Source organism: Chiloscyllium plagiosum, unplaced genomic scaffold (genome assembly GCF_037043375.1).
Source record: "Chiloscyllium plagiosum isolate Xiang-an unplaced genomic scaffold, Cpla_swu_hap1 HiC_scaffold_38, whole genome shotgun sequence".
Classification (NCBI taxonomy): domain Eukaryota; kingdom Metazoa; phylum Chordata; class Chondrichthyes; order Orectolobiformes; family Hemiscylliidae; genus Chiloscyllium; species Chiloscyllium plagiosum.
Window position 1 is genome coordinate 1,168,994 of NW_028270176.1, and position 1,153,433 is coordinate 2,322,426.

General features: G+C 45.7%; 1 pseudogene; it reads left to right on the forward strand.

Annotated features, from left to right (window-relative positions):
• Positions 1–1,069,260: 1,069,260 nt before the first annotated feature.
• On the forward strand, positions 1,069,261–1,087,856 carry LOC148138974 (putative G protein-coupled receptor 139; annotated as a pseudogene).
• The last annotated feature ends 65,577 nt before the right edge of the window (positions 1,087,857–1,153,433 follow it).

Below are 1,153,433 nucleotides of genomic sequence, written 5' to 3' on the forward strand. Positions count from 1 at the left end.
AATGTTTCTACGCCCTGATCAACATAGTCCACATAATGATCCATAACCCTACACACATCCCTATCTCTGGAATCTAATCAAAGACGCTTTATCTCTCTAACTTCCTCCAAACAATAAAATGTTTTCTCCTGCGAACATTCTGTAGCAACTGTAACTATGTTTAACCCTGCAACATTGTCGCGCCCCCAAACATATCTCCCACTCTGTGACCTCTATTCATCCCTCAAAGGCCCTCTCTCGGTGACATGCGCCATGCATTTGCAACAAGGCAGATGGAATGACAGCATTAACTGAAGAGAACAGATATGATCGAACTGTTATTGTGGAGGGGTGGCTGCAGAATGATCATGACAGCAATGTGATTATTGAGGGAGTGTAGGGATTTAGGCAGGATCAGCAAACAACCAAACAAGGTCCCGTTTTGTTGTGAAGAAAGGATGCAGTCAGTGCTTTCGTGAGACAGCCAATTTAATCTGGGAATCAAAATATAGAGTCATTTTGAATGGACAACTTCCAAATAGCAAGGGGGATCTGGAAGAACAAATCACAATCCATGCTCGTTGCTAAGTTGGATACAATATTTTCTTGGTGATTGTAGTCTGAAGCATGTGCAGTGGTCAGTTTCTGATTGGACATCTGTGGGCAATGGTGTTTCACAAGGATCAGTGCGACAATGTCTGTGTGTAATTTATATCTGTGATTCAGATGAAAAGGTCAGCAGTTTGATTAGTATTTTGCAGATGACATTTGGAAAGGCACGTAATGATCAGGGATAGTTAGGGGAATTGTGGATAGTGAGGAAAAGTATTAAAGGTTGCAGCACTATGTAGATCAGCTGGAACACTGCAGAGAAATCGCAAATCGAATTTCATCGGGACAAGTGCGAAGTGATGTATCTATGAAGTCAAATGGAAGAGAGAAGTACACTCAATGATTAATTGGAAACATTGATAAACAGATGACCTTGGATGCAAATCCGTAGCTCCCTCAAAATAACAACACAGTGGGATGTGGTGGTAAAGGAGGAGTATGGTAGGCTTACCTTCATTGGTCGCAGTAATGAGTACAGACGTTTCCATGTCATGTTGTGACTGAATGAAACTTCATTCGGCCATGTTTGGAATGTTGTTTGTCGTTCTCATTGCCACACTACAGGAAGGATGTAGAGGCTTTGGAGAGGTCGCAACAGAGGGTTGGCAGAATGTTACCTGGATGAGAATTTGTTTACTGTAAGGAGTTGGGCGCAGTTGGATTGTCTTGCGAGAATATCGGAGACTGAGGGGTGACCTGGTATAGGCATATAGCATTAGGAGGTGTGAATAGTTGGAATCCTTCTTCCAATGTAGAAATATCAAATACTCGGGCGCCTCAGTTTTAACTGAGATGAATGAGGCCAGTTGTCTTTACCGAGAGGGTAGAACTGCTCAGGAGGTGGGAGAGGTGGCAATGAGAGCAAAGTTTTGAAGTGGCATTTAGACAGAAACATGAACAGGCAGAGAATAGAGGGATATCGCCCATGTGCAGGCAGATGGGATTAGTTTAGAATAGCATCATGGTCAGCACAGCCATGGTGGGCCGAGGGGCCTATTACTCTGCTGTTCTGTTCTATTTTCTAACTTAACGACATCTAACCTGTCAAAGCCCCTCCGAATCCTGGATGTTTCATTCAATTTCTCTCCCATTCTCCAAAACCCCAATGGGTTCTATGTCAATCTGTTCATTATAACCTAGGTGTGGTCTGACTTGTACCTTGCATCGTTTTAGCAAGACCTTCCCATTTCTAGACTCCGTTCCCTTTGTAATAAATGCCAGCATTTGATTTGGCTTCTCAATTACCTGCTGATCCTGTAAGCTACCTTTTTTCAGATTGATAAACAAGAACTCCCTCAACCCTTTGTGCAGTCAGTCTGAAACCAAACAGTGTTAGCCTGACAGTATGTCGGGAACGTGCTGGAATATGTTTTAAAGGTCATGACAATAAATGGTAACTGGATGCTTAGAAACAATGGGAGATGTATGATTTTATAAAAGGGGAATATTTTTAAATCTGTTGAATTCTATATTTTGGTGTGACCATAAATGGCAGAATACGTAAGGGTGGGGGAGTCTAGTTGTGGTAGAGGGATATTTGAAATTTCAGAAGCATTTTGACAAGTTTCAACAAGGGCTAAAAATTAGCTTGGGAGAGAATAGGGCCCCTGAAAGGTCAATGATGTTGTCTGTGTAGAATCACTGCTGATGGGTGAGTTACTGACCAAATATTTTGCGTTCGGATTTACTATGGAGAAAGACATGGAAGCTCGGGAACTTGGGAAAATACGTAGTGATGTCTTGAAAATAATGCACATTGGAGAAGAGGAGGTGCGGAATGTCTTAAAATGCAAAAAGTTAGATAAAACCTTGGGACATAATCAGATGTATCCCAGCGCCTTGTGAGAAACGAGGGAGGAAATTACAGGGCCCCTCCCAGAGATATTTGTATCATCGACAGCTACTATGGACCAGTGAGACTGATGCAGGGGTGGTAAGTTGTTGGAGGAGATTCTGAGAGAAACGATCATCGTGCTTTTGGAAAGGTAAGGACAGATTAATGATCGTCAGCATGGCTTTATGCATGGGAAATGATGCCTCAAACCTAAGTGTGGAGTTAGACAACTGACAAATCAAAGCAGAGCAGTACACAATGTCCACATGAACTTTAGCAAGACCTTTGGCACGGTTCTGCATGGCAGACTGGTAAGTATGTTTAGATCACACATAACCAGGTTGCACTCACCAACTGGATACAAAACAGGATTGACGGTAAGAGACAGAGCGTGTTCATAGAGGGTTGCTGCTCAAACTGCAGGCCTGTGACCAACGGTGTGCCACGGGGTTTGGTGCCGGGTCACTGTTGTGCATCATTTATATAAACAGTTTGGATGATAATACAGGAGTCATGGTTAGCAAGTTTGTGAGTGAAAATGAAATGGGTGATAAAGTGGACAGTGCAGAGGGTTATCGAAGAGTGCAATGGGATCAACAGTAGTGCTGGACCAGTGAGGTTAGGAATAGCAGGTGGAGAAATACAAGATGTTGTATTGTGGTAAAGCAGACCAGGCTGAACTTGTACAATTAATGTTCGGGCCCTGGGTCGTATTGTCAATCAGTTTAGTGACCCAGGGATGCAGGTACACAGTTCTATGAAAGTAGCGTCACAGGTAGACAGGCTGGTGAAGCAGACGTTTGGGACGGTTACCCCTCATTGGGCAGAGCATTGAGAGTAGGAGTTGGGATGTCATGGTGTATCTGTACAGGACATTAGTGAAGCCACCGTATAAACATTGTTGATTATCTGGTAATAATAAACTTGTTCACTTATGTCCTTTAGGGAGGGACATCTGACATTCTTACCTGGTCTGGCTCACATGTGACTCCAGACCCACAGCAATATGGCTGACTCTGAGCTGCCTCTGGGCAATTAGCAGGAGGGCAATGTATGCTGGTCCATCCGGTGACATCCTCAGGCCATGAATGAATCAATGAAAAATACATATGTCCATCCCTACCTCTGCAAACAGCTCTAGCTGCAGCAATTCTGGTCTTGTAACATTGATCAGGCCTTTGCCCCTCTCTGTAACACTCTCACCACCTCCAGCACCTTCACCTCTCCCTGTTCCGATCATCTGATTAAATGCTGACAATGTTTCCTCTTCCTACTGTACTCCTGCTAGGAGAATCCCTAGCGATCTCTTTAACAAATGTGTCCACGTTTCTAAACATTGGCTTCTTCAGAGTTGATCGTTTTTTTTCATAGAACATAGAACAGTACAGCACAGAACAGGCCCTTCAGCCCACGTTGTTGTGCCGACCACTGATCCTCATATATGCATCCTTAAATGTCTGTGACCATATGCATGTCTCTTAAATGTCCCCAATGACCCTGTCTCCACAACTCCACATCTCTTAATCAAATCTGTTAAGTCCTGGGCCACGACCATCCGAAGTGGGGAAGAAGCATTGCAAAGGTGTCGAGCTCCTCGAGACTTGCTGTGGGGAAAATGGGAATCCAGGAGAAAACAGCACAAGGAGCGTGTGACCACACCAATGCCCCACTCCCCCTTTCCATGGCCACCTTCTGCCCCAAGTGTAACAGAGTCTGTGGAAGGCCACATTGGTCTGTACAACCAACTCCAGACTCCTGCCCCACCCCCCAATTGAGAGTGGGAGAGAGTCAGCCTCGTCTGTGACCCACCGCCAAAGAGATGATAAGATACCAAGGTTGTATCCCTTCACACTTATCCCAGTGCCTTTGTTATAAATTCAAACAATTACCTGTTAATGCAGTGTCTAATTATGTGATATCACTCAGTATCTCTCCATGTGGCATCCCTCGCTGTGTCAGTCTATTTGCTGCCTCTATCAGCATTTCTCCTTCTTACAGATGGTCTGAGATCCTGAGTCAACAGAATTCTCCACTCCAGAGAGATGCAGCAGCACAGGCAAGGGATGGAGATAGGATTTCCGAGATCTCTGCTGGACTCAGTGCCACTCTGCATGTGTTATCCTCACTACAACAGTCTAATTTCCAATTCTGTCTATTTCTGTCCCATGCAAGTAATCCGGATGTTCCTAACTCCTGTCTCATCCATCGCCTCATTGAAGCTGATTAGTCAGCCAGAGAGAGATGGAAAGGGAGATCTGGAGCCTTCAGTAAATCCTGCAGCCGGTAAGATCACTCACAGTAAACAGTACAGGGTGGAGGTAGTAGACTTCTATATTCAGACACGGGAGACAGGACATGGATACAGAGCTGGGCAAGGAACAGCAACATTCTAGGTTTCATTCCCACCAACTTGTGAGGGTCCTGCTTTCCCCTCTGCTGAAATGGTCCTCAATGCGACAGCACAGGGGATCGCAAGCATCAATCCTGGCCCATGCTGTGTAAGTGATCTCTGTAATATTCTCCAGTCCCAATAATGCGTCCTCTGTTTGGAATCTCCACACCATTCTCTCTCTCTCTGTCTCTGTCAGGTTCTCCAATCCCTAACACCCTAATTCCTATACTTCTGCAGTAGATACTAAATTCCTTCATGTCTGTAAACCCTGACAGTCCTGTCTATCCCTGTAAGCTCCTCCCACCAATACCACCCTCCATGTCACTGTATTTGTCTTTAACCTCTCCATCGGTCCCTACCTAGGTAATCTTCTCCAGTTCCTACAACACTTCCTTAGCTGTGAAAAAATTGTAATATGCTTATCCTTCTCCAATTCTTTGATCTTTATCTTGTTAAATTTCACCCTCATTCCCGACACCATACCCCACGCGACCACTGGAACCTCTTTCAGTTTGTGCAACCCTCCCCATTTGTGTAACTGTCTCCAACCCAGTAACCTGGCATTCTCCATTGCCTTCCTATCTATGTAGCCTCCAGAGCCTAGAAACCGCCTTATATCTGTAAACATCTTCAGTCACGACAACCTTCCATATCTCTGTTAATATACACAATACTCTCCTAGATGAAACAGCTCCCTGTCTGTGCATCTCAGCCTGCCTACCTCTTCCTTTCTCCATCCCTATCCCTATCTCCAGAATCTAATCGAGCTCCCTCGATCTCTGTAAATTCCTCCAATCCCCAAACCCCTTTGTCCCGCTGACATTCTTGAACAGATGTAACTCTGTTTAACTCTAACATCCTTGAGTCCCTGTAAGCCACCCTATCTCTATAACCTGTACCCATCTGTTCAACCTCCCCACTACTGAGGAATGACTCCCTGTATTCGCCATAAGGCAGATGGAATGACAGTGAACAGATATGATGGAACTGTCATTTCGGAGATTTAGCTGCAGAATGACCATCGCTGGGAGGTGAATGCTGAAGGCTTGTTGGGATAGAGCCATAGAGTCAGAGAGATGTACAGCATGGAAACCGACCTTTCGATCCAACCCATCCATGCTGAGCAGATATTCCAACCCAATCTAGTCCCAATAGGCAGACTAGGTAAAAAGCCAACAAGTTGTGAAGGAATGATGAGGTTAATGCATTAATGAGACAGTCAAGTGGATCTGAATATGAAAAGTGGAGCTGAGAATAAGCAAGCAGCAGCAACCGTAAGCAGGAATTCTTTTGTAGGCACCAACCAGTGATAGGAATGTCAATATGGTTACAGTCAGGACACTGAATGTACTTATGGCAAGGGCAGTACAGTAACTGTGTGTGACAGTGGTCTCCATGCCGACTGATACAGCAATGAGTATCAGTGCTGTAATGGATAGAATCCTGGATTGTATGTGAGATGGTTTTCTATAACATCATATCATATTTGTAGATCAAATGCTGTGTACTAATAAATATCCAATAATCCCATTATAAAGGAGTTTTGTGAGCAGAGACCCATAATATTATGCAGGACATATTGAGTTTGTGCTCAGACTATGACATGTAGGAGGGGAATGAGGCCATTTGGCCAATTGGGTATGCTCTGTCCTTCAATCAGATCATGGCTGATCTGATACTGTTCAACTCTATTTTCCTGCCTTTTCCACAAAACCATTGTTTCCCTGATTCATTAAAATCTGCAGGAGCTTACAGAACAGTTGGAGAGGTAGACAGAAATAGCAAATTGAATTTAATCTGGACAAGTGTGAGCTGATGTCAAATTCAAGAAGAAAGTTAGCATACTGAGGGATATTGATATACAGAAGGATCTTGGTGCAAGTCAGTAACTCCCAGAAAATGGCAACAGAAGTGTTTCAGATGGGAAGGAAAGCAAATGGAGCACTAGCCTTCATCGGTCACAACGTTGGGTAAAGTGGTTTGCATTTGATGCTGTAATTGTATCAAATGTTTGTTTGGTCACATTTGGAGTACTGTGCGCAGTTCTCATCTCCACAAAACAGGAAGGATGTGGAGTCTTTGGACAGGGTACAAAAGTGGTTTATCAGCACATTACCTGTGTTATGTTTTTAAGGGTGTCTTAGGTGTTAAGAGGAAATTAAACAAAGTTGGATTGCTTTGTGAGAGTATCAGAGGCTGACAGGCGACCAGGTACAGGGATATAACATTAGGACAGGGATAGATAATGTGGATAGTCAGAATCTCTTTTCCAATGTGTAACTTTCAAATACTAGAGCGCAGAGATTTAAGGTGAGAAAGAGAAAGTTTAAATGAGATTTGTGAGGCAAGTTTTTTTTTAAACAGAGAGTGGAAGTTGCCAAGCAAGGTCATAGAAACAGAAATGTGAGTAAAGTTTTGAAGTGACATTTAGACATGAACGGACAGAGAATAGAGGGTTATGGACCCATGTGCAGGCAGATGGTATGAGTTAGAATAGCATCATGGACAGCATAGACGTGGTGGGCCGAAGGACCTGTTGCTGTGCTCTGCTGTTCTATTTTCTAACTTCGCAGCCTCTGCCCGATCAGAGCCCCTCAGAATCTTGGATGGTTCATTCCATTTCTCTCTCATTATCTAAACTTCAATGGGTTCAACCTCAACCTACTCCACCTCTGCTCGTTAGAAAATCCCTCCATTCCCAAGATCAGCCGAGTGACCCTTCTCCGGACTGCGTCCAATGCGACAATATCTTTCCTTCGGGCACTCACACTGTTCATAATATTCGAGGTGTGGTCTGACTTGTACCTTGCATAGTCTTAGCTTGACCTGCCTATTTTTAGACTCCATTCCCTCTGTAATAAATGCCAGCATTTCATTTGCCTTCTCTATTACCTGCTGAACCTGTGGGCTACCTTTTTCAGATTGATAAACAAGAACTCCCTCAGCCCTTTCTGCTGTCAGTGTGAAACCAAATAGTGTTAGCCTGATAGTAAGTCGGGAGCATATTGACATTGTTAGAAAGGATATGTCAATATGCAATAACTGGCCACTTGGAAACACATTTGATAAAAGAGAATTTGTTTTTGAGCCTGTTGGATTTAATTTGTTGGTGTGAATATAAATGGCAGGTTTGAAAGGGTGTAGAAGGGGTGGAGTGGTATAGGGGATATGGTGTATTTGAATTATCAGAAGCCTTTACGCAAGTTTCAATAAGGGCTAAAGAGTAACTTGGGAGAGAATAGGGCCCCTTAAAGATCAGTAAGGTCGCCTATGTGTGGAACCCGAGGAGATGGGTGAGATCTTCGACAAAATAGTCCTGTCAGTATTTACTGTGGCGAAAGACATGGAAGCTCAGGAACTTGGGGAAATAAATAGTGATGTCTTGGAAAGAATCCTCACCAGAGAAGAGAAGGTGCTGGAATCTTAAAACAAATAAAAGTAGATCAATCCTCATTAGCTCATTAGGTTTATCCTAGAATATTGTGGGAAGCTAGGGAAGAGGTTGCAGTGTCCCTTACAGAGATATTTATATTATCAACAGATGCAGTGAGGTGTCGGAAGATTGGAGGGAACATTATGCTGTTCCATCACATAAGGGCTGCAGGGAAAAGCCAGGAAATTACAGCCCAGTGAGCCCAGTGGTGGGGAAGTTGTTGGAGGAGATTCTGAGAGAAAGGAGCTATGTGTATTTGGAAAGGCAAGGGCTGATTAGAGATAGTCAGCATGGCTTTGTGAGTGGGAAACCGTGTTTCACAAACCGGATTGACTCTTCAAGCAGGTGGCCAAGAGATCGATGAAGGCAGAGCAGTGAACATTGTCCACGTGGACTTTAGCGAATCATTTAACAAGGTTGAAAGGGATGTAGAACATCTAGTCAAGAGGAAGAAGGAAGCTTATTTAAGTTTGAGGAAGCAAGGATCAGATAGGTTTCTACAGGGTAACATGGAATAGCACGATGGCCCAGTGGTTAATATTGCTCCCTCATAGCACCCAGCAGTCCATTTCGATTCCAGCCTCAGGTGACTATCTGTGTGGAGTTTGCACGTTCTCCCCGTGTCAGCATTGGTTTCCTCCAGGTGCTCCGGTTTCCTCCACCGCCCAAGGATGTGCATTTCAGGTGACTCAGCCATGCTAAATTGCCCATAGTGTTCACGGATGTGTAGGTTTAGAACATAGAACATAGAACATAGAAGAATACAGCGCAGTACAGGCCCTTGGGCCCTCGATGTTGCGCCGATCCAAGCCCACCTAAACTACACTAACCCACTATCCTCCATATACCTATCCAATGCCCTCTTAAATGCCCATAAAGAGGGAGAGTCCACCACTGTTACTGGTAGGGCATTCCATGAACTAACGACTCGCTGAGTGAAGAACCTACCCCTAACATCAGTCCTATATCTACCCCCCCTTAATTTAAAGCTATGCCCCCTTGTAATACCCGACTCCATACGCGGGAAAAGGTTCATACTGTCTACCCTATCTAACCCCCTAATCATCTTGTACACCTCAATCAAGTCACCCCTAAACTTTCTTTTCTCTAGTGAAAACAGCTCCAAGTGCCTCAGTCTTTCCTCATACGATTTTCCTTCCATACCAGGCAACATCCTGGTAAACCTCCTCTGCACCCGTTCCAATGCCTCCACATCCTTCCTATAGTATGGCGACCAAAACTGCACACAATATTCCAGATGCGGCCGTACCAGAGTCTTATACAACTGCATCATGACCTCAGGACTCCGGAACTCAATTCCTCTACCAATAAAAGCCAGTACGCCATATGCCTTCCTCACCGCACTATTTACCTGGGTGGCAACTTTCAGAGATCTGTGTACATGGACACCAAGATCCCTCTGTTCATCCACACTACCAAGTATCCGACCATTAGCCCAGTACCCCATCTTTTTGTTATTCTTCCCAAAGTGAATCACCTCGCACTTAGCTACATTGAATTCCATCTGCCACCTTTCTGCCCAGCTCTGCAGCTTCTCTATATCCTGCTGTAACCTGCCACATGCTTCCTCACTGTCAACAACTCCTCCGACTTTCGTATCATCCGCAAACTTGCTCACCCAACCTTCTAACCCCTCTTCCAGGTCATTTATAAAAATGACAAACAGCAATGGTCCCAAAACAGATCCTTGCGGAACACCGCTAGTGACGGCACTCCATGAAGAAACTTTGCCATCAACTACTACCCTCTGTCTTCTTCCATCCAGCCAATTCCTAATCCAAACCTCCAATTCACCCTCAATGCCATATCTCCGTATTTTCTGCAGTAGCCTACCATGGGGAACCTTATCAAACGCCTTACTAAAATCCATATATACCACATCTACCGCTTTCCCCTCATCAACCTCCTTCGTCACCTTTTCAAAGAATTCAATAAGGTTTGTGAGGCACGACTTGCCCTTCACAAAACCATGCTGACTATCCTTGATCACATTATTCCTATCCAGATGTGCATAAATCCTATCCCTTACAATTCTCTCTAAGACTTTGCCCACAACAGAAGTGAGACTCACCGGCCTATAGTTACTAGGGCTATCCCTACTCCCCTTTTTGAACAAGGGAACCACATTTGCTATCCTCCAGTCTTCTGGGACTACTCCTGTAGACAAAGAGGACATAAAAATCAAGGCCAATGGCTCTGCAATCTCCTCCCTTGCTTCCCAGAGAATCCTAGGATAAATGCCATCAGGCCCAGGGGACTTATCAATTTTCATCTTTTCCAGGATTTCCAACACCTCTTCTCTACATACCTCAAAGCCATCCATTCTACTTATTTGTGACTCAGTATTCTCATCTACAACAATGCCCTGTTCCTGAGTAAATACTGAAGAAAAGTATTCATTCAGTGTCTCCCCAATCTCTTCCGCCTCCACACGCAACTTCCCACTACTATCCTTGACTGGACCTATTCCTACCCTAGTCATTCTTTTATTCCTAACATACCTATAGAAAGCCTTAGGGTTTTCCCTAATCCTATCGACTAAGGACCTTTCATGTCCCCTCCTTGCTGCTTTTAGCTCTCTCTTCAGGTCCTTCCTGGCTACCCTATAACTCTCAATCGCCCCAATTGAACCTTCACGTCTCATCTTGAGATAGGCCGCCCTCTTCCATTTAACAAGGGATTCCAATTCCTTATTAAACCACGGCTCCCTCGCACGACCCTTTCCTTCCTGCCTGACAGGTACATAATTATCAAGGACACTCAATAGTTGCCCCTTGAACAAGTTCCACATATCCTTTACACTCTTGCCTTGGAGTCTACTTTTCCAAGCCACACATCCTAAGTCATGCCTCACCGCATCATAATTTCCCTTACCCCAACTATAACTCTTGCCCTGTAGTACACACTTATCCCTCTCCATCACGAGTGTAAAAATCACCGAATTATGGTCACTATCCCCAAAGTGCTCACCTACCTTTAATTCTAACACCTGGCCTGGTTCGTTACCCAGAACCAAATCCAGTATGGCCTCACCTCTTGTTGGCCTGTCTACATATTGTGTCAGGAAACTCTCCTGCACACATTGAACAAACACTGACCCATCTAACGAACTTGAGCTATAGCTTTCCCAATCAATATCAGGAAAGTTAAAGTCCCCCATAACAACCACCCTATTACTGTCACTCATCTCCTGAATCACCTTCCCAATCCTTTCTTCAATGATTCTAGGACTATTAGGAGGCCTGTAAAAGACTCCTAACAGGGTGACCTCACCTTTCCTATTCCTAACCTCAGCCCAAACTACCTCAGATGGCAAGTCCTCATCCATCGTCCTTTCCACCGCTGTAATACTATCTTTGACAAGCAATGCCACACCTCCCCCTCTTTTACCCCCACCTCTGACCCTACTAAAACATTTAAATCCCGGAACCTGCAACAGCCAATCCTGTCCCTGTTCTAGCCATGTCTCCGTAATAGCCACAACATCGAAGTCCCAGGTACCAACCCACGCTGCAAGTTCACCTACCTTATTTCGTATACTTCTTGCATTGAAGTATACACACTTCAAGCCACTTCCCTGTTTACAGGCACCCTCCTTTGAAATTGATGCCATGTTCCTCACCTCCCTACACTCCAGGCCCTGCACCCTGAAGCTACAATCTGGGTTCCCATGCCCCTGCCGAGTTAGTTTAACCCCCCCCCCCCCCCCCAAGAGCACTAGCAAACCTCCACCCAAGGATACTGGTTCCCCTCAGGTTCAGGTGTAGACCATCCTGTTTATAGAGGTCCCACCGTCCCCAGAAAGAACCCCAGTTATCCAAAAACTGGAACCCCTCCCTCCTGCACCATCCCTGAAGCCACGCATTTAAGTGTTCTCTCTCCCTATTCCTCGAATCTCTGTCACGTGGCACGGGTAACAAACCAGAGACAACAAGTCTGTTTGTTCTAACTCCGAGCTTCCAACCTAGCTCCCTGAAAGCCTGTCTAACATCCTCAGCACTCCTCCTACCTATGTCGTTTGTGTCAATGTGGACCACGACTTCGGGTTGCTCCCCCTCCCCCTCCAGGACCCGGAAAACACGATCAGAGACATCACGTACCCTTGCACCTGGGAGGCAACATACCAAACGTGAGTCTCTCTCGTTCCCACAAAACCGCCTATCTGTGCCCCTAACTATCGAGTCCCCAATTACTACTGCTCTGCTCTTCTTCACCCTTCCCTTCTGAGTAACGGGGACAGGCTCCGTGCCAGAGACCTGAGCCCCGTTACTTACCCCTGGTAAGTCATCCCCCCCACAAGTATCCAAAACGGTATACTTGTTCTTGAGGGGAATGGCCGCAGGAGGTCCCTGCACTGGCTGCTTCCTCCCAGTCCCCCTCACTGTAACCCATCTATCTGCCATCTTTGGAGTTACTACTTCCCTATAACTGATCTATGACCCCCTCTGCCTCCCGAATGATCCGTTTGGTGCATAAGTCGGGGCAAATGGAGAGAATTAGGTTGGGGGATGGTTCTGGTTGGGGTACATTTTGGAGGGTTGATATGGAGTTGTGGGGCCAAATGGCCCATTCCCACACTGTAGGGATTCTCTGAAGGTACCAGTAACCAAATGAAGAATGGACTTAGGACAGCTAGAAGGGGGCATGAAAAAGTTTTGTTGGGAAGGATTAAGGAAAACCGTAAGGCATTCTCCACTTATGGGTGGAACAAGAGGATGGTCAGAGTGGGGGTCGGGTCGATCAGGGATAGTGAAGGGAACTTGTGCCTGGAGTTACAGGAGGTAGGGGAAGTCCTTTATGCATACTGTGCTTTAGTATTCACTACTGATAGGGACCTTGTCATTTGTGAGGATAGCGTGAAACAGGCCGATATATGTGAACAGGTTGATGTTAAAATGAGGGTGTGCAGAGTATTGTGTAAAACATAAGGATAGAAAAGTCTATTGGACCAGACGGGATGTGCCCAAAGTTACGACACGAAGTGAGGGAAGAGATTGCTGTGCACTTGGCAATGACCTTTGCGCCCTCACTGTCCACTGGAGTTGTACCAGATGGTTGCAGGGCGGCAAGTGTTATTCCCTTGTCCAGTAAAGGGAATGCCGATAACGCTGGGTATTTCAGACCTGTCAATCTTATGTCTGTGGTATGCAGATTATTGGAGAGGACTCCGAGACAGGATTTATAATTCATTGGAAAATGATAGTTTGATTAGAGATAGTCAGCATGGCTTTGTAAGGGGCAGGTCATGCCTTACAAATCTTATTGAGTCCTTTGACGATGTGACAAAACACCTTTATGGCTCATTCAGAAAGTACGGAGATATGGGAAACAGGGAAACCTGTCTGTCTGGATACAGAATTCCTGGCCCAAAGAAGATCGAGGGTGATGATGAATGGAAAGCATTCATCCTGGAGCTCAGCGACCAGTGGCTTACTGCAGGGAGAGGTTACAGGACCTCTGCTCTTTGTGGTTTTATAAATGACTTGGATGTGAGTGGAAGAGTGGGTTAGTAAGTTTGGCAATGCCAAGAAGGTTGGTGGAGTGGCTAATGTAGGTTGCAATGGGGCAATGACAGGATGCAGAGCTGGGCTGAGAAGTGGTTGAATCTGCAAAAGTATGAAGTCAGTCATTTTGGAAGACTGAATTTGATTGCAGAATGCAGGGTTAAAGGTAGGATCCTTGACAGTGTGGAGGAAAAGAGGGATATTGTGTTCCAAGTCCATAGATCCCTCAAAGTTGCCACACAAGCTAATAGGCTTGTTAAGAAGGAATATATTGTGTGGGATTTCATTAGTTTGGGGATTGAGTTTTAAAGCCGTTAGGTTATGCTGCAGCTGTACAGAGCTCTGGTTAGACCCCACTTGGAATATTGTGTTCAGTTCAGGTTCCCTCATTACAGAATAGATGTGGAAGCTTTAGAGTGGGTAAAGAGGAGATTTACAAGGATGCTTCCCGTACTGGAGAGCATGTCTTATGAAGAAAGCTTGAACAAGCTTAGGCTTTTCTCATTGGAGTGAAGAAGGGTGAGTGGTGACCTGGTAGTGGTGAACAAGATGACGAGAGGCACAGAGAGAGTGAATAGTGAGAGACATTTTTCACCCTGACAAAAATAGCTATTACAAGGGGGTATAATTTTCAGGTGATTCACGGATGGTGAAGGGGAGATTTCAGATGTAGGTTCGTTACATATAGAGTGGTGGGTGAGTGGAATGCACTGCCAGTGGTGGCAGTAAAATTAGCTGCATTCGGGACATTTAATATACTTCTGGATAGGCACATGGATGATAATAGAATGAAGGGTACGTCGGTTAGTTTGATCATACAGTCGGATAAAAGGTTGGCATGGCATCATGGCCGAAGGGTCTTGTGCTGTACTGTTCTGTGTTCTGTGTCTGTATGTTAAGCTCATATCAATGTAAAAGGATATGGCATTCAGGAGGAGCTAGTCAACTGGATACAAACTTGGCTTGATGGTAGGAGACAGAGGATGATGGGAGACATTTTGTTTTTCTGACTGGAGGCATGTGACCGGCGGTGTAGTGGGCCCACTGTTGTTTGTTATTTGGATACATGGTTTGGATGGGAATATTGGTTTTGTGATAAGTAAGCTTTTTGGCTGACACTGAAATTGGTGGTAAACTGGACAGTGATGAAGATTATCTATGAAACAACAGGATGGACAGTACACTGGGATAGTGGACTGAAGAATAGCAGATGGAGTTTAATTAGAAAACTGTGCAGTGTGCAATTTTGATGAAACAAACCAGGGTGGGGTGTATATAGTTAATGTTTGGACCCTGGGTAGTGTTGTCCATCAGTGACCCAGGGATGCAGGTACACAATTCCTTGAAAGTGGTGTCACAGGTAGACAGACTGGTGAAGCAGGCGTTTGGGATGTTACCTTCATTGGTCAGAGCATTGAGAGGTGACCAATGGTGTCATGGTGTATCTGTACAAGACATTGGTGAGACCACCATGAAACCATTGTTGATCAGCAGGATGAACTCATCTAGTTCACTTACCTCCTTTAGGGAAGGACATCTGACACTCTAACCTGGTCTGGCCTACACGTGACTCCAGACCCACAACAATTTGGTTGACTCTGAGCTACCATCTGGGCAATAAGCAGTGGGGGGAAAAAGATTGATGGTCCAATCAGTGGCAGTCTCATCACATGAATGAACAAATAAAAATACATGTGTCCCTCCCTACCTCTGAAATCCCATCCAGCTGCAGCAATCCATACTAGCTTTGTAACATCGTTCAGGCCGTGACCATTCTCTATAACACTCTCACCAGCTCCATCACCTTCCATTCTTCCTGTTCCTATCGCTTCAATATGTCCTGACAATATTACCCCTTCCCAATGCCCTCCCCCTGGTAGCAGACCCTTTAAAACTTATTCCTAAAACACTCTCTAATTTCAGGATTTTAAGTACTTTTTTGGTGATCTTCTCAGCCTCATAATCTAGTATGAATCGTTTTGTCCTGAGTAAGGGACCAGTGGAGATTTCTTGTTGAAGTTATGTCTGTTTCAATGGAATGTCCTTTATTTGAATGATTTGCACTGTTCCTTCAAATGTTTTCCACTGTTCATTTACAGACACACGTTTCAGTCTGTTTCACCTGTTTGTTTTTTTTGGTCAGTTCTCCTCTCAAAATCATGTAATTGGCTATTTTTATTTCTAGTTGTAGCTTGTCCTTTCTGTGATTCACTTTAAAACTTCATATTTCTTTGAACTGCATTTTCTCACAATTTCCTAGAGGATCTCTCCAGGTGATATTACTCATTCACTACGTTTCATCACACAACGGTCGCTCTGAGATAGTTACATCCCTAGCCAGTTGCACAATGTGTTATTCAAAGAAACACTGAAAAAAAAATTCTCTGAACTCCTCTTCCAATATCGCTCTTGTCAGTGTGAATGTCCCAGATTTTGGGAATATTGAAGCTTCCCAAAATTATCACAATGCTTTTATTAAAAATTCCAGTTGATTCCTATTTATCGCAGTGATGAGCAATGAAATGCTGTTCGGTGGCTGAAACTGTTCTGCTGCTTGTGTCCTTGGCAAGTAGTAGCCAGAATTTACATTCAGACTGACTCTACTTCATGATCTGATGCCAAATGCTTTTTGTGTAATACCTTTATTATCCATTATTGTTAGCGTTACCCATTTTTCCTGAATTTCCACAAGGTTGTGAAACGTTGAATATTTATGTTCCATCTTTTGTTCTTTCTGGAACCATGTCTCACTGCTGTCTAATTCTCTTTTATCTCTGTGTCACAAGTCCATCTACCTTATTGCAGAGACTTTGTCCATTCCAAACAAAACATAATTTACTCTTTCCCACAATTTCCTGTCATAAATGATTCACTGATGTACGGTTTTAACTAAACTTTTTCCCATCCTGTTCCTTTCTGCTTGTCTTCAGGCACATCCCCATGCTGTTCCGATGCTTCCCTTTTCTATTTGGATTTGGAAAGCTCCTTTCACCTGAATCCTGTCTCTGCATCCTCTCTGTTAGTTTACAGCCCTGTCCATAAACCTACCGACAGGATTGGCCAGGACACTGGTCCCATCATGGTTCCAGTGGGGCCCAGTGCAACGGGATTGATTTTATTAGCTCATAGGATGTTGGTATCTCAGTCTGACCTGCCTTTCTTGCCCACCCCTAGCTGCCCTTGAACTGAGTAACTTGCTCGGCCATTTCAGAGCGTCATTGATAGACAAACACTTTGCTGTGGGTATTGTGTGCAGACCACGTGAGAATAGGCAGATGTCCTTCTCGAAATGACAAGTGTTTGTATTTTTGTACATTAGCAATTGTCTCATATTTATTTATGGATTGTTAATTATTATCTTTAAAAGTATTGTTTTCAAATTCCCCCATTTCTGATTGTGGGATTCAAACATGTCCCCTCGAACATTAGCTGAAGTTTTGGATACATGCTCTAGCAATAATACCACTAGGCCATCACTTCGCCTGCTAACTGGTTGCTCCTTCCTGACCAGTTATGCCATCATGAAGCAGAATCCCTTCTTCCCACACAATGGATTGATTCTGAGGCCTTCTGATATGATTGTATGAGCCTGATACCTTCCAGCACTCTGGTGATATCATACAGTATCTCTCTCCATGTGGTATCCCTCACTATGTGGATCTAATTGCTGCCTCTCTCAATGCACCTCGCTCTTATAGTTACTCCAGATCCTGAGTCAACAGAATTCTCCACTCCAGGGAGACGCAGCAGCACAGGCCGGGGACGGAGTCTGGGATTTTCCAGATCTCTGTTTTATTCAGGACCATTCTCCATTTGTAATTCTCACTACATCAGTATAAATTCCCATTCTGTGTATTTTTCTGTCTCCTGTAGGTGCTCAGGAAAGTCCTGACTCAATAGATTTCACAGTTGCTGGGTGTCTCGTCCATCACTACATTGAAGATGGTTGGTCAGCCAGAGAGACCAAGGGCAGGGAGATCTAGAGTCTTCAATAAATCCTGCAGTGAGGTAAGATCACTCACAGTGTACAGAGCAGAGAGCAATGAGAGGGCTCCAAGCATCGGCTAACAAGACATGACACAGATACAGTGCTGGAGGGGGAGCAGAGTACAGACAAACCTCAGGCTCAATCACCACCCCTGCTGTAATTTTTGATGTACTGAGACAGTATCGGGAGTGTCACAGTTATCGATCCGGGCCTGTGCAGTCTTAGTGAGCATTAGTACAACAGAGGGGAAAGCAGACTTCCCAACAGAGGGTGGGAATGCTGCCTGGGATCTCTCTTCCATATTCCCCTCTCCAACACTGTATCTTTGGCATGTCGCATGGACCGGTGTCTTCCATAATTTTTAACTCCTATAACAGTTCCTGACCCTGTAACCTTCTCCCTTCCCTGTAGTCCCTCCACATATTTGAAATGTACTGCATTCCAGCCTACCATCCCTATCTCTGTAACTTGCTTCAGTGTCTAGTGTGCCTTATCTCGGTAGACTCCTCCTCCAATGACAGACTCATGCAGCACGGAAACAGACCCTTTGCTTTGATCCAACTAGTCGATGCTGAACACGGTTCCTGAACGAGTCGTGTTTCCCTGCAATTGGCCCGTATCCCTTCAAACCTTCTCCTCTCCATGTATCCACCCAAATGTCTTTTTCATGTTGTCATTGTGCTTCTCTCCATCACTTCCCCTGGCAGCTCATTCAATTTGTGCACCATGCTCTCTGTGAAAAATATTCTCCTCTGATCCCTTTTAAGTCTTCCCTCTCCCACATCATATTTCTGCCCTCCAGTTATGGACTCCCCTACCCTGGGGTAGAGACCTTCACTATTCACCTTACCTGTACCCCTTATGGTTTATAAACCTTTATAAGATCACCCCTCAGCCACCTACACCTAATGGAAATATGAAGGATAACGATACAAATATCTCTGCCACGGTCCCCACTGCGACTTTGCCACAATGTTCTGGGATACACTTGTTCAGGACCTAGGACTTTCTATACCTTTGTATTCTAAGACCTCCAGCACAACCTCTTCTGTAATGGGGACTCTTTTCAAAACATCACTGTTTCTTTTCTTTTGTTTCCTAGTCTTTGTACACAGTACGCTCCAACATGAAATATTCATTTTGGGTCGCACCCATTTCCTGTGGTTCCATGCATGGATGGCCTTATTGATCTTTGAGGGGCTCTATTGTCTCTCTCGTAGTCTTTTTGTACTTGTGTGCTGTAGAATCTCTTTGGATTCTCCTTAACCTTATCTGCCAACTCTATCTCATTCCCCTGTGTTGCTTTCCAGCTTATCCAGCCTCTCTGTTTCTGTAAATCACTCCAGTATCAGTATCATCTTCGTCAATCTTTGTTCGATTTGCAGTTTCCTGAAGTAGGATGATCAGAATTCTACACAGTACACCAACTGGAGACCCAGCAATGTCTTGTACAGTTGTATCAACCCATTTACTCAATGCTCTGACCCATGAGGGCAATGTGCCGAATCTGCTTTCCCCGCCCTGTCCACTTGTGATGCCACTTCCAAGGAACAATGTAAGTGCACCCCTTGGTCTTTCTCTGCTAGACAACACTGTCCAGAGCCCAACCATTAACTGTGTTAGCCTTCCTGGTTTATCTTAACAACACCCAACACCTGAATTCAACTCCCATCTTTCATTTCTTGACCCACTGGCTCAGTTGATTAAGATCACCTTTGATAACTGTATTCGCTGCCAATTATAACATGTATTTTACTATCCACAAATTTACAAACAATAATTCATATATTCTCGTTTATGTCAATAATGCACATGTGTGGATCCTGCACCGATCCTTATGGCACACCGCTGGTCAGAAGCCCCAGTCTGCACAACAACCCTCTCCCACTACCCTCTGTTTCTTACTGTCAAGCCCATTTTGTGTCCGTTTGTGTCCGCCTCCAACAACATTCGCACGACTGACATCAAGCTAATTGGTGTTTAGGCCCCTGGCTTTCCCTCACAGCCTATCCTAAATACTGGCACAACATTAGCCACCCTCCAGACTTCCACCTCACCACCCGTGGCTGTCAGTGATAGAAATATCATTGTAAGTATCTTCCCTAACGTACCCCAATGTCCTAGGATATACATGATTAGTTCCCAGGGAGTTGAATAATTTTAATGTGTTTGAAAACCTTCAGCATCTCCTGTTCTCCAATGTGGGCTCTTTTGAAAATATCATTGTTTATTTCCCTGCTTCCCCAGCGTTTTTTTTCCACAGTAAATTCTGACGTGAATTTCTTGTTTCTGACCTCACTCATTTCCTGTGGGTTCACACTCGAATGGCTTCATTGATCTTTAAGGGGTCACATCCTGTCTCGAGTTAATCTTCTGTTGTTAATATACTTGTAGAATCTCTTTAGATTTTCCTGAACCTTATCTGCCAAAGCTCTGTCAGTTCCCCTTTAGGCCCTCATGGTTTCCCTCTTAAGAGTAGTACTACACCCACAATGTTCTTCAAGGGATTGACTTAATCCAGCTGGCTATATAGGACATGTGTCCCCTTTTGTCTTGACCAGAGCATTAATATCCCCAGTCATCCAGCATTTCCCACGTGTCAGCATTGTCCTTCACACTAACAGGAATATGCTGGCCCTGAAATCTTAATTTGTCTCTCTTTTGAAAGAATCCCACTTGCCCGACATCCCTTTAATTTCAAATAGCCTCCATGAATCAACTTTTGGACAGTCTTGCCGAATACCTTCTGGACTGGGGCAAGGCCAGTGTTGATCTTTAACTTGTGGACCAGGCCTGTCCTTTTCCATCGCTATTTTCAAACTAATAGAATTGTGGCGACTTTGTTAAAGTGCTGCCCCACAGACACTTCAGCCCCTTTCTCCACCTTGTTTCCGAGGGGAGGTGTTGTTTCATTCCGTTCTCCAGTCGGACCACTTACATACTGACTGAGAAAGTTTTCTTGAACACACTGAACAAATCCCTCCCATCCAAGCTGCGAACATTATGGCAGTCTCAGTCTAGGTTTGGAAAGTTAAATCCCCGACCATTACAACTCTATCATTCTTACAGATACTTGACATCTCCGACGTATTTGCTGCTCAATTTCCCGCTGACTACTGCAGGCCTGCAGTACCGTCATATCAAACTGATCATCCAGCTGTATTTCTAAGTTCTGCTATTACAGTTTCACTGGGCGATCCCCAGGAATATGCTCTCTAAGCGCTGCAGTGATGTTTTCACTGATCAAAAACACCAATCCCCCTCTTCTCTTGCCTCTCCTTCTATCCTTCCTGTAGCATCTGTCCCGGGAACATTGAGCTGCCTGTCCTGCCCCTCCCTCAGCTGTGTTTCTGTAATTCCTGTGATGTCCCTGTCCCATGCTCCCAACCATACCGTGCGTTCATCTGTATAACCTGTTAGGCCTTTTACATTAAAGTAAATGCAGCTTAATTTATCAGTTTTCCCTCATTGCCTGCTATGCTCTTGCCGGGCTTGTTGATTGAAATGATTCTCTTGAAATTCTGTCCCAGCCTCAACCTTCAGACCGCAGCCTGAGGCCACCCCCCTCACTGTGGACAACACCCTCACCTTTCATGTCATCTACAAACCTGCTAATGATTCCTTCTGCTTTCACATCCAAGTGACTAATGCCCCTAAGGAACAGCAATGGTTCCTGCACAGATCCCTGTGGTACATCCGCTGGGCAAAGGTTTTCAATCACAAAGCCAACCCACACAACCATTTTGGATCCAATTTGCCAACTTGCCTTGGATCCCATGGGCTCTTCCCATTTGGATGAGCCTTCCACGTGGGACCTTGTCAAAGGCCTGAATGAATTCCATGGAACCCACATCATCTGCACTGCCCTCATCAATATCTTCAATTGTAATTTCAAAGAAATTTCAGCTGATTTCATCAAACATTATCTTCCTCTTCCAAATCCGTGCTGAGTATCACTAATCGATCCCTGCCTTTCCAGTTATTGATTCAACCTGTCCCTTAGCATTGTTCCCAATTACCCTCTCACTGCTGTCAGACTACCTGCTCTGAATTTCCTGGCCTATCCCTGCTACCCTTCTTGAATAAAGGAACCACATTAGTGATCCTCCAGTCATTCAGTACTTCACCCATGGCCAGCAAAGTATTAAATATATCCACCAGGGCCCTAGCAATCTCCTCCATTACCTCCCATAGCAGTCTGTGATACATTTCATTGGGTACTGGGGATTTCTCCACCTTTATGCCTATGAAAATATTTAATACCTCCTCCTTATTGATCTTAACATATTCTGGAACCTCACCATCCTGACTGAAATCCCCGGCTACAATGTCTTTGTCCTGTGTGAATAGAGATGGGAAGTATTCATTGAAGACCTCACCTGCTTCCTCTGGCTCCATGCACAGATTGTCCCTTTGTTTTCTCACAGGCCTCCCTCTTTCGCTGGGAATCCTCTTACTCTCACGATGCTGATAAAATACCTGTGGCTTTTCCGCAATCGTATCTGCCAAATATATTTCATGACCATTGTTTGTCCCTCATTTTCCACAATCCCCTTCCACTCTCTATACTTGTGAAAGGCTTCACCAGATTTTATTGCACTGTATTTTCTTTATCAAACTCACGATATCACTTGATCAGTATTTCCTGGACTTGCTGCCTTTACTATTCACTCTTCAAGGAGCACACTGGCCCTGCGTTCTCACTGCATCACTTTAAATTACTCCCACTTTCCTAACATGGACCCAACTGCAGGGAGTTCCTCCCAGTCTCTGTTTGCCAGATCCTCTCTAATGATCGCAATACTGATAGGAGCTCAGATGTGAGGGGGACTGACAGGAGACTGTGTGGCTGCAGAAGAGACCCCAGGATGATGTGCTGCCTCCCGGATGCTAGGGTCAAGGATGTCTCTGAGCGGTTACTGAACATTCTGAAGGGGGAGGGTGAACAGCCAGAGGTCATTGTGCACATCGGTCCATATGACAGAGGTAGGCAAAGGGATGGGGTCCTGTGAAATGAGTACAGGGAGTTAGGGGAGAAGTTAAAAAGGGAGGATATTTATATTAATGATCTCCAGATTACTCCCAGTGCCACGTGCCAGTGAGGATAGAAATATAAAGATAAGCCGGATGGATGTGTGGCTGAGAAGCTGGTGAAGCGGGCAGGGTTTTCAGTTCTTGGGCCATTGAGATCTCTTCTGGGGTAGAGGTGACCTGTGCAAAGGGGATGGTTTGTACTTGAAGCAGAGGGGCACTAATATCCCAGGGAGGAAATTTTCTCGAGTTACCCAGGAGTATCTAAACTAGTTTGGCAGGGAGTTGTGACTCTGAGTAAGAGAGGGCCCATCGAAAAGTCAGAGGAAAGTACATCAGCCATCAAGAGCAAGGATAGCCAGGGGCATAGTCGAGGGAACGTAAAGACTGCTGGTTTAAAGGGCATTTGTTTCAACATACTAGTCCTGACTAGTAAGGCAGATGAGCTCAGAGCATGGATTAGCTCTGGGAACAAGGATATTATAGCTGTAACAGAAACATAGCTGAGAGAGGGCAGGATTGGCAGCTCACTGTTCCAGGATACAGAAGCTACAGGCGTGACAGAATGACAAGCAAGTGAGGGGGGAGCTGCCCCTTTGATTAGGAAGGACATAACAACAGTGGTTAGAGACCATCAAATGAGGCCATATATTTAAACCTTAGAAACAAAAAGGGGATGGTCTGTCTGCAGGGATGGTGTTCTAGACCCTCAAATGGCCAGCGGGTACTAGAGGAGAAAATGTGTCGTGAGTTTGCAGGTATCTATAAAAATAATAGAATAGCATTGGACGGAGATTTTAACTTCCCCTGGATTGACTGGGTCATCCAGAGTGTAAAAGGTCTGTACTGGGTGGAATTTGTATAATGTGTCCTAAAAGGTTTCTGAAAACAAGACGTAGACGGCTCTACGCTACTCAGGCGGATGCAACACGAGACCTCTCCTCAGAAAACGAGGTCAGACTGAAGTATCAGTGGGAGAGCACCTTGCGTCCAGTGACCACAACTGTTTTTGTTTTAACAGAGTTATGGAAAAAGATCAGACGGGTTGACAGATTTAGGTCTTAAACTGGAACTGGGCCAATATTGGAGCCATTCAGCAGGATCAAGCAGGGTTTGATTGGGTGAAGGAAAAAAAATCACACAACACCAGGCTACAGTCCAGATGGTTTATAGAGGAACCTCGATTATCTGAACTAGATGGGCGGGCACTATTTCGTTCGGATAATTGAGTGTTCAGTTAATCGATTCAATGCCTTTCCTCTGGGGCTCGGAGTTTTCAGTCCAGTCTGCTCCCTGTTCAGGTTACTAGGCAGCAACAAGACATGAGCGAGCCCCCACGCCCTGCCAGACCCCAAAAACACATCCCGCTCGCCTCCAAACCCATCCAACACCGCCCCCACCCGCCCCTCAATGTCACCCCCCCACCTGTCCCAAACCTACGAAAAAGTGGCCCCTGCTGCCAAAACCGTCGGACATCACCCTCCACTCGCCGCCTGCCCCACTTCCTAAACACGTTCGACATCAACCTCAGCCAGTCCCCAAACCCGCACAACACCACCCTCCGCCTACCACACCCACTGTCCAATCCATGTCCACGGCCGTGTCCCCGGCCCCCTGCCCCCATCATCCCCTCCCTCTTCTGGGCAGCTGGAGTGGACACCAACAGTAAGACAAAAATTGCCTTTGAGGGGGTAAGTCTCGAAATAGCGCACATGCACATGCACACACACGTTCAGACAGCCACACACAACCTTTTTACTGCAACATCTCAAAAAGTTTCACCTTTGCCCTATACAGAACAGTGTTCGAGAGAATATCTGGGGAAGGGGGGAGGGGTTAGGATTTATCCTTATATTTAACTCTCGGCTAAGTGTGGGGAGAGAGTGAGAAGTCAATCATTTGGAGATGGTCCCTGGGCTCGATGTCCAGGACTGTTCTCAGCAGCAATTCAGACAGCCGAGATCGGTTTTAATCAGTATAAACAAAAACACAACACAATCAAGGTTGAAACGGCTCTTTGATGTAATGTTTCTATTGGGACCTCAAGATCTCCTTTGAATAATCTGATATTGGGTTAATTGATATTTGGATAATCGAGGTCCCTTTGTATTTGAAAGCGCTAGATTTAGAAACTCTGGTGATCATTGTAAAAAGATAAAAGACTTAATCTAAGCTGTTTAATATTTCATTCCATGACACTACATTCCTGTTTCTATAAATTCTGTGCCTTAGGATTGTGCTCCACATCCACCTGTTGAAGAAGCAGTGCTTCGAAAGCTAGTGCTTGCAAATAAACCTGCTGGACTATAACCCGTGTTGTGTGATTATTAACTTTGCCCACCCCGGTTCAACACTGGCACGTCCAAATCATGACTAAAATCGATTGGGTCGGTCTGTTGGAATTAAAAGGAATGACTGGCAAATGGGAAGCTTTTAACAGTGTTCTCTCAAGCATCCAGTATGTTCCTGTTAGGGTGAAGGGAAAAGCTAGCAGGTTTAGGAATCCCTGGCCAAAGAGAGGTGTGTCACTCTGTTCACGACACATTGTCTTTAATGTTTCTGTATCTATGTAACCTCTTACAGTCCTAAATACACGATCAATCTGGGGAGACCCAAATAGCCTGTCAGGTCCCTGCAGCACTCCCAACCGGAAGAACAAATCATGTGACTTTCAGTTCCGATAAGACTCACAATCTGTGTAACATCCTCCCATCACTCGCACCCTACTATTAATGTAATCTCCTCCAGTCTCCATCCACTACTCATCTCCATAACCTTCTCCAGCACTTACACCTCTATCTGTGTAAACGCAACCCTTCCCACTTTTGCCATTCTGGAGGAGGTTACTAATGCTCCCTTATCTATGAAACTGTCTCCAACCAAAATTTCTGGAAAATCTGTCAGACACCACACCCTCCGTATCTAACTAATCTGCAGAACCGAAACCTTCCTGTATCTATAAACATCATCTATGACCACCCTCCATATCTCTGTTTGGTCCTCCAGTCGAAACAACCCACTTTCTCTCTAAACTTCTCCATTCACCTAAAACACTCCCGTCTGTGTAAACTGCTCCATCCTACAAACATCCATATCTGTGTAAACTGTTCCATCCATCCCAACCCCTCCTTCTCCATGAACTCCTGCAGGCCCGACAGCCCTCCACATTTCTGTAACACCCTCGTGGTTCTATGGTCCTCCGTCCCTGTGAAACCACCCCAGTCCCCACAGCCCTCCCAGTCTGGGTCGTCTGTTCCTGATCAGACCATTGGTGTTTCTGTTACCTGTGGCACTCCGAGCAAACCTTCCTAATTGTATCTATTCATTCAGATCCCATCCTCTCTAGCCTCCATAAACACCTTCCTGCCATTGTGACCCTCTCAATTTAGAACACAGAACAGTACAGCACAGTACAGGCTCTTCAGCCCTTGATAATGTGCCGATCTTTTATCCTACTCTAACCTGCAGACCATTCAAAGAAGGAAAGAACAAAGAAAATTCCAGCACAGGAACAGGCTGTTCGGCCCTCCACACCTGTGCTGACCCAGATCCTCTGTCTAAACCTGCTGCCTATTTTCTAAGGATCTGTATCCTTTTGATTCCTGCCCATTCATGCATCTGTCTAGATACATCTTAAATGACGTCATCGTTCCCGCCTCTACCACCTCCACTGGCAACGCGTTCCAGGCCCCATCACCCTCTGCATAAAGAACGCTCCACGTATATCTGTCCTAAACCTTTCCCCTCTCACTTTGAACTTGTGACCCCCAATAAGTGCATTCCACAGTCTGGGGCAAAAAGCTTCTTGCTACCCACCATGTCTACACATCTCATGAGTTTCTAGACATCAATCAGGTCTCCAGTCAACCTTTGTCTTAATCTATTCAATCTCTCTTTATAGCTAGCCCCTTCCATACCAGACAACATCTGGGTGAACTTCCTCTGCACCCTCTCCAAAGCATCCACATCCTTTTGGTAATGTGGTGATCAGTACTGTATGTAACATTCCAAACGTGGCCGAATCAAAATCCAATACAACTGTAACATGACCTGCCAACTCTTTTACTCTATATCCCGTCCAATGAAGGAAAGCATGCTGTATGCAGCTTTCACCACTCTACTGACCTGCGTTGTCACCTTCAAGGAACAATGGACCTGAATACCCAGGTCTCTCTGTCCGTCAAATTTCGCCAGGACTTTTCCATTTATTGTATAGTTCACTTTTGAATTGGATCTTGCGAAATGCATCACCTCACATTTGCCTGGATTGAACTCCCCATCTGCCATTTCTCTGCCCATCTCTCCAATCGATCTATACACTGTAGTGTTCTCTGACTGTCCCCGTCACTATCTGCGACTCCACTAATATTAGAGTCATCTGCAAACTTACTAATCAGGAAACTGATTCCTTCGTCCAAATCATTAATGTATTTCACAAACAACAGTGGACCCAGTACGGATCACCGTGTAACACCACAGGGCACAGGTCTCCATTTTGAGAAATTCATTTTACTGTAATCCATGTGCATATCCAAAAGTTAATTAAATGTCCCTAATGTTGCTCTCTCTACCACCAACGGTGGCAGTGCATTCCACATTCCCACCACTCTCTGTGTAACGTACGTACCTCTGATATCTCCCATAAACCTTCCTCCAAGTACTTTAAAATTATGCCCCATCGTTATAGCTATTTTCACAATGGGAAAATTCTCGGGCCAGCCACTCTGTGGATGCCTCTAATCATCTCGTACGTCTCTTATCATCTCGTACACCTCTACCAAGTCAGCTCTCATCCTTTTTCATTCCAATGAGAAAAGCCCTGGCTTCCCCAACATTTCTTCATTAGACCTGCCTTCCAATCCAGAAAACATCCTTATAAATCTCTGCACCCTCTTCGAAGCTTCCACATCTTTCCTATAATGAGGCGACCGGAACATAACACAATATTCCAAGTGTGGAGTAACCAGAGTTGTATGGAGCTGCAGCATAACCTCACAGGTCTTAAACTCAATCCCCCTGCTAATGAAAGCTAACACATCACATGCCTTCGTACCATCCCTATCAACTTGGCTGGAATCTTTGAAGGATCTATGAACGTGGACCCCAAGGTCTTCTGTTTCTCCACACTACCAAGAATCCTGCCTTTAACTCGGTAGAGGTTTTCTGCAGAATCCTTCAATACAAAACTCATAAACTGTGAAGCGTCTTCCCGTTCCCACAATCCTCCTTAGCTCTGTAACCTCTTTTATTGATGTGAACCCTCAAAACTACCAAAGCCAATTTCAACCACTTCAATATTACTAATAACTGCAAAATCCTCCAGTCCTGATATTCCTCCTAACTCTGTAACCCTCACCATCCTCCAGTACCCTTCTGGGGAACATTGCAGAAGAAGGAAGAGTTGTAGAGTCCGGGTCATGTTACGGAGGTAGGAAGAGCTGCAGAACCTGGAGGATGGTACAAATGTAGGAAGGGACGGGGATCTTGCAGGAGGTTAGAGGGAGCGGGATTCATATTACCTGCAGGATGGGACCGAGACTGCGTTGTGGAACCTGAAGGATATTTTAGTCTGAATGATTCATTTGTTTTTTTTTATTAGACTATTGGGCCGATCTTGATGACCTAATTTTGCTGATGTTTACCAGAATTGGCTGTGCACAGCTTCAGATTCCCAGGCTGGGAAATGTGAGTTCAGATGTGAATCTATTTGCCCATTCTGTCCGTGTGCCTGACACTGACCTGGTGCTGCTCTAGTAGAAAGTTCTCTCCGTGTATCTGGTAGCCTCCAGATTGACAGGACTGACCACAGGACTCACCTCATCAAAGCCTTCATTTAGAATGTTCTTTTTTATTATTATTTTCAAGTGACAGTTTTGTGAGAGGCAGGAATTGGGGTGATTCCATTTTAAGAGAATGAAACCTTTATCATTGGAGATTGGGAAGCCTTCAAAAATGAGATAACGGTTTTCCAGAGACAGTATATAGTATTCCTGTTAGGGTGGAAGGAAATGCTGGTGGGTGTAGGGTATGCTGGATGACAAGAGAATGAAGATTTTGGTTAAGAAAAAAAAGGAAAAATTTGTCAGGTATAGACACGAGAAATCAAGTGAATTCTCAGAATATAAAGGCAGGAGGAGTATACTTAAGAGAGAAATCAGAAGTGTAAAAAGGGGACATGAGATAGCTTTGACAAATAGTGTTAAGGAGAATCTAAAGGGTTTTTTATAAATAAATAAACGACAAGAGGGTAACCAGGGAGAAAATAGGGCCCCTCCAAGATCAGCAAGGCAGCCTTTGTGTGCAGCCGGAGGAGATGGTGGCGATACTATACGAGTATTTTGCATCAATGTTTACTGTGGCGAAGGAAATGGAGGATACAGAATGTGGGGAAGTAGATGGGGACGTCTTGACAAGCGTCCATATCGAAGAGGAGGCGGTGCTGGATGTCTTGAAATGCATAAAAGCGCATACATCCCCAGGATCTGATCAGGTGTACCTTGGAATCTGTGGGAAGCTCGGGAAGTTACTGATGGGCCCTTTGCTGAGAAATTTGTATCGTTGATTATCACAGGCGAGGTGCTTGTAGACTGGAGGTTGGCTAACGTGGTGCCACCATTTAAGAAAGGTGGTAAGGGAAAGCTAGGGAACTACCGACTAGTGAGCCTGACATCAGTAGTGGGTAAATTGTTGAAGGGAATCCTGCGAGATAGGATTTGCATGTATTTAGAAAGGCAAGGAGTGACTAGGGATAGTCAGCATGGCTTTATGTGTGAGAAATAATGTCTCAAGAAATTGATTGTGTTTTTTGAAGAAGTAACAAAAAGGATTGATGAGGGCCAATCATTAGATGTGATTTCTATGAACTTCAGTGAGGTGCGTGAAATAGTTCATCATGGGAGATTGGTTAGTAAGGTTAGATCTCATGGAATACAGGGAGAACTGGCTGTTTGGATACAGAACTGGATCGAAAGTTCTGTATCCCTCTGGACCACAGAGGGTGGTGGCGGACAGTTGCTTTTCACACTGGAGGACAATGGTGTGCCAAAAAGATCGGTGCTGGTGTCACTATGTTTCGTCATTATATTAATGATTTTGACATGAACATAGGAGATACAGTTAACAAGTTTGCAGATGACGCCAAAATTTGAGATATAGTGTTTATTACAGGACATTGTGGGAAAAAGGAAATTATAATTTTTTTTGGAATGGACAAACAATGTACAGTTTTAGTTAAACTCTGTCCCTTTCTGTTCCTTTCTGCTTGTCTTCAGCCACATCCCCATGCTGTTCCGAGGCTTCACATTTTCTCTTTGGATTTGGAAAGCTCCTTTCACCTGAACCCTGTCCCTGCATCCTCTCTATCAGTTTAAAACCCTGTCCATAAACCTACCGACAGGATTGGCCAGGACACTGGTCCCAGCAGTGTTGATTTTAATTCACTCTTGAGATATTGCTGTCTCTGGCTGGCCAGCATCGCATGCCCACCCTGACCAGCCTAAGAGCTGAGTGGCTTGCCAGATCATTACAGTGGGCATTTGAGCGTCAATCCCATTGCCCTGGGTCTGGATTCATACGTAGGCCAGACTGGCAGCCTAAAACAGATTTCCTTACTTAAAGGGTATGAAGTAGTCAGATGGGTATCCCTGCTACCGGCATTAAATTCTGGATGAACAGTCTAGTGAGAGTAACATGAGGCCATTGCCTGGCCCACTGATTGCTCACTCACCCCTGAGTACTGATCCCAGTGCACCTTCTTCCTGACCGTGATTTGATCCTGATACCATCCTGCACTCTGGTGCTATCACACAGTCTCTCTCCATGTGGTATCTGTTACTGTGAGAGTCTAATTGCTGCCGGTGACTGCACCTTTTGCAGCTACTCCAGATCCTGAAACAACAGAATTCTCCATTCCAGGGAGACGCAGCAGCACAGACCAGGGATGGAGACTGGGATTTTCCAGGTCTCTGTGGGACTCGGTGCCATTCTCCATGTTTAACCATCACTGCATCAGTCTGATTTCCCATTCTGTTCATTTCTCTGTCTCCTGTAGGTACTCAGGATGTCCTGACTCAGCACAATTCCCAATTCCTGTTTCGTCTACCACCACACTGAAGACAGTTGGTCAGCCAGAGAGATGGAGAGTGAGATCTGGAGCCTTCAGTAAATCCTGCAGATCGGTAAGATCACTCACAGTGAACAGAGCAGAGCGTATTTAAGGGATCGAACTCTGGTCCAGAAGACATGAAATAGATACAGTATTGAAGCACGAACACTATTATAGGGCAAGCCAAACAGAGAACAGCCAGGGAATTCCTAGAAGCATGGCACTCATCCACAGACTCTATCAACAAACACATCGACCTGGACCCAATATACCGGCCACTACAGCAGACAGCTGGAACTGACAACCGGAAGCGGCAGGGACAGGCCACTATGAACATCGGAGGAAACATCACAGAAGCGCTTCACAGGAGGCTCCCAAGCACTGAGGATGTCACCTAGACAGGGGACGAACCGTTTGCAAGACAAATTCCCAGCTCGGCGAACAGAACCACAACCAATCATAGCCAGCCTGCACCTCAATAGGAGCCAGGAGCAATGCCATTCGGCCCCACCCTAACCCAGAATGGAGAGCACGGGAAGCTGATAAAGGAAACAAGCCGCTCCCACGTGGCCTTCTGAAATGGAGCTGGAGGACAGAGCACATCTGGCCTGCTGTTTGCTTCCCCGAGACTGGCCTGCTCCACCTTACAGTGAGAGACTGGGGGGAACCTCAAGGAGATTTCACTTCTCACTGAGAGGCTGCAACTCCAATCCAATTCAGGCTGGTTCCCTCCGAGACTCACGGAAGAGGGCAGCCCTCTACAGATCAGGCCCGTGTGTCGCATAACCTCCAGTGTGGGGGCCAAGAGCTGGGAGGTAGTTAAGAACATAAGACCATCTGAAATAGGAACAGGAGGAGACCATTCAGCCCCTCGAGCCTGCCCTGCTATTCAATAGGATCGTGGATGATTTAGTATTTGATTTGGGAGCTGAAACCCAGAGACAGAGAATCAAATTATTCTGCTGTACAGAATCATCAGACAGGAGCTGGAACCAGAGAGAGCAAACACACACACACACATTGTGGGATTCAGGCTGTCTGTGGGAATTTTACCACAAGATGCGAGCCCTACACTGAGGAGGAACAAAGGCGCAAAATGCTAGAGGGGGCAGCTGCACAGTCTGATCCCACCAATCTCACTGCTTCCCACTCCCATGAGAGCTCTCATGTATATTTCTGTGTTCCCAGCTGTCAATCCCACATTTTTCCTTCAATCCCTATCTCACAACATCCTTCATATCTCTGCCCTGTTGACATTTCCCCTTCAGATTCCCTTCCTACAACACTCTGCCCCTTTGACACCCCATCATGTTTATCAGGAATGTTTAATCATTCAATCTTCCACAAAACCAACAACTTACTCATCTCTCTCTGCATCTTTCTCTCAGCTCTGTGGGATCTTGCCTTTCTTGTCTGTAAATCATTCTCGTTGCATCGCAGCAGCCCACCTCCACTCTCTCAGCTCTATTCTGCTGCTGCAACTCCTCTCTCTCTCTCTCTCTCTGTCCTATATCTCTGCCCAAGTTTTCTCTCTTGCTGTCTATTTGAACTTCACTCCCTGTCTTTGCCTCCCCTTTTTCACCTTGTATCTGTCTGACATTGTATTTCTCTTCCTGGGGTTTTACTCTCTCTCTCTCTCTCCCTATCTTTCTCTGTCTCTCTCCTGCTCTTTTTCAGTTCTTCTCACTTTCTCTCCCACCCTCTGCCTGCCTGTCTTTATCGTGTTCTCGCCCTCCCTCTCACTGTCTGTCTGTCCATCTCTCTTTCTCTGTTGTAGTTTTTCTCCCTCTGTCTCCCTAGACCCCTGTCCCAGTGACTGGGGAAGGGACATGGGAAGAGTTTGTCTCAGTGTCGCTGGATGCTGTACAGTTAATGCGGGGAATTAACCTTTTCCTGGTCTCTCCCGAATGTTACCCCGACTGTGGGGAGGGGGTTAGTGTAAGGGACATAAAAGCACTTTTCTCATTGAGACTGAAATGAAGAAAAAGAGAAGGGGAGGGTGACAAAAAGAGAAAGAGACACATGGAGAGAGTGGGGATGGAGAAATTGAGGAGAGAGAGAGATGAGCAGTGAGATACAGGGAGAGGAAGAAGGACACAGATGGAGGGAGAAGGACAGTGTGTGTGGCTGGGGAATGGTTGCAGAGTGGGATATTTCTGTGCATGACAGCAGTCAGTCAAAAGGTGTGTTAGTCTCTGCACCATGTCCTCCAGCCCAGGAGCTGTGGGTCTACATGGGAAGGGGGAGATTGCGAGACAAGGGGGGAGTGGGACAGCCAGAGATGGGGACTGTTTGATGGGATTTTGGGGTTGGTGGAGAAAGGAGGGGCTGCTGTGAGAGACAGAGAGGTTGAGGGAGGGACAGCATGAGACGCAAAGTCTGAGACAGGATGGAGAAGAGGTGTTCAAAGTTGATGTGTTTGTTAAACACATCAACCTGGACCCAATATACCAGCCACTGCAGCGGACAGCTGGAACTGACAACCGGAAGCAGCAGAGACAAACCACTATAAATTCCGGAGGAAAGATCACAGAAGCGCTTCACAGAAGGCTCCCAAGCACTGAGGATATCACCTAGACAGGGGACGAAATGTCTGCAACACAAATTCCCAGCTCGGCGAACAGAACCACAACACGGAGAAGAGGTCTCCACAGAAAGGATAGTCAGTGAGGCCATTCAGGGGACAATCCTGAGGATCCTGAACAGGACCAGGATCATATAATGGGGGAGGGGGGGGGGAATGGGCAGAAAGAACTCCATCTGTGATACAAGCCTTCTATATTTCTGGGACTGGGATCTTGCTGTACATTAAAACAGCCACAGGCCAGTCAGTCAACCCAGACTCATTTACCTGCGTGAGAAAGTGAGGACTGCAGATGTTGGCGAGTCAGAGTTACAAAGTGTGGAGCTGGGGAAGCCCAGCAGGTCAGCCAGGAGAGTCGATGGTTCAGGCCTGACCTGCTGGGCTTTTCCAGCTCCACACTTTTCCTTCATTTCCCTCTGCCCCAGGGGGTGGGGCTCACAGCAATATTGGGGGGGGGGGGCAGCAAAATATTTGAGGGGACCATATTTGGTGAGGCAATTATTTGGGAGGGAAGATATTTGGGAAAGGGGATAAATTTGGGAGGACAGTGAAAATGAAGGGCATAGTATTTTTGAGGGGGTACTAAAATGGCGTGAGATCTTTCAGGTCTGAAATAGCGAAAAACAGAAAGGGAGGGTGAGAACAAGAGACAGAGATGGAGAGAGTGGGGATAGAGAAGGGGGATGGGAGAAAAATGGGCAGAGGGAGAGAGTGAGAGAAAGCAAGTGTGTGTGTGTGAGAGAGAGAGAGAAACAGAAGGACAGAGAGTGAGGGGACAGAGAAAGGGAGAGAAGGGGAAGTCAGACTAAGACTGAGGAGTTAAAACATGGACAGACTGAAGGGGTGACACTTTTTATTCCAGTTGGTTCCAACTCTCTCTCTCAATGGATTTTCACATTCCCTCTCTCCCATGCCCCTGGGTTTTGCTTCAGCCTCTCTCTCTCTCTTTCTCTCTCTCTCTTGGTTCTGCTTCTGGGTCTGCGAAACTGTTTTCTCTCGCCCTCTCTCTCTCTGGATGGTCAGATGGTCTCTGTCTCTTGCCATGCTGGTCTCCTCAGAAGGCCTCCAGAGATTCAGGCAATCAGTCTGCAGATAAACCCTGTTTGTGTTCATTTCTGGATGGTTTTCCGGAACATTCTATCGTTCTGGCCAATTAGGAGAAACCGTTAATAGTTTGAAGCATTGCCAATCATTTGGATGGCTTGTTGCTGTTAGTTTCTTTGTGTAGCAGGACCCGGTGCCTTCCTGTCTGGGCCCTCATTTGTTTGGTAGATACATCTGTCCAGAATAACTGCTGCCTTGTACATTATGCTGTGTTTGCGCTGTGCCTGGTGTGCGGGTTTTGTGATTTGGGAGATTTACTTGGCCAATAAACCGTGGCTGTCTCTCTGTGTTTTAGCCAGGAGGTTGTGACATCTCCCCCAACTCATCCACTTGAATGGAAAGAAAAGAATTTATGCAATAAATTACAAACATAATTGTAAAAGCTGGTTATGCTTGTTGTCAGAGTAGCCAGCTGTCTGTGCAAAAGCCACTGTGTACGTTGGTCAAACCGATGGTCTTATAGCTTCCCTTGGAGGTCGCCACTGATGATGCTACCCAGCCAGGTAATGAAACGTCTGGATATCAAACCTATCAGCGAACAAACCTACACCCTAAGTCTTTAGCTGATAAGTGATATCATAAAATCTTGACAGAACAGAATCAGACCGTTCGGCCCATTGAGTCCACAATGACCCTCTGAAGAGAATCCAACTCAAACCCACACTCCCAATGATATCCCTGAAGCCCTGCATTTCCTGTGGCTATTCCAGCTAGCCCGAATATCCCTTGACATAATGGGCAATTTAACATGGCCAATCTGTCGTAATGGCAACTATGGGCAGGAAATCAATACTGGCCCAGCCAGGAACACTCAAACACTGCAAATGAATGAAACTAAGGTGATCACCCGGGGAGTTCCATCTACCTTCCAGCCCCTGGGGGTGTGTCCAGGCATTATTCACCATGATCGTACCCATCTGTTACAGCCTGCAATCCTAACCACCAGTATCCCGAGATATATCAAGGTGAGCGCGGTTAGGACCACAGCTGATGTGAGAGGAGCCGAATTCTTGGATAACAGGCTATGGGAATGTCATGGTATGCCTGTTCCTTCCCATTTACGTAAGTATGGTCCCTGGCAATGTTCCCTCTATCTCCACAGTAATCATGGGAGCCCATCCAAATACCTTTTTTATACAATTCCGAACATTTGGACTTCAACCTAACTTTGGTCACTTGGGTTAAGTGGAATCCCTCATACCAAGCCCAGGTGTCCCACCTAGAGTGTACTCACTGCTGTTATTAACCCAGCCCTTGGTGAGCTGCTGTCACACACAGTGAGAGACGTTGGTGTGGGTGTTCTCCTGGGACAAATATTTATGCTGTTTGTCACTAACCTGGGATGGGATTTTCCCTTGGCTGGCCTGCCTGAGCTCCTCCCTCAGCTGTTCCACCATCCCGTTACCGTAGATACTGCACAGGGTGTGGTTTTACTGCTGACCGTCATTTCTGATTGGGGTTTGGACGATCTGGTTCATCGTGTTGGCGTGATCCTCCAGTTTGGTCACTAAGTGATGGTTAGCCTGATTCTCCACGAGTTGTCCCATGGTCTCCTCTGGGTTTTCTGTGTTCAGTCTTTCTCAGGCTCATTAGAGAGTTGTTGGGTCAGGATCCGGAGTTTATTCTCCAAATTAGCCAAGTCAGCGTACTGACCGGTAACACTCCTGCCCTGGGGGTGGACTCTAATACTGTGGCTAAATCATCAAGGAATTCCCTTTTCTTTCATCTGATAATTGCTGTTGTGGGCTTTCCCTCATAATTCCCTGTCCTTTGTCCCATTATCCTGTCGGTCAGTTGGGAACATGATTATTTTAATGGGGAAGGAAACCATTCTGATTACTGTATCCCTGATATATTCATTATGATTAGTGTCAGTTTGTGATAAATGTTCGTGATCAAGTAATTCCCTGTGAGTTTAATGACTAGTCCATTGTGAGAGCCGGGTATGTGTGGGACAAGCTGGGGGAGGAGCCTTCCCTCCTGGTCTTGGCCCGTTTTTAATTTTGTTTCTGAGGAATTCTCTCTGGTGGGCTTCCTGGGATATCGCTGTCCTAAAATGACCCCTAGTCCAGGCAGGGTGCTTGGTATCCTACTAGCATGCACCCATTCTCGGGGAAACCCTACCAATCGCTTCTGATCCCTGAGATCCTGTAACACAATGTGCAAATCCCTAAAGTCTATTTCCTATTCAGCAATTAATTAGCAGAGGGCCCAAGCCTCATTACAGGGGGCGTCTGAGGGGTGGAATCCCAGGTGTCCCTCCTCCTTTCTGAGACATGGGAGACAAAGGGTCGGGCCCAGTTTCTCATCGCTAAGAGAGGTGCAGGTCACATCCCCAAAATTCCAGACAAATTGGACCCAGAGTCTCCGGGTGAATCTGGCGGGGGTAGGGAAGGGGCATTCCCCTGGTTATTGTTCTGCAGTTATGTAGTGCCTCTGCAGGATATGCCTTATCCTGCCCTCGAGCCGTGAGGATCACTGCCTTCATATCATCATGGATGCCCCTCCCTAACTCTTGGCCCTCAGGGAGGGCTGAATGGCCTGCTGGACTAAGGCACATGGCGATTCATTTGGTTTGCTCCTCAGCGTCCAGTCCGGGTATAACAGACTGTCAGTCAATCTCATCCAAACATGTATCTGGGTCAGAGACGGGATCTTTTTGGTGCTGCCCACCAGTTGGGTGCCTGGACTGGCTGTTGTGTACGGAGTGAGACCATCAGCTGCTTTACACTGGGTATACACATGATTCATGGAATCTGAGTTCGGTTGTGGCTCAGGGCTGGGGGCAAAATGTGTCATATTCAGTCAGAGAGTGTCACAGTGTGTCACAGAGAGTGTCACCGTCTGTCAGAGAGTGTCACATTCAGTCAGAGAGTGTTACAGTGTGTCTCAGAGAGTGTCGTAGTGTGTCTCTGAGTACCAGAGCGATTCAGAGAGTGTTAGTGTGTCTCAGCAAGGGTCAGAGAATATCACAGAGTGTCACAGTGTGTCTCGCAGTGTCAGAGATAATCAGAGAGTGTCACAGTGTGTCTCAGAGTGTCAGAAAAATTCAGAGAGTGTCACACTGTTTCATAGTCTGTCAGAGAGTGTCATAGTGTGTCTCAGTGAGTGTCATAGTGTTACAGTGTGTCTGAGAGAGTGTCCGAGAGTTTCAGACATGTCACAGTCAGTCAGAATTTGCCACAGTGTGTCAGAGAACATGTCACAGTCTGTCACAGTCGGTCAGGAAGTGTCACAGTGTGTCTCGGAGAGTGTCACAGTGTGTCAGAGAAAATGTCCCAGTCTGTCGCAGTCGGTCAGGAAGTGTCGCAGTGTGTCTCAGAGAGTGTCACAGTGTGTCTCAGAGAGTGTCACAGTCTGTCACGGTCTGTCAAAGAGTGTCACAGTGTGTTTCAGAGAGTGTCGGAGAGGGTCTGAAAGAGTGACAGTGTATCTCAGCGAGTCAGAAAGATTCAAATAGTGTTACAGTGTGTCTAAGAGAGTCTCAGAGAGCATCAGAAAGTGTCACAGTCTGTCTCAGAGAGGGTCAGAGTGTGTCACCGTCGGTCAGGGATTGTCACAGTGTGCCTTAGAGAGAGTCAGAGAAAGTCAGAAATGTCACAGTGTGTCATTTTCTGTCAGTGTCATAGTGTGTCTCAGAGTGTGTTAGAGATAGTCAGAGAGTGTCACAGTGTGTTTCAGAGAGTGTCACAGTGTGTTTCAGAGAGTGTCACAGTGTGTCTCAGAGAGTGTCACAGTCTGTCGGAGAGTGTCATAGTGTGTCTCAGTGTGTGTCAGAGAGAGTCAGAGAGTGTCACAGTGTGTTTCAGAGAGTGTCGCAGTGTGTCTTGGAGAGTGTCACAGTATGTCACAGTCTGTCAGAGAGTGTAATAGTGTGTCTCAGAGAGTGTCATAGTGTGTCTCAGAGAGTGTCAGAGAGAGTCAGAGAATGTCACAGTATGTCTCGGAGAGTGTCACGGTGTGTCACAGTCTGTCAGAGAGTGTAATAGTGTGTCTCAGAGAGTGTCATAGTGTGTCTCAGAGAGTGTCAGAGAGAGTCAGAGAATGTCACAGTATGTCTCAGAGAGTGTCACGGTGTGTCACAGTCTGTCAGAGAAGGTTACAGTGCTTTTTAGAGTGTGTCAGAGAGAGTCAGCGAGTGTCACAGTGAGTCGTACTCTGTCTCAGAGAGTGTCAGAGAGGGTCAGCGTTTGTCTCAGAGGGGGTCACAGTCTGTGAGAGAGTGTCATAGTGTGTCTCAGAGTTGGTCAGAATGAGTCAGAGAGTGTCACAGTGTGTTTAAGAGAGTGCCAGAGAAAGTCAGAGAGTGTCACAGTTTATCACAATCTGTCAGAGAGTGTCACCGTCTGTCAGAGAGTGTCACATTCAGTCAAAGAGTGTCACAGTGTGTCACAGAGAGTGTCACCGTCTGTCAGAGAGTGTCACATTCAGTCAGAAAGGGTCACAGTCTGTCTCAGAGAGGGCCAGAGAGTGTCACAGTGTGCCTCGGAGAGAGTCAGTGATAGTCAGAGAATGTCACAGCATGTCATAGTCTGTCATAGTGTGTCTCAGAGAGTGTCAGATATAGTCAGAGTGTGTCACAGTGTGTCTCAGAGAGTGTCACAGTGTGTCACAGTCCGTCAGAAAAGGTTACAGTGTATTTCAGAGTTTGTCAGAGAGTGTCACAGTGTTTCACACTGTGTCTCAGAGATTGTCAGAGAGGGTCAGCGTTTGTCTCAGAGAGGGTCACAGTCTGTGAGAGAGTGTAATAGTGTGTCTCAGAGAGTGGAAGAGAGTCAGAGAGTGTCACAGTGTGTCACAGTCTGTCAGAGAGTGTCACAGTGTGCCTCAGAGAGAGTCACAGTGTGTCTCAGAGAGAGCCAGAGAGTGTCAGAGCGGGTCAGAGAGTAACACAGTATGTCTCGGACTCAGAGAGAGGCAGAGAGTATCACAGTGTGTCTCAGACAGTGTCACAGTGTCTCAGAAAATGTCACCCAGTGTCAGAGAGCGTCACCGTCCGTCAGAGAGTGTCATTGTGTGTCACAGAAAGTGTCACAGTCTGTCAGAGAGCGTTACCGTGTTTCCCAGAGAGTATGAGAGAGCGTCACAGGGTATCTCAGAGTGTCAGAGAGAGTCACTGTGTATCTCAGAGAGTGTCACAGTGTGTCTCAGAGAGTGTGAGAGAGAGTAGAAAAATGTCACAGTGTGTCTCAGAGAGGGACAGAGAGTGTCACAGTGTGCCTCAGAGAGAGTCACACTGTGTCTCAGAGAGAGTCAGAGAGTGTCAGAGCGGGTCAGAGAGAGTAACACAGTATGTCTCAGGGAGTCAGAGAGAGACAGAGAGTGTCACAGTGTGTCTCAGAGAGTGTCACAGTGTCTCAGAAAATGTCACCCAGTGTCACCGTCCGTCAGAGAGTGTCATTGTGTGTCACAGAAAGTGTCACAGTCTGTCACTGTCTGTCAGAGAGCGTTACCATGTTTCTCAGAGAGTGTGAGAGAGCGTCATAGGTTATCTCAGAGTGTCAGAGAGAGTCACAGTGTCTCTCAGAGAGTGTGAGAGAGAGTAAAAAAAGTCACAGTGTGCCTTAGAGAGTGTCAGAGTCAGAAAGTGTCACAGTGTGTTTCAGAGAGAGAGTCAGAGAGTGTCACAGTGTGTCTCCGTCAGTGTCAGAGGGAGTCTTAGAGTGTTACAATCTGTCAGAGAGTGTCACAGTGTGTCTCAGAGAGTGTCAGAGACGGTCAGAGTTTGTCTCAGAGAGGTTCACAGTCTGTGAGACAGTGTCACAGTGTGTCTCAGAGAGGATCAGAGTGAGCCAGAGAGTGTTGTAGTGTGTTATACTGTGCCTCCGAGAGTATCACAGAGTCAGACTGTATCACAGTGTATCTCAGAGTCAGAGTGTGTCTCAGAGAGTAACACTGTGGGTCACGCCCTGTGAGAGAAGGCTACAGTATATTTTAAAGTGAGTCAGAGGGAGTCAGAAAGTGTCACAGTCTGTCTTTGAGAGTGACACATTGTGTCACAGTATGTCAGAGTGTCACAGTGTGTCTCAAATAGGATAAGAGTGTCACAGTGCGTCTCAAATTGTCAGAGAGTGTCTCAGCGAGTGTCAGAGTTTGTCGCAGTGTGACACAGTCTGACAGAGCGTGTCACAGTGTATTTGAGAGAGTGTCATAGAGTGTCACAGTGTGTCTCACATGTGTCAGAGAGTGTCACAGTGTGTCTCAGAGAGAATCAGACAGTGTCACAGTCTGTCTCAGAGAGTGTCACAGTGTATCACTGTCTGTCACAGAAGGCTACAGAAGATTTCCTAGTGAGTCAGACAGAGTCAGGAAGTGTAACATTCTGTCTTTGAGAGTGTCTCAGTGTGTCACAGTCTGTCAGAGAGTGTCACAGTGTGCCTCAGAGAGTGTCAGAGAGAGTCAGAAAGTGTCACAGTCTGTCTTTGAGAGTGTCTCAGTGTGTCAGAGTCGTTCAGAGAGTGTCATAGTGTGTCACAGAAATTGTCACAATCTGTCAGAGCGAGTCAGAGAGTGTCACAGTTTGTTGCAATCTGTCAGAGTGTCGCACTGTGTCGTGCTGTGCCTCAGAGTGTCAGAGAGTGTCACATTCTGTCTCAGAGAGAGTCAGAGAGAATCAGCATGTGTCTCAGAGAGTGAGAAAGTGTCAGAGAGTGTCACAGTATGTCACAGAGTGTCACAGTGTGTCTCAGAGAGTGTCAGAGAGTGTCACAGTCTGTCACAGTCTGTCACAGTCTGTCACAGAGTGTCACAGTGTGTCTCAGAGAGTGTCAGAGAGTGTCACAGTTTGTTTCAGCGAGTGTCAGGTAGGAGTGTGACAGTGTGTCACAGTGTGTCTAAGAGATTTTCAGAAAGAGTCAGAGAGTGTCACAGCGTGTCACAATCTGTGAGAGAGTGTCACAGTGTGTCTTAGAGAGTGTCAGATAGAATCTGAGAGTGTCACAGTGTGTCTATGAGGGTGTTAGAGAGTGTCACAGTCTGTCAGAGAGTGTCACAGTGTGTCTCAGAGAGAGTCAGAAAGTGTCGCAGTCTGTCTCAGTGAGTGTCACAGTGTGTCTCAAGAGAGTGCCACAGTGTCTCGGAAAGTCAGGGGGAGTCAGAAAGTGTCACAGTGTGCCTCAGAGAGAGTCATAGAGTGTCACAGTGTGTCTCAGAGAGTCAGAGAGAGTTAGAAAGTGTCACAGTGTGTCTCAGAGAGTGTCACAGTGTGTCACAGTCTGTCAGAGAGTGTCAGAGAGAGTCAGAAAGTGTCACCGTCTGTCTTTGAGAGTGTCTCAGTGTGTCAGAGTCGTTCAGAGAGTGTCATAGTGTGTCACAGAAATTGTCACAATCTGTCAGAGCGTGACAGTGTGTCTCAGAGCGTGACAGAGAGAGTCAGATAGTGTCACAGTTTGTCGCAACCTGTCAGAGTGTCACACTGTGTCGTGCTGTGCCTCAGAGAGTGTCAGAGAGTGTCACATTCTGTCTCAGAGAGAGTCAGAGAGAATCAGCATGTGTCTCAGAGAGTCAGAAAGTGTCTGAGAGTGTCACAGTATGTCACAGAGTTTCACAGTGTGTCTCAGAGAGTGGCAGAGAGTGTCACAGTCTGTCACAGAGTTTCACAGTGTGTCTCAGAGAGAGTCAGAAAGTGTCACAGTGTGTCTCACAGAGTGTCAGGTAGGATCAAACAGTGTCTCAATGCCTCTCAGAGAGTGTCAGATAGGATCAGAGAGCGTCAAAGTGTGTCTAAGAGATTGTCAGAGAGAGTCAGAGAGTGTCACAGTCTGTCAGAGAGTGTCACAGTGTGTCTCAGAGAATCAGACGGAGTCAGAATGTGTCACATTGTGCCTCAGAGAGAGGTAGAACGTGTCACAGTCTGTCTCAGAGAGTGTTACAGTGTGTCACAGTCTGTCAGAGAGTATCACTGTGTGCCTTAGAGAGTGTCAGAGTGAGTGAGAGAATGTCACAACGTGTTTAAGAGAGAATCAGAGAATGTTACAGTGTGTTGAAGAGAGTGTCAGAGAGGTTCACAATGTGTCTAAGAGAGAGTCACAGTGTGCCTCAGAGAGAGTCAGAAAGTGTCACAGTCTGTCTTTGAGAGTTTCTCAGTGTGTCACAGTCGTTCAGAGAGTGTCATAGTGTGTCACAGAAATTGTCACAGTCTGTCAGAGCGTGACAGTGTGTCTCAGAGCGTGACAGAGAGAGTCAGAGAGTGTCACAGTGAGTCTAAGAGAGTGTCAGAGAAAGTCAGAGAATGTCACCGTTTGTCACAACCTGTCAGAAAGGGTCACACTGTGTCGTGCTGTGTCTCAGAGAGTGTCAGAGAGTGTCACATTCTGTCTCAGAGAGTGTCAGAGAGAATCAGTATGTGTCTCAGAGAGTCAGAAAGTGTCACAGTCTGTCACAGTCTGTCACAGAGTGTCACAGTGTGTCTCAGAGGGTGTCACAGTGTGTCTCAGAGAGTGTCAGAAGGATCAAAGAGTGTCACAATGCCTCTCGGAGAGTGTCAGAAATGATCAGAGAGTGTCACAGTGTGTCTAAGAGAGTGTCAGAGAGAGTCAGAGAGTGTCACAGTCTCTCAGAGAGTGTCACAGTGTGCCTCAGAGAGTGTCAGAGTGAGTCAGAGAGTGTCATAGTGTGTCATACTGTGCCTCAGAGAGTGTCAGAGAGAGTCAGACTGTATCACAGTGTGTCTCAGAGTGTGTCACAGTCTTTCTCAGGGAGTGTCATAGTGGGTCACAGTCTGACAGAGAAAGTTTTGGTATATTTCAGAGTGAGTCAGAGGGAGTAAGAAAGTGTCACAGTCTGTCTTTGAGAGTGTCACAGTGTGTCACAGTCTATCAGAGAGTGTCACAGAGTGTCCCAGATAGGCTAAGCGAGTGTCACAGTGTGTCTCAGAGAGTGTCACAGTGTGTCACAGTCTATCAGAGAGTGTCACAGAGCGTCCCAGATAGGGTAAGAGAGTGTCACAGTGTGTTTCAGAGAGTGTTAGATAGGATCAGAGAGTGTCACAGTGCGTCTCAAATTGTCAGGGGGAGTCAGAGAGTGTCCCAGTGTGTCTCAGCGAGTGTCAGAATGTGTCACAGTGTGTCACAGTCTGTCAGAGCGTGTCGCAGTGTGTTTCAGAGAGAGTCAGAGAGTGTCACAGTGTGTCTCAGAGAGTGTCAGATAGGCTCAGAGAGTGTCCCAGTGCGTCTCAAAGTGTCTGAGAGAGTCAGAGAGTGTCACAGTGTGTCTCAGAGAGTGTCAGATAGGATCAGAGAGTATCGCAGTGCTACTCAAAATGACAGAGAGAGTCAGAGAGTGTCACAGTGTGTGTCAGAGAGTGTCAGATAGGATCAGAGAGTGTCACAGTGCGTCTCAAAGTGTCACAGTGTGTCACAGTCTGTCAGAGAGTGTCACATTGTGTCTCAGAGAGTGTCGCAGTGTGTCACAGTCTGTCAGAGAGCGTCACAGTGTGTTTCAGAGAGAGTCAGAGAGTGTCACAGTGCTTTTCAGACAGTGTCAGAGAGCGTCACAGTGTGTCTCAGAGTGTTTCGAGGAGGATCAGAGAGTGTCACAGTGCATCTCAAAATCTCAGAGAGAGTCCCTATGTGCCTCAGAAAGTGTCACAGTGTATCACAGTTTCTCAGAGAGTGTCACAGTGTGTTTCAGAGAGAGTCAGAGCGTGTCACAGTGTGTGTAAGAGTCTCAGAGAGAATCAGAGAGTGTCACAGTCTGTCAAATAGTGTGAGAGTGTGTCTCAGAGAGTCAGACAGAGTCAGAAGGTGTCACAGTCTGTCTCAGAGAGTGTCACAATGTGTCATAGTCTGTCAGAGAAGGTTACAGTATATTTCAGATTGAGTCAGAGAGAATCAGAAAGTGTCACAGTCTGTCTTTGAGAGTGTCTCAGTGTGTCACAGTCTTTCAGAGTGTCACAGAGGGTCACAGTGAGTCTAAGAGAGTTTCACAGTGTATCTCAGAGTGTCAGAAAGTATCACAGTTTTTCTCAGAGAGTGTCACAGTGTGACACAATCTGTAAGAGAATCTTACAGTGTATTGCAGAGGGTCTCAGAGAGAGTCAGAAAGTGTCACAGGGTGTATACTGTGTCTCAGAGTGTGTCAGCATTTAGCTCAGAGACGGTCACAGTCTGTGAGAAAGTGTTACAGTGTGTCTCTGAAAGAGTCAGAGAGTGTCGCAGTGGGTCATACTGTGTCTCTGAGAGTGTCAGAGAGTGTCAGCATTTGGCTCAGAGAAAGTCACAGTCTGTCTTTGAGAGTGTCTCAGTGTGTCACAGTCTTTCAGAGAGTGTCACAGAGGCTCACAGTGAGTCTAAGAGAGTGTCACAGTGTGTCTCAGAGATGTCAGAGTAAGTCAGAGAGTGTCACAGTATGTCATACTTTGCCTCAGAGAGTGTTAGACTGTATCACAGTGTGTCTCCGAGAGTGTCAGATAAGATCAGAGAGTGTCACAGCGGGTCTCGGAGAGTGTCACAGTGTGTCACAGTCTGTCAGAGAGTGTCCCAGTGCATCTCAAATTGTCAGAGAGGATCCCACTGTGCCTCAGAGAGACTCAGAGAGTATCACAGTGTGTCACAGTCTGTCAGAAAGTGTCACAGTGCGTCTTAAATTGTCAGAGAGGGGCCCAGTGTATCTCTGAGTCTCAGACAGTGTCACAGTGTAGCACAGTCTGTCAGAGAGTGTCACAGTGTGTCTCAGAGAGTGTCGGATAGGATCAGAGAGTGTCACAGTGTGTCTCAAATTATCAGAGAGGGTCCCAGTGTGTCGCAGACAGTGTCAGAGTGTGTCACAGTATGTCACAGTCTGTCAGAGAGTGTCCCAGTGCGTCTCCAATTGTCAGAGAGTGTCCCAGTGTGCCTCAGAGACAGACAGAGAGTGTCTCAGTGTGTCACAGTCACTCAGAGAGTGTCACAGTGTGTTTCAGAGAGAGTCAGAAAGTGTCACAGTCTGTCTCTGAGAGTGTCACAGTGTGTTAGAGTCTGTCAGAGAAGGTTACAGTATATTTCAGAGTGAGTCAGAGAGAGTGAGAAAGAGTCACAGTCTGTCTCTGAGAGTGTCTCAGTGTGTCACAGTCTGTCAGAGAGTGTCACAGTGTGCCTCAGAGAGTGTCAGAGAGAGTAAGAATGTGTTACAGTCTGTCTTCGAGAGTGTCTCAGTGTGTCATGGTCTTTCAGAGAGTGTCACAGAGGGTCATAGTGAGTCTAAGAGAGTTTTACAGTGTGTCTAAGAGTGTTAGAGAGAGTCAGAAATTGTCAGTGTTTCTCAGAGAGTGTCACAGTGTGACACAATCTGTCAGAGAATCTTACAGCGTATTGCAGAGTAATCTCAGAGAGAGTCAGAAAGTGTCACAGTGTGTCATACTGTGTCTCAGAGTGTGTCAGAGAGTGTCAGCATTTGGCTCAGAGAGTGTTACAGTCTGTGAGAGAGTGTCACAGTGTGTCTCAGAGATGTCAGAGTGAGTCAGAGAGTGTCACAGTGTGTCAGACTGTGCCTCAGAGTGTCAGATAGAGTCAGACTGTATCACAGTGTGTCAGAGAGAGTCAGAAAACGTCACAGTGTGTCTCAGAGAGTGTCAGAGAGAATCAGAGTGTCACAGTGTCTCTATGAGTTTGTCAGAGAGAGTCAGAGAGTGTCACAGTCTGTTAGAGAATGTCACATTGTGTCTCAGTGAGTTTCACAGTGTCTCTCAGAGAGTCAGTGATAGTCAGAACGTGTCACAGTCTGTCTCAGAGAGTATCACAGTGTGTCACAGTCTGTCAGAGAGTGTCACAGAGTGTCTCAGTGAGTTTCACAGTGCGCCTCAGAGAGACAGAGACAGTCAGAAAGTGAGGCACTGTGACACTCTATGACACTCTCTCAAACACACTGTGACACTCTCTGACAGACTGTGACACTCTCTGACAGACTGTGATACTAACTTAGACACACTGTGACACTCTCTGATCCTAGCTGACACTCTCTGAGACACACTGTGACCTTCTCTGACACCGTCTGAGACACACTGTGACACTCTGTGACAGACTGTGATAGACTGTGACACTTTCTAACTCTCTGAGACACATACTGATTCTCTCTGACACTCTCTGAGACAGAATGTGACACTCTCTGACACTCTCTGAGGCACAGCACGACATAGTGTGACACTCTCTGACAGGTTGTGACAAACTGTGACACTCCGACTCTCTCTGTCACGCTCTGAGACACACTGTCACGCTCTGACAGACTGTGACAATTTCTGTGACACACTATGACACTCTCTGAACGACTGTGGCACAGTGAGAAACTCTCAAAGACAGACTGTGACACTTTCTGTCTCTTTCTTATACTGTCTGAGGCACACTGTGACACTCTCTTAGACACACTGTGAACCTCTCTGACACTCTCAAACACACTGTAACATTCTCTGACTCTCTCTTAAACACGCTGTGACATTCTCTCACTCACTTAGACACTCTCTAAGGCACACTGTGGTACTCTCTGACAGACTGTGACACACTGTGACACTCTCTGAGACAGACTGTGACACGTTCTAACTCTCTCTGAGGCACAATGTGACACTTTCTGACTCCGTCTGATTCTCTGAGACACACTGTGACACTCTCTGACAGACTGTGACACTCTCTGACTCTCTCTGACTCTCTCTGACAATCTCTTAGACACACTTTGACGCTCTCTGATCCTATCTGACACTCTCTAAGAGGCATTGAGACACTCTTTGATCCTACCTGACACTCTGTGAGACACACTGTGACAATCTCTGAGACACACTGTGAAACCCTCGGAGACACACTGTGACACACTGTGAAACTCTGACAGACTGTGACACTTTCTGACTCTCTGAGACACATGCTGATTCTCTCTGACACTCTCTGAGACAGAATGTGACACTCTCTGACACTCTCTGAGGTACAGCACGACACAGTGTGACACTCTCTGACAGGTTGAGAAAAACTGTGACACTCTCTGACTCTCTCTGTCACGCTCTGAGACACACTGTCACGCTCTGACAGACTGTGACAATTTGTGTGACACACTATGACACTCTCTGAACGACTCTGACTCACTGAGACACTCTCAAAGACAGACTGTGACACTTTCTGAGTCTCTCTGACACTCTCTGAGGCACATTGTGGCACTCTCTGACACTCTTAGACACACTGTGAACCTCTCTGACACTCTCTTCAACACACTGTAACATTCTCTGACTCCCTCTTAAACACGCTGGGACATTCTCTGACTCTCTCTGACACTCTCTAAGGCACACTGTGATACTCTCTGACAGACTGTGACACACTGTGACACTCTCTGAGCCACACTGTGACACTTTCTGACTCCCCCTGACTTTCTGAGACACACTGTGGCACTCTCTTGAGACAGACTGTGACAGTTTCTGACTCTCTCTGACTCTCTGAGACACACTGTGACACTCTCTGACAGACTGTGACACTGTCTGACACCCTCATAGACACACTGATGACACTCTCAGATTCTATCTGACACTCTCTAAGACACACTATGACACTCTCTGACAGACTGTGACACTCCCTGACTCTCTCTGACAATCTCTTAGACACACTGTGACACTCTTTGATCCTACCTGACACTCTCTGAAACACACTGTGACACTCTCTGACACTCTCTGAGACACACTGTGACACTCTGTGACACTCTCTGACACTTTCTCACTCTCTGAGACACATGCTGATTCTCTCTGACTCTCTCTGAGACAGAATGTGACACTCTCTGACACTCTCTGAGGCACAGCACGACACAGTGTGACACTCTCTGACAGGTTGTGACAAACTGTGACATTCTCTGACTTTCTCTGACACTCTCTTAGACACACTGTGATACTCTCTGACTCTCTCTGTCACATGTGAGACACACTGTGTCACGCTCTGACAGACTGTGACAATTTCTGTGATACACTATGACACTCTCTGAACGGCTGTGGCACACTGAAACACTCTCAAAGACAGACTGTGACACTTTCTGACTCTCTCTGACACTCTCTGAGACACACTGTGACACTCTCTGAGAGACGGTGACACACTGAGACACTCTCAAAGACAGACTGTGACACTTCCTGACTCTGTCTGACTCACTAGGAAATCTTCTGTAGCCTTCAGTGACGGACGGTGATACACTGTGACACTCTCTGAGACAGACTGTGACACTGTCTGACTCTCTCTGAGACACACTGGGACACTCTCTGACAATTTGAGATGCACTGTGACACTCTTATCCTATTTGAAACACACTGTGAAACTCTCTGACATACTGTGACACAATGTGTCACTCTCAAAGACAGACAGTGACACTTTCAGGCAGTGACCAGTGGGGAACCGCAGGGATCCGTGCTGGGGCCACAACTTTTTACAATATATGTTAATGATATAGAAGATGGTATCAGCAATAACATTAGCAAATTTGCTGATGATACAAAGGTAGGTGGCAGGGTGAAAAGTGATGAGGATGTTAAGAGTTTACAGGGTGACCTGGACAAGTTAGGGGAGTGGGCAGATGCATGGCAGATGCAGTTTAATGTGGATAAACGTATGGTTATCCACTTTGGTAGCAAGAACAGGAAGGCAGACTACTACCTCAATGGAATCAATTTGTGTAAAGGGGCAGTACAGAGAGATCTGGGTGTTCTTGTACACCAGTCAATGAAGGCAAGCATGCAGGTACAGCAGGTAGTGAAGAAGTCTAACAGCATGCTGGCCTTCATAACAAGAGGAATTGAGTATAGAAGCAAAGAGGTGCTTCTGCAGCTGTACAGGGCCCTGGTGAGACCACACCTGGAGTACTGTGTGCAGTTCTTGTCTCCAAATTTGAGGAAAGACATTCTGGCTATTGAGGGAGTGCAGCGTAGGTTCACGAGGTCAATTCCTGGAATGGCAGGATTACCTTACGCCGAAAGACTGGAGCGACTGGTCTTGTATACCCTTGAGTTTCGAAGACTGAGAGGGGATCTGATTGAGGCGTATAAGATTATGAAAGGATTGGACACTCTGGCAGTAGGAAACATATTTCCACTGATGGGTGAGTGCCGAACCAGAGGACACAGCTTAAAAATACGGGGTAGACCATTTAGGACAGAGCTCAGGAGAAACTTCTTCACCCAGAGAGTGGTGGCTGTGTGGAATGCTCTGCCACAGGGGGCAGTGGAGGCCCAGTCTCTGGATTCATTTTAGAAGGAGTTGGATAGAGCTCTCAAAGATAGTGGAATCAAGGGTTATGGAGATAAGGCAGGAACAGGATACTGATTAGGAATGATCAGCCATGATTATATTGAATGGCGGTGCAGGCTCGAAGGGCTGAATGGCCTACTCCTGCACCTATTGTCTATTGTCTATTGTCTATTCTCTATTTCTGACTCCCTCTGACTCACTCTAAAATATACTGTAGCCGTCTCTGACAGGGCGTGACCCACAGTGTCACTCTCTGAGACAGACTATGACACACTTTGACTCTCTGAGATACACTGTAATACAGTCTGACTCTCTGTGACACTCTCTGAGGCACAGTATGACACATTACGACACTCTCTGACTCACTCTGATCCTCTCTGAGACACACTGTGACACTCTCTCACAGACTGTGAACCTCTCTGAGACAAACTCTGACCATCTCTGACACTGACAGAGACACACTGTGACACTCTCTGACTCTCTCTCTGAAACACACTGTGTCACTTTCTGACTCTCTCTGACTCTATGAGACACACTGTGACACTCTGTGACTCTCTCTGACACTCTCTGAGGCACACTGTGACTTTTTTTACCCTCTCTCACACTCTCCGAGACACACTGTGACTCTCTCTGACACTCTGAGATAACCTATGACGCTCTCTCACACTCTCTGAGAAACATGGTAACGCTCTCTGACAGACAGTGACAGACTGTGACACTTTCTGTGACACACAATGACACTCTCTGACGGACGGTGACACTCTCTGACACTGGGTGACATATTCTGAGACACTGTGACACTCTCTGAGACACACTGTGACACTCCCTGTCTCTGTCTGACTCCCTGAGACATACTGTGTTACTCTCTCTGACACTCTCTGACTCTCTCTGAGACACAGTGTGACTCTCTCTGAGGCACACTGTGACACTCTCTGTCCCTCTCTGAGACACACTGTGACATTTTTTTACTCTCTCTCACACTCTCTGAGACACACTGTGACACTCTCTGAGATACACAGTGACTCTCTCTGACACTCTGAGATACCCTGTGACGCTCTCTCACACTCTCTGAGAAACACGGTAACGCTCTCTGACAGACTGTGACACGTTCTGTGACACACAATGACACTCTGACGGACGGTGACACTCTCTGACACTGGGTGACATTTTCTGAGACACTGTGACACTCTCTGAGACACACTGTGGCACTCTCTGTCTCTCTCTGACTCCCTGAGACATACTGTGTTACTCTCTGACCCGCTCTGACACTCTCTGACTCTCTCTGAGACACACTGTGACTCTCTCTGAGGCACACTGTGACACTCTCTGGCAGACTGTGACACACTGTGATACATTGTGACTCTCTTGGACACACTGTGACACTCGTTGACACACTCTGACACTATGTGAGGCACAGTATGACATACTGTGACACTGTCTGACTCCCTCTAGCTCTCTCTGAGGCACACTGTGACACTCTCTGACAGACTGTGGCACTTTCTGACTCTCTCAGACTCACTTCGAAATATCTTGTAACCTTCTCTGACAGACTGTGAAACACTGTGACACTCTCAGAGACAGACTGTGACACATTCCGACTCTCTGAGACACGGTGTGACTCCCCTAGACACACTGTGACACTCTCTGACTCTGAGGCAGACTGAGACACTCTCTAAAACACACTGTGACACTCTCTAACAGACTGTGAATCTCTCTGACACACTCTGCGGCACACTGTGACACGCTCTGCCATACTGTGACACACTGTGACACTCTCTGACCCTCTCTGAGACCGACTGTGACACTCTCTGACTCTCCCTGACACTCTGAGGCACAACACGACATCTGTGACCCTCTCTGACACTGTGGCACTCACTGAGACACACTGTGACACTCTCTGACAGACTGTGACACTCTCTGACTTTCTCTGACCCTATCTGAGACACTCTGTGACACTTTCTGAGTCATTCTGTCACTCTCCGAGACACACTATAATACTCTCTCACAGACTGTGACCCTCTCAGGGACAAACACTGACCCACTCTCACACTCTCTGAGACACAGTAAAACACACCGTGACACTTTCTGACTCTCTGTGACACACTCTGAAATACATGTAACCTTTTCTAACAGACTGTGACACACTGTGACACTCTCTGAAACACACTGTGACACTCTCTGACTCTCTCTGACACTCTGAGACACATTGTGACACTCTCACAGACTGTGACCCTCTCTGAGACAAACGCTGACCCTCTCTGACACTCTCTGAGACACAGTGTGACACTCTCTGATTCTCTCTGACAAACTCTGAAATACACTGTAACCTTTTCTGACGGACAGTGACACACTGTGACACTCTCTGAGACACACTGTGACACATTCTGACTATATCTGACACTCTCTGAGACACACTATGACAGACTATGACATGCTGTGACATTCTCTGACCATCTCTGACTCTCTCCGAGGCACACTGTGACACTCTCTGGCCCTACTGAGACTGACTGTGACCCTTTCTGACTGAATGTGACACTCTCTGACAGACGGTGACACTCTCTGTGACACACTGTGACACTCTTTGACTGAATGTGACACTCTCTGACAGACAGTGACACTCTCTGACAGATGGTGACACTCTCTGTGACACACTGTGATACTCTCTGACACACTGTTACTCTGACACTCTCTGAGACACACTGTGACAATCTCTGAATCTCTCTGATACTCTCTGAAACATACTGTGACACTCTCTGACACACTGTGACAGTCTCTGAACGACTGTAACAGACTGTGACATTTTCTGTGACACACGATGACACTCTGACAGACTGTGACACTCTCTGACAATGGTGACATATTCTGAGACACTGTGACACTCTCTGATACACTCTGTAACACTTTCAGTATCTCTCTGATTCCCTAAGACACAATGTGACACTCGCTGACACACTGCGACACTCTCTGACCGACTGTGATACTCTGTGACACATGGTGACATTCTCTGAGAAATTGTGACATTCTCTGAGACACACTGTGACACATTCTGTCGCTCTCTAACGCTCTTTTAGACACAGTGTGACACTCCCTGACTCTCTCTGACACTCTGAGACGCACTGTGACCCTCTGGGACACTCTCTAAGACACGTTGTGACACTCTCTGACCGACTCTGACACTCTCTGAGACACACAGTGACAACCTCTGACCCTGTCTGAGACGGACTGTGAAACTCTGTCACTCTCTCTGACACCGTCTGAGGCACAGACACTGTGACACTCTCTGACAGATTGTGATAAACTGTGACACTCTCTGACTTTCTCTGGCACTCTCTTAAACACACTGTGACACTCTCTGACTCATTCTGACCAACTCTGAGACACACTATGACACTCTCTCACAGACTGTGACCCCCTCTGAGACAAACGCTGACCCTCTCTGACACTCTCTGAGACAGAGTACGACTCACTGTGACACTCTCTGACTCTCTCTGACACACTCTTAAAAAGCACTGTAATCTTCTCTGGCAGACTGTGACACACCGTGACACTCTCCGAGACATACTGTGACACTCTCTGACTCTCTCTGACACTCTCTGAGACACACTATGACACTCTCTGAGACACACTATTACACTCTCTGACAGACTGTGACACACTGTGACACTCTCCAAGACACACTGTGACACTCTCTGAAACACACTGTGACACTCTCTGACTCACTCTGACACACACTGAGACACACTATGACACTCTCTGAGATACACTGTGACACTCTCTGAAACACTGTGACACTCTCTGACTATCTCTAACACACTGAGACACACTATGACACTCTGACAGAAAATGAAACACTGTGACATTTCTGACTTTCTCTGACTCTCTCTAAGGCACACTGTGACAATCCCTGACCGACGGTGACACACTCTGACCCTCTCTGAGACAGACTGTGACACTTTCTGCTGCTCTCTGAGACTCTCTTAGACACACTGTAACACTATTTGACTCTTTCTGACTCGCTGAGACACACTGTGACACTTTCGGACTCTCTCTGACACTCTCTGAAACACACTGTGACACTCTTTGACAGACCGTGACAGACTGTGACACTCTCTGAGACACACTGCGACACTTCCTGACCGACTGCGACAAACTGTGACATTTTCTCTGACAAACTGTGACACTCTCTGAGACACACTGTGACACTTGCTGACCGATTGTGACAGACTGTGACATGTTCTCTGACACACTGTGACACTCTCTGACTCACTGTGACATGTCTGAAACTCTCTGACACTCTCTCAGCCACACTGTAACACTCTATGACACTCACTGAGACACGCTATGACACTCTCTGACAGACTATGAAACATTGTGACATTTTCTGACTTTCTCTGACTCTCTCTTAGGCACAATGGGACACACTGTGACAGACTGTGACACTCTCTGAGACATACTGTGACACTCTCTGATTATCTCTGACACTCTGAGACACACTGTGACACTCTGTGTCATTCTCTGACCCTTGCTGAGACACACTAACACTCTCTGAATCGCTCTGGTACTCACTGAGACACACTATGACACTCTCTGAGACACACTGTGACACTGTCTGACTGAATGTGACACTCTCTGACAGACGGTGACACTCTCTGTGACACACTGTGACACTCTCTGACTGAATATGACACATTTTGCCCCCAGCCCTGAGCCACAACCGAACTCAGATTCCATGAATCATGTGGATACCCAGTGTAAAGCAGCTGATGGTCTCACTCCGTACACAACAGCCAGTCCAGGCACCCAACTGGTGGGCAGCACCAAAAAGATCCCGTCTCTGACCCAGATACATGTTTGGATGAGATTGACTTGACAGTCTGTTATACCCGGACTGGACGCTGAAGAGCAAACCAAATGAATCGCCATGTGCCTTAGGCCAGCAGGCCATTCAGCCCTCCCTGAGGGCCAACAGCTCGGGAGGGGCATCCATGATGAGATGAAGGCAGTGATCCTCACTGCTCGAGGGCAGGATAAGGCATATCCTGCAGAGGCGCTACATAACTGCAGAACAACAACCAGGGGATTGCCCCTCCCCTCCCCCCCGTCAGCTTTACCCGGAGACTCTGGGTCCAATTTGTCTGGAATTTTGGGGATGTGACCTGCACCTCTCTGAGCGATGAGAAACTGGGCCCGACCCTTTGTCTCCCATGTCTCAGAAAGGAGGAGGGACACCTGGGATTCCACCCCTCAGACGCCCCCTGTAATGAGGCTTGGGCCCTCTGCTAATTAATTGCTGAATAGGAAATAGACTTTAGGGATTTGCACATTGTGTTACAGGATCTCAGGGATCAGAAGCGATTGGTAGGGTTTCCCCGAGAATGGGTGCATGCTAGTAGGATACCAAGCACCCTGCCTGGACTAGGGGTCATTTTAGGACAGCGATATCCCAGGAAGCCCACCAGAGAGAATTCCTCAGAAACAAAATTAAAAACGGGCCAAGACCAGGAGGGAAGGCTCCTCCCCCAGCTTGTCCCACGCATACCTGGCTCTCACAATGGACTAGTCATTAAACTCACAGGGAATTACTTGTTCACGAACATTTATCACAAACTGACACTAATCATAATGAATATATCAGGGATACAGTAATCAGAATGGTGTCCTTCCCCATTAAAATAATCATGTTCCCAACTGACCCACAGGATAATGGGACAAGGGACAGGGAATTATGAGGGAAAGCCCACAACAGCAATTATCAGATGAAAGAAAAGGGAATTCCTTGATGATTTAGCCACAGTATTAGAGTCCACCCCCAGGGCAGGAGTGTTACTGGTCAGTACGCTGACTTGGCTAATTTGGAGAATAAACTCAGTATCCTGACCCAACAACTCTCTAATGAGCCTGAGAAAGACTGAACACAGAAAACCCAGAGGAGACCATGGGACAACTCGTGGAGAATCAGGCTAACCATCACTTAGTGACCAAACTGGAGGATCACGCCAACACGATTAACCAGATCGTCCAAACCCCAATCAGAAATGACGGGCAGCAGTAAAACCACACCCTGTGCAGTATCTACGGTAACGGGATGGTGGAACAGCTGAGGGAGGAGCTCAGGCATGCCAGCCAAGGGGAAATCCCAACCCGGGTTAGTGACAAACAGCATAAATATTTGTCCCAGGAGAACACCCACACCAATGTCTCTCACTGTGTGTGACAGCAGCTCACCAAGGGCTGGGTTAATAACAGCAGTAAGGACACTCTAGGTGGGACACTGGGCTTGGTATGAGGGATTCCACATAACACAAGTGAACAAAGTTAGGTTGAAGTCCAAATTATCGGAGTTGTATAAAAAAGGTATTTGGATGGGCTCCCATGATTACTGTGGAGATAGATGGAACATTGCCAGGGACCATACTTACGTAAATGGGAAGGAACAGGTCATACCATGACATTCCCATAGCCTGTTATCCAAGAATTCGGCTCCTCTCACATCAGCTGTTGTCCTCACCGCACTCACCTTGATATATCTCGGGATACCGGTGGTTAGGATTGCAGGCAGCAACAGATGGGTACGATCATGGTGAATCATGCCTGGACACACCCCCAGGGGCTGGAAGATAGATGGAACTCCCTGGGTGATCACCTTAGTTTCATTCATTTGCAGTGTTTGAGTGTTCCTGACTGGGCCAGTATTGATTACCTGGCCATAGTTGCCATTACGACAGATTGGCCATGTTAAATTGCCCATTGTGTCAAGGGATATTCGGGCTAGCTGGAATAGCCATAGGAAATGCAGGGTTTCAGGGATATCACTGGGGGAGTGGGTCTGAGTTGGATTCTCTTCAGAGGGTCATTGTGGACTCAATAGGCCGAACAGTCTGATTCTGTTCTGTCAAGATTTTATGATATCACTTATCAGCTATAAGACTTAGGGTGTAGGGTTGCTCGCTGATAGGTTTGATATCCAGACGTTTCATTCCCTGGCTGGGTAGCATCATCAGTGGCGACCTCCAAGGGAAGCTATAAGACCATCGGTTTGACCAACGTACACAGTGGCTTTTGCACAGACAGCTGGCTACTCTGACAACAAGCATAACCAGCTTTTAAAATTAGGTTTGTAATTTATTGCATAAGCTTCTTTTCTTTCCATTCAAGTGGATGAGTTGTGGGAGATGTCACAACCTCCTGGCTAAAACACAGATAGACAGCCAAGGTTTATTGGCCAAATAAATCTCCCAAATCACCAAACCCGCACACCAGGCACAGCGCAAACACAGCATAATGTACAAGGCAGCAGTTATTCTGGACAGATGTATCTACCAAACAAATGAGGGCCCAGACAGGAAGGCACCGGGTCCTGCTACACAAAGAAACTAACAGCAAAAAGCCATCCAAATGATTGGCAATGCTTCAAACTATTAACGGTTTCTCCTAATTGGCCAGAACGATAGAAAGTTCCTGAAAACCATCCAGAAATGAACAAAAACAGGGTTTATCTGCAGACTGATTGCCTGAATCTCTGCAGACCTTCTGAGGAGACCAGCATGGCAAGAGACAGAGACCATCTGACCATCCAGAGAGAGAGAGGGCGAGAGAAAACAGTCTCGCAGACCCAGAAGCAGAACCAAGATAGAGAGAGAGAGAGAGAGAGAGAGGCTGAAGCAAAACCCAGGGGCATGGGAGAGAGGGAATGTGAAAATCCATTGAGAGAGTTGGAACCAACTGGATTAAGAAGTGTCACACCTTCAGTCTGTCCATGTTTTAACTCCTCAGTCTTCGTCTGACTTCCCACTTCTCTCCCTCTCACTGTCCCCTCTCTCTATCCTTCTGTCTGTCTCTCTCTCACACACACACACTCTTTCTCTCACTCTCTCCCTCTCCCTGTATCTCTCTGCCCATCTTTCTCCCATCCCCCTTCTCCATCCCCAATCTCTCCATCTCTGTCTCTTTTTCTCACCCTCCCTTTCTGTTTTTCGCTATTTCAGACCTGAAAGATCTCACCCAGTTTTGTAAACTCTCAAAAATATTATGCCCTTCATTTTCATTGTCCTCCCAAATTTATCCCCTTCCCCAAATATCTTCCGTTCCAAATAATTGCTTCACCAAATATGCCCCCTTCAAATATTTTGCTGCCCCAACATTGCTGTGAGCCCCACCCCCTGGGGCAGAGGGAAATGAAGGAAAAGTGTGGAGCTGGAAAAGCACAGCAGGTCAGGCCTGAACCATCAACTCTCCTGGCTGACCTGCTGGGCTTCCCCAGCTCCACACTTTGTAACTGACTTTCCAGCATCTGCAGTCCTCACTTTCTCACGCAGGTAAATGAGTCTGGGTTGACTGACTGGCCTGTGGCTGTTTTAATGTACAGCATGATCCCAATCGCAGAATTATAGAAGACTTGTATCACAGATGGAGTTCTTTCTGCCCATCCCCCCTCCTCTCATTAAATGATCCTGGTCCTGTTCAGGATCCTCAGGATTGTCCCCTGAATGGCCTCACTGACTATCCTTTCTGTGGAGACCTCTTCTCCGTGTTGTGGTTCTGTTCGCCGAGCTGGGAATTTGTGTTGCAGACATTTCGTCCCCTGTCTAGGTGATATCCTCAGTGCTTGGGAGCCTTCTGTGAAGCGCTTCTGTGATCTTTCCTCCGGAATTTATAGTGGTTTGTCTCTGCTGCTTCCGGTTGTCAGTTCCAGTTGTCCGCTGCAGTGGCTGGTATATTGGGTCCAGGTTGATGTGTTTAACAAACACATCAACTTTGAACACTTCTTCTCCATCCTGTCTCAGACTTTGCATCTCATGCTGTCCCTCCCTCAATCTCTCTGTCTCTCACAGCAGCCCCTCCTTTCTCCACCAACCCCAAAACCACATCAAACAGTCCCCGTCTCTGGCTGTCCCACTCCCCCCTTGTCTCGCAATCTCCCCTTGCCATGTAGACCCACAGCTCCTGGGCTGGAGGACATGGTGCAGAGACTAACACACCTTTTGACTGACTGCTGTCATGCACAGAAATATCCCACTCTGCAATCATTCCCCAGCCACACACACTGTCCTTCTCCCTCCATATGCGTCCTTCTCGCTCTCCCTGTTTCTCACTGTCCATCTCTCTCTCTCCTCAATTTCTCCATCCAAACTCTCTCCATGTCTCTCTTTCTCTTTTTGTCACCCTCCCCTTCTCTTTTTCTTCATTTCAGACTCAATGAGAAAAGTGCTTTTATGTCCCTTACACTAACCCCCTCCCCACAGTCGGGGTAACATTCAGGAGAGACCAGGAAAATGTTGATCCCCGCATTAACTGTACAGCATCCAGCGACACTGAGACAAACTCTTCCCATGTCCCTTCCCCATTCACTGGGACAGGGGTCTAGGGAGACAGAGGGAGAGAAACTACAAGAGAGAAAGAGAGATGGACAGACAGACAGTGAGAGGGAGGGAGAGAATAAGACAAAGACGGGCAGGCAGAGGGAGGGAGAGAAAGTGAGAAGAACTGAAAGAGAGCAGGAGAGAGGCAGAGAGAGAAAGGGAGAGAGAGAGAGTAAGAACCAGGAAGAGAAATACAATGTCAGACCGATACAAGTTGAAAAACGGGAGGCAAAGCCAGGGAGTGAAGGTCAAATAGATAGCAAGAGAGAAAACTTGGGCAGAGATATAGGACAGAGAGAGAGAGAGAGAGAGAGAGGAGTTGCAGCAGCAGCATAGAGCTGAGAGAGTGGGGGAGAGGTGGGGTTCTGTGATGCAACGACAATGATTTACAGACAAGAAAGGCAAGATCCCTCAGAGCTGAGAGAAAGATACAGAGAGAGATGAGTAAGTTGTTGGTTTTGTGGAAGATTGAATGATTAAACATTCCTGATAAACATGATGGGGTGTCAAAGGGGCAGAGTGTTGTAGGAAGGGAATCTGAAGGGGAAATGTCAACAGGGCAGAGATATGAAGGATGTTGTGAGATAGGGATTGAAGGAAAAATGTGGGAGAGACAACTGGGAACACAGAAATATACATAAGAGCTCTCATGGGAGTGGGAAGCAGTGAGATCGGTGGGATCAGACTGTGCAGCTGCCCCCTCCAGCATTTTTACCTTTGTCTCTCCTCAGTGTAGAGCTCGCATCTTGTGGTAAATTTCCCACAGACAGCCTGAATCCCACAATGTGTTTGTGTGTTCACTCTCTCTGGTTCCAGCTCCTGTCTGATGATTCCGTACAGCAGAATAATTTGATTCTCTGTCTCTGTACTGTCTGGGTTTCAGTCCCAAATCAAATGCTAAATCATCCACGATCCCATTGAATACCAGAGCAGGCTCGAGGGGCTGAATGGTCTCCTGTTCCTATTACAGATGGTCTTATGTTCTTAACACTACCTCCCAGCTCTTGGCCCCCACACTGGAGGTTATGACTACACAAGGGCCTGATCTGTAGAGTGCTGCACTCTTCCATGAGTCTCGGAGGGAACCAGCCTGATTTGGATTGGAGTTGCAGCCTCTCAGTGAGAAGTGAAATCTCCTTGAGGTTCCCCTCAGTCTCTCACTGTAAGGTGGAGCAGGCCAGTCCCGGGGAAGCAAACAGCAGGCCAGATGTGCTCTGTCCTCCAGCTCCATTTCAGAAGGCCACGTGGGAGGGGCTTGTTTCATTCATCAGCTTCCCGTGCTCTCCCTTCTGGGTTAAGGTGGGGCCGAATGGCCTTGCTCCTGGCTCCTAATAAGGTGCAGGCTGGCTATGATTGGGTTATACAGGGCATGCCCCTGGAGTGAGGTCAGTTAGCTCAGTTGGATGGACAGTTGGTTTATAATGCAGAGTAAAAACAATAGCGTGTGTTCAATTCCCACACCAGCTGGGGTTACCCTGATGGATTCTCCTTCCCAACCTCTCCCCTCAGCTGGGCCATGGTGACCCTCTGATTAAAACACCACCACACACCGCTCTCTAATGAGGAGCTGACCCATGCTCTGGTCAGACTGCGGTGACATTACATTGGTTTGTACCTGGGGCACTGTGTGCAGGACTAGTCACTGCATTGCCGGAGGGATGTTAGTGTGTGGGGAAGGTTTACTGGATGAATCCCCACTGGAATGAATGGCACTCTCTTTCCCCCAGTTAAGTCACTCTTGCAGCTTTTGTGTCTTTGGAGACACAAGCACCAATTCATCTGAAGCAGCAGCTGGATTTTATATTCATGAGCACCCAATAAGATTGGCTAGTTTACACACATACACACACACATACACTCCCTCAAACACACACAGACACACTCTCACACACACTCTCACAAAGGACCCCGCCACACACAGGCTCTCTCACACACACAGACACACGCTCCCTCAAACACAAACACAGACACACTCTCACACACAAGCACACACTCTATCTCCCACACACATACACACACAGACATACGCTCCCTCAAATACACATACGGGCACACTCTCTCACACATACACGCAGACACACTCTCTCTCAGACAGACACACTCTCTCACACACACAGACACTCTCTCTCACGCAGACACACTCTCTCACACACACAAATACACACACTCTCTCTCATTTACACACACACTCTCATTCTCTCACACACCCACTCACTCTCACGCACACAGACTCTCTCTCACACACACTCTCTGTCTCTCACACACACAGACATTCTCTCTCACACACATACACACAGACAGACACACAAACACACGATCCCTCAAGCACACACAGACACACTCTCTCACATACACACATAAACGCACAGTTACTCTCTCTCTCATACACACATACACTCGCAGACACACGCTCCCTCAAAAACACACAGACACACTCTCCCACATACACACATAAACGCACAGTTACTCTCTCTCACACACACATACACACGCAGACACACGCTCCCTCAAACACATATAGACACACTCTCTCTCTCACACACACACATGGACACACACTCTCTCTCACACACACACTGACACACACTCACACACACAGACGCTCTCTCTCACACACACAGTTACACACACAGACACACGCTCCCTCAAATATGCATACACACACTCTCTCTCACACACACACTGACACACACACACTCTCTCACACACACATACACACTATTTCTCACATAAGACACACTGTCATACAGACACACAGACACATACACACATAGACACACAGACACACACACAATAGACACAGACACATTCTCTCACACACACAGACACACTCTCACACACACATACACACGGACACACTCTCTCTCACACACATACACTCTCTCTCACACACACTCTCTCTCACACACACACTGACACACACACACACTCTCACACACACATACGCACTATTTCTCACATAAGACACACTGTCATACAGACACACAGACACATACACACATAGACACACAGACACACACACAATAGACACAGACACATTCTCTCACACACACAGACACACACTCTCTCACACACACACACACTCTCTCACGCACACCCTCACTCACACACTTGCACACAGAGACACACACACCCTCAAACACACACAGCTCCACGCTCTCACATGAACATGCAATTTCTTTCTCATGCACACATATGTGAGAAATAGTGTGTATGTGTGTGTGAGAGAGTGTGTGTGTGTCAGTGTGTGTGTGAGAGAGAGTGTGTGTATGCATATTTGAGGGAGCGTGTGTCTGTGTGTGTAACTGTGTGTTTGTGTGTGTGTGAGAGAGAGCGTCTGTGTGTGTGAGAGTGTGTGTCAGTGTGTGTGTGAGAGAGAGTGTGTGTCCATGTGTGTGTGTGTGAGAGAGAGTGTGTCTATATGTGTTTGAGGGAGCGTGTGTATGTGTGTGTGAGAGAGAGTAACTGTGTATACAAAGAGATACACATGCATCCACTCTTTCACACACACAAACACGGGCAGTCTCTCTCTCTCTCTCTCTCTCTCTCTCTCTCTCTCTCTCTCTCTCTCTCTGTCTCTCACACACACACACACACACACACACACACACAGCTGTAAAGGCATGGTTGAGGTATTGCTGGAGAAATGATTTCTCCGAGGACTGAGCCATGATCCCACATGATGACTGCTCCAGGGGGACAGACAGCAGCTACAGAGACTTGTTGGATCTTCCTGTGCAACACATCTTGCATCGACAGCATTAGTCTGTTTGGGTGCCTGATTTTCTAAAATGTCTCCAAGCAACAAGTAACAATAGATTGATGAAAGTTTTCCTCCAAACTATGTTTCAGACACATGCTGCTGTTATTTTTCACTGATTGTGTAAAATGATCTGGATCTGCTGAAATGGGGAGTGGCTTCCATTTCAAATTACAACACCAGAGTGCCTCGGGGACCCTGACGAAATGATCAGGGAATTGCAACTGTTCCTTTCTACCCTCTGCAAACTGTACCATCAGATAGTGCTCCCTCAGTAACTCAGATAGTTCTCCCTCAGTACCTCAGATAGTTCTCCCTCAGTACCTCAGATAGTTCTCCCTCAGTACCTCAGATAGTTCTCCCTCAATACATCAGATAGTTCTCCCTAAGTACCTCAGATAGTGCTCCCACAAAACCTCAAAGTGCTCCCGCAGCACCTCAGATAGTTCTCCCTCAGTACCTCAGATAGTGCTCCCTCAATACCTCAGAAAGTGCTTCCTCAGTACCTCAGATAGTGCTCCCTCAATTCCCCCTGATAGTTCTCCCTCAATACATCAGATAGTTCTCCCTCAGTACCTCAGATAGTGCTCCCGCAGCACCTCAGATAGTTCTCCCTCAGTACCTCAGATAGTGCTCCCTCCATACCTCAGAGAGTGCTCCCTCAGCACCTCAGAGAGTGCTCCCTCAGTACCTCGGAAAGTGCTTCATCAATATCTCAGATAGTGCTCGCTCAATATCCCAGATAGTTCTCCCTCAGTACCTCAGATAGTGCTGCCTCAGTACCTCAGAACGTGCTCCCTCAATACCTCAGATATTCTCCCTCAATCCCTCAGAAAGTCCTCCCTCAATATCTCAGATAGACCTCCCTCAATATCTCAGATAGTTCTCCCTCAATAGCTCCGATAGTGCTCCCTCAATACTTCAGATAGTTCTCCCTCTGTACCACAGATAGTGCTCTATAAATACCTCTGAAAGTTAATCCTCAATACCTCAGAAAATGCTCCCTCAATACCTCAGATAGTGCTCCCTCAATACCTCAGGTATTTCTCCCCTAGTACATCAGAAAGTGCTCCTTCAATACCTCAGAAAGTGCCCCCTCAAAAGGTCCCATAGTTCTCCCTCAGTACCTCAGATAATGCTCCCTCAATTCCTCAGATAGTGCTCCATCAATACCTCAGAGAGTGCTCCCTCAGTACCTCAGAAATTTCTCCTTCAGTACCTCAGAAAGTGCTCCGTCGGTACCTCAGAAAGTGTTCCCTCAATACCTCTGAAAGAGCTTCCTCAATAGCACAGAAAGTGCTCCCTCAATACCTCAGATATTTCTCCCTCAATACCTCAGAATGTGCTCCCTCAATACCTCAGATAGTTCTCCCTCAATATCTCAGATAGTTCTCCCTCAATAGCTCAGATAGTGCTCCCTCAATACCTCAGAATGTGCTCCCTCAATATTTCAGATAGTGCTCCCTCAATACCTCAGAATATGCTCCCTCAATATTTCAGATAGTGCTCCCTCAATACCTCAGATAATGCTCTCTCAATTCCTCAGATAGTGCTCCTCAATACCTCAGAATGTCCTCTCTCAGTACCTCAGAAAGTGCTCCCTCAGTACCTTAGAAAGTGCTCCCTCGGAACCTCAGAAAGTGCTCCCTCAATACCTCTGAAAGAGCTCCCTCAATAGCACAGAAAGTGCTCCCTCAATTGAACAGAAATTGCTCCCTCAATACCTCAGATTTTCTCCCTCAATACCTCAGAAAGTGCTCCCTCAATACCTCAGATAGTTCTCCCTCAATATCTCAGATAGTTCTCCCTCAATAGCCCAGAAAGTGCTCCCTCAATACCTCAGAATGTGCTCCCGCAATACCTCAGAAAGTGCTCCCTCAATAGCTCAGATAGTGCTTCCTCAATACATCAGATAGTGCTACCTCAATATCTCAGAAAGTGTTACCTCAATACCTCAAACGGTTCTCTCTCAGTACCTCAGAAAGTGCTCCCTCAATACCTCTGAAAGAGCTTCCTCAATAGCACAGAAAGTGCTCCCTCAGTACCTTAGAATATGCTCCCTCAATATCTCAAAAATGATCCCTCAATACATCACATATTGCTCCCTCATTACCTCAGTTCGAGCTCCCTCAGTACCTCAGAAAATGGTCCCTCAATATCCTAAAAATGATCCCTCAATACCTCAGAATGTGCTCTCTCAATACCTCAGACATTGCTCCCTCAGTACCACAGATAGTTCTCCCTCATTACTTCAGATAGTAATCCCTTAATACCTCAGACATTGCTCCCTCAATATGTCAAAATATGCTCCCTCAGTACCTCAGATAGTGCTGCCTCAATACCTCAGATGGTGCTCCCTCAATACCTCAAATAGTGCTTCCTCAGTACCTCAGATAGTGCTTCCTCAGTACCTCAGATAATGCTCCCGCAATACCTGAGATAGTGCTCCCTCAGTACCTCAGAAAGTGCTCCCTCAGGACCTCAAAAAGTGCTCCCTCAATACCTCAGATAGTTCTCCCCAGTACCTCAGACAGTGCTCCCTCAATACCTCAGAAAGTTCACCCTCAGTACCTCAGACAGTGCTCACTCAATACCTCTGAAAGTGCTCCCTCAATACCTCAGAAAGTGCTCCCTCTCTACTTCAGATAGTTCGCCCTCAGTACCTCAGATAGTACTCCTTTAATACCTCAGAAAGTGCTCCCTCAATACCTCAGAAAGTGCTCCCTCAGTACCTCAGATAGTTCTCCCTCAGTACCTCAGATAGTACTCCGTTAATACCTCAGAAAGTGCTCCCTCAATACCTCAGATAGTGCTCCCTCAGTATCTCAGATAGTTCTCCCTCAGTACCTCAGATAGTATCCGTTAATACCTCAGAAAGTGCACCCTCAATACCTCAGATAGTGCTGCCTCAGTACCTCAGAAAGTGCTCCCTCAATATCTCAAAACGTGCTCCCTGAGTACCTCAGATAGTGCTCCCTCAGTACCGCAGAAAGTGCTCCCTGAGTACCTCAGAATGTGCTCCTTCAATACCACAGACAGTGCTTCCTCAAAACCCAGAAAGTGCTCGCTCAATACCTCAGAATGTGCTCCCTCAATACCTCAGAAAGTGCTCCCTCAATAACTCAGATATTTCTCCCTCAGTACCTCAGATACTGCTCCCTCAATACCTGAGATAGTGCTCCATCAGTACCTCAGACAGTGCTCCCTCAATACCTCAGATAGGGCTACTTCAATACTTCAGATAGTGCTCCCTCATGACCGCAGATAGTTCTCCCTCAGTACCTCGGATCGTGCTCCCTTAATACCGCCGAAAGTGCTCTCTCAATATTTCAGATAGTTCTCCATCAATACCTCAGATAGTGCTCCCTCAATGCCTCAGAAAGTGCTCCCTCAATACCTTAGAATGTGCTCCCTCAATACCTTAGAAAGTGCTCCTTCAATAGCTCAGATAGTTCTCCCTCAGTACCTCAGATAATGCTCACTCACTTCCTCAGATAATGCTCCCTCAATACCTCAGAAAGTGCTCACCCAGTACCTCAGACAGTGTTCTCTCTGTACATCAGAAAGTGCTCCCTCAATACCTCAGAAAGTGCTCCCTCAATAACTCAGAAAGTGCTCCCTCAATAGCTCAGATAGTTCACCCTCAGTACCTCAGATAATGCACTCTCAATTCCTCAGATAGTGCTCCTTCAATTCCTCAGAAAGTGCTCCCTGAATACTTCAGACAGTGCTCCCTCAAAAGTTCAGAAAGTGCTCCCTCAATACCTCAGATAGTTCTCCCTCAGTACCTCAGAAGATGCTCCCTCAATATCTCAAAATGTGCTCCCTCAGTACCTCAGATAGTTCTCCCTCAATACCTCAGAAAGTGCTCCCTCAATACCTCAGATTGTGCTCCCTCTCTACTTCAGATAGTTCTCCCTCACTACCTCAGATATTACTCCCTTAATACTTCAGAAAGTACTCCCTCAATACCTCAGATAGTGCTCCCTCAGTACCTCAGATAGTTCTCCCTCAGTACCTCAGAAAGTGCTCCCTCAATATCTCAAAAAGTGCTCCCTCAGTACCTCAGATAGTGATCACTCAGTACCTCAGAAAGTGCTCCCTCAATATCTCAAAAAGTGCTACCTCAATATCTCAAAACGTGCTACCTCAATACCTCAGAAAATGCTCCCTCAATTCTCAGATAGTGCTCCCTCAGTACCTCAGTAAGTACTCCTTCAATTCCTCAGATAGTGCTCCCTCAGTACCACAGATAGTGCTCCCTCAGTACCTCAGAAAGTGCTCCCTCATTACCTCAGAAAGTGCTCGCTCAATGCCTCTGAATGTGCTCCCTCAATATCTCAGATAGTTCTCCCTCAATACCTCAGAAAGTGCTCCCTCAATACCACTGAAAGTGCTCCCTCAATACCTCTGAAAGTGCTCCGTGAACACCTCAGAAAGTGCTCCCTCAATACCTCAGAATGTGCTCCCTCAATAGCTCAGATATTTCTCCCTCAATGTCTCAGATAATGCTCTCTCAATTCCTCACATAGTGCTCCCTCAATACCACAGATTGTGCTCCCTCAGTACCTCGACAGTGCTCCCTCAATACCTCAGACAATGCTCATTCAAAAGCTCACAAAGTGCTCTCTAAGTACCTCAGAAAGTGCTCCCTCAGTACTTTCGATAGTTCTCCCTCAGGAGCTCAGAAAGTGCTCCCTCAATACCTCAGAATGTGCTCCCTCAATCCTTCAGATAGTGCTGCCACAGAGCCTCAGATAGTTCTTCCTCCGTTCCTCAGATAGCACTCCCTTAATACCTCAGAAAGTGCACCCTCAATACCTCAGAAAGTGCTCCCTCACTAACTCAGAAAGTGCTCCCTCAATAGCTCAGATAGTTCACCCTCAGTACATCAGATAATTCACTCTTAATTCCTCAGATAGTGCTCCTTCAATTCCTCAGAAAGTGCTCCCTGAATACATCAGACAGTGCTCCCTCAAAAGTTCAGAAAGTGCTCCCTCAATACCTCAGATAGTTCTCCCTCAGTACCTCAGAAGATGCTCCCTCAATATCTCAAAATGTGCTCCCTCAGTACCTCAGATAGTTCTCCCTCAATACCTCAGAAAGTGCTCCCTCAATACCTCAGATTGTGCTCCCTCTCTACTTCAGATAGTTCTCCCTCACTACCTCAGATATTACTCCCTTAATACCTCAGAAAGTGCTCCCTCAATACCTCAGATAGTGTTCCCTCAGTACCTCAGATAGTTCTCCCTCAGTACCTCAGAAAGTGCTCCCTCAATATCTCAAAAAGTGCTCCCTCAGTACCTCAGATAGTGATCACTCAGTACCTCAGAAAGTGCTCCCTCAATATCTCAAAAAGTGCTACCTCAATACCTCAGATAGTGCTCCCTCAATACCTCAGAAAATGCTCCCTCAATTCTCAGATAGTGCTCCCTCAGTACCTCAGGAAGTACTGCTTCAATTCCTCAGATAGTGCTCCCTCAGTACCTCAGATAGTGCTCCCTCAGTACCTCAGAACGTGCTCCCTCATTACCTCAGACAGTACTCCCTCAATACCTCAGATAGTTCTCCCTTAGTACCTCAGAAGATGCTCCCTCAATATCTCAAAATGTGCTCCCTCAGTACCTCAGATAGTGCTCCCTCAATACCTCAACAAGTGCTCTCTCAGTACCTCAGAAATTGTTCCCTCAATACTTCAGAAAGTGCTCCCACAATACCTCAGATATTTCTCCCTCAGTACCTCAGAAGATGCTCCCTCAATACCTCAAAATGTGCTCCCTCAGTACCTCAGATAGTGCTCCCTCAATACCTCAGAAATTGCTCCCTCAGTACCTCAGAAATTGTTCCCTCAATACTTAGCAAGTGCTCCCACAATACCTCAGATATTGCTTCCACAGTACAACAGATAGTTCTTTCTCAGTACCTCACATAGTTCTCCCTGAGTTCCTCAGATAGTACTCCCTAAATATCGCAGGAAGTGCTCCCTCAATACATCAGGTAGTGCGACCTCAGTACCTCAGATAGTTCTCCCTCAGTACCTCAGATAGTTCTCCCTCAATGCCTCAGATACTGCTTCCTCAGTACATCAGATAGTACTCCCTCAATAACTCAGATAGTACTCCCTTAAGACCTCAGATACTTCTCCCTCAATACCTCAGAAAGTGCTCCCTCAGAACCTCAGTTAGTTCTCCCTCAATACCTCAGATAGTGCCCCCTCAGTACCTCAGATAGTGCTCCCTCAATACCTCAGATAGTTCTCCCTCAATAACTCAGTTAGTACTCCCTCAACACCTCAGATAGTGCTCCCTCAGTACCTCAGAAAGTGCTCCCTCAGTACCCCAGATAGTGCTCCCTCAATAACTCAGATAGTGCTCCCTCAATGCCTCAGATACTGCTTCCTCAGTACCTCAGATACTGCTCTCTCAATACCTCTGAAAGTGCTCCCTCAATACTTCATAAAGTGCTATCTCAATACCTCAGATAGTGCTTCCTCAGTACCGCAGAAAGTGCTCCCTCAATTCCACAGATAATGCTTCCTCAGTACATCAGATAGTGCTTCCTCAGTACATCAGATAGTGCTCCCTCAATAACTCAGATAGTGCTCCCTCAGTACCTCAGATAGTTCTCCCTCAGTACCTCAGATGGTACTGTCTTAATACCTCGGAAAGTGCTCCCTCAATACCTCAGATAGTGCTCCCGCAGTACCTCAGAAAGTGCTCCCTCAATATCTCAAAAAGTCCTCCCTCAGTACCTCAGATAGTGATCACTCAGTACCTCGGAAAATGCTCCTCAATATCTCAAAAAGCACTCCCTCTGCACCTCAGATAGTGCTGCGACAATACCACAGACATTTGCTCCCTCTGTGCCTCAGAAAGTGCTCCCTCAATACCTCAGATAGTGATTCCTCAAAACACAGAAAGTGCTCCCTCAAGACCTCACTTAGTACTCCCTCAATACCTCAGATAGTGCTTCCACATTACATCAGATAGTGTTCACACAATACCTCAGATAGTGCTTCCTCAGTGTCTAAGAAAGTGCTCCCTCCGTACCTCAGAAAGTGCTCCCTCAGTACGTCTGGAAGTGCTCTCTCAATGCCTCTGAAATTGCTCCCTCAATACCTCAGATATTTCTCCCTCAATACCTCAGAAAGTGCTCCCTCAATACGTCAGATCGTTCTCCCTCAATATCTCAGATAGTTCTCCCTCAATACTTCAGAAAGTGCTCCCTCAATAGCTCAGATATTTCTCCCTCAGTACATCAGATAATGCTATCTCAATCCCTTAGATAGTTCTCCCTCAATACCTCAGACAGTGCACCCTCAGTACCTCAGACAGTGCTCCCTCAATACCTCAGATAGTGCTTCCTCAGTACCTCAGATAGTGCTTCCTCATTACCTCACATAGTTCTCCCTGAGCTATTCAGATAGTACTCCCTTCATACCTCAGAAAGTGCTCCCTCAATACTTCAGATAGTACTTCCTCAGAACCTCAGATAGTGCTTCCGCAGTACCTCAGATATTTCTCCCTCAATACCTCAGAAAGTGCTCCCTCAATACTTCAGATAATGCTTCCGCAGTACCTCAGATAGTGCTTCGTCAGTACCTCAGATAGTGCTCCCTCAGTACCTCAGAAAGTGCTTCCTCAGTACCTCAGAAAGTGCTCCCTCAATATCTCAGATAGTGCTTTCTCATTACATCAGATAGTACTCCCTCAATACATAGAACATAGAACATAGAACATAGAAGAATACAGCGCAGTACAGGCCCTTGGGCCCTCGATGTTGCGCCGATCCAAGCCCACCTAAACTACACTAACCCACTATCCTCCATATACCTATCCAATGCCCTCTTAAATGCCCATAAAGAGGGAGAGTCCACCACTGTTACTGGCAGGGCATTCCATGAACTAACGACTCGCTGAGTGAAGAACCTACCCCTAACATCAGTCCTATATCTACCCCCCCTTAATTTAAAGCTATGCCCCCTTGTAATACCCGACTCAATACGCGGGAAAAGGTTCATACTGTCGACCCTATCTAACCCCCTAATCATCTTGTACACCTCAATCAAGTCACCCCTAAACCTTCTTTTCTCTAGTGAAAACAGCCCCAAGTGCCTCAGTCTTTCCTCATACGATTTTCCTTTCATACCAGGCAACATCCTGGTAAACCTCCTCTGCACCCGTTCCAATGCCTCCACATCCTTCCTATAGTATGGCGACCAAAACTGCACACAATATTCCAGATGCGGCCGTACCAGAGTCTTATACAACTGCATCATGACCTCAGGACTCCGGAACTCAATTCCTCTACCAATAAAAGCCAGTACGCCATATGCCTTCCTCACCGCACTATTTACCTGGGTGGCAACTTTCAGAGATCTGTGTACATGGACACCAAGATCCCTCTGCTCATCCACACTACCAAGTATCCGACCATTAGCCCAGTACCCCATCTTTTTGTTATTCTTCCCAAAGTGAATCACCTCGCACTTAGCTACATTGAATTCCATCTGCCACCTTTCTGCCCAGCTCTGCAGCTTCTCTATATCCTGCTGTAACCTGCCACATGCTTCCTCACTGTCAACAACTCCTCCGACTTTCGTATCATCCGCAAACTTGCTCACCCAACCTTCTAACCCCTCTTCCAGGTCATTTATAAAAATGACAAACAGCAATGGTCCCAAAACAGATCCTTGCGGAACACCGCTAGTGACGGCACTCCATGAAGAAACTTTGCCATCAACTACTACCCTCTGTCTTCTTCCATCCAGCCAATTCCTAATCCAAACCTCCAACTCACCCTCAATGCCATATCTCCGTATTTTCTGCAGTAGCCTACCATGGGGAACCTTATCAAACGCCTTACTAAAATCCATATATACCACATCTACCGCTTTCCCCTCATCAACCTCCTTCGTCACCTTTTCAAAGAATTCAATAAGGTTTGTGAGGCACGACTTGCCCTTCACAAAACCATGCTGACTATCCTTGATCACATTATTCCTATCCAGATGTGCATAAATCCTATCCCTTACAATTCTCTCTAAGACTTTGCCCACAACAGAAGTGAGACTCACCGGCCTATAGTTACTAGGGCTATCCCTACTCCCCTTTTTGAACAAGGGAACCACATTTGCTATCCTCCAGTCTTCTGGGACTACTCCTGTAGACAAAGAGGACATAAAAATCAAGGCCAATGGCTCTGCAATCTCCTCCCTTGCTTCCCAGAGAATCCTAGGATAAATGCCATCAGGCCCAGGGGACTTATCTATTTTCACCTTTTCCAGGATTTCCAACACCTCTTCTCTACATACCTCAAAGCCATCCATTCTACTTATTTGTTCCTCAGTATTCTCATCGACAACAATGCCCTGTTCCTGAGTGAATACTGAAGGAAAGTATTCATTCAGTGTCTCCCCAATCTCTTCCGCCTCCACACGCAACTTCCCACTACTATCCTTGACTGGACCTATTCCTACCCTAGTCATTCTTTTATTCCTAACATACCTATAGAAAGCCTTAGGGTTTTCCCTAATCCTATCTACTAAGGACCTTTCATGTCCCCTCCTTGCTGCTTTTAGCTCTCTCTTCAGGTCCTTCCTGGCTACCCTATAACTCTCAATCGCCCCAATTGAACCTTCACGTCTCATCTTGAGATAGGCCGCCCTCTTCCATTTAACAAGGGATTCCAATTCCTTATTAAACCACGGCTCCCTCGCACGACCCTTTCCTTCCTGCCTGACAGGTACATAATTATCAAGGACACTCAATAGTTGCCCCTTGAACAAGTTCCACATATCATTTACACTCTTGCCTTGGAGTCTACTTTTCCAATACCTCAGATAGTGCTCCCTCAGTACCTCAGAAAGTGCTCCCTCATTACCTCAGAAAGCGCTCCCTCAGTACCTCAGAAAGTGCTCAATCAACGCTTCTGAAAGTGCTCCCTCAATAACTCAGAAAGTGCTCCTTCAACACCTCAGAAAGTGCTCCCTCAATATCTCAAAAAGTGCTCTCTCAGTACCTCAGATAGTGCTCCCTCAATACCTCAGAAAGTGCTCCCTTAGTACCTCAGTTAGTACTCCCTCAGTACCTCAGAAAGTGCTTCCTCAGTACCTCAGAAAGTGCTCCCTCAATACCTCAGATAGTGCTTTCTCATTACATCAGATAGTACTCCCTCAATACCTCAGATAGTGCTCCCTCAGTACCTCAGAAAGTGCTCCCTCATTACCTCAGAAAGCGCTCCCTCAGTACCTCAGAAAGTGCTCAATCAACGCTTCTGAAAGTGCTCCCTCAATAACTCAGAACGTGCTCCCTCAACACCTCAGAAAGTGCTCCCTCAATATCTCAAAAAGTGCTCTCTCAGTACCTCAGATAGTGCTCCCTCAATACCTCAGAAAGTGCTCCCTTAGTACCTCAGTTAGTACTCCCTCAATACCTCAGATAGTGCTCCCTCAGTACCTCAGATAGTGCTTCCTCAAAACCCAGAAAGTGCTCCCTCAATACCTCAGTTAGTACTCCCTCAATACCTCAGATAGTGCTCCCTCAGTACCTCAGAAAGTGCTCCCTCAGTACCTCAGAAAGTGCTTCCACAATGCCTCTAAATGTGCTCCCTCAATACCTCAGATATTTTTCCCTCAATGCCTCAGAAATTGCTTCCTCAATACGTCAGATCATTCTCCCTCAATATCTCAGATAGTGCTCCCTCAGTACCTCAGAAAGTGCTCCCTCAGTACCTCAGAAAGTGCTCCCTCAATACCTCGGATAGTGCTTCCTCATTACATCAGATAGTACTCCCTCAATACCTCAGATATTTCTCCCGCAGTACCTCAGAAAGTGCTCCCTCAGTACCTCTGAAAGTGCTCCCTCAATGCCTCTTAAAGTTCTCCCTCAATACCTCAGATATTTCTCCCTCAATGCCTCAGAAATTGCTCCCTCAATACGTCAGATCGTTATCCCTCAATATCTCAGATAGTTCTCCCTCAATACCTCAGAAAGTGCTCCCTCAATACGTCAGATCGTTATCCCTCAATATCTCAGATAGTTCTCCCTCAATACCTCAGAATGTGCTCCCACAATACCTTAGATTGTGCTCCCTCAATAGCTCAGATATTTCTCCCTCAGTACATCACATAATGTGCTCCCAATTCCTCAGATAGTGCTCCCTCAGTACCTCAGACTGTGCTCCCTCAATAGCTCAGAAAGTGCTCCCTCAATACCTCAGATTGTTCTCCCTCAGTACCTCAGAAGATGCTCACTCAATATCTCAAAATGTGCTCCCTCAATACCTCAGAAAGTGCTCCCTCAGTACATCAGAAATTGTTCCCTTAATACTTCAGAATGTGCTCCCTCAATACCTCAGATATTGCTTCCACAGTACAACAGATAGTGCTTTCTCAGGACCTCAGATAGTTCCATCCACCTTGACACCCCGTGCTGGCCTCCTACCTGCCCTCGACCTCTTCATAGCCAATTGCCGCCGCGATATTAACCGCCACCTGAACTCCCACACCCCTCTCACCCACTCCAACCTCTCACCTTCGGAACGCGCAGCCCTCCACTCCCTCCGTTGCAACCCCAACCTCACTATCAAACCAGCAGACAAGGGAGGCATGGTAGTAGTTTGGCGCACCGACCTCTACACCGCTGAGGCCAAACGCCAGCTCGCAGATACCTCCTCCTACTGCCTCCTTGACCATGACCCCACCCCCACCACCAAACCATCATCTCCCAGACCGTCCATAACCTCATCACCTCGGGGGATCTCCCATCCACCGCCTCCAACCTCATAGTCCCACAACCCCGCACCTCCCGTTTCTACCTCCTGCCCAAAATCCACAAACCTGACTGCCCCGGCCGACCCATTGTCTCCGCCTGCTCCTGCCCCACCGAACTCATCTCCGCCTACCTTGACACCGTCCTGTCCCCCTTAGTCCAAGAACTCCCCACCTACGTTCGGGACACCACCCACGCCCTCCACCTGCTCCATGATTTTCGCTTCCCCGGTCCCCAACGCCTTATTTTCACCATGGACATCCAGTCCCTGTACACCTCCATCCCCCATCACGAAGGACTCAAAGCCCTCCGCTTCTTCCTTTCCCGCCGTACCGACCAGTACCCTTCCACTGACACCCTCCTTCGACTGACTGAACTGGTCCTCACCCTGAACAACTTCTCTTTCCAATCCTCCCACTTCCTCCAAACGAAAGGAGTAGCCACGGGCACCCGCATGGGCCCCAGCTATGCCTGCCTCTTCGTAGGATATGTGGAACAATCCATCTTCCGCAACTACACTGGCCACACCCCCCACCTTTTCCTCCGCTACATCGATGACTGTATCGGCGCCGCCTCGTGCTCACACGAGGAGGTGGAACAGTTCATCCACTTCACCAACACCTTCCACCCCGACCTCAAATTCACCTGGACAGTCTCAGATTCCTCCCTCCCCTTCCTCGACCTTTCTATTTCCATCTCAGGCGACCGAATCAACACGGACATCTACTACAAACCGACTGACTCCCACAGCTACCTGGACTACACCTCCTCCCATCCTGCCCCCTGCAAAAACGCCATCCCATTCTCCAAATTCCTTCGACTCCGCCGCATCTGCTCCCAGGAGGACCAGTTCCAAAAACGCACATCCCAGATGGCCTCCTTCTTCAAGGACCGCAATTTCCCCCCCGACGTGATCGACGATGCCCTCCACCGCATCTCTCCCACTTCCCGATCCTCCGCCCTTGAACCCCGCCCCTCCAACCGCCACCAGGACAGAACCCCACTGGTCCTCACCTACCACCCCACTAACCTCCATGTACAGCGCATCATCCGCCGTCATTTCCGCCACCTGCAAACGGACCCCACCACCAAGGATATATTTCCCTCCCCTCCCCTATCAGTATTCCGTAAAGACCACTCCCTCCATGACTCCCTCGTCAGATCCACACCCCCCACCAACCCAACCTCCACTCCCGGCATCTTCCCCTGCAACCGCAGGAGGTGCAAGACTTGCGCCCACACCTCCCCTCTCACCTCCCTCCAAGGCCCCAAAGGAAACTTCCATATCCGCCACAGATTCACCTGTACCTCCACACATATCATCTATTGCATCCTCTGTACCCGATGTGGCCTCCTCTATATTGGGGAGACAGGCCGCCGACTTGCGGAGCATTTCAGAGAACACCTCTGGGACACCCGGACCAACCAACCCAACCACCCTGTAGCTCAACATTTCAATTCCCCCTCCCACTCCACCAAGGATATGCAGATCTTTGGACTCCTCCATCGTCAGACCACAGCGAAACGACGGTTGGAGGAAGAACGCCTCATCTTCCGGCTAGGAACCCTCCAACCACAAGGGATGAACTCGGATTTCACCAGTTTCCTCATTTCCCCTCCCCCCAGCCTGTCTCAGTCAAATCCATCAAATTCAGCACCGCCTCCCTAACCTGCAATCTTCTTCCCGACCTCTCCGCCCCCACCCCAATCTGTCCTATCACCCTCACCTTGACCTTTTTCCACCTATCACATTTCCGACGCCACTCCCCCAAGTCCCTCCTCCCTATCTTTTTTCTTAGCCTGCTGGATAAACTTTCCTCATTCCTGAAGAAGGGCTAATGCCCGAAACGTCGATTCTCCTGTTCCCTAGATGCTGCCTGACCTGCTGCGCTTCTCCAGCCACACATTTCCATCTCAGATAGTTCTCCCTCAGTTCCTCAGATTGTACTCCCTTAATACCTCAGAGAGTGCTCCCTCAATACCATAGATTGTGCTCCCTCAATATTCAGGTACTGCTCCCTCAGTACCTCAGATAGTTCTCCCTCAGTACCTCAGATAGTGTTTCCACAGTACATCTGATAGTGCTCCCTCAATAACTCAGATGGTGCTCCCTCAGTACCTCAGATAGTTCTCCCTCAATGCTTCAGATACTGCTTCCTCAGTACATCAGATAGTGCTCCCTCAATAACTCAGAAAGTGCTCCCTCAACACCTCAGAAAGTGCCCCCTCAATATCTCAAAAAGCGCTCCCTCAGTACCTCAGAAAATGCTCCCTCAATATCTCAATAAGTGCTCCCTCAGTACCTCAGATAGTGTTCCCTTAATACCGCAGAAAGTGCTCCCTCAATACCTCAGATAGTGGTCCGTCAGTACCTCAGATAGTGCTCCCTCAATACCTCCGATCGTGCTCCCTCAGTACCTCAGAATGTGCACCCACAATACCTCAGATGGTGCTTCCTCAAAACCCAGAAAGTTCTCCCTCAATACCTCAGTGAGTATTCCCTCAATACCTCAGAAAGTGCTCCCTCAGTACCTCAGAAAGTGCTCACTCAGTAGCTCAGATAGTGCTCCCTCAATAACTCAGATAGTGCCCCCTCAATACCTCAGATAGTGCTTCCTCAGTACCTCAAAAACGTGCAGCACTCCCTCCGTACAGACCCCCTGGCAGTGCAGCACTCCCTCAGTACTGACCCTCTGACAGTGCAGCATTCCCTCAGTAGTGACCCTCTGACAGAACAGCATTCCCTCAGTACTGACCCTCTGACTCTGCAGCTCTCTTTTTGGACTGACATTTCTACAGTGCAGCATTTCCTCAGTACTGATACTCATACAGTGTGGCATTCCCTCCGACAATGTGGCACTTCCTTAATACAGATGCTCTCACAGTGCATCACTCCATCGGTACTGACCCTTCAATAACGTGGTATTTACTCAGTACTCACCCTCCAACAGAGCAGAACTCCCTCAGTACTGACCCTCTGAAACAACACTCCCTCAGAACTGACAAACTGACCGTGTAGCACTCCCTCAGAATGACCCTTTGAGTGTGCATCACTCTCTCAGTACTGACCCTCTGGCAATGCAGCAATCATTCAGTACTGACTGTCCGACACATAGCGTGACGATCCCTCAGTACTGAACCCCTCACAGCACGGTGATCCGTCAGTACTAATCGCCTCACAGTGCCGTGCTCCCTCAGTTCTAAACCTTTCACAGCGCGGTGATCCCTCAGTCGTAACCTTCTCACAGTGCGACACTCTGATGGCATGGCCATCCATTAGCACTGACCCTCAGAGAGTGTGCACTTCATCATCACTGACACTCTCACTGCACAGCAATCTCTCAGTCCGGGCCCTCTCACAATGCTGCATTCCCTCCACACTGACTCTCTGACAATGCTGCACTCCTTCCACACTGACCCTCTGAAAATGCTGCACTCCGTCCACACTGATCCTCTGACAATGCTGCACTCCCTCCATACTGAACCTCTGAAAATGCTGCACTCCCATCACACTGACCCTCTGATAATGCTGCACTCCCTCCACACTGACCCACTGACAATGCTGCACTCCCTCCATACTGACCCTCTGACAATGCGGCACTCCCTCCACACTGACCCTCTGACAATGCTGCACTCCCTCCACACTGACCCTCTGACAATGCTGCACTCCCTCCACACTGACCCTCTGAAAATGCTGCATTCCCTCCAGACTGACCCTCTGACAATGCTGCACTCCCTCCACACTGACCCTCTGACAATGCTGCACTCCCTCCACACTGATCCTCTGACAATGCTGCACTCCATCCATACTGACCCTCTGACAATGCTGCACTCCCTCCACACTGACCCTCTGACAATGCTGCACTCCTTCCATACTGACCCTCTGATAATGCTGCTCTCCCTCCACACTGACCCTCTGACAATGCTGGACTCCCTCCACAATGACCCTCTGACAATGCTGCACTCTCTCCACACTGATCCCTCAGTTCTGACTCTCTGACTGTGTGGAAGTGGCCCTATACTGACCTCCAAGAGTGTGGCCAATCTCAGCACAAAACCTCTGACAGTACAGCACTCCATCATAACTGACTCTCTGACAGTGCAGCACTGCCTCAGTACTGTCTCATTGACAGTGTAGCAGTCCCTCAGCACTGACCTTCTGCCTCGGTCCTGCACATCTGACAGTCCAGCAGTGCCTCAGTACTGTCTGTCTGACAGTGCAGAACTCTCCCTGTACTAACCCTCTGACAGTGCAGCACTCCCTCAGTATTGACCCTCTGACAGTGCAGCACTCCCTCAGTACTGACCCTCTGTCAATGAGGCACTCCCTCAGTACTGACCTGCTGATAGTGCAGTGCTCTCTCAGTGCGGATCCTCTGATAGTGAGGCTTGCCGTCTGGACTGAAACTCTAACAGTGTGGTGCTCACTCAGTACTGACTCTCTGACAGTGCAGCACTCCCTCAGAACTGACCCTGTGACAGTGCGGCACTCCCTCAGAACTGACCCTCTGACAGTGCAGCACTCTCTCAGTACTGACCCTCTGACAGTGCAGCACTCCCTCAGTACTGACCCTCTGACAGTGCAGCACTCTCTCCGTACTGACCATCTGACTGTGCAGCATTCCCTCAGTACTGACCATCTGACTGTGCAGCACTCTCTCTGTACTGACTCTCTGAAATTGCACTGACTCAGAATTCACACTCTCACTGTGTAGCGCTCCCTCAGTAGTGACCTTTTGTTAATGCATGCTCCCTCAGTACTGACCCTCTGACAGTGTAGTGCTCGTTCAGTACTGACCCTCTGATGGTGCAGTGCTCTCAGAGTACAGAGCCTCAGACAGTGCGGCATTCCCTCTGGACTAAACCTCTGACAGTGTAGTGCTCCCTCAGTACTGACCCTTTGACAGTGTAGTACTCCTCAGAAATGGCTGTCTGGTCATGCAGCAGTCCCTCACTACTGACTGTCCGAAAGTGCAGTGATCCCTCAGTACTCACCCTCTGGCAGTGTAGCAGTCCCTCAGTACTGACCCTCCGACAGTGCAGTGATCCCTCAGTACTGACCCTCTGAAGTGCGACACTCCCTCAGTACTGACCCTCTGACAGTGCGGCACTCCCTCAGTACTGACCCTCTGACAGTACAGTGATCCCTCAGTACTGACCCTCTGACAGTGCGGCACTCCCACAGTACTGACCCTCTGACAGTGCGGCACTCCCTCAGTCCTGACCCTCTGACAGTGCAGTGATCCCTCAGTACTGACCCTCTGACAGTGCGGCACTCCCACAGTACTGACCCTCTGACAGTGCGGCACTCTCTCAGTACTGACCCTCTGACAGTGCGGCACTCCCTCAGTACTGACCCTCTGACAGTGCAGCACTCCCTCAGTACTGACCCTCTGACAGTGCAGCACTCCCTCAGTACTGACCCTCTGACAGTGCAGCATTCCCGCAGAACTGACCCTATGACCTTGCAGCTCTTTGACAGTGCAGTGATCCTTTAGTTCTGACATTCTGACAGTGTAGCGCTCGCTCAGTACTGACTCTATGACAGTGCAGCACTCCCTCAGTGCTGACCCTCTGACAGTGCAGCACTCCCGCAGTACTGATCTTCTGACAGTGCAGCACTCCCTCAGTACTGAGCCTCTGACAGTGCAGCACTCCCTCAGTACTGACCCTCTGACAGTGCAGCACTCCCTCAGTACTGACCCTCTGACAATGCAGCACTCCCTCAGTACTGACCATCTAACAGTGCAGCCCTACCTCAGTACTCACCCTCTGACAGTGCGGCTCTCCCTCAGTACTAACCCTCTGAGAGTGCAGCACTCCCTCAGTACTGACCCTCTGACAGTGCAGCACTCCCTCAGTACTGACCCTCCGACAGTGCAGCACTTCCTCAGTACTGACCCTCTGACAGTGCAGCACTCCCTCAGTACTGACCCTCTCACAGTGCAGCACTTCCTCAGTACTGACCCTCTGACAGTGCAGCATTCCTTCAGTACTGACCCTCTGACAGTGCAGCATTCCCTCAGTACTGACCCTCTGACAGTGCAGCACTCCCACATTACTGACCATCTGACAGTGCAGCACTCCGACATTACTGACCATCTGACAGTGCAGCACTCCCACAGCACTAACCCTCTGACATTACTGCACTCCCTCAGTGCTGACCCTCTGACAGTGCACCACTCCCGCAGTACTGATCTTCTGACAGTGCAGCATTTCCTCAGTACTGACCCTCTGACAGTGCAGCACTCCCTCACTACTGATCCTCTGACAGTGCAGCATTCCCTCAGTACTGACCCTCTGACAGTGCAGCATTCCCGCAGAACTGACCCTATGACCTTGCAGCTCTTTGACAGTGCAGTGATCCTTTAGTTCTGACATTCTGACAGTGTAGCGCTCGCTCAGTACTGACTCTATGACAGTGCAGCACTCCCTCAGTGCTGACCCTCTGACAGTGCAGCACTCCCGCAGTACTGATCTTCTGACAGTGCAGCACTCCCTCAGTACTGAGCCTCTGACAGTGCAGCACTCCCTCAGTACTGACCCTCTGACAGTGCAGCACTCCCTCAGTACTGACCCTCTGACAATGCAGCACTCCCTCAGTACTGACCATCTAACAGTGCAGCCCTACCTCAGTACTCACCCTCTGACAGTGCGGCTCTCCCTCAGTACTAACCCTCTGAGAGTGCAGCACTCCCTCAGTACTGACCCTCTGACAGTGCAGCACTCCCTCAGTACTGACCCTCCGACAGTGCAGCACTTCCTCAGTACTGACCCTCTGACAGTGCAGCACTCCCTCAGTACTGACCCTCTCACAGTGCAGCACTTCCTCAGTACTGACCCTCTGACAGTGCAGCATTCCTTCAGTACTGACCCTCTGACAGTGCAGCATTCCCTCAGTACTGACCCTCTGACAGTGCAGCACTCCCACATTACTGACCATCTGACAGTGCAGCACTCCGACATTACTGACCATCTGACAGTGCAGCACTCCCACAGCACTAACCCTCTGACATTACTGCACTCCCTCAGTGCTGACCCTCTGACAGTGCACCACTCCCGCAGTACTGATCTTCTGACAGTGCAGCATTTCCTCAGTACTGACCCTCTGACAGTGCAGCACTCCCTCAGTACTGATCCTCTGACAGTGCAGCATTCCCTCAGTACTGACCCTCTGACAGTGCAGCATTCCCGCAGAACTGACCCTATGACCTTGCAGCTCTTTGACAGTGCAGCGATCATTTAGTTCTGACAATCTAACAGTGTAGTGCTCCCTCAGTACTACCCTCTGAGAATGCACCGCTCCCTCAGTACAGACCCTCTGACAGTGCAGCACTCCCTCAGTACTGACCCTCTGACAGTGCAGCACTCCCTCAGTACTGACCCTCTCACAGTGCAGCACTTCCTCAGTACTGATCCTCTGACAGTGCAGCATTCCCTCAGTACTGACCCTCTGACAGTGCAGCATTCCCTCATTACTGTCCCTCTGACAGTGAAGCACTCCCACATTACTGACCATCTGACAGTGCAGCACTCCCACAGTACTAACCCTCTGACATTACTGCACTCCCTCAGTACTGACCCTCTGACAGTGCATCGCTCCTCAGTACTGACCCTCTGACAGTGCAGCACTCCCTCAGTACTGACCATCTGACAGTGCAGCATTCCCTCAGTGTTGACCCTCCGACAGTGCAGCTCTCCCTCAGTGTTGACCCTCCGACAGTGCAACACTCCCGCACTACTGACCATCTGACAGTGCAGCACTCCCTCAGTGTTGACCCTCCGACAGTGCAGCACTCCCTCAGTACTGACCATCTGACAGTGCAACACTCCCTCATTACTGACCCTGTGACAGTGCAGCACTCCCTCAGTACTGACCCTCTGACAGTGCAGCACTCCTTCAGTACTGACCCTCTGACAGTGCAACACTCCCGCAGCACTGACCCTCTGACAGTGCAGCACTCCCTCAGTACTGTCCATCTGACATTGCAGCACTCCCTCATTCCTGACCCTCTGATAGTGCAGCACTCCCTCAGTACTGACCCTCTGACAGTGCAGCACTCCCTCAGTACTGATCCTCTTGCAGTGCAGCACTCCCTCAGGACTGACCCTCTGACAGTGCAGCATTCCCTCAGCACTGACCCTCTGACAGTTCAACACTCCCTCAGAACTGACCCTGTGACAGTGCAGCACTCCCTCAGCACTGACCCTCTGACAGTGCAGTACTCCCTCAGCACTGACCCTCTGACAGTGCAGCACTCCCTCAGTACTGACCCTCTGACAGTGCAGTGCTCCCTCAGCACTGACCCTCTGACAGTGCAGCACTCCCTCGGTACTGACCCTCTGACAGTGCAGCACTCCCTCAGTACTGACCCTTGACAGTGCACCACTCCCTCAGCACTGACCCTCTTTTTTCCTATTTCATAGAGTCTTGTGGAAATTTGGAGACATGGGGTTTGCAGATTCTGAGGAAGCCTGAGAGAGGCACACAAACCAAGCCCTGTCTGAAAGACTCTGTAATAGACTATTCAGAGGCACAGGATCACAGAGGTGCACAGCTTGGAAATGGATCCTCCTGTCCAACTCGTCCATACCAACCAGATATTCTCATCTCATTTCATTCCATTAGCTAGCACTTGGCTAATGTCCCTCTGAACCCTTCTTATTCACATACTCATCCTGATACCTTTTAAATGTCACAATTGCACCAGCCCTCATCACTTCCTCTGGCAGCTACCTGCATGCCCTTGAATAAGTGCTCAAACATTCATACTGTCGATAAAAACTCTAATAAACACCAACCAACGAAAGGCTATCATTGTCATTTTCAACCCACCCTTTGATTCTCCATTCTGCTGATTTGAACAAAGGTAAAGAAGCAGAGTTTGTGACCATCCACCGTGATCCTGTTATAAAACTTATTTTCAAATGTGGCTTGCATGTGATTCCCACACCCTCGAATAGTTGCCTGGAAGTGGGGGTGAGCTGTACTCTCCTGCTTCAGTCCTTGGGTGTCCCCCAGTGATGTTAGGGAGAGAGCTCCAGGATTTTGACCTGAACCATGTCAAGAGCTCTCTTCCTGTAGTGCCCTTTTAAAGGTGGGAAGTTAGTATAGACCAGGAGGACCCGAGAGCTGCTGTCTTGTCAGAGAGAGAGGCCTGGTGGGTCACACACCTCAGGTGAGGGGCGAGGTTGAGAAGCTGGGACCTTCATGGTAATTTCAGACATGATAGAGATTGAGCCAATAATGTTGGCATCACGAACCTGTTAGCTGTGATAACTGACCCCCCTTTGTAGCAGAGGGATTAAATCCCTTTAATAGAGCAAGCTTGAGAATTCAACACTAAAATCAATCTGTACGGACGCGCTGGAGACCTGAAACATCAATACAGAGATTGCTGAAGAAACTCAGCATGTCCGGCAGCATCTCTGAAGGGAGTGGGAGAAAGAGACAGAGAGAGAGTTCACCTTTCAATCCAGTGATTTCTGCGGGAAAGTTCCTTCAGAACAGACCGTTTTGAGGAAGGGTCACTTGAAATGTGAATTGTTCCTCTCTCTCTTCACTGTTGCTACCTGCTGAATTCTGCTGAATTTCCCCAACATCTGTTTGCTTGAGAATTTGACCTGATCCAAGCGTCACTGAGTAATTCAGTCTGTGTGCAATGCCCTGAGGCTGCTTCTGCTGAAAGTTGACAAACAGGTTTAAGGCTTTGTAAGGTATTGTATTCGGAGGGCGGGATACATGGGAGAACAGATACAGAACACAGGCACTTCACAAAGATCCTTCTCAATGTAACTTTGTGATGTTCATTCAGAAGGAACAGCTCAGACCGAGCATTTCAGTTAATCAGCCAAGGGGAGTATATATGTCATGACAAAGACTTGTTGTAAAGACTGTACAGAACAGAACTTTAGTGACTATGTTTGTACGTAAAGTGTTTTTGTGAATAAAGTCTCTTTTTGAAATTGATATAAATATTTTTTCCAGGGGGACCAAGCATCTTGAGCTTATGGAGGCATTGCCCTTTTCCCTAATCTTTCTTAAATAAACGCTAGACAAGTTCGATACTCCCCGGGTACAAACATCAAACGGTCATCAACGGGGAGGAGATGGTGGGATTGTCACGGGGGGGTCATTGTTGCCTCACCCCACCCGGGTTCGATTCTAGCCTTGGGCGACTGTCTGTGTGGAGTTGGCACACTCTCCCCGTGTCAGCCTCCGGGTGCTCCAGTTCCCTCTCACTGTCCAAAGATGTGCAGGCTGGTTGGGTTAGCCAGAGGAAATGAAGGGATCCAGGGATAGAGGGGGTAGTGTGGGATGCTCTGCCGAGGGTCAGTGTGAACCTGATAGGCCGAATGGCCTGCTTCCACATCTTCGGGATTCTATGATCAATCCAGAGACCCAAATGATGTTCTGGGACCTGGGCTCCAATCTTAGGGGTGGCAGTGGGTCATCACAGTGAGAACAGGTTTGGGGATGTACACGGTCCAAGGGGGCAACAGGTTTGCTTTCTGAGGTGTTGAGGGCATGAATGTTCTGTCGAGGTGCTTTGAGGATAAACATACTGATGGGATGGTTTCTAAGGTATTGAGGGAGCACTATCTGTCAGTACAGGGTGCAGATGGTCGAAAGGTCCAGATACACTTCATAGGACATAGAACAGTACAGCACAGAACAGGCCCTTCAGCCCACGATGTTGTGCTGACCATTGATCCTCATGTAAGGTAAACCTAATGTACGAACCCTCAAATGTCTGTGACCATATGCATTTCCAGCAGTCTCTTAAATATCCCCAATGACCTTGCTTCCACAACTGCTGCTGGCAACGCATTCCATGCTCTCACAACTCTCTGTGTAAAGAACCCGCCTCTGATATCCCCTCGATACTTTCCACCAAACAGCTTAAAACTATGACCCCTCGTGTTAGTAATTTCTGCTCGTGGAAAAATGTCTCTGGCTCTCAACTCTATCTATGCCTCTCATTATCTTGTACACCTCAATTAGGTCCCCTGTCTTCCTTCTTTTTTCCACTGAAAGCAGTCCAAGCTCAGTCAACCTCACTTTGTTAGATAAGCCCTCCATTCCAGGCAGCATCCTGGTAAACCTCCTCTGAACCCTCTCCAAAGCATCCACATCTTTCCTATAATAGAGCGTCCAGAACTGGACACAGTATTCCAAGTGCGTTCTAACAAAAGTTTTATAGAGCTGCATCAAGATTTCACGACTCTTAAACACAATCCTCCTGTTAATGAAAGCCAAAACAACATATGCTTTCTTAACAACCCTGTCCACTTGGGTAGCCATTTTAAGGGATCTATGTACCTTCACACCAACATCCCTCTGTTCCTCCACACTACCAAGAATCCTGTCTTTAATCCTGTACTCAGCTTTCAAATTTGACCTTCCAAAATGCATCACCTCGAATTTATCCAGGTTGAACTCCATCTGCCACCTCTCAGCCCATCTCTGCATCCTGTCAATTTCCCGCTGCAGCCAACAACAGCCCTCTATACTGTCAACGACACCTCCAACCTTTGTGTCATCTGCAAACTTGCTGATCCATCCTTCAATACCCGCATCCAAGTCATTAATAAAAATTACAAACAGTAGAGGCCCAAGGACAGAGCCCTGTGGAACACCACTCGCCACTGACTTCCAGGCAGAATATTTTCCTTCTACTCCCACTCGCTGTCTTCTGTTGGCCAGCCAATTCTGTATCCAGACAGCTAAGTTTCCCTGTATCCCCTTCCTCCTGACCTTCTGAACGAGCCTACCATGGGGAATCCTTATCAAATGCCTTACTGAAGTCCACATACACAACATCCACCGCTCGACCCTCATCAACTTGCCTAGTAACATCCTCAAAGAACTCAGTAAGGTTTGTGAGGCATGACCTGCTCCTCACAAAGCCGTGTTGATTGCATTTAATCAAGCCATGCTCTTCCAGATGGTCATAAGTCCTGTCCCTCAGAATCCTTTCTAACTCCTTACAGACGACAGACGTGAGAGTGTCTGGTCTGTAATTGCCGGGGATTTCCCTATTTCCTTTCTTGAAGAGAGAAATTACATTTGCCTCCCTCCAGTCCTCAGATACGACTCCAATGGAGAGCGAGAATGTAAGGATTTTCGCAAGCAACGAAGCAATCACATTTCTCACTTCCCAAAGCAGCCGAGGACAAATCTGGTCTGGCCCTGGCGACTTGTCAATGTTAATGTTTGTCAAAATATTCAGCACATCAGCTTCCTCAATCCCTATCCGTCCCAGCATGCTTACCTGCTTCTCAATGGTTTCATTCACTACAAGGTCCTTTTCTTCAGTAAAGACAGAAGCAAAAAACTCATTTAGGGCTTCTCCTACCTCCTCAGACTCTATACACAAGTTCCCTATGCTACCCCTGACCGGCCCTACTCTTTCTTTGATCATTGTCTTACTCCTCACATCCGTGTAAAATATCTTTGGATTCTCCCTAATCCTTCCTGCCAAACCTTTTTTCCTGCCCCCTCCTGGTTCTCCTCAGGCCATTTTTGAGCTCCTTCCTCGCCTGCCTGTAATCCTCTAGAGCTGAGCAAGACCCTTGCTTCCTCCACCTTACGTAAGCTGCCTTCTTTCTTTTGACGAGAAGCTCCTCCTCTCTCGTCATCCAAGGTTCCTTTATCTTGCCCCTTCTTGCCTGTCTCAGAGGGACACATTTATGCATCACTCGCAACAACTATTCCTTAAACCGTCTCCACATGTATATAGTGGTCTTTCCATGGAGCAATTGCTCCCAGTCCATGGTTCTCAACTCACGTCTGATAGTATCATAGTTTCCTTTTCCCCAATTAAATATCCTCCCATTGTGCCTGTTTCTCTCCTTCTCCATAGCTGTGTAGAATGTGAGGCAGTTGTGGTCACTATCACCAAAATGCTCTCCCACCGCAAGATCTGACACCTGCCCCAGCTCATTGCCGAGCACCAAAATCAAAATGGCCTCTCCCCTCGTCGGTCAGTTAGGAAACCCTCCTGAACACACCTTACAAAAATAGCTCCTTCCAAACCATCTGCTCGAAGGAGGTTCCAATCAATATTGGGAAAGTTAAAGTCACCCATTACAACAACCCTATTACATTTACTCTTTACCAAAATCTGCCGACCTATGCTTTCTTCAATCTCCATGCTGCTGTTGGGGTGGGGGGGGGGGGGGGGGGGCTGTAGTAAACCCCTAATGAGGTGACTGCTCCCTTACTGTTTCTAATTTCCACCCATACTGACTCAGTGGGCAGACCGTCCTCGACAATGGTAACTTCTGTAGCTGTGATACCCTCTCTGATTTCCTTTCTGAATTCATTGCATGTGCTGTCCCTCAAGGGTTGACCAGCACGGTGGCTCAATGGTAGGCACTGCTGCCTCACAGCATCAGGGACCCAGGTTCGATTCCAGACTCGGGCGACTGTCTCTGTGGAGTTTGCACTTTCTCCCAGTGTCTGCGTGGGTTTCCTCCGGGTGCTGCGGTTTCTTCCCACAGTCCAAAGATATGCAGGTTCGGTGAAATGGCCATGCTAAAGTGCCTTTAGCGTTAGGTGCATAAATCAGTGGTAAACGTAGGGGAATGGGTCTGGATGGGTTCCTCTTTGGGCGGTCGGTGTGGACTTGTTGGGACGAAGGGACTGTTTCCACACTGTAGGGAATCTAAGGATCTATTCTTGGCCCCTCCTTTTTCTCACCTACATACTGCCAGGAGGTGACATTGTCCAAAAGCACCGTGTTAGGTTTCACATGTACACTGACACTGCCCAGCTCTCCCTCCCCATCATCCCTCTCCATTACTCCACTGTTACTCAGTTATCAAACTGCTTACCACGCTCCCACTACTCGAATAGCTGCAATTTTCTCCAATGAAACATTGTAATGGTTAAACCCGTTGCCTTCAGTTGCTATTACAAATTCCTTTCCCTGACTGCTGAGCCCCTCCCCCCCACTGGGAAATATCTGAGGTACACTACATTCTTTACAATATTGCTGTTATATCTGACCCCAAGGTGACCTTCTGATCAGACATCCACACAATCACAAACATCAGGAATTCCATTCTCTAAAATGTTGCTTGTCCCCCCTCACCCCAGCTCCATTGCTACTGAAACCCCTTACCCGTGTAGGTGTTACCTTAAACTTGACGAATCTGAAGCCGAACCCTTGATTCCGTGACTGACCCAGAATCTGTGAGCTTTCTGTGTTTCCTGCACAATTACCCCCTGGTCCCTTTGTGGTGCAGCTTTCTACAGTTTCCACCATTTAAATAGCACTGTGTTCTTTTATTATCTCCTCCAAAATGACCAACTTCCCATTTTCCCAAATTATACTCCATCTGGCAACTTGTTACCCCCTTCTCCTGTGCATCTCTCTCTCTTCACAATCCTTAGACCTTTACAGTTATGCCTTTTCTGACAGACTCCCCCGCACCCCGTACCCCCAATTCTTCTAACCGTTTACTGGGAATCCTGGGCAGTGGGAAGCGTGCAGTGTTGCTCTGTTTTCCGTGAGACTCTATGGGATGACTGGGAGGAGCTTGCTGCCCATTGGACAGAATGGAGACAACTTGCCCATCGCGCTGCATGAGCCTTTCACCCCCCATGTCTTATTGATGAGGCACAGCGGCAGCACGGAAGGAAAGAAAAGGAAGGAAATCCTGCTCTCCGCATCTCACTGACTCTTGGATCATTCTGTTCCTTCTATGAAAGATCTGCTCTGTTCAGTCACATGAAGTCCCAAGTTGGAAACTCATAGAAACCCACATAGATTCCCCCCTGAACCAACTGCTGACCTCCACAAGGGGTAATGTGTACAGTCATCCTGGGCCAGGAGGAGGGGATGGTGTGAGTTTCTAACCTGAACTGTCAGTGATGGATTTTATAAACTTGTATTACAGGATATTACAGGTGGGCATTCAGATGGTAATCTCAGTAACTGTAACGCCAAACTCTTACTCAATTCATCAGGACCTGGATATTCACATTGTGCGTGAACATTGTGTTCCAGCTCAATCCCATTTACTGCAGAAAAGTTCTCCTTTAAATCATCCCATTCTCTCAATAGTTCTCCCCACACCTTCAATGTGTCATGTAATCCTTGTATAATGAGCTGATGGGTGTAAGGTTTATTATTATAACGGGTAACTTTTGTGAACCCCTCTGTCACAGCTCCCCTCAATTTCCTTTGCTACAAGGAGAACAATCTCAGTTTCCCTAAATCCCTGATTCCCAATGTCTGTTTGCTCTCTATAAGGCACACATCAGGGTTGTGTTGGAACAGTGTCCACTTTCCTGCATCAGTGCAGCTCCCAGCAATGTTAAAGAACATGAACATCCTCCAGGACAAAGCACTGTGCCTGAGTGGTGTCCCATCCACCACCTTCAGCATTCCCTCTCTCTACCCCCGAGGTACAGTGACATCACTGTGTAAGAGGCAAAGTCAGTATTGTCCTACCGGACCATAGGGCTGCTCTCTCATTAGGGAGAGATGACTGGTGGTGGTTTAACCTGAAGGTTACCCCAGCCCAGGCAAGGGAAGAGGTTGAAAAGGAGAGTCCATCTATTGTAGATCGATATTATCTACCCAATGTATCAGCAACAACTATATCATACCAATGAATAATGTAAAAGAATATCCAAAACATGCTGCTACAATCCCCCATTCCTTGAACCATCCTGGTAAATCCCCTGTGCCCCCTCTCAGGGACCCTGCCATCCTTCCCAATGTATGGGCGATCTCTGGTTTGCACAGACCCAGCTGCCCTGTGTTCCTGTGGGTGATGCCATCATCGAGCACCAGTTGCACTGAACCTCACTGTCTGGGAGGGTGGGAGACAAGGAATTCCCAATAGCATTTAAGACACATTTAGGTGCACACTTGTGATACCAAGACAGATGGTGCGAATGACTGTGTATTGTAAAATGGATCAGGATAGTTTGGTGATAGTTTTCTTTACTGGCACAGACTCAATGGCCCACAGAGCCTTTTTCTGTGCTGTAAACCTCAAGACACTTAATAGAGGAATATGACAGGCCACCTTTGAAACCAGGTCAGAAAAAATGATAGTAGAATAGATGACACATGATTGGTCAATGTGTTTGTGAGGAAAGTGAGATGGAGAGATTTAGGAGGAAATTCTGGAGCTCGATGCAGGAATCTGAAAGAGCCGTCATCAAGTGAGAAATAAAAATGGGGTATCCTCAAGGCCGAAATCAAAGAAAGGCACATACAGCACAGCTTTGAGAGACTGGAGGGGATTAGAGTTAGGGAGGGGTCTGAGGCTGGAGAGAAATGATTAGAGATAAGGAAGATGTTCACCGAGCTGGGAATTTGTGTTGCAGACGTTACGTCCCCTGTCTGCTGCAGCTGGAACTGACAACTGGAAGCAGCAGATACAAATCACTATAAATGCCGGAGGAAACATCACAGAAGTGCGTCACAGGAGGCTCCCAAGCCCTGAGGATGTCACCTAGACAGGGGACGAAACGTCTGCAACACAAATTCCCAGCTCGGCGAACAGAACCACAACAATGATCACCCGAGCTACATATCTTCTCACAAACTTTGAAGATAAGGAAGAGTTGTGAGGATGGGTGAGGTGACAGAGATAGGGAGAGATGTGAAAAGGGAGGAATGTAGAGATAGCAAGAATTAGAGTCGTAATGTTATGTAGCATGGAAATAGACCCTGTGATCCAATCAATCCATGTCAAACATAATTCCATACTGAGGTAATCTCACCTGCCTCCCCTTGGTCCACATGTATCCAAACCTTTCCTATTAGGTACCTGTCCAAATGGGTTTCCCGTAGAATCACTGTGGTGTGGAAACTGGCCATTTAGTGTCAGAGTCATTGAGATGTACAATATGGAAACAGACCCTTCCATCCAACCCATCCATGCTGACCAGATATCTCAACCCAATCTAGTCCCACCCGCCAGCACCCAGCCCATATCCCTCCAAACCCTTCCTATTCATATATCCATTCAAATGCGTCTTAAATGTTGCAATTGTACCTGCCTCTACCACTTCCTCTGGCAGCTCTTTCCATGCACGTACCACCCTCTGCATGAAAAAGTTGCCACTTTGGTCTTTTTTATATCTTTTCCCTGTCACCCTAAACCTATGCCCTCTAGTTCTGGACTAGTTTCTGGAAGACTGGTGCCATTATTTGAGAAAGGTCGTAAGGAAAAGCCAGCGAACTATTGACTGGTGAGCCTGAAGTCAGTAGAAGTCAAGTTGTTGGAAGGGCTTATAAGGGGCAGGATTTACATGTAATTGGAAAGACAAGAATGATTTGGGATAGTCAGCATGGCTTTGTGCATGGAAATCACTTACTTGGACTTCAGAAAGACGTTCAGCAAGGTTCCACATAACAGACGGGTTAGCAAGTTCATCACCATAGAATACAAGGAGATGGGGAGATTTGGATACAAAATTGGCTGGAAGGTCATAGAGTCATACAGATAAACATAACAGAAACAGACCCTTCGGTCCAACCCGTCCATGTTGACCAGGTATCCCAACCCATTCTAGTCCCACCTGCTAGCATCTGGCCCATATCCCTCTAAAACCTTCCTATTCATGTTCCCACCGACAGAGGAACCTCAATTATGTGAACGAGTTGGGTGGGCACTAATTCATTCGGACAATCAATGATTCGGTGAAGCGATTAAATGCCTTTCCTCTGGGGCTCGGAGTTTTCAACTCCCCATTCTGCTCCCCATTCAGAAGACTGCAGCAGCACACAGCACAAATGCCCACCCACACACGGCCCCCAGCCTGACCCCTACCGCCGTGCAACACCGCTCCCAGCCTGACCCTCACTGCCACCCACACACCACCCCCAGCCTGACCCTCACCGTCGTCCAACACCGCTCCCAGCCTGACCTACATGGGAATCCACACACCACCCCCAGCCAGACCCTCACTACTGTCCACACACCGCCACCAGCCTGACCCTCACTGCCGTCCACACAGCACCCCCAGCCTGACCCTTACCGCTGCCCACACACCGCCACCAGCCTAACCCTCACTGCCGTCCACACACTGCCACCAGCCTGACCCTCACCGCCGGTCAACGCCACCCCCAGTCTGACCATCATCGCCTCCAGCCTGACCATCACCGCCCCCAGACTGACTCCCTCCACCGTCCACACACTGCATCCAGCCTGCCCACCTTTGCCATCCACACACCGCACCCAGCCTGACCCTCACCGCCGTCAAACGCCACCCCCAGTCTGACCATCACCGTCCCCAGCCCGACCCCGTCCGTCGTCTACACACTGCCCCCAGCCTGACCCCCTCCACCGTGCACACAACACCCCCACCCTGAACCTCACTGCTGACCCACACCGCCACCAGCCTGACCCTCACCGCCGTCCAACACCACCCCCAGTCTGACCATCACCGCCGCCAGCCTGACCCCCTACGCCATCAACACACCACCCCCAGCCTGAACCACTCCGCCGTCCACACACCACCTGCAGCCTGACCCTCACCGATGTCCACACAACACGCTCAGCCTAATCCTCACCACCCCGAAACACCGCCCCCAGCCTGACCCTCTCTGCAGTCCACACACCTCCCCAGCCTGACCCTCACTGCCACCCACATACTGAGCCAGCCTGACCCTCACCACTGTCCACCCACTGCCCCCAGCCTGAACCTCACCCTGTCCACACACCGCCCCCTGCCTGAACCTCACCGCTGTCCACACACCGCCCCCAGCCTGACCCTCACCATGGTCCAAGTCCGCCCCCAGCCTGACCCTCACTGCCGTCAAACAGCGCCCCAGCCTGACCCACAATTCCACCTGCACACCGCCCCCAGCCTGACCCTCACCGCCGTCAACACACCACCCCAACCCTGACCCTCACTGCAGTCCACACACCTCCCCAGCCTGACCCTCACTGCCACCCACATACTGAGCCAGCCTGACCCTCACCACTGTCCACCCACTGCCCCCAGCCTGAACCTCACCCTGTCCACACACCGCCCCCTGCCTGAACCTCACCGCTGTCCACACACCGCCCCCAGCCTGACCATCACCATGGTCCAAGTCCGCCCCCAGCCTGACCCTCACTGCCGTCAAACAGCGCCCCAGCCTGACCCACAATTCCACCTGCACACCACCCCCAGCCTGACCCTCACCGCCGTCAACACCCCGCCCCAACCCTGACCCTCACCGCTGTCCAACACTGCCCAAAGCATGACACTCGTTGCCATCCAACAGCGCCCCTGGCTTGACGCTCACCACCATCCACACACCGCCCCAAGCCTGACTCTCACCGCCGTCCACAAACCGCCCCAATCCTGACACTCATTGTTGTCCAACACCACCCCCAGCCTGACCCTCGCCGCCATACACACAACGCCCCAAGCCTGATCCTCACCGCCGTCTGCACACCGCCCAAGCCTGACACTTATTGCCATCTGCACACCGTCACCAGCCTGACCCTTGCCGCCATCTGCACACCGCCCAAGCCTGACACTCATTGCTGTCTACTGACTGCCCCCAGCTTGACCCTTGCCACCGTCCACACACCACCCCAAACCTGACCATCACAACTGTCCAACTCTGCCCCAAGCCTGACCCTCACTGCCGTCTACACACCGCCCCAAGCCTGACCCTCACTGCCGTCCAACACTGCCCCAAGACTGACATTCATTGCCATCCAACACTGCCCCCAACCTGACCCTCACCGCCGTCCACACACCGCCCCCAAGCCTGACACTCATTGCCGTCCAACACCGCCCTAAGCTTGACCCTCACCTATGTCTACACACCGCCCCAAACCTGACACTCACTTACCCAAAACACCGCCATCCACCCTGACCCTCACTGCGATCCATTCACTGCCCCCAGCCTGACCCTCACCGCCATCCACCCACTGCCCCCAGCCTGACCCTCACCACCGTCCACACACTACTCCCAGACTGACCCTCACCAACGTCCAACACCGCCTCCTATGTGACCCTCATCGACGTCGAACACTGCACCCTCCATGACCCTCATTGATGTCCAACACTGCCCCCAGGCAGACTCTCACCACTGTCGACACACCGCCCCCAGCATGACCTTCACCGCCGTTCAACGTTGCCCCCAACCTGACCCTCACCACAGTCCAAACATCGCCCCAAGCCTGACACTCAACGTTGTCTACACACCGCGCCAAGACTGACCGTCACTGCTGTCTGCACACCACCACCAACCTGACCCCCGCCGCTGACCACTCACTGCCCCCTGCCTGACTCTCACCACCATTCAACACCACCCCCAGTCTGAACATCATCGCCCCCAGCCTGACCCCCTCCGTTGTCCACACACCTCCACCCAAAATCTCACTGCCGTCCCGACACCGCCCCCAGGCTGAACCTCACCGCCGTCCAACGCCACCCCCAGTCTGACCATCACCGTCCCCCAGTCTGACCCCCTCCGCCATCTTCACACTGCCCCCAGCCTGACCCACACCGCTGTCCAAAGCCACCCCCAGTCTGACCGTCACCGCCCCCAGCCTGACCCCCTCCGCCGTCCACTCACTGCCTCCAGCCTGACCCCCTCTGCCATCCACACAACACCCCCACCCTGAACCCCACTGCTGTCCCCACACCGCCCCCAGCCTCATACTCACCACCGTCCACTGCACCCCCAGCCTGACCATCAACGCCCCCAGCCTGAACCCCTCCGCCGTCCACACACCGGCCCCACCCAGAACCTCAATTCCGTTCACACATCACACCCAGCCTCACCCTCACCACCCCGAAACACCGCCACCAGCCTGACTCTCACTGCCGTCCACACACCTCCCCAGCCTGACCCCCACTGACACCCACATACCGAGCCAGCCTGACCCTCACCGCCATCCAATCACCGCCCCCAGCCTGAACCTCACAGCTGTACACACCGCCCTCAGCCTGACCCTCACCATCCTCCAACACTGCCCCCAGCCAGACCCTCACCGCCGTCAAACGCCACCCCAGCCTGACCCAAAATGCCACCTGCACATCGCCCCCACCCTGACCCTCACCTCTGTCCAAACACCGCCCCCAGCCTGACCCTCACCGCCATCCAATCACCGCCCCCAGCCTGAACCTCACGACTGTCCACACACCGCCCCCAGCCTGAACCTCACCATCGTCCAACACTGCCCCCAGCCTGACCCTCACCGCCGTCAGACACCGCCCCAGCTTGACCCACAATGTCACCTGCACACCACCCCCAGCCGGAACGTCACCGCTGTACACTTCCTGCAGCCTGACCCTCACCATGGTCCAACACTGCCCCCAGCTTGACCCTCACCGCCTTCAAACACCGCCCAGTCTGACCTACAATGCCAACTGCACACCGCCTCCAGCCTGACCGTCACCCCTGTCAACACACCGTCCCAAGCCTGACCCTCACTGCTGCCCCAAGCATGACACTCGTTGCTGTCCAACACCGCCCCCAGCTTGACGCTCGACGCCATCCACACACCGACCCAAGCCAGACCCTTACCGCCGTCCACAAACCGCCCCAATCCTGACACTCATTCCTGTCCAATACCGTCGCAAGCCTGACACTCATTGCCATCTACACACCGTCCCCAGCCTGACCCTTACCGCCGTCTCCACACTGCCCCAAGCTTGACCCTCGCTGCTGTCCAACACCAACCCAAGCCTGAGACTCATTGACTTCCAGCACCGTCTCAAGCCTGACCCTCGCCGCTATACACACACCGCCCCAAGCCTGACACTCATTGCCGTCTGCACACCGTGCCCAGCCTGACCCTTGCCGACGTCTACACACCGCCCCAGGCCTGACACTCATTGCTGTCTACACACTGCCCCCAGCTTGACCCTCACCACTGTCCAACACCACCCGCAGACTGACCCTCACCACTGTCAACACACCCCCAGGCTGTCCTTCACTTCCGTCAAACACCACCCCAGCTTGACCCACAATGCCACCCGCACACAACACCCACACCCTGACCCTCTCTGCCATGCACACACCACCCCAAACCTGACACTCATTGCCGTCCAACACCGCCCCCAGCTTGAACCTCACTGCCGTCCACAAACCGCACCAAGCCTGACCCTCACTGCCGTCCACACACCACCCCAAGGCTGACCCTCACTGCCGTCCACACACCGCCCCAAGCCTGACCCCTTCTGCTGTCCACACACTGCCCCCAGCCTGACCCCCTCTGCCATCCACACAACACCCACATCCTGACCCTCTCTGCCATCCACACACCGCCCCAAACCTGACAATCACTGACCCAAAACACCGCCCCCAGCCTGACACTCACCATCGTCCATACACTACTCCCAGCCTGACCCTCGCCAACGTCCAACACCGCCCCTATATGACCCGCATCGACGTCCAACACTGCACTCTGCATGACCCTCATTTATGTCCAACACTGCCCCAGGCAGACCCTCACCGCTGTCGACACACCGCCCCCACCCTCACCATCACTGCTGTCAACACACTGCCCCCAGCATGACCTTCACCGCCGTTCAATATTGCCCCCAGCCTGACCCTCACCACAGTGCGCACACCTCACCCAGCCTGACCCTCACCGCCGTCCACACACTGCCCCAAGCCTGACCCCTTTCGCTGTCCACACACTGCCCCCAGCCTGACCCTCTCTGCCATCCACACACCGCCCCATACCTGACACTCACTGACCCAAAATAACGCCCCCAGCCTGACCCTCACTGCCGTCCACTCGCTGCCCCCAGCCTGACCCTCACAGCCATCCACACACTGCCCCCAGCCTGACCCTCTCTGCCATTCACACACCGCCCCAAACCTGACACTCACTGACCCAAAACAGCGCACCCACCCTGACCATCACCGCTGTCGACACACCGCCCCCAGCCTGACCATCACCGTTGTTGACACACTGCCCCCAGCATGACCTTCACCACCGTTCAACATTGCCCCCAGCCTGACCCTCACCACAGTCCACACACCGCACCCAGCCTGACCCTCACCGCAGTCCACACACTGTCCCAAGCCTGTCCCCTTCCGCTGTCCACACACTGCCCCCAGCCTGATCCTCTCTGCCATCCACACACCGCTACAAACCTGACACTCACTGACCCAAAAAATGCCCCCAGCCTGACCCTCACTGCCGTCCACTCGCTGCCCCCAACCTGACCCTCACGGCCATCCACACACTGCCCCCACCCTGACCCTCTCTGCCATTCACACACCGCCCCAAACCTGACACTCACTGACCCAAAACAGCGCACCCACCCTGACCATCACTGCTGTCGACACATCGCCCCCAGCATGACCTTCACCACCGTTCAGCATTGCCCCCAGCCTGACCCTCACCACAGTCCACACACCGCACCAAGACTGACTGTCACTGCTGTCCACTCACCGCCCCCAGCCTGACTCTCACTGCCATTCAACGCCACCCCCAGTCTGACCATCATCGCCTCCAGCCTGACCATCACCGCCCCCAGCCTGTCCCCCTCCGCCGTCCACACACTGCCCCCGCCTGACGTCCACTGCCATCCACACACCGCCCCCAGCCTGACCTTCACCGCTGTCCACTCACGGCCCCCAGCCTGACTCTCACCGCCGTCCACACACCCACACCCTGAACCTCACTGCCGTCCCCACACCGCCCCCAGCCTGACCCTCACCGCCGTCCAACGCCACCCCCAGTCTGTCCATCACCGCCCCCAGCCTGACCCCCTCTGCCGTCCACACACTGCCCCCAGCCTGACACCCTCCGCCATCCTCACACTGCCCTCAGCCTGATCCTCACCGCTGTCCAACGCCACCCCCAATCTGACCATCACCGCCCCCAGCCTGACCCCCTCCGCCCTCCACACACTGCCTCCAGCCTGACCCCCTCTGCCATCCACACAACACCCCCACCCTGAACCTCACTGCTGTCCCCACACCGTCCCATCCTGACACTCATCGCTGTCCAACGCCACCCACAGTCTGACCATCACCGCCCCGAGCCTGACCCTCGCCGCCATACACACACCGCCCCAAGCCTGACCCTCACCGCCATCCACACACCGCCCCAAGCCTGACACTCATTGCTGTCGTCACACTGTCCCCAGCCTGACCCTCACCGCCGTCTACACACTGTCCCAAGCCTGACACTACTTGCTGTCTGCACACTGGCCCCAGCTTGACCCTCACCGCCGTCTACACACCGCCCCATGCCTGACACTCATTGCTGTCTACACACTGCCCCCAGCCTGACCCTCACCGACGTCTACACACCGTCCCAAGCCTGATACTCATTGCCATCCGACACCATCCCCAGCTTGACACTTGCCGCCATACACACACCACCCCAAACCTGACTCTCATCACCGTCTACTCACCGCCCCTAGCCTTACCCTCACCGCTGTCCAACACCACCCCCAGATTGACCTTCACATCCGTCCAACACGCCCCCAGGCTGTCCTTCACCTCTGTCAAACACCGATCCAGCCTGACCCACAATTCTACCCGCACACCGTCCCCAGCCTGACCCTCACTGCGGTCTACACACCAGCCCAAGCCTGACCCTCACCGCTGTCCAACACTGCCCCAAGCCTGACACTTATTGCCGTCTACATAGCGTCCCAGCCTGATCCTCACCACTGTCCAACACCACCCCAAGCCTGACCCTCACCGCCGTCTACACCACCCCAAGCCTGACCCTCACCGCCGTCCACACACCATCCCCAAGCCTGACATTCATTGCCGTCAACACCGTCCCCAGATTGACACTCGCGCCGTACACACATACTGTCCCAAGCCTGACCCTCACCACCATCCACCCACCGCCCCCAGCCTAACCCTCACCACCGTCCACACACCGCTCCCAGCCTGACTATCACCACCATTCAACGCCACCCCCAGTCTGAACATCATCAGCTCCAGCCTGACCATCACCATCCCAAGCCTGACCCCCTCCGCCATCCACACACTGCCACAAGCCTGACACTCATTGCTGTCCGACACCGCCCCCAGCTTGACCCTTGCTGCCGTCCATACACCACCCCAAACCTGACACTCATCGCCGTCTACACACTGCCCCTAGCCTGACCCTCACCTCCGTCCAACATCACCCCCAGACTGACCATCACCTCCGTCCAACACGCGCCAGGCTGTCCTTCACCTCCGTCAAAAACCGCCCCAAGCCTGATCCTCACGGCTGTCCACACACCACCCCCAGCCTGACCCCCACCGCTGTGTAAAATCGCATCCAGCCTGTCCCTCAGCGTCATCCACACACCGTCCCAATCCTGTCCTCCTTCGCTTTGCACACACTGCCCCCAGCTAGACCCCCACTGCCATGCACAAAACACCCACACACTGACCCTCTCTGCCATCCACACACCGCCCCAAACCTGACACTCACTGAGCCAAAACACCGCCCCAAGCCTGACCCTCACTGCCGTCCACTCACCGCCCCCAGCCTGACCCTCACTGCTGTCCACTTAATGCCCCCAGCCTGTCCCTCACTGCCACCTACACACCGCCCCCAGCCTGACCCTCACCGCCATCCACCCACCGCCCCCAGCCTGACCCTCACTGCCGTCCACACACCGTCCCCAGCCTGACCTTCATTGCCGTCCACTCACTGCCCCCAGCCTGACCCTCACTGCCACCTACACACCGCCTCCAGCCTGACCCTCGCCGCCATCCACCCACCCCCCCAGCCTGACCCTCACCACCGTCCACACACCACTCCCAGCCTGACCCTCACCAACGTCCAACACTGCACCCTGCATGACCCTCATTGATGTCCAACACTGCCCCAGGCTGACCATCACTGCTGTCGACACACTGCCCCCAGCCTGACCCTCACCGCTGTCGACACACCGCCACCAGCCTGACAATCACCGCTGTCAACACACCACCCCCAGCATGACCTTCACCGCCGTTCAACATTGCTCCCAGCCTGACTCTCACCACAGTTCACACACCGCCCCAAGCCTGGCACTCAACGTCGTTCACACACCGCACCAAGACTGACCTTCATTGCTGTCCGCACACCGCCTCCAGCCTAACCCTCACCAGCTTCCAACACTGACCCCAGCCTGACCCTCACCGCTGTTCACACAGCGCCCCAAGCCTGACCCTCTTTGTCATCTATGCACTGCCCCCAGCCTGACACTCACCTCTGTCCAAGCCCAACCCAGCCTAACCCTCACCACTGCCCACACACTGTCCTCAGCCTGACACTCACCGCCCTCCACACACCACCCTCAGCCTGACCCTCACCACTGTCCAACACCATCCCCAGACTGACCCTCACCTCCATCCATCAGCACCCCCAGTCTGACCCTCACTGCTGTCCATACATGGACCCCAGCCTGACCCTCACCTCCGTCCAACACCGCACCCAGCTGGAGTCACACTGCCACCCGCACACTGCCCACAGCCTGACCCTCACCGCCATCTATACACCACCCCCAGCCTGACTCGCATCTCAGTCCACACAATGCACCCAGCCTGACTCTCGCCGCCGTCTGCACACCACCCCAAAACAGTCCGTCACCGCTGTCTACACACCATATCCAGCCTGACCATCATCACTGTCCAACACCGCGCGAAGCCTGACACTCATTGCCGTCTACACACTGTCTCTAGCCTGACCCTCACCACCGTCCATGCACCGCCCCCAGTCTGTCCCTCAGCACTGTCAACACACCGCCCCAAGAATGACCCTCACCGCTGTCCACACAACGCTCCCTGCATGACCCACACCACTGTCCACACACAGCCCCCGTCTGACCCATACCACTATTCAACACTGCACCCAGCTCAACACTCACTGCCGTCCACTCACCGCCCCCACACTGATATCCACCACCTTCCAACACTGCCCCGAGCTTGACCCTCAACTCCCCCAGCCTGACCCTCACCGCCATTCACACCCCATCCCCAGCCAGACTCTCACCTCCATCCACCAACCGTCCCCAGCCTGACCCACACCGACATCCATATACCGCTCCCAGCCTGACCACCACCACCGTCCACAGACCACCCCCAGCCTGACCCTCACCGCCGCCTACACCCCACCACCAGCCTGATAATCACCGCCATCCAAACACAGACCCCAGCCTGACCCTCACCTCAGTCTAACCCCGCCCCCAGCCTGATCCTCACTAACGTACACACACTGCCCGAAGCATGTCCCTCACCGTCGTCCACACACCGCACCAAACCTGAACTTCACTCCCGTCTACATACCGCCCCCAGCCTGACCCTCACCAGAGGACTGGAGGGAGGCAAATGTAGTTCCTCTCTTCAAGAAAGGAATTAGGGAAATTCCCCGCAATTACAGACCAGTCAGACTTACGTCTGTCGTCTGTAAGGAGTTAGAAAGGATTCTGAGGCATCGGATTTATGACCATCTGGAAGAGCATGGCTTGATTAATGGCAGTCAGCACGGCTTTGTGAGGGGCAGGTCATGCCTCACAAATCTTGTTGAGTTCTTTGAGGATGTAACTAGGCAGGTTGATGAGGGTTGAGCTGTGGATGTTGTGTATCCTGACTTCAGTAAGGCATTTGATAAGGTTCCCCATGGTAGGCTCGTTCAGAAGGTCAGAAGGAATGGGATAAAGGGGAATTTAGCTGACTTGATACAGAATTGGCTGGTCAAGAGAAGACAGCGAGTGTTATTGGAAGGAAAGTATTCTGCCTGGAGGTCAGTTGTGAGTGGTGTTCCACAGGGCTCTGCCCTTGTGCCTCTACTCTTTGTAATTTTTATTAATGACTTGGATGAGGAGATTGAAGGATGGGTTAGCAAGTTTGCAGATGACACAAAGGTTGGAGGTGTCGTTGACAGTATAGAGGCTGTTGTTGGCTGCAGCGGGATGTTGACAGGATGCAGAGATGGGCTGAGAGGTGGCGGATGGAGTTCAACCTGGATAAATGCGAAGTGATGCATTTTGGAAGGTCAAATTTGAAAGCTGAGTACAGGATTAAAGACAGGATTCTTGGCAGTGTGGAGGAACAGAGGGATCTTGGGGTGCTGATACATAGATCCCTTAAAATTTCCACCTAAGTGGCAGTATTGTTAAGAAAGCATATGGTGTTTTGGCTTTCATTAACAGGGGGATTGAGTTTAAGAGTCATGAGATCTTGTTGCAGCTCTATAAAACTTTGCTTAGACCGCACTTGGAATACTGTGTCCAGTTCTGGTCGCCCTATTATAAGAAAGATGTGGATGCTTTGGAGAAGGTTTAGAGGACGTTTACCAGGATACTGCCTGGAATGGAGGGCTAATCTAAGGAAGAGAGGTTGACTGAGCTCGGACTTTGTTCATTGGAAAAAAGAAGGAAGAGAGGGGACCTAATTGAGGTGTACAAGATAATGAGAGGCATAGATAGAGTTGACAGCCAGAGACTTTTTCCCATGGCAGAAATTGTTAACACGAGGGGTCATAGTTTTACGCTGTTTGTAGGAAAGTATAGAGGGGATGTCAGAGGCGGGTTCCTTACGCAGAGAGTTGTGAGAGCATGGAATGCGTTGCCAGCAGCAGTTGTGGAAGCAAGGTCATTGGGGATATTTAAGAGACTGCTGGAAATGCATATGGTCACAGACATTTGAGGGTTCGTACATTAGGTTTAACTTACATGAGGATCAATGGTCAGCACAACATCGTGGGCTGAAGGGCCTGTTCTGTGCTGTACTGTTCGATGTCCTATGAAGTGTATCTGGACCTTTCGACCATCTGCACCCTGTACTGACAGATAGTGCTCCCTCAATACCTTAGAAACCATTCCTTCAGTATGTTTATCCCCAAAGCACCTCGACAGAACATTCATGCCCTCAACACCTCAGAAAGCAAACCTGTTGCCCCCTTGCACCGTGTTCATCCCCAAATCTGTTCTCACTGTGATGACCCACAGCCACTCCCAAGATTGGAGCCCAGGTCCCAGAACATCATTTGGGTCTCTGGATTGATCATAGATTCCCTGAGATGTGGAAGCAGGCCATTCGGCCTATCAGGTTCACATGACCCTGGTCAGAGCATCCCATTCCCCCGCTATCCCTGGATCCCTTCATTTCCTCTGGCAAACCCACCTAGCCTTCACATCTTTGGACAGTGAGAGGGAACTGGAGCACCCGGAGGCTGACACGGGGAGAATCTGCCAACTCCACACAGACAGTCGCCCGAGGCTGGAATCGAACCCGGGTGGGGTGAGGCAACACTGAGCCCCCGTGACCATCCCACCATCTCCTCCACGTTGATGACCGTTTGATGTCTATACCTGGGGAGTATCGAACTTGTCTAGCGTTTATTTAAGAAAGATTAGGGACAAGGGCAATGCCTCCATAAGCTCAAGATGCTTGGTCCCCCTCGAAAAAATATTTATATCAATTTCAAAAAGAGACTTTATTCACAAAAAAACTTTACGTACAAACATTGTCACGAAAGTTCTGTTCTGTCCAGTCTTTACAAGAAGTCTTTGCCATGACATATATCCTCCCCTTGGCTGATTAACTGAAATGTTCGGTCTGAGCTGTTCCTTCTGAATGAACATCACAAAGTTACATTGAGTTGGATGTTTGTGAAGTGCCTGTGTTCTGTATCTGTTCTCCCATGTACCCCGCCCTCCGAATACAATACCTTACACAGCCTTAAACCTGTTTGTCAACTTTCAACCGAAGCAGCCTCAGGGCATTGCACACAGACTGAATTACTCAGTGACGCTTGGATCAGGTCAAATTCTCAAGCAAACAGATGGTGGGAAAATTCAGCAGAATTCAGCAGGTAGCAACGGTGAAGAGAGAGAGGAACAATTCACATTTCAAGTGACCCTTCCTCAAAACGGTCTGTTCTGAAGGAACGTTCCCGCAGAAATCACTGGACTGAAAGGTGAACTGTCTCTCTGTCTCTTTCTCCCTCTCCCTTCAGAGATGCTGCCGGACATGCTCAGTTTCTTCAGGAATCTCTGTATTGATGTTTCAGGTCTCCAGCGCGTCGACGCAGATTGATTTTAGTGTTGAATTCTCAAGCTTGCTCTTTGAAAGGAATTGAATCCCTCTGCTACAAATGAGGGTCAGTTACCACAGCTAACAGGTTCGTGATGCCAACATTGTTGGCTCAAGCTCTATCATGTCTGAAATTACCACGAAGTCCCCAGCTTCTCAACCTCACCCCTCACCTGAGGTGTGTGACCCACCAGTCCTCTCTCTCTGACAAGACAGCAGCTCTCGGGTCCTCCTGGTCCATACTGACTTCTCAACTTTAAAAGGGCACTCCAGTAAGAGAGCTCTTTACATGGTTCAGGTCAAAATCCTGGAGCTCCCTCCCTAACATCACTGTGGGACACCCAAGGACTGCAGCAGGAGAGTACAGCTCATCCACACCTTCCAGGCAACTATTAGAGGGTGTGGGAATCACATACACGCCACATGTGAAAATAAGGAGAAAGTGTGGTCTCCAGATGCTGGAGATCAGAGCTGAAAATGTGTTGCTGGAAAAGCGCAGCAGGTCAGGCAGCATTCAGGGAACAGGAGAATCGACGTTTCGGGCATAAGCCTGAAGAAGGGCTTATGCCCAAAACGTCGATTCTACTGTTCCCTGGATGCTGCCTGACCTGCTGCGCTTTTCCAGCAACACATTTTCAGCACATGTGAAAATAAGTTTTATAACAGGGTCACAGTGGATGGTCACTAACTCCATTTCTTTCCCTGTGTTGAAATCAGCGTAATGAAGAAGCTAAGGGTGGGTTGAAAATGACAATGATAGCCTTTCGTAGGTTGGTGTTTATTAGAGTATGTATCAACAGTATGAATGTTTGAGCACTTATTCAAGGGCATGCAGGTAGCTGCTAGAGGAAGTGATGGGGCTGGTATAATTGCTACATTTAAAAGGCATCAGGATGAGTATGTGAATAGGAAGGGTTTAGAGGGATAACAGCCAAGTGCTAGCTCATGGAATGAAATGAGATGAGAATATCTGTTTGGTATGGACGAGTTGGACAGGAGGGTCCATTTTCAAGCTGTGCACCTCTGTGACTCTGTGTCTCTGAATAGTCTTTTACAGAGAGTTTCAGACAGGGCTTGGTTTGTGTGTCTCTCTCATGCTTCCTCAGAATCTGAAAACCCTGTGTCTCCAAATTTCCACAAGACTCTATGAAATCGAAAAAGAGAGGGTCAGTACTGAGGGAGTGCTGCACTGTCAAGGGTCAGGACTGAGGTAGTGCAGCACTGTCAGAGGATCAGTACTGAGGGAGTGCTGCACTGCCGGAGGGTCAACACTGAGGGAGTGCTGCACTGTCAGAGGATCAGTACAGAGGGAGTGCAGCACTGTGAGAGGGTCAGTACTGAGGGAGCGCTGCACTGTCAGATGGTCAGTACTGAGGGAGTGCTGCACTGTCGGAGGATCAGTACTGAAGGAGTGCTGCACTGTCAAAGAGTCACAAATGAGGGAGCGGTGCATTCTCAGAGAGTTAATACTGAGGGAGCGCTACACTGTAAGACTGTCAGAACTAAAGGAACGCTGCACTGTCAACGAGCTGCAATGTCAGAGGGTCAGTACTGAGGGAGTGCCGCACTGTCAGAGGGTCAGTACTGAGGACGTTCTGCACTGTGTGAGCGTCAGTACTGAGGGAGTGCCGTACTGTCAGAGGGTCAGTACTGAGGAATCACTGCGCGGTCGGACAGAGGGTCAAGAGTGAGGAACTACTGTATTACCAGAGGGCCATTTCTGAGGAGTACTACACTGTCAGAGGGTCAGTACTGAGGGAGCACTACACTGTCAGAGGTTTAGTCCAGAGGGAATGCCGCACTGTCTGACGATCTGTACTCTGAGAGGACTGCACCATCAGAGGGTCAGGACTGAGAGAGCACTACACTGTCAGAGGGTCAGAACTGAGGGAGCACGCACTATCAAAAGGTCACTACTGAGGGAGCTCTACACAGTGAGAATGTCAGTTCTGAGTGCGTGCTATTTCAGAGAGTCAGTACAGAGAGAGTGCTGCACTGTCAGAGGGTCAGTACTGAGGGAATGCTGCACAGACAGATGTTCAGTACCGAGAGAGTGCTGCACTGTCAGAGGGTCAGTACTGAGTGAGCACCACACTGTCAGAGTTTCAGTGCAGACGGCAAGCCTCACTATCAGAGGATCTGCACTGAGAGAGCACTGCGCCATCAGATGGTCAGTACTGAGGGAGTGCCTCATTGCCAGAGGGTCAGTACTGAGGGAGTGCTGCACTGTCAGAGGGTCAGTACTGAGGGAGTGCTGCACGGTCAGAGGGTTAGTACAGAGAGAGTGCTACACTGTCAGATAGACAGGACGGAGGCACTGCAGGACTGTCAGAAGTGCAGGACCGCAGCAGAGGGTCAGTACTGAGGGAGTGCTACACTGTCAATGAGTCAGTACTGAGGCAATGCTGTAAAGTCAGAGTGTCAGTTATGATGGAGTGCTGTACTGTCAGAGGTTTTGTCCTGAGGTTGGGCGACACTGTCAGAGGGCCAATATAGGACCACTTCCACACTGTCAGAGAGTCAGTCCTGAGGGAGTGCATCACTATCAGAGAATCAGTATGGAAGGAGTGCAGCATTGTCAGAGGATCAGTGTGGAGGGAGTGCAGCATTGTCAGAGGATCAGTATGGAGGAAGTACAGTATTGTAAGGGGGTCAGTGTGGAGGGTGTGCAGCCTTGTCAGAGGATTAGAATGGAGGAAGTGCAGCATTGTCAGAGGGTCAGTGTGGAGGGTGTGCAGAATTGTCAGGGGATCAGTGTGGAGGGAGTGCAGCATTGTCAGAGGGTCAGTGTGGAGGGAGTACTGCATTGTCTGAGGGTCAGTGTGGAGGGAGTGCAGCATTGTCAGAGGATCAGTGTGGAGGGAGTGTAGCATTGTCAGAGGGTCAGTGTGGAGGGAGTGCAGCATTGTCAGAGGGTCAGTGTGGAGGGAGTGCAGCATTGTCAGATGGTCAGTGTGGAGGGAGTGCAGCACTGTCAGAGGATCAGTGTGGAGGGGGTGCAGCATTGTCAGAGGATCAGTGTGGAGGGAGTGCAGCATTGTCAGAGGGTCAGTGTGGAGGGAGTGCAGCATTGTCAGAGGGTCAGTGTGAAGGGAGTGCAGCATTGTGATAGGGTCAGTACGGACGGAGTGCAGCATTGTCAGAGGGTCAGTGTGGAGGGAGTGCAGCATTGTCAGAGGGTCAGTGTGGAGGGAGTGCAGCATTGTCAGAGGGTCAGTGTGGAGGGAGTGCAGCACTGTCAGACGATCAGTGTGGAGGGGGTGCAGCATTGTCAGAGGATCAGTGTGGAGGGAGTGCAGCATTGTCAGAGGGTCAGTGTGGAGGGAGTGCAGTATTGACAGAGGGTCAGTGTGGAGGGAGTGCAGCATTTTCAGAGGGTCAGTATGGAGGGAGTGCAGCATTGTCAGAGGGGCAGTGTGGAGGGAGTGCAGCATTGTCAGAGGGTCAGTGTGGAGGGAGTGCAGCATTATCAGAGGGTCAGTGTGGCGGGTGTGCAGCATTGTCAGAGGGTCAGTGTGGAGGGAGTGCAGCATTGTCAGAGGGTCAGTGTGGAGGGAGTGCAGCAATGTCAGAGGGTCTGTGTGGGGACACTGCAGCATTGTCAGAGGGTCAGTGTGAAGGAAGTGCAGCATTGTCAGAGGATCAGAATGGAGGGAGTGCAGCATTGTCAGAGGGTCAGTGTGGAGGAAGTGCAGCATTGTCAGAGGAACAGTGTGGAGGGAGTGCAGCATTGTCAGAGGGTCAGTGTGGAGGGAGTACTGCATTGTCAGGGAGTCAGTGTGGAGTGAGTGCAGCATTGTCAGAGCATCAGTGTGGAGGGGGTGCAGCATTGTCAGAGGATCAGTGTGGAGGGAGTGCAGCATTATCAGAGGGTCAGTGTGGAGGGAGTGCAGCATTGTCTGAGGGTCAGTGTGGAGGGAGTGCAGCATTGCCAGAGGGTCAGTGTGGAGGGAGTGCAGCATTGTCAGACGATCAGTGTGGAGGGAGTGCAGCATTCTCAGAGGGTCAGTGTGGAGGGAGCGCAGCATTGTCAGAGGATCAGAATGGAGGGAGTGCAGCATTGTCAGAGGATCAGAATGGAGGGAGTGCAGCATTGTCAGAGGGTCAGTGTGGAGGAAGTGCAGCATTGTCAGAGGGTCAGTGTGGAGGGAGTGCAGAATTGTGAGAGGTTCAGTACGGAGGGAGTGCAGCATTGTCAGAGGGTCAGTGTGGAGGGAGTGCAGCATTGTCAGAGGGTCAGTGTGGAGGGAGTGCAGCATTGTCAGAGGGTCAGTGTGGAGGGAGTGCAGCATTGTCAGAGGGTCAGTGTGGAGGGAGTGCAGCATTGTCAGATGGTCAGTGTGGAGGGAGTGCAGCATTCTCAGAGGATCAGTGTGGAGGGAATGCAGAAATGTCAGAGGATCAGTATGGAGGGACTACAGCATTGTCAGGGCGTCAGTGTGGAGGGAGTGCAGCATTGTCAGAGGATCAGAATGGAGGGAGTGCAGCATTGTCAGAGGGTCAGTGTGGAGGAAGTGCAGCATTGTTAGAGGATCAGTGTGGAGGGAGTGCAGCATTGTCAGAGGGTCAGTGTGGAGGGAGTACTGCATTGTCTGAGGGTCAGTGTGGAGGGAGTGCAGTATTGACAGAGGATCAGTGTGGAGGGAGTGCTGCACTGTCAGAGGGTCAGCGCGGAGGGAGTGCAAAATTGTCACAGGGTCAGTGTGGAGGGAGTGCTGCATTGTCAGGGAGTCAGTGTGGAGTGAGTGCAGCATTGTCAGAGGATCAGTGTGGAGGGGGTGCAGCATTGTCAGAGGATCAGTGTGGAGGGAGTGCAGCATTGTGAGAGGGTCAGTGTGGAGGGAGTGCAGCATTGTCAGAGGGTCAGTGTGGAGGGAGTGCAGCATTGCCAGAGGGTCAGTATGGACGGAGTGCTGCATTGTCAGAGGATCAGTGCGGAGGGAGTGCAAAATTGTCACAGGGTCAGTGTGGAGGAAGTGCTGCATTGTCAGGGAGTCAGTGTGGAGTGAGTGCAGCATTGTCAGAGGATCAGTGTGGAGGGGGTGCAGCATTGTCAGAGGATCAGTGTGGAGGGAGTGCAGCATTGTGAGAGGGTCAGTGTGGAGGGAGTGCAGCATTCTCAGAGGGTCAGTGTGGAGGGAGTGCAGCATTGTCAGAGGATCACGTGGAGGGAGTGCAGCATTGTGAGAGGTTCAGTACGTCGGGAGTGCCGCATTGTCAGAGGGTCAGTGTGGAGGGAGTGAAGCATTGTCAGAGGATCAGTGTGGAGGGAGTGCAGCATTGTCAGAGGGTCAGTGTGGAGGGAGTGCAGCATTGTCAGAGGGTCAGTGTGGAGGGAGTGCAGCATTGTCAGAGGGTCAGTCTGGAGGGTGTGCAACATTGTCAGAGGGTCAGTGTGGAGGGAGTGCAGCATTGTCAGAGGTTCAGTAGGGAGGGAGTGCAGCATTGTCAGAGGATTAGTGTGGAGGGAGTGCTGCATTGTCAGAGGATCAGTGTGGAGGGAGTGCAGCATTGTCAGAGGGTCAGTATGGAGGGAGTGCTGCATTGTCAAAGGATCAGTGTGGAGGGAGTACAGCATTGTCAGAGGGTCAGTGTGGGGACACTGCAGCATTGTCAGAGGGTCAGTATGGAGGGAGTGCAGCATTGTCAGACAGTCAGGACGGAGGGATTGCTGTGCAGTGAGAGGGTCAGTAATGATGAAGTGCGCACTCACTGACGGTCAGTGCTAATGGATGGCCATGCCGTCTGCGTGTCGCACTGTGAGAGAGTTACTACTGAGGGAGCGCTGAACTGTGAACGGGTTAGAACTGAGGGAGCACGGCACTCTGAGGGTATTAGTACTGAGGGATCACCGCGCTGTGAGGGGATCAGTACTGAGGGAGCACCACACCATGTGTCGGACAGTCAGTACTTAGTGATTGCTGCATTGCCAGAGGGTCAGTACTGAGAGAGTGATGGACTGTCAAAGGGTCATTACTGAGGGAGCACTACACGGTCTGTGTGTCAGTTCTGAGGGAGTGTTGTTTCAGAGGGTCAGTGCAGAGGGAGTGCTGCAGGGTCAGTGGGTTAGTACAGAGGGAGTGCTACACTGTCAGATAGACAGTACGGAGGCACTGCAGGACTGTCAGAAGTGCAGGACCGAGGAAGAGGGTCAGCACTGAGGGAGTGCTACACTGTCAATGAGTCAGTACTGAGGCAATGCTGTACTGTCAGAGTGTCAGTTATGATGGAGTGCTGTACTGTCAGAGGTTTTGTCCTGACATTGGGAGACACTGTCAGAGGGCCAATATAGGGCCACTTCCACACTGTCAGAGAGTCAGTCCAGAGGGAGTGCATCCCTATCAGAGAATCAGTATGGAAGGAGTGCAGCATTGTCAGAGGATCAGTGTGGAGGGAGTGCAGCATTGTCAGAGGATCAGAATGGAGGGAGTGCAGCATTGTCAGAGGGTCAGTGTGTAGGGTGTGCAGCATTGTCAGAGGATCAGTGTGGAGGGAGTGCAGCATTGTCTGAGGGTCAGTGTGGAGGGAGTGCAGCATTGTAAGAGGATCAGTGTGGAGGGAGTGCAGCATTTTCAGAGGATCAGTGTGGAGGGAGTGCAGCATTGTAAGAGGGTCAGTGTGGAGGGAGTGCTGCATTGTCAGGGGGTCAGTGAGGAGGGAGTGCAGCATTTTCAGAGGATCAGTGTGGAGGTGGTGCAGCATTGTCAGAGGATCAGTGTGGAGGGAGTGCAGCATTGTCAGAGGGTCAGTGTGGAGGGAGTGCAGCATTGTCAGAGGATCAGTGTGGAGGGAGTACAGCATTGCCAGAGGGTCAGTGTGGAGGCAGTGCAGCATTGCCAGAGGTTCAGTGTGGAGGGAGTGCAGCATTGTCTGAGGGTCAGTGTGGAGGGAGTGCAGCATTGTAAGAGGATCAGTGTGGAGGGAGTGCAGCATTGTGAGAGGTTCAGTACGGAGGGAGTGCAGCATTGTCAGAGGGTCAGTGTGGAGGGAGTGTAGCATTGTCAGAGGATCAGTGTGGAGGGCGTGCAGCATTGTCAGAGGGTCAGTGTGGAGGGAGTGCAGAATTGTCAGAGGGTCAGAATGGAGGGAGTGCAGCATTGTCAGAGGGTCAGTGTGGAGGGAGTGCAGCATTGTCAGAGGGTCAGTGTGGAGGGAGTGCAGCATTCTCAGAGGGTCAGTGTGGAGGGAGTGCAGCATTGTGAGAGGGTCAGTGTGGTGGGAGTGCAGCATTGTCAGACGGTCAGAATGGAGGGAGTGCAGCATTGTGAGAGGGTCAGTGTGGAGGGAGTGCAGCTTTGTCAGAGGATCAGTGTGTAGGTAGTACAGCATTTTCAGAGGGTCAGTGTGGAGGGAGTGCAGCATTGTCAGAGGGTCAGTGTGGAGGGAGTGCAGCTTTGTCAGAGGGTCAGTGTGGAGGGAGTACAGCATTGCCAGAGGGTCAGTGTGGAGGCAGTGCAGCATTGCCAGAGGTTCAGTGTGGAGGCAGTGCAGCATTGTCTGAGGGTCAGTGTGGAGGGAGTGCAGCATTGTAAGAGGATCAGTGTGGAGGGAGTGCAGCATTGTGAGAGATTCAGTACGGAGGGAGTGCAGCATTGTCAGAGGGTCAGTGTGGAGGGAGTGTAGCATTGTCAGAGGATCAGTGTGGAGGGAGTGCAGCATTGTCAGAGGGTCAGTGTGGAGGTAGTGCAGAATTGTCAGAGGGTCAGAATGGAGGGAGTGCAGCATTGTCAGAGGGTCAGTGTGAAGGGAGTGCAGCATTGTCAGAGGGTCAGTGTGGAGGGAGTGCAGCAATCTCAGAGGGTCTGTGTGGAGGGAGTGCAGCATTGTGAGAGGGTCAGTGTGGTGGGAGTGCAGCATTGTCAGACGGTCAGAATGGAGGGAGTGCAGCATTGTCAGAGGGTCAGTGTGGAGGGAGTGCAGCATTGTCAGAGTGTCAGTGTGGAGGGAGTGCAGCATTCTCAGAGGGTGAGTGTGGAGGGAGTGCAGCATTGTGAGAGGGTCAGTACGGAGGGAGTGCAGCATTGTCAGAGGATCAGTGTGGAGTGAGTGCAGCATTGTCAGAGGATCAGTGTGGAGGGAGTGCAGCATTGTCAGAGGGTCAATGTGGAGCGAGTGCTGCATTGTGAGAGTATCAGTACGGTGGGATTGCAGCATTGTCAGAGGATCAGTGTGGAGGTAGTACAGCATTGTCAGAGGGTCAGTGTGATGGGAGTGCAGCATTGTCAGACAGTCAGGACGGAGGGATTGCTGTGCAGTGAGAAGGTCAGTAATGACGAAGTGCGCACTCACTGATGGTCAGTGTTAATGGATGGCCATGCCGTCAGATTGTCGCACTGTGAGAGAGTTACTACAGAGGGAGAGCTGAACTGTGAACGGGTTAGAACTGAGGGAGCACGGCACTCTGAGGGTATTAGTACTGAGGGATCACCGCGCTGTGAGGGGATCAGTACTGAGGGAGCACCACATTGTGTGTCGGACAGTCAGTATTGAGTGATTGCTGCATTACCAGAGGGTCAGTACTGAGAGAGTGATGGACTGTCAAACGGTCATTACTGAGGGAGCACTACACGGTCTGTGTGTCAGTTCTGAGGGAGTGTTGTTTCAGAGGGTCAGTGCTAAGGGAGTGCTGCACTGTCAGAGTGTCTGTACGGTGGTCGCGCTGCACTGTCAGAGGTTCAGTAATGAGGGAGTGCTGCACTGTCAGAGGGTCAGTACTGAGGGAGCGCTGCACTTTAAAAGGTCTGTACGGAGGGAGTGCTGCACTGTCAGAGGGTCAGTACTGAGGGAGCGCTGCACTGTTGGAGGGTCAGTACTGAGGGAGCGCTGCACTGTCAGAGAGTCAGTACTGAGGGAGTGCCACACTGTCAGAGTATCATGACTGAGGGAGTCCTGCACTGTCAGCGCATCAGTCTGGGGGATACCTGCATTGTAAGAGAGTCAGTACTGAGTGATTGCCACACTATCAGATGGGCTGAATGGCCTAATGTTTGCTCCCATGTCTTGTGGTCTGCGAGGAATATCTGAAATTGTTCAGTATATTTCTGCCTCTGCTTCCTACAGACCCTGCTCAGTAATGATTCCCACGTCCAGGTTCCAGAGAGTGTGTTCTAACAGACAGTCTTCATTTGGTTACCACCCTCTTTTCCCAGGGATCAAGTTTTCGTGTCACTGCCTGACCTGCCAGCTCAAAGGGATATTTTCATGCTGCAGGGCTGAGGTTTATTCCTCAGCTTTCATGTGCTCATCCCAAATGAATCCCACTGCCCCTCACCCAGCACAGTTGTGTGTTCCTTATTTCTGAGCTTCCCAATGCTAATCACATCCAGAATGACATCCCACACTCCTCCAAATCGTATCGCAGGCTATTTGCCTGGGAGCGAGGAGTGCTAAGAGAGGAAATAAAAATCTGACAGTACTTTACAGTGACATTTAGGGTGAATTGATAATGAGAGAAAGAGTAGGTTGTGGAACACAGTGAGAATTTGTGCATGGACCCAGAGGCTACAGTGAATGGATGCATTTTGTCAGCGCTCATTGGGACAGGGTTGGTATGAAATCGTGGAGATGCTCTGTGATACAATTAAATGTATTAGCATATGGAGAGAGAGAGAGATGGTTCTGAGTGGTCTGGCCTTCTTACAACCCAATAAATCTCCAAAGACGGTGGAAATGTATCTCAGTTTACCGAATGAGGGGATGGAGGAAGTAGCAGGGACACTTGCAAACATTTTCAAATCCCCTCTGGCCACAGGAGAGGTGCCGTCGGACTGACCATGTGGTACTGTTATTCAAGTAGGAACATGGGATATACCAGGCAGCGACAGGCCAGTCAGGCTAATACCGTGGGTGGGGCATCTATTGGAAGCAATTTGGGGAGATAGAATTAATCAGCATTTACAGGGACTGGAGTTCATGATGAACAGTCAGAATGGTTGTGTTAAGGGGAGGTCAGGTCTGACCAATGGGATTGCACTTTTTAAGGAGGTGACCAGCTGTGTAAATAAGGGCAATACTTTCCTGTCGCCTGCTTGGAGTCAGTAAGGCTTTTATCAGGACCCATACTGGAAACTGATAGTGAACATAAAAGCTCAAGATCCAAGGAATTTGGCGCAGAATGCTGAGTGGCAGGAAGCAGACAGTGATGGCCCAATTAGAAATCTCTGTCTGTTCATGTCTCACTGCTGGGGTCTTGCTGATGTGGTTGATAGAAAAGATTTAGATTTGAATGGTGGATGGTTAATCAGTGGGTTCATGAATGATATGAAGTTTGGTGAGGTGATAAATACTGAGGAGGACAGCCTTAGGTTACAGAAGGATGTAGATGGCCTTGTCAGATGGACCGATCAGTGACAACGGGTGAGGTGCCTGAAGATTGGCCAGTGATTAATGATGTGCCATTATTGAAGTAAGGCTGCAAGTAACAACCATTGAGCTGTGAGCCTGATGGCAGTGGTGGGTAAGCTGTTGGAGGGCATTCTGAGAGACAACTTACATGCATTTGGAAAAGCAAGAATTGATTAGGGATGGTCAGCTTGGCTTTGTTTGTGGAAATGATGTGTCCATCTTGATAGAGCTTTTGAAGGGATGACCAAGGAAACAGATGAGAAGGTTTCACTTGGGAGACTGACTTAGTAAAAGGTTAGATGAGATGGCAGCCAAGGAGAGAGGACAGCACGGTGCCTCAGTGGTTTGATTCTAACTCCCAGTGACTGTCTGTGTGGAGTTTACACATTCTCTCTGTATCTGTGCGCGTTCCCTCCGGGTGCTCCAGTTTCCTCCCACCGCCCAAAGATGCCATGGGAAATGCAGCCTTACAGGGAGAGAGTAGAGGATGTGAGTCTGGGTGGGATGCTGTTCAGACAGTCAGTGTGGAGCCAATGGACGGAATGGCTTGATTGTACACTGAAGGAATTCTAAACTTAATCCAGAGAGACAAGTCATGTTCTGGGAACTTGGGCTCCAATCTTGGACAGGGGTGGATGTGGGTCCTTACAGTCTGAAGGGGTTTGAACACAGTCTGAGGGGGGAGCTGGGCTGAGCCCTGAAGTGTTGAGGATGTGAATGTTTTGTGTAGCTACTGTCTAAGGGGCTTTGGGTGTTAAACACAACAAAGTGGTGCTTTCTTCGGTATTGAGGGAGCACTTTCTGAGGTACTGAGGAAGCACTTTCTGAGGTACTGAGGGAGCACTTTCTGAGGTATTGAGGGAGCACTCTCTGAGGTACTGAGGGAGCACTTTCTGAGGTACTGAGGGAGAACTATCTGAGGTATTGATGGAGCACTTTCTGAGGTACTGAGGGAGAACTATCTGAGGTATTGATGGAGCACTTTCTGAGGTATTGGGGGGAACTATCTGAGGTATTGAGGGAGCACCATCTGAGGTATTGAGGAAGCACTTTCTGAGGTACTGAGGAAGAGCTATCTGAGGTATTGAGGGAGCACCGTCTGAGGTATTGAGGAAGCACTTTATGAGGTACTGAGGGAGAACTATCTGAGGTACTGAGGGAGCACTTTCTGAGGTATTGATGGAACACTTTCTGAGGGACTTAGGGAGCACTTTCAGTGGTATTCAGGGAGCACTATCTGACGTATTGAGGGAGAATTATCTGAGGTATTGATGGAGCACTTTCTGAGGTATTGAGGGAGCACTTTCTGAGGGACTGAGGGAGCACTTTCAGAGGTATTGAGGGAGCACTATCTGAGGTATTGAGGGAGAACGATCTGATATTGAGGGAGAACTATCTGAGGTACTAAGGAAGAACTATCTGACGTACTGAGGGAGCACTTTCTGAGGTACTGAGGGAGCACTTTCTGAGGTATTGAGGGAGCACTATCTGAGGTATTGAGGGAACACTATCTGAGGTACTGAGGGAGATCTTTCTGAGGTACTGAGGGATCACATTCTGAGGTACTGAGGGAGAACTATCTGAGGTACTGAGGGAGGACTATCTGGAGTATTCAGGGAGAATTATCTGAGTTATTGAGGGAGAACTATCTGAGGTACTGATGGAGAACTATCTGAGGGACTGAGGGCGAACTATCTGAGGTACTGAGGGAGAACTATCTGACGTATTGAGGGAGAACTATCTGGGGTATTCAGTGAGAACTATCTAAGGTATTGAGGGAGCACTATAATACGTACTGAGGGAGAACTATCTGGGGTATTGAGGGAGCACTATCTGAGGTATTGAAGGAGCACTATCTGAGGTATTGAGGGAGAACTATCTGAGGTACTGAGGGAGAACTATCTGAGGTACTGAGGGAGAACTATCTGAGTTACTGAGGGAGAACTATCTGGTGGTACAGAGTGCAAAGGGTAGAAAGGAACAGATGCAATTCCCTGATCATTTCCTCAGGGTCCCCGAGGCACTCTGGTGTCGTAATTTGAAATGGAAGCCACTCCCCATTTCAGAAGATTGAGATCATTTTACACAATCAGTGAAAAATAACAGCAACATGTGTCTGAAACATGGTTTGGAGGAAAACTTTCATCAATCTATTGTTACTTGTTGCTTGGAGACGTTTTAGAAAATCAGGCACCCAAACAGACTAATGCTGTCGATGCAAGAGCTGGTGCACAGGAAGATCCAACAACTCTCTGCAGCTACTGTCTGTCCCCCTGGAGCAGTCATCATGTGGGATCATGGCTCAGTCCTCGGAGAAATCATTTCTCCATCAACACCCCGACAATGCCTTTACAGCTGTGTGTGTGTATGTGTGTGCGAGAGAGAAAAACAGTCAGCCAGAGAGAGAGAGACTGTCCGTGTTTGTGTGTGTGAAAGAGTGGATGCATGTGTATCTCTGTGTGTCTGTATATGTGTGCGTGGGAGAGAAAGTGCATGTTAATGCGAGAGTGAGTGGCTGTGTGTGTGTTTGAGGGTGTGTGTGTCTCTGTGTGCATGTGTGTGAGTGAGGGTGTGCGTGAGAGAGTGTGTATGTGTGTATATGTGTGTGAGAGAGAGTGTGTCTGTGTGTATGTGTGTGTGTGAGTGTGCCTGTGTATGAGAGAGTGTGTCTGTGTGTGAGAGAATGTGTCTGTGTGTCTAGTTGTGTGTGTGTCTGTGTGTCTATGTGTGTGTATGACAGTGTGTCTTGTGTGAGAGAGTATGTGTATGTGTGTGTGAGAGAGTGTGTGTGTGCATGTGTGTGTGACTGAGTGTGTCTGTGTGTGAGAGAGAGTGTGTGTGTCCATGTGTGTGTGTGAGAGAGAGAGTGTGTCTATGTGTATTTCAGGGAGTGTGTGCCTGCGTGTGTATGTGTGTGTGAGAGAGAGTGCAACTGTGTGTTTTTGTGTGTGTGAGAGAGAGTATATGTGTGTGTGTGAGAGAGAGAGTGTGTCAGTGTGTGTGTGTGAGAGAGAAAGAGTGTGTCTATGTGTGTTTAAGGGAGCGTGTGTCTGCGTGTGTATGTGCGTGTGAGAGAGAGTAACTGTGTGTTTATGTGTGTGTGAGAGAGTGTGTCTGTGTGTGTTTGAGGAAGCGTGTGTCTGCGTGTGTATGTGTGTGGGAGAGAGTAACTGTGTGTTTATGTGTGTGTGAGAGAGAGTGTGTCTGTGTGTGTTTGAGGGATCGTGTGTCTGTTTGTCTCTCTGTATGTGTGTGAGAGACAGTGTGTGCGTGTGAGAGAATGTGTCTGTATGCGTGAGAGTGAGTGGGTGTGTGAGAGAATGAGAATGTGTGTGTGAGAGTGTGTGTGTAAATGAGAGAGTGTGTGTGTCTGTGTGTGAGAGAAAGTGTGTCTGTGTGAGAGAGAGTGTGACTGTGAGAGAAAGTGTGTCTGCCTGTATGTGTGAGAGACCGTGAACATGTGTGTATTTGAGGGAGCGTATGTCTGTGCATGTGTGAGAGAGAAAGTGTGTGCTTGTGTGTGTATGTGTGAGAGAGAGAGTTGTGCCTGTGTGTATGTGTTTGTGAGAGTGTGTCTGTGTTTGTGTTTGAGGGAGTGTGTGTGTGTGTGTGTCTGTGTGTGAGTGAGTGTGTGTATCTATGTGTGAGTATGTAAACTAGCCAATCTTATTGGGTGCCCATAAATATAAAATCCAGCAGCTGTTTCAGGTGAATTAGTCCGTGTGTCTCCAAAGACACAAAAGCTGCAAGAGTGACTAAACTGGGGGAAAGCGAGTGCTGTTCTGTCCAGTGGGGATTCATCCAGTAAACCTTCCCCACACACTAACATCCCTCTGGCAATGCAGTGTTTAGTCCTGCACACAGTGCTCCAGATACAAACCAATGTAATGTCAGCACAGTCTTACCAGAGCATGGGACAGCTCCTCATGAGAGAGCGGTGTCTGGTGGGGATTTAATCAGAGGGTCACCATGGCCCGGCTGAGGGGAGAGGTTGGGAAGGAGAGTCCTTCAGAGTAACTCTAGCTAGTGTGGTAAGCGAACTGCCCAGCCAACTGCGCTAACCAACCTCACTCCAGGGACGTGCCCTGTATAACCCACTCATAGCCAGCATGCACCTCAATAGGAGCCACGAGCAAGGTCATTCGGCCCCACCCTAACCCAGAAGGGAGAGCACGGGAAGCTGATGAAGGAAACAAGCCCCTCCCATGTGGCCTTCTGAAATGCAGCTGGAGGACAGAGCACATCTGGCCTACTGTTTGCTTCCCCGAGACTGGCCTGCTCCACCTTACAGTGAGAGACTGGGGGGAACCTCAAGGAGATTTCACTTCTCACTGAGAGGCTGCAACTCCAATCCAAATCAGGCTGGTTCCCTCCGAGACTCAGGGAAGGGGGTAGCCCTCTACAGATCAGGCCCTTGTGTCGCATAACCTCCAGTGTGGGGGCCAAGAGCTGGGACGTAGTGTTAAGAACATAAGACCATCCGAAAGAGGAATAGGAGGAGACCATCCAGCCCCTCGAGCCTGCTCTGGTATTCAATAGGATCGTGGAAAATTCAACATTTAATTTGGGAGCTGAAAGTAGGACAATACAGAGACAGAGAATCAAATTATTCTGCCATGAGGATTCATCAGACGAAAGCACACACATACGCACACACACACGCACACACACACAACACACACGCACACATACACACACACACACAACACACACGCACACACACACAACACACACACACACACACGAATTGTGGGATTCAAGCTGTCTGTGGGAACGGGGAGAGACAAAGAAGCAAAAGAGACAAAGGAGCAAAATGCTAGAGAGGGATCTGATCCCACAGATTTCACTGCTTCCCTCTCTCTCTGCGGCTCTCATGTCTATTTTTGTGTTCCCAGTTCTCTCTCCCATATCTTTCCTTCAATCCCTATCTCTCAACATCCCTCACATCTCTGTCCTGTTTACATTTCCCAGTAGATTCCCTTCCTCCTTTGTCACCTCACCAGGTTTTTCAGGAATGCTTAATCATTCAGTCTTTCACAAAACTAACACCTTGCTCATCTCTCTCTGCATCTGTCCCTCTGCTCTGTGGGATCTTGCTATTCCTGTCTGTACATCCTTCTAGCCACATCACAGCAGCCTCCACCACCACCCAATTCTCTCAGCTCTATCTCTCTGCTGTTGCAACTCCTCTCTCTCCCTCTGTCCTATATCTCTCCCTGGGATTTCTGTCTTACTGTCTGCCTGAACTTCTCTCCCTCTCTTTCTCTCCCCATTTTCACCTTGCATCTGTCTGACATTGTATTTCTCTTCCTGGAGTTTCACTCTCTCTCTCTCTGTCTGTCTCTGTCCTGCTCTCTCTCAGTTCTTCTCACTTTATCTCCCCCCCTCTGCCTGCCTGTCTTTCTCTTGTTCTCTCCCTCCCTCTCACTGTCTGTCCGTCCATCTTTCTTTCTCTTCTGTAGTTTCTCTCCCTCTTTCTCCATGGACCCTTCTGCTTTGTCCTAGTGACTGGGGGAAGGTGCATTGGGAAGAGTTTGCCTCAGTGCCTGGTCTCTCTCAGGTTTTACCCCCACTGTAGGGGAGGAACATGAAGTACTTTTCTGAGTGAATCTGAAATAGAGAAAAAAATAGAGAAAGGGACAGTGACAAAAAGAGAAAGAGACATAGAGAGAGTTGAGATGGAGAAAGTGGAGAGAGAGAAATGGGCAGTAAGAGTCAGGGAGACGGAGTGAGAAAAGGACAGAGTGAGAGAGACAGGGAGAAAGAGAGTGAGAAGGACATAAATTGAGGGTGAAGGACAGTGTGTGTACTTTGCGATGGTTGTAGAGTGGGATCTTGCTGTGCATTACAGCAGTCAGTCAAAAGGTGAGTTAGAGTCTGCACTATGTCCTCCAGCCCAGGGGCTGTAAGTCTGCATGGGAAGGGGTAGAGTGGGAGACACGGAGGGATGGGACAGCGAGAGACAGGGGGAGGGTTTGATGGGGCTTTGAGGTTGGTAGAAAAAGGAGGGGCTGTTGTCACAGAGAGATGAAGGGAGGGATAGCATGTGATGCAAAATCTGAGACAGGGTGGAGAAGAGGTCTTCACACGAAGGATAGTCAATGAGGCCATTCAGGGACCAATCCTGAGGATCCTGAACCAGACCAGGATCATTTAATGGGGCAGGGGGATGATGGGCAGAAAGGACTCCATCTGTGATGCAAACCTTCTGTAATTCTCGGGCTGGGATCTTGCTGTACATTAAAATATGTCACAGGCCAGTCAATCAACCCAGACTCATTTACCGGTGTGAGAAAGTGAGGACTGCAGATGTTGGAGAGTCAGAGTTACAAAGTGAGGAGCTGGAGAAGCCCAGCAGGTCAGCCAGGAGAGTCAATGGTTCAGGCCTGACCTGCTGGGCTTTTCCAGCTCCACACTTTTCCACTCAACTCCCTCTGCCCCAGGGAGTGGGGCTCACAGCAATGTTGAGGGGGGCAGCAAAATATTTGAGGGGGGCACAGTTGGTGAGGTAGGTATTTTGGGAGGGAAGGTATTTGGGGAAGGGAATAAATTTGGGAGGAGAGTGAAAATGATGGGCAATTATTTTTAGGGGGTTCCAAATTAGGTGAGCACTTTCAGGTCTGAAATAAAGAAAAAGAGAAAGGGAGGGTGAGAAAAAGAGAGAGAGGTCGAGAGAGATGGAGGGATGAGCGAAAGGGGATGAGAGAAAGATGGGGCAGAGACAGACAGTGAGAGGGAGGGTGTGAGAGAAAGGCAGATTGAGAGAAAGAGACAGACAGGGAGAGAGAAGGACAAAGAGAGAAGGGGAAGTCAGACTGAGACAAACAGGCGTTGAAGCATGGACAGACTGAAGGGGGGACACTCAGTATTCTAGTTGGTTCCAGCTCCCTCTCTCTCAATGGTTTTTCACACTCCCTCTCTCCCATGCTCCTGGGGTTTCCTTCAGCTTGTCTCGCTCCCTCTCCCTCTCCCTCTCTCTGGGTGGTGAGCTGGTCTCTGTCCCTTGCCATGTTGGGCACCTCAGAAAGCCTCCAGAAAATTCAAGAGATCAGTCTGCAGGTGAACCCTGGTTTTGTTCATTTCTGGATGGTTTCCCAGAACTTTCTAAACTTCTGGCCAATTCGGAGAATCAGTTAATAGTTTGAAGTGTTGCTGATCATTTGGATGGCTTGTTCCTGTTAGTTTCTTTGTGTAGCAGGACCCGGTGCCTTCCTGTCTGGGCCCTCCTTTGTTTGGTGGAGACGTTGTTAGGGATATGTCTGCCCAGGGGACCTGCTGCCTTTGACATTATGCTGATGGGATAACCATCTGGCTGCTGTCTGGCTTTTGTGATTTGGGAGTATAACTTGTCCAATATACCCAGCATCTCTTGGCTGTCTATCTGTGTTTTAGCAAGGAGGCCGCGACATTTCACCCATTCCCCCTCCCCCACCCAGTCTTTTGAATAGAAAGAAGCTTATACAATGAATTACAACCTAATTTTAAAAGCTGGTTATGTTTGTTGTCAGAGGAGCCTGATGTTTGAGCGAAAGCCATTTTGTACATTGGTCAAACCGATTGTCATATGGCTGATAAGTGATATCATAGAATCCCTACAGAGCAGAACAGGCCCTTCAGCCCATCGAGTCCACAATGACCCTCTGAAGAGAATCCAACTCAGATCCATCTCCTGATGATATCCCTGAAACCCTGCATTTCCCATGGCTATTCCAGCTAACCTGAATATCCCTCGACACGAGGGGAATCTGTCAAAAATGTGCAGATGCAGGGAGAATGTACAAACACCACACAGACTGTCGCGCAAGAGTGGAATCAAACCCAGGTCTCTGGCACTGTGAGGTAACAGTGCTCACCACTGAGCGACTGTGGCACTTGTAACTGTTTCGACAAAACATATTCCGTTCTGAGAATCCATACAGAATTGGGATACATAGCCAACATCCAGTGAGCAGAATAAATGCAAGGGAATGAGACCTACTGGCTCAAACTCCTGGAATTCCCTCCCGAAGGACATTGTGGGTCCGCCACATGCAACAGTTCAAGGATGCAGCTCACCACCAAAACCAACTCCCGAGCAGCTACTGATAGGCAATCAATACTGGGCCCAGCCAGGAACACTCAAACGCTGCAAATGAATGAAACTGAGGTGATCACCCGGGGAGTTCCATCTACCTTCCAGCCCCTGGGGGTGTGTCCAGGTATTATTCACCATGACCGTACCTATCTGTTAGAAACGAAAATCGCTTCTCAATAATCGCTCTAGACAAATTCAGGAAAACAAAGTTTTATTAACAAGTCAAGTCTGCAGAGTCGGGCACCCTTAAAGAAAAGGCGCGCTGAGGCTTACAAAGTCTCCATTATATATAGCACAAGTCCCTCCTCTCCTTGGCTCCAACAAGCCATGAGATTCACATTCTTAAAAACATCATTATTTTTATCACAAAGTCTGCAACAAATGTCTTCAGAGTCTCTAAAGTTGTTGTTTTTCTCACCCTGTAGTCTTATCAGTCAAAGACTTATTCTTCTCTGTCTGTGCTAGCAGTCTTATCAGTCAAGGACTTATCCTTCCCTGCTGTGTGAATGGCTTCATCAATCAAGAGCCTGCTTGTTTTTACTATCGCTCACAAATTGTCAGCATTCTGCACAATTTAAACTATTCTACTTTTGAGTATATAAAATGGTTGTTAGAAAAGAAACAAAAGTTTTGTCTTTTATTATAGATCAGTCTGTGGTCCAGGCACATCTTAAAGTTTAAACCGAAATTACCTCTCACAATTCCACCCTTTTCTTTCTTTAAGATGTGCCTGACCAAGATAAGCCCCCCCTTCTCTCAAGGGCCCGGGAAATCCTTGGTCTTTCGCAGCAACATCACTTGAAGTTCCCGCGTCCCATGCTGTGGAACCACCACTGCCTGGAGTCGGGAAATATTTTTCTGAATTAAAAACTGAATACAGGGAATTAGGCAGGGTGTTACGAGAAGAAGAATCATGCCTCCCCCAACCACCAGCAACTGCTAACATTTAAAACAGTGGCTATTCTAGAGGTGAGATCAATAAACAGGTTTTGTGTAACATCAGGGAGTTCAATCTGTCCTTCTACCTCTTCGTATACAGATGGCACTTTAGGGAGCACGACCGTTCCCTGACGGTCTTGCTCTTTCCCCAACCCCCGATCAGGGATCTGTATCTTGGTCTCCTTGACTCTGTCAACCTGCTCCCTGAGCAACACGGAGGATAGGTCCCACCTCCCAGTTTTGCTAATACACACCCAGCGGTCATTTATAGGGCATCCATGGATTTTGCCACCGCATCCTTTATTATATATCTGATAATAGGGTCTCCCATCCTCGCAACATTCATGGTGTGCACTCACATCGTAACACCTATCGTCCACATAGGAATGGGACACAAATGATCCCGAATAGATTCGAATCCCAAGTCTTACTGTCGTTCGACATTTGTCACATCTCCCCTCACCCTCCCCCACATACAGGAGTAAACTGATCAATATCCCCACCAATACAGTCCAAGTAGAGTTCATTATTGCTGTCTTTTCAGTTTTACCGACAACGGCTTGTCCCCTTGCTCGCATGTCCAGGTGCTTTCTTCTTCAGGCGGAACAGGCCCCTTTATCCTTCTTGCGTGGACCCACCCTTTTTCTTTCGTCCGAACAGCTGCTTCAGTTGTTAACAGAACCAGGAACGGTCCTTCCCACAGCGGCTGGAGCTTTTCGGCCTTCCATGTCTTAACAAGTATCCAATCTCCGGGCTCCACCTTATGCAGGAGGAAGTCGAGCGGCGGAGTCTGAGCCAGGAGACCTTTCCTCCGGAGTTCTGCAAAAGAACGGGATAAGGCCAGTAAATAGGTTTGGATAAATACATCCCCCCCTTGTAGAGTGGGACATCCATCAACCTTACTCCAATACGGTAATCCGAAGAGCATTTCATAGGAGGAAACCCCGACATCTCGGCGAGGTGCCGTACGTATCCGCAATAGGGCAATGGGCAGGCACTTTGGCCAGGGTAACTTAGTTTCTAACATCAGCTTAGTCAATTGGGTCTTAAGCGTGCCATTCATTCTCTCAACTCGACCCGAACTCTGAGGATGCCAGGGTGCGTGGAATTTCCATTGGATACCCAGGGTAGTACAGATCAAATGGTGTAGCTTAGAAATAAAATGCGTCCCGCAGTCGGAGTCGATAGATTCCATTATGCCATATCTCGGGATTATGTTCTCTAACAACAGTCGGGCCACGGTTGGTGCATCGTCTTTGGCAGTTGGGAAAGCCTCTACCCAGTGAGTGAAATGGTCTACTATTACTAGCAGATATTTCCATCTCTGTACTGGGGGTAATTCTGTAAAGTCGACTTGGATCCTCTGAAATGGCCTAATCGCTAGGGGCTGACCACCAGCTGGCATAGAACGCATGGCTTTCTGATTAATACGCCGGCAAGTGGTGCATCCGACTACCTCTTGTTGGGCTAATGTGTACATCCCCCTGCATACATAGTCTCTCAGGATCGTGTCACACATGGCTTGCACCCCCCAGTGGGTCTGATGGTGTAATCGGTGCAGAATACCCCGGGTGATCTGTTTGTTCAGTACTTGTCTCCCATCAGGAACCGTCCACTTCCCGTTAGTATCTAGCCGGGCACCCAATTGATCCATTTTATCAATCTCCCCCTTCTCTCAAACACCTTTTGCGCCTCCCGTAGTAATTCACTTTCTTCCAGATTAACATCAGGTTTTGAATTGACATATAAAATGAGGGCTTGCCAGACCCAGTCTTCGTCAGTACCGAATCTCGGCCACCACACTGAGTCGCCCTGAATAGGTTTCTGGGACCACTTTTGACAGTATTTTACCATCTTCCTTTTAGATTTTCCCTTTCTTCCAGCCTGATCCCAATTATTTAGCATTCTCCCTAACGGACTATCGTCAGGTACCCCGGGGTATGTGTCATTGTCCCTGTTTAAGCCTACCTTTCCCTTAATCACCTTAGATCCCTTATTTCCCATTTCCGAGGACTTCGTATTTTTCCCGTGATAATCTATCACAATGTAGCCAATTCCCGGACCTTCAGTCCCGTGATCGCCCAGGTTCCTTTGCAGGCACCCCCGGTCTTTGGATTCCTGTGTCCTACGTCTCTGTGACACAACTCACAGGCACCCCGTAGGTACACGTTCCTCCTCAAACACGGTCTCTGCAAAATCCCTCACAGGCGAGCCCCGGTCTCTAGATTCCTGAGTCCCATGTCTCTGTAGAAAAAATCCACAGGCACCCCGTAGGTACCCAGTCCTCCGGAAACACGGTCCCCGCAAGTTTTTTCTTACCTGGGTTCGGTGCACCGAAATTACTCGATCGTTAACCGTCCCCACTGCCTCGGGTACACCCCTCCTTTGTTTTCCTGAGTCTCCCGGATATCACTCGCTCAAACCGCGCGGGGCGACAAGCAAGGAATCAGGGACAGCTGAACTCAGCAGGGTGCACCTTCTCCGATATCCTTCCTCAACCCCCCTTGCGGCCGGAGTGTTGATCCCGGATGACGAGCCCCCAAGTTGTTAGAAACGAAAATCGCTTCTCAATAATCGCTCTAGACAAATTCAGGAAAACAAAGTTTTATTAACAAGTCAAGTCTGCAGAGTCGGGCACCCTTAAAGAAAAGGCGCGCTGAGGCTTACAAGGTCTCCATTATATATAGCACAAGTCCCTCCTCTCCTTGGCTCCAACAAGCCATAAGGTTCACATTCTTAAAAACATCATTATTTTTATCACAAAGTCTGCAACAAATGTCTTCAGAGTCTCTAAAGTTGTTTTTCTCACCCTGTAGTCTTATCAGTCAAAGACTTATTCTTCTCTGTCTGTGCTAGCAGTCTTATCAGTCAAGGACTTATCCTTCCCTGCTGTGTGAATGGCTTCATCAATCAAGAGCCTGCTTGTTTTTACTATCGCTCACAAATTGTCAGCATTCTGCACAATTTAAACTATTCTACTTTTGAGTATATAAAATGGTTGTTAGAAAAGAAACAAAAGTTTTGTCTTTTATTATAGATCAGTCTGTGGTCCAGGCACATCTTAAAGTTTAAACCGAAATTACCTCTCACACTATCTGTTACAGGCTGCAATCCTAACCACCGGTATCCCGAGATATATCATGGTGAGTGCAGTTAGGGACACAGCCGATGTGGTCCTCTCTATCTATCACTCCTCTCTCTATCTCACCCCTCTCTCTCTCTCTCTCTCCCTCAGTGCTTCTCTCTCACACCGCTTCTCTCTCTCTCTCAGCCCTCTCTCACACACACCCCCTCTCTCTCACCCCTCTCTCTCTCTTACCCCTCTCTCTTCTCACACCTCTCTCTCTCTCTCCCTCAGCGCTTCTCTCTCACACCGCTTCTCTCTCTCTCAGCCCTCTCTCACTCTCACCTGTGTCTCTCTCTCTCACCCTCTCTCTCTTCCCCCTCTCTCTTCTCACACGTCTCTCTCACTCTCCCTCAGCGCTTCTCTCTCACACCACTTCTCTCTCTCTCACCCCTCTCTCACTCTCACCCCCTCTCTCTCACACACACCCCTCTCTCTCTCACCCCTCTCTCTCTCACCTCTCTCTCACCCTCTCTCTCTCTCACCCCCTTTCTCTCTCACTCTCTCTCACCCCTTTCTCTCTCACCCCTTCTCTCTCACCTACTCTCTCTCACACCCTCTATCTCAGGCCCTCTCTCTCTCTCTAGCACCCTCTCTCTCAACCTCTCTTTGTGTCACACCCTTCTCTCTCTCTCACCCTCTCTCTCTCTCTTACCCCTCTCTCTCACACCGCTTCTCTCTCTCACCCTCTCTCTCTGTCAGCCTGTCTCTCTCTCACCCCCTATCTCTCTCACACCCCCTCGCTCCCTCACTCCTCTCTCTCTCAACCCCTCTGTCACCCCTTTTCTCTCAGCCCTCTCTCTCTCAGCCCACCTAGTCACTCCAGTCTTTCACACCCTGATCTCTCTCACACACTCTCTCTCACCATCTCTCTCTCTCACCCCTTCACTCTCTCATCCTGTCTCTCTGTCAGCCCTGTCTCTTTCTCACCCACTCTCTCTTCCACCACTCTCTCTCCCTCAACCCCTCTCTCTCAACCCTCTCTCTCTTAACCCTCTCTCTCACACCTCTCTCTCTCACCCCTACTCTGTTAGCCCCTTTCTCGCACCCCCCCTCTCTCAGGCCCTCTCTCTCTCACCCCTCTCTCTCTGTTTCATCCCTCTCGCTCTGTTTCACCCCTCTGTCTCACCCCCTCTCTCACCCCCTGTCTCTCTCAGCCTGTCTCTCTGTCACCCCTGTCTCTTTCTCACCCGCTCTCTCTTCCACCCCTCTCTCTCCCTCACCCCTTTCTCTCTCACCCCTCTCTCTCTCTTACCCCTCTCTCTTCTCACTCCTCTCTCTCTCTCTCCCTCAGCGCTTCTCTCTCACACCGCTTCTCTCTCTCTCAGCCCTCTCTCACTCTCACCTGTGTCTCTCTCTCACCCTCTCTCTCTTCCCCCTCTCTCTTCTCACACGTCTCTCTCACTCTCCCTCAGCGCTTCTCTCTCACACCACTTCTCTCTCTCTCACCCCTCTCTCACTCTCACCCCCTCTCTCTCACACACACCCCTCTCTCTCTCTCACCCCTCTCTCTCTCACCTCTCTCTCACCCTCTCTCTCTCTCACCCCCCTTTCTCTCTCACTCTCTCTCACCCCTTTCTCTCTCACCCCTTCTCTCTCACCTACTCTCTCTCACACCCTCTATCTCAGGCCCTCTCTCTCTCTCTAGCACCCTCTCTCTCAACCTCTCTTTGTGTCACACCCTTCTCTCTCTCTCACCCTCTCTCTCTCTCTTACCCCTCTCTCTCACACCGCTTCTCTCTCTCACCCTCTCTCTCTGTCAGCCTGTCTCTCTCTCACCCCCTATCTCTCTCACACCCCCTCGCTCCCTCACTCCTCTCTCTCTCAACCCCTCTGTCACCCCTTCTCTCTCAGCCCTCTCTCTCTCAGCCCACCTAGTCACTCCAGTCTTTCCCACCCTGATCTCTCTCACACACTCTCTCTCACCATCTCTCTCTCTCTCACCCCTTCACTCTCTCATCCTGTCTCTCTGTCAGCCCTGTCTCTTTCTCACCCACTCTCTCTTCCACCACTCTCTCTCCCTCAACCCCTCTCTCTCAACCCTCTCTCTCTTAACCCTCTCTCTCACACCTCTCTCTCTCACCCCTACTCTGTTAGCCCCTTTCTCGCACCCCCCTCTCTCAGGCCCTCTCTCTCTCACCCCTCTCTCTCTGTTTCATCCCTCTCGCTCTGTTTCACCCCTCTGTCTCACCCCCTCTCTCACCCCCTGTCTCTCTCAGCCTGTCTCTCTGTCACCCCCTGTCTCTTTCTCACCCGCTCTCTCTTCCACCCCTCTCTCTCCCTCACCCCTTTCTCTCTCACCCCTCTCTCTTTCACTCCTCTCTCTCTGACCCTCTCGCTCTTACCCATCTCTCTCTCTTACACACCTCTCTCTCTCACGGCTTCTCTCTCACCCTCTCTTTCACAGCCCCTCTCTCTCAGCTCTTCTCTCTCTCATCCCTTTCTCTCTCATCCCACTCTCTCTCACCTCCTCTCTCACACCCTCTCTCTCACAACCTCTCTCTCTCTTACCCCTCTCTCTCACACTGCTTCTCTCTCTCTCTCACCCATCTCTCACTCTCATCCCTTTCTCCCTCTCTCATCCCACTCTCTCTCACTCTCTCTCTCAACCCCTCTCTCTCAAGCCCTCTCTTTCAGCCCATTGCTCTCTCACCACCCCCCCCCCCCACACACCTCTCTCTCAACCCTCTGTCGCTCTCACACTCCTCTCTCTCTCTCTCACCCTCTCTCTCAACCCTCTCTCTCACTCCCCTCTCTCTCAGGCCCTCTCTTTCTTCCCCCCTCTCTCTCACACACCCTTCTCTCTCTCCCTCACCCTCTATCTCTCTCATCCCCTCTCTCTCTCACACACCTCTCCCTCACCCTTTCTCTCTCACCTCACTCTCTCCCTCACCCTCTCTCTCTCTCATACCTCTCTCTCACCCCTTCTCTCTCACCCTTCTCTCTCACCCCTCTCTCAGGCCCTCTCAGCCCCTCTCACTCTCTCACCCCCCTCTCTCTCTCTCACCCTCTCTCTCTCACCCCTCTCTCTCTCACGCTCCTCTCTCCCACCCTCTCTCTCTCTCACACTCATTCTCTCTCACCCTCTCTCTCTTACACCCCCTCTCTCTCTCACACCTCCCTCTCTCTCACCCCTCTCTCTCATCCCGCTCTCCCTCTCACATCTTTCTCTCTCATCCCTCTCTCTCTCATACCCTTTCTCACCACCCCCCTCTCACCCCTCTCTCTCACCCCCTCTCTCACCCCCTCTCTCTCACACCCCTCTCTTTCACCCCTCTTTCTCACACCCCCTCTCTCTCACCCCCCTCACTCTCACACCCCTCTCTCTCTCACACCCTCTCTCTTACCCCCTCTCTCTCACCCCTCTCTCTCGCACCCCCTCTCTCCCTCACCTCGCTCTATCTGTCTCCTCTCTCTCTCCCCTCTCTCACTCTCCCACACCCTCTCTTGCTTAGCCCTCTCACTCTCTTACCCCCTCTCTCATGCCTCTCTCTCACCTTCTCTCTCTCACCTATTCTTTCTCTGCCTGTCTCTCTCTCACCCCCTCTCTCTTTCTCACCTGCTCTCTTCCACTCCGATCTCTCTCACACACGCTCTCTCTCACCCCTCTCTCTCTCACCCCTCTCTCTATTACCTCTCTCTCTCTCACACACACACCACTCTCTCTCAGAACCCTCTTGCTCTACCCAGTCTCTCCCAACCTGATCTCTCTCACTCACCTTCTCTCTCACGCCTCTCTCTCTTACACCTCTCTCTATCTCACCCCCTCTCTCTCTCTCAGACCCTCTCTCTCTCACCCTCTCACTGTCTTTCACCCCTCTCTCTCTTACCTCTCCCTCTCACCCCCTCTCTCTCACACGTCTCTCTCTCTTTCAGCCCTTCTCTCTCTCACACCCCACTTCTCTCACAGACCTCTCTCTCAACCCTCTGTCTCTCACACACCTCTCTCTCACCCTCTCTCTCACCCCCTTCTCTCTCTCACACCTTTCTCTCTCTCTCTCACCCTCTCTCTTTCTAACCCCTCTCTCTCACTAACCCCTCTCCCTCTTAACCCTCTCTCTCACACACACATCTCTCACACCCTTTCTCTCTCAACTCTCTCTCTTACCCCCTCTCTCTCACACACTCTCTCTCACCACTTCTCTCTCACTGCCTCTCTCAACCCCCTCTCTCAGACTATCCCTTCCAGACCCTCTCACTCTCTCACCCCTCTATCTCTCTCACCCTTTCTCTCTCACCCCTTTCTCTCTCATACCCTCTCTCTCAGGTCCCCTCTCTCTCTCACCCCTCTCTCTCACCCCTCTCTCTCTCACACCCCTCTCTCTCACACCCCTTTCTCTCTCACATACCCTCTCTCTCACACACCCCTATCCCTCACACACCCCTTTCCCTCACCCCCTCTCTCTCACCCCCTCTCTCTCACCCCCTCTCTCTCTACTCCCTCTCACCCCCTCTCTCTCATCCCCTCTCTGTCACACACTCCTCTCTTTCACCCCTCTTTCTCACACACCCCCTCTCTCACCCCCCTCACTCTCACACCCCTCTCTCTCTCACCCTTCTCTCTCTCTCTCACCCCCTCTCTCCCTCACCCCTCTCTATCTGTCATCCCCTCCCTCTCTCCCCTCTCTCTCACCCCCTCACTCTCACACCCCTCCTTCTCTCACCCTTCTCTCTCTCTCTCACCCCCTCTCTCCCTCACCCCTCTCTATCTGTCATTCCCTCCCTCTCTCCCCTCTCTCTCACCCCCTCACTCTCACACCTCTCTTTCTTAGCCCTCTCACTCTCTCACCCCTCCCACTCTCAGCACTCTGATTCTCTCTCACCACTCCCACTCTCACCACTCTCATTCTCTCTTACCCCTCTCTCTTTCACCCCCTCTCTGTCTTACCCCTCTCTCTCATCCCCTCTCTCACACACTCTCTCTCCCCCATTCTCTCCCCCCTTTCTCTCCCCCACTCTCACTCACCCCCTTTCTCTTTCTCACCCCGATCTTTCCCATCCCCTCTCTCTCTCACACTCTCTCAGCCTTTTCTCTCTTTCCCCTCTCTCTCTTACCCCCTCTCTCACGACTCTCTCTTACATTCTCACTCTCACCCTCTGTTTCTCTGCCTGTCTCTCTCTCACACCCCGCCACTCTCTCACCCCTCTCTCTCTCACCCTTTCTCTCTCAACCCTCTCTCTCATTACCCCTCCCTCTCACACCTCTCTCTCTCCTACCCCTCTCTCTTACACCTCTCTCTGTCTCTCACCTCTGTCTCTCACCCTCTGTCTCTCACCCCTTCTCTCCCACCCTCTCTTTCAGCCCCTCTCTCTCACACCCCCCTCTCTCTCACACACCTCTCTCTCAACCCACTGTTTCTCTCACACCCCTCTCCCTCACCCCTGTCTCTCTTACCCCTCTCTCTTACACACCTCTCTCTCACCCTGTCTCTCAACCCCCGCTCTCTCTCACATCCCTCTCCCTCTCTCACCCATTCTCTCTCACCCCCTCTCTCAGGCCCTCTCTCTCTCATCCCCCCCTCTCTTACACCCCTCTCTCTGTCACATCCCCTCTCTCTCACCCCCTCTCTCTCACCCCATCTCTCTCACTCCCCTCACTCTCTCACACCTCTCTCTCTCATCCCCCTCTCCCACCCCCTCTCTCTCACCCCCTCTCTGTTACACCCCATCTCTCTCACCTGCTGTCTCTTTGTCACTCACTCTCTCTCTTTCTCACTTACACTCTCTATCTTTTTCACTCACTCTCTCTCTTTCTCACCCCCTCTCTCTCTCACCCCTTCTCACTCAACTCCTCTCTCTCTCCCGCCCTCTCTCTCCCCTCTCTCCCCCACTGTCACTCACCCCCTTTCTCTTTCTCACCTGCGCTCTCCCCCACCCTAATCTTTCTCATCCTCCCTCTCTGTCTCACCCTCTCACCCTTATCCCTCTTTCCCCCCTCTCTCTCTTACCCCCTCTCTCTCACACCTCTCTCTCACCTTCTCTCTCTCACCCTCTCTTTCTCTGCCTGTCTCTCTCTCACCCCCTCTCTCTTCCTCACCCCCTCTCCCTTCCGCTCCGATCTCTCTCACACCCCCTCTCTCACCACTCTCTCTCACCACTCTCTCTCACCCCTCTCTCTCTCACACCCCCTCTCTCTCACACCCCCTCTCTCTCACCCCTCTCTCTCTCACACCCCCTCTCTTTCACACCCCCTCTCTCTCACACCCCTCTCTCTCATTCCCTGTGTCTCTCCCCCCCACCACCCCCTCTCTCAACCCTCCTCACTCTCTCATCCCCTTTCACTCTTATCCTGCGCTCTATATAAACCCTCCCCCTCACCCCTCTCGCTCACTCACTCTCTCTTCCCCTCTCTCTCGCACCCCTCTCTTTCTCTCTCAACCCCTCTCTCTCACCACACTCTCTCTCACCCTCTCTCTCACCCCTCTCTCTCTCTCATCCCTCGCTTTCTCTATCAACCCCTCTCTCACCCCCCTCTCTCACCACTCCCTCTCTCTCTCTCACACACCCATCTCCCTCTCACACCCCTCTCTCTCCATCACCCCTCTCTCTCCCAGCCCAATCTCTTTCACATCCGCCCCTCTCTCTCACACACACTCTCACACACCCTCCCTCTCTCACCACCTCCCTCTCTCCCACCATCTCTCTGCCTCTTTCTCATCCCCTCTCTCTCCTTCTCACTGCCTTTCTCTCACCCCCTCTCTCTCTCACCCCCCTCTCTCCCATCCCCTCTCTGTCACTCACTCCCACCTCTCCCTCTCACCACCCTCTCACCTAGCTCTCTCTCTCTCACCCCCTCTCTCTCACCCCCTCTCTCTCACCCCTCTCTCTCACCCCCTCTCTCTCACCCCCTCTCTCACCCCTCGCTCTCACACCCCTCTCTCTCACCCACACTCTCTCTCACCCACACTCTCTCTCACACCTTCTCCTTCTCACTCCACTCTCTCTCTTACCCCCTCCCCACTTTCTCTCTCTCAATCACCCCTTGTCTCTCACCCCCTCTCTCGCACACCTCTCTCTCACTCCCTGTGTCTCTCACCACCCCTCTCTCACTATCCCCTCTCTCAACCCCCTCACTCTTTCACCCCTCTCTCTCTCACCACAGTCTCTCTCTCTCTGTCCCATCACTTCTGTCTCTCACCCCTTCTCTCTCAACCTCTTCTCACCCCACCCCCTCTATCTCACCCCTCGCTCTCTCACCTGGTCTCTCTTTCTCACTCACTCTTTCTCTTTCTAACTTACACTCTCTCTCTTTTTCACTCACTCTCTTTCTCTTTCTCACCCCCTCTCTCTCACGCCCTCTCTCTCAACTCCTCTCTCTCTTCCTCAACTCCTCTCTCCTCTCTCTCACTTCTCTCTACCCCCTCTCTTGCCCCCCACTCTCTACCCCCCTCTCTGCCCCTGTCTCTCACACCCCCTCTCTCTGACTCCCATCTCACTCTCTCACCCCACTCACTCTCTCACCCCACACTCACTCTCTCACCCCACTCTCTCTCTCTAAGCCCGCGTCTCTCTCTCTCACCCCTTATTTCCCCCATCTCTCTCAACCCCTCTCTCTCAACCCCTCTCTCTCAACCCCCTCTCTCAACCGCGCTCTCTCAACTTCTCTGTCTCTCAATTCCTCTCTCTCTCTCCCCTCTCTCTCCCCCTGTCTCTTGCCTCCACCCTCTACCCCCTCTTTCCCGCGTCTCTCACATCCCCTCTCTCTCACTCCCATCTCACTCTCTCACCCCACTCTCACTCTCTCCCCCCATGTCTCTCTCTCTCCCGCCCCCTCTGTCTCCCACCCTTTCTCTCTCACACCCGTTCTCTCTCTCACACCCCTGTTTCTCACCTCCCCTCTCAATTCCTCTCTTTCACCCCCTCTCAACACCTCTCTCTCTCACCCTCTCTCTCCCCCTCTCTCTCCCCTCTCCTCCACTCTCTCCCCCTCAATCCGCCATCTCTCTACCCCTCTCTCTCCCCTCTCCCTCCCACGCCCCCTCTCTCTCTCCTCCTGTCTCCCCTCCTCTTTCGCCCCTCTCTCTCACACCCCTCTCTTACGTCTCTCTCTCTCTCTCTCACACTTCAGCTCGCTCTCTTCCCCTTGCGGTCTCTCTCACTCTCTCATCCTCTTCTCACATTATCTCTCTCTCCCTGCCTCTCTCCCTCTCTCTTGCCTCCCTCTCTCTCTTATCTCACGGTCCCTCTCATTCGCTCTCTCTTGCTCATGCTCTCTCTCTCTCTCTGTCGCTCATGCTCTCTCTGTCTGGCACTCTCACTCTCTCTACCTCTCTCTCAGTCCACCCTACCTCCCTCACCTCTTCTCTCTCACTCTTGCTTTATCTCTCTCTCTGTCTGTCGCTCTCTCTCTCCGTCTCTCTCTCAGTATCCCCCCTCACCTCCTCTCTCTCAACCCATCTTTCTCAACCCCTCACTCCCCCCTCTCTCTCACCCCCCTTCTCTCTCACCCCCTTCTCTCTCTCAACCCCACTCTCTTTCAATCCCGCTCTCTCTCACCCCTTTCTCACCCCCCATCACCACCACCTCGCTCAAATCCCCTCACTCTCTGATCCCCTCACTCTCTCACCCCCTCACTCACCCCTCTCTCTTTTCCACTCTCTCTCTCTCAACCCTGTCTTTCTCTGTCAACCCCTCGCTCTCACCCCTCTCTCTCTCATTCCCTCACTCTCTCACCCCATCAGTCTCTCACCCCCTCTCTCTCAACCATCTCTCTCTCTCACACATCCATCTCTCTCTCACCCCCCCTCTCTCTCCCCTCTTTCTCCGTCATCCCTCTCTCTCTCCCACCCCAATCTCTTTTACATTCCCCCTCTCTCTCTCACACATTCTCACACACCCTCTCTCTCGCACCCCCTCTCTCTCTCGCCCCCTCTCTCCCACACCCTCTATGTCACTCACTTAAACCTCTCCCTCTCACCGCCCTCTCACCCCTCTCTTTCTCACACCCCCCCTCTCTCAACCCTCTCTTTCTCCCACCTTCCTCTCTCTCAACCCCTCTCTCTCTCACCTCTCTCTCTCACACCCTCTCTCTCACCCCTCTCTCTCACCCCCCTCTCTCAACACCCCCTCTCTCAACACTCCTCAAACTCTCATCCCCCAACTCTCTAACCCCCTCAGTCTCTCACCCCACTCTCTCTCAACCCCTCTCTCAAACATCCATCTCTCTCTCACACCCCCCTCTCTCTCTCCCCTCTCTCTGTCACCCCTTTCTCTCCCACCCCAATCTCTTTCACATCCCCATCTCTCTGCCTCTTTCTCCTCCCCTCTCTCTCCTTCTTGCTCCCTCTCTCTCACCCCCATTCTCTCTCACCCCTCTCTCTCCCACTCCCTCTGTGTCACTCACTCCCACCTCTGCCTCTCACTGCCCTCTCACCCCATTCTCTCTCTTACCCACTCCCCACTTTCTCACTCTCAAACACCCCTTGTCTCTCACCCCTCTCTCTCACACCTCTCTCTCACTCCCTGTGTCTCTCACCACCCCTCTCTCACCACCCCTCTCTCAACCCCCCTCACTCTCTCATCCCCTCTCTCTCACCCCTCTCTCTGTCACCCCCGCTCACCCCTCCTCTATCTTTCACCCCCTCACCCCTCTCCCTTTCTCTCTTACCCTGCGCTCTCTCTCTCTCTAACTCCTCCCCCTCTCACCCCTCTCGGTCACCCCCTCTCTCTCACCCCTCTCTTTCTCTCTCCACCCCTCTCTCTCACCACTTTCTCTCACACTTCCTCTCTCTCTCACCCCTCTCTCTCACACCTCTCTTTCTCTGTCAACCCCTCTCTCTCACCGCTCTCTCACTCCCTCTCTCGCTCACTGCCCCTCTCTCACCACACTCTCTCTCAACAACCCTCACTCTCTCAGCCCCTCTCTCTCAACCCCTCTCTCTCTCACATCCATTTCTCTCTCACCCCTCTTTCTCTCCTCTCTCTCTCTCTGTTATCCTTCTCTCTCCCACCCCAATCTCTTTCACATCCCCCTCTCTCTCACACACACTCTCACACACACTCGCTCTCACTCCCCGCCCTCTCTCCCGCCATCTCTCTGCCTTTTTCTCATCCCCTCTCTCTCCTTCTCACTCCCTCTCTCTCACCCCCTCTCACTCTTAATGCCTCTCTCTCCCACCCCCTCTCTGTCACTCACTCCCACCTCCTCCTCTCACCCAGCTCCCTCTCTCTCACTCCCTCTCTCTCACCCCCTCTCTCTTAATGCCTCTCTCTCCCACCCCCTCTCTGTCACTCACTCCCACCTCCTCCTCTCACCCAGCTCTCTCTCTCTCACCCCCTCTCTCTCCCACCCCCTCTCTCTCACCCCTCGTTCTCTCACCCCTCTCTCTCACCCCTCTCTCTCTCTCAACCTCTCCTTCTAACTCCACTCTCTCTCTTACACCTTCCCCACTTTCTCTCTCTCAATCACCCCTTGTCTCTCACCCCCCTCTCTCTCCCACCTCCCTCTCTCACACCCCCTCTCACTCCCATCTCACTCTCTCACCCCACTCTCTCACCCCCCTCTCTCTCTCACCCTCTCCTTCTAACTCCACTCTCTCTCTTACCCCTTCCCCACTTTCTCTCTCAATCACCCCTTGTCTCTCACAACCCTTCTCACTCCCATCTCACTCTCTCACCCCTCTCTCTCTCTCACCACAGTCTCTCTCTCTGTCCCATCACCTCTGTCTCTCACCACTTCTCACCCCACCCCCTCTCTTCACCCCTCACACTCTCACCCCCTCTCACTTTCTCACTTACACTCTCTCTCTTTTTCACTCATTCTCTCTTTCTCACCCCTCTCTCTCACCCCTCTCTCTCTCACACCCTCTCCTTCTCACTCCTCTCTCTCTCTTACCGTGTCCCCACTTTCTCTCTCAATCACCCCTTGTCTCTCAACCCGTTTCTCTCTCCCACCTCCCTCTCTCTCACTCCCTCTCTCTCTCTCTTTGCCCTCTCTCACACCCCCTCTCATTCCCATCTCACTCTCTCCCCCCCTCTCTCACCACAGTCTCTCTCTCTCTCTCTCTGTCCCATGCCCTCTGTCTCTCACCCCTTCTCACCCTACCCTTCTCTCTCACCCCACGCTCTCTCACCCCTCGCTCTCTCACCCCTCGCTCGCTCATCCCCTCTCTCTTTCACACTCACGCTCTCTCTTTCTCACTTACACTCTCTCTTTTTCACTCACTGTCTCTCTTTCTCACCCCCTCTCTCTCACGCCCTCTCACTCAACTCCCCTCTTTCCCCCTCTCTCTCCCTTCTCTCTACCCCCTGTCTTGCCCCCACTCTCTACCCCCTCTCTCCCCCTGTCTCTCACACCCCCTCTCTCTCACTATTTTCTCACTCTCTCACCCCACTCTCTTTTTCTTATCCCACGTCTCTCTCTCACTCACCCCTTTTCCCCCATCTCTTTCAACCCCTGTCTCTCACCCCCTCTCTCTTTCAACTCCCTCTCTCAACCTCTCTCTCTCAACACCCCTCTCTCTCACCCCCCTCTCTCTCCCACCCCCTTCTCTCTCACCCCCCTCTCTTTCACCCCCTCTCTCTCTCACACCTTCTCCTTCTCACTCCACTCTCTCTCCTACCCCCTCCCCACTTTCTCTCTCTCAATCACTCCTTGTCTCTCACGCCCTCTCTCTCCCACCTCCCTCTCTCTCAACCCTCTCTCACCCCTCTCTCTGAACCCCCCCTCTCAACCCCCCTCTCTCTCTCCCCTCTCTCTCTCAACCCTTCTCCCTAACCCCTCACTCTCTCACGCCTCTCTCACATTCCCTCGCTCTCTCTCAACATCCCCTCTCTCAAACCCCCTCACTCTCTCATCCCCTCACTCTCTCACGCCCTCACTCTCTCACCCCCTCCCTCTCACACCCCTCTCTCTCACACCCTCTCTCTCCCACCCCCTCTCTCTCACCACCGCCTCTCTCAACCACCCTCACTCTCTCATCCCCTCACTCTCTCACACCCTCAATCTCTCACGCCCTCTCTCTTTCTCAAACCCTTTCTCTCGCCCCACTCTCTCTCTCATCCCCTCTCTCTCACCCCTCTCTCTCACTCCCTCTCACACCCTTTCTCTCTTACCACGCGCTCTCTCTAACCCCTCACCTTCTCACCCCTCTCGCTCACCCCTCTCTCTCACCCACTCTCTCAATCACACCCTCCCCTTCTCACTCCACTCTCTCTCTTACCCCCCACACTTTCTCTCCCTCAATCACCCCCTCACTCTCACCCCCCTCACCGCCTCTCTCTCACCCCGTCTCTCTCACCCGCTCTCTTTCTCACTCACACTCTCTTTCTCACTTACACTCTCTCTTTTTCATTCACTCTCTCTTTCTCACCCCCTCTCGCTCTCACCCCCACTCTCTTTCAACTCCTCTCTCTCCCCCTCTCTCTCTCTCCCCTCTCTCCCCCTCTCTTGCCCCCCACTCTCTACCCCCTCTCCCCTGTCTCTCACACCCCCTCTCTCACTCCCATCTCACTCTCTCTCACCCCTCGCTCTCTCTCCCCTCTCTCTCACCCACTCTCTCACACACCCTCTCCTTCTCACGCCATTCTCTCTCTTACACTCCCCACTTTCTCTCTCTCAAACACCCCTTGTCTCTCACCCCTCTCTCTCACACCTCTCTCACTCCCTGCGTCTCTCACCACCCCTCTCTCACCATCCCCTCTCTCAACCCCCCTCACTCTTTCATCCCCTCTCTCTCACCCCTCTCTCTGTCATCCCCTCTCACCCACCTCCCTCTCTCAACCCCTCACCCCTTTCCCTTTCTCTCTTACCCCGCGCTCTCTCTCGAACCCCTCTCCCTCTCACCCCTCTTGCTCACCCCCTCTCTCTCTTCCTCTCTCTCTCTCACCCCTCTCTTTCTCTCTCACCCTCTCTCTCTCACCACTCTCTCTCACACACTCTCTTTCTCTGTCAACCTCTCTCTCTCACCCCTCTCTCACTCCCTCTCTCTCTAAACGCCCCCCTCTCTCAACACTCCTCAATCTCTCATCCCCTCACTCTCTCACACCCTCAGTCTCTCATCCCCCTCTCTCTCAACCACTCTCTCTCTCACAACCACTCTCTCTCAACCACTCTCTCTTCAAACCCTCTCTCACCCCCATCAATCTCTCATCCCCTTACTCTCTCACCTCATCAATCTCTCACACATCCCTCTCTCTCACACCCTCTCTCTCACCCCCCTCTCTCACCACCCCTCAATCTCTCATCCCCTCACTCTCTCACACCCTCAGTCTCTCACCCCCCTCTCTCTCAACCCCTCTCTCTCTCACAACCACCTCTCTCTCACCCCCCTCTCTCTTCAAACCCTCTCTCACTCATTCCCTTACACTCTCACCTCACCAGTCTCTCACACACCCCTCTCTCTCACCCCCCCCCCCACCTTCCCCTCTCTCACCCCCCTCTCTCACCACCTCTCAAACATCTCCCTCTCTCCCCCTCTCCCCTCTCTCTGTCACCCCTGTTTCTCCCACCCCAATCTCTTTCTCATTCCCCTCTCTCTCACACACACTCTCAAACACTCTCCCTCTCTCCCACCATCTCTCTGCCTCTTTCTCTCCCCTCTCTCTCTCCTTCTTGCTTCCTCTCTCTCTCACCCCCTCTCTCTAACCCCCTCTCTCTCACACCCTCTCTCTCCCACCCCCTCTCTGTCACTCACTCCCACCTCTCCCTCAGCGCCCTCTCACCCAGCTCTCTCTCTCTCACCCCCTCTCTCTCTCCCAAACCCCCTCTCTTTCTCCCTCTCACTCTTTTACCCTCTCTCTCTCACACCCCACCCCTCTCTCTCACCCACCTCAGTCTCACCCCCCACCCCTCTCACTCTCAACCCCCTCTCTCTCTCACCCCTCTCTCTGAACCCCTCTTTCTCACTCCCTGTGTCTCTCACCACCCCTCTCTCACCACCCCCACTCTCATCCCCTCTCTCTCACCCCTCTCTCTGTCACCCCTTCTCATCCCTCCTCCCTCTCTCACCCCCTCACACCTCTCCCTTTCTCTCTTACCCCGCACTCTCTCTCTAACCCCTTCCCCTCTCACCCCTCTCGGTCACCCCCTCTCTCTCTTACCCTCTCTCTCTCTCACCCCTCTCTTTCTTTCTCAACCCCTATCTCTCTCACACACTCTCTCTCACCCCTCTCTCTCTGAACTCGCTTTCTCTGTCAACCCCTCTCTCTCAGTCCCTCTCTCGCTCACCGTCCCCCTCTCACCGCCCCCACTCTCACCACCCCCTCTCTCAACTCCCCTCAGTCTCTCACCCCCTCTCTCTCAACCCCTCTCTCTCTCACATCCATCTCTCTCTCACTCCCCTCTCTCTCACCCCTCTCTCTCCGTCACCCATCTCTCTCCCACCCCAATCTCATTCACATCCCCCTCTCTTGCACACACTCTCACACACACTCGCTCTCTCACCCCTTCCTCTCTCCCACCATCTCTCTGCCTCTTTCTCATCCCCTCTCTCTCCTTCTCGCTCCCTCTCTCTCACCCCTCTCTCTCTCTCACCCCTCTCTCTCTCCCACCTCCCTCTCTCTCTCAACCCTCAGTCTTACACCCCCCACCCCCACTCTCTTACACACCCAACCCCCTCTCCCTCTCAACCCCTCTCTCTCAACCCCTCACTCTCACCCCTTGCTCTCACCCCTCTCCCATACTTCCTCTCTCAAACCCCCTCACTCTCTCATCCCCTCACTCTCTCACCCCCTCTCTCTCACCCCTCTCTCTCAACCCCTCTCTCTCTCACCCCCCTCTCTCTCTCACCCCCTCTCTCTCTCACGTCTCTCCCTCTCTTCCTCTCTCTTTCACCCCCTTGTCTCTCACCACCCCCTCTCTCAACCCCCTTCACTCTCTCATCCCCTCACTCTCTCATACCCCCAATCTCTCATGCCCTCTCTCTTTCTCAAACCCTCTCTCTCTCACCCCCTCTCTCTCTCATTCCCTCTCTCACCCTTCTCTCTCACACGCCCTCTCACACCCTTTCGCTCTTACCCCGCGCTCTCTCTAACCCCTCCCCCACTCTCTCACCCCTCTCTCTCACCCACTCTCTCAATCACACCCTCTCCTTCTCACTCCACTCTCTCTCTTACCCCCTCCCCACTTTCTCTCTCTCAATCACCCATTGTCTCTCACCCCCTCTCTCACCCCTCTCTCACTCCTTGTGTCTCTCACCCCACTCTCACCACCCCCTCTCTCAACCCCCCTCATTAACCTTGTCACCCCCTATCTCTCTCACACCCTTTCTCTCTTACCCCGCCCTCTCTCTCTCTAACCCCTCCCCCTCTCACCCCTCTCGTTCACCCCCTCTCTCTCACCCCTCGCTCTCTCACCACTCTCTCTCACCCACTCTCTCTCTTACACCCCACTTTTTCTCTCTCAATCAACCCTTCTCTCTCAACCCCTTCTCACCCCCAGCCCCCTCTCTCTCCACCTCTCTCTGCCCCCCTTTCTCTCCCCTCTCTCTGCCCCCCTCTCTCTCCCCCTCTATTTCCCTCTGTCTCTCACACCCCCTCTCTCTCCATCCCATCTCACGCTCTCACCCCACTTTCTCGCTCTCACCCCACGTCTCTCTCTCTCTCCACCTCCTATTCCTTACACCCCTTCTCTCTCACACCCCTTCTCTCTCTCACACCCCTTCTCTCTCTCACACCCCCTCTCTCTCTCACACCCCTTCTCTCTCACACCTCTTCTCGCTCTCACACTCCTTCTCTCTCACTCCATCTCTCTCTCTCCACCCCTCTCTCAACCCGCCTCACTCTCTCATCCCCTCACTCTCTCACACCCTCAATCTCTCACGCCCTCTCTCTTTCTCAACCCCTCTCTCTCACCCCTCTCTCTCTCTCATCCCCTCTCTCACCCCTCTCTCTTACTCCCTCTCACATCCTTTCTCTCTTACCCCACGCGGTCTCTCTAACCCCTCCCCCTCTCACCCCTCTCGCTCACCCCCTCTCTCTCACCCACTCTCTCAATCACACTCTCTCCTTCTAACTCCACTCTCTCTCTTAGCCCCTCCCCACTTTCTCTCTCTCAATCACCCCTTGTCTCTCAACCTCTCTCTCTCGCACCCATTCTCTCTTTCTCACGCAAGCTCTCTCTTTCTCACTTAGACGCTCTCTTTTTCACTCTCTCTCTTTCTCATCCCCTCTCTCTCACCCCCTCTCTCTCACCCTCTCTCTCTCCCCCCTCTCTCTCCCCTCTCTCTCCCCTTCTCTCTACCCCCTCTCTTGCCTCCCACCCTCTACCCTTTCTCTCCCCCTGTCTCTCACAAACCCTCTCTCTCACTCCCATCTCACTTTCTCACCCCATTGTCTCTCTCTTAGCTCACGTCGCACTCTCTGTCCCACCCCCTCTGCCTCACACACCTTTTCTCTCACATCCCTTCTCTCTCACACCCCTTCTCTCTCACACCCCTGTTTCTCACCCCTCCTCTCTCACTTCCTCTCTCTCATCCCCTCTCTCTCATCACCTCTCTCTCTCAGCCCACTCTCTCCCCCTCTCTCTTTCCCCCTCTCTCTCTCCCCCTCCCCCTCTCTCTCCTCCTCTCTCTCTCCTCCCCTCTCTCTCCCCTCACCTTCTCTCTCCCCTGTCTCTCCACCCTCTCTACACGCTTTCTCTCCAGCCCCTCTCTCCCACTCTCTCTCCCCCTCTCTCTCCCCCCTTTTTCTCCACCTATCTCTCCCCACTCTCACCCCCTCTCTTACCATCCCCTCTCTCACCCCCCTCTCTCTCATCCCCCTCTCTCCCCCTCTCTTTCTCTCTCCCGCTATCTGTCTCCCCTCTCTCTCTGTCACCCTCTCTCTGCCCCCTCTCTGTCACCGTCCCTCTGTCTCCCCTCCCTCTGTCCCCCTCTCTCTGTCCCCATCTCTCGGTCCCCTCCTCTGTCCGCATCTCTCTGTCCCCTCTCTCTTTCGCACTCTCTCTGCCCCTTCTCTCTCCCCCGCTCTCTGACCCCCTCTCTCTGTCGCCCTCTCTCTGCCCACTCTCTGTCACCGTCTTTCTGTCCCCCTCCCTCTGCCCCCCTCCTTCTGTACCACTCTCTCTGTCCCCCCCTCACTGTCCCCTCTCATTGTCGTCCTCTCTATGCCCCCTCACTGTCACCGTCTCTCTGCACCCCTCTCTCTGTCCCCGTTTCTCTCTCCCCCTGATCTCTGTCCCCTTCTCTCTGCCCCTCTCTGTCCCCGTTTCTCTGACCCCCTCTCTGTCCCCTTCTCTCTGCCCCTCTCTGTCACCGTCTCTCTGTCCCCCATCCCTCTGCCCCCTCGTTCTGTACCACTCTCTCTGTCCCCCCCTCACTGTCCCCTCTCATTGTCATCCTCTCTATGCCCCCTCACTGACACCGTCTCTCTGCACCCCTCTCTCTGTCCCCGTTTCTCTGTCCCCCTGCTCTCTGCCCCCTCTCTGTCACCGTCTCTCTGCGCCCCTCTCTCTGTCCCCGTTTCTCTGTCCCCCTCTCTCTGCCTACTCTCTGTCACTGTCTCTATGTCCCCTTCTCTCTGCCCCCTCTCTGTCACCGTCTCTCTGCACCCCTCTCTCTGTCGCCCCTCTCTCGGACCCCGTTTCTCTGTCCCCCTGCTTTCTGTCCCCCTCTCTCTGCCCGCTCTCTGTCACCGTTTCTCTGTCCCACCTCCCTCTGTCCCCCTCCCTCTGTCCCGATCTCCCTGTCCCCTCTCTCTGTCCCCCTCTCTCTGTCCCCCTCCCTCTGTCCCCTCTCTCTGTTCCCCTCTCTCTGCCCCCTCTCTCTGTCCCCTCTCCCTCTGTCCCCCTCTCTCTTTCACACTCTCTCTGCCCCCTCTCTCTGTCCCCCTCTCTCTGCCCCCCTCTCTCTGCCCCCTCGCCCTCTGTCCCCTCTCTCTTTCACCCTATCTCTGCCCCCCTCTCTCTGTCCCCCTCTCTCTGCCCCCTCTCTCTGCCCCCTCTCCCTCTGTCCCCCTCTCTGTTTCACCCTCTTTCTGCCCCCCCGCCCCTCTCTCTCTGTCCCCCTCTCTCTGCCCCCCTCTCTCTGCCCCCCTCTGCCCCCCTCTCTCTGTCCCCCTCTCTCTGTCACCCTCTCTCTGTCCCCACTCTGTCACCGTCTCTCTGCCCCGTCCCTCTGTCCACCCTCCCTCTGTACCCCCTTCTCTGTACCCCCTCACTGTCCCCCCTCTCTGAACCCCCTCTCTTTGCCCCCCGCTCAGTCCCCCCTCTCTGTCCCCCTCTCTCTCTGTACCCCCTCTCTCTGTCCCCCTCTCTCTTTGTTCCCTCTCTCTGTCCCCCTCTCTCTGTCCCTCCTCTCTCTGCCCCTCCTCTGTCGCCCTCTCTCTGCCCCCACTCTGTCACCATCTGTCTGTCCCCTCTCCCTCTGTCACCTCTCGCTCTGTCCCCTCCCTCTGTCCCCCTCTCTCTCTGTCCTGCCCTGACTGTCCCCTCTCTTTGTCGCCCTCTCTCTGCCTCCTCTCTGTCCCCTCTCTCTCTCTGCCCCCCCTCTTTCTGCCCCCTCTCTCTGTTGCCCCTCACTCTGTCCCACCTCTCTAAGTGCCCCCCTCTCTCAGTGCCCCTCTCTCTGTTCCCCCCTCTGTTCCCCCCCACTGTGTCCCCCCCCTCTGTTCCTTCTCTCTGTCCCCCTCTCTCTGTCCCCCTCTCTCTGTCCCCCTCTCTCTGTGTCCCCCCTCTGTCCCCTCTCTCTGCCCCCTCTCTCTGCCCCCTCGCACTGTTCCACGCTCTCTGTCCCCCCATCTATATCGCCCTCTCATTGCCCCTCTCTCTCCCCTACTCTGTACCCTCCATCTGTCCCCCTCCCTCTGTCCCCATCCCTCTGTCACCCTCCCTCTGTTCTCCCTCTCTCTGTCCCCCCTTCTCTGTCCCCCCTCTCTGTCCCCTTCTCTGTGCCCCCCCCCACTCTGGTACCCCACCGTCCCCCCCTCTGTCCTCTCGCTCTCTGTCCCCTCTCTCTCTGTCCCCCTCTCTCTCTATCCCTCTCTCTTTCTGCCCCCTCTCTCTGCACCCTCGCTTTGTTCCCCGCTCTCTATCCCCCCATCTCTATCGCCCTCTCTCTGCCCCTCTCTCTCCCCCACTCTTTACCCTCCATCTGTCTCACTTCCTCTGTCCCCCTCCCTCTGTCCCCCTCCCTCTGTTCTCCCTCTCTCTGTCCCCCCTCTCTCTGACCCCCTCTCTCTCTGTCCCCCTCTCTCTGTCGCCACATCTGTCACCGTCTCTCTGTCCCCCTCTCTCTGTCCACCCCTCTCTCTGCCACCCCCCCTCTGTCCCCCCTCTCTGTCCCACTCTCTCTCTGTCCCCCTCTCTCTCCCACTTTCTCTCTGTCCCCCTTTCTCTGTCCCCCTCTCTCTGCCCCCTCTCTCTCCCACACTGTACCCCGCTCTCTGTCCCCCAATCTCTGTCGCCCCTCCCTCTGACCCCCTGTATCTCCCCCTCTCTTTGTCCTGCTCTCTCTGTCCCCCTCTACCTCCCCCTCTTTCCGTCCCCTCTATCTGACCCCATCTATCACCCACACTCTCTGTGCCCCTTTCTCTCTGTACCTTCTCTCTGCCCCCTCTCTCTGTGTCCCCTCTCTCTCTGTCCCCTCTCTCTGTCCCCCTATCTCTGTCCCCCCCTCTCTCTGCCCCCTCTCTTTTCTCCCTCTCTCTCTGTCCCTATCTCTCTGCCCCCTCTCTCTCCCCCACTCTCTTTCCCCCTCTCTCTGACCCCCACTCTCTGTCCACCACTCTCTGTCCCCCACTCTCTGTCCCCCTCTCTCTAACCCCCAATTTCTGCCCCCCACTCTCTGTCCCCTCCTCTCTCTGACCCCCTCTAACGCTCTCACTCTCTGTGACCCTCTCTCTGTCGCCCACTCTCTGCCCCCTCTCTCTCTGTCTCCGCGTCCCTCTGTCCCCCTCTTTCTGTCCCACTCTCTCTGTTCCCCCCTCTCTCTGTCCCTCTCTCTTACTGCCCCCTCTCTCTGCCCCCTCGGACTGTTCCCTGCTTTCTGTCCCCCCATCTCTATCGCCCTCTCTCTGCCCCTCTCTCTCCCCCACTCTGTACCCTCCATCTGTCCCCTTCCCTCTGTTCCCCTCCCTCTGTCCCCCCTTCTCTGTCCCCCCTCTCTGTCCCCTTCTCTGTGCTCCCCCCACTCTGGTACCCCCCCGTTCCCCCCCCCCTCTGACCTCTCTCTGTCCCCTCTCTCTCTGTCCCCCTCTCTCTCTATCCCTCTCTCTTTCTGCCCCCTCTCTCTGCCCCCTCGCTCTGTTCCCCGCTCTCTGTCCCCCCATCTATATCGCCCTCTCTCTGCCCCTCTCTATCCCCCACTCCGTACCCTCCATCTGTCTCCCTCCCTCTGTCCCCCTCCCTCTGTCCCCCTCCCTCTGTTCTCCCTCTTTCTGTCCCCCTCTCTCTGCTCCCCCACTCTGGTTCCGGTCCCCCCCCCCCGTCCCCTTCTCTGTCCCCTCTCTCTGTTCCCTCTCTCTCTGTTCCCACATTCTCTGTCTCCCTCATTCGGTCCCCCTCTCTCTGCCCCCCCCCCCCGTCCCCTCTCTCTGTCCCTCTCTCTCACTGCCCCCCTCTCTCTGCCCCCTCGCTTTGTTTCCCGCTCTCTGTCCCCCCATCTCTATCGCCCTCTCTCTGCCCCCTCTCTGTCACTGTCTCTCTGCCCCCTCTCTCAGTCCACCCTCTCTCTGTCCCAAACCACTGTCCCCCCCTCCCTCTCTGTAGCCCTCTCTCTGCCCCCTGTCAGACACCATCTCTCTGTTCCCCACCATCCACCCCTCTCTGTCGCCCACTCTCTGCCCCCTCTCCGTCACCATCTCTCTGTACTCACTCGGTCTTTCCCCCTCCCTCTGTCCCCCTCTCTCTGTCCCCCTCTCTCTGTCCACCTCTCTCTGTCCCCCCATCTCTGTCCCCCTCTCTCTGTCCCCCTCTCTCTGTCCCCCTCTCTCTGTCCCCCTCTCTCTCTGTCCCCCCCTCTCTGTCCCCCTCTTTCTGCCCCTCCCAGGCACCATCTCTCTGTCCCCCTCTCTCTGTCCACCTCTCTCTGTCCCCCCATCTCTGTCCCCCCATCTCTGTCCCCCTCGCTCTGTCCCCCTCTCTCTGTCCCCCTCCGTCTGTCCCCCTCTCTCTGTACCTCCCTCTCTGTCCCCCCCCTCGCTCTGTAGCCCCTCTCTCTGTCCCCTCTCTCTCTGTCCCCCACTCTCTCTGTTCCCCCCTCTCTCTGACCCCCTCTCTCTCTGTCTCCCTCTCTCTGTCCCCCCTCTCTCTGTAGCCCTCTTTCTGACCACCACTCTCTCTGACCCCCCTCTCTGTCTCCCTCTCTCTGTCCCCCTCTCTCTGACCCCCCTCTCTGTCCCCCTCTCTCTGCCCTCTCTCTCTGTCCCCCTCTCTGTCCCCTCTCTCTGTCCCCCTCTCTCTGTCCACCCCTCTCTCTGTAGCCCCTCTCTCTGCCTCCCTCCCACTGTCCCCCCTCTCTCTGTCGCCCTCTTTCTGACCACCACTCTCTCTGACCCCCTCTCTCTGTCCCCTCTCTCTCTGTCCCCCACTCTCTCTGTTCCCCCCTCTCTCTGACCCCCTCTCTCTCTGTCCCCCTCTCTCTGTCCCCCTCTCTCTGACCCCCCTCTCTGTCCCCCTCTCTCTGCCCACTCTATCTGTCCCCCTCTCTGTCCCCTCTCTCTGTCCCCCTCTCTCTGTCCACCCCTCTCTCTGTAGCCCCTCTCTCTGCCCCCCTCCCTCTGTTCCCCCTCTCTCTGTCGCCCTCTTTCTGACCACCACTCTCTCTGACCCCCCTCTCTGTCCCTCTCTCTCTGTCCACCCCTCTCTCTGTAGCCCCTCTCTCTGCCCCCTCTCTCTTTCCCCTACTCTCTCTGTTCCCCCCTCTCTCTGACCCCCTCTCTCTGACCCCCTCTCTCTCTGTCCCCCCCCTCTCTGACCCCCCCCCTCTGTCGCCATATCTGTCACCATCTCTCTGTCCCTCTCTCTCTGTCCACCCCTCTCTCTGTAGCCCCTCTCTCTGCCCCCTCCCTCTGTTCCCCCTCTCTCTGTCGCCCTCTTTCTGACCACCACTCTCTCTGACCCCCTTCTCTGTCCCTCTCTCTCTGTCCACCCCTCTCTCTGTAGCCCCTCTCTCTGCCCCCTCTCTCTTTCCCCCACTCTCTCTGTTCCCCCCTCTCTCTGACCCCCTCTCTCTGACCCCCTCTCTCTCTGTCCCCCCTCTCTGACCCCCCCTCTCTGTCGCCATATCTGTCACCATCTCTCTGTCCCTCTCTCTCTGTCCACCCCTCTCTCTGTTCCCCCCGTCCCCCCTCACTGTCCTTCTCTCTCTCTCCCCCTCTCTCTCCCACACTGTCCCCTCTCTCTGACCCTCTTTCTGTTCCACTCTCTCTGTCGCCCTTTTTCTGTCCCACTCTCTCTGTCCCCCTCTCTCTGTCCCCCTCTCTCTGCCCCCTCTCTCTCCCCCTCTCTCTCTGTCCCACTCTCTCTGTCCCCCTCTCTCTGCCTCTCTCTCTCTCCCACACTGTACCCCGCTCTCTGTCCCCCAATCTCTGTCACCCCTCCCTCTGACCCCCTCTATCTCCCCCTCTCTCTGTCCCCCTCTACCTCCCCCTCTTTCCGTCCCCTCTATCTGACCCCATCTATCACCCACACTCTCTGTGCCCCTTTCTCTCTGTACCTTCTTTCTGACCCCTCTCTCTCTGTTCCCGCACTCTGTCCCCTCTCTCTCTGTCCCCTCTCTCTGTCCCCCCTATCTCCGTCCCCCCTCTCTCTGTCCCCCCTCTCTCTGCTCCCTCTCTCTCTGTCCCTCTCTCTCTGCCCCTCTCTCTCCCCCACTCTCTGTCCCCCTCTCTCTGACCCCCACTCTCTGTCCACCACTCTCTGTCCCCCACTCTCTGTCCCCCTCTCTCTAACCCCCAATTTCTGCCCCCCACTCTCTGTCCCTTTCTCTCTCTGACCCCCTCTAACTCCCTCACTCTCTGTGACCCTCTCCCTGTCGCCCACTCTCTGCCCCCTCTCTCTCTGTCCCTGCGTCCCTCTGTCCCCCTCTTTCTGTCCCACTCTCTCTGTCCCCCTCTCTCTCTGTCCCCCCCTCTTTCCCCCTGCCTCTCTGTCCCGCTCTCTCTGTCCCCCTCTCACTGTCCCCCTCTCTCTCTCTGTCCCTCTCTCTCTCTGCCCCCTCTCTCTGCCCCCTCACACTGTTCCCCGCTCTCTGTCCCCCCATCTCTATCGCCCTCTCTCTGCCCCTCTCTCTGCCCCACTCTGTATCCTCCATCTGTCCCCCTCCCTCTGTCCCCCTCCCTCTGTTCTCCCTCTCTCTGTCCCCCCTTCTCTGTCCCCCCTCTCTGCCCCTCTCTCTGTGCCTCTCTCTCTCTGCCCCCTCTCTCTGCCCCCTCGCACTGTTCCTGGCTCTCTGTCTCCCCATCTCTATCGCCCTCTCTCTGCCCCTCTCTCTCCTCCACTCTGTACCCTCCCTCTGTCCCCCTCCCTCTGTCCCCCTCCCTCGCTTCTACCTCTCACTGCCCCCCTCTCTCTGCCCCCTCATTTTGTTCCCCGCTCTCTGTCCCCCCATCTCTATCGCCCTCTCTCTGCCCCCTCTCTGTCACTGTCTCTCTGCCCCCTCTCTCTCTGTCACTGTCTCTCTGCCCCCTCTCTCAGTCCACCCTCTCTCTGTCCCAAACCTCTGTCCCCCCCCTCTCTGTCGCCCGCTCTCTGCCCCCTCTCCGTCACCATCTCTCTGTACTCACTCGGTCTTTCCCCCCCTCTCTGTCGCCCGCTCTCTGCCCCCTCTCCGTCACCATCTCTCTGTACTCACTCGGTCTTTCCCCCTCTCTCTGTCCCCCTCTCTCTGTCCCCTCTCTCTGTCCCCCTCTCTCTGTCCCCTCTCTCTGTCCACCCCTCTCTCTGTTCCCCCCGTCCCCCCTCACTGTCCTTCTCTCTCTCTCCCCCTCTCTCTCCCACACTGTCCCCTCTCTCTGACCCTCTTTCTGTTCCACTCTCTCTGTCGCCCTTTTTCTGTCCCACTCTCTCTGTCCCCCTCTCTCTGTCCCCCTCTCTCTGCCCCCTCTCTCTCCCCCTCTCTCTCTGTCCCACTCTCTCTCTGTCCCCCTCTCTCTGCCTCTCTCTCTCTCCCACACTGTACCCCGCTCTCTGTCCCCCAATCTCTGTCACCCCTCCCTCTGACCCCCTCTATCTCCCCCTCTCTCTGTCCCCCTCTACCTCCCCCTCTTTCCGTCCCCTCTATCTGACCCCATCTATCACCCACACTCTCTGTGCCCCTTTCTCTCTGTACCTTCTTTCTGACCCCTCTCTCTCTGTTCCCGCACTCTGTCCCCTCTCTCTCTGTCCCCTCTCTCTGTCCCCCCTATCTCCGTCCCCCCTCTCTCTGTCCCCCCTCTCTCTGCTCCCTCTCTCTCTGTCCCTCTCTCTCTGCCCCTCTCTCTCCCCCACTCTCTGTCCCCCTCTCTCTGACCCCCACTCTCTGTCCACCACTCTCTGTCCCCCACTCTCTGTCCCCCTCTCTCTAACCCCCAATTTCTGCCCCCCACTCTCTGTCCCTTTCTCTCTCTGACCCCCTCTAACTCCCTCACTCTCTGTGACCCTCTCCCTGTCGCCCACTCTCTGCCCCCTCTCTCTCTGTCCCTGCGTCCCTCTGTCCCCCTCTTTCTGTCCCACTCTCTCTGTCCCCCTCTCTCTCTGTCCCCCCTCTCTTTCCCCCTGCCTCTCTGTCCCGCTCTCTCTGTCCCCCTCTCACTGTCCCCCTCTCTCTCTCTCTGTCCCTCTCTCTCTCTGCCCCCTCTCTCTGCCCCCTCACACTGTTCCCCGCTCTCTGTCCCCCCATCTCTATCGCCCTCTCTCTGCCCCTCTCTCTGCCCCACTCTGTATCCTCCATCTGTCCCCCTCCCTCTGTCCCCCTCCCTCTGTTCTCCCTCTCTCTGTCCCCCCTTCTCTGTCCCCCCTCTCTGCCCCTCTCTCTGTGCCTCTCTCTCTCTGCCCCCTCTCTCTGCCCCCTCGCACTGTTCCTGGCTCTCTGTCTCCCCATCTCTATCGCCCTCTCTCTGCCCCTCTCTCTCCTCCACTCTGTACCCTCCCTCTGTCCCCCTCCCTCTGTCCCCCTCCCTCGCTTCTACCTCTCACTGCCCCCCTCTCTCTGCCCCCTCATTTTGTTCCCCGCTCTCTGTCCCCCCATCTCTATCGCCCTCTCTCTGCCCCCTCTCTGTCACTGTCTCTCTGCCCCCTCTCTCTCTGTCACTGTCTCTCTGCCCCCTCTCTCAGTCCACCCTCTCTCTGTCCCAAACATCTGTCCCCCCCCTCTCTGTCGCCCGCTCTCTGCCCCCTCTCCGTCACCATCTCTCTGTACTCACTCGGTCTTTCCCCCTCTCTCTGTCCCCCTCTCTCTGTCCCCTCTCTCTGTCCCCCTCTCTCTGTCCCCTCTCTCTGTCCCCCTCTCTCTGTACCTCCCTCTCTGTCCCCCTCTCTCTGTTCCCCCCTCTCTCTGTCCCCCTCTCTCTGTACCTCCCTCTCTGTCCCCCCCCTCTCTGTTCCCCCTCTCTCTGTCCCCCTCTCTCTGTCCCCCACTCTCTCTGTTCCCCCCTCTCTGTCCCCCTCTCTCTGTCCCCCACTCTCTGTCCCCCTCTCTCTGTCCCCCTCTCTCTGTCCCCTACTCTCTGTCCCCCACTCTCTCTGTCCCCCTCTCTCTCTGTTCCCCCCTCTCTCTGTCCCCCTCTCTCTGTCCCGGTGCTCTCTCTGTCCACTCCCTCTCCGTCCACCCCTCCCCCCCATTCCCCACTCAGTCCATCCCCCTCTCTCTGTCCCCCTTTCTCTGACGGACTCTCTCTCCCGAACTCTGTCCCCCTCTCTCAGTCCCCCTCTCTCTGTCCCCCCTCTCTGTCCCCCCTCTCTCTGTCCCCCTCTCTCTCTGTCGCCCTCTCTCAGTCCCTCTCTCTCTGTCCCCCCCTCCCTCTGTCCCGCTCTCTCTGTCCCCCCTCTCTGTCCCACTCTCTCTGCCCCCTCTCTGTCACCGTCTCTCTGTCCCCGCTGATTCTGTCTCCCTCTTTCTGTCCCCGCTCACTGTGTCCCCTTCTCTCTGTCCCCACGTCCCTCTGTCCCCCTCTCTCTGTCCCCCCTTCTCTCTGTCCCCCTCTCTCTGTCCCCACGTCCCTCTGTCCCCCTCTCTCTGTCCCGCTCTCTCTCTGTCCCCCTCTTTCTGCCCCCTCTCTCTGTCCCCCCTCTCTCTGTCCCCCTCTCTCTTCCCCACTCTCTCTGTCCCCCCTCTCTCTGTCCCCCTCTCTCTGTCCCCCTCTCTCTGTCCCCCTCTCTCTGCCCCCCTCCGTCCCCCTCTCTCTGTCCCCCCTCTCTGTCCCACACTCTCTGCCCCCTCTCTGTCACCGTCTATCTGTCCCCGCGTCCCGCTGTCCCCCTCTTTCTGTCCCACTCTCTCTGTCGCCCACTTTCTGTCCCACTCTCTCTGTCCCCCTCTCTCTGTCCCCCTCTCTCTGCCCCTCTCTCTCTCCCCCACACTGTACCCCCTCTCTGTCCCACTCTCTCTGTGCCCCCACTCTCTTTCCCCCCTCCCTATGACCCCCTCTGTCTCCCGCTCTCTCGGTCCCCCCCTCCCTCTGTCCCCCTCTTTCTGCCCCCTTTCTGCCCCCCCTCTCTGTCCCCCCTCTCTGTCCCCATGCTCTCTCTATCCCCATCTCTTACTGTCCCCTCTCTCCCTCCACTCTCTGTCCTCTCCCCCTCTGTACCGCACGACCCCATCTGTCCCCCTCTCTCTGACCCTCTCTCTGTCCCCCTCTCTCTGTTCCCATCTCTCTCTGTCCCCCCCTCTCTGTCCTCCCCTCTCTGTCCTCCCTCTCTGTCCCCATCTCTCTGTCCCCCCTCTCTGTTCCCGCTCACTCTGTCCCCCTCTTTCTGTCCCCACTCTCTCTGTCCCCCCCTCTCTGTCCCCCCTCTCTGTCCCCCCTCTCTCTGTCCCCCTCTCTCTGTTCCCCCCTCTCTCTGACCCCCCTCTCTGTCCCCCTCTCTCTGACCCCTCTCTCTGACCCCTCTCTCTGTCCCCCTCTCTCTGTCGCCATATCTGTCACCGTCTCTCTGTTCCTCCCTCTCTGTCCCCCCCTCTCTCTGTTCCCCCTCTCTGTCCCTCTCTCCCTGTCCCCCCCTTCTGTCCCACTCTCTCTGCCCCCTCTCTATCACCGACTCTCTGACCCCCTCTCTCTGCCCTATCTCTCTCTGTCTTCCTCTTTCTGACCCCCTCTCTCTCTGCCCCCTCTCTGTCACCGTCTCTCTGTCCCCACTCACTCTGTCCCCTTCTCTCTGTCCCCGCGTCCCGCTGACCCCCTCTTTCTGTCCCACTCTCTCTGTCGCCCTCTTTCTGTCCCACTCTCTCTGTCCTCCTCTCTCTGTCCCCCTCTTTCTGCCCCTCTCTCTCTGCCACACTGTACTCCCCTCTCTGTCCCCTCTCTCTGTCCCCCTCTACCTCCCCCTCTTTTCGTCCCCTCTATCTGACTCCATCTATCACCCACTCTCTCTGTGCCCCTTTCTCTCTGTACCTTCTCTCTGTCCCCTCTCCCTCTGTCCCCTCTCTCTGTCCCCGCCTCTCTCTGTCCCCCCTCTCTCTGCACCCCTCTCTCTGTCACCCTCTCTCTGCCCCCTCTCTGTGTCCCTCTCTCTCTGCCCCCTCTCTCTCCCCCACTCTCTGTCGCACTCTCCCTGTTGCCCTCTCTCTTCCCACTCTGTTCCCCTCTCTCTGACCCCCTCTCTCTGTCCACCACTCTCTGTCCCCCACTCTCTTTCCCCCTCTCTCTAACCCCCAATTTCTGTCCCCCACTCTTTGTCCCCCTCTCTCTCTGTCCCCCTCTCTGCCCCCTCTCTCTGTCCCCCTCTCTCTCTGTCTCCCTTTCTCTCTGTCCCCCTCTCTCTGTCCCACTCTCTCTGTTCACTCTCTCTCTCTGTCCCAATGCTCTCTCTGTCCGCATCTCTTTCTGTCCCCCCTCTCTATCCCTCCTCTCTCTGTCCCTCTCTCTCTGTCCCCCTCTCTCTCTGTCCCCATCTCTCTCTCTGTTCACCTCTCTCTGTATCCCCTGTCTGTCTCCCCCTCTCTGTCCCACCTCTCTGTAGCCCTCTCTCTGCCCCCTCTCAGTCACCATCTCTTTGTTCTCCCCATCCACCCCTCTCTGCCCCCCTCTCTCTGACGCCCTTTCTGTCCCGCCCTCTCTGTCCCCCCTACCTCTGTCCCCCTCTCTCTGTCCCCCTCTCTCTGACCCCCACTCTCTCTGTTCTCCCTTCTCTCTGACCCCACTCTCTGTCCCATCTCTCTGTCCCCCTCTCTCTGTCGCCATATCTGTCACCGTCTCTCTGTCGCGCTCTCACTGTCCACCTCTCTCTCTGTTCCCATCTCTCTCTGTCCTCCCGTCTCTGTCCTCCCTCTCTGTCCCCGCTCACTCTGTCCCCCTCTTTCTGTCCCCCCTCTCTCTGTCCCCCCTCTCTGTCCCCCCCTCTCTGTCCCCCCTCTCTCTGTCCCCCTCTCTCTCTGTTCCCCCCTCATTCTGACCCCCTCTCTCTGTCCCCCTCTCTCTGACCACTCTCTCTGACCCCTCTCTCTGTCCCCCTCTCTCTCTGTCCCCCTCTCTCTGTCGCCATATCTGTCACCGTCTCTCTATCGCTCTCTCTCTGTCCACCCCTCTCTCTGTTCCCATCTGTCTCTGTTCCTCCCTCTCTGTCCCCCCTTCTCTGTCCCTTTCTCTCTGTCCCCCCCTCTGTCCCCCCTCTCTGCCCCCCTCTCTCTGTCCCCCCTCTCTCTGCCCCATCTCTCTCTGTCCCCCGCTCTGTCCCACTCTCTCTGTCCCCCTCTCTCTGTCCCCCTCTCTCTGCCCCTCTCTCTCTCCCACACTGTACCCCCCCTCTCTGTCCCCTCTCTCTGTCCCCATCTCTCTGTCGCCCTCTCTCTGCACCCCCCTCTCCCACACTGTAACCCGCTCTGTCCCCCAATCTCTGTTGCCCCTCCCCCTGACCCCCTCAATCTCCACTCTCTCTCTGTCCCCCTCTCTCTGCCCCCTCTCTCTCTGTCCCCCTCTCTCTGTCCCCCCCTCTCTGTCCCCTCTCTCTGTCCCCATCTCTCTGTCCCCCTCTCTCTACACCCCCCTCTCCCACACTGTAACCCTCTCTGTCCCCCAATCTCTGTCGCCCCTCCCCCTGACCCCCTCTATCTCTACGTCTCTCTGTCCCCATCTCTCTGTCCCCTTCTCTCTGCACCCCCCTCTCCCACACTGTAACCCTCTCTGTCCCCCAATCTCTGTCGCCCCTCCCCTGACCCCCTCTATCTCCACCTCTCTCTGTCCCCATCTCTCTGTCCCCCTCTCTCTGCACCCCCCTCTCCCACACTGTAACCCTCTCTGTCCCCCAATCTCTGTCGCCCCTCCCTCTGACCCCCTGTATCTCCCCCTCGCTCTGTCCTGCTCTCTCTGTCCCCCTCTACCTCCCCCTCTTTCCGTCCCCTCTATCTGACCCCATCTATCACCCACACTCTCTGTGCCCCTTTCTCTCTGTACCTTCTTTCTGCCCCCTCTCTCTGTCCCCTCTCTCTCTGTCCCCTCTCTCTGTCCCCCCACTCTCTCTGTCCCCCTATCTCTGCCCCCTCTCTCTCTGTCCCTCTCTCTCTCTGCCCCCTCGCTCTCTGTCCCTCTCTCTCTGCCCCCTCTCTCTCCCCCACTCTCTGTCCCCCTCTCTCTCTGTCCCCGCACTCTGTCCCCTCTCTCTCTGTCCACTCTCTCTGTCCCCCACCTCTCTGTCCCCCCTCTCTCTGTCTCCCTCTCTCTGCCCCCCTCTCTCTGTCCATCTCTCACTGCCCCCTCTCTCACCCCCACTCTCTGTCCACCACTCTATGTCCCCCACTCTCTGTCCCCCCCTCTCTGTCCCCCCTCTCTGTCTCCCTCTCTCTGCCCCCCTCTCTGTCACCGTCTCTCTATCCCCCCTTCTCTCTGTCCCACCTTTCTCTGTTCCCCTTCTCTTTGTCCCTCCCTCTCTCTGTCCCCCTCACTCTCTGTCCCCCTCTCTCTCTGTCCCCCTCTCTCTGTTGCCTCTTTCTGCTCCCTCGCTCTCTGTCCCCCCTCTCTCTCTGGACCCCTCTATCTCCCCCTCTCTCTGTCCCCCTCTCTCTGCCCCCTCTATCTCCCCCGCTCTCTGTCCCCCTCTCTCTGTTGCCCTCTCTCGCTGTCACCCCTCTCTCTGTCCCACTCTCGCTGTCCCACTCTCTCTGCCACCCCGACCCCTCTCTCTGTCCCCTCTCTCTCTGTTCCCCTCTCTCTATCCCCCACTCTCTGTCCCCTCTCTCTCCCCTGCTCTTTGACCCCCCTCTGTCTCCCTCTCTCTCTCTGTCCCCTCTCTCTGTCCCCCTCTCTCTATCCCCATCTCACTGATCCCTCTCTCGCTCGCCCGCTCTCTGACCCCCTCTCTGTCATCCTCTCTCTCTCTGTCCCCCACTCTCTCCATCCACCCTCTTTCTGTCCCCCCCTCTCTGAAACCCCTGTCTCCCTCACTCTGTACCCCTCTCTCTATTCTCACTCTCTGGTCCACTCTATCTCCCCAACTCTGTGTCATCCTCTCTCTGCCCCTCTCTCTTTCCCCTCTCTCTCGGCCCCCCTCTCTCTGTCCCCCTCTCTCTGTCCCTCTCTACCTACCCCCCTCACTCTGTCCCCCTCTGTCTGCCCCTATCCCTCTCTGCCCCTCTCTCTCTGTCCCCCTCTTTCTGTCTCCCTCTATCTCGGTCCCCCTCTCTCTCTGTCCCCCACTCTCTGTCCCCCCTCTCTCTGTCCCCCCTCTCTCTGTCCCCCCTCTCTCTGTCCCCCTCTCTCTGCCCTTTTCTCTCTCTGTCCCCCTCTCTCACTCTGTCCCCCTCTGTCTGCCCCTATCCCTCTCTGCCCCTCTCTCTCTCTGTCCCCCTCTCTCTCGGACCCCTTTCTCTGTCCCCCACTCTCTGTCCCTCTCTCTCTGTACCCCTCTCTCTCTGTCCCCAGTCTCTCTGCCCCCTCTCTTCCCCCCTCTCTCTGTCCCCCTCTCTCTCTGTCCCCCTCTCTCTGTCCCCCCTCTCTCTGCCTCTCCTCTCTCTGCCCCCTCTCTCTCTGTCCCCCTCTCTCTGTCCCCCTCTCTCTGTTCCCCTCTCTCTTTCCCCCTCTCTCTGTGTCCCCCCTCTCTCTGTCCCCTTCTCTCTGTCCCTCCTCTCTTTGTCCCCCTCTCTCTGTCCCCCTCTCTCTGTCCCCCCTCTCTCTGTCCCCCTCTCTCTGTCCCCCTCTCTCTCTGTCCCCCTCTCTCTGTCCCTCCTCTCTCTGTTCCCCCTCTCTGTCGCCCTCTCTCTCTGCCCCCTCTCTGTTTCCCTCTCTCTGTCCCCCTCTCTCTTTTCCACTCACTCCTGTCCCCCTCACTCTGTCCCCTCTCTCTCCCCCGCTCTTTGACCCCCTCTCTGTCGCCCTCTCTCTCTGGCCCCTCTCTCTGTCCCCCTCTCTCTATACCACTCTCACTGCCCCCTCTCTTTCTCTCCCGCTCTCTGATCCCCATCTCTCTGACGCCCACTCTCTCTCTCCCCCTCTCTCTCTCTGACCCCCTCTCTCTCTCTGACCCCCTCTATCTCCCCCGCTCTCTGTCCCCCCCTCTCTGTTGCCCTCTCTCGCTGTCCCCCTCTCTCGCTGTCGCCCCTCTCTCTGTCCCACTCTCTATGACACTCTCTCTGCCCCCCCGTCACATCTTTCTGTTTCTTTTCTCTCTCTCTTTCCCCTCTCTCTATCCCCGTCTCTCTGTCCCCTCTCTCTCTCCCCGCTCTTTGACCCCCTCTCTGTCACCCTCTCTCCCTGCCCCCTCTCTCTCTGTCCCATTCTCTCTGCCCCCCCTCTCTTGTCCCCATCTCTGACCCCCTCTCTGTCCCCCTCTCTCTCCCACCTGCCTCTCTCTGTCGTCCTCTCTCTGCCCCCCTTTCTCTGACACCCTCTCTTTCCCCCACTCTGTCCCCACTCCCTCTGACTCCCTCTATCTTCCCCACTCTCTGTGCCCCACGCTCTGTCCCGCGCTCTCTGTCCCTCGCTCTCTGTCCCTCGCTCTCTGTCCCCCGCTCTCTGTCCCCTCTCTCTCTCTCTTTCCCGCCCTCTCTCTGTCCCCCCTCTCTTTCCCCCTCTCTCTGTCCCGCTCTCTCTCTGTCCCCCTCTCTCTGTCCCCCTCTCTCTGTCCCCCTCGCTCTCTGTCCCCCCTCTCTGTCCCCCTCTCTCTCTGTCCCCCCCCTCTCTCTCTCTGTCCCCCTCTCTCTGACCCCTCTCTCTACCCCGGTCTCTGTCCCCCTCTCTCTGTTGCCCTCTCTCTGCCCACTCTCTGTCCCCCCTCTCTGCCCCCCTCACTCTCTCCCACTCTGTACCCCTCTCTCTGTCCCCCACTCTCTGTCCCCCTCTCTTTGTACCCTTCTCTCTCTCTCCCCAGTCTCTCTGTCCCCCTCTCTCTCTGTCCCCCTCTCTCTGTCCCCCCTCTCTCTGCCCTCCCTCTCTCTGTCCCCCTCTCTCTCTGTCCCCCTCTCTCTCTGTTCCCCTCTCTCTGTTCCCCTCTCTCTCTGTCCCCCTCTCTCTCTGTCCCCCTCTCTCTGTCCCCCCTCTCTCTGTCCCCCTCTCTCTGTCCCCCTCTTTCTCTGTCTCCCTCTCTCTGTGCCCCCTCTCTCTGCCCCTCGCTCTGTTCCCCGCTCTCTGTTCCCCCATCTCTATCGCCCTCTCTCTGTCCCCCCCCCGTCACCGTCTCTCTGCCCCCTCTCAGTCACCGTCTCTCTGTCCCCCCCGTCCACCCCTCTCTGTCGCCCGCTCTCTGCCCCCTCTCTGTCACAGTTTCTCTGTCCCCCCTCTCTCTGTCCCGCTCGCCCACCCCTCTCTCTGTCCCCCCCATCACTGTCCCCTCTCTTTGTTGGCCTCTGTCTGCCCCGAATCTGTCATCGTCTCTCTGCCCCTTCTCTCTCTGGCCCCCCTCTTTCTGCCCCCTCTCTCTGTCCCCCCTCTCTCTGTCCCCCCTCTCTCTGTCCCCCCTCTCTGTCCCCCTCTCTCTCTGTCCCCCTCTCTCTCTGTGCCCCTCTCTCTGTCCCCTCTATCTCTCCCTGTCTCTCTGCCCTCTCTCTGTCCCCCACTCTCTCCATCCCCCCACTCTCTGTACCCCTCTCTCTGTTCCCGCTCTCTGACCCCCTCTATCTCCCCAACTTCCTGTCACCCTCTCTCTGCCCTCTCTCTTTCCCCTCTCTCTCTGCCCCCCCTCTCTGTCCTCCTCTCTCTGTCCCTCTCTCTCTGCCCCCCTCACTCTGTCCCCCTCTTTCTGCCCCCCTCTGTCTGCCCCCATCGCTCTCTGCCCCTCTCTCTCTATCTCCCCCACTCTCTGTTCCCTGTCTCTCTCTGCCCCTCTCTCTCTGCCCCCCTGTCTCTGGCCTCCTCTCTCTTTGACCCCTCTCTCTCTGGCCCCCTCTCTTGTTGCCTCTTTCTGCCCCCTCTCTCTGTGTCCCCCCTCTCTCTGTCCCCCTCTCTCTCTATCCCCTCTCTCTCTGTGCCCCTCTCTCTGCCCCCTCTCTCTGTCCCCCTCTCTCTGTCTCCTCTATCTTTCCCTCTCTCGCTCTGCCCCCTCTCTGTCCCCCTCTCTCTCTGTCCCCCGCTCTCTCCATCCACCCACTCTCTGTCCCCCTCTCTCTGACACCCCCTCTCTGACCCCCCCGTCTCCCTCACTCTGTACCCCTCTCTCTGTTCTCACTCTCTGACCCACTCTATCTCCCCAACTCTCTGTCACCCTCTCTCTGCCCCTCTCTCTTTCCCCTCTCACTCTGCCCCCTTCTCTCTGTCCCCCTCTCTCTGTCCCTCTCTCCCTGCCCCCCTCACTCTGTCCCCCTCTGTCAGCCCCTATCCCTCTCTGACCCTCTCTCTCTCTGTCCCCCTCTCTCTGTCCCCCTCTCTCTCTGTCCCCCTCTCTCTCTCCCTCTCTCTCTGTACCCCTCTCTCTGTCAACCCTCTCTCTGTCCCCCTCTCTCTGTCCCCCTCTCTCTGTCCCCCTCTCTCTCTGTCCCCCTCTCACTGTCCCTCCGCTCTCTGCCCCCACTCTGTCACCATCTCTCTCTCCCCTCTCCCTCTGTTCCCTCTCGCTCTGAACCCCCCTCTCTCTGCCCCCCCCCCATTCTGGTTCCCCCCCCACTCTGTTCCCCCCCTCTGTCCTCTCTCTCTCTGTCCCCTCTCTCTCTGTCACCCTCTCTCTCTATCCCTCTCTCTCTCTCTGACCGCCTCTCTCTGCACCCTCACTCTGTTCCCCGCTCTCTGTTCCCCCATTTCTATCGCCCTCTCTCTGCCCCCTCTCAGTCACCGTCTCTCTGTCCCCCACTCTCTGTAGCCCTCTCTCTGCCCCCTCTCGGTCACCGTCTCTCTGTCCCCCACTCTCTGTAGCCCTCTCTCTGCCCCCTCTCAGTCACCGTCTCTTTGTTCGTCCCCCCCGTCCACCCCTCTCTGTCGCCCGCTCTCTGCCCCCTCTCTGTCACAGTTTCTCTGTCCCCTCTCTCTCTATCCCCCTCGTCCCCCCTCTCTCTGTCCCCCCCTCACTGCCCCCTCTCTGTCACTGTCTCTCTGTACCCCCTCTTTCTGTCCCCGTCTCTCTGCCCCCTCTCTCAGTCCACCCTCTCTCTGTCCCAAACCTCTGTCCCCCCCTCTCTGTCGCCCTCTCTCTGTCCCGTCTCTCTGCCCCCTCTCAGTCACCGTCTCCCTGTTCCCCCCCCCCCATCCACCCCTCTCTGTCGCCCGCTCTCTGCCCCCTCTCTGTCACAGTTTCTCTGTCTCCCCCTCACTGTCCCCTCTCTTTGTTGGCCTCTCTCTGCCCCTTCTCTCTCTGCCCCCCCTCTTTCTGCCCCCTCTCTCTGTTCCCTCTCTGGTCCCCCCCTCTGCCCCCCCTCTGTGTTCCCCTCTCTCTCTGTACCCCCTCTCTCTATGACCCCTCTCTCCATGACCCCCTCTCTCTCTGACCCCCCTCTCTGTCTGTACCCCCTCTCTCTGACCCCCTCTCTCTCTGTTCCGCCCTCTGTCCCCCCCTCTCTGTCCCTCCCTCTCTGTCCCCCCCTCTCTGTCTCCCTCTCTCTGCCCCCCTCTCTGTCACCGTCTCTCTATCCCCCCTTTTCTCTGTCCCACCTTTCTCTGTTCCCCTTCTCTTTGTCCCTCCCTCTCTCTGTACCCCTCTCTCTGTCCCCCTCTCTCTCTGTCCCCCTCTCTCTGTTGCCTCTTTCTGCCCCCTCGCTCTCTGTCCCCCCTCTCTCTCTGGCCCCCTCTATCTCCCCCGCTCTCTGTCCCCCTCTCTCTGTTGCCCTCTCTCGCTGTCACCCCTCTCTCTGTCCCACTCTCGCTGTCCCACTCTCTCTGCCCCCCCGACCCCTCTCTCTGTCCCCTCTCTCTCTGTTCCCCTCTCTCTATCCCCCACTCTCTGTCCCCTCTCTCTCCCCTGCTCTTTGACCCCCCTCTGTCTCCCTCTCTCTCTCTGTCCCCTCTCTCTGTCCCCCTCTCTCTATCCCCATCTCACTGATCCCTCTCTCGCTCGCCTGCTCTCTGACCCCCTCTCTGTCATCCTCTCTCTCTCTGTCCCCCACTCTCTCCATCCACCCTCTTTCTGTCCCCCCCTCTCTGAATCCCCTGTCTCCCTGACTCTGTACCCCTCTCTCTATTCTCACTCTCTGGTCCACTCTATCTCCCCAACTCTGTGTCATCCTCTCTCTGCCCCTCTCTCTTTCCCCTCTCTCTCGGCCCCCCTCTCTCTGTCCCCCTCTCTCTGTCCCTCTCTACCTACCCCCCTCACTCTGTCCCCCTCTGTCTGCCCCTATCCCTCTCTGCCCCTCTCTCTCTGTCCCCCTCTCTCTGGCTCCCTCTCTCTCGGTCCCCCTCTCTCACTGTCCCCCACTCTCTGTCCCCCCTCTCTCTGTCCCCCCTCTCTCTGTCCCCCCTCTCTCTGTCCCCCTCTCTCTGCCCTTTTCTCTCTCTGTCCCCCTCTCTCGCTCTGTCCCCCTCTGTCTGCCCCTATCCCTCTCTGCCCCTCTCTCTCTGTCCCCCTCTCTCTCGGTCCCCCTCTCTCTGTCCCCCACTCTCTGTCCCTCTCTCTCTGTACCCCTCTCTCTCTGTCCCCAGTCTCTCTGCCCCCACTCTTCCCTCCTCTCTCTGTCCCCCTCTCTCTCTGTCCCCCTCTCTCTGTCCCCCCTCTCTCTGCCTCTCCTCTCTCTGCCCCCTCTCTCTCCATCCGCCCACTCTTTGTCCCCCTCTCTCTGACCCCCCCTCTCTCTGTCCCCCTCTCTCTGTCACCGTCTCTCTATCGCCCCTTCTCTCTGTCTCCCCTCTCTCTGTCCCAACCGATCCCTTCTCTCTCTGTCCCCTTCTCTCTCACTGACCCCCTCTCTTTCTGACGCCGTCTATTTCCCCCACTCTCTGTTCCCCTCTCTCTGTCGCCGTCTCTCTGTCCCCCTCTCTCTCTGTCCCCTCTCTCTCTGTCCCCCTCTATATGTCCCCTCTCTCTCCTACGCTCTCTGATCCCCTCTCTATCCCCCCTCTCTGACCCCCCTCTCTCTGACCCCCTCTGTCTCCCCTACTCTCTGTCCCCTGCTCTCTGTCGCCCTCTCTCTGACCCCCCTCTCTCTGCCCGCTCTCTCTCTCTGACCCCCTCTCTCTCTGACCCCCTCTATCTCCCCAGCTCCCTGTCCCCCCTCTCTCTGTTGCCCTCTCTCGCTGTCGCCCTCTCTCTGTCACCCTCTCTCTGACCCCCTCTCTCACACCCGCCTCTCCCTGTACCACCTCACTGTCCCCCTCTCTCGCTGTCACCCCTCTCTCTGTTCCACTCTCTCTGTCCCACTCTCTCTGCCCCCCGACCCCTCTCTCTGTCCCTTCTCTCTCTCTGTTCCCCTCTCTGTATCCCCCTCTCTCTGTCACACTCTCTCTGCCCCCCCGACCCCTCTCTCTGTCCCTTCTCTCTCTCTGTTCCCCTCTCTCTATACCCCTCTCTCTGTCCCCTCTCCCTCTCCCCCGCTCTTTGACCCCCTCTCTGTCACCCTCTCTCCCTGCCCCCTAACTCTCTGTCCCCCTCTCTCTATCCACATCTCACTGCCCCCTCTCTCTGTCTCCCACTCTATAACCCCTTCTCTGTCATCCTCTCTTTCTGCCCCCTCTCTCTGCCCCCTCTCTCTGCCCCCTCTCTCTGCCCCCTCTCTCTGCCCCCCTCTCTCTGTCCCCCTCTCTCTGTCCCCCTCTCTCTGTTCCCCCTCTCTCTGTTCCCCTCTCTCTGTCCCCCTCACTCTGTCCCCCCTCACTCTGTCGACCTCTCTCTGTCCCCTTCTCTCTGTCTCACTCTCTCTATCCCCCTCTCTTTTCCCCTCTCTTTCTCCCCCGCTCTTTGACACCCTCTCTGTCGCCCTCTCTCTCTGCCCCCTCTCTCACTGCCCCCTCTCTCTGTCCCCCTCTCACAGTCCCCTCTCTCTCCCGCTCTCTGACCACCTCTCTGTCACCCACTCTCTCTGCCCCCCTCTCACTGTCCCCTCTCTCTCTGCCCCTTCTCTCACTGCCCCCTCTCTCTGTCCCCCTCTCACAGGCCCCTCTCTCTCCCGCTCTCTGACCACCTCTCTGTCACCCGCTCTCTCTGCCGCCTCGCTCACTGCCCCCCTCTCTGTCCCCCTCTCTCTGTCCCCTCTCTCTCTCCCCCGCTCTCTGACCCCCTCTCTGTCGCCCTCTCTCTGCCCCCTATCTCTCTGTCCCCCTCTCTCTCTGTCCCCCTCTCTCTGCCCCCCCTCTCTCTGCACCCCTCTCTCTGTCCCCCTCTCTCTCTGTCCCCCCCCTCTCTCTCTCCCCCACTCTCTCCATCCGCCCACTGTCTGACCCCCTCTCTCTGACCCCCCCTTCCCCACACTGTACCCTCTCTCTCTCCCTCTGCCCCCTCTCTCTGTCACCCTCTCTCTGTCCCCCCTCTCTGTCTCTCTCTCTGCCCCCTCTCTCTGTCACCGTCTCTCTATCCCCCTTCTCTCTGTCTGACCTTTCTCTGTTCCCCCTCTCTTTGCCCCCCCCTCTCTCTGTCCCCCTCTCTCTGTCCCCCTCTCTCTGTCTCCTCTTTTTGCCCCCTTCCCTCTCTGTCCCCATCTCTCTCAGTGACCCCCTCTCTCTCTGACCCCCTCTATCTCCCCCACTCTATGTCCCCCGCTCTCTGTTGCCCTCTCTCTGTCGCCGTCTCTCTGTCCCCCTCTCTCTCTGTCCCCTCTCTCTCTGTCCCCATCTATATGTCCCCTCTCTCTCCTACGCTCTCTGATCCTCTCTCTATCCCCCCTCTCTGACCCCCCTCTCTCTGACCCCCTCTGTCTCCCCTACTCTCTGTCCCCTGCTCTCTGTCGCCCTCTCTCTGACCCCCCTCTCTCTGTCCGCTCTCTCTCTCTGACCCCCTCTCTCTCTGACCCCCTCTATCTCCCCAGCTCCCTGTCCCCCCTCTCTCTGTTGCCCTCTCTCGCTGTCGCCCTCTCTCTGTCACCCTCTCTCTGACCCCCTCTCTCACACCCGCCTCTCCCTGTACCACCTCACTGTCCCCCTCTCTCGCTGTCACCCCTCTCTCTGTTCCACTCTCTCTGTCCAACTCTCTCTGCCACCCGACCCCTCTCTCTGTCCCTTCTCTCTCTCTGTTCCCCTCTCTGTATCCCCCTCTCTCTGTCACACTCTCTCTGCCCCCCCGACCCCTCTCTCTGTCCCTTCTCTCTCTCTGTTCCCCTCTCTCTATACCCCTCTCTCTGTCCCCTCTCCCTCTCCCCCGCTCTTTGACCCCCTCTCTGTCACCCTCTCTCCCTGCCCCCTAACTCTCTGTCCCCCTCTCTCTATCCACATCTCACTGCCCCCTCTCTCTGTCTCCCGCTCTATAACCCCTTCTCTGTCATCCTCTCTTTCTGCCCCCTCTCTCTGCCCCCTCTCTCTGCCCCCTCTCTCTGCCCCCTCTCTCTGCCCCCCTCTCTCTGTCCCCCTCACTCTGTCCCCCCTCACTCTGTCGACCTCTCTCTGTCCCCTTCTCTCTGTCTCACTCTCTCTATCCCCCTCTCTTTTCCCCTCTCTTTCTCCCCCGCTCTTTGACACCCTCTCTGTCGCCCTCTCTCTCTGCCCCCTCTCTCACTGCCCCCTCTCTCTGTCCCCCTCTCACAGTCCCCTCTCTCTCCCGCTCTCTGACCACCTCTCTGTCACCCACTCTCTCTGCCCCCCTCTCACTGTCCCCTCTCTCTCTGCCCCTTCTCTCACTGCCCCCTCTCTCTGTCCCCCTCTCACAGGCCCCTCTCTCTCCCGCTCTCTGACCACCTCTCTGTCACCCGCTCTCTCTGCCGCCTCGCTCACTGCCCCCCTCTCTGTCCCCCTCTCTCTGTCCCCTCTCTCTCTCCCCCGCTCTCTGACCCCCTCTCTGTCGCCCTCTCTCTGCCCCCTATCTCTCTGTCCCCCTCTCTCTCTGTCCCCCTCTCTCTGTCCCCCTCTCTCTGCCCCCCCCTCTCTGCACCCCTCTCTCTGTCCCCCTCTCTCTCTGTCCCCCCCTCTCTCTCTCCCCCACTCTCTCCATCCGCCCACTGTCTGACCCCCTCTCTCTGACCCCCCCTTCCCCACACTGTACCCCTCTCTCTCTCCCTCTGCCCCCTCTCTCTGTCACCCTCTCTCTGTCCCCCCTCTCTGTCTCTCTCTCTGCCCCCTCTCTCTGTCACCGTCTCTCTATCCCCCTTCTCTCTGTCTGACCTTTCTCTGTTCCCCCTCTCTTTGCCCCCCCCTCTCTCTGTCCCCCTCTCTCTGTCCCCCTCTCTCTGTCTCCTCTTTTTGCCCCCTTCCCTCTCTGTCCCCATCTCTCTCAGTGACCCCCTCTCTCTCTGACCCCCTCTATCTCCCCCACTCTATGTCCCCCGCTCTCTGTTGCCCTCTCTCTGACCACCACTCTCTCTGTCCCCCTCTCTCTCTCTGACCCCCTCTCTCTCTGACCCCCTCTATCTCCCCCGCACCCTGTCCCCCCTCTCTCTGTTACGCTCTCTCGCTGTCGCCATCTCTCTGTCGCCCTCTCTCTGACCCCCTCTCTCATACCCGCCTCTCCCTGTACCACCTCACTGTCCCCCTCTCTTGCTGTCGTCCCTCTCTCTGTCGCCGTCTCTCTGTCCCCCCTCTCTCTGTCCTCCTCTCTCTCTGTCCCCCTCTCTCTGTCCCCCCCTCTCTCTCCCCCGCTCTCTGATCCCCTCTCTGTTGCCCTCTCTCTGCCCCCACTCTCTCTGCCCCCGACCGCGCTCTCTGTCCCCCTCTCTCTCTCTCTGTCCCCCTCTCTCTGTCTCCCTCTCTCTGCCGCCCCTCTCTGTCACAGTCTCTCTATCCCCCCTCTCTCTGTTCCCCCTTTCTCTGTTCCCCCTCAGTCTGTCCCGTCTCTCTGTCCCCCACACTCTCTGTCCCCCCTTCTGCCCCTCTCTCTCTCTGCCCCTCTCTCTCTGACCCCCTCTGTCTCTGACCCCCTCTCTCTCTGCCCCTCTCTCTCGGTACCCTCTCTTTCTGTCCCCCTCACTCTCTGTACCCTCTCTCTGTCCCCCTCTCTCTCTGTACCCTCTCTCTCTGTTCCACCCCTCTCTATCACCCTCTTTCTGACCCCACTCTCCCTGTCCCCCTCTCTCTCTGTCCCTCTCTCTCTACACCTCTCTCTCTCTGTCCCCTCTCTCTCTGTCTCCCTCTCTCTCTGTCACCCCTCTCTCTGTCTCCCTCTCTCTCTGTCTCCCTCTCTCTCTGTCTCCCTCTCTCTGTCTCCCCTCTCTCTGTCTCCCCTCTCTCTGTCTCCCTCGCTCTCTGTCTCCCCCACTCTGTCTCCCTCTCTCTGTCACCCTCTCTCTGCCCCCTCTCTCTCTGTCCCACTCACTCTCTCTATCCCCCTCTCACAGTCCCCTCTCTCTCCCGCTGTCTGACCACCTCTCTGTCACCCCCTCTCTCTGCCCCTGCTCTCTGTGCCCCCCTCTCTCTGCCCCCCTCTCTGTCCCCCTCTCTCTGTCCCCCCCTCTCTCTCTGTCCCCCTCTCTCTATCCCCTTCTCACTGTCCCCTCTCTCCCGCTCTCTGTCCTCCTCTCTCTGTACCCCCTCTCTCTGTCCCCCCTCTCTCTGTTCCCCCCTCTCTCTGTTCCCCCTCTCTCTGTCCCCCATCTCTCTGCCCCCCTCTCTGTCCCCCTCTCTCTGTCCCCCTCTCCCTGTGTACTCTCTCTCTCCCCGCTCTCTGACCCCCTCTCTGTCGCCCGCGCTCTCTGTCCCCCTCTCTCTGCCCCCTCTCTCTCTGTCCCCCTCTCTCTCTGCCCCCCATCTCTCTGTCCCCCTCTCTCTCTGTCCCCCTCTCTCTCTGTCTCCTCTCTCTCGGTACCCTCTCTTTCTGTCCCCCTCACTCTCTGTACCCTCTCTCTGTCCCCCTCTCTCTCTGTACCCTCTCTCTCTGTTCCACCCCTCTCTATCACCCTCTTTCTGACCCCACTCTCTCTGTCCCACTCTCTCTGTCCCCCTCTCTCTCCCTGTCCCCCTCTCTCTCTGTCCCTCTCTCTCTACACCTCTCTCTCTCTGTCCCCTCTCTCTCTGTCTCCCTCTCTCTCTGTCACCCCTCTCTCTGTCTCCCTCTCTCTCTGTCTCCCTCTCTCTCTGTCTCCCTCTCTCTGTCTCCCCTCTCTCTGTCTCCCCTCTCTCTGTCTCCCTCGCTCTCTGTCTCCCCCACTCTGTCTCCCTCTCTCTGTCACCCTCTCTCTGCCCCCTCTCTCTCTGTCCCACTCACTCTCTCTATCCCCCTCTCACAGTCCCCTCTCTCTCCCGCTGTCTGACCACCTCTCTGTCACCCCCTCTCTCTGCCCCTGCTCTCTGTGCCCCCCTCTCTCTGTCCCCCTCTCTCTGTCCCCTCTCTCTCTCCCCCGCTCTCTGACCCCCTCTCTGTTGCCCTCTTTCTTCCCCCTATCTCTCTGCCCCCCTCTCTGTCCCCCTCTCTCTGTCCCCCCCTCTCTCTCTGTCCCCCTCTCTCTATCCCCTTCTCACTGTCCCCTCTCTCCCGCTCTCTGTCCTCCTCTCTCTGTACCCCCTCTCTCTGTCCCCCCTCTCTCTGTTCCCCCCTCTCTCTGTTCCCCCTCTCTCTGTCCCCCATCTCTCTGCCCCCCTCTCTGTCCCCCTCTCTCTGTCCCCCTCTCCCTGTGTACTCTCTCTCTCCCCGCTCTCTGACCCCCTCTCTGTCGCCCGCGCTCTCTGTCCCCCTCTCTCTGCCCCCTCTCTCTCTGTCCCCCTCTCTCTCTGCCCCCCATCTCTCTGTCCCCCTCTCTCTCTGTCCCCCTCTCTCTCTGTCTCCTCTCTCTCCCCCTCTCTCTGACCCCCTCTCTGTCACCCTCTATCTGTCCCCCTCTCTCTCTGCCCCCCTCTCTGTCCCCCTCTCTCTCTGTAACCCCTCTCTCTCTAACCCCACTCTCTCCATCCGCCCACTCTCTGTCCCCCTCTCTCTGACCCCCCCTCTCTCCCCCACACTGTACCCCTCTCTCTCTCTCCCTCTGCCCCCTCTCTCTGTCACCGTCTCTCTATCCCCCCTTCTCTTTGTCCCACCTTTCTCTGTACCCCCACTCTTTGCCACCCCCCTCTCTGTCCCCCCGCTCTCTCTGTCCCCCCCTCTCTCTGAACCCTTCTCTCTCTGTCCTCCTCTCTCTCTGTCCCCCTCTCTCTGTCTCCTCTTTCTGCCCTCTTCTCTCTCTGTCCCCCTCTCTCTCACTGACCCCCTCTCTCTCTGACCCCCTCTATCTCCCCCACTCTCTATCCCCCTCTCTTTGTCGCCGTCTCTCTGTCCCCCTCTCTCTCTGTCCTCTCTCTCTCTGTCCCCTCTCTCCCACGCTCTCTGAGCCCCTCTCTCCCCTGCTCTCTGACCCCCTCTCTGTTGCCCTCTCTCTGCCCCCGCTCTCTCTGCCCCCGACCCCTCTCTCTGTTTCCCTCTCTCTGTTCTCCTCTCTCTGTCCCCCTCTCTCTGTCCCCCTCACTCTGTCCCCTCTCTCTCTCCCCCGCTCTTTGACCCCCTCTCTGTCGCCCTCTCTCTCTGTCCCCTCTCTCTCTGCCCCCTCTTTCTGTCCCCCTCTCTCTCTATCCCCCTCACACTGCCCCCTCTCTCTCTCTCCCACTCTCTGCCCCCTCTCTCTCTGTCCCCCCACTCTCTGTTACACTCTCTCTGCCCCCTTCTCTCTGCCCCCCTCTCTGTCCCCCTCTCTCTCTGTCTCCCACTCTCAGCATCCCCACACTCTCTGACCCCTCTCTCCCCCCCACTCTGTACCCTCTCTGTCCCCCACTCTCTGTCACCCTCTCTCTGTCCCCTCTATCTTCCCCTCTCTCTGTCCCACTCTCTCTGTCCCCCTCTCTCTGTCCCCTCTCTCTCCCGCCCGCTCTCTGACCCCCTCTCTGTTGCCCTCTCTCTGCCCCCTCTCTCTCTCTGCCCCCCGACCCCTCTCTCTGTCCCCCTCTCTCTCTGTCCCCCCTCTCTCTGTCCCCCTCTCTCTCTGTCTCCCTCTCTCTGTCCCCTCTCTCTCTCCCCCACTCTCTGACCTCCTCTCTGTTGCCCTCTCTCTGCCCCCACTCTCTCTGCCACCCGACCCCTCTCTCTGTCTCCCTCTCTCTCTCTATCCCCCCTTCTCTCTGTTCCTCCTTTCTCTGTTCCCCCTCCTCTCTGTCCCCCTCTCTCTGTCCACCTCTCCCTCTCTCTATCCCCCTTCTCTCTGTTCCTCCTTTCTCTGTCCCCCCTCTCTCTCTGTCCCCCTCTCTCTGTTGCCTCTTTCTCCCCCCTCTATCTCTGCCCCCTCTCTCTGTTCCACCCCTCTGCCCCCCTCTCTCTCTCTCTGTCCCCCACTCACTCCATCCCCCCACTCTCTGTCCCCCTCTCTCCCCCCACTCTGTACCCCTCTCTGTCCCCCACTCTCTGTCCCCCTCTCTCTGTCCCGTCTATCTCCCCCTCTCTCTGTACTCCTCTCTCTGTCCCCTATCTCTCTCCCCTGCTCTCTGACCCCCTCTCTGTTACACTCGCTCTGCCCCCTTCTCTCTGCCCCCCTCTCTGTCCCCCCCTCTCTCTGTCTCCCACTCTCTCCATCCCCACACTCTCTGACCCCCTCTCTCCCCCCCACTCTGTACCCTCTCTGTCCCCTACTCTCTGTCCCCCTCTCTCTGTCCCCTCTATCTTCCCCTCTCTCTGTCCCACTCTCTCTGTCCCCTCTATCTCCCCCTCTCTCTCTGTCCCCCTCTCTCTGTCCCCTCTCTCTCTCCCCCCCCGCTGTCTGACCCCCACTCTGTCGCCCTCTCTCTGCCCCCTCTCTCTGTCCCCCTCTCTCTGTCCCCCACTCTCTCCATCCCCCCACTCTCTGTCCCCCTCTCTCTGACCCCCTCTCTCTCCCACTCTGTACCCCTCTCTCTGTCCCCTTCTCTCTGTCCCCCTCTCTCTGTTGCCCTCTCTCTGCCCTCTCTCTGTCCCCCTCTCTCTGCCCACTCTCTGCCCCCTCTCTCTGTCCCCTTCTGTCTGTCACCATCTCTCTGTCCTCCCTTCTCTCTGTCCCCTCTCTCTCTCTCTCCCCCACTCTTTCTGCCCCCCTCTCTCTGTCCCGTCGATCTCTCCCCCGCTCTCTGCCCCTCTCTGTCGCCCTCTCCCTGCTCCCTCTCTCCCTGCCCCCCCCTCTCTCTGTCCCCCTCTCTCTCTGTCCCCCACTCTCTCCATCCCTCACTCTCTGTCCCCTCTCTCTGACCCCCCTCTCTCCCCCCCCCACTCTGCACCCGTCTCTCTGCCTCCCTCTATATCCCCTCTCTCTGTGCCCCTCTCTCTGTCATCCTCTCTCTGCCCCTTCACCCTCCCACCCGCCTCTCTCTTCCGCCCTCTCACTGTCCCCCTCTCTCTCTGTCCCCCTCTATCTTCCCCACACTCTGCCCCCCCTCTCTCTCTGTCCTCCTCTGTCTCTGTCCCTCTCTCTCTCTGTCACCCTCTCTCTGTCGCCATCTCTCTGTCCCCCTCTCTCTCTGTCCCCCTCTCTCTCTGTCCACCTCTCTCTCTCTGACCCCCTCTCTCATACCCGCCTCTCCCTGTACCACCTCACTGTCCCCCTCTCTTGCTGTCGTCCCTCTCTCTGTCGCCGTCTCTCTGCCCCCCCTCTCTCTGTCCTCCTCTCTCTCTGTCCCCCTCTCTCTGTCCCCCTCTCTCTCTCTCCCGCTCTCTGATCCCCTCTCTGTTGCCCTCTCTCTGCCCCCACTCTCTCTGCCCCCGACCGCGCTCTCTGTCCCCCTCTCTCTCTCTCTGTCCCCCTCTCTCTGTCTCCCTCTCTCTGCCCCCCCTCTCTGTCACCGTCTCTCTATCCCCCCTCTCTCTGTTCCCCCTTTCTCTGTTCTCCCTCAGTCTGTCCCGTCTCTCTGTCCCCCACTCTCTCTGTCCCCCCTTCTGCCCCCCTCTCTCTCTCTGCCCCTCACTCTGACCCCCTCTGTCTCTGACCCCCTCTCTCTCTGCCCCTCTCTCTCGGTACCCTCTCTTTCTGTCCCCCTCACTCTCTGTACCCTCTCTCTGTCCCCCTCTCTCTCTGTACCCTCTCTCTCTGTTCCACCCCTCTCTATCACCCTCTTTCTGACCCCACTCTCTCTGTCCCACTCTCTCTGTCCCCCTCTCTCTCCCTGTCCCCCTCTCTCTCTCTGTCCCTCTCTCCCTGTCCCCCTCTCTCTCTCTGTCCCTCTCTCTACACCTCTCTCTCTCTGTCCCCTCTCTCTCTGTCTCCCTCTCTCTCTGTCTCCCCTCTCTCTGTCTCCCTCTCTCTCTGTCTCCCTCTCTCTCTGTCTCCCTCTCTCTGTCTCCCCTCTCTCTGTCTCCCCTCTCTCTGTCTCCCTCGCTCTCTGTCTCCCCCACTCTGTCTCCCTCTCTCTGTCACCCTCTCTCTGCCCCCTCTCTCTCTGTCCCACTCACTCTCCCTATCCCCCTCTCACAGTCCCCTCTCTCTCCCGCTATCTGAATACCTCTCTGTCACCCCCTCTCTCTGCCCCTGCTCTCTGTGCCCCCCTCTCTCTGTCCCCCTCTCTCTGTCCCCTCTCTCTCTCCCCCGCTCTCTGACCCCCTCTCTGTTGCCCTCTTTCTGCCCCCTATCTCTCTGCCCCCCTCTCTGTCCCCCCTCTCTCTGTCCCCCCCCTCTCTCTCTGTCCCCCTCTCTCTCTATCCCCTTCTCACTGTCCCCTCTCTCCCGCTCTCTGTCCTCCTCTCTCTGTACCCCCTCTCTCTGTCCCCCCTCTCTCTGTTCCCCCCCTCTCTCTGTTCCCCCTCTCTCTGTCCCCCATCTCTCTGCCCCCTCTCTGTCCCCCTCTCTCTGTCCCCCTCTCTCTGTGTACTCTCTCTCTCCCCGCTCTCTGACCCCCTCTCTGTCGCCCGCGCTCTCTGTCCCCCCCCCCTGCCCCCTCTCTCTCTGTCCCCCTCTCTCTCTGCCCCCCATCTCTCTGTCCCCCTCTCTCTCTGTCCCCCTCTCTCTCTGTCTCCTCTCTCTCCCCCTCTCTCTGACCCCCTCTCTGTCACCCTCTATCTGTCCCCCTCTCTCTCTGCCCCTCTCTCTGTCCCCCTCTCTCTCTGTCCCCCCTCTCTCTCTATCCCCCACTCTCTCCATCCGCCCACTCTCTGTCCCCCTCTCTCTGACCCCCCCTCTCTCCCCCACACTGTACCCCTCTCTCTCTCTCTCCCTATGCCCCCTCTCTCTGTCACCGTCTCGCTATCCCCCCTTCTCTCTGTCCCACCTTTCTCTGTTCCCCCACTCTTTGCCCCCCCTCTCCCTGTCCCCCCGCTCTCTCTGTCCCCCCGCTCTCTCTGTCCCCCCCTCTCTCTGAACCCTTCTCTCTGTCCTCCTCTCTCTCTGTCCCCCTCTCTCTGTCTCCTCTTTCTGCCCCCTTCTAACTCTGTCCCCCTCTCTCTCACTGACCCCCTCTCTCTCTGACCCCCTCTATCTCCCCCACTCTCTATCCCCCTCTCTTTGTCGCCGTCTCTCTGTCCCCCTCTCTCTCTGTCCTCTCTCTCTCTGTCCCCTCTCTCCCACGCTCTCTGAGCCCCTCTCTACCCTGCTCTCTGACCCCCTCTCTGTTGCCCTCTTCTGCCCCCGCTCTCTCTGCCCCCCGACCCCTCTCTCTGTTTCCCTCTCTCTGTTCTCCTCTCTCTGTCCCCCTCTCTCTGTCCCCACTCTCTCTGCCACCCGACCCCTCTCTCTGTCTCCCTCTCTCTCTATCCCCCCTTCTCTCTGTTCCTCCTTTCTCTGTTCCCCCTCCTCTCTGTCCCCCTCTCTCTGTCCACCTCTCCCTCTCTCTATCCCCGCTTCTCTCTGTTCCTCCTTTCTCTGTCCCCCCTCTCTCTCTGTCCCCCTCTCTCTGTTGCCTCTTTCTCCCCCCTCTCTCTCTGCCCCCCTCTCTCTGTTCCACCCCTCTGCCCCCCTCTCTCTCTCTGTCCCCCACTCTCTCCATCCCCCCACTCTCTGTCCCCCTCTCTCCCCCCACTCTGTACCCCTCTCTGTCCCCCACTCTCTGTCCCCCTCTCTCTGTCCCGTCTATCTCCCCCTCTCTCTGTACTCCTCTCTCTGTCCCCTATCTCACTCCCCTGCTCTCTGCCCCCTTCTCTCTGCCCCCTCTCTGTCCCCCTCTCTCTCTGTCTCCCACTCTCTCCATCCCCACACTCTCTGACCCCCTCTCTCCCCCCCCACTCTGTACCCTCTCTGTCCCCCACTCTCTGTCCCCCTCTCTCTGTCCCCTCTATCTTCCCCTCTCTCTGTCCCACTCTCTCTGTCACCTCTATCTCCCCCTCTCTCTCTGTCCCCCTCTCTCTGTCCCCTCTCTCTCTGCCCCCTGCTGTCTGACCCCCACTCTGTCGCCCTCTCTCTGCCCCCTCTCTCTGTCCCCCTCTCTCTGTCCCCCACTCTCTCCATCCCCCCACTCTCTGTCCCCCTCTCTCTGACCCCCTCTCTCTTCCACTCTGTACCCCTCTCTCTGTCTCCTTCTCTCTGTCCCCCTCTCTCTGTTGCCCTCTCTCTGCCCTCTCTCTGTCCCCCTCTCTCTGCCCACTCTCTGCCCCCTCTCTCTGTCCCCTTCTGTCTGTCACCATCTCTCTGTCCTCCCTTCTCTCTGTCCCCTCTCTCTCTCTCTCCCCCACTCTTTCTGCCCCCCTCTCTCTGTCCCGTCGATCTCTCCTCCGCTCTCTGCCCCTCTCTGTCACCCTCTCCCTGCTCCCTCTCTCTCTGCCCCCCCTCTCTCTGTCCCCCTCTCTCTCTGTCCCCCACTCTCTCCATCCCTCCCTCTCTGTCCCCTCTCTCTGACCCCCCTCTCTCCCCCCCCACTCTGCACCCCTCTCTCTGCCTCCCTCTATATCCCCTCTCTCTGTGCCCCTCTCTCTGTCATCCTCTCTCTGCCCCTTCACCCTCCCACCCGCCTCTCTCTTCCCCCCTCTCACTGTCCCCCTCTCTCTCTGTCCCCCTCTATCTTCCCCACACTCTGCCACCCCCCTCTCTCTCTGTCCTCCTCTGTCTCTGTCCCTCTCTCTCTCTGTCACCCTCTCTCTGTCGCCATCTCTCTGTCCCCCTCTCTCTCTGTCCCCCTCTCTCTCTGTCCACCTCTCTCTCTCTGACCCCCTCTCTCCCTGACCCTCCTCTATCTCCCCCACTCTCGGTGTCCCTCTCTGTGTCCCCCTTTCTCTGACACCCCCTATCTCCCCCACTCTCTGTGCCCCTCTCTCTGTCGCCCTCTCTATCTCCCCCCTCTCTCTGTCCCCCCTCTCTCTGTCCCCCTCTCTCTGTCCCCCCTCTCTCTGACCCCTCTCTCATTATGTCCTCCCCTATTTCTCTCTCTCCCTCCCTCACCTTATCTCTCCCTTCCCTCTCTCTCTCTCCCTCTCTCTCTCTCCCTGCTCCTTCGCTCTCTCTCCATCTTCTCTCACTCTCGATCCCCCTCCCTCGGTGTGTCTTTCTCTCCCCACCTCCCTCCGTTTCTCTCTGACTCAATCTCTCTCCCTCCTGTCCTGACCTTCCTCTCTCTCTGACACACTCTGTCTCCCTAGTCCTTCCCTCTCCCTCTGACCTAGAGACTGGGTGTTTGTGGTGAGGCTGCGTGTGGGGGGTGGGGGTGAGATGATTCAGAGTTGTGGGAAGTGGGGAAATTGGGGTAGAGACGGAATTGCGGGAGGGAGACAGAGACGGCAGGAGAGAGAGAGAGTGAGGGTGAGGGGGAGAGAGAAGAATGGAGGCAGGTGGAGAAACTCATGTTGGGGGTGTGAGAGAGAGAGAGGGAGAGTGAGGCAGAAAGAATAGTGGAGGCAGGTGGAGAAACCGGGGTTGGGGGTTAGGGGTGTCTGAGAGGGGACCAGAGAGAGTGAAAGGGAGAGGAGGTGAGAGAGAGAGACAGTGTGCAGAAAGAGAGAGAGAGGGAGAGAATTGAGGAGGAAGAGTGGGGGAGAGGAAATGGGGAGGTCAGGTTGGAGGGGGGGGGTGTCAGAGGGAGTTAAACCCAGCTCCTGAGCTCAGAGCCCAGTGCCCTCCCCTTCCCTGAGGACCAGGACTTGGGGTTGAGTCTGTCTCTCTCCAGCTCAGCTTCTCCAACACAAAGTCACACAACAACATCGGTCACTTTGCTGCTCGGTACGCTTTAATCAACATTTTTATTGGTTACAAATGGAAGTGATGGATACAGTCAGTGGGATGGTGCCTTTTCTTACTGGCCCCTGAGTTGTGAGAAACATTGAAATGTTTCCCTGTAACCCCCCTGTGGGATAAGGATGGACAAACCAGCGCTCCCCTCAGTCTGTTACCATAGCGACAGGCTGCTCCATCGCTGAAACACTGAACTGAAATGAGAAAATCCCGGATGGATTGATTAATGAGGGAATTTGATTGATGGATGGATTTGGGTGAAGGGATATTTCAGCACATTCTTCAGCTGCTGCCTGAACTTAGTCTGGGTCACGGCATAAATCGCGGTGTTTGTGCAGCAACTGAGGAGCTGCAGCATGAAGCCCAATTCCCGCACAAAGGGATGGAGATGCACAGAGTGATACCCAATCCAATACATCCGGTACCAAATAGAATACAGCATTAACGTTGAACATAACAGGATGAAATTGGCCGAGATCACAAACAGTAAAATGATGGATTTTTTTCGGTTTCTCATTTCAGTGTCAGACTGAGCGTCCCCATTGGTGTGAGCGCGGAGTCTCCTGCGGGCTCTGCTGGTCACTACAATGTGTCTGACGTTGAGAACATTGAGCAGCAGAACCAGGAGAAATGGGACACACGGGGTTAGAATGTGGTGGAGCAACTCGATTGTGACCCAGACACTGGATAATCGAACAGCGCCTGTTACCTCACAAAACCAGGGGGCGTTCCACAGCCAATACCGAGCCGTGAGAATAAAATACCAGGAAATGTTCTTTAAACAGCTCAGCACAGTCACTGCTCCCAGAACCACAGCCGCCGTTTTCTCACTGCAATATTTACTTTTCAGCTTCTGGCAACAAATGGCCACAAACCGATCAAAGGTGAAGGTGACGGTGAACCAGACAGAGCAGTCAGTGGCTGCATAAAGCAGGACGGCGTGGATATTACACACGGGGACGGATTCCTTCAGGAAATAAAACTGTCCCCGATAAACAATGGGAATGTGTCTCAGGATCAGGTCGAGGATAATGACCAGGAGATCCGCCGCTGCCATGGCCCCCATGTAACGTCTGACACATGGAGACAATCCACAATCTTTATAGAGCAGGACGTAGATGGTCACTACGTTAACTGTGAGGAAGGAAAACAAACCCATTATCCATCAGCCTGGAGGCAAAGGGACCCGTTTGACCGGGGACCCAGTGAGATTTTCAAATGTGTCCCTCTATTCAGGGATTTATTAAAATAATTGGAGCTGGAATAGCATTTGCGAAGGTCGGAATTACTGACAAAAATGTGACATAAACCACAAGAAACCCTCCCTCCCCAAACACACACAGACACGTCCATAAGGACTGATGGTTTCTAGAACATTCCCACACACTCGATCACTCGAGAGCAAACACAGGTCACTCCTTCCCAGTTCCTAATACAGAGGGTGGAAACGTTGCTGTCCTGAAGGATTCTCTCCCAGTTTCCTGAAGACAAACAGAGTTTGGGAATTTCTGTATTTTGTTCTAAATTGTGGTCGATCCTGTGACGTGGAGAAATGTAAACGCAGGGAAAACGTATTCACCCCTTTAACTGCCTGAGGGGCCTTCGTTACAGTGTCTCCTTCTCCCTGGAACGGGATCTCTTCCCTCGGGATCTTATCGTCTGTTCAATTCACTGACGTTCGGCCGTTCACAAACAATGTCAGGGACAGAACGTTCCGGGGAATGTCAGTTATAGGATGTTGGGGACATAACGTTCGAGGGAACTCCTTGACCTGTCCATCACCTTTCCCCCCTACCCACCCCACCAACATGATGTACTGTGCACAGGCTACATATCCATCCAGCACCGGGAGCTGCACCGACCACATCATACTCTCCAGTGAAAACAGTCCCAGCCTACCCAATCTCTCCTTATAGCTCACTCCCTCCATTCCCAGCAACATGCCGGTTAATCTCTTCTGAACCTTCTCCAACTTAATAAGGTCAAAGTGAACAGTCAAGGTATTTTATCATGGTACGGGGAGTCCAAAACTAGAGGACATAGGCTTGAGATGAGGGGGGAAGCATTTAAAAGTGACCTAAGCGGCAGCTTTTCCACCCAGAGGGTAGTGTGCCGATGGAATGAGCGGGCAGGGTGACCAGACTGGACACAGTATTCCAGAAGAGGCCTCACCAATATCCTATACAACCACAACATGACATCCCAATTCCGATACTCAAGGGTCTGACCGAAGAAGACAAGTGTGTTAAACACCTTCTTAACCACACTATCTGTATGAGATGCAAATTTCAAAGAATTATACCTGGCGGCCTAGGTCTTTGTTCTCCAGCACTGACAAAGGCCCTACTTTTAATTGTATAGGTCATGTTCTTGTTTGATTTACCAAATCCAATACATGGCATTAATCCAAACTAAACTCCATCTGCCACCCCTCAGCCCAATGTGTGATATTACTGTCACCTCACCCTCCCCCTTCAATTTTAAAGTGCCCATCCGTCTCCAGGAGGCCTGCACACTCCGGCCTTGATTTTCACAAAGACCCTGAGCTTGGGTTGCCTTGTGTGGTTTGGCGGAAGAGGGACAGATTGCAGACACAGTCAGTGGGGAGGAGAGGCTGGACAGTAATCAGTGGCCTGGTATCATTTCATGGTTTTAGGAAGCGGGCAGTCGCACGTTAGAGGTGGCTAAGAGTGATCGGTGTTTTGGGACCAGAAATTAAGCTCTTCCTTCGTCTCTGGTGTTCAGTAATAAATATCCATTTGAGACCCTTCATTGGGCAGACTGTGACTGCAGGATTTCTTTCCTTAATATTGCAGACTACAGATAATAGCGATTAAAGATGTTCATAATTAATTTCGATAGCATAGCACGTACCCTCAATATCCTACAGTTGAGACAAGTATCTTGCATTTGTTTAACAAGACGAAGTGTTTTGTGTAACTCAGTAATGGTAACCTGATTATAATAAATCCACACTGAGCTGAAAGCTGGCACTTAAAATATGACTCAAAATCTGGATATGGTAGTGTAGTGGGTCGTGTCCCTGCCTCTGAGACACAACTTTGGATTTGATTCCAATTCCTGAACTTGTGTGGTAGTGTTCCTAACTCTGGACTAGAAGGCCTGGATTCAAGTCCTGCCTGTTGCAGAGGTATGTCACAGCATGTCAGAACAGGCTGATGAACAAACACACAGGAGAATACTGTTACAGCTTTATAGGTATTACTGAGTGATGCTAGTGTCCCTACCTCCAGGCACAAAGGTCTAGGTGTAAAGCTCACAGATGTATCTCGTGATACATCTGAACAAACTGATTAAAATGCATTTAGAATTGTGACTTGATGGAGAAGGAAGAGGTGTCAGTATTGAATTTCAGAATTTAGGCCCAGGATGACTGAAAGTACAGCCATTCATGTTGATTGGAGTCACATTTCGCTGCAGCAAAGGTTTATAAAATCAGAATGGTCATGGATAGGGTGAGTAGTCAGGGTTTTTCTCCAGGTTAGGGGCGTCCAAAACTAGGGGGCATTGGTTGAAAGCGAGAGGGGAAAGGTTTTTAAGAGGCCAAAAGGGCACTTTTCACACAGAGGGTGGTGTGCGTATGGAATGAGCTGCCAGAGGAAGTGGCGGAGGCTGGTACAATTACAACACTTAAAAGGCATCTGGATGCTGACAGACATGGAACATAGAACATAGAAAAGTACAGCACAGAACAGGCCCTTCAGCCCACGATGTTGTGCCGACCACTGATCCTCATGTATGCACCCTCAAATTTCTGTGTCTATATGTATGTCGAGGAATCTCTTTAATGTCCCGAATGACCCTGCCTCCACAACTGCTGCTGGCAACGCATTCCATACTCTCGCAACTCTCTGTGTAAAGAACCCGCCTCTGACATCCCCTCTATACTTTCCTCCAACCAGATTAAAACTATGACCCCTCGTGTTAGTCATTTCTACCCTGGGAAATAGTCTCTGGCTATCGACTCTATCCATGCCTCTCATTATCTTGTATCCCTCAATTAGGTCCCCTCTTCTCCTTTTCTCCAATAAAAAAAGTTCGAGCTCAGTCAACCTCTCCTTATAAGATAAGCCCTCCAGTCCAAGCAGCATCCTGGTAAACCTCCTCTGAACCCGCTCCAAAACATCCACATCTTTCGTATAATAGGGCGACCAGAACTAGACGCAGTATTCCAAGTGCGGTCGATCCAAAGTTTTATAGAGCTGCAACAAGATCTCACGACTCTAAAACTCAATACCCCTGTTAATGAAAGCCAAAACACCAGATGCTTTCTTAACAACCCTGTCCACTTGGGTGGCCATTTTAAGGATCTATGTACCTGCACCCCAACATCCCTCTGTTCCTCCACACTACCAAGAATCCTTTCCATAATCCTGTACTCAGCTTTCAAATTCGACCTTCCAAAAAAGCATTACCTCGCATTTATGCAGGTTGAACTCCATCTGCCACCTCTCAGCCCACCTCTGTATCCTGTCAATGTCCCACTGCAGCCAACAACAGCCCTCTATACTGTCAACGACACCTCCAACCTTTGTGTCATCTGCAAACTTGCTGACCCATCCTTCAATCCTCTCATCCAAGTCATTAATAAAATTACAAACAATAGAGGCCCAAGGACAGAGCCCTGTGGAACACCACTCACCACAGACTTCCAGATAGAATATTTTCCTTCTACTACCACTCGCTGTCTCCTGTTGGCCAGCCAATTCTGTATCCAGACAGCTAAGTTCCCCTGAATCCCATTCCTCCTGACCTTCTGAATGAGCCTACCATGGGGAACCTTATCAAATGCTTTGCTGAAGTCCATATACACCACATCCACAGCTCGACACTCAGCAACCTTTCTAGTCACATCCTCAAAGGACTCGAGAAGGTTTGTGAGGCATGACCTGCCCCTCACATAGCCATGTTGACTGCATTTAATCAAGACCTGCCGAGCTTTTCCATCAATGTCTGTATTTCCTTTAAAAAATGCATTCAGTTTAACACAGGCATTCTTAATAAATAAAACGTTTTATGTTTTAATGACGCAGGGCCATGCATATATATTTCAATTCGACCGAGACCATTTTCTGCCAAGGGGATGGCTCTGTATATGACAGCAGCAATGATGCATCTACGTGGAACAGGGAATGTGATGGAGACATAGTTTGGACCATGTACAAGGAGACCTCACATGGTCCCGTTTGGGAGAGGATGACATTATTGTGTGATTCAGCTCAGAGAGGGAAAAAATGTAATCTGCCCGAGAAGGAACGGCCTATTGCACTCTCACTCCCTCATTGTTCCTCATCCCAGCAATGTGTGCGAGCTATAAAAAACCTCTAAAGTCATCGTTACCATTCTTATTTTTATAGAATCCCGGCAGTGCTGAAACAAGCCCTTCGGCCCAACAAGTCCATACCAACGTTCCCAACCCATTCCCCTAACTATTGCACATAACCTAGAAATCCCTGAACATTACGGACAATTTAGCGTGACCAATCCACCGAACCTACATAGATGTTATTGGTCTCAGACTGGGTCAGGGTAAGTTTTAGGAATAGGTCAGGCTAGTTTCTTTAATCTGCTAAGACAACACGTTTATGATCCAGAGCAATGTTACTCAAACTATGATGAAAAGATGGATGGCAAACTGTTTGGGTATTGCAAATATATAATCAATATTTCCCTTTCTAAAAACACTGACACACACACACACACACACACACACACACACACACACACACACCGATAAACGAAATCTCTACAATTTTATCTTGAAAGAACTTTGACCAGATATTATTGGAACTCATGAGAAAAGGAAAAATTGCGAGATTGTCCAAAACGTTATTCTGCTTCTGAAGATATTGTACTGACACAACTTCTAGCTATGGGATTTCATCGTGGGAGAGTTGGATTTGGCTGAATTCCCTTTGCTTTAGGCTGTGAGTAGATTCCAATGAATTCTGGTCAGGGAGCACCCAAAGGGTAGCCCGGTGGCTAGCACTGCTGCCTCACAGCACCAGGGACTTGGGTACGATTCCAGCCTTGGGTGACTGTCTGTGTGGAGTTGGCACATTCTCCACCTTGCTGTGTGAGCTTCTAATGGGTGGTCCGGTTTCCTACCACAAACCTTCACAGTTTGTGGGAGGAAACTGGACCACCCATTAGAAGTTCACACAGCAAGGTGGAGAATGTGCCAACTCCACACAGACAGTCACCCAAGGCTGGAATCGTACCCAAGTCCCTGGGGCTGTGAGGCATCAGTGCGAGCCACCGGGCTACCCTTTGGGTGCTCCCTGACCAGAATTCATTGGAATCTGCTCACAGCCTAAAGCAAAGGGAATTCATCCAAATCCAACTCTCCCACGATGAAATCCCATTGCTAGAAGCTGTGTCAGTACAATATCTTCAGAAGCAGAATAACGTTTTGGACAATCTCGCAATGTTTCCTTTTCTCATGAGTTCCAATAATATCTGGACAAAGTTTATTCAAGTTAAAATTGCAGAGATTTTGTTTATCGGTGTGTGTGTGTGTGTGTGTGTGTGTGTGTGTGTGTGTGTGTGTGTGTGTGTGTGTGTGTGTGTGTGTGTGTGTGTGTGTGTGTGTGTGTGTGTGTGTGTGTGTGTGTGTGTGTGTGTGTGTGTGTGTGTGTCAGTGTTTTTAGAAAGGGAACTATTGATTATATATTTGCAATACCCAAACAGTTTGCCATCCATCTTTCCATCATAGTTTGAGTAACATTGCTCTGGATCATAAACGTGTTGTTTCAGCAGATTAAAGAAACTAGCCTGACTTATTCCTAAATCTTACCCTGACCCAGTCTGAGACCAATATCATCTGCCATATAACCAACCTGGTTACATTTAACATTTGTTGTGAGCAGTGGAGGAGTTGGACTAGAAAAGAAAACAGTGACCCCAAAAGCCAGGGAACTATAGACGGGTGAGCCTGATGTCAGTGGTGGGTAAGTTGTTGGAGGGCATTCTGAGGGATAGCATTTACATACATTTGGGAAGGCAAGGGCTGATCGGAGTAGATAACGTGGCTTTCTGCATGGGAATTCTTGTCTCATTAATTTGGCTGAGTTTTATGAAGAGGTGACAAAGAAGACTGATGAAGGCAGTTTGGTAGACATTGTCTATAGGGACTTCAGCAAGGTGTTCATTTAAAGAACAAAGAGCAAACAAAATTTACAACCCAGGAACAGGCCCTTCGTCCTCCAAGCCTGAGCCGATCGAAATGTACTGTCTAAATCTGTCGGTCAATTCCTCAGCATCTGTATCCCACTGCTCACTACTTATTCATGCATCTGTCCAGACGCATCTTAAATGAATCTGCCGTGCCTGCCTCTACCACCTCTGCTAGCAACGCGTTACAAACGCCCACCACCCTCTGTGTGAATTACTTTCCGCGTGTATCCCCCTTAAACATTCCACCTCTCACTTAAAAAGCACGTCCTCTCGTTATTGAATCCTTCACCCTGGGAAAAAGCTTGTCTCTGTCCACCCTGGCTATACCCTTCATGATTTGGAAACCTCAATCATGTTCCCCCTCAATCTCCTTTCTTCTAGTGAAAATAAACATAACCTACTCAGCCTCTCTTCGTAGCTGGTATTTCATTCTGATTGGTAGACAAATGAGTCAGGTTCGGTCACATGAGATACAGAAGAAGCTAGTCACAATTGGCTTGAAGGAAGAGGGATATTTTTCAGACTGGAGACTTGTGAGCAGCAGTGTGCTGTAAGAATCAGTACTGAGTTCACTGCATTTCATCATTTATGTGAAGGATTTAGATGTGAATATTGGGGCCATAGTTAGCAAGGTTACAGATTACATCAGAAAGGTTATGTCGTAGATTATCTCAGAGTACAACGAGACCACAATGAGGTGGTACAAAGGGGCAAGGAGTGACAGATGAAGTTTGATTTAGATAAATACGAGGTTTTGCATTTCGGAAAGGCAAATCAGGGCAGAGGTTATACACATACTGGTAAGGTCCTGGGGGGTGTTGTGGAACAAAGGGACCTTGGGCTGCAGGTACATTGTTCCTTGAAAGTGGAGTCGCAGGTAGACAGAGTAGTGCTGAACACATTTGGCACATTTGCCTTAATCAGTCAGAGCATTGAGTATAGGGGTTGTGGTGGTATGTTGCATCTGTACAGGATGTTGGTGAGGCCACATGAAGAATACTGCGTACAACTCGGTTTTCTGCAGATATGACTTACACAAATGTTCCTGGACTGGAAGTTTGAGCTTTAGGGAGAGGTTGAGGTTCTCCCCACTGGAGTGTCAGAGGTTGAGGGGTAACATTATAGAGGTTTATAAAACCATCATAGGCATGGATATTCTGAACAGCCACGTTCTGCTCCCAAGCATAGGGGAGTCCAGAACAAGAGGGCTATGTTGAAGGGGAGAGGGTGAATGATTTAGAAGGGACCTGAAGATAAATGTTTCACACAGAGAGTGGTGTGTGTACAGAAAGTGCTGTCAGAGGAAGTGGTGAAGGCAGTTAAAATCACACATTTAAAAAGTATCTGAAAGAGGAGGGATATTGGCCAAATGCTGGCAAATGGGACTGGATCAGATTTGATATCAGGAGTGAACAGTTGGACTAACGGGTGTGTTTCCATTCTGCATGACTCTCTGATTCTATAAGAGGAACGACGAATAATTTGAAAGGACCTTTCAAGTCGAAATTCTCTTCACTGGAAGTCTATCGTGTCTCTATGTTCACATTGATTGAAAGCTGCGTTAGGTAAATATTTGACAGAGAAGTGAGTCACAGATAATGGGACACAGACAGGAAAGTGGGGCTGAGACCACAATCTGATCAGCTACAATCTTAGTGCCTGATGGAGCAGGCTCAAAGTATCTAATGACCAGCTCCTGTTCCTCAGTCCCATATTCCTGTGTTACATTCAGCCCCTGAAACCTACTAGAAGGAGCAGTTGGAGGCTACTTACTCCTATAACCTTTTGCACAGAAACAGAGGAGACCTTCAAGACTGTCCCACACGCTTTGAGGTGATTTGCGAAATGTAATTGGAAAATACAGGCTGGGTATGAAAGAGGCCCCTCATCTCGCTTTACTGAGCTTCCCCTCTCTGCAACTTGTGCTTCATTTGTTGGTCATGTTGTAGACCCAGATTCACTGAGAATACAACCTCTATACCTCACCCAGAGATGGCTCACAAAATCCTCTGGTCTCCCTGGCTGGAATATTCAATAACAGAACATTCATGAAAATAACACACACTAACTTTCCAGTAACAGAATGGGAGAACATCAGAAACAGGGGCAGGTCATTCACTCCCCAAGCCTGCCTTGCCCTTCACTAAGATCATGACTGATCTGCTCTTGGTCTCAAATCATCTTTCATACCCAATTCTTCATAGCCCTCATCTCTCTGACAGGTCAATATCCTCCTACCTCCTCTTCAAATACGTTCAGTCATCTAGCTCCCCAACATTCTTGAGAACAGAAATCCTGACATTCAAATACCACCTGTTTGAAGAAAACACTAGCTGCTCCGATATCATTGGCGTACTGATATGAACAAAAGTTGTCACAAGGGTTCAGGGAAAAATGACTGGCCCCAATATCAAGGCAGTGGTTGACTTCTGTTGACATCAAGGAGCTGAACAAAACTGGACTTAATGGGAATCAGAGTAACCTCTCCAGTGTTTGGAGTCAAACATGGCACAAAGGAAGATGTTCATCATCTCAGTCCTTGGTCACCTCTGTGGGAGATCCTCAGGGTAGGTTCCACTTCACAAACAGCTTCAGCTGCTTCATCAATGTCTCCCCATCCCCACCCTACCCACCATAAGATCAGAAGTGGGGATGGTCACTGAAGATTCCACAATGTTCAGAACATTTTGTCCCCAGTCAGTTCCTGATATGGTCTGTGCCCATGTGCAGCAAGACCCAGATTCCATTGAGACTTATGCTGTTAAAGTGTCAGTAACATTCATGTCACAGCACTGGCGGACACTGCACATTGCCACAGTAAAACAAGAGTTCATTCAGCGCCTGACGCTGGTTTTACAGGAATATGAGGAAGTCGTTCAGCCCATTGACACTATTGGAGAAGAACAGGGATAGCCCATTCCGTGCCTCCAGCCTATTACTCAGGAAGAGAAGGAGTGATGGACCACACCAGAACCCCTCAAAAATATTTGAAGGTGGTAACCTAGACTCTAATGTTTTCTTATTTTAAAGGAAATGTAAAGTGTCTGTCCCAGATGCAAGGTGCCTGGTCAGACTACTCGGTTTGAAGCAAAACACTATTTATTTAAACATGAAAGATAAAATGAAACCAAATAAAGAGGAATTTAGAATAGCGTAATTCTATTGGCCAAGTTAACAGAATAATAGATCTAGGAACTATTACTAATGAACTGTTTCAATATAGGGAAATCCCATAAACACACCCCCTGCCAAAAAGGAATATTTAGACACAGAATGTCACAAACATTTCTCCAATCCAGGAATTAAAAACAGCACCAAGAGAAAATTCAGAGTGAGTAGCAGCCAGGAGACATTCACTTAAGCTTCCAACTCTGTGGCGACACCAAGAGTTTCTGATGTTGCCGAGAAACCAAAACCCAGAGATCCTAATCTCTGAGAGCTGGCCACACCCATTCAGGCTAGATTAAAATAAACACAAGGTCTCCCTATCTGTTACTCAAGTGATCTTAACTAGCCAGTTTGGTAACGGTCGTTCAATCTCTCTCTTAAAAGAAACCAGGACAAAATAACCTCTTAAAGCTGCAGCATTGTCACACTAGTCTGTACAATGACTGTCAAACAGGAACCAGTGGTAACCAGTCAGGCCCTTGGCCCTATCCAATTGGATGAGGTTGAAGCCAGTCAGTCCCTTGAGTCACTTACACAGGAACAGCAGGAGGCCATTCCCACCTCAATGCACTTACACGGGGGCAGAATGAGGTAATTGATGCTGATTCCCGTGGAATGTCTTATGCCCAAAATGTCGATTCTCCTGCTTCTCGGATGCTGCCTGACCTGCTGTGCTTTTCCAGCAATCGACGCTCTACTCTGATCTCCAGCATCCGTAGTCCTCACTGTCTCCTAATCGATGCTCTAACATGATGAAGAAGCAGAGCAGAGGCTGCACAGATAGACTGCACCACGTTCTTCCTTCTGACTCCATTGCTCATGATACACACGTGGGACTTGAACATGTTTTTTTTAGTGTTGAGGAGGGAAGCGATATGTCTTGTGTGAAGTCTCAAGAAGGTACCTTCCATCTCCGAGAAGCCAGCCTAGTGTTGTCTATGTCGGGCGGAAGCTGGTGGGAATGGCTACCTGTTTCAGATGGAAGGTATTGTGGCTGCTGTTGGGGATTGTGAATAACCTGACGTTCAGTACGTTCACACGCCGACTGCACAATAACATGGGGAGAGTTAATTTAGGCATATAACCTATTAGGAAAGTCACGTTAGACTGATAAATGGACTCTCTAAGTTCAAATAATGCTGATCTTGTTCATGTTGATCTTGTCTCGTGCATGTCCTGTGCAGTGTAACCTGTATGCCTTACTCTGTCCAAGTCTATTTCCACCCTATGATCTGCCAGGCCATGCTTACTATGATCTTCCTCCACTGCTCATAAACAAAGTGTTTCCCTGTACTGAGATACACGTGACAATAAATCAAACCAATCAATCCTGGGTAAAGTATGGAATTTCTCTCCCTGTCAATGTCTGTTTTGGAAATAAGAGATCGCTGCCTCTCCTCATGTTTCAGCATCACCATTTCTTCGTCTTTCACAGCTCTACAGATTAAACACTCAGCTTCTTCACTCTATCCTCATGTTGCCATCATCCGTGTCTGTGGTAAGGACATCATTCCTTACAAAGGTGATCAAATCTGTACAGTGTCCCAGAATGCTCTCTCAGAAAGGCTGTACAACAGCAGAGAGATGGCTTTACTTATGTACTCGAATCATCTTACAATGAAGGACAGCATGCCATTGTCTGCGCCCATTACTTACACAGGGTTTGATTTGGAGCAGTCAGCATAGATTTGTGAGTAGGAGATCATCCTTCCCAAATTTGTTAGCGTTCTTTGATGAAGTGGCCAGGAAGGTTGATGAGGGTATAGTGGTAAATGTAGTCTCTATGCATTTCAGTAAGGCCTTTGATAAGATTCCACATGGCAGGCTGCTCTGGAATGTTATATCACGTGGAATGCTGGGGGGACTGACCAATTGGATACACAGTTGGCTTGATGATATGAAGCAGAGGGTTTAGTGGAAGGATGCTTGTCAGACTGTAGGCTTGGTCCATAGCTGTTTGTTACCTATGATTTGGTTGAGAATGTACAAGGTATGATTTGTAAGTTTGCAGATGACACTAAAATAAGTGGGAGCATGATCAGTGAGGAAGTTTATCAGAAATTGCAACAGGGCCTTAATCAGGTGGGGAAGTGGGCCGAGAAATGGCAAATGGAATTTAATAAAGAAGTGTGTGGTCTTGCATTTTGGAAACTCAAATCAAGGTAGGAGTTTCATGGTGAATGGGAGGGCCTTAAGAGGTGTAGTGGGCAGAGGGACCTTGCTGTTCAGGTGCATGGTTCTCTAAGAGTGGAGTCACAGGTAGACAGGGCAGTGGAGAAGGCTTTTGGCACATTGGCCTTCATCAGGCAGGACATTGAGTATATAAGTTGGAAATTTATGTTGCAGTTACACAGGACTTTGGTAAGGCCACACTTGGAGTTTTGTCATCTTGTTATAGGAAGAATGCTATTAAATTAGAAAGAGTGCAGAAGAAATTTACAAAGACGTTGCCAGGACCCAATGGTCTGAGTTATAGGGAGAGTTTGGACAAGCTAGCACATTTTCTTTAGTTTGTAGGAGCCTGAGGGAGTCCTTATAGAACTGTATAAGATCGCGAGGTGTATGGATACGCTTAATACTCTCAGTCTCTTTCCAAGGTGTAGAGAAACTAGGATTAAATGGGATCAGTTTAAGGTTAAAGTTAAAGGAATAAAGGGAACCTGAGGGGCCACGTGTTTACACAGAAGCTGGTACGTGGATGAGCTGCCAGCAGATGTGGTTGAGGGGGTACATTAACAACATTTCAAAAGCATTTGGATAAATATATGGATAGGAAAGAACTGGATGGATATGGGCCAACTGCAGGGAAATGGGGTGAGAGTGGATGGACATTTACAAGGTGTAGTCGAACCTCTCTGTTAATTAAAACCAAACACCCAGAAAAGCTCGCCTCACCTCGTAATCTGTTAAAATATGAACGACACAGATCTCCTACATTCCACTATTTAAACAAAAATTAACAAGTTAGATTATTAACCTTAATAGTGAACACTAAACAGCAACTATTCACAAATACACGCCCCTCTTTTCTTAGCTACTTACTATCTGACTCCAACTCTGTATAAATATGCTGTTCCAACAACCCACATATTAAACATTACAATCTCAAGACCACACAGAATCCATCTTCCCCTCTGTGTTCACTCTTCCAGCTGCTGATCTCCCTGGACCATGTTTTTTTTTTACTGCAAGTAGCTTTTACATGAACATGTATCTTTGATAGAAAGTGTTTGAGATAGCCAGTTAGCACTCCTGCTCTACAGCAGTTACTCTGCTGTTGGATGGCAGTGGCTCTCTCTCTACTGTTCAAAATGCTGCGTTTATATACTTCCCATGATACAATAATTCTCATAATTTGATTGCTTTCCAGGTTTCCAAACAATAATATTCAAATTCCGTTGGCTTCTGGTATCCCGAGCGTTATTTAAACTCTTTGGTTGTATTTGCATTGTTGTCAAAACAGCAAGCAAAACTCAGGGATCCATTTCTCAGCTGATGGTGACACGTGGAACAGGCTGACCTTTAGCTGGCATCTGTGGCTTTACTTTCTATTCAGCAAAACCCGTTCTGTCTTAAAGTGACCAGACATGCTTTTGGCTTCATAACACCTCCCCCCCCTTCAGAAAAAAAAAACATGAACCAGCAGAATGAAAGGATGGCTTCAGTTATTAACCTCTAATTAATCTTAATTCATTTATTATGAATTACAAAAGTATTAATCTCATCTATACCATACATATTAATTCTACACACAGAAAAACATTGCAATAAGTCAAATCTTATCAAAACGTTTTCCTTTAAATCTGCGATAACACATCTGCTATCACATTTTAGGACCCACAGCATGTATATGTTGTAAGTTTAAAGTCGGTAAGAAAAGACTCCAATTAAATACTCTCACATTTTGGCCTTTAAATATTCCAAAAAACGCGAGAGATTTGTCGTTATCCACAATCATCTCCAACATTTTTTTTGTCATATCAACATTAAAATATTGTCACTCCAGTGCGAAACTTAATCATTGTTTTTCAATAATGGAGACTTTGTATTTCTTTCTGGTGGATATTGACAAGTATCAACAGTAGCCAATTGGCCATTCAATTCTATCATCATCTTTCTGTATCAGTACATCTCCGTGCCCTATATCACGAGCATCTAACACAATTTTCAAAGATTGTCAAAATATTCAGTGCAGGTAAAACTGGTGTGGTGGTTAATCCTGCTTTAAAATTTTCAAAAGCCTCCTGGCATTGTTCTGTCCACCATAATTCTGTTTCCTTCTTTAATAAATCAAGCAGTGGTGCCAATACGCTGCTGAAGTTTGCAACAAACTTCCGATAGAATCCACTCAGTTCCAAAAGTCGAAGCACCTCTTTCTTCGAGGATGGTCGTGGAAATTTCTCAAAGCCCTTCGTCTTTGTGTTCCATGGGGTCAACCTTCCATGTCCAATGTAATGTCCCAATAACGTCACCTCTGCCTTCGCGAATTCTGCTTTCTTTAAGTTTATTACCAAGTTTGCTTCTTGTTATCGTTCAACATGCTCTGGCAACTGTAACATGTGAGCTTTCAATCACTTGCTAAAGAACACTACATCATACAGATAAACTGCACAATTTGTACATCTGGTCACAACTCTGTTCCTCTGTCTTCAATATGTCTGGAGCATTATTCATTCACATGACATTCTCTAACATGTTTTGTCATATCCAGTAGCTTTGACAGATAGTTTAACTGTTAGACTCAACATTTTTTTTTAATTTGAAAGGGACCACTAAACCTGGCTTGATGGGATTTCCTACCACTGGTGACAATATTAATACGTCATCCCCACGGGAAATCGTCAAAGATTCAGAGTTTTTATCTGCCATCTGCTTCACTCTATACTGTGCCCTCTTCAGGTGCTGTTTAGATAACTCAACTACTCCATCTAATTTCTCCCTCACCTCACATACATAATCCAAGTGTGAAATCTCCGACTTTGGTCCTGTCAATTTATATTTAATTAATTTCAAAGGACCTCTCACTTCATGTACGAATATTAACTCAAAGGATGGAAAGTGAGTACATTTATTTGGGTCATCTCTAATGGCAAACAATATAATGAGACGCCTTTATTCCAATCATTCGGGTAATTCTGACAGGACGCCGTTAATATTGTCTTCAGCTTCTGATGCCAACTTTCCAAGGCCCCCTGGGATTCGGGATGGGACGCACTTGATTCAAACTGCTGTATGCAGAAGCTATCCATGACATCTTTAAATAGCTGAGCGGTAAAATGAGACCCTTGGTCTGACTGAATCACACTGCGTAGCCCAGAGCGAGTAAAGAAAGCTACCAACTCCTCTACCTCCCTTTTTGCCTTCACACCCCATAATGGAATTATCCATGGAAATTGGGTAGACACATCCATTATGATCAGCAGATATTGGTTTCCACTTTTTTTTCAGAAAGGGGAGCTCCACAATTAATCATAACCCATGTGAAAGGTTCTTCGAATACAGGAATTGGCAACAACGGTGCTGGTTTTATTACTGCCTGTGACGTACCTACCATTTGGTATGTATGACATGTACAACAAAAATTAACCACGTCCTTGTGCATTCCAGCCACTAGAAATGCTTTAGCCTGAGTTTTCCGTGCATCAAATCCTTTGGCTTTTGCTTTCGCTTTTCCTTCATGTTGTAACTTATGACAGTGGGATCTTGTTACTACATAGTCTGGAAAAATCCCTGGGTATTATTCTTTTAATTGCCCAGTTTCCTGATCTTACTTTGGCTTCTCCACCACAAGGGGTGCCTCTCCCACCTTGGATCCTGCTTAATCATTCCTAAGAACAAACTGTATTCCTGGAACTGACAGTCTGTCACTCACTCTCACTGTTACTTCCCCAAATTTGATTTGGCACTCCAACCTGATGTTACACAAGGGAATGCTTAATTTCTGTCCCAATTCACAAATTATTACGCTGTTGAGTAACATGTCAGAAAGAGTGAAAATACTTCCATCTCTTACTATTAGAGGCCGAGAGAAAGTGAAGACTGCAGATGCTGGAGATCAGAGTTAAAAAGTGTGGGGCTGGGAAAGCACAGCAGGACAGGCAGCATCCGAGGGGCAGGAGAGTTGACGTTTCAGGGATAGGTCCCTCATCAGGAAAGTGGGAGTTAAGGGAGAGGGAAGGGGCCGAGAATTAAATAGCAGGGTGGGAGTGGAGCTGGGTGGGATGTAGCTTGGAAGGCGATAGGTAGATGCAGGTGGGTCTGATAGTGATAGGTCGGAGAGGAGGGTGAAGTGGATAGGTGGTAGGACAGCTGGAACCCTCAAACTATACTGCATCATCTTTGACTTCACCAATTTCCAAATCTCCCCTTCCCCAACCTCATCCCAGATCCAACCGTTCAACTTAGCACTGCCCTCTTGAACTGTCTTAATTGTTCATCTTCCTTCACACCTACCCACTCCACCCTCCTCTCCGACATATCACTATCACTCCCACCTACATCTTCCTATCTCCCTCCCAGTGACCCTCCCGCCAGCCCAGCTCCTACCCTCGTATTTATCTTTCAGCCCCCCTTTCCCCCCACCACATTCCTGACAATGGGTTTCTGCTTGATATTCGATTGTCCTGCTCTTCGGATGCTGCCTGATCTGTTGTGTCTTTCCGGCTCCTCACTTCTCAACTATTAGAGACTGAGCAGATTCCGTATCTTGCAAAATTATAACTTCTTGTCCTCCCCCCAAATCCCATTTTTTCTTAGTAAGGTTTATCTACAGAGGAGAATTCTTTATAGAGGTCAGGCACTGACTCCATACACAGCTCCTGTCTAGGCTGTGCACTCTCCTGCAGCTCCTCGGCTCTACTTGGGGTCTCCTTTACCAGGTTCACTAATACCACTGGCTTAAACACTTTTACGACATCTTTTCGCAAAGTTTCTTTCTTCAACCCCTAGCACTGTGTGTCCCAGCTTACTGCAGTGAAAACACCTTTTCCCAGTGCCCTTCTTAAACCATCGGAACTGTAATGTTTATGTATTCCACTACGTTATTGTAAGAACACCTGAGGCCTTTCACTTCCTTTCAACCCCTTTAGGCTTTTCTTTCACCTGTGGTAAACTATTGCCAGTGTGCTTTTCTCTAGGTTTTGTAGTGTAGGATCTCCAATTCTCCCAATTTTTATCACTCACAGGAGCTAAATTTCATCTCATGCACCAATGCATATTCTCCTGCCATTCCTGCCGCGCTTCTCACTTCTTGAACTTTCTATTCATTCACATGAAATCTTACCCTCTGTGGAAGTGAGTCTTTAAACTCCTCCAGCAGAATAATCTCCCTTCGAGCCTCACAGGTCTTATCTATTTTTAAGGCCTGCACCCATCTAACAAAATGACTGTGGTTAATTCTTTCAAACTCAATATAAGTCTGACCTGGTTCCGTCTCTATATTTCTGAAGCGCTGTCTATATTCTTCTAGTACCAATTCATAAGCACGCAAAATATCCTGTTTGACATCTGCATAATCTCTTGCTCCCTCATGTGACAGCACTGCATATACCTCACAAGCTGTGCCCACCATCTTAGTCTGAACTAGCATTACCCACAGGTTCACTGGACATGCCATCTACTCAGCCAATTTTGTAAATGAAATAAAAATGGTTTTGGCGTCTTTCCCACCAAAATATGGCAATGTATTAACATAGTTGTATACATCCCTACATTCCCCCTTCATCTTTGTCCTGCTAATTTAACTTTCTTATCTAATTCCAAACTTCTGAATTTCTAATTATCCCTCTCTTCCTTTTTACTCTCTTTCTCTTTCTCTATCTTCTCTCTTTTTCAGTCTCTCTCTTTATCTTCTAACTCCAGTTGCCCCACTTGCAATTTAAGTTTGTTCGAACTCGACTGCAGTTTCCTGCTTCTCTGATACACCAAAAGTGCTTGACCAACTCCATTATGATGACAGCTTTCCTTTTGTCTCTGGTGAAACCCAATTCTAATTTACATGTTAATTCTAAAAGTATGGCCTTCCTTTGTCTTTCTATACTTTCTTGGCAAATTTGGGAATCATCTTGAAACCTCAGAACCTCTTTAGTAATGTTAAAAACCATTTCTTTTAATTTAACCAACGACAAGGAAACAAAATTAAATTAATTTTCTCACCAGTTTTATTTGACGGTCTAGGTCTCTAACTGCCAAGTGATGGAATCTGCTGGGACCTTTTGTACCCCACATCTGTTCAAATCTATCCTAATCCCATACGACAAGCCCTCAAACCGTTATGATGTCGATGTCGAACCCCTCTGTTAATTAAAACCACACACCCAGAAAAGCTCAACTCACCTGGTAATCTGTTAAAACATGAGTGACAAAGTAGGCGCAAATTCCACGATTAAGAGAAAAATAACAATTTATAAATATGTATGTTAACTCGCGGAGCTTGAAGGTTTGTTTTCAGATGTTTTGTCACCATGACTAGGTCACCTCATCAGTGAGTGTCTCTGGTGACGCACCGGTGGTATGTCTTGTTTTTCTATTTATAGGTCTTGGTTTCTTAAGGTGCGTGATGTCATTTCCAGTTTTTTGTTCAAGGGAAGATAGATAGGATCTAAATTGATGTGTTTATTGATGTACGTCTGGCTAGAATGTCATGTTTCTAAGAACTTTCGTGCGTTGCTTTGTCCTAGGAAGTGTTTGTTGTCACAGTCAACGTGGTGTCCTTCTTTTTCTGTATGTATGGAAACTAGTGAGAGTGGGTCATGTCTTTTGGTAGCCAGTTGGTGTTCATATATCCTGCTAGCACGACAACAGGACAGTCTGAAATGGAGGAAAATGATTTTATAAACACTGTTTAATCAGTGTGTGTTCAGATAAGGAAGATTGTTCATATGTGTCCAACACATTCTGAATGAACAACGGAGACACAGTTAACGAAAAATGATGCACAAGATGAATAAAATTTCTAAAGCATTAAAACATTATTTGATCCTCATCTGAAGTGATACCTTCCCTTTCTCTTAACGTTCCCCCTTTTCTGGGATTCCCAACTCTAGTCTCTCATTCTTATCAGGATGTGTGTTATAAATTCTTGTTTCTGGTTTCCCAACTTATTTCAGTTAATCCCCTTTCTACCAGGAATTAGATATGTTGGCTTGCTGGGTTCTTTCCAAAGCTCGTGTCTGTCATATTGTTGGAGAGAAAAGTTATGGCATCAGACCCAGCATTTGAACATATTGCTCTGTTGCACATGCAATGCACAAAGGGCCACCATACAGGAATTGCCAAAATATTGAGTGAAGTACATCTACTTCTTTCAATAATATACTTTTCCCATTTTCCACATCTCCATATCTATATCCTCTCTCTCTCACGTTTTCCCTTTGTATCCAGTTAAGAAATCCACCAATTATTCTTCATGTCCCATCTCTCAAAACTCCTTCTGTCAGTTTATACCTAATGCTGTCTTCTCGATGTAATGTGGTTGTAATTAAGCAATGTAACTACAAAGACATGCGGGAGGAACTGGCCAGAGTTAATTGGAAGGGATGCTGAGCAGGAAAGACCATGGAACAGCAATAGCAGGAGTTTGTGGGGATAATTCGAAACATAATACGAGAAATGCAACCCCAAGAAGATGAAACATACTCATGGGAGAACAAAGCAGCCTTGAGTGATAAGGCATCAAACCAAAAGAGAAAACGTACAATGTGGTGAAGATGATTGGGAATCCAGAGAATTCATTGGCTCTGAAACTACATAACGCTGGCATCACTGACACTACAGAGCTCTTAATCATGGTCAGGGAAAGAAACAGAGGAAACACATTCACTTTAAACACAGAAAATGGCATTTCTCAAGGAAAACTATTCAGGTGAATTAAACATTTGAATTAGTATCAGTTAAATGCTTTTGCGGAATGTGTCAGATTGGAAGCAAGACCCGGGGAGACAGATCCTCAGCAGATTGAGAATATGAAAATGGAAGTATTTCCACATCAGGAACCAGGTTAGGTCACTGGTGCAGGGCTGATGGGTGAATGGGTGTCAGTGAGAATTGGGGAACAATTGCATTGCAGGTATTGCAGCTCGAAACTGCGTATTCATGTAGTGCTGTAGACCACAGCAGCAGGAGAAGCAGACATGCATTAAACCACAACCTGTAACTTTTTGCCAGGGTAAAACCTCAGTCTGTCATTACCATCAACACCATCTATGACTCAGTGACGAGTGTGAGTGAATATGTCAGAGTCAGAATCACATGAACCTTAACCTGATGCTAACTCATTAAAGCTACCGCGCTTGAACAACAGATCTGAAGGAAGCCCTGCAGTCCTGCCACATTCAGATATAAATGGTGATGGACGATTAAAGAAATGACTGGAGGAGCGGGCTCCACAAACATCCCCATCCTAAATAATGAAACAGACCTGCACATCAGTGTAAAAGAGAAGGATGTTTTATCTGCACCATCTTCTGCCAGAAGTGTTGAGTCGATGATACACCTCACCCTCATCATGATGCCCACAAAATCACAGATGGCAGTCTTCAGCCAACTTGATTCGCTGCCCGTGACATGAAGAAACAGCTGAACACAGTAGATACGACATAGACAATGGGTCCTGACTCCATTCCTGCAATGGGACTGAAGACTTGTGCTGCACAACGAGCCGTGTCCCTGGGGAAGCTGTTTCATTCCAGCTCCAACTCTGACATCTCCCTGGAAATGTGGAAAATTACTCAGCTCAGTCCCATCCCCTAAAACGGGAATAATTACAATCTGACCAATTACCACCTCCTCATTCCCATCACGACAGTCAAATTGGTGGGAGTTCTTTTTGACAGAGCTGTCAAGCAGCACAGAAATAACCTGCTCAGTGTGGTTTTTGACAGGTCCCCATGTGGAGATGGTGCTGTTGTGGAAATGTCACTGGATTACTAATCCAGACCAGGCTAATGCTCTGGCAGCGGGTGGAAGTTAAAAACAATTAATAAAATATCGAGATCTAAAATCTGGTGTCAGTAATAGTGACCTTGAAGCCAATGTCGATTGTAAACAGAATTTCCTTCTCCAATATACTTTTAGGAAGTGAATCTCCCATGATTTCCTGGGCTGGCCTAAAACTGACTCCAAAGACCCTGACATGTAATAAACATTTCAATGCTTCTCTGAAATTGCCAAGCAAGGTACTCATTTGTATCAAACTACTCCGAGGTCTGAAAGGATGAAACCGGACAGAACACCCGGCCTCAGCATCAGTGTCGGAAAAGTGAATGGGAACACAGTCCTGTCGACACTGCAGAGACCTCCTTCCTAACATCTGAGAGCTTGTGACAACATTTACAGAGCTTTCCCATAGACTGCACAGAAACATCGGGAATGGAAAACACATTTAACCTCCCTATTCTAGTTCATGGAAAAATCTCCTCAATGCACTTACCCCACACGATATACATATCCGTTAAAGTGAGTAACATTGGGAAGCTATAAAATATGAAGTGCAGTAGTACGTTTGGTCCATCGAGTTTGCTAACCAATTCAATGTAATGATGGTTGGCCCTTCATTTCCGCACCATACTCCTGCTCTCCCACCATCAATTTACTGTCTCTAAATCCTTATTTATAATCAGTGTCTCGGTTTCCAGGTGCAAGCGAATTCCCCAGGTTCCCCAGTCAGTGAGAGCAGACATTTATTATCATCTCAATGCAGAGTGACTGTCTGTACCTAATACTGTGGCCCCTTGTTTTAGAAGTCCCAGCCATTGGAATTATCATCCCTGCTTCCAATCTGTCTCACCCTGTCAGAGTTTTGTATATTTCACTGAGATCTCCCCTCATTTTCCTAAACCCCATGGAATACTGGCCCAGTCACCTCAAACTCTGCTCCCACAACAAGCCCGTCATCCCAGAGATCAGTCTGGTCATCCTTCACTGCTCTCCATCAATGTCAGGTTTGACCTTTATTAGGTAAGGCGACCAAAACTGCAAACAATACTGCACATGGTATCTCACCAAGGCCCTGTACAGCTGCAGTAAGACACCTTTTCTCCTGGAATCGCATCCCCCTGAAGTGAAAGTCAACACACCATTTATCTTCCTCGCTGCTTTCTGTTTCTGCATTATTACTTTCAGCGGTTGGTGCACAAGGAGATGCAGATCCTTTTCAGTGTTGCAGCTCCCCACTTGGTGGGTCTGTGTACACTGGTCAGCGTGCCAATGCCATGTCCAGTATTGACATGTGGTTGCAGAACTCACTGCGCTGCATGGGTCTCAGCGGTTTATGCAGAAGGAAACAACAAAAAGGAGCATACGTCCCTTTGTAAATCAACGTGTTTCAACCAATCCCTTTCAAATGGTAGGCTGCCAATTTATCGTTACCACTAAAGTACATACCTTCACCTCTATCCCCATTGTTCTCCATCTGTCACGTATTTACCCTTTCACTCCAGTTGTCTTAGTCTTGTCGGTGCTTTTTTACATCCTCCTCACCCACTCACAATCCCACATCCGTTAGTGCTGTCAGCAGGATGGGATATATTGTATCTGATTCCAGCAACCCAATGTTTAATGGGCATTGTGAGCTGCTGGGCCCCAAGCACCGATCCCTGTGTCACCTCAGCAACCGTCCTCTGTTAATTTCTATTTATTTATTTCGTGAATCTAGGTGTCACTGGCTGGGCCAGCATTTATTGCCTGTCCCTAGTTGCCCTTGAGAAGGTGGTGGTGAACTGCCTTGTTGAACGCTGCAGTCCACCTGCTGCTGTTGACCTCCAATGCCATTAGGGAGGGAATTCCAGGATTCTGAGCCAGCGACTGTGAAGGAGCGGTGATATATTTCCAAGTCAGGATGGTGACTGGCTTGCAGGGGAACCTAAATATGATGGTATTTCAATACATCTGCAGCCCTTGTCCTTCTAGATGGACGTGATCGTGTGTTGGGAAAATGGTCTCTGAGGATCTTTGGTGAATCATTTCATTTCAGCATGTAGATAGTAACACACTGCTGCTGTTGCTGCTGAGCGTTGATGGTGGAGCATTATGGATGAAGGGACAGTCAAACTGGCTGCTTTGTCCTGGATGGTATAAAGCTTCTTGAGTGTTGTTGGGGCTGCACCTATTCAGGCAAATTGCGACTCTTCTATCACACTTCTGACTTATTCATTGTAGATGATGGACAGACTTTTGGAAGTCAGGATGTGAGTTACTCGCCGCAGTATTCCTAGCTTCTGACCTGCTCTTATAGTTACGGTGTTCATGTGGTGAGACCAGTGAGTTTCTGAGCAATGATTACCCACCAGGACTTTGATACTGGGGATTCAGTGATAGTAACACCGTTGAATGCCAAGGGCCAGGTTAAATTATATTTTATTGGTGATGGTCACGGTCTGGCTTTTGTGTTGCCGGAATATTACTTGCCACTTGTCAGCCTGGATACTGTCCAGATCTTGTTGCCTTTGAACATGGACTACTTCTGTATCTGAGGAGCCACAAATGTTGCAGAACATTGTACAATCATTGGCGAACATCTCCATTGCTGACCTTAAAATGGAGGGAAGGTCATTGATGAAGTAGCCCTAAAGAAGTTTTCCGCCACTGCTCGAGGGACTCCTACAGATTTGGAGCTGAGTTGACTGACCTTTATCAACCATGACCACCTTCCTACGTGTTAGGTATGATTCTAACCAGCAGGGAGTTTGCCCCTGATACCCATTGATTCCAGTGTTGCTAAAGCCCCTTGATAGCACACGTAGTCGAATGCAGCCTTGATTGAAAGGGCTGTCACTCTCACCCTATCTCTGGAATTCAGCTCTTTTGTCCATGTTTGAACCATGGTAATGAAGTCAGGAGCTGAGTGGCCCTGGTGGAGCCCAAACTGGGTGGTGACCAGGGTATTGCTGAGCAGGTTGCTGTTTAAAAGCACTGAGACCTTCTACCACCTTACTGATGATCGAGAGTAGACTGATGGGGTGGTATTTGGCCGGATTGGATTTGTTCTGCTTTTTACATTCAGGAGATACTTGGGGTAATTTTCCACATAATCGGGAAAGCCATTGTTGTAACTGGATTGAAACAGTTTTGCCAGGGGAGTGGCAAGTTATGGAGCACACGTTTTCAGTACTATTGCAATAATGATGTCAGATTATCCACCTTTTGGAGTATCCAGTATCTCCAATCGTTTCTGGATATCGCGTGGACTGAATCGAATTGGTTGATGACTGGTAACTGAATTGCTGAGGACCACTGGAGGGGGCTGAGATGGATCTTCCACTCAGCACTTTTGACTGAAGATTGTTGCGAATGCATCAACCTTATTTTATAAACTGAAGTGCTGGGCTCTTCCATCATGGAGGAAGGGGTTATTTGTTGAATCTCTTCCTCCGGTGAATTGTTTAATTGTCCCCAACGTTTCTCGGCTAGACGTGAAAGGACTGCAGAGCTTAGATCTGTTCCTTTGCTTGTGGAATCACTTAGTTCTTTCTACCACTTACTGCTTATGCTGTTTGGCGCACAAGTAGTCCTGCTTGGTGGCTTCACCAGGCTGACACCTCATTGTCAGGTAAGCCTGGTGCTGCTCCTGCCATCCTGCACACTCCATTGAACCAATGTTGATCCTCTGGATTGATGGTAATTGTTGCGAGGGGGATATATCAGGCCATGAGGTTATGCGGGATGCTTTAGCTGCTATTGATGACCCACAACACCTTATAGACATCCAGATTTGAGCTGCTAGATCTGTTCGAAGTCTGCCCTATTAAGCACCATGATAGTACCACCCAAAAGGGTGGAGGTTATTCTCAATGTGCAGGTGTGACTTTGTCTCCACAATGACTATGCCGTGGTCTCTCTTACCGATACTGTCATGGACAGATACTTCTGCAACTGGCAGATTAGTAAGGCTGTGGTCAGTATGTATTTTCCTCTTGTTGGTTCCTTCCCCATCTGCTGCAGAACCAGTCGAGCACTTATATCCTTTGGGGCCTGACTAGCTCGATCAGTAATGCTGTAGCTGATATACTGTTGGTGGTGAACATTGAAATCCCCCACCCAGAGTAGATCTTGCGTACGTGCTACCCTCAGTGCTTCCTCCAAGTGTTGGTCAGCATGGAGGAGTACTGATTCATCAGTTCAGAGAGGCTGGTACATGGTAATCAGCAGGAGGTTTCCTTTCCCATATGCAAAATAATACCATGAGACTTCATGGGATATGTAGTCACTGTTGAGGACTCCAAGAGCAATTCCCTTCCAACTGTATCCCACTGTGCCGCCACTTCTGCTGTGTCCGTCCTGCTGATGAGACAGGAGATATTCGGCGTAGGTACCGGAGTGTCTGGGATATAGTCATACTCACAGAATCATACCTTCCAGACAATGACAGGCTGTTGCTTGACGAGTCTGTCTATTTCAATTCACCGTTTCCTGCCAGCTGTCCCATTCTAGAAACATGTCCATATATTAGCCCCAATCCACTCAGATTTGATTTTGCAAATTGGGCTTGGAGCTTTCGCCAAAATATTTCTAAACATCAACATTTTTTACATCCATTGCTTCTCTTTCATTTGTCTTCCAGTCTGTTTCTCAAACATAATTCCAATTTCATAAATCTACGTTAGTGTTGTCTATGACCATTACTTTCAGTCACAATAATTTCTTCTGAACCATTTACTTACTATGCTCTATATTCAATTTACTCTATTATTTTCCCACACCAGACTTGGTTTTCCTAGTTTTGTTTGAAAGTTCTGTGAAGATAGAACTAAAGTAGTGGCTTCATAGTTCTGCCATTTCCCTGTTTCCCATTCTCTAATCTCTGGTTCAAACTGTAAGGAAACTGCACTTGTTTTCTCATATTTCTCGCATTGTCATAATTTAACAAGCTATTACAGTTTGCTCTTTTAACCCTTGTGAATATACTCTTCAGAAAGCCATCAATTCCTGCTTTAAACTGCTCAACAATTGACCTTCCACACCATACACTCACAGGAGCATAGACTCTGTGCCAACAGAAATACAGCACGATCTATATTAGTCCCACTTTCCTACACCAGGCTCATAACCTGGAATGTTATGAGACTTCCAAGTGCTCGTCCAAGTACTTTTTAACGATTGTGAGTTTACCCGTGATAATTCCCCTCTCAGGAAGTAATCCCAGAACCCCACATCCTCGAGGTGGAAAAATGTTTAAATCCTCTCTGAACCTCAAACCCTTCAGTTTAAACGTGTGCTCCTTTGTTCTTGACCCTCTCACTAAAAGGAACAGCTGCTGTCTATCCACCCTGTCCGTGTCGCTTATAATCTTATCCTCCTGAATCACGGACCCCTCAGCTTTCTCTGCTCCAAAGTAAACACCCCGAGCTCATCCAGCCTCTCTCCATAGCTGATATAGTCCATCTCAGGGAACATCCTGGTGAATCACCTCTGCACCCTCTCCAGTGCAATAACATCCTTCCTGGAATGTGGCTGCCAGAGCTACATACAGTACTCCATTTTGGCCGAACCAAAGCCCTGTATTGCTCTTATAATCTACGTCCTGATTAGGAAACGCTACACTCAAGGTCCAATTCTTAACTAGTTCATTAACCTGTCCAGTCACATTCAAGGATGTGTGGAGAAGCACAGTCTCAGCTTCCCAGTGTGCTGCCATTCATTGAGTCCTCCCCGTCTGGTTCCTTCTCCCAAAGTGCATCACCTCATATTTATCAGGGTTACATTCCATCTGCCATTGATCTGCCCATCTGACCAATCATCTGCATCTTCCTGTAACTTAAGGCCTTCCTCCTCACTGCGAACCAACCGGTCAATCTTTCTGTCAAACATACACTTACTTGTCACACCTCCCCCAATCTCCATCTCGCCCCCTCCACATTTGCATCTTTTTTTTATGAATAACACAAACAATAAGGAACATAGCACTGATCCCTGTGGTACACCAGGGGACACTGGTCTCCAGTCACACAAACAGCCTTCTCCCACCACCCTCTGCCTGCTGCTACTAAGACAATTTTCCTTGTAACTTGTCAAGTTATCCTTCATATTGTGAGATTTTACATTATTTCTCAGTTTCCCAGCTGGAAATTTGTCAAATGCCTTCCTACAAAACTAAACAATCGACCTCTCAAACTAATTCAATCAAATCCATTAGATGCGACTTCCTTCTGATAAAGTTATGTTGATTATCCCTGATCAAACCTTGCGACTCTGATTGGAGTTCAATTTTCTCCTTCCCTATTTTCTCCAGTAGTTTCCTTAACAGTGATCTAATACTCGTTCGTCTATAGTCACCTGGACTATCTCTCCCACCCTTACTGGGAAGTGCAATCGTATTAGCAGTTCGCCAGTCCTCTGGCACCTCCCCTATGGTCAGATTCTTGGCCATAATTACAGGCCAGTTAGTCTTACTTCGGTGGTAGGCAAAGTAATGGAAAGGGTACTGAGGGATAGGATTTATGAGTATCTGGAAAGACACTGCTTGATTAGGGACAGCCAGCACAGATTTGTGAAGGGTAGGTCTTGCCTTACAAGTCTTATTGAATTCTTTGAGGAGGTGACCAAGCATGTGGATGAGTGTAGAGAAGTGGATGTAGTACACATGGATTTCAGTAAGGCAGTTGATAAGGTTCCCCATGGTAGGCTTATGCGGAAAGTTAGGAGGCATGGGATAGAGGGAAATTTGGCCAGTTGGATAGAAAACTGGCTAACCGGTCGAAGTCAGAGAGTGGTGGTAGATGGTAAATATTCAGCCTGGAGCACAGTTACAAGTGGAGTTGTGCAGGGATCAGTTCTGGATACTCTGCTGTTTGTAATTTTTATTAATGACTTGGAAGAGGGAGTCGAATGGTGGGTCAGTAAATTTGCAGATGATACGAAGATTGGTGGAGTTGTGGATAGTGAGGAGGGCTGTTGTCGGCTGCAAGTGGACGAAGATATGATACAGAGCTGGGCTGAGGAGTGGCAGATGGAGTTCAACACTGCCAAGTGTGAGGTTGTCCATTTTGGAAGGACAAATAAGAATGCGGAATACAGGATTAACGGTAGGATTCTTAGTAAGGTGGAGGAGCAGAGGGATCTTGGGTTCTATGTTCATAGATCTTTGAAAGTTGCCACTCAGGTGGATAGAGCTTGTAAGAAGACCCATGGTGTATTAGCGTTCATTAGCAGAGGGATTGAATTCAAGAGTCGTAAAGTAATGTTACAGCTGTACAGGACTTTGGTTAGGCGACATTTGGAGTACTGTGTGCAGTTCTGGTCGCCTCACTTTAGGAAATATGTGGAAGCTTTGGGGAGGGTGCAGAGAAGATTTACCAGGATGTTGCCTGGAATGGAGAATAGGTCGTACGAGGATAGGTTGAGAGTGCTAGACCTTTTCTCATTGGAACGGCGAAGGATAGAGGTTTATAAGATGATCAGGGGAATAGATAGAGTAGACAGTCAGAAACGTTTTCCCCGGGTACAACAGAGTATAATAAGGGGACACAAATTTAAGGTGAAGGGTGGAAGGTATAGGGGAGATGTCAGGGGTAGGTTCTTTACCCAGAGAGTGGTGGTGGCATGGAATGCGCTGCCTGTGGGAGTGGCAGAATCAGAATCATTGGCGAACTTTAAGTGGCAATTGGATAGGTACATGGGTGGGTGCTTAAGCTAGGACAAATGTTCGGCACAACATCGTGGGCCGAACGGCCTGTTCTTTGCTGTATTGTTCTATGTTCTAGATCCTGTCTTACAGCATCGTATTTACCCTTCCCCCAATTGTAAAACCTACCCTGTTGCACGCACCTATCTCTCTCCATAACCAAGGTGAAAGTCACATAATTGTGGTCACCATCACCAAAATGTTCACCTGCTAACAAGCCCATTACTTGTCCCGGTTACTTACCAAGTACCAAATCCAATATGGCCTCCCCTCTGGTCGGACAATTTACATACTGAGTTAGAAAAGCTACCTAGACACACTGCACAAACACCACCCCATCCAATCTACTTGATCTAATGAGCTTCCAATCAATATTTGGGAAGTTGATATCGCCCATGACCACTACCCTGTGGCTTCTGCACCTTTCCAAAATCTGTTTCCCAATCTGTTTCTCCACATCTCTGCTGCTATTGGGGGTCCTATAGTAAACACCCAACAAGGTGACTGCTCCTTTCCCATTTCTGACTTCAGCCCATACTACCTCCAAAGGCAGATCCCCCTCAAACTGCCTTTCTGCAGCCATCATACCATTTCTAATTAGCAACGCCACCCCCCCTCCTTTTTTACCACCCTCCCTAATCTTACTGAAACATCTGTAACCAGGAACTCCAACAACTATTCCGGTCCGTCTTCTATCCACGTTTCCATGATGGCCACAACATCGTAGTCCCAGGTACCGATCCACGCCTTAAGTTCACCCACCTTATTTCTGATACTCCTCGCGTTAAAGTATACACACTTGAACCCATCTCTGTGTCCGTAAGTATTCCCTGTCAGTGCTACCTTCTCCACAGCCTCCCTACATTCCTGGACATCCTGAAAAACAGCTAGCCTACTTGCTGGACTACAAGTCCGGATCCCATCCCCCTGCCAAATTAGTTTTAACCCCCGAGAAGAGTGCTAGCAAACCTACCTCCCAGGATATTGGTGCCCTTCTGGTTCAGGTGCAGCCCGTCCTGCTTGTACAGGTCTCACCTTCCCCAGAATGCAGTCCAATTGTCCAAATACCTGAAGCCCTTCCTCCTACACCATCCTTGCAGCCACGTGTTCAACTGCACTCTCTCCCTATTCCTTGCCTCACTGTCACGTGGCACCGGCAACAACCCAGAGATGACGACTCTGTCCGTCCTAGCTTTTAGCTTCCAGCCTAACTCTCTGAGCTTCTGAATGACCTCCCCACCCCGCTTCCTATCTATGTCGTTGGTGCCAACGTGCACCACGACTTCTGGCTGCACCCCCCCCCTTAAGGATTCTGAAGACACGGTCCGAGACGTCTCGGACCCTGGCACCCGGGAGGCAACAAACCATCCGAGAGTCTCGCCCATGTCCACAGAACCGCCTGTCCATCCCTCTAACTATAGAGTCTCCTATAACTAGCGCTCTCCACCTCTCCCCCTTTCCCTTCTGAGCCTCAGAGCTGAATTTCATGCCAGAGACCCGGTCACTTCAGCTTACGCCTGCTAGACCGTCCCCCCACCCCCCAAAACAGTATCCAACGCTGTATACTTATTGTTGAGGAGAACGACCCAGGGGATCCCCGCACTGCCTGCTTCCTCCCCTTCCCACCTCTTACTGTTACCCAGCTACCTCTGTTCTCTGGCGTAGCTATGTCCCTATGGCTTCTATCTATCACCCTCTCAGTCTCTTGAATAATCCTCAGTTCATCCAACTCCAGTTCCAGTTCCCTAATTCGTTCTGTGAGGAGCAGGAGCTGACTGTATTGCCTGCAGATGAAGTCAGCGGAAGCATCGGTGGTCACCCCTACCTCAAACATCCTGCAGGAGGAACATTCCACTGCCTGCGCTGACATTACTCTGCACTTAGTCTCCAAAACAAGAACACTGAGTAGCTTACCTGTGGACTTTAAAGTTAGGTTAGAGGAGGAGGATGGGAGGGAGGCCCTACTTTGTGTGGACTGGGGTCTGGAACACACCCACGCAAATATCAATCACTTACCTTCCCGAACAGCTCTGTGCTCCAACTTCACTTCCGCCCACCTCGCGCAACTCTCTGCTGTGAAAAGACCGTTGGCGTCGAGGTAAGTTCTTAAATATCAATCACTTACCATCCCGACCAGCTCTGCGCTCTAAGTTCACTTCCGCCCAGCTCGCGCCGCTCTCTGCTGTGAAAAGACCGTTGGCGTCGAGGTAAGTTCTTAAATATCAATCACTTACCATCCCGACCAGCTCTGCGCTCTAAGTTCACTTCCGCCCAGCTCGCGCCGCTCTCTGCTGTGAAAAGACCGTTGTCGTCGATGCTGACAGACATGTCGATTTTTTCCAGAAATGAATAGGCACAGAACAAATTTTTACTAAAACAAATAACTATGGATACTGGAAATAAAAATACAAAAAATACTGGAGAAACTGGGAGCTTTGTAAAGTGTCACTGGACCTGAAAGTTTAACTCTGCATTCACTCCAGAAGATGCTGCAACATTTTCAGTAATTTCTTCAGCAATTCTAAAACTGCAAATAACTGGCGTCACTGACACTACAGAGCATTGAATCATGGTCAGGGAGAAAAACAGAGGGAAACACATTCACTTCAAATACAGAAGTTGACATTGTGGAAACGAAACGATTTAGATTATTACCTTAAATGGATTGAGATAAAGTAACAAATTGGAGGCGTGACACCAGGGAGATGCCCTCAGCAGAATGGGAATATGAAATTGGAAGTGTTACCGCACCAGAAACCAGGTTAGGTCACTGAATGCAGGGCTGATGCCAAGGTCGGAATCACGTGCACCTGAACCTGTTGACAACCAATTAAAGCTACCACACGTGACTGGTTGCATTCCAAATAGCAGAATTAACTTCTGATCGAGAGGGGGAAATGATCCCAAGACTAACAGATCGGACCTAAGCTCTGTCGTCCTGTTAAACCCAAGCATAAATGTCGATGGAGTATTAAACAATTTACTGGAGGAGAGGACTCCATAAATATCCTCATCCTAAATATCGGAACAACTCTATACAGCAGTGAAAAAAAGTCAAGGGTGTGGTGTCTGCACTACACTCAGCCAGATGTATTGAGTGGATGATCCAACACACATTCATCATGATGTCCACAGACTCACAGATGCTCGTCTTCCAGCAATTCGATTTGCTGTACATGACATGAAGAAACACCTGAACACAGTAGATACGACAAAGGCATTCTCTGCCTGAGCCATCAGCAGAGGCTGGGTGTGATACATATTTGATTGGAAAGGGTCAGTGGGAATGTGGGTCCGGTTTGGTTCATCTTTATTCCTAATTATTCTGTCGTTCTGTCTGAAAAGAGGTGGTGACTTGTTGTTCAATTAAGACAGTTTTGAAATAACAGTCCCACAATTTAATAAGGACGTCTCTTTCACTTTAGTGCTGTGCTACCTGTGGTGTTCTCATCCTCAGGGATCAGTAAAGACTCGGTTATTGAAGATTTACAAGGCTCAGCTCGACTGAGCTTTGCTGGACAGAAGGTTCAGTGTTTGTAGGAAACAGACAGGAAATGGATGGTCAGACAAACTCGGATCAGCCATGAACATTATGAATGGTGCAGCCGAATGGGCAACTTCTGCCCCTACGCCATGTGTTGTTCCCTCAATCGACACTTTGAGGCTGTTACAGAGATATACTGCTGTCCCTAACCCATGTGTTGTTCCCTCAATCCAGCCCTCGACGCTGTTACAGGGTTGGGGACCACCCCATTCAGTCAGACAGGATCGTCACAATGAGACAAGAGGAGACGATTCTGCCCCTCGAAGGAATTACACAGTAATATAGTATGAAATAATTAGGTTCATTTAGTACATTACACAGCCCAGGAGGAGACCTTTCAAACTGCCTGAATGGCGAAACCAGAACAGGGAATGTATCGCTCACAGGAAATAGAGAATAGACACAAATGTTTATTTTCAGGCTGCAAAGCTGTAACTGATGGAGTGCCTCAGAGGTCATTGTGGGGTCATCAATGATCAATAATCTGTATCAAAGATCTGGAGGAAGGGGAGGGAATGTTTTGGAGCTTAGTTAGTTAGCTTGTACACCAAGATGGCCATTCAATGTTGTGTCAAATGGAGGTAGTGAGTCTACAATGCGATGTAGACAGGGAAGGTTAGTGAGCAAACCTTCAGCAGAAATAACACAAAGTAAGTTGATTATTTTGGCATGAATGATGAAACAACGGTAATCAATTTAAATGGAGAGAAATTGCAGAACTCTTTGATACAGGCGGGTTCCATGTTTTTGGTACCTGAATCATATGAAGTCAGTCTGCAGGTGCAGCAAGTGATTTGGGAGGTAAATGGAATGTGCTGTTTTTGGCAAAAGGTATCAGGTTCAATGGCAGAAATGTTTAACTGCATCTGTACAGGGCATTGCTGAGACCACACCTGATGCATTGTGTGCAGTTTTTATCTCCTAAAATAAAATGAAAGGAGATAATTCTTTTCGAAGATTTTCAAAGAGGTTACCCTTTACTCATTCCTGGAATGCTGGCCTTTTGTTCTGGGGGATTATCAGTTTCGATCTTAGCTAAGAAATAGTATTGAACCATCGATGACTTTCTGAAAAGTGCATCAACTGGATGCGTATTATCTCTTGAAAACATTTTAAGAAAAAGATGTATTGATATTAACACACATACATGACGACACCTACCGATATTTACAACGTCCACAGATACATGTCTTTAAATTTAAAAGTGGAATGACGCACTTGCATATAATCTATAATCAATTTTTCCATAGAATATTCCAGGAGAGCGCACATGGCCCAGTTTGATGTTCAGTTGACATTATCGTATGTTCCAACATAGAGAGGGAGAAAAATGTTCCCTGGCTGAGATGCAGCAGCCAATTGATCCCTCTCTCTTACTTTATTCCGCCAGATAGCAAAGTGTGAGACCAGAAAATACCTCAGTTATCTTTACCACTTGTGAAGGATTCCTGGTGAGGATTCATTGGAATCTCTTCACTGCCTGAAACAAAGGGAATTCAGCCAAATCCAACTGTTCTAGAAAGAAATCGCACGACCAATACATTGTGTGAGCAGAATAACTTCAAAGACAGAATAACATTTGGGGCACTCCATCATTTTAACATTTGTTATGAGTTCAAATTTCTCTATCTCACATTTCTCTCGAAAATGACCTACTCTGAGACCTATATCATTGGCCACATCACTAAACTGGTTGCATTTCAGGTTGGTGTAACCAGTGGAGGATTGGGACTGAACAAGGAAACAGTGACCCTCCAACTTTGCATGGAACACAAATGAGAAATTCTCAAAGGACTGTTCAAGTGTAATTGCTTTCCCCAGACGTTTGTGGTGCCTGGATGTTTACATTTATTCAAAGTTGTATTTGGTGACATTTGACAGACAAGTGAATTTAGGAAAATGGTATACAGACAGAAAAGTGCTGCTGAGACCACAATCTTTGTGCATGGTAGAACGGTGACAAAGTGGCCCACTCCTGCTGCTCAGCCGTACGCTCCGATGTTCCATTCAACACTTCACCATTCCTGCAAAGAGCAGATCGAGGCCACTTCCTCCAAATCCCTGGTCTACAGTAACACAGGATATCATTCATTCCCTCCAGACTATCACGCACGGTTTAGTGTGGGTTGGAAAATGTTATTGGGAAATAGAGGCTGGGTTCGAAAGATGCTCTTTACTGCTCTGGTCTCTTTACTGAGTGTCTCCTTTCTGCAACTCGTGCTTCAGTTTGTTGGTCATATTATTGACCCAGATTCCCTGTGAATATAGCCCCCATACCTCACTCAGAGATGACTCACAAAATACTTTACTCTCTCTAATTGCAACATTCAATAACAGAACGTTCAGGAAAATTACAACCATTAACTTTGTAATTACAGAATATGAAGACAGAAGGATCAGGATCGGTAATTCGGACGATCAAGCCATTGTATACAATCATGGCTGATCTACAGTTGACTTTAACTCCTCTTTAATGCCAATTCGTCACACCCCTTAGCTCTCCAACAGGTCAAAAATCCATCTACATCCTCCTTAAATACTTTCAGTGATGTAGCTCCAATAACTCTCGAGCCCAGATAATGTCTGACAGTGATTACCCTCTGTAAGAGAAAAACACTCCCCACACATACACCGTCACCTATTGATATGAACAAGAGGTGAACACAGGGGCTCAGAAAAGAGTGAATGGCTTTGATATCAAGGCAGTATTTGACTGAGGATGGCATCGGGACCGCCTACTTACTTGAGCTGAATGGGAATCAGATGTAACCTCCCACTTGTCTGGGTCTTTCAGAGCACTAAGGAAGATGCTTGTGGTCACTGGCCAACAGTCCTCTCAGTTCTGGGACATCTCTGCAGGAGATCCTCAGGTTAACCTCCTCAGCACAAACATCTTCAGCTGCTCCTTCCATGTTTTCCCCCATCATAAGATCTGTAGTGGGGATGATGACTGAAGATCACACAATGCTCAGAGCATTTTGTCCCTATCAACCGTTCTGTGTCCATGTGCAGCAAGACGTGGGCAACATTCCGTTTTGAGCTGTTAAAGTGCCGGTAACAATCATGTAACAGTACGGCCAGACACTGCGCATTTCTACAGTTCAAACAGGAGCTCACTCACCATCTCAAGTTGGTTACACACGGATATATGGAAGCCATTCAGCAAACGACTGAACAAGAAGAGGGACAGCCCATTTTATCCTCCTGCCTGTTCCACAGGAAGAGAAGGGGTCTGTCAGTTCATCGAGCTGTTAAACAGGAGCAGGCAAAGCCCAATCAGACCCTTAAACCTGTTCCATTAGACCAGGAGGAAGCTATTCAGCCCCACGAGACACTTATACAGGAACAGCAGGGTGTCATTGATAGTCCAACATGACAAACCAATGAAACTGAGACTGCACTGATAGAGGGCTCTATGGTATTTATCTTGGCTCCACTATTTGTGGAACGTGTGCTACTTTAACACGATTTGCTGGCAGTGAGGATGGAAGCCAAATGTTTTGTGTCAAGTCTCAAGGAGGCATCTTCCATCTCCGAGAAGACACATCCACGTTCTCCATTGAGGTCAGATGTTGCAAGGAAGAGTTAACTCTTTTATAATGAAGGTCTTGTGGCTCCTGTCCGGATTATGGATAACATGACGTTCATTGCAGGATCACACACCAGTTGAACTGTATTAATATTTGGAGAGTTTATTCAAAAGCCTGAACCTCTCTCTCTTTCTCTCCCTCTGTCTCAATCAAAATAGGGAGTGCGTGCGGTTGGGTGGAACATTGGTAGAGGCTCTTAAACTATCGAGAATCCTGTAACCCGAGTGACAAAAATGCCATGGAATTCATCTCTGTGTCAGTGCCTGTTTAGATCATCATGAGTGATTGTCCATCTCCCTTAAGGTTCAATGCAATCACCTCTTATTCTCTCACTGAGCTTCACTCACTGCTCATGGTGCCATCATCTCATGGATTAATCGAGTGAAACTTCAGAGAAAGTCTATCCACAGTACCCCAAATACTGCCTCAAAAACACTCTCAGGGCTGATTGCAATAATCCTTTTCTCTCACTTATACATCGCCATTTCTTTCCTGTGCCACAAAAAGCCATTTCTTCTCTATGCACTACGTCTGATATGGAATTCATAAGACCCTTACATCCGTATATCAGCATCAATAAAGCTTGCACCAGCAATGCCTATGGAGATATGCAATACTCTCGGGGAGAACTTCGATGAGTTTGAATACACCCAAACTAGGGGATGGTCACTGAATAGAAATGAGCTGTAGGAATACGTGAAAGAGGCAGAGGAGGGGAGCTATCTTTACTTTTGATCTTCTCTCACAGAATGTATGCAGCCCTGGTGAGGCCAATATGTTATGCTGATCCTGAACTGAGTGGCTGGTTCAACTGTTCCACAGGACAGTAAAGAGTTAAACACATTGCTGGGGGTTTGTAGTGTTACAACACAGGAGCAATTCTCCTGCTTAATTAAAACCAGAAACAGAGAAAAGATTTATGCCATGCAGTAATGTGTGATAATTCTAGAGTCCAAAACTATTAAAAGTAAAAATTAACAAATTTATTCTTAAAGTATAACAGAGAATAATAAACCAACTACTGTTTACAACTTCTTCCTCTAACCTATCTTTTACCTTCCCCCTCCACAATATTAGTCTGATAATACGCCGAATGAAGATTTACAAAGCAAAACTTCTAACCTCAAAACCAGGAAGCTTTCGGTTCTTCTCCGTATTCCTGTTTTCTTTTCTTCTTGGGGATTCTGTTTCACCAGTTGCTAATCAATAAAAGTACCCTTAAGAGAGCTATTTTCAGGCAGTCTTTGCTTTCTAGTAGCTTGGTAGTTCTCCTCTCAACTGTTCAATTTCCGCAGTCCTGTACCTCCCAAACCATTCGACTGTGTCATTGGCCTTTACAATTGTCAATATACTAAATTCATACTTGATTAGAGGTGGGTATTTTGGGTTATAATTTAAATTGTTTTACTGAATTTGTTTTTGGCTCGGGACAAGGAGCTAATCGAGTTTTTCAACCAAAGGTTACATTATATCTATTTTTCAGAGCACATGGTGCTGTCAGGTAGTTATTGCTGGTTTTTAATTCTCTTAAAGGTACAGTACACCCACATGTTCATCACAGAAGTTACACGGAAACCTGACGAGGGAAGCATGACACATTGACTTCCCTAAAGGACATGAGGCACGCAAATGGGTTTTTATAACAAATGATAATGGTTGCTTTTATATTCCACCAATTTCCTTCATGAGAGATTCTGTTGTTCTAAATTATGTGTCAATGGCTTGACCATCATAAACTGTATTCCCAAATGTGCACAGAAAAAGTTAAACATCATCAAGAGCAATTATTTAGTGACGGACATGTGGTTAGAAGGAACTTAAAACTGTTGCATCCGTATTGTACAAAGTCACAAGTCATGCTTTATTCAGAAGTTGCACTGAGACTGAGGACGAGACTGGGATTTCATGATGGTGGTACAGGATTGGTGAGTGGGGAGGACATGGAGATGTAAATCTGTGAAGGACAAAATGGATTATGGAGTTTGAGAACAGTCTGGTTCCATCTTGCATACCAGTGAGTAATTCGGAAATAGTAGTTTGGTAGTTATAATTTATAAGGAAAGGAAGTTTTGTTTGGAACTGAAGACATTGGCTTCCACTTTCTAAAATTTATATATCATGAGCAGAAATTCAGATCAACCCTGTTTTGTAGACAAATATAATGACTTACCAGGAACACCAACTATCGCGAGGATGGGATAGTAACCACCTTGAATAATCCAAAGGATATACTTGATCCGCGATGTTAATGATATCCAAGGCCGGGAAACATAGTAAAGACTAGAGTATAAAATCCTGCCCATTGTTGGAACATTCCAGTCTAATGTTCTCAGATTATGATCCATTGTTGTACCATTAGAGTCTAATGTTCTCTGATTCTGATCCATTGTTGGAACAATCCAATCCTAGGTCCTCAGATTTTGAACCATTATTGTAACGTTCCAGTCTCATGTTCGCGGAATCTGATCTCTTCACCCCCTCTCACTCGAGCTGATGCTCCCTGTTAGTGCTGTCAGTGATGATCGTACTCATACTATGGGATAACACATTTACAGAGCGCATTTATCATTCAATGATGGAAACTCTCCACTGGGATAATTAGGATCCACAGAGATTGACATTAATCACAGTCACTGAACAAATATCTCCAGTTATCCTCTTTGATTTCAATATTCATGTTATTAAAAATCAAAACAACGTTTAAAATTTACACATTTGGAATGAGATATATGGGGGTGACTAAAGGAAGGAATATGGAAGATGGAAGCTTAATTGTATACAATTATTCAATCTACCTTAGATATGGGAGTCATGCCAAAGGATTGTCAGAACATAAACTGTTTCTCCGTTTATAAATGGAAACATAAAGTCTGTAACTACTGATCAGTGATTATAATGTCAGTAAAATATGGAGGGAACATTTCTAGTCCATAATCAGACAGGAAAATGTGACTACAACAACATGAGTTACAACAGACAAATGGCATGGATATGTTAACAGAGAATATGATGTGTCACACAATTCAGATAGTTATTTGAAAGATCAGACAGGGCCGGTGAGGGTCTTGCTCTTAATGTTGTCAATGTCAATCAAATGTGATTAAGTACCATGCATTGGATTTCAATTGCAGTGTGATTATAATATTGGAGACATGGCTGCTGAGACTGGAAGGATGGAACATGATATTTCCCAGTCATCTGTATTGGAAAGTTACTCTGTATAAATCATATGAAGATTAATTCTAGGGTACATCTCCAATAAGGAATAAGGAGAGCTAATATTAACCAAGCAACCAGAATACATTGGAGCAGAAATTTGTCCATTCAGAGCATTAAACCTGCTCTGCCATTCAATGATGGCTGTTAAACTTCTCATCCCCATTCTCTCGCTTTCTACCTGTAACCCTTGATCAACTTTGCAATCAAGAACCTATCTGTCTCACTCTTAAATATACTCAATGGCCTTGCCTCGATAGCCTTCTGTAGCAGAGAATTCCATATATTCTGTAGCAGAGAACTCTCTGGCTGAAGAGGTTCCACCTTAACTTTGTTCTAAACGGTCTCCTCTTTACACTGTCCCCTCGGGACCTCGTCTCTCCTACCATTGGAAATTAATTTCCAATATCAACTCTGTCCAGGTCATTGCAATATTCTGTAAGTTTGAATTAGACCTCCCAGTATCTTTCTGAATTCTATTAAATATAGATGCAGAGCCCTCAGATGTTCTTCATATGTTAAGCTTTTCATTCCTGGGACTATTCTCGTGAATCTCCTTGGAAAACGTTCCAGGGCCAGTACATCCTTCCTGAGATATGGGACCCAAAATTGTGCACTATCATCTAGATGTGCCCTGACCAAAGCCTTATAGAGCTTTAGAAGTACATTCCCTGCATTTATATTCAAGGCCTCTTGAAATAAACCCCATAATTGTATTTGCCTTCATAACTACTGACAACCTGGAAGCTTACCTTTCGAGACTCCTGGAGTAGAACTCCCTCGTCTTTTTGCACTTCAGACTTCTGAACTTGCTCGCTATTCTTCATGCCTGTATTCTTCCTGGCAAAGTGCCTGCCATCATGAGAAGGACCCTTTTATCCCTACTCTCTGCTTTCTGTCAGACAGCCATGCTACTATCCATGCTAGCAGCTTGCCTCTAACACAATTGGCCCTGATATTTCTCAGTAGCCTTTTGTGTGCCACCTTGTCAAAGGCTTCTTGAGGAACAAGTGAATAGCATCTATTAGTTATCCTTGGTCTAATCTGCTCGTTACTCCCTCAATGTATTCTAGCAGGTTTGTCAGGCCAGATCTCCCCTTGATGAAACCATGCTGACTTTGTCGTACTTTATCAAAGACCTCCAAGTATTCAGAAATCCCATCCTTCAGATGGATTTCAGGACGTTACCCACAACTAAGGTTAGGCTAATCAGTCTGTAATTTTCCATCTTCTGCCTAACTCCCTTATTAAACGGAGTGTCATGTTAGACATTTTCCAGTCATTTGGCCCTTTCCTGATTTTAGTCATTCCTGAAAGATTACCAGTTCTGCTTGCATTAACTCTTCAGCTATCTCTCTTACAATGCTGGGGTGTAGTCCACCTGGTCCAGATTATTTATCCACGTTCGGGCCATACAGTTTTCTAACATGTTCTTCTTGATGATGGCCACCATACTCAGCTCTGCCCTCTCACTCTGTTCATTTTTTGGGAAATTACTCATGTCTTCCACCATGAAGACTGATGCGAAGTTCCTCATTCGTTTCTTTGTTTCCCACTACTGTCTCTCCAACATCATTTTCCAGTGGCCCATATTCACCTTTACGTCTCTTTTGCACTTTATCTATCTAATGAACCTCTTACAGTCTCCTTTATATTACTGGTTAGCTTACTCCTACATATAATATTCTCCCTCCTTTTTTTTCTTACCTTCTGTTGATCTTTGTAAGTTTCCCAATTCTCTAGTTTCCCACTGCCCTTCACCACATTATATGCTATTTCTTTTGCTTCGATGCAATCCCTGCCTTCCCTTGTCAGCCCAAGTTGCCTCATCCTCCTTGCACCATGCCTCTATTCCTCAGTATGCATCTCTGCAGTGTCTCCTGAATTAATCTTGGAATCTCCTGCCATTGCTGTACCCCTGCCTTTCCTGCTGGATCCCTTTCCCGGTCAATCCTACCCAGCTTCTCCCTTATGCCTCTGTAGTTGCCTTTATTCAGCTGAAATACTCGTACCTGATTATATCTTCTCTCTCTCAAATTGCAGAATACATTCAACCATGTTCTGATCACTGCTTCCAAAGTTTCCCTTCACCTTAAGCTCCCTTATCTAGCCTACGTCATTAGATCCAGTATCATCTGTCCCGAATGGGCTCTACCACAAGCTTCTGCAAAAAAAAGACATCGCATAGACATTCCTGTAATTTCTTTTCTTGCGATCCACTACCAACCTGATTTTCCCAGTCTGCCTGCATAACGAAATCACCCACGATCACTGTACTTTGCCTTTCCTACATATCTTTTCTATCTCCTGTTGTATCTTCTGCCCCAGCTCCTGACTATTCTTTGGAGCCGTGTACAAGACTCCAAATGTGGTTGTCTTACCTTTGTGGTTCCTCAGTTCCACCCACGCAGATTCTGGACTATCTGACCTTACTTCTTTTCTTACTATTGATTTAATTTCATTTCTTACTAATAATCCATATTTACTACCTCTGCCCACCTGCCTATCTTTTCAATAGGATAACTGTCCTTAAATATCCTGATCCCCTTGCAGCCACTTCTCCGTGATGCCCATCACATCATACCTGCCGATTTCAATCTGTGCCACCAGCTGATTTACCTTATTCCTTGTACAGCATGCACTCAGATATAATATGGTCAGTCCTGTATTAACTGTACCTCCTGTCATTCCATTCATTTGACCAGTTTGCTTGAAGTTTGATTGTTAAACATTACCAGATGCTCTATCCTATTGGTTTATGTGCTGGAGAATTTAATAACCTCTCCTGAGTTCTGTACTCTTACCTCCTCTTTTAATTCAGCTTTTCTAATTAAACCCTGTAACTGCACCTCCACCCCGCACACACACACTCCTAATCAGTTTAAATCTATGTTCTACAGTCCTAGTCAGGATTCACTCGGACTCTGGTCCCAGCACGGATCAGATGATGACTGTCCCATCGGAACAGGTCTTTTCTTCCTCCGTAATAAAATTGATTTATTCAACACAGACACAGTAACAAAATAAACTTTTCTGTACATACAAAAATAGGAAAACTACAAAGAGACAAGGTTGTTAAAATACACTGACTATGTGGTGCTATATAAATTGAAATGTGAATTACAAAACCATGGAAATGATGTGTAAACTTTGTCAATCATTATTTGACCCGCAGCTGAGATCCTGATTTCCCGTCTGTCAGTAATCCCCATCACTGAGATTCTCTCGCCCTGTCTCTCACACAGTGTCGAGAGGGGTTACAAGTTGATGTTGGCCCAGAATATTTAAATTAATCCACCTTCTCTCTGGAGCCAATCTATTGGTCTATTGGATTCTGATTAGCTGTCAGCAACTCAGCTCTGTGATGTTTTGGCGGTAAATGATCTGGGATGACAGCCAGTATCACACCAGACAAAACGTTTGCAGTCTCTAGGAGTTTCGAAATGAAATTCTGTGTATTTCTCCTCATGCTGCCTCCTGATTACTTCACACTCGTCTGACATCCGTTGCTCTCACTCATTCTGTTGTTCCGTTTTCTTGCCACTCTGTTTATCTCACTTCACTTTCTCTCTGTTTATCCTCTCTCTCCCTCTCAGCCGATCTCCGATCATTCTCTTTATTTTCAAGTGGTCAAGTTGGAGAGCTCGTGGGCGCATGGTGGGCTGATTGGCCTCCTCTGTGCTGTATTAATTCTGAATTTCACTGACCCAAAATAAACACTTTAGGTGCCTGGAGAGACAAGCTGATCCAATGAAGGACACATCGCACAATTAACCATTATCTCTTCCTGTTTTCTGACAAGCAGCGATCTCGAAATATCTGTCCAAACAAGCAGTCTCCTCACATTAACATCAGCACACTTCAGACTGCCAGGTCCACTGTGTTCAGTACCTCTGCCTGCTTGCAGTTGGTCTTAGTTGTACTGATATTAATCTACAACTCCTCCTCAGTCACTGTTCCTGTCGATCTACTGCTGTCGTTCCTCACGCCCCTTCCACCGCCCCCACCCACACCCCCACCCACCGCCGCCACACAATATTTGAAACGCTCCTAAGGGACAATGACAAACCTGCCTGCCAGGAGATTGCTGCCAGTTCAGGTTTGTCCTGTCCTTCTTGTGTCGGTCCTACCCATCCGGGAATCCCAATGATTCACATATTGGAGATTGCTGCTAGATCAGGTTCAACCCGTCCTTGTGTGTAGGTCCTACCGACCCGGGAATCCCAATGATCCACAATTCGGAGATTGCTGCCAGTTCAGGACCATCCCGTCCTTCTTTTGTATATCCTATCATCCAGGGAATCCCAATGATCCACCTATCAGAATTGCTGCCTCCCCTACCATCTCTTTGGCAGTATAGTTAATTGTGCAATCTTCCTATTTCTAATCTCACTCACACGTGACATACTCCAATGTCTCCAACATTCAAATATCCTTTCAGCACAACTCTATCAAGGCATTTTCTTTAAAGTAGATAGACTTGATAATAAAAAAATAAATAAGTGCGACTTCAGGAAAGTGAGACCACTGAATCAGTCCAATGACCAGAGGATCTGATATCTATCCCCACCACCAAGCGTATTTGACAAGGCATACATATTAATCATCTGTTTGCAGATGAACGAGGATAAACAGAGATTAGAAAATGTCACAGCAGATGGATGTCATTCAACCAGTTTACTCAACTTTGCTATTCAATTGAATTCTAGTTATTATGTTCCTTTCAATGGCAGCATCTTTACCCAGCATCCCCAGAGTGTCAGAAAGTTCCCAGTGCCATTGTGTGCACAGTCCTGTGAAGGGAGTATCCAGTGCCATGCAATGGGGTGTGGGGAATCCCAGGGGTGGCACAAGGAAAGACTGCATGTAGTGACGATGGACTGAGGGACTGAAAGAGATGGAGTGGGTATCCAGGGACACTGCACTCACACAAATGACCGGGCAAGATTCCTAAACACCCAGAGGAACCCGCGAACCACGCCTGCTTTTACAAAAACCTGTCACATTTGCTGCATTTCTCCATCGAACAAAAGCAAAAATACTCTAGATGGTAGAAATCTGAAGCAAACACAGAGACGTACTGTGGAGAGAGAAAAGAGTTAATGTTCCCAATCCAGACACAGGAAGAATGTACAAAGTCCACACAGACAGGGCCCAGAGATTGGAATTGAATCCGAGTCCCCAGCATTGTGACGCAGCTTTGCTGTGTCACCATGCAGCCCAATGATGGATAATTGGGGATAGTATAGTTAGAGGCATAGATACTGTTCTCCGTGATCGAGATTGAAAGTCCTGAAGCTTGGGTTGTCTACCTGGTGGTCGGATTTGGGATATCTCATCTGGGTTGCAGAACTTGTCGCGGGAGGGGAATGATCCAGGTTTCAGGGTCCATGAAGGTACCAATAGCTGGACAAACAAATGACAATTAGAAGAGCGACGGGTAATACAGGACTGAACTATTATATCGGAATGCATGCAGTATAAGGAATAAGGTAAATGAGCTTGTGACTCATCCATAAATTGGCAGGTACGACATAGTGGGCATTACAGTGACATCGCTGCAAGAGCATCAGGATTGGGAGCTGAATATTCAAGGATATTCATCCTGTCGAAAAGATAGGCAGTTGGGCAGAGAGATAGAGTTGTCTCAGTATTAAGAATAGAGTTGACTCAATAATCAATAAGAAGAAATGAAATAAGGTCAGATGGTGTAGAATCTGTGTCGGTAGAATTGAGGAATCAAAAAGGTGGAAAAATGCAGTTGGAGTTATATACAGGGTGCTGGGGTGTAAGATATACCAGGAGCTAGAAAGATCTGCAGGGAAGGCAAAGTTACAGTGATCATGTGGGATTTTATTATACAGATGGACTGGGAATTCAGATTGAGGTTGGCAGGAAAAGGAATTTGTGGAATGTCTCCGAGATGGCTTGTGGAGCAGCTTGTGCAGGCAGACTAGATGAGTGGAGCTGAAAGTGACAGTGATCATAATATGATTGAATTTACTCTGCAATTTCAGATGGAGAAATTAGAGTCAGAAGCAACGGTATTATAGTTGAATAAAGACAATTACAGAGCAATGAGGGAGGAGTTGGATATAATTGACTGGGAGACGGGCCCAGCAGGAAAGGTAGTGCAACAGCAGTGACAGGAAATCAGGTATACTATAAAAGCAAAAGATAAAGGATATAATGTGGCATCGTGCAGTGGGAAACCAGAGGATAGGGAAGCTTCCAAAGACAAAACAGAGTGCAAACAAAACAAAATAAGGAGGGAGATTATTAAATATGGGGGTAAGCGCGCCAGTAATGTAAAAGACGACTGTAACAGTTTCTTTCGATATATAATGTACAAAAGAGCGGCAAAAGTGAACAATGGACTACTGGAAAATGATACTGGCGGGCGAGCAATGGGGAACGAGAAAATGGTCAAGGAACTGAATAAATACTTTGCATCAGATTTCACGGTGGAAGACAGGAGTAATTCCTAAAACATTCAAGAGATTGAGGGGCCAGAGCTGAGTGTGATGACCACGACCATTGAGAACATGCCAGGAAAAATTGAATAACACGAAGGTGGTTCAATAACCTTGACCAGATGGACCACACCCCAGTGTTATAAGGGAGATAGCTGAAGAGGGAGTGGAGGCGATCGTGTTTATCTTTCAGGAATCAGTTAAGTAAGGAACGATCCCAGAGCACTGGAAACACACTAACGTGACACCCCTTTTTAACAAGGGATTAAGGAAGAACACAAAAACTCTACAATGAATAGCTTAACCTCGATCATAGGTAAGATCCTCGAATCCATTGTGAGGAATCAGATTCCAAGTACTTGGAAGTATTTGGTAAAACATTGTAAAGTCACTATGGTTTCATCAAGGGAAGGTCATGCGTGATAAACCTGTTGGAATTCTTTGAAGAGGAAATAAGCAGGCTTGACCAAGCACAGCAATGATAGTAGTTATTCACCTGGATCTCAAGAAGACCTTGGATAAGGTGTCACACAGGAGATGTCTGAGTACGATTACAGAGACATGAGGGAGGAGCTGGGTATAATTGACTGGGAGAAGGGCCGAGCAGGAAAGACAGTGCAACAGCAATAACAGGAGATTTTTGGATTTTTGTTAGAGGCAAGGTAGTGGCATTGTTCGAAACTTGGCTGTCTGGCAGAAAGCAGACAGTGGGGATGAAATGGTCGTTATCATGATGACAGACGATGACAAGTGGTGTTCCACAAGGCTCAGTGTTGGAATGGTAACTTTTTACTCGTTACGCTACCAATCTAGATGAGGGAATCGAAAGCACTCTGGCTAAGTTTGCAGATGATGAAAAGATAGACAAATGGACAGGTCGTGTTGAGGAGACGGAGAGGCTGAAGAAGGATTTCAACATGTAAAGAGATTGGCAAATGCATTCCAGTGTTGGAAAGTGTGAAGTCGTGAACTTTGGCACAAAGAATAGAGGCATGGTCTATTTTCTAAATTTGGAGAAAGTTCAGAAATCTGAAGTGCAAAGGGACTTGGGAGTTCTAGTGCAGGGTTCTCTCAAGGTAAGCTTGCAGGTTGAGGCAGTAGTTAGGAGCGCAATTGCATTTATTATTGACGACATTTATTACGAGAGGAATTGATTATAAAACCGGTTGCATATGGCTCTGGTAAGACCACATTTGGAGTATTGTGCGTAATTTTGAGACCCGTATCTCAGGAAGGATGCACTGGCCCTGGAGTGTGTTCACAGGATCTTCACGAGAATGGTCGTAGGAATGAAAAGCTTATTGTATGAGGCATGTTTGAGGAGTCTGGGTCTATACTCAATAAAGTTTAGAAGAATGAAAGGAATTGCAAAATACTGAATGACCTGGACAGAGTAGATGTTGATAGATGTTTCCATTGAACGAGGACCCGAGAGCACAGCCTTAGACGAAAGGGAACATCTTTTAGAACAGTGATATGGAGAAATGAGTTTAACCAGAGAATGGCCAATTTTTGAAATTTATTGCCACAGAAGGCAGTGAGGCCAGGTCATTGATAATATTTGAGAAGGAGGTAGATAAGTATTGATTATCCAGGGGATCAATGGTTACAAAGAGAAGGTCGGAGAATGGGTCAGAGAACACTGTCAGCGATGATTGAATGGTGGTGCAGACTCGATGGGCTAACTGGCCGAATCTCTGCTCCTATGTCTTATCGACTTATGGTTTAAACCTCAAGGAGGCACCTTGCATCTCTGAGAAGATGGATACATGCCCTTCATCAATGTCAGTAGCTGGAGGGAACAGTTAACTGTTTTAGAATGAAGGTATTGTGGCTGTTGTCAGGGTGGTGGATAGTATGATATTCAGTGCAGGATCACACACCCACTGCCCTGTATTAATGTGGAGAGAGTTTATTCAAAACCTGGACGTCTCTGTCTCTCTCAATTACCGTGGAGAGTGCGGGTTGGGGTGGGAGGGCGTACCGTCCTCCCAGGCACTTAAATTAACCAGCATCATGCATCCTGAGTGAAATAATAGTCACGGAAACTACGACCTTCTCATTGTCTGTTTAAAATTTAAGGAGTGATTGTCAATCCCACTCAGTGTTCAATGCAATCACCGCATATTCTCTCACAGCGCTCCCGATCAACTTTCACTCACTCCTCGTGGTGCTATCATCACAGAGATTAATCTGGTGGAACCCCTGTTCATTCTCTTGAGGGAAGGAGCTCACACCTGTTGGGGAGATTTCACTGAGGTGTTTAATGTAGGGCTAGGGAGGGTGACACTTCTAGCCCTGAAATGGTTAACAACAGCCAAGTGAGCTGCTGCAGGCGACTGCATGACTACCTAGCTGGAGCTTGTAAGGGATATGCATAATGTTCATTAAATCTTGGAGCCTGTAAATACCAGCCAGTATCAATGGCCCCATCGAAACTCGGGATTAATAAAGAAACCGATCGGAATCTGTAACTGTTAGACAAGTGTGAATTGCTCTATCGGAACCTGTAACTATTGAGTGTGAATGGCTCTATTTAAGTCTAAAGTTGATAAGTGTAATTGACAATTTAGTTAAACTGAAACTATTGAAAATGGCTAGCCTGTCAGACGCATAGTAATTCCTTGAAACAATGAACTATTGAATACGGGATCGGAACCGCTCCCGGGGATGGCTGAGCCATTGTCAAGCACAGCAGGAGCTGGACAGGCACTTCGATGCGGCCAATAGGAGGACGGATCCCCAGCGCGCGCAGATGAATAGACCAATGGGGAAGGCGAACTGACCGGGGACTCCAGGTAGCGCGAAGTATAATTGTGTCAAGTTTGAACGGGAAGACAGAACGCCTTCTCCAACGAATGCATGCTTGTAGATTCGTTGTACCAGTTAAGATTCTGTGAATAAACTGCTGTCTGCGTCTAACCATAGTTGCCAGTGTGAGTCTCTCCTTCTGAAAGAACACGCAAAGACGGGATAAGACCATAAGACCATAAGACATAGGAGTGGAATTAAGGCCATTCGGCCCATCGAGTCCACTCGCCATTCAATCATGGCTGATGCGCATTTCAGCTCCACTTACCAGCGTTCTCTCCGTAGCCCTTAATTCCTCGAGACAACAAGAATCTATCAATCTCAGCCTTGAAGACATTTAGCATCCCAGCTTCCACTGCACTCCGTGGCAATGAATTCCACAGGCCCACCACTCTCTGGCTGAAGAAATGTCTCCGCATTTCTATTCTGAAATGACCCCCTCTAATTCTAAGGCTGTGTCCACGGGTCCTAGTCTCCTCGTTTAGCTGAAACAAATTCCTAGCATCCACCTTTTCCAAGCCATGTATTATTTTGTACGTCTCTATTAAGTCTCCCCTTAATCTTCTAAACTCCAACGAATACAATCCCTGTATCCTCAGCCGTTCCTCATATGTTAGACCTGTCATTCCAGGGATCATCCGTGTGAATCTCCGCTGGACATGTTCCAGTGCCAGTATGTCCTTCCTGAGGTGTGGGGACCAAAACTGGACACAGTACTCCAAATGGGGCCTAACCAGAGCTTTATAAAGTCTAGTAGTACATCTCTGCTTTTATATTCCAACCCTCGTGAGATAAGAGACAACTTTGCATTCGCTTTCTTAATCACGGACTCAACCTGCATGTTTACCTTTAGAGAATCCTCGACTAGCACTCCCCAGATCCCGCGAGTCCGTCTTAACACACCTTATAAAAGAGAGAAAATCTGCCCACAATGCTCCAAATAGTGCCTCAACAACACTCTTGGGTTCTATCGCAATAATTCCTTTCCCTCACTTAGCTGGCTCTGTTTCGTTTGTGTGAAATAGGAAACTCTTAATTTACGATGCACTGTCACTGATTAAAAATGTAAAACATCCTTACATATATAGGTCAGCATCAACAAAGCCAGCACAGGAGGTTGCTATCGAGATGGACATCACTCTCAGCGAGAGACTCAATCACAAAGAATCCATCTAAAACACTGAATGGCCACCTACCTGAATGGCAATCAGCTGCAGGAATTTAGGAGAGAGGCAGAGGAAGGGAGGTATCTTTCCTTTTGATCTGCCCTCACGGGATGTGTGCAGACCTGATCAGGCCAGCATCTTATGCCTTACTTGAACTGAGTGTTCGGTTGCTCCACAGGACAGTAAATAGTAAAACACAGTGCTGTGGGTTTGCAGTTACACAGAGACTTGACCGGGGAAGGATGACCCGATGCTTTCTCTAATGGACATGAGGCAAGCCGATATCAACAGTTTATTATTCTGTGCCCCTAGATTATGAGCCAATGGTGTGACCACCATACACTGTCTTCCCATCTTTGTGCAGAGAACAAGTTAAACATTTCAAGTGCAATTACGTTCCAATGGACTCGTGGTAAGAAGGATCTTGAAACAGCTGTATCTGGAATTAACAAATGTACAAATTATGGTTTATTCAGGCGTTGCACTGAGGCTGAGGAGGAGCCTGGACGTCATAATGGTGGTACTCGAAAGGATTGGTGAGTGTAGAGGGTGTGGAGATGTAAACTGTGCAGGAGAAAATGAATCAAGGAAGTTGATATGTGAGTGTGACTGAAGGAAGGACTGTTGAAAATGGAAGATTGTTTGTGTGTAATCATTCAGTCTGCCTTGGGTATGAAAATGATGCCAGAGGTTTAACAGAACATAAACATACTTCCCTTTGCGTGAGAGGACTGGGAATCTGTGGATTGGGCCAGAGCCGGGGGTTTGAATCGAATAGTGTCGGAGTAATAGCCGTCACTTTAATAATCCTATGTAGAGACTCATTCTAAGAGAATAAATTAATCAGGAAGAAGGTTCAGTAAACTCTCGCACGGTATCAGAGCAAAACTCAAGGGAAAGGATTGCCGTCTCTAGAGTGGTTAAGAGACAGCAGGCTAAGGGTGGTTTTAGACTTGGAACCAACACAGGTTGAGCTTGACCCACCAAAGACATACCGGGTACGTGCTTTCTTGGTTTACAAAAAAACAAGGCATTGTGGTGGACGCACCCAATGCGAGAGGAGACCTCCAGAGGTAAAGGCAGGTCAAATGTAAAAGATAACGGTACCGCGAGAGAGCTGAACACTTTTCCAGTAACGCTGAAAATGGGCTTCAGCAACACCAAACAAAAAGAGGGTTAACAGAGGACTTGGAATGGCCAACCAACAATACAGTATACGTTAAATAATTACGGCCCAGAGTCTGTAAAGCAGTTAGAATTGTGGATCAAGGAATGTGATTTTAGTAAAAGGCAATTGGAAATACTGAGGTCACGGTTGGAGGCGAGAGAGTAGGAGAAACGGAAGGGGAAAATAGAACCTAGGAATTGGAGTGTTTCTAATATGTGGAAGGCTGAGGCTGATATCAGAGAAAGGAAATCTCAAGTAAAAGACATATCAAATACGCGTACAATCACTAGAGCACATGCAGACGTGTGAGAAAACAACCGAACGAAGCTGAACAGTGCCTTAAGTCTGTTTCAGATCCTGACATTGATGGCTACCATCCGAGACCAATAGCCCTTCAAGATCTGCCTGGTGAAGATCCCAAGTTAGCAACCGCAGCCTCAGGGTCTGCTGAATCACTGATGGCAGGCCATAACCCCAACCAACTGAAGCAAGAAGGCCAAAAGAAGGAAACCCACTCCACGACAGGAAGGCATCCAGAGTCTGTCCGCGATCACCCCATGATGGATGATTAGTCAGGCGGTGAGTGTATTGGCGTATGATTATCTTACCAGGTAATTCTGCAATCACCAATGGTTGATGTAGCAGGCCCAGAAGGGTGCCGAGTGTGGGTCCACCGACCATGGACCATTAAAGATTTCGGGCGTGCCTCTGGGCAGTTGCCTGATCCACGTCAGATTGGAGGGAATAAGTTCACTGAAGAAGCGACGAAGTTCTGGACCGAGTTCCGTCCCACATTGCATGCGATAAGACGCCTCTTGGGACGAAAGCTTTGTGCTGATGTCATCAAAATCAAGTATAGCTGGCCAGGCGTAAATGTCCATGCCAGATCAACCGCCCCACAAGAGAAAGAAAATGGAGACTTTAATGCTTTTGTTGCAGCGATGGAAATCGCCTGTAGAGAGGCATTCCCAGTGCGAATGGACATGACCAAAACTGCAATGTGTAAACAAGGAGAAGATTAGACAGTGTCCCAGTACCTTACGCGCCTCACTGAAGTCCATAACATCCATAGTGGACTGAGACCACCCGACGACATAATGGCAGATATCACTGCGTATGAGGAACAGCTTCATCAATGGAATGAAGGACTAAATAGTGAAAAAGGCACATATTTTACCTGGGACACGGGAAAGCTGAATTTGATAGAACATCATGCGATACATGCAAAATAATTGGACAGCAAGTGCATAAAGCTCAGCTGACTTTGATGCAAATGGCCATCCAGCCGTTGCAGGGATGTGCTGCAGGAAAAGAGAGAGGCAGAGGGGAAGGTTGTGGAAGTGGAAGATGCAGGGGTTGCAGAGGTCGATCTGGCGGGTGCTTAGTTTGTGGAGCAATGGACCACTAGGCGTGACAGTGCCCACACAGACAGGCTCACTCGGCCCTGGAAGCTAGGCAGCAGTGTGACTGGCAGGGGAAGACTGAGTTGGAGGTCGGCAGCCCACAAGGTACAGGTAAGCCTCTTTCCTTTATGTTTGGCAACGAAAACTCGCTTATGCTAATCTCTTCTACTAACCTTATTGGCCCTGAGACGTGTCCCACCTCGACATTGAGCACTGCGATTGCGAAGTGTGGACAATACGTTCATTATAACAACGATGCCGATAAGTCGATGCCTACCTCTATGTTATATGTGGAAGGTACACCAGTTACTTTTTTTGGTAGTCACTGGGGCAGCATATTCAGTCATTAAATCAAGCCAGTTCAGAGAGTCAACGGCAATAAAGTCGATTAGAAGGTTCCTGAACTCAATGGGTGCATCAGGAGTTGTGCTACGAGAGAGATTTACGGCACTGCTGCAGAACAGAATACCCGTTAAAACCTGAGGCTATAGCAGGAATTACTCCAGTCTTTGAATCCCCCTTTTCAGGCAATAACTCTGTTGTTCCATGAGCCTCAAATGTTCCTAACCCCTGTGCTATATTAGATCAAATTCCACCGGACAGTAAATGATTCTGTGTTGTGGATTTAGCAAATACCTTCTTAAGTGCACTGGTACACCCAGATCGTCAATTCTGGTTTGTTTTTTTTATTCAAAGAGAAATCATATAACTTCACATGACTTTGTCATGGTAACTGTGAGTCCCCCACCAAATACAATGAGGCTCTACGCAGGAGTCTGGAGACTTTTGTTTTAACCCTGGGGTCAGCGCGTCTGCAGTGTGTAGTTGATTGCTTGATAGCAGCATAAAGTACACCTACATTGGGGATTCCGAATCCAAACAAGCCTTTTGTACAAACGGTAGATGAGACGTGTGGCTGCATGACATCTGCCCTGTTGCAGGCTTATAGAGGAACGATTGAGGCCAGTAGCTTACTTTTCAGTTAAACTAGACCCCATAGCGGCAGGATTTTCTAAATGCTTGCAAACCATGGCCGCATCTGAAAAGGCTGTTGTAGCATCCAGGGATATAGTCAGCTATGGTGAATTAACCCTACTGGTCTCACATGCAGTATCCTTACTGCTTTCTGAGTAAAAGACAGCACACATGTCATCAGCACGTTGGCTCAGATATAACACTATTATTGGAGACGCCTGACATTACAATAAAGTGATGCAACGTCCTTTACCCTGCTAGCCTTCTACCCACAGAAGGAGACGGAGACCCACATGAGTGTGTTTCTGTAACTAATGAAATTTGCAGCCCTAAACCAGACTTGCAGTATTCTCCACTTCAGAATCCGGATATGGAGGCTTTTTTAGATGGGTCAACATTCAGGAGCAAGGAGACAGGCAGGAAATGCGTTGCATATGCTGTAATGACTACCCAAGAGGTAGTCAAAGTGGGATCATTCCTTTCTCATCATTTGCCTTGACTGAGGCATGTAAATTGGCTGAGGGAAGGCCAGTGAATATTTACACTGACAGCAGATATGCATTCGGGGTTGTACATGACTTTGGAACCCTATGGAAACACAGGGGCTTCTTGACCACCACCGGAAAGCCCATCACACACCGTGGTCTGATTTCTGACCTCCTGGAAGTGGTCCTACTGCCCAATAAATTTCTGTATGTAAATGTGAAGCTCCCACAAAAAATAACGATTCTATTTCTTAAGGCAATGCAAAGGCAGACACAGCAGCAAGGTCAGCAGCCCAGCAGCCGTGAAGTGATCAGTTTGACACATGTATGACAAAGATTTGCACCCCAAAAGCAGGCGTACGGGAATTACAGTCACAGGCAACGCTGGAGGAGAAACGTGAGTGGACAAGGGCAGTGTACAGCATGAATGAAGGGGTGTGTTGTGGCCCTAATGGTAAAGCCTGTCGACCACAATCATTATTTCCATTCTATGCCAAACTGACACACAGTAAGGACCATGTGTCAAAAAGGGGGATGTACGACAGTATTTCAGCACACTGATACACTAAGGTATTTACGCATTAATCCCAGAAATATTGTGAACGATGTGTTATCTGTGCCACTAATAATGTGGGGAGGGGATTACAGACGAGACAGACAGCACACCCCCAATCCCAAAGACACTTTGAGCATTTACAGATGGATTTCTTTGAACTAACTCCCAGCGGAGGGAACATATATTGTCTGATTATAGTTGATATGTTTTCCAAATGGTTGGAAGCGTTCCCCACGTCAAAACAGGATGCCAGTGCCTAGGCTTTTGTAACTGAAATAATTCCAAGATGGGACATCCCTGAAAGCCTTTGTAGTGACAATGCGACACCATTTGTCAATACTGCCTTGCAGCAGATCCGTCATTATTTGGGAATAAACATGAGACAACACTGTGCCTACCATCCAGCGAGCGGTGGGGCAGTGGAAAGAGAAAATGCTACCCTAAAACATATAAATGGACGAAATGTTGTGAGGAACTAGGGTTGACATGGACAAAGCTTTGCTAACGTACATGAGATCTAGGAGGAGAGGAAGAGCTAATCTTAGCCGGTTTGAGATTTTGTTTGGTAGGCCATCAATTACAGGAATGGGCCCATGACCTAAGGTAAGACAGATAACAGACCACTGAGAGGATGAGATGCTGTGTTACTGTGTAAAACTCTCGACACTTTTGTGTCAAGCATCGAATCAAATGAAAGCAGCACTGCCCCAATCAGCAGAGGGGAAGTTGCACAATCTGGTGACTGGATAGTGGTGAAAAACCTCAGGAGGAAAAGCTAGAAGACGAACAGGTGACTGGGACCGATTCAAGTGCTCCTGCCTCAACACGGGCAGCTGTTAAGATCGCCGATGTATAGATATCTGGCTCTGTATTTTTTTAACGTTGTTTTGTACATTTCTTTTTAAATTCTGGCTCTGTTTTCTTTGTCCTTGTTGCCATAAAATGACACAAAAGGGAAATGTAAGGGGAAATTAACAAAATTAACATTTACTGTGAAATCTGAAAGCGAATGCTGTGCTAAATTTAAAACTTTTCCGAACGTTGCAAACACTTTGCTGAATTCTGCAGTCGAAGAGACAGCTTGTCTTTGCTGAACTTTTTAAACATTCAACCTGGCCTGGCGAGCAGTCGAATTCAGCAGGAAAAGCTAAGGAAAACATAAAGACAGTTATGTTCATGGCAAGGGGATGAGAAAATAAGAACTCGAATGTTTCCCAGCCCTTGTCCTTGAGCGTGTGATAAGAAGGGCATAAAAGGAATACGTTTATTATGTTCAGTGCCCTTACACAAGGCGTTTTTGCCAAGTGTATTGGCCCACTGCAGTGGGAAAAAATAAAGCTTTTTCTTTGCTGTTCTTAGCATCTGAGTCCAGTCAGTTTAATTTCCACGACAGTCAGTGATCCACCTGACTGAGATTCTCTGGACCAGTCTCTCACACAGTGGGGGCTGTCATCATTTCCTGCTGGTCTTGGAATAGCCTATTTTTTTAAAAAAATCCACCTTCTCTGTGATACTAATCTATTGGCCGAATGGATTTTGTTTAGCTGTTAGTAACCTAGCTCTGTAATATTATTGGGAACAGCACACTGCTCACAGTGTATGATACCGAGACAAAGGGCTTGCAGTCCAGAGGTATTTCTATATATAACTCCTAACTTCTGTCTGTCCATATCTACCCACCTTCATGCTGTCTTTTGATCTATTTGACTTCACCCTCATCTAACACCTCTTCATCTCGCACTCAGTTAGTCGCTCCCCTTTCTACTCTCTCTCAGTTTATCTCTCTTCACTTTCTTTCTCTCTGTTTATTTCTCTCTCACTCAATGTATCTCCACATACTCTCTCCCGCTCCAATTGTGCCGTTGACGAGCTTGTGACCCCACGATGGGCTGACTGACTCCCATTTGTGCTATAATAATTCCGCGGTTCTCTGACCCACAATAAGTACTTTCGATATCTGGACAGACACGCTGGTCCGGTGACAGGTACAGTGCACAATTACCATTATCTCTTCATATTCTTCTCTGATGTGCAGCTGCCTTGACATGTCTATTCAAACAAAACAGACTGAATGGAATTCGAGCAGTCGGGATGACTTTCATCACCGTGCATTTCAATCAGGATTTAATGAAGGATGAGGTTCCACAATAACGTAACAATGATAGAAAAACTGGACAACACAATGAATAAGAGTTGAGTGCAACATATGGTTCCAAGTAGGCTTCATGGTATTACCGCGAGATTATCAATCCAGAAAATCAGCTCCTGTTCTGTGGACCGAGGTTCGAATCCCGCCACTGCAGATGTTGGAACTTCAATTCAATAATTTTAAAATATCCCTGGAATTAAGAATCTACCTATGAGAATGAAATCGTTGCCGATTGTCAGAAAAATCCATCTGGGTCACTGATATTCTTCAATGAAGGAATCTTCCATTCCTCAACTGGACTGGCCGACCGTTGACTCCAGACCCAAAGCAATGTGATTGACTCTCAATCGCCCTCTGAAATGGTTTAGCGAGTCAGTCGGATGTGCTACAAAATCTCAAAGAAATGACACCGGATGTATTGACCTGGATACCGGAACAGTGAACGTTAGAAACATCATTGTCGAACCTGCAAAGTCCTCCTTCCTAACAATGAGTACTCGTGCCAAAATTGGGACAACTGTTTTACAGACCAATCAAGCAACAGCCTGACATAGGCATACGCACGGAATTTTACCTTACAGATACACCCAGATAGCACCATCACTATCCCTGGATATGTCTTGTCCCAAAGGCAGATCCGATCCGGCACAGGAGGCAGCTCAGTGCGTTAGAGTCGGGCGGTCGATGCTCTGGGAGTCCCTGTGACCTGTAACCTCATATTCCCAGCATATCCCCCAATCAACCATTACCATCAAGCAAGAGGATTAAACCTGGTTCAAAAGACAGTGCAGGAGGGCAAGCCAGGAGCAGAACCTGGCATACATAAAGATAAAATGTTAATCTGCTGAAACTTCCAAACAGAACTATTTGCATGCCAAATAGCATAAAATGCAAGGGACAGCCACAGCTAAGCGATCCCAGAACCAACACATCAGATCTAAGCTCTGCAGTCCTGCAAATCTGATCGTGGATGGTGGTGGATGATTAAACAACTCACCAGAGCAGGAGGCTCCACAAATATCCCCAACCTCAATAATGGAGGAGCTCAGAACATCAGTGCAAAAGTTAAGACTGAAGATTTCACAGAATTCTTCACTCACAAGTTTCGAGTGGATGATCCACTTCGGTCTCCTCCTGTGGTCTCCATCATTACATATAGCAGTCTTCAGCAAATTCGATTGACTGATATCAAGAAACGGTGAAGGCACTGGATACTGCAAAGGCTATGGGCCCTGATAACATGCTGACAATAATCCTGAAGGCTTGTGCTCCAGAACTTCCCGCTCCCTTAGCCGAGCTGTTCTAGTATGGTTACAAACCAACAATGGGGGAAAAAACTGCTCAAGTGTGTTCTGTACATAAAAAGCAGGACAAAGTCAACCCGGCCAAATACCACCTCATCAGTCTACTCCCCATTGTCAGTAAAGTGATGGAAGGGGACATCAACAGTGCTATCAAGCCAGCACCTGCTCAACAATACCTGCTCAGTTACACCCAGGTTGGGTTCCACCAGTGACACTCAACTCCTAACCTCATTACAGTCTTGGTTCAAACATAGAAAAAAAAGCTGAATTCCCGCCCTTGACATCAAGGCTACATTCTTTCAAACGTGGCTTCACGAAACCCGAGCAAAAACGGTATTGCGGGAAAATACTCCATTATTGGAGTCATACCTGATAGATGGGAAGATGGTCATTGTTGTTGGAAGTCAGTCATCTCAGCTCCAGAACATCTCTGCAGTAGTCCCTCAGGATAATATGGATATAGGTTAGCTCGCTGAACTGCAAGTTTCATTATCAAATATTTCATCACCACACAAGAAAACACCTTCAGTGACTCTCCGGATGAATCCTAGATCAAAGCATCTTCAGCTGCTTCATCAATGACCTTCCCTCCATCATAATGTCAGACCTGGGGATATTCGACAATGACTGCACAATGTTCAGCACCATTCACAAATGGTCAGATACGGAAGCAGTCCATGCCAAAATGCAACAAGATCTGTCCCTACTGGGTTTTGGTATCGAAGACATAATTTAAAATTATTGGTTAAATTTCAATTGTTATCAAAACAGCAACCAAAACCTGGGTATCACTCATGTGTGTATGCCTTACTCTGTGGAAGGACCCCACGATCTTTGTTTTCTTGTTTACTATCATGTGCCTGCACTACTCGCAAAACAAACCTTTCCATTGTACATTTGACTGAAATAAATCAAATCAATTCAGATCAATCACGTGGACGGCAGTAGCTCAAGATCTTCTCAAGGGCAACTGTGAAAATGAACTAATGCTGGCCCAGTCAGAGATACCCATATCGCGTTAAGAAATATAAGAAGATGACCACACTCAGGGAATACTGACAGGGGAAATCAAATCGCTTTAAACATGGACTTAGACAAATTCAAGTTTCCCTCGCTACCTGAAAGAAACCGTTCGCAAGCTGATATGGTGTAAAGTGCAGTAGCACTAATTTATATGGGAAACATTTCGCCTTTCTTCGTAAAAGTGAAAATTATCTACGGATTTCTTTTGGTTCGCGAAACAAGGTCCTAATGTAGGTCATTCGGAAAGGGAAGTGGTGAAGAGCGAACTTTTGAAAAGAGGGCAATACCTGTATTTGCAAGTATATGATATTCAGGAAGATGGGAATGGCGAAAAATAAATGAGGTGAATCACACATTTTATTTCCAGACCAGCTGATCATCATTCTCTTTGTTTGCTCTTTTTCTTCAATAGCTCTCTTTCTCTATTGATTCCTCCTTCCCTTCAAAGCAGACTTCCCTGTCAACGGTATTAATCACACTCTTTTCCAGCTGCTTTCTGTTCAGGAAGGTTCCCCAGTACTTTCTGTTCGTTTCTTTGCATTGCCTTGTATAAGTTCAGATTTTCATCATCTTCTTTTATTTGATTTCATCTTCAATTTTGTTATTTCGTGGACGTTGGCATCTCTGCCAAGGGCAGCATTTGGTGACCATCACTAATTGCCCTGACTCTGAGGCCATTCCACAAGCCAATATAAAGTAAAGCACATTCTCATGGGTGTGAAGTCTCACTTAACCCAGACCAGGTAATAACATTAGTTTAAATGCCGAAGGTGATCAGTGAAACAGGAAGGTTTTCAGACAAAATGATGCTTTTATGGTTGTCATTGTGAAATTCACTTTTATTCCAATTCTTATCAGTTTTATTGAAGTTCTGTCATCAGCTGTTGTGGAATTGAAACAAATCACTTGAAACAATAACTTTCGTTTAATAAGCTTTGTTCCTGAATTAAATCAAGCGACATTCCTACATTCATATATTTTCCTAATCATGAATTAACGTCCAAGACAAGAACAATTTCAAGACTGAAATATTTGTAATCGGAAAAGTGGTCAGAAGAGAGCTTGAAACATTAAGTCTTGAAAGATTAAAACATTAGCATGGCAAATCCACTCTAAGCTGCACATCTTTGTAATCTGGGAGGAAACTGGAGCATTGGGAGGGAATTCACACAGATACGTGGGGAACGTTCAAACTCACCTGAGGTTGGAATTGAACCCAGCTCCTTGGTGATGTGCGGCCGCAGTGCTAACCACATATCCATCATACACCTCAGTTAGTTCTGTTAGTTACTTGTAGCTGACTGAAGAAATCCAACTGACTTGTTCTGATAACTGAATCTGACCCAGTATTAAACCTTTATCATCGGCCATATCGCCAACCTGGTTACATTTAAAATTTGTTGTGAGCAGTGGAGGAGTGGGACTAGAAATGAAAACAGTGACACCCTCCAACCTCAATCAGAACCAGACTGAGGAGAAATTCACAAAGTGGGAATTCATTCAAGTGGGAATTCTCTCAACCAGAAGATTGGGAGGGCTGAATCTTCATATTATGTCGAGGCTGACTTTGTCTGATTTTCCATAGACAGATAAATCAGGGATCATTGTGAAATCAGAGAAAAGTGCAGCTGGGAACACAATGAGATGAGCCATGACCTTATTGCCTGGTGGAATAGTGTCAAAGTTCCGAATGGCCCAGTCATGTCCGTTCCATACAGCCCTTCGGTCCTGCTGTGCAGGAACAGATTGAGGCCACTCCGATGGTTTGGTGTAGTTTGGCAAATGTATTGGAAAATCCAGGCTAGGTCAGGCAGTGACTCCCCTCCCCTAATCCCTCTTTTCAGGCTTCTCCTCTCTGTCACTTCTGCTCCTGATGTCGGTCATGTTACAGGTCCAGATTCGCATTGAATACAGCCCCCATGCCCCACACAAGGTCAACTCAGACAAATCCTCTGCTGTCTCTGAATGCAACATTTTACATTATGACTTCCAGGAAAATAATCAATTATTTTCCAAAAACATAAATAAGAATGTAAGAAATAGGAACCTGTGCTGTCATTCAATAAGAACATGGCTGATCTACTCCACGGCTCAACTCCACTTTCCTGCTAACCCCTTGCATCCCTCAACTTGCGGAAATCTCACAAACCAATCCACCCGTCTGTAAATACAATCAGTGACCCAACCTCCACAACTCTAGTGGTTAGGAATTTCCAGCCATTCACTACCTTCTGAAATAAGACATTTCTTTACATCTCCGTTTGAAATCGATATTCCTTATTCTGTATCTACATCCCTGACTTCGAGACTCTGCCCTGGTGTGGAATCAAATTCTCAACACCGACCTTGTCAAGCCTCCTCTGCATCTTTTCCGTTTCAGTAATGGCACCCTCATTCATTTAAACCACAATGAGTAATCACCTCAGCATTTTTGATGTATTCATTAATTCAATCCTTTCATCCCAGGAACTAGTCTAATGAACCAACATTTCTGCATCAACATGGTGACGTTATGTTTCAGACACAGAAACACGCCAATCCGTTCTACTGCTTCTTTTTTGGGAGTCCTCTCCATTTAATAACAGCTGCCTTTTGGTTGTCAGTGTCATCCTCAAACTCGAATGTATATCGCACTCAGCTTCCGCCGTCAGGAGCTGAGTGCAGCTCTTGTAAGCAGCTCTTACCATAGGACTGATATTTTTGGTACTCCAGCAGATACATTTTTTTCATAAAGATCGATGAATCATGACTCTCCGATTTGTAAGTGTTTACCAAGTGTCATCCCATGCTAATGCATTATCCATCATACTATGAGCTTCTGTCTTGCGTAAGAACCTTTATTTTGTGATACCTTGTGGAAAATCTCTGGAAAGCCTCATGTCTACCAGTCCCCCTTTATCAAGGCCACTTGTTACATTCTGATGGTTTTCCAGAAAAACTTTGCATGATTTTACAGGCAAAATGTATTTCGCCTTTACCAAGACCATGCTGACTCTGTGTGAAGCTTTTCTAAATGTCCTGCAGTTCCTTCCTTAATAACAGACTCTTACAGATTCCCAGCATTAATGGTTAGGCTAAGTGATTCCTGCTTTCAGTCTAGCTCGTTTCTTGAAGACAGGCGCCACATTGGAGGGTCTCCAGATTCACGGGGTCACTCCTTTAATCCAGAGAGTTATGGAATATTTCACACAGAGCCACCAGCCACTCTGTGACCGCTTCTTTTAAAACCAGCTTTGAATTGCTGATGACCTGTTTACTCTTAATCTTATCTGTTTGAGAATTGCTGTTACAGGGATGTACTGCTGCCACTACCTCATGTATTGTGCTCTCCATCCACCCCTCGACGCTGTGACAGAGATAGGGGACCTTCTCATTCAGCCAGTCATTATAGTTACCATGAGACTGGAGGTGACCATTCTGCCTATTTAACGAGTTACAGAGGAAAATAGAACTAATCATTTTAGCTCGTTGAGTACATTTTCCTGCTCAGGAGGCCATTTAAACTGCGTGAGCTGCTACACAGGAAGCTGTTACTAACAGGAAATAGAGTAGAGATAAATGCTTATTTCATATTACATAGCTGTAACTGGTGGAGTGCCTCAGAAATCACTATGGGATCATCAACGATCAATATCTGTGTCAAAGATCTGGAGGAAGGGACTGAACACTCTGGGACACCCGGACGAACCAACCCAACCACTCTGTGGCCCAACACTTCAACTCCCCCTCTCACTCCACCAAGGATATGCAGGTCTTTGGACTCCTCCATCGCCAGACCACAACAACACGACGGTTGGAGGAAGAGCGCCTCATCTTCCGCCAAGGAACCCTCCAACCACAAGGGATGAACTCGGTTATCACCAGTTTCCTCATTTCCCCTCCACCACCTTGTCAAATCCATCGAACTCAGCACCGCCTTCCTAACCTGCAATCTTCTTCCTGACCTCTCCGCCCCCACCCCAGTCTGACCTATCACCCTCACCTTGGCCTTTTTCCACCTATCGCATTTCCGACGCCCCTCCCCCAAGTCCCTCCTCCCTACCTTTTATCTTAGCCTGCTGGACAAACTTTCCTCATTCCTGAAGAATGGCCGAATCGTCGATTCTCCTGTTCCCTGGATGCTGCCTGACCTGCTGCGCTTTTCCAGCAACACATTTTCAGCTCTGATGTCCAGCATCTGCAGACCTCACTTTCTCCTGAATATATCAAAGCCCAATTAGCTTAAACACCAAGCTGGTCATCCAGTATGTCATCAAATGGAGGTCGTGTGTCATCAATGTGATATAGGCAAAGGGAGGTTAGTGAGCAAACCTTATCCAGATATAGCAAAATGTGAGTTGACTATTTTGGATGGAAGTATAAAACAATGGTAAACAATTTAAGTGGAGAGAGATTGCAGAATTCTGTGATACAGACGATATTTCTGATCCTGGTACACGAATCATATGTAGTTAGTCTGCACTTGCTGTTAGTGATTTGGAAGCTAAGTGGAATGATTGCATTTCTGGCAAAGGGTACCAGGCTTAATCAGGAATGTTTTACTGCATCTGTACCGGTAAACGTGAGGAGTGCAGATGCTGGAGATCAGAGTCGAACAGTGTGAGGCTGGAAAAGCACAGCCAATCAGGCAGCATCCGAGAAGCAGGAAAATTGGCGTCACGGGTGTAAGTCCTTCATCAGGAATATGCCTGAAACATCGAGTCTCCTGTTCGTTGGGTGTGGCTGACATGTTGTGGTTTTCCAGCTTCACATTTTACGAGTCTACATCTGTAGCGGGCATTGCTAAGACCACATCTGGCACATTATGTGCAGTTTTGATCCCTTAACCTAAAACAAAGTTGTAGAAGGTTATCAACAATGTTTTGTTCACACGTTCCTGGAATGAAGGCCTTTTGTTCTGCAACATTATCAGTTTTGGACTTAGATGAGAAATCCTTTTGAAGTATACACAATTTTGAGAAAAGTCAGCTGGATGCATGCCCGTTTTCAGAGAGAGGAGCAGCTCGGGATCATGTATTGAAGCTTCCAACCCGCCTGGGGCACCGAGCAGCTTCTGAATGCTGCAGCTAAAATCAAAATGAGAAGATCTGGTCTGGGAGAGCTGGACACTGCCCTACAATTGTTACCACTGTTTTAATAAAACCTAAAGGACTCCTAAGTTAGTTACTTTAGCCATTTTCAATAGGCAGTTAGGCATCTCTGCCTTTAGGACCTCTCTTCAAATAAAAAGAGAAAATAACATTTTCAAAATGACAGCATTGTCACATCTCCTCCTTTGACAGAATGAACAATTAATACACAACAGCAGCTTCTTTTTAAACCCATTATTCTTACTCTATTAGTGGACTACAATACATATATATGACATTGACAGTAAGTATGCAAACATTCACAACTCCATTCTATTTCAGTCTGTATACTCCTGCCACAGAACGCCTCTGTCTTTCTTCATTCAAGTCTCGACAATTTGTCAGCAAGTACAGTTTCTTGTCCTGTCATCTGTATAACTTCCAAATCGAATGGCAGCAATAAAAACCTATATCTGAACAGACCAGATGTTTTCTCCCTAAATTTCTCCAAAGACGTTTAGGCGTTATGATCGTATATAGATTTGTCTTGGGCACGTTATTTGCAAGTTAAATGCTGAAATGTTGTAACACCAAAACCAAGCTCAAAGTCTCCTTCCCAGTTGTGAAATACTTCTCTTGATGGTTTCACCGGACACACCAACCACACGTTACATAATGGAACAATTTGCATCTCTCCAATAGTTCTTCTGAATGACATGTCTCCTCATTTCTCAGCATCAACAATTTACATGCCTCTGTACCTCTTAATGTTGTAACGTCTTTTCCTGCTACTCCTGGCCTATGCCAGACAACCTTACTCTCACAGGTATATATTTTAAGAAGTTCTCATACATTCTTCTCAATTCATCATGGCATCCAAACTTTGATTTATGGACAAACTCATAATCATCAGCCATTTCTGCTTCTAATCTTACCATTGTAACTCTCTGCTCTTCTGCGTGAGTTCTCACTATTGCAGGAAGTGAATTTTTGAACTCCTTCGAAAAAAGGACCTTTCTAAGAGTATCATAGGTTTGCTCAGCTTTTTATACCCTTACCCACCTTTCAAAATTACTTTGATTCTTTCAAACTCAATTTGCGTTTAAATCAGCGACTCTTTTTTAGATTCCTGAAACACTGCCTGTCGGCTTCTGGCACAAGCTCATATGCTTTCTTCACCTTATACTCCCCAGATACCTCCTCCGATAGGGATACAAACAGATGACATCCACCCCATTGTCCATGGAACACCACATGGGACACGCTGGGAAGTGAACAACAGCCTGACACACACCATATCATTGTCTCTGAACTTCACCATGCCAGCAGTCGATACACTAGGGAGCCAGAAACCAAGGTCACGGAAAGGTACAGAGGGACAGAGAGGTCCACATTAAAGACAGAAACAGATAGTTAATTACCTGAGAACCTGTTGTGGAAATATGGGGAAAAAGACAGAGCAGTGGGACTAACTGGAGGAGTGAATCCTTCGAGAGCAAAATTATAAGAGTGAGAACATTGAATAAAGGTATTTTCAGGTGAATTGAAATGGTTTGTTCAATCAAATTCTGAAATTACTTCACAGAACACTTCAAACAATGTACACTGGGCCAAGATGACAGCCCACAATGCTAGTGTATTGCTCAGTAAACTAAACTATCTGCCCAGCTGTGCACACTATGCTAGTGTTTTGCTCAGTAAACTACACTGTCTGCCCAGCATGGGGAGTATTGCAAAACGTTATTATCATATGGGACTGATACACTCAACAGATTACTGTCTAAAAGGGGAGGATTTCCATCTCCATTGGACCAGTATAAGTGAAGGTATGTGTGTGCATGTGCATGTGCTCGAGCATGCATGTGTTTGTGTCTGTGTGTGATGCACATGTGTGTGTGTGTGTGCGTGCGGTTGCGTGATGCATTTGGGTGTTGAATTCAAAAATCATTGCATGCGAGAAAATACACATGAAGGAAAACAAATTAAATATGAACCACTGGCAGGGATTTGAATAAAAGACACAGAGAGACTGAGGGACGTTTCATGAACAGAAGAGTTAAAGTGCTTAAGAATAGTAAAATCAAGACATTGCCAGACACAATAGCGCTAGAGATCAGCGTGCACAGCAATGTCAGATGGATGGAATTTTGGTCTGAGTTCGAATCAGGTTTGTTTCTGCAGGTTTCAACCTGAGAGTGTCAGCAGCAGACTGTTGTCATCATTAATTCGGTATTTCACAGCTCAAGGTTCAAACAGCAGATGGGGTAAGACAGTGAAGAACTTTCTGGAGCAGTGTGTAGTTAAAGTTAATAATGGTCACGGCATGGTGTCAGTAATCAGATCATGGCCAAAGGGATCACCAAAGTTGTGATTCGTCTGTTTCAAACACAACCTGTATGTTTCACCTACACGCACCCCCCCCCCACCCTCCCCCCCCACCGCCCCACCCCTCCCCACTCCTAGCCTGTCACCACCATGATTTGGAAATATACTGCTGTTGCTTCAGAATCGTTGGGTCAAATTTCTGGAATTCCCTCCCTACTGGCATTGTGGGTAAACTCACTGGTCAGTGTGAACTAGATGGAATGAATTCCAAACTGAATAGATTCTATGAAGCCTACTGCTTGCACAGTGGAGTTGTTGAACCAGCAGAGGATTATATTACATCATTTTAAACATACGAGGAAACAAGGTGTTATTCCCCATTTCAATTAATCGCCTGTCCCCAAAACAAGAGAGAGCCCATTACACAGTGTTTCAGGACAGAGCAGAACTCTCAAAATATATTAAGAAGTTAGCCTGGACCCTAATGTTTTCTTATTTTAGACATAAGGTGCCGTGTTCCAGGTCCAATTCAATTGATAAAAGTAATTGAAGTTACGCAAATCACAGTTTATTTGAACACTATTGTAAAAATATAATCAAAGAAAGATGAACGTGGAATAACTTCACTCTATTGGAAATCTTAACAAAACTCAGTAAATTATTTTACTACTAAACAGCAACTGTTCCAATGTGGGAACATCTCATAAACACACCCTGGGCACAAAATTCAGGAAAACAAACTGCAGGACATGCAACTCCTGCAATCCAGAAAGGAAAATTCAGAGAGAGTAGCAGCCAGCGACATGTAGTACAGTGTACAGCCCTGGTGAGATCCCGGCTACAACTGCTGCAAACTGCCGACTATACGCCCTGCTTCTTTGAGACCTTGACTGTACTCATTGAGGCTGCTTCTATTGTTCCAACTTTTAAAAAAAAACTAAGGTCTCACAAACTATTTACTCAAGTTGCTCTGGAAGATTGCTCGGTAACTCTGACTGAAAACTTAAATTTAAAAGAGTCCTGGATAAAATAATCCCTTAAATCTACAACAGACAAATGCACAAACACGCATACAGACACTCATATATGAACAAACATGCAAACACAGTAACACAGTAGCGTCTTTGAGATAGAGTTTGGTAAACTTTTGATGAATAAGTGAATCAAGGGTAATTGGGAGGAGTGAGGAGTATGTGGTTGAGAAACAAACCGGCCATGATCAAGCAGCAGAGCAGATTCGATGGAGCTAATTCTGTTCTCGTTTCTTATGATCCAATGATATCTGGAAATGGCTTTGTGAGGATGCTGTGCAGGCTGGTTTTGATAGATATTTAACCAAAAGATAGTCAGTAGTAATGTGGGGCATATTTGGAAGGCTGAATGGTTTTTGTCTATTCCTAATTATTGTCATTTCCTGTTCCTCAAAAGCAGTGGTGATTTTTTAGTGAGGTTGGCACATTTTGCACATTCTCCCCGTGTCTGCGTGGGTTTCCTCCGGGTGCTCCGGTTTCCCGCACAGTCCAAAGATGTGCAGGTCAGGTGAATTGACCATGTTAAATTGCCCATAGTGTTTGGTGCATTAGTCAGAGGGAAATGGGTCTGGGTGGGTTATTCTTCAGAAGGTCGGTATGGACTGGTTGGGCCAAAGGGCCTGTTTCCACACTATAGGGAGTCTAATTTACTCTAATGTAATCTAATCTGATCAAATATATTATAAAATAAATGTCTTCTAATTAAGACTGAGTTAAGGATAATTTTTTCTCCTTGCCGATTTTCACATTCCCAGGGAACAGTGAAGACTGGGTTATTGAAGGTATTCAAGGCTGAGCTGTACTGACCATTGATAGCTAACAGAGTCAGTGTTTATTGGGAACAGACAGGAAAAGGATGCTCAGACACAATCATATCAGCCAAGAGCATTCTGAATGTTGCAGCAGGCCTGAGGGGGCAATTGGCCAACTGATGATCCTACCTCCTGTGTTGTTCTCTCAATCCACTCCTCAATGCTGTTACAGAGGGAGAGAAAGATCACATTCAGCCAGTAAGGCAATTAGACAGCGGGAGACCATTCTGCCCCTCCAAGGAGTTAGACAGAAACGAGGTGATGGTATTCAGCCCTCCTGTACACTCTACACAGCACAGGACGAGGCCATTCAAACTGCCTTCGGTGCTGAGCATTCACAGCAGGCTCCTGAATATAACAGGAAGTAGTGCTTCGAGATTAATATTGGTTTGCAGGTTGTAAAACTGGTATATATTAATCTCTGAGGTACTCCACTAGTTACAGTTATTTGGATGACCCGATGGATTGAAGCTATATGAGCTAATTTATCAAGATAGTCATTCAATGCTTTGTCAACTGGACGCAGGGAGTCAGCAATAGGATACAGACAGGCGTGGTTTAGTGCGAAAATATTCAGCAGAACCTGTTTAATGTAGATTATGAGAGTGAGTGTTTTGGAAGAAGGATAGAAAATCAGTAATTGTTTAAATGGTGAGAGATTTCAGAACTCAGTGACACACAAGGAGTTTTGAGTACTGTTGTATGAATCATGTAAAGTTAGTCACCAAGTGTAGCAAATGATTAGGAAACTAAATGGAATGATGCTGCAAAGGGTATCGGTTTTAATCGTAGGAATGTTGTACTGCATTAGTACAGGGCATTGCTGAGATCACGCCAGATGCAATGTAAATTGTTTTGAATCCTAAACTGACAAAAAAAGAAAGATTCAAACTGAGGAAGGACACCATTCAGACCCAAAATGTTAACTTTGATTTCACTTCACAGAAGTTGCCAGATCTGCTGCGATTTTCCAGGAAATTATGTTCATGTTCCTGATTTACAACAGGAAGTTGCGTGTAGAATTTTATATTGATTATCGGGTTGGAAAACTGAAACCAGTGGAATGCTCAAGGTTTATATCTGTTATTGACAGTGCTTTTGGTTTCTGGATAATAAAAAAAAACATTCATTACATTTAGAAACTTCCAAAGATACTTCACTTTATTGTTTCTGTGTTGAAGGTTTTGTATTATGAAAGATATGCATTTTAGGTCTCAGTGTAAGTGTTCTTGCTACTGTGCTAAACAAGATCTTGAAAACCGTGCATCAGATGAATACCTGATGGACATTTCCTCTTGTATGGGAGACTAAAGCTCGGAAATCCATTTTAAGAATATGTATTCACTTTGACGCAGATATTGGAAAGTCATTAACCTTTTTGTGTAAAAGATAAAAAAAAAGATTCGTCACAGAATTGAACAACATGGAACCACGCCTTTTGTTCAACTAATACTACCAGTCTAAGTTTGGCCCATATACCTCCAAACCTTTCCTATTTGTGTACCTACCCAAATATCTGTTAAATGTTGTAACTGTATATGCACCCGCCACTTCTTTTGAAAGTTCATTACACACACTAATATCTCCATATTAGTTGCCCCGCAGGTAATTTTATATTCTTTCTCTTCTCACTTTAAAATATTCTCGCTGGTTTTGAATTCCTCCATCCGAGGGAACAGAAACATGCCATTCACCTTATAAATATTCCACATGATTTTATAATGTTACCCTTGGATCCTCTGCGCTCCAGGGAAATTAGATCCAATCCATTCCCTACGTTCTTAGTAACATTCCAGTAAATATATTTTAACTCTAACAAACTTAATAATGCCCTTCCTCTGACTGAGAGATCAGAACTGGACCAGTATTCCAACAGAGGCCTTATCAATGCCCTGTACGAACTCAATATGAAATGCCGACACCTATAGTGAACATCTGAACCTTCCAAAAATCTTTTTCGTCATGTGATACAAAGTTCAAAGAATTATATACCAAAATCCCTCGATATCTATTGCCTGAAGTAGTACCTGGGACTGTAAAATTATTTGTTTTACTTCATGCGCTTGATCATTTTACCAAAAATGCAGTACCTCACATTAATTTTATCTAATCTTCATCTGTCACTGCTCAATCCATTGACCTAATTGATCAATATCTCTTTGCAATCGCAGACAACTGTCTCACTGCCCAATATCAATTTTGATTACATCTGTAAATGTACCAACCATGCCTTCGATATTATAATCCTAATCTTTTACATCAATGACAAACAAAACTCCATCCAGTACTGATCCCTGTGGAAAATGCTGGTCACAGGCTTCCAGGCCAAAGCAAAATCCTCTATTTTGTCTCCTTTTGTCAAATCGAATTTACATCCAGTTGTCAACCATACCTGCAATCACATGTGCTCAAACTTTATTAATTAGTCTACCATGCAGAACCTTATCAAAGGCTTTGATTAGATTACTTACAATGTGGAAACAGGCCCTTCGGCCCAACAAGTCCACACCGACCCGTTAAAGCGCAACCTACCCAGACCCATTCCCCTACATTTACCCCTGCACCTAACACTACGGGCAATTTAGCATGGCCAATCACCTCACCTGCACATCTTTGGACCGTGGGAGGAAACCGGAGCACCCGGAGGAAACCCACGCAGACACGGAGAGAATGCGCAAACTCCACACAGTCAGTCGCCTGAGGCAGGTATTGAACCCGGGTCTCTGGTGCTGTGAGGCAACAGTGCTAAACACAGTGCCACCGTGCCACCCACAAATGTTTTTTGAAACAACATCTATCATTCTGCTACAATCAATCTTTTTGTTTACTTCATTTAAAACAAACTAACTCATGTTTGAAAGACATGATTCCTCTCACACAAAACCTTTCTGACTAACACAAATCAGCCCTTCCCTCTCCATGCATGTAAATCTTATCTTTCAGAATCACTTCCAATACCGTATTCATCACCGGTGCCAGACACACAGTCTATCATTTCCATGCTTTTCTTTCCAACCTTTCTAAGTAGCAGCATTAGCCACCCTCCCGTCCTCCAGTACTTCACTTGTGTTACAGATGATTCGACTATAACTGCTGGGTTCCCATAGTTTCAAAGAACAAAGAACAAAGAAAGAATAACGAAGAATGTTACAGCACAGGAACAGACCCTTCATCCAGTGCCGATTCAGTTCTTCGATCTAAGCCTATTTTCTAAGGAACTGTATCGCTTTGCTCCCTGCTCGTTCATACATTTTTCTAGATAGATCTTAAATTACGCTACTGTGCCTACCACTAACACCACTACTGGCAATGCGTCTCAGGCACTCCCACCATCTGTGTAATGAACTTACCATATATACCTCCCCTCAACATCTCCCATCTCACGTTTAACTTGTGGCCCCTACTTATTCAGTACGCCAATCTCCGCAAAAAATCTTGCTATCCACCCTCTCTATACCTCTCACGATTTTGTAGATCTCATTCAGATTCCCCCACCCTGACCTCTGTATTTCTAATTAAAATAATCCTAACCTACCCAACTTCTCTTCATAGCTTGTACCCTCCATATCAGGTAATATCATAGTGTACCTCTTCTGCACTCTGTCCAAAGCATCCACATCGTTTTGGTAATATGGCGACCAGAAATGTACCGGATATATCGCCGCAACATTGCCTTATTGACTGTAACATGACCTGCCAAATTTTGTACTCAATACCTCGTTTGATGAAGGAAAACATTTCATATGTCTTCTTGACAAATCTATTGACCTGCAATACCACCTGCAGTGATCAAATGACTTGAACACACAGAGAGCTCTCTATACATTTATTTTCCTCTGGACATTTCCACTTCCTATATAATTCACTCTTGAATTGGATCTTCCGAAATACATGACCTCGCATTTGACAGGATTGAACTCCATCTGCTACTTCTCAGCTCAACTCTCCAATCTACATATCTTTCCTTCCACAATGCCCTGACATACACATAATCTGGTCCTGGAAATTGATTATTCCTTATGGTTTCTCAGACCTTGTACACACAACACCCAAATCTCTCTGCGTTGGTCTTTTGTTTTCACAGTCTCTCTCTCCATATGAATAATAATCTGCTTTTTTATTATTCCTTCTGAAGTCCCTGACCTCACACTTTATTACAAAGAACTCCATCTTCTAATTACGTCGTGCAGATTTCTTATATCCTTATCACAGTATGACTCCAAACTATTTTTACGATCATAAAATATGCACAGATGGCTTTCTTCCCCCACCCCACCCCTGCCAAACCTTTAATACAGAGAGTAAAAAACTGGGAGTCCAAGGGCTGACATTTCTGGCACTCCACTTATTATATCTCTCTGAACTCAACCGACATATTCATCAAGACTTACTCCTTGTTGTCTTCACAAATGTTCAATCTCTGAACAATAACCCATAAGTTCCTACCGTGTGCAATACACGCTTTATATGGTACTTTACAAAATGTTTACCAAATCTAATTACACAATCTAAGGGTTCACTTTTATCATCACTGCTTCTCCTTTTCAGATAACTCTGTTGAGTTTATTTGATTCCATTAAATTATTGTAAAAGCCCGCTTTTTTTCCTGAATAATAGGCTCGAGCAGTTTCGTAATAATAGACATGAGCCTCCGTGGCCTTTATTTTCCTGCTTTCTGCCTTGCTCCCTCCTTGAAGTCAGGCATCACATTAAGACCTTTGAATCCATTTAAATCTCCTTGGACTGCAGTGATATTTCAGCAAATGCCAGGAATATGTCTGGAGCACATTATTTCGAAATCCGAGAAACAGAGCAAACGGGTTGCCCTGAAGATAAGAACTGCGATCCTTTGGGATATTCTCTGTCGAAACAGTGTCACAACCAATATAAAATACATGCTTGAGTCATTTGAAAGGGTTTTTTTCCTGTGTTGAGTTTCCCAATCTCATCTTCCAATTGTTCCAAAAAAGGTTTGTGCTATTACCTTTTTTCTTAATTTTATTTCCACATGGATTCTCATACTTTTTTTGTTTATGCTTTGCAACAATTGACCTTCTTAAATCAATTGTCTCCAACTTTATTCGCTTTACGTTTTTCAACTGCTGGGCTCTAAAAAAAAAAGTCCCAAACCTCTGGTCTACCAGCAGTTTTCATCATTTGTGCGCTTTTGTTTTCATTAGGTACTCACCCTGACTATATTTGTTTATTATCCAAAGTTCATCATCTCATCAATTTCTTTTTGATGTGTTTTTAATTTGTTCTTGGAAGTAGTGAATTACTAGCGAGGTCAGTCTTAGTTTCCTATCCCTAATTGCCCAGAGGGCAGTTATGAGTCAACCACATTGCTGTGGAACTGGAGTCACATGTAGGCCAGGTAAGCATGACAGATTCCTTCCCTGAAGGACTTTAGTGAACCAGAGTGGTTTGCCCTACAATTGACAATTGATTCATGGTCATCATGAGATTCTTAATTGCAGATTTTTTTTAAAAATTGAAATCAATTTCCACCATCTACTGTAGCAGGAAGGTCCCAGAACGTTGCTGGGGTCTATGGATTAACAATCTAGTGACAACACCACAAGGCCATTGGCTCCCCATCATGTTTGACTATTGTGAAATGTTAAGTTTAATACCTGCCAACTTTATCAACTAAACTTCCTCTCTGTCTATTTTCCAGCTAATTTTCCCAACAGGTGCCTAAGCTGTTGTTTATAACATAAGAACTAGGAGCAGGAGAAGGCCGTCCAGCCCTTCGATCCTGCTCCATCATTCAATAAGATTATGGCTGACCTTTTTGTGGACTCAGCTCCACTTACCCAACCTCTCACCGCATCCGTTATTTTCTTCCATTGTTCCAAAAAAAACCTTACTTTAAAACAGTTTCCTGAATAGCGTCAATTACTTCCCTGGGCAAGGAATTCCACAGATTAACAACCCTCTTGGTGAAGACATTCTTTCTCAATTCAGTCCTAAATCTGTTTCCTCTAATCTTGCAGCTATGCCCTCTTATCCTAGCTTCACCTGTCAGTGGAAACATACTCTCTATTTCTATCTGATCCATTCCCTTCATCATTTTATGTGTTTCTATAAGATCCCCCTCATTGTTCTGAATTCCAATTAATATAATCCCAATCTACTCAGTCTCTCCTCATAAATCAACCCCCTGAACGCCAGAATGAACCTCTTCTGCACCGCTCCAGTGCCAGTACATCCTTTCTCAATACGGAGACGAAATCTGCACACAGTAGTGCAGATGTGATCTCAAGAGCACCTTGTACAGCTGTAACATTACCTCTCTCCTTTTAAACTCAACCCCTTTAGCAATGAAGGAGAACATTATATTTGCCTTCCTAACCAATTATTGTACCTGCAGACCAACAGTCTGTAATTCATGCCTGATTCTTCTCAAACCTCCAAGGGGTTTTCCCATGTGGATTCAGGTATGATCAGCTGACGATGACGAACATTGAGTTTCAATGGATTGACAGAGAATAATTGTGAAAGTCATGAGTCAAAGTTGCTGATATCCCTGTCTGACAGGGAGCTTCACGTGTGACGCTTTGGGAAGTGAATGAAAATGCAAGCAATAACACAGTACCATCAACTGTACAGGGGCTCAAATCATGGTCAAAGAGGGAAACAGAGAGAAACACTTTAATTTTGAGCACATTTCTGGAAGGGAAAAAATTGAGGGATCTATGAGAAATGACTTGCGGAATGAGACTAATTGGAGATGTGATGCCAGAGAGAGACATTGATAAGAATGAGAACTTTAAAATGAGATATTACCAGACCAGATGCCACTGTAGGTCAACGATTATGGGGGTGATAAGTGAATTAGCCTCCGTGTGAGTTGATGGACAAGCAGCAGAGTTGAGGACAAACTGCGGTTCATGGGGAGTATGAAGTGAGACGCCAATGAGACGATTATTAGAATAGTTGAGACATGGATGAAGTTTTCAGAAGCAAAGTGCCTCAGGCAGGGATACATATCGAGGCTGCAATAGAGCTGGGAAATGGGGAAAGTGTTGGTGACAGATAGGAAAATTAGGAAGAAACTCAATTCACTTGAAACTAGAATGCTGAGATTGTACACAAACTTGTTCAGGCTCAGGTAAAAGCTGGGAGAGGAATACAGTCAGTACATGTGGGAGATCACAGCAGAGTATGATGATACAGGCTCCTGTGTTTGAACAGTTAGTACTGATTAATGCAGGAATTATCTATGGGGCACAAGGGAGAAAGAGAAACCAATTTATAAAAATAGAACATGTCACTAATTCTAGCATTGATACGATACTTAAAATAAGGACATCACTACTTAGACGATGTTACAGCTTCCAAAAGATTGATCATCAAAACAAAAGCATGGCCTATGTAAGATACAGAACACAGCTCCCTCATTGTCTGTGTGCAGAGATGGGGGTGGGGGGTGGGGGTGGGAGTGGTATTGGACATTTCAGTAAGGATGCTAGACTACAGTTATGCAGGAATTCGTCGGTTTACAACTTGAATCATATTTTCAAATTTGGTCAGTCTTTTTTGTAAGTATGCAAATACCTCGTATGCTGTCCAGAAAGCGTTTACTCATTTGAAGCTTCAGATATTCAGGTTATCTTTTGAGAAAAGGTGATAAGCTGGCCTTATGTACATGTGTGCTCAGGCGAGAGGAATGAATTTATAAAGCGCTGTATAATAGTCAAAACGTACATATGAAAATGATGATGTAAATTATTGGTGGATCCACCTACAGTTTTAACATTGCTATTTATCATTTGATATCATATATGAGTTGTGTACAATTTTTTAGCACTATGTCAAAGAAGTACAAACGGAGGCAGCCGAACTGGGAGCCTGCCATTCAGCTCCTTGTGCTTACACTGATTGAATAAGGTCACGCTGAGCTGATTATAGAATTGGACCTGCATTCTCAACTAATCTGCAGATCTATTCAGCACTTTACTGACCTAAAACCAATCTATTTCTGCCTTAGAAATGTGTTTAAGGTCTCTGGGTCCACTAAATTTTCATGGAGAGAAATCCAAAATAAAACCAACTGCAGAAAGGAAAGTTAATTGATGTTTTGAACGGGTGATCTCTCATGTTTAACAAATGAACTATAAGTTTGGATGTTGCACGTAATTCAAATCATTCTGTCACAGCTAATCTGTCAGGATCCAACAGTATGTTTATCAGACCGTGAGCCAACATAATCTGTTCAACAAATCCAGTCTGCTCCACAATTCATTACCATCATGACTGATTGATGATCTTTAAATCCGCTTCTTGCCTTATCCCCATAGCTCCTAACTCCCTTACTGCTTTGAAATCTGTCCACCATCTGCATTGATTAGACCGAGCGGCAGGGTTTCAACAGGCCTATCATTCAGTAACCGTCTGAGAGAGAAGGTACTCCTCACCTTCATAAAGATATGCTCCTTTTGATTGAGGCTATACCCTCTGCTCCTGGACTCTCCCACAAATTGAGACAACCTTGTTTGCAATGAGCTTGTCAAGCCTACTGACAATCGGACTTTGTTTTCATTAAGATCTCCTCTTATTCTTCCAAACACCAATGAGTTTTTGACGAAACTACTCAAGTTCACTCCAGAAGAAAATGGCTCAATTATCAGGATTAATTCTGTGGAGCTTCTCCCATCCGCTACCAACGCGTCTGTTATCTCCTCTACATATTTCCTTAGAAAATTAGAACAGAACCATTCACATTTGTGCGGGTTCAGTCTGCGTAGAAACGTGTACGTGTTTAGAATGATATTTATGCACCACCACATTTGAAATAATTGTGCAATCCAATTTCCTATAATTGATGAATTGCATGCCAACTTTTTTACTGTCAAGCCAAGGGCCTGAAATTCCTGAGTCCTTTCACTGACAAATTAGATTCAGCTCTTCTATTTTGCTTGACAATATTGATCCGTACAAACTTTCCAATGCTATATGTCAGATGCCAACTTTGTGTGCACTCACCTTATTTTTTTTCTATCTCATGGTAAACTCCTTTCATCATCCTCACCATTTGCCTTCCCCACTTCTGTTTTTGTTACTCACAGATATGGAGGTAGTACTTTCATTTCTATCACCCAAGTTATTGTGTGGTTAGTTATTCCGGCCCCAGCACTGATCCCTGTGGCACTGCACTAGTTAAAGGTCATCGTCCCAAAAATAGATCCTAGATGCTTCTCTTTCAGCGGATCCTCTCTGCAGACATGTTATACACAATTAAACTATCAAGTGAGAGCAGGAATTAAACCCATACTATTAGTATCGTTCTGTTGATAAACTAGCTATCTCGGCAACTTAACTTACCAACACCCAGTCCCTGACACAACTGAAACATGGACATCGACATTTATATTCAATGTTGCTCACAATAACTGATACAATTCCGTGACGTTGCCTCATTACTTATTGTACCTGCATAAAACGTTTTGCAAATAAATTAAAAGTGCACCCAGATTGCATTGCATCCTATAACTCTGTCATCTCTCATCTTATTTTCTTTCTTCTAATTGATGATTTCGCAATTCCTCATATCATACGTTTGCTTCTTCTTGTTCATCTGACATATCATTACGTTTTTCAAACCATAAAAATGTGATGGAAATAGATTGTTTGCATAAATTTAAGGGTGGGAGTGCATGTATTCATATTCCTGTTAAGAAGGGGCTCAAGCATTTTGAGAGTAGAGGCGAATGTTAGATACAAATCAAAAAGGAGTCAATCACGATCTTGTTGAATGTCAGAAAGCGAGGGGCCAAATAGACCACATCTGCTTCTAGTTTCTATGCATATTCCTGGACAATTACTTTCCGGATGACCTCCTTTTCATCAATATTACCTAGAACATTATAGCACAGTGTAGGCATTTTGGCCCTCGATGACGTGCCGACCTACAGAGCCAACTTCAAAAACACCATCTAACCTACACTATTGCACTTTCATTCTTATGTCTATCCAAAGATCATTTAAATGTCCTTAAAGTTGGCATGTCTACTTTTGTTGCAGGCAGGACATTCCACACCCCTACTACACTCTGAGTACTGAAACTATCTCGGACATCTGTCCTACATCTACCCGCCTCAATGTAAACGATGTCCCCTCGTGCTAGCGATCATCATCCGTGGAAAAAAGGCTCTCACTGTCCACCCTTTCTAACCATCTGATTACCTTATATGTTTCAGTTAAGTCACCTCTCAGCCTTCTCCCCTCTAACGAAAATAGCCTCAAGTCCCTCAGCCTTTCCGCGTAAGACCTTCCCTCCATATTGAGCATCTTTCAAGTAAATCTCTTCTGAACACTTTCCGAAACATCCACATCCTTTATATAATGCGGTGACCCTTGCAGCCGCACCAGATTTTTATACAGCTGCGGCATGATCTTATGGATCCGAAACTCAATCTCTCTACTAATAAAGGATAACACACAGTATGCCTTCTTAATAACCCTATCAGCTGGATTGGAACTTTCAGGGATCTATGTACATGGACACCAACATCTCTCTGTTCATCTACCTTGCAAAGAATCTTACTATTAACCCAGTTCTCTGCATTCGTGTTACTCCATCCAAAGTGAATTAATTCACACTTTTCCACATAAAACTCCATTTGCCATCTCTCATTACAGCTCTGCATCTTTTCTATGACCCTCTGCAATCTACAACATCCTTCGGCACGCTCCACAACTCTACTGACCTTAGTATTATCTGCAAATTTAATTGCCAATCTTTCTAGCCCTCATCCAGCTCATTTGTAAAAATGACAAAGAGCAGCGGACCCAAAATAGATCCTTGTGGTACACCAATGTTAGCTGAATCCTAGGATGAACATTTCCCATCAACCACCACCCTCTGTCTTCTGTCAGCTAGTCAATTTCTGATCAAAACCACTAAACAACCCTCAACCCCATGCCTCCATATTTTGTGAAATAGACTACTGTGGGGAACCTTATCAAATGCTTTACTGAAATCCATCTACACCACATCAACCACTTTACCCTCATCCAGCTTTTTTGTCACCTTGTCAAATATGGGCGGCACGGTGGCACAGTGGTTAGCACTGCTGCCTCACAGCGCCTGAGACCCGGGTTCAATTCCCGCCTCAGGCGACTGACTGTGTGGAGTTTGCACGTTCTCCCCGTGTCTGCGTGGGTTTCCTCCGGGTGCTCCGGAGGTGTCCCTCCAAAAGATGTGCAGGGTCAGGTGAATTGGCCATGCTAAATTGCCCGGAGTGTTAGGTAAGGGGTAAATGTAGGGGTATGGGGTGGGTTTCGCTTCGGCGGGTCGGTGTGGACTTGTTGGGCCGAAGGGCCTGTTTCCACACTGTAATGTAATGTAATGTAATGTAATGTAAAAACTCAATCAGGTTTGTGAAGCACGACCTACCCTTCCTAAAACCATGTTTACAAGCTGGAACAAGAGAACAGCATTTGCTATCCTCCAGTCTTCTAGCAGATTCCTGTAGACAATGACGACATAAAGATCAAAGCCAAAGAGTCTGCAAACTCCTTCCTGGCTTTCCAGAGAATCCTAGGATAAACCCATACAACCCAGGGGACTTACTTATTTTGACGTTTTCCATAATTACTCACATCTCCTCATTTTGAACTTCAGTCCCATCTAAAGTCTCGTGGCCTGTATCTCAGTATACTGTTCAACAACATTGTCTTTTTACAGTGTGAATAATGACGTAAAATGATTATTTAGCGCATCCCCGTCTCGTCTGACTCAATGTACAGCTTCCCACTACTATGTTTGATTGGCCCTAATCTTACTCTTCATTCCTGATATACCTAGAAAAATCAATAAGGTTTTCCTTGATCCTATCTTCCAACGGCTTTTCATGTCCTCTCCTGGCTCATTTTATAGCTTTCTTTAAGTACTTTCTTTAAGTATTTCCTCGGTAATTTGTAGCTCTTAAGCGCTCTAACTGAGACCTTCTTGTCTCACCGTAAAATCAGACTTATTCTTCCTCTTGACAAAAGATTCAACTTCTTTAATAAACCACAGCTTACTCGCTCAACCACTTCCTTCCTGTCTGACAGGCACATAATTATAAAGGACACACAGTAGCTGTTCCTTGAATAAGCTCCACATTCCAATTGTACCCAATCCCTGCAGTTTCCTTCCCCATCCTATGCATCCTAAAACTTGCCTCATTGCATCCTAATTAGCTTTCTCCCAGCTACAACTCTTGCCCTGCCATATATACCTATCTTTTTCCATCGCTAAAGTAAACATACTCAAATTGTGGTCGCTAACACCAAAGTGCTCACCTATCTCCAAATCTAAAATCTTGTCCAATTCATTACCCAGTACCAAATCCAATGTGGCATCCCTCCTTAGTAGCCTGTTGAGAGGTTGTGTACACATTGGACAAAAACTGACACATCTCAAGTACCTGCACTCTAATATTCCCAGTCAATATTTGGAAAATTAAAGTCCCGCATAACAATTACGCTGTCACTCTCGCTCATATCAAGAATCATTTTTGCTATCCTTTCCACTACATCTCTGGAACTATTCGGAGGCCTTTAGAAAATTCCCAACAGGATGACCTCTCCTTCCCTGTTTCAAAACCTCAGCTCTTACTTCCACATTAGACGAGTCCACAAACGTCCTTTCTGCCACTGTAATACTGTCCTTGATTAACAATGCCACACCTCCACCACCCCCCCACCCCCCCCAACGCCCCCATCTCTTACCATATTCCCTCTTCTTGCTGAAACATCTAAATCCCGGAACCTGCAATAACAATTCCTAGATCTGCTCTACAATATCTCTTAAATGGCCACAACATTGAACTCCCACGTTTTAACCAATGCTGCATGTTCACCCAAATCATTCCGCATGCTCCTTGCATTAAAGCAGACACACTATAAACCAGCTTCTTGCTTGATGGTGCCCTCTTGCGACGTTGAAACCATTTTTCTTTCCTCACTATTCTCAACCTCCTGTATGTTGGAACTAAAATTTCGGTTTGCATACCCCAATGGAATTAGCTTAAAGTGTTCCAGAGATTATTAGTAAATTCCTCCTCACCCAAGGCTATTGGTACCCCTCTGGTTCAGGTGAAGACCATCCTGTTTGGAGATGTTCCATCTACTCCAGAAAGAGACCCAGTTATCCAGGAATCCAAAACCTATATCCTGCACCTTCCCTTTAGCCACGTGTTCAGCTCATCTTACTCCCTATCCTCACCTATTAAATTCATGCAATTCTTTGTCATTACTTGTCATGGAATCTGCAATATGCCTCAGAGTAAATCATTACATTTCATTAACCAGCATCTTCAAAACCGACAAACACATCCACCCCGAGGGACAAGTGCAGCAGGTATATCGGAGCACAATTATTGACAAGTTTCTCTGCAAGTCAGTTGCCAATCGTGCCTTGGAAACATATTGTTCATTCAGAGATTTTTTGTCGAAATTCTCGAATTCCCTCTGAATGGCATTTTGGTTCTATCTGCACCAAATAGCCATCAGCAGACCAACAAGCAATCAATTGCAAGGCAACCTGCGATGACCAATAAACAATGGCTCCATGGACATATTCTACGCAATACAAGTTATTCAGTTCACTGGTATGTCTGAAATTGTTTTCTGTCATCCACCCGGAAAACAGAAACAATGTGTGCACCTCGCCTGGAGTAGGTTCTCTCCATCAGCTAATGGATACATCGATGGACAGCATTGTGGGAGATGATGGAATTTACATCTCCTCTTGCCTGGGAAGTTCTGGATCATAAGCACTCAATAAAACCGTGACCTTCATGGTTAATGTGAGCACAGTCTTCACCTACTGTAAGTCTAAATAATTTGTTGAAAGGGATTGGGTGACACAGCTGTGACATAATCTTTTCTTTGAACAAGACTTGCCTCACTCTGTGTCACACTTTCCCAATTTGTTAGGGAAGTGTCCTGGCAAACTATGGATGTATTTGTCATATCCAAACTGCCTCAACTCCCTGCCCTAGCCCGACATCAGCCTCTTACTTTTTTACACGGCTTTCCCCATTCTAAAATATTTGGTCAGTTTGTCAGTCACATTGGATATCCTCAGTGAATTTATGCTGCAACTGAGGAAACCATTCCCAACCTCTCCAATTACTTTTCACAGAGATAAGTATGTTACATTCCACAAATACACAGCATGACCACTTATTGGTGATTAGAGTAGTTTCGTTCCCTATCTTTGATCTCTTCTGTTCAATTCCCTTTCTTTGGAGACAGTGTCAGATTTTCAAGTACTCTCAACAGTCTGAATATTGGGACACTCGATCTCTCCAGAGAGATGAATGAGAGTGTATATTGTACCATTTTCTGATGGTTAGCATCTTGAACACCAACACCAGTGATGCCCATGGATGTAACATTGAAACATAGAAAACGTAGAAGCACAGACGATAGGAGGACTCCATTCGGCCCTTTGAGCCTATTCCATCATTCACCGCAGCATGGCTGATCATCCAACTCAGTAGCCTAATGCTGCTTTCTCCCCATACCCTTTGATCCCATCACTCCAAGTGCAATAGCGACCCATCTCTTCACAACATTCAATATTTTGATATCAACTACTTCCTGTGGTAATGATTTCCAGAGGCTCACCTCTCGTTGGGTGACGAAATGTCTCCTCATCTCTGATGGTCCACCCTGAATCCTTGGACACTGACAGGTCTCGACACACCCACCATCGGGAACATCCTCCCTGCATCTACCCTGTCTTGTTCTGTTAGAATTCTATTAGTCAATCTGAGATCCCCCCCCAACTCGTTCGTCTGAACTCCAGTGAAAACAATCCCTACGTAGTCAAACACTCCTCATACATCAGTCCTGCGAAACCCGGAATCAGCCTGGTACACCTTCGCTGTTATCCCTCAAGAGCAGCAAAAACGTTCCTCAGAAAAGGAGACGAAAACTGCACACAGACTTCTCGGTGTGGCCTCACCAAAGCTTGGGAAACCTGCAACAACACATCGCTGCTCCTGTACTCGAAATCTCCCACAAAGAAGGCCATCATACCATTTGTTTCTTTACCGCCTGCTGCACCTGCATGACAAACGTCAGAGACTGATTAGGCAGGGCACCAAGGTGCTTCTGTGAATTCCCGTCTCCCAACTCCCAACTCAATGTTCTGCCCAGTAAAACAAAGCATACCAAACACCTTCTTCACTTTCCTATATACTTGTGACTTCAATTGCAAGTATCTATGAACATGCACTCCAAGGTTCCTATTTAGCAACACACCACCAAGACCTTTCCACTGATTGCATAAATGCTGCTATGATTTGCCTTTCCAAAATGCAGCACCTCACATTTATAAAAATTAATCTTCATTTACTACTCCTCAGTACATTTTATTCTGAGATAACAATCTTTGATGTCCACAAGACCTCCAATGTTGGTGTCATCTGCAGATATCTATACCACAAAATTCACTTCCAAACCATTTATGTAAATGTCGAAAAGTAGTGGAAACAACACTGACCATTGTGGCACACCACTGGTCTCAAGCCTCCAGTTTGAATGGCAAAACTCCTCCACCACCACACTCTGTCATCTACCTTTGAACCAGTTCTGTAGCCAAATGGATGGTTTTCCCTGTATTCAATGAGATCTCACCTTGCAAACCATTCAGCAAGAGGAACTCTGTCGAATGCCTTATTGAAATGCATATCGATCACATGTACCGCTCTGCCCTCATAAATCCACTTCATTACTTCTTCAAAAAACTCAATTAAGTGCGTGAGACAGGATTTTGCACACACAAACCCATGTTGTCTACCCAAACTCAGTAACTACCTTTCCAAATACATGTAAATCCTGTCCCTCAGGATTCCCGTCAACATCTTGCCCACCACTGATGTCTGGCTCAATGGTCAATTCTTCCCTGGCTTTTCCTTACCACCATTCTGAAAGAGTGGCACCATGTTAGCCAACCGCCATTCTCCTGGCCCCTCATCTGTGACTATGGATGATACAAACAACTCAGCACGGGGCCCAACAATCACTTCCGAGGTTCCAATAGAGTTCTAGGGTAGACTTGGTCAGGTCCTGGGGTTTTATCCAACTATTTGCATTTAATACATCCAGCACTTCCTCCTCTGTAATGTGAAATTAAAAAAAAGATTTCACAATCTACTTCCCACATTCTATAATCTTCCATGTCCATCTTCACAGTAAACATTAATGCAAGATTTTCAATTAAATCTCCACCATCTCCTGCGGTTCCACCGGTAAGCTGCCTTGCTGATCTTTGTTTTTAGCTTTAACTTGTTTGATAAGAGATAAAGCTAACGAATATATATTATGACACGTGTTTCAAGCCTTTTAGAATTTAAAAAAGTCAGTAATTCTGTGCAACACGCTTAATACTGTAAATAGTATGACAGAGACACTTACCAGGGACACCAAAGATAGCGAGGATGGGATAGTAGCCACCTTGGATCACCCAAAGTACACACATGATCAGTGTTGACACGGATGGCCAATCCTGAGAAAGCCAGTAAAGACCAAGGGATAAATACCTGTCTATTGTCATAACATGCCAGTTTAATGCTATTAGAACCTGATCCATTGCTGTAACATTCCAGTCTGATGTTCCCATATTCGGCTCCATTGCTGTAACATTCTAATCTAATGTTCTCAGATTCTGATCCATTGTTGGAACATTCCAGTCTAATATTCCCATATTCGGATCCATTCTTTGAACATTCCAGTCTAAATTTCTCCGATTCTCATCCATTTCTGTAACATTCCATTCTAATAATCTCAGATATTGATCACTTCTCTCCCTTTCTGTGGAGCTGCTGATCCCTGTTAGTGTCAGGATGATGTTTCTACAGATGCTATAGGCTAGCTCATTGAAAAGAGGCCGGTATTAATACAAAAGAGAAACTCCCCAGAGATAATGTTAGAATCCATGGAAATTTACGTTAATTAAAATCGCTGAACACAGAGCTCCAGTTAACTTCCTTCAATCTTACACCTTTTCTGTCATAATAAAGCAGAACATGTATGATTCTAAATAGAAGACATTGCAGTCATTGAGGTCATTGAGGGAAGAATGACTGGAAATAGAAGGGAGAATGACCAGAAACATTCTAACTTCCATCAATTTCATTAGCAAGTTGCTTTCGAGATTTTCAGAGTACGAAATTTGGAAAAATAAAGTTGTTGCTTATATATATATATATATATATATATATATATATAGTCATTGACCAAAAAAACCAAGCACAAAACGGTGGGAATGCTGTTTAGATAATGTTCCCCAGTCATCGATGTTTGTGCAATGCATTTTTGGAATCATGTCAAATAAATTCAATGCAGAGTCAAGTGATGGATTCGTGAGGAAAGAGGAGCGAGTTCTGACAATATACACGAATCAAAGAAGGTTTAAAACAGTGAGCAGCAACAGTACAAATTGATGAGACTGTTTATAACTGCATTTGAAACATTTTTAGAGCCAGTTTACTTGTTTGATTTGTGGGATAATGTGTTAATCATCTGTAAGAATGGTGAGAGTTGGTCCTATATCCAGGGGAGTTTATGTGAAGGAGCAGTGATATTATTCAGATGGAAATGTTACAGAAATTATTTGACAGGTAGCTGTTAAGGTCATGTTTCCCCATTTCCGAGTATCAGAAGTAGGTTGCACAGTTTATAGTCTGGGCCCCACACATTTCAGGCGAAAATAAGGAAGTATTTATTCTCTCAATGGTGTTATGGTTCAAGCATGACCCTTCAATATATTTTTAAAGGATGCAGTCTGGACACTAACGTTTTCTTAGTTTAAAGTCAAATGTGAGGTGGATATTCCAGGTGGGATGAAGTTGGTCAAGCCACTTGATTTTAAGCAAGCAGAATTTATTTAAACACTATAGTTAAAACAAGAAAACAGAATTTAGAACAACTTTACTATTGATCACGTTAACTGATGCGATACAGCAACATTATTGGTGCATTGTTCCAATCATGTCACATCCCATAAACACATTATTTGGCAAAAAGACAAATTCAAAAATAGATTCTTAGACGCAGGAGGGAACATCATCAATAGAGATTTCAGAGACAAATTCAGTTAGGAATCATTTTCTGAAATTTGCAAACTTCCTGGTCTCCAGCACCTTGTGAGTGCCAGAGCTAAACCAATATGAGAAACAAACCTGAACTAGGAGAATTGACCACTCACGTGACACTGCTTAACTAGGCTCTTCCCTCGAAACCTCTGCCTTTAGGATCTCTCTTAAAAAAAGGACAAAATGACCTCATTAAAGTGACGGCAACTTCAACCTCCTTCCTTGAAAAAGAAACATCAATGTATGAAGTTGGGTTCATTTTATACTCTTTAGACTTAATATGTAAATACACTAACGCATATATACACCACATTGCCAATGACCATGCAAACATTCATTAACACAGTTTATTTCAGTCTGTTTGCTCCTGCCAAAGAATACCTCCATTTTTCATCCGAGTCTCCACAACGCCATCAGCAATTACGTTTTCTCGTCCGAGCATATGTATACTTTTCCAAATGAATCGTTTTAATAATAAGCTTCATCTCAACAGTCTGGAATTTTCTTCAACACCTTTAATTGGTTAGAATCAGCATATATGATTGTCTCAGACACATTACGAGGAGAAAGTGAGCACTGCAGATGTTGGAGATCAGAGTCCAGAGTATGATGTTGGAAAAGCACAGCATGTCAGGCAGCATACGTGTAGCAGGAGAACCTACGTTTCAGGAATGTGCGCTTTAACAGGAATGAAGCTTGTTGGCTGGTGGGCTGAGAGATAAATGGGAGGGGGGACGTAGCTGAGCATGCAATAAGTTAATGAAAATGGGGGAGAGGTCATAGGTCGGAAAGGAGGGGAGTGTCGGAAATGGGCGGGGAGTGTGGCTGGGGGCAATGTAGCTGAGACTGTGATAGGTAGATGAAGGTGGATGTGAAGAACGTAGGTATGAGAGAAGGTGCAGCATATATGTGGGAAGGAAGATGTACAGATAGGACAGGTCATGAAGGCGTGGCCAAGTTGGAAGGTAAGGTTACGGCTCAGAGCATATCTCCGGGATGAATGCACGAAACAGCCCATCCGCCCCGTGGCCGAACACTTTAACTCCCCTTCCCAAGGTCATGAAGGTCCTGGGCCTTTTCCATCGCCAAACGCTATTCAACCGACGCTTGGAGGAAGAACGCCTCATCTTTCGCCTTGGGACCCTCCACCATACGGCATTAATGCAGATGCCTCCTGTTTCCTCAGTTCTGCCCCCCCCTCCCCCACCTTATCCCAGAACCAATCGCCAACTTGGCACCAACCACTTGACCTGTCCGAGCTGTCCATCTTTCTTCCCACATATCCGCTGCAACTTCTCTCATACCTACGTTCTTCACATCCACCTTCATCTACCTATCACAGTCTCAGCTACATTGCCCCCAGCCACACTCCCCGCCCATTTATCTCTCAGCTAGTCAACCTACAAACCTCATTCCTGATACAGGCTTATGATCAAAACATCGATTACGCTGCTCCTCGAATGTTGTCTGACCTGCTGTGGTTTTCCCGCACCACACTTGCGAATCAGTCACATTACTGGCCACACCAATGTTTAAATGTTTTAATGCTGATACCAAGTTCAAAGTCTCCTTCTCAATTGCTGTATATTCCTGTGGATGAATTTTAAATTTCCTGGAGAAACATGCAATAGGTCTTTCTATCTTCTAGTTGTCGTCTTGTAAAAGTACAGTACTTACAACCACATCACTCACACCTATAGTCACCTTCAAATACTTTGCATAATTAGGTGTGGCTAATACAGCGGCAGTGAGTAACACAGCTTGCAGGCTGTCAAATGCTTTCTGACGTGCCGTTTAATGAATTTTCCTGCATTACATCAATAATTCGGTGAGTGGAGCAGCCACACTTTTATATTTCGGAATCAATTTCCAACATAAAACCCTCAATTCCAGCAATCACTTTTTGTACAGGGTATGGGAATCACCGCAATAATCTGTGTTTTCACATTCCGTGAGGTCCAATAACATGACCCACGTACGTGACTTTGACTTTGGCAAATTCACTCTTAGCCAGGTTTATCGCCAAGTCTCTCTCCTGAAGCCATTCGAACAATTTGCTGAATTCTGCAACACTGCTAACTGACAAAAAAGTAACTACTACCTTTTCTGCTTGAGTTCATGGATCTCTGCACATCGGAGTGCGTCTAGGAAAAAAATAACAAACAGTGACATCCACAGCTGACCATGGAGGAACCTGTTTCGGATACTCACAACACAGATAAAATAAGTTATAGTTTTTAACATGTCACCTTACTTTATGTTTACAGTAGCAGCTCGAAGTAGTGAGTTATTTTTTCTTGATTACATGATTTATTGTAATCATTCTGTTTATTAAATTTTTAAAATATAAAACACAAATACTAAGTTAGGCGGAAGAACGTTTTTAGTGTAAAAGCCAGTCCTATTATCTCCGTCTAAAATTTGAAGGAGAAAAGATGGCCTTTAGTAGATTGATAGGCTCTTCTTATCAGATGTAGGAGTTCAGGGAGATTTTACATGTTACTGATAAAACATCAGATCATTTCCTTGGTTTTAGTTTGATCAAAGTACTAAGTTCAAATTTTACTGGATTCTATCATCTTGGGGCATAATTTAAACTGCTTGGCCAAATTTGGATTACTTTTACATAGCAAAACAGCTGTACTATTTGTTTTGATGCTGATACTAGCGTTACTTTGTTAACTCATTCAGAATAATTCGTACTGTGTTAGGAAATCCTTGCTGGCTCCTCAAATTTCCTAAAGGTACAGTACATCTACATTTACAAAACAGTATAAATAGACAAAGTACTAAACGGATATTTGACAGTTGCTGGCAAATAGGACAAGATTAGTTTAGGATAACTGATAGGCGTGGATGAGTTGGACTGAACAGTCTGTTTCTGTGCAGTCCATCTCTCTGACTCAATGACTCTAAATGTTCTTATTATGTATGCCTAAAAATCACCAGGTTATCATACATACCAAACAAATGAGTAATCCTGAAATGACTTTATTGGTTCCTCTTTGAAATGTGGTTGGTGTATTTTTCATAACAAATGTCTTAACTCGAACTTGATACAGTCTATTCGGTGTAAAAAAAACCCAAAAATTGTTTCTGGACTTTGAGATAAGGCACATGCCTGCCCCATATTCTCAATACAGTCTTCCAAATGTGGAAGTAGGTATGAATCAGGTTTTGCATCTGTACTGACATATACGCTGTGTACCATCTGGTTTTGAAGCCATTATTACGGGTGAGCTCCAGTAACTACAACTCACTTTGATTATGTTGTCTTAGAGCATGTGTTCAATCTCATTTGTTAACAAATGTGTCAACGTTAGAGGGACGTGATGTGACCTTCTAACCACCTGTTGAAGGACCAGTACTCCAAAAGCTAATGCTTCCAAATACACCTTCCAACTTTTGTCGTGTGATTTTTAGCATTAGACTATTAAGTCTACAAGTATGTTGCTTAAGTGGAACAGCACCTCATAATTATCCTGCATCATGCATAATTAGATTATTACTTCCCAGTTTTTTTCGCAGATATTTCCCCTGCGATGCTAATAACAGTTTCTGGTCATTCTGATTTTCTACTGGAAGGTAACTCAAAAATTTAACCCAATTTTTGACAATATCCTCATTGAATAATCTAACCTGAGGAATGTCCACTTAAGAATCCTCTGAACACTGTTCTTCAGTATGTGCAGAATGCAGTAACTTAGTCTCCTTTTGTTTTACTTTCCTGTCAAAATACATTTTGAGCATATTAACATGATACACTCTGTGAGACTACTTTCTTCCTGGAGTCCTTGTCAAATAGTTCACCTCATTCAATCTCCTTTCGACTCGATAAGGTCAATGAAACGTTGCTTTTAAGGTTTACGTATCATTGGAAGCAATGATAACACCTTATCTCTGATAGAAAAATTGTGAGTTTTTGATTTTTATCTGCTTCCAATTTCATCTCACACTCTGATATTTTTAAGCATCAGTGTAGTCAATTCCCCCACTCTATTTACCAATTTCGAAAAATTTAACACATAGTCCAGAGTTGTGGTCTCTAAATTCTGACTCAGCAATTTCTCCTTCACCAATTTTAGTGACCCACTCAACTCATGCCCAAAAAATAAATTCAAACGGAATGATTTTGATAGATTTATTTATTATAGCTCTAATGACAAAAAGGACAAACGGAATTCCTTCATCACTGTCATGTGGATACTCTTCACAAAACACCCTTAACATGGTCTTGAACGTCTGATTCCATCTTTCTCGTGCTCCCTGCGATTCTAAATGGTCGGCAGTTTAGTTGATTTGTTTTATTCCTGAACTATTCATAAGTTCCCTGAATAACTTTGATATAAAATTTGACTCTTGACCTGGTGCTAACTCTGTAAGTAGTCCCTATCTTGTCAAAACTTTGAGCAGCTGTCCTACAATCCTTTAACCTGTGTTATTGCTTAAAGAAATGGCTTCTGAAACTGGCGTAGACACATCCATGATTGTTAACAAATACTGATTCCCACTTTTTACTTGAGGCAGGGGACCTACGCAATCAATTAAGAGTCTTTTTAAATGTTTCCCAAATGCAGGAGTAGTCACTAAAGGTGCAGATTTTATTACTGCCTGTGGTTTTCAAATTACTTGACATGAAAGATATATCTGATAAAATTCAATTATATTGTGACGCAGTCCAAGCCTTTTTTAGCTTGAGTTTCATTTGCCTAAAATGATCTCTTGCTCGTCATTTATGTGCTCCCAGCAACACATATTTTTCTGTAACACACTGGTAATACAATTACCTTGTTTTTGAGGTTCACGTTATTCATGAAATTCTGCCCATTTCTCATTTGCAATGGTCTCCAATACCTCATAGAGACTTTTCTTAACGATTGAGATGCACTCAGATTCTTCTTCCGTGTATGCGCTTTGATACAATTGCTTCGGTTTTTCATCTTTCTGTTGTAACTCAGTTAATTTCTCAAATGAAAAATTTTCACTTTGTCATTGACCTGTTCCTGATTTGTCTCATCCATTTGATCATCTGTGGTCTCTGATAAACCTACCACACATCGTTATCTGAATTCTTTAATTTCATTTTCTGTTTCAACTAGTGATTGTGTGATCTAGTTATCACACAATCAGTGAAAACATAATAATACCAGGATAAACTACCTAGAATGCCTCAGTTGCCTGATTTTCCACTGACTTTTCAAATACAGTAGGCAGCACATCTATCTGTGAACCAGCTATATTGTTACCAAGGACAAATTGTACTCCGGGAGCTGAGAGTTATTCCCGGACAGCTGCCACCACATCTCAACTTTTCACTGGACACGCTAACCTCACTCTACATACTGGAGCACTTCTTGCATCAGTATGAATTCGAGTAGTATCGCTTTTATTTGGCAACAGGCCTTCTAAGTTACGTATCTCCTCAAGTCTCACCATCAAAGACTGCCATGATCCGTCCCTAAATAGTGTAATTTCTTTACCTGCTGCTCTTGGCATATGTGAGAAAACCTTGCCTTAGCAAGTAAATAGTTTAAGAAAATCTGTCACGTCTTGTTTAACCAACTTCCGACCAAGTTGTACACGTTGGTGCGTCGCTTTAGCCTCCAATGTGCTTTGCTTTACTGCTTCAAAATAAAAGGAGAAAGTGAGATCTGCAGATGCTGGAGATCAGAGCTGAAAATGTGTTGCTGGAAAAGCGCAGCAGGTCAGGCAGCATCCAGGGAGCAGGAGAATCGACGTTTCGGGCATAAGCCCTTCCTCAGGAATGAGGAAAGTTTGTCTAGCAGGCTAATATAAAAGGTAGGGAGGAGGGACTGGGGGAGGGGTGTCGGAAATGTGATAGGTGGAAAGAGGTCAAAGTGAGGGTGATAGGTCAGACTGGGGTGGGGGCGGAGAGGTCGGGAAGAAGATTGCAGGTTAGGAAGGCGGTGCTGAATTCGATGGATTTGACTGAGGCAGGGTGGGGGGAGGGGAAATGAGGAAACTGGTGAAATCCGAGCTCATCCCTTGTGGTTGGAGGGTTCCTAGGCGGAAGATGAGGCGCTCTTCCTCCAACCGTCGTTTTGTTGTGGTCTTGCGGAGCGTTTCAGAGAACACCTCTGGGACACCCGAACCAACCAACCCAACCACCCGGTGGCTCAACATTTCAATTCCCCCTCCCACTCCACCAAGGATATGCAGGTCTTTGGACTCCTCCATCGTCAGACCACAACAAAACGACGGTTGGAGGAAGAACTCCTCATCTTCCGCCTAGGAACCCTCCAACCACAAGGGATGAACTCGGATTTCACCAGTTTCCTCATTTCCCCTCCCCCCACCCTGTCTCAGTCAAATCCATCGAATTCAGCACCGCCTTCCTAACCTGCAATCTTCTTCCTGACCTCTCCGCCCCCACCCCAGTCTGACCTATCACCGTCACCTTGACCTCTTTCCACCTATCACATTTCCGGCGCCCCTCCCCCAGTCCCTCCTCCCTACCTTTTATCTTAGCCTGCTGGACAAACTTTCCTCATTTCTAAAGAAGGGCTTATGCCCGAAACGTCGATTCTCCTGTTCCCTGGATGCTGCCTGACCTGCTGCGCTTTTCCAGCAACACATTTTCAGCTCTGCTTCAAAATAAATTCTTGCTTAAAGTGTTTTCCGAAATCAGGCTTCACAGTACTTCTTCTAACCCACTAACATTGTGCCTTCATATGGATACTTTATTGCAGTGAAAACACGGGAGCTCTTAATTTTTCTTTGCCCTTCATGGGTTTCCATTTTACCCTGTGGTAAGTTATCTTTATTATCTTTACCGGGATCTATCTTTCCCTCATTGCGTGAGGTTTTCTTTATTGCCAAATTTCTATCCCTCATGTATTGAAATTTATTTTGGAAGCCCAACTTTAATTTACAAACCAAGTCGTAATCATCAACCATTTCAGCTGCAATCTTGCTGTTTAACTCTCTGATCTTCCACTTGAGTTCTCATTACCTCAGGAATGTTTGAACTCCTTCAAAATAATTGTCTCTCTAAGATAGTCACGTTTAATTTTTTTTTATATATTCGCTTATTCACCTATCAAAATTCCTTACTTTGATTCTTCCAAACTCAATGTGCGTTTGACTACAGTCCCTCCTTCGACTTCTGCATTGCTATCTGTAGGATTCTGGCACAGGCTCATATGCACTTAAGATGGATTCCTTCACCTCCTCATATGCCTCAGATACCTGCTCTGACAGTGATGCGAGTACCGCACTAACTTTACTTCCAGATTTACTTGGTTCAACAAAACCCATATGGGCACTGGCCACTTCATTTGTTTAGCCACTTACTCAATTAAGTTGAAAACGTTTCTGCATTCTTATTCTCAAATTTAGCAATGCATGGGTATATTTGAAGAGATTTGAAGACTTTGAGTGCGAGCAGCAGCTAAGGTAAGACAGTTTGTTTTAAAATTACTTACCGGTAGAAGGCAGCGGTGTTTTTTTCTCTCTTTACAGAAAGAGCGGGAGCAGCAGGGGGAAGTGACGAAGACCGGAGGGGCAGCCGGGAAGGAAAGCAGTGAGTATAAATACTCACCCTTCGACGCCAACGGTCACTTTGAGTGCGAGCAGCAGCTAAGGTAAGACAGTTTGTTTTAAAATTACTTACCGGTAGCGGGCAGCGGTGTTTTTTTCTCTCTTTACAGAAAGAGCGGGAGCAGCAGGGAGAAGTGACAAAGACCGGAGGGGCAGCCGGGTAGGTTTTGTTTCCCTTTAAAAGCGCGCAGAAGACCTGAGGGGCACCAGTATCCTTGGTGGGAGGTTGCTAGTGCTCTTGGGGGGGTTTAAACTAACTCTGCAGGGGCATGGGAACCCAGACTGTAGCTTTAGGGTGCAGGACCTGGAGTGTAAGGAGGTTAGGAACATGACATCAATTTCAAAGGAGGGTACCTGTAAACAGGAAAGTGGTTTGAAGTGTGTATACTTCAATGCAAGAAGTATATGAAATAAGGTAGGTGAACTTGCAGCGTGGGTTGGTACCTGGGACTTCGATGTTGTGGCTATTACGGAGACATGGGTAGAACAGGGACAGGATTGGCTGTTGCAAGTTCCAGGCTTTAAATGTTTTAGTAGGGTCAGAGGTGGGGGTAAAAGAGGGGGAGGTGTGGCATTGCTTGTCAAAGATAGAATTACAGCTGTGGAAAGGACGATGGATGAAGACTCGCCATCTGAGGTAGTTTGGGCTGAGGTTAGGAATATGAAAGGTGAGGTCACCCTGTTAGGAGTCTTTTACAGGCCTCCTAATAGTCCTAGAAACGTTGAAGAAAGGATTGCGAGGATGATTCAAGAGAAGAGTGAAAGTAATAGGGTGGTTGTTGTTATGGGGGACTTTAACTTTCCTGATATTGATTGGGAAAGCTATAGCTCTAGTTCGTTAGATGGGTCAGTGTTTGTCCAATGTGTGCAGGAGGGTTTCCTGACACAATATGTAGATAGGCCAACAAGAGGTGAGGCCATACTGGATTTGGTTCTGGGTAATGAACCAGGCCAGGTGTTAGAATTAGAGGTAGGTGAGCACTTTGGGGACAGTGACCACAATTCGGTGACTTTTACTCTAGTGATGGAGAGGGATAAGTGTGCACTACAGGGCAAGAGTTATAGATGGGGGCAGGGAAATTATGATGCTGTGAGGCATGACTTCGGATGTGTGGCCTGGAAAAGTAAGCTTCAAGGCAAGGGTGTAATTGATATGTGGAGCTTGTTCAAGGAGCAACTATTGAGTGTCCTTGATAAGTATATGCCCGTCAGGCAGGGAGGAAAGGGTCGTGTGAGGGAGCTGTGGTTTAATAAGGAATTGGAATCCCTTGTTGAATGGAAGAGGGCGGCCTATGTAAAGACGAGGCGTGAAGGTTCAATTGGGGTGATTGAGAGTTATAAGGTAGCCAGGAAGGACCTGAAGAGAGAGCTAAGAGCAGCAAGGAGGGGACATGAAAGGTCCTTAGTTGGTAGGATTAGGGAAAACCCTAAGGCTTTCTATAGGTATGTCAGGAATAAAAGAATGACTAGGGTAGGAATAGGTCCAGTCAAGGATAGTAGTGGGAAGTTTCGTGTGGAGGCTGAAGAGATTGGGGAGGCACTGAATGAATACTTTTCGTCAGTATTCAATCAGGAACAGGACATTGTTGTCAATATGAGTACTGAGTCACAATTAAGTAGAATGGATGGTTTTGAGGTATGTAGAGAAGAGGTGTTGGAAAGTCTGGAAAGGGTGAAAATAAATAAGTCCTCTGGGCCTGATGGCATTTATCCTTGGATTCTCTGGGAAGCAAGGGAGGAAATTGCAGAGCCATTGGCCTTGATTTTATGTCCTCGTTGTCTACAGGAATAGTGCCAGAAGACTGGAGGCTAGCAAATGTGGTTCCCTTGTTCAAGAAGGGGAGTAGGGATAACCCTAGTAACTATAGGCCAGTGAGTCTCACTTCTGTTGTGGGCAAAATCTTAGAGAGAATTGTAAGGGATAGGATTTATGAACATCTGGATAGGAATAATGTGATCAAGGATAGTCAGCATGGTTTTGTGAAGGGCAGGTCGTGCCTCACAAACCTTATTGAATTCTTTGAGAATGTGACTATGGAGGTGGACGAGGGGAAAGCAGTAGATGATTTTCGTAAGGCGTTTGATAAGGTTCCCCATGGTAGACTACTGCAAAAAATACGGAGGTATGGCATTGAGGGTGAGGTGGAGGTTTGGATTAGGAGTTGGCTGGCTGGAAGAAGACAGAGGGTAGTAGTTGATGGCAAAGGTTCATCTTGGAGTGCCGTCACTAGCGGTGTTCCGCAAGGATCTGTTTTGGGACCATTGCTGTTTGTCATTTTTATAAATGACCTGGAGAAGGGGTTAGAAGGTTGGGTGAGCAAGTTTGCGGATGATACGAAAGTCGGAGAGAGTTGTAGACAGTGAAGAAGGATGTGGCAGGTTACAGCGGGATATAGATAAGCTGCAGAACTGGGCAGAAAGGTGGCAAATGGAGTTCAATATAACTAAGTGTGAGGTGATTCACTTTGGTAAGAGTAATAAAAAGATGGGGTACTGGGCTAACGGTCGGATACTTGGTAGTGTGGATGAGCAGAGGGATCTTGGTGTCCATGTACACAAATCTTTGAAAGTTGCCACCCAGGTAAGTAGTGTGGTGAAGAAGGCATATGGCGTACTGTCTTTTATTGGTAGAGGAATTGAGTTCCGGAGTCCTGAGGTCATGTTGCAGTTGTATAAGACTCTGGTGCGGCCGCATCTGGAGTATTGTGTGCAGTTTTGGTCGCCATACTATAGGAAGCATGTGGAGGCACTGGAACGGGTGCAGAGGAGGTTTACCAGGATGTTGCCTGGTATGGTAGAAAGATCGTATGAGGAAAGGCTGAGGCACTTGGGGTTGTTTTCATTGGAGAAAAGAAGGTTTAGGGGTGACTTGATAGAGGTGTATAAGATGATTAGGGGTTTAGATAGGGTCAACAGTGAGAATCTTTTTCCACGTATGGAGTCAGCTATTACAAGGGGGCATAGCTTTCAATTAAGGGGGGCAGGGTAGGTATAGGACAGTCGTGAGTTCATGGAATGCCCTGCCAGTAGCAGTGGTGGACTCTCCCTCATTATGGGCATTTAAGCGGGCATTGGATAGGCATATGGAGGCTAGTGGGCTAGTGTAGGTTACGTGGGCTTGGATCGGCGCAACATCGAGGGCCGAAGGGCCTGTGCTGCGCTGTATTCTTCTGTGTTCTATATTCTATGTTCTAGATCCTCACCAGGACTTTGGCTATGATGAGGTTGCTCATCCGGTTCTCATTAAGCTGACTTCCTACCTTCACCTCTATCCTCTTACGGCGACTTTACTAAGTGCCAATTTCTGAACTTTAATCACCTGCCATTGTATTCTAGCCATTTCCAAAGACTCCATTGGCATTTCCACCAAATTTAAATGTCAGGCTATTGCTGTAATTAACTCTCCTTTTCTCACAGACAAATGCAAACCCTAAGAAAGGCAATCAAGAATCATTTGCTCAAGCTTGCAAACTTCCTGGTGTCCAGCATCTTGTGACTGCTTGAGGTAGAGCAAACGAGGAAAAAGCTGAACTGGGGCAATTGAACATTCTCCTGCCATTGTTAAACTAAGCTCTAGGCATTAATCTAAGCTCTTCCTAGACCGCTCAGCACGTCTGTCTTTGGGACGTCTCTATAAAAAGAAATACAAGCACTAACTAACCTTTTTAAAGAGAAAGCATCAGCACAAATGTAATTTGTATTTTAAACTGATCATTCCAGGGAGCAATATAGACTTTTGATTCCTGTTTGAATAATAAATTAAATGTTATGTGGAACAGGGTTGATCAACTGAATGAGCTGCATATGTTCCTATATTTGCACTTGTATCACATAGCTCTTACTTTGATGAGAAGGAAAACAATTTCTAAATAAGGATTCTTCTTTTTCAGATTGATATAAGGATATTCTTTTCTTCTGAGGTCAGTGCTGACTGTAAAATCCTCATTCCCAGGAAGCAGGACTTGCTGGCTTATGGAAAGTATTCAAGTTTGAGCTTCATAGGATGGCCAAAGGTTTATTTAGAACACACAGAAGCGGGATGTTCAACCACAATCAGATCAGCAATGATCTCTCAATAATACTGCAATTGCTGCTCTTAGCTTGGGTAGCTTTCTTAACCAATCCTTCGAGGCTGCTATTGTGCCTGAGGAAGATGATTCAACCACCCAGGATTGCAACCCTCTAATAGAACATTAATTTTCTCTAAAATGCAAGGCAGAATCAGGATTCCGTAATTGAGCACATAATGTGCCCTTTAAAGCTTCAACACTAAAGTAGTAAAGAGTCGGGATAAATGTAGAGTTTGGAAGCCGTAAATCGTGGAGAGCCACATATATCAGTGTATCTGACTGATTTGGATGAGGGCAGTGAATTTATACGTGTTCAATTAACTCATGCGTCAGATGTCATTCGCTAAGTTGTCAAGTGGAGTATGAGACTCTCCAGTGGGACATAGGCAGGGGAAGTGAGTGCACAAGCATTCGTCAGAAACAGTAGCATTGCATACGTTATGGGAACTTGAATATTATGGCACAAAGGATAAAACAACAGAAAAAGATTGAAATGGAGAAACATCCCAGAACTTGGTGATCCAGAGAGATCTGTCTGTCCTCGTTCATGATTCTCTCAAAAAGTTATCATGCAGATAGATGAAGTGCCAGAAGATAATGAAATGATGCTTTGTTTCTGCAAAAGCATTGAACTTTCAAACAGTCGTATTCTTCGTGCATTGTGCAGTTTGATCTCCTTAACTGAGTTCAATCCCTGAGATATTGACCTTCACATATTCCTGGGATGAAGAGTTTATGATCTCAAAGTTTAGTTGGTGAAATCTGAGAATGAGCATATTGAATCATATAAGACCTTCAGTAGTGTGGATTAGGTGCATATCGCATGGATACTTCTGCTTGTGATGGAGACTAAATGTTAGGGAAATAGTCATTGAATGAGATATTTTCATTTTAACATATATATATATAAACATGAATCTTTAAAGCAAAAACTCTTGACCGACATGATAATAAGTAGTATTGCTATAAATGGCAGATGTTTCGCTTTGGAAACATTTAGAGAGAGTTCATGACATTCAGTCTGGATTTGGGGTAACACTATTGCATGTTGAAACTCAGAGAAGGAGATTATTTATGCTGTCTGTGAAACAACAGCTCACAACCCACTGTCTCTCTTTACAGCAGCAAGCTGAGAAACCCAACGCTATATTTCCCAGTCGTGCTGAATTTCTGTGGAGTATGTTTTGTTAAAATAAAAACCCGACATCTGAAGAAAGGTCATTCAGCCAAAACAACTGGTCAAGGAATGGAGTCTTGCACCGGCAACCTGTGTGAGCAGATTGGCTTCGCAACACCAACTAGTATTATCTGTTACTTCTTCTTGGTCATGAGTTTAACGATCATTTGGTCGAATTGTTTCAAAGTGAAAAAGTGTGGCAGTGGAAAAGCACAGGAAGTCAGGCAGCCTTCGAGGAGCACAGAGTCGAAATTCCGGTCATAAGCCCGTCATCAGGCATTCATGATGAGGAGCTTATGCCTGAAGCGTTGATACTCCTGCTCCTGGGACGGTGTGCTTTTCCAGCGCCACAATTTTTCACTCTGATCTCCAGCATCTGCAGTCCTCACGTTTTCCTCCAAGCGTTTCAAAGATAACAGAGTGAAGAGCGTTACTTTTCCTCATTGTAGCTTTGTTTGTGGAGTTTTGCTTGAAAATAACTACGATGTTTTTGCTTAATATTTAAACTTGGCAGACTTGTTAACGCTGAATTAGATAAAGTCTGAGACCTGTATTTATTTTTAATGTCAACATCTCACTCATAAATACGTTTCCCATCTGACCCAACATTAAAACATGTTTTAGACTACCAAACATTACACACATCCCGTTTGCATGTAATCTCTACAGTCATAGATTCAAAGGGTTATAGAATCCAACAGCACAGAGACAGACCCTTTTGTGCAAACTTGTCAGAGCCGACCAAACCATCCATCCAGGCTAACTCCATTTCCCTGCACGTGGACCATATCCTTCTCAACATTTTTTATCCAAGTATTAATCCAAATATTTTTCAATAGTTGTTAATATAACCGCCCCAACCACGCCCACTGGCAACTCAATCCAAAATCGTACGACCGCCTGACTAATAGAGTTGTCCTGCAGGTTCTCTTTTATTCTTTCCCGTCTAACAATAAACTGATGCCCTGTCTAATTGTGACTCCAATTTCAGAGAACCGTGCACCTCAACTCCACTCCACTCCTTAACATCCTACCATTCACCAAAAAGTTCCTATCTTGATTTGACTTTCCAATATTCAAGAACTCACACTTCGCTGGATTAAACTCCACTTGCCGTTTCTTGGCCCACTTCTCCAATTGATCAGGTTCCGACTTCAATTTCTCATAACCTTCCTCATTGTGCATTTTGCCAACTATTTTAATGCCATCTTAAAACTTACCAACTATGTGTTGTGCACTCTCATCCAAATCATTGATATAGGTAACAAACAGCAATGGGCTTATCACCGGCCCATACGCACTCCACTAGTCACTGGCCTCCAGTATAAATGCATCCTTCCACTGTTACCGTCTGCTCCCTACCATCAAGATGATTGTGTATCCAATTTGCCATATTCCGCAGGATTCCATGCAATCTAACCTTCCACAGCAGCCTATCAACAGGAACCTTATCAAAGGCCTTTCTGAAATCCATACAAACTACATCTCCCACCTCATCAACGTTATTGTCTACTTCATCAAAGAACACTAACAAATTTGTAAGGCATGTTCTCCCACGTACAAAGCCATGCTGATTACTCTCCAAAAGCATTTATTTCTTATCTCTCAGAATCTTCTCAGAAAACGAACCCACCACAAACATCAAGCTTACTGGTCTGCAATTCCCAGGCTTTTCTTTGCAGTCTTTCTTGCATATTGTCACAACGTTCGCTGCTCTCGAGACTTCACCTGTAGCTGACAGTGTTGCAAATATATCTAGCCAAGGTTCTGCAATTTCTACTCGAACCCCTTGCATTGTTCCTGGATATATCTGGTCAGGACTAAGACATGCATCCAAATTCATGCACTCTAATACATCCAACAACTCTTCTGCTGTAAAATAGAATGTCCACAAGATATCACCAATAACTTGCCCAAGTTCCCATGTATTCAAATGTTTCTCCACAGCAAACACAAAGGAGAAATATTCATTGACAACCATACCCTGGTTCTTCACAGACATTTCTCTTTGGTCCTTAAGGTATCTTATTCTCTCTCTACTTATTCTTTTTCCTTTAATATATTTAAAAAACCTCTTTTGATTCACGCTAACCTTCTCAGCCAAGACTAACTTCTTCCCCGTATTCGCCTTTCTGATTTCCTTCTTCAGTAAACTCTTGTATCCCTTGTATACCTTCAGAGTTTCTCTTATCCCCAGCTGCCTGTACCCGGACCATGCATCCCTCCTCTTTCTGGTCAACGTCTCAATATCGCTTGTCATCCAGGGTTCCCTTTTCCTGCCAACCCTCACAGGACCGTATAGACATTGAACTCTAACTATCCCAGTTATAAAAGTCTCCCACTTGTCGGAAATCAGTTTATCAGTAAACAAACTATTCCCATCAACCCCGCAATATCGTGCCTAGTCCCATTAAAATTCATGTTAGCCCACTTTAGAATGTGAACCTATGGACCAGTATTATCACTCTCCACAACTGTTTTGAAATTAACACAACCATATTCACTGGTCCAAAAGTGCTCCCGCACTGTCACCTCAATCACCTATCCTGCACTATTTCACAAAAATAGTTCATGTTTTGCCCCAATTGGGTGCAGAACCCCTTATTAAATGCTTGAGGAAACATTCCTGAACGCACTGAGCAAATTCCACTCCAACTAAGCATTAAAGTTGTGGCAGTCCCATTCTATGTTAGAAATATTTCAATCTCCTATTATTGCAACCTTCTTGTTCCTGCAAATTTCCCCAGTCTCCCTTCATAGTTGTTTCACTAATTCCTATTGACTATTTCGGGGCCAATAGTACAATCCCAAATACGTTACCATCCCCTTCATATTTCTTAGCTCCACCCAGAAAGCCTCACTGATGAATCCTCAGTTATTTCAATCTCTGATTACTGCTGTAAAAACTTATAAATTTCCAAAAGTATTTTCCAAGTGCTAATATAACTTTGGTAGTCGACCCTAACAGTTTTTTCTGAACTGACGTTAGGCTGACTGTTCTGTCCATCACTGCTTTACTTTCCTCTCTCTATCATGTTAAACAGTAAAATTACATTTCCCACCATCCAATCTGCAGGAACTGCTCCAGAGTCAATGGAATGTTGGAAGAAGGCGGCAATTGACCATGTATTTTCCGGTATCCATTGACCTAAACAACCAGGAATGTAGACCTAATATGATTAACAGTTTATGCTAAGCCAACACCTTCATAGCAAAAATCTGTCGAGTGAAGAAATCTAGCCATTTGCTGTGCCCGGGAGTCAATCTTCTGTTTTTAATGTACAGCAACAAACTACCTGTGACGTGTTTTTGATTTTTTATTTAAAATATTATCAGCTTTTTGATTTTTGGTGTGAATGTGCTCACATTGTTTTACAATTCGTGCTCACATACTGAATCTGTCTACTTCATGTCTCATCTTCATTATGTTCTTAACATAGTTTGTTCTCTTGTGTATCAGCTTCCACCTTGTGCAATCGAATGGCATGTCATCCAAACGTTCATCATCAATTTGGTTATTGTTCAAATATACGAATACTAAAGTATCCTTTGACAAGGTCTCACAGCAGGTTGAAAAATAAGAGAAAAAAAAAACCATGTTGTCGGGGCAATTTATCAGCATGGGTAAAGGATTAGCTGACTGGCAGGAGGTAAAGAGTAAGGATGAAGAGGACTTTTTCAAGGAAGGTATTGGTGATTAGGAGAGTTTTGCAGGAATCAGACTTGAGACTATTCATGTCATACATCAACAATCTGGACAACGGAACTGATGGAATTGTTGATAAGTTTGTAAATGTCACATAGGCAGGTAGCTGCACAAGTACTTGGACAGATGAGGAGAATGGATGAAGAAATGTAATAAAACGTGGGAAAGTGTGAGGTAGCAGCTTTGGTAGGAAGAATGGAGGTATTGACTATTTTCAAAAAGGGGACAGTCTTCTATAATATACAACACAGAACATAGAAAAGTACAGGACAGAACAGGCCCTTGAGCACACGATGTTGTGGCGAGGATTAAGCCTAATGTAAAATGAAATAACCTAACTTATACACCCCTCAATTTACTGTGATCCATGCGCATGCCCACTATTCGCTTAGATGTCCCGATATAGTTCTGCTTCCCCCACCACCGCTGACAACGCATTCCATGCATTCACAACTTTCTATGTAAAGATCCTACCAGCGATATCCCCTCTATACCCTTCTCCTAATATGTTAAAGCGATGACCCCACATACCAGTCAATTTTGCCCTGGGGAAAAGTCTCTGGCTACTGACTCTATCCATGCCTCTCATTACCTCATTACCTCATACCTCCATCAGATCACCTCTCTTCCTCCTTCTCTCCAGAGAGAAATGTCCGAGCTTAATCAACCTTTATTCATAAGGCAAGCATTCCAGTCCAGGCAGCATCCTGGTAAACTTTCTTTGCACCCTCTCCAAAGCCTCTGTCTCTTTTCGAAAGAAGGGCGACCAGAACGGGAGACAAGATTCCAAGTGTGGTTTCGCCAGGGACTTGTAGAACTGTAGTAAAACCTCGCAGCTCTTAGACTCGATACCCTTGTTAATGAAAGCCAAAACACTACATGCTTTCTTAACTGCCTATCCACTTGGGTGGCAACTTTGAGGGGTCTATGTACTTAAACACCAAGATCCCTCTGTTCCTCTACTCTGCCAAGAATCCTGTCTTTAATCCTATATTCAACATTCGAGTTTGAACTTCCACAATGCATCACTTCGCATTTATCCAGGTTGAACTCCAACTGCCATTTCTCAGCCCAGCTGTATATGTCACACTGCAGCCTGCAGTAGCCCTCTATACAATCGACGACACCTCAAACCTTTGTGTCATCTGCATATTTACTAACCCAGCCCTCAACCTCCTCATCCAAGTCACTTATCAAAACTACAAAGAGCAGAGTCCCAAGAACAGAGCCGTGCTGGACCCCACTCAACACTGACCTCCAGGCAGAATACTTTCCATCGACAACCACTGTTTGCCTGCTGTCAGCCAACCAATTCTGAATCCAGATAGCCAGATGTCCCAGTAATCCATATCGCCAGGGACTTGTAGAACTGTAGTAAAACCTCGCAGCTCTTAGACTCGATCCCCTTTTGGGCGGCACGGTGGCACAGTGGTTAGCACTGCTGCCTCGCAGCGCCAGAGACCCGGGATCAATTCCCGCCTCAGGCGACTGACTGTGTGGAGTTTGTACGTTCTCCCCGTGTCTGCGTGGGTTTCCTCCGGGTGCTCCGGTTTCCTCCCACAATCCAAAGATGTGCAGGTCAGGTGAATTGGCCATGCTAAATTGCCCGTAGTGTTAGGAAAGGGGTAAATGTAGGGATATGGGTGGGTTGCGCTTCGGCGGGTCGGTGTGGACTTGTTGGGCCGAAGGGCCTGTTTCCACACTGTAATGTAATCTAATCTAATCTAATCTCCTGATTTTGTGAATGAACCTTCCATGTGGAACCTTATCAAATACTTTTCCGAAGTCCATACCGTGAAGTGTGAAGTGACTTGGGAATTCTCTTTCACGGGTGGCAGTTAGGACGGCAAATGCAACATTTGCGTTTACTTCGAGAGGGTTAACTTACAGAAGCATGAATGCATCGCTGAGGGTGTATAAAGCCTTGGTCAGGTGCAGTTAGAATATTGGCAGAAGTTTTGGGTCCCTTAACATAAGAAAGATGTGCTTATCTGAGAGAGATTCTAGAGGAGATTTACAAGAATGAAGAAGGGCTTGGAATTGAGGGGCAATTGAGGACTCTGGGAGTGTACACCATGAAAGTTGGAAGAATGAGGGTAGGATCTGTTTGAAATGTAGAGAGTACTGAGGGGACTTGAAAAAGTGAAAGTCGAGAAGATGTTTTCACTACTAGGTCAGACGAGAATCCGAGGGCATAGACTGAGAGTGAAGGGACGTTCCTTTAGAACTGAGATGGGGAGTCATTTCTTCAGCCAGTCAATGTTGAACCTGTGTAACGCATTGCTGCAGAATGCTGTGGAGGCCAAGTCAGTATTTGTATTCCTCCTCATCTCCATCAAGAATAAGTGAGCCCTTGCAGGTATTTTCTGCCCTCTGGTTATAGATGAAACGAAAGGAAGTGACAAAGATAATTTTTGCAGATGACATGAAAATTAGTGGAGTTGGATTGAATGAGCAAGGAGATCCAAAGTTTCAGGAGGTTACAGATCAGTTGGAAAGCTATGCAGATAAATGGCAAATTCAGTTTAATCTGGACACGTGTGAGATGATGTCAAAGTCAAGAAGAAAGTTTGGATACTGAGGGATATTGATATACAGAAGGAGCTTGGTGCAAGTCAGTAACTCCCTGAAAATGGCAACAGAAGTGTTTCAGATGGGAAAGAATACAAATGGAACACTAGCCTTCATCGGTCACAACGTTAGGTAAAGTGGTTTGCATCTGATGTTGTAATTGTATAAAACCTTTGTTTGGCCACATTTGGAGTACTGTTTGCAGTTCTCATCTCCACACAGTAGGAAGGATGTGGAGGTTTTGGAGAGGGTGCAAAAGGGTTTATCAGCATGTTGCCTGTGTAAGGTTTTTTAAGGGTGTGTTAGGTGTAAGAGGGAATTAAATGAAGTTGGATTGTTTTGCAAGAGTATCTGAGGCTGACAGGCAACTAGGTACAAGAATATAACATTCAGCGAGGGAGAGATAATGTGAATAGTCGGAATCTCTTTTCCAATGTGTAAGCTTCAAATTCTAGAACGCATAGGTTTAAGGTGAGAAAGAGAATGTTTAAACGAGATGTGTGAGGCAAGTTATTTTTTTACAGAGAGAGTTGGAGATTTCCGACGGAAATCATAGAAGCAGAAATGTGAGCAAAAGTTGAAGTGGCATTTCAACAGAAACACGAGCAGGCAGAGAATAGAGGGATATGGACCATGTGTCGGCAGATGGTATGAGTTAGAATAGCATCTTGGACAGCACAGACATAGCGGTCCAAAGAGCCTGTTGCTTGCTGTCCTGTTCTATTTTTTAACATCCCAGCATCTGCCTGATCAGAGCCCCTCAGACTCTTGCATGTTTCATTCCATTTCCCTCTCGGTTTCTAAACTTCAATGTGTTCAACCTCAACCTATTCAACCTCTTCTCATTGGAAAGTCCCTCCATTCCCAGTATCAGCTGAGTGAACCTTCTCTGGACTGCCTCCAATGTGACAATATCTTTCCTTCAGGCACTCTCACTGTTCATAATATTAAAGGTGTGGTCTGACTTGTACCTTGCATAGTTTTAGCTAGACTTCCCTATTTTAGACCCCATTCCCTTTGTACTAAATGCCAGCATTTGATTTAACTTCTTTATTACCTGTTGACCCTGAAAGCTACCTTTTCCAGATTGATAAACAAGAACTCCCATAATCCTTTCTGCTGTCACTCTGTAACCAAATACTGTTAGCCTGACAGTAAGTCGGGAGCATACTGAAATTGTTAGAAAGGATATACATTAACTGGCCACTGAGAAACACATTTTATATAAGAGAATTTGTTTTGACCCTGTTAGATTTTATTTTTTTGTGTGAATATAAATGACAGAATTGTAAGAGTGTAGGAGGGGTGTAGTTGCATGGGGGATATGGTGTTTTTGAATTATCAGAAGCCTTTACGCAAGTTTCAATAAGGACTAATAAGTAACTTGGTGAGAATAGGGCCCCTTAAAGGTCAATAAGGTCGCCTATGTGTGGAATCAGAGGAGATGGGTGACATATCAGACAAAATAATCTTGTCAATATTTACTGTGGAGAAAGACATGGAAGCTTGGGGAAATAAATAATGATATTTGGAAAGAAACTTCAGCAGAGAAAAGAAAGTGTTGGAATCTTAAAACAAATAAAGGTAGATCAATCCTCAATAGCACCTTATGTGTATCCTAGAATATTGTGGGAAGCGAGGGAAGACATTGCAGTGTCCCTAGCAGAGATATTTATATTATCAACAGACGCTGTGAGGTACTGGAAGACTGGAGGGCGGCTAATGCTGTTCCATCATTTAAGGGCCGCAGGGAAACCTAGGAAATTACAGCCCAGTCATCCAAGTGATGGGCCAGTTGTTGGAGGAGAGTCTGAGAGAAAGGAGCTACGTATATATGGAAAGACAAGGGCTCATTAGAGATGGCTTTGTGAGTGGAAAACCGTGCTTCACAAAATTGACTCTTCGAGGAAGTGGCCAAAAGATAGATGACGTCAGAGCAGTCAACATTGTCCACATGGACTTTAGTGAAGCATTTAACAAGGTTCAAGGGGATGTGGAACATCTAGTCAAGAGGAAGAAGGAAGCTTACTTATGTTTGAGGAAGCAAGGGTCAGACAGGTTTCTAGATAGTAACATGGTGCAGCACAATCGCTCAGTTGTTAGCACTGCTATCTCAGAGCATCACGGACTCCATTTCGATTCCAGCCTCAGGGTACTGTCTTTCTGGAGTTTGCACGTTCTCCCCGTGTCTGCGTGAATTTCCTGCAGGTGCTCCGGCTTCTCCATACAGCCCAAAGATGTGCCAGTTTGGTGACTCAGCCATGCTAAGTTACCATAGTGTTCACGGATGTATAGGTTTGGCGTATTAGTCAGGGCAAATGGAGAGTAATAGGGTGGACGATTTTTTTTTCTGGTTGGTATACTTTGGGAGAGTGGAAGAAACTTGCCCATGGAGTCACAGGAGTTAGGGGAGGTCCTTAATGCATACTGTGCTTCAGTATTCACTACTGATCGGGGCCTTGTTATTTGTGAGGACAGCATGAAAATGACTGATATATGTGAACAGTTGGATGTTAAGAAGGAGGATGTGCTGAGAATTGTGTAAAACATAAGGATAGATAAGTTCGCTGAACCAGACGGGGTATGCCCAAAGTTACTACACGAAGTGAGGGAAGAGGTTGCTGCGCACTTGGTGAAGACATTTGCGCCCTCACTGTCAAATGGAGTTGTACCAGATGGTTGGAGAGTTGTTCAGGAAATGGAATAGGGATAATCCTGGGAATTACAGACCTGCCAGTCTTATGTTTGTCGTGTGCAGATTATTGGAGAGGATTCCGAGACAGGATTTATGATTCCTTGGAAAACCATAGTTTGATTAGCGATAGTCAGCATGGCTTTGTAATTGGCAGGTCATGCCTCACAAATCTTATTGAATCCTTTGAGAATGTGACAAAAGTCCTTTATGGCTCTTTCAAAAAGTACAGAGGCATTGGATACAGGAGACCTGTCTGTTTGGATACGTGATTACTGGCTCATAGAAGACAGAGGGTGATGATAGATGGAAAACATTTGTCCTCGAGCTCAGTGACCAGTGGTTTTCTGCAGGGAGAGGTTACAGGACCTCTTCTCTTTGTGATTTTTATGAATAAGTTGGATATTTGAGTGGAAGAATGGGTTAGTAAATTCGCCAATGACACGAAGTTTGGTGGAGTGGCTGATAGTGTGGAGGGCTGTTGTAGGTTGCAATGGGACAAGGACAGGATGCAGAGCTGGGCTGAGAGGTGGTAGATGGAGTTCAATCTGGAAAAGTGTGAAGTCATTCATTTTGGAAGACTGAATTTGAATGCAGAATGCAGGGTTAAAGGTAGGATCCTTGGCAGTGTGGAGGAACAGAGGGATGTTGGGTTGCAAGTCCATAGATCCCTCAAAATTGCCACCCAAGCTGATAGGATTCTTAAGAAGGAATATATTGTGTCGGATTTCATTAGTTTGGGGATTGAGTTTTAAAGCCGTGAGGGTATGCTTCAGCTCCATGGAGCCCTGTTTAGACCCCACTTGGAATATTGTGTTCAGTTCCTGTCCTTTCATTACCGGAAGGAAGTGGAAGCTTCAGAGAGGTGAAAGAGGAGATTTACCAGATGCTGACTGGTCTGGAGAGCATGCCTTATGAAGAAAGGTTAAGGCAACTAAGGCTTTCCTCATTGGAGTGAAGAAGGGTGAGGGGCGACTTGGTAGAGATGAACAAGATGATGAGAAGCACAGAAACAGTGAGTCGTGAGAGACTTTTCTTTTACCCTGACATAAATAGCTATTACAAGAGGGTATAATTTTAAGGTCATTAGCGGATGATTAAGGGGAGATTTCAGAAATAGGTTCGTTACATGTAGAGTGGTGGGTGAGTGGAATTCATTACCAGCTGTGGCAGTAAAATTAGATGCATTAGGGACATTTAATATACTTCTGGATGGGCACATGGATGATTATAAAATGAAGAGTTTGTAGGTTAGTTTGACCTTACAGTTGGATAATAAATTGGCATGGCATCGTAGCCAAAGAGTCTTGTGCTGTACTGTTCTGCGTTCTATGTTCCGATGGTAAACTGAGTATTAAGCTCAGATCAATGTAAAAGGATATGGTATTCAGGAGGAGCTAGTGAACTGAATACAAACTTGGTTTGATGGTAGGAGACAGAGTGTGATGGGAGACATTTTGTTTTTATGACTGGAGGCATGTGACCAACGGTATAGTGGGTTCGCTGTTTGTCATTTGGATAAATGGTTTGGATGGTAATATTGGTTTCCTGTTAAGTATTTTTTTGGGGTGACACTGAAATTGGTTTTAAAGTGGACAGTGAAGAAGGTTATCTATGATCCAACAGGATGAACAGTACTGCTGGGATAGTGGGATGAAGATAGCAGATGGAGTTTAGTAAGATAAATGTGAAATGTTCCATATTGGTGAAGCAAACCAGGGTGGGACCTGTACAGTTAATGTTCGGACCCTGGGTGGTGTTGTCAGTCAGAGACCCAGGGATGCAGGTACACAGTTCTTTGAAAATGGCGTCACAGGTTGACAGGCTTTGGAAGCAGGCGTTTGGGATGGTTACCTTCATTGGCCAGAGCATTGAGAGTAGGCGTTGGGAAATCATCTTGCGGCTGTACAAGACAGTGGTGGGGCCACGTAAAAGCATTGTTGATCGGTACGAAGATCTCTTCAGGTTCGCTTACGTCCTTTCGGGAAGGACATCTGATATTCTAACCTGGTCTGGCCTACATAAGAGTCCAGACCCACAGCAATATGGCTGACTCTGAGCTACCCTCTGGGTAATTAGTAGTGGAGGCAAAGAATGCTGGTCCTTTCAGTGATACCCACATCCCATGAATGATGAAAGAAAAATGCATATGTCCATCCTGACCTCTGCAAACCCCTCCAGCTGCAGCAATCCGTACTGGCTTTGTAACACCGTTCAGGCCCTGACCACTCTCTCCAACACTCTCACCACCCCCAGCATCTTCACCTCTCCCTCTTCCTATCGTGTCATTAAACCCTGACCATGATTCCCCTTCCCAATGCCCTCCCCCTGCTAGCAGACCCTTTGCAATCCCTTTAAAACTTACTCCTAAAACTCTCTCTCACTTCAGGATTTTAAGTACCTTTTGGTGATCTTCTCAGCCCCATAATCTAATACGATCCATTTTGTCCTGAGTGAGGGACAGGTGTGAGATTGTTGCTGAGGTTTTTACTGTTTCAATGGAATGTCCTTTTGTTGAGTGATTTACACTGTTCCTTCAAATGTTTGCCATTGTTGATTTACAGACTCATATTTCAGTCTGTTTCGCCTGTTTACCTTGGTCAGTTCTCCTCTCAACTCATGTACTTGGTTATTTTTGTTTCTAGTTGTAGCTTGTCCTTTCTGTGATTCACTTTAAAACTTTATATTCCTTTACACTGCACTTTATCACAATTTTCCAGAGGATCTCGCCAGGTGGCATTATTCATTCATGACGTTTTGTAGCTCAACATTCGCTCTTAGATAGTTACATCGCTAGCCAGTTGCACAATGTGTTATTCAAAGAAACACTGAAAAAAATACTTTTTGAACTCCTCTTCCGATATCATTCTTGTCAGTGTGATTGTCCCAGATTATGCGAATATTGAAGTTTCACGAAATTTTCACAATGCCTTTATTAAACAATCCAATGAGTTCCTGTTTAATGCAGTGATGAGCAATGAAATGCTGTTCGGTGGCTAAAACTGTACTGCTGCTTGTGTCCTTGGCAAGTAATAGCCAGAATTTACATTCAGACTGACTCTACTTCATGACCTGCGGCCAAATGCTTTCTCTGTAACGCCTTTGTTATCCATTATTGTTAGTGTTACCATTTTGCCTGAGATTCCACAAGGTTGCTAACCATTGAATACTTTTGTTCACGCTGTAACCATGTCTGCTGGTGTCGAAATCTGTTTTATCTCTGTGTCACAAACCCATCTGCCTTATTGCAGAGACTTTATCCATTCGAAAAAAAAACATAATTTACTCTTTCCCACAATTTCCTGTCACAAACCGATTCACTGATGTACGGTTTTAGTTATTTTTTTTCTCATCCTGTTCCTTTCTGCTTGTCTTCAGCCACATTCCCATGCTGTTCCGATGCGTCGCTGTTTCTATTTGGATTTGGAAAGTTCCTTTCACCTGAACCCTGTCCCTGCATCCTCTCTGTCAGTTTAAAGCCCTGTCCATAAACCTATCAACATGACTGGCCAGCACACTGGTCCCAACACAGTTCCAGTGGGACCATCCTAATTGATTATTTTTTTTAAAATCAGGTATGGGATGTGGGTGTCTCTGGCTGACCAGCCTTTCTTACGCAGCCCTAGCTGCCCTTTAGCTGAGTAACTTACTCAGCCATTTCAGCGGGTAATTGAGAGGGAAACACTTTGCTGTGTGTATGTCGTGCGGACCACGTGAGGATGGGCAGATATCCTTCTCACAAAGAATTTTTTTTCAGTTTATTGTACATCAGAAATGGTTTTATACTTATTTATGGATTGTTAATTTCATTTTTTAAAATTATTTGTTTCGAATTCCACCATTTCTGATGACAGGATTCAAACCTGCCTCCCCTGAACATTAGCTGAGGTTTGGGATATATGCTCTAGCAATAATACCACTCGGCCATCACTTCGCCTGCTCGCAGGCTGCTCATTCATGATCAGTTATCATGAAGCAGAACACGTTCTACCCATACAATTGTTTGGTCCCGATATCTTCCTGCACTCCAGTGATATCACTCAGCCTCCCTCCATGTGGTTTCCCTGAGTGTATGGGACTAATTGCTGACTCTGTCAGCGTCTGTCGCTCTTGCAGCTCCTCCAGATCCTGAGCCAATAGAAATATCCACTCCAAAGAGACACACCAGTACAGTCCAGCGATGGAAACTGGGATTTCTCAGATCTCTGTGGGACTCAGTACCATTCTCCCTGTGTAACCATTACTGCTCAGAGTTCTGTAGGTACTTAGGAAGGTCCTGACGCAATAGACTTCCCAACTGCAGGGTGTATCTTCTGTCACCACATTAAAGTGGTTGGTCAGCCAGAGAGACAAAGGCCATGGAGATATGGAGCCTTCAATAAATCTTGCAGTGAGTTAAGATCACTCACATTGCACAGACCAAAGAGCAATGACAAAGTTCCAAACATCAGCAAACAAGACATGACAAAGATGCAGTGCTGCAAGGGGAGCATGCTACAGACATACCTCAGGCTCAATCACTGCCCCGACTGTAAGTTTTGTTGTACTGAGACAGCATCAGGAGTGTCACAGTTATCAATCCAGGCATGTGCTGTCTTCGTAAGCATCAGGACAACAGAGGGGAAAGCAAGCATCCTACGAGAGGGTGGGAATGCTGCCTGAGATCTTTTTGTTCTGCATTCCATCTCCAACACTGTACATATACCATGTCTCGTGGACCAGTGTCTTCAATAAATTATAACTCCTACATGAGTTCCTGTCTGTGTAACCTCCTCCCTTCCCTCTAGTCCTTCCACATATTTGAAATGACCTGGATTCCAGGCTATCATCCCTCTTGCTGTCAATTGCTTCAGTGTCTACAACATGATTTATCTCGGTAATGTCCTCCTCCAATAACTGAAGACAGAGTCACGCAGCACGGAAATAGAACCTTCCATCCAACTAGTCGATGCTGACCACGGTTGCTGAACGAGTCACATTTCCCTGCATTTCACCCATCTCCCGTCAGACCAGCTCCTCCCCATGTATCTGCCCAAATGTCTTTTCCATGTTGTCATTGTACTTTTCTCTACCACTTCCCCTGGCAGCTCATTCAATATGTGCACCATCGTGTGTGTTGAAAATGTTCTCCTCCGGTCCCTTTCAAGTATTTACTCTCTCACACATATTTATGCACTCTGGCTATGGAATGCGTACCCTGTGGTGGAGACCTTAGATATTCACGTTACGTATACCACTCATGGTTTTATAAACCTTTATAAGGTCATCCCTCAGCCACCTACTCCCAATGGAAATATGAAGGACAATGATACAAATATCTTTGCCATGGTCCCCGCTGCGACTTTGCCATAATGTTCTGGGATACACTTGTTCAGAACCTAGGGCTTTCTCTACCTTTGTGGTCTAAGACCTCCAGCATCACCTCCTATGTAATGGGGACACTTTTCAAGCCATCGCTGTTTCTTTCCCTTTGTGTAGTAGTCTTTATCCACAGTACGTTCTGACATGGTTCCACACATAGATGGCCTCACTGAACTTTGAGGGGCTCTATTGTCTCTTAGTTGCTTTTTGTACTTGTATGCTGTAGAATCTCTTTGGATTCTTCTTAACCTTATCTGCCAAAGCTGCCTCATTTCCCCATTTTACGTTCCAGCTTATCCAGCCTCTCCAATTCTGTTAAACTCTCCAGTATCATAACATCTTCGTCAATCTTTGTTCCATTTACAGTTTCAGAAAATGCTTCCTAAAGCAGGAGGATCAGAATTCCACGCAATACTCCATCTGGAGACCCAGCAATGTCTTGTACAGCTACATGATGATGTTCCAACTCATGTACTCAATGCTCTGACCCATGAGGGCTAGTGTGCCTAATGCTGCTTTCACCATCCTCTCCACATGTGATGCCACTTCCAAGGAACACTGTAACTGCGTCCCTTGGTCTCTCTGTATTTGACAACACTGTTCAGGGCCTACCATTAATTATGTTAATATTCCATGGTTTCTATTTACAAAATCCATCACCTCAATTGAAATCCATTTTTCATTCCTTGACTCAGTTGGTCAAGAGCCCCTTCGAATACCTTATTCACTGCCCACTATAACACTTATTTTACGACCCACAAACTTACTAACAATGATTCCTATGTTCTCGCTTATGTCAATATGCACATATGTGGACCCTGCACCAATCCTAATGGCACACCACTGGTCAGAGACCCCCAGTCTGCACAACAACCTATCATCCTCTGTCTCCGACTGTCAAGAAAATATTGTGTCGTTTGCCTTGCTTTCCCTGATCCCATATGATCTAACCTTACTAACCAGTGTACCACGCTAAGTCAGGATAGACAACGTCAAGCTGTGAACATTGTGACAGTCCCAGTCTAGGTTTGGAAAGTTAAAATCCCTGACAATTACAAGCCTATCATTCTTACAGATATCTGAGATCTTCCGACATGCGTGTTGCTCGTTTACCCACTGACTATTGGGAGCTTGTAATACAGTCATTTCAAATTTATGACTCATTCTTTTTCTCAGTTCCACTAATACAGCTTCACTGGGCGTTCCCCAGGAATATCGTCTCTCATTGCTGCAGTGATGTTTTCACTGATCAAAAACTCCAGTCCCCCTCCTCTCTTCCTCCTGTTCTATCCTCCCTTAAGCATCTCTACCCTGGAACATTGAGCTGCGAGTCCAGTCCCTCCCTCAGCAGTGTTTCTGTAATCCCAGTGATTTCCCATTTGTACCAAACCTGTAGACAATGATGACTCAAGTATCAAAGACAAAGATTCTGCTATCTCCTCCCTAGCTGCCCCGAGAATCCTCAGAACAATCCCATCTGCCTCAGGGGACTTGTCTACTTTCAGTCTTTCTAGAATTTATAACACCTGTTCGTAACTAACCTAGTCGAATATCTTGTACCTCATTCTCTTCCTCTGCAATACCTTCCTTTTCCTGAGTGAACACCGATGAGAAATGTTAATTTAGCAACTCTCCGATCTCTACAGGGTCCACACTCAACTTCCCACTTCTGTCATTGACTGGCCCTAATCCTACCCTAATCATCCTTTTATAACCTACACTTCACTATCTTTCATATGCATATCCAGGAGTTAGTTAAATAACCTTCCTGTATCTGACGCTGCTAGTCACTGCCGGTAATATATTCCAACTGCCCACCACGCTATGTGTAATGAACCTACCTTTGACATCTCCCTGAACCTTCCCGCAATTACCTTCAAATTCTGTCCCATAATTTCCCATTGTGAAAATGCCTATACGTCTCTGGCTATCCACTCCATCTATGCCTCGCCTCATCCAGTACATATCTATCATGTCACCTCTAATTCATTTTCATTCCAAGGAGAAAAGCCCTAGCTCCCTCAACCTTTCTTCATTACAGCTGCCCTCCAGTCCAGCTAGAATCCTGAGAAGCACACCCTGCACGCTCTCTTAAGCTTCCACATCTTTGCTGGAAGAAGGCAAACAGAACTGATTACAATATACCAAATGTGGTCTCACCAGAGATGTATGGAGCTGCAGCAAAACCTCAAGGCTCTTAAACTCCATCCTCCTGCTAATGAAAGGCAACACTCCATACGCCGCCTTCACAACCCTATCAACTTGGTGACAACTTTGATGGATCTGTGGACGTGGACCCCAAGATCCTTCTGTTCCTCCAGACTGCCATGAATCCTGTCTTTAACCCTGTAAAGGTTTTCTGCAGACCTTTCAATCTTAAACTCTCCCTATCTTGCTAGCTTTCTCCAGTTATACAACACTCATAAACCATGAAACGTCTTCAAGTGTCTAGACTCCTCTTTAGCTCTGTAACCTCCTTTATGAGTATGAACCCTCAAAGTTATAGAAGCCCCTTTTAGCCACTGCAATATACCTCACATCTGCATAACCCTCTTGTCCTGATATTCCTCCATATCTCTGCAACTCCCATCAACCTCCAGTGCCCTTCTGGGAAACATTGCAGAGGATGAAAGAGTTGTAGAGACTAGGCCATGTTCCGGAGGTAGGAAGGGCTGAAGAACCTGGAGGGTGACATAAATTTAGGAAGGGACGTGTTTAGAGGTCGTGGGAATCTTAGAACCTGTTCGATGGGACCAAGTTAGAATGGGTTGTGAAAGCTGAAGTTTTTAACAATTTGAATGACGGATTTTTAAAAAATATATATTGGACTATTAGGCCGATCTTGATGTCCTAATTCTGGAGAGTTTTACTGGAATGTGTGATCACAGCTTCAGGTTCCCAGGCTGGGAGATGTGATTTCAGATGTGAATCTATTTGCCCATTCTATCTGTGTGCCTGACACTGACCTGATGCTGCTCTGTTACAAAGCACTCTCCATTCATTCTGGTCACCTCCAGATCTACAGGACCCACCAGAGCTCACCTCATCAAAGCATTCATTTTGAATGTTTTTACATTTTCATTACTTTTAAGTGGCAGTTTTGCGAGATGCAGGAATTGGATAGTGTCCATTTTGAGAGAATGAAACCTTTATCGTTGGAAATTGGGAAGCCTTCCGAAATGAGATAACGGCAGTCCAGAGACAGTATACAGTATTAAAGTTAGGGTGAAAGGAAAGGCTAGTAGGTATCGGGAATGATGGACAACAAGAAAAATTGAGAGTTTGGTTAAGAAAAAGAAGGAAGCATATATCAGGTATAGACAGCAGAAATCGAGTGAACCGTTAGAGTAGAAAGGCAGTTGGAATAAACTTAAGAGGGAAGTCATGACGGTAATAAGGGGACATGAGTTAGCTTTGGCATATAGGGTTAAGGCTAATCCAAAGGATTTTTATAAGTAGTTAAAGGACAAACGGGTAGTTAGGGAGAGAATGGGGCCCTAAAAGATCAGCAAGGCAGCCTCTGTGTGGAAAAGAAGGAGATGGGAGAGGTCCTAAACGTATATTTTGCAATAGTGTTTACTGTGGAGAATGTTGTGGAAGATGTAGAGTGTTGGTAAATAGATGGTGACTACTTCAAAAATGTCCATATCACAGAGGAAGAGGTGCTGGATGTCTTGAAACGCATAAATGCGAATTAGTCCCCAGGATCTGATCAGGTGTACAGAGAACTCTGTGTGAATCTAGGGATGAGATCGCAGGGCCCCTTTCGGAGATATTTGTATCACTGATAGTAACAGGTGAGGTGCAAGAAGACTGGAGGTTGGTTAATGTGGTGCCGCTCTTTAAGAAAGAGGAGTTCGGAGAATATCACTCTTGCCAGTGTGACTGTCCCAGGTTACACAAAGGTTGTAGTCTCCCAAAATTATCACAGTGCCTTTGTTACAAAGTCCAATGAATTTCTGTTGAATGCAGTGAAGAGCAATGAAATGCTGTAAGGCAGCATTTCAAAAATTGTTCTGCTGCTTGTGTTTTTGACACGGATTGCCCAAAATTTGCATTCAGGTTGATTCAACTGCATATTCTGAGGCCAAATGCTTTCTTTGTAAAATCGTTTATTACGCATTATTGTCAGGGATACCCATCCTGCATTCCATTCTGCCTGAGTCTCCACAAAGTTTTATATAGTTGAATACTTATGTTCCACCTTTTGTTCATCCTGTAACCACGTCTCTCTGCTGATTAAATCTCATTTATCTGTGTCACGAGTCCACTTATTGTAATTCAGTAGTTTGTCCATTCCAAAAATGAACATTATAATTAACGTTTTACAACAATGGCCTGTCACAAACCGATTCACTGATGTACAGTTATAGTTAAACTCTGTCCCATCCTGTTCTTTTCAGCTTGTCTTCAGCCACATCCCCATGCTGTTCCAATGCGTCACCATTTCGCTTTGGATGTGGAAAGCTCCTTTCACATTAACCCTATCCTGCATCCTCCAAGACAGCTTAAAGCACTATCCATAAACCTACCGAGATGATTAGCCAAGACACTACTCCCAGCTGGATTGTTTTGTTGCTGTATCTGGCTGGCCAGCATTTCATGCCCACCCCAGAGCTGCCCTTGAGCTGAGTGCCTTGCTCGACCATTACAGTGGGCAATTTAGAGTCAACCCCATTGCTCTGAGTGTGGAGTAATATGTAAGTCAGACCAGCTGCCTATCACAGATTTCTTTCCTGAAAGGATATTGAGCATTCAGATGTGTATCCCTGCCACTGGCATTAAATTCTAGAAGAACAGGCTAGTGAGAGTAACACGAGGCCATTGCCTGTCCCACTGATAGCTCCCTCACCCCGAATACTGATCCCAGTGCACCATGAATCAAACCCCTTCTTCCTGACCGTGGTTTGATTCTGATACCTTCCTGCACTCGGGTGATATCATTCAGTATCTCTCCATGTGGTATTTGTTACTCTATGGGTCTAATTGCTGCCGGTGACTGCACCTTTTGCAGCTCCTCCAGAAACTGAGCCAACAGAACTCTCCACCACAGGGAGATGAGCCATCACTGGTCAGGGACGGAGACTGGGATTTACCAGATGTTTGTGGTACTCAGTGCCATTCTCCCTGTGTGACCCTCACTGTATCAGTCTAATTTCCCATTTTGTCTATTTCCCTGTCTCCTGCATGTATTCAGGCCGTTCCTGACTCAATAAACCTCCCAACTGCTGGGTGTATTGTTCATCATCTCATTGAACGCAATTGGGCAGCCAGAGGGCAGGGATATATGGAGTCTTCAATAAATCCTGCAGTGAGGTAAGATCACTCACAGTGAACAGAGCAGAGTGTATTTAAGGGATCGAAGTTTGGTCCGGAAGACATGACATAGATACAGTGTTGAAGTGTGATCACAGAGCATAAAGGTCCCAGGCTCAATCTCCATTCTCTTGTTTACTTTCATCTCTGCAGTTCTGTGCCTCCCTCTGACAATATAGGAAGCTCACAGTTATTAATCCAGGACTGTATTGCCTTAGTGAGGATCAGGACAACAGAGGGGAAAGGAGGCCTCCCTCAAGGAGATGGTATTGAAACCTGGGAGCTTTATGATCTATATTTCCCCTCTCACACAATCTCTTGTCATGTGATAGAGTCATACAGCAAGGAAATACACCTTTTGGTCCAACTCATCTCTGCCAGTGTCTTGAATGCTTGTAATTCCCAGAAAAGTTCCTATTTCTGCAATCTCCACCCCGCCAACAATCCCGCTGTATATTTGAAACCTACTCCAATGCTGACGACTCTCCCTATTTATAAATTGCTCCAGTCTCAGTAACATGCCCAATCTCAATGACCTCATCCTGCTCGCAGTACAATAATCCCTATTTGTGTAGATTTTCAGAATAACTACAGTCCATCTTGTCTCTGCAAAATCCTCCAGCCTGCACCAAAATGCCCACCTGTGTACCTTCCTCAAGCCCCAAGAGAACATAATATCACTGTAACCTTCTGCAGGCCAGATCACATTCCTGCATCCTGGCCTACAACACCACATGATCTCTGTTACCATCTCCCAACCCTACCGACCTCCTTATCTGTGTAAACACCTCCAGACCCTTTTCCAGCTGCAACAACACTTCCCATCTCTGTGTGCTCCTCCCTGCACCTCCAACACCCTCTCTTTGTGTAGCTCTGCAGTTTCGGGTGGTTCAGTGGTGCGTCCTGCTGCGTCACCGCGCCAGTGACGCCAGTTCAATTCCAGCCTCGGGTGACTGTCTGTATGAAGTTGGCACATTCTCTCCATGTCTACATGGGTTTCCTCCCACAGTCCAAAGATGTGCATGTCAGGTGAATTGGCCATTCTAAACTAACCAGAGCGTTAGGTGCATTCGTCAGAGGGAAATAGGTCTGGGGGGATTAGTCTTTTGACAGTTGGTGTGGACTTGATGGGCTGAAGTGCCGTTTGCATACAGTAGGGAATTTAATAAAATCTAAACTCTCCCTCTGCGCTCCATATTGCTGACCCTAAAAATATCCCTCTGACGAATAGACAGCACCAAACCTCCCAATCTCTGTAAACTCCGACAGCGCCAACATCCCTCCTTATCAGTGTAACCTCTTTCTGAAACACTCGGAAAATGTGGAGAGACCACAATCCTCCCCATCTGTGTAATCCTCTCAGGTCCCTGCATTACTCCCTATCTGTAGAACCCAGTCCAATACCTGTGACTCTCCCAATCCAGTTCTTACAAGACTCACTATCTATGCAACATTCTCCCATCGCTATCACCCACCCTGTCAATATAAGCTCCTCGAGTATCTCCATAACTTTCTCCAGCTCTTGCAGCTCTATCTGTGTAAATGTTACCCTCGTCTACAGTCCTCCCTACGGCGGGAACCTCCCCCAGTTTGTGCAATGCTCCCGATCTGTGTTTGTGTCACCAGGCCTTATTGCTGTTCCTGTGTCTGGAAGCTCTGCCACACTCTCCAGCCTTTCCATCAATATAACCTCCAGAACCTCAACAGCCGACATCAGCAAATGTCTTCACTCACTACAGCGTTCCATATCTCTGTTCGTTGTTCAATTCTATACAACTCTCTCAATCTTTGTAAATAGCACCATTCCATAAAATAATTCCTGTCTGCGTAAACTACGCCCATCTGACATTGAGAAGTCTCGCTATCCATTTCAGCAACTGTAATCCCTTCAGATCTCCGTGTGTCTTGCCTGACTCTATTGAGTACAGCTCATCTGATATTATAACTCCTCGAACTCATATGTTACTCCCCACATCTGTGATAGTCTTCAGTGTCTGCAATTCTTGTTCTCTATCTCCAAACCTTCCAATCCCCCGGATCGATGTAAGGATATTGATCCCCTGAAGCACGTTTAATACCTGTAGCAGCCTCCAACTCCTCAATGCATCCTGTCCCTGTAACGTCCTCAATTGTTACAACTCACTGTCGTTTTCATATCTTCCAACATCTAGATTAGAATGGTGCTGGAAAAGCACAGCAGTTCAGGCAGCATCCGAGGAGCAGTATAATCGACATAGGAATACAGGCAGAGAGCCTGAAGGGTGGAGATATCTTCCAAAATCTCCAACCCTGTTGATTTCTGTCACCTCCTCCAGAACAGCACTCCACGTCTCTATGTAACTGATGGAAATGCTGAAAACTTGACTTCACAGCCCTCACTAACTCTCTGAACTCCTGCAGCCAGCAATCCTCAACAACTTTGGTTCCTCCAATCCCTGCAATTATCCCTGGCTCTGACCTGATCCAGCTCGTTCAATCACGGCAATCTCACTGATTCCTACAGCTCCAACTACTGTCCATATCAGTGTAATCCCCAGCCCCAACAATCCTCCCAATCTCTATGAACACCTGCAGCTCCAACTGCCATCCCTATCTGTGTACTCTCCAGTCCCTACAACCGTCCCTACTTCTGTAAGTCCGACTAACATCCACACCTGTGTAATCTCCAGTCCATCCAATCCTCCCTTCATCTAAAAACTCCTGTCGCTGCAACTATCACCCATATCTGTATAATATCCAGTTCCAAAAACCCTCCCAGACTCTATCTCCTGTAGCTCCAAATACTACTCCATCTGTGTAATTTCTAGTCCCTATATTCATCGCTCTCTCTGTAACTCCTTCAGGACTGATTGCCCTGTACACCTACGTGATAGTTTTCATCTCAACAACCTACCTGATCTCTAACCACCCGAACTCTGGAATATCCTCCAATCTCTCCAAGCCTACTTTGCTCTGTAACCTTCTCTAATGCCTGCGTTCTGTTTTTTCTCCGATTGTATATCCTTCCTTAGGGAAACAACGTCTCAGTATCGACCCTGTAAGAACACAAGAATGTTTAATATATCAATAAATTTGTCTCATTTTCGAAATTCTAATTAGTTTAAGTTCAAACTTCTCCACCTCTTCTCATTAATATCCCTCCATTTTGAGGATCAGTTTGGTGAATGTTCTCTGGGCTGCCTTCAATGTCAGAACATTTCCCTCCAGATAGAGACCAAACCTGTTTACAGTATTCTCAGAGTGGGCTGATTGGAGTCCTCGAAAGTTGTTACAATCCTTCCCTATTTTTATTCTCCATTCCCTTTGGAATCAATGCCAGCATTCCATTTGCCTTCTCTATGACTTGCTTTCCCTGTATGCCACCTTTCTGAGGTTTATACACAAGGATTCCCAAGTTACGTCGTGGTGTAGCTTTCTGCAGTCAATCTGAAGCCAAGAGGTGATGGTAATAATCAGGAAAGTGCTGGAATGTACGGTAAAAAATGTGCCATAATTGCTAACTGCACGCTTAGAAACCTATGGAATGAGCACCGTCCATAAAACCATCATATAGAGGAGTAGGATTAGACCATTCGGTTCATCAAGTCTGCCATACCATTTGATTCTGCCTGAATTGTTTCTGAACCCCATTCTCTCGCCGACTCCCTATAACCCTTGATCTCCTTACTCATCAAGAACCTATCTATCTCTGAGTTAAATACACTGAATTACTCACCTCCACAGCCCCATGAGGCAGTGAGTTCCACAGATTCGTCACCCTCTGGCTGAATAAATTCCTCCACATCTCCATTATAAAGGGTAGTTCCTTCACACTGAAGCTATGCCCTTGGGCCCGAGTCGCTCCTACTAGTGGAAACATCTTCCCCACGTCCACTCCATCCAGGCCCCTCAGTATTCTGTAAGTTTGAATGAGATCCTGCTGCCGCCACCTCTGAGACTTTATCAATGCAGACCCAGAGACTTCACCTGCTCCTCATATGGGAAGCATTTTATCCCTAGGATCTTTCTGGGAAACCTATTTCTAGTGCTCCTTCACATCCTTCATCCAGACTGTTATACAGTGCGTTCCCAACACTGACCCTTGTGGAGTTCCCCCCATCCCCAGTTCCCATCGTGAAAATGACCCCTTTATACCTACTCTCTGTCTTCTGCCAATCAGCCAATCCTCTATCCACACCAAGCATGTTGTTCTGAAATTAAAATTCAATTTCACAAACCCTGCTAGATTTGTTTTCCTGTTTAGCTGTAAACAACAGAGTAGATAAAAATGGAGGAATGGTTTATTGGGATTTTCAGAAACATTTCAGCAAAGTTCCAATGAGGAGGAGGATAAGCAAAATTGACTCATGGGATTCGAGGGAATGTACTGGAATGAATTGGGAATTCTCTGACAGACAGAAAACTAAGCGGTAGTAAATGGATTAATGCTTGATCCCTAACTACCCAGAAAGGAATTTCATGGATGGACATAATCTAATGCTTCCACATTTGTTGCTGACACAGAACTAGATGGGAATGTGGATTGTGTGGAGGATGCAAAGGGAACATGAACAATCCATGAGTTTCCCATGTGTAAATTCATCGATGGGATGTGGCCATCACTTTCTCAGCCATAATTACCTTCCCATCTGTAATTCCCTGGAGAAGGTGGTGGTGAGCTGCCTTCCTGACCCATTGCGGTCCTTTGGGTGTAGGGACAGACACAGTGCTGGGAGGATGGAGCGTGGCTTGGAGGGCACCTTGGAAATGCTGGTGTTCCCGTGCAGCTGGAACTCCTGTCCTTCCAGGGTATAGTTGCCCCGGGTTTGTGAAGTGCTGCTGAAAGAGCCTTCCTGAGTGACCTCAGTGTTACTTGTGGATATTTTATTCATTCATTCATGAACATGAGCTTTGTTGGCTGAGACAGCATTTATTGTTGAGTTTGAGTTGTCCCTGATAAAGTGATGGTGAGCTGCCTTCCTGAGTCCTTGCACCAGCCGTTTGAACTGTTGTTATCTGTGTACCTTCCAGCAGACGCTACAACACTCCTCACATCTGTAACTGCATACAAACGATGCAGCTCTCCCTTTTATATCTGAATTTTTCCCGAATTATAACTCTTATGGTTCCTCACAATATCTCACCTCCTCCATTCCCATCTGTGCTAGAGATCTCTAAAATTTATTTATTCTTGTTTAAACTTCTGATCACTCAAAATCTCTCCCTTTTTAAAATTGTAATCCCTTCAGTTTCTGTTACTCTCCATAAAACTGTAATCAATAATAGCACAGGTTCCGTTCCTTAAATCTCTGTAATTACAATGGTTGCATGTGTTAAATTGGCGCTTTTGATCCTCCTTATCCATCTCAGGACTTCCAGCCCCCACAAACCCACTATTTGGAATGCTCCCATTCTCTGCACCTCCACATGTCCTGAGGGCCCTTGAACACCACCAGTGCTCCAAAAGTTTATATTCCCTCCAGTTACTGCAAGTCTTCTAACTCTGTAACATACAACAGTCTACAGTACCATACAACACTTGCTGGCTGTCAATTTGGTTTTGTTGAAGTCTACACATCTCTGTAAGCAGCTCAGAAAAAGCCCTTTAGACCCTACAAAATCCGTCATGAACAAGCCACCCTCTCTCTATTTCCTTTGCCTTCTTCAGTGCCTGCAACTCTCGCTGTATCTTCCAGTACCGTTCTTTAGTTGCTGCAGGTCTGCCTACCTCCCAGATAACTTGTTCCATCCCATACAGCTTGCTCAATCACTGTAACACCTCTGCACTGTCTAAACCTCCTCTTTTCCACTATCTTCCAGGCACAACAGCGATTCTGTAAGAGAGCAGTGCAGAGGGCTGTTACAAATCTCAGCTAAGTATGGAGGCCTACCATTACCTGGGAGTCACAAATGGAGAGAACCTGAGAGAGAGCAGCACAGAGTTGAAGAATCTCGATCATTAGCGAGGATCGAGGTCGATTGGGACTTGTAGTTGGAGAAGCTACAGAGCAGCAGGCATGAAACTAGCAAAAAGTCACAGAGGAAGCCTCCACGTGAGGGAGCAGCTTTGAGCAGGAGCTTGAGGCTCACTCACACCATAGAGTTACAGAGGCACCAAAGTTGGAGGATATAAATCAGCACTGAGGATCGAGGCCTAGTCGCACCTGGTAGTCACAGAGACGGTGACCCTGTGAGGGAGCAGAGTGGAGTGGGAGCTGGAGGATCACATATACTGTGAGTCACAGAGACGGTGACACTGTGAGGGAAAAGAGTGGAGTAGGAGCTGGAGGATTACACGTACCTGGGAGTCACAGATACGGTAACCTTGTGATGGAGCAGAGTGGTGTGGGAGCTGGAGGATTACACGTATTTGGGAATCACGGCGATAATCTTCTGCTGCTGGGACCTGCCTGCACTGAATTTGGAAGAAGTACAAGAGCCATCACAGAAAAAGCTGTAAGTTCATTGGCTGATAAATACATCGTTATTAATGATTGTCAGTTAATTGCTATAAGTCAGCAAATTTATTTTTTCAAATTCTGAAGTAAGAATTGAAATCAGGGGGATCCAAGATGGCGGCGACCCAGCAATTCTGAGTCTATAGTGCTCCTCCCAAGACTCGAGTAAAGTGTGTCACCCATCCCCACCACACTCACTAAATCAATTATAATAGCTGTTTAATTTAATCAGTTGCTTTGTATTAAACTTAAACAATCTAATATTTAGTAAAAATGACCAAAGGGAAGGGAGCCCGCAGCTCTCAGCAAGCACGAACCCGCCCCCCCCCCTCTCCAGCTGCAGCTGAGGCATCCACAGCCGCCCCGGGGGACTTACCTACAGTAACAAGCCTTGTGGAAATGATCTCCAAACTGGATGAGAAGATCGACGCTTTTATCGAAGAATCCCGAAATCGATGGGACTCACTCACGACCGCGCTGCAGAAGCACGACCGAGACATACAGGAAATCCAGCGCCGAGTTGGAGGGGTGGAGTTAAAGGCTGCGACCTCCGAAACTACAGCGCAATCGGCCGTGGATCAGGTCCGGACTCTCGAACAGCGAGTCCGGACCTTAGAGTATTATATTGACGACCTCGATATCGAGGTCGGCGAAAAAATATTCGTTTGCTGGGCCTTCCCGAACGGGAAGAGCAAGGCCAGGTTACAGCATTCCTCGAACAGTGGCCGCCACAGCTTTTAAATCTGGAAGCTGGATCAGGCCAGGTAAGGTTGGAATGGGCCCACCGGGTCGCAATACGCGGGCCCGGCTCGAACCAGCGCCCACGTCGGTCCTGTTCTGGCTGCAGAGCCACAGGGAGAGGCAGATACTCCTAGAAGCTTCTAGAAATCTTGGAAAAGATCCCCAAGCTATGATCTATAAAGGATCCAAGATCATGTTATTCCAGGACTTTTCCCCAGTACTGGTCCGAAAGAGGAAGGCATTCGACATGGTGAAGAAGCGTTTAAGGGACTTAAATATTCAGTACACCTCACGCTACCCAGCGACGCTACGCTTTAACAATGAAGGATCCGTGTATAACTTCGGGTCGCCAGAAAAGGCTAAGGAATCTTTGGACTCTCTTAGATAAACTGTAAGAGATAATGGATGTTGGTTTGCCTTCCCCCCCCCGCCCCCCCCCCCCCCCCCCGCTTTGGTTTATATTCGCCCCCCTCTTTTTCTTACCTTACTGTTTAATATTATCTTGGGGGGCGAGGAGAGGGATTTGATTTTCTTCCCCCCCCCCCCCCCACGGGGTTGTTTTCTTTTATTATTTTATGTATATATGTGGGTATGTATGTATATGTGTATAAGCCAGGGGGTTTGGTTAATGTTGGTGGGGGGAGGTGGTTACCTTATTCTATTTTACCTCTGTCTTTAGGAGCAGGGTTGTTCCTCCTTTGTTATTTTGTATTATTATGTTTAATTATTATTTGTTGAGGTTGTAATTTTATAGTTATATGTTTATATATGGTATTAACATTACCAAATATATCCAGGTGTTGGTATAGGTGGGGGTAGGGTGCTCACTGTTACCTCTAGCTTTGTACTTTATCTGAATTCTCCTCATTTTATTGAGGAGCGCCTGGGTCAAGGGTGGGTCATTGGTTGGGAGAGGATATGATGGATTCCTGGAAAGGAAGTGACACCCCCTGGGAACAAGGGGGAAAATCTCCACTTAAATATGTTTTATCTTTTTTATTATTTAGAAATAGATTTTTTTATTATACTGTTGTGAGTGGATTAGAGAGCCTTTATTTTTGTAAATTTTATATGCTCTATGCTCTAGATGTTCTGGACAGGGTTCCCCCTCCCGAGGGGGCTCGGATTTGCCCGGATGATTATGGTTGATCAGGCGGTTAAGTGGTGCACCTGGTATGTCAAGGGGAATAATTCGCCAGTTAAAAGGAAGAAAATATTATCAAATCTTAAGAAATAAAGAGTTGATATAGCTCTCCTACAGGAGACACACCTGTCGGATATACAACACTTGAAATTACGACAGGGTGGATTTGATGAGGCCTTTTTTTCTTCTTTTAGCTCAAAAAGCAGGGGAGTTGTTATTCTTATTCGGAAGAATTTCCCTTTCAAAATCCTAAATCAGATAAAAGACGAATCTGGACGATATATTTTGATTAAAGCCCTTATAAATGGAGAGGAATATGGGATTTTAAATTTATACTGCCCCCCGGCACACCCCTTTAAATTTATAATGGAAGCCTTTTAAAAATTGATGGCTTTTGGAGCCCGTCATACAATTATAGGGGGAAACTTTAATTGTATTATGGATCCGGAAATAGATAGTATTCCCAAGAGTACTGCAGGAGTATCTCCCAGATCTAGACAATTGGTGGATCTGAACAAAGAATTAGGATTAGTAGATGTATGGAGATGTCTTCATCCAAAGGGCAGAGATTTGTCTTTCTACTCCAATTCACATAAATGTCATACCAGAATTGATATGATTTTTGCCCCCTCGATTTTTAAAAATTCCATATCCTCCTGTAAAATAGGTAGTATAGAAATTTCCGACCACGCTGCTGTATATATGGAAACTAAGGCGAGGAACAATGGGACATCCCCTCGGCATTGGCTTATGGACCCCTTCCTAATGAAAGATATTAAATTTGTAAAGTACTTCTCTCAAGAATTTAAAACATTTTTAGAAATTAATTCAGGTACGGCTATCAACCCATCAATGATGTGGGAGACCATCAAAGCTTACACGCGAGGTTTGATCATCTCCTACTCAGCGACTCAGAAAATACTGAAGGGAGAACAACAGCGACTGCTTGAAGCTCGCTTAAAAGCAGCTGAAACAGCATATACTGATAAACCTTCTACTATTAAATTGCAAAGGATTATGGCTCTTAGGACAGCTCTAAACACATATTATTTGCAAAACAAAGGTTATATGAATATGGCGACAAACTGGGTAGATACTTACCATTTCTTGCAAAGAAAAAAAGGCCCCTCAGACGATTACATCTATCAAGGAAAGTACGGGTATTTTGACTCATGATCATAAAAAGATTAATGCAATCTTTCGAGAATTTTATTCTGAGTTATATAAATCGCAGGATTGTGAAGATAGGACGAGGAGGATGCAGTAATTTTTTTTAAAAAATGACCTTTCCGGGCCTAACAGTCCAAGAAATACTTGATGCAATTAGGCAACTTCAGAACGGTAAGGCACCGGGCCCAGATGGTTTTCAAGCTGAATTCTATAAAGCATTTACAGAAATATTGGCTGGTCCACTTATGGACATGTATAACTATGCATATAGTCAGGGCTGTCTCCCGCCTTCGCTGAAAGAGGCAAATATCTCTCTTATCAAATATCTAGTCTCAACGTTAGCATTGAGACTAGAATTATAAAGGAGGATCAGACGGGGTTTATTAAGGGCCGTAGATCATCCAATAATTAGATTACAGTGTGGAAAGGGGCCATTCGGCCCAACAGGTCCACACCGACCCACCGAAGCGCAACCCACCCATACCCCTAACCTAACACTACGGGCAATTTAGCATGGCCAATTCACCTGACCTGCACATCTTTGGACTGTGGGAGGAAACCAGAGCACCCGGAGGAAACCCACGCAGACACGGGGAGAACGTGCAAACTCCACACAGCCAGTCGCCTGAGGTGGGAGTTGAACCCGGATCTCTGGCGCTGTGAGGCAGCAGTGCTGAACCACTGTGCCACCATGCCACCCACAATGATGTTTGAATATGATTCAAGCCTGTCATCATGGAAAGATACCAGGAGTAGTAGTTCCATTAGACGCGGAAAAGGCATTTGATAGGGTTGAATTGTCATATTTGTTTTACACATTGGAAAGCTTTGGCGGTGGACAGGTGTTTACCAAATGGGTCTCAACATTGTATAGTGATCCCAAAGCAGTTGTAGTTATCAATGGATTAGGTTCGGATAGCTTCAGTGTGGGTAGGGGCTGCCGTCAGGGATGTCCTCTCTCACATTGTTATTTACGCTAATAATTGAACCACTAGCAGAAGCTCTACGAGCTGATCCTAATATAACGGTCCCGAGGATTGGTAAAGGTAAACATAAAATTACCCTTTATGCAGATGATGTCCTTCTATTCCTCAGTAATCCTCTGATTTCCGTACCTCGCCTAATCCAAGTTATTAATACATTTAGCACATTCTCAGGCTATAAAACTAATGTTTCAAAATCGGAGGCTATGCCAATGGGTGGCCTTGCTATGATAACCCACTTAGTGGACGGATCCCTTTTTCCCTTTCGTTGGTCCCTGGAGGGCTTCTTATATTTAGGCATTTTTATTACCCCAGTATTTGGTCAGTTGTGTAAGGCTCATTTTGTGCATTACTGGAAAGGATAAGGCAGGACCTCCAGCGATGGGGAGACCTTCCAATTTCCTGGTTGGGTAGAAAAGCACTAATTAAAATGAATGTCCCACCCCGTCTCCTATATCCTATGAGAATGCTTCCGGTGATGCTGCCGAGGGTGGCTCTACATAAATTATATGGCTGGCTGGGCTCCTTTATCTGGAAGCATAGACGGCCTCTCATTAAGTTGAAGAAGCTACAGTTTCCGCAGGCAAGGGGAGGATTGGACTTCCCAGATTTTAGGAAATATCAGTTAAGTTCCCTATTAAGTTACATAACTGATTGGGTCTTGTCTGATCCACAATCAATCTGGTTGGACATCGAGGCCTCTCAAGTAAAATACCCACTTATTAACCTTTTATTTTCAGACAAGAGGAAAATCATTACAGATCACTGTAAAAACCCTATAATACTAAACACAATTAAGGCATAATGCGGCAAAATGAGGGTAATTCACATAAAACATCCCCCTATGCTCCGATAGTGGGAGCATGGGGATTTCAACCGGGGGTTATCTCATGTCTCGGGGACCTAATTAAAGATGGGGTCCTGATGTCTTTTGAACAGCTGCGTCAGAAATTCGGATTACCTAATGGAGACCTCTTTCGATACTTCCAAATTCGAGATTATATACAGAAGAAGACTACGTTATTAGATAGTCTTTATAAATTAGATAGAGAATGTAGTGTCTTACGACCAGTGGGGGTACCTTCTGTCAGTACTATTTTTCATTTACTACATGATGAAGTATCGGGAGATATGGATAATCTGCTTAAAACATGGGATCAGGATTTGGGACTATAAAGCTCTATAGAAATATGGAATGATATTTGGGAAAACGCTAGAAGAATTACTATCTGTAACAGAACCCATGCTATCCAGCTGAAGATGCTTCATAGGGCCCATATAGCACCGGTTCGATTGGCAAAATTTAAGGCAGGAGCACCTCCAATGTATCCCAAATGTAAAATAGAGGTGGGCACTCTTGTACATTGCCTATCGACCTGTCATAAGATCCGTAGATATTGGACTAAAGTACCCTGACAGAAACTTTAGGAATGGAAATTAAAGTGGGCCCTGTATCTCTGCTTTTGGGCTTTTCGAACGTTCCCTCCCCGGACATGTGCGGGAAGAGAGTATTTTCAATTCTCTCTTACTGTGCAAGGAAAAATATTTTGGTGAACTGGGTGGCTGAGGGCCCCCCTGGACTTTCAAATTGGCACAGATTAATTATGGAATGTATTCTTCTTGACTTCCTTACTAATATGGTGCACCGAAAGACCGAATTATTTTATAAAATATGGCAACCCTTCTTGAATTACATAAATACAGATATTTCGGCTATCCTATCAAGGACTTTTATTTAATTGAGGTTCCAAATCTGGTTGGTCCGGGGCCCGTTGGGAGAGAAACCCCGCATGAATACGGGTTTTATTACATTTGATATTAACACATTCCGAGCATGTAAGAGACTTAAACATACACTCTAGTTAGTTGTAGGTTAGATTAGTAGACAGTTGAGTTTTTTCCGGTATTTTTTGTTTAATTTTGGCTATTGGATATTTGATTTAATTGTATATCAATGTTTGTATTTGAGAGTTTTGCTTATTTTTGTAAACTTATAAAATGTTAAATTTCTAATAAAAATATCTATAAAAAACAAATTGAACTCAGAAATATGAGGGAGATGTTAAATTCTGAGCCAGTATAATAAATTATCCTCATTAAGCCACATTTGAATTAGGGACTTAACTATATTGTTATATCCCGGACGTTAGCTTCATTCTAAATCATTAAGTAAGTTACTCTCGACATGTTGCATTTTACGACATGGCAAGACATGTTTGTCAGATGGAAAATGTGTTCCATTACATTGGGAAGTCATAGCCCCTGCTCGTGTCCTAGATGAACACGAGATCTTGGAGAGCAGACAGTGACTAGAGACTCTGTGATGCGGAGAGTTAGAGGGATAGCACACACACATAGAACAAATCACCCTACAGTGATGACAGCCTGGAATAAGGAAGAGATTGGGCGCTCAAGCAAACGAAGTGAAACAGACAGGGAATCCAGGAATATCCTGGTGTCACCCTCCCAAATCAGTTTCAAAGTTTGGAAGCTGATGAAGGTGCTGGCTGCTCAGGGGAGGGCAGTCACAGCCATGTCTGTGGTACCACAAGCAGCCTGACTGAACAGGAGGGGAGGGAGAAGAAAGGAGGATCAATTGTCACAGGGGAGTCAGGAAATTGAAGAAGATGTCAGCGTTTCTGTAATTCCAGGATAGTGGGGTTAAGAATGTCCCAGTGTCTGCAGGAAATTCGTCTGGGGGACAGTGAGCAGTCAAAGGTCATGTTCATGTTGGTACGAATGACCTGGGTAGGAAGGGTGAAATGGTTTGGGCATCAGAATTTAGGGACCTAGGTGGATTGTCAGCAAGCTGGACCTCAAATGTAGCAATCCCTGAAATACTCCCAGTGCCGTGTACAAGTGAGAACAGGACTCTGAGTTTTAGGTAGATGAGAATGTGACTTGAACGATGGTGCAGCAGGACAGACTTCAGATTCCTGGGACATTGGGACTGGTTCTGGGAAAGGCAGCAACTGTACAAGCTAACTTGATAGAGCTGGGATTAATTCCTTGTGGGGCGTGTGGGAGGGATTGAAAATAACTTGGCGAGTGCTTAGGATCCAAAAAGGAATAATAGAGGAGAGTACCAGGATTCTCAAAATAATGAGAAATACAGCTGACACTAATTTACAACAACAAGTTAATTAGTGGAAGATTGAGTAAAAAACGGATGCCTTAATCTGAGGTCCTCTGCATGGACATGAAAACTGGGAGTTTGGGGAGTCCCATATGCAGACTGGTGTGGGAATTCTGATGTACTGATCACCAAGGGCTGGCTCAAGGAATGGCACGACTGGGTGTTAAATATTGCTGGGGTTAAAGGATTCCAAAATGATAGAAGGGAAGGGAAAGAATGAGGGTAGAAGTATTGGTTTAGAGTAGCATTAGTGAAGGAGTCCAAGAGAAAGAGGATTCGCCCAAGGGCAGAATGAATTTGGCTGGAGCTACAGGACAAAAAGTGTACAATTATACTGTGATATACAGTCTGTCAGCAAGCAACCATTGGAAAGGATGGAATGAATAAATATGCAGGGCCATTTGAGAGCGATGACAATACTATAAATTAGTTATATTGAGAAACTTAATTTATCCAGATATTGACTGTGTTATTGGTGGTGCAGGATCACGAGGGGAAAGTATTCCTGGATTACATGGAGGAGAGCTCACTGCAGGATTATGTGTCCAGCCCAAAAGAGCATGTACTGTTGGAACTGGCCCTTGGAAAAAAGTGGGGCAAGTGGATCCAGTGTCAGTAGAGAAATGATTTTGTGTCACTGTGATCATTTTATTGTAAAGTTTAGGATGATGGGAGAGAATGATATACAATAACTGAGAGAGAGAAATATTAGTTGACTGAGAGCAGCCTTCAATGGTGCAAGAATGAAGTGAGAAGATTTGACTCACTTCAATTTGGTCAGAAAAAGATAAAATGAACCATGGGTTCCCTGCAAAGAGGAGATGGCTTGGGTTCAGTCGAGGAATTGTCCCTCAAATAGGAACGGCAGGATAAACAACCCCAATGCTCCCTCGGTAACAGTGAAGAACAATAGAATTTGTGTCAGATGGAGAATCGAATTGGTAACCAGGAGGAATGCTGGATGTTCAGAGGGAGATGATAAAGCAGAGGGCAATTATGGGAAAAATAAGAACCACCATAGAGCTGTCTCAGAATCTTCCTGTGTGCCCCTCATAATGAGCGCGTTAAAAGTTGGAGTAAGGCTGCATCGAAATTAGAAAGAGGATTTCTATCTGAAAAAAAGATATTTGCAAGTAGTTAAGATGCACTTAGATGCATTGTAGCTGCATGTTTGACTAAAACATTCAGCAGAGGATTAGATGATGTTTGATACAAAAATAATGTGAGGATTTAAGTGAAGGAGGAGATCATTATTCAGCAAAGAGTTCAGTTGAAAAGCTGGTGTCAAAACGATTGGTCAAATGACACCCTTCTGTGCCATAAGGCGTCTGTGTCATTCAGTGTGATGTCTTGAGAATTCTTCAAATCCATAAATATCCCGTCTTTGTAACTCGTTGATCCTGTATTATACATTCTAATCTCTGCAACCTCTATCAGCCGATGGAGCCCTCCTTATCTCTGTAACTCATACAGGCCATATAAACCTTATTTCTCTGGATAACCTTTCCTCTCTATAAAATATTTCTCAAGTCTTTACGGCTTTCCCCTTCTCTGCAACTACTCTGATCCATATAAACCTAATCTTTGCAATCTCCTCCAGTCCATACAACAATCAGTGTTACTAACCCCCTCCTTCTCTGACAGATCGCAGTATCTCCATAAACCCCAGCCACTACAGTGTTCAGTATATCTCCAACGTTCTCCAGCACTGACAACCCTGCCCATTTCTTTTCTTTGCTTCAGTCCCTAAAATTTTCCCTGTTGTGTCACCTACTCCAATGCCTAACCAGCTGTGTAACATCCTCTCGTACCGATAGTGCTCTCGATTCTGTAACCACCTTCTGCCCTGACACAGCTCACTGTCTCTGCAACCTCCAGATTCTAAATACATCCCGATCTGTGGAAACACCTCCAGTCCTCCCTCTCTCTGTAATATTTACCACATGTTAAAACTGCAATAATTCCACAGAGACTGGAATCCTGTTACCAAATCCCCTTTTATTTGTTCATGCATGATCCATGGCACTGACCCACGATAGCTCAGAGCCGGCTCCTATCGTGAACAGAGCCCCTGATGCTTCTGTGTATTTCTGAGCCAGGATTCCCTGATTAGAGCAGGTTAACGGTACCCATCAGGGAGCTTGTATTAATGAGGGTCACTTGACTGGTCTCGTTGCAATCACGAAAAAACGCTCCACATATCTCTAACGTTCATTAACACCTACAAATCCCCGAGACTATGAAACCTTCTCCAGTTTCGCCAACGCTGTCTCTGTAACTTTTCACAAGGACAGTCCTGTACTTTCAGTCTACCCTCCTGTTATCAATCTCCTGCATGACAAATACAAGCTTATTTTCATGTTTTCTTCAAACTCTCGGTCTCAATGTTCTTCACCCAGAACGTCTCTTACTAATCACTAACTGGTTCCAAAAACTCAATCCGCCGTTTGTGTGTGACCTTCTGCATAAGGAGGAAAGGGTTTTCGAAGCAGGGAGCTTCATAGAGCATGGAGACCTTTACACAAATAGGAATGTTTGCAGAAACTAGTGGGTTTACAGAAGTGGGAAGGGTGATGGAACATGAAGGATGTTTCAGAGACTGGCAGTTTGTAGGCACAGTGGACAGAATCTTTATTTCTGGAGCACAAAGATAAAGAGAAATAACTCATGTGATAAATTGTCCAGGTAACGTTTTCATCAGGTGTCGGGGACGGTTTCTCTCTACGAGGCTCTTGTAGCCAGAATATTGATCTGGCTGGTCCAGCTCCATTTTCACTTCAACCAAAACCTAAAACTATTCTTGTCTTTGTGATCTCCTTCCGCCCCTCGAACAATCTGTACCCCAGTAATATCGCATAATCTTCACACACCTTCCTATCTCTGTAACAGCCTCTGGATACTACAGCTATCCTGGACCTTGCACTTGCTGCCATCCCAGAATTCTTTCCCAACGTTTCAACAAGCCCAATGAAATGGTAGCTTTAAATAGCATGAATCAGGTCAGATGGAACTGTCATTATGGAGACGTGGCTGCAGTGTGACAACGACCTAGAACTGGATATAACAAAGGGGTTTACCATTTACACAGGAAGGACAAAAAGGTTAACAAAGTGAAGTACACTGTGTATAAAGGATGGGATCAGTATTATTGTGATGCTCATCAATTCACACACTGCTCCTCCATGCTTTCTCCCCTCATTCCTGCGTATTAATACCATCAGATATTGGTAACCCTTAAAAACTGCAGAAAATAGCACAGTGTAGACGAAACCACTCTGCACACTCTCGACATTGGACAAGATGCAATGTTATTTTTGAAGCCCTAGATTCTGTCTCCCCAGAGACGATTGGACTTCAGGTGAAGATCCCGGCACCTTTTTAAAATGAGTTGAGAGTTTCTGCCTCTACTCCGCTTCTATGTGTGACTTCCTGATCTCGACCATACTCTGGGTGAAATAACAATCTTCCTCAGCACTTCGCTAATATTTCAACTAAATGTATTTAATATTCACCGCTGGTAACCCAATTCTACAACAGGAGCAAGCTGTTCTCTCCTTTTCTACCCAGGCCCCTGACAATATGTGCACCCCAATCAAATCTCTCAGCATTCTCTCTTCCTATCTTTCCTCATAACTGCACTTCCACTGTCACAGGGTAACGGATCTTCTCTGTACCTCTCCAGTCGAATTCCATCCTTTCACCTGATGGGGTGACCAGAAATGCACATAGTCCCTAGGCTGTGACTGAACTCATTATTTATACAGTTCCAGCATAAGCTTCCTGCTCTGAAATTCTGTATTTTGGCTGACAGAGGAAATAATGCCAATTGCTGCATGAACAAGATTATTGATCTGTCCAGCTTCCTTCATTTATCTGCCCGCACTGACTATACTCTCATTTATTGTACATTCCTCTCTACTATGATGTCCCCAAATGCCTTGCCTTGCACTTCTCTGGGTTAGTTGCTCCATTCACCTGGACCCCATAGTTTCTGTTTTTAAACAGTCTGCAATGAGATCTCTCGTTAAGTCCAAGTAAGTCACATGGAGTTACAGGTTAGTGCCTCAAACCGACACAGTCAGGTTAATTACACACAATCTTCCTTGAACAACTCCAGACCGACTGTCCTGGAATCCCTTGGACTTCCTCAGTGACCGTTTATCCACTGTCTCAGAATTCCCGCCGCGACCTAATCAGTTAGTCCTTTGCTCCACATGAAACAAAGCTGCAGTGTTAGCCGTTCTCCAGGCCTCAGGCACCACCCTTGCATCCGGGGAGGATTGGATAATGTAGGTAACTATAAGGCAGGGGATTTTCCCGGCTCCTTTTAACAGTCTGGAACATTGTGCTACCCCTTTTTAAGGATTTTAATCTCCTGTATAATTATCTGCTCCAAGTTTGTTGTTCCGATTATTTCAGATTGCATCCCTATTTTGATTTAGCTAGAGGCTGAAAACATCTCATTATTTGGTCAAGTCTCATTTTAGTCGAGTTTCATGGAGGGTTTCTCTCCACAAGGTGAAGTGCATATTCTCATGATACCATCCGCAACCTGCTTCATTACCCACCCTCTCAGCTGACACTAACGTGATGATTTTTCCCCTTCATCATAACAACTGCCCACTGCCCGGTTATCCCAGAATGCACCGGCCTCCCTGTTAGAGTGGCCATCTTTAAAAAAAATCATTACACTCTTGGATTGTCAATCCTAAACTGCCCTGGACATGGCAGACACGGTAAACCTGGAGCCCCACTTTGTGGCCAAGCCGCTGAGGTTCCCGTGGATGGCATGGTGCAGGAGAGGAACATTATCTTATTCCAGGACTGGCAGGGGAGGCCATGACACCAGACCCTGCCAGCTTGGTCCGAGGCTGACCCCTGGGTCAGTGAGGTGCTAGCCTTCTGGGTGAATTCCCAGCAGTGTAGGAAGGAGTTCAGTGACCTTCCCCACTCAACCAGGGTAAATGCCACCATCTGCACTTTGTGGTCTCTCCCTCACTTTCTCTCTCTGTTACTGCATCCACTTCCCACAAAGGCTCATGTTCTCCCACTCTCACTGAATGCATCACCTTCTATAAGTCGATCACTAACCTCTTCTCTATCCCTCTCCCCAACTCTGCCTGGTGTCTGTGCTGCCAACTCACTCACTGAGGACACCTCGCTACCTTCCCCCCAGCTTTACCAGCACTCACAGCTGTACCAACCTTTTCCATCTCCTTAATACCGCTTGCTAATTTTCACATTCCAGAAGGAACCATTCCACAATAGGAGAGAAAGCGCCAAGAGGGAAAGGAGTTTCCCCAACATTCAGCTCCTCAACCCCTTACAGCGGAAGGATCCTGACCCTAACAGGCACGACAGGCTGACTGACCTTGTCTAAGCTCCCAGACTGAGAACCATGCAACATAGAATATTACAGCACAGTACAGGCCCTTCGGCCCCCGATGTTGCACCAACCTGTAATAGCAATTCGAAGTCCATCTAACCTACACTATTCCATGTTCATCCATATGCTTGTCCAATGACGACTGAAATGTACATAAAGTTGACGAATCTACTAACGTTACAGGCAAAGGATTCCATACCCTTACTACTCACTGAGTAAAGAAACTACCTATGACATCTGTCCTGTATCTATCACCCTTCAATTTAAAGCTATGCCCCCTCGTCCTCGCCGTCACCATACTTGGAAAAAGGCTCTCCCTGTCCACCCTCTCTAACCCTCTGATTATCTTGTATGTCTCTATTAAGTCACCTCTCAACCTTCTTCTCTCTAACGAAAACAGCCTCAAGTCTCTCAGCCTTTCCTCGTAAGACCTTACCTCCACACCAGGCAACATGCAAGTAAATCTCCTCTGCATTCTTTCCAAAGCTTCCACATCCTTCTTATAATGTGGTGACCAGAACTGTACACAATACTCCAAGTGCGGCCAAAGGCTTGTACAGCTGTAGCATAACCTCGTTGTTCCGGAACTCGATCCCGCTATTAATAAAAGCTAAAACACTGTATGACTTCTTAACAATCCTGTCAACCTGGGTGGCAACTTTCAAAGATCTGTGTACATGGACACCGAGATCTCTCTGCTATTCTACATTACCAAGGATCTGACCGTTAGCTCAGTACTTTGCTTTCAAGTTACTCCGACCAAAGTGAATCACCTTACACTTGTCCGCAGTAACTCCACTTGCCACGTCTCAGCCCAGCTCTGCAGCTTTTCTGTCTCTCTATAACCTACAAAATCCTTCATCTCTATCCACAACTCCACCGACCTTCGTGTCGTCTGCAAATTTACTAACCCACGCTTCTACGTTCTCCCCATGACTCACTGTGTAGGGCACCGTGGCTGACTGTGGACAATGATACCAAGCTTCCTGGTTTTGTGTCTGTGCTAAACACTAAGACGATTAAGCAGGCAGGTGAGCCTGGTAGCTCTGGCTGAGGGGAAACGCTGCTGTGGGCAGGGTAAGGCAAGTCAATAATTCTGTGAGTATTCAAGTCAGCTCAAAGTGAGTGTGTACAAACACGGCGTGAGAAGGCAGGAGGGACAGTCCATGAGCTGGGTATGTGTCCGTGAGCACAGTGTCCTTGCAGCAGTATTGCAATGAGAGTTGTCAGTGCACCCTGATCTGCAGCATTGAAGCACAGAAGTGTACTGTTAATTTGTCAGAAATATGCTGGCAATGCATGGTGAGGCTGGCATGTGACAGATGCCAGCATTGGTGGGTGTGGAGTACATGCAGCATTGTCTGCGTAGTGCCCCCCGAGATATTGGTGTCCAAGACAGAAGGCCGAAGAAGCGAGGGGCAAGATGGAGTCACCAGTTACTATCGCTGACTTTATTGTCAAATTCACCATATTGTGTTTCCCCACAGTGGAGGGGAGGGTAAAGAGCTGCAACTTGATGAGGAGAGATCTGCTGAATGTGGCTGTTGATCATTAGTCATTATTCAGTCAACATCTTGCCACTCCTGCACTCTACTTTTGTTGTAAAGAACAGTCTAGCACAGGAACATGCCCTTCAGCTCAGCAAGCCCATACTGACACATGATGTCTTTCTAAAGTTAAAACAAAAGTTTTTGCTCCGTCACCTTCTATGTCATTCTGTTCCCTACCTACTCTTCTCTGTGACAAGATACCTCTTAAGCCTTGCTATATTAGCTTATTCCTTCTATCAGTGCATTCCAGGCACTTTCACAACCTGTATGGAAAAGCAAAAAACAAACTTGCTTATCAAATCGCCAGAACTTTCTCCCTTTTACCTAAACCCTATGGTCCTGAGTAATTGATATTTCTACTTTGGGAAAAAGCCTCTGACTGTCCTTCTATCATTGCCTCTGATAACTTTGTAAATATCTATCAGGTAGCCCCAGAGCCAATGATGCCCAGATGCACACAAACCATGTTTGTTCAATTTCTCCTTCTGGCTAATACCCTCCAACATGCTGGTAAACCTTTCCATACCCTCTCCACATCGTACTGCTGCTGTGGCAACCAGTACTGTACACAACATTCTAAATGTGCCCGAACTAAGTTTCTCTACAGCTGCAATATGACCTGCTAATTTTCATACTGCATGCTCCAATGCATGTCTGCAAGTTTGCCGTCAGTCTTCTTGATCACCCTATCTACCCGTGTTACCACTTTCAAGGAACTTTTGAACTGTACACATAGACCCCTGCGGATGTTGATGCAATCAGTAGTTTTTCCATCCACTTTATACTTCTCCCCAACATTAGACCTTCCAAAATGCATCACGTCGCAACTGTCCAGATAAAGTTACATCTGTGTTTTATCTGTCCAAGTCTGCAGCTGACCTGCATCCTGCTGTATTCTCCAGCAATCATCTTCACAATCTGCAACTCCACCAATCTATGTCCAGGTCTCCAGTCACAAAAGCACTGTTCCACCACTACTCTGTCTTCTACGGGCAAGCACTTCTCTATCCATCTTATTAACTGACCGCTGATCCCATTTCACTTCACCTTCTGTATGAGCCTGCCATAAGGAAACACATCAAAGATACAAACGGCCAACATCCAGCCCCATGCCCTCATCAAGCAATTTTGTCACTTCCTCACAATATTCAATCAAGTTTGTGAGACAGGATCTTCTCCACACAACTGCCTGTCACGAATAAGTCCATATTAGCGTACTGATGGAGCTGCACTCATTCTGACAAGTAATTATTCCGTCATATTCCTGACTTGAACCTTGGAAGTTAGATTAGATTCCCTACAGTGTGGAAACAGGCCCTACAGCCCAACGAGTCCACATCAACCCTCCGAAGAGTAATACACCCAAATCCATTTCCCACTGACTAAAGCACCTCACACTATGTCAATTTATTATTGCCAATGCACCTACCTGCACATCTTTGGACTGTGGGAGGAAAACCACACAGGCACGGGGGGTACGTGCAAACTCCACACAGACAGTCACCCCAGGACATTGATGCTGTGAGGTGGCAGTGCTATCCACTGAGCCATCGTGCTGCTCTTGACGGCTACCATACAGTGGACGGTATGTTGGGCAGTGACGGTTACTGTACAGTGGCAGATATGTCGGGCAGTGATGATTAGTGAACAGTGGGGGGTATGTCGGGACGTAATGGTGACCGAACGGTAGGAGGTATGTTAGGCCGTGATGCTTACTGTACAGTGGGAGCTATGTTGGGCAGTGATGGTTACTGTACAGTGGGAGGTATGTCAAGCCGTGATGGTTACTGTACAATGGGAGGTATGTTGGGCCGTGATGGTTACTGTACAGTGGGAGGTATGTCGGGCCGTTATGGTCACTGTACAGTGGGAGATATTCGGGCCGTGATGGTTTCTGTACAGTGGGAGGTATGTCGGGCCGTGATGGTTACTATATCGTGGGAGGTATTCGGGCCGTGAAGGTTTCTGTACAGTGGGAGGTATGTCGGGGTGTAATGGTTACTGTACAGTGGGAGGTATGTTGGGCTGTGACAGTTACTGTGCAGTGGGAGGAATGTCGGGCCGTGGTGGTTACTGTACAGAGGGAGGTATGTCGGGCCGTGATGGTTACTGTATAGTGGGAGGTATGTTGGGCCATGATGGTTACTGTACAGAAGGAGGTATGTCGGGCTGTGATGGTTACTGTACGGTGGGAGGTATGTCGGACCGTGATGCTTACTGTACAGTGGGAGGGATGTCGGGCCGTGATGGTTACTGTACAGTGGGAGGGATGTCGGGCCGTGATGGTTACTGTACAGTGGGAGGTATGTCGGGGTGTGATGGTTACTGTGCAGTGGGAGGAATGTCGGGCTGTGATGGTAACTGTACAGTGGGAGGTATGTCGGGCTGTGATGGTTACTGTGCGGTGGGAGGTATGTCGGGACGTGATGGTTACTGTACGATGGGAGGTATGTCGGGCCGTGATGGTTATTGTACAGAGGGAGGTATGTCGGGACGTGATGGTTACTGTACGATGGGAGGTATGTCGGGCCGTGATGGTTACTGTACGGTGGGAGGTATGTCGGACCGTGATGGTTATTGTACAGAGGGAGGTATGTCGGGATGTGATGGTTACTGTACGATGGGAGGTATGTCGGGCCGTGATGGTTACTGTACGGTGGGAGGTATGTCGGGCCGTGATGGTAACTGTATGATGGGAGGTATGTCGGGACGTGATGGTTACTGTACGGTGGGAGGTATGTCGGACTGTGATGGTTAATGTACAGAGGGAGGTATGTCGGGCTGTGACGATTACTGTACATTGGGTGGTATGTCAGGGTGTGATAGTTACAGAACAGAGAAAGGTATGTGTGGCCGTGATGGTTACTGTACAGTGGGATGTATGTGGGGCCGTGATGGTTTCTGCACAGTGGCAGGTATGTCGGGCCGTGATGGTTACTCTACAGTGGGAGGTATGTCGGGCCGTGATGGTTAGTGCACAGTGGCAGGTATGTCGGGCCTTGTTAGTTAAAGTACAGTGAGAGGTATGTCGGGCCATGATAGTTTATGTATAGTGGGAGGTCTGTCGGGTCGTGATGGTTCCTGTACAGAAGAAGGTATGCCGGTGTGTGATGGTTAATGTAGAGTGGGCCGTGATGGTTCCTGTACAGTGGGAGGTATGTTGGGCCGTGATGTTTATTGAACAGTGGGGGTTTTGTCAGACAGTGATGTTAACTGTACAGTGGGAGGTATGTCGGACCGTGATGTTTACTCTACAGTGGGAGGTATGTCGGACCTTTATGGTTAATGTACAGAGGGAGGTTTGTTGGGCCATGATGGTTACTATACTGTGGGGGGTATGTCCGGTCCGTGGTAGTGTCTGTACAGTGGGAGGCATGTCGGGCAGTGACGGTTACTGTACAGAGGGCGGTATGTCGGGCTGTGACAGTTATTGCACATTGAGAGGTATGTCAGGGTGTGATAGTTACAGAACAGAGAAAGGTATGTCAGGCTGTGATGGTTACTGTGCATTGAGTGGTATGTCGGACCGTGATGGTTACTCTACAGTGCGAGGTATGTCGGGGTGTGATGGTTGCTGTACAGTGGGTGGTATGTTGGGCCGTGATGGTTACTGTACAGTGGGAGGGATGTCGGACCGTGATGGTTACTGTACAATGGGAGGTATGGTGGGCCATGATGTTTACTGTACTTTGGCATGTATGTATGGGCCGTGATAGTTACTGTACTGTGGGAGGTATGTCGGACAGTGATGCTTACTGTACAGAGGGCGGTATGTCAGGTTCTGACGGTTGCTGTTCAGTGGGAGTTATGTTGGGCCATGATGTTTACTGTACTTTGGGAGGTTTGTATGTGCCGTTATAGTTACTGTACAGAGGGCGGTATGTCAGGCTGTGACGGTTACTGTACAGTGGGAGTTATGTTGGGCTGTGATGGTTACTGTACATTGAGAGGTATGTCGGGCCGTGATGGTTACTGTACAGTGGGATGTATGTTGGGCCGTAATGGTTATTGTACAGAGGGAGGAATGTCGGGCTGTGATGGTTACTGTACAGTGGGAGGTAAGTAGGGCCGTGATGTTTACTGTACATTGGGAGGTATGTCAGGCCGTGATGGTTATTGTACAGAGGGAGGAATGTCGGCCGTGATGGTTACAATACAGTGGGAGCTAAGACGACTTGTGATGGTTACTGTACAGTGGGAGGTATGTCGGGTCGTGATGGTTCCTGTACAGTGGGAGGTATGGCGGGCCGTGATGGTTACTGTACAGTGGGTGGTATGTCATGCCGTGATAGTTACTGTACAGAGAGAGGTATGTTGGACCGTGATGGTTAGTGTACAGTGGGATGTATGTTGGGCCGTGATGGTTCCTGTACAGTGGGAGGTATGGCGGGCCGTGATGGTTACTGTACAGGGGGTGGTATGTCGTGCCGTGATGGTTACTGTACAGAGGGAGGTATGTTGGGCAGTGATGGTTACCTACAGTGGGAGGTATGTCCAATCCGTGATGGTTGCTGTACAGTGGATGGTATGTTGGGCCGTTATGGTTAGTGTACAGTGGGAGGTATGTCGGTCTGTGATGGTTACTGTACAGTGGGAAGTATGTCGGGTCGTGATGGTTACTGTACAGTCGGCGTTATGTCCTGGCCAGGATAGTAACTGTACAGAAGGAAGGTGGTATGTCCGGCTGTGATGGTTACTGTACAGTGGAAGGTATGTCGGGACGTGATTCTTACTGTACAGAGAGCTGTATGTCGGGCCGTGACGGTTACTGTACAGTGGGAGGTATGGCGGGCCATGATAGTTTATGTACAGTGGGAGGTCTGTCGGGCCGTGATGGTTAATGTACAGTGGGAGGTATGTCAGGTCGTGATGGTTCCTGTACAGAAGAAGGTATGCCGGTGTGTGATGGTTACTGTAGAGTGGGAGGTATGTTGGGCCGTGATGGTTACTGTACAGTGGGAGGTATGTTGGGCCGTGATGGTTACTGTACAGTGGGAGGTATGTTGAGCCGTGATGTTTATTGAACAGTGGGAGTTTTGTCAGACCGTGATGTTAACTGTACAGTGGGTAGTGTGTCGGGCCGTGATGGTTACTGTACAGTGGGAGATATGTTCAGCCGTGACGGTGATTGTACAGTGGGAGCTATGTCGGGCCGTGATGGTTACTGTACAGTGGGCGGTATGTCGGGCCGTTATGGTCTCTGTACAGTGGGGGGTATGTCGGGCCGTGACGGTTACTGTACAGTGGGAGGTATGTTAGGCCGTGACGGTTACTGTACAGTGGAAGGTCTGTCGGGCCGTGATGGTTACTGTACAGAGGGAGGTATGTCGGGCCGTGGAGTTCCAGGCCCATTGCACCTCATGGATGCATCATCATTTGTTGCTCAATCTGTTTCAAGTTTGTCCCATTCATTACCGACAGGGCTTCATATCTTGTTGAGGAGGGTCTGAAAAATGTGCCGTTGCTTCCCATTATGCAGTGACCATTCTTACCGATGTATGAAATGTAGAGATGTATCAGCAGCAGGCAGATTGGTGATGATGTGGTCAATTATATATTTCCCTTTTATTGATTTCCCCATAACCTGCCACAGAGCAGTCTAGCAGCCACAGGATCCTGCATCTATATTGACGAGATACCAAGGTTCTGCCCCCTCTGCCTGGCTGTGTCCTATCAGTGTGACAGACCCTACCAGAGAGGATGGTGATGCTGCCTGGCACACAGTTCTGTGCACATCATCCTGCTTCAGACGCAATATCTAACTGTTTCTTGATTGATCTGAGATAAATATACACAGGGCACTTTCACATTTTGTAAAATGAAGAGTTAATATCACTTTGTTTCTTACATATTTTAAAATAATCCAAACATCATTGTTTTTCCATTGAAAACAATTGAAGTGAACAATAATTAAAATACCAGAGTGCACAGCTAACTATTACACAATTCAGTGACTGTAGTAAAAAGCTGATTCTTGTTCAGATCAGTGAACACACCATGTTGCAGGCAGCAAAGCTGTTTAAAATGACTTTGAGAAAAAAGCCTGAATTCAGACACACTGTTTTTGAGCCTCACCATGACCTCCAAAATACTGGCCATCTCCATAATCTGTTCATAGAGATTCCAAACTGGAGCTTGTCTGTTACTCGCACAATGCCTCACAGCAGTCTGTTTAGAGACATACCTGAACAACGGGGAGATGTGTGTTGGTGCAGACTGGTCAATGGACTAGAACATAGCACTGGTCCAGACTTAGTTCAACATTTGTAACAATGACCTGTCAACAACCATGTCTAGCAAATATATTTCTTCTGTGTGTCACCTTAGCTCTGTAATTCTGTACCTTTACCCGATCCTGAATGAAGGTGTTATAAAGGTAGTGGGCTCCTGCAGCACGTGGCATCTTACATTGAATCCCTCATAAACGATATCCAGTGTGTTAGCCCCACAATGTCAGCATCCAAACAGAATTTTACAGCTCTAATGATGGCCAGTATGATCCCAGCCCAACGACCTTGTGTGTGACTTGAGCTGGAAATCCCGATGGAAATGTTTGCAGCATTGTTCTCACCGTTAACAGCAAAGTCTCTTTGCTCAAGTTTCGATAGCCTTTCATAATAACAACTTTTTGATTGTCCAATAAGCATTATATCCCTCCTTTATTCAGTTCACTTTTATAACAACGATATGATGGAAAGAGTGCCCAACTCACAGTAAGGAGCATTGAAATGATGAGTCTCATTACCACACCCAAGACCACATTGTTATTAAGTACAAGGTCTTTGAAAATATACAACTATTTTCCCGTGTATTAATATTGTGAATGAATAGTCGACTCTCCTGTTCCTCAGATGCTGCGTGAACGGCTGTGCTTTTTCAGAACCACACTTTTTTCCTCTGATCTCCAGCACCTGCAGTGCTCACTTTCTCCCTGCTAATATTCTCGCATAATCATTTTCGTGGCAACTGTGTGTTTAAACATGTTACAGTCAGATATGAGTACATTTTGAACTGCTTCTGTCTATGTCAGAGCTCAGTAATGTGTGATGTGAATGTCAGTGTCTGTGTGATGCTCGGTATGTAGGCCATGCATCTGACAGATGGACAGATAGTTTCAAACATAATTTCCCATCAGCTGTTCCTGAACAGCAAGGTACTGCCTGGACCCCACCAGCCTGAGCACACAAAACCCAAAGCACAGTGGCCAGCATTGGGCATGACAATATTTTTCAATTTAATTTATTCATAGAATATGATTGGGATGTCCCGTCCCGTATTGCCCGTCCCGTATTGCCCTTGAGAAGGTGGGGGTGAGCTGCCGCATTGACCCACTGCAGTCCATGTGTTGTAGATGTGCATTACGGAGGGACGTTGAAACAGTGACACTGAAAGAACAACAATATGCTTCCCAATCAGGATGGTGGGTGGCTTGGAATGGAACGTGAACATGGTGATGATTCCATGTGTCTGCTTCCCTTGTCCTTCTTGATGGTCGTGGTTTCGGAGGTACGTTGTAAGGAACTTTGGTAAATTTCTGCAGAGCACCGTGGAGATGGCCGGCATTGCTGTTACTGAGCGCAAGTGGATGAGGGTTGAAACTGCACTCTCACAGGCAAATGGGGGTATTTCATCACACACACACTCAACGTGTTATAGATGGTGTGCAGGCTTTCGGAAACCACGAGGTGAGTTATTTCTGCAGGATTCCTAGCTCCTGACATATACTTTTTGCCAATCAATTTATATATTTCAAAGTGTGGCACTGGAAAAAAGCACAACAGGTCAGGCAGCATATGAGCTACAGGAGAGTCGACGTTTTAGTATAAACCCTTCACAGGAATGGGTAATGAAATTATATGGTCAATCAAGTTTTTGATAACGGTAATTCCCGGGATATTACTAGGTGTGTGATCAATGATGGTGGTGGCATTGAACGTTGGAAGATATGGTTGAATTTTCTATTGTTAGAGGTAATCGTTGTCTGGCACGTGTGTAATGGAAATGGTACTTGTCACTGTTAAGCATACGCCTGCATATTTACAGGTCCTTGTTGCATTTGGATAAGGATTGCTTCAGTATCTGATTAAATCACAAATGGTGTTGAACATTGCCCAATCATTGCCAAACATCCCCAGGTGTGACTCTACAGTGGAGGGATGGTCATTTATGATTAGGCCTGGGGCAGAGAGCACTCTGAGACATCACTGATACTGTCCCTCTGTCTGATCGAGGAAGCTTGCTTCTGCTTCCACCTGCTTCAGATGTGTCTAACAACATATCTGAGCAGAATAATTTTACAGTATCTTCCCCATGGAGCTGAGGGAGGACTTGGTTAGTTCAATCAGTTGGACGGCTAGATATTAATGCTAACAGTGTGGGTTCAATTCCTGCACGGACTGGGGTGACTAAAGGACTGTCCTACTCAACCTCTCCCTTACTTGAGGCATGTTGACTGTCCAGTTAAACTGCCACCAGTCGTCTTTTTCTAACGAGAGAGCAGCCCTATCATCCTGTAGGAGTATGCTGCAATAACATTTCAATTTTGATCTACAGGTTTACTCAGTCAAGCAGCTGTGACATTTTGGACCCGACCATCTCGATCACCAATGCTGCTGCTGAGTCCTTCTGGGTGGTGGTTTTAAAATGGCCAACCCAGTATAGATTCTACAGACTTGCATTCCCCTCTCTGTAACATTGACAGCCTTGCTTTCCTATCCCTGTAACATCTCCAGCCTTGCTTTGCTATCTCTGTAACATCTACAGCCTTGTTTTACACGCTCTGTAACAGATCCAACCTTCCTTTCCTACCTCTGTAAAATCTAGAGCCTTGAATTCCTATCTCTGTAATAATTCAAGCCTTGATTTCCTATCTCTGTAATATTTCCAGCATTGCTTTCTCTCTGTAACGACTCCAGCCCTGCTTTCCGATCACTGTAACATCTTCAGCATTACTTTACTTTATATGTAACATCTCCTGCCTTGCTTTCCAATCTCTATGACATCTCCAGACTTGCTTTCCTATCTCTGTAATATCTCTAGCCTTTCGTTCCTATCACTGCAACATCCCCAGGCTTGCTTTCCTATCTCTGTGGCATCCTCGGCCTTGCTTTCCGCTTTCTATGACATCTCCAGCCTTGTTTTCCCCTCGCTGTAACATCTCCAGCCTTGCATTCCTATCTCTATGGCATCTGCAGACTTGATTTCATATCCCTGACACATTATCAGCCTTGCTTTCCTAACTCTGTAACATCTCCAGCCTTGAATTCTATCTCTGTAACATCTCTAGACTTGTATTCTTATCTCTGTAACAACTCCAACCGTGCGTTCCAATCGCTGTAACATCTCTAGCCTTGCTATTCTCTTTCTGTAACATATCAAGACTTGTTTTCCACTCTCTGAAACATCACCGGCCGTGCCTTCCTATCTCTGTAACATTACCCGCATTGCTTTCCCCTCTCTGTCATAACTCCAGCCTTGCATTCCTCTTTCTGCATAACATCTCCAGCCTTGATTTCCTATCTCTGTAACAACTCCAGCCTTGCTTTCCTATATCTTTAACATCTCTAGCCTTGATTTCCGATCTCTGCAACCTTTCCTATCTCTGTAACATCTCTTGACTTGATTTCCCCTCTCTGTAATATCTCCCACCTTGCCTTCCTATCTCTGTAAAATTACCAGAATGCGTTCCAATCACTGTAACATCTCCAGCCTAGCTTTCCTATCTCTGTATCATCCCCAGCCTTGCTTTCCTGTCACTGAAACGTCTCCAGACTTGCTTTCCTCTCCCTGTAGCGTCTCCAGCCTTATGTTCCTCTCCCTGTAACAACTCCAACCGTGCTTTCCTATCTCTGTAGCATCTTCGGCCTTGCTTTCCTCTCTCTGTGACATCTCCAGACTTGTTTTCCTATCTTTGTAACATCTCCAGCCTTGCTTTACAATCTCTGTAACAGCTCCAGCCTAGCTTTCCACTCTCTGAAACATCACGAGCCTTGCTCTCCTATCTCTGTAACATTTCCAGCCTTGCTTTCAACTCTTCGTAACATATTCAGCCTTGCATTGCTAAATCTGTTATATCTCCAGCCGTGTTTTAGCACTCTCTGTAACATCTCCAGTCTTGCTTTCCAATCACTGTAACATTTCCCGGCTTGATTTCCTATCTCTGTAACATCTCTAGACTTGCTTTCCTCTCTCTCCGCAACATCTCCAGCCTTGCTTTCCTATATCTATAAGATCGCAAGCCTTTCTTTCCTATCTCTGTAACATCTCCAGACATGTTTTCCTATCTCTGTAACATCTTCAGCCTGGCTTTCCTATCTCCGTAACATCTGCAGACTTGATTTTCTTTCTCTGTAACATCTCCAGCCTTGTTTTCCTATCTCTTTAACATCGCCAGACCTGTTTTCCTATCTCTGTAACATCTGAAGCCTTGTTTTCCTATTTCCGTAACGTCAAAAGCCTTGCTTTCCTGTCTCTGTACCATATCCAGACATGTTTACCTATCTCTGTGACCTCTCCCGACTTGATTTCCGATCTCGTTAACATCTCCTGACTTGCTTTCCCCTCTCTGTTACATCTCCAGCGTTGCCTTCCTATCCCTTTAACATCTCCAGCCTTGCTTTCCTATCGCTGTGAAATCTAGAGCCTTGCTTTCCTATCTCTATAACGTCTCCAGCCTTACGTTCCTATCCCTGTAACATCTCCAACGTTGCTTTCCTATCTCTGTAGCATCCTCGGCCTTGCTTTCCGCTTTCTGTGACATTTGCTGCCTTGCTTTCCCCTCTCTGTAACATCTCCAGACTTGCTTTCCATTCGCTGTAACATCTCCAGCCTTGCATTATTATCTCTGTAGCATCTCCAGACTTGATTTCGTATCTCTGAAACATTGCCAGCCTTGCTTTCCTAACTGTGTAACATCTCCAGCCTTGCTTTCCTGTCTCTGTAATGTCTCCAGCCTTGGATTCTATCTCTGTAACACCTCCAGACTTGTTTTCTTATCTCTGTAACATTACCTGCCTTGCTTTCCTCTATCTGTAACATCTCCAGCCTTCCGTTCCAATCGCTGTAACATCTCCAGCCTTGCTTTGCTATCTCGGTAACATCTCCAGCCTTGATTTCCTGTCACTGTAACGTCTTCAGGTTTGCTTTCCTCTGCCTGTAACGTCTCCAGCCTTACGTTCCTATCCCTGTAACAACTCCAAACGTGCTTTCTTATCTCTGTAGCATCTTCGGCCTTGCTTTCCTGCCTCTGTAACATCTCCAGCCTTGCATTCCTATCTCTGTAACATCTCCAGACTTGCTTTCCTGTCTCTGTAACATCTCCAGACTTACGTTCATATTTCTGTATGATTACCAGCCTTGCTTTCCTATCTCTGTAACACTTCCAGCGTTGCTTTCCCATCTCTGTAATATCTCCAGACTTGCTTTCCATTCGCTGTAACATCTCCAGCCTTGCATCAATATCTCTGTAGCATCTCCAGACTTGATTTCGTATCTCTGAAACATTGCCAGCCTTGCTTTCCTAACTGTGTAACATCTCCAGCCTTGCTTTCCTGTCTCTGTAATGTCTCCAGCCTTGGATTCTATCTCTGTAACACCTCCAGACTTGTTTTCTTATCTCTGTAACATTACCAGCCTTGCTTTCCTATCTCTGTAACATTACCTAGAACATAGAACATAGAACATAGAACATTACAGCACAGAACAGGCCCTTCGGCCCACGATGTTGTGCCGAACTTCTAACCTAGATTAAGTACCCATCCATGTACCTATCCAAATGCCGCTTAATGATCGCCAATGATTCCGACTCTACCACTCCCACGGGCAGCGCATTCCATGCCCCCACCACTCTCTGGGTAAAGAACCCACCCCGACATCTCCCCTATACCTTCCACCCTTCACCTTAAATTTATGTCCCCTTGTAACACTCTGTTGTACCCGGGGAAAAAGTTTCTGACTGTCTACTCTATCTAGTCCTCTGATCATCTTATAAACCTCTATCAAGTCACCCCTCATCCTTCGCCGTTCCAACGAGAAAAGGCCGAGAACTCTCAACCTATCCTCGTACGACTTCCTCTCCATTCCAGGCAACATCCTGGTAAATCTTCTCTGCACCCTCTCCAAAGCTTCCACATCTTTCCTAAAGTGAGGCGACCAGAACTGCACACAGTACTCCAACTGTGGCCTAACCAAAGTCCTGTACAGCTGCAACCTGCCTTGCTTTCCTCTATCTGTAACATCTCCAGCCTTCCGTTCCAATCGCTGTAACATCTCCAGCCTTGCTTTGCTATCTCGGTAACATCTCCAGCCTTGATTTCCTGTCACTGTAACGTCTTCAGGTTTGCTTTTCTCTGCCTGTAACGTCTCCAGCCTTACGTTCCTATCCCTGTAACAACTGCAAACGTGCTTTCTTATCTCTGTAGCATCTTCTGCCTTGCTTTCCTGCCTCTGTAACATCTCCAGCCTTGCATTCCTATCTCTGTAACATCTCCAGACTTGCTTTCCTGTCTCTGTAACATCTCCAGACTTACGTTCATATCTCTGTATGATTACCAGCCTTGCTTTCCTATCTCTGCAACACTTCCAGCGTTGCTCTCCCCTCTCTGTAGCATCTCCAGACTTGATTTCGTATCGCTGAAACATTGCCAGCCTTGCTTTCCTAACTGTGTAACATCTCCAGCCTTGCTTTCCTGTCTCTGTAATGTCTCCAGCCTTGGATTCTATCTCTGTAACACCTCCAGACTTGTTTTCTTATCTCTGTAACATTACCAGCCTTGCTTTCCTATCTCTGTAACATTACCTGCCTTGCTTTCCTCTATCTGTAACATCTCCAGCTTTCCGTTCCAATCGCTGTAACATCTCCAGCCTTGCTTTCCTATCTCTGTAACATCTCCAGCCTTGCTTTCCTGTCACTGTAACGTCTTCAGGTTTGCATTCCTCTGCCTGTAACGTCTCCAGCATTACGTTCCTATCCCTGTAACAACTCCAAACGTGTTTCTTATCTCTGTAGCATCGGCAGCCTTGCTTTCCTCTCTCTGTAAAATCTAGAGCCTTGCTTTCCTCTATCTGTAACATCTCGGGCCTTGCGTTCCAATCTCTGTAACATCTCCAGCTTTGGTTTGCTATCTCTGTAACATCTCCAGTCTTGCTTTCCTGTCACTGTAACGTCTCCAGGCTTTCTTTCTTCTCCGTGCAACGTCTCCAGCCTTTCGTTCCTATCCCCGTAACTTCTCCAACCTTGCTTTCCTATCTTGGTAGCATCTTCGATCTTGCTTTCCTATTTCTGTAACATCTCCAGACTTGTTTTCCTATGTTTGTTACGTTTCCAACCTTGCTTTACACTCTCTGTAACATCTCCAGCCTTGCTTTCCTTTCTCCGTAACATCTCCAGCCTTGCTTTCCTGTCACTGTAACATCTTTAGGTTTGCTTTCCACTCCCTGTAACGTCTCCAGCCTTACGTTCCTATCCCTGTAACAACTCCAACCGTGCGTTCCTATCTCTGTAGCATCTTCGGATTTGCTTTCCTCTCTGTGACATCGCCAGCGTTGCTTTCCCCTCTCTGTAACATCTCCAGTCTTGCTTTCCTATCTCTGTAACATCTCCAGACTTGTTTTCCACTCTCTGAAACATTACCGGCCGTGCCTTCCTATCTCTGTAACATTACCTGCATTGCTTTCCCCTCTCTGTCATAACTCCAGCCTTGCATTCCTCTTTCTGCATAACATCTCCAGCCTTGATTTCCTATCTCTGTAACACCTCCAGCCTTGCTTTCCTATATCTCTAACATCTCTAGCCTTGATTTCCGATCTCTGAAACCTTTCCTATCTCTGTAACATCTGCAGCCTTGATTTCCTATCTCTGTAACACCTCCAGCCTTGCTTTCCTATATCTTTAACATCCCTAGCCTTGATTTCCGATCTCTGCAACCTTTCCTATCTCTGTAACATCTCTTGACTTGATTTCCCCTCTCTGTAATGTCTCCAACCTTGCCTTCCTATCTCTGTAACATTACCAGAATGCTTCCCTCTCTCTGTGACATCTCTAACCTTGCTTTCCTCTCTCTGTAACATCCCTAGCCTTGCATTCCTATCCCTGTAACATCTCAGGCCTTGCATTCCTGTCTCCAGTCTTACGTTCCTTTCCCTGTAACATCCCCAACCTTGCTTTCCTATCTATGTAGCATCTTCGGCCTTGCTTTTCTACCTCTGTAACATCTCCAGCCTTGCATTCCTATCTCCGTAAAATCTCCGGACTTGCTTTCCTGTCTCTGTATCATCTTCAGACTTGCATTCGTATCTCTGTAACTTTACCAGCCTCGCTTTACTGTCTCTGCAATATCTCCAGCCTTGCTTTCTTGTCACTGTAACATCTTCAGGTTTGCTTTCCTCTCCCTGTAAGGTCTCCAGCCTTACGATCCTATCCCTGTAACAACTCCAATCGTGCTTTCCTATCTCTGCAGCATCTTCAGACTTGCTTTCCTCTCTCTGACATCTCCAGCGTTCCTTTCCGATCTCTGTAACATCTCCAGATTTGCTTTCCCCTCTCTGTAATATCTCCAAACTTGCTTTCCTCTCTCAGTAACATCTCCAGACTTGCTTTCCTCTCTCTGTAACATCTCCAGACTTGCTTCACTCTCTGAAGCACATCCAGCCTTGCTGTCCTATCTCTGTAACGTCTCCAGCTTTGCTTTCAGCTCTGTGTAATATCTCCAGCCTAGCTTTTCTCTCTCACCGTAACATCTTCAGCCTTGATTTCCTGTCTCTGTAACATCTCCAGCCTTGCATTCCTCTCTCTGTAACATCTCCAGACTTGATTTCCTATCTCTGTGTCCTCTCCAGACTTGATTTCCTATCTCGTTAACATCTCTTCACTAACTTTCCCCTTTCTGTAACATCTCCAGCCTTGCCTTCCAATCTCTGTAACATTACCAGAATGCTTTCCTATGTCTGTAACATCTCCAGCCTTGCTTTCCTGTCTCAGTAATGTCTCCAGCTTTGCTATTCACTCTCTGTAACATTACCAGCCGCACTTTCCTATGTCTGTAACATCTCCAGACTTGCTTTCCCGATCTGTGTAACGTCTCCAGCCTTACGTTCCTTTCCCTGTAACATCGCCAACCTTGCTTTCCTATCTCTGAAGCATCTACGGCCTTGCTTTCCTCTTTCTGTGACATCTCTAGCCTTGCATTCACCTCTCTGTAACATCTCCCGCGTTGATTTCCTATCGCTGTAACATCTCGAGACTTGCTTTCGGATCTCTGTAACATTACCAGCCTTGCTTTCCTATCTCTGTAATTTCTCCAGCCTTGCATTCCTATCTCTGTAACATTTCCAGACTTGCTTTCCTCTATCTATAACATCTCCAGCCTTGCTTTCCTATCACTGCAACGACTCCAGGTTTGTTTTCCTCTCCCTGTAACATCTCCAGCCTTACGTTCCTCGCCCCGTAATATATTCTGCCTTTGCTTTCCTATCTCTGTCGCATCTGCGGCCTTGGTTTCCACTTTCTGTGACATCTCCAGACTTGCTTTCCCCTCTCCGTAACATCTCCAGACTTGCTTTCACCTCTCTGTAACATCTCCTGCCTTGCATTCCTATCTCTGTAACAGCTCCAGACTTGCTTTCCCCTCTCTGTCATCTCTCCAGCCTCGCATTCCTATCTCTGTAACATCTCCAGCTTTGATATCCCGTCTCTGTAATATCTCCAGCCTTGCTTTCCAATCTCTATAACATCTCCAGCATTGCTTTCCTATCACTGTAACGTCTCCAGGCTTGCTTAACTCTCCTTGTAATGTCTCTAGCCTTACGTTCCTTTCCTTGTAACATCTCCAACCTTGCTTAAAAATCTCTGTAGCATCTTCAGCCTTGCTTCCTTCTCTCTGTGACATCTCCAACCTGGCTGTCCTATCTCTGCAACACCTCCAGCCTTGCTTTCCTATCTCTGTAACATCACCAGACTTGCTTTCTCCTCTCTGTAACCTCTCCAGCCTTGCTTTCCCCTCTCTGTAACATCTCCAGCCTTGCTTTCCTATCTCTGTAACATCTCCAGACTTGATTTCCCCTCTCTGTAACATCTCCAGCCTTGCATTCCTATCTCTGTAAAATCTCCAGATTTGCTTTCGTATCTCTGTACTATTACCAGTCTTGCTTTCCTATCTCTGTAACATTTCTAACCTTGCTTTCCTGTCTTTTTAATATTTCCAGCCTTGCATTCCTATCTGTGTAACATCGCCAGCTTTGCTCTACTCTATCTGGAACATCTCCAGACTTCTTTCCAATGTTGATGACATATCCCGCCTTGCTTTGCTATCTTGGTATCATCTCCAGCCTTGCTTTGCTATTACGGTAATGTCTCCAGGCTTGCTTTCGTCTCTCAGTGACATCTCCATCCTTGCTTTCCTATCACTGTAACCCCTCCAGGATTATTATCTTCTCCCTGTAACGTCTGCCGCCTTACGTTCCTAGCCCTGCAACATCTCCAACCTTGCTTTCCGACCTCTGTAGCATCTTATCCCTTGCATTCCTCTCTCAGTGACACCTCCTGACTTGTTTTCCCATCTCTGTAATATCTCCAGTCTAGATTTACTATCCCTGTAACATCTCCAGCCTTGCATTCCTATCTCTGTATCATCTAGAGCCTTGCTTTCCTATCTCTGTAACACCTCCATACTTGCTTTCCCCCTCTGTAATATCTCCAGCCTTGCTTTCCTCTCTCTCCGTAAAATCTCTAGACGTCTTATCCTATCTCAATAACATTTCCAGACTTTTTTTGTATCTCTGTAACATTATTAGCCTTGCTTTCCTATCTATGTAACATTTCCGTTCTTCCTTTCCTGTCTCTGTAATATCTCAAGCGTTCCGTTTCTCTCTCTGTAACATCCCCAGCCTTGCTTTCCTAACTCTGTAACATCTGCAGCCTTGATTTTCTATCTCTGTGACGTCTCCAGCATTGCTTTCCTCTCTCTCTGTTACATCTCCAGCCTTGCTTTCCGATCTCTTTAACATCTATAGCCTTGCTTTCCTCTCTCTGTAACAAATCCAGCCTTGCTCTTCTGTCTCTGTAACACATCCAGCCATGATTTCCAATCTCTGGAACATCTCTTGACTTGATTTTTCCTCTATCAGTGACATCTCCGTGTTTGCTTTCCCCTCTCTGTAACATCTCCAGACTTGCTTTCCTATCTGTGTAACAGTACCAGCTTTGCTTTCCTATCTCTGCAACATCTAGAGTTTTGTTTTCCTGTCTCTTCAATTTCTCCAGAATTGCGATTCTCTCTCTGTAACATCTCCAGCCTTGCTTTCCTACCTCTGTAACATCTCCAGCCATGATATCCCGTCTTTGTAATATCACCAGCCTTGCATTCCTTTCTCTGTAACATCTCCAGACTTGTATTCCTCTCTCAGTAAGATTACCAGTCTTGCTTTCGTATCTCTGTAACATTATCAGCCTTGCTTTCCTATCACTGTAACGTCTCCAGCCTTGCTTTCCTATCTCTCTGACATCTCCAGCCATGCATTCATATCTCTGTAACATCTCCAGCCTTGATATCCCGTCTTTGTAACATTTCCAGCCTTGCATTCCTATCTCTGTAACATCTCCAGACTTGCATTCCTTTCTCTGTAACATTACCAGCCTTGCTTTCGTATTTCCGTAACATCTCCAGCCATGCATTCCTATCTCTGTAACATCTCCAGCCTTGTTATCCCGTCTCTGTAATATCTCCAGCCTTGCATTCCTATCTCTGTAACATTACCAGCCTTGCATTCCTATCTCTGTAACATTACCAGCCTTGCATTCCAATTTCTATAACATCTCCAGCCTTGCTTTCCTATCGCCGTAACATCTCCAGCCTTGCTTTCCTATCGCTGTAACATCTCCAGCCTTGCTTTCCTGTCTCTTTACCATCTCCAGCTTTGCTTTCCTATCTCTGTGAAATCTAGAGCCTTGCTTTCATATCTCTTTAACGTCTCAAGCCTATCGCTCCTATCCCTGTAACATGTCCAGACTTGCTTTCCCCTCCCTGTAACATTTCCAGCCTTGCTTTCCTATTTCTGTAACATCTCCAGCCATGATTTCCAATCTCTGTGACATCTCTTGACTTGCTTTCTCCTCTCTCAGTGACATCTCCTTGTTTGCTATCCGCTCTCTGTAACATCTCCAGCCTTGCATTCCTATCCCTGTAAAATCTCCAGACTTGTGTTCCTATCTCTATAATATTACCAGCTTTGCTGTCCTATCTCTGTATATTCTACAGTCTTGTTTTCCTGTCTCTGTAATATCTCCAGCCTCGCATTCGTCTCTCTGTGACATCTCCAGCTATGCATTCCTATGTCGGTAACATCTCCAGCCTTCATATCCCGTGTCTGTAATATCTCCAGCCTTGCATTCTTATCTCTGTAACATCTCTAGACTTGCATTCCGCTCTCTGTAACATTACCAGCCTTGCTTTCGTGTCTCTGTAACATCTCCAGCCAAGCTTTCCTATCTATTTAACATCTCCAGACTTGATTTCGTATCTCTACAACATCTCCAGCCTTCCTTTACTATCACTGTAACGTCTCCAGGCTTGCTGTCCTCTCCTTGTAATGTCTCCAGCCTTATGTTCCTTACCCTGTGACATCTCCAACCTTGCTTGGCTATCTCTGTAGCATCTTCGGCGTTGCTTCCCTTTCTCTGTGACATCTCCAGCCTTGCTGTCCTATCTGTGTAACATCCCCAGACTTGCTTTCCTATCTCTGTAACATCTCCAGACTAGATTTCCTATCTCTGTAACATCTCCAGCCTTGCATTCCTATCTCTGTAAGATCTGCAGACTTGCTTTGCCATCTCTGTAACATCTCCAGTCTTGCTTTCCTATCTCTGTAACATCTCCAGCCTTGCTTTCCTATCTCTGTAACATCTCCAGCCTTGCATTCCTATCTCTGTATCATCTCCAGCCTTGCTTTCCTATCTCTGTAACCCCTCCAGACGTGCTTTCCCCTCTCTGTAACATCTCCAGCCTTGCATTCCTATCTCTGTAACATCTCCAGACTTGCGTTCGTATCTCTGTACTAATAGCAGTCTTGCTTTCCTATCTCTGTAACATTTCTAGCCTTGCTTTCCTGTCTCTGTAATATCTCCAGCCTTGCATTCCTATCTGTGTAACATCGCCAGCGTTGCTCTACTCTATCTGGAACATCTCCAGCCTTGCTTTCCAATCTCTATAGCATCTCCAGCCTTGCTTTCCTATCTCTGTAACATCTCCATCCTTGCTTTCCTAACAATGTAACTCCTCCAGGCTTGTTATCCTCTCCCTGTAACGTCTCCCGCCCTACGTTCCTAGCCCTGTAACATCTCCAACCTTGCTTTCCGACCTCGGTAAAATCTTCGGCCTTGCCTTCCTCTCTCAGTGACATCTCCAGACTTGCTTTCCACTCTCTGTAACATCTCCAGCCTTGATTTCCTCTCTCTCCCCGTAACATCTCCAGAAGTCCTATCCTATCTCAGTAACATTTCCAGACTCTTACCGTATCTCTGTAACATTACGAGCCTTGCTTTCCTATCAATGTAACATCCCCGTTCCTGCTTTCCTGTCTCTGTAATATCTCCAGCCTTGCGTTTCTCTCTCTTTAACATCTGCAACCTTGATTTCCTATCTCTGTAACGCCTCCAGCATTGCTTTCCTCTCTATCTGTTACATCTCCAGCCTTGCTTTCCGGTCTCTTTAACATCTGGAGCCTTGCTTTCCTCTCTCTGTAACAAATACAGCCTTGCTCTTCTATCTCTGTAACACATCCAGCCTTGCTTTCCTCTGTCTGCAAAATCTCCAGACTTGATTTCCAATCTCTGGAGCATCTTGCTTTCTCCTCTCTCAGTGACATCTTCATGTTGATACCCCCTCTCTGTAACATCTCCAGCCTTGAATTCCTATCCCTGTAACATCTCCAGACTTGCTTTCCTATCTCTATAACAGTACTAGCTTTGCTTTCCTATCTCTGCAACATCTAGAGTTTTGTTTTCCTGTCTGTAATTTCTCCAGAATTGCGATTCACTCTCTGTAACATCTGCAGCCTTGATATCCCGCCTTTGTAATATCACCAGTCTTGTATTCCTTTCGCTGTAACATCTCCAGACTTGCTTTCGTATCTCATTAACATCTCCAGCCTTGCTTTCCTATCTCTCTAACAGCTCCAGACTTGCTTTCGTATCTCAGTAACATAACTAGCCTTGCTTTCCAATCTCTATAACATCTCCAGCCATGCATTCCTATCACTGTAACGTCTCCAGGCTTGCTTTCCTCTCCTTGTAACGTCTCCAGCCTTACGTTTCTATCCCTGTGACATCTCCAACCTTGCTTTCATATCTCTATGGCCTCTTCGGCCTTGCTTCCCTCTCTCTGTGACATCTCCAGCCTTGCTGTCCTATCTCTGCAACACCTCCAGTCTTGCTTTCCTATCTCTGCAACATCTCCAGACTTGCTTTCCCCTCTCTGTAACACCTACAGCCTTGCATTCGTATCTCTGTAACATTACCAGTCTTGCATTCCTATCTCTGTAACATCTCTAGCGTTGCTTTCCAATCTCTATGTCATGTTGTGCCTTGCTTTTCTACCTCTGTAGCATCTTCGTCCTTGCTTTCCTCTCACTGTAATATCTCCAGCCTTGCTGTCCTATCTCTGTAACATCTCCAACCTTGCTTTCCAATCTCTATAACATCTCCACCCTTGCTTTCCAATCATTGTAACGTCTCCAGACTTGCTTTCCTCGCCTTGTAACTTCTCCAGCCTTATGTTCCTATCCCTGTAACATCTCCAACCTTGCTTCCCTCTCTCTGTGACATCTCCAGCCTTGCTGTCCTATCTCTGCAATATGTCCAGCCTCGCATTCCTATCTCTGTAAAATCGCCAGCGTTGTTCTCCTCTATCTGTAGCATCTCCAGCCTTGCTTTCCTATCACTGTAATGTCTCCCGGCTTGCTTTCCTCTCCCTGTAACGTCTCCAGCCTTCGGTTCCTAGCGCTGTAACATCTCCAACCTTGCTTCCCTAGCTCTGTAGTATCTTGGGCCTTGCTATCCTCTCTCAGTGACATCTCCCGACTTGCTTTCCCCTCTGTAGCATCTCCTGCCTCGCGTTCCTACCTCTGTAACATCTCCAGACTTGCATTCCTATCACTGTAACATCTGCAGACATGCTTCCGTATCTCTGTAACATTACCAGCCTTGCTTTCCTATCTTTGTTACATCTCCAGCCTTGCTTTCCGATCTCTGTAACATCTAGATCCTTGCGTTCCTATCTCTGTACCATCTCCAGCCTTGCTTTCCAATCTCTGTAACATCTCCTGACTTGCTTTTATATCTCTGTGACATCTGCAGACTTGCAATATCCTCTCTGTAACATCTCCAGGCTTGCATTTCTCTCTCTCCTTCACCTCTCCAGCCTTGCTTTTCTCTCTCTGTAACATCTCCAGCCTCGCTTTCCTGTCTCTGTAACATCTCCAGACTTGCTTTCCCCTCTCTGGAACATCTCCAGCCCTGCTTTCCTATCTCTGTAACATCCCCAGCCTTGCTTTCCTATCCCTGAAACAACTCAAGCCTTGTTTTCGCATCTCTGTAACATCTCTAGCCTTGCTTTCCTGTCTCTGTAATATCTCCAGCCTTGCATTCCTATTTCTGTAAATTCGCCAGCGTTGCTCTTCTCTATCTGTAAAATCTCCACCTTTGGTTTCCAATCTCTGTGACATCTCCAGCCTTGCTTTCCTATCATTGTAATGTCTCCAGGCTTGCTTTCCTCTCCCTGTAACGTCTCAGGCATTACATTCCGGTCCCTGTAACCATCCTGCCTCTGTAGCCACTTGGGCATTGCGTTCCTCTCTCTGTAATATCTACAGCCTAGCTGTCCTATCTCTGTTACATCTGCAACCTTGCTCTCGTATGTGTGTAACGTCTCCAGCATTGCTTTCCTCTCTCTCCGTTACATCTCCAGCCTTGCTTTCCGATCTCTTTAACATCTAAAGCCTTGCTTTCCACTGTCTGCAAAATCTCCAGCCATGATTTCCAATCTCTGTCACATCTCTTGACTTGCTTTCAACGATCTGTAACATCTCCAGCCTTGGTTTCCTTTCTCTCCCTAACATCTCCAGCCTTGCTTTCCTATCTCGTTTACATCTCCAGCCTTGCTGTCCTATCTCTGTAACATCTACCGCCTTGCTTTCCTGTCTCTTAACATCTCCAGAATTGCTTTCCCCTCTCTGGAACATCTCCAGCCCTGTTTCCCTATCTCTGTAACATCTACGGCCTTGCTTTCCTGTCTCTGTAACAACTCGATACTTGTTTTCGTATCTCTGTAACATCTCTAGCCTTGCTTTCCTATCACTGTAACATATCCAGCCTTGCTTTCCTCTCCTTGTAAAGTCTCCGGCCTTACGTTCCTATCCCTGTAACATCTCCAACCTTCGTTTGCTATCTCTGTAACAACTCCAGCCTTGCTTTACTATATCTGTAGACTCTTCGGCCTTGCTTTCCTCTCTCTCTAAAATCCCCAGCCTTGCTTTCCTACCTCTGTAACATCTCCAGCCTTGCTTTTCTCTCTCTGCGTAACATCTCCAGACGTGCTTTCAAATCTCTGCAACATCTCCAGTCTTGCTTTCCTGTGTCTGTAATATCTCTAGCCTTGCTTTCCTATCTCTGTAACATCTCCAGCCTTGCTTTCCTATCCGTATAACATCTCCAGCCTTGCTTTTCTCTATCTGCAACATCTCCAGCCTTGCTTTCCAATCTCTGTAAGATCTCCTGACATCGTTTCCACTCTCTGAAACATTTCCAGCCTTGCTTTCCTCTCTCTCCATAACATCTCCAGCCTTGCTTCCCTATCTCTGTAACATTTCCAGGATTGTTTTCTTATGTCTGTTTCATCGGCAGCCTTGCGTTTCTATCTCCGTAACATCTCCAGACTTGCTTTTCTATCTCTGTAACATCTCCAGCCATGCTTTCTTATCTCTGCAGCAACTCCAGCCTTGCTTTCCTCTCTCTGTAACATCTCCAGACTTGCTTTCGTTTCTCTGCAACATTACCAGTCTTGCTTTACTATCTCTCTAATAGCTCCAGCCTTGGGTTTATCTCTCTGTAACATCTCCAGCCCTAGCTTTCCTATCTCTGAAACGTCTCCAGTATTGCTTTCCTCTCTCTTCGTGGCATCTCCAGCCTTGCTTTCCTCTTTCTGCAACATCTCCAGCCTTGCTTTACGATCTCTGTAACATCTCCTGACTTGCTTTCCCCTCTCTGTAACACCTCTCGCCTTGCTTTCCGATTTCTGTAATATCTCCAGACTTGCTTTGCTATCTCTGTGACATCTCCAGACTTGCATTTCCCTCTCTGTAACATCTCCAGGCTTGCATTTCTCTCTCTCCTTTACATCTCCAGCCTCGCTGTCCTCTCTCTGTAACATCTCCAGACTTGCTTTTCTATCTCTATAACATCTCCAGGTTTGCATTTCTCTCTCTCCTTTACATCTCCAGCCTTACCTTTCTCTCTCTGTAACATCTCCAGACTTGCTTTCCTATTTCTTTAACATCTCCAGCCTTGCTTTCCGATCTCTGTAACATCTCCAGACTTGCTTTCCCCTCTCTGTAACATCTCCAGCCTTGCTTTCCTCTCTCTCTGTAGCATCTCCATCCTTGTTTCCCATCTCTGTAACATCTCCATCCTTGCTTTCCTATCTCTGCAACACCTCCAGACTTGCTTTCCCCTCTCTGTATCATCTCCAGCCTTGCTTTCCTCTCTCTCCAGATGTCTTTTCCTATCTCTGTAACATTTCCAGCTTTGCATTCTTATCTCTGTAATATCTCCAGACTTACGTTTCTCTCTCTGTGACAGCTCCAGCCTTGGTTCCTCTCTTTCCGTAACTTCTCCAGACTTGCTTTCCAATCTCTGTAAGATCTCCTGACATACTTTCCACTCTCGGAAACATCTCCAGCCTTTCTTTCGTTCTCTCCGTAACTTCTCCAGCCTTGCTTTCCTATCTCTGTAACATCTCCAGTCTTGCTTTCCAGTCTCGGTACTATTTCCAGCCTAGCGTTTCTCTCTGTAACATCTGCAGCCCTGCCTTTCTCTCTCTGTCGCATCTCCAGCGTTGATTTACTGTGTCTGTAACGTCTCCAACTTTGTTTTCCTCTCTCCCCTTAACATGACCAGTCTTGCTCTCCTGTCTCTGTAGCAGTTTTCACTATCTGCAACATCTCCGCCCTTGCTTCCTAATCTTTGTAAGATCTCCTGACATGCTTTTCCCTCTCTGTAACCTCTCCAGCCTGACTTTCCTCTCTCTCCGTGAAATCTCCAGTCTTGCTTTCTTATCTCTGTAACATTGCCAGACTTGTTTTCCTATCTCTGTAACATCTCTAGACTTGTTTTCCTATCTCTGTAACATCTGCAGCCTTGCTATCCTTTCTCCGTAACATCTCCAGACTTGCTTTCCTGTCTCTGTAATATCTCCATGCTTGCGTATCTCCCTCTGTGACAGCTTCAGCCTTGCTTTCCTCTCTTTCCGTAACATCTCCTGCCTTGCATTCATATCTCTGTAACATTACCAGCCTTACTTTCCTATCTCTGTAACGTCTTTCCCCTCTCTGTATCATCTCCAGCCTTGCTTTGCTCTCGCACGTTAACATCTCCAGCCTTGCTTTCCTATCTCTGTAACATCTCCAGACTTGCTTTTCTTTCTCAGTAACATCTCCAGCCTTGCTTTCCTCTCACTGTAACAGCTCCAGTCTTGCTTTCCTCTCCCTGTAACATCTCCAACCTTGCTTTCCTCTCCCTGTAACATCTCCAACCTTGCTTTCCTCTCTCTGTAACATCACCAGCCTTGCTTTTCAATCTCTGTAACATCTCCAGACTTGGTTTCCCCTCTCTGTAACATCTCCAACCTTGCTTTCCTCTCTCTGTAAATATCTCCAGCCTTGCATTGCTATCTCTGTAACCTCTCCAGACCTGTTTTCCTATCTCTGTAATATCTCCAGAATTACTTTCGTATCTCTGTAACATTACCAGCCTAGCTTACCTATCTCTGTAAGATCTCCAGCATTGCGTTTCTCACTCTGTAACATCTCCAGCCTTGCTTTCCTATCTCGTTAACGTCTCCAGCATTGTTTTCCTCTCCCTACGTAACATCTCCAGCCTTGCTTTCCGATCTCTGTAACATCTAGATTGTGCTTTCCAATCTCTGTATCAACTCCAGCCTTGCTCTCCTATCTCTGTTACACCTCCAGCCTTGCTTTTCCCTGTCTGCAACATCTCCAGCCTTTCTTTCCTATCCCTGAAAGGTCTCCTGACATGCTTTCCCCTCTCTGAAACCTCTCCAGCCTGGCTTTCCTCTCTCTCCGTGAAATCTCCAGTCTTGCTTTCCCATCTCTGTAACATCTCCAGCGTTGCTTTCCTATCTCTGTAACATCTCCAGCCTTGCTTTCCTCTCTCTGCCACCTCTCCAGACGTTCTTTCCTAGCGCTGTAACACCTCCAGACGTACTTTCGTATCTTTGGAACATTACCAGCGTTGCTTTCCTATCTGTCTAACATCTGCAGTCTTGCTTTCCTCTCTCTGTAATATCTCCAGCCTTTCGTTTTTCTCTCTGTAACATCTCCAACCTTTCTTTCCAATCTCTGTAACAACTCCAGGCTTGCTTTCCTACCTCCTTAACCGCTCCGCCCTGTCTTTTTATCTCTGTAACATCTCTAGCCTTGCATTCCTCTCTCTCCTGAACATCTCCATCCTTGCTTTCCTATCTCTGCAGCATCTCCAGCCTTGCCTTCCTATCACTATGAGATCTCCAGGCTTGCCTTCCTCTCCCTGTAACGTCTCGAGCCTTGCTCTCATCTCTCTCTGTAATATCTCCATCCTTGCTTCCCTATCTCTGTAACATCTCCAACATTGCTTTCCTATCTCTGTAACAACTCCAGGCTTTCTTTCCTATCTCTGTAGCATCTTCGGCCATGCTTTCCTCTCTCTGTGACATCTCCAGCCTTGCTTTCCTACCTCTGTAACATCTCCAGCCTTGCATTCCTGTCTCTATAACCTCTCCAGACCTCCTCTCCTATCTCTGTAACATCTCCAGACTTTCTTTCATACCTCTGTAACATTACCAGCCTTGCTTTCCTATCTCTGTAACATCTCCAGCCTTGCGTTTCTCTCTCTCTAACTTCTCCAGCTTTGCATTCATATCTCTTAACGTCTCCAGCATTATTTTCCTCTCTTTCAGTAACATCGCCAGACTTGCTTCCCGATCTCTGTAATGTATAGAGCCTTGCTTTACTAACTCTGTTACAACTCCAGCCTTGGTCTCCTATCTCTGTAACACCTCCAGCATTGCTTTCCTCAGTCTGGAACATCTCCAGCCTTTGCAATTTCTGTAAGATCTCTTGTCTTGCTTTCCTCTCTCTCCGTAACAACTCCAGCCTTGCTTACCTATATCTGCGACATCTCCAGTCTTGCTTTCCTGTCTCTGTAATATCTTCAACCTTGCTTTCCCCTCTCTGTAACATCTCCAGCCTAGCATTCCTATCTCTTAACGTCTCCAGCATTGTTTTTCTCTATCTCAGTAACATCACCAGGCTTGCTTTCCGATCTCTGTAACAACTCCAGCCTTGGTCTCCTATCTCTGTAACATTTCAAGTCTTGCGTTCCAGCCTCTGTAATATTTCCAGCCTCGCGTTTCTCTCTCTATAGCATCTTCGGCCTTGCTTTCCTCTCCCTGTAACGTCTCCAGCCTTACGTTTCTTTCCCTGTAAAATCTCCAACCTTGCTTTCCAATCTCTGTAAGATCTGCAGTCTTGCTTTCCTATCTCTGTAGCATCTCCGGACTTGCTTTCCTCTCCAGACGTGCCTTCCATTTCTGTAACATCTCCAGACTTTCATTCGTATCTCTGTATCATTACCAGCCTTGCTTTCCTATCTCTTAACGTCTCCAGCATTGTTTTCCTCTCTCTCCTTAACATCGCCAGACTTGCTTTCCTATCTCCGTAACAACGAGAGCCTTGGTCTCCTGTTTCTGTAACACCTCTAGCATCGCTTTCCTCTCTCTGAAATATCTCCAGCCTTGCTTCCCTGTCACTTCAACATCTCCAGATTTGTTTTCCTATCTCTGTAACATCTCCAGCCTTGCTTTCCTATCTCTGTAACATCTCCAGACATGTTTTCCTATCTCTGTAAAATCTTTAGCCTTGCTTTCCTTTCTCTCTGTAACATCTCCAGACTTGCTTTCCTCCATCTGCAACATCTCCAGCCTTGCTTTCCTATCTCTGTAACATCTCCAGACTTGCTTTCCCTTCTCTGCAACATCTCCAGCCTTACTCTCCTCTCTCCATAACATCTCCAGCCTTGCTTTCCGATGTCTGTAAAATCGCCAGCATTGCAGTCATATCTCTGTAACCTCTCCTAACGTGCTTTCCTATCGCTGTGACATCTCCAGACATGCTATCGTATCTCTGCAACATCTCCAATCTTGCGTTTCTCTCTCTGTTACATCACCAGCCTTGCTTTCCTCTCTTTCCGTAACATCTCCAGCCTTGCTTGCCTGTCTTTGTAGCATCGCCAGCCTTGCTTTCCTGTCTCTATAATATCTCCAGACTTGTTTTCATATCTCTGTAACATATTCAGCCTTGCTTTCCGATCTCCGGAAAATCTCCAGCCTTGCTTTGCTGTCTCTGTAGCATCACCAGCCTTGCTTTCCTGTCTCTGTAATATCTCCAGACTTGTTTTCGTATCTCTGTAACATCTTTAGACTTGCTTTCCTATCTTCTTATGCTCTGGCTGTCCTATCTCTGTGACATCTCCAGACTTGTATTCCCCTCTCTGTTACATCTCCAGCCTTGCATTCCTCTCTCTCCTTAACAACTCCAGCTTTGCATTCCTCTCTCTCCTTAACAACTCCAGCCTTGCTTTGCTATCTCTGTAACATCTCCAGCCTTACGTTCCTAGCCCTGTAACATCTCCAACTTTGCTTTCCTATCTCTGTAGCATCTTCGGCCTTGCTTTCCTCTCTCTGTAACATCTCCAGTCTTGTTTTCCTGTTTGTGTAACATCTCCAGCCTTGCTTTCCTATCAGTGTAATATCTCCAGGCTTGCTTTCCTCTCCCTATAACGACTGCAGCCTGACGATCCTAGCCTTGTAACATCTCCAACCTTGCTTCCCTATCTCTGTAACAGCTCCAGCCATGCTTTCCCCTCTCTGTAACATCTCCAGCCTTGCTTTCCTCTCTATCCGTAACATCTCCAGCCTTGGTTTCCTGTCCCTGTAACATCTCCAGCCTTGCTTTCCAATTTTTGTAATATCTCCTGACTAGCTTTCCACTCTCTGGAACATTTCCAGCCTTGCTTTGCTCTCACTCCGTAACATCTCCAGACGTGCTTTCCTCTCTCTGTAACATTTTTAGCCTTTCTTTCCTATCTCTGTAACATCTCTAGACTCGTTTTCCTATCTCTGTAACACCTTCAGCCTTTCAATTCCAACTCCGTAACATCTCCAGACTTGCTTTCCTGTCTCTGTAACAGCTTCAGACTTGCTTTTCCCTCTCTGAAACATCTCCAGCCTTACTTTGCGCTCTCTCCGTAACATCTCCAGTCTTTCTTTCCTACCTCTGTAACATCTCCATCCTTGCTTTCCTATCTCTGTAACACCTCCAGACTTGTTTTCCAATATCTGTAACATGTCCTGACTTGCTTTCCGATTTCTGTAACATCTCCAGCCTTGTTTTCCTGTATCTGTAACATCTCCAGCCTTGCATTCCTATCTCTGTAACATCTTCAGACTTGTCTTCCTATCTCTGTAACATCTTCAGCCTTTTTTTCCTCTCTCTATGACATCTCCAGCCTTGCTTTCCTATCTGTGTAGCCTCTCCAGACGTGCGTTCATATCTCTGTAACATCTCCAGACTTGCTTTCCGATCTCTCTGTAACATCTCCAGCCTTGTTTTCCTATATCCGTAACACCTCCAGACTTCCTTTTCTATCTCTGTAACATCTCCAGACTTGCTATCCTATCTCTGTAGCATCTTTAGCCTTGCATTCCTATCTCCGTAACCTCCCTGTGCTGGTTTCCTACCTCTGTGACATCTCCAGACTTGTATCCCCCTCTCTGTAAATCTCCAGCCTTGCTTTACTCTCTCTCCTTAACATCTCCAGCCTTAATCTCCTGTCACTGTAACATCTCCAGCCTTTCTTTCCTCTCAGGAACATTTTCAGCCTTGCTCTCCTATATCCGTAACATCTCCATACTTGCTTTCCTAACTCTGTAACATCTCCAGCCTTGCTTTCCTTTCTCTGTGACATCTCCAGCCATGTTTTCCTATCTCTGTAACACCTCCAGACCTGATTCCCTATCTCTGTAACATCTCCAGACTTGTTTTCCTATAACCGGTCCGCCCTGTCTTTCTTATCTCTGTGACATCTCCAGACTTGCATTCCTCTCTCTCCTGAACATCTCAATTGTTTCTTTCCTATCTCTGTAAAATCTCCAGACTTGCTTTCCTAACTTTGTAACATCTCCAGCCTTACTTTCCTCTCTCTGTGACATCTCCAGCCTTGTTTTCCTATCTCTGTAACATCTCCAGACTTGTTTTCCTATAACCGCTCCGCCGTGTCTGTCCTATCTCTGTGACATCTCCAGACTTGCATTCTCCTGTCTGTACCATCTCCAGCAATGCATTTCTCTCTCTCCTGAACATCTCCATCCTTGCTTCCCTCTCCTCTTTCTGTTACATTTGCAGCCTTGCTTTCCTAACTCTGCAACATATCCAAACTTGCTTTCCCCTCTCTGTAACATCTCCAGCCTTGTTTTCTAATCTCTGTAACATCTCCAACCCAGCTTTGCAATCTCTGTAACAACTCCAAGCTTGCTTTCCTATCTCTCTAGCATCTTTGGCCTTGATTTCCTCTTTCTGTTACATTTGCAGCCTTGCTTTCCTAACTGTGCAACAAACCCAGACTCGCTTTCCCCTCTCTGTAACATCTCCAGCCTTGCTATCATATCTCTCCGTAACATCTCCAGCCTTGCTTTCCTCTCTCTGTAACATCTCCAGCCTTGCATTCCTGTCCCTATAACCTCTCCTGATGTGCTTTCCTATCTCTGTAACATCTCCAGACTTTTTTTCGCATCTCTGTAACATTACCAGCCTTACTTTCCTATCTCTGTAGCATCTCCAGCCTTGCTTTCCTCTCTCTCCGTAACACCTCCAGCCTTGATTTCCTATCTCTGTAACAACTCCAGCCTTGCATTCATATCTCTGTAAACTCTCCTGACGTGCTTACCTATCTCTGTGATATCTCCAGACATGCTGTCGTATCTCTGTAACATTACCAGCCTTGCTTTCCTATCTCTGTAACGTCTCCAGCAATCCCTTCATCTCTTTTCGTAACATCTATAGCCTTGCGTTTCTCTCTCTGTAACATCTCCAGCCTTGCTTTCCAATCTCTGTACCGTGTCTAGTATTGCTTTCCTCTCTCTCCGTAACATCTGTAGCCTTGGTTTCCTATCTCTGTAACACCTCCAGCCTTTGTTTCCTCTATCTGCAACATCTCCAGCCTTGCCTTCCAATCTCTGTAAAATCTCCTGACTTGCTGTCCCCTCTCTGTAGCATCTCCCCACGTGCTTTCCTCTCTTTCTGGATCATCTCATGCCTTGCTTTCCTATCTCTGTAACAACTCCAGCCTTGCATTCCTATCTCTGTAACATCTCAAGTCATATTTTTCTACCTCTGTAACTTCTTCAGGCTTGCGTTCCTCTCCCTGTAACGCCTCCTGCCTTATGTTTCTCTCCCTGTAACATCTCCAACCTTGCTTTCCAATCTCTGTAACAACTTCAGGCTTGCTCTCCTCTCTCTGTGAGAACTGCAGCCTTGTTTTCCTGTCTCTGTAACATCTCCAGACTTGCTTTCCTGTCTCTATAACCTCTCCTGACGTGCTTTCCTATCTCTGTAGCATCTCCAGACTTTCATTCGTATCTGTGTAACATTACCAGCCTTGCTTTCCTATCTCTGTAAAAATCTCCAGACTTGTTTTCCTATCTCCGTAAAATCTCCAGAGTTGCTTTTCTATCTCTGTAACATCTCCAGCCTTGTTTTCCTATCTCTGTAACATCTTTAGCCTTGCTTTCATATCTCCTTTTCCTCTCCGGCCTGGCTGTCCTTTCTCTGTGACTTCTCTAGACTTGCATTCCCCTCTCTGAAACATCTCCAGCCTTGCATTCCTCTCTCTCCTTCACATCTCTAGCCTTGCTTTCCTATCTCTGTAACATTTCCAGCCTTACGTTCCTAGCCCTGTAACATCTCCAACCTTGCTTTCCTATCTCTGTAACAAATCCAGCCTTGCTTTCCTATCTCTTAACATCTCAGGCATTGTTTTCCTCTCTCTCCTTATCATCGCCAGACTTGCTTTCCTAGCTCTCTAACAACTCTAGCCTTGGTTTCCTATCTCTGTAACACCTCCAGCATTGCTTTCCTCAGTCGGCAACATCTCCAGCCTTGCTATCCAAACTCTGTAAGATCTCCTGACTTGCTTTCCTCTCTCTACGTAACATCTCCAGCCTTGTTTTCCTCTCTCTGAAACATCTCAAGCCTTGATTCACTATCACTTCAACATCTCAAGATTTGTTTTCCTATCTCTGTAACATCTCCAGCCTAGCTTTCCTCTCTCTCTGTAACACCTCCAGCCTTGTTTCCTATCTCTGTAAAATCTCCAGCCTTGCATTCATATCTCTGTAACCTCTCCTGACGTGCTTACCTATCTCTGTAACATCTCCAGACATGCTGTCGTATCTCTGTAACATTACCAGCCTTGCTTTGCTATCTCCAGTCTTGCGTTTCTCTCTCTGTAACATCTCCCGTCTTGTGTTTCTCTCTCTGTTACATCTCCAGCCTTGCTTTCCTCTCTTTCTGTAGCATCTTCAGCCTTGCTTTCCTGTCTCTGTCGCATCACCAGCCTTGCTTTCCTGTGTCTGTAAGATTTCCAGACTTGTTTTCCTCTCTCTGTGACATCTCCAGCCTTGCTTTCCTATCTCTGTAACATCTCCAACCTTGCAATTCTCTCTATCCCTAACATCTCCAACCATGCATTCCAGTCTCTGTAATATCTCCAGCCTTGCGTTTCTCTCTCTGTAACATCTCCAGCCTTGCTTTCCGATCTCTGTAACATCTCCAACCTTGCAATTCTCTCTATCCGTAACATCTCCTGCCTTGCATTCCAGTCTCTGTAATATCTCCAGCCTTGCTTTCCTATCTCTGTGACATCTCCAGCCTTGCTTTCCTATCTCTGTAACATCTCCAACCTTGCAATTCTCTCTATCCGTAACATCTCCAGCCTTGCATTCCAGTCTCTGTAATATCTCCAGCCTTCCTTTCCTATCTCTGTGACATCTCCAGCCTTGCTTTCCTATCTCTGTAACATCTCCAACCTTGCATTCCTCTATATCCATAACATCTCCAGCCTTACATTCCAGTCTCTATAATATCTCCAGCCTTGCGTTTCTCTCTCTGTAACATCTCCAGCCTTGCATTCCTACCTTTGTAACCTCTCCAGACGTGCTTTCCTATGTCTGCAACAGCTCTAGACTTGCCTTCGTATCGCTGTAACATCTTCAGCCTTGCTTTCCTATCTCTGTAACGTCTCCAGCCTTGCTTCCCTCTATTTGCAACATCTCCAGACTTGCTTTCCTATCGCTGTAGCATCTCATGACTTGCCTTTTCTATCTCTGTAACATCTCCAGACTTTGTTTCCTTTCTCTCCTTAACATCTCCAGACTTTTTTTCCTATCTCTGGAACATCTTCTGCCTTGCTTTCCTATCTCCATAACATCTCCAGACTTGCTTTTCTATCTCTGTAACAAAATTAGCCTTGTTTTTCTATCTCCGTAACATCACCAGACTTGCTTTTCTATCTCTTTAACATCTCCAGCCTTGCTTTCCTCGAGCTTTGTAACATCTCCAGAATTGCTTTCCTTTCTCTGTAACATCTCCACTCTTGCATTCCTCTCTCTGTAACATCGCCCGCCTGGAATTCATATCTTTTTAACCTCTCCTGACGTGCTTTCCTATCTCTGTAACATCTCTCGCCTGGCTTTCCTGTCTTTCCGTAACATCTCCTGCCTTACTTTCCTATATATGTAGCATCTGCAGCCTTGCTTTCCTGTCTCTGTAACATCGCCAGGCTTGTTTTGCTATCTCTGTAACATCTCCGGTCTTGCTTTCCTAGCTCTGTACCAACTCCAGACTTGATTTCCCCTCTCTGTAATATCTCCACCCTTGCATTCCTCTCTCTGTAACATCCCCCGCCTGGAATTCATATCTCTTTAACCTCTCCTGACGTGTTTTCCTATATATGTAGCATCTCCAGCCTTGCCTTCCTGTCTCTGTAACATCTCCAGGCTTGTTTTCCTATCTCTGTAGCATCACCAGCCTTGCTTTCCTGTCTCTGTAATATCTCCAGGCTTTTTTTCCTATCTCTTTAACATCTCCAGTCTTGCTTTCTTATTCCTGTAATCTCGCCAGGCTTGCTTTCCTCTCCTTGTAACGTCTGCAGCCTTAAGGTCCTCGCCCTGTAACATTTCCAATCTTGCTTTCGTTTCTCTGTAACAACTCCAGACTTGCTTTCCAATCCGTGTAGTATCTTCGGCCTTGCTTTACTCTCTCTGTGACATCTCCACCCTTGCTTTCCTATTTCTGTAACATCTCCAGCCTTGCTTTCCCATCCCTGTTAAATCTCCACACATGCTTTCCCCTCTGTGTAACATCTCTAGCCTTGGTTTCCTCACTGTCTGTAATATCTACAGCCAAGCTTTCCTATCTCTAACATCTGAAGCCTTGCATTCCTGTCTCTGTAACCTCTCCAGACGTGCTTTCCAATCTCTGTAACATCTCTAGACTTGCCTTCGTATCTCTGTAACATTATCAGCCTTGCTTTCCTGTCTTTGTAATATTTCCAGCCTTGCTTTTCTCTCTCTCTAACATTTCCAGACATGCTTTTGCCTCTCTGTAACATTACCAGGCTTGCTTTCCTGTCTCTGTAATATCTCCAGCCTTGCTTTTCGCTCTCTGTAACATCTCCAGCCATGCGTTTCTCCCTCTATTACATCTCCAGGCTTGCTTTGCTATCTCTGTAACATCAGGAGCCTTGCTTTCCTTTCTCTGTAATATCTCCAGGCTTGTTTTCCTATCCCTGTAACATATTCAGCCTTGCCTTCCTATCTCCGTAACATCTCCAGACTTGCTTTTCTATCTCTGTAATATCTTTAGCCATGCTTTCCTATCCTCTCTGGCCTGGCTTTCCTATCTCTGTGACAGCTTCAGACTTGCATTCCCCTCTCGGTAACATCTCCAGCTTTGCTTTCCTCTCTCTCCTCAACATCTCCAGCCTTGCTTTCACATCCCTGCAATACTGCCAGGTTTGCTTCCCTCTCCCTGTAACGTCTGCAGCCTTATGATCCTAGCCCTGTAACATCTCCAATCTTGCTTTCGTTTCTCTGTAACAACTCCAGCCATGCTTTACAATCCGTGTAGAATCTTCGGCCTTGCTTTACTCTCTCTGTGACATCTCCAACCTTGCTTTCCTATTTCTGTAACATCTCCAGCTTTGCTTTCCCATCTCTGTTACATCTCCACACATGCTTTCCCCTTTGTGTAACATCTCCAGCCTTCGTTTCCTCACTATCTGTAACATCTTTCGCCTTGCTTTCCTTTCACTTGTTCCTCTGCGGCCTGACTTTTCTATTTCTGTAACATCTCCAGTCTTGCTTTCCTCTCTCTCCGTAACATCGCCTGCATTGTTTTTCTCTCTCTCCGTAATATCTCCAGCCTTGCTTTCCTATCTCTGTAACATCTCCAGTCTTGCTTTCCTCTCTCTCCGTAACATCGCCTGCATTGTTTTTCTCTCTCTCCGTAATATCTCCAACCTTGCTTTCCTATCTCTGTAACATCTCCAGACTTGTTTTCCTATCTCTGTAACATCTTTAGCCTTGCTTTACGATCTCTTTATCCTCTCCGGCCTGGCTTTCCTATTTCTGTGACAGCTCCAGACTTGCATTCCCCTCACTGTAACATCTCCAGCCTTGCATTCCTACCTCTGTAACATCTCCAGCCTTGCTTTCCTATCTCTGTAGCATCTCCAGACTTGCTTTCCTATCTCTGTACCATCTCCAGACTTGCCTTCCTGTCTCTGTTACATCACGAGCCTTACTTTTCTATCTCTTGACATCTCCAGCCTTGCCTTCCTCTCTCTCTCGGTAACATCTCCTGACTTGCTATCCTATCTCGGTAACATCTTTAGCCTTATTTTCCTATCTTCTTATCCTCTCTGGCCTGGCTTTCCTCTCTCTGTGACATCTCCAGCCTTACTTTCCTATTTCTGTAACATCTCCAGCTTTGCTTTCCCATCCCTGTTACATCTCCACACATGCTTTCCATTCTGTGTAACATCTCCAGCCTTCGTTTCCTCACTATCTGTAACATCTCCAGCCGTGCTTTCCTATCTCTGTAACATCTCCAGTCTTGCTTTCCTGTCTTTGTAATATCTCAGGCCTTGCGTTGCTCTCTCTGTAACCACTCTAGCCATGTTTTTCTCTCTCTCTAACATCTCCAGACATGCTTTTATATCTCTGTAACATTACCAGCCTTGCTTTCCTGTCTCTGTAATAACTCCAGCCTTGCGTTTCCCTCTCTATTACATCTCCAGCCTTGCTTTCCTATCTCTGTAATATCTTTCGCCTTGCTTTCCTTTCTCTTTATCCTCTCCGACCTGGCTTTCCTATTTCTGTAACATCTCCAGCCGTGCATTTCCCTCTCTGTAACATCTCCAGACTTGTTTATCTATCTCTGTAACTTCTCCATCCTTGCTTTCCTATCTCCGTAACATCTCCAGACTTGGTTTCCTATCTCTGTAACATCTTTCGCCTTGCTTTCCTATCTTTTTATCCTCTCCGGCCTGGCTTTCCTGTTTCTGTGACAGCTCCAGACTTGCATTCCCCTCTCTGTAACATCTCCAAACTTGCTTTCCTGTCTCTGTAACGTCCCCAGCATTGGTTTACTCTCTCTCCGTAATATCTCCAGCGTTGCTTTGCGATCTCTGTAACATCTACAGCCTTCCTTTCCTATCTCTGTAACAACTCCAGCCTTGCTTCCCTCTATCTGCAACATCTCCAGACATGCTTTCCAATCTTTGTAACATCTCATGACTTGCTTTCCTATGTCTGTAACATCTCCAGACTTGTTTACCTACCTCTGTAACATCTACAGCCTTGCCTTTCTATCTCTGTAACATCTCCAGACTTGCTTTCCTATCTCTGTACCATCTCCAGACTTTCTTTCCTATCTCTGTTACATCACCAGCCTTACTTTTCTATCTCTTGACATCTCCAACCTTTCCTTCCTGTCTCTTCGTAACATCTCCTGACTTGCTTTCCTTTCTCGGTAATATCTCCAGACTTGTTTTCCTATCCCTGTAACATCTCCAGACTTGCTGTCCTATCTCTGTAACATCTCCAGCCATGCCTTCCTCTCTCTCTGTACCATCTCCAGACGTGCTTTTCAATCTCTGTAACATCTCATGACTTGCTTTCCCATTTCTGTAACATCTTCAGCCTTGCCTTCCTCTGTCTCCGTAACATCTCCAGATTTGTTAGCCTATCTCTGTAACATCTTTAGACTAGCATTCCTATCTCCGTAATCTCTCGGTCCTTGTTTCCTATCTCTGTGACATCTCCATCCTTTCTTTCCCATCTCTGTAACATCTCCAGCCTTGCTTTCCTGTCTCTGTAACATCTCCAGCCCTGCATTCCTATCTCTGTAATATCTCCAGACATGTTTTCCTATCTCCGTAACATCTTTCGCCATACATTCCTATTTCTCCGTAACATGTCCAGCCTTGCTTTCCGATCTTTGCAAAATCTCCAGCCTTGCTTTCGTATCTCTGTAACATTACCAGCCTTGCTTCCCAATCTCTGTAACACCTCCAGTCTTGCTTTGCTGATTCTGTAATATCTCCAGCCTTGCTTTCCTATCTCTGTAACGTCTCCAGCCTTGCTTCCCTCTATTTGCAACATCTCCAGACTTGCTTTCCTATCTCTGTAGCATCTCATGACTTGCCTTTTCTATCTCTGTAACATCTCCAGACTTTGTTTCCTTTCTCTCCTTAACATCTCCAGACTTTTTTTCCTATCTCTGGAACATCTTCTACCTTGCTTTCCTATCTCCATAACATCTCCAGACTTGCTTTTCTATCTCTGTAACATCTCCGGCCTTGTGTTCCTCTCTCTGTAACACCTCCAGACTTGTTTTCCTATTTCCGTAGCATCTCTAGACTTGCTTTTCTATCTCCGTACCATCGCCAGCCTTGTTTTCCTATCTCAGTAACATCTACAGCCTTCTTTCCTATCTCTGGAACATCTCCAGAGTTGCTTTCCTATCTCTGTAACATCTCCAGACTTGTTTGTCTATCTCTGTAACTTCTCCATCCTTGCTTTCCTATCTCCGTAACATCTCCAGACTTGTTTATCTATCTCTGTAACTTCTCCATCCTTGCTTTCCTATCTCTGTAACATCTCCATCCTTGTGTTCCTATCTCTGTAACATTTCCATCCTTGCTTTCCTATCTCTGTAACACCTCCAGCCTTGCTTTCCTATCTCCGTAACATCTCCAGACTTGCTTTCCTATCTCTGTAACATCTCCGGCCTTGCTTTCCTCTCTCTGTGACATCTCTAGCGTTGCTTTCCTATCTCTGTAACATCTCCAGACTTGCATACCTCTCTGTGTAACCTCTCCAGTCTTGCTTTCTTATCAGTGTAACATGCCCAGCTTTTTTTCCTATCTCTGTGACATCTCCAGCCTCGCTTTCCTGTACCTGTAACATCTCCAGACTTGCTTTTCTATCTCTGTAAGATCTCCAAAGGATAGCTGGTCGTGTCGTTTCGTGTCTAGTATATGTTCATGTATGCGGATTGTTAGCTGTCTTCCTTTTTGTCCTATATAGTGTTTTGTGCAGTCCTTGCATGGTATTTTGTACACTACATTTGTTTTGCTCATGTTGGGTATCGGGTCCTTCGTTCTGGTGAGTTGTTGTCTGAGCGTGGCTGTTGGTTTGTGTGCCGTTATGAGTCCTAGGGATCGCAGTAGTCTGGTTGTCAGTTCTGAGATGCTCCTGATGTATGGTAGTGTGGCTAGTCCTTTTGGTTGTGGTAAGTCCTCGTTCCGTGGTCTTTCTCTTAGGCATCTGTTAATGAAGTTGTGCGGGTATCCGTTTTTGGCGAATACCTTGCATAGATGTTCCTCTTCTTCTTTTTGCACGAAACGACACGACCAGCTATCCTTAGTAGCCACACAGGCAGACAACAAGCAACATGAATTCGACTGGGACAACACTACTATCATAGGGCCAGCCAGACAGAGAACAGCCAGGGAATTCCTAGAGGCATGGCATTCATCCACAAACTCCATCAACAAACACATCGACCTGGACCCAATATACCAACCACTACAGCGGACAGCTGAAACTGACAACCGGAAGCGGCAGGGACAGACCACTATAAACACCGGAGGAAACATCAAAGAAGCGCTTCGCAGGAGGCTCCCAAGCACTGATGATGTCGCCTAACCAGGGGACGAAACGTTTGCAACAAAACTTGGAGGATTTGTGCTATAGGGAGAGGCTGAACAGGCTGGGGCTGTTTTCCCAGGAGCGTCGGAAGCTGAGGTTTGAAACCTTATAGAGGTTTACAAATATAATAGGGGCATGGATAGGGTAAATCGGCAAAGTCTTTTCCCTGGGGTCGGCGAGTCCAGAACAAGCGGGCATAGGTTTAGGGTGAGAGGGGCAAGATGTAAAAGAGACCTAAGGGGCAACGTTTTCACGTAGAGGGTGGTACATATATGGAATGAGCTGCCAGAGGAAGTGTTGGAGGCTGGTACAATTGCAACACTTAAGAGGCATTTGGATGGATATATGAATAGGAAGGGTTTGGAAAAATATGGACTGGGTGCTGACACGTGGGACTAGATTGGGTTGGGATAGCTGATCGGCATGGACAGGTTGGACCGAAGGGTCTGCTTCCATGCTGAACATCTCGATGACTCTATGACTCTATAAATGAGTCTTCACTGCTCCCTGAGGATGAGGACACCACAGGTAGCACAACACTAAAGTAAAAGGGACATCCTTATTTCTTTGTGGGACCTGTTATTTCAGAACTGAACATCACCACAGCTTTTCAGAAATAAGGAAAGAGTAATTAGGAATAAATACAAAACATTCTGGACTCCAAACATAGAACGCTACCAGTATGGCCTCAACAGCATCCTGTATAACTGCAAAGCAACTCCCTAATTTCGATATTCCGTGATATACACTGATGAAGACCAGTGTGCCAAAAGTTTTCTTCACTGCCCTGTCTACTCTGAATCAACTTTCAGAGAACCATGCACCTGAATTCCAAGGTCCCTCTGCTCCACTACACTCCTTAGGACCCAACCATTCACCATGAAATTCCAACCTTTATTTGACTTTCTAAAATGCAAGAACTTACACTGATCTATATTAAAATCTATATGCCATTTCTCAGCCACTTTTCCAGCTGATCAAGATACTGCTGTATTTTCTGAAATTTATGATAAGCTTCCTCACTCTCCATGATGCTGCTTATTTTTGTGTCATTTTCAAACTTGCAAATCACGCCTAATCATTCCCATCTAAATCATAGATATATGTAATGTGTAGTGGTCCCAGCACCACCCCGTGAGGCATTCCACTTGTCACAGGCCTCAAATCTGAAAAGCATCCTTCCACTATTACCCTCTGTTTCCTACCATCAAGACAAATTTGTATCTAATTTGGCAGCTCCCTCTCAATTTCATGCGAGCTAACCTTCCAAAGCAGCCTACCATGTGGAACCTTATTAAAGGCCTTACTGGAATCCATATAAACTACGTACACCACCCTGCCCTCCTCAAAGTTACTGGTCACATCGTCAAGAATTCGAACAAATTTGTGAGCCATGATCTCCCATGCACAAAGCCGTGCTGAGTTTGATGAGCTTTTGCCTGAAACATGGATTTTCCTATTTCTCGAATGCTGCTTGACCTGCTGTGCTTTTCTAGCATCACTCTAATCTTGCTCCTCACCACACCCTGTCTTTCCAAATGCATGTATATCTTATCTCTCAGAACCTTTTCCAGTAAGTTACCTTCTACAGATTTTAGGTTTACTGGTCTATAGTTCCCAGGTTTTTCTTTGTAGCCCTTCTTGAGTAAGGGCACAGCATTCACTGCCCTCCAGTCCTCTGGGACCTCAGCCGTTGGCCAGCGATGATGCAAAAATATCAGCCAGTCTCCCGCAATTCCTTCTCTTCCTCCTGCAGTGTTCCTGAATTTATCTGGTCAGGACCAGGGAGATTTATAGAAATACAAGGCCTGAAAAATACGTCAATTTATTTCAGGTACAAACACCAAAGAAAGGGAAAGTGACACAATGATGTTTAACGTAATAAATTCGAAAATGTATTAATCATAGGAAGTGGCTCCAGAAGAATTTCAGTCATTGTGGAAGCTTGAGAATTTTCAGAAATTCACGATCAAGAAACGAGGGCCATGAAACTGACAAGGAAATCAAAAAGAGACATGAATGTTGACAAACAGGAACAAAAGCACTGCATAAATCTACAATCTGTATTTCAATGGAAACAAAATAAAAGCAAGGTCAAATATGGAAATTTGCAATCGGGAGAGGAGAGTTTTTGTGAAGAAAATGGAAATGGCCAAGAAAATAAACCAGTTACTTTGCATCTATCTTCATGGAGGAAAATCCACATAATCACCCAGTAATTCCCAGTGATCATATAGGGCTTGTGCAACTGAAGAAATAAAGTCAATTTATATCAGTAACGAGGTAGTATTTGAGAATGTAATTGGATTGAACATTGCTAAGTCTGATAAACCTGATGTACTTCATATTAAAATGTCAGGCATAAATCGGCAATAGAAATATTAATTGCACTGTCGATAACTGTGTTTTATTTTCCTGATAATTCTGCAGAGGCTGGAAGCCATTATTGATAAATGGAAGTTAACAAACGTGGTCCAAGCACTATAGATTAATGGAAGGAATCCAAGCATCTATAAAGGGAAGAAGACATAGTTTGGAGAACTGCCGAACAATTAACTTGACATCTGCAGGGAAACTGTTGGAATCTATTATACAGCGTGTGATATTGGATATTTAGGAATTAACAGCAACAATGGAGAGGATCCGGATGTATTTCTGACAGATGTCTTCCTCGATGCGCTATTAGTTTTTAGAGCTGAAAATGTGTTGCTGGAAAAGCGCAGCAGGTCAGGCAGCATCCAAGGAGCAGGGGAATCGACGTTTCGGGCATGAGCCCTTCCTCAGGAATGAGGAAAGTGTGGCAAATAGGCGAAGATAAAAGGTAGGGAGGAGGGACTTGGGGAGAGGCGTTGGAAATGCGATAGGTGAAAGGAGGTTAAGGTGAGGGTGATAGCCTGGAGTGGGGGTGGGGGCAGAGAGGTCAGGAAGAAGATTGCAGGTTAGGAAGGTGGTGCTGAGTTCGAGGGTTGGGACTGAGACAAGGTGGGGGGAGGGGAAATGAGGAAACTGGAGAAATCTGAGTTCATCCCTTGTGGTGGGAGGGTTCCTAGGCGGAAAATGAGGCGCTCTTCCTCCAGCCGTTGTGCTGCTGCGGTCTGGCGATTGAAGAGTCCAAGGATCTGTATGTCCTTGGTGGTGTGGGAGGGGGAGTTGAAGTGTTGAGCCACGGGGTGGTTGGGTTGGTTGGTCCGGGTGTCCCAGAGGTGTTCTCTGAAATGTTCCACAAGTAGGCGGCCTGTCTCCTCAATATAGAGTAGGCCACATCGGGTGCAGCGGATGCAGTAAATGATGTGTGTGGAGGTGGAGGTGAATTTGTGGCGGATATGGAAGGATCCCTTGGGGCCTCGGAGGGAAGTGAGGGGGGAGGTGTGGGCGTGAGTTTTGCATTTCTTGTGGTTGCAGGGGAAGGTGCCGGGAGTGGAGGTTGGGTTGGTGGGGGGTGTGTACCTGACAAAGGAGTCATGGAGGGAGTGGTCTTTTCGGAACGCTGATAGGGGAGGGGAGGGAAATATATCTCTGGTGGTGGGGTCCGTTTGGAGGTGGCGGAAATGAGGACGGATGATACGATGTTTACGGAGGTTGGTGGGGGTGGTAGGTGAGGACCACTGGAGTTCTGTCCTGGTGGCGATTGGAGGGTCGGGGCTCAAGGGCGGAGGAGCGAGAAGTGGAGGAGATGCGGTGGAGAGCATCGTCGATCACGTCTGGGGGCAAATTGCGGTCTTTGAAGAAGGAGGCCATCTGGGCCATCACCCTCACCTTAATCTCCTTCCACCTATCGCATTTCCAACGCCCCTCCCCTAAGTCCCTCCTCCCTACCTTTTATCTTAGCCTGCTGGGCACACTTTCCTCATTCCTGAGGAAGGGTTCATGCCTGAAACATCGATTCTCCTGCTCCTTGGATGCTGCCTGACCTGCTGCGCTTTTCCAGCAACACATTTTCAGCTCTGATCTCCAGTATCTGCAGTGCTCACTTTCTCCTATTAGTTTTTAGACCCCATCAACAACCCTCTGAGAAAACGAACAGGAAGTGACTTCACCATAGGAAGTAGCATTACCACAGGAAACGACATCACCAACCCAAAGAAACCCAAACATATAGATAGACAGCAGGAATTATCAGAATTGTTTCGCATGAGGTCCACTGAAGATGTTACCTAGTAAGATAATGAAACGTCTGGAAATGAAACTTTCACTTCACTTGTGTAAAGTGTTGGTGACCCAATCTGAGAAAGAATATACTGACCACAAAAAAGTGCAATGGACATTGTCCAGATTAATCCCTCAGATAGTGAGGTTGCCTGATGAGTAAACTCGGCCTGTGTTCTCTAGAGTATCAAAGAATGAGTGGAGGGTAACAATGAAACTTGGAAAATTCACAAAACATGTGCCAAATTGGAAATAAACAGAACGTTTCCCTGGCTGTCTAATCCACATTCAATTCAAATAATTGCAGTTTAAGGGACAGACCATTTAAGACCGCAATAATGAGGAAATTCTTCACTCGGTGCGAACTCCTAAAACAGGGACATAGAAACCTGTAGGGCAAGATTAGGGAGAATCCCCGGATATTCTGCAAGTGTGTCAATCGGAAAAGAATAACAAGGGAACAGGTAGGAGTCATTCGTGACTTGCCAAGTTGCATCCAAATCAACTCACTGTTAGGAGACAGAGTGTTGTGGTTGAAGGCTGTTAGTGTGACTGAGACCGGGGTCCAATGGTGTATCACAGTGGTCAGTGCAGTGTCCCTTTTTATTTGTGGTTCGGAGGTGCTGGTGTTAGACTGGGGTGGACAAATCTAAAAAGCACATAACTCCAGGTTATAGTCCAACAGGTTTATTCAGAGGCACAAGCTTTCAAAGCGCACAACCACTTGATGAAGAAGCAGCGCTTCGAAGCTAGTGCCTCCGAATAAACCTGTTGGACTGTAACCTGGTGTTGTGTCACCATTATTATTTGTGGTATTCATAAGTGATGCAGCTGTGAATATAGACGGGGTGGCGGGAGTGTGACAACTAAGTTTGCGCTTGATACAAAGATTGGCCGGGTAGTTGGCAGTGAGGAGGAAGGTCTTATGTTACAGGAAGATACAGATGGAATGGCCATATGGGTGGATCAATGGCAGATGGAATGTAACTCTAATAAATATGAAATGATTCACTTTGGAAGAAGGAACTGGACAGTACTCAATAAATGACAGCATACGAGGAAGCTCAGAGGGTGCTTCTCCACAAATCCCTGAATGTAACTAAACTGGTCAATGCACAATTTGAGAAAGCATAGGGGACCGTAGACATAACCTTAATTCATCAAGGCATAGATTATAAGAGCTATGCTGAAGTTTGGTTTTGCCAAGATGGAAAATACTGATTGTAGTTCTGGGAGCCACATTACAGGAAGGATCTGATTGTAGTGGAGAGGGCTCAGAGGAGATTCACTGGGATGTTTGCTGGGATGGAGCATATAAGCTATGGAGAGAGGCTGGGTAAGCTCGGGCTGTTTAGTTTGCAGGAGAGAAGGCTGAGTGGACCGGGAATCAGAAGTATATGATTACGAGGGGCATGGACAGGGTGGATAGATAGCAGCTGTACCTTTTAGTCAAAGGGCCAAGAAAAATGGAGCACACTTTAAAGTGAAGTGTTTTAGATTTGGAGAGGAATTGAGGATTCTTTTTCACCCAGAGTGTGCTGGGGTCAGGAATGCACTTCCTGAGAGAAGAATTGTCATGGTACCTTCACTGCTATTAGAAAATACACGGTTGTGTACTTGAAATGCCATAAGATTCACGGCTATGGGTTTTGTGTCGGAAAATGGGACGAATGTAGACCGTGCTGTATTGTTGATGGTACAAAGTCTGTGCTTCTGTGTTTGTATGGCGGTGGAAGGTCAATCATTGAGTAGCTGAAGATAGGAATTGATGGGTTTCTGAAGAGTATATTAACAAGGATTTTAAGATTGAACTTGTAATATCTTCTGAAAATATGTCAATGCCAAATTAAGGGAAAAAAGGTGCAGCTTTCTTACAGTCCAATACCAGAGAATTGAGGACAGGGAAAAGGCAGAACTGTGCACCAAATACTTCAGTTATGTCTTCGCAGAAGAAAACGAAACAAAAAAGAAAACTTCCCAACAATACTAGTGAATATTAGTCTGTAGAGAAAAAGGGAATAGAATGAAATTAGCAACTGAACAGATTTAGAGGAAGTATTGGAACTGAACGTAATAAGCACAGACAAAGTCAACAGAGATTTTTCAAATGGGAATTGTATTTGAGAAAGTGACGTTTAGCATAATTATGGAGAAGCAATCAATGAAATATGATTGCATTTTCAGAAGGATTTTTGATTAAGCCCCAAGCCTATTATGCAAATTCAAATCCTATGGGACTGGGACTAATATGGTTTTAGAATGGGAGAGCTGGCAGGAAGCAGTGAGTAGGAATAAAACAAAGTGTTTTTTTTTTTAATGGAAGGCTTGGAGGATATAGCAAGGGTCGAGGTTTGGGCCCCAGCTATTCCTGATACACATCATACATTTAATTGAGTGGATCAAGTACAATATTTCCAAGTTTGCTGAATGCATTAAACAGTATCGGATTGTGAGTGGGTGAGCTGGATGTAAAAATGCTCCAAGGTGATTGAGACAAGTGGAAAGTCTGGGCAAATACATGGCAGATGGAGAGCAATGGGGAGAGGAGGCGTGGGATATGTGATATTGTGACCTTTGATGGGAAAAAACAGAACGGCAGCCTATCTTTTGAAAAGGGATTGGTTGAAAAATATTGATCCATACAGGAACTTAAGCTGCATTTTTGTCTCCTTCTGTGCAGACCTCCGAGGTCAGTGTAGGGCAGTGAGATCTGAATCGAGAAGTCATTACTGGGAATGACATCGGCACGCTGACCAGTGTACACAGACCCAACAAGTGGGGAGCTGTAACATTGAAAAGGATCTGGATCTCCCTGTACACCAGTCACTGAAAGCAATATTGCAGGCGCAGAAAGCAGATAGGCATATAAATCGTGTATTCATCTTCATTTCAGGGGGGATTTGAATACAGGAGTAAAGGTGTTTTACTGCAGCTGTACAGGGCGCTGGTGAGACCTCATCTCGAACACTGTGCAGTGTTGTGTGCAGTTTTGGTCTCATTACCTAATAAAGGACAAACCTTACATTGAGGGAGAGCAGCGAAGATGACCAGACTGAACGCTGGGATTATAGGCTTGTTGTGGGAGCAGAATCTGGGGTGGCTGGACCTGTATTCCATGGGCTTCAGGCAAATGAGTGGAGATATCAGTGAAATATATAAAACTCTGTCAGGACGAGACAGATTGGAAGCAGAGGTGACAATTCCCCTGGCTAGGACATCAAAACAAGGGGCCACAGTATTCCGTACAGACAGACCACTCTGCATGGAGATGAGAATAAATGTCTGCACTTAGAGACTGGTGAACCTGGGGACCTATCTCCCAGATCAGGCTGTGGAAACCAAGGCACTGAATATAAATAAGGATTTCTGGAAACTAAAGGGATAGAGAGAGAGTATGAAGATAGAGGATCAGAGATCATTACAGGTTGTTCTCCAATATCACTGTAACTGTGTTCCTGTGCAACACTGTGTTGCAGAAAAATCATGCAATATTAATAATGTGGTCGATCGGGAAAAGAGAATAATGGGCGAACTGCACAATATCAGTAAAAACCAAAAATTAAAGTTCGTCTAACACGCACACGAGGACAGTCTAATTAGACCTTTAAATCATATATTGTAATGAAATAGTGCTGTAAATGCAACACTTGCAAATTACAGTCACTGGCTACATCCCTGTACTTTTCACCAAGCTCTTCACCAGAAGGCACGCAGGGCTTACTGACCACGTGATGCCAACACGGAATTCCATTTCTCCTCAAGATTCAGTTCTTATTTTATATTTCACAATGTTTAAACATATTAATAGATATGAACACTGTGTAGGGAAAACTGCATTGAGGAGATTTTCTGCATGAACTAGAATGGGGAAGGCTCAATGTGTTGAGTGGCCTACTCCTTTCCCGATGTTTCTGTGCAGTCTTGGGAAAGCTCTGTAAATTTCACAAGCTCTCAGATGTTAGGAAGGAGGTCTCTGCAGGATCAACAGGACTACGATTCCCGTTCTCTTTTCTGATATCGAGGCTGGTGCCGGGTATTCTGTCTGGTTTTATCCTTTAAGACCTCGGAGCAGTGTGAGACAATTGAGTGTCTTGCTTGGCCGTTTCAGGGACCATGTATCACATGTCTGTGTGTCTGGAGTCACTTTTAGGCCATACAAGGAAAGCACGGGCGATTCAGTTCCTGAAAGTACGTATGGGAAGGAGATCGAAGTTTGCAATCAACATTGGATTCAAGGTCACTGTTACCATCACCTGATTCTAGATCTTGATATTTTATTAGTTGTTTTTAACTTCCACCAACTTGCAGATCATTATCCTGTATTGGATTCGTAATCCAGTGACATTTCCACAACAATACCATCTCCATATAGGAACCTATCGGACATCACACTGAGCGGGTTATTTCTGTACTGCTTGACAGCTCTGTCAAAAAGAACTCCCACCAATGTGATTATCGTGAAGGGACTGAGGGGGTGTTAAATGGTCAGAATGTAATTATTTACCTATTTGGGGACCGGGCATAGTTGAGTAATGTTCCACATTGCCAGGGAATTGTCAGAGTTGGAGCTGGAATGAAATAGCTTCCCCAGGGACACGGCTTGTTGTGTAGCATAATTTTTCAGTCCTATTGCAGCAATGGTGACAGGGTCCATTGTCTTTGCCGTATCTGCTGTGTTTAGCTGTTTCTTAATGTCACATGCAGCAAATCGAATCGGTTGAACACTGCCATCTGTGATTCTGTGGATATCATGGCGAGGATGAGGTGGATCATCCATTCAACATCTCTGGCTGAGGATGGTGCAGATATTACATCCTTGTCTTTTACACTAATGTGCAGGGCTGTTCCATTATTTAGGGTAGGGATATTTCTGGAGTCCTCTCCTCCAGTAAGTTTTTTAATAGAACACCGACATTTATGTCTGGATGTGGCAGCACTGCAGAGCTTAGATCTGATCTTTTCGTCTTGGGATCATTTTGTCATCTCTATCAGATGTTAGTCCTGCTGTTTGGAATGAAACCAGTCAAGTGCGGTAGCTGTGATGGTTTGTCATCAGCTTTAGGTACACATGGTTCTGACCTTGGCATGTTCACACTCGTCACTGAACCATCGTTCGGCTTGATGATAATCGTAGACTGATGGAATATCCTGGGGAAAATGTTACAGATTATGTTCGAATACAATCCTGCTTCTGTTGCTGCTGTTGTCTACAGCATCACATGAAAACCCAGTTTGAGCTGCAATATCTGCAATTCAATTCTACTGACAGTCCCCCAGTTAACATCGAGACCCATTCACCGATCAGCCCTGTACTCAGTGACCGCACCTGGTTTCTGATGCGGTAATACTTCCATTTTCATATTCTCATTCTGCTGGGGGTTCTCCTTGGTGTCATGCTTCCAATTTGTTACATTACTCAAACGCTTTAACATATTCATCTGAATCCTTTCCTTGCTCGTCGTGCCATCTGCGTATGAATTAAATGTGTTTCCCTCTGGTTTTCTCCCCGACCATGAATAAGAGCTCTGTGGTGTCAGTGGTGCCAGCCTTATGCAGTTTCTGAGCGAATGAATGTATGCACTTTGCGTTATCGTTCAATTCCCAGTGTACGGCGCTCCGTGTTGGACAGGGCATTTGAGCAGCTTTCACACACGTCACTGGAATTGTTCAAAAACACAAATTGCTGAAAAAACAAAGCAGCTCTGGCGGCATCTTCTGTAGTGAATGTAGAATTAATCTTTCGGGTCCAGTGGCCTTATACAAAGCCCACAGTTTCTTCTGCAATTTTTGTATTTATTTTGTATTTATTTCCTCTATCCATTGTTATTTGTTCCATTGAAAATTTGTGCTGTGCCTATTCGTTTCTGAAGAGCCTCAGCAGGTCTGGCAGAATCTGCAGAGACAGAGGAACAGAGTTAGTGTAACAAGTCCAATGTGACTTGTTCAGAACTGAAAAGGTTGGACACTGGGATTTTTAATCCCTTGCCGGAGATGGTGGATGGGTGACATAGAAAAGAGGGCGATGCAAAAGATAAACTAGCTATTAGCAGTGGTGAACGAGAAGATGATGCAAAATGGGTTTAAATTAAGGTGTGAATGGGGGAAAGGGGTTCTCTCTAGTTGAGTGTAAGATAAAGAAGACACAACCACACGAGGCCAAAGGGAGAACAGGAGAGAGAATGTTGACAATGTGGTATTATATAGATCTAGATCTATACGTTTTCACAGTATACGTCATCACTGCCTTCACATTATGGAATTCAGGTGCTTGACCTCTTATTGGCACTAGTAAGAGTTTCATGCTGCCTTAGTTTTGTAACATATTGCAAAACTAACAGTATGAAGTTTGGGCTGTTTTCTACACCTGTCATTTTTAATATTCTCTCAAATTCGCAGTGTTTGTCGTTAAACGTTTGATCTTGAAGTTAGTATCAGATGGAGTTTACGAGGTTGAGGGGTGGCATTCTAGAAGTTTATAATATCATAGGAGGCATGGATAGAGTGAATAGCGAAAGTCTTGTCTGCAGGATCGGGGAGTTCAAACACAGAAGCATAGCTTTAAGGTGAAAGGGGGGAAACTTGAAACGGACGAAATGACAACTTTTTTTACACAGAGTATGATGTATTTATGGAATGAGCTGCCAGAGGAACAGTGGGAGATGCAAGTACAGCTACAATATTTCAAAGACGTTTGGACCAACATATGAATTGGAAACGTTTAGAGGCAGATGGGCCAAGGGCAAGCAGATGGGATTAGTTTAGTTTAGAAAACCTGGTCAGCATGGACGAGTTGGACCAAAGGGTCTGTTTGAGCACGATATGACTGTATGGATGTAGAAAGTGAGGAAAATGTACGAAAAGATATGATGTAATAAATTGGTAAGAAATATAAAAACATGCATCATGAGCTTTTCTGTCAACATAAAAAAAGCTTGAAGATGTGTGTGTGAGCTGAGGCAGAAGTGAAGTGAGGAAAGTACATTGAGGCCATTCGGAGTGTGTGACTGGAGAACTGGCCACAGGGAACAGGCAGATAATTTACACTAGTAATTTAAATCACTCCTCATAAGGAAAGTAGTGTAAGCATGTCAATGGTATAAACAAAATGGTAACAGGAGGGAAGTTATTGAACTGTCTCAAACAAAAGGAACAAGGTTTTTACCGAACAGATAAGAATAAGGGTAGGCAGGTCAACAGTAATTCATAGATAATTTTAAAAGAAGTGGTTACAGAATGACTAGTGGCAGTGTGTGAAATATTCCATAACTCTTTGGATTACAGGAGTGTTCCAGTGAAACTGGAGAACCTCCAATGTGGCGTCTGTCTTCAAGAAAGGAATGAGACAGAAGGCAGGCACAATTTAGCCTAACCATTATTGCTGGGAATCTGCTAGAGCCTGTTATTAAGGAAGGAATTGCAGGGCACTTAGAAAAGCTTAATGCAGAGTTGGCATGGTTTTGTGAAGGGAAAACTATTAGATTAGATTAGATTAGATTAGATTACTTACAGTGTGGAAACAGGCCCTTCGGCCCAACAAGTCCACACCGACCCGCCGAAGCGCAACCCACCCATACCCCTACATCTACCCCTTACCTAACACTACTGGCAATTTAGCCAAAAATAAATTCACCTGACCTGCACATCTTTGGACTGTGGGAGGAAACCGGAGCACCCGGAGGAAACCCACGCAGACACGGGGAGAATGTGCAAACTCCTCACAGTCAGTCGCCTGAGGCGGGAATTGAACGCGGGTCTCTAGCGCTGTGAGGCAGCAGTGCTAACCACTGTGCCACCGTGCCGCCCACAAAAATATTTTTGCTCTGTAAAATCATACAAATTCTTTTTTGGAGATCCCTGAGAATGCCAATATTAGAGTCATGCTGGAAAAGCACAGCATGTCAGACAGCATCCAAAGAGCCGGAAAATCAATGTTTCGGGCAGGAGCCATTCATTAGTAATCTCTGAGAAAGTGACAAGCAGATTTGATAAAGGGAACTGGTCAACATGAGGTTTTCCAGAGATTTTTCACAAGGTATCACAAAATAAACGTTCTGACACAAGACAGAGGCTTGTAGTATGATGAATAACATATTTGCATGAGATAATCGTTGCTTAACACATAGAAATCGGAGTCAGGATTAATGGATCTTTATGATAAAGTCGTATCTACTGGATTACCACAAATATCAGGCCGATGGCATCAGTTATGTACAATCTATACTGATAGCCTGATGGCGGGAGCTGAGTGCAATATACATTGGAGTAAGTGGATCACTTTGAGAACCTAAATGCAGGATGCTATTTAATGAAGAGGTCTCCCAAAAAAGGTGTAGTACAAAGGGATTGGAGTGTTCCTGAGTATGAAACGTAACGTCAGCATGCTTATGCAGAAAGTAACTAGGTTGGTTCATGATGCGGCTTCCTGGGATGGAAGGGTTGAATTATTGAATACATTTAAAATGGCGAGATTATTCATTGTGGTTGAAATGAATGAGGGTGATATTACTGAAATGTACAAGATACAGAGGGGGCTTGACAAGGTAAATGCTGAGAAGGTGATTTCCCTGAGTCTGGAACTCGAGGTGGTAGATATCGAATAATGAACATCGATTTCAATCTGAGGTGAAAAATGATGCATTCTCTCAGAAGGTAGTGAACGTCTGGAATTCCCTAACCCAGAGAGTTGTGGAGGGATGCAGGAAATTGGGTAGGAAAGTGGAGTTGAGCCCGGAAGTAGATCAGCCATGTTCTTATTGAATGAGAGTTCAGTCTTGAGGGGCCGAATAGCCTTCTCATGTTCCTACTTCTTAGTCTTTTATGTCATGCTTTTGGAAAATACTTGGTAATAAGTCGTGTTGTACAATGTTGCATTCGGGAGAGGAGAAAGTTTTCCTGAGTTAACCCTGGATGGGATATGGGAACTGCATTCAAAGCAATTCCAGAGCAGAAGTTACAGAGTGGGGAAGCATGGAAAAAAGGATTGCGGCTGGAGCCAGTTCCTGACCAAGCCTGGAATTTCCAAGTGCATTTCCGAAACTACACCTAACCATCGGCGTGGCTTCGATCTGCCTGTTGGTAGCAGGTCCGAAGGGCTGAATGGAACATTAGAACATAGGGCTGAGGGACACGAGTGGACTAAACGGCCCTTTGACACTATCCCACCAGTAAATAAGGTGGCTCATCTCATTGTGTTCCCAGCTGCACTTTTCTCTCCATGCACCATTATCCCTGATTCGCCTGTCTATGGAAAATCCGACAAAGCCAGGCTCGATCTAATATAAAGATTCAGCCATCCCAAACTTCTGGCGAAGGGAATTCCCACTTCAGTGAAATCCGACTTTTTGAATTTTTCCTCACTCCGGTTCTGACTGATGTTGGAGGGTGTCACTGTTTCCTTTTCTAGTCCTAGTCCTCCACTGCTCACAACAAATTTTAAATGTAACCGGTTTGGTGATATGACCGATGATAAAGGTCTCAGATGGGGTCAGGTTCAGTGATAGGAACAAGTCAGGCAGATTTCTTTCGTCAGCCGCAGGTAATTAATAGGGCTAATGGAGCAGCATGTTAGATTTGTGGTTAGCACTGCTACCTCATATCAGGAAGGAGCTGAGCTCAATTCCAACCTCGTCCGACACTCTATGTGGAGTTTGAACATTCTTCCCATGTCTGTGTGGGTTTCTTCCCAGTTCTCCAGTTTCCTCCCACAGTTCAAAGATGTGCAGCTTAGTGTGATTGGCCATGCTAAATTATCCAGAGTGACCAGAGATGTGAAGGTTCAGTGGGTTAGTCATGGGAAATGCAGGGTTACATGGATAGGGTAGGGGGACAGGTCTGGCGGGATACTGTTTGGTGGGTTGGTATGGACTCGATGGGTCGAATGTCCTGCTTCCACACTGTAGGGGTTCAATGACAACAGCATCAAGTTTGGGCTCTACAAACTCCCAGTCAGTATATACCTGGTTCACTCGCCTCAAGGCTTTGTATATTTCAATACGATCAGCTCTCACTCCAAGGGTAACCTGTTAAAGTCCCCATAATATCAGCCCTTCCTGCATGGAATAAATTAAGTGAAACACCTCTGAATTGCTTCCACTGTTACTATATCCTTTGTCAGATAAGAATGCAAAAATAAAACTAATCTCACACACCTATGATTCTGTTTAGTTTTGTTTTCTCAGGGTGCAGTGAGTCTTTGGAACACTCTTTCCTGCAGACCATTCGAGGCAGAGATATTGAATATTTTTGAGGCAAGGTTCACGAATCACAGATGAGTCAAGGATTATCGAGGAGTGGGCAGCAATGTGCAGTGTTGTGGAAAATGTAGACAGTGGTACTGAATGACACGGCTCCAGAATATCTAGGAATTAAACAAAATGATAACATCGATAAAGTTTTAATGGGGAAAAAGATGGCAGCGATCTGAAAGGTCAGCTTTGCTGATCTCTGCATCACAATAATGCTCTACCCCACCCCACTACAGTCATTTACTTACAATTGAACGCTAAAAGAGCTATAGAATCCTTACTAATGCCATTTTATCAAGTGGAAATGACAAAATACAGGAAAAGGATCGAGTAAGTCCCAACATGCAGCGCACCCGTCAGAAGCTTTCAGCATGCCTGTGGCCGCACCTGTAACCCCCCTCTGCTCGTTCAATGGACCGAGTTCCTCACCAGGACTTGGTCACCGAGTTCACCAAGTTACGGGAAATGATTGAAACCATGATTGAAGAAAAATTCAGCAGGAGGATAAAACCACTCTCAGCCGTGCTCCAAAAACATGAACAGCAACTTGAAAGCCTTGGAAACAGAACGGATGAGATCAAGCGCCAAATTACAGGGGCAGAGACTGTGATCGATTCATGTAAGGAGCGGATCCTCACCCTTGAAAAACAGGTCCGTACCTTAACTGAACAAGGTGATGACCTAGGGAACAGGGACAGGATGAAGAATGTTCATATAATCGGTCTGCTGGACCGGACATAAGGTGATCAGTCAGTGAGTATTTTTGCGAGAACTGGCTGCAGCGATTCCTTCACTTCGAAGCTGAAGAGTGAAGAGTGAGAGAGTTCATCGGGTTACGGTGCGCAGGAAAGCTCAGACCAGCGCCCTCACCCTGTCCTTGTGCGATTACATTGTTACAGGAACAAACAAAGACTTAGGGAAGCTTCCAGAACGCAGGGAAGCGACCCGAAGAGGGCTCCAGGATTATGTTCTTCCAGGTCTTTTCAGCGGCAGTGATTCAGAAAAGAAAATCTTTTGATGATATCAAGAGAAGATTAAGGGAACTTGAGATTCAGTATTTCTTAATGAACTCAGCGGTGCTCCGTGTGCACTAGTGGAGCTTTCAATAGATCCACTGACTCTCCAGAGGATGCGAAAACTTTGTGGACACTTTAAATTAGGCTGGATGCGTTAATGGAAAGCGATAACCTTGTTCCTCTTTTTAAAAAGAAAGCTTGTTGACAGTTTCTGGTATTAAGCTGTGTTAAATTATAGTCGGGGATGGGTAGAGTACACACCTTTAACTCATTCATTAATATTACTACTCGTTTTTCTCTTGCTTAGTTTGTGTGTCGGGTTCGGCTCAAGCTGGAGGGAGTTATGAAGGTGATCGTGATGACTGAATGCCTACCTAGGGGCAGTTCAGTCCCGACGTTTGTGATTAATTGCCTTGGATGCAGTATTGATAATGGGGCAGAAGATAGAGTTTTGTGACGTGCAAATGCCCCCAGTCGACGGGGGGATAAATGCCCCTCCTGAGTGCCATTGGCACTTTGTATCTTTTCTTTTGTTTTTGTATGTATTTAGTTTTGGAACGTTTTTAGACCTTGTTAGTTGTAGTAGCATTAGTTTGCATGTTTTTTAAGCTCTATGATTCTTTTTTCATTGGTGCTCAGCGATTTGTAATTCGAGTTCTTCCTCTCTGGATTTCAAATATTGTTTCAGTGTGTAATGGCTAATGTCATGCTTAAATGGTGTATCTGGAACATTAAGGGGAGCCATTCGCCAGTTAAGTAAAATGAGAGGGTGGATATTGTCGTATTGCAGAAATGCACTTTGATGACAAGAAACATTTGACATTACAGCAAGGTGGGTTTGATCGGGTTTATTTCTCGTCTTTTAACACTAGGAATAGGAGAGAAACCATACTGGCGAGGAAGAATCTTTCATTTAAATTAGTAGATTGTATTAGACACCCACGGGAGGATCATAACCCTCAAAGATATATGGGTAAGAAAGCAGTAGTTTGAATGTTTATTGCCCCCGGCTCACTGCCGTAAATTCCTGATAGATGCATTTTCCAAATTAAGTAATCTTTCTTCGTAGCACATTATCGTAGGAGGAGATTTCAATTGTCTTTTGCACCCACGGTGGATAGCATGCCCAAACGCCTCCAGCACCATCTTTCCAATCTAAGCAATTAGTAGATTTTTGTGTGGAACTGGGGCTGGTGGATGTATGGAGGCAGATCCACCTCATAAATAGAGATTTTACTTTATTCTTTAACCCGCAGAAATACAACACTAGTGTTGATCTCTTCCTCACCTTGCAGAAATCTTCGGTTCAGTGGTTTCCTGTACAATTAGGAATATTACCAATTCTGACCATGCAGCAGCACACTTACTGGTTAAGATTAAGGGCAATATAGCAGGTTCGAGACACTGGCGATGCCCTTTATTCTTAAGGATAGTAAGCACATTGAGTATTCCTGTAATGAATTCAGTTCTTTCTTAGCCATTAATTCAGATTCAACAAGTAACACATCCATTCTATCGAAAATTGCTAAGGCTTATGCCAAAGGAATAATGTTAGGAGATTACTCAATATGATCCAAGCGTGCCAACAACAAATTATGCAAGTATTAATGATCTCTTTAGATGCAGAGAAGGATTTGTATCTCTTCTATACGTTAGAATGGTTTGGTCTCGGCAAAGTTTTTATCAAGTGGGTGAAGGTCCTTGAAAGTGACCCTCTGTGTACAATCCTGTAAAATTAATATTTCTAGAGGCAATAGACAAGGTTGTTGACGCCAGTGTTGTTTACGATGGTGATTGAGCCACTGGCGAAGGCCATCTGCAGGGACCCCAACATATCTGCCCCATAAGTGGGATAGAAGTCACGTAAGATTACATTGTCTGCAGATGATGGTCTTAAAGTTTTGTTAAATCCCACAGTTTAGGTACCTCACCTCATGCAATGCATCAGTTCAAATGGTGACTTTTCCGGCGATACCATTGATTTTACAAAGTCGGAGGCCATGCCTCTGGGCGAACTCAGGAAAATACCTGATGCAGTGGGAGAATCCTGATTTCCTTTTCAATGGTCCCGGGGGTAATGGGGATATTCCGTATTTAGCTATATTCATTAATCCTATCTTTGAACGTATATTTAATGTGGGATTTGTCCATTTGTTTAACAAACTTAAACAAGACCTTCGAAGATGGGAGGCACTTCCAATATCCTGGCTAGGTCAGATAGCTCTTATTAACATGAATTCCCTCCCTTGTTTGCTATACCCCGTGTGATTGCTTTCTTTGATGTTTCCCAGACAGACATTTAGGAGACAAAATGGATGATGTAGCTCTGATTTGTCACCATAAGCGACCCCTTATCAAGTTAACCAAATTAAAACGACCCCACAGTTTGTGGGGAGTAGCTGACCTGGATATTAAAAGCTATCAAGTAAAATCTTCTTTACCCGATGTTAGTGATGTCTCAGCGTCAATATGGTTAGATATTGAATCTTCTCAGGCAAAGTGCTCCCTTATTAGTCTGCTATTCATAGACAAAATGAGGACAGTTACGAAGTATTACCATTTCCCAATAAATATCAATAATTTTAAAGTAGGGAGAGCAATGTGTCCGATCGAGGGCAACATAGCCAAACCTCATTTCTTACCCCAAAACGTGGTTACCATGTTTCCGACGGGGAATACTGGATTCCATATTTAAACTATGGACAACTCGTGGGTGTATCTTGCTTTGATGATTTATCTGAGGGAGAAACAAGGATGTTCTTTGATCAAATAAGTCGTAACTATAGACTACTGAATAGAGATCTCATCTGTGTTCTTTTTTTATCAGATCAGAGATGTTATTCAGAAAAGAACCACGCTTTTAACAGACCCATACAGATCCGATACAGAGAAGAGGGTGCTTATGGCTAAGAACACACTCTCTGTCAGTACCTTTTATCATTTGTTGGAGAGTGCCCCCTTAGACGAGACTTTGTGCCTTTCTGAGGTCTGCAAAGAGTTTTGGGGGTTCAGATCTCTTTGGACACAGGAGAGGATATTTGTGAAAATACAAGAAGTATTTCGATCTGTAAGAAGACTCTTGCCATGTATTTGAAGATTCTTCATAGAGTCTATCTGGCCCCAGATACTCTCTCAAAATTCAAGGTGGGAGTATGTCTTCAATACAAAATGACTATGGACACTCTTACTCATTGCTTGTTGACCTTCCACCGGCGCTATGGGAGCGGTGTGTTCGCTGGGATGGAGAGGATCTTGTGGACAGAATTGGAGATGTGTCAGGTTTCCCTTTTCCTGGGCCTGCCCAGTCTACCTTACTCAGATGTGCATCGGAAAAATACTTCAATACCCTCACTCTCTGAGTTCAGAAAAAAAAGTTCTGTTGTGTTGGGTGTCTGAAAACCCCCTGGGTCTATTGGTTTGTCGTAACCTCGTCATGGAGCATAGCCTTTTGGACTTTTTTAAAGGTATGTTGCACCATAAGATAGAGGATTTTTATTAGACATGGCAGCCCTTTTTTGAATTACCAAGGTACAGGCTGATATAGCTATGACGAACTTGCCTAATGAATCTAATGTCCAGAGAGGAAGAATTACGAACAAATTAACGTGTATTAGTTAATGCTCTTGAAGTTTGAGAGCTATAGTTTTGTTACACTGAGTTCTAGTATTCGATTTTTATTTTTTTAATTTTCCTTTGGTCCGTTGATTTACCTTTTCTTATGTACATGCACATGGGTGTAATTATGTTCAATTTGCGTTGCTTTTTGAGTTGGGTACTTATTGGTTCATTGAAGCATTAAAAAGATTTTCTCTGAATAAAAATATTTTTGGAAAAAAAATAAAATGTTAACATGGATAGAATAGAGTCCCAAAGGACCACTTTCTCATTAGTGAGACCACAAATTATGGTTTATCTTAAGGGTCATCACACCTCGGGTGACAGGATGATGTTGAGAGGGTGTGCCCTTCGTGGCAACCACCGTCTGTGTGGGGAATTGAACCTGCGCTGTTGGCTTTCCTCTGTATCACAAGCCAGCCATCCAGCCAACAGATTGCGAGACTGTGTAACTGCTATAAATAGAAATAGCCAAAGTTAAAGTAAAATATAAACTTTGATAAGAAGGGAAAAAAAGGTACAATTCAGATAACGGTCAAGATAATGGCTGAGGGGAAAGAAATCTCCGCTGGAAATTGTACTTTATAACGAGAGAGTTGATTGGATGCTATCTTTGGTTGAATAAGTTGACCCAAGCGAAATAACCAGAATTACTAATTGTGATTAGATGTCAATAACTATAAAATATGAGTACATTTTTGACTGGTCTGTGTGAAGCATGCTAACTATTGTATGAAATTAAAAAGCTGATGGAACATAATTTTTGGAGGGTTGGTCCCCATGGGAAATGCCTCCCAAACACATGCTTGAAGAAACCCAGGGTAGAAAGTGCGTGAGTGTCGTCTGGTTTGTGACAGGAAACCAAGGGGCTGAATGATTGAAAGTTCCTGCAACGTGAAGCTCAGGAGACAGTCAGATCAGCCCCGATCTTACTAAATGATACAACACATTTGACGAGCTAAATGGACTCATCATGGATTTTAATTGCATATGATTTAAAAAAAAACACTCTGTTCCTTCACCTAATGTTTTACACACTGGGGCACTGTCATTTTCCTGAAAGTGGGAATTATTTGGAATATTATCTGGAACATTCCATAATCAACATTCTCCGGAGCATTCTACAATCTGTGAAGATATTACAAAGGAAAGAGGCACCGGGCGGTGGGGGGTGGGGGGGGGGGGGGGGTGAGGGGGGGGGGTCGTGCTGCATGTAAGAGTGAGAGTGGTGGAGCATGAGCATTGTTTGGGTGTCGGTGCTGGAACAGACAGACATTGAGTGTGAGGGACCAGACAGCATACGATGACCCTTATCCTCACAGAGTTGGGAATGTTATCGATGTTTGTCCTGTATTGCTGGACATTGCTACAGATCGCAAATACTGCCCTGAGCTGGGTGGTGAGCTCAGATCATCCTCAGTGGGTCTGGTGGTGTGACCCACTCTGGGAAGAGATGTACTAACCCATCCACCAAGATAACTGTGACCCTGTTGACAAAGCGTGGTGTAATTGACCCTTATCTGCTATGCTCTGCCTAAAACGTACATGGCAGCTCCAAACTAAGGAAAGCTCAATCGAGTGCCCATTGTCCTTTTAAAGATGGCACCAGTGACAGGGATCATGGAATATCCAGCGGCATCTGGGCGATGGTGGGTACCTCCAGCCAAAGTGGGTGGGAGAATCGGGTTAACATTGAATGAGAGTGACACCATGGGTTAGGGTGGGTAGTTAATGAGGTGAGTTCGATAAGATAGCACCAGGAAACTAGCTCGACCTCGTGCAGAGAATCCCCTGTCACACTCAATGAAAATCACTCAAAGATAAATTATTGTTAGATTCAGACGGATGTGTTGAAGACTCTACTGACCCCATTCACATTTACCGAGCTGCAGAACAAATCCTCATCCACAACTCTCCATCATCTGAACTCACACCTATGTTCTGTTCACCATCATTCCTGGTAATACTGGCTTATTTGGCCTGATGCTATCGAAATGTCTATATCTCAGCATTCTGAAACCGGTGAGCACATCCTTCCATGATATTGTTGCTCAATCTCACCTGCTCTGTCTATACCCAAAACCACTTTCATTTGCTGTCATGCATAGAGACAGGTCCTTCAGCCAAAACTGGTCCATACCAACCAAAATGTCCGTCCACATTACCCCAATTCCCTGCACTTGGCCCATATCCTCTCTGCCTTTCCAATTCATATATTGTTCGAACAAAGTGCAGCGAGGTTTTGTGATATGAAGGAAGGCCCCAGGAAAGATCTCGCTGAATCTCTCATTCATCTCACCCTAGCAATCATATTACACAGAAACAATTTGACTGGAGGTTATAAACAAGGAGTACAAGCAAACACAGGTGGGAGATGTGTATGGAAGTCAATACTGCAGGGAAAAAATGTGTACGTTCTAAACAGGAAATTAGATATACAAGCGTTTGCAGGCAAAACTCAACGGAGGAGTTTGAAGGAAGAAAGTCGAAAGTTTGGCCCTCGAATAGCACAGCAGGTTAGGGCACATCCAAGGAACAGGAAAGTCTATGTTTCGGTCATAAGCCCTTCATCAGGAATTTACTTCAGAATTCACTTTTTGTTAATCCTCTGTAGGAAGAGAGTGAGTCAACGTTTTTAATTTGGGATTTCTTCATCAGAACAGCTTTTGTTTTCGATCTCCAGTATATGCAGCTCTTTGTTTTATTTTAGATCAGCAATTATCTTGCATGCTGCAGTATTAATGGACAACTTGATCTGGGAAGAGGGGAAGGGGTGAGGGCAAAGAGCAGGCAATGTGTCAGTAACAGCTTAAGGCCCTGTGGAGGTAAAGGAAGGCTTGTTGGAAGCACCACAGTGGAATTCGGCATCATTTGAACAGATGTGACAGATCCAGAGAAAGTGGCTGGATGCAGTTTCTCGCGCAGCTGGTCATTGAGTGTCACAGTGGCTAGCGATACTGCCTTACAGCACCAATAACCTGGGTTCGATTCCACCCTTTGGTGACATTCTGTGCGGTGTTTGCACACTCTCCTTGTGTGTGCGTGAGTTTCCTCTGGGTGTTTGGTTTTCCTCTCACAGCCAAAAATGTCCAGGTTAGGTTCAGTTACCTCACTAAATTGTTCCTCAGTATCCAGGGATGTGCAGGTTCGTTGGATTGTCTATGGGTAATGTAGAGTTACCGGGGTAACGTTTGAGTTTGGTGGTCGGGATGTTATCTGGAGGGTCAGTGTAGACTCGGTGGGCCAAATGGCCTGGTTCCACACTGCAGGGTTTCTATAATTTCTATGTAGCTGTCTGTGTTTGAAAACACTTCCCAGGATCCTATCTTTAAGTGCTAACACAAGTTGCCTCAACAAAATGTTACACCTTCCGTTGTCTAACATGAACTCCATCAGCCACTCCTCGGCCCTTTAGCATATCTGATCAGTGTCCCGTTTTACTCTGAGTAAACCATCTTCACTGTCCACTACCTCACCAATTTTGGTGTTATCTGCAAACTCACTAACCATTCCTATTGTATTCACATCCAAATCATCTATATAAAATGACAAAATCTATTCGATCATTGTGGTGCACTGCTGCTCACAGGCCTCCAGTCCAAAAAAATAACAGTTCACAAACATTTACTTCGTCTATTACCTTCGAGCCAATTACCTCCAACACTCCCTGTATTCCATGTGATCTCACCATGCTAACCAGTTTACCATGCAGACCCTTTTTGAATGCTTTACTAAAGTCTATATTCTATTCCACAGTTCTATTTCTGTGCATTCGTCAATCTTATTCGTCACTTCTTCAAAACGCTAAATCAAATTAGTGGGACACGATTTCCCACACACAAAGTCATGTTGACTATCGCTAATCGTAATTTACATTTCTAAACAAAAGTAAATGCTGTCCCTCAGAATCCCCTCCAACAACTTACCCACCCATGACATCAGTCCCACTTGTTTGCAGTTTCCTGGCCTTTTTTTTACCAACTGTTCTTAAACAATGGTATAACCTTTCCTGCGACTGTCCATGATATAAATATCTCAGCCAAAGACCGAACAATTACTTCCCTCGCATCCCAACAGATCTTGGGTACATCTGATTAGTTCATGGATCATAGAACAGTGCAGCACAGTACAGGCCCTTGAGCTGTTGATGCTGTGCCGGCGGTTTATCCTACTCAAACGTCAGAGTAACCTTCATGCCCTTCATTGTACTAAAATCCATGTGCCTAACCAAGAGTCACTTAAAAGGTCAGAGGGGGTTATCCACCTTAATGTATTTTAAAATATCCAGCTCTTCATCTTCTGTAATATGGACAAATTTCAAGATATCACTATTCATTTCCCCAAGTTCTCTACCTTCCATATCCTACTCCACAGTAAGTACTGATTCAAAATATTTATTATCTCGCCGATCTCGTGTAGTTCCACACATAGGCCACTTTGCTGATCTTAAACGGGTCCTGTTGTCTCTCTAGTTACTCTTTTGACCTTAATGTAGTTGTAGAATCACTTTGGAATGTCCCTTACCCTATTTTCGAAAGATATCTTATGTCCCCATTTTGCCCTCCTGATTTCCCTCTTGGGTATTAGCCTACATCCCTGGTACTCCACAATGGATTCACTTGATCCCTACTGTCGTACCTATCATATGCTTCCGCCTTTTCTTGAACAGAGCCTCAATTCTGCTCGCCATTCAGCATGCCCTACACCTACCAGCCTTACCCTGCTCATGGACAGTAACATGCTGCCGCTAGACTCTGTAAATCATTTGTGAAGGCCTCCCACTTTCCCACCAATAGCTTCTCCAAAGCAGCTTTTGAAAGTGCCAACATAAAACGTTCAAAGTTGGCCTGACTCAACTTAAAACGTTATAATTTATATTAGGAGTATTCTTCTCCATAAGTATTTTACAACTGATAATTACTGCATAACAGGCTCAAGAAGCAGAATGGCCTCCCCCTGTTCCTCTGTAACAGACTTGAGAGGCTGAATGGCCTCCCCTGTACCTTTGTAACAGGGGCATGGGGACAGAATTACTTCCTCCTGTTCCTGCGCAGCAGTCTCGATGCTCTGAATGATGTCCCAAGGTTATGGAAGAATTTGACAACAGAGCACATAAAACCAGGAGCAACGTTACACAAAGTCAATGGACAATAAATATATACACTGGTTTATTGGGTCTCGAAATTACCGCACCAGTCACCTTATGCAGCGGGTCTGTTACTTTCTCACTGTCGTCCTTTGTAAACAGTATGTAATATACACAGTCCTGCAGTGTTCTGGCACTACTCCCACAAACAAAAGAAGCAATAAGAATATTGAAAGATTTATGGTCCATCCCTAAGCAGTGCCCATCCATTCCACCCACACCAAGTAAATGTTCCCTTTTATTGGGATATGAAAAGTGATGTCAGGAAGGGTTTAACTGGACCTGTTTGTTGAGTGACTGTGATTAATGCTAGTCGCCATGGGTTGCAATTACCACAGTGGACGGTTTCCTTCCTTTAACGATCAGTGGGCTCCGTTCAATGTGTTATCCCACAGTATGGTGGGAGCATCACCAACAGTGTTAACAGGGATCAGCAGCTCCAGAGACAGGGGGGAGAGATCAGAGTCTGAGCACAAGAGTCTGGACTGTTTCAACAATGAATCACAATCTGAGAACATTAGACTGGAATGTTACAGCAATGAATCAATCACAATCTGAGAACAGAAGACTGGAATGTTACAGCAATGGATCACAATCTGAGAACATTAGACTGGAATGTTACAGCAATGAATCACAATCTGAGAACATTAGACTGGAATGTTACAGCAATGAATCACAATCTGAGAACATTAGACTGGAATGTTACTGCAATGGATCACAATCTGAGAACATTAGACTGGAATGTTACTGCAATGGATCACAATCTGAGAACATTAGACTGGAATGTTACTGCAATGGATCACAATCTGAGGACATTAGACTGGAATGTCCCAAGCATGGACAGGAGTTTAAACTGGGATGTTTGGTTTCTTTCTACGTATTATGATCGAAGGTCATTATCGTGACGGATCAAATATACACTTTACATTATACAATATTTGTATTATCCAATCCTGGCTTTTGTTAGCGTACCTGGTAAGTCTCACTGTGTAGTCATTAATTCTATAAATCATGTTTGACAGTCATACTGTTCTTTCATTCACTCTACCCTCCTTGCCACTGTTATTGTTTCTGCTAAGACTCTAAATCCAGATATTCACTTGACAAACCACTACTAAATTGTTAAATCACTCTCTCCTTCCTTGCTTCTGGCAGTGTTACTTATGGGTGGCTATGCTGACTTGCTCAGTTTCGGCTGTGAACCATGATTCGATGTATCACTGCACTTGCTATCTAAATATTGAAAGCATTGAGGTCACTATCTTCTGTTCTGGTTACAAACTGCATTTCCTTCCTCTGACTCCATCTCATCCCCGGCCAATATCTGAAGCTGAAACAGACAAATGACAGCAGTGGTGATTCCTTTGGCCATGAACCAATTCCTGACACTACATCCTGACCATTCCTAATTATAACTACTGATAAATACAGCATATACTTCACTGGCGTATCCCATCTGCAATTTGAACCATGAGCTGTTAAATACAGTCTTAAAGATGGCATTCGTCTGTTGCTGACACTCACGGCTGCAAATCTGCAGAAACAAATCTGAGTCAAGACTCCACAGCTCATATCTAATATCACACAGAAATTCCCATCCATCTGTCATTCCTGTGCGTACTGATATATAATGCTATTGGGTCCGCAATACCTTTACTTTAATATTCTCAAGCATGTCATTAACAGCTGCCCATGAACTCTTTCTTCATTTCCCCTTCACCCACCTCACCACAGTTCCAAACTTCCAGTTCAGCACTGTCCCTATGACCTGCCCTACCTGCCTATCTTCTTTTCAACCTTACCATTTCACCCTGCCACCCCCCTCGACCTATCACCTTCATCCCCTCCTGTACACTATGCTACTCTATCCCCACCCCCACCCTCCTCTCCCTGATCTCTCCACCCTTCAGGCTCTCTGCCTTTATTCCTGATGAAGGGCTTTTGCCCGAAACGTCGATTTTGCCTGTCCTTGGATGCTGCCTGAATTGCTGTGCTCTTCCAGCACCACTGATCCAGAAGATAGTCCGGTTTACTCAGCCATACACTGACATAGTCTGTACAGCTCTCCATGCTGGGCTGATAGTCCGGTTTACTGAGCCATACACTGACATAGTCTGCACAGCTCACCATGCTGGGCAGATAGTCCGGTTTAAGAGGTAAAAACAATGACTGCAGATGCTGGAAACCAGATTCTGGATCAGTGGTGCTGGAAGAGCAGAGCAATTCCGGCAGTATCCGAGAACAGACAAAATCGACGTTTCGGGCGAAAGCCCTTCACCTGGAAGAAAGGCAGAGAGCCTGAAGCGTGGAGAGATAAGCGAAAGAAGGGCGGGCGTGTGGATAGAGAAGCATGGAGTACAATACGTCAGTGGGGGAGGAGATGAAGGTGATAGGTCAGGGAGGAGTGGGTGGAGTGGATAGGTGGAAAAGGAGATGGGCAGGTCGGACAAGACTGCACAGCTCTCCATGCTGGCCCGATAGTCCAGTTTACTGTGCCATACACTGAAATAGACGGCACAGCTCCCCATGCTGGCCCGATAGTCCAGTTTACTGAGCCATAACAGATATAGTCTGCACAGCTCTCCATGCTGGCCAGAAAGTCCGGTTTACTGAGCCGTACACTGACATATTCTGCACAGCTCTCCATTCTGGGCCGATAGTCTGATTTACTGAGCCTTACATTGACATAGTCTGCACAGATCTCCATGCTGGCCTGATAGTCCGATTTACTGAGACATAAAATGACATAGTCGGCACAGCTCCACATGCTGGCCCGATAGTCCGGTTTATGGAGCCATACACTGACATCGTCTGCACAAATCTCCATGCTGGCCTGATTGTCCGGTTTACTGAGCAATACACTGACATACTTTAAACAGCTTTCCTTGCTGACACGATCGTCCGGTTTACTGAGCCATACACAGACATAATCTGCACAGCACTCCATGCTGGGCCGATAGTCCGGTTTACTGAGCCATACACTGACATAGCCTGCACAGCTCTCCATGCTGGGGCCATAGTCCGGATTACGGAGCCATACACTGACATAGTCTGCACACCTCCCCATGCTGGCCCAATAGTCCGGTTTACTGAGCGATACACAGACATAGTCTGCACAGCTCTCCATGCTGGGCAGATAGTCCGGTTTACTGAGCCATACACTGACATAGTCTGTACAGCTCTCCATTCTGGGCCGATAGTCTGATTTACTGAGCACTACATTGACATAGTCTGCACAGACCTCCATGCTGGCCTGATAGTCCGATTTACTGAGATCTACAATGACATAGTCTGCACAGCTCTCCAAGCTGGGGCCATAGTCCGTTTACTGAGCCATACACTGACATACTTTGAACAGCTCTCTTGCTGGGTCGATAGTCTGGTTTACTGAGCCATACACTGACATAGTCTGCACAGCTCTGCATGCTGGGCAGATAGTCCGGTTTACTGAGCCATACACTGACACAGTCTGCACAGCTCTCCATGCTGGACGGATAGACCGATTTACTGAGCCATATATTGACATAGACTGCACAGATCTCCATGCGGGCCTGATAGTCCGGTTTACTGAGCCTTACATTGACATAGTCTGCGCAGCTCCCCATGCTGGCCTGATATTCCTGTTTACTGAGCCATACACTGACATAGTCTGCACAGTTCTCCATGCTGTGCAGATAGTCCAGTTTACTGAGCCATATACTGACATAGTCTGCACCGCTCTCCATGCGGGGCCGATAGTCCAGTTTACTGAGCCATACACTGACACAGTTGCAGGGGCTCCCATGCTGGCCCGATAGTCAGGTTTACTGGGCCATGCACTGACATCGTAAGCACAGCTCCCCATGCTGGGCAGATAGTCCGGTTCGCTGAGCCAGACACTGACATAGTCTGCACCGCTCTCCATGCTTGGCCGATAGACCGGTTTACTGAGCCATACACTGACATAATCTGCACAACTCTCCATGCTGGGCAGATAGTCCGGTTTACTGAGCCATACACTGACATAGTCTGCACAGATTAGATTAGATTAGATTAGATTACAGTGTGGAAACAGGCCCTTCGGCCCAACAAGTCCACACCGACCCGCCGAAGCGAAACCCACCCATACCCCTACATTTACCTCTTACCTAACACTACGGGCAATTTAGTATGGCCAATTCACCTGGCCCTGCACATCTTTGTCACTGTGGGAGGAAACCGGAGCACCCGGAGGAAACCCACGCAGACACGGGGAGAACGGGCAAACTCCACACAGTCAGTCGCCTGAGGCGGGAATTGAACCCGGGTGTCTGGCGCTGTGAGGCTGCAGTGCTAACCACTGTGCCACCATGCCGTCCACAGCTCCCCATGCTGGGACGATGGTCCGGTTTACTGAGCCATACACTGACATAGTCTGCACAGCTCTCCATGCGGTCCCCATAGTCCGGTTTACTGAGCCATATACAGACATAGTGTGCACAGCTCTCCATGCTGACCCGATAGTCCGGTTTACTGAGCCATACACTGACCTAGTCTGCACAGCGCTCCATTCTGGCCCGATAGTCTGGTTTCCTGAGCCATGCACTGACATAGTCTGCACAGCTCTCAATGCTGGCCCGATAGTCCGGTTTACTGAGCCTGACACTGACATAGTCTGCACAGCTCTCCATGCTGGCCCGACAGTCCAGTTTACTGAGTCATACACTGACATAGTCTGCACAGCTCTCCAAGCTGGCCCGATAGTCCAATTTACTGAGCCATACACTGACATAGTCCGCACAGCTCTCCATGCTGGTCCAGTAGTTCGGTTTACTGAGCCATACACTGACATAGTCTACCAAGCTCCCCATGCTGGCCGATAGTCCGGTTTAATGAGCAATACACTGACATAGAGTCCACAGCTCTCCATGCTGACCCGATAGTCCGATTTACTGTGCCATACACGGACATACTCTGCAAACCTCTCCATGCTGGTCCGATAGTCTGGTTTACTGAGCCATACACTGACATAGTCGGCACAGCTCACCATGCTGGCCCGATAGTCCGATTTACTGAGCCGTACACTGACATAGTCTGCACTGCTCTGCATGCTGGCCCGATAGTCTGATTTTCTGAGCCATACGTTGACATAGTCTGCATCGCTCTCCATGCTGGGCCGATAGTCCAGTTTACTGAGCCAGGTTGGGCAGATTGTCCGGTTTACTGAGGCATACACTGACATTGTCTGCACCGCTCTCCATGCTGGGCAGATAGTCTGATTTACTGAGCCATACACTGACATACTCTGCACCGCTCTCCATGCTGGGCAGATAGTCTGGTTTACTGTGCCATACACTGACATAGTCTGCACCGCTCTCCATGCTGGCCCGATAGTCCGGTTTACTGAGCCATACACTGACATAGTCTGCAAAGCTCCCCATGCTGGGACGATAGTCCGTTTTACTGAGCCATGTACTGACATAGTCTGCACAGCTCCCCATGCTGGCCCGATAGTCCGGTTTACTGAGCAATACACTGACATAGTCTGCACAGCTCTCCATGCTGGCCCGAAAGTACGGTTACCTGAGCCATGCACTGACATAGTCTGCACCGCTCTCCATGCTTGGCCGATAGACCGGTTTACTGAACCATGCACTGACATAATCTGCACAACTCTCCATGCTCGTTCGATACTCCGGATTACTGAGACATACACTGACATAATCTGCACAGCTTTCCATTCTGGCCAGGTTGTCCGGTTTACTGAGCAATACACTGACATACTTTGAACAGCTCTCCTTGCTGACCCGATAGTCCGGTTTACTGAGACATACACTGACATAGTCTGCACAGCTCCCCATGCTGGGACGATCGTCCGTTTTACTGAGCCATGTACTGACATAGTCTGCACAGCTCCCCATGCTGGCCCGATAGTCCGGTTTACTGAGCCATACACTGACATAATCTGCACAACTCTCCATGCTGGCCCGATAGTCCGGTTTACTGAGCCATATACTGACATAGTCTGCACCGCTCTCCATGCTTGGCCGATAGACCGGTTTACTGAACCATGCACTGACATAATCTGCACAACTCTCCATGCTGGTTCGATACTCCGGATTACTGAGACATACACTGACATAATCTGCACAGCTTTCCATTCTGGCCCGATAGTCCAGATTACTGAGCCACACACTGACATAGTCTGCATAGCTCTGCATGCTGGGCAGATATTCCGGTTTACTGAGCCATACACTGACATAGTCTGCAAAGCTCTCCATGCTTGCGCGATAGACCGATTTACTGAGCCAAACACTGACATAATATGCACAACTTCCATGCTGGCCTGATAGTCTGGTTTACTGACCCATAAACTGACATAATATGCACAATTTCATTGCTGGCCTGATGGTCCGGTTTACTGACCAATACACTGACATAGTTTGTATAGCTCTCCAGACTGACACAATTGTCCGCTTTGCTGAGGCATACACTGACATAGTCTGCACAAATATCCATTCTGGCCAGATTGTCCGGTTGACTGAGCCATACACTGACATAATCTGCACAACTCTCCATGCTGGCCAGATTGTCCGGTTTCCAGAGCAATACACTGACATACTTTGAACAGCTCTCGTTGCTGATCCGATAGTCCGGTTTACTGAGACATACACTGACATAGTCTGCACAGCTCCCCATGCTGGGACGATCGTCCGTTTTACTGAGCCATGTACTGACATAGTCTGCACAGCTCCCCATGCTGGCCCGATAGTCCGGTTTACTGAGCCATACACTGACATAATCTGCACCGCTCTCCATGCTTGGCCGATAGACCGGTTTACTGAACCATGCACTGACATAATCTGCACAACTCTCCATGCTGGTTCGATACTCCGGATTACTGAGACATAAACTGACATAATCTGCACAGCTTTCCATTCTGGCCCGATAGTCCAGATTACTGAGCCATACACTGACATAGTCTGCTGAGCTCTCCATGCTGGGCCAATATTCCGGTTTACTGAGCCATACACTGACATCATCTGCACAGCTCCCCATGCGGTGCAGATAGTCCGGTTTACTGAGCCATACACTGACATAGTCTGCACCACTCTCCATGCTGGCCCGATAGTCTGGTTTACAGAGCCATACACAGACATAGTGTGCACAGCTCTCCATGCTGGCCTGATAGTCCGGTTTGCTGAGGCATACACTGACATAGTCTGCACAAATATCTATGCTGGCTAGATTGTCCGGTTTACTGAGCAAAACACTGACAAACTTTGAACAGCTCTACTTGCTGACCCGATAGTCCGGTTTACTGAGCCACACACAGACATAGTCTACACAGCTCTCCATGCTGGCCCGCGAGTCCAGTTTACTGAGCATACACTGACATAGTCTGCACAGCTCTCCATGCTGGCCCGATAGTCCGATTTACTGAGCCATACACTGACATGGTGTGCACAGCTCTCAATTCTGGACCGAAAGTCCAGTTTACTGAGCCATACACGGACGTAGTCTGCACAGCTCCCCATGCTGGGCAGATAGTCTGGTTTACTGAGCCTGACACTGACATAGTCTGCACAGCTCCCCATGCTGGCCCGAGAGTGCAGTTTTCTGAGCCATACACTGACATAGTCTGCACAGCTTCTAATGCTGGACCGTTAGTCCGATTTACTGAGCCATACACTGACATAGACTGCACAGCTCACCCTGCTGGCCTGATAGTTTGGTTTACGGAGCCATACACTGACATAGTCTGCAAAGCTCCCCATGCTGGCCCGAAAGTACGGTTACCTGAGCCATGCACTGACATAGTCTGCACAGCTCCCCATTCTGGCCCGATATTCTGGTTTACTAAGCCATACACTGACATCATCTGCACAGCTCCGCATGCGGTGCATATAGTCCGGTTTACTGAGCCATACACTGACATAGTCTGCATCGCTCTCCATGCTGGCCCGATAGTCCAGTTTACTGACCCATACACTGACATAATATGCACAATTTCATTGCTGGCCTGATGGTCCGGTTTACTGACCAATACACTGACATAGTTTGTACAGCTCTCCAGACTGACAGAATTGTCCGCTTTGCTGAGGCATACACTGACATAGTCTGCACCGCTCTCCATGCTGGCCCCTTTAGTCCAGTTTACTGAGCCAAACACTGACATAATATGCACAACTTCCATGCTGGCCTGATAGTCCGGTTTACTGACCCATACACTGACATAATATGCACAATTTCATTGCGGGCCTGATGGTCCGGTTTACTGACCAATACACTGACATAGTTTGTACAGCTCTCCAGACTGACACAATTGTCCGCTTTGCTGAGGCATACACTGACATAGTCTGCACAAATATCCATTCTGGCCAGATTGTCCGGTTTACTGAGCAATACACTGACATACTTTGAACAGCTCTCCTTGCTGACCCGATAGTCCGGTTTGCTGAGCCATACACAAACGTAGTCTGCACAGCATTCCATGCTGAGTCGGTAGTCCGGTTTACTGAGCCATACACTGACATTGTCTGCACAGTTCTCCATGCTGGGCCGATAGTCCGGTTCACTGAGCCATACACTGACATAGAATGCACAGATCTCCATGCGGGCCTGATAGTCCGGTTTACTGAGCCTCACAGTGACATAGTCTGCGCAGCTCTCCATGCTGTGCAGATAATCCAGTTTACTGAGCCATATACTGACATAGTCTGCACCGCTCTCCATGCGGGGCCGATAGTCCAGTTTACTGAGCCATACACTGACACAGTTGCAGGGGCTCCCATGCTGGCCCGATAGTCCTGTTTACTGAGTTATACACTGACATTGTCTGCACAGCTCTCCATGCTGTGCCGATAGTCCAGTTTACTGAGCCATATACTGACATAGTCTGCACCGCTCTCCATGCGGGGCCGATAGTCCAGTTTACTGAGCCATACACTGACACAGTTGCAGGGGCTCCCATGCTGGCCCGATAGTCAGGTTTACTGTGCCATACACGGACATAGTCTGCGCAGCTCCCCATGCTGGCCCGATAGGCCGGTTTACTGAGACATACACTGGCATAGTCTGCCAGCTCACCATTCTGGCCCGATAGTCCAGTATACTGAGCCATGCACTGACATCGTCTGCACAGCTCCCCATGCTGGGCAGATAGTCCGGTTCGCTGAGCCATACACTGACATAGTCTGCACCGCTCTCCACGCTTGGCCGATAGACCGGTTTACTGAGCCATACACTGACATCATCTGCACAACACTCCATGCTGGGCAGATAGTCCGGTTTACTGAGCCATACACTGAGATAGTCTGCACAGCGCTCCATGCTGGCCCGATAGTCCCGTTTACTGAGCCATACACTGACATAGTCTGCACAGCTCTCTATGCTAGTCCGATAGTTCGGAAAACTGAGCCATACACTGACATAGTCTGCACAGCTCTGCACGCTGGGCAGATATTCCGGTTTACTGAGCCTCACAGTGACATAGTCTGCGCAGCTCCCCATGCTGGCCTGATAGTCCTGTTAACTGAGCCATACACTGACATAGTCTTCACAGCTCTCCATGCTGTGCAGATAAGTCCAGTTTACTGTGCCATATACTGACATAGTCTGCACCGCTCTCCATGCGGGGCCGATAGTCCAGTTTACTGAGCTATACACTGACACAGTTGCAGGGGCTCCCATGCTGGCCCGATAGTCCAGTATACTGAGCCATGCACTGACATCGTCTGCACAGCTCCCCATGCTGGGCAGATAGTCCGGTTCGCTGAGCCATACACTGACATAGTCTGCAGCGCTCTCCACGCTTGGCCGATAGACCGGTTTACTGAGCCATACACTGACATCATCTGCACAACACTCCATGCTGGGCAGATAGTCCGGTTTACTGAGCCATACACTGAGATAGTCTGCACAGCGCTCCATGCTGGCCCGACAGTCCCGTTTACTGAGCCATACACTGACATAGTCTGCACAGCTCTCTATGCTAGTCCGATAGTTCGGAAAACTGAGCCATACACTGACATAGTCTGCACAGCTCTGCACGCTGGGCAGATATTCCGGTTTACTGAGCCTCACAGTGACATAGTCTGCGCAGCTCCCCATGCTGGCCTGATAGTCCTGTTAACTGAGCCATACACTGACATAGTCTTCACAGCTCTCCATGCTGTGCAGATAAGTCCAGTTTACTGAGCCATATACTGACATAGTCTGCACCGCTCTCCATGCGGGGCCGATAGTCCAGTTTACTGAGCCATACACTGACACAGTTGCAGGGGCTCCCATGCTGGCCCGATAGTCAGGTTTACTGTGCCATACACGGACATCGTCTGCGCAGCTCCCCATGCTGGCCCGATAGGCCGGTTTACTGAGACATACACTGGCATAGTCTGCCAGCTCACCATTCTGGCCCTATAGTCCAGTATACTGAGCCATGCATTGACATCGTCTGCACAGCTCCCCATGCTGGGCAGATAGTCCGGTTCGCTAAGCCATACACTGACATAGTCTGCACCGCTCTCCACGCTTGGCCGATAGACCGGTTTACTGAGCCATACACTGACATCATCTGCACAACACTCCATGCTAGGCAGATAGTCCGGTTTACTGAGCCATACACTGACATAGTCTGCACAGCTCTCCATGCTGGCCCGATAGTCTGGATTACTGAGCCATACACTGACATAGTCTGCACAGGTCTCTATGCTGGTCCAATAGTCCGGAAATTTGAGCCATACACTGACATAGTCTGCACCCCTCCCCAGACTGGGCAGATTGTCCGGTTTACTGAGCCAAACGCTGACATAGTCTGCACAGCTCTCCTTGCTGGCACGATAGTCCGGTTAACTGAGCCATATACGGACATAGTCTGCACAGCTCCCCATTCTGGCCCGATAGTCAGGTTTACTGAGCCATATTCGGACATAGTCTGCACAGCTCCCCATTCTGGCCCGATAGTCTGGTTTACTGAGACATACACTGACGTAATCTGCACAGCTCTCCATTCTGGCCCGATAGTCCAGTTTACTGAGCCATACACTGACATAGTTTGCAGAGCTCTCCATTCTGGACCGATATTCTGGTTTACTGAGCCATACACTGACATCATCTGCACAGCTCCCCATGCGGTGCAGATAGTCCGGTTTACTGAGCCATACACTGACATATTCTGCACCGCTCTCCATGCTGGCCCGATAGTCCGGTTTCCTGAGCCAAACACTGACATAATACGCACAACTTCCATGCTGGCCTGATTGTCCGGTTTACGGACCCATACACTGACATAATATGCACAGTTTCCATGCTGGCCTGATAGTTCGGTTTACTGACCAATACACTGACATAGTTTGTACAGCTCTCCAGACTGACACAATTGTCCGTTTTGCTGAGGCATACAGTGACATAGTCTGCACAAATATCCATGCTGGCCAGATTGTCCGGTTTACAGAGCAAAAGACTGACATACGTTGAACAGCTCTCCTTGCTGACCCGATAGTCCAGTTTACTGAGCCATACACAAACGTAGTCCGCACAGCACTCCATGCTGAGTCGATAGTCCAGTTTACTGAGCAATACACTGAAATTGTCTGAACAGCTCTCCGTGCTGGGACGATAGTCTGGTTCACTGAGCCATACACTGACATTGTCTGCACAGCTCTCCATGCTGGCCCGATAGTCCGGTTTACTGAGCCATACACTGACATAGTCTGCACAGATCTCCAAGCTGGGGCCATAGTCCGGTTTACTGAGCCATACACTGACATAGTCTGCACAGCTCTCCATGCTGGCCCGATAGTTCAGCTTACTGAGCCATGCACTGACATTGTCTGCAAAGCTCTCCATGCTGGCCCGATAGTCCAATTTACTGAGCCATACACTGACATAGTCTGCACAGCTCTCAATGCTGGCCCGAAACTCGGGTTTCCTGATCCTGACAATGACATAGCCTGCACAGCTCCCCATGCTGGCCCGATAGTCCAGCTTACTGAGCCATGCACTGACATTGTCTGCAAAGCTCTCCATGCTGGCCCGATAGTCCAATTTACTGATCCATACACAGACATAGTCTGCACAGCTCACCCTGCTGGCCTGATAGTTTGGTTTACGGAGCCATTCACTGACATAGTCTGCAAAGCTCCCCATGCTGGCCCGATAGTCCGTTTACTGAGACATACACTGACATAGTCTGCACAGCTCTGCATGCTGGGCAGATATTCCGGTTTACTGAGCCATACACTGACATAGTCTGCAAAGCTCTCCATGCTTGCGCGATAGACTGATTTATTGAGCCAAACACTGACATAATATGCACAACTTCCATGCTGGCCTGATAGTCTGGTTTACTGACCCATACACTGACATAATATGCACAATTTCATTGCTGGCCTGATGGTCCGGTTTACTGACCAATACACTGACATAGTTTGTACAGCTCTCCAGACTGACACAATTGTCCGCTTTGCTGAGGCATACACTGACATAGTCAGCACAAATATCCATTCTGGCCAGATTGTCCGGTTTACTGAGCCATACACTGACATAGTCTGCACAAATATCCATTCTGGCCAGATTGTCCGGTTTACTGAGCAATAAACTGACATACTTTGAACAGCTCTCCTTGCTGACCCGATAATCCGGTTTACTGAGCCATACACAAACGTAGTCTGCACAGCACTCCATGCTGGGCCGATAGTCTGGGTTACTGAGACATACACTGACATTGTCTGCACAGCTCCCCATGCTGGGACGATCGTAGGTTTTACTGAGCCATGTACTGACATAGTCTGCACAGCTCCCCATGCTGGCCCGATAGTCCGGTTTACTGAGCCATACACTGACATAATCTGCACAACTCTCCATGCTGGGCAGATAGTCCGGTTTACTGAGCCATATACTGACATAGTCTGCACACCCTCCATGCTGGCCCGACAGTCCGTTTTACTGAGCCATACACTGACATAGTCTGCACAGCTCTCCATGCTGGCCCGAAAGTACGGTTACCTGAGCCATGCACTGACATAGTCTGCACAGCTCCCCACTCTGGCCCGATAGTCTGGTTTACTGAGACATACACTGACATAATCTGCACAGCTCTCCATTCTGGCCCGATAGTCCGGTTTACTGAGACATACACTGACATAGTCTGCACAGCTCTCCATGCTGGCCCGGTAGTCTGGTTTACTGAGCCATACACTGACATAGTCTGCACAGCTCCCCATGCAGGCCCAATAGTCCGGTTTACTGAGCAATACACTGACATAGTCTGCATCGCTCTCCATGCTGGGCCGATAGTCCGGTTTACTGAGCCATACACTGACATACTCTGCACCTCTCCCCAGGCTGGGCAGATTGTCCTGTTTACTGAGCCATACACTGACATAGTGTGCACAGCTCTCCATGCTGGCCCGAGAGTCCGGTTTACTGAGCCATACACTGACACAGTCTGCACAGCTCTCCATGCTGTGCAGATAATCCAGTTTACTGAGCCATATACTGACATAGTCTGCACCGCTCTCCATGCGGGGCCGATAGTCCAGTTTACTCAGCCATACACTGACACAGTTGCACAGCTCCCATGCTGGTACGATAGTCAGGTTTACTGTGCCATACACGGACATAATCTGCGCAGCTACCCATGCTGGCCCGATAGTCCGTTTTACTGAGCCATGCACTGACATCGTGTGTGCAGCTCCCCATGCTGGGCAGATAGTCCGGTTTACTGAGCCATACAACTGACATAGCCTGCACCGCTCTCCATGCTTGGCCGATTGACCGGTTTACTGAGCCATACACTGACATAATCTGCACAACTCTCCATGCTGGGCAGATAGTCCGGTTTACTGAGCTATACACTGACATAATCTGCACAGCTCTCCATGCTGTGCCGATAGTCCGATTTACTGAGCCATACACTGACATAGTCTGCACAGCTCTCCATGCTGGCCCGATAGTCCGGTTTACTGAGCCATACACTGACATAGTCTGCACAGCTCTCCATGCTGTCCCCATAGTCCGGTTTACTGAGCCATACACAGATATAGTGTGCACAGCTCTCCATGCTGACCGATAGTCCGGTTTACAGAGCCATACACTGACCTAGTCTGCACAGCTGTCAATGCTGGCCCGATAGTCCGATTTACTGAGCCATACACTGACATAGTCTGCACAACTCCCCATGCTGGCCCGATAGTCCAGTTTACTGAGCCATACACTGACATAGTCTGCACAGCTCTCCATGCTGATCCGATAGTCCGGTTTACTGAGCCATACACTGAAATATTCTGCACAGCTCTCCATGCTGGCCCGATTGTCTGGTTTACTGAGCCATACACTGACATAGTCTGCACAGCTTTGCATGCTGGACCGAAAGTCCGGTTTACTGAGCCATGCACGGACATAGTCTTCACAGCTCCCCATGCTGGGCAGTTAGTCCGGTATACTGAGCCTGACACTGACATATTCTGCACAGCTCCCCATGCTGGCCCGAGAGTCCAGTTTACTGAGCCATACACTGACATAGTCTGCACACCTTCTAATGCTGGCCCGATAGTCCGGTTTACTGAGCCAGACACTGACATAGTCTGCACACCTCCCCAGGCTGGGCAGATTGACCAGTTTACTGAGCCATACACTGACATAGTCTGCACAGCTCTCCATGCTGGTCCGATAGTCCGGGTCACTGAGCAATACACTGAGATAGTCCGCACAGCACTCCATGCTGGCCCGATAGTCTGGTTTACTGAGCCATACACTGATACAGTCTGCACAGCTCCCTTGCTGGCCCGATTGTCCGGTTTACTGAGCCATACACTGACATAGTCTGCAGAGCTCTCCACGTGGGGCCGATAGTCCGGTTTACTGAGGCATACACTTACATCGTCTGCAAAGCGCCCCATGCTTGGCAGATAGAAGGGTTTACTGAGCTATACACTGACATAGTCTGCACAGCTCTCCATGCTGGCCCGATAGTCCGGTTTACTGAGCCATACACTGACATAGTCTGCACAGCACTCCATGCTGGCCCGTTAGTCCGGTTTACTGAGCCATACACTGACAAAGTCTGCACAGCTCTCCATGCTGGCCCGATAGTCTGGTTTACTGAGCCATACACTGACATAGTCTGCACAGCTCTCCATGCTGGGCCGATAGTCCGGTTTACTGAGCTATACACTGACATAGTCTGCACAGCTCCCCATGCAGGCCAGATAGATCGGTTTACTGAGCCATACAATGACATAGTTTGCACAGCTCTGCATGCTGGCCCGATAGTCCAGTTTACTGAGCCATACACTGTCATAGACTGCACAGTTCTGCATGCTGGGCAGATTGTCCGGTTTACGAAACCATACAGTGACATAGTCTGCACAGCTCTCCATGCTGGGCCGATAGTCCTGTTTACTGAGCCATACACTGACACAGTCTGCACAGCTCCCTTGTTGGCCTGATAGTCAGGTTTACTGAGCCATGCACTGACATAATCTGCACAACTCTCCATGCTTGTTCCATACTCCGGTTTACTGAGCTATACACTGACATAGTCTGCACAGCTCTCCATGTTGTCCCGATAGTCCGGTTTACTGAGCCATACACAGACTTACTCTGCACAGCTCTTCATGCTGACCCGATAGTCCGGTTTACTGAGTCATACACTGACCTAATCTGCACAGCTCTCCATGCTGGCCCGATAGTCCGGTTTACTGAGCCATACACTGACATAGTCTGCACAGCTCTCCCTGCTGGCCCGATAGTCCGATTTACTGAGCCATACACTGACATAGTCTGCACAGCTCTCCATGCGGGCTTGATAGTCCTGTTTACTGAGCATTACACTGACATAGTCTGCACAGCTCCACATCTGGGCAGATAGTCCGGTTTACTGAGCCATACACTGACATAATCTGCACAACTCTCCATGCTGGGCAGATAGTCCGGTTTACTGAGCCATACACTGACACAGTCTGCACAGCTCTCCATGCTGGCCTGATAGTCCGGTTTACTGAGCCATACACTGACATAGTCTGCACAGCTCCACATTCTGGACAGATAGTCCTGTTTACTGAGCCATACACTGACATAGTCTGCACAGCTCTCCATGCTGGACAGATATTCCAGTTTACTGAGCCATACAGTGACTTAATCTGCACAACTCTCCATGCTGACCTGTTTGTCCGGTGTACTGACCAATACACTGACATAGTTTGCACAGCTCTCCAGGCTGCTCCGATAGTCCGGTTTACTCAGCAATACACTGCCATCATCTGCACCGCTCCCCATGCAGGGCAGATAGTCCGGTTTACTGAGCCATATACTGACATAGTCTGCACCGCTCTCCATGCTGGGACGATAGTCTGGTTAACCGAGACAAACACTGACATTTGCTGCACAGCTCTCCATGCTGGTCAGATATTCCAGTTTACTGAGCCATACAGTGAAATAATCTGCACAACTCTCTATGCTGGCCTGTTTGTCCGGTTTACGGACCAATACACTGACATAGTCTGCACAGCTCCCCATGCTGGGACGATCGTCCGGTTTACTGAGCCATACACTGACATAGTCAGCACAGCTCTCCATGCTGTCCCGATAGTCCAGTTTACTGAGTCGTACACAGACTTACTCTGCGCAGCTCTCCATGCTGACCTGATAGGCCGGTTTACTGAGACATACACTGACCTAGTCTGCACAGCTCTCCATGCAGGCCCGATAGTCCGGTTTACTAAGCCATACACTGACATAGTCTGCACAGCTCTCAATGTTGGCCCGAAAGTCCGGTTTACTGAGCCTGACACTGACATAGTCTGCAGAGCTCCCCGTGCTGGCCCAATAGTCCGGTTTACTGATCCATACACTGATATAGTCCGCACAGCTCTCCATGCTGGCCCGATAATCAGGTTTACTGAGCCATGCAAGGACATAGTCTGCAAAGCTCCCCATTCTGGCCCGATATTCTGGTTTACTGAGACATACACTGACATAATCTGCACAGATCTCCATTCTGGCCCGATAGTCCCGTTTCCTGAGCCATACACTGACATAGTCTGCACCGCTCTCCATGCTGGCCCGATTGTCCAGTTTACTGAGCAATACACTGACATACTTTGAACAGCTCTCCTTGCTGACCCGATGGTGCGGTTTACTGAGCCATACACAGACGTAGTCTGCACAAATCTCCATGCTGGGCCGATAGTCCGGGTTACTGAGCCATAGACTGACATAGTCTGCACAGCTCCCCATGTTGGCCCGATAGTCCGGTTTACTGAGCTATACACTGACATAGTCTGCACAGCTCTCCATGCTGGGCCAATAGTCCGGTTTACTGGGCCATACACTGACATAGTCTGCACAGCACTCCATGCTGGCCCGTTAGTCCGGTTTACTGAGCCATACACTGACATAGTCTGCACAGCTCTCCATGCTGGTCCGATAGTCCATCGAACTGAGCAATACACTGATAATCTTCACAGCTCTCCATGATGGGCAGTTAATCCGTTTTACTAAGCAATACACTGGCATAATCTGTGCTGCTCTCCACGCTGTTTTGTCTACTTGTCCCAGTTTTTAGTTTCTGCGTTTTTTCTGTGAGCCAAATTTAGTATTTAGTGCAACAGATTTGATCAGCTGATCTGTCAATGCCTTTTTTCAATGTTCTCATTCTTGTGACCTGACCCGCCAAGGTCTCACTGCTCCAGATAGACCCACTCCCTTGTTTTTATTCCTCATATTTCAACAGCATGCTCTGTTTCTGTATAAATTGTCCGTTTCTATCTTTTACGTGAATGTCTCTGTCCATCTGTATCTTTCCCTCACCTTGGTTTTTCGTTGTGTATTGCATCGAATACTGGCATTATGAAGTTCAGAAATAATGTAATAGTGTGTGTCAGGCTATTGTTCACTTCCCGTTGCGTCCCATGTGTTACTCCATGGACAGGGGAGTGTGTACTGGTCTGTTGTTCACTTCCTGGTGTATCCCTTGAGGTGCTTCATGAAGTGGTGTGTATGTGTGCAGGGCAGCTGTTCACTTCTCGGTGTGTCCCACGTCGTGCTCCATGTTGGACAGCGGTGTGTGTACTGGGCAGTTGTTCATTTGCAGGTGTGTCCCATGTGGTACTCCATGGACAGTGTGTTGTGTTTCGGGCTGTTGCTCACTTCCAGGTGTCCCAAGTTGTGCTCCATGTTGGACAGGGAGTTTCAGCATATTTGACTCATGCCTTTAAAACTTAGTCTGTGTGTGTCCACTGAATATTGTGCGTGTGCCTGTGTTTGCTCCTCTCAGCTAATCACGTGTTCCGAAACATGAGGAGGACCCTGAATTATAATTATAAAGGAGTAGATATCTCACTTTTCGCCGAGGGAAGTCTGATTGTCTCCTGTTATTGAAACGTTAGTGGAGGGTCTGGGGATGGTTTGCTGGAGTTTGGGCTGTGAGCTGCCTCGGACAATCAGAGAGACCAGAGGATTTGGTGACCCAACTCTGGATGGAGCATGGGACTGTAGTTACAGCATCAAGGTCTGTAACTGAACAACAAATGGAGCAGAGGCTGCAGAGCATGGAAAGTGTGAAACCACAAATTGGGTGCGTGTGGGGAAAAGGATCTGCCAAATTTGTATGTGTCTTTACGTGAGCACAGACTCTCACTCTCATCCGTAAACATACACACACACCCTTTTTCTCTACACATGGACAAAAATATACACATCCTCTCTCTCTCACTCGCACGCCAACCGCCCACCCCCACCCCCACACACACACTCCGCATCTCTCGCACAGACACACATATAAATCTGGGGGGATAATTTGCATTTGCAGATTTATGTTTGTGGATAGATTGTATTTTGTTCCAAACAACATTCAATTTGTACGCAGCCAGTCAGTGTGGGATTTTATCAAGTCCTGCTTTGGAAATAAAACCAGTATGACTCCCGGGCAAAACAAGTCGGACATCACTCAAGGCCTTCCATAATTTGTGCAGGGAAGGTCACATCTTAGCAAACATAATAGAATTCTTTGAGGAATGACAAAGTTGACATTGGAGAAAGGACTGTAGATATCACATACATGGACTTCAGTAACGCGTTTGATGAGATAGACTAATGAAGGTGAAGGTGAAGTCGCAAGGCATCCAGGGTATACTGGCTAGATGGATTAGAGAACTGGCTGGGCAACAGGAGACAGAGAGTAGTAATGAAAGAGAGTTTCTCAAAATGGACAACTGTTCTGTGTGGTGTTTCACAGGGATCCGTGCTGGGACCACTATTTGTTGTGATTTACTTACATGGTCTTAAGGAATTGTTCACAGTATTCTGAATGTGGCCGAATCAAAGTCCTATACAACTGTAATACGGCCTGCCTACTCTTGTACGCAATAGATTCCAACTGGCCTGATTAGCAAGTTTGCAGATTACACTAAGATTGGTCGAGTAGCAGAAAGTTGAGGGGAATGTCAGAGAACACAACTGAATGTAGATAGATTGGAGAGTTGGGTGAAGAAAGGGTAGATGAGAGGTGATGCATTTTGGAAGATCCAATTCGAGAACAAATTGTACAGTGACTGGAAAAAGCCCTGGGGAATATTGATGTACAGAGAGATCTGGGTGTTCAGATCCATTGTTCGCTGAAAGTGGCAAGTCGATAGAATGATCAAGAAGGCATACAGAATACTTTCCTTCCTGCATTCTAACAATTTAAGAAGTGGAGAACCACAGACCAATTAACTCGTCACCCACAGGAGGAAATCTGTTGGAATCTATTGCGTACAAGAGTAGGCAGGCCGTATTACAGTTGTATAGGACTTTGATTCGGCCACATTCAGAATACTGTGAACAGTTCTGGTTGCCACATTACTGAAACGATCTGGATGCTTTGGAAAGAGGGCAGAGGATTTTCATCAGGATGTTGCCTAGCATGGAGAGAACGATATATAAAGAGAGATTTGATAGATTATGGTTATTTTCATTAAAAAGGCGGAGGTTGAGGGAGGACTTGATTGAGGTTTTCAAAACCATGAGAAGTGTACATAGCTTCGATAGCAAGAAGTTTATTCCCAGAGTGGGGGAGTCAGTTACTAGGGATCAAGAATTCATGACGAAAGGGGATATGCTCGAAAAGTTATTTGCACAGGGGCTTATGGATGCTGGGTTGCGTTGCCAGTGGAGGTGGTAGTCTGGGGACGAAAGCGTCAGTTAATATGTCTCCAGACAGAGACGTGAATGGGCAGGGAGCCGAGAGATACAGACCTTAGAAAATGTATAGATAGAGGATCTGGATTGACACAGGCTTGGAGGACTGAAGGGGCTGTTCCTGTGCTGTGATTTTCTTTGTTATTTGTAAATACTAGCGAAAAGCATCAGTTGATACTTGAAAGGAAAATGAAACTAAGATCAAATATGGCACAGCGAATGTGTGGATACGAGAATTTATTGTAGATTAGAAAAATGAGAAGTAGACAAAACAGTTACATTGCGTCTGTCTTCAAAGAGGAAGAACCAGAAAATCTCCCAGAAATACCAAGTCACCATGGGACCTTTGTAAGTATAGACTAAAATCATTCATATACAGTTATGAGGTAGTATTTGGAAACAGAACTGGGATGAGGATTGATAAGTCTGACAGACCGGATATAATTCAAACTGAAATTTCAGAGAAAACAGCAACACTCATATTGATTGCAATAGGGACCACTGTATTTCTCTGTATTCACTTCGGAAGGTTATAAATACATTCTAATGATTTACGAAGGGAAGAAATGGGAGAGTGGAGGAATACAGGCCAGTTAGTTGTCATCCATAGTAGGGAATCTGTTGCAACCTGTTGTAACGAAGATCTTATTGGACACTGAGTAAGTAATAGCAAATTTCAAGAGAGTTGTTCTGCATTTATGAAAGGGAAGTTATAATTTACAATTGTTTTCTTGAAGATATCTCTCTGTAGATGTAAACAATGGCAAATCAGTGAATGTGGTACAGTCAGATATTCAGGAGGAGGTTTAATCAGCACACACAGTAAGTTATCAGAAAACATTAAAGCAAAGTGTATTGGGAGGAACATATGCAAACGGAGAAGGTAAGCATTAGAGAAACTATTGGAGAACATAGGTGGTGGTGGAAGGTTGTTCGTGTGACTAAAGACCGGTGTACACTGGTGTGCCACAGGTGTCAGTGCTGTGCCCCTTTAAACGCCTTCATTTAAAGGGAATCCAAATATAGACGATGAAGTATCAGTTAGACTCAAAGTGTCAGCTTGTCTCTCTTTACGGATGCTGTCTGACTAACTGTGATCACTAGCATGTGCTTGTTTCAGTACAGATTCATCTTCTGCAGTAATTTTCTCCTACTAGAAGTAAAAACATTCTGCACTAGTAACACAGAGAGTTGGGGAGACTGTACCTGGACTGGACCTGTACAATTTTGATGTCTTGATCTAAGTAAAATATACTGATCACATATACTAAATGGGCTTTCTCCAGATTAATCTCTCAAATGGCACAATGGTCTGCTGAGGAGACTCGGTCTGGGATCAAGGCGGGAATCTGTGTGTGAAACTGGAGACGCTGATTGAATGTTATATGAGAACTTCACGTCTGTTTTACTTTGGAAAAGGAGGATGCAGGTACAGAATTCAAGAAGATGCACAGGGAAGCTCTTGAACAGATTGAAGTAAGATGTGAGTAGGGATTCATGGTGTTGGCTGGTATAAAATTGGACCAATCGCCAGGTCCAGATCAGTTACATCTCAGGCTGCTGTTGGAGACAAGGGATGAAAGGCGGTGATGCAAATGTTTAAATAGAATCTGGTCACAGGTGAGGTGCCCGAGGAATGGAGATCACCCTTTGAAGGAATGGTTGTAGAGATAGAACAGGGAACTATAGACTCGTGTGTTTCAAATCGGTGTTAGAGAAGGTTTTGCCAAAAATAGGTGGTGGTAGAAGGCTGTTTAAGTGACTAAAGACCAGTGTCCCCTAATGTACCACAATGATCAGTGCTGTGTCCCTTTTTATTTGTGGTATTTATAAATGATGTAGGTGTGAATGTGGAGGGGGAGTGGCAGCGTGATAAGTAAGTCTGTGTTTGACACAAATATTGGCTGGGCGTTTGGAAGTGTGGAGGAAGTTCTTATGTTAGAGGAAGATACAGATGGAATGGTCAGATGGGTGGATCAATGGCAGATAGGACATAACTCTGATAAATATGAGGTGATGCACTTTGGAGGAAGGAACCAGACAGGAGAGTACACAATGAATGGCAGCACATCAGGAAGCTCAGATGGTGCTTCTCCACACATCCATGAACGTAACAGGGGAGGATCAAAGATTACGTAAGAAATCATTGGAAAAAGTAGGCATATCCTTTACTCATCGAGGCATAGATTACAAGAGCTATGTAGCACTTTGGTTAGGTCAAGATGGAATACTATTTAGGGTTCTGGGAGCAACATTACAGGCAGGATGTGATTGTTCTGGAGGGGGCACAGAGATTCACGAGGATGTTCCCAAGGATGGAGCATATCAGCTATGGAGAGAGGTTTCATAAGCTCCATTTGTTTACTTTGGAGCAGAGAAGGCTTTGGGGGACGTGATTCAGGATAAGATTACGAGAGTCATGGACAGGGTGGATAGACAGCAGCTGTTCCTTTTAGTCAAAGAGCCAAGAACAGGCGTGCACACTTTTAAAGGGAAGGATGTGATATTTAGAGAGGAGTAAGGGATTGTTTTTCACTAAGAGGGTTATGGGGTCCGGAATGCACCTCCTGAGGATGGGGTGGGGGGTTGTTATCACGGATCATGTCACAACCATTAAAAAGTATTTGGTCGAGCACTTGAAGTGTCAAACCATTCATGGCTATGGGACTGATGTAGTAAATTTGGAATAACATAGATCGTGCTGTAATTTTGATGCTACACAGGCTCTGCTTCTGTGATTGTATGGCTGTGGAAGGTCAATCATTGAACAGCTTAAGACAGGAAGTAATAGGTTTCGGAGCAGTACATTAAACAAGCATGAAACGTAAAAGTTTCTCTAAGTACAATATACCAAGGTGAAATGTTGGCAAAGATAATTGTAGCTTCTTTCCAGTCGAAAACCAGAGAATGGTGAACAGGAAAATGGCAGAGTATGAAGCAACTACTTCCGTTCTGCCTTCATGAAAGAAGAAAAATAAAAAACTTCCAAGCAATTCTATGTCTACTGAGAAAAAGCAGGAAATACAATCGTATCTGTCAATAAACATTTTTGAAGGAAATATTTGGTCTGAAATCTGATAAATCCCCATGGCCTGATAATCTTTATCTATGATTCCTGAAGGAGGTGGCCATGGTAATAATGAATACTTTGCTTGCTGTCTTCCAAATTCCTAATGACTGAATTGACAGATTTGAGAGCAGCAAATTTAACACCAATATTTCTAAAGGAGGCAGAGAGAAAGCAGGGAATTACAGTCTGCCTAGTGCCAAAGAAGCAATCAGGACAATACTAGAGTCTATTAGAAAGAATGCTTCAAGAATGGATCAAGTCAATGCCAAATTATTAAAGGTGAATCATATTTGAGAAACCTACGGGGAAATAAATTATGCCGAAGCAATAGTTTCAGTGAATTTGGATTTTCAGAAACTTTTTGATCAAGTCCCAAATCTAGTTTTGTGAAAATGCTACTCCTTTAACAAGGTCATGCTGTCCTTGTTTTTTTTTTCAAAGGTGTCTTAAAAGCAGTGAATCCGAAATATCTTGGTTTGACTGCTCTAAAATAAAAGCACGTACAATAAGGAGCAAGCTATGCTAGATTTGGGCAGCACGGTGGCACAGTGGTTAGCACTGCTGCCTCACAGCACCAGAGACCCGGGTTCAATTCCTGCCTCAGGCGACTGACTGTGTGGAGTTTGCACGTTCTCCCCGTGGCAGCGTGGGTTTCCTCCGGGTGCTCCGGTTTCCTCACACAGTCCAAAGATGTGCAGGTCAGGTGAATTGGCCATGCTAAATTGCCCGTAGTGTTAGGTAAGGGGTAAGTGTGGGGGTATGGGTGGGTTGCGCTTCGGCGGGACGGTGTGGACTTGTTGGGCCGAAGAGCCTGTTTCCACACTGTAAGTAATCTAATCTGGTCCTGTGTAATGAGACAGGAATAATTAATAACCTCATAGTTAGAATCAACTTTGAAGGAATGATCACAGTATGGTTGAATTTAAAATACAGATGGAGAATGTGAAGATAAAATCCAATACCAAGTTACTGTGCTTAAACAAGGGGGATTACTTTAGAATGCGAGTGGACTTGGCTAAAGTCGACTGAAAACAAAGACTTTATAGTGAGAGTTGACTAGCAGTGTAGGATTTTCAAAGAAACTTTTTAAAAGTCCTTAGCAAAAGTATATTCACTGAAAAGGAAATACTCTAAGCAAAGGGGTAATCTGCACCGGGTGTTTAGGCAATAATCGAGGCTACCAAGTTTAAAGAGAAGGCAGGCAAAGTGGCCAAGAACAGCAGGAACCTAGAAGATTGGAAAAACATTAAAAGTCAACAGAAAGGCACGAAAAGAGTTATAAAGAAAAGTAGGATAGAACACAAGAAAAAAAAAACTAGCACACAATATGAAAATAGATTGCAGATGATTCCCTAAATATATAAAATGAAAATGAGTGGTAAATGTTGGACCTTTAGAGGAAGAGAAGGCGCATTTTGTTATAAGATATGATGAAATGACCGAGGCATTTAGCACCTATTTTGTGGAAGACACTTATAACATGCCAGTAATTGACAAAGAGATGAGGGTAGGTGCGGACATGTGCATAATCATTATAACAGAGGAGGCAGTGTTGGGTAAGCTAATTGATCTAAAGGCAGACAAGTCCCCGAATGAAATGCATCCCAAGGTACTAAAAAAGATAGCGGGAGAAGTATCAAGTGCAATTTAAATTGAAAGAACTTTGAGGCAGTCCCAGCAGATTGGAAAACAGAAAATGAGACGCCATTGTTTAAAAAAGGCTAGCAGATAAAAGATGGGGAATTATAAACCAGTTAACTTAATCTGTGTAATGGGGAAGATGTTTGAGTGTATTATCAAGGGAGAAATAGCAAGGCATTTTGCTAGAAATCGGCCCATTGCACAGACACAGCATGGATTCATGAGGGGCAGGTCAAGATTATCAAGTTTGTTGGAAATTTATGAAGAAACTATGAGCAAAGTAGACAACGAGGCCCCAGTGAATGCGGTGTATCTAGGTTTCCAAATGGTCTTCGACAAGGTGCCGCACAACAGACTGCTGCAGAAGATAAAATGGAACGCGTTATGGGTAAAATATTAGTATGGATAGAAGATTGGTTGACTAACAGGAAGTAAAGGGTGGATCAAAATGAGTGCTATTCATATCTGGCAATCAGTGGCTAGTGGCGTGCTTCAGGGAACAGTGTTGGGGCTGCAATTATGGAGTTGGGAGCATCCTTAGTTTGTCAAAGTTTGCAGATGACACGAAGATAAGTGGCAGAGCAACATGTGCAGAGATCTATGAAACGTTTTAGAGGAGCACAGATACTTTGAGTGAGTAGGCAAATGTCTGGCAGATGGAATACGATGTCAGTAAATGTGAATTCATCCATTTTGTTGGGAATACCAGTAAAAAGGATTTTTACTTGAATGGTAAAACGTTGCAGCATGCTGCTCTGCAGAGGGACCTGGGTGTCCATGTGCATGAATCACACAATGTTGGTCTGCAGATACAGCAAGTACTGAGGAAGGCAAATGGTATGTTGTCTTTCGTTGCTGAAGGGATTCAATTTTAAATCAGATAAATTATTTTGCAGCTGTACAGGGTGCTGGTGAGGCCACACCTGGAGTATTGTATGAAGGTTAAGCCGCCTTACTTGAGAAAGAATGTACTGGCATTGGATGGGGTGCAGAAGAGTTTCACTGCGTTGAATCCGGAGTTGAGAGATAATTTACGTTATTCTATCTGCAATCCTCTTGTGCTTGTGTTTCATTCAACTGCATCACACCTGGAATATCCACCTTACACCTGTTTAAGTCAATGAGCAAAGGTTGGGTCTGCGCTACTTCCTTGAAATGATTTGAGGAAGTCTGTCCTGTCCATAACAGTGTGTAACAGCTAGATCTAATATACTGGCATGGGTTGAGAATGGGAGAGTTTAAAGGAAAAAGTGAATCAGTATAAACAGTTCTATATATTTTGGAGTGGAAATCAATGACTAGCATGATCATCCAGGATGTGATGTTTGGACCCTAGCTATTCAGAAAGCATATTAAACATTTGTTCAAGGGCATTGTATGTAATCTTTCCAAATCGGCTGATGGCCCCAAATTGAGATTGTGAGTGGGTGATCAGGATGTAAAGAAGTTCAAAGGTGAAGACAATTGGAGGGAATGGGCAAATACGTGGCAGGTGAAGAACAACGTGGATAGACGTGACATTGAGCACATTGGTTGGAAAAATAAAATAACGGCTAGCATTTCAAAAGGAATTGATGTAAACTTGTGAAATATGTGTATACTTTTGTTGACTTCTTTACAAATTGACGGACCGAAGTTCCTACTTCATTTTTTATCCAAATAGTTAATCACTTCAACGGATATAGAGTATACAGTGTTTGGGAAAAGTCAATTGAAGAGATGTTTGGCCAAAAACTAGAGTGGGGAAGGCTCAATGTGTTGGATTACCTACCCTTTTCCCGATGTTTCTCTGCAGTGTATGGGAAAGCTCTGTAAATGTTGTTCCAAACTCTCAGATGTTAGGAAGGAGGTCTCTGAAGGGTCGACAGGACTTTATTTCCCATTCCCTTTTCCGATACACAGGCCAGTGCCTGGTGTTCTACCTGGGTTCATCCTTTAAGACCTTGGAACAATTTGATACAAAGGCCTTGCAGTTTCGGAGACCACTGATGAGTTTACCACATGGTTGTGTATCTGGAGTTACATTTAGGCAAGACCAGGAAAGCACGGGAGAATCATTTCCTGAATGTGCAATGGGGCAGAAAATGTATATTGACAATTGACATGCGCTTCAATGTCAATATTACTGGCACCAGATTTTACATCTCGATATTTTATTAATTGTTTTTAACTTCCACCAGCTGCCAGAACATTAGCCTGGTCTGGATTAGTAATCCAGTGACATTTCCACAACAGCACCACACTGAGCTGGTTATTTCTTTACTGCTTGACATCTCTGGCAGAAAGAACTCTCACCAATTTGATTGTCGTGATGGGACTGAGGGGGTGGTAATTGGTCAGCTTGTAATTATTCCCCACTTAGGGGATGAAACATAGTTGAGTAATTTTCTAAATTGCCAGGGAGATGTCAAAGTTGGAGCTGGAATGACACAGCGTCCCCAGGGACACGGCTTGTTGTGCAGCACAAGTCTTCAGTCCTTTAGCAAGAATGGTGTCAGGGTCCATACCCTTTGTCGTATCTACTGTGTTCAGTTGTTTCTTCATGTCACGTGCAGCAAATCGAATTGGTTGGAGACTGGCATCTGTGATTCTGTGGGCATCATTCAAGCAACACTTCTGCCTGAGGATGTTGCAGACACTGCATCCTTGTCTTTTACACTGATGTACAGGAAGGTTTCATTCTTTCGAGGAATACTAGAGCAATAGCCTCAGTAATAGCTGTTGAGATGTTAGTCAAACAACACCAGTAATGTTCTGGTGATCTGAGTTCGAATCCTGTTACAGTAGATGGTGTAATTCGAATGCAATACATGTTTGGGATCAAGTGTCTAATGATAAGATCATGAATCAATTGCTGGTTCCCTGATGCACTTAAGGAATGGAAACTGCCATCCATATCTACTCTGGATGCATGTAACTCCAGTCCCACAGCAATGCGGTTGACTCTTAACTACCCTCTGGGCAATAACCAGTGATGCCCTAATCCGATTGAACAATGTTGTTTTTAAATAATATTTGTGGAATCCTCTTTTATCGTCAGTTGTTTCACAGTTCAACTCCATTTCTGACTGGATGTGGCAGAACCGTAGAGCTTCTGTCTGATCTGTTTGCTTTGTAATCATTTCGCCTTCTCTCTTAGATATTAGTCCTGCTGTTTGGAATGTAAGTACAGTGGTCACGTGCGATAGCTTTAAATGGAATGTCATCAGTTTTAGGTACATATGGTTCTGACCCTAGTACCTTCCCAACTCTACTCTGAAACATCGGTCAGCTTAATGGGAATGATAGACAGAGGGATTATCCTGGGCATAAAGTTGCAGATTTTGATTCAATACAATTCTCCTTCTGTCCAGCTGTGATCGACAGTACCACATGAATTCCCGGCTTTGAGCTGCAATTTCTGCATTGCAATTCAGCCGTCTATCCCCAAGTTCACACCGAGACCCATTCAGCCATAACCCCATGACCTACACTGGGTTCGGATGTGGTAACACTTCCATTTTTGTATTCACATTCTTCTGAGTGTTTGTCCATGATATCACTCCTCTTAACTGTCATGATTCTTAAGACCCCTAAGCATATTCCGCCGGGCAGCACCGTGGTTCCGTGGTTAGCTCTGCTGCCTCACCACACTATGGACTCAAGTTCGATTCCATCCTTCGGCGATTGTCTGTGGAGTTTACGCATTCTCCCCGTGTCTGTGTGGATTTCTTCCAGGTGCTTCAGTTTTCACCTACAGTCCAAAAACGTGCAGTTTAGGTGCATTAGCCTTGTTAAATTGCCCATAGTGTTCAGGGATACATAGGTTGGGTCCATTAGTCAGGGGTAAATGTAGGATATGGGAATGGGTCTGATTGGTTTGGTCTTCAGAGAATTGTTTTGGAGTTGTTGAGCCGAAGAGCCTGTTTCCACACTGTAGCGATTCTAATTCTAACATTCATATGGATCTTTTCCCTTCCAGTCGTGCTTTCGGTGTTTAAATTGAATGTGTTTCCCTCTGTTCTCTCTCCGTGGTCTTCATTAAGAACTCTGTAGCGTCAATGATGCTAGTCTTATGTTTTTTCAGAACCAATGAATTTCTACATCTTGTGTTATTTTTCACCCCCCGGTGTATGGCGCTCCATGATGGACAGGGCGTTTGAGCGGCTTGGACACACCTCTTACAGCTGTTCAAAACCAGAAATTACTGGAAAAAGTCAGCAGATCTAGCAGTTGTGGAGACAGAGAGACAGAGACAGTGTTTCAAGTCCAGCGTGACCGTTATTTAGAACTGAAAAGAACTCCTTAATCCCTTGAAAAAAGTGGACGAGAGATGATGGGAAACAGAGCATGTGGAGATGCAATGCCACAAAGGAATGAGCTTTTAATTGTGATGAAAGATAAACAGATGTAAAATTGGTGTAAATTAAAGTGTAAATGGGAGAAATGCGTTCTCTCTATTGAGTGCAAGATAAACAACTCACAGAAAAGATCATGGAGAAACCAGGAAGCAGAATGTATGAAAAATGGAGAACAGCCATAATGGGATCAGGCTGTGTAATTATGGAATTGAATATTAACTCCTTCAGGCTGTAATATACCAAAGTGTAAAGTGAGGTGTTACTCAAGATTGGGTTGTGCTTTTTTGTAACATTGCAGCAGCTCAGGACCGAAAAGTCAGCATGAGAACAATGTAGGTTATTGGAATGGGAAGCAATGGGAAGGTCAGGATTATTCCTACAGAGAGAGTGGAACTCTTCCTTAAAACAGCCTGTTTAATCTCCCAAGTGTAAGGGAGACTGCATTGTTAGCAGCAATGACAGGAGACTGGATTGAACGAATACAAGTGGAATGCTGCTTCAACTGGAAGTTGTGATTGGGGCCTTGGACAGTGAGGAGTGAAGAGGTGAATAGGCAAGTGTTGCACCTTCTGCAATTGCACGCGAAGGTGCCATGGGGGGAGTGGGGAAGTGTTCAGTGTGATGGGGGGGGGGGGGGGGGGGTTCACAGAAGGAATGGTCCCCATGTAATGCTGACAGTGGACAGGAGGGAAAGATGTGTTTGATGGTGTAACCTTTCTGGTGGTGGTGGAAGTGGCAGAGGATGCTTCCATGAATGTGGATTGTAGTGCAGTAGGAAGTGATGACAAGGGGAGATATATCATTGTTCTGGGAAGGAGGGGACTGAGTGAGGGTGACACTGTGGGCAATGGCACAGTGACAGCTGAAGGCTCTATCCACTGGAGTTAGGGGATTTCTGGTTTAAAGGAAAAGGAGGTCATGTCAGTGGCAGTTCTCTGGAATGTGAGATCATCAAACAGAAACAACAGAGATGGAGAAACTGGGAGAATGGAGTCAGCCTCCGCTGATCGTGTATGCAGCAACATGCAGAAGTTCCTCCTGAATGATTGAAAAGAACCAAACATTTAAATTGAGCATTTCTGTCTCACATCTGGTCTGAAGAGGGATGTGGAAATAGAGCCAAAGGAAGGTCAGTGGATATACAGGAGCAGGCATTCAAGCAGATATCCCATAAAACGCAGCAATTATTGTTTCTGTTCAAAAAGAAGGACTCGGAAGAAGATGAACTGCCTGTGGTTGACAAAATCTGTCAAGGATACTAATCAATCGCAAATTAATGAGCATTAGCTTGTGCCCAGATTTAGGGTGTATATTTCAGGGACCATGAGCAGAAGCCGGGCATGAATTTCAGCTGTGCTTCCTGAATTACCCCCAGAAACCCCAGCCATTACTGCTCCGTCCTCCTCCAGGTTGTCCCTCTCCAATTACGGAGTACATTCGCTCACATTATGGTTCCTATCTGAGGCATTTTGATCAGGTCTACCTTCCCAGCACTAGCAAAAAGCTGTGTTTTGTGCTGCCACTTTGCCTCTGGTGTCAGTGTGACTCGGCCTCTCCATTCATGTTGTTTTACACCTCTCACTCACATCTCATTCCGGAAAGTTTCCTTCTTGGCTTAAACCTTATTGAAATCACCTTCCCACCCCCCCACCCCCAGCCCCCTTTGCACTGAATTCACACTGTGATCCAAATTTCGACAAGTATACTCAGCCTTCATCTCACTCTGCTAAAGGCAACTGCATGCTTATCGTGTGGTATAAGAATTCCCTTTCTTACTTGGATTTGGCCAGAGATACGCTTTCAGTGTAGGGATTATCACCCGCTTTCGACAAAGACATTCAAGTGTTTGACTTCCTAATGGCACTGGTAAACATTTCACACTGTCTTAGTATTGTTACTTTGAGAAAAAAACAAATCACAGTATGAAGTTTTGTCTGTGTTGTTTACATGTCATTTTGAATATTGTTTCAAATTTGCAGTGCTTACGATTAAAAGCTTGCTCTTGAAGTTAGTATTAGATGGAGTGGAGGAGGTTGAAAAGTGACGTTATAGAAGTTTATAAAATCATAAGAGGCATGGATTGAGACCCAAGGCATTCTCGCCCGGAGAGTGGGGGTGTTCAAACATATCGCTTTAAGGTGAAAGGAAGAAGATTTAAAAGGGCCAATGGTGCAACTTTTTCACATGTAGGGTGATGTGTGTATGGAATGAGCTGCAAGAGGAAGAGTGGTAAATGAAAGTATATCTGCATCATTTAAAAGACATTTGGACAAATATAAATATGAACCGTTTTGAGGCATATGGGACATGTGAAAGCAGATGGGACTAGTTTAGTTAAGCATGGACAAGTTGGACCAAAGGGTCTGTTTGTGCGTGATGTGACTGCATGAATCTAGAAAGCGAGGAAAAGGGGAACAAAAGATGTGATGTAAGTAAATTGGCAAGAAATATAAAAACAAGAATCACAAAATTTTCTGCGTATATATAAAAAGAAGTTCAAAATGAGTGTATGACCTTCAGTAGAAATGAAGTCTGGAAAGTATATTGAGGCCATTTGGAGGATGTGACTGGGGAACTGGCTACAGGGAACAGGCAAAAAATTACACCAGTACTTTGCATTGTTCCTCAAAGGCACTGTAAGCATGTCAATGGTATAAACAAAATGTTAACAGGAGGCAAGTTTTTGAAATGTCTCTAACAAAACGAACCAGGTTTTTTGACAAACAGACCGGTTAGCAGTAATTCATAGTTGTTTTTTTTTGAAAAAAGTGTTTAATGAATGGTTGATGGTACTGTGTGAAAGATTCCATAACTCTCTGGATTTCAGGAGTATTCCAGCGAAACTGGAGAACCTCCAGTGTGGCGTCTGCCTTCAAGAAAGGAGCGAGACAGAAAGCAGGAAACATTTAGCCTAACCATTATTACTCGGAATCTTCGAGAGTCTATTATTAAGGCAAGAATTGAAGAACATTCAGAAAAGCTTCCCGCAGAGTCAGCATGGTTTTGTGAATGGGAAACTATATTTTGCCTGCAAAGTTATTCTGAGATGTCTGAAAATGTAACAAGCGGACTTGCTAAAGGGGAACTGGTACGCATGCGGATTACCAGAGATCTTCCACAAGATATCACAAAATAAAGGTCCTTACAAAAGACAGAAGCTCGTAGTGTTACGGACAATGTATTAGCATGGTATGACGGGTGGATAGCACATAGAAATCGGAGAGTCAGGATAAATGGATCGTTATGATAAAGACATATCTACTGGGGTATCACAAATACCAGGCCGATGGCATCAGTTATTTATAGTCTATTCAGACAGTCTGACGGCGGGAGCTGAATGCAATATATATCCGAGTTTGAGGAACATACTGCGAAACCAAAAGTCATGCTGTTATTTTATGAAGAAGACTCCCAACAAAGGAGCAGTAAAAAGGGATTGGAGTGTTCCTGTGTATGAAACATAAAGTCAGCGTAGTGATGCAGCAAGTAACTAGATTGATACAGTACGCAGGTTCCTGGGATGAAAGGGTTGAATTATTGAATACATCTAAAATGGTGAGGCAATTATTCATTGTGCTTGAAATTAATGAGCGTGATATCACTGAAACGTAAAGGATACAGAAGTTGATTGACAAGGTAGATGCTGAGAACGTGTTTCCAAACCTGGGCAGACTCTCGAACTCAGGGACAGAATACGGGATATCGATTTCAAACTGAGATACAAAGAAATGTCTTCCTTCAGAAGGTCAGTGAGTCTGAATTTCACTAACCCAGAGAGTTGTGGAGGCTGGGTCACTGAATGCTTTTACAGATGGGTTGGATTGTTTTTTGTCATATCAGCGAGTTGAGGGATATGAGGGGTTAGCAGGAAAGTATAGTTGAGCCCTGGAGGTTGAGAGAACGTCACCTTCATGGTGACCTTTGTCAGTGTGGGGAATTGAACCTGCGCGATTGGCCTCCCTCTGCATCACAAACCAGCCGTCCAGCCAACGGAGTGGGAGCCTATGTAACTGTTTCAGACAGAAACACTCACAGACGAAGGGCAAGAGAAACTTTCATAACAAGGAAAAAGGTACAATTCAGGTAACGGTCAAGGTACTAGCTGAGGATAAAAATGTTCTCTGCTGGAAACAAGTGTTTAGATGCTATCTTGAGCTGAATGCAATAAGGTGACACAAGCAAAATAACCAGAATAGTAATTGTGTTTAGATATCGGCAACTATTAAATAACAGTATATTTTTGATTGATCTGTGTGAAGCATGCTTACTATTGCATGAAAATAGAAAGCTGATGGGACATAGTGGTAGCAGAGTCCGTCCCCAATGGGAAATGCCTCAGGAACACATGCTTGAAGAAACCCAGGATAAAAATGGCTGAGCGTCGTCTGGTCAGTGACAGGAAGCCAGGTGGCTGAATAACTGAAATTTCCTGTAACATGGAGCTCAGGAGACAGTTAGATCACCCCCGATCTTATTAAACGGTAGAGCACATTTCAAGGACTGAATGCCCTCATGATGGATTTCAATTTCGTGTGCATGTAATTTTAATTTAAAAAAACACACTGTTCCTTCCACTCATGTTTTCCACACTGTGGCACTGTCATTCTCCTGAAACTGGGACACTTGGAACGTTATCTGGAACATTCCATAACCAGCATTCTCCAGAGCATTCTATAAATGTGCGGGGGTATCACAAAGGCTAGAGAGAGAGAGAGGAGGGGGAGGTGTTGCCTGTAGCAATGAGAATGTTAGAGCATGAGCCTTGTTCGGGGGTAGGTGCTATAACAGATATACAGTGCGTGTGAGGGAGCAGAGAGAATAAGGGGACCCTTATCCTGACAGAGCGGGGAAGGTTATTGATGCTTGTCCTGTTTTGCTGGACATTTCTTCAGACCACAGATACTGCACTGAACAGGGTTGTTGAGCTCAGACCATGCTTTGTGGGTCTGGTGGTGTGGATCCCTTTGAGAAGAGAATGGTCCCCCTCTCTACTACCCCATCCACCAGGAGCTCAATGACCCTGTCGACAAAACCTGGATGGATAGAGCTCTTAAAAATGGTGGAATCATGGGTTATGGGGATTAGGCAGGAACAAGATACTGATTGTGGATGATCAGCCATGTACATAATGAATGTTATTTCTGGCTCGAAGGGCCGAATGGCCTACTCCTGCACCTATTGTCTACTGTCTATTATCAATTGTCTTATCTGCCATGCTCGGGCTAAACTGGACAGGGCAGCTCCGAACTGAGAAAGCTAAATTATTTGCCCACTAGCCTTTATTTTTTGGCGTCAGTGGCAGGGATCACGGAATATCCAGTGATTTCCGGCGATGGTGAGTACCTGCAACCATGATGGGAGGGAGAATCTGGCTGGCATTGAATGATAAGGACACCATGCGGTGGAGTGGGTAGTTAATGAGGTGAGTTCGATAAGATAGCACCAGGAAACTAGCTCAGTCTCAGACAGACAATCCCTCTGTCACTCAATGAAAATGATACTGAGATACATTTGTGTTAGGTTCAGCCCAGAGTCGAAGACTCTGCAGACCCCACTCCAAGGTACAAAGCTGCAGAACAAAACTCTCCATCATCTTAACTCACACCACTATCCCATTCACCCATCATTCCTGGTAATATTAGCTTATGTTGCCAGATGCTATCGACATGTCTACATTCAGAATTCTGAAACATGTAAACATATCTTTCCTTGACATTGTTTCTTAAATCCCCCCCTCTGTTTATATCCCAAATTGCTTTCATTTACAGGCATACAATCCTACTGCACGAAGACAGGCCCTTCAGCCAGAACTTGTCCATTTTGCCCAAAATGTCAGTCCACATTCACTCCATGTTCCTGCACTTGACCCATATCCTTCTCAGCCTTTCTTATCCATGCGTTTTTCGAACAAAATGCAGCGAGATTTTGTAACATCAAGAAAGGCCTCAAGAAAAAAATTCGCTGAATCTACCATTCATCTCACCAGGGTGCTCAGTTTACACAGAAATTGTTTGACTGCAACTTAGAACCAAAAAGGAGGAGGAAACGCTGGTGGGAGATGTACAGGGAAAACTTTGTTTATGTTATAAACAGGAAATTTTAGGTACCCAAGAATTTGCAGGAAAAACTCAACGGTCTGGTTGCATTTGCAGGAAGAAAGTCGAAAAGTGTGGCCCCCGAAGAGCACAGCAGATCAGGCAGAATCCGAGGAGCAGGGAAGGCTATGTTTCAGTCATAAACCCTTCATCAGGAATTCACTTCAGAATTCACTGCATTTGCAGTTGTCACTTTTTCTCAATCCTTTGTCGGAAGAGAGAAGAGTCATTTTTTTTCAAATCTGGGGAGTCTTCATCAGAACAGTACTGTTTACCGATCTCCAGTGTATACAGCTCTTCGTTTTATTTTAGATCACCAATTCTCTTGCATGCTGTAGTATTAATGGAACACTTGATCTGGAAAGGACGGTAAGGGATGAGGGCAGATGTGCAGGCAATGTGTCAGTCACAGCTTAAGGCCCTGTCCATTAGAATGTGAACCCTGGGGTGAAGGTAAAGGAGGGCTTGTCAGAGGCACCACGCTGGATTTCGACATCATCTGAACAGATGTGACAGATCCAGAGAAAGTGGGAGAAATCAGCTACTCTCTCTGATGGTCATGATTAGATTACTTACAGTGTGGAAACAGGCCCTTCGGCCCAACAAGTCCACACCGACCCGCCAAAGCGTAACCCACCCAGACCCATTCTCCTACATTTACCCCTTCACCTAACACTACGGGCAATTTAGCATGGCCAATTCACCTAACCCCTGCACATTTTTGGATTGTGGGAGGAAACCGGAGCACCCGGAGGAAACCCACGCAGACACGGGGAGAATGTGCAAACTCCACACAGAGAGTCGCCTGAGGCGGGAATTGAACCCGGGTCTCTGGCGCTGTGAAGCAGCAGTGCTAACCACTGTGCTACCGTGCCGCCCACTGTGCTACCGTGCCGTCATTAGGTAGCAAAGTGGCTAGCAATGCTGCCTTGCAACACCAATTACCAGGGTTCGATTCCACCCTTTGTTGACTGTTTGTGCGGTGTTTGCCATTTCTCCCTGTCTTTGTGTGGGTTTCCTTCGGGAGCTTGGTTTTCCTCCCACAGTCTAAAATGCACATGATAGATTTAGTGGCCTCACTAAACTGTCCCACAGTATCCATGGATATGCAAGTTAGGTGAATTGTTTAAGGGAAATGTAGAGTTACTGCGGTAACGTATGGGTGTGTTGGTCAGCATGTTATGTGGAGGGTCCGTGTGGACACGATGGGCCAAATGTCCTGTTTCCACACTGCAGGGTTTCCATAGTTTCTATTTAGCTGTCTGTGTTTGGAAACACTTCCCAGGATCCTGCCTACAAGTGCTGACCCAATTTGACTCACAAAAATGTTACACCATCCATTTGTCTAACATGAACTCCATCAGCCACTCCTCGGCCCTTTGGCACATCTTATCAGGGTCCCATTTTACTCTGAGTTAACCATCTCTACTGTCCACTACCTCACCAATTTTGGTGTTACCTGTAAACTCACTAACCATTCTCTACTAATATTCACATTCAAATCATTTACATAAATGACAAAATCCATTAGATCCTTGTGGTACACTGCTGGTCACAGACCTCCTGTCCAAATAAAATATGCCGCACCAGCATTACCTTCATCTCTTACCTTCGAGCCAAGTATCTACAGCTCTCCCTGTATTCCATGTGATCTAACCATGCTTAACAGTTTACCACGCGGAACCTTTTCGAATGCCTTAATAAAGTCCATATTCTATTCCACAGTTCTACTTTTGTGCCTTTATCAGTCTTATTCGTCACTTCTTCAATAAACTAAGTCAAATTAGTGAGACAAGATTTCCCACACGCAAAGTCATGTGGACTGTCGCTAATCAGAATTTATCTTTCCAAACACACCTGTCTCTCAGAATCCCCTCCAACAACTTACCCACCAATGACATCAGGCCCACCGGTCTATAGTTTCCTCACTTTACCTGACCAACTGTTCTTAAACAATGGCACAACCTTACCTGTGGCTGTCCATGATAAAAATATCTCAGCCAGATATAAAACAATGGCTTCCCTAGCTTCCCATCAGATTCTCGGGTACACCTGATCAGGTCATAGAACACAGATCAGTGCAGCACAGTACAGGCCCTTGAACAGTTGATGTTGTGCCAGCAGTTTCTCCAACTCTAAGATCAGATTAACCTATGTGCCCTTCATTGTGCTAACTTCCAAGTGCCTATCCAAGAGTCACATAAAAGGTCAGAGGGAGTTATGCACCTTAATGCATTTTAAGACTGCCAGCTCCTCATCATCTGTAATATGGACACCTTTCAAGATATCACTATTCATTTCCCCAAGTCCTCTCCCTTCCATATCCTACTCCACAGTAAATACTGATGCAAAATATTTATGTAGTATCTCACCAATCTCCTGCAATTCCACACATAGGTCACTTTGCTGATCTTTAAAGGGCCCTGTCCTCTCCCTAGTGACTCTTTTGACCTCAATGTATTGGTAGATTCTCTTTGGATTGTCCCTTACCTTATTTTCGAAAGATGTCGCATGCCCCTAGTTTACCTCATGATTTCCCTCTTGAGTATTAGCCTTCAGCCGTGGTACTCCTCGATGGATTCACTCGATCCCTACTGTCTGTACCTATCATATACTTCCGTCTTTTTCTTGAACAAAACCGCAATTCCTCTCGCCATCCAGCATTCCCGACCAGCATTGCATTGTTCATGAACCGGAACATACTCTATCTAGACTCTGTAATCTCGTTTGTGAAGGCCTCCCACTTTCCTGCCACGAGCTTCTCCCAAGCAGCTTTTGAAATTGCCAATATAAAACGTTCAAAGTTGGCCTGATTCAATTTAGAACTTTACCATTTATGTCAGGACTGTTCTTCTCCATAAGTATTTTTAAAACTGGTAGTTACTGAATAACAGGCTCAAGAAGCAGAATGGCCTCCTGCTGTTCCCCTGGAACAGACTCAATAGGCTGAATGGCCTCCTCCTGACTCTCTGCAAAAGTCCCGAGAGGCTGAATTGCCTCCTTCTGTCCCTCTGTAACACGCTCAATGGACTGAATGGCTTCCTCCTGTCCCTCTGTAACAGGCTCAATAGGCTGAATGGCTTCCTCCTGTCCATTTGCAACAGACCCGAGAGGCTGAATTGCCTCCTACTGTCCCTCTGTTACACGCTCAATGGGCTGAATGGCTTCCTCCTGTCCCTCTGTAACAGGCTCAATAGGCTGAATGGCTTCCTCCTGTACATTTGCAACAGACCCGAGAGGCTTTATGGCCTCTCACTGTCCATCTGTAACAGGGTCAAGAGGCTGAATGGTCTCCTCCTGTCCTTCTTTAACAGACATATGGGGACAGAATTACCTTCTCCTATTCCTGAGTAGCGGTCTCAATGCTCTAAATGATGTCACAAGGAGCAGCACTGCACAACGCCAATGGGCAATAAATAGTGTACACTGTTTTATTGTCTATGGAAGTGTTCCCACTGGTCGCCTTATGCAGCTGGTCTGTTTATTTATCTATATCTCCCTTTATAAATAGTATGTAATATAAACAGTCCTGCAGTGTTCTTGCACTACTCCCACATCCATGGAAGAAAGAATATGAATACTGAAAGATTTATGGTCCATCCCTAAGCAACGCCCATCTATTCCGCCCAGACTGAGTAAATGTTCCCTTTTATTGGGATAGGAAAAGTTACGTAAGGAAGGGGTTAACTGAGCCTGTTTGTTTAGTGACTGTGATTAATGCCAGTCTCCATGGATTGGAATCATCCCAGTGGAGGGGTTCCATCTTTTAATGATAAATGGGTTCCGTTGAATGTGCTATTCCACAATATAAGTGGGAGCACCACCGACAGCATTAACAGGGATCGGCAGCTCAAGAGATGCAGTGAGGAGAGATCAGAATCTGAGCACAAGTGTCTGGAATGTTCCAACAATGTTTCACAATCTGAGAACATTAGGCTGGAATGTCTCAAGAATGGACAGGGGTTTAGATTGGGAAATTTGGTTTCTTTCTACATATTATGATCAATGGTCATTATCGCGGCGGATCGAATATGTACTTTACATTATTCAATATTTTTATTATCCAATCCTGGCTTTCGTTGGTGTCCCTGGTAAGTCTCAATGTTCAGTCATTAATTTTATAAATCATGATTGATGTAATACTATCCTTTCATTGACTCTATTGTCATTGTCTCTGTTATTGTTCCTGCTGAGACTCTAAATCGAGATGTTCACTTTACAAGCCACTACTAATTGCAGCAATGAACTTGTTAATTCACTCTCTCCCTCATTGCTTCTGGCACTGTTACTCATGGATCTCTATGTTGACCTGTGCAGTTTCAACTGTGAAACATGGTTTATTTTATCACTGCCCTTGCTGTTTAAATATTGAAAGCATTGAGGTCACTGTGCTCTGTTCTGGTTACAGATTGAATTTCGTTCCTCTGACTACATCCCATCCCCTGCCAATACTGGGGCTGAAATACACTGGTATAGTCTACATAGCTCCCCATGCTGGGCAGACAGTCCAGCTGACTGACCAATACGCTGGCATAGCCTACACAGCTCCCCATGCTGAGCAGATAGCCCAGGTTACTGACCAATACACTGGCACGGTCTGCACAGCTCCCTATGCTGGGTAGATAATTCAGCTTGCTGAGCAATGCACTGGTACAGTCTGCACAGCTCTCCATGCTGAGCAGATAGTTCATTTTCCGAAGCAATACATTGGCATAGTCTGCACAGCTCCCCATTTAGTCCCACTGCCCTGTCTGTTTCCCCATATTTCACCAATATGGTCTATTTAGATCTTAATTATCTGGTACTATCTTTAATGTGCATTTTTCTGTCCCTCACTATCTTTCCCTGGCTTTGAGTTTTGGCTCCCTAATGTATCGAGTGCTGACATTGTGAAACTCAGAAACAATGAAATGGTGTGTGGGGGCTGTTGTTCACTTCCCCGTGTGGCAATGTTCCATGTTATAAATGCAATCCTGCAGTACTCTTGCACGACTTCCACACACATGGAAGAAAACAAAAAGGTTGACATTTTTATGATCATATTGGACAGAAGGGATTCAGCAGTTTTGACTCACGTCTTTGAAACTTAGTCTGCAGCTGTCCACTGAACACCTGTGTTTGTCCCTCTCAGCTGATCGTGTGGCCAGTAACACAAGGAAGCCCTCGAGTATTATTGTAAAAGGGCAGGCATCCAACTTGCGTCGGAGGCTGAGGGATGACCTTATAGAGGTTTGCAAAATTATGAGTGCATTGATAGAGTAAATAGACAAAGTATTTTCCCTAGGGTCGGGGAGTCCAGAAATAGAGGGCATCGGTTTAGGGTGAGAGGGGAAAAAGACCTAAGGGGCAACTTTTTCACATAGTGTAGTACGTGTATGGAACGAGCAGCCGGGGAGAGTGGTGGAGGCTGGTAAAATTGCAACATTTAAGAGGCATTTGGATGGGTATATGAATAGGAAGGGTTTGGAGTGATAATCGGCTGGGTGCTGGCAGGTGGGACGAGATTGGGTTGGGATCTCTGGTCCGCAAGGACAGCTTGGACCAAAAGGCCTGTTTCCATGCTGCACATCTCTGTGACTCTATGAAAATCTTCTGACTGACTCCTGTTATTCAAAATTGAGTGGACGTGTTGGGGATGGATTGCTGGAAGTTGTCTTGTGAGCTGCCCCAAACATTCAGAGAGACCTGAGGATTTTGTGACCCAACTCTTGATGGAGCATGGGGACTGTAGTTATAGTATCTGATTCTGTAACATGATCAACAAATGGAGCAGAGGCTGCTATTTCTCTCGCACGCTATTTCTCTCGCACACACACATATACACGCGCTCTCTCCCACACTTCCCCCACTCCCGTGCACACACACTCCGCATTTCTCAGATGCACACACACATAAATCTGTGGGGTGAATTTGAATTTGTAGCCTTGTATGTGCAAACGCATTCAATTTTGTGTTTTTTTAAAAAACATGCACTTTGTAGGCAGTTAGTCAATGTGGCATTTTATAAAGTTCTGCCTTGGAAATAAAACCCGTCTGATTCCAGAGTACAACACAGACAGACTTCAAACAAGACCATCCCTGGTTTTGTTCCGGGGAGGTCACATCTTCGCAAACATAATAGATTTCTTTGTGGAAGTGAAAATTGATATTGAGGAAAAGGCTGTAGATGTTATACAACAGACTTCGGTAAGGTATTTGTTGAGGTAAGCTGACGGAGAAGGTGAAGTTGCAAGGGGTCCAGGGTCTACTAGCTAAATGGATGTAGAACAGGCTGGGCAGCAGCAGACAGTGAGTATTAGTGGAAGAGAGTTTCTCAAAATGAAGAGTTATTCTGGGTGGTGTTTCACAGGGTTTCATGCTGGGACCGCTATTGTCTATGATACACATAAATGAACGAAAGGACGGTAAAGGTGGTCTGATCAATAAGTTTGCAGATGGCACTACAATTGGTAGAGTAACAGAAAGTGAAGGGGACTGTCAGAGAATGCAGCAAAAAATAGATAGATTGGACAGTTGTGCAGAGAAATGGCAAATAGAATTCAATCTGGACAAATGTGATATGATGCATTCTGGAAGATCCAATTCAAGAGTGAACTATAGGGTTAATGGATAAAGCCCTGGGCAAAATTGATGTACAGCGAGATCTGGGTGTTCAGATCCATTGTTCCTTAGAGGGGCAGGTCGATAGAGTGGTCAAGAAGGCATACAACATACTTTGCTTCCTGCATTCCACCATTTTAAAAATGGCAGAAAAGAGAAAGTGGCGAAATACAGACCAGATAACTTGTCATCCACAGGAGGGAATCTGTTGGAATCTATTGTGTACAAGAGATTACAGGTCATGTTATAGTTGTGTACGGCTTTGGTTCGACAACATTTCAAATAGTTCGTATAGTTCTGATCGCCACCTTACAAAAAGGATGTGGATGCTTTGGAGAGGGTGCAGAGGAGTTTCACCAGGATCTTTCCTGGTATTGGAGGCAACTGGCTATGAAGAGAGGTTTGGTAGATTAGAAGTATTTTCATTAGACTGACGGAAGTTCGGGGGACCTAATTGAGTTCTACAAAATCATAAGAGGTATAGACAGTGTGAATAGCAAGACGATTATTCCCAGAGTGAGGTACTCAATTTCTAGTGGTCAGGAATTCAAGATGAGAGGGAAAAGGTTTTTGGGCCATATGTTCAGAAAGTTCATAACGCAGAGTCTGGCAGATGCCTGAAACGCATTGCCAGCGGAGGTGTTAGACGTGGTCACGATAGCGACATTTACTATGTATCTAGGCAGATGCATTAATGGGTTGGGAGCAGGGGGATACAGATCCTTCGAAAATAGGTGACAGGTTTAGATAGAGGATCTGGATCGGAGCAGGCTTGGAAGGCCCGAAAGGCCTATTCCTGTGTTGGATTTTTTTTTGTTCTTGGTAAATACTGGCGCAAAGTGTCTGTCCATATTTGAAAGGAAAATTTAAAAAAGGCCAAATGTGGCAGCGTGAATGTGTGGACAGGATGACTTATTGTAGAGAACAGAAAATTGACAGGGAGACGAAACTGTTACATTATGTCTGTCTTCACGGACGAAGATCCAGAACATATCCCAGAAATACCATAGAACTTTTGTAACTGAACACTAAAATCCTTCAGACTAGTGACGTGGTAGTATATGACAACATACCTGGATTGAGGATTGATAAGTCTAACAGACCAGATGTAATTCATACTGCAATTTCAGAGAAAGCAGCAATACACAGATGGATTGGATTGTGGATGACTGCATTTATCTGTATTCAATTTGAAAGGATATAAATGCATTCCAACGATTTAGATAGGGAAAAAGAGGGAGAATGGAAAATTACAGACCAGTTTACTTGTCATCCGCAGGAAGTAATCTTTTTCAATCTATCATAACGAATGTGATATTGGACACTGAGAAAGTAATAGCAAACTTCAAGAATTCTGCATTTATGAAAGGGAAGTTATAATTTACAAAAGTTTTGTTTGAAGATATATCTTGTAGACCTAATCAGAGAGAAGCAATGGATCTGATACAGTCAGATATTCAGGAGGAGTTTTAATCAGCACATACAGTATGTTAACAGAAACATTAAAGCAAAGGGTATTGGGAGAAACATATACAAACAGGGAAGGTAAAAGTTAAGTTTGCCTTTATTTAAATACAGACGATGAAGGGTCAACTAGACTCAAAGCATTAACTTGCTCTCCCTTTACGGATGCTGTCTGACTCACTGTGATGTCTCGCATGTTTTAGTTTCAGTACATATTCCAACTTCTGCAGTAATTTGTTCAGACAAGCAAGAAAAACATTCTGCACGAGTTACACAGAGTACCGGTGAGACTGTACCTGGAGCATTGTATACAATTTTGATGTCTTGATCTAAATAAAACATACTGATCCCATATACTGAATGAACATTCTCAGATTAATCCCTCAGATAATCAAGGTATTCTGCTGGTGAAACGTGGCATGAGATCAAGGCGGGAATCTGTTTGTGAAGCTCGTGAATGTTGATCGATTGAAATATGAGAGCTTCATGTCTCTTTTACTTGGGAGAAGGAGGATGCAGGGACAGAATCCGAGAAGATGGACTGAGAAGCTCTTGAGCAGATTTATGTAAGATGTATACAGGGATTGATAGTTTTGGCTGGTATAAAATATTCACGTCCCCAGGTCCAGCTCAGTTACATCTCAAGCTGCTGCTGGAGACAAGGGATGAAAGGCGCTTATGAAAGTGTTTAAATGCAATCTGGTCACAGGTAAGGTGTCGAGGACTGGAGAACACCCTTTATGGGAAGGGCTGTAGAGATTGACCAAGGAACTACAGACCAGTGAGTAGCAGATCAGTGTTCGAGAAACTACTGCAGAAAATAGGTGGTTGTCGAAGACTGTTTGTGTGTCAGTGCTGTGTCCCTTATTATTTGTGGTATTCATAAATGATATAGTTTTGAATGTGAAGGGGCATGGAGTGAGTGTAATAATTAGGTTTGTGTCTGACACATAGATTACTCTGGTGGTTAGCAGTGAGGAGGAAGGTCTTACTGACAGAAAGATGCAGATAGAATGGTCAGATGGGCAGATCAATGGCAGATGGAATGTAAGACTGATAAATATGAGGTGATGCACTTTGGCAGAAGGAACCAGACATGGGAGGACTCAATAAATGGCAGCAGATTCGCAAGTTCAGAGGGTGCTTCTCCACACATTCCTGAATGTGACGGGACTGGGTAATAGATTAGTTAAGAAGTAATTGAAGACAGCATGATAGCCTTTACTAATCGAGGCATAGATTACAAGAGTTATATAGCACTTTGGCTAGGTCAAGATGGAATACTGTGCACAGTTCAGGGATCCACATTAGGAAAGATGTGATTTCACTGAGAGTGGCGCAGAGGAGATTCACCAGGATGTTCCCTGGAATGGAGCATATCAGCTATGGAGAGAGGCTGGATACGCTCGGGTTGGTTACTTTGGAGCAGAGAAGACTGAGGGCAACGTGATTCATAAGGGTATGATTACGAAGGGCATGGACAGGGTGGATAGACAGCAGCGGTTCCTTTAAGTCAGAGGGTCAAGAGCAAAGGAGCACGCTTTTAAAGTGAAGGGTTTGACGTTTAGAGAGGATTCAGGATGTTTTTTCACGCAGAGGCTGTTGGTTTCTGGAATGCACTTTTTGAGAGGGAAGTTGTTGTGGGTCAACGCACAGCCATTAAACGGAACATGGACAAGCACTTGAAGTGTCAAAACACTCACGTCTATGGGCCTGATGTATGAAAGTGGGACTAATTTAGATTGTACTGTATTTCTGACTGTACGGAGATTGCTTCTGTGATTGTATGGCTGTGGAAGGTCAATCACTGAGCAGCCTTAGACAGGAAATGATGGGTTTATGAAGCGTACATTAACAAGAGTGAAATGCAAAAGTTTCTCAACATACAGTATACCAAGGTGAAATGTTAGAGAAGATCATTGTATCTTCCTTACAGGCTGAAACCAGAGAACAAGAAAATGGCAGGACGATGAAGCAACCACTTTTGTTCTGCCTTTACAAAAGAAAATATTTCAAAAAGTAAACTCCAGCACTTCTCAGTCTACTGAGAAAAAGTAAATAGAATCAAATCTGTACATAATCAGTTTTGGAGAAATTATATTGACTGAAATATGATAAATCCCCATGACCTGTTAATCTTCTCGTTGATTACTAAGGGAGGTGGCCAAGGTAACAATGAATACTCTGTTTATCCTCTTCCAAATTCTTGATGATACAGGATCTGAATTCACAGATTTGACAGCAGCAAATGTAACCCCAGTATTTCTAAAGGAGGCAGGGAATCACAGTCTGCTTAGCACCAAAAATAATCAGGACAATACAAGAGTCTAGTGGAAAGGATGCATTTTCAGGGAACTTTGAAAATTACATTAATGATGAAGAAATGAACATAGATAAAGTCATTGCCGATTTATTAAAGGCCAATCATATTTGAGAAACTGATTGGGAAATAAATTATGGCGCAGCAATACCTGCAGTGAATTTGGATTATCAGAAACATTTTTGATAAAGTCCCAAGTCTAGTGTTGTGACAATGCTACTCCTTTAACAATTTTATTCTGTCCTTGTTTTATTTTTCGTGGATGTCTAAAAAGCAGCGAATCCAAAAAGTCTGGGTTTGACTACATTGGAATGCTTTCAAGTCTAAAATAAAAACACGCATAATGAGGACCAAGGTATCATAGATCTAGAACATAGAACATAGAAGAATCTAGCGCAGTACAGGCCCTTTGGCTCTCGATGTTGCGCCGATCCAAGCCCACCTAACCTACACTAGCCCACTATCCTCCATATGCCTATCCAATGCCCGCTTAAATGCCCATAATGAGGGAGAGTCCACCACTGCTACTGGTAGGGCATTCCATGAACTCACGACTCGCTGAGTAAAGAATCTACCCCTAACATCTGTCCTATACATACCCACCCCCCCTTAATTTAAAGCTATGCCCCCTTGTAATAGCTGACTCCATACGTGGAAAACGATTCTCACTGTCGACCCTATCTAAACCCCTAATCATCTTGTACACCTCTATCAAGTCACACCTAAACCTTATTTTCTCCAATGAAAACAACCCCAAGTGCCTCAGCCTCTCATCATCCGATCTTTCTACCATACCAGGCAACATCCTGGTAAACCTCCTCTGCACTCGTTCCAGTGCCTCCACATCCTTCCTATAGTATGGCGACCTAAACTGCACACAATACTCCAGATGCGGCTGCACCAGAGTCTTATGCAACTGCAACATGACCTCAGTACTCCGGAACTCAATTCCTCTACCAATAAAAGCCAGTACGCCATATGCCTTCTTCACCGCACTATTTACCTGGGTGGCAACTTTCAAAGATCTGTGTACATGGACACCAAGATCCCTCTGCTCATCCACACTATCAAGTATCCGACCATTAGCCCAGTACCCCATCTTTTTATTACTCTTACCAAAGTGAATCGCCTCACACTTAGCTACATTGAACTCCATTTGCCACCTTTCTGCCCAGGCCTGCAGCGTATCTATATCCTGCTGTAACCTGCCACATCCTTCCTCACTGTCTACAACTCCTCCGACTTTCGTATCATCCGCAAACTTGCTCACCCAACCTTCTAACTCCTCCTCCAGGGCATTTATAAAAATGACAAACAGCAATGGTCCCAAAACAGATCCTTGCGGAACACCGCTAGTGACGGCACTCCAAGAAGAACCTTTGCCATCGACTACTACCCTCTATCTTCTTCCAGCAGGCCAACTCCTAATCCAAACCTCCAACTCACCCTCAATGCCATACCTCCGTATTTTTTGCAGTAGTCTACCATGGGGAACCTTATCAAACGCCTTACTAAAATCCATATACACCACATCTACCGCTTTCCCCTCGTCCACCTCCTTAGTCACCTTCTCAAAGAATTCAATAAGGTTTGTGAGGCACGACCTGCCCTTCACAAAACCGTGATGCCTATCCTTGATCACATTATTCCTATCCAGATGTTCATAAATCCTAACCCTTACAATTCTCTCTAAGATTTTGCCCACAACAGAAGTGAGACTCACTGGCCTATAGTTACTAGGGTTATCCCTACTCCCCTTCTTGAACAAGGGAACCAAATTTGCTAGCCTCCAATCTTCTGGCACTACTCCTGTAGACAACGAGGACATAAAAATCAAGGCCAATGGCTCTGCAATCTCCTCCCTTGCTTCCCAGAGAATCCTAGGATAAATGCCATCAGGCCCAGGGGACTTATCTATTTTCACCCTTTCCAGAATTTCCAACACCTCTTCTCTACATACCTCAAAGCCATCCATTCTACTTAATTGTGACTCAGTACTCACATTGACAACAATGTCCTGGTCCTGATTGAATACTGACGAAAAGTATTCATTCAGTGTCTCCCCAATCTCTTCAGCCTCCACACGCAACTTCTCACTACTATACTTGACTGGACCTATTCCTACCCTCGTCATTCTTTTATTCCTGACATACCTATAGAAAGCCTTAGGGTTTTCCCTAATCCTACCAACTAAGAACATTTCATGTCCCCTCCTTGCTGCTCTTAGCTCTCTCTTCAGGTCCTTCCTGGCTACCTTATAACTCTCAATCGCCCCAATTGAACCTTCACGCCTCATCTTTACATAGGCCGCCCTCTTCCATTTAACAAGGGATTCCAATTCCTTATTAAACCACGTCTCCCTCACACGACCCTTTCCTCCCTGCCTGACGGGTACATACTTATCAAGGACACTCAATAGTTGCTCCTTGAACAAGCTCCACATATCAATTACGCCCTTGCCTTGAAGCTTACTTTTCCAAGCCACGCATCCTAAGTCGTGCCTCACCGCATCATAATTTCTCTGCCCCCATCTATAACTCTTGCCCTGTAGTGCACACTTATCCCTCTCCATCACTAGAGTAAAAGTCACCGAATTGTGGTCACTGTCCCTAAAGTGCTCACCTACCTCTAATTCTAACACCTGGCCAGGTTCATTACCCAGAACCAAATCCAGTATGGCCTCAGCTCTTGTTGGCCTATCTACATATTGTGTCAGGAAACCCTCCTGCACTCATTGGACAAACACTGACCCATCTAACGAACTTGAGCTATAGCTTTCCCAATCAATCTCAGGAAAGTTAAAGTCCCCCATAACAACCACCCTATCACTTTCACTCTTCTCTTGAATCATCCTCGCAATCCTTTCTTCAATGATTCTAGGACTATTAGGAGGCCTGTAAAAACCTCCTAACAGGCTGAGCTCACTTTTCCTATTCCTAACCTCAGCCCAAACTGCCTCAGATGGCGAGTCTTCATCCATCGTCTTTTCCACAGCTGTAATACTATCTTTGACAAGCAATGCCACACCTCTCCCTCTTTTACCCCCACCTCTGACCCTACTAAAACATTTAAACCCTGGAACCTGCAACAGCCAATCCTGTCACTGTTCTACCCATGTCTCCATAATAGCCACAACATCGAAGTCCCAGGTACCAACCCACGCTGCAAGTTCACCTACCTTATTTCGTACACTTCTTGCATTGAACTATACACACTTCAAGCCACTTTTCTGTTTACAGGCACCCTCCTTTGAAATTGATGCCATGTTCCTAACCTCTCTACACTCCATGTCCTGCACCCTAAAGCTACAGTCTGGGTTCCCATGCCCCTGCAGAGTTAGTTTAAACCCCACCCCCCCAAGAGCACTAGCAAACCTCCCACCAAGGATACTGGTGCCCCTCAGGTTCAGGTGCAGACCATCCTGTTTATAGAAGTCCCACCGTCCCCAGAAAGGTCATGTACAATGAGACAAGAATAAATATTCATATCATAGTGAAGGAGTGATCACAGTATGGTAGAATTTAGAATACAGTTAGAGAGAAGATAAAATCCAATAACAAGTAGCTGTGCTTCAGCAAGGGAGACGACAATAGAATGAGGGAGCAGATGGCGAAAGTCAGCTCGAAATAAATTCTTCATGATGGGAGAGTTGACAAGCAGTGGACAACTTTCAGAGGAGATTTTTAATTTCCGTGCCAAAAGTATATTCCAGTGAAAAGGAAAGACTCTCAGAAAATGGGTAATCTGTCAATTGTGTCGAAGGAAATAAGGGACGCTATCAAATTGAAAGAGAAGAAATGCGAAGAGGCCAAGAACAGCAGAGACCTAAACGATTGGGAAAAACATTAAAGGTGAACAGAATGCCACAAAATGAACTATAAAGAAAAGTATGATAGAACACGAGAGAAAAAAAAACAAGTACAGAATATAAAGATAGATAGAAGATGGTATATACTATAAATACATAAAATGTAAAAGCATGACTCGAGTAAATATTGGTCCTTCAGAGGATGTGAAGGGTCATTTAGCTATAAGGTATGACGAAATGGCCGAGGCATTGAACAGGTGTTTTGTATCTGTCATCATAGTGGAGGACACTAATAGAATGCTAGTAATTGCCAAAGAGACGAAGGTAGGTAAGGACCTTGGAAACATTCATTATTATGGAAGAGATAGTGTTGCGCAAGATAACGGACCTGAAGGTAAGCAAGTCTCCTCGCCCTGATGGAATGCATCCCAGGGTTCTAGAAGAGGTAGCGGTAAAACTTGTAAATGCAATTGTGGTGATTTGATAGAATATGCTGAACTCCAGGGCAGTCCCACCAGATTCGAAAACAGCAAATGTGACGCCACTGTTTATAAAGTGAGGTAAACAAAATATGGGGAATTACAGACCAGTTAGCTTTTCCTGTGTAGTGATGAAACTGCTTGAGTGTATTATCAAGGAAGAAATAGCAAAGCATTTCGATAGAAAACATCCCATTGCGCAGACGCAGCATGGGTCCATGAAGAACAGGTCATGTTTAACAAGTCTTTTGGAAATCTATGGAGACAATATGAGCAAGGTGAACAATAAGGCCCCAGTGGCTATGGTGTACCTAAATTTCCAAAATTCTTCGACAAGTTGCCGCACAAGAAGCTGCTGCTTAAGGAAAATGTGCAAGACGTTACCGGTCAATTATCGGCATAGACAGAGGATTGCTTGACTAACAGGAAGCAAATTGTGAGTGTAGGTGAGTGATATTCTGGCTGGCAATCAATACCTAGTGGTGTGCCTCAGGGATCCGTGTTGGGGCCACAATTATTCACAATTTATATAGATGATTTGGAGTTGAGGAAAACGTGTAGTGTGTCAAGATTTGCAGAAGACACGAAGATGCGTTTCATAGCAAAGCATGCAGAGGACTGTGAGACTTCGTGCATTAACATAGATACTTTGTGTAAGTGGGTAAAGGTCTGGCAGATGGAATACAAAATGATAAATGTGATATCATCCTTTTTGTTGGGAGTGCCAGCAAAAAGGATTATTACTTGAATGGTAAAACGTTGCAGCATGCTGTTATACAGAGGGACCTGCTTGTCCATGTGCATGAATCACAGATGGTTGGTCTGCAGGTACAGCAATTACTGAGGAAAGCAAATGGAATGTTGCCCTTCATTGTTAAAGGGATTGAGGTTCAAGGCAGGGAGGTTATGTTGCAGCTGTCCAGGGTGCTGGTGAGGCCACACCTGGAGTGCTGCATGCTGTTTTGGTCTCCTTACTTCAGGAAAGGTATACTGGCACTGGACGGGATGCAGAGGTGGTTTGTTCAGTTGATTCCAGAGGTGAGGGGGTTGGTTTAAGAGGTGTGACTTAGCAGACTGGAAGTATATTCATTGGAATTTAGAAGAATGAGGGGATGATCTCATAGAAACATATAAAATTATGCAGGGAGTATATCAGAGAGAAGTAGAGAGGATGTTTCCACTGGCAGGTGAAGCTAGGACAAGAGGGAATGGCCTCAACATTAGAGGGAGTAGATTTAGGATTGAATTGAGAATGAATCTCTTCACCCAGAGGTTTGTAATCTCTGGAATTTCCTGCCCAGTTAATTAGTTGATACTACTTCAGTAAACGTTTTGAAAACAAAGGTAGATACTGTTTGAACAATAAAGTAAATACGGGATACGGTGAGAGCGCGGGAAAGTAGATCAGAGTCCACCAGTAGATCAGTCATGATCTTATTGAACGGCAGAGGACCAGACGGCCTACCCCTGCTCCTGGTTCTTCTGTTCCTCTGTTCTTATGAAAGGGGAGTCGCCAGTTATCCCAGTTTAGCTGCTCTGCTTTGGTTTGTTTGGTCCGATTTTCCACAGTCTGGCTGTTTACTTAAAGCAGGCAGCCAGTTGTGAAGCTACCGGACCCAAAGAAGCAGGTCCATGTTTTCATCCCTCGCTCGGACAACTCTCCTGTTAGAAACTGGGTTTGATCTTGTTTTTTCTTTCCTTTCGGTTTTGCCATGTGATGTTTTTGGGGGATTATATCAAGTACTTGGAACACCATCATTAGGTTGGGATAATCTGTTGGGTTTTCCGATAGATTGAGTTATTCTATATTGTATCCTCTTGTGTTTATGTCTCCCTCAGTAATCTTGGTAAGACATTCTGGTTTGTTTAAAACTAAGTGGTTTGACCAGCTGTATCACTCCTGGAATATCCGCCTTACACTTGCTTAAGCCAACGAGCAAAGGTTGGGTCTGTGCTACTTCTTTGAAATGATTTGAGGAGGTCTGTCCTTGCCTATAACAGTGTGTAACAGCTAGATCTGATATACGGGCATGGGTTGAGAATAGGAGAGCTGGCAGGAAAAAGAGAATCAGCATAAACCGTTCGATATATTTTGGAGTAGAAAGCAATGACTAGCCGGATAATCCAGGAATTGATGTTTGGGCCCCATCTATTCAGAAAGCAGATCAAACATTTGTTCATGGGTATTAAATGTAACCTTTCCAAATCTGCTGATGGTACCAAACTGAGATTGTGAGTGGAAGAGGAGGATATAAAAAAGTTTCAAGGTAATTGAGACAAGTGGACGAAGTTGCAAAATATGTGGCAGATGAAGAACGATGTGGATAGATGCAAAATTGATCATTTTGGTTGGGAAAATAGATGAACAGGCTAGCATTTCTAAAGGAATTAAAGTAAAAAAGTTGCTGCATGAAGATACTAATGTGCATAATTTTGTTGACTTCTTCACCAAACTCCAAGGTCCATGCAGGGCAGTGAGTTCTGAAACCAGAAGTTAATACTGGGTTTGATATTGGCACACTGATCAGTACACATAGACTCACCAAGTGGGGAGCTGTATCATTGAAAAGGATCTCGATCTCCTTGTACGCCAGAAACAGAAAGCAATACTGATGGAACAGAAAGCAGGTAGGAAGTTAAATGATGTGTTGACCTTCATTTCCGGGGGATTTGAGCCCAGGTGTGTCTTCCTGCAGCTACACAGGCCCTTGTTGAGCCCCCATCTCAAACATTGTGCAATATTTTGTGCAGTATTGGTCTCCTTACCTAATAAAGCACAAACCTGACATTGAGGGAGTGCAGTGAAGGACGATCAGACTGATCTCTGGGATGACAGGCTTGTTGTAGGTGCAGAGTTTGAGGCGACTGGGCCTGTATTCCATGGAGTTTAGGAAAATGGGTGGAGATCTTAGTGAAATATATAAAACTCTGACAGGGTGAAACAGATTGTCAGCAGGGATGATAATTCCACTGGCCGGGACGGGCCAGTGTACGGGCCGGGTCACAGTCAAGCCACTCTGCATTGAGATGAGAATAAATGTCTGCACTGGCAGACTGGTAAACCTGGAGAATTATGTCCCACATAAGACTGTGGTAATTAAGGCACTGAATATATATAAGGATATCTGGACACTAAAGGGGTGAAGTCTGAAAGGGGTGAAGTTGCAGCAGGAGGTTGGTGTGGAGATTCAGGATCAGCCATTAATGTATTGAATGGGAGAGCAAAATTGATGTACCAAAGTTCCTACTTCATATCTTTCTGATATATGATCACTTCAAAGTATATACAGTATATAGTATTAGGGAAATGTTAATTGAAGAGTTGTTTGGCCAGAACCTAGAATGGGGGAGGCTCAATGTGTTTAAAGGTCGACTCATTTCGCGATGTTTCTTTGTAGTCTGTGGGAAAGCTCTGTTAATATTGCCATAAGCTCTCAGATGTAAGGAAGGAGGTCTCTGCAGTGTCGACAGGACTGTGCTTCCTATTCCCCCCCCCCCCGATACAGAGGCTGGTGCCGGGTGTTATCTCATTTTTATCCGATTAAGGCCTCGGAGAAGTTTGATATAACGGCCTCGCATGGCCGCTTCATTGAAGAGTTTACCAATTGTCTGTGTGTCTGGAGTCACTTTTTGGCTCAACCAGGAAAGCACGGGAGATTCACTTCCTGAATGTACATTGGGGAAGGAAATCTACGTTGACAATGGACATGCGCTTCAAGATCAATATTACTGGCACCAGATTTTCGATCTCCATATTCTATTAATTATATCTAACTTCCACCAGCTGCCAGAGCATTATTTTGATCTGGATTAGTAATCCACATTTCCACAGCAACACCGTCTCCACATGGGGGCCTATCGGAAGCAGCACTGAGCACGTTATTTCTGTGCTGGTAGACAGCTCTGTCAAAGGAATTCTCACCAATTTGATTATCGTGATGGGACTGAGGGGGTGGTAATTAGTCAGATTATAATTATTCTCCTCTTAGGGTCGGAACACTGTTGTGTAATTTTTCTGCGTTGACAGGGAGATGTCAGAGTTGGAGCTGGAATGAAACAGCTTCCACAGAGACACGGCTTGTGCAGCACAAGTCTTTAGTTCTGTTGCAGGAATGGTGTCAGGGCCCATTCCCTTTTTCGTATCTACTGTGTTCAGCCGTTTCTTCATGTTACGAGCAGCGAATCGAATAGTTTGAAGTCTGGCATCTATTATTCTGTGGGGATCATCCAAGGAACACTTCTGGCTGAGGATGGTGTATACACTGCATCCTTGTCTTCAACACTGATGTGCTGGAAGGTTCCTTTTTTTTCGCGGAATGGTAAAGCAATAGCCAAGTGGTGTTGCTGCTGATGTGTTCCCTCCCACAGTCCAAACATGTGCAGGTTATTGGGCTTGCTAACCCCAATAATGTTCTAGTGACCTGAGTTCGAATCCTATTACAATACATGATGGAATTCAAATCCAATTAATGTTTGGGATTAAGAGTTGAATGATGATCATGAATCAATTGCTGATTGTGGGAGAAATCGATTTGGTTCACTGATGTCCTTTAGGGAAGGAAACTGCCATCCATACCTGCTCTGGCCCACATGTAACGCCAGACACACAGCAATGTCATTGACTCTTAACAGTCCTCCGGGCAATAAATGCTGACCTAGTCAGCGACGCCCTAATCCCAATGAAAGATTAGAATGGGCAAAACGTTACATGTTGTAACTGAATACAATTCTCCTTCTGTCCAACTGTGATCTACAGTACCACATGAATTTCCAGGTTTGAGCTGCAATTTATGCAATGCAATTCAGCTGTCTGTCCCCCAGTCCACACCGAGTCACATTCACCCATCACCCCGTGATCTACCCTCTTGACTGATGTGGTAACACTTCCATTTTAATATTATCATTCCTCTGAATGTCTGTCCATGGTGTCACACCTCTTACTTGTCATGTATCTGAAAACCCCTGAATATTTTCCGTGGGGCAGCACCGTGGCTCAATGGTTAGCGATGCTCCCGCACAGCGCTGGGGACCCAGGTCCTAGTCCATCCTCAGGCAACTGTCTTGCAAATTTTCCCCATGTCTGTGAGAGATGTTTTACGCATGCTCCGATTCCCACCCATAATCCAAAAATGTGCAGGTTATTGACCTTGTTGAACTGCCTATAGTGTTCAGGAATGTGCAGGTTAGGTCCATTAGTCAGGGATAAATATAGGATAGGGAAATGGGTCTGGTTGGTTTAGTCTTCAGAGGATCGGTGTGGATTTGTTGGGCCGAAGGGCCTGTTTCCACACTGTAACGATTCCAATTCTAATATTCATCTGAATCTTTTCCGTCCAGTCGCGCCACTTTCGGTTTTAACATTGTGACTGTTTTTTTTTCTCTGTTTCTCTCCATGGCCTCGATTAAGAACTTTGTGGTGTCAATGATGCCAATGTTATGTAATTTCAGAACCAAAGAATTTGTACATCTTGCGTTATTATTCACTTCCCAATGTATGGTGCTCCATATTGGACAGGGCGTTTGAGCAGCTTTGATACACGACTTTCAAGCTGTTCAAAATTGCTGGAGAAACTCAGCGGGTCTGGCAGCATCGATGGACACAGAGAAACAGAGATAGTATTTCAAGTCCAGCTTGACTCTTGTTCAGAACTGAAAAGGACGTTTTAATCCCTTGATAAAAGTGGACGAGGGATGATGGGAAACAGAGCATGTGGAGGTGCAGTGTCACAGAGGAGGGACTTTTGATTGTGGTGAAAGAGAAACAGATGTAAAGTGGGTGTAAATTAAAGTGTAAATAGGAGAAATGGTTTCTCTCTACTGAGTGCAATATAAACAAGACATAGACAAGGTCATAGTGAAACCAGGAAGCAGAATGTATGTAAAATGGAGAACAGCATAATGGATTCAGACTGTGAAGTTATGGAAATGAATGTTAACTCCTACGGGCTGTAACGTACAATACGTAAAGTGAGGTGTTACTCGAGCTTGGGTTGTGCTTCATTGGAACATTGCAGCAGCTCAGGACTGAAATGTCAGCATGACAGTAAAGACGGGTTTTGAAATGGGTAGCAGTAAGAAGGTCAAGGTTAATCCTCCTGACAGAATGGGAATGTCTCGGTTTGGTCTCACCTGTGCAAAGGAGACTGCATTGTGAGGAGCAATGACAGGAGACTTGATTAAAAGAGTACAAGTGAAATGTTGCTTCACCTGGGAGGTGTGATTTAGTCAGTCTCCGCTGATCGTATGTTCAGCCATTTGCAGAACTTCCCCCGAATGATTGAATAGAACCAGACATCTAAATTGAGGATTCCTGTCTCACATCTGGCCTGAGTCGTGATGTGGAATTGCACCCAGAGGTAGGTCAGTGGGTATACATGGACAGACATTCAAGCAGATATCCCATACTGCTCAGAAATTATTGTTTCTGGTCGAAAAGAAGGACTCGAAAGAAGATGAACCACGCGTGCTTCACAAAGTCTGTCAAGGATACTGTTTAATGACAAATTAACGAGCATTAGAGTGTGCCCAGATTTAAGATATTTATTTCAGGGACCAGACGCAGATGCGAGGCATGAATTTCAATTGTGCTTCTGAAATTACACATTGAAATCCCTGCCATTGCTGCTCCATCCTCTTCCCTGCTTGTCTCCCCTTTCTGATTCCAGGTTCTCCCTCTCCAATTACAGTGCACATTCTCTCACATTATGGGCCCTACCCACTACAACTGAAGTTCTTTGATCAAGTCTACCTTCCATGCAGTAGCATCAAGCTCCGTTTGCCCTGCCACTTTGCCTCTGGTCTCAGTGTGGTTCGGCCTCTCCATTCATGCTATTTTACACCTCCCACTCACACCTCACTCTGGAAAGTTTCTTTCTTGGAGTAAACTTTATTGAAAACACCTCTTCCCCTTTGCACTGATTACTCCAAATTTCAAAACGTATTCTCAGCCTTCATCTCACTGTGCTAAAGACAACTTCGCGCTGACCGTGTGGTATAAAAATTCCCTTTCTTACATAGCTCTGGCCAGAGAAACGTTTTCACTGTAGAGATCATCACCCCCTTTAGCCAAAGGAATTTATTTTCTTGACGTCTTATTGGCACTAATAAGAGTTTCACGCTGCTTTAGTATTGTAACATGAATAAAAACAAATCACAGTATAAAGTTTGGGCTGAGTGTTTTTTAACATTGTTTCAAATTTGCAATGCTTATTAGTGAATGCTTGTTCTTGAAGTTAGTATCAAATGGAATGGATGACGTTGAGAGGTGACATTCTGCTCGTTAATAAAATCATGGTAGACATGGATAGTGTGAATTGCCAAGGTCTTTTCCACACGATAGGGGAGACAACCATATAGCATACAGCTTTAAGGTGAAAAGGGGAAGATTTAACAGGGACAAAACGGCAACCTTTTCACACAGAGGAGGTGTGTGTATGGAATGACCTGCCACATGAGCTGTTAGATGCAATTACAGTGACAACATTTAAAAGACATTTTGGACAAACATATGAATGGGAAGCGTTTAGAGTCATGTGGACAAAATGCAATCAGATGAGACTAGTTTAGTTTGGAAAACATGGTCAGCATGGACAGGTTGGATGAAATGTTTGTGTGAAATATGACTGCATGAATCTAGAAAGCGAGGTAAAAAGCAAGAAATAGACGAAAAAAAATGATGAAAAAAATATGCTATAAATAAATTGGCAAGATATATAAAGCATCACAAGCATCACAAGTTTGTCTGTGTGTATATAAAAATTTGAAGTTGAGTGTGTGACCTTTGGTAGGAAGAAAGTCAGGAAAGTACATTGAGGACATTCGGAGGGTGTGACTGGGGAAGTGGCTACAGGGAACAGGCAGATAAGTTACACCAGTATTTGACATCAATCGTCACAGGGAAGGCACTGTAAGTAATTCAAAATCATCAAGAAAATGGTAATAGGAGGGTTCTCGAACTGTCTCTAGCAAAAGGTACAAGGATTTTAATAACAGAAAACACGAAGGATAGGCAGGTCAGTAATAATTCATAATTGGTTTTTAAAGAAGTGGTTACGGAGTGACTGGTGCCACTGTGTGAAATATTCCATCACTCTCTGGATTACAGGCGTGTTCCAGCGAAACTCGTGAAGCTCCAATATGGCGCCTGTTTTCAAGGATGGAGCGAGACACAAAACAGAAACCATTTACCCCAACCATTATTGTTGGGAATCTGCGACAGTCTGTTTTTAAGGAAGGAATTGCAAGGCATTTAGAAAAGCTTCAGGCAGAGTCCGCATGGTTTTGTGAGAGGGAAACTATATTTTGCCTTGTAAAATCATGCAAAGTTTTTATGGTGATCCCTGAGAATATAACAAGCGGACTTGATAAAGGGGAGCTGGTAAACACGAGGCTTTCCAGAGATTTTCCACAAGGTATCACAAAGTAAAGGTTCTTCCACCAAACAGAAAATCATAGTATGATGGATAACTTGGGATGACGGATGGTTCTCACATAGTAATTGGAGAGTCAGGGTTCATTGATCTTTATGATAAAGGCATATCTACTGGAGTAGCACCAATATCAGTCCAATGGCTTCAGTTATTTACATCTATACTGAGAGCCTGAAGGAGGTAGCTGAGTGCAATGCACATTCGAGTTTGAGGATGACACTGCCAACCAAAAGGCAAGCTGTTATTTAATGAAAAGGAGACCCAAGAAAAGAGCAGTACAAAGGGATTGGAGTGTTCCTGCACATGAAACATAAAGTCATCATGCTGATGCAGAAAGTAACTAGATTGGTACATTAAGCGGGTTTCTGGGATGAAAGAGTTGAATTGTTGCGTACATCTAAAATAGTGAGGCCATTATTCATTGTGCTTGAAATGAATGAGCGTGACATTACTTAAATGGACACGGTACAGAGGGGGGCTTGACAACGTATTTGTTGAGAATGTGGTTCCACACCTGGGCAGAGTGTCTCACTCCGGGACATTTATACAGAATAAGATATATCGATTTCAAACTGAGATGTAAAGAAATGTCATCTTTCACAAAATAGTGAATGTCTGGTATTCCTGAACCCAGAGAGTTGTGGAAGGTGGGCCACTGAGTGTATTTACAAAGGGGGTGAATTGGTTTCGAACATATAAGCGAGTTGAGAGTTACGAGCGGGTAGCAGGAAAATGGAGTTGAGCCAGCCTGGATTCTACAAGTACATTTTCGAAACAAGGCCTAACCATCGGAGTGACCTCGATCTGCTCCTGTGTAGCAGGTCCGAAGGGCTGAATGGAACATCAGAACACAGGGCTGAGGTACACGAGTGGGCCATTCGGCCCTTTGGCTCTACTCAACCAGTAAAGTAGGTCATGGTTCATCTCACTGTGCTCTCAGCTGCACCTTTCTCTCCGTGCACCATTATCCTTGATGCACCTGTCTATGGAAAATCAGATGAAGCCAGCCTCGATATAATATAAAGATTCAGCCATCACAAACTTCTGGGAAAGAGAATTCCCACTTGAACAAATGCCCACTTTGTTAATTCTCCTCACTCCGGTTCTGACTGTGGTTGCGGGGTGCAACTGTTACCTTTTTTAGTACCTCTCCTCCACAGTTTGCAACAAATTTAAATGTCACCAGGTTGGAGATATGGCCGATGACAAAGGTCTCAGACTGGGTCAGGTTCAGTGATAGGAACAAGTCAGGCAGAGTTCTTTAGTCAGCCACATATAACTAATAGAAATAACGGAGCAGCATGGTGGATCTGTGGTTAGCACTGCTCCTCATATCACAAAGGAGCTGGGTTCAATTGCAACCATCAATTCTCACCGTATCTGTGTGTGTTTCCTCCCGGTGATCCACTTTCCTCCCACAATCAAAAGATGTGCAGGTTTGAGTTAATTGGATATGCTCAATTGACAATCGTGCTCAGGGATATGTAGGTTAGCTGATTTAGCCATGGAAAATGCAGGATTACATGGTTATGGTAGGGGGATAGGTCTGGGTGGGATGCCACTCAATGGACAGAATGTCCTGCTTCCACACTGTAGACGTTCTATGACAATGACATGTTTGGATTAGACAAACACCCAGTGGGTATCTATCTGATCCATGCTCCTCAAGGTCTTGCATATTTCAATAAGACCATCGCTTATTCCAAGAATAATCTATTAAAGCCTCCATAATATAAGCCCTTCATTTCTGGAATACGTGAAATGAAACATCTCTGAACTGCTTCCAGTGTAATTATATTTTTCTCAGGTAAGGAGACAAAATAACAACCTCATACCCCAGATGATGTTTCTCACTGTTGTGAGATTTTGGAAATCTCTTCCAGCAGAGCATTGGAGGCAGAAATATTGAATATTTTTGAGGCACAGTTAGAAGGTTCGTGGATAACAATGGAGTCACGGATTATTGGGCAGGAATGTGCAGTGTGGGGGGAAATCAGGCAGTATTACAAAATGGCACTGATCCAAAACACCCAGGAAGATAATGCAAAACAAATGGTAAGGTAGAAAAATAAAATAAATGCAAAAGTGATAGAATAGAGTTTCAAAGGACAATGGGGTTGCTCTGTCATGAGTGAGAGACCACTCGTGGTGGTTTCACCTGACAGTCAGCACACCTAAGGTGTTGGGGTGAGGTTGAGAGAGCTTCCACTTCATGGTAATCTCTGTCGGTGTGGAAAATTGAACCTACGCTGGTGTCCTCCCTCTGCATCACAAACCAGCCATCCAACCAAATGAGTGGGAGACTGTGTAACTGTTACCGACAGAAACAGCCACAGGCAAAGGACAATAGAAACTTTCAAAGCAATGGAAAAAGGTACAATTCAGATAACAGTCAAGATAACGGCTGAGGATAAAAATGTTCTCGGCTAGAAATTGTATTTTATAACGAGACAAGTGTTTGGAAGCTGTTTTTGGTTGAATAAAATAAGGTGAGACAAGTGAAATAACCAGAATACTAATTATTATTGCTTACCGATAACCATAAAATAAGTGTAGATTTTGGTCAGTCTGTGTAAAATGAGCTTACCATTACATAAAAATATACAACTGATGGAATATATTGTTTGGAGTGTCCGTCCCCGTGGGAAATGCCCTCGAACAGGCGCTTGAAGAAAACCTGTGTGTCGTCTGGTCAGTGACAGGAACCCAGGGGGTTGAAAAACTGAAAGTTCCTGCACATGGAGCTGAGTAAACCATCAAATAAGCCGCAATCTTATTATATGCTAGAGCACAGTTGAAGGGTTGATTGGCCTCTTGATGTATTTTAATTGTAGGTGGTTTGAATAACACACATCTCTGCTCCTTCCCTTTATATGATACATACTGGTGCATTGACATTTTCCTGAAAACGGAAATTACTTGGAACATTTTCTGGAACATCCAATAATCGCCATTCTTCAGAATATTCTATCACCGTGTGAAGGTATTGGAAAGACAAGCGAGAAAGAGAGAAAGAGGAATGGCGCTGTGTGCAGCAGTGAGAGTGATGCAGAATGAGCCTAGTTCAGATAGGTGCTACAACAGATATACAGTGTTTATAGTGTGGGGGTAAAGTGGCGAGAGAGAGAGAGAGAGAGAGAGAAGGTGCTGCATGCAGCAGTGAGAGTGGTGGTGCATGAGCCTTGTTCGGGGGTAGGTGCTGTAACATATTTCAATGAGTTGCGGGAGCAGAGAGAAGATGGTGGCCCTTATCCTGGCAGAATGGGGAAGGTTATTGATGCCTGTCCTGTATTGTTGGACATTACGTCAGACCGCAAATCCTGCACTGATCTGGGCGGTGAGCTGCCACCACTGCACAGGGCAGCTGCAAACTGAGAAAGCTCAACCGTTTGCCAATTGGCCTTTTAAAGATGGTACCAGTGCCAGGGATCACAGAATATCCATGTGATGGATCCAAGCAATGGTGTTTACCTTCAGCCATGAAGGGTGGGAGAAATAGGCTGGCATTGAATGATAGGTACACCGTAGGGTGGGGTGGGTAGTTAATGAGGTGAGTTCGATAAGATAGCACCAGGAATCTAACTCAGCCTCGTACAGATAATCCCTCAGTCACACTCAATGAAAATGGGCCTGAGATAAATTATTGTTAGTTTCTGCCCAATGAGTTGAAGAATCTGCTGACTCCACTCCCAGTTACAAAGCGGAAGAACAAATGCTCACCAAAAAATGTCCATCATCCGAACTCACGCCAATATCCCATTCGCCCATTATTCCTGGGAATACTGGCTCACGTTGCCGGCTGCTGTCAAAATAGCTTCATTTTAGCATTCTGAAACCTGTGATCTTCCATGAAATTGCCTCTCAATCTCCCTTTCAATTTTTTCCCCAAAATTATTTTGTTTGTTGATATTTAAACTGATACCCCCGCCATCTCTCTCTGGCAGTGATGTTCACACCCACAGCACCCCCTTGTCATGACACAATGGACATATGGGGCTGTAAATGGATGGGAGCTACATATCCTGTCACTTCCAGCATGGGCTGCAATTTGTTTTCACTATGGGCAGAGATCTAACACATTGTTTCTGAGCAATGTACTGGAGTGGTGAAAACAGCTGCTTTGACAGTAACTGCTCCAGGTTTACAGATCCATTCACTGCACAGCTCCCCATACTGATAAGACGCCTTGTCCACGTCTATAGAGCAAGACACTGGTGTGGGCTGCATATCACCCCATGCTGGACAGAACGTTTCGTCAGTGTTTCTGAATCAATACATCGGTGTGTACTGTACTGCTCCACGTGTTGGACAGATAGCTCGTGGACTGGAGAGACCTGTGCTATATTCCATCCTGGACTGATTGCTGGGTTGTACTGATCCTGTTCTGCACAGTGCTCCATGTTGAGCAGATATCTCATCTGGGCTTATACGGTCTGGGCTGGATCTGTGAGGTGGATTAACTCTGCGATATAATTCCTGATAGAGCTATCACTCCTCCAGCAGGGCGCATTCTGCTGTTAAACCTTGTGTTTCTGCAACATGTTGTTCATTAAGTTATTAGCTAATTAAAACGTGAATATCTGTCCTTTTTGTTATGGAACTGAGCAGGCACATCTCAAAATGTATGATGAAGGTAGTCTTGAATGGGACTTTTTCTTATTTTAAAGATAAATGTGAGATGCTGTGTTTAAGGTACAATTCGCTTTGTGAAAATATTAGACATTAAGCAAAACACAATTCATTCAACCACTGTCAACAAAACACAAAACGGCAGAATAATTGATTGTTTACCTACTAAACAACAGCTGTTCCAATATGGTCACATCTTATAAACACACACTTGTCAAACAAAAAATTGAGGAAACAGATAGTCTCACCTGCAGTTCTCCAATGCAGGAGGAAAGAACATCAAAAAGACAATTCTGAGAGAAATATCAGAGAGAGTATAGCAGCTGGGAGAGATTTCTCGCCTTCCAATCCTGCTGACACCCTAGCAATAACTAGGTAAAGGTAAAACGAAGAATCTTGGTTCTGTGACAGCTTGACCGTCACTCCGCAGGACCAGCCGCAGCAGCAAGGACCACGAGGAATGGACTGTAATTACACTGTTTATGGAACTGTAGGACCCGCTCAGAAATGCCTACCCCCACCTAAGCCGTTAAATGATGGTAAGATACATATCAAAGTTAGACATAAATAAATAAAACGAAAGGATGCAGCAGGCCTGGTTATCAGACACAGCCGGCCTTGGGAGCCCAGCAATTCCGACCCTGCCAAAACATCGTAGGATCATCGAGCTAGTGAATAGAAAGCATCATCTCTCTGTCTCACCCCTAACTTTACAATTGGAGATGCTGTTATTAGCCCAATATTCAGCGATGTCAACATTCCAACCAGACCAAGTATTATTGTGACTTATAAGGATTGTAGTGAAAGGGTTAACTGGAGCTGTTTGTACATTGACTGTGATTGATGTCAGTCTCCATGGATACTAACTGGGTCATTGAAGAGTTTCCCTCTTCCATTAGTAAGGGGTTTCCTTCAACCTGTTATTCCATATTATCAGCGGCAGCGTAATCCTCAAGATGATTGGGGTCAGCAGATGCATTGAGAGGGAGAGGAAGGGAATCTTAGAATAATAGACGGGAGTGTTCCATCAATGGATCAGAATCTGAGAGCATGAGAGTCGAATGTTCCAACAATGGACAGTAGTTTATCCTTGGGTCTATACTTGCATTCTCGGGATTGGGCATGGTTAGAGTTGCGGATACGACCCATCCTAATGATTATTCAGGCAGGGTTACTATCCTATACTCGCTATTATTATTGTCCCTGGAAAGCCTATTTCTGTCAATTCTATGAGCGATGGTTATGGTTATTGCTATTTCTGTTACTTATATTTAACAAATACAAAACATGTTATCTTCAGTTTCAGTCACAAATTTCACTTCATTTCTATCAATTTCCGAATCTTCACTCATAAACATCTCAGAAGGAACAAGACTGTTCAGACACGCGTTTTCCTTTTACCCTGAACTGTTCTATGTCTCTATATTCTCTCTGTTTCCAACCCTGCCTACACCCACCATTATAATATCGCCAGTCTCCAGCTCTGCCTCAGTGCTGTTCCAAAATAAGCCATCATCTGCCCCCTTGTTAACTTCAGATTTTACGGCTCCAGTTCTTTTCTGACCACTCTTCCAGGTACAAATATTTTGACTACAAGTTGTGCTTGTCTCTCCAGTTATTTCATAATAGGAACCTCATATCAGAATAATAATATCACTAGCCGTGTTATGACTCTCAAGGCATTGTTTCAAATTCTACCAGAACCAATGATAGAACTTAAATTCAAGTGGCAACAATTGGCAAGAAACCTCATTTTACAAACACCAACCATGAAACATCAGGATTTCTTTTATTATTTCACGAATAGCCTTTGGTAAAGAAACCAAGCGTGACAACAAAGGGTTGGCTCCATATTGTCTTGACAAATGGTCTCGCAGTCAACGGCAATTAGTGATGGAAGACAAATGCTGCCCTTGCCAGTGATGCTGACATCTCATGAAACAACAGAATTAAAGGTGAAATAAACGAAGGAACTGTGGATGGTGGAGATTTGAAATAAAATTCCCCAGCGTCTGAAAATATTGGAGAATCTCAGCAAGTATGGCAGCCTCTGTCAGGAGAAAAACAGATAAAGTTTCAAATCTAGTGACCCTATATCACAACTGAAAGCAACTGGGAAGTAATGTTATTTATATCAGAGATGGTCGGATGTGTGAGGGGAAGGTTAGTTGAATGGATGGAGGAATGCCAAGCGAGAAAGAGAGAGAGAGAGAGAGAAAGAAAGAGAGAGAGAGAGAGAGAGAAATGAAAAGCAAACATAGGAACTGCTGCTGATGAACCAGAAGGAAAATAACATGAGAGCTTACTCTAAAATTTCCCCTTTTCCCATATTTCTGAATATCATGTGAATTTAGATGTGTCCCTGTTTACATTGAGTTATATTCCCTCTGTCTTTCTTCTCTGAGTGTAATGATCAACTCAATCGGCAATACTGGTGCCGCCCTTATAGTTGCTGAGAGACAAAGAAACGGAATGCCACATTGTCAACCGATGTTTTTTTGGAGAAAGGAACTTTAACTGTAGGGCAGTGCAGAGATGTAACTGTTTTATTCTGCTAACAACAGAAACATTTTCAACAATGGTTGGGATTGTTGATCCTCGTGTGTGAGGATTTGACTTGCGCCAGTAATTGCAGAGTAAAGAGACGTTCTGTGGATGCTTTTCACGGGTTTGTGTTATCAGCTGCTGCGTCTATTCAGGGATATCCAAGGGTATGGTGACCCAACTCTGGACGAGATATGAGCACTGCATTTACAGAGTGTTCTGGGTCCATGGTAAACACATAGAATCGTGGCTGCACAGAAGAGAAACTGTGGACACAGGGAGGGCCAGGACACTGCATGTTCCTACCAGGAATTTCTAGGAACATTTGTCTAAGCTGGACCAATTCCAAGTGTAAAATGTGAAACCAGCGTCTTTCAAAAATGAGGTGGTGACTGAGCTGTGTCTCCTCCTTCATACTCACACCAGGGACAGGACTGTGTTGACACTCACCACGAAGTGAACTTGATTGATTCTGGAACTTTCCAGGCAGAGTGGATGACATATCCAACACCATGAAGTGTATTGGATTGAGTCTGCAACTTTCCAGGCAGGAGTGAGCGACATGTCCGGAGTGCAGTCCTCCGATATATCACAAGCTGATAGGAGCCACCTGCCTACTGAGAGGAATACATTGGTTCTGTCCCCTTTCCTTGAGGTGGTACATTTCAAGACTAGGGGGTAATTTTAAGATGACAGGAGAAAGGTTTACAGAAGACATAGTGTCATAAAGCTACCCAGCTCTACCCAACTTGTCCCTGCCAAACAGATGTCCTACATTAATGTAGTTCCATTTGCCAGCATTTTGCCCATATCCCCCTAAACACTTAATTCATGTGCCCGTCCAGCTGCCTTTTAAATGTTGTAATTGTCCCAGCCTGCACAACGTCTTCTGGCAGCTCGTTACATATACAGCACCCTCTCATTTAAAACGTTGCCCCTTAGATCCCTTTTAAGTCTTTCCCCACTGACCTTCAACCTATGTCCTCTAAATGTGGAGCGTGCTACCCCGGGGAAAAGACATTGGCTATTGACACTATCCATTCTACTTGAGAGTATATAAACCTCAATGATTACTTTTCAACCACAGATGCTCCAGAAAAAAAAACCCTGGCATATTCAGCTTCTCCATAAATCTCAAAACATCCAACCCTGGATATTTGTAAATCTTTTCTAAATCTTTTCAGGTTTCAAACATGCTTCCTCGAAGAGCGAAACCGTAATTGTATGAAGTATTCAATAGTGACCTAACCAATGTCCTGCACAGCCACAATATAACCTTCCAACTCCTACAGAAAATGCACTGACCAACAACGACAAGCATATCAAACACCTTCTTCAATATCCTATATACCTGCAACACCACTTTCAAACTACTATGAACCTGCTCTCCAAGGTCACTTTGTTTAGCAACACTCCCCAGGCACTTAACATTAAATGTATAAGCTAAGCCTTGATTTTACCTTCCAAAATGTAGCAATTCACATTTATCGAAATTAAATTCAACTGCAACTCCTCAGACCATTGGTCCATCTGATCAAGATCCCGTTATAATCTGAGGTAATCATTTTCTCTGTACTCTGCAACTTCAATTTTGGTGTCAAATATGAACTTAATAACCATACCTCCAGTGTTCACATCCAAATCAATTACGTAAATGATGAACAGCAGTGGAACCATCACCAAACTTTGTGGCACACCACTGGACACGGGCCTCCAGTCTGAAAAAAACCCTCCATCACGACGCTCTGTCTTCTATCTTTGAGGAGAAAGTGAGGTCTGCAGATGCTGGAGATCAGGGATGGAAATGTGTTGCTGGAAAAGCACAGCAGGTCAGGCAGCATCTAGGGAACAGGAGAATCGACCTTTCGGGCATTAGCCCTTCTTCAGGAATGAGGAAAGTTGGTCCAGCAGGCTAAGATAAAAGATAGGGAGGAGGGACTTGGGGGAGGGGCGTCGGAAATGTGATAGGTGGAAAGAGGTCAAGGTGAGGGTGATAGGTCAGACTGGGGTGGGGGCGGAGAGGTCGGGAAGAAGATTGCAGGTTAGGAAGGCAGTGCTGAATTTGATGGATTTGACTGAGACAGGCTGGGGGGAGGGGAAATGAGGAAATTGGTGAAATCCGAGTTCATCCCTTGTGGTTGGAGGGTTCCTAGCCGGAATATGAGGCGTTCTTCCTCCAACCGTCGTTTCGCTGTGGTCTGACGATGGAGGAGTCCAAAGACCTGCATATCCTTGGTGGAACGGGAGGGGGAATTGAAATGTTGAGCTACAGGGTGGTTGGGTTGGTTGGTCCGGGTGTCCCAGAAGTGTTCTCTGAAACGCTCCGCAAGTAGGCGGCCTGTCTCCCCAATATAGAGGAGGCCACATCGGGTGCAAAGGATGCAATAGATGATATGTGTGGAGGCACAGGTGAATCTGTGGCGGATATGGAAGTTTCCTTTGGGGCGTTGGAGGGAGGTGAGGGGGGAGGTGTGGACGCAAGTCTTGCACCTCCTGCGGTTGCAGGGGAAGGTGCTGGGAGTGGAGGTTGGGTTGGTAGGGGGTGTGGATCTGACGAGGGAGTCACGGAGGGAGTGGTCTTTACGGAAGACGAGGGAGTCACGGAGGGAGCATCTACATCTACTACAAACCGACCGACTCCCACAGCTACCTGGACTACACCTCCTCCCATCCTGCCCCCTGTAAAAACGTCATCCCATTCTCCCAATTCCTTCGACTCCGCCGCATCTGCTCCCAGGAGGACCAGTTCCAAAAACGCACATCCCAGATGGCCTCCTTCTTCAAGGACCGCAATTCCCCCCCCCCCCCCGACGTGGTCGACGATGCCCTCCACCGCATCTCTTCCATTTCCCGATCCTCCGCCCTTGAACCCCGCCCCTCCAACCGCCACCAGGACAGAACCCCACTGGTCCTCACCTACCACCCCACTAACCTCCATGTACAGCGCATCATCCGCCGTCATTTCCGCCACCTCCAAACAGACCCCACCACCAAGGATATATATCCCTCCCCTCCCCTATCAGCATTGTCTTCGTGGGTGGGAAGTGTGGCTGTCAGTGTGTTTGTGTGTGTCGTTACGTGTGTCTGTCTGTCTGTGTCTGAGTCTGTCTGTGTATTTGTTTCTGTGTCTGTGTGTGTGCGTGCGTGTGTCTGTCTTGAAAGAGTGTGGTGCTGAAGAAGCGCAACTTTTCAAGCAGCATCCAAGGAGCAGGAGAGTCGAAATATCGAGCATAATCCCTTTATTAGGAATGAGGCTTGTGGGTCAAGGGGTCTGAAGGATAAATGGAAGGGGGTGGTGCTGGGGAAAGTAGCTGGGAAGGCGGTGGTGCTGGGTGGGGTGGGCGAAAGTAGCTGGGAAGGCGATTGTTAAATGAAGGTGGGCTGAAAGTGATAGTTTAGAGTGGAATGTGGAGTGAGTAGGTGGGAAGGAAGAAAACCAAGTTGTACAGTCCAAGAAGGAGGGGCCCAGTTGTAGGGTTGGATCTGGAATAAGGTAGGGGGAGGCGAAATGACAAAACTGGTGACATCTGTGGTTGTGTGTGTTTTGTCTGTGCCTGTATGCGTGTGTCGGTCTGCGTGTGTACGTCTCTGTGTGTCTGTTTGTGCTCATACATATTTCTCTGCATCTGGGCATGTGTGTGTATCTGGGTGTGGAGTGGCTGTGCGTAAGTGTGTGTGTATGTGTGTCTGTGTTGGAAGAGTGTAATGCTGAAAAAGACCAACCGTTCAGGCAGCATCCAAGGGGCACTGACGGGGTGGAGTGGCTTTTCACATTTCAGCAAGTTGAGGGAAGCAAGGGTTTAGCAGAAAGTGGAGTTGGAGCGCTGGATTAGATCAGCCATGCACTTATTGAAAGACAGTGCAGGCTTGAGGGGCCGAATATCCTTTCCTGCTCCCATTTCTTATGTTCTCATGTTATTCTTTTGGAAAGTGACTGATTATTTTCCTAGAAGTTGTGTTGTACAATGTTGCATTCAAGGAGAGCAAAAGATTTTTTGAGTTAACCTTGGGTGGGGTATGGGAGCTGTATTCCCAGCGAACCTGGTTTTGACCTTTATCTCGAGCAGAAGTTATAGAGAGGGGAAGCCTGGAAAGATGGATTGGGGGTGGCGGTTCACTTCCTGACCCAGCCTGGATTTTCCAAGTACATTTCCGAAACTACACTGAACAATCGGAGTGGCCTCGATCTGCCCTTGTGTAGCAGGTCCAAAGGGCTGAATGGAACATCAGAACACAGGGCTGAGGGACACGAGCGTGTGCGTGTATGTCAGTCGGCGTATGTACGTCTCTGTGTATCTGTTTGTGCATCTGTGTCACTCTGCATCTATGTGTCTGTGTGTTTGTGTGGTTGTGTCTGTGTGGGTGTGGGGTTTCTCTGAGCATGTAGGTGTGTCTGTGTGCAGCTGTATGTGTGCCTGCGTGTGTGTTTGTTTCTGAGAGTGTGTGTCCATAGATGCATGTATCTGTTTTTGACTCAATCTGTGTGTGTGTGTGTCTGTGTGTGCCTGTTTCTGTGAGTGTGTTTGTGTGTGTGTGTGTGTGTGTGTGTGTGTGTGTGCCTGTGTATGTGTGTGTTTGTGTATGCGTGTCTGTTTGTGAGCTTGTGTGTGTGTGCCTATGTGTCGGTGTGTGTCTGTGTATCTGTGTATGTGTGTTTGTGTGTGCCTGTCTGTCTGTGTTTGGATGTTGCTGTGAGCTGCTACCCTCCCTCTGTCCCTCCCAAACTGAATCCCTGATGATTATCACTCTCCACTCCCACGTGTACAGTTGTATAGGGAGGCCAGCAGAGACTGACAGCAACAGAAAGCTCAGCCAGTCTCACAGCATCTGTGGACAAAAGTGAATGGACCCTTCATCGGATCTCGTATCTGGGGGATACTACATCACTGTAAGCACCATAGAGACTGCAGACTCACCTCACACTGATGCACACAGATAGATACACACTGATGCCGAGTCAAAGAGACACTCACTAATACACAGAAACACACAGGGACATGGAGTGCCTGTCAGTAGTTCTCTTGCTCCATGGTAGCCGTGTCAATATTTCAATTATTCTATCTGGTGTTTGCCAGTATTTAGGTCTATCCTCAGGGCGTGTGTTAGTATTGCACTTGTTCACAATAGTGAGTGAGTCAGTATTTCTGTGTGGAGTGTGACTGTAGGACAATTTCAATGTTTGCAGATACCAAACCTGGACGAATTAAAAATTTCGTGGAGATCAGCATGGAACTCCAGCAGGACAGTGACACAATGGTGTAGGGTTCAGGTTTGTGGGAGATCAGAATCAATGTGAGATGCAGTGTGAGGTGATGCACCTTGGTAGGAATAACTCTGAAATCAATATAATACTTGCTGTACCAGTATAAAGGGGTGTTGGAGCAGAGGGCACTGCGTGTATATGAGCACAGATTATTGAAGATGTCAGGACAAGTGGGGAGAGCAGAAAATATTACAGATTGGTTTCAGTATCTGAGCTGTTTACAGAAGGAGGTGAAGGAGGGAGCCTCCACGCTCCCTTCCTGGGAGGTGGTGGTGATGATGTGTTGTGAGCCTACCCTTCTGCCCACCGAGACCTTTGGGATTCATTTGTACCAGCTCGACACAAAAGGGAGATGGCATCAGGGCCACGGATTTTATGTTATGTCGGGGTGAACAGAACTGCCAGTGGGTTTAAAGTGAGAATTACTCTTCACTGAGCATTGCTCGTTACTCGGTTGGTGGGACGTGGATGTTTCAGAATTTCCACACGAGGCGTCCTGGTTCTCTCTGGCTCCTATCAGGGTCCTCCCCACATGTCAGGTGGGGGTGATGGAATGTATCTCATGCACTACACATAAGCCACTCCCGACTTTGTCCGTTCTGTCCTATTTCAGGCTGTTTCTCCTGGAATGGAAGAAAGGGAAGGAGAAGGGTAGGAGTGGGTGGCGCTGCTGTTAGTGCTGGTGTAGGTGGGGAACATGGTGAGGTGTCTGGAGGGAGTCAATCCACACAGTTTTATCTATGCAGTGTTATTGGTGTGGGAGGTAAAGTTGAGGGAGAGAGGGAGAAAGGGAGACTGCTGGTAGTAGTGAGAGTGTTGGAGCATGAGCCTTGTTCAGGGGTCGGTGCTATGACAGATATGACAGATATGCAGTGAGTATGAGGAAGCAGATATAATACGGTGACCCTTGTCCTGACAGAACGGGGAAGGTTATTGGTGCTTGTCCTGTATTGCTGGACATTTCTTCAGGCCGCAGAAACTCTACTGAATTGGGTGGTGAGTTCAGGCCAAGCTCGATGGGTCTGATAGTGTGGCCCACTCTAGGAAGAGAATGGCCATCCTCTGTACTAGCCCATCCACCAGGACTTCCGTGACTCTGTTGACAAACCGTTGTTTAATTGCCCGTTATCTGCCATGCATAGGGTAAACTGTGTAGGGCAGCTCCAACCGGAGAAAGCTGAACCGTGTGCCCTTTGGCCTTTTGAAGATGGCACCAGTGTCAGGGATCACGGAATATCTAGGGTCATGCGGACGTTCGTGAGTACCTCCAACCATGAAGGAAAATCGAGCTGGCATTGAATGAGAGGGATGCCATGGGGTGGGATAGGTAGTTAATGAGGTGAGTTCGTTGAGATATCAACAGGAAACTAGCTCAGTCTCATACAGACAATCCTTCTTTCATACTCAGTGAAAATGTCACTGTGATAAATTATTGTTAGAGGCAGCCGAATGTGTCGAAGATTCTGCTGACCCTACTCACAGTTACAAAGCTGCCAAACAAATGCTCATCCTCAATACTCTCCATCATCTGAACTCACACCAGTATCTGATTCACCCATCATTCCTGGAAACACTGGCTCAAGTTGCAGGATACCGTTGAAATGGTAACACATCCTTCCTGGGAACACATCCTTCCATGACATTGTCTCTCAATCTCGCTCTCTCTGTCTATTACCCAAACTCCTCCCATTTTGTTGATTCTTAAACTGATTCCCCCGTCATCTCTCCCTGGCTGTGATGTTCACTCCCACAGCATCCCTGTGTCAAGATACAATGGAGATATGGAGCTGTAAATGGATGGGAGCTGTGCATCATTTTACTTCCAGCATGGGCTGCAAGTTTCCCCACAGTGGGCAGTGATCTAACACAGTGTTACTGAGCAACGCACTGAGATGATGGACACAGTTCCACACTCTGGTCGCATACCTCATCTTGGTTTATAAATCAATGCATTGCTGTGGTCTGCATACTCTGGGTAAATTGTGGTTGCATTGCACATTACACCAACCCGGTCTGCACAGTGGTTCCTGCTGAACACATATCTCATTTGAGTTTATAGATCAATGCACTGCTACAGTATGCCCAATGTTCCGCTCTGGACTGATTGCAGGGTAGTGTTCAGCAGTACACTAGCCTGGTCTGCATAGTGCACCGTGCTGAACAGATATCTCCTCTGGGTGTATGGTGTCTGGTCTGGTTCGTGAGGTGGATTGAGAATGTGAGATAACTAATCCTTTCACTTGATATGGCAATGCCTTTATTTTTATTCTCATTCATGTGACTGGACCATCCAAATTCTGACTCCTCCGGCCAGTCCCATTCTTCAGTCTACCTCTATCATTTGGCAACATGTTGTTGATGAATAATTGTCCAGTTTTAATGTGAATAATTGTGCTGACTATTTCCCTCGCCTTTGGCATAGCTCACTCTGGAGCATCAGGATTAACTACGATAAACCTCAATAAGGTCACTCCTCAGAAACAACGCTCCAGGGAATATAGCCTCAGCCCATTTTCTCATTTACTACTCTCCGTGTAGCTCGACATCACTCGCCGCCACCACCACCCCACCCAACACTGACAATATACTTGGAATTTTTTTTTGGCATGCTTTCTAGTTTAACAACATATTTCCTAAAGCAGTGAGAACAAAATTAAAGGCAGTACTACAGAACTGGCAGAACATAGCGTGTAGGCAAAAGTGAATATTGCAGATACGGGAGATTACAGTCGAGAGTGCGGTGCTTGTAAAGCACATCAAGTCAAACAGCATCCGAGGACTAAGAGAATCAATGTTTCGGGCAAAAGCGCTTTCCTGATTGAGGACTTTTGCCCAAAACGTCGAATTTTCCTGCCCCTCCGATGCTGCCTGACACGTTCTGTTTTTCCAGGACCACACTCTTAACCCAGTGTAAATCCCAGATGGCCTCCTTCTTCAAAGACAGTAATTTCCATTTCCACATGGTCGATGGTGCCATCCAGAGCATCTCATCCACTTCCCATACCTCTGCCTTCAACAATCACCCCTCCAAACTCAACAGGTAAAAAACATCCTGTTCCTCACCTTCCATCCCGCCAAATTTCCAGAAACAATGCATTATCCTCCCCCATCTGCGCCACCTACAAACAGGCCCCCACCACCAGGGATATATTTCCCTCCCCACCCCGATCTGCGTTCCATAAAGGACATTCCCGGTGTAACTCCTTTGTCAGGTCCACGCCACCCAACAACCCATCCGCCACGCTTGGCACCTTCCCCTGCCACCACAAGAATTATAAAAGCTGCACCCTCACCTCCCCCTCACCTCCGTTCGAGACCCCATAGAATCCTTCCACATCCTTCGGAGTTTTACCTGCACTTCCACACACGTTGCCTACACTACCCATTACTCCTGATGTCTCCTCGACATTGGGGAGACCGGACCCCAATGCGTGGAACACTTCAGAGAACATCTCTGGGACACTCTCACCAACCAGCCCCACCACCCCGTGGCTGAACACCCCCTTCCACTCCGCCATGGACATGCAGGTCCTGGACCTCCTCCACCACCAAACCTTAAACACCCGACGCCTGGAGGAAGGAAGACTTAACTTTTGCCTTGGGATCCTGCAACCACATAGGATCAATGTGGATTTCACCAGTTTTCTCATTTACCCTCTCTCCAACTTATCCCAGTTTTCAACCTTCCAACTCTGATCTCCTACCTGTCCAACTCTCTTCCCATCTATCTGCCCCACCCTCCTCTCCCACATATCATCTCCAACCCTTCCTTCATCTACCTATCAAATTATTAGTTATCTTCCCCAACCCCATCCCCTTCTCATTTATCTCTCAGTTCGCTTGGGCCACAAGCCTCATTCCTGATGAAGGGCTTACACAAGAAATGTCAATGTTCCTCTGATGCTGCCTGACCTGATATGCTTTTCCAGCACCACTTTCTCGACTCTGACCTCTAGCATCTGCATCCCCACTTTCTCTCTTGCGTTAATGTGTCCAGAAATTTCCGCAGCAGACATCTTATGCAGCGGCTCTGTTATTTTATCCCTTTCTCCTTTTTAAACAGAGTGGGACATTTTCAGCCCCGCAGTGCTCTGGCAATACTACCACGTACAAGGAAAAAAAATTATAGTCCGTCCGTCCGTAACCTTCATCCATTCCATCAAGACCGAGTAAATATTCTCTTTTATTACGACATGAAATGTTATGTAAGGAAGGGGTGAACTGATCCTGTTTGTTCGGTGACTGTGATTAATGTTCATCTCCATCGACTCTAATTATCCCAGTGGAGAGTTTCCATCTTTTAATGATAAATGGGAATCGTTCAATGTGTTATGCCATAGTATGAACGGGAGCATCATCGACAGCACTAACAGGGATTAGGAATTCCAGATGGAGAAGGGGAGGAGCGATCATATACTGAGAACATTAGTCTGGAATGTTCCAACAACGAACAGGGATTTATCCCATGATATTTCATCCCTTTCGCTATATTATGATTGGCTGTCATTATCATGGTGGATCTATGTTGCACCTCGCATTATTCAATATTTTTATTATCCTTTCCTGTCTATCGTTGGTGTCCCTGGTAAGTCGCACCGTCCAGCTAAGTTTTTTTTTCTAGAAACCAGTTATGACTGCGTTACTATTCTTTCATATAGTCTTCACTTCTTGTGACTATTATTGTTCATGTTGAGACTCTGAATCCAGATATTGACCCCACAGACCACTACTAACTGCATCAGGGAACTTGTTCAATTACTTTCTCCCTCCTTGCTTCTGGCAGTGTTACTCATGGGTCTCTGTGTTGACCTACTCAGTTTCAGATGTGAACCATTGTCTCACTGTCCTTGTTATTTAAATATTGGGAGTGTGGGGGTCATTGCCCACTATTATGTTTACAAACTCCATTTCCCTCCAGGGACTCCATCCCATACCTGGTCAATATCTTTTTTTTAATTCAATTCTTGGACTTGGGAATCCCTGGCTGGCTAACATTGACATCCCATTCCTACTTGCCCTTGAGCAGGTGGTGGTGAGCTGCCTTCTTGAATTGCTGCAATCCAATTGCTGTGGGTTAACCCATAATGCCGTTAGGGAGGGAATTCCAGGATTCTGACCCAACGACTGTGAAGGAACAACGGTATATTTCCAAGTCAGGGTGGTGAGTGGCTTGGAGGGGTACTTGCAGGTGGAGTTTGACACAGACGAATCACAACTTTGGTGATCCCTTTTGCCAATAGCTGATTCCTGACACCATGCCCTGACCATTATTAATTTTAATTACTCACCGCTCCAGAATGTACTTCACTGACTTAACCCATCTGCTGTTTGAACCTTGAGCCATGAAATACAGACTTAATGATGACAACAATATGCTGCTGACACTCTCGGGTTGAAACCTGCAGAAACAAATCTGATTCGGGCTCAGACAAAAATCCCATCCAACTGACGTTCCTGAACACGCTGATCTATATCGATATAGTGTCTGGAAATATCTTTCTTTTAATATTCTCAAACACTTAAACTCATCTGTCCATGAAACATCCCTCAGTTTCTTTCTGTCGATTATCCAAATCCCTGACAGTTGTTCATATTTAACCAGATTTCCTTTCAGTGTATTTTCTCTCATGCAATGATTTTCACATTCAACCACCTCAAATGCACGCCCCCCACCACACGCATACACACGCACACACTCACATTTTAAACTGGTCTAATGGAGATAGAAATATTTCCCAGCTCTGTGTATTTGATATGTGTATCATTCTCATATGATAGTAAAAGTTTCCAATACCCCCCATGCAGGGCAAATAATCCAGTTTACTGGGCACTAGCATGGTCTGCACAGCTCTCCGTATTAGTCGGTCATCTTCTCCCAGTTTATGTTGCTTAAAGTGTTCTGTGAAGCCAATTTAGAATTTGATTAAACAAACCATTTCAGCTGATCTAAAAACACCTTTTTTCAATATTCTCATTCTTGTAATTTTGCTCTCTAAGAGTCAATCCTCCAGTGAGTCACATTACCCAGTCTTTTTCTCCTTATTTCCACAACATGCTTTCAGTTAATTAACTGTCTGTTTCTGTCTTTAATGTGAATCGTTCTGTCCCACTGTATCTTTCCCTGGCCTTGGTTTTTGGCTCCCTTGTGTATAGAGTGCTGACGTTGTGAAGTTCCAAAACAGTTAAATCGTGTGTCTTGTGCTTTTGTTCACTTCTCAGTGTGTCCCATGTGGTGTTCCATGTACAGGTCTGGCTGTTGTTCACTTCCCGATGTGTTCTATGTGATGCACCATGGACAGGGGTTTGTGCGTCGGCTTGTTCTTCACTTCCCGGTGTGTCCCTTGTGGTGTTCCATGGACAGGGGATGTGTGTTGGGCTGTTGTTAACTTCCCGATATGTCCCATGTGGTGTTCCATGTTCCGGAGTCAGGGTGTCTGTCGGGCTGTTGATCACTTCCCGGTGTGCTCCGTGTCGGGGCTGGGTGTGTGTGCCTGGCTGCTGTTTACTTCTCGATGTGTCCTGTATGGTATTCCATGTTCCGGGGTTGGATGTTGTTCACTTCCCAGTGTGTACCATGTGGTGCTCCATGTTGGATAGGTTTCAGCTGCTTTGACTCACGTCTTTGAAAGGTGGTCTGTGCCTGTCCACTGAACATCTGACGTCTGTATGTGTTCCTCTGAGTTGAGCGTGTGGCTAGAAACATGAAGAATCCCGTTGAGCATTATTGTAAAGGGCCAGGTATCGAACATCTCTGACAATGCTGTTACTTTTTTAAAAAAGGTTATTATCTCATTTTCTTTGAAGAGAGATGTTAAATGCCGTACTGTCTACTGCAAAAAGCTGAAGTAAATAACTTACGAGGCTTGTAGGTTTTTTAAATTAATAATGATAACAATAACCAGCTCTCACAGACCAGGCTTTCCAGTTTTTCTGAGCTATAACAGTCACCAGGTGCTTGCAGTCGGAGATAGGTTGGATGCTTCAGTAAATGATCTCTCACTGCTGTTCTCTCTGAAATTTGTCTATGCTGTGTCCTCCTGGATTGGAGAACTGCGTGCAAGACTGATTGACCTTGGATGTGCCTTTTTGCCAAGGGATGAGTTTAAGCGATGTTAGTACATTGGAACAGTTCTTTAGTAGACGGTACTGCATCTATTATTCTGTTAAGATTCCCAGTAAAGTTATTATAAACTCCTCTTCTTTTTGTATGCATTTTTATTAGAGAATTTAAATAAATTGTGTTTTGCTTAAAGTTACTTGGTTTGACCAGCCGCATCACATCTGGAACACCCATTTGACAACTGCATTTACTGTAAGGTAGTGGGATGGCACAGTGTCACAGTGGTTAGCACTGCGGACTCACAGCACCAGGGACGCGGATTCAATTCTCACGTATGACTGTGTGGAGTTTTCACATTCTAGCTGTGTCTGCATGGGTTTCCTTAGGGTGCAATGGCTTCCTCCCACAATCCAAAGATGTGCAGGTCAGGAGAATTGGCCATGAGAAATTTCCCATAGTGTTCGGTGCATTAGTCAGGGGCAAATATGGTGTTGGGGAGTGGGGTTGGGTGGTTTGGTCTTCCGTGGGTCAGTGTGGACTTGTTAGGTCGTACGGCCTGTTTCCATACTGTTGAGAATCTAACATTCGACAAGGTTGGCGTCCAGGTGACCATCTTAAAGTATTTTAGCTCAGTCTGCTCTGTTCCACAGCAAACTGGGGACACTTGTCCGGTTCGAAATCGATAATCCTAAATTGCCTTCAGGATTAGAATCCCTCCAGTGTGGAAGCAGGTCATTTGGCCCATCAACTCAACACCAACCCTCCGAAAAGTAAATTACCCAGATGCATTTCCCTCCCCATTACTCTATATTTACCCCTGACTTGTGCAACTAACCTACACATCGTTGAACAGTACGGGCAATTTAACATGGCCATTTCATCTAACCTGCATTTCTTTAGGCTGTAGGAAGAAAATGGCACACTGGAGAAAACCAACTCGGGGACGGGGAGAATGTGCACAGGGAGAATTTTGGGCTCAAAGACAGCGTCTTTTGTTTGTTTTGTATCTTTTGGTCTGGGTGTGGAATTCGGTTGGTTTGTACAGTGCTTTGTGTAGCAATGGCTATTTCTGTCGCAAAGACTTCTCTGGGTGTAGTAGAAGTGAAGTTTCGAGATTTTACAAAAGGTGAGCAAGGCAAAGCTTTTAGAATTAACATACAAGCTGGAGTTGCGGGTGTGTTTGTCTGTGAGAAAAGGCGAGAAAATTACAGCTGTAGCTTGGCATTTAAATTTTGTTGGAAACACATGAGAATCTTTGGAAATGGCTGTAATTCATTTGCAGATGAGGCAGCTTGAACACAAAAAGTAATTGAGACAGTTTGAAATATGATTAAAAGTAGAATTAAAAGAAAAGGAGAGGAAGAAACAAGAAAGAAAAAAAACAAAAAGCGAGAGAGTTTCAACTTCAAATGTTCGCAATTTGAGAGGAAAGTCGACTTAGCAGGGTTAAGATGAAGGGAGACGGTAGGCTGGATGAGGAGGATAGTGAGGATGTGCAACTCTATGGTAGCCAAAGGCCTGATGAGGATCTGTTTAAATATGTCCAGGCATTGTCTACATTTGATGGGAAGGATGTAGAAGTATTTTCAATTTCATTTGAGAAAGTGGCTAAACGGATGCACTGACCAGTGACCATGTGGATTTAGTTGATCCAAACAAAGCTGGTTGATATAAGGAGTGAGGTATTTGCATCCCTATCGGATGAGGTATCTGGTCATTATGAGGAGGTGAAGTAAGCCATCTGAAGTGTATATGAGCTTGTGCCAGAAGCCTACTGACAGTGTTTTAGAATCTGTAATTTCGTCCCTGGTTAAACGTACATTGAGTTGAAAGGATTAAACAAAGTAATTTTGAAAGGTGAGTCAGAGTATTATTAAACTGTGAGAGAGATTCTTACTTTGGCCGAGTTCAAAAACTCACTTCCTGCAGTCGTGAGAACTCGTGTGGAAGAATAGAGAGATAAAATATCATGATTATAATCTGAAATGGTTAATGATTATTAGTTGGTCTATAAATCAATGTTTGGCTTCTGGGGGGGCTTGGGAAGAATATGCAATATTTTAAAATATATACCTGTGTGTAAGGTTTATTTGGCATACACCAGGAGTAGCAGGAAAAAGAGTTACAGCATTAAGAGGTACAGAAGCATGTAAATCATTTAAGCTGAGGCATGAGGAGATAATTCATTCAGAAGGACTATTGGAGAGATGAGAAGTGCTCAATAATGCAACGTGTGGTTGGAGTGTCCGATGGAACCATCAACAGAAATATTTAACAATTGGGATGGACGCCTTGAGCTTGATGTTGGCGTTACAACATTTCAGCCTTTACATTGCCCATAACGTGTCTCAGACATATATATATATATATATATATATATATATATATATATATATATATATATTAATCACAACGCCTGAACGTTTTTAGAGAAGTCTTTAGGGAGAAAACTTCCAGTCTGTTCAGATAGAGTTATCATTTTTGCCATTCAATGTGGAAGTTATACAAGTGACAGGACGACATAGCACACTTGCTGACAAGTTGTCGAGACTTGGATGAAGAAAAACAGAGACATTCTGTGGCAGAAGTAAACTGACTGAAATAGAGTTTTGAATGTTTGCATGCTTAGTGTCAATGAAATATATACGTATTGTAACCTACTGAAACAGTAAGAACAGAGGGTTTAAAATGAGGCCATTTTTTATATCGATTTTTTCTTCAAACGGGGAGTTGTGACGATACTGTCATTTTAAAAAAGGTTATTTTCTCTTTTTTTTTTACGAAAATAGATCTTAAAGGAAGAGATGCCGAATTGTCGCCTGAAAACAGCTTAAGTACATAACTGAGAAGGCTTTTAGGTTTTATTAAACAGGTGGGAACAATGAAAGGACAGCGGCCAGCTCTCACAGACCTCGCTTTGATATCTCGTTTTGATTTAAGCTGCAGCATTCAGAAGCTGTTCGGTGTCACAGAAGGTTGGAAGTTTCAATACATGATACCTTGCTGCTATTCTCTCTGAAAACTCTCTTAAAGTTGCTTCCTCCTGGATTGGAAAACTGCACATAAGATTTTGTGTCTGAATTTACCCTTTTTGCCAACGGGTGTGTTTATGGAATATTCCTGTATTCGCTGAGTTAATTAATAGAAGGCACCGTATCTGTTATTTGCATAGGTGTTCTTGTAGAGAAGCTATCACAAACTGTTCTTCTCTTTGATTGTGTTTTAACTACAGCGTTTGAATGGATTACATTTTGCTTAACGTTGAGTGGGTTGACCAGTTGCAACACATCTGGCACATACAGTTCACATCTACATTTAAAATAAGAAAACGTTAAGGTCGAGGCTGCCTGCTTAAAATATTTTGACGGGGTCTGGTCTGGTCTATAACACTTGTAGCTGAGGGGCTTCTGACTGTCCATTGCTATTGAAAAGTTAGTGGAGGGGCTGGGGATGGTTTGCTGGAGGTTGTGCTGTGAGTTGCCTCCGATTTTGGGAGAACTGAGGATTTGGTGACCCAATTCTGGATGGAGCATGGGGACTGCAGTTCCTGCATCTGGGTGTGTAACATGAACGACAAATTCAGCAGAGGTTGCAGAGAGGGGAAGCTCTGAAACCACGCAGTGTATGTATGTGGGGAAAGTGATCCGCGGTATCCACCCCGAGTTTTCCAGGAACAGCTTCCCAAGCTACACTTAACCCACGAGCAGATTGTGAGGGGTCCCTGACTGAACAAGGAGCTGGTCACAGAGCGGTGTCACCTCCTACAACGCAACCTGCAGCTTCACACCAGAAAGGGCGATGCTGCCAGTGGCTGTTAGGGTCGCTGTTTCATTCAGCTTCTATGTTCTGGAACTGTACAGGCAGGACTAGGTGACATATCATCATCTTCCAGTATGTCGCCATCAATATCAACATTCGGAAAAGTAAGTTATATGTGATGGATGAAGTGAAGGTTTTCTCTCTCAGCAGAGAACTGCAGGGTTTATCCGTGTAAATTCCGTATAGCAGGATTCCCAATGATGTACATGACTCTGTGGGGTTCCCATGTTAATGAAGAGAGCTACAGGAATTGAAGGAACTCTCACCCCATTAATGTTACAGTGCGCCATGCACAGTACATCATGTTGGTGAATACTCACTGTCCTGGCAGCAGCCACCGCTTCTTCATTCAGAAGCAGTCAGCCATTCCAATCGTCATTGGTCTTCATTCGGAAAGAAAGGATAGCCTCTTGGCTAAAGGCTGTCACCTTGATACACGGCTCAAAACACCCACTTCTTCACCATTCCCCACTGCCAACCAACCACATCGAAATATCCTGTGTGTACTGAGATCAATAGGACCACTGGGAATGTCAGGGAGCAGACCATCAGGGAGATGGAGCCACACGTCCCATATCTGAATGGGTTAGAGTGAATCCCCCAGAACATATTCTATGACTATGCAGTGTAATCCCTCTCCATTTCAGTAACATACTGCCTTTCATTCTTCCTGAAAAAGCTGGCAGGTTATACATTCCGTTATATTCCACTGATAAAGTATTAATCAATTACTTTACCTGTACATATCAATTTGCAGACTCTCTCCACATTCTGTTGACAACTTAATGTCTTGCTTATCTTAGTGTCATCACCAAACTTAGAAGTAGTACATCTGTTCTATCGTCCTGATCATTGACATCGATTGTAAAGAGTTGAGGACGCAGCACTGGTCACTGTGTGATTCCACTGGTTACGTTCTATCAAACTGATTAAGACTGATTTATCCGGAGTGCCTGCTTCCTGATAGAAAACCAGTTCTTCCACGTTCCTTTGGAGCACAGTCGAAGGGTTGAATAAGAACGAGGAACAATCCAGCCCCTCAAGCCTGTTCCGCCATTGAATACAATCATGGCTGATGTCATCGCCGGCTCAGTTTCATTTCCCTGCCTGCTCTCCATATCCATTCATTTACTCAATGTCCCAGCATCCCCTGCACACTAAGGCAGTGAATTACACAGAGTCACAACCCATTGAGAGAAGTAAGTTCTCTTCAGCCCGTTTAAAATATGCTCGGCCTAATCCTCAAACTATGATCTCTTGTTCTAGTTTGCCCCACATGTGGAAATGTCCCCACCAAACCGACATTGTCAATCACCTTTAACATCCTCCAGACATCAATGAGATCTCCTCTCATTCTTCTAAACCCAGAGTGCATCGGCCTGAACTGCTCAAACTCGCTTCAAATGACAAATTCATCTCTGGAATCAATCTAATATCCTCGTTCTGAACTGCCTTCGTTGAACCAATGTCACTCCTGCAGTCAGGACAACAAACCTGAACACAGTACGTCAGTTACCGTCTCACTAATACCTTGCAGAGTTGCAGTATTTCTTCCCTCCGTTTATACTCTATTCTTTTACAAGTAAATGATGAAATTGCACTTGCCTTTCGCATTCCCTGCTGTACCTGCATGTGAGTTTTCTGTGGAATGTACCTGCGCACCTACATGTCTCTGCACGAAAGCACTCTGAAGTTGCTCTCCATTTCCATAACATGTTGGATTCCTCTGATCAAAATGTTTAATCCCATATTATCCATGTTAGCTTCCAGAGGTTGGCACATTTATCTAAACTTTTCATGCCCATTTGTAGTTTTTCTACATCTTTATTACATCAACCTACTTTTTCACTTGTGTTAGTATCAACTGAAAATGTGGCTGTCGTGTTTTCTCTCCTCTCATCCAAGTAATACAATGGATGGTAAATTGTCGGGTCATGTGGTCTGAACTCTATGGAACTCCAGAAGTTGCCAAACACTAACGAAACAACTATTCCATCTCACTGCATTTTATTGGCTCACCAGCCCTCTATCCAGGTGAATAACCTTCTCCCAAACCCATGTCCTCTTAGTTTACAGCTTAATAGTTTGTGCAGCGTTTAATCAACGCCTTTTCAAAGTCCAGCTACTTTACTTTTCCAGGATCCCTATGGTCTACTTTGTTTGTAACATCTTTACAAAATCGAGCCAACAAATTCTTCAAAGAATCATGCTGGTTCTGATGTATTCAGGTTTTATTTTGTAAATCCTCAGTTGTTAATTAATTAATTAGTAACGGATCCTCACAATTTCCCTTAATTCCCAACAGTTTGCTCACAACCTTTTAGTGACAAGTGAAGCTAATTATCCTAATTCCTAACTTTTTGTAACCTCTACGTTCCCTTTCCCATGTTCTTGTGTAACAGGCACAACGCTTTAAAAGATATGCTCCAATCGCTGTGTAATAGACATGAGTGTCTGAATGGAGTCACTCAGTTCCTGGTTTATACACTCAATGGGCTGAATGTCCCCATGGTATTCCTACATTATAGATTAGATGGCCGGAATGTCCTGATTTACAGATTCAAAATCTGCTTCTCCTTCTCCTGATAATACGCCAGAAGCCTGAGGGATTGTGAAATCTTCCTGTTGCTGTACAATATTTTGAGGGGCTGAACAGTCTCTTCATATTCCTTCTCAACAGGCTCGAGATACTGAACAATCACCTCCTGCATTCCTGAAATGGGATCGAATGAGTGATTTGTCTCCTCCTATTCAGATACAACCGACACATGGGTGAATTGCCTCCACTTTTCCATAACAAGTCTCAAATAATTGTATCTGCTTCTTTAGTTCTCGTGCTGAATGGCCTCCTGTTATTCTAGTGTACCAATCTCTTCCAGTTTCTGTGTTAGAGACTTGAGGAGGCTGAATGGACTGATCCTGTTGCTGCATAACAGTTTACTGGTGCCACCTGGCCTACTCTGTGTGCAGTGTTATAGACTAGAAGGGCTTATTAGCCGTCTCCTGTAACTGTATATCAGGCTCCAGGGGCTGAATAACCTCGTCCTCTTCTGGTGTAAAAGCGTCGAAGGCCTAAATGTCATTCTGCTGTTCCTGTGTTACAGGCTGGATAAGTGGAATTGACTGTGTATTTGGCTTCTGTTGTGGACTCTTTCCGGTGTTCTATGTAAAAATAAGGTCATCGTTCATGCTTGTAAACTCTAATGCGTGTTGGATCAACCTGATAAACCTTTCCTTGTAAGTTAACCGCTTCATTGCAGGAATCAGTTGAAGGAAGCATCTTTGATCTGCTTCCAATATAGCAATATCGTTTCTTCAGTGAGGAGACTAAATCTGTACATACTACTCCAGATGTGATCTGATTAAGATCCTGTACAGTATCAGCAACACTTCACCAGCCTGCTGTAAGGTTCCCACCCAAGTTAGAGCACCCAAGTACGCGAAAAAGATTTACTGGAAGACAGGCAATGGTTGTTGTTTAAATAAATACCTTAAAATGTACAATATGCACATGCCCACCACAGTTCAAACAGCAAAGGGGTAAGGTGACTTAACAATAGTTAACAAAATAAGTTAAAGATTGCATTAGATCAAAGGAAGCAGCTCCGGAAATTGTCAGATGTTGTTGTAAGCCATGGATTCAAAGACATTTGAGGACCAATGAACTGATAATGAAATAATAAAAAAAAATGCAAACTAAAAAGAAACATTAGGATGACCGAACGCTTCTCTCGATACTTGATGGGAAAGCGAAGGCAAGGACACGTGTGGAATGGGGAATATCCAAACACGATAGTTTCTTGCAGAGAACTTGGAAATTACAGAGAAACTAAACAGTTACTTTCATGCCAATCTTATTAGAGGCAAGATTAACTGATGGGCAAATTCAGTTTGTGTGCTCTCCAGTGATTGCCAAAAATGAAATGAGATCGCAGTGAAGCTTAGAAAGTTCACACAGAAAGACGGACTGACACAGGGGCATGGGGAAGTGCTGCCAGGCAAGGTTAGGGAGAATCCCAAGATGTTGTCCACGTATATTAATCGGAACAGAATAACCAAGACACAACTAGGGCCCATTAGAGACCAAGGGAGCACTCTGTGTGCGAAGCTGGAGAACATTGATCGATTGTTACATGAGAGCTCCATATCTGTTTTACTTGGAGAAGGAGGATGCAGGGACAGAATTCAAGAAGATGGATTGGGAAGCTCTTGAACAGACTGATATAAGATGGGAGCAGGGATTGGAGGCCTTGGCAGGTATAAAATTGGACTGATTGCCAGGTCTGGATAAGTTGCATTACAGGCTGCTGTTAGAGACAAAGGAGAAAAGGCGCTGACTCAAAATTTTAAGTCAAATCTGGCCACAGGGAAGTTGGAGTTGCCAGATGACTGAAGAACAACGAATATGGTCCCACTTTACAGGAAGGATGGGGGAAATAGACTGACTGTTAACCAGTCAGTTTTAGATCCGTGCTAGGGCAATTACCTGGAGAAAATAAGAAAGGAGAAAATGTATCTCTATTTGCAGAGGCAAGGTTTGACCAGGGGGAGTCAGCATGACATCATAGGAGGGAAGTCATACCAAGTGAATGTTATTGTCTGTTTTCGAGCATGTTGTTCTTATAGTTTTTCAGCAAGACCTTTGACAGAACCCCATATGTGGAACTGATAAAAAAGAAGTCATGATATCAAGGGTAACTTAGTGAGTTACATCAAACATTATCTTATTCGCAGGAGACAGAGGATGGTGTAGGAAGGCTGTTTGTGTGAATGGAGACCAATGTCCCCTGATGTTCCACAGGAATTAGTGCAGTGTTTCTTATTATTTGTGGTATTCATAAATGTGAATGTGTTAGCGGGGGTGGGGTGTGTGTGAGGGAGTGTGCTAATTAGGTTTGTATTTGACACAAATATTGGCCGGGTGGTTGGCAGTGAGGAGGAAGGCCTTATGTTACAGGAAGATACAGATGGAATGGTCAGATAGTCAGATTGAATGTAACCCCGATAAACATGTGGTAATACACTTTGGAAGAAGGAACCAAAAATGGGGGTATAAAATGAATGGCAACACACTAACAAGCTGAGAGGGTGTTCCTCCACAGATTCCTGAATGTGGCAGCACAGGTAATAGGTTCGGAGAAAAAATAAGGACTGCAGATGTTTGAGATCAGAATCAAGAAGTGTAGTTCTTGTAAAGTACAGTCTGTCAAACAGCATGCAAGGAGCAGGAGAGTCGATGTTTTGATCATAAGCTTTTTATCAGGATTGGTGGCCACATTCCTGATGAAAAGCATATTCTCAAAAAGTCGACTTTCCTGCTTCTCGCATGTTGGATGATCTGCTGTGCTTTTCCAGCAATATACTTTTTGACTGAGGTTAATACATTAGTTAATAAGGCAAAGAGAACGGTAGGCAGAGCCTTCATTCACCGACGTATACATTGTCAGAGCTATACACGTCTATGGTTAGGCCATGTTGGAACACTGTGCGTAGTTCTGGGAGTCATATTGCAGGAAGGATGTGTTGTAGTGTAGGGGTGCAGAGGAGATTCACCGGGATGGTCCCTGGGATGGAGCATATCAACTATGGACAGAGGCTGGATAAGCTCGGGTTGTTAACTTTGGAGCAGAGAAGGCTGAGGGAAAGGTGATTCACAAGGATAAGATTACGAGGGGGATTTCCAGAAAGATTTTTGCTGAAGTTCCAAACCAAGTGTGCAAAATCAAATCTTATGGGATTGTGGCAAATATTTGGACATGGTTACAGAATGGGACAGCTGGCAGGAAAGAGTGAGTAAAAGTTTTTGATTTTGATTTCATGACCAGGTATATTTTCCAGGATAAATACATAAAATACAGTGAAATGCTTTCACTTGTTGCCACAAAGTGATGCCATTTTGAATAATTGAAGACAGTGGAATAAACAGAGGATACAGCCTGAAGAGAGTTTATGGGTTGTGAGACAGCTCATCATCATCGACCACCCCTGCAACCTAACCCTTCATGACAGCTGCATCCCCATCTACACCAGACCCCAGCAACATTGAAGTTTCTGATCGTCAGGCACCATCTTTGCCACTGGGCAGATACTCCTCCATCACCAGCTCATTATCTCCTCTGCCAGGCCATTCGAATGTCAGAGACATGTCTCTTACTGCTGGGCCCACCTCATTGATGTTACCATCATGGCCTTCCACTATCCCCTTCACCACAATCAGTGCAAGACCCAATCAACAACATGTCTCCAATCTTCAGGCGTCACCTTTTGCTTCTGGGCCCTATCTCACTCACGTTGACTCTGCTGATGTTGCAGCTGCCAATTCCAGGTCATGTGCTTGCTCCAGAAAAGTAAGTAAGGGCTCACTCTCCTCCGCACTGGGCTCAGCTTGAGTTCCAAACGCTGGGTCCAGCTTTAGGTCAGTAGATTACAAAAAGAAAAGTGGAGGAGAAAATAAGAAAAAGAAAGCAGGTCAGCAAAGGAGCACTTGGACAGGAAAAAACAGGAATAAAAGGATCCCTTTATTGGAGATGAAGGCTCGTGGAGTATCTCAGGATTATGCCCTTGTGTCTCAGCTATTCGTAAACAGCTCAAACATTTGGTTGAGGGAATCAATTGCAATATATCTCAGTCTGCTGCAGGAGTAATGCATTGAGGAGATTCTCGGCCATGGTGAGAACGTGGGAGGCTCACTGTGTTGAATGATCTACTCCTTTCCCAATGTTTCTGTGTCGTCTGTGGATAAGCACTGTCAATGTTGCCACAAGCTCTCAGATGTTAGGCAGGAGGTCTCTGCAGTGTTGACAGGCTTGTATTTCCCTTTTCGAATGCAGAAGCTGATGCTGGGTGTTCTGACCAGCTTTATCCTTTAAGACTTCGGAGCAATTTGATACAATTGAGTGTCTTTTTTAGCCATTTCAGAGACCATTGAAGAGTATATCACATGACTGTGTGTCTGGAGTCACTTTTAGGCCAGACCCGGAATATACGGGAGATTCACTTCCTGAAAGTACATTGGGGAAGCAAATTGGTGTTTATAATTGACATTGGTTCAAGGTCATTATTACTGACTCAAGATTTTAGATCTCGATATTTTGTTAATTGTTATTAACTTCCACCAGCTGCCAGAGCATTAGCCTGGTCTGGATTAGAAATCCAGTGACATTTCCATCTCCACATAGTAATCTGTCGCAAACCACACTGAGCAGTTTATTTCTGTGCTGCTTGACAACTCTGTCAAAAAGAACTCCCAACAATTTGACTGTCATTATGGAATTGAGGAAGTGATGTTGGTCATACTGTAATTATTCTCCTCTTAAGGGGCGTGTCATAGTTGAGTAATTTTCCACATTGCCATATGATGTCAGAGTTGGAAGTGGAATGAAACAGCTTCCCCAGGGACACGGCTTGTTGTACATTGCCTTTGTCACATCTACTGTGATCATATGTTGCTTCATGTCACAGAGAGCGAATTAGATTGTTTGAAAACTGCCATCTGTAATTCTATGGGCATCCTGACGAGGTGAGGTAGATCATTGACTCAATACTTCTTGCTGAGTATGGCGCAGATAACGACATGCTTGTCTTTTGCACTGATGTGCAGGGCTGTTCCCTTATTAACGAGGGGGACATGTGTTGAGTCCTCTCCTGCAGTGAGTTGTTTGATCCATTAACGACTGGATATGGCAGGTCTGCAGAGCTTTGAACTGATCTGTTGGTGTTGCAATCATTCCGCCCTCCCTATCAGATTGTAGTTCTGCTGTTTGGAACGTAAACTGTCAAGTGTAGTAGCTTTATGGTTTGCCATCAGTTTTAGGTACACATAGTTCTGCCCTGGCATGTTCACCACACTCGTTCCTGAAGCATAGATTCGCTTATTGTTAAATGTAGACTGAGGGATAATCCCAGGCAAAAAGTTACAGATTATGGTTGAATATAATTTTGCTTCTGTTGGTGTTGTGGTCTACGACATCATATGGAACACGCAGTTTGAGCTGCAATATCTCCAATACAGTTCTGCCCCCAGTTCTCACCAAGTCCCACTCACCCATCAGCCATGTACTCAGTGGCCTACTCTGGTTTCTGATGTGGCACACTTCCAATTTTATATTCTCATTCGACTGAGGGTCTCTCCATGGTGTCACGCTTACAATTTGTCTCATTGCCCATCACCCTTTAACATAATCATCTGAATCATTTCCTTTCCAGTATGTGCTACCTTCTGTGTTTAGAGTGAATGCGTGTCCCTCTGTTTCTCTCTCTGACTAACAATAAGAAGTCCATAGTTTCAGTGATGCCAGCTTTGCGTCATTTCAGAGACACGGAAATTGTGCATCTTGTGTTATCTTTCACTTCCCGGTATATGCTGCTCCAGGTTGAACAGGGCGTTTGAGCCACGTTGACACATGTCTTTGAAACGTGGTGAAAAGCAGAAATTGCCAGAGAAATTAAGCAGGTCTGGCAGCTTCAGTGGAGTGAAAGCAGACTTAATCATTTGGGTGCAGTGACCATTCTTCAAGGCTCACAGGTTTTTTTGTGTTTTCGTTTCAGATTTCAAATATCCAGAGTTATTTGTTTAATTGAGAATGTGCTTTTTTTTCTTTTCTGGAGAAACACAGCAGATCTGGCAGCATCTGCGGAGAGAGAGAAACACAGTTCGCATTTCAAGTCCAGTGTGACTCCTCTTCAGAACAGGAAAGGATTGGAAAATGGGCTTTTAACTCCCTTGACCGAGGTAGAGGAGGGGTGACGGGAAACAAGATGGTGTGGAGGAGCAATGCCACTGACAAATTGACTTTTATTTCTGGTAAAACAGAATCAAATGTAAAATGAGTATTAATTAGATTGTGAAGGGGGTGGGAATGGGTTCCGTAATTAACTGCAAGACAAACGATTCACAAACAGGGCAAGTTCATTGGGAGACCAGGAGAAAGAATGTGTGAAAAATGGAGAACAGCCATAATGCGGCCAGGCTGTGGAAGTATGGAATTGAATAAAAAACTACTTCAGGATAGAACGTACCAAGGTTTACAGTGAGGTGTTACTCGAGGTTGAGTTGTGCTTCATTGGAGCATTACAGCAGCTCAGGACTGAAATGTTAGCATGACAGGAAGGTACTTTATTGAAATGGGAAACAATGAGAAGGTCAGGGTAATTCCCACAGACAGAGTGGGAGTTTTCCTCAAAACAGTTTCTGTTTGATCTCCCCAATGTAAAGGAGACTGCATTGTGAGCAGCAATGACAGGAGACTGGATTGAAAGAGTACAAATGAAATGCTGCTTCATCCATTTGGTGTGTATTGGGTTGTCATGAAATAACGAATGTGTCCGCGATCTTTTTCAAATGTCCACATTTATTTCTTCTGATATGGAGACCACCTAGCTCCACAGCTTGGAGAGAGGAAGTACTATAGGTGCGGGAGGCCAGAGTTAATAAACTTGGAGCTGGATAAACACAGCAGATCAGACATAATCAGAGGAGCAGCAAAGGCACTCTATTGATCTTGGACCTTTCTTCAGGTTTGATGAGGAGCAGGGGAGCTCAGAAATGGAGTGATGGGATATGGAAGGGTGGCGGGTTGGTATGATGGTGGTAGGCACATGAAGGTATGAGGTTATTGTGATTGTTCAGTGGGAAGGATGGAGCAGATACAGGTGTGTCTGGTCAGGGAAAAGGGACATGGGATAAGGCTCTGGGTGGAGGGCTTTTGAAGCGGCTTCAGTCAATGTTGAGGCCATTGGGCTATCAGCTTGCAAGGTAAACTCTCAGCTGGTGTTCCTCTGACAGAAGACAGGCTAAGGATGAGCATGTCGCCGGACGACTGGGAGTGGAAATTAAAATGAATGGTAACTGGAAAGTCGGGTTGTTTGCTTCTTGCAGAGCACTAATACTCCACACAGAGCCTGATTCTGGTCCACCGAGCTCGTCTCCAACTCCCAACATGGTCTCCTCTATGTTGTGGAGACGAAAGGGAGACTCAGGGACATATTCATGGAGTATCTGCTCTCTGCACCCTTTAACAAACTCATCCTTCCAGTTGCCATCTATTACAATCACTCCCCTCCCCTTGCTCATCCGACAACATGTCCATCCTTGGCCTCCTCCAATTTCAGATTGAAGCCAAACAGAAACTAGGGAACACACCTTGATATTTCAGCTGGAGACCTTACAGCTCAATGGTCTCAATATTGACTTCACTGGCTTCAAACTTTCTCTACCCACAGCCTTACTCCAAGTCCCCTTCCCTGACCTGACCAAAGTTGTCCATCTTCTCATTCGTATGTCTGTTGCACCCTTCCCACTGACCAATCACAATAATTCCCTGCCTGCATCCCCTATCGCCATTCCACCTATCTTTCCACCAGCCCCATGCCCCTCCCTCTATTTACTTCCCGGCTCCCCTTTCCCACCCCAACCCTGATGAAGTCTTTCAACATGAAACGTTGACTTTCCTCTTCCTAGGATGCTGTCTCACTTGCTTTGCTTTTTCAGCTTCATATGTATTGGCTACATAGTTGCACGTTGAGACCTTATCAGCAACAGATTTTATTGTGCTTTTTATGCATTCCTTGTTGTATGTTTACTGACAAGCTTATCTCAACATTCTCACTGCAGGATCTAGGAAACAGTCTTTTTGTCACTAATGCTCCTGTCTGCTTCGAACTGATTTCCTTTGTTTTAACCATACTTTCATCTTTGATGTTCGCAATGACATTGTAAACGTAACTCTTATTATGCTGTAACTTAGTCACACCTTTTCCAATATACTTCACAACTTCCTTGTTCTTATACTCCACACATCTATTCATAAACCCAAAGATCCAATAGGTCCTTCTATATTTTCCTGTATTCTGTGTCCCTCTCTCCTTAAATGCGGAGGTTACATTTACCAGTCCTCCCTCACTCCAAAGTCACCAGCAATGCCTCCACAATTACCTTCGATATCTCTTTAGAACTACGAGCTGTTGTCCAATTGGTCTCGCTGATTGATTCAACTTCACCTTCCCGAGCACCTTCTCCTTACTGAGGTCAGTATACTCACCTCTATACCCTGACTGTCATGACGTTCTGGCATTTTGCTGGTGTCTTCCACCGTGAAGACTGATGTAAAGTATCTATTCAATTCCTCTGCCATTCCATTGCTTCCCATAACTACTCAAACCTCATTTTCCTACAGTCCTTTATTTGTTTTTTATTCCCTGTCGACCTTGTTATATATCTAAAAATCGCTTTCCATGTTCTTTTACACGATTAAGAAGCGTAATATCATATTTCACCCTCTCCTCCCATTTGCTGTTATTAGTTATCCGTGCTGGAATTTGTAGACTTCATAATCCTTTGGATTCCAATAATCTTCACCACATTGTGTGTATTTTCTTTTGTTTTATGCTTTCCCTGAATTCGTTATCACTCACGGCTGACTTGTCTTCTGCTGAATATTGTTCTTCTAACTTGGGATGAGTTTCTGATGTGCTGAGGAATTATCTCCAGATACCTCTGCCATATTTGCTTCACCATCTTCCCGTGCTCAGCTTCCCTTCCAACTAACTCTGGCCAACTGCCCCCTCGTCTCTTGTAGTTACATTACTCTTATATTTAAGACATCACATTCAAAAGTGAGCAATAGATGTAAACAGAAGGAGGGAAGTCTGAGGCATGAGACAGAAAGAACGATTGGACGTTTTATTAATTCGATTAAAAGAAAAATCGAGAGACAGAGAGAGAGAGAATATAGATATGGAGATATAAAAATATAGAAGTCTACGTGACTGATAGATATAGATGTACATCTGTATTTGGTTTGACAATTCCTGTGTGTTTGTGGTCCTTTGTACAATGTATGTGCAACAGATTAATATGTTAAAATGTGGGTCTGATTCCAGAACTTTTATCTCCATCAATATGACAGGCAACAGATGTTGACAGAACCAGCAGGCCAATGCATATGTTTCCCGGTAGAGAATTGATTAACTGAAATAATTTGGAACTCAAGAAGCAGGAATTTATAACATACATCCTGATAAGAATTAGCAATTAGGTCTGGGAACGCAAGGAAGAGGCAGCAGGTAGAGTGTACGTTGAAAGAAGGGGAACATAACATCTCAGCTGAAGACGAAATAACATGTTAACGTTTTATAAATTTTATACATCACATGCATCATTTTTGTTCAATATGTCTCTCTTGTTCATTCTGAATATGGTGCACACATATGAACAGTCTTATGTATCTGCACGCACGCATGCACACACACACACATCCATACTAACACACACAGACACACCCACATACACCCACACACGCACAGACACCCACACACACAGACGCGCACTCACACACAGAGACACACATGCAAACACCCACACACACTCTCACACACAGAGACACACAAACACGCACTCACACACACAGACACACACACTCACTCATGCACAGACACACACAGAGACACACAGATAGACACACACACACACAGACTCTCTCTCTCTCTCTCACACACACACACACACGCACATACACACACATCAATCATTGTTCAGCCATTCCATTTCAAATTATCCTGTTTTATTTACACTGTCATTTGCAGTTCCTTCTTCCGAATATATTCTGTTTCTTTCTCTACATTTGATTTTATTCTGTCTGTCAAGAAGACATTGGAGAACTTGGGGGATGTAACTTTACTCCTCATCAGTCTCCACAGTCACTGTCTTCTATTCCTTTCTGTTTCTTAGCCCATGGAAAATACATACTGTGTCTGACCCATGAATCCCGATAAACAGGTCACTTTTTTATTAGATTATATACAGTATGGAAACAGGCCCTTCGGCCCAACAAATCCACATCGACCCTCCGAAGAGTAACCCACCCAGACCCATTCCCCTACCCTCTATTCACCCCTGACACCATGTGCAATTTAGTATGGCCAATTCACCTAACCTGTATATTTTTGGATTGTGGGAGGAAACCGTAGCACCCGGAGAAAATCCACGCAGACACGGCGACAATGTGGAAACGCCACACAGACAATTGCCCAATGCTGTTCAGCAAACAAAAAATGTACTTTTGTGCTAAGGCTACAACAAATATAAAAAAGAAAAGGCATACAAATTGTGCAATAAGATGTTTCCACCTTTGCAAACAAATTATTGAATTACATTGTGTAAACGATAATTAACTGATAAAAGTTATGAGAGTATAATCCAGCAAAATACGTAGCACAGCGAGAGAATAACAAGCGATTACATTTAAACTTGAGGGTTATGGACGAACAATTATTATGTCCAGAAAAAAAGATGATGATTTTGTGAGAAATTCGATTTTCCCCATGATATGTAGATCCCAATAGTTCACATTTCAGTGTTGAGACCCCATGCTGGTTGAGAGGGAGCTCCAGGCTCTGAATGAATTCTCACAGTCTCAATGTGCAGTTGGTGTGTGTCTCTGCACTGTTCATAAATCTATCAGTAGCTTTAGTGCATTACTCCTGAAATAGTTCGCTATTTCCACCAGCTTCTGACCTCTATAGGAGTACAATAATGTCTTCTCGGAGACAGAAGGCATTTCCTGGAGACCTGACACAAACCATTCACTTTTCCCTCTCACGTTCAGCAAACCAGGTTAAAGTGACACATGTGTACCACGAGCAAAGGAACCAGGAGGAACAACATAGAGCAGTCTATCTGTGTAGACTCTGCTTCACTCTTTGTCATGTTGGGGCATCACAGACATTTTCCTATTTCTGTACACGTGGTTTGATAGGCTGAATGGCCACGTCCTGGTCATCTGGAAGCAGCTCAAGGACCTGACTTGGCGACTCCGGTTCCTGTTTAACATCTCGATGTGCTGGCTACACTCCTTCCCTCCTTATGTAATAGGCAGGAGGGTCTGAATGGGCTATCCCTATTCTTCTCCGATAGTTTCAATGGATTGAATAGCGTCCTTGTATTCTGTTGAAACCACGTTTCGGGCAGAAGCTTATGCTCAGAAACGGCGATTCACCTGCTCCTCGGATGCTGCTTGACCTGCTGTGCTTTTACAGCGCTACACTCTCGAGACTTCAGTCACTGAATGGTCTCCTCTGTTTCTGTGCACCATGTTATCGGAATAAATGAACTCCAAATGCTCTGTCTTGCAGTTTTGAGGAACTGAATGGAACATAGGGACGTAAGGCTGAGGGGTAGGAGTGTGTTATTAGACACTTTAAGCACTCTCAACTAGGCAGTAAGGTCGTGGCTGATTTGCATGTGTTCTCATCCCCACTTCCATATCTGTAGTGCATTGTCCTTTACTGTCCAATATCTAAATGCTTTGACTAATTGCAAACACACAGGCACCACAAACCTCTGGGGAAGAGCATTCCCACTCAAACAACCCATTGTGAAATTCTCCTCATCGGTGTTCAGACTGGGGTTGGACGGACCACTGTTTCATTTTCTAGTCCCGTTCCTCCATTGATCATGATAAATTTTAAATGTAACCCGGTTGGTGATATGACCAATGATATAGGTCTCAGACTAGGTCAGGTTCTTTGCTGATATCTTACATTTGCAAAAATAATAAAGTTACTCAAAGCTAAGATGGAAAAATAAAGTGCAAACAGTTTGGACAAATATGTGCATTGATATTTATCTTTGAACGCATACTGAGATGCAGTCTGTGCATACACACAGACACACACACTGAGACACACACAGTGTCTCACACACTCAAGTGCACACAGACACACACATAAACATGCCTAAATACAAGCAGGAAAAAAAAGCTGCAAAATATCAGCTTGAAAGAGCTTTGTCCAAGCAATAGTTAAACTCAAGACAAAAGTAAAATAATTAAATGTTATTCTGCCTCTGAGGTTGTTCTGCTCACACAAGCAGGATTTATTCGTGGAACAGTCGGATTGGCTGAATTACCTTTGATTTTAGGCAGTAGGGAGATGCCAATGATTCCTCAACAGTTATCCTACATGAATGATAAAGATAAATGAATGGTTTTCACCTCTCATATATTGTTGCGAGAAGGAACAAGGAAAGATAGGGAGCAATAAGCAGTGGCTTCTCCAACATGTTGCATTTTCTCCATCTCGGAGCAGAAATATACAATAATGTTATCTGGAGACCAAACTGAACCACGTGAGGCCTGCGTGAACATTCTCGGAACTGTATGACTCTGTCCCTGTTCTCTGCTCCATGTAAGAGTTTTAATGAAGATACATTTGTATGTTTCCTCATATTTTTGCCCTATAAAATCATGTCTTCATAGTATTTGCTTTCTTATACTATGAAAAGAGGATATAACATATACATGTTGTTTTCTTAAATTTGAATCCTCATTTCTAGACTCCCATACCAGAGAAAATGTCCATAGGCTATGCATCAGATACACTCTCCTCAATATCTTATACAGTTCAATACGAACGCCTCTCATTCTCAACCATGAAGTTCTCTCGCCTTTTAGAGATTTATAATATCATGAGGAGAAAAGAAATGGTGAAGATCCAAGAACATTTTCCTACCTTAGGGCAGTCCAAAACTAGAGCACATAGATTGAAGGTGAGGGGAGAAAGATTTAAAAGGGACAAAAGTGGTAACTTCTCACAGAGTGTATAGAATGAACTGCCAGAGGAAATGTTGGAGGCTGGGACAGCTACAGCATTTAAAGCCATTTGAATGAAGCCATTTGAATGAACACGAAGGTTTTATGGGATTTGGGCCAAGTGCTGGCAAATGGAACTTAATTAATTTAGGACATCTGGTCGGCATGGACATGATGCAGCGAAGGGTCTGTTTCCATGCTGTATGACAGAATAAGGCCTTCTTTCCAGGAGCAAGTGCAGTGAAACATCTTCGCAAAGCTTCTAAAGCTATTGAGTACATTTATTTTTCAGTTTATGGAATCATCACTGCCCACAGTACATCAGATGTTAACTCAGAAATCCCCTGTACAGATGCAGTAAAATATCCTGACAGCCTTTTCATGAAGTAATCATTCCAAATACCTTCCTAATTACTTGCTGCATATGCATACTAACCCCGTGTGATGTATGTACCCGGGTGAACAAATGCCTTTGTACAACTGAGTTTTGTGCTCCCTCTTCCTTTAATTAGTTTACTGTTGTTTTACCCTTCTGCCACAGCACAAACTTCGGTACCTCATGTTATCCTGTTTCTGCAGAAGGTTTGCACACTAACCTTCCCTGTCTATATCACATTACAGACTCTCTATATCCACTTGACATCTTATCGAATCTTAGTGGTTGAGCCAATTGAGTTCCATCCAATCAGTTCCCACACGCAAATCATTGACAGAATCTAAATAGCTTTTGATGTTGCACTGATTTAGATTAGATTAGATTACATTACATTACAGTGTGGAAACAGGCCCTTCGGCCCAACAAGTCCACACCGACCCGCCGAAGCGAAACCCACCCATTCCCCTACATTTACCCCTTACCTAACACTACAGGCAATTTAGCATGGCCAATTCACCTGACCCTACACATCTTTTGGACTGTGGGAGGAAACCGGAGCACCCGGAGGAAACCCATGCAGACACGGGGAGAACGTGCAAACTCCACACAGTCAGTCGCCTGAGGTGGGAATTTCTGAGGCATTTCACCAAGTTAAAGATTTCCAACCTGAAAATACACATTTCTCCCGACTATCTATTTCCTGATAGTTACCCAGGACTCCCCTGTTCCTGTGTAGCAATCTAGAAAGTGTGTGTGACGTCCTCTTGCGCTGCGTAATGTACTGAAATGGCTGAAGAGCTTCATCCTATTTCTTTATAATTACTTAGAGGGGCAGATCAATCCTGAATGGCTGAATGCGATCTTCCTCATCTTCTGTAACAGCATCGCGGGGTTGAGTGAGTGAGCAACACATGAAGCAAGAGCAGCAGGTGGCCATTCAGCCCCTCGAGCCTGCTGCACAATTCAGAATGCTCATTGTTGATGTGATGGTATCTAAGCATCTCTTTCCTGTCTGTTCCCAATAAACATTGATTCTCTTGTTCATCAAAGATCTATATAACTCCGCCTTGAGTGTTTTCATTAACCCAGTCTTCACTGCTCCTTGTGCATGAGAAGACTACAGACCACACAATCCTAAAGAGAAAGGAACATCCCTTTCTCAGTATGAAATAGGAATGCCCTTATTCTCAAAATGAGTTCCCCTCAAACCAATCATTATTCTTTAGACACAACGGTTAGGAACAGATATAGACCATTCAGCCTCAAACCTCCCCAAATTTCCATTAACCCTCGGTAATCAAATACTGACCAGATTATCCTCCAGTGAAGTTAAAGGAATTACAGGTACAATATTTTCATAAGAGCTCAAGAAGATAGAACAGCGAACATTGAACAGTACAGCACAGTAAGAGCCCTTCAGCCATCAATGGTATGGCGACCTTTTATCCTACTCTAAGATAAAACTAAACTGCAGAGCCTTCATCGTATTATCATCTATGTGCCTATCCAAGAGTTACTTGAATGTCCCTAATGTAGCTAATTCTGCGACCACTGCTGGCCATGCACCTATCACTACCTGTGTAAATAACCTGCCTCTGATATCTCCCCAAAACTCCTCTCCAATCACATTAAAATTATGTTTTCCTTGTGTTAGCCATTTCTACCCTATGAAAATGACTCTACTAATCCATTCTATCTGTGCCTCTCATCATCTTGCACACCTCTATCAAGGTACCGTTCATCCTTCTTTACTCTAATGAGAAAAGCTAAAGCTCCCTCAAGCCTTCTTCATAAGACATGTCCTACAGGACATTCTGGGAACATTCTGGGAACTCCCGTCTGCACCCTCTCTAAAACTTCCACATCCTTCCTTTAATGGGGCGAACAGAACTCCACGCAATATTCCAAGTGTGGTCTAATCAGGACTCTGGAGCTGCAGCATAACCTCGCAGTTCTGAACTCAATCCCCCAGCTTATGAAAGCCAACACATCATACACATTCTTAACAGCCCTATCACCTTGAGGGCTTTGGCAACTTTGAGGAATCTACAGACGTGGACCCCAAGATCCCTTTGTTCCTCCACACTGCCAAGAAGTCTACCTTTAACCCTGTAATCTGCATTTAAATTCAACCTTTGAAAGCCACTCTCTCCTGAAAATGGGAAAATAGAGCAGAATCAGGCCACTTGGTCCATTGGATCTGCTGTGCCATTGGATTACAGCTGAAATGTTTCTCACCTACATTCTCCTGCCTTCGCCAAATGATCATTGATTCCCAAATTAATGAAAAGCTTATTCATCTCTATCTTAAAGGAACTGTGTGCAGGAGTGTGTGTGTTTGATTGTGTGTCCACATCTGTATGTATATGTGTTGTGTGTTTACCGTGTCTGTGTATGTGTGTGTATATCTCCGTGAGACGAGGTCTTGCCGTTTTTTGGGGTAAATCCATGGAAATTGCGATCAACCCCTCACCGCCCCCACATCTCTCCGTCTGTCCCTGTTAAGTTTATAGTTATCCAATGCCACCCTCTGCTCGCCTCCCTAGGCCTTTGCACTAGTGTCAGTAGTTTGTTTCTTTCAGAGGACATCAGATACTGTCAATCGCTCACATTGCATGGCTGTCTGGTTTTTCAAATAACGTCATTGGAAGCACAGAGCAGTTTCGTCTGATACCTAGCGATATCGTTCCTGAGATATTACCACCACCACTGGGCCAGTTTCAGGACTTTACAATCTTTTCTCATTTATAATTTGTAGGAGTATATTGTAAAACATTTCAAGATAATGAACGTGAAATACATTCATTGCATTGACTTACAAATGGTTCCGTCAATCTTGCTTGGAAGCATTTGTGGTGGAAATACTCTTTAATTTGTGCACTCTGTGTCATGAATAATCTTCAAAGACAAATCACTTCCACATTGCAGAGCGACCATAGACATAACTTTACATGAACATCCTACACTCGAAATGTCCTCAGTACTATTACAATCCTCCATATACTAAACTGTGGGTGTGTGCGTGTGCAGATGGTTCTGTCAGTTTGGATGGAGCTATGAGCTGCCTCCTTCCCACTCCCTCCCAGACTGAATTCCCTGATGGTTATCACCCTCCGGTGCTGTCAACGCAGAGGAGTGTGAAGGCCAGCAGATGGGGACATTGCATCACTTTAAACACCAGAGAGGCTGACAGATCCGCTGTGCACATGGACACACAGATACACACAGAGACGAATACAGTCACGCAGACAAAACGCAGAGATGAAAACAGACATGCAAATACACAAAGAGACAAATACAGACACACAGAGATGAGTACAGAGGCACAGGCGCACAGAGGGATGAATACAGAGGTGCAGCGACACACAGAAACAAATACAGGCACACAGATACACACAGAGACAAATACAGACAGGAAGATACACAACAGAGGTGAATACATGCACGCAGATACACATAGAGACGAATACAGACACGGAGATACAGAGATGAATACAGGCACGCAGATACACACGGAGACAAATATAGACATGCAGATACACACAAAGACGAATAGACTCACACAGGTGCCCACAGGGATGAATACAGACGCAACGATACACACAGAGACGAACACAGACCCGCAGATACACACAGAGATGAATACAGACACACAGATACTCACACATGAACACAGGCATGCAGATAGACATAGAGACGAATACACACACTCAGATACAGACATGAATGCAGACACGCAGATGCACACAGAGACGGATGCAGACACGCAGATACACACAGAGACACGCAGATAGACAGAGAGACGGATGGAGACACACACGCAAGATGAATACAGACACGCAGATACACACAGAGACAAACATAAACACGCAGATACACACAGAGACGAATAGTCACACAGATGCCCACAGAGACGAATAAAGACAAACGGATACACACAGAGATGCAAACAGACACACAGATACACACACAGACAAACACAGACACGCGGATACACATAGAGACTCGCAGATACACACAGAGACGAACTTAATGAAACACACAGATGAATACAGGCAGGCAGATGCACATAGAGATGAATAAAGGCACACAGATGCACATAGAGATGAATACAGACATGCAGATTCAGAGATGAATGCAGACACGCAGATGCACACAGAGAAGAATAAAGTCACACAGATACCAATAGAGACGAATACAAATACACGTATACACACAGAGTTGAACACAGATAAACTGATATACACAGAGACAAAAACAGACGCGCTGATACACCCAGAGATACGCAGATACACACAGAGACGAATAGAAACACACAGATACACACAGAGATGGATACAGACACGCAGATACACACAGAGGTGAATACAGACAGTCTGGTACACACAGCGATGAATACAGACATGCAGCTGCACACAGACATATTTACAGGCATGTAGATACGCACAGAGACAAATACAGACATGCAGATACACACAGAGACAAATACAAACATGTAGATACACACAGCGATGAATGCAGAAACGCAGATACACACAGTGACAAAATCAGACATGCAGAGACACACAGAGATGAATATAGATGCACAGACACACACGGAGACTGATGCAATAACACATATAATAATACAGGCACACATAGACAAATTCCTGAAGAAGGGCTTATGCCCGAAACGTCGATTCTCCTGCTCCTTGGATGCTGCCTGACCTGCTGTGCTTTTCCAGCAACACATTTTCAGCACACATAGAAAAATATCGATACACAAATGCACACACAGATACCCAGTCATCAATACAGACGCACTACACCCACGGCCACATTGACGTTTATATAGACATCGGGAATCTGCCAGTGTTTACTTTTCACGTGGTGACTTTCTCAATATTTCACTCACTCTGTCTGGCTTGTGTCAATCTTTCTGCTGTTCCATAGATAATTCTCTGCATTCTCTCTATAGATTCCACCTCTTTCCTTTAATGAGGTGACCAGAACACGGTATTGCAAGTGTGGTGTTATGACACGGCGATGAACCCTTCTGCTAATGAAACCAAACACTCAAAAAAGCTCACCTCGCTCATAATCTGTTAAAGTCGAGTGACAGAGAGCTCGCAAATTGGATTACTACTTAACAGGAAATAATATCAATGTATTCCTTAATTCTAAAAGTGAGCATTGAACAACAACAGTTATTCCCAACTCTACGTTTTCCTTTTTCTGAACTGTTTGTTATCTTCCTCCACCTTTAACAATATACTCTTCGAATTAAAGAGAAACTGTATTAAAATTACATAAACCAGACAGTGGCTGTAGTCTCCAATGCGCTCTTTCCTTCCACTGAATATCTCCCTGGGTCACGTTCTGTCTTTTAATGCAAGGATGTTTCGTTCAAAAAATGAATCTTACACCGAGAATGGTGTTCATGGCAGACTCTCACGATGGCAGTTTACTTTCTGTCTAACTTTCAAAATTCGCGCCTCTTTATTCCCTCAACATCAGCTCATCTCCTTGGTTTGATGTTGGCAAAACAATAAATTTAAAAGCGAATGGGTTTAGTATAGTGGGACATTATTTAAACTTGATTGTCTAAATTCGAATAGTTGTTAAAAGAGCAACCAAAGCTCAACATATCTGTTTCACAGCCAGATGTCACATAGTTTCAGTCCATTAAACTCTGAAAATATGAGCTAGTCATATGACAAGTACTTGCAAGCTCTCAATGCAGAACAGCATTCAACTTCATCACAGTGGGTTAAATAGTGGGATTATAGAGCTGCAGCAAAACCTCACAACTCTGAAACTGAGCTCCCCGGCTGTGAAAGCCAACACATCATACGTCTTCTAAACAACAACATCAACCTGAATGGCAACTTTGAGGATCTATAGACATGGACCCCAAGATCCTGCTGTTCCAGATTTATCTCGATCTGTCACTCATCAGCTCAGTTCTGTCAATGTCCTGTTGCAATTTACAACAGCCCTCCATACTAAACACCAACTCCACCAACGTTCATGCCATCGGAAAACCTATGAACCCACCCTTCCAATTCGTTATCCAGCTCTCTTATAAAAAAAATTACAAAGAGCAGAGGTCCCAGAACAGATCACCAAGCTGGTCACCAAGCTCCAGGCTGCATCTGTTCCATCTACCACCACCTTCTGACTTCTGTGGGCCAGCCAATTCTGCATCCAGACAACCTGATCTCCCTGTAAGCCATGCCTCCCTAGTTTGTGAATGAGCTTACCGTGGAGAACTTTATCAAACGCCTTGTTGTAATCCATATATACCACATCCACTGCTCTAATTCATCAACGTGTTTTGTCACATCCTTAAAGAATTCAATAAGATCTATGAGGCATGAACTGCTTCTCGCAAAGCCATGCTGACTGTCTCTAATCATTTATAATTTTCCAAGTATTCATAAATCCTGTCTCTCAAATCCTCTCCAATACTTTGCCCGTCACTGGTCTAAGACTGGTTAGCCAATAATTCCCAGGATTATCCCTATTCCCTTTCTTGAACCAGGGAATTACGTTTGCCAGCCTCCTGTCATCTGGCACGACTCCAGTGGATAGTGAGGATGCAAAGATCATCGCAAAATGCACAGCAATCTCTTCTCGCTTCCTATAGTATGCTAGGGCTTATCCTGTCTGGCCACATAAATTTATCTATCCGTGTGTTTCTCAAATTTTTCAACACATCCTCCTGTTCTAGCATATTCGCCTCTTTCATGCTGTCCGCAGAAACGTCAAGGTTCCTCTCATTAGTGAATACTGAAGCAAACATTCATTAAGAACCTCCGTTACCTCCTCCGACTCCTGGCACACGTTCCCTCCATTATACCTGATCAGCCCTACCCTCACTCTGGCCATCCTCTTGTTTCTCACATAAGTGTAGAACGTCTTAGGTTTTACCTTAATTCTACCCGCCAAGGCTTTATCATGCACACTTTTATCTCTCCTGCGTTCATTCTTCATTTCCACCCTGGTTACCTTGCAACCTTCTAGAGCACTGCCTAATCCTTGCCTCCTCAACCTTATCTAAGCTTCATCCTTCCTCTTAACTAGATGTTCTAAAGTGCCTGGCACAATGAAGATATGGAGCTGTAAATGGATGGGAGTTGCACATCCTGTCACTTCCAGCATGGGTTGCGAGTTTCCCGACAGTGTGCAGTGATCAAACTCAGTGTTACTGAGCAATGCACTGGGTTGGTGAACACAGCTCTACATGCTGGAAGGGTAACTGCTCCAGGTTTACAGAGTTATTCACTGCACAGCTCCCCGTGGACTGATGTGGTCTGTACAGTCTGTACAGATTGCTGGGTTCTATTGAGCACTACAATAGCCTCGTCTGCACAGTGCTTCACGCTGAATAGATGTCTGATTCTGTGAGGTGGAGTTGGTATCGGGCATAACTGACCATTTGAGCTGATCTGTCAGCATACTTATTTTATGTTCTTACTCTTGTTATTGGACCCGCCAGCGTCTGACTCCTCCGGCTAATCCCATTTCTCTGAGAAGAGCCATGTTTATTCAACTTGCTGATCAAGTAATCATCCAAATATAACACGAATATCCGTCTTTCTGTACCTTAACCTGACCGTTGGTGCTAATATCCCTGAATCCCTGGGGACGTAATTATGAAGTTCAGAAACAACATGCAAAGTGCTGCGGCTCATGCTCTTCTATACATCACGGCTGTGGGTCCCATTTGGATCCTTGATGTATCACGAGCTGGCACTGTGAAGCTCAGAAACAATGAAATGGTGTGTCTCGGGCTGTTCACTGCCTGGTGTGTCCCATGTAATGCTCCATGGACAGGGGAGTGTGTGTTGGCTGTTGCTCACTTCCCGGTGTGTCCCATGCAGTGTTCCATGGTGGACAGGGGGTCCCAGAAGCTTTGAGACACGTGTTTGAACCTTGTCCTGTGCCTGTTCACTGAACATTTGTGTTTGTCCCTCTCAGCTGATCATGCGGTCAGTTACACGAGGAAGCCGCTCGTGTATTATTGTTAAGTACCAGGCATCGAACTTGGAACTGAGGGGCTCCGAACTGACTCCAGTTATTGGAAAGTTAGTGGACATGCTGGGAATGCTTTGCTGGAGGTTGTGCTGTCAGCTGCCTCAGACATTCAGAGAGACCTGAGGATTTGGTGACCCAACTGTCGATGGAGCATGGTGACGATAGTAACAGCATCTGTGTCTGTAACATGAACAACAAATGGAGCAGAGGCTGCAGAGAGGAGAAGCTCTGAAACCACGCAGTGCGTGTATCTGGGGAAAGGGATCTGCTGGATCCAATCCGGGTTTTCCAGCAACAGCTTCCCAAGCTCCACCTAACCAAGGAGCAGAGTGTGAGGGGACCCTGACTGAACAAGGAGCTGGTCACAGAGCGGCGTCACCTCCTTCAACACGACCTGCAGCTTCACATCAGAGGGCGGACCGTGCTACCAGTGGCTTTTAAGGTCAGAGTTTCATTCAGCTTCTATGTTCCGGAACTTTCCAGGCAGGAGTGTGTGACAGCTCAATCATCTCTCCGACCTTAACATCAGTGTCAACATTCAGTGACGGAGGATATATATGGTGGATGAGAGCAATAGGCCCCCTGGGAACATCAGGCAGCAGACGATCAGGGTGACGGAGTAACACATGCCATGTCTGAACGGCTCAGATCGAAACCTCCAGTACACACGGTGTTACTAAGTCCTGTAATCCCTCTGTAATTCAGTAACGTACTGCCTGCCTTTGTCCTGGAAGAAAATGACAGGTGATATATGACGTTAAATCCCACCTGCCAAACTTTTATCCATTGATTAATTTGTCCATATCCATTTACAGACTCTACAACTTCCATTGATTATTTAATTTCCTGCTATTCTTAGTTCCATTGGAAAACTTATTTACAGTACATTTGTTCCACTCCTCTAGATCATTGATATAGATGGTAAATAGCTGAGGACTCTGCACTGGTCACTGTGTGACCCGACTGGTTACATTCTTTTAAACTGATTAAATCTGATTTATCCAGAGTGCCTGCTTTCTGTCCGATAACCCGCCCTACCCCATTCCTGTGTAACACGTTCGAAGGGCTGAACAAGGACGAGGAACATCAGACAGCAATCCAGCCGCTCCAGCCTGCTCCACCATTGAATACGATCATTTCTGATGTCAGCCTGCTCCACCATTGAATACAATTATGGCTGATGTCAGCCTGCTCCACCATAGAATACAATCATTCAAAGTTTGTGCGAAGATTTGTAGCTCGGGTGCTCGTTGTTGTGGTTCTGTTCGCCGAGCTGGAAGTTTTTGTTGCAAACGTTTCGTCCCCTGCTAGGCGACATCATCAGTGCTTGGGAGCCTTCTGCGAAGCGCTTCTTTGATGTTTCCTCCGGTGTTTATAGTGGTCTGTCCCTGCCGCTTCCGGTTGCCACTATAAACACCGGAGGAAACATCAAAGAAGCGCTTCGCAGGAGGCTCCCAAGCACTGATGATGTCGCCTAGCAGGGGACGAAACGTTTGCAACAAAAACTTCCAGCTCGGCGAACAGAACCACAACAACGAATACAATCATGGCTGATGTCAGCCTGCTCCACCATTGAAAACAATCATATCTGATGTCAGCCTGCTCCCATTGAATACAGTCATATGTGATGTCAGCCTGCTTCATCATTGAATACAATCATATCTGATGTCAGCCTGCTCCACCATTGAATACAATCATATGTGATGTCAGCCTGCTTCATCATTGACTACAAATATGGTTGATGTCAGCCTGCTCCACTATTGAATACAATCATATCTGATGTCAGCCTGCTCCACCATTGAATACAGTCATATGTGATGTCAGCCTGCTTCATCATTGAATACAAACATGGCTGATGTCCGCCTGCTCCACTATTGAATACAATCACATCTGATGGCAGCCTGCTCCACCACTGAATACAATCATATCTAATGTCAGCCTGCTCCTTTATTGAATACAATCATATCTGATGTCAGCCTGCTCCACCACTGAATACAATCATATCTAATATCACCCTGCTCCACCATTGTATACAATCATGACTGATATCAGCCTGCTCCACTATTGAATACAATCATATTTGATGTCAACGCTCTCCACCAATGAATACAATCATATGTGATGTCAGCCTGCTCCATCATTGAATACAGTCATATTTGATGTCAGCCTGCTTCATCATTGAATACAATCATGGCTGATGTCATCCTGCTCCACGATTGAATACAATCATATCTGATGTCAGCCTGCTCCACTATTGAATACAATTATATATGATGTCAGCCTGCTCCACTATTGAATACATTCATATGTGATGTTAGCCTACTCCACCATTGAATACAATCATGGCTGATGTCAGCCTGCTCCACCATTGAATACAATCACGGCTGATGTCAGCCTACTCCACCATTGAATACAATCATATGTGATATCAGCCTGCTCCACTATTGAATACATTCATATGTGATGTCAGCCTGCTACATCATTGAATACAACCATGGCTGATGTCAGCCTGCTCCACCATTGAATACAATCATGGTTGATGTCATCTCGGTCTCAGTCCCATTTTCCGGCCCACTCTCCATATACCTTAAGTTACTCAATATCCCAGTATCCACTGCAGTCTGGAACAGTGAATTACACAGATTGACAATCATTTGAGAGAGGTTCTCTCATCACTGTTTTAATTCCTCTCCATTTATCCTAAAACTATGAAGTCTTGTTGTCGACTGCCCCACATGAGGAAATACCCAATGAATGTCGACATTATCAATCACCTTTAGCATTGTCCACATCTCAGTGACATCTCCTCCCATTTTTCTAAACTCCAGAGAGTATAGGCCTGAACTGCTCAATCTCTCTTCAGAGGACAAACTCCTTATTTCTGGAATCAATCTAGTATACCTCTTCTGAACTGCCTCCTGGTAATTACTTCCCTCCTGCAGTCAGGACACCAAAACTGTACACAGTACTCAATTGCGATCTCACAAATGCCTGACATTATTGCAGCAGCACCTCCCTCGCTTTATAATCTATTATTTCAGAAATAAATACCAAATTTGCAGTTGCCTTTCTCATTATCCGCTATACCTGCATCTGTGTTTTTTGTGATATGGATGAGGATACCAGATCTCTCTGTACCTAAGAACTATGTAGTTTCCCTCTGTTTGGATTGTAAGTTGCCTTTCTGTTACACCGACCAAAACGGACGCATACATTTCATTCTTTCATTTCATCAGCCAAATAATGGCCCAACCTATCCTTAACCATTCATTGCAATTTCTCACCTGAGTCAGTGTCTTCTGAAAAACTGATTATAGCATGCCCATCCCCTCAAATAGTTGATAGTATTGATTGCTAATAGTTGGGACCTGGGGACTGAGCCCTATGGTATTTTTGGAAACAGAAAATGAACCAGTTATTCCATCTCAATGAAATTCTTTGTTTCGCCAATCTTACATCCACGCGAACAAATTACTTCTAACCATATGCAATCTTATTCTGCAGATCAATCTTTTGTGCACACCTTATTCAATGTCTTGTGCAAGTCCTGATTTTACATCTCCAGGGTCCCCATTATGCAGCTTGCTTGTCACATTCTTAAAGACTCAAACAAACAATGAAAATACGATTCAGCCTTTGTAAAATTATGTTGATACTGGTGGATTGTGGCTTGACTCTGCAAATGTCCTTTCATTAATTCCTGAATAATCGATTTTAACAAATTTCTTAAATTCCAGCAGTTTTCTCACTACTTTATATTCCAGGTGAAGGTGATAAACCTGAATTCTCACCTCTCTATATTCTCTTCGTTCCCTCCAATCCTGTATAATTGACGCATGGTGTGAAATGACCTACTCTGGTTGCTGTGTAAGAGGCATGAGTGGCTGAATGGACTCATTTTCTTCGCTGTGCATAAGATCAATGGGCTGATGTCAAAACTAAATCAAAACAAGACATAGATTAAACCGAGCTGAACCAAGGCAAAGTAAATTAAATTACATGAAGTTACAACACCCAGCACAATCCTACCAATCACTGGTAGCATGAGTTGCCATACCCGTATTTGTTCCGAATTCTTCCTCATAGAGCCCTCACTGTTACACAAATGCACTGACCAATGTAGCCAATAAAACCATGTCTATATGGTTGAAATAGGGCAGCCACGTCCTATAACAATGTTCCTTTTTCTGGTGCCCATACTCGTAAGGAAGTCGAGGGGGATGGGCTCCACAACTAACCTACACCACGATCAGAGTCCTGGGAGGTTTCCTGGAACACAGTTCATCAGAATGTTCTCCCTCTCACAAAATGAAAGAATACTAAACAATTTATTTCCATGTAAGTCCAATGAGGGAAGGTTCAGCGAACACAAGAGGAGGGGCACCGGATTTGCCTTGACCTCGGTTCCCAAAACCAATTCCACCAATACCTACGAAGCTTGTGGCATGATCACAAGCAATACGTAGGTGTAACAACATCTATTGTACATTTGGGGCACATTGGGGACGCTCCTGTCTTAAATTTGACAAGCTGCTCCGGTGTCAATTAAACCCTGCGGAGTACCTTCAACTGCATAGCACACATCCTATTGCAAATTGAAATCTTCCTTTCGGTCTCACAAATATCTTCCCACTCCTGTGGTGGGATCTCCACCCACAATTCCTGAGACAAGATTCCATGCAGTCGCTCTATATCCTTTGAGACGCTACCTCTTAATAAATGATAGAGCGTGCTGACCGAGAGAGCACTCTTCTCTCCATTTCGGACCTATAGGGACTAACCATTAATGTAGTCTTTTTTTCTGTATAAAATTCATCATTTGAAAGTAACGAAAATGGCCCCTCTAAGATAACTCATATTTCTGGCTCACCTGCTCGAAAACCATCATGACCACCACGTCAAATAATTCTCCCAAACAGGAAACTCCTCTGGACTCCCAGAGCCGAAAGCCAGAATCCATCAATCCCAGCTGGGATCCTACCAATCCTACAATGGGACTAAAGGGGAAGTTTATTTTTTTAAATTGCCCTCACTTTGTCACATCATTTTTCAGGCTTTAACTATTTTAAGGACAATTGGATTTCAGCAATGGTTCATAACAGTCCTCGTCTTGTCCACAAACAACAGATTAACGAGGGGGCATTTTGCCTGGGATGCCTCAATGTCCAGCCAAACTGGCCACAGTTCTTTGGAAGTTCAATCAGACACATACGATTGCAGGGAAGCTAGTTGGTATTTCGTAAAGTCCAGAAAATTCACACCCTTCATCTCCTGCAGAAGCTGCACTTTGGTGAGCTTCATAAGAGGCCACCTGTGGTGCCAAATAAATAAGCTTAACCAACTGTAAAGCCTCCATAGAACCGACCTGGAGAACATCAAATGGACCATTCGCATGGGATAGAAGAAACGTGGAAGTACAATCATTTTAACCGGAGGTATTCTAACCAACCAGGATATTGGAATATCTTCCCAGAGCCGAAGATCCTGTCTTATCTTCTCGAGCACCTGCACCAAGTTTGCTTTATATAATTGATTGAAGGCTGGTGTTATCAAAATGCCTAAATAGAGGAAACCTCCTTGTGACCATCTGAAAGGGAATCAGATTGCACCCCCCCATGATCAGGTACTCGAATAAAACCCCAACAGGCATGGCCTCCGATTTCGTAAGATTGATGTTCTACCCCGAGAAAGATTCAAATATATCAATCACTTCTATTAAACGAGGCAAAGATATCATCGGGTTAGTTAGAAAGAGAAGAACGTCATCTGTGTTAAGGATGATGTTATGCCTTCCTGACCCTACCACCCGTTCAGTTATAATGGGACCCCTCTAGGTGGCCTCTGCCAATGGCTCAATCACCAATACAAATAATAACGACGAAAGGGGCACGCTTGCCCGCCGCCTCTACACCCAATCAAATGCTTTCTCTGCATCCAGCGAGACTGCCAAGCCTGGAATCGACCTTGCTGGCACACCTGAGCCATATTTTGCACTCTCCTAATATTAATAGGGGACTTGTGACTCCTAATAAAACGTGTCTGGTTCTCTTTCACAATGAAGGACAAGATCTTCTCCAGCCTCAACGCTAGTATTTTCCACAAAATTTTAAATTCCACGTTTAATAACAGTATAGGCCTATACGAATAGGTAATCTTCTGGGGCTTTCCCTCTCTTGAGAATAAGAGAAATGTTTGCTTCTCTCTGAGAGGGTGGGAGGCTGTCCTGTCCACAAGAATAATTGAATATATGCAACATTGGCACAGCCATAATGTCTATGAAATCTTTACAAATCTCACTCCACAAACCATCTGGCCGATCGGTTTGCCACTCTGGAGCGGCCTTACCGCATCCTGCATCTCTTGAATGTCACGGGGCATTCAAAAGAGACTCCTGCTCTGAAGTTATACCTGGGAGGTCTAGGGTCTTAAAAATGACTCCGTTTTCACCAATCTGTCCACACAATCCTCTGATTGGAGCAATGCAGAGTAGAACTTTCTTAATGCTGCATTAACCCTTTTGGGAGCGCAGGTGATAGTACCAGCACCCTCTCTAATGGATGTAATAGATTGGGGGCACTCTTCCCTCTAGCCAAGTGCGCCAAATACCTTCTCAGTTTAGCACCATACTCGAATAACCTCTGTTCTGCAAAGGAAATCTCCCTCTTTGCTGTCTGGGAGAGCGCATTTTTCAGAGCAGCCCGGAGGGCTGTAATCTGCTGCAATTTAGTTACAGACAGTCTGCCAAAGTATGCTGTCTCAGCTGCCTTCAGCCAAGTCTTCAGCATACGCTACTGCTTTGCCTTCCAAGTCACCGAGTAAGAAATAATCAAACCCCTTGCATAGGCCTTGGCAGTCTTCCAGAACACAGATGGATTACTGGCCGTACCCAAGTTAAGGTCAATAAAAACTTAAATTCCCGCGAAAAGTACTCAATGAATTTGCTATCTTTTAGGAGGCAAAGATCCATGCGCCAGTGCTGCGAGCCTGTCCCATCGCCATTGGCCTTAACATCCACGTACACTGCTGCATAATCAGAATTTTGCAGGGCAGCAACGAATTTAAAAAGTCCAATGGGGCAAAAAATATGTTAATCCTGGTATAGCACTTACGTGGGTTAGAAAAAAGGTGAAGTCCCTACCTTCAGGGTGAAGACATCTTAAACGTCCACCAACGCAGCTCCCTGTTCAGATCCACCAGCTGCCTTGGTGGCGGGGAAATACCCGTGAGACCCCTTGACATCCTATCCACTTCGGGGTCCATAAGTTGGTAAAAATCTCCCTTTTAATTGTACAATGTTCCCCAAGGGTAATCAAAATGGAGAGCGCATTTGAGGGGGTGTGGTGGGGCAATATTATACAAGGTCCCATATTCCTCTACATATATTAAAGATTTAAGGATCAGAAACCACTCACGTTCGTCGTTAATTTGGTAAAAACAACTGACGCGGAAGGTTTGTATGAATGAGTGAAGCTACTCCTCTACTTTTCGAATTAAAGGATGAAATAAACACCGGGTCGAACCTTCCCTGCTGTAAATTTAAGAACTCCTTATCAGTTAGATGTGTTTCTTGCAGCGAGGCTACATCGACCCCTTCCTTTCTGAGGCTTGAAAGTATCTTTTTCTCTTCACGAGTGAGCGACTCTCCTGAAGGTTCCACGTGCACCATGAAAAGAGCGGTTAGCCATAGCCATCTGAAGCAGCCCATGACCAACTGGGAGAAGAACCCCATTTATAGCGTGCCAAGTGAAAGCAGTAAACAGTTTATACAAACTTGAAACTATAACTATAATAACAACCAAATCAAAACTTCTAACAACTATTTCTAAAATAAGCCAACATAAAACACAAATAAGTGGAGAGATCCCCCCTTCCTGCAGAGGGTGCACATATTACCCATTAATCCCCCATGGCTCCTCCGAGCTGAGGCCACTCACCAAATCCAGGCAAAACAATGGTTTAAAAAGTTGCACGCGTCTTACAACAAGAAAATCAAATCCGTCCCATCCATACTTTGACCTCAGGCAGTCCGGGTGAAACAAAATGTAACCACCCCCACCATCCCCAAACCCACTTTCTCATTCGGCGGTAAGTGAGAGAAAGGAAAAGAAGTTGACGAGCTGGCCGTCTTCTTCTCGTTCCGGCAGCCCGACCAGGCTCATTTTCTTCTGACTGCCCCGATTTTCGAGGTCGTCGATCTACTCTACTAAGGCCCTTACCTACCATTCCAGGGATGGGACACGACCCGCAGAGGATTCTGCCATGGTTTCCGAAGCCGCGGTCTGCAGTTCCACCTCGACGATGCACGGCCCGATACGCTGAGTCTCCTGATCCTGCTTCTGCAGCTTGGCTGAGATCAGTTCCAGGCTGGTTCGGGTCTCTTCCAACGCTGAATCAATCTTCTCTCACAGGCTCTGAACTCCGAGACCAGGCTCTACTCCACAGATAAGTCTCCTGGAGCGTTCGCAAAGGCCAACGTCACAGCCGCGGGCGTATCCATTGCTGCAGTGCCCTGCTGGTTATGATCCTCATGGTCCTTTTCTCTTAGTCATTTTCCTTTACTCACTTAAAATGGCAGAGACTAAAACTGGAGAACAAAAACGACCGATTTTACCACAATAGGGAAGAAAGAGAGGGTGAATGCATCACTTTGTCTGGGTTCTGTTGCATAACTCAGCAGGGCAGTCCCACTGGATCGCCGCCATCTTGGATTTCACCCGAATAATCACTGATAACAAACATTTTTTGAAATGGTTTGAAGATGTTTCTTGTAGGGGGAGACAATGGAGAACTATTGGATGTGATATAATTAGATATTCAGGTGGATGTTTAAAAGTTCAGAAAGTGAATAGTAAAAAAAATGGAATCAACGTGTTTCAGGGGCGACTTTTGGAAATGGAAAGGTAAAAGTGAAGTTGGCCTTCAGTTAATGGAAATTGGAATATCGAAGTAAAGGCGTCCTGCACAGATGGCATGTAGCGTGGATGAGATTATACCTGTGTTCTGTACTGTTTCAAAGAATGAGAGGTGATCTCAGGGAAATTTAGAAAATTCACCCACAGCAGACTGAGTAATATAGGGGCATGGAGAAGTGCAGCAGGCAAGGTTAGGGGGAACCCAAGGTGTTCTACAAAAACAACAAGCTGAACAGAATAACTAGGGAAAAATTAGGACCCATTTCGAAACCAAGTGGGTAATCGGTATGTGAAACCGGGGAATATTGATAGACTGTGACATGAGAGCTTCACATCTGTTTTAGTTGGGAGAAGGAAGATGTGGGTACAGAATTCAAGAAGATGGACTGGGAAGCTCTAGAACAGATTGATGTAAAATGCAAGTTGGGATTGATGGTTTTGGATGATGTAAATATCAGATGCGTTGTATTGCAGGATGCTGTTGGAGACAAGAGAGGAAATGTCCTGACCTAAATGTTTTAATCGAATCTGACCACACAAGGGAGGTGCTAGAGGATAGGAAAACAGCTATGTGGTCCCAAGTTACTGGAAAGATGGTAGAGATAGACCAGTGTCTGGTGGTGTACCACAACGAGCAGTGCAGTGTACCTAATTATTTGTGGTATTCATAAATGATGTAAATGTGAATGTGGAGGGGGTGGTGGTGTGTGGGTGCTGAGCGTAATAAGTAATTTTGTGTTTGGTCAGGTGGTTGGCAGTGAGCAGGAAGGCCTTATGTTACTGGAAGGTACAGGTGGAATGGTCAGATGGTCAGATCAATGGCAGATGGAATGGAACCCTGATAAATATGAGGTGATGCACTTTGGAAGAAGGAACCAGACAGGGGAGAATTCAATGAACACTAGGGAGGTCAGGCAGTGTTTCTTCACGCATCCCTGAATGTGACTGGACAGTGTAATAGCCAGTTAAGAAATCACACGGGACTGTAGGTATAGTGTTTATTCATCAAGGCGACATAATATGAGTTAAACATGCCATTGGTTAGGCCATAGTTAAAATACTGTATGCAGTTCTGGCAGCCACATTACAGGAGGTGTTTTGGTTTCTCAGTAACATTAGAAGCTATTGGGGTATCCGCAAAGTTGGAAGCTTCAGTGGAAGTCTCCTGCTGCAACTCTCTCTAAATTTTCACTTGATTTGTTTTCCCTCCTAGATTGGAGAACTGCATCTGAGAATCTGTGTCTGATCTTTCAGTTTTGCCAAGTACATGTTTATGAGATATTATTGTATCAGAACACTTAATTATTAATAGAGTCTAGGCCAACGCCTTCAAATATTTTTGTGAAGCTCTGCTGCCGTCCATAACACGTGACTCCTTCTCTTCCTGTGTAATTGTTTGGAGGCACTAAATGGACTATCTCTACACTTCTACAATAATTTCATTGAGCTGAATGACTTCCTCATATTCCTGTGAAGCTACCGCAAGGAGCTGAATAACCTCCTCCTTTTAACTGTAGAAATGTGCAGTGTCCAGCAGCACTGTTGCATGAATATTACCGATACTTCCAACAGCACAAGCCTGAATGTTGTCTAGGTCTTGATGCACATGTATACAGACTAGTTCAGGAGCTGAAGGGGGACCTTTTCCCTGAATATAGTGTGATCTTCAGTGAACACCCCCACTTCTAATCTTATGGTGGGAGAAAGACATTTATGAAGCAGCTGAAGATGTTTGTGCTGAGGAAGCTACCTTGAAGGTCTTTTGCAGACATGTCCAGGACTGCATGGACTTTTGTGCACAAACCGCAATCATTGTGCTTTATGCTTTAAATTATTCTAACCAGGGAAGTTTACAACTGATGCCCATTAAGTGCAATCCTGCTCAGGCTCCTTGAGACTGTCCTTAGTTAAATGATGCCTTGATATCAGGGCCGGTCAGTCTTCCCTGAGCCCTTGTGCTCATGTCTTTTGCTCATATCAATAGGTCACAGTGTGGGGGCAGGGAGTGCTTTTTGACCAGTCAGAGTTGAGGGCTGTGAAGAATTGGACATGAAAGAGGATATTAGACCTCATGATCTTATTGTGGGTGAAGACATGTTTGCGGGGGGTGGGGGGGGGGGGTGCGTGTGGATGAATGACATACCCCTGTTTGTGGCGTTCCACATTATATTATTGGAAAGTAGAGAGTGTTATTTTCCTGGAAGCTCTGTTATTGAATGTTGCCAGATTATCTGGACCATCTCTGGTTGACATGTGGGGGCTGTATTCACAGTGAAACTGGGTCCACAACATGACCAACATATGAAGCACAAGTTGCAGAGAGGGGAAGTTCTGTAAAGAGAGATGAGCGACCTCTTTCATATCCAGCATTGGTTTTCCAATTACATTTTCCAAACCAGGCCTAATTGTGTGTGACAGTTTGGAGGGCCGAATGGTCTCCTCTGTTTCTGTGCATCAGGTTATAGCAAGAAGTAGCCTCTAACTGCTCCTGTCTCGCAGGTTTGAGGGACTGAATGGAACACAGAAATATGGGACTGAGGAGCATGAGTGGGCCATTAGACATTTCGAGCCTTCTCCACCAGGCACTAAGATTGTGGCTGATCAGGTTATGGTCACAGCCCCACTTCCCTGACTGTATCCCGTTATCCATGACTCACTTCTCTGTCAAATATTTAACTAACTCAGCTTTCAATCAATGTAAACAAAGAGGCATCTCAAACTTGTAGGGAAGAGAATTCCTACTTGAAATGCCTGTTTAGAGTGTCTCCTCATCCCTCTTATAGAGTCATATAGCACACAACTTTGTCCGTGCTGACCAGACATCCCAATCTGATCGAGTCTGATTTCCCAGCATTTGGCTCATATTCCTCTAAACCTCCTTATTCAGATACCCATCAAGATGTCAGACTCCACCACTTCCTCTGGCAGATAATTCCATACGTACACCTCCCTCTATATGAAAACATTGCCTCTAAGTTCCATCTAAAATATTTCCCCTCGCACCTTAAACCTATACCCACTATTTTTGGAATCACCTATTCTGGGAAATAGACCTTGTCTATTTACAAAATCCATCCCCCTTATGATTTTATAAACCTCTGTAAGGTCAGCCCTAAGGCGATGATTCGACAGGGAAAACCGCTTTCGCCTATTCAGCCTCTACTTATAGCTCAAACTCTCCAAACCTGGCAACATCCTTATAAATCTTTTCTGAACCATTTCAAGTTTCACAGCAACCTTCGTACAGCAGGGAGACCAGAACTGCACACACTATTCCAAAATGTGGCTACACTGACATCCTGTACAGCTGTAACATGACATTCCCAACCCCGAAACTCAATGCTCTGACAAATGAAGGCAAACATGTCAAACATCTTGTTCACTATCCTGTTCACTTTGAAGGAGCGTTGCATCTACATCTCTCTCTCTCTCGTTGCTCAAAAACATCTTCCAATGAATTTCAATTAAGTACCCCGATTTGCTTCCCAAAATGCAGCACTTCACATTTATCTGAATTAAACTCCATCTGCCACTCGTCAGCTCATTAGCCCATCTGATTGAGGTCTCATTGCACTCTGAGATAATTTTCTTCATTACCCACAACACCAAAAAATTTGGTGTAATCTGCAAACTTGCTACCCTTACCACCTATCGTTACATCCACATCATTTATATAATTGACGAAAAGCAGTGGGCTTAGCACTGATCCTTGTGGCACACTATTGTTCACAGGCCTTCAGTCTTAAAAGCAATCCTCTACCAACCTCTGCCTCCTCCCTTCAACCTAATTTTCTTATTCAATTGGCTTGGGTGCGCTGGTTCCCATGTGTCCTAACCTTACTAACTTGCCTAATATTCAGAATTTTGCCGAAGAACTTGCTCCAGTCCAAATGGAAAGCATCTGCAACACTGCCTTCATCAATCTGCTTTGTCACCTGTTTAACATACGCAGTCAAATTAGTGTGACATGATTTCTCATGCAAAAAGCCATGGTGAATATCCCCAATCAATCCTTGCCTTTAAACATGCATGCAATTGGCTATCCATCAGAATCCCCTCCAACAACTAACCCATCACTGATGTCAGGCTCACCGGTCCAGAGTTCTCTGGGTTGTTGAGTAACTGTTTTCATTTCCACTGCCATTGGTCACAGTAAAGTATCAGTGTAACCAGTTTGATAATATGGCCTATGATATAGGTCTCACAATGGGCCAGGGTCGTCCTAGGAAGAAGTCATGTAGATTTCCTTCATCTGTTAAAATAACAAATTCATGACGGAAACAAAGTTCCTCAAGTTATGATGGAAAAATGATTGACAAACAGTATAGAAATTACAAAAATGTACATTGATATTTCCATTTCTAAAAGTGATGGAGAGGACAAACATGTGCAGACACACACACGCAGATACATACACAGACAGGTACACATAGACACACTCAAAAACACACACAGACATACACACACAGACACACTCAAACACACACACACAGACACACTCAACCTCACAAAAACAAAGACACACAAAAACTCGTACACACAGACACACATGCACATGCAAATACAGACTAACACAGACGAATGCACATACCATAGAGCGTACAAAATTAGAGCAGTAAAACGGCCATTTGGCCCATCCAGTCTACTGAACTATTGATCATGGCTGACATGTTTTTCAAGCCAGTTCTACTACCCTCTCACAACAAGCCTTGAGCCCATCTTTAATCATAACTTATCGAGTTATATCCTAAAGACGCTAAGATGTGTGAATGTGCGGCACGCGCATGCACGTGTGTGTCTGTGTGTGTGTGTCTGAGCGTGTGTGTGTATTTTGGTGTGTGTGCGTTTCTTTGTGGGTCCATGTGTGTTTGTGTGCATGTGTTGTCTCTCTGTGTGTCTGTGCGTGTGTATGTGTCTGTGTGTCTCTGTATGCGTGGCTTTGTGTGTGTGTACCTGTGTATGTGCGTCTATAAATGTGTCTCTGTGTGTGTCTGGGTGCGTGTGTATGTGTGTGTGTGGGTCGTGTACGTGTCTGTGTATGTGTGTGTGTGTTTACCTAATCGCAGGAGACAGCATTATTGAGGAGGGGTGTTTTTCAAACTGGAGGCCTGTTGTTATGGACTAGACCAGACCGCTTAAAATATTCTTGAGCAGGCAGCGCAGACCGTAACTTTGTAATTTGTTTTAGAAAGTGCTCAGTGAAAATTATCAGGTTTTAAAATAAACAAAAACAAAACACAAAACTACATAATGAAACACAAACAACAGAATAAAGAAACCCTTCAGAACTCAATCTATTCAAACTAGACTTAATTAGCTGTTCTGGAAGTACACAGTCATCCCAATAAGCAACCCCCCCCCCCCCTTAAAAACAGTACAAATGGAACAAATGTTTACAGGTTAAAGTTAGAAGGGCATGAGGAGAAAGAGAGAGAGAGAGAGAGAGAGAGCCTGTCCACACAGCTAAACTACAAAATGGTTCAGGACTGAACTGCTCACCTCGAGAGATGCCCACTCCCATTTCATTATACCTTTAATCACAAAACCGTTTAATTTCTGTACCAAACCAATCACCTTGGAGCCGGGAACTATTTATGACCCCTCTGGAAAAAAATCAAGGAAACAGTATCTTTGAGAAAAGGAAGCTTTTAGAGAAAAGGGACCAGCTTTGTGACACTGTGCACAGTGGTGTTCCACAGGGACTTGTGCTCAATCCATTTTTGTTTGACATTTATACAAATGATTCAGATGAGAATTATAGAAGGCGTGGTTAGAAAGATTGTGAATAAAACCAAGTTTGGCTATATAGTGGACAATAAAGATTACACAGGGAACTAGATCAAATGGCTTGATGAATCTTAAGAGTTGTACAGCACGGAAGCAAACACTTTTGACCAACTCATCCATGCCAACCTGATTTCTGAAATTAATCGTGCCCTACTTGGGGCGGTGCAGTGTCTCAGTGTTACGGCCTCACAGAACCAGGGACCTGGGTTTGATTGCTGGCTCAGGTGACTGACTTTGTGGAATTTGCACATTCTCAATGTGTCTTTGTGGGTTTCCTCCCAAAGTTGTGCAGGTTATGTGAATTGGCCATGCTAAATAGCACATAATGTCAGGTGCATTAGTCAGGGGTAAATATGGTGAGATGCTTCTGGGTGGGTAACTCTTCAGAGGGTTGGTGTGGACTTGTGCTACACTGGAGGGAATCTAATCTATTTGCCAGCGCTCTAAATCCTTCCTATTAATATATCAATCCGGGTGCCTTTTAACTGTTGTAATTATACCAACCTCCACCACTTCTTCTGGCAGTTAATTATGTACACGCTCCACTTTCTGAGTGAAAACGTTGCCCCGAGTCACTTTAAAATCTTTCCCCTCTCACATTAAATCTATGCCTTCTAATGTTGGACTTCCAAGCATGGGGAAAAGATCTTCACTACTCATCGCCTACACATGCACTTCATGAATTTATAAACCTCTAGAAGGTGCAAATGTGCCTCCCACCCAGGATCTGTGCTTTCAGTCATCCGGGGCTTAAGCTCTGAAAGTCAATAATGACACCTCTTCCATCTCGATCAAACCACAATTTTAAAATCATCTTAGTCAACGCGTTCAGGCATATTATAAAACACCCCCAGTAGGATTAGAACTTTGAGGGCCAGATGTAAGGACAGTACCACCACTCCACAATAGCCCCATAATTTGCAATATTATTCTCCTGTGTGTTTATTCATCAGCCTTTCCTGTCGTGCTGCACCTGAATCCAGACAATCTGGTCTCGAGCTAGGGACACTACCAGACAAGTTCAGGAATTGGAATAGAATACAAAGCTCTGCCTCAGAGGCAGGGATACAACCGACTACACAAGATCTAAACCATGCCCAAATTTTTTACTTTAAATGCCAGCTTTCAGATCGATATGGATTCATTGAAATCTGGTTCACTTTATTGAATTACCCAGTTAAAATAACAACGCTGTTAAAGAATGCAAGGTACTTGCCTCAACTGTAGGATGTCGAGTTTATGTGCTCTGCCTTCGAGATAAACTATGAACATATTTAAATACTTGGCTATTATTTCCAGTTTAAATGGCTATTATCTGTAGTCTGCAATATGAAGGAATGAAATCCTGCAGACACACTCTGCACTGTGAAGTAACTCGAATAGATATCAATACTGAATATCAGAGAAAAAGACAGAGCATACTTTCTGGCCTGAAACGCCGATCACTGTTTCCCACCTCTAACGTGTGACTGCTCTCTTCCTAAAACCATTAAATGATACAAGGCAACTGATTACTTTCCAGCCGTCCTTCCCCAGTATTATCACTCACTGGGCGAAAGAATTGCAGATGGAGTTTAATGTTGATAAATGCAAGGTATTGTACTTTGGTAAAACAAACTAAAAAAACACGTATACAATTAAATGTTGAACCATTAGTAGTATTGTAGAACAGAGCAACCTAGGGGTTCGGGCATAATTCTTTGAAGTTTGCTTCATATGTAGACAGGGTGGTTATGAAGATGTTTCATGTGTTGGCCTTCATTATAGAGACATAGAGTCATAGAGATGTACTGCACGGAAACAGGCCCTCAAGTAAAACTTGTCCATGTCGACCAGATACCCTAACCTAATCTTGTCAATTTTGCCAACACTTGCCCATATCTCTCTGAAGCCTTCCTATTTATATAATCATCCAGATGTCTTTTAAATACTTTAATTTGACCAGCCTCTAGCAACTCATTCCATACACATACCACCGTCTATGCATAAAAAAAATGCCCCTGAGGTCCCTTTTAAATCTTTCCACTCTCATCTTAAACCTATGCCCTCGAGTTGTGGACTCGCCCACCCCGGGGAAAAGACATTGTCTATTTACCCTATGCATGCCTCTCATGATTTTATAAACCTCTGTAATTCACCTTTCAGCCCCTAATGATTCAGAGAAAACAGCCCCAGCCTATTCCGGATCTCCCTGCAGCTCAAATCTTCCAGCCCTGGCAACATCTTTGTAAATCTTTTCTGAACCCTTCTAAGTTTCACAACATCTTTCCGATAGGAATGAGACCAGAATTGTATGCAATATTGCAAAAGTGGCCTAACCAATGTCCTGCACAGCTGCAACATGACCTCCCAATTCTTGTACTCAGTGGTTTGAACAATGAAGGAATGCAAATTAAACACCTGTTTCACTTTCTTATCTACCTGCAACTCTATTTTCAAGGAAATATGACCCTGTACTCCAAGGTCTCTTTGTACAGCAACATTCTTCAGGACTTTATAATTAAGTATATAAGTCCTGCTCTGATTTCCTTTTCCAAAATGTAGCACTTCACATTTATCTAAATATATCTTCTACTGCCACTCCTCAGTCCATTGGCCCATCTGAACAAGATTCCATTTTACTCTGTGGTAGCGTTCTTATCTGTTCACTGCACCTCCAATTTTGGTGTCATCTGCAAATTTAATAGCTATATCTCCTATGTTCGCATCCAAATCATTTATATAAATGACAAATAGCAGTGGACAGTCCTTTGAGTACAGTAGTTGGGACGGTATGTTCACGTTGCACAGGACATTCGTAAGGCATGTCCTGGAGGACTGTGTGCAGTTCTGGTCGCCCTCTTATATCGAGACTATTATCAAGTTCGGGAGAGTTCAGAAGAGATTTATCAGGATGTTGCTGGGAATGAAGCGTTTGAATTATAAGGACAGGCTCAACAGACTCGGACATTTTCTACTAGAGCGTAGGAGGCTGAGAGGTAGCCTTGGAGAGGTTTTCCCTCGAGTGGGCGATTGTTTTAAGATAAGAGGAGAAAGTTTCTCAAAAGGACATAGCGTCATAGAGCTGTATAGCATGGAAACAGACCCTTTGGTCCAACTTGTCCATGCTAACCAGATAGTAAAAATTATTCTCCTTCCATTTTCTGGGCATTTGGTGAATTTCCATCTAAACCTTTCCCATTCATCTGTCCATCCAGATGTCTGTTAAATGTTGTAATTGTGCCAGCCTCAATACCTTCCTCTGGCAGCTCATTACACATGGACCAACCTCTACATGAAGATGTTGCCCATTAGAGCCCGTTTTTGTCTTTCTTAGCCCACCCTAAACTTTTGCCATCTAGTTTTTGACTCCACTACACCAGGGAAAAGAACTTGGCTATTCACGCTACGCGTTGCACCCATGATTTTACGAACATCTAACATCAACCCTCATCCTCTGATTCTCCAGGGAAAACAGGGTCAGCGTATTAAGCCTCTCCCTGCAACTCAAACCCTCCAACCATGGCAACCTCAGTGTAAGCCCTTTTTGAACCCTTTCAAGTTTGACAACATCCTTCCTACAGAGCAGGGAGATCAGAATTGCATTCAGTATTCCAAAAGTGGCCGAACAAATGTCCTGTACAGTCGCAATCCAGTCTCCTAACGCACATACACAATGCACTTGACCAATAACATATCAAATACTTTCTTCACTGTCTTATCTACCTGCAAATCTACTTTCAAGGAACTATAAACTTGTTTTGAGGTCATTTTGTTCAGCAACACTCCCCAGGACTTTTCCAGTAAGTGTATAAGTCCTGCCCTGATATGCCTTTCTAATATGCAGCATATCATATTTATCTAAATTAAAGTCTGTCTGCTACTCCTCGGTCCATTGGCCCATCTGATTAAGATCCCGTCGTAATCTGAAGTAACCTTCTTTGCTGGCCACTATACCTCCAACTTTAATATCATCTGCAAACTTACTAACTGTCCTATGTTCATATCGAAATCATTTATATAAATGATGAAAAGTAGCGGGCCCAGCACTAATCCTTGTGATACTCCACTGGTCACAGGCCTCCAGTCTGCAAAACAATCCTCGAACACCTCCCTCTGTCCTCTACCTTTGAGACAGTTCTGTATCCAACTGGGTAATTCTCCCTGTATTCCATTTGATCTAATCTTGCCAACCAGTCTCCATGGTAAGCTATGTCGAATGACTAACTGAAGTCCATATAGATCACATCCGGTGTTCTGCCGTCATTAATCCTGTCCGTTACTTTTCAACAAAAACAAGATCGAATTAGTGAGACATGATTATCCACGCACAACCCCATTTCACTATCCAGATAAAGGGCTTTTGTCTATATCGTCGATTTTCCTGTTGGTCAGATGCTGCCTGACCTGCTGTGCTTTTCCAGTACCACTCTCATCTCGACTCTGATCTCCTGCATCTGCAGTCCTCACCTTTGCCTACCCCTAAGCAGTCCTTGCATTTCCAAATGCATGTAAATCAGGTAGCTCATGATTCCCTCCAACACTGTGCCCACCACTGATGTCAGGCTCCCCAATCTATAGTTCTTGGATTTTTCTTTCCAGTTTGATTATTAGCAAAACTTTAGTCAAACTCATGACTTACAGCATCTCACCTGTGGCTATTGATGAAAACAACATCTCAGCAAGGAACCCAGCAATCACTTCCTTAGCTTCCTATAAATTTCTTGGGTCCAACGGATCAGGACCTGTGAGGTGGTTCATTTTTTACACAGCGTGTGATTCGTGAAGGGAATGAACTTCCTGAGGAAGTGATAGATTGTGGGTAAAGTTATCGCATTTAAAACGCATTTGGTTAAGTACAAGAATTAAGCATTAAGTACAAGAATAAGAAAACATTTGGACAAATCTGGGCCAAGCGCAGGCAGGTGGGACTGGTTTAGCTTGGGATTATGGTCAGCATGGACTGTATGAGCCGAAAGGCCTGTTTGCAAATACCCTGTATAACTCGATGAGTCTATGTGTATTTGTATGACCAAGTATGGATCTGCATATTTCTGTTCGTAGTTGTCTATTCCTGTGGGTCTATATATGTCTCTGTTAACCTCTGTGCGCATGTCTATCTCATTGTGCTTTTTACATGCGTTCCTGCATTAGTGTGTGGATCTCTGTCTCTGCATCTCTGTGCAATGGGAACTCTTCTTGTTTTTGGTGTGAATCACTGAAACGGGTTCAAAACCTCTCTCCCTTCCTCTCCCTTTCCCTCTTTTCTTTAAAGTGATACATTCCCACACTCTGCTGGTCTGCTTTAGGTCTTTCCAATCCTTTCTCACATGTAAGGTTACTTGTAAGAGTAAACCATTAAAAATTCCAAGTTACTGGAAGTGCACTAAAATTAATCTCGTCGCCTTGGAAAGTGGTTCACTCGGAATTGCTTGGATATAATTGCAATGGAAATATGCTTTAATGTGTATACTGTGTGCTGGAAGTACTACCCAGTGACAAACCATTTCCACATTGCAGAAGGAGCGCAGAAATTTCTCCACATGAGCATGTTCCACTCTGAGGGCCTAAGTGCAATGAGAATCCTCTCCAAACCAACCTAGTGTGTGCATGTGCATGTATGTATGTTAGCGCGCGCGTGTATGCGCATGTGTGTGTGTTTGGTGCAATCAAAATTCAGGTTGGATTGTGCTGTGAGCTGCTGCCCTCCCTCTCTCCCTCCCAGACTGAATCCCTGATCATTTATACACTTTAGCACCACGATTACAGTGGCGTGGGGATCGGGGTGGTGGTGAAACAGAGATTGACAACAACAGAAATCTCAGCAGCTCTGAAAGCATCTTTGGACAAAAATGAAAGTTGACATTTTGGATCGAGTGATCCTTACTCAGAACTCATATAGGGGGATATTACATCAGTTTAAACATCACAGAGACTGCCAGACCCGCCCCACACAGATACATACACGAATACAGACACATAGAAGCACTCACTTTACATTGACATTAATACATATCTGGAGAGTGTGTCAATATTTCACTCGTTCTGTTTGGTGTGTGTCAGTATTTTTGAGTGGAGTGTGACTGTAGAACAATTTCAATATTTGCAGATACCACACCTGAAAGAATTGTAAAGTTTGTTGTGGACGGTGTGGAACTCCAACAGGAAAGTTATATGTTAGTGCAATGTTCAGGTGTATGGCAGATGAGGATCAATGCAGCGCAGTGTGAGGTGATGCTCTTGAGTAGAAAGGACATTTAAAGACAACATAAAACAGGTTGTACCGTTATAAAGGAGGTGCAGGAACAGAGGACCCAGGGTATATATGATAACAGGTTATTGAAGATGTCAGGACAAGTGGGGAAAGCAGTAAATCTCACAGATTAGTTTCAGTATCTGAGCTGTTTACAGGAGGAGATGTAGGAGGGAGTCTCCGTGCTCCCTTCCTGGGATGTGATGGAGACAATGTGATGTGAGTCCACCCTCCTGCCCACCGAGACTGTGGGGATTCCATTTGTACCAGCTCGACACAAAAGGGAGATGGCATCAGGGCCACAGCTTCTAACTTGTGTCAGGGGGAAATGGAGGTGCCAGTGGGTTTTTAAGTGAGAATTGCCCTTCACTGAACATTGCTCCTTACTCGGTCGGTGGGACGTGGGTGTTTCAGAATCTACACACGAGGTGTCCCTGTCCTCTCCGGCTCGTGCCAGGGTCCTCCCAGCATGGCAGGGGGAGGGGGAATGTGAGGGAACGGATATCGGGCACTCCACCACTCGGCTTGACCCTTACTGTCCTATTCCAAGCTGTTTCTCCTGGAATGGAAGAAAAGGAGGGATGGAGGGAGGGAGGGTGGGAGTGGGTACCTCTGCTGTGAGTGCTGGTATAGTTGGGGGGAGATATGGTGAGGTGTCTGGAGGGAGTTAGTCCACAGTGTCGTATCCATGCAATGTTATTAGTGTGTGTGTGTGTGGGGGGTGGGTGGAGATAATGGGGAGAGAGAGAGAGGGAAGGTGCTCTAAGCAGCAGTGAGAGTGGTGGAGCATGAACGTTGTTCTGGGTCGCTGCTGCAACAGATATACAGTGAGTGTGAGGGAGCAGAGAGAGTACGGTGACCCTTATCCTGACAGAGCCGGGAAGGTTATTGATGCTTGTCCTGTATTGCCACACATTTCTTCAGACCGCAGATACTGCACTGAGTTGGGTGGGAAGCTCAGACAATGCTCGGTGAGTCGGATAGTGTGACCCTTTCTGGGAAGAGAATGGTCTCCCTCTGTGCTACCCCATCCACCAGGACCTCCGTGCCCTTGTCGACAAACTGTGGTGTAATTGCCCCTTATCTGCCATGCTCGGGGTAAACTGTACAATTGAGCTCCGACATCAAAAAAGCTCAACTGTGTGCCCACTGGCCTTTTAAAGATGGCACCAGTGCCAGGGATCACGGAATATCCAGGGGCACCCAGGCATGGTGAGTACCTCCAACCGTGATGGGTGGGAGAATAGGGCTGGCATTGAATGAGAGGGACACCATGGGGTGGGGTAGGTAGGTAATGAGGTGAGTTCGGTAAGGTAGCACCAGGAAAGTAGCACGACCTTGTGCAGACAATCCCTCTGTCACACTCAATGAAAATGGCACTGAGAGAAATTATGGTTCGATTCAGCCCAATGAGACGAAGACACTGTTGACCCCAATCCCAGTTACAAAGCTGCAGCTGCTTGACCAATGCTCTCCATCACAGAGAAGGAGCTCAATATCACCTTCCCTTTGGGAAATATGGCAGGACAGGAGACTGAGCTATCAGTGAGGAAGCACTTTGAGACATAATCATAATTCTACTAGTTTTAAACCAGAGATGGAAAAGAATGAACTGGGTCTAAAAGGTAACGCTGTAAATCGGAGGAAGGCCAATTTTGATGATATTAGCAAGAACTTTCAAGCTGGATTGGAACAGATATTCGCAGTTACGGGGCCAGCTGAGAAGAGGGAAGCCTTCAAAAAAAAGATGTCAAAATCACAGAGACAGTCTGTCCCTGTTAGGGTGAAGGGTAAGGCTGATAGGTAAAAGGAATGCTGGAGGACGGGAGAAATTGAGTGTCTGGTCATGGATAAGAAAGCATATGTCAGGTAGAGAGAGCAGGAGTCAATGTTTTTTTCAGTACTCATTCACGGGTTGAGGGTGTCACTGGTTGGGCCTGCATTCATTACTCATTGCTAATTTCCCAGCGGGCAGTTACGAGTCACCTTTCAACTCTCCCTCCCACTCTGCCGAGGACATGGAGGTCCTGGGCCTCCTTCACCGCCGCTCGCTCACCACCAGACGCCTGGAGGAAGAAGGCCTCATCTTCCGCCTCAGAACACTTCAACCCCAGGGCATCAATGTGGACTTCAACAGTTTCGTCTTTTCCCCTTCCACCACCTCACCCTAGTTCCAAATTTGCAGCTCAGCACTGTCCCCGTGAGTTGTCCTGATTTGTCCTACCTGCCTATCTTCTTTTCCACCTATCCCTCCACCCTCCTCCGCCCCCAACCTAAGACCTTCATCCCCTCCCCCACTCACCTATTGTACTTCATGCTACTTTCTTCCCAACCCCACCCTCCTCTAGCTTATCTCCCCACGCTTCAGGCTCTCTGCCTTTATTCCTGATGAAGGACTTTTGCCCGAAACGTCGATTTTACTGCTCCTCGAATGCTGCCTGAATTGCTGTGTTCTTCCAGCACCACTAATCCAGTTACGAGTCACACACATTGTTGCCTTTCTGGAGTCACATGTAACCCATGCCAGGTAAGCAGGCTGTTTGCTTCCTTCAAGGCCATCAGCGAACCTTATGGGTTTTCCGAAAATCGAAAATGGATTAATCATCGTCATTTGGCTCTTAATTCCAGTGTTAAAGTGACTGTCGAGAAGGGTTTAAAGCCAGTAGGAGTATACATAAGAGGGAAATCCGGACGCCATAAAGGGGACATGAGATAGTTCTGGCAAATAGGGTTGAGGAGAATCCAAAGGGACTCTACACATACATTAAGGACAAAAGAATAACTCAGTAGAGTTTTGGGCAACTTAAAGATCAGCAAGGTTGCCGATGTGCAAAACCGCAGGAGATGGAGGCGATACTAAACAAGCATCGTGCGTCAGTATTGACTGTGCAGAAGGATATGGAAGCGAAAGAACTTTGGAAAATAAACCGTGACATGTTGAAAAGTGCCTGTATTACAGAGAAGGAGATGCTGGAGTTCGCAAACCCGTAAAGGTGGGAAAATCTTCAGGGCCTGATCAGATGTACCCGAGAACTCTGTGGGAAGCGAGTGAAGTGATTGCTGGGACCCTTGCTGTGATATTTGTATCGTTAATTGTCACAGACGAGGTATCGGAAGATAGGAAGCTTGCGAACTTGGTGCGATTACTGACAACACTTAAGAAGGATGGTAAGGAAAAGCTAGTGAGCCAGACTTCAGTGGAAGGCAAGCTGTAAATAAGGATTATGAGGCACAAGGTTTGCATGGATTTTGAAAAGCAAGGACCGATAGGTGATAGGCCACATGGATCGAAGCATGGAAAGTTGTGTCTTATTAAATTGACTGAGTATGGTTGAAGAAGTGACTAAGAGGATTCATTGAGGCAGAGGTGTATATTGTTAGTATGGATTTCAGTCAGGCATTTGCCAACAACCTGCATGGTAGATTGGTTAACAAGTTTAGTTCATATGGAATACATGGAGAACTAACCATATGTATACAGAATTAGCCCGAAGGCAGGAGACAGAGGGTGGTGGTGAAGGATTGTTTTTCGAAAAGGAGGGTTGTGACCTTTGGTGTGCTACAAGGGTGAGTGCTGGCTCCACTGCTTTTCACTATTCACATAAATCATTTGGATTTGATCATTGCAGCAATAGTTGCTAAGTTTGCAGATGAAACCAAAAATGACGGTGTAGTGGACAGCAAAGAAGGTTTATCTCAGAGTACAATGGGATCTTGATCAGATGGGTAGATGGGCTGACAATTGGCAGGTGGTTTTTAATCTAGATAAATTGGAGGTGCTGCGTTTTGAAAATGCAAATCATGTACACTTCATGCTAACGTCCTGGGGAGTGTTGCTGAACAAAGAGACCTTGGAATGCAGGTTCATATTTTCTTGAAAGTAGAGTCGCAGTTAGGTAGGATAGTGAAGAAGGCATTTTGTATGCGTGCCTTTATTGGCTAGTGCTTTGACTATATGAATTGGTTGAGGAGAAAGTGAGGTCTGCAGATGCTGGAGATCAGAGATGGAAATGTGTTGCTGGAAAAGCGCAGCAGGTCAGGCAGCATCTAGGGAACAGGAGAATCGACGTTTCGGGCATTAGCCCTTCTTCAGGAATGAGGAAAATTGGTCCAGCAGGCTAAGATAAAAGATAGGGAGGAGGGACTTGGGGGAGGGGCGTAGGAAATGTGATAGGTGGAAAGAGGTCAAGGTGAGGGTGATAGGTCAGACTGGGGTGGGGGCGGAGAGGTCGGGAAGAAGATTGCAGGTTAGGAAGGCGGTGCTGAATTTGATGGATTTGACTGAGACAGGCTGGGGGGATGGGAAATGAGGAAACTGGTGAAATCCGAGTTCATCCCTTGTGGTTGGAGGGTTCCTAGCCGGAAGATGAGGCGTTCTTCCTCCAACCGTCGTTTCGCTGTGGTCTGACGATGGAGGAGTCCAAAGACCTGCATATCCTTGGTGGAGTGGGAGGGGGAATTGAAATGTTGAGCTACAGGGTGGTTGGGTTTGTTGGTCCGGGTGTCCCAGAGGAGTTCCCCCTGTAAAAACGCCATCCCATTCTCCCAATTCCTTCGACTCCGCCGCATCTGCTCCCACGAGGACCAGTTCCAAAAACGCACATCCCAGTTGGCCACCTTCTTCAAGTACCGCAATTTCCCCCCCCCCCCCCCGACGTGGTCGACGATGCCCTCCACCGCATCTCTTCCACTTCCCGATCCACCGCCCTTGAACCCCGCCCCTCCAACCGCCACCAGGACAGAACCCCACTGGTCCTCACCTACCACCCCACTAACCTCCATGTACAGCGCATCATCCGCCGCCATTTCCGCCACCTCCAAACGGACCCCACCACCAAGGATATATTTCCCTCCCCTCCCCTATCAGCATTCCGTAAAGACCACTCCCTCCGTGACTCCCTCGTCAGATCCACACCCCCCACCAACCCAACCTCCACTCCCGGAACCTTCCCCTGCAACCGCAGGAGGTGCAAGACTTGCGCCCACACCTCCCCCCTCACCTCCCTCCAAGGCCCCAAAGGAAACTTCTATATCCGCCACAGATTCACCTGTACCTCCACACATATCATCTATTGCATCTTTTGCACCCGATGTGGCCTCCTCTATATTGGGGAGACGGGCCGCCTACTTGCAGAGCGTTTCAGGGAACACTTCTGGGACACCCGGACCAACCAACCCAACCACCCTGTAGCTCAACATTTCAATTCCCCCTCCCACTCCACCAAGGATATGCAGGTCTTTGGACTCCTCCATCGTCAGACCACAGCGAAACGACGGTTGGAGGAAGAACGCCTCATCTTCCGGCTAGGAACCCTCCAACCACAAGGGATGAACTCGGATTTCACCAGTTTCCTCATTTCCCATCCCCCCAGCCTGTCTCAGTCAAATCCATCAAATTCAGCACCGCCTTCCTAACCTGCAATCTTCTTCCCGACCTCTCCGCCCCCACCCCAGTCTGACCTATCACCCTCACCTTGACCTCTTTCCACCTATCACATTTCCGACGCCCCTCCCCCAAGTCCCTCCTCCCTATCTTTTATCTTAGCCTGCTGGACCAACTTTTCTCATTCCTGAAGAAGGGCTAATGCCCGAAACGTTGATTCTCCTGTTCCCTAGATGCTGCCTGACCTGCTGCGCTTTTCCAGCAACACATTTCCATATATGAATTGGGTGGTCATGTTGCTGCTGTACAGCACATTACTTTGGCCACTTTTGGAGTACTGCATTCAATTCTGGTCTCCTTCCTTTTGGAAATATATTGTGAAACTTGAAGGGAGTCAGTAAAGATTTACAAGAATGTTGCCAGGTTTGGAGCTATAGGGAGAGTGCGAGTAGATTGGGTTCTCACAAACTTTGATGATTGGGTTATTTTATTCCTGTAGCGGTGAGGAGCATGTATAGTGTGCATAGCCAAGGTCTTTTTCCCCAAAACTAGAGGGCATGGATTTCTGATGAGAGAGAAAAGTTTTCAAAATGACCTAAGGAGCAACGTTTTCCCACAGAGGGTGGTGCATGTGTGGAATGAGCTGCGGAAGGTGGTGGAGGATTTTTACAATTATAACGTCGAAATGATATTTGGATGGGTACATGAAGAGGAAGGGTTTACATCGACATTGGCCAAATGCGATTAGTTTAATTTGGGATATCCCATCAGCATGGACGAGTTCGATTGAAGCGTCTTATACTGTGCTGTACATCTCCGGGACTCTGACTCTATCTGACCTTGCACCAATATCGTATTAAGTCATCATTCCCGGACATACTAACCGATGTTGCTAGGTATGATCGAAGTGTCTTCATTTCAGCATTCTGAAACCACAAACACATCCTCCCATAACACTGACTCAGAGTCTCTCTCCCTCAGTCTATTTCCCAAATCCCTCCCATTTGTATAAACTGCTTCCCCGGCATCTAATTTTAATTGTCCAGTTTCAATGTGAATAACTGTCCGATATCTTTTCCTTGCCCTTGAATGTTGCTCACTCAAGAGCATCAGCTTCCAACACTAAGAAGCTTAGAAACGGTGTTCAAAAAATCATTGCTTGCGTTTTCTTTGACTTCCCAGTGTCCTGCCCTGTGCTCCATGTTGGGTTTTAACAGTTTCGAGGCACACCTTTGTAACTTGCTCTGTGCCTATTCATTGAACGCCTGTGTCAATCACTCTCTGCTGCTCATGTGCTCAGTAACATGAGGAATCCTCACAACTGTTAGTGATTCAGACCAGGTTTCTCATTTGCCTTTGACTGACATTTGACTTCACTCTAGTTTTTGTACGTTCGTTGAAATGCTGGGGATGGTTTCCTAGAGGCTGTGTTTTAAGCTGCTGTGGAAATTCAGGAAGACAAGAGGCTTTGGTGATCCAACTCTGGATGAAACATGGTGACTGTAGTTACACCATCTGGATCTACAACATTACCAACAAATGGAGCAGAGGATGCAGAGAGGGGAATCTCTGGAAAATTGAATGAAGAAATTACAATCAGATCAGCCATGGTTTTGAAGAATGTTGGAGCAGGATTGAATGGCTCGCTCATGCAACTTATTCAGATATTTCTGTTAGTACCAAGCCAATTCCTCTTCTCTCCCAGTGTCGTACAGTGGTGGGTAGTGAGTCACCTCCTCCTGTTCCTGGGGAACAGAAATCTGGGCCTCACTAGCCTCCAGATTTCCCTGTATCGCAGTCTCGAGCAGTTGAGTGACTCCTCCTGTGCCTGTGTCCCAGTAACGAACAGTTGAAAGACTGCCTCCTGTTCCTCTATCCCAGTCTCAAGCAGTTGAGTGACTACCTCCTGTTTCTCCCTGTTCCTGAGCAGCAGTTTCTATGCTCTGAATGATGTCACAAGGTGAAGAAAGGACTTGATAACAGGGAATTTCAAACTTGGAGCAGCATTACACAAAGGTATCGAGAAACGCCTCCAGCAAACATTTTATGAAGCTCGTTTGTTATTTTATTCCTGTCTCCTTTTATAAACAGGGTGAATCATATACAACAGTGCAGTGTTCAGACAATACTCCCATACAGAGGGAAGACAGATTAAAAAGATGGAATGATTTATGATCTATCCCTTAGCAACTCTCACTCATTCCATCCAAACCTAGTAAATATACCCGTTTATTGTGTTTTGTAAAATGATGTAAGGAACTGGTTAACTTGTTTGGTGACTGTGACTAATGTCAGTCTCCATGGAATCTAATTATCCCAGTGGAGAGTTTCCATCTTGTAATGATAAAAGGGCTTGATTCAATATGTTATCCCATAGTATGGGCGGGAGCACCACCAATAGCACTAACAGTGATCGGCTGCTCCAGAGAGAGGGAGAGATCAGAAACTGAGAACATTAGACTGGAAGGTTCCAACAGTGGATCAGAATCTGAAAACAATAGACTGGAAAATTCCAACAATGGACAGGGGTTTATCCCATTTTGTTTGGATTTTTTCTACATATTATTGGTGGCCGTTAACATCGCGGATCAAATATGCACTTTACATTATTCAATGTTTTTATTATCCTATCCTGGCTATTGTTGGTGTCCCTGGTAAGTTTCACTGTCGATATATTATTTGCATTAACCATGTGCGACTGTATTACTGTTCTTTTCATTTACTCTACTCCAAACAAGACCGCATGCTAAAATATGATGTCTGAATGGAGGGGTCACCTCCTTTACATCGATAATACCTGAAGGTATCTCCAGGCAGGACTTGAAAGGAACTCTGGATTTGCATATTCATCAATCAAAATCTGCATCTCCATTCTAACCGATTAAAGTTTTAGCAGCCATCTTAGATGTGATCAATTCATGTGCATGTGTTGTACAACCCTTTCATCTTTTCCTTATAAATGTTGTGCTTAAGGTCTTCTCTCTCTAACACCTGACGAAGGAGCAGGACAATGAAAGCTTGTGTTTTCAAATAAAGCCGTCAGACTATAACCTGGTGCCATGCGATTATTGATCTTACTCAACCCAGTCCAAAGCTAGCATCTCCATATCATGGTTTTTTATTGGTTAGCCAATTTTCTCTCCAAGCAAATAAATTGTCCTAACTCATGTGCTCTTGTCTTGCATATTAATCTTTTGTAAAGCATGTTATGCATTGCTTTCTTGAAGTCCAGATATAATACTTTCAGATCCCCGTTATTCAACTTGTTTGTCACATTTCTTAATATAAGAAAGTTAGGAAAATCATTCAAACATGATTTATCCTTAATACAATCATGTCGACTTTGATGGATTGTGGTTTGACTTTCAAAGTCTCCTGTTGTTAATTCTTTAATAACAGATTCGAACAATTTGTCTTCAGTCCCAATCGTTTGCTCATAACTTTTCATTCCCGATTGAAGTTGGTTATTCTAAGTTCTTCCCTTTCCATAACCTCGACATTCCGTTTCAATTACTGTGAAATAGGCACGAGGCTGGAAAAGATCTGCTCCAATTGCTGTGTTAGAGGCATGGGTGGCTGATTGGACTCATTCTGTTCCTGCTTTACACACACGATGGGTTAAATGTCCTCCTGGTGTTCCTACACTATAGCTTCGATGTCTTGCATGTCCTGCGTCTGTTCCTGACTAAGCCGCGCAAGATATCATTGTCCTCATCCTGTTGCACAATGACAAATTTGGGGACTTATGGAATCTCCCTGCTTTTATGCCACATTTCGAGTGTCGAATTGTGCAGGCAAGTTCGTTGCCCACAGTGGGTAGCTCAGTGGTTAGCACTGCTGCCTCCCAGCACCAGAGATCTGGGTTCAATTTCAGCCTCGGGTCACTGTTTGTGTGGAGTTTTCACATTCTCCCTGTGCATGCAAGGGTGTCTGTCATGTACTGCAGTTTCCTCCCAAAGTCCCAAGATGTGCCAGTTAGGTGCATTAGTCATGGAAAATGTTAGGTTGCAGAGATTGGGTTAGGAAGGGGGTTGGGGGAATAATGGGGCCAATGGGAAAAAGAGGCTTCGGTGCGAACCCACAAAATTCCCAGTAAAAATCAAAACAAAAATAATAGCCAGCCAAACACAAACAATAGCACAGGCTACATAAATCATTAAACTGTATATTGTAATGAGTTCATGCAGTAAATGCCACATTTTAACACGACAGCCACTGACTTCAGCACTGTACCTTTCACCAAGATCTTCACCAGAAATCGCACTGGCTGACTGACCACGTGATACCGATACGGAATTCCAGTTCTCTCCAAGTTATTCCCCCCCCGGTTTGAAAAAAAGTTCCTTCTAAATGTAGACTACAAATCCCACATTCAGGCACAGTTTCAAGGCTTGCAGAGCGGGTTACAGTTCTGCTTTATCTGAACACACTGATGGTGCATTTGGCAGACAGAGGGATCCTGAGGCTGGGATTTGCTGTCCAGCTGGTGCCAGAGACGGATTCCCATAACAGTGAACGGGAGCTCGCTTTATAAAGAAAGGGGCTCAATTCACGAATTGTATTGCAGCGAAATTGCGTTTAATAAACACACTTTATTGGATAACCGCCTGTATATTGAATGGAGGATCAAAATTTATGGACCAAAGGGAATACAGTAGTTCCTATTTTATGTGTTCCGATGTTCAAACTTGGTTATAGAGATAGGTGCGTGCAACAGGGAAGGTTTTGCAATTTGGGGAAGGGTAATTACGATGCTGCAAGACAGGAGCTGAGGAGCATAAGTTGGGAGCATAGGCTGTCAGGGAAGGATGTAGTGGAAATGTGGGACTTTTTCAAGGAACAGATACGACTTGTCCTTGATATGTATGTACCTATCAGGCAGGAAAGAGATGGTCGTGTGAGGGAACCTTGGTTGACGAGGGAGGTTGTATGTCTTGTAAAGAGGAAGAAGGAGGCTTACATAAAGTTGAGGAAACAGGGTTCAGACAGAGCAGTGGAGGGATACAGGATAGCCAGAAGGGACCTGAAGAAAGGGATTAGGAGAGCTACGAGAGGGGATGAAAAATCTTTGGCGGATAGGATCAAAGATGGCATTTTATGCGCATGTGAGAAACATGAGAATGACGAGAACGAGGGTAGGTCCGATCAAGGACAGTAGTGGGAGACTGTGTATTGAGTCGGAAGAGATAGGAGAGGTCTTGAATGAGTACTTTTCTTCAGTATTTACGAACGAGAGGGACCGTATTGTTGAAGAGGAGAGTGTGAAATGGACTGGTAAGCTAGAGGAGATACTTGTTAGGAAGGAAGATGTGTTGGACATTTTGAACAACTTGAGGATAGACAAGTCCCCCGGACCTGATGGGATATATCCTAGGATTATGTGGGAAGCAAGAGAGGAAATTGCAGTACCGTTGGCAATGATCTTTTCATCTTCACTGTCAACGGGGGTGGTACCAGGGGACTGGAGAGTGGCGAATGCTGTGCCCCTGTTGAAAAAAGGGAACAGGGATAAACCCGGGAATTACAGGCCAGTTAGTCTTACTTCGGTGGTAGGTAAAGTAATGGAAAGGGTACTGAGTGATAGGATTTATGAGTATCTGGAAAGACACTACTTGATTAGGGACAGCCAGCACGGATTTGTGAAGGGTAGGTCTTGCCTTACAAGTCTTATTGAATTCTTTGAGGAGATGACCAAGCATGTGGATGAGGGTAGAGCAGTGGATGTAGTATACATGGATTTTAGTAAGGCATTTGATAAGGTTCCCCATGGTAGGCTTATGCGGAAAATCAGGAGGCATGGGATAGAGGGAAATCTGGCCAATTGGATAGAAAACTGGCTAACCAGTCGAAGTCAGAGAGTGGTGGTAGCTGGTAAATATTCAGCCTGGAGCCCAGTTACAAGTGGAGTTCCGCAGGGATCAGTTCTGGCTCCTCTGCTGTTTGTAAGTTTTACTAATGACTTGGATGAGGGAGTCTAAGGGTGGGTCAGTAAATTTGCAGATGATACGAAGATTGGTGGAGTTGTGGATAGTGAGGAGGGCGGTTGTCGACTGCAAAGGGACTTAGATATGATGCAGAGCTGGGCTGAGGAGTGGCAGATGGAGTTCAACCTTGCGAGGTTGTCCATTTTGGAAGAACAAATAAGAATGCGGAATACAGGATTAATGGTAGGGTTCTTAGTGAGGTGGAGGAACAGAGGGATCTTGGCGTCTATGTTCATAGATCTTTGAAAGTTGCCACTCAGGTGGATAGAGCTTGTAAGAAGGCCTTTGTTGTATTAGCGTTCATTAGCAGAGGGATTGAATTCAAGAGTCGTGAAATGATGTTGCAACTGTACAGGACTTTGGTTAGGCCATATTTGGAGTACTGTGTGCAGTTCTGGTCGCCTCACTTTAGGAAAGATGTGGAAGCTTTGGAGAGGGTGCAGAGAAGATTTACCAGGATGTTGCCTGGAATGGAGAATAGGTCGTACGAGGATAGGTTGAGAGTGTTAGGCCTTTTCTCGTTGGAACGGCGAAGGATGAGGGGTGACTTGATAGAGGTTTATAAGATGATCAGAGGAATAGATAGAGTAGACAGTCAGAAACTTTTTCTCCGGGTACAACAGAGTGTTACAAGGGAACATAAATTTAAGATGAAGGGTGGAAGGTATCGGGGAGATGTCAGGGGTCGGTTCTTTACCCAGACAGTGGTGGGGGCATGAAATGCGCTGCCCGTGGGAGTGGCAGAGTCAGAATCTTTGGTGACCTTTAAGCGGCAATTGGATAGGTACATGAATGGGTGCTTAAGCTAGGACAAATGTTCGGCACAACATCGTGGGCCGAAGGGCCTGTTCTGTGCTGTATTGTTCTATGTTCTATGTTCATCTATGTTCTATTAAACATACTAAAGGATATGAACACTGTGTGGGAAAAACTGAATTGAGGAGATTTTCACCATGAACTAGAATGGAGGATGCTCAGTGTGTTGAATGACCTACCCTTTTCCCGATGTTTCTGTGCAGTCTGTGGGAAAGCTCTGTAAGTGCTGCCACCACCTCTCAGATGTTAGGAAGGAAGTCTCTGCAGGGTCACTAGGATAGTGTTTCCCGTTCTAATACTGAGGCTGGTGCGGGGTGGTCTGTGCGGTTTTATTCTTTCAGACCTCGGAGCAGTTTGATACAATAGAGTGCCTTGCTTGGCCGTTTCCGAGACCATTGAAGAGTTTTCCACATATCTGTGGAGTCACTTTTAGTCCAGACCAGAAAAGCACCCGAGATTCAATTCCTGAAAGTACATTGAGGAAGGAAATTGGTATTTCCAATCGACATTGGCTTCAAGGTCACTGTTAATGACTCCGGGTTTTACGTCTCGGTATTTTATTAATTATAACTTCCACCGGCTGCTAGAGCATTAGCCTGGTCGGGATTAGAAATCCAGTGATATTTCCACAACAATACCATCTCCACATGGGGACCTATCTGAAACCACACTGAGCAGGTTATTTCTGTGCTGCTTCACAGCTCTGTCAAATAGAACTCCCACCAATGTGACTATCGCGACGGGACTCAGGGCGTGGTAAATGGTCAGACTGTAGTTATTCTCTTGATATGGGATTGGACATAGCTGAGTAATTTTCCACAATGTCAGGGAGATGTCAGAGTTGGAGCTGGAATGAAACAGCACAAGTCTTCAGTCCTATTGCAGGAATGGGGTCAGGGCCCATTGCCTTTGTCGTATCTAATGTGTTCAGCTGTTTCTTCATGTCACGTGCAGTGAATCAGATCGATTAAAGACTGGCATCTGTGATTCTGCGGGCAGCATGGCTGAGGATGGTGCAGATAACACAACCGTGTCGTTTATACTGATGTACAGGGCTGTCCCGTTATTTAGGATGGCGATATTTATGGAGTCCTCTCCTCCAGTGAGTTGTTTAATCGTCCATAAACATTTATGCCTGGATGTGGCAGCACTGCAGATCTTCGATCTGATCTGTTAGTCTTGGGATCATTTCACCCTCTGTATCAGATGTTAGTCCTGCTGATTCTAATGTCACCAGTCAAGGGCGGTAGCTTTAATAGATTATCATCAGGTTTAGTTACACATGGTTCCGACCCTATTATGTTCACTCACACTCGTCACTGAAACAAAAATCGGCTTTATGGTAATGGCAGGCTGAGGGATTATCCTGGGGAAAATATTCTAGAGTGTAGTTGAATACAGTTCTGCTGCTGCTGTGATTGTACCGCACTACATGAATCCCCACTTTGAGCTCCAATATGTTCAATTCAATTCTATTGACGATCACCCAGTTCACAGCAAGACCCTTTCACCCATCAGCCCTGTACTCAGTGTCTTAACCTGGTTTTTAATGTGGTAACAGTTCAATTTTGCTATTCTCATTCTGCTGAGGGTCTCTCCCTGGTGTCACTCCTCCAATTTGTTACTTTACTCAAACCCCTTAACATATGCATCTGAATCTTTTCCATTTCCCCAATTCTGTGTTTGATGTGAATGTTTTCCCCTCTGTTTCTCTCACTGACCATGATTAAGAGCTCTGCAGTGTCAGTGATGCCAGCCTTATGCAGTTTCAGATCAAGGAATTTGTGCACCTTGCATTATCGGTCACTTCCCAGTGCACTGCGTTCCGTGTCAGACAGGGCGTTTGAGCAGCTTTAACACATGTCTATGGAACTTGTTTAAAAACAGAAATTGCTAACGAAACTCGGCAGCATCTTATGGAGTGAAAGCAGAGTTAATTTTTCAGGGCCAGTTACCCTTCTACAAAGCTCCAATTTTCCAACAATTTTTGCAAATTCATTTCCAGTATCCATAGTTATTTGTATAATTGGTAACTTGTTCTGAGCCTATTCATTTCTAGAGAAACTCAACAGGTCTGGCATCATCTGCAGAGACAGAGAAACAGAGTTAGCGTTTCAAGTCCAGTATGACACTTATTCAGAACTGAAAAGAATTGGAAAATGAGCTTTATAATCCCTTGACAGATGTTGGGAGTGGGTTGACGGGTAAAAGAGGTTGCGGCAAAAGATAAACATGCTTTTAGTAGTGGTGAACGAGAAGATCACGTGAAATAGTTTTAAATTAAGCTATGAATGGGGAAAAGGGATTCTCTCCATTGAGTGAAAGATAAAGAAGTTACAACCACACAAGGTCATAGGGAGACCAGGAGGGAGAATGTACGGAAACTGGAGAACAGTTATAATGGGGTCAGTCTGTGAAGTTATGAAATTTTACATTAACTCCTACAGGATGTAACATACGAAAGTGTAATGGGAGTTTTTACTCAAGCTTGGGTTGTGTTTCGTTGGAACATTGCAGCAGCCCAGGGCCGAAATGTTAGCATGAGAGCAAGGGAGGTTATTGAAATGGGAAGCAATGAGAGGATCAGGGTTATTTCTACAGATAGAGTGGAGTGTTCCCCAAAGCAATCTCTGTTTGGTCTCGCCAATATAGAGAGACTGCATTGTGAGCAGCAATGATAGGTGAGCAGATTGAACGTTTACAAATGAAATGCTGCTTCACCTGGAAGGTATCTTTGGGGCCTTGCACAGTGAGGAGGGAAGAGGTGAATGAGCAATGTTGCAGCTTCTGCAATTGCATGGGAAGGTGCCATGGTGGATGGGGAAGTGTTCGGGGTGATGAAAGCTGACACAGAGGGAACGGTCCCTGCGAAATACTGACAGTGGGCGGGAGGGGAAGATGTGTTTGATGGTGCTGTCCTGCTGGAGATGGTGGAAATGGCGTAAGATGATTATGTGAATGTGGATTCTAGTGCAGGAGGAAATGTGGACAAGGAGGAATCTATCATTGTTCTGGCATGGAGGGGACGGATTGAGGGCAACACCGTGGGGGATGGGACAGTGACAGCTGAAGACCCTGTCCACTAGAGTTAGGGGATTTCTGGTTTGAAGGAAAAGGAGGCCAAGTTAGACCCATCTTACAGGAATGTGGCATCATCAAACAAAAATAACAGAGTTGGAGAAACTGGACGAATGGAGTCAGCCTCCACTGATCATGTGCTCAGCCACATGCAGAAGTCTCCCCTGAACGATTGAAAAGACCCAGGCATCTAAATTGATGATTTACGCCTCACATCCGGTCTGAAGCGGAATGTGAAAATAGACCCAGAGGAAGGTCAGTGAGTGAACGTGAGCAGACATTCAAGCAGATATCCCAAACCGCTCAGTAATTATTGTTTCTGTTCAAGATGAAGAACTCGATAAGAAGGTGAACCACCCATGGTTGACAAAAGGCCTCTTGGATACTATTGATGAGCAATAGTGGAGGGCCAGATTTATAATGTTTATTTCAGGGACCATAAGCAGATGTTAGGCATGAATTTCAGCTGTGCTTCCTGATTTACCCCAAGAAAACCCTACCATTGCTGCTCCGTCTTCTTCCCTGCTCGTCTCCTCTTTCTGATTCCAGGTTCTTCCTCTCAAATTACAGAATACATTCTCTCACATTATGGTCCCTACCCACTTCACCTGAAACTCTTTGATCAAGCCTACCTACTCTGCAGTAGCATCAAGCTGCGTTTTGTGCTGCCACTTTGCCTCTGGTCTCAGTGTGGCTCGGCCTCTCCATTCATGCTGTTTTACACCTCCCACTCACATCTCACTCCGGAAAGTTTCCTTCTTGGAGTAAACCTGATAGAAAACACCTCTCCCCCTTTGCACTGAATTCACACTGTGATCCAAATTTCAAAAAGTATGCTCTGCCTTCATCTCACTCTGCTAAAGGCAACTGCACGCTGACCGTGTGGTACAAGAATTCCACTTCTTATATGGTTCAGGCCAGAGATGCGCTTTCACTCTAGAGATCATCACACGATTTGGACAAAGCAATTCAGGTGTTTGACCTCTTATTGGTACTCGTAACAGTTTCCTGCTGCCTTAGTATTGTAACATGGAGCAAAACAAATCACAGTGCGAAGTTTGGGCTGAGTGTTGTTTACCTGTCATTTGAATACTGTTTCAAATTTGCACTTCTTATCTTTGAATGCTTGTTCGTAAAGTTAATGTCAGATAGCGTGTAGGAGGTTGAGGGATGATAGTGTAGAAGTTTATAAAATCATGAGAGGTATGAATAGAGTGACCAACCAAGGTCTTTCCCACGGGATGGGGGAGTTCAACCATAGAAGACATAGCTTTAAGGTGAAAGAGGGAAGATTTGAAATGGACGAAGGGTCAATGTTTTCACACAGAGGGGGATGTGTGTATAGGGAATGAGCTATTAGAGGAAGAGTGGGCGATGCAAGTGCAGCTACAACATTTAAAACTCATTAGGACAAACATATGAATGGAAACAGTTTAGAGGCATATGGACAAAATGCAATGATATGGGACTAGTTTAGTTTGGAAAACTTGGTCAGCATGGACAAGTTGGACCAAAGGGCCTGTTTGTGCGCTGTATGACTGTATGAGTCTAGAAAGCGAGGGAAAGGGAAAAAAGACATGATGTAGTAAATTGGCAAGAAATACAAAAACAAGCAGCACAAGCTTTTCCGAGCATATAAAAAAGGTTCAAGATGAGTGTGTGACCTTAGGTGAAATTAAGTCAGAATAATTGGAGGGTGTGACTGAAGAATTGGCTGCAGGGAGCAGACAGATAATTTACACCCATATTTTACATCTTTCCTCACAGGGGAAGGCACAGTAAGTATTTCAATGATGTAAACAAAATGGTAATAGGAGGGAAGTTCTTGAACTGTCTCGAACAAAAGGAACAAGCATTTTTCTAACAGATAAGACAGGCCAGCAGTAATTCATAGCTGTTAATTCATTTTAAAAGAAATGGTCACAGTCTCGGGGTCATGGCTCCCTCTCTGTCAGATGTTAGTTCTGCTGTTTGTTAATGTAAGCAGTAAGTGCGGTAGCTTGAATGGGTTGTCATCAGGTTTAGGTACACACGGTCCTGACCGTGGCATGTTTACCCACACTCATCACTGAACCGGAGATCGGCTTCATGGTAATGGTAGACTGAGAGTCGTTGAATATAATTCTACTGCTGCTGCTGCTGCTACTACAGCTGCTATGATTTACAGCATCACATGAATGCCCAGTTTGATCTGTAATATCTGCAATACAATTCTGCTGCCTGTCCTCAATTCGCACAGGGACCCCGTCACCCATCTCCCCGGTACACTGTGCCCTATCCCAATTTCTGATGTGGGAACGCTTCCAATTTCTAAAATTCTGATCCTGTTAGGGTACCTTCTTGATGCCATGCCTCCAATTTGTCGCATTCTTCAAAAGCATTTAACGTTTTCACCTGAATATTTTCCCCTCCAGTAATGTCATCTTCTGTTTAAAGAGAATGTGTTTCCCTGTTTCTCTCCATGACCATGATTAAGATCTCTGTAGTGTCGGTGATGACAGCCTTATGTAGTTTCAGAAAAAATGAATTTGTACACCTTGCATTATCATTCACTTCCCGGTGTATGGCGCTCCATGTTGGACAGGGCGTGTGAGCAGCTTTGACACACATGTTTGAAACTTATTCAAAAACAGAATTGCTGAAGACACTGGCAGGTCTGACAGCATCTGTGGAGTGAAAGCAGAGGTAATCTTTCGGGTTCTGTGACAGTTCCTCAAAACACCCAGTAAGCTATATTGAAAATGTATTCAGTAACTTTTCATTTTTGAAGGAACTCAGTGGATCTGGCAACATCTGCAGAGACAGAAAAACAATGTTAATGTTTCAAGTCCAGTGTAAATCTTCTTCGGACGTGTAAAGGATTGGAAAGTGAGTGCTTTAGCATCTTGGAAGAGGTGGGAAAGAGTGTTTGGAAGTCCAGTGTAAAAGACAAATGAGCTTTAAATTATGGTGAAAGAGACACAGATATATAATGGATGTAAATTAATGTGTAAATATTAGAAATTGTTTTTCTCTGTTGAATGTAACATGAACTTAGGGAGCCCAGGAGGGAGCGTGTACGGAAAGTGGAGAACAGCCACAATGGGTGCAGGCTGTGAATTTATGGAATTGAAAATTAACTCCTACAGACTGTAACGTACTAAAGTGTAAAGTGAGGTGTTACTCGAGCTTGGGTTGTGCTTCATTGGAACATTGCAGCAGCCTGCATTTTCTTAGAAACCCTACAGTGTGGAAATAGGCCCTTCAGTCCAACAGGTTTTTCCTGACTCTCCAAAGAGTATGCGAAGCAATCCCATTCTCTACCCTAGTATTATTCATAGACCCTTGACTATTGCATGGCTAGTTCACGTAACCTGCACAACTTTGAAATGTGACAGGAAGCTGGAACACACAGAGGAAATCGAACGCAGTTCCCTGATGTTGCGAGGCAGTAGTGCAAACCACTGAGCCACCGTGCCATCCAGGATCGAGATATTATAAGGCCACAACTCTTTTCGAGCAGAAATGAAGCTATTCGGACCATCAAGTCTGCTCCGCCATTTGATCACGACTGTCAGATTTTCAACCCCATTTTCCTGCTTCCTCTCAGTAACCTTTGATCCCCTTGTCAATCAAAACTTATCTGTGTCTGTTTTAAATATACTAAATAGAACATAGAACATAGAACAGTACAGCACAGAACAGGCCAGTTGGACCGAGATTTAATCCTAATGTAAAATGTAGTAATTTAACCTACGCACCCCTCAACTCACTGCTATCCATGTGCATGCCCAACAGTCACTTAAATGTCCCCAATGACTTTGCTTCCACCAACAGAGCTGGCAATGCATTCCATGCATTCACAACTCCCTGCGTAAAGAACCTAACTCTGATGTCTCCCTTTTACCTTCCTGCTAATATATTCAAACTATGACTTCTCGTACTAGTCAATCCTGCCCTGGGGAAAAGTCTCTGTGCATTGACTCTATCTATTCCTCTCATTATTTTGTACACCTGGATCAGATCTCCTCTGTCCTCCTTGTCTCCAGAGAGAAAGGTCCAAGCTCGTTCAAACTTTCTTCATAAAGCAAGCCCTCCAATCCAGGCAGCATCTTGGTAACCTTCTTTGCACCCTCTCCAAAGCCTCTGAATCTTTACTATAGTCGGGCGTCCACAACTGGACACAATATTCCAAGTGTGGTCTCACTAGGAAATTGTAGGCCTGCAGCAAAACCTCGCGGCTCTGACACTCGATCCCCCTATTAATGAAAGCCAAAACACCATATGCTTTCTTGACACCTTATCCACTTGGGTGGAAACTTTGAGGGATCTTTGCACTTGTGCACCCAGATCCCTCTGTTCCTCCACACTGCTAAGAATCTCGTATTCAAATTCAGGATTCGAATTTGACCTTCCAAAATGCATCACTTCGCATTTATCCAGGTTGAACTCCATCTACCATTTCTCAGCACAGCTCTGCATCCTTTCTATGTTACGCTGCAGCCTACAGTAGCCCTCTATACTATCGACGTCACCTCCAACCTTTGTGTCATCAGCAAATTTACCAACCCACCCTATAGCCTCCTCATCCAAGTCATTTATTAAAACTACAAAGAGCAGAAGCCCAAGAACACAGCCCTGTGGGATCCCTCTCAACACTGTCCTCCAAGCAAAATACTTTCCATCTACAACCACTGTTTGCCTTTTGCCCGCCAGCCAATTCTGAATCCAGACAACCAAATCTCTCTGTATCCAATACTTCCTGATATTATGAATGACCCTTCCATGGGGAACCCAATCAGATACCATGCTGAAGTCCACATTCACCACATCCACTGCTCGACCGTTGTCGACCTTCTCAAAGAAATCAATAAGATTTGTGAGGCATGACATGCCCCTCACAAAGCCATGATGATTGGCTTTAATCACACTATGCTTTGCCAAATAGTCATAAATCCTATCCCTCAGAATTTTTTCCAAACTTTCCTGACCACAGACGTAAGACTGACTGCTCTCTAATTGCCAGGGATTTCCCGATTAATCTTCTTGAAATAAGGAACAACATTCGCCTCCTTCCAATCCTCTGGTACGACTCCTGTGAAGAGGGAGAAGGCAAATATCCGCACCAGCGGCATAGCAACCTCCTTTCTTCCTTCCCGGAGCAGTCTAGGATAAATCTGGTCTGGCCCTGGGGACGTATCCATCTTAATGTTTTCCAGAATTGCTAGCACATCAACTTCATCAATCTTGACCTGGTCAAGACTAATCCGGCCCAGCTCCTCTAAGTTTCATTTACAACAAATTCCCTTTTGTTGGTGAAAATCGAAGCAAAAAGCTCATTTAGGGCTTCCCCTATCTGCTCAGACTCCACGCATAAGTTCCCTACGTTTTCCTGATCAGTCCTAAATACTCCCTGATTGTTCTCTTACTCCCCACGTATGAGAAAAATGCATTTCGATTCTCCTTAATCCTTCTTGCCAAACCTTTTTCGTGCCCCGTCATGGCTCGCCTCAGTCCATTTCTGAGCTCCTTTCTAGCAAGCCTCTAATCCTCGAAAGCTGAGCTTCCGCCATCGTCCAAGGTTCTTCCTGGATTCCGCCATCTTATTTTAGCTGCCTGCTTCCTTTTTACGAGACGTTCCTCTGTTCTCGTCATCCAAAGTTCCTTAATCTTACCCCTTCTTACCTGTCTCAGAGGAACAAATTTGTGTATCTCTCGCAACAACTGCTCCTTAACTAGTCTCCACATGTCTGCTGTGCCCTTTCTGTGGAACAATTGTTCGCAGTCTGTACTTCCCAACTCCTATCTGATAGCATCATAATTTCCTTTTCCACAATTAAAAATCTTCCCTCGGAAACTGCTCCCTTCAGTCTCGCAGACTATGCTATATGTGAGGCAGTTGTGATCATTTTCACCAAAGTGCTCTCCCACCGTGAGTTCTGACACCTGTCCTGGCTCGTTGACGAGCAACAAAGCCAAAATAGCCTCTCCCCTCGTCGGTCTGTCAACATACTGATTAAGGAAACCGTCTTGAACACACCTGACAAAAACGGCTTCATCCACAACATCTGCACTTAGGAGGTTCCAGTCGATATTGGAAAACTTGAAATCACCCAAAACAATAACCCTGCTACTTTTGCATTTTTCCAGAATCTGCCCGCCTATGGGATCTTCAATCTCTCTACTGCTATTAGGTGGTCTGTCGGAAACCCACAAATGCGGTGACTGATCCCTTGCTGTTCCTAACTTCCACCCATACTGACTCAGTAGACAAATTTTCCTCTGCAACCTTCATTTCTGTAGCTGTGACGCACTCTCTGATTAGCAATGCTACACTCCCTCCTCATTTTCCAACCATCCTGTTCTTTTTTAGATTAGATTACTTACAGTGTGGAAACCGGCCCTCCGGCTCAACAAGTCCACACCAACCCACCCAGAACCATTTCCTTACAACTCACTCTACAGGCAATTTAGCATGGCCAATTCACCAAATCTGCACATCTTTGGATTATGGGAGGAAACCGGAGCACCAGGAGGAAACCCACGGGGGAAATTTGCAAACTCCACACAGGCAGTTCCCTGAGGTGGGATTTGAACCCGGCTCTCTGGTGCTGTGAGGCAACAGTGCTAACCACTGTGCCACCGTGCTGCCCCGACACATTTTTAAACGTTCTAAACCCTGGAACATCAAGCAACCATCCCTGCCCCTATGAAACCTACGTCTCTGTTATGGCCACGACATCGTAGCCCCAAGTACTGTTCCATGCTCTAAGTTTGTCACTCTTCTTTCGGATATTCCTTGCATTAAAGCAGACGCACATTAACTGATCCCATTGCTTCATCGCGTGAGAAACCTTCCTGATAGTTTCAATATATCCTGTCACTGACCCGTCTGCAACTAACCCTCTCAGACGTGTGGTCTTATTCCTACTCCCATGCCAAACTAGTTTAAAGCCGCCATAATCACACGAGCAAACCTCCAAAACAGGACATTTGTGCCCCTCCAGTTCATGTGCAACCTGTCCTTCATGTACAGGTCCCACCTTACCCAGAAGGTATCCCGATGATCTAGGTATCTGAAGCCCTCCCTCCTGCACCAGCCTCGCAGGCACGTGAAATGCTGCATTCGTTGACTGTTCCTCATCTAACTAGCTCGTGCCACTGGTAACAAACCTGAGATCACTTCTCTACTCGTCCTGCTCTTCAGCTTCCAAACTAACTCTCTGTAGTCAATTTTCAGACCCTCAGTCCCTCAGTCCCTTTCCTGGCTATATCGTTGGTGCCAAATGATCTGGTTTCCACAGCCTTCTGTGGTCAGGAATTTGACAATCACACCACTCTCTGGCTAAAGATGTTTCATCTTACCTCCGTTCTAATGGGTTTTCCCTGTTCTCTAAGCCTGTGTCATCCTGCCAGTGCAAACGTCCTCCCAGTTTTGTCTGTATCCAGGTCATTCATTATTCTGTAAGTTTCAACTGGATAACCCCTTATCCTTCTAATCTCCGTCGAGTATAAACCCAGAGTTCTTCAACGTTCCTCATGTGTTGATCTTTTCATTTCTGCTGAACCTTCTCTTGACACACACCAAGGCTAATACATCCTTCCTGAGGTATGAGGCACAAAATACTGGAAATGTGGTCTGACCAGAGCCTTAGAAAGCCCTAAGGCTCAACGCCCCTCCCCCAAGTCCCTCCTCCCTACCTTTTATCTTAGCCTCGTTGGCACACTTCCCTCATTCCTGAAGAAGGGCTCATGCCCGAAACGTCGATTCTCCTGATCTTTGGATGCTGCCTGACCTGCTGTGTTTTTCCTGCAACACATTTTTCAGCTCTGATCTCCAGCATCTGCAGTCCTCACTTTCTCCTAGAGAAGCTGAGGAGACCGATGCATTTTCAACACTGAATGGATGCATTGTAGGTGTGGGGAATTCACTTGCAGCTGTCATCTGGAAAGTCAGTGGAGGCTCTGTGGATGGTGTTCTCAGGATACTGATGTCAGATACTGGGTTCATTCAGGGAGCCCCGGTGGTCTGGGGACACCACTATGAATACTGCATTTACAGTGTGTTTGGGTCCATAATAAACAAATGGAGCTGAGACTACAAAGAAGGGAAGCTGTATAAACCGGGAGGAGCGTGGCACTATATTTTCCTCTCTGGGATTTCCAGGAACATTTGCCTAAGCTGCACTCATTCAGGTGTAAGGTGTAAAACCAGCTTGTCTCAAAATTGAGGTGGTCACTGAGCTGTATTCCCTCCTTCAGTATAACCTGTCGTCTCACACCAGTAGCAGGACTGCGCTGACACTCACGATGAATTAAACTGGATTGATTCTGGAACTTTGCAGGCAGCAGTGGGGAATATATCCACCATCTCTGAAGTGCAGTACTCCAATGTATTCACGAGTTGACTGAAACCAACGGCCTGCTGAGAGGAATGCATTGGTTCCATCTCCACAGGGGAAGGTACAGAAATTAATTTCCAGCAATATTCGGGAATAGAGGGACTGGTAAAAATTGGAAACTGCAGGAAATCAGAATTAATGAAGAGTATGTTATGGAAAATCTAATTGAATTGAAGTTTCTTAAGTTGCTGCATCTGATGAGCTACATCCCAGAGTGATTGAGATGAGAACAGAGCTAGTGAAATAATTACTGATTATTCTTCAAAGCTAGTTAGATTCTGGAAAGGATCGTGCAGACTGGACAGCAGCTATTGTCAACCTAAATATTTAAAACAGGATGGAGAGGGAAAACAGAAAACTAAATAATTTGATGTCAGCTGTGAGAAAAAATATTGGAAACTTTTATAAGGAACGTGACGACTAGACACTTGGAGAATAATGATATGATTTGGTACATTCGGCCTAGGTTCAGGAAAGGGAAATGATCTTTGATAAACCTAATGTGGAGATTGTCCGTTGTGACATCGACAGTTGAGAACCAATGGGAGTGGAGTATTGTTATTTTTAGAAGACGCTTTACATGTTTGAATACAGATGAATGGGGAATGTTAGAGTCATGGATAGGTAAGAGTGGAATATGTAACCACATGGATTAAAATTTGATTAACGGAGATACGAGAAGAATGCTGTTTTTCTCTGGACTGAAAGATTGATGGGTAGCAGCAGGAGCTGTGTTTGGGCAATAGCTGTTCATAAGGTATAAAAATGATTCAGATGTGAACAACAATTACCATCATGTACAGTTATATTTATTTAATGGTAGAGAGGTTGGCGAGTGCTTTTGATGAAAAGGACCTGGATGTCCTTGGTCATAAGTCACTGACAAAAGTCATAAAGGGGCAGGAAGTAAATGATATGTGGCTCTCCATGCAAAATGATTGAAGTACAAAAGTTAGAACATCTTTCCCACTGATCGTGTTTTGTTGAGAGAGTATTTGGTACATTGTGTAAAAATTTGGTCTGCTTTATAATCAATGATCTCTTTGTCACCGAGACAGTGCAAAGGAGTTTGACCAGACTAAATACTGGCATGATGTTACCATGAGGAGAGAGTGCAGTAACTATGTGCTTAATCTGTAGCGCTGTGAGAGAATAAGAAGTCGAAGCTTGATGGGTATGGACAGAAACTCATGATGTCCCAGCAGCTGAATGGGGTGAAAATTTCATACTTTTCATTGGATGTTTGATTCACAACAGTTTACATTCATCTGCAGAACCCTCACATCGATTGACAGAGAGGTGCAGGCTCTGAATGAACTCTGAACAAGTTACAGCACAGTTACTATGTGACACTGCATTGAATGTCAATTTGTACACAATCCTGTCAGCAGCCAAAATACCATCATTCTGAAACAGTTAGATATTCCCCACCGGTTTCTGACATCCACGGATACCATGGGTCTGCCTTCTTGGAGATGGAAGATAACTTGGAGAATAGCTAAAAAATGTTGGCTTCATTCCGACTGCCAGAAAACCATGTTAAAGTAACACAGATGTACCATGAGTAATTAAGCCATGTGGATCAATTTGTAGCTGTATATCTGTGCAGCCCTTGCTCCATTTGTTTGTGATGTTGGAGCATCTCTGACACTTTCCTGTTCCTGTGTTAGTGGCTTGACAAGCTGAATAACCTCGACCTGTTTCGCTGTAAGTGACTCCGGGTGTGAAATAGTTCTTTCTGATCCCATGTACGTGACATGTGGGAGAGATCAGACTCGCACCTTGCTGTGCAACAGGCAGGAGGGACTGAATGGGCTATCCTTCTTTTGCCCAGTAGTTTTGATGGGATGAATGGCTTCCCCACATTCTTGTGAAACCAGATTGAGCTACTGAATGAACTCGTCCTTTTACTGTGGAAATATACTGTGCTGTTACATAAATGTTACCCAGACTTTAACAACTCGGTCTTGAATGTTGTCCGAGTCTTACTATACATGGTCACAGATGGTTTCAAGAGCTAAAGAGGGACAACCTGCCCTGTAAATTTTGTAGACTTCAGTGAATGCTCGCTATTCTGCTGGCACGGTGAATCAGGAACTAACACTGCTGCCTCATAGCACCATGGTCCCAGGTTCGACTCGAGCCTTGGGCAACTGTCTGTGTGGAGTTTGCACATTCCCCACTTGTCTGCATGAGTTTCCTCCGGGTGCTCCGGTTACCTCTCACAGTCCGAAGATGTGCACGCAGGGTGAATTGGCCATGCTAAATTGTCCATTATGTTAGGTCTATTAGTCAGACGGAAATATGTTTGGGTGGGTTATTCTTCGGAGGGTCGGTGTGGACTGGTTGGGTCGAAGTGCCTGTTTCCACATTGTACGAAATCTAATCTGCTCAGTTTGGACTCAATGGGCTGAATAGCCTTCTTCCACACTGTAGGGATTCTGTGATGACAAACTGGAGATGCCTGAGCTGAAGAAGCTACAGATGTGCCCCACGGCTAAGATGATTGATGCCCACCAATGATAATCATCTTCCCTTGTGCCTGAATGACTCCAAAAAGTGTAGAGGTCATAATTAATTCTCATTAAGTGTGATTTTGTCCAGGCTCCTTATGTCATCCTCAGTCAAATACTGCTTTGAGTTCAGGGCCAGTCTCTCTTACCTGAGCCCCTGCGTTACTTCTTTTGTTCATATCAATAGGTCATGGTGCAGAAGCAGAGAAGGTTTTCTTCAAACAGAGGGTAGTGAATGTCAGGAATTCTCTTACACAGAGAGTTAGGGGAGCTAGATCGCTGAAAGGGACCAGTGGTGTCCCGCTGGGATCCGTTCAGTGACCTCTGCTCTTTGTAATTTTCAAAAAGACTTGGATATGGGTGTGGAAGAGTTGGCTAGTAAGTTTGCCGATGACGCAAAGGTGGTTTGAGTGGTACAGCATGTGGAGGGCTATTGTAGGTTGCAATGGATGCTGAGAAGTGGCAGATGGAGTTCAAACTGAAGTAATTCACCTTGCAAGCTGGAATGTGAATGCAGAATACATGGTTAAAGGCAGGATTTTTGGCAGTGTGGAGGAACAGAGAGATCCTTGCGTCCGTGTCCACAGATCCCTCAAAGCTGTCACCCAGGTTGATCGGGTTATTAAGAAGGCGTATGGTATGTTGGCTTTCAGTTGCAGGGGGATTGAGTTTAAGAGCCGCGATGTTATGCTGCAGCTCGATAGAGCCCTGCTCAGACCGCACAGGGAATATTGCATTCCGTTTTGGTCTCCTCATTATAAGAAGGATAATGAAGCTTTCGAGAGTGTAAAGAGGAGATTTACCAGATGCTGCATGGACTGGAGGGCAGGTCTTATGAAGAAACCGTGAGGGAGCGAGGGCTTTTCTCATTGGAGGAAAAATAGATGAGAGATGACTTGATAGAGGTGTACAAGATGATGAGAGGCAGAGAGAGAGAGTGAATAGCCAGAGACATTTTCCCATGGCAGAAATGTCTATCACTAGGTGGCATAATTTTAAGGTAATTGGAGGAAGTTTTAGGGGAGATATCAGAGGTAGATTATTTACACAGAGAGTGGTGGGTGTGTTGAATACACTACCATCAGTGGTAGTAGGGTCAAATACGTGAGGGAAACTTAAGAGACTCTTGGATAGGCACATGGAACAAAGTGAACGGAAGCATGTAGGTTAGAGTAGGACAAACAACACAACGTCGAGGGCTGAAGGTCCTAACTGCATGCATTCATGTAGAACTTTGAGCTCAAAATCTGCATGAATTCATGTAAAACTCCGTTGTCTCACTTTTAGCTTAGAATCAATCTATTCATCATGGCATAGTCAGAGAACACAGGAGGCCAACACCTTCAACATTTTGTCTTGCTATCACCATTGTTCACAGCTCACCTGAGAATGCAACTTTTTTAAAAAAAAAAGGTTTTGTGATTTACACATGAAAGAAGTGAAACTATCATGGTATTCTAACAGATGAATGGCTGAACAGACAATCAATTTTTCCACGTATAATTTCATTTACATCACACTGTAAATTTTTGCTATAAATTCTGTGTTACGATCGAGCCCTCCACTATCACCTGATGAAGGAGCGATACTCCAAAAGCAAGTGTGCTTCCAATTAAACCTGTTGGACTATAACCTGCTGTTATGTGATTTCTAACTTTGTACAACCCAGTCGAACACTGACATCTTCTAATCAGTACTGTTCTTTGTTCTGTGTTCTATGGAAGTGCTCAAGAAGACTTGGACATTGAGGAAGATTTGAGACTTGGAGCAGGTCAGCCTTGACCTTAGTGAAGGGTAAGGCAGGCTTGGGATGGGAATGACCTGCCCCTGTTTCTGATGTTCTCCCATTGTGTTATTGGAAAGTTAGTATGCGTTATTTTCCTGGAAGGTCTTTTATGGAATGTTGCAATCAGGGAGACCCGTGGATTTTGTGAGCCATCACTGGGTGAGATTTGGGGGCTGTATTCACAGTGAATCTGGCTCTACAGCATGATCAACAAATGAAGCACAAGATACAGAGAGGGGAAGCTTTGTAAAGAGAAATGAGCAACCTCTTCATATCCAGCCTGGGTCTTCTAATTACATTTTCCAAATCTCCCAAACCGAGTGGGACAGTCTGGAGGGACCGAACTGTTCCCTCTATTTCTGTACACCATGCTATAACAATAAGTGGACTCTAACTGCTCCTGTCTAGCAGGTTAGTGGGGTTGAATGGAACACAGAAACATGGGACTGAGGAGCAGGAGTGGGTCATTCGAGAATTTGAGCCTTCTCCACCAGGCATTAAGATTGTGGCTGATCAGATTGTGGTCTCAGCCTCATCGTCCTGTCTGTGTCCCATTACCCGTGACTCACTTCTCTGTCTAATCTTTAACTAACTCAGCTGTGAATACTTACAATCAGAGAGGCACCATAAACTTCCGGGAAAGAGAATTTTCATTCGAATGGCCCTTTTAGAATTCTTCCTCATCCCGCTGTGAGAACAGGAGAATCATACAGCATGGAAAAAGATCCTTTTGTCCAAATTGTCCAGGCCAATCAGCCATCTTAATCAGATCTTGTCCCACTTGCCGGCATTTGGCCCACATCACATGATCCATTCCTATTTACGTACCTATCCAGTTACATTTTAAACGTGTAATTGTACCCGCTTTCACCACTTCCTCTGACAGTACACTCACCAGCCTCTGTATGAAAAGGTTTCCCTTCAGGTCCTTTCTAAGTCTTTGCCCTGTCACCTTCACCCTATGCCATCTAGTTCTGGACGCCCCTACATTGGGTAAAAGATCTTGCCCATTCAGACTATCCATGCCCCTCAGGACTTTTTCAAACCTCTGACATGTCACCATTCAACCTCTGGCAGTCCAGGGGGAAAAGCCTCAACCTGTTCATCATCTCCCTGTAGCTCAAGCCCTCAGGTTCCAGAAAATCCTTGTAAATCTTTTCTGCACTCTTTCAAGCTTAGCAACATCCATCCTTTAGCAGAGTCAGCTCATATATACGCAATATTCTTAAAGTGGCCTCACCTACGTCATGTACAAGCTAAACACGTTACTCCTGCTCCTATTCTCAATGTTCTGACCGATTAAGGCAAGCATGGCAACCACGTTCCTCACTACTCTACCGACCTAAACTCCACTTGCAAGGAACTATGAATGTTCACCCGTAGTTCTCTTTGTTAAGCAACATTCCCCAGGGCACTACCCCGTTTAACTTACCAAAATGAAAAACCTCACAAATATCTAAACTAAACTCCATCTGTCAGTCCTTGGCTCATTGATGGTCAAGGATCCCGTTATATTCTGAGATAATCTTCTTCACTGTCCACTGAACCAATTTGGTGATGTTACCTGTAAACTTACTAACCATGCCTCCGATAATCACATCAAGGTTGTTTATAGCCGTGATAAAAAGCAGTGAGCTCAGCACTGATTCTTTCAGAACACCGCTGGCCACAGGTCTTCAGTCTGGAAAGCAATCCATTACCTTCAATCCAATTTTGTATCCAATTGGTTAGCTTTTCCTTGATTACATATATCCTAATTTTAGTAATCTGTCTACGATAGGGAACCTTATTAAATGCCTTGCTGAAGTTTGTGTAAAAATTGTACACCACAGTGTCTTCTTCAATCTTCTTTGTCATCTCTTCATAATACTCAATCACATTAATTAGACATGATTTCCACCACACAAATCCATATTGACTATCGCTAATCATTCCTTGTCTTTCTAAATAAATGCAAATTCCATCCCTCAGAATCCCCTCCAAGGAACTCCTCGACTCTGACGTGGGCTGATTGAGTCGATAATTCCATGTGTTGTTTTGGCTCACTTCTCCCTTTTCTAGCCCCACTCCTCCACTGCCCACATAAAATAATTATAACTATGTTGGTGATATGGCCAATGATATAGTTCTCAGAGTATGTCAGGGTCAGTGTTTGGAACAAGTCAGGCAGATTTCTTTAATCTACTAAAACAACATGTCTATGACCAAAACAAACTATGATGGAAAGAGGAATGACGAGAGGATATTGCAAATATGTACATTGATATTTCCCTTTGAAAAATACTGAGAAATACACACACACAGACAGACACACACACAGACAGATACACACACACAGACACACACACACGCACGCACACACACACACACACATACAGGCACACACACTCGTATTGTCGATAACAAACTGAAAAGCACAATATCTGCGCAAAGTTAACTTGAAAGAACATTGTCCAAATATGATTCGAACTTATGACCAAAGGGAAAATGAGAGTTTGACCCAAATGCTGTTCTATTTGTAGAGTCATCAAGTCCTACAGCATGGAGAGAGGCAGAGAGTCCCTTTGGCCCAAACTCGTCCATGCTGACCCAAATATCAAACCACACTAAACTCATTTCCCAGCACTTGGCCCATCGCATTCTCGACCTTTCCTGACTATGTACTTGCCCAAATGCCATTTAAATATCGTTAATATAAATGCTTCAACTACTTCTGTTGGCAGCTCATTCCCTTTGTGTACCACTGTCTGTGTAAAACAGTTTCCATCAGTTTCCGTTTTATTCTTTCCCCTCTGACCTTAAACTGATGCTCTCCCCTCCTTGATTCCCCAACTCTAGGCAGAAAAGTTTGGGTCCATTCACCCTATCCATGTAAACTTCTATAGACCCCTCTCCTGTGCACTAAAGAAAAAAGTCCTCGCTTGTCCAACCTCTCCCTATAATTCATACTGTTGGGTCCTGACAACATTTTTGTAAATTCCGTCTGCACACATTCCAAATTAAAAACATCGTTTAGATCGCAATGTGACTAAAACTGAACACAGCACTACAAGTGCAGCCTCACCAACATCCTGTATAACTGCAACATAACTTCCCAACTGCTCTCCTCCATGTCCTGACCGATGCTTGCTCGTGTGGCAAAAGCCTTCTTCATTGCCATGTCTAACTATGACCCCATTTTCAGAGAACGGTGGACCAAAACTCCATGGTACCTCTGCTCAACTACACTCCTTAAGGTCCTACCAATCACCATGAAACTCCTACCTTGATCTAACGTTGCCAAAATATTCCTCAGTCCACTTCTCCAGTTTGATCAAGGTCCTGCTGCAATTTCTGATATACTTCCTCACTGTCCACGATACCACCTATTTTACTGTCATCTTCAAGTTTCCTAGACATGCCTTGTACATTCGCAAGAATATCATTGATACAGATAACAGCAGCAACGGGCCCAGTCGCGACTCCTGAGGCACTTCATGTGTCACAGGCCTCCAGTCCGAGAGCATCCTTCCACTATTACGCTCTGCTTACTACCATCAAGCCAATTGTGCGTCCAATTTGCAAGCTCCCTCTGGATTCCATGCGATTCTAACCTTCCAGACCAGCCTATCAATGGCAACCTTGTCAAAGGCCTTTCTGTAAACCACACAGTCGACCGCCCTACCCTCATCAACATTCCTGGTCACTTCAGCAATGAACTCAAACAAATTTGAGAGGCATGATCTCCCACTCACAAAGCCATGCAATCTTTCCAGTCTAAAAACAACTACTAATAATAATTATTAAAATTCATAATATCAAACTAATAAATAATAACAAGATGACACTTTCAGTGGAGAATAAATTATCCATGGTATGTGATATTGGAACGTGCATCATGGGTGAAGAGCAGAATAGATTTTGTACCTGTGTCATTGAACTGTGTTGAAAAATGCAAGGGTGTCATGGTGATTCAGTGGCTAGTACTGCTGCCTCATAACGCCTTGGATCCGGGTTTGGTTCCAGCTTTGGGTGACTCTGTGTGGAGTTTGCATATTCTTACTGTGTTTGTGTGTGTTTCCTCTGGATGCTCCATTTTCCTTCCACAATCCAAAGATGTATAGGTCAGGTGAATTGGCCATGCAAGTTACCCATAGTGTTATGTGCATTCGTCAGGGGTAAATATAGGGTAGGGTAATTGAACTGGGCGGGTGACTGTTTGGAGGGTCGGTGTGGCTTTGTTGTGCCAGACGGCCTGTTTCCATACTGTCAGGAATCTGTCAAAAAAACTATTTCTCAACAAACCTTATGTTTCCAAATGCATGGATGTCTCATCCCTCAGATTCTTCTCAAGCAACCTACGTACCACAGATGTTAGATTCCTGGTCTATCGATCCCACATTTTTCTTTGCTTACCTTCTTGAATAATGGCACAACATTTGCTAATCTCCAATATTCTGGAACCTAACCTGTCGCTAACGATGATGCAAAAATATCAACCAGGGTCCCCGTAGTTTCGTCTGTAGCCTCTTGCAGTGTTCTTGGATGCATCTGTTTAGGACCATGAGACTTATCCACCTTCATACATTCTAATGCATCCAACACATCTTCTCCTGTGATATTGACTCAGCCCAAGATAACACTACGACTTTTGTCAACCTCCCAAGTTTCATGTATTTGTCCACGGTAAAGACAGAGGAGAAATATTCATTGAGAATCTCGCAAATCTCCAATGTTTCTAGACATGCGTGTCCATTTTGGACTTTGAGGGGTCATATTCTCATTTAGCTATTCTTTTTACTTTAATATACTTAATGAACCTCTTTGGATTCACCCAAATCTTCTCAGCCAAACCTATCTTGTGCCCCCTTTTCGCCCTCCTGATTTCCTTCTTCAGTAAACTACTGTATCCCCTGCACATCTCCAGGGATTCCCTCGATCCCAGCTGCCTGGACCTGAGCCACGCCTCCTTTTTTGCTGGTCAAAGCCTCAATATCTCCTGACATCCGAGGTTCCATCTTCCGACCAACCTTGTCTTTTACCCTCACAGGAACATATAGACCTGGAACTGTCGACATTTCACTTTTAAAGTCCTCCCACTTGCAGGAGGTCCCTTCGCCTGCAAACAAACTCCTCCAACCAACCCCTACAAGCTCCTGTCTCATTCCATCAAAATTCGCCTTGCCCCAAGTTTGAACCTGAACATGTGGACCAATTTTGTCCTTCTCGATAACTGTTTAGAAATTAATAGAACTATGTTCACTGGTCCTAGAGTGCTCCCCGCTGTCACCTCAGTCACCTGTCCTGCCCTAGATCTTAGAGTAGGTCACGCTTCGTCCCTTCCCGATTTGCACACTCTACTTACTGCTTGAGGAAACTATTCTGAACACACTTAATAAATACACCCCATCTCAGTCCTTAATTCTATGTCATTCCCAGACTATGTTAGGAAAATTAAAATCTCCTACTAATGCAATCCTATTGGCCATACAAGTCTCCCCAGTCTGTCTACATATTTTTGTTCCCCTAATTCCTCCTTTATTATTTGGGGGCCTATAGTACAATGCAAATCCTATCACCATTCCCTTCTTATTTATTAGCTCCCCAGACAAATCCTCACAGGATGATCCATCAGTTATTTTATCTCTGTTTACTGCTGTGTTACTCGCCTTAATTAACAATGAAACTCCCCGTCCCCTCTTTCCACCATCTCTGTCCTGCATAAATCTCCTGTACCCTGGTACTTTAAGCTGCTGGTGCTGTCCCTCCCTTAGCCATGTTTCAGTAATGGCTATAATATCCCAGTCCCACGCACCGATCCATGCCCTGAGTTCATCGGCCTTACCTGTCAGCCATCTTGCATTGAAACAGTTGCATTTTAATCCAACAGGCATTCCTTGCTCCCTGTCGTTGTCTAGGCTGACCTGTCTCTTCATTTTACTGTTTCTGATTACTATATCTCCTTCCAGCCTCGCACTTGCCTCCCTGCTGTTGAGGATCCCACCCCTCCCCAACCCCAGCCAATCTAATTGAAACCCTCCCTTTCAGCAGTTGCAAACCTGCCTGCCAGCATATTGGTCCCCTTCCAGCTCAGGTACAACCAGTCCTTCGTGAACACGACACCTTGCCCCATAAAAGATCCCAGTAATCCAAAAATCTCTGCCCCCTGCACCAATTCTTTCGCCACCCCTTCATCTGCCATATCCTCCTATTCTTTCCCTCACTAGCACGGAGAACTGGAAGTAAACTGGATATTACCACTGTCTTTTATCCTTTTCCCACGCTATCTACTATCACTCTGCAGGATGTCATCACTATTTTTACGTGTGTCACTCTGTCCTTTGTACCAATGTGCACAATGACTTCTGGCTGCTTCCCGCCCACTACCCCCCACCCCTCCAATCCCCAGTGAGAACGTTCTGCAGCCCCTCTGAGACATCCTGGACCCTGGCATGTGGGAGGCTACACACCATTCTGGATTCCCATTTGCAGCTACAGAATCTCCTATCTGTTCCATTCACTATTGAGTCGGATAATTACTTCTATTGTTATTCTGCTTGCACAGCCTTCTGACAATGGGATTTCTTCATGAAACAGTTGAATTTGGCTGAATTGTTTTGCTTCAGACAATGGGGAGATTCCAATGAATCCTCATCAGGAATCCTCCATTTGTGGGAAAGACAACTGGGCTTTATTTCAATCCCAGACATTGCTGTGATGAGCGATAGGGAACCAGAAAGGGAGCAATAGAATGTTTCTCCACAGATAGGCTACATTTTCCATCTGTAAGTTAAATCAGTAACGTTATCAGTCCCACACTCCATCACATTCTCGACTCCAGGTCAGTGCGGTATTGCAGAATCAATTCATTAACAATAAATGGTCATACTTGTTTTGAAGATGTGTTAATATGTGCTTGCATAATGTAAAAATAAGCGTTTCATGACTTCACAATATCTGTGTTAAAATGAATATTCTTAAACATATACAGTAATTCCTGGAAAAGCTCAGCTTGTCTGTCAGCACGTAGGAACAGAATTCAGAGTTCAATTTTTCGGTCCAATGACCTTTCCTTTGAACATGAATTATTCTCGAAGTATTTCCCCAGTTTTATGCTCCCACACAAGAAGAAATGTCCATCCGGTATTCACCAACTACACTGTTCTCAAGATCTTATATAGTCAATAAAACATCCCTCATTCTCAGGCCGAACTGTTAATTCTTCATAACGTAATGCCTTCATCCCAAGAATGCGTAAAGAGAAACATCTTTGAGACGTTTCGAAATCAATTTTGTTTTTTTTTTCAGTTTAAGCAGTTATAACTACACGTAATTCAACAGATGTAATCTCAGCAATGCCCTGTACCGATGCAGAAAACATCGCTAAGATCATACCCAACACCCCTTGCACGAAACAGGAATACGACATTTACCTTCCAAATCACTTGCTTCATCTTCAGGTCAATTTGATGTGATTCATGTACTAAGACACACAAATCCCTCTGTAACACTGAGTTCTGCATTCTCCTTGCATTTAAATAAATTTCTGATGTTTCGTTTTTTTCCACAAAACAGAAAATTTCCATCACATATATATTGTACTGTTTTTTTTTCTGTTGAAGCTTTGCTCACAGCCATCCTCTGTCTGTATGCCATTGCTTGTTGCTGTGCCCTCCCCAGTCTGTGTCCCATTGCAGACGTGCTTCACTCCCACTGTGTCCCATTGCAGAAGCACTGCCCTCCTCCGTCTGTATCCCATTGCTGATGCTCTGCCTCCCCGTCTGGATCCAATAGCAGACCCTTTGCCCTCACCCATCGGTATCCCATTGCAGACGCTCTGTCTCCTCTTGTCTGTATCCCATTGCAGACGCTCTGCCCTCCTCCTCTCCGTATCCCATTGCAGACACTCTGCCCTCCCCCTTTCTGTATCCCATTGCAGACGATCTACCCTTCCCCGTATGTATCCCATTATAGACGCACTGCGTCAGCTGTCTGTATCGCATTGTAGATGCTCTCCCCTCCCCTCTCTGTATCCCATTGCAGATTCTCTGTCCTCCCAGTCTGTATCCCACAGCAGACGCTTTGCCTTCCCCTAGCTGTATCCCATTGCAGACGCTCTTCCCTCCTCCCGTCTGTATCCCATTGCAGATGCTCTCCTCCCCGTCTGTATCCCACTGCAGACACTATGCCTTCCCGGTCTGTATCCCACTGCAGACGCTCTGCCCTCACCCATCAGTATCCCATTGCAGACGCTCTTCCCTCCCCCTGTCTATATCCCATTTCAGACGCTCTGCCCTCCCCTGTCTGCATCCCATTGCAGATGGTCTGACCTCCCCTGTCTGTATCCCATTGCAGACGCTCTTCCCTCCCCCTGTCTGTATCCCATTGCAGACGCTCTTCCCTCCCCCGTCTGTATCCCATTGCAGACGCTCTGCCGTCTCCTGTCTGTATCCCATTGCAGACGCTCTGTCTCCATTTGACGTCTTATTGAGTAACTATTCTGGTGCATGAGCAAACTGAGCTCCATCTCCTTTATCCGGTTCATTAGTATAGATTGTAATTTGTTGATGACCTCACACAGATCCCTGAAGAATTCCACTCGTTACAGCTTTCCAAACACAAAATGAGTAATGATCTCTATTCTGCATTTCCTGACAGCTACCCAGGGCGTCTCTGCTTCTTCATAACAGCCTGGAATGGTTATATGGCGTCCTCCTGTGCTGTGTAATTTACTGAATACTTCATTCTGTTTGGTGCGGCCTGTTTGGTGCAGCCCATTTTGCCGCCGACCCATTTAGGCGCAGAATTATTTCAACGCAGCTCATATTTATTCCTTTTCAGGCTTCGATAAAAGCATGAATCAAAACAATAAAAATAAAAACATTGTTGATTCCCTTCAGTAAAAATGTTAGAAAGACACTTGAGTAAGTATAACACTGACTCATAGTTTTCTTTCAGAGCTAAAATGATAATTGGTCTTACATTTATTCACATTGAAAACATTCACGAAGCTATAGAACATTTGACTGATGCGCTTCATATGAACTGCAGCCGCTGCTGGACTGGTTCGAGAATAACTATGGAGGTAGAAGATTACACAGAGGAAATGTTCGGCGTCCACCGCTTTTTCCAGTTGGGATGTGGAATTTATTTGAAAGAACTTTTAACAATGAGGACAAAACAAACAATAATGCATCAGCTGCCCACAGGAGATGACAATGCGAACTTGATGGGAAACATATATTGACAGTTTACGAAAAGTTCAGGAAGGAAGGGACATTTACTATGAGCATTTGATAGCAGACACGATATTCCATTGAAATTAAAGAAGCAGATGCGAGAATACAAACACTCGGAAGAAGATTTAGTGAGAGAAATGATGTCGAGTATTTACTAATTTTGAATGAACGTCATGTTTTAGATTTTTCGTAATGAACTTATGTCGTTTATTTTTTTCTTTTTAACATTTTTACTGTAGAGAATAAAGATTATTTTTATTTTTAGTCTTTTAATGCTTTTAACTAAGCCTGAAAAGTGAGAGAGATGAGATTGGAACAGCCAGCGAGTTTAAATTGAGAATTGCTCTTTGCTGAACATTGCTGCTTACTTGGTTGGTGGGACGTCGATGTTTCAGAATCTCCACACAAGGTGTCCTGGTCCTCTCTGGTTATTTCCAGGATCTTGCCCACATGTCGAGGTAGAGGGTGAAGGAACGGATATCGGGCACTCTAACACCCGGCTTGGCCTTTTATGTCCTATTCCAGGATGTTTCTCCTGGAATGGGAGAAGAGGAGGGACGGAGTGAGGGTGGGAGTGGGCATCCCTGCTATTAGTGCTGGTGTAGTGGAAGGGGGAAGGGTGAGATGTCCGTAGGGAGTCTGACCACAGTGTTGTATCCATGCAGTGGTATTAGTTTGCGGGGCTATTGCGTCAGTGACAGAAAAAGTGGGGGAGTGAAAGTGCTGAACTCAACAGTGAGTGTGATCGTGCTTGATCCTTATTTGGAGATAGAGTGTGAGCCTTTTTCGGGGCTAGGTGTTATAACAGATATACAGTGAGTGCGAGGGATAGGAAGAATATGGTGACACTTTTCCTGGCAAAGTGGGGGGAAAGAATATTGATGCTTGTCCTGTATTGCTGACCAATTCTTCAGATTATCTCAGCGTTGAGGTGAGTCTCCCTGAATGTCTTGAACAAGTCTATTGGTAATAACGCCACAGACCCTTTCCATCACTTACCACAGAATCAGTTTGGGTGGATCTTACAAATAGCAAGGTGAAGCAAACATTAGTGTGTTATATATCAAAACCAAAACTGTCACGTAAATACTTTACAACATTTGCTCTGGAAATTAGGTATGCAAGTATATGCAAGGGGGAGCAATGACACAGTGATATTATCGCTGGGCTCTTAACCCAGACACCCAGGTAATATTCTGGGGACATGAATTCAAATCCTGCCATGGTGGAATTTGAATTCAATATGTATCTGGAATCAAGGGTTTATGATGACAGGAATCCATTCTCGATTGTTGGAAAAACTCATCTGGTTCACCGATGTCCTTGAAGGAAGGATTACTGCTGTCCTTACCTGGTGTGGCCTGCATGTGACTCCAGACTCAAGACAACGCTGCTGACTCTTAACTGCCCTCTGGCATGGGCAATAAATGCTGATTATCCAGCGACGCCCTCATCCTGTGAATGAGTAACAAATAATCGTGGGTGCTGCAGTAATAATGGATGGTGTCAAGTTGCACCGAAACTGCAGCGACTACTAATACTGTGAAGAAAAACTTCCGAAAGTGTGTATGAGGTAGGTTGAACAGTATGTTGTGAACTAAACTATAGAGCAGGTTATTTCAGATTTGGTGTTATGTTGTCAGGAGGACTAATAAATAACCTTGCTCTGAAGCAGCTTTGGAGGAATAGTGACATTAACATGTTGCATTTTTACATGGCGTCTGAATACAATATCGAATGTTTGAACATTCTGGTCAAACATCATGGAAGACCGGAGGATAGATGGTCAAGTACGCTCCAATGAATTGGGGAAGTATAATATAACATTCAATGGGAGAAGCAATGATTGTGAGAGTCATAGAGTCCGACAGTACGGAGAAAGGCCCTTCAGCCCAAACTGGTCCATTCCAAACAAAATGTCGATTCACATTAACCCCATTTCCCTGCCCTTGCCCCATATCCTTCTTATTCTTTCCTATCCGTGTATTTGTCCAAATATATTTTAAATTTTGTGAATGTACCTCCCTCAACCACTTTTGCTGGCAGCTCATTCCATGTGTATACCACCCTGTGTGTAAAAGAAATTGCCCCTCAGGTTACCTTTTACTCTTTCCCCTCGGATCTTAGATTGATACCCTCTAGTCCGTGGGTTGCTCAATCCTGTGGAAAAATAAGACTGTCTGTATTCACTCTATCCATGCTTCCCATGATCCTATACACTTCTTGCAGATCCCCCTCAGTCTCATACACTCTAAAGTAAAAACTACTAGCTTACCCAACCTCTCACTGTATCTCAGACCGTTTAGTCCGGGCATCCTCCTTATAAATTTCTTCTGCACTATTTCCAGTTTAATAACATCCTTCCTATAGCAAAGTAAACAACACAACATAACACTACCAGTATTGCCTCACCAGCATCCTGTATAACTGCAACATAATTCCCTAATTTCGATACTCATTACTCTGACTGATGAAGGCCAGTGTGCCAAATGCCTTTTTCCCTGCCCTGTCTCCCTGTGACTCCACTTTCAGAGAAGCTTGAACCTGAATTCCAAGGTCCCTTTGTCTCAATACACTCCTTAAGACCCTGTCGTTCTCCATGAAACTCCTACCTTGATTTGACTTTCTAAAATGCAAGAACAGACACTATATGTATTAAACTCCATTTGCCATTTCTTGGCCCACTTCCTCACCTGATCAAGGCACTACTGTAATTTCTGAAATTTCTGATAATCTTCCTCACTGTCCACGATACCACCTATTTTAGTGTCACCTTGAAACTTATAATTCATGCCTGTACATTCTCATCTAAATCATAGATGTGTGTAATATGTAAATATATATATACAATATACATGCATAAAACAAACAGTAATAGTCCCAGAACTGACCCCTGAGGCATTCCACTCATCGCAAGCTTTCAGTCCAACAAGCATACTTCCACTATTACTCTATGTTTCCTACCATCAAGCAAATTTTGGATCTGATTTGCCAGCTCCCCCTCAATTCCATATGATCTAAACTTCCAGAGCAGCCTACCATGTGGAACCTTACTGAAGGCCTTACTGAAATCAATATACACTACATATACCACCATGCCCTTGTCAAAGTTACTGGTCATTTCACCAAAGCATCTCACAAATCTTTGAGCCATGATCCCCCATGCACAAAGACGTGCTGCCTGCTCATAATCACACCCTGCCTTGCCAAATGCATGTATATCGTCTCTCTCAGAGTCTTCTCAATAAACTAGAGTTGTTAGGTTTACTGGTCTATAATTCCCAGGTTTTTCTTTGTGGCTCTTCTTGAATAAGGGCACAGCATTCGCTACCGTCCAGTCCTCCAGGACCTCACACGTTGGCTACTGATGATACAAAAGCACCAACCACGGCCACTGCTATTACTTCTCTGTCCCCCTGCAGTGTTCCTGAATACATCTAGTCAGTACCAGGAGATTTATAGAAATACTGCATAGTCGGAAAGATATGTCTACTTATTTCAGGTGAAAACACCAAAGAGTGAGAAAGTGACTTAATGATGATTAACATAACAAATTAAAGAAGATATTAATCACAGGAATTGACTTCAGAAGAATCCAGATATTGTGGAACCCTAAGAATTCTCAGAAATTTGCAATCCAGAAAATGAGGGCCATGAAACTGATCAGGAAATCAAAAAGCGAACATGCATGCAAACAAACAGGAACACAAAAACTGCAAAAATCTATGATCTATATTTCAAAAGAAAAAAACATAGTCAAATGTGGAAATTTGCAATCGGGAGAAACGAGTTTATGGTGGATAATAGGGAAATAGCAAAGCAAATGGCCAGTTACTTTACACCTGTCTTAATGGAGTAAGATCCGGAAAATCACGCAGAAATACGAAGTGATCATATAGGACTTGTGGAAGTAAAGACATAAAGTCAATTCATATCAGTAACAAGGCAATATTGAACATGCAGCTGGATTGACAAAACATAAGGTTGACAAATCAAATGTACTTCATACCAAAATCTTCAGAAATAAATCACAAATAGAAGTATTGATTGCATTGTCGATGACTGCATTCTATTTTCCTGTACATTCTGCAGAGTCTGGAAGCTGGTGTAGATAAATGCACATTAGTAAACGTGATCCAAGCACTATAGATGAATGGTAGGGATCCAAAGATCTACAAAGAAGAGATAGTGTGTAGAACTGCTGACAAATTAACTTGACATTTGTAGGGAAACTGTTGGAATATATTATATAGGATGTGATATTGGATGTTTAGAAATTAACGGCAAAATGTAAGAGACTCAGTATGCATTTCTGAAAGGGAAATCATACTTTATAAACTTTGGAATTGTTTGAAATTGATTTTTACAGCATAGATTAGATTAGATTACATTACATTACAGTGTGGAAACAGGCCCTTCGGCCCAACAAGTCCACACCGACCCGCCGAAGCGCAACCCACCCATACCCCTACATTTACCCATTACCTAACACTATGGACAATTTAACATGGTCAATTCACCTGACCTGCACATCTTTGGACTGTGGGAGGAAAGCGGAGCAACCGGAGGAAATCCACGCAGACACGGGGAGAATGCGCAAACGCCACACAGTCAGTCGCCTGAGGCAGGAATTGAACCCGGGTCTCCGGTGCTGTGAGGCAGCAGTGCTAACCACTGGCGGCACGGTGGCACTGTAGATAATGGGGATCCAGTAGAATTGGCATATTTTAGATTATCAGAAGGCTTTCTATAAGAACTCACACAGTGAGTTCGAAAATGCAATGATGTGAAGGGTATTTGGAGGAATATATGTAAGTGGAAACTTAAAGTTTGGTTTGCCTTCCTATAAGGGAGTCAGAATATAGATGTAAAGACATGTTGAAGCAGTTTCACAGAGTATTGGTGAGACTGTACCTGGAGTATTGAGAACAGTTTTGGTGACCAAATCTGAGAAAGAATATACTGACCACAGAGGAAGTGTAATGGACATTATCCAGATAAATCCCTCAGATGGCGAGATTGCGTGATGAGGAAACTCGGCCTATGTTCTCTAGAGTTTCAACGAATCAGCGGTGGGTCACTGTGAACTTTATAAAACTTACAAAACATACGGCAAGTTGGAAATTAACAGGAAATTTATCAGGCTGTCTAATCCACATTCAAGGCAAATAATGGCAGGATAAGGGACAAACCATTTAAGACTGCAATAAGGAGGAAATTCTGTGCGTGGAGGGGACTGACTAACAGAGGGGCAAGGCAGATCAAGATTACGGAGAATCCCCAGATAACCTGCAAGTTTGTTAAGTGGAACAGAATAACCAATGAACACATAGGACTCATTAGTGACTTGCCAAGTTGCATCTAAATCAACTTTAGTAGTAGGAGAAAGAGGGGAGTGGGAGAAGGCTGTTTGTGTGACTGTAGGCTAGTGTCCAACGCTGTACCACGGGCATCAGTGCTGGGTCCCTTATTATTTGTGATTTGGAGGTGCGAGTGTTGGGCTGGGGTGGACAAATCTAAAAATAGCATAACACCAGACTACAGTCTAACAGGTTTATTCGGCAGCACTCGCTTTCGAAACGCAGCTTCTTCATAAAAATGCGCAACCACGTGATATAACTGATGTTGTGAGATTTTTAACCTTATTATTTGTGGTATTCATAAATGATGCAGCTGTGAATATGGACGAGAGGTGGGGCGTGTACTAAATCGGTTTGGATTTGATACATAGATTGGCCGGGTTTTTGACAGTGAGGAGAAAGGCCTTATGTTACTGGTAGATACTGATGGAATGGTCAGATGGGTGGATCAATGGGCAGATGGAATGTAACCCTGATAACTATGAGGTAATGCAACTTTTGAAGAAGGAACCACATAGGGGAGTACTCAATGAAGGACAGCACACTAGAAAGCTCAGAGGGTTCTTCTCCACACATCGCTGAATGTGTCTGCACAGGTTAATACACAATCTGGGAAAGGCTAGGGGAATGTAAACATAGCCTTTATTCATCGAGGCATAGATTATAAGAACTATGCAGAACAGTGGTGAGGGCAAAACGGAATACTGTGTGTAGGTCTGGGAACAACATTACAGGAATGATGTGATTGTAGTGGAGGGGGTGCAGAGCAGATTCACCAGGATGTTCCCTGGAATGGAGCATATCAGCCATGGAGAGAGGCTGGATAACCTCAGGTTGTTTAGTTTGGAGGAGAGAAGACTGCGAGGTCTATGATTCAGAGGGATGGATTACGAAGTACATGGACAGACTGGATAGACAGCAGCTGTTGCTTTGACTCAAAGGGCCACACTTTTAACGTGAAGGATTTGCGGTTTAGTGAAGATGTAAGAATTGTTTTTCAACCAGAGGGTGTTGGGGTCTGGAATGCACTTCTTGAGAGTGCAGTTGTCATGGTAACCTCAAACCATTAGAAACCACTTCAAATGCTTTAAGATTCACGGCTACGGTCTTGTGTCGGAAAGTGGGCCGAATGTAGACCGTGCTGTATTTCTGGTAGTACACAGTCTGTGCTTCTGTGATTGTAGGGTGTGGAAGGTAAATCATTGAGTAGCATAAGGTAGGAATTGATGGGTTTCTGTAGAATATCTTAGTAAAGTTGTTAAGAGAGAACTTGTAATATTTTCTGGAAATATGTCAAAGGCAAAATTAAGAGAAAAACATTGGAGATTTCTTAGTCTGATACCAGATAATTGAGGACCGGGCAATAGCAGAACTATGGAGCAAATACTTTAGTTATGCCTTCACAGAAGAAAACAAAACAAAAAAGAAAATTCCCTGGCAATACGAGGAAATTTCAGTCTTGTGAGAAAAGTGGAATAGAATGAAAATAGCAACTAAACAGTTTAGAGAAAGTATTGGACTGAAATTAATGGGCATAGACAAAGTCAACAGGATTTATGACATGGGAATCATATTTGAGAAAGTGGCTTTTAGGAAATTTATGTAGGAGGTATCAATGCCATGCGAGTGGAATCTTAGAAAGATTTTTGATAAAGCCCCAAGCCTATTGTGCAAATTCGATTCCTATGGGACTGGGGGTAATATATGGTCATAGATTTAGAATGGGAGAGCTGGCAGGAAACAGTGAGTAGGAATAAAACAATGGTTTATTTTTAAATGGAAGGCTTGGAGGATATTGTAAGGATCGTGTCTTGGGCTCCAGCTATTCCCAACACACATCATATCTTTGGGTGAGGGGCGCAAATGCAATATTCCCAAGTCTGCTGACAGCACTAAACGATGTCAGCTTGTGAGTGGATGAGGAGGATGTAAAAAAGTTCCAAGGTTTTTGAGACAAGTGGAGTGACTGGGAAAATACGTGGCAGGTGGAGAGTAATGGAGGAGATGAGATGTTGTGTACTTTGATGAGAACAATAGAATGGCAGCCTTTAATTTGAAGAATGAGTGTTTGAAAAATGTTGCACTATAAATGAACTTAAACTGCATTTTTGTTTATTTCTGCGAAGCCCTCAGAGTCCATGTAAGGCAGTGAGTTCTGAAGCCAGAAGTCAACGGCACGGTGGCATAGTGGTTAGCACTGCTGCCTCACAGCACCAGAGACCTGGGTTCAATACAGCCTCAGGCGACTGACTGCGTGGAGTTTGCACGTTCTCCCCGTGTCTGCGTGGGTTTCCTCCGGGTACTCCGGGTTCCTCCCACAGTCCAAAAGATGTGCAGGTCAGGTGAATTGGCTGTGCTAAATTGCCCATCGTGTTAGGTAAGGGGTAAATGTAGGGGTATGGGTGGGTTACGTTTCAGCGGGTCGGTGTGGACTTATTGGACCAAAGGGCCTGTTTCCACACTGTAATGTAATCTAATCTAATACTGGGAATGGCATTGCCACGCTGACAATTGTATGTAGGCCCAGCATCTGGGGAACTGTAACTTTGAAAGGAATCTGGATCTCCCTGTACACCAGTCACTGAAAGCAATATTGCAGGAGTAGAAAGCAGGAAGGAAGATAAATGCTGTATTCACCTTCATTTCAGGGGGATTTGAGTACAGGAGTAAATGTATCTTACTGCAGCTGTACAGGGCCTTGGGGAGACCCCATCACGAACATTGTGCCGTATTGTGTGCAGTTTTGGTCTCTTTTCCTAACAGAGGACAAACCTGACATTGAGGGAGAGCAGCAAAGGATGACCAGACTGATCTCTGGGATGACAGACTTGTTGTGGGAGCAGAGTTTCGGGCAACTGGACCTGTATTCCATGGGTATTAGGAAAATGAATGAAAATCCCAGTGAACTATATAACACTCTGACAGGGCGAGACAGATTAGAAGCAGATCAGTAAATCGCCTGGTTGGAACGCCTAAAACCAGGGGCCACAATATTAGGTACAGTCAGGCCACTTTGCATTGAGATGAGAATAAATGCCTGCACTCGGAGACTGGCGAACCAGGGGTACTCTCTCCCAGATCAGGCTGTGGAAGTCAAGGGACTGAATATAAATAAGGACTTCTGGAAACTAACGGGATCGGGAGAGAGCAGGAGTATGATGTGAAGATAGAAGATCAGCTATTATTCCAAGTTGTTCTGCAATAACACGATAACTGTGTTCCTGCAATACTGTATTGTAGAAAATCGTGCAATATTAATAATAGGGTCTATGGAAAAATGAGGGTAAGTGGCGAACTCCCAAAAATATCAGTAAAAACCAAAAATAAATTCGATCTAACACACAATAGGACAGTCTAAATAAATCTTTAAATTACATGTTGTAATGTAACAGTGCTGTAAATGTAATGCTTTCACACGACAGTCACTCACTGGTGCACCGTATCTTTCACCACAATCTTCACCAGAAAGCGCGCGGGGGCTGACTGACCATGTGATGCCGATGCCGAATTCCAGTTCTCTCCAAGATTCTCCCCACAGTTTGAAATAAAGTTCTTTCGAAATATAGACTAAAATTCCCAGTTTCAGCCTCAGTTTCAAGGCCTGCAGAGCCAATTGCATTCCTGTTTTTGCTGAACACATTGATTGTACCTTTTGTAGACAGAAGGTTTCTGAGGCAGGATTTGCTGTTCAGCTGGTGCCAGCCAAGGAATCGCGTCACAGTGAACGTCAGTTCACTTTATAGAAAAAGGTTCATAAATTGCATTGCAGCCAAATTGTATTTAATCAACACGCGTTATCAGTGAACTGCCTGTACATAGAATGGAGGCGCAAAACTGATGGGCTGAATGGACTACAGCAGTTCTCATTTTATTTTTCACAATGTTTAAACATATTAAGGGATATGTATATTGTATGGGGAAAACTGCGTTGAAGAGATATTCGGCCATTAACTAGGATAGGGAAAGCTCAATGAGTTGGAGGACGTATTTCTTTCCCGATGCTTCTGTGCAGTGTGTGGGAAAGCTCTGCAAATGTTGTCACAAGCTCTCAGCTGTTAGGAAGGTGGTCTCTGCAAGGTCGACAGGATAGTCTTTCCCGTTCCCTTTTCTGATAACGAGGCTGGTGCCGGGTGTTCTCTCCGGGTTTATCATTTAAGACCTCGGAGCAGTTTGATACAATTGAGTGCCTTGCCTTCCCGCTTCAGAGACCATTGAAGAGTGTATCACATGTCTGGAGTCACTTTTAGGCCAGACAGGAAAGCACAGGGGATTCACTTCCTGAAAGTACACTGGGGAAGGAGATCAACATCTATAATCGACATCGAATACACGATCACTATTACTGACACCAGGTATTAGATCTCGATATTTTATTAATTGTTTTTAACTTGCACCAGTTGCCAGAGAATTATCCTGGTCAGGATTAGCAATCCAATGACAATTCCACAACAGCACCATCTCCACATGGAGGCCTATCGGAAACTACACTGAACCGATTATTTCCGTGCTGTGTGACAGCTCTATCAAAAATTACCCCAACCAATTTGACTATCGTGATGGGACTGAGGGCGTGGTAATTGGTCCGATTGTAATTATTCCCTTCTTAGGGGAAGGGACATAGTTGAGTAATTACCCACATTAGGAGAAAGTGAGGACTGCAGTTGCTAATTACCCACATTGCCAGGGAGTTGTCAGAGATGGAGCTGGAATGAAACAGCTTCCTTCGGCTTGTTTTGCAACAAAAGTCCTCAGTCCTATTGTAGGAATGATGTCAGGGCCAAATGCCTTTGTCTATCTACAGTGTCCAGCTGTTGCTTCATGTCACGTGCAGTGAATTAAACTGGTTGAAGACGGGCATCTGCGATTCTGAGGGTATCATAGTGAGGGTGAGGTGGGTAATCGACTCAACACTTCTGGCTGAAGATCGTGCAGATACTGCATGTTTTACATGGATGCACAGGGCTGTTCCATTATTTAGGATGGGGATATTTGTGGAGTCCTCTCCAGTCAGTTGTTTAATGGTCCATTGACATTTATGCATGGATTTGACAGGACGAGAGAGCTGATATCTGATTTGTTAGTCTTGGGATCATCTCTCTCTCTCTGTATCAGATGTTAGTCCTGCTGTTCGTAGTATAACCAGTCAAGTGCGGTAGTTTTAATGGATTGTCATAGGTGTCGGTGCACGTGATTCCGACTCGACCATGTTCACCCACACTTGTCACTGACCAATGGATCGGCTTGATGGAAATGGTAGATGGATGGACTATCCTGGGGAAAAAGTTGCAGATTGTCATTGAAATCTACAGCATCAGATGATAACCCAGTTTTAGCTGCAATATCTACAATTCAATTCTACTGTCTGCCTCCCCCCCCCCCCCCCCCCCACCCCAGCAGTTCGCAGCGAGACCCATTCACCCATCAGCCCTGTATTTAGTGACCTGCTCTGGTTTCTGATGCGGAAATGCTTCCATTTTCATATTGTCATTCTGCTGGAAGTCTTTCCTTGGCGGCACACCTCCAATTTGTTACATAAACAATATCCATTTAAGGTACTAATCTGAATCTTTTCCTTTCAGTAATGCCATCTTCTGTATTTGAAGTGAATGTGTTTCCTTCTGTTTTTCTCCCTGACCATGATTCAGAGCTCTGCAGTATCAGTGATGCCAGCCTTACGCAGTTTCAGAGTCAAGGAACTTGTCACCATGCGTTACTGTTCAGTTCCCAGTGTACGGCGCTCCATGTTGGACAGGACGTTTGGGCATCTTTGACAATTGTCGTTGCAAATTGCTCATAATCATAAATTGCTGAAGAAATTGCTAAAGATGTTGCAGAATTTTCTGGAGTTAATGCAGAGTTAAACTTTCAGGTCCAGTGAACCTTCTATAAAGGTTTTTTTATTTTTATTTCCAGTATCCATAATTATTTATTTAATTGAAAAATTGTTCTGTGCCTATTCATTTCTGGATAAACTCAGCAGGTCTGTCAACATCTGCAGAGAAAGAGAAACAGAGTTAGCGTTTCTAGTCCAGTGTGACAATTCATCAAAACTGAATACAATTGCAAAATGGTCTTTTAATCACTTGCCAGATATGGAGGATGGATGGCAGGGAAAAGAGGGTGTGGCAAAAGAAAACGGGCTTTTTGCAGTGCTGAACGAAAATATTCTGTATAATGGGACGAATTTAAGGTGTGAATGGGGTAAATGGGTTCTCTCTATTGAATGCAAGATAACAAAGACACAACCACACAAAGTTATACCGAGGCCAGGAGAGAGAATGTTGACGATGTGGTATTATATAGATTTTGCCTCAGATACGTTTTCACTGTCGTCATCATCACCCCTTTAGATAAAGGAATTCAGGTGCTTGACTTCTTATTGGCACTAGTAAACGTTTCATGCTGCCTTAGTATTGTAATATGGAGAAAAATAAATCACAGTATGACATTTGGGCTGAGTGTTGGTTACCTGTAATTTTTAATATTGTTTCAATTTTGCAGTGCTTATCTTTAAACGCTTGTTCTTGATGTTAGCATCAGATGGAGTGTAAGATGTTGAGGAGTGACATTATAGAAACTTATAAAATCATGAGAGGTATGGATAGGGTGAATAGCCAAGGTCTTTTCCAAAGGGTAGGGGTATCCCCCATAGAGGGAATAGGTTTAAGGTGAAAGAGGGTAGATTTAAAAGGGAGTAAGGGGTAGCTTTTTTACACAGAGCGGGTGTGGGTATGGAATGAGCTTCCAGAGGAAGAGTGGGAGATGCAAGGACAGCTACAAAATTTAAAACTCATTTGGACAAACATATGAATGGGAAACATTTAGAGGCACATGGACCTAATGAAAACAGATAGGACTAGTATAGTTTTTAAAACCTGGCAAGCATGGACATTGAGAAACGCTTCACGCAGAGTCAGGGTGGTTTTGTGAAAGGGAAATGATATTTTGCCCTGTAAAATCATGCAAAGTATTTCTGGAGATGCCTGAGAATGTAACAACGGACTTGATAAAGGTACATTAGGCGGTTTCCTGGGAAGAAAGGGTTGTGTTATTGAGAATCTCTATGAGGCGATAATTAATTGGGGTTTAAATGAATGAGGAGTGATAATGCTGAAACCTACAAGACACAGAAGGGGTTGGAGAAGGTAGATGTTGAGAAGTTTTTTCCATTCTTGAGCAAAGTGTCGAACTTGGTGATATAGATACCGTATAAGGAACATCGATTTCAATCTGAGATGTAGATTAATGTCTTGTCTCCGAAGATAGTGAATGTCTGGAATTCGATAACTCAGAGAGGTGTGGAGGGATACAAGGAGTCGGCAAGAGAGTGGAGTTGAGCCCTGGAGTAGATCAGCCATGTTCTTATTAAATGAAAGTGTTAGCTTGAGGTATCGATTGACCTACTCCTGTTCCTACTTATTAATTTCACATGTTATGCTTTTGGAAAGTAACGGGTTATTTTGCTAGAAATCGTGTTGTACAATGTTGCATTCAGGGAGAGCAGAGGATTTGTTGCTTTAACCCTGCGTGGGCTATGTGGCTGTATTCCCAGCGTATCTGGGTCTGCAACATGACCTACATCTGGAGCAGACGGTACAGAGAGGGGAAGCCTGGAAACAGGGACTGGGGGGTGGGAGTGGTGGTCACTTCCTGATCCAGCCTGGATTTTCCAAGTACATTTCCAAAGCTACCCCCAACCATTGGAGTGGCCTCGATCTGCCCCTGTGTAGCATGTCCGAGGGCTGAATGGAACATCAGAACATAGGGCTGAGGGACACGTGGGCCATTCGGCCCTTTCACACTACCCCACCAGTAAATCAGGTCATGGCTCAATTCATTGTGATCCCAGCTGCACTTTTCTTTCCATGTACCATTATCCCTGATTCACCTGTCCATGGAATATTAGACAAAGCCAGCTTCAATATAATATAAAGGTCCAGCCACCATAAAGTTCTGGGAAAGAGAATTCCCACTTGACTGAAATCTCACTTTGTGGATTTATCCTAATTCCTGCTCTGATGGATGTAGGAGGGTGTCACCGTTTCCTTTTCTCGTCCAATTCCTCCACTGCTCACATTAAATTTTAAATGTAACCAGGTTGGTGATATGGCCGATGAGAAAGTTCTCAGACTGAGTCAGGTTCAGTGACAGGAACAAGTCAGGCAGATTTCTTTAGTTAGCCTCAAGTAACTAATAAAACTAACGGATGCGCATGGTGGATCTGTGGTTAGCACTGATACCTCCCGTCCCCAAGTAGCTGCGTTCAGTTCCAACCTCTGGCAACCCTCGATGTGGATTTTGAACATTCTCCCCAAATTTGTGTGGATTTCCTCTCAGTGTTCTAGTTTCCGCGCATCGTCCATAGATATGCAGCTTAGAGCGGATTGGCCATGCTAAATTGCCCATAGTGCCCAGGGATGTGTAGGTTAGATAGGTTCGTCATGGGAAATGTAGGGTTACATGGATAGAGTAGGGGGACAGGGCCGGGCGGGATACTGTTCCGAGGGTCAATGTGGACATGATCGGCAGAATGTCCTGCTTCCATACTGTAGAGATTCTATAAAAACAACAAGAAGTTTGGACGATACAAACACCCAGTGGGTATCTATCAGATCCACTCTCCTCTAGGTTTTGTATGTTTCAATAAGATCACCTCTGATTCCAAGAGTAACCTGTTAAAGCCTCCATAATGTAAGACCCTCATCCCTGAATACATGAAGTGAAACATCACCGAACTGCTTCCAACTTAATATATCATTTCTCAGGTAAGGAGACATAAGTAATCTCACACACACATGAGGTTACTTTTTGTTTTCTCAATGGTGAGAGTATTTGGAACTCTCTTCCCTGCAGAGCATTGGAGGGAGAGATATTGAATATGTTTGAGGCACAGACAGAAGGTGCATAAAGAATAATGGAGTCAAGGATTATCGGGGAATGGCAGGAATGTGCAGTGTTGGGGAAATGCTGACAGTGGTACACAATCACACTGCTCCAGCACATCCAGGAATACAATGCAAAATGAAATGATAATATCGATAAAATGTTAAGGGGAAATCCAAGATGGTGACGATCTGGAAGGCCTGATTTGTTGGGCTCTGCATCACAGCACAGGCAAAGTGCTTCCCTAACCCACTCCATCCCAGCCGTTTACTTAAAATGCTTAGTTTTGGATAGTCTTGAGAGTTGGCAGTTGTAGTAGCCTTAGTTTGTGTAGTTTTTAAGCTCTATGAGACTTTGTTTAGTAATGATCAGTAATTCGAGTTCTTCCTCTCTCGAGTTCAAATGTTGCTACAATGTGTTCTGGGTAATGATGTGCTTAAGTGGTCTACCTGGTGCATTAAGATGAGCCATTGGCCTGAAAAGAGGAGACATTTACTTTCTAGTCTTATAAAGAGAGAGTGGATGTTGTCCTATTGCAGGCGATGCACCTTGATGACAAGGAACATTTGACATTACAGCAGGTCGGTCTTGATCGGGTTTATTTCTCGACTTTTAATATTAGGAGGAGGGGAGAAGCCATAATGGATAAAAAGAATCTTCCATTTAACCTACTAGATTGTATTTGGCACTCACGGGAGGCTCGTAATACCCAAAGCCTTGAACTATAGTAAAGAATATAGTATTTTGAATGTTTTTTGCCCCCCGCACGCAACCCCTCCCCCCCCACCCCACTCCTAGCGTACCCTCCAAATTCAGTTATCTTGCATTGTGGCACATTATTGTAGAAGTTTTCAAAAGTCTTATGGACCCCACGGTGGACAGAATGTCGAAAGGTGCCCCAATACCCTCGTTATAATGTAAGCAATTAGTGGATATGTGTGCAGAACGAGAGCTGGTGGATGTCTGGTGGCAGATCCACATCACAAGCAGGGATTTTATTTTCTTCTTTAACCGGCATAAATGCCACACGAGGGTTGATTTCTTCCCCATTCCTGCAGCAACCTTAGATTCGATGGCATCCTGCACAATTGGTAATATTACCATTTCTGACCATGAAGCAGTATACTTATTGATTAACATTAAGTGCAATATAATAGTTTCGAGACACTAGCGAATGTATCCCTTTATTTGTAAGACTAGTTGATCAATTGAGTAGTTAGATTAGATTAATTACAGTGTAGTAACAGGCCCTTCGGCCCGAAAAGTCCACACCGACCCACCCACGACATTTGCTCCTTCACCTAACACTACAGGCAATTTAGCATGGCCATCTTTCCTAACCTGCACATTTTTGGAGTCTGGGAGCAAACCCACGCAGACTCAGGAAGAATGCGTTAACTCCACACACACAGTCACCTGAGGCAGGAATTGAACCTGGGTCTGTGGTGCTGTGAGTGCTAACCATTGTACCACTGTGCTGACCACTACAACGAATTCAGATCTTTCTTAGCCATTAATTCAGATTCAACCAATAACTCATCCACTCTATGGGAAATTGCTAAGATTATGCCAAGGGAATAATTATTCCTTATGATGTAGCAGAAGGCGGAGCAGGAACGCTGGTTTGAGGCAAAACTGAGGGCAGCCGAGAGTGCAGACTGTGATTCTCACTCAGTGGCTAAGCTGCAGAGGATTACAACGCTTCGGTCTACAGTGAGTTCCACCCTCACACAGACAGCCAAGAAGGAACTTACTTTTGCAAAACAAAGACTGTTTGAACATGGTGATAAGCCAGGTATTTATTCTATCTTGCCAGGAAAACGATTGCCACTCTTAAGCCATTACCTCAATTAGGGAAGGTATTGGGATCCTTACCTTCAATTCCATAAGAGTAATGTCTCCTGTCTGAGATTTTTCATCGAATTATTTCAGAATGAACATTTTGAGGATAAATGGATTAAGATGGAGTCATTTTTCAAGAACCTGGGTCTTCCAGGAGTAATCCCTGAAGAAGTGTTGAGCCTTAATGTACCATTGTCAGCACAGGAGGTTGTGAAGCAGCTTCAGAATGTAAAGGCGCACGTTCCTGACGGATTTCCTAGTGAACTTTATAAATAATTTATAAAACTATTGTCAGGGCTGATGTTTAACGGTTGAGTGGCCGGATCTCTTCTGTACATTAGAATGGTTTGGTGTATGCAAAGTTTTTATCAAGTGGGTGAGGGTCATTTACCGCGATCCTCTGGCTGCAGTTCTCACTAACCAGTAATATTAATGTTTCTCCAGGCAGCCGACAAGGTTGACACCTTTCACCATTGTTGTTTACGTTGGGGATTGAGCCACTGGCGGAGGCCATTCGTAGGGATGCCAACATATCTGCCCTAGACGTGGGATCGAAGTTACGAAAGATTACACTTTATGCAGATTAGGGTCTTATGTTTTTGTCAAATCCCGCAATTTCGGTAGTTCATGTGATGCGATGCATTGATTCGCTTGTTGCCTTTCCGGGCGATAAGATTAATTTTACAATGTTGGAGGCCATGCCTACGGGAGGTCTTGGGGAAATACCTGATACTGAGGGCAAATCCTGGATTCCTTTTAAATGGTCACGGGGGTCGTTTCCCTATTTCAGCATCTTCATTATATTTGTCTTTGATCATGTATTTAACGTGAACTATGTCCATTTGTTTGACAAAAATAAACAAGACCTTCAAAGATGGAGGCATTTCCAATATCCTGGCTCGGTCAGATAGCTGTTATTAAAATGAATGCCCTTCCTCATTTTCTACACCCAGTTCAAATGCTTTCTATGATGTTTCCCAGACAGATATATCGGAAACATAATGGCTGGTTTATCTCTTTTATTTGGCAATATAAGCGATTCGTTATCAAGCTAACAAAATTGCAACTGCCCCACAGATTGTGAGGAGTAGATCTCCCCGATTAAAAGCAAGCAATTAATTTTTTTTTCATCGTATGTTAGTGCCTGGGCCGCTGAGGTCTCGGCATCAATATGGCTAGACATTGAGCCCTCTCAGACAAAGTGAACCCTTATTAGTCTGTTGTTCTTAGATAAAATGACAACACCTATGGAATATTGTCATAAAATAATGATTATCAATACAGTTAAAACTTGAAGGACAATGCGTCAGATCGAGGCAATAAAGCCAAAACCATGTTTCTTACCCCTATAATTGGTATACCGGGGATATTGTATTCCAGGTTTAAACTGTGGTCAGCAAGGGGAATACCTTGTTTGGGTGATTTAGAATTATAGTATCCCTACAGTATGGATACAGGTCCTTGGGCGCAGCAAGTCCACTTCGATCCTCTGAAGAGTAACCCACGCACACCATTCCCTACCATCTTATATTTACCCTGATTAATGCCCCAACTTACAGATCCTGAAACACTATGAGCGATTGAGCAATGGCCAAGTCATCTAACATGCACATGTTCGTGACTGTGGGAGGAAACCTACGCAGTCACAGTTCAGAATATACTAACTCCACACAGCTAGTCACCCAAGGCTGGAACCAAATCCATGACCCTGGTGCGGTGAGTCAGCAGTGCAAACCACCGAGACACCACGTGTTACTAGAAGGAGAAGAAAGTGAGGTCTGCAGATGCTGGAGATCAGAGCTGGAAATGTGTTGCTGGAAAAGCGCAGCAGGTCAGGCAGCATCCAGGGAACAGGAGAATCGACGTTACGGGCATAAGCCCTTCTTCCTGAAGAAGGGCTTATGCCCGAAACGTCGATTCTCCTGTTCCCTGGATGTTACTAGAAGGAGAAACAATGATAACGGTTGATCAAATAACTCGTAAGTATGGACTACCTAGTAGAGACTTCTTCTGTTTTTTTTCCCAGATTAGAGATTTGATTAAAAAACACAATTTTAAAAGTCACTTATAGATCCAGTACAGGGAAGCAGGTGATTATTGTAAAGAATACACTCTCTGTCAGTCCCCTTTACCATTTGTTGGAGAGTGTTCTCGCAGAAAAGACTGTGCAGCTTCGTGACGTCTGTGTGAGAGAGTTGGGGATTTAGATCTTTTCGGAAACGTGCGAGGATATTTGTGAAAATGTTCGAAGGATTTTGATCTGTAATAGAACCCATTCCATGAATTTGAAAAATCTTCATAGGTACTATCTGACCCCAGATTTTCTCTCAAAAGTCGAAGTGGGGTTATCTTCAGCGTGTCCTCAATGCAGAATGACTACAGACACTCGAACTCATTGCATGTGGTCCTGCTGCAGGCTTCGTATATATTGGAGAACTGCGTTAGGTGTGGTAGAGTGGGTCTTGGGGACCGAATTGGAGATGGACCCGGTTTATCTTTTCCTGGGCCTGCCCAGAGTATCTTACACAAATGCACATGGGAATAAAAAGTATATCCTTCCTTTCTATGCTAGGAAAAATATTATGTTGTGTTGTAATTCTGAAAACTCCCCGGGTCTGTTGAGACTTTGTAAGCTCATCATGGAGAATATCCCTTTGGACCTTCTCACCAGCATGGTGCACCAAAAAATAGAGATTAATATAAATCATAGAATCATAGAGTCATGGAGATGTACAACATGGAAACAGTCCCTTCGGTCAAACCCGTCCATGCCGACCAGATATCCCAAACCAATCTAGTCCCACCTGCCAGCACCTGGGCCATAACACTCCAAACCCTACTTATTCATATACCCATCCAAATGCCTCTTAAATGTTGCACTTGTATCAGCCTCCCTGACATCACCTGGCAGTTCATTCCATACACGTACCACTCTCTGTGTGAAATAGTTGCCCCGTAGTTCTCTATTATATCTTTCCCCTCTCACCCTAAACCTATACCCTCTCGTTCTGACTCCCCGACCCCAGGGAAAAGACTTTACCTATTTACCCTATCCATACCCCTCATAATTTTGTAAACCTCGACAATGTCACCCCTCAGGCTCCGGCGCTCCAGGGAAAACAGCCCCAGTCTGTTCAGCCTCTCTCTATCGCTCAAATCCTCCAACACTGGTAACATCCTTGAATTTTTTTTCTGAACCCTTTCAAGTTTCACAACATCTTTCCGATAGGAAGGAGACCAGAATTTCACGCAATATTTCAACACTGGCCTAACCAGTGTCCTGTACAGCCACAACATGATCTTACAACTCCTGTACTCAATACTCTGACGTTTGAAGGAAACACCTTCTTCACTATCCTATCTATCTGCGACTCACCTTTCCAGGAGCTATGAACCTACACTCCAAGGTCTCTTTGTTCAGCAACACTCCCTGCGACCTTACCATTAAGTGTATAAGTCCTGCTAAGATTTTCTTTCCCAAAATGCAACACCTTGCATTTATCTGAATTAAACTCCATCTGTCACTTCTCAGCCCATTGGCCATTTGGTCAATCTGAGGTGACCCTCTTCGCTCTCCACTACACCTCAAGTTTTGGAGTCATCTGCAAACTTACTAATTGTACCTCTTATGCTCGCATCCAAATCATTTATGTCAATGACAAAAATTAGTGAATCCAGCACCGATACTTGTGGCGCTGCACTTGTCACAGGCCTCTAGTCTGAAAAACAACCCTCTACTACACCCTCTGTCTTTTACCTCTGAGCCAGTTCTGTATCCAAATGGCTAGTTCTCCCTGTATTCTATGAGATCTAACCATGCCATTCAGTCTCCCATGGGGAACCTCATTAAAACCCTTACTGAAATCCGTATAGATCACATCTACCCCTTTGCCCCCATCAATCCTCTTTGTTACTTTCTCAAAAAAACTCAATCAAGTTTGTGAGACATGATTTCCCACGCACAAATCCATGTTGACTATCCCTAATGAGTCCTTGCCTTTCCAAATACATGCACATCCTGTCTCTCAGGATTCCCTCCAACAACTTGGCCACCACCAAAATCAGGGTCACTGGTCTATAGTTCCCTGGCTTGTCCTTAACACCCTTCTTATACAATGGCAGAACATGAGCCAACCTCCAGTCTTCCGGCACCTCACCTGTGATTATCCATACTACAAATATCTCATCAAGAGGCCCAGCAATCACTTCTCTAGCTTCCCACAGAGTTCTAGGGTACACCTGATTAGATCCTGGGGATTTATCCACCTTTACCCGTTTCAAGACATCCAACGCTTCCTCCTCTGTAATATCGACATTTTGCAAGGTATCACTATCTATTTCCCTGCATTTTATATCTTCCATATCCTTTTCCACAGTAAATACTGATGCACAATACTCCTTTAGTATCTCCCCCATACTTCCTGTGCTAGGAAAAATATTCTGTTGTGTTGGATGTCTGAAAACCCTCCGGGTCTGTTGGTTGGTTGTAAGCTCATCATGGAGAATGTCCCTTTGGACATTCTCACCAGTATGGTGCACCGAAAAGCAGAGATTTATATAAGGTATGGCAACCCTTTTTGGATTACCGCGATACAGGCTTATCTGCCACTCTAAAAAGGGCTTTTATATAGCCATGACGATATTGTCTAATGAATTACATATGAAGAATTATGAACGTATGAATGTGTATCAGTTCATGCTCTCGAAGAACGAGAGCTATCACTTTGTTATGCTGAGCCATATTATTTATTTATCATTTATTATTTATTTTTGTTTTTCTTCTGTCCGTTTAGAGACTAACTTATTTTGTATATACATGCACATAGGTGTAATTTTGTTCAATTATTTGAGTTGTTTTGTTATTGGTTTAATATAATTATAAAATATCTTATTCAATAAAAATTTTTGTTAAAAAATTAAAATGCTAACATTGACTGATTAGAGTCCCAAAGAACTCTCATTAGAGAGACCACTCATGGCGGTTTATGTTGAAGGTCACTACACGGGTGATGGGGTGAGGTTGAGAGAGCATCCCCTTCATGGTAACCTCTGTCAGTGTGGGGGATTGAACCTGCGCTGGTGGCCTTCCTCTGCATCACAAACCAACCGTCCAGCCAACTGAGTGGGAGACTGTGTAATTTTGCACACAGAATCAGTCACAAAAAAAGGGCAAGAGAAATTTTAGTGACAAGAGAAAAGATGGATTCGAGATAAAAATGTTCTCTGCTAGAAATTATATTTTATAATGAGACAAGTGTTTGGAAGCTGTCTTTGGTTGAATACAATAAGGTGAGACAAGTAAAATAACCAGAATGACTAATTATGATTGGATATCGATAACCATAAAATAAGTGCATGTTTTTGATTGGTCTGTGGAAAGCATGCTGACTGTTGCATGAATTTATAAATCAGCTGAAATATATTGTAAGGCGAGTCCGTCCCCATGAGAAATGCCTTCTGAGCATATGCTAGAAGAACCCCGTGGTATGAAGTATCTGAGAATCGTCTGCTCGCTAACAGGAACCTGCGGGTTGAATGACTGGAAGTTCCTGTAACATGGAGCTGAGAAAATCATCAGAACACCCCCAAACGTATTGAATGTTGGATCATATTTGAAGTACTGAATGGCCTCATGATGGATTTTAATTGTGTGCGATTTGAAAAAGGTACATCTCTACTCCATTCTCTTACGTGTTACGCACTGGGTACAGCCGTTTTTCTGAAACTGGGAATAAGTTGGAACAATACATGGAACATTCCATAATTGACATTCTGCGAATATTCTCTAACTATGTCGGGGGCATTAGAAAGGCAAGAGAGAAAGAGAGGGAAGGTGCTGCCTGCAATAGTGAGAGTGGTGGAGCATGATCCTTGTTCGCGGGTCGGTGCTATAACAGATATACAGTGAGTGTGAGGGAGCAGAGGAAATATGGTGACCCTTATCCTGACAGAGTGGGGAAACTTATTGATGCTTGTCCTGTTTTGTTGGACATTTCTTCAAACCCCAGAAACTGCACTGAGCTGGATGGTGAGCTCAGCCCATGCTCGGTGGATCTGGTAGTGTGGCCCCCTCTGGGAAGAGAATGGTCCCCTTTTGTACGAGCGCATCCACCAGGACCTCCGTGCTGCTGTCGACAAACATGCTTGGGGAAAATGTGCAGGGCAGCTCCAAACTGAGAAATCGCAACCGTGTGCCCATTGAGTTTTTAAAGATGGCACCAGTGTCAGGAATTACGGAATATCTACGGGCATCCGGGCGACTGTGAGGACCTCCAGTCATGATGGGTGGGAGAATCGGGCTGGCATTGTATGAGAGGGACACTATGGAATGGGATGTGTAGTTAATGAGATGAGTTTGGTAAGATAGCACCAGGAAACTAGCTCGGCCTCGTGCAGACAGCCCCTCTGTTACACTCAATGAAAATGTCACTGAGACAGTTTTTTGTTAGGTTCAGCCCAGTGAGGCGAAGACGCTGCTGTCCTCACTCCCAGTTACAAAGCTGCAGAACAAATGCTCATCCAAAACTCTCCATCGCATGAACTCACAGCAATATCCCTTTCACTCGTAATTCTTCGAAATACTGACCCGTGTTGCATGATACTATCGAAATGTCTTCATTTCAGCATTCTGAACCTGTGAACATATCCTTCCATGATAGTTTTTTCTCAGTCTCACCCCCCACCCCACCCACCCTGTCTTCACCTTAAAACACACTCATTTACAGTCATATTGCACGAGACTGCCAGTATGACTGGCCATTTGGCCCAGCTGGTCCATGGCAACCAAAATGTCCATCCAGACTCACCCCATTTCCCTGCCCTTGTTCTGTATCCCTCTAATCCTTTTCTATCTGTGTATTTGTCCAATTGCCTTTTCAATGTTGTTATTGTACCCACCTCAATCACTTCCACTGGCAGCTCCATCCATATTGGTACCACACGCTGTGTGCAAACGTTGTCCCTCAAATTCCTTTTTATATTTTCTATCCTTTCCAAACATTAATACATATCCTCTAGTCCTCGATTCCACAACCTTGGGAACAAATTTTGAAGTATTCACCCTATGCACACCTCTCATGATTTTATAAGGGCTACACTTATATAAGAACCCCCTCGGTTTTATACACTGTAAAGAAATAAGTTCTAACCTGTCCAACCTCTGCCTATAACTTAGAGCCTTTAGCCCAGGGAACATCTTTGGAAATTTGTTCTGCGTACTTTCTTGTTCAATAATATCCTTTCAAGAGCAAGGTGAACAAAACTGAACACAATACCCCAATACAGCCTTACCGACATCCTATGCAACTACAACATAACGTCCCAACGTCTATACTCAATGTGCTGATGAAGGCCAATCTGCCAACAGCCTTCTTCACTGTCCTGTGTATCTGTGACTCAAATTTCAGATAACCGTGCACTTGATCTCCAACGACCTTTTGTTGCACTACACGCCTTAAGGCACTATCATTCGTCATTAAATTCCAACCTGGATTTGACTTTCCTAAATGCAAGACACTTATCTGTATCAAACTCCATTTGCCATTTCTCAGCCCACTTCCTCAGCTGATCAGGGTACTGCTGCAATTTCTGATAATGTTCCTCACTGTAAATGATGTCTCCTAATTTAGTGTAATCTGCAAACTTACTAACATTGCGTTGTGCACTCTGGTCCAAATCATTGATATAGATAACAAACAGGAATGGGCCCAGGACCGATCACTGAGGCACTCCACTCGTCACAGGCCTCCAGTCCGACAAGCATACATCCACCATAGCCATTTGCTTCATAACGTCAAGCCAACTGTGTCGCCAATTTTCCAGTTTACATTGGAGTCCATGTAATCTAAACTTCCTGAGAGGCCGACCATGTGGAACCTTATCAAAGGTCTTACTGAAATCCACATAGAATATGTCTACCACCCTGCCCTCGTCAAGCTTCCTGGTCACTTCCTCAAAAACTCTTTCCAAATTAGTCAGGAATGATCTGCCAGGCACAAAGCTATGCTGACTGCTCCAAGTCAAACTCTGTCTTTTCAAATGCATGCATATCTTATATCTCCGTACGTTCTCAATTGGTTTCCAGAAACAGATGTGAAGCTTACTGGTCTATATTTCCCAGGCTTTTCTTTACAGCCCTTCTGAATAAGGGCACAACATTTGCTACTGCCCAATCTTCCTGGACCTTGCCCCTGAACTATCTTCTCTCGCCTCGTGCAGTGCGCTTAGATATATCTGGTCAGGATCAAGAGATTTATCTGACTTTGTGCATTCTAATATGTCCAACAGCACCTCTACTGTGATATAGACTGTGCCAAGGTATCGCAACTAACATCCCAAAGGTCACAGGTCTTCATGTCTTTCTTCATGATTTACACAGAGGGGAAATTAAGGACCTCACCCATCTCTTGAAGTTTTACACATGCATGCCCTTTTTGAATTTTAAGGCGTCGTATTCTCTCTCTAGTTGCTCTTTTTCTTTACTATAGTGAATTTGGATTCACCCTAGTCTGCTCAGCCAAGGCTATCTCATACCCCCTTTTCGCCTTGCTGATTTCCTTCTTCAGTAAACTCCTGTATCCCCTGTGTACCTCCAGAGATTCCCTTGGTCCCAGCTACCTGTTCCTGAGCAACGCCTCCTTTTTTGCTGGTCAGAGCCTCAATATCTCTTGTCATCCAGGGTTCTCTCTTCCAGTCTCACTTTCCCTTCACCCTCACAGGAACATATCGACCTTGAACTCGAGCTATCTTACTTTTGAAGCCCTCCCACTTTCCCGGGATCCTTTTACCTGGAAACACACTACTCCAATCAAGCCCTGCAATACCCTGCCTAATTCCAAAAAAATTCGCCTTGCCCCAGTTTAGAACTTGAATCTGTGGACCAATTTTGTCCCTACCATACCTATTTTAACATTAATACAGCTCTGATCACTTTTCCCAAAATGCTCCCCCACTTTACCTCCGTCACCGATCCATCCCTATTTCCCAACAGTAGGTCGAGTTTGTCTCTTCCCGAGTAGGATACTCTATATATTGCTTGTGGAAACTTTCCTGAACACACTTAACAAATTACGTTCCATCTAAATTCTTAACCCTCTGGAAGTCCCCGTCTATGTTAGGATAATTAAAATCACCTATTATGACAACCCTATTGCTCCTGCCAGTCTCGCCAATCTTCCTGCATATTTGTTCTTCTAATTCCCATTGATTAATTGAAGGCGTATAGTACAACCAGTATAACATCACCATCCCCATCTTACTTGTTCGCACCATTTACAAAATCTCATTAGATATTATCTCAGTTATTCCTTCTTTAAATACTAGAGTGATATGCGCCTTAATCAGATCTATTGGTATTTAAATTGTTTCCATTTACATATCTTCCTCGCAGTGACTTTCACATTCACAGCACCCCTTGTCATTGCACAGTGGAGATATGGAACTGTAAATGGATGGGAGCTGCACATCCTGTCAGTTCCAAAATTGGCTGCAAGTTTCCGCACACAGAGCTGCGATCCAATACAGTGTTACCGAACAATGCAACAGTCTGGGTTTATATATGAATGAACCAGTGCGGACTGCACAGCTCTCCACGCTGGACATTTAGCCCAGGATTATAGATCCAGCATTGGTTTGGGCTGCACAGAGTTTCACTCTGGACATAGCTGGGTTGCATTCAGCAGACACTACACAGTTCTCCATCCTGAATATGTAATGGATGGTCTTGTTATGTGAGTTGGATTGCGAATGTGAGAGAACTAAACATCTGGCAATGCCTTTATTTTGTGTTTTAATTTTTGTGATTGGACTCTTCAAATCCTGACTCATCCGGTTAGACCCATCCCTCCGGATGAGTCATGGTAACTGTTGTTACAGCATCTGTGTAGGCAACATGACCAAAAAATGGAGCAGAGGCTGCAGAGAGGACAGTCTCCGTAAAATGGAATGTGGGAATCACCATTAGATCAACCGTGGTCTTAGTGAATGTTGGGGCAGTTTATTCATATATTTCTGTTTGTTCCAAGGAAACTCTCCTTCTCTCCCAGTGTCCCATTCTGGTGGAGAGTGAGTCACCTCCTCCTGTTCCTACGTAACAGGATCCTCGGACCTCAGTAGCCTCCAGATTTCCCTGTGCCCCTGTTTTGAGCAGTTGAGTGACTGCCTCCTGTCCCTGTGTCCCAGTCTCGAACAGTTGAGTCTCCTGTCCCTGTGTCCCAGTTTCAAGCAGTTGAATGATTCCCTCCTGATCACCAGTTTGTGAAAATACATGTCCTCCTCCTGCTTCTGAGGAACAGGTTCAAATAGCTCATGCTCACCTGCTGCTCCTGTGGATTTGAGGTGAGGGACTGAGTGGCCTCTTCAAATTCTTTACAGCTTTTCTTGACTAAAGGCCTTTCTCCTGTTTCTGTAAAACACCATCAAATTCTGAATGATGTATTTTTGTATTTCACTCTCAGTAATTGAGCAAACAATTGGCAGAATTCAGATGCTGAATAGCCTCCTCCTGTTACCATGTTATACACTGAATAGACTCTCAGAGATGTACAGCAAGGAAAAAGATCGTTCGGTCTGGTCATCCATACCGCCAAATATCCTAAATCAATGTCGTCCCCCTTGCCAGCAAGTGGCCCATCTCCCTCTGCACACTTCCCAAGCATATATCCATCCAAATGCTTTTAAAATGGCGTAACTTTACCTGCCTCCACTACCTCTTTTGGCTGTTCAATCCATACACACAGCAGTCTCTGTATGAAAATGTTGTCCCTCATGTCCCTTTTTAAATCGTTCTCCTCTCACCTTAAACCTTTGTCTTCGAATTTTGGACTCGTCTATCGTGGGAAAAGACATTGACTGTTTACCTTATCTATGCCCCTCATGGTTTTATAAACCCCTTTAAGGTCCCCCATCAGCCTCAACACTTGAAAAAAGTCCCAATCTATTCAAACTCTCACTGTAACTCTGACCCTCCAACACCTGCAACATTCTTTGAAATCTCTTCTGCACTCTGTCAAGTTTGACACCGCCTTTCCGACAGCAGGGTGACCAGAATTAAAGGCAATATTACAAAAATGGCCAAACCAATGTCCTGTACAGATTTAACATGTAATGCAAACGCATAGACTCAAAGCACGCACCAATAAAGGGAAAATCACCAAATGCCTTCATCACTGCACTATCTACCTGTGAGAGCGCTTTCAAGGAACGGAGAACCTGCACCACGAGTCTAGCTTTGCTGCCTCACAGGGCAGCAACCTGGGTTGAATTCCATCCTTGAATGACTGGCTGTGTGGAGTTTGAACATTCTCCTCGTGTCTGCGTGAGTTTCCTCCGTGTGCTATGTTTTACTCAGACAGTATAAGGATATACAGGTAAGGGTAGATTGGCCATGCTAAATTGCGCACCGTACCCAGGGATGTGTAGGTGGATTAGCCATGGGAAATGCAGGCTCAGATGGATAGGGCAGGTGTTTGTCCAGTAGGATACTGTTTCGATGTTCGATGTGGCCTCGATGAGCCGAAAAGCCTGTTTCCTCACTGTAGCGATTCGATAATTTCTATGGAGTTCTCCTTCATTGGCAGCTTTCGACTGGGCACTACCTATATGTCTTGCCTTGATTTGTCTGCCAAAATGCAACACCTCACATGTAACCAAAATATACTCTATCTGCCACTCCTCAGTTCACCTAAACAAGGTCCCATTATAGTCTGAGAGATCATTCTTCACTGTCGACTACACCACCAAATTTGGTATTATCAATATACTTACTGACCATACTTCATATACTCAAATGCAAATGATTTGTACAAGTGATAAAATGCAGTGGACCCATTATTGATCTTTGCGGCACGCCACTGGTCACAGGTCTCCACGTTTAATGAACAAATGTCCACTGTCACGCCCGGTCTCCAATATTAAAGAAAAATTTGGATCTAAATGGCGAGTTCTCCCTGAATCCGAGGAAGTATAACCTTGCTAGCCAGTCTACCACGTAGAACATTTTGGTAATCTTCCTGAATTCCATAAAGACAACATCCACAGGCCTGCCTTCATCAAACATCTTCATCACTTCCTGAAAAGATTTCACCGAGTCAGTGAGACGTGATCTTCAATGTACAAAGCCCTCTTCAGTCCTTGTCTTTTCAAATGCATGTACATCCTTTCCAACAAAATCCCCTCCAACAATTTAGTCACCACTGACGTCAGGGTCACTGATCTATAGTTACCGTTTTTCTTTCCTTACTTTTTAAATAATGAGACTATGTTAGCAGCCCTCCAGTCTTTTGACACCTCACCTGTGGAAATCAATGATACAAATATATCAGCGAAATGCTGACCAATCTCTTTCCTAGCTTCCCACAAATATTTGGGATACAACTGATCAGGTCCCATGGATTTGTTCACCATTATGTGTTTTAAAATGTCAAATATCCCCTTGTAATTTAGACACCTTTCAATGTATCACTATATATTTATTCATTCTCTCGCTCTTGTAACCTCCTCCTCATTAAATACTGAGAAGAATTTTTTGTTTTGTATCCCTCCAATCTCGGGTGGTTCCACACATAGGTAGTCTTACTGATCTTTAAGGGGCCCTGTTCTCCCCCTAGTTAATCTTTTATCATTAAATGGTTTGTAGAATTTCTTCAATGCCTCGTTAACCCTATTTCTAAAGCCATCTCATGTCCACATTTTTCTGGCCAGATTTCCGCATTGACTATACACTTTCTGCCCTTATACACCTCTCCGGATTTACTTGATCTCAGCTCTGTTGACCTGACAAAAGCCTCCTTGCTTACCTTGACCAGAACATCAATATATCTAGCCATCCAGCACTCCCTGCACCCACCAGCCGTGCCCCTCTAACTAATAGGAACACGTTGGCTCTGGACTCTTTGAAACCAAGTTTTGATGGCCTTGCATTTTCCAACCATCCCTTTACCTGTGAATAGGGTATTCCAATTAGCCTTTCACAGGGCTCGCCTAACACTTTCAAAATTGGCCTTGTTCAAAGTTAGAACTTTAATGTTTACATCAGGTCTTTCGTATTCCACAACTAATTTAAAACTAATATTTATGCGTAAGAGAAAGTTAAAGAAACACTTCCTGCCCTTCTGTAACGGGCCTGAGAGCTGCATGGGCTCCTCGTGGCCCTCTGTAATATACTGGAAAAGCTGAATGGCCTCCTCCTGTCTTTGTGTAACAGACCCGAGCCATTAAATGAGACAGCAGCCCGTGGACGACGAACAGCCGTTAAACGGTATCTGATGGAGGTCCATACCTTCTCAGTTACAGAAACATAACCAACACAATGTATTCCCGGTGCCCACTCAGAAACACCTCATACAGCTGCAGTGGCACATCTCTTTGCTTTGAATGATTCTGTTGGCAAAATGTGCTGAAAAATGTGTTGCCGGAAAAGCACGAAACGTCGATTCTCCTGCTCCTTGGATGCTGCCTGACCTGCTGCCCTTTTCCAGCAACACATTTTTCAGCTCTGATCTCCAGCATCTGCAGTCCTCACTTTCTCCTTGTTGGCAAAATATTGGCACATTTTGCCAACATTCTATATTTCCACCTTTTCAAGTAGCAACAGGCTAATATGGGCTGAATGGCCTTCTATTATCCCTCTGTAAGGGGCCCATAGGGACAGAATTGCTTCGGCCTGTTGCTGAGCAGAAGACTCAATGCTCTGTCTCAAGATTATGAAAGGATTTGGTAGCAGGGCACTTACAACCAGGCGTAGCCTCACACTGGTCTCTAAGGAATCTAGAAACTTGCCCACCCGACCTTTCTTTATGCAACTGATCTGATATTTTATAACTGTTTCTTTCATAAACAGAGTGGAACATATATAGACCCCTGCAGTGTTCTGTTAATACTCTCATATCCAAGTTTAAAAAAAGATTTAAAGATTTATGGTCCATTCCATTTTTTATTATCTATTACATCCAAACCCAGCAAATGTTCTCTTTTGTTGTTATATGAAGAGTGATTTGTGGAACTGGTTAATTGAGCCTGTTAGCTCAGTCATGATTTGTAGATGCCGGTGTTGGACTGGGATGTACAAAGTTAAAAGTCACACAACACCAGGTTATAGTCCAACAGGTATAATTGGAAGCACACTAGCTTTCGGAGCGCCGCTCCTTCATCAGATGATAGTGAAGGACACACTTCTAAGGCACACAATTTATAGCAAAGATTTACAGTGTGATGTAACTGAAATTATACATTGAAAAATACCTTGATTGTCTGTTGGGTCTTTCATCTGCTCGAATACCATGATAGTTTCACTTCTTTCATGTGTAAATCACAAACCTTTTTTTTTATGTTGCATTCTCAGGTTAGCTGTAACTGAGTTTTAGCTAGACAGTATATTGAAAGTGTTATCCCCCTGTGTTCTCTGTCTATACCATGATGTTTAGATTGATTCGAATCTGAAAAGTGAGACAACAGAGTTTTACATGAAGCCATACAGTTTTTGAGCTCAGTGTTTTACATGAATTCATGCAGTTTTTGAGCAAACTACAATGTAACTCTGCAAGTACAAATTCACCCCTCAAAATATATGTGTGCATGTGGGTCTTTGTCTGTTTGTATATGTGTGTCTGCGTCTGTCTGGGTTGGGGGGTTGTGAGTGTGAGAGAGAATGTATATATTTGTGTAGTGATGTAGAGTGTCTTAGGTCTGTGACGGGGTGCATGTGTGAGTGTGGGAGTGTGTGCGCGTGACTGGGGTGGGGGATTTTGACAATCAGTGAGAGAGAGTGTACATGTGTGTGCATGAATGTAGAGTGGTCTAAATCTCTGAGAGAGTGCCGTGAGAGTGTGGGAGTGTGTGTGTCTCTAAGGGTGTGTGTGAGTGTCTGTGTGCGTGTCAGCGTACATGTGTGTCCGTATGTATGTGTGTGTATAGGAGTGTCTCTGTGTGTGTATATTGCATTGGTGGTCACCTGTAATGTGACATGAACCCAAGGTCCCGGTTGAGGCCCTCCCTATGTGTATCGAGATTAGCTGTCAGCCTCTGCTCGGCCACTTTTCGCTGCTGCACGTCCTGAAGTCCGCTTTCGAGGATGGTCACCAGAATGTCCGAGGTTGAATATCCTGGACCACTGAAGTGTTCCCCAATTGGGAGGGAACCCTCCTGTCTGTTGATTGTTGAGCGGTGTCCATTTATCCGTTGTCGTAGCCTTTGCTCAGTTTCCCAGTGTTTGTTCAGTGATTGTGGTTAATGCCAATCTCCATGGATTCTAATTATTCCAGTGTAGGCTTTCCATCTTTAAATGATAAATGGGCGCGTTCAATGTGTTATCTCATAACATGGGCGGGAACATCACTGACAGCACTGACAGGGATCAGCAGATTTGGAGAGAGGGGGAGGAGAGATCTGAATCTGAGAACAATAGACTGGAATGTTCCAAAAATGTATCATAATCTGGGAATATTAGACTGGCATGTTCCAACAATAGACAGAAGTTTATCCAATTATGTTTGGTATCTTTCTGCATTTAATTGGTGGCAATTATCATTGCGAATTTATTATGTTCTTCTCATTATTCAATATTTTTATTATCCTTTCCTGGCTATCGTCGGTGTTCCTGGTAAGTGTCACTGTCCAGATTTTTCTTTCTATAAACCAGTTATGACTGTATTACTGTTCTTTCATATAGTCTACACTTCTTGTCCTCATTATCTTCCTGTTGAAACTCTCAATCCATAGATTCACTCTGCAGACTACTGCTAACTACATCAATTAATGTGTTCAATTACTGTCTCCCTCTCTGCTCTGACATTGTTACTCATGGATCTCTATGTTGACCTACTCAGTTTCAGCGGAGAACTACAATTTATTGTATCATTGCCCTTGTTATTGAAGTATTAACAGCATGGAGATCATTCTCTACTGTTCTGGTTACAAACTCCACTTCCTTCCACTGTTTCCCTCCCATCCCTGGCCAATATCTGCGGCTGAAGCAGACAAGTCACAACTGTGGGTGATCCCTTTGACCATGAGCTGATTCATGACACCATATCCTGACCATTTCTAACTTGAAATACTTACCACTCCAGAATATATCTCACTGGTCTATTCCATCCCCTGTTTTAACCTTGAGCTATGAAATACAGGCTTAATTAAGCCAACAATCTGCCGCTGACGCTCCGGCTTCAAACCTGCCGAAGCAAATCTAATTCGAATTCACACCAAACTCCCATCCATCTATCATTCATGTGTATGCCGATGTATATTGCTATTGTGTCTGGCAATGCCTTTATTTTGACAGTCTCATACACTTTATCTCATCTGTCCATGAAACTTCTCTCGTTCTCTCTCTGTCGATTAACAAAAAGCCTGCCAGTTGTTCTTATTTAAAATAATTTCCTCCATGTGCGTTCCTTCTCAAACAGTAAGTTTCGCATTCGACAATGCCGTTATTCAATGTTCTCAATCTTGTAAGTTTTCTGTCGAAGATCTCAATTCTACAGTTAGTCCCACTGCCCTGTCTTTCTCCCCATATTTACACAACATCTTTTTAATTAACTGTCTGTTTAATGTGAATCTTTCTGTTCATCTGTATCTTTCCCTGGCCTTTGCTTTTGCCTCCCTAGTGTATCGAGTGCAATCATTGTGACGCTGAGAAACAGTGAAATGGTGTGCGTCAGGCTGTTGTTCACTTCCCTGTATGTCTCATGTGATGGTCCATGGACAGGGGTGTTTCAGAAGTTATGAGACACATCCTTGTAACTTGGTCTGTACCTGTATTTGTCTCTCTCGGGGCGACCTTGCGATCAGTAGCATGAGAAAGCTCCGAGAGTAAAGGACCAGGCATCTAAATTGTGTGACAATGCTGTCATTTTTAAAAAAAGTTATTTTCTCCTTTTTTTTAAATAAGAAATCTTAAAGGCCAAACTGCCTACTGAAAACGGCTCAAGTAAATAACTTACGACGCTTTTAGGGTTTTTAATAAATAGGAGTAACAACGGTCTAGTAACATATCTCCAGCTGCTACTCTCTCTGACACCTGACTTGATGCTGATTCCTCCTGGATTGGAGAACTGTATGCAAGAATGTGTGTCTGAATGTACCTTTTTGCCAAGGGGTGTGTTAATGGGATACTAGTATATTGGAACAGTTCGTCTGTAGAAGGTACTGTATCCATTATTCGGTTAAGATTTCCAATACTGAAAATGTGTTGCTGGAAAAGCGCAGCAGGTCAGGCAGCATCCAGGCAACAGGAGAATCGACGTTTCGGGCATAAGCCCTTCTTCTCCTGAAGAAGGGCTTATGCCCGAAACGTCGATTCTCCTGTTCCCTGGATGCTGCCTGACCTGCTGCGCTTTTCCAGCAACACATGTTCAGCTCTGATCTCCATTATCTGCAGAACTCACGTTCTCCTCTAAAATTTCCAATAGTTAAATTATTCTAAGTTCCTCGTCATTTTGAATGGATTTTCATTAGAGTGTTTAAATATATTGCGTTTTGCTTAATGGTGAGTAGTTTGACTAGTAAGATCACATCTGGAACACCTGCTTCACATCTACCTTTAAAATAAGAAAGGTTTGGCATCCAACCTATTCTCTTAAAATAGTTTGAGGCAGTCTGGTTGGTCTATTGCAAACTGGGATCTCTTGTCTGGTTCTAAATCGGTAATACCAAATTGGGTTGAGAATTACAATCCCTACAGTGTGCAAACAGACCATTCGACCCAACAAGTCCATATCGACCCTCCGAGGAGTAACCTACCCAGACCCACTCCTTTACCCTATTATTACACATTTTCCACGACTAAGGCTCCTAACCCACACATCCCTGAAAACTATGAACAATTTAGCATGGCCAATTTACCGGACATGCACATCTTTGGATTGTGGGAGGAAACCAGAGAATCCAGAAGAAGGTCATGCAGACACTGGAGATTATGCACCAGGAGACTATTGCGTTCAAAGGTCGTGTATGGTAGCTGTTAGTGTCTTTTGTTGTGGGTGTGAATTCGGTTGGTTTAAACAGTGGTTTGTGTATAAAGATTCTTTCAGTCATTAACTGGGTGTGGCGGAAGTGAATTTGGGGGTTTTACAAAAGGTAATGAAGGCAAAGCTGCAGGAATTGACAAGGTAAAAACAATGACTGCAGATACTGGAACCAGATTCTGGATCAATGGTGCTGGAAGAGCACAGCAATTCAGGCAGCATCGAGGAGCTTCAGCAAATTCGACGTTTCGGGCAAAAGCCCTTCATCAGGAAGGGCTTCCTGATGAAGGGCTTTGGCCGAAAAGTCGATTTTGCTGAAGCTCCCCGATGCTGCCTGAATTGCTGTGCTCTTCCAGCACCATTGATCCAGAATGTAGGAATTGACAGACAAGCTGGAGTTGGGGTTGCGTTTGTCTGTGAGAAAATGAGAGATAATTAAAGCTATAGCTCGGCAATTACATTTGGTAGAATTGCCATCAGACTCTTTGGAAACGGCTGGAATTCAATTTCAAATGAGGCACTTTGAACATGAGAAGGAATTGAAATAGTTTGAATTATGATGAAAAGTAGAAATAAAAAACGGAAATGAAGAAAAAAGAGAGAAAAGGACAGAAGAAAAGCAGAGTGTTTTAACTTAAAAAGTTAACAGTTAGAGAGGAAAGTTGACATAGAAGGCGGAGATGAAGGCAGACAGTCGGCGGGATGAGGAGGATAGTGAGGTTGAACAATCCTATTATAACCAATGGTCTAATGGGGTTCTGTTTAAATGCATCCAGGCATTATCTAAATTTGATGAGAAGGATGGGGAAGCCTTTTGAATTTCATTTGAGGAAGTGGCTAAACAAATGCAGTGACCACTGACCATGTGGATTTAGTTTATCCAAACAAAGTTGATAGGTATTTGCATCCCTATCGGAGGAGGTATCTGGCTAGTATGGGGTGGTGAAGAAAGCCATCTGAAGTGCATATGAGCTTGGGCCAGAAGCCGACAGAGAGCATTTCAGGAATCTAAAAAAGAGTCCCTGGTTAAACGCACATTGAGTTTGAAAGGATCAAACAAAGTAACTTTGAAAGATGGGTAAGGATATTAAAAACAGAGGAAACCTATGACACTCTTAGAGAGATTCTTATTTTGGTGAAGTTCAACAATTCACTTCCTGCAGTCGCGAGAAGTCGTGAGGAAGAGCAGAGAGTTAAAATGGCAAGCTTAGAAATGGCTGATGATGATGATTGGGTTCAGAAATCAAAGATTGGTTTCTTTGAGAGGTTGTGAAGAATGTGTGAGATCTTCTTAAAACATAGCTGGAAATGTGTTGCTGGAAAAGCGCAGCAGGTCAGGCAGCATCCAGGGAAAAGGAGAATCGACGATTCGGGCATAAGCCCTTCTTCAGGAATGGGGAAAGTTTGTCCAGCAGGCTAAGATAAAAGGTAGGGAGGAGGGACTTGGGGGAGGGGCGTCGGAAATGTGATAGGTGGAAAGAGGTCAAGGTGGGGGTGATAGGTCAGACTGGGGTGGGGGCGGAGAGGTCGGGAAGAAGATCTCAGGTTAGGAAGGCGGTGCTGAATTTGATGGATTTGAATGAGACAGGGTGGGGGGAGGGGAAATGAGGAAACTGGTGAAATCCGAGTTCATCCCTTGTGGTTGGAGGGTTCCTAGCCGGAAGATGAGGCGTTCTTCCTCCAACCGTCGTGTTGTTGTGGTCTGACGATGGAGGAGTCCAAAGACCTGCATATCCTTGGTGGAGTGGGAGGGGGAATTGAAATGTTGAGCTACAGGGTGGTTGGGTTGGTTGGTCCGGGTGTCCCAGAGGTGTTCTCTGAAACGCTCCGCAAGTAGCCGGCCTGTCTCCCCAATATAGAGGAGGCTATATCGGGTGCAGAGGATGCAATAGATGATATGTGTGGTGGTGCAGGTGTATCTGTGGCGGATATGGAAGTTTCCTTTGGGGCCTTGGAGGGAGGTGAGTGGAGAGGTGTGGGCGCAAGTCTTGCACCTCCTGCGGTTGCAGGGGAAGGTGCCGGGAGTGGAGGTTGGGTTGGTGGGGGGTGTGGATCTGACGAGGGAGTCACGGGGGGAGTGGTCTTTACGGAATGCTGATAGGGGAGGGGAGGGAAATATATCCTTGGTGGTGGGGTCCGTTTGGAGGTAGCGGAAATGACGGAGGAAGATGCACTGTACATGGAGATTGGTGGGGTGATAGGTGAGGACCAGTGGGGTTCTGTCCTGGTGGCGGTTGGAGGGGCGGGGTTCAAGGGCGGAGGAACGGGAAGTGGAAGGGATGCGGTGGAGGGCATCGTCGACCACGTCGGGGGGGAAATTGCGGTCCTTGAAGAAGGAGGCCATCTGGGTTGTGCGTTTTTGGAACTGGTCCTCCTGGGAGCAGATGCGGCGGAGTCGAAGGAATTGGGAGAATGGGATGGCGTTTTTACAGGGGGCAGGATGGGAGGAGGTGTAGTCCAGGTAGCTGTGGGAGTCGGTCGGTGTGTAGTAGATGTCCGTGTTGATTCGGTCGCCTGAGATAGAAATAGAAAGGTCGAGGAAGGGGAGGGAGGAATCTGAGACTGTCCAGGTGAATTTGAGGTCGGGGTGGAAGGTGTTGGTGAAGTGGATGAACTGTTCAACTTCCTCGTCAGACCACAACAAGACGACGGTTGGAGGAAGAACGCCTCATCTTCCGGCTAGGAACCCTCCAACCACAAGGGATGAACACGGATTTCACCAGTTTCCTCATTTCCACGAGGAAGTTGAACAGTTCAGTCAAATCCATCAAATTCAGCACCGCCTTCCTAACCTGAGATCTTCTTCCCGACCTCTCCGCCCCCACCCCAGTCTGACCTATCACCCCCACCTTGACCTCTTTCCACCTATCACATTTCCGACGCCCCTCCCCCAAGTCCCTCCTCCCTACCTTTTATCTTAGCCTGCTGGACAAACTTTCCCCATTCCTGAAGAAGGGCTTATGCCCGAAACGTCGATTCTCCTGTTCCCTGGATGCTGCCTGACCTGCTGCGCTTTTCCAGCAATACATTTCCAGCTCTGATCTCCAGCATCTGCAGACCTCACTTTCTCCTCAAAGACTTCTTAAAACATATACCTGTGAGAGTAAGATTAACTGGCATAGGCCAGGAATAGCAGATAAAGAGGTTAGAGCATTAAGAGGTACAGAAGTATGTAACTCTTTTATGCTGAGACGCGAGGAGCTATGTCTTTCAGAAGGACTATTGGAGAGATGAGAAGTGCTCCGTTATGTAACGTGTGTTTGGAGTGTCCAGTGGAAATATCAAAAGATTTATTTCACAATGGGGAAGGATGCCTTGAGCTTAGTGTTGGTGTTACAACATTTCAGCATTTAAATTGCGAATAACATTCATGAGACAAACCTTTATCACTGATCGTGACCCGCTAAAGTTTTGCAGAAGTCTAGGGAGAAAATTACCAGTCTGTTTTGATTGAGCTTATTATTGCTGCCATTCATTTTGAAATTATACAGGTGACAGCGTGAGAAACCTTACGTTTTGAAACTTTGTGGAGACTTGGCAAAAATAAAATGCCTGAAATCGAAACTAGTTGTGAACATTTATATACTCACAGTCACTGTAATGTATATGCATTTCAGTCTACTAATAGAGGAAGATTAGGAGGTCTAAAATGAATCCACCGTTGTATATTGATGGATTATTGTATTAAAGATGGAGGTGTGAGAATTCTATCACTGTAAAAAGGTTATTTTCTCTTGGGTTTTTTTTTTGAAGAGAGGTTTTAAAGGCAGAGGTGCAGAACTTCTGTCTGAAAACAATTTAAGTAAATAACTGAGATTTTAGATTTCATTAAAACGGTGGTAACGATGGAAGGGCAGTGGCCAGCTCTCCCAAACCAGGGTTTCTCATTTTGTTTTTTGCTGCAGCATTCAGAAGCTGCTGGGGATCCCAAAAAGGTTGGAAATTTTAATACACGATCCTCAGCTGCTTTTCTCTCTGAGATCTCTGTTGATGTTGTTTCCTCCTGGATTGGAAAACTGCTGTAAGGATCTGTATTTGAATATATCTTTGTACCAAGTGGTGTAAACCAAGAAGATACTGTATCTATTGTTTGTGTAAATGTTCCAACATATAAGCCATCCCGAAATGTTCTTTTCTTTGAATGTATTTTAACTAACGCATTTGAATAGATTATATTTTGCTTAATATCGAGTGGTTTGACGAGTCACAACATATCTCTAAGGCACACTTCCATCTATATTCAAAATAAGGAAAGTTTTGTGTCTTAGCGGCCTTCTTACAATATTTTGCGGGGATCTGGTATGGTCCACAACACTTGCACCGAGGGGTTTCTGACTGGCTCCTGTATTTGAATATTTCGTGGAGGGGCAGGGGATGGTTTGCTGGAGGTTGTGCTGTAAGTTGCCTCAGACATTCAGGGAGACCTGAGGATTTGGCGACCCAACTCTGGATGGAGCATGGGGACTGTAGTTACAACATCTGAGCCTGCAACATGAACAACAAATGGAGCAGAAGGTGCAGATAGAGGAAGCTCTGAAACCACGGAGTGAGTGTGTCTGGGGAAAGGGATCTGCTGTATCCGCCCCGGATTTTCCTGGACCAGCCTCCCGAGCTTCACTTAATCCAGGAGCAGAGTGTGAGGGGACCCTGACTGAACAAGGAGCTGGTCACAGAGCGGTGTCACCTCCTTCAACATGACCTGCAGCTTCACACCAGGGGAAGGATGGTGCCGCCAGTGGCTGTTAGGGTCACTGTTTCATTCAGCTTCTATGATCCAGAACTTTCCAGACAGGACTAGGTGACATATCCATCATTTCCCAGTATCTCAACATCAATGTCAACCATTCGAAGATGAAGGATATATCTAATGGATGAGAAGCACTGTTTCTCCCTCAGCAGGGAGCTGCCGGGTGTATTCAGTGTAGTGGGATTCCCGATGGTGTATATGGCATCTGCAGAGTACCCATGCCAATGGGGAGAGGTAGAGGAACTGAAGGAGGTCTCTCTCCCTGTTAATGTTACAGTGTGTCCATGCGCAGTACATCATGTTGGTGAATACCCCCTGTCCTGGCAGCAGTCATGGCCTCTTCATTCAGAAGCAGTCAGCCATTCCCATCGTCATCGGGTCTTCACGTAGAAAGAATTGAATATATCTTGGATAATTTACGTCCTCTTGATGCACGTTTCAAAATACCATCCCCACCGCCAATCAACCACATCAAAGTATTCCATGTGTACGGAGAGCAAAAGGGTCACTTGGAGTGTCTGGGAGCTGACGATCAAGGATGGAGAAAAACCTCCCATGTCTGAACGAACCTGAGTGAACCCTCCAGTACACAGTATCATTAAGTCATGTAATCCCTCTCCATTTCAGTAACATATTGCTTTCTATTATTCCAGTAAATGAAATGACAGTTTATATCATCTTAAAATCCACCTTCCAAACTATTATCTATTGCCTTTACCTCTCTGAATCTATTTGCAGACTCTCCACCATCTCTTGGCAATTTAATCTCTTGCTGACCACAACGACATCACCAAACTCAGCATCTGTATATCTGTTCCATCCTCCTGATCATTAATATAGACTGTAAATAGTTGAGAACTCTGCGCTGGTCACTGTGTGACGCTACTGGTTACGTTCTCTCTAACTAAGTGAGACTGATTTATCCTGAGTGCCTGCATCCTGCATGATATACATTCCTCACCCATTCCTGTCCAACAAAGTAGAAGAGTTGAATAAGAACAAGGAGCATCTGTGAGAAATCCAACCCCTCGATGAGGCTGATGTCTACACGGCCTCAGTTCCACTTTCCTGCTATCTCTCCATCCTAAAACTCTAGTCTTTTGTTGTAGATTGCGACACGTGAAAAAGATCCACTCCACATCTACACATTCAATTACTTTTAGCATTTTACAGACCTCAATGAGATCTCCTTTTATTCTTATAAACTCGAGAGTATAGGCCTAAACTGCTCAATTTCTCTTCATAAGACAAACACTTCAAATATGGAATCAATCTAATGAAGCTCTTCTGAATTGCCTCGAATGGAAATAACTCATTCTGCAGGACACCCAAACTGTACTCCAGTTGCAGCCTCACTAATGCCTTGCATAGCTGCACCAACACTCCCTACCTTTCTACTCTATGCTTTTATAAATAAACGCTGAAATTATGCTTGCATTTCTCATTACTTGGAGTACGCGCAGGCATGTTTTCTGTGATATGCATGTGGACACCCAGATCCCTCTGCACATAAACACTTTGAACTTTATCTCCATTTAGATAATAATTTGTCTTTCTATTATACTGGCCAACTTGAATAGCCCATATTTATTCACTTTAGTTTTCCTTGCCAAACGTTGGCCCATTCATCCAAAGTATCCATATAGTTTTAAATCTCTTGCATCATCATTCCGAATTAATTTCCTACCAATGCTCGTGTCATCTGAAAATGTGGCACCGTATTTTCTATCCCATCAACTGAGTACAGTAATACCATCGATTGCAAATGGTTGAGACATGAGAACTGAAATCAATGGCACCCCACAAATTGCATTTGCCAAAAGAAAATGACACATTTATTCCATCTGACTCCATTTTGTTGGTTAACCAATCCTTCATGCAAGCTAATAAATTACTCCTAAACTCATGTTGTCTGATCTTACCACTTACTCTTTGGAGAAGCGACATATCCGATGCCTTCAGGAAGACCAGATATGTTCCATCTCCAGGATTCCCATGATCCATATTGTTTGTGACATCTTCAAATAACTCAAGCAAACAATTCAAACACGAAATAGCCTTCGTAAAACCATGTTGACTCTGACGAATTGTGGATTAACTTTGCAAATGTTCTGAACAATGGACTCTAACCATTTGCCTTCAATTACAATAGTTTATTGTTACACTTTAGTCCCTAATGTATACCATTATTATAAGTTCTTCTCTTTAAAAAGCCTTTGCGTTTTCTTTGAATTCCTATTTAATGGGTAAACGTTTTTACACAGCTCCAAATGCTGTGTAAGAGCCATGTGTGGCTGAATGGACTCATCATCCAGCTGGTGTACAAACTCGATGGGCTAACGTCTTTCTGGTGTTCCCATGTTGCCATCTCCAAGGCCAGAATGACTCCTCCTGTTGATGCTTTAGAGGATTGGGAGATTATGGAATCTTCCTGTTGCTGTTTAACATTTTGAGGGGCTGATGGGTCTTCTCATACTTCTCCATAACAGGTGGATATACTGAACGGTCTCCTCATGTATCCCGGAGATAGGACTGAGGGATTGATTGGTCTTCTCTTGTTCTCGTACAACAACCACGTGTCTAAATTACCTCTTCCTTTTTCATGAAAGAAGTCTCAGATAGTTTTTATCCTTATCCAATTCCCTTACAATAGGCTCGGTGGGTCTGAATGGGCTCCTGTTATCCCAGTGTAACAATCACTAGTCACTGTGTGACCTCTTCCAGTTCCTATGTTACAGACTTGAGGAGGCTGAATGGACTGATCGTGTTGCTGTTTAACAGGATACTGATGCAGCATGGCCTACTGTTATAGGCTCGAGTGGCTGATTGGCCTACTTCTGTAAATGTATATCAGGCTCCAGGGGCTGAATAGCCTCGTCCTGTTTTGATGAAACAGGTTCGAAGGCCTGAATATCCTCCTGTTGTTCCTGTGTAACAGGCTGGAGAACGGAATGGATTCCTCCACTATCTGTGTAATTCGCTTCACTTGTTGACTCCTTCTGTCATCTATGTTGAAATAAGATCATCCTTACTTTTTGTAAACTCCAATGGCTGCTGGGTCAAGCTGATCATCCTTTCGTTATAAGTTAGCACCTTCATTGCAGGAATCAGTTGAGGGAATCATCTCTGAGCTGCTTCCAATACAACAACATCCTCTCTTCATTGAAGAGATTTAATCTGTACACACTACTCCAGATGTGATCTCACTAAGATCCTGTACAGCAGCAGCAACACTTTACCAGCGTGTTACAAGTTTCCCACCCAGATTAGAGCAGTCTCAGCTCTCTGGGGGAATATAGAGCATTGTTGGAAGATAATTGTCCTTCTCTACACCAACAGCATAACGGGAGATCTGGAGAAATTAAAGTTTGATAAGATTATAAATGATGTGGCGAGATGATATCCACCGTTAATCTCCCCAGAGCCCACATTGCTCAGATTCCACAGAATCTAGTAAGGTGGAGCGCAAAAACAGTAAGGAGGAGCAAACATTGATGGGAGTTATATATCAAAGTGAAAGCTGCAAAACAAATGCTGGACATGTTATAAAACTGGAAATGAGATATACACATTTGTGGGTACTGCAGTAATAATGTACTGTTTAAATTATATCTAAACTGTGTAAACCCAATTGAATGCTGATGCTGGGGAAAATGGATTTCGTGACCACGTGTGAGATGGTTTACATTAACATTACGTCGAGCACTGAGCTCGAGATCAGGTTATTTAGGAATTGGTGTTGAGTGATCAGAAGAGCTAAATGAAACTTTTGGTGGAAATGACCTTTTGGGAACAGTGATCACAATGTATTGGTTTTCTTTTATGCTGTTTGAGTACACGGCAGTTTTTGTTTTATTTGAAGTAACCGTTATAAATCTGAGTCATGCAGCCATGAAAGTGTGAGGAGAAAGTGGGGACTACAGATGCTGAAGATCAGAGTCGAAGAGTGTGGAGCTGGTAAAGCACAGTCAGGCAGCATACTAAGCAGATAAATCGATGTTTCGGGCATTAGCCGTTCATCAGGAATGAAGCTTCTGGGCCAAGGGGGCTGAGAGATAAATGAGAAGGAGGTACGGCAGGGGGAGGTAGATGGGATTGTGATAGGTAAATGAAGGTGGGTTGAAAGTAATAGGTGATGAAGGGAGACAGAACGCCTCATCTACTGCATCCATTAAACCCAATGTGGTCTTCTCTACATTGGCGAGGCAGGAGGTCAACTTGTGGATCATTTCAGAGAACATCTCTGGGACAGCCACATTGAACATCTCCATCGCCTTGTAGCTGAGCACTTTAACTCCCCTTCCCATTCTGCTAAGGACGTGAGGGCCCTGGGCCTGATCCATCACCAAACCCGAGCCACCAGAAGCCTGGAGGAAGAAAGCCTCCTCTTCTGCCTTGGGACCCTCCAACCACAGGGGATCATAGTGGATCTCACCATTTCCCCATTTCCCCTAATCCCACCTTATCTCGCTCCAACCTTCCAAGTCAGCACCGCCCTTTTGAACGTTCCTATGTGTCCACCTTCCTTCCTATCAATCTGGTCCACCCTCCCCTCGACGATCACTTTCAACCCCACCTTCATCTACCTATTAGATGAAAGGAGGCAGCTTAGAAAAATGCCAAGTGTTGCTGTAAGCCAGTGGATTCAGAGAAATGTAGGACCCAAGGATGATGCAGAAACTGGGAAGAAAAACAAAAAGAGAAAAGCGTGCAAACGAAAGAAAAAACATGAAGACTGCTAAAAAAAGTCTATCACTGTATGAAAAAAAAATAAAAACAAGGTCAAATGTGGAGCAGTTGGTGTGCGTTCAGGATAATTTATTGCAGAGAACAGAGAAATGGCAGGGAAAATAAACAGTTTCTTTGTGTCTATCTTCATGGAAGAATGTCGAGAAATTCATCCAGAAATACCAAGTGACCATGGGACTTGTGTAATTAAAGTCTAAGATCATCCTTATTAGTGTTGAACCTATCTTTGAAAACAAATCTGAATTGTGTATTTATAAATCTGACAGACTAGATGTACTTGATACAAGAATTTCAGAGGAAGCAGCAATAGACATGTTGAGTGCATCGCGGATTGTCACTTTATTTTCTGACACATTCCCGAAAGGCATTTAGCCAATCTGGATCAGGCAAAGGTTAGAAATATTATCCAATAGTTTAAGAAAGGATGAATTTGGAGAATGGTGAACTTCAGACCAGTTATCTTGTCATCCGCAGTTATGTATCTGTTGGACTCGATTACAAAGAACATGCTACTAGATATATAGAAGGTAATAGCATAACTGGGGAGTGTGAGAATGTACCGATGAAAGGAAAACCAGAAGTGGCAAACATATTTTTGGAATGGTTTGAAGATGATTCTTGTGAACATAGGCAATGAAGAACCAATGGATAATGTATAGTTGGATATTCATGAGCTTTTTTTTTCAAAGAACCCACACAGTAAGCTCAAAAGAAAAGTTAAAGCGAACGGTATTGTGAAGAATATATACAAATGGGAAAGTAAAAATTAGGTTTACATTCATGTGAATGTAATTGGAATGTAGAGGATGTCGTGCATCGAGTGTTCATGAGACGACACTTAGAGTATTGTGTACCGTTTGGAGTCCCAATCTAAGAAAGAATATATTGACTACAGAGGAACTGCAAAATGTATTATCCAGATTAATCCATAAAATGGCAAGATTGTCTGATGTGGAAACTCAGGCTGTGATCTCGAGTTTCAAAATATGAGAGGTGATTGCAGTGAAACTTAGAAACATAGAGCGGACTGAATAACAGAAGGATATGGAGAAGTACAAGTAGGCGAGATCAGGAAGAATTCCACGATATTCTACACGGACAAGTCGAACAGAAAAATCAGCAAACAGTTAGTGTCTATTAGAAACCAAAGGGGCAATCTGTGTGTCAAGCTGGAGAACATTGATGGATTGTTACATGAGACCTTCACATCTATTTTACTTGGGAGAAGGAGGAGGCAGGTACAGAATTCAAGAAGATGGACTGGGAAGCTCTTGAACAGATTGCTGTAAAATACGACCAGGGATTTGAGGCTTTGTTCTGTATAAATTTGGACCAATTTCCATGTCTGAATGAGTTGTATCACAGGAGGCTGTTGGTGTCAAGGGACGAAAGACCCTGACTGAATATTTTAATTAGCTTCTGACCATAGGGGAGGTGCCAGAGAACTGGAGAACTGCTAATACGATTCCACTTCACAGTAAAGGTGGGAGAGATAGACCAGGGGACTATAGACGAGCAAGTATTAGATCACTGTTAAGGAAACTACTGGATAAAATAGGGATGAGAATATCGAACTCCAATCAGAGTCGCAAGGTCTGATCAGGGATAATCATCATGACTTTATCAGAAGGAAGACACATCCAATGGATTTGATTGAATTAGTTTGAGGAGGTCGATTGTTTAGTTTTGTAGGAAGGCCTTTGACAAATTTCCATCTGGGAAACTGAAAAATAAAGTAAATTCTCACAACATGAAGGGTAACTTGACAAGTTACAACGAAAATTGTCTGAGTAGCGGGAGACAGAGAGTGGTGAGAGAAGGCTATTTGTGTGACTGGAGACCAGTGTCCCCTGGTGTACCACAGGGATCAGTGCTGTGTCCCTTTTTTGTTTGTGTTATTCACAAAATATCGATCTGAATGTGAAGGGGGCTAGCTGGAGAGTGGGGAAGGTGTGATAAGTACGTGTATGTTTGACATAAAGATTGACTGGGTGGTTAGCAGTAAGGAGGAAGGCATTAAGTTACAGGAAGATGCAGATGGATGGTCAGATGGGCAGCTCAATGGCAGATAGAATGTAACCCTGATAAATATGAGGTGATGCACTTTGGGAGAAGGAACCAGGCTAGAGGGTACTCAATGAATGGCAGCACACTGGGAACCTCAGAGTGTGCTTCTCCACACATCCCTGAATGTGGCTGGACAGGTTAATGGACTCGTGAAGAATTGGACCTTGGGAGTTGTGTTTCCTAATCAGGGCGTAGATTATAAGAGCAATATAGGGCTTTGGTTTGGCGAAAATGGAATACTGTATGTAGTTCTGGGAGCCACATTCCAGGATGGATGCGATTGTACTAGAGAGGTTGCAGAGGGGATTCACCAGGATGTTCCCTGGGATGGAGCATTTCAGCTATGGAGTGAGGCTGCATAAGCTCGGGTTGTTTGCTTTGGAGCAGAGAAAGCTGAGGGGTCCATGATTCAGACGGATAAGTATATAAGCGACACGGACAGGGTGGATAGAAAGCAGCTGTTTCTTTTATTCAGAAGATAAAAAACAAAGGAGCACACATTTAAAGTGAAAAGTTTGAGGTTGAGAGAGGATTTAAACTTTTTTTCACCTAGAGGGTGTTGTGTTCTGGGATTACTTCCTGAGAGGGGAATTATCACGGGTAACCTCACAATCGTTAAAAAGTACTTGAACGAGCACTTGGAAGTGTCATAACATTCCAGGCTATGGGCCTGCTGTAGGAAAGTGGGACTAATATAGATCGTGCTGTACTTCTGTTGGCACAGAGTCTATGCTCCTGTGAGTGTATGGTGTGGATGGTCAATTATTGAGCAGTTTAAGGCAGGATTTGATGGGTTTCTGAAGAGTTATATTCATAAGGGTTATAAGAGTGAACTGTATTAGCTTGTCAAATCATGTCAATGTGAGAAATATGAGAAAACAGGTGCAGTTTCCTTACAGTTTGAAACCAGAGAATGGAGAATGGGGAACAGGGAAATGGCAGAACTATGAAGCCACTACTTCCGTTCTGTCTTCACAAAAATCTCAAACAATACAAGGAAAACCAAGTCTGGTGTGGGAACATGGTAGAGTACGTGCAACATAGAACATAGTAAGTAAATGGTTTAGGTTAAATTATTGGGGCTGAAATTAATGGTCATAGATAACACTCACATAATTTTTGAAATGGGAATTATGTTTGAGAAACAGACTGGGAGACAAATTAAAGAGAAGCAATGGATGTTAAACATTTTGATTTTTAGAAAAATTTTGGTAAAGCTCCAAGCCCAGTTTGCAAAATCAAATCTGAGTGGATTGGGGCTAATGTATGGGCATGTTTCTAGAATGGGACAGCTGGCAGGAAACAATGAATAGAAATAAACAGACTCGTCAAGCAACAGCCTGACATAGTCTGTAAGGTATGATTCTGTAAGGTATAAATCCTTCCACATCTCGTCAAGAAACTTTGGGGACAATTAAACAATTCACTGGAGGAAGAGATTTCACAAATAACCCCTTCCTCCATGATGGAAGAGCCCATCAAATCAGTGTATAAGATAAGGTTGATTTATTCGCAACAATCTTCGGTCAGAAGTGCTGTGTGGATGATCCATTTTAGCCTCTGTCCCAGATTCCCCATCACCTTCCCCGGATATCTCCTGTCTCATCAGCAGGACGGACACAGCAGAAGGGGCGGCACATTGGGATACAGTTTGAAGGGAATTGCTCTTGACTCCGAATCCCATGAAGTCTCATGGCATTTGTTTACACATGGGAAAGGAAACCTCCTGCTGATTACCATGTAGCAGTCGCTTTCAACTGATGAATTAGTACTCCTCCATGCTGATCAACACTTGGAGGGAGCACTGAGGTTAGCACGGACGCAAGATGTACTCTGGGTAGCGGATTTCAATGTCCAACTCCAAGAATATCTCAGCTACAGCACTACTGATCGAGCTGGCCGGGTCCTAAAGGATATAACTGCTCGACTGGTACTGCGGCAGATGGTGAAGGAACCGACAAGAGGAAAATACATATTGACCACAGCCTTACTAATCTGCCAGTTGCAGAACTATCTGACCATGACAGTATCGGTAAGAGTGGCCACCGCATAGTCATTGTGGAGACAAAGTCACACTTGCACATTGAGAATATCCTCCACCAATTTGGGTGGTACTATCACGGTGCTAAATAGGACAGCCTTCGAACAGATCTAGCAGCTCAAGTCTGGGTGTCCATAATGTGCTATGGTTCATTTGTACACCCACACAACCTCATGGCCTGGCGTATCCCCCTCACAACAATTACTATCAATTCAGAGGGTCACCTTGGTTCAATGGAGTGTGCAGGATGGCAGGAGCAGCACCAGGCATACCTGCAAATGAGGTGTCAGCCTGTTGAATCCACCAATCAGGACAACGTGGGTGCCAAACAGCATAAACAGTAAGTGATAGACAGAGCTAAGTGATCCCACAAGCAAAGGATCAGATCTAAGCTCTGCAGTCCTTCCACATCTAGTCGAGAAACGTTGGGGACAATTAAACAATTCACTGGAGGAAGAGATTCCACAAAAAATCCCTTCCTCGATGATGGAAGAGCCCAGCACTTCAGTGTATAAGATAAGGCTGAAGCATTCGCAACAATCTTCAGTCAGAAGCGCTGAGTGGATGACCTATCTCGGCATCCTCCAGTGGTCCTCAGCGATTCAGTTACCAGTCATCAACCAATTCGATTCAGTCCACGTGATATCCAGAAACGGTTGTAGATACTGGATACTTCAAAGAGTCCATACTCTGACAACATTCTAGCAATAGTACTGAAAACGTGTGCTCCACAACTTGCCACTCCCCAAGCCAAACAGTTTCAATACAGTTAAAACAATGGCTTTCCCCGATTATGTGGAAAATTACCCCAAGTATCTCCTGTTTACAAAAAAGCAAATATATTTTCAAGTCAGAATGGTGAATGGCTTGGAGGGGAACCTAAAGATGATGGTATTCCCACTCTGTCAGTCTACTCTCGATCATCAGTAAAGTTGTGGAAGGTCTCAGTGCTTTTAAGCAGCACTTGCTCAGCAATACCCTGGTCAATGACGCCCAGTTTGGGCTCCACCAGGGCCACTTAGCTCCTTACTTCATTACCTAGGTTACAATATGTACAAAAGAGCTGAATTCCAGATATGGGGTGAGAGTGACAGTCCTTTAAAACGAGGTTGCCTTCGACCACTTGCGGCATTAAGGGGCCTTAGCAAAACTGCAATTAATGGGTATCAGGGGCAAACCCTCCGTTGGTTAGAATCATACCTGACACGTAGGAAGATGGTCATGGTTGATAAAGGTCAGTCAACTCAGCTCCAAATCTGTAGGAGTCCCTCGAGCAGTGGCCGAAAACGTCTTTAGGGTTGCTTCATCAATGACCTTCCCTCCATTTTAAGGTCAGAAGTGGGGATATTCGCCAATGATTGTACAATATTCTGCAACATTTATGGCTCCTCAGAAACTGAAGCAGTCCATGTTCAAATGCGACAAGATCTGGACAGTATCCAGTCTGACAAGTGGCAAGTAACATTCAGGCCACACAAATGCCAGACCGTGACCATCACCAATAAAATACAATCTAACCTGCCCCTTGGCATTCAATGGTGTTACTATCACTGAATCCCCTAGTATCAAAGTCTTGGTAGGTAATCTTGCTCAGAAACTCACTGGTCTCGCGACATAAACACATTAACTACAGGAGCAGGTCAGAAACTAGGAATACTGCGGCGAGTAACTCACGTCTTGACTTCCAAAAGTCTGTCCATCATCTACAATGCATAAGTCAGAAGTGTGATAGACGACTCCCAATTTGCCTTGATGAGTGCAGCCCCAACAACACTCAAGAAGCTTTATTCCATTCAGAACAAGGCAACCAGTTTGACTGTCTCATCATTCACAATGCTCCACCATCAACGCTCAGCAGCAGCAGCAGCAGTATTTTACTATCTACATGCTGCAATGAAATGATTCACCAAAGATCCTCAGAGACCATCTTCCCAATCACGACTACGTCTATCTAGAAGGACAAGGGCTGCAGATGTTTGGAAAAAAACATCATCTTTAGGTTCCCCTGCAAGCCATTCACCATCCTGACTTGGAAATATATCACCGCTCCTTCACACTCGCTGGGTAGGAATCCTGGGATTCCCTCCATAATGGCATTGGAGGTCAACAGCAGAAGGCGGACTGCAGCGTTCAATAAGGCAGCTGGCCACCACCTTCTGAAGGGCAACTAGGGACAGGCAAAAAATGCTGGCCCAGGCAATGACACACAGATTCACGAAATAAATAAATATAAATTAACAGAGGAAGGTTGCTGAGGTGTCGCAGGGATCAGTGCTTGGGGCCCAGCTATTCACAATGCCCTTTAAACATTTGGTTGCTGGAATCAGATACAATATATCCCAGCCTGCTGACAACACTAACGGATGTGGGATTGTGAGTGGGTGAGGAGGATGTAAAAAAGCACCGAGAAGACTAAGACAAGTGGAGTGAATGGGTAAATACGTGACAGATGGAGAATAATGTGGATAGAGGTGACGGTGTGCCCTTTGATGGAAACGATAAATTGGCAGCCTACCATTTGAAAAGGATTGGTTGGAACATGTTAATCTACAAAGGGACATATGCTCCTTTTTGTTGTTTCCTTCCCCATAAACATCTGAGATTCCTGCAGCGCAGTGAGTTCTGTAACCAGAAATCACTACTGGGCATGGCATTGGCGCGCTGACCAGTGTACACAGACCCACCAAGTGGGAAGCTGCAATACTGAAAAGGATCTGCATCTCCTTGTACACCAGTCGCTGAAAGCAATATTGCAGAAACAGAAAGTAGTGAGGGAAATAAATGATGTGATGACCTTCATTTCAGGGGGATGCGAGTCCAGGGGAAAGGGTGTCTTACTGTAACTGTACAGGCCCTTGGAGAGACCCCACCTCGAGCATTGTGCAGTATTGTGTGCAGGTTTGGTCTCCTTGCGAAAGAAAGGACAAACCTGACATTGATGGAGAGCAGTGAAAGATGACCAGACTGGTCTCTGGGATGACGGGCTTGTTTAGGGAGCAGAGTTTGGGAGGTTGGGCCAGTATTCCATGGCCTTTAGAAAAATGAGTGGAGATCTCAGTGAAATATACAAAACTCTGACAGGGTGAGACAGATTGGAAGCAGGGATGATAATTCCCCTGGCTGGGACCTCTAAAACAAGGAGCCACAATATTAGGTACAAGCAGGTCACTCTGCATTGAGATGAGAATAAATGTCTGCACTCACTGACTGGGGAACCTGGGGAATTCGCTCGCACCTGGAAACCAAGACACAGATTATAAATAAGGATTTCGAGACAGTAAAGGGATGGTGGGAGAGCAGGAGTACCGTGTGGAAATGAAGGGCCAACCATCATTAGAGTGAATTGGGTAGCAAACTCGATGGACCAAACGTACTACTGCACTTCCTATTTTATAGCTTCCCAAGGTTACTCACATTAACGGACATGTATATCGTGTGGGGTACGTGCATTGAGGAGAGTTTTTTCCATGAACTAGAATGGGGAGGCTAAATGTGTCTTCCATTCTCGATGTTTCTGTGCAGTCTGTGGGCAAGTTCTGTAAATGCTGTCACAAGCTCTGATGTTAGAAAGGAGGTCTCTGCAGGGTCGACAGGACTGTGTTCCCATTCCCTTTTCCGACACTGATGCTGAGGCTGGATGTTCTGGCCGGTTTAATCCTTTCAGACCTTGGAGTAGTTTGATACAAATGAGTGCCCTTGCTTGGCCGTTTCAGAGACCGTTGAAATGATTATCGCATGTCAGCAAGTTTGGAGTCACTTTTAGACCATCCCAGGAAATCACGGGAGATTCACTTCCTAAAAGTACATTGGAGAAGGAAATTCTGTTTACAATCCATATTGGCTTCAAGGTCGCTATTACTGACACCAGATTTTAGATCTCGATATTTTATTAATTGTTTTTAACTTCCACCCGCTGCCAGAGCATTAGCCCGGTCTGGATTAGTAATCCAGTGACATTTCCACAACACTATTTCCACATGGGGACCTGTCGGAAACCACACTGCGCAGGATATTTCTGTGCTGCTTGACAGCTCTGTCAAAAAGAACTCCCACCAATTTGACTGTCGTGATGGGACTGAGGGGGTGATAATTGGTCAGATTGTAATTATTCCCCTCTTAGGGGACTGTACATAGCTGAGTAATTATCCACATTGCCAGGGAGATGTTAGAGTTGGAGTTAGACTGAAACAGCTTCCCCAGGGACACGGCTTGTTGTGTAGCACAAGGCTTCAGTCCTGTTGCAGGAATGGGGTCAGGACCCATTGCCTTTGTCGTATCTATTGTGTTCAGCTGTCTCTTCCTCTCACATGCAGCAAATCGAATTAGTTGAAGACTGGCATCTTTGATTTTGTGGGCATCATGATGAGGGTGAGGTGTATCATCGACTCAACACCTCTGGCAGAGGATGGTGCATCTTTTACATTGATGTACAGGTCTTTTCCATTATTTAGGATGGGGATGTTTGTGGAGCCCCTCCTCCAGTCATGTTTAATCGTCCATCACCATTTATGACTGAATGTGGCAGGAATGCAGGGCTTCCTTCAGATCTGTTGGTCAAGTACTGTAGCTTAAATGAGTTAGCATCAGGTTAAGTTTCATGTGATTCTGACTCTGACATGTTCACCCACACTCGTCACTGAGCCATAGATGGTGTTGATTGTAATGACAGACTGAGGTGTCACCCTGGCAAAAAGTTACAGGTTGTGGTTGAATGCTGTTCTGCTTCTCCTGCTGCGGTCTACAGCGCTACATCAATACGCAGTTTCGAGATGCAATATCTGCAATGCAATTCTGCTGTCTGTTCCCCAATTCTCCCTGAGACCCATTCACCCATCAGCCCTGCACTCAGTGACCTAACCTGGTTTCTGATGTGGAAATGCTTCCATTTTCAAACTCTCATTTGCTGAGTGTCTGTCTCCCCGGGTCTTGCTTCCAATATGACCCATTCCGCAAAAGCATTTAACTGATCTTAATTCAAATATTTAATTCACCTGAATCTTTTTCCTTGAGAAATGCCATCTTCTGTGTTTAAACTGAATGTGTTTCCTCTGTTTCTCTCCCTTCTCATGATTAAGTGCTCTGTAGTGTCAGTGATGCCAGCCTTATGTAGTTTCAGAGCCAATGAATTCTCTGGATTCCCAATTATCTTCACCACATTGTATGTTTTCTCTTTTGGTTTGATGTCTTGTAACTCATGGCTGCCTTGTCCTCCCATGAGTATGTTTCATCTTCTTGGGGTTACATTTCTGGTATTATCTTCCGAATTATCCCCACAAACTTCTGCTATTGCGGCTCCATCGCCTTTCCTGCTCAGCTTCCCTTCCAATTAACTCTGGTCAGCTCCTCCCGCATGTCTTTGTAGTTACATTGCTTAATTATAACCACATTACATCGTGAAGAAAGCATTGCGTATAAACTGAAAGAAGGAGTATTGAGAGATGGGCCACGAAGAATGACTGGTGGATTTCTTAACTCGATACAAATGGAGAACGAGTGAGAGAGAGGATATAGATATGGAGATGTGGAAAATGAGAAAACTATATTATTGAAAGAAGTAGATATACTATCTCAATATTTTGGCAATTCCTGTGTGCTGTGGTCCTTTGTACAGTGCACATACAACAGAGCAATATGTTCAAATGCTGGGTCTGATGCCATAACTTTTTTCTCCAACAATATGACAGACAATAGCTTTGGAAAGAACCCAGCAGGCCAACATATTAATTCCTGGTAGAAAGCGGATTAACTGAGTTAAGTTGGGAAACCAGAAACAAGAATTTATAACACACATCCTGATAAGAATGAGAGACTAGAGTTGGGAATCCCAGAAAAGGGGGAACGTTGAGAGAAAGGGAAGGTATCACTTCAGATGAGGATCAAATAATGTTTTAATGCTTTATAAATGTTACACATCGTGTGTATCATTTTTCGTTAACTGTGTCTCCGTTGTTCATTCAGAATGTGTTGTACACATATGAATAATCTTCCTTAAGTGAACACACACTGATTAAACAGTGTATAAAAAATCATTTTTCCTCCATTTCAGACTGTCCTGTTGTCATGCTAGCAGGACATATGAACACCAACTGGCCACCAAAAGACATGACCCACTCTCACTAGTTTTCATACATACAGAAAAAGAAGGACACCACGTTGACTGTGACAACACACACTTCCTCGAACAAAGCCACGCACGAAAGTTCTTAGAAGCATGACATTCTAGCCAGAAGCACATCAATACACACATCAGTTTAGATCCTATCTACCTTTCCTTGAACAGAAAACTGGAAATGACATGACGCAACTTAAGAAACCAAGACCTAGAAATAGAAAGACACGACATACCACCAGTGCATCACCAGAGACTCTCACTGATGATGTTACCCACTCGTGGTGAAGAAACATCTCGAAACAAACCTTCAAGCTCAGCGAGTTGACGTCCATACTTATACATTGTTACTTTTCTCTTAACCGTGGAATTTGCGACTACTTTGTCACTCATGTTTTAAAAGATAACAAGGTGAGGTTAGCTTTTCTGGGTGTGTGGTTTTAATTAACAGAGGGGTTCGACATTGACATTATAACGGTTTGAGGGCTTGTCGTATGGGATTTAGACAGATTTGGGGTACAAAAGGTCCCAGCAGATTCCATCACTTGGCAGTTAGTGATATAGATCTTCAAATAAAACAGGTGACAAAATTCATTTAATTTTGTTTCCTTGTGGTTGGTTAATTTAAAAGAAATGGCTTTTAATATTATTAAAGAGGTTCTGAGGTTTGAAGATGGTAGCCAAATTTGCCAAGGAAGTGTAGAAAGACAAAGGAAGGGCATACTTTTAGAATTAACATGTAGATTAGAATTGGGTTTCACCAGAGACAAAAGGAAAGCTGTCATCATAATAGAGTTGGTCAAGCACTTTGATGTATCAGAGAAGCAGGCAACTGCAGTCGAGTTCGAAAAAACTTAAATTGCAAATATGTCAACTGCAGTTAGAAGATAAAGAGAGAGACTGAAAGAGAGAGAAGATAGAGAAAGAGAAAGAGAGGAAAAAGGAAGAGAGGGAGAATTTGAAATTCAGAAGTTTGGAATTAGATAAGAAAGTTAAATTAGCAGGATGAAGATGAAGGGAGAATGTAGGGATGTATACAACTATGTTAATACATTGCCATATTTCGGTGTGAAAAATGACAAAACCGTTTTTATTTTATTTGCGAAATTTGCTCGGAAGATGTCATGTCCAGTGAACCTGTGGGTAATGCTAGTTCAAACAAAGCTGGTGGGTACAGCTTGAGAGGTATGTGCAGTGCTGTCACATGAGGTGCAAGAGATTATACAGATGTCAAACAGGCTATGCTGAGTGCTAATGATTTGGTACTTGAAGAATATAGACAGCGGTTCAGAAATACAGAGACGGAACCAGGTCAGACTTATATTGAGTTTGAAAGAATTAAACACAGTCATTTTGATAGATGGGTCCAGGCCTTAAAAATGGATAAGACCTGTGAGGCCTGAATGGAGATTATTCTGCTGGAGGAGTTTAAAGACTCACTTCCAGAGATGGTAAGAATTCATGTTAATGAACAGACAGTTCAAGAAGTGAGAAGCACGGCAGCATTGGCAGGTGAGTATGCATTGGTGCATGAGATGAAATTTAGCTTCTGGGAGGATTTTCATCCTGTGAGGAATAAAAATTGGGAGAAGGGGAGATCCTACGCTACAAAACGTAGAGAAAAGCATACTGCGAATAGTTTATCACAGGTGAAAAAACAAGTCCAAGGAATTGAAAGGAAGTGAGAGGCCTCAAGTGTTCTTACAATAACGTAGTGGAACACATAAAAATAACAGTGCCGATAGTTTAAGAAGGGCACTATGAAAAGGTGTTTTCCCTGCAGTAAGCTGGGACATACAGTGCTGGGCATTCAAGGAAGACACTTTGGGAAAAGATGTTATAAAGGAGTTTAAGCCAGTGGCATTAGTTCACCTGGAAAAGGAGATCCCAAGTAGAGTTGAGGAGCTGCAGGAGAGTGCACAGACTAGGCAGGGGCCGTGTATGGAGTCAGTGCCTGATCTGTATAAAGAAATCGCCTCCGTCGATAAACCTTAATAAGGAAAACCGGGGTATGGGGGGAGGACAAGTAGTTATAATTTTCCAAGATACGGGATCTGCTCAGTCTCTAATAGTTGAGAAGTAAGGGGCCAGAAAGGCACAACAGATCAGGCAGCATTTGAAGAGCAGGGCAATTGACACATCAGGCATAAACCCATCGTCAGGAATGTGGCAGGGGGACAAGGGGGCTGAAAGATAAATAGGAGGGTACGAGCTGGCTGGCGGGAGGGTCACTGGGAGGATGTTAGGAAGATGTAGGTGGGAGTGATAGTGATAGGGCGGAGGGGAGGGTGGAGTGGATAGGTGGGAAGGAAGATGGACAGTTAGCACAGTTCAAGAGGGCAGAGCTAAGTTGAACGGTTAGATCTGGGTTGAGGCTGGGGAAGGGGAGATTTGGAAATTGGTGAAGTCAACATTGATGCTGTATAGTTTGAGGCTTCCAGTTGTCCTACCACCTATCCACTTCACCCTCCTCTCTGACCTTTCACCATCAGACATCATCTGCATCTACTGATCGCCTTCCAAGCTCCCTTCCACCTGCTCCACCCCCACCCTCCTATTTATTTGTCAGCCGCCTTCCCACTCCCTGAACACCCCCCCCCCCTCAATTTTCTGATGCAGGACGTATGCCTGAAACGTCAACTCTCCTGCCCCTTGGATGCTGCCGAACTGCTGTGCTTTTCCAGCCCCACACTTTTCAACTCTGATCTCCAGCATCTGCAGTCCTCACTTTCCCTCCGCCTCTAATAGTAAGAAATGAAAGTAGTTTCACTGTCATAAGTTACGACAGGAAGGAAAACCGAAAGAAAAAGCCAAAGGAGTTGATGCACGGAATGTTCAGGTTAAAGCATTTCTAGTGGCTGGAATGCACAAGGACATGGTTATTTTTTGTTGTACATGTCATACATGCCAAATGGTAGGTAAGTCACAGGCAGTAATAAAACCAGCACCTTTCTTGCCAATTCCTGTATTCGAAGAACCTTTCACGTGGGCTACAATTAATTGTGGAGCTCCCATTTCCAAAATAAAAGTGGAAACCAATATCTGCTGATTATAATGGATGTGTCTACCTGATTCCCATGGATAATTCCATTATAGGGTCTAAAGGCAAAAAGGGAGGGAGACGAGTTGGTAGCTTTCTTTACTCGCTGTGGGCTACGCAGTGTGATTCAGTCTGACCAAGGGTGTCATATTACCGATCAGCTGTTTAAGGACGTCATGGATAGCTTCTGCATACAGCAGTTTGAATCAAGTGCGTCCCATCCCGAATCCCAGTGGGCCTTGGAAAGTTGGCATCAGAAGCTGAAGACAATATTAACAGCGTACTGCCAGAATTAGCCAAATGATTGGAATATAGGCGTCTCATTATATTGTTTGCCATTAGAAACGACCCAAATAAATCTACTCACTTTATTTCATTTGAGTTAATATTCGTACATGAACTGAGAGGTCCTTTGAAATTAATTAAATATAAATTGACAGGACCGAAGTCGGAGATCTCACACTTGGATTATGTATCTGAGGTGAGGGAGAGTTTAGATGGAGTAGGTGAGTTAGCTAAACAGCACCTGAAGGGGGCACAGTATAGAGGGAAGCAGGTCGCAGATAAAAACTCTGAAACTTTGATGATTTCCCGTGGGGATGAGGTATTAGTATTGCCACCAGTGGTAGGAAATCCCTTCAAAGCCAGGTTTAGTGGCCCCTTTCAAATAAAAAAAAATGTTGAGTCGAACAGTTAAACTATCTGGTAAAGCTACCGGATATGACAAAAAATGTTAGAGAATGTCATGTGAATGAATAATGCTCCAGACACGTTGAAGACTGAGGAACAGAGTTGTGACCAGATGAACAAATTGTGCAGTTTATCTGTACGATGTCGTGACCTTTAGCAAGTGATTGAAAGCTCACATGTTACAGTTGGCTTCGCATGTTGAACGATTACAAGAAGCAAACTTGGTACTAAACTTAAAGAAAACAGAATTCGCGAAGGCAGAGGTGACGTTCTTGGGACATTACATTGGACATAGAAGTTTGCCCCCATGGAAAATAAAGACGATGGGCTTTGAGGAATTTCCACGACCATCCTCGAAGAAAGAGGTGCTTCGATTTTTGGAACTGAGTGGATTCTATCGGAAGTTTATTGCAAACTTCAGCAGCGTATTGGCACCACTGATGGACTTATTAAAGAAGAACACAGAATTGTGGTGGACAGAACAATGCCAGGAGGCATTTGAGAATTTTAAAGCAGGACTAATCACCACACCAGTCTTAGCTGCACCAAATATTTTGAAAATCTTGGAAAATTGTATTTGATACTAGGGATATAGGGCTCGGAGATGTACTGATACAGAAAGATGATGATGGAATTGAATGGCCAATTGGCTACTGTCGATACTTGTCAATATCCAACAGAAAGAAACACAAAATTTCCATTATTGAAAAACAATGATTAAGTTTCGCACTGGCCTGACAACATTTTAATGTTTATATGACAAAACAAATTTCGGAGATGATTGTGAATAACGACAAACCTCTTGCATTTTTCGGAATATTTAAAGGCCAGAATATGAGAGTATTTAATTGGACTCTTATCTTACAGACTTTAACCTGACAAAATGTACATGCTGTGGGTCCTAAAATGTGATAGCAGATGTGTTATCGCAGATTTAAAGGAAAAAGTTTAAATACGTTTTGACTTATTGCAGTGTTATATATGTGTGCAGAATTAATATGTATGATATAGCTGAGATTAATACTTTTGTAGATCATAATAATGAAGTTAAGAATGAGAGGAAAAGAAATGAAGCCATCTCTTCATTCTGCTGGTTCATGTTCTTTTTCTGAAGCGGGGAAGCCGAAAGCATGTCCGGTCACTTTAAGACAGAATGGGTTTTGCTGAATAGAAAGTACAGCCACAGATGCCAGCTAAAGATCAGCCTGTTCCACGTGTCACCATTAGCTGGGAAATGGATACCTGAGTTTTGGTTGCTGTTTTGACAACAATTCGAATACATCCAAAGAGTTTAAATAACGCTCAGGGTACCAGAAGCCAACGGAATTTGAATATTATTGTTTGGACACCTGGAAAGCAATCAAATTATGAGAATGACTATATCATGGGGAATATATAAACCCAGCATTTTTAACACTAGAGGGAGAGCCACTGCCATCCAACAGCAGAGTACCTGCTGTAGAGCAGGAGTGCTAACTGGCCATCTCAAACACTTTCTATCAAAGATACTTGTCCATGTAAAAGCCACTTGCAATAAAAAAAAACAAGACCGAGGGAAATCAGCAGCTGGATGAGTGAACACAGCGGGGAAGATGGATTCTGTGTGGTCTTGAGATTGTAATGTTTAATATGTGGGTTGTTGGACTAGCATTTTTTACAGGGTTGGAGTCAGATAGTAAGTAGCGAAGAAAAGACGGGCTTGTATTTGTGAATAGTTGTTGTTTAGTGTTCACTATTAAAGTTAAGAAACTAACTTGTTATCTTCCCCTGCAACCGCAACAAATGTAAGACTTGCGCCCACACCTCCCCACTTACTTCCCTCTAAGGCCCCAAGGGACACCTCCATATCCGCCACAAATTCACCTGCGCCTCCACACACGTCATCTATTGCATCTGCTGCACCCGATGTGGCCTCCTCTATATTGGGGAGACAGGCTGCCTACTTGCTGTACGTTTCAGAGAACACCTCTGGGACACCCGGACCAACCAACCCAACCAACCCGCAGCCAAACACTTCAACTCCCCCTCCCACTCCACCAAGGACATGCAGGTCCTTCGTCTCCTCCATCGCCAGACCATGGCAACACGACGGTTGGAGGAAGAGCGCCTCATCATCCGCCTGGGTACCCTCCAACCACAAGGGATGAACTTAGATTTCTCCAGTTTCCTCATTTCCCCTCCCCCCACCTTGCCTCAGTCAAATCCCTCGAACTCAGCACCGTCTTCCTAACCTGCAATCTTCTTCCTGACCTCTCCGCCCCCACCCCACTCCGGCCTATCACCCTCACCTTGACGTCCCTCCACCTATCGCATTCCCAACACCCCTCCCCCAAGTCCCTCCTCCCTACCTTTTATCTTAGCCTGCTGGACACACCTTCCTCATTCCTGAAGAAGGGCTTATACCCGAAACGTCGATTATCCGGATGCTGCCTGACCTGCTGTGCTTTTCCAGCAACACATTCTCAGCTCTGATCTCCAGCATCTGCAGTCCTCACTTTCTCCTCGAAAATTCCATACTTTACGCAGGGTTGATTGGTTTGATTTATTGTCACGTGTACCTCAGTACAGGGAAACGCTTTATTTATGAGCAGTGGAGGCAGGTCATAGTAAGGATGAACTGGCAGATCAGAGGGTGGAAATAGACTTGGACAGAGTAAGGTATACAGGTTACACTGCACAGGACATGCACTAGACAAGATCAACATGAGCAAGATCAGCATTATTTGAACTTAGAGAGTCCATTTATCAGTCTAAGTGACTTTCCTGTTAGTTTATATGCCTAAATTAACTCTCCCCACGTTATTGTGCAGTCGGCATGTGAACGTACTGAATGCATGTTGTTCACAATCCCCAACAGCAGCCAAAATACCTTTCATCTGAAACAGGTAGCCATTCTAACCAGCTTCCACCCTACTTAGAGAACACTAGGCCGGCTTCTTGGAGATGAAAGATGCCTTCTTGAGACTTCACACAAGACATATGGCTTCCCTCCTCAACACTAGAAAGTCACGTTAAAGTCCCACGTGTGTATCATTAGCAACGGAGCCAGGAGGAACAACGTGGATCAGTCTGTCTGTGCAGCCTCTGCTCCACTTGTTCATCATGTTAGAGCATGAATTAGGAGACAGTGAGGACTGCCAATGCTGGAGATCAGAGTAGAGAGTGGATTGCTGGAAATGCACAGCAGGTCAGGCAGTATCCGAGAAGCAGGAGAATTGATGTTTTGGGCATAAGCCGTTCATCAGGAATCAGCATCAATTATCTCATTCTGTCCCTGTGTAAGTGCATTGAGGGGGAATGGCATCCTCCTGTTCCTGTATAAGTGGCTCAAGGGGCTGAATGGCTTCCTCTTGTTCCTGTGTAATTGACTCAAGGACCTGAATGGCCTCATCCTATTGCTGTGTCAGTGACTCAATGGACTGACTGGCTTCTTCCTCGTCCAATTGGACAGGGCCAAAGGCCTGATTGGGTTACCCCTGGTTCCTGTTTGACAGCTCGATGTGATGACAAGTGTGATGATGCTGTAGCTTTAAGAAGTTCTTTTGTTCTGGATTGTTTTAGGAGAGAGATTGAACGACCGTTGACAAGCTGGCTGGTTAAGACCACTTGAGTAAACAGCTGGGGAGGCCTTGTGTTTATTTTAATGCAGCCTGAATGGGTGTGGCCAGCTCTCACAGATTAGGATCTCTGGGTTTTGGTTTCTCACTAACATTAGAAACTACTGATGTCTCCACAGAGTTGGAAGCTTACGTGAATGTCTCCTGGCTGCTACTTACTCTGAATTTTCTCTTGCTGCTGGTTTTAATTTCTGGATTGGAGAAATATTTGTGACAATCTGTGTCTGAATATTCCTTTTTGGCAGGGGCTGTGTTTATGGGAGTTTCCTATATTGGAACAGTTCATTAGTAATAGTTCCTAGATCTATTATTCTGTTAACTTGTCCAATAGAATTAAGTTATTCTAAATTACCCTTTCTTTGGTTTCATTTTATCTTCCGTGTTAAAATAAATGGTGTTTTGCTTCACACCGAATAGTTTGACCAGTCACATTGCATCTGGAACAGACAGTTTACATTCCCTTTAAAATATGAAAACATTAGAGTTTAGGTCACCACCTTCAAAAATTTACCAGGCGCTCTGGTGTGGTCCATCACACTATACTCCTTCCCTTCCTGAGTAATAGGCTGGAGGCACCGAATGGGCTGTCCCTGTTCATCTCCAATAATGTCAATTGGCTGATTGGCTTCCTCATATTCCTGTGAAACCAGCGTTAGGTGCTGAATGAACTCTTGTTTTACTGTGGCAATGTGCAGTGTCAGGCAGTGCGGTTACATGAATGTTACTGACACTTTTTCAGAACAAACCTGAGTGGTGTCTGGGTCTTGCTGCACATGGACACAGACCAGTTCAGGAGCTGAGGGGGGACAAAACGCTCTGAACATTGTGGAATCTTCAGTGACCATCCCAACATTCTGATCTTATGGTTGGGAGCGGAGAGACATTGATGAAGCAGCTGAAACTGTTTGTGAAGAGGAGATTACCCTGAGGATCTCGCACAGAGGTGACCCAGGACCGAGATGATGAACATCTTCCTTTGTGCCATGTTTGACTCCAGACACTGGAGAGTTTACTCTGATTCCTATTAAGTCCAGCTCGTTGATGTCAACAGAAGTCAACCATTGTCTTGATATCAGGGCCAGTCATTTTTACCTGAACCCTTGAGCCAACCTCTTTTGTTCACATCAATAGATCATGATATAGGAGCAGCAAGTGTTTTCTTCAAACAGGTGGTATTCAATGTCAGGATTTCTGTTCTCTCAAGTGTTGTAGGAGCGAGATGACTGAACGTATTTGAAGAGGAGGTAGATGGAAATTGACCTGGCAGAGAGTTGAGGGCTATGAAGAATTGGGTATGAAAGAGGATTTGAGACCAAGAGCAGATCGGTCATGATCCTACTGAAAGGCAAGGCAGGCTTGGGGAGTGAACGACCTGTCCTTGTTTCTGATGTTCTCACATTGTGTTATTGGAAAGTTAGTGGGTGTTATTTTCATGAATGTTCTGTTATTGCATATTGCAGTCAGGGAGACCAGAGGATTTTGTGAGCCATCGCTGGGTGAGCTATAGGAGCTGTATTCACAGTGAATCTGGGTCTACAACATGACCAACAAATGGAGCACAAGTTGCAGAGAGGGGAAGCTCTGTGGAGAAAGATGAGGGGCCTCTTTCATTCCCGGCCTAGGTTTTCCAATTACATTTTCCAAATCACTTCAAAGCTTGTGTAACAGTCTTGAGCGGCTGAATGGCCTCCTCTGTTTCTGTGCACCAGGTTATAGGAATAAGTGGCCTCCAACTGTTCCTGTCTAGCAGGTGTGAGGGACTGAATGGAACACAGAAACATGGGACTGAGGAGCAGGAGTGGGTCATTAGATACTTTGAGCCTTCTCCACCAGGCACTAAGATTGTGGTTGATCAGGTTGGGGTCTCAGCCCCACTTTCCTGTCTGCGTCCCATTATACATGACTCACGTCTCTGTCAAATATTTAACTAACTCAGCTTTCAATCAATGTGAACATAGAGTCACTATAAACTTCCAGTGAAGAGAATTCCGACTTGAAAGGTACCTTCAGAATTTTTCGTCATCCGTCTTGTAGAATCAGAGAGTCATGCAGAACAGAAACAGATCCGTTAGTCCAATCTGTTCACTCCGATCAGATATCAAATCTGATCCAGTCCCACTTACCGGCATTTGGCCAATAACCCTCCTCTTTAAGATACTTTTAAATGTGCGATTGTAACCGCCTTCAGCACTTCCTCTGACAGCACTTTCCGTACACACACCACTCTCTGTGTGAAACATTTACCCTAAGGTCCTTTCTAAATCATTCGCTCTCTCGCCGGCAACCTATGCTCTTTTATTCTGGACTCCCCTATCCTGGGAAACAGCACGTGGCTGTTCAGAATATCCATGCCCCTGATGATTTTATCAAGCTCTATAATGTTACCCCTCAGCATCTGACACTCCGGGGGAAACATCTCAACCTAACCAGCCTCTCCCTAAAACCCAAATCCTTCAGTCCTGCACCATCCGTGTAAATCTTTTCTGCAGCCAACCGAGTTGTATGCAGTATTCTTAACTGGCCTCACCAGTATCCTATACAGATGCAACATAACACCCCAACCCCTATACTCAAAACTCTTACTAATTAAGGCAAATGTGCCACATGTATTCTGCACCACACTGTCGTCCTGCAACTCCACTTTCAAGGAACAATGTACCTGCAGCCCGACGTCCCTTTGTTTCACAACACGCCCCAGGACCTTACCATTAAGTGTATAATTCCTGCCCTGATTTGCCTTTCCAAAATACAAAACCTCGTATTTATCTAAATTACACTTCCTCTGTCACTCCTTGCCCCTTTGTCCAATCTAATTGTGATCTCATTGTATTCTGAGATAATATACTATTTCACCTTTCTGATGGCATCTGTGAACTTACTAACTATGGCCCCAATATTCATATTCAAATCCTTGAAATAACTGATGAAATACAGTGAACTCAGTACTGGCTCTCGCCGCACACTGCTGCTCACAAGCCTCCAGTCTGAAAAATATCCCTCTTCCTTCGAGCCAATTGTGACTAGCATCCCCTATATCCCACATGACCGAAACTTCCTAATCTGTCTACCAATCGGAATGTTGTCAACACTTTGCTGAGGCCCATGTAGACAATGTCTACCAAACTGCCTTCAAAAGTCTTCTTTGTCACTCTTCATAAAACTCAATCAAATTAACGAGACATGATTTCCCATGCAGAAAGCCACGTTCACAACTCTGATAAGTCCTTGCCTTCCCAACTGTATGTAAATCCTGTCCTTGAGAATCCCATCCAACAACTCACCCACCACTGACATTAGGCTCACCGGTCTATAGCTACCCTGCTTTTTGGGTCATTGTTTCCTTTTCTAGTCCCACTCTTCCACTGCTCACAACAAATGTTAAATGTAACCAGGTCGGTGATATGGCCGATGATATCGGTCTCAGACTGATTCAGAGTCAATTTTAGGAACAAGTCAGGCTAATTTCTTTAAACAGCTGAAATAGCACGTTTATGATCCAGAGCAATGTCACTCAAACTATGATGGAAAGATGAATGGCAAACGGTTTGGATATTGCAAATAAAGAATCGATATTTCCCTTTCTAAAAACACTGGTGTGTGCACGCACACACACACACACACAGGAAGATGTGTTGGGTAGGCCAGAGGTTATTAAGGTGGACAAATCCCCAGGATCTATCCCAGGTTGCTGAGGAAGGCGAGAGAGTAAATATCTGGGGCCGTGACAGATATCTTTGTTACATTCTTAAAAACAAGTGAGGTGCCGGAGGACTGGAGGGTAGCTTATATTGTCCCCCTGAACAAGAAGTGTAGTAGGGATATTCCGGGGAACTACAGACCATTGAGTCTGACGTCAGTGGTGGGAAAGTTGCTCTAGAAGGTACTGAGAGAGAGGATCTATATAAATTTAGAAAATAATGAGCTTATCCGTGACAAGCAACATGGTTTGGTGAAGGCGAGGTCGTGCCTTACCAACTTAATAGAGTTATTCGAGGAAGTGACCAAGTTAATAGATGAAAGAAGTGCGGCTAACGTCATATACATGGACTTTAGTAAGACATTTGATAAGGTTCCCCATGATAGACTAATGGAGAAATTGAAGTTATATGGTGTGCAGGGTGTTCTAGCGAGGTTGATAAAGAACTGGTTGAGAAACCGGCGACAGAGAGTAGTAGTTGAAGGGAGTTTCTCAAAATGGAGAAAGGTGACCAGTGGTGTTCCACAGGGGTCAGTATTGGGGCCATTGTTGTTTGTAATATATATAAATGATCAGGAAGAGGGCACTGTTGGCATGATCAGCAAGTTTGCAAATGACACGAAGATTGGTGGAGTAGCAGAAAGCACAAGGGACTGTCAGAGAATGCAGGAGGATATAGATAGACTGGAGAGTCGAGCAGAAAAGTGGCAGATGGCTTTCAATCCAGACAAATGTGAGGTGATCTATTTAGGCAAGTCAAATTCTAGAGTGAATTATACACTAAATGGAAGAGCCTTGTGGAAAGTTGATGAAAAGAGAGATCTGGGAGTGCAGGTCCATTTTACCCTGAAGGTTGCTGCACAGGTGGATCGAGTGGTCAAGAACGCATATGGTATGGTTGCCTTCATTGGACGGGGTACTGAGTACAAGAAGTGGCAAGTCATGTTGACATTGTACAAGACATTGGTTCGGCCGTATTTAGAATACTGTGTACAGTTCTGGTCGCCACATTACCAAAAAGATGTGAACGCTTTGGAGAGGGTGCAAAGGTTTACGAGGATGCTGCCTCGTATGGAAGGTGCTAGCTATGAAGTAAGGATGAGTAGGTTAGAAAAAATGAGATTGAGGGGGAACCTGATTGAGGTTTATAAAATCATGTAGGGAATAGACAGGGTGGATAGGGACAAGCTTTTGTCCCAGGGTGAAGGATTCAGTAACGAGAGGTCAGGGTTTCAAGGTGAGAGGTGGAAAGTTTATGGGAGATACACTCGGCAAGTTCTTCACACAGAGGTTGGTAGGCATTTGGAACGCGTTTCCAGCAGAGGTGGAAGTGGCAGGCATGACAGATTCATTTAAGATGCATCTGAATAAATGCATGAGTAGATGGAGAGCATTCAGGTGCTTAGGCATTGACCGACAGTTTTCGACAGTAGATTTGATTGGCTCAGGCTTGGATGGCCGAAGGGCCTGTTCCTGGGCTGTAAATTTTCTTTGTTCTTTGTACTCGCGCACACACACACACATACACACACCCGATAAACAAAATCTCGGCAATTTCAAGTTGAAAGAATTTTGCCCAGATATTAGTTTAATTCATGACAAAAATAAAAATTGAGAGATTGTCCAAAATGTTATTCTGCTTCTGAAGATATTCTACTCGCACAAGCTGCTAGCAATGGAATTTCATCCTGGAACAGTTGGATTTGGCTGAATTCCCTTTGCATTAGGCAGGGAGGAGATTCCAATAAATTCTGGTCACGAATAGCCCAAAGAGTAGCACGGAGGCTCAGTGGTTAGCACCGCTGCTTCACAGCACCAGGGACTGGGTAAGATTCCTGCCTCGGGCGACTATCTGCGTGGAGTTTGCACATTCTCTCCTGTCTGTGTGAGCTTCTAATGGGTGCTCCAGTTCCCTCCCACACCACAGTCCAATGCTGTGCAGCTTAGGTGGGTTGGTCATTCTAAATTGTCCACAGTGTTCAGGTACTTTTAGGTTCGTTACATTAGTCAGGAGTAAATGCAGGGGAACGGGTTTGGTAAGGTTACTCATTGGAAGGTTGGTATGTACGTGTTGGGCTGAAGGGCCTGTTTCCACACTGCAGGAATTGTATAAAAAACAAGAATAGTAATGATGACTGTAGAGTTTTTTTTAGCTCGCACACATTGCTGTGATGAGGAACAATCAAGGAGAGAGAGAGTGCAATAGGCCATTTCTTGTCAGGCAGATTACATTTTTTCCCTCTCTGAGCTGAATCACACAATAATGTTATCCTCTCCCAAACTGGACCATGTGAGGTCTCCTTGTACATTGTCCAAACAATGTCTCCATCACATTCCCTTTTCCATGGAGGTGCATCATTGCTGCTGTCAAACAGAGAGCATACGACTTAGCAGAAAATGGTCTCGATCGATTTGAAGATATGTTTATATGTCACTGCGTCATTAAAAAATAAAATGTTGAATGTATTCAGAATACCTGTGTTAAAATAAATGCATTTTTTAACGAATACAGAATTTGCTGGAAAAGCTCGGCAGGTCTGACAGCATCCAGATGCCTTTTACATGCTGTAATTGTACCAGCCTCCATCACTTTCTCAGGCAGCTCATTCCATACGCACACCACCCTCTGTGCGAAAAGATGCTTCTAGACTTACCAAAACCTTTCCCCTCTCACTTTTAACCAATGCCCTTTAGTTTTAAACGCCTCTAACATGGGAGAAAACCCTGACTACTCACCCTATCCATGACCATTCTGGTTTTATAAACCTTGACTGCTGCGAAATGTGACTCCAATCAACACGAATAGCTGTGTTTTCACTCATCCTGGGCCGAAATTCTGAAATTCAATATTGACACCTCTTCCTTCTCCATCAAGCCACAATTCTAAATCCATTTTAATCAGTTTGTTCAGATGTATTGTGAGACACGTCTGTGGGATTTACACCAAGACCTTTGCGTACGGAGGTGTGTTTGCTCATCAGCCTGTTATGACATGCTGTGACATACCTCTGCAACATGCGGGACTTGTATCCAGACCTTCTAGTCCATTGCTATGAACACTACCACACGAGTTCAGGAATTAGAATCAAAGCCAGAATTCTGGTTCAGAGGCAGAGACACGACCCACGACACTACCATACCCAGATTTTGAGTCATATTTTAGTGCCCACTTTCAGCTCGGTGTGGATTTATTATAATCAGGTTACCATTACTGAACTACACAAAACACTTTGTATTATTAAACAAATGCAGAATATTTGTCTCAACTGTAGGATATTGAGTGCACGTGCTGTGTTATCGAAATTAACAATGAAAGTCTTTAATCGTTATTATCTGTAGTGTGCAATATTAGGGGAAAAAAATCCTACAGGCACACTCTGCACAATGAAGGGTCTCGAATAGATATTTATTACTGATCACCAGTAGAGACGGAGAAAGACCATAATTTCTGGCCCCAAAACACCGATCAGTATTACCCAACTCTAACGTGCGACTGCCCTCTTCCTAAAACCATGAAACGATACCAGGCCGCTGATTACTGTCGAGCCTCTCCTCCCCACTGACAGTGTCTGCAGTCTGACCATCCTCCCCCAAACCACACAAGGCAAACCAAGCTCAGGGTCTTTGTAAAAATCAAGGCTGGAGTATGCAGGCCTCCTGGAGATGGGGAGGGACTTTTAAAATTAAACGGGGAAGGTGAGGAGGTGGTAATATCATACACTGGGCTGAGTAGTGGCAGTTGGAGTTTAGTTTGGATTAATGCAAAGTATTGGATTTGGTAAATCAAACAAGAGTAGGATCTATTCACTTAAAAGCAGGGCCTTTGGCAGTGTTATTGGACAGAGACCTAGGCTGTCAGGTTTAATTCTTTAAAATTTGCATCTCATATAGATAGTGTGGTTAAGAAGGTGTTTAACATACTTGTCTTCATTGGTCAGACCTTTGAGTATCGGAATTGGGATGTCATGCAATACTGTGTCCAGTCTGGTTACCCTGCCCGCTCATTCCATAGGCACACCATCCTCTGGGTGAAAGAGCTGCCCCTCAGGTCACTTCTAAATGTTCTCCTCTCACCTTATGCCTATGTCCTCTGGTTTTGGTCATTCCCCCCACGCCCCCCCCCCCCCACCCTCAGGAAAGGACTTGACTATTCACTTTGATATTATTGACCTTGACATTATTAAGCTGGAGGGGATTAAGAAGAGATTAACCTGGATGTTGTTTGGAATGGAGGGATTGAGCAAAAAGAAGAGGCTGGGTAGGCTGGGACTGTTTTCACTGGAGAGTGTGAGATTAAGAGGTAACTTTATAGAAGTTTATAAAATCATGAGGAGTACAGATAAGCTGAAGGGCTGATGTCTTTTCCCTAGTGTGGGGGGATTCAAGACTGGGGGGTAGTTTAATGTGTGCAGAAAAAGATTTACAAAAGTCATGTGAGGCAATTATTTTAGACAGGAGATGGCTTGTGTGTGGAATGAACTTCCAGAGGAAGTGGTGAAAGCAGGGACAGTTACAACGTTTAAACGACAGTTAGACCAGTACATGGATAAGACATCAATTTGGATGGTACTGTGAGCAGCTGCCCTCTCCCTCCCCTTCTCTGAATGAATTCCTGTTGGTTTTCACCCTCTGCCAATGCCTTTGCAGTGGCGTGTGGTGGCCAGCATAGGGTGGCATTGCATCACTTTAAACACCACGGAGACTGCGAGGCATGCCCCACACAGAGACCCACACAGCAATTGTTAGGACACGGCGTGAAGCACATCTCGTAACTTAAACTAAATATGAAGAAATGCTCAATTCACCTCATAAAATATAAAAAATATGAGTGGCAGAGAAATCCCAAATTCCACTGATTAAATAAAAACATCAATTTATTTTATTTAACTCTGAAAGTGAACATTTTACATCAAATATTCACAACTTTGAGACCCCTTTCTCTAAACTGCTTATTAACTGCCTACGCTCTATAGCAATATACTGTTTCAATATACTGCTTATTGAAATTGCATTAACTTAATTTCAAAACCACACAGCAGCTGTTGTTTGCGATGTCTTCTTCCAGCTGTCTCTTCTTTCTGTTTACTGTGGATATGTTTCGTATGAGAAGGTACCTTTGATCGAGAGTGTTTCCTAATCTCTTGGATCTGTGTTGATGGCATTTTCTCTGTCTGCAATTTCAAAATGCCTGCATTTTTAATATCCACAACATTGTATTATCTCATTGGTTTGATTTTCGAAAAACAATAAATTAAAACTTGATTTGATTTTAGTATCCTGGGGCATAATTTAAACTGATTGGTAAAATTTGAATTGTTGTCCAAAGAGCAACTACTCAGAGATCTATTTCCCAGCCAAGTGTGACATATCTTCAGTTGTCGTTGACACTCTGGGTCTGCCATCCTTTCATGCCACAGGTGCTTGGCAGCTCTCAGTTCAGAACAACATTCACTCTCTCTTAAAGGTACAGTACACACTTTCAACTTCACATTAATACCCAGTTTTCAATGACGATAGGTGGAGCCTATCCAGATTTCTCTTGCTACGTGGTTTGTCAATATTTCTTTCACTCTGTGTCATGTGTTTCAGGACTTTTGTTGTTCCATTTACAGCATGTCATTATTCGTCTCTGTCCCTGGGAATATAGCAATAGATAACAGACAATAGGTGCAGGAGTAGGCCATTCTGCCCTTCGAGTCTACACCACCATTCAATATGATCATGGCTGATCATCCTTAATCAGCATCCTGTTCATGCCTTATCTCCATAACCCTTGATTCCAATATACTTGAGAGCTCTATCCAACTCTTTCTTCAATGGATCCAGAGACTGGGCCTCCACTGCCCTCTGGGCCAGAGAGCATTCCACGCAGCCACCATTCTCTGGGTGAAAAAGTTTCGGCTCATCTCTGTCCTAAATGGTCTACCCTGTATTTTTAAGCTGTGTCCTATGGTTCAGCACTCACCCATCTGTGGAAACATGTTTCCTGCTGCCTGAGTGACCAATCCTTTAATAATCTTCTATGTCTCAAACAGATCCCCTCTCAGTCTTCTCAACTCAAGGGTATACAAGCCCAACTGCTCTATTCTTTCTGCGTAAGGTAGTCCTGCCATTCCAGGAATTGATCTCGTGAACCTACGCTGCACTTCCTCAATAGCCAGAATGTCTTTCCTCAAAATTGGAGACCAGAACTGCACACACTACTCCAGGTGTGGTCTCACCAGGGCCCTGAACAGCTGCAGAAGAAACTCTTTGCTTCCATATTCAATCCCTCTTGTCATGAAGGCCAGCATACTATTAGCCTTCTTCACTACCTGCTGTACCTGTATGCTTACCTTCATTGACTGGTGTACAAGAACACCGAGATCTCTTTGTACTGCCCCTTTACCTAAATTGATTCCATTGAGGTAGTAATCTGCCTTCCTGTTCTTGCCACCAAAGTGGATAACCATACATTTATCCACATTAAACTGCACCTGCCATGCATCTGACCACTCACCTAACCTGTCCAGGTCACCGTGCAATCTCGTAACATTCTCCTCAAATTTCACCCTGCCACCCAGCTTAGTATCATCAGCAAATTTGCGAAAGTTATTACTAATACCATCTTCTATATCATTAACATATGTTGTAAAAAGCTGCGGTCCTAGCGCTGTTCCCTGTGGTACCCGACTGGTCGCTGCCTGCCATTCCGAAATGGAGCCGTTTATCTTTACTCTTGTTTCCTATCAGCCAACCAACTATCAATCCAAGCTAGTACTTTGCCCCCAATACCTTGCGCCCTCATTTTGCTCACTAACCTCCTATGTGGGACTTTATCAAAAGCTTTCTGAAAGTCCAGGTACACTACATCTACTGGATCTCCCTCGTCCATCTTCAGAGTTACATTCTCAACAAATTCCAGAAGATTAGTCAACCATGATTTCCCCTTCATAGATCAATGCTGACTCTGACCTATCCTGTTACTACTATCCAGATGTGTCGTTATTTCATCCTTTATAATAGACTCCAGCATTTTTCCCACCACTGAGGTCAGACGAACTGGTCTATAATTTCCTGCTTTCTCTCTCCCACCTTTCTTAAAAAGTGGTACAACATTAGCCACCCTCCAATCCGCAGGAACTGATCCCGAACCTATCAAAATCTGGAAAATAATCGCCAACGCATCCACGATTTCTCGAGCCACCTCCTTCAGTACCCTGGGATGTAGACCATCAGGCCCCAGGGACTTATCAATCTTCAGACCTAACAGTCTCTCCAACACCAATTCCTGGTAAATATAAATTCCCTTAAGTGCAGGTCCTTCGGCCACTCTTACCGCAGGGAGATTGCTTTTGTCTTCCCCAGTGAACCAAGATCTGAAGTAACAATTCAATTATTCTGCCATTTCTTTGTTCCCCGTAATATATTCCCCTGCTTCTGTCTTCAAGTGCCCAATTTGAGTCTTAACGATTTTTTTCCCTTTCGCATACCTAAAAAAGCTTTTACTATCCTCCTTTATATTTTTGGCCAGTTTACCTTCGTACCTCATTTTTTCTCTGCGTATTTCCTTCTTAGTAATCCTCTGTTGTTCTTTAAAAGCTTCCCAGTCCTCCGTTTTCCCACTTAAGTTTGCTATGTTATACTTTTTCTCTTTTAACTTTATATTTTTCTTAACTTCCCTCGTCAGCCACGGCCGCCCATGCCTCCTCCTGGGATCTTTCTTCCTTTTTGGAAAGAACTGATCTTGTATCTTCTGCATTATACACAGAAATATCTGCCATTGTTCCTCCACGGTCATCCCTGCCAAGGTATTGCACCATTGAACTTTGGCCAGCTCCTCCCTCATAGCTCCATAGTTCCATTTATTCAACAGAACTATTGTCACTTCCAATTGCAGATTGAAGCTTATTGTATTATGATCACTACTTCCCAATGGCTCCTTCACTTCGAGGTCCCTGATCAATTCTGGTTCGTTGCACAATACCAGATCCAGAATTACCTTCTCCCTGGTCGGCTCCAGCACCAGCTGTTCTAAGAATCTATCTCTGAGGCACTCCACAAAGTCTCTTTCTTGAGGTCCAATACTAGCCTGATTCTCCCAGTCGACCTGCATGTTGAAATCCCGCATAACAACTGTAGTAACATCTTTGCGACAGGCCAATTTTAGCTCCTGATTCAACTCACATCCGACATCCAGACTACTGCTTGGGGGCCTGTAGATAACTCCCAAGAGGGTCTTTTTACGCTTAGAATTTCTCAGCTCTATCCACACTGACTCTACAAACCCTGATTCAAGGTCCCCCTGCACAAGGGACTGGATATCATCCCTTACCAACATGGCCACCCCACCCCCTCTGCCCGTCAGTCTGTCCTTACAATAGCATGTGAGTCGTGAATATTCATTTCCCAGGCCCTGTCCACTTGAAGCCACGTCTCAGTTATCCCTGAAATATCGTATCTGCCAATTTCCAAAAGAGCCTCAAGCTCATCCATCTTATTTCTAATGCTTCGTGCATTCATATATAGAATTTTTAATTTGTTACTGCCCTCACCCTTCCCATCAACTCCCTTTTCACTCAACCTTACAGCGTGATCCCTTTTTGAGTTGTCTGCCTCATTTATACAGTTGTCTTTCTTGACTTCGCTTGTTCTAACTTTCCCTTCATTTTATTTCTTGCACATCCAATTTGTCCCCTCGCTCGCCCCCCCCCCCCCTCCGCTACTTAGTTTAAACGTAGCTGTGTTGCAGTAGCAAACCTGCCTGCCAGAATGCTGTTCCCTAACCTATTAAGGTGCAGACCGTCTCTCTTGTAGAATTTATGCTTACCACAAAACATACCCCTTTGATTCAAGAATTTAAATCCTTGCTTCCTGCACCAGTTCCCCAGCCACACGTTCAAGCCCATTATCTCCCTGTTTCGGGTCTCACCATCCCGACGAACTGGAAGCAAACCGGAGATAACCACCTTGGACGTCCTGCTTTTCAGCCTTCTTCCTAGTTCTCCGAAGTCCCGCTGTAGTATGTTCCACCTCTTCTTCCCGACATCATTTGTGCCGACATGTACCAGCACCTCTGGCTCTTCACCTTCGTCCTTGAGGATTTCCTGCACTCTCTCGGGGATGTCTTTAACCCTGGCACCAGGAAGGCAACACATCATCCTTAGGACCCGCCTGCTGCCACAAAAACTCCGGTCAGTTCCTCTCACTATGGAGTCCTCTATTACCACGGCTCTGTGTGATGTCCGACTCTTCCGCTCTGCCTCCACGCCATATTTTGATTGACAGTCCTGACCGCCTCGCGGACTGGCAGTGTCATCTGTCTCTACTGTTTCCAAAAGATTCAACTTGTTCCTACAGGTACTTCCCCTGGGGTCTCTTGCACCTGTCTCCTCTCTGCCTTCCTCACCGTCTGCTCTCTTCTGGTATGGTAGGTGTAATAACCTCGCTGAAGATCTTGCCCAGAATGATCTCGTTCTCTCGGATGAGCCTAAGGTCCTCGAGTTCTTTCATCAGTGCTGCAATATGTTCGGTCAGTATAGCAATATTTCACTAGCTCATACTAGTGAGTGTAGCAGGATTTCAGTTCTTTCATGGGGACTGCGATGCTGCGACAATCTCAACGTTTGTAGATGGCTCCAATCTTGAACGAATTGTGAAATCTATGGAGGACAGTGTGGAACTCGAACAGGACAATCACATGTTGGTGTAGTTTTCGGGCAGATGGGGATCAATGCAGAGCAATGTGAGGTGATGCACTTTGATAAGAATGACATTGAAAGACAATATAAAGTAGGCTGTACCGTTATAAAGGGAGTGCAGGAACAGATTTTCCTGGGTGTATATGAACACAGATTATTGAAGATGTCAGGCCAAGTGGGGAGAGCAGTTACTATCACAGATTAGTTTCAGTATCTGAGCTGTTTACAGGGGTAGGTGTGGGAGGGAGTCACCGTGCTCCCTTCCTGGGAGGTGGTGGTGACGATGTGTTGTGTGCCCACCCTCCTGCCCACCGAGACCGTGGTAATTCCATTTGTACCAGCTCGACACAAAAGGGAGATGGCATCAGGGCCACGGCTTCTAAGTTGTGCCGTGGAAAACGGAGCGGCCGGTGGGTTTAAAGTGAGAATTGCCCTTCACTGAACATTGCTCCTTACTCGGTCGGTGGGACGTGGATGTTTCAGAATCTCCACACGACGCTTCCCCGTCCTCTCCGGCTTGTACCAGGGTCCTCCCCACATGTCGGGGGTATGGGGTGAGGGAACGGATTTCGGGCACACCACCACTCGGCTTGGCCCTTTCTGTCCTATTCCAGGCTGTTTCTCCGGGAATGGGAGAAAGGGAGGGTGGGACTGAGGTGAGAGTGGGAGGCCCTGCTGTTAGTGCTGGTGTGGGTGGGGGACACGGTGAGGGGTCTGAAGGGATTCAGTCCACAGTGTTGGATCCATGCAGTGTTATAGGTGTGGGGAGAGGTGGGTAAAGTGGACGGAAGAGAGAGAGAGAGAGATATGGGTGTGGAGGGGAAGGTGCAACATGCAGTCGTGAGAGTGGTGGAGCATAAGCCTTTTTCGGGGGTCGGTGCTATAACAGATGTACAGTGAGTGTGAGGGAGCAGAGAGAATACGGTGACCCTTATCCTGACACAGCGGGGAAAGTTATTGATGCTTGACCTATATTGCTGGACATTTCTTCAGATCGCAGATACTGCACTGAGCTGGGTGGTGAGCTCAGACCATGCTCGGTGGGTCTGGTGGTGTGGCCCCCTCTGGGAAGAGAATGGTCCTCCCCTGTATTAGCCCATCTACCAGAATCTCCGTGCCCCTGTCGACAAACCGTGGTGTAATTGCCATGGTTGGAATATCCAGGGGCACCCGGGCGATGGTGAGTACCTCCAGCCATGATGGGTGGGAGAATCTGGCTGGTATTGAATGAGAGGGACACCATGGAGTGGGCTGGGTAGTTCATGAGGTGAGTTCGATACGATAGCACCAGGAAACTAGCACAGCCTCGTGCAGATAATCCCTCTGTCACACTCAAGGAAAATCAAACAAAGATAAATTATTGTTAGAATCTGCCCAATGTGTCATAGATTTTGTTGAAACTAATTCCAGTTACAAAGCTGCAGAACAAATGCTCATCTGACTTCACAACAATATCCCTTTTTCTCATCTTTCCTGGGAAGATTGGCTCATGTTACAGGATGCTATCAAAGTGTCTACCTTTCAGAATTCTGAAACCTGGGAACACATCCTTCCATGACACTATCTCTCAGTCTCCCCCTCTCTGTCTATAGCCCAAACCCCTCCCATGTGATGGTATTTAAACTGATTCCCCCGCCAACTCTCTGACAGTGATGTTCACACCCACAGCACCCCCTTGTCAGGGCACAATGGAGATATGGAGCTGTAAATGGATGGGAGCTGCACATCCTGACGCTTCGCGCATGGGCTGCAAGTTTCCCCACATTGGGCAGTGATCCAACACAGTGTTACTGAGCAATGCAGTGGGGTGGTGTACACGGTCCTACATGCTGGGAGGGTAACTGCTCCTGGTTTACAGATAACTTCACGGGTGACCACTGCACAGGTCGTTGTGCTGGTCAGACTATCTGGTTAAAGGTTTATACATAATGCACTGTTGTGGTCTGCACAGCTCACCGCGCTGGAAAGATATAAGGTCTGGGTTTATAGGTCAATGCCCTGATCTGATCTCTGGAAAGATTGTTGGTTTGTATTGACCAGTACAATGGATGGGTCTGCACAGTGAACAGATATCTCCTCTGGGTGGATGGTGTCTGGGCTGGTTCTGTGAGGTGGATTGAGAATGTGGTATATCTAACCCTTTCAGCTGATCAGGCAATGCCTTTAGTTCCCATTCCTGTGATTGGACCCTCCGTCTCTCAAACCATTAATGTTACTGTGTGTCCAGGCATCGGACATCATGTTGGTGGGGTGGGTAGGGTGGAAAGGTGATGGACAGGTCAAGGGGTTCCCCGGAACGTTCTGTCCCCGACATTCTATAACTGACATTCCCCGGAACGTTCCATCGTCGACATTCTATAACTGACATTCCCCGGAACGTTCCGTCCCCAACATTCTATAACTGACATTCCCCGGAACGTTCTGTCCCTGACATTGTTTGTGAACGGCCGGACGTCAGTGAATTGAACAACGATAAGATCCCGAGGGAAGAGATCCCGTTCCACTGTTCCGAAGGCCCCTCAGGCAGTTAAAGGGGTGAATACGTTTTCCCTGCATTTACATTTCTTCATGACACAGGATCGACCACAATTTAGACCAAAATACAGGAATTCCCAAACTCCGTTTGTCTTCAGGAAACTGGGAGAGAATCCTTCAGGACAGCGACGTTTCCACCCTCCGAATTAGGAACTGGGAAAGAGTGACCTGTGTCTGCTCCTGAGTGATCGAGTGTGTGGGAATGTTCTAGAAACCATCTGTCCTTATGGATGTGTCTCTGTGTGTTTGGGGAGGGAGGGTTTCTTGTGGTTTATGTCACATTTTTTTCAGTAATTCAGACCTTCCCATTTGTTATTCCAGCTCCAATTATTTTAATACATCCCTGAATACAGAGACATATTTGAAAATCTCACTGGGTCCCCAATCAAACGGGTCCCTTTGCCTCCAGGCTGATGGATAATGGGTTTGTTTTCCTTCCTCACAGTTAACGTAGTGACCATCTACGTCCTGCTTTATAAAGATTGTGGATTGTCTCCATGTGTCAGACGTTACCTGGGGGCCATGGCAGCGGCGGATCTCCTGGTCATTATCCTCGACCTGATCCTGAGACACATTCCCATTGTTTATGATGAACAGTTTTATTTCCTGATGGACTCGGTCCCCGTGTGTAATATCCACGCTGTCCTGCTTTATGCAGCCACTGACTGCTCTGTCTGGTTCACCGTCACTTTCACCTTTGACCGGTTTGTGGCCATTTGTTGCCAGAAGCTGAAAAGTAAATATTGCAGAGAGAAAACGGCGGCTGTGGTTCTTGGAGCAGTGACTGTGCTGAGCTGTTTAAAGAACATTTTCTGGTATTTTATGCTCACGGTTTGGTATGGGCTGGGGAACGAGCCCTGGTTTTGTGATGTAACAGACGCTGTTCGATTATCCAGTGTCTGGAGCACAATCGAGTTCCTCCACCACATTCTAACCCCGTGTGTCCCATTTGTCCTGATTCTGCTGCTCAATGTTCTCACCGTCAGACACATTTTAGTGACCAGCAGAGCCCGCAGGAGACTCCGCGCTCACACCAATGGGGACGCTCAGTCTGACACAGAAATGAGAAACCGAATAAAATCCATGATTTTACTGTTTGTGATCTCGGCCAATTGCATCCTGTTATGGTCAACATTAATGCTGTATTCTATATGGTACCGGATGTGGTGGATTGGGTATCAGTCTGTGTATCTCCATTACTTTGTGCAGAAATTGGGCTTCATGCTGCAGCTCCTCAGTTGCTGCACAAACACCGCAATTTATGTTGTGACCCAGACTAAGTTCAGGCAGCAGCTGAAGAATGTGCTGAAATATCCTTTCACCCAAATCCATCCATCAAACAAATTTCCTCATTAAACAATCCATTCTGGATTTTCTCACATCAGTTCAGTGTTTCAGTGATGGAGCAGCATTTCGCTATTGGAACATACTGATGGTAGCGCTGGTTTGTCCATTCTTCTCCCACAGGGGGGTTACAGGTTGTTAGAAACACAATTATCAAAATTAACTGACACCACCAAAAAGTCTGGAAACAAGAATTTATTAAGGAAGTACGGGCTGCATAAGCTTTGCCAAGAAAATGAGCTTGTCAAGCGAATGAGCAAATTAGCATTTGGATACATGTACAATTATACCTTTGAGCTGCATGAGGTCACCTCTGCCACCCCCGTAACATCCAATCATATTTTACTTGTCGCTGCGTGACTTCCCTTTTATCTAAATTAAACTTGATTTCTATTTCCTTGGGCAAACGACCTACTTCTTTGACCATCTTGCAAAAACCCTTATCACATGTTACGTTTGTGGTTTCACCTTGTTCCTCTTTTCCCACAGAATTTGGGGTCGCTACACTTACCACATCCTTGCAGCCGTCTCGATGCATAGACTTATCGTTCCTCTTTTCCCACGGCACATATTCTTATATGTCTGGTAGCTTAATAATTGAACTTCAATTATTGCAATCCTTAGCTTGCAAGCATTATTAATTTTCTGCAAAAAACAACATACTTTTCTATTTCTCACAACTCTCCTATTTCTTTTCTTTTACAATTTGTTGTTTTTGCATTTTTCTGTCCTCTTTTTCCCGTTAAGAAGCGGAGGTTCACAGTCTGGTTTCAAATTCATGTAGCAGCCCCTGACTTTCCCTTCGCAGTCTGTTTTCTACATCCTCATTTATTATAGCTATCTCTTCCAGACTGTCCCTCTCTTTGTTATTCCAGAGATAGAGTTCCTTATTCGTTGGGTTAAGCCTTGTACGCAAGGTATTATACAACAGCTAACTGTGCCACAACCATCAAAGTGGTGTGAACAGTAGCTATCACCCCCTTCCACTCCTTGTACCCTGATTCTGGCCCACCTGCGAGCGAAGTTTTAACCAATTCTTCTGATAGGATGGTCAATCATTGCAATGCACGAGTAATTGTCCCATCAGGTGCTGTATTATTCGGAATAAAGGTACAGCAGCTTTCTTTTAACATTACACATACACCACCTTTTTCGGCTAGGATCATGTCTCGGGCCAGTCTGGTTTCTCAAGACATACAGCTAGTGGCATTAAGCTGTTCAGCAATTCCCTTGACTGCATCTCTAGCATAATTAATAAACCTTTGTTGGTTATAAAAAATGTAGTTCATCCCTATTTTGTTAATCGTTACCCACCAAAATAGGGATGATTCAAAACCTGCTGCATTCTGATTGGGAGCCTTAAACTCGTCAGGCACCCCTTTGGGAACCCCTATGATGTCTCGATAAATCCTGTCATCAAAGGAAGTACCCAATAACGATTTCTTACTTCGTTCATCCTTCTTTGCTGCCTCCTCCTTTTTCTCAAATGCCAAGGTAAATGAAATTGCCAATTGTATAATTGCACAAGTGCCTCGCCAGTTAGAGGGCATGGTGGGTCTTAAAGTCTTTCCACCACAGTACCACCACAAATCCGCTCGGGGTATTTTTAAGGCTGAATAGTTTCTTCCCCACTCTGTCTCGGAGACTGATTAAACTTCTAAGCATAGCTTTAAGTCTCCTAGAAATCGTACTGACCTGTCCCATTCCTCTTTATACAGGAGGTATGATTCCAAACCACATTCGCAAATGTAGGAGATTTTCTCAATTCCCCCTTCTTTAAGACAGGAAACATCGACATCAATGTTTGAAAAGCAGGGTTTCCCCATGCCGTCTCATTCTGGTACAGGGCTATCGTGCATAGCATACCAGTGTTATCTCGCTTCCACCTGAGCAGAAAGGGAACCGCACGAGCCACCGGTCTTCCCAAGGCACATGCAAAGCAATTGATTTTATTTAGACTTTTTTGCCGTATAATCTCACCCATTCTACCCAGACATTTGTCTCCCTGTATCCAGTTTCTATTTCAATGGTTTGTCTTAAGTCTTTAACTTCTATAACTTTTACCAATTTCGGGTCACCGTTAGGGACAAAAGGTTTTTGTTCTTTTTGTTTTCCCTTCTCTACAATTATTCGGAGACAGCATCCAATAAAAAACTTCCCAGGGTACCTTCCAATCATCGTACTCTTGCATATCCTCAGAGCGTCTCTTGGGGCTTCCATTAAAATTCTAAGGTTGTTACTAAGGGGCCAACTCGCATTTAAACTAGTAGGAAAGGATTCTTCAGAGGAGGTATTTTTAATAGTGAGCTATATCGCGTTGCATTTCTTATCAGTGCATTGTAGGGACGGACGAAAGGGTTCTTTATGAATTGTGATGCTGGGTGGTGGCCCTGTCATGCCAAATTTTGTCTGCATTTGGATCTGGAGATTAATTGAAAAGGAACTGTATTTTCTCTGTTTCTTTACATCTCCGCAATCTACTAGGCTGCAAACATCACTTTTTCTTACTTGCAGGTATTCAGATTCAGGGACTTTTAATAGTACCGAACATGTCAACCTTATTTCGTAAAGCCTCAACATTAAGAGGATGCAGTTAGCAATTCTAGACATGCTACCCATTTTATGATAGTCCTCTTATACGTACTCACCCCGTTACTCTGTTTACTTCTCTTATTTATCGTCTTTATCAGGTGTCTGAGAGAAATGAGTCCACACAGCTCTTACAATTAATAACAGCAGTTTTAAATCAGTAGCAGCAAATTTTAAAAATCTCTTATGTCAATTCAGTCTTTCTGCTCAACCTGATTCTCAGAGAGTCCTCTGTAGGATGAACTTGCCACTCTGCCGAGGGAGTAGGTGCGTCTACCGGACCCTTAACGCTAGTGTGATGGCTACACCCTTTTTCTGTACCCGTACTGCTGTCTCGGTAGTCAGGAGAGTGAGGAACGACCCTTCACATTTTGGATGTAGTTTGGTATCTTTCCAAGTCTTTATCAGAACCCAGTCTCCTGGCTTTATCTGGTGAGCTGCGAAATCCAAAGGTGGTGTCTGTGCCAATACACCTTTATTCCTAAGAAAAGACAATGCAGAACCAAGAGGCACAATATAGTTTTTCAGAAACTTATCAATAAATTCGGCTGTAGGTACTTCCCCTCTCCCCGTCACTGAAATGCAGCTGGATTCAAGCAACTTTCCGTGACTAACACAATGTCATTCTGCTTTATTAGGATTGTCTCATATTTCAAAATCCTAGAGTCTGTGAGCCATCGTCCTGCCTTCTAATTTAATATGGTCCGTACCTGATGTGGGGTGCTAACTATTAAAGCTCCCCATAAGTAGGTTTCCTACTCTCCTCCACCATCAGACTGTTGCTGTCACTGCCCGCATACATTCTGGCCAGTAATGCACGCAGTCAGGTTTTAAATTAATCATGAATCAATATGACAGGTAACCTAAAATATGTGAAGGTATCCTGACAATACTGATTCAGGTCAACACAATCGATCCGCCACAAATACCAAATGATGAAATCTATAATGAATCAATTGTGCTGGCCCGAACCGACACAAGTTATTGTATAATTCCTGGAGGAAAACGCAACAAGTGACCAAAACATTCCAACAGCTGTAATCGCGCAGTTCTGTTTGTTTACCAGTCACCTGTGACTTCTCATTCTGTTTCTATATTTGTTTTGCTCGAGAACACTCATTTTAAAAACCCCAACAGATTCCATAGCACTATTTGCAGTTAATTTGATCCCAATTTAGTGGCAACGTCTTGTCATGAGCGCAAAACTGATTTTCGTACCTCTCATCACAAAACTGCTATCATAATCCAATTAACCTTTTCGTTCCCACTCCCTTGGGTTTAAAATTTAAGGATGATCTTGCTGTCCTCTTATCGACTAGGAACACTACGTTCTTTTATTAAGGGTTAATTTTATTAAGGGTTCCTGGCGGGTCCCTGGGGGCAGGAACTCCTGACACTCCTATTTTCATCAAGGTTCATACACGGCGTTGCCTTTACTTCCTTTTTCGCATCTGGACACTTTCTCTTAAAGTAACTGGTCTTTCCACAGAAATAACATCCAACCTGTGGGGATTTCCACTTTGATCCTTGTTCCTGTCTACCAGATCCCTTAACATCTCCTCCCCATCCCTTCTTTTATTTTCACTATGTTGCCCGCCACCAGTCCGGCTTTAGTCTCCCGATTCAAATCCAAACATAGTCCTCCCAAGTATTCACAGTCAATTATTGCTCGATCACAATGATATTGGTCGTGAAATAACCAGGGCTGCCTTACAAAGGGGCCCGCCCATTCAAGCCAAAGTTTCAAATCGAATAGCCAAATCCCCTTCAAGGCAAAACCTGTCCTCCATAAATCGTTTCCATGTAAGGATAAAAGAGGTTAGTTAGAAACTGACAGTAAGGTAGTCATGTCCTGTAAAAAGAACAGGAGTTCACTTTTATTTCATAATCTGTAAAATCCTTAACCTTAAAAGATATCATGTTAAAATTTCCACAATAGAAATCAGATTCAAAACAGTCCCGGATCATAAACTCCACGGAACAAAGCACAAACATTTAATCACCAGCAAACGAATGTACATTCAAAACGAATCACAAAGCATTCTACTAGCTGTACAGCTTCTCTCTCTCTCTCTCTCGCTCACACACACACACACACTCACACACACACACACACACACACAGACATCATGTCTCACAGTCACTTTGAGTTTCCCGCAACAACTCCTCCAGCTTGTGAACATTTTTCTGGACGTCTTTTTCTTTGTACTACTCTTGACGACCTGTATATAAACGGCTGATCTCCTTCATGTAAAGGAATAACCTGTATGTCGGCTCTTGTTCTGGGTCTAATATTCTACTTCTCGCGTGTCTAGGGGCTCTCCCTTCCACATAAATGCAAATGGGTTCAAACAGGTGTCTGTTGTTAACACCAGGTCGTCTCTCTCCATAAGGATGATTTCATATCTTAGAATTCTTGAGTCTGTTCCCATCCTTCTAATTTTTTGTCGTTTCTTTTATATGTCTGGCCACGATTTAGTTTCAAACCGGACCTTTAAGAGTCTCCGCCTAAACATACCTCTTTCCTTTCCTGAGAATAACGTTCCTAAAATTGCCATCAGTTCTCTCCCTGTATATAAGTTAGGCTCTAGAAATTGATCTAACTGCTCAGCCAGTCCCGCCAGATCCTCTATCGAACTTTTCATCTCTTTCTTAAAAGTTCTTACTTCACAACTAATTCGTGGAGTGTTAACATATTCCATTTTAGCGTCACCTACAGAGACTTCCCTCGAAGGAACTAATTGGGCAGTGGTCTGATCACTGCCCTACTCTTTCTGTTTCACCATTGATCGCATTTGCCTCAAACTTACTTCCAAACCCTCCTTATTTCCCTCAAAGTTCTTCAGGGAAACAATTTTCTTTTCTCTTCGGAAATTCGGGCACTCTCGTTTGAAATGCCCCATTTTACCGCAATAATAGCATCCTGCCTGTTGTCTCCTTTTCCTAATAGCTGGCTCTTGTTGTCCGTACTTCCCCCCTTTCATCCTGTCATTCTCATTTTTCTGCCGTCTCTTTGTTATCTCTTCTCCTGCCGCTACCAGGATAGATATTTTGAACTTCCCACCCAACAGGCCGCATAATCAAACTTCCCCTGGCCTTGATTTTGTTTTCTATGAACATATATATTTAAGTCTTGACACAGCCACTTTTCATCAGACCCGTATTTGGGCCAAAATTAATTTGGTAACTTTATACTCTTACGTGTCCAAACAAAACAACAATAATTTATCATCACATTTCTATCCTTTCCCCGCGTCTGGGAATTATTTTCCCAATTTATCAACATACTCCCCAGGGGAGTTTCTGGAGGTATATACTCGAGTTCAGCGCTTTTGATTGATCGATCCTTAGTCAGGCAACTTCCTTTGCCTCCCATTTCTACTAATTTAAAATTGATCTTTTAGAGGTCTAGTGTCACCTTCTTCCACACCCACTTTAGGGTGGGGGTGGGGTTGCCGTCTTAACAATCAGTCTAAGGCTGGGTGCTCGAATCAGGTAGACACCTTACTCGTCCGATCAACTTGCTCAATTATTCACTCTTAATTTTACTTTGCCAATTCCCGACCACTTAAGTGCGTCCCCGACCACTTAAAGTAGTCCTTGACCACGAAGATAGTACTTAAAGGACTCTTTTCTTACCGTTGGTCTGTGCATAGAGTTACTGGTCGTGCCGCTCTGGTCCTCAGCCTCAAAGGTCGCTGGAAACCCTTCGCCTAAAAGGTTGCTAGAAACCTCTTAGTCGCCTGGATACGTCTTCGTTTCAGCCCTTAAGACTTTTTAAGACCCGGAACTTGTGCACACAAGAGTCACCCGACAGAAACAGCCACGTCTCCCTTCTCGTCTTGTTTCCAGGGTCTCTGCGTCCAGATCACGCTCGCCCAAAGCCGCTGCGGCAACGAGGGGAAACTAGAGATCGCCGAAATCGGCGAGGTGCACCTTCTCTTTCCCTCCAAGAAGATCGAGCGACCGGAGCTTGGGATCCCGGACGAGCCCCCAAATCTGTGAGAAACACAATTATCAAAATTAACTGAGACCACCAAAAAGTCTGGAAACAAGACAATTTATTTACGAACTTGCAAGTACGGGCTGCATAAGCTTTGCCAAGCAAATGAGCTTGTCAAGCGAATGAGCAAATTAGCATTTGGATACATGTACAATTATACCTTTGAGCTGCATGAGGTCACTTGTCCCACCCCCGTAATATCCAATCATCTTTTACCTGTCGCTACGTGACTTCCCTTTTATCTAAATTAAACTTGATTTCTATTTTCTTGGGCATACGATATACTTCTTTGACCATCTTGCAGAAACCCCTATCACATGTTACGTTTGTGGTTTCAACTTGTTCCTCTTTTCCCACAGAATTTGGGGTCGCTACACTTACCACATCCTTGCAGCCGTCTCTATGCCTGGGCTTATCGTTCCTCTTTTCCCACGGCGCATATTCTTATATGTCTAGTAGCTTAATAATTGAGCTTTAATTATGGCAATACTTAGCTTGCCAGCACTATTAATTTTCTGCAAAAGAATCAAACTTTTCTATTTCTCACACAGGTGTTAAAAACAAATTTCAATAAAATTTAGACGAGACCACCAAAGCTGGAAACAAGACAATTTATTCTACGATATTGCAAGAAATGACCCCAATTGCAGAGAGCAATTGAAGTGAAGAAAAATTCAAATTACGACAACAGTTATACCTTTGAGTTGCGTGAGGTCATCTCTCCCGACTCCTAAGTTACCCAATCTTTCTAATTAATTTTGCCTCTGTCCATCTATGCTCCGTGCCCATTGCCCCCTTCTTTCCAAGTTGGCAATTTTCCACTCTGTAAATGCTGACACAAGGTTAAACTTGTATCTTGATGTTCCTTTTTCACTTGTCCATTATCCATAAGGTCATCAAGATCTGTTCTAACATTTTGTATCAATTCTGCTGGCACATTCCATCCTCGGACATTTCATTAACTTGTATCGTTTTGTATAGACTTAGCATTTCGGTTATCTCAGGATTTTGCTGAAAACGTAATTTTTAAACAGAACTTATTGAACTTATTTGAAACCTTCAATAATTACACACCAAAGTTAATATTTAATTAACCATCATTATAGATTATTTCCCTCAATACCTACAGAGTTAATAATTTCTTTGCTGTACCCCTTTTCTGTATTTTTTTTCTATATCTGCAAAAACAACACTTTTCCCCATTTCTAACAAGTACCCCATTTCTTTTCTTTTACCATTTGTTGTTTTTGCAAATTTTATTTTCGGCCCTATTTTATCCCTAGCGTGTAGACGTTCACAATCTCGTCATTTCTGCCCTTCTAAGTCTGTCTTTACTCAAACTCTAGGAGTAATCTACCACACTCTCTTTCTTGTGCTAGAGCTATGGTCATGACCATCATTGATTGTTGTCCTCCCAAAGACATTACCAGCTTAGTCATTATCCATTTTAACACATTAAATCCTATCAGTAAACCTACAATTATTAGTAATACATGAATACCTAAATTAGCTAACTATTAGCTAAATTAGCTAACTGACCGGTTAGCTGACCCCAACCGGTCAGTCTCCAGTCACCCCATTCCCATCTTTCATCTTTTCGGAGTTCATCCGCAATTTCTCTTCTATTGCTTATCTTTTTCTTTCCTATTTCTGCCTTTTCTTCCGCTATGGAAGAGGTGTCTGGGATGAAGGTGCAGCATTACTTATCAATCAGCGCACAGGTTCCCCCTTTTTCGGCCAAGAGATAGTCTAAAGCCATTCGATTCTGTTCGTCTTGTTGCGACCATTTCAGTGGCTATGGCTGATATCTGAGATTGAGTTTCCCCCATTGTGCCGGTGGTACCATTAATTAAATTTTCAAGAGCAGCCCAGTTTCTGTATTTCCACCCCTGCCCTTGTAGTGCCGTAGTTTGGGAGTAGTGTCCACAGCAAACGGTCTCCTTCAGGGACTTCTCGGATCTTACACCTTATTCCCCTCTCCTTTCTCAGGTTGGGCACATGTTTTCTATTCAGAGGTGAGGGACTATATCAGCAAGGTAACAGCAACCACTCCAGCCTTTCTTGTTTTGAGGCAACGCTTCATCAATTTCATAACATGCATTTATTTCCACACATTCGGTCACACGAACGTATTTTTCCCCGAGAATAAATAGATAGGCCTTCAGACCACATACCGAATCTGTCCCGTTCAATACTTGGGGAGTATTCGTGGCAGTGGCTTGGTTGGTGTCGACCCAAGATGATTTTCCTAATTGGAAGGGTGCGGTGTCATTTTGATTACAGAAACAGGTTGTATTCACCGCTCCTTTCAGTGTGGAATTTCTGAAGCTATTGATAACACCCTGAGTTTTTGGGGCCGGTCTTGGGAACGATCCCGCGAACTTATCGGTGCTCTTTTTAGATTCCCACTTTGTACTTTTTGAGCCCGAGACAAATTGTTGTACATCGTACAATTCCTCTTTAGTGAATGGTATTACCAAGGTGGGGATTCCTGATTCACCATGGTGTGGAATTTCTGCACAGACCCAACAGTCGGCAAGTCCCTCTTGTTTGGCATAATTTTGGCATAGAGGAGTAAAGTGATTTTTCCTGTTTCCTTGAACAGATAGTACTACTAACGTTATAATACTATACCAGTACCCACCCATCTCTGAACCCTTCCTATCACCCTATCTTAATCTTTTAGGCACCAGGGAGAGGTGAGTCCACGCAACCCTTAAAATTAATACAATATATATCATCAAACATGAAAAGAGTCTTTTATCTTAGTTCATTCCCTCTTTCTCATCTTAACTTTCAGAGGGTTTTCTGTAGGATGATCGTGCCACTCCGCCAATGGGGCGTTCACAGGACCTTTGATGCGAGTGTGGTAACTCCACCCTTTCTCAGCAGTTCGCATGGCTGTCTCAGTAGTCAGGAGGGTTAGGAATGGTCACTCCCAGTTCCGGTGTAGTTTGGTATCTTTCCAGGTCTTGATCAGGACCCAATCACCCGGTCATATCCGATGTGCTGCAAACTCGAGTGGCGGTGTCGGCACCAGCAGGCCTTTGTTGCTAAGATAAGATAATGAAGAGCCAAGTGCCACACACAGTTTTTCATAAACTTGTCATTAAACTCAGCTGTAGGCACCTCTCCTTTCCCTCCTAGAAATTGTAGTCCAAACAGCATTTCATAAGGAGAAAGCCCGATATCATGTCTTGGGGCAGTCCGAACACGTAATAGCACAATAGGCAAACATTTGGTCCATGGTAATCGAATTTCTAGGACGAGCTTAGATAATTGTTTCTTTAAGGTCTGATTCATTCGTTCTACCCGTCCAGAGGAGGGCGGGTGCCAAGGGGTGTGAAATTCCCAAGAGATCTCTAATCTTGCCATTACTTCTTGGAGAATCTTGCGAGTAAAATGGCTACTTTGATCTGAATCTATACTTTCCACTATTTCATATCGTGGGATGGTATGTTCAAGGAGGGTTTTTACCACTCCTTTTGAGGTGGCCGATGAAATTGGGAAAAATTCCACACACCCGGTTAAGTGGTCTACTAAAGCCAGCAGATACTTCTGTTTTCCCACTGGGGGTAATTTGGTGTAATCCACCTGTATACTTTGGAAAGGTCAGACTCCTGGGTTCCTTCCTCCTTTGAGCCCTTCCTTTATTATTTTATTATTGATATTTTGACAAGTTATGCATCCTGCACATATGTGTTTTGCCAACGTATATATTCCCTTACATCCATATTTCCTCAATACTCCGTCACATATGGCTTGTGAGCCTCAATGGCTGCCTTGGTGTAAGGAGGCCAAAATATTTATCATGACTGATTTACTCAGCAATTCCCTCCCATCAGGGAGAATCCATTTCCCTTCATTTGTCTTAGTGGCCCCTATTTCTTGGAACTCTTTCTCCTCCTCTTCCGTGTATACGGGGTTCACGGCAGAAGATTCAATTAGGGGTATTAGAACCTGTATCCTTGTTACTGGACGGTTCATAGCTGCCTGTTTGGCTATTTCGTCTGCTAGTCTGTTTCCCTTTGCTTCGACAGTACTCCCCTTCTGATGTCCAGGTATATGGACTATAGCTATTTCTCGGAGTAATTCCATCTTTTTAATACTTGTCCTATTAATTCTTCATGTACTAATTCCTTTCCCCGACTATTGATTAGTTCTCGTTCTTGCCATATCTTTCCAAAGGCATGGTCTACTCCATAAGCATATTTAGAGACAGTGTAAATTGTTCCATCCTGATTCGTTAAGTGTTTTAAAGCTTGATTTAATGCGTACAATTCACAGGTTTGGGCTAATCATGTGTTAGGCAGCCTGTCTGCCTCCACTGTTTGGTTTTTGTTACCGTCCACTACTGCATATCCATTGTGTCTTTTCCCTTCCACTACGCTCGATGATCCATCTATAAACAATTTATCCCTGTCATGTAAAGGTAGATCTCTCAGGTCCTGTCTAATTTTGGTTTGATACTCTATGATATCTAAACAGTAATGTTCGAATTCTCGTTTGTCTAGGGGTTCTCCCTTCCATAAGAAGGTAGCTGGGTTTAGACAGGTGTCTGTTGCTAACACCAGGTCATCTTTTTCCATCAGGATGTCCTCATATTTAAAAATTCGCGAATCTGTTAACCATCTCCCTGCCTTTTGGTTTAACACATTTCAGACTTGATGGCGGGTAATAACTACTACGCTCCTCCAAAAGTGAGTTTCCGGCTTTTCTCTACCAATATGGCAGTTGCTGCAACTGCCTACAGACATTCAAGCTATCCCCTTGAAACAGGGTCCAGGATTTTGGACAGGAAGGCTATGGGCTGTTTCTTCCCTCCCCCTTTCTGGGTTAACACTCCTAAAGCTGGTCCAAAGATTACTGTCAGAAAAAGGTGAAATAGTTTCTCTAGGGAAGGAAGGGCGAATACTGGAGCTTGTGTTAAACTACTCTTCAATTCAAGTAATCCTTCCTTTTCCTGTTCTGTCCAGTACAGTTTTTCGTGTTCTGTTTCTGTCAGTTTGTAATATAACCCTTTCGTTTTCTGGGCATAGGCTTCTATCCATAATCTGCAATAACCCATCAGCCCCAGGAACTTTCGTAATTCTCGTTTGGTGTTCGGGAGGCGCAGTTCTACTATCCCTTGAATTCTTTCGGGGTTAATACGTCTAATTCCCTCTCTAATAAGGTGTCCTAAGTATTTTACTTCTTTTTCTAAATGTTGCAATTTATTTTTGAATACCCTTAAATCCTATTGCTCTACGAAATTCAATAATCCATTGGTGGCTGAACTTACATCGTTTGTCTTTTGTCCTGACACTAGGATATCATCCACATATTGTAACAGTGACGTTTCCCAAAGCATTTTATATTGTTCCAGGACTTCTTCTAGTACTTGCCCGAATAAGTTAGGTGATTTTGTGAATCCCTGGGGAAGTACTGCCCATCGGAATTGTAGTTTCCTGCCAGTGTATGGATTTTCCCATTCAAAAGCGAACATGTCGCGGCTCTGTGGAGCTAAGGGACAAGCCCAGAATGCATCCTTTAAATCTATTACACTAAACCAGCGGTGGTTACACGGTATTCTACTAAAAATATGGGTTGGGCACCACTGGGTACCATGTCCGGACTAGTGGGTTCACTGATCTGAGATCTTGTGCCAGCCTGTAAGTCCCATCTGGCTTCCGGACCGGTAGTATTCGGGCATTTAGGGAGACATGCATGGTTCCAGTAGTCCTTCTTTTACTAGACAATCTATTGCTGATTGTAAACCCTTGAGCCCCTCTAATGAAACCGGATATTGTTTAAGCCTGAATGCTTTATTCTCTTGGGGCAGTATAATTACGTTGGGATTGACGTTTAAACCACCCATGTTGCCGGGTCTCGGCCACACGTTAGGATTTATCTGTTCTTCATCAATACCTGTTAGTTTATTTATTTATTTATTGTCACAGTTATTGAACTATTCTCTACTCCAATCTTTAAGTTTAACAAAATTATTAAATTTCTACCCAAATGAGTGCTTCCAACATCAGGAATATATAATAGTTGTCCCGTCACTTCTTCATTATTTCCCTTTATCAGGGTCGGCTCGAAAATGGGTACTAAGAATCCTTCGCCCTTTACTCCAGAAACTCTGAGACTTTTATTAGTTAATTTAACACCGCTCGGTCTAAAACTTAGAGATGACCATGCCGCTCCTGTATCCACCAAAAACACTGCCTCCTCCCTTTCAGGTCCCACTTTCAAATTTATCAAGAGTTCCCGGTGGGTCTTGGGAGGAAGGAACACTTGATTCCCCTATTCTTCATCAAAAGTCATCAATGAAATAGTTTCTCTTTTTTGTCCTAACTTTGCACATTCCCTTCTAAAATGTCCTCTTTTTCCGCAGTAATAATATCCTGCCTGTTGCCTTCTCCACTTACTATCCATTGTTTTTCTTTCTTGTCCTAATTTTCTATTCGTAATTTCCTCCACCGCTGCAACCATTATCCTAACTTTCTGTTTTTGCTTTTCGTCTTCTCTTTTCACATATACTTTCTGTGCTTCATGCAACAATTCTTCCATCTGTTTTTCACTCCATCCCTCGAATTGTTTTTACGTGTCTGGCCATGAGTTAGTAACAAACTGGACCTTTAAGAGTCCCTGAGCTACTGGATCATCGGGATTCATTCCCGAATATTTTCTAGTGGCCGCTCTTCGTCTTTGCAAAAAGGCTTACGGGGCTTCATCTTTCTCCTGCCTCACTTCAATGGCCTTAAAAAAATTCTGAGATCTGGGTGCTGCTTCTCTAATACCCAAAATAACCATTTCTCGAATGTCCCTCATTTCTCCTCTATCATGTTCATCCATGCCCTCCCAATGAGGATCCACAGTGGGGAATTTATTTTCAGCTGGTACTACTCTTTCACCCACCGGATGTCTCTTTTCCCATATTTCAAGGCAGCTCTTCTAATCATACCCCTTTCTTCTCCTGAAAATAATGTCCCCAGTATGCTAATCAATTCAGCCCATGTATATAAATTCGGCCCCAAGAACTGATCCAACTGTTCTGCCACTCCTGTGGGGTCCTCAATTAAACTTTTCATTTCCTTTTTAAAAGATCTGACTTCGCTGCTAGTCAGTGCTGCATTGACATATCCAATTTTCACCATTACCTATGGGTACTTCTCTAAGGGGCTATATTGGTGCCGTTGCCCCACATATGTCCCCCTTTTCCCTCTTTTTCATTGCTGATCTAGTTTTAATCGGACTCAGGGGTGTTTTTCCCCTGGACCATTTTCACATTCTTTCACTGGGAGTAATTTCGACCAGGAGCTGTGGAAGAGGAGAAAGATGTCAACGGACCATTATTGTCATTGTTGTAAGATGGGGGTGGGGTGGGGGTTAGATTTGGCAAAGGATCCCAACGGGAAATTTTTGATTCCTCATCATCTTTTTCTGAATTTTTCAAAACAAAGATTCTAGGACTCCCTATCCAACAAGCGGCATAGTCAAATTCTTCACGGGAGTACCCTTTTTTATTTACATAGATATTTAAATCTTGACATGGCCAATCTTCGTCTGAACTATATTTAGACCAAAATATACTTGGGGTTTTAATGCTTTCCTTTGTCCAGACAAAACAACAAAACTTTATCATTTTTTTTCATCCTTTCCTCGCATCCGTGGGTTATACTTGTCTCATAACATTTTTCCTAAAAGGCTGTCCATTGGAATGCGGTCCACGGACATCCCTTTAGTTTCTTCTTCTACACTTAAATCACTATTATCATTTCCCATTTCAATACTCGGTCGTTTCTTTATATAACTTAATTAACCTTTATGAGGTTCGGTGTCACCTTCTTCAGCACCCACATTAGAATTCTGACCTTCGCGTGGGGGATTTTCACTCTGAACAACTTGTCTAAGGCTGGGTGGCCGAATCAGGTAGACACCTCACTCATCAGATTAATTTAGCCAATTAACTACCTTAATTTATGTGTTGCCAATTCACCGTACTTCTCTTATGTACCTGACCACCAAGGTAATACTTGAAGGTCCATTTTCATACCTTGGTCTGTGCATAAGAGTTACCTGGTCGAATGCGCCTCGTCCCGCGGCAATAGCTGCATCAACCATCCCATTGCTTACCCAGACAACAATCGCTACCTATCCCGGCTGCCCGGATACCCAGGTCTTGTATACACAAGGGTTGTCCTGACCAATGCTGTGGCGTGTCAGCGTACTCTGTCCCACGGCAATGGCAGCAGCAACCATTGCTTGCCAAGGTCGCCCAGAGATATACAGATATAATTTACCCGGGTCTTCTGTACACAAAGGTTACCCGACCAAACCCGCCGCACGCCAGCCCACGGCAATGGCAGCAACACTCGTTGCTTGCACCGCTCGCCCGATGATATACAGATATATATCTTACCCAGGTTTTGTGTATAAAAGAATTACCCCACCAAACCTGCCGCGTGTCAGCACACTCTGCCCCACGGTGATAGCAGCAAATACCGATGCCTACCCCGGTCACTTGGATAATACTTATTTAAGACCTTTTTATTACCCGTGTCCTATGCACAAGAGTTACCCGACCGAACCCGTCGCGTCTCAACCCGTCTTGTTTCCAGTGTCTCTCGGTCCGGATCTCGCTTGCCCGAGCCGCTGCGGCAAAGAGGGAAACTAAAGACTGCCGAAATCAGCGAGGTGCATCTTCTCCATTTTCCGAACAATTGCCGCGCAACTGGAGCTTGGGTTCCCAGGACGAGCACCCAAATCTGTTAGAAACAAAATCAATAAAATTTAGGTGAGACCACCAAAACTGGAAACAAGACAATTTATTCTACGATCTTGCAAGAAAGGACCCCAATTGCAGAGAGCAATTGAAGCGATGAAAATTCAAATTACTACACAGATATACCTTTGAGTCGCGTGAGGTTAACTCTCCCGACTCCTATAGTACCCAATCTTTCTTATTATTTTCTATCACTACCCCTCTGTGTTCCGCCCTTATTGTTTCCCCCCCTTTCAAGTTGGCAATCTTTCCCTTTGTAAGGCTAAACTTGTATCTTGATGCTCTTTTACTTTGCTTGCAACATCTTCCATTGTTCATAGGTACATTCCATTCCTGAACATATGTTTTGACACTGTATCTTTTCTTGCCTAGTTTATGCGTTTCAGCAATCTTAGCTTTTTTTGCTGAGACTGTTGTTTTAAACATTATGATGAAAGGAATTATTTTCTTTAATAATTCTACATTAAAGTTAGTACTTAATTATCCATAATTATGCATTAAAAGTAAAGATACATTTCCCTAATATTTGCTTAGACCCCTTTTCTACGCATACACTCCCTTCCTTTTCTATTTCTGTAAAAACAACACACTTCCCCATTTATTACAGTTAGAAACTGAGAGGTGATCTTCTCAAGATTTATAAAATCATGATGGGCATAAGGTGAAGAGGTAGGGTCATTTTCCCATGTGTGGTGGGTCCAAAACTAGAGGGCACATGCTTAAGGTGAGATGGAAAAGATTAAAAGGGATCTGAGGGGCAACTTCTTCACGTCAAGGGTGGTCCTTGTATGGAATGAGCAGCCTGAGAAAGGAGTGGAGACTAGTACAATTACAACATTTAAAAGGCATCTGATTGGCTACATGAAGCGGAAGGACTTCGATGGATATGGGCCAGCTCCTGCCAAATGGGAATCCTGGATTCCTGGTTGGCATGCATTTGCTCGACCATAGGGTTTGTTTCTGTGTTGTACATCTCTATGACACTAATAAATTAAAACTAAGATAGGTTTCTCTTTTATGGAGATGTAGCACAATTTCAGATAATTCTCCTTTGAGCAGATAGTTTTCAGGGATATTTAATGTATAGAGAGACAGAGATAAATTATAAACTTTGTCACAATTTTCAGTAACCTCTTTCATTAGCAAATAATGCAGGTGAAAATGTGAAGATTGTTTTACTCAGTAAATTCTGAGCATCTGGAATAGTCGGAATGGCAGGTGGATGCTGATTCAGCAGTTATTCTCAAACAGATTTGGAACAACCTTTTGAGGGAAGATTTGGAGAACTGTGTACAAATGAGAGGGGGGTTGGGACAGATTTTCAACATCTCCAGAGGGAGAGAGTACCGCGCCAATGGGCTGAATAGACCCCAGCCCCTGTGCTCTGTGATACTGCACTATTCACTGTGAATGATGACGCTCATCCCAGGGCAGAGAGAGGGAGGATCCTGGCACTCACCTCACAATTGGGCCTGGCTGATTGATGGCAGCTGCAGACCAATAGGAGTGTGGTGCTGCAGCCAAAGGGAGAGAAAATCTGGGTGGAGCCAGCAGGATGACATGTGACCATGAGCTGTTGACTCCAAGTTCGCACCAATAGGAGGAGACTTGGTGTGGTTCTGCAGCCAATGGGAATGAATGAGGGGCGTGGCCAGCAAGGTGACACCTGACCATGAGCTGTGGCGCAGTGTCACTGTGAGGCCGTTGGGGCGTGGTCAGTGAGTGTGAAGGGAGTGGGAGAGACAGCAGAGACAGGAAGAGAAATGGAGTTCGTGTGGACTGGGAGAGTTTATAAACAATGTAGGCTGCTAGACCTGAATTAGAAACTCCCAGTGAAGTAAAATCAAAAGAACTGCGGATGATGTAAATCAGAAACAATAACCAGAAGGTATTGGACAAGTTCAGCAGGTCTGGCAACATCTGCGAAGTGATTTCAGAGTTAGTATTTCGGATCCGGTCACCCTTGCTCAGAGCTGATAGTCAGAAAATGTTGTTTTTATTATGCTGAGGGAAAGGTTGCGGGAGGAAGTAAGGAGTAAAGGATAGATAGGGATAGAGTGAGAACAAGAGTTGTATAAAGAATGTTGTTGGGAGGGTGAATCGCTGTTAATGGAGACTTGGTGGTTAACCATAGGTAGTGTGGGCTAGGACGGGGGGCAGTTCAGGCTGTAAAATTACTAAACTTGAGTCTGGAGGTGTTTTAAAAAATTCTCAAGGTCAAGGACCAGGCTCGCAGGAAAGTAGTCTGACACAGAACAAACAGCCAAGAGGCGAGTCTGCTAGAATATAGTTTTATTCCCCGCAGTGTCCCCACAACCAGTCTCGTACTTACAACGGGTCTGGCTTATACTCACTCTACATGTTACCAAAACTGGGAGCCGTCAGTTCTAGTAGAGCGGTTGCCAACAACCCACGCTCGGCGGTTAAACGTAACCCCGGAGCAGACTCTACCAAACTGGAGACTTCTCCAGCTGATATACCCTTTTCCAGATATAAACATTCATGTGAACAGCAGAGCAAGGCTAAAAAACACATTCCATTCTGGTTACATACAGATAAGAAGATTCACACGGGAAGGTGTATAACAAGATTCACACGGGACTAAGCGACACCTTCCATTTTCGGTTAGATTCACACATGTATTGGGACACAATTTTAACCCTTTCACCACATTCCACTGCTTGGCCCAATACATGTGTTGCATAATTATTCACACATGTATTGGGACATAATTTTACACCACATTCCACTGCTTGACCCAATACATGTGTTACATTATGCCCATATGTATTCTTTCTAACAAGCGCCTACGTACACGCCAAATATACAAGCAAGTCAGGACATTACAGCATGTTAAAATCACCAGGACCGCTACCAGGATCGACAAGGGTCCCCGCAGTGGAGGACATACCACTCAATATGTCCCACCAATGATGAGCTGACTCCACGTCCACTACACGGGCAGCATGTACTACCTCCTGTCCATGTATAAAGGTAGACACCGTAACCTTGGTGACATTGGTTTGATGCTTTCGTAATATCTGCTTAAGCTCCTCGGATCGGTCCAATGCCCGCTTAAACCGATCCAGGGAAATGTTCCAGGGATTCCTCAGCACTTTCCACTGCACCTTGGTAAAGTGGCGAGCACTGCTATAAGTGGTCAACAAATAGGTGTGATTCTGCCAGTGCCACTGATAGACATTTGAGAGGCATCCCGAGAACGGTGCTGAGGGAAGCATAGGATGTGGATTATTGGTAGCCACACAGAGCGTGTGTGGCCCAATCTGCCACATCATGTCCCTTGGAGTCTCAACAGTCCATTCGCACAGGGCCGTTCCCTTAGTCAAGCAAGGGTCCCGATACCTGTCCATCAGTAGGCAAGTTTTCCCCTGATCAGTCTGTTCACAAGCGGACAGATCATAGGTAATATTGGTATCTGGGCTAAACCACTGTCCCCTTGTCTTCAGAAAATAATATCCAGAAGATGTAATCACTGGTAATACATAATATCGACAGACCGTAACAGTGTGGGTTACATTCATAGTAACAAAGTATCCGTTACACATAGTTGCGTTACACCATGTTCGCTCTGGATGGGTTATCATCCACAATTTCTCAGATACATTCCATAGTCCCCTCCACGCCTGTACATTGGGGGATGTTACCACACGCAAAAAGCGTTCTTTCTGTATTTGAGCATGCAACATTTGAATATGACAGGCAGTCCAATTTAACTGAGCCGTAATGTTCTCAAACAGTTCCTGAGTGGCGCCCCAGACATCCAGTTCCCATTGCAGAGATCGTATCATTATTTCAGCTGTCTCTCCTTGAGTCATCATTACGGATGGCATCCACCTTCCAATAGTATGTAGTCCTTGTGAGGTGGCCTGTCCCGTGTTAGATAATTTAGTACGGGTTACCTCAGAGTCAATGGCATTCGAGATACCCATAACAGTTCCTGCGCCTCCCAGCAGGGTGTCGTACCACGCTCGTCGCCGCCTCTTGGTATGACACTCGGGTATGAGGGGCAACTGTACCCGCCAATGAACATCAGTGTGCAGTACCGCCCGGGCCATCTGTTGACAAGTTGACATAATAGGGGCCAACTGTGTTCGATGCGACCGCACGCCCCCCGTGGCACCCCTCTTCGGTGCTGGCCCGCCCCGCGTGGGGTTTAATAACGCCTCAGACGGGGCGTTCGTCGAGGGCAGTACCATTATTAACCACATGAATCGATGACGATTCCGAATATCGGTGGCATTGCACAGCCACAGATCTTCCCCCCGAGCTGTGACGCTCCAATGAGTCCCCGTTGTCCCGCATGTCTGGGTGCGTCGGTCCCACAAACACGTCTTGACTTGGGCATTTACCACCAGGGTGCAATTAGGCGGTATGAACGATATGTCATATTTTTCCCCATCCCGGCGCATGTAGCACTGTGCACACGTGTACAATTGACAGTCGCTGGTGAGAGTCAGAACAACGCACTGCTGACCGGGTTCACATGTAAAGTCGTCCTGCGTCCGTCGCTGGCTACTGGCCTCCCACCGCACCTCATGGCGGGCGACCGGTACCAGCATCCAGGCCGTGATACCGATGCCCTGGAGTGGCCATCCGATCGCGAACATCGCCAATAGGAGTCGCAATCCCCATGACCACCCCATGTTCAAGGCGGAGGGTCAGCCTGCGGGTGCATAGCAATTACAACATTATTTAGGTCTCACGTAAGTAGCACTGGTTCGCCGGGACGTTTGCCCAGGTCGGGTCTCCGGGGTACATAATGGTGACCAGACTGTCCTTCCCCTGTGCTATGATTTCGGCCGGCCTGGGGGGGCCGGTCGTCTGGCGCACCCATACCTTGGCCCCCTTAGTGTCAGTAGACCCAAATCCCCCCGTCCCACGCTCAGTAACCGTAACGGGAGCTCCCATCTCTTCCACCGTTGTAAGGTTACATGGCTTAATGACCAATTGCGCTATTCTGTCCCCCTTCTGTATCACGTAAGGTTCAGCGGTGATGTTGACCAGGATCACCCCCAACTCCCCTTGGTAGTCTGCGTCAATTATGCCTGCCATCACATCAATCCCCTTTAGTGACAGTCCCGACCGCGGGAGGATATGCCCATAGGTTCCAGGGGGACAAATCAACCCTAACCCGGTCTTAATCACCGTAGGTTTCTGTTGGATCAAAGTCTGGGCAGTTAGTGCTCGTAGGTCCAGTCCAGCCGAAGCCGGCGTGGCCCTTACGGGAATATCAGCTTCCTCAGCGAACTTCCACATTTTAATAGGCTGAGTCTTTGGGGTATCACATACTTGTATCATCCTATTCAAGGGTGTTACCCCATTTCCTAATGGGCGGTTATTAATTTGTTTCACCACCCGAATTAGTTGCTTCCTCCAACCCGTTAAGTCATTGCAACCTCCTGCTTTTCGTAGTGAGGACTTCAGAAGCCCATTCATTCGTTCTATAAGTCCCGCAGCTTGTGGGTGATAGGGTACATGATAAACCCATTCCACGTGGTTATCGTGACACCACTGCTTTACCGCCCTTCCTGTGAAATGGGAGCCATTGTCACTCTGGACCTGTATGGGCAATCCATAAAATTGTTCAATCAAATCTAAACATCGCAAGGTAGCCTGTTGATTGTTGTGACGACAGGGATGGGCTACCAAAACCCCAGACATAGTGTCCACAGCTGTACATATGTGGTTACATCCTTGTGAGGAGGGTAAGGGACCCACAAAGTCCATTTGCCAGCTCTGTCCCGGACCATCCCCCCGATGGATATGTCCCATCATGTGTTGGGGCACTCCCTGCCGCTGATGTTGACACTGCTCACACTGGTTTACTGCAGTCTTAACATCATCTACCATAAGATCTATTCCTCGGTCTCGAGCCCAGTGCAAGGTTCCTTGCACTCCCCAGTGCCCAGCCTTAAGGTGTGCCCATCTAGCTAGGTCCACTGAGGTGCCCCTTTGCACCATCATGGTTCGGACGATACCATCCACATATCGGTTATGTAGAGCTTCCACATCATTTCGAGAGGTATGGGCATCTACGTGGGTGATGTATATGACCAGGTATTGAGCTTTCTCCCATATATCCTCCAATAACTGTTTACCCCACACTTCCCTATTCTGGATCATCCACTGATTGGCCTGCCAAGTTGGCATCCATTGTGTCATGCCGTTAACCACTGACCACGAGTCAGAGAACAAACAAACTCCCATGACCCCTGCTTGCATGACTACCATATGCACTGCCTTTAATTCTGCCCACTGACTACTTTTTCCCTCCCCTAATTCTTCTAGGGTAGTGCCTTGTTTTGGGTTAAAGGCGGCAGCTTTCCATCTACGCTGTCCCGCTTTCCATTGGGCTGACCCATCTACGAACCAAGCCGTGGCTTGTTCATCCGGGGTCAGTTCATCATACCGTTTTCCCATCTTAACGGGTGATTCCTTGTATTCAATCACCTCAAACCGCTTTTCCCCTTCCTCAGGGGCCTCCGCCACTTGCTCATGTAGGACTGACACTCCTTTCTGTCCAGTCCGCACTCTCTCCGACACATACCATTTCCATTTAATGATGCTGCTCTCTTGGGCAGTTCCTATTCGGTGGGTAGTGGGGTCACTAAGTACCCACGGAAGAATAGGGATAGCTGTTCTCATGATCACTTCATGTCCAATGGTCAGGGCTTCGGTTTCCACCAAGCCCCAGTAGCATGCTAATAACTGTTTCTCAAAGGGGGTATACCGTTCCCCTGCCGGGGGTAATTTTCGGGACCAAAATCCCAGTGGCTTACGGATCCTTTCCTGTTTTTGCCATAAGCTCCAATTGGCATAATCCCCCTGTGCTGAGACTTGCAGTTCTACAGGTCCTGACTGTATCTTTCCCAAGGATACAGCTTGCTGTATCGCTTGCTTGGCCATTTCAAATGCAGTTTGATGGACCTCCGACCATTCGAACGCTGCCTTTTTCCTCGTAACTCGATACAAAGGTTTTAAAATTTGTCCTAAATGGGGAATATGCTGTCTCCAGAATCCGAATAACCCAATAAATTGCTGCACGTCCTTCTGGGTGTGAGGGACGGCAAAGACCTGAATCTTATTTTTAGCTTTCGCAGTGATTTCCCTTTCCCCCTTGTTCCACACGATTCCTAAGAATTTTACCGTTTGTGAGGGACCCTGGATTTTGGCTGGGTTGATCTCCCACCCATATCCTCGCATATGTTGAACCAGTTGGTCCAGCAATTCCTGAACCTGCTTCTGACTTGTCCCCTGTATCATCATATCGTCAATATAGTGCGAGATCATCACTTCGTCAGGCACTTTAAAGGCAGCCAAGTGTTCTGCAACTATCCGGTGGCAGATAGTAGGGCTATGCAGATATCCTTGGGGCAGTCGTGTGAACGTGAATTGTCTACCCTCCCAAGTGAATGCGAACTGTTCCTGCCTATCTTCGGGAATAGGAATTGTGAAGAAGGCATTAGCCAAATCAATTACTCCGTACCACACCCCTGGATGATGTTGGATTCGTCCTATAATAGTGACGGCATCCGGGACCGCTGCCGTCAAGGCCGGAGTGTGACGGTTTAGTTGCCGATAATCTACCGTCATCCGCCATGACCCATCGGCTTTATGTACGGGCCATAAGGGGTTATTCCACGCCGTGGTGCATGTCCTAAGCACTCCCGCTTCCAAATAATCCTTAATTGTGGCGGATATTTCTTTATGTCCGCCGGGAATCCTATACTGTCTAAGACTTATTACGCGATCGGCGATCGGGATGGGGAAGGGGTCCATCTTAACCTTTCCCACTAACACCGTCCTACAGCGCAAAGCCATTTTCGTGATTCCAAATTCAAACTTCCCCTGTTGGAGGTGAAGTGTTAAACCGGCCAGAATGTCCATTCCCAGGATCCATTCTCTAACCGGTGTAATGATAATTGAATAAGTTTTAATGGGCATTGTACCTATCTTTAGGGGCAATTGTACTGTTCTTCCTTCAATCAGATTACCTCCCAGCCCAACCAGCGTGACTGGGGTTCCTTTAAACTTATGGGGCGTCCCATAGATTAAGGTGGCCTCCGCCCCTGTGTCCACTAGAGCCATAACGGTTTGGACGGATTTGCGCCAATAGATAGTCAATGATACATGAGGTCGAATGTCGTCTGCTGACCATTGGCTCGTTCGTGGGCAAACCCTTGGGGCTTGGCCCGATTCCTATTGTTCCTCCCATTCATCTTCCCCAGACAGCACTGGGTAAAGACGTTTGCCTCGCCCTTCTTTGTTCTTGCCTTTCTTACTAGGTTTCCGGCCACGCCTATCCACTTTATAACACTCTCGGAGGGGAGGCCGTACCTCCTCCTCCTCCTCGTCCTCCGAGGATTCCCACCGCTGGGAAGTGGAAGTTCTACCCCTTCGAGGCTCATTAACAACCGGACCCCGTGTCTGACATTTTTGTGTTAGTAATTCCACTAGGTCTTCCATAGTGGGTCGGGACTCCGTCTCTACCCGGGACACCTTCAGTCCCTTTCGTCTGCATAAGTCTTTTAATTCCGGTGTAGGTAGGCCATCAATCTCCGATGCTGGGACCTGCGCCCGTATCAAAGCTTGCCACAAAGCACGCCGTGAGGGGCCTTGGTTACTTCCTTGATTAGGGTTTACTTTTCCCCCTGCTCGAGCCTCAGGGCGACGCCCCTCCGTGCCCCCCTGAGAAGCACGGGTTGTGGGTCCCCAATCCCCCAAACCACCCATCTCCCTCATCATACTACGGGCATCTCCTAGGGTTTCTCCCCGTCCACTCAACATTATGGTTAATAACAGTGGTTTATAATGGGGGGGGCAGTCTTCACTAGATGGTCTCTAGTCTGTCTACTAACATTTGTGTTATCTACCTCGTCCAGCACTCCCAGCAACAGGGCATCCCGCACACACAAACGGGTTAGCCTCTGAACCCCTTCCTTAATCGTTGTCCAAGTTCCTTCCAAGGGGGGCCAATCGGACGGGAAGGGATACTGTTCGGCCACTGCCCTGGCATACATCCCAAATAGGGTCCCCATACTGCGATCTATTACCATATCCTTGGCTTGGTTGCGGTACCCCAGGTCTATGGCAGCATCCTTTGCTAATCCACCAAACTTGGGAGCATCCTGATAGTCTACCTGCACTTGTTGCCCCCCTTCCTCGAGGAGCCGAATTAGCCATAGCTCTAACGGCTCCCCAGGATTACGTCGGGTTTTCTGGGTGATAAACAGCACCTCATCGGTAGTGAAGTCTTCCGTTAATTCAGAGAATTCTGCGGGAGGCTGAGCCCGCGGTAATTCATGCATAATTGCCTCCCCTTGTTCATTCCGTATAGGGTTTCCTTTCTCATCTAACATTACCTCCCGTTGCACTGGGAGACGTCTCTGAACCTGCTTTCTCCTAACCACTGGTTTAGCTTGGAGTACGGGTGGGTCCTCTTCGTACTGATCATCTAAATCTCCCCAAATGTTCCCATCCCAATGATCGATATCCCACCGATCCCCGTTATTTAACTGGGCTACAAACGCCCGTACTTGTACCGGGTCCGGGGTTCGAGGGACCTTCCTTTTCTCTTTCCGTTTCTTAGCAGACAAATACATAATAGTTCGTCCTGCTAGTTCAGTTAATGCTGTCAATTCAGCTTTTAACTTCATAATTTCCTGCCTCAACATAGAGGCATCTCCCGAACTGAGTCCCTGCTCATGTTTCAGGAGGGCTAATTCTGCTTCAGCTTTTTGGCGCTTGTCTGACTGTTGTCTACAAGCCTCCGCACAGGCCCACATCCTCCGCTGTACCCCAGGCAATGGGTTCTTCGGCAGGACTGGGATCCTCTCAAGGGTGGACAGCAGCGACCCTGGGGTTCCTACGCCCTCGGCCTCCCAGTCCTCCGGTCGCCCCCCACCATTTCTCAAACAAACTGCCACGCCATGCCACGGCCCATGCCATCCCGGGACGGTCAGGACCTCCACAGTTTGTTCCTCTGGTTTCTTAGCCTTTTTCCAAAACATTGTTCTGTATCAAAATCTTTCCTCAATTGCGATTGATCCTGCCGGCTACGCCAAAATGTTTTAAAAAATTCTCAAGGTCAAGGACCAGGCTCGCAGGAAAGTAGTCTGACACAGAACAAACAGCCAAGAGGCGAGTCTGCTAGAATATAGTTTTATTCCCCGCAGTGTCCCCACAACCAGTCTCGTACTTACAACGGGTCTGGCTTATACTCACTCTACATGTTACCAAAACTGGGAGCCGTCAGTTCTAGTAGAGCGGTTGCCAACAACCCACGCTCGGCGGTTAAACGTAACCCCGGAGCAGACTCTACCGAACTGGAGACTTCTCCAGCTGATATACCCTTTTCCAGATATAAACATTCATGTGAACAGCAGAGCAAGGCTAAAAAACACATTCCATTCTGGTTACATACAGATAAGAAGATTCACACGGGAAGGTGTATAACAAGATTCACACGGGACTAAGCGACACCTTCCATTTTCGGTTAGATTCACACATGTATTGGGACACAATTTTAACCCTTTCACCACAGGAGGGCAGCAAGGTTCCAAATGGAAAACAAGGTGTTGTTCTTCCAACTGGTGCTGATCTTTGCTGGAACACTGCAGAAAGCGTGAGACAGATGTTGGCCAGCGAACAGGGTGGTGTGTTAAAGTGGCAGGTAACTGGAAGCTCAGGATCTCTGTTTACATGTAGAATATAGATCATCGGCCGGCATTTCGGCCGACTCCAAGATACCATCATCAGACATATTCCGCTCCCCTCCCTTGTCCACTTTCTTGGTCATTCTGGCCCACTCCCCACCCTGGCACCTTCCCTCTCAACATGCCCATCCCCCACCCCAGCACCTTCCCTCTCAACATCCCCCTCCCCCACCCCTGACCCATCCCTCTCAACATCCCCCGGGCAACACCAGCACCTTCCCTCTCAATAACCACCTCCCCACACCTTCTCTCTCCACATCCCCCTCCCTGAGCACAGCACCTTCCCTCTCCACATTCCCCTCCTCCGCCCAACACCACCTTCCCTCTCAACACTCCCTCCCCCACACCAACACCTTCTCTCTCCAAATCTCCCTCCCCAACCCCAGCACATTCCCTCTCAGCAACCCCCACCCCCACCCCAGAAACTTACCTCTCAACAACCCCCTTCCCACCCCACCGCCTTCTCTCTCAACATCCCCCTCCCCCACCCCAGAACCTTCCTTCGCACCATCCCCGTTCCCCACCCCAGCATTTTCCCTCAACAATCCGCTCACCACCCCACCGCCTTCCCTCTCAACACACACCTCCCCATGGGCGGCACGGTGGCACAGTGGTTAGCACTGCTGCCTCACAGCGCCAGAGACCAGGGTTCAATTCCCGCCTCAGGCGACTGACTGTGTGGAGTTTGCACGTTCTCCCCGTGTCTGCGTGGGTTTCCTCCGGGTGCTCCGGTTTCCTCCCACAGTCACAAAGATGTGCAGGGTCAGGTGAATTGGCCAAACTAAATTGCCCGTAGTGTTAGATAAGGGGTAAATGTAGGGGCATGGGTGGGTTTCGCTTCGGCGGGTCGGTGTGGACTTGTTGGGCCGAAGGGCCTGTTTCCACACTGTAATGTAATCTAAATCTAATCACCCCAGAACCTTCTCTCTCAACAATCCGCTCCCCACCCCAGCACCTTCCCTCTCATCATCCCCCTCCCCACCTCAGAACCTTCCCTCACAGCAACCCGCTCCCCATCCCAGCACCTTCCCTCTCAACAACCCCCTTCCCACCCCACCGCCTTCCCTCTCAACAACCCCCTTCCCCACCCCACCGCCTTCCCTCTCAACATCCCCCTCCCCACCCCAGCAGCTTCCCTCTCAATGTCCCACTCCCCAACCCAGCATCTTCCCTCTCAACATGTCCCTCCCCCACCCCAGCACCTTTCTTCTCAACATCCCCCTTCCCCACCCCAGCAGCTTCCCTTTCAACGTCCCACTCCCCCATTCCAGAACCTTCCCTCTCAACATCCCCTACCCACCCCAGCACCTTCCCTCTCAACTTCCCCCTCACACACCCCAACACCTTCCCTCTCAACAACCCCCCCACACACCAGCACTTTCTCTCTCACAATCCCCCTCACCACCCCAACACCTTCCCTCTCAACAATCCCCTCCAACACCCCAGCACCTTCCCTCTCAACAACCCCCTCCCAAACCCCAGCACCCTTTCTTTCAACATCCCCCTGCCCCACCCCAGCACCTTCCCTCTCAACAACACCCTACCACACCCCAGCACCTTCCTTCTCAACATCCCCCTCCCACACCCCAGCGTCTTTCGTCTTAAAATACACCGCCTTCCTGGCAAGGGCACCTGCTATTCACATTATGTTTTCTCTTCAGGGTTTATATTGCTCTACCAATGTCACCCCTCAATCTCCGACATTCCAGTGAAAAATGTCCCTCTCTATCCAGCCTCCACTTATAACTGAAACCATACATTCCCATCAACATACTGGTAAATCCCTTCTGAATCCACTCCAATTTAATGATAGCCTTCCTATGACAGCACAACCAGAACTGAGCACAGTATTCCAGAAGAGGCCTCTCCAACGTCCTGTACAACCTCAACACAACGTCCCAACTCCTGAACTCAAAGGACTGAGCAATAAAGGCAACCATGCTAAAAAGCTTTTTCACCACCCTGTCGAAATTTGCAGCAAATCTCAGAAATATGAACCCCTAGGTCGCTTTGTTCTGTATCACTGCTCAAGGCCCGTAAAAGTCGAATTGTGTATGTATGCTGTAGTGTTTTATGTAAGGGGCATGGTAGACATCGAATGTGGAGAAATAGATGGTGACATCTTGATCATGTCCATCCTACAGAGGTGGTGATGCTGGTGTCTTGAAACACATAAAGCTTTGTAAATCCCCAGGGGCCGATTAGGTGAACCATAAAACCCAGTGAGAAGCTCGGGAAGTGATTGCTAGGCCTCTTGTGTCATGAGGATGGATTGGACAGAGTCCGTATGGGTTTAAGAGAGAAAAATCATACTTTGCAAATCTATTTAAAGTTTGACGATATAACTAGTAACATTGACAAGGTGAAACCAGTGGGTGTTACTTTGACATCAGAAGTTTTTTGATAAGGTCCCACAGAGAAATTAGCAAAAAACATGTGAGATTGGGGGTAGTGTATTTGCATAGACAGACAGCCAGTTGACAGACAGGAAACAAAGAGCTGGAACAAACAGGTAATTTTCTGAGCGGTAGCCAGTGACCAATGAGGTACTACAGAGATCAGTGGTTCAAACCCAGTTATTCACAATATATATATATAGATGATTTATATGAGGGATCTATTACTATTACTATTTCGAGGTTTGTGGGTGACACAAAGCTGGGTGGAAGGGTGAACTGAGAGGAGGATGGACTGTGAGGACGATACAGAGATGTTTCAGTGTGATTTTGATAAGTTGAGCGATAGGGAAAATGCATGCCAGATGAAATATAATTTGGATAAATGTCAGATTTTTGGTTGCAAAAACAGAAAGGGAAATTCTCTGAATAGAATGGGAAAGTTGGAGGTGCAACTAAAGGTGTCTTTGACCACCAGTCACTGAGAGTAAGCATGCAAGTGCAGCAGGCAATGAAGGTAAATGGTATGTTGGCCTTCATAGTGGGGTAGGCCAGAACCAGTGATCATCGTCGAAAGGACATAGGATTCGGATATTCAGAAGTGAAACGAGAACATATTTCTTCATCCAGATAGTGGTGAACTAACAAAATTGTCTGCCACAAAACGTATTTCTGGACAAAATATTGAATATTTTTAAGGGATAGGTATAGTTCTTATGGCTAAATAGATCAAATGGTATGTGGAGAAAGTGGGAACAAGGTTTGCATTTGGATGATCAGCCATGATCATATTGAATGACAGAGCAGGCTCAAGTGGCTTACTACTACTCTTGCTTTTTATGTTTCTAACAGGAAAAAAAGCCAAATATTTCTAAAACTTGTCAATTACTTATCTGGATCACAAAAGAATTTTTTAACAGCCTCTTTAAAGTTTTACATGAACACATTATTACAAAGTTCCAGTGATATTTAATTCACACTGGGAGAGGGTGATAGTTTCTATTAGTTTTCCAATATTACAACAGGTGTTCCAGGTTTAGTGATATGATTCCAATTCAAAACTTAATGCAGCTTGGAGGGGAACTGGGTGGTGGTAGCATTAGTAAGGGAGCGGTAGCCAACATTGTCTTAAGATAGCACAGATCATGGTTTTAGAAGGTGCTATCAAAAGAGCTTTGATTAGTTGCTATAGTGCACCTTATCTTAGGGCTGATCTCCTGGTTTGATGCTAATGGTTGTGTGAGATATGCCAAACCATGAGACTACAGATTGAGGAGTACAATTCTGCTGCTGGTGATGGCCCAGAGTGCCTCATGGATGCCCAGTCTCAAGTTCCTAAAATGGCTCAAGTTTGTCCCATTTAGCATCGTGAATCTTCACTGTTATTTTTCCGGTAAGAACTGTTCACCCTAAGGGCTGTTATCATTGATGGTGGAGTAGCCCAAATTTCTCAATTACCAAAATCAATTCCACAATTTTCTATGAAACTGGCAGTTAACTTGAAGCATTTTGTTGTGAAGGCAAGTGTCGAGAGTGTAATACTGGAAAAGCACAGCAGGTCAGGTAGCATCCAAGGAGCAGGAGAATTGATGTTGTAGGCATAAGCCCTTCATCAGGAATGAAGCTTTTGGGTCGGGGGGGCGGGGGGCTGAGAGATAAATGGGAGAGGTGGTACTGGAGTAAGGTAGCTGGGAAAGCGATAGGTGATTGAAAGTTGGGGAGAAGGTGATCAGTCAGAGGGGGAGTGATGGACAGGTCTGGAGGGAGGTGCCAAGTTGGAGGCTTGGGACTGGGATAATGTGGGGTAAGGGGAAATGAGGAAGCTGTTGAAATCCACATTTATCCCGTGTGGTGGCAGGGTCTCAAGGCAGAATGTATTAGGCGTTCCTCTTCCAGGCGTTGGTTGGCAACGGTTTGGAGGTGGATGAGGCGCAGGAACCTGCATGTCCTGAATGGATTAGATGGGGGTGTTGAAGTGTTCAGCCACGGGGCGGTGGAGTTGGTGGGTGCGGGTGACTCAGAGACGTTCTCTGAAACGATTCGCAAGAAGGTGTCCCGTCTATCCGATATAGATGAGACCACACCGGGTGCAATGGATGCAATAAATGACATTGATAGAGGTGCAGGTAAATTTCTGACGAATGTGGAAGGATTCACTGGGGCCTTGGACGGAGGTGAGGGGAGTGGTGTGGGTTCAGGTTTTGCACTTCCTGCCCTGGCAACTCGGCACCGCCCTCCAGACACGTACATCACTCCCCACTCTGACTGATCACCTTCTCCCTTACTTTCATCGACCTATTGCTTTCCCAGCTACCTTCTCCCAAACCTCACCCCCTCCAATTTATCTCTCAGCCCCGATCCACAAGCCTCATTCCTGATGAAGGGCTAATGCCCCAAACGTCAATTCGCCTGCTTATCGGATGCTGCCTGACCTGCTCTGTTTTCCAGCACTACACTCTTGACTCTGATCTCCATCATGTGCAGTCCTTACTTTCTCTTCCCTGTAAGCCTACTTTATCCCCACTTTTAATGATCAGACATTTTCCTTCCCTGCCCTTAGGTCTCATTACAAATGTCACCAAAAGGAAATACACCAAACAATATAGAATATAAAATTTCTAATCACTTATCACTGAGTAAAAGTAGTCACCATAGCCCTGGAAGGCAGTAGGGCTGCTCTGTCATGACAGAAAAAAAAGTGGTGGTTTAACCTGAGGGTCACCGCACCTCAGGTGAGGGACAAGTTTTAAAAGGTGGAGCTTTCAGGGTAACCTCAGCTGATGCAGAAATTGAGCCTGTGCTGTTGGCCTCACAGCATTGCAAACTAGCAATCCAGCCAACCGAGCTAACTAAACTTTATTACAGCACTTGTAACAACATGGGAGAGAAAAATTGGTTTCACCAAGCAAAGGATTGGAGCATCAACCAACAATGAAAGAAAATGGTGATTCTCAAAACACAGATGGTCAGTTAGACTCAGATATACAAATTGGAGACAGGCCCTTTGGTCCAATTTATCCATGCTGACCAGATATTCTAAACTAATCTAGTCTCATTTGCCAGCATTTGGCCCATATCCCTTTAAAACCTTCCTATTGATATACCCATCCAGATACTCATTTAATGTTGTAATTCTACATGCCTCCATACTTGGCATGGAATGAGCTGCCATACCTGGCAGCTCATTCCATACTTGCGTGAAAAAGTTGCCTCTTAGGTCCCTTTTAAATCTTTCCTCTCTCACAAATGCTGTCGAGTTTTCGACTCCCCTATCCTGGGGAAAAGACCTTGGCTATTCTCCCTATCCATGCCCCTTACTATTTTATAGACTTTGAAAAAATATCCTTCAGCCTCTCTCAATAGCTCAAAGCCTTCACCCCTAGTAACATTTTCGTAAAACTTTTCCGAACCCGTTCAAGTTTCACAACACACTAGCACTGAATGCATTCATCCAAAAGTGGTCTCACCAATATCCTGCACAGCCACTACATGACATCCCAACTCCTACTCTCAATGCACTGACCAATAAAGGCAAGCATACCAAACGGCTTCCTCACCAGCCTGTCTGACTGAAACTCCGCTTTAAAGGAACTACGAACCTGAACCCCAAGGTCTCTTTCTTCGGCAACACTGACCAGGACCTTACCATTGAGTCCTGCCTGACCTGCCTTACCAAAATGCAGTACCTCACATTTATCCAAATTAATTAGATCAGAAAAAAAGCACCAGTAGTTTAGCACATCATCCCCATCTAATTATGTATTAAATATGCTAGACCTGAATCAAACCTTGCTTAAGCCACATTTGGATACTGTGTGCTGGCAGATCATCATACAATCAATAGACAAAAAGAAACCGAAGCGGGTACACAGAAAAGATTGACAAGGTGGATCACAGAAATGTGTGGGTTTACATGTCAGCAAAGGGTTGACAGGCTACGTCTCTCTGAAAGGAGGCCAAAAAGAGACGTGATAGAGGTATTTAAAATGATGAGAGGATTTAACAGACTGGATACAGACAGAATGTTTCTTTTCAAATGGAACAGCATACCTTGAAGTCACAAAGTCGTCACCATCCGTAAGGAGAGAAAAGAGTGGACCCTTTGTCAACGCGTTCAGTTAGACTCGAAACGTCAGCTCATTTCTCTCCTAACAGATACTGCCAGACTTGCTGAGATTTTCCAGCATTTTCTCTTTATTGGTTTCAGATTCCAACATCTGCAGTAATTTGTTTTTTATTTCGGGAGATACGGAAGTTCTGCAGAATAGGATTACAAAAATGAAGCACGGGGAGTGGTTGAGTCCAATCTCATACGTTTAAGGGGAAGATAGACAAGAGAAGAGGCATAGAGGAATAGAGGGTTAAAGTAATAGATGAGTAAAGGTGACAGGAGACTCGGGTGGAGCAGTAACACTGATGTGAACTGATTGGAACAAATCAAAGAATCCCTACAGTGTTGGAACAGGCCATTTAGAACATTGAGTCTACAATGAGCCTTCGAACAGCATGCCACCCAGACTGACTCCCCTACACTTTTCCTGTAACCCTGCATTTCTCATGGCTAATTCACGTAGACTGCACATCCCGAGGCACTATGGGCAATTTAGCATTGCCTATCGACCTAACCTGCACATTTGTGGACTGAGGCAAGAACCCCACGCAGACATGAGGAGAATGTACAAACCCCACCCAGACAGGCCCTGAAGGTGGAATCGAACCTGGGTTCCTGGCACTGTTAGGCATGGTGTCGGGTCTTTGCACTTTGAGACAATTAAGTATGGTCCCGCATTAATAAGGCCTGTTTGCATCCTCTATTGTTTATACAATCCTCCTCGGAGGTTAAAAAAAAACTTACACAATGATGTAACGCTGATAATCCCACCAGGAAGAACAATTGCTGCAACATTTGCATGGACCTCAATTTTCCCATCACAACCACTGAAATGCAAAGCAAGATTAGCACTCGTGAACATTTTTACATTGCAATTCAATTCTGAGACTGTTATACCAGCGCAATGGTGGTAAATAAAAAAAGATGAGGGTAAGAAAAACACCGCATTACTTGGAGAGCCGTCGCAATGAGGGTTTTTCTGTTGTAGGAGACCAGAACAAGGGGTCATAATTTTAAAACCAATTCCAAAACATTCAGGAAAGGCCTTTGATATATAGGGCTGTGTGAATCCCAATATTTACCCTTTCTTACCCCTCCCTGCTTTGGCCCATTTAAAAGAAAATTAGGCTTTAAATAAATTGAAAAGTTAAAATGTGATACTGATTTTTTTTTTTTGCTTTTTAGGAATGATTATTCAGGGAAACAGACCAAGCAGGGAGATGTAGCTCAATTATAAAATAATTATTATTACTATAAAATAAGTATTATTGCTAAAGGCAAACAGATGAGTGGCTCAACAACCTAGTCCCATTCCTATGCACATGATCAAGTGCAAAGATGTTTTGACTCCTTTGTAGGATATGCTGATAACAGGTAGTAGCCATATTACAGGAAGCGAAAAAACAGAAGAACATATTCGGCTGAAAGCTCAATGTCTTGAACTGTCATTTCAACAGAATGCAGAATAAAACGCAATAACTTTGAATACAAAGGATGGTATTTTCAGCAGCAGCAGATATTCCTGAATATACAGGTTAAGGTTACAGAGATTTGACCTCTACACAAATAAACGTGCACATATTATCAACTTAATAAAAGTACTGAGTTTCAAGTTGATGTTTCTCACTAGCAGGCAAACCATTCTTATATAGATATTTTTATTGAAAATTTAACATGTTTTTCAAGTTTAGAAAACAAAACCCAAAGTATAAACATTGATATACAATTAAATCTTAAATAAATAATAACTAACATCTATCAAACAGAAAAAAGAAATGCCGAGAGAAAAAAAACAAAACTCAACTAACTACTAATCTAACGTACAACTCACCAGAGTGTATAATTAAATCTCTTACATTATTCAGAAAAAAAAGGATAATACAGAAATTGAGGAGTAAAATATATGCTCGGAATGTGTTAATATCAGATCATTATAAAACCCGTATCTTTTCCTTAAAATACGAAGAAAATGTATATTTTAATGACAATGTAGACTAAAAACTCTGCCGATAGCAAGCACGGATTAACAGAAATTTAACAGAACACTTTTGAAGTATAAGTAAATCAAATTAATATATACAATGTAAGCTCAAGCTCCTTTGAACATTTACTACTTACATAGAACATTACAGCCCAGTACAGGCCCTTTGGCCCTCGATGTTGCGCTGACCTGTGGAAACAATCTGAATCCCATCTAACCTACATTATTCCATTATCAACCATATATTTATCCAATGACCATTTAAATGCCCTTAGAGTTGGTGAGTCCACTCCTGTTACAGGCAGTGCATTCCATACCCCTTCAACTCCGGGTAAAGAAACTACCTCTGACATCTGTCCTATATCTATCAACCCTCAATTTAAAGCTATGTGTCCTCATGCCAGCCATCTAAATCTGAGCAAAGATGCTCTCTCTGTCCACCTAATCTAACCCTCCGACTTTCTTCTACGTCTCAATTAAGTCACCTCTCAACCTTCTTCTCTCCAATGAAAGCAGCCTCAAGTCCCTCAGCCTTTCCTCATAAGACCTTCCCTCCATACCAGTTTACATCCTAGAAAATCTCCTCTGCACCATTTCTAAAGCTTCCACATCCTTTGTATAATGCAGTAACCAGAACTGTACCCAATACCCCAAGTGCGGCCCCACGAAGGTTTCCTACAGCTGCAACATGACCCTATGGCTCCGAAACTCAATCCCTTTACCAAAAAAAAGATAACACACCGTATACCTTCTTAACAACCCAGCAACCTAGGTGGCAACTTTAAGAGATCTATGTACATGGACACCGAAATCTCTCTGCTCATCTACATTGCAAAGGATCTTCCCATTATCCCAGTACTCTTTACTCCTGTTGCTCCTTCCGAAGTGAATTACCTCTCACTTTTCTGCATTAAGCTCTGTTTGCCACCTCTCAGCCCAGCTCTGCAGCTTATCGAGATCCCTCTGTAACCTACAACATCCTTCACCACTCTCCATGACTCCATCAACTTTAATGTCACCTGAAAATTTACTCACCCTTCGATGCCCTCATTTGGGTAATTTATAACAATGTCCAACAGCAGTGGACCCAAACCAGACCCTTGCGGTACCTCACTCGTTCCTGGACTCCAGCATGAACATTTCTCATCAGCCACCAGCCTCTGTCTTCTTTCACCAGCCAATTACCGATCCAAACCACTAAATCCCCAGAATCCTATGCCTCCGGATTTTGTGGAATAGTCTCCCGTGGGTATGCTTATCAAATGCCTAACTGAAATCCACAGAAACCACATCAACTGCTTTAACTTCATCTAGCTGTTTGGTCACTTTCTCAAAATAACTCAAAATGGTTTGTGAGACATGACCTAACCTTCACAAAACTGTGTTGACTATTACTCGTCAACTTATTTCTTTCTGATGATTATAAATTCTATCTCTTATTAGCTTTTCAAACACTTTTCCCACAACCGAAGTAAGGCTCACTGGTCTATAATGAACAGGATTGTCTCTACTCCCCTTGTTGAACAACGAATCAACATTTGGTCTCCTCAATTCTTCTGCTACTGTTCCTGTAGACAATGACGATATACAGATCAAAGCCAAAGGTTCTGCAATGACCTCCCTGGCTTCCTAGAGAATCCCAGGATTAATCCCATCTGGCCGTGAAGTCTTATATATTTTCACACTTTCCAGAATTGCTAACACATCCTCATTTACCTCAATCCTCTCTCGTCTAGTAGCCTGCATCGCAGTGTTCTCCTCGACAACACTGCTTTTTCTCCAGTGTAAATGCTGACAAAAAAATAGTGCTTCCCCATCTCCTCGGATTCCACACTCAACTTCCCAAAACTATCCTTGATTGGCCCTAAACTTTATCTAATCATTCTGTTAGTCCTGATATATTTGTAAAAAGCTTTATGGTTTTCCTTGATCCTATCTGGCAAAGACATCTCAAGTCTCCTCCTGGCTCTTCTTAGCTCTCTCTTTAGGTCTTTTCTGGATAACTTGTAACTCAAAGTGTCCTAAATGAGCTTCACATCCCTTCCTAACATAAGCCTTTTCTTCCTCTTGACAAGAGATTCAAATTCTTTGTTAAACGGCGGCTCCCAACACATGGTATAATGATGCTCTATTTACAGACAAACTTGGGTAAATCTGCCCAAGGGGATCACACATTTTCACCACTGCTGATTTAGCAACGAAACCATAAAGAGAATGATCAGGATTTATGATTTTGTTAAACAGCAAATTCTTCTTGATATTTTATAACTTTAATGCCCCTACATGCTTGTCATACTCAATTTGGAGAATACTTATTTCAACTGGACATTGTTTATGCTCACAAAATTAAAAAGGGTACTTTAAAAGAAAGCCTGGAAATAAAGAGTTGGTGTCAGTAAAAGTATCCATAAAGAAGTTAAGCAGCCATAAAAACTCAACTAATTAATGGATGGTCTTTGAAGAACTAAATCTTCTGCCCACAACTAATCTGGCATATGTGACTACAGTATCATGGCAGTATGGTTGGCATGCACACCATACATACCAATCTCTTGCAATCTTTTGATATTAAGTGGTATTATCATCACTGATTCCCTCACGATTAACGCAATGGAGTTAACCTCGACCTGAAACGGAACTGGATCAACTATACAACATTATGTCAACAAAAACAGGTCAGAGGCTGAAAGTTCTTCACTAAGTAACTCACTTCCAGTCTCCCAGTACATGCCCAAGAAACATAACACCAGATAGGATATAGCAACCTGCTTGATCAGCACCCCCATTCACCAACCTATACATTCACTTCCTTCATCAATAAACAGGGAGAGCTATGTGCACTATAAGATGCACTGCAGCAACTCACTAAACTCCTTCAACAGCATCTTCAAAGACTGCAACCTCTGTCACCTAAAAGGACACAGGCAAGTAGATAACATTGAAAATTCATTACCTGTAAGTTCCTCTCCAAGCCACACACCGTCCTGACTTAGGAATATATCATTCCTTCACTGCTATAGGATCACAATCCCAGGTACTTTTTTCCTATCAGCATTGTGATTGTACCTGTAGCAGGTGACTGCAGATGTTTGAGGAAATGGCTCACTATCAACTTCCCAAGTGCAATGAAGAAGTGATAACAACACTGACCTTGCCAGCAGTGCTAACATCCATTGAAAATAAAATGTTTAAAAGCCTGACCCGTGGATTAGGACAACAGTCTTACATCAGTCTGCTACAGAACCATGAGCTCCAAACCTAACAACACGTGAGGGTTTATATATTTATGTTAACCTAGCAAGACTGCAGTGGTTCAAGGTAGCTCACCACCGTGACCATTTCGAGAACTAGGGAAAGGTACCAAATACCAGCATTACCGCAAACATCCAAATTCAAACAACGAACTAAAAATCTGAAACAAAAAAAAAATCAAATTTGACTTCATTCTTCTCAATCCACAAAAGCGATAAGGGGAAAGATGATGTGAATACCTCGATTCTGGACAACAGCACGACTGCAATGAGAAAAGACAACGGTTTCCCTCCCTTTTCTGGGAAGGATTACTGGAAGGAGCTGCACATTCTAACATCGCATTTTTGAAAGGCTATTAAGCTTAACATCACTGCATAGGTCAGCTCCTACCTTTTTCGGGGGATCCAACCAGTCCAGCTCTGTTTGGGATTTTACTTCAAGGCTTGTCCTCGCAGTTTGAGGAGGGCCACCTGGTGCGGTGCACGCAGCTCCTCCTCCTCCATGTACTGTTGCACCATCTCCATGGTGAATGTAGAGAAACTGTCTTGTCTCCCCGAGAAGAGCATGCTCGAATAATACTGGACAGTGAAAGACAGGAAGACAAACTAGAGTGAAGTGATCTGCTTCCCCTGACTCAAGTAAAACTTGCTCTGTAATCCACAAAAACACCGGACTGAGTGCAGACAACAGCAACACTTAAAAGTAGTTGGAGTATCATCTGACATGCTAATCATGCTGCATCACAAGTGATCCCATCAAACTATCCTAATGTTTATCAGGATTGGTAAATGCTGGCTGTATCAATTCATCTTCTGTGTAACACATTAAGACTGGCGAAGTCCCTCATCCTGATAATTTTCTGGTCAGGACTCCAGTCACTAATTTGCTGCCCGGTTCTGATAAATAACGAAAAACACAACAGGAGTTGCACTTGCAGAGAATAAAGGTGCCATGGTTACATCCATATCAGAACACGAGGAGGCTACTTAGCTTCTTAAACTTATTCCACCATTCACCCAAATCATGGTAATCTTCATCACCATAACAAATCCCTGTCTTTGTCCCATAATCCGACAACATTTTCATTCAAAATATACCAACCTTAGATTTAAAATTTACAAATGATTTCCCATCAATCGCTGTTTGTGGAGCTTTATCAAACTTTATCAATTACTGTGCATAAAAGTGTTTCCCGATTTCAAACCTCAATGTTCTGATTCTAACACTTTATCTGTTTAACTTTTATTCTTAAGTTAAGCCTTGGAACCCAAATATCACTTCAGTAAATCTACACTGCACTTTCACTCAGAATGATACTCTTCTTGAGCCATGGTGCCCAGCCCTGACAGCTTGGTCTAACTAGGTTCTGATTTGCTGAAGCATGACCTCTAATCCTTTGTTTTCTAGACTTCTGTAGAGATCAATGTCAACATTCCACTGGCCCCTTGATCATTTTTCTAAACCAGTTGGTGACATTTTCATAGACTATCCAGCTGGATCAATCCCACCAAGTTTCTTTGGACTCCACTCTCTCTCAATTTTCATAATCAAGAAATATCCTATTTTGATCCAACCTCTCACAAACTCATCTGTTGTTGTTTTTTTTTCATTTACTGAATCTATCAATATTGCTTTCTAATGCTATGCTTCATCTATCTGCACTTGGAATCGCAGTAATCTGCAGAGTGGCCCCAAATTTTGAATGTGGCTTTCCTATCATTATGAATAGTGAATAATTAGGGCTCCAACATCGATGCTTGCAGGATATCACTCACCATATCCTTCCAATCCGAATATCTCTTATTATCTGCACAAATGTCTCTTGTTCAAATCAAATTCCTCTGCAAACTCCCCCTGCGTTTTGCATCTTTTTACCATCCTTAATAGAAAGTAGAAAGGTGTAAATTCAGGGACATTCTTAGCAGTCAAATTTAACTTGTGTTTACCTGACTGGGTGAGCAAGGAATCCCAGTAAATATTAATCTTCGTCTTTACTACATGGGAACTTGAACACAAAGATTAACAATGTGAAATATTTATTCTTCTTCAAGCTGTATAAACTCTGGGCACATTGTTACCGAGTGGTATTCGCTTTTTTTTTCAAAACCACAGGCCTCGTCCAACTGTTGGCTAACACTCGTTACACCATATGGTCCTCATCCTCTCCATCTGAATCTCATGGCAAGTTACCTCGAGCATGGAGAGGAACAACTATTCCAAGCCCTGAAATCCCACTAATTAGCACCACCTCTCAACTTAAACCATAGTAGAAGCGGATTGATCCGCACTATGTCCTCATCTGAATCATCCTGCTGGCTGCATTTCTTCCCCATATTAAAGCGGTGATGGCTCTCTGATGGCAGAAGGGAACGAAAGGATTTGTCTTCAATCTCATCTTCAGTCAATGACTCGTCGAACTTATGGGAGTACTCAGTGGCAACAGAAGCAGAGTCTACAGAGACAATAAATGATTTACGTTGTTCTTTGTTATTTTCCATTGCTCACTGACAGGTTTAGAGCTTGAACTTGAAGTTAAGGGCTGAGCTCGAATCCACGGATTAATTATCTGCTCAAGGAGCAGAGTGGGGTTACAATTATTGATTCAACACAACTTTGATATTGAATCACACAATGTTTAACATTGCTCATGCACAACCCACAGATCCAGGGGAAACACAAGGAACTTGGATTGAATAGCTGAAGCACATGACTGAATAAAGGAGTCTTGAAATAAATCAGTGCAAGACATGTGCCTATTTGACCCACATATCTTTGGATAGGGAAGGAGTGCTAATGTAGCAATACATTTGATTGATTCGAATCATCTAACCAAAGAGACACATTTCCCCGTTAAGACATGAGGTCAGTGGAAGGACAAAACATCCTTTCTGGTTAAATAATTCACCTTTCTCACCAGGTAATAAAGGCACACTGTCTCTGTGGATCGAGTCATTGTCCACTGTTAGAAACACCTTCTCAATATTCCCTTTGTGTGGCCAGAGGTTCTTATTTTCTCCAAAAATGATAAGGTTGAGCTGTCTTTCTTTAGATTAGATTCCTTACAGTGTGGAAACAGGCCCTTCGCCCCAACCCTCCAAAACGTAACCCACCCAGACCCATTTCCCTCTGACAAATGCACCTAACATCATGGGCAATTTAACATGGCCAATTCACCTGACCTGCACATATATAGACTGTGGGAGGAAACTGGAGCTCCAGGAGGAAACCCATGCAGACACAGCGAGAATGTGCAAACTCCACGCAGGCAGTCACCCGAGGCTAGAATCGAACTTGAAATACTGGTGTGTGAGGCAACAGTGCTAAGCACTGAGCCACCATGCCACCCTTACTTATTATTGCCGCTGCTGCTACTATAGGAATGTTACAGATCAACACAGATGCATAGTTTCAGGACACAAAAACAGGTTCTCAGTATTTGTGATTTACACAGGCCTCCTTCTCAACCTAAACCCATCAACATAGTTTTCTTTGATTTCGTGTATTCCAAACTCCTTCTTGAATTCATCTGTTATTTGTTTGAATTATTTCTGATGAGGTAAGTTCTACATTCAAACCCCTTTCTGGGTAAAGACTTTGTCGCCCTCTGCAAATTCCCTGTTGGATTTAATAGTGACTACAATTATATCCACAGCTCCAGGGCACAGTGTCATTCACAAGCAGAAATATATTTTCTAACTCTATCAAACCCCTATGCAACTGGACCATGTCACTCTTTTTCAATGAGACTACTCTGTCCAATCTTACTTGATGAATTCAAATTCAATTGTGATATAATTCCAGTAACTATTCTTTATCTGCCCTACTGCCTGTACATCCATATTACAGTATGAAGATTAGAATTATTTGCAGTGCTACAAGGGTGATCTGTCCATGATTCTACACATATCTAACACATTTCCATTCTGTTAACACAGAAATAAAGCCATGCTCTACTTTTCTATGTAACCTCACAAACCGGTGCCATTTACTGTCAGTGACTCATTCCTATCTCCAGATCCCTCTGCCCTATTTCAGGACATATTAACAATGAGAAAGTGGTCTCTTTATTCGTTTGATCACAGTGTACTACCTCACACATGGGTGGAAGTTAACCTTCCACAGCTTTGACTGCAATATTCCCTTAACCAAATCCTCCCAACAGTAAGTCTTCTTAAAGACAAAACTCCAATATATTAATGTAATTAATCTCGTAAACTATTTCTTATTTGAAAAGCACTAACTGTCCAGCTCAGTTTTGAACAAACATCCTCTGCAACAGTTATTAAAATGTCACAAGCTGAACTACAACCACTATTTGCATTCATATTCATTGCAGCCCAAGAATGAGATGTGGTATCATTGAAGTCTATAAAATGGTCTAGGGATTGACCGAGTAGATGCAGAGAAGATGGTTCAATCTAAAATGAGGAGTCGTAAGTTTACAATAAAGGGAAAGCTGGAGGAATTACTTTTCTTCGAGGTTGGTGAATCTGTGGAATTCACTACCTCAGAACAATGTGGATTCTGGGACATTAAGTAAAGTTAAATATGAGATACAAAGGTTTTTAATTAGTAATGGGTTGAAGAGTTAAGGAGAGCTGGCAGTATTAGTGTTAAGGCCAAGATGAGATTAGCCATGACTGTATCAAATGGCACAGCAGGTACAAGGGGTTGGATTGATAATCCTGCTCCTAATTCTGATGTTCTTATGTTCTTATTTCAAAAGGAGGAAGTAAGAGGCATGGACAAATACAAGGTGTTTAATGGGCATGGTATTCGAAAGACTATGGTGAGAGGCTGTTTGATTTGGTGAGGTGAGCTACAATATCTCTACAGTAGTGTCAGCAGACCAGCTGGGCCCAGCACAGAGAAAAGACCGTGATGTCTCCTTTGCAGCATCTTTCCCCACCTATCCATTTCTAGTTTCGACCTTATTCCCTCCTCCCTAGCTTTCAACTTGAAGCTCCTTCACCAAAAACCTTGCAGCCTCTTTCTCCAAACCCACCATTGCTGAATCCCCCACCATCAACATTCTGGAGGTTTCCTGTTGACTAGAAATTGAAGTGGACTAGCCATATAACTATTGTAAATAAACCACTCCCCGAATCTCTGAAGCCAGTCCACCATCTACAAGACACAACTCAGGAGTGCAATAGAATATCCGCTACTTGGCTAGGTTTGGGTGCAGCTCCAAGAACACTCAAGAAGCTTGACAGCATCAGGGAAAAGCAGACTGCTTGATTGGCACCACATTCACTCCCTCCTCCACTTATGCCTAGAACAGCATTATGTACTATCTACAAGATACATTATATCAATTCATAACACTTCAATAGCATCTTCCAAACCTATGACCAATGCCAACTAAAATGAAACGGGAAGCAGATTCATGAGAACACCACGTTCTACAGGTTCCCTTCCAAGCCACTACCATTTGGAGTTGAATATCTTTCAGCCTTCCTGAAGTGTCATTGAGCCAAAATTCTGGAACTCTCTCCCAACAGCACTGCCAATAGGCCTACAACCCACACAGACTGCAGTGATTCATAAAGGGAGCTCACAACTATCTTCTCAAGGGCATTTGAATGAGGCAATAAATGTTCGCACAACCAGTGACACCCACATTCCACAAATTAATTAATTCCTTAACGCCTCCTCCTTCCTTCCACAACACTCCCACCCAAAATCAGCTGCGCTGTGCAAACACAAGCCTTGAGCAGCATGTGGTAGCCTACAAGGAGACCCAAGCCACATTCAGGAATATCTTGAGGCCCTGAGCCGTGCTCAGAAAGGGGTGGTCCTGAATGAATAATAATCCCCAGCGATTCACACAACGTAGTTAACAGTGAAGCTATCAGTTGCCAACTTCTTCACGAATAGATTGGTTGTGACACGGGATGAACGGCCAGAGTAAGTGGTAGATGCAAGTACAATTACAACATTTAAAAGATATTTGGAGAGGTACTTGAATAGGAAAGGTTGAGGAATTTGGGCCAAACACAGGCAAACTGCACGAGCGTACTTTTTGAAATTTGGTTGGCATGGATGTGTTGGACCGAAGAATTCATTTCCATGTTGCATGACTATGATTATATTGTTTTCAGCCACGGTAGTATGTTGCAATTGTCCTAAACTATGGTGTAATTGAACAAGTCAATGGAGGCGTTTGGCACCAGGGCCACAGTACTCTGTCGGTAAGATGTTGAGTAGTAGCTGCAATTTAGTGGGCATTTAATAGACACAATAATGGAGAAGTATGCAAGGAAATTACTGTAGGTGTTGGAATCTGTACTGAAAACAACAAATGCTGGAGCTGACAGCAGGTCAGGTATCATCCATAGAGACCAAGCAAACTAACGGTGAGTCTCAATGACTCAATCAGAGCTCTGACGAAGCGTCATCTGGACTCAAAATGTTAGCTTGCTCTCTCCGTCGAGTTTTTAAAAGAAGTTCATGGGTGAGAATGTCATTGGCTCGGCAGCATTCATTGTCCATCTCTAATTGCCCAATGGGCAGCTAAGAATAAAGCTCATTGTTGTGTGTCTGGAGTCACATGTAGGAAAAACTATGTAAGGATGGTAGCTTCTAACCTCAAGCATGTTGGTGAACCAGATAGGTTTTCCGAAACTCAACAAATGATTCATGGCTATTGAGGGAGTGCAGCGTAGGTTCACGAGGTAAATTAGTGGAATTGCGGGACTACCTTACACTGAAAGACTGGAGCGACTGGGCTTGTATACGCTTGAGTTTAGAAGACTGAGAGGAGATCTCATTGAGACAGATAAGATTATTCAAGGATTGGACACTCTGAAGACAGGAACATGTTTCTGCTGAAGTGTGAGTGCCGAAACAGAGGACACAGCTTAAAAATATGGGGTAGACCATTTAGGGCAGAGATGAGGAGAAACTTCTTCACCCAGGGAGTGGTGTCTATGTGGAATGCTCTGCCCCAGAGGGCAGTGGAGGCCTAGTCTCTGGATTTATTTAAGAAAGAGTTGGATAGAGCTCTCAAGGATAGTGGAATCAAGGATTATGGAGATAAGGCAGGAACAAGACACTAATTAAGGATGATCAGCCATGATCACATTGAATGGCGGTGCAGGCTCGAAGGGCAGAATGGCCTACTCCTGCACCTATTGTCTATTCTCTCTTGTGATGAAATTTTTAATTCCAGATATTCACTGAATTCAACTTCCACCATTTCCTGTGGCAAGATTCAAACCTGGCTCTCCAGAATGCTGGAAAATGTGTTGCTGGAAAAGCGCAGCAGGTCAGGCAGCATCAAAGAGGCAGGAGAATCGACGTTTCGGGCATAAGCCCTTCTTCAGGGATTAGGATGGTGTGCCAAGCAGGCTAAGATAAGAGGTAGGGAGGAGGGATGAGGGCGAGGGGCGTTGGGAATGTGATAGTTGAAAGGAGGTTAAGGTGAGGGTGATAGGCCGGAGAGGGGGTGGGGGCGGAGAGGTCAGGAAGAAGATTGCAGGTCAAGAAGGCGGTGCTGAGTCCGAGGATTGGGACTGAAATGAGGTGGAAGGAGGGGGGAAATTAGAAAGATGGAGAAATCTGAATTCATCCTACAAGGAGAGCTCGAAGAGAACGGTGAGCCACCCGTGAGTAACAAAGGCAGTCAAGGGCAGTACCCACAAGGAAAAGAATGACATAGCAGCGGATGACTAAAAAGACAGAAAAATGAACACGTAATTAAATTGACAAGAAACAAAAATGAAAGGCAAGAGTTATACAGGAATATAAAAGTTGAGTATCTAAAGTCAGCATCGAACCCTTGGAGGTTCTGACTCTGTAATTGATAATGGGTACAGGGAATTGGCAGATAATCTAAAGTGATATTTCACATTGGTCTTCATGAAGGAGGATACCGTTATCATCCCAAAGGTAGCAAATAAGCAAGTTAACCATGGGGAGAAAAACGTCATAACAGTCTTTGTCACAAGTGACAAAATATTGACCAATTAATTGGACTAAAGGCAGACAGGACCTCATGGCCTGGATCAAACATCTTTGAGGTAACTGCCTGCAGAGACATTCAAGGCATCGATTGGAATATTCCAGAATCAGGGGAAACAGGGAGCATCCAGTAGATTGATCAACTGTCCAAGAAGGGAAGGGAGACAGAAATCAGGAAACTATAGACTAGTAAGTTTAATATCTGTTTTGGTAACATAGCAGAGTCGAATATTAAAGTATGAAAGAGCAGGACATTTAGAAAAGCTTATCATTAAACATGGTAGACTTGGTTTTGTGAAAGAGAAACTATATTTGACAAATTTGCGACAGTTCATTGAGGAGATAACAAGCAGGGCTGATAAAGGGCAATCCAATGATGTTCTGTATTTGGATTTTAAAAAGGCAAATGATAAGGTGCTACACAAACGTTAATTGCACAATATAGGAGCTCACTGTATCGGGGTAATGTATTTGCATAGACTGAGGATTGGTTAACCACACTGGCTGTTGCTGAGACCTCATTTGGAGTACTATATATAATAATGCTCCTATATTTAATAAAGGGTAAACCAGCATTGGAGTCCATTCAAAAACAGATTCACTTAGGTGCTTCGAGGATGAAAGGATTGACCTATCAAGAATAGATAAACAGTTTAGGTCATTATTCAATAGAATCTCGACAAATAAGGGGTGATCTTATGGAAACAAGAATCTGAGGAGCTTGACAGGGTAGATGTTGACGAGATCTTCGATCACCAGTGAAGTTTCAAACCAGGGAACATTACAGAAGGGAACATTCATTTTTTTTAAAAAAGTAAAGATTTTTTACTCTCAGTGAATGGCTAGAATTTTCTAGCCCAAAGAATTGTGAAAGTTAAATGTGGTAGGGGAATGGGTCTGCTTGGGTTACTCTTCGGAGGGTCAGTGTAGCTTGTTGGGCTGAAGAACCTGTTTCCACACAGTAGAGAATCTATGATTATATCTCAAATTATTTTAAAAGAGTGCAGATAGATTTTTGAAATATTGAGCAGTTGAGGGCAATGCGGATCAAGCATAAAAGAGGTGTTGAAGCCTGGGTTGGCCCAGCCATGATCTGATAGAATGGGGGAACAAGCTGATGGGGATGAATGCCCTACTATTGCTTCAATTCCTTGAAGCTCCATTTCATGCTTTTTGGCTCCAAAGAAGACCGTGATACAATGTGCTAAAAATCTCAGATGTTGTGAAAAGGAGTGAAAATGGGGTGTTTATGTACTGATTCAGATGGCACTGATTCATCAATCACAGCTATGCAGTCATGGGTAGGAAGGTAATCCCTCCATGAATAAAGGAAATCTGCTGCAGAGCTCACACAAAGGGAATTCTTACACTCAGTAAACTCTCCCATCACATGACCCAACATCTCAGCAAAAACAGGACGTACTGCGCATGCTCTAGCTAACAAACGTACCCCGGGTGTTTGATGTCAACACCGGACCAATGAAAGGACGTTGGCGGAGCTGGAGGACCTGGCGGGGCGATTTGGCGTCCAACCAATCAAAGTGAATGAGGGGCGGAACTAGACTAAACCACGTGATCACCCTCGCGCGCGGAGCAGAGTCGCTGAAATGAATGCTCGGGAAGTTATGGAGCGAAATGATACGTTAAGGAAAGAAATAAACAGAGGGAAACCGGAGGAAAACTGTGTTGCTATGAACAGAGAGGTTTTGCAAACATGTTGTGCGCGTCGAAAAACGCACATTTGAACGTCCCAGTCCCGTGTTTTCAGTAAACGGGGAATTGCCTCAGGGCGCTGACGTCTTTATTCGGGGCAACGATTCACTGAACACGTGCGCGGCCGCCATCTTTGTAGGGGGCAAGGTGCAGCCATGCGCATGTGCAACCTTTCCCTGGGAGAGAGTCATTGTGATCATAGCAGCTCACACTGCTCTGATTCACTTCTGGGCTCCCTCATGACCACTTCGTCGTAGCTTCCTCGGTCTGGAACCAAGGATGTATTTTTGGTCTGTTTTGTACTGTAATATTACTTTTATAGACCCTTTGTAAATGAGTTTTTCACTGCAGCCCAGACACTGACCATGTGCTGCTCTATTACCAGATTATTTTTTTCTAGAATATCTTTGACAGTCAAGAATTATCTTTCCAAATAAGTAAGTGCATTTTCCTTCCATTTCTGACTATCAAATTCTGCACCATTTTCATTCCCTCTAATCTATATTGCACTCCCTGAAACATCAACTGTGTTTCTCCTTCCACAGATACCAGTGATCAATGCCAAAGCCCTGTTGCCCGTGGAGAGGGTGATGTTTAACTTTCTTGTATAGCTGCAGCTGGTATGGTATAGGTGTTCCCACAATGTGGCGAGGTAAGAGACATTAAAGATTATTCATTCAGCAACAGTAAAAATTTGTAGATAATGTCAAAATCAACAACGGTTTGTATTATTATTATCATGCTTATAATTTCATAAAAAATATTATTGAGAATTTTGGACATAAAGCCAGAGATGAATATATTAGGTCAGGTGACCAAAAGCATTGCCAAAAAGCAGGTTTTGATGAATGTCTTAAAGATGGAAAACAGACCTATGAGGTTTTAGTTGAGAATTCCAGACAATGTTGCTTTAGCAAATGTGGAAACAGCCACACAGATGAAGCAATGAAGTAACAAATTATTGGGAGTCTGATGTGGTTCTATTCGCCGAGCTGGAAGTGTTTGTTGCAAACGTTTCGTCCCCTGTCTTGGTGACATCCTCAGTGCTTGGGAGCCTCCTGTGAAGCGCTTCTGTGCTGTTTGCTCCGGCATTTATCGTGGCCTGTCCCTGCCGCTTCCGGTTGTCAGTTTCAGCTGTCCGCTGTCGTGGCCGGTATATTGGGTCCAGGTCGATGTGTTTGTTGATGGAGGTTGTGGATGAGTGCCATGCTTCTAGGAATTCCCTGGCTGTTCTTTGTTTGGCTTGCCCTATAATGGTAGGCGTTTTGTGGCTAGTTGATGTTCATGGATGCGGATCGTTAGCTGTCTTCCTGTTTGTCCTATATAGTGTTTTGTGCAGTCCTTGCATGGGATTTTGTACACTAAATTAGTTTTGCTCATGCTGGGTATCGGTTTGGTCATGTAAAGGACAAACAGGAAGACAGCTAACGATCCGCATCCACGAACATCAACTAGCCACGAAACGACACGACCAGCTATCCCTAGTAGCCACACACGCAGACGACAAACAACACGAATTTGACTGGGACAACGCTACCAATATAGGGCAAGCGAAACAAAGAACAGCCAGGGAATTCCTAGAAGCTTGGCACTCATCCAGAAACTCCATCAACAAACACATAGACCTGGACCCAATATACCAGCCACTACAGCGGACAGCTGAAACTCATAACCGGAAGTGGCAGGGACAGGCCACTATAAATGCCGGAGGAAACACCACAGAAGCGCTTCACAGGAGGCTCCCAAACACTGAGGATGTCACCTAGACAGGGGACGAAACGTTTGCAACAAAAACTTCCAGCTCGGCGAACAGAACCACAGCAACGAGCACCTGAGCTACAGATCTTCTCACAAACACTGGGAGTCTCGAAGAAAATGGATTGTCGAGTTCTCAAAGGGTGTGTGGTGCGGGGAGTGAGGGATCATCACAGCCAGGAAAAAAGTCAAGAGTGAGAATTTTAACTTGTTGTTGCTTATTAATATGATGTTGCTTATGAATAGGTTGGATGAACATGTTTGGGGAGAAGTGAGCACGTGGGCGACAGTTTTAGATTTTCTTGAGATTATAGGGAGGTTGAATTTGGGAGGCTGGCCAGGAGTGTGTTTGGATCTTTAAGTCTGGAGATAACACACAATGGATGAGAGTTTCAGTATATTAGCTGAGATGAGGGTGTAATCAGCTGGAAATAGTGGTGTTGGAGTGGGACTGGGCTGTCAACTTCACTCCATCTCTGGGATTCAGCTGGTTGTCAGGTTAAGAATCAGGGCTGTAACACAATCGGGAGCTGAGTGGTCCCGGTGGAGCCTAAAATGAGTGTCGCTCAGCTGGCTGTTGCTGAGCACCTGCTGATTGATAGCCCTGTTAATGACATTTTCTATCACTTTACTGCTGATCGAGTGTGGACTGACAGACGGAAATTTTCTGGGTTGGATTTGACCTGTGATTTTGTGTTGAACATCCCTGGGCAATGTTCCACATTGTCGGTCGATGCCAGTGCTGGAGAGGTAGGTGGCTTGGTGGGAGGCAAGTTCTGGAGCACAAGCTATCAGTATTATTGCCAGAATGTTAGCAGGACCCATAGCCTTTACACTATTTGTCCACTACCTGATATTACTCAAACTAAATTGAACTGGCTTAAAGCTCACATCTGTGTCGTAGGGAATCGCTGGAGAAGGCTGAGATGGATCATCTCATTTTGCATCTGGCTGGAAATTACTGCAAATGCTGTCATCTTATCTTTTGCATGGATGTGTGAGACCTCTCCATCAGTAAGGGTGGGGATATCTGAAGTGCTTCCTGCAACAAGTTGTTTTATTGTTCATTACCATTCACAACTGGGTGTGACACAACTGCAGAGCTCCGATCTGATCCATTGGATGTGGGATCGCTTCGCTCTATCACTTGCTGCTGATGCTGTTTGATATGCAGATGGTCCTGTTTGGTAGCTTCACCAGTTTGGCACTTCAAGTTTAGGTCTGCCTGGTGCTGCTCATGGCATGCCCTCCTTTTTTGTCAATTCTGATGTGTGAGTGCGGGATTTACAAACACATGAGATTACAGATTGTGCTGGAGTACAGTTATGCTGCTGTTGATGTCCCACAGTGCCTCACAGGTATCCAGTTTGAGTTCCTACATCTGTTCGAAGTCTGTCCCAATTATCACGGTGATAGTACCACTCAACACAATGGAGAGTACTCTCAATTTTAAGGACCCTACCAACTCAGTCAGTAATCCTGCTGCTGAGCTACTCTTGGTGGAGGACATTGAAATCCTGTACCTAGAGTACTTTTGACACCATTTTACTGCCTCAGTGCTTCCTCCAAGTATTGTTCAACATGGAGGAGCACTGATTCAATAGCTGTGGGAGCACGGTACGTGGTAATCAGCAGGAGCCATGAGACCTTCTGGTGTCCAAAGTCAATGCTAAGTACTCCCAGGGTAAATGGTTCCTGTGTGTACACCACTGTGCCATCACCTCTGCCTGGTCTCTCCTGCTGGTGGGACAGGACATATCAGAGATTTCAGGAGAAAGTGAAGATTGCAGATGCTGGAAATGAGAGTCGAGAATGTGGTGCTGGAAAAGCACAGCAGGTCAGGCTGATGAAGGGCTTAGGCTCGAAACATCGATTCTCCTGCTCCTCGGATGCTGCCTGACCTGTTGTGCTTTTCCATCACCACAATCTCGATATCTAGGGATGGTGATGACCGTGTCTGGTCATTGTCTGTAACGGATGATTCCATGAGTATGACTTTGTCAGTCTGTTCATTGACTAGTCTGTGAGACAGCTCTCCACATTTTGGCACAAAAAAAACAGATGGTAGTCTGGAGGATGTTGCACGGTCAAGAGGGCTGATTCTGTGGTTATATTTCCTAATGCCTTGTTAGATGCCGAGTGGGTCCATCCAGTTTAATTCTTTTGTTGAGACTTTGCAGTGATTTATACAGTGAGTAGCTTGTTGGGCGACTGTCAGGTTGGCAGGATTTTTTCCGCCATTGACGATGGTTCCGCGGAGATCAGGAGATTCCTAATTCCAGTTAAATTTTACTTGAATTCAGATTCCACCATCTGCCGAGCTAGGATTCGAACCAGGACTTCAGTTGTACATTTTAATATTCTGAATAAAAGTTAAATACATCAGGTTTGTTCACACACTTTAAATATCACTAACCCTGGTTTTGTTTCTTTGTAAACACTGCCCATCATCCTGTCTCCTTCATCCTTCCCTCCAACATCAAGAGCAAGGAGCACATTGAGTTTCTCTATCACTCAGACTGAGACAATCCGATCAGCCACCTCTGCTGCTTCTCTCCCTCCCACTAGCCCACGGAGCCAAACTATCTCACGTGGTGTTCCTGGTTTTTGTCCCAAAGTTACATCTTTCTCCAGTTTCTTGTCAAGCCTTATCAGGGCTCATCTTGACCTTTTACCCTAGTCTCTCTAAATTCCGAACATTACATCTCTGTTTCTTCCTCCTCCTCATCACTCCGCCTCGCCAATTCACAGATATTATTCCTTTTTGTGTTTGTCTTTTCTGGTTATGTCCTTCTCTTTCATTCTGCTAAAAACTAATATTTGACCTCACCATCGTTGGGAAATTCTGTTCCATCTCCACTCTCCCTTTCAAAATTCATTGTATTTGATGTACCTCTATCCTTGGCTCCTCCTGTATCTCTCCTACATACTGCCAGGAGGTGACATCATACAAAAGCACAGTGTTGGCCTTCACACTTACACTGACAATGCCCAGCTCTCCCTCCCCATCATCCCTCTCCATTGCTCCATTGATACTCTGTTATCAAACTGCTTACCACGTTCCCACTACTCGATTCGCTACAATTTCCTCAAATGAAATGTTGCAATGCTTAAACCCATTGCCTTCAGTTGCTATTTCAAATTACTTTCCCTTACTGCTGTGCCTATCCCTCTCCCTGGGAACTATCTGAGGCAGAACCACACTCTTCACAATCCTGCTGTCATATATGACCCCAAGGTGACCTTCTGATCAGACATCTACACAATCCCAAACACCAGAAATTCCAGTCTCTAAATCGTTGCTTGTCTCCACCTCACCCCAGCTCCATTGCTACTGAAAACCGTTATCCGAGTATGTGTTGCCTTAAACGTGACGAATCTGAAACAGAACCCTTGATTCAGTGACTGACACAGAATCTGGTTCCAGACTCCCCTCCCAGTATTTACTCTCAGACACATCCTCGCAGTTTCTATCCTGTCAAACACCTTAGGAATCCCATATGTTTCAACAAGATCACCTCTCATTCTCCAGAATCAAGTGGGTAGATACCCAACTTGTTCAGCCTTTGCTTACAAAATAATTCCTCCAAACCAGGGATCATCCCAGTGAACCTTGCCTGAAATGCCTCCAATAAAGTGACACATTTCCTTATCTAAAGGGACCAAAACTGCTTTCATTACTCCAGATACGGTGGTCTCAACAGCACTGCATAAAGTTACTCTCAGGTTACTCCAAACTCTCATACTGAAAACCCTTGAAACAAAACATTCCATTCCCCTTCCTAATGACCTGTTGTAACTGTGTGCTGGCTTTCTGTGTTTCCTCACAATTTCACCCAGCTCCCTTTGTGGTGCAGCTTTCTACAGTTTCCACCGTTTAAATAGCACTCTTCTTTTATTGTGTCCTCCAAAATGACCAATTTCCCTTTTTGCCAAATTATACTCCATCTGACAACTTGTTGCCCACATCTCCCGTGCATCTCTCTCTCTTCACAATCCTCTGAGAACTTTACAGCGATGCCTTTTCGAGGAGATTCCCCTCCCCCCACCCCCATTCTTCTAAACATTTACTGGGAGCACTGGGAAGTGTGCAAAGTCGCGTTGTTTTTAGGGATACTCTGTGGGATGACTGGGAGGAGCTTGCTGCCCATTGGTCAGAATGGACACAACTTGCCCATGAAGCTGCATGAGCCTTTCACACCCCATGTCTTATTGATGAGGCACAGTGGCAGCACGGAAGGAAAGAAAAGGAAGCAAATCCTGCTCTCCACATCTCACTAACACTGGGAACATTCTGTTCCATGTGCCAAATACCTGTCCTGTTCAGTCACCTGAAGTCACAAGGTGGAAACTACTAGAAACCCACATAGATTTACCACTGAATTGACTGCTGGTCTCCACGAGGGTAATGTGTACAGTCATCCTGGGACAGGAGGAGGGGATGGTGTGAGTTTCTAATATGAACTGACAGTGACAGACTTTATAAACTTGTATTACAGGATACTACAGGTAGGCATTCAGATGGTAATCTCAGTAATTGTAATGTCAAAACCTGACAGAATTACAGAATTCATCAGGGCCTGGATATTTGCATTGTGTGTGAGGATTATGTTCCAGCCCATACCCGATTTCTGCATAAAAGTTCTCCTCTGAATCAGCCCATTCTCTTAATAGATCTCCACAAACCATCAATGTGTCCTCTAACCCTTGTATAATGAACTGATGGGTGTAAGGTTTATTATTATAACGTGTAACTTTTGTGAACCCCTCTCTCACAGCTCCCATCAAGTTCATTTGCTGCAAGGAGAACAATCTATTTCCCTAAACCCCTGATTGCCCAATGTCTCTTTGTCTCTATAAGATTCACCTCAGGATTGTGTTGGAACAGTCTCCACTTGCCTGCATCAGTGCAACCCCAACAATATTAAAGAAAGTGCACATCCTCCAGGACAAAGCACTGTGCTTGAGTGGTGTCCCAGCCACGAACTTCAGCATTCTCTCTCTCCACCCCTGAGGCACAGTGACACTGTGGAAAAGGTAAAGTCAGCATTGTCCTAGCAGGTCGTACGACCGCTCTCTCGTTATGGAGAGATGTAGGGTGGTGGTATGACCTGAAGGTTACCACAGTGCAGGCAAAGGGAAAGGTTGAGAAGGAGAGTCCATCTATTGTAGATCGATATTATCTATGTATCAGCAACAACTATATCATACCAATGAATAATGAAAAAGAATATCCAAAACACTCCACTAAAATCCCCCATTCCTTGAACCATCCTGGTCAATCTCCTGTGCGCCCTCGCAGGGACCCTGCCATCCTTCCCAATGTGTGGGCGACCTCTGGTTTGCACTGACCCAGCTGCTCTTTGTTCTTGTGGGTGATGTCATCATTGAGCAACAGTTGCACTAAACCTCACTTTTTTTGTAGAGTGGGAGACACAGAATTGCCAATAGCATTTAAGACATATTTAGGTGCACGCTTGCGATGCCAAGACAGATAACGCGATGGACCAAGTATTGGAAAATGGATTAGGATAGTTAGGTGGTAGATTTCTTTACTGGCACAGACTCAATGGACCACAGATCCTTTTATCTGTGCTGTAAACCTCTAGATACTTAATGTAGGAATATGACAGGCCACATTTGAAACTAGGCCAGAAAAGGCGATATTAGAACAGAATGCACATGATAGGTCTATGTGTTTGGGAGGAAAGTGAGAGAGAGATTTATGAGGAAATTCTGGAGCTCGGCGCAGGAATCTGAAAGGGCCGTCATCAAGTGAGGAATAAAAATGGACTCTCCTGAAGGCTGGAGTCAAAGAAAGGCACATGTAGCAGAGATTTGAGAGACTGGAGGGGATTAGAATTAGGGGTAGTTCTGATCCTGTGCCCACACCTCCTCCCTCACCTCTATCCAAGGCCCTAAAGGAGCCTTCCACATCCATCAAAGTTTTACCTGCACATCCACTAATATCATTTATTGTATCCGTTGCTCCCGATGTGGTCTCCTCTACATTGGGGAGACTGGGCGCCTCCTAGCAGAGCGCTTTAGGGAACATCTCCGAGACACCCGCACCAATCAACCAAACCACCCCGTTGCCCAACATTTCAACTCCCCGTCCCACTCTGCCGAGGACATGGAGGTCCTGGGCCTCCTCCACCGCCTCCTCCACCGCCGCTCCCTCACCACCAGACGCCTGGAGGAAGAATGCCTCATCTTCCGCCTCGGAACACTTCAACCCCAAGGCATCAATGTGGACTTCAACAGCTTCATTTCCCTTTGCCCCACCTCATCCTAGTTTCAAACTTCCAGCTCCGCACTGTCCCCTTGACTTGTCCAGACTTGTCCGACCTGCCGAGCTCCTTTTCCACCTATCCATTCCACCCTCTCCTCCCTGACCTCTTGCCTTCATCTCATCCCTCACTCACCTATTGTGCTCTATGCTAATTTCTCCCCACCCCCACCCTCCTCTAACTTATATCTCCACGCTTCAGGCTCTCTGCCTTTATTCCTGATGAAGGGCATTTGCCCGAAACGTCGATTTTGCTGCTCGTCGGATGCTGCCTGAATTGCTGTGCTCTTCCAGCACCACTGATCCAGAATTTCCTATTAGGTACCTGTCTAAATGACTTTTTCGTAGAATCCCCACAGGGTGGAAACTGGCCATTTGCCCAACATATCCACCCACACCCATTCCCCTACGTTTACCCCACACTAATGCACCCAACATACGCATCTCTGAACTGTGTAGGCGATTTAGCATGGCCAATTTACTCGTGGGAGGAAACCCACACAGACACGGGGATAATGTGCAAAGTTCACGCAGAGAGTCGCTGGAGGCTGGAATTGAACCCGAATCCCTGTGCTGTGAGCCACCGTGCTCCCCAGCAGTTGTAATTGTATTCACATCTACCACTCCTCTGGAAGTTCATTCAACACATTAACCAACTCAGTGTAAAAATAAAATCTCCAATGTCTTTTTAAAGCCTTTTCTCCCCTCATCTGTAATGTTATGCAGCCTTCTCTTGAATTGCATCCCCTCCTGGAAAGGGCCTCTAATGAGGTCACCCCTCAACCTCCGACACTCCAGTGAAAAGGAGTCCCTGTGTCTCCTTATAACTGCAACCATCCATTACCATCACCATCCTGGTAAATGTCTTCTGAATCCAATCCAATTTAATGATATCCCTCCTAGACCGGCACAACCAGAAATGGGCACAGTAATCCAGAAGAGACCTCCCCAACATCCTGTACAGTCTCAACATAACGTCCCAACTCTTATACTCAAAGATTTGAGAAATGAAGGCAAATGTGCTAAACACCTTCTTAACCACCCAGTCTACATATGACACAAATTTCAAAAACCTGAACCCTTAAGACTCTTTGTTCTTTATCACTTCTCAAGGCCTGACTTTCAATGTGTAATTCCTGCACTTATTTATTTTATGAAAATGTAATATCTTGCATTAATTCAATTTAAACTCCATCTGCCACTCTTCAGCCATTCACCCAGTTGATCAAGATCTCTTTGGAATCGTACAAATCCTTTGTTGTTTTCCACTTTAACATCATTTTTCGTGTCACCCACAGACTTACAACCCAAACTTTCCATATTCTCATTGAAATCATTCATATGAATGGCAAACAAAAGTGGACCCAGCACTGATCCCTGTGGAACACCGCTTGTCACAAGCCTTTAGTCTGAAAAACTATTTCTCTCTCGCCTACTATTTCAATTCTGACTATCATTAATCATTCCATATCTCTCCAAATAAATGTATCCTATCCATCAGAATCACTTGCAGCAACTTACCCATCACTAAAGTCAGACTCACAGGCCTCTCGTTCCCAGGCTTCTCCTTATATTCCTTCACAGACAACGGTACAACATTGGCCACTCTCCAGTCATCAGACAACTCAGACGCCATTTTTGATTGTACAAATCTTTCCAAAAGGAGCCGACAATTTCGTCCCACCCAAAGTGTTCCCCTGCTCTCACTTCAATTACTTACCCTGCTTATTAACTGAGAAAAAGTCAGGTTTCGCTCCTTCTCTGACAGGAACATTTACATATTGATAAAGAAAATGTTCTTGAACTCATTTAAGAACATAACTTCGTCACCAATTAAATCTTTCACACTATAGTAGTCCCAGTCAATATTTGGAAAATTTAATTCACTACTATTACAAACTTATTATTCTGCCATTTTCCTGAGTTCTCTCTGTACATTGTTCCACAAGTTCCCTCTGATTATTTCAGGATCTATAGTGCCATCGAACAAGGTGATTTTTTTTGTTTATTTGAAAGCCTCTGTGAGCACAGCATTTCAAAAACAAAGCTGTCTTCCACGATTTCAGTTTTCCTTGTGAATATTCAGAGGATGTGGGTGTCACTGACCAGGCCAGCATTCATTGCCCATGCTTCATAACCCAGAGGGCAATGAGAGTCAGCCGCATTGCTGTGGGTGTGGAGTCTCACGTAGGCCAGAACAGGTAAGGATAGCAGTTTCTTTCCCTAAAGGACTTTAGTGAACCAGATGGGTGTTTCCGAACAATCGACAATGGTTTTATGGCCATCATTAAACTTTTCATTACAGATTTAATTGAATTCAATTGCCACTATTTGCCATGGTCGAATTTAAGTCCAGGACCCCAGAACATTACCTGGGTGTCCAGATTACTCCTCCAGGTGACAATACCTTTTAGGTGCTCGCCTCCCCTGATAATGATGTTAAAAATAAAAGATCTCCTTCTATGTTTGTAATTTGAGGAAATGAATTAAGACATCTCCAAAGACTTCTTCAAAAATCTAGCGAGAATAATCTGTTTGGGGAAACAAATCGTACTTTTTTGAAGGTTTTTTTAAAGATCTGATTAGTTAGAATTGACAGTGCAGCGGTCTGTAAAAACAGTAAGTAAGTTAAAGCTTTATCAATGTTTCCTTTTACAGAGTTTGTATTTCATAACCAGTAATTGCTGCTCAAAATCATCAAAAAGACTCAAAGTGCAATTAAATTCAATCTATAACAGATGTGCACTAAGAGTTAATATACGACTGCATTCAACAGCCCCAGCACTAAAATGGTCTCTCTCCCTCTCTCGTGTCCTTTTGAACTCTCAAACAAACATTTCTTTTCTCTGTGACAGGCCCGCTTGCAAGGGCTAATAAGAATCCATTATAATCGGCAGCGTCTGACCGTTAATTACAACGCATTTGATAGTATCGATTTTCGTTTCAGGGTCAGATTCAAACACTGTCATTACTTTCACAAGGAAATGCCTGTCAATGTTATCACTTGGTGTCCTGTTCACACAGATACACCGATACTAAGCCAAATGTTCTTAATTGCCTTACAGCATCGTGTTATCATTTGCTGACCCCAGGTGTCAATATCTTTTGCATTCTTAAAGTTTACCCCTTTTCTGAGCCCTTCTGCCTGTCTATTTTCTAGTGCAGTAAATGTGTTCCATATTTCAGCATTACATTTTAGTCTTTTTTTGTGAAACTAATAAATTAAAATAGATTTCCTTTCATTTTATGGAGAGGTAGCAAAACGTCTGATAATTCTTCTTCAAGCTGAAAAGTTTAAGCAGTGATTTCGAACAGGAGCAGATTTGTTTCCAAGATACTTAATTTACAGAGAGACCGAGATATAAATCATTTAACACTGTCACAACTTTTAATAACTAATAAAATTGGCAAAACATGCAGGGTGAAAATGTGAAGATTATTTTACTTGGTAAGTTCTGAGCATCGGGAACAGTTTGAATGGCAGCTGCATGCAGATTCAGAAGTTATTCTTAAAATGGTTTGGAATTTAACTTATTCAGGAAAGATTTGGAGGGATATGGACAATAAGGAGAGGGATTGGGACAGATTTCCAGCATCTCCAGAGGGAGAGAGTGCAGCCCCAATGATCTGAATTGCCCCCAGCCCTTGTTTTCTGTGATACTGCCCCATTTACTGTGAATGATGAAGTTCATACCAGGGCAGAGAGAGGGAGGATTCCACCACTCACCTCACAACAGGGCCCGGCTGATTGATGGTAGCTCAAGACCAATAGGATGTGAGTTGGTGTGGACAACACGTGACCAAGAGCCATGCAGGCGCAGTGTCACTGACTCATGTAAAAAAAAACCCTAATCATGCAACGAAAAACGTCATTACTTGAACCATCCTGGTAAATCTCCTGTACCCCCTCTCAGGAACCCTGCCATCCTTCCCAATGTGTGGGGAATCTCTGATTTACACAGACCTAGCTGCTCTGTATTGCTGTGGGTGATGTCGTCGTAGAGCAATGGTTGCACTGAATCTCACTGTCTATAAGGGTGGGAGACACAAAAATCCCAACAATATTTAAGATGAATTTAGATATACTCTTGCAATGCCAAGGCAGATACGCCTATGGGCTATGTGTTGGAAAATGGGATCAGAATACTTATCTGGTAGTTTCCTTTATGGCACAGATCCAATGGACCACAGAGCCTTTTTCTGTACTGAAGGAATTCAAGACAATTAATATAGGAATATGTCACGCCACATTTGGAACCAGGTAAGGGAGGGGATATTAGAAAAAATGATACATGATTGTTTAATGATTTTGTGAGGAAAGCTCATCCCAGCTCTTCCCCCTCCTCATCCCAGCACCTACCCCCTCAACATCCCCTCCCCACCCGAGCACTTTCCCTCTCAACATCCCCCTCCCCAGCACAGCATCTTGCCTCTGAAAATCGCCTTCTCTACCATACCACCTTACCACTCAACATTCCCTTCCCAAACCACAGCCCCTTCGCCCTCAATAACTCCATCCCCAACCCCAGCAACATCCTTCTCAGCATTCCCTTCCCCAACCCCAGTACATTTCCCTCTGAACAGCCCCCTACCCACCCAAGCCCCACCCCTCACAACATACCACACTCCCACCCGATCAATTTCCCTCTCACCCATTCCCCTCCCCATTCCAGAATCTTCCCTCTAAACATCCCTCCTTCCCACTACAGCACCTTCTCTCTCAACATCCCCATTCCACACCCCAGCACCTTCCCTCTCAAAATCCCCGTCCCCACCCTAGCAACTTCCACCTCAATGTCCCCCTCCCACCCCAGCACTTCCTCTCTCAACTTCCGCCTCACCCACCCCAGCTCCTTCCCTCTCAACATCCCCCTCCCCTGCCCAGCAACTTCCCTCTTCAGTTGCTATTACAAATTACTTTCCCCACACTTATGAGCCCCTCCCTCTCACTGAGAACTGTCTGAAGCAGAACTACACACTTCACAATATTGCTCTCATATCTGACCCCAAAGTGACCTTCTGATCAGTCATCACAAACTTCAGGAATTCCAATCTCTAAAGTGTTGCTTGTCTCCACCTCACCCCAGCTCCATTGCACTGAAACCTCATACCGATTCTGTGTTGCTTTAAACTTGACGAATCTGAAACAGAAACCTAGATTCGTGACTGACCCAGAATCTGGTTCCAGACTCCTCCATGGTGGGACACACCACCTCAGTATTTACCCTGGAATATATGTTTCAATGAGATCACCTCTCATTCTTCCAAAATCCAGTGAGAAGTTTTCCAACTTGTCCAGCCTTTTCTTAAAAGATACTCCCTCCAGCGAGGGATCATCCCAGTGAATCTTATCTGAAATGCTTCTGATGAAATGTTATGTTTCCTTAACTAAAGTGTGCAAAGTTGCGATGTTTTTATGGGTACTCTGTGGGATGACTGGGAGGAGCTTGCTGCCCATTGGTCAGAATGGAGATAACTTGCCCATCAAGATGCATGAGCCTTTCACCCCCCATATCTTATTGATGAGGCACAGCGGCAGCACGGAATGAGAGAAAAGGAAGCAAATCCTGCTCTCCACATCTCACTGAATCTTGGAATATTCTGTCCCATGTGAAAAAGATCTGCCCTGTTTAGTCACATGAAGTCCCAAGGTGGAAACTCATACAAACCCACATAGATTTCCCTCTGAACAAACTGCTGGTCTCCACGAGGGGGGATGTGTACAGTCATCTTGTGCTCGGAGGAGGAGATGGTGTGAGTTTCCAATCTGAACTGACAGTGACGGATTTTATAAACTTGTATTACAGGATACTACAGGTGGACATTCAGATGGGCATCTTAGTAACTGTAACGTCAACCTCTGACAGAATTACTCAATTCACCAGGACCTGAATGATCACATTGTGAGAGAGTGCTGTGTTCCAGCTCATTCCCACTTGCTGCATAAAAGTTATCCTTTGAATCATCCCATTCTCTGAGTTGGTCTTCCCCCAAATCTTCAATATGTGTCCTGTGTTCCTTTTATGATGAGCTGACGAGTGTTAAGTTTATCATCTTGATGTATATGTCTTGTGAAACTCTCTATGACAGCTCCGCTCAATTTTCTTTGCTGCAAGGAGAACGATCTCAGTTTCCCCAAACCCCTGATTCCCCAATGTCTGTTTGCTGTCTATAAGGCACACATCAGGATTGTGTTGGAACAGTGTCCACTTGCCTGCATCAGTGCGGCCCCCAACACTATTAAAGAAAGTGAACATCCTCCAGGATAAAGCATTGTGCCTGAGTGGTGTCCCATCCACCAACTTCAGCAATCTCTCTTTCCACCCTCTAGGCACAGTGGCATCACTGTGTAAAAGGGAAAGTCAGCATTGTCCTACCAGACCATAGGGCTGCTCTCTCATTAGGGAGATATGTCTGCTGGTGGTTTAACATGATGTTTACCACAGCCCAGGCAAGGGGAGAGGTTGGGAAGGAGAGTCCATCTATTGGAGATGAACATTTTTGTGCATTATTAACGCTGATGTCCTGCAACTAAAATCCCCCATTCCTGAACCATCCTGGTAAATCTCTTGTGCCCCGTCTTAGGGACCCTGCCAAACTTCCCAATGTGTGGGGAACCTCTAGTTTGCACAGACCCAGCTGCTCTGTGCACCTGTGGGTGATGTCATCATAGAGCAACAGTTGCACTAAACCTCACTGTCTCTCAGGGTGGGAGACAGAAATCCCAATAGCATTTAAGGTGTATTTGGGTGTACACTTGCGACGCCACGACAGATAAATTTTGGACAAAATATTAGAAAATAGATTAGGATAGTAAAGAGGTTGTTTTCTTTTTGTCACAGACAGACCCAATGGACCACAGAGACGTTTTCTGTGCTGCAGACGACTGAGATGCCTAATATAGGAATACGACGTGCCGAATTTAAAATTAGGTCTGAGAAGTTGATGTTAGATCAGATGAGACATGATTGTTTGACGATTTTTGGGAGGAAAGAGACGGAGAGGTTCAGGAGTAAATTCTGCTACTTTGGGCGCAAGAATTTGATAATGCCATCATCACGGGTGAAATAAAAGTGAGGTATCCTCAAGGCTGGAATTAAAGAAAAGCACACATAGCAGAGCTTGGAGACACTCGAGATTGGAGGTTTGAGAATAATGAGGCTGGAAGAGTCCGGGAGGATTGTGAGTTTGGAGGATGTAAGAGATAGAGATGTTTGTGATAGCAGAGATAGTGTGGGTTTTGAGGCTGGAGAGGAATTAGATATAAGGAAGAGTTGTAAGGCTGGATGACGGGACAGTGATGGAGTTGAGAGAATACAGGAATTAACAGATAGTGAGAGTTAGTCATACAGAGAAACAACACAGAAACAGACACTGAGATCCAACAAATCCATGTCTACTGTCTTTCCAAACTGGACTAATCTCACCTGCCTCTACTTGGTCCACACCCATACAAAAATGTAGTTGCCCCAAATGTCTCTCATAGAATTCCATGCCCCTACTCTACACCCACCCTTGACTAATTCACCCAATGTACACATCCTTGAACACTCGGTGCAATTTACTATGGCCAATTCATGTAGCCTGCAGTTGCTTAGACTATGGGAGGAAACTGACACCTGTAAGAAACCCGTACAGCACGAGGAGAACATACAATCCCCACAGAGACAGTTGCCCCAGGCTGGAATCGGCCCCAGGCTGTGAGGTAGCAGTGCTAGCCACTGTGCCACCCTGAAATTGTAATTGTACTCACAGTTACCACTTCCTCTGGAAGTTCACTCCACATATGAACCACTGTCTGTGCAAAAGCTTTTTTAAAAAATTCTTAACATCTTGAATCGTGCCCCCTCCTGGAAAGGATGCGTGCTATTCAAATTACATAGAATATAGAACATAGAAAAATACAGAGAAGTACAAGCCCTTTGGCCCTCGATTTTGCGCCGATCCAAACCCATCTAACCTACACTAGCCCACTATCCTCCATATGCATATCCAATGCCCGTTAAAATACCCATGAGGGAGAGTCCACCACTCCTACTGGCAGGGCATTCCATGAACTCACGACTCGCTGAGTAAAGAATCTACCCCTAGCATCTGTCCTATACCTACCACCCCTTAATGTAAAGCTATGCCCCCTCATAATAGCTGACTCCATATGTGGTAAAAGGTTCTCATGGTCAACCCTATCTAAGCCCCAATCATCTTGAACACCTCTTTCAGGTCACCTCTAAACCTTTTCTCGAATGAAAACAGCCCCAAGTGCCTCAGCCTTTCCTCATACGATCTTCCTACCATACCAGGCAACATCCTGGTAAACCTCCTCTGCACCCATTCCAGTGCCTCTACATCCTTCCTGTAGTATGGCCAAAACTGCACACAATACTCCAGATGCGGCCGGACCAGAGCCTTATACAACTGCAACATGACCACAGAACTCCACAACTCAATTCCTCTACCAATAAAAGCCAGTACGCCGTATGCTTTCTTCACATGACTCTTTACCTGGGTGGAAACTTTCAGACATCTGTGTACAAGGACACCAAGATCCCTCTGCTCATCTACACTACCAAGTATCTGACCATTAGCCCAGTACCCCATCTTGTTACTCTTACCAAAGTGAATCACCTCACACTTACCTACATTGAACTTCATTTGCCACCATTCTGCCAGCTCTGCAGCTTATCTATATCCCGCTGTAACCTGCCACATCCTTCCTCACTCTCAACAACTCCACCGACTTTCGTATCATCAGCAAACTTGCTCACCTAACATTCTAGCCCCTCCTCCAGGTCATTTATAAAAATGACAAATAGCAATGGTCCCAAAACAGATCCTTACGGAACACCGCTAGTAACTGCAATCCAAGATGAACCTTTACCATCAACTACTACCCTCTGTCTTCTTCCAGCCAGCCAATTCCTAATCCAAACCTCCAACTCACCCTCAGTGCCATACCTCCGTATTTGTTGCAGTAGCCTACCATGGGGAACCTTATCAAACGCCTTACTAAAATCCATATACACCAGATATACCGCTTTACCCTCGTCCACCTCCTTAGTTAGCTTCTCAAAGAATTCAATAAGGTTTGTGAGGCACGACCTGCCCTTCACAAAACCATGCTGACTATCCTTGATCACATTATTCCTATCCAGATGTTCAGAAATCCTATCCCTTACAATTCTCTAAGACTTTGCCCACAACAGAAGTGAGACTCACCGGCATTTGGTTACTAGAGTTATCCCTACTCACCTTCTTGAACAAGAGAACCACATTTGCTATCCTCCAGTCATCTGGCACTATTCCTGTAGATAACGAGGACATAAAAATCAAGGCCAATGGCTCTGCAATCTCCTCACTTGCTTCCCGGAGAATCCTAGGACAAATGCCATCAGGCCCAGGGGACTTATCTATTTTCACTCTTTCCAGAATTTCCAACACCTCTTCCCGACATACCTCAAAGCCATCCATTCTAATTAATTCTGACTCAGTATTCACATGGGCAACAATGTCCTGTTCCTTTTTGAATACTGACTAAAAGTATTCATTCAGTGTCTCCCCAATCTCTTCAGCCTCCACACGCAAATTCCCACTACTATCCTTGACTGGACCTATTCCTACCCTAGTCATTCTTTTAATCCTGACATACGTATAAAAAGCCTTCGGGTTTTCCCTAATCCTACCAACTGAGGACTTTTCAAGTCCCCTCTTTGCTGCTCTTAGCTCTCTTCAGATCCTTCCTGGCTACCTTATAACTCTCAATCGTCCCAATTGAACCTTCATGCCTCATCTTTACACAGGCCGCCCTCTTCCCTTTAACAAGGGATTCCAATTCCTTATTAAACCACGGCTCCCTCACACGACACTTTCCTCCCTGCCTGTCAGGTACATACTTATCAACGACACTCAATAGTTGCTCCTTGAACAAGCTCCACATATCAATTGCGCCCTTCCATTGAGGCCTACTTTTCCAAGCCACGCATCCTAAGTCGTGACTCGCCGCATCATAATTTCCCTGCCCCCAGCTATAACTCTTGCCCTGCAGTGCACACTTATCCCTCTCCATCACTAGAGTATAAGTCACCGAATTGTGGTCACTGTCCCCAAAGTGCTCACCTACCTCCAATTCTAACACCTGGCCTGGTTCGTTACCCAGAACCAAATCCAGTATGGCCTCACCTATTGTTGGCCTGTCTACATATTGTGTCAGGAAACCCTCCTGCACACATTGGACAAACACCGACCCATCTAACGAACTCGAACTATAGCTTTCCCAGCCAATATCGGAAAAGTTCAAGTCCCCCATAACAACCACCCTATTATTTTCACTCTTCTCCTGAATCATCCTCGCAAACCTTTCTTCCACGTCTCGAGGACTATTAGGAGGCCTGTAGAAAACTCCTAACAGGGTGAACTCACCTTTCCTATTCCTATCCTCAGCCCAAACTACCTCAGATGGCGAGTCTTCATCCATCGTCCTTTCCACCGCTGTAATACTATCTTTTACAAGCAATGCCACACATCCCCCTCTTTTACCCCCATCTCTGACCCTACTAAAACATTTAAACACTGGAACCTGCAACAGCCAATCCTGTCCCTGTTCTACCCATGTCTCCGTAATAGCCACAACATCGAAATCCCAGGTACCAACCCACGCTGCAAGTTGACCTACCTTGTTTCGTATACTTCTTGCATTGAAGTATACATTCTTCAAGCCACTTTCCTGTTTTCACGCACCCTCCCTTGAGATTGATGCCATGTTCCTAACCTCCCTACACTCCAGGTCCTGCACCCTAAAGCTACAGTCTAGGTTCCCATGACCCTGCAGAGTTAGTTTAAACGCCCCCCCCCCACACACAAAGAGCACCAGCAAACCTCCCCCCAAGGATACTGGTGCCCCTCAGGTTCAGGTGTAGACCATCCTGTTTATAGAGGTCCCACCTTCCCCAGAAAGAACCCCAGTTATCCAGATACCGGAATCCCTCCCTCCTGCACCATCCCTGAAGCCACGCAATTAACTGTTCTCTCCCTATTCCTCGACTCTCTATCACGTGGCACGGGTAACAAACCAGAGCCAACAAGTCTGTTCTATCTCAGCTTCCAACCGAGCTCCCTGAAAGCCTGCCTAACATCCTCATCCCTCTTCCTACCTATGTCGTTGGTGCCAATGTGGACCACGACTTCGGGCTGCTCCCCCTTAAGGACCCGGAAAACACGATCAGAGACGAGACGTACCCTTGCACCTGGGAGGCAACATACCAAACGTGAGTCTCTCTCGCCCCCACAAAACCGCCTATCTGTGCCCCGAACTATCGAATCCCCAATAACTATTGTTCTGCTGTTCTCCACCCTTTCCTTCTGAGCAACGGGGACAGGCTCCATGCCAGAGGCCTGGACCCCATTGCTTACCCCAGTTAAGTCGTCCCCCCCACAAGTATCCAAAACAGTATACTTGTTCTTGAGGGGAACGGCCGCAGGCGTCCCTGCACTGGCTGCTTCCTCCCAGTCCTCCATCTGTCTGCAATCTTTGGAGTTACTACTTCCTTAAAGCTCCGATCTATGACCCCCTCTGCCTTCCGAATGATCCTAAGTTCATCCAACTCCAGCTCCAGCTCCAGTTCCCTAACACGGTCTTGAGGGAGTTCGAGATGGGTGCACTTCCTGCAAGTGTTATCAGCAGGGACGACCATGGCATCCCTCACCTCAAACATGTTGCAAGAGGAACATTGCACTGCCTTCACTGCCATCCCTCTAAAAGCAACCTTTAAAAACAAACTAGGTCCAAGAATGGAACAAGCAAAATGCAGTACTTACCACAACGGGTGTGAGGCACTACCTCTGTAGTGCCACGGGTTCCTCTCCTGCGCACTTTTATAGGGAAAATAACCTACCCAGGTAAGTTTGCGCTACAACAGCTTCCGGGTCCGCTCCTCGCTTTTTTAAAAAAAACCTGTACTCTTTTTTTTTTATTACCAGTACCCTTTATCATTTAATAAACCTCTGATAAGATCACCCCTCAGCCTCCTACACTCCAATGAAAGACGGCACAGCCTATCCAGCCTCAGGTGACTGCTTATAATTGAAACCATTCATTCCCACCAATATCCTGCTAAATCTCTTCTAAACCCGCTCCAACTTAATAATGTCCTCCCGAAGATGTCCTTCCAGAAGATGCCTCCACAACGTCCTGTACAATCTCCAACATAATATCCCAAATCTTATACTCAAAGGTCTGAGAAATGATTGCAAGCATGCTAAACACATAGAACATAGAAGAATACAGCGCAGAACAGGCCCTTTGGCCCTCGATGTTGCGCCGATCCAAGCCCACCTAACCTATACTAACCCACTATCCTCCATATACCTATCCAATGCCCGCTTAAATGCCCATAAAGAGGGAGAGTCCACCACTGCTACTGGCAGGGCATTCCATGAACTTACGACTCGCTGAGTGAAGAACCTACCCCTAACTTCAGTCCTATATCTACCCCCCCTTAATTTAAAGCTATGCCCCCTTGTAATACCCGACTCCATACGCGGGAAAAGGTTCACACTGTCAACCCTATCTAACCCCCTAATCATCTTGTACACCTCAATCAAGTCACCCCTAAACCTTCTTTTCTCTAATGAAAACAGCCCCAAGTGTCTCAGTCTTTCCTCATACGATCTTCCTTCCATACCAGGCAACATCCTGGTAAACCTCCTCTGCACCCGTTCCAGTGCCTCCACATCCTTCCTATAGTATGGCGACCAAAACTGCACACAATATTCCAGATGCGGCCGCACCAGAGTCTTATACAACTGCATCATGACCTCAGGACTCCGGAACTCAATTCCTCTACCAATAAAAGCCAGTACGCCATATGCCTTCCTCACCGCACTATTTACCTGGGTGGCAACTTTCAGAGATCTGTGTACATGGACACCAAGATCCCTCTGCTCATCCACACTACCAAGTATCCGACCATTAGCCCAGTACCCCATCTTTTTGTTATTCTTCCCAAAGTGAATCACCTCACACTTAGCTACATTGAATTCCATTTACCACCTTTCTGCCCAGCTCTGCAGCTTCTCTATATCCTGCTGTAACCTGCCACATCCTTCCTCACTGTCAACAACTCCACCGACTTTCGTATCATCCGCAAACTTGCTCACCCAACCTTCTAACCCCTCTTCCAGGTCATTTATAAAAATGACAAACAGCAATGGTCCCAAAACAGATCCTTGCGGAACACCGCTAGTGACGGCACTCCATGAAGAAACTTTGCCATCAACTACTACCCTCTGTCTTCTTCCATCCAGCCAATTCCTAATCCAAATCTCCAACTCACCCTCAATGCCATATCTCCGTATTTTCTGCAGTAGCCTACCATGGGGAACCTTATCAAACGCCTTACTAAAATCCATATATACCACATCTACCGCTTTCCCCTCATCAACCTCCTTCGTCACCTTTTCAAAGAATTCAATAAGGTTTGTGAGGCACGACCTGCCCTTCACAAAACCATGCTGACTATCCTTGATCACATTATTCCTATCCAGATGTGCATAAATCCTATCCCTTACAATTCTCTCTAAGACTTTGCCCACAACAGAAGTGAAAACCTGAACCACTCTGTCTACATGTGACACAGGCTTCAAAGACCTGAAACCCTCCATCTCTGTGTTCCCATTTCACTACTCGAGGCCCTACTTTTAATCAGTGCCTGCCCTCGTTTGTTTTATCAAGATGTAATATTTTGCATTTATTCCAATCCAAAAATCCAAAAAATCCTGAGCGCTACAGACAGTAGGAGCACACTAAAGAGGGAAGTCAGGACGGCAAACAGGGAACATGAGATAGCTTTGGCAAAAATGGTTAAGGATAATCCAAAGGGTTTTTATAAATACATTAAGAACAAAAGGCTAATTAGAGAGAGAATAGGGCCCCTCAAAGATCAGCAAGACAGCCTATGTGTGGAGCCACAGGAAATACTAACCGAGTATTTTGCATCAGTGTTTACTGTGGAGAAGGACATTCAAGATATAGAATGTGGGGAAATAGATGGTGATATCTTGAAAATGTCCATCTTACGGAGGAGGTAGTGCTGTGTGTCTTGAAACACGTAAAGCTTGGCAAATCCCCAGGACGGATGAGGTATACTCTATAATTCTGTGAGAATCGATTGCTGGGGCCCTTGCAGAGATATTTTAGATTAGATTACTTGCAGCGTGGAAACAGACCCTTCAGCCCAACATATCCACACTGACTTGCCGAAGCGCAACCAACCCAGACTCATTCCCTTACAGTTCACCCCTTCACCTAACACTACTGGCAATTTAGCATGGCCAATTCACCTAACCTGCACCTTTCTGGACTGTGGAAGGAAACCGGAGCACCCAGAGGGGACCCGCGCAGCTAGTGGAAGAATGTGCAAACTCCAGGCAGTCAGTCGCCTGAGGCGGGAATTGAACACAGGTGTCTGGCGCTGTGAGGCAACAGTGCTAACCACTGTGCCCCCATGCCGTCCATCAATGCATTGTTGAATGTCATAGGTGAGATTTCGGAAGACTAGAGTTAGGTTAACGTGTTGCCGCTATTTAAGAAAGGGGGTAAAGACAAGCCAGGGAACTATCGACCAGAAATAGGGGTAATAGGTTTAGGGTGAGAGGGGAAAGATTCGAAAGGGAAATAAGGAGCAACGTTTTCACTCAGAGGGTGGTGCGTATATGGAATAAGCTGCCAGAGGAAATGTTAGAGGCTGGTACAATTACTGCATTTTAAAGGCATCTGGATATTTATGAATAGGAAGGTTTAAGATGGATATGGCCCAGGTGCTGGCAAAAGAGACTAGATTAGTTTCGGATATCTGGTCGGCATGGACAAATTTGACTGAAGGTTCTGTTAGGTGCTGTTCATCTGTGATTCACAGCTCAGTGGGTTTCGATCTCTTCAAAGACAAATCTTCGACTGTCTTATTTTTGTAAAGCTACGATATTCAGTAGGTGAGGGTTTATTTATTTATATTCGCATCTTATGATACTTTGATTAAGTTTTTAAATATAACATATTGGTACTAATTTATGCTCGAGTAGTATTTTGTGAAGCAGCAAGACTGTGCCTTTGTCTGGATCTGTGGAATGTTAAGGTGCAGAGATGGCATTCGTACGGGGATGTGCTCTTCCTATCGGATGTAGGAGATGAGGGAAAGTTTCAATGGTTCTCATGATTGTCTGCAGGAGGTGAGGGCACAAATCCTATAGGATTTCATGGATCAGATGGAACTTTGATTAAAGAATGAAGAATTTGCCAGAGCTGGAGGGGTGGTGATAGATGGCAGTTTCAGAAAACTAGGAAAACTGCAGATGTAGTCAGATAAATGGGTTACACCTCTGGGAAAGGTAGGAGCGGAGGGCAAGTCGTGCAGGAGTCTCCTGTGGTTCTCTCCATCTCAAACAAGTATACTGTTTCGGAAAATGTAGGCTGTCCCAGACTCTTGTGTGAATGTTGCACTGACAGCCAAGTTTCTGGTACTGAGACTGGCTCGAATGTAATGAGAGATATATCAGGTTCCAAATGATCAATGATGATTGGGGACTCTCTAGTCAGGGACACAGACTGTCGTTTCTGCAGCTGACATTGAGATATCAGAATGGGTTGGTACCTTCCTGATGACAGGGTCAAGGATGGAGTGCAGAATATTCTGAAAGCGGAGAATGATCAGTGGGAGATCATTGTACATTGGTACCTATGACATAAGAAGAGAAAAGGATGGAGTCCTGATGAGAGAATATAGCAAGTTAGCGTGGAGGATAAAAAGTAGGTCCTCGTGGGTAGTAATATCCTGGTGCCATGTCCTAGTGAGAGTAGGAATCGCATGATAGAGCAGAAGAATGTGTGGCTAAGAATCTGGAGCAGGGGAGAAGGAGTCACATTTTTGGACCCTTGGAATCTCTGGGGTAGAATTGTTTTGCATTAGAAGGATGCATTGTACCTGAATTGGAAGGTGTCTAAAGTCCAGGTAGGGAGATTTGCTAGCGCTACTCGTGAGGCATTTAACCAGTGAGGGAGGGGGGCAAAACACAAAGAGATCGTGAGAAAAGAGGTGTGTCTGAGGCTGGTACAGTTGAGAAGTTAGACAGCCAGGACAGGCAAGGGCAAGGCACAGAATAACGTAGGACTGACAAGCTTCAATGGACAATAGGTGCAGGAGTAGGCCATTCGACCTTTTGAGTCAGCACCACCATTCATTATGATCATGGCAGATCATCCACAATCAGTATCCTGTTCCTGCCTTAACCCATAAACCTTGATTCCACGATATTTAAGAGCTCTATTCAGCTCTTCCTTGAAAGCATCCAGAGACTTGGCCTCCACTGTCTTCCAGGACAGAGCATTCCATGTGTCCACTACTCACTGGGTGAAGACGTTTCTCCTCAACTCTGTTCTGAATGACCTGCCCCTTGTTTTAAACTATGTCCTCTGGTGCTGAACTCTCTTGTCAGCGGAAACATGCTTCCTGCCTCCAAAGTGTCCAATCCTTTAATCATCTTATACGCCTCAATCAGACCCCTCTCATCCTTCTAAACTCAAGCGTATACAAACCCAGTCGCTCCAATCTTTCAGCGTAAGATAGCCTCACCATTCCGGGAATTGACTTCGTGAACCTACCCTGCACTCCCTCAATAGCCAGAATGTACTTCCTCAAATTTGGAGACCAAAACTGCACACAATACACCAGGCGCGCTCTCTCCAGGGCCCTATACAACTGCAGAACGATGTCTTTGCTTCGATACAATTCCTCTTGTTATGAACACCAGAATGCCATGAGCTTTCTTCACTGCCTGCTGTACCTGCACGCTTGCTTTCATTGGCTGATATACAAGAATACCTAGATCTCATTGTACTACCCCTTTAACAAATGTGACTCCTTTTAGATAGTAATCTGCCTTTCTTTTTTGCCACCAAAGTGGATAACCACACATTTATCCACATTAAACTGCATCTGCCATGCATCCGTCTACTCACTGAGCCTGTCCAAGTCACCCTGTCTTCTGATAACACCTTCCTCACATTTCACCCTGCCACCCAAATTTGTGTCATTAGTAAATTTGCTAATATTACTTTAATGCCTTCATCTATACCATTAATGTATATTGTAAGCAGCTGCTGTCCCAGCACCGGACCTTATGGCACCCCATCACCGCCTGCCATTCTGAAAGGGACCTGTTTATCACTACTCTCTGCTTCATGTCAGCCAGCCAATTTTCAATCAAAGTCAGTATTTTGCCTCCAGTACCATGTGCCCTAATTGTGCTCACTAATCTCCTATGTAGGATTTTATCAATGGCTTTCTGATAGTCCAGGTACACTGCATCCACTGGTTCTCCCTTGTCCATCTTCATAGTTACATCCTCAAAAAATTCCAGAAGGTTCGTCAGGCACGCTTTCCCCTTCCATGCTGACTCTGATGAATACTATTAGTGCTCTCCAAATGAGTCGTAATTTCATCTTTTATAATTGCCTACCACTACTGACGTCAGGATAACCAGTTTACAATTCCTTGTTTTCTCTCTCTCTCCTGTCTTGAAAAGTGGGATAACGTTAGCCACCCTCGAATCCGCAGGAACTGATCCTGAATCTATAGAACATTTCAAAATGATTACCAATGCGTCCATGATTTCCAGAACCACCTCCTTAAGTACCATAGGATGCAAACCATCAGGTTCCAGGGACTAGTTACCATCAGACCTTACAGTCTATCCAACACCATTTCCTGCCTAAGATACATTTCCTTCAGTTCATCCATTACCCTAGGTCCTTCAGCCATTATTACATCTGGGAGATTGATTGTGTCTTCCCCAGTGAAGAGAGATCCAAAGTACCAATTCGACTCTTCTGCCATTTCCTTCTTCACCGTAATAAATTCACCCGTTTCTGTCTTCAAGGGACAAACTTTAGTCTTAACAATTCTTTTTCTTTTCATAGATCTGAAAAAGCTTTTACTATCCTCCTTTATATTTTTGGCCAGTTTGCCTTTGTACGTCATGTTCTCACCACGTATTGCCTTTCTCGTTATCCTCGATTGGTCTTTAAAATTTGCCCAGTCCTCCGGCTTCCCGCTCATCTTTGCTGTGTTATTCTTACCTTTTATCTTCATATTGTCCTTAACTTCCTGCCTCCCCTTAGGATCTTTCTTCCTCTTTGGAGTGAACTGATCGTGCACCTTTTGCATAGTATCCAGAAATATATGCCATTGTTGTTCCCCTGCCATCCCTGCCAGGCGATTGATCCATGGAACTTTGACCAGCTCCATAGTTTCCTTTGTTCAACTGCAATACTGACACTTGTGATTCGCCCTTCTCCCATTCAAGTTGCAGATTAAAACTGATCATATTATGGTCACTACCTCCTAATTGCTCCTTTACTTCGAGGTCTCAGTTCAAATCCGGTTGTTACACAACACCAGATCCAGTATTGCCTTCTCCCTGGTAGGCTCCAGTACAAGCTGTTCTAAGAATCTATCTCGGAGACACTCCACAAACTCCATTTCTTGGAGTCCAGTACCATCCTGATTCTCGCAGTCCACCTGCATGTTGAAATTCCCCATAACAACTGTCGTAATACATTTGCAACTGGCCAGTTTCAACTCCTTCTTCGAATTACATGCTACGTCTAGACTACTGTCTGGGGGCAAGTAGATAACTCCCATTAGGGTCTTTCTACCCTTCCAATTTCTCAGCTCTACCCATACTGACACGACATCTCCTGATTCTATGTCGCCCCTATGTCGCAAGGGCCCTCACCAACAGGGCCACCATCCCCCATCTGCCCATCGGTCTGTCCTTTCGATAGCAATGCACTGCATTTATTTCAAAGCCAGAGCTTGACAGGGAAAGCAGGTGAGCTTCGGATATGGTTTTGAACATGGGACTGGGATATCATGGGTATTACAGAAACGTGGCTCAAGGACAGATAGGGCTGGCAGCTTAATATTCCAGGATATAGATGCTATGGAAGGACAGAAAGGGAGACGAGAGGAGGCAGAGTGGTATCTTTGATTATGGTTGTGCTTAGGGAGAATATTCCTGGAGTACGTCCGGTGAAGTTATTTGGGTGGAACTGGGAAATAAAAAAGGGATGATCACTTTTTTGGAGTTGTCTGTGTGGATTTCATCTGGGTGCGCTGGAATCCTCCCACAGTCCAAAGATGTGCAGGTTGAGTGGGTTATCCAGGCTGAATTGACAATGCTGTTCAGGAATATGCAGGTTAGGGTGGATTATCCAGACTGAATTGCCCATAGTGTTCTAGGGTGTGCTGGTTGTGTGGATTATCCAGGCTGAATTGCCCATTGTGTTCAGGGATGTGCAGGTTGGGTGGATTATCCAGGCTGAATTGCCCATAGAATTCAGGGATGTGCAGGTTGGGTGGATTATCCAGACTGAATTGCCCATCGTGTTCAGGGGTGTGCAGGTTGGCTGGACTATCCAGGCAGAATTGCCCACAGTGTTCAGGGATGTGCAGGTTGTCTGGATTATCCAGGCTGAATTACCCACAGTGTTCAGGGATGTGCAGGTTGGGTGGATTATCCAGACTGAATTGCCCATCGTGTTCAGGGGTGTGCAGGTTGGCTGGACTATCCAGGCAGAATTGCCCACAGTGTTCAGGGATGTGCAGGTTGTCTGGATTATCCAGGCTGAATTACCCACAGTGTTCAGGGATGTGCAGGTTGGGTGGATTATCCAGGCTGAATTGTCCATAGTGTTCAGGAGTGTGGCGGGTGGGTGGATTATCCAGGCTGAATTGCCAATAGTGTTCAGGGATGTGCAGGTTCGGTCGATGAGCCATGGGAAATGCAGTGTTACAGGGGTAAGGTGGGAGGCTGTCAGAGTCATTGTAGATGTGATGGGTCGAATGGTCTACTTCCACACTCTCAGGATTCTCTGATAATTCTACTAGATTTAAAACAGTTACAGAAAATATAGACCAGACCTAAAAGTTGGTGTTTTAAATTGGAAAAAGGCGAATTTTGACCGCACAAGGCGAGAAATTTCAATATTTCTTTGCTATTCCCAGGTAAAGGAACGGCTGGAAAGTGGGAACATAAGAATATACGGAATAGCAGCGGGAGGAGGCCATCTGGCCCCTCAAGCATGCTCTGCCATTCAATAAAATCAGGGTTGATCCTATCATGTCCTCAGCTCCACTTTCCTACTCCCTCACCAGAACCCTGAATTCCTTTCCATTTCACAAATCTGCTTTTGCCTTAAAGACATTCAAGATGAAAACCTCAACTGCTTCACTCAGCAGGGAATTCCATAGATTCAGAACCATTTAGCTGTAGAAATTCCTCCTCAACTCAGTGCTAAGTCGACTCCCCCTTATTTTGACGCTGTGTTGTCTAGTTTCACCCGCCCCGGTGGAAATGAACTCCCTGCTTCAATCTTATCTATTCCCTTCTGAAATTTATTATTTTCCAACGCATTCTTCTAAATCGCAAAGAATATAGTCCAAGTCTACTCAATCTCTTCACATACGCCAACCCTCTCAACTCCAAGCTGAATCTAGTGAACCTCCTCTGCACTCCCTCCAGTGCCAGTCCATTCTTGCTGAAGTAAGGAGACCAAACCTGTACGCAGTATTCGAGGTGTGGCCTCACTGGCACCCTGGACAGATTCAGCTCAACCATCCCTCTAGCAGTGAAGGACAATATTCCATTCACCGTCTCTTATAGCCCCCCGGGATACATTCCATCATGGCCAGGAGATGCATCTACCTTTAGGCTATTATCTTTCCCAACATTGCTGCTTTACTGATTACTTATTCAAATTGTCTCATTTTTCAGGCCTATGGAGACAATGTGAGTACAGTATGTTCCTGTTAAGGCCAAGGCCGGTCGGTGCAGAGAATGCTGCCTTTCAAGAGAAATTGAGGCTCTGGCAGAGAAAATAAATGAGGGATATGACAGGTACAGAAGCTGGGTTTGTGTGAATACCTGGAGGTGTATGTGGCAGTAGGAGTATACTAGGAGGGCACAAAAAGGGCATGAGATAGCTTAGGAAAACAGGTTTAAGGAGAATCCAAAGAGATTCTACAAGTACACGAAGGACAAAAGAGCATCCAGGCAGAGAATAAGGAACCGCAAAGACGAGCAAGGGTGTCTGTGGAACCACAGGAGATGGGAGAGATACTATCCGAGGATTTCATGTCAGCTTTTACTGCAAGACGATATGGAAGCTAGAGAGATTGGAGAAATCAATAGTGATAACTTGACCGGTGTCCATATTACAGAGGAGGAGGTATTGGATATCTTATAATACATAAAGCTGAATATCTCTGGTACCTGATCAGGTGTATCCCAGAACTTTGTGGGAAGCTAGGAAAGTGATTGCTGAGCCCCTCGTTGCGATATTTGTATCATCGATCGCCTCAGGTGGGGTGCTGCAATACAGGTGCCATTATTTGGGAAAGGTGGTAAGGAAAAGAGAGTTAAGTATAGAGCGGTGCGGCTGAAGTCAGTGGCAGGCAGGTTGTTGGAAGGCATTCTAAAGGACAGGATTTGCATGTAATTGGAAAGGTAAGAAATGATTAGGGATAGTCAGCATGGCTTTGTACATAAATGACTAACTTGGACTTCGGAAAGATGTTCAACAAGGTTCCACATAACAGAATGGTCAGCAAGTTAGACAACATGGGATACAGGGAGAACTAGCTATTTGGATACAAAATTGTTTAGAAGCTTGGAGACAGAGAATAATGGTGGGTGGTTGCTTTTCGCACTGTAGGCCTGTGATGAGCAATATGCTGGAAGGATCAGTGCTGGGTCCACTGCTTTTCATCATTTATATATTGATTTTTATGTGGATATAGGAGGTATGGTTAGTCGGTTTACAGTAGACGCTAAAATTGGAGATGCAGTGGATGGCGAAGAAGGTTACCTCAAAGTACAATGGGACTTCAATCAAATGGGCTGAGGAGTGGCAGATGGAGTTTAATTCAGATAAATGTGAGGTTCTGCATTTTGGAAAAACAAATCAGGGCGTGACTTATGCACTGTATGCGAAGGCCCTCGGGAATGTTACTGAACAAAGAGACCTTGGAGTGCAGGTTCATAGTTCCTTGAAAGTGGAATCAGAGATAGGCAGCGTAGTGAATAAGGTGTTTGGTGTACTTGCCTTTATTGGTCATTGCATTGAGTATAGGAGTTGTGACATCATTTTCTGGTTGTATAGGACATTGATTCTGCCACTTCTGGAATTCTGCTTTCAGTCCTGGTCTCCCTGCTGAAGGATGGATATTGTAAAACTTGAGAGGGTTCAGAAAAGATGTACAAAGATGTTGCCAGAGTTGAGATTTTGAGCTATATAGACAGAGGCTGAATAGGCTGGGGCTGTTGTCTCTGGAGCATCCGATGCTGAGAGATGACGTTAGTGGTTGATACAATCGTGAGGGGCATGGATAGGGTAAACAGGCAGGGTCTTATTCCCTGGTTAGGTGAGTCCAAAACTAGGGGGCACAGGCTTAATGTGTGAGGGAAAAGATGTAAAAGAGATTTAAGAGGCAATGTTTTCAAGCTGAACGTGATATGTGAAGGGGATGAGCTGCCAGAGAAATTGTAGAGGCTGGTATAATTACCCAATTATGACTTTGAAATGTTGTATGTGATTAGCAAAGGTTTGGAAGGATATGGGCCAAGTACTGGCATATGGGATGAGATTAATTTAGGATATCTGATCGACATGGACAGGTTGGACCGAAGGGTCTGTTTCTGTGCTGTACATCTCTATGATACTAATAAATTAAAATTAAGATTGGTTTCTCTTTTATGAAGAGGCAGCAGAAGGTCAGACAATTCTTCTTGGAGCTGAGAAGGTTAAGCAGTGATTTCAACCAGGAGCAGATTTGTTTCCAGGATATTTAATTTGCAGAGAGACAGAATGAGAAAGTATTAACGTCATAATTTTTAGTAACTACTTTCAGGTAACTGGCAAATAATGCAGTATAAAAATGTAAAGATTAGTTTACTCACTAAGTTCTGAGCATTTGGAACAGTTTGAACTGAGGCTGGATGCAGATTCCATTGTTATTGTCAAAGCAAATTTGGAATTTAACGTTTTTAAGGAAGACTTTGGAGGGCCACAGGCAAATGGGAGGTGAGTTGGGACTGACTGGCGCCATCTCCAGAGGGAGAGAGTACAGCCTCAATGGGCTGAATAGCCCCCAGACCACGCGCTCTGTGATACTGTCCGATTCACTTTGAATGTTGAAGCTCATCCCAGGGCAGATGCATACAGATGTACAGCACGAAAACAAACCGTTTGGTTAAACTCGTCCATGCTGACCAATTATCCTACACTAATCTAGTCCCATTTTCCAACACATAGCACATATTCTTCTCCACCCTTCCTATTAATATACCAATCCTGATGCCAAATGGCATAATTGTACCAGCCTCCACCATTTCCCCAGACCGAACATTCCATACATGCACCAATCTCAGTGTGAAAAAAGTTGACCCTCTGGTCCCTTTTAAATTTTTACGCTCACATCTTAAACCTATTCTCTCTCGTTCTGGACTCTTTCCCACCCCCACCACACCCACACCCCACGTCAGGGAAAATACCTTGTCTATTTATCCAATTCATGTTCCTCATGATTTTTTAAACCTCTATGAGGCCACCCTCATCCTCCAATGCTCCTGGGCAGAGCCCAACACCATGTCACAATGGGGCCCGGATGATTGACGGCAGCTTCAGACCAATAGGAGTGTTGGCGTGATCGTCTAGCCAATGGGAGTGAATGAGGAGGTGGGTCCAGCAGGCCAATACATGCCTCACTGTGCAGGCGCAGTGTCACTGTGAGGGGGGACTCAGTGAGTGTGAAGGGAGTGGGAGGGTAAATAAACATACAGTGTAGGCTGCTCGAACTGAATTAGAATTTCTGGGAAAATTAGAATCAAAAGAACTGCAGATGCTGTAAATCATACAGCAACCAAAAGGTACTGGTAAAGCAATGCAGGTCTGGCAGCATCTGTGAGTGAAATCACAGTTAACATTTTGGTTCCTATGACCCTTCCTGAGAACTGATGTAACTGAGAAACAATTGTCAGTTTATATGCAGAAGGTAGGGGTTAAGGAGTAAATGATAGGTAGGGATAGAGTCCAATGAAAGAGATGGGAGCAGTTGAACAAAAGGAATGGATAACGATTTGGCTGGGGGAGGGTGAATAGCTGTTTATGGGGACTGTTAGTGGCTAACCATATGTAGTGGGTATTGGCAGGCTATTTAATAACAAGAACTGGTCTGTGGGTGAGGGCTAAGGCGCTAGGACGTGAGAGAGTTCAGGACCTAAAATTATTGAATTTGATATTGACACCAGAGGGTTGCAGGGTCCCCAAGTGAGTGATGAGGTGTTCTTCTTCCAGCTTGCATTAAAGTGTGGTGCTTGAAAAGCACAGCAGGTGAGGCAGCATCCAAGGAGCAGGAGAATTGATGTTTTAGGCATACGCCCTTCATCAGGAATGTGGGGGATGGAGAAGAGGGCTGAGAGATAAGTAGAAGGAATGTGTGGAGTTGGGGCGAAGGTAGCTGGCAAGGGAATAAGTAGATGCAGGTGGGGGCTAATGGCGAGAGGGTGGACTTGATAATTGGGAAGGAAGATGGACAGGTGGGACAATTCAGGAGGCCAGTGCCAAGTTGGAGGGTTGGATCTGGGATAAAGTGGGGGAGGGGAGATGAGGAAACTTTGATGCCGTGTGGTTGAATGGTCCCAAGGTGGAAGATGAGGTGCTTTATCCTCCAGACGTCGGGTGGCTCGGATTTGGCATTGGAGGTGGCCCAGGACTTGCATGTCCTTGGTGGAATGGATGGGGGAGTTGAAGTGGTTGACCACACGTCACTCGGGTTGGTTGATGCATGTGTACCAGAAAGGTTCCTTGAAATATTGTTCAAGTTTGCGTCCTGTCTCCCTAGTGCAGGGGAGAGAGCAAAGGACAGAATAGGTGAAGTGTTTGGATGTTCAGGAATGTCTCCGCTCGATGTGGAAGAATCCTTTGGTGCCTTGGATGGAGGTGAGTGGGGAGGTGTGGGCACAGGTTTTACAACTCTTGCAGTGGCAAGCGAAGGTGCCAGGAGCAGGAGGTGGGTTGGTCGGGAGCTTGGATCTAACGATGAAGTCGCAGAGGGAATGGTCTCTGCAGAATGCTGAAAGGGATGGGGAGGGAAATATATCTCTTGTGGTGAAGTCTGATTGTAGGTGGTGGAAATGGCAGAGGACAATGAGTTGTATTTGGGTGGAAGGGGAGGACTGAGGGTACTATCCTTGTTGGGGTTGGAGGGGTGTAGTTCAACGGAAGAGTTGTGGGAAGTCGAGGAGATACACTGGAATGTATTGTTGACCACATGGGAGGGAAAATTGCAGACTTTGAAATAGGAGGCCATTTGGTATGTTCTCAGGTGTTCTGCCAGATTGCATCAAGCTTAACTAGAACACTGCAGTAAGCATGAGACAGAGATGTTGGCCAGGGAACAGGCTCGTGTGTTAAAGTAGCAGGAAACTGGAAGCTCAGGGTATTGTTTGCAGCAGAACGGAGATCATCAGCCACCATTTCCACCACCTCCACTGAGATGCTGACTGACACATTAATGTCCCCTCCATTAACAGCTGTGCACCCTCGCCAGCCAGATTGTTATCCACTCCTTTGTTTTTCCAAATGTTCCGTTGTGTCTGTCCCCACCAATCATTCACTCTTTAACACCTATCTGCTGCAGTCCAAAGATATGCAGAATAGGTGAATTTGCCAATCTAAATTTCCCGTCGTGTTCCGGGTTGTGTAGATAGGTGCATTCGTCAGGGGAAATGTGGAGTAAGAGGGTCAGGGAATGGGTTTGGGTGGGATGCTCTTCACAGGGTGGGTGTGGGCTTGTTGGACCGAAGGTCCTGTTTCCACACTGTAGGGATTCTAACTTTCCCAGTTGCCATCGGTTCTGAGGAAGGATCACTGGATCCGGAATGACCCTTGGTGTGTGCAGGAGGCGAAAACGGGAAAAGGGAGAGTGGCAGCGGACACCGGAGGAAATAATTCAGTTTAGATTGGGAATGTTTAATTACACGCTGTGCAGGTCATTATTCCTGAATCAGAAACTTTTGGTCCCACATTTACAGCAAATTGGAAAATGTCTGCGGCATTCAGGCAGTGATATGTTCTGAGTTATGGTCACCGTCATTACTGGGGACAAGGTAGAGCGAGGCACATGCGCATGTCCTCTTCCTGGGTGGGGAGGGGGGGGGGGCGATTTGAAGAGGAGCATTACACATCAAACACATACCAGAGAAATATTTGTCTTTACCATTCACCGTGCACTGACTGAGCTTTCTTTTGTGAATTCTATTTATAGAATATTAATTGAGAATAATTGAGTCCGGGATCTCAAATGCAAGTTTCTACAGTCAGCGGAGTCATCAGGATCTGAATATTATTGTCATTTAGATGTGGAAAGAGAAAGGTTTGTCTGTTCTGTCTGTGGGAAAGTATCTCATATTTGTTTGTCAAGCAAATAGCAAAATGTTGTTCATGTTCCTGGTTGGATCACCTTGGGGTATGTGTTCTGTTCTGGGCCCTGCAGTTGAGGAAGGAGATATTGCCCTGAGAGGGAGCACAGAGTTATCCAAATTACACCTCGTCTCTTTGTAGGAAAGTTCAGATTTAGACCCAGCCACTCACTTCATGATGTTAACCTGTAAACCCCTTATTTTCAAATCCCTGAAAACTACCCATTAAAATTCCTTATGGACTCAAATTCCAGCACCTTTTCATGTGGAATGTTCCAGATTCTGACAACTATCCATTCATTTAGAAACTGCGACATGTTGACTCTGGGGATACAAAGGACAGAATTGAAAGATGAGATGCTTTTCCTGAGCTCCGATTGAGATGCATTGCAGCACTACAGGAGGCTGAGGGCAGTGTAGGTGTTAGCAGACGATGGAAATGACAGGGCTGCACTGTGAGTGCTGCTTGACTCAATGAGAGTGTTTTGGAGTTGGGTGTAAACAGAGTGATTTGAGACAAGGAGAAAGTGAAGCTGAAACTCAGTTTTAGTTCAGGCCATTGAGAAATTCACATTGTCCCAATGGGAGCAGCCAGTTTGTAAGCGATGCTACGGAGCATTTTCGAACTGTTTTTAAAATGTAACAAATCAGCGTAAGTAAAGATCGGGGCTTTTGATTATAATGGAAATGATTGAAGTTAAGGAAGATTGCTAGCTCATTTGAATTCTCTTAAAGGGAGTAACTAGCTGAATCAAGAGATATGTTGTGACAGCAGCCCCCAGACCAGTGGCGTGCTCCACTTGCACTATGTGGGAAATAAGGGACGCTTCCAGTGTCCCTGATGGCTATGTGCGCTGGAAGTGTGTACATCTGCAGCTACTGGGAAACTGCTTGTCAGAGGTGGAGCTGTGAGTGGCCTCACTATGGAGCATCTGCGATACTGAGAATGTTATGGACAGCACTTTTGGTGAGTTAGTCACACTTCAGGTGAGGGTTACACAGGCAGAAAGGGAATGGGTGATCACCAGATCAAGTAAAAGGCTCAGGAAGGGAGTGCAGGAGTCCCCAGTGGTTATGCCCCTCTCAAACAGATACTGTACACCGCTTGGGATTCTGTAGAGGGCAGGAATGGGTAGGGTGGCCTCTCGGGAAATCAGCACCTGCCAGGGTCATGACACCACAGAGAACTCTGCTGCACAGAACAGGAGGAATGAGAGTGGCAGGGCTATCGTGACAGAGGATTTAATAGTCACGTGCTGTTGAGAGCAGGGACAAGAGGATGGATCAACTGGATGTGTGGCTAGAGAAATGGTGTACCAGAGAAGGGTTCAGAATCTGCAGGCATTGGGACAGTTTCTGTATTAGGTGGCACCTGTACAAGCCTGACCGGCTACCCTTGGGTAGGGCTGGGAGAAATCTCCTGGTGCCAGTCCCATTGGTGAGGTTTTAACTAGTCTGACAGGGGGATGTGAACTAAAGTGTAGGCTTAGATGGGTCAGATTCAAGTCAGGGAATGGGAGTTAGGATATCAGTGATGTAGTCACCAGCTCAGAAAGCCAAAGGGAGGGAGGATTAAACAAGAATTGAGTCCCTCTTCATCCATCAGTCCTGACACCCCAGGAATCAGAGTCAACAAAATATGGAGCTCAACAGCTCTCTTTCTCTCAGTGCTTCAGCAAAATGGTGGAAATCCACAATAAATACGAAATTTGCTGGAGATCATCAGCAGGTCTGACAGCATCTGAAATGGTGCCATTTGCAGGAAACATTAAACCCTTGAAGAAGTACTGAGATGATCACACTAGGCACTACAATATCGATTACATGCTGAGTGCCAGAACGTGGAACTCGAATAAATAGATGCTAGATGACCAGCATGAATACGATGGGGATGAAAAGTCAACGTTTCGGGTCAAGACTATTCATCAGGACTGACAAAGGGCCCTGAGCCAAAATGTCAACTTTCCGGCTCCTCCGATGCTGCCTGACCTGCTATACAGGAGGCTGAGGGCAGTGTCGGTGTGAACAGATGATGGAAATGACAGGGCAGCACTGTGAGTGCTGCTTGACTCAATGAGGGTGTTTTGGGGTTGGGTGTAAACAGAGCGATGTGAGACAAGGAGAAGGTTAAGCTCCTCTATAAGATAATCCTGCAGTCTCTGAAGCACCACATGTTGCCACAGTTGTTAGCTCTGCTGCCTCACAGCGCTAGAAACCCGGGATCAATTCCCGCCTCAGGCAACAAACTGTGTGAAGTTTGCACATTCTCCCCGTGATTGTGTGTGTTTACTCTGTGTGCTCCGGTATCCTCCCACTTTCCAGAAATGTGCAGGTTAAGTGAATTGGCCATGGTAAATTGTCTGTAGGGTTAGAGGAATGGGTTGGTATTGACGTCTTTGGCCAAAGGGCGTACTTCCACACTGTAAGTAATCTAATCTTAAAAAAAGCCCCACCCTAGTCAACCTCTCCCTTTAACTCCAGAATCCTAACAACAACGTTGTAGATATTTTCTGAAACTCTTCAAGTTCAGCAAAACAGACTCAGAGATATATAGAATGGAAACAGACCCTTCAGTCCTACTCGTCCATGCCAACCAGCCCATTCTATACATGCACCAACCTTTGTCTGTGTGGAGCAAGTTGTCCCTACGGTCCCCTTGAAGTCTTTCTCCTCTCACGTTAAACCTATGCCCTCTGCTTTTGGACTCCCCTACCCTGGGAATAAAGAAACTGTGACGAGTCACCCTGTCATTGCTCCTCACAATTTTATAAAGTACTGTAATGCTATCCCACAGCGTCCACTGCTCCAGCGAAAATATCCTCAGCCCCTCCCTATGGTTCAAATGTTCCAATCCTGGCAACACCGTTGTAAATCTTTTCTGAACTCATTCACGTTTCCCAACATCCATCCTATAGCTGGGAGATTGGAAGTGAAAGCAGTCTGGGAATTCCAAAAGTCGCCGAGCTAATACACTGTGCAGCTGAAACATGATCTCCCAACTCTTATACTCAATACACTGCCCAGTAACAGCTAGCATACCAAACACCACCTCACTGACCTGTCTACATCCTCACCTTTTTCCCCCTCCGTCCACGCATCAATGAATTTATTACAAGCCGAGACGTCGAACACTTCTTCCGCCGTCTCTGAGCTTACTTTTACAATCAGGCCTCCCGCCCACCCACCTTCCGTGGACCACTTCGCCTGTCTCCATCACACTCCATTTACCTGGACATTCCACGTTGGCCTATTACCCGCCCTCGACCTCTTCATTTCCACCTGCCGCTAGGACATTAACCACCTCAACCTGTCTACCCCCCTCCCCCACTCCAACCTCTCACCCTCAAAACAAGCAACCCCCCCACTCCCTCTGCTCCAATCCCAACCTCACTATCAAACCAGCAGATAAAGGGGGTGCAGTGGTAGTCTGGCGCACTGACCGCTACACTGCTGAAGCCAGGGGCCAACTCGAAGACAACTCCTCCTACCGACCCCTCGACCATGACCCCACCCCCCATCACCAAACTATCAAATCCAAGCCCATACAGAACCTCATCACATCTTCCACCCACATCTTCCAACCTCATAGTTCGGGGACACTGCACTGCCCGGTTCTACCTCCTTGCCAAGATCCACAAGCCTGACCACCCTGGCTGACCCATTGTCTCAGCATGCTCTTGCCCCGCCGAACTCATCTCCACCTACCTTGACACTGTCCTAACCCCCCAATCCTGGAACTTGCCACATATGTTCGAGATATCACCCACGCCCTCGTCTACCTCCAAGAATTCTGTTTCCCTGGCTCCCGATGCCTCATCTTCACCATGGAAATCCAATCCATCTACACCTACATCCGCCATGAACAGGACCTCCAAGCCCTCCATTTCTTCCTCTCCCGACGTCCCCAACAGTACCCTTCCACCGACACTCTTTCGTTTGGCTGAACCGGTCCTCACCCTTAACAATTTCTCCTTTGATTCCTCCCACTTCCTCCAGACCAAAAGGGTAGACATTTGCACACGTATGTGCCCCAGCTATGCCTGTCTTTGTTGGCTACGTAGAACAGTCAATTTTCCGTAATTGCACTGGCACCACTACCCACCACTTCCTCCGTTACATTGATGACTGCATTGGCAGCACCTCCTGCTCCCGCGAGGATGTTGAGCAGTTAATCAACTTCACCAACACATTGCCATCCGATCTTATATTCACCTGGACCATCTCTAACACCACCTTTCCCTTCCTGGACATCTCCATCTCCATTAATGACGACCGACTTGACACTGACACATTTTACAAACCCACCGACTCCCACAGCAACCTGGATTATACCTCTTCCCACTCTACCTCCTGCAAAAATGCCATCCCGTATTCCCAATTCCTCCACCTTTGCCGCATCTGCTCCCATGAGGACCAGTTCCACCACAGAACACACCAGATGGCCGCCTCCTTTAGCGACCACAATTTCCCTTCCCACATGTTTAAAGATGCCCTCCATTGCATCTCGTCCACATCCTGCACCTCTGCCCTCAAATCTCAACCCTCCAAACGTAACAAGGACAGAACCCCCCGGTGCTCACATTCCACCCTACCAACCTTCGCATAAACCACATCATGCAACAATATTTCCGCCAACTCCAAACTGCCCCCACCACCAGGGATATATTTCCCTCCCCACCCATTTCCACTTTCCGCAAAGACCGTTCCCTCCGTGACTACCTGGTCAGGTCCACGCCCCACGACAGCCCACCCTCCCATCCTGGTACCTTCCCCTACCACTGCAGGAATTGCATAACCTGCGCCCAAACCTCCTCCCTCACCTCCATCCAAGGCCTCAAAGGACCCTTCCACATTCATCAAAGATTCACCTGCACATCTATCTATATCATTTATTGTATCCTTTGCTCCTGATGCAGTCTCCTCTACATTGGGGAGACAGGATGCTTCCTAGCAGAGCACTTTAGGGAACATCTCTGGGACACCCACACTGATCAACCCCACCGCCCTGTGGCCCAACATTTCAACCCTTCCACTCACTCTGACGAGGACACGCAGGTCCTGCGCCTCCTCCACCTCCGCTCCCTCACCACCTGACGCCTGGAGGAAGAACATCTTCTGCCTCGGAACACATCAAGCCCATGGTATCAATGTGGATTTCATCAGTTTCCTCATTTCCCCTTCAGCCACCTCACCCCAGTTCCAGTCTTCCCACTCAGCACCGCCCTCATGACCTGTCCTACCTGCCTATCTTCCTTTCCACCTATCTATTCCACCCTCCTCTCTGACCTATTACATCCATCCCCACCCCCCATTCTCCTATTGTACTCTTTGCTACCTTCCCCCACCCTCCTCTCTGGCCTATGAATCTACATCCCCACCCCCATTCACCTATTGTACTCTATGCTACTTTCTCCGCACCCCCACCCCCTCTCATTTATCCCTCCACTCTGCAGGCACCCTACCTCTATTCTTTATGAAGGGCTTTTGACCAAAACGTGGATTTCCCTGCTCCTTGGATGGTACCTAACCTGCTGTGCTTTTCTAACACCACTCTAAACTCGACCCTGTCTACATTCAACCCCACTTCCAAAGATCTAACAACCCACACTCCATGGTCTATTTTTCCGTCAGCACTTCCCAGGAACCTACCATTATGGGGTTGTGTCCTATCATGGAAACATCTTTCCGAAATCAGGGAGACTACAACTGAATGCAATATTCTGAAACTGGCCACACCAATACCCTACACAGCCACAGCATGATCTCCTAACTCCGGTATTGAGTGACATAATCCCTACAGTTTGGAAGCAGGCCATTCGGCCCATGATGCCATAACAAACATCGGAACAGGATACCACCTGAACTATGTAACCAAGCATTTTTTCCATAGCTAATCCCCCTAACTCGCACGGCTTTGGATTGTGGGAGGAAACCACAGCACCCAGAGGAACACCACGGAGACACACAGAGGGAGAAATGCAATCACCACACAGAGTGGAATCGAACCCGGGACCCTTTATTGATCAGTGCACAGACCAATAAAGGTCAACGTCCCAATGCCACCATCAGCACCTGATCTCCCTGAAACTCTACTTTCCAGGAACTATGCAATTGTTCTGAGCCCTTCAGAGGGATTGAAGATGAGGAGGAGAAAACAGGAACAGGATAAAGTTGTAGATCTATAAAATAACAGTGTCCCCCTCTCTGTATCACCCTCTCTGTTTCCCCCTCTCTCTGTCTCCCTCTCTGTGTCCCCTCTCTCTCTCTCTCTCTGTCCTCTCTCTCTGTGTTCCACCTCTCTGTTCCCCACTCTCTTTTCCCCCCTCTCTGTTCCCCCCTCTCTTCCCCCTTTCCGTTCTCCCTCTCTCTGTTCCCCCGTCACTGTTACCCCTCCCACTCCCGTTTACCCCCTCTGTTTCCCCCCTCTGTTTCTCCCCTCGTCTCCCCCTGCATGTCCCCCCGTCTGTTCCCTTCTTCTCTCCCCCCACCCATTTCTGTGACACCCCTCTCTAATCCCACACCCTCTGTCCACCCCCCACCCTCTGCCCAGCCCCCGTCCCTATCCCCTAGTTCTGTACTCCCCAACCACAGGGAAGAGACCTTGGCTATTTATCCTACCCATGTCCGGCCTGATTATTTTAATCTCTATAAGGTCACCTCTCAGCCTCCAATGCCCCAGCGAAAATATCCTATCCAACCACTGGGAATATCCTTATAATTATTTTCTGACCCCTTTCAAGTTTGAGAACATCCTTCCGATTGGAAGTAGACCAGAATTGCATGTCATGTTCCAAATATTGCCTAATCAATGTCCTGTACAGCCGCAATATGACCTCCCAACCCGAAACTCAATTCTCTGACAAGTCAAGGAAAGCAGATCAACTATCGCCTTCACTATCCTACCTGCTAAGGTAGTCATCTCAACCACATTAGGGAGATTAAAACAATCCTTAGGTAAGCTCATGGATGATTTTGGGATAGTGTAGCGGGACGAGCTGAGAAAAGTCCAGAGGTCGGCGCAACATCGAGGGCCGAAGGGCCTGTTCTGCGCTGTATTTTTCTATGTTCTATATTCTATCTGATCGAGATCCCCTTGTACTCTGAGGTAACCTTTTTCACTTTCCCCAATACCTCCAGTTTTGGTGTCATCTGCAAACTTACTAACAATACCTCTTATGTTCGTATTCAAATCATTGATATAAATGACGAACAGTAGTGGATCCAGCACCGATCCCTGTGACACTCCACTGGTCACAGGCCTCCAGCCTGAAAAGCATTCCTCCGGCACCACCCTGTGTCTTCTACCTTTGATCCAGTTCTGCATTCAAGTGGATAGTTCTCCCTGTATTCTATGAGATCTAACATTGCTAACCAGTCTTCCATGAGGAACCTTGTTGAATGCATTACTTAAGTCCATATCGATCATGTCCACTGCTCGTCGCTGAGCAATCCTCTTTGTTACTGCTTCAGTAAACTCAGTCCAGTTCATGAGACATAATTTTCTACGCGCAAAGCTGTTATTAGTATATAGGACTTAACTCTGTACATTGGCGTCTGCACAGGTGTTACTAGGTTATCGGTGTTAATATTATCGATAAGGTTCACATACACCAGCTTTGTGTCAGTGACTGTGCATTGACTCTTGTTAATATCACCAACACGGGTTAGTTCCATTTGACAAGCAGTTCTTATATCCCTCACCCACTCCCATCTGCTCTGTCTCTTCCCTCCCCACCGTAGACAATCAGTGGGAGGAGCTCATGGAGTGTCCATGTGAGTGAGATTGAGAAAATCTTCCCTTCTTTCCACGAGCCCACCAGGAAATGGTGGAAGTATCTTTACCTCTGGATCAGGAGGATCGGGTTCAGAGTTGAGTAACATCATCTTTGAAGAGGCTGATTAGAAAACATGCCCAAGACACCAGGTTATACTGTCTCCCAGCTGTCCCTGGCTGAGCCTCCGAACAGAACCTTCCTGTCGTTTCTCTCCTGTCAGACTCTCCCATTGCTCAGTTTGCCTAGGATCCCCTCTTGCTGCTGCACTGATCCTGTCCCTTACTGACCTGCCCATGCCCAGTGTCCTCCACATTCGTTCATTGTTTACAATCCCATTGTCCTCGTCGTCCAGCCCCGCCACCTCCACTCTATTAGGCAGCAGCTGCTGTCAAACACCCAGCCTCCTGTGTGATCTGGAGCATATGCTGTCGGAGGGGAGACCAGTGCATGGGCACAGTGCTGGCCAATTCTTGGCGTTTGTGCAGTACGGGTCAGTGCCAGGGAGAGAGGCTGTGGGTGTGTGGGATTAATCTGTCATTGGCAGCTCCCTCCCTTCCTCCCTCTGAGAACAGGACCCAGGGGAATGGCCCCTCACCTGGTATCGTGACAAGTCGTCGAAGTCTCAGTGGGGGAGCAATTTGCAGAAAGTTATCAGAATTCTTGTGAAGATTCATGATTATTATGGAAAGAATCAAGGATAGGGCTGCGTTTGGAGTTCTAATTCGGTTCATTATCGTTCAACCAGATATGATTTGGCCAGTGTGTTCAGGATGGTTCTCATCAGAGGGTGGAGTGGGGCACACAAATAAGAGGTTCCAGATTGATTTTTCCCCAACGTGGTTCTGACAAGGAAGGAAACCCTGAGATGGGGCGGGGGGGTTGGTTGGTGGGGGGAGGATTCACAACACCCGGGAGTCTGCAAGTCAGACTCATTTGAGTTATTTCTTAGTCTGCAAACAGGAGCTAAGAAACTGAATTCAAAGAGAGGCGAGAGAGTGTGAGAACTCTGTGTGGAGGAAAGAAGTGAGGAGATTAGTTTGGTCTTCAGTTAACAGAAGAGAAAAATTGTGAGACTGAGATTTAAATCTTTGAGGGAGCAAGAAAACTACAATTTAATACTAACATTATCTTATGAAATTCCATCCTGTATTAACGTGTTGAGTTGTTTTCCCTGTTGTAGGATACTGAAAGGGTGGATTTGCGGATGAGAAATTCAAATTGAACTTCATGTTCAGATCTGATAGTTACTTGATCCGTGAAGATCTGAAAATCATTGGCCTTTTCATCTGGATGGAAAGGTGTGTATTCTGTCCGTGGGCGAATATTTCAAATGTCAGTGTAAATGGGAAAATTACTGAGACAAAGCCATGTCCATGTTAGTGTGGTTTGTGGCTTTGATTGGAAGCTGTTTATCAGGATTATCTACATGGTAACGGCAGTTTAAAAAGTCTAGTTCAATTCAGCACTTTGTGTTTAAACAACACACCCCTCCCCAACACCACTCTGGCTCACTCAAGTACCTGACAGGCGCTTCAGTTTCAGTGGGGTTGTCTGTCAGGATTCTGATGTGGAGGAGCCAGTGGTGGAGTGGGGTGGACAAAGTTATAAATCACACAACACAAGGTTTATTGGGTAGCACTAGCTTTCAGAGCACGGCGTGATTTTTAACTTAGCAGGATTATCTCTACGGTGACAGACTTATTCAGTTAAGTACTTCAACAATTACAGAGGTCATATATTCCCCCTACAATAGGTTTCCCTCGAGCAGTGTAAACTGCTAGTCTGACCCTGTGGATAGCTATTCATCACTGTCAATCCCCAATCCCATAAAGCTTTCTGTTGATCTTTAAAATTTTTTCTTAATTCCTATTTTCTCGCTGGTCTTTGCCAATTTGTATGCCTTCTATGTCGAGTTGATAGACTCCCTTATTTCCTTAGCCACCCATGGCAGATTACTACTTTTCCTACAGTCCTCCCTTTTCACTTGCATATATCATTGCTGAGCAGTTTGAAATAAATGCTTTGATATTTCTCCACTGTCTGTCAACTGCCCCACCGTAAAGCCTCTGCTTCCAGTCTGCATTAGTCAATTCCTACCTCATTCTATTGTAGTCTCCTTTGTTTAAGCACAGGGTCTTGGGATTGGATTTAATCTTCCCGCCTTCCATCTTGTTCTAAATTAAAACAGACTTGTCACAAATCTTTTATCAGATTACGAGATAAGGCGATGTTTCCTGAGTGTTTTGGTTTCCATAATCAGAGACCTTGGCTTTGTAATAAAGTATAGGATAGATAATCACAACAGAGTATTCTGGACGGTGTGAATGTACTGCACAGTCTCAGACCATAAATCACTGCCTCCCCTGAGTTTAAAATTGCTAAATCATTGTCTCCTGCACGCTTTCTCAGCATCTAAGTTTGGAGCATTTTCTGAAAATCTCTTTTGGTGAAGGTGGTGAGTTTTCAATTCAGCTTTCCAGTTATTACCGTCAGAAGATAAGCACTGGGCACAGGAGAGGCATTGCAACCCTTCGAACCAGCTCCACTATTTAATACGGTGATAATGGAGCTCACCTTGGTCTCAGCTGGATTTTCCCGCCAGCTCTCTCTCACCCTTCAACGCATTGCAAATTAAGCATCTGTATTTCTTCATTAATTTTTTTTCATTGTCCTGGCATGCACTGCATTTTAAATTGGGTATTCCATAAATTCAAATCATATCGAGATAGGTACATTCTTCCTCATGAAAACAGAATAGGGTCCCTATAGTGCAGAAACAGGGTATTCATCCATCGATTCCACACCAACCCTTTGATGAGAATCCCATTCACACCCACCCATTCCAGTAACCCTGCGTTTTCCATGGCTAATGGCCGAACCTGCAAATGTATGGACATTGTGGGCAATTTAGCATGGGCAATCCACTTAACCTGCACATGTTTATACTGTGGTAGGAAACTGGATCACCCAGAAGAAACCCACGTACACATGGGGAGAACGTGTAAACTCTACACAGTCACCTAAGGCTGGAATTAAACCCAGGTCCCTGCCGCTGTGAGGCAGCTGTGCCAGCCACCTCTGAGCCACCTCTGCTTAAAAGCTGCTACCCCTTATTAACATCTCCACACCAAAATTGGATGAATCTTTGCTCCTTATATCAGATATTGGGTTGTCTAACCAGGAGTCTCAGTAAAACCCAGTAACAACCCACATGTCCTGTGTGTCTGAATGGGTATCCTATACACAACATCCTCCAGCCCACACTTCCCATTCACTTTCCAGAGACAGGGCTCCAGTGCTTCATGGGGACTACAACTCCCTGAGGAAGGGACCACACGTGTGTGGGGAAACCCGGCACTGCACATGTACAGAATGTGGGCGGGTTTTCGAGTATGTTCTTTGGGTAACCAGCGGAAAACATTTCACACTGCGATTGGCTGGAGGAGGAACGTATCTGCTTGTAGTATTAATCGGTTGGTGGTCAAAGTGTCACTGCACCCACATGGGACGAAGTTCCGTCCCCAACTTGTCATAACACTGGGAATCGGCCAATGGGAAACAAAGAAGGATGTGACCCATTCTTCCAGACTGAAGGTTCCTCTTCTGTCCAGGATCTGCCACCTCCCCGTCCGTTTCCTTTTGTTTCATTCTGCTGTTACATTATTGACTTGCAGCAACTGAAGCGAAAGGAAGTGAACCCAGAAAGGGTGCAGAGTCTGACCAGGGACAGGGAGTGGTGGCATGGATCTGTTTACCAGTAACTCCATGAGAATGGGGAGGGGATACATTAGGGACAGCAGAGGCAGAATGGTGGAAGACAGTATGTGGGCTGGAGGGTTACAGCTTTGGAGAAATGGGAAAAAGATATTCCAGAGAAACGAGAATTGTCTGTTCTGAATTTCTAATCTGTATTTAATCCTTTATACAGGGTGAAAGGTGGTGAATATTTGCAGACTGAAATCTCAAAGTCATATGCAGATCGTTATTATGTTAATAAGCATTCGCAGAACCAAAGATAGAGAATCACTGGGCCAAAATCCTGCAACACTCTCCCTCACAGCATTGTCGGTCTATCTGCGCCAAATGGACTGCGAATGGTTCAAGACAGCAGCTTACTACCATCTTCTAAAGCGTATTTAGAGATGGGGAATAAACGGTCTGAGGCAGTGATGCCCATATCCTGGAAATGGTTTCTATCTCGAGTTCCTTTGGCTTCACTGCCTTTGTTCCAGTGATGTTGCTGTGTTACTGTGTGGGTGTAGGCAGGGGTAATGTGATGGTTCTGCCCCCTGGAGGATGCAGTCAGCATCCCTCATCATCCTCCAATAACATAAACTGGGTTTCAGGAACTCGAGATAGAAACAATTTCCAGGATATGGGCATCACTGGCTCAGACCGTTTATTCCCCATGTCTAAATACGCTTTAGAAGATGGTAGTAAGCTGTTGCGAATGCTTATTAACATAATAACGATCTGCATATGACTTTGAGATTTCAGTGGATGGTTTAGTGGATTTTATTTAACTTTTGTCTTTAACAGAAGGTTTGTGAATTTGGTTTTAAAATATTGTAGATGTTTATTCCACAATAAATAAAATTAAAGAAAATAAACGAAACTATCTGAATATAACAGTTTTAAAAATTTCAAACGCCCTGTAAAACAAAATCCTGTCTACTCCTGGACCCCATCACTTTCCAGTTACTCAAACTCCAGGGAAATATTCCTTCCCTATCTGAACCTTTGTTTTGATTTAACTGCTTTTCAGTTCTCCTTCTGTGAGCTGTGAAGTGTTAAAATTTTCCCCATTTCTCCTACCCATAAGTGTTATCACACACAGCTGGGCAACTGTCCCACCATCAAAATCATCATTCCGCCGTTTTGCCTTTGCTTAATATATAATCACCAGCAGTAAACAGCCGTGTAAGCAAAGAAAACCTATATAGGCAAAGCAAACCAATACAAGTGACAGTGTAGGAAAGGACTAAATCAAAGTAGAGTTGGGAGTGAGGGGGCAACGGTGGAGATAAAGCACTGAATCCCCTACGGTGCCCACCTCTATCTAAAGGCATCGAGAGCATTGATACACACCACGTGCTCCTTCTCTAAGGACACCCCACTGTGGAGCCTTTATCCTCAATCATGGAATAGAATCCCAAAAGTGTGGAAGGAAAGCAATGGTCCATCAAATCCCACCTACTATCCGAAGAACATACCACCCAGAGCACTCCATCCTGTGACACTGCATTTCTTATGGATGATCCACCTCGTCTGCACATTCCTGAACATTGTACAATTTAGTACGACCGATCCACCTAACCATATCATTGGACTGTGGGAGGAAACCAGAGCACCTGGAGGGGGCCCACACTATCATAGGGGAATGTGCAAACTTTACGCAGGCAGTCTACCAAGGCTGGACTCCAACCTTGTACCTGGTGCTGTGAAGCGGCAGAGCTACAATCACAATTTAAATCAAAACAGATGATCCCTGTTCATTGTCACATTGCTGTTTGTGGAGACCTATTGCTCAGAGAGACATCCTGAGGTTCAGAATATAGTGATTATAAATTTAGTCAACACCAGCCCAGTTAATGTCATTAACAATCCAAACATCAATACTCCAACATTTTCATCTTGTACAAGGTCCAGTCCTGACTCTGATGAACAATAACTGCAAAATCAGAGTCCTGCAGTGATGTCTGAACTCTACCCCACACGGGGCAGGTGGATGACCACTTCCCTTCAGTCGTAGTGAAGTCTCAGTAAATCCCTTGTCACATGGAGAGTAAATAGCACCTACCAAGTGTGAACCCGCTGGGGTCTCACCAGGCGGGATGAATCAATGAATCCCTTCTCACATACTGACCATCTGAATGGCCTCATCCCTGTGTGGAGTCACTGGGCTCTCAGCGGGTGGGGCATTTGAGTGAATCTCACCCTACACTGGGAACAAGTGAATGGCCTTTCCCCAGAGTGGGCTCACTGGTGCCTCAGCAGGTCAGAGGACTGAGTGAATCCTTTCCCACACACGGAGCAGGTGAATGGCCTCTCCCCAGTGGGAATTCACTGATGTCTCCACTGTTGGGAGATTTGAATGAACCCTTTCTCACATATGGAGCAGGTGAAGGGTCTCAATCCTCTGTGCCCTCTCCCGTGCATCAGCAGATTGTAAGACCGAATAAATCCTTTCCTCTACGTGGGGCAGGTGACAGACCTCTCCCCAGTGTGACTGTCGGTGAGTGTCCCGATGGGAGGGGAAAGTAAATTCCTTCCCACTGTACCCACATTTACACAGCCTCACCCTGGTACTGTCATATTGGTGTCTTCCCAGATCACATGACTGCTTAAATCGTCGACAACTGGCACAACATGGGAATGGTTTCTCTGGGCTGGGATTACTATTTTCCCCTTCCATATTGGGTGACACCCAGATCGATTTAAAGTCTGAATTTCCCATCTGTGAATCCTTTCGCTGTAAAACATGTTTATCTCTGTCATTATTGCAGTACGATTGCAGGAGGAACTGAGAACCGTGTCTAACTATCTATATTATTAGTGTCTGCTCAGGATCTGATTTACCTGCTCTCCAGGTTAACATCAGTCTCTCACAGACGCAATGTCTCCATCCCTTTAAATGACAACAGCAGAGAAGGTCAGTGTTCCTTTAAACAGCCAGCCTCTCCACATGCTCCACTGACTTAAATGAGCAGCATAAACCTGAAGACGCAAAGATACCCACGCCGCCCGGAAGTCAAGGCAATGGGGGGACTGAAGGAAAGGATGCAATTACCCGCTGAGGTGTAAACTCACTAGCTCAGTCACACTGCGGACAGGCCGTCCACCACTCCCATATGTGAGAAGAAATCACTCAGGAAACCAAACTGCAGAGTCACCTGCAAGTTTATAAATAACAGGAGGGGTTCGATTCTGATGTGACTGCAGCTGTTAATCCCAACCAGCAATGAAAAATGCTTGGACATCTGTTTCCAGTTGAGTTCCACCATTTTCTGATGTTTATCAAAATTTACAATTATTTGCCGGAGTCATAATTTAGAAGTTGCAATGCGATGCAACAATTGGTCGAGTAGTTGACAATGACGAAGATTGCCAGGGACTGGACAGATGTATCAGACAGGTGGAAAGCGAAAATAAAGAATGGCATTGAATGCAGAGTAATGAGTGGTAATGAATTTGGGAAGAGGAAACAATATCAGTGAGGATTCTGAGTGGTTTCGAAGCACAAAGCGATGTTGGAGTGGACATTCACAGATCACTGAAGATTGTTGGACAGCAATGTCAGTTAGTTGAGAGGGCTTTTGGATATGTTCTGTTGCTGACCATTGCCTGGGGATGATACCAGAACCGCCAGTTGAGGGAAAATCTAAAGGGCTGAGCACAAGTCTGGTCACTACAGTAATCAACTTTTTAAAAAAATTGTAAGATAAAAGATGGAGAGCTGAAGTAGACCACTATGCCAATCAAGTCCGCTTCACAAATCAATGCGTTTATCACTGATACCTCTCTCCAAGTCATGGTGGAATATGCCTTGGAGGGTAACTTGTAAATGATGGCGTTTCCATGCATCTTCCCACCTTGTCTTTGTCGTCGGTACAGCTGTTGATCTTTGAAGCTTCTGTCAACAAAGCCTGCCTCAGTGACACCAGTGCGTTGTGTAAGTGATGCACTCTGCTGCAATTGCGCCTTAGCGGTGAAGGGAGTAACGATTGCAGTTACTGTTTAGGGTGCAGTTACGTGACTGCATTATCGTGAAGGGTGTCCAGTTCCTTAAATGTTATTTAAGCTTCACCCATCCAGGCAAATGGTGAGAGAAAGATCTGTTACATATCTGATTTGCGCCTTGCATCACCATGCAGGCTTCACGGATTTAAGAGCTGAGTTTAAAACCACATAAAATGCCTACCCATGGATTTGTTTTTGTTGCCAAAGTATTTATATAGCTGGTCAATTTCCGTTTCTCACAAATACTTGTTCCCTGGACGATTACACGAGGGAATCCAGTTACAATAAGCATTGAATGTCACTGGGATATGATTAGATTCTCATTGGTCAGAATTATCATTATTGTTTTTGGTGTTTATGTGGACCAATCCGATTGTAATTCCTAACTGATTCCAGTACAGCACCGCCTGCAAGTGGAGGTAAATGGCTGAATACTTCACCAATGGATACAGCTCACTTCAAGGGGAAGGGATAAACAGTACTATCCCTCGTGCAGGGAGACATAATGAGAAGGAGATGTTATTGAAATGCTTTGCTACTTAGAATTCCTGAAGCAAGGTGGGATGTAGTTGGCTCTAAGCGGCTCTCAGCTGGTTTGGTGTTGGAAATGTAAGAGTGTCACTGGCTCGTTTGTCTCGGGGCATGACATTCCCCGAGCTTGTGTTGAACTGGCATGTGAGAGAGCCTTACTTCAAATTGCCAACGAGCCTTGGTCGTTTGATTTCACTTTTGCCAGGTCGCCCTGTCAGCTGTTCGATGTTTTTTTTTTAAAAAATGCCCTTCATGAGGTTGGTCTCTTTGAAATAAGTTTGAGTTTGGGACCAGAGTGTCATTGTAGTGAACATGGTACAGCAGCACACGTGGAGAAAGTGAAATAACTGTTTCACCCATACAATCCCACGCTGAATAAATCCACCATCTGGATGTTCACACAGTTCTGGGTGTGAAGGTTTAGGAAGCAGGGACATGGAATGAGTGGAGGCAGCGCTGAACAAGTTGATGGGAATGGTGCGGTATATGAGGAATGTCAGCAACAAAGATGTATTGGAAAGTTGGGACAGTTCTCCTTGGAGAACCGAAGGCTGATAAATCGCCTGGTTGAAGCTTTCTAAGTGATGAGCGGTTTAGACAGCGGAAATACAGGAGTGAAAATGCTCCTACGGCTGATAGGATCGAGAACGATTCGGCACAGATTTCAAGTCATTAGGAAAGGAAGTAAAAGTGACATGAGGAGGAAGGTTTTCACACAGCAAGGTTTTCACACAGGGAGTATTTAGCACAGAGGCAGAACGGAGTATGGTGGTCATCACTAAAGAGAACGTGTTAGAAAACTGAATGGCCAGAATGCAGATAAATCATCTGGACCAGATGGACTACACCCCAGCCTTGTAAGAGAGATAGCTGAAGATATAGTACAAGCGTTAGTTGTGATCTTTCAGGAATGACTAGAATCAGGATAGTGCAAAATGGACTGAGTATGGTGGTCACCACCAAAGAGAACGTGTTTGAAAACTGAATGGTCAGAATGCAGATAAATCATCTGGACCAGATGGACTACACCCAGCCTTGTAGGGGAGATCACTGAAGATGTAATGCAAGCGTTAGTTGTGATCTTTCAAGAATGACTAGAATCAGGAAAGGGCAAAGTGGACTGGAAAATCGCTAACGTGACATCCCGTTTAACAAGGGATTAAGGCAGAAGACGGAAAATTACAGACTGATTAACCTAACGTCACAGCCACTGAGACTTTGAGAACAAATGTGTGGGCCAGTTATGGAAAGGTGTAATAAAAGCAGAGTTGTCAAAGTGAGTGACTTCAACATCCCCAATATTGACTGTGACTCCCTTAGAGCAAGTGGCTTAGACGGGGCAGAATTTGTTTGGTGCATCCAAGCGGGTTACTAGAAACGGTATGTGGATAGTCCATTACAGGAAGGGCCATACTGGACCCCGTATTGGCTACTGAGCCTGGACAGGTGACTGACATTTCAGGGGGACATTTTGGAAACTCCTTCAGTTTTAAGATAGCTAAGAACATGTATAAGTCAGGACCTTTTGAGATGCTATGGAATTGGGGTAAGGCAAGTTATGTCAGTATCAGGCAGGAACTAGAGGTGTTAATTGGGAGGAGTTGGTATCAGGCAAATCCACATTTTGTGTGTGGCAACTGTTTATTAAATCCTGATTGCAATATCATCTGGTGAACGTCCTCACGCCTGTTCGAATTTCAATCTATTTTGTTTGAACAGCTATTTCGAGGCCGCTGTATTCCAGAGAACAGCAAGAGATAATGGATGATTGTGCTCTGTGTCCTTCACTGAACCAGCTTGTCTTTGTAGGCTCCTAACGATTTTATTGTGGGTCAGAGAATCTCAGAATTAATAGAGCACAGACAGAAGCCATTCAGTCCTTCGTACACCCACGAGCTCTCCAATTACACTATCTGAAAGCAGAGAGAGTTATTGGAGATAGACAGAGAGAAAGAGAGAGAGAGAGAGAGAGAGAGAATGAAACAGACAGAAATAATGTGAAGGGAAATAAACAAATAGGAGAGAAAATGAAGTGACAGAGTGAGTGAGAAATGAAGGGTTGTGAAACGGGGATGAAATTAGATTGATTTAGATTGATCAGGAGACAGCATGAGGAGAAATAGACAGAAGATAGGAGTTTTATTTAGAAATTCACCTGAACCGCAAGCTCTTTGTCTGGGAGCCATACCTTCTGACACCCATGCTGATAATGGTTGTGATCCCAGATCATTTATCTCCTATAATATCACAGAGTTGAGTGGCTGAAAGCTAAACAGAATCCAATAGACCAATTGACTGGATCCAAAGAAATGGTGGATTAATTGAAATAGACTGTGTCAACAATAGCAGAAACTGATAACCCCCTGAGACACTGTGCGATAGACTGGGCCAGAGAATCTCAGTGAGAGGGATGACTGACAGAGGGGATATCAGCATCTTAGCTGTGGGTCAAGTAATGACTGAAAACGTTTGCACACCACTCCCATGGTTTCGTAATCCACACTTCACTTCATAAAACTCGATATAATGAGTGTATTTTAACAATCTTATCTCTTTGTACGTTTCATATTTTGGTTTGTCCAGAAAATCATTTAGTCCGTCTAGTTTGTGTTGAATAAACACATTTCATTTCGGTGGAAGAAAGGACCTGTTCTGATGGGACAGCCTTCATCGTATCCATGCTGGGACCAGAGTCCGAATGAATCGCATAACTAGGGTGGTAGACAGGGCTGTAAATGAAATAGGAGTGATGGGGGTGGTGGGGGTGGGGGAACTTGAATCAGTTTCGGGGTAATTAGAAAAGCTGAATTAAAAGAGGAGGTAAGAGTCCAGAATTCAGGATATATTATTAAAATCTCCAGCACAGACATTAATCGGATAGAGTATCTAGAAATGATTAACAAAGAAACTTCAAGCACACTGGAAAACGAATGACCATGAGAAGAGGGTTGGTTAATACAGGACTGTCAGTGTTATATCTGATTGCATGCAGTATAAGGAATAGGGTAAATGAATTCCTGACCCAGATCGAAATTGGCAGGTATGACGTGATGGGCATCACGGAGACATGGCTGCATGGGGATCAGGATTGGGAGATAAATATTCAAGGATGTGAACTCTATCCAAAAGATACGCAGCTGGGCAGACGAGGTGGGGTTGCCTTATTAGTAAGAAATGAAATTAAATCAATAGCAAGAAATAACATAGGGTCAGATGGTGTAGATTCTGCACGGGTACAATTGAGGAAACACAATGTTAAAGCAACCACAGTTGGAGCCTTATACAGGCCTCCAAACAGTAGTGAGGAGCTGGGCCATCAGATACATCAGAAGATAGAAAAGATGTGTAGGAAAGACAAGGTTACGGTGATCATGAGGGATTTCAATATGCAGGGGGACTGGAAAAATCAGATTGGTAGTGGATTGTAAGAAAAGCAATTCGTGGAATGTCTACAAGGTGTTTTTTTTTTAGTAGCTTGTGGTGCAGTTCACGAGGGAACAGGCAATATTGGTTTTAGTGTTGTGCAAAGGGGCAGACTAGATAAGGGAGCTTAAGTTGAAATAAGGTGTTGGAAGCAGCAATCACAACATGGTTGAATTTATTCTGCAATTTGAAAGGCAGAAGATAGAATCAGAGGCAACAGTACTTCAGCTGAATAAAGGCAACAGCAGAGGCATTAGGGAGAAGCTGGGTAGAATTGACTGGGAGAGTAGCCCAGCAGAAAAGACAGTAGAACAACAATGGTAGGAGGCTCTAAGAGTAATTTCGGAGACACAGCAGATATTCATTGCAAGGAGAAAGAAGCATGTACAGGGAGGATGAGGCAATCATGGCTGACGAGAGAAGTCAGAGATAGCATCAAAGCAAAAGAGAGAAGTATATAACGCAGCGAAGGACAGTGTAAAACCAAAGGATTGGGAATCTTACAAAGACCAGGAGAGGGAAAAAGAAAAGTATAACCAGGGAGAAAATTAAATAAGGGGGTAAGCTAGCCACTTACAAATATATAAAGTTCAAAAGAAAGGCAAAAGTAGACATTGGAAATGATACCAGAGAGGTAGTGGTGGAGTACAAAGGAATGGCTGAGGAACTTTGCGCCTGTATTCACAGTGGAAGACATGATTAATTTCCCAAAAATTCAGCAGGGTGAGGGGCAGAACGGAGTATGGTGATCATCACCAAAGAGAACGTGTTAGAAAACTGAATGGCCACAATGCAGATAGATCATCTGGACCAGATGGACTACACCCAGCCTTGTAAGGGAGATAGCTGAAGATGTAGAGCAAGCGTTAGTTGTGATGTTTCAGGAATGACTAGAATCAGGAAAGGGCAAAGTGGACTGGCAAATCGCTAACGTGACACCCCGTGTAACAAGGGATTAAGGCAGAAGACGGAAAATTACAGACTGATTAACCTAACCTCAGTTGTGGGTAAGATCCTGAAATCCATTGTGAAGGATGCAATTTCTGAATACTTGGATGTAGCTGGTAAGATATGGCAGAGTTAGCATGGTTTTATCAAGGGGCGGTCATGCCTGACAAACCCGCTAGAATGTTTTGAGGAAGTACTGAGCAGATCAGGAGAACCAATGGATATTATCTACCTGAAACTCAAGACGTATTTTGACAAATTGCTACTCTAGAGGTTATTGAGAAAGGGGACCCATGGTGTCATATGCAACGTGCTAGCATCGATAGAAGCCAGCAGAGAGCAACGATAATATGTGCCTTCTCAAGATGGAAGTCAGTGACAAGCATTGTTCCACAAGACTCAGTGTTGGGATCACAAACTTTCACATTATGCCGTTAATAATTTAGATGAATGAACTGAGGGCACTTTGGCTAATTTTTAATATTAGAATCACTAGAGTTTGGAAAGAGGCCTTTTGGAAAAATAAGCCCACACCAACCCACCGAAGAGGAACCCAACCAGACCCATTCTCCACTGACTAATAAAAAAAGTTTTGGGCAATTCAGCATACCAGTTTCACGTAATCTGCACATGCTTGGATTGCAGGACAAAACCAGAGCACCCATGGGGCGAATATGCAAACGCCAAACTGGCGGTTACCCGAGGAGAGAATTGAATCTGGGGCCCTGGCACTGTGAAGTATCCGTACTAAGCCATCGTGCCACCCACAGCCTGATCCGCCGACAGTACAAAGATATGACGAGGGTCGGATAGCATTGAAGAGGTGGCGAGCTTGCAGAATGGTGCTCCACCGAATCTCCTCAACTTCCCACACCTCTGTACTTGAACCCCACCCTTCCGACTACAACAAGAATAGACCCCATGGTCCCCACCAACTTCCAGCTACAACTAATCATTCTCCACCATTTCTGCCACATATAGCCAGACCCCACCACCAGAGATATATTTCCCTCCCCACCCCTATCGGCATTATAGACAATAGACAATAGGTGCATGAGTAGGCCATTCTGCCCTTCGAGCCGGCACCACCATTCATTATGATCATGGCTGATCATCCTCAATCAGTATCCTGTTCCTGCCTTATCTCTATAACCCTTGATTCCACTATCCTTGAGAGCTTTATCCAACTCTTTCTTAAACGAATCCAGAGACTGGGACTCCACTGCCCTCTGGGGCAGAGCATTCCACACAGCCACCACTCTGTGGGTGAAGGCGTTTCTCCTCATCTCTATCCTAAATGGCCTACCCCTTATTTTTAAGCTGTGTCCTCTTGTTTCGGGACTCACCCATCAGCGGAAACATGTTTCCTGCCTCCAGAGTGTCCAATACTTTAGTAATCTTAAACGTCTCAAACAGATCCCCTCTCAGTCTTCTAAACTCAAGGGTATACAAGCCCAGTCGCTCCAATCTTTCAACATAAGATAGTCCCGCCATTCCAGGAATTGACCTCGTGAACCTACGCTGCACTCCCTCAATAGCCAGAATGTCTTTTTTCTCAAATTTGGAGACCAGAACTGCATACATTACTCCAGGTGTGGTCTCACCAGGGCCCTGTACAGCTGCAGAAGAACCTCTTTGATTCTATACTCAATCCCACTTGTTATGAAGGCCAGCAAACTACAAAGAATTATGTGCCTGCACCCCGAGCTACCGTGTTCTCCAACACTACGCAAAGCGCTATCAGTAACCGTATAAGCCCTACACGTTTTGTTGTACCAAAATGCAATACCTTCCATTTATCCAGATTGAACTCCATGTTACATTTTTCAGTCCAACGATTTATTGGATTAAGATCCTTTTGAATCTTAGATAATCTTCCTCACTGTCTACAATCCTGGTATCGCCTGCAAACCTACGAAGCATGCCTGCTGTGATTTCCACTGTTTTCTCATATAGATTCATATTTACTTGTAGTGGCCGTGATTTAGCAGTGTGCAGATCATACAGCAGTTAGTCATACAATTAAACATGAGGAAGAAAGCCGCAGACTGCAGGGAGATATCAAACAATTGGAAAGAAAAATGGTGAAAGCAATTCATTCCAGGGAAGTGGGTGAGAGTGAAGCAAGATCAAACTTCAAACGAGCCGCCCACGCTCCAGTTGTGGCACTCAGCTGTCTCAGCAAGATACACGGTAGATTGCTATGTTATTATAAACAGGAACAAATTTTCCCTCCTGTCCCGCCTTTGACCAGGAGCACTCCCAATCTCTGAACTGTTTGCGCCTCTAAACCGTCATAGAAGTACTGTGCATTCACCGGTTGTGTCGCTGGAGCCATCGAGATGCTCTGCGACTTCATTCCCATCCCGATTTCTAGTTGGAACTTCACGGCTGCACCACTCAATTCCTCCCATTCTGGGGCTGGGAACTGGGACTCTGCGGCAGCAGTGGATACTGCCTTTGTGGGGAAACTGGTGAAGTAGCCGATGTTAATCTGCATTACTATTTCGACAAAAACTGCACTGTCCCCGGAGTCTTTGATGTTTTGGAGAAATCTATTTATCTCAGCCTTCAGCATATTAATTATGGAATCACCACAGCCACCGGGGACACCAATGTTAAACGGTCAGCCCATTCTGAGTTCCCACATATCTGCCACTGTTCGCTAATCACTGATATTGTGCATTTGGTGTTCTGCCTAACATTTCCTCTGCTACTGTACCTATTGTGCACTTTTCACATATTCGTTTCTGGGATGCCGTGATCGTATAATGGTTAGTATTCTGCGTTGTAGCCGCAGCAACCTCGGTTCAAATCTGAGTCACGGCAGTAATTGCCCTGTCTGGCCCAGTTGTTATGAAACACAAAGGAATCAGTTGTTTTGACATGGTAGTTTTCTACAAGGTGATGATTTTTTCCCTTCAAATTCTGCTCGCTCACATCTCTGTGTTTCATATGTCAGAATTAAAATCGTCTCGTTCTCAGGGATTTCTTCCCTCCTACGATCACTAACTGAACTTTCCATCCCACACCCCCATTTCATTAATTTGGAGATGCCGGTGTGCAAACATAAAAATCACACAACACAAGGTTATAGTCTTAGAGGTTTAATTGAAGCACTAGCTTTCGGAGCACTGCTCTTTCATCGTGTAGTTTTGGAGTCATTTCGTATTTCACTCAGGCACTGCAGAATCTAAAACTGACTCTCACATTGATACCGTTCAGTCTGTGCTGCTGTGGTCACTGTTGCTGGGTGAATGTGCCCCGACCCCATCATCGGGACCTGCAGACCAGTTGATCCATTTGGTTACCACTGTTGTGAGATCAATACTCATGTAGCAGCTTTTACTGACATGGACCAGAGAATACTGGGGGGGGGGGTCAAGCTCAGGAAAATGACGCAGGGCAGTATCGGGGAAAAGCGACTTCATTGGAAAAGATTAGTTTCACAGGTTTTCTACAATGGCCGAGCGCTATTTCCACTGACCATTGGACTGCTAATTCAGACACCAGGGACTCGGGTTTGACTGCGACCATGCTTGGTGGTAGAATTGGGATTCAATAAATATCTGGAATTACGAATTTAATAACTCCTATAAATCCATGGTCAATTGTTGAAAAAAAAATCTGACGTCCTTTGAGGAAGGAGACTGCCATTCTTACCTGGTGGGGCCTGCATGTGACTTCAGATTCACTGCAATACAGTTGAGTTTCAACTGGCGGTGTGTAATTAGGGATAGCAATAAATACTGCCGAGCCAGCTTCGCCCTCATACTGTAAAAGAATAGAAAAAAAGCTCATTCGGCTCTAGCTAGATTACTGTGTGCAGTTCTGCAATTCACAATATAGCATGGATGTGATCGCACTGGGAACCTTGCAGGAGAGATTCACTGGGATATTGTCTGGGCTGAAGAGTTTCAGAATTGAGTAAAGATTGGACACACTGGGGTTGTTTGTCGCCGAGCAGCGCAGATTGGAGAAGACATGACTGAGAATTACAAAATTCTGAGGGATATGGATAGGATAGACTGAAAGAAACGTTTCGTATTGATGGAGGGATCGAACACCGGGGCCAAGAGATTTCGGGTAAAGAAAGAAAGGGTTGAGGAGATGTGCGGAAAGGGTCAGAGAGGGGGAAACTCTTTTAACCTGAAAATAATTCAGATGTGAATTTGTGATGCCAAGACATATGAGACTATGGGCTAAAAGATGGAAATCTTGATTCATGTCTTTCAGCAGTTGTGTTGGGCAAGTGCGGCCATAACTGGCTGAAAGGCCTCCTTCGACGTCGATGTCCTCCACAGTATCGTGGTTAGTGTCCCCTCCTGTCACAGGGCTCAATTCTCCGCTGGGGGCATTGTAAATGTTTTAAACATCTCGCTCTGTTCCCCAGTGAAGGTTATTAATGCTTGGCCTTCCATTCTCGAAGGGTCATGTCACGGCAAGGACAGTGCTGTCTGAATCAGCTGGGGAAGGATTGCAGCTCCTGGGGAGAGAGAGTGTCAGTGAAAGTGCAAGCACGTAACTTCAGCAAACTGCACATTGTGTTTGTGTTGCAATGAAAACCATTATATAGAGTTGTTCCTGACTGATATGTTTATTTAAAGCAGGAATCTGAGGAAGAAAACAGTGTAAACCCATTCAGACCTGCGTACAGAAACATTTCCAGCAGCACTAATGAGGTTGTACCGCGAAGAACCGCGTTTGGATGCATTGAATTCGGGTGATGGGTGCAGCTTTATATCACTAGGCTTAGTTACCAGTGTGTAAAGCCATTACACATGCTACAGATAGTGTTCAATGTGATGGTACATTTGCTCAGTGGTTCGCACTGCTGTTAAGTCTATAGGTTAGGTGGATTGGCCATGTTAAATTGTGCTGATATGTCCAGGGAGTGAATTCAATAAGTTAAGTGAATTAGCCATGAGTATCGCAGTCATAAAGTCAGCAGTCACACGATGCCATGTTTTATTCCAGCAGGTTTATTTGAAATCACAAGACAGGACTGCGGGGATTGAGAAGGGAGCTAGGTCTGGTTGAGATGCTGTTCAGAGTTTCTCTACAGAATCGATTGGCTGAATTGTACTTTCTGCCTTGTAGGGAATCTGTGATTCTATCAGAGAGGACACTGCCAGCGTTTACTGGGCTGCTAAGACATTAGGGACGATGCTGACGGCGTTTAGTGGGGATGGAATTTTATTTATTTGTGTTTTGGAAAACTTAAAACTAAATCAAGCAAAACCGAATGGAAGTTTTCTAGAGTACTTGAGGTTTGGAGAGAGTAAATAGGTGGTAAATTCACTCTTTCAAGTTCGCAAATTTCTGAACGTGGGACTTTTAAAACCATCGATGTAGGACAAAGAAATAATGGGAGCAGAATTTCTGTCACTCAGAGAATCCGTTTCCAAAATATTTGGAAAAGTGCATTTAGAGACACACAAGCAGTGAGTTTCACCAGGAGAGAGACAGCCTGTGGCCAGTAAAAGTGTAAAAGTGGGGTGTGGGGGGTGGAAGTTGCGAGGAAACAATGTCTAATTTGGTCGACTCTAGATGTAAAGAAATATCGGAAACGTATGCAGCTGAGTAAGATTCAGCAAAAAAAAACTCAGTGTTTTGAAATATTTCTATTAACATTCCACAATGAAGCAATATAAATGTAACTGAGCAGATTTTGTATATTGTCAAGGGAAGATATTCTATAATGAATAGGAAGTGACTCGTCTCTTGGAGATCGATTTCCTACTTTAATACCTTGCCTTAAAGATGAGAGGCCAATCGCCATGATGTTGGGTTCATTTGATACCCACTGAAATCTGCCAAAGTAACTGAGCATCAAAACTACCATCTTGTTTTGTAGTTTAACCTTCCGTTTTTCTCATCAGTATTTACTTTAAGCTGAAATAAATTCCGAGCAAAACTGAATACAACTTTAAACGTTCAAATCATATAATTCCAATTCACTTCCAAACATTGGAATGAACAGAGTGAAGTTGCAGCAAAATTAATAAAATGAAACGAACAAAACTGCATTTCCGGGAATTTTACCCAGTTCAGGTGCAACCATATGCGAAAGACCATTGAGCTAAAACATCACCTTCACTTCTCTCTCCATATATACTTCTTCACGTGAGAGAGAAACTGTCTGAAGACATTATGCGTCAAGACTAAATGTGCGTGTGAATGTGATGGGAATTTCATGTTTGCTGGTTCATTCTGAGACAGTTCCGACTCGAAATAAATCAAGGACAAGGTATTCCTTCCAAGGGCGAGGTCAATTCCTTGCAATTTGCTGGTATTATTATTACACTGGAAGCAGAAACATAATGGTGTGGATTCGATTCCGCTCAGGGAATTTCTTATCCCCTAGGTGCACCATATGCATTCTTGATGTAGTCACATGTAAGCGCCTTTGCCACGGGCTAAAGTGGACCAGAGTTGAAGGCGACGGGTTGCTCTTTCATTGTGCATGTGTGGATTTGAATCCTAGTCTGGCTGTTACTTCTATCAAACGCAGCTGTGGTTTCCCTTTATGCCTCGCATCTTTAGGATACATTGAATGGAGAATCTTGCTCTTGTCCTTCATTGAACTGGAGATTTGTGATAAATCGATAGCACATCAATGTCGAAATAAACCAATTTGATTCTGTTGAAAGTTAAATTGGGATAATGAAAAAGGAGTGCCACGTTTCTTTCCTCCCTTCATTCCATCTTGACTTCCTTTGAATTTACAACGAATGAAAGCGAAACAAATAAGGAGAGATCGGGTGCAATATTTTATCCAATGAGACTGTGAATTTTAATGTCACACTCCACACAAAGTTCTGATTATTATTTTAAACAGTCAATTGAATTGGAACCGCAGAAAACTTTTCCAATGAAACGAATCATTCATTCTTCCACAATCTTTTGTTGTGTGAATCATACCACGATCCATCATCCACCGTGATCCCCACGTTGCCAACAGCATGAGATTCACCAGTTTTCTTCAGCAATCACAGCTTCTGCACATACCCATCTGAGGGTGCCCAGTGCCATGTGTTGTCTCCAGGCCACATCACATTTCTTGCTCATGAGCTTGTGCGCCTAGTCCCTGATCTGTTTGATACGTTTGGAAAACTTTTCTATCACTTAATCCCATCCTCTCAGAATTCTAAACATATCAATAAAGTAAGACTTTAGACCAAATGATGTAGGATTCGAAGTGTGCCATTCAGCCCATCGAGTCTGCTCCACCATTCAATGAACTCATGGCTGATCTGATAATCCTCAACTCCATTCTCCTGCATTGCCTCGACAACGCTCCATCGTCTTTCTCGTTAAGTATCTGTCTGGCACAGTTTGAAAATACACAACAGCTCAGCCTCAACAGCAGTTTTGTTAAGGAGTTCCACCGATTCACTGGCCCCGGAGCAAAGAAATTACTCCTCATTTCTGAATTAAATAGGCAATATCTAATTCTGAGTTCATGTCCTCTGGTGCTCTCCTCATACCAGAGGGTGAACCACCGGCCGTAACTACCCTGTCAAGACCCCAGGAATATTGAACGTGTATAAATGTTATTATGTGATTATAGAGCTCCCCTCCACCTCCTTTGTTTCAAGGAGAATAATCCCAGCTGAACCAATCATTCAACGAAGCTCCATTTTCTCCAGTATTGACAACATGTACGTAAATCTCTGCTGTCCCCTGCGGCGTCCTTATATATTATTAAGGCAGGTGCAGACATTTATGCGACGAAACGGTTGAAATTTCAAGTGCAGACGGGAATTGGAACTTGAAATCAGACAGCGACAGGAATCAGATTTGTCCACATAATGACGAAATAGAGTAATGATAACTCTGACAAATCAGAATCTAATCATATTCCACTGACATTCATTGGCTTTACAGAAACCAAATTATCCCGTGTAATTGTCCACAGAGCTAGTATTTAGAAAAATAAACGGATGGAAACTGGCGATATAAACAATTTGGCAACTTAAAAAATGTCCATTAGTGCACATTTTTTTATTATAAACTCAACTCGTGTCTCAGTGAAACCTACATCATTTGCAAGGCACAAATGAGACGTGGAACATAACTCTCTCCATTTGCCTCGATGGGTGTAACTTCAATAACACTTAAGGAACTGGACACGGTCCACGACAATGCAGTCACTTGATTGTACCCTCTTCAATACCTGCAATATTCATTCTCTTCACCGCTAAGCCACAATTGCAGCAGAGTGCACCAACGACAAGATGCACTAAAGTAAGTCATGTGGGCATTTTTGACAGAACCTGCAAAGCTCAACAGTTGTACTGACTATAACGACAAGGTTGGAAGATGCAATGAAATGCCACCATTTGCAAGTTCCCCTCCAAGGCCCATAGCACTCTGACTTAGAACATCGAACATAGAACATAGAAAAATACAACGCATTCCAGGCCCTTTGGCCCTCGATGTTGCGCCGATCCAAGCCCACCTAACCTGCACTAGCCCATTACCCTCCATATTCCTATCCAATGCCCGTTTAAATGCCCGTAAAAAGGGAGAGTCCACCACTGCTACTGGCAGGGCATTCCACGAACTGACGACTCGCTGAGTAAAGAATCTACCCCTAACATCTGTCCTATACCTACCACCCCTTAATTTAAAGCTATGACCCCTCGTAATAGCTGACTCCATACGTGGAAAAAGGTTCTCATGGTCAACCGTATCTAAACCCCTAATCATCTTGTACACCTCTATCAAGTCACCCCTAAACTTCTATTCTCCAATGAAAACAGCCGCAAGTGCCTCAGCCTTTCCTCATACGATCTTCCTACCATAGCAGGCAACATCCTGGTAAACCTCCTCTGCACCCGTTCCAGTGCCTCCACATCCTTCCTATAGTATGGCGACCAAAACTGCACACAATACTCCAGATGCGGCCGCACCAGAGTCTGATACAACTGCAACATGACCTCAGGGCTCCGGAACTCAATAAAAGCCAGTATGCCATATGCCTTCTTCACCGCACTATTTATCTGGGAGGCAACTTTCAGAGATCTGTGTACATGGACACCAAGATCCCTCTGCTCATCCACACTACCAAGTATCCGACCATTAGCCCAGTACCACGTCTTTTTGTTACTCTTCCCAAAGTGAATCAACTCACACTTAGCTACATTGAACTCCATTTGCCATCTTTCTGCCCATCTCTGCAACTTATCTATATCCCGCTGCAACCTGCCACATCCTTCCTCACTGTCAACAACTCCACCGACTTTCGTATCATCCGCAAACTTGCTCACCCAACCTTCTAGCCCCTCCTCCCGGTCATTTATAAAAATGACAAACAGCAATGGTCCCAAAACAGATCCTTGCAGAACACCGCTAGTAACTGCGCTCCAAGATGAACCTTTACCATCAACTACTACCCTCTGTCTTCTTCCAGCCAGCCAATTCCTAATCCAAACCTCCAACTCATCCTCAATGCCATACCTCCGTACTTTTTGCAGTAGCCTACCATGGGGAACCTTATCAAACGCCTTACTAAAATCCATATACACCACATCTACCGCTTTACCCTCATCTACCTCATTGGTCACCTTCTCAAAGAATTCACTAAGGTTTGTGAGGCACGACCTGCCCTTCACAAAACCATGCTGACTATCCTTGATCACATTATTCCTATCCAGATGTTCATAAATCCTATCCCTTACAATTCTCTCTAAGACATTGCCCACAACAGAAGTGAGACTCACCGGCCTATAGTTACTAGGGTTATCCCTACTCCCCTTCTTGAACAAGGGAACCACATTTGCTAGCCTCCAGTCTACTGGCACTATTCCTGCAGACAACGAGGACATAAAAATCAAGGCCAATGGCTCTGCAATCTCATCTCTTGCTTCCCAGAGAATCCCAGGATAAATGCCATCAGGCCCAGGGGACTTATCTATTTTAACCCCTTCCAGAATTTCCAACACCTCTTCCCTACGTACCTCAAAGCCAATCATTCTACTTAATTGTGACTCAATATTCACATCGGCAACAATGTCCTGTTCCTGAGTGAATACTGACGAAAAGTATTCATTCAGTGTCTCCCCAATCTCTTCAGCCTCCACAAGCAACTTCCCACTACTATCCTTGACTGGACCTATTCCTACCCTAGTCATTCTTTTATTGCTGACATACCTATAGAAAGCCTAAGGGATTTCCCTAATCCTACCAACTAAGAACTTTTCATGTCCCCTCCTTGCTGCTCTTAGGTCTCTCTTCAGATCGTTCCTGGCTACCTTATAACTCTCAATCGCCCCAATTGAACCTTCATGCCTCATCTTTACATAGGCAGCCCTCTTCCCATTAACAAGGGATTCCAATTCCTTATTAAACCACGGCTCCCTCACACGACCCTTTCCTCCCTGGAAAGGAATCAGTGATAAACTCATTGGTGAAACGGTCTTGATGGGCAAAGATGCATACTTCAGCCTTCCGAGTTTTATTTTACAATTTAAAACAAAATATTGTTTATGCTGTGACCTGACTTGTGCTCACTCCTTTAGCTGTTCCCTAAACTGGTGGTTGCTAAGGTTCTAAAATCATCCACAGCCTGTGGTCAACAGTAGAAAATATCCAAAAACCCTCTCAATCAACTGATTCCCCTCAAGATTAGAGTGGCGTTGGAGAAGCACAGCAGATCCGGCAGCGTCTGAGGAGCACGAAAAATGAATGTTTCAGGCAAAAGTCCTTCTTCAGGAATGAGACTGGGAGCATATTGGATCGAGAGATAAATGGGAGTGGGGCGGGGCTGGGAAGAAGGTATCTGAGAGTGCTGTAAATGGATGCAGGTGGGGGGTGAACATTATATGTCAGAGATAAGTGGATAGGTGGGAATGAAGATGCAAGGTGTGACATGTCAGGAGGACGGTGTTGAGCTGGAAGGTGGGAATTGCTGTACGGTAGGGGATGGAGACATGAGGAAACTGGTGAAGTCCAAATTGATGCCATGGGGTTGAAGTGTCCTGAGGCAGAAGATGAGGCTTTCTTCCTCCAGGCATCGGGCGCTGAGACAGTGGCGATGGCGGAGTCCCAGGACCTGTATGTCCTCGCGAGAGTGGGAGGCGGAGTTGAAATTTTTGGTCATGGGGGCACTGAGGTTGATTCTTGCGGGTGTCCTGGAGATATTCTCTGCAGTACTCTGTGAGAAGATATCCGGTCTCCCCAATTTAGAGTAGGCCGCATCGGGAGCAACGGATACAAGAAATGACATGTGTGGAAGTGCAGGTGAAACTTTGATGGATGTGGAAGACTCTATGGGAGCCTTGGACAGAGATCAGGGGGTAGATGTGGGCGCAGGTTTTTCAATTCCTGCGGTGGCAGAGGAAGGTGCCGAAGAGAAGGGTAGGACATTGGAGGGAGTGGACTTGACTAGGTAGTCACACAGCGAATGGTCTTGGTGGAAAGTGGATAGGGGTGGTGAGGAGAACATATCCCTGGTAGTGGGATCCGTTTCTAGATGGCGAAACTGTCAGCGGATGATGTGATTTATGCAGAGGTTGGTGTGATAGAAGATGAGGATCAGGTGGGTTCTGTCCTTGTTGTGGTTGGAGGTTTGGGGGTTCATGGGTGGAGGTACAGAACATGGATGCGATGCGTTGGACGGCATCTTCAACTACATAGATTGGGAAGTTCCGGTCTTTAAAGAAGGAGGCCATCTGGTGTGTTCTGTGGTGGAACTCGGGATTTGGGAGCAGAGGGTAAAAACAATGACCGCAGATGCTGGAAACCAGAGTTTTGATGAGAGTGGTGCTGGAAAAGCACAGCAGTTCAGGCAGAATCCGAGGAGCAGAAAAATCGACGTTTCGGGCAAAAGCCCCTTCATCAGGAATACAGGCAGAGTGCCTGAAGGGTGGACAGATAAATGAGAAAAGGGTGGGGGTGGGGAGAAATTAGCATAGAGTCCAGAACACACCAGATGGCCTCCTTCTTTAAAGACAGCAATTTCCCTTCCCACGTGGTTAAAAATGCCCTCCAATGCATCTCGTCAACATCCCGCACCTCCGCCCTCAGACCCCACCCCTTCAACCGTAACAAGGACTGAACCCCCCTGGTGCTTACCTTCACCCTACCAACCTTCGCATAAACCAAATCATCCGCTGACATTTCCACCACCTCCAAACGGACCCCACCACCAGGGATATATTTCCCTCCCCACCCCTTTCCACCTTCTGCAAAGACCGTTCCTTCCGTGACTACCTGGTGAGGTCCACACACCCCTACAACCCACCCTCCCGTCCTGGCACCTTCCCCTGCCACACCTCCTCCCTCACCTCCATCCAAGGCCCCAAAGGAGCCTTCCACATCTCTCCTCCGACCTATCACTTTTAACCCCACCTCCATCCACCTATTGCACTCTCAGCTATATTCTTCCCAGACCCAGTCCTCCCGTTTATCTCTGCACCCTCGAGGCTCGCAACTTTATTCCTGATGAAAGGCTTTTGCCCGAAACGTCATTTTTTTCTGCAACTCGGTTGCTACCTAACCTGCTGTGCTTCTTCAGCACCACTCTAATATGGATTCTGATGACCAAAATCTGCAGTACGTACTTCCATCCAAATGATTCCCCTGTCCATTGATCTTCAGCGATCGTGAATGCCCACTCCATGATGTCTTTGCCCGTCTACACCACACAGAACGCTCACTGTTATTGTTTCTTCTCCACAAATTCATTAACATTCATTGATCTGGATTCAATTCCATTTAGAAGTTTGCCATTCCACCTCATTGATACATCCCTGCAGTCCCTAGCATTCTTCACCATAGTCAACTGCACGACCAATTGTTGCATTATCAGCAAATTTCTGAATCATGGCTCCTACAACTAAATCTAAATCACTGATCTCCATCAGCAAACAGTGGCACTCCACTGGAAACACGCATGGAAACAGGGTTCATTGTTGGTTGGGATTAACAACTGCAATAACAGCAGAATCGAACTCCTGCTGTCATTTGTAAACTTGCTGGTGACTCTGCCAGTTGGTCTTCTGAGGGATCACTTCTCACATATGGCAGGGGTGAATGACCTATGCACACCGTGACTGAGTAAGTGAGTTTACACCTCAGCGGGTAATTGAAACCCTTCCTGTAGTCAACACATGGCCCTGACTTCTTGGCACTGCGGGTATCCTTGTGTCTATTTAGTTTGAGAATCAGTTGAATTCGAGTCCACACAGACACGATTCCCGTGTCGCCTGTTTTCCAAGTATTTTTATTCTTCCTTATTCTCCCACGGAATGTGGCTATCATTGGTCTGAAGAGCATTTGTTGTTCATTCTAATTCACCTTGAACTGAGTCATAGGGCATTCATGGGTGAACCACATTATTGTGGGTCTGGAGTCACATGTTGACAGGACACATTACAGTCAGCAGACATTCCTTTCGAAGGGACATGAATGAATGAGTTTTCAGCAATATAAAGTTATTGTCTCTGTTCCTGAGATTGGGTTTATTTCCCAGATTTCATTCATCGAATTTAACGAACAGCAGTTGTCACATTCCAGTCTCCAAAGATTATTAGCCCAATAGATTGCCGCTGCACTAACAACTCCCTGCTGTATCTCTCGATTCGAAGAATGACATTATCAATCCAGATTATTCCAGATGGCGAGAGAATACTACGCATTTCTGTGTTGGAATGGAAACAATGTACGCTGGATTGAAGTGTTTACTGGAGCAAGAGACTGATATGGAGACGATGAGAGCAAAAGCAGTTCTTACTGTCAAAGTAACAAAATACCAGTTTGTTAAGGAAAATCTCTTAGAATGCTTTCAACAATCGACCTCTCACTTAAAGCTCCAGCACGCTTCCTCTGAGACAATTCTCAGTGCGGGTTAATGCTGCTGCTGAATCTTAATAATATAATAAATTGAGACTAACATGCCCTTCCACCTCGCCTTTGACCAGAAGCACTCCCAGCCGCCGCATTTCTCGTGCTTGGATAAATAGACAAAGTCTTTTCCCTGGGGTCGGGGAGTCCAGAACTAGAGGGCATAGATTTACTTTGAGAACGGAAAGATATAAAAGAGACCGAACAGGTAACTTATTCATATAGAGGGTGGTGCGTGTAGGGAATACGCTGCCAGAGGAAGTGGTGGAGGGGAGAACAATTGCAACAATTCAAAGGCATTTGGGTGGGTATATGAACAGGAAGGGTTTTGGAGGGATATGGGCCGGTTGCTGGCAGGTGGGACTAGATTGGGTTGGGATATTTGGTTGGCATGGACCAAAGAGTCTGCTTCCATGCTGTATATCTCCATGACTCTATGACCGCGCCTTTACCAATCGTGAAACGGGTGCCACAGAATAGCTTCACGTGCTCATTTCCACCCCCACTTCCGGTTTGGTATTCCGGTTATGTGACTGACTTCAGCAGTGGGTACTTCCTTGTGTGGGGAAGTTGGTGAATAAACTGTTATTAATACATTGTTAATAACACATTGTTATTGAAACATACATTGCAACAATATCCCGCCCTATCCCCTGAACCTTTTTGTTTCTAGCAATCTATCAAACTCAGTCTTGAACATGCAGTCCTCGATGGAACCACCACAACGTCTGGGGATATCGAATTTAAAGATTCATCTAATTCTGAATTCCCACGTGTCTGCTATCGCTTGCCTAATATTCCTGTTGTGCATCTGCTACTCTTCCTAACATCTCCTATTTCACTGTAATTATTGCTGGTTTTAAACGCGTGTCTGCATGACTCAGTAATGGTTTGAATGTTAAAAGATCCTGCATTGTGGCCCAAGTCCGCTCGTTCGAATCCGAGTCACTGGATTTTACTCCTTTTGACTCATGCTGAAGAAACACAGAAAGGAATTAGTTGATTTTACACTAAAGCATTCTCAGAGATTATGATTTTTCCCCATCAAACCCCTCTCTCTCTCACATCTCTGTGAGTCATATATCAGGATTCATACTCACCCATTCTCGGAGAATTCCCTCCCGCCCGCAATCACCTCTTTCAAGTTCCCCCTCCCATTTCCCTTACAATCACTTTCACATTGATCTCATTAGGCCTGTGCTGCTGTGCTCACTGTTGCTGGTTGACTATGCCCAAGTCTCACCATTGGTACCCTCAAACTCGTTGATCCATTTTGATATCGCGGTTGTGAGCTCAATGCTCATGGCACAGCTTTTACTGACATGGACCAGCCGTTAGTGAAACATCAGACTTAAGAAAAGGGCACAGGGCAGCATTGAGAAAAAGAAACTTTATTCAAAAAACACCAGTTTCTGTGGACTTCCGCATCATTTATTTCACTTGTTCATTCGGCTCAAGCGAGACTATTGTGTGTAGTTATGCAATTCACATTATAGCAGGGATGGGATAGCACTGGAAACGATGCAGGGGAGATTTGCCAGGATATTGTCTGGGCTGAAGAAAAGAGATTGGACAACTGTTTTTCATACAGCAGAGGAGATTGTGCGGGTGGGGGAGGGCATGATTAAGATGTACAAAGTAATGAGGGATATGGATAGCATAGACTGAAATACATGTTTCACTTTGACGGAGATTTTGATCAGGGGAGGCCACCGATTTAAGGTCAGAGGCGGAAAGATTAGAGTGAATGCCTGGAAAAACGTTTTCAAACAGTGGGTGTTTGAAATCTGGAAGATAGTGTATGCAAGACTCTGAGAGGCAGAAATCCACATAACTTTCAAAAGTATTCCGATGTGAATTTGTGATGCCAAGTTATACAAGGCTATGGGTCAAATGATTTGAAACGGAGTTAGGATAGTTAAGCGATTGTTATTGAGCAATACAGATACTCCGTTCTAAGTACGGGTTATTAATACCTGTCCTTCCATTCTCGAATGGACATGTCACAGGAAGAACTGTTCTGTCTGAATCAGTGTGGGGGAGTACTACTGCTCCCGGGGAGACAGGCTGACAGTGACAGTGCAAACACGTGAGATCTGTAAACTGTACCTTGCGTCAGTTTTGGAATGAAAATCATTTGTTAGTTTTGCTCCATAGTGAGGTGTTTACTTACAGCAGGAAGCTCAGAAATATATACATTGAACTGCCCTTTCCCCACTGGCCCATACCACTGAATACCGGCACTATGCAGGACAATTTCTCTCGGTACACCCTCATCCAATCCTCCGTGACTGCCAGCACTTCCCCATATGGCACCATTCCACGAAATCCCAAAAGGTTGTAATGCTGTTCGTTTACAATGTCTCTCCTCACAATGTAAGGTTTCAGTGATTTATCTGCCCATTACTCAATTTAGCAAACTGCATTTCCTGCTCACAATGTGATCTCGTCTAGACTGGGGAGTGAAAAACAGAGCGGGTGACAAACGTGTGTACACCTACGTTCTGTCGGCAAGCAAAGACCCTGAGCTTCCAGGAAACTGTCACTGCAACATTCCACTGTGTTCGCATACCTCCATTTCAGTTTGGTCTGCTGCAGACCTCCCGCATAGCACAGCGTGAGTTGGAAGAGTGGCAAGTTATTTTCTCATGAGAGACCGTGCAATCTTCAGTACCCAACATCGATTTCAATCATTTTATACACAAGCGTATACACATCAGGTGCAGTGTGCCTCAGCGACAGGACTCGCTGCAGTAACATCCCATGCTGATTCAGACAGCACAGTCCTCGCTGTGATTTCGAGAAGGACACACATACTGTTGCCCATGACTGGGAGAGATTCCCTCTTTCCTCGCAGTTCTGCACTTTTCTGTTTCAGATGGCGTTATTTGCATAAGGTTCCCAAAAGAAGATGAGGTCCTGTGCCTGCATGATCTCCGTCTCGTTCAGCTTTCCAGAATTTCCATAACTCCCACTCCCTCTAACACCCTCCCCTGCTCCACAACCCCGTAGTTGACAGGGAACTGAAGAGCGCGTTTACGTTTCTCTCCCACTACACTGATTGCCAATAGAAGATGGGTTTGTCCAGCTGCTAATGGTGGGAGCCCGCTCGCGGGGGAAGCGGCTAGCACAGCCTCCTGGGAAATGGGAGTCAGAATGGCAAGGAGTTGTTATTAAAACTCAGTGCTGCCTTCACTCCGAAACAACAGAAGCAGCCTTTATTTTTTAAACAGAGTCTCACCTGATTTATGGACCATGCTTCTGCTGCGGTCTGGCTTGTTGGTCTTGGATGTGATATCACCTCGGGTGGGTGATGTAAGTGCGAGAAGTTACACTTGAGCCCTGGAGTTTTGAATCCAGTTCCAGTTTGGACTCAGAAGGTATACTTTTGATGATATCGAGGTCAGATCAAGGTACCGAAGCTTAAAGACACACAGCAGAAGCTTCTTGTAGGCCGTTACGAGATGGAGAAATTGATTCTCTCACTTCAAATGATGCTGATCCTGTTAATGTAGATTTTGCTGAGTGCACGTCCTGTGCGGAGTAACCTGAAGCTTTGATCTGTCCAAAATGTTGTCTTTTTCTCAGTCTGTGATCTGCATACCCTTGATTGTTATGATCTGCCTTTACCAATCGCAAACAACGGTTTTCACTGTACTCAAGTTCATGTGACAATCAATAAATCAAATAAGGTCAGTCAATCGAACCACATAGACATTTCCTTATTGTTTGGTGTCAGCACAGCGAAGGTTGGCTGCATAGCCTCACTTTGCACTGTGACATATTTTGTGATTCTGAGTGAGATCACAAACAATGTGAGAAGTTACTCACAGGTTATATTGGTTCAGCCACATAGTATCACACAATAATAGTGAAGACCTTTTGCAATCATCCTTTGAGGTACATGGGACACGCCAGACGAAAAGCTGAAGACAGTGTGATTCTGCTATGGTCAGCGCTAACAGAGCGGCCCAGCGGGAGCGTATTGGCTCATAACCCGGCAATTATTGGATTGAAAACATCCTCTGCTCGTTGAAAATTCCACTTTTCAGTGTGTGTACTTCCCCTGCCAGTGTTTCGCTATAACAGAGGTCCATTCTACGTATTGCATGTTGTTTTACTTTCCACTTCCTTTCACTCAAGGTATCTGAAATGAATATCACTACTGATACACCCGCCAAATTGACACAGGTGAGAAAACACACTTGTGAATTTGTGGAAGCTGTTTTCCTGTTCTCTGTCGGTCTGATCTGACCTGATTCGCAAAATCATTTGCCAGAGCTGGGAATAAACTGGTGATGGTGAGATATATCAGTTGTAGAGTGCTCTATGTGCATGACGCCCTGCAGGTATTCCCCACGCTGCTTCACACAGCAGTGTCTTCCCGCGAAATGAAAAGCCGTGAGTGACAATTAGATCAACTTGTTGGAGACAGCATTACGATACAGACACAGCTCCGCATTATTAGGATATATATCACCAACTATGAATAACCACAGAGATATACAAGTGACAGAGAATCCGATGGACTCGATGGGCTGAACAGCTTCTGTCGGCACATGAGTGACGCCACACTTTGATGCTGCCACGCTTCCTGTCTCTGGGACAGAGTGGCTGATGTTGAAACAATGTCTCATTGGTAACCTATCGTCTGCGTTAGACAGACTGCAGCCCCGCAGCTCAGGGCTGTGGGGATGACTCTCAGTGAGTGAGGATTTCATTCGGATTGTCTTCATCTGTGACAGTTGGGGCTCAGCTGTTAACTGCTGCCCGATTGCAGCAAAGAATCTGATGTCACTGTTACAAAAGCCTTTCTGCAGGATTGCTGTGAAGATGGATTCTGAACACCAAACAGACTGCACAAAAATGCCCTCACATGAATTTACCTGAGGTAGAGAATCCGCAGTACATTTCTGTCTTGCCTACCAGCTCAACATCTTTATCACTGTCTCAGATGCATGATATTTGGAGGAAATTCCCAATCAAACTTGCTGATTCTCAGCACTTGATGGAACTGGCTGTGCCGATGAGAGCGAGCTTTAGAGTGTAACCGCGCTTGCCTCTCCTTACACTGCTTGCAGGTGGACGGAAGTAGCTGAATACTCTGCCGATGGAGACAACTTAGTCCAAGTGGAAGAGATAAACAGCACCGTCCCACGAACAAGGAGACGGAATGAGTAGGCGATATTCTTGAAATATTTTGGTGCGTAGAAATCCGAGAGCACAGTGGGATGTAGTTGGACCTGAGCGACTCCTGCTGGTTTGGTGTTGGAAATGTAAGAGTGTCTCTGGCATGATCTTCGCTTAGCAGCTAGTGTTAATACTGGCATGTAAGAATGTCTTACTTCAAGTCGCCATCGAGCCTTGATTGTTTGATTTCGCTTTTGCCCGGTCATGCGATCAACTATTTGATAAAAAGATGTAAACCATTAGGTTTCACCCCTTGAAATACCGTTGATCTTTGGGGCAGAAGTGTCATTGTAGTGGGCATGGCACATTACCACATGTGTTGAAAGTAAAGTAAGTATTTCAGGATTCTCACCCACACAATCGCACTCTGAATAACTCCACCATCTCGATGTTCGCACAGTTCTGGGTGTGAAACTTTCGGAAGTGGGGACGTGAAACGATTGGAAACAGCGCTGGACAGGTTGATGGTAATGGTGTGGTATATGAGGAATGTCAACAATAAAGGTCATTTGGAAAGTTGGGACAGTTCTCCTTGGAGAGCAAAAGGCCGAAAACTGGCCTTGTTAAACCTTTCCAAGACATGAGTGGGATAGACAGAGGAAATAAGGAAGGGAGAATGCTCCCTAAGCCTGAAAGGATCGAGAACGATTTGGCAGATATTTAAAGTCATTAGTAAAAGAAGAAAAATGTACATGAGGAGAAACGTTTTCACATAGGCAGTGGTTAGGGTCTGTAAACCACTGCCTGATTATGACAAAGACGCAGATTGAATCGAGTTATTTAAAAACTAATTCGATGTTCATGTTGAAAGTGAAAGTGTGCAGAGTTACAGGGAGAAGGCAAGAGAATGATTCCAAAAGAGAAACACATTTATCTCTGTGGAGAGCCAGCACACCAAAGGTAGTTTGTGACATATTTGTGATTCTGAGTGGAATCACATTTCGACCAACAGAATGTAGGGAGATAGACCACGGTATTATTGGCAAAGGCGGGACACATCTACACAACAGAATCTTAGCCAGCACGTGCATGTCACAGGGAGGACAGCGCTGTCTGAAAATCCTGCAGGGTGTCCTGCATGTCACACTTCACTATTGTAGGATCGCCAAGCAGTCTAAGATTTAGGTTCCGGTTTGGCAAGCGGTGTAGGTTTGAATCCCCCCGTTGCAATTTCTGCAACAGCTGCAGCGTGTTAAAGTGCCGTGGTCAAAACCAAACAAAATGAAGGTTTGCTTCTTGGAGAGTTAACTGCAGCGTGGGAGAGTGCAGACTCTCTCACAGGGGTCAGTGTCCGTGCTGGCATGACGTGCTCGCCTCCCACACGATAAATCATTGGCTCAAGCAGCTGCCCCGCTGCTTTATGTTCCAGGCAAGTTGAGTTTTTACTGGAACCGAATGGAGACTGTTACTTCATGGCTGTTGTGAAACAAAGTCCTGCAGTAACTCGACTCCTCGTCATTTGATGTTCTGGCGAATCGGAAAATAATTGCGATGTCAAATATTCTTAACTTTCTCCCATTTCCTTAATTTATAATCGAGACTATGATTGGTGAAATTCACTTTTTATGGACCATTCTTATTATGTTCTTTCTTTCTCTCTTTTCAGCATTGTCTGGGAAGTGATGGTGCACTAGGGCTCCAATATGTTTGAAAAAGTAGTCTGGGATTGCCCTGTTGTTAGTTGTGAGATTCGTTTATAACTCATGCCCTCGGACTGTCTCACATTTAGCATTCATGCTTCGCTGTGTCTGAAAATGCATTAGGTTTGCCAGTTTTGTTTGTGTTCGTGTTAAATACTTTCTGTTTTGCGATTCGCTCAATATATTACGAGTTTCCAGGGTTTCTGAGGTAACCTCCAGCAACAAACATCCTCAACTGAGGATCTGGGAATATTTCACTGAGTATGGTGAGTTGGGGCAAAAGTAAGGAAGTTTTTCGGTTCTCCAGTGTTTCACAATACTACCTTTCCCGTGAGCAGTCGAACAGACTAAACTATTGCGCCACAGCGAGCAATGGCAAGCAAGGAAAAATGGGGCGTTGTTTGGGAACAAAAATTCTTTAGAGGGAATACGAAACATGGGAGTGGGGAAGAATACGATTTCTGAGAGGGAAATTGAAATATGAGTGGCTGAGAATGGATGTTCTGAGAGAAAATGGGAAACAGGAGGCGAAGAGAATGGGAAACACTGTTGGCAGGATGGGAGATCTGAGGCTGAATGGAAAATATAGGTGTGAGGGGGAATGGGAATTCTGCGTGGGAATGGGATACTGGGGAGTGGGATGAAATAGAAAGTCTGAGAGGTAATTGGAAACGGGAGTTGCAGAGCATGGCATTCCTGAAGGGGAATTGGAAATAAAATGTGGGAAAGTATAGGAATTTTGTGAAGGCATGGGAAATATGTCTGGGCTTGGTGGATGACCACTGGTAAATGCAGGTGTATAGCTGGGGGAGGGGGCGCGGGGCTGGCTGGTCTTCGGAGGGTTGATGTGGACTCAAAAGGCCAAAAGGCCTGCTTCGACACTTTCCCGAATCTCTAATTATCGATCATTGCCCCAGCTCCGTTCTTCCACTGCAGAAACCTCGTCAATGCGTTACTTACTTCCAGACTTGACAATTGTATTATACTATCTGGTGTATTCCAGAAAGCCGGTTTGTGAAGGATAGAACGAATCATTGCACCATTTAAGTTAATGTACATGGTTATACATTGCAGGCAAGGGATTTGTATTCCTTTAATAATAGTTTTTGAGAATTTCAATTTTAATTGTTCCGTTAGTGGAAGAGCCTTCAGTTACTAAGACAGTGACCTCTTTAGTTCCCTCCCTGAACTTTGCTTCTGTCTATGTCGCTTTCCTCCTTCAATTCACTCAAACTGTATGAAATATTTCACATCTGTCCTTGGATCTCTATGAGTCTCAGTAATATGCTTTATTCTATTTCTGTGGAACTAATTGGCTTGTTTTATCACATTAAAAATTTGTTGGAAATGCACATTTGTAAAAATAGAACAGGAAGAAACAGTTGACTGCGAAATAAAACGGTCACAGTAAATTTCAAAAGTGAGGACTATGCTTAAAAAATCGCAACTTTAAGATGTGCAGATATGATGGGTGTGTACATGCACTTTAAAAAAAAACGCTATATGAAAAGATATCATCCATGAGATTAAGGCAGGGATGGCAAACTGGATTTAACCAGAAGGTTGCAAATTTGAAAAAGGACTTGGGGAAGTTCCAGAGTGGTTCAAGTCAGTAGTGGTGTCTGGTAGGGCTTGCTTCTCAGAGCACTTTTCTTTTCGGTGTAAATTTCATAATTTTATTATGTGTCAAGCATGTGACGTTGAAAATCAGAATATTGTAAAATAAGAAGGATGATTAGTGTTTTGGAATAATTAAGGAAGCTGTAATGAGGTTTGAGAAGAAGCAGGAATAGTTTAAAGATGACAGGTAGAGTTGTGTTGGCGGGTGCATGTGTGACAATAGACAATAGGTGCAGAAGTCGGCCATTCTGTCCTTAGAGCCTCCACCACCATTCAATATGATCATGGCTGGTCATCCTTAATCAGTATCCTGTTCCTGCCTTATCTCCATAACTCTTTATTCCACTATCCTTGAGAGCTCTATCCAACACTCTCTTAAGTGAATCCAGAGACTGGGCCTCCATTGCCCTCTGAGGCAGAGCATTCCACACAGCCACCACTCTCTGGGTGAAGAAGCTTCTCCTCATCTCTGTTATAAATGGTCAATCCCTTATTTTTAAGCTGTGTCCACTGGTTTGGCACTCACCCATCAGCAGAAACATGTTTCGTTCCTCCAGAGTGTCCAATCCTTTCATAGTCTTATGTGCATGGCAGTGTATTGGTGTACATTTTAGATTAAAAGAAGCAGCAGCAATTGTAATTCGAGTGGGAGCAGGCCTGGTGCTTTGTAATAACAGGTTCATAAGGCAATAAAAGCTTTACCTCAAAAGCTGTGCTTTGTATTCTGGAGCGAATAGAATTCAAGAACTTAGGAAGTGAGATTGTTCAAACCCCGTCCCCACCTCCAATAATTCAGGATGGCCTAGTGGTGGTGTCACTAATCCACCTAACCGCACATCTTTGGACTGTGGGAGGAAACTGGAGCACCCAGAGGAAACACACGTGGGTATAGGGGAAATGTGCGAACTCCACACACAATTGCTCAAGAGAGGAACTGAACCCAGATATGTAGGGCTGTGAGGTAGCAGTGCTAACCACTGAGCCACCATGACACACAGGGGGAGGATTAAAATCAATCTCCTTTCTTATCCTCCGTTCTTCCTTTTTCATAAACTTGGAAAATAATGTCAGACTGGAATTAATGTTTGCTTTCTTCTCTGGTTTTTCAGTCTCCTTCCTCAAAAGTGCCTGAGAGTACATCAAAGCCAGATGGACAGTTAATCTGCGCATGTGCGCATGGCAGACCTATTCTAAAATCCCACCAAGCATCTGCAGCTGGTCTGATCAGCCTGTTTCTGCGACACAGTTAGGAAGGACATTTCAAACATGATCAAGATTCATAGACGTTTCCTCAAGTCATTTGGTGTGCTTCGAAATTCAAATACAATGTGCATTTATTTGTAAAATGTAGCATGGCTGAGAGTACAGCACAACACTGAGGAATGGTGATGCTCGAGCCTTTTGTTTTGTGTGAAAGTGAGAATACCACCTGATTTGGGCTTGCTGTAGGATTCAGTAAGGGTGTTTTGTTATAATTTACTTGTGGGATGTGGGCATAGCTGGGTGGCCAGTATTTATAGCCCATCCATAATTGTCCACAGAGCAGTTAAGTATCAGTCAACCACATTGCTGTGGGTCTGGAGTCACATGGAGATCAGACCAGGTCAGGATGGCAATTTCCTTCCCTGAAGAACATTTGTGAACCAGAAGTTTTTATTTCCTGACAATCGAGAATGTATTCATGGTTTTCATTAGACTCTTAATTCCACATTTTTTTATTTTATTGAATTTGTGGTGGGATGATGACAAGAGTTGTGTCACAGAAGGTTTTCCCTCTAGTTTTGCTTAATACTGTGTTGTCACCGTCATTGAGGCCGACAGTCCTGAGTAAGTAAGCATACATGTGCAAGATTGTCTGTTAACATCTAGTTATGTCAGTTTCCTTTGGAATCTCTTGAGTTCAAACAGTAAGAGCTGAATACTGATGCAAGTTTGATTTCATTGGTCTGTAAATTCAGTCATGTTGCATCTGCCTAAATTGGAGAAAGAATTGGACCAGCTTTTCAGAAAAAAAATGAACACAATGGAATTTTTCAACAAAGAAAATTTAACACAAACTATTACTGAATCCCCAGCTGTATCCCTTTGCCACTCTAGCCTCCCATTTGCTATCCTCAGCTGGTCCAAACCCTTTATATCTCAGCAGCATATTCCAGCCTCGAGTGAACCCAGCACTTACTGACCACAAATATGTCTCTGTAACGGTACATGTATCCTGCCCCATCATCCATAACTCTCACCAGCAGACTTGATAATTCCATCCTCTTCTGGTCAGATGTTTTTCCTTATACTCCATAAATGTGAGCATTTCCAAAAGTCTGCTGCCTGTATTCTGGAAAGAGCTCTTATTGTGAAAATTATCAGCCTGGCCATAATGGCTTTTGCCTCCTAACCTCTAACTTCTCCAATCTAATTGGCACATTTTTGAAAGTCTTTCATGACGAATCCCTGCCTTACTTTATGACTTTTAGTCTAACATCGTCCTCCAACCTCTTGTGGTTTTAAATTCTCTGACTGGTGCATCCCTTCCAGAGTTAACCGAAATCATGGCCATGTATAGTAGCCTGATTGCAGAATTCCTTTCCAAATCCCATTCCCCTCCTGTCCTTCAAATGCACATTTTTTGCAAGCTTTTAGTCTCGAGCTTCTCATTTCGGCTTTTTTCCTCAATATGGTTCTGACCGTAATTGTACCACGCTTACCGATGCTGACTGCCCAGATAGTTCTGCTGTGTTGATCGGCCTGTGTGTACGGTAACACTGCAGGACTGATTCGTTGATGTGTATGGCGACACCGTGGCCGCCAAGTGGTCAGCATGTTCATTGCGCGAGAGTTTTGTCAGTGGCATCGCAGGCTTGATTAAAGTTGTCGAACAGGTTGTGAGAATTGTGGCCAAGTGTTGTGCAGATTTGCATATATCTCTTATCCACTAATGTTAGTGTCCAAATTGAGTTGTTTTTTAATGAGACCTATTAACATCCATTGGGTGGATCTTCTACAGAAATTACTTCTGTCCAGAGTGATAGTGAGATCAGTAACCGTGCACTGAGGGACGAACTTCAAAAGCAAAAGTCCATTGTGTACAAGCTGAAGAAAGAACAGAAGAAATGTCAAAAGAAGCGATTGAAAGCACAGGAGACCAGACTCATCGCACAACTAGAGGTGAAATTGAACACACCACGACGCTGCAGATTTCAGTTGGGGATGTTTGGAACATGCAACCTTGAAGAGATTGCAGTTCAGAATATTTTACATGTTTCCATATTACTTTCCCAAAACGAAATAAGCATCCATCTCCTTTAATTAAAAACTGCTGGGGTCAATGAATCTTTGTTCTTCACAACTTAAGGAAAGGTGATCGAGTAGGTTTCCTTTTTGTGTTTGCTTCTTTTATCTCTCTGCCATGAATAAGAGTTTATATATTCTGCCTGACATTCATTCAAACCTTTTTCCTCAAATTCCTCTTCATAGCTTCCTCTGTTCCTACTTTGGGGTCTTGTATATTTCTGATCTTATACTTTCTTCTTCATGACCAATGTCTCACTATTCTTTAATAAACAGTTTTGGGGCTTCTTTCTTGTTAAATGCTGCATATATGGATTGTGGCCATGTTGAATGGTGTGTGCAAGGGTTTGAGAGGAAAATCTGGAATTAAACTTGTTTTTGATGACATTCAACCTACTGTGCTTTTTGTTATCCCTGTTAATCTTTCTTAAGTTTATGGTTAACAGATTTTACACATTGCTAAAATTAGATTTGTTCATGCAGAAAAGTATTTATGGTTTGCCTTTTGCAGTAAGCAAAGTAGTGGTATGCGTACTTCTTTACATGCCAAAGTTGTATTTCATCTTCTCACCATTCGCCGAGCTGGGAATTTGTGTTGCAGACACAATTCGATGTAACGGTCTCATTCGATGTAACGGCACTGTTCACCTCTATCGACAAAACCCTAGCGAGAGAAACAATAGCTAACATGCTGGACATACAGAACAGACAACAAGACAGTGAACCTATCAACAAAGACTGCATATTCAAACTACTGGACCTGTGCCTCACAACACACTTCACATTCAACAACCAAATATGAACAAATCAACGGCACACCCATGGGCTCACCCATTTCTGGACTCATAGCAGAAGCGGTAATGCAAAGATTAGAACAAACAGTCTTACCGCAAATTCAAACCAATCTCTGGGTCAGATATGTGGATGATACCTTTGTAATCATTAAAAACACAGAAATAGAGAACACACACCGGATCATCAACGCCACACTCACAGGAATCCAATTCACTAGAGAGGAAGAAAAGGACAAACAACTCCCATTCCTAGACGTGATGGTACAGAGAACACCGAACGGAGAATTCACCACAAAGGTATACAGGAAAGCCACACACACAGACCAAGTCCTCAACTACGAAAGCAACCACCCCAACACACACAAAAGAAGTTGCATCAAGACACTGTTCAAAAGGGCCACAACACGCTGCAATGCACCAGAACTGCAAAAAGAGGAAGAAGAATACTGTTACAATATATTCGCCAAAAACGGATACCCCCGCAATTTCATCAACAGATGCCTAAGGGAAAGAAAACGGAACAACGACATGCCACAACCCAAAGGACTAACCACACTGCCATACATCAAGAACATTATTGAACTGACAGCCAGACTACCGTGACCATTAGGACTCATAACAGCACACAAACTAACAGTCACTCTCAGACAACAATTCACCAGGACGAAGGACCCGATGCCCAGCATAAGCAAAACCAACATAGTGTACAAAATCCCATGCAAGGACTGCACAAAACACTACATAGGACAAACAGGAAGACAGCTAACGATCCGCATCCATGAACACCAACTAGCCACGAAACGACACGACCAGCTATCCTTAGTAGCCACATAAGCAGATGACAAGCAACATGAGTTCGACTGGGACAACGCTACTATTATAGGACAAGCCAAACAGAGAACAGCCAGGGAATTCCTAGAGGCATGGCACTCATCCACAGATTCAATCAACAAGCAAATCGACCTGGATTCAATATACCAGCCACTGCAGCAGACAGCTGGAACTGACAACCTGAAGCAGCAGATACAATTCACTATAAATGCCGGAGGAAACATCACAGAAGCGCTTCACAGGAGGCTTTCCAGCACTGAGGATGTCACCTAGACAGGGGAAGAAATGTCTGCAACACACATTCCCAGCTCGGTGAACAGAACCACAACAACGAGAACCCGAGCTACAAATCTTCTCAGAAACTGAATCTTCTCACCATGTTGCTTTCAGCCCTATGACGGATTTATTTAGAAGGCCCAAGCTGAACTCAGTAAAGATCTTGATGTTACCAGCTCAAGTTAAAACAAAGAGCAGATAATAACTCTACACTCCACTGCTTCTAAGAAGCCAAAAATTAAACTGCGGTCTCTGAAGAGATACCTTCAGTAATGGATGTTAATTGTATAACCTTATGAAGGGATCCCTCTTGTATTTCTCTCTTATACCCTAGTGGGACCCCTTTTTTTACCAAATAGTGGGTGACTAAATGGTTCTTTACTTAAGGAGAACAGGACATTTACAGAGACTTTACAACAGAAAAAAAGTGCCTTTTGGCCCAACAAGCAAGTGCAGATATTTAGTCTCCATAGGCGTTACTCCCACTTTGTCTCATCCCAACAGTGCATCGTTCTGTATGTTTCTCCCTGAGGTACTTGTCCAATTTCCTCTTAAACATATTCATGGTATTCAACTTAAGCATTCCTGGTACTTGACGTCATGTTGTTCCATGTTGTTACCTTTGTCAGGGGAGAATGTTTTGTTTTGAATTTCTGATTTGATTCATTAATGTTAACTTCCTGTTCAGGTCAGCCTCACAAGTCAAAATATTTCTTCCTGCATGCAGTTTCAGCACCTTCATTTTTAAAGTTTTCAATCACATCTCGTTTTTAAAGTTTTCCCTCCCGTCACAATCTGATACAGTAAATGGTAGGACCCTGGGGAGTGTTGCTGAAAAAAAAGACATCTCGGGATGCAGGTATATAGTTCCTTGAAAGTGGAGTTTCAGGCAGAAAGGGTGGTGAAAACTTCATTTGGCATGCTTGCCTTCATTAGTCAGAACATTGACTGTAGGCATTGAGGCAAATAGACAAGTCCCCTGGGCTGAATGGGATTTATCCAAGGATTCTTTGGGAAACTAGGGAGGAGATAGTAGAGACTTTGGCTTTGATATTTGAGTCGTCATTGTCGACAGGCTTGGTACCAGAGGACTGGAGGATTGCAAATGTTGTGCCCTTGATGAAGAAGGGCAGTAGAGATGACACAGGTAATTGTAGACTAGTGAACCTTTCTTCTGTTATAGGAAATGCTTTGGAAAGGATTATGAGAAATAAGACTGATAATCATCTAGCAAACACCAATTTCATATCAGATAGTCCACATGGTTTCATCAAGGGCAGGTAGTGTCTCACAAACTTCACTGATTTTTTTGAGATGTGACCAAGCAGGTATATGAGGGTAGGGCAGTTGACGTGGCATACATATATTTCACTAAAGCCTTTGATAAGGTTCCACATGGTAGTCTGTTGGAGAAAATGCAGAGACATGGAATTGAGGGTGATTTAGGAGGTTGGATTAGAAACTGGCTTTCTGAAGGAAGGCAGTGAGTGGTGGTTGATGGAAAATATCCAGCCTGGAGTCCAGTTACTAGTAGTGTGCCACAAGGATCTGTTTTGCAATCACTGCAGTTTGTCAGTTTTATAAATGACTTAGATGCAGGCATAGGCAGAAGGATTAGTAAATTTGCAGACGACTCTAAAGTCGGTGGTGTAGTGGACAGTGTGGAAGAATGTTACAGGTTGCAGGGGGACTTGCATAAACTGCAGAATTGGGCTGAGAGTTGGCAAATGGAGTTCAATGCATCTAAATGTATGGGGATGCACTTTAGGAAGAATAACAGAAAGGCAGAGTACTGGGTCAATGGAAGGAATCTTGGGTTCCGGAGTTGCAATATCAGGCTGCAACTACACAAAACGCTGGTATTGCCATATTTGGAATAGTGTGTGCAGTTCTGGTGCCCATATTTCGGGAAGGATGTGGAAGCGTTGGAAAAGGTGCAGAGGAGACTTACCAGGATGTTTCCTGCCTCGAGTGAAGGTCTTATGAGAAAAGGTTGAGAGATTGAAACTGTTCTCATTGGCAAGAAGGCGACGAGGGGATTTGATGGTGACACAGAAGATGATCTGAGACTGAGATAGGGTAGACAGAGAAAGATGTTTTTCCTAAGATGGTGACATCAGTGTGTACTAGGGGGCATAATGACAAATTGAGGAGTGATAGATATAAGACAGATGTCAGAGGCAGGTTTTTGACTCACAGAGTTGTTCGGGTGTGGAATGCACTACCTATTTTTGTAGTTAACACAGCCACATCCGGGAGATTTAAACACTCCTTTAGATAAGCATATGGGTGATTTTGAGATAGCATCGGGGGACAAGCTGAGAATAGTTCACAGGTCGGTGCAAACTCAAGGAGTGAAGGGCCTTTTCTGCGCTGTATTGTTCTATAACTATTGTGCTACACAGAGCGATGGAACTTGTATTGTGGGCTCACGATCTCCTCACATTCACGACATCACCGTCACAGTGACCCCCGTCGCACCTACTCCATCACTGTCACTCTGACACACTCACACTCACATCATCACCGTCACACTGGCCATCTCACACTCACTCCCTCACCGTCACCCTGACCCCCGCACACTCACTCCATCACCGTCGTCCTGAGCTGCTCACACTCACTCAATCAACGTCACACTGACCCCCTCACACTCACTCCATCAACGTCATCCTAACCGCCTCACACTCACTTCTTCACCGTCACCCTGACCCCCTCACAATCATCCATCATCCATCACCATCACCCTGACCCCCTCACAATCACTCCATCACCATGACACTCACTCCATCACCGTCACACTGACACCGTCAAACTCACTCTATCACCGTCACAATGAGCCTGCACACTCACAACATCACGATCACCCTGACCCCCTCACACTCACTCCATCACCGTCACACTGATCCCCTCACAGTCTCTTCATCACCATCACTCTAACCACCTCTAACTCACTCCATCATCGTCACATTGACTCGATCACAGTCACCCTAACCCCATCACACTCACCTCTTAACCGTCATCCTGACCCTCTCACATTCACTCCATCACCGTTGCCCTGACCCCCTCACACTCACTCCATCAAAGTCAGCCTAACCCCCTCAATCTCACTCCATTACCGTCACAATGACCTCCTCACAATCACTCCATCAACGCCACACTGACCCCCTCACAATCATCCATCACCATCACCCTGACCAACTCACACTCACTCCATCACCATCACATTGATCTCCCCACTGTCACTCCATCACCGTCATCGTGACCCCCTCACACTCACTCCATCTAAATCACACTGACCCCCTCACACTCACTACATCCGTGTCACACTGATCACCCTCACACTCACTCCATCACCGTCATCCGAACCGCCTCAAACTCACTCCATCACCGTCACACTGACCCCCTCACAATCATCCATCATCCATCACAGTCACCCTGACCCCCTCACACTCACTCCATCACCATCACACTGGTCACCAGACACTCACTCCATCACCGTCACACTGACACCGTCAAACTCATCCTATCACCGTCACAATGAGCCTTCACACTCACACCATCACGATCACCCTGACTCCATCACACTCACTCCATCACCGTCATCCTGACCCTGTCAGAATCACTCCATCACCGTTGCCCTGACCCCCTCACACTCACTCCATCAAAGTCCCCCTGATCCCCACAATATCACTCCATCACCGTCACAAAGTCTTCCTCATACTCACTCCATCAACGTCACACTGACCCCCTCACAATCATTCATCACCGTCACCCTGACCACCTTACACTCACTCCATCACCATCACATTTATCGCCTCACACTCAATCCATCATCGTCACCATCACGCCCTCAAACTCACTTCATCACCGTCACCTTGACCATCTCACACTCACTCCATCACCATCACATTGATCCCCTCACTGTCACTCCATCACCGTCTCCCTGACCCTCTCATACTCACTCCATCACTGTCACACTGATCCCCCTCAAACACGCTCCATCACAGTCACACTGACACACTCACACTCACGCCATCACCATCACCCTGACCCCCTCACACTCACTCCATCACCGTCACAGTGACCCCCGTCGCACCCAATCCATCCCCGTCACACCGACACACTCACACTCACGCCATCACTATCACACTGAACCCCTCACACTCACTCCATCACCGTCACCCTGTCACCTCACACTCACTCCATCATCGTCACACTGACCTCCTCAATCTCACTACATCCGTATCACACTGATCCCCCTCACACTCACTCCATCACCGTCATACTAACCGGCTCACACTCACTCCATCACCGTCACCCTGACCCCCTCATACTCACTCCATCACCGTCACACTGACACCGTCAAACTCAAACACCGTCACAATGAGCCTTCACACTCACACCATCACGATCACACTGACCCCCTCACACTCACTACATCACCGTCACATTGATCGCCGACACACTCACACTCGCTCTATCACTATTACACTGGCCCCGTGACACTCACTCTATCACCGTCACACTGGCCCCCTCACACTCACTCCATCACCATGACACTCACTCCATCACCGCCACACTGACTTCGTCAAACTCACTCTATCACCGTCACACTGAGCCTTCACACTCTCACCATCACGATCACCCTGACCCCCTCACACGCACTCCATCACCGTCACACTGATCGCCTCACACTCTCTCCAACACCGTCACTCTGATCCCCTCACACTCACTCCATCACCATCACACTGACCCCCTCACACTCACTCCATCACCTTCATCCTAACCGCCTCACACTCACTCCATCACCATCACCCTGACACCCTCACAATCATCCATCATCCATCACCGTCACCCTGACCCCCTCACACTCACTCCATCACCATGACACTCACTCCATCACCGTTACACTGACAGCGTCAAACTCATTCTATCACCGTCACAATGAGCCTTCACACTCACACCATCACGATCACCCTGACCCCCTCACACTCACTCCATCACCGTCACACTGATCCCCTTAGACTCTCTACATCACCGTCACTCTGGCCACCTCACTCTCACTCCATCATCGTCACATTCACTCTATCACAGTCACCCTAACCCCATCACACTCACTTCTTCACCGTCATCCTGACCCTCTCACAATCATCCATCACCGTCACCCTGACCAACTCACACTCACTCCATCACCATCACATTTATTGCCTCGCACTGACCCCATCAACGTCACCATGACGCCCTCAAACTCATTTCATCACCGTCACCTTGACCATCTCACACTTACTCCATCACCATCACATTGATCCCCTCACTGTCACTCCATCACCGTCATCCTGACGCTCTCACACTCACTCCATCACAGTCACCCTTACACCCTCACACTCACTCCATCACCGTCACCCTGACCCCCTCACTTTCATTCCATCACCGTCATCCTGACCCCCTCACACTCACTCCATCACCGTCACAAAGACCTCCTCCCACTCACTCCATCACCGTCACACTGACCCCCTCACAATCATCCATCACCTTCACCCTGACCACCTTACACTCACCCCGTCACCATCACATTTATCGCCTCACACTCACACCATCACCGTCACCATGACGCCCTCAAACTCACTTCATCACCTTCACCTTGACCATCTCACACTCACTCCATCACCATCACATTGATCCACTCACTGTCACTCCATCACCATCATCCTGTCCCCCTCACACTCACTCCATCACAGTCATCCTGACCCCCTCACACTCACTCCCTCTTTTGCCCTCTCTCCCTCTTTCGCCCTCGCTCCCTCTCTCGCCCTTTCGCCCTCTCTCCCTCTCTCGCCTTCTTCCGCATTCTCGCCCACACTCGCCCTGTCTTGCTCTCTCGCCCCGCTCTGCCTCTCTCGCCCTCTCTCTCTCTCTGCCCCACTTTCGCTCTCTCTCGCCCTGTCTCGCCCTTTCGCCCTCTCTACCTTTCTCGCCCTCTCACTGTCTCTCTTGCCGTCTCAACCACTCTCACCCTCTCGCAACTCTCACCCTCACGCCCTCTCTCACCTTCTCCCTATCTCTCTCGCCCTCTTTAACTCTCTCTCGTCCTCTCTCCTTCTCGCCCTCTCTTCTTCTCTCTACCTCTCTCCCTATATCGCCCTCTCTCCCTCTCTCGCCCTCTCTCTCTCTCGCCCTCTCTCCCTCTTTCGTCCTCTCGCCCTCTCCGCCTCTTTCATCCTCTCTCACCCTCTCTCGCCTACTCTCTCGCTCTCTCTCCCTCTCTTCAATTGCCCTCTCTCTCTCTCCCTCTCGCCTTCTCTTTCCCTCTCTCCCTCTCTCTTCCTCTCTCCCTCTCTCTCCCTCTCTCCCAGTCTTGCCCTCTCGCCGTCTTGCTCTCTCGCCCTGTCTCATTCTCTTGCCCTCTCTCCCTCTCTTTCGCCCTCTCTCCCTCTCTCGTCCTCTCTCCCTCTCGCCCTCTCTCACACTTGCTCACTCTCTCTCCCTCTCTCACCCTCTCTCCCTCTCTTCCTCTCTCGTCCTCTCTCGCCCTCTCTCCCACTTTCGCCCTCGCTGCCTCTCTCCCGCTCTCGACCTCTCTTCCTCTCTCGTCCACTCTCACAGTCTCTCTCACTTTCGCCCCCTCGTCCACTTTCTCCCTCTCTCCATCTCTCGCCATCTCGCCCCCTCTCTCCCTGTCTCGCCCTACCTCCCTCTCTCACCCTCTCTCGCACTCTCGCCCACTCTCGCTCTCTCGCCATCTCTCCCTCTTTTGCCCTCTCTCCCTCTCAAGCCCTCATTTCCTCCTTCGCCCTCTCTCCCCCTCATGCCCTCTCTCCCTCTCTCGCTTTCTCTCCTTCTTTCATACTCTCTCCCTCTCTCGCCCTCTCTCCCTCTCTCGCCTTCTCGCCCTCTCTCGCCCTCTTCTCCCCCTGTCTCCCTCTCTCGCCCTGTTTCCCGCTCTTGCCCTCTCTCCCGCTCTCACCCACTCTCCTCCCTCGCCCTCTCTCCCTATTTTGCACTCTCTCCCTCTCTTGCCGACACCCACTCTCTCGCTCACGCTCTCTCCCTCTCTCGCCCAACCCCTTTCTCTCGCCCTCTCTCCCTCTCTCCTCCTCTCTCCCTCTCTTCCTCTCTCACCCTCTCTCGCCCTCTTGCCTTCACCCCCTCTCTCGCCCATGCGCCCTCTCTTGCCCTCTCTTCCTCTATCACCTTCTCTTGCCCTCTCGCCTGCTCTCCCTCTCTCTCCCTCTCGCCCTCTCTCCCTCTCGCCCCCTTCTCCCTCTCTCACCCTCTCTCTGTCCCCCACTTTCTCTCTCTCTCTCACACCCTGTCTCGCCCATTCGCCCTCTCGCCCTCTCTCTGCCTCTTTCACCGTCTCATCCTCCCTCGCCCTCTCGCTCTCTCACCCTCACGCACTCTCTCGCCTTCTCTCTCTCCCTCTCTCCTTCTCTCTCCCTCTCTCGCTCTCTCACCCTCTCTCACCCTATCGCACTCATTCTCCCTCTCTCACCCTCAGTCCCTCTCTCCCTCTCTCGCGCTCTCATCCTCTTTCTCTGTCTCTCCCCCTCTCTCCCGCTCTCGCCCACTCTCACCCTCTCTCCCTATTTCGCCCTCTCTTCCTCTCTAGTCCTCTTGCCCTCTCTCACCGTCTCTCGCTCTTTCTCTCCCTCTCTCCCTCTCTCACCCTCTCTCCCTCTCTCGCCCTCTTTCTTTCTCTCGCCCTCACTCCCTCTTTCGCTTTATCAGCCTCTCACCCTCTCTCACCCTCTCTCCCTCTCTCGCCTTCTCTCGCCCTCTCTCTCTCATACCCTCTCTCCCACTCTTTCTCTCCCTCTCTCCCTCACTCACACTCACTCCCTCTCTCGTGCCACCTCAGCCTTTTTTCCTTCTCGCCCTCTCTCGCCCTCTCTCCCTCTTTCACCGTCTCTCCCTCTCTGTCACTCTCTCTTGCCCTCTCTCCGTCTCTGGCCCTCTCTCCCGCTCTCGCCCACTCTCACCCTCTCTGTCTGTCTCGCTCTCTTTCTTTCTCTCACCCTCACTCCCTCTTTCGCTTTATCAGCCTCTCACCCTCTCTCACCCTCTCTCCCTCTCTCACCTTTGCTCGCCCTCTCTCTCACGTCCTCTCTCCCACTCTCTCGCCCTCTCTGCCTCTCTCTTGCCACCTCAGCCTCTTTTGCCTTCTCGCCCTCTCTCGCCCTCTCTCCTTCTTTTGCCCTCTCTCCCTCTCTCGCCCTCTCACCTTCTTTCGTACCCTCTCCCTCTCTCGTCATCTCTCCCTCTCTCGCCCTCTCTCCCTCTCTCGCCCTCTCACCTTCTTTCGTATTCTCTCCCTCTTTCATATTCTCTCCCTCTCTCACCCTCTCTCCCTCTCTCGCTCTCTCACCCTCTCTCCCTCTCTCTCCCTCTCTATTCCTCTCTCTCCATCACTCTCCCTCTCCCTCTCTCGCCCTCTTTCCCGCTCTCGCCCTCTCATCCTCTCTCGCCGTCACTCGCTCTCTCTCATCCCATGCTCCATCTCTCGCCCTTTCGCCCTCTCTCCCTCTCTTGCCGTCTTCCGGATTCTCGCCCACACTCGCCCTGTCTTGCTCTCTCGCCCCGCTCTGCCTCTCTCGCCCTCTCTCTCCCCGCCATTTTCGCTGTCTCTCGCCCTGTCTCGCCCTTTCGCCCTCTCTCCCTCTCTCGCCCTCTCTCGCACTCTCTCCCACTTTCGCTCTCTCGCCCTCGCTCCTACTCGCCCTCTCACTGACTCTCTCGCTGTCTCAACCACCCTCACCCTCTCGTTATCTCTCACCCTCACGCCCTCTCTCACCTTCTCCCTATCTCTCTCGACCTCTTTAACTCTCTCTCGTCCTCTCTCCTTCTCGCCCTCTCTTCCTCTCTCGCCCTCTCTCCTTCTATCGCCCTCTCTTCCTCTCTCACCCTCTCTCCCTCTATCTCCCTCTGTCCCTCTCGCACCCTCTCATCCTCTCTCTCCCTCTCTCTCTCGCCTTATCTGCCTCTCTGGCACTCTCTCACCCACACTCCCTCTCTCATCCTCTCTCCCTCTCTCCCCCACTCTCTCTCCCTCGATCTCTCACCCTCTCTCGCCCTCTTTCTCTCTCTCGCCCTCTCTCCCTCTTTCGCCCTCTCTCCCACTCTCCCGCTCTCGCCCTCTCTTCCTCTCTTGTCCGCTCTCGCACACTCTCTCTCTTTCGCCCTCTCGCCCACTTTCGCCCTCTCTCGCCCTGTCTCGCCCTCTCTCCCTCTCTCGCCCTCTCTCGTACTCTCGTCCACTCTCGCTCTCTCGCCCTCTCTCCCTCTCGCCCTCTCACTGACTCTCTCGCCGTCTCAACCAATCTCGCCATCTTGCTATCTCTTACCTTCTCTCCCTCTCTCGCCTTTTCTCTCTCTCACCCTCATTAACTATCTCTTTCTTCTTCTCTCCTTCTCGCCCTCTCTCCCTGTCTCGCCCTCTCTCCCTCTCTCCCTCTCTCTCCCTCTCTCGCCTCCTCTGCCTCTCTTGCCCTCTCTCTCCCCCACTTTGTCTCTCTCTCTCTTGCCCTGTCTCGCCATTTCGCTCTCTCTCCCTCTCTCGCACTCTCTCCCTCTCTCGCCCTCTCTCCCTCTCGTCCTCTCACTGACTTTCTCGCCGTCTCAACCACCCTCGCCCTCTCGCTATCTCTCACGCTCACGCCCTCTCTCACATTCTCTCTATCTCTCTCGCCCTCTTTAACTCTCTCTCGTTCTCTCTCCTCGCCCTCTCTTCCTCTATCGCCCTCTCTACCTCTCTCGCCCTCACTCCCTCTCTCACCCTCTCTAACTCTCACTCTGTCTAACTCTCACTCTCACCCACTCTCCCTCTTTCGCCCTCTCTCCCTCTTCCGCCCTCTCTCCCTCTCTCGTCCTCTTGCCCTCTCTCCCTCTCTTTCGCCCTCTCTCCCTCTCTTTCGCCCACTCTTCCTCTCTCACCCTCACTCCCTCTTTCGCCCTCGTGCCTTCTCTCATCCTATTGCACTCACTCTCCCTCTCTCACGCTCACTCCCTCTCTCTCTCGCATTCTTGCACTCTCTCTCATCCCGCCCTCTCTCCATCCCGCCCTCTCTCCCTCTCTCGCCTTCTCATCCTCTCTCGCCATCTCTCGCCCTCTCCCCCTCTCCGTCTCTTGCCCTCTCTCACCCTCTCTCCCTCTTTCGCCCTTTCTCCCTCTTTTGCTCTTTCTCCCTCTCTCGCCTTCTCTCGCACTCTCTCCTTCTCACGCCGTCTCTCCCTCTCTTTCACCCTCTCTCCCTCTGTCGCCCTCTCTCCCTCGCTCCCTCTCTCACACTTGCTCGCCCTCTCTCCTTCTCTCGCCCTCTCTCCCTCTCTCTCTCTCTCACCCTCTCTCCCCCTCTCGGCCTCTCTCGTCCTCTCCCCCTCTTTTGCCCTCACTCCCTCTATTACGCTCATTCCCTCTCTGGCACACATCTCTCGTTCTCACTCTCTCCCTCTCTCGCCCTACCCCTATCTCTCGCCCTCTCTTCCTGTCTCCCCCTCTCTCGCACTCTCCCTCTCTCACCCTCTCCCGCCATCTTGACTTCTCTCCCTCTCCCTCTCTCTCCTTCTCTCGCCCTCTCACCGTCTCTCAAATTCTGCCTCTTTCGCCCTCTCTCCCTCCTTCGCCCTCTCTCCCTCACTCACACTCAGTCCCTTTCTCGCCCTCTCGCCCTCTCTCATACTCTCTACCTCTTTCACCCTGTCTCCCACTTTCGCCCTCTCTCCCTCTCTGTCACTCTCTCGTGCCCTCTCTCCCTCTCTCGCCCTCTCTCCCTCGCCCTCTCTCCCTCTCTCGCAAACTCGCCCTCTCTCACACTCTATGCCTCTTTCGCCTTGTCTCCATCTCTCGCCCTCTCTCGCACTGTCTCCCTCCTTCGACCTCTCTCTCCCTACCTCCCTCTCTCGCCCTCACTCTCTCTTTCGTACTCTCTCCTTCCTTCGCTCTCTCTCCCTCTCTCCCTCTCTCACTCTCTCTCACCCTCTCTCTCTTGCCCACTCTCCCTCTCTCGCCCTCTCTCCCTCTCTCACCCTCTCGCCCACTCTCACACTCTCTGCCACTTTCACCCTCTCTCCCACTTTTGCCCCTCTCCCTCTCTTTCCCTCTCTCGCTCTCTCTCCTTCTCTCGCCGTCTCTCCCTCTCTTTCGCCCTCTTTCCCTCTCTCACCCTCTCTCCCTCGCTCCCTCTCTCACACTTGCTCACCCTCCCTCGCCCTCTCTCCCTCTCTCGCTCTCTGTATCGCTCGCCCTCTGCCCTCTCTCACCCTCTCTTCCTCTCTTGCCCTCTGTCACTCTCTCGCGCCCTCTCTCCCACTTTCGCCCTCTTTCCCTCTCTCCCAATCTCGCCATCTTTCCCTCTTTCGACCTCTCGCCCACTTTCGCCCTCTCTCCCTCTCTCGCCCTCTCCCCCTCTCTCCCTTTCTCACCCTCTCCCCCACTCTCCCTTTCTCACCCTCTCTCCACCTCTCGGCCTCTCTCCCTCTCTCGCACTCTCCCTCTCTCTTGCCCTCTCACCCTCTCTCACACTCTATGCCGTTTTCGTCCTCTCTTCCTCCTTCGCCCTCTCTCCCTCACTCGCACTCACTCCCTCTCTCGCCCTCTCGCCCTTTCTCACACTCTTTACCTCTTTCTCCCTCTCTCCCACTTTCGCCATCACTCTCTCTTGCCCTGTCTCCCTCTCTCACCCTCTCACCCTCTCTTGCCCTCTCTCCCTCTCTCGCAAACTCGCCCTCTCCCTCACTCTCTGCCTCTTTCGCCTTCTCGCATCTCTCGCCCTCTCTCCTTCCCTCGCTCTCTCTCCCTCTATCCCTCTCTCACTCTTTCTCGCCCACTCTCCCTCTCTCGCCCTCTCTCCCTCTCTCGCCCTCTCGCCCACTCTCACACTCTCTGCCTCTTTCACCCTCTCTCCCACTTTCGCCCTGTCTCCCTCTCATTCCCTCTCTCGCTCTCTCTTGCCCTCTCTCCCTCTCTCGCCCTCTCTCCCTCTCTCGCCCTCTTTCCCTCTCTTGCCCTCTCTCGCTCTCTCGCCTACTTTCCCACTCGCCCTCTCTCCCTCTCACGCCCTATTGCCCTCTCTCACACTCTCTGCCTCTTTTGCCCTCTCTCCCTCCTTCACCCTCTCTCCCTCACTTGCCCTCACTCCCGCTTTTGCCCTCTCTCCCTTCTCACCCTCTCTCACTCTCTCGCCCTCTCTCCCTCTTTCGTACTCTCTCCCTCTCACGCCCGCTCTCCCTCGCTCCCTCTCTCCTTCTCTCGCTCTCTCTTGCCATCTCTCCCTCTCTTGCCCACTCTCCCCCTCTCTCGCTCTCTCCTTCTCTCGCCCTCTTTTCCACTCTCCCCCTCTCTCCCTCGCTCACCCTCTCTCTCCCTCTCGGCCACTCTCCCTCTCTCCCTCTCTCTCCCTCTCTCCCTCTTTTGCCCTCTCGCCCTCTATCACCCTCTCCCTCTCTGGCCTACTCCCACTCACTCGCTCTCACTCTCTCTCTCCCTCTCTCGCCCAACCCCTTTCTCTCGCCCTCTCTCCCTCTCTCACCCTCTCTCCCTCTCTCTCTCTCCCTCTCTCACCCTCTCTCGCCCTCTTGTCTTCTCTCCCTCTCTCGCCCACGCCCCGTCTCTCGCCCTCTATTCCTCTCTCACCCTATCGCACTCACTCTCCCTCTCTCTCTCACCCTCGCTCCCTCTCTCTCTCGTCCTCTCGCACTCTCTCCCTCTCCCGCCCTCTCTGCCTCTCTCTCCCTCTCATCTTCTCTTGCCCTCTCTCGCCCTCTCTCTCCCTCACACCCTCTTTCGCCCTCTTGCTCTCTTTCGCCTTCTCTCCATCTCTCGCCCTCTCTCCCTCTTTTGCCCTCTCTCCCTCTCTCGCCCTCACTCCCTCCTTCACCCTCTCTCCCTCTCTCGCCCTCTCTCCCTCTCTCGCACTGTCTCTCCCGCTCTCGCACTCTCTTCTCCTCTCGCCCTCTCTCCCTCTCTCGCCCTCTATCCCTCTCTCCCTCTCTTGCCCTTTCTCGTCCACTCTCCCTCTCTTGCCCTCTCTCCCTCATTCGCCCTCTCGCCCTCTCTCACCCTCTCTCCCGCTCTCACCGTCTCTTCCCATCTTGGCCTCTCTCCCTCTCTCGCTCTCTCTCCCTATTTTGCCCTCTCTCCCTCTCTGGCCCACCTCCACTCTCTCGGTCTCACTCTCTCCCTCTCTCGCCCAACACCTTTCTCTCACCCTCTCTCCCTCTCTCCCCCTCTTTCCCTCTCTTCTTCTCTCACCCTCTCTCGCCCTCTTGCCTTCTCTCCCTCTCTCACCCACGCCCCTCTCGCCCTCTCTTCCTCTCTCACTCTCTCTCGCCCGCTCGCCTGCTCTACCTCTCTCCCTCTCTCTCCATCTTGCCCTCTCTCCCTCTCTCACCCCCTCTCCCTCTCTCACTCTCTCTCTTTCCCCCACTTTCTCTCTCTCTCACCCTGTCTCACCCTTACGCCCTCTCTCCTTCTCTCGCCCTCTCTCGCACACTAGCTCTCTCTCGCGCTCTTGCCCTCGCTCTGCCTCTTTCACCGTCTCATCCTCCCTCGCCCTCTCACTCTCTCTTGCCCTCACGCACTCTCACGCCTTCTCTCTCTCTCACCCTCTCTCCCTCTCTCGACGTCGCTCGCCCTCTCTCTCTCCCTCTCTGCCCTCTCTCCCACTCTCGCATTCTCTGTCTTTCTCGCCCTCTTGCTCTCTCTCGCCCTCTCTCGCCCTATCTCCCTCTCTCTTGCCACCTCTCCTGCTTTTGCCCTCTCTACTTCTCTTGACCTCTCTCCCTCTCTCGTCATCTCGCCCTCTCTCCCACTCTCGCCCTCTCTCAACCTCTCTCCCCCTCTCTCCCTCTTTCATACTCTCTCCCTCTTTCGCCCTCTCACCCTCTCCACCTCTCTCGCCCTCTCTCACCGTCTCTCACCCACCGTCTCCCTCTCTCTCCCTCTCTTCTATCGCCCTCGCTCTCTCTCCCCCTCTCGCCCTCTCTCTCCTTACTCTCACTCTTTCTTCCTCTCTCCCTCTCTTTCCCTCTCTCCCTGTCTTGCCCTCTCACTCTCTCGCCCTCTCTGGCCCTCTCTCACTCTCGCCCTCTCTCTTTCTGTTGCCACTCTTTCGCCCTCTCAGCCTCTCGCCCTCTCTCAGCCTCTCTCCCTCTCTCGCCTTCTCTTGCCCCCTCTCCCTCTCTTTCGCCCTCTCTCCCTCACTCCCTCTCTCGCTCTCTCTCTCTCACCCTCTCTCTCTCTTTCGCTCTCTCGCCCTCTCCGCCTCTCTCACCCTCTCTCACCCTCTCTCATCCACACTCTCCCTCTCTCTCCCTCTCTTCTATCGCACTCTCTCCCTCTCTCTCCCACTCTCCCTCTCTCACCCTCTCTCCCCCTCTCGGCCTCTCTCCCTCTCTCCTTCTCTTGCCCTCTCTCGCTCTTTTGCCCTCACTCCCTCTATCACCCTCACTCCCTCTCTGACCACCTCCACTCTCTTGGTCTCACTCTTCCCCTATCTCGCCCTACCCCTTTCTCTCGCCCTCTCTCCCACTCTCCCCCTCTCTCCCTCTCTCCCTCTCTCGCCCTCGTGCCTTCTTTCCCTCTGTCGCCCACACCACCTCTCTCGCCCTCTCTTCCTCTCTCACCCTCTCGCCCTCTCTCCCTCTCTCGCCCCCTCTCCATCTCTTACCCTCTCTCTTTCTACCCCCCATTTTCTCTCTCTCTCTCTCTCACCCTGTCTCACCCTTTCACCCTCTCTCCTTCTCTCGTCCTCTCTCACACACTAGCCCTCTCTCGCTCTCGCGCACTCTCTCCATCTCGCCCTCTCTCTGCCTTTCTCACCGTCTCATCCAACCTTACCCTCTCAATATCTCTCACCCTCATGCACTCTCTCGCCTTCTCTCTCTCTCTCGCCTTCACTCCCTCTCTCACCCTCTCTAACTCTCACTCTCACCCACTCTCCCTCTTTCGCCCTCTCTCATCCTTTCGCCCTCTCTCCCTCTCTTTCGCCCTCACTCCCTCTTTCGCCCTCTTGCCCTCTCTCACCCTATCGCACTCACTCTCCCTCTCTCACGCTCACTCCCTCTCTCTCTCCCACTCTCACACTCTCTCCCTATCCCGCCCTCTCTCCAACTCGCCCTCTCTCCCTCTCTCGCCTTCTCATCCTCTCTCGCCATCTCTCAGCCTCTCTCTCCCTCTCTCTGTCTCTCGCCCTCTCTCCCGCTCTCGTCCTCTCTCACCCTCTCTCCCTCTTTCGCCCTTTCTCCCTCTTTTGCCCTCTCTCCCTCTCTCGCCATCTTTCGCTCTCTCTCCTTCTCTCGCCGTCTCTCCCTCTCTTTCGCCCTCTCTCCCTCTCTCGCCCCCTCTCCATTGCTCCCTCTCTCACTTGCTCGCTCCCTCTCCCTCTCTCCCCCTCTCTCCCTCTCTCTCTCTGTCGCTCGCCCTCTGCCCTCTTTCACCCTCTCTCCCTCTATTGCCCTCTGTCACTCTCTCTCCCCCTCTCTCCCACTTTCACCCTCTCTCCCTCTCTCCCACTCTCACCATCTCTCCCTCTTTCGCCTTCTCGCCCACTTTCGCCCTCTCTCCCTCTCTCGCCCTCTCTCCCACTCTCTCCCTCTCTCCCCCTCTCTCCCCCTATCAGCCTCTCTCCCTCTCTCGTCCTCTAACCCTCTTTTGCCCTCACTCTCTCTATCATCCTCATCCCCGCTCTGGCTCACCTCCACTCTCTCGGTCTCACTCTCTACCTCTCTCGCCCGACCCCTATCTCTCGCCCTCTTTTCCTGTCTCCCTCTCTCTCCCTCTCTCCCTCTCTCACCCTCTTGCCTTCTCTCCCTCTCTCTCTCTCTCTCCCTCTCTCGCACTCTCTCCCTCTCTTGCCCTCTAACCCTCTATGCGTCTTTTGACCTCTCTCGCTCCTTCGCCCTCTCTCCCTCACTCGCACTCACACCCTCTCTTGCCCTCTCGCCCTCTCTCACACTCTCTACCTCTTTCACCCTCTCTCCCACTTTCACCCTCTCTCCCTCTCTCACCCTCTCACATCATCTCTCCCTCTCTCGCCCTCTATCCCTCTCTCGCAAACTCGCCCACTCTCACACTCTCTCCCTCTTTTGTCTTTTCTCCATCTCTCGCCCTCTCTCGCCCTCTCTCCCTCTTTTGCCCTATCTCCCTCTCTCGCCCTCACTCTCTCTTTCGTGCATCTCTCCTTCCCTCGCTCTCTCTCCCTCTCTCCCTCTCTTTCCCTCTCTCGCTCTCTCTCGCCCTCTCTCCTTCTCTCGCCCACTCACCCCACTCGCCCTCTCTCCATCCTTCGCCCTCTCTCCCTCACTCCCTCTTTTGCCCTCTCTCCCCCTCTCATCCTCTCTCGCTCTCTCACCCTCACTCCCTCTCTCTCTCATCCTCTCGCACTTTCTCCCTCTCCCGCCCTCTCTCCCTCTTCCGCCCACTCTCCCTCTCTCATCCTCTTGCCCTCTCTTGCCGTCTCTCAGCCTTTCTCTCCCTCTCTCGCCCTCTCTCGCCCTCACGCCCTCTTTCGCCCTCTCGCTCTCTTTCGCCCTCTCTCCATCTCTCGCCCTCTCTCGCCCTCTCTCCCTCTCTCCCTCTCTCGCCCTCACTCCCTCCTTCGCCCTCTCTCCCCTATCTCCCTCTCTGCCTCTCTCGTCCTCTCTCCCTCTCTCGCACTCTCTCTCCCGCTCTCGCACTCTCTTCTCCTCTCGCCCTCTCTCCCTCTCTCGCCCTCTATCCCTCTCTCCCTCTCTTGCCCTTTCTTGCCCTCTCTCCCTCTCTCGTCAAACTCACGCTCTCTCGCCCTCTCTCCCTCTCTCGCCTTCTCGCCCTCTCTCACACTCTCTGCCGATTTCGCCTTCTCTCCAACTCTTGCCCCCTCTCGCCCTCTCTCCCTCTTTTGCCCTCTCTCACCCTCTCTCCCTCTTTTGCCCTCTCTCCCCCTCTCGCCCTCACTCCCTCCTTCGATCTCTCTCTCCCTATCGCCCTCTCTCACTCTCTCTCGCCATCTCTCTCTTGCCCACTCTCGCTCTCTCTCCCTCTCTCCCTCTCTCGCCCACTCTCCCTCTCTCGCCATTTCTCCCTCTCTCACCCTATCGCACTCACTCTCCCTCTCTCACCCTTAATCCCTCTCTCTCTCGTCATCTCGCACTCTCTCCCTCTCTCTCCCTCTCTCCGTCTCTTGCCCTCTCTCCCACTCTCGCCCTCTCTCATCCTGTCTCCCTCTTTCGCTGTCTCTCCCCCATCACCCTCTCTCCCTCTCACCCTCTCTCGCCCTTCCTCTACCTCTCTCCTTCTCTCGCCCTCTCTCCCTCACTCACCCTCTTTCATTGTCTCGTCCTCTCACCCTCTTTCACCTTCTCTCCATCTCTCGCCCCCTCTCGCCCTCACTCCCTCCTTCGCCCTCTCTCTCCTATCACCCTCTCTCCCTTTCTTGCCTTCTCTACCTCTCCCGCACTCTCTCTACCCCTATCGCACTATCTTCTCCTCCCTCTCTCCCTCTCTCGCCCTCTATCCCTCTCTCCCTCTCTCACCCTTTCTCGCCCTCTCTCCCTCCCTCGCCCTCTCTCTTTCTCGCACCCACTCACCCCACACGCCCTCTCTCCTTCCTTCGCCCTCTCTCCCTCACTCGCTCCCACTCCCTCTTTTGCCCTCTCTACCCCTCTCACCCTCTCTCACTCTTTCGTCCTCTCTCCCTCTTTCATACTCTCTCCCTCTCACGCACGCTCTCCCTCACTCCCTCTCTCGCCCTCTCTCCCTGTCTCGCCCATTCTCCGACTTTCGCCGTCTCTCCCTCTCTCCCTCTTTTGCCCTCTCTCCCTCTATCACCCTCTCTCCCTCTCTGGCCTACCCCCACTCACTCGCTCTCACTCTCTCTCTCTCTCGCCCAACCCCTTTCGCTCGCCCTCTCTCCCTCTTTCACCCTCTCTCCCTCTCTCTCCCTCTACCTCTCTCACCCTCTCTCGACCTCTTGCCGTCTCACCCTGTCTCGCCCACGCCCCGTCTCTCGCCCTCTATTCCTCTCTCATCCAATCGCACTCACTCTCCCTCTCTCACCCTCACTCCCTCTCTCACTCGTCCTTTCGCACTCTCTCCCTCTCCTGCTCACTCTCCCTCTTTCGCCCACTCTCCCTCTCTCATCCTCTTGCACTCTCTTGCCGTCTCTCACCCTTTCTCTCCCTCTCTCCCTCTCTCGCCCTCAAGCCCTCTTTCGCCCTCTCGCTCTCTTTCGCCCTCTCTTCATCTCTCGCCCTCTCTCGCCCTCTCTCCCTCTCTCCCTCTCTCGCCCTCACTCCCTCCTTCGCCCTCTCTCCCCGTATCTCCCTCTCTGCCTCTCTCGTCCTCTCTCCCTCTCTCGCACTCTCTCCCTCTCTCGCCCTCTCTCCCTCTCTCGCCCTCTATTCCTCTCTCCCTCTCTTGCCCTTTCTTGCCCTCTCTCCCTCTCTCGGCCACTCTCGCTCTCTCGCCCTCTCTCCCTCTCTCGCCTTCTCGCCCTCTCTCACACTCTCTGCTTTTTTTGCCTTCTCTCCAAGTCTTGCCCTCTCTCGCCCTCTCTCCCTCTTCTGCCCTCTCTCCCACTCTCGCCCTCACTCCCTCCTTCGATCTCTCTCTCCCTATCGCCCTCTCTCAATCTCTCTCGCCACCTCTCTCTTGCCCACTCTCCCTCTCTCACCCACTCTCCCTCTCTCGCCATTTCTCCCTCTCTCACCCTATCGCACTCACTCTCCCTCTCTCACCCTTAATCCCTCTCTCTCGTCATCTCTCACTCTCTTGCCGTCTCTCACCCTTTCTCTCCCTCTCTCCCTCTCTCGCCCTCTCTCCCTCTCTCGCCCTCACGCCCTCTTTCGCCCTCTCGCTCTCTTTCGCCCTCTCTTCATCTCTCGCCCTCTCTCGCCCTCTCTTCCTCTCTCCCTCTCTCGCCCTCACTCCCTCCTTCGCCCTCTCTCCCTGTATCTCCCTCTCTGTCTCTCTCGTCCTCTCTCCCTCTCTCGCACTCTCTACTCCTCTCGTCCTCTCTCCCTCTCTCGCCATCTATTCCGCTCCCCCTCTCTTGCCCTTTCTTGCCCTCTCTCCCTCTCTCGGCCACTCTCGCTCTCTCGCCCTCTCTCGCCTTCTCGCCCTCTCTCACACTCTCTGCTTTTTTCGCCTTCTCTCCAAGTCTTGCCCTCTCTCGCCCTCTCTCCCTCTTTTGCCCTCTCTCCCACTCTCGCCCTCACTCCCTCCCTCGATCTCTCTTTCCCTATCGCCCTCTCTCAATCTCTCTCGCCATCTGTCTCTTGCCCACTCTCCCTCTCTCTTGCCCTCTCTCCCTCTCTCACCCACTCTCCCTCTATCGCCATTTCTCCCTCTCTCACCCTATCGCACTCACTCTCACTCTCTCACCCTTAATCCCTCTCTCTCTCGTCATCTCGCACTCTCTCCATCTCCCACCCTCTCTCCAAGTCTTGCCCTCTCTCGCCCTATCTCCCTCTCTCACCCTCTCTCCCTCTCTCTCCCTCTACCTCTCTCGCCCTCTCTCGACCTCTTGCCTTCTCACCCTGTCTCGCCCACGCCCCGTCTCTCGCCCTCTATTCCTCTCTCATCCAATCGCACTCACTCTCCCTCTCTCACCCTCACTCCCTCTCTCTCTCGTCCTCTCGCACTCTCTCCCTCTCACGCACGCTCTCCCTCGCTCCCTCTCTCGTTCTCTCTTGCCCTCTCTCCCTCTCTCACCCACTCTCCTCTCTTGCCATTTCTCCCTCTCTCACACTATCGCACTCACTCTTCCTCTCTCACCTTAATCCCTCTCTCTCTCGTCATCTCGCACTCTCTCCCTCTCCCACCCTCTCTCCATCTCGCCCTCTCTCCCTCTTTCGCCCTCTCTCGCCCTCTCATCCTCTCCCGCCGTCTCTTGCCCTCTCTTTCGCTCTCTCCATCTCTCACCCTCTCACTCCGCCTCTCCGTCTCTTGCCCTCTCTCCCACTCTCGCCCTCTCTCATCCTGTCTCCCTCTTTCGCCCTCTCTCCCCCATCACGCTCTCTCCCTCTCTCCCTCTCTCGCCCTTTCTCTACCTCTCTCCTTCTCTCGCCCTCTCTCCCTCACTCGCCGTCTTTCATTCTCTCGTCCTCTCGCCCTCTTTCACCTTCTCTCCATCTCTCGCCCTCTCTCGCCCTCACTCCCTCCTTCGCCCTCTTTCCCCTATCACCCTCTCTCCATCTCTTGCCTTCTCTACTTCTCCCACACTTTCTCTACCCCTAAAGCACTCTCGTCTCCTCTCTCCCTCTCTCGCCCTCTATCCCTCTCTCCCTCTCTCACCCTTTCTCGCCCATTCTCCCTCTCTCACCCTCTCTCTCTCTCGCCCTCTGTCGCCCTCTCTCCCTCTCTCTCCCTCTTAGACTCTCTTGCCCTCTCTCCCTCTCTAGCCTTCTCACCTTCTCTCACCATCTATCACCCTCTCGACCTCTATCACCCTCTCTCTCTCACTCGCCCTCTCTCCCTCTCTCGCCCTCTCTCCATCTCTCTCCCTCTCTCTCCCTCTCTCCCTCTCTCACCCTCTCTCTCGCTCTCTCCCTCTCTCCTCGTCTCGCCCTCTCGCCCTCTCTCCCTCTGTCGCCCTCTCTCACCCTTCATTACTCTTTTGTGCTCTCTCCCTCTTTCGCCCTCACTCCCTCTCTTGTCCTCTCTCCCTCTCTCTCCCTCTATCGCCATCTCTCCCTCTCTCGCACTCTCTCTCCCATTCTCGCTCTCTCTCCCTCTCTCGCACTCTCTCCCTCTCTCGCCCTCTTTCGCTCTTTCATCCTCTCTCCCTCTCTTACGCTCTCTCTCTCTCGACCTCTCTCCCTCGTTCGCACTCTCGCCTACTCACCATCTCTCACCCTCTCTCACCCTCTCTCTCCACTCTCTCCCTCTTTCGCAATCTCTCCCTCTCTCTTCCTCTCTTGTATCGCGCGCTCTCTCCCTCTCTGCCTCTCTCGTCCTCTCGCCCTCTCTGGCCCTCTCTCCCTCTCTCGCCCTCTCTCTTCCTCTTTTGCACTCTCTCCCTCTCTCGCCCTCTCTCTTTCTCTCACCCTATCTCCCTCTCTCACCTTCTCTCGCCCCCTCTCTCTCTCGCCCTCTCTCTTTCGCCCTCTCTCCCTCTCTGTCCCTCACTCTCTCTCTCTCGCACTTCCACGCCCTCTCTACCTCTCTCGCACTTCCACGCCCTCTCTACCTCTCTCGTCCTCTCTCCCACTCTCGCCCTCTTGCCCTCTCTCTCCCTCTCTCCCTCTCTCGCCCTCTGTCACTCTCTTTTGCCCTATCTCTCACTTTCGCCCTCTCTCCCTCTCTTTCTCTCTCGCCCTCACTCTTTCTCTTTTGCACTCTCTCCCTCTCTCGCCCTCTCTTTTTCTCTCACCCTCTCTCCCTCTCTCGCCTTCTCTCGCCCTCTCTCTCTCTCGCCCTCTCTCAGCCTCTCTCGCCCACTCTCTATCTCTCTCTCACTCTCCCTCTCTCACCCTCTCCCGTCCTCACTCCCTATTTCACGATCTCTCCCTCTCTCGTCCTCTCGCCCTCTTTCGTACTCTCTCCCTGTCTAGCCCTCTCTCCCTCTCTCCATCTCTCCCTCTCTCGCTCTGTCTCGCCTTCTTTCACCTACACTCCCTCTCTCGTCCTCTCTCCCCCTTTCGCCCTCTCACCCTCTCTTTCCATCTCTTCCTGTCTCGCCCTCTCACTCTCTCTGGCCCGCTCTCCCTCTCTCGCACTCTCTGTTTCTCTCACCCTCTCTCCCTTTCTCGCCTTCTATCGCCCTCTCTCTCTCACTTGCCCTCTCTACCTCTCTTTCACCCTCGCTTCCTCTCTCTCCCTCACTCCCTCTCTCGCTTTTTCTCGCCCTCTCTACCTCTCTCTCTCCCTCTCTTCCTCTCTTGCCCTTTCTCCCTCTCTCGCCCTCTCTCGCCCTCACTCCCTCTTTCGCCCTATCTCTCCCCTCGCCATCTCTCCCTCTCTCACCCTCTCTCCCTCTTATGTACTCTCTCGCTCTCTCGCCCTCTCTCCCTCTCTCGCCCACACTCCATCTCTCGCCTAACTCTCACTCTCTTTGCCTCTTTCACCTTCTCTCCCTCTCTTTCCCTCTCTCCCTCTCTCACCCTCTCTCGCCCTCTCACCCTCTCTCATTCTCTCTGCCTCTCCTTTCCTCTCTACCTCTCTCGCCCTCTCTTCCTTTCTCACCCTCGCTCCCGCTCTCGCCCTCTCTCCCTCTTTCGCCCTCTCTCTCTCTCACCCTCTCTCCCTCTCGCCCTTTCTCCATCTCTCTCCCACTCGCCCTCTCTGTCTCTCTCTCGACCTTTCTCACCCGCTCTCCCTCTCTCCCTCTCTCTCGCCCTGTCTCCCTCGCGCCCTCTCTCACCCTCTCGCCCTCTCTCCACCTCTCTCCCACTCTCCCTCTCTATCCCTCGCTCGACCTTTCTCTCCCCCTCTCCCTCTCTCCCTCTCTTCCTCTCTTGTCCTTTCTCCCTCTTTCGCCCTCTCCCTCCCCTCGCCATCTCTCCCTCTCTCGCCCTCTCTCCCTCTTTCATACTGTCTCCCTCTCTCGCCCTCTCTCCCTCACTCCATCTCTCCCTCTCTTGCTCTCTCTCACCCTCTCTGCCTCTCTCGCCCACACTCCCTCTCTCGCCCTCTCACCCTCTTTCGCCCTCGCCCTCTCTCACCCTCTCTGCCTCTTTCGCCTTCTCTCCCTCTATTTCTCTCTCTCCCTCTCTCACCCTCTCTTGCCCTCTCGCCCTCTCTCATTCTCTATGCCTTTTTCGCCCTCTCTCCCTCTCTCGCCCTCGCTCCCGCTCTCGCCCTCTCTCCCTCTTTCTCCCTCTCTCTCTCTCACCCTCTCTCCCTCTCGCCCTCTCTCCATCTCTCTCCCACTCTCCCTCTCTGTCTCTCTCTCTCCCTCTCTCGCCCTCTCTCCCTTTCTCGCCCTTTCTCGACCTCTCTCGCCGTTTCTCCCTCTCTCGCACTCTTTCCCTCTCTTTCACCCTCTCTCCCCCTTTCGTCCTCTCGCCCTTTTTCGACTTCTCTCCCTCTCTTGCCATCTCTCTCTCTCTCTTCATCTCTCGTCCTCTTTGTGGCTCTCGCCCGCTCTCCCTCTCTCGCCCTCTCTCCCCCCTCGCCCTCTCACTCTCTCTCGCCCTCTGTCTTTCTCTCGCCCTCTCTCCCTTTTTCACCCTTTCTCGACCTCTCTCACCGTTTCACCCTCTCTCGCACTCTCTCCCTCTCTCTTCCTCTATTGTATCGCGCTCTCTCTCCCTCTCTGCCTCTCTCGCCCTCTCGCCCTCTCTCGCTCTCTCTCTCCCTCTCTCGCACTCTCTCCCTCTCTCACCCTATCGAACTCTTTCACCCTCTCTCCCTCTCTCGCTCTCTCAACGTCTCTCGCCCTCTGTCTTTCTCTCACCCTCTCTCCCTCCCTCGCCCGCTTTCCCACTTTTGCCCTCTCTCCCTCTTTCGCCCTCTCTCCCTCTATTGCCAAGTCTCCCGCTTTCGCTCTCTATCCATCTTTCTCCCTCTTGCCCTCTCTCCATCTCTCTCCCTCACTTCCTCTCAACCCCTCTCTCGAACTTTCTCGCCCTCTCTCCCTCTCTCGCCATCTCTCCCTCATTCACCCTCTCTCCCACTTTTGCCCTGTCTCGCTCTCGCCCTCTCTCCCTCCCTCGCTCTCTCTGCCTCTCTATCCCACCTCTCTCTCTCGCCCTCTCTCCCTCTTTCACCCTCTCGACCTCTCTCGCCCTCTCTCCCTCTCTCCCCTCTCTCGAACTCTTTCGCCCTCTCTCCCTCTCTCGAACTCTTTCGCCCACTCTCCCTCTCTCGCCCACTCACCCTCTGTCACCCTCTATCTTTCTCTTGCCCTCGCCCCCACTTTCGCCCTCACTCCCTCCTTCTCCCTCTCGCCCCCTCTCGCCCTCTCTCCCTCTTTCGCAAGCTTTCACACTTTGGCCCTCTCTCCCTCTTTCGCCCACTCTCCCTCTCTCGCTCTCTATCATTCTTTCTCCCCCTCGCCCTCTCACCCTCTCTCCATCTCTCCCTCTCTTCCTCTCTCGGCCTCACTCGAACTTTCTCGCCCTCTCTCCCTCTCTCACTATCTCTCCATCTCTCGCCCTCTCTCCCTCTTTGCCCTCTCTTGCTGTATCCCTCTCTCCCTCTCTCGCTCTCTGCCTCTCTAGCCCCCTCCTTCTCTCGCCCTCTCTCCCTCTTTTGTCCTCTCTCCCTCTTTCGCCCTCTCTCCCACTATCCCTCTCTCACGCTTTCTTGCCCTCTCTCCCTCTCTTGCCACTTCTCCCTCTCTCGCACTTTCTCCCTCTCTCTCGCCCTCTCGCACTCTCTCGCCCTCTCTCGCATTCTCTCCCTCTCTTCATCTTTTGCCCTCGCTCCCTCTCTCCCTCTCTCGCCCTCTCTCCATATATTGCCCTCTCTCTACCTCTTTCCCCCTTTCTCACTCTCTCGCCCTCTCACTCTCTCTCACGCTCTGTCTTTCACTCGCCCTCTTTGGCCCTCTCACCCTGTCTCGCCCTATCTTCTACTCTCACGCTTTCTCACCCACACTCCCTCCCTCGCCATTTCTCGCCCTCGCTCGCTGTCTCTCCGTCTCTCGCCATCTCTCCCTCTTTCTCGCCCTCTCATCCTCTTGCGCCCTCTCTCCCTCGCACTCCCACTCTCCCTTTCTCTCCATCTCTCCCTCTGTACCTCTTTCGCCCTCTCTCCCTCTCTCACCCTCTTACTCTCTCTCGCCCTCTGTCTTTCTCTCGCCCTCTCTCGCCATCTCTCCCTCTCTCGCCCTCTCTCCCTCTTTCTCGCCTTCTCTCGCTCTCTCGTCCTCTCTCCCTCTCTCGCCCACTCTCCCTCTCTCGCAAACTCGCCCTCTCTCACACTCTCTGCCTCTTTTGTCTTTTCTCCATCTCTCACCCTCTCTCGCCCTCTCTCCCTCTTTTGCCCTGTCTCCCTCTCTCGCCCTCACTCTCTCTCTCGCCCTCTCTCCTTCGCTCGCCCACTCCCCCCACTAGCACTCTCTCCCTCCTTCGCCCTCTCTCCCTCACTCGCCTTCACTCCCCTTTTGCCCTCTCTCCCCGTCTCACCCTGTCTCCCTCTCTCGCTCTCTCTTGCCCTCTCTCCCTCTCTCGCCCATTCTCCGTCTTTCGCCCTCTCTCCCTCGCTCGCCCTCTTTTCCGCTCTCCCCCTCTCTCACCCTCTCTCCCCCTCTCAGCGTCTCTCCCTCTCTCCCTCTCTCTCCCTCTCTCCCTCTTTTGCCCTCTCTCCCTCTATCACCCTCTCTCCCTCTCTGGCCTACCCCCACTCACTCGCTCTCACTCTCTCTCTCTCGCCCAACCCCTTTCGCTTGCCCTCTGTCCCTCTCTCTCCCTCTACCTCTCTCACCCTCTCTCGACCTCTTGCCTTCTCACCTTGTCTCGCCCACGCCCCGTCTCTCGCCCTCTATTCCTCTCATCATCCAATCGCACTCACTCTCCCTCTCTCACCCTCACTCCCTCTCTCTCTCGTCCTCTCTCACTCTCTCCCTCTCCCGCCCACTCTCCCTCTTTCTCCCACTCTCCCTCCTTCATCCTCTTGCCCTCTCTTGCCGTCTCTCACCCTTTCTCTCCCTCTCTCGCCCTCTCTCCCTCTCTCGCCCTCACACCCTCTTTCGCCCTCTCGCTCTCTTTCGCCCTCTCTCCATCTCTCGCCCTCTCTCGCCCTCCCACCCTCTCTCGCCCTCACTCCCTCCACCCTCTCTCCCCCATCTCCCTCTCTGCCTCTCTCGTCATCTCTCCCTCTCTCGCACTCTCTCTCCCGCTCTCGCACTCACTTCTCCTCTCGCCCTCTCTCCCTCTCTCGCCCTCTATCCCTCTCTCCCTCTCTTGCCCTTTCTTGCCCTCCCTCCCTCTCTCGGCCACTCTCGCTCTCTCGCCCTCTCTCCCTCTCTCGCCTTCTCGCTCTCTCTCACACTCTCTCCCTCTTTTGCCCTCTCTCCCCCTCTCGCCCTCACTCCCTCCTTCGACCTCTCTCTCCCTATCGCCCTCTCTCACTCTCTCTCGCCCTCTATCTCTTGCACACTCTCCCTCTCCCTCGCTCTCTCTCCCTCTCCCCTCTATCTCCCTCTCTCGCCATCTCTCCCTCATTCACCCTCTCTCCCACTTTTGTCCTGTCTCGCTCTCGCCCTCTCTCTCTCCCTCGCTCTCTCTGCCTCTCTAGCCCCCTCTCTCTCTCGCCCTCTCCCCCTCTCTCACCGTCTCAACCTCTCTCGCCCCTCTCCCTCTCTCCCCTCTCTCGAACAGTTTTGCTCTCTGTCCCTCTCTCGCCCTCTCACCCTCTGTCACCCTCTGTCACCCTCTGTCTTTCTCTTGCTCTCTCTCCCACTTTCGCCCTCTCTCCCTCTCTCTCCCTCTCTTCCCCTCTCGCCCTCTCTCCCTCTCTCGCCCGCTGTCCCACTTTGGCCCTCTCTCCCTCTTTCGCCCACTCTCCCTCTCTCGCTCTCTATCCTTCTTTCTCCCCCTCGCCCTCTCAGCCTCTCTCCACCTCTCTCCCTCTCTTCCTCTCTCTGCCTCACTCGAACTTTCTCGCCCTCTCTCCCTCTCTCACCGTCTCTCCATCTCTTGCCCTCTCTCCCTCTTTGCCCTCTCTTGCTGTATCCCTCTCTCCCTCTCTCGCTCTCTGCCTCTCTAGCCCCCTCCCTCTCTCGCCCTCTCTCACTCTTTGGTCCTCTCTCCCTCTCTAGCCCTCTCTCCCACTATCCCTCTCTCACGCATTCTTGCCTTCTCTCCCTCTCTTGCCACTTCTCCCTCTGTCGCACTTTCTCCCTCACTCTCGCCCTCTCGCCCTCTCTCGCCCTCTCTCCCTCGCTTCATCTTTTGCCCTCGCTCCCTCTCTCCCTCTCTCGCCCTCTCTCCCTATATTGCCCTCTCTTTACCTCTTTCCCCGTCTCTCCCTCTCTCGCCCTCTCACTCCCTCTCCCGCTGTCTTTCACTCGCCCTCTTTCGCCCTCTCACTCTCTCTCGCCCTCTCTCCTACTCTCACGCTTTCTCACCCACACTCCCTCCCTCGCCCTTGCTCACTGTCTCTCCCTCTCTCGCACTCTCTCCCTCTCTCTCACCCTCTCGCCCTCTCGCGCCCTCTCTCCCTCGCACTCCCACTCTCCCTCGCACTCCTACTCTCCCTTTCTCTCCTTCTCTCACTCTGTACCTCTTTTGCCCTCTCTCCCTCTCTCACCCTCTTACTCTCTCTCGCCCTCTGTCTTTCTCTCGCCCTCTCTCGCCCTCTCTCCCTCTCTCGTCCTCTCTCGCTCTTTCGTACTCTCTTCCTCACTCTCCCTCTCTCCCACTCCACCTCTCCCTCTCTCGCTCTCTCATCCTCTCTGCCTCTCTCGCCCACTCTCCCTCTCTCGCCCTCTCTCGAACTCTTTTCCCCTCTCTCCCTCTCTCGCCCTCTCTCCCTCTCTCTCCTTCTGTCTTTCTCTCGCCCTCTCTCCCATTTTCGCCCTCTCTCCCTCTTCCCACTTATGCCCTCTCTCCCTCTTTCGCCCTCTCTCACTCCCTCGCCCACTCTCCCTCTCTAGCTCTCTATCCATCTCTCTCCCTCTCGCCCTCTTTCCATCTCTCTCCCTCTCTCGACCTTTCTCGCCGTCTCTCCCTCTCTCGCCCTCTCTCCCTCTCTCCCTCTCTATTGCTCTCTCCCTCTCTTGCCCTCTGTCCCTCTCTCCATCTCTCCCTCTCTCGCTCTCTTGCCCTCTCTCCCTCTCTCGCCATTTCTCCCTCTCTCGCCCTCTCTCCCTCTTTCGTCCTCTCTCCCTCTCTTACCCTCTCTCCCTTTCTCGCCCTCTCGCCCTCTTTCGCCCTCTCTCCCTCTCCTTCCCTCTCTCCCTCTCTCGCCCTTATTCTCTCTCTCCCTATCTCGCAAACTCGCCCGCTCTCGCCCTCTCTCTCTCTTTTGCCCTGTCTCCCTCTCTCGCCCTCACTCTCTCTTTCGTACTCTCTCCTTCCCTCGCTCTCTCTCCCTCTCTCCCTTTCTCCTTCTCTCACTCTCTCTCGCCCTCTCTCCCTCTCTCGCCCTCTCTCCCTCATTCGCCCTCTCGCCCTCTCTCACACTGTCTGCCTCTTTCACCCTCTCTCCCACTTTCGCCCTCTCTCCCTCTCTTTCCCTCTCTCGCTCTCTCTCGCCCTCTCCCCTTCTCTCGCCCACTCCCCCCACTCGCCCTCTCTCCCTCCTTGGCCCTCTCTCCCTCACTCGCCCTCACTCCCTCTTTTGCCCTCTCTCCACCTCTCACCCTCTCTCACTCTCTCGCCCTCTCTCACTCTTTCATACTCTCTCCCTCTCACGCACGCTCTCCCTCTCTCCCTCTCTCGCGCTCTCTTGCCCTCTCTCCCTCTCTCGCCCATTCTCCGTCTCTCGCTCTCCCTCCCTCTCTCGCCCTCTTTTCCGCTCTCCCCCTCTCTCCTTCTCTCACCCTCTCTCCCCCTCTCAGCGTCTCTCCCTCTCTCCTTCTCTCTCCCTCCCTCTCTCCCTCTTTTGCCCTCTCTCCCTCTATCACCCTCTCTCCCTCTCTGGCCTACCCCCACTCACTCGCTCTCACTCTCTCTCTCTCTTGCCCAACCCCTTTCGCTCGCCCTCTCTCCCTCTCTCACCCTCTCTCCCTCTCTCTCCCTCTACTGCTCTCACCCTCTCTCGACCTCTTGCCTTCTCACCCTGTCTCGCCCACGCCCCGTCTCTCGCCCTCTATTCCTCTTTCATCCAATCGCACTCACTCTCCCTCCCTCACCCTCACTCCCTCTCTCTCTCGTCCTCTTGCACTCTCTCCCTCTCCCGCCCACTCTCCCTCTTTCGCCCACTCTCCCTCTCTCATCCTCTTGCCCTCTCTTGCCGTCTCTCACCCTCTCTCGCCCTCTCTCCCTCTCTCGTCCTCACGCCCTCTTTCGCCCTCTCGCTCTCTTTCGCCCTCTCTCCATCTCTTGCCCTCTCTCGCCCTCTCTCCCTCTCTCGCCCTCACTCCCTCCTTCGCCCTCTCTCCCCTATCTCCCTCTCTTGCCACTTCTCTCTCCCGCTCTCGCACTCTCTTCTGCTCTCGCCCTCTCTCCCTCTCTTCATCTTTTTCCCTCGCTCCCTCTGTCCCTCTCTCGCCCTCTCTCCATATATTGCCCTCTCTCTACCTCTTTCCCCATCTCTCCCTCTCTCGCCCTCTCAATCCCTCTCCCGCTCTGTCTTCCACTCGCCCTCTTTCGCTCTCACACCCTCTCTCGCCCTCTCTCCTACTCTCGCGCTTTCTCACCCACTCCCTCCCTCGCCCTTTCTCGCCCTCGCTCACTGTCTCTCTGTCTCTCTCGCACTGTCTCCCTCTCTCTCGCCCTCTCGCCCTCTTGCGCCCTCTCTCCCACGCACTCACACTCTCCCTCGCACTCCCACTCTCCCTTTCTCTCCGTCTCTCCCTCTGTACCTCTTTCGCCCTCTCTCCCTCTCTCACCCTCTTACTCTCTCTCGCCATCCATCTTTCTCTCACCCTCTCTCCCTCTCTCGCCCTCTCTCCCTCTTTCTCGCCTTCTCTCCCTCTCTCGTCCTCTCTCCCTCTTTCGTACTCTCTTCCTCTCTCTCCCTCTCTCCCTCTCCACCTCTCCGTCTCTCACTCTCTCGTCCTCTCTCCCTCTCTCGCCCACTCTCCCACTCTCGCCCTCTCTCGAACTCTTCCGAACTCTCTCGAACTCTTTCGCCCTCTCTCCCTCTCTCGCCCTCTCTCCCTCTCTCACCTTCTGTCTTTCCCTCGCCCTCTCTCCCATTTTCGCCCTCTCACCCTCTTTCCCACTTTTGCCCTCTCTCCCTCTTTCGCCCTCTCTCACTCTCTCGCCCACTCTCCCTCTCTCGCTCTCTATCCATCTCTCTCCCTCTCGCCCTCTTTCCATCTCTCTCCCTCTCTCGACCTTTCTCGCCCTCTCTCCCTCTCTCGCCGTCTCTCCCTCTCTCGCCCTCTCTCCCTCTCTCCCTCTCTGTTGCTCTCTCCCTCTCTTGCCCTCTCTCCCTCTCTCCATCTCTCCCTCTCTCCCTCTCTCGCCCTCTCTCCCTCTTTCGTCCTCTCTCCGTCTCTTGCCCTCTCTCCCTCTCTCGCCCACTCGCCCTCCTTCACTCTCTTTGCCTCTTTCGCCCTCTCTCCCTCTCCTTCCCTCTCTCCCTCTCTCGCCCTTATTCTCTCTCTCTCCCTCTCTCGCAAACTCGCCGTCTCTCACACTCTCTGCCTCTTTTGTCTTTTCTCCATCTCTCGCCCTCTCTCGCCCTCTCTCCCTCTTTTGTCCTGTCTCCCTCTCTCGCCCTCACTCTCTCTTTCATACTCTCTCCTTCCCTCGCTCTCTCTCCCTCTCTCCCTTTCTCCCTCTCTTGCCCTCTCTCCCTCTCTCCATCTCTCCCTCTCTCCCTCTCTCGCCCTCTCTCCCTCTTTCGTCCTCTCTCCGTCTCTCGCCCTCTCTCCCTCTCTCGCCCTCTCGCCCACATTCGCCCTCTCGCCCTCTCTCACACTCTCTGCCTCTTTCACCCTCTCTCCCACTTTCGCCCTCTCTCCCTCTCTTTCCCTCTCTCGCTCTCTCTCGCCCTCTCTCCTTCTCTCGCCCACTCCCCCCACTCGCCCTCTCTCCCCTCTCACCCTCTCTCACTCTCTCGCCCTCTCTCCCTCTCTCCCTCTCTCCCTCTCTCCCTCTCTCGCTCTCTCTTGCCCTCTCTCCCTCTCTCGCACATTCTCCCTCTCTCGCCCTCTTTTCCGCTCTTCCCCTCTCTCTCCCTCTCTCACACTGTCTCACCATCTCAGCGTCTCTCCCTCTCTCCCTCTCCCTCCCTCTCTCCCTCTTTTGCCCTTTCTCCCTCTATCACACTCTCTCCCTCTCTGGCCTACCCCCACTCACTCGCTCTCACTCTCTCTCTCTCTCTCGCCCAACCCCTTTCGCTCGCCCTCTCTCCCTCTCTCACCCTCTCTCCCTCTCTCCCCCTCTACCTCTCTCACCCTGTCTCGCCCACGCCCCGTCTCTCGCCCTCTATTCCTCTCTCATCCAATCGCACTCACTCTCCCTCTCTCACCCTCACTCCCTCTCTCTCTCGTCCTCTCGCACTCTCTCCCTCTCCCGCCCTCTCTCCCTCTTTCGCCCACTCTCCCTCTCTCATCCTCTTGCCCTCTCTTGCCGTCTCTCACCCTTTCTCTCCCTGTCTCCCTCTCTCGCCCTCTCTCCCTTTCTCGCCCCCACGCCCTATTTTGCCCTCTCGCTCTCTTTCGCCGTCTCTCCATCTCGCCCTCTCTCGCCCTCTCTCCCTCTCTCGCCCTCACTCCCTCCTTCTCCCTCTGTCCCCATCTCCCTCTCTGCCTCTCTCGTCCTCTCTCCCTCTCTCGCACTCTCCCTCCCGCTCTCGCACTCTCTTCTCCTCTCACCCTCTCTCCCTCTCTCGCCCTCTATCCCTCTCTCCCTCTCTTGCCCTTTCTTGCCCTCTCTCCCTCTCTCGGCCACTCTCGCTCTCTCGCCCTCTCTCCCTCTCTCGCCTTCTCGCCCTCTCTCACACTCCCCCCCTCTTTCGCCTTCTCTCCAACTCTTGCCCTCTCTCGCCCTCTCTCCCTCTTTTGCCCTCTTTCCCCCTCTCGCCCTCACTCCCTCCTTCGACCTCTCTCTCCCTATCGCCCTCTTTCACTCTCTCTCGCCCTCTATCTCTTGCCCACTCTCCCTCTCCCTCGCTCTCTCTCCCTCTCTCACTCTCTCTCGCCATCTCTCTCTTGTCCACTTTCCCTTTCTCTCCCTCTCTCCCTCTCTCGCCCACTCTCCCTCTCTCGCCCTTTCTCCCTCTCTCACCCTTAATCCCTCTCTCTCTCGTCATCTCGCACTCTCTCCCTCTCCCACCCTCTCTCCATCTCGTCCTCTCTCCCTCTTTCGCCCTCTCTCGCCCTCTCATCCTCTCTCGCCGTCTCTTGCCCTCTCTTTCCCTCTCTCCGTCTCTCACCCTCTCTCTCCCTCTCTCCGTCTCTTGCCCTCTCTCCTACTCTCGCCCTCTCTCAACCAGTCTCCCTCTTTCGCCCTCTCTCCCCATCACCCTCTCTCCCTCTCTCGCCCTTTCTCTACCTCTCTCCCTCTCTCTCCCTCTCTCCTTCACTCACTCTCTTTCATTCTCTCGTCCTCTCGCCCTCTTTTACCTTCTCTCCATCTCTCGCCCTCTCTCGCCCTCACTCCCTCCTTCGCCCTCTCTCCCCTATCACCCTCTCTCCCTCTCTTGCCTTCTCTACCTCTCCCGCACTCTCTCTACCCCTATCGCACTCTCTTCCCCTCTATCCCTCTCTCCCTCTCTCGCCCTTTCTCGCCCATTCTCCCTCTCTCACCCTCTCTCTCTCGACCTCTGTCGCCCTCTATCCCTCTCTCGAGCTTTCTCGCCCACTCTCCCTCTCTCACCGTTTCTCCCTCTATCGCCCTCTCTCTCAATATTGACTTCTCTCCCTCTCGTTCTCTCTCCCTCTCTCTCCCACTCACCCTCTCTTGCCATCTCTCTCTCTCTAGCCTTCTCACCCTCTCTCACCATCTATCGCCCTCTCGACCTCTCTCCCCCTCTCTCCGTCACTCGCCCTCTCTCCCCTCTCACCCTCTCTCTCTCTGGCCCTCTCGCCCACTCTCCCTCTCACGCCCTCGCTCCATCTCTCTCGCTCTCTCCCTCTCTCACCCACTCTCCCTCTCTCTTCCTCTCTCCTTGTCTCGCCCTCTCGCCCTCTCTCCCTCTGTCGCCCTCTCTCACCCTTCATTAATCTTTTGTGCTCTCTCCCTCTTTCGCCCTCATTCCCTCTCTTGCCCTCTCTCCCTCTCTCTCCCTCTATCGCCATCTCTCCCTCTCTCGCACTCTCTCTCCCACTCTCGCACTCTCTCCTCCTCTGGCCCTCTATCCCTCTCTCGCCCTCTATCCCTCTCTCCCTTTCACGCCCTTTCTCACCATCTCTTCCTCTCTCACCCTCTCTCCCTCTCTCCCTCTCTCCCACTCTCGCCCTCTCATCCTCTCTCGTCATCTCTCGCCGTCTCCCTCTCCCACTCTCCCGCTCTTGCCCTCACTCCCTCTCTCGCCCACTTTCACCCGCTCTCCCTCATACAACCTCTCTCCCTCATACACCCTCTCTCCCTCTTACTCCCTCTCTCCCTAGTTTGTCCTCACTCCCTCTCTCGCCCTCTTTCACCCGCTCTCCCTCATACACCCTCTCTCCCTCATACACCCTCTCTCCCTCATACACCTCTCTCCCTCTTACGCCCTCTCTCCCTCGTTTGCCCTCACTCCCTCTCTCGCCCTCTTTCACCCACTCTCCCTCATACACCCTCTCTCCCTCATACACCCTCTCTCCTTCATCCACCCTCTCTCCCTCTTACGCCCTCTCTCCCTCATTTGCCCTCACTCCCTCTCTCGCCCTCTTTCACCTGCTCTCCCTTATACAACCTCTCTCCCTCATACACCCTCTCTCCCTCTTACGCCCTCTCTCCCTAGTTTGTCCTCACTCCCTCTCTCGCCCTCTTTCACCCGCTCTCCCTCATACACCCTCTCTCCCTCATACACCCTCTCTCCCTCATACACCTCTCTCCCTCTTACGCCCTCTCTCCCTCGTTTGCCCTCACTCCCTCTCTCGCCCTTTCACCCGCTGTCCCTCATACACCCTCTCTCCCTCATACACCCTCTCTCCCTCATACACCCTCTCTCCCTCTTACGCCCCCTCTCCCTCTTTTGCCGTCTCTCCCTCTCTTGCCCACTCTCTCTCTCTCCCACCCTCTCTCCCTCTCCCGCCCTCTCTCCCGCTCTCACCCTCTCTCGCCATCTTTCACCCTCTCTCCCACTTTCGCCCCCTCTCCCTCTTTTGCCGTCTCTCCCTCTCTTGCCCACTCTCTCTCTCCCACCATCTCTCCCTCTCCCGCCCTCTCTCCCGCTCTCACCCTCTCTCGCCCTCTTTCACCCTCTCTCCCACTTTCGCCCCTCTCCCCCTTTTGCCGTCTCTCCCTCTCTCGCCCTTTCTCTCCCTCTCTCCCTCTCTCGCCCTCTCTCCCTCACTCGCCCTCTTTCCCTCACTCGCCCTCTTTCATTCTCACGCCCTCTCTCCCTCTTTCGCCCTTCCGCCCTCTTTCGCCTTCTCTCCATCTCTCGCCCTCTCTCGGCGTCTCTCCCTCTTTCGCCCTCTGTCACCCTCTCTCTCTCTCCCTCTCTCACCCTCTCTCTCTTTCGCCCTCTCTCACCTTCTCTCGCCCTCTCTCCATCTCTCTCCCACTATCCCTCTCTATCCCCTCTATCCCTCTCTCCCTTTCTCGCCCTTTCTCACCATCTGTCCCTTTCTCACCCTCTCTCCCTCTCTCGGACTCTCTCTCGCCCTCTCGCACTCTCTCCCTCTCTCGCCCTCTCTCCTTCTCTCTCCCACTCTCCTTGTCTCGCCCACTCTTCCTCTCTTGCCCCTTTCTCCCTCTCTCGAACTCACTCACTCTTTCGCCATCACTCCCTCTCTCATCTTCTCTCCCTCTTTTGTACTCTCTCCCTTTCTCGCGATCTCGCCCTCTTTCCCTCTCTCGGCCTCTTTCACCCTCTCTCCCTCTTTCGCCCTCTCTCCCTCTTTTACCATCTGTCGCTCTCTCGCCATCTCTCGCTCTCTTTCCCTCTCTCGCCCTCTTTCACCCTCTCTCCCTCTTTAGCCCTCTCTCCCTCTTTTGTCCTCTCTCCCTCTCACGCCGTCTCTTGCCCTCTCTCCCTCTCTCACCCTCTCTCTCTCACCCTCTCGCCATCTTTCGCCCGCCCACGCTCTCTCCCTCTTTCGCCCTCTCTCTCTCTCTCCCTTTCTCGCCCTCTCTCCCTCTCTCTCCCTCTTTCACCCTCTCTCCCTCTCTCGCCCTCTGTCTCTCACCCTCACTCCCTCTTTCGCCCGCTCTGCCTCTCTCTCTCCCTCTCTTCCTCTGTTGCCCTCTCTCCCTTTCTCGCCCTCTCTCCCTCTCTCTCCCTCTCTCCCTCTCGCCCTCACTCCCTCTTTCGCCCGCTCTGCCTCTCTCTCTCCCTCTCTTCCTCTGTCGCCCTCTCTCCCTTTCTCGCCCTCTCTCCCTCTCTCTCCCTCTCTCCCTCTCGCCCTCTCTCCCTCTCTCGCCCCCTCACCATCTCTCTCCCTCTCTCTCTCGCCTTCACAACCTTTCTCGCCATCTCTCCCTCTCTCTCCCTCTCTATTGCTCTCTCCCTCCCTTGCCCTCTCTCCCTCTCTTCATCTCTCCCTCTCTCGCCCTCTCACCCTCTCTCACTCTCTTTGTCTCTTTCGCCCTCTCTCCCTCTTTCGCCCTCTCTCCCTCTCCTTCCCTCTCTACTTCTCCCACCCTTATTCCCTCTCTCACCCTCTCTCCCGCTCTCGCCCTCTCTCACTCTTTCACCCTCTCTCCCTCTCTCGCCCTCTCCCTCTCTCGCCCGCTCACTATCTCTCTACCTCTCGCCCTCTCTCGCCCTCTTTTGACCACTCTCCCTCTCGTCCTCTTGCCCTCTCTCGCCCTCTCTCCCACTCTCATCCTCTCCCTCTCTCACCCTCTCTCCCTCTCTCTCCCGCTCTCACCCTCTCTCACTCTCTCGCTCTCTCTCCCTAATTCGTCCTCTCTCTCTCTCACCATCTCTACCTCTCTCGCTATCTCACCCTCTCTCGCCCTCTCTCCTCTTTCATCCTCTCCCCCTCTCTCACCCTCTCTCCCTGTCTCGCCTGCCCCCCTCTCTCGTTCTCACTCTCTCCCTCTTTTATCCAACCCCTCTCTCTCTCTTTCTCCATTTGTCACCCTCTCTCACCATCTCTCTCTTTCTCGGCCGCTCTCCCTCTTTTACCCTTTCTCAGTCGCCCTCTCTCCCTCTTTCGCCCTCACTCTCGCCCTCTCGCGCTCTCTCTATCGCCATCTCTATCTCTCTCGTCCTCTCGCCATCATGCCCTCTCTCCCTCTTTCGCCCTCTCTCCTCACGTCTTCTCTCCCTTTCTCCCTCTCTCCCTCTCTCACCCTCTCTCCCTCTCTCACCCTCTCTCCCTCTCTCGCCATCTCTTGCCGTCTCTCGTCTTCTCTCTCCCTCTCTCCCTCTCTCGCCCTCTCTCTCTCTCGCCCTCTCTCCCTCTCTCTCCCTCTCTCGCCATCTCTCGCCCTCTTTCCCTCTCTCGCGCTCTTTCACACTCTCTCCCTCTTTCGCCCTCTCTCCCTCTTTTGTCGTCTCTCCCTCTCTCGCCGTCTCTTGCCCTCTCTCCCTCTCTCACTCTCTCTCTCTCACCCTCTCGCCATCTTTCGCCCGCCCACGCTCTCTCCCTGTATCGCCCTCTCTCCCTCTCTCTCCCTCTCTCGCCCTCTCTCCCTCTCTCTCCCTCTTTCACCCTCTCTCCCTCTCTCGCCCTCTGTCTCTCGCCCTCACTCCCTCTTTCGCCCGCTCTGCCTCTCTCCCTCACTCTCCCTCTCTCCCTCTCTCTGCCTCTCTTCCTCTGTCGCCCTCTCTCCCTTTCTCGCCCTCTCCCCCTCTCTCTCCCTCTCTCCCTCTCGCCCTCTCTCCCTCTCTCGCCCTCTCTCCCTCTCTCTCTCTCGCCTACTCTCCATCTCTTGCCCTCTCTCCCTCTCTCGTTTCTCGCCCTCTCTTACTCTCTTTGCCTCTTTCGCCCTCTCTCCCTCTTTCGCCCTCTCTCCCTCTCCTTCCCTCTCTGCCTCTCTCGCCCTTATTCCCTCTCTCACCCTCACTCCCGCTCTCGCCCTCTCTCACTCTTTCACCCTCTATCCCTCACTCGCCCTCTCTTCCCCTCTCGCGCGCTCTCTCTCTCTTTTGCCCTCTCTACATCTCACCCTCGCTCCCACTCTCGCCCTCTCTCCCTCTCTCGCCCGCTCACCATCTCTCTACCTCTCGCCCTCTCTTGTCCTCTATTGACCACTCTCCCTCTCGTCCTCTTGTCCTCTCTCGCCTTCTCTCCCACTCTCACCCTCTCCCTCTCTCACCCTCTCTCCCTCTCTCTCCTGCTCTCACCCTCTCTCTCTCACCCTCTCTCACTCTCTCGCTCTCTCTCCCTAATTCGTCCTCTCTCTCTCTCTCACCATCTCTACCTCTCTCGCTATCTCACCCTCTCTCGCCCTCTCTCCTCTTTCATCCTCTCCCCCTCTCTCACCCTCTCTCCCTCTCTCGCCTGCTCCCCTCTCGTTCTCACTCCCTCCCTCTTTCGTCCACCCCCTCTCTCTCCCTTTCTCCATTTGTCACCCTCTCTCACCATCTCTCTCTTTCTCGGCCGCTCTCCCTCTTTTACCCTTTCTCCATCGCCCTCGCTCCCTCTGTGGCCCTCACTCTCCCTCTCCCTTCCTTACTCCCTCTCTCTCTCGCCCTCTCTCGCCCTCTCGCGCTCTCTCTCTCACCATCTCTCCCTCTCTCGTCCTCTCGCCATCATGCCCTCTCTCCCTCTCTCGCCCTCTCTCCTCACGCCTTCTCTCCCTCTCTCCCTCTCTCCCTCTCTCCCTCTCTCACCCTCTCTCCCTCTCTCACCCTTTCCCCTCTCCCTCTCTCGCCCTCTCTTGCCGTCTCTCGTCTTCTCTCTCCCTCTCTCGCCCTCTCTCACCCACTCTCCCCCTCTTCCGCCCTCTCTCCCTCTCTCGCCCTCTCTCCCTCTCTCTCTCTCGCCCTCTCTCCCTCTCTCTCCCTCTCTCCCTCTCTCACCCTCTCTCCCTCTCTCTCCCTCTTTCACCCTCTCTCCTTCTCTCGCCCTCTGTCTCTCGCCCTCACTCCCTCTTTCGCCCACTCGGCCTCTCTCCCTCTCTCTCCCTCTCTCCCTCTCTCCCTCTCTCGTCCTCTCTCCCTTTCTCACCCTCTCTCCCTCTCTTTCCCTCTCTCCCTTTCTCTCCCTCTCGCCCTCTCTCCCTCTCCCCTCTCTCCCTCCCTCTCCCTCTCTCGCCCTCTCTCTTTCTCTCGCCTTCTATCCCTCTTTCGACCGCTCGGCCTCTTGGACTCTCACACCCTCTCCCTCTCTCGCCCTCTCTGCCTCTGTCGCCCTCTCTCCCTCTCTCGCCCTCTCACCGTCTCTCACTCTCTTGCCCTCCCACTTCTCTTGCTCGCACTCTCTCCCTCTCTCGCCTGCCCACCCCTCCTCTCGCTCCCTCTCCTCACCTTCCTCCGTTTCTCTTTGACTGAATCTCTCTTCCCCCCTCCATCCCTCCCACTCTGTCTGATGCACTCTGTCTCCCTGGTTTTTCCCTTCCCCCGGAGGTGGTGAGAGAGGAAGTGTTTGCATTGAGACAGAGGGAGAGAAATGAGGAGAAAGACTCGGGGAGAGGAAATGGGAGGCCAGGTTAGAGTGGGGGCACAGAGGGATTTAAACCCAGCTCCTGAGCTCAGGGCGCGGTGCCCTCCCCTTCCCTGAGGAGCAGGACTTGAGGCTGAGTCTGTCTCTCTCCAGCTCAGCTTCTCCAAAACAAAGACACACAACAACATCGGTCACTCTGCTGCTCGGCACGCTTTAATCAACACTTTCATTATTTACAAATGGAAGTGATGGATACAGTCAGTGGGAAGGTACGTTTTCTCACCGGCCTCTGAGTTGTGAGAAACATTGAAATGTTTCCCTGTAACCCGCCTGTGGGATAAGGATGGACAAACCAGCGCTACCCTCAGTCTGTTACCATAGCGACAGGCTGCTCCATCGCTGAAACACTGAACTGAAATGAGAAAATGCCGGATGGATTGATTAATGAGGGAATTTGATGGATGGATGGATTTGGGTGAAGGGATATTTCAGAACATTCTTCAGCTGCTGCCTGAACATAGTCTGAGTCACGGCATAAATCGCGGTGTTTGTGCAGCAACTGAGGAGCTGCAGCATGAAGCCCAATTCCCGCACAAAGTAATGGAGATACACAGGGGTATTCACAATCCTCCTCATCCGGTTCCATATAGAATACAGCATGAACGTTGACCATAACAGGATGAAATTGGCCGAGATCACAAATAGTAAAATGATGGATTTTTTTCGGTTTCTCATTTCCGTGTCAGACTGAGCGTCCCCATTGGTGTGAGCGCGGAGTCTCCTGCGGGCTCTGCTGGTCACTAAAATGTGTCTGACGGTGAGAACATTGAGCAGCAGAATCAGGAGAAATGGGACACACGGGGTTAGAAGGTGGTGAAGGGACTCGATTGTCCCCCAGACACTGGAGAATCGAACAGCGTCTGTTGCCTCACAAAACCAGGGGCCGTTCCACAGCCAATACCGAGCCGAGAGCATAAAATACCAGAAAATGTTCTTTAAACAGCTCAGCACAGTCACTGCTCCCAGAACCACAGCCGCCGTTTTCTCACTGCAATATTTACTTTTCAGCTTCTGGCAACAAATGGCCACAAACCGATCAAAGGTGAAAGTGACGGTGACCCAGACAGAGCAGTCAGCGGCTGCATAAAGCAGGACGGCGTGGATATTACACACGGGGACGGAGTCCCTCAGGAAATAAAACTGTTCCCGATAAACAATGGGAATGTGTCTCAGGATCAGGTCGAGGATAATGACCAGGAGATCCGCCGCTGCCATGGCCCCCAGGTAACGTCTGACACATGGAGACAATCCACAATCTTTATAAAGCAGGACGTAGATGGTCACTACGTTAACTGTGAGGAAGGAAAACAAACCCATTATCCATCAGCCTGGAGGCAAAGGGACCCGTTTGATTGGGGACCCAATGAGAATTTCAAATGTGTCCCTGTATTCAGGGATTTATTAAAATAATTGGAGCTGGAATAACAACTGGGAAGATCTGAATTACTGAGAAAAATGTGACATAAACCACAATAAACCCTCCCTCCCCAAACACACAGAGACACATCCATAAGGACAGATGGTTTCTAGAACATTCCCACACACTCGATCACTCCAGAGCAGACACAGGTCACTCCTTCCCAGTTCCTAATACGGAGGGTGGAAACGTTTCTGTCCTAAAGGATTCTCTCCCAGTTTCCTGAAGACAAATGGAGTTTGGGAATTTCTGTATTTTGGTCTAAATTGTGGTCGGTCCTGTGTCGTGAAGAAATGTAAAGCAGGGAAAACGTATTCACCCCTTCAACTGCCTGAGGGGCATCCGTTACAGTGTCTCCTTCTCCCTGGAATGGGATCTCTTCCCTCGGGATCTTATCGTTTGTTCAATTCACTAACGTCCGGCCGTTTACAAACAATGTCGGGAGCAGAACGTTCCGGGGAACTCCTTGACCTGTTCATCACCTTTTCCTCCTATTCACTCCACCCTCCTCTCTGACCTGTCACCTCTCCCCCACCCCCATCTACTGATCACATTCCCAGCTCCCTTCCCCCCAGCCTCAGCCCCAGCACTTGCTCCCTCCCGTTTATCTCTCAGCCCCCGGCCCACAATCCTCATTCCTGATGAAGGGTTTATGCCTTAAACGTTCATTCCCCTGCTCCTCGGATCCTGCCTGACCTGCTGTGCTTTTCCAGCACCATACTCCCAGTCAGGAAACAGTTGACACCGTCATACTCACGGGACCAGGCCTAATGGGTCATGTTTCATGAAGCCCCATCACCATCCCTGGGTATATCCTGTCCCACCGGCAGGACAGACCCACCAGCGGTGGGGACTCCCTGGGATACAGTCAGGGAAGGAGTTACCCTGCAATTCCCCAACATTGATTCCAGAACCCGGGAAGGCTCATGGTAACAGGTCACACATGGTCAAGGAAATTGCCTAAGGACGGTCATCTCCTGCCACTCACCTGTCCCCTCGGTGATAAATCAGTTTCCCTCGATGTTGAAAACAAATCAGAGTAAGCACTGAGGGTGATAAGGAAACAGACGTCCTCTGGGTGTGGGACTTCAACGTCCATCACCAAAGGTGTCCCCACAGGCCCCCCACTGACTGAGCAGGGAGAGACCTCACATACACAGCAGCCAGACTGGGGGAAGTGATGGGGGAACCAACAAGAGGAAAACATTCTCACCAAATCCCTTCTCCCAGATGGATCTGTCCCTAACAGTATCTGTAGGAACAGCCAGCACACAGTCCTGGTGGAGGGAAAGTCTCAGCCTGATATTGAAGAGCCTGCCCATTGTGTTATGTGGCACTCCCTCCTGTGAAGTAGGACATGCTTCTAAAGGAGAAAGTGAAGACTGCAGATGCAGGAGATCAGATCTGAAAATGTGTTGCTGAAAAAGCTCAGCAGGTCAGGCAGCATCCAAGGAACAGGAGAATCGGCGTTTCGGGCATGAGCCCTTCTTCAGGAATGCTCATGCCCGGAACGTCAATTCACCTGTTCCTTGGATGCTGCCTGACCTGCTGCGCTTTTCCAGCAACACATTTTCAGCTCATGCTTCTAAAGGACCGAGCACATGGAAACTGGCCATCAATGAGACACTGTGGGCTAGCAACAGTGCAGCATCAATGGCCTTCCCTCCAAAGTAAAGTCAGAAGTGGGCTATTACTGATGGTTCCAAAACGTGCTGCACCATTCCCAACTACACCTATCCTGAAGCAGGCTATTCAGCCCATCAAGAGTTTTGTACACGACAACATCCACCTGGTCCGGGACCTGATCCATTTCTGTCGACGGGCTGGTCTGACGAGCGCCTTCCTGTGTCTCGACCAGTTCGTCGCCTGAATCCAACTTTTATACGCCGCCGCAGTGTCTGGTTAAAGTTAACGGGTCCCTGATGGCGCCCCTTCGCTTCAGGAGAGGAGTACGTCAAGGCTGCCCCCTGTCCGGCCAGCTGTGTTCCCTGTTCGTGGAGCATTTCCTGTGCTTCTTGCGGAGGAGTTTGTCGGGGCTGGTTATGAGCGGTGCGGGCACAGGGTTGGTCCTCTCGGCCTACGCCGACGACGTGCTCCTCACTTTCACCGACCCGGCTGACATGGAGAGGATGCGCAAGTGCCAGGCCGTGTACTTGGCTGCGTCTTCCACCAGGGTCAACTGGGCCAAATGTTCCGGACTACTGGTCGGTCCGTGGCGGGTAGACTCTCAGCTGGAGGAGTTACGGGGGTTCAGCTGGAGTACCACCCATCTCCTCTACCTGGGGGTCTACCTCAGCCCGGCTGAGGAATCCTGGCCGGCCAACTGGCAGGAGCTGGAGGCCAAAGTCTATTTTCGCCTGGGCCGATGGACAGGACTGCTCCGAGTGCTATCTTACAGGAGTCGAGTGCTGGTCATAAACCAGCTGGTGGCCGCCATGGAACATAGTCGAATCGCGTCACGCCTACCCTCTGGCAGGACTAGCAGCTGTCATCAGGGAGCCGTTGCTCAGGAATCCGCACCTCCGTACTCACGGGTTCGAGTGGCTGTCGGAGGGGAGGGCCGTGACAGCGAGGGTGACCAGGGTTGAGGATGTGCTGGGTACCGGGGGCCTGGGCTGAACGCTGGCGCAGGACATAGCGAGCAGGGCAGTGGTAGATGTCCGGTACGTGGCCACCGACATCCGACGCCTTAAAACGGTGGTGCTCGGACACGACGTAGTGCACCAGTTGAAGGACGCTCAGGTGTGCGGTGGGATCCCGTCCGCGCTCACCCCAGCCCGGACGGAATTTCACATTGGCACCAAGGTCCCATACTTCCCGCGGGAGCCTGTGCCCCACAACCTGAACCACCTCCGGAATTTTAATTTTGTCCCTTTTAAGGATGTAAAAGGCGGGCCCTGTATCGACTGCTGCTTCTCACCGCCTCTTCCTCATCCACTGCCCGGACACGCCTTGGCGTGCCCATTTGCCACCGGGCGTGGGGATCCCCAGTGGAGGGCTCTCTACGTGGGAGTCCCCACCCCTTTCTCCCGGGGATCTGGGGTGGAGAGTGCTGCACACAGCAGTCCCCTGCAACCGCAGATTCTGGTGGTTCACGGACTCCCAGCCCAGCTGCTTGTTCTGTGGCGCTGTGGAATCCATGGGCCATGTATATATTGGGTGTGGGCGTTTGCACTCCCTTTACGATTTTCTCAAAAATCTCCTCCTCTGCTTTTGGTTGCACTTCAGTCCCACGCTCCTGATCTTCGGGCACCTCGGTACGGAGGAAGGAGGGCAGGTCTGAAGACCACTTCATTGGTCTGCTCCTGGGCCTGGACAAACTGGCCCTAACCCGGTCCAGGCCGTGGAGGGGGTCGTTAGGGCCGACTGCCTGACCCTCTTCCGCAGTTACGTTAGGGCCTGGGTGTCCTTGGAGAAGGAGCACGCGGTGTCCACAAACACCCTGGGGTTGTTCAGGGAGATGTGGGCACCGCAAGGAGTGGAGTGCCTTATTTCCCCCTCCAACTCTATTTTTGATTTAATCCCTGCCCTCCCCTTCACCGTTTGATCACACAGCACTGCCCTTTGATGTGAAGGGCACTGCTTGTCACTGGCTACTTGGGTGTTTCTTTCCTTCCTGGTGGTGAAAACGGAATAAAGATTCATGCACCTTGTGTCTTTCACTGTGTCTCACACCTGCACACACACAACATGGAAGCTGGGGAAAAATAAGGACTAAAAAAAAATAAACTGAAGTGTGAGACATCATGTTCACTAAAAAAAAACAAGAGTTTTAAACAGGAACAGAATGAGGCCATTCGGTCATTGGAGGCTGTTACTCAGCAATTGGAGCAGATCTTTTAATGTCTCACACCTGTTACACAGGAAATGGAAGGGAACATTCAGCCTTTCAAAGCTGCTACACAGGAATACGTGGAGAGCGGGATACTGAGCCAGGAGCAGGAATAAATTAGGGAGAAATCAGTCTCTATCAGTTTAACACAAATTAACGACTGCAGTGACACAGTGACCAGTGCTGGGACCTCAACTATTTGCAAACTATATAAATGGTTTCCAGAAATAGAACAAACATGTTCAACAAAATTTAAACTGACACTAAGATCGAGAGGAACTGAAGTTATCAAGGGGAGGTAGAGAATCTGTAAATGGATAAGTAATGGACAACAACTTGGTAAATCGAATATAATGTGGGAAACTGTGAACCTGTGATTTTATTTTCAGGAAGAATAACAGGCTGTGTATTACATAGATGGAGAGGGATTACAGGACTTAGTGATACCGTGTGAACTGGAGGGTTCACTCTGACTGTCCAGACATGGGAAGTGTGGCCCCATCTCTCTGATGGTCTGCTCCCTGATGTTCCCAGTGGCCCCACTACTCTCAGTACACACCGGATATTTTGATGTGGTTGGTTGGTGGTGGGACTTGGTGAAGGAGAGAATGTTTTGAGCCCTGTACCAACGGGAAAGCCTTTATCTGAAAGGCCATCATTCCTTTCTCCGTGAAGACCCGAGGACAATGGGCATGGCTGCCTGTTTCTGAATGAAGAGGCTGGGGCTGCTGCCAGGAAGTGGGTATTCAGTGTTAAAAAAAATACATTGATCTTTTTATTTAAAAGTAAAATTTGTGAGTTCTCTGTCACTCATATTTTAGCGAGCCGAATTGAGCATTTATTTATGTTTAGTTTAAGTTACCAGATGAGCTTCACGCCGTGTCCTAAGAATTGTTGTATGTGTATCTGTGTGTCTCTGTGTGGGGCAGGTCTGGCAGTCACTGTGGTGCTTAAAGTGATGCAATGCCACCCTCTGCTGGCCTCCCCACGCCACTGCAAAGGCATTGGCAGAGGATGAAAATCAACAGGGATACATTCAGAGAGGGGGAGGGAGAGGGCAGCTGCTCACAGCAGCATCCAAACCGTTGTCTTATCCATTTACTGATCGAAATGTCCTTTAAACGTTTTAACGGTCCCTGCTTTCACCACTTCCTCTGGAAGTTCATTCCACACACAAGCCAGCTTCTTTCTAAAATAATTACCTTTCCTGACTTTTGTAAATCTTTTTCCCTCACACCTTAAAATATCCCCCAGTTTTGAATCTCCAACTCTATGGAAAAGACGTCACACCTTCAACTTATCAGTCACACCCTCATTATTTTATAAACCTCTGTAAATTACCCTTAATCTCATAATCTCCAGAGAAAAAAGTCCCAGCCTATCCAGCCTCTCCTTATCTCACACTCCCTCCATTCCCAGCAACATCCAGGTTAATCTCTTCTGAACCCTCTCCAGCTTAATAATATCAAGGCCAATAATATCAAAGTGAACAGTCAAGGTGTTTTCGAAGGGGAGGGGAGACCGAAACTAGAGGGCAAAGGTTTAAGGTGAGAGGGGAAACATTGAAAAGGGACCGAAGGGGCAGCCTTTTCACACAGAGGTTGGTGTGCCTATGGAATGAGCGGGCAGGTGACCAGACTGGACACAGTATTCCAGAAGGGGCCTCACCAATGTCCTGTACAACCACAACATGACATCCCAATTCCGATACTCAAAGGTCTGACCAATGAAGACAAGTGTGCGAAACACCTTCTTAACCACACTATTTACATCAGATGCAAATTTTGAAGAATTATGCTGACGGCCTAGATCTCTGTTCTACAACACTGCCAAAGGCGCTACTTTTAATTTTATAGGCCCTACTCTTGTTTGATTTACCAAATCCAACATCTCGCATTAATCCAAACTCCATCTGCCACTCCGCAGCACAGTGAGTGTTATTACCACTTCCTCACCTTCCCTGTTTAATTTTAAATTTCCTTCCCCCTCTCTAGGAGGTCTGTACACTCTGGCCTTGATTTTCACAAAGACCCTGAGTTAGGTTTGCCTTGTGTGGTTAGGGGGAGGAGGGACAGATTGAAGACACAGTCAGTGGGGAGGAGAGGCTGGACAGTAATCAGGAGCCAGGTATCATTTCATGGTTTTAGGAAGAGGGCAGTCGCACCTGAGAGTTCGGTAATACCGCTTGGTGCTTTGGGGCCAGAAATTATGCTCTTTCTCCGTCTCTGGTGTTCAATAATAAATATCTATTTGAGACCCTTCATTGGGCAGAGAGTGTCTGCAGGATTTCGTTCCCTAATATTGCAGACTACAGATAATAGCAATTAAAGATGGTCATAGTAAATTTTAATGGCACAGCACGTGCACTCAACATCTTACAGTTGAGGCAAATATTTTGTACCTGTTTGACAATACAAAGTGTTTTGTGTAATTCAGTAATGGTAACCTGATTATAATCAATCCACACCGAGCTTAAAACTGGCACTTGAAATATGACCCAAAATCTGGGTATGTTAGTGTAGTGGGTAGTGTCCCAGAGCTCTGAATTTGAGTCCAATTCCTGAACTTGTGTGGTAGTGTTCCTAGCTCTGGACTTGAAGGTCTGGATTCAAGTCCTGCCTGTTGCAGAGGTATGTCACAGCATGTCAGAACAGGCTGTAGAACAAACACACAGGAGAATACTGTTCCAGCTTTATGGGTATTGCCGAGTGGTGCTGGTGTCCCCACCTCTGGGCACAAAAGTCTAGGTGTAAATCCCACTGAAGTGTTTCATAATACACCTGAACAAACTGATTAAAACGGATTTAGAAAACACAGCCATTCGTGTTGATTGGAGTCGCATTTTGTAGCAGGACAAGTTTATAAAGTCAGAATGGTCATGGATAGGGTGAACAGTCAGGGTTTTTCTCCAGGCTAGGGGCGTTCAAATCTAGAGGGCGTTGGTTGAAAGAAAGCGGGTAAAGGTTTTGATGAGGCATAAAGGACACCATTTCATGCAGAAGGTGGCGTGAGTATGGAATGAGCTGCCAGAGGAAGTGGTGGAGGCTGTTACAACTACAACATGTAAAAGGCATCTGGATGCTGACAGACCTACCGAGCTTTTCCAGCAATTTCTGTACTTGTTAAAAATGCATTCATTTTAACACAGATATTTTGAATACATTGAACATTTTATTTTTTAATGACGCAGGGATATATAAATATATCTTCAAATTGACCGAGACACAGTAGAAATGATGCACCTACATGGAACAGGGAATGAGAAGGAGACATAGTCTGGACAATGTACAAGGAGACCTCACATAATCCAGTTTGGGAGAAGATGACATTATTGTGTGACTCAACTCAGAAAGGGAGGAAATGTAATCTGCCCGAGAAGGAACGGCCGATTGCCCTCTCCGACCTTCATTGTTCCACGTCACAGCAATGTGTGCGAGCTGACGCAAAAGCTGTGCAGTCATCGTTAACATTCTTATTTTTACGGAACCCCTGCAGTGTGGAATCGGGCCATTCGGCCCAACAAGTCCAAACCAATCACCCAAAGAGGAAACTTCCCAGGCACGTTCCCTTACATTTAACCCTGACTAATGCATCTAACCGAGATATCCCTGAATACTATGGACAATGTAGCATGACTAATACACCTAACCTACACAGCTTTGAACCGTGGGAGGAAACTGAAGCAGCCATTAGAAGCTCACGCAGATGTGGGGAGAATGTGCAAACTCCACACAGATAGTCACCCATGTCTGGAATCGAACCCAAGTCCCTGGTGCTGTGAGGTGGCAGTGCTAACCACTGAGCCACCGTGCTACCCCTTGAGTGACCCCTGACCCAAATTCATTGGAATCTCCTCACTGCCGAAAGCAAAGGGAATTCAGCCAAATCTAACTGTCCCAGGATGAAATCCCATTGCTAGCAGCTTGTGTGAGTAGAATACCTTCAGAAGCAGAATAACATTTTGGACAATCTCTCACTTTTTCTCACTAATATCTGGACAAAGTTCTTCCAAGCTGAAATTGCAGGATTTTGTTAGAAAGGGAAATATTGATTCTTTATTTGCAATACCCATACACTTTGCCATTCATCATTCCATCATATTTTAAGTAACATTGCTCTGGACCATAAACGTGCTAATTGAGCAGATTAAGGAAACTAGCCTTCATTGTTCCTAAAACTGATCCTGACGCAGTCTGAGACCGATATCGACGGCCATATCACCAACCTGGTTACATTTAACATTTGTTGTGAACAGTGGAGGAGTGGAGTGAGACTAGAAAAGGAAACAATGACTCAAAAAGCCGGAGAACTACAGACCGATGAGCCTGATGTCAGTGGCGGGTAAGTTCTTAGAGGCGATTCTGTGGGATAGGATTTACATACATTTGGGAAGGTAAGGGCTGATTAGGGGTCGTCAGCATGGCTTTCTGCATGGGAAATCCTGGCTTATTAATTTGTGTGAGTTTTAGGAAGAAGTGACAAAGAAGATTCATGAAGTCAGTTTGGTACACATTGTTTATATGGACCTCAGCAAGGTGTTCATAACATTTCTATTGTTAGACAGATTAGTAGGGGTTCGTCACATGGGATACAGAGGTAGCTAGTCACAATTGGCTTGAAGGAAGAGGGGTAATTTTCAGACTGGAGGCTTGTGCGCAGCAGTGTGCTGCTGAGCTCACTGCATTCATCATTTATATTAAGGATTTGGATGTGAATATTGGGGCCATAATTTGTAAGTTTACAGATTACATCAGAAAGGTGGTGTAGTAGATTATCTTAGAGTACAACGAGACCGCAATTAGATGGGACAAAGTAGTAAAGAATAACAGATGAAATTTAATTTAGATAAATACGAGGTTTTGCATTTTGGGAAGGCAAATCAGGGCAGAAATTATGCACTTAATGGCAAGGTCCTGGGGAGTGTTGTAGAACAAAGGGGCATAGGGTTGCAGGTGCATTGTTCCTTGAAAGTGGAGTCGCAGGTAGACAGAGTGGGACAGAACACATTTGGCACTTTTGCCTTAATCAGTCAGAGCATTGAGTCTAGGAGTTGTGGTGGTATGTTGTATCTGTTCAGGATGTTGTTGAGGCCACGTTATGAATACTGTGTACAACTTGGTTGTCTGCAGAAAAGATTGACACGGATGTCCCAGGACTCGAGGTTTGAGCTTTCAGGAGAGGCTGGTTATGTTGTGGTGTTTCCCCGTGGAGTGTGAGAGGCTGAGGGGTGACATTATAGAGGTTTATAAAACCATCAGTTGCATGGATATTATGAACAGCCATGTTCTGCTCCCCAGGATAGGGGAGTCCAGAACAAGAGGGCATAGGTTGAAGGCAAGAGGGCGATAGATTTAGAAGGGTCCTGAAACTAAATGTTTCACACAGAGAGGGGTGTGTGTACAGAAAGTGCTGTCAGAGGACGTGGTGAAGGCGGTTACAATCGTACATTTAAAAAGTATCTGAAAGAGGAGAGCTATTAGCTAAATGCTGGCAAATGGGACTAGATCAGATTTGATATCTGATCAGAGTGAATAGTTTGGACTAACGGGTCTATTTTCATTCTGCATTACTCTCTGAGTCTATAAGAGGGATGATGAATAATTCTGAAAGGACCTTTCAAGTCAGAATTCTCTTCACTGGAAGTTTATCGTGTCTTTATGTTCACATGGATTGAAAGATGCGTTAGTTAAATATTTGACAGAGAAATGAGTCACGGATAATGGAAGACAGACAGGAAAGTGGGGCTGAGACCCCAGCTTGATCTTAGTTCCAGGTGCAGAAGGATTAAAGTGTCTAATGACCCACTCCTGCTACTCAGAACCATGATCCTGCGTTCCATTCTGGCCCACAAACTTGCTAGACAGGAGCAGTTGGAGGCTTTTTACTCCTATAACCTGGTGCATAGAAACAGAGGAGACCATTCGGCCCCTCAAGGCTGTCACACACGCTTTGAGTTGATTTGGGAAATGTAATTGGAAAACCCAGACTGGGTATGAAAGAGGCCCCTCATCTCTGTTTTCAGAGCTCCCCATCTCTGCAACTTGTGCTTAATGTATTGGTCATGTTGTAGACCCAGATTTACTGTGAATACAGCCCTCATACCTCACCCAAAGATGGTTCACAAAATCCTCTAGTATCCCTGGCTGCAATATTCAATAACAGAACATTCATGAAAATAACACCCACTAACTTTCAAAACAGAATGTGAGAACATCAGAAACAGGACCATGTCGTTCACTCCCCAAGCCTGCCTTGCCCTTCACGAAAATCATGACTGATCTGCTCTTGGTCTCAAATCCTCTTTCATACCCAATTCTTCAAAACCCTAAACTCTCTGACAGGTCAATATCCATCTACCTCCTCTTCAAATACTTTCAGTCATCTAGCTCTCCGAAAATTCTTGAGACGAGAAATCCTGACAATCAATCCCACCTTTTTGAAAGAAAACACTTGCTGCTCCTATACCATGGCCTATTGATGTGAACAAAAGTGGTTGACATCGTGGTTCAGGTAAAAATGACTGGCCCTGATATCAAGGCAGTGGTTGCCTTCTGTTGACATCATGGAGCTTAACAAAACTGAACTTAATGGGAATCAGAGTAAACTCTCCAGTGTTTGGAGTCAAACATGGCACAAAGGAAGATGTTAATCATCTCAGTCCTGGGTCACCTCTGTGCGAGGTCCTCAGGGTAGCTTCCTCTTCACAAACATCTTCAGTTGCTTCATCAATGTCTCCCCACCCCCACGCTCCCCACCAAAAGATCAGAATGTGTGGATGGTCACTGAAGACTCCACAATGTTCAGAACATTTGTCCCCCGTCAGCTCCTGAACTAGTCTGTGTCCATGTGCAGCAAGACCCAGACACCACTCAGGCTTGTGCTGTTAAAGTGTCTGTAACATTCAACTACCAGCACTGCCTGGCACTGCACGTTTCCACAGTAAAACAAGCGTTCATTCAGCACCTCACGCTGGTTTCACAGGAATATGAGGAAGTCATTCAGCCCATTGACATTATTGGAGAAGAACAGGAATAACCCATTCAGTGCCTCCAGCCTATAAACAGGAAGAGAAGGAGTCTAGAGTGATGGACCACACCAGAGCCCCTTGAAAATATTTGAAGGCTGTAAACTAGACTGTAATGTTTTTTTTTTATTTTAAAGGAAATGTAAAGTATCTGTTCCAGATGCAATGTGACTGGTCAAACTCCTCGGTTATTTAAACACAAAAACTAAAATGAAACCAAAGAAAGAGGAATTTAGAAAAACTTAATTCTATTGGGCAGGTTTACAGAATAATGGATCTAGGAACTATTACTAATGAACTAGTCTAATATAGGAAACTCCCATAAACACAGCCCCTGGCAAAACGAAATATTCAAACACAGATTGTCACAAACATTTCTCCAATCCAGGAATTAAAAACAGTATCAAAATAAAATTCAGACAGAGAAGCAGCCAGGGTACATCCAGGGAAGCTTCCAACTCTGTGGATACCCCAATAGCGAGAAACCAAAACCCAGAGATCCTAATCTGTGAGAGCTGGCCACACCCATTCAGGCCGCATTAAAATAAACACAAGGCCTCCCTCGCTGTTTACTCAAGTGGTCTGAAGTAGCCAGCTTGGTAACAATCGTTCAATCTCTCTCTTAAAAGAAACCAGGACAAAATAAGCTCTTAAAGCTGCAGCTTCAATACACTTGTCAGCACATCGAGCTGTCAAACAGGAACGAGGGTAACCCAATCCGGCCCTTGGCCCTGTCCAATCGGACGAGGAACAAGCCATTCAGTCCCTTGGGTCACTTACACAGCAACAGGATGAGGCCATTCAGCCCCTTGAATCACTTTCACAGGAACAAGAGGAGGCCATTCAGCCCCTTGAGCCGCTTAGGCAGGAACAGTACGAGGCCATTGCCCCTCAATGTACTTACACAGGGACAGAATGAGATAATTGATGCTGATTCCTGATGATTGGCTTATGCCCGAAACATCGGTTCTCCTGCTCCTCAGATGCAACATGACCTGCTGTGCTTTTCCACAAATCCTTTCCAGACACTAGTCTCCAGCATCGGCAGTCCTCACTGTCTCCTAATTGATGCTCTAACATGATGAACAGGTGGAGCAGAGGCTGCACAGTCAGACTGCTCCATGTCGTTCGTCGTGGTTCCATTGCTCATGATACACACATGGGGACTTTAACGTGGTTTTCTAGCGGTGAAGAAGGATGCCGTATATCTTGTGCGAAGCCTCAAGAAGGCACCTTTCATCTCCGAGAATACAGCCTGCTGTTCTCTATTTAGGGCAGCAGCTGGTGGGAATGGCTACCTGTTTCAGATCGAAGGTATTGTGGCTGCTGTTGGGGATTGTGAACAACATGACACTCAGTACGGGTTCACACGCCGACTGCACAATAACGTGGAGAGAGTTAGGAAAGGCATATAAACTATTAGGAAAGCCACGTTAGACTGATGAATGGACTCTCTATGCTCAAATAATGCTAACCTTGTTCGTGTTGATCTTGTCGAGTGCACGTCCCGTGCAGTGTAACCTGTATGCCTTACTCTGCCCAGTCTATTTCCACCCTGTGATCTGTCTGTCCATGCTTATTATGATCAGCCTCCACTGCTCAGAAATAAAGTTTTTCCCTGCACTGAGGTACACGTGACAATAAATCACACCAATCAATTCTGGGTAAATTATGGAATTTCTCACCCTATCAATGTCTCTTTTGGAAATAAGTGATCACTGCCACTCCTCGTGTTTCAGCGTCACCATTTCTTCGTCTCCCACAGCTCTCCAGTTTGAACACTCAGCTTCTTCACTCTCTCCTCATGTTACCATCCCCCGTGTCTGTGGTAAGGAGATCATTCCTTACAATGGAGATCAAATCTGTAGAGAGTACCCCAAATGCTCTCTCAGCAAGGCTGTTCAACAGCAAGAAGATGTCTTTACTTACGAACTCGAACCATCTCACAATGAAGAACAGCATACCATTGACTGCACCCATTACTTACACATGGTTTGATTCAGAGCAGTCAGCATAGACTTTTGAGTGGGATATCATACCTCCCAAATTTGTTAGAGTTCTTTGACGAATTGACCAAGAAAGTTGACGAGGGCAGCGTGGTAGACATAGTCTCCATGGATTTCAGTAAAGCCTTTCAGCAAAGCACAGCAGGTTGCTCTGAAAGGTCAAATTATATGGAATGCTGGTGGAACTGACCAATTGGAAACACAGTTGGCTTGATGGTAGGAAACAGAGAGTTTTGTGGAAGTATGCTTGTCAGACTGGAGGCTGGGTCCATAGCGTTTGTTATCTATGATTTAGTTGAGAATGTACAAGATATGATTAGTCAGTTTGCAGATGACACTAAAATAAGTGGTAGCGTGATCAATGAGGAATTTTATCAGAAATTGCAGCAAGACCTTAATCAGGTAGGAAGTGGGCCGAGAAATGGCAAATGGGATGGAATGTAGATGTGTGATTTTTTTGCATTTTCGAAAGTCAAATCAAGGTAGGAGTTTAATGAGGAATGGGAGGGCCTTAAGGGGTGTAGTGGTCAGAGAGACTTTGGCGTTCAGTTGCACGATTCTCTGAGAGTGGAGTCACACGTACTCAGGGCAGTGAAAAAGGCATTTGGCACACTGGTCTTCATCAATCAGGACATTGAGTATAGAAGTTGGGAATTTATGTTGCAGTTACACAGGCCTTTGGTAAGGCCGTACTTGGAGAGATCCGTGTTTGATGTTAGACTGAAACCAAGATAAACTAAATGTTCAAATGTTACATTGGGAACAGGAACACAGAAAGCTTCTGGTTCATTTACGTGATTTGCAGGAAGAATAGAAAAACAAGAATGTTTCTGAACATGTTAATATGCAGAATAATAGATAGACCGAAATGTGTTACAGCCTGGAATCTAATCGCGGGATTCAGATTGGTTTATATGCAGAATACCAGATAACCCGGAGTGAGTTACAGTCTGGAATCTAATCGAAGGGTTCGGTGTGGGTTATATACAGAACAACAGATAGCCCAGAGTGAGTTACAGCCTGGAATCTAATTGGGGGTTCAGGGTGGTTTATATACAGAATAACAGATAGCCCGGAGTGAGTATGTCCTGGAATCTAATGGAAGGGTTCAGGCTGGTTTATACCCCGTGTGGGTTACAGCCTGGAATCTAATCGAGGGTTTCAGGGTGATTTACATACCGAATATCAGATACCACAGACTGAGTTACAGCCTGGAATCTACTCGAGGGTTTCAGGGTGGTTTATATACAGAATAACAGATAGCCTGGAGTGAGTTACAGCCTGAAATCTAATCGAGGGGTTCAGGGGGGTTTACGTACAGAGTAACAGATACCCCAGAGAGTGCGTTACAGACTGGAATCTAATCAACGGGCTCTGGGTGGTTTATATACAGAATAACAGATACTACAGACTGAGTGACAGCTTGGAATCTAAATCGAGGGGTTCAGGATGGTTTGTATACAGAATAACAGGTTCAGTGTGGCTTGCATACAGAATAACAGCTGCCCTACAGTGAGTTACAGCCAGGAAACTAATCGAGGTGTTCAGGGTGAGGTATATACAGAATAACAGATAGCCTGGAAAACGTTACAGCCTGGAATCTAATTGAGGCGTTCAGGAAGGTTAATATGCAGAATAGCAGATAGCCCGGAGTGTGTTACAGCCTGGAATCTAATCGCGGGGTTCAGACTTTTTTATATACAGAATACCAAATAGCCTGCAGTGAGTAAAGTCCTGGAATCAAATGGAAGGTTTCAGGCTGGTTAATATACAGAATAACAGATAGCCTGGAGTGATGTACAGCCTGGAATATAATCGAGGGATTCAGGGTGGTTTATATACAGAATAACAGATAGCCCTGAGTGAGTTAAGGCCTGGAATCTAATCGAGGGGTTCAGGGTAGTTGAAAAACAGAATAACAGATGCCATACAATGAGATACAGCCTGGAATTTAATCAAGGGGTTCAGGGTGGTTTATATGCTTAATAACAGGTAACCCGGTGTGAGGTACATCCTGGAATCAAATCGAGGTGTTCGGGGTCGTTAATATCCAGAATAACAGATAACCCGGAGTGAGTTACAGCCTGGAGTCTAATCGAGGGGTTCAGTGTGCTTAAAATACAGAATAATAGATAACCCGGAGTGAGTTACAGCCTCGAATCGAGTCAATGCGTTCACAATTTGAACCCACAGAAGGTCAGCGTGGGATTTGACAAAACTTTCAATTTGGGATGAGGCCTAGCCAGGCAGGATTCTGATCCAACCCTGCAAATCTACAATTCAGTGGCTGAGCTCTTTCAGGTTTTGTACATTATGTTTCTCTCATCTATTAGGAGCTTGGAATGTAAGGCAGACCTTACTGGAATGTCACATTCCCTCTCCGCGTTAACTGTAAACTGGTTCTGGGATTTTCATTTTAATCACCTTCAAAGAGCTATCTCCATTTCCTATCTCTGCTAGCATCAATGAATGGAAATGGCTTTTGACACATTGACCCCTCTCCCTTGCTGAAAGTATTCCTGAAACAAATCAGTCAGGCAGACATCTTAGATTTGTCCACAGCCACCATTTTATATCAGCAAAACGACGACATTGAGTTTATAAATAAGGAAAAGCAAGAGAGACTGACAACATCAATACAGCTTGAAAATATTTAACATTGAACATGCACACAGAATCACAGACACACAGAATCTCACACACAGAGATATAGACATCTTCCAGGAGTTGTCTACATTTCCTATCTTGCAAGGGAAGTCATGATTTGATGATGCATTCATGCAGGACAGTAAACAGTTTTTGAGACTTTCCACCTTGTGACAGAAACTCAGCCCCAATCTGAAACTTGGAGATATGTAACAGAACAGAAATGGACCAGCAGCTTTCTGTGTTCCTGCTCCCAAAGTAACATTTGACCCTTTAGTTTATATTGTGTTCAGTCTAACATCCAACAAGGATCACTTCAAAGATCCATTAACAGATACCCAAGAGTGAGTTACAGAATATCAGATACCCAGGAGTGAGTTACAGCCTGGAATCTGTTCGCAGTGCGGTTTATACACAGAATAACACATAGCCCAGAGTGAGTTACAGCCTGGAATCTTATCGCGGGGCTCAGGGTGTTTTATATAAAGAATAACAGATACCCTGGAGTGAATTACAGTCTGGAATCTTATCGCGGGGATCAGAGTGGTTTATATACAGAGTAACAGAATCCCTGGAGAGAGATACAAACTGGAATGTAATCGAGGGTCACTGTGGTTTATATACAGTATAACAGATAGTCAGGAGTGAGTTACAGGCTGGAATCTGTTCGTAGGGTTCAGGGTGGTTTATATACAGAAAAACAGATACCCTGGAGTGAGATGGAGACTGGAATCTAATCGAGAGTTTCAGTGTCGTTTATATACAGAATAACAGATGGCTCGGAGTGAGCTACTGCCTGGAGTATAATCACGGGGGTTCAGGCTGGTTTATATACAGAATAACAGGTAGCCCAGAGTGAGTTATGGTCTGGAATCCAATTGAGGGGTTCAGGGTGGTTTATATACAGAATAACAGAGATCCCGGAGTGAGGTACAGCCTGGAACCTAATCGAGGGGTTCAGGGTGGTTTATGTAGAGAATAATAGATAGTTCTGGGTGAGTTACAGCCTGGAATCTGTTCGCAGGATTCAGGGTGGTTTATATACAGAATAACAGATGGCCCGGAGTGAGGTACATCCTGGAATCTAATCAAGGGTTTCAGGGAGTTTTATATACAGAATAACAGATACCCTGGAGTGAGGCGCAGACTGGAATCTAATCGAGGGGTTCAGTGTTGTTTATATGCAGAATAACAGATAGTCCGGAGTGAGTTACAGCCTTGAATTTAATCGAGGGCTTCAGGTTGGTTTATATATAGAATAAGAGATACCGTGCAGTGAGTTACAGCCTGGTATCTAATCGAGGGGTGCAGTGTGGTTTATATACAGTACAACAGATAGTCCGGACAGAGTTATAGCCTGCCTGGAATCTGTTCGCAGGGTTCAGGGTGGTTTATATACATAATAACAGATACCCTGGAGTGAGATGCACACTGGAATCTAATCAAGTGGTTCAGTGTGGTTATATACAGAATAACAGATACCCTGGAGTGAGCTACAGCCTGGAATCAAATTGCGGGGGTTCGGGGTGGTTTATATACTAAATAACAGATACCGCGGAGTGAGGTACAGCCTGGAATTTATTCGAGGAGTTCAGTGTGCTTTAGGTACAGAATAAAAAGATAGCCCGGAGTGAGTTACAGACTGGAATCTAACCGAGGGGTTCAGGATGGTTTATATACAGAATAATAGATACCCCGGAGTGAGTTACAGCCTCGAATCTCATCAAAGGGTTCACAATTTGAGCCACAGAAGATCAGTGTGGGATTTGAGAAACCCTAAATTTGTGATGAGGCCTAGCCAGCAGGATTCTGATCCAAAGCTGCAAATCGACAATTCAGTGGCTGAGCTCTTTCAGGTTTTGTATATTATGTTTCTCTCATATATTAGGAGCTTGGAAAGTAAGGCAGACCTTACTGGAATGTCACATTGTCTCTCCGCATTCACTGTAAACAGGTTCTGGGATTTGCATTTTAATCACCTTCAAAGAACTGTCTCAATTTCCTGTCTTCTAGCATCAATGAATGGAAGTGGTTTTTGACATATTGCCCCCTCTCCCTTGCTGAAAGTATTCCTGACACAAATCAGTCAGGTAGACATTTTAGCTTTGTCCGCAGCCACCATATTATATCAGCACAGAGATGACATTGAGTATCTTAAGAATGAAAAGCAAGAGAGACTGGCAAGTTCAAACAATTTGAAAATATTTAACATTGAACACGCACACAGAATCACTCACGAACAGACATACACAGACACACAGAATCACACACACACACAGAGATACAGACATCTTCCAGAAGCTGTCTCCATTTCCTATCTTGCAAGGGAATTCATGTTTTGATGATGCATTCATGCAGGACAGTAAACTGCTTTTGAGACTTTCCCCATTGTGACAGAAATTCAGCCCCAATCTGAAACTTGGAGATATGCAAAAGAACAAACATATCCCAGCTGCTTTCTGTGTTCCTGCTCCCAATGTAACATTTGACCCTTTAGCTTATCTCGTCTTCAATCTAACATCCAACAAGGATCACTTCACAGATCCATTAACAGATACCCAGGAGTGAATTACAGAATAACAGATGCCCCGGAGTGAGTTACAGCCTGGAAACTAAGTGAGGGGTTCAGGGTGGTATATATACAGAATAATAGATACTCAGGAGTGAGTTACAGATTGGAATGTAATCGAGCAGTTCAGGGTGGTTTATGTACAGAATAACAGATACCCCAGAGAGAGTTACAGACTGGAATCTAATCAACGGATTCTGAGTGGTTCATATACAGAATATCAGATACCCAGGAGTGAGGGACAGACTGGAATCTAATCGAGGGGTTTAGGGTTGAGACACAGCATATCAGATACTCAGAAACAAGGGAAAGACCGAAATGTAATCGAGGGGTTCGGGGTGGTTTATATACAGCATACCAAATACCCAGGAGTGAGTTATAGACTGGAATGTAATCGAGTGTTTTAGGGTTTATATACAGAATAACAGATACCCAGTAGTGAGGAACAGACTGGAATCTAATTGACGGTTTTATGGTTTATATACAGAATAACACATACACAGTTGTGAGGAACAGACTGGAATGTAATCGAGGGGTATAAGGTGGTTTACAGACCAGATACGAAAAGCGCAGCAGGTCATGCAGCATCCAGGGAACAGGAGAATCGACGTTTCGGGCATAAGCCCTTCTTCAGGATTCCTGAAGAAGGGCTTATGCCCGAAACGTCGATTCTCCTGTTCACTGGATGCTGCCTGACCTGCTGCGCTTTTCCAGCAACACATTTTCAGCTCTGATCTCCAGCATCTGCAGTCTTAACTTTCTCCTCGAAGATTACATACCAGATACCCAGGAGTGAGTTTCAGGTTTGAATCTAACCGAGGGATTTGGGGAGGTTTATATTCAGAATAACTGATAACCGGGAGTGAGTCACAAAATCGCGGAGTCGTACAGTCATAGAACATAGAACATAGAACATAGAAGAATACAGCGCAGTACAGGCCCTTTGGCCCTCGATGTTGCACCGATCCAAGCCCACATAACCTACACTAGCCCACTATCCTCCCTATGCCTATCCAATGCCCGTTTAAATACCCATAAAGAGGGAGAGTCCACCACTGCTACTGGCAGGGCATTCCATGAACTCACGATTCGCTGAGTAAAGAATCTACCCCTAACATCTGTCCTATACCTACTCCCCCTTAATTTAAAGCTATGCCCCCTCGTAATAGCTGACTCCATACGTGGAAAAAGGTTCTCATGGTCAACCCTATCTAAACCCCTAATCATCTTGTACACCTCTATCAAGTCACCCCTAAAACTTCTTTTCTCCAATGAAAACAGCCCCAAGTGCCTCAGCCTTTCCTCATGCGATCTTCCTACCATACCAGGCAACATCCTGGTAAACCTCCTCTGGACCCGTTCCAGTGCCTCCACATCCTTCCTATAGTATGGCGACCAAACCTGCACACAATACTCCAGATGCGGCCGCACCAGAGTCTTATACAACTGCAACATGACCTCAGTACTCCGGAACTCAATTCCTCTACCAATAAAAGCCAGTACGCCATATGCCTTCTTCACAGCACTATTTACCTGGGTGGCAACTTTCAGAGACCTGTGTACATGGACACCAAGATCCCTCTGCTCATCCACACTAACAAGTAACCGACCATTAGACCAGTACCCCATCTTCTTGTTACTCTTACCAAAGTGAATCACTTCACACTTACCTACATTGAACTTCATTTGCCACCTTTCTGCCCAGTTCTGCAGCTTATCTATATCCCACTGTAACCTGCCACATCCTTCCTCACTGTCTACAACTCCTCCGACTTTCGTATCATCCGCAAACTTGCTCACCCAACTTTCTAGCCACTCCTCCAGGTCACTTATAAAAATGACAAACAGCAATGGTCCCAAAACAGATCCTTGCGGAACACCGCTAATAACGGCACTCCAAGATGAACCTTTACCGTCAACTACTACCCTCTGTCTTCTTCCAGATAGCCAATTCCTAATTCAAACCTCCAACTCACCCTCAATGCCATACCTCCGTATTTTTTGCAGTCGCCTACCATGGGGAACCTTATCAAACGCCTTACTGAAACCCATATACACCACATCTACTGCTTTACCCTCGTCCACCTCCTTAGGCACCTTCTCAAAGAATTCAATAAGGTTTGTGAGGCAAGACCTGCCCTTCACAAAACCATGCTGACTATCCTTGATCACATTATTCCTATCCAGATGTTCATAAATCCTATCCCTTACAATTCTCTCTAAGACTTTGCCCACAACAGAAGTGAGACTCACCAGTCTACAGTTACTAGGGTTATCCCTACTCCCCTTCTTGAACAAGGGAACCACATTTGCTATCCTCCAGTCTTCTGGCACTATTCCTGTAGACAACGAGGACATAAAAATCAAGGCCAATGGCTCTGCAATCTCCTCCCTTGCTTCCCAGAGAATCCTAGGATAAATGCCATCAGGCTCAGGGGATTTATCTATTTTCAACCTTTCCAGAATTTCCAACACCTCTTCCCTACATACCTCAAAGCCATCCATTCTTATTAATTGTGACTCAGTATTCACATCGGCAAAAGTGTCCTGTTCCTGAGTGAATACTGACGAAATGTATTCATTCAGTGTCTCCCCAATCTCTTCAGTCCACACATGCAACTTCCCAATACTATCCTTGACTGGACCTATTCCTACCCTAGTCATTCTTTTCTTCCTGACATACCGATAGAAAGCCTTAGGGTTTTCCCTAATCCTACCAACTAAGGACGTTTCATGTCCCCTCCTTGCTGCTCTTAGCTCTCTCTTCCGATCCTTCCTGGCTACCTTATAACTCTCAATCGCCCCAATTGAACCTTCACGCCTCATCTTTACATAGGCCGCCCTCTTCTCTTTAACAAGGGATTCCAATTCCTTGTTAAACCACGGCCCCCTCACAAAACCCTTTCCTCCCTGCCTGACAGGTACATACTTATCAAGGACACTCAATAGTTGCTCCTTGAACAAGCTCCACATATCAATTGCGCCCTTCCCTTGAAGCCTACTTTTCCAAGCCATGCATCCGAAGTCGTGCCTCACCGCATCATAATTTCCCTGCCCCCAGCTATAACTCTTGCCCTGCAGTGCACACTTATCCCTCTCCATCACTAGAGTAAAAGTCACCGAATTGTGGTCACTGTCCCCAAAGTGCTCACCTACCTCGGATTCTAACACCTGGCCTGGTTCGTTACCCAGAACCAAATCCAGTATGGCCTCACCTCTTGTTGGCCTGTCTACATATTGTGTCAGGAAACCCTCCTGCACACATTGGACAAACACCGACCCATCTAACGAACTCGAGCTATAGCTTTCCCAGTCAATATTTGGAAAGTTAAAGTCCCCCATAATAACCACCCTATTACTTTCACTCTTCTCTTGAATCATCCTCGCAATCCTTTCTTCTACGTTTCTAGGACTATTAGGAGGCTGTAGAAAACTCCTAACATGGTGACCTCACCTTTCCTATTCCTAACCTCAGCTCAAACTACCTCAGATGGCGAGTCTTAGTCCATCGTCCTTTCCACCGCTGTAATACTATCTTTGACAAGCAATGCCACACCTCCCCCTCTTTTACCCCCACCTCTGACCCGACTAAAACATTTAATCCCTGGAACCTGCAACAGCCAATCTTGTCCCTGTTCTACCCATGTCTCCGTAATAACCACGACATCGAAATCCCAGGTACCAACCCACGCTGCACGTTCACCTACCTTACTTCGTATACTTCTTGCATTGAAGTATACACACTTCAAGCCACTTTCCTGTCTACAGGCACCCTCCTTTGAGATTGATGCCATGTTCCTAACCTCCCTACACTCCAGGTCCTGCACCCTAAAGCTACAGTTTAGGTTCCCATGCCCCTGCAGAGTTTGTGTAAACCCCCCCAAAGAGCACTAGCAAACCTCCCCCCAAGGAACCTGGTGCCCCTCAGGTTCAGGGGTAGACCATCCTATTTATAGAGGTCCCACCTTCCCCAGAAGGAACCCCAGTTATCCAGATACCGGAATCCCTCCTTCCTGCACTATCCCTGAAGCCACACATTTAACTGTTCTCTCTCCCTATTCCTCGACTCTCTATCACGTGGCACGGGTAACAAGCCAAAGACAACAACTTTGTTTGTTCTAACTCTGAGCTTCCAACCTTGCTCCCTGAAAGCCTGCCTAACATCCTCAACCCTCTTCCTACCTATGTCATTGGTTCCAATGTGGACCACGACTTCGGGCTGCTCCGCCTCCCCCTTAAAGATCCGGAAAACATGATCAGAGACGTCACGTACCCTTGCACCCGGGAGGCAACATACCAAACGTGAGTCTCTCTCGCCCCCACAAAACCGCCTATCTGTGCCCCGAACTATCGAGTCCCCAATAACTATTGCTCTGCTCTTCTCCACCCTTCCCTTCTGAGCAACGGGGACAGGCTCCGTGCTAGAGGCCTGAACTCCATTGCTTATCCCTGGTAAGTCGTCCCCCCACAAGTATCCAAAACGGTATACTTGTTCTTGAGGGGAACGGCCACAGCGGGTCCAAGCACTGGCTGCTTCCTCCCAGTCCCCCTCACTGTCACCCATCTATCTGCAATCTTTGGAGTTACTACTTCCCTAAAGCTCCGATCAAGACCCCCTCTGCCTCCCGAATGATCCTAAGTTCATCCAACTCCAACTCCAGTTCCCTAACACGGTCTTGGAGGAGCTGGAGATGGGTGCATTTGGACCGATACATGCATGCGGAGTGTTTCGAGGGAGATGGGCCAAGTGGTGGTAAGGGAGACGAGATTTATTTAGGATATTTGGTCGGTATGGACGATCAGACCGAAAGGTATTTTTCCGTCCTGTACATCTCTGAGACTCTATTGCCTCTTGAGTGTATAACATAGGAACAGGAGGAGTCTATTCAGCTTCTGAATTCTTTCAGTCAGCTTGTTTGCTCAATTGCTGTGAGTAAAATACAAAAACACATCATTCAGATTTTGATGGTGTTTTACAGAAACAGGAGAAAGACTTTTAGTCAAGAGAAGCTGTAAGGAATGTGAAGAAGCCATTCAGTCCCACAATTCCATTCCCGAGGAGCAGCAGATGAGCACAGAGCTATTGGAGCCTGTCAGTCAGTGGCAGGAGGAGGACATCTACTTTCGCAAACCTTGGATCAGGAGGCTATCACTCAACTGCTCAAGATTGGGACACAGGAACAGGAGGGATTCACTCAGAGCTCGAAACTGGGGCACAACGAAATCTGGAGGTTAGTGATGCCCCAGCATCCTGTTTTCCAAGGACAGCAGGAGGTGACTCACACCCCACCGGTATGGGACACTGGGAGAGAAGGGGAGTTTGCTTGGAACAAATAAACTCTCCTTCCAAGTATATGAATAAGTTGCATTAGTGGTCCATTCTATCCTGATCCACCATTCACAACGACCCACGTCTGATCTGATTGTGATTTCCTCATTCCATTTTACGGAGACTCCCCTTTCTGCAGCCTCTGCTCCATTTATTGGTCATGTTGCAGATTCAGATGCTGCAACAACACTCACCATGACTCACCCGGAATGATGGCTCTAACAGGATGAGTCAGGATTTGAAGGGTCCCATCACAAGAATGAAAACACAAAATAAAGGAATTGTCAGATGTTTAGTTCTCTAACATTCACAACCCAAATCAACTAACCAGCCCATCCATTATACTTTCAGGATGGAGCACTGTGTAGATCCAGCTAGTGTACAGCTGTATGTAACCCAGCAATGCCCAGAGTGAAACTCTGTGCAGCCCACACCAATGCTTGATCTATAATCCTGGACTAAATGTAGGGAGCTGTGCAGTCCGCGGGCATATATAAACCCAGGCTGTTGCATTGTTTGGTAACACTGTGTTAGATCACTTCCCAGTGTGGGGAAAAATGTAACCAATGCTGGAAGTGACAGGATGTGCAGTTCTCATCCATTTACAGCTCCCTATCTCCACTGTGCCTTGACAAGATATGCTGCGAATGTGAAATTCACTGCGAGGAAGAGATGTAAATGGAAACAATTTAAATACCAATAGCTCTGATTAAGGCACATATCACTCTAGTATTTAAAGATGAAATATCTGAGATAATATCCAATGAGACTTTGTGAACGGTGCAAAGAAGTAAGAGGGGGGTGGTGTTGTTATAGTGGTTGCACCATAAGTCTCCAAATAATCAATGGGAATTAGAGGAACAAATATGCAGGGAGACTGTCGAGACTTGCAAGAGCAATAGGGTTGTCATTATAGATGATTTTAATTTTCCTAACATCGACTGGGACTTCCAGATGGTTAAGAACTTACATGGAACGTAATTTGTTAAGTGTGTTCAGGAACGTTTCAACAATCAATACATAGAGGATCCTACTGGGGAAGGGAGAAACTCAACCTACTTTTGGGAAATAAGGTAGGATAGGTGACGGAGGTAAAGTGGGAGAGCGTTTTGGGAAAAGTTACTAGAACTGTATTAATTTTAAAATAGTTATGGTAGGGACAAAACTGGTCCACGGATTCAAGTTCTAAGTTGGGGCAAGGCGAATTTTGTTGGAATTAGACAGGGGATTGCAGAGGATGATTGGAGTAGCTTGTTTCCAAGTAAAAGTATCCCGGGCAATTGGGAGGGCTTCAAAAGTGAGATAGCTCAAGTTCAAGGTCTATATGTTCGTGTGAGGGTGAAGGGAAAGTGAGGCTGGAAGAGAGAATTCTGGATGACAAGAGATATTGAGGCTATGACCAGAAAAAATAGGAGGCATGGTTCAGGTACAGGCAGCTGGGACCAAGGGAATCCCTGGAGGTACACAGGGGATACAGGAGTTTAGTGAAGAAGGAAATCAGTAAGGCGGAAAGGGGGTATGAGATAACCTTGGCTGAGCAGATTAATGTGAATCCAAATTCAGTATAGGAAAGAAAACGAACAAACAGGGAGAGAATAGGACGTCTTAAAATCCATAATGGGTATGCATGTGTAAAACCTCAAAAGATGCTAGAGTTCCTCAATTCCCCTTCTGTGTTTGCCATTAAGAAAGACATGAAGACCTGCAACTTTTGGGAGGTTAATTGTCTTATCTTGGTACAGTCCATATCACAGTAGAGGTGTTGATGGACATATTAGAATGCATAAAGTCAGATTAATCTCTTGGTCCTGACCAGATATATCTAAGAGCACTGCAAGAGGCGAGAGAAAACAGTTCAGGGGCCAAGGACACCGGAAGACTGAGCGGTAACAAATGTGTCTTTATTCAAGAAGTGCTGCAAAGAAAAGCCCGAGAAATATAGACCAGTAAGCTTCACATCTGTTTTCGGTAAACCGCTTGAGAAGGTTCTGAGATATAATATATGCATGCATTTGGAAAGACAGAATTTGACTTCGAGCAGTCAGTGTAGCTTTGTGTGTGCCAGATCATGCCTTACAATTTTGTTAGAGTTTTTGAGGAAGTGACCAGGAAGGTTGACAAGGGCAGGATGGATTTCAATCTATATGGATTTCAGTCAGGTGTTTGATAAGGTTCCACATGGTAGGCCACTCTGGAAGGTTAGTTGCATGGACTCCAATGTAAACAGGCAAATTGGCGACACAATTAGCTTGACGTTATGAAGAAAATGTCTATGGTGGAGGTATGATTGTCGGACTGGAGGCCTTTAACTAGTGGAGTGCCTCAGTGGTCGGTCCTGGGCCCATTGCTGTTTGTTTTCTATATCAATGATTTGGACCAGAGTGCACAACGCAACGTTAGTAGGTTTGCAGACGACACTAAATTAGGAGGCATCATTTCAAGTGAGGAATATTATCAGAAATTGCAGCAGTTCCTTGATCAGCTGGGGAAGTGGGCTGAGAAAGAGCAAATAATGTTTAAGAAAGATAAGTGCGACGTCTTGTATTTCGAAGGAAACGGAAGGGTTCTTTTTGAAGTGTAACTCTTATAAAATCATGAGAGGTGTGCATGGGGTGAATACTTCAATTTTTTTCCCAGGGTTGGGCAATCGAGGACTAGACGACATCCATTAATGTTTCGAAAGGAAAAAATATATTAAAAAGGAACCTGAGGGGCAACTTCTTTTACACAGAGTATGGTATGCATATGGACTGAGCTGCCAATGGAAGTGATTGAGGTGGGTATAGTAACAACATTGAAAAGGCATTTGGACAAATACACAGATAGGAAAGGATTAGAGGAACACAGAGCACGGGCAGGAAATGGGGTGAGTGTGGATGGACACTTTGGTTGGCATGGACCAGCTGGGCCAAATGGTCAGTCATACTGGCAGTCTCATGCAGTATGACTGTACATGAGTGTGTTTTGGAGAGGAGACAGAGTGGGGGAGACTGAGAAAAAATGTCATGGAAAGATATGTTCACAGGTTTCAGAATGCTGAAATAAAGACTGTTCGATAGTATCATGCAACACGGGTCAGTATTATGAAGAATAATAAGGGAAAGGGATATTGCTGTGAGTTGAGGCGATGGAGAGTTTTGGATGAGCATTTGTTCTGCAGCTTTGTAACAGTGAGTGAGGACAGCAGAGTCTTCGCCTCACTGGGCTGAATCTAACAAAAAACTGTCTCAGTGACATTTTCATTGAGTGTGACAGAGGGGTTGTCTGCACGAGGCTGAACTAGTTTCCTGGTGCTATCTTACCAAACTCATCTCATTAAATACCCACCCCACTCCATGGTGTCCCTCTCATACAATGCCAGCCCGATTCTCCCACTCATCATGACTGGAGGTACTCACCATCGCCCGGATGCCCCTGAATATTCCGTGACCCCTGATACTGGGACCATCTTTAAAAGGCCAATGGGCACACGGTTGAGCTTTCTCAGTTTGGAGCTGCCCTGCACAGTTTACCACGAGCATGGCAGATAAGGGGCAATTACACCACGGTTTCTTGACAGGAGCATAGAGATCCTGGTGGATGGGCTAGTACAGAGGAGGACCATTCTCTTCACAGAGGGATCACACCACCAGACCTACCGAGCATGTTCTGAGCTCACAACCCACCTCAGACCCCTGGGGCCTGAAGAAATGTCCAGCAAAAAAGGACAAGCATCAATAACCTTCCCCCCCTATCAAGATAAGTGTCACTGTATTCTCTCTGCTCCCTCACACTCACTGTAGATCTGTTATAGCACCGGCACCCGAACAGGTCTCATGCTCTACCACTCTCACTACTGCATGGGCACCGTGGGTGGCATGGTGGCACAGTGGTTAGCACTGCTGCCTCACAACGCCAGAGACCCCGGTTGAATCCCCGCCTCAGGCGACTGATTATGTGGAGTTTGTCCATCCTCCCCATGACTGCGTGTGTTTCCTCCGGGTGCTCCGGTTTCCTCCCACAGTCCAAAATTGTGCAGGTTACATGAATGGGCCACGCTAAATTGCCCATAGTGTTAGGTGCAGGAGGGAATGGGTCTGGGTGGGTGCGCTTCGACGGTTTGATGTGGACTTGTTGGGCTGATGGGCCTGTTTCCACACTGTAAGTAATTTAATAATTGCATACAGCACCTTCCCTCTGTTTCTCTCTTGCCTTTCTAATGCCCCCCACACAGTTATAGAATATTCTGGAGAATGCCAATTATGCAATGTTCCAGATAATGTTCCAACTTATTCCCAGTTTCAGTAAAGTGGCAGTGCCCTAATGTGTAACACGTAAGAGGATGGAGTAGAGATGTACGTTTTTCAAATCACATGCAAATAAAATCCATCATGAGGCCATTCAGTACTTCAAACATGCTCCAACATTCAATACATTTAGGGGTGATCTGATGATTTTGTCAGCTCCATATTACAGGAACTTTCAGTCATTCAACCTCCAGCTTCCTGTTAACGAGCAGACGATTCTCAGACACTTTTTACCCGGTGTTTCTTCTAGCATGTGTTCCGAAGGCATTTCCCATGGGGACGGACTCTCCTAACAATATATTTCATCTGCTTTATAAATTCATACAATAGTCAGCATGCTTTCCACAGACCCATCAAAATCATGCACTTATTTAATGGTTATCGATATCCATTCACAATTAGTCATTCTGGTTATTTCACTTGTCTCACCTAATTGTATTCAGCCAAAGGCATCTTCCAAACACTTGTTCTCAACATAAAATACAATTTCTAACTGAGACCGTTTTTATCCTCAGCCGTTATCATGACCGTTATCTCAAATATATCTTTTTCCTTGTCATGAATGTTTCTCTTGCCCTTTGTCTGTGACTGATTCTGTGTGTGACAGTTACACAGTCTACCACTCAGTTGGCTGGATGGTTGGTTTGTGATGCAGAGGGAGGTCACCAGCGCAGGTTCAATTCCCCACACTGACAGAGATTACCATGAAGGTGATGCTCTCTCAACCTCACCCCATCACCCGTGTGGTGACCTTCAATGTAAACCACCTTGAGTGGTCTCTCTAATGAGAGTTATTTGAGACTCTATTCTGTCAATGTTAAAATTTTAATTTTTTTCACAAAATTTTGACTGAAATACAGACTTTTATTATTATATTAAACCAATAACAAAACTGCTCAAATAACTGAACAAAATTACACCTATATGCATGTGCATACAAAACAAGTTAAAGTCTCTTAACAGACAGAAGAAAAACAAAAATAGTCAAGAAATAATAAATAAATAATATGGCTCAGAATAACAAAACGATAGCTATTTTTCTTCGAGGGCATTAACTGATACACATTCATACGTTCACAATTCTTCATATTAGATTCATTAGACAATATCGTCATGGCTATATAAAAGCCCATTTTAGAGTGGCAGACAAGCCTGCATCGCGTTAATCCAAAAAGGGCTGCCATATCTTATATAAATCTCTGCTTTTTGGTGCACCATACTGGTGGGAAAGTCCAAAGGGATATTCTCCATGAGAAGCTTATGACCACCCAACAGACCCGGGGGGTTTTCAGACATCCAACACAACAGAATATGTTTCCTGGCACAGGAAGTATGGGGGAGGTACGAAACGAGTATCTTGCATCAGTATTTAACGTGGAAAAGGATATGGAAGATATAGCATGTAGAGAAATAGATGGTGACACCTTGCAAACTGTCCATATTACAGAGGAGGAAGTGCTAGACGTTTAAAACGGGGAAAGGTGGATAACTCCCCAGGACCTGATCAGGTGTACCCTAGAACTCTGTGGGAAGCTAGAGAAGTGATTTCTGGGCCTCTTGCTGAGATATTTGTATCATCGATAGTCACTGGTGAGGTGCCGGAAGACTGGATGTTGGCTAATGTGGTGCCACTGTTTACGAAGAGTGGTAAGGACAAGCCAGGGAACTATAGACCAGTGAGCCTGACGTTGGTGGTGGGCAAGTTGTTGAAGGGAATACTGAGGGACAGGATGTGCATGTATTTGGAAATGCAAGGACTGATTAGGGATAGTCAACATGGCGTTGTGCGTGGGAAATCATGTCTGACAAACTTGATGGAGTTTTTTTGAGGAAGTATCAAAGAGGATTGACGAGGGCAGAGGTGTAGATGTGATCTATATGGGCTTCAATAAGGGTTTCGACACGGTTCCCCATGGGAGGCTGATCAGCAAAGTGAGATCTCATGGAATACAGGGCGAAGTAGCCATTTGGATACAGAACTGGCTCAAAGGTAGAAGACAAAGGGTGGTGGTGGAGGGTTGTTTTTCAGACTGGAGGCCTGTGACCAGTGCAGTGCCACAAGGATCGGTGCTGGATTCACTCCTTTTTGTCATTGACATGAATGATTTGGATGCGAGCATAAGAGGTACAGTTAGTAAGTTTGCAGATGACACAAAAATTGGAGGTGTAGTGGACAGCGAAGGGGTCACCTCAGATTGCAACAGGATCTTGATCAGATGGGCCAATGGGATGAGAAGTGGCAGATGGAGTTTAATTCAGATAAATGCGAGTTGCTGTATTTTGGGAAAGCAAATGTTAGCAGGACATATACACTTAATCGTAAGGTCCGAGGGAATGTTGCTGAACAAAGAGACCATGGAGTGCAGGTTCATAGCTCCTTGAAAGTGGAGTCGCAGGTAGATAGGAGAGTGAAGAAGGCGTTTGATATGCTTTCCTTATTGGTCAGAGTATTGATTGCAGGAGTTGAAAGATCATGTTGCAGCTGTACAGGACATTGGTTAGACCACTGTTGGAATATTGTGTGCAATTCTGGTCTCCATCCTATCCGAAAGATGTTGTGAAACTTGAAAGGGTTCAGAAAAGATTTACAAGGATGTTGCCAGGGTTGGAGGATTTGAGCTATAGAGAGAGGCTGAATAGGCTGGTGCTGTTTTCGCTGGAGCATTGGATGCTGAGGGATGACATTATAGAGGTTTTCAAAATTGTAAGGGGCATGGATAGGGTAAAAGGGTAAAGTCTTTTCCTGGTGTCAGGGAGTCCAGAATTGGATGGCATGGTTTTAGGGTGAGAGGGGAAAGATATATAAGAGATCAACGGGGCAACTACTTCACACAAAGGGAGGCACGTGTGTGGAATGAGCTGCCAGGTGAAGTGGGGAGGCTGGTAAAAGTGCAACATTTAAGAGGCATTTGGATGGGTATATGAATAGGAAGGGTTTGGTGTGTTATGGGCCGGGTGAGTTGGATCGAAGGGTCTGTTTCCATACTGTACATCTCTATGACTTATGTTAATCTTTATTTTTTGGTTCACCATACTGGTGAGAAAGTCCAAAGGGATATTCTCCATGATGAGCTTACAAAGACCCAACAGGGCCTGGGAGTTTCAGACATCCAACACAACAGGATATTTTTTCCCAGCTCAGAAAGTAAGGATATATTTTTGTTCCCATGTGCACGTGCGTAAGATACTCTGGCAGGCACAGGAAAAGAGAAACCGGGTCCATCTCCAATTCGGTCCCCAAGACCCACTCTACCACACCTAACACAGTGATCCAATATATACAAAGCCTGCAGCAGGACCACATGCAATGAGTAATAGTGCCAGTTGTCATTCTGCATTTAGGACAAGCTGAAGATAATCCCACATTGAATTTTGAGAGAAAATCTGATGTCAGATAGACCCTATGAAGAATTTTCAACTGCATGGAATGGGTCCTATTACAGATCAAAATCCTTCGAGCATTTTCACAAATATCCTCCCGTGTCTCCAAAGAGATCGAAACCCCGCCCCCACAACTCTCTCGCACAGACATCACGAAGCTGCACAGTCTTGTCTGAGGGGACACTCTCCAACAAGTGCAAAAGGGTACTGACAAAGAGTATATCCTTAGCAATAAGCACCCGCTTCTCTGTATCGGATCTGTATGAGTCTGTTAAAAGTGTGCGTCTTTTTAAAATCAAATCTCTAATCTGGAAAACAAAACAGAAGAAGTCTCTACTAGATAGTACATACTTACGAGTTATTTTATCAAATGATATCATTGTTTTTCCCTCAAGTAACACGTGATGGCTCAGTGGTTTGCATACTGGCTCACCGCACCATGGTCACGGGTTTGGTTCCAGTCTTGGGTGACTGGCTGTGTGGAGTTAGTATGTTCTCAACTGAGTCTGCGTAGGTTTCCTCCCACAGTTACAAAGATGTGCAGGTTAGATTAATTGGCCATTGATTAATCGCTCATAGTGTTCCAGGATCTGTAAGTTCAGACATTAGTCAGGATAAATATAAGATGGTAGGGGAATTGGTCTGGCTGGGTTACTCTTCAGAGGGTTGAAGTGTACTTGCTGGGCCCAAAGGTTTGTATCCATACTGTAGGGATTATATTAATTCTAGATCACCCAAGCAATGTACCCCCCTCGCTGCCCACAGTTTAAACCTGGAATCCATTATCCCCGGTTGACAACCTGGTATAGCAATTAAAAGGGGAAGAAACATGGTTTTGGCTGTATTGCCCTTGATCTGACATATTGTCCTTCAAGTTTTTACAGTATTGATAATCATTAGTTTTTGACAATACTCCATAAATGTTGTCATTTTATCGAAGAACAACAGACTAATAAGGGTTCACTTTATCTGAGAGGGCTCAATGTCCAGTCGTATTGACGCCGAGTCATCAGCGGCCCAGGCACTAACATAGGATGATAAAAGAACTTAATTGATTGCTTTTAATCGGGAGATCTACTCCCCACAATCTGTGGGGCAGTTGCAATTTTGTTAGCTTGATAAGCAATCGCTTATGGTGCAAAATAAAAGAGCTAAATCAGCCAATATGTTTCCTAAATATCTGTCTGGGAAACATCAAAGAAAGCATTCACACGGGGGGTAGGAAATGAGGAAGGACATTCATTATAATAACAGCTATCCGTCGTAGCCAGGATACTGGATTTGCCTCCCATCTTTGAAGGTCTTATTTAATTTTGTCAAACAAATGGACAGGTTCACGTTAATGGTCAAAGGCAGATGTAATGAATATACTGAAATAGGGAAAGCACCCCCGTGACCATTTAAAAGGAATCCAGGATTTGCCCTCAGTATCAGGTATTTCCCTAAGTCTTCCCATAGGCATGGCCTCCAACTTTGTAAAATTAATCTTATCGCCCGGAAAGGCAACAAGCAAATTAATGCATTGCATCACATGAACTAACGAAATTGCGGGATTGACAAAAAACATAAGACCCTAATCTGCATACAATGTAATCTTTCGAGACTTCAATCCCACCTCTGGGGCAGATATGTTGGCATCCCTAAGGATGGCCTCCGCCAGTGGCTCAATCACCAACGTAAACAACAATGGTGAAAGGTGTCAACCTTGTCGGCTGCCTGGAGAAATATTAATATTACTGGTTGGCCACACCGTTAGTGAGAACTGCAGCCAAAGGATCGCTGTAAAGGACCCTCACCAACTTGATAAAAACTTTGCGTAGACCAAACCGTTCTAATGTACAGAAGAGATGGTGGCACGGTGGTTAGCACTGCTGCTTCACAGCGCCTGAGACCCGGGTTCAATTCCTGCCTGAGGCAACTCTCTGTGTGGAGTTTGCACATTCTCCCCGTGTCTGCGTGGGTTTCCTCCGGGTGCTCTGGTTTCCTCTCACAATCCAAAGATGTGCAGGTTAGGTGAATTGGCCATGGTAAATTGCCCTTAGTGTTAGGTGAAGGGGTAAATGTAGGCGAATGGGTCTGGGTGGGATACGCTTCGGCGAGTCGGTGTGGACTTGTTGGGCCGAAGGGCCTGTTTCCACACTGTAATTACTCTAATCTAAGATCCGGCCACTGAACCCAATCAAATGCCTTCTCTCATCTAAAGAGATCAATAATCCCTGGACAGATTGTTGTTGAAACTCTTGGATCATATTGAGTAAATTCTTAACATTGTAGGAAGATCTGTGGCCCTTTATAAAGCATGTTTGGTCCTCTTTGGCAATAGAAAGCAGCAAAGTTTCCACCTTAATGCGCGGATCTCAGAATGGATTTTGAAACCAACATTTAAAAGTGAGATTCGTGTCGAAGAAGCACAATCTTCCCGGGTCTTCCTTTCTTAAGCATCAGAGAGATATGAGCCTCTCTTAAGGATGGAGGGAGGGGTTTGTGATTGTCTGAGTGACAGAACGCATTAAACATCAGCGCTGACAATAAGTTTATAAATTATTTATAAAATTCTCTAGGAAATCCGTCAGGAACATGCGCCTTTACATTCTGAAACTGCTTCACACCCTCCTGCGCTGACAATAGTACATTAAGACACAACACCTATTCAGGGTTACTCCTTGAAGACCCAGGTTCTTGAAAAATGACTCCATCTTAATACATCCATCCTCACAATGTTCAGTCTGAAATAATTCGGAGAAAAATCTCATACAGGCTGCATTAGTCTTTTTGGAATCGAAGGTAAGGATCCCAGTACCTTCCCTAAATGAGATAATGGCTTGAGAGGGGCGCTCGTTTTCCTGGCAAATTAGGCTAAATACTTTCCTGGCTTATCACCATGTTCAAACAGCCTTTGTTTTGCAAACCTAAGTTCCTTCTTGGCTCTTTGTTTGAGCGTGGAATTCACTGTAGACTCAAGCATTGTGATCCTCTGCAGCTTAGCCACTGAGGGTCAATCAGAGTATGCCCTCTTGGCTGCCCTCAGCTGTGCCTCAAACAAGCGTTCGTGCTCCCCCATCTGCTGCATCCTCGTGAATAATTATTCCCTCGGCATAAGCCTTAGCAATTTCCCATAGAATGGATGTCTTATTGGTTGAATCTGAATTAATGGCTAAGAAAGATATGAATTCATTGCAGAAATACTCAATGAATTAACTAGCTTGAAGAATAAAGGGATACATTTGCCAGTGTCTCGAATCTGTTATATTGCCCTTAATCGTTATCAATAAGTATACTGCTTCATGTTCAGAATGGTATTATTTCCAATTATGCATGATGCCACCGAATCTAAGATTGTTTCTGGGATGGGGAAGATATCAACCCTCGTGTGCCATTTCTGCGGGTTAAAGAAGAAAATAAAATCCCTACTTGTGAGGTAGATCTGCCTCCAGACATTCACCAGCTCCAGGTTTGCACACAAATACACGAATTGCTTACATTATAACGAGGTTATTGGGGACCTTTGACATTCTGTCCATTGTGGGGTACGTAAGACAGTTGAAGCCGTCTAGAATAATGTGCCACGAGGCAAGATAACTTAATTTGGAAAATACATCTACCATGGTTTTAAGAGGATGCGCTAGGAGGCAATAAACATTCAAAATACTGTATTCTTCCCAATTGTTCAAGGATTTCGGGATTATGATCCTCCTGTGACTGTCTAATATAATCTAGTAATTTAACTGGAAGATTCTTCTTATCTAGTAGGACTTCTCCCCTACTCCTACTATTAAAAAAACGAGAAATAAACCCGACCAAACCCACCCTGCTGTAATGTCAAATGTTCCTTGTCATCAAGGTGCATCTCCTGCAATAGGACTACATCCATCCTCTCCTTGCTAAGACTAGAAAGTACATTTTCCCTCTTGAGAGGACGATGGCTCCGCTTTTTGTTCCAGGTACACCATTTTCGAACATCATTATCCATCACACGTTGTAGCAACATTTGAGCTCTAGAGAGGAAGAACTCGAATTACACATCACTGATCATGAATGAGAAAAGACTCATAGAGCTTAAAACAAAACGAACAAAGACTACTACAACTAACAAGCTCTCAAAACTTTCCAAAACTAAACTCATAAAAAAAAACAAAAAACGAAACAAAATCCAAAGTGTCAATGACATTCGATAGGGAATTTACCCCACGCTCGCCCAGTGGGGACGGTTCCATATCACAAAACTTTATCTTCTGCCCGCTACCAATATGACATTCAGGGCAATTAACAACAAAAATCGGGCTTCAACTGCCCTTTGGTCGGTACTTAATCATCACAAGTACCTTTGTAACCCGCTCCAGCTTGAGCCGCACTCCAGACACAAGCAAGGAAAGAAAAAAAGAGTAGTAATACTAATGTAGAAGTTAAAAGTGAGTACTCTACCCATCCCCGACTATAAGTTAACACAGAAAATTCCAAGAAAATTCCTTTGAGAGAAACATGATTATCCAAACATCCATCTTACTTTAAAATGTCCACAAAGTTTTCACTTTCTCTGGAGAGTCAGATGAGTGTATTGATCCATTGAAAGCAATACGGAACACCGCTGGGTACTGTAAGGAATACTGAATCCAGAGTTCCCTTACTCTTCTCTTGATGCAATCAAAAGATTTTCTTTCCTGAATCAACACCGTTGAGTAGTCCTGAAAGAACATAATACTGGAGCCCTCGCGAATAAAAGCAATCGGATCTGTCCCCTATGTTCCGGAAATTCCATCAGTCTTTGTTTTTCCCCATAACTATGTTACCGCACAAGGACAGGGCGAAGGCGCTGGTCTGAGTCTGACCTGCGCACCATAACCCGACGAACTGTCTCAGTCTTCACCTGTCCCTTTTCTGTTTTGTAGTGAAGGAATCACAGCAGCCAGTTCTCAATAAACTAATTGGTTGACCACCTTCCGTCCGGTCCAGCAAACCGATGATGTGAACATTCTTCATCCTCCTCTGTTCTCGAGGTCGTCGTCATGTTCAGTTAAGATTTGGACCTGGTTTTCAAAGGCAAGGATCCTCTCCTGGGAGGAATTGATCGCGGTCTCTGTCGCTGCAGTTCGGCCCTTGACGTCGTCTGTTCTGTTTCCAAGGCAGTCAAGCTTTTTTTTAGATTATTTACAGTGTGGAAACAGGTCCTTCGGCCCAACAAGTCCATACCGACCCGCCAAAGCGCAACCCAACCCAAACCCATTCCCCTACATTTATTCCTAACACTGCGGGCAACTTAGCATGGCCAATTCACCTTACCTGCTGCTCATGTTTTTTGGAGCACGGTTGAGAGCGTCTCGAGCCACTTCTGAACCCTTATTCAATCATGGCTTCAATCATTTCACATAACTTGGTGAACTCAGTGACCAAGGCCTGGTGAGTAACTGGGTCGATTGAACGAGCAGAGTGGGTTGCAGCTACAGCCTCAACAATGCTCGATGCTTCTGACGGGTCCCCCGCGTGTTGGGACTTACTCGATCCTTTCCCATGCTTTGTCATTTCCACTTGACAAAACGGGATTAGTAAAGATTCTGTGGCTCTATTAGTGTTGAATTTTAAGTAAATGACTGGGATGGTTGGGTTAGAGAACCACTTTGCCCGTGCTGTGATGCAGAGCCCAGCAAAGCAGACCTTCTGGATCGGTGCCATCTTGTATTCCCCTTAACATTTTATCGAAATTATCATTTCATTTTGCATTATATTCCTGGATGTTCTGGATCCGTGTACTTTGATACCACTGTCTACATTTCCCTACGCTGCAAATTGCTGCCCATTCCTCGATAATCCTTGACTCTGTTGTTATTCATGAACCTTCTGTCGGTGTCTCAACAATATTCAATATTTCTGCATCCAATGCTCTGTGGGGAAGAGAGTTCCAAAGACTCTCAGCACTTTGAGAAAACAAATATAAACATTATGATCTGAGTGTGAGATTAGTTTTTTTGTGTCTCCTTATCTGAGAAAGGATATAATTACATTGAAAGCAGTTCAGAGATGTTTCATTTCACGTATTCCTGGGGTGAAGGGCTTATACTATGAAGGTTTTAACAGGTTACTCCTGGAATGAGAATGAAACATACAAGACATTGAGGAAAGTGGATTAGGTATATACCCGCTGGGTGTATAGTCCAAATTTGTTGTCATTGTCATAGAACCTTTACAGTGTGGAGGCAGAACATTCCGTCCATTAAGTCTGCACTGATCCACCAAACAGCATCCCACCTGGACGTGCCCCCACCCCCACTCCCCCCACCTTATCCATGTAACCCTGCATTTCCCATAACTAACCCACCTGACCTACACATCCCTGGGCACTATGGACAACCACTTTAGACTACACATATTTGGACTGTGGCAGGAACCTGGAGCACTGAGAGGAAACCCACACAGGCACGGGGAGAATGTTCAAACTCCACATAGAGGTCGCCCGAGATTGGAATTGAACCCAGCTCCTTGGTGATGTGAGGAAGCAGTGCCACCCACAGATCCACCATACTCCTCAGTTAGTTCTGTTAGTAACTTGTGGCTGACTAAAGAAATCTACCTGACTTGTTCTTATCACTGAACCTAACCCAGTCTGAGACCTTTATCATCGGCCATATCACCAACCTGGTTACATTTAAAATTTGTTGTGAGCAGTGGAGGAGTGGGACTAGAAATGGCAATGGTGACACCCTTCATCCTCGGTCACAACTGGAGTGAGAAAAAAATCACAAAGATGGAATTCATTCAGTGGGAATCCTCTTTCCCAGAGTTTGGGATGGCTGAATCTTTGTATTATATCGAGGCGGGCTTTGGCTGATTGGCAGGTGAATCAGGGATAATGCTGTATGGAGAGAAAAGTGCAGCTGGGACCACAGTGAGATGAGTCATGACATAATTTACTGGTGGAGTAATGTCAAAGGGCCGAATGGCCCCTCGTGTCCCTCTGTCCTATGTTCAGATGTTCCAATCAGCCCTTCGGAATTGCTATACAGGGACAGATCGAGGCCACTCCGATGGTTAGGTATGGTTTTGGAAATGTATTTGGAAAATCCAGGCTGGGCCAGGAAGTGACCCTCACCCCCAATCCCTGTTTCCAGGCTTCCCCTCTCTGCAACTTCTGCTCCAGATGTAAGTCATGTCCCAGACCCAGATTCACTGTGAATACAGCCCCCATACCCCACCCAGGGTTAACACAAACAAATTCTCTGCTCATGTTTGTAGTATTACACAACACAACTTCCGGGAAAATAACCAGTTACTTTCTAAAAGCATAACATGTGAAATTAATAAATAAGAACAAGAGTAGGGCTTTTGGCCCCTCAAGCTTGCCCTGTCATTTAATACGAACATGGCTGATCTACTCCAGGGTACACCGCCACTTTCTTGCCAACTCTTTGTATCCCTCTACACCTCTTTGGGTTAGGGAATTCCCGACATTCACTACCTTCTGAGAGAAGACATCATTTTGCCACTCAGACTGAAATCGATGTTCCATATTCGGTATCTATGTCGTCGAGTTCGAGACTCCAACCAGGAATGGTAACAACCTCTCAACACCTACCGCATCAACCCCTCTGTGTCTTGTATTTTTCAGCAGTATCACTCCTCATTCATTTAAACCCCAATGAATAATCGCCTCATCATTTTAGAGATTCTCAATAACACAACCCTTTCATACCAGGAACCCGTCTTTTGAACCAACCTAGTTACTTGCTGCATCAGTCTGTTGACTTTATGTTTCATACACAGGAAGACTCCAATCTCTTTGTACTGTTCCTTTTCTGGATATCATCTCCATTAAATATTAGCCTGTCTTTTGGTTCTCGGTGTCATCCACAAACTCGGATGTACGTTGCACTCAACTCCCTCCTTCAGGCTGTCAGTATAGATTGTAAATAACTGATGCCATCGGACTCACAGCTGTGGTACTCCAGCAGATACACCTTTATCATGAAGATTTATTAATCCTGACTCTCCGATTTCTATGTGCTAACCAGTCATCATCCCATGATAATACGTTATCCATCATCCTACGAGCTTCTGTCTTGTGTAAGAACTTTTACTTTGTAATACCTTGTGGAAAATTTCTGCAAACCTGGTGTCTCCCAGATCCTCTTTATCAAATCCGCTTGTTACATTCTCAGGCATCTCCAGAAATACTTTGCATAATTTTACACGGCAAAGTATAATTTCCCTTTCATAAAACCACTCTGACACTGCGTGAAGCTTTTCTAAATGTCCATGCTGGCCAAGTTTTCCAAATTAAGCTCGTCCCACCTGCTTTTATTTGGCTCATATGCCTCTAACTGTTTTCCATTCATATGTTTGCCCAAATGAGTTTTAAATTTTGTAGCTGTACTGGAATCTACCACTCTTCCTCTGACAGCTCACTCCATACGCAACCACCCTCTCTGTAAAAACGTTGCCCCTTCGTTCCTTTTAAATCTTCCCTCTTTCACCTTAAACCTATGCCTTCTATGGCTGAACTCCCCGGTGCTGTTGGGAAGATCTTGGCTATTCACCCTATCCATATCTCTCATGATTTTAGAAAATTTTACAATGTCACCAGCGAACCTCCTACACTCCATCTGATATTAATTACAAGAACAAGCATTTAAAGATAAGCACTGCAAATTTGAAACAATATTAAACATGACAGGTAAACAATACTCAGCCCAAACCTCGTATGGTGATTTGTGTTTCTCCATATTACAATACTAAGGCAGCATGAAACGTTTACTAGTGCCAATAAGAAGTCAAACACCTGGATTCCTTTGTCTAAAGGGGGCGATGATCTCGACAGTGAAAACGTATCTATGGCCAGATCTATATAATGCCACATAGTCAACATTTTCCCTCCTGGTCTCCTTATGACCTTGTGTGGCTGTGTCTTCTTTATCTTGCACACAATAGAGAGAACCCCTTTCCCCCATTCACACCTTAATTTATACACATTTTATATCATCCACTCGTTCACCAGTGCTAAAAGCCCGTTTATTTTTGCCACACACTCCTTTCCCTGTCACCCATCCCCCACCTCTGACAACGGATTAAAAATCCCACTTTCCAATCCTTTTCTGTTCTGAAGAAGTGTCACACCGGGCTTGAAGTGCTAACGCTTTTTCTCTCTCTCTGCAGATGCTGACAGACCTGCTGAGTTTCTCCAGGAATGAATAGGCACAGAACAAATTTTCACTGAAACAAATAACTCTGGATACTGGAAATAAAAATATAAATATTTCTGTAGAAACTGGAAACTTTGCAGAGGGTCACTGGATCATAATTTAACTCTGCATTCACTCCAGAACATACTGCAACATTTTCAGTAATTTCTTCAGCAATTTCTGTTTTTGGATAATTTCCAAACAAGGATGTCAAAGATGCTCAAACATCCTGTCCAACATGGAGAGCCGTACACTGGGGACTGAACAATAATGCATGGTGCACAAGTTCCTTGACTGTGAAACTGCATAATACTGACATCACTGACACTACAGAGCTTTTAATCATGGTCAGGGTGAAAAACAGAGTGAGACATGTTCACTTCAAATACAGAAGTTGACATTGTGGAAAAGAAACGATTTAGATTATTACCTTAAATGGATTGAGTTAAAGTAACAAATTAGAGGCGTGACACCAGGCAGATGTCCTCAGCAGAATGAGAATATGAAAATGGAAATGGAAATGTTACCGAATCAGAAACCAGGTTAGGTCACTGAATACAGGGCTGATGCCAAGATCGGCATCATGTGCACCTAAACATGTTGACAATCCGTTAAAGCGACCACACTTGACTGGTTTCATTCCAAACAGCAGAATTAACTTCTGATGGGGAGGGGAAAATGATCCCAAGACTAACAGATTGGATCTAAGCTCTGTCGTCCTGCTAAATCCAAGCATAAATGTCGGTGGACTATTAAACAATTTACTGGAGGAAAGGACTCCACAAATATCCTCATTTTAATTATCTGTAAATCAATCAAAAAAAAGTCAAGGATGTGGTGTCTGCACTACCCTCAGCCAGAGGTGTTGCGTGGATGATCCAACTCACACTCATCATGATGCCCACAGACACACAGGTGCCAGTCTTCAAGCAATTCGATTTTCTGTACGTGACATGAAGAAACAGCTGGACACAGTAGATACGACAGAGGCAATGGGCCCTGACCCCATTCCTGCAATAGGACTGAAGACTTGTGCTGCACAATAAGCCTTGTCCCTGGGGAAGCTGTTTAATTCCAGCTCCAACTCTGACATCTCGCTGCCAATGTGGAAAATTACTCAACTATGTCCAATCTCCGAAGAGGAGAATAATTACAATCTGACCAATTAACTCCTCGAAGTCCCATCACGACAGTCAAATTGGTGGGAATTCTTTTTGACAGAGCTGTCAAGTAGCACCGAAATAATCAGGTCAGTGTGGTTTCCGATAGTTCCCCATGTGGAGATGATGTTGTTGTGGAAATATCATTGGATTACTAACCCTGACCAGGATAATGCTCTGGCAGCTGGTGGAATTTAAAAATAATTAATAAAATATCGAGACCTAAAATCTGGTGTCAGTAATAGTGATCTTGTGTCCAAAGTTAATTGTAAACTTCGATCTCCTTCCCCAATGTACTTTCAGGAAGTGAATCTCCTGTGCTTTCTTGGTCTGGCCTAAAAGTGACTCCAGACACACAAACATGGGATAAACGTTTTCAATGGTCTCTGAACCGGCCAAGTAAGACACTCAATTGTATCAAACTGCTCTGAGGTCTTAAAGGATAAAACCTGACAGAACACTTGGCACCAGCCTCGATATCAGAAAAGGGAATGGGAAACACAGTCCTGTCGACCCTGCAGAGGCCTCCTTCCTAACATCTGAGAGCATGTGACAACATTTACAGAGCTTTCCCAACAACTGCACAGAAACATCGGGAAAGGAGGAGATCATTCAATACATTGAGTTTTCCCTATGGTAGTTCATCGCTGAATATCTCCTCAATGCAGTTTTCCCCATACAATGTTCATATCCCATAATATGTTTAAAGATTGTGAAATATAAACCGAGAACAGATGTAGTGCTTTCGGCCCATCAAGTTTCCTCCTCTATTCAATATACACGAGGTTCTTTGATAACGCTTGTGTATTAAATACGATTTGACTGTTTTCTATAAAGTGAACTATCATCCTGCTTCCAATCTGTCTCACACTGTCAGAGTTTGATGTATTTCAATGATGTCTCCACTCATTTTCCTAATCCCTATGAAATACAGGCCTAGTCACCCCAAACCTCTGGTCCCACAACAAGCCTGTCATCCCAGAGATCAGTCTGATCATCCTCCACTGCTCTCCCTCAATGTCAGGTTTGTTCTTTACTAGGCAAGGAGACCAAAACTGCAAACAATACTGCATAATGTTCGAGATGGGGTCCCAATAAGGCCCTGTACAGCTGCAGTAAATGACCCTTACTCCTGTATTCAAATCCCCCTGAAATGAGGGTGAATACACCATTTATCTGCCTACCTGCTTTCTGCTCCTGCAATATTACTTTCACTGACTGGTGCACAGGGAGACACAGATCGTTTTCAATGTTACAGCTCCCCACTTGCTAGGTCTATATACACTGGTCAGCGTGCCAGTGCCATTCCCAGTATTGACTTCTGGCTTCAGAACTCAATGCCTTACATGGCTTGGAGGGCTGCGCAGAAATAGAACAAAAATGCAGCTTAAGTTCCTTTATAGAGCAGCAGTTTTCAACCACTCCCTTTGCAAATGATAGACTGCTATTCTATTGTTTCCACCAAAGTGCGTAACGTCTCATCTCTCCAATTGCTCTCCATCTACCACGTATTTGCCCAGTCTCTCCACTTGTCTCAACCACCTTGGAGTCTTTTTTACATCCTCCTCATCCACTCACAAGCTGACATCGTTTAATACTGTCAGCAGACTTGGGAATATTGCATTTGAGCCGCACAACCAAAGATATGATGTGTATTGGGAATAGCTGGATGTAAAATCTCGATCCTTGTTATATCCTCGAAGCCTTCCATTCAAAAATCATGGTTTTATTCTTACTTACTGTTTCCTGCCAGCTCTCCCATTCTAAAACCATGACTATATATTAGCCCCAGTCCCACTTGATTCGAATTTGCACAAAAGGCTTGGGGCTTTATCAAAAGTCTTTCTGAGATTCCACTATTGCCTTGATACCTTCTCCATAATTTTCCTAAAAGCCACTTTCTCAAATATGATTCCCATTTCATAAATCGCTGTTGACTTTGTTTATGCCCATTAATCTCAGTCCAATATTTTTTTCTCTAAAACTGTTTAGTTGGTACTTTAGTTGCTATTCCCTTATTCTCACCAGACTAAAGTTCTCTAGTATTTCTAGGAAGTTTTCTTTGTTTTTTTTTTAACTTCTGTGAACGCATAACTGAAGTATTTATTCCGTTGTTCTGCTATTTCACTGTCCTCAATTATCTGGTATCAGACTGTAAGAATTCTGCAACATTTTCTCTTAATTTTGCCATTGACATATTTTCAGAAGATATTACAAGTTCACTCTTATATACTTTGATAAGATATTCTTCAGAAACCCATCAATTCCTATCTTAAGTTACTCAATGATTGATCTCCCACATCCATACAATAACAGAAACACAATCTCTGTTCCATCAAAAATACAGCACGATCTACATTAGGCCCACTTTCCGACACAAGACCCGTAGCTGTGAATCTTATGGCATTTCAACTGCACAACCATGTATTTTCTAAAGATGTTGACGTTACCATGACAACTCCCGTCTCAAGAAATGCATTCCAGACCCCAATACACTCTGGATGAAAAACAGTCCTCAAATCCTCACTAAACCTCAAACCCTTCACTTTAAAAGTGTGGCCCTTTGACTAAAACGAACAACTGCTGTCTATCCACCCTGTACATGTCCCTTGTAATCTTATCCTTCTGATTCACAGACCCCTCAGTCCTCTCTGCTCCAAAGTAAACAACCCGAGCTTATCCAGTCTCTCTCCATACTGATATACTCCATCCTAGGGAACATCCTGGTGAATCGCCTCTGCACCCCCTCCAGTACAATCGCATCCTTCCTGTAATGTGGCTCCCATAACTACACACAGTATTCCATCTTGGCCTGAACAAAGTTCCGCATAGCTCTTACAATCTGTGCTTCGATGTATAAAGGCTGTGTTTACGCTCCCCCATGCTTTCCCAAATTGTGCAATAACCTGTCCAGTCACATTCAGAGATGTGTGGAGAAGCACCCTCTGAGCTTCGTAGAGTGCTGTAATTCATTGAGTCCTCCTCTGTCTAGTTCCGTCTTATAAAGTGCATCACCTCATATTTATTAGGATTACATTCCATCTGCCATTGATCCACCCATCTGACCATTGCATCCGTATCTTCCTGAAACATAAGGCCTTCTTCTTCACTGTCAACCACCCGGCCAACCTTCGTATCAATCACAAAGTTACTTTTGACATCCCCCACCCCTCGTCCATATTCACAGCTGCATCATTTATGATAAGGTTTAAAATCACAAAACATCAGCTTGGAGTCCAACAGGTTTATTCGGAGGCATGAGGTTTCGAAGCGCAGTTTCTTCATCAGGTGGTTGTGCGCTTTGATAAGCGCTTCAAAAGCTAATGCCGCCGAATAAACCTTTTGGACTATATTATACAACTTTTAGCTTTGGCCACTCCAGTCCAACACCAACACCTCCGAATCAGAAATAATAAGAGACACAGCACTGATCTCTGTGGTGCACCATTGGACACTAGCCTCCACTCACACAAACAGCGTTCTACCACCACCCTCTGTCTCCTATCACTAAAGTTGATTTGGTTGCGCCTTGGCAAGTCACTAATGAGTCCTACCTGTTCTCTGGTTATACAATTCCGCTGGAGACACTTGGAGAATATCAGGACATTCTCCCTAATCTTGTCTGCCAGTAGGTTTCCATGCCCCTGTGTTAATCAGCCCCCTCCAAGTGAAGAATTTCCTCCTTATTGTAGCCTTAACTGGCCTGTCCCAGATCCTGCCATTATTTGCCTTGAATGTGGAATAGACAGTAAGGGAAGCGTTCTGTTCATTTCCAACTTGTCAGATGTTTTGTGAATTTTCTAAATTCCACTGTGACCCACCTCTCATGCTTTGAAACTCTAGAGAACACAGGCCGAGTTTCCTCATCAGGCAATCTCACCATCTGAGGGATTAATCTGGAGAATGTCCATTGCACTTCCTCTGTGGTCAGTATATTCTTTCTGAGATTCAGTCACCAAAACTGCACACAATACTCCAGGTACAGTCCCACCAACACGCTGTGAAACTGCTTCAACATGTCTTTACATCAGTGTTCTGACTCCCTTAAATGAAGGCGAACCAAACTTTAACTTTCCACTTACATATATTCCTCCTAATACCCTTCACATTCATTGCATTTACGAACTCACTGAGTTCGCATAGAAACCCTTTCAAAAATCCAATATACACCACTTCTACTGGTTTCCCATTATCTATTCTGGAAGAAACAACTACAAACAATTCCGAAATTTATCAAGTATGATTTCTCTATCAGAAATGCATGCTGATTCTCTCCAAAATGCTGTTAATTTTTAAATATCAATAATGTCATCCTGTGTAATAGATTCGAACAGTTCCCCCTACAGGTGTCAAGTTAATTGATCTGCAGTTCTCCACACTATGTCTTTTTTCCCTTTGGAGCTGTTTGGATCCCATCCATTCATCGATAGCGCTTGGATCACGTTTATCCACAATAGTTTCCGGACTCTGTAGAATGTGCAGGAAAATAAAACACAGTCATCGACAGTGCAATTAATACTTCTATTGGTGATTTATTTCTGACATTTTCATTGGAAGTACATCTGTTTCGTCAGACTTAGCAATGTTCAATCCTGCTACATGTTCAAGTACTATCTTGTTACTGATAGTAATTGACTTTATGTCTTTAGCTCCAGAAGGCCGATACGATCACTTGGTATTGCTGGGGGATTTTCTGGATCTTCCTCCATGAATACAGATGCAAAGTAATTGGTGATTTTCTTGGCCATTTCCCTGTTCTCCACAATAACCTCTCCTCTCCCGATTGCAAATATTCACATTTGACCTTGCTTTTGTTTTGTTTCCTTTGAAATATAGATCGCAGATTGATGGAGTCTTTGTGTTCCTGTATGTTAGCATGCATGTTTTCTTTTTGATTTCCATATCAGTTTCGTGGTCTTCCTTTCCTGGATCGTTAATTTCTGAGAACTCTCAGCTTTTAACAATATCTGGAATTCTTCTGAAGTCAATTCCTATGATTAATATATTTTCTAATTTGTTATGTTAACAATCATTGAGTCACTTTCTCACTATTTCGTGTTTGTACCTGAAATAAATTGACGTATTTTTCAGATTTTGCAGCAATTCTAAGAACTCCTGGTCCTGACCAGTTATAATCAGGAACACCGCAGGAGGATAGGAGGATAGTGAAGAAATTGTGTGAGCCCTGCTTGGTTCTTTTCTATCATCACTGGCCAACGAGTGAGGTCCTGGAGGACTGGAGGGTAGCGTATGCTGAGCCCACAATCAAGAAATACTACAAAGATAAACCTGGGAACTAAAGACCAGTAGACCTAAAATATAGTGGCTACGTTACTTGAGAAGATTCAGAGAGATTGGATATACCTGTATTTGGAAAGAATGGGTTTGATTCGGAGTAAGATTAGAATAGTTCTGGAAAAGCAGAGCAGGTTATGCAGCATCCGAGGAGCAGGAAAATCGATGTTTCCGGTAAAAGCCTTTCATCAAATTCAGCACGGCTTTGTGCATGGGAGATCATGACTCGTAAATGTGTTGGAGGTCTTTGATGAAGTGACTAGCAACGTTGAGAAGGGAAGGGTGGTATACGAAGTATATATGGATTCCAGTAAGGCCTTCAGTGAGGTTCCATATGGTGCACTGCTCTGTAAGGTTAGATCACATGGAATTGAAGGGGGGCTGGCAAATTGGTACAAAATTGGCTTGATGGTAGAAAGCAGAGGGTAATACTGGAAGAATGCTGGTCAGTCTGGAGGCCTGTGACTAGTGGAATCTGTCTGGTGTTGATGCTGGGACCACTGCATATTACATATATATATGATTTAGATGAGAATGTACAGGCATGATTTTTAAGTTTGAAGACGAAACTAAAATAGGCAACATCATGGAGAGTAAGGAAGGTTATCATAAATTTCAGAAATTACAGCAGTACTTTGATCAGCTGGAGAAGTGGCAGAGAAATGGGAAATGGATTTTAATATTGATCAGTGTAAGTTCTTGCATTTTAGAAAGTCAAATCAAAGTTGGAGTTTCCTGGTGAATGGTTGGGTCCTAAGGAGTGTCGTGGATCAGAGGGATCGTGGAACTGAGGTGCATGGTTCTCTGGAAGTTGATTCAGAGGTAAACAGTGCAGTGAAGAAAGCTTTTGGCACACTGACCTTTATCAGTGTATTACAATGAGTATCAAAATTAGGGAGTTATGTTGCAGTTATACAGGATGCTGCTGAGGCCATATTGGTAGGAGTATGTTGAGTTTTGATCTCTTTGCTATAGGACGGATGTTAGTAAACTGGAAAGAATGCAGAAAACATTTATAAGCATGTTGCCAAGGACTCAATGGACTGAGTTATAGGGAGAGGTTGGACAAGCTAGGGCTTTTTACTTTTGTGTGTGTGAGAGACTGAGGGGGGATCATATTGAAGTCTGTAAGATCATGACAGGCATGGATAGAGTGAATGTGCCCAGCCTTTTTTATTCCCATCGTTGGGCATTACAAACTAGAGAGCGTCAGTTTAAAGTCAGAGGAGAAAGAATAAAAGGGAACCTGAGGAACAACCTTTTTACACACAGGGGCTGGTATGCATATGAAATGAACTACCAGGGGAAGTGATTGAGATAGATACATTAACAACCTTTAAAAGGCATTTGGACAAATACACGGATAGGAAAGGATTAGAAGGATACGGGGCAATGGCAGGGAAATGGGGTTAGCGTGGATGGACATTTTGATCGGAATGGACCAGTTTGAGCTGAAGGGCCTGTCTCCGTGCTGTCGGACTCTATGACTCTAACAACCATTGCTTATCTCCCACTGAATGCTATATTGTACTTTCCCAATTCATTGGAGCTATCTTGACCCTCTAGCCTCCAGTGTTCCACGAGGTTAAATTAGAAAGTTCAAGCATTCTCTATTGTATGCAGACGCCATGTAAAATGCACCTTATTAATCTTATTATTCCTTAAAAGCTGCTTCAGTACAAGATTATTAATTCGTCATTCTGATCACACAACATCAAATCCGAAATAACCTGCTCTCTAGTTTGCTTCACAACACACTATTTAACCCACCTCATATACACTTACAGAATTTATTTTTCACAACATGAGCAGTCACTTAGTTAATGCAGTTTAGATGCAATTTGAGACCACCCAATAAGATTGCAGTGTCCACGATACTTGCCAATCTAATTTCAAGAGCATATGATGCTGAGACTTTCTGCTAGTGTTTTGGTTTTGATATAAAAACACCAATATTTGCTTTTCCTTGCTATCTGTAAGCTCTACCTAATCTGATTCAGTGGAAGCTGAGGGAAAGGTCTGTGTCATTATTAGTGACAGACTTGGACAAGACATTCGGGAAGCCTCACCTCGACGCTGAGATGATCTGAAGAAATATCCTGCAATACATCGATATGCTCCCAGATCTGTCAGGATAAGATTTACCGTAGACTCTCTGCTCGCTCACACTCACTGTATCTCTGCTATAGCACCTACCTCCGAACAAGTTTCACGCTCTTTTTCCAGATAAGGCTCAGGCACTACCACTCTCACTATTGAATTCAGGAACTTCCTTCCTCACTTTCTCTGTCACCTACGCAATACCCCCCACACTAACAATACTATATGGATTCAAAACTGTCGACTGACTCATTCCAGACACCTCACAATTCCCCCCAACTACATCAGCACTAACAGCTGGGTCATCCACTCCCACCCTCCCTTTCTCCCATTCCAGGAGGAAGAGCCTGGAATAGGACATAGAGGCAAAGCCGAGTGGTGGAATGCCCGATATCCGTTCCCTCACCCCCTCCCGTTGCCATGTGGGTAGGACACTGGTACGAGCCAGAGAGGACTCGAACGCCTTGTGTGGAGATTCTGAAACATCCACGTCCCACGGACCAATGAAGGAGAAATGTTCAGTGAAAGAAACTTCTCACTTTAAACCCGCTGGCAGTTCCAACGACAGCCCTTTCACATCCAAAAAAAGACACAAATACCTCACTGCACAGAGACGCAGGCACAGAGATACTCAGAAGTATTGGTAAACACCCCAATATACGAACACTCACAATACTTACAAGGAGATAGGCATACACACAGGTAGAAACACACAGAGACATATAAAGTCACCTACAAATAGGCACAAACACAGTGAAGAAACACACAGGCTGATACACAGACAGACAGACATAGACACACAAACACATAGATAACAAGCACATGGACACACACACACACACACATATATATACACACACGAACACGCACACACATACACACACACACACACAGAGGCACACACACACAGAGGCACACACATGTACAGATGCACACACACAAACACACACAGACAGACACATAGAGTAACAGAAACTAGTGTCATTAAGATGCAAATCGATATGCTTCAGATTTGTAAGGGGATCAAGGATTCTAGGGAGAAGGCAGAAGAATGAGTTTGAGGTTCATATAAGAAATTATTGAACGGACGTTTAGCATCGATGGGCCGATTGGCCTCATTCTGCTCCTTGCTTTAATGTTCTTGTGGTGTTATGCTATCAGGTATTCTCTTTCTGAGACAGCAGCAGATGCTGGGTTTGGTACATATTTGACTGGAAAGGGTCAGTGGGAATGTGGGACAGGTTTGAATTTCGGAATGCTTTATGTTTGTTCCTAATTATTGTGTTCTTAAGTCTGAAAAGATGTGGTGATTTGATGTTAGGTTAACACGGTTTAAAATAACAAGTCCCACAATGAAATAAGGACGTCCCTTTCACTTTAGTGTTGTGTTAATTGTGGTGTCCTCATCCTCAGGGAGCAGTGAAGACTCGGTTATTGAAGATATTCAACGCTGAGCTTGACTGATCTTTGCTGGACTGGAGAGTCAATGTTTACTGGGAACAGACAGGAGACGGATGGTCAGACACAGTCGGATCAGTGATGAGCATTCTGAATGGTGCAGCCAAAAGGCCAACTGCTGTCCCTATCCTATGTGTTGTTCCCTTAATCCACCCCTCGATGCTGTTACAAGGTAGGGGACCACCCCTTTCTGTCAGACAGGATCGTTACAAAGAGACGGAAAAAACCATCTGCCCCTGGAAGGAATTACACAGGAATAGATAATGAAGTAATTCAGCTCGTTGAGTACATTACACAGCCAAGGAGGAGATCATTCAACCCACCTTAGTTGCTACACAGGAACGGGGAAGCTGTCACTAACAGGAAATAGAGAGCAGTGATCAATTTTTATTTTCAGGTTGCAAAGTTGTAACTAGTGTAGTGCTGTAGACATCACTGCGGGATCATCAATGACAAATAATCTGTATCAAAGATCTGGAGGAACGAAACTGAATGGCGCGAAGCTCAATTAGCGCATCACCAAAATTATCATTTAAGATGTTGTCAAATGGAGTTACTGAGTCTGCAATGTGATACAGACAGGGAAGGTTAGTGAGAAAACCTTCAGCAGAAAGAACATAAGGTGAGTTGTCTCCTGTGGCAGGAAGGATAAAACAATGGCGATCAATTTAAATGGAGAGAGATTGCAGAACTCTGTGATACAGGCCGCTTCCATGTTCCTGGGACATGAATCATGTGACGTCAGTCTGCAGATGCAGCAAGTGATTTGGAAAGTAAGTGGAATGATGCTGTTTCTGGCAAAGGTTATCACGTTTAATGAGGAATGTTTTACTGCATCTGAAAGGGGCATTGCTGAGACCACATCGGATACACTATGTGCAGTTTTGATCGCCAAAACTTAAAACCAAAAGATATAATTCTTTCAGAAGATTTTTCTAGGTGTTTCCCTTCACACATTCCTGGAAGGAAGGCGTTTTGTTGTGGGGGATTATCAGTTTTGAACTGAGATGTGAAATCTTCTTGAACCATACATGACTTTCAGAAAGGTGTTTCAGCTGGATGCATGTTTCCTCTTGTTAAATTGCGAGAGAACAATTTTAAGAATAAGAATCACACAACACCAGGTTATAGTCCAATAGGTTTAATTGGAAGCACACTAGCTTTAGGAGCGACGCTCCTTCATCACCTTATGAAGGAGCGTCGCTCCGAAAGCTAGTGTGCTTCCTATTAAACCTGTTGGACTATAACCTGGTCTTGTGTGATTTTTAACTTTGTACACCCCAGTCCAACACCGGCATCTCTGACTTAAGAATAAAATGTATTCATATCAACACACGTATCATATAGACATCGACTGATATTTACAAATTACACAGACGCATATAAACATGTCATCAGATGATAAAACAGGGACTTTTTTTTCTAATGAAAGACACTGTGTACAACAACAGCGATGATGCACCTTCATATCGTCCATTACCATCCGTTCCAGGGAATGCTCCAGGAAAGCACACGTGGCCCAGTTTGATGTTCAGTTGACATTATTGTATGGTTTAACACAGAGAGGGAGAAGAATGTTCCCTGCCTGAGAAGCAGCAGCTGATTGATCCCTCTCTCTTACTTTGTCCACCAGATAGTAAAATGTGAGACAATAAAATCCCTCAGTTATCTTCACCACTTGTGAAGGTTTCTTAGTGAGGACTCATTTGAATCTCTCCACTGCTGGAAGCAAAGGGAGTTCAGTCAAATCCAACTATTCCACAAATAAATCCAATTACCAGCAGCTTGTGTGAGCAGGATAATTTCAATGTCCGAAGAACATTTGGGACACTCTATCTTTTACTATTTGTTGTGAGTTCAAATTCCTGCATTTCACATTTTTCTCTAAAATGACCCAGTCTAAGTCCTATACAATTGGTCATATCACTAAACTGGCTACATTTAAAATATGTTGTAACCAGTGGAGGAGTGGGACTGGAAAAGGACACAGTGACCCTCCAACCTTTGTCAGAACACGAATGAGAAATTCTTATTGGACGTTCAAGTGGGAAATCCCTTTACCAAACGTTTGTGGTGCCTGGATATTTGCATTTGTTCAAAGTTGTGCTGTATTAAAACATTTGACAGACAAGTGCATGTAGGAAAATATATGCAGACAGAAAAGTGCTGCTGAGTCCACAATCAGAGCAGCTACGATCTTAGTGCCTTGTGGAGCAGTGACAACGTGTCTAATAACCCACCCCTGCTCCTCAGTCCTATGTTCCTATGTTCAATTCAGCCCCTCAAATCTCCTGCACTAGTGCTGACGGGGGCATCTTGCTCCAAATACCAGGTCCACAGTAACACAGGATCTCATTCATTCCCTCCAGGCTGTCGCACATAGTTTGGTGTGGGTTTGAAAATATTGCTTCAAAACTCAGGCTGGGTTCGAAAGACAACTCTGGTCTCTTTACAGACTGCCTCCTTTCTGCAACTTGTGCTACATTGGTTGGTCATGGTATAGATCAAAATTCACTGTGAATTCAGCCCCCAGACTTCACTTAGTGATGACTCATAAAGTACTTTGCTTTCTCTGATTGGAACGTTCAATAACAGAACATGCAGGAAAATTACAGCCATTAACTTGTAATTACAGAATATAAGAACATAAGGAACAGGATCATGTCGTTCGGATAATCAATCCATTGTATACGATCATGGCCGATCTACTGTTCGTATTAACCCATCTTTAATGTCAATTCTTCACACCTTCTCAGCTCTCTGGTCAATCAAAAATCCATCTACGTCCTTTTTAAATACTTTTAGTGATGCAGCTCCCTTAGCTCTCGAGACAAGATAATTCCTGACATTCACTACCCTCTGTGAGAGGAAAACACTCCCCACACAGACACCATCACCTATTGATATGAACAAGGGGGGAACACAGGGGCTCATCAAAGAGTGAATAGTCTTGATATCCGGGCAGTATTTGACTGAGAATGTCATCGGAAGCGCCATCTTATTTGAGCTTAATGGGAATCACATGTCCCCTCCCCACTGGCTGGGGTCTTTCAGAGCACAAAGGAAGATACCTGTGGGTGAGGGCCGAAAGAATTCTCAGTCCCAGGACATCTCTTCAGGAGATCCGCAGGGTAGCTTCCTCAGCACAAACATCTTCAGCTGCTTCATCAATGTCTTTCCCCATCATAAGACCGGAGGTGGGGATGGTCACTGAGGGTTACACAACGTTCAGAATATTTTGTCTCCCATCAGCTCCTGTCTGTGTCCATGTTCAGTAACACCCAGACAGCATTCAGGCTTGTGCTGTTAAAGTGTCGGTAACATTCATGTAACAGTGCTGTCAGACGTATTTAAAAGAGGAGCTCATTCAACATCTCAAGCTGGTTACATACAGAAATATGAAAGCTAATCAGCCCATCAAAACTATTGAACAAGAAGAGGAACAGCCCATTCAATATTCCTGCTTGTTCCTCAGGAAGAGAAGGGGTCTGGTCAGTACATCGAGCTGTTAAACAGGATCAGGTAGAGTCCAATCAGACCCTTGAATCTGTTCCGTGGGATCTGGAGGAGGCCATTCAGCCCCATGAGATGGTTATACATGAACAGGAGGGTGTCATGGATGCTCCAATACAACAAACTAATGGAGCAGAGACTGCACTCATGGATGGCTCTACGAGGTTCCTCGTGGGTCCATTGCCAGTGGAACATCTGCTACTTTAACGTGGTTTGCTGGCAGTGAGGAGGGAAGCCAGATGTTTTGTATCAAGTCTCAAAGAGGCATCTTCCATTTCTGAGTAGACAGACCCATGTTCTCCATGGAGGTCAGAAGAAGTTAACTGTTTTAGAATGAAGGCATTTTGGCTGCTGTCAGGATTTTGGATATCGTGACGCTTATTGTAGGATCACACACCAAATACACTATATTCAAAGTCTGACCCTCTGTCTTTCTCTCTTTCTCTCTCTGTCGACAAAGGGAGTGGGGGTGGGGTGAATGGAACGCCCTCAGAGGCTCTTGTAACCCAAGTAAAAAGAAGCCATGGATTTTATCACCGTATCAATGTCTGTTTAGAACATAATGAGAGACTGTCCATTTCCCTCAATGTTTCAATGCAATCATCTTTTATTCTCTCATAGCGCTAACGATTAATCTTCATTCAGCCCTCATTTTACCACCATCCCGGGGATTTGTCTGGTGAAAAATATTTGACTCTCTCTGTGGCATGGCGATTATTTCTTATAAAGGAAAGAAAATCTGTCCATTTCCCAAGTCTGCCTCAACAACACTCTCAGGTTTTATGAAAATAATTCATTTTCCTCACTGAGACATCTCCGTTTCTTTCCTGTGGTGTTAAAAGCCTTTCCTTCTCGCGACACTGCGACTGACGTGGAAATTAAAAGCTCCTTACATCTATATGTGAGCATCAACAAAGCAAACAGCAGAGGTGTTACGGGAGATGAACATCACACTCAGGGAAAGACTAAGAAAGAATGCACTTGAAATAAGGAATGGTCACCCACCTGAGGAAAGACATTCTGGTTATTGAGGGAATGCAGCGTAGGTTCACGAGGTCAATTCCTGGAATGGCAGGATTACCTTACACTGAAAGACTGAAGCGACTGGGCTTGTATTCCCTTGAGTTTAGAAGACTGAGAGGGGATCTGATTGAGACGTATAAGATTATGAAAGGATTGGACACTGGCAGCAGGAAACATGTTTTCGCTGATGGGTGAGTGCCGAACCAGAGGACACAGCTTAAAAATACGGGGTAGACCATTTAGGACAGAGATGAGGAGAAACTTCTTCACCCAGAGAGTGGTGGCTGTGTGGAATGCTCTGCCCCAGAGGGCAGTGGAGGCCCAGTCTCTGGATTCATTTAAGAAAGAGTTGGATAGAGCTTTCAAAGGTAGTGGAATCAAGGGTTATGGTGATAAGGCAGGAACAGGATACTGATTAGGAATGATCAGTCTTGATCACATTGAATGGCGGTGCAGGTTCGAAGGGCAGAATGGCCTACTCCTGCACCTATTGTCTATTGTCTATTGTCTATTGAATGGAAATGAGCTGTAGGAATATGGGAAACAGACAGAGGAAGGGAGCTATCTTTTCTTTTGTTCTTCCTTCATAGGTCAGACAAACATGTTATGCTGATCTTGAACTGAGTGGCTGATTCAACATTTCCACAGGTCACTAAAGAGTAAAACACATTGCTGTGGTTTGCAATCACACAGAGACCTGATCAGGGAAGGATGACCCATTGCCTTCACTAAAGGACATGAGGCAAGCAGATGGGCTTTTAATACGTAATGATGATGGGTTCACTTCAATGCCACCAATTTCCTTCATATTAACAGATTATTATGCTGTGGCTCTAGATCACGAGTCAATGATTTGAGCACCATGCATTATCTTCCCGTCAGACAGTTTCTGTGCAGTAAACAAGTTAAACATTTCAAGTGCAATTATTTTGTCTAGATTAGAGTGGTGCTGGAAACGCACAGCAGTTCAGGCAGCATCCGAGGAGCAGGAAAATCGACGTTTCGGGCAAACGCCCTTCATGAATACAGCTACATTTCTGATGAAGGGCTTTTGCCCGAAACGTCGATTTTACTGCTCCTTGGATACTGCCAGATCTGCTGCGCTTTTCCAGCACCACTCTAATCTAGATTCCGACTTCAGACTGAGATAAAGATGGCCCTTTCTGTTTATGGTTGTGCAATCCATGGTGTTCCCATTCTTAATGAGCAGTGAGGACTGGGTTACTGAAATCATTCAAGATTGATTTCCAGATGGTTATGATGAACAAGAAAACAGACAGGAAAGGGAAGTCCAGCCTCACTCACATAAGCGATAAGCATTCTGAAGGGTGCAACAGGCTCGAAGGGCTGAATGGCCACCGGCTGCTCCTACCTCATGTGTTACTCTCTCACTCAACCCAGCAAAGCTGTTACAGAGGGAGAGGAAGATCCCATTCAGCTAGTCAGGATCAGTACATTGAGACAGCAGAAGGCCGTTCTGCCCTTCTCCAGAGCCACATAGAAATAAGATGAAATCATTCAGCCCCTTGAGAACATTACACAGTACAGGATGAGGTCATGTTCCAATTTGAGGCTACTTCAAATTAACACAGGATCCCTCTGAAACTATCAGCAAAAGAAAGCAGTGAATAATTAACATTTGTTTTCAGGTTGGAAAACTGTAAATTGGTGGAGTGCCTGTGGGGTCAGTGAGAGTTCATCAAGTATTTGCAAACTATGTCAATGATTTTGGATGAAGGGACTGACTAGATTGGGGCTCATAACCAAGATAGTCATTGAGTAAGATGCCAAGTGATGGTAAAAAGTCTGCAATGGGATACAGACAAGGGACGTCAGTGTGCAAATTTTCATCAGAAACAGCATTTCATGCGTTATAGGAAGTTTGTGACAGAAGGATAAACAACAGTAACCTACTTAAATGGAGTGTCATTGAGTCATAGAGTGATCGAGCATGGGAACTTGTCCTTTGGCCCAAACTTGTCCATACTGACCATGCTGCCCACTCAACTAATTCAAATTGCCCACATTTGAGCCATATCGCTCTAAACCCTTCCCATCTATTTACAATAGACAATAGACGATAGACAATAGATGCAGGAGTAAGCAATTCTGCCCTTCGAGACTGCACCGCCATTCAATATGATCATAGCTGATCATCCTTAATCAGTATCCTGTTCCTGCCTTATCTCCATAACCCTTGATTCCACTATCCTTGACAGCTCTATCCAACTCTTTCTTAAATGAATCCAGAGACTGAGCCTCCACAGCCTTCAGTGGCAGAGCATTCCATACAGCCACCACTTTACCTTTTCATTTTTTTAACATGTTGCTATTATACCTGCCTCACCCACTTTTTCTGGCAGCCCATTCCATTTGAAAAACACTCTCTGCATGAAGAAGTTGCCCCTCGGTTACTTCTTAAATCATTACCCTCTCACCTTAAACCTATGACTTGTAGTTGTCAATCCCTCATCGCTGGGAAAATGACTATCTGCATTCATCCTATCTTTGGCCCTCATTATATTATACATCTCCATCAGGTCACCCCCACCCCCCCCCCCCAATTCTCCTACGTTCCAAGGGGTGATATCCGAACCTGGCCCAATCCTCTCTATAACTCTGGCCTATTAGTCCTGACAACACCCTTGTCAAATTTCTTTGAACTCCTTTCAGGTTAAGAGGGCGACCAAAACTGTACACAATACTCCAAGTGTGGCCTCACGAACGACTTACAGAATGGTAGCATGGAGTCCCAACCCCTACATTTAATGCTTTGAACGATGAAGGCCGGCATGCCAAATGTCTTATTTACCACCCCGTCTACCTGTTATGCCGCTTTCAAAGAAAATGGACTTTTGGTCCGAGGTCCCACATTTGCCCAGCACTCCTGAGATCCTAACCATTTACTGGAGAAGTCCTATCATTGTTTTACTTTCCAAAGCGTAACATTTCACACTTATCTGTATTGAATTGCAGTTGCCAATCTTCAGCTCACTTCCCCATCAGATTAAAATCCCACTATCATTTCTGATAACGTTCATCGCTATCAACGATACCTTCTAATTTTGTATCATCTGTAGATGTAGTAACCTTCTTGGGCGTACTTGCTATATGTTGTGCAGTTTTGAGCCCCATATCTCAGAACAGATGTACTGGCCTTGGAACGTGTTCAGAGGGGTTTCACGAGAATGGTTCCAGGAATGAAAAGCATAACATATGAGGAAACTTTGAGGACTCTGGATCTATACTCAGTGGATTTTAGAAGGATTAGTGGAGATCGAATTGAAACATACGGAATACTGAATAGTCTGAACAGAATAGATTTTGTGAAGATGTTTCCATTGGTAGGAGAGAGTAGAACCCGAGGGCACAGCCTTAGAGTAAAAGGAACAGCTTTTCAAACGGAGATTATGAGAAACTTCTTCAGCCAGAGAGTGGTGAATCCATGGAATTCAATGCTAAGAAAGGCTGTGGAGGCCAGGTTACTGAGTATATATAAGACTGAGATGGACAGGTTCTTTATTGGGATCAGGGGTTATGGCAAGAAAGCAAAAGAATTGGGTTGAGAAACGTCAGCATGGCCTGGTTTGACTGAAGGGTCTGTTTCTGTCCTGTATGACTCTATATCACTTTCACTAGCTGTATTGCCACTTCCTTGAAAACTCTCGGATGGAGCTTATGTGATGCAGTAACGTGCCAGCCTTCAATTCAAATAGTTTTTTGAGTAAGTTCACTTTATTAATTCTAATCAGGCACAGGTTCTTATTTTGACCAGTCAGTCTGTCCCACAATATTTCTGGAAGATTTTCGGTAACTTCCATTGTGGAGACAGCACGAAGGTATTACCCTCAGCAGGAGGCAGAGATAGATTCCGTCACTGTGTGAATACATCGGAGCACAGCAATTGGGAGATGATGGACGTGACACACACTCCTGCTCAGAAATCTTTAGAATCAAGACAGTTCAATGAAACTGTCACTTCCTGGCCACTGACAGTATAGTCCTCTCCCTCGTGCGAGGTTACAGGTTATGCTGAAACAGGTGAAACAAAGCTGTGACCACCTCATTTTAGAATCATACTGACCTCACACTTTGCACCTGGCATAGGTCCAGTTTGAGGTTAGAAAAAGTTGGCGATCAAAATATGTGTAACGAGAAGAGTTGCCAGAAGATAATTGTAACTGGAAAGGTGTGGATGATGGATTATTCAGAAACAGCATTGACGCGGAAGTGAAGACTGGGGATATTGTGAAGGTGGGAGTTGACAGGTTTTGTGGTAGACAGAATATTGCGATATAAATCAGTTCAGGATAAAATGGGATAATCGTGGTTATAAACACTTTTGTTTCTCCTCAGATGTTTGTAAGTGAACGATGTGAAATTCAAGGTTTGGAATGGAGATTGTGGTTGAAAGTGAAGACAATAGTTTGAATCTTTGCCAAATATACAGAGAAAACCATGACATTCACAACGGCTTAGACATTTCGTAAGTGGGCAGAGATAGACTCAGCAGGAACACCAACAAAAGCGAGGATGGGATAGTAACCTGCCTGAATAATTATCAGTACACAGAGCCATTTTAAATGTTGTTACTACACCGACGTCTCCTCCACCACAACAACTTCCAATATAAAAACTCTTTCTGGGCACAACTGCCCTGAACATACACAAGAAATACCGATTTCTCTGGATTTTACTCTCACAGCTCTTACCAGTTAATTGTTTATCATTTATACAATACAATTCTATAATCTGTTTGTAAAGATGCAAACATCTTATTGCACAGTTTGTATGCCTTTTCATTTTTAGATGTTTTTGTCGCCTTAGCGCAAAAGTAAATGCTCTGTTTAAAATTGACCTGTTTATTGGGATTCAAGGGTTAGACACAGTACGTATTTTTCATGAATTAAGAAACAGAAAGGAATAGAAGAGAGTAGCTGTGGAGACTGATGAGGTGCAAATGACATCCCCACCAGTCCCCAATGTCTTCTTGACAGACAGAATAAAATAAAATGCAGAGAAAGGAACAGAATATATTCGGAAGAAGGAATTGCAAGTGATAGTGTAAACAAAACAGAATAATTTGAAATGGAATGGCCGAACAGTGATTGGTGTGTGTGTGTGTGTCTGTGTATGTGCAGATGGATAAGATTGTTCATATGTGTGCAAAATATGAGAGACATAGTTAACAAAAATGATGCATGTGGTGTATAAGTTGATAAACTATTAGCATGTTATTTAATCTTCAGCTGAGATGTTATGTTCCCCTTCTCTCAACGTACCGTCTGCCTCCTGCCCCTTTCTGGCATTCCCTGATCTAATCTCCCATTCTTATCGGGATGTGTGTTATACATTCCTGCTTCTGGTGTTCCAACTTGTTTCAGTTAATCCATTTTCTACCAGGAAACACATACTGGGCTCTCTTAACAGTTGGTGCCTGTCATATTGATGGAGATAAACGTTCTGGCATCAGACCCAGGATTTCAACAGATTAATCTGTTGCACATACACTGTACAAAGGACCACAGCACACAGGAATTTTCAAACCAAATACGGAAGTACATCTACTTCTATTAATCATGTAGGCTTCTATATTTTTTACATGTCCACGTCCATATTCTCTCTCTCTCGCTCACTGTCTTTCCATCTAGTTAATAAATCCTCCAATCATTCTTTGTGTCCCAACTCTCAAACCTCTCTCCTTCAGTTTACATCTATTGCTTACTTGTGTATGAAATGGCTTATAAAAATACATGAGGGTGGCGTTGGTCAGACTTATTTGGACGGGGAGCTGAGCACGGGAAGATGATGAAGCAGCAATGACAGGAGTTTCTGGAGATAATTCAGGAGCACATCAGAAATTCATCCCAAGTAAGAAGAAAGATATTCAGCAAAAGATAAGGCAGCCGTGAGTGATAACGAACTCAGGGACAGCATAAAAGCAAAATAAAACGCGCACAATGTGGTGAAGATTATTGGGAATCTACACGATTACGAAGCCTATAATTTCCAGCACGGATAAGTAATAACAGCAAATGGGAGACGAGGGTGAAATATGATATTACGCTTGTTAATCATGTAATAGAACAATTAAAGAGATTTTTAGACATATAACAAGGAAGACAGGAGTAAAGAACAAACAAAGGAATGTTGGAAAATGAAGCTTGAATAGTTATGGGAAGCAACGGAATGGCAGAGGAATTGAATACTTTGCAACGGTCTTCACAGTGGAAGACACCAGCAAAATGCCAGAACTTCAAGACAGTCAGACAGTAGGGGTAAGTATAGTGACTACCAGTAAGGAGAAGGTGCTGGGGAAGGTGAAGTTGGATCAATCAGCGAGACAAGTTGGAGAACAGCCCTTAGTTCTGAAGAGATACTGAAGGTGATTGTGGAGGCATTGCTGGTGATTTTTTAGGAAACTTCGGAGTGAGGGTGGACCGGTAAATGTAACCACCCTGTTTAAGGAGAGTGGAACACAGAAGACAGGAAATTTTAAATGGCCTGGCAAGTTGAAACCGTTGTAGAGAAGGGCTTAATGGATCCTTAGGTTTATGAATAGATGCGTGAAGTATATTGGACGTGGTGTGATTAAGCTACAGCATAACAAGTGTTACACTTACAATGCTATTGCGAACAGCAAAGTTGAAAGTACGGTTGAAACGAAGGAGATCAGTTCGAAGCAGACAGGAGCATTAGTGACAAAGAGACTGTTTCCTAGACCCTGTAGTGAGAATGTTGAGATAAGCTTGTCAGTAAACAGACTAAAAAAAAGTATATAAAGCACAATAAAATCTGGTGCTGCGGAGGTCTCAATGTGCAACTATGTAGCCAATACATATGAAGCTGAAAATGCACAGCAGGTCAGACAGCATCCTCGGAACAGGAAAGTCAACGTTTCAGCATGAAAAACTTCATCAGGGTTGGGGCAGGGGGAGGGGACCCGGGAAGTTATGAGCGGGTGGGGCGTGGAGCTGGGGGAAGGGGAGGTGTGATGGCGATAGGGGATACAATCACAAAAGTAGAGGGATTTTGTGATTGGTCAGTGGGAAGAGTGCAGCAAATATGCAAATAGGAAGATGGACAGCTTAGGTCAGGTCAGGGAAGGCGGACATGGGATAACGCTGTATGTGGAGAGAGTTTGAAGCCAGTGAAGTCAATATTGAGACCATGCACTGTAAGCTCTCCAGCTGAAAGATCAGGTTGCGTTCATCAGTTTCTGTTTCGCCTCACTTAGACATTAGAGGAGTCCAAGGATGGACCTATGGCCGGATGAGCTTGAGGTGATGGTGTGCGGGATTAATTGAAATGGGTGGCAACTGGAATGTTGGGTTGGTTAAAGCGTGCAGAGCGCGGATGCTCCATGAATATGTCCCTGAATCTCCCTTTCGCCTCCCTAATAGAAAGGAGACCACATCGGGAGTTGGGGACGCGCTTGGTGGGGCAGGATCAGGCTCTGTGTGGAGCACCAGTGCTCTGTATGCAACAACCAACCCGACTTTCCAGTTACCTTCTACTTTAATTCCCCATTCAACTCGTCCGGGGACATGTCCATCCTTAGCCTGACCACTGTCAGAGTAACACCACCTGAGAGTTTACCTTTGAAGCAGATAGCCCAATGGCCTCAATATTGACAGGAGCAAAACCAAAGTCCCTCCCCCCGCAGCCTTAACCCATTTCCATACTCCCTGACCAGACCCACCCAGTCCATCTTCTCACTCGCATATCCGCTCCACCCTTCCCACTGACCAATCACAGTAACCTCATACCTGTATGTATACACCTTCACCCTTTCATATCCCATCACTCCATTTCTGGGCTCTCCTCCACCTCACCAGTCCTGACGAAAGGTCCAAGATCAAAATATTGCCTTTTTGCTCCTCTGACTCTGTCTGATCTGCTGCGTTTATCCAGCTCCAATTTTATTAACTATGGCCTCCTGCACTGTAGTACTAACTCTATCCAAGTTGTGGAACTACGTAGTCTACATATAAGAAGAAATACATTCGGACATTTGAAAAGATCTCTAACTCATTCCTCATTTCTTAACAACCCAACACACACCTTCCAGAAGAAGCAGCATTTCACTAGTCATCTTTCAATCCAGCCTCCTGTCATTGCTACTCACAACTCAGTAAGTAATTGGGGAGAACACACAGAGACTGCATTGAGGAACACTCCCATTCTTTCTGAAGGAAGAGCCCTGACTCTCTCATTGTTTCCCATTTCACTAACCTACCTTGCTCTCATGCTAACATTTCAGTCCTGGGAAGCTGCAATATTCCAATGAAGCATAAACCAGGCTCGAGTAACATCTCACATTTCACTTTGGTACGTTACAACCTGTATCAGTTAATATTCAATTCCATAACTTCACAGCATGACCCCATTATGGCTGTTCTCAAATCTTCATACATTCCTTCTTCTGTTCTCCCAATGAACTTGCCCTGTATGTGAATCGTTTGTCTTGCACTCAATTAACGAACCCAATTCCCCCCTTTACAATCTAATGCATACTCATTTTCCATTTGATTCCCTTTTACCACAAACAAAAGTCCATATGTCAGTGGCATTACACCTGCACACCGTCTGTTTCCCGTCAGCCTTCCACTAACTCTGGCAAGGGATTTAAAAGCCCTTTTTCCAACCCTTTTCTGTTCTGAAGAAGTGTCACACTGGACTTGAAACGCTAACTCTGTTTCTCTGTCTCTGTAGATGCTGCAGATCTACCGTGCTTCTCCAGAAATGAACAAAACACATTTCCAATAAAACAATTAACTGTTGCTACTGGAAATCTGAAACCAGAACAAAAAAAGGAATCTGTGAGCCTTGAAGAACGATCACTGGAACCAATCATTAACTCTACTTTCACGCCACAGATGCTGCCAGACTTGCGTAACTTCCCCAGCAATTTCTGTTTATCAACACGTTTCAAAGATGTGTGTCCACGTTGCTCAAACCCCCTGTCCAATTTGGAGCTCCATATACCGGGAAGTAAATGATAACACAAGTTGCACAAATTCATTGGTTCTGAAACTACGTAAGGCTGGCTTCACTGACACTACAGAGCACTTACTCTTAGTCAGGGAGAGAAACAGAGGGAGATGTTTTCACTCTAAACACCGAAGGTAGCACATAATGGAAGGAAAATGATTCAGATGAATATATTAAAGTGTGTTGACGAATGAGACAAGCTGTGAGTGTGACACCATGGAGAAACCCTCAGTGGATTGAAGATATAAAATTGGACGTGTACCACGTTAGAAACCAGAGTAGGTCACTGAGTACATGGATGATGGGTAAATGGGTCTCGGTGTGAACTGGGCAACAGACAGTAGAACTGTATTGGAGATACTGCAGCTCAAACCGTGTATTCCATGTGGTGCTGTACACCACAGAATCAGCAGAAGCAGAATTATATTTAACTATTATCTGTAACTTTGTGCCCCGGATAATCCCTCAGTCTACCATTACCATCAAGCTGATCTATGGTCCAGTGACGTGTGTGGGTATACATGCCAGAGTCAGAACCATGTGTACCTAAAACTGATGACAACCCGTTAAAGATACCACACTTGACTGGTTACATTCCAAACATCAGAACTAACATCTGATAGAGAGGGCGCAATGATCCCAAGACTAACAGTAGAGATCGAAGCTCAGCAGTCCTGCCACACCCAGTCATAAATGGATTAATCAACTCACTGCAGGGCAGGGTCATACACATGTCCCCATCCTAAATAATGGAACTGTCCTGCAAATCAGTACAATAGACAATGATTCGTATCTACACTATACTCAGCCAGAAGTGTTGAGTTTATCATTCAACTCACCTCGTCAGGATGCTCACAGATTCATAGATTTGATTCGCTCTATGTGATATGAAGAAACATCTGAACACAGTAGATACGATACAAGCAATGTACAACAAGCCCTGTCCAGGGGAAGCTGTTCCATTTCATTTCCGATTCTGACATCTATCTGGCAATATGGAAAATTACTATGACATGTCCCTTAAGAGGAAAATAATTGCATTATGACCGATATCACCCCCTCAATTCCATCACGACAGTCAGATTGGTGGAAATTATTTTTGATAGAGCTGTCAAGCAGCAGAAGAATTACCTGCTCCGTGTGGTTTCCGATAGGTCCCCATGTGGAGATGGTGCTGTTGTGGAAATGTCACTGGATTACTAATCCAGACCAGGCTAATGCTATGGCAGCTGGTGGAAGTTAAAAGCAATTAATAAAATGTCGAGATCTAAAATCTGGGGTCAGTAACAGTGACCTTGAAGCCAATGTCGATTGTAAACACCAATTTGCTCCCCCAATGTACTTTCAGGAAGTGAATCTCCCGTGCTTTCCTGGTCTGGCCTCAAAGTGACTCCAGACCCACAGCCATGCGATAAATTCTTCAATGGTTTCTGAATTAGCCAAGCAAGATACTCAGTTGTAGCAAACTACTCCGAGGTCTTAAAGGATAACCCGACAGAAAGCCGGCACCAGCCTCGTTATCTGTAAAGGGAATGGGAAACACAGTCCTGTCGATCCTGCAGTGACCTCCTTCCTAACACCTGAGAGCTTGTGACAACATGGACAGAGCTTTTCCACAGACTGCACAGAAACATCGGGGAAGGAGTATGTCATTCAACTCAGTGAGCCTCCCACGTTCTCATCATGGCCGAGAATCTCCTCATTGCATTTCTCCTACAGCATACTGAGATATATTGCAATTGATTCCGCATTAAAATGTTTGAGATGTTTGCGAAAAGCTGGGACCCAACAACATATTCCTGAGATTCTCCACAAACCTTCATCTCCAATAAAATGATCCTTTTATTCCAGTGTCTCCGGTCCAAAGGCTCCTTTGCTGGTGCTTGTACACTCTGACCTGCTTTCTTTTTCTTATTTTCTCCCCTACTTTTCTCTCTGTAACTTACTGGCCTCAAGCTGGATCCAGAGTTTGTACCTCAAGCTGAGCGCAGTGTGGAGGATTGTGAGACCTTACTTACTTCTCCGAAGCAAGCACATGACCTGGAATTGGCAGCTGCTACATCAGCAGAGGCAACGTAGATGAGAAAGGGCCCAGCAGCAAAAGGTGATGTCAGAGGATTGGAGATTTGTTGCTGATTGGCTCCTCCACTGGTGGTGATGAAGCGGATAGTGGAAGGCCATCATGGTAACAACGATGAGGTTGGTCTAGCAGTAAGAGACATGCCTCTGACATTGGAATGGCATGGCACAGGGGGCAATGAGCCGGTGATGGTGGAGTATCTGCCCAGTGGCAAAGATGGTGCCTGAGGATCAGCATCTTCAATGTTGCTGGGGTCTGGTATTGATGGTGATGTAGCTGTCATGAGGGATTGGGTTGCAGGGCTGGTCCATGGTGAAGAACTGGCTCACAACCAATCAACTCTCTTGAAGCTGTATCCTCTGTTTATTCCATTTTCTTCAATTATTCAAAATGGCACCACTTTGTGGCAACACGTGGAAGCTTTTCCCTGTATTTTGTTGAATTTATCCTGTAAAATACACCTGATCATGAAATCAAAATTAAAAAAAAACTTTTACTCCCTCTTTCCTGCCAGCTGTCCCGTTCTGAAATCATGTCCAAATATTCGCCACAATCCTATAAGATTTGATTTTGCGCACTGGGCTTGGGACTTCAGCAAAAATACTTCTGAAAATCTCCCTCGTAATCTTATCCTTCTGAATCACCTCTCCCCCAGTGTTCTCTGCTCCAAAGTAAAGAACCCAAGCTTATCCAGCCTCTGTCCATAGTTGATATGCTCCATCCCAGGGAACATCCTGGTGAATCTCCTCTGCACCCCCTGCAGTGCAATCACATCCTTCCTGTAAAATGGTTCGCAGAACTACACAAAGTATTCCGTCTTGGCCTAACCATAGACATGTATAGCTCTGACGATGTATATGTTGGTGAATGAAGGCTGTGCATATGGTTCCCTCTGCCTTATTAACTAACCTATTAACCTCAGTCAAAAAGTGTGTTGCTGGAAAAGCACAGGAGATCAACCAGCATCCGAGAAGCGGGAAAGTCGATGTTTTGAGAATAAGCTCTTCATCAGGAATGTGGCCATTATTCCTTAATGAAAACTTATGCTCAAAACGTCGACTCTCCTGCTCCTTGGATGTTGCCTGACCGGCTGCTTTTCCAGAACTACACCTCGTGTTTCTGATCTGAAACATCTGCAGTCCTTAGTTCTTCCCTAACTTGTTAGCCTGTGCAGTCACATTCAGGTATCTATGGAGAAACACCCTCTGAGCTTCTCAATGAGCTGCCTTTCATTGCATACACCTAGTTTTGGTTCCTTCTTCCAAAGTACATCACCTCATAGTTATCAGGGTTACTTTCCATCTAACCATTCCATCTGTAACATCAGGCCTTCCTCCTCACTGCCAACCATCCGGCCAATCTTTGTGTCAAACACAAACTTAATTATCACACTCCCCCACACCCCTACACATTAACATCTAGATCATTTATGAATGCCAGAAATAATAAGGGACAGAACACTGGTCCCAGCAGCAGTGGTCTCCAGTCACACAAACAGCCTTCTACCACCACCCTCTGTTTCTTGCCACTAAGACAATGTTTATTGTAACTCATTAAGTTACCCTTGATATCATGACTTTTTTAATATATCAGTTTCCCATATCTGGCTTTGTCAATGGCGTTGTTGAAAAACCATACAAACAACATCCTCGAAACTATACAATAAATTTCCTTTGGAATGGCTTCCCCTGATGATGACATGCTGACTATCCCTGATCAATCCTTGCCTCTCTAAATGAAGATCAATTTTCTCCAATACCTGGCCTGATACTGATCTACTACTGACTGGTCTACAACTCCCCGGTCTATTTCCACCACCCTTCCCATAAAGTGGGACCACATTAGTTGTCCTCAGTCATCTGGCATCTCCAACTTCCCTCTGGCCAGATTTAACTTAAGTATTTGACTCAGGGTCTTTTGTCCTTTGTCTCAAATAGCAGCCTGTGTTACAACTCACCCAGACCTGGCAATCAGTGCAATTTTATACCAGCCAAAGCCTTTGATCCCTGTTTGCATCTTGTGTCAGTATGTTCAAGAGCTTCCCAATCCATCTTCTTGAATTCTGTCCATGCATCCTCAATCTCCCAAGTAAAACATATATGGAGCTCTCATGTAGCAATCGATCAATGTTCTCCAGATTCACACACAGTGTGCTCCCTTGGTCTCGAATTTTCCCGAATTGTTTCCTGGTTATTCTGTTACGATTGATATACGTGGACAACATCTTGAGATTATCCCTCACCTTACCTGGCAACACTTCTCCATGCCTCTGTGTCAGTCCGTCTCTCTGTGTGAACTTTCTAAGCTTCACTGCGATCTCCTTTCATTTTGTCAATCACTGGAGAACACAAACTGAATTTCTCCATCAGTTAATGTTGCCTTTAATAAAATATACATGAAAGTAACTGTTTAGTTTCTCTGTAATTTCCTCGTTCTCTGTAACAAATTATCTTGTGTGGATATTCACCATTCCACACGTGTCTTTGCCTTCACTTTCCCATCAAGTATCGAGAGAAGCGTTTGGTCATCCTCATGTTTCTTGTTACTTTGTATTCTTGTTTTTTTTTGGATTTCTTATCAGTTCATTGATCCTCCTTTGTTGGGCCCCAGATATTTCTGAATCCATTGCTTACCACAATATCTGGCATTTTTCTGAGCTGCTTCCTTTGATCTAATGCAATGTTTATCTTCTTTTGTTAACTATTGGTAAGTCACCTGACCCTTTTGCTGTTTGACCTCTGGTGGGGATGTAGATATTGTAAATTTAATGTGTTTATTTAAACAGCAACCATTGCCTGTCTGCCAGTAAATCTTTTTCATGTACTTCTCCAATTCGCTGAAGCTAATTTGCCCCTCATACATTCATCACTTACATGATTCAGGTTTATAACCACAATTTCAAAAAAAAGTTTGTATTCAGACGTCATATAAAATTCAATACCTTATGATTAATATTCCCAGCACTCCTTTATAGCAGTGTTTTCAATTAGCTCTTCTGATCACATAACATCAATTCGAAAACTGCCTGACCTCTATCTCAGTGCTCAAAATGCTGTTAAAGGCAACCATCTCAAACTTGGTCATAAAATCCATTTTCCCAGCATGAGCATTCACATAGGTTAAAACAGTTTAGATGTAGCTTGTAGCTGGTCATTATCACTGCAGTACCCACAAACCTACGTATTTATTTCCCTGTTTTATAGCATACCCAACCTCTGTATTGAAGCTTTCATTTTTATATATAACTTTCATTAATGTTTGTTTCTCCTTGCTGTCTCGAAGCTCCACCTTACCAGGTTCTGTTGAATCTGAGCGATGTGACCGCTGGGGAGATTAATGGTAGATTCAGGTGAGACATTTTGTGAGGCTTTTGTGGACATTGAAATAATCTCATCACATTATACGCTCTTCTCAAGTGTCATTGTGGTATTTTCACTAGATCTCCCGTTATGCTGGTGGAGAAGAGAAGGGGAATGGTCTCTCAGCAATGCTGCGTATTTCCCGCAGACAGCTGAGACTGCTCGAAACTGGGTGGGAACTTACAGCAGGCTGGTAAAGTGTTGCTGCTACTGTAGATTATCCGAGTCAGATCACACCTGGAATCTTGTGTACATATTTAATCTCCTCACTGAAGAAAGGATATTATTATATTGGAAGGAGCTCAGAGATGGTTCCCTCAACTGATTACTTCAATGAAGATCCTAACATATAAAGAAAGGATGATAAGGTTGATCCAATATCCATTGGTGTTTATGAGAGTGAAAGATTATCGTATTTTTACATAGAGCACCGGAAGGAGTCAGCAACAGAAGACAATTACACAGCCAATGGAGGAATCCATTCCACTTCTCCAGCCTGTTACACAGGAACAGCAGAAGGATCTTCAAGCATTCGACCCTGTTACACCAGAACAGGATGAGGCTATTCAACCCATGGAGCATGATATACAGTTACAGGAGGAGGCCAATCAGCTCCTCGATCCAATATCACTGGACCCAGAGTAGGCTGTGCAGCACCAGAATCCTGTTACACAGCAACAGGATCAGTCCATTCAGGTTCCTCAAGTCTGTAACACAGGAATTGGAAGAGACTGGAAGAGGTCATTCAGCATGAGAATTAGAGAAGGGGATAAAATTATTTGAGATTTGTTGTGTAAAGGAAGATTATATTCACACATGTATCTGATATATGGGAACCCGAGAAGACCAATCACTCCATTGATCCCATTTCAGGGATGCAGGAGGTGATTGTTCAGTATGAGCCTGTTATGAAGGAATATGAAGTGACCCTTCAGCTCCTCAAAAAGTTACAAAACAACAGGAAGATTTCACAAGCCTTCAAGCTCCTGATGTATCATCAGAAGGAGGAGAAGCAGGTCTTGAATATGTAAATCAGGATGTTTGTCCATTGAGACTATAATGCAGGAACACGATGCGGACATTCAGCCCATCGAGTGTGTAAACCAGGAACAGAATTATTCCATTCAGACAATCATGCCGCTTACACAGCGATTGGAACAGATCTTTTAAAGCTTTTTTGCCTGTTACACAGGAACACGGGAAAGGGAAATTAGAGGTTATTGAAAGGGTCGGAGTTAGGATAATCATCTTCAGTAACGAATAAAAGTAGTGAGCAAACTGTTGGGAACTAAGGGAAATTGTGAGAATCCACTATTAATTAATTAACAACAGGAGATTTGCAAAGTCAAATGGAATACATCAGAATCAGCATGGTATTTTAAAGAATTTATTTGTTTGAGTTCTTTAAATATTTGACAAGCAAAGTAGACGATAGGGATCCTGGAGACGTAAAGTATCTGGAATTTGAGAAAGCATTGATTAAAGCGCTGCACAAAAGATTAAGCTGGAAAATAAGAGGACATGAGTTTGGGAGGACGTCATTCGCTTGGATAGAGGGCTAGTGACCCAACAAAATACAGAGAGATGGAATAGTTGTTTCGTTTAATGGTTGGCACCTTTTGGGGTTCGATAGAGTTCAGACCACATGACTCGACTATTTGCCATCTATTGTATTACTTGGATGACGAGACAGAAAACACTACAACCACATTTTCAGCTGATACTAAATCATGTGGCGAAGTAGGTTGATGCAACGAAGATGTAGAAAATTTACAAATGGACATGAACAGTTTAGATGAACGGGCCAACATCTTGCAGATAAAATTTAACGTGCATATGTATGGGATTATCAATCTCGATCAGAGGAATCGAACTTATTATGGAAATGGAGAGCAACTTCAGAGTGCTTACGTGCAGAGGCATCTGGGCGTCCATGTGCATACCACAGAAAACTCACGTGCAGGTACAGCAAGGAATGAGAAAGTGCAATTTCAGTATTTGCTTCTAACCGAATACAGTATAAAGGAAGGGAAGAATTGCTGCAACTCTGCAAGGTATTAGTGAGACTGTAACTTGCGTACTGTGGACACTTTTAGCTCCCTGGCTGCAGACGGATGTAGTTACAATGAAGACAGTTCAGAACAAGTCCATTAGATCAATTCCAGAGATGAATTTGTCTTTTGAGGAGCGTTTGAGTAATTCAGGCCGATACATCTGGGTTTAGAAGAATGAGAGGAGACCCCGTTGAGGTCTGGAGGATGCTTAAGATGATTGACAATGCCGGTGTGGAGTGGACATTTCGTCATGTTGGGCAATCTAGGACAATTGATCATAGTTTTAGGTTAAGGCAGAGAAGATTTAAAACAGGGGTGAGGAGAACTTACTTCCCTCAAAGGGTTGTGAGTCTGTCTAATTCACTGTCCCGGAGTGCAGTGGGTGCTGTAACATTGAGTAAATGATGGGATAGGAGAGCGGCAAGAAAGTGGGACTGATGCCACGATGACATCAGTCATGATTGTATTAAATGGCGGAGCAGGCTCGCGGGGTTGGATTGTTCTCGTTCTTATTCAGCCCTTCGACGGTGGTACACAAGGGGGGTGGGGGGGACTGGTTATCAAACAGGAAGCAGGCACTCCAGATAAATCAGACTCAATCAGTTCGACAGAACGTAGCCAGTGGAGTCGCACTGTGACCAGCGCTGGGTCTTCAGCACTTTACAATCTATATCAATGATCAGGAGGAGTTGGACAGGTGTACTTCTACTAAGTTTGGTGATGACACTAATATAGGTAAGACATTAAGTTATCAAGAGAATGTGGAGAATCTGCAAATTGACATGGACAGATAAATCAATGAATAATAGTTTACCAGGTAGAATATAACGGAATATACTACCTGCAATCTGATTCAGGAAGTTTGTAAGGCAGTATGATCCTGTAATGAAGAGGGATTACAAGGCTGAGTAAAACAGCATGTTCTGGAGGTTTCTCTCTGGCCCATTCAGACATGGGAAGTGTTGATCCATCTGACTGATGGTCTGCTCCCTGATGTTCCCCGTGGCACCTATGCTGTCAATACAAACGGGATATTATGATGTGGTTGGTTGTCGGTGTGGAGTGGTGAGGGGGAAGGTGCTTGTGCCATGTACGAAGAGGACGGCCTTTATCCAAGATTCTATCCTTTCTTTCCAAATGGAGATCTGAAGACGATGGGAATAGCTGACTGTTTCTGAATGAACAGGCTGTGCCTGCTGCCAGGACAGTGGGCATTCACTAACATTATGTCCTGTGCATGGGTACACTGTAACATTAGTGAGGTGAGAGTTCCTTCAGTTCTTCTACCTTTCCCCATTGTCTTTGGGACCCCACAGAGCTATGTACACCATCGGGAATCCCACTATTTTGGGAAAACAAAGATACACCCTGCTGAGGAGAAAACATTCACTTCATCCACCATGTATATATATATATATATATATGTATATATATCCTCCGTCGCTGAATGGTGACATTGATGGTGAGATACTGGGCGATGATGGATATGTGACCCATTCCTGCCCGGAAAGTTCCGAATCGCAGAAGCTGAATAAAACTGTGACCCTAACAGCCAAAGTCAGCACCGCCCTTCCCCTGGTGTGAAGTTGCAGGTCGTGTTGAAGGAGGTGACACCACTCTTTGACCAGCTCCTTGTTCACTCAGATCCCCTCACACTCTGCTCCTGGGTTAAGTGGAGCTTGGAAAGCTGTTCCTGAAAAGCACAGGGTGGATCCAGCAGACCCTTTTCCCCACACACACTGACTTGGTGGTTTCAGAGCTTCTGTCTCTGCAGCCTCTGCTCCATTTATTGTTTATGTAACTACAGATCCGATGCTCACCAAATTCTCGGTTATCCCTGAATATTTGAGGCAGCTCACTGCACAACCTCCGAAAACCATCCCCAGCACCTCCACTGACGTTTCAATTACAGGACACAAACAGAAGCCCCTCAGATACAAATGTTCTGGCACAGATCAGACACCCTCAAAACATTTTACCTTTTTTAAAACGTAGATGTGAATTGGATGTTCCAGATGTGTTGTGACTGGTCAAACCTCTCAATGTTAAGCAAAATACAATTCATTCAAACGCTCTATTAAAACACAACCAAAGAGATGAATAATTTGGGATATCTTCTCTATTGGAACACTTATGCAAACAATAGATACAATGCCTTCAACTAATTAACTGTGTTAATACAGGAACATCCCATAGACATACCCCTCGGCAAAAGGGTAAATTCAAACACAGAATCTTACGTGCAGTTCTCCAATCAAGGAGGAAACAACATCAAGAGCGATTTCAGAGAGAAGAGCATCCAGAGATTATCTATCGAAGCTTCCAATCTTCTGGGATCCCAAGCAGCTTCTTAATGTTACAGCTAAAATCAAAACGAGAGGACATGGTCTGGGAGAGCTGACCACTGCCCTTCTATTGTTCCCACTATTTTAATAAAATCTAAAGGCCTCCTCAGTTATTTACTTCAGCCGTTTTCAGTAGGCAGTTCGTGACCTCAGCCTTTTAGACCTCGCTTCAAAAAAAAACCCAAGAGAAAATAAACTTTTTAAAGTGATAATATCGTCACAAATCCCCATTTGAAGAAAAAAATCATCAATATACAAAGACGGCCTCATTTTAAACCCTTTATTCTTACTTTTTAGTAGACTACAATACATATACATTGCATTGACACTAAGCATGGAAATATTCACAACTCCATTCTATTTCAGTCAGTTTACCCCGGTCACAGAATACTACTGTTTTTCTTCATCCGAGTCTCGACAACTTGGCAGCAAGTATGGTTTCTCATCTTGTCACCTGTATAACTTCCAAATTGAATGGCAACAATAATAACCTCTATCTGAACAGACCGGAAGTTTTCTCCCTTTTTTTTCCCAAAAACAGTTCAGCATTATGATCGTATATAGATTTGTCTCAGGCACGTTATTTGCAAGTTAAATTCTGAGATGTTGTAACGCAAAAAACACCAGGCTCAAGGCCTCCTTCTCAATTGTGAAATATTTCTGTTGATGGTTTCACTGGACACTCCAACCACACATTACATAATGGAGCACGTCGCATCTCTCTCATAGTCCTTCTCAATGATATATCTCCTCATGTCTCAGCTTTAAAAGATTTACATGCTTCTGTACCTCTTAATGCTGTAACTCCTTTACCTGCTACTCCTGGCCTATGCCAGTAAACCTTACTCTCACAGGTATATATTTTAAGAAGATCTCGCACATTCTTCTCAATCCCTCACAGAAGCCAAACTTTGATTTATGGGCCAACTAATAATCATCAACCATTTCAGCTTCTAATCTTGCCATTGTAACTCTCTGTTCTTCCACACGAGTTCTCACGACTGCAGGAAGTAAATATTCGAACGCCTCAAAAATAAAAATCCCTCTCAGAGTGCCATAGGTTTGCTTCGTTTTTCATACCACTACCCACCTTTCAAAATTACTTTGTTTGATTCTTTCAATCTCAATATACGTTTAACAAGAGACGTTTTTTAGATTCCTGAAACACTGTCAGTCGGCTTCTGGCACAAGCTCATATGCACTTCAGATGGCTTTCTTCACCTCCTCATACTGGCCAGATACCTCCTCCGATAGGGATGCAAATACCTCACTCCTTATACCTACCAGCTTTGTTTGGATCAACTAAATCCACATGGTCAGTGGCCACTACATTTGTTTAGCCTTTTTCTAAAATGAAATTAAAAACGCTTCTACTTCAGTCTCATCAAATGTGGACAATTCATGGATGTATTTAAATAGGTACCCGTCAGGCCTTTGGCTACCGTAGAATTGCTCATCCTCACTATCCTCCTCCTTCAGCCTACCGTCTACCTTCATCGCCACTCTTCTAAGTCGACTTTTCTCTCCAATTGATAACATTTGAATTTGAAGCTCACTCTCTTTCTGCTTTTCTTCTTTCTTTTTCTGTTTCCCTTCTTCCTCTCCTTTTCTTTAATTCTACTTAAAATCAAATTTCAAATTGTTTTAGTTCAGTTTTTTGTTCAAGCTGCCTCATCTGCAATTGAATTCTAGCCATTTCCAAAGATTCTGATGGTATTCCACCAAAATTCAAATGCCAAACTAAAGCTGTAATTATTTCCTTCTCTCACAAACAAACACAAACCCAACTCCAGCTTGTCTGCCAATTCCAAAAACTTTGCCTTGCTCACCTTTTGCAAAATCTCTAACTTCACTTCTTTCACATATAGAACACCCTTAGAGACAGAAAGGACCATTACTACACAAATCACTGTTTAAACGAACTGAATTCAACACCAAGAATAAAAGACACCAGCAACTACCAAACCCCGCGTTTGACCCCAACAATCTCCCTGTGTACATTCTCCGCGTCCCAACGTGTGTTTCCTCTGGGTGCTCAGTTTTCCTCCCATAGCCCAAAGATGTGCAGGGTAGGTGAATTGACCATGTTAAATTGCGCATACTGTTCAGGGATCTGTAAGTTAGTTGCATTAGTCAGGGGTAAATATGGAATAATAGGATAGGGGAATGGGTCTTGGTGGGTTAATCTTCGGTGGGTTGGTGTGGACTTTTTGGCCCAAATTGCCTGTTTCCACACTGTAGGGATTCTAAACCTGAACCCAATTTGGAATTATCGATTTCAAAACGGACAAGAGTTCCCAGTTTGCGACGGACTAGACCAGACTGCCTTAAAATACTTTAGTATGTTAGCCTGGACGCCAACATTGTCTTATAGTAAAGGTAGATGTGAAGTGAGTGTTCCAGATGTGATGCGGCTGGTCAAACCACTCAACTTGAAGCAATATACAATTTATTTAAACACTCTAATAAAAACACATATAAAAAGAAGAGGAGTTTTGAATAACTTAACTACTGGAAATCGCAACAGTATAATAGGTGCAGTACGTTTCACTAATGAACTGTTCCAATGTACGATCATCCGATAATCTCATCCCTTGAAAAAAAAACACATCCAAGGCCATTTAGTATCGAGTGCAATTCTCCACTCCAGGAGGAAACAGCATCAGGACAGATTTCAGAGAGAATAGCAGCTCGAGATCATTTACTGAAGCGTCCAATCCTTCTCTGACCGCAAGCACCTGGTTACTGTTACAGCTCAGAAAAACTGGAAAGCCTGGTCTGTGCGAACTGACTATTGTTATCACTATTTATAAAAAAAAAAATACCCTAAAAGTCTCCTAAGTTATTTCCTTCAGCCATTTTCTGTAGGCAGTTCGGCTTTTAAGATATCTGTTTAAAGAAAAGGAGCAAATAATCTTTTTTAAAGTGACAGCATTGTCAGGGATGCTAGACACTTGGTCCTTTACAATAATACTCAAGGGGCTTCCTCTTGTTACTGACCACACGATCAGCTCAAAGGGATAAACACAGGAATCAGATGTTCAATGGACAGGCACAGAACAAGTTTCAAAGACGTGAGTCAAAGCTGCTGAAACCGCTGTCCAAAATAGAGCACCACTGGGGCACACCAAAAAGTCAACAACAGACCGACACACACACCCCTGTCCAACATGGAACACCACATGGGATACACCGGGAAGTGAATAACATCCCAATACACACGCCCATTTCCAACATGTAGCAGCACATGGGACATACCTGGAAGTGAACAACAGCCCGACACACACAGCCCCGTCCATGGGGAACCACATTGGTCACACTGGAATGTGAACAACAGCCCGGAACACGCTAACATCAACCCCACCCACCCCCGCCTCGTCCATGAAGCACCACATGGGACACAACGGGACGTGAGAAACCTGACACACGCTATTTCATTTTTTTGTGAGCTTCATAATGCCAGCAATTGATACACAATGGAGCCCAAAACCAAGGCCAGGGAATGATACAGAGGGACAGAGAGAGATTCACATTGAAGACAGAAACAGACAATTAATTAAGTGAGAGCATATTGTGGAAATATTTGGAAAAACAGGGCAGTGGGACTAACTGGAATATTGGACCCATACAGAACAAAATTACAAGAACCGTGAATAACGGTATTTTCAGATCACCTGAAATGGATAGTTTCATCAAATTCTGAATCGGTTTCACAGAAAACTTCAAACAACATAAACTGTGAGAAGACCAACATGGAGAGCTGTGCAGAACATGCAAGTCTATTGTTCAGTAAACTGAATTATCTGCCCAGCATGGTTGTGTGTGTGGGGTGGGGGGGATGTGTGTGTCTGTCGGTGTGTGTGTGTGTGTGAGTATGTGTGTGTGTGGGGGGGTGTGTGTGTCTGTGGGTGTGTGGGTGTGTGTGTATGTGTGGATGTGTGGGTGTGTGGAAATGTGTGGGTGTGTATGTGTGTGTGTGGGTGTGTGGAGTTTGTGTGAGTGTGGGTGTGTAAGTGTGGGTGGGTGTGTGGCGTGTGTGGCTGGGTGTGTGTCAGTGTGTGTGGGGGGAGTTTGTGTGTGATGTGTGTGTGCGAGGTGTGTGTGGTTGTGTGTGTCTGGGTGTGTGTATGGGTGTGTGGGTGTGTGTGCGTGGGTGTGTGTGTGGGTGTGTGTGGAGGTGTGTGTGGGTGAGTGTGTGGGTGTGTGGCTGTGTGTCTATGTGTGGGTGTGTCTGTGTGCGCGGGTGTGTGGGTGTGTGTGTGGGTGGGTGGGTGTGGTGTCTGTGTGTGTGTGTGTGTCTGTGGTGTGTGTGTGGTGTGTGTGGGTGTTTAAGGTGTGTGTGGGTGAGTGTGTGGATGTGTGTGTGGATGTGTGTGTGGGTGTGTGTTTGTGTGAGGGCGTGCATGTGGGTGGGTGTGGGTGCGAGTGTCTGGTGTTTGTGGGTGTGTGGGCGCGTGTGTCTGGGAGTATGTGTGTGGGTGTGTGCGTGGGTGTGTGTGGGTGTGTGTGGGTGTGTGGGTAGTGTGTGTGTGTGTGGATGTGTGTGGGTGTGGGTGTGTGTGGGTGTGTGGTGTGTGTGTGTGGGTGTGTGTGGGTGAGTGTGGGTGTGTGTGTGGGTGAGTGTGTGGATGTAGGTGGGGGGTTGTTTGTGTGAGGACGTGCATGTGGGTGGGTGTGGGTGTGAATGTCTGGTGTTTGTGTGTGTGTGTGTGGGTGTGTGTGGGAGTGTGTTTGTAGGTGTGTGCGTGGGTGTGTGTGGATGTGTGTGGGTGTGTGGGTGGTGTGTGCGTGGATGTGTGTGTGGGTGTGGGTGTGGGTGTGGTGTGTGTGTGTGTGTGTGTGGGTGTGTGGGTGGTGTGTGTGTGGTGTGTGTGGGTGTGGGTGTGTGTGGGTGGGTGTGTAGATGTGTGTGGATGTGTGTGTAAGTGTGTGTGTGGGTGGTACGTGTGTGGGTGTGTGTGTGGGTGTGTGTGTGGGCGTGTGTGGGAGTGTGTGTGGGTGTGTGCGTGTGTGTGTGTATGGTGCGTGTGTGTGTGTGTGTGTGTGGTGTGTGTGTGGGTGTGTGTGGGTGTGTGGGTGGTGTGTGTGTCGTGTGTGTGGTGTGTGTGGTGTGTGTGTGGATGTGTGTGTGGTGTGTGTGTGGGTGTGTGTATGTGTGTGGGTGTGTATGTGAGGGTGTATGTGTGTGTGGATGTGTGTGTGTAGGTGTGTGTGTGGGTGTGTGTGGGTGTATCTTTTGGTGTGTGTGGGGGGAGTGTGTTTGTGGGTGTGTGTGTCTGTGTGGTGTGTGTGGGTGTGTGTGGGTGTGTGGTTGTGGTTGTGCGGGGGTGTGTTGGAGTTGTGTGGGTGTATGGGTGTGTGTGTGGGTGTGTGAGGGTGTGGGTGTGTGTGGGCTTGTGTGTGTGTGTGTGTGTGGGAGGGTCTATGTGTGTATTTGAGTGTGTGTGCATGTGTGTATTTGTGGGTGGGTGTGGGTGTGTATGGGAGTGTATGGGTGTGTTTGTGGGTGTGTGTGGTTGTGTGTTTTGGGTGTGTGCATGTAGGTGGGGTGGGGTAGGTATGTGTGTCTGTGTGTGGGTGGGTGTGTGGGAGAGTTTGTGTGAGTGTGGGTGTGTAAGTGTGGGTGGGTGTGTGGCGTGTGTGGCTGGGTGTGTGTCAGTGTGTGTGGGGGGAGTTTGTGTGTGGTGTGTGTGTGCGAGGTATGTGTGTGGTTGTGTGTGTCTTGGTGCGTGTGGGTGTGTGTGTGTGTGGTGTGTGAGTGTGTGTGGGACAGTTTGTATGAATGTGTGTGGGAGTTTGGGTGTGGGTGTGCGTGCGTGTGTGTGTGTGTGGGTGTGTGTGTGAAAGGGTGTATGTGTGTGTGGGTGTGTATGGGTGTGTGTGTTGGTGTGTGTGGGTGTGATTGTCTGTGTGCGTGTGTGATTGTGTGGGTGTGTGTGGGTGCAATGTGGGTGTGTGTGTGTGTGTGTGTGTGTGGACGTGTGTGGGTGTGTGTGTGGGTGTGTGTGGGTGTGTGTGGGTGCGAATGTGTGTGTGAGTGTGTGTGTTTGTGTGCGGGTGTGTGTGGGTGTTTGTGGGTATGTGTATGTTTGTGTGAGGGTGTGTGTCTGGGTTTGTGTGGGTATGTGTGTGTGGGTGTGTGTGTGAGTGTGGGTGTGTGTGTGGGTGGGTGTTCTTGTGAGCGTGTGCATGTGGATATGTGTGGGTGTGTGTGTGGTATGTGTGGGTGTTTGTGTGTGAGTGTGTGTGGGGGGAGTATGTGTGTGATGCATGTGTGCGTGGTGTGTGTGCGGTTGTGAGTGTGTCTGTGTGTGTGTTGTGTGTGGGTGTTTGTGGGTGTGTGTGTGTGACGGGTGTGTGGTGTGTGTAGTGTGTGTGTGAGTGTGTGCGCGGTGAGTGTGTGGGTGGGTATGGGTGTGTGTGTGTGGTTGGGTGTTTGTGAATCTTTGTGGGAGTTTGGGTGTGGGGTGTGCCTGTGTGGGTGGGTGTGTGGGTGGGTGTGCAGCTGTGTGGCTGGGTGTGTGTCAGTGTGTGTGGGGGGTGTTGTGTGTGGTGTGTGCGTGCGAGGTGTGTGTGCGGTTGTGTGTGTGTCTGGGTGCGTGTGGGTGTGTGTGTGTGTTGTGTGTGTGTGTGTGGTGTGTGTGGTGTCTGTGTGTATGTGAGTGTGTGTGTGGTGTGTGTGGGAGAGTTTGTATGAATGTGTGTGGGAGTTTGGGTGTGGGTGTGTGTGTGGGTGTGTATGTGTGTGAGGATGTATGTGTGTGTGGGTGTGTATGGGTGAGTGTGTAGGTGTGTGTGTGGTTGTGAGTGTCTATGTGGGTGTGTGTGTGTGATTGTGTGGGTGGGTGTGGGTGTAATGTGGGTATGTGTGGGTGTGTGTGTGGGTGTGTGTGGGCGTGTGTGGGTGTGTGTGTGGGTGTGTGTGGGTGTGGGTGGGTGTGTGTATGTTTGTGTGAGAGTGTGTGTCTGGATTTGTGTGGGTATGTGTGTGTGTGAGTGTGGGTGTGTGTGTGTGGGTGTGTGTTCTTGTGAGGGTGTGCATGTGGGTATGTGTGTGTGTGTGGTGTGTGTGGATGGTTGTGTGTGAGTGTGTGTGGGGGTGTATGTGTGTGGTGTATGTGTGCGTGGTGTGTGTGTGTTTGTGTGTGTGTCTGGGTGTGTGTCGGAGTGTGTGTTGTGTGTGGGTGTTTGTGGGTGTGTGTGGTGTGTGTGTGGTGTGTGTGGGTATGTGTGTTTGAGTGTGTGTGGGCGTGTGTGTGTATGTGTGGGAGTGAGTGTGGTTGTGTGGGGTGTGTGTGTGGGTGTGTGTGAGTATATATGGGTGTGTGTGTGCATGCGGCTGTGTGTGAGTGTGTGTGTGGGTGTGTGTGGGCGTGTGTGTGGGAGGTATGTGTGGGAGGTATGTGTGTCTGGGTGTGTGTGTGTTCGAGTGTGTGTATGGGTGTGTGGGTGTGTGTTTGAGTGTGTGTGGGCGTGTGTGTGTATGTGTGGGAGTGAGTGTGGGTGTGTGGGGTGTGTGTGTGGGTGTGTGTGAGTATATATGGGTGTGTGTGAGCATGCGGCTGTGTGTGAGTGTGTGTGTGGGTGTGTGTGGGCCTGTGTGTGGGAGGTATGTGTGGGCATGTGTGTCTGTGTGTGGGTGTGTGTGTGGGTGAGTGTATGTGTGTGTGTGGTGTGTGTGTGTTTGTGCGAGGGTGTGCATGTGGGTGAGTGTGAGGGTGTGTGTGTGGGTGAGTGTGGGTGGGTGTGTGGGTGAGTGTGTGGATGTGTGTGTGGGTGTATGTTTGTGTGAGGGCGTGCATGTGGGTGGGTGTGGGTGCGAGTGTCTGGTGTTTGTGGGTGTGTGTGTGCGTGTGTGTGGGAGTGTGTGTGTGGGTGTGTGCGTGGGTGTGTGTGGGTGTGTGTGGGTGTGTGAGTGGTGTGTGTGTGGATGTGTGCGTGGGTGTGGGTGTGTGTGTGGTGTGTGTGGGTGTGTGTGGGTGTGTTGGTGGTGTGCGTGTGGTGTGTGTGGGGTGTGTGTGGTGTGTGTGGATGTGTGTGTGGTGTGTCTGGGTGGGTGTTAGTGTGAGGGTGTGTGTTTGGATGTGTGTGGGTGTGTGTGTGTGGGTGTGTGTGTGGGGGTGTGTGTGTGGGTGTGTGCGTGGGTGTGTGTGTTTTGTGTTTGTGGGTGTGTGTGGTGGGTGTGTGTGGGTGGGTGTGTGTGGGTGTGCATGTGCATGTGTGGGTGTGTGTATGGGTGTGTGGGTGTGTGTGTGGTGTGTGTGTGTGTGGTTGTGTGTGGGGTATGTGTGTGTGAGTGTGTTGGTGTGTGTGGGTGTGTGTTTTTCTGTGTCTGTCTGTGGGTGTGTCCGTGTGCGCGGGTGTGTGGGTGTGTGTGTGGTGTGTGTTTGGGGGGTTGTGTGGGTGTGTGTGTCTGTAGTGTGTGTGTGGGTGTATGTGTGTGTGTGTGGCGTGTCTGTGTGGTGTGTGTGTGTTGTGTGTGTGCGCGGGATGTGTGTGTGGGTGAGTGTGGGTGCGTGTGTGGGTGTGTGTGTGTGAGCATGTGTGGGTGTGTGTTTGCGTGAGGGTGTGCGTGTGGGTGTGTGTGGGTGCGCTGTTTGAGTGTTGATGTATGTATGTGGTTGTGTGTGTAGTGTGTGTAGGTGTGTTTGGTGTGTGTGTGTGGTGTGTGTGTGGTGTGTTTGTGGTGTGCATGTGGTGTGTGTGTGGGTGGGTGTATATGCGTGCGTGTCGGTGTGTGTGGGTGGTTGTGTGCATGTGTGGGTGTGTGTGGGTGCGTGGATGTGGGTGTGTGTCGGTGTGTATGTGTGAGGGTGCATGCGTGTGTGGGTGTGTATGTATGTGTGTGGGTGTGTCTGTGTGTCTGTGGGTGTGTGGGTGGGTAAGTGTGTATGTGTGTGTGGGTGTTTGGGGACTGTGTGTGTGTGTGGGGTATGTGGGTGTGTGTGGGTATGTGTGGGTGTATGTGTGTGCATGTGTGTGTGTGAGTGTTTGTGTGGGTGTGTGGGTTTGTGTTTGGGTGTGTGTGGGCGTGTGGGTGGAGTGTATGTGAGGGTGCATGTGTCTGTGTGTGGGTGTGTGTGTGGGTGAGAGTGTGGTCTGTGTGTGTTTGTGTAAGGGAGTGCTTGTGGGTGTGTGTGAGTGTGATGTGTGTGTGTGGTGGGTGCGTGGGTCTGTATTTATCTGTGTGTGGTGTATGTGGGGGTGTGTGGGTGTGTGTGGTGTGTGTGTGGTGTGTATGAGTGTGTGAGCGATGTGTGTGGGTGTGTGTGTTTTGTGTGTGGGTGGTTGTGTGTGAGTCAGTGTGGCAGTTTGGGTGTGAGGTGTGAGTGTGTGGGTGTGTGGTGTGTGTGTGTGTATGTGTGAGGGTGTATGTGTGTGTGAGTGTGCATGGGTGTGTGTGTAGGTGTGTGTGTGGGTGTGTGTTTTGCTGCGTGTGTGGGCGGTTGTGTATGGGTGTGTGTGGTTGTGTGGGTGTGTGTGGGTGTAATGTGGGGGTGTATGGGTATGTGTGTCAGTGTGTGTGGCTGTGTGTGTGGGTGTGGGTGTGTGTGAGTGTGTGTTGTGTGTAGGTGTGTGTTTGGTGTGTGTGTGTTGTGTGTGTGGGTGTGGGTGTGGTGTGTGTGTGGTGTGTGTGTGTGGGAGTATGTGGGTGCGTGTCGGTGTGTGTGGGTGTGTGTGATTATGTGCATGTGTGTGTGGGTGTCTGTGTTGGTGTGTGGTGTGTGTGTTTGTGTGGTGTGTTTATGAGTTGTGTGTGGGTTTGTGTGGGCGAATGTGTGTGTGTGGGTGCGTGTGGGTGAGTGTGTGCGTGTGTGTGCATATGTGCGTGTGTGTGGTATGTGTGTGTGTGTGGGTGGTGTGTGCGTGAGTGTGTGTACGTTTGTGTGTGGGTGTATGGTTGTGTGTATGTGTGTTGTTGTGTGTGTGCATTTATGTGTGGTGAGTGTGTTTGTATGGGAGTGTGTAGGTGTGTGTGGTGTGTGCCTGAGTGGGTGTGTGTGCGTGAGATGTGTGTGCGGGTTTGTGTGGATGTTTGTGTTTGTGGGTTTGTGTGGGTGGGTGTGTGGGTGCGTGTGTGGGTGTGTTGGTGTGGGTGTGTGTGTGTTGGTGAGTGTGTGGGTGTGCATGCTTGTGTGAGGGTGTGTGTGGGTTTGTGTGTGTGTGTGTGTGTGTGTATGTGGCTGTGTGTGGGTGTGTGGCTGTGTGTGAGTGTGCGTGTGTGTGTGGTTTTGTCTGGGTACGTGTGTGTGTGGTTGTATTTGTGGGTGTGTGTGTATGGGTGTGTGTGGGTGTGGGTGTGAGCATGTGGGTGTGTGTGTTTGTGTGAGGGTGTGGGTGGGTTTGTGTGGATGTGTGTGTGGGTATGGTGTGTGTGGGTGGATGAACGTGGGTGTGTGGGTGTGTGTGTGGGTGCGTATGAGTGTGTTTGTGTGTGTGGGTGTGTGTGTGTGTGAGGGTGTGGGTGTGTGTGTGGGTGAAAGTGTGTGCGTGGGTGTGATGTGTATGTATGGGTATGTGTGTGCGGGTGTGGGTGTGGGTGCGTGTGGGTGTGTGGGGAGGTGTGTGTCTGGGTGTGTGTGGGTGTGTGTGCGTGTGTGAGTGTGGTTGTGTGAGTGGGTGTTTTGGGTATGTGTGTGGAAATGTGTGTGGGTGTGTGTGCGTGTGTTGGTGTGGGTGTATGTTTGTGATTGTCTGTGTGTGGGTGTTTGTATGGCTGTGGGTGTGATTGTGTGGGTGTCTGTGTGTGTCTGTGTGGGTTTGTGTGCGTCTGTGTGGGTGTGTGTACGTCTGTATGGGTGTGTGTGGGTGTGTGTAGGCGTGTGTGTGTGGGTTTGTGTGTGGTGTATGTGAGTGTGCGTGTGTGAGTGTGTGGGTGAGTTTCTGTGTGTGGGTGTTTGTGGGTGTGAGTGTGTGTGTGTGTGGGTGTGTGGTTGTGTGCATGTGTGGATGTGTAGGTGTGGGTGGGTGCGTGGGTGCGTGTGTGGGTTTGTTTGCGTGTGTGTGTGTTTGCGCGCGTGTGTGAGTGAGTTTGTGTGGGTTTGGGTGTGTGTGAGTGTGTGTGTGGGTGTGTGGGTGGGTGTGTTCATGTGTGTGTGTGTGAGAGTGTATGTGGTGTGTGTGTGGGTGGTGTGCGCGTGAGTGTGTGCATGTGTGTGGTGTGTGTGTGGGTGTATGGTTTTGTGTATGTGTGTGGTTGTGTGTGCGTTTATGTGTGGTGTGTGTGTTCGTGTGAGTTTGTGTAGGTGTGTGTGTGTGTGAGGTGTGTTCGTGAGTGGGTGTGTGTGTGGGTGCGTGAGTTGTGTGCGTGGGTTTGTGTGAGTGTTTGTGTGTGTGTGGTTTTGTGTGGGTGTGTGTAGGTTGTGTGGGTCTGTGTGTGTGGGTGTATGTGTGTGCGTGCATGTGGTGCGTGTGTTTGTGCGGGAGTGTGTGGGTGTGTGTGGAGTGTGTATTTGTGCAGGTGTGTGTGGGTGTGTTTGTGGTGTGTTTTTGAGTGTGTGTATGTGTGTGTGGTGTGTGTGCGTGTGTGTAGGGGTGTGTGTGGGTGTGTCTTTGTGTGTAGCTGTGTGTGCGTGTGCGTATGGTGTGTGTGTATGTCTGCGTGTGGTGTGTGTGTGTGTGTGTTTGGGTGTTTGTGTGTAAGGGTGTGTATAGATGTGTGTGTTGGGTGTGTGTGTGTGGGGGGGAGTGTGTGGCTGTGCGTGTGTGTGGGCGTGTGTGAGTCTGGGTGTCCGTGTATGGGTGTTTGTATGGGGGTGTGTGGTTGTGTGTCGGTGTGTGTGTAGGTGTATGTGGGTGTGTGTGGGTGTGTGCATGTGGGTGTAGGTGTGTATGTGTGGGGGGTTGTGCGGTGGGTGTGTGTGTGTTTGTGGGTGTGTATGTGTGTGTGGATGTGTCTGTGTGTGGGTGGGATTGTTTTTGGGTGTGTGTGGGTGTGTGTGTGTGAGTGTGTGTGGGCGTGTGTGTGTGTGGGTGTGTGTGTTTGAATGTGTGTGGGTGCGTGAGTTGTGTGTGTGGGTTTGTGTGGGTGTTTGTGTGTGTGGGTGTGTGTGGTTAAGTGGGTCTGTGTGTGTGTGCGTGTTTGTGCGGGTGTTTGTGGGTGTGTGTGTGTGTGGTGCGTGTGTTTGTGCGAATGTGTGCGGATGTGTGTGTGGTGTGTGTGCGTGTGTGTGAGGGTGTGTGTGGGTGTCCGTTTCTGTGTGGGTGTATATGTGCGCGTGTGTGTGATTTGTGTGTATGTGTGTGCGTGTGGTGTGTGTGGGTGTGTGTGGGTGTGTGTGGATGTGTTTCGGTGGTTGTGTGTGTGTAAGGGTGTTTGTGGGTGTGTGTGTGGGTGTGTGTGTGTGGTTGAGTGGGGGTGGGTGTGTGGGTGTGTGTGGGTGAGTATGGGTGTGTTTGTGTGTGTGTAGGTGTATGTGTGTGTACGTGGGTGTGAGGGTGTATGTGTGGGTGTGTGTGTGGTTAGGTGTGTGTGTGGTTGTCTGTGTGAGTGGGTGCGTGTGTGTGTGTGGGTGTATTCGTGGGTGTGTGTGGGGGTGTGGTTGTGTGTGTGGGCGCTTGTGTCTATGTTTGTGGGTGTGTGTGTGTGGGTGTGTGTGGGTGGGTGTGTTTGTGGGTGTGTGCGTGAGTTTAGGGGGGAGTGTGCTTGTGAGTGTATGTGGGGGTGTGTGTGCGTGTGTGCGTGTTTTTGTGAATGTGTGTGTGGGGGTGTCTGTAGGTGTGTGGATGTGTGTGAGTGTGTATATGTGGGGGGATGTGGGCGTGTGTAGGGTGTGTGGGTATGTGTGTGTATGTGGGTGTGTGTGGGTGTGTGTGTGTGGGTCTGTGTGTGGGTGTGTGTGTGGGTGTATGTGGGTGTGTGTGTGGGTGTATGTGGGTGCGTGTGTGTGTGTGTGTGGGTGTGTGTATGTGTGGGTGTGTGTGTGGGTGTGTGTCGGTGTGTGTGTGGGTGTGTGGCTGTGTGTGTGTGGGTGTATGTGGGTGTGTGTGTGTGAGTGTATGTGTGTGTGTGTGTGTGTGTGTGTGTGTGTGTCACAGAACTGTCAGATGGATGGGCTTTTGATCTGATTACGAATCAGGTTTGCTTCTGCAGATTTCAAACCGTGAGTGACTCCAGCAGGTTGTTGTCATCATTGAGTCTGTATTTCAGAGCTCAAGGTTCAAACAGCAGATGGGTTAAGCCAGTGATGTATATTCCGAAGCAGCGAGTAGTTAAATTTAATAATGGTCAGGGCATGGTGTCAGGAATCAGCTCATGGTTATAAGGGCCCCCAGAGTTGTGATTCGTCTGTGTCAAACACCACCTGCAAGTTCCCCTCCAAGCCACTCACCACCCTGACTTGGAAATACACCGCTGTTCCTTCACAGTCGTTGAGTGAGAATCCTGGAATTCCACCCCCCCCCCCCCCCCAACTGTTTTGTGGATCAACCCACAGCAAGTGGACTGTAGCGATTCAAGAAAGAAGCTCACCACCACCTTCTTAAGCGCAAATAGGGATAGACTATAATACTGGACAGCCAGCGATGCCCAAGTCCCAGGAATAAAAAAAAATGATATTAACCAGGGATGGAGCAATGGATACTATAGGCGATTTGTGTGAAAGTGTGAGTAAAATTCTACAGGATGTGGAAGGATCCTTTGGGGTCTGGGACGGAGTTGAGGTGGAGGTGAGGGTCCAGGTTTTCTAATTATTGCAGTGGCAGGGGAAGGTACCAGGAGTGGAGGATGGGTTAGTGGGTGGCGTCGACCTGACAAGAGAGTCGCACCGGAAATGTTCTTTATCGAACGCAGATCAGGGTGGGGAGGGAAATATATCCCTGGTGGTGTGGCCTGTTTGTAGGTGACGCAAATGGTGGAGGATAATGCGTTGTTTCTGGATATCTGGTGGGATGGAAGTGAAGGAAAAGGGTGTTCTTTCCCTGTTGCATTTGGAGGGGTGGGATTCGAAGGCAGAGGTGCGGGAAGTGGATGAGATGCTCTGGTTGGCATCGTCAACCACGTGGGAGGGGAAATTGTGGTCTTTGAAGAAGGAGGTCATCTGCGGTATACACTGGGTTGAGAGTGTGGTGCTGGAAAAGCACAGCAGGTCATGCAGCATCCGAGGAGCAAGAAAATTTGGCGTTTTGGGCAAAAGGCCTTTATCAGGAATCAGGCTTTTGCCCCTGCTCCTCGAATGCTGCCTGACCTGTTAGGTTTTTCCAGCACCACACTCTCGACTCAAATCTCCCGCATATACAATACTCCCCTTCACCGACACGCTGGGTTCAGCCACTTCTGTAATACGGCCTTTAATTCTGTTCTCACTGCTGTAGGAAAGATGTTAAACTTGAAAGTGTGCACAAAAGATTTACAAGTATGTTGCTGATGTTGTGAGTGCGAGTAAAGTTGAGCCACACTGAGAGTATGAATTGGTTAGGGCTATGTTCCCTGGAGCGTTGATCTGAGGAGTGACCTTACTGAGGTTTATCACAATGAATCCCGATGCTCCAGTTTGAGCAACGTCAAGTCGGAGGGAAATAAACAGGACAGTTATTCATATTAAAACTGGGCAATTACTCATGATGCAACAACTTGCTGAACTACGCAAGTAGACTGAAGAATGGGACTCTTCGGAGGAGTCGGAATTTGGAGGGTCCAATCACATGAATGAAAACAAAAATAAAGGCATTGCCACATCAACTGAAATGATTACTTAAATCACATTCTCAATCCACCTCACAGAACCAGACCGGACACCATAAACCCAGAGGAGATAAGTGTTCAGTATGAAGAACTGTGCAGACCAGGTTCGTGTACTGCTGAACACAACGCTGCAATCAGTCCAGAGTGGAACACTGTGCAGACCACAGCAGTGCAATGATCTATAAATCTAGATGAGGTATGTGACCAGGGTGTGGAACTGTGTCCACCACCCCAGTACGTTGCTTGCTTCCTCAGTGCCTGTCTCCATAACCAACTCACCCCACACGGACTCCGGACCACCTTTAAACCAGCAGAGTTCGGACCCGAACAGGACAAACAGTACAGATTACAGATTCAAAAACACCAGCAACGGTTCTCCATCAAGATCCTCCGCTCCACGCTTGCAGCAATGCGCCGGTACCTAACCTCTCTACAGTCTGCCCTGCCTCAGCTGAGGGCCACACTCTCTCAGAATTGCAAAGGACCCACTCTGTACTACATCCTCAGGAGAATTCATACTCTCAACAAACAGTATTTCAATTCCATCCAAAACATCAAACTTTTATCTACCCAGCTCCATAACCAGCGCTCCTTGAACATTCCAGAAGATTCCCCTGGCCTCGGAAACTCCATTAGCCATGCGGCTGATGCAGCTACCACCCCCACGCTGATTGATGATGTCACTTCTGCCCCCATCATGGCCACTCCCACAGCCACTTCCGGCCCTCACATCATTGCCGATGCCACACGCTCAGTGACTGCCGCCACCCCTACTGCCGTGTCTGCCACCACTTCCGACCCCACCAGCGCCACTCACCTGCATTCTGCTGACACGCCCCCCACAGACCCCACTGTCACTATCCCCACCCCCCTAAACCCCGAGGGCAACACTACCCCTGCTCATGACTCTATCCCCATTCCCCCCACCATCACACCCACTCCAGGTAATGGCTCCGACCCCACTCCCAGCATTACACCCACACCAGCTCCCAGCTCCCAGCCCTGCTAAGTTTTCACCATCCCTCCAGACCTCCCCCTCACTGAGGATGAACGATCAGTCCTCAGCAAAGGACTCACCTTCGTCCCCCTCCGTCCACGCATCAATTAATTTAATACACGCCCTGACATCGAACAATTCTTCCGTCGCCTCCGCCTCCGAGCTTACTTTCACAATCAGGACTCCCGCCCACCTTCCGAAGACCCCTTCGCCCACCTCCAACACACTGCATCCACCTGGACACCCCGCGCTGGCCTATTACCTGCCCTCGACCTCTTCATTTCCAACTGCAGCCGGGACATTAACCGCCTCAACCTGTCGACCCCCCTCCCCCACTCCAACCTCTCATCCTCACAACGCGCAGCCCTCCAAGCCCTCTGCTCCAATCCTGACCTCACCATCAAGCCAGCGGACAAAGGGGGCGCAGTGATAGTGTGGCGCACTGACCTTTACATTGCTGAAGCCAAACGCCAACTCGAGGACACCTCTTCCTACCGCCCCCTTGACCATGACCCCACCCCCCATCACCAAACCATCATCTCCCAGACCATACAGAACCTCATCACCTCAGGAGATCTCCCATCCACAGCTTCCAACCTCATAGTCCGGGAACCCCGCACTGCCCGGTTCTACCTCCTTCCCAAGATCCACAAGCCTGACCACCCTGGCCGACCCATTGTCTCAGCATGCTCCTGCCCCACTGAACTCGTCTCTACCTACCTCGACACTGTCCTATCCCCCCTAGTCCAGGAACTCCCCACATACGTTCGAGACACCACCCACGCCCTCCACCTCCTCCAAGACTTCCGTTTCCCCGGTCCCCAACGCCTCATCTTCACCATGGATATCCAATCCCTCTACACCTCCATCCGCCATGACCAGGGCCTCCAAGCCCTCCGTTTTTTCCTCTCCAGACGTTCCCAACAGTACCCCGCCACCGACACTCTCATTCGTTTGGCCGAACTGGTCCTCACCCTTAACAATTTCTCCTTTGAATCCTCCCAATTCCTCCAGACCAAAGGGGCAGCCATGGGCACACGTATGGGCCCCAGCTACGCTAGTCTCTTTGCTGGCTACGTAGAGCAGTTGATCTTCCGCAATTACACCGGCACCACTCCCCATCTCTTCCTCCGCTACATTGATGACTGCATTGGCGCCACCTCGTGCTCCCGCAAGGAGGTTGAGCAATTCATCAACTTCACCAACACATTCCACTCTGACCTTAAATTTACCTGGACCATCTCTGACACCTCCCTCCCCTTCCTGGACCTCTCCATCTCCATCAGTGACGACCGACTTGACACTGACATTTTCTACAAACCCACCGACTCCCACAGCTACCTGGATTACACCTCTTCCCACCCTACCTCTTGCAAAAATGCCATCCCGTATTCCCAATTCCTCCGCCTCCGCCGTATCTGCTCCCAGGAGGAGCGGTTCCACCATAGAACACACCAGATGGCCTCCTTCTTTCGAGACCGCAATTTCCCTTCCCACGTGGTTAAAGATGCCCTCCAACGCTTCTCATCCACATCCCGCACCTCCGCCCTCAGACCTAACCCCTCCAACCGCCACAAGGACAGAACGCCCCTGGTGCTCACCTTCCACCCTACCAACCTTCGCATAAACCAAATCATCCGCCGACATTTCCGCCACCTCCAAACAGACCCCACCACCAGGGATATATTTCCCTCCCCACCCCTTTCCGACTTCCGCAAAGACCGTTCCCTCTGTGACTACCTGGTCAGGCCCACGCCCCCCTACGACCCACCCTCCCATCCTGGCACTTTCCCCTGCCACCGCAGAAACTGTAAAACCTGCGCCCACACCTCCTCCCTCACCTATATCCAAGGCCCCAAAGGAGCTTTCCACATCCATCAAAGTTTTACCTGCACATCCACTAATATCATCTATCGTATCAGTTGCTCCCAATGCGGTCTCCTCTACATTGGGGAGACTGGGCGCCTCCTAGCGGAGCGCTTTTGGGAACATCTCCAAGACACCCGCACCAATCAACCAAATCGCCCAGTGGCTCAACATTTCAACTCCCCCTCCCACTCTGCCGAGGATATGGAGGTGCTGGGCCTCCTCCACCGCCGCTCCCTCACCACCAGACGCCTGGAGGAAGAACGCCTCATCTTCCGCCTCGGAACACTTCAACCCCAGGGCATCAATGTGGATTTCAACAGTTTCCTCATTTCCCCTTCCCCCACCTCATCCTAGCTTCTAACCTCCAGCAACTCGATCCCCTGACCTGTCCGGACTTGTCCGACCTGCCCAGCTCCTTTTCCACCTATCCACTCCACCCTCTCCTCCCTGACCTATCACCGTCATCTCCTTCCCCACTGACCTATTGTACTCCATGCAACTCTCTCCCCACCCCCACCCTCCTCTAGCTTATCTCTCCACGCTTCAGGCTCTCTGCCTTTATTCCTGATGAAGGGCTTTTGCCCGAAACGTCGATTTTGCCTGTCCTCGGATGCTGCCTGAATTGCTGTGCTCTTCCAGCACCACTGATCCAGAATGTGTTAAATCCCTGCCCAGCGTAGGGAAACATGCAACCCATGCTGGAAGTGACGGGATGTGCAGCTCCCATCCATTTACAGCTCCATATTGAGATACAATGTCATGGAAGGATGTGATCACAGGATCCAGAATACTGAAATGTAAACTTCTCAACAGTATTCTGCAAAATAAGCCAGTATTTCCAGGAATAATGGGTGAACAGGATATTGTTGTGAGGTCAGATGATGGAGAGTTTTGGATGAGCATTTCTTCTGCAGCACTGTAACTGGGAGTAGGATCAGCACAGGCTTTGCCTCATTGAGCTGAATCTAACAATAGTTTGTCTGTGTGACATTTTCATTGAGTGTGATAGAGTGATCGTCTGCACGAAGCTAAGCTAGTTTCCTTGTGTTATTTTATCGAACTCAAGTCATTAAAAACCCACCCTACCCCATGGTGTCCCTCTCATTCAACGTCAGCCCGATTCTCTCACCCATCATAGCGGGAGGTACTTACTATCACCTGGATAACCCTAGATATTCTGTAATCACTGGCACTGGAGCCATCTTTAAAAGGCCATTGGGCACACGGTTGAGCTTTCTAACTTTGGACCTGCCCTGAACAGTTTATCCTGAGCACGACAGATATGGAGCAATTACACCACGGTTTGTCGATAGAGACACAGAGGTCCTGGTGAATGCACTAGTAGAGAGAGGGGCATTCTCATCCCAGAGTGGTCCACACCACCAGAACCAGCAAGCATGGTCTGACCTCACCACCCAGCTTAGTGCAGTATCTGCGGTCTGAAGAAATGTCCAGCAGTACAGGACAAGCATCAATAACCTTCCCCGCTCTGTCAGGATGAGGGTCACTGGATTATCTATGCTCCCTCACAGTCACTGTATATCTGTTATAGCACCGACTTCCAAACAAGGCTCATTCTTCACCTCTCTCTCTCTCTCCCTCTCTCTCTCTCTCCACCCCGCCCCCCCACCACCCTCTCTCGCCTTTGCAATAACCCCATATGGTGATAAAATGTCCTGGAGAATGCTACTATGGAATATTCCAGATAATGTTCCTAATAATTCCCATTTTCAGGAAAATGTCAATGCCGAAGGAGTAGAGAGGTATATTTTTCAAATCACAGACAATTCAAATTCATCATGAGGCCATTCAGCCCTTCAAACTTGCTCTAGCATTTAATAAGATGGTTGCTGATCTGATGGTTTTCGCAGCTTCATGTTACAGGAACTTTCAGTCATTCAACCCCCCGAGTTCCTGTCACTGACCAGACGACACTCAGGCACTTTTACCCCAGTTTTCTTCAAGCGCCTATTTAAGGACATTTACTATGGGGACGGTCTCTCCAAACAATATATTCCATTAGCTTTATACTTTGATGTAATGGTAAGCACATCTTACACAGACCAAGCAAGAATATGTACTTATTTTATGGTTATTGATAGCAAATCACAATGAGTAATTCTTGTCACTTCACTTGTTGCACCTTATTGTATTTAGCCAAAGACAGCTTCCAAACACTTGGCTTGTTATAAAATACAATTTCTAGCAGAGAACGTTTTTATCCTCAGCTGTTATCTTGAAAATGATCTGAATTGTACCTTTTTCCTTGTTATGAAAGTTGCTGTTGCCCTTTGTCTGTAACTGTTTCTGTCTGTAACAGTCACACAGTCTCCCACTCAGTTGGCTGGACAGCTGGTTTGAGATGCAGAGAGAGGCCATAGCGCAGGTTCAATTCCCCCACACTGACAGAGGTTGCCATGAAGGAAACGCTCTCGCAACCTCACCCCATCACCGAGGTGTGATGACCCTAAGTGTTAACTACCATGCGTTGTCTCTCTGTAACGACAGAGCAGTCCCATGCTTCTTTGAAACTATTCTATTACTGTTAGCATTTTAATATGTTATCATTTCGTTATTCACTATATTCTGGATGTTTTTCAATCAGTTTCATTTTGTACCACTGTCCGCATTTCCCACACACTGCACATTCGTGCCCATTCCCTGATAATCTTTCACTCTGTTGTTATTTAAGAACCTTCTGTCTGTGCCTCAAAAATATTCAATATCTATGCCTCCAATGCTTTATGGGGAAGAGAGTCCAAAGTCTTTAACACTGAGAAAACAAAAAATTATCTCATCTGTGTGTGAGATTTATTTTTGTCTCCTTACCTGAGAAAGAATATAATTACATTAGAAGCAGTTCAGAGATGTTTCACTTCACGTATTCCACAGATGAAGATTTTATATTATGGAGACTTTAACAGGTTACTCTTGGAATGTGAGATGATCTTATTGAAAGATACAAGGCCTTGAGAGAGTGGATCAGGTAGATACCCACTGGGTGTTTGTACCGTCCAAACTTGATGTCATTGTCATAAAACCTCGACAGTGAGGAAGCAAGACATTCTGCCCATCGAGTCCACACCGACACACCGAACAGCATCCCACCAAGACATGTTCCCGCTACCTTATTCATTTACCCCCGCATTTACCGTGACTAACCGCCTAACCTACACATTCGCGGGCACAATGGGCAATTTAGCGTGACTAATCCACTCTAAGCTACACATCATTGGTCTGTGGGAGGAAACTGGGGCACTGGAAGAAAACCCACACAGAGATGGGGAGAATGTTCAAACTCCACATAGAGTGTGGAGAAATTCACAAAATGGAATTTCATTCCAGTGGGAATTCTCTTTTCCAAAGGTTTGGGATGGCTGAATCTTTATATTAGCTCGAGGTTGGTTTCGTCTGATTTTCCACAGACAGCTGAATCAGGGATAATGGTGCATGGAGAGGAAAGTGCAGCTGGGACCAAAATGAGATGAGCCACGACCTTATTTGCTGCTGGACTAGTGTCAAAGGGCCGAATGCCCCCCTGGTGTCCCTCAGCCCGATGTTCTGATGTTCCATTCAGCTCTTCGGACCTGCTACGAAGGGGCAAACCGAGGAAACTCTGATGGTTCGGTGTAGTTTGGGAAATGCACTTGGAAAATCCAAACAGACAGAAGTGACCCCCCTCCCCCAATCCCTCTTTTCAGGCTTCCCCTCTCTGTAACTTCCGCTCCAGATGTGGGTCATGTTACAGACACAGATTCGCTGTGAATACAGTCCTGTACCCGCATCCAGGTTTAGCTCAAACAAATCATCTGTTCTCCCTGAATGCAACATTGTTCAACACCATTTTCAGGAAAGTAACCAGTTATTTTCAGGAAACGCCTAACGAAACAACCTAGTTACTTGCTGCATCAGCATGCTGATATTATGTTTCAGACACAAAAACAATTCCATCCCTTTGCACTGCTCATTTTTTGGGAGTCCCCTCCATTACATAACAGCCTTCCTTCTGGTTCTCAGTGTCATACTCAAACTCGGATGTATATTGCACTCAGCTCCCGCCGTCAGGCTATTGGCATAGATTATAAATAAATCTTGCCATTGCACTGATGTTTGTGATACTCCAGCAGATACATTTTATCAGGAAGATCCATTAACCGTGACTCTCTAATTTCTATGTGTTAACCAAAAGTCATCCCATGCTAATATATTATCTGTCATACTATAAGCTTCTGTCTGGTGTAACAATTTTTATTTTGTGATACCTTGTGGAAGATCTCTGAAAACCCTCAGGTATACCAGTTCCCATTTACCACGCCCGCATGTTACATTCTCAAGGATCTCCAGAAAAACTTTGCATGATTTAATAGTCAAAATATAGACCATCTTTCACAAAACAATGCTGACGCTGTGTGAAGCTTTTCCAAATTCCCTGCAGACCCTTCCTTAATAACAGCCTCTTGCAAATTCCCAGGAATAATTGTGAGGCTAAATAGTTCCTGCTTTCAGTCTCACTCCTTTCTCGAAGTCAAGCGCCACATTGGAGGGTCTCCAGTTTCGCTGGAACATTCCTGCAATCCAGAGACTTAGCGAATATTTCACACATTGCCACCAGTCATTCTGTAACCCTGCTTTTAAAATCCAGTGTTAATTACTGCTGACCTGGCTACCCTTATTCTTATCTGTTTATTTAAAAACCTTGTTCCTATTGTACTATTGTACAAAATGTGGGAGAGAAAGCAGTTTGGATCAGTAATTGGCTTGCTGAAAGAGACAGAGGGTGGTGGTTGATGAGAAATGGTCACCCTGGAGTCCACTTAACAGTGGTGTTCGTCATTTTTATAAACGACCTAGATGAGGGCCTAGAAGGGTGGGTGAGTAAATGTGCAGACGACACTAAGGTCGGTGGAGTTATGGATAGTGACGAAGGATGTTGTAGGTTACAGAGAGATATAGATAAGCTGCAGAACTGGGCAGAGAGGTGGCAAATGGAGTTTAATGCGGACAAGTGTGAGGTGATTCACTTTGGTCGGAGTAACTGGAATGCAAAATACTGGGCTAATGGTAAGATTCTTGGTAGTGTAGAGGAGCAGAGAGATCTCAGTGTCCAGGTACACAGATCCTTGAAAGTTGCCACCCAGGTTGACAGGGTTGTTAAGTGTTTTAGCTTTTATTAATAGAGGGATCGAGTTCCGGAACCATGAGGTTATGCTACAGCTGTACAAAACTCTGGTGCGGCCGCACTTGGAGTATTGTGTACAGTTCTGGTCACTCCATTATAAGAAGGGCGCAGAAGCTTTGGAAAGGGTGCAGATAAGATTTACTAGGATGTTGCCTGGTATGGAGGGAAGGTCTTAAGAGGAAAGGCTGAGGGGCTTGAAGCTGTTTTCATTAGAGAGAAGAATGTTAAGAAGTGACTTAATAGAGACATATAAGATAAACAGCGGGTTAGATAGGGCGGACAGGGAGAGCCCTTTTCCAAGAATGGTGACAGCGAGCACGAGGGGGCATAGCTTTAAATTGAGGGGTGATAGATATAGGACAGATGTCAGACCTAGCTTCTTTACTCAGAGAGTAGTAAGGGTATGGGATGCTTTTCCTGCAATAGTAGTAGATTTAGTAACTTTAAGTACATTTAAGTTGTCATTGGGCAAGCATGTGGACGTACATAGAATAGTGTAGGTTAGATGGGCTTCAGATTGGTATGACGGGTTGGCGCAACATCGAGGGCTGAAGGGCCTGTACTGCACTGTAATGGTCTATGTTCTATGTTCCTTTTGTTCGAGGCAGTTCAAGAATTTCCCTCCGATTACCATTTTGATTATATCATTGAAATACTTACAGTGTCTTCTCCTATGAGGAATGATGTAACATTCTGGTGCAAATTATCTGGCTGTTCTTCCTCGTCACACCCTTCATAGGTCCTCAATATGCTTCCCTGACTTCATTTCTACCAAAGGTCATACATTCATCTTGAACTTTTTTTATACACACAAAAAAGCTCGTGCTGCTTGCTTTTATATTTCTTGCCAATTTGCTTCTGTCATATCTTTTCTTCTCTTTTCCTTGCTTTCTATATTCATACAGAAATATCACACACAGACAGACCCTTTGGTCCTACTTGTCCAAATTGACCAGGTTTTCCAAACTAAACTAATCCCATCTGCTTACATTTTGCCCACATGCTTCTGAACGTTTCCCATTCATTCGCCTGTCCAAACGTCATTGAAATGCTGTAGTTGTACTTGCATCTGCCACTTGTCCTCTGGCAGCTCATTCCGTACACACGTCACCATCTATGTGAAAAAGTTGCACCTTTGGCACTTTTTAATCTTCCCCTTTCACCTTAAAGCAAAGTCCTCTATGTTTGAAATCCCCTCTCCTGTGGAAAGTACCTTAGCTCTTCACCCTATCCATGCTTCTCATGATTTTATAAACTCTATAACGCCACACTTCAACCTCCTACACTCCATCTGATACTAACTTCAAGAGCAAGCATTTAAAGATAAGCACTGCAAATTTGAAACAACATTCAAAATGACAGAAAAACAATACTCAGCCCAAACTTCACACTGTGATTTGTTTTTCTCCATATTACAATATTAAGACAGCGTGAAACTCTAACTAGTTCCATTCGGAAGTAAAACTCTTGAATTCCTTTGTCGAAATAGGGTGATGATCTCTGCAGTGAAAGCGTATCTCTGGCCAAATCCAAGTAAGAAAGGGAATTCTTAAAGCACACAATCTGCATGCAGTTGCCTTTAACAGAGTGAGATGAAGGCTAAGTATACTTTTGGAACGTTGGATCACAGTGTGAATTCAGTGCAAAGGGGGAGAGGTGTTTTCAATAAGGCTTACTCCAAGAAGGATACTTTCTGGAGTAGGATGTGAGTGGGAGGTGGAAAACAGCATGAATGGAGAGGCCGAGCCACACTGAGACCAGAGGCAAAATGGCAGCACAAAACACATCTTGATGCTCGTGCAGGGAAGGTAGACTTCATCAAAGAGCTTCAGGTGAAGCGGGTAGGGACCATAATGTGAGAGAATGTGCTCTGTAATTTGAGAAGGTGAACCTGGAATCAGGAAGAGGAAACGAGCAGGGAAGAGAATGGAGCAGCAATGGCAGGGGTTTCTGAGGGGAATTCCGGAAGCACAGCTGAAATTCATGCCTAGCATCTGCTTCTGGTCCCTGAAATAAGCATTCTAAACCCGGGCACACAATAATTCTCGTTAATTTGTGATTGAATAGTATCCTTGGCAGATTTTGTGTACCATGAGTGGTTCAGCTTCTTTCGAGTCCTTCTTTTTGAACAGAAATAATAATTTCTGAGAGTTATGAGATATATTCTTGAATGTGTGCTCCTGTATACCCACTGGCCTTCCTCTGGATCTATTTCCACATTCCGCTTCAGACCAGATAAGAGACAGAAATCCTCAATTTAGATGTCTGGTTCTTTTCAATAATTCAGGGGAGATTTCTGCATATGGCAGAGCACATGATCAGCGGAGGCTGATTTCCATTCTCCCAGTTGCTCCGTCTCTGTTGTTTCGGTTTGATGATGCCACATTGCAGTGAGCTGCCTGTGACGTGACCTCCTTTTCCTTCAAACCAGAAATCCCCTAACTCCGCTGTATATGACCTACAGCTGTGACTGTCCCATTTCCCGCGATATCGCCCTCACTCCGTCACCTCCGTTCCAGAACAATGATAGATTTCCCCTTGTCCTCACTTTCTACTGCACTAGAATCCACATTCACAGAATCATCCTCCGACCCTCCACCACCTCCTGCAGGACTACACCATCAAACATCTCTTCCCCTCACGTCCACTGTCAGCATTTCACAGGGACCATTCCCTCTGTGACACCCTCCATCACCCCGAACACTTTCCCACTCCCCCATGGCACCTTCTCGTGCAATTGCAGAAACTGCAACACTTGCCCATTCACCTCTTACTTCCTCACTGTCCCAGGCCCTAATCACTTGCAGGTGAAGCAGCATTTCACTTTACTGTTTCAATCCAGTCTCCTGTCATTCCTGCTCACAATGCAGTTTCAGTTACACTGGGGAGACAAAGCAGAGACTGTTTTAAGGAACACTTCCACTCTGTCTGTAGGAATAATCCTGACCTTTCCCTTGCTTCCCATTCCAATAACCTACGTTGCTCTCATGCTGACTTTTCGGTCCTGAACTGCTGTAATGTAATGAAGCACAACCCAAGCTGGAGTAACACCTCCTTTTATAATTTGGTACGTTCCAGCCTGAAGGAGTTCAGATTAATTTCCATGACTTTACAGCCTGACACCATTATGTCTGTTTTCCATTTTTCATGCATTCTGCTTGCTTGTCTGTGACTTTTTTTTATCTTGCACTCAATTGAGAGAACCAATTTCTTCCATTTACACTTTAATTTACACCCATTTTATATGTTTCTCTTTCACCACAATTAAAAGCTTATTCCCTTGTTGCATTGCATCTCCCCATGCTCTGTTCCCCATCATCCCTCTTCCACTTTTGTCAAGGGATTAAGGAGTTCTTTTCAGTTCTCAGTAAGGGTCACGTTGGACTTGAAACACTATCTCTGTTTCTCTGTCTCCACAGATGCTGCTAGACCCCCCGCTGAATTTCTCCAGCAATTTCTGGCTTTGAACAGCTTGAAAGACGTGTGTCCAAGCCGCTCAAATGTCCTGTCCATCATGGAGCGCCATACACCGAGAAGTGAACAATAACGCAAGATGTAAAAATTCATTGGTTCTGAAATGACGTAAGACTGGCATCATTGACGCTACAGAGTTCTAAATGAAGACAATGAGGAGAAACGGAGAGAAATGCATTCAATTTAAACACCGAAGGTGGCATGACTGAAAGGGAAAAGATTCAGATGAATGTCGGAATTAGAATCGTTACAGTGTGGAAACAGGCCCTTTGGCACAACAAGTCCACAACGATTCTCTGAAGATGAAACCAACCAGACCCATTCTCATATCCTACATTTACCCCTGACTAATGGTTCTAAGCTGCGCATCTCTGAACAATATGGGCAATTTAACAAGGGCAATGAACCTAAGCTGCACATCTTTGTGCAGTGGTTGGAAACCGAATCATCTGGAACACACCCACGCAGACACGGGGAGAATGTGCAAACTACACACAGACAGTCGCCGGAAGATGGAATCGAACCCAGGCCCGTAGTGTTGTGAGGCAGCAGCGCTAACCACAGAGTCACAGTGCTGCCCGGCAGAACACGTTTAGACGTTTTGAGAATCATGACAAGTAAGAGGTGTGACACCATGGACAAACGTTCAGAAGCATGAGAATACTAAAATGGAAGTGTTACCACATCAGTAACCAGAGTAGGTCATGGGGTGATGGGTGAATGGGTGTCGGTGTGAACTGGGGGCACACAGCAGAATTGCATTGCATTGCATTGCAGCTCAAACCTGGAAATTCATGTTGTACTGTCGATCACAGCTGTACAGAAGGAGAATTGTACTGAATCACAATCTGTAACATGTTGCCCAGGATAATCACTCAATCTGTCACTCCCATTAAGCTGATCGATGTTTCAGGGACGCGTTGGTGAATGTACCAGTGTTAGAACCATATGTACCTAAAAATGATGACAACTCATTTAAAGCTACTGCACTTGACCACTGTACTTACATTCCAAACAGCAGGACTAATGTCTGAGAGAGAGGGCGAAATGATTACAACGCAAACAGATCAGATAGAAGCTCTACAGTTCTGCCACTTCCAGTCAGAAATGGAGTTGAACTATGAAACAACTGACGATAAAGGAGGATTCCACAAATATTATTTAAAAACAAGATTGTTCAATGGGATTAGGGCGTCACTGGTTAGGTCACCACTTATTGACCAGATGGTAGCTAAGAGTCAACTACTTTGCTGTGGGTCTGGAGTTACATGTGTCCAGAGCAGGTATGGATGGCAGTTTCCTTCTATAAAGAGCATCAGTGAACCAGATGAGTTTCTCCCACAATCAGCAATTGATTCATGCTCATCATTAGACGCTTAATTCCAAACATTTGTTGGATTTTAATTCCACCATCTACTGTAACAGGATTCGATTTCAGGCCACCAGAACATTACTGGGGTTGTTAGACTAACATCTCAGCACTTATTGCTGTGGCTGTTGCTCTACCATTCCTCGAAAGAATGGAACCTTCCTGCATATCAGTGTAAAAGACAAGGATGCAGAGGAAACACCATCCTCAGCCAGAAGTGTTGCTTGAACGATGCCCACAGAATCACAGATGCCAGTCTTCAACCACGTGACATCAAGAAACAGCTGAACAAGTAGATACGACAAAGGAAATTGGCCCTGACACCATTCCTGCAATAGTACAGAAGACTTGTGCTGCACACCAAGCCGTGTCACTGGGCACGCTCTTTCATTCCAGCTCCATCTCTGACATTCCCTGGCAATGTGGAAGATTGCTCAACTATATCCCGTCCCCTAAGAGGGGAATAATTACAATCTTACCAATTAACACCCACTCAGTCTTATCACAACAGTCAAATTGCTGGGAGTTCTTCCTGACAGAGCTGTCAAGCAGCACAGAAATAATCAGCTCAGTGCGGTTTCCCATAGATCCCCATGTGGAGATTTGCTGTTGTGGAAATGTCACTAGATTACTAATACAGACCAGGTTAATGCTTTGGCAGCTGGTGGAATTTAGAAACAATTAATAAAATATCGAGATGTAAAATCTGGTGCCAGTAATACTGACTTTGAAACCCATGTCAACTGTCAACATCAATTCGCTTCCCCAATGTACTTTCAGGAAGTGAATCTCCCGTGCTTTCCTGGTCTGGCCGAAATGTGACTCCAGATACACGGACATGTGGTAAACTCTTCAATGGTCTCCGAAACTGCCAAGCAAGGCCGTTGTATCAAACTGCTCCGAGGTCTTAAAGATAAACCTGGACAGAACCCCCGGCACCAGCCTCTGTATTGGAAAAGAGAACGGGATTCACAGTCCTGTCGACCCTGCAGAGACCTCTTTCTTAACATCTGAGAGTTTGTATCAACATATACAGAGCTTTCCCACAGACTGCACAGAAACATCGGGAAAGGGGTAGGTCATTTAATGCATTGAGCCTTCCCCACTCTAGTTTTTGGCGAAAGATCTCTTCAATTCACTTTTCCCAAACACGTTATACTCAATATCCTTTGAACTGATTAACTATAGGGAATAAAAAATGAAGTAGGAACGTCGGTCCATCAACGTTTCTCTCCCTTACAATATAACAATGGCTGACCATGTATCTCCACACCAAACTCCTGCTTCAACTTCATCCCTTTAGTGTCTAGAAATCCTTCTTTATATTCAGTGCCTTGGCTTCCACAGCCTTATGTAGTAGAGAATTCCCCAGGTTAACCAGTCTCTGAGTGCAGACATTTATTCTCACCTCATTGCAGAGTGACCTGTTTGTATCAATACTGTGGACCTCTTGATTGAGACGTTCCAGCCAGGGGAATTATCATCCCTGCTTACAACCTGTCTCGCCCTGACAGAGTTTTATATATTTTACGAGATCTCCACTCATTTTCCTAAACCCCATGGAATACAGGCCCAGTCGCCCTAATCTCTGCTCCCACAACAAGCCCGTCATCCCAGAGATCAGTCTGGTCATCCTTCGCTGCTCTCCCTCAATGTCAGGTTTATCCTTTATTAGCTTAGGAGACCAAAAGTGCACACAATACTGCACAATTTTCAAGATGGTGGCTCACCAAGGCCCAGTACAGCTGCAGAAATAACACCCTTACTCCTGGATTCAAGTCCCCTGGAAATGTAGGTCAGCATGCCAATTCTCTTCCTATCTGCTTTCTGTTGCTGCTTTCTGCGACTGGTGTTCAAAGTGATCGAGATCCTTTTCAATGATACATCAGCCCACTTGGTGGCTCGATGTACACTGGGCATGTGCCAATCTCAGTTCCAGTATTGACTTCTGGTTTCTGAGTTTACTGCCCTGCATTGACCTCAGAGGTTGGTGAAGAAGTCAACAAATGTATGCACAGAAGTACCTTCATAGAGCAACAGGTTTACATCAGTTCTGTTTGAAATGCTAGCCTGTTATTCTATATTTCCAACCAGTGTGCTCAATGTCACGTCTATCCACATTGTTCTTCACCTGACATGTAATTCCCCATTCCCTCCGATTGTCTCAAGCACCTTTAAACTTCTTTACATCCTGCCCACCTGCTCACAATCTCAATTTGGGACCATCAGCAGATTTGGAAAGATTACATTGAATTCGCTTGAACAAATGTTTGATATGCTTTCTGAATAGTTGGGTTTCAATTCCTGGAATATCATGCTAGTCATTGCTTACCACTCCAAAATATACAGAACTGTTTATGCTGATTCACTTTTTTCTTTCAACCCATGCCTGTATATTTGATCTCGCTGTTACACACTGTTATGGGCCAGGACAGACGCTCTCAAATCATTTCAAGGAAGTAGCGCAGTCCCAACCTTTGTTCATTGACTTAAGCAGGTGTAAGGTGGATATTCCAGGAGTGACGCACCTGACTGAAACACATACACAAGAGGATAGCAGACAGAATAACTTAACCATCTGAAAAAACAACAAATTATCCCAACTTAATGGTGTTGTTCCAAGTACTTGAAACAATCCCCATAAACACCCCATGGCAAAAATGAAAGGAAACATCAACCCCAGGTTCTTACAGGAGAGATGTCAGTGTGAGGCAGAATCAGAATGGACCTGCTTCTTTGAGTCCGGTAGTTTCACGACTGGCTGCCTGCTTTCAGTAAACAGGCAGACTGTGTAAAATCTGGCCAACCAAACCAAAGCAGAGGGTCTGCGCTGGAAGAAATGGCCACTTCCCTTGCCTCAGAACAGAAGCACTAGGAGCAAGAGTAGGCCGTCTTGTCATTCGAACCTGCTCTGCCATTTAATAAGATCATGGCTGATCTACTCGTGAACTCAGATCCACTTATCGCTTAATTACTTCATTCTTCAAAAGGTATCTACCTTAGCTTTAAAAACATCAACTACCTCACTGAGCAGGCAATTCCATAGATTTAGAACACTCTGGATGAAGAAGTTCGTTCTCAATTCAATTCTAAATCTACTCCCTTCACCTGCCAGTGGAAACATCCTCCCTACTTGTATTTATCCATTCCCTTCATTATTTTGTATGTTTCTATAAGGTCAGCCCCCCTCCCCCCCTCCCCCCATTCTTCTAAATTTCAATGATTATCATCACAGTATACTCAGTCTCTCCTCATGAACCAACTCTCTCAATTCCGGATTCAACCGCATGAATCTCCTCTGCACCCCATCCAGTGCCAGTACATTCTCCTCAAGTGAGGCGGCTTAATCTTCATACAATACACCAGGTGTGGCCTCACCAGCACCCTGTACAGCTGCAAAACAACTTAGCTGCTTTTAACTCTAATTCCTTCAATAACGAAGGGCAACATACCATTTGACTTCCTCAGTACTTGCTGTATCTGCAGACCAACCTTGTGTGTTTCATGAACATGGATACGCAGGTCCCTCTGCAGCGCAGCATACTGCAACGATTTACCATTCAAGTAATAATCCTTTTTACTGGTACTCCTAACAAATGGATGACGTCACATTTACTTACATTGTATTCCATCTGCCAGACGTTTGCCTACTCACTCAAAGTATCTGTGTTCCTCTAAAAAGTTTCATAGATCTTTGCACACTTCGCTATGCCACTCATCTTCATGTCATCTGCAAACTTTGACAATCTACGGATGCTCCCAATTCCACATCATCTCTATAAATTGTGAATAATTGCAGACCAAACACTGATCCCTGAAGCACACCACTAGCCACTGTTTGCCAGATATGAATAGCACTCATTTAGACCCACCCTTTGCTTCCTGTTAGTCAACCAATCTTCTATCCATGCTAATACTTTACCCATAACGCCATCCATCTTTATCTTATGCAGCAGCCTGTGTGGCACCTGCCGAACACCTTTTGGAAACCTAGATACACCATATCCACTGGGGCCGCGTTGTCTACCTTGCTCATAATGTCTTCATAAATTTCCAAAAGACTTTTTAAGCATGACCTGCCCTTCAGGAACCCATGCTGTGTCTGCGCAATGGGCCGATTTCTATCAAAATGCCTTCCTATTTCTTCCTTGATAATACAATCAAGGCATCTTCCCCACTGTACAGATTAAACTAACTGGTCTTCAGTTCCCCATCTTTTACCTACCGGCCTTTTTAAACAGTGGTGTCTCATTTGCTGCTTTCCAATCTGCTGGGACTGCCCCAGAGTTCAGCAAATGTTAGAAAGTTACCACAATTACACTTGATATTACCCCCGCTATCTTTTTTAGTACCCTGGGATGCATTTCATCAGGGTTTTGTCTGCCTTTCTATGCATTAGCTTACCCAATACTGTAATAATGATTGTAAACATGTCCTCACCTACCCTCATCTCTTTGTCAATTACTGGCATGTTATTAGTGTGCTCCACTGGGAAGATCGATACAAAATACCTGCTCAATGCCTCGACCATTTCTTTATATCCTATAACTAAATGCTCCATCTCATCCTCTAAAGGCCCAACATTTACGTTAGCCACTCATTTTCATTTTATATATTTAGGGAATCATTTGCTATTTGTCTCCATATTCTGTGCTAGTTTTTTTTTTCTTGTGTTCTATCCTACTTATCTTTATAGCTCTTTTCGTGGCTTTCAGTTTACCTTTAATATTTTCCCAATCTTCTAGGCTCCTGCTGTTCTTGGTCACTTTGCATGCCTTCTTAAACTTGATAGTCTCGCTTATTGCTTAGACACCAGATGCAGATTACCCCTTTTCTTAGAGTGTTTCCTTTTCACTGAATATACTTTCGATTAGGACTTTGAAAGATTCCTTTGAAAATCCTCAAACTGCTCGTCATCTCTCACCATAAAGTCTTTGTTTCCAGTCGACTTCAGCCAAGTCCGCCCTTATTCTATTTTAGTCTCCCTTGTTTCAGGACAGGACCCTGGGATTGGATTTTATCTTCATACTCTCATCTGTATTTTAAATTCAACCATACTGTGATCATTCCTTCCACGTTGATTCCTGACTATGAGATAATTAATTATTCCTGTTTCATTACAGGTCTAGCATAGCTTGCTCCTCATTGGACGTGTTTTTATTTTAGAGTAGTCAAACCCAGACTTCTCGGATTCACTGCTTTTAAGACATCCATGAAAAAGAAACAAGGACAGCATAACCTTGTTAAAGGAGTAGCATTGTCACAACACTACACTTGGAACTTCATCAAAAAGTTTCTGAAAATCCAAATTCACTGCATTTATTGCTTCACCATAATTTATTTCCCGGTCGATTTCTCAAAGAGGATTCGCCTTCAATAATTTGGCATTGACTTAATCCATGTTCATTACTTTCAAATTAATTTAATTCTCAAAGATCCCTGGCAAAGCATTCTTTCTAATCGACTCTTGTATTGTCCTGATTGTTTCTTTGGTGCTAAGCAGGCTGTAATTCCCTGCTTTCTCACTGCGTCCTTTAGAAATATTGTGGTTATATTTGCTTTCTCAAATCTGTCAATTCAATCATCAGGAATTTGGAAGACAGCAATCAAATTATGCATTATTACCATGGCCACTCCTTTAGGAATCAGAGATAAAGATTATCAGACCATGGCAATTTATCAGATTTCAGTCCAAAGAATTTCTCCAAAACTACTGATTTACTGATTTGTTTGCATTTACTTTTTTTTCCTCAGTAGATCGAGAATTGCTTGGAAGTTTTGTACGCTTGTTAATGTGCTCTTCCGAAACCTATTACTTCCTGTCTTAAGCGGTTCAATGATTGACTTTCCACAGCCATACAATCACAGAAGCATAGACTCTGTAGCATCAAAATACAGCATGGTCTATATTATTCCAACTTTCCTACATCAGTCCCATAGCCATGAATGGTTTGACACTTCAAGTGCTCATCCAAATACCTTTAAGGGTTGTGAGGTGACTCGTGATACCTCCTCGCCTCAGGAAGTGAATTCCTGACCCCATCACCCTCTGGGTGAAAAAACAATCCCTGAATTCTCTCTAAACCTCAACTAATTCCCTTTAAAAGTGTGCTCCCCTGTTCTTGGCCCTTTGACTAAAAGGAGCAGCTGCTGTCTATCCACCCGGATTAATGCCCCTTGTAATCTTATCCTTCTGAATCACATCCCCCTCAGCCTTCTCTGCTCCAAAGTTAACAACCCGAGCTTATTCAGACTCTCTCCATAGCTGATATACTCCATCCCAGGGAACATCCTGGTGAATCTCTGTACCCCCTCCAGAATAATCACATACTTCCAGTAATGTATCTCCCAGAACTCCACGCAGTGTTACATCTTGGCCTAACCGAAGTGCTACATAGCTCTTGCCATCTATGCCTCGACGAGTAAAGGCTATGCCTACTGTTTCCAATGATTTCTTCTGTAATCTTTGATCCTTCCCCGTTACATTCAATGATGTGTGGAGAAGCACCCGCCGAGCTACCTAGTGTGCTGCCACTCATTGTGTACTCTCCTGTCTGGTTCCTTCTTCCAAAGTGCATCACCTCATATTTATCAGGGTTACATCCTATCTGCCATTTATCTGCCAATCTGACCATTCCATCTATATCTTCTGTAACATAAGAACTTCCTCCTCACTGCCAACACTCAGCCAATATTTGTGTCAAACACAGACTAGCATATCATACTGCCACTCCCATTCCACATTCACACCTACATAATTTATAAATACCACAAATAATAAGGGACACAGCGCTGATCATTGTGGTGCACCAGGGGACAACGGTCTCCAGTCACACAAACAGCCTTCTACCACCACCTAGTTTCTGCAATATTTTCTCGAACACTGATCTGATACACACTGGTCTATTGTTTCTTGCTCTATCTCTACCACCTTTACTATAAAGGGTGTTCTCCAGTCCTCGGGCACCGTATCTGTGACCAGATTCTATGTAAAACTTTGCATCCTTTGTCTCCAACAGAAGCCTGAGATGTAACTGAGCTAGACCTGGGGATTGGTCCAATTTTATACCAGCCAAAACCAATTATCCCTGCTCACATCTTACATCAATCTGTTCAAGAGCTTCCCAGTCTATCTTCTTGAGTTATGTACCTGCCTCCCCCTTTTCCCAAGTAAAACAGATGTGAAGTTCTCATATAACAATCATTCAGCGTTGTCCAGCTTGATCCCAGACCAAGTCTCCTCAGCAGACCATCGTGCCATCTGAGGGATTAATCTGGAGAAAGCCCATTCAGTATATGTGATCAGTACATTTTACTTAGATCACGACATCAAAATTGTACAGGTACAGTCTCCCCAACTCTCTGTGTTACTAGTGCAGAATGTCTTTACTTCTAGTAGGAGCAAATCACTGCAGAAGCAGAATCTGTACTGAAACCAATACATGCTAGAGATCACAGTGATTAAGACAGCATCCGTAAAGAGACAGCAAGCTATCACTTTGAGTCTAGTTGATTCTTCTGTATTCGGGTTCCCTTTAAATGAAGGCGTTTAAAGGGACACAGCACTGAAACCTGTGGCACACCAGCGCAACCGGTCTGCAGTCACACAAACAGCCTTCTATCACCACCTATGTTCTCCAACAGTTTCTCTAGTGCTTACCTTCCCCTGTTTGCATATGTTCCTACCAATATACTTTGCTTTAATGTTTCCTGCTAATTTACTGTGTGTGCTAATTAAACCTCCTCCTGAATATCTGACTGTACCACATTCACTCATTCGCCATTGTTTACAAAAACAAGATATATCTTCAAGAAAAAATTTGTAAATTATAACTTCCCTTTCATAAATGCAGAACATTTCACTTGAAATTTTGTATTACTTTCTCAGTAACCATTAAGACCTTCGTTACAATAGGTTGCAAAGGATTCCCTACTGTGGATGACAACTAACTGGCTTGTAGTCCTCCACTCTCCCATTTCTTCCCTTCGTAAATCATTAGAATGCATTTATAACCTTCCGAAGTGAATACAGAGAAATACAGTGGTCCCTATTGCAGTCAATATGTGTATTGCTGTTTTCTCTGAAATTTCAATTTGAATTATATCCGGTCTGTCAGACTTATCATTCCTCGTCCCAGTTCTGTTTCCAAATTCTACCTCATAACTGTATATGAATGATTTTAGTCTCTAGTTACAAAGGTCCCATAGTGACTTGGTATTTCTGGGAGATTTCCTGGATCTTCCACTTTGAAGACAGAAGCAATGTAACTGTTTCGTCTCCTTGTCATTTTCCTGTTCTCTACAATAAATTATCGTATCCACATATTCGCTGAGCCCATTTGATCTTGATTTCATTTTCCTTTGAACAAAGACAATCACAGCGCAGGAACAGGCCCTTCAGCCCTCCAAGCCTTTGTTGATCCAAATCCTCCATCTAAATCTGTCGCCTATTTTCTAAGGATCTATATCCCTCTCCTTCCTCATATTAAATGACGTTATTGTCCCAGCCTCTACCACCTCTGCTGGCAACTCATTCCAGCCACCCACCACCCTCTGCGCAAAGAACTTTTCGAACATATCCCCAATAAACTTTTCCCCGTTCATCTTGAATTCTTGACCCCTAGTAATGTGTCTCCCACTCTGGGAATAAGCTTGCTATCCACCCTGTTTCCATCTCTCATGATTTTGTAGACCTCAATCAAGTCCTCCCTCAACCTCCGTCTTTCAAATGAAAATATATCTAATCTACCAAACCTCTCTTTATATTTCGTTCTCTCCATACTAGGCAACATTCTGGTGAAAATCCTCTGCCCTGTTTCCAAAGCATCCAGATCCTTTCAGTAATGTGGCAACCAGAACTGTCCGCAGTATTCTGAATGAAGCCGAACCAAAGTCCTATACAACTATAATATGGCCTGCCTACTCTTGTACGCAATAGATTCCAACAGATTCCCTCCTGTTGGTGACGAGTTAACTGGTCTGTGGTTCTCCACTTCTTAAATTGCTAGAATTCAGGAAGGAAAGTATGCTGTATGCCTGCTTGATCATTCTATCACTTGCCACGTTCAGCGAACAATGGACCTGAACACCCAAATCTCTCTGTACATCAATTTTCCCCAGGGCTTTTCCAGTTACTGTATAATTCCCTCTCGAATTGGATTTTCCAAAATGCATCACCTCACATCTGCCCTTTCTCCACCCAACTCGCCAATCGATCTACATTCAGCTGTGTTTTCTGACAGTCCCCTCAACTTTCTGCTACTCTACCAATCATAGTGTCATCTGAAAACTTGCTAATCAGATCACTTATACCTTCCATCAGATCATGTAAATATATCACAACAAACAGTGGCCCCAGCACGGATCTCTGTGAAACACCACACAGAACAGTTGTCCATTTTGAGAAACTCCATTCCATTACTACTCTCTATCTACTGTTGCCCAGCCAGTTCTCTAATCCATCTAACTAGTACACCATGGACGTCTTGTGACTTCACCTTCTCCGTCAGTCTATCTCATCAAACGCCTTACTGAAGTCCATGTATATGACATCTATAGCCCTTTCTCCACTATCAAGTTTGTCATTCCTCAAATAATTCTATTGTGTTTTCTAAGATGTGACCTTCCCTGCACAAATCTTGGAAGGTCTTGTGTGGAGTCCGACTTGTTTTACCCTGGAGTCATACTGTTTTTATTTCCAAAATAGGACTTTATAAAATGCCACAATGATTGGCTGCGGACAAATTGAATATTATTTTGAACAAAATACAAACTTTCCATAAATATAAATCTGTGAATGCAAAGTAGGCCCCCAGATTTATAAGTGTGTCAATGCGAGAGATGCGGAGTGTGTGTGTGTGTGTGTGGGGGGGGGGGGGGGGGGGGGTGGAGGAGGTGTGGATGTGTATGTTTGTGTCCGTGTGTGAGAGAAAGAGGGTGTGTGTGTGTGTGTATGTTTAAGGATGAGAGTGAGAACCTGTGCTCACGTAAAGACACAGACATATTTGGCAGATCCCTTTCCCCACACACACACAGTCCGTGGTGTCAGAGCTTCCACTTGACCAACCAACCCAACCACCCTGTGGCTCAACACGTCAACTCCCCCTCCCACTCCACCAAGGATATGCAGGTCTTTGGACTCCACCATCGCCAGACCACAACAACACGACGGTTGGAGGAAGAGCGCCTCATCTTCCGCCTAGGAACCCTCCAACCACAAGGGATGAACTCGGATTTCACCAGTTTCCTCATTTCCCCTCCCCCCACCTTGTCTCAGTCAAATCCATCGAACTCAGCACCGCCTTCCTAACTTGCAATCTTCTTCCTGACCTCTCCGCCCCACCCCAGTCTGACCTATCATCCTCACCTGGGCCTCTTTCCACCTATCGCATTTCCGACGCCCCTCCCCCAAGTCTCTCGTCCCTACCTTTTATCTTAGCCTGCTGGACAAACTTTCCTCATTCCTGAAGAAGGGCTTATGCCCGAAACGTCGATTCTCCTGTTCCCTGGATGCTGCCTGACCTGCTGCGCTTTTCCAGCAACACATTTTCAGCTATGATCTCCAGCATCTGCAGCCCTCACTTTCTCCTCTTAAATTTATGTCCCTTTGTAACACTCTGTTGCACCCGGGGAAAAATTTTCTGACTGTCTACTCTATCTATTCCTCTGATCATCTTATAAACCTCTATCAAGTCACCCCTCATCCTTCTCCGTTCCAATGAGAAAAGGCCTAGCACTCTCAACCTATCCTCGTACGACCTATTCTCCATTCCAGGCAACATCCTGGTAAATCTTCTCTGCACCCTCTCCAAAGCTTCCACATCTTTCCTAAAGTGAAGCGACCAGAACTGCATTAACTTTTCAATAACAGGAGACAATCAGACTTCCCTCCGCTAAAAGTGAGATATCTACTCCTTTATAATTATACTTCACGGTCCGCCTCGTGTTTCTGATCACGTGATCAGCTGAGAGGGACAAACACAGGCCTTCAGTAGACAGGCACAGACCACGTTTTAAAGACATGAGTCAAAGATGCTGAAACTCCCTATCCAACATGGAGCACCATATGGGACACATCAGCAAGTGAACAACAGCCCAGCACACACACCGCTGTCCAACATGGAGCACGACGTTGGACACACCGAGAAGTGAGCAGCTGTCCTGCATACACACACACCTCTTCATGAAGCACCTCAAGGGACACACAGGAAGTGAACAGCAGCCCCGCAAACACTCCCCTGTCCATGGAGTAACATATGGGACACAGCGGGAAGTGACCAATAGCCTGACACACACCATTACATTATTCATGAACTTCATAATGTCAGTATTCGATACAATGCACAACCAACATACAAGGCCAGTGAAAACTACAGATGGACAGAGCGATTGACATTAAAGATAGAAATGGACAATTCAGACGGAAACAGAGCATGTTGTTGAAATATGAGAAAAAAAAGGAGGGAGTCTATCTGGAGCAGCGAGACGTTGGCGGCTCAAGTCACAAGAATGCGAACATTGAATAAAGGCATTGTCAGGTCAGCTGACAAAATTTGTTCCACTAAATTCTGAATTTGCCTAACAGAACAAACGCAGAAACTATACACTGGGACAAGTAGACAACCCAGCATGGAGAGCAGCACAGCATGAGCCAGTGTATTGCTCAGTAAACCGGACTATCTGGCCAACATGGGGAGCGGTGCATCTGTGCCAGTGTATTGCTCAGTAAACTGGACTCTCTGCCCAACTTGGGGAGATGTGCAGACCATGCTAGTGTATTGCTCGGTAAGGTGGAATATCTGGCCAGCATGGGGAGCTGTGTAGACTATGCTAGTGTATTGCTCAGTAAGCTGGACCAGCTGCCCAGCGTGGCAGTATTGCAAAGCTTTGCCGGTATATTGCTATTACATTTGCACTACGTAACTGACTAACACGGGACAATTTGCCGCCTATACTGCGAGTGACAGTAAATGGGCTCCCACAAATTAATGTCTCTGTATCTTCATGCATCGGTTCAAGGCAAGGGGTTTTATGTGTGCGTGTGAAACTCATTGTGTAAGAGAGAGCACACGTGGAGGAAATCAGTTTAAATGTGAACAACTGGTAGGGCTTGGTATAATGGACAGAGAGATATAGTTCATCGGCAGCTGGTAATTACGTGCTTGAGAATAGAAAAGTAAAGGCATTGCCCGACCCAATAGCATTATAGATCAGTGTGCACAGGAATGGTGGATGAATGGGGTGTTCTATGTGATATCAGATATGAGCTGTGGAGTATTGACTCAGATTTGTTTCTGCAGGTTTGCAGCTGTGAGTGTCCGCAACAAACGAATGCCATCTTTTAGACTGTATTTCACAGCTCATTGTTCAAATAGCAGATGGGATGAGCCAGTGAAGTATATGCTAGATTTATCAGTAATTATAATTAGGAATGGTCAGGATATAGTGTCAGGAATTGTTTCATGGCCAAAGGGATCACCACTGTTGTCATTTGTCTATTTCAGCCTCAGATATTAGCCGGGCATGAGATGGAGTCAGAGGAAGGAAATGCAGTTTGTAACCAGAACAGAAGATAGTGACCTCAATGCTTTCAATATTTAGCTAGCAAGTGCAGTGATACAACGAATCATGGTTCGCAGTTGAAACTGTGCAGGTTAACATAGCAACCCATGAGTAACATTGCCTGAAGCAAGGAGGGAGAGAGTGAATTAACAATTTAGTAGTGGTTTGTCAAGTGAATATGTGGATTTAGAGTCTTAGCAAGAACAATAACAGTGGCAAGGAGAGTAGAGTGAACGAAAGATCAGTATTACTGTCAAACATGATTTATAGAATTAATGACTGAATAGTGAGACTCACCAGGTACACCAACAAAAGCCAGGATTGGATAATAAAAATATTGTATAATGTAAAGTGCACACTTGATCCGCCACGATACTGACTTTTGATCATAATATGTAGAAAAATACCAAATATTCCAGTTTAAACTCCTGTCCATTCTTGGGACATTCCAGTCTAATGTTCTCAGATTGTGATCCATTGTTGAAACAGTCTAGACTCTTGTGCTCAGACTCTGATCTCTCCCTCTGTCTGTCTGGAGCTGCTGATTCCTGTTAACACTGTTGGTGATGCTCCCACCATACTGTGGAATAACACATTGAACGGAACCCACTTATCATTAAACGATGGAAACCGTCCACTGGGGTAATTGCAACCCATGGAGACTAACATTACCCACAGTCACTGAACAAACAGGTCCAGTTAACTCCTTCCTGACATCACTTTTCATATCCCAATAAAAGGGAACATTTACTCGGTGTGGGTGGAATGGATGGGCGTTGCTTAGGGATGGACCATAAATCTTTCAATCTTCTTAATGTTTCTTCCATGTATGTGGGAGTAGTGCCAGAACACTACAGGACTGTGTATATTATATACTGTTTATAAAGGCAGACAATGATAAAGTAACAAAACAACTGCATATGGTGACTGGTGGGGTAATTTCCAGAGCCAATAAACGAGGGTATATGTTTTTTGCCCATTGAATTTGTGTATTGCTGCTCCTGGTTTTATGTGCACTGTTGTCAAATTCTTCCACAACCTTGGGACATAATTCAGCGCATCTAGACTGCTGCGCAGGAACAGGAGGAAGTAATTCTGTCCCCATGCCCCTTTTACAAAGGGACGGGAAAGGCCATTTAGCTTCTCAAGTCTGTTACAGAGGGAAAGGAGGAGGCCATTCTGCTTCTTGAGCCTGTTATGCAGCAACTGTTAGTTATGGAGAAGAATAGTCCTAATATAAATTTTAAAGTTGTAAGTTGAGTCAGGCCAAATTTGAACGTTTTTTGTTGGCACTTTGGAAAGCTGTTTTGGCGAAGCTATTGGCAGGAAAGTGGGAGGCCTTCACAAATGATTTACAGAGTCTAGCGACAGCATGTTCCTGTCTATGAGCAGGGTAAGGCTGGAAGGTGTACGGAATGCTGAATGGCGAGCAGAATTGAGGCTCTGTTCAAGTAAAGGCGGAAGGATATGATAGGTACAGACAGTTGGGATCGAATGAATCCATCGTGGTGTACCAGGGATAGGCTAATATCCAAGAGGGAAATCAGAAGGGCAAAATGGGGACATAAGATATCTTTCGAAAATAGGGTAAGGGACATTCCAAAGAGTTTCTACAAATACATTAAGATCAAAAGAGTAACTAGGGAGAGAACAGGACCCCTTAAATATCAGCAAACTGACCTATGTTTGGAGATACAGGAGATCGGTGAGATGCTAAATAAATATTTTTGCATCAGTATTTACCGTAGAGAAGGATATGGAAGGTAGAGAACTTGGGGAAATGAATGGTGATATCTTGAAATGTCCATATTACAGAAGATGGATTTTAGTACAATGAAGGGCATGAAGGTTAGTCTGACCTGAGAGTAGGATACGACATCAACGGCTCAAGGGATTGTACTGTGCTGCACTGTTCTATGATCCATGAACTGATCAGGTCTACTCCAGAATCTATTGGAAAGCTAGGGAAGTAATTGTTCGGTCTCTGGCTGAGATACTTGTGTCATGGACAGACACAGGGAAGTTTGTGCCATTGTTAAATAACAGTTCATAAGGAAAAGCCAGGAAACTGTAGACAAGTGGGACTGATCTCATTGTGGGTAACTTGTTAGAGAGGATTCAGAGAGACAGGATTTACTTGTGTTGGAAATGTAAATTCTGATACGGAATAGTCAACATGACTTTGCATGTGGGAAATCGTGTCTCACTAATTTGATTTAGCGTTTTTAAGAAGTGACGAATAAGATTAATGAAGGCACAGAAATAGAACTGTGGAATGGAATGTGGACTTTAATAAGGCATGGTTAGCATCGTGAGATCATATGGAATACAGGGAGAGTTGGACGTAATTGGGTCGAAGGTAATAGATGAAGGAAATGTTTGTGATTTTTTTTTTGGACTGGATGCCTGTGACCAGCAGTGTACCACAAGGATCTAATGGATTTTGTCATTTTATATAAATGATTTGGATGTGAATACAATAGGAATGGTTAGTGAGTTTGCAGATAAAACCAAAATAGGTGAGATAGTGGACAGTGAAGATGGTTAACTCTGAGTAAAACGGGACGCTGATCAGATAGGCTAAAGGGCCAAGGAGTGGCTGATGGAGTTCATGTTAGACAAACGGAAGGTGTAGCATTTTGTTGAGGCAAATTGTGTTAGCATTTCTAGGTAGAATCCTGGGAAGTGTTTTCAAACACAGACAGCTACATGGACATTATGGAAGTCCTTCGCTGTGGAACCAGGCCATTTGGCTCACCGAGTCCACACTGACCCTCCGGATAACATCCTGACCAACAAACCCAAACGTTACCCCGGTAACTCTACATTTCCCATAGACAATCCAACGAACCTGCACATCCCTAGATACTATGGAACAATTTAGTGAGGTCACTGAACCTAACCTGAACATTTTTCGCTGTGAGAGGAAAACCAAACACCCAGAGGTGTTTCCCTGCAGTATTGAATTTCATGCCCAGAGGAAACTCACGCACACACAGGGAGAAGTTGCATACACCGCACAGAGAGTCACCAAAGGGTGAAATCGAACCCAGGTCATTGGAGCTGTAAGGCAGTATTGCTAGCCACTGTGCCACTCAATGACCAGCTGCGAGAGAAACTGCATCCTCCCACTTTCTCTGGATCTGTCACATCTGTTCAAATGATGTCGAATTCCAATGCGGTGCTTTCGACAAGCCCTCCTTTACCTCCACCCCAGGATTCACATTCTGAATGACAGGGCCTTAAGCTGTGACTGACACATTGCCTGCTGTTCTGCCCTCACCCCTTCCCCTTCTTCCCAGATCAAGTTGTCCATTAGTACTGCAGCATGCAAGACAATTGCTGATCTAAACTAAAACAAAGAGCTGCATATACTGTAGATCTGAAACAAAAACTGTTCAGATGAAGAATCCCCAAATTAAAAATGTCGACTCACTGTCTTCCTACAGAGGATTAGCAAAAAGTGAATTCTGAAATGAATTCCCGATGAAGGGCTTATGACCGAAACATAGACTTTCCTGCTCCTCGGATGCACCCTGACCTGCTGTGCTATTCGAGGGTCAAACATTCGACTTTTTTCCTTCAAATGGTACCAGACCCGTTCAGTTTTGCCTGCAAATGCTTGTATATCTAATTTCCTGTTTAGAACGTACACATTTCTTTCCCTGCAGTATTGACTTTCATGCACATCTTACACCAGTGTTTGCTTGTACTTCTTGTTTATAACTTCCAGTCAAATTGTTTCTGTGTAATCTGATTTCTGGGTTGAGATGAATGGTAGATTCAGCGAGATATTTTCTGAGGCCTTTCTTGATGTCACAAAACCTCGCTGCACTTTGTTAGAGCAATATATGAATAGGAAAGGCAGAGAAGAATATGGGCCAAGTGCAGGGGAATGGGTGAATGTGGACAGACATTTTGGTTGCTATGGACCAGTTTTGGCTGAATGCCCTGTCTCTGTGCATGAATGTAAATGAAAGTGGTTTGGGGTATAGACAGAGAGGGAAGGATGTGTTCACAGGCTTCAGAATGCTGAGATATAGACATTTCGATAGCATCCAGCAAAGTAAGTCAGTATTACCAGGAATGATGGAGAACAGAACATAGGTGTGAGAACAGATGATGGAGAGTTTTGGCTGAGGATTTGTTCTGCAGCTCTGTAACTGTGAATGGGGTCAGCAGAGTCTTCAACTCATCCATCTGAATCTAACAATAATTTATCTTTGAATGGTTTTCATTGGGTGTGACAAGGGGGATTGTCTGCACGAGACCGAGCTAGTTTCCTGGTGCTATCTTATTGAACTCACCTCATTAACTACCCACCCTACCCCATGGTGTCCCTCTCATTCAATGCTAGCCCGATTTCCCCACCCATCATGGCTGGAGGTACCCACAATCACCTGGATGCCCCTGGATATGCCATTATCCCTGGCACCGGTGCCATCTTTAAAGGGACAATGGGCACTCGATTGAGCTTTCCTCTGTTTGGGGTTGCCATGTACAGTTTACCCAGAGCATAGCAGATGAGGTTCAATTACGTCACGGTTTGTCAACAGGGTCACAGATGTCCTGGTGGATGGATTAGTACATCTCTTCCCAAGGGGGCCACACCACCAGACCCACCGAGCAAGGTCTGAGCTCACCACCCAGCTCAGTGCAGTATCTGCAATCTGTAGTAATGTCTAGCAATACAGAACAAGCATCGATAACATTTCCCACTCTGCGAGGATAAGGGTCCTCGTATGATTTCTGGTCCCTCACACTCAATGTATGTCTGTTCCAGCACCGACACCTGAACAAGGTTTACGCTCCACCACTCAAACTCCTGCATGAAGCACCCCTCCCCCCCCCCCCCCCCCCCCCTCCGTATCTCTTGCCTTTGTAATATCCCCCCAGATTGTAGAATGCTCCGGAGAATGCTGATTATGGAATATTCCAGATAATATTCCAAATAATTCCTAGTTTCAGGAAAATGACAGTGCCCCAGTGTGTAAATCATTAGGTGAAGGAACAGAGTGTGTTCTTTTTTTAAATCACATGCAATTACAATCCATGATGAGTGCATTCAGTCCTTCAAATGTGCTGTACCATTTAATAAGATCGGTGTGATCTGATTGTCTCATGGGCTTCACGTTGCAGGAACTTTCAATCATTCAGCCCCAGGTTTCCGTCACTTATCAGACAACACTCACGCACTTTATACCCTGGGTTTCTTCAAGCATGTGTTCGGTAGGTATTTCCCATGGTGATTAACCCTCCAAAAATATGTTCCATAAGCTTTTAACTTTCATAAAGTAGTTAGCATACTTCACACAGACCAATCAAAAATGTACTCATATTTTATAGTTACCGATATCTAATCACAATTATTAATTCGGGTTATTTCGCTTGGGTCAACTTATTCAACCTTAAGATAAACCATAATTTGTGGTCTCATTAATGAGCAAGTGGTCCTTTGGGACTCTATTCTATCCATGTTAACATTTTAATTTTTTCAAAAATATTTTTATTCAGAGAAAATCCTTTAATGCTTCGATGAACCAATAAGTACCCAACTCAAAAAACAATGCAAATTGAACACAATTACACCTATGTGCATGTACATAAAAAAAGGTAAATCAACGGACTGAAGTAAAATTTTTAAAAATTTCAAAATGAATATTAGAGCTCACTGTAACAAAACAATAGCTCTCAACCTTCAAAAGCATTAACTAATACACGTTCATTTGTTCGTAATTCTTCCTCTCTGGACATTAGATTCATTAGTCAAGTTCGTCATAGCTATATAAAATTCCTTATTAGAGTGGCAGATCAGCCTGTACCTTGGTAATTCAAAAAGGGCTGCCATGTCTTCTAAAAGATCCTTTATTTTCTGGTGCAACATACCTTTAAAAAAGTCCAAAGGGCTATGCTCCATGACGAGGTTACGGCAACCCAATAGACCCAGGGAGTTTCCAGACACCTAACACAACAAAACTTTTTTTCTGAACACAGAGAGTGAGGGTATTGAAGTAATTTTTCCTAAGCACATCTGTGTAAGGTAGACTATGCAGGTCCAGGAAAAGGGAAAACTGATCCATCTCCAATTCGGTCCCCAAGATCCTCTCCATCCCATCGAACACACCGCTCCTATAGCGCTGGTGGAAGGTCAACAAGCAATGAGTAAGAGTGTCCATAGTCATTCTGTATTTAAGACATACGCCCATCTTGAATTTTGAGAGAGGATCTGGGGCCAGATAGACTCTGTGAAGAATCTTCAACTACATGGCAAGAGTCTTCTTACAGATCGAAATACTTCTTGCATTTTCACAAATATCCTGCCCTGTGTCCGAAGAGATCTGAAACCCCAACTCTCTTTGCAGACATCAGAAAGGCACAAAGTCTCGTCTGAGATCCACTCTCCAACAAATGATAAAGGGTACTGACAGAGGGTGCGTTCTAGCTCTAAGCACCCTCTTCTTTCTATCGGATATGTACGGGTCTGTTAAAAGCGTGGTTCTTTTTTGAATAAGATCTCTGAACCGATAAAAAGAAAACAGAAGAGATCTCTACTCAGTAGTCTATAGTTACGACTTATTTGATCAAAGGATATCCTTGTTTCTCCTTCAGATAAATCATCAAAGCAAGATACACCCACGAGTTGCTCATAGTTTAAACATGGAATCCACTGTACACCAAGTTTTGGGGTAAGAAATGAGGTTTGGCTATATTGCCCTCGATCGGACACATTGCCCTCCCTACTTTAAAATTATTGATACTCATTGGGAAATGGCAATACTCCGCAACTCCATCCTCATTTTGTCTATGAATAGCAGACTAATAAGGGAGCACTTTGCCTTAGAAATATCTTATCATATTGACGTCGAGGCCTCACTAACATCGGGTAACGAAGAGCTTAATTGATAGATTTTAATATCCGGGAGAACTACTCCCCACAAATTGTGTGGTCTTTGTAATTTAGTTAACTTGATAAGGGGTCGCTTATGGTGACAAATCAAAGAGCTAAATCATACACTGAGTCTTCTAAATGTCTATCTGGGAAACATCAAATAAAGCATTCACACAGGGTATAGCAAACAAGGGAGGGAATTCATTTTAATAAGAGCTATCCGATCTAGCCAGAATATTGGAAGTGCCTCCCATCTTCTAAGGTCTTGTTTAATTTTGTCAAACAAATGGACAAATTCCACGTTAAATATAAGTTCAAAGATAGAATTAATGAATACACCTAAATAGGGAATATCCCATAAACCCCGGGACCATTGAAAAAGAAACCAGGTTTTTCCATCGACATCAGGTATTTCCCCAAAATTGCCCATAGACATGGCCTCCGACTTTGTAAAATCAATGGTATAGCCGGAAAAGGCACCATTCGAACTGATGCATTGCATGAGTTGAGGTACCAAAACTGTGGGATTTAACAAAAATATTAGACCATCATCTGCTGACAATGTAATCTTACGTGACTTCTCTCCCACTTCTGGGGCAGATATGTTGGGGTCCCTGCAGATGGCCTTCACCAATGCCTCAATCACCAACGTAAACAACACTGGCGAAAGGGGTCTACTTTGGACTGCCTAAGCAATATTAATGTTATAGGATCGCACAACATTGGTGAGAAACGTGGCCAGAGGATCGCTTTCAAGGACCATCACCCACTTGATTAAAACTTTGCCTCGACCAAACCATTCCAACATATACAAGAGATACAGCCACTCAACCCAATCAAATGCCTTCTCTGCGTCAAAAGGGATCACTTATACCTATATAATTTGTTCTGGACACGCTTGGACAATATTGAGTAATCTAATATTTTTGGGAGTATCTGCAGCCCTTTATAAAGTGGTGTGGTCCAGTTTGACAATGGAAGGATACACATTTTCTAGCCGCAATATAAGGGTCTCAGACAAGATTTTGAAATCAACATTTAAAAGTGAGATGGGCCGATAAGAAGCACAATCTTCCGGTGTCTTCGTTTTCTTAAGAATAAGAGAGACATGAACCTCTCTTAAGGATGGTAGGAGTCAGTCGTGACCGTGTGAGTGACTAACATGGTAAGCATCGGCCCTGACAATAGGTTTATAAATTACACGTAAAACTCATTTGGAAATCCGTCAGGATCGGGCGCCTTTCCGCCCTGAAGCTGCTTTACACCCTCCAGCACTGACAATTAAGGCAAGACACTTATTTGTGGGTTACCCCTGGAATATTCAAGTTCTTGAAGAAAGACTGCATCTTAATCCACCGAACCTCATTATGCTCAGTCTAATATAATTCGGAGTAAAATCTCGGAAATGGTGCTTTAACCTTTATGCAATTGCAGGTAAGGGTTCCAGTACCTTCCCTGAGGCAATGGCTTTGAGGCTCTCTTTTCCACGCAAGATAGGCTAAATACTTGCCCGGCTTATCACCATACTCAAACAGCCTTTGTTTTGCAGAAGGTAGTTCCTTCTTGGCTGTCTGTGTGACCGTGGAATTCATTGTACACCGAAGTGTTGTGATCCTCTGCAGCCTAGCCATCGAGGGTCTATCACAATGCCCTCTCGGCTGCCTTCAACTGTGCCTGGAGCAAGCGTTCCTGCTCCAGCATCTGCCGCATCCTCAGGAATAATTATTCCTTTGGCATCAGCCTTAGCAATTTTCCATAGTATGGATGGGTTACTGGTTGAATCAAAATAAATGGCTAAGAAATATCTGAATTCATTGCAGAAATACTCAATGAACTTACTATCCTTAAGAATAAAGGGATCCATTCGGCAGTATCTTGAGCCTGCTATATTACCCTTAATTTTAACTAATTACTGCTGCATGGTCAGAAATGGTAATATTCCCAATTGTACAGAACACCACTGAATCGAAGATTGCTGCAAGGTGAGGAAGAGATCAACCTAGTGTGGCATTTCTGCGGGTTAAAAGGAAAAGGAAAATCCGTATGCATGAGGTGGATCTGCCTCCAAACATCCATCAGCCCCAGTTCCACACAAAAATCCAGTAATTGCTGAGATTGTAAAGATGGTACTGGGGGCTTTTGGGCATATTTTCCACCGTGGGTGCAAAAGACAATTGAAGTCTCCTCCTACAATAATGAGCTGCGACGAAAGATTACTTAATTCGGAAATGCATATATCAGGAATTTAAGGCTGTGCACCAGGGGGCAATATCATTCAAAATACCGTTTCTTCCCCATATATGTTTGAGGATTATGATCCTCCGTGGGTGCCTAATACAATCTCGTGATGTAAATGGAAGATTCTTCCTATCCAGTATGGCTTCTCCTCTACTCCTAGTATTAAAAGACGAGAAATAAACCCGATCAAATCCGACCTGCTGTAATGTCAAATGTTCCTTGTCATCAAGGTGCATCTCCTGCAATAGGACAATATCCACCCTCTCCTTTTTAAGGCTAGAAAGTACTTCTTTCCTCTTAACTGCCACCCCTTAATGCTACAAATACACCATTTAAGCATGACATTAGCCAGAACACACTGGAACAACTTTTGAACTCCTGAGAAGAAGAACTTGAATTACAAATCGCTGAGCGTCAATGAAAAATGACTCATAGACCCTAAAAGAAACATACTAACTAAAGCTACTACAACTAACAAGCTCGCCAAACGTCCCATAACTAAATACATACAAAAAAAAAGGATACAACTTGGCAATGGCACTCAGGAGGGGCATTTACCACCCCCCCCTCCGCCCACTGGGGGCATTTGCACGTCACAAATCTTTATCTTCTGCCCCATTATCAATACTGCATCCATGGATTGAACTGCCCTTTGGTAGACATTCGGTCATCATGATCACCTTCATAACTCCCTCCAGCTTGAGCGGAACCCGACACACAAACTAAGCAAGAGAAAAACGAGTAGTAATTTTCATGAAGTTAAAAGTGTGTACTCTCCCCAGCCCCGACTATAATTTAACACTACTTCATACAAGAAAGATTCAACAAGCTTTCTTTAAAACGAGAGAAACATAATTATCGATATCCATTAAAGCATACAGCCTGCTTTATAGTGTCCACAAAGTTTTCGCGTCCTCTGGAGTATCAATGGATCTATTGAAAGATCCACCAGTGCGTAGAACTATTAAAAGCATATGGAGAACCCCTGCGTTCATGAAGGAATACTGAATCTCAAGTTCCTTTAGTCTTCTCTTGATATCATCAAAAGAGTTTCTTTCCTGAATCACTGCCGCTGAAAAGACCTGAAAGAACATAATCCTGGAGCCCTCGTCGGATCTTTTCCCTGTGTTATGGAAGCTTCCATAAGTCTTTGATTGTCTCTGCAACTACGTAATCGCACAAGGACAGGGTGAGGGCGCTGGTCTGACCTGCGCTCCGTAATCCGATCAACTGCCTCACTCTTCACCCGTCACTCTTCAGCTTCGAAGTGAAGGAACACGGCAGCCAGTTCTGGAAAAAAAATCTCACTGGCTGAACACCTTATGTCTCCAGCAGACCGATGATATGAACATTCTTCCTTCTGCATCTGTTTCGAGGTCGTTACCTTGTTCAGCTAAGGTACGGACCTGTTTTTCAAGGGCGAGGATCCGTTCCTTAGAGGAATCGATCACAGACTCTGTCCCTGTAGTTTGGCGCTCGACCTCATCCGTTCTGTTTCCAAGGCTTTCAATTTGCTGCTCATGTTTGTGGAGCACGGCTGAGAGTGGTTCTAGCCTCCTGCTTAACTTTTCGTCAATCATGCCTTCAATCATTTCACGTAACTTGGTGAACTCGGTGACCAAGACCTGGTGAGTAACTGGGCCATCGAACGAGCAGAGGGGGTTGCAGATGCGGCCACAGGCATGCTGACAGCTTCTGACGGGTGCACCGCTTGTTGGGACTTACTTGATCCTTTCCCATGTGGTCATTTCCACTTGACAAAATGGCATTAGTAAGGATTCTATAGCTCTTTTAGTGTTAACTTTTAAGTAAATGACTGTGGTGGCGTGGGGTTGAGCATCATTGTGATGCAGAGCTCAGCAAAGCAGACCTTTCAGATCTCTGCCATCTTGTTTCCCCTTTAAAACTTTATCGATGTTATCCATTTCGTTTAATTCCTGGATATTCTGGAGCCGTGTCATTCGGTACCACTGTCTACATTTTCCCCACAATGCACATTGCTGCCCACTCCTCGATAACCCTTGTGATTTGTGAACCTTGCCTCAAAAATATTCAATATCTCTGCCTCCTATGTTCTGCTGGGAAGAGTGTTCAAAAGACTCACTACACTGAGAAAACAAAGATAAACCGACTCATCAGAATGTGAGATTAGTTTTAGTTTTGCATTCTTATCTGAGAAAGGATATAGTAACACTGGAAGCAGTTCTGAGGTGTTTCACTTCATTTATTCCATGCATGAAGGGCTGATATTATGGGGACTTTAACAGGTTACCCTTAGAATGAGAGCTGACCTTATTGAAATATACAAAGCCTTGAGGCGAGTGGATAAGGTATATATCGACTGGGATTTGAATAGCCCAAACTTGATCCCATTGTCATTAAACAGTGTGGAAGCAGGACATTCGACCCATCCAGTCCACACTAACCCACTGAACAGTATCCCATCCAGACCTGTCCCCCTACCCTATCCATGTAACCCTGCAATTCCCATGAATAACCCACTTAAACTACACATCCATGGTCACGCTCCGTAATTTAGCATGGCCAATCAAACTAAGTGCACATCTTTGAACTATGGGAGGAAACTGGAGAACTGGGAAGAAACCCACACAGACACGGAAAGAATTTTCAAACTCCACTCAGAGTGTCGGACGAGGTTGGCATTGAGCTCAGCTCCTTGTTGATATGAGGCAGCAGCACTAACCACAAATCTAACATGCTGCTCCGTTAGCCCTATTAGTTATCTGCGGCTGACGAAATAAATCTGCCTGACTTGTTCCTGTCACTAAACCTGACACACGCTGAGACCTTTATCATCGGTCATATCACCAACCTGGTTACATTTAAAATTTGTTCTGAGCAGTGGAGGAGTGGGACGAGAAAAGGAAACAATGACACCCTCCATCCTCAGTCAGAACCGGAGTTAGTAAAAATTCACAAAGTGGGATTTCATTCAAGTGGGAATTCTCGTTCCCAGAAGTTTGGGATGGCTGAATCTTTATATTAATATTATATAATATTATATGATGTTTTTATGGCTTTGTCTGAGTTTACATAGACAAGTGAATCAGTGATAATGCTGCATGGAGAGAAAAGTGCAGAAGGGAGCACAATGAGATGAGCCATGACCTTACTTACTGGTGGAGTAGTGTCAAAGGGCCGATTGGCCCACACGTGTCCCTCAGCCCTATGTTCTGATGTTCGATTCAGCCCTCCGGACCTGCTACACACAGGCAGATTGAGGTCACGCCGATGGTTAAGTGTAGTTTCGGAAGTGCACTTGGAAATTCCAGGCTTCGTCAGGAAGTGACCCCGAGCCGCAATCCCTTTTTCCAGGCTTCCCCACTCTGTAACTACTGCTCTGGAATTGCTCGGAATACAGCCCCCATATCTCATCCAGGGTTAACTCAGGCAAATTTCCTCTTCTCCCAAATGCAACATTGTACAACACGACTTCCAGGAAAATAACCAATTACTTTCCAATGACATAACGTAAAAACTTAAGAAGTAGGAACATGAGTCGGATATTCGGCCCCTCAGGCCTGAACTCTCATTCAATAAGAACATTGCTGATGTACTTCCGGGCTCAACTCCACTTTCCTACCCAATTCCCTGTATCCATCCACAACTCTCTGGGTTAGGGAATTCCAGACATTCACTGCCTTCTGAGAGAGTTCATCATTTTTCACCTCAGATTGAAATCGATGTTCCTTATTCGGTATCTACCGCTTCGAGTTCGAGACTCAGGGGAAACACCTTGTCAGCATCTACCTAGTGCAGCTCCCTCTGTATCTTGTACATTTCAATAATATCACCCTTATTCATTTCAACCACAATGAATAATCGCCTCATCATTGGAGATGCATTCAACAATTCATTCCTTTCATCCCAGGAAGCCGCCTCATGAACCAACCTAGTTACCTGCTGCATAACTATGCTAACTTTATGATTCATACACAGGAACACTCCAATCCCTTTGTACTGCTCCTTATTTGGGAGTCCTCTTCATGAAATAACAGCCTGCATTTTGGTTCTCAGTGTCATCCACAAACTCGGATGTATATTGCACTCAGCTCTCGCCGTCAGGCTATCAGTATAGATTGTAAATAACTGATGCCATCGGCCTGCTTTTTGTGGTAATCCAGTAGATATGTCTTTATCATAAAGATCCATTAATCCTGACTCTCCGATTTTTATGTGTTAAACAACTATCATCCCATGCTAATATATTATTCATCATACTACCAGCCTCTGTCTTGTGTCAGAACGTTTATTTTGTGATACCTTGTGAAAAATCTCTGGAAAGTCTCATGTTGACCAGTTCCCTTTATCAATTCTGCTTGTTATTTTTTCAGGGATTCCTGATGAAGGGTTCCTACCGAAACATTGATTTTCCTGCTCCTTGGATGCTGCCTGACATGCTGTGCTTTTCCAGCATGGCTCTAATCTTGACATTCTCAGGGATCTCCAAAAATAATTTGTATGATTTTACAGGACAAATATAGTTTCCCCTTCACAAACCATGCCAACTCTCCATTAAGCTTTTCTAAGTGCCCTGCAATTCCTTCCTTAATAACAGGTTCTAGCAGATTCCCAGCAATAATGGTTAGGCTAAATTGTTCCTGCCTTCTGTCTCATTCCTTTCTTGAAGACAGGCGCCACATTGGAGATTCTCCAGTTTCACTGGAACACTCCTGTAATCCAGAGAATTAAGGAATATTTCACACAGTGCCGCAAGTCACTCTGTGACCACTTCTTTTAAAATTACTATGGATTCATGCTGATCTGTCTATCCTTATTCTTATCTGTTAGTTAATAAGTGGTCAAGCACCTGAATTCCTTAGTGTGAACGCAGTGATGATGTATACTGTTAAAATGTATATATCTAGATCTATTTAAGACTACCTGGTCAACATTCTCCCTCCTGTTCTCCCTATGACCTTGTGTGGTTGTGTCTTCTTTATCTTACACTCAGTTAGAGAGAACCCGTTTCCTCCATTCACACCTTAATTTTAACCCATTTTGCATCATCTTCCCGTTCACCACTGCTAATAGCCCGTTTATCTTTTTCCACGCCCTTTTTTCCAAGTCAACCATCTCCCATCACCGGCAAGGGATTAGAAAGCCCAGTTTCCAACCCTTTTCAGTTCTGAACAAGTCACACTGGACTTGTATCGCTCACTCTGCTTCTCTGTCTCTGCATATTCTGCTAGACCTGCTGAGTTTCTCCAGAAACGAATAGGCACAGCACAAATTTTCAATTAAAGAAATAGCGAAGGATACTGGAACAAAAAAAACACAAAAAATGCTGGAGAAACTGAGAGCTTCGTAAAAGGGTCACTGGACCCGAAAAATGAACTCCGCATTCACTACAGAAGATGCCGCCAGACCTCCTTTGTTTCTTCAGCAATTTCTGTTTTTGAACAAGTTCCAATGACGTGTGTGAAAGCTGCTCAAACGCCCTGCCCGACACGGAGCGCCCTACACTGGGAACTGAACGATACCGCAAAGTTCACACATTCATTGGCTCTGAAACATCAAAAGGCTGGCATCACTGACACCACAGAGCACTTAATCATGGACAGGGAGAAAACGAGAGGGCAACACATTCAATTCAAACACTGAAGATGGCATGACGAGAAAGGAAAAGATTCAGATGAATATGTTAAAGGGTTTGAGTAATGTAACAAATTAGAAGCATGACACCAAGGAGAGACCCTCAGCAGAATGATAATATTAAAATGGAAGTATTCCTGCATCAGACACCAGGTGAGGTCACTGAGTTCACGGCTGATGGGTGAATGGGTCCAGATGTGAACTGGGGGACAGTCAGTACAATTGAATTGAAGATATTGCAGCTCAACCTGGGCATTCATGTGATGCTGTAGACAACAGGTGAGGTCACTGAGTTCATGGCTGATGGGTGAATGGGTCTCGATGTGAACTGGGGGACAGTCAGTACAATTGAATTGCAGATATTGCAGCTCAACCTGGGCATTCATGTGATGCTATAAACAACAGCAACAACAGAAGCAGGATTGTATTCAAACATAATCTATAACATTTTCCCCAGGATATTCCATCAGTCTATAAGTACCATCAAGCCGAGTGATGGTTTAGTGTCGCGTGTGGGTGAACATGCCAAGGTCAGAACCATGCGTACCTAAAGCTGATGACAAACCATTAAAGCAACCGCACTTGCGGGGTTTCATTCCAAACAGCAGAACTAACATCTAATAGAGAGGACAAAATGATCCCAAGACCAACAGATCAGATCTAAGCTCTGCAGTGCTGCCACGTCCAGATATAAATGTCGGTGTACTTGTAAACAACTTACTGGAGGAGAGGACTCCAGAAATATCCCCATCTTAAGTAAAGGAACAGCCCTGCACATCAGTGAAAAATAGAAGGATGGAGTATCTGCACCATCCTCAGCCAGAGGTGTTGAATGGATGATCCACCTCACCCTTGTCATGAATCCCACAGAATCACAGATGGCAGTGTTCAACCAATTCTATTCGCTGCATGTGACATGAAGAAACAGCTGAACCCAGCAGATACGACAAAGACAATGGGCCCTGACACCATTCCTTCAATAGGACTGAAGACTTGTGCTGCACATAAACTGTGTCCCTGGGGAAGCTGCTTCATTCCAGCTCCAACTGTGACAACTCCCTGAAAATGTGGAAAAGTACTCAACTATATCCCGTCCCCTAATGGATGAATAATTGCATTCTGACAATTTAACACTCCCTCAGTCCCTTCACGATAATGAAATTGGTGGGAGGTCTTTTTGACAGGGCTGTCAAGCAGTACAGAAATAACCCGCACAGTGTGGTTTCGGATAGGTTTCCTATGTGGAGATGGTGCTGTTGTGGAAATGTCACTGGATTACTAATCCAATACAGGATAATGCTCTTGCAGCTGGTGGAAGTTATAAACAATTAATACAATATCAAGATCTAGAATCTGGTGTGAGTAAGAGTGACCTTCCACCAGTGTTGAGTTTAAACTTCGATCTCCTACCCCAATGTACTTTCAGGAAGTGAATCTCCCATGTTTTCCTGGTCTGGCCTACGAGTGACTCCAGACACACAGACATGTGATCAACTCTTCAATGTTCTCTGAAACGGTCAAGCAAGACACTATTGTATCAAACTGCTCTGAGGTCTTAAAGGATAAAACCGGGCAGAATACCCAGCCCCAGCATCGGTACCGGAAAAGGGAATGGGAAACACAGACCTTTTGACCCTGCAGAGACCTCACCTCTGAGAGCTTGTGACAACATTTATAGAGCTTTCCCACAGACTGCACAGAAACATGGGGAAAGGAGTAGGCCATTCGACACATTGAGCCTCCCCCATTCTTGTTCATGGAGAAAATCTCCTCAATGCAGTTTTCCCGACACAGTGTTCATATCCCGCAATATGTTTAAACACTGTTAAATATAAAATAAGAATTGCTGTCGTCTCTTTGGTCCATCAATTTTGCTCCTCGATTCAATATACAGGCAGTTCTCTGATAGCGCGTGTTTATTAAATACGATTTCGCTGCAATGCGATTCGTGAATTGCGCACCTTTTTCTATAAAGCGAACTCCCGTTCACTGTGACGCGATTCCTTGCCAGGCACCAGCTGAACAATAAAACCCAGCCTCAGAATCCTCTGTCTGCAAAATGTACAATCAATGTGTTCAGCTAAAACAGGAATGTAATCGCTCTGCAAACCTTGAAACTGAGCCTGAAACTGGGAATATTAGTCTATATTTAGAAAGGACTTTATTTAAAACCGGAGGAGAATCTTGGGGAGAACTGGGTACCGCATCAGCATCACGTGGTCGGTCAGCCCTGAATGCCTTCTGCTGAAGAGCTTGGTGTAAGGTACAGGGCTGTAGTCAGTGACTGTAGTGTGAAAGTGTTACATTCAGAGCACTATTGCTTTAAAATATATGATTTAAAGGTTTACTTAGACTGTGCTAGTGTGTGTATGTTAGACTAACTTTAATTTTTGATTTTTACTGATATTTTGTGGTTTGCTCCTTCCTGTTTTATTCCCATTGACCCCATTATTAATATTGCACGATTATCTGTAACATAGTATTGCACAGATATACAGCTACCGTGACATTGGAGAATGACCTGTAAAGATATCTGATCCTCTATCTTCATACCATACTCTTGCTCGCTCCATATCCCTTTACTGTATAGAAATCTTTATTTATATTCAGTGCCTTGGTTTACACAGCCTGACCTGGGAGACTATTCCCCAGGTTCACCAGTCTCTGAGTAGAGACATTTATTCTCATCTCAATGCAGAGTGGCCTGTCTGTATCTAATAATGTAGCCCCTTGTTTTTGATGTCCCACCGAGGGAAATTATCACCCCTGCTTCCAATCTGACTCGTCCTGACAGAATTTTCTGTATTTCATAGAGATCTCCACTAATTTTCGTAAACCCATTGGAATACAGGCCCAGCCGCACCAGACTCTTCTCCCACAACAAGCCTGCCATTCCAGAGATCAGTCTGGTCATTCTTCGCTGGTCTCCCTCAATGTCAGGTTTGTCCTTTATAAGACAAGGAGACCAAAACTGCACACAATACTGCACAATGTTCGAAATGAGATCTCACCAAGGCCCTGTCCAGCTACAGTAATACACCATTATTCCTGTATTCAAATACCCCTGAAATGAAGGTGAATACACGATTTATCTGCCTACCAGCTTTCTGTTCCTGCAATATTGCTTTCAGTGACTGGTGTACAGGGAGATCCAGATCCTTTTAAATGTTACAGCTCCCCACTTGTTGGGTCTGTGTATACTGGTCAGCGTGCCAATGCCATTCCCAGTATTGACTTCTGCTTTCAGATCTCACTGCCCTGCACTGACCTCGGAGGGCTGCAGAGAAGGAAACAAGAATGCAGCTTAAGTTCCTTTATAGATAATCGTTTTTCAAAAAAATCCCTTTTCAAATGATAGGCTCCCGTCTGTTATTACCATCAAAGGTCACAACATCACATATCCCCCGCTCCCCCCATTGCTCTTCATCTGCCACGTATTTGTCCAGACACTCCACTTGTCTCAATCACCTTGCAGTGTTTTTGACATCCTGCTCACCCACTCACAATCCGATATTGTTTAGTGCCATCAGCAGACTTGGACATATTGTATTTGATCTCCTCAACCAAATATATGATGTGTATTGGGAATAGCTGGGGCCCAAGCCCCAGTCCTGCTATATCCACCAAGGATTCCACTCGAAACAAAACTTGTTTATTTCTACTCACTGCTTCCTGCCAGCTCTCCCATTCTAAAACCGTATTAGTTCCAATCCCATATGATTTTAATTTGCATAAAAGGCTTGGGACTTTATCAAAAGTCTTCCTGAAAATCGAATCGTATTGTATTTATTGCTTCTCCATAAGTATGCTAAAAGTCACTTTCTCAACTATGATTCCCATTTGATAAATATCTGTTGACCTTGTCTGTGCTCATTACTTTCAGTTACAATACTTCCTCTAAAACTCTTTGGTTGCTAATTTCATTCTATTCTCTTTTTTTCAACAGACTAATGTTCGCCAGTATTGTTGGGAAGTTTTCTTTTTTGTTTTGTTTTCTTCTGTGAAGACATAACTGAAGTATTTGCTCCATAGTTCTGCCTTTTCCCTGTCCTCAATTCTCTGTTATCAGACTGTAAGAAAGCTGCACCTTTTTCCACTTAATTTTGCCATTGACATATTTTCAGAAGATATTACAAGTTCAATCTTAAAACCCTTGTTAATAAACTCTTCAGAAGCCCATCAATTCCTATCTTAAACTACTCAATGATTGACCTTCCACAGCCATGCAAACACAAAAGCACAGACTTTGTACCATCAGAAATATCGCACGGTCTACATTAGTACCACTTTCCGACACAAGACCCGTAGCCATGAATCTTATGGCAGTTCAACTGCACAGCCGTATATTTTATGATGGTTGTGAAGTTACTATGACAACTCCTCTCTCAGGAAGGGCATTCCTGACCCCAACACCCTCTGGGTGAAAAACAAACCTCAATTCCTCTCCAACTCTCAAACACATCACTTTAAAATGTGCTCCATTGTTCTTGGACCTTTGACTGAAAAGAACAGCTGCTGTCTATCCATGTCCCTCGGAACACTATCCTTCCGAATCACGGCCCACTCAGCCTTCTCTCCTCCAAACTAAACAACCCGTGCTGATCCAGCCTCTCTCTATAGCTGATTTGCTCTATCCGTGGGAACATCCTGGTGAATCTCCTCTGAACCCCCCTCCACTACAATCAGATCCTTCCCGTAATGTGGTTCCCAGAACTACATACAGTATTCCATCTTGGCCAAACCAAAGTTCTGCACAGCTCTTATAATCTATGTCCTGGTGAATAAAGGTTATGTTTACGTCCCGGATGCTTTCTCAAATTGTGTATTAACCTGTTTAGTCACATTCAGGGATGTGTGGAGAAGCACCCTCTAAGCATCCTCCTGTGCTGCCATTCATTGAGTACTCCCCTGTCTGGTTCCTTCTTCTAAAGTTTATCATTTCATATTTATCAGGGTTACATTCCATCTGCTATTGATCTGTCCATCTGACCATTCCATCTGTATCTTCCTGTAACATAAGGCCTTCCTCCTCACTGCCAACCACCTGGCCAATCTTTGTATCAAACATAAACTTAGTTGTCATACTCCCGCCAACCCCGTCTGTATTCAAAGCTGCATCATTTATGAGTACCACAAATAAGAAGGTTATAGTTCACACAACACCAGGTTATAGTCCAACAGGTTTATTCGGAGGCACTAGCTTCGAAGGGCTGCTTCTTCATCAGGTGTTATCACTTTGAAAGCACGTTCCTCTGAATAAACCTGCTCGACTTCCACCTGATGTTTTGTGATTTTTAGGTTTGTGCACCCCAGTCCAACACCAGCACCTACGAATCACAAATAATAAGGGACACAGCACTGATCCGTATGTTACACCATTGGACACCGGTCTCCAGTCACACGAATAGCCTTCAACCACTACTCTCTGTCTCCTTACACTAAGTTAATTTGGATGCAAATTGACAAGTCACTAATGACTCCTACCTGTTCCCTTGTAATTCTTTCCTGTTTGACACACTTGCAGAATATCTGGGGTTTCTCCCTAATCTTACCCTGCCAGCAGGTTTCTATGCTCCTGTTTTAGGCAGTTCTCACCGAGTGTTGAATTTCCTCATTATTACAGTCTTAAGTGGCCAATCCCTTATCTTGCTTTTATTTGCACTGAATGAGGACTAGACAGCCAGGGAAGCGTTCTGTTCATTTCCAAATTGTCATAAGCTTTGTGAATTTTCTAAATTTCACTGTGACCCACCTCTCATTCTTTGAAACTTTGGAGAACATAGGTCGAGTTTCCTCATCAGGCAACCTCGCCATCTGTGGCATTAATCTGAAGAACGTCCATTGCACTTTTTTTTGTGGTCAGTATATTCTTTCTCAGATTGGGTCACCAACACTGTACACAATGGATGCAGGTTTGCAATGTTCATTTCCAGGCATTTCATTACCTTACTAGGTAACATCTTCAGTGGACCTCAGACGAAGCAATGCTGAAAATTCCTGCTTTCTATTTGTATGTTGAGGTTTCTTTGAGTTGTTGATGTCATTTCCTGTGGTGATGTTATTTCTTGTGGTGAAGTCACTTCCTGTTGCTTTTCTCAGGTGGTGGTAGATGGGGTCTAACAACCAATAGCACATCTAGTTAGACATCTGTCAGAAATACATACGGATTCTCTCCAGTGTTGCTGTTAAGTTCTAAATATCCAGTATCACACGCTATATAATAGATTCCAATAGTTTCCCTTCAGATGTCAAGTTAATTGGTCGGCAGTTCTCCAAACTATGTCTTCTTCCCTTTATAGATGCTTGGATCCTTTCCATTAATCTTTCGTGCTTGGACCCTTACCATTAATCTTTCCTGCTTCGACCACGTTTACTAACTTCCATTTATCCGCAATGGATTCCGGTCTCTGCAGAATGCACAGGAAATTAAAACAGTCTCGACAGTGCATTTAATACTTCTATTACTGATTTATGCCTGACATTTTAATATGAAGTACATTAGGCTTGTCAGACTTAGCAATGCTCAATCCAGTTACACTTTCAAATATTACCTTGTTACTGATATGAATTCACTTTATGTCTTTAGTTGCACAAGCCCCACAATATCACTGGGTATTACTGGGTGATTTGTGGATCTTCCTCCATGAAGACAGATGCATAGTAACTGATTATTTTCTTGACGATTTCCCTGTTCTTCACAAAAAACTCTCCTCTCCTGATTACAAATTTCCATATTTGACCTTGCTTTTATTTTGTTTCCTTTGAAATACAGATTGTAGATTTATGGAGTGTTTTTGTTCCTGTTTGTTAGCATTCATGTTCTCTTCCTGATCAGTTTCAAGGCCCTCGTTTCTGGATCGTGAATTTCTGAAAATTCTCAGGTTTCCACAATGACTGAAATTCTTCTGAAGCCACTTCCTATGATTAATACATTTTCGAATTTGTTATGTTAAACGTCATTGTGTCACTTTTCCTTTCTTTAGTGTTTGTACCTGAAATAAATAGACGTATTTTTCAGACTTTGTATTTGTATGAATCTCCTGGTCTGACCAGATATATTCAGGAACACTGCAGGAGGACAGAGAAGGAATTGCAGGAGCCCTGGCTGATAGTTTTGCATCATCTCTGATCAACGGGTGAGGTCCCGGAGGACTGGAAGGTAGCGAAACCTGTGTCCTCTACTCAAGAAGGTTACAAAGAAAAACCTGAGAACTATAGACCAGTAAACCTAAAATCTGTTTAGGTATCTTAATGGAAAAGGTTCTGAGAGATAAGATATACATGCATTTGGAAATACAGGGTGTGATTAGGAATAAGATTAGAGTAGTGCTGGAAAAGCACAGCAGGTCAAGCAGCATCCGAGGAACAGGAAAATCAATGCTTCAGGCAAAAGCCCATCATCAAACTCAGCACGGCTTTGTGCATGGGAGATCATGGCTCACAAATTTGTTCGAATTCTTTGATGATGTGACTAGCAAATTTGAGGAGGGCAGGGTGGTATACGTAGTCTATATGAGTTCCAGTAAGGCCTTCAATAAGGGGTTCCACATGGTATGCTACTCTAGAGGGTTAGATTGCATGATATTTAGGAGGAGCTGCCAAATTAGATACAAAATTGTCTTGATGGTAGGAAGCAGAGGGTCAATGTGGAAGGATGCTTGTCAGACTGGAGGCCTGTGAGTAGTGGAATGCCTCACGGGTTGGTGCTGCGACCACTACATATTACATATATCTATGATTTAGATGAGAATATATAGGCATGATTTGCAAGTTTGAAGATGACACGAAAATAAGCAGCATCGTGGAGAGTGAGGAAGGTTATCAGAAATTTCAGAAAATACAGCAGTATCTTTATCAGCTGTAGAAGTGGCTGAGAAATGGCAACTGGATTTTAATATAGATCAGTGTAAGTTCTTGCATTTTGGAAAGTCAAATCAAGGTTGGAATTTCATCGTGAATGGTTGGGTCCTAAGGAGTGTAGTGAAACAGAGGGACCTTGGAATTCAGGTGCATGGCTCTCTGAAAGTTGATTCAAAGGTAGACATGGCAGTGAAGAAAGCTTTTGGCGCACTGGCCTCCATCAGTGTATATCACTAAGTATGTAAATTAGAGAGTTACGTTGCAATTATACAGGATGCTGGTGAGACCATACTGGGAGCGTTATGATCAGTTTTGTTCACTTTGCTATGGGAAGGATGGTATTAAACTGGAAAGAGTGCAGAAGAAATTTACAAGAATGTTGCAAATGACTCAATGGTCTGACTTATAGGGAGAGGTTGGACAAGCTAGGACTTTTTACTTTAGATGTATGAGGCTGAGGGGGAATCTGATAGAAGTGTATAAGATCATGGGCGGGATGGACAGAGTGAATGCACTCAGTTTTTTTTCCCAGGATTAGGCAATCACGGATAAGAGCGCATCAATTTAAGGTCAGAGGGGAAACAATAAAAGGGAACCTGAGGATCAACTGCTTTTCACACAGGGGTGATACGCATATGGAATGATGTGCCAGCGGAACAGGTTGAGGCGGGAACATTTGCAACATTTAAAAGGCATTTAGACAAATACACGGATAGGAAAGGATTAGAAAAATACAGGGCAATGGGATTAGGGTGGTTGGACATTTTGGTCGGAATGGACCAGTTTGGGCCGAAGGGCCTTTTCCGTGCTGTCGGACTCTATGACTCTAACAACCATTGCTTGTGTACTACTGAATGTTATATTGTACTTTCCTAATTCACTGGAGCGAACTTGACCCTCCAGGTTACCATGATGTTTGACCAGAATGCTCAAGCATTCTATTTGATATGCAGACACCGTGTAAAATGCACCTTATTAATATCACTATTCCTTAAAAGCTGTTTCAGAGCAAGGTTATTACTTCATCCTTCTGGTCACACAACACCAAATCCAAAATAAACTGCTCTCTAGTTTGCTTCACAACATACTCTTCAACCCATCTCATATGCACTTACCGAATTTACCTTTCACAGGGGGAGCAGTCACTTAGTTAATGCAGTTTAGACGCAACTTGAGACTAACCAACAAAACTGCAGTATTCATGATACTTGCATATCTAATTTCCAGAGCATAGGATGCTCAGATTTCCTGCAACCGTTTTGGTTTCGATATATAACACACCAATATTTGCATCTCCTGGCTATTTTTAAGCTCTAGCTAAACTGATTCTGTGAAATCTGACGGTCAGCTCTGTGTCATTATTAATGGTAGACTTGGACAAGTCATTCAGGGAGGCTCACCTCGACACTGAGATGATCTGAAGAAATACAGGGCAAGCATTAATAACCTTCCCACTCTGTCAGGATAAAGGTCACCATATTCTCTCTGCTCCCTCACACTCACTGTGTATCTGTTATAGCACCTACCCCCAGACAATCCTCATGCTCTATTTCCAAATAAGGCTCAGGCAGTACCACTCTCACTATTGATTTCAGCAACTTCCTTCCCACATTTTCTCTGTCACCTATGCAATACACCCCACACTAATAACACTATCGACTGACACATTCCAGACACCTCACAATTCCCCCGAGCCCCACCTACACCAGCACTAACTGCAGGGCCACCCACCCCTGCCCTCCCTCCATCCCTCCCTTTCTCCCATTCCAAGAGATACAGCTGGGAATAGGACAGAAATGGCCAAGCCAGGGAAAAGACTTTGTCTGTTTATCCTACCCATGCCCCTCAGTGAAGAATAAAGAGTTCCCAATATCTATTCCCTCACCCGCCCATCACCGCCATATGGAGAGGACCCTAGTACAAGATGGACTGGGATAACTCGTGTGGAGTTTCTGAAACATCCATATCCCACTGACCGATTAAGGAGCAGTGCTCAGTGAAAGACAATTCTCACTTTAAACCCACTGGCAGTTCCAACGACAGTCCTTTCGTTCCCCCCCATCCCACCCCGCTAAATATAGATGCAGACACTGAAATCCACAGAATTACTGGTAAACATCCCAACATACGAACAAACAATACATACAAGGGGACAGGCAGACTCACAAGTAGAAACACACACAGACATATAGAATCACACACAAATAGACACAAACACAGATAAAAAAAAAAATCCTTCACTGCCTGTGTGTTGTAAGAGGGGAAACATGTCTTGACATTTATTCCAGGGAACTTCTTATATCAATATGTAGCAGATACCAAAAAGGGTGCCAGAAGAGCGGTGAACGTGTAGGGCTAAACCCAAGAAAGTTAGTAAAAGAACAAAAATGGGGTTAACAAAAGCATTTGCAGGCAATAGTTTCAATAATCTAAAGACATTTTATCGGTTTATTAAGGGCAAGAGGTTAACAAGAGAAACAATAGGGAGTATTTGGGCCCGAGGAAGCAGCCTTTGCACAGAGCCAGAGAATATTTTAAACACGGATTACATATCGGTGTTCACTTTGGAGAAGCAGTTCCTGGATTCACTGACAGTCCCTAATAGAGTGCTTTGACCAAATTGACACACAAGCGAGGAAGAATTGGAAGATTATGCAGGATAAAAAGCGGGCACGTCCCTAGATCCGGATGAACTGTACCTTAGGCTGATGTGGAAGATGATGGCAGAGATTGCAGGCTCCTAAACTTCGGGTTTTTGATTTTGCATCTGGCCACAGAGGTGTTGTGATCGAATAGGACAGCATTTAACGTATGTTCAATTTCCACGCAGTGCTATAAAAAAAAGCCATGGGTTTAAAGAACACCAAGTCTCACATCAGTGGGAGCGAAACAACTGTAGAAAATTGTGAAGGCAATTGAGGCTGGATCACTAAATATCTTCAAGGCTGAGACGGACAGTTTTTTAAACAAGTGTTACGAGGAAAATGCAGGAAAGTGGAATGGAGGGTTATCAGAATAAATATACGCTAATTAAAATGAAAAGCAGAATCAGTGATCGGATTGGCATAGTGCCACTCATGACCAATGGTCAGCTTTTTTTTCCAATAGCCTGTATTGAGTGGAATTTCAACCTCTCTCCCTGGGGAGTGAGACACAGTTTGGAATGCAATCAAGAGATTCAAGGTATTCATAAATGCAGTACCATTAGGCAGAAAATACCAGAGGACTGCGACAACGCGGATTGGATGTCAGGGGGAGTATTTGCTTCAGCGCAGTCACCACGACCAGAAGGAAGACCTCAGTAAGGCACCTTCTAAGGTCAAGAAGTGACCTGCACTGACGAAAAGGTGTGTGTATGTGGTGTGAAGGAGTGCTTAAGACCCAATCACTACATCACTGTAGTGACTCCCTTCTTCCCTCGCCAAAACTAAATGTGGAGCGGTCCATAGATATGCTATCAGGAGCAGAGTAGGTCGTCGTGCTTTGATTTGAGCGGTTTCAGTGAGCAGCAGCTCAGCAAACGGTGCCGATAAGTTCAGGTAAACTCCTTTTAACTCTAGTCTTACAGCAGTCGAGATGGCAGTTAGGGCAGTCGCATGTTCTTCCTGCAGGATTTGGGAGTTAAGGGAGATTTCAATTTTTTGATGAGTACACGTGCGTGGGAAGTGCACCCAGCTGCAGCTCCTGGGAGACCGCGTTTAGGAGCTGGAGCTGGATGCACTCCCGATCATCCGAGATACTGGGAACTTCATAGTAAAGGCTGGAGATGATACAGAGAGGTGAATGCAAGTCTGGAGATGTCACAGAGATAGGAAGTCCAGGCCGGATGTCTTATAGAGAGAGGAAAGCAAGGCTGGAGATGTTACAGAGATAGGAAAGCAAGGCTGGAGATGTTACACAGAGAGGAAAGCAAGGCTGGAGATGTTACAGAGAGGGGAACGCAAGTCTGTAGACGTTGCAGAGATAGAAAAGCAAGGCTGGAGATATTACTGGGACAAGAATGTAAGGCTGGTGACATGAAAGCATTGTGGTAATGTTAGAGAGATAGGAATGCCATGCTGGAGATGTTACAGAGAGGGGAATACAAGTCTGGAGATGTCACAGAGATAGGAAAGAAATGCTGGAGATGGTACAGAGAGAGGGAAGCAAGGCTGGAAATATTGTTGAGACAGGAATGCAAGGCTGGAGATGATACAGAGATAGGAAAGCATTCTGGTAATGTTCCAGAGAAAGGGAAGTAATGCTGGAGATGTTACAGAGAGAGGAAAGCAAGGCTAGAGATGTTAAAGAGATTGGAATGCAAGGCTGGATATGTTACGGAGAGAGAGGAAAACAAGTCTGGAGTTGTTACAGAGATAGAACGCAAGGCTGGAGATATTACAGAGAGAGGAAAGCAAGTTTGCAGATGTTACAGAGATAGGAAAACAAGGCTGGAGATGTTACAGAGAGAGTAAAGCAAGACTAGAGACGTTACAGAGAAGGGAAATCAAGACTAGAGATGTTACAGAGAGAAGAAAGCAAGGCTGGAGATGTTCCAGTGAGGAAAGCAAGGCTGGAGATGTTTCAGAGATAGGAAAACAAGACTCGAGTTGTTACAGAGAGTGAATAGCAAGGCTGGACATATTACTGATACGGGAATGCAAGACTGGAGATGTTACAGAGATAGGAAAGCACTGTGGTAATATTACAAAGATAGGAAAGAAAGTCAGGAGATGTTACAGAGACAAGGAAAGCAAATCTGGAGAGGTTACAGAGATTAGGAATGCCAGGCTGGAGATGTTAATGAGATAGGAAAGCAAGGCCGAAGATGCTACAGAGATAGGAAAGCAAGGCTGGAGATGTTACAGAGAGAGGAAAGCAAGTTTGCAGATGTTACAGAGATAGGAATACAAGGCTGGAGATGTTACAGAGAGAGTAAAGCAAGATTAGAGATGTTACAGAGAGGGGAAAGCAAGACTAGACATGTTACAGAGAGAGGAAAGCAAGGCTGGAGATGTTCCAGTGAGGAAAGCAAGGCTGGAGATGTTTCAGAGATAGGAAAACAAGACTCGAGTTGTTACAGAGAGTGAATAGCAAGGCTGGACATATTACTGATACGGGAATGCAAGACTGGAGATGTTACAGAGATAGGAAAACACTGTGGTAATGTTACAACGATAGGAAAGAAAGTCAGGAGATGTTACAGAGACAAGGAAAGCAAGTCTGGAGAGGTTACAGAGATTAGAAATGTCAGGCTGGAAATGTTAATGAGATAGGAAAGTAAGGCCGAAGATGCTACAGAGATAGGAAAGCAAGGCTGGAGATGTTACAGAGAAAGTACATCAAGGTTAGAGACGTTACAGGGATAGCAAAGTAATGCTGGAGACGTTACAGTGATAGGAAAGCAAGGCTGGAGATGTTACAGAGAGAGGAAAGCAAAGCTGGAGATGGATCAGATAGTGGAAAGCAAGGCCGGAGATGTTATAGATAGAGGAAACCAAGGCTGGAGATGTTACAGAGATGGGAAAGCAAGGCTGGAGATGTTAAAGAGATTGGATTGCAAAGCTTGAGATGTTAATCAGATAGGAAAGCAAGGCTGGAGATGTTTCAGAGATAGGAAAACAAGACTCGAGTTGTTACAGAGAGTGAATAGCAAGGCTGGACATATTACTGATACGGGAATGCAAGACTGGAGATGTTACAGAGATAGGAAAACACTGTGGTAATGTTACAACGATAGGAAAGAAAGTCAGGAGATGTTACAGAGACAAGGAAAGCAAGTCTGGAGAGGTTACAGAGATTAGAAATGTCAGGCTGGAAATGTTAATGAGATAGGAAAGTAAGGCCGAAGATGCTACAGAGATAGGAAAGCAAGGCTGGAGATGTTACAGAGAAAGTACATCAAGGTTAGAGACGTTACAGGGATAGCAAAGTAATGCTGGAGACGTTACAGTGATAGGAAAGCAAGGCTGGAGATGTTACAGATAGAGGAAAGCAAAGCTGGAGATGGATCAGATAGTGGAAAGCAAGGCCGGAGATGTTATAGATAGAGGAAACCAAGGCTGGAGATGTTACAGAGATGGGAAAGCAAGGCTGGAGATGTTAAAGAGATTGGATTGCAAAGCTTGAGATGTTAATCAGATAGGAAAGCAAGGCTGGACATGTTACGGAGAGAGAGAAAAAGAAGGCTTGAGATGTTATAGATATAGGAAAACAAGTATGGAGGTGTTTCAGAGAGTGGAAAGCAAGGCTGGAGATGTTACAGAGATAGGAAAGCAAGTCAGGAGATGTTACAGAGAGTGGAAAGCACGACTGGAGAGGTTACAGAGATAGGAATGCAAGGCTGGAGATCTCACGGAGAGAGGAAAGCAAGGGCGAAAATGCTACAGAGATAGGAAAGCAAGGCTGGAGTTGTTAGAGAGATAGGAAAATAAGTCTGGAGATGTTGAGCAGAGTGAGGAAAGGAAGGCTGGAGATGTTAGAGAGAGTGAATAGCAAGGCTGGAGATATTTGTGAGACAGGAAAATAAGGCTGGAGATGTTACAGAGATAAGAAAGCATATCTGGAGAGGTTACAGAAATAGGAATGCAAGGCTTGAGAATTTCAAGAGATAGGAAAGCAAGGCTGGAGATGTATCAGAGAGAGGAAAGCAAGGCTGGAGATTTTACAGAGGGAGAAAAGCAAGGGCGATGATGCTACACAATTAGGAATGCATGGCTGGAGTTGTTACATAGAGTGGAAAGCAAGGTTACAGATTGTACAGAGATAGGAAAGCAAGGCTGGAGATGTTACAGTGATAGGAAAGCATTCTTGTAATGTTGCAGAGATAGGAAAGCAAGGCTGGTGAAGTTACAGAGAGAGGAAACAAGTCAGGAGATGATACAGAGATAAGGAAAGCAAGTCCGGAGAGATTACAGAGATAGGAATGCCCGGCTGGAGATGTCAATGAGATAGGAAGGCAAGGTAAGAGATGTTACAGAGTGAGGAAAGCAAGCCTGGAGATTTTACAGTGGTAGGAAAGCAAGGCAGGAGATGTTACAGATAGAGGAAAGCAAGGCTGAAGATGTTTCAGAGATAGGAATGCCAGGCTGAACATGTTAAGACATAGGAAAGCAAGGCTGGAAATGTTACGGAGAGAGAGGAAAGCAAGGCTGGAGATGTTACAGAGAGGAAAGCAAGGCTGGAGATATTACAGAGATGGGAAAGCAAGGCTGGAGATGTTACAGAGAGAAGAAAGCAAGGCTGGAGTTGTTACAGAGAGTGGAGTGCAAGTCTGGAGAATCTATACTGGGTGGGCCATTTCAAATCCATCACCCAGAGGGGCTCAGCAGCAGCATTGCTGATCGACATGGTCGTGTCCATAAGGTCATAGCTGCTTGACTGGGTCTGCACCGGGTCGGGAGGGAATGACTGACAGGGAGAACCATACTTTACCTCATCTTCTTCAATCTACCGGCTGCGGACACATTGATGGCCTTATTGGTAACAGTGACTACTGCACACAGTATTTCTGGAGACAAAGCCCCACTTTCACATTGTGAATATTGTGTTAGTGTGTGTTTGTGTGTTTGTGTGTGTGTGTGTGTGTGTGTGTTTGTGTGTGCGCACGTGCATGAGCGCACATGTGAGTGATGCTATCACTATTCTAAACGGAACAGATTTCAGAGATCTCGAACTCAGCACTGGCCTGTGTGAGGTGATGTGGGTTGTTACCTACAGAAGCAGATTTGTACTCTTGCATAATTTTCACTGTCCATGCCTGGCATATGCTCCACTTTACCCTGACCATCAGGCCAGGGGATAAACCCTTGTTCAATGGGGAATACAGGAGGACGATCCAAGAGCAGCACCAGGTACACCTCAAAATGAGGTGACGTTACCAAACAGGACCACTTACTCACCAAATAGCATAAACAGCTAATGAAAGACATACCTAAATAACAAATCTGACCTAATCTCTGCACTCCTGCCACAGGCAGTCAGGTTGAATTGTTTGGTCAATCAAACAACTCAATAGAGAAAGAGGATCCCACATACCAACTTCCTCAATGATGGAAAAGCCTAGAACAGCAATAGAAAAATTTAGGCTCAATCATTCACAATAATGTTCTGACAGAAGTATCAATGGGATGATCAATTTTAGTCCCCTCCATGTGGCATTCTTCAGCTAATTCGATACACTGTATGTGGTATTTACAAACGGCTGGAGGGATTGGAGAATGCAAAGGCTGTGGGCCCTGATAACATTCCAATCAATCTGTTCCTGCTGGGATACAGCACTGGCACCTATCTGACAATGTGGGAAACTATCCGGGTGTGGGTTCAATGATATGGTCGGTCCAGTTCTAGATAACGGTAATCCCTGGGATATTGCTTGGTGGGTGCTCAGTGACGGTGGCATTGAAATTGGAAGATATGGGTGTGTCCGGGTGTGTCCTGTACACACACTGTCAAAACATCAGGCAATCAATGATTGCTCTAATCCCAATCATTAATAAAGTGATGAATATGTCATCTACAGTGGGATCAAGCAGCACTTCCTCAACACCAACCTGATCACTGAAGCTCAGTTTGGGCTCTCATCCCTTGGGATCATTGAACCCTGGGTTTAATGATGCACAACAAGAAAACACACAGCTGAAATCTAGAGGGGAGGCGACAGTGACTGCACTTAACATCGTCATAACTGCATTTGACCAAATGTCGTATCTAGGATTAACGGCAAAACTGGAGCAAATAGGAATCATCTGCACTGGATGAAGTTATACCTGAAAGGAAGGTGGCTGGGGTTGATGGGGAGCAGACATCTCAGCTCCAGGACAGCTCTGCAGCAGTTTCCCGGGAGAGGGGTTTCTGAGTAAACCTGTAGATCAAAATTGGAAATGTAAGGCACCATACTCCGACAGGATGATAGGGCTGCTCTCTCGTTAGACAGAGACGACTGGTGGCAGTTTATCTGGACAGTCATCATGCCTCAAGTAAGGGAGAGATTGAGTAGGACAGTCCTTTGGTCACCCCAGTCAGTGAAGAAAGTAAATCCACACTGTTAGCATTAATATCTAGCCGTCCAATTGATTGAGCTAACCAAGTCCTCCCTCAGCTTCATGGGGAAGATACTGTAACATTATTCTGCTCAGATATGTTGTTAGTCACCTCTGGAGCAGGTGGAACTAGACGCAAGCTTCCTAGCTCAGACAGAGGGACAGCATCAGTGAGCTCTCAGAGTGGTCTCTACCCCAGGCCCAATCATAAATGACCATCCCAACACTGCAAAGTCACAACTGGGGATGGTTGCCAATGATTGGACAATGTCAACACCATTCGTGATTTACTCAGAGACTGAAGCAATCCTTATCCAAATGCAACAAGGGCCTGAAATATGAAGGAGTTTGCTTAACATTGACAAGTGCCATTTCCATTACACACGTGCCAGACAACGATTACCTTTAACAATAGAAAATGTAATCATTCCTACCAATGTTCAATGCCACCACCATCACTGAACACCCACCTAGCAATATCCCGGGGATTCCCGTTATCCAGAAAAGGTCTGACCATATAATTTCATTACCCATTCCTGTGAAGGGTTTATACTCAATCGTCGACTCTTCTGTACCGCAGATGCTGCCTGACTTGTTGTGCTTTTTTCCAGTGCCACAATGTGATACATATAAATTGATTGGCAACAAGAATATGTCAGGAGCTAGGAATCCTGCAGGAATAACTCACCTTGTGGTTTCCGAAAGCCTGCACACCATCTATAAGACACACATTGAATGTGTGTGTGATGGAATAGCCACATTTGCCTGTGTGAGTGCAGCTTCAACCCTCATCCACTGGCACTCAGTAGCAGAAATGTCTGCCATCTACACGGTGCTCTGCTGAAATTTACCAAGGCTCCTTACAATGTACTTCCGAAACCAAGACCATCAAGAAGGACAAGGGAAGTAGACACATGGGATCATCACCATGTTCACGTTCCATTCAAAGCCACCCAACATCCTGATTGGGAAGCATATTGCGGTTCTTTCAGTGTCACTGTTTCAACGTCCTTCCGTAATGCACATCTACAACACATGGACTGCAGCTGGTCAATGCGGCAGCTCACCCCCGCCTTCCAAGGGCAATACGGGATGGGCAATAAATACCATCCCAATCATATTCCATGAATAAATTAAAATGAAAAATATTGTCATGCCCAATGCTGGACACTGTGCTTTGTTTTTTGTCTGCTCAGGCTGGTGAGGTCCAGGCAGTAACTTGCTTTTCGTGAACAGCTGAAGGAAAATAATGTTTGAAACAATCTGTCCATCTCTCAGATGCATGATCTACATACCGAGCATTACACAGACACTGAAATTCATATCCCACATTAATGAGCTCTGAGATAGACAGAAGCAATTCAAAATGTACCCCCATCAGACTGTAACTTGTTTAAACACACAGTGATATTGTTGCCACGAAAATGATTGAGTGCGCATTCACAGGGAGAAAGTGAACACTGCAGATGCTGGAGATCAGAGTCAAAACGTGTGGTTCTGAAAAAGTACATTCGTTCAGGCAGCATCTGAGGAGCAGGAGAGTCGACTATTCGTTCACAATATTAAGATAACCGAAAATAGTTGCATATTTTCAAAGTCCTTGTACTTAATAATAATGTAGTCTTGGTAGTGGTAGTGTTGGGCACTGTTTTCATAATATTGTTGTTATAAAAGTGAACTGCATAAAGGGGGGATATAATGTTTATTGGACAATCTAAAAGTTGGTATTAATAAAGGCTGTTAAACTTCAGCAAAGAGACTTTACTGTTCAATGTGAGAACAATGCTGCAATCATTTACACAGAGATTTCCAGCTCAAGTTACAAACAAGGATGTTGGGCTGGGATCATACCGTCCATCAATGGAGCTGCACAATTCTGTTTGGATACTGACATTGTGGGGCTAACATACACTGGATATGGTTTATGAGGGATTCAATGTAAGATGCCATGTGCTGCAGGAGCCCACTACCTTTATAACACCTTCATTCAGGATTGTGTCGAAGGTATAGGATTACAGAGTTTAGGTGGCACACAGAAGAGATGCTTGTTTACAGGTCATTGTTACAAATGTTGGACTGCGTCTGGACCAGCGACATGTGCTAGTCCATTGACCAGTATGCCCCACACATATCTCCCCGTTGTTCAGGTATGTCTCTAACCAGTCTGTTGTGAGGCATTGTGTGAGTAACAGCCCAGCTCCAGTTTAGAAGCTCTCTGAACAGATTGTGAAGATGGCCAGTGTTTTGGAGGTCATGATGAGGCTCAATAACACTGTGTCTGAATTCAGGCTTTTTTCTCAAAGTCATTTTCGACAGCTTTGCTGCCTGCAAGATGGTGTGTTCACTGATCTGAACATGAATCGGCTGTTTACTACAGTCACTGAATTGTGTAATAGTTAGCTGTGTACTCTGGTATTTTAATTATTGTTCACTTCAATTGTTTTCAACGGAAAAACAATGATGTTTGGTTTATTTAAAAATATGTAAGAAACAAAGCGATATTAACTCTTCATTATACAAAATGTAAAAGTGACCTGCTGTATATTTCTCTCAGAGTAACCAAGCAAAAGTTAAAAATTGCCTCTGAAGCAGGATTATGTGAACAGGACTTTGTCCCAGGCAACATCACCATCCTCTCTGGTAGGGTCTGTCCTACGAACAGGACACAGCCAGGCAGAGAGGGCAACTTCTTGGTAAATAGTCAATACAGTGCTCAGCATTGATGCTGGATACTGTGGTTGCTAGACTGCTCTGTGGCAGGTTATGGGGAAATCAATAAAAGGGAAACATATCATTGACCACATCGTCACCGATCTGCCTGCTGCAGATACACTTCTCCATTTCATATATCGGTAAGAATGGTCACTGCACAATGGGAAGCTAGGGCACATTTTGCAGACACTCCTCATGATATGAAGCCCTCTGGGCAATGAATGGGATAAACTTTAAACAGATTGAGCAACAAATTGATGAGGCATCCATGAGATGCAATGGGCCATCGGCAGCAGAAGAATCGTGCTCTGTACAACTCATACAGTCTGCAACTCCATGGCGCGACATACCATCTAGTGCACAGTAATGATCACGGTTCGACCTACCTCCATCAGTACAATAACCAGCACGGCCCGACATACCACCCACTGTACAGTAACCATTACGGCCCGACATACCTCCCACTGTACAGTAACCATTACGGCCCGACATACCTCCCACTGTACAGTAACCATCACGGCCAGACATACCACCCACTGTACAGTAACCATTACGGACCGACATACCTCCCACTGTACAGTAACCATCACGGCCCGACATACCTCCCAATGTAAAGAAACCATCACGGCCCGACAGACATCCCATTGTATAGTAACCAACACGGCCAGACATACCTCCCAATGTACAGTAACCGCCACGGCCCGACATACCTCCCACTGTACAGTAACTGTCACGGCCAGACATACATCCCACTGCACAGTAAACATCATGGTCCGACATGCCTCCCACTGTACAGTAACCACCACGGCATGACATATCTCTCTCCGTACAGTACGCGTCATGGCTCGAAATACCTCTCACTGTACAGTAACCATCACGGTCCGACATACCTCCCACAGTACAGTAACAATCACCACCCGACGTACCTCCCACTGTTCAGTAACTGTCACGGTCCGACATATTTCCCACTGTACAGTAACCATCACCACCCGACATACCTCCCACTGTACAGTAACCATCACGGCCCGACACCCTGTACAGTAACCATCACCACCCGACATATTTCCCACTGTACAGTAACCATCACCACTCGACATACTCCCCACTGTACAGTAAACATCACGGCCCGACACACCTTCCACTGTACTGTAACTGTAACAGCCCGACATGCCTCCCACTGTACAATAACCGTCATGGCCCAACATTACCTCCCACTGTACAGTAACCACCACGGCACGACATATCTCTCTCCGTACAGTAAGCGTCACGGCTCGATATACCTCCCACTGTACAGTAACCATCACGGCCCGACGTACCTCCCATTGTACAGTAACCATCACGGACCAACACACCTCCCACTGTACAGTAACCATCACGGCTCGACATACACCCCACTGTACAGTAATCATCACGGTCCGACATATCTCCCACTGTACAGTAACCGTCACGGCCCGAAATACCTCCCACTGTACAGTAACCATCACGGCCCGACATACACCTCATTGTACAGTAAGCATCGCGGTCCGACATATCTCCCACAGTACAGTAACCATCAAGGCCCCAAACACTTCCCACTGTACAGTAACCATCACGGCCCGACATACCCCCCACTGTACAGTAGGCATCACGGCCCCAACATACCTCCCACTGTACAGTAACCATCACGGCCCCATATACCTCCCACTCTACAGTAACCACCATGGTCCGATAAACTTCCCATCGTACAGTAACCATCACAGCCCAATATACCTCCCACTGTACAGTAACCACCACGGGCCAACATACCTCCCACTGCACAGTATCTATCACGGCCTGACGTATCTCCCACTGTACAGTAACCATCACGGCCCGGCATACCTCCCTCTGTACAGTAACCTTCACGTCCCGACATATCCCCCACTGTACAGTAACCGTCACGGCCCCAAATACTTCCCACTGGACAGTAACCACCACGGCACGACATACCCCCCACTGTACAGTAGCCATCACGGCCCCAACATACCTCCCACTGTACAGTTAGCATCACAGCTCGACATATCTCCCACTTTACAGTAACCATCACGGCCGGAGATACCTCCCAATGTACAGTAACCATTACGGCCCGAGATACCTCCCACTGTACAGTAACCATCACGGCCAGACATATCTCCCAATGTACAGTAACCATCACGGCCAGACATACCTCCCACTGTACAGTAACCATCACGGCCAGACTTACCTCCCAATGTACAGTAAAGGCCACGGCCCGACATACCTCCCAATGCACATTAACCATCACGGCCGACATACCTCCAACTGTACAATAACCGTCATGGCCCGACATACCTTCAACTGTATAATAACTATAAAGGTCTCAAATAACTTCCACTGCAGAGGAACCATCACGGTCCCAAATGCAAACCACTGTTCAGTAACCTTAACGGCCGGTATACCTCCGACTGTACAGTAACCATTATGGCCCGACATACTTCCCACTGTACAGTAACTGTCACGGCCAGACATACATCCACTGCACAGTAAACATCATGGTCCGACATGCCTACCACTGTACAGTAACCACCACGGCACGACATATCTCTCTCCGTACAGTATGCGTCACGGCTCGAAATATCTCTCACTGTACAGTAACCATCACGGTCCGACATACCTCCCACTGTGCAGTAACAATCACCACCCGACGTACCTCCGACTGTACAGTAACCATCCCCACCCGACATAGCTCCCACTGTACAGTAACCATCACCACTCGACATACCTCCCACTGTACAGTAACCATCATCACCCGACATAGCTCCCACTGTACAGTAACCTTCATAGCCCAACATACCTCCCACTGTACAGTAACAATCACCACCCGACATAGCTCCCACTGTACAGTAACCTTCATGGCCCGACATACCTCCCACTGTACAGTAACCATCACCACCCGACAGAGCTCCCACTGTACAGGAACCATTACGGCCCGACATACTTCCCACTGTACAGTTAACATCACGGCCCGACATACCTTCCACTGTACTGTAACTGTAACAGACCGACATGCCTCCCACTGTACAATAACCATCATGGCACGACATTACCTCCGACTGCATAGTAACCACTATGGCCCGATATATCTCTCTCCGTACAGTCAGTGTCACAGCTCGAAATACCTCCCACTGTACAGTAACCATCACCTCCCGACATACCTCCCAGTGTACAGTAACCATCAGGGCCCGACATACCTCCCACTGTACAATAACCATCACCTCCCGACATACCTCCCACTGTACAGTAACAATCACGGCCCGACATATCTCCCACTGTACAATAACCATCACCTCACGACATACCTCCCATTGTACAGTAACCATCACGGACCAACATACCTCCCACTGTACAGTAAGCATCACGGTCCGACGTATCTCCCACTGTACAGTAACCGTCACGGCCCGACATGCCTCCCACTGTACAGTAAGCATCACGGCCCGACATACCTCCCAATGTACAGTAAGCATCACGGTCCGACTTACCTCCCACTGTACAGTAAACATCACGGCCTGACATACCTCCCACTGTACACTAACCATCACGGCCCCATATACCTCCCACTGTACAGTAACCACCTCGGGCCAACATACCTCCCACTGTACAGTAACCATCACGGACCGACACACCTCCCACTGTACAGTAACCATCATGGCCCGACATACTTCCCACTGTACTGTAACCATCACGGCACGACATGCGTCCCATTGTACAGTAACCGTCACGGACCGACACACCTCCCACTGTACAGTAACCATCACGGCCCGACATACTTCCCACTGTACTGTAACCATCACGGCACGATCTGCGTCCCATTGTACAGTAACCGTCACGGCCCCAAATACTCCCACTGTGTAGTAACATTCACTGCCCGACATACCTCCCACTGTGCAGTAACTACCACGGACCGAAATACCTTCCACTGAGCAGTTACCATCACGGCCGGACATAGCTCCCACTGTACAGTAAACATCACGGCCCGACATACCTTCCAATGTACTGTAACTGTAACAGACCAACATGCCTCCCACTGTACAATAACCATCATGGCCCGACATTACCTCCCAATGCACAGTAAAAACCATGGCCCGACATATCTCTCTCCGTACAGTCAGTGTCACGGCTCGAAATACCTCCCACTGTACAGTAACCATCACCTCCCGACATACCTCCCACTGTACAGTAACCATCACGGCCCGACATACCTCCCACTGCACAATAACCATCACCTCACGACATACCTCCCATTGTTCAGTAACCATCATGGCTCGACATACACCCCACTGTACAGTAAGCATCACGGTCCGACATATCTCCCACTGTACAGTAACCGTCACGGCCCGACATACCTCCCACTGTACAGTAACCATCACGGCCCGACACACACCCCACTGTACAGTAGCCATCACGGCCCGACATACCTCCCACTGTACAGTAACCATCACCTCCCGACATACCTCCCACTGTACAGTAACCATCACGGCCCGACATACCTCCCACTGTACAGTAACCGTCACGGCCCGATATACGTCCCACTGTACAGTAACCGTCACGGCCCGACATACCTCCCACTGTACAGTAGCCATCACCTCCCGACATACTTCCCACTGTACAGTAACCATCACGGCCCGACATACCTCCCACTGTACAGTAACCGTCACGGACCGACAAACCTCCCACTGTTCAGTAACCATCCAAGCCCGACATACTTCCCACTGTACTGTAACCATCACGGCACGACTTACGTACCATTGTATAGTAACCGTCACGGCCCCAAATACCTCCCACTGTGTAGTAACATTCACTGCCCAACATACCTCCCACTGTACAGTAACTACCACGGACCGAAATACCTTCCACTGTGAAGTTACCATCACGGCCGGACATACCTCCCACTGCATAGTAAGCATCACGGTCCGACATGCCTCCCAATGTACAGGAACCGTCATAGCCCGGCATACCACCCAATGTACAGTAACCGTCACGGTCCGACGTCCCTCCTACTGAACAATAACCACCAAGGCCCTACATACTACCCCTCCACTGTACAGTAGCCATTACGGACCCAAATACCTCCAACTGTGCAGTAACCATTCACAGCCCGACATATCCCACACTATACAGTAATCATCACGGCCCGACATACTTCCCACTGTACAGTAACCATGACGGCCCATTATACCTCCCACTGTACAGTAACCATCACGGTCCCACATACCTCCCACCATACAGTAACCATCACGGCCCCATATACCTCCCACTGTACAGTAACCACCACGGGCCAACATATCTCCCAATGTACAGAAACCATCACGGCCTGACATACCTCCGAATGTACAGTAACCATCATGGCCCGGCATACCTCCCTCTGTACAGTAACCATCATGACCTGACGTCCCTCCCACTCTATAGTAACCATCACGGCTCCCAATACTTCCCACTGTACAGTAACCACCACGGCCAGACATACTCCCCACTGTACAGCAGTCATCACTGCCCCAACGTACCTCCCACTGCACAGTAACCATCACGGCCCCATATACTTCCCACTCTACAGTAACCACCACGGTCCGATATACCTCCCATCGTACAGAAACCATCACAGCCCCATATACCTCCCACTGTACAGTAACCACCTCGGGCCAACATACCTCCCACTGTACAGTAACCATCTCGGCCTGACATATCTCCCACTGTACAGTAAACTTCACGGCCCCAAATACTTCCCACTCGACAGTAACCACCACGGTCCGATATACCACCGAACGTACAGTAACCATCACAGCCCCATATACCTCCCACTGGACAGTAACCACCACGGGCCAACATACCTCCCACTGTACAGTAACCATCACGGCCCGGCATACCTCCTTCTGTACAGTGACCTTCACGTCCCGACATAGCCCCCACTGTACAGTAACCATCACGGCCCCAACATACCTCCCACTGCACAGTAACCATCACGGCCCGAGATACCTCCCACTGTACAGTAACCATCACGGCCCGACATACCTCCCAATGTACAGTAACCATCATGGCCCGACATACCTCCCACTGTACACTAACTATCACGGCCAGACATTCCTCCCAATGTACAGTAACCGCCACGGCCCGATATACCCCCCACTGCACATTTACCGTCATGGCCCGACATACCTCCCACTGTACAGTAACCATCACGGCCCGACATACCCCCACTGTACAGTAACCATCACGGCCCAACATACCTCCCATTGCACATTAACCATCACGGCCGACATACCTCCAACTGTACAATAACCGTCATGGCCCGACATACCCTCAACTGTATAATAACTATAAAGGTCTCAAATAACTTCCACTGCAGAGGAACCATCACGGCCCCAAATGCAACGCACTGTTCACTAACCTTAACGGCCGGTATACCTCCGACTGTACAGTAATCATTATGGCCGGGCATACCTCCCACTGTACAGTAACCGTCACGGCCAGACATACAACCCACTGCACAGTAAACATCATGGTCCGACATGCCTCCCACTGTACAATAACCATCATGGCCCGACATTACCTCCCACTGCACAGTAATCACCATGGCCCGACATATCTCTCTCCGTACAGTGTCACAGCTCGAAATACGTCCCACTGTACAGTGACCATCACCTCCCGACATACCTCCCACTGTACAGTAACCATCACGGCCCGACATACCTCCCATTGTATAGTAACCATCACGGACCAACACACCTCCCAGTGTACAGTAACCATCACGGCTCGACCTACACCCCACTGTACAGTCAGCATCACGGTCCGACATATCTCCCACTGTACAGTAACCGTCACGGCCCAACATACCTCCCAGTGTAGAGTCACCATCACGGCCCGACATACCTCCCACTGTACAGTAACCATCACCTCCCGACATACCTCCCACTGTACAGTAACCAGTACCTCCCGACATACCTCCCACTGTACAGTAACCATCACGGCCCGACATACATCCTACGGTACAGTAACCATCACGGCCCGATATACCTCCCACTGTACAGTAACCATCACGGCCCGACATACCTCCAATTGTACAGTAACCATTACTGCCTGACATGCCTCCGACTGTACAGTAACCATCCCAGCCCGACATACTTCCCACTGTACTGTAACCATCACGGCACGACATAAGTCCCATTGTACAGGAACCGTCAAGGCCCCAAATACCTCCCACTGTGTAGTAACATTCACTGCCCGACATACCTCCCACTGTACAGTAACTATCAGGGACCGAAATACCTTCCACTGTGCAGTTACCATCACGGTCGGACATACCTCCCACTGTACAGTAAGCATCACGGTCCGACATGCCTCTCAATGTACAGGAACCGTCATAGCCCGACATACTTCCCAATGTACAGTAACCGTCACGGTCGACGTCCCTCCCACTGAACAATAACCACCAAGGCCCTACATACCACCCTTCCACTGTACAGTAGCCATCACGGATCCAAATACCTCCCACTGTGCAGTAACCCTTCACAGCCCGACATATCCCACACTATACAGTAATCATCACGGCCCGACATACCTACCAACATACAGTAACCATCACAGCCCCATATGCCTCCCACTGTACAGTAACCACCACGGGCCAAGATATCTCCCACTGGACAGAAACCATCACGGCCTGACATACCTCCGAATGTACAGTAACCATCATGGCCCGGCATACATCCAACTGTACAGTAACCATCATGACCTGACATCCCTCCCACTGTCCAGTAACCTTCACGTCCCGACATACACCCCAGTGTACAGAAACCGTCACAGCTCAACATACCTCCCACTGTACAGTAACCATCACGGCTCCAAATACTTCCCACTGTACAGTAACCACCACGGCCCGACATACTCCCCACTGTACAGTAGTCATCACTGCCCCAACGTACCTCCCACTGTACAGTAACCATCATGGCCCCATATACTTCCCACTCTACAGTAACCACCAAGGTGCGATGTACCTCCCATCGTACAGTAACCATCACAGCCCCATATACCTCCCACTGTACAGTAACCACCACGGGCCAACTTACCTCCCAATGTACAGTAACCATCACGGCATGACATATCTCCCACTGTACAGTAAGCTTCACGTCCCGACATATCCCCCACTGTACAGTAACCATCACGGCCCCAAATACTTCCCACTGTACAGTAACCACCACGGTCCGATATACCTCCGATCGTACAGTTACCATCACAGCCCCATATACCTCCCACTGTACAGTAACCACCACGGGCCAACATACCTCCCACTGTACAGTAACCATCACGGCATGGCATATCTCCCACTGCACAGTAACCATCACGGCCGGCATACCTCCTTCTGTACAGTAACCTTCACGTCCCGACATACCCCCCACTGTACAGTAGCCATCACGGCCCCAACATACCTCCCACTGTACAGTTAGCATCACAGACCGACATATCTCCCACTGTACAGTAACCATCACGGCCCGCGATACCTCCCACTGTACAGTAACCTTCAGGGCCCGACATACCTCCCAATGTACAGTAACCATTACGGCCCGACATACCTCCCACTGTACAGTAACCATCACGGCGAGACATATCTCCCAATGTACAGTAACCGCCACGGCCAGACATACCTCCCAATGTACAGTAACCATCACGGCCAGACTTACCTCCCAATGTACAGTAACCGTCACGGCCAGACATACCTCCCAATGCACATTAACCATCACGGCCGACATACCACCAACTGTACAATAACCGTCATGGCCCGACATACCTTCCACTGTATAATAACTATAAAGGTCTCAAATAATTTCCACTGCAGAGGAACCATCACGGCCCCAAATGCAACCCACTGTTCAGTAACCTTAACGGCCGGTATACCTCCGACTGTACAGTAACCATTATGGCCCGACATACCTCCCACTGTACAGTAACTGTCACGGCCAGGCATACATCCCACTGCACAGTAAACATCATGGTCCGACATGCCTCCCACTGTACAGTAACCACCATGGCACGACATATCTTTCTCCGTACAGTAAGAGTCACGGCTCGAAATACCTCTCACTGTCCAGTAACCTTCACGGTCCGACATACCTCCCACTGTACAGTAACAGTCACCACCCGACGTACCTCCGACTGTACAGTAACCATCCCCACCCGACATAGCTCCCACTGTACAGTAACCATCACCACTCGACATACCTCCCACTGTACAGTAACCATCCCCACCCGACATAGCTCCCACTGTACAGTAACCATCACCACTCGACATACCTCCCACTGTACAGTAACCATCCCCACCCGACATAGCTCCCACTGTACAGTAACCTTCATAGCCCAACATACCTCCCACTGTACAGTAACAATCACCACCCGACATAGCTCCCACTGTACAGTAACCTTCATGGCCCGACATACCTCCCACTGTACAGTAACCATCACCACCCGACAGAGCTCCCACTGTACAGGAACCATTACGGCCCGACATACTTCCCACTGTACAGTTAACATCACGGCCCGACATACCTTCCACTGTACTGTAACTGTAACAGACCGACATGCCTCCCACTGTACAATAACCATCATGGCACGACATTACCTCCGACTGCATAGTAACCACTATGGCCCGATATATCTCTCTCCGTACAGTCAGTGTCACAACTCGAAATACCTCCCACTGGACAGTAACCATCAGGGCCCGACATACCTCCCAGTGTACAGTAACCATCAGGGCCCGACATACCTCCCACTGTACAATAACCATCACCTCCCGACATACCTCCCACTCTACAGTAACAATCACGGCCCGACATATCTCCCACTGTACAATAACCATCACCTCACGACATACCTCCCATTGTACAGTAACCATCACGGACCAACATACCTCCCACTGTACAGTAACCATCATGGCTCGACATACAACCCACTGTACAGTAAGCATCACGGTCCGACGTATCTCCCACTGTACAGTAACCGTCACGGCCCGACATGCCTCCCACTGTACAGTAAGCATCACGGCCCGACATACCTCCCAATGTACAGTAAGCATCACGGTCCGACTTACCTCCCACTGTACAGTAAACATCACGGCCTGACATACCTCCCACTGTACACTAACCATCACGGCCCCATATACCTCCCACTGTACAGTAACCACCTCGGGCCAACATACCTCCCACTGTACAGTAACCATCACGGACCGACACACCTCCCACTGTACAGTAACCATCATGGCCCGACATACTTCCCACTGTACTGTAACCATCACGGCACGACATGCGTCCCATTGTACAGTAACCGTCACGGACCGACACACCTCCCACTGTACAGTAACCATCACGGCCCGACATACTTCCCACTGTACTGTAACCATCACGGCACGATCTGCGTCCCATTGTACAGTAACCGTCACGGCCCCAAATACTCCCACTGTGTAGTAACATTCACTGCCCGACATACCTCCCACTGTGCAGTAACTACCACGGACCGAAATACCTTCCACTGAGCAGTTACCATCACGGCCGGACATAGCTCCCACTGTACAGTAAACATCACGGCCCGACATACCTTCCAATGTACTGTAACTGTAACAGACCAACATGCCTCCCACTGTACAATAACCATCATGGCCCGACATTACCTCCCAATGCACAGTAAAAACCATGGCCCGACATATCTCTCTCCGTACAGTCAGTGTCACGGCTCGAAATACCTCCCACTGTACAGTAACCATCACCTCCCGACATACCTCCCACTGTACAGTAACCATCACGGCCCGACATACCTCCCACTGCACAATAACCATCACCTCACGACATACCTCCCATTGTTCAGTAACCATCATGGCTCGACATACACCCCACTGTACAGTAAGCATCACGGTCCGACATATCTCCCACTGTACAGTAACCGTCACGGCCCGACATACCTCCCACTGTACAGTAACCATCACGGCCCGACACACACCCCACTGTACAGTAGCCATCACGGCCCGACATACCTCCCACTGTACAGTAACCATCACCTCCCGACATACCTCCCACTGTACAGTAACCATCACGGCCCGACATACCTCCCACTGTACAGTAACCGTCACGGCCCGATATACGTCCCACTGTACAGTAACCGTCACGGCCCGACATACCTCCCACTGTACAGTAGCCATCACCTCCCGACATACTTCCCACTGTACAGTAACCATCACGGCCCGACATACCTCCCACTGTACAGTAACCGTCACGGACCGACAAACCTCCCACTGTTCAGTAACCATCCAAGCCCGACATACTTCCCACTGTACTGTAACCATCACGGCACGACTTACGTACCATTGTATAGTAACCGTCACGGCCCCAAATACCTCCCACTGTGTAGTAACATTCACTGCCCAACATACCTCCCACTGTACAGTAACTACCACGGACCGAAATACCTTCCACTGTGAAGTTACCATCACGGCCGGACATACCTCCCACTGCATAGTAAGCATCACGGTCCGACATGCCTCCCAATGTACAGGAACCGTCATAGCCCGGCATACCACCCAATGTACAGTAACCGTCACGGTCCGACGTCCCTCCTACTGAACAATAACCACCAAGGCCCTACATACTACCCCTCCACTGTACAGTAGCCATTACGGACCCAAATACCTCCAACTGTGCAGTAACCATTCACAGCCCGACATATCCCACACTATACAGTAATCATCACGGCCCGACATACTTCCCACTGTACAGTAACCATGACGGCCCATTATACCTCCCACTGTACAGTAACCATCACGGTCCCACATACCTCCCACCATACAGTAACCATCACGGCCCCATATACCTCCCACTGTACAGTAACCACCACGGACCAACATATCTCCCACTGTACAGAAACCATCACGGCCTGACATACCTCCGAATGTACAGTAACCATCATGGCCCGGCATACCTCCCTCTGTACAGTAACAATCATGACCTGACATCCCTCCCACTGTAGAGTAACCTTCACGTCCCGACATACACCCCACTGTATAGTAACCGTCACAGCTCAACATACCTCCCACTGTACAGTAACCATCACGGCTCCAAATACTTCCCACTATACAGTAACCACCACGGCCCGACATTCTCCCCATTGTACAGTCGTCGTCACTGCCCCAACGTACCTCCCACTGTACAGTAACCATCACGGCCCCATATACCTCCCACTCTACAGTAACCACCACGGTCCGATATACATCCCACTGTACAGTAACCATCACGGCCTGACATATCTCCCACTGTACAGTAAGCATCACGGCCCGAGATACCTCCCACTGTACAGTAACCATCACGGCCCGACATATCTCCCTCTGTACAGTCCCCATCACGGCCGGGCATATCTCCCACTGTAAAGTCACAATCACAGCCCGATATATCTCCCACTGTACAGTCACCATCACGGCCCGACATACCTCCCACTGTACAGTAACCATCACGGCCCGGCATACTTCCCACTGTACAGTCACCATCAAGAACTCAGTGCTTTGCACTGCTGCCTCACCTCAGTCCTAGTTTCAATTCTGGCCTTGGGTGACTGTCTGTGGTGTTTTCACATTTACCCCGTGTCTGCGTGGGTTTCCTCCGGGTGCTCCGGTTTCCTCCCACAGTCCAAAGATGCGCAGGTCAGGTGAATTGGCCATTCTAAACTGCCCATTGTCTTTGCTGCATTAGTCAGGGTTCAATATCGTGCAAGGGAATGGGTCTGGGTGGGTTACTCTTCTGAGGGTTGGTGTGGACTGGTTGGGCTGAAGGGCCTGTTTCCACACTGTAGGGAATCTAAACTAATCTCCAAGGTTAAAGACAGCAATGTGATGGAATAAACACTTGTCTGAATGATTGCAGCTCCAACAGTACTCTAGTATGGACTTACTCGCAACAGGCAACAAAGTTTTGTGGGGAATATCCTGTCTTACAAACTTGATTATTTTGGGGAAGTGAGACAATTGAATGATGAGGGCATGGGGCTGGATGTTGGCGTTTTGGACCTCAGCAAGGCCTTTGATATGGTTCCTTATGGCAGGCTCATACAGAAGGTGAAGTGAAGTTGGATAGTTAGTAAGATGGATAGAGAACTGCTTGGTCATAGAAGACAGAGTATTGGTGGAAAAGTGTTTTTGTGACTGGAGATCTGTAAATAGATTGGTGGAGTTGCAGCTTGTGAGGATGATTGCCAGAGAATACAGCAGGATGTCGGTCAGCTGCAGACTTGGACAGAGAAAACACAGATGTAACTTTATCTGGACAGTTGCGACGTGATGCATTTTTGAAGGTCTAATGCAGGAGAGAGGTACAAAGTGGATGGAAAAACTAATGGCTGCATCAACATCCAAAGGGATCTAGTTGTACAGCTTCACAGTTCCCGGAAAATGGCAACACTGGTGGATAGTGTGATCAGGAAGACTGATGGCAAACTTGCAGACAGGCATCGGAGTATGCAATATGAAAATTAGCAGGTCATATTGCAGTTGTAGAGAAGCTTAGTTCGGGCACATTTAGAAAATTGTGTACAGTCCTGGTTGCCACACCAGCAGAACGATGTGGAAGTTTTGGAGAGGGTATGGGAACGTTTTACCAGGATGTTGTCTGGTTTGGATGGTATTAGCCAGAAGGAGAAATTGAACAAACATGGTTTGTGTGCAGCTGGGCATCATTGGCTATGGGGCTACACGATAGATATTTACAAAATTATCAGAGACATAGAGAGAAGGACAGTTAAATACTTTTTCCCAGAGTAGAAATATCAATTACTCAGGACTTAGGTAAAGGAGAAAGTTCAGGAGATATGCTTGGCAAGTTTTTTTTTGCTTTTCCAGATAGAATGTGAAAGTGACTGGAATACACTGATAAGAGGGGAAGAAGCTAATATCGCAAGGTTTAAGAGGCATCTTGATACAGAGTAGAGACAGCAACGAATTGAATTACATAGAATGTGTAGAAGCAAAACCTTTCGTTTTAATTTTAGAAGGGCATCATGTGTCATTATAGGATGTCTGGGTTGAATGGCCGTTCCTGTACTTAACTGTTCGTTAAATAAAGATTTGTGCAGCAGCGAGATGCTCAGTGAATGATTACTGATTATCAATAACCACATTATTGTTGATCTCTCCTCATCAACTTGCAGGTTTATGTCCTCCCTTCCACTGTCGGGAAACTCATTACGGAGAATTTGACGTGAAAGTCCGAGCTGGTAACTGGTAATTCCATCTCGCCCCTCGCTCCTACGGCCTTCTATCTTGGACCCCAACGTCTCAGGGGACACTGCACTAACAGAAGCTGCACATATGCCACATCCCCGACGTTGGCATCTGGCATATGCCAGCCTCACCATGCCATCTCAGCACATCTCCGACCCACTGACAGTACACGTGTACTTCAATGCTGCAGCTCAGAGTGCACTGACAACTCTCATTGCAATGCTGCTGCAAGTACACTGTGCTCAGGGACACAGACCCAGCTCATGGGCTGCTCAGTTCTTGTCCGTACACATTCACTTTGAGCTGACTTGAATGCTCAAAGAATTATTGCCTTGCCTTACCCTGCCCTCAGCAGTGTTTCCCCTCAGCCAGAGCTACCAGGCTCACCCGCCTGCTGTACTGTCGTGGTGTTTCTCACAGACACAAACCAGGAAGCTTGATATCATTGTCCACAGTCAGTCACGGTGCCCAGCACAGTGAGTCAGGGGGAGTCTCAGATCCCAGTCCGGGAGCTTGGACACGGTCAGTCAGCCTATCGTGGTTGTTAGGGTTGGATACATCCCCTGTGAGAGGGTGTGGAGCTGAATGTTGGAGAGACCCTTAATCCTCTTGGCTCTTTCTCTCCTATTGTGGGATGGTTCCATCTGGAATGTGAAAATTAGCAAGAGGTATTAAAGGAGATGGAAACGGTTGGTACAGCTGTTAGTGCTGAGACAGCTGAAGGAAAGGTGGGGAGGTGTCCTGAGTGAGTGAGTGGGCAGCACAGACACCAGGCAGAGTTGGGGAGAGGGACCGAGAGAAGGTGCTGCATTTAGGGAGAGTGGGAGAACATGGTGGGAGGTGGGTGCAGTAACAGAGAGAGAGTGAGGGAGAGGGCACGAAGTGTAAATGGTTGCACTTACCCTGGTGGAGGGGAGAAGGTCACTGACCTCCTTCCTGAACTGCTGGGCATTCACCCAGAAGGCTGGCACCTCACTGACCCATGGGGCAGCTTCGGACCAAACAGGCAGGGTCTGGTGTTGTGGCCTCCCCTGCCAGTCCTGGAGGAAGATAATGTCCCTCTCCTGCACCATGCACTCCACCAGGAGCTCAGGGATTTGGCCACAAACTGGGGCCCCAGGTTTACCGTGTCTGCCATGTCCAGGCCAGTTTTGAATTGTCAATCTAAGATTGTACTGTCATTTTAATAATGGCACCAAGAACAGCGAGGCGGGTTCATTCTGGGATATCCAGCAGTGGGCAGTTGTTATGACGAAGGGGAAAATCATTGCATTAGTGTCAGATGAGAGGAAGACTACCTGGGCATGGAGGGTAGTTAATGAGTCAGATTGCGGATTGTATCATGAGAAAGTGCACTTCACCTTGTGGAGAAAAACTCTCCATGAAACTAGACTAAAATGAGACTTGACCAAATCATAAGATGGTTCAGGCTTCTGTCTGTCTGAATCAAAATAGGGATGCAGTGTTAAATATTGGGAACGACAAACTTGGAGCGGAGAACTTTATAGAAGATTCATATCCTTAAAATGGGGTAACACAATGTTCCAGACTGTTAAAAGAAGCCGGCGAAAATTTCCTTCCTTATAGTTAACCACGTTATCCAATCCTCACTGGATGCAGGGATGGTGCCGGTGGACTGCAGAAAGGCTAACACCGCACCTTTGTTTAATGTGGAGCAAGGGACTGACTGAAAATATCGAGGCTGGAATTCTGAGACAGTGGATAAAGTGTCACTGAGGTAGTCCCACGGACTCCAGGACAGTCGGTCTGGATTTATTCAAGGAAGTTCGTGTGCAATTAATCTGACTGTGTCGGTTTGAGGCACTAACCTGTAACTGCATGTGACTTACTTGGATTTAAGGAGAGACCCCATGGCAGACTGTTTAAAAACAGAAAGTATGGGGTCCAGGTGAATGTAGCGAACAACCCAGCGAAGTGCAAAGCAAGGCATTTGGGGACATCGACAATAGAGAGAAATGTACAATAAATGAGAGTATGGTCAATGTGGGCAGATAAATTAAGGTAGCTGGAAACACTAATAATCTCGTTAATGTAGCAAATGGCATTATTTCCTCTATCAGACAAAATAATGAACTTCAGAGCAGGAAGCTGATGCAGGAACTGTATAAATAATGAGTTCAGTCACAGCTTGGGGACTGTGTACAGTTCTGGTCACTCCATCACATGGAAGGATGGAATTGGACTGGAGAGGGTACAGAGGAGATTCTTCACCCTGTGACAGTGGAAGTGCAGTTATGGGGAAAGATTGGAACGGAGGATGCTGAGAGGAGATTTGATTGGGGTGCACATATTGTCAGGGACCTGGGTAGAAAGGGAGACAACATCTTGTTGCTGTTAGAGAGCTCAGTTACCAGCGGTGAATCTTTAATGTAATTGGATGAAATATTAGAGAAGTGGTGAGGAAAGTTGTTATTTCACCCAGAGTATGGTCGGGATCTAGGAGTCACACATGGAAGCGGAGTCGAGGCAGAAATTCTCAAACCATTTTATAAAGGTGCCGGGTTCTGCACCTGAAGACCTACACTATCCGGGGAGACAGAACTAGGGCTTTAACAAACGTTACATCTTGTCCAATGCAGACAGTGGACAGAGTCATCTCCTCTATACTGTGCTATTTTCTGAAGTTTTCAAAGGTTACCAATATCTGATAGCATCAATACGCAGTGATGATGGATGAAGACAGGGAGGAGCAGTGTGTGAATTGATTAGCATCACAATAATACTGATCCCATCCTTTATACACAATGCTACTTCACTGCGTTGGCCTATTTACCCTTCCTGTAGAAATGGGGAAAACCTTTGATTATCCAATTCTTAGTCGTGGTCACACTGCAGCCCCATATCCATAATCCCAGCTCAATCTGACCTGGTTCACACTATTTAAAGCTACCATTTCACTGGCCTTGTTGACAAGTTCCCAGCTTCATTCTTGCTCCAGTGAAGGTTGCACTCAGTCAACTAATGTTTCTCACTCTCAATTATTGCATATCATTCTCTACCATCATGCTGAACTTTACAAAAAAAAAGATCACTGCGCCCCAAAACGTTCCCCTACTGACACTAGATCCACTTGCCCCACCTCGTTCCCAAGGACCAGTTCCAACACTACATGCTGTCTTAGGCTGGACACATACTCCTGATGTGAGCTCTCCTTCATGTAATCCATGGGCGTTGGCCCCTCATGACCCTGCACCAACAGTAACCATGTCAATATCTGGATAAATTAAGTCGCTCAGTATAACTAATCTGTAGTATTGTCATCGCTCTCAAATGACCCTGCATATTTATTCTCTTCATCCTTTCCAATGGTTGCTGGCTGATAGACTGTACCTCACAGTTTAATTGTAAACTTTTTGTTCTGTAGCTCCAACCAAATTCATTATGTCCTTGGATGGATGCTCTTTCTCTTGGACTCCTTAACTAACGCTAATCTCAACCAGTACTTCTACCTTCATCCTTTCTCTTCCCTTCTATCATTTTGGAATCCTTTATCCCCAGCAATATTTAACACCCAGTCCTGCTATTCCTTGAGCCAGCTCTCGGTGATCAGTACATCAGATTTCCACACACCAAACTGCATTTGGAACTCCCCACTTGGGAATACAGTAAGGAATATAATCTAAACTCTCCCTCTGCGTTCCATTTTACTGTCCCTAAATATATCCATAAACAGCCCCAAACCCTTCAAACCTCCAAGTCTCCGTGAGCTCCCACAGCTCCAACAATACCACACCGATCCTCCAAAGGGTAACTCACCCAGACCCACTTATCGCTGACAATGCACCTAACACTATGGGCAATTTAGAATGACCAATCCACCTGACCTGCACATCTTTGGATTGTGGGAGGAAACCGGAGCACCTGGAGGAAACCCACGCAGACATAGTGAGAATATGCAAACTCCACACAGATAGTCACCCAACGCTGGAATCGAACCTGGGATCCCTGGCACTGTGAGGCACCATTGCTCACCACTGAGCCACCGTGCTTCCCCAAATTGCAGAATTACATGACGAGATATTGTTTGAGGTGCTGGGAGGGCTGTCGGGAGTGGAGGAGCGAACAGAGATGTGGAATGCTGTTGCGGCTTGGAAAGGGTCCGGAAGTGTTAATACAGATAAGGAGGTCTGTTAGGGATGGGAGAGGTCGTGTGGTGCTATAGGCCAGGAGTGTTTTAGGGCCTGCAGAAGGTTACAGTGATATCATGTTTCCTTGGGGATTAAGGAAGGTACACAGGTGGGTGCTTTGGTCCAGGCTGGAGGGTTTTACAGTGACGGGGGCACTGTAAGTATTGTGCAAGACTACAGAAATCGGGATTATTGTACTGAGATTAGTGAGATTGGGCATGTTATCGACACTGGAGCAATTTACATATAGGGAGAGTCGTCAGCATTGGAGTAGGTTTCAAATATACAGCTGGAATATGGGAGGGGTGGAGGTTACAGAAATAGGAACATTTCTGGGAATAACAAGCATTCAAGACAACACGTTGGACCAAAAGGCATGTTTCTATGCTGTATAACTGCATCACACGACAAGAGACAGCGTGAGGAGGGAATACAGAACAGAAAGATCCCAGTTTCAACACCATCTCATTGAGAGAGGTCTGCTTCCCCCTCTGTTGAACTGATCCTCACTAAGACAGCACAAGCCTGGATTGTTAACTGTGAACTTCCTATATTGTCAGATGAAGTCTCAGTACAGCAGAGACGAAAATTAACAAAACGGTGGGGATTGAGCCTGGGACCATCATGCTCTGTGTTCGTTCTTCAACACCGTATCTGTGTCATGTCTTCTGGACCAAAGTTAGATCCCTTAAATGCACTCTGTTCTGTTCACTGTGAGTGATCTTACCTATCTGCAGGATTTACTGAAGGCTCCAGATCTCTCTCTCCATCTCTCTCTGGCTCACCAACTGTCTTCAATGTGGTGATGAAGGAAACAGGAATTTGGAATTCTGCTGAGTCAGGAGCATTCTCAGTACCTACAGGATACAGAGCAATGAACAGAATTGGAAATTAGACTGATGCAGTCAGGATTACCCAGGGAGAATGGCACTGAGTCTCACAGAGATCTGGAAAATCCCAGTCTCCATCCCTGGCCTGTGCTGCCCGTCTCGATGGAGTGGAGAATTCTGTTGCCACAAAATCTGGAGTAGCTGCAAAAGGTGCAGTCACTGGCATCAATTAGACCCTCACAGTGACAGATACCACACGGAGAGATACTGAGTGATATCACGAGAGTGCAGGAAGGTCTCAGGATCAAACCACGGTCAGGAAGAAGGGTGCACTGGGAGCAGTACCCAGGGATGAGGGAGCTATCAGTTGTCCAGGCAATGGCCTAGTGTTACTCTCACTCGACTGTTCATCCAGAATTTAATGCCAGTAGCAGGGATACCCATCTGACTGCTTAATACCCTTTAAGTAAGGAAATCTGTTATGGGCTGCCGGTCTGGCCTACATATGAATCGAGACCCAGAGCAAGGAGGTTGACTCTCAACTGCCCCCTGAAATGATCTGGCAAGCCACTCAGCTCAAGGGCAGCTCGGAGGTGGGCATGAAATGCTGGCCAGCCAGAGACAGCAAAATCCCACGAGTGAATTAAAAACAACACTGCAGGGAGCAGTGTCCTGGCCAATCATGTCGGTAGGTTTATGGACAGGGCTTTAAACTGACAGAGAGGATGCAGGGACAGGGTTCAGGTGAATGGAGCTTTCCAAATCCGAAGAGAAAAGGTGACCCATCAGAACAGCATAAGGACGTGACTGAATACAAGCAGAAGGGAACGGGAAAGGGACAGAGTTTAACTAAAACTGTACACCAGTGAATTCGACTTTGACAGCAATTTCTGGGTAAAAGTTTTTTTTTGGAATTGTCAAAGTATCAGCAATAACTTGTGACAGAGGGATAAATAAGATTTGGTCACCAGAAAGATGTGATTACAAGAGAAACTGTGCTGTGTTCTAAACAAGGAGGGATACAATGGCAGGAAGAGGTTTCAGGAGGCTGACAAGGATGAGATCTGAACGAATAGACACAATTAGGAAGATTTGCTCGGAGTGCCAGGGGTAACAGAAACACCAATGGCCTGATCTGAAACAGATGACCCAGACTGGGATGGGTGTGGGGATTGGAGGTGGCTTCAGAGGGAGGGTTTTGGGGGCGGCCGGGGTGTTCTGTTCGAGGCGGGCGGAGGGTGATGTTGGATGGGTTTGGGGCGGGTTTGGTGCTCTGTTGGAGGCGGTGGAGGGTGATGTTGAATGGGTTTGGGGGCGGGCGAGGTGCTCTGTTGGAGGCAGTGGGGGGTGATGTTGGATGGGTTTGGGGGCGAGCGAGGTGCTCTGTTGGAGGCAGTGGGGGCTGATGTTGGATTGGTTTGGGGGCGGGCGAGGTGCTCTGTTGGAGGCAGTGGGGGTTGATGGTGGATGGGTTTGGGGCGGGCGGGGTGCTCTGTTGGAGGCGGCGGAGGGCGATGTTGGATGGGTTTGGGGGCGGGCGGGGTGCTCTGTTGGAGGTGGGCGGAGGGTGATGTTGGATGGGTTTGGGGGTGGGCGGGGTGCTCTGTTGGAGGTGGGTGGAGGGTGATGTTGGATGGGTTTGGGGGCGGGCGGGGTGCTCTGTTGGAGGTGGGCGGAGGGTGATGTTGGATGGGTTTAGGGGCGGGCAGGGTGCTCTGTTGGAGGCGGGCGGAGGGTGATGTTGGATGGGTTTGGGGGTGAGCGGGGTGCTCTGTTGGAGGTGGGCGGAGGGTGATGTTGGATGGGTTTAGGGGCGGGCGGGGTGCTCTGTTGGAGGCGGGCGGAGGGTGATGTTGGATGGGTTTGGGGGTGGGCGGGGTGCTCTGTTGGAGGATGGCGGAGGGTGATGTTGGAGGGTTTGGGGGCGGGTCGGGTGGCAAGTGGAGGGTGGCGTTGGGCGGTGTTTGTGGTGGGTGGCTGGTGTGGGTTGGTATTGGAAGGGTTTGAGAACGGGTAGGGGCGATGTTGAGGTGTGGGTGGGGGGGTGTTGGAAGGGTTTGGGGGCGAGTAGCGGGGTGTTTGTGGGGGTTGGCGGGGCTTGAGGGCTCACGCATGGTTTGCTGCTGCCTAGTCACCTCAACAGGGACTAGACATTACCGAAAACTCCGAGCCCCAGAGGAAAGGTATGGAATTGATTAATCGAGTGACCAATTATCTGAATGTACTATTGCCCGCTCATCTCGTTCAGATAATCGAGGTTCCTGTGTAAACCAGCTGGATGTTAACCTGGTGTTGTGTGATTTTTACCTTCACCCAATGAACCCTTGATCGATCCTTCTGAATGGCTCCAATGTTGGCCCTGTTCCAGTTTAAGACCTTAATCTGTGGATCTGTCTGATCTTTTTCCATAACTATGTTAAAAATAAGACAGTTGTGGTCACTGGACCTAAAGTGCTCTCTGACTGACACTACAGTCATTTGCTGGAAATGTGTTGCTGGAAAAGCGCAGCAGGTCAGGCAGCATCCAGGGAACAGGAGAATCGACGTTTCGGGCATAAGCCCTTCTTCAGGTTTCCTGAAGAAGGACTTATGCCCGAAACGTCGATTCTCCTGTTCCCTGGATGCTGCCTGAACTGCTGCGCCTTTCCAGCAACACATTTCCAGCTCTGATCTCCAGCATCTGCAGACCTCACTTTCTCCTCACTACAGTCATTTGCCCGACCTCGGTTTCTGAGGGGTGATCCAGTGTTGCCCCCGCCTGGGTAGCATAGAGCCCTCTCCATCTTGATTTAGGAAACATTCTTAGACATATTTGACAAATTCCACCCCGTATGGTCCTTTTACACTCTGGGTGACCCAGTCAATCCATGGGAAGTTAAAATCTCCATCCAATACGACTCTATTATTTTTATAGGTACCTGCAATCTCACTGTGCATTTTCTCCTCTCGTACCCGCTGGCTATTTGGGGGACTAGAACACCATCCCAGCAGACTCATCCCCCCCCCCTTTTTGTTTCTAACTTTTAAAAATATGGCCTCTTTTGATGACCACTTAACAAAATTGTCTCTCAGCACTGTTTTTCTGTCCTCCCTAATCAAAGGGACAACTTCCCCTCCTCACTTACTTGTCCTTCTGTCACGCCTGTAGGTTCTGTATCCTGGAACACTGTGCTGTCAGTCCTGCCCTTCTCTCAGCCATATTTCTGATATAGCTGTAATATCACAGTCCCCGGAGCTAATCCATGGTCTGAACTTGTCTGCCTTACCAGTCAGGCCTCGTGCGTTGAAATTAATGCCCTTTAAACCAGAAGTATTTCCCCTCCCTATACTGTGCCCAGATATCCTGGATAGGAAACTTGCACTCAATGGCTCATGTATCTTCCCCTGATTAGTTGATGGCCCCTGTCATATTCAGAGTCTCAACTCCCTGCCAAACTAGTTTAAATCCTTCCGGGTAATACTAGCAAATCTCACCCAGGGATACTGGTGCCTCTCTTCTTTCAGTGCAAACCATCCCCCTGGTACACGTCACCTCTACCCCAGAAGAGATCCCAATGACCTAAGAACGGAAAACCCTACCCCCTAAACGAGCGCCTCAACCACACCTCCATCTGGCCGATCTTTCTAATTCTATCCTCACTGGCACGTGGCACTGGGAGTAATCTGGAGATGATTAACCTCAATATCCTGTTTTTTAACTTCTTACCTAACTCCCTCGACTTATTTCATAGGGGCCTATCCCTTTCTCTACCTCGGTCACGTGGGCCGGTGTGCACAATGACCTCTGAATGTTCACCCTCCCCTTCAGAATGTTCAATAACCTCTCAGAGACATCCTTGACCCTGGCACACTGGAGGCAGCACACCATCGGGGGTCTCTTCTGCAGCCACAGAGTCTCCTGTCTGTCCCCCTCACAACTGAGTCTCTTTTCAGTATTGCGATCATTAGACAGGATCTGGTAAACAGACAGGGAGGAACTTCCTGCAGTTGGGTCGATATGAGGAAAGTGGGAGTATTTAAAAGTGATGCTGTGAAAACTTGGGGCCAGTGTGTTCCTTGAAGAGTGAATAGTAAAGGCAGCAGGTCCAGCGAATACTGATCAAGTGATGTCGTGAGTTTGATAAAGAAAATCCAGTTCAATAAAATCAGGAGAAGCCATTCACAAGTATAGAGAGGGCAAGGGGATTGTAGAAAATGAGGGACAAACATTGGTTATGAAGTACATTTGGCAGATACAACTGAGGAAAAACCACAAGGTGTTTCATCACCATCGTTAGCATAAGAGGCTTCCCAGCTAAAGAGTGGGGCCTGTTAGAAACCAGGCACGGTGGCACAGTGGTTAGCACTGCTGCCCTGCAGCGCCAGAGACCCGGGTTCAATTCCCGACTCAGGCGACTGACTGTGTGGAGTTTGCACGTTCTCCCCGTGTCTGCGTGGGTTTCCTCCGGGTGCTCCGGTTTCCTCCCACAGTCCAAAGATGTGCAGGTTAGGTTAATTGGCCATACTAAATTGCCCGTAGTGTTAGGTAAGGGGTAAATGTAGGGGTATGGGTGGGTTTCGCTTCGGCGGGTCGGTGTGGACTTGTTGGGCCGAAGGGCCTGTTTCCACACTGTAATCTAATCAAATCTAATCTAAAACCAAAGGGACAATCTGTGCATGGAGCCAGAGGATGTAGGTGAGGTCTTCAATGAATAATTCCCATCTGTATTCACACAGGAGAAAGGCATTGTAGCCGGGGATTTCAATCGTGATGGTGAGGTTCTAGAACATGGTAAGATCAATAAGGAGGAGGTATTAAATGTTTTCACAGGCATAAATAGGTGGAGAAATCCCCAGTGCCCAATGAAATGTACCCCAGGCTGCTATGGGAGGTAAGGAGGGAGTTTGCTGGGGCCCTGGTGGATATATTTAATAATCTGCTGGCCTGAGGTGAAGTGCCAAATGACTGGAGGATCGCTAATTTGGTTCCTTTGTTCAAGAGCAGCAGGGATAGGCCAGGTAATTACAGAGCAGATAGTCTGACAGCAGGGGGAGGTGAATTATTGGGAACAATTCTGAGTGATAGTTTGAATTCATAACTGGAAAGGCAGGGATTGATTAGGGTTAGTCAGCACGGATTTGATACAGGAAGATCTTGTCTGGTGAAATCAGTTCAGTTTTTTGAAATGGTGTCTGAAAACATTGATGAGGGCAGCGTAGATGATGTTGGTTCCATGGAGTTCATTAAAGCCTTTGACAAGGGCCCACATGGACGGCTGGTCCAGAAGGGAAGAGCCCATGGGATCCAAGGCAAGTTGGCAATTTGGATCCATAATTGCTGGAGGGTTGGTTTTGTGATTGAAAGCCTTTGCACAGCGGGTGTACCACAGAGATCTGTGAAGGAGCCATTGCTGTTCCTTAGGGACGTTAATCACTTGGGTATGACAACAGAAGGTATCATTATTAGGTTTGCAGATGACATGAAAGGTGAGGGGGTTGTCCACAGTGAGGGGGATGGTCTCAGGCTACAGTATGAAGGTTGAGGCTGGGACAGAATTTCAACAGAGTCATTTCAATTAATAACCAGGCTCGAGCACAGCAGGCAATGAGGGAAAACTGATTAATTAAATTGCATTTATTTTGATGTAAAATGCCTGACAGGTAAGGCAGATGAACGCACGGCATGGATGCAAACATAGGACTGGGAAATGCCAGGAATTACAGAAACACAGCTGAGGGAGGGACAGGGCTCGCAGATCATTGTTCCAGGGGACAGATTCAACAGGAAGGATAGAAGGGGAGGCAAGGGAGGAGGGGGAGTGGAGTTTTTGATCAGTGAAAACATCACTGCAGCACTGAGAGAGGATATCCCTGGGGATCGCCCAGTAAAGCTGTTATGGAACTGAGAAATAAGAATGAATAATCAGTTTGATATGACTGTACTACAAGCCTGCAGTAGTCAGCGGGAAATTGAGCAGCAAATATGTCGGAGATCTCAGATATCTGTAAGAAGGATAGCGTTGTAATGGTCAGGGATTTTAACTTTCCAAACCTAGACTGGGGGGCTGTCAGTGTGTTCACAGCTTGGTTGGGAGGGATTTGTTCAGTGTGTTCAAGAAAACTGTCTCGATCAGTATGTAACTGGCCCGACTGGAGAAAAGGATAAAACCTGACCTCCCTTAGGGGAACAAGGTAGAGAAAGGGCTGAAGAGTTTGTGGGGAAGCACTTTTGCAAAGTCACCACAATTCTATTAGTTTGAAAATAGCGATGGAAAAGAACTGGCCTCGTCCACAAGTTAAAGATCAAAGCTGGCCTTGCCCCGTCCAGAAGGTATTAGGCAAGACTGTCCAAAAATTGATTCCTGGACGATATTTGCAAGTAAAGGAACGTCGGGCAAGTGGGACTCTTTCAAAAGAGAGATAAATTAATATTTCAGGGCCAGCATATTCCTGTTAGTGTGAAGAACAATGCTGACACAAGTGGGATACACTGGATGACTGGGGATATTGAGGTTCTGGTCAAGACAAAAGGGGGCACATGTCCTATATAGCCAGCTGGATTAAGTCAATCCCTTGAAGAACATTGTGGGTGTAGTACTACTCTTAAGATGGAAACCATGAGGGCCTAAAGGAGAACTGACAGAGCTTTAGCATAGAAGGTTCAGGAAAATCCAGAGAGATTCTAAAAGTATATTAAAAATAGAAGATTTTGGGACTTGGGACAGAATGTGACCCCTTAAAGTCATCTATGTATGAACCCACAGGAAATGGGTGAGATCCAAAGCAAACACTTCACGTCAGAACTTACTGTGGAAAACACAGTGGGGAAGCAGGGAAATAAACAGTGATATTTTCAAACGAGTCCACATTGGAGAACAGGAGGTGCTGAAGGTTTTCAATCACATTAAAATTAGACAACTCCCTGAGAACCAATCAAGTATATCCCAGGACATTGGGGTAAGTTAGGGAAGAAACTTACAATGATATTTCTATCACTGACAGCCACGGGTGGTGAGCTCGGAGCCTGGAGGTTGCCTAATGTTGTGCCAGTATTTAGGAAAGGCTACGAGGGAAAGCTAGGGACATAAACACCAACTGGCTTGATGTCTGTGGTGTCAACGTTGTTGGAAGCAATTCCGCAGGACAGGACTTGCATGCATTTGGAATGGCAACGCTTGATTAGGGAGAGTCAGCACAGCTTTGTGCATACAAAGTCATGTGTCTCAAATTTGATAGAGTTTGTTGAAGACGTGACCAAGAAGATGGATGAAGGCAGAACAGTAGACGTTGTCTATCTTGACTTCAGCAAGGCCTTTGACAGGGTTAAGCGTGGTGCACTGGTTCGTAAGGTTAGATCACATGGGATCAGGGAGAGCAAGACAAACTGACACAAAATTGACTTGACAGTAGGAGACAGAGGATGGTGGGAGAGGGTTGTTGTGCAGACTGGGGGCCTCTGACCAGCGGTGTGCCATAAGCATTGGTGCTGGGGTCACGCATGTGCATTATTGACATAAACAAGAATATATAAATTATTGTTAGTAAGTTTGTGGATAGTAAAATAAGTGTTATAGTGGGCGGTGAATACAGTTATCAAAGGTGCTCTTAACCAACTGAGCCAATGGGTCAAGAAATGAAAGATGGAGCAGAATTCAGGTATTGGATTTTGTTAAGATAAACCAAGGACGATTAACACAATTAATGGCAGAGCGCTAGACAGTGTTGTTGAACAGAGAGAGACCAAGGGGTGTAGTTACATTGTTCCTTAGAAGTGGTGCCACAGGTGGACAGGATGGGGAAACCAACATTTGGCACACTGGCCCTCATTGGTCACAGCATTGAGTACATGAGTTAGTACATCATGATACGGCTGTTTCAGACATTGCTGGGACACCAGTTGGGGTACTGTGTAGAATTCTGATCCTCCTGCTTTAGGAAGCATATTCTGAAACTGTAAATGGAGCAAAGATTGACGAAGATGTTACTGATACTGGAGCGTTTGACAGAAACAGAGAGGCTAGATAAGCTGGAAAGCAACATGGGTGGAAGGAGATAGATTTGGCAGATAAGGTTAAGGAGAATCCAAAGAGATTCTACAGCATACAAGTACAAAAACGCTACTAGAAAGACAATAGGGCCCCTCAAAGATCAATAAGGTCATCCATGTCTGGAATCACAGGAAATGTGCGCGACCCGACATCAATTTTTCATGTCCGAATGTACTGTGGACAAAGACTAGGAAACAAAAGGAAATAAATAGTGATGTCTTGAAAAGAGTCCCCATTACAGAAAAGGTGGTGCAGGGGGTCTTAGCACACAAAGGTAGAGAAAGCCTAGGTCCTGAACAAGTGTATCCCAGAACATTGTGGCAAAGTTGCAGTGGGGACCGTGGCAGAGATATTTGTATCATTATCTTTCGTATTTCCTTTGGGTGTAGGTGGCTGAGGGGTGACCTTATAAAAGGTTTATAAAAACATGAGGGGTATACATACGTTGAACAGTGAAGGTCTCTACAGCAGGGTAGGGGAATCCATAACTAGAGGGTAAAAATATGAGGTGGGAGAGGAAATACTTAAACACGACCAGAGGAGCACACTTCCACACAGAGAATGGTGCACATATTGAATGAGCTGCCGCGGAAGTGGTAGAATAAAGTACAATTACATCATGGAAAAGACATTTGGGCAGGTACATGGAGAGGAGAAGGTTTGACGGGATCGGGACCAAACTGGTGGGCGGCACGGTGGCACAGTGGTTAGCACTGCTGCCTCACAGCGCCAGAGACCCGGGTTCAATTCCCGACTCAGGCGACTGACTGTGTGGAGTTTGCACATTCTCCCCGTGTCTGCGTGGGTTTCCTCCGGGTGCTCCGGTTTCCTCCCACAGTCACAAAGATGTGCGGGTTAGGTGAATTGGCCATGCTAAATTGCCCATAGTGTTAGGTTAAAGGGGGTAAATGTAGGGGTATGGGTGGGTTGCGCTTCGGCGGGTCGGTGTGGACTTGTTGGGCCGAAGGGCCTGTTTCCACACTGTAAGTAATCTAATCTAATCTAATCAAACGCAGGCAAATGCGACTCGTTCAGGAACCGTGGTCAGCATGGACGAGTTGGATCGAAGGAATCGTTTCTGTTCTTTCTCCAGTTATTGGAGGAGGAGACTACTGAGATAAGGCATGTTGTAGGCACTGAAGCAAGTTACAGAGATAGAGACGGTAGTCTGGAATGCAGTATATTTCAAATATGTGGAGGGACTATCGGGAAGCGAGGAGGTTACAGGGACAGGAGTTAAAAATATTGAAGACACTGGTCCACGAGTCATTGTATACATACAGTTGGGGAAGACAGAGCAGAAAGATCCCAGGCAGCATTCCCACACACTCATAGAAACCTGCTTTCCCCTCTGATGTTCGCTAAGACATCACAGGCCTGGATTGATAATTGTGACACTCCTGATGCTTTCTCAATGCAACAAAACTTACAGTAGGGCTGGTGATTGACCTGGGGTGTGTCTGTACTGTGCTCCCCCTCCAGAACTGTATCTAAGTGATATCTTGTTAGCCGATGTTTGGAGCCCTCTCAATGCTCTCTGCTCTGTTCACTGAGTGATCTTACCTCACTGCAGGATTTATTGAAGATTCCAGATTTCCCTGCCCTTTGTCTCTCTGGCTGACCAACCATCTTAAATGTGGTGATGGACGAGACATACTGTAGTTGGGAAGTCTTTTGTGTCAGGAACTTCCGGATTACCTGCAGGAGACAGAGAAATAGACAGGATGGGAAATTAGACTGATGTAGTGAGGATTACACATGGAGAATCGTCCTGAGTAAAACAGAGATCTGGAAAATCCCAGACTCCGTCCCTGGCCTGTGCTGCTGCGTCTCTCTGGAGTGGAGAATTCTGTTGACTCAGGATCTGGAGTAACTATAAGAGCGAGGGAAATTGACAGAGGCAGCAATTCGATCCACACAGTGAGGGATACCACATGGAGAGAGATACTGTGTGATATCACCAGAGTGCTCAAACAATCATGTCAGAAGGCCTCAGAATCAATCAATTGTGTGGGAAGAAGGGGTTCCGCTTCATGATGGTATAACTGGTCAGGAAGGAGCAACCAGTGAGCAGGCGAAGTGATGGCCCAGTGGCATTATTGCTAGAGCATGTGTCCAAAACATCAGCTAATGTTCGGGGAGACATGTTTGAATCCCACCATCAGAAATGGGGGAATATGAAAACAATACTTTTAAAGATAATAATTAATAATCCATAAATAAATATAAGAAAATTGCTGATGTACAAAAAATACAAACACTTGTCATTTCGAGAAGGACACCTGCCTATCCTCACGTGGTCTGCACAAAATACCCACAACAAAGTGTTTGTCTCTCAATGACCCTCTGAAATGGCTGAGCCAGTTACTCAGTTCAAGGGCAGCTAGGGCTGGGAAAGAAAGGCAGGTCAGACAGAGAAACCAACATCCCATAAGTGAATAAAAACAATCCCGTTGCACTGGGCCCCACTGGAACCATGATGGAACAAGTGCCCTGGCCAATCATGTCGGTAGGTTTATGGACAGGGCTGTAAACTGACAGAGAGGATGCAGGGACATGGTTCAGGTGAAAGGAGCTCTCCAAATCCAAATAGAAAAGGTGAAGCATCAGAGCAGCATGGGAATGTACCTGAAGACAAGCAGAAAGGAACAGGATTGGAAAACATTTAGTTAAAACTGTACATCAGTGAATCGATTTGTGACAGGAAATTGTGGGAAAGAGTAAGTTATGTTTTGTTTGGAATGGACAAAGTCTCTGCAATTGGGTAGATGGATTTGTGACACAGAGATAAAAAAGATTTCGACAGCAGTGAGACATGGTTCCAGGGTGATCAAAAGGTGGAACATAAATATTCAATGGTTCACAACATTGTGGAAATTCAGGCAAAATGGGCAACGCTAACAATTTTGGCTAACAAAGGCATTACAGAGAAAGCATTTGGCATCAGGTCATGAAGTAGAGTCAGTCTGAATGTAAATTCTGGCTACTACTTGCCAAGGACACAAACAGCAGAACAGTTTTAGCCACCGAACAGCATTTCATTGCTCATCATTGCAATAAACAGGAATCAATTAGAATGTTTAATAAAAGCATTGTGATAATTTTGGGAAACTTCAATATTCCCAAGATCTGGGACATTCACACTGACAAAAGCGATATTGAAAGAGGAGTTCAGAGATTCTTTTCAGTGTTTCTTTGAATAAAACATTGTGGAACTGTCTAGGGATGTAACTATCTCAGAGTGACCGTTGTGTGATGAAACGTAGTGAATGAGTAATGTCACCTGGAGAGATCCTCTGGGAAATTGTGAGAAAGTGCAGTTTAAAGAAATATATAGTTTTAAAGTGAATCACAGAAAGGACAAGCTACAACTAGAAACAAAAACAGCCAATTACATGCGTTTGATTGGAGAATTGACTAAGGTAAACAGGCGAAACATACTGAAACATGTGTCTGTAAATGAACAGAGGAAAACATTTGAAGGAACAGTGTAAAATATTCAACAAACGGACATTCCATTGAAACAGACAAAACCTCAGCAAGATATTCCCTCCCATCCCTCATTAAGGACAAAATGGATCATATTAAAATTATGAGGCTGAGAAGATCACTACAAAGTACTTAAAATCCTGAAGTGAGAGAGTGTTTTAGGAGCATGTTTAAAAGGGATTGCAGCCGGTCTGCTAGCAGGAAGGAGGCAGGGGGAAGGGGAATCATTGTCAAGGCTTAATGACAAGATATGAACAGGGAGAGATGAAGGTGCTGGAGGAGGTGAGAGTGTTACAGAGAGTGGTCAGGGCCTGAATGGTGTTACAAAGCCAGTCCGGATTGCTGCAGCTGGAGGGGTTTGCAGAGGTAGGGAGGGACATATGTATTTTTATTTATTCATTCATGGGATGTGGGGTAACTGATTGGATCAGTATTCTTTGCCCCCACTGCTAATTGCCCAGAGGGCAGATCAGAGTCAGCTATATTGCTGTGGGTCTGGATTCACGTGGAGGCCAGACTAGGTTAGAATGTCAGATGTCCTTCACTAAAGGAGGTAAGTGAACCTAATGAGTTCTTGCTGCTGATCAACAATGGTTTCATGGTGGTCTTGCCAATGTCTTTTACAGATACAACATGACATCCTTCTCCTGCTTTCAATGCTCTGACCAATGAAGGCAACCATCCCAAACGCCTACTTCACCAGCCTGTCTACCTGTGACACCACTTTCAAAAGAACTGTGAACCTGCGTCCCTGGGTATCTGACGGACAACATTACCCAGGGCCCGAACATTAACTGTACAAGTCCCACCCTGATTTGTTTCACCAAAGTGGAACACTTCACATTTATCTAATTAAACTCCATCTGCTATTCTTCAGGTCACTATCCCAGAAGTACTGGTCATCCTGTTGAACCACAGATAACCTTCTTCACTGTCCACTTTACCAGCAATTTCAGTGCCACCCAGAAAACTTACTTACCACAAAACCAATATTCCCATCCAAACCACTTATCCAAATGACAAACAACAGTGGGCCCACTACACCGCTGGTCACATGCCTCCAGTAAGAAAAACAAAAATGTCTCTCATCACCCGCTGTCTCCTACTGTCAAGCCCAATTTTGTATCCAGTTCCCTCGCTCCTCCTGAATGCCATATCCTTTTACATTGATCTGAGCTTATTACTCAGTTTACCATACAGGCACAGAACACAGAACAGTACAGCACAAGACCCTTCGGTCATGATGCCATGCCAACCCTTTACCTAACTTTTTGATCAAACTAACCTACATACCCTTCATTTTATTATCATCCATGTGCCTATCCAGAAATATATTAAATGTCCCGAATGCATCTAATTTTACTGCCACCACTGGCAGAGCATTCCACTCACCCACTACTCTATATGTAACGAACCTACCTCTGAAATCTCCCCTTTACCATCTGAGAATCACCTGAAAATTATACCCCCCTGTAATAGCTATTTATGTCAGGGTAAAAATAGCTATTTATTTCACTATTCACTCTCTCGTTGCCTCTCATCATCGTATTTACCTCTACCAAGTCACCCCTCAGCCTTCTTCACTCCAACGAGAAAAACCCTAGCTCTCTCAAGCTTTCTTCATAAGACATGCTCTCCAGTACAAACAGCATCCGGGTAAATCTCCTCCTTACCCTCTCTCAAGCTTCCACATCCATAATGTAATGAGAGAACCTGAACTGAACACAATATTCCAAGTGGAATCTAACCAGGGCTCTATAGAGCTGCATCATAACTTCACGGCTTTAAAACTCAATCCCCCAGCTAATGAAATCCAGCACAATATATTCCTGCTTAACAAGCCTATCAGCTTGGGTGGCTACTTTGAGGGATCTAGGGACTTGGAACCCAAGATCCTTCTGTTCCTCCACACTGCCAATGATTCTCCCTTTAACCCTGCATTATGCATTCAAATTCAGTCTTCCAAAATGAATGACTTCACATTTTTGCAGATTCAACTCCATCTGCCACTTCTCAGCCCAGCTCTGCATCCTGTCATTGACAAGTTGCAACCTACAATAGCCCTCCACACGATCAGCCATTCCACCAACCTTCGTGTCATTGTCGAACTTACTAACCCACTTTGCCACTCACACATCTAAGTCATTTATAAAACCACAAAGAACAGAGGTCCTGTAACCTCTCCCTGCAGAAGACCACTGGTCACTGAGATCCAGGATGAATGCTTTGCATTCATCATCCTCGATCTTCTATGAGCCAGGAATTCTGTATCCAGACAGACAGGTTTCCCTGTATCCCATGTCTCTGTACTTTCTGAATGAGCCATAAAGGTGTTTTGTCACATCGCCAAAGGACTCAATAAGATTTGTAAGGCATGATCTGCCCCTCACAAAGCCATGCTGACGACCTCTAATCAAACTATGGTTTTCCAAGGAATTATAAATCCTGTTTCAGAGTCCTCTCCAATAATCTTCACACCACAGACATAAGACTGACAGGTCTGAAATTCCCAGCGTTTTCCATATTCGCTTTCCTGAACAAGGGAATAACATTTGCCGCCCTCCAACCATCTGGTACAACTCCAGTGGTCAGTGAGGGCACAAAGGTCATCGCCAAGTGCACAGCAATTTCTTCCCTCACTTCCTGTCGTAACTTTGGACACATCGCGTGTGGTCCAATAGACTTATCTATCCTTATGTTTTACACAATACTCAGCACGTCCTCATTCTTAACATCAACCTGTTCACATGTATCAGCCTGTTTCACGCTGTCCTCACAAATAACAAAGGCCCCTCTCAGGAGTGAATACTGAAGCACAGTATGCATTAAGGAAATCCCCTACCTCCTCCGACTTCAGGCACAAGTCCCTCCACTATCCTGATCGGCACTACCCTCACTCTGGCCATGCTCTTATTCCTCACATAAGTGGAGAATGCCTTATGGTTTTTCTTAATCCTTCTCAATAATGCTTTTTCATGTCCCCTTCTAGCTGTCCTAAGTCCATTCCTCAGTTCCTTTCTGGCTACCTTCATAGAATCCCTACAGTGTGTAAACAGGTCAATTGGCCCAATACCTGTTTATCAACCCTCCAACCTGTACCCCAACCAGAACCATTCTCCCAACCTAATTCGCTCCATTTGTCCCGGCTAATTCGCCAAACCTACACATCCGTGAACCCTATGGGTAATTTAGCATGGCTGAGTCACCTGACATGCACATCCTTGGGCTGTAGGCGAAATTGGAATTCCTAGGGGAAACCCACGCAGACACGGGGAGAATGTGCAAACTTCACACAGACAGTCACCTGAGGCTGGAATCGAAATGGAGTCCATGGTGCTATGAGGTAGCAGTGCTAACCACTGTGCCGTCGTGCTGCTCCATGTTACCCTCTAGCAACCTGTCTGATCCTTGCTTCCTCAACCTTAAATAAGCTTCATTCTTCCTCTTGACTTGATGTTCTACATCCCTTCAAACTATGTTAAATGCTTTGCTGAAGTCCATGTGGCCAACGTTGACAATCTATCTCTTGACGACCTCCTCAAAGAGTCTATCCAGTTTGTGAAACACGGTTTTCCACTCACAAAGCCATGCTGACTATCTCTAATCAGACCTTGTCTTTCCAAATATATGTAGCTCCTTTCTCAGAATCTCCTCCAACAATTTCCCCATCGCTGGGCTCACTGAGCTGTAATTTCCTGGCTTTTCCCTGCAGTCCTTAAGTGACGGAACAGCATTGCCCTCCCTCCAGACATCCAGTACCTCACTCTGTCTGTTGATAATAGAAATATCTCTTTTCGGGACACTGCAATCTCTTCCCTAGCTTCCCACAATGTTCTAGCATAGAGCTAATGAGCTACTGAGGATGAATCTAGCTTTATCTGTTTTAAGATTCCAGCACTTTCTCTTCTCAGTTGAGGATTCTTTCCAAGACATCACTATATTGTTCCCCATGTTCCTGAGCCTCCATGTTTTTCTCCACAGTAAATACTAACAAGATTGTTTTTGTCCAATATGTCACCCTTCGCCTCTGGTTCCACACATAGCTGACATTATTGATATTTAAGAAGCCCCATTCTCTACTAAGTTACTCTTTAGCCCTTATTGAAACTTGCGTAAAGGCTTCTGAAAAATCAAATACACCATATCCCTCGTACCACTACACCCCTCCTACACACTTACAATGCTGCCATTTATACTCACACCAACAAATTTAATCCAACAAGCTCAAAAACACATTCTCCTTTATAAAATGTGTTTCTAACGGTCCAGTTATTTTTTATTTTATCCTTTCTCACTCATTTCAGCACGCTCTTGACTTACAGTCGGGCTAACACTGTTTGGTTTCAGACTGGAAGCAGGTTGTGGGAGTCTTGTTGATCAATCTGAAAAAGGTAGCTAACAGGGTCAGCAGGCAATAGAAAACGCAAATCAAATGCTGCCTTTTATTACAGAGGGAAATGGAGTTGAAACTAGGGAGATCTTGCTAAAATGACGCAAGGTACCAGTCAGACCACACTAGAATATTATGAACAGTGTGAGTGCCCGAAGGAAAGATATTGTCGCATTGGAGGCAGGGCAGAGAAGGGTCACTCGGCTGATTCTGGGAATGGAGGGATTTTCTAATGAGAAGAGGTGGAGTAGATTGAGGTTGAACCCATTGAAGTTTAGAAAATGAGAAAGAAATGGAATGAAACATGCAAGATTCTGAGGGGCTCTGAACGGGAAGATGCTGGGAAGTTAGAAAATAGAACAGTAGAGCACAGCAACAGGCCCTTCGGCCCACCATGCCTGTGCTGTCCATGATGCTATTCTAACTCATCCCATCTGCCTGCACATGGTCCATATCCCTCTATTCTCTGCCTGTTCATGTTTCTGTCTAAATGCCACTTCAAACTTTGCTCACATTTTTGCTTCCACGACCTCCCTCGATAACTTCCACTCTCTATGTAAAAAATAAACTTGCCGCACACATCGCATATAAACTTTCTCTTCTCACCTTAAACCTATGCGCTCTAGTATTTAAAACTGACACATTGGAAAAGAGATTCTGACTATCCATATTATCTGTTCCTCTCCTAATGTTTATTCCCGTACCTGGTCACCTGTCACCCTCTGATAATATCGCAAAATAATTCAACTTTGTTAAATTTCCTCTTATACCTAACACACCCTTAAAAACCCTAACACAGGCAACAAGCTGATAACGCCTTTTGCACCCTCTCCAAAGCCTCTCCATCCTTCCTATTGTGTGGAGATGAGAACTGCACACAGTACTCCAAATGTGGCCAAACAAACATTTTATACCATTACAACATCAGATGCAACCCACTATACCCAATGTTGTGACCGATGAAGGCCAGTGTTCCATTTGCTTTCTTTCCTATCTGAAACACGTCTGTTGCCATTTTCACGGAATTCCTGACTTGCACCAAGATCCTTCTATATATCAATGTCCCTCAGGATCCTAACTTTCTTCTTGACTTTGACATGACCTCACACTTGTCCAGATTAAACTCATTTTGCCATTTCTATCCACATCTTTCCAACTGATCAGTAACCTCCTGCAACCTTGGATCTCCTTGCTCATTCACCCCAACTCCACCAATATTCATGTCACCTGCAATAATCATATTTGTCACTTCTTTCATTTCAGTTGTGTGAGAATCTGTAGCAAGAGGGCATAAAACCCCAGCAAAGGCTCACCCATTGAAGATGGAGAGGAGGAGGAATGTCTTCATTCAGAGGGTAGTGACTCTGTGGGAATTCCTGACTGCAGGGGGCTGCCGAGGCTTGGTCATTAAGAATAGTTACAGCAGAGATGGTGAGGTTTTAATGAATCAGGGAAACAAGGGTTTTGTGGAGAAGGCAGGGAAGTAGAGTTAAAGATCATCAGGTCAGCCATGATCAGATTGAAGGGCAGAGTATCCTCAATGGGCCAAATGGCCTCATTCTACTCCTACATCTCATGGTCCGAACTCAAACTCAATATGTACTGCATAACATTATGGGTCTCTGCTCACAAAACTCCTTTATAATGGGATTTTTAGATACTTATTATTACACAGCATTTGATCTTTTAGACTATTTTGTTGATGGCTCCTTGATGTGATGTCACAGAAAACCATCACGTATCCAATCCAAGATTCCATTCAATACATCCCTGACACTCAATAGTTATCCAGTCGGGATGGAGACCACAGTCACACACAGTTACTGTACTGCCCTTGCTACAAGTACATTCAGTGTCCTGACTGTAACCATATTGGCATTACCATCACTGTCTGGTGCCTATAAAAGAATTCCTGCTAATGGTTGCTGCTCCTTGTTTATTCTCAGCTCCATCCAAATAAAATGCAAATTTTGATCTTCACTTCCATGTGGCTATCTCATTTATGCATTAACCTATCCTTTCTTCACAACTTGTTGATTTTCTGCCTAGTTTGTCTCTTGGGATTACATTGGGTTGGGATATCTGGTCGGCATGGATGGGTTGGACTGAAGGGTCTGTTTCCATGCTGTACATCTCATTGACTCTTTGACTGTATCCCAACAACCCTTCAATATTCCCTGCCCAGCGACGGTCATTCTGCATCTACATCTCCGGAATGACAGTTCCATCATATTTGTTCACTGTCATTCCATATGCCTTATGGCAAATGCAGTTAGTCAATCCTCAGTAGTGGGGAGTTGAACGGATGGGTAGAGGTTACAGAGATAGGAAGGCTTACAGGGGCTCGAGGATGTTTGAGTTAAACAGAGTTCCACCTGGTCATGAATGTCAGTGGGACAAAGGGGTTTGAGGATTGGAGGAATTTACAGAGATAGAGGGAGATGGATTATATTCTTGAGATAGGGATAGACAGGACTGTCGGGGGTTTGCATGGATGAAGGAAATTAGTATCTACTGGAGAAGGTTAGGGATTAGGGCGTTAGGGGTTAGAGAACCTGACAGTGACAGAGAGCATGTTGTGGACTAGAGGCAATTCCAAATAGACGAAGGATTATCGGGACTGGAGGATATTACAGGGATAACTAATACAGCATGGACCAAGATTGATGCCTGCGATCGCCTGTGCTGTCTCAAGAAGGCCCAATACAGTAGAGGTGAGAGCAGGACCCTCACAAGATGGTGGGAATGAAGCCTAGAATGTTGCTGTTCCTTGCCCAGTTCTGTATCTATGTCCTGTCTCCCGGGTCAGAGTACAGAAGGCCACTAACTCCTCCCTGTGCTGTTTACTGCGAGTGATCTTACGGGCTGCAGGATTTACTGAAGGCTCCAGATCTCTCTCTCCATCTCTATCTAGCTGACCAAGCGTCTTTAATGAGGTGATGGATGAGACAGGAATTAGGAATATCCTGATTACCTGCAGGAGGCCGAGAAATAGACAGAATGGGAAATTAGACTGATGCAGTGAGGATAACTTGTGCAGAGTGGCACAGAGTCCACCAGAGGTCACGAAAATCCCAGTCTCCGTCCCTGGCCTGCGCTGCTGCATCTCTCTGGAGTGGACAATTATGTTGACTCAGGATATCAGACGAGCTGTAAGAGGGAGAAACGCTGACAGAGGCAGCAAATAGTACCACATGGAAGGGGTACCACGCAGCAAGGGGTACCACATGGAAAGAGACTGAGTGATATCACCAGAGTTCAGGAAGGTGTCAGTATTACACAATGGTGTCAGAAGACGTGGTTCTGATGCAGTGGGAACTGCTACCAGTACTCAAGGAGGAGTCAACCATTATATTGGAATGGGCTCCACTGGTACTGTGCTTGGGCCAATGTCCTTGTCAATCATATGACCAGGATTATGCAGATTGCTTTAAACTGACACAGAGGAGGAGGGACACGGCATAGGTGAAAGGAAATTCCCAAGTGCAAAGAGAACGGTTGAAATATTGGAACACCAATATGAGGTGAGGGATGCTCCTGCAACATGTATGAGGTGAGGGATGCCATCGACGTCCCTGCCGATTACACTTGCAGGAAGTGCACCCATCTCCAGCTCCTCCAAGACCGTGTTAGGGAACTGGAGCTGGTATTGGATGAACTTCGGATCATTCGGGAGGCAGAGGGGGTCATAGATCAGAGTTATAGGGAAGTAGTAACTCCAAAGATGGCAGATAGATGGGTGACAGTGAGGGGGACTGGGAGGAAGCAGCCAGTGCAGGGACCCCCTGCGGCCGTTCCCCTCAAGAACAAGTATACCGTTTTGGATACTTGTGGGGGGGATGACTTACCAGGGGTAAGTAACGGGGCTCAGGTCTCTGGCACGGAGCCTGTCCCCGTTACTCTGAAGGGAAGGGTGAAGAAGAGCAGAGCAGTAGTAATTGGGGACTCGATAGTTAGGGGCACAGATAGGCGGTTTTGTGGGAACGAGAGAGACTCACGTTTGGTATTTTGCCTCCCAGGTGCAAGGGTACGTGATGTCTCTGATCGTGTTTTCCGGGTCCTGGAGGGGGAGGGGGAGCAGCCCGAAGTCGTGGTCCATATTGGCACCAAGGACATAGGTAGGAGGAGTGCCGAGGATGTTAGACAGGCTTTCAGGGAGCTAGGTTGGAAGCTCAGAGTTAGAACGAACAGAGTTGTTGTCTCTGGTTTGTTACCCGTGCCACGTGATAGAGATTCGAGGAATAGGGAAAGAGAACACTTAAATGCGTGGCTACAGGGATGGTGCAGGAGGGAGGGATTCCGGTTTTTGGATAACTGGGGTTCTTTCTGGAGACGGTGGGACCTCTATAAACAAGATGGTCTACACCTGAACCTGAGGGGCACCAGTATCCTTGGGGGGAGGTTTGCTAGTGCTCTTGGGGGGGGGTTTGAACTAAGTCTGCAGGGGCATGGGAACCCAGATTGTAGCTTCAGGGTGCAGGGCCTGGAGTGTAGGGAGATTAGGAACATGGCATCAATTTCCAAGGAGGGTGTCTGTAAACAGGAAAGTGGCTTGAAGTGTGTATACTTCAATGCAAGAAGTATACGAAATAAGGAAGGTGAACTTGCAGCGTGGGTTGGTACCTGGGACTTTGATGTTGTGGCTATTACGGAGACATGGCGAGAACAGGGACAGGATTGGCTGTTGCAGGTTCCAGGATTTAAATGTTTTAGTAGGGTCAGAGGTGGGGGTAAAAGAGGGGGAGGTGTGGCATTACTTGTCAAAGATAGTATTACAGTGGTGGAAAGGACGATGGATGAGGACTTGCCATCTGAGGTAGTTTGGGCTGAGGTTCGGAATAGGAAAGGTGAGGTCTGTTAGGAGTCTTTTACAGCCCTCCCAATAGTCCTAGAAACGTAGAAGAAAGGAAAGGGAAGGTGATTCAGGAGATGAGAGACAGTAATAGGGTGGTTGTTATGGGGGACTTTAACTTTCCTGATATTAATTGGGAAAGCTATAGCTCAAGTTCGTTAGATGGGTCAGTGTTTGTTCAATGTGTGCAGGAGAGTTTCCTGACACAATATGTAGACAGGCCAACAAGAGGTGAGGCCATACTGGATTTGGTTCTGGGTAACGAACCAGGCCAGGTGTTAGAATTAGAGGTAGGTGAGCACTTTGGGGATAGTGACCATAATTCGGTGATTTTTACTCTCGTGATGGAGAGGGATAAGTGTGTACTACAGGGCAAGAGTTATAGCTGGGGTCAGGGAAATTATGATGCGGTGAGGCATGACTTAGGATGTGTGGCTTGGAAAAGTAGACTCCAAGGCAAGAGTGTAAATGATATGTGGAGCTTGTTCAAGGAGCAACTATTGAGTGTCCTTGATAATTATGTACCTGTCAGGCAGGGAGGAAAGGGTCGTGCGAGGGAGCCGTGGTTTAATAAGGAATTGGAATCCCTTGTTAAATGGAAGAGGGCGGCCTATCTCAAGATGAAACGTGAAGGTTCAATTGGGGCGATTGAGAGTTATAGGGTAGCCAGGAAGGACCTGAAGAGAGAGCTAAGAGCAGCAAGGAGGGGACATGAAAGGTCCTTAGTCGGTAGGATTAGGGAAAACCCTAAGGCTTTCTATAGGTATGTTAGGAATAAAAGAATGACTAGGGTAGGAATAGGTCCAGTCAAGGATAGTAGTGGGAAGTTGCGTGTGGAGGCGGAAGAGATTGGGGAGACACTGAATGAATACTTTTCTTCAGTATTTACTCAGGAACATGGCATTGTCGTCGATGTGAATACTGAGTCACAAATAAGTAGAATGGATGGCTTTGAGGTATGTAGAGAAGAGGTGTTGGAAATCCTGGAAAAGGTGAAAATAGATAAGTCCCCTGGGCCTGATGGCATTTATCCTAGGATTCTCTGGGAAGCAAGGAGGAGATTGCAGAGCCATTGGCCTTGATTTTTATGTCCTCTTTGTCTACAGGAGTAGTGCCAGAAGACTGGAGGATAGCAAATGTGGTTCCCTTGTTCAAAAAGGGGAGTAGGGATAACCCTAGTAACTATAGGCCGGTGAGTCTCACTTCTGTTGTGGGCAAAGTCTTAGAGAGAATTGTAAGGGATAGGATTTATGCACATCTGGATAGGAATAATGTGATCAAGGATAGTCAGCATGGTTTTGTGAATGGCAGGTCGTGCCTCACAAACCTTATTGAATTCTTTGAAAAGGTGACGAAGGAGGTTGATGAGGGGAAAGCGGTAGATGTGGTATATATGGATTTTAGTAAGGCATTTGATAAGGTTCCCCATGGTAGGCTACTGCAGAAAATACGGAGATATGGCATTGAGGGTGAGTTGGAGGTTTGGATTAGGAATTGGCTGGATGGAAGAAGACAGAGGGTAGTAGTTGATGGCAAAGTTTCTTCATGGAGTGCCGTCACTAGCGGTGTTCCGCAAGGATCTGTTTTGGGACCATTGCTGTTTGTCATTTTTATAAATGACCTGGAAGAGGGGTTAGAAGGTTGGGTGAGCAAGTTTGCGGATGATACGAAAGTCGGAGGAGTTGTTGACAGTGAGGAAGGATGTGGCAGGTTACAGCAGGATATAGAGAAGCTGCAGAGCTGGGCAGAAAGGTGGCAAATGGAATTCAATGTAGCTAAATGTGAGGTGATTCACTTTGGGAAGAATAACAAAAAGATGGGGTACTGGGCGAATGGTCGGATACTTGGTAGTGTGGATGAGCAGAGGGATCTTGGTGTCCATGTACACAGATCTCTGAAAGTTGCCACCCAGGTAAATAGTGCGGTGAGGAAGGCATATGGCGTACTGGCTTTTATTGGTAGAGGAATTGAGTTCCGGAGTCCTGAGGTCATGATGCAGTTGTATAAGACCCTGGTGCGGCCGCATCTGGAATATTGTGTGCAGTTTTGGTCGCCATACTATAGGAAGGATGTGGAGGCACTGGAACGGGTGCAGAGGAGGTTTACCAGGATGTTGCCTGGTATGGAAGGAAGATCGTATGAGGAAAGACTGAGACACTTGGGGCTGTTTTCATTAGAGAAAAGAAGGTTTAGGGGTGACTTGATTGAGGTCTACAAGATGATTAGGGGGTTAGATAGGGTTGACAGTGTGAACCTTTTCCCGCGTATGGAGTCGGGTATTACAAGGGGGCATAGCTTTAAATTAAGGGGGGGTAGATATAGGACTGAAGTTAGGGGTAGGTTCTTCACTCAGCGAGTCGTAAGTTCATGGAATGCCCTGTCAGCAGCAGTGGTGGACTCTCCCTCTTTATGGGCATTTAAGCGGGCATTGGATAGGTATATGGAGGATAGTGGGTTAGTATAGGTTAGTTGGGCTTGGATCGGCGCAACATCGAGGGCCAAAGGGCCTGTACTGCGCTGTATTCTTCTATGTTCTACCATGGGATGTGACTAAAGACAAACAGAAAGAAACAGGAAGGGACTGCATTTAACTGAAATTGTACATCAGCATATAGGTTTGTGGTGGAAATTGAGATAAAAAAAGTAAATTACTGTTTCTTAATTTGAATGCATGAAGTATTTGTAATAAAGTACATGCACGTGTGACTGTGATTTCTGTATACTCACAATCAGGGTGACATTTTCACAATGAACAAAAAAGGTGAGTCATTAATATTCGAGGTCAGACAACATTGTGGAAATCCAGACAGAATGGGAAGCAGGATGGGGAACTCCCACACAGTTAGATGTTACAATGGGATTACCAGCAAAATATGTGGCCTCAGATTATCAAGAATAGGAAACCAAATTCTGGGCAATAAGGGTCAGAACATAAAAGTGGAAGGACGGTGTTAAAGCCCCTTTATCGCATTACATTATTAGACACTACATTAACAGGGAGTTATTGGAATTTGTAACAAAGGTACTGGGATAATTGAGATGGAATTCATCCTTCCTATCTCTTCATCTCATTGGTGATGGGTCACAGACGAGGCTGACTCTCTCCCACTCTCAGGTGGTGCCTGTAGGTAGCTGTACAGACCGATGTGACCTTCCACAGACTCTGTTACACTTGGCGTAGCAGGTTGCCATGGGAAGAGGGTGGGTGGGGCGTTGGTGTGGCAGCACGCTCCTTCTGCTGTTTTCTTCTGGATTCCCCTTTTTCCCAACAGCAAGTCTCGAGGTACTCGATACCGTCTCAATGCTCCTCCCCCACTTCGGACGGTCTTGGCCCCGTAATTCCCAGGAGTTACCAGAATTGATTAAGAGATGAAAAAAAAAAACTATCAATTCTGAAGAAGCCCAAGTTTAGAAATGTGGACGCATTTGTTAAAGAGATCGCTAGGGAGTCTCCTAGCAGGAGGAGTGCAGTAGAAAGAAGAAACGTTGCCAGCGTTTAATGAGAGTATCGGAACAGGGGGAATTGAAGGTGCTAGAGGTGGCGAGGCTGTTACAAAGAGAGGCAAAGGCCTGAACAATGTTACAAAGCCAGAATTGCTGCAGCTAGAGTTGTTTGCAGAGGTCGGGATGGACATATGTATTTTTCATTGATTCATTCATGGCCTGAGAATGTCACCAGTTGGACCGGCATACATTGCCCTCCTGCTAATTGCCCAGAGGCAGCTCAGCGTCAGCCATATTGCTGTGGGTCTGGAGTCACATGTAGGCCAGACCAGGTAAGAATGTCAGATGTCCTTCACTGAAGGATCTATGTGAACAAGATGAGTTTTTCCAGATAATCAACAATGCTTATATGGTGACCTCATGAATGTCCGGTACAGATACAATCTGACATCCCAACTCCTACTCTCAATGCTGTGACCAATGAAGCTAACTATCCCAAACGCCGGCTTCATCAGCCTGTCTACCTGTGACGCTACTTTCAAAGAACTGTGTACCTGGATCACTGATTGACAACACTACCCAGGGTCCTAACATTAACTGTACAAGTCCAGCCCTGGTCTGCTTTACCAGAATACAACACTGTGCATTTCTCCACCTGCTATTCCTAACCTCACTGGCCCAGCAGTACTGTTGATCCCATTGTACTCTTCGATAACTCTCTTCACTGTCCACTTTACCACTGATTTCAGTATCACTCACACACTCAGAGGTTGATGGGTGATCTTACAGAGGTTTATAAAATTATGAGGGGCATGGATAGGATAAATAGGCAAAGTCTTTTCCCTGGGGTCGGGTTCCAGAACAAGAGGGTATAGGTTTAGTGTGAGAGGGGAAAGATATAAAAGAGACCTAAGGGGCAACGTTTTCATACAGGGTGGTATGTGTTTGGAATGAGCTGCCAGAGAGGATGGTGGAGGCTCGTACAATTGCAACACTTAATAGGCATATGGATGGGTACATCAATAGGAAGGGTTTAGAGGGAGATGGGCTGGGAGCTGTTTGGTGCGACTGGATTGTCATGGACAAGGTGGACAAAAGGATATGTTTCCATGCTGTACATCTCTATGATTCTCTGACTTTAATTGCCGAAGTTTCAAATCACTGCAGGCAGCTAGAGACCGAAATAGAATTGTAAGGTCTTTTGGAGTTTCACAGTTCGGGAGACGCTCAGGGGATTACAGAGATATGGTGGCCAGTGTTCTCTCGGGGAAGTTCCATGTAGAGAGTTAGTTTTTGGAACTGTTGGACTTTGGAAAGATAGGTAGATTTGGAGGGGCTGGAAGGGTTTACAGATGCATGGAGAAATGTAGTGACTGGAGCATATGGAGATGGTGAGGGCTGTAGGAGATGCAATAATTTGGATGGACTGCAGAAGCTGGAGGAGTTCTCACAGACAAGGAGGATTGTAGGAATGTGAGGAGTTTACAGAGATGTGGGTTGAAGCATTCTCAGTAATTAGTGGTTTGGAGCACTGTCCAGACTGGGGGAGGCTTCAGAATGATGGAGGGGTCGAGCGAAAGGAAGTGGTTGCAAAAATTATAGAACATAAACATGTCACTTCGGTGCTGTGCCACTGAGGGTCATCAGAATGACAGTCTTCCTCAATAAAATGTACAGATCCTCAGGGGAATGGATAGGTGGATGCTGAAAGGATGCTTCCTTCTCCTTATCGGAGAGAGGCAGACAACGAGACTCTGTTTGACAAAGATGGAGAAGAGGGAGTTGTCTTTTTCTTCCAATGGCCTAAACCTACTTCAGGTTGGTTCTCACACAGCTCATAGGAAAGCAATGCGATAACAAAGAGCAAGGTCGGTTGGGACTGCAGGCGATATGAGACGAAGGCCAGGTTTGAAGGGCTGGAGGGAGTGAGAGAGAAGGGAGATGTTCAACAGCTGGAAGTGTTAACAGGGAGTGGACACTGTCAGGACTGGAGAACATGACACGCTCTCTCATGAGAGGGAGATACCGAAATGGCACAAGGTCAAACACAGCAGAAGGATCCCAAGCTCCATACCTGTCATTTATTCAAGGAGCTGCTCTCACCCAGTCTGGTGCCATGCCCCACAAACAAACAGCATGAGGTTTCCCGGTTCCTGGTGCTCAGAGCCCAGTGCACTCACCTCTGAACCAGTCGGTGAAGTAGTTAAACAGTTATACATTCTCTAGCAACATTGTGTCCTAGCTGACATAAACTGGTAAATTCACACTCTACCAGGCGAAGACCATCTGCACTCAGATTCCCTGGTGATACAACCCTCTGAGTGACAGTCTGCACAGAACAACAAAATCCACGAATCCCCATTGCATGGGCCAGGGTCAATGACAAAAGTTTCATTCTTTCAAAAATGACAACTTCTCAATTCCTGCATCTCACAAAACTGCCATTTAAAATGTTAAAATAAAGAACATTCCAAATGAAGGCTTTGATGCGGTGAGCTCTGGTCAGTTACATAGATCTGGATGATACCAGATGCACGGAGAGTGCTTTCTACCAGAGCACCACCAGGTTAGTATCAGGCACACAGACAGAACGGAAAAACAGATTCACATTGGAATTCACATCTCCCAGCCTGGGAATTTGAAGCTGTGCTCACCAATTCCGGTAAATATCTATAGAAACAGGACATCAGAACCAGAAGACTGGAGGTTGGCTATCGTGTTGCTACTATTTAAGGAAGACAGTAAAGAAAAGCCAGGAAACTATAGACTGTTGAGCCTGACATTGGTGGGCAAGTTGTTGGAGGGAATCGTAAGGGACAGGATGTACATGTATTGGGAAAGGTAAGGACTGATTCGGGATAGTCAACATTGCTTTGTGAGTTGGAAATCATGTCTCACAAACTTGATTGAGATCTTTGAAGAAGTAACATAGAGTATTGATGATGGCAGAGCGGTGGATGTGATCTATATGGACTTCAGTCAGGTGTTCAACACGGTTCCCCATGGGAGACGGGTTAGCAAGGTTAGTTCTCACGGAATACAGGGAGAACTAGCCAATTGGTAAAGAACTAGTTCAAAGGTAGAAGACAGAGTGTGGTGGGGGAGGATTGGTTTTCATGCTGGAGGCCTGTGACCAGTGGAGTGACAGAAGGATCGGTGCTGGGTCCAATACTTTGCATTATTTACATAAATAATTTGGATGTGAGCATAAGAGGTATCGTTTGTAGGTGTTCAGTTGACAACAAAATTGGTGGTGTAATGGTCAGTGAAAGAGGTTACTTCCGATTACAATGGAATCTTGATCAGATGGACCAATGGGCTGAGAAGTGGCAGATGGAGATTAATTCAGATAAATGCGAGGTGCTGCATTTCGCAAAAGCAAATCTTTGCTGGACTTATACACTTAATGGTAAGGTCTGACGAAGTGTTGCTGAACATAGGGAAATTGGACTGCAGGTTCATAGCTCCTTGAACGCAGAGTCGCAGGTAGTTAGGATAGTGAAGAAGGTGTTTGGTATGCTTTCTTTTCTGAGTATTGAGTACAGGAGTTGGGAGGTCATGTTGTGGCTGTACAGGACATTGGTTAGGTCACTTTTGGAATATTGTGTGCAATTCTGGTCTCCTTCCTATCGGAAAGATGTTGTGAAACTTGAAAGCGTTCAGAAAATATTTACAAGGATTTTGCCAGGATTGGAGGGTTTGAGCAATAGAGAGAGGTTGAATACGCTGGGGCTGTTTTTCCCGGAGCCTCGAAGGCTGAGGGGTGACCTTATAGAGGTTTATAAAATCATGAGGGGGTAAGGAGACAAAGTCTTTACCCTTGGGTGTGGCAGTCCAGAACTGGAGGGCATAGGTTGATGGTTAGAGGGGAAAGATATAAAAGAGACTTAAAGAGCATTTCTTTCCCCCGCAGAGGGTGCTACGTGTATGGAATGAGCTGCCAGAGGAAGTGGTGGAGGCTGATACAAAGACATCTGGATGAGTATATGAATAGGAAGGGTTTGCAAGAATGTTGACCAGAGATGCTGGTAGGTGGGACTAGATTAGATTGGTATATCTGTTCGGCATGAACGGGTTGGACCGAAGGGTCTGTTTTCATGCTGTACGCCTCTTTGACTCTAAGAGGGGCTGAATGGTCCAATCAAAAATGATCTGTGGTTCAAATCATAACTTGCTTCAGGTTCCACAATCCATTCTTGGTTCCATCTTGCAGGCTCTATGAATCCCGCTCCATCTACACTCCTACAGGACCCATGGCCCTTCCCATGTTTGTACCATCGTCCAGGTTCTGCAGCCCTTCCTGCCTCTGTAACATGGCCCGGGCTCTACAACTCTTCCTTCCTCTGCAATGTTCCCCAGAAGGGCATTGGAGGCCGGTGGCATTTACAGAGTTCGGGAGGGATATCGGGACTGGAGGATTTTGCAGGCATTAGGAATATCGGGACTTGAGGAGGTTTTACAGTTTATGAGTGTTGTAGGGACTGGAGGAAGTTACAAAGATAGGGATGGTTTCAGATTGGAGGATTCTGCAGAAAAATCACTTTACATGGGTAATGACAGGATACTTAGCAGTGTGCACAAACAGTGTGTCCCTGAAGTTACCACCCATATGAGAGGGTGTTAAGAAGGCGTATGGTGTGTTGGCTTTCATTAGCGGGGGATTGAGTTTAAGAGTTCCAGGTTTTTGCTGCAGCTTTATAGAGCCCCAGTTACACCACACTTGGAATACTGTGAACAGTTCTTTTCACCTCATTATAGGAAGGAAGTGGAAGCTTTAAAGAAAGTGCAGAGGATACTTAGCAAGATGCTGCCTGGACTGGAGGGCATGCCCATTGAAGGTAGATTGTGGAAGCTCGGGCTTTTCTGATTGGAGTGAAGAAAGAAGAATGGTGGCATGATAGAGATGTACAAGGTAAAGAGAGGCTGAAGATCTGTTGCTGGAAAAGCGCAGCAGGTCAGGCAACATCCAAGGAGCAGGAGAATCGACGTTTCGGGCATGAGCCCTTCTTCAGTCATCTTCAGGAAAGAGAGGCATCAATTGCGTGGATAACCAGAGACAACTTCCCATGGCAAAATGGCCATCACAAGGGGACATATTTTTTAAGGTAACTGGCGGAAGATTTAGCTAAGATATCAGAGGTAAGTTATTTATACAGTGTGGTGGGTGCGTGGAATGGACTTCCAGCCGTGGTAGTAGATTCAAACACATTACAGACATCTAAGCAACTCTTGCATAGGCACAGCGATTATAGCAAAAGTTAGGGTATGTAGGATAAAAGGTCAGCACAATATCGAGCGCTGAAGGACTTGTCCTGGGCTGTCCTATTCTATGTCCTAAATAGCGAGTGTTATGAAGGCAGGAAGAGGTTTTGTGAAGCTGTAGAGGATGAGGTCTGAATGAAGAGACACAAAGAGGAGGCGTTGCTGAGGTTGTATGAGGTAACAGAGACAGAGGGTTGTGGGGACTGGAGGTATTTCACAGGGAGGGAGGAGCACAGCGCCACAGCGGGTTAAAGAAATGTGGAGAGCTGTAGGGCCTACAGGGGTTTCATGGAGCTGGGGAGTTTGGGATGGATCAGTTTACAGGGATAAAGATGTTGGTAGGATGGGTTGTTTTACACAGACAGGAATGTTTCAGGTGAATGGAGCTGAGTACAGAGATAAGGTGGGTTGTACAGATTGGAAAAACAAACAGACATATGGAGGATAGTCGTGACTGAAGGTGTTTATAAATACAGGAAGGCTTAGGTTCTGCAGGTTATTTAGACATGGAGGATGTGGAATCATACAGATTTTCCAAGTGATAAAGACAGCAATTTTGCTTGGAGACAGTTTCACAGATTAGGGAGCATTTGTAACCTCCTCCAGTTTGTTCAGAGTGGGAAGGATTGTTGGGGAGGGTGATGATTACACATGTAAGAGCTGGAGAAGATTATCGAAAAGAGCAGATTGATGGAGATACTGGTGGAGCACACATTGACAGGGTGGGTGCTGGCAATGAAAAGATAGCACATAGATAGTTGGTCTTGTAGGAACTGGATCGGAAGAGTCACAGGCATTGGAATGACTTCTGCAGATTGAGAGTGTTACAGGGACTGAGAGGATTGTAGGATCTCCACAGATTAATCACGTCTTTAAGAATGGAAGAGTTTATGTAGGTACGGAAAGCTTAAACCCAACGCATGCAGTCTTCATTTCAAGACCAGAGCTATATTTTCCCTCATCAGCCAAGGATCCCTAAACCTGCCAGCTTTTACCTTTACCCCAATGGGGCATACTGTCCTGGATTCCTGATATCACACATTGAAAAGCCTCCTATTTGCCAGTTGTTCCTTTTCCTTTAAACAGACTCACCAAGCCGATTGGAATCATAATGTGGAGGTGCCAGTGTCAGACTGGGGATGTACAAAGTTAAAAATCACCCAACATTCGATTCCAGTCCAACCGGTTTATATGAAAGCCCGAGCTGTCAGAGCACTGCTTCTTCATCAGGTGGTTGTGGAGCACAATCCTAAAGCACAGAATTTATAGCAACAGGATGGCAGGGTCATGGAATATAATATCAAACATACTTAGTTTAAGCCTTTCATCTGTTACAATGATCAACAGCGCTTCCAAAGCGAGTTGGACTACAACTGGCTGTTGTGCAATTTTAAATTCACGGCATTGACGCTGGCCAGATCCTGCCTAATGGCACCAAATCTGGCCCTGTTCCAGTTTTCCTCTTCAATCTGTGGACCTCTCCTTTCTTTTTCCTTAACTATGTTAAAACGAAGACAGTTGTGGGCCCTGGACCCAAAGTGCTCTCCGACTGACACTTCAGTCACTTGCCCAACCTCGTTTTCTGAGGGTATGTCCAGTGTTGCACCTGCCTGAGTAGAGTAGGGCTCTCTGGCATATTGATTTAGGAACATTTCTTGGACACATTTGAAAAATTGCTCTCCTTCCAGGTCTTTTATACTCTGGCTGGTCCAGTCAATACAGGGAAAATTAAAATCTCCAGTCAATAGTTATCTGCAATCTCTCTACACATCTGCTCCTCTGGTATCTGTTGGGTTTACAACAGTCTACAATACAGTCCCAACAAAGTGACCACCCCCTTCTTCTTTCTTACTTCTAATCATGTGACCTCATTTGATGACCACTTAAGAGTATCCTCTCTGAACACTGTGGCTATGTCTTCCTTTATCAAAAGGACAAATCTCCCTCTTCACCCCCTCACATACTTGTCCTTCTATCACTCCTGTAGTTTCTTTATCCTGGAACACTGAGCAGCCAGTCCTGCCCTTCTCTCAGCGATGTTTCTGATATGGCTATAATATCCCAGTCCCCAGAGCTAATCCATGCTCTGAGTCCATCTGCCTTACCAATCAGGCCTTGTGCGTTGAAATAAATGCCCTTTAAACCAGAAGTCTTCTCCCTGCCTTGACTGTGTCCCTGGATATCCTGAATAGGAAAATTGCTCTGGATGGCTGATGTCTTTTCCCCTGATAGGTCGATGGTCCCTCTCTCATTCAGAGTCCCTACCCCTTGCCAAACTAGTTTAAACCCTCCCGGGTAACGTGAACAAATCACCCTACAGGGATGCTGATGCCCCTCTGCTTCAAGTCCAACCTGTCAGCTCTAACCCAGAAGAGGTCCGAATGATCCACGAACTGACAAACCTGCCTACTTTAAGAGCTCCTCAATCACATAGCCATCTGGCCTGTCTTTCTATTTCTATCCTCTCTGGCACACGGTACTGTGGGTAATCGGGAGATCTCTTCCCCTGAGATCTTGCTTTTTAACTTCTTACAAAACTGCGTAGGGCTCCTCCGGGTGCTCCGGTTTGCTCCCACAATCCAAAGATGTGCAGATTAGGTGAATTGGCCAAGCTAAATTGCCCATAGTGTCAGGTGCATAAGTCAAGGGTAAATATAGGGGAGGGGAATGCGTCTGGTGAGTTACTCTCAGTGTGGACTTGTTGGGCCAAAGGGCCTGTTTCTACAATGTAGCGAATATAATCTATTCAAACTAACTGTGCACATTTCACAAGACTCCATCCCTTTGTTTAACTATGGCATGTGTACCAATTGCATAATAACCTCTGGCTGTTCACGCACCCCCTTCAGAATGTTCTGCAACTGCTCAGAGACATTCTTGACCCTGGAACCCGGGAGGGAGCAGAGCATCCTGAGGTCGCTTCTCCAGTTATACAGTCTCCTGCTTGACCCCTCACAACGGAGTCACCTACCAGTATCAATAATATCAGTATCTCCTATCAGTATCATTAGACAGAGACTGTGAGGACCGACCTGCAGTTGGGTCTATATTCGGAAAGTGGGAGTATTTTAAAGTGATACAGTTAGAATTCAGGGCCAGCGTGTCCCTGTCGAGTGAATAGTAAAGGCCACATGTCCAGCAAACACTGATTCAGCGATATTGTGAGTTTCATAAAGAAAGTACAGTGCAATAAAAACAGGTGAAGCTGTTCAAAATTTCATCGAGTGAAAGTGGATTGTCGAAAATGAAAGGCAAACAACAGACAAGAAATATATTTGACAGATATGATTGAGGAAAAGCCACAAGGTATTTTATTAGCTTGTTCGAGTAAGAGGATTACTGGGGAAAGAGTGGGGCCTATTAGAAACCAAAGGGACAATCGGTACATGGAACCAGAGGAAGTAGGTGAGGTGAATGCTTCCCATCTGTTTTCACACACGAGAAAAACATTGTAGCCGGGGATTTAAGTGGGACGGTGAGGTCCCAGAACATGTTAAGATCAATAAGGAGGAGTTATTAAATATTTTCACAGGCATAAAAGGTGGATAAATCCCCAGTGCCCACTGAAATGTATCTCAGGCTGCTGTGGAAGGTGAGGGAGCTGATTGCTGGGACCTGGCAGAGAAATTTAATACTTTGCTGGCCACAGGTGAAATTCAAGAAGGGCGCAAGGATAGGCCAGGTATTTCGAGTGTATAGCCCAACATCAGTGCAAGGGAAATTATTGGAAATAATTGTGAGGGTCAATTTGAATTAATAATTGGAAAGGCAGGGATCGATTAGGGATACGGATTTGGTAGGAGAAGATCCTGTCTGATGAATTCAGCTAATCTTTCTTTGAAATTGCAATTAAAAATATTGATGAGGGCAGTGCAGATGATGTGGGTTCCATGGAGTTCATTAAAGACTTTGACAAGGTCCCACACGGAGAGCTCATCCTGAAGGGAAGAGCCCAAGGGATCCAAAGCAAGTTGGCAAATTGGATCCAAAATTGGTGGAGGATTGGTTTTGTGATTGAAAGCCTTTCCCTAGCGGGTGTACCATAGGGATCTGGGCAGCAACCGTTGTGGTTTATTATATACATTAATGAGTTGGATGTTAAAGCAGAAGTTATCATTATTAGGTTTCCAGATGACATGAAAGGTGAGGGTGTTGTCCACAGTGCGGGGGATGGTCTCAGGCTACAATCTGAGGGTTGAGGCTGGATCAGAATTTCAAGAGAGTCATTTCAATTGACAAGGCAGGCAAGAGCACAGCAGGCGATGAGGGAAAGCTGATGTATTAAGCTGCATTTACTTTGATATAAAATGCCTGACAGGAAAGCAGATGAATGCACGGCATGGATAGGAACTTGGGACTGGGATAATACAGGAATTACAGAGGTACAGCTGTGGGAAGGATAAGTCAAGCAACTTCATGTTCTGGGGTACAGATGCTACAGGAAGAAGAGAAGGAGAGGCATTTGAGGAGGAAGAGGAAGATGTTTTGATCAGTGAAAACATCACTGCAGAATTTAGAGAGGATATTTCTGGCGATCACTCAGTGAAGCTGTAATAGTGCAACTGAGAAATGAGAATGGGTCGTCAGTTTGATATGACTGTACTACAGGTCCTCAGCAGTCAGCAGGAATTTGAGCAACATATATGTGGGAGATGTCAGATATTTGGTCCACAAGACGTGACATTGGTCCAGTGTTGGAGGGACAGCACAGTACAGAAAGTTCACAGTCAGCATTACCGCTCATGGTAAGCCTGGTTTCCCCTCTGTTGTACTGATGCTCGCTAAGACAGCACAGGCCTGGATTGATAACTGTAACACACCCGGTGCCGACTTATACAACAAAACTTACAGTCGGGGTAGTGATTGAGCCTGGGGTGTGTCTGTACTATGCTCCCCCTCCAGCACTATATCCATGTCATGTCTTGTTAGCTGATGTTTGGAGTCCTCTCATGGCCCTCTGCTCTGTGCACTGTGAGTGATGTTACCTCACTGCAGGATTTATTGAAGGCTCCAGATCTCCCTGCACTTTGTCTCTCTGGCTGACCGACCATCTTCAGGAGACAGAGAGTACCTACAGGAGACAGAGAGATAGACAGAATGGGAAATTAGACTGGCACTGAGTTCCACAGAGATCTGGAAATTCCCAGTCTCCATCTATGGCTTGTGCTGCTGCGTCTCTCTGGAGTGGAAAATTCTGTTGGCTCAGGATCTGCAGTAGATGCAAAAGTGAGAGGCACTGACAGAGGCAGCAATTAGACACTCACAGTGAAGGATATCACATGGAGAGAGACTGAGTGATATCACTAGAGTGCATGAAGATGGCAGGATCGCACAATTGTGTCGGAAGAACGGGTTTTGCTTCATGATGCACTAGGAAAAACTGGTCAGGGATGAGCAACCAGTGAGCAGGCGAAGTGATGGCCTAGTGGTATTATTGCGAGAGCACGTATCCCAAACCTCAGCTAATGTTCAGGGGAGGCAGGTTTGAATACCAACATTTGAAATGGTGGAATTTTAAATGAATATACATATTAAAAATTGGAATTAACAATCCATAAATAAGTATTGATAAAAATCCAAACACTTGACCTTCAGAGAAAGACAACAGTTCACTCTCACGTGGTCTGCAGGACATACCCACAGCAAAGTGTTTGCCTCTCAATTGCCCACTGAAATGGGCGAGCCAGCTGCTTAGCTCAAGGGCAGCAAGGGATGGGCAATAAAGGCTAGTCAGCCAGAGACATCCACATCCCATACCTGATTTTTAAAAAAATCCATTCAGGTTGTTCCACTGGAACTGTGCTGGGACCAGTGTGCTGGCCAATCACGTCGGTAGGTTTATGGACAGGGATTTAAACTGACAGAGAGGATGCAGGGACAGGCTTCAGGTGAAAGGAGCTTTCCAAATCCACAGAGAAAAGGTGAAGCATCAGAGCAGCATGGGAATTGGACCGAAGACAAAGGAAAGGAACAGATGGGACAAAGTTTAACTAAAACTGTACATCAGCAAATCGATTTGTGACAGGAAATTGTGGGAAAGAGTAAATTATGTTTTATTTTAATGGACAAAGTCTCTGCATCAAGGTAGATGGATTTGTGACACAGAGATAAAAGAGATGTAGACACCAGGGAATCGTGGTTCCAGGGTGAGCAAAAGATGGACATAAATATTCAATGGCTCACAACCTTGTGCAAACTCAGGCAAAATGGGCAATGCGAACAATAATGGGTAACAAAGGCATTACAGAGAAAGCATTTGGTCTCAGATCATGAAGTAGAGTCAGTCTGAATGTAAATTCTGGCTACTACTTGCCAGGGACACAAGCAGCAGAACAGTTTTAGACCACCGAACAGCATTTCATGGCTCGTCACTGCGATAAGCAGAAATTCAATGGAATTTTTAATAAAGGCACTGTGAAAATTTAGTGAAACATCAATATTCGCATAATCTAGGACAATCATTCAGACAACAGTGATATTGGAAGAGGAGTACAGAGAATTTTTTTTTTCAGTGTTTCTTTGATTAACACGTTGTGCAACTGGCTCAGGACATAACTATCGCAGAGTGACCGTTGTGTGATGAAACTTCGTGAATGAGTAATGTCACTTGGAGAGATCCTCCGGGAAATTGTGATAACGTGCAGTTTAAAGAAATATAAAGTTTTAAAGTGAATCACAGAAAGGAGAAACTACAACTAGAAACAAAAATAGACAATTACATGAGTTTGAGAGGAGAACTGACCAAGGTAAACAGGCTGAACAGACTGAAAGATGTGTCTATAAATGAACAGTGGAAAACATTTGAAGGAACAGTGTAAAACACTCAAAAGGTCATTTCACTGAAACAGACCAAACCTCAGCAAGAAATCCCCACCGGTCCCTCACTCAGGACAGAATGGATCATATTAGATTATCAGGTTGAGAAGATCACCACAAAGTACTTAAAATCCTGAAAAGAGAGAGTGTGTTAGGAGGAAGTTTTGAAGGGGTTGTAAAGGGTCTGCTAGCAGGGTGAGGGCAGTGGGAAGGGGAATCATTGTCAGGGTTTAATGACACGATAGGAACCGGGAGAGGTGAAGGTGCTGGAGGTGGTGAGAGTGTTACAGAGAGTGGTCAGGGCCTGAATGGTGTTACAAAGCCAGTACAAATTGTTGCAGCTGGAGGGGTTTGCAGAGGTAGGGAGGGACATGTGTATTTTTATTTATTCTTTCATGTGATGTGGGTATCACTGCCTAGACCAGCATTCTTTGACCCCATGCTAATTACCCAGAGATTGCTGGGGCCCTGGTGGATATATTTAATACTTTGCTGGCCACTGGTGAAGTGCTGAATGACTGGAGGATCGCTAATGTGGTTCCTTTGTTCAAGAGAAGCAGGGATAGGCCAGGTAATTACAGAGCAGAGAGCCTAACAGCAGAGGGAGGGAAATTATTGGAAACAATTGTGAGGATGAATCAACATTTACAAAGGTAAGGATCAACTCGATTTAGTCAACACGGACTTGGCAGAGGAACATACTGCCTGGACTGGAGGGCTTATCTTATGAAGAGAGTTTGACTGAGCTCGGACTTTTTTCATTGGAGAAAAGGAGGAGGAGAGGGGACATAATTGAGGTATACAAGACAATGAGAGGCATAGATAGAGTCGATATCCAGAGACTATTTCCCAGGGCAGAAATGACTAATGCGAGGGGTCATAGTTTTAAGGTGGTCGGAGGAAAGTTCGAGGGGATGTCAGAGGTGGGTTCTTTACACAGACACTTGTGAGAGCATGTAATGCATTGCCAGCAGCAATTGTGGAAGCCATGTCATTGGGGACATTTAAGAGACTACTGGACATGCATATGCTCACAGAAATTTGAGGGTGCATACATGAGGATCAGTGGTCGGCACAGCATCATGGGCTGAAGGGCCTGTTCTGTGCTGTACTGTTCTATGTTCAATGTTGTCTGTTCAAAAGGAAAATGTTTTCTATGTTTGTGCGGTCCCAAACAAGTTTTTAATATTGTGGAAGATGGGAAAGGATTTTTATCACTGAGAAGGAAAAATAGCCGAATCATTAAATGTATTAAAAAACGAAATATCTTTTTTGATGTACTTGCTTTGATCAAAGGGAATCGAAAGAAAGCAAGAATACGATGTTGCCATAAAGCATCACCAATGACCATATTGAATAGTGGAGCAAGCTCAAAATGATTCCGTGCTATATTTTTCCACCTCATCTCGATGATTCTGTATTCAATTCGAAGGGGGTCACTGATTCATTTCTTGTGCCACTACTCCATCAGTCACTCCAATTTTAAACATACCCAGTTTGGTGACATTGGAAAACCTGCAGGTCTCAGACCTATCTGGTTCAGCGCTAACAAATCTGTCAAGCTTACTTATTTATTCATAACCACAAGACTATTACCTAGCAAAGCCTACGTAACCAAAGATACAGGAACTGCTCTCCAGATGGAATGTTGAATGAAGGCGACAATTTGCTAATTTAAATGATAGTCCAGGTATCCATTCACCTGAGCTATCAAGAATGTAGACTAATATGTTTCGCAGTTTATGACAAGCCAACTCCTTAATATCAATAGACAGTGCCACAATTCAACTTAGTCACATGCTATTCCCATATGCCTGTCGATTTTGTTTTGAACAGCAAAAGCTCTTTATTGTTAACTTGGAAACAGTTCGACAAGTGAGAGTTGCAGACATGACAAAGACGAGGTAACAGATTGTACCTGGTGTTGTTAAGATGAAGTTCTGCTCACACAAGATGCAGGCGCTGCATGCTCACCAATGAGCAGTTGTATCTGCTGAAATACTTGTGCTCCAGCTGGTGGGCTTGATCTTAATGCGTACTCCACAGAAATGCGTCAAGAGTGTTAAATATGACTTTGGGATTCTCTGCTATCCATGTTGCTGGAAAGAAAGATAGAGGGCTATGAGCTGTTGCGTCTCAGGCAGGAAAATAATTCTCCCTCTCTGAGTTCCAACATCTAAGAATTACTCCACAACCCCCGACTAAATTTAATGAACTGCGTCGAAAATTTCCCAGAACAAAAAATACTCCCTTTATGGAAGTGCTACTTAATTTTACGTGGGTCAAGAAGTTTTTATGTGATTCATGTTTTATAACATTTGTATGAAAATGCGGTTTTCTCTGGGTTTGGGCCACTGAACAAGAAGAACTAACCATTCTGACTATCCAATCTCCTCAAGGCCAGTATGGTTCAATCAGATTACTTCTCACTTTCAGGCCAAACGAACTAAACTGTGATAATATAAGCGCTTCATTACAGGAATGAGTGCAGATAAAGTACACTGTGCAGCTTCTAAAGCCATTATGTCTTTATGTTTCACTTAAAAAGATGACATTGCAAACAGTCTCACAAATGCCCTCTACAATGCAGTAGAACATGGCTGTGTTCATAGAACTTTGAAAACTACAACACAGTACAGTAACTTCGGCCGTTGATGTTGTGCAGATAATTTGTCCTATCTAAAATCAAGCTAACTTGCATACCTTTCATTGTAGGATTGCCCATATGCCTAGCCAAAATTCGCTTACGTATCCAAAAATATCTGATTCTAGTACCACAACTGGCAATGCATTCCACGCAATCACCATTTTCTGTGCAAATAACCCAGCTCTGACACCTCCCGTAAACCTTCCACCAAACAACTTAAAATTAGATCCCCTCATGGTAACCATTTTCACCATGGGGAAAAGTCTCCGTCTCTCCACTCTATCTCTGCCGCTCATCATCTTTTACACCTCTAGCAAGTCACCACTCACCCTTCTCTACTCCAATAAGAAAACACCCTCGCTCCCTCAACTTTTCTTCATAAAGTCCAGGCAGTTTCCTAGTAAATCTACTCTTCAACCTCTCTAAAGCATCCACATCATTTCGATAATGAGGCAAACAGAACTCAACACAATATTCCAAACTTGATGTAACCAGGGCTCTGTACAGCTGCAGCATCAAAGCACAGCTCTAAAACACAATTCCCCTGTTAATTAAAGCCAATACACCATAACTCGTCTAAAAAACCATGTCAACTCAGGTGGCAACTTAGAGGGAACTCTGGGCATGCATTCCAAGATCTCTGTTTTCCTCCACACTGCCAGGATTCCTGCTTTTAACTATGTAATTATGAATCAAATTCGCACTAGCAAAATGAAGTACTTCACACTTTTATTTAAGATTGTCATTTAAGAACTTCACTCGATGCCAACGGTCTTTTCGCATCAGAGAGCGGCGGGAGCTGCGCGGAAGTGAAGGCAGAGCGCAAAGTCGGTCGGGAAGGTAAGTGATTGTTATTTTAGAACTTCCCTCGACATCCAACGGTCTTTTCGCATCAGAGAGCGGCGGGAGCTGGGCGGAAGTGAAGGCAGAGCGCAAAGCCGGTCGGGAAGATAAGTGATTGTTATTTGAGTGGGTAGTACATGTCGGGAAGAAGAGGAGGAACATACTACAGCGGGACTTCGGAGAACTAGGAAGAAGACTGAAAAGCAGGACGTACAAGTTGGTTATCTCCGGTTTGCTTCCAGTTCCTCGGGCTGGTGAGGCCAGAAACAGAGAGACAATGGACTTGAGCTTGTGGCTGGGGAATTGGTGCAGGAAGCAAGGATTTAAATTCTTGGATCGCTGGGGTATGTTCTGTGAAATACATAAATTCTACAAGAGAGACGGCTTGCACCTTAATAGGTTCGGGACCAGCATTCTGGCAGGCAGGTTTGCTACTGCAACACAGCTACGTTTAAACTAAGTAGCGGGGGGTGGGGACAAACTGGATGTTTAGAAGAAAATTGGAGGGAAAATTAGAACAAGGGAAGTCAAGAAATACAACTGTATCAATGAGGCAGAAAACTCAGAAAGGGATCATGCTGTTGTAAGGTTGAGTGAAATAGGAGTTGATGGGAAGGGTGAGGGCAGTAACAAATTAAAAATACTATCCATGAATGCACGAAGCATTGAAAATACGACGGATGAGCTTGAGGCTCTTTTGGAAATTGGCAGATACGATATTGTGGGGATAACTGAAACGTGGCTTCAAGTGGACGGGGCCTGGAAAATGAATATTCAAGGCTACACGTGCTATCGTAAGGACAGACTGACGGGCAGAGGGGATGGGGTGGCCATGTTGGTAAGGGATGATATTCAGTCCCTTGCGCGGTGGGACATAGAATCAGGGGATGTAGAGTCAGTATGGATAGAGCTGAGAAATACTAAAGGTAAAAATACCCTCTTGGGAGTTATCTACAGGCCCGCAAACAGTAGTCTGGATGTCGGATATAAGTTAAATCAGGAGCTGAAATTGGCCTGTCGCACAGAATGTTACTACAGTTGTTATGGGGGATTTCAACATGCAGGTAGACTGGGAGAATCAGGTTGGTATTGGACCTCAAGAAAGAGACTTTGTGGAGTGCCTCAGAGATGGATTCTGAGAGCAACTGGTGCTGGAGCCGACCCGGGAGAAGGCAATTGTGCAACGAACCAGAATTGGTCAGGGACCTCGAAGTGAAGGAGCCATTGGGAAGTAGTGACCATAAAAAAATGAGCTCCAATCTGTAATTCGAGAGGCAGAAGGTCAATCGGAAGTGACAATATGTCTGTTGAATAAAGGGAACTATGGAGCTATGAGGGAGGAGCTGTCCAAAGTTCAATGTGCAATACCTTAGCAGGGATGACAGTGGAGGAACAATGGTGGATATTTCTGTGTATAATGCAGAAGATGCAGGATCAGTTCATTCCAAAAAGGAAGAAGGATCCTAGGAGGAGGCATGGGTGGCCGTGGCTGACGAGGAAAGTTAAGAAACGTATAAAGTTAAAAGAGAAAAAGTATAACATAGCAAAGATAAGTGGGAAAACGGTGGACTGGGGAGCTTTTAAAGAACAACAGAGGATTATTAAGAAGAAAATACGCAGAGAAAACATGAGGTACGAAGGTAAACTGGCCAATAATATAAAGGAGGATAGTAAAAGCTTTTTTAGGTATGTGAAAGGCAAAAAAAAAGTTAAGACTAAAATTGGGCCCTTGAAGACAGAAACAGGGGAATATATTTATAATAGATTACTTACAGTGTGGAAACAGGCCCTTCGGCCCAACAAGTCCACACCGACCCGCCGAAGCGTATACCACCCAGACCCATACTCCTACGTTTACCCCTTCACCTAACACTACGGGCAATTTAGCATGGCCAATTCACCTAACCTGCACATTTTTGGATTGTGGGAGGAAACCGGAGCACCCGGAGGAAACCCACGCAGCCACGGGGAGAATGTGCAAACTCCACACAGAGAGTCGCCTGAGGCGGGAGTTGAACCCAGGTCTCTGGCGCTGTGAGGCAGCAGTGCTAACCACTGTGCCACCATGCCGCCCACAAATAATAGACTCCAGCATCTTTCCCACCACTGGTGGGCGGCACGGTGGCACAGTGGTTAGCACTGCTGCCTCACAGCGCCTGAGACCCGGGTTCAATTCCCGCCTCAGGCGACTGACTGTGTGGAGTTTGCACGTTCTCCCCGTGTCTGCGTGGGTTTCCTCCGGGTGCTCCGGTTTCCTCCCACAGTCCAAACGATGTGCAGGGTCAGGTGAATTGGCCATGCTAAATTGCCCGTAGTGTTAGGTAAGGGGTAAATGTAGGGGTATGGGTGGGTTTCGCTTCGGCGGGTCGGTGTGGACTTGTTGGGCCGAAGGGCCTGTTTCTACACTGTAATGTAATCTAATCTAATATTACGGGGAACAAAGAAATGGCAGAAGAATTGAATTGGTACTTCAGATCTGTGTTCACTGGAGATTACACAAGCAATCTCCCTGAGGTAAAAGTGGCTGAAGGACCTGGACTTAAGGGAATTTATATTTGCCAGGAATTGGTATTAGAGAGTCTGTTAGGTCTGAAGGTTTATAAGTCCCCGGGGCCTGATGCTCTACATCCCAGGGTACTGAAGGAGTTAGCTCGAGAAATCGTGGATGCATTGGTGATTATTTTCCAACGTTCGATAGATTCGGGATCAGTTCCTACGGATTGGAGTGTGGCTAATGTTGTACCACTTTTTAAGAAAGGTGGGAGAGAGACAGCAGGAAATTATAGAACAGTTAGTCTGACCTCAGTGGTGGGAAAGATGCTGGAGTCTATTATAAAGGATGAAATTACGACACATCTGGATAGCAGTAACAGGATTAGTCAGAGTCAGCATGGATTTATGATGGGGGAATCATGCTTGACTAATCTTCTGGAATTTTTTGAGTGTGTAACTCTGAAGATGGACGAGTGAAATCCAGTAGATGTCGTGTACCTGGACTTTCAGAAAGCTTTTGATAAAGTCCCACATAAGATGTTAGTGATCAAAATTAGGGCGCATGGTATGGAGGGGGGAGTACTAACTTGGATTGAAAGTTGGTTGGCTAATAGCAAACAAAGAGTAGTGATAAATGGCTCCATTTCGGGATGGCAGGCAGTGACCAGTGGGGTACTGCAGGATAAGTACTGGGACCGCTGCTTTTTACAATATTTGTTAATGATATAGACGATAGTATTAGCAATAACATTAGCAAATTTGCTGATGATACTAAGCTGGGTGGTAGGCTGAAAGGTGATGAGGATGTTAGGAGATTGCAGGTGACCTGCACAAGTTAGGTGAGTGGTCAGATGCATGGCAGATGCAGTTTAATGTGGATAAATGTATGGATATGGTGGCAAGAACAGGAAGGCAGATTACTATCTAAATGGAACCAATTTAGGTAAAGGGGCAGTACAGAGAGATCTGGGTGTTCTTGTACACCAGTCAATGAAGGTAGCTGAAAATGTGTTGCTGGAAAAGCGCAGCAGGTCAGGCAGCATCCAGGGAACAGGAGAATCGACGTTTCGTGCATACGCCCTTCTTCATTTCTAGTCAATGAAGGTAAGCATGCAGGTACAGCAGGTAGTGAAGAAGGCTAATAGCATGCTGGCCTTCATAACAAGAGGGATTGAGAATAGATTCAAAGACGTTCTTCTGCAGCTGCACAGGGCCCTGGTGAGACCACACCTGGAGAACTGTGTGCAGTTCTGATCTCCAAATTTGAGGAAAGACATTCTGGCTATTGTGGGAGTGCAGCGTAGGTTCACGAGGTCAATTCCTGGAATGGCGGGATTACCTTACTCTGAAAGACTGGAGCGACTGGACTTGTATACCCTTGAGTTTAGAAGACTGAGAGGGGATCTGATTGAGTCATATAAGATTATTAAAGGATTGGACAATCTAGAGGCAGAAAACATGTTTCCGCTGGTGGGTGAGTGCCGAACCAGAATACACAGCTTAAAAATACGGGGTAGACCATTTAGGACAGAGATGAGGAGAAACTTCTTCACCCAGAGAGTGGTGGCTGTGTGGAATGCTCTGCCTCAGAGAGCAGTGGAGGCCCAATCTCTGGATTCATTTAATAAAGAGTTGGATAGAGCTCTCAAGGATTGTGGAATCAAGGGTTATGGAGATAAGGAAGGAACAGGATACTGATTAAAGATGATCAGTCGTGATCATATTGAATGGTGATGCAGGTTGGAAGGGCAGAATGGCCTACTCCTGCACCTATTGTCTATTTTCCACACTGCAATCCATCTGCCGCTTCTCAGCCCAGCTCTACATCCGTTCAGTGTCCGGATTGGAGAATGTTATTAGAGCAGCCATGTTCCTTTATTACACTCTTTTCTGTTTTTTTTTCCTAATCATTATCCTATTCAGATTCCCACTCACATTTAATCAATGATAATCTGTTTCCTAAACAAGTACAATTAAATTACAATCGATCACATTTTGTTCTGATTCACCTATAATCATTAAGTTATCCAACTCAAAAACAGGCCCTTTAGTTCTCTGCGTCAAAGGACTGACTGGAATTCAAAATATGCGCTCTTCTGTTTCCGGCCCAGTTTGCTTTACTTTCCTTATAAATACCGATGCTTTCTGAGCAACAACATATTTTTCCAGATGCTGTACTCCGAAAATTCCCAAAATAATTTGATGATAATCCATAATGATCAAGGTTAGCATGATTATGGACGGTCGCTCTGCTACGTCCCCCATTGCTTCCTTCAGGGACCACAGTGCATTCCATTCAAACTGCGTAAATATTATGTTTTACTGTGATAGAACAGGTGTTTGTTTGAGAGGGGTTAACTGGAGCTGCTTACTCAATAACTTCAATTAATCTCAATTTATAACAGTGTCGCTGGAGAGTTTCTCTCTTGTATTAATAAACGATTCATTTCAATGTGTTATTCCATAATGATAGGAGATCATCACCTTCAATAGTCGCCGAGATCAACAACTCCAGAGAGCGGGAGAGGAGAGATTGGAATCAGAGAACAATAGACTTGAACGAAACAACAATGGGCCGGAGTTTATCCTGGGATCTTTACTGGCTTTCACAAGACTGGGCCTGGTTGGATTTGCGGATAAGAGCTGTACTTTGGGTGATTCAAGCTGGTTACTATCCCACCCTCGCTGTCGTTGGTGTTCCTGGTAAGATTATCTGAGCATTAACTCCATAAACTATGTTGCATAGGAATAGCATTCTAATTAGTTAAATTATGAAAGGATTGAAGCAACTGCTCTAGTTTCCATCAATAGACTCTATGTTTTTGTCAGGTAGGTAAAAACAATGACTGCAGATGCTGGAAACCAGATTCTGGATCAGTGGTGCTGGGAGAGCACAGCAGTTCAGGCAGCACCCGAGGAGCTGTAAAATGAACGTTTCGGGCAAAAGCCCTTCATCAGGAATACAGGATTTCTGATGAAGGGCTTTTGCCCGAAACATCGATTTTACTGCTCCTCAGATGCTGCCTGAACTGCTGTGCTCTTCCAACACCACTAATCCATAATCTATGTTTTTGTCAACCAACTTTAATACCTATATCTAAGAATGAAACAAACTGACATACAATCCCCAGGCGTGAACTTGCCCTGAGTTTATATTTGTCACCGCACTACCAGCACTGCGCTCTATCAAGTGGACAATACCCTTCGTCTTCACCTCAGTCTGACTGTCGATACTGAATCTGTATGCTTCTTAAATTCAGATTTCGGTATTCCAATTTCCTTCCAACTACAATTCTTAATTGCAACTAATTCAATCAGAAATATTTATTGCTCGCTGTCAACATATGTTGATATCCTGGGGAGACATGAGACTGCCACAGTGTTGATGCACTTGAAACCCACACCTCCAGGCTCAAACCGTGGGACATGAGTGGAACTCCACCCCATTCCCTTGCAGCTTCTGTAATTTAAAACAAATACCTGCTCACCAATACCAATATTTTAGTGATTTTACTTTCCTCATCCTGCCACGTTTATGTTCGTTTGGTGCAGGATATTTCTTTCCTTGCTGAGTTTGTTCTATACGCGACTTCACAGCAATACAAATGTCAGTGGTTCTGAACTATCCTCGAGAATGGCCGAGCAAGCCACGCAATTCAGGGAAAATCAGGATAGGTCACAAAATCTGGTTTTACCTATATTGCATATGTCACAAAAGATTTCTTCAAAAAAGATGAATCCCTTTCCTCTGTTATCACAATTTTTTTCCTGAAAATCCTTTTTCATTCACATATGTACCTAATTCGCTTCTTAAAGTGTATCCCATTCTCTATGTTTCTCCAACTGACTTTGGCGTTTCCCTGCACAAAACCGTTGGGCGTGATTCTGACCGTCAGAAAATGGTATGAATTCCACTATCAAGTATTTCATTGGAGAGATGAAGTGTCCAGTCTTGCGGGTTGCTGAGATTAATTGGACATCTGAAAGATCTATATTAGAATGGTGAAAAACAGAATGCACCAAAGACAGGAAAGAGGAGTATTCTGATCAACACCGAGCTGGACACCTCTGTATTAGTGGAATGTGACGTGATGACTCATTGGAAATTTGGTGCAGGTATTGTTAAATTTTCCTCTCAGTTGTGCTGGAGATTCAGTGACGATCTGCAAAGTCACTGACAAAGTGAGGAAATACCGTTGATACGGAGAAGCTCTGTGAGGAGGAAGGAAGATGAGGTTGGAGAGGTCAGGGAGCAGAGGCAGTTTGCACTTGTCTGACAAATCTTGAATTTTCGAGGAAGACTTTCCCAACAAATTCATAATCCAAGAACAGAGAATGAGGCAAGCCTGGTTCAATTATGAGGCGGTGTCAACATTTCGTGCCTCAAGTTTAACAAACATTGGGTGTCACATCAGGATGAGAACTATGCTCACATTGGCCAGGTAGGTCATAGTTCTGTACAATTTCTACGACCAAGAACATTCCAGGCAGGTTTGGGTGACATTTTCGTTAATGTCATGATGCTGTCAATCGCTATGCTCATTAGATAGTAGAGGTCACCACTTCTGGGCGAGGGACACGTATTCTTTCTGTCTTCATGGGCGGGTGACAGAAAGTCTTGCGGAAATGCCATTGAACTGACTAAATTGCATAGAGTTGCAGATATCTATGGGATTTTGGTGTCTTTGTCTTGGCCAGATTTTATTGTTCATTCCAAGTCGACTGGATGAGATGCTAGTCGGTTGTTTTGTTGATCTACTGCAGTCTGGTTGGTGTAGTCGGAACCTGAATACCGTTCAGAGGGAGATCCAGGAGTTTGATCCTGCAATCCTGAAGGACGGTGATATCTATTTCAAATCAGGTTGACAAGTGGTTTGGAGGGGAACTTGCATGTGACTGTGTTCCCAAGTATCTGCTGCCCTTGGACCTATTTGTAGATTGAGAAGGTGCTATCGAAAGGACTTCAGTATCGTTCTGCAGTGATCATTATAAAGTCTATAACAAGTAATTATGGGGAATTGCATGAAGGTAATATTGGTGAAACGCAGGTCGTCCAGATAGCATTTGTACAGGAAAATGCCAGGAGACTGGGAACTGAAGTGGTCCATTTGGCCTTTCCAGTTCTGACATTCGACAAGACCGTGACTAATCCAATTCTGATTTGTCATCAGCTTCTCCTTCACCTTCAAATATGGTTTACAGCCTTTTTAACAGGAATATATACACCTTCCCCTTAATTGTTTACGAATACTTCACCTCGACCATCTTTAGTGTTTTTAACATGGTAACGATGGGTCAGGTGAGTGAACCAGAATGCGGGCAAATGGATAAATGAGGGTTAATGTGAAATTACCCATTAGCAGAAATAATATTTTTTTTTAATTGCATTTATCAAAATGACGAGAGATGACAGAGCATAAGTTACAGAGGGATCAGGGCATCCTCGTGTATGGAATGCAGAATAATTGAGTCAAGAGGAGTGGAGAACGTTCACAGGACTGGATGGTAGCGCCTGCCACACAGTATGTTCTAACTCTTATCTAGCGAAGAAACTGTGAGTTGACTCGTAATAGTAATAACTCATAATGCTTATTTATTTAACACAACTAATATTATTATAATAAAATACACTCCAAACAAACAGATTACACTATAAACCTGTTCAACTATCTTATGTTTTATCTTAACTCTGAATGCTCCAATACCACCACACGAGATCTTGGCCTTGATCCATGAATTATGATCGTCTCGTCTTCGTCCCGTGCTCCTAGGCATGCCTTACCTTCTCGGTGGTTGACCGAGAGTTGCCGCTCCTGAAGGTGGGGTTACAGTGATTCTTGTCTGTAAACCTGATTGCTCCCATTTGGGAGGGTTGTCGCTATCCTCCAATCCATAGATCAGTGTTCGGTGACCTTGATTAAATGAACCCAAACAGGAGTTGACATGTCGATGGCAGGGTGGTCCTTGAGCACCCATTCCTGGAAGTTTTAGTTGCACAAAGGTGAACCCTCTGCAAATAAGCGTGTGAGGTGCCGCTGTGTCTGGTAAGCAATTCCATATTGTGATTGATCTGGGCAAGGCATTCAGGTCAATTACATCAATTTAAATTCAAGTGAATATTGTGTGATCTGCAGCGGTTTCGTCAGTTACATGCTGTCAGTCGGTTGCTGCAGGTTGTGTGGGTTCCACAGCTTGTTGATTAGCACGATCACTTTGGGCAACGCTAGGCTGAATTTCCCAACATGCCTCCCCTTTTGGCGATTTTTTTTTTTGTAAATCCATCAGTTTGAGTACTGTCCGCCCACAGAATTTAGAAGCTTTCGGGGTAATGTTTCAGTGATGCCAAGCACTTGGTGTCGGTTACTTCAGTTGGTTAGAGACGGTTTTAAAAGCAGAATAATTGCAATGACATGGGTACTCCTCGCCATGTCTGTGTGAGTTTACAGCTTAATTGATTGGAGTATCTCCACAGGGAAGATTTTATAATGGGCAGTGAAGCTTTAAGAAACTTTTTTTTTCCGATGACGACCTGAAACTAGTGAGGCGATATAATGAATTCCAGCACAATGACTTGAGCAATAAAAGTGAATGCACGAACTCCATATTTGTAAGTGACACAGACGGAAGGAGAAGGTAAATGATGAAGATGACGCAAGCAGTTTATCATGGGATGAAATATCTGAAGTGACTGTGCAAAAATTGGCATCTGTCATATAAAAATTAAAAGTTTGTGATGACGCACTGTTTTCAATAAAACGATTACGATTTATTTGCGAATGATTCGAGAAAGCCATAGCACAGAAGAACTTCAGTTTCTGTATTGACCAACAGAAAACTTCTCGCAGGTTACAGGAAATACAAATTTACCAATGGCAATTATTTCAAACATGGTGATGTCTAAACACACACAACTTTCCTTGCAGATCGCGCCTGCAATAATATGAACTGTTCTGCACCTCTTTTCTTCGGGTATGGCAGATGCAATGGCAGCGGGTGAAAGAAGGTTCACAAAACAAATCCAGACAATTGAGGCGTTTTCTTATGAAAAGAGGTTGAGTTGTTTACTTATGCATTCACTGCACTTTGGAAAAATGAGAAGAAATAGTTATGAAAAAAAGTGTGCTTGACCGGTTAATTGCCAAATAAAAAACGTTGTTTCTGTTTGCAGGAGAACCGAGGACCAGAGGGCACAGCTCATCCTAAGGGATCTTTTTTTTTAGGCGAGATGAGGAGGAAATTTTCCCTCCGAGGGTAATGTGTTACTGGCTATCAGTTAGTATATTGAAGACCAATGTAGGGCAAATTTTTCATCAGTATGGATTCGAGGGCTGTTGGGATAAGGCGAAATTCTGAATATGAAGATTAACAAATGAGCCATTATGATACTGAATGACACAGCAGACATGATGGGCTAAATGTCATGGGTTAAAATCGAGCTCACCCTAAACAGCGATTTGCTTCCCTTTCAGTGGTTGGTGAGACTTTGCCATTCTCTGCCTTAAAATGTGGTGGAGACAAAGTCTTACATTTTATTTCAATTCAAAGGCAGATAGACTCAAGGCCAGCGAGAGGGGAAGGATTTTCGAAGTTAGAGAGGAATTCAAAGCTACAATCATATCAACTATGATCCTATTAAAACAGGGTACTGTTGGGCTGGACGTTTCTGGTTTTATGTGATAAAGTGTTAATAAATTAGATAAAATACATCCCTGGCCTTAAAATATAAGTGATAGTTTAAAAATGTGAGTGGACTTACCAATAAGCTTCATCATAATTTTCACACATGCATTGCGAGCGGGAAGTCATCAATTCACTCCTCAGTCCTCAGCAGACGGCTGGAAACAAGGCCAGCTTGCCAACTTTCCTCATGAGACTATCTGTTCATACAAGCCATCAATTGGCTAAACTTCCTCTGGACTGCCCCAGTGTTATTTAAGTATTTACAAAAAAAACATACCTAATCCTAACAGAGTATTCATGATGTAATCTCATGGATGTCTTGTAAAACTGTAGTGTAGCATCTTTACTGTAATGTTCAATTCCCCCACACAGATAGAGACAATGAGGTTTTCGCTGTGATCTGTTAATTGATCATAATGAGCCAGATTTGGTGATTAATCTGATGGAATTTATAATATTGCCCAAAAGGTGAATTATATAATAAATGGTATGTCCTAGTAATATAAATTCATTTCTATTTCTCCCTCATGTTCCACAGACATTTTATGCACTAATCAGTACAGAGTGTGCTATTAAATCATAGGCAGCAAGCGAGGAGCAGGAGAATCAATGTGTCGGCGGAAGTTATTTGTCACTGAATCGCACAAGCCTTTGTCATCATTACCCACCATAATCTCCTCTCATAGCCGATGTCTGAGCGTTTTTATGTAAAACCGCAGCAACATATCTTACACTACTGTGCGTTTCCTACCACTTTTCAATTCCATCATCAAGACTTTCATCTATTTATGCATCCATTAAATCCTCCATCTTTGCCTATGCCTCAGCTCCTCTCTTGCTGAAACCTTCATCCAAGTCTTTGATAGCTCCAGAGTCAAGTATTTTCATGTCTCATTGCTTCCATAAACTTAAACTCATCGACAATGCTGCTGTCTATCCATCAATCCACTCAGAGTTCCATTCACCATCAGTGTGATACTCACTGACCTGCAAAGTCCCATTCACACATCATCCGTTTACTCACTAAACTACATTGTCCCGTTCAAAAATAACTGACCTACCCTTTCCTATTCACCCTTACTTCTGTACTCACTGACAACACTGCCTGGTTCACCCATCAACCTGTAACCATGACCTATACTGGCTTCTGGTGTGCTCAAATCCCATTTTATTGATTTAAATCATATGAGGATCCCACTATGGCATTACGTCTCCAATGGTCTGCCTCCCAAATCATTTTTAGTATGTTGCTCAGACCTTCCCCCTTCCCGCTCTGTCCAAATGTCTATTTAAAGCAAATGTCTTTGCCTTTGATTCCCGCCCTGACCATGATTTTAACTGACTGTAGAGTTGCTGCCATAATGTTTTTTATTTGTGTTGTCTTTCACTTCCAAGTGTCTCGTACTTGGTGCTCAATGTTGGATAGGGCATTTTAGGAATTTTGACGGGCGTGTATAAAAGTTGTTTTGTGCCTACCCATTGAAAGACTGTATTTGGCACTGTCATTTGATGATGTTTTTACCTACATGAGGAAGCCCGACCTCCACCACCACACCATGGGAAGGTTGAAAAAGACCAGGAGTCTAATTAGTCCTTTTGAATTAATTGTTGAATAAAGTGATTTGGCAAGGTGAACGAAGGGATGTTCAGTTGACGAACGGTGGTAAATGTTAGTCACATACTTCATAACAATCAAAAAAGCAAAACGCAATTGATGAAACGATGAAACGTTCATAATCAACAAATGTCATCAACGTGAGTACCCAATACAAAAAGATCAGACACACATCATCATGAAAACTGCTGGTCGGCGAGTCGTTTTTCTTTTTTACAATCAAATACTTGACTGAAGTAAAACAAATAAAGTGGGAGAAAATTGATAGGAAATTACATTGCAAAAAGATATCAGGAGAAATAACATGTGGTTGTACGTGAGCATGTCAAAATGCAAAAGAGTAGCTCAAATCTATTTGGGAAACTAGGAATTGACACTGGGGACTTTTACACAGGAGCAATGGGGATAGCAGATAATTCAAATCATTATTTTGAATTGATGGTCTTAATGGTGAGATACAGAAACACCCCAACGTATGTACAGCTCTTAACAACAGGAACAATCTTCAAAAGGGCCTATTTTCGTGGCAAAAGCAATGAGAAGAGAGACAAACTATCAACCAGCAACTGATGGTCTGTTTCCACTTTTTAAAAATAATTTACCACAGAGTTATTTCTGGCATTTTTAAGATGTCATTGAAATCACAAGATACCAGGAGGTTTCTGGTAGATTCAAAAAAATTGCTCACGGGATTGCCATCTTCAAGGAGGCAGGAAAGACAGAAAGGTAAAAACTATAGATCTGATAGCCTTATATCTCTGATGAGGAAACTGAGTCTGTTCGAAGAGAAACTGTTCAGCAGGGCACTTAAAAAAAGAAATGGATTCAAAAGTCAACCTCGTATTCTGAAAATTAAGTTGTGTCTACAAACGTGTTGAGTTGTTTGAGGATATGTCAAGCGGTGACAAAAAGTAGGCTGCGTATTTAGTTTTGTTAAGCGATTTGCAACGTACAACATAAAATGTGTATTGCAGAAGCTAGACTCTTGTGTGTTTTTGTCAGAGATTGAACAACCGTTAAGACACAGAAGAGTGAGTCAAACTGTTTCTCTTTGTTTGTAAGGATACATTTAGTGCATTACCACAGCCATCTGCACTTGGACGCTCATTAATTACTCACTATAATAATGAATTGGAGGAGGAGGCAAAACACAATCTTTCGACAGTTGATGATGACATAAAATAGTTTAGAGTGCATGGAATGATAATGATAACAAAAAATTGCTAAAAGCGAAATAGGTAGATGGTGTTCATTGGAACAAAATAATGAGTTCGGGATAAGTACACCAAACAAAAAACACTATAGTTTTCACATGCAGAGAGATTCTAAATAAAAGAGCAGAACAGAAAATCTGTGTTTTGCTGTGCATGGAATTTAAAATGTTAATATGCAGGTGCATCAAGAATCTAGGTCAATTTACTCGGCTGATCATTGCGTTAAAGAAGTTGACTTACAGTTAGAGTCAGAGACCATGTTCTCTGTGACCACAATCGATAGTTCCGAAGGTCGTGTTGACGCTGTGTTTTCGGGATATCTTATCTAGTTTCTAGAGGAAATTTGTGTGGGAGCGAAAAGATCCAGTGGTCGTGGCGCACACCGGTACAAATGAAACAGATAAAATGAGGGCAGAGGCCTTGACAAGGTGGTGCGGTGGGGCTGGGGTCGAACAGCTCGAGGATAAACTAAGAAAAACAAAACCAAGAAGGTATTGTTTTCTGGATTACGACATAAGCCACGCGCTAATTGCCACAGGCTCACGAAAATTAAGTAAATAAATGCTTGAATCAAAGATTGGTGTGGGCTAAATGGATATGAATTCTTGGGACATTGGCACCAGTACTGGTGAAGAAGGGAGTGTTCTAATGGGATGATCTTCACTTGAACCATGTTGTGACCAGTGTTCTGGCAAATCACATAACTGAATGGCCTGCACAGAATAGATATTAGGAAGATGTTTCCATTAGTAGGAGAGACTCGCACCAAGGGCACCGCGTTAGAGAAGAGGGAAAACCTTTTATATTGGAGATAAGGAGAATCCTCGTCAACCAGCGAGTGATGAATCTATGGAATTCACAGCAACAGAAGGCTGTGGTGCCCATTTAATTGACCTATTTAAGAGTTAGATAGATAGGTTTTTGTGTATCAAGGGGATCAAGTGTAACGGCCAGAAACAGGGAGAATTGGGTTGAGAAACTTATCAGCTTTGATTGAATTGAGGAGCAGTTGCAACAGGCTGAATGGCCTAATTTTTGCTCCGTGGTCTTATAGTCTTATGGTATTACCAACGAGGTAGTTCTTTAATACTTGTTTCGGAGCTACTGGTATTGGACTGGTGTGGACAAAGTTAAAAATCATATAACACCCAGTTATTGTCCAACAAGCTTATTTGAAAGTACACGGTTTCGAGTTCTCCTTCATCAGGTAGTCACAGGCACAGAATTATAGGACACATAATTTATAGTAAAATATATTTACTGTAAATGTCGTATTCTATGATGCTGCCCCACTCGCTACCGATGAAGGAGCAGTGCTCAGAAAGCTGGTGCTTCCAAAAAAGCCTGTTGTAATATAATTTGGTGGTGTTAGAATTTTAATTTTATTGTTTGTGGTAGAAAGGAACGAAGAAGCATATTGTTAAAATCCGTGAGATTCAAAGGGTGTTTGACAAAGGAATGTTGAGTAGATTTTTCCAAACCGACTGAAGTCTGGGACTAGGGGCGACTTATTTACTGATCTCGGGATATTCGTTTTAAACTGGGATGCAATGGAATATCTTCTCTCAGAAGGCAGCGAGCCTGTGATCTCTTGAACCAAGAGATTTCTGGAGACTCAATCACTGAAAATATTTTCAAAAGCAAGTCGATTGATTTTTTGTCCTACTTGAGTTGAGCAATACAAGGAGTGGCATGAAATTCGATTAGATGACTGGAGTATGTCAGGTTTGATCATAATGAATGAAAGGTTGAAGTTCTCAATGACATAATCTTGTTCCTATTCCTTATGTTCCTCTGTACTGATTTTGAATAATCAGTGTTTTGCTCCTGGAAGTTGTGTTGTGAAATGCTGCATTCAGGCGGACCAAATGATCAGGTGATTCAAGTCTGGGCGAAGTTATGTGCTGCATTCACAGTCAAACTAGTTAGAACATGCAACGTAGAATAGTACAGTACAGGAATAGGCCATTCGTCCGACAACGTTTTGCCGACCGTGACGCAAAATTATCTACGCCCTTCTGCCTGCCGTTATTCCATAACTCTCCACCCTTTTCATATTCATATGCCTGTCAAGACGTTTCTTACACCTCCCTTTCACCTCTGTCATCACCACCACCCATAGCAGTGCGTTCCAGCCTCCTGCCAATCTCTTTTGAACTTCCCCACAATCATAAATGCATGCCCAATAGTTTTTGATATTTCATCACTGTGACAGAAATTCTGACCGTCAACTTTCTTTAGGTATCTCATAATTTTCAAGAATTATATCAAGTCTCTCCTCAGCCTCTGTACTCCAGAAAAACAGCTCGAGCTGCACCCGCTCCAAAATCTCTTCATGCTTCCTGTCATGTAGCGGCCACATTTGAACGCAATGCTCTTAGTGCAGCCAACGGAACGCTCTTATGAAGCTGCAAGATAACATTCAGAGCCTTTTACTCAATTTCCCGATCAGAGAAATCAGGCATGTCATATGTCTTCTTTACTACCCTCTATAATTGTTTGATCACTTAAAGGGAGTTGTGTGCTTGAACACCAAGATCCTTCTACACATTAATGCTGTTCAGGGTTCTATCACTAATCGTGGACTTTTTCTCGACATTTGATATCCCAAAAATGCAGTACCTCACATTTACCAAGTTAAAACTCAACATGCCATTTCCCCTCCCATACCCCTAACTGATATATATCCCACTGTATCATTCAAAATTATTCTAAATTATTCTCCTTTGAGCCAGCCACTTATGAATCCACGCAGCCAAGTCACCGTAAATCCCATGTATTGTAACCTTCTGAAAGAGCCTTAAAAAGAGAGTTGCAGTGGTCGGGAAGGTACTGCCAGTGGTGGTGTTGGTGATGTTAGATGCGATAAGGACGGTTAAGAACATTTCGATATGCACATGAAATGGAAGAAACGGAGGGTTATCGGCCAACGGCAGGCAGAAGGGTTTATTTTTATTTGGCGTCATGTTCAATATAACTTTTCTAAAGCCTTATTAAAATCCGTGCCGGCAACATCCACTATTCCACCCTCATCAATCATCTCCGTCAACTCTTCAAAAAAATCAAACAAGTTAATAAACATGATCTGTCCAATAGAACGCCAGGCTGACAGTCCTTAGTTAGGCATTGTTTTTCGAAATAATCGTAATTCCTATTCCTGAGAATTCTCTCCAAAAACTTCCCAAGCACTGTTGTGAGATTCATGAGCCTAGACTTTCCTATATTATTCTTGTTTCCCTTCTTGAAAAAAACGAGGACAACATTAGCTATGCGTCAATATTTCGGAACCTTCTTTTATTGAATGGAGTATTGAATACAAACGTTATCAGGACATATTTCAATTGGATAAGACTTTGGCCGGCCACATTTGGAATATTGCATTCAGTTCTGGTCGCCTCAATACCAAAACGATGTGGATGCTTTGGAGAGGTTGAAGAGGTCGTTCACTAGGATGTTTGCTGGTGTGGAAGGCACTCGCTGTGAAAAGATGTTGAATAGATGAGGATTACTTTCATTAGAAAGACAGAGGCTGGCGAGAACCTGACTGAGGACTCCAACACCATGAGTCGTATGGACAAGGTGGATTACAAGAAACAGTTGATCCCATAGTGGGGGGATCAATTACTTGTGGTAACGAGTTCAAAGTGAGAGAGGAAAATAGTACTGTGCGTAGAGGTTGGTGGGTGCCTGCAATCTGCTGCCAGCGGAGCTGCTAGGGACGGGTGCGGTAGCGCTACTTAATATGTATCAAGACAGATTGGAGAATGGGTGGGGAGAAAGGGGGCACAGCCGATTAGAATATATGCGACAGGTTCAGAGAGAGAATCTTGATCAGCACAGGATTGGAGGACCGAAGGGACTGCTCCTGTGGTGAAACTTTCTTTGTTCTTTGTGCTTTGATGCATGTCTGCATTGCTGGACTTCTCTTTCGACCCCAGATACTACTCTGAGCACGTGATGGGCTAAGACCAGGCTCGGTGGTCTAGTGGTGTGGTCTCCTGTGGGAAGAGAATGGTCTGCCTGTGTGTTGATCCATCCACCAGGACCTCCGTGTCTCTATCGACAAATCATTGTGTGATTGTCCCATATATGCCTTGCTCAGGTTAAACTGTGCAGGCAGCTCTCAACTGAGAAAGTTCAATCCTGTGCCCGTTGGCCTTTGAAGGTTGGCATCAGTTTCAGGGATCACAGAACATTCAGAGACATCTCAGGGATGGTGAGTACCTCCAGCCATGATGGATGGGAGAATCGGGATGCACATAATGAGAGTGACACCATGGTGTGAGGAGGGTAGCTAATGAGCTGAGTTCGCTCAGATAGCTCCAGGAAACTAGCTCGGCCTCGTGGAGATAAATCCTCTGTTGCACACAGTGAAAATGACACTGGGGCAGATTACTCTTAAATCTAGCCCAATGAACCGAGTATTCTGCTTACTCCACTTCCAGTTAGAAAGCTTGCAGAACAAATTCTCATTCAAGACTCTTCAGCATCTGACCACACGCCAACACCTCATTCACACGTCCTTCCGAGAATCACTGACTCATGTTGCAGGATACTATCGACGCATTTATATTTCATCATTCTAAAACCTGTGAACATGTCCTGCCACTGACATTGTTTCTCAGTCTCTCATTTTCTGTCTATTTCCCACAGTTCTCCCATATGTTGGCATTTCAACGAGTTTCCTGCCATCTCTCTCTGGCAGTGATTTTCACACCCACAACACCCCTAGTCATGGCACAACGGAGATACCGAGCTCTACATGGATGGGAGCTGCACAACCTGTCACTTTCACTATCGGTTGTAAGTTTCCCCATGCTGACCAGTGATGGAACACACTGTTAGCCAACAACGCACTGGTCGTGGTATTCACTGCTCTCCATGCTGGGAGGATAACTGATCCTTGTTCATAGATTAAGTGACTGGCGTCCGTTGCACAGCTGTATTCGTTGGATATACCTCACCTGGGTTTTTATATCTGTACACTGGTGAGGTCGGCACAGATGCCAGTGCAGGACAGATTATCTGAAACAGGTTTATTGATCAATGTGTTTGAGATCTACACAGGTTCAAATACTCGACAGATACCTAGTCCACGTTTATAGGTTAATGCACGAAAATCCTTACTTGGTCTGAACTACTTGTGATTCCGACGCAGACTCTTAACTGCCTCTGAGAGATGAACAATGAACGCTGGTCCAACCATTGATGCCCCCTTCGTGTGAGTGAATTAAAAAAGACGTGTCTGCGCAGGTTCTGTGTGGTGGATTGATAACGTGCTATTGACTGAATGATTGATTGATTTAGTGTCATGTGAAACCAAACTGCAGTGAAAAAATTTGCTAATGAGCAGTGCCCACAGGTCATACCAAGCAAGGATATATAGATCAGAAGTACTTAGACTGAGGGACAGTGGTTTACATGTACAGGTAGTGGAACAGGCAAGAGCAATGCCAGGAAAATCAGCAAAACCTGAGGAGAGAGACTGCATTCATTCATCTAATAACAGCCTGGAAGAATTTGTTCCTAAACCACTTCTTTAAAAGCTCAGGCTTCTGTGTCTTCTTCCTGATGGGCTGTGTACCACCCTGACCATCACGGAAGCCAACCTGCCATCCATGAACACCAGTAGCACTGCTTATTTCCATGTAAAGTCTGCCAACATTATCACGTACCACGCCCAAACTAGCTTCTGTAGTTTCTTATGGTCCTGTGCACAGCAGTTGCCATAGCAGAGGCTTTCGGTTCCGGATAATCTGCACCCACAGCCCCTTCCTGCACGTGCAGCACAACTGTGATTGTTCTGGCAATTTCCAAATGAATGTCATCTACAAATTCGCTGACACCAGCACCACAGTGTTCTTCCAATGATGCATAAGTTGTTGAGAGTCTTATGGTCACGCCGAATTTGCTGAGGCGTTTGAGGAAGAAGAGACGTTGTTGAGCCTTCTTGACCGTTGGATCTACGTGGGAGTTCCAGGACACATTGTCGGCTATCATCATTCTGAGGAACTTAATTCACCCTTTCAACCTCAGTTTCATTGATGTGGATGAGGCCGTGTCCTGCTCGTTTCTTTCGGCAGTCAAAGATTAGTTCTTTAGTTTTGCTGACGTTGAGAGCGAAGTTGTTCTCATTGCATCACGTCAACAAGCCCTCGACCTTATTTCTGCATTTTGCTTCGTATTTTTCATTTATACTTCCTACGATGGTGCTGTTGTCAGCAAACTTGTCGATGGCATTCCATTGGAAATTGTCAACACAATCACGGTTGTACAAGGCGTGCAGGCAGGGGCTGACGGTCCATCCTGCGGGAGCCGCAGTGTTGAGTGTTATCATGAAGGAGGTGCAGTTACATCTTCTCACTGATTGCGGTCTGTGAGTCAGAAACTGAGGATCCACTTGCAGTGAGCGGAGACGAGACCAAGCTCACGCAGTTTTGAGACCAGTGTGGAGGGGATAATGGTCTTAATCTAACTAACCATTTCAGCTGATCAGGCAATGCCTTTATTCTGTATGCACATCACTGTATGCACAGCAGAGGAAGTGACGGCAAGCAGAGGGGCAGCCGGGAAGGAGAACTGTGAGTATAAATACTCACTGTTTCACCACCAACGGTCATTTGAGTGGGAGCAGCGGCCGAGTTGAGGTGAACCCGGGAGACTACAGCTAAGGTAAGAGTTTTTTTCAAAATTACTTACCTGTAGCGGGCATCGGTGTTTTTGTTTTCTCTCTCCTTCACAGAAAGAGCGGGAGCAGCAGAGGAAGTGACGGCAAGCAGAGGGGCAGCCGAGACCCGGAAGCAGTTAGTGTAAGCTTAGCTGGGTTAGTTTTTTCCCCCTTTAAAAGCGTGAAAGAGACTCACGTTTGGTATGTTGCCTCCCAGGTGCAAGGGTACGTGATGTCTCTGATCGTGTTTTCCGGGTCCTGGAGGGGGAGGGGGAGCAACCCGAAGTCGTGGTCCACATTGGCACCAACGACATAGGTAGGAGGAGCGCTGAGGATGTTAGACAGGCTTTCAGGGAGCTAGGTTGGAAGCTTGGAGTTAGAACAAACAGAGTTGTTGTCTCTGGTTTGTTACCCGTGCCACGTGATAGAGATTCGAGGAATAGGGAGAGAGAACAATTAAATGCGTGGCTTCAGGGATGGTGCAGGAGGGAGGGGTTCCAGTTTTTGGATAACTGGGGTTCTTTCTGGGGACGGTGGGACCTCTATAAACAGGATGGTCTACACCTGAACCTGAGGGGAACCAGTATCCTTGGGGGGAGGTTTGCTAGTGCTCTTGGGGGGGGGGGGGGTTTAAACTAACTCGGCAGGGGCATGGGAACCCAGATTGTAGCTTCAGGGTGCAGGGCCTGGAGTGTAGGGAGGTGAGGAACATGGCATCAATTTCCAAGGAGGGTGCCTGTAAACAGGGAAGTGGCTTGAAGTGTGTATACTTCAATGCAAGAAGTATACGAAATAAGGTAGGTGAACTTGCAGCGTTGGTTGGTACCTGGGACTTTGATGTTGTGGCTATTACGGAGACATGGCTAGAACAGGGACAGGATTGGCTGTTGCAGGTTCCGGGATTTAAATGTTTTAGTAGGGTCAGAGGTGGGGGTAAAAGAGGGGGAGGTGTGGCATTGCTTGTCAAAGATAGTATTACAGCGGTGGAAAGGACGATGGATGAGGACTTGCCATCTGAGGTGGTTTGGGCTGAGGTTAGGAATAGGAAAGGTGAGGTCACCCTGTTAGGAGTCTTTTACAGGCCTCCTAATAGTCCTAGAATCATTGAAGAAAGGATTGGGAAGGTGATTCAGGAGATGAGTGACAGTAATAGGGTGGTTGTTATGGGGGACTTTAACTTTCCTGATATTGATTGGGAAAGCTATAGCTCAAGTTCGTTAGATGGGTCAGTGTTTGTTCAATGTGTGCAGGAGAGTTTCCTGACACAATATGTAGACAGGCCAACAAGAGGTGAGGCCATACTGGATTTGGTTCTGGGTAACGAACCAGGCCAGGTGTTAGAATTAGAGGTAGGTGAGCACTTTGGGGATAGTGACCATAATTCGGTGATTTTTACACTCGTGATGGAGAGGGATAAGTGTGTACTACAGGGCAAGAATTATAGCTGGGGTAAGGGAAATTATGATGCGGTGAGGCATGACTTAGGATGTGTGGCTTGGAAAAGTAGACTCCAAGGCAAGAGTGTAAATGATATGTGGAACTTGTTCAAGGGGCAACTATTGAGTGTCCTTGATAATTATGTACCTGTCAGGCAGGAAGGAAAGGGTCGTGCGAGGGAGCCGTGGTTTAATAAGGAATTGGAATCCCTTGTTAAATGGAAGAGGGCGGCCTATCTCAAGATGAGACGTGAAGGTTCAATTGGGGCGATTGAGAGTTATAGGGTAGCCAGGAAGGACCTGAAGAGAGAGCTAAAAGCAGCAAGGAGGGGACATGAAAGGTCCTTAGTAGATAGGATTAGGGAAAACCCTAAGGCTTTCTATAGGTATGTTAGGAATAAAAGAATGACTAGGGTAGGAATATGTCCAGTCAAGGATAGTAGGGGGAAGTTGCGTGTGGAGGCGGAAGAGATTGGGGAGACACTGAATGAATACTTTTCTTCAGTATTCACTCAGGAACAGGGCATTGTTGTCGATGAGAATACTGAGGCACAAATAAGTAGAATGGATGGCTTTGAGGTATGTAGAGAAGAGGTGTTGGAAATCCTGGAAAAGGTGAAAATAGATAAGTCCCCTGGGCCTGATGGCATTTATCCTAGGATTCTCTGGGAAGCAAGGGAGGAGATTGCAGAGCCATTGGCCTTGATTTTTATGTCCTCTTTGTCTACAGGAGTAGTCCCAGAAGACTGGAGGATAGCAAATGTGGTTCCCTTGTTCAAAAAGGGGAGTAGGGACAGCCCTAGTAACTATAGGCCGGTGAGTCTCACTTCTGTTGTGGGCAAAGTCTTAGAGAGAATTGTAAGGGATAGGATTTATGCACATCTAGATAGGAATAATGTGATCAAGGATAGTCAGCATGGTTTTGTGAAGGGCAAGTCGTGCCTCACAAACCTTATTGAATTCTTTGAAAAGGTGACGAAGGAGGTTGATGAGGGGAAAGCGGTAGATGTGGTATATATGGATTTTAGTAAGGCGTTTGATAAGGTTCCCCATGGTAGGCTACTGCAGAAAATACGGAGATATGGCATTGAGGGTGAGTTGGAGGTTTGGATTAGGAATTGGCTGGATGGAAGAAGACAGAGGGTAGTAGTTGATGGCAAAGTTTCTTCATGGAGTGCCGTCACTAGCGGTGTTCTGCAAGGATCTGTTTTGGGACCATTGCTGTTTGTCATTTTTATAAATGACCTGGAAGAGGGGTTAGAAGGTTGGGTGAGCAAGTTTGCGGATGATACGAAAGTCGGAGGAGTTGTTGACAGTGAGGAAGCATGTGGCAGGTTACAGCAGGATATAGAGAAGCTGCAGAGCTGGGCAGAAAGGTGGCAGATGGAATTCAATGTAGCTAAGTGCGAGGTGATTCACTTTGGGAAGAATAACAAAAAGATGGGGTACTGGGCTAATGGTCGGATACTTGGTAGTGTGGATGAGCAGAGGGATCTTGGTGTCCATGTACACAGATCTCTGAAAGTTGCCACCCAGGTAAATAGTGCGGTGAGGAAGGCATATGGCGTACTGGCTTTTATTGGTAGAGGAATTGAGTTCCGGAGTCCTGAGGTCATGATGCAGTTGTATAAGACTCTGGTACGGCCGCATCTGGAATATTGTGTGCAGTTTTGGTCGCCATACTATAGGAAGGATGTGGAGGCATTGGAACGGGTGCAGAGGAGGTTTACCAGGATGTTGCCTGGTATGGAAGGAAAATCGTATGAGGAAAGACTGAGGCACTTGGGGCTGTTTTCACTAGAGAAAAGAAGGTTTAGGGGTGACTTGATTGAGGTGTACAAGATGATTAGGGGGTTAGATAGGGTCAGTATGAACCTTTTCCCGCGTATTGAGTCGGGTATTACAAGGGGGCATAGCTTTAAATTAAGGGGGGGTAGATATAGGACTGATGTTAGGGGTAGGTTCTTCACTCAGCGAGTCGTTAGTTCATGGAATGCCCTGCCAGTAACAGTGGTGGACTCTCCCTCTTTATGGGCATTTAAGAGGGCATTGGATAGGTATATGGAGGATAGTGGGTTAGTGTAGTTTAGGTGGGCTTGGATCGGCGCAACATCGAGGGCCCAAGGGCCTGTACTGCGCTGTATTCTTCTATGTTCTATGTTCTATTCGGCCTTCCATGTTTCACTCTATTAATGTTGCAGTATGATCATGCACAGTACATCATGTTGGTGAATTATCACTCTCCTGGCAGCAGCCGTGGCTTCTTCATTCAGAAGCAGTGAGCCCTTCCAATTCTCGTCGAGTCTCCACGTTAAAAGGTGGTTTCTCGTAAAAAGGCCATCCACTTGAGAAACCGCTCAAAGCACTCGCCCCCCCTCAGGACTCTCCACTGCCAATCAACCACATCAAAATGTCCCGTGTGTACTGAGTGCAATGGGGCCAATGGGGACATCAGGGAGCAGACCATCAGGAAGATGGAGCAACCCTTTCCATGTCTGAATGGGTCAGGGTGAACCCTCCAGTACACACTGTATCACAAAGTCCTGTAACCTCTCCGCATTCTTGAAATATACATCCTTTTCATTCTTATGGAAAATTTACAGGTTCAGAGTTACTCGTATTATATTCCATCTGTCAAATTATTGTCCATGCTTATCCATTCACAGACTCTTTACCTCCACTGGATTAATTAGTTCCCTCTATCTTTGTGTCATGAAAATTTAGTTCGAACCCAGTTGTTCCATGTAACTGAACCATTGATATAGATTGCAAATAATGAAGGGCTCAGCACTGGTCACTGTGTCACTGCAGTCATGACGTTCTGTTAAACTGAAAAACACTAATTTTTGCCAGTTGACGGTATCTTCTATATGAGGCCGTGACGTTCCCTCCACCAGGACTGTGTGCTGGGTACTTCTACAGATACTGGTAAGGGCATATCCATCTGTGTCAAGTGGTTTGTGAGAATGGTTTCCTCTTGTTGATTCGCTCATTACTTCCCACATTCTGGCTACTGTATAGTTGATGCGTGTCCCTGCTCAGTCAGTGGTGGCCCCGTGGAGACACTCTCGGTGATGGACATTGAACTCCCACACACAGATTACATCATGTGCCCATGTTAACTTAGTGTTTTCGCTGATTTATTTTAACATCAAGGGGAACTGATTTATCACAGAGGGCAGTAGATGTTCATCATAGGTGATTCTTCGACCAACTGTCACCTGCTACCATGAGATTTCCCGGCTTCTGGAATCAATGTTGGGGAATTACACAGTAACACCTTCCCTGACTGCATCCCGCGATGTCCCCACCACTGGTGGGTCTGTCCTGCCAGTGGGCCAGGATCCACTCAGGAATGGTGATGGGCTTCAACTAACATTACCCACCGGGTCTGATTCTGTGATAAGATTGTGTCAGACTGTTTTCTCACTCATCAAAATAAGGAATAAACTGAAAAATGAAGCAGGGAATAACAGCTTAATAACGGCTTAAAATGAAAGGCAATCTATCGGAATGGATGTTTTATTCTCAAACAAGAATGATAATTTCAAAACATACATTTGTGGAAATGAATATGGTTTAAAGGCATTAGAGAGGCAGAGCTGCCTGGTATCTGATATGGGGCACACAATATCCGGAAGACTTTACACTTAAGTGCGTTATACAAAAGTGAAAAAACTGAGGTAAAGGCAATCTCTGAATAAGTACGATATGATATTCAAGCAAGATCTTACATCAAACGACCGTGGTATTGGCTTAATCTTATCGTTTTATACTGCAAAGAGTCAGTTTACTTGCGTTTGGGAAGAGATTCGAACCTTGAGGCTGAGTAGATCTCACCAATCGTAATGGGCAGAATGGCCTTTATGAGATGGATTTTTAAGACTCTCTCACATTTCATAACTGACATTTCCCGGAACGTTCTATCCCTGACATGATTTGTGAAAGGACGAATGTTAGTGGATTGAACAAAAGAGAAGGTCCCGAGGGAAGTGATCCCGTTCCAGAGAGATCCCGTCAGGCAATGAAATGGGTAAATATGCTTTCCCTGTGTTGTCATTTCTTCAAGACAGAAGATCGCCCACAACTTAAACTAAAACACAACAATTTCCCACCTCCGTTTGTCTCAAAGGAACAGAGAGAGGGCAGCAACTTTTTCTACTACAAACCAACCGACTTCCACAGCTACCTGGACTACACCTCCTCCCATCCTGCCCCCTGTAAAAACGCCATCCCATTCTCCCAATTCCTTCGTCTCCGCCGCATCTGCTCCCAGGAGGACCAGTTCAAAATACGTACAACACAGATGGCCTCCTTCTTCAAGGACCGCAATTTCCCCCCCGACGTGGTCGACGGTGCCCTTCACCGCATCTCCTCCACTTCCCGCTCCTCCGCCCTTGAGCCCCGCCCCTCCAACCGCCACCAGGACAGAACCCCACTGGTCCTCACCTACCACCCCACCAATCTCCATGTACAGCGCATCATCCGCCGTCACTTCCGCCACTTCCAAACAGACCCCAGCACCAAGGATATATTTCCCTCCCCTCCCCTATCAGCTTTCCGTAGAGACCACTCCCTCCGCGACTCCCTTGTCAGATCCACACCCCCCACCGACCCAACCTCCACTCCCGGCACCTTCCCTTGCAACCGCAGGAGGTGCAACACTTGCGCCCACACCTCCCCCCTCACTTCTCTCCAAGGCCCCAAGGGAAACTTCCATATCCGCCACAGATTCACCTGCACCTCCACCCACATCATCTACTGCATCCGCTGCAGCCAGTGTGGCCTCCTCTATATTGGGGAGACAGGCCGCCTACTTGCGGAGCGATTCAGAGAGCACCTCTGGGCCACCCGGACGAACCAACCCAACCAACCTGAGGCACAGCATTTCAACTCCCCCTCCCACTCCACCGAGGATATGCAGGTCATTGGACTCATCCACCGCCAAACCACAACAACCCGACGGTCGGAGGAGGAGCGTCTTATCTTCCGACTGGGAACCCTCCAACCGCAGGGTATGAACTTGGACTTCACCAGTTTCTTCATCCCCCCTCCCCCCACCTTGTCTCAGCCGGATACCCTCCAGCCCGGCACCGCCTTCCTGATCTGCAGTCTTCTTCTTGACCTCTCCGCCTCCATCCTACTCCGACCTATCACCCTCAACTTGACCTCTTTCCACCTATCACATTTCCAACTCCCCTCCTCCAAGTCCCTCCTCCCTACCTTTTATCTTCTCCTGCTGAACACTCTCTGCTCATTCCTGAAGAAGGGCCTGTGCCCGAAACGTCGAATCTCCTGTTCCCTGGATGCTGCCTGACCTGCTGTGCTGTTCCAGCAATAAAGTTTCAACTTTGATCTCCAGCATCTGCAGACCTCACTTTCTCCAGCAACTTTTTCACCCACCAAATTAGAAACTGGAAAGAAGTGACCTATGTCTGCTCTCGGGTGATCGAGTGTATGGGAATGTCCTCGAAACGTTCTTATGGATGTGTTGCTGTTTGCTTGGGGAGGTAGGGTTTCTTACGGATTACCTCACATTTCTGTGAATAATTCAGAAGTTAACATTTGTTATTTCAGCTCTAATTATTTCAAAAAAAATCTCTGAATACAGTGACTCATATGAAATTCTCTCTCTATTCTCATTCAAACTGATAATTCTGCTTCCAGGCTGATGGATAATGTGTTTGTTTTCCTTTCTCACAGTTAACGTAGTGACGATCTACGTCCTGCTTTGTAAAGATTGTGGATTGATTCCATGTATCAGACGTTATCTGGGGGCCATGGCAGTGGCAGACATTCTGGTCATTATCCTCGACCTGATATTGAGACACATTCCCATCCTTTATTATAGCCGGTTTTCTTCCGTGAAGTCCATCCCCGTGTGTAATATCCACGCCGTGCTGCTTTATGCAGCCACTGACTGTTCGGTCTGGTTCACTGTCACTTTCACCTTTGATCGGTTTGTGGCCATTTGTTGCCAGAAGCTAAAAAGAAAATATTGCAATGAGAAAACGGCGGCTGTGGTTCTGGGAACAGTGACTGTGCTGAGCTGCTTAAAAAACATTTTCTGGTATTTTATGTTGACAGCTTGGTATCGCCTGGCGAACTCCCCCTGGTTTTCTAAAGCAAGGAGCGATACTTCTGACTCTCCTGTCTGGTTCACTATCGAGTTACTCCATTACATTCTAACTCCGGCACTTCCATTCCTCCTGATTGTGCTGCTTAATGCCTTCACCGTCAGACACATTTTAGTGACCAGCAGAGCCCACAGAAGGATCCGGGCTCGCGCCAATGTGAACGGTCAATGTGACACAGGATTGAAAAATCGAAAAAAGTCCATTATTTTGCTGTTTGTGATCTTGGCCAATTTCATCCTGTTATGTTCAATGTTAATGATTTTTTCTATATGCAAACGGATGTGGTTTCTTGGGGATACATCAATATATCTGGATTATTTTGTGCTGGAATTAGGCTTCATGCTGCAGCTCCTCAGTTGCTGCACAAACACCGCGATTTATGCCGCGATCCAGATTACATTCAGACAGCAGCTGAAGAATATTCTGAAATATCCCTTCACCCAAATTCATCAATCAATCAAATTCATTCAGTAAAGTTTCCACCCACGATTATCTCCTTTCCGTTCAATTGGTTCAGCAATTTATAGGCCAGTGAGCTTAACATGGGAAGTGGGAAAAATTCTCGGATCCATTACGAAGGACATTATAGTGGTGTATTTAGAAATGAATGGCAGAATCCGACAGAACCAGTATGGATTTTGACAGGAAAACCATGGTTGACAAATATGTTGGAATTCTATGAAGATGCACCCAGTACAGTTGACAATTGGGAGCCAGTCGAAATGGTATATTTTGACTTTGGAAACGTTTGCCAAATTCCTGCAGAACAGATTATTGTGCAAGATTAAAGCGCATGGGATTGGATGAATGTATGGAGTTGGATGGAAAACTGATATATTCAGGCTGTGGTGAAACATGAGGCACAACACGCATAGTGTCTCACGCCCACTGTCCTCCTCTTTCCAAGGCCAGAAAGACCATATGCTGAGGGATGCGAAGGTAACTATTATTTTTTTCTTTTTTTTTCATTTCATCAATGTCTGTTGGTAATTCAGAGCAGAGGGGATGGAAGCCAGTGCAGTTGCATTCTCATCTTGCAGGATGTGGGACGTAAGGGTTATACTGCTCTACCTGCTGACTAAGGGCTACGGGGAGAACGCTGGTAAGTGGAGCTGAAATGCGCATCAGCCATGATTGAATGGCGGAGTGGACTCGATGGGCCGAATGGCCTTACTTCCACTCCTATGTCTTATGGTCTTATGGTCTTATGGTCTTACATCCACGAGATGTGTACCTGAACTCAGCTCCTTACAGCCAACGTGGGGGAACTCGAGAGGGAGTTGGATGAACTTCGGATATTTTGGGAGGCTGAGAGGGTGATAGGGAGAAGATATGGGGTGGTCACATCGAATTCACAGGATAAATGCAGCTGGGTGAATATCAGGAGAGGTAAAGGGAGCAGGCAGGCAGTGCAGGGATCCCATGTGGTCGTTCCCCAAAATAATATGTATACCGTTATGGATACTGTTGAACAGCTTATTAAGAGGGGAAAGCTTCAGCGGCCACATTTCTGGCAAAGAGCCTCGCTCTGTACTTAAGAAGGAAAGAAGGGAGACTGTTGGTGATATGAGATTCAATCGTTACAGGAACAGACATGAGTTTCTGCAATCGTCAGAAACACGTGGTTGAGAATGGCCTCCATCTCATCTCATCTGCTTCCCACACTCCTGCACTGGACCCCCAACCTTCCTACCACCAAAAGTACAGAAACACCTCGCTTCTCCCGTTCTAGCTCAACAAGGTCCATATACACCGCACCATCCTCCGCTATTTCATCCACGTAAAAACGAACCATACCAACAGAGACATATTTCTGTCCTTACCGCTATCAGCATTTTAGCGAGATCAATCCCTTCACAACTCTATCGTTAGATCCACGTCACTCACCAGTCCACAACCGACTTCCTCTACCTTCCCCTGACACCGCAGAAAGTGCAACCTCTGCGCCCATGCCCCCCATTTCCTCCAGTGATTCTTCCACTTTCTACAGAAACTTACGTGCACCTCCACTAATATCAGTTACTCTGTCAATTGCACCCCATCGGCGTGACAGAACGCCAATGTGTGGATCATTTCAGAGAATATCTCTGGGACACCAGCACCCACTGCCAAGCACACGATGGCAGAACACTTCAATTCCCTTTCCTAAACAGAAAAGGGCATGCAGGTCCTCGGCATCTTTCATCACCAAATCCTTACCACACGACGCCTGAAAAAAGAACGCCTCATATTTCGCCTTGAGACCCTGTCACCACAACAGATCAATGCGGATTAAATCAGTTTCCACATTTCTCCTCCCCCCACTTTATCCCAGTCTCAAACGTCAAACTCAGAACGGCCCTCTTAACCAGTCCACCACGTTTCCTATCTATCCGCTCCAGTCTCCTCTCTGACTTATCATCTTCTCCCCCACTACATTTACCTATCCCATTCCCAAGTTCATTCGCCCCAACCCCAGCCACCTTCCATTTATCTCTCATTTCATCTCCCCAGTCTACGAGCGTGAATGCTGTTGAAGGGCTGATGCCCAAAACTTCGATTCTCCTATTTCTCGGATACTCCCGGACTTGCTATGCTTTTCCAGCACCACTCTCTCGATTCTGAACTCCAGCAACTGAAGTTCTTGCATTCTCCTCGATAGGAAGATATATAGAATTTGCTGTTTGAAAACCAAGTAAGCCAGGTGTTAGACCTCGCTTTGGGAGAACATTTTCCTGACAGCAATCACAACTCCCCGATTTGTATTATCGTCATGGAGAAGGGGAGAAGCAGGCAGTATGGGTCAATATTTAATTCAGGAAGGTTGGAATTACAATGCTATGAGACAGGGACTGGGACACCAAACTTGGGAACAGACGTTCTCAGGGAAGTGCACAACTCAAGTGCGCAGGTTGTTTTGGAACACCTGCTGATAGTTCGGTACATGTTGTCCTCCAGAGGCAAGGAGTGTCAAAACGGTGGTTTACAATGGATGTGGCACATCGTACCAAGAAGGAGAAATAAGCTTCTTTGAGGTTGAGGACGCAAGGATCAGACAGGACTTTAGATGCTTACATGATAGCCAACAAGGAACTGAGGAAAGAACTTAGGAGAGCTAGAATGGGGAATGATAAAGCTTTAACGGGTAGGATGAAGTAAAACACTAGGGCGTTCTACACTGAAGTGAGGAACAAGAGGATGTCCACAGTGAGGGTAGGGCCGATCAGGTTTCGGGGAAGGAACGTTCACCTGGAGTTGGAGAAGGTAGGGGAGGTCCTTCATGAATACTTTGCTTCAGTATTCACTAGTGAGAAGGATCTTGACATTTTTGAGGACAGCGTGATACAGACGGAAATGCTGGAATTGGTTGATTTTCGGAAGGAGGCTGTGCTGAAATATTTGAAAAAAACAGAAAAATCGATAAATCCGCTAGGCCACGTGGGATATGCCCCAGGTTACGACAGGAAGTGGGGGAAGAGACTGTTGTGCCTTTATCGATGATCTTTGCATCCTCACTGTTCACTGGAGAAGTACCAGATGAGTGGAGGGTGGCAAATGTTCTTCCCTTGTTCCAGAAAGGGAATAGGGAAATTTACAGTGTAGTTCGTCAAACGTCAGTGGTGGTTAAATCATTCGGGAGGATGTTGAGAGACAGGATTTATGATTACTTCGAAAAGCGCAGTTTAATTAGAGATAGTCAGAATGGCTTTGTGAGGGGCAGGACATGCGTCACAAATTGTGTTGATTTTTTCAGAATGTGTCAAAACATGTTGATGAAGCTAGAGCAGTGGTTGTGGTGTGCATGGATTTTGGCAAGGCATTTGATATGTTTCCCTATGGTAGGCTCATTCAAAATGTAAGGCAATATAAGAATGAGGAAATCCTCTCTGTCTGGATACAGAATTGGCTGGCCCATAGACCATAGAGGGTTGTAGTTGGTGGAAAGTATCCAGATAGGAGCTTGACGACGAATGTAGTTCAAAAGGCCTCAGTTCTGGGACGTCTGATCTTTTATAAGCGCATTGGATTAGGAAGTGGAAGGGTGGGTTAGTAATTTTGCCAATGACACAAGGTTTGGTTGATTTCTGGATCGTATGGAGGGCTTTTCATGTTGCAATGAGACATTTATGGGATGCAGAACCGGGCTGATATGTGGAAGATGGAGTTCAACCTGGAAAAGTGTGAAGATTTCACTTTTGAATGTCGAATTTCAAATCAGAACACAGGGTTAACGGCAGGATTCATCGCAGTGTGGAGGTTCAGAATGATCTTGATATCCAGGTCTATAGATGCCTCAAAGTTGCCACCCAAGTTGATAGGTCTGTTCAGAAGGTGGATGGTGTGGTGCATTCATTAGTTGTGGTACTGATTTTAAGAGCTGCAATGTAATGTACTACAGCACGATGGTGAACCCTTCTGCTAAGTAACCCAAACACACAGAAAAACTTAACTCACCTCGTAATCTGTTGACGTACGAGTGACAGAGAACGACCAAAATTCCACTATTTAAAGAAAAAGTAACAATATTACTCTTTAACTCCAATAAACAACACTAAACAACAACTATTAACAATTCTAAGCCTTCTTTCTCTGAAAGGTCTGTTAACTACCTTCTACTCTATAACAATATACATGATCCAACAAAGTAATTCTTAGATTTGCAGCAAAATCAATTTTCAAAACGAAATCACACCTGTCGTCTGTGGTGGCAAACTCCCTCTGCCGATAGATATCCCTGGGGCATCTTCAGTCTTCTGCTCTAAAGATTTTTCAATGAACAAGGTAACTTTAAGAGAGAGAGGGTTTGCACGGGGTTTGTCAAACAATGGCAGGCGGTGCTCTTACTCTGGCTAACTGTCGAAATCTCCGGCATATTTATACCCCAAATCATGGTTTTGTTTAATTGGTTCAATGTTTTCAAAACAGTAAAATTCAAATTCGATTGATTTTCAGTATCTTGGGGCGTAATTTAAACTGATTGGTTAAATTCGAACTGCTACAAAAACATCACAACCAAGCTCAGGTACTGTTTCAAAGCCAAAGATTCCACACTTGTAATTTTCCAGTACAGGCTGACATTGCTGTCAATCATGTGACAGGTGCTTGCATTCACCCTCTCTTAAAGGTGCAGTGCACGTCTTCAGCTTTGGAACACCTCTGTCTTCGTAAAATAATGGATCATCATCATGAAAAGATAGTTTATTTTTGTTCTAATTCCGATGAAATATAGAGGACGTTAATATCTGTTCATATTAACTTCTGCATACACGTATACATAACATTTGGAATCTGTTCAATCTTATCTATACTTTATGTGTTAAATCCGTGTTGCCGCAACTACTATCACAACCTTACGATCTGCAATATGTCCAATTTGTAAATAAAACATCTGTAACATAAACCTCCAAAGAAATAGTCTCATATTCTTGTCTTTAAAGCGTTCCAAAAATATAAGAAGATTGGGATCCATATACACAACCATCTACGAAACATGATTCACATTACCATTAAAATGTTGGAAGGCCAGTATCAACTCAATAGTTAATTTTGTATTGTGCAGTATTTTCTCTGGTGCATATTAAGCTTCTTTGAAAAGTACCAACTGACAGTTCAATTTCATCGGCATCTTCCTTTTCTAGTACAATTCGAATTCCTATGTTGCCAGCATCGATTGCAATTTTAAAGTGTTTCGAAGCGTTTTGTGTAGCTAAAATTGGTGCGGTGGTTAATACTGCTTTTAATTCTCAAATATCTTTTCACATCGTTCTGTCCAGAAAGAAATGGTGTTCTTCTTCACCAAATCTCTTAATGGTGCCACTATGCTCCTGAAGTTTGGAACAAACTTCCAATAGAATCTGCTTCCTCCCAAAAGTCGGAGCACCTCTTTTTCCAAAGTTGGTCGTGTAAATTCGTCGATGGCCTTCGTCTTCGTTTTCGTTGAATTCAGTGTTCCATGACTGGAGATATTTCTCAAGGATGCCACCTCTGCGTTCGCGAATTTTGTTTTCCATAATTTTGGTACAATTTTGCTTTCCTTAATCGTTCAAAGACACTGCCAACTGTATCTGGTGATCTTTCCAGGACTCACTAAAGATCACTATAACGTCCAAATAGACGGCTCAGCTTGTTAACTGAGCCAGAACTCTGTTCATGTGTCATTGGAATGTGAACAGGTGGGGGGAGGGGCGGTGGTATGTTCTTCACTCGAATGGGTATCACGTTGAATTGATGTAGCCCGTTTGGTGTTACCAATGCAGAAATTTCTTTTGCTTTCTCTGGTTAAGGTCCCAACCAATAACCACCCAGTAAATCCAATTTTGTGATTCACTAGCTTCCTTAACGTTCTCTAATCAGTCCTCCAATGTCGGTATTGAGTATGAGTTCAATTACAGCATTGATATTCCAACAGTCCACGCAAAATCATTGAGGCCCGTCAAGGTTGGGAAGGAACACGATCGTCAAAATTTACTCACTCTACCTCGGTTCGATGATATCATTGTTGAACGTTGCCTTCGTTTCTTCTCGACCAATCCAGCTTTAAAAGAATTGAGTCTGTAGTGGTATTGTTTTATTGGAACAGCAATCACCACGTCAAGCTCATGCGCAATTACATTAATCTTCCCCAACGTCTTCCTGCATATGTCCTAATACTGCTGCAACAACCCTTTCAAATGTGTTCTTTGTTGCTGAGACAGATACTTTATTAACTTTTCCGATTGTTTAACGTATTCCGTGGTGCACCAACTGCACAACATTTGGGTTTAATTCCTCAGTCTGTGACGCAGTCACCAGCACATTGTTTTTCCAGTTCCTACTTTATTATATTGAGGTTTCAAAATGGTCACATAACGTCTGATACAGTATTTTTTTTATAACTGGCATCTGTACACGTTAGTTTACATGACTCAACTTCTTCTCTGTTATCCATTGATCTCGTCTCAATGGTTAACAGGAATGCGCCATCTCCACAGGAATACGTCAGAATTTCAGATCCTCTATCTGGCACCTGCTTCATCCTAAATTCTGCTCTCTTCAGGTGCATTTCTAGCTAACTCACATACTCTATTTACTCTCTCTCTCACCTCTGATAGATAATCCAAGTGCGAGGCCTCCCAATTTGGCGCTGTCAATTTGTCTTTAATTAATTTTAAGGGCCTCTCACTTCACGTCCGAATGTTAACTCTAAGGGAGTAAACTGAGTAGGTTCACTTGGGGCATCTCGAAAGGCAAGCAAAACGAATGGGATACCTTCATCTCACTCATTCGGGTAATCCTGACAGTACGCTTTTAGCATTTCATTCAGTGTCTGATGCCATCTTTATAATGCTCCTTCGGGTTCAGGATTTTGCACACTTGAATGTATACATAAGCCATCTATGACTTCTTTAAACAACCCAACACCAAAAATAAGACCCTTGATCTGATTGAGTCTTTCTGGGTGGCCCATACCAAGTGCAGAATGCTACTAACTCCTCTACCATCCATTTTCCTTTCATGCTCTGCAATGGAATTGTCTCTGGAAATCTGGTAGATACATACATTATGGTTCGCAAGTATTGGTTCCAACTTGTTACTCACGGGAGGGGAACTGCACAATAATTTATAGCCCGCGTGAATGGTTCTTCAAATGCAGGATTTCTCAACAAAGGTGCTGGTTTTCTTATCGCCTGTGGCTTACCTACCATTTAGCATGTTTGACACGTACAGAAAAATTTAACCACATCCTTGTGCATTCCAGGGCAATAGAAACGGGTTTGTACATTAGCCTTACTCTTCGATGCATCTCGGTGACCTCCTATATGTAGTTCATGTACAACCCGTGACATTTCATCCGTGTACACTACCAGCAACACAAACAGGTGCACTTCGGCCCATTTCAACCCTGCACAAACCTGCCGTGGTCTCCAGTTTCGTCTCTAGATTTCATTTTTAAGATAATAACCATCAGGATTCATCTTTGCCTCCATTTTGAGTATGCATCAATATATGTCTATCTTCTTGTCTCGTCTTTTTGTTCTTAGTGCATTACCCTTTCTGAACTAATCTCTTCTGCTTTAACCTCTGCCTATTCAGTTTTTCATGCACCATTGCACCAAAAGGTTTGCCCGCTAACTGAATCTCAACTCCCTCACCTTACTCTTTAGATTTTGCACTGTGGTATGAATTATGGGAGTGGTACCTTGTTACTATACAATCTGATAAAGGACCAGGGAATCTTTGCTTTAACTCCTCAGTTTGGTGGTCTTCCCTCGGCTTTTCCACGACAAGAGCATTCACTTCCTAATTGGAGACTTTTCAATTGTTCCAAAAAGAAACTGGGTTCCGGGAACTGACGCTCTGTCAATCACACCCACTATTACTTCCCCAGTCTTCCGTTGGCACTCCAACCTGATCTTATATCGGGGAACACTGAACATCTGCCCATCTATCCCACCAATTACCACTCTCGGATAACAGATCAGAAAGAGTGCAAATACGTACATCTCTTACTATTAGAGACTGGTTCGATCCTGTATCGCTCACAATTATAATTTATTGCCCTTCTACTCCTTTCTGAGTAAATTTTACCCACAGAAGCGAACTATTTACAGAAATCAGACAAGAGTTTCATACCCAGTCACTACTTTGGTTGTGCACTCTCCTGTAGCTCCTCGAACTTTCATGGGATTTTCTTTCCGACCTTCAGAAATGCCTCTGGCTTTACTTCTTTTCCCACGTCTTTTCCCACAGTGCCTTTCTTTAACGACCAGCGCTATGAGTTTACGTGAGTTTACAACAGTGGAAAACACCTAAGATCTTTCACCTCCATTCCATCCTCTTAGGCTTCCTTTGTAACCTATAGGAAACGTTTACCAGTGTTCTCTACTCTTTGTTTCGTAGTGCAGGATCTCCCCTTCTCGCAACTTCTATCCCTCTCAGAATGAATGTCTTGCTGGAAGCTGGAGTTTGCCTTCTGTTTGAATGTATATTCGTCTGCCATCGCTGCTGCTCTTCTCACTTCCTGAATTTTGGGTTCATTCACTTGAATTCGTATCGTGTCTGGAAGGGGATTTTTTTAATACACCTCCAGTGGAATAACCTGAACTTAGAGTCTCATCGGTCTTAACTATTTTTAAGGCCCGCACCCATTTATCAATATGACAATGTTTAGTCCTTTCGAACTCAGCAAAGGTCTGACCTGATTCCTTATTTATGCTTCTGAACGGCACTCGATGTGCTTTAGATACAAATTCATGATCCCTCGAAACATTCTGTTTAACATTTGAATCATCCATTTCCCCTCCATCTGACAGTGTTGCAAAGGCCGCTTTCGTCCGACTTTCCTGTTTATTCCGAATTAGAACTGCCCACAAATCCCGTGACCAATCCATCTGTCTAGCGATTTTTAAAAAATGAAATAAAGAAGGCTTTGACATCTTTCTCATTAAAATGTGGCAGTTTTGACCATGTTTGTATATATCACTACCTTCTCCCTTCATCTCCATCCTGTTAATTTGATTTTTCTTGCGAAGTCACGACTTCCGAAGTTTAATCTCTATTTCTCTATTACTCTGTCTGTTCTCTTTTTGTCTCTCTCTCTCTTTCTTCTTTACCTCTTGCTCAGCTAAGTACCTTCTGTCTTTCTTCTTCCTCTCTCTTTCCTTTTCATCTCTCTCGCTTTCTTCTCTCTCTTTCTCATTTCTCTCCATTTCTTTATCTGTTAACTCGGTTTTCCTTAAATGCAACTTACGTTTTCCTAACTCTCCTGCACTTGTCTTTTTCTCTGAATCATCGAAGTGTTTGAGTAATTAACTTCGACTTTCCTCTTTACGTTTGCCCTTGTTTAGATCCAATCCGAAACACTTTGCTAATTCTTTTCTTTCCTTCTAACGTTTTTTGGAAAAATTGTTAATCGTCTTCAAACCCCAGAACGGTTTTAGCAATTTTCAGAGCCAATTCTCTCACTTTTAACTTAAAAAACCACAAGTAACTGAAATTAAACGGATTGTCTCCTCTACGTTTTAGTTAATGATCTAGGACACTAATTGGCGAGTCTTTAAACCTGATCGAATGTTTTAATCCAAAAGTGTTTAAATCTTCCCAAATATCAGCTGGGTCTGTCTACACCTGGCCAAATTTATGGACTCGGCTTCCAGACTCTTACGCCGCGATCGGGAACCCTTCTGCCAATCAAACTAAACGCACAGAAAAGCTCAGTTCGCCTCATAATCTGTGAAAGTACAATTGACAGATAACTACCTACATTCCTCTATTAAAGAATAAATAAATAAAACTATTATTTAACTACAAAACAGAACATTAACCAACAACGTTTACAACTCTCAGTCTCTGTTCTCTTCAAGGTTTTTGATCTACCGCCCACTCTTGTAACAGTATGCTGATACAATAAAGCCGCAATAAAATTTAAAGTAGAATCAGTTTTCAAGACCGAACACAGCTGTCTTCTCCGGTGTCCTACTCCCTGTGAAGATCTCCCTGGGTCTTTTTCGGTTTCCTACTGCAGAGATACATCTTATTTAAACGTTACCTTCTGAGAGAGAGTTTGCAGGTAGTCTGTCTGGCGGTGATCTTTCTCAGCTAACTTTCCAAAATGTCGGCTTTTCATATTATCGGATTATCGCATTGGTTCAATGTTGTCAAGATAGTAAAAATCAAATTCGATTAGTTTTTAATATCTTGGGGCACAGTTTTGACTTATTGGTTAAATTCAAATTTCTGTGAAATCGGAGCAACCAAGCTCAGATATTTGCTTCACAGCTCAAGGTTCAGACTTTCAAGTTTCAAGTACACGCTGAAACTGCTGTCAGTAACATTACAGGTATCTTCATTCAGTCTTTCTCAAAGATACAGTGCACACCTTCAACTTCATAACATACGCTGCAGTTCTACAGAATCCTGGCTACTTCACACTTGGATTATTTTATTCAGTTCTGGTCATCTCGTTATGGGAAATATCTGAAAGCTTTCGGGAGGGATAAGAGAACATTAACCAGAAAGCTGTCTTGACTGGGGGAAATGTCTTCTGAAGAAAGATTGAGGGAGCTACGTCTTTTGTCATTGAAGCGAAGATGCTTTAGAGATGACTTGACAGATGTGCGCAATGTGTTGAGAGGCAGAGATAGAGTGAATAATCAGAGACATTTTCACATCGTGGAGGAAATTGTAGGAAGGTTTACCGGAGATATCAGAGGTGAATTCTTTACACAGAGATTGGTGGGTGCCTGGAATGTTCTCTCAGAAGTGATAGTTGAGTCAGATATTTTATGGACATTTGAACGTTTCTTGAATAGAACATGGAAGTCACGAAAATGAAGAGTATGTAGGTTCGTCTGATCTTAGAGTAAGGTCAATGGTGGCACAGCACTGAGGGCTGAAGGGTCTGTACTGTGGTGTCCTGTTCAATGTTCCATGTTCTATGTAAAATTGGTTGGCAGAGAAGAAACAAAGAGTAGAAATGAATGTGTCGTTCTCAAATTCGCAGGAAATAACTCGTGAAGTACCATGGGAATCGGTGCTAGGACCCAACTATTCACAATGTATATCAATGATTTGCCAGGGAACAAAATGTAATTCCTCAAAGCATGCACATGATATGAAGTTAGGTACAAGTAAGAATTGCGATGAGAATGCACATTTACTTCAGCATTATCTGGAAAGATTGGATGAAAGGCAAGTAAATGTCAGATGTAATATAACTAGTAGAATTATATTGCTCACCTTGGAAGCACAAACAAGAAAGTAGATTACTACCTGGTTGGCTATAACTTGGGAGACAGGTGCCTGCAGCAGGACCTTGTGCACCAGCCATTAAAGGTAAGCATTCAGGTTAAGCAGACGATAAAGGTGGCAAATGCTATGTTGGTCTTCATTCGAGTAAAGGAGCAGGGATGTGTGCTAGAGTTTAATAGGGGCTTGGTGAGGCCACACCTCGAATAATGTGACAGTGTTGGTCTCCGTTGCTGAAGAAGGGTGTTCTTACTCTCTAACGAATGCAGCAATTACACCGGCAGATTGAGGACATGATGTAATTGCCATATAAGGTGAGAGTGATTGGGTTAGGGATTGTTCTCGCTGAACTCCAGGCGAATGAGGGGTAGTCACATGGAGACTTGTAAACCTCTAAGAGGAGTAGACAGGGTAGATACAGGGGAAATGTTCCAATTATGAGTGTGACCAGAGCCATAGATCACAGCCTGGGGATTCGGGCTGGATCATTTACGATGGAAATGAGGAGACAGTTCTTCACCCAAAGAGTAGTGAGCGTGTGGAATTCATTACCGCAGGAAATAGTCGATTTCAAAACATTGAATGAATTCACAAGGCAGATAGATATAGCACTTGGGTGAATGGGGTCATAGATTATGGGGAGAAAGCAGGGTTAATCTGTTGAGTGGACGTTCATACATTATCGTGATGAATTGTGGCGCAGGCTGTTAGGCTCCAAAAGCCTCATCCTGTTGGTATCTTCTATGTTTCTACGTTTCTATGATGCAGCCTGTCGCTATAGTAACAGACTGCGGGTCGTGCTTGTTTGTCCAATCTTCTCCTACAGGGTGTTACGGGGATACTATTCAACTTTTCTCTCAACTCAGGGGGCCTTTGCGAAAATGCATCATCCCACTTACTGTATCTATCGCTTCAATGTGCAAAGAATAATAATCTCCGTTAAAACTTACTGCCAAGCAGCAAACAGAATTATATTATTGTTTGTCTTTGTGTTGAAGAAGCTGTACTGGAGCGACACAGTCTCAAGCCCAAGTTCTGGTCCTCAGGAAAGGGGAGGTGAATGGGCCTGAGCTCTTACATTAGGGTGAAGTCACTCTGTCATTGTTTTCAGTCTCGCTCCATATCATCTTCTTTCCTACTCTCCTTATGTTCTCCATAATTATCTTCCTCAAATCCTCTCTCATCTCCTGTTGTCAACGGGAAGTGTAGTGTGTGACCACACGCTTTTGCTGAGTGAAAAGTGTAGAGCGGGTCCACTGCCTGATGCAAGCTGTACAGATTGGCGATCGGTTGACAGGATATTGCTCTGGGAACAATTTGGGGATGGGTTTACAGGCCATTGCTATGGACAACATAACTCCACCGAGACCGGAACTCACCGATTATTTTGGAAGAAAAAAAATCTGAATCAATAATGCTCTTAATCGAGGAAATCTGCCATCGTCACCTGGTATCCTCACATGACCATACATTTACAGAGTTGTTCCTTAACTTTAGTCTTGTTATTTTGTGTATATCTATTAGCTGAGTTGGCACTACCCTGACAGGCATGTGTGGCCTCAGACGGAAGTTGCTTTGGTGATCCGACAATATCCCGTCCCATATTGATATGTGTTAAGTGAGCATGAGGCAATATTTCCTTTCCCGCGTTACATGGATGCACAGATTGCAAGCCTCCATGTACGACCCTGTCATGGCAAGTACTGAAGACATGCCAGAGTGCCTATAAGGATACCACGATTACACACGGGGACAACATGCACCATGTAGTGATAGGGGCTCATTGGACTCGGCCAAAGTGGTCTATTTCATACGCTGCAAGCAACGATGCCCTGAGGTGTGGTATATTGTTGGGACTAAGCAAACGTTACAACAAAACATGAATGGGCACCGCAAAACAATCACCAGCAGAAGTATTCCCTCCCAGTTCAGGAAAACTTCAGTGGTCTGAAACATTCGGTCTCGGACATTCCAGTGACCTCTTGCAAGATGGACTTCGGGACAGGGAACAATGCAAAGTGTCCTAGCAGAGGCTGATAGCCAAGTTCGGTGTCCTGGAGGATGGCCTCAACGGGGCCTTGCGTTCATGTCACACTGCAGGTGATCACACTACGTTCTACACTGTCTCTCTCTCACACACACAAATACACTCTTACATGCTCAGACTCTCATGCAGGCCCTCTCTGATTTGCAAGGTTTCTCGCGTATGCACACATGTACACCACCAATACTCTCACCCACTCACGCATCCTCTCACAAACTTATATCAGTTCACACTCACACACACATTTTGGCAGGCTTGCACACATACGGACACACACTCTCTCAACTGCACTCACGTGCATACATATGCTGTCGCTAAGTCATTGAGCATTTCCCTTTCTGTCGCTTCTCTGCTCTGGGTTTGACCTTCCAGTCAACTGTCCTTAACTTTCGTCCCAATCATCTATGAGTCTAATGGAGATATAGTCGTTTTAAGTGGGGAAGAGTACAACTATGTCACTTAGGGTTCTGCTAAATTTATCAACATAGTTAACATTTTATGGTAGATGATAGTAGAGAGAATTTTTCCAATTGGGTTAAAATCTAATCTGTTTTATAAACCGGGGGTGGAGTCAGGAGAAGTGGATTGGGTTTTAGGCCGTCCCGAGTTGCATACAAAACGACCTTGCACTCTACGATTTCCAGGGCAACGCTGTCCGAGTTCCAAATCCCTTATCTGAGTAGTATGCGAAGCATCTCATCTCAGGGCACACGTTGATTGAGAATCCCCAGCAATCATATGTAATTTCTGTGCTCAGGTAACAATCGGCTGAGCTTCAATTTGTGTTTTTATATACTTATATCCAAATATATATATATATATATATGGATTTAAACATAACAGACCATCCTCACATTTGCCTTCATCCATTGCGCCAAACCTTGTTTATCATGGGTATACATCTCTTGGTCTGTTAGATGTTATTTTTTGTTGCTTCCAGGGTTGATGATTATCCCGATGAAGTAGATCTTGACGATGTTATATGTGGTCGTATTTGTCCTCTTGAGAGATCAACTTTGTTTCCGTAGTTGTCCTTATCTATTGTCAGAATAGTTTAGAGTAGGTGTAATGCAAAACACTGACCACCCCACACTTTTTCTGTGCTGCAATGGGAACCCCATTTGGAATGTTAATTCGGGTGGAGAAGCCAATACTTTCCAAATTCGATTTACAGTGACAAATGGCATGATATTGGAGTGATCAGAGAAGATGCAAAGAAGGTGGTCATTATGCTAAAAAAAATGAAAATGAGGTGGTCGTTGTAGCCTGGGGACAGAAGCGAGAACAAAAATTATGTACAATGAGCGATGTCAGGAAAACCGAGCAACAGTAATCTGGTCAATCCCATCAGTGCGTATAGGAATATAATTTGGCAGAACTGGCTCTGTAGAGGCATGTGAAATTAAGGAGAATTCAGACCATCAGTATCTCTGACGCCTTGCTTTGGCTGCTGTCAGCACCTGTTTCATCATATTGACTAATGAGTTAAATAGGCACCGAAAAGCGACACGTGACTTTGTCACAAGTCCTCGGTCTCTGGGGGCTTGGCAAAATTATATCCTCAGGGATGGCATAGTGGTTAGCACTGCTGCCTCACAGTACCAAGGACACGGGTTCAATTCCAGCCTCAGGCGACTGTGTGGAGCATGCACATTCTGCCCCTGTCTTCCCCAGTTTCCTTCCAGAATCCAAAGATGTGCTGGTGAGGTGAGTTGGCCATGCTAATCAGCCGTTAGTGTTCAGGGAGATTGAGATTAGGCATATTAGTCAGGGGTCAATAAATGACAACAGGGTTGGGGAATACTTCTGGTTGGTTACTCTTCAGAGGTTCGATGTGGATTTGTTCGGCTGAAGGGCCTGTTTCCTCACTGTTGGGATTCAATGATTCCCGGTTCCCATGTCCATGTTCTCTCATTCCCTCCAGTGAACATGTGCTGAATGACGAATCTTAGCATTTGACAGTCTGGTTCAGTCTGCTTTCCTCTGGTCTGGACGAGACTTTTAGTATTGTCACATATCCACGTGGTGGATACACCGTTTGGTTCTTTGTCTTACAGACTTGGTATCTTTCGATTTCCTTTTTGATCAGTGAATTATTGGAGAGTTCTGTCGTGTCCGAACCGTTGGGAGTGTGTAACTTGTTCGTGATGTCAGCCACAAGAGATGTATGCTCAACTGTTAATTCTGTGTTAAAACGGTGTTCTCCATTAAGTCAGTTGGGAGTCCAGAGTATATGGATTGGCTGCAGTCATTGGTCGCTGTGGTTGCGAGTGTGCCCGCGCATGGTGTCCATATTCCTGTGTATAGTGTCCTTTACACCCGCATCGGTAGTACCATGCTAGCTAAAATGTGTTCACTTGCTGTGCCCCTCTATCTTCCCCCGAGATTGGAAGGTGGAACTGGGTTGCTTTTGTAAGGATACGCCACACTTCCTTTATTCGTCCACACTAGGCCCTGGTTGAACTGTTGGAAAGGATATAATTCCCCTCATTTCTCTGTTCTCCTCTTGTTTAAATGATGGGCTTCTTTCTCCAACACCCAGAACGTTCTCCTCAGAACCCATGTCTCATTTTGGTTTGGATCTGCGGGATCGAATTCCACATATGCATTCCTGCTATCTTCAATGGCATAGGAAAATAAAGACCTGGCTTACTTAGCTTAGTTAGCCTCGAATAACTGATCCCTGTTGAAATGCTGTGGTTCTGTTCGCCGAGCTGGAAGTTTTTGTTGCAAACGTTTCTTCCCCTGTCTAGGTGACAGCCTCAGTGCTTGGGAGCCTCCTGTGAAGCGCTTCTGTGGTGCTTCCTCCGGCATTTATAGTGGCCTGACCCTGCCGCTTCCGGTTGTCAGTTTCATCTGTCCGCTGTAGTGGCCGGTATATTGGGTCCAGGTCTATGTGTTTGTTGATGGAGTTTGTGGATGAGTGCCAAGCTTCTAGGAATTCCCTGGCTCTTCTTTGTTTCGCTTGCCCTATAATGGTAGTGTTGTCCCAGTCAAATTCATGTTGCTGTTGAAATCTTCTGAGACTCGGGTAAAGTGCACCCATAAGCGACAGGCAAAGGCAGTCTGGTGATTCCGTTTTTTTTTGCCAACGCATGTTTAACCCCTCTATGATTTTGACTTTGTTGTAGCCAATTGCCCCTCTTTTTCATTTTTCCCTCTCCCTTTCTTTATCTTCTAACCCCATTTTGCTCAGATTTAATTTAACATTTTGTAACTTTACTGCACTTGCGTGTTTCTCGTCCCACCGAAGTGTTTGACTAATTACCTGAGACATTCAGCTTTCCTTTTGTCCCTGGGTCAATCCAAATCCAACCTCCTTTCCAATTCTAAGTGCATCGCCTCCTTCTGTACTTATAAACTTCCTTATCAAACTTGACAATTGTCTTCAAACGCCAGAACGTCTTATGTAATTTTAAGGGCCATTTCTCTCACTTTTAATTGAACCAAACACAAGCACCGGAAATTAAACAAATTGCCTCATCCACGTGTTATTGAAAGATTGAGGGCACTCATCGGCATGTCTTCAAATCTACTGGGTTATATTACTCAAATCTGCTCAACTGCGTCTAAATTTCAGACTGTTTGTTTCTAAACCTGTCCAAATCACCGACCTAGCCTCTCTCCATTCCCACCATTGGTTACCTATGTTGCAGACCCAGATACAATGTAAATGCTGAAAACAGACCTTGTCCAGAGTGGGATAACCGTACCCTGAGGGATCCCTTAATGATTGCAGCATGCAACAACAAAAAGACGAGAGCATCATCTGCAGAACCTTCACTGAATTTCTAGTCACAAAAGTAAGTCAAATTGGTGTATCCCTGGTTAACCCACTCAGTGCCTCCCTCTCGTCAGTTAATGTTCCTGCCGGATTGAACATTGCATCTCTGCACAGGCTCAGTGACCTTAAATATAAAGAGTACAATTCTCCATTGAGGTCGTTGACAATATACCTGCACAATTTTCTGTACATCAGTCATGATCATAGCAATACCACTGTTGCCGTCCAAGATGAATGGTGTTGCTGTGGAAGCAATGGCTCATCAGGATGATGTCTCGGGTATCAATCAACTGAAACAGATAATTACCCAGGCCTCGGAATTGAATCCCACTACGGCTGATTTTGTAATTTGAATTCGTTATGTAACTGGAATTAAGAATTAATGACTCTCTCTTCTATTGTCAGAAAACACATCTCGAGCATTAATGTCCTTATGGAAAGTAACCAGACACCTTCACCTCGTATGGCCTGGATGTGACTCCTGACCCTCGAAATATATCAGTGACTCTGAACTGCCTTTCGAGATGAGCCGCGACTCAGTTATATTAATCACTATAAGATCAACAGGAGATCGATCCAGACAGACATAGGAACCGGCGATTTACAGCGCGTGGACTGCAATGGTTCAAGGCTGCAGCTCAGGAATACCTTCACAAGAGCATCTCGAAACGGGCAATAAATGCTCACCCAGCCAGGGAGATTCACGACCATCACTCAATAAAAGAAGACGACCATACGAAGGGAGTAGGAAATGAGGGACATAAATCAGTTTAAACAGGTATTTGGAATAAATAACAACATGATAGTGATATGGGAAATTGAAGAAAAAGAAACGAAATTGGTCACACATGCTATTTCCATCCTAGCTGATACTCCACACAGCTCTGTTTGCTTCTGGGTTTTTTTTTCTCAGTCTGTGTTACTCCATATAATCAACTCACACCTTCTGCACTTTCAAACAAGCATCCCTGTCACCACAATCAATCGCACGATTTTCCAGCTGCTGTCCGTTCCGATATATGGTCTGTGGTTTGGAAATGGTAACTTTGGTCTTCTCTCGTCTGAACCTGCTAATCCTCTCAATGTTCCAAGCACTTTCTCTTTCTGTTTCTCAGATCTCTTTCTGATCTTCCAGATCTCTAGCAACGTTCTTCGTTTGATTTGACTTTTTCTTTTAAAACTACATAGGATGTCAGCATCATTGGCATTGGCAGCATTTGTTGACCATCAGAAATTGCCCTTGGCTGTGACCTTTCCACAAGGCAATATAAAGCCAAACACATTGTGGTGCATCTGATCTCTCTTAACCCAGACCACGTAACACTGTTAAAACTCATTATCAAAGGACATCAGCGAAACAGACAGTTTTTTTTTTGACAAAATGATGTTGGTATTATGGCTGCTATTAGTGAAATGTATTTGCATACAATACTTATCATTTGAATTTAAGTTCTGTCATTAGTTGTAGGAGCATTTCAAAGCTTGTAGTTAATATAATAGTCTGTGCCTCTGAATTACGCACCCTGGGACATTATTACTGTGAAACGTTGTCCCTCTCATAAAGTTATTTGAGAGACAAGAACAAGATTGTGGTCAAAATATTTGTAATTGGACAAGTGGCCAGTTGAGCCCTGTAACCATAAAGTCTGAATTTTACCAATGGGTTTTTTAGCAGTGCTTTTGCTAAATAGTTTATTTAGCAAAAGCACTGACATGGAGGTGGAGATTGGGGATTTCTGGAGCTGTTATGAACGCGCTTGGTGATGAGAGAATAATGCAACATAATTAAGTTTATGGCAAAAAGCTCCCTCGAGGTTGCAAACAGGCTTGTTCTCCGTCTCTTGTGAGAGCAAGGTGGGAATTCCTGTATAAGGAATGGAATTTGTCATTGAAACTGAAGACAATAGTTTCTGTCATTGCCAAATGTGGATAAAGTACATAGGAATGATGTTCAATTGGTATTAGCAATCAATAAATCAACAGAGATAGCGAGACTTACCAGAAACACCGACAACAGCGAGAATGGGATTGCAAACCGTATGAATATTCATCAGTACCCCACATATCTTGCAATGGAATGTTCCCCTGCAAAAATAGTGAAGACTTCAGAATAAACTCCTGTCTATTGTTGCAACATTCCAGTCTAATGCTCTCAGATTCTGGTGCATTTTTCGAACATTCCAAGCTATTGTTCTCAGATTCTGATCCATTGTAGGAACATTCCAGTCGAAAGCTCTCAGATTATAAATGTTCCTCCCTCTCTCTCTGCAGCTGCTGTTCCCTGTTATTGTCCGAGGTGATACAGCTGCTTCTACAATGAAATAATGCATTCGAATAAGCCCCTTACGAATAGCAGATGGAAACCCTCCAATGAGACAATTAGAATCCATGAAGATTAGCATCAATCACTGGTGCTGAACAAACAGTTCCAGTTAACACCTTACACGACTGCACTTTCAACTTACAATAATAACTGGACTGGATTGGATGTTGATGTGGCTATTTGGGCTTATCTCGCATCACGAATTGCTTTAATGATGTCATTGGTGAGGGAACGCAATGGTTGTCACTTTTCATCGCCTAGACAATTCTACTGTGGTGTACATGTGCAATACTGCAGCTGCCTGCACCACTGCGCCTCCCCCACATAAATGTACACAATTAGAAGATCTTCACTGGGCATGGTTGCCCTGATCATTCACAGGAAATGTAGTTTTCGCTAGAAGTTCTTCACACTTTGTATCTTCAACACGCAATGTTTCTAAGGTCATTGTAGTTTATTTGCTTTAAGCAGTAACATGTACATGTCTTGACTTCAATCCAAAGCCAAACGTGGCATATAGAATGATCGTGTTCATTAAAACCCATGGCTTAATGAATCAGGGACAGAATGAATATGGCATTGAGTCGGAGACGGAAAGGAATGGGGCAAGTGGCTGTGGAAACAGGAGAGGAGTACCGTCATATTTCCCAGACACCATCACTCTTTCCAAAAGATGGAATGAGATGTAATCCGCGCAAGGAAACAGTTGACATTTCGGAGCTGGAATGTTGAACGACAATGTGAACAGAGAAGCAAATTTTCAAATGTGATGTGGAGAATTATATTTTACACGTACTGGTTAATCACAGAGTAAACAAGCTGATAATTTTCTTCATATCTGCACAGGATAGTCAGAATTAAAAGCAGGGGCAGACGGCAAAATGTTTTGGGTACAGGGAATGTTCAGGATAACATCAGTAGAGATATACTTCAGTCCAAGCTGGCACAGAGACGATGGGCTGAGTGAGCTTTATCTTTAGTGTAATGATTCCGTGATATGCAAGACAGGTTTTAAGATCCTGAAGACGTGAACATAATCGGTGAAGACTACAGATTGTGCCATCATCATCATCATCATCATCATCACCATCATCATCATCATCATCATCATCATTATCATCAACATTATCATCATCAACAACAATCATCCATTGCTTTTGTTTCGTGAAGTGCAACTGCCTCTAAAATGTCTATTCAGATACAAATTTCCAGAGATTCATACATTTCGTGGGATATTCGCAAAAATGTTTTTTTGGGGATATAAAGAAGCAACAGACTCTGGTGTTTTACAAATGTCATCGGCACAACAGCTCTAATGCGAACAGGGATGGATCATATTCTCCAAATCAAGTCAAGCTCAACATCTAGACCTATCAAGAACAGAGGAAATGGAAGTCTGTGTCCGAAACGGAAAATGGTGCAGCAGTATTTGAAGGCAGATTCAGAATTAACGTATCGAATCTGATATGAGCCTGTTCTGAAAAAAAGCCAAATTGGTCTAAAAAAATTGCTGTTTCCCTCTGCTCTGATTTTTCCCAGATCTGATATGTTTCTGCAGCACTTCCTTTTTTGAATCTATTGAACTTGGGCAATTTGTCTGATCTGAACTGGAATACTGAAGCTGACCTTTTATTTGACTCTCACGTATTTGGTTATGGATAATAAATGAAAAATTACAAACAACCTGCATTTGACACGTCCCTAAATATCAATGATGTGTTGCATTGTGATAACTCGCCACGAAAATGTTGAACTCAGTGACACTTACATCGCATGATCAATCGTCTGTTAGATTGAAACTGATGGGAATCTTTACCTCAAAGTCATGTTATGTTCCTGATGTCGCAGGGCTCATAAGTATCCAGCAATATCTTACCTTTCTGATACATTACAGCAAACTGCAAAAACGTCAATATATTGTTAATTGTAGCAGGAGGTTTACGGGGTTTTTGTCAGTACTGGCCTGGGTTGGATTTATTTGTCATCCCCAACAGTTCTGGAGAAGGTTGCAGAGAGCTGCCTTCTTTAACCATTTGTCTCCCAGTGGCGCAGGCATTCGCAAAGCTGATTTGGAGTGGATTCCAACAGTTTTAACAAACAAAGAATTACTCTCTCGTCAGGATGGCAAGTTACTTGGAATACAACATGCAGGGACTGGTTTTCCCATTGCTCAGCCGAGGATATTACCAAACTCAGGATTGTCTCCAAATCCTATTGATCACAGTTTTGTTCAGGATCTTTGGTGCCACGCTCCGTCAAGATCTCCTTTGATGGCAAGATAATTTACTGAGATATCACTTCAAACATTCGGGAAAAAATACTGCAGATGATGGAGTCTGTACTGAAAGCCACCAGTGCTGAAGAAGACAGCGGGTCAGACAGCATTCAGTTCTCTTTTGAATCCACATTCCTAACTCTCCCAGGCAGGGCATTCCAAATTCTGACAACGCCCTGAATAAAGTAGTTTCTCCTCATCTCACTTTTAGTTTTTTCACTGAAAATCTTACATTACAATTTCTAAATACTTTTTTCGGAATATTCTTCTTTTTATACCCTGCAATTCTTTTCATACTGTGAGCACCTCAATATTTTCACATCTTTTTCTTCCTGGAGCAGAAAACACTAAGCCTGTTGATCGCATTAACCTTTAATTTCTGAACTGCTGCTTGTAAAGCACAACCGCTGGCTGTTCATACTCCCCCTTAAAAATGCCCTCAGCACTATCAGAGACATCCTTGACCCAGGTATCAGTGACACATCTTCTGAAGAATTATTTATTGTGCTATTGCAACACGAGGTGCTGAGTTTGCTGAGCGTTTGCACCAACTTCTCGCTTGTCCCCAATGATTATTGCTTATTGATCAATATCTATGCAACAGAGACTTGGAAAATTCTGAATTTAATCATGTAGTGGGTGGTTTGTCTACGGCATGAGCTGTCAGAGGAAGTGGTGGAGGCTGGTACCATAACAACGTTTAAAAGACATCTGGATTGGTGTGTGGATAAGAGCGTTTCAGAAGACATAGGCCAAATATTGGCAAATGGCACGAGGTTAATTTACGATAACTGGTCAGCATGGACGTGTTGGACAGAAGGTTTCTGTTTCTGTGCTGTACATCTCTATGGTTATTTTCAAACACTCCATGAACATCATCTAGTTCACTTCACCAGTTCAAGAACTGGAAAGATATTCACAGCATTTCGACGTCTGACCACTTGGAAAATACCGTATAAATTCATAGCCTTATCAGAATATCATTACATTCTGTAACTGCAACAATTCTTTGTATTTATTCCAATTCGGTCTGCACACATATATATATATAAACACACACACACACACACACACACACACACACACACACACACACACACACACACACACACACACACACACACACACCACAGAACTTCACGAAAGAATGTAAGTAACTTTATCAATAATTAGAATGCTAACTGGAATGAAGGACTTATATGAATGAGAGGTGAGAGAAGCGTGTTCAGAACGGAGTGATGGAAGAGGATGAACAGTCAGAGGTCGTGGTACATATTGGTACCAATGATATAGGCAGAAACAGCTCTACAGAAGAGTCATTTAGTCTCGAGGAGTTAGCTTCCTCTGCCTCCATGAATGCTGTCTGACCCGCTATGTTCTTCAGGATTTGTTGTTTACAGCCACCTCAAATAATGCTGGTACATCAGTGTAAACAATAAACGTTGACAGGCCGATGACGGCAGAGGCCATTCGAGACTTGGTGCTCGGAAACGATCCGGGGCAGGAATCAGATCTTGCAGTGGGAGAGCATTTTGGTGATAGTGATCACAACTGCCTCACATTCTATATAGTTATGGAGAAGGAGAGGATTTGGTAAAATTGGAGAATATTTAATTGGGGAAGAGGAAACTATGATGAGATTAGACATGAGTTAGGAAGCATGAACTATGAGCAATTGTTCCATGGTAAAGGCACTATAGGCATGTGGAGACAGTTGTTTCGAGTGATGAATAAATATGTCCCTCTGAGACAGGCAAAAAGGGGTAAGATAAAGGAACCTTGGATGATGAGAGCGGTGGAGCTTCTTGTCAAAAGGAAAAAGGTAGCTTACATAAGGTGGAGGAAGCTAGGCTCAAACTCAGCTCTAGAGGATTACAGGAAGGCGACGAAGGAGCTCAAAAATGGTCTGAGGAGAGCCGGGAAGGGGTTCGAGAAAGGCTTAGCAGAACGGATTAGGGAGAATAAAAAGACATTTTACACTTATGTGAGGAATAAGAGAATGGTCAAAGAAAGAGTTGGGCCGATCAGGGATAGCACAGGGAACTTGTGTGTGGAGTCTGAGAGGGTAGGGGAAGACCTCAATGAGTTTTTTTGCTTCTGTATTTACGAAAGAAACGAACTATGTAGTGAATGAAACCTTTGAAGAGCAGGTGTACACGTTGAAATGGATAGAGATAGAGGAAGCTGATGTGCTGAAAAGTTTGCCAAACATTAAGATTGACAAGTCGCCAGGCCCAGAACAGATTTGACCTCGGCTGCTTTGGGAAACGAGAAATGCGATTGCTTCGGCACTTGCGAAGATCTTTGCATCCTCGCTCTCCACTGGAGTCGTACCTGAGGACTGGAGAGAGGCAAATTTAATTCCTCTCTTCAAGAAAGGAAATAGGGAAATCACCGACAATTACAGACCAGTAAGTCTCACGTCTGTCATCTGCAAAGTGTTATATAGGATTTGTGACCATCTGGAAGAGAATGGCTTGATTAAATTCAGTCAACACGGCTTTGTGAGGGGCAGGTCGTGCCTCACAAACCTTATCGAGTTCTATGAGGATGTGACTAGAAACGTTGATTAGGGTCGAGCTGTGGATGTGGTGTATATGGACATTAGCAAGGCATTTGATAAGGTTCCCCATGGTAGGCTCATTCAGAAGGTCAGGAGGAATGAGATAAAAGGAAATCTTACCTGTCTGGACACAGAATTGGTTGGCCAGCGAGTGGTAGTAGAAGGAAAATATTCTGCCTGGAAGTCAGTGGTGAGTGGTGTTCCACAGGGCTCTGTCGTTGGGCCTCTATTGTTTGTAATTTTTATTAATGACTAGGATGAGGGGATTGAAGGATGGGTCAGCATGTTTGCAGATGACACAAAGGTTGGAGGTGTCGTTGACAGTAAAGGGGGCTGTTGTAGGTTGCAGGGGGACATTGACAGGATGCAGAGATGGGCTGAGAGGTAAAAGGTGGAGTTCAACCTTGATAAATGCGAGGTGATGCATTTTGGAAGGTCGAATTTGAAAGCTGAGAACAGGATTAAGGATCGGATTCTTGGTAGTGTGGAGGAACAGAGGGATCTTAGTGTGCAGGTACATGGATTCCTTAAAATGGCCACCCAAGTGGACAAGGTTGTTAAGAAAGCATATGGTGTTTTGGCTTTCATTAACAAGGGGATTGAGTTTCAGAGTCGTGAGATCTTGTTGCAGCTGTATAAAACTTTGGTTAGCTTGCACTTGGAATACTGCGTCCTGTTCTGGTCGCCCTATTATAGGAAAGATGTGGATGCTTTGGAGAGGGTTCATTGGCAGTTTAATAGGATGCTGTCTGGACTGGAGGACTTATCTTATGAAGACAGTTTGACTGAGTTCGGACATTTTTCATTGGAGAAAAGGAGGAGGAGAGGGGACCTAATTGAGGGATACAAGAAAATGAGAGGTATAGATAGAGTCGATGGACAGAGACTATTTGCCAGGGCAGAAATGTATAACACGAGGGGTCATAGTTTTAAGGTAGTTGGAGGAAAGTACAGAGGGGATGTCAGAGGCGGGTTCTTTACACAGAGAGTTGTGAGAGTATGGAATGCGTTGACAGCAGCAGGTGTGGAAGCAAGGTCATTGGGGACATTTAAGAGACTGCCGGATATGCAATTGGTCACAGACATTTGAAGGTGCATACATGAGTATCAATGGTCAGCACAACATCGTGGGATGAAGGGCCTGTTCTGTGCTGTACTGTTCTATGTTCTTTAAAAACACACACAGATAGTACCCTTTTTAATAATGTGCGAATTACCCTCACAATATTCAAAAGATAATTGATACAAGGACGTCTGTTTCGATGAGGGAACGTTTGTTATTCTTGTTTTGACTCTATTTGTTTCGTTGCTGTGATAGAGAAGCAGAAAGAGGCTTCCATCTGTACTATGGGAAGAAAATCATCCCGTTCTCGTTGCATCAGACAGTGGCAGACACACATTGCTGCCTGTTCCTATTCGAAATAAACCATTCCAACCTTATCATTCATTGATAAAGTACAGCAAAAATAAATCTGCAGCTTCCATCATTCTGTTTGAAGAGCAAAACCGCTAGTGAATTATCTCAAAATTTTCTTTTCATTTATTTTGCAATATGAAGAACAGTCGGTGCTTTATATTATAATTTACTTCAAATTCAAGGTAGGAGAAAGTGAGGACTGCAGATGCTGGGGATCAGAGCTCAAAATGTGTTGCTGGAAAAGCGCAGCAGGTCAGGCATCATCAAAGGAACTGGAGAATCGACGTTTCGGGCATAAGAAGGGCTTATGCCCGAAACGTCGATTCTCCTTCTCCTTTGATGCTTCAAATTCAAGGTAGGCATGTGATTGTGAGTTGATCTCCTACAGTATGAATGTTCATCCACATCAGTCTCGCTCTTTAAAGCCAACTTAACGAGTGGTTCTGTGTCCATCCAGCGGATGGAAAAATCCTTCTGCTTTGACTATTGCAGGAATTGTTACAATTAACGTGCTTCAGCTGCACGTAAAGTGCAAAGGTGGAAGTGCAAGATACCAAAACCGAGTGCAATATTCATGACGTGCAAGCCTAATGAATAAAAATTGCAAAAGTGCAGAGTGCAAAGGGAGAATTTAGCTCCATCTCCAAAATAAGACTTGATGCACACTTCGAAAAGAACTCGACTGCATCAGTGTATTAATCCACGAACAGAAGTAAAACAAGGACTGAGATTTTCAAATCTTCCTCGATGAACAACACCTGGAAACCAGAAAGAAAATAGAGGATTTTTCATGATATTCAAAAACGATAAGGATGAGAATGTGGAGGATGGGGAGGAGTGAACAATAAATAACTTTGAGGGTGACACAGACATGAGGCTGATACTTCACATTGAGGAGGAAATTCATAGAACATACAACATGTAAAATTACAGTACAGAACAGTCCCTTCAGCCCACGATATTGTGCTGAGGATTAATCCTAATGTGAAATAAAATAAACTAACCTGCACACCCCTCAATTCACTGCTGTCCATGTGCATGTCCAGCAGTCGCTTAAATGTTCATAATGATTCTGCTTTCACCATCAATGCTGGCAACGCATTCCATGCATTTACAACTCTCCACATAGGGACGCTAACACTGACGTCCCCTCTATACTTTTTCTTCTAATATCTTTAAACTATGACTCCTCGTGCCATTCAATCCTGCCCTGGAGAAAAGTCTCTGGCTATTGCCTCTCACTACCTCGTGTGGGTCGATCAGGTCACCTGTCTTCCTCCTTCTCTGGAAAAAGGAAAGTCCGAGCGGAGTCAACCTCTCTTCCTACTACAAGCCCTCGTGCAGGCAACATCCTGGTAAAATTTCCTTGCACCCTCTCCAAAACCTCTGCATTGTTTCTATAGTAGGGCGACCAGAACTGGACACATTATTCAAAGTGTGGTCTCACCAAGTACTTAGAAATGTGTTGCTGGAAAAGTGCAGCAGGTCAGGCAGCATCAAAGCAGCATGAGAAACGACGTTTCGGGCATGAGCCCTTCTTCAGGCCTATGCCCGAAACGTCGATTCTCCTGCTCCTTTGATGCTGTTTGACCTGCTGCGTTTTTCTAGCAACACATTTTTAATCTCTGACCTCCAGCATCTGCAGTCCTCACTTTCTCTCACCAGGTATTTGTAGAGCTGTAGCAAAACCTCGCGGTTCTTAAACTCAATCCCCCTGTTAATGAAAGCCACTACACCCATGTGCTTTCCTAACAACCCTATCTGCTTGGGTGGCATCTTTAAGGGTTCAATGTACCTCAACACCAACATCCCTCTGTTCCTCCACAATGCCAAGAATTCTGTCTTTAAACCTATATTCAGCAATCGAGCACGACCTTCCAAAATGCATCACTTCGCATTTCTCCACGTTGTACTCCATCCTCCATTTCTCAGTCCCGCTCTCCATCCTGTCTACGTCGCGCTGCAGCCTGCAATAGCCCTCCATACTATCAACGGCAGTACCAATCTTTGTGTCATCTGCAAATTTACTGACCCACCGCTCAACCTCCTCATACAAGTCATTTACAGAAACTACAAAAAGCAGAGGCCACGAACAGAGCCCTGCGGGACACCACTCAACACTGACCTCAAAGCAGCAAATTCCCATCTAAAACCACTTTCTGCCTTATGTCCGCAAACCAATTCTGATTCCAGACAACCAAACCCCCCCTGTATACCATACCTCCTGACTTTATGAATGAGCCGACAGTGGGGAACCTTATCAAATGCCTTGCTGAAGTCCATATCCACCACATCCACTGCTCGACCTTCATCGGCCTCTGTTGTCACCTCAGCAAATTACACAATAAGATTCGTGAGGTATAACCTGACTCGCACAAAGCCTTGCTGACAATCGTTAATCACGCTATGCATTTCCAGATAGTCTGTAATTACAAGGGATTTCCCTATTATCCTTCTTGAAACAAGGGACAACATGTATCTCCTTCCAATCCTCCAATAACTCCTGGAATATCATCTCTCACTGAATCTAGGACAGCCCAGCCATCCCTGCAAACCTCCAGGATAATTCACGTTCTCAGTGCAAGCATAATTCCGCACCAGCACCAATATTAGTCCAGCTGTTTGCCACTATTATTTTAAGTATTCCAATAACATGGATACAGATTTTCCTTCATTGTAATACAGACTTTTCGCTGAAAGGTTGTCTTTTATCAAAGCAAAATAAAGCCCTTCTTCCCGGGTACTCTCTCTGAGAATGGGTTTGTGTTCCTAAAAAATATTAAATCCCCAGCCCAGAGCTAATGATCTTGGTGACTGTTTCCATGGTTAGGTTCTTGTCACTTGAGTATATGGTTCTGAAGAGAATGTTTGTATTTGGACCAGGATTGCGAATGCTCGCAAACGAACAGTCCACACTGAGACGGGAGGAAAATACTACCTAAAGAACTGAAATTCATTCCCTAACATCAATTCTCAATTCTCAGATACTACTGCAATCTATGTCACCATTCCCCGAAATTTGTGGACATTATTCAGGTTTTGCGGATAAGCGGCAAACAAGAATATTTCTTCAACATGATCAGGCAGTAAATAGCTTCAGAAGGAGAGAATACAAACCCCACATTTGATATCGGTGATATAACCAATCTCCAACTAAAGATATCTGTGTATAACTATTGACCAGAAACTGACCTGGACAAGCCATTTAAAACTTCATTTCAGATGCTGACAATTATGTGGCATTTAATTCATCTCCAGAATTCCACAAATCCGACTCATTCTCAACATGGCACCAGGCAGGAGTGAAATTGAAGATCCTTTGTTACCTGGATAAGCACATCTGCAACAACTTTTATCGAGAGGAAAGTAGAGGGCTTAATTAACTCTCCATCCTTATCCAGAAATAGTTACTCCTGGCAACACTGACACACAAGATGCACTGCTATGTCTCCCTCCCAACAGCACTGTAGATGCACCAACAGTAACCAGCCATATTAAAATCCCAAATGAATTAATACGAACATCCGATTTACTAATAATTATTGACAAAGGCAGACATTCATTTCATTGATTGGCTGACCATGTCGCTGTGCACAAATTTGTGATCTATTTGCAGATTTCATGGCGTTCATACATTTAAACAAAATACCAACTGACAGCTGAGATCAAGATAATACAAGACAATGAAGCTGGAAAAGATAATGAACCGCTGAAGAATCAATTGGATGAGCACTTCAAATATCAGTGCTTGATAGGCTATCGATCTCGAGTTAAGTCGGATTAATACAGTTTGGTGGCATTTGGCTGGCATAGACATGTTGGGATGAAGGGCCTGGTTATATGCCCGAATATAGAACATAGAACATTGCAGTGCAGAACTAGCCCTTTGGCCATCGATGTTACGCCGGCCTGTGAACTATTTTCACCTCGTCCCCTACACTATCCCAAAATCATCTCTGTGCTTATCTAAGAATTGTTTAAATTTGCCGAATGAGTCTGAGTTGACTACATTAGTCGGTAGGGAGCTCCACACCCTTACTACTCTCTGCGTGAGGAACCTGCCTCTGACACCTGTCTTAAAACTATCACCCCTCAATTTTTTTTTATGCTCCCTTGTTCAAGATTACGTCATCATCATAGGAAAAAGGCTTTCACTGTCCACCCTGTCTAATCCTCTGATCATCTTCTATGTCTCTATCAAATCCCCTCTCAACCTTTTTATTTCCAAAGACAACAGACCCAAGTCTCTCAGACTTTCCTCAAAAGACTTTCGCTCCAGACCAGGCAACATCCTGGTAAATCTTCTCTGCACCTTTTCCAATGATTCCACATCCTTCCCGTAATATGCAGACCAGAACTGTACACAATATTCCAAGCGTGGACCCACCAGCGTTTTGTATATTTGCAGCATGATATTGCGGTTCCTGGACTCAATCCCTCTACCAATGAAACCTAACACACCGTATGCCTTCTTAACAGCACTATCCACCTGGGTGGCAACTTTCAGAGATCTAGGTACATGGACTCCAAGATCACTCTGCACATCCACGCTAACAAGAATCTTCCCACTGACCCAGTATTCTGCCTTCCTGTTATTCTTCCCAAAGTGCATCACCTCACATTTAACTGCATTGAACTCCATTTTCCACCTCCGAGCCCAATTCTGCAGTTTATCCAGGTCTCCCAGAAACCTATAAAATTCTTCCAAACTGTCCACTACTCCACCGACTTTAGTGTCGTCTGCAAATTTACTAATGCATCCAACTATGCCTGTGTCTAAGTCACTTATAAAAATGACAAACAGCAATGGTCCCAAAACAGATCCTTGTGTAATACCACTAGTAAGCGGAATCCAGGCTGAATATTTTCCATCTACCATCACTCGCTACCTTCTTTCAGAAAGCCAATTTCTAATCTCGCCTGCGAAATCACACTCAATTCCATGCCACTGCATTTTCTCCAACAGCCTACCATGTATAACCTTACCAAAGGCTCTACTGAAGTCCTTGCATACCACGTCAACTGCCCTACCATCATCGACATGCTTGGTCACCTTCTCAAAAAACTCGATGATGTTTGTGAGACACGACCTGCCCTTGACGAAACCATGTTGACGATCTATAATCAAATTTTTGCTTTCTAGATGATTATGCATCTTACCTTTTATAATTCCTTCCAAAACCTTTCCTACGACAGAAGTAAGGCTCATTGGTCTATAATTAATTGGGTCATCTCTGCTGCCTTTCTTGAACAAGGGCACGGCATTTGCAATCCTCCAGTCCACTGGTACTAAACTTGTAGACAATGACAACTCAAATATCAAAGCCAAAGGCTCCACTATCTCCTCCAGAACTTCCCAGTGAATCCTCAGATAAATTCCATCCAGCCCGGGGTACTTGTTTACTTTCACCCCTTCTAGAATTGATAACACCTGTTCACAACTAATCTCGATCATTTCTCATCTAATATCCCGTACGTCATTCTTCACCTCTACAATATTCTCCTTTTTTTGAGTGAAATCCGATGAGTAATGTTCGTTTAGCACCTCTCCGATCTCTGCAGGGTCCACACTCAGCTTCCCACTTCTGTCTTTGATTGGCCCTATTCCTGCACTAATCATTCTTTAATTCCTCACATACCTATAGAAAGCTTTGGGGTTCTCCTATATTCTATTTGCTGAAGACTGCCCATTTCTTCTCTTTGCTCTTCTTAACTCTCTCTTTAAATCCTTCCGAGTTGATCTGTAATCTCCATCGCCTCATCTGAACGACCTTGCCTCATCAAACCATTAACCTCCTTCTTCTTAACAAAAGAATCAATTTCGATAGTAAACCATGGTTCCCTTACCTTATGACTTCCTTCTTGCCTGACAGGAACATTGCTATCATGGACACACAATATCTGTTCATTAAACTATCCCCACGTTTCCATTGTTTGCATCCCCAACATTTTGCTACCCCATTCAATGCATCCTAATTCTTGCCAATTCGCATTATAATTTCCCTTGCTGCATCGATAACTCTTGACCTGTGGCATGTACCTATCTCTTTCCATCGCTCAACTAAACGTAACTGAATTATGATCACTCTCTCCAAAGTGCTCACCTGCAACTAAATCAAACATCTGGCCATGTTCATTATCAAACACCAGATCCAGTGTGGCCTCCCCTCTTGTCCACCCTTTGACATAATGAGTCAGGAAACCCTCCTGTACACATTGGACAAAAGCTGATCCATCCGACGTACTAGAGTCATAGCATTTCCAGTCAATGCTGGGAAGGTTAAAGTCCTCCATAATGACAACCCTCTACCTTTCACTCCTACCCAGAGTAATTGTGTTCATTCTCACTTCCACCTGCCCGGAACTCTGTGGTGGCCTATAAAAAAACGCCAAGCACTGTGACCTCTCCTCTCTTGTTTCTAACCTCAGCCCATGCTACCTCAGTTGACGAGTCCTCATCAAAAATTCTCTCAACCACCGTTATACTATCCTTAACTAACAAGACCACGCCTCCACCTCTTTTCCCGCCTTGCCTGCACTTAATGAAAGATCTAAACCCTGGAAACTACACCATCCATTCCTCACCCTACTCTATCCATGTCTCCGAAATGGCCAGAACATCGACGCCCCAGATACTTATCCATGCTGCTAGCTCACCTACGTTATTTCGGATACTTCTGACGTTGAAGTAGACACACTTCAAACCTGTTTGCTGTATGCCAGCACATCCTTGTAACCTGAAGTCCTGTCCCTGTCTTTCCTACTCTCAGCCTCCTGTGCACTGCAATTACACCTCCGGTTCCCATCACCCTGCTGAAATAGTTTAAACCAACCTGAACAGCACCAGCAATTTTCCCGCCCAGCACATTAATACCCCTTTGGTTCAAGTGAGACAATTCTGTTTGTACAATCCCTACCTTCCCCAGAATGAGCCCCAATTATCCAAAACCTGAAACCCTCGCCACTGCACCATCCTTGCAGCCACGTGTTCAGTTGATTTCTCTCCCTATTCCTTGCCTCCCTATCACGTGGCACGGGTAACAAACCATAGATAACAACTCTGGTTTTTCTAGCTCTCAGCTTCCGACCGAGCACCCTGAAATCCTGCCTTACATGACTATCCCTCTTTCTACCTATGTCGTTGGTACCTACATGGACAACGACTTGAGGCTGGTTACCCTCTCCCTTCAGGCCCCAAAGATACGATCCGAGGCATCATGGACACTGTACGACATGTGTTGGAGATAACACATCAATCACGAATCTCGTTCGTTCCCAACAAAGCTACTATCTGAGCCGCGAAGTATTGAGTCCCCAATTGCTAACACTCTCCTTCTGTCCCTCTTTTCCTTCTGTTCTACGGGCACAGGCTCTGTACCAGAGACCTGAGCCCCACTGCATAACACTGGTAAGTCGTCCCCCTCCATAGTATCCAAAACGGTACACACTTTTTTTTCAGGGGAAGGACCGTAGGGGTTCCATCCACTGACTGTATTTTCCCCGTTCAAACAATCACTCAGGTTTCTTCGTGCCAAGGAGTAACTACTTCCCTGTAACTCCTATCCATCACAGCCTCTCTCTCCCGAACTATCCGAAGTTCATCCAGTCCCCGCTCCAGTTCCCGAACACGGTCTTAGAGGAGCGAGAGTTGGGTACACTTCCTGCAGATGTACTTGGATGGGTCACTAATGGCGTCCAACACCTCAAGCACCTCAAGCATCATACAGAAGGAATATTGCTCTCCTTGTACTGCCATCCCGGCTAGTTCCTTTATCACAAAGTAAAAAAAAGAAACGCTTACCTAATATGTCCTTGGTCTTTCAGGTAAAAGGAGATGGTTGGGTGGGAGGCCCTACAATTTTAGGCTCTTGGGTTGGGAAAACACTGGGCTATATAGCTGGACGGAAATAAAAATAAGAAATCCCTCCTTTCCCAGAAACCTCTGCTGTCTGACTTCGTGTTCATCAGAATGCTCTCATTATATATCTAAACACAACAGAAATTTTGAAACTATTGTGAGAATTATGCGATTGGATACCTTCAACTAACACTGATATGGGATAAGATCGTGGATGATGCATCGTTGCCTTGAACAAACATTCCACACCACCCCTTATAACGCTGATGTGACATTCTTAGTCAAGTAACTGGTCTGCCTCTGCGTTTAGAATAATCATTACTTGATCCTCCATCGTTCTCTGGGAAGTGATTTTTCAAACACACAATCATTTGAGAGGGTAAAAAAAAAACTTCTTAATTGTGAATATCTTCAGTTTTACATCGATCCATTCATGGAAGTCTCTCGCAAAATCTGAAAAATTATTTAAGCAATCAAATTATAATATAGTTCGGGTTGAAATATGACCATGTCACATTTTCCTAATTTTCAACATATCCATGGTCAGTCTGGCCAAGATATCCTTCGAAGATTCATGTTCCACAAAGGAACCAGTTGAGAGAATATTCTCTGCCTTGCTTGTAATTTCATTATGCACACAGCTCCCTCGAATAGGTTTTACTAATACCTTGTAAAACTGCAGATAAAACTCCTTACTCGTAAAAACACAACGTCAATGAATTTTTGTTGTGTGATCCAGTTCGTCTGTGTCTTAGTTTTGCAATATGTCCATTGAAATAATACACTGCATTTCCATGTCTGTGCTTCATACACAATATTTGTCCATTCACTTGACCATTAGTTGAGCTGGAAGGTTCATTTTCAAACGTTTCGTCACCATAGTAGGAAACATCTTCAGTGTGCCACTGGACGAAACATTGTTGATGATTCCTGCTATCTGTCGAAATGTTTAGGTTCCTTGGATTGGGTGATGTCATTTCCTGTGTTGATGTCAATTCCTAGAGTGATGTCCTGCATTTTCATGCCGCATCTTATGTTCCTCGGTTCTGGACATACACACAATTGGGAACATCCTCCTTTTATTTAGACTGTATCGTTCTATTCTAATTTTGCAAGTCTCTGTAAAGTCTCCCCTCATTCGTCTGAACGTCAGCGAAAACAATCCTAACCTTGTCAATCTGTTCTCATACGTTAGTCTTGTCATCCCCAGAATCAGCCTGGTTAACTTTCAATGCACTCCTTCGAGACCAAGAACACCCTTCTTTAGAAAAGGAGACCCCAACTGCAGACGATATTTTATGTGTGGCCTCACCAATGTCCTGTATACCTCTGAAACACATCCTTGCGCCTGTTCTTGAAATGTCTCACAATGAAGGTCAACATACCAATTGCCTTCTTTACCCCCTCCTGCGTCTACATGCCTATCTTTAGCAACCGATTTAAAAGGACACCCCGGTCTTGCTGTCGACTTCCATCTTCCAAGATACGACCATCCAGGTAGTTATCTGCTTTCTTGTTTTTGCATCCAAAGGGAATTACCTCACATCCATCCATATTATGCTGTATTTGCCATTGATTTGCACACTCACACGGACTGTCCAGATCATGCCGCAGGGTGTCTACATTCTCATCAGCGTTCACCTTCCCAGCCAACTTATTACCATCTGCAAAATTTGAGACATCACATTTTTTCTCTCATCCAAGTGGTTTAATGTATATTGCGAATAGCTACCTGTGAAGTGGAATATCATTAGCTATTTTCCAGTCCTCTGGCACGTCCTCTGTGTCCATATTCCAGTTAAAATGTTGTGTCAGGGTCTTCCCTCCATTATTTGCAGCAGCAGCCTGTGATACCACACACCTGGACCCGGAGATTTGTCCAGTTTTCTATCGACCAAATCCATCAAACACTGCTCACATTTTATATCAAACTGTAAAAGAACTTTGCTGTAAACTTCTCGATTTCTGTATTTGTATCTTCATTCTCCCAAGTAAAACAGATATAAATCTTTCATGTAACAATCTGCAAGTGTTCTCTAATTTCACGCACAGATTATCCCCTTGGTTTCAAATGGGCCCTAACTGCTCCCTGTTTATTCTCTTCCAATTAATGTACCTGTAGAATTTCTGCGAATTCTCTCTAATCTTACCTGCCAGCACTTCTCCATGCCCCTGTGTTACTCAGTCCCCTCTGTGTGAATTGTCTAAGTTGCACTATGTTTTCCTCTCATTTTTTGAAACTCTGGAGAACACAGACTGAGTTTGCACATTAGACATTATTGCCATCTGAGGGATTAATCTGGAGAATGTTTAATGCAGTTCCCCTGTGATCAGTGTATTATTTCTTAAATTGTAGCACCTAAACTGTTCACTCGAAGTACAGTCTCACCAACACTCGTTGCAATTAGTGCAGGATTTTTTTAAACTTCTATATTCCAATCCGCTTTAAATGAAGTTAAACATCATTTTAATTTAATTGTTTTCACCACTTTAATGTATTAGTTCCTTAAAAATGCTCCTGAATATACAGCTGCACGACATTCACGGTTCATCATTACTTTATCCACAGGAAATATATTCAAACAATTGGAAATAAAAAAAGTTCGTCAGTTATGACTTTCCTTTCTAAGATGAATTATTATTCCTGCCTATTTGCTGTTACTTGCTAAATATCCAATATTACATCATTTATGTGGATTCCAACAGATACTCTATTGTGAATGGCAAGTTTGCTGTAGTTTGCTATTCTCTCTCTTTTTTCCGTTCCTGAGCCACCAGATTATGTTAACCTTGGAGTTGTCCACAATAACTTGCTGCCTTTCCAGAACGTCCAGGAAGACAACACAATGATTCATATTCCGGTCAATATGTTCATTGCTGCTTCCTCCGAAGTTCTGGTATGAAGCACAACTCGTCTGCTACACTTCCCAATGCTCAATTCAGCTATGTTTCCAAATGCTATTTTGTGACTGATATGAATGCTATTAGTCTTCAGTTACACACGGTCCATGGTCATGTGGTAGTTCTCTGGAATTTTCCGTATGTTTCACCATGAAGGCAGACACAAAGTAATTGTTTAGTTCCCCTATAATTTCTCTGTCCTCTACAAAAACTTAACATGTTTGTACATTATATTTTCCTCATTTGATCTTACATTTATATTCTTTTCAAATATTCATGTAAGCTCTCCCGCAGTCCTTATGTTTCCCGTCAGTTTGCATTCTTGTTCTCTTTTTGATTTCCTTATTATTTTCTTGGTCCTCCTTTGATGGGTCCTATATTTCTCTCTATCCATGGTTTACCACAACATCTGGCATGGTTCTAAATCACTTCCTTTCATCGAATGCAATCTTTTGTTAACTACCATTGAGTCATCATTCCCTTTTGCTGTTTGCGCGCTGCAATATTATGTACATCTTACAGTGTTTCTACCAATAACAGATATTGCCTCTTTTCCATTAAATATTTCTCATGTACTTTGCGAATTCACTGAAGCCAACTTCTTCCTCATACCTTTATGCGTTGCTTGAATCAGGTTTATAATTGCAACTTCAAAAAAAAACGAAAACTGTTTTGTGTTCAAATGTCATGCAAAATTCATGATATTATGTCAACTACTTACACTACACCAAAGGTTTCAACTGGCTCTCCTGATCATACAATTGCAAACAATGTGATCTGTAGCTCGGTCCTCAGCATATTGCTTAAGTACATTATGTCATACATGCTCATGGAATCCATTTTCCCAGCATTAACATTCACTGGGGTGAACGCAACTTAGATGAAACTTGAAATTATGTATTGCAACTGCAGGAAACTCTACATGTTGTAATCAATCCTGCCAAGTGGCTACTTAGAACCTCAAGAACTTTTAGCAATCCTCAAAACTTCGTACCACATAGAAAGTAGTTGCTTCCCTAGTTGCTTCATGCCATGTTGCTCTAAGAAACAATCTCCCATACAATCTGAATATTTCATTGCAGTACACTTGACAAGTTGATTAATCGAGTCAATATGCACGCTCAAACTATCCATTATTAGCACGGTAACCTTCTCAGTCGACGTCCTTATTTCTTGATTGATACTGTGCACGACATCGGAAGTACTGTGCGTCAGATGGGGCGCTGGAAATTGCTCCTCCCAAGTGGCTTCTCCCATTGCGTTTTACTTCCACCAGGACTGATTTATCATGTTGGTCCTTTGTGCCAATTTCACTTCTTAACATATCTTTAATGTCATTAACAAAGCTCCTTCTTGCATTTCCCTTCGCAATGCTGGGTACCCATGGACATGCAACCCTGCACCCCTGACATTCCCGTCACCACATTTCATTAATCGCAACTATGTCGTATCTATTTGTTTCTATTTCTCCCGTTTGGTCATCTATTTTATAGTAAGTACGACATAGAGTACTTTTAAGATTTTTCAATTAGTTCAATCGTTTTGTATTTTCGTTTTTAATATTTTCTTCTGCGCTATGCTTTCCAAATTCTCCACCCTTATTTATGCATCCCTGATCACACTGAGCTCCACCTCTATGTTTACTCCAACCTTCAACTTACATTTTTAGCTTTTATGATTCATTCCCTCACCGTAGTCATAATACTGGCCCTATCTGTTGATCCTATTAACGTTTACTTTCTGACCAGCTGCTTTTCTCTACAGCCTCCTGCTTGATTTGTTTACATCCAACAAACTTGCACTGGCAAACCTCTGCTCCAGGATACTGATGCCCCTCCGGTTAAGATGGAAACCTATTCTTTTCGTACAAGTCTCAGCTGCTGTAAAAGATATCCCAAGGATCCAAACTTCTGAAACCCACGCCACCCAACTATTCTTTATATCTATATTATCTTCTTATTCCTTATCTCAATTCAACGTGTCACAGGAACTGATCTTGGGATGACAAACCTGAACATCCTGATTTTCAATTTATACCTATCTCCTTGACCTCTCCTTGCAGGATGTTATTACTTTTTCTGACTCTGCCATTTGCACCACTGTGTACAAGGACCACTGCCTGTTCATCCTCTACGTTAAATATGCCTTGAGCACTCTCGGAAGCATCCTTGACGCTGGTATCAGTGACCCCTCTTCTGACGAAGTCTTCATTTTGCTTTTGCAACACAAAAACTGCAAGATCTGCTGAGCTTTTCCTTCAATTTCTGATTTGTCATCAATGATGATTCCTATTGAGCAAAATCTATGCAACTGAATCTTGAAATATTCTGAATTTAATTTTGCAAAGGGCGCTGCATGTGTGCAATGAGCTGAGAGAGATGCATGTTGGTAGAGTTCCAACATTTAAAAGGCATCTGAATGGAAGGACAAATGGGCAGGGTTTGGAAGGATGTAGATCGAATACTGGTAAATGGACGAGATTACTTTAGGATGTCAGGTCAGCAACGATGAGTTGGACTGAAGGGTCTCTTTCTGTGCTGTGTATCTCTGTGACTATAGAAATAATGAGTCTTTCAGTGATAACAATAATTGTCCTATGGTTTTCTTGATTAAGTTCATGGCCATCATCTTGTTCACTCTACCAATCCAAGAACTAAAGAGATTTATTTTGCATTTTTTGGATATCAGACTACTTGGAAAATGTTTACTCAACAATATTTTTGAATTCAGTTCAAATACAGAGGATTGTTGACAACACACATACACACACAAACAAACATAATGTATTACTTTGTCAACGCATACCAGTAATGTTCTAAAGAATAAGAATGATAACTGGAATGAAAGATTTAGACTAAGGAAGAATGGGGGAAATTTGGGTATGTGGTTTCTGCTCTCGCAAGGATAAGATGTGAACGTATTGAGGTGCATTGAAATTGGGAGGAGTGGGAGTTTTGGTAAAATTCTCAGCAATAATGAGGGCCGGATAGCTAGCGCGATTTACAGAGATGAGGAGGGGTGTAGTAGGTGGAGAAGGTTGCAAAGATATGAAGGGATGCAGTAACTGGAGGATGTTAAAGAGATAGGGAGGATTGTTGTCGATGAAGGAGGTTACAGAGGTAGGAAGGAGTGCAATAGCTGGAGATGGTTACAGAGATTGGGATGGGTTTGGAGCTGGATCAGTTTTCAGAAATAGGGATGTGTTTGAGGCTGGAGGAATTTACAGAGATATGGAGCAGTGTAGTACCCGAGGTGGCAAAAGAGATAGGGAGTGGTGTCGTGTTGGAGATGTTTACAGAGATAGGGAAGGTGCAATAGCTGTCGGAGATTTACAGAGTTAGGGAGGTTGCAGTAGTTGGAAGTGGTCACAGAGATAGGGCGTGGTGTAGTAGATGTACGAGGTGACAGAGATAGGGAGTGTCATGCAGCTGGCTGTGATTAATACGATGCGGGATGATGCAAGTGTTGTTGGACGTTATGCAGATAAGGATAGATGCTGGACGATGTCAGAGATATCGGGAGGTATATAGAGGCTGGAGGACGTTATAGAGATCAGGAGCAGCGTGGAGGGTGGATGGGGTTTGTAGAGGTCGGGAGAAGTGAAGCAGCTGTAGGAGGTTGCACAGATAAGGAAGGGTAGAGCGGCTAGAGGACGTTTCAGAGATGGGGAGGGCTGTAATTGCTTGTTTACATCGATGGGAAAACATATAAGTGTTGATTGAGGTTATAGACAAAATAATGGGTACAGGTGCAAGTGGATGCCCGAGATATGGGGAAGTATGTGGAGGATGGAGCAAGTTACAGAGACCAGGAGGGGGTCAGATTCGAACTGTGTTACCAAGGTCAGGGTGATGGAATGGCTGTTGAATGTTATAGGGATTGGGAGTGGTAGAGTGGCTCAAGGATGTGGTTGAGATTAGGAGGAGTGGAGGTGATAGAGAAAGCTGCAGGGATTGGCAGGGATGTTGATGCTGTTGGAGGTGACAAAATAGGGAGGAGTGGAGTTGGAGGACGTAACAGTGTTCGGGTAGATTGTACATTTAAGGGCTGGATGAAGTTAAATAGATAGGGAATGTTGTCAAGTTCGGAGTACCTTACAGAGATAGGGAGATATATAGATGCTGGAGGAGATTGGAGAGATTGGGCAAGGACCTGGAGGAGTTTAGAGAGACAGGGAGAGATGCAGGGTTTGGAGGATGGAACAGAGACAGGAAGGAGTGTCGGGATGGAGTGAGGTTAGAGAGGTCGGGGTGTCATGTTTGGAGGATGTTAAAGAGATGGGGAGGGTGTAGGGTTTGAAGGAGTTCAGAGAGATAGAAATTGGTTTAGGGTTTGGAGGACGTTAGAGAGATGGGGACGGCTTAAGATTCTGCAGGAATTTATCGTAATAGAAAAGTTGATGAAGGTTATGAAGATACGATGGGTGACTGAGATAGAGATGGGTGAGGCGGCTGAAGGTGATGATGGTGAAAGATACACATGGACAGGTGGACAGTTTAAAAACAGAGTTGTCCAATTAATTACTGGAGAAAAAAAAACAATGTAGATATCTGTGGAATAGACAACGAAAAGGGAGGAACTGAATGAGTGAGACCTTGGAATGTCCAATCACAAAACCCATGGAGTCAGTGACATGCAGCACAGGAGAGGCCCTTCAATTGATACCGACGAAAAAATTAAAACGGCCCTGTCGAATCTGCATTCCTTCCGATTGCCTGGGGGCTAGTGCCAGAATTGGGCGAGCTATCCTAAAGTTGGCTCAAGCAACAACGTTTCGGAGTAGAGTGGTGCTGGAAAAGCACAGCAGTTCAGACAGCATCCAAAGAGCAGGAAAATCGACGTTTCGGGCCTGATGAAGAGCTTTTGTCCGAAACGTCGGACAAAAACTCTTCATCAGGCCCGAAACGTCGATTTTCCTGCTCCTTGTATGCTGTCTGAACTGTTGTGCTTTTCCAGCACCACTCTACTACAGAATCTGGTTTCCAGCATCTGCAGTCATTGTTTTTACCCTCAAGCAACAACGTGACAATACGAAGCCTGATGGTGTCAGATCACACATTGACACGGAAACCTCCTGCTGACTCACCTCCCTCTGCCACATGATGTCAGATCAAACATTGACACGGAAGCCTCTTGCTGACGCCATTCCTACATCTGATGGATCAGTGTCCGTCCACATTGAACAACATTTTGAGGAAGTACTGAGAGAGTCACAAAAGTGGAAAAATATACTGAGAGGGCCATTTCAATACCACCACCAGGAATGGCTCAGCAGCAGCATTGCTGGTTGATATTGACAGGACCAAAAGGACATAGCTGCGAGATTAGGTCTGCAGCGGGAGGGGAGGGAATAACTAAGAGGGAGAAACATATTTGAACTCACCAATCTACCGGGTGTAGACATGTTGATGGATGTCCACATTGGGAATGGTTCTTACCGCATGCAGCATTTCTGGAGACAATGTTACATTTTTACTTTGTGAATACCCTGTGTGTCTGTGTGTGAAACTATCACCGTGCTAAGCGGGAGAAATTTCGAATAGACCCACTAACGCAACACTAGGCTGTGCAATATGATCGGGTCATTACCAACAAAGCATATTTGTACTCCAGCACAATGTTCACTAGCAAAGCCTGGCATATGCTCCACTTCACCCTGTCTATTAAGCCAGGGGACAAACCCCTGTTCAACGGAAAACACAGGATGGCTTGCCAAGAGCAACACCAGGTGCACCTAAAAATGAGTTGATGTTACCAAATAGGATCAGTTTCGCACTAACAGCATAAGCAGCTTGTGATAGACAAAACTAACTGAAACAATAACGAACAAATCAGACACAATCTCTGCAATACTGCCACATGCCGTCTGGGTGGATGGTGTTAGACAATCAAGCAATTCATTTGAGGGGGTGGATGCAAAATCATCACATTCCTCAATGATGGAAGAGCCCTGCACAATAATAAAAAAGTTAAGGCTGAAACACTCAGGACAGTGTTCAGACAGAAGTGCAAAGAGGTGACCAATTTTAATCTCTTGCAGACGGTATTTTTCAGATAATTTGATTCATTTTGTGTATTATCCACAAGCAGCTGGAAGGATTGGATAATGCAAAGGCTGTGGGCCCTAATAACAGTCCATTCAAGCTGCTCCTGCTGGTTTACAATATTGGCGCATACCTGACAATGTGGGAAACTATCCGGTGTGTCCTGTACAAACACAGATAAAACTTCGGACAATGAATGACTGCCCAATTGGTCTCATCCCTATTATTAATAAAGTGATGAAGGATGTCATCTACAGTGGTATAAAACAGCACTTCGTCAGCACCAAATTGCTCAGGGATGCTCAGTTTGGGATTTGACAGGGCCACTCACACCTGAGCTCTTTGAAACCTTGTTTTAAAGATCTACAACAAGAAAACATGCAGCTGATTTAAGAGATGAGGCGAAATTGACTGCGCTTAACATCATCATAATTACACTTGATCAAGTGTGGTACAAAAGATTAGTAGCAAAACTGGAGAAAATCGGCATCATGGAAACCTCTGCACTGGTTGAAGTTATACCTGGTACAAAGGAAGATTGTTGGCGTTGGTGGATAGCAGCCATCTGAGCTCCAGTTCCCCAGGGGAGGTATATCTGTGTAAGCATGTACATCGGAAATGGAAAGGCAAGGCCTTTTACTACTACGGGACGATCTGGTTGCTCCCTCGTTAGACAGAGACGACCGGTGGTAGATTAACTGTACGCTAATCTTGTCTCAAGTATGGGAGAGGTTGAGTAGTACAGTCCTTTACAGTCATCTTAGTCAGTGCAGGAACGGAACCCATACTTTTTGCATTAATCTCCACCACAAACTAGCTGTCTAACTGATTGAGCTAACCAAGTTCTCACTCCGATTGTTAGGTTTGATATCGTAATATTAGTCTGTTCACATATGTGAACCTAAACATCTCTGAAGCAGGTGAAACTTGAGTTAAGTATCCTTGCTCAGTGGGAGGGACACAATCAGTGCTATATAAGTGTACTCTCTGTCCTGGACCCAACTTCTTTAGCTGCTTCAGAAATGAAAATCCCTCCACTGTAAAGTCACAGGTCGGGGTATCTGACAATGATTGGATAACTTTAAACGCCATTCGTGATTGTTCAGAAACTGAAGGCGACCTTTTCCAAATGCAACAGGGCATGCAAAATATGCACACATACGCTTAAAAGTGACAAGTAACATTTGCATTACACATGTGCGAGACAACAATCAACTCGAACAATGCAGAATTGGACCATATCCTCTGACATTAAATGTCATCACCATCACTGAACTCTCAACTATTAATATCCTGGGGATTACCGTTAACCGGAACTGGACTGATCATATAAATTCAATATCCATTCCTGTGAAGGGCTTATGCCTGAAACTGCACTCATTATCATCAAACCTGCACTTGACCAAGTGTGATGCCACAGATTAGTAGCAAAACTGGAGAAAATCGGCATCACGGAAACCTGTGCACTGGTTGAAGTGAGACCTGGTACAAAGGAAGATGGTTGGGGTTGGTGGACAGCAGCCATCTGAGCTCCAGTTCCCCAGGCAGGTGTATCTGTGAAAGCGTGTACATCAGAAATGGTAAAGTAAGGCACCATACTACGACGGGATGATGGGTTGCTCCCTCGTTAGACAGAGACGATCGATGATAGATAAACTGTACAGTAAGTTTTCCGCAAGTCAGCTGGATCTCGGTTGCTGCCGGACCTCCAGTGCTTTTCCAGCGCCTCACTTTTCGAACCATATAAATTCATTGGCCGGAAGAGTATGTTAGAGGCTCGGTATTCTGCAGCAACAACTTCCTTCAAGGTTGCCTAATGCCTCCACACCATCTATAAGACACAAATTGAATGTGTGTGTTTTCAAATACACATTGCATCTGTACAACTTCACCCCACATCCGCTGATATTCAGTACCAGCAAGGCCTGCCATCTGCACGATGCTCTGCAGAAATATAACAACGTTCCTGATAAAGTAGCTCTTAAACCAGGACCATCAACAAGTACAAAGGAAGAAGATCCGTGTGAGCACACCCATGATCAAATTACGTTCCAAGCCATCCACCGTCCTGATTTGGAAATATATTGCTATTCCTTCAGTTCACTGTTTCACGTTCCTGCACGAATGCTGGTATAAATCTACCTACAACACATGGATTGTAGCAGTTCAATGTGTCAGCTCAGCTCCACCTTCTCAAGGACAACAAGGGATGGGCAATAAATACTGGCCTAATCTCATTCAATGAATTAATTAGAATGAAAAAATATTTTTGAAACCTACCCAATCCTGGAAAATGAGTTTTGAGTTTTGTGAGTGCAGGCTGGTTTGGTTCAATTAGTACCTTGTTTGTTGTGAACAGCTGAAGGGATATGCTGCTTGAAACACTCTGTCTTTCAGAGGCATGGCCGTATACCTAGCATCACACAGACACTGACATTTACAAACCACACTACTGAGCTGTGAGATAGGAAGAAACAATTGAAAATCTACACGTATCTGACTGGAGATTACTCGGACACTCAGTAATATTATTGCCACGAAAGTTGTTATGGGGATATTCGCACGCACATTAGTACAAGGGAAAATAACTATACTTTCAAAGCCGTTGGACTTAATAATAATTTGGTCTTGGGAGTGGTAACAAGACTCATCATTTCAAAGGCACTGAGTGTGAGCTGTGCACTGTTTTCATCATATTGTTGTCACAAAAGTGAACTGAAAAGAAGGGTGGATTTTGTTCATATCAGAAAATCGAGAAGTGAGACTTCGCAAACCATGTCGAACCAACAGTAAAAATACTTTGCTCTTAATGGTTAGAACATTTCAGCAGCAGGATTGAACCGAAACTGTAGTTTCAGTATACAGTAGGTTGAGAGTAGTGAGGTCAGAAATAATGTTCCAAGGTCGCAAGCGGGTACCGGCAAGCAAGACGTTGGTTGGAAGTGTGTCTACTTCAACGCCAAGAGCATCTGCAATAAGGTGAACATGCAGCATGGATTGGTGACTGGGATGTCGATGTTGTGGCCATTTCAGAGACATGGATTGAGCAGAATGAATGGTGCAGTTTCCGCGATTCAGAGGTTTGAGCAAGAATAAAGAAGATGGAAAAAGAGAGGGAGGTTTTGGCATTGTTATTAAAGGATCGTATTACGGTTGCAGAAAGGACGATTGAGGACTCGTCCACTGGCGAAGTATGGGCTGAGATGAGAAACAGGAAAGGAAGGCTCACACTGTTGGGAGTTATCTCAAGGCCTCCGAGATTAGATTACTTACAGTGTGGAAACAGGCCCTTCGGCCCAACAAGTCCACACCCCCCGCCGAAGCGCAACCCACCCATACCCCTACATTTACCCCTTACCTAACACTATGGGCAATTTAGCATGGCCAATTCACCTGACCTGCACATCTTTGGACTGTGGGAGGAAACCGGAGCACCCGGAGGAAACCCACGCAGACACGGGGAGAACATGCAAACTCCACACAGTCAGTCGCCTGAGGCGGGAATGGAACCCGGGTCTCTGGCGCTGTGAGGCAGCAGTGCTAACCACTGTGCCACCGTGCCGCCCACAAGGCGGAGATATAGAAGAAAAGAAAAAAAAGAAGATGCTCGATAAGAGGGGGAGTGACAGGATAGTTGTAATGGGGAACTTTAACTTTCCAAATACTGACTGCAATTACAATAGCTGAAAATGTGTTGCTGGAAAGGCGCAGCAGGTCAGGCAGCATCCAAGGAGCAGGAGAATCGACGTTTCGGGCATGAGCCCTTCTTCAGGAATGAGGAAAGTGTGTCCAGCAGGCTAAGATACAAGGTAGGGAGGAGGGACTTGGGGGAGGGGCGTTAGAAATGCGATAGGTGGAAGAAAGTCAAGGTTAGGGTGATAGAGCGGAGTGGGGGTGGGTGCGGAGAGGTCAGGAAGAAGATTGTAGGTTAGGAAGGCGGTGCTGAGTTCGAGGGATTTGACTGAGACAAGGTGGGGGAAGGGGAAATGTGGAAACTAGAGAAATCCAAGTTCATTCCATGTGGTTGGAGGGTTCCCAGGCAGAAGACGAGGCGCTTTTCCTCCAACCGTCGTGTTGCTATGGTCTGGCGATGGAGGCGTCCAAGGACCTGCATGTCCTTGGTGGAGTGGGAAGGGGAGTTGAAGTGTTGAGCCACGGGGTTGTTGGGTTGGTTGGTCTGGGTGTCCCCGAGCTGTTCTCTGAAACGTTTTGCAAGTAGGCGGCCTGTCTCCCCAATATAGAGGAGGCCACATCTGGTGCAGCGGATGCAGTAAATGATGTGTGTGGAGGTGCAGGTGAATTTGTGGCGGATATGGAAGGATCCCTTGGGGCCTTGGAGGGAAGTAAGGGGAGGAGGTGTGGGCGCAAGTTTTGCATTTCTTGCGGTTGCAGGAGAAGTTGCCGGGAGTGGAGGTTGGGTTGTTGGGGTGTGTGGACCTGACGAGGGAGTCACGGAGGGAATGGTATTTTCGGAACGCTGATAGGGGAGGGGAGGGAAATATATCCCTGGTGGTGGGGTCCGTTTGGAAGTGGCGGAAATGACGACAGATGATACGATGTATATGGAAGTTGGTGGGGTGGTAGGTGAGGACCAGTGGGGTTCTGTCCTGATGGCGATTCGAGGGGCGGGGCTCAAGGGCGGAGGAGTGGGAAGTGGAGGAGATGCGGTGGAGGGCATCACATCTGGGTGGAAATTGCGGTCTTTGAAGAAGGAGGCCATCTGGGTTGTACGGTATTGGATCTGGTCCTCCAGGGACCAGATGCGACGGAGACAAAGGAATTGGGAATATGGGATGGCGTTTTTACAGGGGGCAGGGTGGGAGGAGGTGTAGTCTAGGTAGCTGTGGGAGTCGGTAAGTTTATAGTAAATGTCCATGTTGATTCAGTCGCCCGAGATAGAAATGGAAAGGTTTCGGAAGGGGAGGGAGGAGTCTGAGATGGTCCAGTTAAATTTGAGGTCGGGGTGGAAGGTGTTCGTAAAGTGGATGAACTGTTCAACCTCCTCGTGGGAGCACGAGGCAGCGCCGATACAGTCATCGATGTAGCAGAGGAAAAGGTGGGGGGTGGAGCCAGTGTAGCTGCGGAAGATGGACTGTTCCACATTTTCCAACGAGGAGGCAGGCATAGCTGGGGCCCATGCAGGTGCCCATGGCTACTCCTTTGGTTTGCAGGAAGTGGGAGGATTGGAAAGAAAAGTTTTTCAGAGATTATAACAGTTCAAGCACTCCAGATGTGTCAGTATTTGTCAGATGTGTGCAGGAGGGTTTCCTGACACAGTATGTCGACAGGCCAACAAGGGGCGAAACCATATTAGATTTGTTACTGGTTAATGAAACCGGCCAGGTATGCATTTGTAGGTAGATGAGCACTTTCGTGGTAGTTACTGCAATTCGGTTATGTTTACTTCAGCAATGGAAAGGGATAATTATATACCGCAGGACAAGAATTATGGCAAAGGCAATTACGATACGATTAGACAGGATTTCAAATGCGTAAGATGGGTAAGGAAATTGTGGGGGATGGGCATAATTAAAATGTGGAGCTTATTCCAGTAACAGCAATGTCCATGATAAGTATGTACCTGTCAAGCAGAGAGGAAGTTGTTGAGTGAGAGCCGGGGTTTACTAAAGAATGAGATGCTCTTGTCAAGAGGAATAAGAAAGCTTATGTAAGGATGAGATGTGAAGGTTCATTTGGGGCTCTTGACAGTTAAAAGCTCGCCAAGAAAAACCAAACAGTAACGTAAGAGAGCCGGGAGGGGACATGAGAAATCGTAGGCAGATAGGATCAAGGAAAACCAATGGCTTTCTATAGTTGCATCAGGAATAAAATAACAAAACATAGAAAATGGAACATGGAGCAATACATCGCAGAACAGGCCCTTCGGCCCTCGATGATGTGCCGACTGTGAACTATTCTCAGCTCCTCCCCCTACACTATCCCATCATCGTCCATGTGCTTATCTAAGGACTGTTTAAATCTCCGCAACATCAGCAGTTAGGGCATTCCACGCCCTCTCTGCATATAGAACCTGTCTCTGACATCTGTCTTAAATCTATCATTCCTCAATTTGTAGTTATGCCCCCTCGATCAAGCTGATGTCACCATCCTAGGAAATGACTAGACTAAGATGAGGGCCAATCAAGGATAGAAGTCAGAAGTTGTGCATGGAGTGTGAGAGATAGTGGAAGCGCTAAATTAATGTTTTTTCATGACTTATCACACTGGTAAAAGACAATGTTCGAGAAGAACATCGAGATGCAGGCTATGAGAATAGATGGGATAGAGTTTCACAAGGGGGACGTGTTTTTGTTTTGGCTCTGGCCACAATGAAGCTTGAGTGGAAAGGCTAGCATCTAATGTAGATTCAACTTTCACAGCGTGCCAGAAACAAGGCATGGGTTAAAGTCCACCAAGTCTCACTCAGTTTAAGGAAAACAATCATAGAATATTCCGAAGGCTGTTGAGGCTGAATCATTAAATACGTTCTAGTCTGAGGGAAGTATATTTTTAAGCAAATGTTACGGGGAAAATGCAGGAAAGCAGAATAGAAGATTATTAGAACAGATAACATCTAATTGAAATGAATTGAGGGGATGGGCACACTGTTGTTTCTCTGTCTTATGGCATCCTTTTTCCAATATATCAAACATTGACATGCAAACCTCCTGCTGACTCAACTCTCTCAGCTGATGGATCAGTGACCCTCGAAATGGAAAGGTAAAGCACCATATTCCAAGAGCTAGATAAGGTTACTCTCTTGTTATACAGAGATGAATGGTGATGGTTTAACTGGACCGTCATGATGACTCAACAAAGAGAGGTTTCAGTAGATCAGACCTTTGTAGTCACGTCAGTCAGTGCAGGAACGGAACACACACACTTTTGGCATTACTTTGCGTTACAACAAAGCTGTCGAATTATTTAAGCTCAGCTCGTTAGGGTAGATTTTGTAAGATTAATCTGTTCTGATATGTAGTAATACACCGCTCGAACAGGTGTAATTTTATGCAATCTTCTTCGCTCAGGGAAAGGGACACTTTCAGTGAGTGCTCTCTGTCCTAGGCCAAACAATATTCAATTGTTTCATAAACGAGTGTCCCTTCTCTGTGAAGTCAAAAGTAGGTGTGATCGCCAATGATTGGCTAATGCTCAAGACTTGACAATGTTTGTCATTTCTCAGATATACATTTTGTGTAGGCGTGCGCTGGAAAGCGACATTTGCATTACACAGGTGCCAGTCAATGATCACCTCTAATAATAAAGATTTGGAACATATCCACTAACGTTCAATGGCATCACTATCACTGCACTCCCAAATACCAAGATTGTGGGGATTACTGTTCACCAGAACTAGACGAACTATATAAATGCATTCCTCATTATTGTGAAGGACTTATGCCTGAGAAGTCGACTCTTCAGCGGCGTCGATGCTGCCTGACCAGCTGTCCGTTTGCAGCGCCACTATTTTCGACCGATAAAAATTCGTTGGCTACAAAAATATGTCGAAGGCAAGGAATCCCATTGACATCGTTTTCCTCGCGATTTCCGATGACTGTCCACCACTTATAAGACATACGTTGAATGTGTGCGCGATGAAATGCCCTCCATTTCACTCTCTGACTGCAGCCTCACACAACATACACTGGCACTCAGTAGTAGCAATGCCTGCCATCTACACTGTGCTTTGCAGAAATTTACCAAGGCTCCTTACAAAGTACCTTTAAAACCAGGACCATCAAGAAGGACAAGGGCAGCTACATGGGAACAACACCATATTTACGTTCCGTTCCAAAACACCACCATACTTATGTGGAAGTTACTGTCCCTCCAGTGTCACTATTTCTTGTTCCCTCCCCAACAGCAATGTAAGTTTACCTGCAGCACATGAATTGTAGCGATTCAATGTTGCAGCTCACTACCGCCTTCTCAAGGGGAATAGGGCGCGGTCAATAAGACACTGGCGCAATCATATTTCAGGGATAAGTTAGAATGAAACATATTCTCCAACCAGGCCCAGTGCTGGACACGGAGATTTGTGTTTTGTGAGCAGAGGTTGGTTTGGTCCTGTGAACAACTGAAGATATATGCTGTTTTAAACAAACTGTCAGACTTTAATAGGCATATCTTATATACATCGCATCACACAGATACTGATATTCATACACCATATTACTGTACTGTGAAATGGGCAGAAGCAATTGAAAATGTATTCATATCTGTTGTAGAATGTTGAGACACACAGTAATACTGTTGCTATGAATATGATTGTGTGTGAATATTAGCACACAATATTAGTACAAGGGAAAATTACTGCATGTTGCGAAAGTCATAACACTTAATATTAATTTGCTCTTGGGTACAGTAATGAGACTCATCATTTAAAAGTCCCTTACTGTGCTTTGTGCACTGTTTTTATTATATTGTTGACATAAAAGTTAACTGAATAAATGAGTGGATATTGTGCTTATTGAGCAATCGAAAAGTGGGTATTATCCAATAATGTCGGACCTTCAGCGAAGAGATTTTGCTGTTAATAGTTGGAGCAATGCTGAAAACACTGACATAGAAATCGCTAGATTTTGTCTCACACAAGGACGTTGGGCTGGGTCATGCTGGCCATCAACTTAGCTGCACATTTCTGTTTGGATACTGACGTTGTGGAGCTGATATACACGCTATAGGATTTATGAGGGATTCAGTGCAGGATGCCATATGCTACAGGAGTTTATCATCTTTATATCATCTCCATTCAGCATCTCGTCCAAGATCGGAACTACAGAGTTTAGGTGAAACATCACAACAAATAAACTTGCAATATGTACTTGTTTTGAGGTGAATTTTAGAAGTGTTTAAAGTGCTAGCCCTTTGGCCAGTCTGCCCCACGCATTCTCCTGTTCTTCTGGTATGTCTCTAAATGGTCAGTTGTGACGGATTGTGCAAATAACTGTCCAGATCCAGATTTAAAACTCTTTGGACAGACTTCCCAAATGGATTTGGACTTAGTAGGGAGGCCCAGTTGTACGATGTCTGAATTCATACTTCTCTCAAGATCATTTTCAGCAGTTTTGCTGCCTGCAAGATAGTGTGTTCACTGATCAGAACATGAATCAGCTTTTTACGACAGTCACTGAATAATGAAAATTTTAAGTGTGCACTCTGGTAATTTAATTATTGTTCACTTCAATTGTTTTCAACTGAACAACAATGGTGTTTGCTTTATTTTAAAATATGTGAGAAATAATGTGATATTAATTCTTCACTGTACAAAATATACGAAGTGTAAATGTGACCTGCTGTATATTTCCCATAGACCAATCAAGCAACAGTCAGATATTGTCTGTAATGATTCTGCAGGTTTCTATGACCAACACTATGTTTTAGGCATCGTCACCACCCTCACTGCGAGGTTCCGTCCACTGATAGGCCAGAGCGAGGCGGGGGGAGGGGGGAGCGGGGGAAAGCTCATTGGTATATAATCAATAAAGTACTCAGCATGGATGCTGGATTCGGTGGCCACTACCCTGCTGTGCAGCTGGTTATGAGGGAATCAATAAAAGGGAAATATATAATTGACTACATCATAAGCATTCCGCCTGCTGCAGATACACCTCTCCATTTACTATATTAGTAAGAATGGCCACTGCCCAGGCCTTCTGAGGGGGAATGGCCATCTTCACATTTTGTCGAACACAAAATAATATGACGGAACCTGTGTGCTGAATGGGACACACGACAAACAGATTGAGCAACTAATGACGATGTGTCCGTGGTGTGCAGTGGACCATCAGCAACATCAGAAACATATTCTGTACAAGTCATACATTCTGTGACTTCATGGCCCAGCATTTTGCCCACTCTACAGTAACCATCAATCCCGCTGGGATCCACCCTGTGTCAATGATGAATGCAGAAGTACATGCCAGGAACAGCACAAGCTAAACCTAGATATGAGGGGACAGTCTGGAGAAACTCTTATTGTCTTCCGCTGCAAGAGAGACTGACTTGCATGATAAACAGCATAAGCAGCAAGTGCTCAACAGCCCTCAGTGATCCCACAATCAATGGTTCAGATCTATCTCTGCGGTCCTCCAACGTGGTGTCATAAAGATAGTGTACACTGAAAGCGACCTTTGGAGGAGAACGCTACTCTCCAACAATGCAATCCCCAGTTGTGTGGGAGCACAGCACATCGGGACAAAATAAAACTACTGAATTTGTAACAACATTCAGCATGAAGAGCTGAGCAGATGATCCATTTCAACCTCCTTCAGTGGGCCCTAGCATCATATAGCTTTATTCCTGATGAAGGGCTTTTGCCACAAACGTCGATTTTACTGCTTCTCAGATGCAGCCTGAACTGATGTGAGCTTCCTGCACCACTAATCCAAAATCTGGTTTCCAACATCTGCAGTCATTGTTTTTACCTAAAATTATATACCTCAATGTTCAGAAAACTCGATTCACTCCACACAATGTCAAGAAATAGCTGGAGACACTGAAAATTGTGAGTCAACTCCGGAGACTGCCACTTTATTAGCCTAGCTGTTCCAATCCAGCATGAACACTGAAAACTGCAAACATTATGATAAGCTGCCCAAGTATATCCTGTAAGCAAAACGCATGGCATTTGCATTGCACTCATTCACTGATCCAACGGTACACGGTCTACCTTGTAAATGTGAAGGAAGTGTCAGTAATAATCTGATCAATCAGCAATAATCTGCTTAGTGTCATACAGTCAGTGTCCCGTCAGGCTGACTCATCTCCTGACCCCTTGTAAGCTCAGTTCAGACAGTGGAATTCTAAAGGGGCACTGCGAGCATTTGCTCCAAAAATCGAGGCAACATTTAACAGTGTGTGATAATAGATACCCGAATACAATTACAGTTAATCGGAATCTGAGGGAAACATTTTCCTGGTTGAAATTATCAGCAGCAAAAAGGAAAGAAAGGATTGTTCTGATCATCAGTAATTAGAACTGCAGAAGGCCTCTGCACCCATTTCTCGGAAAAGAGAGAACATGGAACATAAGAATACATTACAGGCCCCTTGGCACTCGATTTCGCACCGACCTGTGAAACCAATCAGAAGCTCAATTAACCTACACAATTCCATTGTCATTCTTATCTTTATCCAATGACTATTTAATAGTCTTAAATTTGGCGAGGGTATTACTGTTACAGGCAGGGCGTGGAACATCCCGACCAGTCGCTGAGTCAGGAGACTGCCTTTGACACTTGTCCTTTCTCGATCAGTCCTCAATTTAAAGCTCTGTCTCCACGTGCGAGCCATCACCATCCGAGGGGAAAAAAGGGTCTCACTGTCCACTCCATCTAATGCTCTGATTATCTCATATGTCTCTGATATTTCCTCTCATGTCTGTGTCACACTCCAGTTCCTTCACTGCATTCAAAACCCAGCTCTCCCGTTTCTCATGATTCTGCTCTTCAATGTTTTCACCTCTCGACCTTCTTCTCTTTAATGAGGACAGCCTGACGTCGCTCAGTCTTTCCTCACAATGCAAATTAGTTTTTAAACTTAAAAAGCTTCTTCAAGTAGAACAAGTAGAAAAGAGATATCTACAAAATTCCATGCAAGGACTGCCACAAACACTACATCGGACAAACAGGAAGAAAGTTCGCCACCAGGATACACGATCACCAGCTAACAAGAAAACGACACGACTCTCTCTCCCTCGTAGGCCTACACACGGATGAAAATAGCCACCATTTCGACTGGGACAACACATCTATCCTGGGACAGGCTAAGCAAAAGCATGCCAGAGAATTCCTCGAGGCCTGACACTCCAACCACAACGCCATAAACAAACACATAGATCTCGATGCCATCTCTCAACCCCTCAGAAAACGAACAGGAAATGACATCACCACAAACCCCAGGAACCCCATCCAGGAGAAAGATAAAAAAAGAAAGTAGGAGACAACAGCTTCGCTTCACTTGGAGATCGTCATTGATGATGTTACCGAACCAGGTAATGAAACGTCTTGATATCAAACCTACAGCTCAGCGAGCAAACCTAACCCTAAACCTCAACCTGAGCTACAAACCTTCACAAACCTTGCATGACATGGAAACCTTTACAGAGTTGGGCTGAGTATCGGCAGTTGAAATTCAATCTGTATTCATGCCAATGATTCATTGAGGAAGGTCGAATTTGAAATTTGAATACAGGGTTAAAGGCAGGATTCTTGGCAGTGCGAAGGAATAGCCGCATCTTGGGATCCATGTACTGAGATCCCTCAAACTTTTCATTCAAGTTGATGTAGTTGGTAAGAAGACATTTCTTTTCCTTTCATTAGCAAGGCGATTGAGTATAAGAGCCGCGAGCTTTTGCCGCAGCTCTGCATAATCTGGTCAGACCACTCTTGTATTATTGTGCCCAGTTCTAATCGCCTCATTATAGGAAAGATTCAGATGATTTCGAGAGGATGTTGCTTGGATTGGACGGCTCGTCTGACGAATTGACAGTGAGTGAGCTCGGGCTTTTCACACTGGAGCGAAGAAAGAAGAGAGGTGACTTGATAGAAGCAGTGGAAGGGACAGATAGAGGAGAGAGACAGAATTTTTTTCTGGGCTGAAATGCCTGTCACGAAATGTCATAAATTTAAATTGATTGAGGGAAGATGTCAGAGGTAGGTTCTTTACGCAGAGATGTATGGGTTGGTGGAATGCGTTGCCAGCAGTCTGAGAACACTCAGAGAAACTAGGAACATTTCAGCGATTGCTGAACAAGCACACGAATGGGAATAAACTGAGGGATGTGTAGTAAGCTTGACCTTAGATGAAATTAAATGTTCGGCACAACACCGTGGGATGAAGGGCCTGTACTTTGCTCTGCTGTTCTATGCTCTATGTTCTGTATTTTAACTTTTTTTCTCGAAGTGTGTGAAATTGGAAAAGCATAGCCGATCAGGCAGCATCGAAGAAACAGGAAAATCGACATTTCTGGCACAAGACCTTCTTTTAAAAAGTGCCATTCATCAGGAATGAAGGGCTTATGGCCACAAAATCGATTCTCCTGGTCCGATGATGCTGTCTGACCGGCTATGCTTTTCCAGCAACACACACTTCGACTCTGATCTCCAGCGTATACAGTGCTCACTTTCTCGCAAGTTGATTTTCATTTCAAAAAGAGATGTGAATTGATTTTTCATTTCATTTTTTTGCTACAGTTGAGCAGACCACTCGGCCCCAAGCAAAACAGAATTTATTTTAAAACTACAGCTAAAACACGAAAAAAGAATGCAAATGTAAATTATAATAACCTAACTAATAGAAAACCCAGCAGACTCAATGCATGAACTTAACCAAGGATCTTTACCAATTCTCGCAATATAAATATACACTTTGATAAAAGATGAATTCAGACACTATTCCTTACAAGTAGTGGAAACCTCAGGGAAAACATTTACCCAAAAATCATCTGCTGTAGCATGGAACCTTCTTTCAATGCATTGCAGCAGCTTCTCTGCCAGAACTCAACCAAACTAGACAAAATTGTAAACTGGGAGAACTGGCTACTCCTCTGCCATTGTACATTTGCCTATATTGGCACCTCTCCCTTTACGAACTCTCTAGAGCTAAAAAGAAAGGGAAAAATAACTTTGTTAAAGGGGCAGAAGCATCACACCTCATTGATCCAATGCACAATTTAAAAATGTGTTGATATTGGCTCGTTATTCCTTATTTTTCTGGGGAATGTGGAACCGTCTGGTTCACCTCATCAAATCAGATTGATCGACATTAAATTCTTTCCAAGGCGGAGAATAAATTACAAACGGAGCAGAAGCAATAGAACCTCAGCAGGACATTTCACCTTCTCTCCTGTTTATCATTTAAGTAGAATCACGGCCGAAAATTTGCAATACGTTCAAAATAAATCCAGGAAACCAGCCTGTTTTTTGTTTATTATTCACAACGAGTGGAGTCGACCAACAATTATTTATTCTCAATATCTACACGAGAGGAAGAGGGTTCTAAGCTCACTTTTTTCGATCATAACTGCCATTCCTATGTATGAGCACCAACGAGATTGCTTGGAAGGGTTTTTTCAGTAGTTTGACTGAATGTATGGTGATGCGGTTCCACTTCAGAAGAAACGTGTCGAGGAATATGCGAGTGCTGGTGTTTCCATGGGTGCACTATCATTGACATTCTAAATGCTAACGTTTCAGAAAGTGATGTCAGAAGACACAAATGAGTGAAGTTAGAGCAAAGAAACATGGAAACTGGAGGTTGCATTTGTCCACAGTCGAGTCAAGCATGCTCAGCCATTCATTATGACCGTGACTGATCTTGCATATCAACGCCATAATTCCACATTCGTTCCAAATATCTTGATGAACTTAGTCGTGTTTTCCTTCAGAGAATGCATGTATGGGTTACGTTTTTAAAGATACCAGTGAACTGAATATGATAGCCTGGTGTTGTAGAAAAGTTCAGAGTGACTGAAAATATCTTAAGTCTTCACTGAAATGGCAGACCGCATATTCTGAAATTCGAAGCACTGTAATAGATTCTCCAATCATGGGGAACTTTCTTCCTGGATCTAGTCGGTCGATACCTGCCTTGGTTTTTATACTTTGCTTTCAGAACCTTTTCATTCTTCTCACCTCCGTCCTGGACAAACCTGTACACATCCAAAATATGATCAACCTCAATGTCACCTGATTGAATCTGCACTGGAGCATACTTATTTAATTAAAAACGTGTACACTTGCTCTATATGCATATTATAGAACGTCAATCAGATTATCAAACTATTTAAAGTCCACAATGTCAAAGAGTTTGCATAAAAAGATTTTGCACCAGAGTTCACGAGCGACGGTGACATCAACTCACATGTGGCACTCTAATATACAATAAAAAAGAACAAAAAAACGAAGTAAACGGGTAAGCGATCTAGAAATATGAAAGAAGATTTCATAAACTTTATTTTTGACATATAACCAAGTTAAGGGAAAGTTTAGTGTAGACATTGGACCATTGGAAAATGACACGAGAAGAGTAATGTTATGAACAAGAAACGGTGAAGAACCTGAATCAATACTTTTCATCAGCCTTCATGGTAGACAGTTAGCATACCAGAAAGGAACGATAGTCAGGGGACAGTGATAAGTGAAGTGAACATCACTAAGATGAAGGTGGTCGGGAAACTGAAAGTTCTGAACGTAGATAAATCACCTGGACCGAAGTGATCCAATCCAAGGTTCTGATAGACATAGCTGTCGAGATATTCGAGGTACTATTGTTGACCTTTTGGCAAACAATGAGTTCGGGAGGTACCAGTGGCCAAGAAAATGATTAGCGTCACATCCCTGTTCAGGAAGGAAGTGAGGCAGAAGATGGGAAATTGTTGTTAGGTTAGCCTGGCGTCGTCCCCTGTAAGATTATAATGTCAATTGTGAAAGGTGAGATTGCAGATTACATTGAAATGTGTCGTAAAATAGGGTTTGAGAGAGAATAGCTTTTTCAAGGGAAGTTCATGCCTGATAAATCTGTTGGAAAACTTTGACGTCATAGCATCCAAATTAGACAAAGGAGAGCCAGTGTTCACAAACTTTCTTTGAGAAAATGGACCACACAGAAGTCTGTCTAATTTAAAGAAAAAGCCAGTGGTACAAGGAACTGGATTGGCTGAATGGCAGAAGGCAGAGACTGGTCAAAATGGATCCCATTTCAGAATGGCTATCAGTGAGTAGTGGAATTCCACACTGTCAGTGTCAGAACTCCAACTTTGAAAATTGCATCTTGATGATCTGAGCACAGCACCAACAGTATTGCTGCTCAGTTTGCAGATTGCACATTCATGCTTGGAATGTCAAGGAATTTTGGGGAAGCGGGGAGGCTGAAGTACACTTGGACAGGCTAGGATAATAGGTAAAGAATTGATGGATGTAAAACACTGTAGGAAAACATGGACTTGTGCATTTTGCTAGACAGAATAGATGTTCGGACAATTTCGTCAACTGGGACAGGTTTTGGAAACGTGAAGTGTAAATGGACTTAAGAGTTCTACTTCACGATTATCTTACTATAACATCCAAGTTCAGTTCTGTGTTACGGAGGCAAACACTATTTTGACATTCATGTCTCAAAAGAATAGGAATGCACTGCTCAGATTGTATAAATCTTTGATCACGTATATTTGGAAACATATGAGCAGGTTTGTTCTCTATAATTTGGGAAGGATATGCTGTCTTTGTTTGGTCGGTGGATTCAGAAGGCAATTACGATATTGATCCAGGGAATGAAATGTTTGTCATGTGAGGAGTGGTAGGGTTTGTACATCAAGGAATTTAGCGGGATGAAGGGAAAGCTCATTGAAATTTACAGAATGCTGAGAAGTCTGAAGAGGGTGGATTTGAAGAAAACATTTTCGCTCTTAGGAGGAACAGTGACCCATTGGCAGAGTCTCGGCGTGAAGGGAAGAATCTTAAGAAATGACTGAACGACATTTACCATTTGCTTCTGGTCAGTGAACATGTGGAACACATTTCCATAGTAGGCTGCACAGGCTAAGTGTGCCTAAGTTACAGACATAAATGCGATAAATTAGTTTGGGGATCAAACATTAAATGGACAAAGCAGGAGGACCAGGTTGTGAAACATATCAGGAAGATCTAATGGTGGAGCAGATTGAGTGGGCCAAATGAACTAATTTGCATCATGTATCTTATGGTCCAAACCGCTACTTCTGAGCTGTACTCGTTCCAAACATTATCATGCGTTCGCCTCAGCATTGGTTCCTGGATTTCATAATTGCCTCTTCGCTGCCCTCACTACACGATGCTATGGTGATCTCATTTTGTTACTTTTGAATAATCATCTTGCTTTACCAAGTTGTTTCCAACTGTTTAACTGCAAATCTAAACAATAAGGTAACGTCAGCGATCAAATAAATACACGACTTAATCTGACGTTTTAGCTGCCAAAAAACATGAGGAACCTGGCTGAAATAATGAGAAGAGATTGTATTCGAAATACTACCCCTCTTCGTTTTCTGCTATCAGCCACTTCGGTGGGCATACTCAGCGTGATTATGGGGAAAGAGAGCCACTGAAATAAACATAATAGAACCCTTCCTTTGTCAATGCTTCAAATGTAAAACAATGTTTTTTTCTGTTTGTTCATTGATCTAAAATTGAGAGCATGATGCAGTTTAATTGCTCCCCTGGAGACTGTCAGATAAAATAAATGAAGGTAACTTTGAATCTTTTACAAAATTAAACAGCTCAAATTCGAAAAGTGTGTTACTTTCGAACGGTCGTGCATGGGCCAGTGAAAGGGCTCTTCTATGCCATTACCTATCCCATTGTTGCCGTTGTTGGAATCCCAGGTAAGAAATGAATTGCAAAGAAAGTACATAGTTATTTGGAAATCTTCACAAAAGTTCTTTTTTTCCCTTGCCGATTTTTCTAAGGTTCACCCCTCTGTAAATATAAGGGATATAAACCAGGAACATATAGAGAGTAGTGCCATTTTGTTTATTGCATGTTTTGCACCATTAAGGAGAGTTTTAGTGCATTATTTGAACTTATATCATCGAGCAACGCAAGATTATATTCAATGATTTATATAACACATTTCTGTTAATAGATTGTGCAAATATGAATTAATGAATAGCATTGCCAAAACAGTAACATTTTGTATTATTCAGAATTAAATTTAACTTTAAACCAAAATAGATTCCAGAAATTTAATGACATATGTGCTTGCAGTTTAGTCAGGTGGTAAAGTGCATTTTCCTGCACTGATCTTAATACATCCACGCTGATAAAGAAGATCAGCCATGAAGTTGTTGAAAGGTACGGTGGAATGGCTGAATCTATCGCCGTATAAATTTCTGCAGGTTACACATTGTGTTGGATGTAATGAAATCAACAGTTGTGTGCAGGGATTGAAATACAAGTCTGCAATCCTATCTCATTGGGTAGTTATTTACGTAAGCTGCAACGGATCAACTACGTTGAATAGTGTAACTAATTAATATTTGATATTTTTTGCAGAGGTGAATTAAAATAAAATGGAATTTGTTTCATTAAGGATTTTGGCTTTTTGTTTGCATTTGGCATTCATCTTGCAAAGTTGAGTTAGTTATTCATCAGTAAGCGATCTATTTACTGTCGAGTTGACGGATTTCTTTCACCTCTTGCTCATACATCTGAACATGGAGTTGCTTTAGTTTGCACATACTGCAATATGAATGTTGTGGTATTTCAAAGGAAGTTGCGTAAACAGGTTTTACACAAAGAGAAACTGGAGAAGATTAAGAAGATGGTGAAATTGAAAGGGTCGAGATAATGTTTACAAGGATGTTGTCAGGGTTGGAGGATTTTAGCTATAAGGAGAGACTGAAGGGTTTGGGGCTGTTTTCACCGGGACGTCGGAGTCTGAGGGGTGACCTTATACAAGTTTGCAAAATAATGAGAGACATGGACAAAATCGTTTCTCTGTGTTCGGGGAGTCCTGAAGTAGACAGCATAGGTTTAGGGTGAGAGGGGAAAGTTATAACAGACACCTGAGGGGCAGCTTTTTCACACAGAGGACGGTACATGTATGGAATGAGCTGTCAAAGGAAGTGGTGGAGGCTGGTACAATAGCACCACTTAAAGGGCATTTGCATGAGCAGATGAATAGGAAGGATTTGGAGTGATATGAGCCGGGTGCCGGAAGGTTCTATGAGATTGGGCTGGGATATCTAGTCGGCATGGATGGGTTGGACCGAAGGGTCTGTTTCCATGCTGTGCATCTCTATGACTTTTTGACTTTAAGTTTGGATAAGAGGAGTGATATAGAGAAGGAGGGAGAGAGTGTGCTTTGAAGAAGGGAATTCAATTTCGATAATTGAGCCATTAACGTCACATCTGGAATGTTAAATACCATAATTATACAAGAGGTTATAATTGGAGAAAAATTGACATCTCAGATAATAATGGGAAACTGAACGGTCACGAGTAGCAAAACGAAAGTGAACAATGAAATTATTTACTGAAGAGAATAAATTGCCACCTGTGGTGTTAATTTGTAAGTTAGCAGAGGCCTAATACCCAATGTTTAAGATGCCAGTTGTGGATAATTCTGACTATTCTACTCACAGTTACCTGTGAACGTTGGTTAGCCCGCGTCTGAAGGTGCCACTGTCGTGGATCAGAAGGGTTTCAGTGTCAGATAGGGCGAGACAGTATATGTTCCTTGCGATCCACTTGTTGACATCTAGGTAATGCCATTCTTTATACTTGGTATTTCAACAAACTATTTAACTTTTTTGTCCATCACAGCCAACTTGGTGGCAATTGCAATTCTGTTCCGAGGGTGGTGCGGACTCTCCAGGTGCATCAACTACTATTTGATGGCCATAGCAATGACAGATTTCCTTGTTACTGTCACCGGATGCATACTTAACCGAATCAGCCGTATTTACTTTAGCTACAGTGTTCTGTCCACCACCCCATATGCAGACTGACTACAATTCTGGTCCGCTGCAGCCGGGATGGCTCCGTCTGGCTAACTGCAGCCTTCACCATCGACCGTTTATGTTCATTTGCTTGCAGAGCCTGAAGATCAGATACTGCACCAAGAAAACCGCCGTGCTCATCATAGGAATGATCTGCGTCCTATGTTGTGTTAAAAATTTCCCATTGTACATCATCTACAGACCCTTCTACATCCTGGATGGGGTCGCCTGGTTCTGTGGTATAAAGTCTATATTTTATACGTTACCAATCTGGCAGGGCCATGACTGGATGGATCACATCTTAACTTCCTTTCTCCCATTTCTCCTCATCCTGCTACTCAATGTCCTGACCGTAAAACACATCATCACAGCCAGCAAACTCCGTAGGAAACTTGTCAGTGCTGAAAATGGCAGTGATCCAGAGAAGGAAAACCGTAAAAGATCCATCGTCCTGCTCTTTGCCATTTCCCTCAGCTTCCTGCTGTTGTGGGCCACCGAATTTAGACATTTCCTGTACTTGCGTATTAAAGGTGATGCATACTTCAACAACGAGAATTTCAAAGTCTTAACCTACGTCCTGCAAGAGACAACGAACTTGTTTCAATTACTCAACTCCTGCAACAACGTATTCAAATATGCAGTATCCCAGAACAAGTTCCGTGAGGAGTTCAAGAAGGTGTTGCTGTGTCATTTTGTTGTGGTCATAAAACGCTGTGAAAAATAAAATTCCATAACAAAACACTGAGGTTTACCAGCGGACCTCAATCCTCCTGACTGCATTTATTTACTTTGCAGTTTTTAACTGAGTTCTAGTTCAGTTAGACAAAGCTAAGTCACAAGAAATGCATGTAAACTGCACCCAGATTTTCTCAACGTTCATTTACTCACATTGAAGAAACTCGGGATTTGAAGAAGAATCATACTGGACTCAAAACCTTGCTGTTGTTTGTCTCTCTACAGATGCTGAGTTTCTCCATCATTCATTCAACACCTCCAATTGCACCTCTCTGATAGCAGCCCTGCGGAAGGAGTTGTACGGAAGTGCTTGTTTCCACGTTGCGTAACTCTATAACATCCTCTTATATCAACTCTCGCACCCAATCATTATAAACAACCCAAAAGATCAACAGTTAACACACTTTCCTCCAATGAAAACAATTCTGGCCTGGAGACTCTTGCCACCAAACTACATTTTTTTCATATCTGGATGTAGTCCAACACAGAGATTTCCAAAGATAATTTGCGAAAATATGGAAAAATGTTAAGGAAATACAAAAGGAACATCCAGACACCAACTTCTTAAATACTTAGAAACTCTTTTGGAAGGGAATTCAGAGGAGATAGAGGGGTCAACTGACCAACTTGGCAGAGACATTCAAAGGACCTTCTTTAACAGCCTGAGCCATTGCATCTACTGTTTGGGGAGTCATGAAGTGTTATGATGCATTAAAACTACTTTCATTCCAGCACCTCAGACATTCAAACTTCATCTCGGTTCTGAAACAATGAGGAAATTTAGGAACAGAAAGATAACACTGAAAAGTTCGAAGTAAGAAAGCTCTGATTGTAGGAGAGTTGCTTGCTGTTGACAAAAATGAGTCTTCAGAGCAGCAATATGTATCTTGAAACCACTGACAGACTGTTTTCAGATTTCATTGAAATGGTGGAATTATCTATATTTCTCGTGCGATTGATCAGTATATTCTGCTACTAACCAAGAGGCAAATCTTTCAGTATCCAGTCGTCAAGACCAAGGATTTAAGATGGTGACTCGTCCGTGTAAGTCCTGACCTCTTTGCTCGTCAATAACCCACTCCATCTCACTTAAGTACACATGATGTGTCCTTATGTCCAGGATTTCATGGCGACGTGTTCCACAGATTCACTGCCCTCTTGGTCTCAGTTGTAAAGAGTTGTCCATTCACTGTGACATTTTGCCCTTGCATTCCAGGCTGTACAACTGGTGAAACTGTCTTCGCCTAGTTCACTCCATCCAGACTTCTCAGCATTCCACAAACAAAAATCAAGCTACTCTTTGAGTACAGACCCAGAGCCCTCAACCATTCCTTACATGAAAGCACTTTCATTCACGAGCTCATTCTACGAAATTACTTTGAACATTCTCCAAGGCCAGCTCATCTTTCCTTAGTTGCAGAGTTCAAAATTGTTTACAAAAATGTGAAATATATTATAACCAGAGCCTTATACAGTCTCAGCGATATGTCACATCTGATCTAAGTAGGCCCTCACTAAACGAATGTTCGCTTTAGATTTGCATTCCGAACTGACAACTAACCTACATGTTAACCATAGGAAAATCCAGATTAAACAATGCTAAATCCCTTTTGAACTTCAGATTACAGAAGTCGTTGTCAATTTGGAAAAGTATGTGCCTCTATTCTTCCGACCAAAGTACTGAATTGGGCTTTCCATTATATATTCCACCCGTCAAGGTTTTTTTTTCTTTCATTACAGTCATTCTGCAGACTGCTCGCTTCACTAATGTTACCCGTTCCTCCATATTTCGGTTGGGTTATCAGCAAATTGAGCATAAATCATATCTGTTCCTCCGTATAGATCCTTACTGTTTAACGGATACCTGCAAAACTCGAGTAATCACCTTTTGACTTCCAAAAAAGGAAAACTTTATCTGTCAGTCAACAAATGCTTGAGTTATATCAAAAGCAGCAGCTGATTGGAAAGCTCAGCAGGTCTTTGCAGCATATGTGAAGACGTTAACGTTTCGAGTCCAGTGACTGTTCCTCAGGACAATGGACCTTCCTCCTTTATCTTTGACAGTTCCATTCTCCGAGTATCTTTCACTCGTATCTCTTTTCAGCTGATACCATGCGGAAGAGATTCGATGGCCTTCTGGTAATCCAAAAAAAAGTCATCGGCAGAAGTTGGTACTGCAGACATTGGAGATTAGTGTCAAGATTAGAGTGGTGGTGGAAAACCACAGCAGGCCAGGCAGAATCCGAGGAGCAGGAAAATTGACACTTTGGACAAAAACCCTTCGAGTAAAAGCACCACGCTATTCACAAAAATTGTCATTGCCTCTTCAAGTAAATGTAACAGGTTTCGCAGACATGACTTTTCCTGGAAGTCGTGCTGATCCTAAAATCTTAGCAACAACAGAACTTAGGCTAACTGGCCTTGACTTCCGCGTCTTCTGCTTCCCATCCTACATAAACAAGAATATTGTATTAGCCAATTTGAGTCCTCGGACTCCATCCCTTATTCCAGTGATTTCTTGCGCATGACCAAAAGTGCTTTTGCAATTTATACAGATATCCTCTTCGGGGCTTTTGCCTAATCCATTTGGTTCGAATATTGTATCAATATTCAGACCTTGCAGCTTGCCCAGTACATTGATCGTAGTGATAGCTACGACACACAGCTCTGCCCTGTGACATGTTTGAAGTTCTGGTAAACTGCTGCTAATGCTGATCACCATGGAGACTGTTGCAATATACAATTTCTCTGTTATCCATTATTGCTTCCCCGGCATTATCTCTCAGTTGTACATTGTCCGCTCGTTTCTCTCCCAACGTTTAAACGTACATAAGAAAAACACTTGCAATATTCTTAAATATTACTGGATAGCTTATCATTTCATCTTCTCTTGCATATTGTTTCCTTAGTTGTCTTCGGGTGTTTAAAGGCTTGCACATCATCTGTCTACAACACATTGTGTAAGTTTTCATTTATGTTTATGGTTCCCTGAAGTTTTTGACAATCATCTTTGCCTCGTTCTCCCTTTAGTACGCTTCGTGTTTCTTCACAAATTTACACTTCTTGAATTACCCGATGAATGTCTGCGATTCCAGGTCTGTAGTTTTCACTGCTCGGCTACACTTGCAATCAACTCTGGACAGCTCCTCCTTCACTTTCCATTCTTTTACATTTGATTCAAAATTCTTCTTCTCAAGTTGACGAGTGAAATCTTAATACAGTATTTCACTGCCGCCAAAGGTCCGTTCGCTTCGCGCTGCCTGATCAAGGCTACCTCATTTCACTTTGCTTAGTTAGGCCACATTCGGGGTACTGCATCCATATCTGGTCGCCACATTGCAAGAAGGATGTGTGGGCTTTGGAGATGATGCAAAAGATGTTTACCAGGATGTTGCCTGGACAAGAGAGTATCATCTATTAGGAAAGACTAAAGAAAACGTGGATAGTTTTCTCTGGAGTATGGAGGCTGAGGAGAGTCTTGATAAGCGCCAAAACCATTATGCGATGCAAAGATTGACTTGACGGCCATAAACGTTTTTCCTCCAGAATTGATATGTCTAAACCTAATAGGCATGCATGTAAGGCCAAAGTGGTGAACTCGCAGGAGATCTGAGGAACACGTTTTATCTTGTACAGGGTGTGACAAGATTCTGGAATGTAATACTGAGGTGGTGTGGTGGAGGCAGATACACAGGGTTGTTTAAAAGTGCAAGTGCATGAAAATTCAAGGATGGGGGTGGCATGGACCAAGGGCAGGCAGACGTGCTTATTGAGTCGTTTGATTTGGGGCCATGGACAGCACAACATCGTTCCTGTACAGTATAGATCTATGCGCTATGTTCTCGATCTTCAGGGATCCTCCCGTCGGATATGCAGAGTACGTGGACCAACCAATGGAGACAGTGTTGTTCGAGCAGGGTGAAGAGGCTGGGTTTCTGGGCGCATGTTACTGATTCACTCAATCCAGGATGCCTCACTGGCTGCAAAGGTGGAAGGTGTTGAGACTACGATCTTCTCTAGAATACAGGCTCCAGTTCTCGCTGCATTAAAGCGGTGCGCTGATGTCGCAGTTCCAGTAGAATGTGACTTTAGTGTGCATCATCATCTTTCTGTTCTCGCAGGGTGTCTTTGTTCGCCTGACGAATGTCGAGGCTGCTCTTCTGATCCATTTGTTGAGTCTCAGAAGAGACTGTCTTTGATAGTGGGACCAAGGTTTTAATACTCACAGACTACCTCAACAGAGAGAACACCTGAACGTCATCTTGTCAGTCTGAACATATTGATGAGACATCACATTTCTGGATTTTTAAATAAAATATCCCACAGTCAGAACATTTAAAAGTTTGACGATCATGTGAGCATTTTTAATACATATCAGTTCCTTAGAACTTTTGAAAGACTTTTTGTAATCATGATATTTAAAAGCTTTCATCCCAGTGAGAATTCAATGATTATAAGAAGATGGGCGACCGAGTTAATTCCTTCCCACATTGGGAGCAGCTGAATGGCGTGTACACTGTGTAACGACACTGATGCGAATCAAGCACAAGTGGATATTTGAATATCACAGTTTCAAGATTGGCAACAAGAGAACTAAGAGTGAGATGTGGGGGAAAATCTCTTTATTTCGAGAGATGTTTAGGTTATTAGCACTGCCTGGGAAGCGATGAGGGCGGATAACAAAAAGAAGTTTCACACGGGTGCTGCATCTGAGTTTGGAATTGGTGGATTTACAGCTGCACATCTCAGATAAAAAAGAGGAATAAAAGTGAAAGTAGTAACTTACATACAGTGTTTAAAATAAATTAGAAGTAATATACTGTCTTTACAACAGAGTAAAAGAGATCGAAGTTACAGTGCAGGAAAGCATTTCAGATCCATGTTATTGCAGCTGCATTGTCACAGCACAGAGGCCACGTGATCAGACAGCCCATGCCACGCCCAAGACCAACTCTGTTTAGTTGAAGGAGCAGCCATTGCATTTTGTGCTTCCTCTTCCTAATGTTGCCTCTTCCTTATGGTCAGAATCAAGACACAGCTGATCTTGCATCATATGGATGTGAAGTGAGACACGGTGCTCAGGGTGGCAGTGACACAGACGGCTGAAGTAGTGAGTAAGATGGAGCAGGAGGTTAGTTTCAATGGGAAGCTTCAGAAATCATCAGGGTCACACTCAGACCATGTATAAGAAACTCAGAGCGGGAGCTAACTATAAGTTTTCTTCAGAAAACTTACTTCAAGTTAACAGCTGCACGCGTATTGGGAGAGCACACCTCAAATGTTGCCACATTGCTGGCCGCCACCTGAAGGCGTTGTACTGCTCCAGAACCCTTCATTGAAGACTAACAATGTGATGTGGGCCTCTCCAATTTCTCCACACACTCAGCTACTCCAACCTCATCGCCTCTGAACACGCAGCAATCTATTTGTTCCAGAACAACGACCAGTTCATATTTAAACGAGCTGAAAAATATGGCGCGTTTTTGGGAATCTTGGGAATGGACACCTCTGTCGCAAATGCTGAACGCTATCTCTCCAACACCACATCCCAGCCCCATTCACATGCAACCTCACCAGAACCTATCAGACCAGAAGGGAAAGCACGATCCATGCTCCTGGTGATGACCCCTCTTGTGCCTTCAAGCTCATAATCCCCCAACCACGTACTCCCCGGTTTTTATCTGTTGTCTAAGATTAAAAATCCCAAATAATCTGGCCGGCCTCCCGTCTCGGCGTGCTCATGCCCACGAGATTCATCTCGTCTCACCTAGACTCCATTCTGTCCCTCTTGGCTCAGGTACTTCCTACCTACATATGCGATACCAACCACACTCTCCATCTATTCAGCAACTTCCAGTTCCCTTGCCCCAGTGCTTTATATTCGCTATGGACGTGCAGTCCTTTTACACTTCCATGCCTCACAAGGATAGCATCCAGACCCTCTGGTTCATCCTCTCCATTAGAACCATTCATTCCACCTCCACTAATACCCTCCCCAGCCTCGCTGAACTGATCCTATCCTCAGTAACTTGTCCTTAAACTGACGAAAATTTGCTCAAATCCAGGTGGTTGCCATGGAAGCCCGGATGGGTTCCAGCTATGACTGTCTCTTTGTTGCCTATATTGAGCAATCCCTCTTGAGTACCTGAACAGTAACTGTGCCCCACCTCTTCTGCCAGTGCATCGATGACTGCATCAGTGAAGTACTCTGGACTGAGCGTGAATCGGAGCAGTTCATTGACTTCGCCCACAATTTCCACCCCGCACCCAAATTCACTTGGTCCATTTCAGACACCTCCCTCAACCTTGTTGATCTTATCATTTCCATCTCCTGCGACATTCTCCCAACGGACGTTTTCTGCAAATTTACACACTCACATAATTACCTGAAGTGCAGCTCCTTCCACTCTGTACCTGCAAAAGCTACACCTGAATCTCCAAATTCCTCTTCCCTCGCTACACCTGTGTGAACAAGGAGACATTGCACTCCTGAACATCCCAGATGTCCACATATTTTGAACAACATTGTTTTCCTGCTTCCTGTCATCCAGTCAGCCCTCCACCACACCTCTGTTCCCTGTTCCATTGCTCTGAACCCCACCTTTCCCAATTCAATAAAGACATTCACCTCAGTCATCAGCTACCACCCCACAAGTCTCCACATCCAACGCATCATTCTTGCACACTTGCACCAACTTCAATTAAACCCTTCCCCTCCCCACCCCGCATTCCGGAAGGACCGTCCTCTTTGACAGTCTGTGGTTGGCACAACGCTCCTCAGAGACATCCCTGAACTCCAATGTATATTTCCCTGCAAATATCAAAGATGTTAAACACGCTATGTTCCCCTATCAACTCAATCCAGAGCCCCAAGCAGTCCTTACATGTGATACAGATGTTCATTTGACACTTTCCCAACCTAGTTTATTGCAATAGGTGCTCCGGTGAGGTATTCTGTACATGGGGAGACTGAATGTAATCTTAGGGAACAGATCGACGAGTGTCGCAGCTAGTTCCGCAGGGGGCGACAAGACCTTCCAGTCACCGCCCATTTCAGATCCCCCATGACGCCATTTCCAATGACAATCCTTGGCCTACTCTATTGCCAAAACGAAACACAATGCAAATTGAGGAAGAACACCTCATCTTCGCGCTAGTAGCCTGCTGCATGGAGGACTCCGCATGGACTTCGCCAATTTCAAATAAGTTCCTTCCTCTTCCTCTAACTCAGTCTCCATCCATCCCACTGTCCCTGCCGACAACTGGATTCATTCCTCCAATTGGCCAACCAGATCATACCCTCAACCTGAATTCACCTATCCAACTGTGCCCCCCAAACCCATTTATTTGCAGCTCACGCCACATCCACCCTCCGTGCCGAAAAAGGATTACAAGTGAATCGTCGACTTCTCCAGCTGCTGATGCTGGCTGGCTTGCTGTGTTCTTCCAGCCTCCTGCCTGTATATTTAAGATTCTAGCATTCGCAGGTTTTTTCTCTTGTCTGCTACCAGCATTGTTGGTGAGGACAAAGGGAGCGAACAAATCCAGCTGACGTACCGATTGAAAAAATAAGTAAGGCAGTTTGTTGGGGGAATTCACGCAGGAGGCCATGGACGCATTTAGCAACACTTTCAATTGCATACTGCCCATGACCTTAAACAAAGGCCTTGCACATTTCAGAGGGAGCAGGTAAACAAGTCCTTGCATGGAGATGACATGAGGTCAGAGCAGGATCGATTATCAAACACTTTCGAAAAGAAATAGGTATCAAACACGAAAGTGAGAAAGAGAGAGGGAATTCCAGACCTCAGGGCTGAGGCAAGTTAAGGGGCAGTCACTAATGTTGGAACAATGAAAGTAGGAAATTAGTAAAAGGCCAGAATTAGAGACGACCACATATATCAGATCGAAACATTACAGAGATTAAGTTGGGAGGGTCCATTGGAGAAATTTGACCACAAGCATGAGGGTTTTAAAAACGAGATGCTGCTTGAATGGACGAAAGTGTAATCTGCATGGCATTTTCACAGGCATGAGAATAGTTGGAATGTAATAACCGCGATGTTTTAGATGACAACAATGTTAGAAGGTAAAACGGGGAAGATCATTGAGGACAGAAAATAAGCTGTCAAGTCCGGAGCTTATGAAAGGATGAATCTGCGTTTCTGCAGCAGATACACTGAGAGGGCGGATTTCAGTGAGGTTAAATCACTTACATTGTGAGAACAGGTCCTTCGTCCCAATAAGCCCACACTGACCCTCCAAAACGTAAACCACCGAGACCCATTTCACTCTGATTAATGCGCCTAACGCAATGAGCAATTAAGAATGGCCAACTCATCTGATCGGCACATCTTTGGACTGTCGGAGGAAACCAGAGCACCCAGAGGAAACCCATGCAGACACGGGGAAATTGTGCAAACTCCACACAGGTAGTCGCCCGAGGCTGTGATCGGACCTGGATCATTGTCACTTCCGACAGCAGTGCTAACTACAAAGCCACGTGCCACCCGGTGACAGAGGTGGATAAAGGCGGTCTTAGTTTTGACAGAGACTGGACATGAGAAGCTCTCGTCTGAGTCAAACATAGCACCAAATTGTGGACTACCTCGCTAAATCTCAATGAGTTAAAAGAACGGGATGGAGGCAGTAGATCATTAATGAAGATTGAAGCAGTGGCTGGAAGCTTTTGTTTATTTCTTTTCAATATTTAATTGGAGTTAACTCTTCCGCACAAAAAGACTCCAGATCCATCAAAGGCCCTACTGCAGTCTTAAGTTATTTTCATCTGGACAGGAGCAAAAAAAGTGAGCGCTTGAAGTTTGTAGAAATCACCTTAATATGCATGTCTCCAGCAGTGGACGAATGTTAAAATCGAGAAGGAATAAATAAAAAAAACCTTTTAAAATCAGGATCGTTCTATACAGTGTGGGCAGTGAGAACCTATTAACCCTAGTAAAAAAAGTTGAGAATAAGATTTAAAATAAATTACAATACAAGGAAATATATGATAAGGAAGAGACTTCATAAAGTAAGCAGATAACTCTGGAAGACAAAGCATGTAACTGTGAATTTGGCAGGTTCAATAAAGGTCATTAGACAATTATTTGAAAATAAACAGTATGCAAGATTGCAAGGAATATTCAGTTGAATGGAAAAATGTCGGAAAGTCCATTTATAGAACTGCATGACCAGCTTCTGTGCTTTCTTAAGTCGGTGTTTTGCACTTGCTCATTGATTTGCTGCAATGTGAGTTAGGAACATCAGGTTATCATTTGTTATTCTGTACAGGGAGAATCAATCAGATCAATATTTTGCGTTGATAAATGTTTGTGGTACCCCAGGAATTATTAAGTAGATGTCAGCTATCCAAAATAATGTAGAGCTTGCGGGCGAAGGTACAGTTTCGAGCGAAAGCGATGGATGCGGGTAAAGTTATAGCGTTTAGTAGACATTTCGATAAGTTCATGAACAGGAAATGTTTGGAAGGGTACTGGAGAAGCAGAAGCAGCAAAACGAGTTCCGTTTGGGAATATGGTCGAAATAGACTGGCTGGTTCAGATACTCTATTTGTATGCTGTGCGACTGTTTTTGACTGCAGAAGCCATGACGACACTGACAAGCTGGAGATCTGGTCGGATAGATAACAGATGAATTTCAGAACGAATATTCGAAGTATAAAATAACGGCTGACTACTGTAAAGACAGCATGTGCAGAGAGACCTGGATGTAGATTTACACAAGCTGTTAAATCTGGCAGGGCAGGTAGAGAGAGTCATTGGAGAAGCCAACAAAATTCTAGACTTTGCTATTAGTGGCATAGATTAGAAGAGATTATGCTGAGCTGAGATAAGTCACAAAGACTTTTAGATGGAATATTGTGTCCAGTTCGAGATACCATAACTCAGGACGAATGAGACCTCATGACAGAGACTGACGATTGTTTTTACAGGAATGATTCAAGGGACGAGGAACTCGTTACACAGATATTGTGAAGAAACTTGATTTGTTTTCATTATAGAAGGCATGGCTGAACGGAGATTTTTTTAAAAAAACATCCAACACCATGAGGGGTCTACACACAGGATATGGGGAACGTTTTCTGGTCATATGATGATTGAGAACCAAATAGAATAACTTTAGACTAAAATGTAAAGGAATGAATCCATGTAATTTGAGAGAAACGTTCTGACAGCAGATACTTATGAATGCGATGTCTGAAAGTGTTTTGGCAGGATCTTAATGAAATATTCAAGACTGGATCAGGTAATCATGAGAACAGGAGCAATGTGCAGGCTGAGTTGGAAGGCAAGAGAATGACATCAACACATGTTGCTGATTTCGAAAGCCAGGCAGATGCAACGGGCGGGATGGGCTCCTTCAGCACCGCAACAATTCCGTGTTTTTTTTATTGAGGTTTCCATTAAATCTGCAGTCTGGCTCTTCAGTTGACACAGCCTGATTATATTTTACCCGCAGATTAGTCATACTGTGATGGATGGCAAGTGTGATACAATACAGAAATCATAGTTGGGCAATCAAGAGCAGCTAGTCAAGACGTTTAAATGTTAGGAAAAGACGTTCTACGTGGAGTAAACCTGAACCCACTGTTCTTAAGAATTACAATAGCCTGGTTATTAGAAATTGGAATTCTCAATTTTGACATTTGTGACAGATTTCCAGTAAACTGCAAATAGAAGCAAAAAAATTTGCAAAACATGTTCGAGTAGCACATTAAGTCTATAAAACATTTGCTGACTGAACAAGTAATGAGGAAGTCGCAAGCTGCTTTATTTCGCGATGGAGTGATGACCAAATTGAAAGGTAAAGAAGGACTACAGCTAAGTATTGGTAACTGACACGCACACATCAGTGAAACTGGGAATTCCTCGTAACAACTGCAGATCCTGTCTTATTTGGACAGCAAACATTTGTTGCAATTGTACCAGCAGTTCACAGATCAACTAAACTCTTGAATTGACGATTTACGTGTATTGAGTAGTCAGGTTTTCTTAATTATTCACCAGATTTGGGCAATATAGCTCAGCCAGTATTTAGTGTACATCCATAATTGGTCTGCAGAGTGTGACGATGTGCTGTTTTTCTGAAGTCCGTGCAGCATATTGACACCCTCAATGCTGATCGGGAATGAGTTCCAGGGATTTCAACACAGCGACAGTGAAGGAATGACAATGCATTTCGAACTCAGGATTGTGAATTTTTGCAGTGAAAGTTATAGGTGCTGAGGTTGCATGCATCTAATGCCATTGCTCTTCTAGAAAGTCGACGTCGCAGGTTTGGTGACAAGTTACTCATTGTAGAATTCCCAGTCACTGACCAGTTATTTCTTCTTGTTAAAGTGCTGTATACGTAGTTTATGACGGTTGCTAAAGGTGGATGCTCTGGACTGCCACAAAAGCATGTTAAAATTTTCACAAAAATAATCACTGCCATGTTAAAGCTACAAATTGTATTTTGACAATTCAGGCAGAGTCATCTTTCCAACAATTCTGAGGATCTTCAAAATGCATGTGAATTGAGGAAATTACGTTTTTAATCAGGTAACAGGAAATAGAATTTGTTGATTGTGCACGAGGTGGTATTTTCAGAGCAGCTTGTATTCGAGCTCTCAAGGGAACACGCAATTCTGAATTGGCTGATTTTAAGGAGGTTGATTTGATTTGGGAAATAAAGGTGCAGGAAGTCCGAAGGGACAGTTACCATAAAATGGCAGAAATCATCTTGCAGTTTGGGAGAAATTATTGCATCAGACATAATGGATAGACATGAGCGAGGCGCTGACGAGAGTTAATTGCAAGAGGCGCCTAGCATGGAAGAGAATGGAACATAAATAGGAGTGGTTTCTGCAATAATTGAAGACACATTGTAGAAATTCATACCACAGAAGAAGAAATATGCTAACAGGAGGATGAGGAAAACATGGCTAACATGGAAAACAAGGAAAACAAGAAAATTCGGGGGCAACATAAAGCAAAAGATAAAGCATAACATTTGGTGACGGTCAGGGGAAGGCAGAAGATTAGGAGGCCTTTGCAACCAGCAGATGATGCTTAACAAAGCAAGTCAGAGCCTGATAGAACAGTGGAACTGACTGTGACAGAAAGCTGTCTAAATCAAGTCATTCAGGATACTCAGTGCAGACTCAGATACTTATTGATTATTATGGAAGTCAATAGCTATCATAGGAAGGCAAAAGTACAGTGTTGGGAAACATATCAGCCACCATGGAATCGTGGATAAGACGTGATGGGCCAATTGGCCTAATTCTGCTCATATGCCATTTGGACTTCTTGTAAAGAACAAAGCACACCTTTGCACGAATCTATGAATTCACAGATTGCATCTACTCTTCTTGCCGAGAAATACACCTGTGACGCATCTCTGTTGTTACATGGAGATTGGAACAGGGTGATGATTACAGAACAGAAACCAGATACTGATTCACAGAGAATTTGGATTATCAGTTTTAGCCATTCAACCCTTTCACATCACGCAGCTTGACTTTGAACAACCTTAGAATCTATTGTGCACACGTGACTATCATTTTATCCTCATAAAATGCTGATGGCCCAGTCAGTGTATGACCAGGTTGAATTTCTGTTCTTCGTGTATGATCCATCCACAATTTGTCTTTCCTGATCTCCATCCTGGTGATGTTAAACACTCTGGTAGAAGAGTTACAAATTAATATCAATGCGTTTGAAATAAAAGTTGCCATTCTGTTCGACAGTTATCCACAATATTAAGCACCAACTCGTATTTCTATTTCACAATCAATACATATGAACCTAGCCTGTAAGATTGAAGGAGTCCAATCCATAACATGACGATCATGACAATAGCCACTGCAGCAAGCCCCTGTGACCACATGTGAACTCTCTGGTGTATCAGGCAGGACGGTGACTGCGTGAAATATTTCCCACACACAGAGCGGTAGAAGGATCTCACCCCAGCACAATATCGCTGATGTCAGCAGATTTATTTTTTAATTTCAAATCTCTTCTCACAGTTAGAGCACTGAAAATGTCGCAGATCAGTATGAACATGCTGACATGTCTGAAAGTGGGATGACTAAGGAAATTCATTTCCGCATATGGAACAGTGTACTGCTTCTCCCCAGTGAGAAACCACTGGTGAATCATTCGGTCTGATGAATTGCTAATCTTCTACAACACAAGTAGCAGGACAACGGCCTGTCCCCATTGTGGATGCAGTGATGTGCCTGTAGTTTGGATTGTTCTTGTAGCCTTTCCATCTCCCACATCCTCAACTTCGAGAAGGGCAACAGCAACTGGTACATGGGAAAAAACAATATTTCCCAGGATATTGACCAACGATTTCACGTTGGAGAGAGGCTCTTCGTTTGGTCAGAGCATTTGTGAAGCAGGTTAATCAAACATGCGACTCCGGGAGACGCCACTGATATTCTGCAGTGACTGCAGAGTTAGATTTTACTACAATTCACATCTATGACTGAATCAAGGTCTCATTGAGAGTTGCACCTTTTCTTCTGCTGATAATAAAACAAAATTAACTGGCAGAATTTACCATTTTGGCAATTGTTTTTTTCTTTAACTTGTATGATATTATTCCTGAAGTGTAACAATTTATGACAAACTTATGTAACCCACCCTCTGAATAATTGAATTTCCTAAGGCATTTCCCCGTAATTTTTGAGATGAAAGAAATGCGTGATTTAATTGTACTTCTTATAATTTAGTGTCCATGTTTAAGGCTCATGATCTACCTTGGGAAAATCAATTAGGGAAAGGAAGATCACTTTGTAGAAAAAGTACATTTATTCTACAACTGGCCCTTAGCTTCTGGTCGAGTGAGAGAGATGATAGAAAATTATAGTAGGTCAGGGAACATTCACTGAGAAGCAGTATCGACGTTTAGGGCATAAACCCTTCATTAGGAATCTCCTTGTATATAAAGGAGGAGAACTCCTTCAAGATAAGCATTCTTGTAAAAAGCTTCGCAGTCGGATTGAAATCAGCTGGGTGAAAGTGAGGACTGCAGATGCTGGTGATCAGAGTCGGTATTGTTAGCTGGAAAAGCGCAGGAGGTCAGGCAGCTACCCAGGAGCAACATTATCGATGTTTAAGGCACAAGACTTTCGTCAGGAATGAGCTTCACCTTCTCTATCCTTGTAATTTAAATCCCTGGCACTCTCACTGTGACCTGTTTATCCTCGACCTCCAGCATTATTCCAATGAACCTCACTCAGAGCTAGCAGAACATCAGCTCATATTTTTACACAGAAATCTTAAACTTTGGACTCAACAATGAGCTCAGATGTTTCTGGACCATCAGAGAGAGTTGTTGAGACTTGGAAATCTTGATCTGTCAGAATCATCCGAGCCCCTTGTCCCCGAATGCCTTAAGTTAACAAAGATCCATCAGCATCAGATTTTGAATTAACGTTGAGTAGACGTACAATGGTGCTGGGAAAGAACAGTTCCAAGCATTTACCAAATTTATCTGATAAAATGAATCCTAATTCTGCAAGTTCAAGCTCAGAGATAGTTGGGAGCTTTTGTGAGACAGTTCTTTTAAAGCAATAGACACTGGTGAGCGTCCAAAAGCCTGGACTTTGGCTAATGTGATGCTATTATTGGGATATGTAGTGAGGAAGAGGTACAGAACCTTCAACCGGTGAGCCGAACATCAATGGTGTGTAACTTGTCAGAGAGGTATTTGAGAGATAGGAATGTCATACATTTTGAAAGGCAAAGACTGATTGGGGATGGCCAGCATGGCTTTGTCCTTAAGAAATCTCATCTTCTTAACTTGACGGACTTTTAAAAAAATGTAACAATTCTGTTTGAAACGGCATAGTTATAGACATTATCTGTATTGATTTCAGCAAAGTGATCAATAAGGTTCTGCATGGTTGACCGATTAGTTACCTCAGAACTCATGAGGTCCAGAAGGAGCAATCAAATTGTTAAACATAATTATCTTGTCGGCAGAATGGAGATGGTGGTTGTGGAGGATTGGGATTTGGACTCACAGCCTGTAACCAGTCCTACGTTAAAAGGATAGTGCTGAATCCATCGCTTTCATAACTTATACAAATGACATGGATGTGAAGATTGGAGGTATTGTTAGTAAGTTTCCAGATGACATCAAAATAGGTGGTGCAGAGCACAGCGAAAAAGATTATCTGAGAGAACAACGGGAACATGATAACATGGGCCAATGGGCCGAGTCGTTGCAGATGAAATCTAATTTAGATGCATTTGAGGTGTTTTGGTAAGGCAAATCAGTTCAGGACGTTTACAGATAATGGTAGGAACATGGGATGCATTACTAAACAATGGGATCTTGGAGTGCCGGTACATATTTCCACGAAATTTGAGTTGCAGGTGGACAGGGTGGTGAAGAAAGCAATTGGGACTCTTCGCTCCACTGGTCACAAAATAGAGGACGAAAGCTGGGGTGTCATGGTCAGAATATTGCGTTTCATGCCGGTCTACGTGTTGCAAGTAAGAAGTTCATAACTTGAGAGGATGCAGAAAAGATTGTCAAGAATTTTGGCGGACATTGCAGGCTTTAGCTACACAGAAAGCCTGAATATGCTGAGCTTTTTTTAATGTAGCTGTTAATGGTACGTGGCTGAGGGGTCACCCTACAGAGGTTTGCAAATGCATGTATGGCATGAATAATGTGAACAGCTAAGGCTTTTTTTTTCGTGGCTGGGGAATCCAGAACTAGAGGGCATATGTTGAAAGTGAGAGTTGGAAATTTTAAAATGAAACTGAGGGGCTAACCTGTTCACAAAAAGGGCATTGTGTGCATGGAACGAGCTACCAGATAAAGTTGTAGAGGTGAATATAATTACAGAAATTAAAAGGCAAATGGACGGGTTTATAAACAGGAAGGGTTTAGAAGAACATTGGCCAAATGTCGCTAATTGGGTCGAGATCAGCTTAAGATATCTGGTTGGCATAGACGCATTGGACCAAATGATCTCTTTCTGTGCTGTACATCTGCCTGCTCCGAATCACTGAAACTTCTCTGAACTGCCTCGAAAATATCCCTTCTGAAGTAAAGGAATTGTACATATATACATTCCTGCAGGTGCTGTCTGCTGCAGGGAGAGTCGCCTGCAGTTAAAATTGGATCAAGATCCTTTGTGCTATGTGGCAGCAATGCTAACCACTGAGGCTACATCCCACCCGACTGGAAAGTCACTGACACATAGACACTGAGTGACTGTTTTCCAATGAACAGACTGTGGAAAGATATTGAAGCAGTTCCACAGTCTTAACGTCAATTGGTTCCAAAATTTGTAGATGACCGCACAAAACAATTTCATGATTATTTGATGTTTGTACGTTACAGCCTGCTTCACAGTTAATTGACTCAAATATATGGGAATTTCTGAGATTATTCCTGGTCAGCGACTCATGAAGAAGGGCTTATGCCTGAAACGTCACTTCTTCTGCTCCTCGGATGCTGCATGACCTTCTGTGACTTTCCAGTACCACACTCTCGTCTCTGATCTCCTGCATCTGCAGTGCTCACTTTCTCCTTTTTTTCTCAGGTTAGTCAAGAACGTCGTTCTTAGAGTTAAGGTAAGGATCCATGATGTTATTTGTCGAGAGATCGGAGCCCATTTATATTATTAATAGATGGCCTCCATAATTACCATACTTGTCTTTCCCCTCTTAGTTCTTACAGCAGCAGCTATGAAATCTGTTTGAGAGCACACGTGGATTCTCCATGAGAGCTCTTTGGCTTTCTATGATTTCAAAATTATCACTTGTTTTCTTTCAAACCACAATGTCAGTGGGGGGAAAGACCTGAGACATATTGTGAGCTTCACTGAATATGGTGGGACGATCTTCACCACTCACGCAAATCATTCATTTTGTCTGTCCTCAGACCTGAGCTACTGTATCTGCACACATGAATGATTATTTTCACATATGGGAGGCAGAGCAGAGACAGGAGAACTCTGAACTGTGTTGGTTCAAAAGACTCCAATGTCGCATGATTTGTAGACAGCAGGCATATCGACTCACTATTCATTGAGACTTTTTACCTGACATTCTCTGATTCCAGCGAAACGAAGAGAGACTAATGTTTCATTTTCTCACTTCTTGCTTTTTCTTAACTTAATTTATGCTCATCTCTAGTCATGAGTTTGATGACAGGAGTTTTTTGTTTTGTTTTCCTTGTTTAATACTGTATTACACAGTGCACCTGCACTTCCTTGCCGACCTGCACTTCAGTTTCATAATTGATATCCTAATTAGTATTACACTCTTGTTCAGTTGTAAACACACAATGGAGAAATTGAGGACTGTAGATCACTTTCAAAACGCGTGGTGCTGGAAAGGCATAGCCAGTGTGTCCGCATTCGAGGAGGAGGAGAGTCGATATTTCGAGAATAAGCTCTTCATCAGACATGATGATGAGCTTATGCTCGAAATTTCGACTTTCCTGCTTCTCAGATGCTGCCTGACTGGCTGTGCTTTTCCAACGCCACATTTTCCGACTGTATGCATACAAATGTGAAGAAAAAAAATCAACTTATTCCAGACTGTTCGAACTCATCAATTCCTGTCTGGAACTGTTCAGGATTCACAATCGCTGTCGTACTATTTCACTAGCTTCAGTGCATTTCCCTCTTCTGATGTTCCAGCAACTATTTTTCAGTTCTGCTCGAGCATATCACAATATCATTCTAATTTCTAGGTTCACTTTACACAGTCAGTGAACTATTAAATCTCATTAAGAGGCGATTTGTTCCATCATGCCTGCATGACTCTCTTCTCTAGTGACAACCAATTGCCTTTTCTTCACATCTCTTTACAGTACCATTGAATCCAAATAATCATGCAGTAACCTCTAGGAATGCCTCAATTGAACCTGCCTCCTCCACAAGTCCAGGCAGTACATTCCATACTTTACTATTCGTTCTGTGACAAAACACTGTTTTCATATCGCCCTTGTTTCTTTTGCGTGTTACTTTAATTCCATCCCTCCTCATTTTTTTTACGTTGATGAGTGAAAACAGCCTCTTCTTATCAAGCCTATTAAGCACGCTTTTGATATTTAAAATTCCCATCAATCTCCACTCAGCTTTCTTCTGTCTGAGAAAAACAGTTCCTGACTGTTTAATGTTATTACTGGAACTAAAGTTTCTCATTCATGTCATCTTTCCTGTAAATAACTTCAGCATTCAAACCAATGTATTCACATCTTTTCTATAGTATAGTGCCTGCCCACAACTATGCCAGCTGAGGTCTTGCAAATATCTTGGACAAGTTCAACATTACCCCCTGCTCTTGAACTCTATGTCCCTGTTAATAAAGCTGAACATACTGGATGTTTCATGAACTTCTCGAATTGCCCTGTCACCTTCAGTGATATACGTATGCGCCCACGTTCTTCCACTCCTGCACATCGTTGGAACTGTACCTCCTATTTTAGATTACCTTTCAGTGTTCTTACTTCGCTGCATTGAACATTGTTTGCTTCTTATCTGCCAAATACACCAATTCGGGAATTTTCGACATGAGTTCTATTCTAATTTAAGACCCTTGATTCAAAAGTTCTCTGAGCAGTTTATGTTTGTCATGCTGATCCTAATATTTGAAACTAAGTTTAACTTCAGAAACATGTAAGAGCAGCATCCGCTCCGCTCCCAACAGTCCTCGATTTGGTGCTCAATTTTGTTTACATTTGGTAAGTGCTGTCATTGAAATCCGTCAATGGCTCGTGTTACGTAAAGACCACACAAAAATACAACATGGAGACTCGATCCCTCTTTCCCCAAACACAGGGTCAGTGAGAGTTGGCACCGTGGGATTATACTGCATGTGATGTATTCACCCCTCGATTCCTCGCATCACATGCATAGGGAAGGGTGACTGTACTGGGGGAAATTGCTGGAACTGCACTAATCCCTCTGACCTCCATATCAAGGGGGTAGAAGAAAATAGAGCCATAGTGTCTGTAAGCCAGAAGGCAATCTGGGCTTTGTCTGCTATTGGGGAGAGTGTCGAGAATGTGGTGCTGCAAATGCACAGCAAGTCAGGAGGCATCCAAGGAGCAGAAAGATCAACGTTGTGGGCATCAGCCCTTCATCAGGAGGGCAGGCTTATGCTCGAAACGTCGGTACTCCTGCTCCTCATAGGCAGCCTACACTGTTGTGATTTTCCAGCACCATGTGCTCCACTCCGATCTTCAGCAACTGCTGTCCTCACCTTTCCCCTTTGGAATATATGAACACTGACTGATCCCGGTATAAAATACAACAGCAAGATTGTGAACAAAATGATTCAGCTTTAGACAGTTTTCGGGTTGGGGGAGGTCTTGGATATCAGGGTGAGTTTGACGTAGACGATATTCATGAAATAGCGCAAAGGAGAGCGAGGATGGTGACGCATGTCTGGGTCCTCTCAGTAGAAATGTGAACACGAGCATCAGTGCTTTTTGCTGATTCAAACAGTAGAAGCGTGTTGATGAGAAACAGGACAAAACAAAGATTAACCCATGGTTACACCACTTACAAGTACTGGAATGGAGGGTCGCAAATGGGTAAGTAGTCTGTGTGGACAAGAGAGTACGCGGTTATTTCTGAGGATAGATGCTAACCGCGAATATAGAAGAGTGAAGGACGGTACCAAAAGGCGGAGAGAGGATAATTGCAGATACAGTGAACATGGGGGAACTGGACCATTGGCAGTTTCATGAGAAGAAGGCTATATCAATACATTTGTACGAGATGGGGTCTGCCATGGCTGGGTAAAGTTACATGAGCAGAACGTTGAAAAGAATAAACTCTAGAGACTCAAATGACAGCAGCATGCTGCAAATAGTGGAAATCTAAAATACAATCGGCAGGTGTTACAGAATCTCTGAATAAAGAAACAGAGTGAGCATTTTGAGTTGAGTATGAATTTTCTTTGGAATTATATTACTCCACATATGCTGTTGGACTTGGTACCTTTCACAGGACCTCGTATGTTTTAATGGTAATTTAAAGACTTGTTCAGTCATGGGTGGATGGGAGGGAGGCAGCTGAATCAGATCGCTTCTATTTCACGACCAGAAAACCTCCTCGCTCTTGTTGCTGGAGATGAGGATGGCGGGGACAGGGCGAGAAATTCAAAATGACTACTTGACATCTGAGATACCAAAAAAACTCTGCATTTTTCACAGTTAACGTACAAGCTGGAGCAACAGTCCTCAGGTCTCAATACTGAGTTCACCAACTAAACACCAGGAACTCTGTCCTCTATTCGGAATTACCCTGTTTACGTTACCCACTAACCTCTCCTCCAACGCTCCCTCTCGACATCTTCCCCCTACTGATGCCCCCTCCCTCCATTCCACCTGGCAGCTAACCAGTGTCTTGGTTATTAGCCATGCTCTCAACTCAACTAACATAATTTCTCTTTTTAAACATAACACTCGCACTGCCTATAAATCTATACATCACCATACCACCACGAGTTCTCTGGACAGGTTAACAATAGTTCACGTCCTCTTCCTACTCCTTTCCGACATACTAATTATTTCCAGTCCACTTCAGCGCCAAAGCAGATTCAGATCAGACTCAAAACAGTTATTACTCTTCTTTCCCCGCAGGTGTGTCAGACTTGTCGAGTTTCTCCAGCAAGCTGGTTTTCTTTCTGGCCTCGAAGATCTGCGTGACTTTAAAACAAAGCGGATTGATTTCTCATTGCCCAGAATTTGAGCCCCAATAGCTGGGCTGGAAGCAGTAATCAGCAGCAGAGACAGATCCAGGTTAGCAGGATTCAATCCAGTTTGCGAGTAACAAAACTCAATCACGGTAATTACTTGTGAACTTGTTTATGTCTGAACAGATTGATGACAAAGAAAAGCCCTTCCCACACTTGGAGCAGGTGATGACTTCTCCCTGATGTGAATACGCTGGTGCTTTCGCAGATTAGAAAGAAAGTATCAACTTCTTTCTGTATTAGGGACAGCAGAATGGCATCTCCCCGATGAGATTTGTTGGTGAAGCTAGACCAAGTGAAAGCGTGTAAACGGTTTCTCATCAGTGTGAACACTATGATGACTGACCAGTTTTGCAGTATATTTAAATTATTTCCCACAATTCCGCCGTGGGAATTGTATTGCATTACTGTGAACCTGTTAGTGTTTCAGCAGGTGGATGGCTGAGTGAATCCCTTGCATCATTAAGAACACATGAATGATTTCTCGATAATGTGAATTCGCTGATATTTTAGTGAGTGTGTTGGTTGAGTGCTTCTTTTCCCACATTCTAATTGAGTGACTGATCTGTCCTCAGTGTGAACTTCCTAATTTGCCATCAGGTGGGAAAAGTCACTGAAAACCTTCTCATGTTCTGCACAGGTGAACCGCCTCTGTTCAGTGTGATTGTACCAATATGTGCCCGGGTCGGAGGAGTATTGATTCGCTTTCCACAACCAATATATTTCCACACTTTTACCCAATTACGACAGAACATGTGGAGAAAGTGAGGACTGCAGACGGCAGATCAGCGTCAAGAGTGGGGTGCTGGAAAAACAAGGCTGGTCAGGCAGCATTGGAGGGGCAGGAGAATCGACGTTTCGGGCACAATCCCTTCCAAGTGAAGGGCATATGCCTGAAATGTCGATTTTCCCGTTTCCTGGATGCTGTCTAACCTCTTTGATTATCCAGCACCACGCTCTCGAATATAACTGCACTTGTGTCTGGCCATCGGCGGAGTCTCGTCCACACAGGGAAAAAAAGAAGGTTTCTCCCCACTGTAAATGGTGATTTTAATTTCCATGTTTAAAATTCAAAAAATATTCAGGTTACCAAAAATGTGTGAAACTATGAGATTCTGATGTGATGTTTTGCGATGTGAATTTTCTGATGTTAAATTGTCCCCTTCGAAAATCCTGCGAACTTGACTGAAAAGAGAAAGAAGTGCAAGGGAAGTCCCGCCAAACCAGAAATTTCAGTTTAAGGTCTGTCACTCTTATAATTGCTGGAGATAAAACATTTGAGTCCGAAAGCTGTCTAATTGGCCCATGAATATCCTTCAGGGAAGGAACGATAATACCTGTTGTGGCGTTATCACCAAATTAATTTCGAAGTTACACACTTAACTGACGTGTGTGCCATCCACTTCTAAATTTCTATAACTTCACTCCAAAACCATTTAATCTCTCTCTCTCTTTGTTTAGCATCTGATGCTGACACATATTGCACAAACATGCAAAATGTAAGAGTTGGACACGCTTCTGATAGTTTTGGATAAGACAGATTTTTAAACCTTCTTCCTATTAGTTGACTCAAAAAAGGTTATGGTACAGTTGTTACGCTTTGGGGTAAGCTTTCTTGGGGGACCATCATTTTGAACACAGAGTTGACAACATTTTCTCCTCCTGTGAGCTAGTTCACGATGGCCACACGAATTGAACTGCTGAATATTGTCCCTCTTTGCTATTGGTTGATCCTTTATTTGAGGATAGTGTTTGTTCAAAGTCTTGAGTTTCAGCTGTGATTTAACAGAGCCGCAGATCAATGAACACATACGTCTGGATGGCAGAGGGAATTGGAGTACAATATTTAGGAACGTTCACTAGACGTTAATCTGTACCTGCTTTTTTCTCCATAGACTGTATCGGACTTTAACGTCACTCGAGAAGACATTGTTTCTCTCGCAAAATGTGTTACTTTATCATTCAGTCTTTCCTACAGTGCTGCCTAATCAAGAAGATGTGAGACATCGTCAGTTAGGTTCAGAAGATCTGACTATTCTGAACAATTCAGTTGTTTGTGATTCTTACAAACCGTTTGCTGCCAAAATGGTGGCGTTATATGCTCATCGCACATCTTTGCCCCTCAGAAGGATGGCTGGCATTATCAAAGGCCCAACATTGATAATGAGATCCCGCTCACTATACTTCAAGTAAGGGAGAGACAAGCTCTTGATTAGGGTTTGAAAGAGACTTATGCAACATGTTTGCAACAGCCTGCTGAACATTCTCCAGATTCACCACTCTCTCCACCAAGCCATAATTTTTACCACTCGTAAATGAAAAAAATTGATCATCCCTGTATTGTCATTCATCTTTCTGCGTATGGTCCCTCTATACGTCAACATTACTCCTGCACGCTGCTTCCCTGTCATGTAGATAGCAGACGTTCACCAGGACGTTGGGTTTACATGTAGCCCGTGAAGGATTGAAGCGTATTTTATTAATTTGTTTTCCTGTAGCTATGGACCAAATGTGAAGTCATGAAATTCTAAATACACATCTTACCAACGTTAACCATTGCATCTATTCGCTTGCTTGTCACATTACATCGTTTTGAATGCAAAATGGCAGAAACTCTATTCATCATCAAATATAGCAAGCAAGATTGCACGGATTACAATGCAAAAGAGAATTGTTCACGTATTTATGTTTTTCACAGCATATATTTATTTAATTTCAATATCTTGAAGTTGATAATGTGCCACCTTAATCCATTTGAACAATTTTAATAAATCAATATACGTTGACTTCAAATTTTGTCTCATGCTCCCAGATCGATTTTTGTTTATTAATTTAAATTTAGCTCGTTGTGTTACTTTTTATCCACCACGGAGTTCCATTTCCTATCTGTGTCCAAACTTTAAAGCAAACAACAATTCAGCTGTTGTTCCCAAAATTGCTAACAGTGCACGTTATGCCATGCAAAATGACAAATGACACCACTCCTGTTGGTGGATGTTGATTTTTCAGTATATTGAATCACCATTGCAACATTAGTCAAAACGAAGAGGAGAACGTCTTTTAATGTGATAACCCTGCTGCTGGAATGAGGAACCAAGGTTCAGTTCAAAAAGCAAAGTTTCATAGGAACATTGTGTGAAACATTAGAGGTGAAATTGAAAATCTCTTGTTCTACAAGCTGAAGTAGCCGGATTCGCCACTCCCTCCAAGGTGATTTAAGTGGTGAAAAGATATATCTTCTGCAAACATCGCCAGAATTCCCTAAACTGCTTCATCTGGATTGTTAATGTATTAAGTAAAAAGATGCGGTACTGACACTGAGACTTGCAGGACACCACCAGTCAACTGCAATCATTCTGAGAAAAAACACTTTTAACCCCACTCTCTGCTCTCTGCCTGACAGCCAATCGTCTATCCATAGTAGCAATTTGTCTGTAATTCCATAGGATTTTCATCTTACTCAGTGGTCTCCTTTTTGGGTCCTTCTTGAAGTCCATGCCTTGACTGCAATTGGTCTAAGCTGCTCGTTGGTTACTCAGAGAATTGTAGAAGCTTTGAGACATCATGTCCCCTTGATAAAACCTTGCACTTCCAAGCATTCAGAAATCTCAATCTTCACAATCGATTCTATGACCAAGGTTCGGTTAATCGGCCTGAAATATTCCTACTTGTGCCTTACTCAATTCTTAAACAACAGAGTCTCCTTAGCGACTTTCCAGTCCTCTGGGATCCTGCCTGATTCGACAAATTTCTGAAGAATTCACCACGGAGGACTCCACTGCCTCAGCAATTCAGCAATTTCCCTTCAGACTCTGGTGTGTAGTGCATCTATGCCAGGTAATTTATCCACCTTACAGCCATTCAATTTTTCTAGCACCTTCTCCTTGGTTATTGCCACCATACTCAGGTCAGCCCTCTAACATTGTTGATTTTTTGGGATATATCTAGTGTCTTCCAACATGAAGGCTGACACGAGTTCCTCAGCCATTTCCTTGTTTCCACTACGATCTCTCCAGAGTTATTTTCCAGTGGCCCGATATCCACTTTTACTCTTTTCCGCTTTATATATCTAATGAACCTGTTGCAGTCTTCTATTATATTACTGGCCAGCTTACCCTCATATTTAATCTTCTCCCTCTTTATTTCTTTTTTGCCATCGAGTGTTCTTTGCAGTGTGATAGCTCGAGCTTGCTCATTTCCCCTCCCCCCTCCTTATTTCAGTCCCTACCCTCGGACTCAGCACCGCCTTCTTGACCTGCAATCTTCTTCCCGACCTCTCCGCCCCACCACGTCTCTGGCCTATCACCCTCACCTTAACCTCCTTCCACCTATCGCATTCCCAAAGCCCCTCCCCAAGTCCCTCCTCCCTACTCTTTATCTTAGCCTGCTTGGCACACCGTCCTCATTCCCGAAGAAGGGCTTATGCCCGAAACGTCGATTCTCCTGCTCCTGGGATGCTGCCTGACCTGCTGCGCTTTTCCAGCAACACATGTTTCAGCTCTGATCTCCAGCACCTGCAGTCCTCACTTTCTCCTCTCTGGGTTAAAGGCCCAACACACTCCCGCTGTGCCACTCTGCGATCTGAATTGCTTGCACTGCTGCTTGTTGGTGATATTGCGAAAAAAATAACTTTTACTGAGTCCTTTCTTTGTAAAATCTTTTGGAAAGCTCTCCCTGATACACAATGTCAACGTATCACCCGGTCCAGAAGGCAACTGACAGACACAATTGTGTAGAAGAGCAGCAGCACAACATCAACACAAATAACATGCCAGAAAAAACTAGTGTTGAAATAGACCAGCAATTTGCTCAGACAGACAGTCTTATACATTTGTGAAGTTTCTGTAAAGGCTGATCAAATATTGCGTTTCTCATTCGAAACAGTTCAGAAGGAGAAAAGTTACCTTCTTTACTGCTTCCAGATGCTGTCAGACCTAATGGGTTTCTCCAGCAATTTCTCTTTTTGTGACTTTGCTGATGACCATTTATCTGTGAACGGTAACATTTCTTAAAGTTTATTTCGTGATATTCGAGTTCATCTGAACACTATCATTTTCTGTTCGCTCTTTATCATCTCATTCTCGCCATTTTGGTTTCCAAAATCACACATCTGTCAACTTGCAGATTGTTTGACCTCCTCTCGTTGTGGGTTCAGACGCACGAAACTTCTCCTGGCTCTGATGAAACGCCTTAAATATGGAAGAAGACAACCGGTCAAACATATAAAGAGTGAATATTACACCGAATCGGTCGTGGGCGAGCAAGCCACAATTATGGCTGTCAATTAACATTACCCTGGAAGAGTTCTTGATGGGAGCACAGAAAATGTTTTTCTTTAACAAATTCTATTTTGGTCAACGGTGATCTGTAATGTTTGCTGCTGCCTGATGTCCCAATACTTCCTGATCCATGTCAATGGAAGATGTCCGAGGTGAGTTTTGACCTCACAGTATCGACATTTCCCCCGCCTCTCTACCGTTACAGAAGGACAGAGAATAAACTGACTGTGTCACTGGAGACACGCAGTAGATACATGCGCTCATCTCTTTCGCCATTTCTGGTTTTACTTTCACGGCTGGTTCACTGAGTTTCTCTGACTCCGGGTGAAGTTTAAGACTGCAGATAGTGGAGAGTCAGAGTCGCAGAATTTGGTACTGGAAACGCACAGCAGGTGAGGCAGCATTAGAGGACCAGTGGAGTCGACGTTTCTGGACTAAGCCCTTCATCGGGAATGTTATGATGGTGGGTTGATGTCTGAAACATCGATTCTTCTGTTCCTTGGATACTGCCTGACTCGATTTTGGAACCTGCGAGATGAGATGATGCGATCGTCTGCAGTGTGGAAAAACTGCTGAAGTAATCCATGTTAAACTTTATTGCTTTTGAAGAATGCATTTCAACAATACACCGCACAATTCCCTGAGCCTTTAATATTTTGTCAAAATCTATCGGTCTCTGTCTTCATCGTACTCAATGACTGACTCTCCATCGCCTCTGGGAGAATCGAATTTCAAGATATCTGCACATTCTGATTTCCGACCTACAGTCCACTAGTTGGATGGGATTCATGTTGTGGATCATGTACTGTGCCTAACACATATTTTATCAAAGTACTTCAGTGTCAATGTAAGTGTACTCTTCTACATAACGCTGCAATCGTATTGTCTTTCGTACTCTGCATTGTGGATGCAGTAGCCTTGGTTCATATTGGAGTGACGAGAGTGATTACTTGCCACAATTTTACCCTTAGTGCATGTGCTAGAGAAATGCGGCAAGGAATCAACCTTTTTTTGTGGTAGTATTCTCTGAGGTGATGATATTGTTTCAGTCAGACATCAGCTTTCTCAAATATCTACGTTTCCAACCGATATCCTCGCGAGGAATCCTCTCCTGCCGCTAATCACGGGAGTAAAAGAGAAGACACATGGAGATGTGCCAAATAACAAGAGATATTTGTCGGTAGACTGAATGTGTGCAGGATTAATGGGCCAAATGATCAATGACTGCAGTGGAGGGTGTCATGGTCTCTGAGTATTCATCTCATTTAATAGTTTGAAATTGTCCACTCTGTTCCCATGTGTGTTTTTTAACATTTGTGCTTTCATTCTCAATAGCACATGTTACCGGAAGGATGATAGGTAAAAACAATGATTGCAGATGCTGGAAACCAGATTCTGGGTTAGTGATGCTGGAAGAACACAGCAGTTCAGGCAGCATCCGAGGAGCAGTAAAATCGACCTTTCGGGCAAAAGCCCTTTATCAGGAATAAAGACAGAGAGCCAGAAGAGTGGAGAGATAAGTGAGAGGAGTGTGGGAGTGGGAGAAAGTAGCATAGAGTACAATAGGTGAGTGGGGCAGGGAATGAAGTTGATAGCTCGGCGGGGAAGGGTGGGGTGGATAGGTGGAAAAGAAGATAGGCAGGTAGGACAAGTCATGGGGACAGTGCTGAGCTGGAAGTTTGGAACTGGGGTGAGGTGGGGGAAGGGGAAATGATGAAACTGTTGAAGTCCACATTGATGCCCTGGGGTTGAAGTGTTCCAAGGCAGAAGACGAGGCGTTTTTCCTCCAGGCGTATGGTGGTGAGGGAGCGGCGGTGAAGGAAGCACAGGACCTCCATGTCCTCGGCAGAGTGAGAGGGGGAGTTGAAATGTTGGGCCACAGGGCGGTGTGGTTGATTGGTGAGGGTGTCCCAGAGCTGCCTCTTAAAGGGCTCTGCTAGGAGGCGTCCAGTCTCCCCAATGTAAAGGAGACCGCATCGGGAGCAACGGATACAATAAATTATATTGGTGGATGTGTACTCTATGATTATTTCTCCCCACCCCCACACTCCTCTCACTTCTCTCTCCACCCTTCAGGCTCTCTGCCTGTATTGCTGATGAAGGGCTTTTGCCTGAAACGTCGATTTTACTGCTCCTCGGTTCATGCCTGAACTGCTGTGTTCTTCCAGCACCACTAATCCAGAAACCGGAAGGATGATGTTGACTGAATCAGTGTGGGCAAGCACTTCAGCTGCCAGGGAGACAACGTGTTAGTGGAAGTGAAAACATGTAACTTTTGTCAGCTGTACCTTTTGTCTATCAAGGAATAAAAGTCACTGGACAGATTTGTTTTCTCTTGACAGAATGGTTCACGTTTATCACAAATCTGAGGATGAAACAGGCTAAACTGATTCAGATGGACATGCAAGAACAGCACAGACTTTTCCTTCAACGCTAACAAGATTGTACAGCACAGATGAATTTGATGCATTGAATTCGGGTTGATGGGCTCAGCTTGCTTTCACTAGAAAGTATTTGTTGTGTTAACTTGTTCACAGTTGAAAAGTGGAGTTTGTTTAATGAGCAACTACTGCGTGTCGTTAAGAAGTGCATACCTGTCAGGTCGGGTGAAAGTGTTCGAGCGAGGGAATCGTAGTTTACGAAAGAAGTTAAATTTCTGTCAAGAGAAATAAGGCGGCTCTTGTAGAAATGAGACTTGAAGATCAGGTTGAGAATCACAAGTTAGCGAGAAAGGCCCTAAAGAGATGGTGAAGAAAAGCCAGTAGGGGATATGAAGCTTCTTTGGCAGGTACGATCAAGGAAATCCCTAAAGCTTTCCCAGGTATATCAGGAGCAAATAAAAAGCAGAGTAAGAAGAGGGTCAGTGAAGGATAGTAGTGGGGAGTTGTGTGCGGAATCTGAAGAGATAAGACAGGCGGTAAATGACGAATTTCCATCACTATTCACAAAAGTAATCGACAATGTTGTCGAGAATATTGATACACAAGCTATGAGACAGGCCTGGATTCAGGTTCGAAAGGATGAGGTGTTGGAAATTCTGAAAATTGTGAAAATAAACAAGTCCCCTCGGCCAGGTGCGACTTATGTCAGGATTCTCCAGGATACTCAGGAAGAGAGTGCAGAAATTTTGGTTTGTATCTTTATGTCGTCATTGTCTACAGGAATAATGCTAGATGTCCGGAAGATAGAAAATGCTGTCCCCTTGTTAAAGAAGGGGAGTCCAGGCAACCCTGGTAATCATAGATCAGTGAGCCGTATTTCAGTGGTAGGTAAAGTGTTGAAAGGGTTATGGATAAACGGATGTTTAATTGTCTGGAAAGGAATAGTTTGATAAAGAATAGTCAACATGATTTTGTGAAGGGAGGTCGTGCCTCACAAAACTTACTGAGTTCTTTCAGAATTTGCCCACACAGATTGATGAGGCTAAAGCATTTGATGCGGTACATACAGATTTCAGGAAAGCGTTTGATAGGGTTCTGCACGGTAGGCTGATACAGAAAATACAGATACATAGGATTGAGGGCAATTTAGCGGTTTGGACCAGAAATTGGCTAGCTGAAAAATGACACGTAGTGGTGGTTGATGGGAAATGTTCATTCTGGAGTTTAGTTGCTCGTGGGGTACCGCAAGGAACTATTTTAGGGCCACTGCTATTTGCCATTTTTAGAAATGAACTGGCTGAGGGCGTAGAACGGTGCGTCAGTAAATTTGTAGATGACACAGAGAACTGTGGATTTGTAGGCAAATTGAAAGGAGTTTGCGGGGACATAGATGAGCTGCAGAGCTGGGCTGGGCGATGCCAAAAGGGATATCATGTGGGAAAGTGTGAGATGATAAATTTGTGAGGAGTAACAGGAATATAGTGCACTCAGCAATTGGTAAGGGTCTTGGTACTATGAAGAGCAGAGTTCTTGGTGTCCACTTGCACAAATCCCTTACATTTTCCCACCGAGTTTGATAGGCGTATTAAGAAGGCATACAGAGTACTGGCTTTTATTGGTAGAAGCCTTGAATTTCGGAGCCATGAGGACATGTTGCAACTGTATAAAACTCTCTAGCAGACCCACTTGGAGTATTGAGTTGGATTCCGTTCACCGCAATTTAGCAGGGATGTATGTGGAAGCATTGGGAACGTGTGGAGGAGATTTACTAGCGATTTTGCCTGTGGAGATTGAACGTCATGTGAAGAGAGGCTGAGGGACTTGAGGCTGTTTTCGTCACTGAAAAGAAGTTTCAAATGTTACTTCATCGAGACACACAAGATGATCATTTGATGAGAGACGTTGGACAGTGAGACCTTTTTTCCTTGAATGGTGATGGCTAGTATGAAGTGGAATAGCATTAAATAGACAGAGGACAGATGGCAGAGGAGAGGTCTTTGTTCAGAGAGTAGTATGGGAGTTCAATGCCCTGCCTGCAACAGTGCGATACTCGCCAATTTAAAGAGCATTTAAATGGTTATTGGAGAAACATATGGATGCAAATGGAATAATGTAGGTTAAATGTGCTTCAGATTATTTTCACAGATCGTCGCAACATCGATGATCGAAGCGTATGTGCTGTGCTGAAATGATCTATGTTCTATGTTCTATATAACTACAGAAGAAGAAAACCACAGGCGACAGGATTAGAAACACGTATTGCTCAGTTGGGTAGAACAATGACAAATGGAACTTAATCCTGAAATGAATTGGGAGCTGTATTTTATGAGATTGACAAGGCAAGAGTTTACATAATGTTAGAACACTGATAAGCGCAGAACTCAGAAGGACTTCCCTGTGCATGTCGTCAGACCGTTGGTTTTGACAGGTAGATAACATGGTGAGAAGGAACCTGGGATATGTACGTTACATAATCTTGACAATAATTAGAAAGTGAAGAGCTTGTGCTTACGTTTCGTTAAATGATTGTTCGACAACGATGGGGAACGTTCGCCATCTCCAGCGGAATGCTACTACCGAATAAACATTCGACCCCACTTTCCCCTCTATCCCATCTCACTGAGTACTGCCGCGAGATAGTATTTTTCGGAAGCCTTCTCACTGGACACGCAGATCCAAACCTCATTGACTCCCTAGACAACTCGACATCTCACAGACTCATCTTCATGAAATACCAGAATATCCAATACCTGCCCGATTATGACAATTCTCCTCACTACGCAAGATTCCTCAAATATCTTCCAATAATGTATCTGTACTTCACTAAATCCTGTCTAATGTATCTTGTGCTCACAATGCGGTTTCTTCTGGAAGAGGGAGAGGAAGGCAGAATGAGTGACAACTTTGTGAATACCTACGTTGGGCCGGCTGTAAAATGATCCTGAGCTTCCAGTTTCCTGTTACTTCAACATTCCACTGAGGTCTCATGCCACGATTTCACTCTCTGGTTTGCTGCAATGTTCACACATGAAACAGTGCAAACTTGAAGTACTGCGCCTAATTTTCTATTTAGAGTCTGTGATGCTTTCAGGATCCAACAGCGAGTTCAAAAAGTTTAGAATCTGTCTGCTTTCTTCCACATTCATTATCCACCCATACGTTACATCAGTCCTGAAGTAGGATCATTTTGCTCAAAACATTATCACTCCTTTCTCTCCATGCGTGTTGTGGACCTGCTGATTATGTTCAGAAATCCCAACTCTTCTTTGCAATATTTGATCTGTTCTGATCGCCAGACTGAAGGAAGCGTGTAATTGCACAAGAGCATATTCAGGGACGTTTGACCAGTATGTTGCCTGGGCTGGATCATTCCTACTGTGAAGTTAGACGAGCTAGGATGGGGCAGATCTTTATTGTCTCGGAACAGCGAAGGCTAAGTGAGGAACTGACAATCGTGTGCATAATTGGAAAGCGGATAGATATGTGTTATAGGAATCAACCTCTTCTGAAATGGATCAGTAACTTCGGACGCAAGAGACAGAAGTCTTTGAGGAGGTTTTTTTTAAGAATATTTCCACACAGAGAGTACTGTTCATCTGGAATTCTCAGTCTGAACTTATGCTAAAGCAGAGAGTCATCAGAACATTTCGGCAGTTTTATCTAAAAACTTGAAGTGCAGTTTACCACGACCAGAACATGCAAAATAGAGTGTTCCAGAAGCAAGGCGCAGGAGGCTGCTGAGGAGGTGCATTTCCAATTGAAATCAATGGGTTCTGTCCTACCTGTGGCTTTGGGCTCCCACGCTACATCTTGGAATATAGTCACCGCGGATACAGGAGAAGTACGTATTCAGCTCATTCATCATCAATTTTGGCGTCTGGATTTCTGACCCCCGCTGCAGACTCAAGGAGATGCGTCAGCTTTTCGGGGCACATTTTCAGAGAATCACATCGGTTGAAACATGGACCGACGAGAATCGGCTGCTCACTTAATGACCTGCAAAGTTTGTGCAAAAACAAAACAATTGGTTCGAAACACAACATTTCTCTTTCACAGTTACTTTGTTCTACTGATTTATTTTTACGATTCAGCTGGATAACTGTGTGTTCCCAAAAGGCGACATGATGAGGTGGATGGGCTGCGAAAATGCGTTGGCGTCTGTTATCAGCCATAATGATGTGGAATGGAATGGCATGGCATGGCCGGTGGGTTGATTGCCTCCTCCTGTCCCTGTCTGTCTCTTCTGTTTCGGAAAGTGTGTTTTAAAAATAGCATGATGTGGACAATGTGATTCTAAGCCACGAAACATCAAGTAAACCCCAATCAATTATGCCACGATTCTCCTGTTGTATCTTTACATCAGACAGTGGAGCAGACTCACAAGCGCTCTGTCAGACTGCATGCTCATTCATACATCCTTCCAGGTGGACAAGTTATGCAAACAGCCATGTGGATGAAGAAGATGCAAGGAGTGTATTTACACATTGCTGGAATGGAGTTCAAACCACACTAATCAACATGACATTCTGTCAATCTGAATGTTTCTCTGCATTCTTTCCACTTTACAATTTCAACTGAAATTCTGTTTATCTTTTTACAACATTCTCATGACTTCACTACATGAAAATCGTGCATGCAGAAAAGATGAAGGGTGCTGAAGGTGGGTAGAGTGTGGGTCAGGTTGTCTGCATGAAATGTCCTTAAGAACTTTGTGAAGTGTCCCTGAATCGAATTATGTGAGGAACTGAAGCAATGAAAAGCCCCATGACAGTGGAGATGGAACATTGTCTGCAATCAATGCCAGAAGCAGGTTACAATTGTTTTTCAATAAAATCTGTTCTGCAAAATATTTTTCCATACCCCTTTCCGTAACCCGATGCTCCAATAATCACTCTTCGATGTCAGTAACACCTGTTTTCTTGAGGCTTAAAGTCAACACCACAACAACGAAATAGAGCAACTGGTTTGAGGGGTTCAGTGGTAGGATTAGGACATGTTACAATCCGACTGGCCATGCCTCCAATGGCACAATCGGCCAGCGCATGGTACTTATATAAAGGTCTGGAGACATATAGAATGTTGGGAATGTGACCTGGAGCATTACCTGGGCAGCTTTTACTGACAATAACCAGTGAAATGTTGGAATATCAGGCTGAGAAAGAGTAACAGAAACATGTATTTACCCGCAGGATTTATTGGAAAAGATCAGTTTCTGATTTTGTCGCATGTTATTTCCCTGGTAAGTGTCTAACGTATTGACTAATACATTGAAAATATTCACTAGCTGAATATTCATCGGTGGCACGAGACCAGAGGTGATGTTTTACCTCGATGACCTCTATCATATCGATGACCTTGCATTGGGATAAGTTCTAGTAAAGGCTGTCTGGCTTGTTCTATAAAATTGCATTTGCTGCAAACTGAAACAACTCATTACACTAATCGAAAGGAAATAGATTTATCTCATTAGGCCCTTTGAATGTTGTCCTCAAATATGGTACTGACAAGGAAAAACGATTTATTTTCTGAGTGCTGCTGTGAAGAACAGAGGATGCAAACAGGAATAAAGACGAGTGGGTTGTGTGGTGCTGGAAAGGAACAACAGATCAGGCAGCATCTGAAGAGCAGGAGAATCGATGTTTTGGATTTAAGTCATTCAGCAGGAAGCAGGGGCATAATCTCAGACCGTCAATTCTCCAGCTCCTCGGATGCTGCCTGGCCAGATATGCTTTTCCAGGTCCACACCATCAACTCTGACCTCCTACATTTGCAGCCTCCACTTTTTCACTGAAATAAGGCAAACCTTGCTTGCGTGCAGTTCAGGGAGGGACTCGCTCGCGTTTCTGGTGAGTGTGGTGAAAATTTCAAGGCAACAGGTGACAGTAGTAATGGTGCTTTATATCGACAGTTTCATTCCTACTCACTCTGGCAAAACCTCCCTTTCAAGGGGGGTTAGAATCGCCATAGTCTTATAGATCGTGTGAGCAGCGGAAATTAGTATCCTGAGATGGTTCAAGCATTATTCCCATTTTGTTGATACCACTTTAATCCAGTTATCGAGTGGACAGAGCGAACTGACTTCCCTTTAACACAGATTTAAAACAACAGCTCAGTGTTTTTAAAATTTGGAAAACATCATGTTGAAAAAACTACTAGAACTTGTAACAACAGTGCTTTTTCTATACTTAGTCTTATTCATTTACAAGTGTGATGCAATTTCATTCAAATTAATGTGAAGCAATTAGAGAGTGTGCCCCTCCAAAGTCCCAATCTCGGAAGCCCATAAGAACCACCACCACGAGTAGGTCATTTCAATTACTTCGAGCCCGGCCCATGGGTGACTTTGCATGGCCTCAGCTCTAGTTACCCGCCCTCTCATTTTTACCCTTAATAGCTATAATCACCAGTGTACATGCTCCCTATACCTGCCAAATTAACTTTCTGTGTGTGTGGAATTTTCAAATATTCTGGAATCATCTTTGGGAGCATGTTAATTTTTCTAATTTCTTTATATCCCAGTCAACGTCGTTCGAGTTTTTTATTGTGGCTTTACATCCCAGTTAATTTCATCTTGATAAAGAATGCTGGGCCCACTTCAAATAATTGAAATCTCGTTACTCGGCTTGTGCAATCTCATTAGTGGTTTCGGAATTGTGATAGATATATCAGTCACAGCTAATCAAGCTGGATGCAGCACTCTCGCTTCAAATCCCTGTCAAGTTATTATTTCCTTCTCTCCTCTTAACGTGTGCTAAAGTAGCACAACAAATGATCAATCAGCATTGTAAGACACATTTACAGAGACGTGTAAAATGCCAAGGTTTTGATATAACGTTTCAACTGTAGCAGCTTCTGTTAACATAGACTATAGATTACTCTAGTCTCAGGCTTGGCAAAGTGACAGAGTGCTGCCGAGCGAAATACACTGTCTGAGCAAATATCATTTTCTGTGGTTTCTGCGTTGCTTCGCTCATTTATGAGTTTTGGCTCATTGAGAATTTTGAAATTGACCGCTCTGTGCAAACGTATCTATCAGAAGTGTGGTGCTACCAATACTGACTCCTGATAACAGCAGTGTACACTCTCCCTGAGCCTGGAAACAGTTTCCTCACAGATAATGGCACACTCAAGCAGTCATGGGACTTTTCATGACAGCGTTCTCAATTGGTCACAAAATTCAATTTCAGAATGAAAATAAGGATACGTTTCTTCAGCCAGAGAACGTTGAGTCTGGGGAATTCATTGTCACAGAAGGTGTAAAAACCAGGCCATTGTGTACATTTAAGACTGAGATATATTGGTTCTAGAATATCAAGGGGATCAACGGTTACGTGTAGAAAGTGGGAGATTGGTCTTGAAAAACCTATCAGCCATGACTGAATGGCAGAGCAGACTCAGTGGGTAGCATGGTATAATTGCCGTTCTTATGTCTTATGGCCTTTTGGTCTAAAATATTCTGTCACTGAATTGTTTCTTCGTTTGTTTTCTTTGCTTGCAAGCTGATGGTCACAGTGTGAGTCCATTGGACCAATAAACGAGATGTCAGACCATACTCTGGTAATCATACTCTGCTGTGTATCATTTCACGAACACCAAGGATAAGTGTCTACTGCTCTGCACAATTTATTCAACTGCATTGAGAACGAGGAAATACAATCTCAACTGTTTCCTGCTAAAAACAACTCCTGGCTTTGCTCGTTTTATTTTTATTGACACACAGACTGAGGATGTAAACGTTGAAAACATGGATTTTTCGAGACTGCTGCACGCACACATCCTTTTTTTCCCAAAAAGCGTGTCAAAATTATGGCCTGAATCGCTTTCTCCTTTTGATTGAAGTAGCATTTTTTTTCCTCTGAGTTAGCAACAACGACATGAAGTTTATACACATCGAATACAGCGTCACTGAGCAACAGGACTCCTGCAGGAACACCCCACGTTGAAGCAGATAACAGCGCATTTTCTGGGACACTGGGAAGGACACCTAAACAGGTCCACGTTACTGGGAGAGATTCTCTCTTTTCCGGCTGTTCTGTGGCCTTTGTACTATCTCAGATGGAGCAATTTGCATAAAATACCCAATAGAATTTTAGTTCCTTTGCATGCTCATTCTCCCATTTGCACACCCTTACACATTTTCGATGCCACCCAGTCCGACCTCCAACCGCTGAATCCCGCGTTTGGAAGGGACCTGAAGCCCCCTTTCGTGATGCTTTCCCCATGCACTGCCTGCCAGTGGAAGATGATTCAGTCCAGCCGCCAATGGAGGGAGGCCGGTCTGAGGGTTTGGAGCTAACACAGGGTCCTGGCAGCAGAATGTCAGAATAGGAAGGAACTGTTGTTAAAACCACGTGCTGCCCTCCGTCGCTGACGCTAAAGAAAAACCCTCAGTTTACAAGAAAATTTACTGCGTTTAGTGCTCGTGACGTTGGCAAAATGCTGGCTCATTGGTCTAGTAGTGTGATTCTCGATTATGCTGAGCATAGCAAGGGCTCGAAGTGCCGGTGTTAAATCCTGGTCCTCCTCTCGTATTGAACATGCCCTCTCACCTTTCAATCAGAATGTATGATTTCTATGAGACCGAGGTCGGACCAATATACAGAAGCTTGAATATACGCACTAGCAGGCCTGCATGGCTTTTGACTATGCTGTGACCCATTCTGTGGTTCTGAGTGAAATAACAGTTGGAACAACAAAATGTGGGTAGTTAGGCAACGGTTATTTTCCACAACTGGGACACGTCTGTGCACAGAATGTTACAAAATAACAGTAAAGATGTTTTTTGCATTCTCTCAGGTACATGCCACATGCCAGATGACCAACTAAATACTTACGGAAAACGGTATTGGCAGCGTCTGCACAGTGACACAGTGGGAGCGTGATCTGCTCATAATCTCTAGATTACTGGAACAAAGCCGTTCTCTCATGTTTGAAAATTCCACGCTTCAATGTATGTGTACTTCCTCTGTTAGTGCTCCTCTATAAGCGAGCTATGTTCTATGTGTTACACTCTGAGCAATTTTCTGCTTCCCTTTAACGACTGCATCTGATATAAATATCTCATATTGATACACGGGCCCAAATTACGGAAGTGAGGAGATGCAACTGTGAAAGTTCTACTGTTCTTTGTCGATCAACTACGATCTAAATTGCATAAGGCTACTCTCTGACATGGCGAAAGATTGGTCAAGTTAAAGCACATCAGCTGTGGTCTGCCTGCTGTAATTCGCCCTGCTGTTCGACGCAGCAGCATCCGGCATGTGATCCGAAAACTTGTGAATCACAATACTGTCAAATGCATGTCGAACTTCTGCGAAATAATTTTTCTGGTGTTGGTTCTTATACAAAATCCTATCGTTCAACCTTGTAGTGTGACATTATTTACGAGTCAATCGATCATTTCATTCCCAATGTTGATGACAATTTTGGAGACCTCAAATCTGATTCTTGTCTTCTTATCAGAAGTAGCTGTTCCTTGTTACATTCGAGGTTAATGATCTGTTGAAAAGACAGCTTTTCTTACGCTTAACTGATTCACTTCAGGATGCTACGTCTGCAGGTTGTGTCAGCTGCCTAGTTATCACGAGGTGAAAGGTTGTTAGTATTATCTTCTCGCTCCCAGGGAAACAGGTTTTCGATGACCCCCATTCCTCGGGATGGTTCATTCACATTTTGTTTTCAATGCCTTTGTAACAGTTTCTTTTTGTCCCGTTCATCCAGAGAACGTTTATTTCAGACAGATTGCTGGTTTAGTCCAACGGTGTCTTTGTTAATTTGTTCAATCCTTTAACAACTACCACAGTATAAAACCAAAATTGTCGCAGTCACTCGCCTGTGTTAATTATTTTAATATGATGAGCAAACATTCGTAATTCCACATTTTTAATGTGATCGTCCACATCTCCGCTAAGTCGCTACACCATGAACTACTTAAAATGTACCATTTAATTATGCAGTATAAATATGTGCAAGACAACCATTAATAAATGAATCACACAATGAAGATCAGGGAATAAATCACAAGGGTAATAAACAAAGAAAACTAAATAAACATGCAGACAACAAAAATAGAATAAAATATATGATATTTCATCTATTTAAATTTTAATATGATCATATATTAACAAATTGCAAAGGGAACTGCTAGCTTTTCCGTTACTTTTGTACTCAAAAGTGCAAGCGATTTTTCCAGTTTTGTAGATTTGACAGGAGCACACGATAGGTTATTCAATTTGTTCGCATTCTTTAACTTTTGTCCCAACAAGTCTTCCCCCTTTCCTACCACAAAAGGTGTAAGATCCTAAATTCTCATATAGAGTTTACTTAAAATATTCCTGTTCCGTGACTGAAATCCGAAATTTTGTGTCGTGAACCCAGGGAGGGACTGCTCCCTATTTTTAATTACATGTACATTTTATCTGTATTCATCCATCATTAAAGTGTCATGCATGCTACACGAAGGTAAATTTAATTAATGTAGACCTGTCTTGCCTGTTCAATCGAGTAACTTGTTAATCGTGCTGGCGTGTGTTTGAAGATACCAACGATGCAAAAGGCAATTCTCTCAGTGATGCCACCCACATGACTGTTATTTTTGGTTTTATCATCCATCGATCTAATATACATTAACGTGAGTGGTAAATTGAGTTAATCGTTCATTACATCACTGAGGGGAGCCAAAAAACTGTGGTATTGGAAAAACATAGCAGGTCATGAAGGCAGCATCTCAGGAGCAGGAGACTTGATGTTTCGAACATAATCTTTTCATTAATCTATTGCGATGTCGAGACATTACAAATGACAGCGTGAGTTTAGTGCTGGAAACGCACAGCAGGTCAGACAACATCCAAAGTGCAGGAGAATCGAAGCTTCAGTTAAAAGCCCTTCATCAGGAATGAGATTGTGAGCCAAGTGTGTAGTGAGTTAATTGTGAAGGGGCGGGGCTGGTCTAAAGGTAGCAGAGAATGCGACAGATAGATTAAGGTGGTGGTAAGGGTAATAGGTCGGGGAGGAGTGTGAAGCTGACAGGGAGGAAGGAACATGGACAGAAAGGAGAGTTCATGAGATCAGCGTCAAGTTGAAAATTTGGAAGTGGATAAGGTAGGAGGAGGAGAAATGAGGAAACTTCTGAAATCCTCATGGAGGCATAGGGTTTGAAGGACCTTGACAGAGATGAGTCGTTTTTCTTCCGGGCGTCGGGTGGTTAGCGAGTGATGATGGAGGAGTCCCAGGACCCGCATGCCCTTGGCGGAGTTAGAGGGGAAATTGAAGTGTTCGGCCCTGGCGCAGCGGTGTTGGTTAGTTCGGGTGTCCCGAAAATATTCTTTGAAACTCTCTGCAAGCAGGCGTCCTGTCTCGCCAATGTAGAAAAGATGCATCAGGAGCAATAGATACAGTAAATGACCTGTGTAGAAGTGTAGTCTAAAACTTTGATTGATGTGGAAGACGCATTTAGAGCCTTGGACGGAAGTGAGGGCAGAGGCGTGGATGCAGGATTTGCAATATCTGCAGTGAAAGAGGAACGTGCTGGAAGTAGAGGGTGGATGGCTGTGGGGCATGCTTGGAACTGACGTGGCAGTCACGGAGGCAACAGTCGAGACTGAAAGTGTACTAAGATGGGAAGGGACATATATCTCTACTCGAGGCGTCTGTTTGAAGGTGGTGGAATTGTCTGAGTATGATGTGATGTGTATGGAGGATTCTGGGATCGATGGTGAGGACCAAGGTGCATCAGACCTTGTTACGCTTGGGATTTAAGTGAGGAGGAGTGGGAAGTGAATGAGATGTGCTGGAGGGCATCATCAAACACGTAGAAAGGGAAATTGTGGTGTTTAAAGAAGAAGGGCATCTGCTGTTTTTGGTGGTGGAAGTGGTCCGCCAAGGAGCAGATGCAATAGAAGCAGAGGAATTGAGAATGAAGAACAACATTATTAAAGCAGGAAAAGTGGTAAGGGCAGTAGTGCAGGTAGCTGTGGGAGTCCGTGGGTTTGTAGGACATGTCAGTGTTGAGCCAGTGAGAGTTGATGGAGATGGAGAGGTCCAGCAAGGGGGAAGGGAAGTGTCTACTATGGTCCAGAACAACATAAGCCGGAGATATAACTTGATTAATTTGATGAATTGTTCAACCTTCTCGTGAGAGCAAGTGGTGGCGCCGATGCACTTACCAATGCAGTCTATGAAAATGTAGGTAATGGTGCCAGTTTAACTGCAGAAGATGGAGTTTTCCATGTGACTAACATGGGGACGGACATAGCTGAGTTCAATGCGGTTGCACATGGCTCTTCCTTTTGACTAAAAGACGTGGGATGATTCAAAGAAAAAAAATATTGACGGTGAGGACGAGTTCAGCCAAACAAATGAGAATATCAATGAACGGGTAATGATGGGGACGTTGGCAGAGAAAGAAACGGAGGCGTTGGAGGCCCACGTAATTGCGCATAGAAATGTAAAGAGATTCGATGTCCGTGGTGAAGATGAAGGGTGGGGGCCAGGGAAATGGACGTCTTGGAGACCGGGATTGGTGTCCCGAGTGTGCATACTGAGTTCCTGGTAAGGGAAAGAGGACACTATTAAAGTATTTCGAGATGAGTTTGGTGGACAGGAGCAGGATGAGATGATCGGTCGGCCGAGTTAATAAGGATTGTGGATCTTGGGTAGGAGGTAGCATTGGGCAATGCGGCATTCCTGAACTTAGAGGTTGGAAGCTATGTGGTTGGGAGGTCTCCTGTGGTTAATAGGTTGTGTACGATTTAGTGATGGCAGGTGAGTTCGTGGTGGAGGGGTCAGGAGCCAGCGGTCTCCTCGAATTGCCACATGGCTTCAATGGCATAGAAGTCAGTGTGTGAAACTACCACGGCGCCCTCCCCCATGTACGCTTGTTTGATTGTGTGTTTGGAGGTGGAACGGTTGGACTGGTGGGCTGCGTGTTCCCAGGGTGGAAGTTTGGAGTGGGTGAGTGGATTGAACAGTTTGAGGTGGTCATGGCCCGATGGCAGTTGGAAATAAAGAGATCGAGGGCGGTTAGCAGACTGGCACGGGGTGTCCATGTGGATTGGGTGTGTTTGAGGTGGTAGAAGGGTTCCTCAGCAGCTCGGCGGGAGTCTTAATGGAAAAAGTAATGCCGGAGGCGGTGCCGGCAAAAGTGTTTGATGTTACAATGAGCATTGAATTCGTTGAACCGGCAGAGAGTGGGATGACGTTAAAGCATTTTCTGAAGTCTGAGTATTCGTCCTCAGTGAAGGGAGGTCGAGGGGATGGTGAAAAAATGGCACGGTTGGGAGCGATGATCTTGTGTCGGTCTGAAGCTGGAAGTGCGGGTGGAGGCTGTAACAGGCGTGGGAGTGTTTGTATTGCTACTGGAGGTGACGATATTTATGGAAGTGAGGTCCAACTGGCGTGTCGGGGGGTGCGGAGATAGTGACTGTGGGAACTGTTTGAGGGTGTGTCATAGGCAATTCTGTTGACCGTGCTTATGTCAGTAGTATCAGTCGGAGCGGAATTGGGTGCAACAACGATCACGACGGGAGCTGACATGGCAGAGTGCATGGCCGTTTAAGAAATGACTGCTGCGGCAGAAATAAAAGGGTGAACGTGGCAGACCATGAGGCATAAATGATATTCGGCAGAACAGAAGTGTCTGTGGTAGTGGCAACAAGGGGCAGAAGTGTCTGTTGCAATAAAAATGGTGGAAGTGATGTTCCAGTTATGCCTCGTGTTACTTTTGGTGGCAACCGAACTTGTAGCCAGCACGGAAATGTCATCCTTGTTCGCTGTTGTGGAGTTGGTTGGAGTGGCCACAGGGCTGACAGAGGCTGAGCAGTTCCGTAGGTTGGGGAAGCTCCTGGTATGTTCCAAGGATCCTGCGTTTTGTTGCATTTTCACAAATGCTTTTTGTACTTTCAGGTTTTGATATCCAATCTCGTGTAGAAAAACCGTTTGTTAAGTATGTGAATGCTTCTGGGCATGTAAAACAGATGACGACATTTTCAGTTCTGAGAGTGTGTGGTCCTGAGCTCAGGCAGGGCCAGCTGTAGAGAGATAAGGTGATGGCGCAAGATGTTAACCAAATGACTGACAGATCAGAAACATTGTGACCAAATGCATGATGGACATTTGCATGCAAGCATTTCCCCGTTTTTCTCAGAATTATCTGTTTTCTTCTCATTCATTTCCTATATGTCACACAAGTGAGTTCTCATTCGCTCCTGATGTAAGTGTGAGTGTGATCTGAACTGTACATATCCACAGCCAAATGTACTCGGCGTCCATGTGACACATTAATTTGATTCATGAAGTTGTGGGCAGACGTGTCGCCCAACACTGTGGGTCTGAAGGTTATCAGACGTACTATTCCCACTTCGCCATTGAACTGGATCACTGCCACTGAGTCCATAATCCACTTGCAGAAGGCAAACCAGCATTACAACTCCAATATTCTGCTTCATTGCTTATGCAAAGCTCAAAATTATGTCATTTTTTTCTGTTCTTAATGGTTATCAGCTTATTCTGGTGTTTGATGTGAATTTCGTTCGTCCAAAGTTTGTATTTATCATGATTGTTGCCTTTGAAAATATTCCATGCAAACACTTCGACTCAAGTACTTTTCCAAACGCACATTTTCCCACAGATGATCATAGTTTTAACAGACAAACAAAGGACCACGGCTACAGTGGTCCTTCAGACCCACAGTGTTGGGCGACACGTCTGCCCACAACTTCATGGGTGGCACGGTGGCACAGTGGTTCGCACTGCTGCCTCACAGTGCTGGAGACCCGGGTTCAATTCCCGCCTCAAGCGACTGACTGTGTGGAGTTTGCACGTTCTCCCCGTGTCTGCGTGGGTTTCCTTCGGGTGCTCCGGTTTCCTCCCACAGTCCAAAGATGTGCAGGTCAGGTGAATTGGCCATGCTAAATTGCCCGTAGTGTTAGGTAAAAGGGTAAATGTAGGGGTATGGGTGGGTTGCGCTTCGGCGGGTCGGTGTGGACTTGTTGGGCCGAAGGACCTGTTTCCACACTGTAATGTAATCTAATCTAATCTAAAAAAAACTTAGATTTATCATTTTTCCTTTTCTTCCCGCGCAAGGGTTTGTCAAAGGGGGGCAGAGATCATTTGGGATTGGACGCTGGCTTTCGTTAATTATTTTATTGCAATCCGGACAGGTTTAAGTCATATCTGAAAAGGAATCCATATTACTGACCCTTTATCCACACTTCCAGGCCATCTGGCCCTACTAGCCAGCCCCGCCATTCAATAAGATCATGGGGAGTGTTTTCATGACCCCTGCTCCACTTACACGCCCTCACGCTGTAAGATTTAATCCCTTTATTGCTGAAACAAAATCCATTTTAGTTTTCATGCCATTTACTGAAGTCTCGTCAACGACTTTACTGAGCCAGGAATTCCATGGCTTCACAAGTCTCTGGGTGAAGAAGTTCCTTCTCAATTTATTCCTGAATCTGTTCCCCTTAACTTTGAGGCTATACCCTCTTTCCAAGAACTTAAAAGCATACTGCATCATCCTCAACAGAATCCATTTAAAATTCCGCTTTTGCCCCATTTTGTTCTGCGTTTGCCAAAGCACAGAGTCTCCCTCTCTGACTGAAGAAACTGTGACTTCATGCCGACAATTTCTTGTTGCCATGCAGAATGATCAGCAGTGCGCACTTCCTGTTCAAGCTGTACTTGATTCAGGACTTTAAGTGTTCCTTGGAATTGTTATATTTACTTTCCAACTCCTGAGTTTTACTATCTAACTTCTGAACGACTTCCACATCTCTCCGACATTTCTGTACACAATCCCGAATGGATTGATAATTTAAGAGATTAACTATATTCTACCGTTTGAAAATATCTTTCACTTTATTCTTTAAATTATCTCCGTGTTGTCCGACACAAAAATAACACCTTCCTGACTAATAATCTCCAGGGCATCAATTTTCTGTCTTCGCCCTGCAATATCTGACTAGTTTCTCATATTTTAGCTCCAACTGACTTACTGCAGTGTTTATCAGCATTAACGCATCCATCACAATGCCAAGCTTCTGCCACAATAGAAGAAGTTCCAACCTTCTTTGGTTGTGTTCGTTCCCTTTGTATCAGACTCTAACTAAGGTCCAGGTGTGCTGTGGCTCAGACATCATAAGGTTCCCAATGCTGTATTTCCATTGGCAATGCTGTTAAGAAATATTACTTAAACAAGCTGTCTAATTCAGATTAACTGTCTGCTTTGATTTCAAAGGTAAGTTCCAATATCAGAATTAATAATATAAAAGTTAGACGTTCTGATGCAATCTGATTGTTATCGGTCCATCCTCACCTGCACACTTGAAATCCTAACCGTCACGACAGACAGCTGCTCTTTTAATTGGACTCAGGTGGGAGTTCAAAGAATACGAGCCTTGGCGATGTGACGTCAGAGTAAAATGAAGTCGCTTCTAATCAACCCTACCCAGTGATGCCAGCTATTGTGGGTAAATCACGGCAAATTACCATTAATTTTACCACGTCTCAAGAAATCTCAAACACAATCAAGTAATGAATCATCTATTTAATTTTTATTGCATGTAGTAACCAATATCAACACCTCAGGTCAGCAAATAGGGTCTCCCAACGCAATGCAGCTATTTCTGAATAATGTTGGAACTTGGCTATAATTCCACCAATAGTGTCTGTCGCTGGAATTGTCCAGTGTTCGATACTTTTGCATTGTTGTTCTCCACCCGTCTGCTAAAAGGAAAATTATGGTGTTTCATTCTTACACAGATTGATGTCCTTTCGATCTGTGGAATATTACTGATCCGCAGAGCAGTCTGGGTCCTTAATGGCAATGATGCAGTCAACTTCTTAAGCATGGGTTAATACAGATTTTTTTTGTGTGCAGTTTCAATTCCGTCCTTTAGATTCAATTCCATCATAAGTTTGTCCTCCTCATTTTGTAGTTTTTTTTCAGACAGAGTTATTGATGCTTTTTTTAGTGCGTATCGTTTATGATTTATTGATTATTTGAATCTATTAAGTTATAGAAGACATATAACATTCTAATTAGCCTTACGCTTCTAAAATAAATATAAAATGCCTGAAATTCACCTTTTTTCTACTTGATAAGGTTTTTCATGACCAATTTTAGTTGACATAATTTAATTTTTTAAACTTCTTCCCTGCTTCATATCTTATCAAACATAAAACATCATTTATAGTCATCAAGGGTCGTGTCCAATATTAAGTTCCGAAATCAAAAATATGCTCCCTTTTACTTTTTGACTGAATTTCCAACATCGATTTTGTAAGTTTGCTCTTCTGATCTCTCATCTTCACGAAATAATGTTGGTTCTAAGCCGTCATGAATTTGGTTTTCCCCATTTTGTGAACTGCAGGTGACAGTGTTTGATAAGGTGGCAAGATCATAAGCCAGATCACACCAAGATAAATATCAGTAAATTGTGAAATCACAAGCTCATTGATTGATGCAACTTTGTCAGGTGAAGCGAGAGAGAGGCACACAAAAACAGAATTTACATACAGAGATAAAAGGACAGACATACTAAAAAGATCATACCGATTCGTCGATCTTCTGCCAATTGATTGTTCTGCCTAAAAATGGGTGCCTGCCTGCTTCAGTTTTACTTCACCTCACAAGGGAAGGGCTCTGAAAGTTTGTGATTTCACATGAGCTGTTGGAATGTAATCTGATCTCGCTTGACTTCTGAACAGTGTTTGTGCAAGTGTAGAAGAAGGTAGATCAGGATAGGGCAATGGATGTTGTCCGCATGGAATTTACTGAAGCATTTGAGCAGGTAACGTATGGTAAATTGATCCAGATGACAACGCTACATGGTAACGAGCCTACGTTGTTACTTTGGACTTAAAAAAAAAAAGGCTCGGTCATACAAGACGCATAGTATTTGCAGAGGCTATTCTTTTTGATTGAATGTCTAAGGTGTACATGTTCGCGGTCGAACTGGTAAGTTTGCAAACGACTTAAAATTTGGTGGAAACGTGAACAATGAGTGACGTTTTCAAAGGATACAGCAGGATAAAGATCAGTTGCAGAGCCAAACGGAGAAATGCCAGACGTATTTTAATCCAGACAGTGCAAGGTAATGTATTTTACGAGGTCAAATGCAAGAGGAAATTAAAGAGTAAATGGCCTACCCTTTAGAAAGATTGAGTTACTGGAATATATTTAGCTCACTAAAAGTAGTAACACTAGGGGATAAGATAGCAAATGATCTGTATGGTGTGCTTGCTTCAACGGTCGGGTCACTTACTACAGATGTTTGCAAATGACTTGGCGGCAATACCAGCATTCCTTCTGTCCACAATTTGGAGTATTGTGTGCAGTTCTTTTCGATAAACGTTTGGAACACTGTGAAGGCTTTTGTTCGTGATCACAAGGGGTTGACAAGACTTTTGCCTGGATTGCAAAGTACAAACTAAAAGGAATGAATGGACAAACTTGGATTGTTATTTTTTCGAGCATCAGCGGAAGTGGGGAAATGCATTAGACGAATGTAAAATCATAAGGCGCGTCGACAGCGTCATATGCAGAGTCTTTCTCCCAGGGCAGAAGTTTTAAGTACGAAGTGTCATCCGTTTTAAATGAGGGCTCAAATTTAAAGGATTAATGAGAGGCAAGGATTATTTTTACTGAGATTAGTAACTGTGTGGAATGCGCTGCCAGAGGAAGTGGTCGACGCAGATACAATAGAAACATTTGTAAGTTATGTTGACAGTCTAATGAACTAACAGAAAATAGAGAGATGTAGGCCATGTTCAAGCACATGCGATGAGTTTGGAATGGAATCATAGTTGCACAGATATAGCGGGCGTCTTTGTACGTCAAATATCCTGTGCCAGATGATGAGCAGCAGAACAATGGGATGCACCGAGTTTCAGAGGAACTTTTGCTTGCATGTGAACTTGCCCTTTGATGTATCAGATTAGACAGGCACGGAGCTGGAAAAACACAGCACACCAGTCAACATCAGGAGTTACAGAATTCGATGATGCTCGTAGGATTGTGTGTGTGTTGGGGAGCTCAAGATAAGGGGGACGAAGGGGCAGGTTAGCAATATGGGAATATGTGAAGACAGGTAGAGTGTATGACGTGTTTGGTCCTTGCGGGGCATGAGTCTGGTTGATGATTGGGAGCAGTAGAAGGGAGTGGGAGGAGCTGGGAAGGGGGTCGGAGGTAGAGATGGAGGTTATTTGAAACTGGAGAACTCAAGTTTGAATGGTCTGGGCTAGAGGGTGCCCAGGTGGAAGATAAGATGTTGTTCCTGCAAGAGGGCATGTGGTTTATATTGGCCATACAAGAGGCCAAGTATTGTAATGTCAGAAACAGAGACAATGGGGGAATGTAGATGGACGATGACTGATTGTTCCAGTCGGACCCTGCGGACTCAGCTGTGATGCTTGGAGAGCCATTCCAAGACCACATCAGTAGCACCTAATGCAGTAAAGGAGGTTTTAAGAAAGGCAGGTGAACCACTGTGTCATCTGAACGGACCTTTTGAGGCCCTGGTGAGAGGTGACGGTGGTATGTAGTGGCAGGTTGTGCATCTTTACTTGTTGGGGAAGGTACTGGCAGTTCGGTGGTGAGGATGGCATGGAAAAATAGACTGCCAGAGGGAATGGATCTTTTGGAAGGCAGAAAGGGGAAGATGTTTTGAAGGGACGACCTTCATGGAGTTGGCAGATGTGTTTGAAGATGATGCATGAATGCTGGGGCTGGTGGCGTGGTAGGCGAATACCTGGGTGACTGTTTGCATTGCTTTCCGATAGGGTTTGGGAGTGGTGGGGCGGGGAATGGAGGTGATGCAGCGCAGGCGTCTGGTTGACGGAAAGAGAGAAAGTATTTGATTCAAAACAGGTGACTATCACGGGAACTCAACAGTAAATTAGCTCCTTTCTGAGTACATGCAACAGAGGCAGAGTAATTGGGATAATGAGATGGAGTTCATGCAGGATACTGGGTGGTAAGAGTTGTAGTTCAGGTCGTTATGGGAGTCTGTTGGTTTGTATTCGACGTTTGTAGTCGACTCGTGATAAAGTTGTCAAAGAGTCATATGATATACCTACTTCTAAAAGTCAAGGCAGAAAGTTTAAGACCAGGGACATTACGTGAGAACTACATAAGGTGTCGAATAGGGGTTATTTCGTATTCTGCGCACAGTTCAGAAATCTACATATTGGGAGAGATGTGATAGAACTGGAAAGAATGCAAAGGAGATTTACCAAGATAATGCCATGGCTGCGAACATCAGTTATGAAGAGTAATTGGATATAGTAGTGTTACTTTGCTTAGTACAGAGTTGATTGAAAGGTAATATTACTGATATTTTTCATAAGCTAAAGAGTTTTTGGAGAGAGTCATAAACACTTCCACTGCGGAGGGATCAATGATGTCGGCCATTGGTATAAACTGTGAGATATAAAGCAAAGAGTGTTGGACTGTGGAACACAGTGTCTTTAGTTCTCCGAGAGGCAGAAACCATCATGACATTTCAGAAAAAAATATAGCTGCACACTTGCAATTCGAAGGCAGGCACGGTTATGGGCCTCGTGTTAAAAATGGGTTTGGAGATTTAGGTGATGGTTTTTCACCAGGGAGGACATAATAGGCAGATGGACAATTTTTGTTGTTGTTGTAGACATCTGCGGTGTTATTGATATAACGTTCAAGTAGCTCGGTTTTGAACAGGAGATGCTGTGTTTTGTGATTGCTGTATGTTCTCACTGTGCAACATTCTCAACTTTTGTTGTCGACTTTGAATGATAGAAGGCATTTCACCAGATCTGGCACTCGTTTTTCTCAATTCTTTAGGTGCATGCTTATCCGATTCTGTGTTATCACAAAAAAAAACGACGTAAGTCATTATGTAGACTATGTGTCATTTGCTCTGCATCACTTGTGTTACTTGTGTCTGCGTTCCGGGAGAGACCATGAGTCCCTGCCTTGATGTCCAAGTGTACATGCGTTAGTTTAGGTTGCTGAATGGACGTGCTTCTAAGGCATTAAATGTGTTCAAATTTTATTTTTTTATTTTGCTCAAAATATCAAGACTGTCGAGACCTTTGATTTTGCTAACTGGAATTTAAATGAAGTAAATAAGTCAGACCATGAATAGTTTGAATTAAAATCTCACAGAAAACGTGAACCAGGAAGTCTTTCTGCATGGTTACGATTTATTACGGTAGCATACCTGCCGGAATTCCAACCAGGGCCCGTTCACAAAACCAGTGAAGCAAATCATGCAAGCCTGCCTCACGATATAGAATGAAAATTTAGTCATCCATGTTGCCATTAATGGATTATTCAAATTGGGCTGGTGAGCAGACACATGACAGAGGGAAATAATAAAATGAAACATTCGATTCAGAAACGATGAAGCAGATGGTAAACCCTTCTCGATTATGGTAATACACAAATTCTCATACTTCAAATGGTTCATACTTACTTGTTTTCTTCCATGCACGAATGCAAAGCTTTCAGTTATTCTTCAATATCGGACTTTATAAAAAGCACAGTATTTAAAGAGAGAAGTTTCATCAGATCTATAATATAATGACAACATCATGCTGTTCTCGTTACCTCGGGTGCTAATGCTTTCATAATACTTGATTCTGGTTTTGAACTGGGCATCAAGAACTTAATCTCAACTGAACTGATTAAAAGAGATGCAGCAAACTGCTCGAATGTCAAACATGAAAGCGAGTCATCATTCGATTTCTCCTCCATTTATAATTGATAGTTTAGTGCTCTATTACAAACGATGAAAGGTGTTGGATATGCGTTGGCCGAATTGTTCGGGCAGTTTTGAAATGAGAACATTCAAAACTTTAAATTGGATGCAAAACAAAACTGCTTTGGCTTCTGAATCTTAACATTTGTTTTCATCCAAGCGCTTGCATACTTGTGAAGAATGTCTTGAAAGAAGAACTGGGCAGACACATGACAGATGCTTCATGTATTTTTTATTTATTTTTGTCCATCAGTCAGTGCCAGCATTGCAAAATTTATCAGCCAAATGTATCACTTCGAAGCAACTGAAATACCTCGGAATGCACAATTTCCATATACCTACACATCCGAAAAAACGTTCTTTTTTACGTAGTTTAAGACAGCTGATTTGCAGATATTGTTCCCTTTATGAACGTATTATGCCAGAAACCCTTCTTTTAAAAGTAAAAAACGCATAACCATTTATTTTCTCAACCTTCTTCACGAAAAAAATGTCATTGTATATTGAAACCATTACTCCGAAATTAATAATGGCGCCTCTCTTTTTTAATGGTGTCTCACTCTCTCCTTGACTCTGCATGCTGGTCTAAATCTCTTTCGCTCTCTGAGATTTTTTAAGTTCGTGATTTTGCATTTTACATTTTGTTCCAAGAAACATTAATCTGGCTTTTATATGCAACGTGCACGCTGTGGATCACTTGCAGATTTTTAAAATCTGTTTTGATTTCGTTCTCATTTGTGCCAATGAACAAACTCTGACATCTTTACTATAAAAATAGTCTTGCTGATACAATTTCAGTTCATTGCAGAGAATTGCTCGATATGCTCGCAATTGAAAAGACGCTACATATTTTTTCACCACATAAACTATAACACTGCCAATACACAAGCCAATTGATTTGCTGGTCTAAAGCGTTGGTCTACCACGTGAACACTGGCTAATTTGTTAAATCTACGTGCTTTAGAAGACTGACACTTTACACCTGAATCTGAGTTGATCCATCAACAATTATTTTTCCGAGCCGCTGAACAGGTTTTAACATCAGTTTCAATCAACCAGAATGTTAAAATGCAAAGACAAGAATAATATGACGTGAACATGTTCATGTAGTAAATGACGTTTTGAGACTTAGCCTAATCTCTATCTGTATGAATAGACTTCGGGGCGTACTGAAGATTGTACTCGTGCACACTTTATAATACTCTATTTATCATTCTTTGCATGCCCTCTATTTTTAATGAGAATTATAAGAATGTTGATCGTGTTAAATTTCGTGATTTACTGTTCAATCGATATTGTGAGCTTGCCTATTGCTATATGAAGTCCGTGCTAAGAACTTCTGTGCATGAAATCGAAGCTCCCATTACTTTAACCCAGTCTGAAGAGGTAATTTCAATTGATAATTGTATTACATCTTTGGATCCATTTGCAAGATCTGGTTCGCTATTGCCATTAAGAATTTCAGTCTACTGTCTTCTGGCTTATGGAGAATATCGCACCTGATGAAGTTTGCCTGGCCTTTACCTGTATTTTGATATCTCTAGACAATACATTGAATTTTAGATGGATTATCAGACAAGTTGAAGATAATTGGGAATGGATCCTATGTGATCTCCTTTCCAGTGACGTTCCCGCGCACGGAAGGATGCAGTGCGATTACACGATCACTTTGAGTGGTCTATAATCCATTTGCATTTCTGCGTTTGTCTACCTGTGCAGAAAGCATTCTGTCGTACATTTCCAATCACAAAATCAGTTTCCACTTGTTTCATTTAAACACTTCTTCGTTATTTTGATGTGTATAATTTGAACTGTCAAGAAAGGGATGATGACTTAGGTTTGAATTCTAATGTGTGTTGACGCCAGTGATGATGATTTCATTGGCCAATTTTGAAATACAATCATGGAGACGAAACAGAAAATTAATGGTCTCTCATATATTTTCCCCAGTAATACTTTTGGTCCTGAATTCACAATGAAACAACGTGAAGTTTAAAAGCTTCATATTATAAATGCACAAGTATTGGTGGAGAGAGAATCCATAGTTAAAGCTTCGAGTCCATCTTGTGAAAGGTCCGAAAGAATATTCGCTGGACTCATTCTCTCCAAAGTTATTGCCCATCTCTTCACTTTCTCAATTTTAGTTTTCATTTTGTTTCAGACCTTCAGTACTCGCAGTAATAGAACATAGAACATAGAAGAATACAGCGCAGTACAGGCCCTTTGGCCCTCGATGTTGCGCCGATCCAAGCCCACCTAACCTATACTAACCCACTATCCTCCATATACCTATCCAATGCCCGCTTAAATGCCCATGAACTTACGACTCGCTGAGTGAAGAACCTACCCCTAACTTCAGTCCTATATCTACCCCCCTTAATTTAAAGCTATGCCCCCTTGTAATACCCGACTCCATACGCGGGAAAAGGTTTAATGTGTTTTGTTTTCTGAGGAAAATTTACGGTCATATTTTTTGTGAATCTGTTGAAGCTAAAACTGTTCCAGGGATGAATTCCAACACGTATTAATAATAATAATAATAATAATAATAATACTAATATTTTCGTAGATAATAATTGTTATGCAAGATCTGAAGAGAGTTTGGAATCTCTGTCTCGCAGATAAGTGCTGAAATACTCAGGGGAACTCTGGACTGTTGAGAATTAATAATGTATGATTCGTGAGGAGAATAATACCAAATGTCACAGAGAATAGTTGGAGTTCAAAAGACTTTCTAAAAATAACACAGCGACTTCGAGTCTCAAAGGAAATAATGGTGTTTCAAAACGTGAACATTACGTGAGGTGTTGAAAACCAAAAGTAAAGAATGGAATACACTTTTTACTCATTTCGGTCTTTCGTGATTTTTATCTCTGAATAACTTGATAATCAGATTCAAAGGATATTTTATTCCATTCATTAACTCATTTCTGAATTTGTTCTGAGTACCTGCATAAATAAGTGGATTAGTGCAGGAGCTCAAAAGCTGAAGCTTATGTTCACTTTCCTCAAGAATAAAATTGGATTTTTTGGAATTTGAAGCTGAGAAATAAGTAATGCTTGCAATTTGGACATAGAGGAAAGTTATTCGAACTACTGAATAAGACGTGATATAACCTCCCGAGACACACAAGAGTAAACAATAGACTTTCTCCTCTTCTCCATCTCTGGGTCACATTGATTGTCTCCATTCCTAGGAACCCGCAGCCGCCTGCGGGCTCTACGAGCTGCTAGAATTTGTCTGACGGTTAGAAAATTGAGCAACAATACAATAATGAATGGGAGTCAAGTCGTTAAAGCCACCACCATGCAATCATACGCAATCCGCGCAGGTGAGGAATAAAATACTGCATTAGTGTTGCAGTACCAAGGTACGTTACCAAGTACAAAGGCTGGTTCACAAGTAAAATACAAGGGGATGTTTATTGCAAAGCTTAGAACACAGACAGAGACAACAATAACAACTGAAGTTTTCCTCGCGCAATATTTGTTTTTCAGCTTCTGAGAACAAATTGTTACAAATTGATCAAAAGTAATAGCAACAGTGACCCATAGAGAAGAATCCCTGACACCAGAAACTAGAATAAAACTAAGAGTAAGTATCGGCATGATGGAGAGGAAACTGAATGTCAAATATCTACCTAACATTCGACTTAAAATTACACCGGTAATCATGACCAGGAGATCTTTTGTGGCCACAGACACCATGTAGAAAGTGTTACATCGAGAGAGACCACATTTTCCTGGAGTCAAAACGATAATCACAGCCAAACTAGCTGTAAACAAGAAATGTAAAGAATGACTAAATGATCGAAGGAAATAAATAGAGAACAGAAAATGTTGGAAGTATTTATGAAGATGCAGCATGTCATATCAGTAGATGACTATAGCTACTTACTGGAAAAAGGGACCTTAAAACATGCGATGAAACCTCATTATATTGTGTAATTCTAGCTCCAATCTATTGGTCAGAGCTAACAGAGAATGTTGAGTTTCCAAAGTGGTGACTGAGCTGGGGGAAGAAAAATTAATCATGGCCCCATTGATGCATGCATTTTGGCAAAGGTAAATTCGTGATTTTGAAGCAAATGCAAGTCAATGGCGCACCAATGTAACATTTGCTAGAACTTCAACAGAACTACTGCGGGAGCCAAGCTGAAGAGAATATGGATGGTTAATGTTTGCCATAGGGAACCAAAGGAAATGAAAACCTATTGTTAACTCATGAAAAGAAAGTAAAGGAGTTTGTGCTGAATTTAGAAAACCTTGTGGTCCGGATTGATACTTTCCTGAAGCTCAACATATCAGTATTTCACGATGGCTCTGATATTTCAAAAACAAAACTCGTATCGGCAGAGGAAACATATAACAAAATGATGCACACTGATAAAACAACCGTGAGAAATTCTAGCGGAAAACAGAGGATGTGTACAATTGTAAGTGTCTGGCATTTTTGCAGGCTTGTCTAATACACTGATTAATCACGCATGCTAAACTCATAATATAAGGAAGTTTTTGCTTGAAATCTATACTATGCTTAAACTGCATTTAAAATTCTCAGTTTTAAGACAGAATTTCACTTACGCCATCAGGGAGAATTGATATGTGAAATAATTTAATTTGGCAATTCTTTCCATACAAAACATTCCCTCCCCGTTGGGGAACACTTCGGTGGTCCAGAAAATTCAGCCTCGGACCTTCGTGTGACCATCCTCCAAGGTGGACTTCGGGACAGGCAGTAGAGGAAAGTGGCCGAGCAGAGGCTGATAGCTAAGTTCGGTACCCATAGGGAGGGCCTCAACCGGGACCTTGGGTTCATGTCACATTACAGGTGATCACCATTACACTACACACACACACACATTCCTACACACACACACTCCCCCATACACACGGACACAGGTCCACACAGACGCATACACAGACACCCACACACACACTTATAGATACACGCATTCCCCCACTTGCACCCTCTCACAGACTTAAGACACTCTGCATTCACTACACACACACACACTTTCTCACACTCATAACCCCCACCCCAGACAGACACACACACACAAAGACCCACATGCACAAATATTTTGTGTGGTTAATTTGTACTTGCAAAGTTACATTGCACTTTGCACAAAAACTGCATACATTCATGTAGAACTCTGAGCTCAAAAACTGCATGAATTTATGTAAAACTCTGTTATCTCACTTTTTAGATTAGAATCAATCTAAACATCAGGTCATAAACAGAGAACACAGGGGGCTAACACGTTAAACATATTGTCTCGCTATCACCATTGCAACTTTAAAAAAGGTTTTTCTGATTTACACATGCAAGAAGTGAAACTATCAGTGTATTCTAACAGATAAAAGGCTTAACAGACAATCAGTTTTCCAATGTATAACTTCAGTTCCATCACACTGCAAATTTTTGCTCTAAATTCTGTGTTACGATCGAGCCCTTCACAATCACCTGATGAAGGAGCGTCGCTGCGAAAGCTAGTGTGCTTCCAATTAAACCTGTTGGGCTATAAACTAGTGTTGTATGATTTTCAACTTTGTATACCCCAGTCCAACACCGGCATCTCCAAATCATGGTCCATGATGGATAGATTCAATGTATAACGGTTCAAAAAAGCAAGGCTTTACTAAGGACTATTAGATTCATCTATTCCTCAAATTTATTGCAGTAAGTTTGACAATTTTCTCCAAAGAACGGTTGAACTGATACATTTGAAACATGTTCAGTGTGGTCTATGTGAAATCCTTCAATGCAATGCACAGAGTAATGTCCCAAAATTGTTCACGAGAAGTCTATTTTGTTTTGACATGTCCAGCTACGTCCAAGATGGTTACATGCACAGAACACATATTCGGGTCAGCTTTCGTAATTTAAGTGCAAACAGATCATGTTTCGTCCGTTTGTAGTTCACAAGATTAACACGATTATGAGTTAACACGCTACATCTCAGCACGGTGGATTTTGCTGTGCAATCACAAACTCAACCCGGTTACTGACAGAGCACGTAGTCCGAGAATGTGCTTTTGGTGTCGTGTAGCAACTATTACACTCTTCCCACACGTGGAACATTTTGTGAAATGAGAAATGTCTTGCTAACTTGAAACTTGACAAAGATTTAAACAACGCAAACGTCCTCTGACGGCAACTGGGTTTATAAAAGTCAGTGGAAGATAAAAGAAAGTGAATCATAAACATTTGTCATCTTTGATGCTATTACAGAGTTATGCAGGGTCCATAATCTTGAGGAGGTTGAACACAATGATGAGTGCTTATACTACAAACGTTAGTGTGGATCAGAAAACACCGAGTAACATGCAAGCACACAAAATGGAATAGGAAATGATCAACTGATCCTTCAAACTTTCACTGCCATTTCATAAGATGATTACTGATCTGCTTTTAATTTCAACCCTCCATTTGGTGAAAGTCCAAGACAATCTTTCAACCTGTTGGTGTTTAAAAAATTATTTCCCAAAATGACAAATGCATTTTTGTTCATTCTCTATTTTAAACGAGACACACTTTTCTTACAACTATAAACCCTCATTCTAGATTTTTCCACAATAAGACGCACCATTTCAAACTCACCTGGTCAAATCGAAGCAGGACTCTTTCTTTCTGTTACATCATGCAGACTCTATGAAATTCCAGGGTATAGGACCTAGACTATCCAAAATATCTGCATAAGGGAATCCGCTCATTGCTGGTGTTCGTCTATCAAATATTATGTGACCCGTGTCCAAATCAAAAGACGCTACCCATAATGCAATGAATCGCATTGCAAACAGTATTCCAGTCATGGGACCATCAACGCCTTATATAACTGTTGCCCTTAGAATAAAACATAACATTCTGTTCAATGTTCTGATACTACTCCGTACTCCCGCATCTGTGATTTATGTACTTTCTCCTGCTCAGAGTTCACAAATCTTTCACCACATAATGATGCGTTTTTTTTTCTTTTACATTTCAAATTGGACAATTTCAAAACTTCCCGCAGTGTACTCCTCAAAGTTTGTGAGATTTGTAGCTCGGGTGCTTGTTGTTGTGGCTCTGTTCGCCGAGCTGGGAATTTGTGTTGCAGACGTTTCGTCCACTGTCGAGGTGACATCCTCAGTGCTTGGCAGCCTCTTGTGAAGCGCTTCTGTGATGTTTCCTCCGGCATTTATAGTGGTTTGTCTCTGTCGCTTCCGGCTGACAGTTCCAGGTGTCCGCTGCAGTGGCTGGCATATTGGGTTCAGGTCGATGTGTTTGTTGATAGAATCTGTAGATGAGTGCCATGCCTCGAGGAATTCCCTGACTGTTCTCTGTTTGGCTTGTCATATAATAGTAATGTTATTAATCAACACTACTATTATAGGACAAGCCAAACAAAGAACAGCCAGGGAATTCCTAGAGGCATGGCAATCATCCACAGATTCTATCAACAAACACATCGACCTGGACCCAATATGCCGGCCACTGCAGCGGACACCTGGAACTGACAGCCAGAAGCGGCAGAAACAAACCACTATAAATGCCGGAAGAAACATCACAGAAGCGCTTCACAAGAGGCTGCCAAGCACTGAGGATGTCACCTCCACAGTTGACGAAACGTCTGCAACCCAAATTCCCAGCTCGGCGAACAGAACCACAACAGTGTACTCCTTTCGCCTGAACTTTCACCAATCACTTAATCGATCCATAAAATATTAACGCTGCTTCTGCCTTCTTCATAATGTTAAGAAACATAGATCTCCTCACAGGCAATTCTCCAGTCGAGGAGGGAATCATTAAGCGAAAACTCTGAGAGAGAGAGAGAGTGCCAGAGAGAGGGAGACAGAGATAGAGATAGAGAAAAAGATAGAGGGGGAAAGAAAATAGCAGAGATTTTGTAGTGGAGCTTTAAAACTTCGCTTCACGACGCCAGCAGCAACTGCTACCACTGAAAAACTCAATTTACAAATCCTGGATCTTTGGGAGCTTAACATTCCCATTCAGCCTCTCCCCATTGTTCCTGCTTTACAAAACGCCTCAGCAGCTGCTTACTTATGGGTAGTCAATAGACAGCTCCTCAGCTACTGATTCAACACAGATTTCAGTCTGTAGACTGTCTTCTGATATTTCTCTGCCCACTGAAATTGGCTGCAGTTCCTCATCAGGACAGTTAGTTGAGGGATCCCAATACAAATCTCCGGTCAGAACGTCCAGTAAAAATGCATAATCTGAGGAATTGTAATACTTCCCTCTTCGTCAATGATGTGCGAAATTCCCCAGTAACTTTTATTTTCACGTCCCATGGAGACATCTGTCAATGTCCAATAACATGGTCCAGGAACTAGAATTGGGATTTTACAAATTCGCTGTAATCCAGGTTAAACACGAAGCCCGCCTTCGGAAGTTGGGAAAACAGTTCTGATAAATGCTGCAAATGTTCCTCTCACGTGAGACTGAATGAAATCAGATCGTAGATGTATGCAGTACAATTGTGCAATCCTAAAATGAATTGTTTGGTTAGTTTTGAAAACGTGACAGGTGGGTTTTCTAAATTAACTGACATAACTTTAAACTGGTATCGTCCATCTTGAAGGAGAAAGTGAGGACAGCAGATGCTGAGGACCAGAGTCGAAAAGTGAGCTGCTGGAAAAGCAGACCCAGACAGGCAGAACGGGAGAGTCGAACTTTCGAGGATAAGGTCTTCAAGAGGAAATTGAAGAGATTCTGCTCGAAACGTTGACTCAATTGCTACTCGGATGCTCCATGACCAGGTGCACTTGTCCTGGAAAATACTTTTCAACGTAATTCGTTCAATGACATGAAAACATAAATTTTCCTCACTGTTTCAGATTGAATTACCTGACAGTATTCTCTAAGAAGATCTAACACTTAGTCATAAGTTGCTTTCCCCAACTATTCAATAAAGGCTTTCAAATAGAGGGAAAGACGTGAAGAACATTTTGTAACTGCTTTGACTTTGTGATAACTTACACATAAAGGTTTTGGCATCATTTTTATGGGTGAACTCCATTAATTGTAACTCAGTTCAATTATATTGTATTTGACCAAGTGTTCTGTCTCTGATACTGTGCCAACATGACAAGTGTAAATCTATAAGGATGTTGCTTAATTAGAACAGCATTTCTCGCATCTACATCCTGTATAATTAGACTGGTATTTCCTGGCATATCCACACATATCTCTTTCAGGTAATTTCGATTTTCCTCCGGAAGTTAAATTCGTAATTGATCATGATTATTGAGAGATTCCTCATTGTCCAATTTAATTTGAGGATCTCCAATTCAGAATCTTCTGACGTTATATCTTAATTTCCTGTTATAATCGGTAATGCATTCCAGTTTCAATTCCCTTCACGTGTGAAAAACCTCGTCAGCATATTCACATGATGTAGTCCCTGAAATGTGTTTCTGTAATTTTTTCTTGGATAGTTCACTTCACTCAATTTCCTTTGATGTGGTACCTTGAAAGATTCACCGACAACTGCAAGTAACACTAATAATTTACCTCCTACAGGATAATTGCGTCTAAAGATTTCTTGAATGCTTACTGTTTCACCACATACCAGGTTAAGGTTTAATGCTTCTACTAGCTCAACCATGCCTTTTCCCTATCAATTAAATATGCTATATAATCCAAATACATGATCTCTGAACTCTGACTCGCCAATTTCATGTTCAATAATTTCACTGGTCCGCTCACCTCATGCAAAGACATGAATTCAAATGGAATATATTCGTCTTAATATGTAATGGACTCCACATCCTCATAAAGTCATTATTTTCAAGGTAGTGCCATTAAGGGATACATTCAGACGCTTCTTCTTTGTATGATTTTTGATGCAATTTATTTTGATTTTCTTTTCATTTACTGTTGTCATCCAGCTAATTTCTCAGAAGGAAACATATCACCTTTGTCCTCCATTTGCTGTTGTTAATCTTCGACCAATTGATCAAACACGGCCTCTGACACCAGAGCTTCAACTTCCTCATCTTTATTCCTTGATTTCATCTCTTATTTCAGTCTGTGGCTTTGTGACTTTGTTGTGAAACAATCAGGAAATAATCCTGTAACAACTCAATTGCCTGCTTTTGCACCGGCTAATTAAACTTTGTAGACATTACATTTATGCCCACTTCTCTACTTTACACCAAACTGTCCAAACTCACTTCATTTAACGGAAGACTATTTTTCTCGACAGGAATTCGAATTAGTAACACATTTTTTTTCTGTCAGTACTCATTTGGAATTAAATGCCTTCTTATTTGTCATCAACAACCATTAACTTGCTCCCGTGATTTCTAAACATGTTAACACAATTACATGTTCCTTTTTGCACCCAAGAGGAAGCTTTGATCTTGCAAATAAATTATATTAAGAGGTCTATCATTTTGTTCTCAATCAACCCATGATAAGTTTGTAGACTATTTTGCACCTTTTTTGTCATCCCCTGTGCTTTGTATTACCTTTTCAACAAAATTAACTGACTCATCTTGTTTTCCCACATCCACCTACACAGTGCGTTCTTTACTAATGCACCGATGACTTCATGTGCCATAACTTATCACAGTGAAAGCACATGAGCTTTGTTCCTTTACAGCTTATTCCCCCTCACAGCTTTACTTTTTAGCCTGTGGTAAACTATTTTTATATTTTTCACGAGATCTTTATTTCGTTTACCACCTCTGGATTACGCTTCTGCTCAATTTCTATCGCTTACAGATTGAATATGATGTTGAAAGCCAAGCATTGATTTATGAAACAACACCTGATAATCTGCTATTTCAGGTGTGAATCTGACTTAACTCTCTGCTCTTCTACATGATTTCTCAGTGCTTCAGGAAATGAACTTCCAAAACCCTCCACATTAGTCGTTTCGAAAGGTGTGTCATATGTTTGACATATTTTCAATGTCTTTATTCATCTCTCAAAATTGCTTTGTTTGATCCTTTCAAACTCAACAAAAGTCTGAACACATTAGCTCCTTGGCTTCCTAAAATGTTGTCTGTAGGCCCCTGCTGCCAGTTCACATCGTATTTTTCATTTGCAAATACTCCCCAGATAACTCCCCTGGTAGTGATGCAAATGCCTCATTACCTCTAACTTCCAAATGTGATTGCATCAACAATGCCCACATGGTCCCTGGGCATTTCATTTGCAGAGCAGTTTTCAGTAATGGAATGAAGAAGGCCGACATGCTTTTTCTTCAAGACTGACAACGTTTGGTGAGGCATTTGGCTATGATGGTATTACATTACATCACTGTCCTCGTCACTATTCCTATTTTTACCTCGAATTACGTAAGATAATTTTGAGTTTATGCATTCAGCCTCTGAATTTAAACAATTCTATATTTCTCCTAAATTCTGCGATGGCCTCCATTTCGTCCCCTTTCCCCTCAGCTTTTCAACGTGTTTCCTTTCCTTTTCATGTTCCAGTTTGTTCGTCTCCGATCGACGTTTAGCGATTTCCAAGGATTCTGATGTCTTTCGTGGCAATCGTAAAGGTTACATGATTTCTGGAATTATCTCCCCTATCCTCGCAGGCACAGGCAACCCCACTTCAGCTTTTTTACCATTTTAGAAAGATTTGCCATGCTCACTTTCAGAAAAGTCTCTGAAGTGACTTTATCCACATGCAGGAGAATCTTAGTGACTGAAGGAGCTATTATTACAAATGGTGCACACTGTTTAAATCAATCGAAAGCAACAGGCAGCATAAAACAAACCTTTCATTGCTTTTGAGACCAGTAATCTTAACCCAAATTGGTATTAGAGAATGTGATCCAGACAGTAGCCCACAGTTTATTATGGAAAAGACCTTTCAAAAAATCTTAAGATTATAGCCTTCCTCGTGACTTTCTTTCTTATTTTAAAGGCAAGTATCAGGCATTGTATTGCGAATGCAATTCGAATGGGAAGACAGCAGAATAATTTATAATAACCTAACTTTCTTAATCAATGCAATGGAACAAAAGATTATTGACAATTACCAATGAACTTTTCCAATTTTGGCAACAGCGCATAAGCACCACGTTGACAAAGGCAGGCTCAGAAAAATAGATTATCTCAAACACGATCCTCCAGTCTAAGAAAGAAACATCAAGAGTAACCGTTAAGAGAGGGTATAGAAGGAAAGCTTTACTGCAAACACCAAAACTACCTTCAAGTTCCCAGCAGCAACTGCTATTCCAGAAAAACTGAAACAAAAATACCTCGTTCTGTGGGAAAATACTCCTCAAATTCAGGTTTCTATTTTTCATGCATTCACTCAAAAAAAAGAACAGGATCTCACCAGGTACTTACTTTATGGATCTTCAATGAACAGCTCCTCACTTCTGTTAGAAGCTTTTATATTAAAAAAAAACTCTGGGAAAAATATATCTCTTAAGGTCAGAGATTGTTATAATGGTTCGCATTACTCTCAGTATTTCCAGATATATCAACCAAACTCGCACACTGCTTTGCAGCGTGTTGAATTTAGATCTGACCACAGAGTTGAACATTCTTGATTGGAAGGGCATTTAGACTCTGCATTTTTTAAACTTTAATTTTGCATATGGACGTTCAACGTGACAAAGGAATTTCAGGCAGAAAAGCGACCATTCTTAGCCTTGCAGATGTGACCACAGATAATATTGTGAAATATTATCTGTCTGCAAATCCTTTATATTAAATTAATTTGTAACTTTCCCCTGTAATTTATCGAAGTGTCTCCTGCAACTTTTCTAAATTTGATTGCATGGAGAGATAAATAACGCTAAACACAGACACGTTCTGCAACCCGAAAAATGATGGAGACTTGAGGAATCTGAATAATATTCAACGTTGTTTTGTCAAGTTTAGCGCCCCAGACAATCTGATTTACACTAGTTTTTTTTTTAAAATGTGTAAAACTCAAGGGATTAAAAAAGACATGAAGCAGACACTTAGCTCATATTTTTACTCAATTAATTACAAGGGAATCTTTCATGTGTAACTGAATCAGAACTTACAAACACCAGAACGGGCTGAGGTGAAATTCAAACTCTCACTGCATCGGACACGTGAATCTGAAGGGAGCATCGTAACTCACGCAGCCAGTTATCTGACATAAATAAAAAAAATCATTGAGCCACAAATGTTACTGCACTAGAACATCAGCAGAAGACAAGAGATAGACCCTGCTAAGGGCCTTTTCTGCACTATATGATTCTTTATTTAATGAAATTGCATTGAAAAAGGATCAGCTATGTTTCACAATAAAGTACAGTCTTTTGCCAGGTACCATTCAGATATACTCAATGTCAAACCTGATGTGACTTTGATTGAAAAAGTCAAACACACTGAAAATAGAAAATCAACATTTAATACAACAATGTGGGGATAGGATTAATTCCTCAACAACAGGTGGCAAGATATTTCGTGTTTTCTGACAACGACAAACTTTGTAAACAAATTAGTACAGCAATGAACAAAAACTGGAGTAGTAGCCAAGTTATGAAGTCAATGCATTAAAAATCATTGGAGGCTATGATACGGCTGTCGATCGTGTTCTATATCACTTTCGTTTTAGATAAGATGTGCCGTTCGTGGTGCTTAGTAATCAAATTAAAGGAAAACCAGTCAAACACACCGGGATATATTCAGCAGTTCTCTTGAAAAACACTGAAGAAACTTCTATTTTAAGTTGGGTGTAAATTATCTAGTTGGGTTACATTCTTACATTGTGTCTATATGTTGACCTGAAAGCATTTGCATTTCTCCCTGAACGTGTTTTGCTGTGTGTTTTAACAACATTCAGGTCTGGGTGGATTGAATTAATTTTCACGCTCCTAAATTAATCTCACCCGTCAGTCTTTTGTTTAATAAAAGGTTTGCCCTCAGAAAGGAAAAAAAAGTTCGTGAAATGTGGGTGGATAGTTTCCTTCTCTGCCAGCAACATATATCTTCCAATGTCATTTATTGCACTCGCACGCTGTTTCACTACTTTGAATGACAACCTATGTCATCTCATCGTCCTCAGTTGTTTGTTTCGGCATGAACAACTCGGCCAATAGTCAAATTCTTGTTGCAAGAATCGTGTTAGTATGATTAGATTGCAAATCACATCGATAGCAGTGTGGTGTCTAATTTCAGATATTTGCTTTTGAATGTTCCTGCGTGTTCACAAACAAAGGGTGGAAAGGGTGACTGCTGGAAAGGAGTCGGGGGATGGGGAGGGAAGTTAGTTGAAATTGGAGAACTCAATGTTGAGTCCTCCGGGCTGTTGGCAGATAAGGTACCATTAGGCAAATTTGCCCTGTGATTTGTTCTGAAAATACAGGAGGCCCAGTATAGTAATGTCGGATAGGAAGTCGGAAGGGCAATTTAAATGGGCTGTGATTGGGCGTGTAGAGAAGACCACACCAGGAGCACCTGGTGTTAACCATTTTGTAAGAGAGGGAGGTGAACTTCTGTCTCACCGGAAGGACTGTTTGTGGTCCTGGATGGAGGCGACTGTGGTCGTGTACTTGCAGGTTTTGCTTCAAATGGGCATCTTTTGAAGATAATTCGCAGTGGAATAAATTTGGTGAGTGACGAACAAAAAAAAAACTTCACGGGCTGGAATGCAATATAGATAGACAAGATACACAAAGAACACAGAAAAACAGGTTGGGAACAGCTGGACACGAGGTCACCGCCCATTTCAATTCCATAACCACAACCATTCCGACATGATCATCTTTGGACTCCTCCATAGCCAGGTCAAATTGGAGGAAGAATACTTCACTTCATCTTCCACCTGGGCAGCCTAAAGACCGGAAGACTCAACATTGAGTTCTCCAATTTCAAACAATCTTCATCTCTATATGCAAAGCGCCCTTGCTCCTCCTCAACCCTTCCAATGCTCCCTGCCATCAAATGGATTCATTCCTCGCATTGATCAACCAAGTCGTACCCTCTACCTGTATTCACCGATGCCCACTTCACCACATTGCCACCGCCAGCCACGATACCTGCAGCTCCCCCAATACCCACCCACAGTCGTGAAAAAGTTTGCATCAGAAACCTGCTGCTGCTGCTGTTCTTGCTGTGAGTTTACAGGTCCCTGCCTGTTTAACATGGATTCCAGCATCTTGAGATTTTCTTTTTGTCCAAACAAAGTCGTTTCAGACGCCATGGCAGCTTCACATATGAGTCATGCAGGGGTTATTGACCAGAAGAGAATGCAGCAATATCTGAATAACAAAGTGTTAGCAGGCTTGGTTGTGGTGACAGTCGAAGCCACGAACCAAACAGCGCCATCTCAACGCCAATCTGGTTAGTTCTGAGATCGACCGCAACCACTAATTGCTAACTACAGGAAGCTAGCAATAGCAGTAGCAGAATATCGTTTGTTAAGAATTAGCGGTTTGGATGTCGTGTATTAGTTATTTCCGCAAAGAAAG